The sequence below is a fragment of the Lepidochelys kempii genome, chromosome 3, assembly GCF_965140285.1.
Source record: "Lepidochelys kempii isolate rLepKem1 chromosome 3, rLepKem1.hap1, whole genome shotgun sequence".
In the NCBI taxonomy this organism is placed as follows: domain Eukaryota; kingdom Metazoa; phylum Chordata; order Testudines; family Cheloniidae; genus Lepidochelys; species Lepidochelys kempii.
Genome location: NC_136382.1, coordinates 164,391,071 through 165,431,088, shown reverse-complemented (window position 1 = coordinate 165,431,088; position 1,040,018 = coordinate 164,391,071). Strand labels below are relative to the sequence as shown.

General features: G+C 40.4%; 2 protein-coding genes and 1 long non-coding RNA gene across 17 annotated transcripts in view; 1 reads left to right on the top strand and 2 right to left on the bottom strand.

Moving 5' to 3' along the window:
• Nucleotides 1-386,662, bottom strand: part of USH2A (usherin) — a 572,584-nt gene extending 185,922 nt beyond the window's left edge. Inside the window, exons 1-39 of the mRNA XM_073338913.2 lie at nucleotides 386,178-386,662; nucleotides 378,722-378,887; nucleotides 344,484-344,619; nucleotides 343,139-343,202; nucleotides 339,652-339,946; nucleotides 337,943-338,127; nucleotides 325,705-325,926; nucleotides 324,266-324,359; nucleotides 307,987-308,182; nucleotides 307,079-307,209; nucleotides 289,264-289,459; nucleotides 284,979-285,620; nucleotides 276,302-276,485; nucleotides 269,998-270,161; nucleotides 266,220-266,378; nucleotides 264,090-264,584; nucleotides 261,502-261,774; nucleotides 258,102-258,259; nucleotides 255,358-255,502; nucleotides 245,131-245,361; nucleotides 185,852-185,982; nucleotides 180,397-180,523; nucleotides 179,853-179,954; nucleotides 174,755-174,943; nucleotides 174,082-174,212; nucleotides 159,543-159,816; nucleotides 152,639-152,842; nucleotides 152,384-152,464; nucleotides 148,363-148,548; nucleotides 124,863-124,976; nucleotides 112,281-112,442; nucleotides 73,583-73,742; nucleotides 72,864-73,035; nucleotides 67,942-68,089; nucleotides 58,186-58,337; nucleotides 53,627-53,789; nucleotides 30,497-30,676; nucleotides 8,499-8,649; nucleotides 8,198-8,340 (exon numbers count right to left, since the gene is read on the bottom strand). Of these exons, the coding sequence (XP_073195014.2) occupies nucleotides 8,198-8,340; nucleotides 8,499-8,649; nucleotides 30,497-30,676; nucleotides 53,627-53,789; nucleotides 58,186-58,337; nucleotides 67,942-68,089; nucleotides 72,864-73,035; nucleotides 73,583-73,742; nucleotides 112,281-112,442; nucleotides 124,863-124,976; nucleotides 148,363-148,548; nucleotides 152,384-152,464; nucleotides 152,639-152,842; nucleotides 159,543-159,816; nucleotides 174,082-174,212; nucleotides 174,755-174,943; nucleotides 179,853-179,954; nucleotides 180,397-180,523; nucleotides 185,852-185,982; nucleotides 245,131-245,361; nucleotides 255,358-255,502; nucleotides 258,102-258,259; nucleotides 261,502-261,774; nucleotides 264,090-264,584; nucleotides 266,220-266,378; nucleotides 269,998-270,161; nucleotides 276,302-276,485; nucleotides 284,979-285,620; nucleotides 289,264-289,459; nucleotides 307,079-307,209; nucleotides 307,987-308,182; nucleotides 324,266-324,359; nucleotides 325,705-325,926; nucleotides 337,943-338,127; nucleotides 339,652-339,946; nucleotides 343,139-343,202; nucleotides 344,484-344,619; nucleotides 378,722-378,887; nucleotides 386,178-386,662 (7,591 nt within the window). The remainder of the gene's footprint in view (nucleotides 1-8,197; nucleotides 8,341-8,498; nucleotides 8,650-30,496; nucleotides 30,677-53,626; nucleotides 53,790-58,185; nucleotides 58,338-67,941; nucleotides 68,090-72,863; nucleotides 73,036-73,582; nucleotides 73,743-112,280; nucleotides 112,443-124,862; nucleotides 124,977-148,362; nucleotides 148,549-152,383; nucleotides 152,465-152,638; nucleotides 152,843-159,542; nucleotides 159,817-174,081; nucleotides 174,213-174,754; nucleotides 174,944-179,852; nucleotides 179,955-180,396; nucleotides 180,524-185,851; nucleotides 185,983-245,130; nucleotides 245,362-255,357; nucleotides 255,503-258,101; nucleotides 258,260-261,501; nucleotides 261,775-264,089; nucleotides 264,585-266,219; nucleotides 266,379-269,997; nucleotides 270,162-276,301; nucleotides 276,486-284,978; nucleotides 285,621-289,263; nucleotides 289,460-307,078; nucleotides 307,210-307,986; nucleotides 308,183-324,265; nucleotides 324,360-325,704; nucleotides 325,927-337,942; nucleotides 338,128-339,651; nucleotides 339,947-343,138; nucleotides 343,203-344,483; nucleotides 344,620-378,721; nucleotides 378,888-386,177) is intronic.
• Nucleotides 386,663-428,418: 41,756 nt separating this feature from the next.
• Nucleotides 428,419-914,640, bottom strand: ESRRG (estrogen related receptor gamma). 14 transcript variants are annotated; one of them, XM_073338899.2, is made up of 9 exons: nucleotides 914,535-914,640; nucleotides 909,044-909,204; nucleotides 908,486-908,654; nucleotides 593,379-593,794; nucleotides 577,897-578,013; nucleotides 499,485-499,595; nucleotides 494,789-494,950; nucleotides 445,778-446,047; nucleotides 428,419-432,071 (listed from the first exon to the last, which is right to left on the bottom strand). In XM_073338899.2, the coding sequence occupies exons 4-9, from the start codon at nucleotides 593,779-593,781 to the stop codon at nucleotides 431,827-431,829; spliced, it is 1,308 nt and encodes a 435-aa protein (XP_073195000.1). In that variant the 5' UTR covers nucleotides 593,782-593,794; nucleotides 908,486-908,654; nucleotides 909,044-909,204; nucleotides 914,535-914,640; the 3' UTR covers nucleotides 428,419-431,826. The 14 variants fall into 14 exon arrangements, with proteins under 14 accessions (XP_073195000.1, XP_078708393.1, XP_078708394.1 ...); XM_078852267.1 differs by having other exon boundaries at nucleotides 908,486-908,649; XM_078852268.1 differs by lacking the exon at nucleotides 908,486-908,654 and adding an exon at nucleotides 740,269-740,399.
• On the top strand, nucleotides 885,957-929,736 carry LOC140909492 (uncharacterized). Of its 2 annotated transcripts, XR_012158238.2 has the most exons (4): nucleotides 885,957-886,372; nucleotides 898,488-898,658; nucleotides 921,241-921,432; nucleotides 929,449-929,736. It is a non-coding gene; the product is annotated as an uncharacterized LOC140909492 (long non-coding RNA). The 2 variants fall into 2 exon arrangements; XR_012158239.2 differs by lacking the exon at nucleotides 929,449-929,736 and having other exon boundaries at nucleotides 921,241-922,300.
• Nucleotides 929,737-1,040,018: the final 110,282 nt, after the last annotated feature.

The following is a 1,040,018-nucleotide window of genomic DNA, read 5'->3' as shown; positions in this document are numbered from 1 at the left end:
ACTGAAAATGGGAACAGGGAGCATCTTTTTCCTTAAGATCTCTGATTCATATTTCAAGCCATTTCATTACAACATTAAAATTGGATGGTAGTTTCATTTTGGCAAATGAAATTATCTTTTATGGAAGGCTTTTTTGCTCATCTACTTCAAAAGTTCAGTCTCTACTTAAAATGAAGGCACAGAATTGTCATTAATCTTTTTTAATCACCAGCCTAGAAACACATGTGTTTATATACTTACCTGTACAGATTTTAGGGGGCCTATTCGCCCCACCCATGTGTGTATATGGGTCGATACATTCATTAATGTTCCGGGAGATGTACCTAGGGTACTGCTCATTAAAGCTAATGAGAGTTTCATCCTTTGACTGGAAGCTCTCTACCTAAGCAGAATAGACCCTCGTTCATCGTAAGCCATCTATTTTTTTCCCCCAAGACCTCTTGGTGGTGAAATTATAAACATCAACAAAATGTGGTGTCAATTATAAACTGCAGAAACTATTGGCTCCATCCAGTGGCAATCCAAGTTCTACCCACAAGGGGAGCATGATTCTGTTATCACTTAGCCTCAGCCTTCCTCACTCATGACATTACCTCACCCCTTAGCTATAATATAATATGAAGTTGCATGCTCCTTTATGCGGAGGAAGAGCCACAGTTATGGAATGGTAATACTTTTGCCTGTGGTGATAGAAGAGAGATATCTTTACATTAGGACTTTTTCCACAACAACACCATAGCAGATTACTCAAAGGAAAACAAACAGGTTTTTTTGTTAATCTTAACCAAGGGTCATGTGAGCACAGACATTTCAAATAATTGTATGAGATAATAGCACTATATTGATAGGCACTATATAAAATACATTGAAATAAAATGATTTTTCCTATTAAGGACAAACTGTCTATTGGTAAGATCTATCATCCATACTTAGCCCCATAAAGTCATGGCACAAGCAAAGGCACTGTAGTGGTCTCATGCTGAACAACTATTGTATAACATGTATGTTTTGCCTTTACCTCTTGTGAATGAGCATAGGACTTAGTTATGAAATCGGGGATGGCCTCTGAATCATTTGATCTGGAAAAAAAAAGGAAGGTTAGGTTGCCTGACAGAAACATTTTTGCTTAAGTGATGCCCAAAAGAAAGGTGTACTTTAAAGACAGTATAAAGAACTGTCCCATGGACTCAAAGAGCGCATGAATGTCAACTCGACACTAGATTGTTCCACTGTGTATGGGATCAAAGAACTCTGAAGAGATACAGCCTTCAGAAAGAGGGAGAGGTGTGCATGAAGCAGCACAGTGCTACTGTGAGAAAACTAGATCTTGGATCTTTATGAAAAGCTGAGTAGATGAAATGTTAAAATATCTTTTGTTACCAGTTGAGGAGGGCTGTATTTTTCAATATGGCCATGAACATCAGGTCATTAAACTGCTATGGTAAATCCAGTTGGAAGTGTTTCCTGTATTTGAAGAGGAAATTGATCAAATCCTGTGAGAAACCATCAAGATATGGCCACTTAGGGTTCTATGCAGAGAGTTTCAGATGTGGACAGCCTTTGGGAGACTCTTCAGTGAATGAGGTTCTGAGATAATGGTAAAATCCACAACTAACATATGCCTTGGGAGCTATGGTCACCTGTCCAAAATGGAACTTAGAAGTGTTCCTGAAGCTTGGTTGTCAATCTTTCTAGTCATCTGGGATGTTTGAGGGAAGGGAGGAAAGACATAACCATAGGCATCTGACCAGAGGAACAGCAAGGCATCCACTCACCAGGCATGGATGCCAACTTGAAGAACAGATTTTGTTCGCTTTGTGTTGGACAGATCTACCCATGGAAGGAACCACCTCCAAGCAATCTGAAACACTTGTGGGCTAGATGCCAAGAAATGGAACCTAACCAGCAACAGCTGAGCTTGTCATTGTGACTGCTGGTCTCAAGGTAGATGTACATGGTTTGGGGGGACAGATCCAGATGTTCCAAGTGTAACAGGATCTTGCTGTTTAGGTTTTTTGCTTTTCATTTCACCTTGATAGTTAAGATAAGTCCTCATGGTTCTGGAGTCACTCTCCATGTGGATGGTTATAAACTGTGGAAGAATACATGGAAAGAGGCTGATTTCTTCACTTGCCACTGCTCACAGCTTCAAGCAGTTGATGCTCAGCTGCAACTCCTGGGGAGACCATTTGTCCTGAACCATATTTAGACCTATCTGCGTTCCCCACCCTGACAGGTTGGCATTTGTGGTCACTTGGGTTCCTGGCAAATCTGCCAGTAATTTGTCCTTGAATAGTTGATGAGTTAGAGGCGCTCCACCAACACAGGTATTGCAGCAATTCTGGGAATAGGTGCAATAGGTGGTCCATTTTCTGAGTTTATCTAGTGACCAATAAAAAAATTGTGAAAGGGCCAGAGGTAGAGCTTTGGGATCATTTCCATCTGATCCCAATAGGCCTACAAGCCAGAGGCACTACTGTGCAGAAATCTGTTGAGTGCAGGAAAAATGATTGATGAGAACATGAATTTTGTTTGTGTTTTTCTCAGAAAATATCACTAAGGCCCAAGATGGTTTTGAAGAATTCTCCCTGATGTGACAGCACTGAGGGAGTTAGGGAGAAATCCTGCAGATAAACTACTGTAAGAACATAGGACATTCCAGTCTGGCAAATGTGAAGTGATGAGCTGTCCTTATAACTGCTGTGACAAAGTTCCTCCTCTGCCTTGGTGGGTCCTGCACTTATTGGTGGATTTGCTCGCCTCAGAGGTTCATGGCAGCCCTCAGCTTGGCCACTTTCATGGCTCAAATCTGCCGTTCACTCAGTTAGCCTCATCACTGGCCAGCATGGGGAAAAGGAAGAACAACAATCCCCGCAGTCTCTGCTGATCCACCTAGTGGATTGGGGAACAGGCCAGAGACCTTCCCCTCTGGTGGAACCCACAGTCCAGGTCAACTCCTCCGGTATCAAGTAGGGAGTTGGGGGAATGGAGGGATGGGGGGAACCCAGGCCTACCCTCTGCTCTGGGTTCCAGTCCAGGGCCCTGTGGATTGCAGCTGTCTACAGTGGCTCCTGTAACAGCTGCGTGACAGCTACAACTCCCTGGGCTACTTCCCCATGGCCTCCTCCCAACACCTTCTTTGTTCTCACCACAGGACCTTCCTCCTGATGTCTGATAATGCTTGTACTTCTCAGTCTTCAAGTAGTACGCCTTCTCACTCTCAGCTTCTTGCACCTCTTGCTCCCAGCTCCTCGCATGCACACCACAAACTGACAGGTTTCAGAGTAACAGCCGTGTTAGTCTGTATTCGCAAAAAGAAAAGGAGTACTTGTGGCACCTTAGAGACTAACCAATTTATTTGAGCATGAGCTTTCGTGAGCTACAGCTCACTTCATCGGATGCATACCGTGGAAACTGCAGCAGACTTTATATACACACAGAGAATATGAAACAATACCTCCTCCCACCCCACTGTCCTGCTGGTAATAGCTTGTCTAAAGTGATCATCAGGTTGGGCCATTTCCAGCACAAATCCAGGTTTTCTCACCCTCCACCCCCCCACACAAATTCACTCTCCTGCTGGTGATAGCCCATCCAAAGTGACAACTCTTTACACAATGTGCATGATAATCAAGTTGGGCCATTTCCTGCACAAATCCAGGTTCTCTCACCCCCTCACCCCCCTCCCAAAAACCACACACACAAACTCACTATCCAGCATAGTGAGTTTGTGTGTGTGGTTTTTGGGAGGGGGGTGAGGGGGTGAGAGAACCTGGATTTGTGCAGGAAATGGCCCAACTTGATTATCATGCACATTGTGTAAAGAGTTGTCACTTTGGATGGGCTATCACCAGCAGGAGAGTGAATTTGTGTGGGGGGGTGGAGGGTGAGAAAACCTGGATTTGTGCTGGAAATGGCCCAACCTGATGATCACTTTAGACAAGCTATTACCAGCAGAACAGTGGGGTGGGAGGAGGTATTGTTTCATATTCTCTGTGTGTATATAAAGTCTGCTGCAGTTTCCACGGTATGCATCCGATGAAGTGAGCTGTAGCTCACGAAAGCTCATGCTCAAATAAATTGGTTAGTCTCTAAGGTGCCACAAGTACTCCTTTTCTTACCACAAACTGAAGTGAGCTCCTTTTTAAACCCAGGTGCCCTGATTAGCCTACCTGTCTTAATTGATTCTGGCAGCTTCTTGATTGGCTGCAGGTGTTCTAATCAGCCTGTCTGCCCTAATTGTTTCCATAAAGTTCCTGATTGTTCTGGAACCTTCCCTGTTACCTTACCCAGGGAAAAGGGACCTACTTAACCTGGCGCTAATATATCTGCCTTCTATCACTCTCCTGTAGCCATCTGGCCTGACCCTGTCACACTGCTTCTTTGCCAACAGGTATTGGATGGCCCTTTTCCTCAACATGGTTACAAAAATGGCTGTTACAATGGTAAACACCCATGGAGAGAATGAAAGGCTGAAGGACATTGCCTGGAGTTGATATTGTTTGTTTCTGACTGCAAAGTGTTGAAATTTGTGATGACAGAGGTGTATTGGCACATGCAGACCATGGGAGCACATACAATTTTCTGCATGTTCCAGATGCACTAAGATCAAGAAGTTTTTCCTAAAGCACATGTGGAAATAGCAATTTCCCATTGTTTATAACTGGGTCAAATCTGGCTGAACATTTCTTAGAGCCAGCAAAAAGCATCTCTCTGACCTCAGGACTATCCCTCTGTTAAATTTCAACCCTTTGGTGTATTTTAGAGCAGCGTTAAAGCTACACAAAATATATGATGGGGTTGGGGATGGCATAAAACTGGCTTCAAGAGCTGTAACTAACTCCTTGGCAGCTCCCCCTCTCAGCCCATCCAGAATGTTCACTATGAAAGAAAAGCATTAAGTAAGATGAATATCTTAATTCCATAACCTCGAGGAGGAGAGATTCCATTTTATTCTTAAATGCAGTGCATGAAATTCTGATCTCAGTTACTCAGCATAAATCCAGAGTAATTCTATTGTTTTCAATAGAGTTAATCCAGATTTATACCCAAATAACTGAAAGCAGAATTTAGCCAAGAAACTTCCTGAACTGTTTGTATTTGTCTGGCAGCAAATGGTCTGACATTATGCTCACGAAGATCACTGGAACAAACATCTTTTATTAACACATGTTTAACAGGTTTTAAAATATTCATAGGAAATGTACATTATTGTTATTTGGCACTGGTAGGTTAGACTTTTAAAAATGCATGGAATCAGTTACTGGTGTCAAACTAATGTAAATGAAAAAAATATTTAAAATATCTATTAACATTCTCTTCAGCATCTACCTTTATATTATAATATTTTTTCCCAGACAACAGATTTTTTATGGTGATGTTTACTGAATTTCCTCTCATCTTTTCTGGTTTCTTGCTAGTCATGTGAAAACAGCTATTATAAGTAAAATAAATATGGTCAAACCCTCAGCTGGTGTGAATTAGTGTAACTGTATTGACAGAGTTACAACTATTTACACTAGTTGATCAGGCCCATATACCTATATATGTGATCTTTCTATGGATATCTTTGTGCTACAGAGGCATATATTTGTGGGGAAAAACTCAAATATGGACATGGGAACATTTCTGTATTCTACCAGGTTAAGAGATTCAGGAAATTTCAACTGTCAAAATTGCACTTTAAAAAGTCAGAGGATATTGGTTAGAAAGACCAGGTATTAAGTGTAGCTCTGGCAATAAGCTGTCAGTATAGGTGGCTTTACAAGCAACACGTTAAAGCCTTGACAGAAATACTACTTATGCCCATTGCCAATCATTCAATCTTTGTCAACTGAATTGAACATCCTTTCAGAGATGGCAGCCCTCCACAATGATACCAAAAATATACAATCCTCTGTCAACATTATAGAGGTGTAAGCTGTGTTGGTAAATTACAAACACAGAAATTGTTGGATACTGGAGATACATCAGCATGTATTCTTTATTAATGCAAATGGAGCAGGGCAGGGCAATGAATGCACAGTCACGGAGGGGATAGATTTTATAACTGCGTTACAAAAATCGTGTTTTTCAAGATGAAAAACCAGATGTGGCAGCAACAGTTTAAGAAGCAAATGAATAGCAATTCTCAAAACATTAGAGCTGGGCAAATATTAATGGAAAGCTTTCCATTAATTTTTCCTCAAATGTTTACATGAATTCACCTCAGCCACATCATGCCCCTTTTGTGTCTACTACCTACGGACATTAATGCAATCAAATTTTTCATTAAAATGTTCGTAGAAGGTAAAATTCACTCCTGTACAGAAGGCACAAGTCCTATGCACCAGTAAAATCCCATTTATGGTCTTAAGTGGGAATAAAGTGGAGCATAGGTCTTGAGAAAGGTCTCTGAACAAGAGTGAATTTCACCCAAAAAGCATATTTAGAAGTTGCACAACACATATTTGCAGAAACCCTATTCTAAACTTATACATCAATGACTGAGCTCAATGTGTACTCATCCCACACAGGAAAAAAACAATATTGTGTGATTTACCTGACCATTCTCAGAGAACTATTATAGTCTGAACAACAAATACACACAGATAACTGTTCAGTCAATCCACAGTTTTAAAAAAAAACATAAAATGTATGAAGTAATTTTACACAACAAGTACATTAAAGGAAATTATGATCTGATCAAAAATCTTCACAGGTAGAAAAGAGGCTAAGTCTCTGGTTCTGCAAAGATTGACTCATATACTGAACTTTTTTCATTCATGTGAGTAGTCCCATTTAAATCAATGGGGCGACTCAAGTGCTTACATTTAAGCACTTGTGTGTTTCCAAGATTGGGGCCTACATTTGTCTGAAAAGTTACCTCTTGTGAATGATTTGCCCAGCTGTAAAAAACATGTCTTCAACTGATGCTCTATTAAGATATATTTCTGTTTGAGACATTTTCTGAATACAGTCTGCTTTGATCTTAGAGAAAGGGGTGGGGACAATGAGGAGCCACAAATGGTGGCTAGTTTATACCTCAATTAATTCTGATACTTTAGGTCCAAGGTGCCTGATTTTGTTTTTCACACCAGTGTAAATCTGGAGTAAAAGGAAAAGCAGGACCAATTAGTTGGGATTTTATTTTTTCAATTAGAGAAAAATATTTTTCTCTCAGAATTGATCTTGCTTATTAAATGAGTTATATGACAGGAGGCATCTCTTAGGCAATGATTTTGATTGTTCTGATATCTGGTATACTGGGGTCATTAGCTAATGATTTGAAAAATGCAAGAAAACATTTTTCAAAAGCAACAGCACCTTCAAGAAGTGTGGTTATGGCTATACTAGAAACATTCATTACACAGCCATTGGACTCCAACTATGTTGTATCTGAGGTGTATGTGCATTTGTGTGTTTGGTAACTGCACACCTTCTCATGTGTTGTTTTCATATTGTACCTAGTACCTGTGCAACATATGTCAGTTAAAATGGCTACATTCACCCCCCTAGCTTTAATGTATCAAAGCAAGGGATTGTCAAACAAATGCAAGTAGAGTGAGTTTGCAAAATATGGACCAATTAATGCCAGATACGGTGGATGGGTCAAGGGGTTGGCAATAATAAAATGTGCCTTCTTCTTACTGATCACTTGTTTGAATCAGTATCCAAAAGTCCTACAGAAAGCTGTCACACTACTTAGATGGCATCAGCCCAATGACCATAAAATAAATGACATCCTTCTTTATATCCTGAACAAGACGACAAGGCTATATCTTCATTTACTACTGACTTCAATACATTTACTGATGTAAATGAAATCAGAATCTAGCTCACAGAATGCAAAAAAACCCCTCACTCTAACAAATTATACACATTAACAAATATTTTTCTCTATCTACATATGGCCATATGTGACTAGAGAGAGATATTATATAATGAAATGAGGTATTTCTCTGAAAAATATTCCTTTACATTCCTTTAATAAACAGTTCACACAACTCATACAAGATTTTTTAGGTATTTTTATTACTGTAGCTTAGCTCTCAGGGAGAAAATATGCTATTACTATTAAGCTAATAAAATGAGATAAAAGAAAGAGAAATCATATGCGATGCTAGGCTAGCCAGCAGAAGGATATGTATTTGTATTATCTGCTAACAGATGTTTAAAATAAGTGGGAATGCACTGTGTATTTTTGCAAGCTACTTACTGTCCTCTGCTGTAATCATTTGAGTCCAGTCACTATATGTATTACCATAACCATTGGAGACTATCATTCTCATCTCGTACATTGTATATGGCTGAAGATCTTTGACTATGTAGCTTAAGGAAGCAGAGGGACTGGAAAATAACCTGGAAAGAAATGAAGAATGAGTTATAAAGCTCCAAAATACAAGGGGGGAGGGGGAGGTAGAAAAGAAGACCACAGCCACCCTAGGGGTGAGCCACATCTAAAATAATTTTACTTCTCTTCACTGACAATTTACAGTAGCATTTTATTGTTTGCATACTCTAGAATATCATCAGTGGAATGCCTAGGCCTCATCTGGAGTCGGTAACTGGGTAAGCCTGGAGCGTTATTGCGAACTGGTGTAGACCAGACAACCTGAAGACTGGTTGGTGTGGCAGATGAAAGCCTTGGAGGCAGCATGCCATCTGGAGCTGTCAAAAAACATGGATGAATTAGAGCAGAGAAAACCGTGGAGAACATATGCTGGATGGAATCAAAATGCTCCATATACTGGAAAAACTGTTCCTCAGGATCAACAGCGATGTTAACATGGTCCATTTAATTTAACATTTTTGTTACCGAAGTATTGTACTTCTTTATGTTCTTCTTTCCAATACGCTTACACTAATATCACTGGGTTGAGAGAAACGCCCAAAACGCAAAAGGAATTCAGATGTAACATTCTCTCCCACCTGTTAGTATATCAGTCCCCACCCTGAGCCTGATTCTGCCAACTTTACTCACATTGAAATCAAAGGAACATCTCACTGAGGAAGTATTATTCAATGTGAGTAGCAGGGCAGCAAAGTCAGGAACTTTATTCAAATACCCCTCCCCTTCTCTCATTAAAAACTTGACACACATTTTGGTAAATCAGATACTCAGCTGGTATAAATGAATGTAGATCCACTGAAGTCTGAGGATTTGGAACAGTACTACTTCCATTTGATTAATTCTAACTTTTATTGAGTGGGCCCAGGAATCATCGATCCAGCCCTATTCCAGGTTCCGAGGCAGCTCTTCAACTGGTATCAATCAGTGTAATCCCACTGAAGTGATTTACATCAGCTGAGATTGTGACATTATGTTTTTCTCACCATGAAGGACTAACCTGCTTGATAAACCTTTCATGTATAACACATATGACATTTGTGTATTGGATGCCAAAACAGCATATTTTCAGAACGTTAAATAGAAAGGTTGGATTATTTGATTTTTTTTTTCATTTAAACTTTTGTAAAATGCTGGTGTCTTTGATGGTTCAGTAGTTATCATCTGCATCTTTCTGTGGTCATCCAAATAGAAATTTTTCATCGCTGTTCTCTTTTTCTGGTACCAGGCTGACTGGAAGATTACTGTAAACCAATCTATGGTTCAGCATGTTCAACTGGCACCTACATTAAGGAACTGCAAATGATTGGCAGAACTACTAAACTGGGCACTTGGGTAAGCAGCACGTTGTAATTTAGCTTTATGATCTTCATGTACCATGTGAAGAATAGCTGTCTCCCAAGTGGCAAAAAACAGACATTGTGACCACATGGTGCCTGAATCCTTTCTGCTAGAGTTTAAAGATTAAGTTCTTCTCTCAGTTACCATACATTCGTGTAAATCGAGAGACTCCACTTATGTCAATGAAATTGTTCTAGATTAACACTGATAAACTAAAATCAGAATTTGGCATGCAATATGTTCTAAAATCTGTGTGTGCAAAATACAGTACACATACATAATCATTCATTATTTTAGCATCCATTTGTAAAGTGCCTTGTATGGTCAATTGTAAGTAAGCTCTGCCAGTACAAAATGAGAATAAAAATAAATAGCAATTAAAATAAAAATACTTTGCATTACTGTAGTGCCTTTCATCAAAGGACCTCAAAATGCTTTTACAAACATTCACTAATTAAGCCACACAATCTCTCTATGAGGTAGGGCACCATCTCATTCAAAATTAAATTGCATCTGAAGTTTAAATGTACCAACTGTTTAAGTACACACACAAACTCTACATAGATCAAGACCAGAAGTATACCACCACTAGCTGAAAATGCCGGGGGAATTCAGGTAAGGGAATCTAATTAACTCACTGGTAATTTGGCCAACAAGCTGGGGTTCACACCACTATATTTGAGAAAAGTATTATGAAAATATAACATATTGCCTGCTAAGGGTGTGGTCCGCTGGCTGGGTCACTGAACTGTGCTTATTCCCAGCTCTGCCGGTAGCCTGCTGTGTGTGACTTTAGGCAAGTCCTTCGAAGCCCTCTATATGCCTTAGATATCTCATCTGTAAAATGGAGAAAATGACTTACCTCTTTTGTAAAGCCCTTTGAGATTCACAAATGAAAAGGATCAAATAAACTCTATGTATTTTTATTAATTATTATGGTGGTACAGGAATGTTCAAGTGACAAATATGTAGCTGTTTGATAGTCAGCTATTTACAATACAGATATGAATTTAGTTGCCTAGATAATCAAAAATTAGAGGTCCAAATATATGTCATTGTACTGGTACAATGAAAAGAACAATAGAAAATGTGGGCCAAACTCATCCCCTGTATAGGTCCATTGACTTAATTTGGTCCTTTGAGGTTTTCAAATCTTAGAATGTACAAAATATATACCTTTTGTATAAAGGATTTCCTGGATCTTGCAGAGAATGTCATTAATATGCATTGTGAAAAAGAAGACTACAGGAAGACTACTCACTTTTGAGTCTCTGTCGAGTAATAACTAGAAAGGTGCTCTAGAAAACTAGTCACATTTTGATCATTAAAACTTCGAAGTGTTTCACAAACAACCTGATCATTCTAAATTAAATATAGAACATATTCTGGTTATTTCAGCTACTTCCCATAACTGAGATGTTAATGTAATATTTCCCTCAGTTTAACCCCTTTTATCCTACTCTTATTCCCCAAAGTACCCAAGCAATAACTAGTAACCAGAAATAATTTAGCTGCAGGTTTCTCAACGGAAGAGCCATGTATCTATCAGCTTGATATATTGTCTTTAAGATGCAATGTTGCTCAAAAAGCTCCCCTCAAGCTTTAATATCACCCTCAGGGGGCAACCACTCCATTTGCAACCTACTGAATCAACATCTTGTCCAGTAAATCCTAACTAGACCTGGTAAAAAAAAAATCATGCTTCATCTACAAAAAGAGAGTATAAAGGATGGGGAAAAGTCTTTAATTACCTGTCTACCTTAACTATTGTATTGTGAGAGCAAATGGAGAAAGAATTATGCATAATAAATGGTTTAAACTGGCAATACCACCAGTTTTGAGAGAAAATGTAATCTAGGCAATAAGATACAGGAAGATGAGCCAAGAGATGCATTCTACTCACTGATCTGTCACGGACTTGCTGAGTGGCTTTTGAAAAGTCACTGAACATCTGTGCCTCAGTTTCCTCAACAAAAAAGGAGCTAATGATAGATCTCTAAGATTTTCAAAGATGACTGAGGATGAAAAGCCTTTATACAGTGGCTGCACTGTACGTGTTTCCTCTATTCTGAAAGACTCTACTGCTTTGAGAGAGATTTACCAATCACAAGTGTTTTCCAAAGTCCATAGGGCAATCTCTCTCAAAAACACAAGAAACTTTTAAACTGCAATCACCAAAAGTAATCATTATTATTTGAATGATTAAGTGGTATATCCATTAAATGGATCTGCATTATTCTACACTTCAGTACAATGCCACGTAAGTTAATGAGAGCAAGAACATGCTGAAGGGCTACATTCTAATATCTATTAAATGGGTGTAAATTCAGAGTAATTCCAGTGAAGTCATTCTAGATTTACAGTGGTTGTAACTGAGATCAGAACTGGTCCTCACGCTGGTATATCCATAGTATCTGCAGAAGGCAAACACAAGAGTTTATAACTATGCAAATGTAATTCTAATAGTATGCCACATCTGCACATGCAAAATATTTTAAAATAGCACAGGTGCTGCATTTGCTTCTTATCTAAATGTTTTCCTTACACATGTGCGCATGCAAACTATGACAGCAGACATTTAACTACTGGGGAAGGAACTGGCTCTTCACAGTTTGTTGCCATAAGATTGAGGCGCTATTGCAATGATAACATAGTTCTGTCACTCTGTCTTTGGATGAATGTCTCCTTAAGTCATGTTCACTCTTGCCCTTTTCCAGGTCTAATTCACACACTTCGTTTCTTTATTTCACTGCATTGTTGTTTAGCCACCTCTGATTCATTTTCTCATACGTGTCCATTCTAAGACCATATTATTCTAGTCACTTTTTCTGGCAATATGTTCTGCACCTTGACATTTGTTTCTCTTGGTTTTCCTCAAGCATGCCTGTTACCTTGGTGTTTGTTCTGTCCGCATAATTCCTATCATTGCTTTCTCCATAATTCTCGGTATAGGCACATGTTTTTGTCTCATTTACTCAGTGAGAGACCATGTTGCTGGGCCATATGTCATCACTAGAAGGGCATGGTAGTTATAAACCTTTATCTATTGCCAAAACAGAAGATTGCTTTTTCTGTGTCTCATTTTCACAGGTGCACTAGAGTCATTCTGGTTTCTCTTTTAACTCCTTCAGTCAGAACATCTCACTTATTCAATGTGTAATATACACATCCAATATTCTTGGGTTTTTCTTTTCAGTTATGTACCCAAGCATCTTATCCTATCTGCAATGTCACTATTGCACATGATCCATCCTACACTTTGTAGATCTCAGAGCTGATCTCTGCTATCCCGAAATATTGTTTGAAAAAGGATGGGTTTGCTGGCCCACTCACAGCAGATAATACTTCCTCTTTTCTTGCTCGGGTTTGGAAGTCTTCACTGAGGTGTACCTTTCCTTCTGACTTAATCATCTGCCTGTTCTTTTGTTGGCATTTTGTGGAGGTCTTTAGTAGCAGTTCTGCCACTGGGACACTGACCTACTCAGAAAAATTTGATTTTTGAAATTTTATTTGAATCCTTAAATCTGTTTTTATCTCAATTTTGTGCGTAATTCGTAGCTGTTAATTTAAGATCAAACTGCATTCATCTGCATGCAACAATAGCTATTCCAGTAACCCAAGTTGTATAGTACAACTTTATTAGGCAATGGCAAAACAGCAGCAGCAATGGGACTTCAACAAAGCTTTGTTCAATGGCCTGGCGGCCACAGTGAAAAACTGAAGGACAGTTTTAAGACAGCACTCTTATGGAGCCTGACTTCAATGGAGTTACTCCTGGTTTACATCAGTTTAAGAAAGAACAAAATTAGAGCTGATTTTTTCATACAATCTTAACTGTATTCAAGGCATCAGCTTCTGAAGTGAACAGAAGTGTAACAGATTTCCCCTTTCCAAAAGCATTAATTACCCCATCCTGAAGTCAAGGCTATAGGAGCAGCATTTAAGATGTGTGTCCTGTGCCTTATGTTGTTTTAAGACGAGAGCACAGGCACACTACTTCAGTCAAGTTATATAGAAGTTTATCCGCACTACCCAACTTGAACTTCTGCTAAACTACAGAAGATACAAAAGAATGCCAACAGACAATTAGTTGACTGATTATTGATTATAAATACCTGTCAGAGACACAATTTATAACTGCTCAGTAAAACCAATTATTTGTCATGATGTTTAAAAGGGTACCCAGGCAATACTATTACATAGTAAAGCGACTTTAAAAACTTCCCCCATGTACAATATTCATATGGGTGTCACAAAGTCCTTCTAAAACCACAGGTGAATAGAAGTGACTGAATCCTTTCCACTCCCCACACAAAGGCTATGTCTACACTACTGCCAGATCAACGCTATGGCGATCGAAGCACGGGGCGGTCGATTTAGCGGGTATAGTGAAGACCCACTAAATCGACGGCAGAGCATTCTCCGGTCGACCCCGGTACTCCACCAGTAACAAGAAGAGTAAGGCAAGTCGACGGGAGAGTGTCTCCCGTCGACCCAGCACAGCGTAGACACCACTTAGAGTAAGTTGATCTAAGCTACATCGACTCCAGCTATGTTATTCACATAACAGAGCTGTGTAACTTAAGTTGACTTACTGTGGTAGTGTAGACATAGCCAAGCTCTTGCAAACAACATGACCACACCTTTTTACTACCTCGGAGAGTGCATGTAGCAGAGGGAGGGACAGGATTCTGCCCATCTACTCTGTGTGTGTTATCTGCAGGTGTTTTATGAACGGTCTTAAGAAGGGAACCTCAGAGCTGAAATTCTCATTTGTTATACCTTTTTGGGGTACAATATCTTATTTGGATTTATTTGGAGTCCTTTGAAGATCAAGAGTCTGAACAGCCTGAACATTTTCTGTTGGAGCAGTGGATATATCAGGGAATTGAAAGCAGCCTACAGAGCCTTTAACTCTAGGTTGTTGGTTCAAATCTAGCCTATGGTAGTAACAAACAAATCATTACCACTTGATGGTTTTAATGGGAACATTAGCTTCAGTGGGCCGTCCTTCGTATGTGTCTTAAGAGGTACGATAAAGTAGGACATTAGATTGGCACTGTGATTAGTTCAGTACTAATTTTTTTATATGAACCTTTTTAAAGCAATGTATTTGAGGCATCTGTAAAAACTTTACAGTAATATTGCACCTAACAGCTGGAGTAAAATACTACTCTTCTGTGTAGGATCCATGCTTGAAGTTGTGGCCAAGAAGAACAGTTTTGAGAAGAGCACAGGTCAGGCGGGCCTGGGATGGGCAGCCACACCACACAGCATGTTGCACACTTACTGCTTCTTTGAAAAGCTACGGTATACTGAAGGTGACTGCAGGACTCATGGTCACTAGATCACACTCCATCCAGCCATGATGTGCCTGACATCATGACATGCAATTTACTCCTTTATCATTCTTTTCCCACCTGCTGAGTGGGAAAGAAAGATTTCCTTCATCTTCTACTCCCAGTAGGGATGGTGTCCCTACCCTCTGTTTGCCAAAAGCTGGGAATGGGCAACAGGGGATGGCTCACTTGATGCTTACCTGTTCTGTTCATTCCCTCTAAAGCACCCTGAATTGGCCACTGTTGGAAGACAGGATACTGACCTAGACGGACCTTTGGTCTGACCCAGTACGGCTGTTATGTTCTTAGTAATTTATCCATGCAACACAGTAGGATTTGGTCCTTACTGAATTCTTTTATATATAATACAAATATAGATTTATGAAAGGAAAATATGTAAAGCTCAGTGTGTCCTACTTATCATATTTACACCTGAATTCCTGTATTAGCGATAGTTTTTTCTGGTTAATTGCTGTGCATAGATTACTAAGGTCATAACATGGCTCAGGCAAAGTCAATTTCACAACGATGGTCATCTATGTCATTGCTGTCCTTTTAGATTGTTTGAAAATAGAGTTATGGTAGCTTCGTGAAGTGCATAAAACAAGCACTTACTGTAACTCAACTGAAAACTGCACCTCAGAATTCTTCTTCCCCATAACGGTTGAATTTCTCTTTGCAAAGGTGCTCCCTTTGGACATTCATAAACACACTAATAATTTACAAGAGCAAGAAGTTCTCTCTCTTCTCCTTTCCTATTCACTTGTGTGGGCATGTACTCTACAACTTCACCTGAAAGCAAACTGTTTACTGTTTTCATTTATTTGACTGCTGCAATGTGCTGTGGTTTATAAATGAAAAGGATAAGGAAAACAAATATTTTACATTTTGACTAAAAAGGAACGATATGGTCCATTGTTTGTATTAATAACCAAAACATGCCACAAAGCAGACATGTTGCTAAAGATCAGATTCTACCACCCTTAACAACACTGAGTAATAATTTCCAATGAGGCTACTTGCAGAACAAGGTACTACTCAACATGGTGGGGTAGCAGAATCTGGCCCTTAAAAACCAGTCACAGTTTTGGACTGGATTCTGATATTGTTACTCATATCAACTAGCATCCTACTCCATTAATAGTCCCATATAGATGATTTCCCTACTACTCACGGGAGTGAAGTGCTACTTTGTGTGAATAAGTATAGCAGAATCAGTCCCACTGTTACTAAACAAAAAGAGAGATGTTTGTCAATTAATCTCACTTGTTTATCATCTACAGAATAAGAGGCCAGTTACCTAAAGGTTAGCTGGCTATTGTTCATGAAGGATCCAATAACTAATGTGAGAAGTGACTGCTAAGTATGCATTGTGCAACTAGAGAAAGATCTGGACTACAAGTTCAAACTAGTCTAACTTCTTTAGATTCTTTTAGCTTCAGCACAGCTAGTAAAACTTATCTGTAACAAAAAAACATTTCCACTGACTTTGACCCCTTTTTCTGTTTGCAAACTTTCTGCAAACAGATCATTCTTTTTAAAAATATATTATTTGGGATGTTGAATCTCTCAAGGAGAAGACTGAGAGCCCTGTAAGGAGAAAGATATAGTGGGAGATAAGCAGGCTAGGAAATCATAGGACACTTCAAACATTTTCTGGTCCTCTTTTTCCACATTTAATATATTTGGCTAGGCATTTGGATGGCAAATTTTACAGTAGCTGAGTACTTCCTTATGTGCTGGAGACACAAATATATAAACCAATTTTATTAGCTGTCTAGTACATTTTACAATCAATTCTGTCTTGTCACATTCACATCAAGTAACTGTGTGTACACAGGGTGGCCAGATGAGCACTTCATGCACAAATATAATTGTTCACATGTGAACATGCTCATTTGCACACAAATGCCCTCCTCAAACATTCAGGGGGAAAAAAACAAACAACCCCCCCCCCAAAAAAACAAAAAGTTTGCTTGAATATTCACGGGGGGGGGAGAAGGGAGGTTGAAGATGGTGACATAGAAAGACATTCTTGTGTCTAAGGGGATATGGGTTCAGTCCCTGCCTCTGCTACAGACTGCCTGTATCAACCCTGGGCAAGTCACAAAGTCTCCAATCCAGCAAACCTTTAGTCATGTGCTTAAACATAACCATGTGGATACTGTCCATAGAACTACTCAGGTGCTGAAAGTTAAGTACATGTGTGTAAGGGTTTTCAGGACCAAGGTTTTAGTCTCTCTATACTTTAGATCCTCATTTGTTAAATACGGTTAACCATACTACTTATTTTCTCCCAATCATTGTTTGTCTTGTCCCGTTTATATTGTGAGCTTTTCAGGGGAGGGACTATCTTTCAATATGTGTAACGTGCATCATACACATCACATTAGGGCTTTGGCTCTTGAGCCTCAAGGTGCTACTGTAATAAAATAAATAAAGGTGGTTTGGCTTCACTGTAATTCAGATTCTGTGAATATGTTAATGAATAAGCTTCTCCACTGCTTACTCTGTAGTACTCTGTGAGAAGTACAGAGAGTTAGACCATGAGATTACATACATACCAATTTCCTTAATCTTCTGGAATTTATCTGGGTAAAGTAAATTTTTGCTGTATAAGAATAATAACCTGTTCTTGGGTTTGGTGCATAAGAAAATGTATACTGAAAAGCACCATGAAGACAAAGGGATACATTCCCAGAGAATACATGGGGTTTTAGCCATTCCCTTCCTGTCTACCTTATGGTTTAAGGGCCCAGTACCACAGCATCTAAACATCTTCCATGGTCATAAATTGGTATAACTTGGTTCCCACTGGACTTCATGGGGTCTTTACCTCCTTTCCTTTCCCCGGTTATAGGAAGCTTTGTCCATTTAATGGAAATGTGAGTCATGCACCTAAAAACTGCATGTGTAATCCTTCAAAAATTTACTCCTAAATGGTTTAGTAGTGTCTTCTAAATCTTAGCTTTCTGTAAATTTCCTTTTAGTTACAACTGTATTTTAGCAAATGGAAGCTAAGAAATTATCTTACTACTTTCTTCAGTTAAACTGTATTTTCTAGTATGAAGAAGAATATCATTTCCTGCTTACCAGAGGTGAATGGGAATGAAAACAAACCCATCAAAGCAACAATATTAAGTGGAAATACTAGTTTGTGCATTATCTTAACCTACTGCCTTCAATTCTCTATAAAGCATATACCCTTTGAAGTAGCCTGTATGCTCTAGTTTACAAAAAAAAAAACTACAGCGTATGGCAGGCTCAGACAAAATACCAAAACTGATTGTATATTTTATTAAAAGCCTATTTTTTTTTTCTCTCTCTCTCTTTTTTTTTTTTTTTTTTAAAGAAAAGTCTAATTTCGTTGTTGTTCCCTTAGGTACACAGTACACAGTTCATAATTCATTTGATATAAAATGTCAGTTTAGATTCTTGCACTTCTTTGATAAATGAGAAAAAACATGTACACTTCAATTTCCGTCTACACAGTTCTACCAACAAACCAGGCCCCCCACTCCCATTGTGCTGCTCAAAGACCTTTGTGTTCAATTAAACATCAAGATTCAGAAACTTTAGGGAATGATATTTCCAAGACATACAGTACAAATATGAGACTGGAAAAAAAGGTAATCATTTTCCTACCAGGTAAAATGATCTCTCCCAAAGAGCACCTTTGATCTCTGAATTAGTTCTCAGTTATAATTTAATATATCACAATTGTTAGCAGCTTTCCTTACATTCATGTATAAAGTGATATAGTCAGCTCCACAAAGCAAACCACCACATTCTGCGGCTTTTTCTCTTCTCAACATTTGCTTGTGCCTCTATACCCGTGAGTGCTAATGGGGAAAATGTGTGCATATCACAGGAAGTGGGGGGGGGAACTCATTTAATGGAATCAGTGATCATTCATACTGTAGAGCAGTTTTGCCTACATCACCCAAGCCTGTCATTGACTGGCACGCTGTACTAACAACAGAAGATCTACATGCAAAACAGTAGGATCAGGCCTTTAGTTGTAGGAGGAAATTATTACTATTAGAAAAATAGCAAAACACAATGTCTATGTAACTATTAGTTATTTTCTCATGTAACAAGTGAGATCCAGCCTGATAAACCCAAACAGTAAAATTTACAGAGTAAACAAAAATTCTTATCACTTCTCAAAACTGCCAGCTACTATGCTAGGGCTGTCACGTTACATTACAAGCTGGTATCATAGTGGCAATATCCATAAATTAATACATATTAGAAAATAGCCAATTTAGGACCAGATTCTGAAACTTACTCACCCTGACAAATAAGTCATTTGATTGGCAGTATGAGTAAGATGTTACTTGTTCTGAGCAAAGGTATCAGAATCTGGTCCATAAGTAAAGAAGTTGCAAGTTAGCTTTGCAGCATTGAGGTGTAATCAGGGTTGCGTCAATATCTAATAACAATAATGCTGACTAAGGAAAAATAGTCCTTTTTAGCCAGGACCCCAAGGGAAATAATCTCTGCCAAATTCAGGGCTAAAAGAGAAAAGGGGAACCAGGAAGCAGACTGTGACACAGTCATAATCCAGTTCCTAGTCTTCTCCTGGGGCAGAAGAACTAAGCTTGCTCAGTACAATTGAGCCTACAATGCTTTCTATTCATTGATCTCAATACAATTATTAAATATGATATTCACTTTTGGATATTCACTCTGTTGTTAAAGACATTACAAATACACCGTATATTCATTAATGCACCGTTGGCACCAGATCCTCAGCAGGTGCTAACTGCCATAGCTCCATTTGTACACCATTGAGGATCTGCCCCTCAGCATCTTGACTACAAAGGACTTGAACACTGTTTTCTTGTTCAACAATTGGCTGGCCTAGCCTAATTGTTTGTAATCACTTTAGTTTCACTGTAGCACGTATCCAAGTCCAAGCTAAGTTGGCTGTGTTTTGCCCCGCATCCCAAAACATAAGCAGAGGCACTACTGCCAACTCTGCATATATAAATGACAGCACATGAAGGGATGGAAAGGAAGACTCATGAAAACACTACTCCAGTTTTCTTCTATTGTTTTTCAAGAAATGTAAAAGGCAATTAATACTTCCTTTTTTTTAAACCAAGAGACCATGCCACTGATTTTATGGAGTAAGCTTTCAAAACCATTGTGGAGGTTTTTTAGCTGCCTGACTCCCACTAAAATCAACAGGAGTCTCCAATACTCCAATTTCACACAATACTCTGAAAATGGTAATTTTCCTAAGAGTGATGGTCTGAGCTATAGTTCAACAGAGTCCTCAAAACTTCTGAGAAGAACAAAACAAAAAAGAGAAGAAAAGTAACTGCATGTTTTCTTGCAATGGGACGCACCAAAGAGCTGTGAGTGTGTCGTTTGGTCTGTGAAGCTGTGACACAGTAATAACAGCATTTTGCATTTTCAGATGATAGTGAAAACATTCACCTTCCAAGAGAACAGTGTAGAGATCTACCATCAGGCAATGATCCGAGTTCTCTGCTCAGACATTGACTCCCTTTGTGGCCAAATTCAGCGTTGGTGATGTGTGTGAAACCCCAGTGCCTGCATGTCTGTGACCAGACCAGAATGTAAGCCTCTGTTTCTGTAGCTCACGAATGCTTATGCTCAGATAAATTGGTTAGTCTCTAAGGTGCCACAAGTACGCCTTTTCTTTTTGTTTCTGTAAAGTGAGAACAGCTGCTTCACAAGAGTGTTGAGGGCTAATTAGTGAATGTTTACAGGGAGCTTTAAAAACAGTAAATCACTATATAAATATTAAGACGATGCTGAATAGTGCCATTGTGACATGAGTCACTTCTCTCTCCCATCATGAGTGATTAGGATAGTAACTTCAGTAGGAAGCCATCCCTTGACCAGATCCTTTTTAAGTGAGAGGGTTTTTTTTGTTTTTGTCAGAGGGAGAGGTAAGGGGCTGCACACGGACACAAAGCTACAAACAGAAGTGTAACACACATGTATGTGTGTACAATCACGCAGACACAGAAAAAAAGTCATGATGAGAAGAAAAAAAACTGCATGGAGGTCAGCATCCAATGCTATTGGCAGGATTCACAAAGAACTTGATCGCAACCTTAACCTCCACAATAAGGGCCAGTGTATAACTGTGCTTTGTCATGAGCAGACCAGAGAATGCACTGTGGCACAGACAGTCTGAGGTTCTCCACTGATTTCCCCTTGCTTTGAGAAAGGAGCAAGTTATTTCACCTCTTGTCATGGAACAGCTTATTCTCTCCTGCAGGCCAGCCAGTTAACCCTAAGGATTGCACCAACGAGGCTCCTTCACGATAAGAGAGAGAATGATAAATTATGATAAGTAGGGGGAGGTCAATATCCAGTGATAGACGTGACTCCAAAATAAATAGATCTCTTTTTAAAAATAGCATGAATTCTGAAGAGACTTAAGAACCAAATGGAAGTTAAAGATAGGATCAGATTTATTTTCAAACTAAACAAAATGCGAGCCATATAGGGGCTATTTTAATCAGAAAGGAAAGATACAAAGGCAAGAGCACTTTTATGGCAATGATTCTTAAGGAACAATGTCTCTCTTTTTATCCCCTGGTGAAGATGAGAAAAACAGTGGTTTTGATTTCTCTCCACCCTTCTATTCTTGCCCTCAGGAAGCTCTTAAGAGAGTCCCTTAATTTCTTTCTCCCCCTATGTAAACCACATGAGAATATGTAAACGCGTTAGGCTGGCAGAACTTTGCTGGAGGCTTGTAGAGTCCATTGTAAGCAGAGGAACTTCAAAGCTTCCTCTGCTGTGCTCACTAACACAAAGTTGGTGCTTTAGTCATATGTTTTATAAGTAGAATAACCTCTACAATCATGATGCCTTAATGCAGGAAGTACAAAAAGTAAATGACAAAAACCTGAAATTGGCCTCGACTCCCAGTTTATGAAAATGCCATCTTGTTGTAGAAACTGCAGCAGTGTTGTCCAAAATAAAATAAAAGGAGTGTAGAAAAGGGCTCAAATCATGCGACTGCAGCAGCATAAAAAATAGGTTCCCAACTCCCCCACAACTTGTATATATGTAAAAACAGGTGACAGGACAAATTCATGATGTGATTTCTCACACATCTTCGGTATATTTTCACTAGGAACATAAATATTTTATTGTAGGATGTATCACAAAGCATGACGACTTTATTAGCAGTTCTTAACAGTCTTGGAAAGATTTACACTGAATGAAAAACAGTGCACAAATAGGCTTAAGATTTTATTTAAATTGCATACATCGTCTAAATTGTGCACTTGTTTTATACACAGTTGAATAGGACGGACAAGAAGTTTATATGGTGAGAGACTGCCATTTTAAAATACCATCCACTGCTAAATCCCACAACAGCCTGGTTTCCATATTTTTTATATATTTTTCTGTGTTCATATATCAGTTTCTAGTTCTCTAGCATAAAATATATTCTGGTACAGTTTGTCTGCAAATGACTATGCATCACTTAAGACTCATGCTAATGACTAAAGTTCTGCAGAGATCTAGAGTAAGCCCCCTGCACCTAGCTACAGCTAAGCCACCCAATTCACCATGCGCTAGGGCAATCACTTTGTAACTGGCCACATCAGCTTTTGGGTTAATTGCACCTTTATAAATGTACTATCTTGAGCTGTTTGATGTGTTGTCTCATCTGCATTCCCAAATCCAGTACGAATATCCAGAACCTCCCAGATCATACAAAGCTGCAGATACTGGGTCAGGTCTTTGATAACCTCCTCACTCTAGCTGCTTTACACTGCTTCTGGACGAAGTAGCCTCAAAACTCATGTAACATCTAAGCAGTGATTGCCCAAGTGTATGGAGAATCCTTGGGTGGTTTAGCTACAGCTATGCCACGCCTTCACAGCTCCCAAAGGAGGGGACAGGAGACAGGGCTCTTGCAGGCTAGGTTAGAGGAAAGAGGCGTGGCAAGAATGCCACTGAACTGATGATAACCAGAGAGGGGAGGTTTGTTGAAACTAGGTGCAATTTAGAACAGCTGCCTCAAATTGGTTCCTGGGTGGCTCAAATTCAGTGAGGCAGGTGTACCACTGTGCCCCACCCCCATTTGAATTTGAAAATGTGGTCTTTCACCTGTGCTCCCCTTGCCCCCCATTTGCACTTTGTCTTAGGCCAGCTAGAAAATATAATACTGCCTTTCCCCAACCCTTCCCCCACCGGCCAGCCCACACACACACACTCACTCACTCACTATCAGTTCCCTGAAAATGATTTGCTGCACAGATTAGGAAAGGGAGGATAAAAGCGGGAAGGAGAACTAATGAAAGTGACAATCAGATAAATATAGCTGAGGCTAGAGGGGGATTTTTGTTTCATTTGAGACATGAGAACAACTCCCACTTTACTACATAAACACATTTACAACCCTACCCTCATATCCCATGCCACCATCCTTATGGCCAAAAGCTGGATGTCCACACAGTTTATCATTGTTACTCCTTAATTAAGCAGGACATTGCTGAATGACATAGCGCTAGCATATCCTCTTCTCAGACACTGCCTGCTTATTGAATGGTGATCAAAATTTTCATTCAAAACCTTTTAACACCCTCTCCCCCAAACACACACAAATGGTCTTTTGGGGTAAGTGAAAACTTTTCTGAGAACCTTCTGTTTCTTAAAAAGATTCCAGTTTTTCATCCAAACTGGAACTGCTGCTATTTTGAAATATCAGAGGTTTCAAAATTAAGTATTTTAAAATGTTGATATTTCAAAATACCAAAACCTTGAGCTTTTCCTTTTTGTCACTGAATGCAACAGAATGAGATCAAAACATCTTTTTTTCATTCTTATTTTTTTCTGATTTCATATTTTCCCTGTTGCCACTCTCACTTTTTAAACTAAGAAGTTTGGAAAAGGCTACAAAAAGGACAATGGCTCCCCCCATCCCAAACATTATTCCATTCCATTTAGAGGCAAAACGGGGCATGTGGGGAGGATAAGGACTGAGGATGGAGATGAAATATCACCATCAACATCAGAAATTTGAAATATTTGCTTTTTTAATTAAAAAATTCAAGAAACATGATTTTTTTAAAATTTTGTTTTGGAATGAAATTACTCAAAATTTCAAAAATTTTGATGAAACTTTTTCCTTTTTTTTATTGGACCAGATTTAACATGGACTCTCATGGCATGGCAATTCATACCCACTGGGTCACAGGAATAACCCCAATATTGTGGCCTTTAGCCCCATCCTTAAATACTTTGGACCTGACCATCCCATCCTTACATCACTAAATATTCATTCATTCAAGTAGTCCCAATGTCTTCAAGGAGACTACTTTTATGAGTAAATGCTCACCAGTATAAAAGATAGCACAATCTGGCTCTTATTTATTTATAAAATTAGGTCAATGATCTCTGCCATGTGGTCTAATATCCAGTCTCATAGCTTGCTCCCTAAGGTAAAAGTGTCAGGGGGCCCTCTGGCTGCAATATTTGTGGTCATGTAAGTAGTTGGTGATCAAACACCAAGGGCTGTACACAAGGAGGCTCACTTTTCAATCTTGTGAATAAAGAAAGGAATAGCCTGAGCATGGAGGAAGCTGAGTGCCATGAGAAAAAGACCCAATGGAGGATGAGTCCAGTAAAGAAACTGAAAGCTCCCTCACTTGTGCATCTCTGTATCTGAGTTAATCATAAATACAAATATGTTCCATAAATTATGCTAAAAATTAAAGAGATCCCTTTCACTGTTTATGCAGCCATTTTCTTAATTAGAGAGTGGCTTCTAGAGGTGGGAAGGGAATTGGTTTTCCCAGCCCACAAAGGTTTTTGAGATTTTGAAAGTTTCCCCATTCCTCATCAGGCTAGAATCAAGAGATTTGTGAAGCTTGTCAAAAGACACCCCTTCTGGGATTGCTAATAGCCTGGTGGTTGGGCACTCACCTGGGCTGTGGGAAACCCTAGCTCAAGTGTCTGCTCTGCATGATTCAGACCAGTGTCATGAACCTGAGTCCCCTAATTCCAGATGAGTGCCCCTACCACCAGACTACTGGCTATTCTAGAGTGGGTCTCTCTCAATCTTTTCTGCTGAAGCTGTTCCAACTTGTACAAATAACTAAATATTTATTGGAGTAGGAACTTGAACCTGAGTCTACACATCCCAGGAAAGTGCCTTAACCATGAGCTATAGAGTCAGTTTCTTTCTCTCTCTCTAGTTTGGGCCAGAAATCCCATCCGGGACCTGAGAAACTGGGACATTCCCACAAAGAGTTTCCGTTGCAATTAACTGGCATTTCCTCATTGTACAGGGGATTCATTCACCGCAGGAGCACCTTCTCATGGCCAGGTATGGTGCAGCTGCTGTCTGTAGGCAGGGGGTGGGAAGAGGCGGGGCATGGGTGGGGGATTGGGAGAAGGGATGAAGTGGGGGTGGGGCCTCGGGCAGAGCGGGGGTCAAGCACCCCCGGGGAATGTGGGAAGTCGGCGCCTCTGCAACCAGCCCCTCTTTAGCTGGTCTTCATTGTCAGTTAGGTTGGCTTTCTCTATCTGCCAGGTATGTTAATTGCCCTCTCAGGTCCATATTAACCCTGTCAGGGCCTGTGTGGGGTACACACTCCATCACACTGATGAACATCTGTTTCACTGAAAACCTTCCATGCAGCTCTAGTGGCTTCCCTTCCCTCTTTCACATGGGAACAGAGCAACAGCCAGAAGGAGCCCAGAAGCCTAGGGGGCTCCTTCCTCAAAGCAGCTGGCCTCCCCTCCTCCGTCCACATGGAATACAGCACAAGCAGCCAGGAAGAGCCTTCACAGACTCCTGAATATTCACTCCACTCTGCCTCTCAACTGTGCTCACCTTCCTTCCTTTCCCCCTTCCCCTTCTACCTCCTTCCCCCTCAGTTTCCCTGTCTCACTCCAACAATCCTGTTCTCACTCACACTTCAACCCTAAGTATCATGAAAAAAACAAAGAACACAACATCTAATCTAAGTGTTTGTAATATAAATAAAACAAACATACAAAAAGAGGACACAAATCTGGCACAATGAGAATATCTGCCATCATCCTGATCATTTTGCTCAGATGTTATTTATTTATTATAATTATTTGTTATTTTTATTATAGTTGCACCTAGAGACGCCAACTGGGCATTGTACAATTGTATATTAGGAGAGAATCTTTGCTTACAATCCAAATAGACAAGGCAACTGAAAAATGAGAGCATGGAAGTATTATTGTCTCCATTTTAAAAGTACAGCATATTGTAATCCCTTCCACAACACTTCAACTGTTTCTTGTCTAACTGGAATGGAAGCTCTTTGCACCAGTGATTGTATGCATCTTCCTCTCTGTTTGTACACCAACTAGTGTAATGTCACCCTGATACAGAGAGAGGTCTTTGGGTGCTACCATATCACAAATAAATAATACTTATTAATATATGCATACTATGTAAAGGGGATTTTGTTTGCAGTTTACATTTTGTATTTTTTATATCATTTTCAAACCTTAAATGCATTTAGCTAATTCAATTAATTTTAAAACAATTTTATTTCCAGCATTTTTTATTAGCTTAAAACCTCAAAATGGTGCAGAGGCTTGTTAACAAGTACCTTTTACAACTTCTACCAAAGCAGTTTAGGATAAGATAAATAGAATGAATTTATTCTTTTTGGGAAAATAGAAAACTCAGAAGAAATCTGTTTCTACCTCTGCGGTATGAAATTTGTCACTAATCATTTTAAACTATGCCCTTTTATGCTTCTTCTGTCTCTTTTTGCTTTCTGTGCAGTTCTTTGATGTAACAAAGACAGTTTCAGACAAGATTTCAGTTCTTCTGGAAAAAAATAAGCTTTAAGTCTTGAGGCAAAATGCAGTGTATTTAAAATTTATACACTCCATAATGCCTTTGTTCTGAACTTGAACATCCTGCAAAACTTCTCTGCTTTCTTTGCCTTCCAACTCTAAGATAATTTGTTCTCCTGGTTTCAGCTTATTATTATGCAAAAGTGACTTTAACTCGTGGTTCCATCATTTAACTACATGCACAGTCATGGCTGACCCTTTCTGATCAATTGCCAATCCATACAGGTTTGACTGATAAAAGAGCCAATTAGATTTAAGCAAATTAAGGGACATCACCAATGTCAACCACTTATTAAACTGAATGCTGAATTCCATGCATACAAAACACTAATGCACCAAGTCCCATTAAGAGTTGAAATCCTAACCCCATTAGTAACTCTGGACCGCTACAGGGTAAGGGGTCAAAAGAAAGTTTCATATTTATGGATTAACATTTGGATTCAATTTTTATTTTATTTTTTAATTCTTTTCCAAGAACTCTTGAACCTGAATTGCAATTCTAGTCAAGCACTTATATAAAATATATTCTTTATTTCTGAGATGGGTTTTTTTGGTTTTTTTTTAAAGTATTGAATTTAAGCATTGCAACTCGGTTTGGTATTTTAAGTAAACTCAAAGAACTGCATTCCCAGTAATTAAGATGATAGATTTTCTTAAGTAACTGATAAGACCAATATGCATAATAATACATGGCTTAATAAAGTATAATATATTTCAAACAAAAATCAAAGAAAACAAAGACACCTTGTCTGAAAATTAGTGAATCAACTGAAAAAATACCCACTATTTAATAGTATTGATTTGTTGTGACTATTAAGATAGAATTCTCATTTGTTCTCTACCTTTCCACCTGATTTATGGCCTTTTATCATACTCTATAATGTATTCTCCATAGTGCATATTTTTGAACAGTAGAGTTTTTTGTGCTCCTTGAAAAGTTATTGCTACAGTTTTGCACCCACTAAAAGATTATAATTAATCTTTATGTATTTAGGTCTCAACCCCCATACATTACTAAATACTATAAACCTTGTAGTGTTCCAGAGACCACCCTCCCTTTTTAGGCAATCTTCTGTCCAAAGAAACCCTTTCCCTGTCCAAGTATCTCCAAATGTATTAAGTAAAACTCTTCACCATCTTTGCTACACACCACTTAATCAAGCAATTTTTGTCACTCCCTTGTGTGATGAGTTACTACAGGTGGCTCTATATTCCTGATCACACTTTTTAAACACTTCTGTATGAAACAATGCTTCTGTCACTATTTCCCACGGATGTAGTCTTAAATTTCAAGAACCATGGAGGTTAAAAGATGGAGTCTAAGATAGGGTCAAATCCTGCCATCATGTGCACAGTTCAAGGACATGCATGGGTATAAATCATCAGAATTTGACCCACAGTTTTTATCTATAACTGTGCAGAATCAAATCCTGCAGCCTTGTTTCATTCCTTGGGGTCAAACAAAACTCCCACTGATATCAATGAGTGAAATCCCAGCCCCTGTGAAGTCAGTGGCAAAATTTCCATTTACTTCAATGGGGCCAGTATTCCACCCAATAACTTCAATGTACAGGATTTGTCCCACTGATAAATAACTATTACACTTAGAATATAGCGTTATGAATTAGAATGTTATTGCATTCAAATTAAACAGTGATTATAATAAAACATAATGGAAAGGTAAATATGGATTATAGAATGTCATATATATCAGTACTTCTTTCATATGCACTGATTCATTTATTATTCATTTCAGTATGGCTCACAATCCAGTGGAAAATGGTATGGAAGATTTCTTTAATAACTCTCAGTGCTAATTTAATTCTACTTAAACACACATATTCTAGTGAATGCCACATGCTTTCAGCATGATTTTATGTGTAAATCAGGATAATATGTTTTCAGATCATTAAGTAAAAGGAAGCATGAACTAAAACCTATTTAATCAATGAGGTATTGCTTTTAAACTACCACAAGGTCATAAAAAAGATAATTTCAAAGCTATAAGTTTCCTAATTGTAATCAACAACAATCTAATGATGAAAGAAAGTATATCCTAATGGCTATCATAAACTTGTGCACATCCTTGCCTATCTTCAGAGATCCTGTATCTTTTCATTTTTTAAAACTGTCAGCACCAAATTTCTGATTTCTTCCTTCAAATCGAACAATCACATACAGATTAAATGCGATGTTAATGGATAGCTTCAATAAACAATTTATCTCCAATTTAGTTTATTATAATAAAACCATATTTTTGTTTCTTAGCATTGGATAGAGGTTAGTCCACTATTAGAAGTGTATAGTATATTATGTGAATTGATCCTCTTTTCCTGTTGAAGAATTGTCCATACACAGTTTACAATTTTTCCTTAGTCAAAGTTATTTGCAACACATTTGTTTACAAATAATTTTTGGTCAGTACATTATTTGCAAACATATCGTTGTGAGTATTATTTGATATTTGTGTTATGTTGGCTAGTTTTTACTGTATATGTAGGTTCCCTGGCATTGTTCCTGGTCCTTTGCTCCATAAATATACTACTAAGGATCAGCCTGTTGTTTAGCTCTCATTTATAGATTCAAAATTCACTTTTAGGAATATTCACTTACATTTCACTGTTTCTGCAAACATTCCTGCTAGAAAATTCATTCATTAGAATATTAATATAAAGACAATACAAAAGGGACACAAACCCATCTGATGTGAATTCAGGCTTTCATTTCAGTGAGTATTCAGATAAAATGTTTGCAGGTATTTGTTCTGCTGTGGTATGAAGCATATTTCAAACCTTTCTTGATCAATAACTTACCAAAAGTGCACTGGATCCTCACCTGGTGTAAATCAGCATAGTTCCATTGATTTCAGTAGATCTACACCAATTTGTGATTCCAGCCAGTATGCTGCTGAAACTGAACTTTACCATTAACAAACCAACCACTTCAAAATATATCCAACCTATACTGTTCTTGTGCATAGCTTACACTTTCTATACAAAATCTGATTACCCTCTGCAGCCTGCGCACTTATCTAGGTTCTTGTATCAGACTAGCCTATCACTATACTAGCTGAGTGCCTCTTGCAAATTAACAAAAAATGCAGGACATTTCACATTCACACACACAAACTTATGGCTATCTACCTCTGCCCAGATATTTTACAGTTTTTAAGATGTGCAATAGGCAGTATTAGAAGCTGAACCCAACGTTTTGCGAGTAACAGTTGCTAACGCAAACGTTCCTCTGAACTTCAAATACTACGGGCTTGGCTACACTTACATTTTATAGCGCTCTAACTTGCTGGCTCAGGGGTGTGAAAAATCACCCCCCTGAGCGCAGCAAGTCAGAGCGCTTTAAAGCACTAGTGTAAACAGGCTCCCAGCACTCGGAGCTTATGCCCTCGTGGAGGTGGATTACCAGGAGTGCTGGGAGAGCTCTCTTCCAGCGCTCGCACGCGACCACACTCACACCTCAAAGTACTGACGCGGGAGCGCTCTCACGACAGCACTTTGAAGTTTCCAGTGTAGCCAGGCCCTCAGTTGCAATAATAAACAATGTGTTCAACAGAACAACACAGCACAACATAACGGTATATTTGTAACATGCAGAGTAACAGAACTTTTTTTCTACTTACCCCCTGGAGGCATGGCTATTGTTATGGGATCACTTATCACGCAGCCTTGGCTATTGGAAGCATTTACTTGTATAGTGTAGTTAGCAAATGGAATCAGTCCTCTAATGGGCACCCATATGTTGGATTCTTTGCTGCTGTGTAAGATCTTTGTGCCATTTACAATAGTGTAATTAGCACTAGCTGTTCAAAACAAAAAGGTGGGGAGAACAATAGTTAGGTTTTATACCTACTGCAATTCCTATTCTTTATGGACCAAGGTCTGACGCTACTGGTGCCAATGCGGATTTTGCCATTGACTTCAATGGGAGGAAGTGATGACCCCATTTGAACATTTAATATTTTGTGCCCAATTTTCTCCTTTCTTCATGAATAGCTTGTGGTATTTGTAAGGTACCATAAGAACTAACCATACAGTACAGAAAGAGATTGCTATAGGCTGAAAACATGGGCCAACATTTGAGAGTCATTAGTGTTCTGACTGTTGCTTCAGAGCTGTTCAAATGAGCAGGATCATTCAAAAAGTTTAGGGATGAAATCCTGGACCCATAGAAGTCAACAGCAAAATTCTCATTGACTTAATGGGGCCAGGATTTCTGCCTAGAAATTTGTACTTCCATCAAAGCGGTAGATCACTCCCATTTGCATATGTGAAAACTACAAACGTTGGTTGAAAAGTACATGGACTCAAATGTGATCTTGGATCTAGTGCCTAGTGAAGGAGGAAGAAAGATTGACAGTATTCTATTTTATGAAGTGTCCAAAGGAACCTACAGGCTTTCAGTTGAACTGGGAGATTTGCATGACTAAGTCCCTTAGGCCTCTTGGAAAATCCAACCCTTTCATACATCCCAAAACCCAAAAGCCCTGAGATGAGAGAGAGGAGAATAGGGAATTTGCACTTAGGTATATGAGAGCAAAACTGGGCTCATTTACTGTCCAATGTTTTGAACGTGTAAAATGCTATACAGGTGATAATATGATCATCACCATCTCCCATTAAAGTCAATGTGAATTTTGCATAAAAATCAGTGGTAGGGTCACAGAAGTGTTCAAATATCGCAGTGACAAGTATCTGATTAGACAGAATATCTAATAGCTGAACGGAAAGATGTAGGATTTTAAAATATCTGGAATAAAGGCAATATGAGTTGTAATTCTCAAAAGAAGTGGATCTAGTTCTCCAGTCTGAGTCCACTGCAAAACCAAAATACAACAGATATACATATTTCAAAATATTAATAATAATACAAACAAATTCTGTTCTAGTTACACCTTTGTGAACACTCACTGGGCTCCATTCTTCTCTGTGCATGTTTAATATGCACTGTTAAAACTGAGCACATTGTTATGCTTGAAGCAGTTCTTCAAACACCACTTTCAATAGCACTTCCAACACATTCAGTTACATCCTCACACACAGTAGTAAACTCAGGCCAGCGCACACTCTGAGTGTTCTCTCTATGCAACTATCATATGTTGATTTGGTGATTCTTACAAACATTTTGTAATTCACTTAAAGGTATTGGCCCCAAATTGCAGCCATGCCACTTTCTTGATGTCAACAGAATTGCTTGGGTGGAATTTAGGGCACAGTTTTGATTATTCCATAGCTAAAGTTTTGTAAATTTACTTCCTCTTGTGTTTTTAACTTTTAGTCTTGCATTCCTTTTTTCAGGCTCCACTGAAGTCCAATTTATCTGTTGGCCAAATTCTGCCTCCATTACAATACCACTAAGCAACACAATGTACCTCAGGGACAGATGCTGATCTCATTTGCACTAGCGTAAATTCAAGTAACTTCACTGAAGTTAATAAATTTAATCTGGATTACACCAGTGGAACTGAGAACAGAACTATGCCAAAAGACCCTATTTTACATGCTGTAATGAGGAACGCATTTTGTCTCATGCAAGAAATCTGGCCTAACAACTCTTCACATTCCACAAAAGGTACAGATAAACTTCGGCAAAAGTAGCATTATTCACCTGAGACCATCCTTATGCAACCTCACACATTCTACTCCTGCTAGAAGGGAATTGTGAATGGGGCCACTGCTTGATCTGGGTGTCTGTATATGCATCTCAAACCCTTATATGCCTCTCAATGAAGCAGTCTCTCTTTGTATTTGTGCTTTCACTACTGTGTTATGAAGAACAGTGAAAGAACAGAAAACACAGTAAAGTGCAAACTCCAACTCCATATACACATACAAGCCCTAATTTCTGTCGTCTACCTAAGGGCTTATCTGGGCTATGATAAAAGGTATATATTTAAAACCTGCTAGTGAAGATGTTCTCATGAATAAGTTTTAAATACCTAGTGTAGACAAAGCAAGATGTATTTTAACACATTAGACCTTCGTATTGTAACACAGGCTCCCCAAGGTTCACCTCACTCAACTAATGTGTTAAAATGTATCTTGCCCAGTCTACACTAGGGTTTTTAAATGTGTTAACACCTTTCATGCTAGACCATACAAGCCCTAGATGAGCACACATAATTTCCCTGCTCACTTGTTTGTGTTCCTTATTTTTTAAATCTCTTTCCAGATAGGTAACAAGCAACAGTATCTTATTTTTAAAAATGCAGTTTAGGGGGAACAAATCGACAAGGCAACACTTTGTTCTAAGTTGTCAGGATAACAGCATTAATACACAGTAATTATACAATTAGTTGTAACATTAAGTTCTAGTTATAGCAGAATGATTACTCGGCAATTATAAGAAGTATATAATTACTCAATAATTATGAGAAGTATGTAATTATATAACCATTCTATTCAGCTCAAAAATGAACTTGCACATTTACAATGAGTTAGACAACACGGCAATTCAGATTCTTCACTGCTTTATATATTTATAAACTGAAGAGCACCAACCATTTTCCTAACACAGACCAAGAGTTTCTTATTGCCATTCCCAGCCAAACTACTTACAGCTACTAGCAAAAATAAAATATTAGAAAAATATTTTTAAAATGCAGGTCCTCAAATTGCTCCTGCTGGGAGTGACATACAATGTGCAGCTTTACCACTTTTCACTGCATAAACTTTGCTTTCAGTGGGCTGGAAAATGCAGCCGCATTGGTTCAGCCTGACAGAAAGTGCTATGATGATAAGCATTTCATATCACCCTATGTCATTCCTGCCTAGTCTGCCTCAGCTTGGTCCTTATTTGGGAGTATAAGTAGATTGTGCATCTCTCTTTCCAGTTTTCATGTGTGTCCACCCCTCCACCCCTCTCTTAGTTCCAATCTCAGCTTCCTACAAAGGGTGCCATATTCCACTGTGAACAATAGTTTGAGACACTGTTAAATCCTTAAGGAGAGTGGTTTCACTTTGGTCAAACAGTCAACCTCACAGTACCTGGCATGCCTCACAGTACCTGGCATGACCAATCGCTGATGCTTCATTAGAAAAGTTCCCATCACCACCTTGCTGACATGCCCATTCTGGAGGAGCATTCCCAAGTAGGAAGAAAATAGCTTCCCCCCGAGCCTGCCAATCTTCCCCCTGAATGGCCTGCACTGCTCTCAGAGATATGAACCCCTCCACACATACATGCACAGCTCTTCTTCACCATCCCAGGTTTCCTCAGGTTCCTTGATCTTACTCATTCCCAGAAGGACTTTCTTCCAGTCAGGCTCTCTCCTTTTCTCCCCAACTCTGCCTGATTCTGATCTCATTTACAGTTTTTTGCACCAACGTAACTTCACTAACTCCAATGGAGTCACTCCTCATTTACACCAGGACCAGTCCTCATGATTCTTTCCCCTCCCAGCCACCTGGATGAAGCCTGGATTTTTTCTCTCTTGACTTACTGCTGCTACCTAAATTGTTACACGCGGATCATAAGGATCCTGCCTTAATATAGCTCTTCCCCCATCTCTGTGTTTTATCATGTCATTATGATGATACTCAAAGACCCTCCAACTAAAGGCTACCAAAAATAAGTTTACTTTCTCACTTTCTGTTAAAAACGAACAATATCTATCTACAAACACAGAAAAGAATGCAGAACAAGAAAAAAGTAAGGTAGTAAAAACATCCTTTTATAACTTATAGACATTCCACCTGTACATCACTGTAAAAAAAGTGTAAAGCTTTACACAGCATTCTAGTTGGGGGTGTTTCTAGTTGAAGGGTCTCTGTATCATCAGAAGTACAGTTCAAAAGGGGTTCCAAAGCAGCTGCACATCCTTTCTATTGAATACCAGTGTAAATAGGTGCATAAAATTCATGCAGCTTGGTGGTGCGTAAATTAATGCTGTCCTGGGTACATCATCCTATGGGGTTCACTAGATTGAAATAACATAAATGGGTATCCTTTTCCATTCTTGTTATAATCATTGTCACAAGAATTTTAATGCCTCATATATTCCGTAATTTTTTTCTGTGTGCTGTACTGCTCTGACCTTTTCAATATTCTGTAATTTGACTGGCTGGCCATTTCAAGTTCTCTCCTTTTTACGGCCTTATTAACTTGTGGGGAAGAGGTGAAATGGACAGCCAATCAGAATACATAATATTGCAAAGGTTACAGTAGTACAGTATTGTACCAGCAGACACAGAATACTGTATATTAGGTATTAGCATTCTGATATCTTATTCATGTGACAAAGGTTGTAACGAGAACAGAAATGGCATAACATGAAACCATTCTCACGACTAAGACTATAATGAGAAAGGAAGTAAAATAACCCAAATACATTCTTCTAACATTCAAAAACTGTATATTTGTAGGAATGTTTCTCTTTTAAGGTAGCCTTCCCCATCTGGATAAAAATTTATACTTTGAGGTATAAAAGATGTTAAATTGAAAAACTGCATCCTGTACACAAAATGACAAAAGTACATTCTGTATCAAGTGAGCACACCTTCCTCAAGGAGCATTGGGTATATTTATTACTATTATTATTCAGGTCCTTGATTACTAAGGCAATAAATTTTCAATGCCAAGCAGTTTACTGAGAGTGTGGAAATTTGGGGTAGGAATTTTTGAACTAAGTTCGTTTCCACTCTGGACATTAAAGAACCCATGATGCTTTTTCATAAGAGCACTGTTTTTTTCCCTGGCTTGGCGTTCCTGGATTAAAAAAAATTCTCTCCCCACCCCTGCGGGCAGCGTGTTGTATGCTGGTTGACTACTGTTCTCTACCCTAGAAGGGGCTACATTTTACATGTATGATATGTGAAAAGTGCTGTGAAATCATTCAAGATGAAAGGCACTCTATAAAAATAAAGTACTTATGCTCACATACATATTTAATACTAGATTGTTTCCTTTTAACATTATGTTAGCGTCCCAGAAAATATGGTGTTTTTGTCACATTCTAGTCACAAAGACAAGATAACAAATATTTTCTACCACTGTACTTCAGACGGCACCTTATTTGGTGAGACTGAGTTTAAGGCTGTTTCATGTTCTGAAACATGATTTCTGACTTCTACTGTTCTTATATAGGACCAGATTCTGATATGCTTACTTACATTGAGTAGAATCTTGCTCCACAAATACTCACATTGACTTCAGTGGGACTGCTCATGCTGTAAGGTGCTACTGAATGAGTTATAGTATCATAGAACTTTCACTGAGGATCTCAAAGCACTACACAAACATTATCTAATGAACCTGCAGAACACCCTATGCTTATTTTTATACCTATTTTACATGTGGGCAAACAGGGATACAGAGGTTAAGTGTCTTATCTCAAGTCACAAAAACAGTAAGTGGCAGAACTGGGAACTGACTCCAGCTGTTCTCATGACCAGACTACCGGTTTAACTACTAGATAACATTGCCTCCTTATGTACCTACAGCAAAAAATATATATATATATTTCCCCCTGAAATTTTGGATCGATGAATACTGGACCCAAATTGTATTTAGACTTCAATATAAATTATTTGTGAATAGAAAGAATATGAAGAGCCAAATAACCATACAAGGTTCAAGCCCTCCACCCTTCCTATGAAGGAAAATCTAAAACTCCACAAAACCTCCTTCTCTTCTCACAATCCCACACCTTCAACCTCAACAACTTAATCTTCCAGAACGATGTCCTACCTTACCAGTTAGCCACCCGCCTCCTTACCCTCACGTCTTCATTTGATTACAAACCCTGTATCAACTCCCTCCCTTCACAGAAATAATCACTCAATTCACCTTGCCCTCACTCAACACTTCTCTCTCTCTCTCTCTGATCATTTAATGTCCATGTTACCATTTTCTAACCTCCTTCAACATGGCTTACCAACACTTATCAACTTTCTCCCCACTTGGCCCTTCCACAACCTCCAATCCATTGAAGTCCATGGCTTCTCAACTGCTCTCAGACCCCTTTGACCTGTTTTCTCTCCTCTGCTGTTCCAGTTGTTGATTCCCCTCCCGCTGCTCTCTTTTTGTCCCTCTCCATGATCAAAAAGTCCATCCCTCCAACCCCAGGTGTGCCCAGACTTGTATTTCTTTCTATTTCTGGTTCTGTGCCACTGAACACCTGTGGACAAAGTCCTGTGACCATAGAGACTCCCTCCACTACAAGTTTGTTCTATCTTCCATTGATTCCGCCATATTGTCCAGCACTCATGAATTCCATTCCCAAAGCCCCAGCTGCATATTTACTGCCACCTAAAATCCTCCCTCCACCACTCTCTCCTCCCCTTATGTTTCTAGTATAGTATTTAGAATTAAAAACAAAAGACATTACAGATTGATTTTATGCCATTAAGAAAGCATATTATATTTCCCCCCATTTTTATTTGGGTGGATATCACATACTATTAACTGTTTTTTCAGTGTCTTCCCAATTACCATAACTATTTTTAAAGCGTGAGTTTTCTGTTTTTCAGTTTGAGTTATTGTTCCTCTTTTCAACAAATTGTTATTTTTCCAGATGAGTGCACTGCCACCTTTGTCTCAATCAACTGAGCAGCTATTTGTTCCTCTGCTCTTGGAGTTGGCAGATGTGTTGTTCTTACACATAGATCATGGTCTCAAGCCTTGAAACTGTGCTCTGTAATTGAGAGTCTCTCTTATCATAGGCTACCCTTATTCCCATTTTGAGGGCTTGGAGACGGTTGCTGGATGTTATGAGAGCTCCTTATAAAAGATGGGTAGCTCAACGTTAACTGTGATAAAATGGCAAATCCAACCACCGCTATCAATCCTAAATGAGCATCTACTCTTATTAATAATGAATAGCTCCCAACTTTTGTATGATCCTTGAACTGAAAGAACTTTTCCTTTTTTTTACACTTTTCCATGATAATTAAAACATGTTATAGTTTTAAAAATGAAAGGTACAGAATATTTAAAGAATAAAGAGAAAGGGCATATGGCCCCTCACAGCAGAGGACTTAGAGTCTAAACTCTTGAGTTCCATTCCTGAGCACAGCATTCAGTCTCTCTCTGATTTAGTTTCCCCCTCTGTCAATTGAGGCTAATACTACCTACCTATCTGACAGGGCTGTGGTGATCAATAAGGTTTGTGAAGTACTTTCAGAGCCCCAAACAAAGAGCCCTTGTAAAGGGAAAGTATTATTATCAATGCATGAAAATTCCTGCTTATTCTTATCAGTGCAAACAAGTCTAAATCTTAACATGGCAAATGGGAAGGGGCATGTCTTTATTTGCTCACTCCTTTTTATGGACTAGACCGGGGCGGGCAAACTTTTTGGCCTGAGGGCCAAATCGGGTTTCCACAATTGTATGGAGGGCGGTTGGGGGGGCTGTGTCTCCCCAAACAGCCAGGCGTGGCCCAGCCCCCGCCTCCTATCCAATCTCTCCCCCCGCCCCACTTCTCACCCCAATGGCTCCCCCGGGACTCCTGCTCCATCCAACCTTCCCTGTCCCCTGACAGCCCCTCTGGGACTCCTACCCCATCCATCACTTCCTGCTCCCTGTCCCCTGACCACCCCAGGACCCGCAACCCTGACTGTCCCCTGCCGCCCCATCCAACCCCACCTTTCATTCCTGACTTGCCCCCCGGGACCTCTGCCCCATCTAACCACCCCTTCTCTCTGTCCTGACCGCCCCTGGAACCCCTGCCCCTGACTGCCTCCTGCCGCCCCATCCAACCCCCGCTCCTTCCTGACTGCCCCCCCGGGACCCCTGCCCCATCCAACCCCCCTGTGCCCTGCCCTCTGACCGCCCCAACCCTTATCCACACCCCCACTCCCTGACCACCACCCCCAACTTCCCAGCCCTCTATCCACCGCACCCCCCACCCCCAGCTCCCTGCCCCCTAACCATGCTGCCTGGAGCACCGGTGGCTGGCGGCAGGTCTGCAACTGTGCTGTCTGGCTGCCAGAGCGTTGCACTGGCGGTGCGGCATGCTGAGGCTGCGGGGGAGAGGGAACAGAAGGGCTGGAGACTAGCCTCCCGGGCCAGGAGCTCAGGGGTCGGGCAGGAGGGTCCCGTGGGCTGGATGTGGCCCACAGGCCGTAGTTTGCCCACCTCTGGACTAGACTGTGGGCAGAATTCACAGGCTAGTCTAAGGATGAAGTGCCAAAGCAGGAGCTCCTGCAGGAAACATGCCTCAGGCCGGCACATGGGTTTCAGGGGAGAACCAACTGCTTAGAATGAAACATGTATCTGTTCCTTCATCAGCCTGCTTTGCTAGCTGATGCAGGGAAGTAAGGGTCATGGCTAGCGGAGGTGAGCGAAGTCCTTACACTCAATGGATGACTACCATTTGGGCCTATCCCCAGTTCAAGGTGGGAGAAAGTTCCTTGGACACTCTCACCTACTTCTTGCTCATCCAACTGAGTCACAAGAGTCTTGCCAGTGAAAAACCTGTGTGTTCACACCCTAACTTTCCTTGGCTGTTTGTAAGTGGAAATATCTGTCAGGGAAGAGAAAGTTCTCCTCTTTGAATGAACTATTTACTACTTTCTTACTGTCATTTAAATCATCTACACCCCTTGCACCTGAGCCTCTCACATTACTAAGAGCTTCTATTTCTTACAGTACAGCAAGAAGAGTGCTGAAGCTACTGCATAAGGACATCCATTATTGTTATTTAGTATTTCTACTGCAGTGGGGCACCAATCAAGAAAGAGGGCCTCATTGTGCTAGGCACTGTACATACACACCATGAAAACACAGACCTGACCTAAAGAGCTCATGATCCAGCTTTTTGTTTCCAACATGCAGAGTTTAGCTAATAGTGGGGTGCACGATAACCAGGAACAAAAATTTCTGCAGTGCCTACATTAGCATTTAGAATGGTGTTAGTTAACTGAGAATCAGTGAATTCAATTTAAAACGCGAGTAAAAAACCTCCAGTCTTGACAGACCCCTAGAGTGGGATGAGTATAAAATTGCAGAACTACTAACTGGTATGTAACCTATTGCATAAATCCACCCCTGTACCAGATGGCCAGAGGATAGCTAATGTAATGCCAATTTTTAAAAAGGTTCCAGAGGTGATCCTGGCAATTACTGGCCAGTGAGCTAACATCAGTACCATGCATATTGGTTGAAAGAATAGAATTATCATAAATGAACATGATATGTTGGGAAAGTCAACAGGGCTTTTGTTAAGTGAAATCATGCCTTGTGAAACTATTAGAATTCTTTGAGGGTGTCAACAAGCATGTGGGAAAGGGTGATCCAGTTGATCCACTGTACTTGGACTCTCAGACAGGTTTTGTCAAGGTCTGTAGCAGGGTTGCTGGATCAGTCAGCAGGCCTTTAGACTCCAACCTCAGTATCTCTTTTCTCCCAGTGTGTCCAAGACCCTGGATGGGGTTCAACTGAGTCAATTTCCTTGGCAGTAAACCCCTGGCCTTTCCTGTCACAGTGCTAGGCGTAGGGAATCTGAGGTGAGAAGGGGGACTCCTGTCCTCCTGCACCTCTGGGTCCCAGCCCTTTGCCCTAAAAATGTGACAGCATGGGCTGGCCTATGTATGGCCCACCTCCTGTTCTCCTTCCCCTGGGCTACTTCCTACCCCATCCGATGTCTCAGCTCGGGGCATGGCTGGTGTCTGAGTATAGTGCTTTGCTCTAAATCCTCAGAGTCTCAGAGCTGATGCTGGCAACCTCTACCTCTGGCATGTTGTCTCAAAGAAATATGGGAAAGACTCACATCCAGACCTCCTGAGTAAGAGCTCTTTCTCCTCCAGTTTCAGGGCAGTGCTCATCCTGGAAATGTCTTCTCTAGTCCTCCTGTCTGGGCTTCTGGAGCTCTTTTTTATACTGCTCTTTTCCCCAGGAGCATGCTTGCCAGTATCTGAGGGGCAGAGCTTTCCAGGCCCAGTACTGCTCCAGTTTTTCCCCTGCCACAGCCAGAGAGAGGAGTCTGTAAACCCCATAATATGGTCCCACAGCAAAGGCTCTTAGGCAAAGTAAGAAGTCATGGGATTAGAGGGAAGATCCTCTCATGGATCAGTAACTGATTAAAAAATAGGAAAGAAAGGGTAGGCATAAATGGTCAGTTTTCACAGTGAAGAGAGGTAAACAGCAGGGACCCCAAGGATCAGTTTTGGAAACAGTGCTGTTCAACATATTCATAAATGATCTGGAAAAGAGGGTAAGAACAGTGAGGTGAAAACATCTGCAGATGATGCAAAATTATTCAAGATAGTTAAGTCCAAATCTGACTGCAAAGAGTTACTGAGGGATCCCACAAAACTGGGTGACTGGGAAACAAAATGGCAGATGAAATTCAATATTGATAAGTGCAAAGAAATTCACATTGGAAAACCTAATCCCATCTATACGTGCAAAATGATGGGGTCTATATTAGCTGTTACTACTCAAGAAAGAGCTCTTGGAGTCCTCATGGATAGTTCTCTGAAAATATCTGCTTAATGTGCAGCATCAGTCAAAAAAGCAAACAAAATGTTAGAAACTATTGGGAAAGAGATAGATAATAAGACAGAAAATATCATGATGCCCCTATATAAATTCATGGTACACCCATGCCTTGAATACTGCATGCAGTTCTGGTTGCTCCATCTCAAAAAAAGATCTATTTGAACCAGAAGTAGTATGAAGAAGGGCAACAAAATGATTAGGGGCATGGAACAACTTCTGTCCAAGAAGAGATTTAAAAAACCAGACTCTTCAGCTTAGAAAAGACATCACTAAGGGATGATAAGATAGCAGTCTATAAAATAATGAATGGTGTAGAGAAAGTAAATAAGGAAGTGTTATTTACCCCTTAAGAACTCAGGGTCACCCAATGAAGAAGTAGTATTTCCTTATGTTTGTTTTTAATCTGCTGCCTATTAAGTAGATTAAAAACAAACATAAGGAAATACTACTTCCCACAATGCACAGTCAACCTGTGGAATTGCCAAGGGATATTGTGAGGCCAAAAGTATAACTGGGTTAAAAAAAGAATTAGAGAAGCTCATGGAGGATAGGTCCATCAATGGCTATTAGCCGAGATGGTCAGAGATTCAACCCAATGCTCTGGGTATCCTAAACCTCTGATTTCCAGAAGCTGGGGTTGGATGACAGGGGATGGATCACTGGAAAACTGCCCTGTTCTGTTCACTCCCTCTGAAGCATCTGGCACTGGCCACTGTCAGAAGACAGGAAACTGGGCTAGATGGACCAATGGTCCGACCCTGCATGGCTGTTCTTTGGGAGGTTGCAGGTCTCCCAGAAACCTGTGCAGGGGAGAGGAAAATCTGTTTGCCCGTTGGTGGGTACAACCAGCACCATGATGCTCACTGGGCTGTGATGTTAGCAGGATACCTGCATGGAATACAGTCTCTCTCAGGAGAACCCAAAATGTATATAAATGACTCTAAAGAAGCAAATAATAAAAATGTTTACATCATCTGTGATGTTGTACTGACAATATAGCTTATAACCATAGATTTCATCTATTTTGTTTGGGGTTTTATAGATGAGCCATGAGGTCTTGTAAATTTCCTCTCTATTTCAGGAGAAAGCTTATAGAATAAAAATATTTATAAGCAGTTAGGTTTACAAACATCAAGTCTTTATCTTTTAATGTCTCTGTCATCCTTCCTATAAGAAGCATCAGTACATAAATGGAGATTATTATCTGGTTTCTAAATCTGCGTTCATAATTCATGGCTGCCAATATGAATTTTCAGTTCTCGAGGGACGCTATCAGAAAGAGACTAGCTAAAGAGCACTGAGCAGGACTGGGGGTCTCAAATCCATAATCAAATATCTAGATTGATTGTGTCACTTGCACTTGTATTGATTTCAATTGGAAGAGCTGACCCAAGGGAATAATAACAATGGGGAATAAAACTGATTTAGGAGAACAAAATAAATCCTTCTGTGAGTGGTAATGAATTGGTACTACTTAACCCTTTCAATCACAGAGTGAAAACACTATTATTTTTTCAGAATGCTGAGCTAGCCAAAAGAAGTCGTATCAAAAATGCCAATACTGTCAAATGCCATTACACTAAGTTGTAATGCTCTAGAAGGAATGAAGTTCTAAGCTTGATCTAGGATTTTTATTTGACATAAAACATATTTATGGCTTTTCCAGTCAACCTTACATGTGACATCATAAATGATGCAGCTGTAGATCCAAAGTACCACAAAATCACTCAAGAGGACAATTTATTGTACTTATTCAAGTGATTTGGAAGATATGTGAGAATCAGAAACAGAACTAAATAATGTATCTTTTTAGCTTATTTAATTATTGTGACAAAACCTAGGTAAAAATCATATGAATAGCATTATTTAGTTTGTTGTACACCATATCTACCAAAGAACACCAATCCTGAACTCTAGGTACTTTTGACATAATATAAAAAGCTACATATTCAATCAAAGTCCAATTTGATCCCCATCATATAACCCAGATAAAAACTAATAATAAAAATAAAAGAAGTATCCCACCAAGTTTTGCCCCCGCCCCCTCCAAAGCCAATCCTCATCTTACTTCCCCCTTCCCAGAGAAAATAGATGGCCTTTGCTACATTCTCTGGAGGTCAGAAGACTTGTTCTGGACAAACACATAAGATCATCCAAACTCTTTTACCACATCTGTTAGGGCTCTGATCTGTTATATATTGTTGCCGGAGTGGACTGGGTTGCATACACAATAGTCACTCATTGGAAATATGTGCTGGTTGCCTTTCATTTCATAACTGGGCACAGGAACTAGTTGGCTTTCAGCAACAACTTAGAAGCATGTAAGAAATAAGATAAAGCAGAGGAAGTCTGCTTCATTTTGCATTCTTCCTTTAGTTGCTTTTTCTGCTACATGATTAATGATATTTCTCAAAATTCTCTTCATTTTGAGAGTCATAACTCATGTTAGACTTTAAGGTACCAATTTGATGTGTCCTCAATTATTTCTGAAAATTATTTACCTCAGGAAAAAAAGAATAATGAAACTGAATTTATGGGAAGTGTTATTAATATTTAAGGAATGAATACTTTTGTAGGAAGAGCACTGAGAACATTTTCAGTCTTGTGCATGAATACTTTATTGTGACCGCCATTTTCAGTTATTGTCTACATTGCTTCCTGCATTTGGGCTTTGACAGGTTGAAAGGCACCTACACCACGAATTTGGTCCTGAGAGTCTTGCTGAGAATTGAAGACTGTAAATAATATAAAGCAACCAAAAGCCAGCCTTCCTCAGTGCACAGTTCACCAAATCTATCTAGAGCAATAACACAGGTTGGGAGTACTGTTTACTATTGAAACATCTGAAGCATCTAGTCTGCTCTGCCATCCAATTACTGATCAGGCCTGTGTCTTCTTAGCTTGCAAGAGTGGATGAAGACATACTTAAAAGTGGTAGGGCATATCATTGTGTACCTGCACTACAATATGGTAGCAGTGAAGCTGCACATGGCACACTAAGCAGAAGCAGACTGGTTAACTATGGAAAAAAAGAACTATGCAAAATGAAGGAGAAAAAGATCTTGAAAACAATATTAGTTGTAGTATGACACTGGGGTCTTCTACAGAACTATGAAACACAAAACCATGGTCCACTGTAGAAGGGATATAAGAGAAGTTAAAGAAAGGACGTTTTCCTTGTATTGTCTGCAATAAAGCCATACACTGCATGAAACAGGAAAGAAAAGAATATCTGATGTTGAAGGAAAACCTGTTTGTACTTAGCTTATTGTGAAACTGTTCAAGGACTATTCAGCCATGAATAAACATTGTCCAGTAATTCTGCAAATGAGTGTGTAAAACCTGGAGTTTTCTGTGGTGTAAATTCTGGTCACATAAATCAGAGTTTAAATAGTGCATTCCTCTGCGTTGAACTTGCCTTCAAGTCCTGTACACATATACTGATATAACATGCATATTCGGATCATTCACCACCCCCCATCTTTAGGACTTGTATATAATTTCAATTTCATTTAATAATAATATTTAACAGTTACACAGTACTTTACATTTTCAAGTGCTGTACAAACATTAACCAATTAATCCTCACAACACTCCTGGGAGGTAGATAAGTATTATTTTCCTACCTTTACAGACAGGGAGACAGTTACAGAGAGGTTAAATGACTTATCCCAGGTCAGAAAGTAAATCAGTAGCATGACTGAGACTGAACTTAATCCACTAGAGCTCACTGCATTTTTCACGAGCATTTGGAGACACCAAAAGTATACCATACATGCAATTTGCTAGACTATTTTAAAAAATAAATAACTTGGAGCTGCAGAACCTCTACCACTCAATACAATAGTGTATCAAAATACAATGGGCTAGGGCCTCAGATGGTGTAAATGTATATCTACTGACTTAAATGGAAGTGCCTCAATTTATACTAGCAGAGAATCTGACTAATGTGAATTCATTTCTGAGTTGTCTCATTATCCTAAGGTGTTATGACAACACAATAATGCCTCTGATTGAAACAGGGTTAAAATGTATTTAGTGATACATCACACAAGTAACAGAGAAGTTAAGTCACGCTGCGATCACCCTAATTTCATTTACTCATATTGGACTCTCTTTCTTTCTTTGAAGTTCAAGGCTTCTCTCTACCCTTCCCCAAGCTGTCATCTCAAGGTGGGTAATATTATTCTCAGTGGTGCAGAATTTAATGTGCATACCAAAGAAATCAAGAAGCCTTACTACAGAATTTAGGTCCAATGTGTTGTAGAATATATGGAGCCCTGACTACCAGACAGGGATAAATTACTGAAGGAACGTTGTGGTGGCTTTCTTTATACTTAATATGCTATTGCGAGCACAGGAGTATGTGAAGTAATAAACTTCTTTTGTGAGTAACTAAACACTGGAATCAAGCTGAGGCACTTGATTCAAGAAACCACAGAAAGATAAATGGAACACTGATATTTATTTTTTTGGAGAAGATTTCAAATTTCTGTGATGCGGTCTTCTTGAATCTTTTATTTACATCATAAGTGCAGTTTCTGTAGGTGAATAACTGTTTCAAGAGTGGCCTAAAAAGTGAATAATTATTAGTGGGCCAGTTAAAAAAGGAATAATTGTTTGAGCGAATGGGATGTTTTGAAAATGAGTGATGTGATTTGATTATATATATCGGGAAAATTTACAATGTATGATGGCCTGAAATTAAAGAGAGTAGAGGTCTTTGTGGCAAAACGAACAAACCAATCAATCCTCAAAGTAATGCAAGCTAATACACTGTGCACTTGAGCTTACAATTAAAAATTATACATTCAGTTGCAGCAGTTATGAATTCAAATGGACATTCAGACATCTAAATATGCATTTGAATGCACAGTCACAGTAACCGTGTAAACAATTTAGATTATTGTATACACAAGTGGGTCTCCATCCACAGTAAATGTGACCCATTGTGTGTAAATTAGACCCTTTTTTTGTCATTTCTGAGAGGATAAATATTTGATTTTTCTAGGAGTTGATTGACTGAAATCCTTTTCTTGTCATATCTAAGGGGAAAGTACTCACCCTTGTAATTCTGCTTTTTTGAAGACGTCATCTCACAGGAGTCTCACTCTTGGGCCTCAAACCTTCAATAGGTTGGGAACTCCCATAATTTAAGAGATGAGTGTTGTTACTACATGTCAGCAGGTGGCACATTCCATTCTATGTGAATGGAAAAACACGCTTTTGCCACCACCATCTGTCCCTCTTTCTGCGCAGGAGGTTCAAGTTTTAACCTGTCCATATCTACATTCACCATCTATGGCCTGTTTCAAAAGTGTGCCTAAGCACTGAATCAGGAACCGAGTGGGAAAGGGGAAGCTTCTCCTAGAAGCTGCGTTAATAGAGAACCAATTTACTCAACCAGATTTTTTAAAATTTCTTCAACAAATGCCAAAGTTAAAACAAAAATTGAAACTTGACAATACCCCAGTGGATAAAGGGAAACATGAAACATAGTACTTACATTATATGTAACCCTATGGATACAGAAAAACACATCTTGGTTGCAAGATCTGCAGGCTTGAAGGGGAGGTTAGTATGCGGGTGAGAATCCTATGGGAGATTGCCAAACAAACAGAGTTACAAGGTTCGTAATTACCTCTCTTTAAGGATACCAGAAGAATATCAGAGCTTAAAAGTAGCGTGAGGGATGTCTAACAAAAAACACTACAAAAAGCAGTGGAAAATAATATAGCAAGGACTATATCTCCACTTTGACTTAAGTGATGTAACAAACATGGAGGTTAGGACCATGCTGAAGCCACCCACAAAAGGGCCACTGTGGGTCAGAGCTCTGGCTAAGTCCAACTTGTTGCCAAATGAATCCAAATACACATGGGGCTAGAGCTCTGGCCCACCTCTGGACCCTTGCACCACTGTGGTGGTGCAAAAGGGTCATAAATCCAGTTTAATCAGCCAGATGATGATTTCCTGTTGCAGCTCCTGCCTTAGGGCCATTGCTAGGAGAAGAGGGTCATGGCTGACATGTCAATTGCCCTGGCTTTTCCCAGCTGCCAGGTGGTTCAATGAGGGTGCCAGCAGCCAGGTGTGATTTGCCCTAAGTTGCACTGGGTCAACTCAGCTTTGCTCCCCAGCCCTCTTGAGTCCTATGCAAAGTGGATCTGGGCTGGACCCAAAGCCTTAATCTTTCATCAAGACAGACAAACAGGTAATCAAGCAGCCCTTGTGGGGCACTTAAAGAGATCAACATAGAACTGAATATCTCCTGCCTTAGATATTGCATTTGCAATACAAAGTCCTATTACAGATTTCTCCAAAGGAGGCAGCAGATCTTGAACAACTTTTTCCAAGACACCTCTAGTTTGCTTCAAGATATGTCTCTGTAATTCTATGCTCTCATGAAACAGGTTGTCAGGAAGATGGCTTTAGAGTTGCGACAGAACCCAGGATCTGTATAATCACTTGTAGTCAGATTTGCAGTTTAATAGGAACAAGTATTTGTTTGGAAACCATACCCATGTAGATCAGAATGGTGTAACACAGGCTCATCAAAACTTCCTTCTCAGTTTGTTCAGGCCCTCGCAACTAGAGGTATAGTCAGAAAGACACATAAAAGCCTCCGTGCTGTTTGCTAGAGAAGGCTACTATGGTTGCAGAAAAGTCTCTCTTAGCCCTGATCTACACTACAAACTTATGTTGGTATAACAACATTGCTCAATGGATTTTAGCGAAACCAGCCTAATCCCTGATGTTGACAGCACTATGTCGATGGGAGGGCTTCTCCCCTCAACATATCTACCGCCTCTCAGGGAGGTGTTCTACCGATGCCAACGGGAGAACCTCTCCCATCAGCATAGATAGTGTCTTCCCCAAGTGCTACAGCTGCAGCGCCGTAAGTGTAGACAAGCCCTTAGATGCGATGGAACAGCTTAGTCAAACTGTGAAAAGATCCAACCTTAGCATTTTCTTTTGCCAGAAAATCCAAGGCAGCACCTCCGGATCTGTGATCTACATCTGTAGTTCCACAATGACCATTTTAGTCTGTTTATGATAGAATTTTCCCCTCCTTACCAACTTGGCTATTAGTGGATGGTGACGAGGGTCTTAACTGCTTCCTAAGACCCATACCCTACTGATATGTAAACAACAAAAAATAGGAGGCCAGCTTCCTGACACCATTGGAGCCCTTTGGTACTGACAAACCAGGAAATTCCATACAAATTTATATTAAGTGAATTTCTTGGTTGTATGATTAAGCACTCAAAAGTCAGGAAATGCCAAAGTTAAGACTGCCGATGCAACCTTAACTCACTCTTTTGTGCTTTTGCATTACCATGCAGTCCTTAATTACAAAATCACATACTATTTCCTAAATAATATTACAATTTCTTTACAACTTCTGTGGGTAATTTTAAAGGGGATCATTTGTCCCCATACCAAGAACACTGAATATGATTAAATACAGTTTATTATAGCAAGGAAATAACCAATAAGCCATTAGGCAGTTTAATATCCTTTAAACTCGAGAGTGGCAAAGTTATTAGAAATATATCACTGGATGGAAAATTAGCAAGATGGTATCTTAACTAATGATGTATGATAGTCACTTTTTTGTGGAGAATCAGGTGTATATCAAGCAGACAGATACAGACGTGTGTATGAAATTCAAAAGGTTTTGGATGGAATAAAACAGCAGCTGAGCCTAGGGACAACTACAAAATATTCAGCATGAAGATTGGCGTCTTCAAAAATGTTGGGATAACAGGTTCATGACACGGAAAGTGTTAAGATTACATGTTATTTAAACACTTTCTATGTCACGAACCTGCTATCTCAACATACCATATGCTATAGTAGGTCACTGATAAGATAACAGCATATCAAATGCAGTCTGCGGGATATACATTGGGGATGGGTTGGTAAAAAACTATATAAATTCAATGGGATATGTCTGAAAGGATCACTGCTTCATCGATACCCCTTGCAATACTTTGAAGCTATTTTTCATGAAGAAAGACTCCATAACTTAATGAAGCATATATACCATGGGCCCAACCCTTTGAGGTGCTGAACTGCTCTTGTAAAAATGCCATGAAAATGCTACATACTTGGAGGTTGACCCTGTGAGAGGCTGCACTGTTATTTACGATGAAAGACGATGGTGCTCTGCACTTCAGAAGATCAGTCCGTTGATCAAAACACATCGTGACTCATCTATAGCTACTTTTTTCGGATGCCTTTGCATGCTTAAGTATTTGTTTGCTTTTCTTTAGCTTCAAATTTTTCTTCCCAAATTTAAGACATTCTTTAAATAAGGAGTGTTGTTTCTTAATGTCTAAATAAACGTAAGTAAAACCACATAGGTAATTTATATTTCATTACTGTGTTGCCAACACAGTTCTTATGATATTTGGTGTTTTTCTTAAGGCCCCAGGTCTGTATTAACGGGATTATGTGAGAATCTCAACTTTCCTTTTACAAAAAAGTAAGTTTCTAGCCCTCATGGTTGCAAAGAAAAATTTGAAAACATGAGTAGAATGTATCCCAAGGACACCAAAACTAGGAGAATACCTTTCCCCTGGGGAAAAAAATACAACTTTTTAAGCTAATCTCATGATTTTTGAGGTCCTAACTCATTATTTTTTAATGTGGTGGGGTAGGCATTACTGTAGTTGCATTCCATCTGTTTATAATCTTGTCTATCTGGCCTGAGATGACCGTTTCAAGTCTGTAGAATTGGTTGGGGTTTCGTGGTATAGGACCACCAATTGCTATTAGCCAAGATGATCAGGCACGCAACCTCAAGGTCTGGGTGTCCCTAACCCTCAGACTGCCAGATGCTGGGATTGGATGACAGGGGATGGACCACTCGATAATTGCCCTGTTTTGTTCATTCCCTCTGTGCATCTGGCACTGGCCACTGTCAAAGGACTGGGCTAGATGGACCATTGGTCTGGCCCAGTATGGCCATTCTTATGATCCCACAACTAAACACTATGATGAAATGGCTTCAAGGAGTAATTGGTAATCGCCAAAATGACTTTACTGTTCTGGGGCCACACAGCAATGTCCTGTTTCTCCCCATAATGACCATTCTTTTGGCACCTAGTAATCATACAAGCGCCCTGGAGCAGAATATATCAATGTTTCTGCTGAGTAAGAAAGGGACAAGCCTGCCCATACATGGGATCAGATACGAGACTGTAAGAGATTCAAATTTTCAGCAGAAGCTATGGTGTGTATAATCTCTTTGAGACTATACACATTATAAGGCATTTACATAGTGTATATCCACTTATAGCAGATAAACATATATAGACACATAAATTACAACACTCTAGCATCAATGTGATTGCTACCTCCCACTTTTTGCAAGGAAGCTGAGTGCTTCATCTCTAAAACATGTTCAGTCTGCTTGGTTTGGGATCCAAGATCTAAAGTCTGTTTCCTAATTTAGTCTCCCAAACTGAAGGTTAACACACTGACAAACAGGCCACTGACCCAAGCTTAGGATGCAATTATTTTGATGCTAACATATCTTTATACGAGCCAAATTCCACCCCCAATGTATACATTATAATTGCTGCCTCTTTAACAGACATCACTGCAAAGGCTGAAATATAGTTGTTCATTACGTCAAAGAAATAGCAATTAACCATCAGGTAATTCAATAAGCTTTGTGTAAATCTAGTGAACAGATGATGTCTTAAATAAGTTTGATGAATTAATGTGCAATTTCTTTACTGCAGAGGAACATATACTCCCAAACAGTGAGCATAAATGTCAACTGCTAGAGCTGCTGACTTCTGAGGTGGAGGTGGGGAGGAATAATATTTAAACACTATTTATTTATTTAACGTTGCAAACCAAAGTTTCAGCAACAGTGAACAAATGTAATGAAATGTTGTGTGTTCCATTCCCCAGACAATTCTTCCAACCCCCCAGTACCTCCTCCTGAGTTGAACTAACACAGCAACCTCTTTAAGTCAAATCTTGTAATTGCTTCCAATTTGCCTGTTTTGCTTTTGGCAATTAGCAAACTGAAATGTTATCATGAAAGAGTCCATCTCATTTATAAGGCCAGGTTTTCCCCTCCACTAAAATATGCAGCCACTCTGTTCTTTATTACCAGCAGGAGATAAATGGCTGGTTTTCGTTGCTGAAGAATATATAATGGTTAAAAAGTCACTTTTTTCCTCCAGCTCTACATAAATCACAGAACTAGTCAATATTTAATAATGCTTGCCTTGGTCTGGAGTCCCTTGATCACCCCTGTCATGTGTAATAGCTCCCTCTCCGATATCTTTGACATAAAAGCCCAGCTTTACTGCAATACTAACATGTAGAGGGTCATTACGGATCGACATTTACCTTAATCTGTGACTGCCAACCATGAACCGATAAATTCCAGCAGATTCCACTGGGAGAAATCAGTAAACTTCTCAGTGGAAAGAACTGAAGGAAAATTCTGCCGAGAACAGAATATATTTTCTACAAGGGCTGCTCTGCAAATGGGTTCTGACTTTTGAAAGTTCTCTTGCTGCGCAGCTTTGCAACATTTAATACCGTTTTGATGGTTTGAGAGACGGGATGACAACCGAGGATGACATGACTTAGAAGGCAAGCAGAAATTTTCTCTGCAAAAACAATGCAAGATTAAACACAAGGGGAATATGGCTTTTGCATTATTCACCCTGCTGCTTTGGCGGAAATGGCTGTGCTGTCATGGGTCCAGCCAAAATGTTGCTCCTTTTTTTCAAATCGATCATCACTCCTTCACCTCATAATCTTACAAGTGGTTTACAGCAGAATACATCAAAGCCTTCATTGCATAAAAAAGGGCTTTTGTGAGGGGTCAGCTGAGACTGCCTACCACACATTAAATTCTTCAGCACATATGTTCTCAAACATCTACACAAACAAGTGCATTTATATACTTCCTCTCAGAGGACAGAAATTGCAGTTCGTATTTTTCTTTATTGGCAATACTGGAAGAATCAAACTGTTTTTACTTTGATTATTTAAAAAAAGACAACTTAAAAAGCCATCAGTGATTCACCATCACACGTATTACTGCGCTTAGGATACTGATTACATTTTATTTGCCTACAGTACATAAAGGATTAACACAGAGTAAATAACTATCACCTGAACATTGTTTTTCAGCAGAGTTTTTTCATAATTATCAATATCACCAGAAATACTTTTATAGATACCTTACAACAATCATGATTTAAAAGACAATAAAAATGAATGACAATATTTGCTATTAAGATAGAATTTATAAATGTTATTTGTGTATGATATTTTATTATACCTTAAAAGAGACTTGATAGCTTGATGCACATACATTTTTGTCAATGTTTATTCTTATTCATTACTTGGGTATTTTATAATAAGTTGTTACAGAATTGTACCTAAGTTGCTGCACTGCGCAATTGCTTGAAAAACATGCATTCAATGTAGAGCATTCAAAAATTGCCGTGGTTACAGTTAGTTGTGTCTTGTATATTCCTTTACAAATATGCAAAGTGGTTATAAAACACCATTCTGATCTGGTAGAACTTTACACCCACACTGCATAACTTTGCACTGGTATAAATGACCACAGAAGGTGCAAATGCAGTAGAGACACAAAATAATTGTCCTTAATGTACATTAGAAGAGATAATATCACCTGTCACCTATTTTTTATTTCATGGGTTGAAACTGTTTTGTTAAACAAAATAAAGTTACAATTTTTATTCAAATATTTTTGAAAAGAATAAGTGGTTGATGTCAGTAGGTACTACTCTTAAAAAATGATCTCCTTAAAAACAGAAAGTTGTCTTGCTAATCTAAGCAATACTTCTTTATCATTGCTTGTATAAATTGTACTGTACACAAACCCAAACCTGCAAACCTTATTCCTGTGAGTCACTCTTACTCACAAAAGCAAACATACTCATACTGTGTGAATAGGGACTACTTGTCTGAGTAAGGGTTGCAAGATCAGAGCCTTTGTTTGTATCTTTAGATTGAAAGATTTTTGGGCAAGGATCTTGTCTTTTGTTGCCCATATATGTGTTGGCGCTGGAAAGTACCATATGCAATTGCAGTAATATATCATTATATTACTAAAACGATCAACCACTTACTTGTGTGTCTGTGCCTCTCTTACTCTCTCTCTGAAATCAACAACTTAAAGATAGTGGCAGAAAATTAAAATTCACTACTAAAGAAATACTTGAAAAAACCCCCAACAGAATTCTAGTGTTTTAAGTTTATTATTATTATAATGGTAAGATTAGATGTACTGTAAAGAAAATACCTTGATTGGCATAGAAGAGACCAGTGATGAGGACTGCATAGGTTAACTGTCCATTAGGTTTATTCGGAGCTAGCCATTTTACTTGTATTCCTCTGGATCCATCAATGGTGGCAAATACTTCAAGTGTACCTTCAGGTGAAGCTTCAGTTGTACGAGCTTCGACCTGCAAATTTAACAGTCATGTAGAGTTTGTTGCTGTAGTTTGTAAATAACTGAATAAATCAATTATACATTTTAATGCAAGGTTTCCCTGATTAAAAAATTCAACAGTAACAAACACTTTAGGTTGGCATACTACTGTTTTTTAAAAATAATGTCTTTTTCTTTCCCATCCCCAAATTTGCCTCCCATTTGAAATATTTTATAAAAGAAAGAAAGAAAGAAAGAAAGAAAGAAAGAAAGAAAGAAAGAAAGAAAGAAAGAAAGAAAGAAAGAAAGAAAGAAAGAAAGAAAGAAAGAAAGAAAGAAAGAAATGCAGTTGTGTCTGATAGCCTGAAAATGCAGAGGCACCTGATTCTAATGCATGAATCTTGCTCTGTGACCATTAAAAAGATGGAGAGGGGAACAAGCTTCCTTAAATTTGCTGATGGTAAAAGACAAGTTTAATACAATAATGTGCTTATGTCTGTTTAGTATATTACTAAAGATATTTGACAGAGAAAGAGTATCCTTAGATGAGTTTGGTTCAGAAACAGAATTACATTACTAACTTTCCAGCTCCAGAACCTGGAAGATTTAAGTTGAAATGATAAGTAGCTTTGAGAGAAAATACAAGCTGACAAGAGAGCTTGCATTTATTTATATAATGAAGCCCTAAAACTAAGATTCTTGTATCTTAAACAAAAATCTTAGTCGTAGGGTTTCATTATATATATATATATAAATGAAAAATTTGTAATTACAGTGGAATTCAGTTTTATTAATTGTGGCTCGTAGCCATTATTCACAGTGGCATGGATCAAACTTTACAGTCCCAAAGTCATTTCTCATTTATGATGACGTTTGTTTCTCACCTGTAATTTATTTGACGTTTTCTAAGGTTGGAAAGGTTTTTTATACCCTTTCTGAGTGGCACTCAGCTTCAGATAAAGAATGTTACAGTTTGTGGGTGTGCTGTTTAGTGCCAATTTTAACCTGTCAGACCTGCTTTGGCATTAAGACATCTAAAGGAACTTTCTCTGTCCTTGTAAAATGGTGATTTTACTTCTTAGCACATCTGGTTTGGGAAGTTCATTGGTTTATTGGCTTCTATATATTCTCTGATCCAATAAATCACTCAAGCACAAGCTTAACTTTAAACAGGTGAATAGTCCCACTGAATTCAATATGATTACTCACAGACTTAAAGATAAGCAAATGCGTCAGTGCTTTGCTGGATCAGGACCAGAGTGTGCATTTGGATATTGCAGTCAAAATGGGGATTGCCCAAAATCAATCCTTATGACAGGATTCCACTATACTATGCTTTCTAATCGAAGTCAGATCCTGTGATGTACTGAGTGCTTAATGCAAGTTGCTGTGCAGCCCCAGCACCTCAGAGAATTGGAGGCCAGCTGACTGCCTTGGTTCTCAGACTTATGAGTGAGGGGCTGATGCCCCCAATGACACACAGAATGTACACCTAACTGTTTAATTTATTGCATTGGTTCTGTCTTATAAAGTGTGGCCATGACTGTGAGAGGCGAGTGATTGGTGGGGTTCATTTTCAGTCCTGCACTATAATTATCTTCTTCTATCAAAAAGCTTAAGCAGTTCCTAAAAGTCGGTGTATATGAAGTAATCTGCACCAAATCCCAAAGCTTTTGAATCTTGCACTTACCTTACTGTATTTATATCTTGTTATTTTAAAGCATGTTGCAATATTATGCAGTCTTTTTTCATCTCCTATTTTCCTCACATATTGTAAAAAATACAATATGTATAAAATGCTACTACTACAAAAATACTAGCTATGATCAGCATAAATGTCTGTAGCATATACTCTGGCTATACTGGAAATGCACATTAAATGGGACACTGTGTAAACAATAGACACTCTATGTAAATACTTCTGTATAATATAAGCACTGTTTCTTTTTCTACACATTATCTTATATTCAGAGTCTTTTGATATTTCCAGGTGTATTTTAATAATAATTTTCAACATCACAAAAATACTCTTCAATCATACAAAGAAAAATTCTAAAATAGGGGTAAAAAGAAACAATAATGTTTATATTGTACTAAATATTTTTGGCAAAGCAGATTAGGAGAATATGCTAAAAATATATTTAGCCTAAAAAGGTGAAATTAGTATGTTTTAAATAGTGAGATGAGAATAGAAATATTCACTGATCATTAATCATATTTATCTTTCATTATATTATGAAATTAATGTCAAGACATCCCCCTACTGTCTTCATTTCTCTCATTTTTCTAAATCACGTGCTGATTGTTTTTGCAGTGGTTTGTACATTTCAAAAACAGCAGAGTTTTACATGTCAGGATATATCTGAATTCTCCTACTGAATCAAATAGAAAATCTAACTTTATTTTCTCAAGAACAGACTTCTTGCTTAAAAAAAGCAGCAAGATAAAATTAGTACAGATTCTAAAATGAGACACCATTATCTTTGCTAGCAAGAAATTAAAATTAAACATTTTGGAATACATATTTTCTAGGTTTATATTTCACTTGAAATAAATTTTAATCACTATGAAAAGCAGTTAAAACAAAACAAATCCTTATTGATAAATGCAACTGGCAACTCTCAAGTACCTGATTAAAATCTTCACAGCTACCTTCAGAAAATGTAAGCTTGCGGAATCCGGTGCTTAATGTAGTCACATAGCATCTCTTGAATCGATTAGGGCACATTAAATAAAAGATCAGCAACAAAAATAGCTGGAAGGATAATATCAGTTTACTACTGGGAGATGTCCCCTGTAGTATTTAGAGTACTCAAAGAGCCAAAGTATTTTTAAAGTGTTGCATTTATACTGTAATTGATATAAAAATCTTTCAGACAAATCAAATGAAGATGTAGTGCTCGAACTTCCTGGCTGCATTTAGGTGAGTTGCTCTAAATAAAGACATTGTACTTCAATTCCTGTGATTAGAGATGGATCACTGCCCTGGGAAAATAGTTTGTGTACTGAGCATGGGACGCAGTAAATATCAGCTAGAGCAATCCCTACTTTGAATTGTATTGAAAGTCAAGACTGTGTTTGGAGTTTAGTGAAGAAGTGGAAAAAATTTTTTTTTAAATGATTGTTTTGCCTCCCCCTTATTTTAGTGCATATTTGATGGCACTGATATGCTGAATTAGCATGACTTTTTTTTATATATATGATGCCACTTGTTTAATGGTGCTATTTGCACATTGGAACAGGTATGAATTATGTAATATCTAGATATTCATTCTGGAGTTTGAATTCCTAAAAGAAGTTTAAATTTCTAGTATATGTGAAGTTTTAAAAAACGGATAAGAAAAACTGGCAAAAAGCCACTCATGCTTTTAAGAGTAAATATCCATCAAAGCAGTCTTAGCTATAACATGTTTAATGGTTATAAAGTCTGCAGCCCTATTCTATGGATAGATGATGTTACCAGCATTTGAAAGCAACTAATCTTTGGAAGAAAATGAGAAATGTGACCAAAAATAAGAATGCAAAAATTAAAACCTGAAGTTTTACTTTGAGGTAATATTTATATAGCACAGCCCACTGCCATTAGAAAGTCTGATGTTAATATAAATGCAGAATGATAGGTAGAACTTTGTTTTAACAATTTTTAAAAATATAATTGTCTAGTTATTTTGACAAAGTATACGGGGGGCTAAGTTTTACTGAAAAATTAAATCTTGGAAAAATATAAAGGGACATTTTAGCAATATTTAAAACAAAATCAGGCAGAGCAATTATTATGAAAGTCATTAATCAGCCACAGCATTACAAAAACATACTGATTTATCAGTCTAGTAGCTTCTCTAAAGTTCTAGAATAACATAAATGTTTTAAGTCTCAGAAGACTTGTGTTTAGATGTCAACGCTGATATTATGTAATCTTAAATTGCAAATACAGTGATTTTTTTGGTACCAGATTAATATAATATTTTCCTTTTAAACACAGAAAATATTTGTCAATTACCATATCTTTTTTGTAGTATTTTCATGTTTTGTCTTCTATAATCCTCAAATTATATTCAACCCCTTCAGTCAGGCAGCTAGAATTTTGCTCATTACTGGAATAGTAATTCTTTCTTTATGTGTGTCCTTATAAATCAGGTTAAACCACATCTGCACCTTTTAAACATATTAACTCTACTTAATTTCAATATGTGTTTCAGCCTCACATTTAACTCCCTGTCACTTCTTTTACTGTACCTATGTGCTATTTTGGAACAGTGCCTAGTGATGACCTATCAAATCCTTAGCAGTTCTTAAATGGCATTTTTTATAAAATGTCACATTTTGCCAGATGGGTTAGTACTGACCAGAGTGAATCATCACCATTTACTCTGATATTCACTGCCATCTGACATTTATTACATTCCCAGAATGCAAATTGAGGTACTCACCAATGGACCCAAAGCACAACCTTTTGCAGTACATGCCTGGACTCTGAAGGAATGTAGACTCCAAGGAGCAAGTCCATAAGCATAATAACTTAGCTGTGATGAGTTCTGCATCAGAATGCCATTCATATACAATCCGTAACTAGTAATAATACCTACAAAAACAATGTTAAATTTAACAGGGTCGACTTAATGCCTGTGTGACTACAGAAGAGCGTGGTGAAAAAACCTTGAAAGCGACAAAATACCAAGATGGTGTTAACTAATATTTTAAGTGACTGAAAGGATTTCAAGAACTGTAGCAGCAATACATGTAGGTCAGTGAAACAAAATGTACTCTCCATTTTTAAATGTTGAAAATCTGGCCAGTGGTCCGCATTCATTTTGTACAAAATTTACACTGCTCCAAAGAGCATGGTATAACAGACATGTTTCTGAACTAAAACAGTCAAGGCAATCTTAGAACTGAGAAAGTTGAGGCAATTCTCTTTCACAGCCTACTCTGCATGCAAATGCACATGTAGATTAAAACAAAGACATGAAAGATATATAGCAACCATTTTTAAAATCCTAACACCTTCAGACTTAGAAAAAATTGTGATCGACATTGTAAATGTAATGCTGAAGGAGAACTCAGACCAAGGCCAAAAGAACAATCCCTTCAACTATCACACTGACCTTAGCCTTCATTCCAATGGAACATTTTCACAAGAATTCCTTAATTTTTTTTAAAAAAAATCTATTTTTAATGCTAAAATATTTCAAATAGTCAGCACTTGTAGTCTATATTTATGTAAAGCTCTATTACCTTTAGGATGCATGATAAGCAGACTGAAAATATATTCTGTCACACTAAATACCTTAGGGAAATTCCCTTTTTGTTGGCAAATGGCATGTAGACTTTCTGTTCACTATTCTCAAATGAACTAGATCCACTATTAATCTGTCCTTTTCTAAATCACAGTTTTTACCTGCTTGATTAAATAGAACCTACCTTGTACCTATTTTGGTCAATTTATTTTTTAGAATATGAAATAATATTGTTTCAGAGTATATTAGAGAAAAGATCTTGTAGTAAAATAGCTGCACTCCTCTTAAAAATCAAAGGAATAAAGTCTCCAGCCACTTAGATTTAGCATTATCAATATTTTGTGGGGAGGGTGTTGGTTGTTGATGTTAACTCTAAATTGCAGGGATTTGCTAGCCTCATGTCTACGGGAACCCAAAGTGTTCACTTGTCCAATAGGGACACTAATAGGACTGTGTTAACCCTGTAGAATTCAGTTTATGAATGGGTGAAAGAACTGTACACAGCAGTTTGGTTTTCATTAACTGAAGAAAATTGCTCCTTACAGGTTTGTTTCAATCTAGAGTTCAACCAATTGGAACCTCCAAAAGGCACCCCATCCCCACCCCCAACTACTCTTTTCCTCCTCACACCTGGATACCTTCCTCCCCCCCGCCCTCTTAGCTGTTTTAATGCAGAATCCAAAGGCCAATTGAGCAGCTGGGGAAGGGGTTGTAGGAGAAACCAAGGCCAGTTCAGAGGAAGTTTTCTAGCTTGCCCGCTATGCAGACAACCCATGCTCATCTCACAGGACTATAGCAATAGGCTGAGGTTTGCAAACACAGTGAACCTCAAATTCAAAGCTAATATTAAAGTAGGTTTGGGTATTTCGCAGAGCTACAGTACGGACTCTTTGTTCAACAGGGGCACTGATCCTCCAAAACTGGGATCCTTCCCCGTAGGAAAACAGTGAATTTCAGCAGGCAGAGTGGGGAGAGGGTGGAAAATTCTTACTCCATCCAATCTTGGCGCCTTAAACATCACGCAACATGCTGGTTTGTTTCATATGGACATTTTGTATTTCCATATGATCACAGTTGAGTTCTAAATACATCTGAGTGAATAACTGATTTTTCAGTTTAGGGTCTCCGCAAACCAGGAAAAAAAACGTCAAATGTGATTTTTTTCTCAACAAAAAACAAACAAAAAATTTGCTCATATTAAATGGCAATGGCATGTTGAAATGAAGCGTCAAATTGAAACAACATTTCAAAATGAAACATGAACTGTAACGACATTTTCAAACTGGTTCATTTTGGCATTTCTGAATTTTTTATTTTCAGTTTGTTTTTTGGTTTTGGCTGAAACAATTTGCTGAATTCAACCCAAATTCGCAAATAGTCTTTTTGCCCAACTGTAGTTCTAAATCTGTAATATGCATCATCTTCCTAGGAAAAAGAAGAAGCAGGTCTTGTTCTACGCACACATTAAGTATTAAAAAGTCCTCAACAGTGTTCCAGCACTCAACTTTGGCATGCCTATTCTTGCACCTTTTTAAAGAATTTCCACAGGTTTAACTGGGAAGTCGTGTGGCCGGATACTACCATCCCCTAAACTGTACGTGTGCCACTTCAGCAGATAACCTCACACCTAGAACTACGTAAAACTCAATGGCTGCGGTATGCAGGGCCCTGTGTGAAGCTTTTCTTATGTCAGATTGCATAGGTTTAAACTACAAATTTTGGTTTCAGTGCTGGATTCAAAGGAAAACTTAGCTGACACCACTTAGGTTTGCCTGATTTCCACTTCACTCAGGCTCATTCAAACATCAGAGAGCCACTCTGTGACCCTCAGAAGAATTTGAGGCTGGTCACACCACATTTCCGAAGATATTTAATGGGCTTACAAACATAAATGAGGACTCTAACATGAACAAATTTAATTCAATAGGCACCATTAAAAACAAGTCATTTACCGCCCAGTATAGCAAAATTTACCAAAGTGTTGGCAGTAATTTCCGTTCAAAGCATACAATAAGGAAGAGTAAAGGGTAAACGTAAATACATTTTAGGTCCATTTTTCTAAAGTAGCACTCACTTAACTTAGCTTATTGTTAATTCTGTTTTGCATAAGAATGAAGCCTTTTGTGATTACTGAGGAATTGTTAATTATTTCACAATTATTGAGCAATTTTAGCATATGAATCAAACTGAGGGTGGTGGGGTAAGGAGCACGAAATGACTATGGTCCAATGCTCCAAGGTATTCAGCATCTGCAGCTCCCGCTGATTTGAACTGGATTTGTGGGGGCTCGGCATCTTTGAAAATCAGGCCCACAGTGACTACAAATGATTTTTGCAATGCGGTAGTCAAAATATTTCAGAGGGTTATCCCCTCTCCCTATATTGCAACCATTTCTGCGTATGCTGAATGTGGCTGATCTGAACCCATGTGCAGGATATGCCTGAGGCTTCAATTAAAAAGGGAAAACAGCCTTCATATTGTTGAATAATCTCAGCATATTTATGCTTCCCTCAAAACTGAATTGTTTGAACTTACACTGAAGACTGTTTGAAACTGAGAAGAGATTGTGTCTCTCAGTTGATTGAGGAAATAAATAAAAGTGAATAAAAACTGGCGTGTTTCTGTGAAACACTGAAGTGTTGTACTTCATAGATATGTACTCTAAACTGAGTCAGAGATGTGTATGCTAAACTGATCTTCTTGGTTCCTTTCTCCCCTAGAAAAGTAAGAACTTGAACACAGGACAGAGAGAGGGGTCATGTGAACAAAGCTTGGGAACTTTACTCGAACTAATCACACCACATTTACACCTCCTGCTTGAGGCAAAACTCCTCTGGGATTCTATGGGAGGTTTCACGGTGTAAAGAAAACTAAAGCATGCCTGTGTTTGGCCTACAATAAATAAATAAGTTAACATAAATACAAAATATCTTGAATTTAATTCAGAAGAAGGGCATTTAAATTAAGATTGCCCAGGACAGTCTTAAATGTAAATCTTGGCATTTATGGTGTATTATACAGGAAAAGAAATAGAAGAACTTTAAGTACTTATAGGAATAACACTAACACTTAAAATAATGGCATAAGCATTATTAATTCCTTTGGTATTTATTGTAATAGCATTAATCACAAACTCATTTGGTATTATCGTAGGTGTCAGAAGTACATCTATAGGATCTCCACTATAACCCAGCATTCATTAACTGGACCAATATTTTAAATTATTCCTGAAATAACAACATTGTGCAGCGCACACACTATGAAAAGCAACTTTCCAAAATATAATATGAACTTCTGGTATTTCTCTGAGTACAGTCAGAAAACAATTGTCTTTTTAATAAAGCTGATGCATTACCTCCTGATTTGAATGTTCACATTCAAATAAATGTTTCTGTTTTACAGAAGCCTTTTTAAACTCTGTAATTTTCTATGCAAAGAAGAAAAAGCGAGTTTGAGAATGGACAGAGATTAGGTGTACCAGTGGTCTGGATTTTAGATGTTAAGTCAGAAACTCAAGTTCTCATTCTAAATCAGACAATAATTCCCTTTGTGGCCTGGGGTAAGTAACTTAACCTATCTTTCCTCCGTTTCCACTTTTTTCCTTGTGAAATTGCAATAATATAATTCCCTACCTATCTCACAGGGCTGTTTTGAAGATTAGTTAGTGACTGTCTATGAAGCACACTGAATACAGGTTCAAAGCCTGTCTGCAAGTTTGCCTATTAACCCAGATTTGCAAAATATTTCTGCTAAGCTGCTAAAATGATCAGCAAACAGTTAATGTTAATATGTTCATTGTCATCGTTGGGCTTCACTTAACACATAGTGGCCATGAAAAGGGGCAGTTTTATTCTCTGTCATAAATCTAGCCAGAATAGGTTAAAATCCTGACTCCACTGAAGTCAACTGGAGTTTCTGCATTGACTTCAGTGGGCCAGGATTTCACCCTTTTTTTATTTTATTTTATTTTATTTTATTATTAAACTAAACCTTAAATTATGGAGAAGATGATGGGGCATCAGAGAAGTGCTTATATATCAGAGTGCCATGACTCATTCTGACCTTTGAGTTTGAAGATGAAAAGAATTACTATATGTAAGTGCTAAGAACTGTTCTGACTAGAATATAAACTAGGGGTTAAATCCTGCAAAAATGTACCTTTATTCACATGAATAGTTCAATTAATTTCAAAATGAGTAAACTTTCTCCCTTGCTTAATGTTTTCAGGTTCAGGCGCGAGATTAGTCAAATGTAATGGGGTCCACTGAGTAATTTCATATTTTACAATAGGGCCTAGCGCAGAGGTGGGCAAACTATAGCCCACGGGCCACATCCGGCCTGCGGAACCGTCCTGCCCGGTGCCTGAGCTCCCGGCCGGGGAGGCTAGACCTCGGCCCCTCCCCTGCAGTCATGCCGCCACACAGGCAGCGCTCCGGACACCAGGGCTGCGTGCTCCTGCAGGGCAGTGCGTCTGGCTCTGGCCAGGCAGCACAGCTGCCAGACATGCTGCTCTGAGTGGCATGGTAAGGAGGCCGGGGATTGGATAAGGGGCAGGGGGTTCTGGGGAGCAGTCAGGGGATGGGGAAAGTTGGGGTTGGATAAGCGTGGGAGTTCCGGGGGGGCCTGTCAGGGGGCAGGGCAGTCAGGGAGCGGGGGGGCTGGATGGGGTGGGAGTCCTGGGGGGGCTGTCAGCGGGCGGAGGGGTCCCAGGAGGAAGCGGTCAGGAGACAAGGAGCAGGGGTTGGGTAGGTCGGGGGTTCTGAGGAGGGCAGTCAGGTGGCAGGAAGTGGGAGAGGGCAGATAGGGTGTGGGGACCAGACTGTTTGGGGAGGCACAGCATTCCCTACCCAGCCCTCCACACAGTTTTGCAACCCCGATGTGGCCCTCAGTCCAAAAAGTTTGTCCAACCCTGGCCTAGAGGCTGCAATCTGGATCAGGACCCCACTCTTTGTATGCCGTGTATACATACATAGGCACCACCCTGAGGGGCTTACAATTTAAAGATAATTATCAGCCAAAAGGGAATTAAAAAAAAAATAAAAAAGAAGATGTGACTATCTTCGATAAAAGGAAATTAAATAACTGATCTAGTAGAGGCAAGACAAGACTTGGTGCTAATGAATATAGAGTGGATTCTTTGTTGAGGCCACCAGCACAAGCAGCATGCTAGCTCCCAGATTAACTAAACAGAGCCTCATATGCCTAATGTCACCAAATATGCCTCCGTACATCCTGCCCTGAACAAGTCAGTCACGCTGACTACACTACACGTATACGAAAAGAGTAGCAGAAAGGGCCAGCTGTAGTGCAATGTATCTCAGTTCACCTATTTTGTTTTGACTTGGAAGTTTGAATAATAGAATAATTAATTGTGTGTTTGGTTCTAAAAATGTCATACTCAGCGGTATCATTTCCCCAACTTGTCACCTACTGTAACAATTCATTATATACTTGAAATTCAGACCCTGTGCCAGAAAGCCTTTTATTGAAACTGGGTCCAATTTTGATGACACTGTGCCCAAATACACCAGAATCTGAGTCTAAATTTGACTGAAATCAAGACTCAGTTTCCAGGCTGTGATAAGAGACTCGTTCATCACTGGATCCTCACTCATCAAACACAGTTCAAAGCCCCTGCTTCTTCTCATTTTACCCAGGGTTATGTTCTGTGGTCAAGCCTGACAGACTACAATTCTGCTCACCACCAGTGCTTCAAATGTTGCATTATCAGCCCCTCTTTCCTTCTCCATGGAAACTCAGAGGCAGAGTCAGTCTTTTCACCGTGTATCATCTTACAAGGGAATAGCAAAGTCCCCTCCATCTAATTCCCAGGATATCATAAAGACAGAAGCCTGCCCAACTCCATTCAATGGAACCTAATAGATTTCCTGGGTCCTCATGATGTAATGACTCCTTACCCCATATAGGGTAGAAGCCAGTGGGAAGATAAAAGGAGACTCCTGAGATCTACTTGGGAGATCCCAATTTATAGTGTAGGATGGACATATACAAACCTTGGCAGTTTCTCGTGGTTTTAATCTGAAACCAAGCCAAACTCAGTGGTTTGAACTGAGTTTTGCTACTTTAAATATAGTAGCTCAAAACGCAGGGGATCTGAATCAATGAATCAAAGGAAAACGGGATGCATGCCCCTGCAAACAAAAAACTACTGAGCCCAACCTACAACCCCTTCAACCTATAACCAGGAGCGGAGGCCAGAGCAAACACTAATACTGGGAAGCAGGAATGGCAAAAGTAAAGTGCCTCCGTGCTGTTTATTTCACTTATTTGAATTGAGCTAAGATCCCTTTCACCTGAGATCTTTTTTAACCTACGACACAATTTGAAAATGCTGGCACAACTATTGTTAATGAATGAAGTGCTCACTAACCAGCCCAAAAGATTTGTTGAAAATGAATAACACAGAGCTCCTAGGTGACTCAAATTTTCCTGAGATAACAGTTACTCAATAATGCATTTTAGAGTTGTTTTGTTTTCAATTAGCCTTCCAAAAATAAGACAAAGATAGAAAAGAAGGAATAGTAGAACAACAAAATTCACATCAGGATTCAGGCCCAAACTAGTTAGTCCCTCAATGGATGGACAAAGGAGGTGACCCCTTCACCCCAGTGCGAATGACAACTACAGTGTGGCAAAGCAGCATAGGCCCTGCTCCCTGCTAACACCCCTGTGGGCGCCAGCTGCCTGAAAAGGGGTAGCACCTCTTTCTTCTTCTAGCCAGCCAATGAAAAGAAAAGAGAAAGCACACCAGTTCACACTGAGGCAGAGCTATCAGTCTAGTATTCTCTCCCCAGGAGGGATTCTGGCTAAGTCTGGCTGCTAACTTTGACCATAGAGCAGCACTTCTCTACACCCTCCACCCCCACCCCAGCATTCCTCTGCCAGCAACATCTGCAGCATCTACACCTCTACACAGAGCCTTTCCCCTCCAAGGGTAAAAACCACCCATGCTGACTCCTTAGCCATAGAAGGCTCTGAAAACAGTGGAAATTATAGAGTTCTATTGTGCAGGGGTCAGAAAAGAGGGAGAAGCACACATGGTAGGACCCTTGTGTGCTGTGGAGCACAGCTCCAAGAGGTTGAGGTGCAACAGCAGGGAAGGATTTTTGGGGTGCAACTGCATATATGCACCGGCCAAAGCTCCTCTGCATAGGAAGACACTGTCGTTACAAAGGCTACTGAAGCCTTCAGCCTCCAAGGGTTGATTGGGACTGGGGGTAGAAGATTTCTTTCCTCCAATCACTGTGGAACTCCCCAAAGCATTTACTAGGTTTGTGTTTGGTTCCATAGCTTTAGTACCCACCCATTTATTGGGCTCTTAGGGTAAAAACTGAGCCATATCACAAACAATAATTGCTGTACTGGAAATTACCTAATGTCTGTGTATATTGTAGCCATCTCCTCCCACCCATCCAATCATTTTGCACACAATTTAAATAAAATGTGATGAAGACTGATTAATTAAAAACATACAGCCTGATCCTGCCTTCCAAATGAATTGAACTCCCATTGACTTCAGTCAAAGTTTTAACAGAGCAAGGATAGCAGGACTGTACCTTTGACTGCAAGCACTATATGACAGGCACTGTAGGTAGAATGATCAAAAAATCATTCCATCAAAAAATCAGTGGGACTGAGGCCCAAAGTCACATAAGTGGTTTACATTTTTCCTCCTACTACTTCCTCTAAGTTTTGTACCAAATACATTGATGGCATTCAATACGGGTTCGATGCCTTATTGGGCCACAAAGAATGTTGCAGGATCAGGCCCACAAGATCATAAATAATAAAAAAATTAACAACATAAAAGGAATGGTAACCTAAACCATACTAATGGCCTATGAACATTTTCTTCCACATCTAAAGCAAATCTGACAATACAAAATTTTAAAAAATAAATCTTAAAAATTCCTAATTACTTATATTTTGCTCAAAGTGCTTTGGCCCAGATTAATAAAGGTAAGGAGGTGTTGTGGTTCTCAGCACTGCAATGCCTAACTGATTTAAGGAACATCGATCTCATTTTCAAAAAGGATTTAGGCATGTAGGAGCATCTCTGAGTACTGCAACACCTAAATACCTTTAAAAATCTGAACCTTTGAAACCAAACTATATGGGTATTGGTATGTTGTTCTAAAACAGGAATCAGAGGCAAACTGGCAGGAGGAAAAATGAAATGCACATTATTTTACAATTCATAATATTGATATGTATCAGTGTTATATTTTGATTATGAAAGGCATAATATCATCAATTCTTTTAAAAGTTTTGCACTCAGTTTCAGTGATTTCTGGGTATCTTTCTGTGTTGCTGTTTGAATGGGATAGGCATAAAGCTATGAAATCAGGGAAATAAAAGTCCCATTTGCACATCTTTAAAAATATCCAATTGCCCTAATAGTTAAGACATGTATACAACACACAGAGAAAATGTTCCAAATTATAATAATTGTATTATCAAACTTCCACACCAGTGCAGGTGTATTCTCTCTCTCTCTCAAGGTGAGTACATAGAATGAAATGATTTTTAAGAATACAGGAAGAGAAGAACAAGTATATTAAGGAATTAATCTGACAATTAAAAATATTAATTGTATCAAAAATGAATGCTTTATCAGAAGGTACAATGCAGACCCTATACGATCATGCTCAAAGAATACACATTTCGTCAGCTCAGTTGTTCGAGAAAACATTAAGCAATAAGATGCAATACACAAGAACTATCAAAAGGGAGCACTTTTGAGCTACTGAAATTGTGTGCTAGGTTGAAAGCCACAATCTCCTAGTTACAGACAATGATACTATCTCAGGTATTTTATGTGCTAAAATGATCATTAAAAATTAAGCACCACATATAAGCTGCCATTTAGAATATTAATTTACCTTTACTAATCATCTTTTTAACTTGAGGCTAAAAGAGTTCACTTACCATTCGGATACTCAGGCTTAGTCCATGAGATGTTAAAGGACTCAGATGAATATGACCGGGCTTTTGGAGCAGGAACACCTTCTGGTGTACTCTCATCTGTTATAGCTACGCTTGCTTCACTTATTGTACATCCACCTCCAGTGCAAGCCTTAAAATATCAAACACAGCAAATAAACATTCTCCAAAGTGATGCAAAAATAAAAAGGCAAGAAATCAATTTTTGTAAAGATTTGTAATTTTACTCCTCAAAAATTAATAAAGCTTGTACATTTCACAGGAAGACATGCACTTTTCACAATCGTATAGGGCTTTTCCCCTCTCTCCCCCCCACTGGAATAAAGTGATTCCCTCATATAAAATATATCCTACTTGATTATATTTATCTTTTAGATAGTCTTTAGGTACCGTAAGGATGAAACCTAACACAAATGCTGAACTTATAGTATTTTAAATTTGAATGTAAGTCATGATGATGATTAAAATTCCATTGCTCTCACTGCAATAGTTAAAGAAAATTACAGTATATATGTACAGTATATATCATTTACAGTTGCACAACTCTTCTTGTAATTGAATAATGTGCACTCAGAACCTTCAGACAGGGAAAATACTGACTGGCTAGTGCTGCACTTTGAAAGAAAAAAAATGTATCTTTCAATGAATAGCCACAGGAAAAAGAAATTACCATCAGGATAGTCTTGTACTTCATGGGAGCGCACTGACTAGTAGTTTTCAAATGCAATTAAAAAGTGAAAAAATTAATTTATAATAAATCAATACGTAACAGTTGCTGAGTGCATCTTAATGGATAAGGAGGTCGAATCGTTTGTATTTTAGTTGCCAGCGGAGATCAGCTCATTACATGATTTTCACATTTTGCTTGATCGTGAGACAACACTCTTGACATACAAGCAACTGTGTATATTAACTTATATAATAGACTTTTTTATGTTCTCTCCCTATATATTTATACAATAAACTAGTGGGCCTGATTCTGCAATCCTTACTCATGGTAGCCCCATTACTGGCACTGGGACTACTAGCAGGAGTCAGAGATTCTCATAGGAGTAAAAGCCACAGGATCTGACAGACTCTGTAATAGATTAGGTAAATTAGAGGGGGTTTTGCTTGGTTTTTAGAAATTCAGTTAGGTATTTACCTAATAAACCACAATGAAAGCATTTTGAAATGTTAGTAAATAAGCAAGCCTATAAGGAAGTCATTTTAAAGTCTGTTGTGTTAACATACAAGCATTTCAACAGAAGATGTTTTTAATTTGAAAAATTAAAAGCAATAAAACAACAAATCAAGGCCTCAATCCTGCAACGATTTCCCCATGTTCTTAAGTTTATGTGAGTAGCCCCATTGGAAATGGGAATAGACAAAGTGTCTAAGAATGAGTAGTCCTGCTTGCAGGATCAGTCCCCAAATAAAAACAAAAGGCCTGATCTTGCTCCCAGTGAGCACTCACAGCAGTCAGATTTCCTTTCAATCTGGAGTAATTCCATTTGAATCCACTGTGCACAGATTTCCTCACTTCCCTCTGTGTTTTAAAATGGGAAGGAATTAATCTGCTTTCATAGTCACTTCCTGCTCTGTGCACTCACAACATCAGCAATTCCAACAGGAGCGTAAACAATTAATCAGAGAGTTGCCCATTCAGGCTGTGTCGTACGCACACAGGATGTATTCATTTCACTGGGAATTTTGCAATCCAGAGAAACTGCAGAACTTGCCTTCCAAAGGGAACACAAAAGAACAAACCATGGTTTTCAGAAAAGTCCAAAATTAGTGTTTACTCCAATGTGATGGTGTAAAATACAAATATTTAATTGATTTTTAGAGGACTTTCTTCAACAGATTATATCAATTTTCAGCTAGGTCAGTTTTGAGTTTAAATTGTTTTATCCTTTTCCTTTACCGTTCAGATTTGTGGGCTCAATCTGGCAGAAATTAGTCTCTAGTACTCCTCTCTGACAGAAGCTCCATGGCCTTCTTGCACTCCACAGCTATATCTGATACTCACAATTCATGTATGAAATATCCCAGTTTTGGTGACCATGATACACCTCTTTAGGCAATCTGTGCAGATCCTTTCCTATGCACTGGGTCTTAGAAATTCTGGATCTGTACTAACGCCCACTGTCGTCAATGGAACGATCCCCAGTAACTCCAGTGGGCTTTGGATCAAGCCCTGTATCAGCTGGAATCCACTGATCATGTGACACATCAGGTTCTTAGTCAGCTGATTAACATTCAATCTGTTGAGGAAGAAGCTCAAAGGGATAACAGCCCAGGTGCATTGTATTCCTCAATTGCTGCCTGCTTTGTTTTGCCAGTCAGCCAGGAAAACCATGAAATGGGACTATGTGACTCACCTTCAAATGTTTTTTAAAGAGAGAGAAAATGAAAGAGAGAAGGGAAGAGGTCCCTGAACTTCTCACTGCCAGAAGGTTTCCCCACTAGCACAATCCAAAACCTAGCTTAAATACCCAGGAAAATTTTGGTGGTGTTGATTAGACAAAAAGTTCAGGGATTGAACTACTGTGTGTCAGTCTCCCACCCACAGCCACACACTATCCATGAGATGGATTAACACCTCCTAGCTTCATGAAGAACTTAAGAAGCAAGGATACCACAAGTATGAGGTGTCAGAGAGCTCATCTTCCCGAGTTCTTCACTCCCTCGCTGGTTCCATTATTCTCAGTTGTGACACAGGGCCATTTTTGTTTTGTGGTCTTCCACACCAGGCCTGCCTTTCCTGTGACTATACGTGCATTTTGGACGACATGGATCCATGACTTTTGCAGCTCAGGCAGCTATGAATATGATCCATGACAGAAATACATAAAAGCAAGGCCACATTTAAAATGTGGTGTGTTCCACATTAGTTCATTCTAAGGCGCTGAGGTATTCCTAAAACCTTTGATCAGTGTGTTAGATGGTGTAAAGTACCATGCTATTAGGCAATAACATTCAGACACATTTTTGCACTCAAAAGTTCTGTCAAAAATTGATTTGGGGTAAAATTTTCAAAAGTGCCTGAGTGACCTGCGAGCCTAAGTCTTATTTTCAAAAGTGACTTAGAAATCTAAATCTTACTGGCTTTCAATGGGATTTAGGTCCTAAATTCTTAAATCACCTTTGAAAATGTTGCTCTTGTTTTGCAGATGAAATCACTACATAAGATGAATTTGTTCCCTTAAGTGTGCTAAAAAGTAGGGTCATTCCTTTTTGAAAATCAGTGACTGAACACAACTAATAACTTTTCCATTACTTGTTTTAATATATGCATGTTAACACTGTGATAGCTTATTCTAAACACACATTATATTTGGACTGGAAGTACAGTGGCTCTGAAACACATGTAGTGTTCTAAAGCCAGGTGCTGAACATTCTTCTGAGGTGCCAAGTACCATCAACTCCCACAGAATCACTTGGAGATGAGAGTGCTAAGCACCTCACAAGAACAGACAGCACTATGTAGGTCTGAGCCTTAAGTGTGGATTCCAAACCAGTTCTGTGTTTCCAGATACAAAGGGATCAAGTCCATTAGGGAGGCAGCATACTCCATCAGTTGAACAGAATAAAGCTTCTGACTTCATTCACAGATTCATTAAGGCCATCTAGTGTGATTGCCTGCATATCACATGCCATTACATTTCACCCAGTTATGTTGTTGTCAGACATGTTGGCTCAGTACGTCTCTCTCACATACATACACACAACACCCTGGCTAGCACAGGAATGGAACTGATGAGCTTCAAAGTCAGCCATATTTCTTGGCCAGAAAGACAACTTGGCCGTACAAGAGACCTTCATGGGGAGTACTTAAAGAGAGAACATAAAAATGATAATTGGGCTTCTATAAAACGTGTGTCATGTATGTAAATTAACTCTAAACGAACCATTAATGTTAATCAGGTAAAAAAAAAAACTGCATGACACGCTAATTTTGTTTAGATTTTGGATGGTATGTTTCTACATGCCAAAAAATTTACTGGGCTAGAATGCCTAGTCACAAAACAGTTCAATCCAAAATGGTTTCTAAGCCTTAATTAAATTGAATGTCCTTGGTTTTTCAGGTTTGAGTCAATTCCTTGTTTCTTGAAGGTAGTTTATTTTCTTTGTGGTATACTATTTAGAACATTCAAAGCATGTTAAGTAAAATGAATGCATACACAGAGTCTACATAAATGTAAATTTATTCATAATCAAGAGCAGAATATTTTTCTATGGCATTTATCAAAGCAAATATCCTTATATAGTATTGCTATAAAATGAAGAATGTGTTTAAAACAAATAGGGACAATCTCATGTTTATATTCAGATGTTTTCAGTTGTGCTATTGAACCTAAAGTGTTCTATTTCATCAAAAAACAGAAGAAACTACTGAACAAAAACGACAATGAAAATATCAAGGTCTTTTAAAAGACTTAAAAATCAAACAAAAAAAAGCTTCTATTTTTTTCTGCACAAACTATTTATGTGTCACCTGAACACACTCCTTTGTTTATGAGGCTTTATGGTGAAAGGTAAGACTCTCCTGGAGCAAGATCTGAACAGATGCGAAGCTTTAGGTGGCCAATTTCAAATATTCTGCTCTTGAAAGTCAATGGGACTTGTGCTCCTAAATCTCTTAGTTGCTTTTGATCTTCCCTTTAATAATTATCTACAATATTTTAGACAAAACCTGTTCATTAAACAAATGAAACAAATTCCTTATAGCCCTGTATTCGATGCAAGATCATTGCTGATGTTGAGCATTTGTTATTTTTCCTCTTTCTGACTGACTTTAGATTAAAACAAATAAAGAGGTTAAATAACATAGCCAAGTGAGATATTCATGCATATGAGATGTTAACAATAAACAGAGTGAATTTCACCATTTTTCTCTCCCATTGAAGGTCTTTAAAACTTACAGCTAGCTTTATGAGGTATTCACTACCCGGGAAAAGCTGCCGGATAGTGTAATCCAAAAAAATATCTGTGTTGTTATAGATTATGTTCCAATTTGTAAAATTCTGCTCATTGCTGGCCATATACAATATATAGCAGTTCAGAATTCCATTTACTTCTACTGGTTCTTTCCATCTGGAAATAAAAGCAACACACCATTAAATTCAATCATGCTTCACATTATAATTGAAATGTGGAGTTTTTTTAAATGAGTTTGAACATATATTTGTACAACTGTAAAACGAAATCAATTTAAAAGTACTGAAAATGATCAAGCCACACATTAAAGCTGTCTTCTATGTATCTGTCTGAGAGAGCAAGTACTTTTTTTAAAGACTTCTTTAATGCAGTATTTGTACTCAATAGATAAATGATTACAACAACACATGTAATGTAAGAGCTACAAAACTGTCATATCACCAGCACATTTTTCCTGCACTGAAGTTTGCACTGAGGCTATGCCCATATGTAGGTTATCCTGATTGCGTAAAGACAAAATGGAAATTAAGTTGGCAAGTGATAATCAAAGGTTCACAGAACCACTAAACTAATCACTTCTGTGCATTTAATCATAATAAATTTAATTTTATGTCACAAACCCTTTCCCTGATTGAACTCACTGGGCTTCTTGCATAAACGGATACACCATTGTGCTGTCAGGAAAGAGAAAATCTGTACTTACTGTACATATATCGTTCTGGAATCCAAAGCAGTCAGGACTGGGGCATCTACGTGAGCTGGTGGCAGCTGTGCTGTACACAAGGTGACCTGGGAACTGTTTGTACAGCCAACAAGCGTACATGCAGTGAGCAAGAACTGGTGTGGCGTAAAAACTGCTAAATCTATGAAAAAGGGAAATAGGAATTTACTTTAGACTGTACTTTTTAAAATCTTGTTTCTATTTAGCTTAATAATGTATTGAATGCAAAAAAGATGGGCATGGGGGAAATCTTCCATTCCTAAATGTCTCAGATTTGGTATTTGTTTGTTCTGAATGGCAGGCCATTGCAAATCCTGACTAATAACATGACTGTAGAACTCAGTTTGCCTTTGATGGCCCCATTGCACAATATAGCCACTAACTACACTGGAATATTCAGCACCAATACAAAGCAAAGCAAACTGATATTTCTGAGATGATTAAATCACATCAAATTCATTATATATATTTCAGACACATACAGACATGGGTTGCTTGATACAGCAGGATTATTCCAAGAAACTGTTATCCATCACATCAATGTTAAGTATCAATAAATATGATGATTCATCCTACACAACATTTCACAGTATGTGAAATGAACTCAAGAAAAGCATTGTTGTGGCCATCATTAATTTACAAACTGGCATAGGCTCTACACATTGCATATTTCCCCTCAGCTTCATGAACAATGCATATCTATAACATGTACTTTTTCCAACTAAAACCATTCTGATTAGTATAACACCAAAACAGTTGCTAAAGTTAGCTCTAAGGTAGATTTTAACTGCTTCAGAAACTCTCCTGGAGAAAACTTAGCTTCCTTGCTAATTAAATGTTATAAAGGTATTTCAGTTTTACACATCTGGCTATTGTAAGACAACTGGCTTTACTGACAATTCACTGTTTGACCAGGAAAGCTCTGTTAAAAGAACATTCAACAATTCTAAAAAGATAATTTGCTGAAATTGTATTTATATTTTTTACATTAATAATTGTTTGTTTTAGTCAGAAAATCCTTCAATGAAGGGTGCAAAATTGAGACTTTGGGAATAGCATAAACCATATAAAAATCATTTCTAGTGTTAATGCATATTTTTTAACATACCTGAATATTTCTGAATTTTCTGCATGCAAGACGTAACAAATACAAGTATTCTTGGACTGAATTAAACGTGTAACATAGAATAAACATTAAACTATTATTATTTTGTATATATTTGCACACGCAAGCTAAGTAAAAAAACAATAAAAAATACTTCAGAAACAGAATGCTGTGGACCTCTCTTTCCTCTAACTCCAGTTTTATACTAATGTAATTTCACTGGCTGCACTGGAATTGTTCCTGACTTACATCAATGTAAATGAGAGGAGAATGAAATCCTGTGTTTTTATTGCAAACTGAAACCCATCAGTTAAGTAGATATGATTCCCACTAAGCACAGGGCAAAGCGTGAGTTAAAAAAAAAAATTCACAACTGAAGGAAAAAATCATCAAACAATGTGTGTAACTTTGTAACATGTTTAATCAAAATAATGGGGCTGATTCTTCCGGGGTTAAGCAGTGTTTAACTGAGTGAGAGAGAATTGCCAGAGCAGGCTCTCAGACTGGCTCAGTAAGCAGAGAAAGTAAACTTCACATACTATACTAGCTGGATCACCATCATGAGCCCATGCTTCCCTTATTTCCATATTTCCTGCTGCTATCATTACAGAAGCAACACAAATAAGGGTCGGGGCTGCAGGGAAATGCCTGGGGTATGTCTCAGCCCTGGTCTACACTTCGAGTTTAGGTCGGATTTAGCAGCGTTAGATCGGTTTAGCCCTGCACCCGTCCACACTATGAAGCCATTTTTTCCGACTTTAAGGGCTCTTAAAACCGGTTTCTGTACTCCTCCCCGACAAGTGCATTAGCGCTGAAATCGACCCTGATGGGTCCAATTTGGGGTAGTGTGGACGCAATTCGACAGTATTGGCCTCCGGGAGCTATCCCAGAGTGCTCCATTGTGACCGCACTGGACTGCACGCTCAACTCAGATGCACTGGCCAGGTAGACAAGAAAAGGCCCGCAAACTTTTGAATTTAATTTCCTGTTTGGCTAGCATGGCGAGCTGATCAGCAGAGGTGACCATGCAGTCCCAGAATCGCAAAAAAGCTCCAGCATGGACCGAACGGGAGGTACTGGATCTGATCGCTGTACGGGGAGACGAATCCGTGCTATCAGAACTCTGTTCAAAAAGACGAAATGCCAAAATATTCAAAAAAAATCTCCAAGGGCATGAAGGACAAGGACCTATAACAGGGAACCGCAGCAGTGCCATGTGAAACTTAAGGAGCTCAGGCAAGCCTACCAAAGAACCAGAGAGGCACACAGCCGCTCCAGGTCAGAGCCCCAGACATGCCGCTTCTATGATGAGCTGCATGCCATTCTAGGGGTGCCCCTACAATTACCCCAGCCCTGTGCGTGGACTCCGTCAATTGACTCTCACGCAACAGGGATGTGGATTTTGGGGACAAGGAAAATGAGGCGGAGGAGGAGGTTGAAGCACAGCTAGCAAGCAAGCGGAGAAACCGTTTTCCCCAACAGCCAGGAACTGTTGTTCACCCCGGATCTAGTACCCTCCCAGCCCACCGAAGGCAGGCTCCCAGACCTAGAAGGCCGAGAAGGGACCTCTGGTGAGTGTACGTTTGTAAATATAATACACATTTTAAAAGCAAGCGTGTTTAATGATTAATTTGCTCTGAAGACTTGGGATGCATTTGTGGCCAGTACACCTACTGGAAAAGCCTGTTAATGTGTCTGGGGATGGAGCGGAAATCCTCCAGGGACATCTCAATGAAGCTCTCCTGGAGGTACTCCCAAAGCCTTTGCAAAAGGTTTCTGGAGAGGGCAGCCTTATTCTGTCCTCCATGGTAGGACTCTTTACCATGGAATGCACTCTTTACATGCAGGCTAGCAGCATGTAGTCTGGAATCATTGCATAACAAAGCATGGCAGCATATGATCCCGGTGTTTGCTGGCATTCAAGCAACAAGTTCTTTATCTCTCTGTGTTATCCTCAGAAGAGTGATATCATTCATGGTCACCTGGTTGAAATAGGGGAATTTTATTAAGGGGACATTCAGAGGTGGCCGTTCCTGCTGGGCTGTTTGCCTGTGGCTGAACAGAAATCATCCCCGCTGTTAGCCATGCAGTGGGGGGAGGGGTGAAGCAATCATCCCAGAGAATTGGGGGGGGTGGAGGCTTAGTTGGTTTTGTGCTGCATGTTAACCCGAAAACAGCAGCCCCTCCATTTAAATGACGAACCTATTTTAAGGCCAACCCAATGGGTGCTTTGTATGTGAAATGAGAGTGCTGCTGTTTGAAACCATTCCCACATGTTAGGAAGGTTAAAGAAGCCAAAAGACTGTGGCTTTCCACATCTGCCTGCAAGCCGAATTCTGTTGCCTGCCGGCCCTGCATGTGTGATCTCTCACACCATACCAGTAGGCCCTCGATATAAGAGGCAAAATGCGACCTTATAAAGACAGCACACGTGCTTTGTCATGTTCACAGCTTGGTTCAGCGTGAAAGAGTCTACCCATTGTTCTCTAAAATGTCTCTTTTTAAAGACTAATCTCCCTTTTTTCCCTCCCGCAGCTGCAAATGTTTCATCGCTCCACATATCATCTCCATCCCAGAGGCTATCAAAGATTAGAAACTGAAAAAAACGCACTTGCGATGAAATGTTCTCTGAGCTCATGCAGACCTCCCACGCTGAAAGAGCCCGGCACAATGCGTGGAGGGAGACAATGTCAGAGTCCAGGAAAGCCCAAAATGAACCTGAGGAGAGGAGGGACGAGCGAGAGGAGAGGAGGGAGGATGCAATGCTGAGGCTACTCGAGGATCAAACTCATATGCTCTGGCGTATGGTTGAGGTGCAGGAAAGGCAGCAGGAGCACAGACTGCTGCTGCAGCCCCTGTGTAACCAACTGCCCTCCTCCCCAAATTCCATAGCCTCCTCACCCAGACACCCAAAAAGGTGGTGCGGGGGTCTCCAGGCACCCAACCACTCCACCCCAGAGGACTGCCCAAGCAACAGAAAGCTGGCATTCAATAAGTTTTGAAGTGCAGTGTGGCCTTGTCCTTCCATCCTCCCAGCCTCCACCACCCCACCCGGTGCTTCCCTCCTCCTCAACCCCTCCCGGGCTACCCCATTTGTGTGACGAATTAATAAAGAATGCATGAATTTGAAACAACAATGACCTTATTGCCTCTGCAAGCGGTGATCGAAGAGGGGAGGAGAGGGCGGGGCGGTTGGCTTACAGGGAAGTGGAGTGAACCAAGGGGTGGGTTTTCATCAAGGAGAAATAAACAGAACTGTCACACCATAGCCTGGTCAGCCATGAAACTGGTTTTTAAAGCTTCTCTGATGCACAGTGCGCCCTGCTGTGCTCTTCTAACCACCCTGGTGTCTGGCTGTGCGTAATCAGTTGCCAGGCGATTTGCCTCAGCCTCCCACCCCACCATAAACGTCTCCCCCTTATTCTCACAGATACTGTGAAGCACACAGCCAGCAGTAATAACAATGGGAATATTGGTTTCGCTGAGGTCTAACCGAGTCAGTAAACTGGGCCAGTGTGCTTTTAAATGTCCAAATGCACATTCTACCACCATCCTGCAACATACATGCATTTACCTTCTTGCTTATGCTTTCTGTTGAAGTAGTCCTGTAACCTTTACTCATGCAAATAGTCCATTCATACTAATTAATGTTCATGAGACAAATTGTATGAGTAAGGGTTGCAGAATGGAAGAAGCATCTAAAATACAAAAGGGAAGTTTGATCATTAAAAATAAACACTTGTACAGAAATGTTCTACTGCATGAATACATCTGGTCATCTCTTCTTCCTAAGTTAAATAGACACTCCTTGGATATGAGGTTCCCAAAAGTGCCCATTCAGGTTTGAAGAAGGAGGTACTTGTGAAAGAATTAAGAGATTGGGAGAAGAAAGGCGCATCTGTCTACCTACCTAAGGCCTTGTCCACACTGCCACTTTACAGCACTGCAACTTTCTTGCTCAGGGGTGTGAAAAAACACCCCTCTGAGCGCTGCAAGTTTCAGCGCTGTAAAGTGGCAGTGTAGACAATGCACCAGTGCTGGGAGCTACTCCCCTCGTGGAGGCAGTTTTTTTTAGAGCGCTGGGAGAGCTCTCTCCCAGGACTGCTGCTGCGACTACACAGCCACGTTAAAGCTGCCGCAGCAGCACTTTAATGTTGCTAGGGAAGACATGCCCTTAGAAACCTATATGGGCCCTCTATCACCATAAGTATCAGAGTGCCTGAAATGGATGTAGTAAAAAAAGAGAAGCAGAAAGAGAAGAGGTGAGGAAAGGGTGAAATAGCAGGAAAGGAAAGAAACAGTGTGGTGGGGGATGGAAAAGGAGCTAAGAGGGGAAAGATTCAATAAGAAGCGAGGTAGATGAATATAGAGAAAGACACATGCAACTACAGCCCAGCTGTGAGGTCCCCACTAGATTTTCACTCATTCTTTCTCACTGGCTCACTGATTAATTAAGGAACTCAGGATTTTGCCCATAGAGACGGCAAAGGAAAAAAACATCAAAAAGGAAGAGAACGGTAAAAAATATGGAAAGAAAGCAGAAGAAGAAGAAAATTAAGGGCCTGACACAAAGCCTATTGAAGTCAATGGAAAGTTTTTCACTGACTTCACCAGGCTCTGGATCAGCCCAAAATGAAAAAGCATGGAATGGATAGGAACCAGGAGAAAAGTCTGGGCTGAATTCGTAGTAGTTCGGACTTGGAAAGCAACAAACTTAAAATTAAACTCAAACCTGGCAAAATTACTTGCACCATCTTATTTGGCAATACTATAATCAACCAATTCAAGTGTTTGATAATGGATCAGTGGATTCAAACAACTGAAGGTACAAACATAAATGTAAATGGTGGGGCCTCTAAAACTATAAGGCCACTGTTTGTCAAGGCCCTCTAGTACAACATCTTGTTTTCCATTTGCTTGATTGCATTATTTGCATAAGATCAAATGTAGGCAGCTGTGGACATGAAAAACAGATCACTCTGAGATGCATTAGAAATGGATCCACAAGCATTATCTGAAGATGTGTTACAAGGAAATGCATCCCAGTGCATGGAAACCTCACCAATTAATCTCAAACAAACTATAATTTACAATACAGGTCATAAATTATATGCTATTTTATGATTGATTTCAAGCTGTTGGAAGAATTTCATTGATCTCAATTTACAAAACGAACCCAGTAAGGAGGGCATGATTTTCTTTTAACTCACAGCAGAAACTGAAGAATTTTTATGATGTTAGTCACTCCCACATTAGGAAATTAAAGCTATTGCCTCTTCTGCTTTGGAGTTTGTTATGTTCTTCACCTACGCTACAGTGTAATAACCTACTGGTGATGTTTCACTCCATATTCTTTATGAAAATATGCTTATGATATGAATATGACATAACTGAGATATACTTTATGCAGTATGGCTCATGTGAGATATCACTGGAAAGGTTATGATTTACTGAATGTGATTATCCAATTTGTATGCCTGTATCATTTCTGTATCTGAAGTTAGGAGTATTAACTCTGTATCAGTATTTCAAAAGTGTTACTTTGGGTGTCACCCCCAACCAGCCCTTCAGGTACAACAATGGAAAAGCCGGACAGGGCTAATGGGCCATTAGCAGAGACAATGGACTGCGAAAGAGCTTAGTCTTCCTGTGGATGCTGGAGACAGCTTAAGAGCAATGGCTGCCACAGCCCTGCAGAGACATGGTTCTGAGTCACCTGGTACTGGATACCTCTCATCCCCTTTTGGAATGCCGGGGTTTTCCACTGGAAGACAAAGGGTTCCCACCTTACACAAGAGCTATAAAAGGCAGTGGAATGACATCATCAGGGTTCTCCTCTGCCTCCCCACCCAAAGAGACACTGAAATATACCATGGAAGGAATAAGTGAACTAAGGAGAAAAGGGCTGAATGCAAGCTGAAAGGATATCTAGCTTGTGAGTAATAATATCTGAGGTCTCAAGAGGAAGATCAGTACAGCTGCCTTTCAAGACTTTCTGTAATCTGCCTGCAACAATATCTTGGGTGAGAAATACTATTTGTAACCAATTTCTTTAGTGAAACTAGCTTAGTTTGGGCGTTTGGTTTCATTTGCTTTGCAATCTGCTTTGTTCTGTCTGTTATCTCTTACATTCACTTAAAATCCACCTTTGGTAATTAATAAACTTATTTCTTGTTTATAATAAAACCCAGTTTATGCAATTTCTAAACGGGGAGGCAAGAAGTGTGCGCATCTCTTTTCACATTGAGGAAGAGGGCAGATTTTTATGAGCTTGCGCTGTGCAGATTTTCCTATACAGCACAAGACAGTATTATTTTGGGTTTATCTCCCAAAAAGGGGTGTGCACGCGAGTGCTGGGAGAGTCCTCTCACACAGAGTTGACTTCAGTCTGTGTCTGTAGCAGGTTGTGGCCCTACCTATGTGTGTGTGTGCTGCAAGAGGCCGGAGAGCCTAATTCAGCAAAGCAGGGAGCGGGAACCCAGGCTGATTGAGCAGGGGAGGCTCAGTGAAATCCCAGTATACCAGGTGGCACCCAGAAGGGGAGTCCAACCCATCACACTTGTATTATTTTAAAATAATGATAAATACTCATTGTGATGGAAAGCATCACTGTATTCACACCCTACACACTATAGTAATACTTTTTGTACAAAATATGCCTTTTGAGGTATCACTGAAAACTAATAACTTGCTGGTCAATATCGTGGTGAAATGGATGTAGCAACATTATATGTAAAGTTATGAAATCCCCCTGTATCATGTTCTTAGCACATGTTCCAAACCACACAGCCCTGCCAAGGCAGAAGCATCTTGCAGAAGAAATATGGGTTTAACTCAATTCACTTATAAATAGTAAACAGGGTCCTTGACATGGCAGGGAGAAGAGATGGCAGGAGATAAAGCAAATTTGTGTTTCAGCAAACACAGGTGAGAAGAAAGAATACTACCACCACCAGACTCCATGTTGCTTTCTTTACTGTTTGCATAAACTTTCCTTTCAGGGGTAACCCTCAGAAGAACGCACTTCAAAGGTTAACTAGACTATAAAAGAAAGGGGCAGAAGCCCCCAGCACTCACTCTCTCTCTCGTACCTAAGACAACAAAGGAACCAGCCCTTTGACTTTGGGGGGACATTCTGACCTGAGAATTCTGTCAGACATGTTGCTGGAAACGTGGTAAGGATTTTACCTTGAACCAAGTCTAGCTTGTTAAGTTTTAAGATACTAGAAAGTGTTATATCTTTATTTCTCTTGTAATCATTTCTGACTAATACCTTGACACTGGAATTCACTTAAAATCTTATTTTCTTTTGTTAATAAACTTGCTCTATTTTTTAATCTATACCAATGCAGTGCTGTGATTAAGCTGAATTGTTTGGTAACTCCAGATAAAGAAGCAAACCATTGAATATTGACCCTTTACAGAGGCAAAGGATCTTTAATATCTGAATTGTCCATGAGAGGACTGGCTAGTGCAAAACACACGCTTTTGGGAAAATTCGGGACCGAGAGCGTGTTGGGGTCACGCTGCAAATTTTAAGGAAGGCTGGTAGAAGCCAGAGTGTGACTGGTGTGTTGCTGGCAGGCTGCTGGGATTGGAACTGCTGGACCAGGGCTGCAGCTACACACAGACACTCAGGATGTCACCTTCATGCTGGTAGGCTGTTTGTGAGTGACCCAAGTTGGGAGCTACATCAGCAAAAAATTGTGAGGCACTCAAAGTTGCAGGACAGGCATTGACACTACCCCTCACGGGTCTGGACTGCAGCCCGGAATGTAACACTCATTATTATGCTTTCCCAATGATAACTCTCCTATCTCATGTACTAATTGTCAAAACAAAATAAACTAAAAGGTTCTAATGACAACAGGAAATCCAAGTTTGGGACCAGAACTCAGTACCAGATTCCTGTACTGCCAGAGACGAGTGTTGTATAGGGAGCACACACTCTTCCAAGTGGAGGGATTATCTCATATCACTTTCTAGTGTTTCTCCTCCCTTTGCTGGCAAATAAGTAACTTTGGTAAGCCCAGATTGTCAGAAAAATGACTATGGAGGAACACCTCTTACATAACAGACTGACCCATGTGCGTATTCTAAGTCAATTATTTACTTTTATGACAAAATTGTTATTTTAACTCTCTTTTACCTCTGTATGACTGCAGAGCCAATACAGTGAGCTGGATTCTTTACTGGCTCACATAGCCTCAGAATTGTTATCTACAGTGGATAGCATTAAAATTGACATTTAGCACACCACTGTACTATTACACCGTGGTATTTATGGTACTCCTAATACTTACTTAATACCTTAAATATCATAGTAATCTAACTACAGTGATTGCTAAATGTCTTATTTTTATTAACCTCCAATGTAAATTCTGATAGCAGAATCAGTGCATTATGCTGAAAGTATACAGAATGACCCTCGGTTTGCAGGGCCAATAAAAAGTCTATCACTTTACTTTTAAACTAATCCAATTTAATGTGTAGTAACTGAAAGATAATATGCAACACAACAATGCCACTACACACAGTCACTTTTCAGAATATTTAGAAATAATGCAATGGCAACTGTTGCAATATTAGTTGTTACCTAGTATTGAAGAATGAATGTTGTGGTTGGCAATTCACTTTGCTATCAACTCTGAAGGCCACATTACCTCCTTCCCCCAACCCCCGTTTGCCAGCAGTTCTGAAAATCAGAATTTGCATGGATGAGATGCAGGAGAGGTTTGGTTGGAAAGTAACCTTGTATAAAGGAACCCCAGAGTTATTCTCAGAAAAATCATTGAGACAAAAGTCATCCCATTACCACTTTCAGAAATAAATAAAACGTAGACAATAAGATTTTGTTAGCAGCACAACAAAGTTAACCATGCTAAGAGAGTACAAAGTGGAAAAACTTTCAAATAATTACAAATCAAGTTGTATGTGTAACTACTTCATCTTATTACGGTTACCCTCATCCTTGCTCCTCCTTTTTTTTCCCTTCTGTTTCTTACCTTTACTTGTTTCATCTTTTATCAAAGTAGATTGTAAACTCATCAGGACCAGGAACCACATCACCTACCATACTGGGGCCCCTATCTGACTGGGCATTTATGCCCTACCACGATACAAAAATAAAAAATAAGGGAATGCTTAAAAAGAGATGTATGTAGTGTTGTAGCCATGTTTGTCCCAGGCTTTGAGAGAGACAAGGTCGACCTGAAGAAGAGGTCTTTGTAAGTTCAAAAACTTGTCTCTCTCACCAACAGAAGTTGGCCCAATAAAAGATGTTACCTCATCCACCATGTCCCCCTAAAAAGAGATGTATCACGATGGCATTATCTGTCTCTGCCCGTTGGATATCAATGACAGCTCTTCCCCTTCCCGCATATTCCTAAAAATGCAACAAAGCTCATTAATTACCTGCAAAAGTCATAGTATGTTATCTGTTTTCAGTATTTATACAGCACCAATCACCGTATTATTTACACACTGAGGCCCAGTTATTGGGCCTAGATGAGCGGTGACTGGTACACAACCTGACTGCAAATTTTGGTCCCTACCACAATTAAGAGCAGCATCCTGGCTGCCAACGAACACAAGGAGCCATTACAGTAACAAGCGATCACCAAACTATAAGGGCACTCTGGCCACACCCACTTTTCCTCAGCTATGTCCGTTATGAAGTGGGACAGGGTTGTGCCATAGAAATCTTCAGAGGCTGGTGCTGGTTAAGCTGGTTTAATGGCCACTTTGCCAGAAAGGTACAAGTGGCCAGAGCAAGGCTGAGATCTGTATCTCGGTGCTAGGATAGCAACCCTTCCTCCCCAAAAGCTCTCACTGAAATGAAATAAATTAACCTTAAATAAGGGGTCCTCTTAACATGTTTTGATCTGTAGTGACTTCAAAGCATTCATTTAGTACTCTCATGTGGGTAGTAACTAGACTGCATTCACCTAGTTTGCTCTAGATTAAATTACTATAAGGTACATGTACAATGGATTGAAAAACCATACTCAAAGAGTAGTTATCACTGGTTCATTGACAGGCTAGGTGGACATATTTAGTGAGGTCCTTGGTCCAAGTACGATTGAATATTTTCATATAAGTTGCTATGCTTTCATAGCAAAGCCGTAGTGCTTCTTTCCTCCTTAACCTGCTCAAATAAAAAGATTATTTTTCTCTTCTAGTAGGATAATCATTCTTTTTGAAATATGCAGGTGTACTATTCTTTTTTTGAGGTGTTAACAGTGCAGAGGGACCATGGGGATTAAAAAATGTTTTTTAAAATCACTCCCCTGAGATAGTTATGTGGTACATTTCCCAAATCTTTGTTTCTGTCATCTCATCCTCCACTTTCTCTTTTAAACTAGATGTTTGTTTCAACTGTATCGGAACAAGCTAAGTGAAAGTTTGCAAAAAAAAAAAAAAGAAAATATGAGTTTAAAAAACAATGCAGAAAATCAAAGCATGAAAAGTCATGATGTCAAAGCAACATCAAAGGTCTATCTTAAAAGTGGAAAGGGGAAATTCAAAATTGTGTGAAGTGCTGAATGCCCCATACCAAGCAGGCTGCACAGGGCTTAAGTCACAGAAATACATTTTAATACCTTTTTTTATACTCTGTGTAAAATCACCTGATTCCCTCTGAGATTGCAAGAGGCACCCCAGCATGTGTTACTTTGAGATGTCATTGACACCAAAAGATACTGGAATCTACTGCACCCTAAAATGATTTTTTCCAGGGATTCTCTAGCAAAGACGGAGCAGCTGAGGATTTTCACAGAGAATTTAAAGGATTAGAAGTATATTAAAGCTTCTCTTTTTGCTGAATGCCCCGCACCGCCCAGTTAGTGGAGGCATGCAGCACAGAAATCCAGGTTTAATTTAATTTAATTTAGAGTTTCCCTTTGTAGCTCACCTAAAAGTTTATTTTAAAAAATTTGGAGATTTGGACTTGGTGTTAAATTCCGAGGCTACTAGTTCCTTATGACAGGTTTCAGAGTAGCAGCCGTGTTAGTCTGTATTTGCAAAAAGAAAAGGAGTACTTGTATTATACTAAATTGGTTAGTCTCTAAGGTGCCACAAGTACTCCTTTTCTAGTTCCTTATGTAACTCCCCTTTTTCCCTGGGTTACTCGGGAGCAGGCAACACTCACCTGTGTGCTGGGTGCCTGATGTTGTTGACATTAAAGGAGATCCTAAGTATCCCAGTGGTGATGTTGGACAAGTGGGAATCCTCTATCCACCCCTCTGCTGCAGTCCCTTTACTCCTAAAGGAAGCTAAATTGGTGGTGCCTCCATCTGGCTGGCTCCTGTACACACTGAATGGCATGCCCTGGGAACCTCCAGGAATAAACCCCTTCAAACAGTAATAATAATAATAATAATAACCTGTGACATGGGTCTAACTCACCAGTTATAAATAATATACATCCAATATACTTAAATTAGAGCTAACACTCCTTTATTTAACAATTTAAGAAACAGGGTATAACTGACTAAGATTATATGTCACCACTAATTTAAATCTACTGGGTCAGTTGAATAAAATCAATTAACAAATATAATATACAGTAATAAATGAAACTCATGTAATTGGCATTTATACTGCCACCATTCACTCCACCCCACAGTGGACACTCCTCTGGATTTCAGAGTCCTGGACACTTCCTTGCATGAGCGCGCTTGGAGATCTGGAGCTGGAGAGAGCACTCTGTGGGTTCTGTGTATCAGTCCAGCCAAAGCAAAAAGCTGCACAACCCCCCTGACAATTGGAGCAGCTCTGGGTGCTGGGTCAATCACTCTGCCTCTCCTCAGACTCAGTCTCACTGCTGTGCCCCTTCCCTCGCAAATACTTTCCCAAACAAGAATGGGGGTTACTCACAGCTCCTTCACTGCAGGCCCATCTCAGTCAGCTCTAGGCACAGCACAGTCTCTGCTCTGACTCCAGCAAAGCCACCAACAAGCCTCTGAGGCTTCCTGCTCGATCAGAGCCCCTGCAGGCTCTCAGCTTCCTGGCAGAAGCTCCTGCTATGGACAGAGCTCCCCAGCAGCAAACTCACTCCTTTTCCCAAAATGGAGTCCACCGCCTGCTCTCCCTGCACGAGGAAGTCTCCCCTCCTTTTCCCAAGGCATCATGGGACTTGTAGTCTCTAAGGCAAGAGTGCGGCACACAGGCTTTTCCCTTGGAACACTCCCAAAAAAAGTTCAGAGGCCCCTCTAGTAAAAGGTTTATGCTGTTGTGATTTTTAAAAGGAAGATGAAAAAAGGAGGTTACTTACCTTATAGTAACTGGAGGGTCTTCCAGATGTGAGGTCCCTATCTGTATTCCACTGTGGGTTATACACACGCTCTATGCATCTGAGTTGGAGAATTTTGAAAGCCATGTCCGTTGGCCCGTGCATGAGTCCTTGCTCTCCTCATGCTTCCAGCAGAGGAGCTAAAGGACTGGATGGGCCAACCACCACTCCAGTTCCTTCTCTACTGCAAATCCAAGTGTGGTCCCAAAGCAATGGGGAAGGAGGCTAGGTAGTGGAATACAGATAAGGAGCACACATCTTGAAGAATCACCAGTTACTACAAGGTACGTAACCTCCTCTTCTTCTTCAAGTACTGGTCCCTATGTGTATTCTACTGACAGGCAGTGCTCAAGAAGGAGGAGGGTGCAAGGATACAGGTAGCAGAGCTGTTTGAAGAACCGCTGTCCCAAAAGATGCCGCAGCAGCAAAATCCTGTACTAGAGCATATCTCACAAACATATTAATGGAAGTCCACATTGCTGCTTTACAAATGTCAACCAGAGGCACTTATTGAAGTGCCATAGATATCACTTGGGCTCTTGTAGAATGAGCCCTCACCACCTGTGGGGGAGGAAGGGAAGCATAACCAGAGATCAACTTACAGATCCTCTGAGAGGAGACCGCTTGACTTCGGACTCTTCCTGCTATAGTGATAAACCATAAACTGGGAGATTTTTCTAATCTATTTTGTCCTTTGTAGGTAAAAGGCAAAAACATGTTGTACATTGAGGGAATGAAGCTTCCTCTCCTCCACAGATGCATATGGTTTCAGAGAGAACATAGGTAAGTGGATTGTCTGGTTGATGTGAAATTCCGAACCCACATTCTGAATGAATTTCAGATGTAGCCATAAAGAGAGTTTGGCCTTATGGAATACAGGATCTGCCATTAGGACTCCCAACTCATGTACCCCTCTGGCTGAAGGGATAGCCACAAGGAATTCAACTTTCATCAATTGGTGAGACATGGAACATGTAGGTATTGGCTCTAAGGGAGGCTTAATGAGAGCTGACAGCACCCAAGACTCCAGTCCCAAAGTGGGGTAGGCTTCCTTACTGGTGGAAAGGTTCTGATTAGGCCCTTTAAGAATCTGAGAATCAACAGGTGAGTGAAAATTGAATACCCATCTGCTGGTGGATGACAGGCACTGATTGCTGCCAGACAGACATGTACAGAGCTGAGGGAAAAGCCAGCCACTATGAGAGAAACAAGATAGCCCAAAATGAAGGAAATATCTGTTTACTTGGGAAACAGGCACTTCTGATGTGCCCAAAGAAAGAAACACTTCCACTTAGCTGAACAGGATTTCCCAGGGGAGCTCTTTCTACTGTTATTAAGGATGGTTTGTACAACTTCTAAGAGGGAAAGTTCCAGTGCTGATGCCCATCTAAAAACCAAGCCGTGAGATGAAATGTCTTGGGATTGGGATCCTGCCCCTCTCCTAGTCAAGAGATCAGGAAAAGATTGGATGTGATCGGAGGGCAGAATGACGGATATAGGAGGTTCAGGACCAAACCTGTCTGGGCCAATAGGGAGCAATGAAGATCATGAACTGTCTTGATGAATTGTCCCAAGACCTGAGATAAGGCATGGTAAAGGAGGAAGGCATAGCTCAGATGACCCAACTAGGGAACGAGAACATTTCCCTGGGAGTATAGGCCTAGAGCACCTCTGGAGCAATGCGTGTTGCATTTCTTGTTCATTTGGGAGGTGAACAGATCCCAGTTGAGAGTCCCCCACTGAGTGAAAATGTTGTTTACTATTGAATCATGCAATTTCCATGCATGATTGACAGCAAAATGTCTGCTGAGGGCATCTGCTAGCACATTTTGTGTCCCTGGAAGGTAAGCTGCCAGCAAAGTGATTTGATTCTTGTAGGGCTGGCTTAACATGAGTTATTAGGCACGGGTGAGGCCTCATTTCTTGGAAGTCAGGATTAAGGAGGTAAATGGAGCAGCAGTCTGGAAACAGAATGTCTGTACTAACCAAAATAGGAAAATGGATCAGTAAGCTAAGAAGCAAAATGTCTGTACTAGCTAAACTAAGGGGGAATACTCAGGGACCCTATATCGGGGGCTTGGACATCCAGGCTGCCTCGTGGTTGGAGTATTTGAATTCTGGCTCCCTTCTTCTGTGGTCAAGGTGCCTCAGTCTTTAAGGCAAGGGGATAGGGAGATCTGGGGCCACCCAGTCCACTGGGTCCCAGCCCAGAGTAGGGGACCTCTCAGGAGGGAGTCTACATCCACTGCCCTGGGCCACTTCCTACTGCTGTTTCTACAGTTTGGGGCCTGGCCCCTATAGTCAAATTTCCTCTGGTAGCTTATCTCTAGTAGCACCCCGTGGTCAACCTGTTGCGGTCCTCCAGGTGGGGCAACCATAAGTCTGGTGGGGTCGGCCCCACAATGCTTCTGAGCTTCAGTCACTCGGGTTCCTCTTAGGCTGGGTGCTCCTAGGCCTCTTTCTCAGTCTCCTTTGGCCAGGAAGACAGTGTTTGGTTCCTGGTGACTTCCTTGGCTGGCAGGCTAGTGATCCTTCCCCTTGGTAGGGAGGCAGCTAGCTCCTGCCTCTTCACCAATGAGCCCTGAACTGAGCCAGGCTCCCTCCTTTTCTCTCCCCTTCAGGTCAGGCATTGGCTGCAGGTATAACAGGGCAGGGCTAGCTGGGCCCACAGGCTCTCTTTAACCCCTTCTGTGCTGGTGGGTGGTTTCTCTTCTTCACCACAGATCCATTTACAATGGACAAAACAACAATGAACAAGATAAGCCTGGAACATAAAATAAGGTAAAAAGTAAGATGTACATGGACAATGTGTGGATAAAGCATGTTGTACAGGGATTGGTTTCTGCAAAGTAACCAAGTCAATCCCCAAACTTATGATGAAATGTATCGTAAATGCAGTGTAATGTGTAAATGTATATAGAGGAAGAGATTTTCTGTATAACTTTGGATCTGTGGTACGCCCTATACCCATCCCCTATGCTTGAGCCTGATCAACTCAGCATAGCTTTGCTGTATGCCAAATAAAGGAACCCGAGGAATGAGACTGAAGTCAAACTGAGTTTTTGGGGAACCAAGTAGAAGAGGTCTCAGGGGAACCCCAACTCTTCTCCTCACTGTTTGTTGATGTAAAAGATGGATGTCATATTGTCTGACTCTATGAGGACATGGAGGGACTCTATGAATTGCAGAAAGACTTTACAAGCTTTCCGAACTATCCAGAGTTACCGAATGTTGATGTGCATCCTTGCCTCTTGAGATGTTCAAGTGCCCTGGGCCATACAGCTCTCTATATATGTGCTTTCCAGCCCAAGAAAGAGTGTCTGTAACAATCATCTTGTCTGGTGAGGATAGCAGGAAGGGGAAGCCCTCACACACCCAATGAGGATCTTGCCATGCCATTAGAGAAGCTGTTACACTGCAATAAATGGTATTCATGTTGTGTTTCGTTGGTGAATACACGAGGAGCCACATCTGAAGGCACCATAGGCAAAGTCTGGTGAATGCAGTAACATAAGTGCATGAAGCTATGTGCTCCAGAAGGGGGAAAAAAATCTGATTGAAGCTAAAGGGTTGTGGACAACCTGGCCTATCAGGTCACTCAAAACCTATCCTCTGGCACATAATCTCTCACCATGACTGAATCTAGAGTGGTCCCTATTAAGTCTATAGTCTGTGTCGGAGTGAGTACAGACTTTTCCAAGTTGACTGACTCCTAGGGAAGAAAGTAGTTGAAGCACTGTTACTGAGTGTCCAGGGAGATTTATAGATTTATAAAAACTGGCTAACTGTTAGGTCTCAAAATGTAACTGGAAACTGGAAACAGAGAATTGTCATTGAGTGAGTCTGCTTCCATTTTTGTCCCACAGGGATAGGTTCTTCATCTTATACTATTTAACATTTTTATCAATGACCCCGAAGAAAGCATAAAATCATCATTAATAAAATCAGTGGATGACAGAAATTGGGGAAATGGTAAATAATGAAGAGGACAACTCACTGATTCAGAGTGATCTGGATCACTTGGTAAACTGGGCACAATCAAACAATGTGTGTTTTGATATGGCTAAATATAAATGTACGCTTCTAGGAACAAAGAATGTAGACCATACTTACAGGATGGGGGAATCTATTCTGGGACACAGTGATTCTGAAAAAGACTTGTGGGTTGTGGTGGATAATCATGACCATACATTTTTAACAGTGAGAGTAATTAATCATTGAAACAATTTACTAAGGGTCGTGATGGATTCCTCATCACTGACAATTCGTAAATCTATATTGGATGTTTTTCAAAAAAATATGCTCTAGAAATGATTTGGGGGAAGTTCTGTGGCCTGTGTTATACAGGAGGTCAGAATAGATTATCACAATGGTACCTTCTGTCCTTAGAATCCATGAATCTATGAACTAAAGAAAATATTTTTCCACATAAAATAAACTGTGGAAATCATTGCTCCAGGAAGCTGTTCAGGCAAAGAATTTAATAAGATTCAAAATGGGATTAGACATTTACATGGATGACAAGATTATCCATTGTTATCTTAATTAATGATATCAAAAATTTTAAAAGGAATATTAAACCTCATGTTTCAGGACTTACACCAATATCTAGCTAGTAGATCTCAAGATGAGACTAACTTGGGGGACAGATTGCCCCACTGCCTATTGCAGGGTTCTTACACCTCCCTCTAAAGCATCTGGTGATGGCCATTGTCAGAGACTGGATACTGAATTAGGTGGCTCTTGGGTCTGATGAAGTATGGAAATTCCTGCGTTAGTAAGTTTATAACTCGTGTAAAACAGAGGAGAAATGGGCATAGAAGTCTTAAAGCAGTAGCAAGCTATATATTTCTAAAGCTAGGTAAGGTTGCCTCAGTCCATATGATTTCCAATGTTTCAGCAGTGAAAGGCAGATGGAAAACAAGTTTTACCATGCACTTAGGGATTCCCCTGATGTAAGAGATTCCATAGGTGGCATACAACCCTCTTCCCAAATCCAGAGAAAAGTGAATCTGGGGTGTTGCCAGGAAGAAAGAGACATAGCCAAAGAACCACTGCACTCCGGCAATCACACTCGTGAGCTGAGCCCTGACATTAGCCAGACCAATTTAGAGCAGCACTGAGGATGTTCTAAATTGTACAAGAGCTGAGCCAGCCTCCAGCTGGTCCTAGGATTGGGAGGGAAGTAAAAGTGGTGTAAAGCCACCTTTTCCCTCTCTCCTTAGCAGTGCTGAGCAGAATTCAGCTACAGCTCAGGATTCATTCCTAATACATAGTTGGAAAAAGGGTTCTTTTCAATTTCTCTTAATCTTTAATATAGGGGGGGGAAAGACCCTGCAAAGGTTTAAATTTTTGTAGCTGACATGTTGCACTACCTAGCCATGTCATATAGTGTCAATAATGTCATCAAATAACATAACTGCCACAATCTGATGTGATGCATTAAACTAGGATTACCAGAATAAATCATATTTGTGGGTACACAGATTACAGATGGTGCAGTCAGATGCTTTGTATTATTGTGTATCCACTGGATGCCCAGATTAGGGTATAAAGTTTACAGGTTCCTTCTCGTATGTGGAGTGTGTTGCAACCATAACTCAATAGTAAAGGGCCACCAAACAGTTATTATGGCAAAAACTATCATCAGGGAAAAATACAAATTGATCAATGTTAGCTAAATGAAAAGAAAGAACAATCACCTGTCCCCGATCTCATAAATTTAGTATTTGTTGCAGGCTTTTCCCCAACCATATACCGTTTATTAATAACAGTAACTATAATAAATAACAATGATAATAATGCAGAGTAGGTTATTTCAAGCTGAATTCTTATTTTCTATTAATTCTCTCCCTTTTCTCTTACACACACCCCTCCATGATCCAACTGTGAATTGGGGAAAAGTAAGTTTTATTTATCATTAGAAGTTTAGGCCTTTTAATTGGGAATGATGTGCTACGCCAGGAAAGTTGTCTGAGTAGGCTCCTGGAAATAGCTGCATACCTTAAGTGGCATGTGTAGCTTGTACAAAGGAGGCACAGAATTTACATTCTACTGGTGTGTTATAAATAAGTAATAAGAACAGATTAGAATTATGCATTTACGCCTACTAGTGAGAGTGAGATGCATAATTCACAAGTGGTGAACCCTTAAGAGACTTCTGAAGTCCCCACTCTCATGCGTACAGAACAAGGTATATTATTCACTTCCCACAGTCCTATACTTTTCCTTTTCCCCCCTCTAGCCTAGATCCTCAGTTCAGATTTTCCATGTCCTACTTTCTATAGTACAGAAAGACTACAGACTATTAACCATTAAGTATTATTCGTGAGAATTTATTTCCTTTCTGTTAGCTTGTTAAGGAAAGCTTTCTGGATTTGCTTGTGTCAGAGTGACAACTCTAACACACATACAGACAAACACTGTAATACTGCAGTAACAACAACAAAAGGTGGGTGGTGAGGGTTGGAGAGAAGACTGGCCAATCCTATGAAATGTATTAAAATATATTAAAACACATACTGCCAATTTTGATGGGGGGGCTTATCTGATGGGAAAGGAAGGCCATGTCATCAACGGCGTGCCCTGCAGCTTCAGCCACAGTGAATCTGCCTCCACAAAACAGTGTCACCTAACTGTAAGGTAGGGTAAGGAGGAGTGGTTCTATGGCTGAATAATGTAGCACTGATTAATGTGCTTCCCAAAGAGGAATCACTTGGGGCAGACTGTTTGGTGAAAGTAGTTTTCTTGTAATTTCTCTGAACTGCCTCAAACCAAATCAGTCCATTTAGTCCCCTGGAATTTTCCTTTGACCTATATGCAAATATTGTCAATCGCGTTCTAGTTCTAGCTACCATCTGTTTTTGCTGCTCTCTCTCGACTCTGCCAGAGACTTATCTAGTTAAGCTAAGATACAAGCATTTCTTTTTCAGGGAACTCCATACGTTATCTTATGTAGTGTTGTTGTAGCCACGTTGGTCCCAGGAAATTAGAGAGACGTACATTATCTTACTCTAATATGTTTTTTCAATGTATTTTGAGTATTGTTCTGCCAGTATTGAGTACATTATTTTGAGTATTGTTTGGCCAGTGTGTTTTATATTTGCATATACATTTAACAGAAGAGCTTCAATTATGCATATATTCACATTCCCAATACAACTTAAGAGTTTGGAAAAAATGAGTTTGTGCCATTAAAAGAATGATATTAAATCCTGCCAGCCTCACAACAGGAGCACAAAACATTTCATCTGACAAAATGGAAACTCCCCCTTTTAACCTATTTTTTAAAGAGATTAGCATGTGTCTCAATTATCCCAAATAATCTAACTATCTGACAAATGTACACAATGCTCCTATTAAAACTTGTTTCTATGGGAAAGCCCTTCCAGGGCATGGAATACAGGGGTGTAAGAAGAATGTCCAGACACATAGGTCAAGCAGATTAATTGGTCTTCTCAACAGGCCCATATAGGGCTGGTCTCCAGGATCAGCAGAGCAGAAAGGTGGTGTAAAATCACCTGTCCCTCCCACAATGTATATAAGAGACATGCCTGGGTATTTGGCCTCATAATTCAAGCATTAAGCAGCTTTAAATAAGAGAAGGAACAAATTCAAGTTTCAAGTTTCTGTTCTCCCCAAAAAAGATTGCAGGAGGCTCCAGTCTACATAATGGACCTTCTCAGCCACTAGTCATCATCTCATCTGCCTCCTCCTCTTCATCTGTAAACCAAACACGATGTCTACACACGATACACTGATTTAATCTCCTGTAACTCCATCTTGGATCCTTTCCAGTCTGGCCTCCACCCTCTCCACTACCCTGAAAAAGCTCACACTTAGGTTTCTTATACTGGCTACATATTAGGACTTCTACTCCATCTTCATTCTCCTTGTCCTGTCCGTGGTTGTTGACACTGTATGTTATCCTCTCCTTCTTGACCTCCTACCTTTATTGCAAGTGTGTATGTTCTTGATGTGTAATACAACCCCTCCTTCCTTTTCCCCTCTATACCAATATTCCAGTGATGAGATTTAACCCACCAATTCTCAGTGATGCCAATTAAGTCATAATTTAGCTTATATATTAAGACTTTCAGTTCTTCTTGTTTATTCCCCATATTCGTTGCTTTTCTGAATAGACATCAAAGATACTAAGCAGATTCCCCCATGGTCTTCCCACCTGTAGCTCCCTATAACTCTACTATAATATTCCATCCTCCCCCAAATGTCCAGCCTTCTGTTAATTCACCTTTATTTATATCGACATGTAGGCTTTTGTCACCTGTCCTCTTTGAACCTTGTTTATACATTCCACTCATTCTAGCCTTCTTTGTCACCATGGGCTCAAAACCAATGAAGAGGGAGAGGAGGAGCAGCCCTCTTAAAAGGGCAGTCCAACTGTTTTATTGTGGTCATGAAATAGCTCTACTCATCTGATGTCATGTAGGGACAAGTTGGTAACACATATTCAAACAATAATTATTTCCTTTCAATCAACAGAAATACGTATTCTTAACACAAAGGTAATATGTTTGTACCAAGATATTTCACATTCCTTACAGCTCTGTTCAACATCTATTTATATGAATTCTCATTAAAATATTTTTTGACTTGAAACACAGTGTGGCCAAGTAGATTAAGCATGGACGGGGGAGCCGAAACCGTTGTGCTTTTATGCAGGCTCTGTTCAGGTGTGTGATCTTGGGTAAGTTGTATTTTCAGTGGTGCCATAGGAGCTGCGGGATGTACAGCATCTCTGGAAATCTGGCCATCAGACTCTCTGTGCTGTGCTTCAGTTTCCCTATCTGAAAAATGGGGCCAACACTAGTTGCCTACTTTCCTCCCCAGGTAAATTGTAAGAATTAATATCTTTAAAATGCTTTGAATACATAGAATGTTAAGTATCGCTAATATTCCGAGGCCTGAATCAGATGGAGCCTCAAAAGAGAGAGAAAGCTGGCTTCAGTTATTTTAGAGGGATGCTGGAGAGAGATCTTAAGTATCTCTGGGTCTAGAATATTATGTGTTTTATATATTATCTGTATTCCCTCACTTGTATGTCCAGAGTAGCCTGGTAATGCAACTTCTGCAGCCTCTGGATCAGTTAGAAAAGACACAAAAAAGAAATATTCCAGTGCACCACTCCCAGTGCAATGTGCAAAAGATAATACAAATAATAGTTTTGTGAGCACACTTTAAATGTACAACATTGTAATGCACAGTGTAAACAGAGCATTCATATTCAATTATACATTTACCTCTCAAGAAAAATGAGTTTTATCCCTCACTAGAAGTGGTATATTTATTTGCCTAGTAAATTCCATCATATATTCTATTTATATATCAATTCAAAATAAATCTTTTTAATGTAAAAGCCAATTCAAAGAATTTCATTGCAAGATCAAATATTTCTATTCTGAATGTAACATAGATCCACTCTGATACCATCCTAAGTTCAAACAAGAAGTATTTTATCTTCTACTGCTCTTTATCAAGTACTTATTCCAAACCACTCTAATTTATATTGCCCCAATAAATCTCAAAGGATATTTGTACAAAATTACATATTTTGATGTACCTACACTGATAGAACCTTCAGGCACTCACAATAAGGATTATTATGGAAAGATCTCAAGTTTCACTGATTAATAGCAAACTAGAATAAAAAATGAGTGGAGATATACTCCTTGATACAGGACACAAGGCAGAAGATTATCACCAGAATGAAAATTCACTTTTCCTTAGATGACGCTTTTTCCCCTTAAGTCTGCTGACCTTGTGCTGTGCAGTACTTTACTGAAATGCTTAAACAACAGCAGCATTGTTAAATTATGAATCCAGATGTTGATTTACATGCCATCATATACATTGCCAGCAATGGCAGAAAAAAGAAATCAATATATGAACATTTAAGTTGCATCTACAATAACAGAGTACAGTATTTGCAATGCTGCCATCACTGAAATAGTAATGAACTCCGTTTCTCATCTGCCTCATGATAGTCATCTTAAAAGATTTTGAGTTTTTGCATTACTTAAAGAACACTAATCTGATATTTTCCTTACATGCTTCCATTTATGTTCACTTAATTTTAGTGCTTATGCATTATTTATTTTCTTTGTAATACATCATCTTAAATTGTTACTATATTTATATGGTATGAATCTGTATGATTGGTATGAATATATCTATCGTATAAAAAAAACTTTTGAGGCCAAACTGCAATTTAGATCAGAAGTGGATTATCATAAAAATATCATATTTTAAAGAAATAGTGAAAAGTCTGATGAAGTTCAGTACCAACTAAATGGCTATAAAGTTTTATGTAAACAATTTGGGTGGTAGGTGTAAAAACGTAGGTTAAATTCTTGCAATGATTCAACAGGAAAAGAAATCTGCCAGAATTCCTTTCATGATTTTTGAGACACATCAAGCTGCAATCTGACTTGATTTATGCCCTGCAAACGTTTTTTATTGCATAATTTAGGAAAGGGGGCAACAGATTTGGAAAATACAAAAATCCTCTTCCAACAGTCCAAACTGTCACGTATTTTTAGAACTAAAATCACATCTAACTTTAAGATTCTGTAATGTTCAGATATGTATTGTTCACCATGAACAGATGAGAACCAAAAGTGCTGAGAACAATGAAGGAAAGGCTGCTCCTGTATTATTTCTAAATCTAAATAGAAATAGTTTAGTGATATTAACTGGTAAAATAATCTGGAACTATTTTTAAAAGTCATTCTCAGATTTTTCACCACAAATTTACAGAAACAAGAGGCCTGAACAAGCATCCATATATCTGGATGCTCATGCAAAGTTTACCAAATGTCCAAACCTCTGAGGTTCACTCGCTGCTAAAATTGACAGAATGCAGATTTCCAGTCTCTCAAACAATTAAATTAGTTTTCAAACAAATTAATTTATTAACTATCCAGTATGTGCTGGGAACAGTACTGGATGTGCAACTCCAAAGAGGGATGGAGATTATGAGTGAGGATCCAGTGCCAATAAAAAATTTTTAAAAAAGACCTAAACCTTCTCCTGTGAGGGTCACTAGTAAACATCCATTCACCTATTGGGAGCAAGAACTGTCTCAAATTCACCCTCATGTAAGCAGATGCAACTCCATTGACTTCATGGACTGATTTTGATCCTTTAGAGCAAGCAGCCCTGTAATATTCTCCATGTGCCTTCCTGGAGAAGAGCATTACATGCAGAAGTGTTATACTATCACTGTTGGGCGTCCAGTGCACTTGCCTGTTGTGTTGCTACCATCCATGAACATTTCACTGGTGTCACTGGAATGTTAGGACACACACAGAACACATTCAGTTGTGCAGGTGGTGCAATACATGTGGATGCACCTGTAATATTCAACACCCAAAGGGTTAACAGCCAGCAACAATTGTCAGTATGTAGCATAGCTGCTTGTGACATCTAGTAACTTACTCCAATTGTAGTTTCTTTTACTTACACACCGATTTGTCATAAATGTTTCTAGTACTCGTTCCCATTCCAGTGATGTAAATTAAGTGCTATATATTCACTGACAAAAATATTTGTCGTTTTATCCTGGATCATTTCATAGTCCCAAAAGTTCATTTATAAATTATTTTTCATGAAATTGAAATTCTCTCACTGATTCACGTGAAATTTTAAATTTTAATGAGTTTCAATACAAAATTAATCTTTGCAGAAAGAAAACGTCCAATTTAAGAAGTTTAAAAAATGTGGAGATCTTTGCGGTTCCCCAACTTTTTGAGTGAACATGGACTGATTTTCATTGAAAAATGGGCATTATTGTGAGTGAAAGCAACAAAATTCCAACAGTTTTTCATTATACTAGATTCTTTTCCAAAAACACCCCACCCCTGCAAAAATATGCAAAATCCTCATATTCACCAATGTGAGTAAGGTGTTCACAATCTGTTCTTTTGTGAATATTTTGCGGAGCCCCACATCCACCAATCTCTTATTTTTGTTCTTTGGGGGTTGTCAATTATTTTTAAATGTTCAATAAAGCCCAAATTTTAAAAAAAGTTTACTCTCTCTAAAAGAGTTAATGGGAACACACACATATTAACTGAGGAAAGCAAAACCAGAGTTTAGTCTTAAGTCTTGATGTCAAATATAACTGTCCAGTTTCTATCACTGTGAAGATAAGTGCAAATTTTCAAATTTGGTTACCACATGTAGGCATCTGAATCCGTATCTAGGCACCTAAATAAGTGGCCCAGTTGATTTCAGACTGAGGGAGGATACTCAACACATCAGAAATTCTAAGACTATAAGAACATAAGAGTTAGAATCATAGAATCATAGAATATCAGGGTTGGAAGGGACCCCAGAAGGTCATCTAGTCCAACCCCCTGCTCGAAGCAGGACCAATTCCCAGTTAAATCATCCCAGCCAGGGCTTTGTCAAGCCTGACCTTAAAAACCTCTAAGGAAGGAGATTCTACCACCTCCCTAGGTAACGCATTCCAGTGTTTCACCACCCTCTTAGTGAAAAAGTTTTTCCTAATATCCAATCTAAACCTCCCCCACTGCAACTTGAGACCATTACTCCTCGTTCTGTCATCTGCTACCATTGAGAACAGTCTAGAGCCATCCTCTTTGGAACCCCCTTTCAGGTAGTTGAAAGCAGCTATCAAATCCCCCCTCATTCTTCTCTTCTGCAGGCTAAACAATCCCAGCTCCCTCAGCCTCTCCTCATAACTCATGTGTTCCAGTCCCCTAATCATTTTTGTTGCCCTTCGCTGGACTCTCTCCAATTTATCCACATCCTTCTTGAAGTGTGGGGCCCAAAACTGGACACAGTACTCCAGATGAGGCCTCACCAATGTCGAATAGAGGGGAACGATCACGTCCCTCGATCTGCTCGCTATGCCCCTACTTATACATCCCAAAATGCCATTGGCCTTCTTGGCAACAAGGGCACACTGCTGACTCATATCCAGCTTCTCGTCCACTGTCACCCCTAGGTCCTTTTCCGCAGAACTGCTGCCTAGCCATTCGGTCCCTAGTCTGTAGCTGTGCATTGGGTTCTTCCGTCCTAAGTGCAGGACCCTGCACTTATCCTTATTGAACCTCATCAGATTTCTTTTGGCCCAATCCTCCAATTTGTCTAGGTCCTTCTGTATCCTATCCCTCCCCTCCAGCATATCTACCACTCCTCCCAGTTTAGTATCATCTGCAAATTTGCTGAGAGTGCAATCCACACCATCCTCCAGATCATTTATGAAGATATTGAACAAAACCGGCCCCAGGACCGACCCCTGGGGCACTCCACTTGACACCGGCTGCCAACTAGACATGGAGCCATTGATCACTACCCGTTGAGCCCGACAATCTAGCCAGCTTTCTACCCACCTTATAGTGCATTCATCCAGCCCATACTTCCTTAACTTGCTGACAAGAATACTGTGGGAGACCGTGTCAAAAGCTTTGCTAAAGTCTAGAAACAATACATCCACTGCTTTCCCTTCATCCACAGAACCAGTAATCTCATCATAAAAGGCGATTAGATTAGTCAGGCATGACCTTCCCTTGGTGAATCCATGCTGGCTGTTCCTGATCACTTTCCTCTCATGCAAGTGCTTCACGATTGATTCTTTGAGGACCTGCTCCATGAACTGGTTAGGTTAATGGAGGATAGGTCCATTAATGGCTATTAGTAAAGATACGATTTGGTCACAGATTCCGTAACTTTAAAGAACCTCCATGACTTCTTTGGCTTCATCCCCCTGCTGCAGAGTTGCCATACTAGGTCAGACCATGGTCCATCTTGCCCAGTATCCTGTCTCCAACAGCTACCCATACTAGAGCTTCAAAGGGAGTATACACAGAACAGAGCAATAATGGAGTGATCCACCCTATCTTCCACTCCAAGCTTCTCGTAGTCCGAGGTTTATGGTCACCCCGAGCAGAAGGCTGCATCCCTAATCACTTTGGCTAACAGCTAAGGTTAAGATTTTGTCACAGTTAATTTTAATACAGGCATGGACAGGTCGCGGGCAATAAACAAAAATCTACAGAAGCCCACAACCTGCCTGTGACTTTTACTAAAACTAACCAGAGTCCTGGGGTAGGGTTGACCACCGGGGGGATTGAAGCCCAAGCCACATAAGGAGGGGAGACTGACAGCTCCAGCCCCTGTCCTGGTCACAGTGGCTGCAGCAGGGGGATGAAGCCAAAGAAGTCATGGAGGTTCTTTAAAGTTAGGGAATCTGTGACCAAATCGTATCTTTACTAATAGCCATTAATGGACCTATCCTCCATTAACCTAACCAGTTCTTTTTTGAACACAGTTATACTTTTGCCCATCACAACATCCCATGGCAATGAGTTCCACAGATTATTGTGCGTTGAGTTAAAAAGTACTTCCTCTTGTTTGTATTAAGCTTGCTGCCTATTATTTTCATTGGGTGAGCCCTGGTTTTCGTATTTTGTGAAAAAGGTAAATAACATTTCTCTATTTACTTTTTCCACACCATTCATTATTTTATAGACCTCTATCATCTCTCCCCTTAGTTGTCTCTTTTCTAAAATAAATAGCCCTAAACTTTTTAGTCTCTCCTAATATGGAAGCAATTCCATACCCTTGATCTTCTTTGTTACCCTTCTCTGAATGTTTTCCAGTTCTACTAGATCCTATTTCAGTCAGGGTGACCAGAATTGGGCACAGTATTCAAGGTAAGAGCACACCATGGATTTATGTAGTGGTATTATGATATTTTCTCTCATTTTTTTTAATCCCTCTCTGAACAGTTTCTAACATACTGTGAGCATTTTTGACCACTGCTGAGCCGTGAATGGAAGTTTTCAGAGAACTATCCATGGTGACTCAAAGATTTTTTTTAATGGGAACAGCTATTTTATAACCCAACATTGTATCTGTATAGTTGGGATTATTTTTTCCAATGTGCATTATTTTGCACTTAACATTTAATTTCATCTGTCATTTTGTTTCCCAGTTTTGTGAGATTCCTTTGTAACTCCACATGGTCTGCTTTGGACTTAACTATCTTGAATAATTTTGTATCATTGGCAAACTTTGTCACTTCTCTATTCACCCCCTTTTCCAGATAATTAATAAATATGTTGAACAGCACAGGACCCAGTGTAGATCCTTGGGGGACCCCAATGTTCACCTTTCTCCATGGTGAAAACAAACTATTTATTTCTACATTTTGTTTCCTGTCTTTCAACCCATTACTGACCTATGAAAGGACCATCCCTCTTATCCCATGACTACTTAGTTTCCTTAAGAATTTTTCAAAGGCTTTCTGGAAATACAAGTACACTATATCAACTAGGTTTCAGAGGAACAGCCGTGTTAGTCTGTATTCGCAAAAAGAAAAGGAGTACTTGTGGCACCTTAGAGACTAACCAATTTATTTGAGCATGAGCTTTCGTGAGCTACAGCTCACTTCATCAGATGTTTTAAGCTTTATCCACAACCCCAATCACTTATTTAGGTGCCTAGCTTTAGGCACTCAAACTACAAGAGCCCAAAAAAATCCCCCATAAAACTACTTTAATCTCAGTGGCTGATGTCAAAAGAATCAGTAGTTTCAGTCCAGTTATTAGGGGACAAGCACCTACAAGAACCACCATCACAACTTGCACCATTGTTAGCAGAGAGACTGTCACCTGAATGAACATGAACTATCTTCTCACCCTTGGTTAACATCATCTAAAGTAATTTAAATGTAAAATGCATGGGGCATAATTTGCCTCTCACACCATATTTGACTTGCTGTAACTCCACTGACTTCTTTGGAGCTACTCTTAATTTACAAAGGTGTAAGTGAGAGGGGAATCAGCCCCATGATTTGCAAGGAGACCACTGTATTTAATTTTACAAATACAAACACACTGCAGGTAGATGAATATTTGGCTTACAACCTCTTTTTCAGTATGCAATATCACTCAAACAGCATTTGATATTTTAAACTCTCCTATCCAATCTACATATTTGTGAAGGGAAAATTAAATGACGAGTGTCTTACACATTTCTTACTATGACAAACTCTTGGTGTAAGATCACAGGAAAGAAAGAATCTACACAAGGTCTTTGAGCGCATAAGGGAGATAGGACTAACTGTTAAGGATAAGAAGTGTCAAATAGGCCTAAACAGAGTGACTTTCCTTGGACACCAGGTGGGTCAAGGAACTATCAACCCCCTACAGGCCAAAGTGGATGCTATCCAAAAGTGGCCTGTCCCAAAGTCAAAGAAACAGGTCCAATCCTTCTTAGGCTTGGCTGGATATTACAGGCGATTTGTACCACAATAAGCCAAATCGCCGCCCCACTGACAGATCCAACCAAAAAAAAAAACAGCCAAATGCCGTTCAGTGGACCGAAGAGTGTCAGAAGGCCTTTAACCAGCTTAAAGTGACATTCATGTCTGACCCTGTGCTAAGGGCCCCAGACTTTGACAAACCGTTCCTAGTAACCACAGATGCATCCAAGCATGGTGTGGGAGCAGTTTTAATGCAGTAAGGACCGGATCAAGAATTCCATCCTGTGGTGTTTCTCAGCAAGAAGCTGTCTACGAGGGAAAGCAACTGGTCAGTCAGTGAAAAAGAATGTTACGCCATTGTCTATGCTCTGGAAAAGCTACACCCATACGTTTGGGGATAGCGTTTCCACCTGCAAACCGACCATGCTGCGCTACAGTGGCTTCATACCGCCACAGGAAATAAGAAAAAACTTATTCGGTGGCGTTTAGCTCTCCAAGATTTTGATTTCGACATCCAACACATCTCAGGAGCTTCTAACAAAGTGGCTGATGCACTCTTCCATGAAAGTTTCCCAGAATCAACTGGTTAAAATCGTCCTTGAGATGTGGAAAATAATGTTAGTCTTTATACACTTGGTAATATATCTAGAGGTGCATGTGTCTTATTAAGTCTGTTTTTTCCTAGAGTTCCAGGAAGAAATCACAACCAGTGTTTCACCCTATATGTGATTTGGGGGGCATGTCATAAATATAAAGCGAAGGGTAACCACCTTTTTGTATACAGAACTATAAAATCCCTCCTGGCCAGAGGCAAAACCCTTTCACCTGTAAGGGCTAAGATAACCTCGCTGGCACCTGACCAAAATGACCAATGAAGAGACAAGATACTTCCAAAGCTGGGGGGAGGGGGCAACAAAGGGTCTGTCTGTATGATGCTTTTGCTGGGAACAGATCAGGAATGCTCTTCAGAACTCCTGTAAAAAGTTAGTAAGCAATCCAGCTAGAAATGCGTTAGATTTCCTTTTGTTTAAATAAGCTGTGCTGAATGGAATGTATATTCCTGTTTTTGTGTCTTTTTGTAACTTAAGGTTTTGCCTAGAGGGATTCTCTGTGTTTTGAATCTGATTACCCTGTAAGGTATTTCCCATCCTGATTTTACAGAGGTGATTCTTTTACCTTTTCTTTAATTAAAATTTCTTCTTTTAAGATCCCGATTGCTTTTTCATTGTTCTTAAGATCCAAGGTTTTGGGTCTGTGTTCACCTATGCAAATTGGTGAGGACTTCTATCAAGCTTTCCCCAGAAAGGGGGTGTAGGGCTTGGGAGGATATTTTGCGGGGAAGACGTCTCCAAGTGGTCTCTTTCCCTGTTCTTTGTTTAACATGCTTGGTGGTGGCAGCATAGGGTTCAAGGACAAGGCAAAATTTGTACCTTGAGGAAGTTTTTAACCTAAGCTGGTAATAATAAGCTTAGGGGGTGTTTCATGCAGGTCCCCACATCTGTACCCTAGAGTTCAGAGTGGGGAAGGAACCCTGACATTAATTTGTTAGTCTCTAAGGTGCCACAAGTACTCCTTTTCTTTTTGCGGATACAGACTAACACAGTTGCTAAACTGAAACCTCACATTTTTGAGTGACTTTAAGTCTTGTCAAGGCTTGAGATTGATAGACCTGGAAGCTTAATGCCTCCCTTTTCTCTGTTCACTGAACAGATCCAGAATGGGTAGCAGCAATGCACTTTCCCTGCATCGCCATATAAATGTGCCTTTTTTCTATTCTTTTGGCTAATCCATTGCTATTAGCTTTGGAGAAAGCTATTTGTTAAAAACAGTTTGTGTTTGGCTATGTGGCAGATTTGGAGGTGCCAATCCCTTTTGTTTTATAATTTGAGTTTTATTTTATTATTTTAATTTCTAGAAACTGGTGCCCAAATAACCTGAGAGCTCAGCAATTCAGGCAGGGTTAACATGAGTTCTCTCCTGGCTTGCTGTGTTACCCAAATCTGATTGAAGGACAAGGATTCCAAAAGCTTGTCCAGCTGTGGTTTTATAATGACACCATTAGGTTTTGCTCCATAATCAAGGCCCCTAAAAGTCTGTGTAGCTCCAGGCTTAGTATCTGCAACAAGGTTAACTGAAATCTGCAGCAAGGATAACTACTTTAGCAGATTGTATCAGCAGGAAATATTTAAACACTATTTAAAAGGATTTTAAATAAGCAGATTTTATTTAACACTACACTAAATGCACTGCAACAGAAAATGATACAAGAGAGCTGCTACAAATAAACATAAATGCTTTCCTCCCCGGCCTCCGGATCTGTACAGTTAAGTCCAATGAATGGACTAGAGTCTTCCATTTGAAGTTGAAACACAGAAATGACAAAAAGAAAAGGAGTACTTGTGGCACCTTAGAGACTAACCAATTTATGCCACAAGTACTCCTTTTCTTTTTGCGAATACAGACTAACACGGCTGTTACTCTGAAACAGAAATGACAGACTCAGACAGTCCCAATTGCTCTTTGGTTTTGTGCCTGCTGAATCTGCATTCTGGGTCTGAAGAATTAATTACACTAGTACAGGTCATTGGCAATGTCAGTTCAGGTGTATCAAATGTGCTTTCTTATATATATATATATATATAGAGAGAGAGAGAGCGTTTAAGGGAAGCCTACTCTCCTTCCATAAACCTGGCGTAATCTGCCCTCTAGTGCTGGGTGCAGCAATAAAACTATTTTGGGTTTTTTTATAGTGCTCACCATAATGTTTAAGTATTTTGGCCCATATGAAACCTGCAGCAGGGATGATGCTCTTTTTGTACTGCTTTGGGAAGTATGTTGCTTGCTGTACTGCCTTATGATCTGGATGTGTCATTCAGTCATATGGGAATGGTGACTGTCAAACTGTGGTCCATTAGAGCAAGACCCTGAAAATGACAACGGGACTTCAGTTCCTATCTCTTGTGTGTAACATGGGTAGTAGTATTTCAGGTGAAGATAAATATTTTATTGCTCATGTTACTACAGCAGGTGCCAATACTTCCAGAACAAACTAGAGTCTTAAATTCACTAACTGGATGCCAATGTTATATTGATGTTGAATCACTCTTTGGAGTAGGTGAAACAGAAGACTTGGCTCCTTCGGATATTTATGTATATTATACTACATCTTTGAAGATAGGAAACAGTCCCACACTGGCTCCCACAGAAATACTACAGTATCTATCAATTGTAAGCTGTCAGGGCAAAGATTGTCTCTTCTATATTTCTACAGCACCCAGCGCAATGGGGCTCCAATCTTGACTGCAGTCTTTGGGTGATACCATGCTATTAAATATTTAATTAGAATAACCACCACAACAACAATCATATGATCTAACAGGCCTTTTCCTCTTTGTGATACCCTGCCTGGCAATCAAACTCTGCAGTTCAAATGTTTTCTGGATTTCCCTTCATTTAAGTCATGTTTAATTGTGCAGTAAATAAAGTGTTGACACAATTGTGACGGAGTCCTAATAATAAACGCAAAATCAGTCATTTTAGAATTATCTGTAGAATTATATAAGTGTGGAAAGGACAAAGAAAAGTTCAAAAGTGTTTCCTGAAGAAGTATGGCATTTGTGCCATCGCATATATTAAAGATACTGTTAATCATTGATTTCAAGAAAAGAATTCATATCAGTGTTGACTAATTTTGGGTGCTTCAGTTTCTGAACATCAGACATAGTGGGCCTGATTTTTAGAGATGTTAAACTCACCCCCCCATCCCTATTATTAATTATAGAATTTAACAAGTCTCCTCATTCTCTTCTCCAACTCTGATCCGTCTGGTCTTAAAATCTGCCTTTCAGCATTCAAGTTCAAGAACAACTTGAGCCTAGGGTTGCCTATTTTCTACTCACACAAAACTGAACACCCTCGTCCCACCCCTGCCCCACCCCCTCCATCCCCCACCCACACCCCCGGCGCTCGCTCTCCCCACCTTCACTCACTCACTCATTTTCACTGGGCTGGCTCAGGGGGGTGGGGTGCGGGAGGGGGTGAGGACGCTGCCTGGGGATGCGGGCTCTGGGGTGGGGCCAGGAGTAAGGGGTTTGGGGTTCAGAAGGGGGTTCCGGGCTGGAGTTGAGGGGTTCAGAGTATGGCAGGGGGCTGCAGGCTGAGGCGGGGGGGTTGGGATGCAGGGGGGTGTGAGGGCTCTGGTGGTGGGGCTGGGGATGAGGGGTTTGGGGTGTAGGAGGGTGCTCTGGGCTGGGATCGAGGGGTTCGGAGGGCGGGGGGGGAATCAGAGCTAGGGTGGGGGTTGGGGTGTGTGGGAGGGAAGGGGAAGGCCCCAGCTGGGGAAGTTGGGTTTGGGGTGCAGGAGGGTGCTCTGGGCTGGGACTGAGTGGGGAGGAGGAGGGGAGAGGTGGATCAGGGCTGGGGTACCTTGGGGCTCAGGACGGGGGCAGGTGTGCCAGCTCTGGGTGACACTTGGGGTAGGGGCAGCGCGCAGAGCCCCCTGGCTGCCCCTATGCATTGGAGCCTGAGGGGGACACGCTGCTGCTTCTGGGAGACGTGCTGCGCAGAGGCTAGCAGGAAGGCTGCCAGCCCCTCTGTGTGGTGCTGCCAACTGGACAGTCAATGGCCTGGTCAGTGGTGCTGACCAGGATCTCTTTTCAACTGGGTATTCCGGTCCAAAACCGGACATCTGGTCACCCTACTTGAGCCAGCCAAACTGTTACTTATTCCTACAGGCTAACTTCTTCTCTCTCTTTCTAAGGATTACCCTTGGTTTTATACTCCAGAGACTCTAAATGATCAAAATTGACATATCACAGACACCAGAAAAGATTATTAGTTATTATTATTTGAAATTTAGCTGTAGAAAGCTAGCGAATGTGAGCCAGATCTGCAGCTATTGTAAACTGGCACAGCTCTATTGAGCTAGCTGAAGATCTGGCCCTGTGATTTGTTTGGTGAAGTATACCTTTCCTGAAATACTGCAAACACTATTCTTTCTTACTGTGTGGCAGAGAAAATAACAGTTTCAATCAGATGAGTATTAATAGGAATATTTTTCTTTTAAGGATTTATAGAGTCATTACTATATGCAAGAGAAATTAAATGAACCAAATTTGTTAGCAGTGTCAAGTATGCCTTACTGGAGAAAATGCAGACTTTTACATCCTCAGTGTGCTCAGTGCCAAAGTTGGAGATTACACTCTACATAGGGATGGAAATATAAACATTTTGTGTGTCATATATATCTACAAGTAATGTCTTTCTTGGCTTCACCAGGTTAGAAGATCAAATGTGTTTCGCTATAGAAAAGACGACTATTTTCACTTCAGGCTTTTACCAGAAACTTTTCTCACAAAGGTAGCCAACTGAGATGACACGGGAGGGAGAAATTTTGCTCATATTTTGACAATAAACCACCACTAGCAATCTCCTCGGAAAAGTTTGTGCTACATTATTATTTCTTTGCACATTATAAGCTCTGCTGGCAGCCATGCCTAGAGTTAAGGTTGTTTGACACTTTTCGTCATAAGACATAGTTTTCAGTTGTTTATAGTTTTGCCAAATTTAACCACTTGGGCTGAAACTTTCCATGCTGAGTGTCTGCCTTGAGTGGATTTAAAAAAAATGTTTTGGCTAAAATAGGTCAGCCATTCATGAGAATGATGTTAGAGAAAACCACATTGTTTTGCTAATTTGAAAAAAAATCTTACAAATGTTTCATTAAGAAGCTCTAGAGACTCCATGCTCTGGTGAGGGGTGTTTCCTGGGGGCCAAAGAGGTGCTTTTTGATGTCCGTAGGAAAATCCATCCAATTTGGGCAAATTATAGACCTCTGAAAAACCAGTATGCACATACTCAGTGGAAGCCAACAGCACTAACCTTCACACCCAAAGCAAAAAAAAAAACACAACCCCAAATAAAACAGGCAGGAGAGACAGACAGATACAACACTGGAGAGTTTCAGAATCGGGCTTTGAATCCTTTGATTTTATCACTGTACAGATATAGCCTTTGGAGAAGAAAGATTACTTTGTGGCACTTTGTAATGACCCCTCCAGCTACAAAGGAGCAGATTGCGGGCTCTGTAAGGAAACAAAGGCCCTTTTGCTTTAGCAACAAAAATGACATTTCTTTGATTAAAATTAGAGCCAAGCATAAATCTGGACTAGAAATCTGAATAGTCCTGAGCCAGAATGGCTTGGATTTCTGGTGACCCAAATCCCAACCTTCTGCCTGAGATCAGATTTCTTCCCCTGGGCTCCTTCCACATTTCCAGCACCTCAAGCAAAGTGAGAAATCAGCTGCATGATAAAGGTGGCACAGAAGCAAACAGTGATACATGTCATGTCCCATATGGTAAGAGAGAATAAGAAAGTGACTCATGTTCCACCAGTTCAGATGAGGAGACTATCAATCTCCTTCATTTCCATTTAATATCAATTAAAAAGCAAGAGATTTACAAGTATGGCGCACTCTTGGTGAGAAGCAGGGACCCCACTGGAAGAATCTTTATTGACCACTTATTGGGTCTTACTGAATGGGGCAATGGTAGGGGCTTCTGCATGGAAGAGGAGACCTATTTAGCCTACAGGCAGTGAACTGAGCTGGTCTGCCCTCTGAAAATTGTCTTTGACTCTATCAGAGTTGCAGTCAGCTAGGCCCATTTTGGTGAAACTGGGTCCTGCTGTCTCTGGGGAGATGTGGAGTTTCTCAGTAGACCTATCATTATATTTTCTACAGTAATCAAATTCAGGGACTGAAACTGTAAACCGTTGCCCATTTCAAAAAACAAATGGAAACCAAACTTACCTTAAGGTATTGAAATGTTCATATAAATGTTTGTGCCAGGAGCAGAAACAGAAATGCTATATTACCATGAGAAAGGTGGTTCTTGCGTTATTTCCAGATATGACCACAAAAACAAAGTATTAAAAATGTCATTAAAAGTCTGTTCTTTAGGCCAGTTTTACAGAACCGGGTCTGGCTGGAAAAGCCTCAGATAAGCATCCAACATTTTTGATGAGCCAAATATTGAGCCTTTTTAGAGTAGCCTACCCTTAATTGCTGGTAGGAAAATTATAAAAATTATCTTGACTGCAGTTTCAATAGATAACCCTTCATTAATCTTAGCTAGTAGTTATCAGTCACGATGTAATCTGATGTGTGCTTTTCAAAAAACCACCAGAATGGTGAACATATTCCAAAAGTGTTTTTCACACTTTTCAATTTATGACCATTTTGCAACTACATGCTACGGGGCAGAGCACGACCCTAGTAAAATCATCAGCACAAATCTTTCAATAATATTTAAGCACATGTATTTCTGCTTCCAAATTTTTAAAAATAATGTTATGGGACAGTAATAAGAGATTAATGGAGATCTTGAAAAAAAGATAAATGGTACTACAAGAATACCGGGAAAATGGGCGAAGGGAGGGGGGTGAAACTAATTGAACCTATATTTTTGATAAATATTTATTTTTTGCAGCAGAAAAATGCATACTAGTTTAAGCTGTCATTATGCTAACCTATATCCTATTTTTCATATTATTAGTAATATATAATGTGGTAGTTTATATTCAAAAATAAAACCAGAATGTATGTACCTCATGTATTTATCCAGAAATACAACAAGGTTACTATGGTTACAAAAAATCCATTACCTTTGAATACAGAATGAAAAAGTTTGACTTAAAGTGTGTGCTATTTATTATAGCAAACATCAACAGCCTTCAGGAGGTTTTCTAACTAGATTCATTTTTCAGTGTCAGAACTGACCCACCGCACTAGCAGCTTATGGCCTGTGCAAATAAAAAAAAATTGAACTATGCATTTTTAAAAATGTTTTGTACTAACTCAAAATGCAGGCCTTTGAGGTCTTATAGTATGCTAAGGTGTTATAGTAAAAAGAAAGTAAGACCCTGACCCTCCTCTATCCTGGGTAGATTCCAATTTTAAAATTTTTCTTGGTTTTACACCTATCTACAAACATGTACAAAACTGTGACTGGCCTAGACTATTCCTTTTGCTGCACAAGGCTACACATAGTTCATTATTTTTATTGTATGATAATCCTGAATGAATGATTTGTGATACCTTGATAAAACATAAGGTTAAAGTGAAAATAAGATGTCACATGACTGTACATCAATACAAACAGCCAATGAGGGTCATGGAGCTGCTATGTAATAATCTAAGAATGCAGATATGTAACATAGATATTGAGATAGACCTTACAAATTATATTGGAGGAAGTGAAATGTTTATTATATGCTCAAATTCAATGGGGACTGTGCAGGAAAGCAACACAGATAAGGCCATCCAGGCACACCTTTGAAAGACAGTGGGGAAAACTAGTAGCTTGGGGGATCTCACCTCCTATCTCCAAAAAGTTTCAAGCCTCGTTTTGCCAAAGCTGAAAGTTACCGGATCAAAGGACTATAAAAAGTTAAAAGGTGACGTGATTTCTGTAAAGGGGGGGTGACAAAAGGACTGAGCAAGATTTAAAGACTCCCCGAGGCAGGGAGGGAGTATACTCGTTTGTGAATTAAATGAAGAGATGATCACCCAGACAGAGAGAGGCTCTGTGGAGGAGTCTATAAGGAAGCTAGATCTACCAGGATCACCATGTGGAAAATGGCTAGATATCCTGTAAGCTTGATATGTATTTGGTCTGTTTTATTATTACAAGATCTGTTTCTCTCTTAAATTCTTTTGTTCTAATAAATACTTTGCTATAAGAAGGGTGTCTGGTCACTGCTGTCATTGCTCCTGAAGGGAAGAGAACTGCAGGCTCCAAAGATACATCAGGCCTGCTGAGGCAATCACAGTTAGGACTTCGGGATGGCAGTTCACAATGCATACCTAGAGCAGAAGAACCACGTGCTTTCACCCCAACACAGGTGACAGCTACAGGCCTGAGAACTGAAAGGAGGGTGCATTTGACGAGAAAAAGGAAGGGTTAGCTGTGCAGGTAGCCCAATGACTGTGACATACCCATCTTAGGAGTCACAACTATATAACTCACCTTTGACAATGTATTTAGTTCCATTTCCAGTGTAGATTGATACAGCATCCATGTATAAAGCATACTGTGTTATAATACCATTTGGTCTCTTTGGAGGACTCCAACTCAATAGTAAAGAAGTTGGAAAGGATACAGCTGCAGGTGGTTGTACGTCTTCAGGGGCTGGAAAATATTATAAATAAATAAATAAATACACGTTGTGTATACATAACTATATATTGTAATGTTTTGGGCCAGCCACACAGACCCCTGCAGAAGTCACAGAGGTCAACAAATCCCGTAACTTCTGTGATAACCAGGGAGCCTTAATTATTATATTATTATGCACATGTAACTTTAATTCTGGTGTTTCCTAACTTCTGAGAGCTTGACTTTGCAACAGTAATAGCGCTCTTTTAATGTAGTTTGTGTGTATATAGTAAACTAGAGGTTGGCAATGGCTAATAGTTATGGGTATGCCTACACAGCTCATGGCAGCAAGTCTCCTCACCCAGGCTGACAGATTTGGGTTTCCAGGGCTTGTGCTAGCACTCTAAAAATAGCTGTGTAGAACAGCTCTTTCAAGTTGTGGCTTGTGTTGGAGCTCGGGCTTTGAAGTCCACCTCCCTCCCTAGGCTTCAGAGTCTGAGTGCTGGTCTACACTATGGGGGGGAGGGGAAGGTTTGAGCTAAGTTATGCAACTTCAGCTACATGAATAATGTAGCTGATCTCGACGTACTTACATCTACTTACCATGGTGTCTTCACTGCGGTGTGTCAATGGGAGACACTCTCCCGTTGATTCCCCTTGCACTTTTAGTTGAGGTGGAGTACCGGAGTTGATGCTAGAGTGATCAGCGGTCGATTTATCGTGTCTATACTAGAAACGATAAATCGACCCCCCCCGCTGGATCGATCGCTGCCCATTGATCCGGCCGGTAGTGTAGACAAGCCCGGAGTTCCAGCCCAAGCTACAACTTCCAAGAGCTATCCACACAGCTATTTGTGGAATGCTAGCCCAAGTCTCTCAACCTGGGCTGGGAGGCTCACTGCCATAGCATGAATAGACATACTCTCAAAGGACCAGTTCTGCCTCTCCTACAGTGAGTTAAACCTTAACTCCACAGCAATACCTTTGAATATCATAAGGGTGGCAGAACTGGGGCCTTACTCACTCTGGCAGGAATATCTGGTAATTTACAAGCTCTATTTTGGCAATTTAAAACAATAACCAGCAGTGGCTGGCAATATGCAAACAATATAAAGTAATGAATGTTTCAATTGGGAAAAAGGGATAGCTGGAAAATATGATTGATGCCTGTCTTCTGTATCATCAAATTATTATTATGAGAATGCACCAAAATACCCAAAAATAGAAACTCTACACATTGACTGTGTGTTCAGTCCTTCAAAGAGATAAAACACATGTTCCTCATGGCCTTATTGAATTTCTCTGTGGAGAAAAAAGAATCTATTCTTATGTAAACCTTCCCCATGTGAAAGTATATCCTCAGAAATGAGCATTTTTTTCTGAATCACATAGAATTCCTGTATTAGCTAGTACGTTTACTAAGATGAGCAAATAAGAAAAATAATTGTAAGGAAACTTGTAATATACAATAAAGCAAAGATATGATAATATTGGATTTCCTTACATATGGCATTGTCTCCATTAACAGTTTTTTTTCCAGAGGAAGCCCACAAGTAATGTAATTGTCATTGACAATGAAATGTGTAATAAGTTATGAATTCACTAAAATATCAGTTTGTGTATTTAACAATATCCTACAAAACTATAATTGGACTTAAGGATTTAGAACTGGATTGATACTCTTAGTAGATATCAAACGATTGACATAAAAACAATGCTCAAATAATTACAGGTGGCAAAACCCCTCAGGATAAGCCTAGCAAACCTGCTTATTTTGGTAAAATTTTCTTTCATTGTAAACATTTAGCCTACAGGCTATTTGAAGTTCCATCATACGTTTCAAATTTGATGAATCTTCATGGGACATCACTAGCTGATTCATGTGTCCTATGACTCAGAGCAATGGAAGAGAAAGAGAATATTTTTTCTCATGGTGAAGCCATCTCACTCTCCCACCATTTGTAGTCTAGCTGACCATGACACAGTAATGGGGAAATAGTAAAAAGTTTAGGGTGAGATTTTCAAAAGCTCTCAGCATTTGCCGTAGCTCACGAAAGCTCATGCTCAAATAAATTGGTTAGTCTCTAAGGTGCCACAAGTACTCCTTTTCTTTTTGCGAATACAGACTAACACGGCTGTTACTCTGAAATCTGATCCCCCTGAAGTTCACAGTAAAACCCACAGAGACCTCTGTGGGAGCAGAGTTGCAACAGCACTAAGAGCCTTTAAAAATACCACCAGCCTAATTTAGGTTTGGTTCAGTTTAATGCTTACCCAAAGCTTTGACTAACTTTTTGATTCTGCAAAATTAGGCTAGAAATCTCAGAAGGATGACCTTTCTCAGGATAGTCCTGGACTGACTGAAAATCAGAATGGGTATTTGAAAATCTCAGAAACAAAATTAAAGGAAAATTATATCCTTACACAGAACAACTCCACTGAAGTCAATGGGAGTTCTTGTCAAGCACCTGATGACAAATTTATGCCTTTAGAACATAAGAATGGCCATACTGGGCCAGACTAACGGTGCATATAGCCCAGTATCCTGTCTTCTGATAGTGGCCAATGCCAGGTGCTTCAGAGGGAATGAACAGAACAGGGCAATTATTGAGTGATCCATCCCCTGTTGTTCCCTCCCAGCTTCTGGCAGTTAGAGGCTTAGGACACTCAGAGCATGGGGTTTCATCCCTGACCATCTTAGCTTATAGGCATTGATGAACCTATTCTCCATGGACTTATCTAATTCTTTTTGAACCTTCACAATATCCCATGGCAATGAGTTCCAAAAGTTGACTGTTTATTATGTGAAGAAGAGGAAGTTACTCACCTTGTGCAGTAACAATGGTTCTTCAAGATGTGTGTCGCTATGGGTGCTCCATTGTAGGTTTGCTTGCGTCCCTGCACTGCTGATCAGAGAACTTCGGTAGCAGTGTCCGTTAGGCCCTCACATGCATGGTCTCTCCTCATGCCCCGGCACATGGCTAACCACTGCACACAGGCTCATCCTCCTCAGTTCCTTCTCTACCACAGAGTCATTGACAAGAACTGAAGTAGAGGGGAGGAAGGTGGCTTGTGGAGCACCCATAGGAACACACATCTCAAAGAACCATTGTTACTACACAAGTTGAGTAACTTCCTCTTCTTCTTCAAGTAGTATCCCTACGGGGTGCTCCACTGTAGGCAACTCCTGAGCAGTATCCCTGCTGGAGACTGGGGCTTCGGAGTCGAGTCAGTTACAGATGACAGTACTGTGGAGCCAAAGATGGCATCAGAGGTGGAGTCCCCAGAAATCGCATAATGTTCTGCGAAGGTATGGACAGATTTCTGTTGTGGGGACATTATTGAGGAAGGCGACAGATGAGATCAACCTTGTGGAGTGTGCGAGAATATCATCTGGAGGTGTCATGTTGTGAACCTGATAACATTGTCTAATGCAGTTTGAGACCCACGTGGAAAGTCTCTGGGCTGATATTGCCGAGCCCTTGGATCTTTCTGCAGTAGAAAGGAAAAGCCTAGGAGACTTCCTAAAAGTCTTCACCCTATCCAGGTAAAAGGCCCGGGAGCTCCTAACATCTTGCGTGTGCAGTATAGCCTCCCTGTTATCATGGTGCGGCTCAGGGTAAAAAGTTGGAAGGTGGATCATTTGGTTAATGTGAAAAGGGGTGGTCACCTTAGGAGTGAATTTCAGGTGTGGCCTGAGCGTGACCTTGTCCCGAAAGAATACCATGTAGGGAAGATGTGCCATCAGAGCTGCTATTTCCCCTATTCTCCTAGCCACGGTGATTGCCACCAGGAAGACTGTTTTCACTGACAGGTGTGTAAGTGAACAGTCGTGGGTTTCAAGGGAGGTCTAGTCAGGCTTTTCAACACTAGATTTAGATCCCATGTAGGGGTGGGATGTCAGGGTTGTGTAAAAAGGTTTACTATACCCCTGAGGAATCATTTTGTGGTTGGGTGTGATAGCTTTGAGTAGCCCTCTGCTTGTTGGTGGAAGGCTGTTATAGCCACTAAGAGAACTTTGATTGAACTGAGAGATAGTCCCCATTTTTTTAAGAGTCAGTGCACAGTCTAGGATCTTTAGAAGAGTAGTGGATGTTGGAGAAATTTGTTGAGAATTACACCAAGCCTGAAATCTGGATAATTTTTGGGGGGCAAATACAGTATGTTGTGGATTTTCTACTATGTAATAATACCTCTTGTACCTCCTCCGAGCAGGAACTCTCTGTGCATTTGAAACATGAAGGAGCCAAGCCTTGATGCAGAGAATCCCAAGGTTGGGATGTAGAGTACATCCTTCATTCTATGAGGGGAGGTATGGAGTGGACTGGAGAGAGATCGGTGGGCATGTCGTGAGCTGTGACAGGTAAGGGTGACAATTCTGTCTCAGCCGGTGGGAAAGCAATCAGTATGACATGTGCACCTTCTCATTTTATTTTTAATAGGACTTTTGATAGTATGGGAAATGGAGGAAAGGCATAGAGAAGGTCCCTGTCCCAGGGAAGAAGGAGATCATTGCCCAGGGAATGATGCCCCATCCCTGCTCTGAAGCAGTTACATGGACATTTCTTTTTCAATAAAGTGGTGAACAGGTCTGTGATCAGTGTCCACCACCATCTGAATAGGCTGTGAAGCACTGCTGGGTGCATCGCCCCTTCATGGTCATGTGGGAACCTGTGACCGAGACTGTCCGCTATTGAGTTTTGTGTGGCCGGAAGGTGGGCTGCTGATAGTGTAATGTGAGAGATGCACCAGTTCCATAACGTTAGTGCTTCTGCACAGACGGAGGGTGATCTGGCTCCTACCTGTCGATTTATGCATGCTATGCTATGCAACATGCATGCTATGTTGTCTATTAGGACTCTCGTGTGTGTTCCCTTGATCAGCAGGAGGAAGTGGGTGCAGGCATTGCTGACCGCCCTGAGCTCGAGGAGGTTGGTGTGGAGGCATATCTCCATGGACAACCATTTGCCTTGTGTTGTAAGGTTGTTTAGATGAGTGCCCCATCCTATGAGGGATGCGTCAGTGGTGAGAAGTACCAACAGGGAAGTTTACAAAAAGGGGATCCCTTTGCAAATATTTCCTATTTTTTTCCACCAGGGAGTTTTTTACCTTGGTGGACAGTGACAGAGGTTTATCTAGTCCGTTTCTGTTTAGTCTGTAGACTGAGCTGAATCACATCTGGAAACACTGCATGTGAAGCCTGGAATGAGGTATTACCACTGTGTCAGCTGCCATATCCCCCAAAAGTTGGAGGCAGTGTCTGAGTGATATTTGGGGGCTGTTTTGTATTGTCTCAATGAGCATAGCTCAGTAGAGGAACCTGTGCTGAGGTAGGAGAGCTTTGGCCTGTAATAAGATGAGATCAGCCATTATGAATTCCAGGCGTTGTTCCGGGATGAAGGTTGATTTCTGGGTGTTGATCTGTAGGCCGAGTTCTGTGAATAAGTCTACAGCAGTTTTGGTAGATTATAGATTTCTAATGAGTGGAGAATGGCCCTGAAATCTTTAAGGGTATAGAGAGATGCCTCAGTATTCTCCACAAACAGCTCAGTGCCTTCAAAGCGAAGGTCTTCAAGAGTTGTCTGCACCCCTTTAGGGAAAGTTGTAACCATGACACACATTGCATGACCACTGTCGCTGTATTGGCCACATCGAGGACTGATTGGAGAGTTGTTTTGGCTACTAGCTGCCCTTCCTGGATGATAGCATAGAATTGGTCGCACAGTGACTCTGGGAGCTGATCAATAAAGCTGTGAGTTCTGAATAGTTGACAGTCATACTTCGCTGTTAAGGCTTGATAGTTTGTGATTCAAAATTGCAATGTGGCTGAAGAGCAGGGCCGGCCCACAACATTTTGGCACCTGAGGTGGGGAGCTCAAACACCACACCCCCTCACTTGGGCCAAAACTTTGAAAGGTTTCAGTTCTGCCTTCTTCCTGTTCTACTACCTGTTCAACTACCTGCCCCAAAAAAGGAGAACTAACAACTTAAAATGCCTTGTTCAAAAATTTTAAGTAACACTTAACTTTCAAATGCCTGAACAGCAAATGTAACTTTTCTTGTCTGCTTAGTAAACACTGGCATTTTTATCTGTTTGAATAATCAAAGTGGTGCTTTCCATGCCTTCTTGGTTGCAAAGATTTGAACTGCTTCCTGCTGAAGGTCCACAACAGTCTGGGCCAGCTCATGCTCTACTGAGATGGTTGCAAGGCCAACCAGCCTCTCCTGTGTCATTGTGGAGCATAGATGTGTTTTTATTAACTTCAGTTTGGAGAAGCTGCGTTCTCCACTGGCAACTGTTACAGGAAGTGTTAGAAGTATGCGCAGAGCAACAAAAGCATTTGGAAAGAGGGTGGTCATCTTCTTTGTGCACATATATTCCAGAAGAGCCTCCAGCAGGAGTTGATCTTGCTGAAATGTATCTTGAAAGGGCTTTCAGTTCATCACCTAAATCACTCGCATCAATATCGCGCATGTCATCATGTGTCAACACTGTCTCTAGTGCCCTGCGTTGCTGGTGTAGGTCTTCTTCAGGTATAGTGAGGAGTTTTGGAATATCATACAACATCCCAAATATATTGCTGTGTTCCTTGAGCTGCATGAAACGTTCTTCAGCTGACTGTATTGCACAATCTAGCACATGGTTAAAGAATTCAACTTTGAATTATTGTTTGGGGTCTCTTATGGGATTATCCTGTGCCTCGTAATCAAAATGTCTTCTTCTTCAGGGACTCTTGTATTCTTGAATGGGTGGGAAAATAGCTTCAGTGTGAAGTTCCTCTGCCAACTTCTCTGCACTCTTCAGAACGTTTTGAAATCCCTCATCTGATCAGTAAGACTGCAGGTATGACTTTGCTTTGTCCAGTTGTTCCATTGCTCCAGATATATCAAGGTCAACACCTAGGAGTCTCTTGCTTACAACATTTATTTCAAACACTATGTCATGCCACAACACTAAGCCACACAGAAATTTGAAGTTATGTATGTTTCTGGTGATTCCATTTCCCCATGCCACTGTTCTTCCACGAACAGTTCCTGTCATAGCATTATCCTCCCTAATGGCATTATCTATCTTCCCAATTTGGTGTTTGATAGGCTTTATTGCCTCCACTCGACTTTCTCATCGTGTGGCACTCAGTGGTTTCAGTGTCAGAGAGGATGTTCCCAGATGTTCCTTCAAAATTTGCGATTGATGAGTTGATGCAGAGAAAAATACATAGATGCTTTGAATTACATTAAAAAATTCAGCAGCCTCGCTAGAAGCTGATGTTGCATCACTGACCACCAAGTTCAATGAATGAGAACTGCATGGGACAAAAAAAGCTCAAGGGTTTAACTCTCAGATCCGTGTCTGCACTCCTCTGTTCTTTCCTCTCATGTTGGCACCATTATTGTAGCCCTGACCTCTCATGTCAGCTATCGCAATTCCCATATCTTCCAGCTTTTTAAGAAGCACATTTGTCAGACCAGCTCCTGTAGTATCATCAATGTCAATAAATTCTAGAAGATGCTCTCTGACAGTCACCATTGCAGGGACATTTTCACTCAGTTCTGCTGTTGTTACAAAATGCACCATTAAAGTCATTTGTTCCATATGGCTGATGTCAGGTGTGCAGTCCAGAATAACAGAGTAATATCTTGCTGACTTCAGATCTGCCACAATCTTCTGTTTGACTTTTGTTGCCATGAACTGTTTGATCTCATTTTGAATTGTTTTTCCAAGGTAGTGGTGTGTGTACATCTGATGAAGTGAGCTGTAGCTCACGAAAGCTCATGCTCAAATAAATTGGTTAGTCTCTAAGGTGCCACAAGTACTCCATTTCTTGGGTGGTGACTCTTCTTAGATGCTCCTGGAGTACAGCATCAAACTCAGCCATCAGCTCCACAATTTTAAGGACGTTTCCATTGTTTGGCACATACAGCTGATCTGAAGTGTCACACAGTGCTGGGTTTTGGGTAGCAAGCATTCTCACAATGGCAATGAGCCTTTTCAGAACATTTTGCCAGTAAAGAGACTCTGATGCAATCTTCTCTTGATGCTGATCATCTATGGTGGACTTTAACGTTAATCTCATCTCAAGCTCTTTCCACCTATGGAATGCTCTCTGGTGATTTGCTGCCTTCTCATGGCATGCCAGATTTCTAGCCAGATTTTTCCAGTCCTTTGTTCCTGTAGAATCCAATGTGGCTGGAACATTATACTGGAAAACTTTGCAACAAAACCAGTATGCAGCATTCTGGGTTTCTGAGTACATAAGCTGTGGCCTCTCCACTTTGTCACCATTGGGTATTTCACACCAGTAATGTGTTAGATGGAAACTTCTATTTTCATTGTCTTTGGGGAACATGAAGTTTTTCACTTGCTGTGGCCCATGCAGTACTAGGAAGTCCCTCAGGCTGCTGCTCAAGTAGGTCCACAGTCCTGGATCATCTAGACTTAAGGAACTAAACTCAGCAGCAGCTGTTTCTTGCACCTCCACCACACTCTTCTCTGAGCTACAATTTTCCTCAGGAAAGTGCATGGTTACATCCATTTGAAATGGAGATATGGATGCTGCAGTACCTGCCATGTCACCTGCACTCTGCCTAACTGGAAGATCAGTCATCTCCTCACCACTCACATCCTCACTTGGGCCAGAAGGCTCACCGTGAACATTTGTGTCTATGTATCTTAGGAGAGCTCCTTCCTGCTTAGATAGAAAAGCTTCCTTTGCTTTCTTTCTTTTTCTGAATGCTGCCCCAGAGGGGTGTTTTCTTCTTTCACTCATGACTGCTGTTCTGTGCCAGCTATAGTGGCTCTCAACACTCAATTGAAGGCCTAACTGGCTCCTACTACTTCAGTTGACTGCCTGTTCTCCTCAAGTGGGTTCAGGGAAGCAGCAGGAAACAGGAAGCTCCCTGAGAAGCCATTGTTAATCAGTCCAGGCTGCTGGGGGTGCTAGAGAGATACATAAGAGGCTCCTCCTCCGCTCTCTCCCTGCAGCTCCTGCTGCTTTTTGTTATTGCCTCTCCCCTTTTCTCCTGCCTGTCTGTTATGTCTCTTGTGCCCTCCTTCCTCCAGCACAGCACTCCATCATCTCTGTGCATCTAGAGCAGAGAGAATACATATGCATCAGCAGCAGACACAATTCTCTACACTCTGGGTCCTATGGCACCCCCCCCACCACAGTCTGGCACCTGAGGCGGCCGCCTCAGTTGCCTCATGGTAAGGCCAGCCCTGCTGAAAAGTAGGCTTTCTGCCTGAAGGGGTCCAAGCATTTCCAGTCCCTATCAAGCGGGATGGAACTCATTTGGTTTTGATGGACCTGGAAGTTTGCCATGTCCATAACAATGGAGTTGGGGGAAGGGTGGGAGAAAAGAAATTCCATCTCCCCAGCCAGGATGTAAATGGACCAATAAAAAAATATTACAAGTAGGCCTCACTGATGCTGGGGTTTGTCATATAGTTTTGCAGGTCCACAAGAGTCTCACTGATGGGAAAAACTATTCTGGAGGTCAAGGAAGAGTGTGGGATATCAAGGAGTTTGTAATGAATGTCCTTGACTTCCTCCAAGGGTATCTGCAGTGTGTCTGCAATCCTTTTGGCCAAGTCCTGGAAGAGCCGGAAATCATTGGCTAAGGATGGTGGCAGGGCATGAATGCCTCATCTGGAGAGGAGGAAGAGATGTTGGTCCTCAGAGTAACTTCTTCCTCAGCTCCACCCTCCTCTTCTTCCATGATCTCTTCTGAAGGTTTCGAGGTTCTGGATGTCATAGCCAAGGGGGCATGTCTCAGGGGCCCACGAGTGAGACTGGAAGCCTGAGACGTGTGGGGGTGATATGCACCCAGGGATCCCAGTATGGCCACTGGGGCAATGGAATAGAGCCCAGTGGTGGCACCAATGGTTGGTCATACGGCAGATTGAGAGTATACCCAAGGAGTCTCTTGATAGCAGATAATGTAGTAAGGGGGTGTGGCCTCCCTCCAAAATTGATGGTGCGGGGGGGAGAGAGAAACTACTCTCCACTCCCTGGTGGACAGAGCTGGGCAGAGCAGGCACTTCTTGAAGCCTGGTGAGTCGCGAATACCCTGTTTGGGGAAGGGGTCCCCAACCCCAAAAAAGGGGGAAAGAAGGTTTTGCTTGTTTGTTTTTTGTTTTGGAAGAGAGATACAGAGGAAAAGGCTCCAACTAAGACTGAGGATACTAAGTAATAAAAATGCTAAAGAAGCTATCGCAAACAGACAGCTAATGGCTCCGTCTGTAGCCAGGGGCAGTTGAGAAGGAACTGTGGGGGATTAGCCTGTGTGTGCTGGTTAGCCTTGTGGCAGAGCACGAGGAGAGACAGCGCATGTGTGGGCCTAACCAACACTGCTACCAAAGTTCTCCTATCAGCAGCACAGGGACACAAGCACACCCACAGGGACACTACTCAAAGAAGTAGTACTTCCTTATGTTTGTTTTAAACCTGCTGCCTATTAATTTCATTGTGTGAACCCCGGTTCTTGTGTTATGAGAAGAGGTAAATAACACTTCCTTATTCACTTTTTCCACACCACTCATGATTTTATAGATATCCACCATATCCCCTCTTACTAGTCTTTTTTCCAAGATGAAAATTGCCAGTCTTTGTAATCTCTCTTCAGATGGAAGCTGTTCTATCCTCCTAATCATTTTTGTTGCCCTTCTCTGTACCTTTTCCAATTCTAATCTATCTTTTTTTAGATAGGGCAAACAGAACTGCACACAGTATTCAAGGTGAGGGAGTACCATGGATTTATATAGGGGCATTATGATATTTTCTGGTTTATTATCCCTTTCGTAATGGGTCCTAGCATTCTGTTAGCTTTTTTGACTGCCACTGCACATTGAGTGGATGTTTTCAGAGAACTATCCACAATGACTCCAAGATCTCTTTCTTGAATGGTAACAGTTAATTTACACCCCATCATTTTGTATGTATAGTTGGGATTATAATTTTCCAATGTGCATTACTCTGCATTTATCAGCATTGAATTTCATCTGCCATTTTGCTTGCCCAGTCACCCAGTTTTGTGAGATCCCTTAGTAACTCCTCATAGTCTGCTTTGGACCTAATTATCTTCAATAATTTTGTATAGTCGGAAAATTTTGCCAAATCACTGTTTACCCCTTTTCCCACATAATTTATGAATATGCTGAACCGCACTGGTCCCAGTACAGATCTCTGGGGAACACTACAATTTACCTCTCTCCATTCAGAAAATTGACCTTTTAGCTAAAACCTGGTTCTAGAAAAGCATGCAATTCCAGAGGGGTAAAGGGTTTTTTTTCCCCCCACACTAATTCACCCATCCCTACAAACAGCTGATCCAAACTTTGTGGCTGAGAACCATGTCTATTTTTAATTCATTAGAAGTGGTGCAGTTTTGATTTTTCTGGTTTGCCTCTAATTTACACCAATTTATGCTGAAGTCTTAGTTCCATGTTAGCACTGTATCACTATTTCTTTATCTAACTTATTAAAAAAAAATGATAAAAACAAAGAGAAGCCTATACTTCCTTCTTAAAAAACACACCACACATCTGATGGGAATATTTTTTTTTTAAGATGAGTTTTCACTCATGGAAGACGAAATACTGTTTTACACATAAGGGTCAAATTATACTGGCATAAATCTGGAGGAACTGCTGATTTCAAGTGGATTACTCCAGCTTTAGACTGATGCAACCGAGAGATTAATTTGACCTGGATCTTATGTTTAAGTGAGATAGGAGTTACATATGCTTCAGATCTTTTGGGAACAGTTCCTCTAGTAATTGATGCACAATAGTTATTGAGCTGGTCTCTAAAGCCAGAACTGTAATATATTTTCTTTCTTGCTGCTCTAGATCTTAATGCAAGCTTAAAAAAACCTTAATTTATGCTTGCAACTTTTAAGTTCCAAGTACAACAAAAAATGCTTAAGAGTTAAGAAAAACAGCAGAAAATTGAGCAGTGATTAATAAATGGCTAAATTGGCGTTTGGAGGTTCCATCATACTAAAATAATTGTTGCCTATGCTAGTGTTTAGCAGTTAAAAGAGACCATGGAATCAACCGTTTGATTCTCAATTTCATACTGTGCCATACAATCAATTCTTTTTAGTCAGACTGTCTCTAGATTTACTTCTGAGCCATAGTAAAATGAGGAAGCTTTCATTAATCTTTCAGATGCTTCATATTAATGACAAGGCTCTTGCATGAACAATGTAACAGCAATTAAAAAGCCCATTAATCTGCATTACAGCTATTAAAGATGCATGTCATTAAAGGGTATGGAGTTTGATTCATTTTCGCACCCCCCCCAAAAATGGAGCAATTATGCTCTGGCAATGCACTTTGTCATCAAATTAGGTTGGGGTTTTCCAGCAAATGGCTTTGCAGCATTTAGCTCTTCTCCTATTTTATTATTCATGACTGAAATGTGGAAGTCAAGACCTTTGAAATTACTTTACCTTCTTGTGGAGTGGAGATGTTCAATGCATGTGAGCTCTCAGTACAGCCAGCCAAAGTGCAAGCAGTTAGGGTTACACCATAGTTTGTGAAGGGTTGCAAGCCTGTCAACATGCCTACAACAGAAGAAATTAATGTTGCATATGTACACTATGCGGTCCCACGTATGTACGTATACAGTCACAATGCTATAATTACATTGTCCAGCAATATATATTTACATAAAATAATATATTTACAATAGTACAGGAGGAAAGGACAAAGCATTAAACCTTGCATTTCTCATGGTTTGAAATAGTTTCTGCTTTTAAAAAATAAATTGTGTTTTGTTCAAAACATTATGCTAATATTGTGCAGCTGGAATCTTCCAGTTATTCTTTTTAAACTAGAAGTTACTTCAAGATTTCAGCAGCTTAAATATACATAACTATTAATTCATCTTTTCTTTATCCCTTCCCCACCATATTATTTTACTTATAAGTTTGTTTTTCCCAAAGAATTTCTAACCTCTTAGATAAAACTGAAGAGATCTTTCTCTTAGGCATGAACGCTGTTCTACAAAGCTTCCCATTTTAATCAAAGACATCAAGCTCCTGGTACCATATGAAACATACCATCTGGGTTCCATTACTTCAGTGGTATCGTATAATCCCCGTGTTAATACACCACCACAGTAACGGAACTCAGCTGACACAGTACCCAAGGATTCAACAAGGAAAGATTTGTATACTTGTGCTTTTTCAGGACTTATTGGTGTCAGTGAAGAGAGGTGGATAGAATTCCGCTGTAGATCAGCTGTGAGTGATACCAATTTGATTTCACTCCTGGATGCACTCCTGAAAAAAATGATCATCCTAGTACTCAAAAAATGTAGGGATAGGTGTAACGATTCAGTGAGGAGTATTGGTGTAGGAAATCTCACAATTATATTAAATTGGAAAATATAGAAGTACCACAGTGAAAGTATACAAATGTTCAAGAAATCTGTCAAAGCATTAGCAGTTCCCATGTCAAAGCAGGTGAAATAATAAAATAATGTGAAGTGAAACTTCAGAAAAAATTAAAAATTAATAAAAAAGGAGATCAGACTCTTGCTGACTTTCAATGTTCACCATATTCTGATGTCCACTATGTATACACTGACTTCCCAGTGTAGAATTTCACCTTAGGTGCCAAATTGTGCTATTTAGGCACTGTCCTGCACTGGGGTGATAAAAAGCTGTACTTTTTCATGAGAAGCTTGGGAAAGAACTTGCAATTGGAAGCTACAAAATTATATTTAGCTGGAAAATGCAGAGGTAAAGAGCTTGCCCTAAGATCCCTTCAGTGCAGTGTGTCATGATGCTGCCTCCTTCCCCTCCTGCCCCCTTTGGGGTGATGTGCGCACTTGGAGATGGAATTAAGTAGTAGTCCCTATCATTAACAATTAACGCAGAAAATTTCCCTTCCTCTTATACAGGACAACAAAGTAAATGTCAAAGTTTGTGCAGTTTTTCTTTGATGTGCACAGGTGACAATCCAAAGAGAGGTGATGTATTCTCCTAGTATTTGCTAAGAAGCTTGTAGACGCTACAATTTTCCAGACCAATCTTTCACTGAAATGGAGATGCTTGGTTTATTCTTGTACTTGACTGAAAAATCCTGAAAGTTTGGCATCTACAAGATCTTTCAATTTATCTCTTTTAGGGCCTGATTCTACTCTCCCTTACAACAGTATAAATCAGGAGTAACTCCAGTCAATGTAGTTCCATTTAAGAGTAAAAATGGTGAAAGATCAATACCATCCCTCTATGATCATAGTTCTTGATTCTGCTAATCATCAGTTGATAATGGAAAGCTGCACTGACACCTCTGAATCTAATGTAAATGCTACAGCAGATACACTGAAGGCAAAGCAGGGTCAGCAGCAGTACCGACAAACTTTGCTTGTAATCTTTCGATGATGGAAGACAGCAATTTGAAAGCACATTGAATAAGCATAAAGTAGGCATTATTGATGTTTTTAAAGTTTTAGCATCCCGTGTAATGCAGAAATGCAGGCATCTGTATTAAACTATTTGGCACCAGCATCTCCAGGGAATCTCTCTGCTAAGCACTAATGCATTTTGCATTAATACTTAACATTGACACATACCTAGTGGGGGGGGAAGGAGGAAGAGGAAAGTAAAACCACACAGTTTGAATTACCTTGAGCCAATAAATAGGTGCATGAATCAATGCATCTAAATCTGACATTTGCATGTTCTCTGCTGTGAGAAGTGTGGAAGGGGATATTTTGTTATACATCAAGTGCCTTTTCACATTGTATTCTGCTGTGCTTTTGAATGCAATTTAGTTGTATTTTACATTTAGCAGCCATAGCCTATTCTCCTTATGAGATAGAGAGTTAATACTCCTTGAATTTCTTCTTGGGGAAGACATTCTGGGGGGTCCCCAATGGCTTCAGGCACCACCAGCAGCAATAGTACATCCAGAAAGATGCCCCAAGCACTGGAGGAATTTTTATTTATTTTAAAAAATGGAAAGATCTTACATGCTGTATCTGCACTGCATTAGATTTTACATATGGAATCATTTGACAGGGATATGAAGGACAGTGGGCATCTAAAAAAGCTTTCTTTTTGTAAATCTTGTTCATTGTTTTTAGTAAAGGCTTATCCAGAGAAATTCTATTTTGACATTTTATAATTCACCCCTTTCCTTTACACGTCACACCCACTATTTTGCTGGCAACGAGGAAGTAGATGAACTGAATAGGTAGGCAATGGAAAGTGCAGTTTTTATTTACATACTTCAACAAACTACTTTTTTTCTCAGCTGCCAACCTAGCTATTTGGCCAGCATCCGCTGTAATCTGTTCTCCTTCATTATGTTAATCTGTGGGCGGAAAGATTGCTGTCATCTTCAAATCGCTTGTACAGCAATGGTAAACACCTTAGCCTGTCTGTAATTGGACAGGTGTCTGCTTTGGTGTCACTTGGCTTTTAATTCAATTAAAGAACTGGCTGCTCTTCTCTCATTACCTGCTCATTTCCCCTGCACTTTTAGTCAGCTATTGAAATTTACACCCGGGGCCTGCCTATCCCAGAGTGCAAAGTCAGCAATCCCATAACAAAGATAATCTTTGATATACGTGCTTTAATTTATAGCAGAGCAAAGAAAAGTATGTAATCTTGTTATAAAACTGCCCTGAGACCCATTTGAAAATGGTAGAGGGTCTTTTAAATAGTTTCTTAATCCTTAATTTGTACACTGTCATGTCAGCATCTCTTAAAGGCAACACTTGACATCCAGGTAGATAGTTCATTTGGCTGCATCACGAAGTGAAACTAACCACACAAAATTCTGCCCTCATATATGCATACATAGCTACCACTGAAGTAAACAGGAGCTGTGTGGATAAACCAGTGGGTGGAATGGAATGCTGAGTAAATGGTACAGTCAAAGCTGCTTGAAATTAGAGAACATTACCTCTGCAATAGAATCATCCTCCCAACATTTGAGTTACGAGATCCCCAGTCTTTTTCAGCCTGCTACTGAAGTACAGTTGAATTCTTCTAGGTTTTAAATTTACATCACAGAATAAGTTCCAAGCCTTAAAATCCACATGGTGGATTAGAGACAGTAAATCAATCCAATGCACCACTCTTTCTGCCCACTAAAAGGAACCTCAGGAAATAAATTAAAGTCCTAACACAGACATTTTGACGCAGTGACCCCATGAAACTGAATAATGTCATTTGTTAAATATGGATGTAAAGTTAACAGTGTAACAGATCCGTAAACCCACACCTAGAACATTAAGCCCACTTGGTATGCAAAACTAGTATTTAATTTTCTATACTTTTATTAAAATGTTTTTTAAATTATTTGTAATATTTAAAGCTGGGATTTAGTAACAGTTTAGGAAAAAAAACACGAGGTTTATTCTCACATTATATGAAATGGGGGAAACATGCATGGAAATGAACAGCAGAAAAGGGTCCACAATAAATTTATGGTAAAATGGAGGTCTGGTAAGATGAACAGTTAGGCGACACTGCAGTAGAATGACTGTACCCAATCGGGCGAGGAATGTGGGACGAACCCCAGCAGCAACAGTTGAGATGTTTGTACACCAATACAAGGAGCCTGGGTAACAAACCGGAGGAACTAGAACTACTGGTGCAGGAAGTGAAACCAGATATTACAGGGACAACAGAGACATGGTGGACTAGTCGTCACGACTGGAGTACGGGTATTGAAAGGTATGGGCTGTTCAAGAAAGAAAGAAAGAAAGAAAGAAAGATAAAGGTGGTTGAGTAGACTTGTATATTAATGCCAAGATAGACTGTAAAGAAATTAGAAGTGATAGAATGGATAAGATAAAGTCTGTGTGGGCCAAAATCACTTTGGGGAAGAAAGCTACTAGAGAATCCCTGATATAGTGCTTGAGGTGTGTTACAGACCACCAGGATCCAATTTGGCTATGGATAGAGACCTCTTTAATGTTTTTAATTAACTAAATACTACTGGAAATTGTGTGATTATGGGAACCTTTAATTTCCCAAATATAGATTGGAGGACAAGTGTTACTAAGTACAGTAGGGCCCAGATTTTCCTGGATGTGATAGCTGACAGATTTCTTCACCAGATAGTTGTTGAACCAAGAAGAGGTGATGTCATTTTAGATTTGTATTGGTGAGTAGTGAGGCCCTCATAGACGAACTGGTTGTAGAGGACAGCCTTGGTTCAAGTGATCCTGAGTTAATTCAGTTTAAAATGAGATCTGCAACAAGAGTTCTTGATTTCAAAAGAGCTAACTTTAATAAATTAAGGGGATTAATTAGGGAAGTGGGCTGGACCAAAGAACTCAAGGACTTGAATGTGGAGGAGGCCTGGAATTACTTTAAGTCATAGTTGCAGAAGCTATCTGAAGCCTGCATCCCAAATAAAGGGAAAAAATCGTAAGGAAGGGTTGCAGACTAAGCTGGATGAGTAAGCATCTCAAACAGGTGATTAAGAAAAAGCAGAAAGCCTACAAGGAATGGAAGACGGGGGATCAGCAAGGAAAGCTACCTCTTGGAGGTCAGAAAGTGTAGGAAAAAAATGTGAACTGCCAAAAGCCAAGCAGAGTGGGACATTGAAAAGGGAATTAAAACCACAAATAAGAGGTTCTATAGCTACATAAATAATAATAAAAAAAAAAAAACAAGAAAAGAAGAAGTGGGACTGCTAACCACTGAGGGTGGGGTGGAGATTAAAGATAATTTAGGCATGACCCTACACCTAAACATATACTTTGCCTCAGTTTTTAATGAGGCTAATGAATAGCTTAGAGGTAGAGGCAGGGTGGCTAATGGGAACGAGTATATGCAGGTAGAAATTACCACGTCCGAGTTGTAAGTCAAACTCAAACACCTTAATGGGACTTAATCAAATCAGATAATCTCCATCCAAGAATATTAAAGGAACTGGCACATGAAATCACAAGCCCAATAGAAAAGACTTTAATGACTCTGTAAACTCAGGGGTTATGCCCTGACTGGAGAATTGCTAACATAGTCCCCACAGGTGTCGACTTTGTGGGGGTGGGAGAGGCTTGACCCCCGGCCTGCCCCAGGCCCTGCCCCCACTCCACCCCTTTCCCAAAGGCCACCCCCCGACCTGCCTTGCCCCGCCTCCTCCCCCCCAGTGCCTCCTGCCCACCACTGAACAGCTGATCACAGCGTGTGGGGGGCACTGGGAGGGAGGAGGAGGAGGAACTTATTGGCAGGGCCCACTTGTGGGTGAAAGGTGCTGATTGTTGGGGCAGCTGGTGGGTGCTGAGCACCCATTATTTTTTTCCCATGGGTACTCCAGCCCCAGAGCACCCATGGAGTTGGTGCCTACAATAGTTCTTATTTTTAAGAAAGGGAAAAAAAGTGATCCAGGAAACTACAGACCTGTTAGTTTGACCTTAATTGTATGCAAGGTCAAACAAATTTTAAAAGAGAAAGTAGTTAAGGACAGAGGCGAATTGTAATTGGGATAAAACTGTAATTGGTTTTACAAAATGTAGATTATGCCAGACCAACCTGATCTCCTTCTTTGAGAAGATAACTGATTTTTTAGACAAAGGAAATGCAGTAGATCTAATCTACCTGGATTTCAATAAGGCATTTGATACAGTTCCACATGGGAAATTATTAGTTAAATTGGAGAAGATGGGGATATATGAGAATTGAAAGGTGGATAAGGAACTGGTTAAAGGGATGACTACAAGAGGTCATACTGAAAGGCAAACTGCCAGCCTGGACAGAGTTTACTAGTTGAGTTCCTCAAGGATCAGTTTTGGGACCAAACTTATTTAACGTTTTTATTACTGACCTTGGCACAAAAAAGTGAGAGTGCGCTAATAAAATTTGCAAAGACATGAAGTTGGGAGGCATAGCCACTGCAAAGGAGGACCGGAATATCATACAAGAAGATGTGGATGACCTTGTAAACTGGAGTAGTAGAAATGAAATGAAATTTAATAGTGCAAAGTCATGCATTTAGGGATTAACAAGAATTTTTGTGATAAACTGGGGACTTTATCAGTTGGAAGCAACATAAGAGGAGAAAGACCTGGGTATATTGGTTGATCATAGGATGACTATAAGCCGTCAATGCAATGCGGCCATGAAAAAGGCTAATGCAGTACAAGGATGCATCAGGCGAGGTATTTGCAAAAGAGACAGGGAAGTGTTAGTACCATTATAAAAGGCATTGGTGAGACCTCATCTGGAATACTGTATGCAATTCCAGTCTCCCATATTTAAGAAGGATGAATTCAAACTGGAACAGGTGCAGAGAAGGGCAACTAGGATGATCCGAGGAATGGAAAACCTATCTTATTAGAGGAGACTCAAAGAACTTGGCTTGTTTAGCCTAACCAAAAGAAGGCGGGGGGGGGGGGGATGGGAGGCGGAGATATGATTGCTCTGTATAAATACATCAAAGGGAAAATACCAGAGAGAGAGTGGAGTTTTTTTAAGTTAAGAGCCAAAGTAGAAACAAGAACAAATGGCTATAAACTAGCCATCAACAAGTTTAGGCTCAAAATTAGATGAAGGTTTTTAACCATCAGAGGACTCAAAGTTCTGGAATAGCCTTCCAAGGGGAGCAGCAGGGTCAAAAAACATAACCAGCTTCAAGACTGAGCTTGATAATTTTATGGAGGGGGTGGTATGATGGGACTTTCTACAATGGCGTGTGGCCCAGCAGTGATTGCCAGTAGCAAAAATCCCCAACTGCTGGAGACAGGACCCGAGAAGGGGAGGGTCTAAGTTACTACAGAGAATTCTTTCCCAGGTATCTGCCTGGTAGTATTGCCCACATGTTTAGGGTCTAACTAATCGCCATATTTGGGGTTGGGAAGGAATTTTCCCCCAGGTCAGATTGGCTGAGACCTTGGGGGCTTTTTCACCTTCCTCTGCAACATGAGGCATGGGGCACTTGCAGGTTTAAACTAGTATAAATTGTGGATTCTCTGTAACTTGAAGTCTTTAAACCAAGATTTGAGGACTTCAGTAACCCAGCCAGAGGTTAGGGGTCTATTAAAAGAGTGGGTGGGTGAACTTCTGTGGCCTGTTGCTAGAAGTGAAGAGCAGTATGCAAATTGGCTATGTCTAAAAGGGGAATTCCCATCACTTCATGCCTCCCAGCAGGATTCTGTTCTCTTTACTTTGGCAGATGCTGTGAAATGGGTACATAATTCCAAATGGAGGATGGAGCTACGTTGCCACTGAGGCATATGGGCCAGTGCTCCATTCAGCAAAATTAGAAAATAAATTCAATGGAATTACCGCACCTTAGTGCAGCCACCTTTTAAATGAAGAGTCTTTGTCAAAGCAGCTGCTCCAGACCATTGCCGTGCATTCCACAAAGGTGTTTCTCTAAGCAGGCATAGGTCTTCAGAGATGGGAATCCAGGCTTTTATGAATACTTATGTGTATATATTATTCACAATAATGGACTGGTTAAATGACCTGATGAAGGCCTGAGTTTTAAATCTAAATTCAGTAAAGGAGCTTTACAAAACAGTCAGAAAATAATCACCAACCCAGGCGCAATATCTATTTGCCCTTTCTGTTCTGATAATGTAAATAATAATGATACTTTCCCTACCTGCCAAAAATGTTCTCATCCCAGGCTAGAGTGCGAGTACAATTTTGTAAGGTTGCATTAGCACAATTTTGTCAGACATATTTAGAATTTTATATTTATGTCATACTCATTTGATGGATTTTACCTTTATTTTTTGTGTTGCAAGAGGTTTTCAAAGCTGACTGAAGTATTTAGCCATACAGTGAATGGGAGTTGAATGGACAATTTCTGTGACAATTTTCTATTTTTTTCTGTGACAATTTTACATTGTTTTCCCCTTGCAGTACTAATTTATGGTGACCCATTTTAAAGCATTTAAATCACATATAAAAGACTAAAACAACACTGTTCATCTTCCTCTCTCCCCTCCAGTGGTTGCGAAACATTTATAAAAGAAAAAAAGTTATAAAACAAGCCATACAAAAAAATTTTTTTTTTAAGATTGTATTTAGTCAATGCTCTAATGACTAACTATTGATACAAAGGAGAATGGCTTCAAGGAAAAGACTTGCACCAAAATTCCTCAAAGCCCAGTTGATAAGGCACTTTCCTCCAACACGGGAGACCCAAGTTCAAATCCCTTCTCCACATCAGGCAGAGAGGGAGTTGAACACAGGGCTCAGACGAGTGCCATAACCGCTGGGCTACAGGTTAAAAGAAACCACCACTGACAAGTTCCCGTTCAGTCATTTTGTGAATGGCACTTAAATCCCAAAATAAATTGAGCCAAAAGTATTCAGTGAATTAATGTAAAATTCATGAATAATTAGGGGTAGATGAAAACTACATTTGTTTGTGAATAAACTATTTATTAAAAAAAATTTCCACCACCACCACCTCCTCCACCCACCCTGCTGTTCTGCAAATAATTTCCTTTGCTTTTGATTTCAGAAAATGCCTGGAAGAAAAACGAAACATTTTGTTCAAAATGAATTTTTTGTCAATTTTTTTTATTTTGAAAAAAAAATATTTTTTATTTTTTATTTTTTGGCAGTTTTTAGTTTGGGTTCAATCTGAGCTCAATTTTTTTTAGATTTTTTCAAAACTACCAGCAAACTGAAAAATCAAATATTCATTTGCTCTAATTGTGAGGACCATACACATATCCATAATCAAGGTTTATCATGATAATGATAGAAGGAAATCACACAGCTTACACCTTATTTCAAGTCAGATGCAGTACATAGCACCATTCATATTTTTATTCTTTCGGCTATGGGCACTGTTTATATAATTTATGCCGGGGCAAATGGTTCAGACCAAAGATTTCCAAATAGCAAGGATAAAGAAAGAGTTGATTTCAGAATCTGTGTATATATGTATTTGTGCGTGTGTGTGTGTGTGTATATATATACATACACACACAGATACACTCATATTTAAATATGATCAGTCAACTGATAGAGTAACAACTTCCAAAAAAAAAATCTGCTCTGGAAAGTACTAATTTAAAACTAAGTTCTATGGTTAATTATTTGCATAACTTAGAATCTGAAAATACATTTTTATAATTATTAAAGAAATAGGTTAAACATGCTGGATTGCATTTTGCATTTTGTGTAGTTATTTACACCTGTGTAAAATGCATTGAAAATGCTAGCATTCTAATACCTAACAGGTAGCTGAGGCAAACTTGTCTACTGTTTAGAGCAGGGAGTCAGAACATCTAAATTCTATTTTTAATCTATGCCATTGACTCACTGTGTGACCATAAGCAAATCAATTCATTAATCTGGGCCTCAAATTCACCCACCTACAAAGTGGGGACAATATTGTATTTAACTACTGTGAGGAGGTATTTTGAAGCTAATGTCTTTAATGTCTTTAAACATGTCTTTGAGACACATGTAAAATAGTATCTGTAAAACTAACTTGTGGTATTATGAGACAATACTGATGGTCAGAAATTGGCCTAACATTTATGTGATTGTTTTAGAGTTGTAACAGACTTGGGTACCTGAGAATATGATGACATACTAACAACAATGAAGTAGGAAAGCACTTTTTCCGCTTGTCTGACTACATTTCTGATTTACTGATGCTTGAAACATCATTTGCAGAAGTAGCAAAATTCAAATGAACAAAAGACCTGGAACCTGTTCTATGGGAAACCAAGTTCCCTGTGGTGTATTGAAGAGTAATCTACATGGTGCAGAACTCTCAAAGATTTACAGGTTCCCTCTCTCTTTTAAATATACTGCATTAGACAGAGAAGTGTCTTACCTGATGGTTCTTATCCAAATACCCAGGCTTGCCATTCCAACTATGGGTTTTGCTTTGCTCTGAAGCTCCAGGAGTCAGATTAGACCTACTGGTCACAGCAAGGAGGCTTAATGTCTCCTTCTGGGAACAACCCACATTAGATTACTTCCAAAGCTGAAATGCATTCTAAGGACTTTGATTAACTATATTGAACCATTAGTATATCTTTTTCTGAGATATCCATGTACAGAGCACAAAAGGCATAAAGGTCTAAAGTAATTACAAATGCATGTCAAGGGAGGGATGGAATGGTGATCATGGATAGTTGGAAAAGAAAAATCCATTAGACAACAAATTTCTCTTTTTCCGTCATATTCCGGGTCACAATTCCAACATTAGGGTTTCTGCAGCACTTGGATTTTTGCAGCAGTGAAACCTCAGGTTGAGCAACCATAACCACAGCTATGTTACAAAAAAAAAAAAAAGCCTAATTGCATTAAGCTTATTTGATATAGTATTTTTGCCATTTAGTAATTAAAGCTTCTGTTTTTCTTGACAGCCAGGAACAGTAACAAATAAAACTAATAAGTGTGCTGTAGATCTCCTGAATGGATTTATTCTGATGAGACTAGTTCCAAAATAGGACATTGCTTTTCTCTCTGGTGCACTGACTTAGGGCAGAATATTGGAAGGACAAGATGTGCCTAGTGAAAAGGAGAGATCATTTCCTGTCCACTTTGTCAAAATGGAAGGTACAGCCCTGCATAGCACAAACGAGGATTTCAGTTTAAACACTAAGGGGTCAACAGGAGCTCAAAGAGATGCTTGGTAAAGACATTTAGCACCAAGCTGAGTTTCTCCAATGCTACCCTAAAGTGTTTGGTTTCTTCATTTGGGAGGTTAGTTGTTTTGTTGGGTTTTTTTGAGCATCAATTAATTAATAAAGGTGAGATGTGAAGAAGCCTTACTGGAATCATCCTATAGTGTATGGAATTGTGGAGGCACATTTGAGAAGTGTTTGCCTCAAGGCTGAGTGATAACTCACCCTGTGAATAATCAAGGATCTGTGAGATGTGGCTGAACTGAATCTATTCCAAACCATAGTATACTCTAACTTAGTGAGCTGTCTTAGAGAAGGGAGTGTCTCACTCAATTTCTGAAAATAGCCTTTCCTGCTGGGGCACAGGAATGGAAACTTTTTTACCTGATCATTTCCTTTCTGCTAGAAGCATCTCCCACAATTCTGCTATGCATGGGCTGCTGTCCTTTCTCTGCAGCTTCCAGAGGCATTTGAAAGCTCCAGCATGGCTCACATTGGTCACACTCCCTTCTCCCGCTTGCCACCAGATGAGTCATTCCATAGCTGTGTGAAAAACTCATAAAGGAAATTATTTATTACAGTAACATCAATGTCCAACTTGTTGATTATGTACACCAAGCCAATTATCTGAATGGCAGATAGGCCAAGTAAAATGCTGACCCCCTTGGCAGAAAGCCATCCAGGGTGGGTAGAATAGTGGGAGACAGTGCTAACTGAAAGGAAATTATTGGGTAAGAAATTTTCCATCCTTTAGGCCAGTGCCTCTTACAATTCTGCTATGCACAGGAAGTAGCGAGCAGTGAACAGGAGTAGGGAGGAACATCAAAAGGTAAACAGAAAGAGATTGAGAGACCTTTCCTTGAAAACTGTCCAAAAGGCACGGCCACTACTGGACCACTGCCTGGAGCATCTTCCTACCTTAGGAGACTTCTGTGGAGGGCAGAAAGTCCACTTTGTAATGTTTGATAAAGTTGTTAACCAATGACTATGTGGCGACTCTGCACATCTCTGCAGTGGAGGCGCATGCTTGTTTGCTCCATGAGGTACCCATGGATGTCGTGGAGGATGCCCTGATCCCTTTTGGAACAGGAGTGCCTGACACATTGTGAGCCTCAATATGGCACAGTCTGACCAATCTAGCAAGAGATAGCCTGAGACTCTGAGCCCTTGACATTTCAGAGGAAAGGAGAAAAACAGGGTGCCTGTCTTCCTTGTGGACTGTGTGCATTTGAGGTAGATTTTTGGTGCTCTTCTGACATCTCAAGTGTGCCACAGCTTCTCAGACAGGTGCTGTGGCTTTGGGCAGAAGGACAGAAAGATAATCTCCTGTGAGGTACAGAAAGGAGAGTTCACCTTGGGGAGAAACAACTCCAGAGTTCTTAGTACCACCTTGTCATCACGGAACATGCAGAACCTCCAGCTCTGAACCGTGCCTAGTATATGTGATGGTGACCAGAAAACTAGCTTTGATGGAAGGATAAAAGGATGATATAGAAATCAGAATCTCTTAAGGGTGAGTGGTTAGGGCCTTCAACTCCAGTGATAGGTCTCATTTAGGGAAGATTGGGCTGGGCTGAAGACCTTTATCCACACCTTTTTGGAGAAAGTCCAAGATAGCTGGAATTCCAATTAGCATTGTGCTCCTGGCACCAAAGGCTGAACTTGGTCCAATTGAAGAAATAGGCTTTTATTGTGGAGATTCACCTGGATGTGAGCAAAGTCCTGATCACTTTGGAAGATACGTCTAGTACTGCTAACACTTGCCTTGAAGAGAGCCTTGGAGAGGAATGTCTGGTCTGGTTTGGGTAGCAGCTGTAATGGTAATTCCAGTTTCAGTTTTATCAGATCAGAGAGTGGAGTTATCACAATCTCCTTTGCTTGTTCCTGCTTAATTTTTTGATTACTTGCCCTATGAGAGGGAAGGGTGGGACTGCATGCAGAGCTATACTAATTTTTCCTTCTTGGATGTTTATCACAGAATCATAGTGTTACAAGGGATCACAAGGGTCATCTAGTCTAACCCCCTGCCAGGATGCAGGATTTGTTGTGTCTAAACCATACAAGACAGATGGCTGTCCAGCCTCCTTTTGAAAGCCTCCAGTGAAGTTGTTTCCACAACCTCCCGAGGCAGTCTGTTCTATTGTCCTACTGTTCTTACAGTTAGGAAGTTTTTCCTGACATGTAATCTAAATCTGCTATGCTGTACTTTGAAACCATTCCTTCTTCTCTCTTGCCACAGAGGGAAGGACAACAACTTTTTTCCATCTTTTTTATGGCAGCCTTTCAAGTATCTGAAGACTGCTATCCTGTCCCCTTCTTAATCTCCTCTTTTCCAAACTAAACATACTTAGTTCCTTCAGCTTTTGCTCAGATGGCTTGCGTTCCATCCCTTTGGTCATCTTTGTCACTCACCTTTGGATCCTTTCCAGTTTCTCTATGTCCTTTCTGTACACTGGTGACCAAAATTGGACACAGTACTCCAGCTGAGGCCTAACCAGTACCAAATGGAGTGGTATTTTCACCTTCCATGACTTGCATACAGTGCTTCTGTTAATGCAACCTAAAATTTGTTTTTTTTTGCAACAATACTGAATTGCTGACTCATATTGAGATTGTGATCCACCACAACTCCCAGATCTTTCTCAGCAGTGCTGCTGCCAAGCCAGTTATCCCCCATTCTGTATTTGTGCACTTGGTTATGTATGCAACCCTGGTTGTATTTTCTGACTGGATCAGGATTTGATTGCACTGAAATGTCCTGAGAGCCAACTTGACGACTCTGAGCTCTAGGAGATTGACGGTGTGTTTCCTCTACTTGACACTTCAGGTACCCTGCAGCATTCTGGGTCCTAAGTGTGTTTCGCAACCTAGCAAGCTGGCATTGGTTGTGAGAATCAGAAGCTCTGGAAGACATATGGGAAGTCCCTTCCCAAGGATTGTCCACCATTCTAGAGAGCCAAGAGAGCCTGGTTCAAGATCACTACCTGATCGTTCATGCATTCTTGGGAGTAGTCCCATACTTTAAGAAGGAAGGCTTGAAGATGCCTGATGTAGGAACCTGCCTATTGGGTGACACTTATGCATAACACCAGGAGACCCATTAGCTGAAGGCACTGAGCTGTGATTGGTTTGGCGCACTTGTGCGGGATGGGGATAACATCCTGAACCTTTTGGAAACTGTTGTGTGATGGGTAGATCTTTGCCACCAAGGTGTCTATGTCCACTCTCAGATGGGTCATCAGTGGGATCAAGGAACTTTTCTTGAGGTTTATCGTAAACCTGTGGGTTTGCAGGAGGTCCACAGTTTACATTGTGATGGTGTGCACCACAGGCGGGGTCAGAGATCTGATTAGAATGTCAACCAGAAAAGGGTATAAGTGAGTCCCCTGTCACAAGAGTCTGCCTATGACCACTGCCAGCATCTTCATAAAGACCCTCGGGGCCAAAACGATACCAAATGGGAGGGTTCAGTCCAGGTAGTGCTTTGTGTCACAAGCAAATTTCAGAAGGCTGGAGTGGCACAAATGGATGTGGAGATACGCATCCACCAGCTCCACTGAGATTAGGAGACCCCCACACAGGAACGACACCGTAGAAACTAGGGTCTCCATCCAGAAGTTTGTTTTCTTCATTCACTTGTTGAGCCTTTTGAGATCTAGAATAACTCTGACTCTCTCTGTGCCCATCCAAATGATGAAAACGACAGAATAGAACCCTGAGAACCTTTTGTCTGAGGGAATTCCTTCTATCACTCCTCTGTACAGGGCATTGGAGATTTTTTTTCCTGATCAATTTGCGCTTGGTGAGATCAGTGGAGATGGGGGACTGGATGAAGAAAGGATGTGGTGGAGCCCATAGCTCATGGGAGTATTCCTGATATACTATTTTTCTCACCTATTTGTCTGTGGTCAATATAAACCATTCTTCCAAGAAGTGGGAAATTCTGTGTCTGAGATTCAGTTCTGGGTGAAGGCATATCTCCTCGTTTTCAGGATGGGCTCTTGAGGGTTGCAGGACCACCTCTGGGCTTTATCCTTGAGCTCTGTCTCCAGGTGCTTTACCTTGGAATATCTGCTATTCTTCCTCTGGTACTTCTGTGAGGAAGAGGGACAAAGGGAGTGCCTGAAGGCATGTTTGTACTCCTTCCTGAAAGCCCTTGTTGGAGAAGGGAGGGACTGCTTAGATTTAGCAGCATTTTCTGCTACACTCTTATTTATTATTTCTCCAAAGAGGAGAAACCCTGTGTACCTGAAGGCCACAGGACTTGCCATGCCTGAATGTCTACCTTCCAGGGACAGAGCTATATTTGACTCCTGCCCACTGAGCTGGATGCCATGGCCCTGGCCAAAAACCTCATTGCATCCCTTGAGGTGTCAGCCATAAATGCTATTGTCTGGGAAATTTTCCTGAGAATGGCGCTTAAGTCAATGTGATCCCTGTGCTTCAAGGCCCTGAGGTCTTCCGACCAAGACAGGGAAGTTTTCGCAAAGCATGTAGGTGTGAGAGAGTCTCTGAGGAAGCCTCCAAAGCCCTTCTAAGAGCGATCTTCACTTTCCTATCTGTGGGGTTCTTGGGAAAGAACTTCCTTTCAACTGGAATAACCATATCTCTTGCTAAGGATGCTATTGAGGCATCCCTCTTTGGGATCTCAGTACAGTAATAAAATATTTTGGCCCTGGTAGCTTTTAAAGTCCAAGTCATGGCTATTAATGTGCTTACTCTTGTCTGATTTCCCCCACTCCTCTCTAATCACATCCTCAAAGGAAGAGTGCAGGGGAATTGCATTCTGAGGGGAGATATTTACTTTGACACTTGTCCCTCAGGAGCTTGCTCAGTTTGGATCTGAATCATAGACACAACCTTTTTGCACCAAGCTTCAAACTTTGTGTGGGGAAAACATTTGTGCTGAATTTTCCCAGAATTCTTTTCATAGTCAGAACCCAACAGCTCTCCTTCCCTGTTAGAGATGGAGGAGTTGGAGTCAGAGGACAAAAAGTCTTTCTGGATTTTTTTTGTGTGGTGCTTTTTCTTTTCTTACTTCCTCTTTCTGGATTTTTGATTGTTTTGTGCTCTTCACAGGAGTGGCTTCCCAGGCCTGGCTAGAATGGGATTTCTTGCAGCTTGCTTCACACAGAGCATAAAGACCTCTATAGAATTCTCTCTCCAAGTGTTCACTATCCTAGGGGGACCCAACATGCCTGTCCAAATCAGAACCCTGTACCCAAGCAGAGTTAGGGTTGGCTGGCTGGGAGCAGACAAAGCATGATTTGCCTTCTGCTGAGCATGAGAAAACTGCTTCACATATAGAGCTCTTTTTTGATTTTGCCCAGTGCTTGTGTGACCGCTCAGCCATGTCTGAGAAGGGGCAGGGAAGGCCAATGGGGAGGTGCTGCAGTGGAGGCTCCAGGTGACTATGACAGTTGTCCTGCTCAGACCCTGGACCAGGAGGAGAAGAGGAGGCTTGAAGCAAAACAAAATGCTGAAACAACCTGAAAAACTGCCAGAACAATGAAGTTGAAAGAAAAGGGATGGGACCTGTGTGAACTACCACTGTTTGCTGCCACAGAGGCAGAAGATCTGGTGGCAAGCAGGAGAAGGGGGCATGGCCAGTACAAGCTGCTCTGCAGCTTTGAACCTCTTCTGGTAGCTGCAGAGAGGGGAGAGGAGCAATGTGTAGCAGAATTGTGGGAGATGCTGGGCTGCAGAACCATCTTGTAGCTGGATATAGCAGGAACCATTGAGATAACAGATTAATCCACATGGGGATGCGAAGAAGCAATGAGATCATTCCAGATGGTCCAAAGCCAAAAGAAAGTCATTAGAATTAGTTTTTCTTTCTCTTACTTGCCTCAGTGTTCTGGTTACCAGGGGAGAAAAGGGAGATAAATCCAGCAGACCAGGATTTCAACTGTGTCTCCTTTGAGAAAGGTCCTATATTCATATTCTGAATTTCTGTGGAAGGTTGTGGAATGCAGACTGGAGGAGACTCCATTCTGCAGGTCCAGTGATTGCCTGCTGGGTGCCAACCAATCTGCCTCTATAAAGAGTTTACAGCCTGAACTGATGCCAGATTTTATTCTGCCCCTCTTACTAGCAACATCATGCCATTTTGTGCTGTTGTAAACACCTTGTTTGTTCTCACTGGCCATAGCAGTAATGTAACTGTCTATCACCAAAATGTGTTGATGTATCATATATTATTTCAGCTAGGGTAAGGAGAGCTAGCCAAGTATCCCAGGGCTCCAACAAATGTATATTTTGATTTGTCTCATCCTGGTGCTATTGACCCTGAACAACATAAAGTGATAGGTAAGTTACCAAGCCAAATAAGATGGCATCCTTGGTGACCATCTCTTGGTTCAGTTGTCTTATTGTGTGTCCTTATTTCAAATGGTTTATGGCTCTGACTTCTCCTTTCTGAGATGAAAGAAAAACTGTTTGCGGTTTGGATGATAGTAGATTAGAGTTCAAGGGCTTTTTGTTTCTAAAGAGTGGGAATTTGGGATTGTATTGTGAAGAATTTGAATCTGTAGGATTATGCTCATTTTGAGACATGGTTTACATTTGAGTTTAGCTTGACATTTTCTTTTGTTGGAGAAGAGATGCACCAGACTCCTTAGGGGCGCAGACACCTGGACCAGGCTTTAGGGAAAGTACGTTGAAGGTTGATAATGCCAAAGGCTAGTCCAGATCCCGGGAAGATAAGAGTGGGGTCTACCTTTAAAAAGCTTATGGAGATGCAGCAATCTGTGCTGAAGACAGGATCCCTACATGCACAAAGAAGGGAGATGGAGGGAATGAGGACAAGGTAGGAAGGCAGATCCAAGAAAGAGTCATCCAAAGGTCCAGCACTACTACTACAAAGGCTTCAGAAGTAGGGTCTACCCTGTGTTAGAGTTATAAAAGCATAACAAAATTATCTTTACTAACAAAGTATTGTTCACCATGTGGAGTATCCTGTAGCCATTGGTTGAGGCAGACACGTCAAGGGGCTATGCCAAGCCTGCATCAGTGCTAGAAAGGAAAAAGGCTGCATCAGTGAAGGTTCTGTATGCAGATTCTGAGGCTGAGAAACTGCAGGTGTACTCGATTTGGCTGACTGAAGAGACAGGGCTGGACCAGAGCTAAAGCTGGAGAGATTGCTGGAAATGGCTGAAAAAACCTGTCAGAAAGAGGCAAGATTAGAACATGCAACTGGGCCTTCCTGGAGCCTCCCACTGGAACTGCACTGTCACTGCTCCCCTCTCGAGCTGCTGTATCTTCCTCTGTGTTGTTGGTGCAGGGAAAATCCTCCCAGCTGGAAGCTGAAAGAGATGCAATCATGGACAGAGATGAGGGAGCTGCTGTACCATCTCTGTAGCAGGAACCAGTGAAGGAGGTATTAATGGGACTGTTTGCAGAAAAGAAATCACCCTTGGAGCAGGAGCAATGTTTCTCCTGTAAGCAAGACTGAAAACTGAGAAAAGGTGACATCTTCTGGATTTCCTTTTCACTTTGGAGGGATCCCCTGCCATCTTGGGGCCCGGGCCAGAAGGACAGCTGCTGCATGCTGTGGAGCCAGACACACATGAAAGGCCTGAAAATTTCCAATAAAAAAAATGCCTTAAAAGGAAAGTCTTGAGATAAACAAATTTTGAGTCCTGCCTGAAAATGTAAAGGGTCTTCTCTGCTCTGTGACTCAGAGGCCCACTTGCTGAAGCTGCCAGGAGGCAGAACAAACTGGGCACTTTCACAGAAGAAGATCCAGACAGGACTGACAAGTCTGATCCTACCTTCTGAAGCTGTTGAGCAGAGGAACATGCATTATTGTAATGATAAGCTTGTATACAATGGAAGAATGCTATTTCACCACATTTATTTAAATGCATTTTATGTGTATGATTAACCAAACTACTCAGTTAGTTACATTATTAAGAAAATTAACACTCTGGGGGGCAGTAGAGTGAGTGGGTAGAGTGTGGTTCACCACCTCAAAACAGAGATGGGTTCCTGAGTTGCAAAACTGAGAACTGGATTTCCTCAAAATTCAAGCATGTTCATATCTTGGGCTTTGATTCAGTTCCGCAGAGCCAACCACAGAGTTACAATCTGGGTTCAATTCCCCCCATCCCCGCACAATATTAGGGGTTATGTGGATCTAGCATTTTGGTATGGGCCCTCCTCTACCTATTGGTGGTGCTCCACACTTCCCTGGGGTAGCCTGTGGTTAAACTCATACTCAGGTACTCCCCTTTTCCAGCCCAAAGAGCTAGTAGCAGCATGATGGCTCACCTTTACATTCAGTTTTAATAGGGGTCAAATCAATAGGATTTGAAGGCAGATGTGTCCAGCATGCATCATCATGAATAACTGTGGTGATGCCATGGCCCTCACATGCTGCAGTGATGAGTACGGTTTGAGAACATGAATAAAACGATAGGGAAACTGACGTGTGCAACTCTTGACAGGATCCCAGGTTGGCTTTCTGAATATTACGATGGTCCCCAAGCCACGAAATGGCAGGAGGTAGGAAGACTGCATATTGAGCAGCCATTTTATTTGACTGAGTTCCACAGAGAGGCTCTCTGAGGGTGTGTGTGTTTGGCGGGGGGTGGGAATTCCTGTTAAGCTGAGAAGTAAGGGGTTCAAGAGCTTTGAACCCAAGTAGTTTAATAAAATAGCTTGTTTCTGGTATTATGTTTTGCTTAAGCTAGTCAGTTAAGCATAAGTCCACACACCGGGCCTCCATTCAAAGTCCCTTGTTCTGGGGGCTGTCATGGAGGTGATGCAAGGCTGGCTAACGCAACCCTGAGTCCATCAGGGCTCCTGCTGTATCCAGAGTATTCCTGTTGGGTTCCCCTTATGTGTTCTATAGCCACCTTGCCTCTATCAAGGTAACAAAAAGATGGCCACAGGACAATGCTGAATTGGGCCTTAACCGTTAGTCACTTTTTTCTTATCTTCTTATATTGCAGCATTATAATATCTCTTCAAACAGAGATTCCAAACTCCAGATAAACAACTCATCCTGTAAAAAGGCTTATCCTGATCAGTCTCCAGTCATTGTTTTTCAGTAAACAAGAATGTGATTGTAAGTCCTGCAATTTTTCTGACAGACCAGTTTTCTAGCAGACTGCAGCATAACTGCAATTATAACCACCTTCTGTTGTGAGGTAATGAACCACTCTCTATCTCCTGTCTATTGATATCCTAATAAAGCACGAATACATTTAAATCAACAAAAAGTTAGCTATAGGGAAACGGTAAACTATTTGTAGACCCCAAATTTGGATTTTGTTGAAAAAAACCCACCACTTTTTACAAAACTAGTTACATAGAAGCATTTTAATTAAACTGCAAGTTCCTATAAGTACAGAGCTTGTTTTATTTCTGTGTCTTTGAAGTATCATGTCTGTAATCTGGTGCTGTACTACTGATAAAATAATAAATATTTTCAATATCGTTTCAATAAAAACAGGATTTTTAAAAAATATAAAAACGTCCCTAGTGTTATGAATATCAAAGAAGACTCTACGCCCAGCCCGCAGAACCAAAAAGCAACACTGATCTGAAACAAAAGTGAAATTGGTAACGTCTAGTTTCAGTGTCCATGATGAGTGAAGTGCAAAAAGTAAACCGAGAACATAAATGGTGAAAAATATGAGATTTGAAAAATTGTGTGTTTTTACCATCCAGCCATCATAACATTTATTTTAATTCAGAAGTTTTATTTTGATAGTGCCCCTTTACATTAATTTCCCTGAGTCATTTAAAACAATACAAATATTTGCAAATAAAATGAATCTACTATGGAAGAAGCATGTACGTTCATGATATAGTGGAACCTGCTTTTATGGCTTGCTGCTATCTGAGGTCATTTGTGTTAACAGCCAGCAAAATCTCAGTCCCTGTGAGACTTCCTATCTTCTCCATATTAACTCACACATTAGTAGGTGGCCACCTGCCTAACACATTTTCAGCCACCTGCAGATATGCCCAGCTGTGTAAACTGCATTGCAATCAAGCTGGTGAGGCAGCCAGAAAGAGAAAACTTTGAGATTATGTATTTTAAAAAAAGAGATGTAAAGAATGTTACTTGGCTCAGTTGTGATCTATGCATACTGCCCTATATCCGTGGGAGCTCAGAGAAGCACTGTGCTTCATTAAAGCACAATACTTCCTGGAGCTCATGGGTGTGCAGGAGAAGCACAATCACTTCACCACCTGTTAGGACCCATCTCTCCTGAGTTGTCTAGTACCTCTCTGCGGTACTTACATAGTCCCTATTATTGATATCTGAACACCTCAATCTTTAATGTATTGATCCACACAACACCCCTCTGAGGAAGGAAAGTACTGTTTTTCCGTTTTACAGGTGAGAAACTGTGGCAGAGAGAGTCTAGCCTAGCACCATAACCACTGGACTAATCTTGCTTGCACAGTCGTTGCTCAGGTGAATGCAAAGTTTCTATGAACTGAGACCCTTTACGGGAGTATCCTTGCACTTTTCCCCTTCTGAACCTGCACAGATGCCAGGCATAATCTTGAGAGTAATGTTTTATATTCATATTCTAAGGCTTGCAAAAGTGAAAGTGTATTTGCAGTGCATGGGTGAAAGTTGTCTGAATGGTCTTTTTCTTTATGTCTTACTGTATTCAATAGCTACCTATTATAATGCACAAAAGACCTGAACCCTAAAGTGGCAACCTGTTAATAGCTTTCAGTGTATGTATTTATTTCATATATTTTTATAATAAAATAGTTGCAGTTCCTATACTGTCCCTCTGCAACATAAAACCATGCCTTCTCACTTCTGCTTCACACAAGTAATATGTCAATAGTTCTTATCCATTCAGCATGATGTTAACCCTTTCATATCTGACACAAAATTAAAATAGCATTAAGACAACAAATCAACTGAGTCATTTTTAATGTTGGTCAAAATTATTCATTGTGAATAAATTATCTGATTAGTTTAGCCCTTTTTAGATTTTTCAGTCATTTGTGAGTGGACCTTGATTTCTGCTAATATATTTGGTACTACCTTACATCTTGGATAATTTTCAGCCATTAGGATAATTAATTAAACAAATAAATAAAACACAATAACTATTATAGTCACCACACCACCCACAAGTAATCAAGAAACTTCAACTCAAAGAAAGTAAAATATGTGCACATTGTCTTTTAAATATACACACACACACACACTATATGGTACGTATGCAGTACACAAAACGTATATATTTAGGCAGAAACGTGAAGCACATATTAACTGGGTTTGAGGGAAGCAGCAGTAGTATATTGCCGGAGGAGAAGACGCTTCCTGAGATTGCGCTATAACATCCAAAGCTGAGCCAACCCAAGTCTTCAGCTTTGGGCAACATGCTACTGGCATTTTTTTTAAAACTGTGATCAATTATATCATTAATTTTAGGGAATTTTTAAACAAATCCCATTCATTACACTCTGGAAAATACGATTTTTACTACTGCCCTCCTAAGTCTTCACAGACCACATAGTACAGAGGGTCATCTGTTGCGTACTCTCTTCCCTGCCAACTGAGGAGTTTGGCTCAAACAAGGGACCAAGTCTTCAACATATAACACCAGGGAGAGAGCGGACTATGCAGTGGAAAGGCATCCACTTAGAGAGGGGATTCTACTGGCAAAGGGAAAAACAGGTAGCCAGCTCCAACATAGACTGCCAAGGAGAGAGGGTCCCCAAGTCTCCAGTGATCATTTTGTAGTAGAAAAGATTCCAAAGTTTTTCCCCACACCCAAACCAGCCCTCCTCTTAGAGCCCCAGTCTGTAAAAAAAAAAAAACACTCCCATCCAATAAAGCTGCTTCTGCCCCACTCCCAATCCTGAAGAATATTCCTGCCACTGGCAATCAATCAATCAATCCTTCATTCAGTAATGGCTCGCCCTGCGAAGTGCAGATGCTCCAGCCCAGTCTACCAAAGCACTTAAATACATGCTTAACTTTAAGCATGCGAGTACTCTCACTGAAGTCATCAGGGTTACTCAGATGCTTAAAGTGTTTGCAGGATTGCAGTACCATGCAGGATCAACCCCTAAGGGACTAAGAATGGCAAGAAACGGGAGAGAGAAAAACTACTAAAGACAGTCAAACAAACACAGAATGACTCAATGGCAATAGAATGACAAAAATGGATTTGGGTAAAAATACCTTCCAGCTTTCGAGCTACATTTTATTTCTGTTGCTCTTGAAGTAAATCAAAATTTGTACACACACTATTTAGGCCATTTACACACAAAGATGGATATACTACACAGTATCCAATTAATATTTTTCAGCTTGTCAAAATAAGATATATACATCTTGTTTTATTACATCTCCCTTCAAACTAGTAGTTAGCAACATTTACCTGTGAGCATAGTAGTGTCAGCAAACTCAGCACTGATGATGGGTACACTGGGACCATCCTCATTGTATGCTTTCAAAATGTACTTCTCAATTACACCTATGACCCCAGCAGGTTTGTCCCAAGTCACCTCAATGCTGTAACCATTTATGCTGTGAATTCTTGAGGGAGTTGGCACATTTTCTGGGACTGTAGAAGGATAAAATAGAAAATAGAGAAAATGGCAGTTCTGAGAAGACTATTGCCCCTATTCTTCACTTTTAATGGCTGCAGTAAATCAGACTGAACCATTAGCATAAATACAATTTATTAGAGTTGTAACTTTTCAGCATTGATTTAATATGACTGCACATCTTGAGCCATTCAGTTTAAGCTATATTTCAAAACCATCAAAACTCCATCTACATAACATTCTTTCTTGTCTAGTTCAGGTTTTCCAAAAACATTCAATGTATCAAATGTGTTTAAACATCACTTATAAGAAGGAGGTGGATTGTAGGCAGCTAACAAGTTCAAGCAATATAATGATGTAACAGAATGAAGCAAGAGGATTAGACTGTTATTATACATAGGGGTTTGGCACTTATCTCCCGGGTACATCAGCCACTAAACATCACAAATTTCAGAGTAGCAGCCGTGTTAGTCTGTATTCGCAAAAACAAAAGGAGTACTTGTGGCACCTTAGAGACTAACAAATTTATTTGAGCATAAGCTTTCGTGAGCTACAGCTCAATTCATTGGATGCATTCAGTGGAAAATACAGTGGGGAGATTTATATACATAGAGAACATGAAACAATGGGTGTTACCATACACACTGTAACCAGAGTGATCACTTAAGATGAGCTATTACCAGCAGGAGAGCGGGGGTGGAGGGAACCTTTTGGAGTGATAATCAAGGTGGGCCATTTCCAGCAGTTGACAAGAACGTCTGAGGAACAGTGGGAGTGTGTGGGGGGAAAATAAACATGGGGAAATAGTTTTACTTTGTGTAATGACCCATCCACTCCCAGTCTTTATTCAAGCCTAAGTTAATTGTATCCAGTTTGCAAATTAATTCCAATTCAGCAGCCTCTCGTTGGAGTCTGTTTTTGAAGTTTTTTGTTGAAGAATTGCCACTTTTAGGTCTGTAATCGAGTGACTAGAGAGATTGAAGTGTTCTCCGACTGGTTTTTGAATGTTATAATTCTTGATGTCTGATTTGTGTCCATTTATTCTTTTACGTAGAGACTGTCCAGTTTGACCAATGTACATGGCAGAGGGGCATTACTGGCACATGATGGCATATATCACATTGGTAGATGTGCAGGTGAACGAGCCTCTGATAGAGTGGCTGATGTGATTAGGCCCTATGATGGTGTCCCCCAAATAGATATGTGGACACAGTTGGCGATGGGCTTTGTTGCAAGGATAGGTTCCTACGTTAGTGGTTCTGTTGGGTAGTGTGTGGTTGCTGGTGAGTATTTGCTTCAGGTTGGGGGGCTGTCTGTAAGCAAGGACTGGCCTGTCTCCCAAGATCTGTGAGAGTGATGGGTCGTCCTTCAGGATAGGTTGTAGATCCTTGATGATGCGTTGGAGAGGTTTTAGTTGGGAGCTGAAGGTGATGGCTAGTGGCATTCTGTTATTTTCTTTGTTGGGCCTGTCCTGTAGTAGGTGACTTCTGGGTACCCTTCTGGCTCTGTCAATCTGTTTCTTCACTTCAGCAGGTGGGTATTGTAGTTGTAAGAGCGCTTGATAGAGATCTTGAAGGTGTTTGTCTCTGTCTGAGGGGTTGGAGCAAATTCGGTTGTATCGTAGAGCTTGGCTGCAGACAATGGGTTACTCTTTTTCAGTCCTTCCTTAAGCAGGAGTACCCAACTCTCCTCTTTCAAACTGGGCTGTATTAGTTATTCCCTCACTTTTTCCTTAACCAGGAGCCTCCCCAGCTCTCCTCTCTGGAGCTGAGTTGTGGGCTAGCCAGCTGCAGGGCTTTTGCCAGCTTCTCCCTCAGCTGATCCCTCTTCCTTAAGGGTGCTGAGCAGGCCAGTCTTTCCCTGCCAGTGTCTCCTGGTGTCTGCCCTGCTATAAGGGACCAGGCAGCATTTATGCTGGTCCCCTTCTTGCAGCTCCCTGGCCCCAGGTCTTTAAAGAAACAGTAATGGGATTTCCTCTCATACACTTCTTACTTTTAGGATTGCTTCCTCTCTCCCAATATCTCCCAGTAACTTGTATCTATAATTGGACCTTTCAAACTCTTAAAGGTCCATGCCACATGACAGGGCAGGCTGAGCATTAGGCCCCACAACCATTAAGGTGCAGACCACCCCATCACATACGAAAATAAATTAATAATTGCATATGACTGTCAGAAGTAAAAACTGAGCTTGTGCGAGGCCTTTTGCATTAGCCTTGCTTTTAATCACTTCAGATGATTTTTAAAAAAAGAGAATAAAGATGTTTAAAAGAAGCTGAAAGGCAACCTCATGTACACATACAATCCCTAATAAAAATTCATCCCATTTTCCATAACCTTTAAGTATTTATTAGATATTGTTATACCAAATAACAGGCTGGCCAGTAACGACTTCATCACAGGTGACCACGCAAGGGATGTAGAGGAAATGCCCAAGGAACACTACGGCAGGATGGTGGATGGCGAGTTTGCTGTAAATGCATGTAGACTCCTAAGGCCTGTCAGTGAAGATCACTCTGCTTTCCCTACATCAAATATCCTCTTTGTAGTGACCTTATTGTTTAGACTCATTAAATAAATGCAACCTTTGTTCGCGGCAGGAAGGACCCTCGAATGCTAAGTGTAAAAATGTTTGAATGTTTGTGGTTCCTATGGAAAGTAACAATGTGATATTCTAGGATAGCTTTAGGTTACTGAGAATACTACAGCAATATATTGATTTTATTAGTTCTGAAATATAGCACAGGGCAAAGTAAGGTACAAGATAGCAGATGGTCTTTTCATAAGGGACACAACAAACCTGACTCAAAAATAATTAAATAGTGCAATTATTCTCCAGCCCTTGGGAAGATGTAGCTGCTCAGTGTTGTGGTCAGATTGTAAATATAAATTTATGGTAAAACTTACTGTGGCCAGATAATTCATATAAAAATGGCTGTATATGCTGTCTTCTGGGTGGAAGACAAAATGGTGACATTAAGCTGCATAAGCAATGTATTTGAAAGTCAAATATTTACTCTGGGGAACATGTTTAAAGCATCTTTTGCAATGCAATTATAATATAAGTATTTTTTTTAAAGAAGAGTTTGGTATAATTGGGGAGATCATACAGAAATGCTGTCTGACCATCTTCTATCAATAGAACTCTCTGAATTGTTGGAGTTCAATTTGGATCTAATTCATAGTGCTAGCAGTCTATGGGCACATATTTCACAGTGTGAGGAACCTTCAGAAAATTACTAGCTCAACAGGGTATAAAAAAGCCTCTGTACAAAAAGGGAAGCGCCTCTAAATTTCCTCCATGAAATTTAAGGAGAGGTTAATCTTTTTGCGTGAAAACACACATCTGTGCGACCCATCATGAACAGTAATGCCAACCTGGCACTATATTTTTGCTTTGCAATGCTTTTCATGAGTCCTGGGTGGCCTTGCACTTTAACAATCGTCATCAGATGCCTTTTTTCTAGCAGACATGTGTAATTTGACTAGAGGTTTAGATTTACATATATCAGCATAAACTGGTTGTGTAGCTTATATTCATATATGTTCATGCTCAGATAAAGCAAGTCAAACTTTTAAATCTCTTTGATTTTACACAATAAATATGGTGTATTATAATTAGAAAACACCTTGAAATATATGGTGAAAAATGCCTACTTGTGCATTTTATAGCTACAATAACATATTGGTACGTTATTAACCCAAAATGTCAAGAAATTTTGGTTCCCCTTAAAATATTCTGCAATTTTTACTATTTAATTAAAATTCTCATTGTGGGATTTTTTTCAACAAACAGCCGAACATTAGGTAACTCGTAAAACATAAAATAGATACATTTAGAAACTATGCTTACCTGATTCTCTTGTCCGACTACGACTCCAGACGCTAGACACTGATCCTCCTTCATTTGAGGCAACCACTCTATACAGGTATTCTTTAAAAAAGAAAGAAAGAAAGAAAGAAAGAAAGAAAGAAAGAAAGAAAGAAAGAAAGAAAGAAAGAAAGAAAGAAAGAAAGAAAGAAAGAAAGAAAGAGAGTGAACCCAAGAACACATTAATGCAGAATGAAATAAAAGTGTAGCATTTCATTTAAGGGCCCAATGTGTTACCTGTAAATGGCTGTAGACCACTCTCATAAACACTCTGCTCTTTGCCTCGGTAGACTAGGATGGAGTCATTTCCCCTGCAGTTAACAACACTGTCAGTTGATAGGCATCCATCCAGATTGACTCTGACAGCACTGCTGGACACAGATGCCAAGTTAACGACAGCACCTCGTGTAAATTCAACATCCTTCATGCAACCACCGAAACCTAGCAAATAGTAAGGGATCTGTATCACATATAGAGCTTCAGTCTTTAATTAAGAATCATTTTTTGTTCCTTGCGATGCTACATTTTCTGTGATAAGAGGAGTTAGGTGTAAATGTTAACTTTCAATTTATGTTTGAGAAATGATTATTTCCCCCACACACACACCTTTTACATATTAAGCTGGTAAGGACTCCTAATGTTCCAGTGTTGAATTCCTGCCACACTGAAGTATATACTTATTATTAAACATTCCACTCTCTGTGGAAAAAAAAACACCCAAACTTTATTTTGCCTCTTCAGTCCATATGTTCAAAAGTATTAACATAAAATCAGTACCTAATACTGATTTTAAGTTTGGGGTCAGCCTTTGCATTTCATATTTAATAAATTTGCATTATATTCTCAGTCACTTGAGCTAAGAAAAGCCTATGGACAGCAAATATACTTGAGTATAGAGGAAACATCAGCATAACAGAGATTATCATAACTGGAGCATACTTGGTACCTCATTCACAAACATAGCATAAAACATAACCCAAGACCTCCCAATCATAAGCAAAATCGTAAGTGGCTTGAACACTAGAAATGTGGCTTATTACATACATTACAAATGCATTAAATATAGTTATTCACAATAGGGACATTTTAAAATAGTGTAGTTGTACAATTTTCTAGTAAATTTGATGATTTAATTTACAAAGGAAATGCACCTCTTCATAAAGTGATGCAAAAATAGTACTATGATTAGGGCCCTACCAAGTTCATGGCCATGAAAAACGTGTCATGGACTGTGAAATTTGGTGTCCCCCCATAAAATTTGGTCTTTTGTGTGATTTTACTCTATATAGTACAGATTTCATGGGGGGGAGACCAGTGTTTCTCAAATTAGGGGTCCTGTCTCAAAAGGGAGTTGCAGGGGGGGTCACAAGGTTATTTTAGGGGGGTTATGGTATTTCCACCCTTACTTCTGCACTGCCTTCAGAGCTGGGTGGCTGGAGAGCAGCAGCTGTTGGCTAGGCACCCAGCTCTGCAGTCAGCAGTGCACAAGTAAGGGTAGCAATAACATACCATGCCTTTACTTCTGCACTGCTTCCTCAGAACTGGGCAGCTGGAGAGTGGTGGCTGCTGACTGAGGGCCCACTCTGAAGTCAGCAGCTCAGAAATAAGGGTGGCAATATCATGCCATCCTTACTTCTGCACTGTTGCTGGCTCTGCCTTGAGAGCTGAGCTCCTGGCCAGCAGCTGCCACTCTCCAACTGCCTAGCTCTGAAGGCAGCACCGCGGCCAGCAGCAGTGCAGAAGTAAGGATAGCAGTACCGCAACCCCCCCTACAATAACCTTGCAACACCCCTCCCACAATTCCTTTTTGTGTCAGGACCCCTACAATTACAACACCATGAAATTTCAGATTTAAATAGCTGAAATCATGAAATTTATGTTTTTTTAAATCATATGGCTGTGAAATTGACCAAAATGGATCAAGAATCTGGTAGGGCCCTAACTATGAGCTGAATATGGTACAATAGCCAGTAGTTGGAATAATATAAAATAATATAAATAACTGGAACTGAGACCTTGATTACTTTGAAAATTAACTCTGGAAATTAAAAAATAGATTGTTCATTCTTCTCATACAACAATAACTATAATATAGCTCTTGGGGAGAGCCCATATTTCTATTTAAGGTACTTTTATGGCTTCCATTACCATAGGATCTGAATGCCTCACAATCTAGAATTTGTTTTCTCCACTTTAACCCCCGGTAAGGTTAATCTGAAGCACAGAGAAACTAAGGGCTTGTATACAGAAATATTTAGCTCACAGCAAGCTGGGTTCTGACTCTATCCCTCACATGCCTGCTGCACTCCAACTTTCCACTGTGGACCCTACTTTGATCTAGTCCTCTTCAAAACAGGATTAGATCAAAGCGCATTAACAAACTGTTAATGTGTGTCAGCAGCAACAGTTAGAGCATGGCAAACTAGTGAAGGGTAGATTCACATCCCAGATTACCGGCAGCTAAATGTTCATGCAGACAAGCCCAAAGTGACTTGCTCAGAGTAACAAAGGAAGTCTTTGGTGAAACAGGGAATTGAATCCAGGTCTCCCAAGTACCAGGCTAGCACCCTAACTACTGGACCACTCTTCCTCTCTATTTGTCATTGAGATAGTATTCCTTATAGCTCATTTTTAATCCAGTTATTACATTAGTTATTTTGATTAATTTAGTGCTGTTGAAAGGTGCAAAATCAACAGCCCTGGAAACTGATTTCCTTTTGTTTATCCTAAGACAGTTGCAGCTCAGAAAATGATAGGGTAAGCTGCCATAAACATCCCCATATTGATCTATCCATACTGCCTCCAAAGGTGAGATAATCATTCATGGATTCTAACTGAACTTCCCAACAAGGCTTGTAATAAATGACAATTGTCATAAAGTTTTGTGAGGTGGATACCTTATTTGTGATGGGGAACTGAACAATGCTCAGAAACTTATGTAAAACAGACCATTGAGAAATCATCAGTTGGTAATAACATTTGATCAGTATCAACCTGGGACAGTCTCCATACCCCATTGCCATTCTCTGAAGCCATCTAGGCTCCCATGTATATCACAACAATGAAAATTGGAATTGAATGCAAAGTTGTACTTTACAGTAGATGGTATAAAGTACAAAACATGAAATCAACACATCAGGATCTACTATTGACAATGTATCATTCTGCTGATTATAAACATAAGTCTTCAGCTTCTTTCAAATATGAATTACATTAAGAGAAACAAACAGTAACACACATTACAATACTTTCTAGATTATGCGTCCTAAAGTATTACCTAGAAACATGCCATTTTAGTCACATTTTCTCTTTCTGACAAATGCTTCTGTGACAATCAGTGTCCAGACACCCCAAGGGGAGAACAGGCAGGTTGAAACCCAAAGAATAAGCAGCTGAACCAACTTATTTTATAAAATGTTATTGTGCTATAAAAATGTGTTGAGTAAAATCTTTTATGAAAGCTTGTAACTTTCTAAGCTTAAGAATCATTATGAGCTATGTATACAGGTTAGAACTGGGCTCCTAAACTTTGGCTCCACTTCACAACAGGACAGTGAGAGGCACTTCCCAGCCAGGTGTTTCCACATAATCAGCTCCAAGTAACTACCTCCTGTTTAGTCCAGGAAATAACAAGGATGAGCCATTAGAGTTAATGGAAAAATGTTGACACATCCCAGCTCTCAAGTCAAGTAGGGGTTTCCACATGCTGAATAAACATGAGTCACCATGGACTGAGGCCTGGTCCACACTAGGAAATTAGGTCAGTATAACGACATCACTCAGGGGTGTGAAAAATCCACACCCCTAAGTGACACAGTTAAACTGATTTAACCCCCAGTGTAGACAGTTCTATGTCAAGAGAATTCCCCCCTTGACCTAGATACTGCCTCTCAGGGAGGTAGATTACCTGTGCTGATGGGAGAACCTTACAGCTGCAGTCTCTACAGTGTAGATAAGCCCTGAGAGAAAGGGGTTGGGAAGCCTTTTAAAAGCAGGCTTGTGTCTAAGGTTTTGCATCCAGAAACTGAGGAACAGCCTCTAGGCATGAAGCTGTCTGTGAAACACTGGATGCCCGCTATAGTTAGGGTATGCTGGGAAACTGTTCAAAGTCAGCCAGTAACTTGTATTAGAAAAGAGATTTTATCCAATATGGAAGTGAAAAGCTTGAGGTTATGTCTTTATGTCTGTTTGCTGTATAACTTGTATACATTTGCTCACCCTCACCACTTCATCTTTGAATCTGTGGTTTTTCTACTAAATAAACCTTTTGTTTATTTTTACCCCAAGCAGATCTGTGTTGTACATACTGAGTGGAATGTGGAGGCCAAAGTAAGCTGATATCTGGGTGGCTGGTTTCACATCTTCAGGGGTGACAAATCAGAGGAGAAAAGTCCGAATGCCTGGTAGTTAAGAACTCAGGAAGGTTGAATCTGGGGAGACTTGAGACTAGATGGGCTATTGGTGTCATCCTGCAAGATGAGACTTTGTGCTTGTGGGCAGGCTACTGGTGTCAAGGATCTGAACCAAAGCAGTACAGCATTAACACACCCCGAGGTTACATGGCAGGCAATAACAAAGCCTTTTACTGTTCCTTGTGATTCCCAAAACATCACATATTCTCATTCCTATTGGTCACACTGATAGGCTACATTTGGGAACATGATAAAGTCAAACAAGTTAAAAAAATATGAATATGGCCAAAATTTTCCAAACATGGGTGCCGAAAGAGGCTAATTTCAATCCACATTTGGGCACCTAAATAGGTGGCTTGTTTTTCAGAAGTACTGAGCACCTGTAATTCCCATCTCAAGTCAGTGAGGATTCAGCACTTTTGAAAATCAGACCAAATTTATTGAGGTGCCTAAATGTATACTTTAATAATGTTTAGCCCTAGATGAATTGTTGATAGATCCCTTGGCTACAGGAATTGGGAGTGCATCAACTCAGAAGTGATACCATCTGGTAAGATATAGCATTAATGGGACATGAATAATGGCTAATCCTTTTGGGCCAGAAAAATGATGTGTATAGGGTCTGGGGTACGTTATAATGTATTATGATGCCTACAGCTACTGAATACTAGAAAGAACATGTATTCATTACTTGTGAATCCTAGTGCTTTGGATTGATTTGAACCTTTCTATATCTGTGAATTCATAAAGCTTGAAAAACTGTCTGCCTAATTTACCTGAATACAGATATTCAACATCAACACATGTATTTACCCCACTTGAAATGTTCAACACTGAATACTAACATTAGACAATTCACATATTATCTACTGACTACCATTTTATTGTTTATAATAGATGAAAATAAATTATGAATAACTTTATAAATAATGGTTTATTTACAAAGACCTTGTTAAACAAAACAAAAAGAAAGGAAAAAGAAAAAGAAAAAAAAAAGAAGAGGCCAAAATTCACGGAGACAGGTTGGTTTATGGCCATGTTCCAGGCATTTTGCATCCAGATGGTCCCTGACCAAGGGGCACATACAACTGAGTGTTGAACAGAGCAAAGAAAGGCTACTCAGTTTTGCACCAGAGATTAAGCCTGTCACAGAACTGGGGCTGGGGGGGATGCACAAAGGTGAGTTGAAGTACCTTTGTCTCCCCCTCCTCCTTGTTCTGTACCAGGTACAACTGGCTGATCCAGAAAATCTCACTTACAGAATTTTGTATGCAATGAATACTTTAACTACCTCTAGCAATGCCAGTGAAATGATTAATGAGCTCCCAGTAGCTGCTACATATAGCAGTGTCCTACTCAGTGGAGAGCATTCCAGTGATCTAATGTGCCTATCTCATATTTCACGGGCTGAGTATGTTATCATTCCAGATTATGGAGGGGACTTGTGTGGATGGAGTGCTGTGAAAATTTCTCTCTTGAAGATTTTAGCTTTTCTGCCTGTGCAGCTGAAGTTAGCACATCTCATTTTTCTGATGCAGCTGATCTGAATGATGCTTAAGACACCACAAGGGTGGGAGGATTTTGATACTGTACAAAAATAGGAATGATCTTTTAGGGTTCATATAACATTTAATTGATATATTATATATACTCTACTGTAAAACTGTAAGATTTATTTTTATACTATGTCTGTTGCCTAGAAGACAGCAAGATAAAGCACCCTCACCTGGATTCTACATGGGTGGTACTTCTTTTACCCAAAGGCTTATGATCTGGTGTCTGCCTACAAGTCGTATGTCATACAGAATTGGGTACTGCTAAGGGGAATTATAACATTTGCCTCTTGAAGAGGTCAATATACCAAAAGAGTACAGACAGCCCAAGCTTAATTTAGGTCTAGTGAAAAACCCACCTAAACTGACCTAACCCTCAGCATAGCAAGCATTAAGTCGATGGGAGAATTAAGTACCGCCTCTCGGAGAGCTGGATTACCTACTTCAATGAGAGAACCACTCCCGTCAGTATAGGGAGTGTCTTCACTGAATTGCAGCTGCTCTTCTGCAGGATTTTATGTGTAGACAAGCCCTTATTCTATCTAAGGCCACATCTGCACTAGAGGCCTTACAGCGAAACAGCTGTACCAATGCAGCTGCACCGCCGTAAGATCTCTCATGTAGCCACTTTATGCCCCCAATGACAGGTGGCAGCTACGTTGGCAGGAGAGCATCTCCCGCTGACGTAGTGCTGTCCACACCAGCGCTTCTGTCAGTGTAATTTATGTCGCTCGGGGGGAGGGGTGTGTGTGTGTTTTTTCACACTCCTACGCAATGTAAGTTATACCAACAAAAGTGCTAGTGCAGACATCGCCTAAGCTAACAGCTCCGATCAGGAACAACTGATATGTAAATTAGGATGCAATCATCTTGACTTTGCAGGCAAGCTAAGGGGCGGGTGAGATTTAAGTGACCTTTGAAACGTTAGGCTTGGAGCAAGAAGTTTAGCTAGATGTGGTGGACAGACGGAAATGTTAGCAGAAACATGGGACAATAATAACAATAGGGAGAACATCTGTATTTCCCCTTTAGATTTGAACAAATACTACATTGTTTAAATGCCCCCTAACACTGTACTGGTGCATATATTTAGTACCATCTCAGAGCAAAGACAGCTGTCTACAGAATTACTAACATCTGTTCCTGCAATGATGGATTTCCCTTGGTTTTCCTTACCTTGTTCTAATCCTAGTTCTTTATAGAAGTTCTGTAGCTCAGAGGGGATTCCTCCTACATAGACTGGAGAGTTTACTTTCAGTTGCTGAGCACTGGGTTCCAAAACATGCTCTCTCAATTTATTCATACTTGCAGAAACTCTTGAGCCTTCCTTCTGCACAGTTACTTTCTTCCAGTTTCCATCACAATAGGACAGTCCCACCCAGAGATCCACTTGTGTAAAAACAGTGCCAGTTTTTAACAGGAAGCTCAGAATTCCACTCTTCAGCTCAGCCTGTATTTTAAAATAAAAGAAAGGTTTCAAAAATGACAGTGTCAGAGGAGGAAAAGGTCAACGTGTTATAGACATTTAAGACATTCAACTGAAGGAAAGGTACAAAAACATTTTTCCTTCAAGCAATTGTAATGACAGTACAATTGTTAACATAGGATATAACAACTGTAGCAAGTACATATGTATCAATTAGTGACACAATTTGACATGTAACAAAAAAATTCTATTTTTTTTGCAACCTATTTAGGACTTCAGTATCAACAGCCATATAATTGACTGAAAAGAAAAGAACAGCTTAAAGTATGACTGTTTATATCTGACTTTTTTGAAAATGACAAAACACCATTTTCTTCTGTCAATTTAATTTTTGGAAAAATGTGACATGACAATAAGGAAATTAAATGTCAGACCTGATTAAGCTCCTTTTAATTATCTAGTGAAAGCAATTTCAAATTTGTACAATAACATATTGATTCCATATTTCATCCTTATTGTTTTACATCTCTAAAATAATTGTTTCTATATGTATTTTCTAGATTAATGTATAAATTTTGAAATATGAAATACATTTTACCTAAATTTTCATTGTGGAAATAAAGTTTCCATATGCTTTACTGCCAAATTGTTTAATCCTGATTGTCTGAGATTCATCAGCACGTATGTTTTGAGATTCCAAATTGGCTAGCACAGAACACTGATAATTTAAAATATGGTAGTTGTGAACAACAACAAAAATAAAAATAAAAAAATGAATCCCCTCCAAAAAAACAAAAAAACAAAAAAAGGATAAGCCCATAGAAAATACATTTCATTCCCCAAGCCAAAATCTTAAGTGAAATAAGATCTGTGACAGGGTCAGGCCAGATGGCTATAGGAGAGTAATAGAAGGCAGATATGTTAGCCCCAGACTAAATAGGTCCCTTTTCCCTGGGTAAGGTAACAGGGATGTTTTTTTTTTTGAAACAGAAAAGAAGTTTATTTGTAACACTTACAAAAATTACCAAAGGAAACAAAACAAACTATGCAACAAAACAACGCAAACAGAAGGTATAACACAGAAGCTTTCAGGAGGGAGAAGTGTTCAGGCTAGCCTGGGCCCAGAGCGGGGGGGCTTCCTCGACACTCGTGGTCTTCCACCCCCTTGAGTTACCTAGTGCCGCGCCCAGTGTCACCGATTATCCCTCTCCTGAGAGTGCCCGGCAAGATGGGCACAGCTGCGGGGTGGGCGGTTTAGGGATGGGGGGGTAGACACCCATGTATTATAGGACCCCTCCTAGATGACAGTAATGATGGTATCCACAGCGGCAACGGCTGGGGCTGGCATCTCTCGCTCTTCCCCTCAATTAAAGGGTCAGACGGAGGGAACCGGACGGGGTCACCGAGCAGAGAACCCCGGACAGCGCCCACCGCTCCTCGAAGGCGTCAAGGGAGTCGGTGGACGCTGCCCAGAGGAACTCCGCCCGGATACGTGAATGTACTGAGGATCGGAAAAAGGCCCTACAATCGCAGGACGCTTCATGGGCCAACCTCCCCTCTCTGGTTTTATAAATGGCTGTTTTAGCCAAGGCTAGGAGGAGGTTAACAGGAGGTCTCGCGATTTTGTGGGGCCACGGATGGGGAGTGTATAGATAAAAAGGTGAGGGGAGAAATGAAGCCAAAAGCGCAATAGAATATTTGTGAGGAGCCGGAAAAGGGGCTGCAATCTGGCACACTCTAAATATACGTGCGCCAGGGTTTCCCTCACATTACAGAAAGGGCAAGTATGCGGGATGGGGGTATACCGTGTCAGAAACATGCCCGTGCTCACAGCTCCGTGAAGGAGCCGCCAACTGATGTCCCCGACGGGCCTCGGGACCAAGGTGGAATACAGGCTGGCCCACCGAGGTTGCTCACCCTCCAAGGGTGGCAGGAGGTCCCGCCACTTTGTATCGGGGTGGGACACCGGGGTGTGGGCGTGAAGGGTGTGAAGCGTGAGTGTGTATAAATAATTCTGTGGTGCGATTTGAAAACTGACCAGCAGCAGTTCATGCAGCCGGCTTGCAGTGAAAGGGTGAGGGGTTTGTTGGGATCGGCACGGTAGGGGCCCAATGGAAAGGTCCGGCGGGCCTGGGGTAGAGGATGGGCGGGGTGCGCCCTCGCGCAAGGCTCGGTTGACATAAGCCCAAGCAGCGGGGGTCAAGGCAGCTTTCACCTCCTGAAGTACGCGCCGGGGGGGTACGAGGGCTGGAGAGCCCCATGCGCCGAGCAAGCGTCAGAGGATCCAGCCAGTCTCTCCGGTCATAGTCCAGGAGGTCTCCGACCCTCGTGACTTCCGCCAAGACCAACCTCTGGCACACCGAACGGGACTCCGCCACCTGCACACGGAGTTGGGGATTGCTCTGTGAGGAGATCTGCTCCCACGGTGGCCGCCACGGACCTGGTCGTTAGAAACAGTTTCCAGGTCCGGAGGAGGTCCTGGTAGAAGACCAGCAGCCCGGAGAGGTCTCGCGGAAAACCTCTCGGACAAAGATAAAAGAGCTGCTAGTCGTATCGGAGCCCTTGGAAGCGGCACAGGAAGGCGTGTGCCAGTATGCTCCACGCCGAACTACTTGCACTATAAAAGAGCCTCTGCACGGCCTGGAGGCGGAAAACGCGGACCTGAGTGTACAGACACTTCAGGCCCTGCCCTCCTTCCTTCAGGGGTAAATGAAGAACTCCAACAGGGGCCCAGTGCATTCCTGACCAAAAGAACTCTAGAATCAATCTCCGGAGGTGGGTCAGGAAACCCGGGGCCGGGGCCAGGGTGTTGAGCCGGTACCAGAGCATGGACAGGACTAGTTGGTTAAGCACCAGTGCTCTCCCTCAGAGGGAGAGACATCAGAGTAGCCTCGTCCATTTCCGGATCCGCTGTATCACCCCGCCCTCTAAATTTTGCCAGTTCTCCGGCGGGGAAGGGTGCATGGTGGAAAGGTAAACGCCGAGATAGAGCAGTGGACCCGCACTCCACCGGATGGTCTGAAGCGCGGGTGAGAGGGAGCTTACCTGCCACCAGTCCCCCACCACCAAGCCAGAGCTCTTGACCCAGTTGACTTGGGTGGAGGAGGCTGCCGAGTAGGTGGCCTGGCAAGCCTCCACTCGCACCAAGTCGCCCGGGTCCTGGACCACGAGGAGTACGTCATCGGCGTATGCCGACAGGACCAGCTGCAGCTCCGGCTCCCGCAGCACCAACCCTGTCATCCTCCTGCGGAGGAGACAGAGGAAAGGCTCAATCGCCAGAGCATACAACTGGCCCGAGAGGGGCACCCCTGCCACACTCCTCGCCCGAAGCTGACTGGTTCAGTCAGGGTCCAGTTGAGCCTAACCAAACACTCTGCGGAGGCATACAGCACCCGGAGAAAACTCACAAACTGAGGTCTGAATCCAAACGCCTGCAGAGTGCTCAGGAGGTACCCATGGTCTACTCTATCGAACGCCTTCTCCTGATCAACAGACAGGAGGGCGAACGACAGACCATCTCGCCGCCCGAGTTCCAAAAGGTCTCGGACTAGAAAGAGGTTGTCAAAAATGCTGCGACCCGGGACAGTATAGGTCTGGTCTGGGTGGATCACGTCCGCCATCACGGACCCTAGCCGCAGCGAGATTGCTTTCACTACGATTTTGTAATCCGTGCTAAGGAGTGAGACGGGACGCCAGTTTCGTAAATCGCGGAGGTCCCCCTTCTTCGGCAGCAAGGTGAGCACCACTCGCCTGCACGACAGAGGGAGGACCCCGCTCTGCAAGGACTCAGCCCAGACAGTGACTAGGTCTGGGCCGAGATTGTCCCAGAATGCGCGGTAAAACTCCACGGTCAGCCCGTCCATGCCCGGAGATTTATTGGTGGGCATGCGACGGAGGGCTTCCGAGAACTCGGCCAGGGTGAGAGGCAGCTAGAGTCGGTCTCGGTCGCCCACGCTGACCGTGGGGAGTTCCTCCCAGAGCACCCCGCAAGCGCCAGGATCGGTCGGATCCGGGGAGAAAAGGCTTGTGTAGAAGTCACGGGCCCTCCCACACATCTCCTCCGGATCCGTGAGGGGGGTGCCGTCTTCCGCGAGAAGGCAGGTGATGTGTTTCTTGGCCCCCCTCGTTTTCTCCAGGGCATAGAAGAAGCGGGAGCCGCGGTCCATCTCCCGAAGGAGGCGGATGCAAGACCGAACAAAGGCACCTCGGGCCCGGTGGTCCTCGAGGGCCCGGAGCTCCTCCCGCTTCTGCCGGCACGCTCCGCAGAGGGACGGGTCCTCGGGGTTGGCGGCCAGGCACCTCTCCATCTCTAAGACCTCCCGTTCCAACTGCTCTATCGCCGCATTTCGCCGTCGGCTGGTGCCCCAAGTCTAATCACAGCAGAAGAGCTTGGCGCGCACCTTCCCGAGATACCACCATCGCCGCACTGAGGGAAAGGCACGCCACTGCTCTCGCCAGGCCAGCCAAAACTCCCGGAAGGACATCACAAAGCTCTCGTCCTCCAACAGGCTGTTATTAAAGTGCCAATAGGCCGGCCTCGGACTCTCTGCACGGAGGGAGGCCGTTATGGTGACTAAATGATGGTCGGAAAACTGGGCCGGCCGAATGGCGGAGGAGTGGGCTGTGAAAGATGGAAACGGGATAAGTAAATACGGTCCAACCGAGAGTGGTGTGACCGATGGGCCTCCACCCGGACAAAAGTGAACGTGGAAGTGTCATCTGGGTGATGGTCACGCCAGACGTCCACTAGGGAGTGATGTTCGACTATTCCTCAGAGAATGTTCGCGGCGGCCGGGCTCGGCTCAGCCCCTGAGCGGTCCTGTTCCTCGAGGGTGGTGTTAAAGTCCCCTCCCAGGACCAGGCACTCATGCGAATCTAGGATGCCGAGAAAGTCGGACACCCGCTGATAGAATTGTGACCGCTTTGGGCTCGTTTGCGGGGCATAAATGTTAACAAGGTTGACCACGAGCCCCTCCATACGGACTCGAAGGTGCAGCAGGTGGCCTGGCACGGCCTCAGTGACCCCTAGCACCTCAGGCCGTAGGTTGGGGGAGAACAGGGATGCCACTCCAGCTTGCCAAGTCATGAAGTGGCTAAAGTATACCCCGTCCCCCCACTCCAGCCGCCACCTGTCCTCGGCGGTCGGGTCCGTATGGGTCTCCTGCAGGAAAACTACAGACTACCCCCTTCCCGAAGGTAAGAGAGAACCTGGGACCTGCGGAGAGCCATCCTACAGCCCCTGCTATTCAGGGTTGCAATAATAAGAGGCGTCATGCGGAGGGCTGGGGGTATGGGGGTTTCTTGTTGGTGGGGGTGTTCGTGGCCCCCGGCGGGTTGTGCAGCAACCCGTGACCCATCCCGTGGATGAGTAGATCATTTCGGAAGCCACAGGCCAGCTTGTAGGCCGCAGCACCACGCTTTCCTTGCCCCCTGCCCTCCTGTATAGGGGCCCTTGTGGCCTGGAGGATTTGGTCAAAGTCCCCCCATAGCTGAAAAGCCAGCTGTACCCTACTGCGGGTGCCACGGGTGTGTTCTAGGAACTTCCGTAGTGCATGCTGCAGCTCATGGGGGGGTGGGGATACAATTTCCGGGGTATTCGCTGGTGGGGCTCTTAATGCAGCCTCGTGGTCCGCTAAGGCGGGTAGACAGGGTGCGGACCACCGACGGGGCGTCTGACAGGCTGGGGTTATTAAATCCATTTCACGCCTTGGGGTGGAAGGGTATGGCAGGGAAAAAATTGCAACTCCTAATGGGTCGCGACTAGAAAGTGCAAAGATTGCTCCCTGGGGGGAATCTGCAAAAGGCGGGAAAGAAATAACCCCAGGGGCGGCATTAGCATTGCAGGAGGAGGGGAATTGGGCAGGGACAGGGGTGGAGGCGGGGGCAGAGGTAAGGCTCTGGACTTCATGAGGTGAGCAGCTAAAAGAAGGTGCCTCCTGAGCAGAGTCGAGGGTTAAGGGGTAAGGGAGGGGGCTCCCAGTGACGCTAGGCGCTGGCTCCGTGGTGGTCTTGGCGGCCATGGCATCAGGTGGTGGACCACCTTCTGCGGTGCGCTCACCCGGGAAGGCAATTAGCGGGAGGGAGCATGGGGAAAGGGGGGCTGGGGTGAGGCTACCCAGATCAAGGCCAGCCAGCAGTAGATCATCTTCTCCCTGGGTGACCGGGGTCAAATCTAGGGCCTCAATCTCCGCATACACGGAGGAGAGGCCAACTCCTGCTACCCTGGGGGCCTCTCCTCTAGGGCCCGCCTCAACGGTCACCTCGGGGTTCGCGGGGGGTTCGGGTAGTATCCGGGCAAAAGGAGCTTCCTCAGGGGTCTCGGAGGGGAGGGTCTCTCGTGGAGGGGGGATTCTGCCCTCCAATGCCAGTCTGTCTTCCCCTCCCGACACCAGCGGATGGATCTCACTCGTGGCCGTGGCGGGAGGCTCGATAGCAGTGCCTCCCTTCCTGGTCTTCTGGGGGGCTTCCGCATCGGATGGGTGCAGCGGAACTCGAGCCTTCCGCTTGCCTCGCTTCCCCTGGACTAGGGTCCAGCCCTCCATAGCGTCATCTGGGGGTTGGTTAGCAGGGGTCGTGTCGGCGGGCAGAGGCGATGGTTCAGGGGTTCAGGGGGGTAACGGTAAGGCAGCATGAGGGGCGGGGGGTTCTCCTTGGGGCGGGCCCTCTCCTATACCTGGTAATATCTTTGCCACACCCTCCTCCATAGGCTCTACCAGATTGGTAATAGCAAGGGTGGGACTCCCTTGCTCGCCTGGGCGTTATAAGGAAGGTGTTTCTTGGCCCGGACGGGAGCAGCGGTGGATTGAGTAGGAGGAGGGTTGGTTTCAGGTGCCGGGCGGCCAGGGGCGTCGGCAATGACGAGGCCGATGTCCTGCCGGGTCTCGGGTGCCCTTCCCCCCTGGGCCAAAGGGCAGTCTCTGCGGACATGCCCCACTGAGCGGCAGAGGTAGCACCGGGCCTCTCCGGTGGAGTAAAAGACCAGATAGCGGGCTCCTTGGTAGGGGACTAGGAAGGACACCTCGAGTGCCTCTCCATCACGCACCGCCGCCGGCGGTAGAAGCTGCTCTTGCCGGCGGAACGAAAGGATGTGACGGAGGGTGGGGTCCTTGCAGCCCAACGGGAGAGGGCTGATGACAGAGACAAGTTTTCCCAGGGTGGAGAGAGCGGGTAACAGGGCAGCACTGGGTAAAAAGGGAGGAACGGAGGTGAGGACGAGGCAAACGCCCAGGTCTTCTAGCAGCTCTAGGGGGACAAACACCCCCCCCACCGCCAGGCCCTTCTCCACCGCCTCCTGGGTGGCAGCCTCTGAAGCTAAGAAAAAAACGACCTTCCGATACATTTTGGAGGCCACCACAATAGCCATGGGTCCTACCACCTTCGCCAACGCCTGCACGTATGTCTCCACGTGGGGCGAGGCGGGCACTAGGAGGCAACGGACACCATGCCTCCTGGTCAAGGTGGGGAAGGGGCCCCGGCCTCTGGTGATGGTAGCGGAGGCAGTGGGTGGGCGAGATGATGAGGCAGCAGGCAGGGGGGAGCCTGCCACCGCCTGGGCATACGTCCTGGGGGCCGGGGGAGGGACGTTCACAGAGCTGGGGGAGGGAACAGCAGCGGGGGGTGCCACGGTCGATGACAAGGCCACAGCGGTGGGGGCAGCCCCTGCCATGGAGGGCCTAGTCGTTTTAGCGGGGCCCCTTCCTTTCTTCCCGCCCTGGCCTTTTCGGCCAGCTGGGGGGGGTTTCCTAGAATCTGGGGGGGCGGTGGACATAGCAGTGGCAGTAATCGCCCCGGTGCCTCCTGCTGCTGGTGCCCCAGAGGGGGCGGCGGCAGGTATTTTGACTGTGGTGGGGGGGGAGGGGGGATTGGGTAGGGGGGGAGGTGAGGGAGGAACAACTGATATTGGTAAAGGGGCCTTGCCCCTCTCATTCCCCGCCATTGTGAGCTGGGAGAGACGGGGAGACACCGGAAGGAGGAGGGGGAAGCAGATTAACCGCTCCTCCCTGCTGGGCTGCAGGCGGAGGAGTGGTACCAAATGGGTTGGACAGGAAGGGGGGAAAAACAGGAATCGGGGTCCGGTGATAGGGGCAAGCTGTGGGATAAACAGTCCCGGGGGGGTGGGGGGGGGTGGACCCACGCACGTTTGTCCAAAGAGTCTCATTTGGTTGGCTGTTATGTCCGGTCCGAAAGGCAAAGTTCAAAGCAAACAGCTGGATCTGAGGCAGATGGCAGGTTGCCAGCAGGGACGGACGGCGGGGGGGCCGTGACAGTTGTAATAATGTTGGGGTGAGGGACCGATGGATTGGGGGCAGCTCTGTGCCACACCCCCTGTGCCACCACAAACGCAATTAAGCCACAGTCAAACTCCCCCCCACGAGAGTATAATTCAAAAAATTACTAAGTCTTACGGCCCCCTCCACGATGATTTGTAGCTTCCCTGGGTGATTTCTTCTGTCTGCTATCTTCTTCTTCTCCAGCTGTGTTGGCTGTGTTCCAAGGCTTTCGGCAGGCCGAGAAAAATTGCAGAAATAAGCTGACAGCAAAATGGCTGGGTCTGGGGACTTCCACTCCCCGCTCCGGATAGCGGGTCGGCAATCTTCCCCCCCTCCTGCGGGGGTTTCAGCTGAGGCAAATAGCTGCGCCCGGGAGCAGGCGTGGGGGAGGGGGATGTGCTGGCGGCAAGTTGGCAGCTGACCAGCACTCAACGGCAGCAGAAAACGGCAGAAAGACAAAACAAAACGAAAAAGCGTCTGGCCCGGTCGGGGGGGAGAACTAAGGCAGGCTCAAAAAGTAATAAAAATCCAGGCCAGGGGGCTTTAGGAAAGAATAGAAAGCAGATAGCTGAGGAGCAAACAAAGGACGTTCCGTTTCCCAACAGGGAAGGTTCCAGAACAATCAGGAACCTTCTGGAGACAATTAAGACAGAAAGGCTGATTAGAACACCTGCAGCCAATCAAGGAGCTGCTAGAATCAATTAAGGCAGGCTAATCAGGGCACCTGGGTATTAAAAAGGAGCTCACTTCAGTTTGTGGTGTGCGTGTAAGGAGCAGGGAGCAAGAGGCACTAGGAGCTGAGAGTAAGAACGCGGACTGTTGGAGGACTGAGGTGTACAAGCATTATCAGACACTAGGAGAAAGGTCCTATGGTGAGGATAAAGAAGGTGTTGGGAGGAGGCCATGGGGAAGTAGCCCAGGGAGTTGTGGCTGTCGCACAGCTGTTCCAGGAGGCACTCTAGACAGCTGCATTCCACAGGGCCCTGGGCTGGAACCCTGAGTAGAGGGCGGGCCTGGGTTCCCCCCAAATCCTCCCAGCTCCTGGTCAGACACAGGAGGAGTCGACCTGGACTGTGAATTCAGAAAAAACGGCCAAGCTGAGGGCTGCCGTGAAGCTCCAAGGCAAGCAAATCTGCCAATAAGCGCAAGACCCACCAAGGTAGAGCAGGAACTTTGTCACAGATCTTAAAATATAAAATAGGAAGATCTATAAAAATATACATCTTTAACATTCTTCTGGAAAAAGATGCACATTTTTGAGAAACAGAATACCAACAATCTCTCACATTAAAGTATTTATATTTTGATTGCACTTTAGTAACAATTACTCCAAGTGTCCAAAAAATGCTAACCTACCCCACAATAAATGTGGTTCTTGAAGATGCTGTAGTCAGTGTGGATCACATGCATCTCATTTGTGTAAAATCTGGGGTCTTTTGAACAGCTATGTCAATTGAGGCTGCAAATGCACCCTGTGCCTCCTTGTGTTCCTATGCAAGGGCATAAAGGGTAGAGCAGCTATGATACTCCCTCAATGATATCATAATTTGAAGCTCTCGGTAAATGAAAAATCCACAAAGAAGGTACACTGGGCAGGTCATGGGATTGACACTGACTACAGAATAGAACCACAGTTACTGTAAGTGACTGTTCTTTTGTCTTTGAGTATGAGTCAGTGTGAAAGCTACTGCAGCTGACTGGCAAGCAGTAAACCCTCAGAAGGGTGGGAATGAAGAGTTCAGCTGCATCAATCAAACAGTGATTGAAGTACTCCTCTCCTGAACTTGGCATATGACCTAGCAGCTAAGGTGCAGGTATAGTGCTTGACAAAGGTCAGTGGGCTCCACATTGCCGTCTTACAGACTTCTGATGTTAGCACATTCCTGAAGCAGGTGGAGGATGTTTGTTCTGTGGTGGGGGGAGCCTTGATGTTCCGTGGGAGAAGTACAGCAGCTAGTTGGTAACACAGTGAGCTACACTGTGTAATCCATTTCTATATTCTTGTTGATGAAGTGGCCTGACCTTTAGAATGCCCAGCTGTGGCTAGAAATAGCTAGGGTGACAGTCTGAACAGTTTGGTCCTGGCAGTGTAATAAAGCAAAGCTCTAGATACATCTAGTGTATGCAGTTTCTTTTCTCCCAGTGCAGAGTATGGCTTCAAGAAGAAGACAGGTAGGTTGACTGACTGGTTTAGATGAAATTCTGAGACCACATTAGGAATGAAAGGAGTGGGGGCTGAGTATCACCCTGTTCTGTGCAATGGCATATAATATGGTTCAGCCAGAAATGCTTGAAGCTCAGTCACTTTCCTGGCTGACACAACATCAACTAGAATATGGCATACACCATTCTGAAATGAGGCTTCAAGACTACCTCTTATTCAGACTGCATTATTCCATCTGTTACAGTTTGTTTAGGAAAAGAACTGACTGCATATAATAAACATAATATAATAAATATTAATCCATGGTGAACAGGAAGAGACCCCATGTAAAAGAAAAGGAGATTTGTGTTATCATGCCATGTACCTGCCCAGCTACAGACATGTCCATCTCCAATACAGAATCCATAATGCAGGTAAGGGTGATGTGTGATTGTAATGAGGCGCACGCCGTGCCCCCTCTGGTTCGGCCCCTCTTCTCGGAGACTCAGTGACACTTCAGGCGGGTAGAACACCCGTGCTCTTTATTTGTGATCAAGTCCCCACCACCGGTTTCCAACTATATACAGGCTTTTTATAACAGCTTGGCCTACCACAGGCCTGGCCAGCAACAAACTAGGAGGTTCCCACCTCCATTTGAGACTGACCTTCCCCTCCTGGTCTCTGCCCCCACATCCCTCCACTTCCTCCCAGCCTGATAGCTCCTGCTAACGAGGCTGGCAGGTGTGGTCAGTTACGGGGCAGGCATCAGGCTATCTTCCCAGCCCCAATCCAATCCCCCTGATTGGGACTGGAGTGGCAGGAGCTGATTAAGGCCTCTCCAGCAGCACCCTGCGACAGTGATCCATGTAAAGGAACAAGTCAGGAATACCATCATACCCAAAATGGTACCCTGGCAAAGTGCTGGGACTTCTAACCTATTTTCCAGCGCAAGTTTGTTCTGATAAAGGATCCCAATGACAGCACCATCATTTACGAGCAGCGTGCTATAAACCTCACTTCTACTCAGTGTTAACTTTTTTTGTGAGCTTAAATACACAGAGAACACTTCTGACATCCTTATGTATGTTTGTAACATCAGACTGCAAGAGACTAGAAAATGTACTCTGTACATAGCACTCCTTGAGGTGAGGGGATGAGGTGAGATGAAAATTGCTAATGGAGGCAGGGAAACATATTCAACCACACATTTCAGTGCAGTAATAACCAACTGAGTTGTAACACCTAAATTGACTAAAACGGAAAGTGACTTTAGAGGGGAAATTATTTTTCTCTTTGCTTACTTTGTGTATTTGACAGCGCTTTTTGTACAGTTGTTTCCTCTTTATAGTCAGATAATAATATTTATCTATTTCTGTGGGACTTCCACACAAAAGGGGAAAGAAAAACACTTAAAAATAAGAAAATGTGGCTGTAAAGGCACAAAAATGGTCAGGGGCAAGCATAATACCCAAAATTAAATTTAAAATTGGGAATAAGTCCCTTTAGTTGCTGTTTTCCTTTGTAAATTAGAAATATCCTAAAAATCAACACAACAAGGTGCTTTTTGTTGCTGTTTTCTAATTTATGACAGAAGTTTAAAGGGGAAAGTTTTAAATACATATTGGTAAGTGAAATGACAACTGACAGAAAATATGATGTATACAGTGTTGTTGTAGCTATGTTGGTCCCAGGATATTAGAGAGACAATATTAGAGAGATATTACTGGACCAAATTCTGGTGGTGAGAGAGACAAGCTTTTGAGTCTTCTTCAGATCTGGAAAACCAACTCAGAGCCTGTCTTCATTACCACACTAAATCAGTGCCGCTGCGATTGACGGAGTGGCGTCAATTCAGCGCATCTGGTAAAGATGCGCTATGTTGACAGGAGTACGCTCTCCCATTGACGTAAGTAATTCACCTCAATGAGAGGCAGAAGCGTCTCCCGTCAACATAGCATGGTGCAGACACTGTGTTAAGTCAATGTAAGTTACTTCACTCCGGGGTGTTTTTTTCACAGCCTGTGCGACGTAACTTACATTGACTTAAGCAGCAGTGTAGACAAGGCCTTAGAGTGTCACAGCTAGACACAAGGTGGAACAAATGGTGGTGGAGACATAATAGGCATTAATGAAATGATGGAATAACAAAAATTAATAAGATACTGTAATGTCTGGATATAAAACTAGGTAGGGTAAAACAAGGAGGGTAGAATGGATCATAGAGATGTGAGGACTAGCACAACACCCCAAAAAGAATTCCTAGAATCTAGTGAGATAATTCTGAGTGGAAAGAGCCACATAGTTGAATCTGTATGGCTACAAATTCCAAGTCATGAAAATACAAACATACTAGTACGATTATACTACCAGCCTCCAGATCAGGAAAAGGATACTGAATTAACCCTGTTGAGACAGATCAAGGGGGCAACAAAAGCTAAAAAAATAATCATAATGGGTGATGCAAACTTCCTACATATAAATTGATTAAATATAACAATGGGACAAAGTATAGTGAAGCAATTTATTCTCACCCTAAATGACCACTTCTTGGAACCGTTAAGAGAAGAGATCATTCTCAACCTAATCCCATATAACAAACAGGAGTTGATTCAAGAAGTAACTGTAGTTGAGCGGCCAAGTAACAGTGACCACAATGAAACTAAGTTCAACATCCTTGGAGCAGTAAAGGTACCAAAACCCACGACTGTGACATTAACATTTAAAAACAAAGATACAAAATATAAATAATAAATAAATAAGGAAGCATGGCAAAAAGGCATCTTTGTTCAGTTCTCGTCACTCTATGTGAAAAAGGATATAGCAGAGATAAAGGAAGTTCATAGATGGCCAATGTAAATGACTAGAGACATAAAAAACTTCTCTGTGAAGAGAACTGAAGAGACTGGGGAGGTTTTACTGTACAGAGGAAACAAATAAGGGACATGTTATAGGTATAAAATTAATGATGGTGTGCAGGAATTGGATTGGGCTCTTCTGTTCACTTTCGTTCATAATACAAGAACAAGGAGAAATTTCATAAAATTGAAAGGCAGTAAATTTAAAACTAATAAAAGGAAATAGTGTTTCTCACAATACACAATTTACCTGTAGAACTGAAGAGTTTAACAAGACTAAAGGACTGGACTAAAAAAATCCCAAACAGAGTTTTGAAAAAGAAGTAATGCTTCACAGCATAAACCAGCTTCTACCTAATGGAGGTTAGGAAGAAAACTTCGCTATAGGCAGATAATTCCATAGCTGCCCGCTGCAGGTTTTCTCCCCGTACCTTCCTCTGAAGGCCACTGTTGGAGACAGGATAATGGACTAAAATGGTCCATTAGTCTGATCCAGTGTGGCAATTCTTATATTCCTATTAAAAATGGATAATTATTGCTAGTAAGAAAAAAAATTCCTGATTATGATGATCTATTAGGGCGTGGAACAGTTTCCTTAGGGAAGTGATGGAACTCTTGTAACTTGGGATAGTTAAACTGAGCTGGATAAAGTCCTTGTAATGTAAATATACAAAAGAGAATAATCCCACACTGTCAAGGGAATGGACTTAATATAGGTCTTTTCCATTTCTAACTGATTCTAATTGCTTACAATCCAGTAGAAAATGTTGCAGTGTATGTGACATACTGATTTTTTCCCTTATTTAAAATATATACATGTATTATATTTTTTTCTTTTCAACCCTTTTACTATACATTTTAAAATGTTGTACAGATTGGTATTTGGTGAACATATATAAGATTACATGGTTTGAAAAAATAAAGAACTACAAATGATAGTGTTTTTAGGGAGAGACAGTAACAAGAAAATCTCATAAAAGGTATCTGAAAAAGAATTGTAATAATTCATTTCTGAACCTACTGCAAGGTAATCTGGCCCTTCTTTGTTGTAAACAAACAGAAGTAATCCATTCAGCTGGTCTGTTCTAAACTTAAAGGAGATCTCAAAGTCGAGTCCACCATGAAAAATATCTGAACGGAGTTCCAGGAACCCTTGAAAGACAAAACAACACACGTTTTTAAAATAAATAAATCAAAGCAGAAATCAAAAGTAAGGAAAGATGCTGCATTGCAGAGTCATTTATAGAATTCTAACAGAGGATGCTATGTTGATGTTCATTCAGCCTTGTAAAGCCACTTCATCATCAAATGGAGCAAAAACTCAGAAAGGAGAAACAGTGCAACAACCTAATACTTCACTGTGATGTTGGCATCATGGTGTTCCATTGATGCATCACGGTATTTTGTGTTAATATTCAGTAGGTGTGCCCTCTCCTTTTGTAGGCACAATCAGCACCTGCAAAATTTCATTGTAGTAAATGTCTGTGCATCTCAAGCAGCTGCACCTCTTGCTGACTGTAATTCATTCTGTGAGCATGAATTGCTCTTGTAAACACAGAAGCTAAGCCTTAGCCCAGCTGAAAATAACCCTGTACAAGTAAGAGTGTGTTTAAAAAGAGGACAATTGAAAAACAGGTGCGATAATTTATTCAATTTGAGAATTGATTGGTCCACTATATAATACACTATTTTACCTTTGCCAAGAAAATGTGCTCCTTCCGTAAGGACAGTGGGACACCCTTCCCAACTCTGATAGACGTTGTTTTGCTCTTCAGCATCCTGCCATTCTAAAGGTTCCCAATTTTCATAGGGATTGTGTTTTCTTTTCAAAAACACATCACTGAGACACCCCACAAAACCTTTCTGGATTATTGTCTTAGTCCCTGCAAAAGTGAAAATATCATTTAGGAAATGAACCGCCTGATATTAAAATAAAGACAAATATGCATACATATCATACTTCACACACAGATGGAGAGATATATATGTATATAAATATCAATCTCTTTATGGATCATCTCCCTGGGTCAAATCCAGACTTTAGTGCCTGGCCAGCCATTAGGGGGAGCAGCCACCACTCTTTGGCCTGGGAGGATTCTGAACTTGCTGAACTGCTTCATGGAGGCTCCTTTACATCAACAGCGAAAGTAGCCCATATGGATGTAACAGTGCGTACATGCCCCATGAGGATTCTAAGGGAATCCTTCTAGATTAGCACTCCTCCAATTCAGGTTTTACTTCTTAAAAATACCATGAGGAAGGGGATGCAATCAGTGAAGGGAAAGATGTGGTCTCATAGAAGCAGCTGTTTCTGAACCTGGCTTTGGACCCCAAAATCAGAGTTTCCTGAGCAGTATGGGCTCAAACTCCCCTCTCTACTCAATACAAGGAACAGGGGAGGGGTCTGGGTAGTTCCTATCCAATATCTCTACGAAATACAGGTGAACAGGGTTTCTTGGCCCTGGCTGGGGAAAGACATGTTAGGAGATAAGAGATTGCATACATCCATTTTTCCTAACTGGAGAGGAATCTGTAATAAGGCAGGTTTTGCTGATGGCCCTCTTCTGAAAAATATATATAAGTAAACCCACTCTGATTAGTTTGTTTGCATAGTCCTTTTGAGTTACAGGGGGTTCTGAGGCAGACACCTGGGATGATGGTCTGAACCAATTTCTTAAAAGACTATGGACACGTTTTTCTGTTTTTGGTGAACTGAAATAAAGACACAGAAAGTGGAAGCTTCTTGGTTTACTAATCCCATGGACTTGCTGAGTTTTTTGTTGGTTTCGTTGTTTTGTTTTTTACCTAACCTACCAGATCAGGGCACTTTATGTAATACCTACATGCACTCATGGATTCCCCACCCCCATTCCCTGTGTGCTGCATTGCTGGGAAACACGTATGGAACAAGACTCCACAATGTGGAGGGGTGCCACCCTCCTGTGTGCTCCCTGATATCCAGCCTCATATTAAGTAGCATAGCTACATTGGCTGCACTGCCAAAGAGCCCTCTGCAGCTACTCAGGAAGGGACAGAATTTGCCCCTCTGTGTTATAACTGGATGTTTAATGACAAAAGTAAGTTTGTGCTACTTTTGATTCCTGTAAACCCTGCAGAGTTAACACAATGACAAGAGAGTGAGCTGGAGTCTACTCCAGGCAGCAAATCATGAAAGCAAGTTGTCAACTAAGTTCTAAGTCTTTATTACTGATGGTGCTATAAACTCAAAAACACTGTTTGACTTTCAGATCCCAGTGCTGTCAGTCAGGAAAAACATCTTTTTACTTGTAAACTGAGCAAACATGATACGGAGTCACTGAGACACAACAAATATGTCCCAGAATACCATTTTTACATAAAGAAAAGGAGTACTTGTGGCACCTTAGAGACTAACCAATTTATTTGAGCATGAGCTTTCGTGAGCTACAGTATGCTCAGATAAATTGATTAGTCTCTAAGGTGCCACAAGTACTCCTTTTCTTTTCGCAAAGACAGACTAACACGGCTGTTACTCTGAAACCTGTCATTTTTACATAGTCACTTCTTAGACTCTAAGAATATGGAGGGTTTTAAACAGTGGTAAAATTGCAGTGTGTGTAATCTGCATTCTCCTTGCATGTGGACACAGCCATGTGAGGAAAGTGCAAAATATTACAATAGAGGTCCAAACTGCGGTCTGCATGGGTGAAATATACCCAGATCCTTATCTAAACAGATCATAAGTAACCCATTTACCCACTTCATTGTGTTCCACTGCTCATAGTATAATGCGCATTGTATGCAGGTGTATGAAGTAGGCAATAAAAATTCAAGTACATAAGCAATTAAGAGAAACAGTATGGTCCAGTGGCACCAGACTGGGACCCGGGATATCTGGCTTCAGTACCCTGAAGTCTTTTAGTTTCTCAGTTCTCCACCTGTAAAATGCGCATGACAGTACTTCCCAACTCCCTACACAGCGGTGTTTTAAGGATAAATACAGCAAAATTGTGAGGAACTCAGATACTACAATAATGGGAGCCATACAAGTACCTAAATTATCTAGATAGATAGATAGCAACTAAAGCTGGTGAAAACACTGTAGTGTAGCATTGTTTCCTACGCTCCAGTACTGGACTAATTACTGAGCATTGTGTTAGGAGTCACCCTACTGCTAGAGTTACTTTGTTTTGGATGAGATGTGAAAAAGTCTCACTTACTTGTAGACATTCAAGAAGCCATGGCAATTTTGCACAAGTAGGGTGTTATGTCCAGTGTCCTGGTTAAATATAACTATCCATTACATTTGAGTTTGGGTAGCAGTCTACATTCCTCTACTGTTTCAACTGGACAAAGCACCTTTCTGTCCTATACAGGCATGCAGTGCTGCTAAGCTAAATTGTTGTTGCATTTCACCCTTGATGTTTTGTAGTTAAGTTCTTGGGTGAGTCAATTTGTGGGAATGAAAGGTGTAGTTTTAAATTGTTGGACGCCAAGTAATTTTGAATGAAAAATTACTAAAAATATTTAGTTTAGAGAACCAAGACATGATAGGCCAGCTCTTACCAAATGTTTCTCTTACTGCCAATACAGAAGCTTGGCTCACACAGAAGCTAAAGACCAACCAAAATAATCATAGTTATTAACCACAGCTCTTTTATTGTTAAAGAAAGGTAAAGAAAACATCAAACACCACCAACGACCTAACACAAATGTTAAACTGGTTACTTCTGCTACAGTCTATTCTGTATGTCTCTCTATGGAGAGTTTTAACAGAGATTACATCCCTAAGAACACACACCTGAGGTGTGCTTTCCTCTTTGTTAGTTAATACCAAAGTATATTGTTTTCCCAAATTATTGTGAATCCATTCTTTATTCTGTCTTTAAGATAACGAAGAATGTTTATATATGGGCAAAATAATTTTGTATCAGAGCAGGTGGACCTGTTGGTTATTAATAAATAACCAGTCAGTATATAGCTGGCCAAGTAAGCAATCTTAACTACATCCTATGAAACCAAAGAAATATTTATATCAGTTACTTATAGGAAGCCATTTAAGGAGCTGTCTTGAGACAGGCCAATTAACCAATACTAAGAATTTTAAATCCAATTAAATACCACTATTTTCTGTTTACCAATGTTTAGCCTGTCTCCTCATGGACTAACCATTTGGTGATTAACAGGAGAAACTGTTAGTCTTTTAAGTTACAACAGCATTTCAATATTCCAACAAAATCATTCCAAAAGTTTTAAACCTAGTCCCTTGGCAATGTTTTAGCTAACTTTCTCTCATCAATCCATGTTGAAGTCTTGGAGAGGTTTCCTTTGGTTGGTTTCTTCTTGAGTCTTCTCTGTTTTTCTTTTCTGTCTTTGGCAGCTTGCTTGTAGAGATGGACAGAATGAGTTACATAGTGCTTGCTGCCTAAGCAGAGTAGCAGGGGGTGAGAGTGGGGAGCTCACTTCTGTCTTATAGACATCCTTCTCCTTTTCATTAAATTGTGAGAAAACATACCTCTTCCATGCTTCTTTAGATTCAAGTTGGTTGCTGTCCCTCTTTCATTAGCTCCATGCCCTGGGCCATGGCTTAGGTGACACTTTCAGCTCCTGAATATGCACTTTGTTTAATGAATATACAACACTTCTTTAATTGTCTTTGTTCTTGTGGCCAGAAAGATCAAGACAGAGTTAAAACTAACTTTAAAAATTTTTTTTCTTCAGTTCATTTTCTGAGATATTTTCAGTTTAATAGAGTTTGATGGAAAAGAAAATTCTGTTTTCCAAAAGTCCAAACATGCCTGTTTTTTAGGAGTTCTTAGAAAGAGCTTTTCAATTATACCCAACTTGACCCTTTTCTGAAGGACCTGGAGCTGGGAACCAGAGACAGCAAGGCCCCTCTTGCCATACCACAGAGGGCAACACCACTGAAATTATGATTCTGTAGATTTTTCTGAATCAAATGACACTTCTCTTACCTTTCTGTCACTAACTTGCCCACGGAATGAGATTTTACTACTTTATGCTCCCAGACAATGTTTGTGTGGCTTTAAACTCAGGTTTTCCTTTGAAAAGAAATGGGGAAGGGAGATGGTATAGCCCCACTTTACCTCTAGATTTATTGCTCTGATAACACAAACCTGCATTCCTGTCACAGTCAGGTTTCTTCCTAAAAATGTTTATGTGGTAAGTCTGCTTGATGTTTGCTTGTGCTTGGGACACAGAAGTAGAAAACATCTGGAATTTCTTCTATTAGCTTTAACAGTTTTTAACATAATTAGCTAAACATGTGTATTGTCCAATTTCTAAGCATCCTTGCTATAGCATGCTATTAATATTCAGTAAAGGCACAAAGAATTTTGTAATGACAAAATTATTATAATTAAATTTTTATTAATATTGTTTTTGCATCAACACTGAGGTCTCTCCCACACAATATATATTTATAGTTATGAAAAGTACTTTGGAATCCTTATGCTACATAAATTATGAAATGTGCTCACATGCTTTATGTATATGTTACTAACTTAAATGTATGTATCCTATATAAGTCAACATATGCGTGAAGTAATGTTGCTTATATTGCTAGTGAACTCAGCCAAAAAGCAATTTCTATAATTGAAGATGAAAATACAAGAAAATTTGTGAGAATGTATTTTTGATTAAACAATTATCTAAATAATTATGGAAATTAAGTGCTGCCCTCGGGTTCCTGGCAAATTATCAATGCAGCCCTCAGTGTTGCAAAGGTAGGTAAGTCAACCCCACTGTAGTGGATTTCAGATACATCACATGAATAAACACAACTATACTCACTCATGTCCTTTCTTAGGATAGTATAATCCTGTGGAAGTCCTCCAACAAAAACACCTGTGTTTTCCCCAATAATGGTACTACCGCTTGTAGCTGAGGAAAAACCTAAAAAAAGAAAGGGTGTTATTTTTCTATGCAAAGTTTTCAATAAATCTGTAATTTAATAGTGATGCTGTATCACATATTAGATCCAGGATTCAAATATAGTACTATGCATGCTTATATTATGCCCTTTTACCCAAGCCTGAGGATGCTTTACAAAGGCATTTTACAATAGAATAACGTAATAGCAGCATATCATCAAGAAGTATAAAAAGAGGCAAAAATCCTCAAGTCTAGTATTAAAATTGCCAATGATTTACAGACTATAGCTATTGCAGAAAGACTTTATTTTGGATGGCAAGAACTGTACAATGTACTGTGACCAATTTTGTCATGAAAATTTGTGCAAATATTTTCGACACACAAAAGAGGGTAAATAGTGAAAGTGAGCAAGTGAGTAATATCCTGATGATAATGATATAAAGTGAAGGAATGGGTTAATTACCTGTGTACTGACTATCCACAGTGATTTTTCCCAAAGCCTGATTTCTTGTAGCAATTATATGGTGCCAAACATTATCATTGTATTGTCTTCCACCATCATTTGTTGGAGTAACTGCCACTGCAGATCCCTTTCAAGAAATATTTAAAATATTAATAGAAGGTACCTGTGATGTTCCCCTCTCTATTTAAATTTATGCTAAAATAGTGAATAATGGTTTACACTGAGCAAGCTTTACTTATCTCTTTGTAATCCCAATCCTTGGTAAAGTAGCCTACTCAAAAGTTTGCGTAGGACTAGGGATCCAGTTTAATTGCTACTATGAGTTAGAGCCTAAATTCTTTTCTGACTTACACCCTCTGCAGCTCCACTGATTTCAGTGAGGGGGTAGGGGATAAAGTGAAATTCTGTAATATTTCAACAGACAGTTATTGGATGACTGTTACTCAGCCTGCAGTGTGTGAAATGAGTCTCTAGTGTACAGGAGCCACCATCACATTTAACACTAATTGGGATTGTTGTTTGGCAGTTTCTGTCTCTAGGTAGTCTCTCTAAGTGAAGGTCAGGAATACTTATAGGGCAGTATTGGGACTCTTGCCCTGCCATTGTTCACCCCATTCTGTGGATAAGGAGAATACTTCAATCTTAAGGACAGTCAGTCCAGTTTTTTTGGAGAAGAGAAAAGTCATATAAAAAATTCAGCAGAAAAAAATCAGAGGGGGATGGTTTTAAGATGCCATTCATACGTAAGAGATGAATGCAAAACAAATGCTAATCTAATCATGACTCTTTCCCAGTTATATTAAAATTATTTTAGACATACAAAATTGTAAATGATAAGATAAGTGAGACACACTCGGAGACCTCAATGGCTAACGTCTAGTAAAAAACTTTTCTAAATACACCAGGTAAAAGGAAAATAACTGATGCAGACAGCACGTCAAAATGAATTATTCATTTTTTTAAACAGATGTTTCTCTCATAATACTGTAGGAAAAGTGATGGTGTCATAGGGCAATTCCTAGAGATTGATGTCTGATTGGTGTTTAAATCTCCCAGTAATCCTTAATAAATACAATCCCAGAGCATTAAATTACACCTGACTTGCAGGGATAAAGTGCCTTTTTCCAAGGAATTCAATATTATTCAATAGAATTCACCCTTCAGGGCAGGATATCCCTGCAGAACAGACAGAATTTTAAGGCTACAGAACTATATACTGAACCTTCGTTGTTACTGTTTCAGTAAAACTTTAAAATACTTTGAGTGGAATCACATCAATGAAGTCAGTGGGAGCTTTGCCAGCGACTTCATTGGGACCACGATTTCACCTTTTGTTCTTAAAAGCAAAACGCTGTACTTGGGCAATGCACTGCCTATAACACTAAAAGAAGCCAGCTTAATGTATCACTCTTGGAGAATGGAACATTTGAACAAATCATTAGCTTTTATTTTTAAAATCAAGAAGTCACATTCTAATTAGCAAGTGAAGTAGCTCTCACTGGTGATTCCAATTTACATTAGAGAGATGCTGGCCTTAATGGCAAAGAGTAGACTCTTGTTTTAATGCTAGTTTCCACCTCAAATCTCAAACACAGGACATAAGCTTCTTGTTAATAGATCTCAGGTGATTAGGGGGAAGAGCAAAAAATAAATGTTTGCTATGAGGCAAGCTTGACAATGAAATACCATGAATGCTTGACAATGAATTACTGTGCTCTCTAATTATTATCACAATTCTTATGCACCCCTTATGCTAAAGAAAGAGAAGTGTTTTGCTAATGTATTATCTTTCGTACAAACACCTGAAGCAACGATTAATTATATTCTCTCTCTATGGCACTTTTTGTCTAGAGATCTCAAAGTGCCATAACTATTTAATTAAAGATTCACAACCCCACTGTGAGCTAAAAATAATTACCCCCATTTTAAAAATGGGAAAAAGTGAGGCTAAGAAATAAGAAGTAAGCCAATTAATAATGGATAGGATGAGGATAGTTGGTCATAGTTGATTTTTTTAAATCACACTTTTATTTGTTGAGATTTTAACCACCAAAACGTACTTAGCCATACATTTTCCACTTTAATTAATGCAGATATAAAAACTGTGTACATTTTGATTGTATCTATTTCCTCCACTCTTCATATATTGCTTGTCTTATTAGGTTGTAAGCTCTTTGGGCAAGATTGTATCTTATTGTATGTGTGGTCAATGTCTACTACATTTTGGGTGCTATCAGAATACAAATAATAATAGTAATAATATAACTTGCCCAAAGGCACAGAAAGATGGAGAGGCAAATGCAAGATAGTGGCAAATCCAAGAACAGAATCCAGGAGTCCTGACTCCCAATCCCCCTGTTCTAACAACTAGACCACAATGTGTGTTCAACCTTTCCAAAAAGGACATTTCCATGCTCCTAAGAAATAAATAAAATGCCATCACTAATCAAGATAAAAATGAGGAAAGAAGATCTCTGAATATGTATTTGACGCATTGCCACTGTTGGCAGCAAGATACCAGGATAGATAGAGCAATGGTCTAATCTAGTATGCATTATCTATCTGCCTACAAAATGCTAATATGCCAACTACAGAAAAACTTTATTAAAGAAGAGCTTTCTTGTATTTTTTTCTTTCCCCCCCCCATACTTGTTAATATTGGAGCAACCCTATTCAATTGGATAAACTAAATGATAGGTAGAGATGTGAAAGATTATTATAAACTGTATATCTCTTCTACAGATGGAGCTGAAAGCACGTTAAATTCATATTCTAATTTAGCCTAAGATTGCAAATATAAGTGTACAGTGGTTTCTATAATTTGGTTTAAAACTGGCTACAATTAGGCCAAATCCTGCAAAATCCTATGCTGTACCAGAAATAGGGACCATTCACAGTCGTAAAGTTAAGCGTAAGTGTTTGAAGGTTGTCGCCCTGTATTGCAATTTCCTAACAACTAGGTGAAATCAGTCCCTCTGAACAAGAAGCAGCTGAGACTTATGGATACTCATCTGTACAGTAAGTAAAACTTCCCAGGCAATTATTTAACTGCAAAAATGCTACTTTGCTTAGATAGTAGATATTAATAAAGTAAAATTACCTTTACAAATTGTTACTCTGAGGACAGATTTCATAAAACTATTTTCCAAACTTGCAAATAAACTCTTGTTTTGTTTTAGCAATAGTTACTGGCATCTCTGAAAGTAGTAGCTCATTTGCCACTGTCCGGCAGTAAATGAAAAAGATAGATCTGTAATTTTTGTTGACACCTTTGTTCTCAACTTCTCTCCCTTTCAGTGATCTTAATATTATACTGATGGAAAAAAGGTAGTGTACTAATGTGAAAAATACTAATGTGATTCTGTTGAACACTACTATCACAACCTTTAAAGCTGCATTAGCCTAAAGGAATAAAGCTCCATTCCTTTCAAACTTTATCTGAGTGTTGCTGGCCAGCATACAGATACTTAATGTAAAACGTTTCTTCAGTATGTTTTTAATTGGATGCTGTCACTGAGCATACCATGCATGAGAATATGTATGATGTATTTAAGATTATAAAAAGGGAGTAATTTCCCATGAGCATGTGTAGTATGTTTTCCACATAGATGCATGTGCCTTTCTTAAAGGTACCTGCATCCTAGGTATGCAGGCTTGGTTTGTGTATCAGTTCACTGTCCCACAATGATAACACAAACCCACATGCACTTACATGCACCCAGGCATTTTTTCATATACTATTTTTATTGTCTTCTACCTTATTTCAACATTTTAATATTTTACAAACACACATTTCATTATCATAGTTTAATAATTAAAACCAGAACTGGTGTCATGCCCAATTAATGTGCCCTGGTAGCATGCCCATTAGTTTTTCCATTAGTGAATTCAACAATACTAATGGGATTACTAGCATGGGATGCTAATTGGGCGTGACATAAGAAACTGGCTTACTTCTTAGCATACCCTTGCTAATGATGAAATTAATGAGCATTTTATTAAATGCTGTCTCATCAAAGTGTACTTAGTTAGCGTTAAAATTGTTACAAACGATGCTGCATTCTAAAGATCAGGTGTCTGAATAAGTGGTTCTTCATATTATGTTTGGCAACAATCGAAACATTAATAGTTTTATACATCAGAAACCACATTTTATTTGTAACTAGTTCAAGCTGGGACCACACAACCTCATGTGCCAACCTGTGCTTAATTTTGGAGGAAACTATTCTCTGGATTCAAAATACATTCCACAAAACGCTTCTGTAACACATTTTTACCAGAGTCGCAGAATGATACTGTGACCATATTTAAATATTCTTATGTAAAACAAGGCATTTCACATTTGTAAAATCAAACGCTTTGTAGGGATCATATCTGAATTAATTTCTTGAACCATTTGCCAGGCCTGAATTGTTAACAGCTCCCGGTTGCCAAAAAATGTGTGTGGTTTCTCTGTTGAAGTATTTTAGGCTAAATCCCTAGAGTAGGGGCTCTCCATTTATCTATATCACCCATACCATCCATCAGAAAGAGTACTGTACCCATCACAAAGAGTCCCCAATTCTGATTAAGACCTTGGCCACTATTATAATCAAAATATATAAGAAAGTCACAGCACTATGAGCCTCATTCAAAGCCTAATGAAGGTAATGGGAGGCTTTCCACTGACTTCAATGGGCTTTGGATCAGACCTCAGAGCGCAATCCTGGCCCCACTGAAGCCACTGAAAAAATTCCCATTTACGTCAAAGGGACAGGATTTCATTCTAAGTTCTTTTAAAAGTAGTGAACTAACGCAGTCACCTAATGCACACATTGCATAACTTAAATCAATCAGAGTGGATTTGTCTGTATGATGCTATGGCCACAGAGTTGTATTTTTAAATTATACCTATTTTACAAAATAAAAGTGTTAATAACAGTATTTAAAAGGATATATTACATATTCTCGGCACCAATTTAAAGTTAGGGCTCAACTGTGTTTCCACTGAAGTTAATGGGAAAACTCTCATGACTTCAATGGGTGTCCAATCAAATGGGATGCTGAAAAATATTTACTAGAAAAGTATGCTATCTTCATTTAATAATCAAAAAGAGACATATCCATAACTGTTGTCTTAGTATTTAAAATGAATTTTAAGATGGTACTAACGATTGTTAACTCAGTGGTAATGGTAAGAACAATAGTTTTTAAAAAATTGTAATGCAACTCTAATTTAAAAATGTTAACACTTGCAAACATAACTAAATGTTACAAAAGCCTGGGGGGGGGGAATCAATGCTTCTTTTCTAAGGATCACCAATTATCTAGGGTATTGAAGAACCCATTAACCAGGATCAATATGAAAAAAATGGAAAAAGCAAGCACCCCCATCATCTTATACCATTAAGCGTACAATATGCCTTGGGGATCTGTAATAAAGCTATATTTCATTTGATCTTTCTCTTTACCGTACCTGTGGATCAAAAAGAAAGTAAGGACGTCCACTCTGTAACTGAAGAGCAATGTATTCCTCTTGATTCCCAGGTGACACAGAGAAAAGAATCAGACCATCAGGTTCCCTGGTTCTAAAGCTCACTTTAATACCTGGTTAGAAAAAGCGGTTGGATAGTTAATGCTAATGATAGCTATGATGAATTCTAGCAGATAAAGACAACTACTTAGAAATGAAAAGCTACTCCCCTCAACAACAACAAAATGGAATATCAAAATGTCACTATGGAAATTTGATAATTAAACCCCGTTTAATTATTACACTACATTCTGCTAGAGTCACTCAAGCTCAGCAGCACCTTATTCCACGAGCAGCCACACTGAAATCAAAGCTACTATTTGTGCAATAGGACATTATTCATGCAGAGTAAAGGGGCAGAATCTGGCCCTATGTAGTTAAAGAACCTCTTTCTAAAGGAAACATAATTGAAAATAGTTGCAGCCTGTGCCAGTGGCTGAAGACAGGACTGAGAACCTGGAATAATTCAGCTCTAATTCCAGTATTCTCTGTTTTGAATCCTTATTCAACCGAGTGGCATATCACCTATACTAATATCCTAATTTAGTTACATTTATATTTTTCTCTGACTTGCAAAATTGTTACTTCTGCTTGCTCTTTTTGCTCTGCTGTGTCATGCTACCTGAATTGAATCAGCACAGCGGAAACTAACGCCCGTGGATTTGCCAGCTAGAATTCTCCTGGAGAGCATATGCTTGCCCTTTTGATTTTGTTTTCAGAAAAAAGAAACCCAACAAATTTAGCATGAGAAACTCCTTTCAAAACTCATTTATCCAATAAGTATCAGTACTCAAACTGGACAATTGCATGTGGTTATGTCACAGCCATGCTTATAATTGCTGGATGAAAAAGTTTGAGGGGAGAAGCTGGAAGAAATTGGTGAAAGGGTAGGTTATACAATCCCTCTATTGCATGCTATCATTATTTTCCAGATCTAGAACTGATTTGCAGTAGCATTTTCATGATTTTCCACTACTGCTTAGTTCAAATACATCAATACTCATGTCCTTGTGATCCCCATAAAGTACTTAATACAGAACAGGGTAATTTATTGGGTTCTACCCAGCTGTATCAAACAATTCAACCTCTTCACATTCATTTTCCCCTTCTTATGCCAGGCAGAAAATAATAAGTAATGGAAGCTTTTCTTGTAGACAGAATCTATTACAAAAAAATTAAGGAATCATGAATCCAATGCATATTCATATCATATTCATAATGCCAGTTAATTACCTCTACCCATAAGTAGTATCCTTTGACTCACATATTTTAATCACAGTACAAATTCTCATGAAATATAACACAATGCACTCAGATACGAAGACATTTACTCTAGATCATGAAAATCAATCACGCTATGAAAATACCTACTAAAATCAACCATACATAACTAACATAACTAACTGTATACAACTAACATCAGACAAATATGAAGTACTTCCCAATCAAGTGCTATTTTACCTGAATTAAGTTATAAAGGTATTTCAGCTAGAAATATTTCAGCCTTTCCACTGTTCTGGAGGATGCTTCTGACTTTGTCCCCCCTTTCTCCTCTAAAATGGGATTTGTTTTTATATATATATAAACCTTTAAAGTAATATAACTTCTTCCCTCGAGGAGAAGGACTAAAGAAAGTACAAAATTAACCAAGTTTAACAGAATCACCACTGATCAGTAAATCCCTTAGATCAAGAGACGTAAGATGCTATTGGATGGCATCAGGATGGTCCACAAAAGACTCTAGCTAATAGATATGGCTTGATGTAATTACACCCTGTTGCATGTTCTAAGAACTAAATAAACAGACACACATTTCAAGAGACCATTCCTCTTCCTGGGAAGGGTTCTGCTTTCTGGGTTTATAAATAACCTGCTGCCAGAAATGATACACTGAAAGGGTGCCTACAAATACAAAAGGTGGAAAAAATTGCAATCGGAAGTGCAGAAAGAGGTCCTGCAGGAGATGGGAAAGCTCAGCTTCATACTTAGGTTACCAGAATCACCAAGAATTGTCACAAGTCTATTTCTGGGAAAGAGAGAAGAAAAAAGTAAGACAGAATAAAGGAAACATGTAGTGGAGAGGGGGCACTCTATTAGCTTGTGAATTCCAAGGTTACCAACTAGTGTGTGAGAATATATGTGTATTATTTGTGACAATCTGGGGAATATGTTTGTGTCCATTTATGAAATCCCTTTTTTGTTCTGTGAAGTATCATTTGAGTGCAAATGTGTGGATTAGACTCTCCACTTTGTAATGGAAACAGACGATGTCTGGGAAACCGAAACACAGCCACGAAGGGGACATCAAGCTTGAACAGTCAGTCCTACCCAGATGGAGCAATGTGGTTGCTAAGGGCAGAGCCATTGACTTTAATAACTCTTAGACCAGCAACCAACCGGGAGGGTTGGAGCACGGAAATTATCCAGCATAAGAGCAAAGGTGTCACAGACCGATATTTTTTTAAATGTTACAGTCTCTCTAAGCAAGGGAGCCAGTCCATTGTGAGACATAAAAGACACAGCTGGAGGAGTGGAGGCAGGAGGGACTTCACCTTCTGCTAAGAACATGGACCAGCCCTCAAAATGCTCAGGTGAGGTGAGGACTCTGAGGCTCTGGAGGGAGGACTTCGTTCAGGTGTTTATTGTTCGCATAGATCTGTAACTCTCCTGTGCTTTCTAAGTGTAAAGAGTATGTATTTAATATGTTCCTATGTAAAGCCTGTGTTCTTTACCTTACCTGCTACATGTCTCCAAAGAATTAAACTATAAACCAGAGTGACCACAAACAGGGGAACTCTGGAAGAGTATGCATAACCAAAAGCAAATGAATTCCAATTCAGCAGTCTCTCGCTGGAGACTGTAATCTGTAATCGCGTGACCAGAGAGATCTCTATCAAGCATTCTTACAACTACAATACCCACCTGTGGCAGTGAAGAAACAGATTGATAGAGCCAGAAGAGTTCCCAGAAGTCACCTACTACAGGACAGGCCTAACAAAGAAATAACAGAACGCCACTAGCCGTCACCTTCAGCCCCCAACTAAAACCCCTCCAACGCATTATCAAGGATCTACAACCTATCCTGAAGGATGACCCAACACTCTCACAAATCCTGGGAGACAGGCCAGTCCTTGCCTACAGACAGCCCCCCAACCTGAAGCAAATACTCACCAGCAACCACATACCACACAACAGAACCACTAACCCAGGAACCTATCCTTGCAACAAAGCCCGTTGCCAACTGTTCCCACATATCTATTCAGGGGACACCATCATAGGGCCTAATCACATCAGCCACATTATCAGAGGCTCGTTCACCTGCACATCTACCAATGTGATATATGCCATCTTGTGCCAGCAATGCCCCTCTGCCATTTACATTGGTCAAACTGGAAAGTCTCTACGTAAAAGAATAAATGGACACAAATCAGATGTCAAGAATTATAACATTCATAAACCAGTCGGAGAACACTTCAATCTCTCTGGTCACGCGATTACAGACATGAAAGTTGCGATATTACAACAGAAAAATTTCAAATCCAGACTCCAGTGAGAAACTGCTGAATTGGAATTCATTTGCAACTTGGATACAATTAATTTAGGCTTGAATAGAGACTGGCAGCGGCTAAGTCATTATGCAAGGTTGAATAGAGACTGGCAGCGGCTAAGTCATTATCATTTCCCCTTGTTTTCCTACCCCAACCCACCCCCCTCAGATGTTCTTGTCTAAACCCTGGATTTGTGCTGGAAATGGCCCAACTTGATTATCATACACATTGTAAGGAGAGTGATCACTTTAGATAAGCTATTACCAACAGGAGAGTGGGTTTGTTTGGGGGGGGGAGTGGGAGGGGAGAAAACCTGGATTTGTGCTGGAAATGGCCCACCTTGATTATCATACACATTGTAAGGAGAGTGATCACTCTACATAAGCTATTACCAGCAGGAGAGTGGGGTGGGGCGAGAGAAAACCTTTTGTAGTGATAAACACCCATTTTTTCATGATTTGTGTGTATAAAAGCAAACATCTTCTGTATTTTCCACAGTATGCATCCGATGAAGTGAGCTGTAGCTCACGAAAGCTTATGGTCAAATAAATTGGTTAGTCTCTAAGGTGCCACAAGTACTCCTTTTCTTTTTGCGAATACAGACTAACACGGCTGTTACTCTGAAGAAATTCAAACAACGTTATTTTAGATTACAAAGTCAAGCCCTAGAAGGTTAGAAATGCCAAATTCACCGTTACCCATGTAATCTTAATTCTGGTCCCTTGTGAAATCATCCTGTGCACTGCATAAGGAATGGCTCTTGTGGGAAAAAATCATGGGTGATCATGTAATTAAAGACTATCAAAATGCACATGCAGAAAGCGTGTCTCTTTCACCAGCAGAAGCCGGTTCACTACAAAACATTACCTCACGCACCTTGTCTTTCAAAGCAGAAAGGGGTGGAATTAAGGTTGCACAGGCAACTAAATCTGGCATTCCTAACTTTCGAGAGCTTGACTTTGCAATCTACATATATATCTTTTACCAGTTTTTTAAATGTAATTTCCTAGAGTTTTTTTTTTTCTAAGGAAAAGAGGTAAAATAAATTATATTATGTACAAATGGAACAAATCCCTATCTTACATCAGTAGCAGCATCCTTCAGCACTGCAACACAGACTTCTTCGTCTACAAGATTAACTATATTAGCTGGCAGCAAGAGAAGGCTGTTAATCCCAGTGTGGTGAATTGGCCACTGATGCCAGGTGCTGGAAGATCACCTAGAATCAGTGGCCAATCCACTACACTGGGATTAACAGCCTTCTCTTGCTGCCAGCTAATATAGTTAATCCTGTAGGTAAAGAGATCATCAGGGGAAAACCCATCCTGGTCCAATCTCTCTCTTTCTCTATGCCTCCCCAATAGTTGGGGGAGCTCCTGCCCCACATGGTATCCCCAGAGGGGGGAATAGGCCACTGGGGCCATGTCTTGGATCTGGAGCATGGCTGGGGGGAGACTGGCCTTGCTGTCTTTCTCCCTCTCCCAAGACCCCCAAATACAATGGCTCAAGCAGTTCCGACATGTTCCTAGTGCGGCGTGTGCTGCTGCTACTTCTACAGCAGTTGTATGGACTTGGCCTTAACGTTCGTGTTCAGTTATTGTGGCAGGATGCCAAATTTTCAAGAGCAATATAACTGAGAAAAGGTGTGCCACAAAACTCACAGTCCCAGAGCACCCCCTAGCCGGAAAACCTGGTGTTGTAGCACTCCTGCCGCAATTTCCCCACCATGATCTTCAGCCTACTCCAGTTGCAAAGGTGACTTTTGACCCTTTGGCCAAGCCACTTTAAAGTGTTCAACCCTTTTCATGGTAACAAAGAATCCCTTAGTCCAAGTCAAAAAAATGTGATATCAAGTCCCCTTCCCTTACAGCACACTCCCAGCAGCAATGGCGTTTCTCATAATATAACTGCCAGCTCCTAATCTCCAACCAACCCCACTGTTTGGGTCAGGTTTACCCTCCTACCAAGGGCCTCTGGCTGGCTGTAGCCTTCACCCAGTTCCTAGCTCAAGGTCAGCTTCTTGCCTCACATTGGAACAGCGTGTCTGGGCTCCTAATTAAACAGGACTGACTGGCCTCAGGCCTCATGCTCTTAAAGGGGCAGGCTGCCCTCGTATAATGAGAATGGCATTTTTTTTTAAGTTCTACTGAGTTATAAACCATTGAAAACTTTCAAAGGACAAAGAACAGGCACTTCTCCAGTCCAAAGGCTTTCTCCCTACCTAATTTCAAAGGTCAGTTGCAAACAATGATAGTGTTGGAGTTTCTCCAAAAAGGTTGAAAGAGATTTTGTTTTTTTGGTTTCCTATCATTATAATGGAAAGTGTTAGATAACCTACATAAAGGGGTCACAGCCAGCTCCTAATATTACAAATACACTCTTATTAAAGCAGAAGAACTGTAAAAATCACCAAATGCCAGACAGGAGCACCCCTTCTTTTTTTTTTCCCTCATGTCCCAAATAGAGGCCAGTTAGAATCTCAATTCCTGCACTCAAGGGTACACATCTCCCCATGAAAGACAGAGAAAAGACAGGGACAATAGCTCACTTCCCTATGAAGAAACTCACAGAGTGCATGGCCATGCCTGCACATTTCCCCTGCCCACTGGAGAGTTCAGAGAAGGATTTTGCCTCCTGAGCTACAGTCTCTTGTAAATTCTGCCTGGGGTGGTACAGTTTTCTCTGAAGAAGTGTCTGTATGTATATAACCTCAGAATTTGCAGCATTGGAAACGTTTCCTAAGTACACAGAAATACTACAGATACGGAGGTAACCTTATCTATTTAAGTTTAACAGAAACACACAAGTTTTAAGGGTTAGCACTGTGAAACTGACCCCTGTGCAGAGGGCCAGCACAGGGACTAGGCACCCATTTACATCTCACTTACACCCTATTTTAAGGTGTAATTGTGATTAAAGTGGTGACAAGTTCTCATGCTAGCCCTCTCTAAAGGGATGGAGTTCACCCTTTATTATTTTTGCTGGAACGAAATATTAGAAAAAGTAAAGTGACTTTCTGGAACAGTCTTCCAAGGGGAGCAGTGGGGGCAAAAAACCTAACAGGCTTCAAGACTGAGCTTGATAAGTTTATGGAGGGGATGGTATGATGGGCTTGCCTACAATGCCATGTGGCCCATCAGCTACTGCCAATACCTACTAAAATCAACCATACATAACTAACATAACTAACTGTATACAACTAACATCAGACAAATATGAAGTACTTCCCAATCAAGTGCTATTTTACCTGAATTAAGTTATAAAGGTATTTCAGCTAGAAATATTTCAGCCTTTCCACTGTTCTGGAGGATGCTTCTGACTTTGTCCCCCCTTTCTCCTCTAAAATGGGATTTGTTTTTATATATATATAAACCTTTAAAGTAATATAACTTCTTCCCTCGAGGAGAAGGACTAAAGAAAGTACAAAATTAACCAAGTTTAACAGAATCACCACTGATCAGTAAATCCCTTAGATCAAGAGACGTAAGATGCTATTGGATGGCATCAGGATGGTCCACAAAAGACTCTAGCTAATAGATATGGCTTGATGTAATTACACCCTGTTGCATGTTCTAAGAACTAAATAAACAGACACACATTTCAAGAGACCATTCCTCTTCCTGGGAAGGGTTCTGCTTTCTGGGTTTATAAATAACCTGCTGCCAGAAATGATACACTGAAAGGGTGCCTACAAATACAAAAGGTGGAAAAAATTGCAATCGGAAGTGCAGAAAGAGGTCCTGCAGGAGATGGGAAAGCTCAGCTTCATACTTAGGTTACCAGAATCACCAAGAATTGTCACAAGTCTATTTCTGGGAAAGAGAGAAGAAAAAAGTAAGACAGAATAAAGGAAACATGTAGTGGAGAGGGGGCACTCTATTAGCTTGTGAATTCCAAGGTTACCAACTAGTGTGTGAGAATATATGTGTATTATTTGTGACAATCTGGGGAATATGTTTGTGTCCATTTATGAAATCCCTTTTTTGTTCTGTGAAGTATCATTTGAGTGCAAATGTGTGGATTAGACTCTCCACTTTGTAATGGAAACAGACGATGTCTGGGAAACCGAAACACAGCCACGAAGGGGACATCAAGCTTGAACAGTCAGTCCTACCCAGATGGAGCAATGTGGTTGCTAAGGGCAGTGCCATTCCCTTTGCCATCTTCTCCGCATCGGGCTGTGCCAGGGCAGATCAGGGTGAGAGGAGGGTGATAACTAGGGTTGCCAACTGTCTAATCGCATAAACCCAAACACGATTGCCCTGCCCCTTCCCCGAGGCCAGGCCCCTGCCCTTCCTCTCCCCCACTCACTCCAGCCCCCTTCCCTCTGTCGCTCGCTCTCCTCCATGCTCTTTCAGGCGGGTGGTTGGGGTGGGGGTGCGGGTTCTGGGCTGGGACCGAGGGGTTTTGAGTGCGCAATGGGGCTCCGGGCTGATCTTGGATCGGGGTTTAGGGTGCGCAAGGGGGTGATGGCTCCGGGAGGGAGTCTGGGTGCAGGAAGGGGCACAGGGCTGGGGTGCCGGAGGGGATGCAGGGTGCCGGCTCTAGGAGGGAGTTTGGTTGCGGGCTGGGGCTTAGGGCTGGGGCAGGTGGTTGGGGTGCAGACTTTGGGAGGGAGTTTGGGTGCAGAAGGGGGCTACGGGCTGGGGAAGGGGGTTGAGGTGTGGGAAAGGGTTCAGAGTGCAGGCTCCGTCTGGGCAGTGCTTACCTCAGGTGGTAATGACTGGCACTGGCTCCTAGGCTCAGGGGTGGCCATGCGGCTCTGTGCGCTGCCCCTGCCTGCAGACACCGCCCCCCACAGTTCCCACTGGCTGTGGTTCCTTGTTCCCAGCCAATGGGAGCTGCAGAGTCAGAGCTTGGGGGCAGCACGCAAAGATCCCCTGGCTGCGCCTCCGCCTAGGACCCACTGCTGGACATGCTGGCCATTTCAGGGAGTGGCACAGAGCCAGGGCAGGTAAGGAGCCTGCCTTAGCCCCACTGTGCTGCTGGACTTTTAGCGGCCTAAAATCTCCCAGATTGGCTTCAGTAGCTTCCGGGAGATAGAGCCCGATTCCGGCAGACTCCTGGCCAAACTGTGAGGGTTTGGCAACCCTAGACTCAGATGCCAACACACTATAAACTTGTGGGAGTTGTAGAATTCTGTGCTAGTTCATGAAAACACATACTGCTATATCAAAAGACATTTCCAAAGGCGCCAAGAAATGTAGTATATCTGTATTGCTAACATTTATGCAGTCAGCAAAAGCACTGTCAACCGAATTTGCATTTCATAGATGGCACCAATCCCATCCCACACTGGTAAGATTAAAATATAAAAATAATAGCCCCGGCACATGTACACAATTTCTGGCACTTAATGAAAAGTGGATTTCAGGGACGCACAACTCACAGAAAAAGTGGACCCTAATTTTTTATTTATTTGAAATTTACAAGCCATTGTAAACACTGCAAAGTATGTTTAACAAATTGCGAACAATCTCAATTTTCAGCTTAATTCTCTGAGAATTTATCCAACACAACTCGCATTTCCTAGCTGCCCGTTGCTGCTGTATGGTATTGCTGTGAGCAGTTACAGAGTTGCACCCGAGTTACACCCCAGTTCACTGCATCCCACTAATGAGCAAAGAGATTCTTGGATGTATACTATAGCCTTTATGTACATGTAACAACTATTGAAATTAATGAAAGCTGTGGGTCTGCAAGGACTGCAAAATGAAGCCCATCATAAATAAAGCACTTTGCAATCTAAGTTAAGAACGTGCATAAGTGCGTTGCTGAATCTGGGTCATATTCTGTAAACTTCATCTAAACACACTTTTACACAGAAGTTACAAATCTAATTAAACAAACATTTTTAGTTTGTAAAATAAACCCTGAGAAAAAACATTCCCAGTTAATCAAAAATAATTAGTCAACCTGCTTTCAGTTATGATGTATCTGTGCACACCCACTGATTTCAAGGATATTACACTTTTTCAAAGAGTGACCATTTATTTATTCTCTTTATTTGTGGGGTAACGATGTTTCTGGATTTGCTACCAGCTAATCATGCTGGTGTTAAAAGACAGCCCAGACCTGAAGAAGAGACGTGTAAGCTTGTCTCTCTGACCAACAGATGTTGGACCTGTAAAATAAATTACCTCACCCAACTTGCCTCACATTTCTAAAGTTATTTATGATTTTTAAAAAACATGCCTTTAAAAAACGGAGAGAACTTTTTTCAGAAATGGGCCAGGTTTTACAGCAGTTTCACACACAAACTCCAGCCCTATGTTTATTTCCCACTAGGCAAACCTGATTGTCAGGTATATTACATTTCTATCTGACTACATGTATATATTTGTGGCAAGCTGTATTGTCTTTCCATCTACACAGTGAAAAGCATTGGTTTTCCCCTTAAATCTTCATTCATTTAAAGAATATTTATAGAGTAACAAAGATAAGAGGGGTTTCAGAGTAACAGCCGTGTTAGTCTGTATTTGCAAAAAGAAAAGGAGTACTTGTGGCACCTTAAAGACTAACCAATTTATTTGAGCATAAGCTTTCGTGAGCTACAGCATCCAATGAAGTGAGCTGTAGCTCACGAAAGCTTATGCTCAAATAAATTGGTTAGTCTCTAAGGTGCCACAAGTACTCCTTTTCTTTTTGAAAGATAAGAGGGGAGTATAAACTAGTCAGAGAGAAAATCAAATTAAAATAAAAAATTACTGAAATGTCTCTTTATTGTATCAATGAAGATGGACAGAAAGAGAAAGGTCTAGAAGAGAGTACATGGGAAAGGAGAGAAATTGTCTGGAGAAAAATCATCATGATACAAAAATGACCCAATAGGTGTATCACTTAATTGTCATTGCTCATATGCAAAACACAAATTTTCATTAACAAAAAAAGGTAATGATTATTCTGTAACTAAGACAAATAAGACCATAGCTCAGATCCTCAATTGCTGCAAAATCATTAATGTAGCTATGCTGATTTACCCCAGCTGAGATCTGGCCCCATACGTCTGGAAACTTTTCAGTTTCTTACCATGGTTCATATATGAGCCTTTTAAGAGCTATCATTTCTGACAAGTTATAAGAGTCTTTGAAGATTAACAGGATTTCCTTCTTTCCAAGACAAGTCATCCAATTATGAGGACAGGCTGAAGAATTAATGTTTCTGAGGATTTCAAAGGTCTAACTGTATTTGTATCAGTCCAAATATGTAAGTTTTGTGTGTTAAAGAAATATTTACATTTAAAATAAAATTTGTCCTGTTTCACCTATCACTGGATGGATCCTCCATTTGGTGTTGTTTTTTTTTAAGGGAAAATTTGTGATAGTCTTCCTGCTCTTGCTTTCTGTCTCTGAAGGGAAAGGGAGCTAGAAGCTCTGCTTCTCAACTCTCTGCCCACTGCTGCATCCTGTCCCTCAGGAAGGGGGAAGAAGACGTATTTCTGCAATTATTTTAATGACTTCCAAAATATTTTTTAAATGTCCATAATAATTTTGTATATGTAAGTGTACAAATATCTATCACACACACAAAAGACAGGGATGGAATGTTTTATTGTTGCAATTTGTAAATGAAACGCACAGTTCCAAATCTTTCTATTTATATTTTTATTTGCCTTTTTAATACCTCTAATGAGAAGACAGTTTTGCTTTGCTTTTTATATTTTCCTCTGCACAGAGTTCTATGTTGTAATGTTGGCTGAAGTTGAAGAATGGCATAATTTGAAGAGGTTTTTGATATAATCTTAATAATATCTAAAGCTGCCAAAAAGCTAAATAGGTCAAACTTAAAGGTTGAACAAGGCTGAATACAGGTACAATGAATGAATGAATGAATGAATAAACGAAAGGAGAGACTCCAGTAGATTCTACAAATCCCAAGTTTCAGAGCTAGAAAAAATCACCTTGATTTAGATTTCAGTACTTTCTTTCTGTTAAAGTGACTAATTTGATACCTATTTTATTTTATTTTTTTGCCACCCCATTATGCCCACTACTGGTAAAACAAACAGGACATTTTAGCTTTAATCTTCTTACTACATAACCCAAATAACTTCAGTCATGTTTGCATTAATGCTGCATTAATCATGTTGTTGCGTATTAATGAGTTTTCAGGCTATGCTAATTACTGTCATAGATTCTGCAGCAGCCCATTAAATATACAAATTACAGAATTAAAGAGCCAGAGCTCTTCATGATTAATCTTTAAATGGAGAAAAACTAATGATGTCTGTACAAAGTTTCTCTCTACTTTTGGCTGACTGAGCCCAATGAACAATCAATTAGAATATTTGAAGAATACGAAAATTGTACATAATAAAGATTGCACGCAGTTATTCCATACAGCTTTGAATAATTTTCTAAGTTTGCTGTCATATGGACTTTTATAATATTTTCCAGTCTTGAAAGCCTTCTTAAGTGTAACACAGGAGTAAAAGCTACAGGCTTTGAATTCATTATTACATATCCATAGGAAGCAGCTGGTTCAGTATGAATATAGTAAATCAATGTTCTCTTTTTAGCAAGGACAACAGTCCTGTTACTCTCTAGTTAGTAAGATTTACAACAAACCTTGGTGAAAAGAAAGCCAAGATAAGTTTAGAGTCATTTGATAAGATTTGATGGATTAGTAGCACTTTCTCCTCACAGCAATCAAGTGATGTTTTGCTCAGGAAAGAAGCAATGCCTAGTGGTTAAATCAAGGTATGGCGATTAGGAGATCTGGATTCTATACCCAGCTACTGTCTCAGAAGGTCACCTCTGTTTAGTTATTTAATTTCTCTGTGCCTCAGTTTTTTCTGTCTGTAAACAGGGTCTAATAGTGCCTGCATAACCTGGTAGGATTATTTTGAGATTTGATTAAATGTTTATAAATCAACCACATTAGGAGAAATAGTGGAGGGATTGTAAAGATCAACTGAAAAATACCAAAGCTGCCAAACTCAGACAAATATATTTGGAAAAATTACATGAATGTCAGCTCTATTCTTCCACTTGAGGAATAGGATTTATCCAGGAAAACTGTTCTCATAGAACCCTATGTAAATGCAATGCATTATATAGCAAATCACAAAAGTTTCCCCTGAAAATAATGGCATTTCATTCCACGTTAATATTACTTTGCAGTTCAGTAGTTACTTTTCAATCTAGAGTTAACAAGGGCTTTATAAACACTAATTAATTGAAATCTCACAACATCCTGGAGAAGTAGGTATACCTGTAACATAAAAAAAAAAAGAAAAAGAAAAATCCTGTCTCATGACTGGCTGAAAACAGTCATGTGATGAGTCAATATATTTCTATTATTTACTTCCACCGAGGCAGCTAATACTGAGGTCCTGTAGGAATTTTGACCTTTCAGCACATATGTCATAAATATAAAGGGAAGGGTAAACCCCTTTGAAATCCCTCCTGGCCAGGGGAAAGCTCCTCTCACCTGTAAAGGGTTAAGAAGCTAAAGGTAACCTCGCTGGCACCTGACCAAAATGACCAATGAGGAGACAAGATACTTTCAAAAGCTGGGAGGAGGGAGAGAAACAAAGGGTCTGTGTGTCTGTCTATATGCTGTTTCTGCCAGGGATAGACCAGGAATGGAGTCTTAGAACTTTTAGTAAGTAATCTAGCTAGGTGTGTGTTAGATTATGATTTCTTTAAATGTCTGAGAAAAGAATTGTGCTGAATAGAATAACTATTTCTGTCTGTGTATCTTTTTTGTAACTTAAGGTTTTGCCTAGAGGGGTTCTCTAGGTATCTACCATCCTGATTTTACAGAGGTGATTTCTATTTACTTCTATTTCTATTAAAAGTCTTCTTGTATGAAAACTGAATGCTTTTTCATTGTTCTCAGATCCAAGGGTTTGGGTCTGTAGTCACCTAGGCAAATTGGTGAGGCTTTTTACCAAACCTTGCCCAGAAAGTGGGGTGCAAGGTTTTGGGAAGTATTTTGGGGGGAAAGACGTGTCCAAACTGCTCTTCCCCAGTAACCAGTATTTGTTTGGTGGTGGTAGCGGCCAATCCAAGGACAAAGGGTGGAATATTTTGTACCTTGGGGAAGTTTTGACCTACGCTGGTAAAAATAAGCTTAGGAGGTTTTTCATGCAGGTCCCCACATCTGTACCCTAGAGTTGAGAGTGGGGAAGGAATCTTGACAACATATATCTAAATAAGCGCGCACTGTGAGTTCTATTTCCCTCCCAGAATGATCAAGGGCATGGAAAAACTCTCATGAGGGAGAAGGGATTGAGAAGACTGTCATTGCTAGAGATGAGAGAAATAAGAAGGGAGCATGATAAATGTATATAAAATAATGAATGGTATCGAGAAATTAGATGATGAGCTTTTGTTCTCTATGTCTGATAATACAAAAACAAGGGGACATTCAATTAAATTAAAAGTTGAAAAGTTCTAACCAAATAAAAGGAAACACATTTTCACACAATATATAATTAAAGTGTGGAGATCATTACCGCAGGAAGTCATCGAGACCAAGAACTTAATAAGAAATCAAAAAGGGAGTGGACATTCATATGGATATAAAAATATCCAATCATCTTAATTAATAACAAACCTTTCAGAAGGGATATTTAACCCATGCTTCAGCATTTAAACCAATCTCTGACTTGTAGAGGTCAGGATGAGACCTATGGTGGAGGCCAGATTATCTCACATTTGTCTGTTGGGGTATTCTTACATGATCCTAAGAAGCATCTGGTGCTGGCCACTGTAAAGATACGATACTGGATTAGATGGACCTCAGGTACAGCAATTCCTATGTTCTAGAAGGTAAGAAAGTTTTTCTGAAGCTCTAACTCAATAATCCTTTTTGAACATTATTCATTTTAAGGAATGGAAAAGCTGCAGGGGATTTATGTAATTAACTGAAATTCTAGCCTCACTACTTGTGAATATTTTTAGTACATATGCTGGATTCATATTTCAATGAAAAGCCAGGTTTGTTGTCCCTGAAGGCAAATATTTGCCTCTTGGGTTAATAAATGTTGGTTTTCTCCTCAACTAAAGTCAATATCTGCTTACTATATCTGTTCATTTACACAGATGCATAAAAGGATACACATTAAAGAAACTAAGTGTCTTGTCCAAGTTCAATAAACAAGTCTAGGAACATCTCAGGAGTTCTGACTCTCAGTCATCTGGTTGTGGATACAGCACACAGCCAGGATTATACCTTTAGAATGGGATTTCAATGAAAGGGAATACGAGTTCTCATCCTAGATCTATTTGCAAGGCCAAGCCTTGCACCAGGTAGAAGCTAGTGGTAATTTAGTTGTTTTATACTGCAAAAACAGGGCAGTGGTAATCTGCACGAACAGGTGACCAATTATTCATAGAAGAGCTTCTATATGTTATTCTCTGACTTGAGCAGAAATCAGGAAGCTTCTCAAATATGTCGTGTTTTTCTCAGGTAACATCTGATTTTTTTTTAATTTATCTATCTAATTAATTATGCACCTATCATAGCAACTCCGCTCACAGCATAACAATATGCAATGCATATAAAAACCCACCCTAATTCATATTAACAATGCTTTAAAAGTATGTACATTAAAAAGTGAAAAAGACAGCCAAATCTTTGCACACAACAAATTTTCTCTGAGGAAGCCTGATTAAGTAGGTAGGACCTGTAATGCACCCATAAGATCAACAAACTGAGGCTCTGTTCGAAGAAAAGGAAAGTAATTTCTGGAGTAAAGGGCCCTTTACTGGAAATGTCCTGACCCCAACCAGTGATGTTGAAATATAGGGGCTGTCACATAAAGCATTCTTTGTAATATCCAGCTAAGTTCGTTGTTACAGGGACTGTATTTTTGTTACCTGTGTATACAGTAGCTAGCAAAATGGGGCCCTACTCCCTGACTGGGGCCTCTAGGTACAGCTGCCTGGGAACTACATGGAGAGAGAAGAGGTCTCTCAGATATGCAAGAACCAAACCATCAAAATACAACACCATGAAGTGAACCCACAAGTAAACTGGAGGTCAGTGATTAAAGATATAAGATCAAATATAACCCTTTATTTAGTATTTGCAACAGTAGTACAAACATAATGTTGCACAGGCAGAGAGTAATTAAACTGATCGAGGGAAAAGAGCATGACTAGAACTGGGTAAAGCACAAATACATCAAAATTAAAGTCAGTGTAATGATTTGAAACACAGCAAATTTAGATAACAGCACTCTAGCCAAGCCAGAATCCCATCACACAGCATCAGAGAAGTCAGAAGTACAATAAGATGGAAATCCTACAGCAACTGAGGATGCTTATTGATTAGACAATGTACATACTGAATAAGAGGATAACTAAAAGAAGCCCAGTGAATGGTTTGAGATATACAATAGGCCAAAGTGGAAATGGAACAAGATGAAAAAAAAAAACTTTAGATAGCAATATAAGACAAAGCAAAAACTCAGCAAAAATATAGCAATTCAAGTTAGAACCTCAGCAAGAAACGCAAGTGATGGCAGAACTGCAAGATCGAGTTAACAATGTATCCAGGCTAACACAAAGTTTCAAAGCAGAACAACAAACTCAGCAACTGACAAATGTTAATGATTCAAAGAAGGAGGTAATAACTGAAAGTAAGAAATGTGCACTCTTTCATCCGGTAGCAGTTGCAATAACCTTGTCCTAATTATTTTTGACATAGTGACCTTCTTCAGAAGAAACCAAAAAAAGCTGGGTTCACTTAGAGGAAATAAACTCACAGAAGGGTTTTTCCATGTCTTATCTGTAGACAACGAACTATTGCATTTATGTTTGAGGGAGAGTTTGCTAGGTAAATATTTAACAAAGCTACATTTACTGGACATATGCTGCAAGCACCACACTAAAGGCTCGCTGAGGAAAAATGCTGAGAGACCCCCACTTTTATTAATTTCAATGGGAGATAGGACATTCATCAACTCATAAGAGATACTCAGAACCTTGTAGGACTGCACTTTCAAAATGCAGTTGGTCCTTTGTCACAGCAGCTGAGAACAACATTCCATGAGATTGTTGTTGTTTTCTCTCTGGACCTGAGTCTTTAAACCTAGAAAGTTCAGGCCTCGCTACCTTTTTTTTTTAATGGGGCTGACACTAGTAATTGTAAAAAGAAGCACTTGCTGTCAGAAATTGTCTTTCACCATTGCAAAACAAGGAAGAAGAAGAAGAAGAAGAGGAGAAATGGAAAATTAAAATCTTCCCCCAAAGTACTGATTAATGGTATCTCCAAGGGGAATCACTGCTCCTTTTTGATGTTTGTATACTGTAGTTAAGTATCACTATTTCTTAAATAAAATCCCATGAGAAGCAACCTGTATCACTTGCAATAGAGTTTTAATATACTAGATGCATTCAGGATACCTGTTGATGCTGTACATATGATGAGATAAAAAGAGGTTCGAAACATACATTAGTAGCAAGAAAAGGATGAAGGAAAGTGTAGGTCAGACAACATCAAGAAGGCTGAAGTGTTTAATGACTATTTTACTTCAGTCCTCACTAAAAAGGTAAATTATGACCAGATACTTAACCAAATTTGTATTAATAACAAGAGGGAAGGAATGCAAGCCAAAAGGGAAAAAGAACAGGCTAAAGAATATTTAGATAACTTAGATGTTTTTGTGTCGGCAGGACCTAATGAAATTCATACTAGGGTACTAAGGAACTAGCTGAAACAATGTTGGAACAGTTAGCAATTATCTTTGAGAGTAAATGGAGGGTGGGTAACATCCCAGGGAACTGGAGAAAGGCAAAAATATTACCTATCTTTAAAAAGGGGGAAATAGAAGACCTGAGAAATTATATGCCAGTCAGCCCAACTTCAACACCTGGAAAGATACTGGAACAAATTATGGAACTATAAACTATAGAGGACAATCAGATTACATCAAATAGCCAGTATGGATTTCTCAAAAACAAATCGTCCCAAACCAACCTAACTTCCTTCTTTGACAATGTTATTGGCCCAGCGTATGGGGGTAAGGTGAAGTTATAGACATGATGCGATACATCTTGATTTTAGTAAGGCTTGACACAGTCCCACATGACCGTCTCATAAGCAAATTAGAGACATGTGGCCTGGATTAAATTATTATATGGTGGGTGCAAAATTAGCCAAAGACTGTATTCAAAGTGTAATTATCAATGGTTCTCCATGAAACTGGGAGGAAATGTCTAGTGGGGTCTGTGCTGGGTCGGGTACTAGTCAATATTTTCATTAAATGACCTGGATAATGGAGTGGAGAGTATGCTTATAAAATCTGCAGATGACACCAAGCTGAGAGGGTTTGGTAGCACTTTGGAGGACAAGATTTGAATGCAAAATGATCTTGACAAATTGGAGAACTGGTCTGAAATCAACAAGATGAAATTCAATAAAGACAAGTACAAAGGACTATAACTTAGGAAAAATCAAATGCACAGTTACAAAATGGAGACTAACTGGGTAGGCAGTAGTTCTGCGAAAAAAGGCGTTATAGTGGATCACAAATTGCATATGAGCCAACAATGTGATGCGGATGAGAAAAAGGCTAATATCATTCTGGGGTATATTAACAGGAGTTTCTTATGGAAGACACAGAAGATGATTGTCCCACTCTACTCATCACTGGTGAGGCATCAGCTGGAGTACTGTATCCAGGTTTAAGCACCACACTTTAAGACAAATGTAGACAAAGCAGAGAGAGTCCAGGGAAGAGCAACAAAAATGATCCAAGTTTTAGAAAAGCTGACCTATGAGGAAAGGTATATAAAAAACTGGGCATGTTTAGTCTTGAGAAAAGAACAATGAGGGGGACCCTGACAGTCTTCAAATATGTCAAAGGCTGTTCTAGAGAGGATTGTGGTCAATTGTTCTCCATGTCCACTGAAGGTAGAACAAGAACTAACGGCTTAATTTGAAGCAAAGGCCATTTAGACTTAGATATTAGGAAAAACTTTCTAACTGTAAGAATTTTAAGCACTGGAATAGGCTTCCAAGGGAGGTTGTAGAATCCCACCCATTGGACGTTTTTAAGTACAGGTTAGACAAACACCAGGGAGGGCTGATCTAGGTATACTTGGCCTTGCCTCACCACAGGAGGCTTGACTAGATGACCTCTCAAGGTTCCTTCTAGCCTTACATCTCTGTGATTGAATGGCTATTTACAGCCACTGTAGACTGCTGTTCAAAGTTATAAATAAAAGTTAAGAAAAGCAAGAATCTATTGTCAGCAGTATAACAATTTTCAATTTCAAAACAAGACATTTGCTATTGTACAGAATATTCTATTTTGAATGTGACAAAACGACTATGTAGTAGAATAATTTAGTGCCTAATTCTGTCTTTAACACAAGTGACACTCCTCCAAAGATAGTTATATCCATGTAAGAAATGGATGAGTGTGGCCCTAAATAGAGCATACACCAGCCAACCTCTGTACAAGCATGTGCAAGGGGGAGGAGAGAAGAAGCTCCCTCCATTCCAGCTAGCATCTCTGTGCAGGGACTGGCCAGCATAGTGACCCCATATGTAGGGGTCTGAAAGGCAGTAGGAAGAAGTTATGGCTCCAGTGCTGGTTTAGAGGGAGATGGCTAGGCACTATGGGTGATGCATCCTTGTCATGGATGGCATATATGACACTGGTTTGCACTGCATGGGAACCACTACGAGAAGAGCTCCAGATCTCTTCTGATTTCAGAGTAGCAGCCATGTTAGTCTGTATCTGCAAAAAGAAAAGGAGTACTTGTGGCACCTTAGAGACTAACAAATTTATTTGAGCATAAGCTTTCGTGAGCTACATAAATTTGTTACTCTCTAAGGTGCCCAAGTACTCCTTTTCTTTTTGCAGATCTCTTCTGGTTGATTCCGGCTTCTGTATGGCTCACTCTCTCCAACACTTCTAAGTGTGCAAAGGTAGAATCTATTCTATAATTTGAAGCAGGCACAGCACTTGAATTGCTCTTTAAAAGGTCATTTAACATTATTTTCAGCTGTTCATCATTAATAAATACTATCTGTTTATTTTATGTTCATGATCATGTCACCACAATATATGGACCAATGATCAGACAGTGGATTTTATGTTAGTCACAGTACATTAGGCAACATTCACCCTACCATCTCTGTTCTGCCTGGCTTCTACAAAATGTGTCACGAACAACATGACCACAGTGCGTTGAGCCAGCTGTGGAATGTTTAGCACCAATTTGGAGTCTGGCTTATTCCCAAGACTCAAACCTCTGGACTCACTGTACAAGTCAGGCGTGCATGGAAGAAAAGAATGTGGGGAAAACTATAGTGGCTATATTCTGATATCATGTGCTGTACACCATTTACATTTTGTTAATCAGATATTTAATAACTGCACTCCAGGAAATATTCTAAGAGTAACAAGTAAAACACTAGGACATTTTTTTTCCAGGCCATGAAAGCCAGAAAAGTCCTGGTTGCAACTGCTGAATCAAGGACTTGGGCAGGCAAACTTGCTGGAACTCCTTGGAGCTTGAAACCTTAAAAAATACTGGCAAACACTAGAATGGAAAAAGTGACATGACACCCTTTGGAACTTCTTTGCAAGATCAGGTAACTTTAGACTGCTTATATTGGCCACTTGGGCCAAAAAAAAAAAAAAAAAGAAGAAGATCTATAAAGCTACCATTTATTGAATTGTATTGGAGGAAAGGGTGACCAGACAGCAAGTGTGAAAAATCGGGACAGCAGGTGGGGAGTAATAGGAGCCTATATAAGAAACAGCCCCATATATCGGGACTGTCCCTATAAAATCGCAAAAAGAAAAGGAGTGCTTGTGGCACCTTAGAGATTAACAAATTTATTTGAGCATGAGCTTTCGTGAGCTGCAGCTCACGTCATCGGATGCATTCAGTCGAAAATACAGTGGGGAGATTTATATACATAGAGAACATGAAACAATGGGTGTTACCATACATACTGTAAGGAGAGTGATCACTTAAGATGAGCCATTACCAGCAGGAGAGTGGGGGGGGGGGGGACTTTTGTAGTGATAATCAAGGAGGGCCATTTCCAGCAGTTGACAAGAACGTCTGAGGAACAGTGTTTTCTTTTTGCGAATACAGACTAACACGGCTGCTACTCTGAAACCTATAAAATCAGGACATCTGGTCACCCTAATTGGAGGTTTGTGCTGGAAAAATGCAAAATGAAAATGAAACCAAAAGGTTTCAGTAGGAGTCTGTTGAAGTCATAGTGACTTCAGAATCACAGAAGAAATTGAAAGGAAAGAGAATACACAGACATCATTTGATCCAAGCCTGAATGGAAGATACTTCCAATCCATGCAGACACATACTTGTTTCTTACCTCACACCTCTTTTATGCTGCTGAAACTCCACTGACTTCAGTGGAGTGGCTTGTGATTTACACTAGTCTAAGACACTAGTCAACAGAACTATGGCAAACTGAACTGGCTGAAGATCTGGCCATATATTTTTAATATGCTTTCCATTTTAATGATCTAAACAACAAAGATAAGGGCAATATTAGAAATAGTTTTTCTTTTTTCTCAATGGCATTTCTTCAATATATAGTGATATAATTTGGCCTCAATGCATTGTGAGATTTGAGAAGAGCAATTAAATTATCTTATGTTGCCTCTGCATATTTTTAATTCCTTATGGCAAACCTGAATTAAAGGCAATGTCTTTGCTTCCTGCCTTTCTGTTGATTTTTATATTATTGCTTAAAACATGAATGATTGCCAAATATATGACTGACTAATCCTGAATGATGATAATAAGGAAATCTCTTTTACTCTGGTAGTAAACTCACTAATAATTTAATTCCTTTTTCCTCTCTCCTCTCATAGATATGGGGCTTTATAGGACATGGAAGATCATGATTGATTGCAATATTGTAATATAATGAATCAGAAGCTGGATGACTGGCCATACAATACTGGTTAACAGCATCGTACTCTGTTCTATATTCTTCTGTCTTTCCAACAAGAAAAGGAGTACTTGTGGCACCTTAGAGACTAACCAATTTATTTGAGCATAAGCTTTCGTGAGCTACAGCTCACTTCATCGGATGCATTCAGTGGATGCTTACTGCTCAGGCCGAGGGAGGCGGAGGTGAGCTCGGGGGGTGGGGGTGGTGGTGCGCGCCGCAGCAGGTAACCTGGGGTGGGGGGCGAGCAGGGGAACCGCTCCCAGCCCCAGCTCACCTCCCCCACCCTTGGCCTGAGTGTGAAGCCGCTGCCTGCTTCTCAGCCCTCCCAGGCTTCCTGCTGAACAGCTGATTCGTGGCAAGCTGGGGGGGGGACAGGGGGGGAGGCGTGGAGAAGCAAAGCGGGACGGTGCATTCAGGGGAGGAGGTGGAGCAGAGGTGAGCTGGGGCCGGGCGCGGGGTGGGGAGCTGCCGGTGGGTGCTCTGCACCCACCAATTTTCCCCGTGGGTGCTCCAGCCCCAGAGCACCCAGGGAGTCGGCGCCTAAGGCGCCACTTTTGATGTGATCAGTGGGGGAGCGCCCACTCTCCCGCCCCAGGAGCCAGAGGGACCTGCCGGATGCTTCCTGGGAGCTGCCCCAGGTAAGCACCGCTGGGACTCCCCACCTCACCCCCTGGCAGGTGCCTCTGGCTCTTAGGGGTGGGGTGGGCACCCACTACGGTGGCCCATGAGACCCTCCTGCCCGGTTCTGGGGGCAGACAGGGGAGGGGGGGGGCAGGGGTCCTGGGGCGGGGCGTCAAGGAACACAGGGGGTTGGACCCCCTCATGGGGTGAGGAGGGAACCCGTTGTTAAGATTTTGGCAACTCATCACTGAACATATCTGAAAATAAACAAAATTAAAATAGTGGACAGGAACTGCTTTTGGGGGGACAACTAGGTTAGCGAACCAGCTTGCACCTACAATGGGAAACACATTTCTGGAATCTGATTTTTTAGAAGTGCTGAGCCCCCCAATACATCCAATTGAAATCAATGGGCGCTTCAGGCACACAGCATTTCAGAATATCTAGCCCTGATGGGTGTATGTCTATTAAATGTAAACACTCTTAATATTAATGAAAAACATCAAATCTGAGTAATTAAGCACACAGTCAAAAATGTAAGGGCTCAATCCTCAGCGCAGCTGAAAAGAGTGAGGTGAAAAGGCTGGAAGCCACCTTTGTGCTTCCCAGTCCTGGGCTCCTTGTGAAAACAAAATAGCCCCCAGTGTAATTAAGGCCTGGTCTACATTTAAAAGTTTTCTGTCATAGGTATGTCAATTAGGACTCTGACAAAGATCACACCCCTAACCAACAACTATGCCATCTCACAACATGTTATTGATAGCACTTTGGCTGTTGATGTTTTATTTTCCAGTGCCACTGATGTCATCTGAAATTGCCCAGAACTGTGGCTTTTATAATAAACCAATATAACCCAGCACCAGTTAAATGCCAAAGGTTAGAAAGGAAATGGCTCATGTTCAATGGCTCATGTGATTTTAAAATATCCACCCTCTATCCCCTTACTTGTTTTTTGTGCAAAATATTTGTACAGTTTTGAAGTTAGAGCTGAGAAAAGGCAAAAGGAACAGAACAAAACTTAACAGCACAATACAAAAGTTCTAGAGTTACAACATAGTATTGGGGAATATTCTTGCTTCAGAATTGAAATCTTAATAAAGACCACAGGGAGCAAATATTCATTTCCTAACAAAATGAAGGTAGGACTTGATATTGCAGTGTAGGTAAAAAAAAAAAGTGATCAAATAAATAAGATAGTACAGAACCAGAGTGTGCTTTATAAGTTAACAGTCAGTTTTTAAAATGAATAGTCTTGCAAACTGGAGCCAATGCAGGGTAAGATGATCTGGTTGATATGTTTTGGTTCTGCTGAAATAAACCCATTTATAGGAGCATTTCCTTGATAACTAAGTTAAAAGAGCATTGTAATAGTCAAGCCTGGCTAAGGGAACGCCTCTTCTTACTGTCAATATTTCAAGCTGATAAAGAGCTGACCAAGTGCTATCAGTATTGTGGTGAATAAAAGAAAGCCTAGGACCATCAACATTAATGGAACTTGTGTGGTTAAATGCCATATATTGTCCTGAAAATTTACCTTAAGGACTAAATTTAATTTTTGTGTTTTGTTTTTGGGGTTTTTTTTTGCTTATGCTTCCCTTTTTCTCTACACATGGTATGTGCAATGTAAACTTCTAAAATCACTTGATATGACTGGTATCCCAGGGTTCTTTTAAAAAGGCAGATAAATTACAAAGCTGATTTGGGGTGCCTGAAATACTTGGGAAAACTGAAATGCCAGTTTTATAAACACAGATAAAACTGGCTGATCTAATATCTTCAGGCAGAGAGCACCTTAGCCCTGGGGAACAACTGACAAAGGCTCTAGCACCCACCATCTACAATCTGTATTTGGGAATGGTTAATAAACCAGACACCTAAGGAGAGGGGGACCAATGGCTGGGCTCTGGAAGTGAGGGAGGGGAGCGTGCATGTGCTTGGGGGGGCACCCCACAGCTGGGCTCTGGGAGATGGGGGAGCCAATGCATGGGCTGGGAGGGCCCCATGGCTGACCTCTCGGGAAAGCAGATGTGCGTATCTTGGGTCGGGGGTGCCACACAGCTGGGCTCTGGGGGTGTGTAGGTGCCTGGGCCGGTGGAGCTCTGTGAGGAGGGTGGGAAGAAGTCTAGGTTGGGGGGGTGCCCCACAGCTGTGCTCCGGGGGGAGGGGGTGTGGGTATCTGGGTTGGGGGGATGCCCCATAGTTAAGCTCTGGGGGGAAGAGGTGTGGGTGTATGGGCTGGGGGGTGCCCCACAGCTAAAGTCTGGGGGGAGGACGTGTGAGTGTCTGGGCTGGGGAGCACTCCCAGAAGCTGGGCTCTGGGGGGAGGGGATGTAGGTGTCTGGGTTGGGGGTGCCCCACAGCTAAGCTCTGGGGGGAAGGGGTGTGGGTGTCTGGGCTGGGCGGGGGTCTGCAGATGGGCTTTGTGAGGAAGAGGGGTGGGTATCTGGCCTCCTGGCTGGGCTCAGGGGGAAGAGAAACAGGAACTGGGTTGTCATAAGGGTTTTTCTTAACTCCCTGTTCCTGGGGGAATCATTTTATTGTTGTTACAAACATATTGCTGACAGGTATTTTTAAATAAATTACCAAACTAACTGAAAATGGCATGAGTATATAGTGTTATTGTGACTAATAAAATATGCAGAATTTTGCAGAATTATAAAATATTGTGCGCAGAATTTTTAATCTTTGGGCAAAGAATTCCCACAGGAGCATGCTACTCCAGACACTGAATAAGACATTGCCTTGACCTGAAACAGCCTTCAATCTAATAACTGGGGGACTCCAATGATTCCATAATCATTCTGTCTTAGAACATCTTTTTTTAATGTAGCTATGGAAAGGAGTGACGAACAGTTAACATTTGTAGGGTTAACAGAAGCAATGACTTTTAAGGAGGGATTATAAACAGAAGACGGGATGATTACCTGGAGCACCCTACTGTGCAGGTAAGTATCTGAGTGGCCTCCGATGTGCAGGAGGTCAAACTAGATGATCATGATGGTCCCGTGGGATCTTAAAGTCTATGAGTCTATGAGGGAACAGTTCAGAAGAATTTATTTTGTTAACGTCAGCAGAATGTCCTGAATAAAGGAACATTACTTATTTAATTGTATCTGGAGTTCTTTAAGATAAATGGCCCCTATCTGTATTTCACTGTGCGGCACATATGCACTCCACACTCCTGAAAATGGAGGACTATTGCAAGCAGTATTCCCATTAGTCTGCCCCCATGCCCTATTCTCCTTGTGCTCCGTACTGAGTGTTTAAGGAGTGGGACAAACAGACTACTGCTCGAGTTCCTTTTCTATCGCAAAATCCAGTCATGATCCGAAGCAGAGGGGAAGAAGGGCAGATAGTAGAATACAGATAGGAACCACACATCTTGAAGAACTTCAGTTACAGTAAAGTAAGTAACTTTCCTTTCTTATTCGAGTGCTTGTCCCCATACGTATTCCACTGTGGGTGACTGACAAGCAGTACTGAGAGGAGAGTATGAGAATGCAGGCAGTATTAGGTGCTTGTAGAAATGTAGCCCCAAAGGATGCATCAGTGGATCAAGGCGGAATGAGTAGTGAATGGAACTCCACGTAGCTGACCTGCAAATGTCAAGCAGAGGTAACTCCTTCAAGTGATGCTACAGAAGCCCCTTGTGGAGTGAGCTCTTACCCTGTGTGGGGAAGGAAGCTGTGCCAAGTTATAGAAGAGTAGGATATAGCCAGATTTCCACTTAGAGATTCTGTGAGAGCATACAGCTTGACCTCTGACTTGCTCTGCTATGACAACAGTCTAAATCAGTTGTTTTCAAGCTTTTTTCATTTGTGGACCCCTAAAAAATTTCAGATGGAGTTGTGGACCCCTTTGGAAATCTTAGACATAGTCTGCGAACACTCAAGGGTCTGAGAACCCCAGGTTGAAAATCACTGTTCTATAGCAATGACAACCTTTTACAGATCCAGAGATATAGTCTGTGGACCCACAGGAGTCAATGGATCACAAGTTGAAAACCACTGGTCTAAGTGACTTTCTGATCAGTTTCATTCTCTGGAGATAAAATGCCAATGCTCATCGCAAACCGAGGAAATGAAGTTTCTTCTCCTCACCAAAGAATTTGGGGTAAAAAACCACAGGTAAGTGAACTGACTGGTCTGAAATTCACTCCTACGATAATTTCAGGTGTGGTTGTAGCGAGACTTTCTCCTTATGGAATATTGTGCATGGTAGATCAGTTATTAGAGCCCAGAGTTCACCTACCCTTCTGGTTGAAGGGATGGCAATGAGGATGGCAAGCTTCATCAACAGGTGAGACACAGAACACGTAGCTAGCAGTTCAAAGAGAGATTTAATGAGTACCGAAAGCACTACGTTAAGGTCCCAGTGAGGGGTTGTTTTCTTTACTGGTGGAAAGCCTCTGATCAGACCTTTCAAAAATCTGGCTATTACTGGGTGAGTAAAGATGAAATAACTGTCTGAGGGCGGGTGAGACACACTGATTGCCAACAGGTGCACCTGCAGCAAATGAAAGGAAAGACCTGTCATCTTGAGACTAAGAAGGTAGTTCTACAATAATGAGAATATTAGCTGTTTCTGCAAATATCATTTTCCTGGACTCAGACTGTCAAGGTTCCTCCCCCACTCTGAACTCTAGGGTACAGATGTGGGGACCTGCATGAAAACCTCCTAAGCTTACTTTTACCAGCTTAGGTTAAAACTTCCCCAAGGTTCAAATTAATTTTACCCTTTGCCCTTGGAATTTCCACTGCCATCACCAAACTTTAACTGGGTTTACTGGGAAACGTAGTTTGGACACGTCTTTCCCCCCAAAATCCTCCCAACCCTTGCACCCCACTTCCTGGGGAAGGTTTGGTAAAAATCCTCACCAATTTGCATAGATGACCACAGACCCAAACCCTTGGATCTTAGAACAATGAAAAAGCATTCAGTTTTCTTACCAGAAGACTTTTAATAGAAGTAAAGGAATCACCTCTGTAAAATCAGGATGGTAGATACCTTACAGGGTAATTAGATTCAAAACATAGAGAACCCCTCTAGGCAAAACCTTAAGTTAGAAAAAAGACACACAGACAGGGATAGTCATTCTATTCAGCACAGTTCTTTTCTCAGCCATTTAAAGAAATCATAATCTAACGCATACCTAGCCAGATTACTTACTAAAAGTTCTAAGACTTCATTCCTGTTCTGTCCCTGGCAAAAGGAGCATATAGACAGACCCAGACCCTTTGTTTTTCTCCCTCCTCCCAGCTTTTGAAAGTATCTTGTCTCCTCATTGGTCATTTTGGTCAGGTGCCAGCGAGTGCTTTAGCTTCTTAACCCTTTACAGGTGAGAGGATTTTTCCTCTGGCCAGGAGGGATTTTAAAGGGGTTTACCCTTCCCTTTATATTTATGACACAGACAGAGAAACATTTCCACTTGGCCAGGTAACATTTTCTGGTCGAATCCTTTTTTCTGTTACTAAGAACGGTTTTGCATGGCTTCAGAGCAGCAATGTTCTAGGCTTGAGGCCCATCCAAATATCAAGCTGTGAGATGAAGAGTCACAGGGCTAAGATGATTGACCCTACCATTGTCCTGGGTCAGGAGATTTGGAAAGGACCAAATGCTGATCTGTGAACAAGATGACATTCATAGGAGGCATGAGAACAAGAATTGTCTGGGACATTGTGGGAGATGAGAATGACTCACTCCCTGTCCTGTTGAATATTCCATAGAACCAGAGGTAGTAGTGGGATGGGAGAGAAAGCATAGCTCAAGGGATCCAATCAAGACAACAGGAGAGCATCGCTTCTAAAGTGAAGCAGTGTATGTTGCATTTCCTGTTCCATGTGGGGGTTTCATTCAGAGTGAAAACTCTGTTCACTATTGAATAGTGTAACTCCCACTTGTGATTGATGGGGAAATACCCACTGAGGGATCTGCCAATTAATTCTGGATTCCTGGAAGACACACTGCCAATATGTGATACACCAGTTCCATAAGGCAACCATTTCTATACCTAGGGGGATGGATCTTATTTCTCCATGCTGATTTATGTAGAATATGGTTGTTATGCTGTCTGACATTACAAGTAGATGGTGAGACTGGATGAATGGTGGAAAGCCTTTGTAAGCTTCTCGGATTGCCAGGAGCTCCAAAATAATGATGTGTATTCTGGTGTCTTGGAGGCACCCGAGTGCTCTGCGCAGTCTGACTGTCCATATGAGCTCTCCAGCCTATCAGGGAGGAATCCATAATTATCATTTTATTGGATAAGGAGGATAGGAAGGGATCATCCAAGGTACATCTACATTTATGGCAGCATGTAGAGTATAGACACTGTACACTCATGCTGGCATGGATATAAATAGCAGTGTTGAAGGTTAAGCATGGCTTTGGTGAGTAGAATGCCCTACACACTTGAACCCTTGCTTACATGGCTCTCTACACATTCAAGTAGTGCCTCGCACATCTACACCAATTGACTCCAGCAGCGAGGCCTAGCTGCCCTGCGAAGCAGGGTAAACCCCTAGCCCCCCTGCTGTCCTGAAAACCAGGGTAACTGTATTTACTCCGGCCACTATGCCTCACTACCTTGTGAAGCAGGGTAGCCATACTGACTCCGGCCACTAGGCCTTATTGCCCTGCAAATCAGGGTAACTCTATTTACTTTAGTCCTTAGGCTTCCACTACCGCAAGGTAAAGGACAGCTCGAGGGACTGGGTGAACTCACCCTGCACTGGATGGGGACCCCCACTCCGTCACAGTGTGAAATCTATTAATCAGGAGATAAGTCTTCAGCTTGACTGAGTCTAAGGTTGCTCCTATACATTCTATTGTCTGCATCAGAGTCACAGCAGACTTTTCCAAATTCACACAGACTCCAAGGGATGACAGTAGCTGAAGCAGTGACAGGGTGATGCAAGAGCTTCTTCACATGACCTGCCAACGAAAAGCCAATCATCTAAATACAGGAAGACCGTGAAACCACATCATCTGAACTGCACTGCTAATACTAGAAACATTCTGGTAAAAACTCAGAGTGTGGTTGCTAAGCCCAATGGAATCCACCTTCATTGACAGTGGTCAGGACCACTGTTCCCTCTAAGCTGTGCGCATATGCACCCACAGATCTACAGATCTTAAACCCCGTGCACACGGCGAAACACTGTACGCACTCCAGCTTGCTTTTTTTTTTTTGCTTTGGCGGCTGCACAGAAGAAATTTTTTGCACACACAAACAAAATTTGCACACAGCCTGTTAAACATTAGAGGGAACATTGGTCAGGACCCACCATAAACGTGAGGAATCTTCTGGGGGAGGGAAGAACATCCATATGAAACTACACATCTGTTGTAATGAGAACTGTGAACTCCGAGTTCCCTTCTAGAGATGGTATTATTGATGCTAGTGTAGCCATACAGAATTTTATTTTACAGATAAAAACATTGAGAGAGTGCAGATTGAGAATGAGTGTCCACCCTCCCTTTTTTGGAAAGTAGGTAATGTTTCAAATATAACCTTTTCCTTGATGCTGAAGAGAGATCCGCTCTGATCACTCCACATTGGAGAAGAGAATCTACCTCCTGGTGGAGGATAGCATTGTGAGAATGGTCCCTGAAGGAGGATGGAGAAGGGGGTTTTGGAGAAGGTAGAGAGAGAAACTTTATGGCATAGCCAGAATGGATGATGTCCAGCACCCATTTGTCTGTTATTGCACTCCAGTTTTCGGGGAAAAGTGCTAGAGAGACAAAGGATACATGAAGATTGGATGGAGATGGCATCAACAGCAATTTGCCACTCTCGAGCATTCTATCAAAAGTACCTTTTGGCTGAGGGTTAAGGTTGGGTTGATAAGGTAAACATGGAGGCTGCACCTTATGCCTTTTATGATGCGGTTCATAGGATCACTGAGGATAAAATGATTGAGATATAGAACCTAGTTTGTAAGGATGTTTGTGGTATTTCCTCTTCAGGGCTGGTGTACATATGCCCAGGGAGTGATAGGTATTGCATCAACCCCAGATTGCAATGCAGTTCTGGCCAACAGTTTGCTTATATCACTAAGGACCTGCAATTAAGCCCTATCTTTCTTAGGTAATTTGTCCTTAAAGTTCAAGAACTTTGAATAATTCAGAAAATTATACTTAGCCTACAGCACTTGATAGTTCATTATTCTGAACCGGAGAAGAGTAGATGTAAAAACCTTCTTCCCCAGAACGTCCAGACTCTTGGCCTTTTAACTGGAGAAAGTGGCTCTTGGATATTGCTACTTAGATCTTTTAGTGGCAGTCTGAATAACTAGGGAGTTTGGGGTGGGGGTCGTAAGTAGAAACTGCTGCCTGAGCCAGGACAAAGTAGTGCTTCTCAGCCCTCTTGGGGGTAGAAGTGCATGATGTTGGTGAACACCGTATGGCTCTTACTTGTTTCACTATGGCTTCATTCACCAGGAGTGCTAACTAGCTGGACCCTGTGGGCTGCAGGATGTCCAGGAGCTTGCGTTGTGTATCCTGGACCTCATCCAGGGAGATTTCGAGCTCTTCCACCACCTGCATAGTAGCTCTTGAAACTATTTGTGGTCATCCAGAGAGGGCGGTGAAGGGAGGGTGACTACCTCATCAGGAAATGAGGAGGATAACCTTTCCACTACAGGTGGAACTGGCTCACAGTCTTCCTTTTCTATGGGGTTAGGAGGAATCTCTGGCTGCTCTTTTTGAAGAGAGGAGAGAGTCCCTGTTAGACCACACCAACCGCAAGTATTGTGCATATGGGACCTGTGGTCCCCAACAGGGCCAGTAAGAGGGATCAAAGGTGCATTGTGGGGATTCTGAGAAAGATGTTGGGGTAGAAGTTAGTTCCAGGAAGCTCTTGACCTTCTGTCTGTACTGATCTGCCTTGGACGAGGCGATAACGGTTTCTCCAGTGGCTCTGATTCCCCTAATGATGAAAAGGCCTGATCTGGTTCAATTGGCAGTGCTGATGACTCCATCTAAGAAAAGTCATGGCTAACAGACAGGAGTTCTCCATAACCTGTGTCCCCTGGTGGGGTCAAAATCTCCCTAGTGAGGGACAATATTGATAGCCGAGAAGATAGTGGGTCTGGGAGAACAAAGATGCCTTCAAGGGTGATATAACTCTCTGCTCTCCCTGGACAGCATGGGCTTCTGTCTGGCTGTACTGACAAAGCCATAGTAGGTGGTTCTTTACTGGCGGATCCATATGGAGTTGGGGTAGTACCACGGGTGGCTGAGGTTCCTGATGGGTACTCTTCACCAGTACCAGCAGTTCTCAATCTTTCAACCTGGATGGTGTCACTGGTATCAGTGCTGACAGTGTGGAATCTGGTAATGACAGAAACCTACTCTCATGAGTCTTTTTATCATGGCTCTGGAACTTAGCATGTTCTTGTGGACTGTGGGTAAAGACTTGCCCAACTTGGAAAGGCTTGGATCTGCCCTCTTCTGCTCTTGTGTATATGAGACCATTCCCCGATTTGCTGATGAGACCCTGATGGAGCTTCTGTGGGTGTGAATTCCCATCACTCTTAAGTCAGACCTCATGGTAGGAGACACACTTCTCGCTGGCTCTGACTAGCGTATGGGAGGTTCTGACTGGAGTCTCATAGCCTTTTCAATTAGATGTTTTTAAGCCAGTGTACCTGCACCTGCCAGGTATGGCTAGGGAAAGAACAACAAATACTGCATCTGGTGAAGATATGCATTTCCACAAGGCAGTAAAGGCAGTGCTGGTGATTGTTGCTGACCAAGAAGGAGCTGGGAGAAGAGAGACTGTTTTTAAAGCCAGGTGTTCTGGGCATAGTCCGATTCCCATATCAGGATACAGAGGAGGGTTTCTCAGGGTGAGGAATCTAACTAAACACTAACTACGCTGTGACGGGTTGGATCACAGAAACCCCTTTGGGACTGCCACCTGATGTGCCAAGACTATTTCTGAGCCTGTTTTCCCTGCCAGCTTGGGACTTCAGAGCCCTGTCTGGTTGTGCCAGACCCACTAGGCTGCTACAAACACAGACCCAGGTCTGAACCATGTCCCCCAAAAGCTACAGGCTTAACTTAAAACAGCTTAAGAAGTGCTCCTATCGCCAGCACTCAGGTACCCAACTCCCAACGGGGTCAAAACCCCAAATAAATCCGTTTTACCCTGTATAAAGCTTATACAGGATAAACTCAAACTGTTTGCCCTCTATAACACTGATAGAGAGATATGCACAGCTGTTTGCCCCCACCCCAGGCATTAATACATACTCTGGGTTAATTAATCAGTAAAAGGTGATTTTATTAAATACAGAAAGTAGGATTTAAGTGGTTCCAAGTAATAACAGACAGAACAAAGTGAATTACCAAGCAAAATAAAACAAAACATGCACGTCTAAGCCTAATACAGTAAGAACACTGAATACATATAAAATTTCACCCTGAGAGATCTTTCAATAAGCTTCTATCACAGACTGGATGCCTTCCTAGTCTGGGCCTAATCCTTTCCCCGGTACAGTCTTTGTTCCAGCTCAGGTGGTAGCTAGGGGATTTCTGATGACTGCAGCCCCCTTTGTTCTGTTCCACCCCCTTATATATTTTTTCCATAAGGCTGGAATCCTTTGTCCCTCTCTGGATTCCCACCCCTCCTTCTAAATGGAAAAGCACCAGGTTAAATATGGATTCCAGTTCAGGTGACATGACCACATGTCACTGTAAGACTTCATTACTCACTTGCCCACACATGGGTATACAGGAAGACTTACAAGTGAAACAGAGCCATCTACAGTCAATTGTCCTGGTTAATGGGAGCCATCAAGATTCCAAACCACCATTAATGGCCCACACTTTGCATAATTACAATAGGCCCTCAGAGTTATATTTCATATTTCTAGTTTCAGATATAAGAATGATACATACTGAAGGGCCATAATCCATTTAATGTGGATGTAAAATCTTAACCACAGTTTCTGCTAAGAACTTTTCATATAGGCCAGGAGTCCACAGTTTGATCTGGGGCATGAGGGCTAGCTAACAAAGAACAATATATGGCCAAGAGAAAGCTGGGGTAGACAGACAACCTTGTGTGTGTCACAGTCGATGAGCGGAGTCAGCATAACTCCAGATGGTGAGCCGTAACAGGGTGCCCTTATCACGAATTACAGACACACGAAGCACTGAGAAGGGCCTCAAAGTTAACCCACTGGTGCAGGAAGAAGATTATGACATCCTCCCCTCACAGATGTATGCCAATCCTAGTTCACAGAAATGCAAGGGTAAAACTATAAACAATTGTTATTGTTAAATACTTATTACTGCTTCTTTTCTTTAAATCTCCAGGAACGTACCTGTTGGTCAACCAGGAGAGCTGCTACCTCATTCCTCTCGACCCCAAAAATTAGGATTTAACCTATATATTTTAATAGGAATAGTTTGAGGGTAATTACCTATGTATTAGCAATATGTTAACCTGAGCCATGGGCCGAGCCATTATATAATCTTTCAGACTATTGGCTTATTGTGCTTATCTTGTCTTGCTGCTAGAACCTATCCAGTAGCTCGGGACCTCCCACTCCGTCGCTTCTCTCTGCCCAATGAGCACCCTATATAATCTATTGTAATCAATTGTTTTGCAGTGTCTCTGAGCCTGATAAGCAAAATGACATTCCACCAGCACTGTGTGTAATAAACCTTTGTGCTTGACTTTACACGGTGTCCATTCCTGTTCCCTCGCATACACACAAATAGGATGACCACACTCAGTAGATTATAAGCTTTGTAATGATACCTTACAAGAGACCTTTCGCATGAAGCATATTCCAGTTACATTATATTCACACTCATCAAGTTGCAGTGGGGGAGGTTTAGGTTGGATATTAGGAAAAAAAATTTCACTAGGAGGGTGGTGAAACACTGGAATGAGTTACCTAGGGAGCTGGTGGAATCTCCTTCCTTAGATATTTTTAAGGTCAGGCTTGACAAAGTCCTGGCTGGGATGATTTAGTTGGGGATTGGTCCTGCTTTGAGAAGGGGGTTGGACTAGATGACCTCTTGAAGTCCCTTCCAACCCTGATATTCTATGATTAGTATATTTTCATAAAATCATATAGAGTGCAACATCACATACACTATTACAACTATTTACACTTGCTACATTAAAGATAAAATTTTGAAATATTTACAGGTTGAAAACAAGGCTGAAAAGAAAGGAGAAGCTCCAGACACTGGAAGTGCTGACTCAGGCTATGTGACAGTAAGAAGGAATAGGAGAGGTGGTCAGTTCACCATGCCACTTATAACCGCAGTATGGAGCACAAAGAGGACAGGGTTGCAGGCACAAACCAACAGACACTGCTTGTAAGAATCCTCCAGTCTCAGGTGCATGGAGCGCAAGCATACACACAGTGGAATACAAAGAGGGACCAACACTTGAAAAAGAAGATTAAGATTTCTATAGACAACACGCTGTGAAAGAACAGCCAGGAAAAAAAACTGCAATGGTCAATCCAATCTGTGATATAATTAGAGAATGGATGGACATAGGATGCTTAGTAGGAAAGAAAGAAGATTGCTTCTGGAAACATTTCTGAAATAGTAGAGGGGACAAGTCTTGTAGCTGGGACTCAAAAGACAGGTGTGGATAGTTTATGACGTCAACATTTCTCATAGCCATAAAAAAGTGTACAGAATGAACTGTTACAAAATATTGAATTGGGTCAATTTATGCCACTTGCAACAATTCCAAGAAAACAGAGCTTTATTTTGAATATGGGAGTTTTAGCCTCTGGTATAACTGCATCAATGCACAACTCTAGCACAGACATGCTACAACCATGAACATCAGGAGTTGCACAGATGCACTTACCCAATTTGAAACCCTGCTATAGACAAGGCCCAAGACTGGATTTATAATGCTGATTCTCCAAGCATGTTGATCAATCTCAGCCCTGGTTCCCCACCTGCAATGCTCTAGCCTATGACCAACACACTGAAGATTATCAGTTTGTCATTATTTTCTCCCATGATAAACATATAAGGCCATGAAGTTCAAAATTAATTCAGTAATTCATACAGGGTCCTTTGTAAGGTCTTGTTTCAGGGTGTCCAATCCAAAAAGCTTCACTTTCCTTACAGTATTAGATTTGAAAGTGTGGGCAGGTCTTAAAGCTTGCTTCTGACACATCTTGCGGAGTGGCTATAGCCTGACCTCATCTCTACTGATTTTCATTCCTGCAGCATGCCCCACTGCAATTCATGATAGTGGATGTTATTTTCTGAAATGTTTTGAGCAGGGGGTTGGACCTCCTGAGGTCTCTTCCAACCCTAATTTTCTATGATTCTATGATATCAGAGGATCTTATCTTTTGAAGATTTATTTTTGCTAACATTTTTCTTGATAGGGCATCAACATTTTCAACTATTGTCCTTCCAACCTGAGTTTCTGATCTTTCAATTTTGGCTAGGTAACCTTACTTCCGTATACACCATGTGATGGAATCCATTGAAAAGTCAATTTATTGCCTCACTTTCCAATCCTCTGAGCCTTCTTATGAATCGCATTGTTTTTAGTGTTCTGGTTTCTTCTACAGGAACTGAGGATCCCTGCCTGCAAGTCAACAAACATCACAACTTCCACCTCTTCTTCTGTTTATTTCTTGCAGTGGAATAAGAATAGCTTTCAGTTTCATCCTATCATTTGAGCTGATAGAACACTAGTTCAGATTATTTCTTTTTCTTTCTCCATTAGGCACCTGGATGAAGACACCACAATCATTCTTGGAGGATTTGTGTGATGAACCATCCATGTACATATGCATCTGTTTGCCTTGTGACTGATATTGCTGAATGGTCTTTTCTACAGTTTTCCTTAGTGTGGCCAGGTGCACGTGTTCCTTTAACCAACATTTCAAAAGGCAGAGACATTTACTAAAGCAACTAGGTTCATGTGGAGAAATTACTGAGCATTCACAGTTCTTCACACACTCTTATCATCAAATGCTTCCATTTCTTTAGTAGCCTTTACACATTTTTGCAACAAGATGATTGTTTCAACCTTGATTTGATTATCCAATTTCTGATCAGACCTAAACAGTGATGACATTGAGATAGGGAACGAAGATGATTTCCATACTGAATTAGCTATTTTTTTCTATGATTCCTGAGAGGTGGACTATAAGACTTTTGTTCACAACTTGCTGTTGGAGTAGATATTATAACTCCAATTATCATGTGGGCTGCAAAAGACTCACAACATCAATCTTAGAAAGATTACTGGGAGCAGTATATGACTAGACAGGTTAGGCATATTCAAGTATTGGACAAACTATGCAATATGTTGTTTTTGGTGTTCTAACAAATGAATTCCAATTGGTACCAGCAATACATCGTAGAAGATTCAAACTCTTTTTTGTTTTGGCTCCAGTCTTTCTGACTTGTGGTCCAAACCTTTGTTCTAAGTCCAAGGTCACTCCAAGATATATCAGGTTCCTCGCTACGGCAATACGTTCACCATCCAATGTCAATTCTGAAGTGTAGCTGAACCTTCTATAATTTGTCCTAAAGTAGAGGGACTTTGTTTTTGCTGGATTCAGGTGGAATTTATGCTCTTTTGCTCACCTAGTTACAATTTCCAAGTCCTCATTCAATTCATTCTCCAATACATCCATTTCATGACCTGTGATGTGAAGTGCAATATCATCTGCATTGTGTATACAGATGACTTCAAGACGCCTGAGCGTTCAGAGGAATACAGCAGAAAATGAAGAGGACTTAAAAATGAACCTTGGGAAACTCCCATTTTCTGTGGCTTTGTCTTTGAAATAGTATCATTCAGGCTTACTGCTTTTTTCTGATACTATAGGACAGCGGTTCTCAAACTATGGGTCGGGAACCCAAAGTGGGTCGTGACCCCATTTTAATGGGGTCATCAGGCTGGGTTAGACTTGCTGGGGCTCAGAGCTGAAGCCCAAGCCCCACTACCCAGGGCCAAAACCAAAGCCCGAAGGCTTCAGCCCCGGGTGGCAAGGCTCAGGTTACAGCCCCCCTACTTCAGGCTGAAGCCCTTGGGCTTCAGTTTTGGCCCTCCCACCCAGAGCAGAGGGGTTTGGGCTTTGATCCCCACCCTCACAGGGCAGCAGGGCTTGGGCCGGCTCAGGCTTCTGTTCCCTCTCCTGGGGTCATGTAGTAATTTTTGTTGTCAGAAAGGGGTCACAGTGCAATGAAGTTTGAGAGCCCCTGCTATAGGAAATCTCTTATTGAGAGGTACATTTTACCACAGATTTCTGTTTCATTGAGTTTCACTAGGAGCTTATCATGCCTAAGTCTGTCATATGCTATACTGGGATCCCAAAAGACTCCTCTTTGTGACTGTAGTAGCTTTTATTTATTTTTTGGAAATCATCACTAATAGGCTGATGGCAGGCCACCAATATGTCCACAAATGAATGCAAGGGTCTATACGCCATTTGGGTAGGTTCTAAAGTCCCTTCCTTTAAAATCCACCATAAAAGCTTTGATTGTACCACTCTTTTCATTATTATGAAAAGTTGATTTGTTAAAGATACAGGCCAATAGCTGCCTGGAGAAGTGGGATCCTTGCCAGTCTTAAAAGACAATCAGGTTCTTGATTGAATAACAAAGACTGAGATTAAGTGATTTGCAGTACTGAGTGCATGCACAATTAAAGCTATTAACAATATTGGGTATTACAAAGAGACAGTGCTTCTAGACAGATGACTTAATAGAAGAGTCATTCAAGTAAATAATGGAAGCAACACCTCAGACGGGTACAAACGTGGACTGAAAAAACAAGATGCCTTTTAAACAAGCAATCACACTATGGTCATCAAGAACAAGATATTGGGGAATACTAGGATTCATATCTAAAACAAATCTGTGATCTAGTGTATGAGTCTTATTGAAAATAAAAGCAGAACTATAGACCACAAAATTTAGAAACTAAGAAGGAGCAATGATATCCTTAATTGCTAGTTTCACTGTATGATCACATTTAGTGATTGACCATCAGCAAGTTCATAGGTTTCATTAATTTCACTTCTGCTGGACACCTAGTTGGCAATGGTCACAAAACTGCTTTCTACCATCTACGACTAGTCAGAAGACTATGCCCTTTCTTATCAAACATGCACTGGTCATAGTGATCCACACCTTGATGACCTCCAAGCTAAACTATTGCAACTCACCACTTACAAGATAAATTCTTTAAAAAAGGTCAGCTAGTCCAGAATGCAGCAGCCCATTCTCCTCACTAACACTAACTGCCAAGAACACATCACTCCAGTGCTCTGCTCAATATACTGATTCTCCATAGAATACAGAGTCAAATTTAAGGTCTCGGTAGTAACCTGAAAGACTATCCATGAAACTTACTCAGGATCTCTCAGAGAGCGCCCTTCTCATTATGTTGATGACCTCTCCCAGCAGCTGCTGTCAACCTCCAGGGTGAGGCTCATCAGAATAGGAGACTCAGCTTTCTTGGCAAACAGAATGTAGAATATGGAACTCATTAGAAGAGGAGATCATAATGACCACAAACCTCACAGCTTTCTAAGCAAAGTGAAAAAATCACTCACCCTCAGCCCTCCGAGAGACACAAAACAAAGGAGGAGGAGGAACAGAAACAAGATGAAAAAGAGGCAAAGGCAAGGAGGAAGAGAGAAAGAGAAAAGGTACAGGAGGGGAGAACAAGAGAAGGAGAAAATTAAAATTATTGGACTGTTATGAGTTTATTGAGAGGTGCTCTGAGACCCCAAAAATGGGCACCACTTGAGCATGATAGATGCCAAACACTTCTTAAGATCACTTGGACTTTGATGGGCTGCAGAATTGGTGTGAGAACCTTAAGAAATCATGTTTCCTTGGGAGTTTTCATTTAGGGATGGAAATACCATAAAAACTGTTTCCTTATAAGTTCGCACTTCTGCCTACATTCCAAGACAGAATCCAGGAGCACAGAGCCATGTAAATATGGAGTACAAAATAATAAACAGGGTTTCTTAAACCCTAATACCACACAAAAGTATTATGGTGTGCTTGTTTGTGTGAGAGTGTGAATATTTAAAGCAATGGATTCTTATTCTTTTTTGCTTATAAATCTGGCATGTGTGACATGTGCTCGAATGCCAGCTATACACACCAAAGCCACCTGTTTATCCACTGAATGACATGCTTAGGGAGGATGGGTAAAAAATTCAACCCAGTCTCGCACTAGGTGAAAAAGTAGTTCACTTTCCAGACCCCAAAAATATTACTGTAAGACTGTAATGTTTGTGTCTACTGCATAAAATAACTATTTAGAATTATTGATGAGGACTTCAAAATTTCTTGTAAGGGCTTCCACAAATCTTTAACTTTAGTTAACACTGTTAAATACAATTTCTTGATTTTGTTCATTTTAACTATCAGAGAACTGTGGATGTACCTAATATAGTTGAGGCCAATCTAGATAGCAATAGTTGGTGATTACCAGATCAAAGGCCTTAGTTAAATCAATAAAGATAGTCCCTGTACATTGATTACCATGCTATAAAATATAATTGCTTACCTTGAGAAGAGCAGTGCAAGTGAAATGAACAGGTCAAAACGGGTCAATAATTATTTAAATTAAACTTACATCTTCCTTTATCCAATGGACTACCTCCAGGACAACCCCAAATGGTGGTAATTTACAAGTTTAAAGAGACATATTAACATGTCAGCAAAGGGTTTAGCAGTAATTGGGTCAGCAATTTTAAGAAGTCAAGGTTCCAGGTTGTCAGCTTCTCCATTTATGTTCTCAATTAATCTTAAGGTAATATGGATCTTAGGTCAGTAAGCACAGTTCTAACAAACTTCAAACAAACATCATTGCGGGTGCAGATAGATGGTATAAAACTAATTTTACAGTACTTCAGAAAAAACTATCCTAACTTTCGGGGCGGGGTTGTGATAAAAAGATTATTTATGTCATGATCAAAATAAAATTGCAGAGATCAATAAATCCTCAAATAATTTGGGATATGAGATTTCTGCCATCCAACTTAAATTGCTATTATATGAACAACATTGCTTGGCAGAGCTTATGTTTTCATTCTAATAGTTATGATAATAGTAGCACTCTGAATTCACAGTTATTACTCTGCATTGTTATCTACGGGAACAATAATTTTGTCAGTGTACATTTAGACTCAGAGATGGTGTATCAATTCCAATGCATTTCACAGAAAGCATGAGTAACTTGAAAGGAGATGGGAATTCAGAAACAAAAATATATGTGAAGTTATTTCATTTTTAAAATGTCTATATACTTGAATGGCAATTATTTGTGGAGGCTTGTATTTATTTTCATTGCTTGAAAACACAGCCTGGTATGGTACGATAACTGAAGTAATCAGGTAACACTTCAAAAGCTGAGATCCTAAAACCCTAATCATGAGTATCTATTAAAATAAATGTTCTATTTTTACTTTCAGTTCAGCCTAGCAAAAACACTGCACTTACCCAGAAAAAAAATATTAACAGGCTATTTGTTGAGATAGCGTGTCATTCTTATTGTCAAAAACATTATTTTGTTCTTGTTTTCTGAGGTACCTATCAAGAGGTATAGCTTTATTATAATCTTTGAATAATTTGTGTTCACATAATAGCTAATAGGGATTTAGCTTTCACTTTGGATGAGCTATTACCAGCAGGAGAGTGAGTTTGTGTGTGTATGGGGGTGGGGGGGCGAGAAAACCTGGATTTGTGCTGGAAATGGCCCACCTTGATTATCATGCACATTGTAGGGAGAGTGGTCACTTTGGATGAGCTATTACCAGCAGGAGAGTGAGTTTGTGTGTGTGGTTTTTGGAGGGGGGTGAGAAAACCTGGATTTGTGCTGGAAATGGACCACCTTGATTATCATGCACATTGTAGGGAGAGTGGTCACTTTGGATGAGCTATTACCAGCAGGAGAGTGAGTTTGTGTGTGTATGGGGGTGGGGGGGCGAGAAAACCTGGATTTGTGCTGGAAATGGCCCACCTTGATTATCATGCACATTGTAGGGAGAGTGGTCACTTTGGATGAGCTATTACCAGCAGGAGAGTGAGTTTGTGTGTGTATGGGGGTGGGGGGGCGAGAAAACCTGGATTTGTGCTGGAAATGGCCCACCTTGATTATCATGCACATTGTAGGGAGAGTGGTCACTTTGGATGAGCTATTACCAGCAGGAGAGTGAGTTTGTGTGTGTGGTTTTTGGAGGGGGGTGAGAGAACCTGGATTTGTGCAGGAAATGGCCCACCTTGATTATCATGCACATTGTGAAGAGAGTTGTCACTTTGGATGGGCTATTACCAGCAGGAGAGTGGGTTTGTGTGTGGGGTGGGGTGGAGGGTGAGAAAACCTGGATTTGTGCTGGAAATGGCCCAACTTGATGATCACTTTAGATAAGCTATTACCAGCAGGACAGTGGGGTGGGAGGAGGTATTGTTTCATGATCTCTGTGTGTATATAATGTCTGCTGCAGTTTCCACGGTATGCATCCGTTGAAGTGAGCTGTAGCTCACGAAAGCTCATGCTCAAATAAATTGGTTAGTCTCTAAGGTGCCACAAGTACTCCTTTTCTTTTTGCGAATACAGACTAACACGGCTGTTACTCTGAAACCAGTCAAATTAAAATGTAGCAATTTATGCTGAGTTCGAGGGAATGTTCATTTATTAAAAAGCTTGCTGATACTCAGAGACATAGAAGGAACTTCCCCACTGTGGATTATTATATGACAAGGAGAGGTTATTTATTTTGTACAGAACTGGAGGGTGAGATATTTGTCCCTGTGGGTGTTCCATTTCAGGTGAACATGTGCCCTATGCACCTTTGATTGGAGAGTCTTGGTAGCAGTTTGGTCTATACATGCACTCTAGACCACCTCATGTCCCGTACCAAAGATATATTTAGCCACACAAGTAAATTGCCATCAGTTCTTTCTCTACTGCAAAGTCTTCTGAGACAAGCGTTTGAAGCAGGGAGGAAGACGAGTGGGTAGTGGAGCTCTGAGAGGGACAAACGTCTTGAAGAACTTCAGTTACTGTACAAAGTAAGAAACTGCTCCTCCTTCTTAAAGTAATATCCCTATGGGTGCTCCACTTGAGGTGACAACCAAGCAGTTTCCCTTCACGGAGGTAAAAGCTTCAGAGAGGGGTATAAGACTAATGACAGAACTGCAGTCCCAAGAGCCATGCCTGCCTTGGAGGCACGTACTAGAGTGTAATGTTTGGAAAAGGTATGAATGGAAGTTCAAACAACAGCTCTGCAAATTTCTGCAATTTGTAATTTTTTTAATATTATGTATTGCACTTTCTATTGATGGTGGCAGCAAAAAGGTCCACTTCATGAAAGTAGACAGATCCTGTAGACTGGGCTATTATTTTAGGAGGTGGTTGAATATTAACAGCCTCATACTAAGAGATGAAACACCTGGAAACTCACTTGAAAGTATTCGGGTCGGAACAGTGGAACCTTCAAACCTGTCCACAAAAGAAAGTCTGGGAGACCTTCTGAACAGGACTACAAGTGGAAACTAGACAATCAGCAGACTTTTTTTTAACATGGGATTTCTCAGAAGTGGACCTTTTTGCTGCCTCCATAAACAGAAAGTGCAAAAAAAAAATTTATTTGACTAAATCCCTACTGGCTATTATGTATACACAAATTACCTGATGTTTTAATGTCCAATATCCATTGGTTGAACACAGTCTGTTGTCATGAAGGTTGAAAGCAGGAGAGATGGTCTCCAAAAGGTAGGAGGAAGCGGATAGAGTAACACAACAGCAGATTCTGATGATGGGACTATTCTGAACCATCAATCAAAACATCAAATGATGTTTTAGTAATGAGGAAATCTGGGTGGCAGTAGTGGATGTGGTAGACTGCTCCCTCTTTGAAGCCTCGGTCTCTTCTTGGCTGGTTCAGCAGACCTATGGGAGTTAGAGAATTGGCCTGTTCTGGATCTCTGAGCCATCTGAAATCTACATTTTTTTTGTTTGAACGTGTATAAATCCCAAGAGACCAGAGTGTGCACTCGAGTCCTAATGGTGTGCAAGGACCCACCAGTTCACTTGATGAAGAGCTTAAGACCATCAAAAGGAAGGTCTTCTACTATGCCTTGGACCTCACTGGGGAATCCTGAGGATTGCAGCCAAGATGCTTGACATATGACAACAGCTGTAAAAACAGTCTAGGCTGTCATCTAGGGAGGCTTGTAACTAAGTCATTGTTAGGAGCTGTCCCTCCCCAATGAAATTGTTCTGAATGTTCAAACAAATAAATTAAATTTGCTGCAGTACATGTGATTATATTTTGCAATCTGTGTCTGGTAATTTGCAATGCTAAGCTGCAGCATTGCAGAGGAATAACCCTTGTGACCATAGAACTATAAACATTTTTGGTCTTTCTGGGAAAATGTTGTTTTTGAATGATGTTGCCTGCCATTCTTGTTGATGGCATCAACAAGCAAAGAACCAGGAGAAGGATGAGTAAACAAAAATTCAGAGTTTTTTGTTGGAACGTAATACCTTTTGTCTAATCGTTCACATGCAGGCAGTATGGTGACTTAGGGCTGGCAGATGGTCTTAACAGGTTCAAGTAGAACCTCATTCACCTGCAAGGCCAGTTGACCAGAAGCTGTCATAGGAAGAATGTCTAAAAGCTTTTGCTGACATTCCTAAATCTCCTCTAAGGGGATCTTTTTCATAAGGTCCTAAAATAGTTTGAAATTATCAGAAGGTGGGGGAGGCATTACAGTCCTCATATGGTGACAATAAGGAGATATTAATTTTTGGTTTCACTTCTTCATCAGCTCTAGCCTCTTGTTTCTTGAAAGACTCTCTGATGGTCTGTACCCCTGTTCATCCCTTTCATGGGATGATAAATTTTGTACAAAGAATGCCTTGTGAAGTGTCATTTCAAAACTCAATTTGCTGATCATTATTGTTCTGGTAAAATGCATGGCAATATTGTATATAAAGTTATAAGATTCCTCTGTGTGGTATTACTAAGACATGTTCAAAGTCTAGGGAACAGCCACAAACCAGATCCTGAGACAAAAGGCCAGCTGACACGTCAGCCAGGTGTCAACTAAATCAAATAGACCATCACCTGGTTAAATGCCACTCTTTGGCAGGAAGGAGTGTGTGGGTGAAAAATCTACATCTTGACAAAGAAACAGCTTGGGGTTCCTGTCCACACAGACCTTCTGTCTCCTGAACCCCAGGTGAAGATGCTTCTCAAAGAAAGAGCTATCAGAAGGGAGAGCACATGCCCTAAATTATTCCTCCCTTTCTCTCTACCCATGGCATCCACAACACCTGAAAAACAAAGGAAACAGCTTTGGACTGGGGAGGGATCCTGACTGAAATACTGAGCTAGCGAACAGGGGAATGCAAACAGGGGAGTTTGAGAAGGAAAGAAGGCTATCTTCCTGTTGAATGCACAAGATGCAAATGAGCTTGTTTGGCTGTTTGGTTTTTGGCTGTTTGAATTTTTCTCTCTCTCTTTCAGGTTACTTAAAGTTACAGGCTCAGCCGGGATTGTGGGTTTGGCCACTGTTTGCACCTTGGTTCCCTGGATCATCCCTGATAATCTTTGATCAGCCTCAATCAGCCTTGTGATCACCCTCCCCTGTGTGATTAACGAGGGGGAAGGATTGATCTAGGAGAAAAGGCCTTAAAAGCCAGAGGTTAAACGACCAAGGGGAGCTAGCGAACAGGGGAGTTCGTAAGAGGGAGTCGTAATATAATTGCTGTGGTTGGGAAAGGGCTGCATCACCAGTGCCAACACTGCTCCTGTCTCCTCCAGCTGCACTTGTATCCAGATAAAGAACCTGACCATGGATGCCTCTACTCAAAAGCTGGTGTGGATTTGCAGAGACTGTGGCCTGCATTTCCCACTCTCAGAAAGCCAGACTTGGGGGGGGGGGGGCATTCAGTGTGAAAGGTGTCTGCTGGTGGAATCTCTCAGGCAGCAGGTGGAAGAGTTACAGGAGGAGGTGGCTTGAGGAATGCCCACGAGGATATTCATATGCCCATTGAGCATATTCATATGGAGACGTCCAAGGCTAAGGAAGCTACCCAGCTAGAGAGGACTTCTTTCATGCCACATAGGTAGGAGGAGATGACTATGTCACAGAAAGGACACTGGCTACTATTTACTTCAGGCAGCAGACAGTGCTCCATCCTTATTCCCAACCCACCCACGATAGTGATGAAGAATTGCTACTTTGCCCTGGCAATGAGGAATCAGCCCCAAAAGGTGGACGAGAAGCCACGTACCCACCAATGCTTGGAGGATCGCAGCCACCACTCCCAGGAGGAAATGTAGGGGAGTGGTGGTTGGTGACTCTCTGAGGGGGATAGAGGCACCCATCTTTTGTCCTGATGGGAGGTATGCTTCCTGCCAGACGCCCATATCAGAGATGTTACAGAGGAATTGTCGAGGATCATCCAGCCCTCTGACTACTACCCCAGGCTATTCATCCATGTGGGCACTAATGATTCCGTGAGGTATGACCCTGAGCAGATCAGAAGTGACTAGAGGGCTTTGGGAATAAGGGTCCAGGAGTTGGGCTTGCAGGTGGTGTTCTCTTTGATCCTTCCAGTCAGGTAGGGGTCCAGGCACAAACAGATGCACCCTGGAGGTGAATACTTAGCTGTGAAGATGGTGTCAACAGAAAGGCTTTGGCTTCCTTGACCATGGGATGCTGTTCTGGGAAGGACTAATAAGCAGAGCTGGAGTCCACTTACTGAGGAAAGCGAAGAGCATACGTGGATACAGACTGGCTAACCTAGTGAGGAGGGCTTAACACTAGGTTCGATGGGTTGAGGTGACAAAAGCCCACAGGTAAGTCCAAAATATGGAGACATGGGAGAAGGGTTAGAATCTGGGTGGAGCATGGGCTATTATAGCAGGGATAAGGGAGAGAAAAAAAGAGAGAACGTAGGAAGGAAATCAAATCAGTATCTTAGATATCTGTTTACTAATGTGAGAAGCATGGGGAATAAGCACGAAGAATTTGAAATGCTAGTTAATAAACACAATTATGACACAGTTGGCATCACAAGTTGGTGAGATAATATGCATGACTGGAAGGGCACAGCTTGCTCAGGAAGGACAGGTAGGTGAAAAGGGAGAAGGTATTGCCTTACATATTAAAAATGTATACACTTGAACTGAGATTGAGATGGAAATAGGAGAGACAAACTTGTTGAAAGTCTCTGGGTAAGCATAAAAGGGGTAAAAAACAAAGGTGATGTCATGGTAGGGATCTACTACAGACCACCTAGCCAGGAAGAAGAGGTGGATGAGATTTTTTTTAAACAACTAACAAAATCATCAAAAGCACAGGACTTGGTGGTGATGGGGTACTTCAACTACCCAGACATATGTTGGGAAAATAATACAGCAGGGCACAGATTATCCAACACTTATTGGAATGTATTGGAGAGAATTTTGTATTTCAAAAGGTGGAAAAAGTTACCAAGGAGAGGATGTTCTAGATTTGATTTTGACAAATAGGGAAGAATTGGTTGAGAATTTGAAAGTGGAAGGCAGCTTACGTGAAAGTGATCATGAAATGATAGAGTTCATGGTTCTAAGAAACAGTAGGAGGAAAAGAGCACAATATAGATAATGGATATCAAAAACAAACTTTAGCAAACTCAGGGAGTTGACAGGTAAGATCCCTTGAAAAGCAAGTCTGAGAGGAAAAACAATACGAGAGAGTTGGCAGGTTTTCAAAGAGACATTATTAAGGGCACAGGAGCAAACTATCCTACTGCGTAGGAAAGATAGAAAGTATGTCAAGAGACCATCCTGACTTAACCAGGAGATCTTCAATTATCTGAAACTCAAAAAAGAGAGTCCTACACAAAGTGAAAACTAGGTCAAATTACAAAGGATGAATATGAACAAATAACACAAGTACATAGCGACAAAATTAGAAAAGTCAAGGCACAAAACAAGATTAAATTAGCTAGAGACATAAAGGATAACAAGAACACATTCTACAAATACATTAGAAGCAAGAGGAAGACTAAGAACAGGGTAGTCCTGTTACTCAATGGGGGGGGAACAATAACAGAAAATATGGAAATGGCAGAAGTGCTAATGACTTTTCTGTTTCAGTTTTTACCAAAAAGGTTAGTAGCAATTGCATATCTAGCACAGTGAATGACAGTAATAATGCGGTAGGATCGGAGGCTAAAATAGGGAAAGAACAAGTTAAAAATTACTTAGACAAGTTAGATGTCTTCAAGTCACCAGGGCCTGATGAAATACATCCTAGAATACTCAAGGAGCTGCCTGAGGAAGTATCTGGGCCATTAGCAATTATCTTTGAAAAAAGTCATGGAAGACAGGAGAGATCTAATAAAAGGAAAATAAGGACAACCCAGGGAATTACAGATCAGTCAGCTTAACTTCAGTACCCAGAAAGATAAAGGAGCAAATAATTAAGCAATCAATTTGCAAACACCTAGAAGATAATAAGATGATAAGTAACAGCATGGATTTGTTAAGAACAAATCAAGTCAAACGAACCAACAGCTTTCTTTGACAGGGTAACAAGCCTTGTGGATAGGGGGGAAGCAGTAGATGTGGTACAATTGACTTTAGTAAGGCTTTTGATACTGTCTTGCGTTGATGAAATTCAAAAAGGACAAATGCAAAGTACTCTACTTAGGAAGGAACAATCAGTTGTACAAATACAAAATGGGAAATGACTGGCTAGGAAGGAGTACTGCAAAAAGGGATCTGGGGGTCACAGTGGATCACAATCTAAATACGAGTCAACACTGTAACACTGTTTCAAAAAAGCAAACATCATTCTGGGATGTATTAGCAGGAGTTTTGTAACCATGACATGAGAAGTAATTCTTCCGCTCTACTCTGTGCTGATTAGGCCTGAACTGAAATATGGTGTCCAGTTCTGGGTGCCACATTTCAGGAAAGATGGACAAATTGGAGAAGCTCCAGAGAAGAGCACCAAAAGTGATTAAAGATCTAGAAAACATGACCTATGAGGGAAGATTGTCCAAGACTAAGCAAACCCATTTTTTTCAATCTACTGCTGCTATCAGTTATTCTGTTAGGTTAGATGGCAGAGGTGGTATGCAGTAAATAAAACATAGGGCCATACACTGAATAAGGACAATAAAAATAACTAGCTACCCACTCAGTGAGCATGGTCCTTCCTCTGCACTGAATGAGGCGCAGGTCAGGTAGAAAAAATAGCATGTCATATCATTAAAAATTATGATATAGGATATGCAAAATGTGTCTGAATTAAGGTTGCATGGGCAACATTATTCCGGCATTTCATAATTTAAGTATTTTATTTTGCAGTCTTAATTTTTTTTTCACATAGGTGGTAGGTTTTGGTTTTTTAATTTGTGTATGTAATATATACAGCAATTTTCCCTACCAAATTATCAGTCTAATCCTGAATGATCACTTTGTCACAATGGCATTGTTCAGGCTGATTGATTTTAGACCTTAGATACTGATTCCTAACAAGCACACAATTTTAATCCTTTAATTTCTTTACGCTGTTAGCAGACACTCAATTGATAAAGCCCATCAAACTTAGACATGGTATTAATTTGATCTCTCTAGAGGATCAATTAGAAGCTGAAATACATACTGATAATATTCATATGAACATTTCCTGGTGATATTCACAACACAATTATAATCAATGCATGTTTTTCCATACATGTCTATTCAACACTTTGTTCAGTAGTTCCATCTGGACCTGTTCTATTCAGAAGTCAAAATCTGGGAATGAGGAAACCGCATCTTAAAAGCAGCTCAAAAGCAGACAGCATTTAAAAGGATCAGAGTCAGCAAAATGAAATGTTTTAGCCTTTCAGAACTATAATTACTACATTTCACCCTACTGGATAACAATGTAGTGGAACAATGTGCTAAATATAGTATGGGACCAAACATGGTCCAGAGATCCATGTGAGAACCTCCATGTATGGATCTCCCATTCCATATGGAAAGAATCTCACATGCCTCCAGAGCATCATTCTTCCCTGACCCTTGACCTTGTTGAGAGCTCTCCATAGAGCCCATGGTTTACTGTGGGTAGGAGGAAGGAATCACCCTCAGCCAGTCCCTCATAACTCCCCACAGAAAGATAATACAGCTCCTAGTTGCATACCTTTCCATGTCCTTTCACGCTGTGCTGGGTACCTTCCTGTAAGCTACAGGAGCCCTGTCAGCATGGCTCCAGCTGAATGACTGAACAGTTCTGATTAGCACACATTGTGATAGTTAAATGACTGTTTGTTTTATATCTTTTTGATTGACACTTTGAAGGGGAGGGAGAGGCTGGTGTTTATAAGCCTCCTAGAATTAAGGAAGGTCTTGGAGGATGCAGCAAATAGCACAACTATACCAGAAACACAAGATAAAAAGGACTGAAGCCAAGACTATTAAAATGTCCTAGTTGTTGCTTTCTGATCTCGCTGAAAACGTAAAAGCTCAGCTATCTCAGACAAGACAGCAGGAAGTTAGTGTCTAGTAAGGCCTAAACTTAGACGTACCATATTACCTTAGTATATGTCTGAGGTCATGCTCTGCCAGTCTACTCCATTCTTACTTTGAAATGTACAAGAGTCATTTACATGTGTCCATAATTACAAAAATATTCAGCATCCTGGATTCTTTGCTAGAAAGCCACGAAATAGAGTTGACTTCAGTTATATTCAATCTTGCAGCATTCGTTTTGAAGTTTAGAAAAATCTCTTAGGGCCAGAACAAAAGTTAAAGTGGTAACGTAGAAAACTTTGAAAAATGTATCTGTTCTACATATTGGTTTTGTCACTGCCTCAACATGGCACTAGTGGAATACAGCAAGCAGCAAGGAGAAATAGTAGACAGGGTGAGATAAGCAGTTATAGGTTTTCCCAGTCTCACAGAAAGTGATGAAGTCAGTAACTTAGGCACTGCCATATGGAACACTTGCTGCCAAAGTCTGCTTCTGCACATCAAAATATACCATCCCTGTATCACTTAATGAAGATGTTGACAGAGGACCAGGTAACATCCTTGCAGATTTATTCTGTGGTGCCCTGTGTCCTACCAAGCTTGTCATGAAGCATCTTGAATGCATTTTGAACCCCTCTGGAAAACAGATTTTTCTGCTGTTGCATATGTTTCAGTAATTCAGCATTTTATCCATCATGTTATAGAAGACTCATATCTTCATGCACAGGCATTTCAAATGAAAATATATTATGATTAAGAAAGATTTCTTGAACTGATCAGTTCTGTTCAGGTATATCTTTGATGGTTTTTCTACCATGTATTTTATGCCACAATTTGTCCTGCTGTTATTGAAGACTGGGACAAATAAAAGGTAAAACTATTTCTTGGGCAGCGTGAATAGCGGTATTCTGCTTTTCTGAGGAAAGATTCAAGAGGGTGGAGGACATGCAACAATTGGGCCTGAAAATTTATCCAAATTGTGAACTCAATTGTAAAAAAAAAAGTATGTAAACGTTCACAAGATGTTACAATAATCTGTAACAACAAATGTTGATGGGAAAAGGTACAAAAGGCAGACAGAATAACTGAATTAGTCTTAACAAAATGGCCAAGTTGATATGATTCAAAGAGTGGGTTGAAATTATTATGGTTAAAAACAGGAGATGTAGAGCTGGAAGTTCATGAACCAAAATTGGTATGTTGGCTATTAGCACAAATTAGCAGAGAAAATGAGTTCCTGATCCTGCAACTGGCTCCATACAGGCAGATACCAAAGATCCACATGGGAACAGCGTTCTTTCTGCACAGAGTCAGTTAAAGGATCAGGACCAAAATATACTGCTTTCCGAACTTGTGCTCTTGGAGTTACTACCCACTCTAAAACTTTTCATGCAAAGACAGGAAAATAAATTTTAAACCTTCCAGTGCAGAATGTCATTGAACACTAGCAATAATGTATTTTGGCTCTGGAGTCTTTGAAAGGATAAAAAAAAGCAACTGGGTGCCAGAGCCTGAGCCGCATAGCTGACCTATTATGCTACAAGAGGTAAATATGAGAATTCATACACAAGTGGAGAATTGGGGTTTTTCTGTACCAGCTACAATAAATCTTTTTACAATATAGAAGAGAGAGAAAAAGCAGATGCTTGATGCTGATAGAAAGTATGTCTATGCTTAACAAAAACAGTTCATCTTAGTGAAAATATTACCCCTGTAACGCTGACGAGGTCACTGTCAGCTTGGAATATTTGCTGCATAAGTCCCTGTTGTGCATGTTAGAAAATGTTTTAAGATGTTTTGTTCATAAAGCAGCACAGTTCCCTTTGTTGTGCTGGATCACTCCTTTTTCTTTATATCCATCTCCCCCATCTCCTGATCTTTAGGCTTCTTGGGATTACTAAGGAAGGAAGGAATGTCTTTTTCCAGATGAAACTCTGAATTCATTTTAAGTGCAAGGACTAAATTCTCGCTAAAATGTACCGACTGCAACCTTCACGCAAGGGGATCTTTGTCTGACTAGTTAGAAGAAAAGTGGCATTGCCACTTTAAAAAGATTCTTACAAGAGGTGGGGACAGGAGGAAAGTTTCTGGGGATGTACAGGAAGGGCAGGAAGCAGTTGGGGCCAGGTCAGGAGAAAGTCACTGCATCGTCCTTCCTGCTAACTGGAAGAGTAGGAGGCCCTCTTGTACCAGGATCAGGTTAGCACGGGTAGTTGGTATGGAAGGAATACAGTTAATAAAATGAATTGGAAAAGGATTTGAAGGAAAGCATCCCTAAGAGAGCTGAGTAAGGGGGGTTGGAGCTCCTGCATTTCATACCATGGGGAGATAGAGCCTCCTCTTCATAACCCCCATTAAAGGAGGTGAGGAAAAGAGCTTGAAACTCATACCTCTGGAACAGTGCGGAACCGATCCCCCTTCTTCCTGCACCATGCTATTTGTTGCCCAATACTCCCACATATTTTATGTGAATAAAACTGTGGCCTAATTTACATCACATCCATTGCCTCCTGTCTTTCTTCTGGAGTGGCCAGGCAATGGTTGTGAGAGTGGCTATCTGGCAGAAAAGTGAAAGAATGGCTCTTCACTGAGACCACCAACTTCACAGGGAGGCACAAGACCTTCAGTGGAAGGAAGTAAAATGAAGAGGAAAACATGGGTTAAAATGATTCTTTTGTGAAGACAAGACTGAGTCTGAAGAGAAAATTCAAGGGGCTTGGCATAAGAATCAAACAAGGTCTGAAAACACATAGCACCTCTTGACAGAAATCCCAAACATACTTTTAATGCCATCTTTGTAAAGTGACCATCTGTCCTAGTTTATCATAATATATTCTAGAATTTTCTTCTGGGATGCCTGAAATAGTTTTTTCTTTTTTGGGGGGGGGGGGTTGTGTTTTGTTTTCCATTTATCAATGAAAATATTTGTTTCTTGTAATAACTACAAAATGTTTGTTCAAGATTTATTGCTGTGCAGAATGGAATTTGCTCTATTGCTTCAATCTCATTTCAGATCACACATAAAATGTGTTTACTGTTTTTTTCACTGGTTCTAAAAGAATATTTGTCTGCATCACAAAAAACACAACACAGTTTGACGTAATTAGATCATAGATCATAGATACTAAGGTCAGAAGGGACTATTATGATCATCTAGTCTGACCTCCTGCACAATGCAGGCCACAGAATTTCACCCACCCACTCCTGCAAAAAACCTCTCACCTATGTCTGAGCTATTGAAGTCCTCAAATCGTGGTTTAAAGACTTCAAGGAGCAGAGAATCCTCCAGCAAGTGACCCATGCCCCATGCTACAGAGGAAGGGGAAAAACCTCCAGGGCCTCTTCCAATCTAACATCCCATCACAGGCCATTAGGCCTATTTACTATGAATATTTAATTACCAAAATCATGTTATCCCATCACAGCATCTCTTCCATAAACTTATCGAGTTTAATCTTAAAGCCAGATAGATCTTTTGCCCCCACTGCTTCCCTTGGAAGGCTATTCCAAAACTTCACTCCTCTGATGGTTAGAAACCTTCATCTAATTTCAAGTCTAAACTTCCTGGTGGCCAGTTTATATCCATTTGTTCTTGTGTCCACATTGGTACTGAGCTTAAATAATTCCTCTCCCTCTCCGGTATATATCCCTCTGATATATTTATAGAGAGCAATTATATCTCCCCTCAACCTTCTTTTAGTTAGGCTAAACAAGCCAAGCTCCTTGAGTCTCCTTTCATAAGACAAGTTTTCCATTCCTCGGATCATCCTAGTAGCCCTTTGACAGTTTCTGCTCAAAGTTCCAGTTCCAACGTAAAACATATTCTCATTCGACATGTGGGTGATTATATAGGTAACTCCCCATACCCCACTTAAGATACTAAATAGAAGAATAGCAAAAGTTTTAAAAATTTTCCATAGGATCATAGTCTGACAGATGGTGACCATTTTTCTCAGTCATGTTTTACATCACAGCCTAAGTACAGTACACATTCATTTCCAGTTCTCATCTACTTCTGAACTGGAATTTTGTAACGGTGTTTTCCTATGGATCCACATCCAGTAGAGAGTAGAAATGAAATCAACCAGTTTCACTGTCCAACATGTCTCCAGAGGTGGAATAAAGTATCATTAACATATTGCTGAGTATGTGTTTCCCCACCACCACCATATATATATTTTATGTGTGAGCATTCTAATATGATATTGTGGTTAAGGCACTCAGGATATCTGGGCGCAAATGCTACCTATTGTCTCCCAGTGTAAGAAAGAAGGGAACTACAAACTGCCCTACACTGTGGAGTTCCAACCTCAGGTCCAGGGCTCTGGCTTGGCTTGCTAAACTCTCCTGCCCCACCAAGGTTACTTTCTCATCAATTCACAGACTAAGACTCATAGACTTTCTTTTATCTGTTCCCTAGAAATGACCTTACAGCACAGTAATATCTTCAACAGTTTACCCAACTGCAGGTTTTGAATCTTCTCCATTTGAATCATGTCCTCACATGATTGAAAATAGACACAGTCCCTAAGCCCCTTCCTGGTCCAAAATGAAAAACCGAAAAAGGTCTTCTGAACATGACAAAATCAAAATACTGGAGAGGAAACTTCCATCTTGTGTGGCAGGTGAGCCACTCTTAGCAGCCTAACCACTTTTTATATTCCCTAAATGCTCCAGGTTGGGCTTCATAGAGCCCAGTGAGCCACAGCTGCCCTTGAACTCAATCCATCAATCCCAACTCCACTGACAAGACCCTAAAGGATTTCCAGCTCAGCAATGCTCCCAAACATCCAGGACTCCTGACAGATGCAAACTCTGCCACAGATGTCCTGTCTGATCACAGGCATGTCATTTAGGCTGCAATTTTCAAAGGAGTGCAACAGAGTCAGACACCCAGCTCCTGTTGAACCTAACTCCCTCAGGCACCTTTGAAAATCCCAGCCTTAATCTCACTGTGCCTCAGTTCTCCCATCTACAAAACAGGGACAGTACCTTCCCTACTTCACAGGAACATTGTGAAGATACATTTTTAATGCTTCTGAGGTATTCAGACACTAGAATGATGAGGGCTATGGCAGGATGCCATCTTCAGAGAGCACCCTCTCATAGAATGAGGTGTCCCATAAGCACTTCACCATCACTTGCCTCCTGGGTCTCCCAATAACTTTTTTGCAGTCCAAAGTACTTAAAACAATACTCCCCTTCTTGGGAGTCTAATTTATTAAAGTCTAAAAAATAGTCTCCAATAGCCCTTCAAGCTGAAAGCCTTTCCCCTGGTCAGAGATCCCCCTCATTCATGGGGCTGTGTCCTGCTTCAAGATGGCTTCTCCCAGATGATCTTTTTAAATTAGCCCCATCCAGTTTTACGTGGACTGGCAGCGAAGTCTTTCAAACAAACAGAACTCCACACCTTCATAACAAAGCCCTTTCTGCATAGGTGTGTCTGCTGGAGTACAGTCTTCCCACCATCTTCACCTCTGGAAGACACCTCAAACCAGCTCAGTCTTTTTTCCTCTGCGAGAGGTCAGCAGGTGAGCAGTACTTCTCCTGATAGTATCTTTTCCATTATGAGGGAAGAGGCAGATTATATATGCTGCCCTCTTTTCCAAAACTTGGCTTGGTTAACAGAGAGAGCGAGGGGAGCCTTAACCCACCCTACAGTACCAGGCTCCTGGGAACCAATTGCTTAAATAAGCAGTAACCTGTTTGGGTTCCCCCACCCCCACCCCAGACACTATCACCCAAGGACCACTTCTTTTCTCCCAGCAACGGCCCGTGCCAGTCCCTAGACCTTTATGTGTGCCAGAACTGCAACTGGGGATAGCTCGCTCCAGTCCCCCTACCATTTAACGGGGACAGAGCACCCTGTTCCACAAGGCTTACAAGTATCTCTCAGTGAATAAAATCTCAGTGTAATCTCTTCTTCTCAGTCTGCGCTAAGGATACTAATCACTAGGCAAGTTCAGACTCCGTATTAAACATACTGTATATAGCAATGAAAAAAATGCAAAATCTAAATAAAGCAACTAGCCACTGTAAACACTCCCACTATCAAAGATTTGGAGGCTCCTCTCAAGCAGCAAACACATCAGCATCAACAATAACATTCTTGCTGCTGTTATGACCGCTCTTAATTACTCACAGGTATGTTGAGGTGGAAGAAGAAAATATTAAATCTGATTCTTCAATAACTTTCGATGATTAAGGACTTTAAATTAGAGAGACATGAGCAATACTCATTGTAAATATGCCAGACAAAACAACTAATTGGTAAACTACATTCTACAGGACAAATTTTTGATGACTGAAAATGCCCTCTCTGTACTCTACAGTCACCTTCTTTGCAATCACAAATTCCCAGCACAAGTAACTCTCTTAGACTTGTAAGTAAGTTTTAATGCAAACAAACAGGTATTTTGGAAGGCCATTTGAAAAAACTATCCCTAAAGAGTACTTTCTCCAAACAAGACATTTTAAACTGTAATCGATTCCCTCTTCCTAACAGCCACTAAATCCACAGAAAATTAACAGAGATATCAGTAGTTTTTTCCCCCATTTTCTTTATTACCAAAGAGAATTTTAAACATAAGGACACACTGGTAAAAACACATTAACAAAAATAGTAGCTTCTAAGCAAGTCTCAGAACCCAGAGTCAAGGGAATGTTTTAAAGGGAACATATACTTTGACCACCTGGCTTCATCAACAAATCTAGGGCAGAAAGGAGTTCCCATCCTTCTATCTTCTGCACACGGAGATTGCTGGATGTTCTCATAACCGTAGTCATGGAAGTCGCCTCACTGACCTCCTCCCCAGTTAAGTACGTCTCATGGAACAAAGTGTATTTTGAGCACTTCAGAGACTGCAAAAGCGTCTCGTGAAACAGTACCAGCAACGCTGATATGACATGACCTGAAACAGCATCACCTAAAGCAAAATTACTAACAATTAGTGCACCCAGTAACATTTTGAAGAATATGGAGAATGCAGATAAATTAGGACATGTTTTGTTACCTCCAGAGTAGGGCAGGAGTGTCCAAAATAATTCAATCTGCCTCTTCCGTAAAAGTCTATTTCCAGGTGCCTTAAGCATGCAGCTGTATAGAGGAAAATTCTTCACAGTTTTGGGAACTGACAAGTTGCTTGTGGACAGCTGTGGCAGAAGTGATTTTCATCTATACCGGACTTCCTCTCTACCTAACGTATACTCAGAGCACATTTTACTGTGGAGCTGGAGACTTTGTTACAGACAGAAGGATGCTTCTTAGTACAGCCAATGTTTATTGCCTTACTTCTTTTTATAAGATGAATTTGGAAAACTTCCCAGATAATACATCTGCCCCTATTACTTGCCCCTCAGAGTATAAGAATGGTCAGGGAAGGAAGTGAGGACAACTACATTTATTATCAATGAATAAACTGATCTGTCTTTTCTGGAAACAGTGAGTATTCACACACACAATATGTCTGCTGGCTGGCATGTACAAGTTGGCACACTTTTGTGTCAAAAATGCACACAGCTGTATGTATAGTGAAACCATTCCATCTAAAGAATACACTGTATGCCAAATGCCTGACTTCAGCAGTGCATTGTAAGGGAAAGATTTAGGGAAGGAATATGTGGAGAAAACAATTTAAAAGGATTTTTTACCTTCCATACACTTCTTTCTTTTTATGATCTCGTTCTTCAAGTTCTCTGTCCCTCCCCTCCCCCTGCCCCCGTAATATTTTGGAAGGGGTGCTGAATCCAGATGACTGAATATACAGCTACCCACATTTTTATTTTTGGATAATTTATTGAGTTGTCAAGATACATGACTTCTACCTTTCTGGGTATCATACTGGCTGATTTAATCCGGTCGCCCGGTGTTATCTGTAGATGTCTGGACAAATTGCTTACCATATTTCAGTCCCAGCCCATCTGCAGATACTATGACTAATAGCTGATCTCCATAGAAAGATTATAATCCCAAGTGATGATAAATGACATTTATCTGTATCATAAGCAGCCACAAAATTGCAAATTAAAGGGGATTCTATTTTAACATCTTCTCCCATCCTTTCTGTCTATACCTTCCAGAGTCCGCTTCAACCATCTCCAGAGAGACCTTCTCCTTCCTCCTAGCCCTCAGTTTCAAGAGTACAAACAACCTCACTGGCTAAACTGCCCCATGGTCAAACAACACTTTGCTTGTAGCACCGAAGTCACGACAACAGAACAGATTACGTTAATGAGCCCAGCTAGCTGTCCCACCCATGGAAGGGAAATGGAACATTCCGGGGCTTCTGAGCACGAGTAGAGGGAGATTCAGTGATATCCATCACTCTTTGCCTCTCCTCAGACTAATAGTGGAGAATATCCCCTTCCACTGGAGCAATAGAGCTGATAGCAATAGCCCAATCAGAAAAACTGCACCCTTGATCCCTATGCAATTTAGGCCACCACAGTACAGAGAGACAATGGGATTAGCAAATAAAAGATTTTTCACTAAACATGCAGGGGAGGTTACAGGCTTTTATTAACAGGGGAATGAACATCAGGCACTTTAGTTGTTGAAGAGAGTCCACTGGCTGTTGCTATGGGCTTGGCTATGCGCAGTCAGAGACAACTCCCGTGAATCACCACTGTGCTTAAAGCATCTTAAGACAAAGTCAGCAAAATGAGTGAATACAAGACTTTTAATTGACACACTAGCATTGAGCAAAGTGATATGATTCAGCCTGTCAACAGGAAATCAGAGAAAAGTGATCACTTTGAATCTGGTGAAAACGATGAAGGCCAATTGGTACCATGAGCTGGCATCCCAGAAAACATCATCAGCTTGGCCTAGACATTTCCCAAGCAGCTCAAGTTTTCACTGATGCCCTGGAAACACACTTGTCTGGTCCACAGAATGAAGGGCAACAGCAGAAGCAGATTATTTCAATAGAGCACTGCATCTTTCACAGGCTTTCCACCTGAAAAGTTCACTCGCCCAAGCCAGAAGCAAGGATAGAAAGAGTGCTGATGGTAAGCACCAGCCATCCAGGAACAGCAGAACTACAAGTCAATTTGTCAGATTGGTGCAACGCCCCCTCACCCAGCCCCTACCCCCACCACACACCCAAAACACTGATGTTCATAGTCACAGGTACATTTTGTCCCATCACTCTGAGAATACTAGAGAAATCCAAAACAGGAGCAAGGGAAAGAGAGTTTTTCTACCAGGTCTCACGCCTCCCCCCCCGGGGCAGTAAATGGTAGCAGAAGAAGAAACACGCTTTAGAATCAATAGTGAATACACTGCAGAGATCTCACCCCAGAAAAATAAATAAAAATCCAGTTTATACTTCCCACTAAGAAATGTATCATGTCTGCAGCAGTGCTCACCATAGATCAGTGTCTGAGTCCAAAGGAATCAAAATCCCATGTCTGATAAAGGTTTCTACAGGTTCTTTGTGAGAATTTGTAACTCTCAAGTGAATGCATTCAGTTATAGACTTAGCACAACTGAAGTAGTCTTTACATAGCTAACAATTACACAATACTCAAAGTAAAAGCTACAGATCTAGCAATAAAAAAATGATATAGAAGATAATAAATGGTAAAACAAATGCAGAGTACAATTTAAACATTCTGTAAGTAATTTAAATTCATTTACCTGTAAAGTACGTATTGGCAGGGAGAGCAGAACTGGGGAATTTGTAATAACCATTTCCTGGGAAACGGATTCCTTTCATTACTTCTACCCTCGATATAGCTAAAGATGAATCCATCCTTTCCAGCTGGTAGATGGGAGAAGGCCCATTAAGTTCTTCAGGTTCATTCCAATTTATCTTTAACACTGTGCTGTTTACTCCTTCAAGAAGAGGGGCAGCAAGTTTTCTTGGTGCTATGTGTAGGGGAAAAAATTGTTACCCATGCATAACCGTCCAGACTTCTTGAGACTTAATTTCATACACGTAATATATTGTTTATGAGGGACCCAGTTTCTGGTCAATAAATGCAAATCTCCATGGAGCCCCTATACTGTGCTACTATACTAATGGAAGGATTCTTGATGGTTAAAAAAAAACCTAGTCTCAACCCTGTAGTAATGCCTCATTTGATCTTCAAACTTCTGATACAATTATCTACTATTCCATCCCACGCAGACCATGAGACATAACTCTTATGGACCCTTAATAATCTGAATCACTTCCTACATAATAGAATTAATGTTCTCTCCTATATTAGACTCTTAGCCCCCAATCCTGCATTGCTCTCAAGGGGCTCCATGTAGGCACACTGCCACAGGGTTCTCAATGCAGGGTCGGGGCCTAAGCTCAGAGGAAAATCAAACTTTAGTAGCTTCTTCCTAACTGCATTTTAGCACTCTGGAACATGATAAAACACGATTTTGCCACAAAGTGAACTACTTCTGGACAACAAAAGCACAACCATTATCCCAGTACTTGTATTGAGGACCTACAACACCGTGATTGCACTCTAGCAAATAACCAGTTTGGCACATCCTCACTGTTTCCATGAAAGATTCTTCCTCAAAGCAGGTATATAATTTTATGAGCCATTGTCATGTATACAGATAATTCTCCAACTTGAGTAAATGTTACTCTCCATCTTTTCTTGCCTAAAAACTGGTGCTCTGCAGGACACTATGAAGCTGATACAAGAGTGACTCTTTGCAGGTCTGAGCATGTCACAGAGTTTGATACTATTACTTTATTTTCCCAATACTGGAACATTCAGTGTGACACCTGTTTAATCAAGCCAACTGAGATGATGACTCTACAGTTGAATTATGAAATAAAACTATTGAAGTTTTTAAAAAACACTGTACAGTAAGCCACTGGAGGGCAGCATGACCTGTCTGGATAATGAAATGATGGTCCTACAGGTGTGAGTGGATTGATTCAGCAAAGCAGTGTAACAAGCTAAGGTCTACAGCAGATGTGCAGTAGTTCTTTATTAATGGAATCCATATCCATTTTATATTGTTAGTAACCCCTCTGTCTGATAAATAAGGATTTAATAAATGAATCTTCATTGTGTGCGACTGGAAGGGAGATATGATGGAAACACGTTCAAGGAAACCGTTCCCATGATGATTATAGGGCACCAAACTCACTTCAGGAATAACATGATCTGGACTAAAATACAGATCTTCAAAATCTAACAAATTACATCACAACACACCCTTGTATATACTATGAATTCATTGTATAGACCTTCATTTGGATTGAATTAATGACTCCTTTTAAAGATCGTTGTATTTACAGGACTATTAACATACTTTTCTTTTCTCCCATTAACCTGTAGCATGTTGCTATTTCTTTTCCTCCAACTTGATAAATAATCTTCTTGAAGGGATGAAAAAAACCCACCAACCATACTGTGTGTGTTGTAAATTCCTACTTAGACATCATTTATGACTTCACACTCTAATTAGCATCACATCGCTATGTTAGAAATTTACAATGTCAAAATTAAAGTAGTGTGGTGTGAGGTCATAAGCTTTCCCTGCATAAGTAGGGCAGAACACTAATGAATTTCAATATAAATGCAGAGGTTTAAACAAAAAACATGGCTTAACAATCAAAACTTCATTGTTGGAGAGAATAGGTGTACGTCAGCATTTCAAAGGTGAGTACTGAGGTTGAGCCCTCCGGTTCAACTTCCTGATGCTAAAATTCATTATTTCTAAAATGTAAACAGATAGCCAACACTTATGACAACAAGCATATCTCCCTTAGAAGTCCACCATTAATAAATGGTAGCTGCTTGGACTGTAATTATGGCATCCCTGCTACCCAAACTTGAAGCTTTTATGAGGCTTATGCAATTAACTACTTAAATGCATCGTAACACTTGCTTCTGTGACAGGGAAGTATTGATCTTTTAATCATTTTCAAGTCTCCTCTAGCACAAATAAATGTACTACAGTTACAGTTAATGCACTGTGTACATGCATTAAACACTGGCATGACACAATTTATTATTTGGTGATATATGGAATAGAAGCCTAGCCTTTCAGAAAGTCTTTGCTATAACATCCGTATTTAAACTACAATGTCCTTGGTACTTGAGAATTCACCTCCTTGCACACGGTGAGAGCCTATTCTTAAGTCCAGACCCCCCAAAAAGCTGAAAATAAATCTGTAACATTGGCCTTCATGGTACTGTATGCTGAAATTGAAAATATTCAGGACTAAAAGATACAGTATATATTTTCCTAAAGGTGTCACTGTGGTACCTGTAGCTATTAAGTTAAGATGAATTGACTATAATTTTACCTATTTAATTTTTTTTCAGTCACATTCTGTTAAGACATATCTGTCAAAATAATGAGCATACTGTATTTTAGTGGATTCAAAGTCACATTTTGGGTATTTTAATTATGTAGTTTTAATGTCTTGCACTATAATATATATTTAATATATTGTAAAGCTAAAACAGTATTTAAAAGCCTATGATTGCTGCATGCCATTGTGTAACAGAGGGCACCAAAAGACCAGTAAAGACAGATGGTCCATACAGCTTATTTTAAAGTCATATATCCAAATATAGACATTGTTACATAGGTCATTACAAATAAGCCTTTCTTATGTATGTGAGCGCACATGCAAAAACGAGTTGCTAAGTAAAGAGCAGTTAATTTTGTTTTTGTTTGAAATAATATCATTTTAGTTTTAGAATCTAAGACAGATGCCAGCATTTCACTCTGAACAGATGGTAATTCCATCTAATAGTGCATCTCTGTATTAGTAAGGTCTGTTGTGTATACAAACAGTAATAAACACTAGGTAAGGATCAAAATAAATTTTAATTGTTGACATTAAATTCTGGCAGCCACAGTTCTAAAGATGCAATATTCCTTTCTCAAGTCTGTCAGGTTTATTAATACAACTGCTAAAGCTTTTCCACAGACTGCCAGATTCCTGTCCCAATAAAAATGTGTTTACACTCTGGCTACAAAACCTTTACCAGTCTACATACTTGTATATGTTTGTATAAATAATTTTCAGTGTATTACAGGTGGATGTTTCTGTACCCATCAGTATTAGTCTGCAATTAGCTATTTAAGGTTTTCAAGATGATTACAGGAGCAAGGTGTTACTCTTGTTTGTACTATTTTAAAAGGTAATATTGACAATGGAGATATATAAATACTTACATTTTTGACGGCTGTCCATTAGAGTTCATACTGTAGCACATACAAATCAGAGCAGTTGTGAACTTCACAACCATTTTGGAGGTGCAATTTTTTTTGGCAGGGTGGGATGTCTCCTATTTGTCTCCTATGAGTAAAACTATATGCAAAGCCAGACAGCTATCAGTTTCATTATTGCAGTGTGTTATTTGGTTCACAGGACCCTGCAATTGCTGTAGCATTCCTGGTACAAGCTCTGCTTCCATATGCACTTCAAGCAGTATCAAATGTGTCAATAGTATTTGAGTGAAGCAACAGTACTTATGGCTTCTGACAATTACTTTAGACTTTTTCAGAAGACTCTTTTTAGGGTTTTTTTGGGGTTTTAAAAGAAATTTTAATGAAAAAACAAATAAGAAAACATCTATAATGGGTATCAGGAGACAATTTAATAACATGTATTATAACCATATCTTAAAAATAGATGTAAAATACAGTATTTTTAAAAAAATCATGAAAAATATATTGCTTCCACCATATGGGACAACCAATGACTTACCAACCGATTTAAGATGCAGCATATTGAGCTGACCATATGTTACAGTGCTGTTGAATGGCTGAGTGATTCATGCCCGTCACATTCTAGTATATCAATTAAAGCTCCTTGAAGTCTGCATGATTTGTGTCTCTGTTATTAAACCCTGCTAATTCATCCCACTTACACATCTGTTATAAATCTCTAGGAGTGCTGCATGATTCATGGCAATCTGTGAGCATGGTACAGCAAATTCTTCTCCTTGTAATTAACAGTAAATTGTTTTACTGCCATGCAATGAATTTTTCAGTTATATTGCAAATGAACTCCTAAATGCATGGTTCTTTCCTAAGAACTGACTTATATCATTAGGCAATTAAAAAGTATTGCTTTGAACCAAAAGCTTTTAATCAAGAGAAATACAGCTTACACATACCTTAAAAACCATGCAAATTTGACACACTGGCAAAAGAATAATTTGAGCTACTTTCTGAAGTGTAATGTTGGGAGAACAAACAAACAACTTTTGGCTTCCTACTATTTTACCAAGACTCAAAGAGCAGTTTAACTACAGCTTGAGAACACTCAGCGAGACAAGTTTGAGCAGATACTGTTTATCTCAGAAGTTACTTAAGTCATCTGTCATTACCAAATTTCTTAGATTACTTTACAGTTCTCTAATTGTAAACCAGTGCCTTTATTCTTGAAATAAATAATCAGATAATTAGCCAAGCTGAATCATCAGACGACTCCAATGCTGTTCAAGTGTTCTTGTCAAAGGTGAAGCAAATTCATTTCAGTTTTGCCTCTGCAGCCTGCTGAAGAGGCTTTGATTTTTTTTTCCTTCTACATTCTTGGCAGCAGCCTCAAATTCATGAGTCCATACATCAAGTCAGTAGTTTAACAACAAATGAAATTAAATTCAAAGAAGGGAAACTAATTGAAGGACAGCAACAAAAGTGTTTGGTAATGTGCTTTTTAATATGGCATGCCACATTTGCATGATAATTTTTCCTTTTTAGCATGGAGCAGAAAGTGACTAGCTTAATGAGGGATTATTCAAGACAGGAATGAACAAAATGCATTCATAACTGAGAACAAAGATTGTATTATGAAACAAAAACAGGCAACTGCCGAGAAGTAACTGGATGATTGGTTTATGCATTATGAATAAAAAGGTCGAAAAATATTTATATTAGTATTCACTAATGACTATATATACAAGATTGTTGTAATTAAAATTATAAATTAACATATTAAGAGAGCTTGTTTAATCACTTTGGGTCCTATTCGCAATGAAAAGACTTATGTACATGCATGCAAAACAATGTGTGTTTTCAGACCAGCAGCAAACAGCCTTCATATTTTACTTTTAATAGAGAGAGAGAAGTTAATGCACGATTAATTACCAGCATAATGGGATATGGGTTGTTTTAAGACTGTTGCTTAGAATTGTGCAGAAAACCATTTTATGACAGGCATAAGCAAGTGATGCATTGCTAGTGCAAATGGAATGTAGCTCTCCAAAAGAGTTTGCACTGGACTTTCTTCATAAATGGATAAAAATGGACAAAATTACTTAGATTAAAAGGGTAATCAAAAAATAAAATGACATCTAGGAGCGTAAGACAGCCCAGACTGCACATCAGCATCATTACCCCAGTAAACCCAGAGGCAACTCCAAAGCCACCAATACAACTGCTTGAGGAGTCTGCCAAGAAGCCAGATGCAGCTGCTGCTGGAAGAATATCTTCTACAAATTAGCTTCTGAACCCTCTAATTGCCATCAAAAGCAAAGGAGCAGTAATACAATGTGCTGGGGTGAATGGCAGCAATCACAAGGGTGTGTTTTGGTGTCTCTCTTAAAAACAAATGTTGTTAAATTTAAGTTTGAAAAGAATCTTACCAGAGAACAAATGAAAGACAAACTTAATTACAAAAAGTGAGTTCAGTCACACAGTAGTTAATGAAACACAGCTGTATAGATTGTTTAAGGCACACTGACTATTTGATATTGAGATCTGTAGGATAAGCAATTACCGTTCTGTTATAGTCCTCACACAGCTAATTCTATTCTGCTGAAATGTCACAAACCAGGAATGGAAGCGTGGGGGGAGAAAGAGACACAACTAAATGTCTCTGTGCCTTACAGAAAACTTTTGAGCACCTGAATGTTTTGCCTTTGAGAAAACTGCATTAAGTATACGACACTGATTTGCCCATAAACTGCTTTCAAAAATGAATCATAGGTGCTGGAACTAGCGGTTCTAGGGGTGCGGCAACACCCACTGGCTTGAAGTGGTTTCCATTATATACAGAGTTTACAGTTTGATTCAATGGCTCTCAGCAACCCCACTGTACAAATTGTTCTAGCACCCCTGAAATGAAGTAGAGATCCTTAATGACAAACATCTCTGAACTCATTTTAATATTCAGGGAGTGATGCAAATATTCCTAGTATTCTATGCAACTACATTTTTTGAACCTCTTTCCTATGACCAGATCCTCCGCTGGTGTAATTTGTATACCTCCAGTCTATGAAGCTATGCCAATTACATCTGCTGGGAATGTGATCCATAATGTAATGGTCTGAATTAAACACAAAACAGAAAAAACCTTTGAAAATAAAAAAAATAGTTTAAGATCCGTGTCAAAGGGTAACTCAGGGGAGGGAGAGCTCAGTGGCTTGAGCATTGGCCTGCTAAACCCAGGGTTGTGAGTTCAATCCTTGAGGGGGCCATTTAGGGATCTGGGGCAAAAATTGGGGATTGGTCCTGCTTCAAGAAGGGGGTTGGACTCGATGACCTCCTGAGGTCCCTTCTAACCCTAACATTCTATGATTCTCCTGGGTGCCCCCTCAATGGCTACAGAGTGGCCATGCAAGCAGCCCTCTGCCTTGAGTGCCCTCTTCAGGCATTCACAGTTCCTTTTTCCTATGGGCTGATCACCTGCTTGCATTCTTCACCATATGTGAGAAGGCATCTCCTTCCTAGTGCTGCAGCAGGGCACAACAGGACCAGTACTTTTGCCTCATTTTCCCTTTTCTTCCATCGCCTCCAGTAACTCCACACAAGCTTTCCACATATAAATAGCCTTTTGTATGTTTAACTAGCATAAAAGACTCTCAACCGCAATCCAGATTTGTCCAGCACAGACCAAACAGTACATTCACTCTTTCAAGTCCCAATAATACATCAACACACCAAGTACAGCTCCAGCACCTCTCACCCTCACCCCCACACCCCACCTCAGAACCTAGAGCTGAGGAGCAGCTCTACCCTGTTTGCTTACCAGGTGTGGTTCTAGCCCTTACCCAGAGATTTCAGCAAGCTCATCCCCCCCATCATTTCCCAATCTTCAGCTCTCTCCAGCTTTCCAGCTTAGAGAGCCAGAAGGTATCTCCCTCAGCCCTCTCTGGCCATGGCTCTCTGTCCTGGAGAAGTTCACAGGTAACTCAACTGCCTTCTGCTTTCACCAACCTGATCTGACTCCACTGCTCCCCGCTTCAGGAGCATCCCCTCCCTGAAGCTTTCAGCCCAGCTCTATCCCTTCTTCTGAGCTCTTGCTACTCTCATTACTCTTTGTTCTGAGCGCTCTCTCTCTCTCTCTCTCTGAAATTCCCTGAGCAAGATAGCCAAAGTCCCACTGCCTCCAGTCCCTTGGGAGCCTACAGGGGAAAGAGGGCCTCCAAGGAGAAAGCCCTGAGAGGTCGTGCTCAATTAAAATAGCACAGAACAATCTTGTTGTGGGTCCTGAAAAAGGAGGGATAACAAGGCAAAAGGGAAAATTCCCTGAGAGCTGTAGCCCAGGGTGGGCTGAGGAACTCTTTTTGTGTTTTGCCTACGTTTGGAAAACAAAACTGTGCTTAGAAAGAGACTGTGTGTCAGGGTCCTTCCACTCTGGTATCAATAAGAGATAATGGGCCAAATTCTGTTCTCAAAAGTCAATGGGAGCTGTAGCTGTAAAGCTGGAAGCAGCATTTGGCTCTACCACAAGCTGAAACAAAACTCAAGACTACTCTAAATTGCACTAGATTGTAACAGCCGTAAGGGACCATTACACTGAAGCACACTTCAGCCACACCTCCTCCAGCAAGCTCCTTCTGCCAAGGGGCCAACAGGGAGTGGCACAGAGCCAGTGTTGCTGATTCTTTGCCAAATGGAGATTTCTTCACACCCAGAGAATTTTCACCTCCCCTTTCAAGGCCATTTTAATTCCCCTTTGAACCACTCAGTGGTGCAACAAGGACTTTGCATTGAGCAGGATCTGATCCACTATCCCTGCTATTGATGGGAATGGCATCTCCAAGTCTGTCTAGTATTATTCTACCTCTTATATTACTTGAAGATTACAAAACTAGGAGGTTTTATTTTAAAAAATAAATATATTTTAAATACTTTTTTTCAGCAAGATTTTCTCCCAGGATGGAACTGTTGAAAATATAAAACTGTTATGGAAATAGCATTAGACTCTTAACTGTAGGATTGCAAACAATTTGCTACAGTTACAAAAAAACTGAATGGTGAAAGATGAAATGGCATGCAAAATCCAAGCGTTTTGTCCTTTATATTTTAAAATTTATGAGCATAAAATCTGGGAAAATCAACATCAGTGGTACTGTTTCAACTGAGCAAATGCAATACAAGACTGAACCCTCCAATTCTCAAGGTGGTCACTTTCAAGATCTGGAAACGGTGAACAGAAAAATGTTATAATGTGGAACGTCTAATAAATCCAGACCTGTCTGTTACTCTGTTTTGTATTCTCCTGTCTTCTTTAATGTGATAGGTCTCTAAGCATTAACACAACTGAGGAGGAGACAGTCATAAACAAGCTGTCAAGCGTAACTGAGCTATTCATTCTCAATCTTTGAATAAATATATACACGCAAGATTGGATAATTTGTAATAACAACAAAAGGTCCTATGTAGGTCATATTGGTTTCTGGGGCTATTAGCCTTTGGAATCCCTTGGAACAGTAAGGTTCCTATGGTGAAGAGCTGTCCAGGCTGGCACTAATTTGATACTCCATTCCAGAGATGACAATTGGATGGTTGGGAATGATGGTGGAGAAGTAAAGTCATGCTTATATGGAATGGGTTCTTAAGACAGCCAAGTTAAAATTTTAAAGGGGCTGCAGCATGAAGAGATCAAATAAATCTCAGTGGAGTCCAGAAACAGAGACTAGACACCATCTCAGAGCCATCTCTGTTCATTCAAACAGAAGGCCTGAACAGTGAGGGAGTGGTATCCATTGTGAGAGAACAAATCACTTTCCCCATAACTGAAAACAGCTAGAAAGGAAGCCATGGAAGGGAAGAAGGGCACATTAAAATGTCTTAAATAATATTCTATATAGCAGGGGTTCTCAATTTTTTTTTCATATTTTGGACCACATCACAATAGATAGCTCATTTCATGGATCACCTCTCCTACTGTTCATGATTGCAAGGACCACCACCTTCCTATTCATGATCCCATACAGCAGCTGCATAACTGGAAATGGTAATATTCCATTTGTGGAGCACTTGCTGGTGGTGTGCAGAGAGTTGGCTGGTCACATTGCTCTCTCCACACCACCAGCAAGTGCTCCACAGATTTGGAACTGATGTTCACAGTACTGCAGCTCTGTAACAGAGAACATTCATAACCTGAATATTTTCAAATGGGCACACCCAAAATATGCATGTACATCAGTGTGTCCCTGGCATAGATACACAAATACTCACCACACACAAGCTAGTCAAAGTTTGCAAGTCCGCTTCATAAGAAAAGAATGCAACCCTCACTTGCATATAAAGCCAAGCATTTGCAAAAGTGCATATACACTTCTGCATGTTTTCATTTGAAAATCTGGCACATGAAGACTTATAAGAAACAACTGATTTATTATCAGCTCTAATCAGCGTAAGAGCTATGGATGGGCATGATATAAACAAACAGGAATAGGATAACTAAATAACTGACTTGTAATTGAGAGAGAAGCACATAAATCCTATCACATTAGAGTGTACTATAAACCTGCCTGGGAAACATTTTGTTTTGTTTTTAAACTGTCAAGGTAAACAAATTATAATTAAGCAAGTCACTTTGAATTAAAACAACACCGATCCCCGTCACTGTGCATCAAACTATGATCATCTGTACTGGTACTCATTAGAAAGCTACGTCAGCTTTGTACACGGATCAGATTATTTCCTTACCGGCTGCTAAGGTTTGTCCCATGCTTGGCTCACTGGTTACACATTCAATTCGATTGCAGAGAGTAATAGTGAAGTTGTACATTGTGTACGGTTTTAATCCTGTCACTATATAGGACAGCTCATGAGCTTCAGCTATATACACAACCTGCAAGGCAAACAAATTGGAAGATGGTACTTAGTTAAATAACAATAATAATGTTAATAGAGGATACGATCGCTAATAAGAAATTAGCCTCTGAATTTGTAGACTCATGCATTTAGACATGGAAAGGTTTGCCAAGACCCATGAGTAGAAAAGGATTATTCTGGTGAATATCAACAAGCTAGGATTTCAATAATACTTCCATCACACTGTTTTATGAGGTAATAATCAAGTTCCTGGGTGGATAAATGAGGAGACATAGTTATTGCCTCATAAAGCTGCGTAGTGGTGCTGGTATCGCTACAAACACTGTAGAATATGGATGACAAATATGTCACCATTCAGTGGTGAAATCTGAGCCTATCCATCCATCTGATCATTGCGGAATAAGTGTCCTGAGTGACACACATTCTGATGGGAACAGTCAATATTTATACAGGCAAAGAATTAGTAAGAAAAGACTTAAACTACTTTAATTTTGAGGGAAAATATCAGAGTTAGAGATAGGTGAACCTGAATAAGATTGTGTTATTCAGTTAAACTGTTTCAGATACTTGTTTCTCTAGAAATCTAAAATCTCACAAAATTGGAACCCAGGAGGTCTGAAGCACCTTACAAATAACTAAATGACACTTTCAACAACCCCATGAGGGAGGTAAGTATTACTGACAGGTTTCAGAGTAACCGCCGTGTTAGTCTGTATTCGCAAAAAGAAAAGGAGTACTTGTGGCACCTTAGAGACTAACCAATTTATTTGAGCATAAGCTTTCGTGAGCTACAGCTTATGCTCAAATAAACTGGTTAGTCTCTAAGGTGCCACAAGTACTCCTTTTCTTTTTGTAAGTATTACTGTCTCCATTTTACAGATAAGCAAATGGAGGCATAGAGACAGTACCATAAATTATATACTTACATCAGTGTCAGAAATAGAATGCTGCCATTCCCTTGCTCCCTAGCTAAAGACAACACTTCTTCACTCACTCTTTAGATTCAATATTATTGCCAAAATAATTAAAATTAAAAATCCAGTATTCTCAACCCCAAACATTTAAAAATGAGTAAGGCCTCAAAAAACTTGTGATTTTAAGATCTGGGGTTCTTTTTACTTGCCTTCTATTTTTTAGGGTTCACATTTTCAACCAGAAGACTAGAAAGACACTATTTTAAAAACAACAGCTGAGATTCTCGCACAGTAAAATGACTCCAGGAACTGGGACTTCATGAAAGAATATTGGGACAGCTGTGATAAAATTTCAAAAGTTGCAACATTGGAAATCATACATTTATATAGCACTTTTCATCCTGAAGGGTACCCAAAGTGCTCCATAAACTATGGACTGAATTCTAACCTACACTTACGCACACACTAGAAAAGCCATAGGACAAGGCAAAGTACATTACAACTATTTTTCATTCCCATTTATGGCTCCACGCAAAAAGTTTCCATGCACTGTCAGGTTCTGGGATGGGGCCTAGAAGTCATCAGGAATATTCCATAGGCGCCGACACTGTGGGTGTTCCAGGGCTGGCTCAGCACTCACCAGCCACCCTCCAATCAGCTCTTTCCACCCCAGCGCCTCTCGCCTGCTGCCAATCAGCTGTTCAGCAGCAGGCAGGAGGTGCTGGGGTTGGCGGGGGAGAGGGAGCAGTGGGGGCGGAAAGAGGCAGAGCGAGGGTGGGGCACGTTCAGGGAGGGGGCAGAGTGGAATTGGAAAGAGGCAGGGCAGGGTGAGGGTGGGGCTTTGGGGAAAGGAGCAGAGTTGTGGTGGGACCTCAGGGCAGAGCACCCCTGGAAAAAGAAGAAAGTAAGTGCCTGTAGCATATTCCAACAATGGCCAATTTACATACTCCTCCCACACAGATTATTCTTGCTTTTAGCACAGTTCAGGAGAAGGAGTAATTGAAGTTATAGTAGTCATCTGTGTAAGGCAGGATTGCCAGCCGCAATAATTCAAAAATCACCAGTCAGCACCCCAAAATCATGAGATTTATTTTTTTTTAAATGTCATGATTTTTCGCCACTACTCTTGCATTCTTTTTATTGGCCTTTTGAACCTTTGGGGATCATATTTTCAAACTTTTTCTAGAAACTACAAGGGTCACCAAAAAAATAGGCTGAAATTCTTGCATAATCACCTGACTCCAAAAGGAAAGGCTTTAAAAAACAACAAGATTACAATAAAACAGAGAGATGTCCACACTGGCAAAGGGATAGAGGGACTGCGCATGGATTGCACATATTGCTGGGTGCCCTCAGGGCACATATATATGCCGCTTTTACAGAATCAACATATGCACCGCTTGAGGGTATTTACACAATTCACCTTAATTGGCTTCTCATATCTAGGCATCTCTTTACCAACCACTGAAATACAACTCTCTTCAGGGGTACAATTCAACACCTACTTAAGCAATGCACACAACATTGCAGAAAATGGAAAGCATGCCATAAACTGCTGGGGAAAGAAATTAGGTAAGCAGAATGTACAGTAAATAGGCAAATAAAAATTTTGCCAAGACACCAAGGCTGATACTATTTTTTTTCTTCTGCATAACATCTATATAGTGGCAAACAATGAAAACAGATCGATGATAACAATACCTGGGAAAATACTGGCAACATGTTTTGTGTGGTAATTATGTTGATGCTGTATCCCATCACTTCTCCTCTTGCTACATTATCTTGTGGCTTTTCCCAAGATACATTGAGAGAATACGGTGAAAGAGGGAATACTGATGGAGATGGCATGAATACAGGAGCTAAAAACAAATGTGCTAATTTACCATAAAATAAATGAACATGTGTCATGCAAGTTTTCTTACTGCATTTGTAAAATGCCATCTGTTATAGACGATAAAATGTCTTTTCACATCCAATTCCTTAATAAGCACCTTGTAAAAAATTAATTTTCAGGTCCAAATGGAATTTTATATTGTTTTATATATTATAGAAAAAGGCAAAACAAATCACCTATGCAGAACAACAGGTTTCAGAGTAACAGCCGTGTTAGTCTGTATTCGCAAAAAGAAAAGGAGTACTTGTGGCACCTTAGAGACTAACCAATTTATTTGAGCATAAGCTTTCGTGAGCCTGTATGCATCCGATGAAGTGAGCTGTAGCTCATGAAAGCTTATGCTCAAATAAATTGGTTAGTCTCTAAGGTGCCACAAGTCCTCCTTTTCTCTATGCAGAATAAAACCTCAATTTTATAATGCACATGTTTTTAAAGAAGTACTAACCATCACTTAGCTACTAAACACCTTTTTTGGCAGATATAGGTAGGAAGTAGGTAGATGAAAAGCTCTAAGATGCTAAATCTTCATGTGATCTGAAAAAAACCTGATAAAAGCAATGATTGGTCAATGCTTAAAGCAATTTTGTTTGCTGGGCAGGTCTGAAATTAACACATCTCTCACTTCTTATAGAAGAATGCTCCTGTCTTGGATAACAAAACCTGTAAAAGCACAGTCTGCACTGCAGTCAAAGCCCTACCTTCTTACTTTGTAATGACAGAATCCCAACTCAGAGTGCCTCTTATGTACAAACACCGTACTAATGGACCTCTTCCCAAGAGAAAATTTGACACTTTTGTCACATATGCTATTTAAAAACTGACAAGCAGAAAGACAAATTCCAAAAGGGGTTTTAGCCTAGCCTCCCATTTTGTGGAAGCAAATAACTGAGGACATAATTTTGGAGGCACCAACAAATGCGGACATCACTAATGAGTAGAGCTCCATGTCTGTCATGGAGGTCACAGAAGTCACAGATTCCGTGACTTTCTGCAACCTCCGTGACTTCTGCAGGGACCAGTGTGGCTGATTCCAGGGCCTCCCAAGCAGCTGGCTCCGGGGGCAACTGCTCAGATAGCCCCTAGGGACAGCCACACCAGCCGCTGCTCCGGCGGCCCTAGGCAGCAGTCCCCAGCTGGCCAGAGCAGCCGTGGTCCCCGGCAGCTGGCGCCATTGGTCCGGGGAGCACCCCCTCCCCTCCACCAGCAGCGGCCCCATTCTGCTCCCCCAGTGCCCCAGCCCCAAGATATAATGACAGGTATAAGTCATGGACAGGTCACGGGCTGTGAATTTTCGCGTTTATTGCCCATGATCTGTCTATGACTTTTACTAAAAGTACCCGTGACTAAATTGTAGCCTTACTGATACTGATGAGACATTTAACTGCTGAAATCTGAGCTCTATCAGGTAGGAAAAGCCAGAATTGTCAGGAGAGCTCAGCTCCAATTTAGGCAAGAAAATAAGTGGCCTGATTATCAGAAGAGCTCAATATGTTGAGTGCTGAACTCTTTTGAAAATTTGGCCCCACAGGTGTTACGACGCCAGCTGTTGTGTGCAGAGTACTTTTGAAAATCTGGTCCCTATTTAGGAGCCTGGCCCTTATTTAGTGCATGAGAGCTGAGCACTTTTAAAAATCTAGCCCCACTTGTGAGTGTTGAGTTCTTGAAAATGTGGACCTGAGCTTTTTTTAAAAAACTAGGTGTAAATGCAAGCTAAGGCCCTGATTCAGGATATAATTTAAGCATGTATTTAAAGTTAGGCTCATGCTTAAGCATCTTTCCTGAATAAGGACTTAAATGATATTCATTGCATCCACATTTATTTCTTCCCCCAAAATTGCAAGTGCTACAGAGTCTGAGTTTGTTGACCTTTGTCAAGGTTCCTTCCCCACTCTGAACGCTACGGTACAGATGTGGGGACCTGCATGAAAAACCTCCTAAGCTTATCTTTACCAGCTTATAGACAGACAGAGACCCTTTGTTTCTCTCCCTCCTCCCAGCTTTTGAAAGTATCTTGTCTCCTCATTGGTCATTTTGGTCAGGTGCCAGCGAGGTTACCTTTAGCTTCTTAACCCTTTACAGGTGAGAGGAGCTTTCCCCTGGCCAGGAGGGATTTCAAAAGGGTTTACCCTTTCTGTCTATCTATATGCTTTTTCTGCCAGGGATAGACAAGGAATGGAGTCTTAGAACTTTTAGTAAGTAATCTATCTAGGTATGTGTTAGATTATGATTTCTTTAAATGGCTGAGAAAAGAATTGTGCTGACTAGAATAACTATTTCTGTCTGTGTATCTTTTTTGTAACTTAAGGTTTTGCCTAGAGGGGTTCTCTATGTTTTGAATCTAATTACCCTGTAAGATATCTACCATCCTGATTTTACAGAGGTGATTTTTTTACTTCTATTTACTTCTATTTCTATTAAAAGTCTTCTTGTAAGAAAACTGAATGCTTTTTCATTGTTCTCAGATCCAAGGGTTTGGGTCTGTGGTCACCTATGCAAATTGGTGAGGCTTTTTATCCAACATTTCCCAGGAAAGGGGGGGTGCAAGTGTTGGGAGGATTGTTCATTGTTCTTAAGATCCAAGGGTCTGGGTCTGTAGTCACCTAGGCAAATTGGTGAGGCTTTTTACCAAACCTTGTCCAGGAAGTGGGGTGCAAAGTTTTGGGAAGTATTTTTGGGGGGGAAAGACGTTTCCAAACAGCTCTTCCCCAGTAACCAGTATTTGTTTGGTGGTGGTAGCGGCCAATCCAAGGACAAAGGGTGGAATATTTTGTACCTTGGGGAAGTTTTGACCTAAGCTGGTAAAGATAAGCTTAGGAGGTTTTTCATGCAGGTCCCCACATCTGTACCCTAGCGTTCAGAGTGGGGAAGAAACCTTGACAACCTTCAAGGCTCACCTCAAGCCCTACCTATTCTCCCAGGTTTTCAGAAAAAAAGGGGGTTAATGAGGGTTTGCTTGAAGAAGGTACACACATTGATGGGGAAAACTAGGTAAAATTCAGAAAACCAAACTTAAGAGTAATAAGATTTTGTTATCATATGACCTTAGAAGTTTGTTGCAGTGTAATTGTGATTTTTTTCTTCCACAGTCATTTTACTCATGTTAAATTCCTAGAATTTAGCCCTATATGGTTATTTACTTAACATAAAAGCTCTTTTTTAAATACATTCTAGGTTTTAAAAAATAAGTTAATATGAACTAATACTTACCTCCTTCTCCAGTTCTTCCTGATATCCAGTCTGAAAATATACTACCAGCCATGTTTACGGCTAAAACACAAAACTCATACTCTGTGAATGGCTCAAGAGCAGTAATTGTGGTGCTGGTCTGAGGTGGCATTAATGCGTTTTCATTAGCAGACTCCATAATTGGCTGAGGACTGAGCCATCCACTGCTTTGGAAGATGCGACTTTCAGGAGGAATACGAGTTCCATCTGATCGTAATGCTCCTCTCATATAGATTTCATACCTTATGATTATACCTAGAAATAACAGTGAGTAAACAATAGTAATGTATTGCAAATTGTTATTCAGCATACAATTAAAATATCAACACAAAATATTTAAAAAACTAATAATCTAGCAACCGAGCCCATAGAAAATATAATGCACGCAAAGGTGTAATTTTAATTGCTATAGAAGTTCACTTAGCTAGGGATATTTTCCCCCCTAATTTGTTGTTATTCTTTGTTGTGGTTGTTATTTGATTAAACATTTGGTCTTACAACCCACATAATTTTTGCACTTGAAAAAAATCTTAGGTTGAACTGTTATAATTTGATTGGTTATGCTTTTTCTCTGAGGACAGATAAAAGGTTGTTCTAGAGAGTTCCTACACGGATACCATAGTACTATAGCATATTATTATTTTCAAAGGAACAAGTGTTTGTGCAATGGACAGATCATTATTTAAGTGGCAGCAATGGTCAGTGCCTTTAAAATAAGCTGATGTGATGGGAGACTGTTTTTTGTCAATTTTCCATCAAAGGGAATCTATAACTAAGTGGCAAGATCTCAATGGTCAAGAAACAGCAGCTGGACTTAGGTACAGCATATTAGTTAAGTGCATGCCTAATTTTGAGCGCACAAGTAAGCCCATTAACCTCACATGCTTCAAGCACCTTGCTGAACTGAGGCCTGAGAGAGCAGAAAAAATTAAATATTTAATGGGAGACATCTGAGAGACCAGGAACATCAGCACAGCCAGAACTTAATAAGCATCAGAGTGGATAATATCTGGAGCCAAATTTATGGACTTAAAGGAACTGAATAACCGTAACTGGCGGTTTGTGCATGAGGGAGGGTGGGGAGAAGAGACGGGACGACAACTTGTCCCTTCGTTTTTTTGGCAGACAGAAAGATCTGAACAGGCACCAAAGGAAATAAAATAGCATTCTTCACAGCTGCCTAGTCTTGCAAGTACATGTAAATTATGGTAATTTTAAGCTACAGACAATTAAATTACATTGGGACCTTCTTATTTTCTGTTTCATTCTTAGAGAAGAGTCACACTATCTAGTATTAAGTTAAATTAAAAAATGCATACATAGCAATTGTTACCTTCCCCAATATAAAATATCTTTGAATTTTAAAAAATACTAAGCATATGATATTAGCATTGAAAAATTGTTCCTGCTATGCATATCCCTAACACGGCTGTGCTCTACCAGAGGCACAGTTACCAGCAGCCTCTGTGGGCCAAAAAATAGTGTGGACCAAAAAATAGTGAGCTATCTATACTATACCAGACTGGGGGTCTTACCACTCATTTGCTCGAACACTGAGTTTTCTGACAAACAAAATGAAGTGCTTCTTCCATCAGCAGTTGTTGGGAGAAGTGAGAATGGAATCCAGGAGCTGACATTGATTGCATCAACTACCATAGGCTTACAGATCAGGGAGTGACAACCACCAGATATAACTACGAGGCACATACAGTAAGGATCAAGAGGCTAGTATTGACATGAGCTAACACTGCAGTGCCTATAGTCGTAATAATTACAGCCCTAAGCATACAGAAACATTCTGGTGTAGGCTAATTTCCTGACTCTAGCTAAATTAGAAAGAAAAGGTTTTCACAGAAAGTGGGAACTGAGACCTGTGTACCACTTTTGTGTACACAAATGCTCTTTCCTGAAGTATCTGTGAGGTTTGCCATGCAAACATTACCAGTGTGATTTATAAGAGTCCCACAAAAATTTGGCCCATGGACTGCAAGATAAAATGGTAAACAGCAGAATGGAGTGCATCACAGTGTCTTCCTTACAAAAGCTGGTGCTTCCACATACACAAACTAAAACCAAGTCAGGCTCATAACATTTGAACATTATCAAATCTGTAACAAAGTTAGCTTAATAACAGAATGAGCTGCCATATATGCCTCATGGTTTAAAAAACAGATTCTCTCCATTCTCTTAGTTTGTTAATCTTTTTACTTACTGATCTAGTAGACACAGCAACGGTCACTGCATCTGTGTGAACTAATTGATGAGAAAAATGGATTTTACAGTAAACCTTTAATTGTAAACATTGTTCTTGTTGAGGCAGATGTCACTAAGTGGTAAATCCTGGTCCCATTGCAGTCACTTAGAATTTTGCACTCCAATGGAATCAAGACTTGACCCTAAGAGACCACACAATAGTATCAGACAACAGATAATATTAAGGGATAGTTTAACTGATTTTTTTGTTCAATGTTTATGTCCCACTGACCTGGAAAACATGAACAGATTTAGATAAAATACTGCTTTTCAATGGCTGAGTCTCAGTTTAAGAGATTAAACGTATTAAGACTTACCATTTGGTTTTGTAGGTGGAGACCATTTTAGGGTGAGCTCTGTAGCACTGATGTTTTGTATCACAGGAGAGCATTGCCCTTCCGGAGGGGCCTGTGCAGTAATTATTGTCACTGGCAGGCTCTGCAAACAGCCTCCACTGGTACATGCTTCAACACCAAAAATGTACTTTGTAAACGGAACCAGATTCTGAATAGTTGTAAAGGTTTCTAAACCTTCATACTGGCCACAAGGCTGAAGATCAACTGAATAAGCACACGTCAAAACATATTTTTCTATAGGCCCAGAGTCATTTGATGGGGTTGTCCAGTTAAAGGAAATGGTGTGTGGGCCAACAGGAGAAATTATATTTAAATGTAGGTTTCCTCTAGGTGTCCCTGATTTTGTTCTGTACATCACTGTTGCACTCCTTGTAGAACCATGAACATTGCTGACCTTGAGGTAATAGGAATAGAATGTATAAGGGAACAAAGTGGTGTCACTGAAGTTCTGAGTTCCTAAAACAAACATAAGAAGAAAATTATGTTCCACATGTCAAACATCTAGAAACCAGTCTTGAATTTGTTGCTTTTTATGAAAGTTTTGAAAGGCCACAGTATCCACATCGGAAAAGATTAAGTATTAAATGCAGTATAAATTAAAATCCGATACTTGGCTAATTGTAGGTATAAATCAAAGTTTCTATTCCAAAAATTTAAAATATTTTGTCATCAAGAAGTCTTCTCAACCCCAGGGTATCAGAGGAGTGGGAGAAAGGGGAAAGAGAAAAGTCGAGGTCAAAGAATAGGATTTTTATTCATGTATGTTTCATCTGCATTCTGATGATGCTAGTTTCCTGTTTTCATTTTGTCTGGAAGAAAAAACAAAACAAGAAAGAGTCTTTCCCTTCCCCTTTATATTTCTACATGGTTAAGTCCAATGAACTATGATTTAGAATCTTAAATAGATTTTGGTATTATTCCATATTTTATGGCAAGCATTCTGTTTTATCTTTAAGATGGAGAGTGTTCCCAGCTTCCAACAGCAAAGCTAGTAGAGAGCTTAAAAAAAATCATCACTCTAATGAGGTACTCTGCAATCCTACCAGCCAAATCATCAGGCCAAGTAAGGAGACTATTGTTAATTTTCCTTGAAAAGTTCAATGCTTCCACAACTGTAATTTCAAACTCTCATTTAGTAATAAGATCTGTATTCACTCAGTTGCACTTAAGTGGCATTTCCTGTGTGTACTATAGATGCCCCTCCGACACACAGACACACACACACTAAGAATAAAGTAATAAACATCAGAATATTATTAGAATACAAATTTCTGACAGCATTAAGAAATTGTTCGTACTGCTGAAATGCCATGCAGATGATTTTCACATCATTAATTAGAGTGAGTGCCAGGAAATGTCAGAAATGTAATTTTTTTAACCAAATAGAAAATAATGGTTTTGTTAAATAGGAGTATATCAATGTCTGATTATCCAAGTAGTGAATATTTAGGGTTTTTAAAGCAGCTCCTTAAATATATCAGTGTAATCATGAAATAGTGTCTTCATCTTGCACTCTGTTCTTAAACAGATTATATGGTATGATATTATGAACCTGAACAAAATATATTGACTTTACTTGTGAAAGGATTCAACTTAATTTCTAAGTTTTCGCTTTTTGCTAGGAAATGAAGCAAATGAAAATCTATCATATGATTCCTCACCTTTGTGGTCATTTCTATTTCTCTCACCACATTCATCGAGTCCCGTAACATACTTTCACCTTTGATTCACTGTGTTCAGCTGTATTACATAGTGTCTACATGTAAGGTACACAATGTAACCAAGTATGATAAGTACTTAAACATAATATATCAGAATTAAAAATAATGAGGGACTATACATGGCTCAAGCATTTTTAACAGGCCTCAGATTAGGCACTGAACAACTGAGGCACTCAAATTCAATAACCATTTTTGAAAATTTAAACAGATGTTTCTTTCCAAAGAAATCTAGGAATGTGGAACCTTAGCCAACTAGTAGGAAAAACTGAATACTGAAAAACCTTATAGAACTAATGACAGGAACCTGAGATAACAACTGGAAAAAAGATAATATATTATGTCAAACACTGTTGTCTTCATTAATACTCACTATAAGGATAGTGGTCTTCTGTTGTATAAATTTCAGTCTCATCTCTATACAGTCCGTAAGTAAGCCAGTTGGAATTTGGAGAATCAGGGGGGTTCCATGAAAGATAGATAACAGAAGAATTTAGAATTTCTCCTCTGGGTGGAGGTTGCTGGGACGGAGCTAAGGATAATTTTTAAAAAAGAACATTTTTAAAACAGAGCTCATCAATAAACATACAAATAAACAGAAGTGAAATCTTTAGGATAAAGGTTATTCTGACACAAAAAACAATGTCATGTGGACATATGGTCAATAGAAAATTAATAAACAAAGTTAATGCATCAGAACTACTCTGCAACAAAACTTTTTATATAACTACATAACACAAAATTTTGTACATCAAAGCAGCAGCCTAAATACATTTAGAAAAACCACAAAAGTTAAACAACAGTGTTACCATAGTTTTTTAAAAGCTCCTTTTTCTTTGTTTCTTTTGTTTTTAGGAAATTATCAAGAGATGGATTGTATTTCTCTGTGCACATTATTAATTTAAAGTTTGCAATCTAATCATCTGTTGCATTTTCAGAAGGTTCGTTTCCATTCAGTTTAATTCAATGGCCACATAACTTCATCTAACGAAGCAGAAGAGAAAAATATTACCTCTGTCTATCATAAGGTTGCAAGAGACCAATCCTGAGGCCATTGGGCTTGATTCTGATCTCCCTTAAACAAGTTTTACACCAATATTAACTACATAAACTTAAACAGATTTACTCCTGAATTACACCAGTATCAACAAACAGAGGCCTGAGGGGTGCAAGACAAGGCCCAGTATGTTCTAGTTACCATCCTCTTTACAGCACAAGTAAATTATCAGATTACAGTTTATTAGAGGATAGCCCATTATCTCAGTGCAAGGCATATTTAGGTCTTGGTCTATTATCAAAGAGCAAAATTCCCTCTGTTTTCTTTCTGTGATCCAAATGAATGACCACGGTTCTTTCTGAGTGATGGTGGTGGTGGGGTTGCTCAGTAAAATATACTTAAATATTCTTAAATGAATTTTTAACATTTTTTATAAAATAGATATAATATATAAGCCAGAACACATAAGGCCAATCTCCTAAGTAGGCACTACCCTCCCCCTGCTTTCCAGTACAAGGGGGGAGTGTGTTTGCTGCTTTTCTGCACCTAGCCAACTTTGGGGACTAATATCTATAAGGAAAGCTCCATGAATCTAGGACCATTCTGGGTGTGGCGGTTAAACATCTTCCCTATTCTATGGGCCAAAGAGCACGCTGTGGGAACCACATCACAATTCAAAACCTGTGGCGTTTCATGGACGTTTGTTCTCTAGTTGTGTCATCATCATATATAGAAGTTTGCTGAATATGTCTAATTCTCTCTCTCTCTCCAAAATATATATATCTGCTTCGCCAAACCAGTTTGTGTTTTTATATGAGGACTTGGCTTCCACAAATAAGACTTGTGAAGAATGATGGCACCATGAATAGCACAAGAGTCCTCAACACACAACTAAAACATGAGCTAACTGCAGAAATATCATAGAACATATTGTTAGTGTTCCTCGGGTAGGTGGAAATTGTAAAAATCCGCATCTTTTTCTTAGAAGGGGTATCCTGCTTTGGCACTATTCTAGCTTTTAGATCCAACAAGGATTAGAGGGAGAGATTGTCAAGAGCACCTAAAGAGTTTAGGGGCAGGAGTCCAATTGAAAGTCAGAAGGACTTGCACTCCCAAATCGTTGAAAGTTTCCCCCACAATGTAGCTATATTGTTAACTTATCAAGACATGCACCATCCAACTGAGTAATCACATGAATTTATTAGGTTAATCTGGATTCTCTCTTGTTCTGGTTTGTTACTCTTATTTGTTGTAGCCTGTGTTATAGTTAGACTATAAGCTCTTTGTGGGAGGAACATGCCTTTCTGTTGTTGTTCATTGGTTGGTTTCATTTGACTTGGGGCGGAGGGACAGAATGAAGCAGCTGGCATACTTTAGGCCCAAAAATATAAAATAAGTCTCCCTCCAGTAGAATGTTATTTGGATACTGGCAGTGCCTTACGTTTGTTTCTGCTAACGCAGATTTATGTGGGTGGTGCACTTACTAATATGATAGCTCTCAGTAAAATGCTAAATTACAATGAGGCATAATCACAAATGATGTACCACTTAAAATACAGAATTTCCGTTTTGGTACATTCATCGCACTGGAAGTACTGAACATCTGGACACATCATTTTTATATGGTTCTGATTGATGAGTGTGAATTCATTGTCTTGCCACAGATCCCTAGATTTGCACAAGACTGAGCAGATATAGAGTAGCATTTACAAAGCTAGGCATTAATCTAGAGGGGCAAAGCCGCAAAACTGGTGACAACAATTAGAAACTACTGGCAAGAATACCTGAAAGGAGAAGATTACAACTCCTACATAATTTATGTCCAGAAAAAGACTCCAGTTACTATTCAGAATGCTGTACAAGTTTTCCCATGTTTTCTAATTGAAATCTATATTAATCTATGTCATTTAAAATTTTATAGCAGAATTGCCATTGACCTTTATAAAATGTATACAGTGATATAAATTAGCTGATCAGTTAAAGATGAAAAGCACCATAAAAATGCTAAGTATTATTATAAATTCAAATGAAGCACTATACACCTAAAAGTGAAATTCCAAAACCAAATCAAACTATCAGGACAATGGAGAAGAACTATGTGTTCTAGAGATGGGTCTAAACCAAAACCCTGAATCTGAATACTTTCAAATTTGAGAAATTCGTGTCTGGAAATAAATACATCTTTCCGGTTCAGACCTATTTATAGTACTGTATATGTTCTTCAATGATATACTGTTTAAACTTAACTTGATATAGGACCCAAACACAAACTGCAAACAAAGTGAAAGTTTTTTGTGTTTGTGAGTGCCCTTTGCATGTGTGCATACACACACAAAATCTACCACACAGATACAATGGTGTTGAACATGATGTAAATGCCTAGACAAACTAGATAAACAGATATGTTGCAGAAGCAATGTGCCAAAACACATAGCCATGTGAGGCGTCTAAGTCCCCATTTTCAAAAGTGTTTTAAGAGCCTAAATCACTTAAAAGTTTTTGAAAATTTTAATCCTTTTCTACACTAGACCTTTTTCTTAAAATTTCCCAGTAGTGCAGCTTGACCATTGGTATCAATAATACAATTGTTACTATAGCCAAGCACCCAATGTATGCCAGCATAGAGATAAGCCATAGAAAAACAAAATTTTAAAGTATCATTTTGACTAATTAGGAATCATATAAAGGCTGATGCCTTGCCATCCCTGTACTTCAGACTCATTGCAGTTGCCGCAGCGCAGGTGCTCAGTAGCAATGTGTTTCTTTTCAATGTCTCACTCAGTTGACAGCATAGCTTTAGCCGTCTACACAAATCAGTTTGATGACCTTTCATGATGTTTTACATTGTCTCCCACAGCGATGGATGAAGGCCCCATGAGGTGGCAAGCTAAGTTTCACTATGAGCCTGATCCTGAAGCCAATGGGGGCTGTGGGTGCTCAGCCACTTGAGTTCAAGCTCTGTGTATGGTACAAAGCTCTATGAAGTACTCTAACTAAATCTTTCCAGAAGGATATCCTAAGATAGCTATAAAGAAGAAGAAAAATAGGATCTTGAAATATGGGGGAAAAAACCCACTTTTAGTATTACAGAACTAATTTAACACTAAAAACCATTAATTTGAAAGACATGCTTTTAAGACCAACATCCACTTACTTTTACTGCAGCCAAATAGGTTGTGGACGTCCAAATTACTAGCATTGGGAACACAGTTGTCACATTTCAAGCCAGTTACAAATTGTTTACAAACACATTGTCCAGTAACAGGATGACAAGTCCCATTAATGACTCCTGAAGGATGACAATTACAAAGCTGACATCTATAAACAAAAACAAACCGAGAAAGTAATCAAAGCACATTAACACTTCAGTTAGACGCAGGAGGGTTTTATTTAGTGGCTTCTTTTGTCTTACATAATTCAGAATTATAATTAAACAGCTTAGTGGACAAAGGTGCAGTAAAAAAAGGTTAATACTTGAATTTATTTAAAAAAATAAAATGCAGCTTAAAAATTTGCAAGTAATCTATTTCATACAGTTTTAATAAATACTCAAAATAAGCATTTGAAATCTGAGCACTAGATGAAATTTATTCTAAGTAGGATAAAGAAAATGGTTTAGATTTAAAAACGTTAATATAGAATTGATCCGTACACAGAGTGCATAACAGTATTGATTAATAAACCTATTATTGGTCCAATCATATAACCCTTATTCACAGAAAATATTCCTTACTCACAAAAATAGTGCAACGGAAGTCAATATATTTTTTTGGCCTGCTTTATGTATGAGAGAGATCTTCAGGATATATTCAAATCCTGAACAATCTAAGCTTTCATCAAAGAAAAAAGTTTCTTGCCCACAGAGGCAATAGATAGGGATGCAAATGCAGAATAAATAAAAGAGGAAAGATCCAAAGACTGGGAAGAAGGAGAAAAACAGAAAGGAGGATAGAGTAAGAAGAGAAAGGTGAGAAATGCCACTGGTCATAATGGGGAGCACATTTTCCCCACTATGTGATACTGAAAATAACAATAAGGTACTTAAATAAATGATAATAATTAAAAGTTTAACTACTACACAAAGGTCCACATACTAACCTTCATCCTTTGTGCAAACCTCTCATTGGCATCAGTGAAATATTCTCAGTGGATTGAGATATTTGATCTTAAATCTATATGCTGGCTCATGGACCACAGTTAAAAATGGAATTTGTTCCTCTCCACAGTATATGTTTGAAAACCCCACCAAACAAGGGTTTTTGTAATTGATATATATTTTTCCCCAGTGCTACTGAATTATATCATCGCTACAAATTCAGCTAAAAATATAAGGTGTGTGATTCACAATAATGGACTTATCCACATAACAGACAATGGTTTGTCTTTGAGTGAACAACCTACATCCCATTGCCAATTCTCTGAGTCATGCCACCCACCTCAGCACAGAGTTTAATAGCAGCAAATAAACCACAATTAACTTTTCTGCTCTAATTTTCGAATCTCACATTTGTACCTCAATGGACGGAACAAATATTTAAAAAACCATGGCCAAATCCCTGGCTGTAATTCATTACCATACAGTACAAATCAGGAAGGGGAGCCACAAAAGTATTGTAAACTTAGTTTGCACTCACCTAAACCTGAGCTGGCTGTGCAATGGTCCTGTCCTCTGGCATAAATGAGAGCAGCCTGAAGGCAGCTCTAAATTACACCAGGTGCCAACAGTCACAAGAGGACAATTAAATAACAGTCAGGGACTTGAAGGATATATGGAAGATTCAGTTATGTTTCCTTTGTTCTGGTAGGACACCTATGCTAGCCTGGGAAGGTTTCCTACACTTAGGCTGATCCTCCTGTGACTGGTTACACTTGCTCTGTGGCCAGATCTCACTGGTGGTGCAAGATAAATTGAATGCATCATATTCAAGATTCTGCCCCGTATTTCCACTTCACTTTTCTTTATTCCCTCTCTCAGACACACCTGTACGTCAAATAACGCTGAGTTCATCTACGCTTTAGGATGATAAAAGCAAAGGGAAACAAACCAACTTTTTTCACATTGGAGTACTAAGATCCAGGTCAATAATCAGTGAAATAGACATTAAATGTGACAGATTTTTAAACAACTTTAAGAGAACTATTCACATACATTTTTTGCCCATCACAGAGCTCTGTTTATTAGAGTTCTTTTACTCCACTGCAACTCTTGCTGTGTGATCTCCTGAGTAATCATTCAACACCCTTAAAAAGGCTGATAAAAGCTAAAGCTGCAAAATAAGCTGCAAATTTGTTTTATGGACTAATATCCCTTTGGGAATAAATAAAATACATTCTCTCCTGGAAGCCACTATACTATAGTTTGCTCTCTTTTATAGTCAGGAGAAAAGGGCAATTTTTTCAACAACTGTATTAAGTCCTTTCATCTGTAGACAGTGTAACCAAAATCCCCCTTCAAATAGAGGTTTTGTTTAGACTATTTAAATGTCATGACTGAAGAAAATGGTTTAGTTAGAGATAAAAAAGAAGATAGTGTATTGATAGGCAAATAATTCTATTTTATTATTTCATAATTTCATTACATACTGCTATTTAGTGTGTATAGTTTCTGGGGAGTTTTAATGCAAGTGTCTCAGTACATAAATAATGAGAGACTTCTCTCAGTACTACTGTATATTACTGGACCTCTCATGAATAAGGGTCCCCTGAGTATTTCAGTTTTCATTATCATTCACTCATGAAACAATCAAATTAGTTTTAGATACACTATATTTACAGTGCCTTACAGTTGTCTCGGGGGGAGGAGGGTGTTTTTTGAGTTAAGTACTTATTTTGTCTTCTAGCCAACATATAGAAATATCTGTCTCCATCTTTATTAACATAAGTCCCAATCCTGCAAACACTAATGTATGAGTTGTCCTGTTGACTTCAGTGGGACTACTCACATGTGTTTCCAGGATCACAGTCTTCATTAGTATCCTAAATAGCGAAATCAATACATTTTATTATTTTAAAAGTTTACCGTACATTTGTGAAGTCAATATTTTTATGCCACTAAGGACTTTTATGGTAAATAAACAAACATTCCTTGAAACTTTCTAGCCATACAAGCAATATTTTCAACATTCTTGAGGACTGTTAATAAAATAAATTAGAAGCTTATTTTATTTTTTTAAACGCTACCTTCCCAAGACATTTTAAATCAAACATATTTCACATTTATTAAAACAGAATTACACATAATCAAAGAAAAAAGACTTAAAACATGGAAAGAGAAATACCAAGCCAAGATGAATTGCAATATTGATTTTGCAAAGATAAATGGTTTTTGTAATATTAATATAGAGAAACCTTTATTACATTGACTCTCTAGGTGCAGTTAGAGCCTCTACAGCAATCTGTTTAAAATCTTAATTTTTCATCCTTATGGGAAAACCTCACTTGCTAAGTGGATTTCATAAACAGTAATCTGTCAAGAGATATATATAGATAAACAATTTGTAATGTTCATTGACCAGTTCATTATAGTAAACAATACAGAAGTAAGGCTTATCTAATCTCTACCAATGTTCATGACCATTAGAGTGTTCTGTTTGATCACTGTAAAATCCTGGAGCCTAAAATTCCTCCCATCCTGCAGGGAATTTTTGACTTGGCAAGCTGAATTCCACTGAATAATACTCCATGTTCCTGCAAGGTTGGTGGAATTTTAAGGCCTCATGACTCTGCCTCTGAATATCACAGAATAGCAACAGAAATCAACACAGCTCTGACGTTTAGATTATGGGCAGCTAGTATTCTTTGCTTGATTGGTTTTGTAATCCCAAAATTGCTAGAAAGGGACAGATAATGCTTAAATCAGTGTGGAATTTGCAAAAAATGGTAAATCTCTCCTTTTTACCAGAAGTCTTAAAATTTGCAAAAACTGAATGAAAACAGATAGGCAAATACGGCTACAGATGATCACTTTTAATAGAGAAATCCTTCTGAAGAGGAGGAGGAACATTTTCGAACATACAGTGGAACCATCATGGAACTACTACACAGGAGGATCCAGATCTCCCAGGCAGTACAAAGCCAAGCACTATGCCAGCTCTCTCCATAGGCCTATTCAGGGATTATGGGAGTCCCGGGGAGTATACTGACGCATAGCTGATAGGTCCACAAACTCTTTTGGTCTACTGGCCTCAAGTATAGCTGGGTGCACAGCAGCAGCCACAGACTTTCTGTAGCTGTTCTGTTGCCTGGATCTAAGCTTGGTATGGGAGAATTCTGTACTTCCTTTCTCTGCGTTCCCCATATAAAACCTGGTTACTTTGGCTCTACACATGGGGGACAGGGAGATGCTCCCTGTGAAGACGTGTGTGTGAAGTAATAGGAGGGGAAGTGAAGGGAAGTACTGAGACTTGGGGTTAGGGGGAACCAACCAGCTCCAGGTTTGGAAAGAGGGTCCCTGAGTTTCCAACCTGCTCCCAGTCCATTCCAGCTCCACTAGGTCCCACTCTTTGCCCCACCCATCCCCCCTGGGGCATGCAGGAGTTTAAACAGAGGTGGAGCCCCCACAATATTTCCATTACAAGGGTGCTAGCCCCCCAGTCCTCCTGGTTCCACTACCCAAGCACAAAGGACAAGGGTTCCACGATAAATTACTAAAAAGTCCAATGCTGGAATTCTTTGTTGTGAGGTTAAATGGAGGCCTTGTGGGCACAAGAGTAAGAAAAATCTTAAATGGATTTCTAATAAAGTCAGATAACAAATGCTTGCATCAATGGGAGATTAAATCCATATTCCTGACCATGAGGAATTGTCTAACCCTGTCACTGTTACCAACAGAACTGTATAATTATAAATAGCCAAGAGGATATTACCAAACATGATCAAGGCACACAAATATTACCATGAGGAGTGTGGTATCAGAACCTGAGGAGAACAGAACAGAAGCCTATCCATTGATGGCGCAAGTCAACAGCGTACATTGTCTTTTGCCTAACATTAATGATTGACAATTTATGGAAGCAAAAAAAGAGAGGTGCAATGTTAAAGCTCAGTCTGGATTCATATCCCACTGTTATAAGAAAGCACCTATCTTTAGGATAGCAGTAACCAAAACTCTGGGATCCAGACATTCTCAAACTAAGTTCTTTTGGATATGGATTCAGACATTAATTCGGTGGTTTGAGCCCATCTCTAGTGTACGGAAGGCATTGCTTACCAGACAGAAATTGTGAACCTTTTCACATCCTGTTTGGAACTCAAAGTCAAATCCTATTTCAAACTAAAGAACAAAGAAGATGAATTTAGAAGGAAACTTAATATTACACTATTTTTATCCCTTACCATCCAGAGTGACAGGAAGTGAAACAGAAAATCCCCCTTCTTACAGATTCCAAGACGGCCATTAACAGATGACCCACAACACTAAAAAAATCCCCTGCCTAATGATGACAATAATATAAAAGTTAAAGTCAAAAAATCTACAATGTCAAGTACACTCAGGAAGACACACGTCACATTCTAGGGTCAGCATATATTTATTCCCTTTTTACTCAAGGCTAGTATGGGGGTGCCATATCACTTTCATTTAAGTCTATTTTTAAAAAATTATAAATATTAAATGTAGCAAAATACTTTACAAGCATATGGTCTGCAAGAAAATGTGATAATATGAGTGCCTGTGAAATCTTATTGGACAACATGTAAAAAGGAAATTGAGATTGTGGGGATTAGACAAGCAAGAGAAGAAGCTGCAAGAGAAAGAGAGAGCAATAGACAGAATAACAATACATCACCTACTGATGTATCTCAGACATTCAAGGAAGTATATTCACACTATTTTAGTGTACATAAAGGCTCTAGGATACTTTAGATACAAAATTTTCCCTGTACTACAAAATTAGGGTGCTGACAGAGAGAATTCACTCCTCTAGGACTACAGATTTTGGAAATGGAAAAGTCTGACATTAGATGAATCCATTCTCTGCAAATTTTACATTTTCTGTTATTGTTAATAGAAAATATGGGGGCATCAAATTTTTCCTACCATTCTCAGGTGAAATTTCATTTTCACAGAAATTTTCCCACCAGTGTTAATTATTGATAAGAACAGCGTGTAATTTTTCCCAAATACCACCAAAAATACCTTAATAATTGATTATTTCAGATATAGAATAACGGTAATAAGACAATCCTCAAACCATTATAAACACGAGACATAGCATATAAGGTTTTAATTATGCTTCCACTGAAGTCAATGGCAAAACTTCCATTGTCTTCAGTGGGTGTAGGAATGGGTCCTATGCAAATCTGGACATGTGTATAAATTTCAGTGGAAGACTGTTTTGAATAGACAGCCTTTTTTATTGTTACAAAAAATTTTAAAGTTAGTTGGTGTGAGGAAATATAAAGAAGAAATTTGAAATGAACTGTATTTATAAAAACAGGCAAACAAAACAAATACTTACCTCCCTGAATCAGAGTCAAATCCAAAATAAAGTTCTCTGCAGCGGTCACATCTCTGTCCAGTTACGGAAGCATCTTGGCAAACACATTGGCCAGTTAGACTATTACAGACCTGATTCACTGAACCAGTTATGTGGCATAAACAAGGCAAGCAGCCAGAAGCACGATATGGAGATATGTAAAAACCTAGCAAAGACAAATTGGTGAACAAATACACATTTTAACAAACGTGCAGAAAAAGCAATGCAAACAGAAGAATATCATCTTGTGCAGTCATATTTAGCAATTGAATAAGATACCCATCATCACGTAACAAACTTAGTACATATACATACCCCAACACCTACAAATCTATGCAGTCATTTTGTGAAGCAGGGTGTCTAAGCCCATTCAATGGCATTTTCTGAAGCTGTTATCTATTCTCTGCTTGCCAATTCTGATTTTCTACTCTGAACCCCGCAAATCTTCTTAGGCAGAGCAGGAGAAAAAACAGGACAACAATGCCACAGGTATCAGGCAGTGGGGGAAGCAAAGATCTCACTGCAGGGGAGGCACTAATGAATGCAACACAGGCTGCAGGAACATGCACATAATGGCATGCAAGATCCTCTAGAGCTGCGGTTCTAGTCCAGGATCCTGTCTCTGATAATACCAGTACCAGTCACTTCCAAAGGAAATGCAAGAAACTGATATGTCCTCATTGGAGAAATTTTTTTCTAAAATCTTCTAGGTAAGTGGTTGGTTTATGCCCCAAAACATGCCTCAAAACCATCCTGTCTAACATTGTGTGGTCAATGTTCCTATTATCCATATAAATATCGAAATCCTTTTTTTTTTTAACCTCTACTAACCTCTGCCCTTTGTGGCAATGACTGCACCTTTAAGCAGGGGGTATTTGGCTGGCTGGCTGAATGAAGGGAAAAGTGCTTTTTGGCTGGGGGGAGTGGAAGAGGAAAACTGCTGCAAAAAAGGCCTGGGTGCAGTTGGGATTTTTTTGCCTTCCCTACAGCGAGTTCAGGAAGGGATTTGTTCATGCATGACATGAAGGGCGACAGGCTATGTCGCAGGGTCGATGTCCATAGGAAAGTTATACCGTGACCAGATAAATGGCTTGGAAAAGGAGTTAAAAAGGTGTTTGTTAAAGGAACGAACAGGGTGGGCGGTGGGCGGTTGGGGACTCCTATGATTGGTACAGCAGGGAGCCAACCCCTCCATTCTTAACCCTTCTACAAGGGGGGGGGGGTGGATGGCAAGGTCCCGGCAATGGATTTGCTGGAGGGACCTGGATGGAAAAAGACAGGGAGATGGTGGAAATCCCCCGGGGTAATTACGGAATAAACAGGGGGTTACCTGCACTGTTCACTTTTATCTTCCAGGTAGTCCCAGACATCGAATAATAAAGTTGTGGCCTGATTAAACGCATATTAAATGTCTCCTGTCCTTCTTTCGGTATAGTCAGACAATGAGTTCAACAGGTTGATTAGTTTTTGTGTAAAATGTTTTCTTTTCTCTATTTTAAAATGGTTGCTTTCAGTTTTGTCCTCCATCCCCTTGTTCTTATATTATGGAAAAGGATATACAGAAGCATCCGGTTGACCCTCACTTCCTCACTCATTCTGTGGTATACCTCTACCATGTCCTCTTATCAATATCTCCTTATATGAAAGTCTATCCAGATCTTAATCATTTTCGTCACCCACCTCTGAATCTCTTATTCCTACTAAATCTTTTTGACATGGACCAGAGTTGAATACTGAACTCAAGTAAAGTAGTACCACATATGTAGTAGTAGGATTTTATGTTTGTATTTTATATAAATTAGAATAAAAAATAAAGAATAATGTAGCATGTATTAAATGTATTGGTGTACAACTTAAACATATCCTGCCAACCACCCTTTTTGAATAGCAGAAAGGAATGGCCTAATGGGCCATTGGTAGAGATGCATCAGCCAGAATCTGTGTCTGAGCTGATTTCAAGGCAGTGACAGACCTTTTGGGGTCACCACTTTGTTGTAGGTTTAGCATTTTAAAATAAGTAAAAGAAAGCAATGATTGTTTTTCTCTTGCATTGCAATTTGATGTTCCTGTTCAAATGTTCTGTGTAAATCAGTTCTGTTTTGTGTGTGAATGAGGAAAGTGTGTGTTAGAAAACAAGTGTAAAGGCCATTACCGGACCAAATGTTCTAGGGAGGAACCGAGGACGGACGCAAGAGTGCCAGAAGATTACAACATGCCCCCTGTTAAAATGTCAAAAAAGGGCAAATTAACAACTCTAAAAATAAGACAGGCACCTATCAACAGGGACAAGATAGCTGTGATCGAAATCAGCACGGGGTAACTCCCTAAAAAAATTAAGAAAAAAAAAATTAAAAAATTAAAAAAATTAAAATTAAAAAAAACAAGCACTCATCAAACAACAATTAATTACAGCATGACGGTGCAAAACTCATTGGTCCCAATAAAAAAAAATCACTATATAAAGAGGGTGCCTTGCCATGAAACTTTGGGTTCATCCTGCCAAGACTTCCCCAGAGCATCGTGTCGCAACCGACAGAACCCTGCTCCTACCTACCCATGATCAACCTAGCTGGCCACTAGATTGATCCGGACTGGTAACTATAACATCGACTGGCAGGACTCTCTCTCTCTCTCTCTCTCTCTCTCTCTGTATCTTCAATAAACGTGGCGAATTGCCTTTTCCCCAAAAAACATCCTGTGTGCTTCTTATAAGCATAACATTTATTTCTTCTCTCATTACTTATACATGCTAACATTATTTTAGCAGGGGGTGAGTTGCCTCACTGTGCATTTAGCAGAGGTTCACTTTTAAGTTTCCCTGGCCTTTTTCCCAGAGTGACAATAGTTAATTTAGAATCTAGTAGTGTGTATGAGTAGTTCGAATTATTTCTTCCAGTATGCATTACCTGGCACTTGTCAACAATGAATTTCATTTATTGTGCTGCCCATTCTCCTTCCTGGAGTTCTTGTCTAGTCCTGACATATCTACGTTAATTGTATGTCACCGCACTGTTTACCCCTCGCCCCAAACATTAATAAATATATTAAATAAAGCCAGTTCTAATATAATGATGCCACCTAACCCTTATATAACACTTTTCATCCATACATCTCAAAGTGCTTTACAAAAATAGAATATTTGGGTGGGAGGGGGCATCCCTCTGTCAACATTTTTCTATTATTCCTTATGGTATGACTCACAATGACTGAGAAGAATTTTCCCCTCTCTCATACACTCTTGCAGCATTCTCATAGGCCTCTTAGTCACTTTTCCTCCCTGATTATATAAAGTTCAGTAAGCTTCTCTTTTTAAGTCATGTTCTTCAGTTGCTGAATCTTTTTTAGTTGTCCATGAACTCTCCATCTAACTTTCTGATGTCCTGTTCTATAATGAAGGGCCCAAAATTGCATTGTAATGTGCTATCTAACCAAGGCATTATTTCCTTTGTCTTACAAGCGATACCTTTATATATACACCCCCAGGGTGGAATTGTCTTTCTTTGCAGCAGTGTTGTGTTGTAAGCTCATATCCAAATAGCAAAAGAACTAAACAAATTGAAAACATTAGAATTTTACTGCTCAAGTCTTTGTTCAAGTTTAGCTTCTGGTCCTCAGTGACATAAATCTCAAATGGACAGTCAAGTGATATCAGTCTCCAGTTAACACACATTCGCATCATAAAACAACCATACTGTTGGCACTTTATTCCAGAGAGGCCCAGAACTGAGCCATCACAGAGACTGAATATCTTGAAATTATTAGTGAGGCAGCATGTATTATCTCATCTGCAGTTGCATGTACAATATAGTATCTGTCCTGTACATAAATAGAGGAGGCCATTTCCCAGCAATGTCACTCTTGAGCACAATGAACAACTCAACTGCAAGAGTATACCTGGAAGATAGGAAACAAGTTTAACCCTAGACCTCATGCAAAAGGTCAGAGCATCTCGGTAGGTATCTAATTTATAATTTGCTGAGAGAGTCCTAAACATTAATATTAGGCAGACCTTAGTGCAATCTAGAAAAAGACAGACCCTTATCCACTAGTGAATTAGCATAATATTTACAAGTAACAAAGGACAGCAACAGATACACGGGTAAGTCTAAAGTATTATAATGAATCTCAACTGAGCTGACTTGCTCATTGGAAGCATTTGCTCATCTTTTATTATAACTGTTACAGCAACAAACTCTATAGTTAAGGTTACCAGTTTAGGGCCAGATCCTAAATCCTGAAGTCAATAAAGCTATGCCAATTTAGAGCAGGTAAGAATCTGGCACTATATCTCTGTTAGTAATCATTTATAAACTTTTTATCATGGTGATACTACAAAGTTCCTCAAAAGCATCAGATTTTTTAAAAAAGTATTTTAGAAACAAGAATATAAATATAGGAGGTGGGGGAATGGAAGAAAAAACCTGATTCATAAACAGGACTATTTGAAAAAGGTTTTTTTTTCTTCTGAATATACACAGTAAGGTCTAAATCTTCATAAATGACTTTCAGTTTTGGGTGCCTCTGTTTCTGAATACCCAATTAGAGACAGGTTGGGGATGCTGATTTTAAGAAAGTGGTCAGTGCCTGCTCTCTGAAAATTAGGACCATTTGACGTGCTTCAGTATAGGCACCCAGAAGTCACTTTTGAAAAATTTAGTCCTAGATCACCAAAAAACAAGATAGAAGAGGCATCAGATTGCAAACTGATGTTGCACATGTTGGGCTAAGCACTGTCCTGGCCAGCATGGCAAGAGAATAGAAATGCAACTGAAATCCTGACAGTCAGACCAGAATTCCTTGCCGGTGACAGAGGCAGCATATTGTCTATTTTGCTTCACCACACAGTGGGAGCAAAACAGATCCCTGTCTATGCTACTAGTTGTAGCACCTGACCATGGCACACTGTATATGATCATCAGTTGCAATGGCGAGGTAGGAAGGGATCTGATTGAGAAGCCCTATGCTCTCCCCTTCCACTAATGAAATGACTATTTATTGTGGGATGGGGAGGGGCAGAAAATGAGGAAAAAATACAATAATGAAGAATTTTTTTTTTAAATCCCTCAACATTTCAACAGCTGGCAGACCTCTAGCCCCGGTGAATTGCATCATCCCCTTTCATCAGGAGGTTCTCTCTATACAATGTTCCCTGATATCTAATCTTTAGAGACTAACAGCCCAGTAATTGCGCAAAACATTTGTAACATGCAGAACCCATTAGTTTCCTAGTAGTCCTGTGTAGCATCTCATGGCATTCATCCATCTGTTGCTAACCAGAAACAGTAGTTTTGGGGAGAGGCTTTAAGAAATGGCTGCTTGAGATTTATAGTCAGTTTCCTCCAAACTAGCTGAAGCGTCTAGTTCCAATGACTTAGGACTGGAGTCCGATTTCAAACGTGAGAGAGGCTCCTAAAATCACTTAGGCACTTTTGAAAATGTGTCATTGGCACTTCTGAAAATTCTCTCTCAAGTCAAAGTCTGACGACTAGTCTACACTAGAAGTGCAACATTGGTGCAGCTGCTCTGATGCAGCTGTGCCACATCTGGTAAAGATGTTCTATGTCGACGGGAGAGAGCTCTCCCGTTGGCATAATTACTCCACCTCCACGAGAGGTAGAAGCTATGTCGGCAGGAGAGTGTCTTCCGCTGACATAATGTTGGTGAGGACAGCGCTTGCATCACCCAGGGGGGTGGCTTTTTCACACACCCCGAGTGACATAAATTATATCAACATAAGTGGTGGTGTAGGCCTGCCCTGAGCGGCTGCATGGAAAGTTGTGGTCTCTGGTCAGCGAGAGACTCCTAAATGCCTTCCTGTTGCAAGGCCTCTGCTCAGCACAGGTTCTAAGGCCTGAATGGTTGTGGAGAGTTTGCCCATCCAGGTCAGGGTGGCAGGGAAGTTTGCTGACAGGGCATGTACATGGTGGATGAAGACAGGTCCAGGACATATACTACTGTACCTGTTTTGTGGCTAGAAGAGGCTTTAATTCTTCAGGGCTGTAAATCCACTGCCTCTCATAGGCATTAAATTCACGTGAGAAGTAAAAAGGGGTTCTCTTCTTTTAAAAAGGGTTGTTCCTGCTTTCTGTACACCACTAATTAAAATAACTGAGCAAACAGTGCCTCCCTCAAGTTTCAATATTTAAATTTTAATATTTTTTCATTCAAAAATAAAAATCTATGCAAGAAAACGATTCTTTATAAATCAACAACAAACCAGGAGACCTGAGGTTCCCCCAGTTCTCCCCTTCTTCCATGAAGCATAGGTAATTGATCTCCTTTCTCCAAGGGGTGAGAAAACAGGGTGAGAAGGCATGAGGATGTGTTGACATTTTGAATCACATCGAAGTGAGAGATTTTTTGAAAGTTGGAGTGCAAATATCTATCTTTTTGAGGCTAATTTTAGGTCTCTTACTTGAATTTATTTTAAGTAAATACACTGGGAAATGAGAACACTGAAACAATTTGACTTTATGCTATAAATCATAGAGTAAATTTATTCAGGAAACGGAGTTAAAATAGGTGCATTGTCCCATCAATCTAACCTACCCTTAATATATTTTTATGGTTGCCATTTTTACCTAATTAATTACATGCTTTTAATTAGTCTGTGATGGCTACGGATATGCTTGCAGTACATTTTGTTGTCTTTGGCCTAAGGCAAAGCCAACAGACATGGTTAGATTATTTGAAACCGATTAAATTGCTCCATAGTTCCATAATTTAAGACCACTATTATCATCAGATCAGTTTGTAAACAAATAATATTTTAAAGAATGCATAATCTTTAGAGCTGGGTATTCTTATTATGTTATCATAACTCATTGTGTTATAATTATTAAATACAGGGCTAGTATGTTGTATTAGCAGATTTGGGATTCTCTGGGTCTTTTTTAAATAGCCGATCTAGAAACTGCAAGATTAAGTTCAGTCATCCAAAGTGATTCATCCACTGGTATGTATTCCTTTCTGCCTTCTTACCGTCCTCTTCCTCCACATTACTCCCCACCTTAAAAATCCCCTCATTTTTACAAGAGTGATAATCTAGTACTGACACCTCAAAAGATCTTTTTCAGATTACTACTGTATATCATCATAATTTCTCCTCCCTCCTTTGAATGTACCCTAATATCAGCATCTATCATGTGGTCCAGCAAACAGTGCACTGGTCTGGGACTCTGGTTCAGCTGGGTTCTATTCCCAAGTCTACCACTGGCTTGCTGGGTGACCTGGGGTAAGTTACTTCACTGCTCTGTGACTCAGTTTCCCCATCCATAAAATGGGGATATGATATTGGCTCAATTTATAAAGTGTTTTGAGATCTACTGATGAAAAGAGCTATATAAGACCTAGGCTAGGTGATATTATTAGGGTCCAAACCAGTTCTCACTGAAGTCAACACAAAACTCCTATTTAATACGAGTATAAGACGTGGCCCTTCCAATGTTAAGGAATCAAACTCATCTATAAAGCAGTAAACTCAATGCTAATCACTTACACATTTGTATACATTTCTTAGTAAAACAAGACAAATTACTTTCTCATAACAAGATTTTTTTAAAAACAAACAAGTATGTGAAAATATTTCCTCGTGTGCCATGTAGGTTATTCCACATGCTATTCTGTTCATACTATCCATTAGACATTTTTAAACCATTATAGATCTACATAAACCCTTGCCTTCACTTTTCAAGGACAAGGGTGGGTCACTGGCTCAGGAAGCCTTGACATCACTCCTTCACCTAGCCCCAGCCTGCTCTCTGATTAAGTGCCTGCTATAGAGTGTCAGCAGGTCAGATAGAACTGGGGAAGGAATGGAAAAAAACACAATAGTGCTATATTTATTAGTATACGTACCTAAAATAATTTAAATTAATGTAAAAAAATACTAATGGAGGGTAAGCTGCATTTTTAACCTATGTTCAAGTTATTGAATGGCATATTAAAACAATTGGAGCTCCAATGTACCTTCTAATGTGCACTGCTACTTTAACAAACTGCATATAAATATAACTTGAACTAAATCTCTCTCTTTAACAGATTAGGTTAATAATACATGGGGTTTCATTATATTCACCTGTTTTCTAAAAATTAATAAAAAGATAATTATAATGCTACCCACTATCATGAACTCAGATATAAACTCCATTTACAGTAATGCAGAATGAAATTCTTTAATTGTTTCAATGCACTGTGATGTACCAATTGCATTTTCAGCTGCTTATAAGGCCAATCCTTGCTTAGCCCTTGTGAGAACCTGCATATCCCCAACATGATGGTGCAACCAGATGCACTTATAGGACAATTTGTTTTTGCCAGCCCTCTAAGCTGTTCCTACAAATCTCTCCACAACTTCCTCCATACTAACCGCTCATGCATGGAAGACCCTTCCTGAATTGATCTTTGAGGAAACTATCTTTCAATTCCCTTCTCAAGACCCCCAATTACTGCAATTCCTATAAGAAATCACCAGTCAAATCAGAAGTAACTTCATTTATGTCTATGGAGATATACAAGTATGGAAAACAAGTCTGTATAAATTAGAGGTGAATCAGGGCTAAAGCCCTATCAAAAAAGGATCAGTGTAATAAAGGAAAAGACAGTTCTGATTTTGGAATACTGCAGAATGTAACAAGAAATTTTCTTCCAATTTCCTTACCTGATTCACACTGATTACACCTTCTTCCTTGACGATTAGGCAGGCATACACATTGTCCACTAATCTGGTCACAAACTGTTCCTGCTAATGTCCCCAGTGAGTCACAGTCACAAATCTGGCAGCCGAGAAGGTTGCTAATGGTAAGATTGTACATATGAGGCACACACTGATTGCATTGAAGCCCAGTTACACCAGCTTTGCAAGGACACTGTCCTGTTGATTTGTCACACAAAAGAGAGCCATTTACTGTACCTGCATTATCACAATTACATGGCAGACAGGCTAAGGAATTATTTTGTTGTACTTTGTAATACCCATCTAAGCATTCACTGCACTGTCTTCCTCCAGTATTAGGTTTACATACACATTGCCCTGTCGTAGCATTACAAACCATTCCAGAAAGTGATCCTGCGATATTACAGTCACAAGTCTTACAGCCAGTAGCATCCAGCCCAAAGAAGTTGTCCATGCAGGTGTCACACTGAAGCCCTTTGGTTTCGTCTTTACAATTGCACTGCCCAGTAAGAGGATTGCAGAACTGGTTCAGTGAGCCATAGATATTGCACAGACAAGGCCCACATCCATGTTCATTAAAATTTCTGCTGACTTTAAATCCAAAATTACAACGATCACACTTGAGGCCTGAAGAGAGAAAAAGTTATTAATAAAAGGAGAAAGTCAACAGAAATTCAATACAAACTATATATTTTAGGGTTTTTTTTTCAAGTTCTTTCCCACCACAATTTTTAATAGCAGCAGCATTGAGGTGGCTGCACAAAACTACAGAAACATTAACAGCTATTTTTTGTATGTTTATATTTCAGAAATAACATGGTTTTTGTTGGTTTTCATATACAGTTTTTTAGATAGATTTATTTTCATCTCAAGCACATTTTAAAATCTCTGGCAAAAACTAAATGTGATGTAGGTGATGACTTGTTACAAGGCCTATCTTCTTAACTACAAGAGATGATACAAAACGGATGGGCAGAACATGTGCTGAGGGCTGTCGACTCATTTTGATGACATATACATAAACACTGCAAATTAGACTAATTTCTATGAGTTTTACTCATCATAATTCAATTTTAATATTGATTACACGTATTTACCAGAGTTTATTGGGAGTCTTTATGGGATACAAAAATGTTTTCCATAATTCAAGATGAAATAATGCTTTTGTCTAAATATATGATTCAGTTAACATTTACAATACATTAGAAATTAAATTGTTTTTTTCATACTTCATCCTGTAGTTCTGTTAGTTTTGTTTTCAAATTCATTGCTTTATCCCTGCCTTGGGGGTTGCAGCTGAATTTTAGTTTATAACATTTACCTCACAAGAAAACAAAGTAAATTATTATTTGAGAAATGCTATCTCACATGTGTATGTGTACAAACAACTAGGAGTCCTTGTGGCACCTTAGAGACTAACAAATTAATTTGGGCATAAGCTTTCGTAGGCTAAAACCCACTTCATCAGATGCATGGTTTTAACCCACAAAAGCTTATGCCCAAATAAATGTGTTAGTCCCTAAGGTACCACAAGGACTCCTCGTTGTTTTTGCTGATACAGGCTTACGCGGCTACCACTCTGAAGTGTGTATGTGTGTTACTTTTCAGTGGGAAAATCTTTTAATATGATACCATGGTTTAATTGTGGCATCCAGTAAAAGAAAAAACAACTTAGGTCCTAACAAAATATTTCCATCCCTTTAAAAAATGCATAAATATAATACATTTAGAAACTCATATGTAGAAAAGCATCTCTTGAAATGGTAGAAAATGCATTATATAGATGAATAAAAACTCAAGAACTCCAACAGAAGGCAAGTTCCTTTAACAGTGATGAATGGCTCACCTAAGGCATATCATTTAATTTCAATAAGGAAAATAAAAAAGGCCCACTATTGCTGCAAATTTTAAAAATAACTGTATTGTTAACAAGAATTATGACTCATTTTGAACTATTAAAATTGGTCTACACGGATTCATATCATATCAGTTTTAAAAATATGCGCAGTGCTTATTTGAATATGCCATACATATTCCTGACAGGTAATCTATTCCTAACGATACTGAGGAAGGCCTACAGGGCATCACATTCAATGTTAACAAGTACAGGGGAGTTAGCACGCTTGGCATTTAATTCACATTCTTCTACCTTTTTATTCTAGATGAATGACCTACTTTAATAAAATTATTGGTGCTAATGTATTTTACTGGTGATAGAATCATTAGTAAGATTTAGCAGTTGTGTTAACTCTAACAGTTCACATTCCATAACATTGCAGTACACAGTTACATTTTCTGTTATCACATTTCTTCAGACAAAATGACAACAGACTGAGGTTACTTGTAAACCCAGTTTAAAAAAATAATTCAAACATATATTTTAAATAGGTAGCTTTTCTTTGTAAAAGTTCACTGCACAGGACTGGTAAATAAGACTTATTTACACATGGTAACAAGGGAAATCAGAATATTTACAGTTAGTTGTGTAAACAATCCTATTGATGTGCTTAACTTTAAGCACAAATAATCTCACTGAAGTCAACGAGACAAATGTACTTAAAGATAAGCATGTACATTCATGTTTACAGGATTGGGCTTTATGTATCTTCCTCTCCTCCACCCCCCATAGATTCTTTTTTGAGTGAAGAGAAAAATCATCCAAGTTACTTTCATAGATAGTGTAAAAGGTTTGAAACAATTTAAGTAAGCAAGGGTCTGATCCTGCAATCCTTGCACACCCAATTTCTCACTGACATCAAAGCAATTTTGGGAATATCCAAAGAATCCAAAATCAGGTCCCAAATGCATATGAAAAAAATATAATATAGAATTGTTAGAAAACTCCTATTTTATTTAATGTAGGAAATTCAATGTAAGATGCATTAACTGTTTGCACTGAAAAAATCAGGTTGTGTTTGATCCTGCAAGGGGCTGAGCACCTCCTGAGAGATGTTGCCCACACTTTAATTCCTATGGTCTACAGTGATGATTAAAGGTACTCAGCGCTCCACAGACAGGAAGCTCAGAATTACCCAGGATGAGATCCTTTTAGGAGGAGCACGTTCATGTATTTATTTATTGGCTTATTTTGGAAATTCCAGCCACAAGAACAAAGAATAATAGCTTGTAAAAAATCACAACAATTCAACCTTTTTGGGCATTCACTTTAACCACACAGCTATCATATTTCTCTCTTACAAAGATATGAGTGGACACTAACAGAGATTTAGAAGTCTGGAAGAAGCAGTTGTTCACAATTTAGTGAATATGAATTACCCAAGATCTGAACACTGAAAGGTATTTTTAGTATCAACATATGATCACGGTTAGTTCAGAAAATAGAGATTACCAATAGTTTGAATGATAAATTGGGATAGGGTTTTTTTGAGCCGTATGTATGGCCTGAAACACGTACAGTTACCATGCAGGGCTCACTTTATCAGGAAATTCTCCTTGCATAATATTCCCATACATCAATATTTCAAAGTGTATTATGTACACTGTGTATTTTGGGCACTTGATAAATTTTGTCCTTATGTGGCTGTGGCTCCCCTCAAATATGATGGAAGTAATAAATTGCTATAATCAAATCTAATTTCTGAAAAATACCTGTGGGAGTAACAAACAAAAAAGCACGTCTTGTAAAAAAAATGATAAATAACACAGAAGGTAGCAGTTTATTATAATCAGCTTGGCACTGAATTACAAAATTAAAATTATGTGGCCCTTGATAACTAAACCTAGCAATGTTCATGATCTGTGGAATAATGTTGACTTATTTTGCATTTCATAGGAACAGTTCAAAGAAATACAATGGAAAAAAATGGAAAGATTTATCACAAAGGACCCTGTAGCACAGAATATTTTGAGGGGGGAAAATCCATTTATTTTGGTCTATTAAGAAAGCTAGCATGGAAACGATTTGCTTAGAACTCATTAAGTATAAAACATTTTGAAAAAGTGCTAATTTCCTAAAAGAAACATTCATGCGGTAAGCAAATTAATATTATTTCTGTGAGTTATTAGTATGGAGCTATGTGAGCCAATGCAGCTATGGAATAAAGAGACTTCTAAAGGGTTGATTAAACTAAGCTTCAAACTGTAGTTTGATAGAATTATTAAATTAATAATTTTTAGGCAGTTAATTTCATTCAGTTTTTTTTAACCTGCCTTCAGCAAAAGAAATTTACTGTATTTTTCAGCTTAGAAATCAAATGTTTTATTTCTAGCAGATAAGAAATGTGGCTGAAAACTCTTACATTACACATACCAATAACATTTGCTTTGCAGTGGCACTGGCCTGAATTTTGGTGACAGGTAATATCTCCATTGACTGTCCCAGAGGTATTACAGTTACAGGGACTGCAGCCATCAGGGTCTGACTGTTGTAGATTGTAGAATCCTTCCTGGCACTGATTGCACTGTCTGCCAGACACATGTCTCTTACAATTACATTGGCCTCCAATCTGGAAAGATACAAAATATTATTGAATGATAAACGTATCTATTTTTAGATGATACACTCATTAGCAACAACGGCAGAGGGTATGGGAGAAGAGAGAGAAAACTTTAAATGGAAAAGGAAAAAATAGATCTGTGAAATACATGTATTATTTTACTTGCTGAGAAGAAAAAATAAGAAATATTAAACAAGCATAAATATAAGAATTAAATTAAATTAAATCAAAGAACTTCTTGTAGGGTGCAAAAATTAAGAGTTAAACACAGATGTAGTCATAATCTAAGTCTTGAAAACCATAAAAGAGAACTGTCACCAGGCCACGCTTTTCCTCAGCTCCAAAGCATCCTCTGCCATGCCTACTCTTTGCAAGGAGGTTAGCAAACAAACACAGTCTTAACTCATTCCTTAGCCTCAGGCTTCAGGGACACTCCTCCCAGGGGTCTCTGGCACTCCTGCCCCTGGCAACTTTCCAATTTCTGTCAGCTCTGCTCCCTTCGTGGCGCACCAGCCCATGGCTACTTCCCTGAGCCCCTGCCCCTTCCTCCGTGGACCTACCATAGCAGCCAGCTTCACTCTGTTCATAGAATCATAGAAGATTAGGGTTGGAAAAGACCACAGGAGGTCATCTAGCCAGCCCATCCCCTGCTCAAAGCAGGACTAACCCCAACTAAATCATCCCAGCCAGGCCTTTGTCAAGCTGGGCCTTAAAAACTTCTAAGGATGGAGATTCCACCACCTCCCTAGGTAACCCATTCCAGTGCTTCACCACCTTCCTAGTGAAATAGTTTTTCCTAATATCCAACCTAGACCTCCCACACTGTAACTTGAGACCATTACTCCTTGTTCTGTCATCTGCCACCACTGAGAACAGCCTAGCTCCATCCTCTTTGGAACCCCACTTCAACTAGTTGAAGGCTGCTATCAAATCCCCCCTCACTCTTCTCTTCTGAGGACTAAATAAGCCCAATTCCCTCAGTGTCTACTCATAATTCCTGTGCCCTAGCCCCCTAATAATTTTTGTTGCCCTCCACTGGACTCTCTCCAATTTATCCACATCCTTTCTGTAGTGGGGGACCCAAAAGTGGACACAATACTCCAGATGTGGCCTTACTGGTGCCGAATAGAGGGGAATAATCGCTTCCCTCGATCTGCTGGCAATGTTCCTACTAATGCAGCCCAATATGCTGTTAGCCTTCTTGGCAACAAGGGCACACTGTTGACTCCTATCCAGCTTCTCGTCCACTGTAATCCCCAGGTTCTTTTCTGTAGAACGGCAGCTTAGCCAGCCGGTCCCCAGCCTGTAGCAGTGCATGGGATTCTTCTGTCCTAAGTGCAGAACTCTGCATTTGTCCTTGTTGAACATCATGAGATTTCTTTTGGCCCAATCCTCCAATTTGTCTAGGTAACTCTGGACCCTATCCCTACCCTCCAGCATATCTACCTCTCCCCACAGTTTAGTGTCATCCACGAACTTGCTGAGGGTACAATCACATCATCTAGAACATTAATGAAGATGTTGAACAAAACTGGCTCCAAGAAAGACCCCTAGGGCACTTTGCTTGATACCAGCTGCCAACTAGACACTGAGCCGTGGATCACTACCCATTGAGCCCAACTATCTAGCCAGCTTTCTATCCACCTTATAGTCCACTCATCCAATTCATACTTTTTTAACTTCCTGGCAAGAATACTGTGGGAGACGGTATCAAAAGCTTTGCTAAAGTCCAGATACATCACGTCCACCGCTTTCCCCATATCCACAGAGAAAGTTATCTCATCATAGAAGGCAATCAGGTTGGTCAGACATGACTAGCCCTTGGTGAATCTATGTTGACTATTCCTGATCACCGTTTTTCCACATCCTCTGTCACTAGGTTGCCTCCCCCATTCAGTAAGGGTCCCACACTTTCCCTGACCACCTTCTTGTTGCTAACATACCTGTAGAAACCCTTCTTGTTACTCTTCACATCCCTTGCTAGCTGCAACTCGAATTGTGTTTTGGCCTTCCTGATTACACCCCTGCGTGCTCGAACAATATTTTTATACTCTTCCCTAGTCATCTGTCCAAGTTTCCACTTCTTGTAAGCTTCCTTTTTGTGTTTAAGCTCACAGAAGATTTCTCTGTTAAGCCATGTGGTCACCTGCCATATCTGCTATTCTTTCTGCACACTGGGATGATTTGTTCCTGCGCCCTCAATACAGCCAGCAGCCAAAATACAGCCAGCTCTCATGGACTCCTTTTCCCCTCATATTAGCCACCTTGAGTGATCCTGCCCATCAGTTCCCTGAGGGAGTCAAAGTCTGCTTTTCTGAAGTCCAGGGCCCATATTCCGCCGCTCTCCTTTCTTCCTCTGTCAGGATCCTGAACTCAACCATCTCATGGTCACTGCTGCCCAGGCTGTCACCCACTTCTACTTCCCCTACCACTTCTCCCCTGTTTGTGAGCAGCAGGTCAAGAGGAGCATGGCCCCTAGTTGGCTTCTCCAGCACTTACACCAGGAAGTTGTCCCCAACACTCTCCAAAAATTTCCTGGATTGTTTGTGCACTGCTGTATTGCTCTCCCAGCAGGTGTCAGGGTGATTGAAGTCCCCCATAAGAACGAGGGCCTGTGATCTGGAAACTTCTGTTAGTTGTCCGAAGAAAGCCTCATCTACCTCCTCCTCCTGGTCTGGTGATCTATAGCAGACGCCCACCGTGACATCACCTTGTTGCTCTCACCTCTAAACTTAACCCAAAGACTCACAAACAGGCCTTTCTCCAGTTTCATACTGGAGCTCTGAGCAATCATACTGCTCTCTTACATACAGTGCAACTCCTCCATCTTTTCTTCCCCGTCTGTCCCTCCTGAACAGTTTATACCCATCCATGTCAGTGCTCCAGACACATGAGTTACCCCACCAAGTCTCTGTTATTCCAATCACACCATAGTTCCTTGACTGTGCCAGAACTCCGTTGTGGCTTTCCCTCCCCATGGCACCACCTGTGGCAGTCCATCCCCAAACTGCCCACTAACAGGTCTTTGTAGGCCCAGGTGTAGCCCAGCCCTCTTTAATTGGCTGGATTGGACTTGTCTGCTCCAGTCCAGGGGAGACAGGCTTAGTCTGTGCACAGGGACCAGCTACAAATACAAGACCCTATTCCACAAATGGAAATTTCTGCTTAAAAACAGATAGTACTATCTGATCCGCAGCTATTACAAAATAGTGTATAATTTCTAAAGGTGAAACCCTGTTTTTGTTCAGACAGCATTTCTATTTACTACAATAGGAGTACTGGCTAAATGGGAATGGAATAAAGATTACAGGACTTGACCCAAAATAAAGCTAAATACCCCATGTGAGCAGGATGGGACAGTTTCTGGATACTATGGAACTAACTGCCCCCTTGTTAACAGTTGGTTACAATAGAGTTACTCCAGATTTACAAGATAAGAGAAGAATCAGACTGTTTCCATAATTTGCCAGCATTGTAGAATTGATACACCATTGCCTGGTCATTTAAGAAGGATTAATTAACTGCATAGGGCCAAAGCTATTTGCTTCACCCACACATGTAGTTGTATTTACTTCTATGTGAACACTCATGTGAGTGAAGAAAGCAGGATTTGGCTCAAACTGGAGAAACAAAATATTCTAAGACATTAACATTCCTTTTGTAATGCTCTATACTGAAATTATCTCCCATGGAATTCAAAACTTCTTTGACCAAGGTCTTTCTGTTTTTTCACCCCAAATCCAACGCCAAACTAGAACAAAGGATGAGGATTGAGGTGGCTGGGTCAAAGCTACAAAAATATTCCATATAAAGTATACTTTCTATTTATTTAGATCCTCCAATCTGTACAGTGTAGATCTAAGGATCATTAACCTGAGTGAGAGAAAATACAGCATCTCTAGGCCTGATAGTAAATATTGGATGCAAAAACTGTGCCTGAAGGTTATATCCAAGCACATTCCAAAAGAAAATCGTATGTTATACTATACAGTAGAACCTCTTTGTATTGATGACAGAGACACCTATTGTGGCTTACCAAATTTTACAGGGGAAAAAAAGCAACAACATGATTAGAAACCAAGGATACTGCATGAAATAAATGTACAGCAAAACCTCATCAGGCTGTATCAATTACAGAGGAGTCCCATGCAGACTAGTGAAATGTACACGGTAGTGAGTGCCAGGAATGGGAAGGAGCACCAGTACCACAGACACGATTTAAGTTTAATTGACGTGCCAGGTAGTACTGAGTGCCAAGTGGTGATGCAGTACTCTCAACATTCAATGCCAGAAAATGTACACTCAAAAACTCACTTTTAGCAAGGAGAGAGAGAGCCCAAAACAGTAAACACAGGCTCTCCAAGAAAGAGAATATTGGTTGAACATTAGGTGTAATTTAAGTTCTCTCTAGACCAGTCAATACAATCCACTAGAGCCCAGATTATAAAGATCTCTTCCTCCTACTGTAGCACTCACTACCTTTCAAAGTTATCCAACACCTTGTAATCAATACAGGAGATTAAAGCCAGGAAACCAGTTAAAACGGTAATCATCGCTCTCAGTAGCTAAACAAGAGGTAATGGAAACTGGGATTTTGAATGAACATATTTAACAGTAGAGGAAGCTTCATCAGGTTTGGTATTATGGGGTCAGAAGTATGGGTATGTGCCTCCAGAAGGTTTCTATAGTCACCCACTGACGTACTTTCTCCCACCCTGATTTTCAAGGTTTTGAAATAGGTGAAGAGGGAAGACGTGTTTGTAGATGAGACAAGCCTCCAGTTTGATTGAGAAGGCACTATTGCAAATTTTCATATATTTCTAAAACATCTTTAAGTGTTCTGATGGAGTCTTACCAAGAAAAGGTCAGATGACAATATACTTTTCTGCTCCCCACTACCTCAAAAAGCAATTGGAAGATCTGTTTTAGCCCCTATTTGTCTTGAATGTATAATTTGTTACCCAAAAATTGTGTTAACACAGAGTTAAGATTGACCAGCAGTGTCAGGAGTCAGCTTCAGCAGTGTCAGTCTCCTAGCAACACATCGAGCACAGCTGACCCCGACAGGGGCTGCTGGATGGACTGCACTTCCTGACTGGTGGAACTAAACTACTGCTTGATCCAGCGGTACCCAGAGCTCACTGGCTGCTCAACCTGTTCCATGTCACAGCTGTGCTTAATCCTGTTTCCTGCACCTGCTCTTACTTCCATCCAGCCTGTGCCTACCTGCCCACCCTGCTCCTGCCCTCACCCATCCATGATACCCCTGGCTCCACTTCCTGACCACATCTCTTGCTAGCCCGTTGCCTCTGGCATTCAGTTTCTGATCCCTGGCTCTGCCTTTGGCTCTAATCTCAGTTACAATCCCAAGTGTCCTGTGGCCCTGATTCTTGACTCTAGCTCAATACTCTGCTTTAAACCCCAAGCCTGACCACCCCCATGGCTCTAACCATTATGCCTGAACACCCACGTCCTGGTCATGATCCTGACAAGCAGTGCCTCTTATCCTTCCAGAACATCAAATGCATCTATACTTAAGCCTCTGAAAACCAGTAACTACAGAGTTAAGGTACATACCAGCCCTGCAAAACAACCTTAACTCAGCCCCCCTGGAGCTGGGAAGAGCCTCTGGAAACAGTTCAGTAAGGGTAAGCATGAGAAAAAACTAAGAATGTGAGCACCAGGTTTCTTTTTGCCATTGGGGATGGTCAGCAGTCTAATGGTATGTATGACTCTGGTCTCCTTGACTAAGTGAGTAGTAAGTGAAGGCAATATCTCAGAAGGAATCCACAGAACAACAGTGAATGGATGATAATATTTTGGAAGCCTAGGGTGGTTTGTGTGGAGCATGCTTGGTGTTTGAATGTAAGCCAGATGTAGGTAGTTCCTATTCACTATTCCTGATCTAAACTCAAATTTTGTCAGCAAAACGGTGTTGGATTTTGTTGTACCGTGTTTAATGTGCTCTGCTACCTGAGTGTTCTGTAGCATCTGCATGGGTAATGTGTTACTCGTATATTGGGGCTCTGCTAAAAGAAAGTAGAGTTAACAATGCATTACAGGGCTGGTGTGTACCCAAAATTTCCTGGCTTTCAGAGATTCAAGTTTGTTTTCCCTTAACTCTATTCCCTGGTTTTCAGAGGTTTAAGTATAGGTCTGTTTGATGACCAGCAGAAGCACTACTGGGCAACTTTAACTCAGAGTTAAAATTTCTCAGAAGTGAATTTCCTTTATTTTTGAGGAATGTTAGTAGTGAGGGGGTGTGATTAGGGGGCACAAAAGGTTCCTTGGAACCTAACTGACACTCAGTTAGGAGCTCTAACTGACACTCAGTTAGGAGCTCTGCCCTTCTTCTGGCCTCTCCATGCCTCCAGTAGGACTACAGGGAGGAAGGCAAGTGGTAACTGATAGGCTGTGAGGTGTATATCTACCAGCTGAAGGCAGCAAGGGGGAATTAAGGGAGGACGTGTTCCAGACTGCACTTCAGGAGTTAGTGTAGGGGGAAGGGTCTCTGCACAACCTTCTCCAGCAAAGGAGGATTGCAGAGGTGTGAAATGGCTCATTCTTTCAATAAGAATGGGGGGAGCGATAGCTCAGTGGTTTGAGCATTGGCCTGCTAAACCCAGGGTTGCAAGTTCAATCCCTGAGGGGGCCATTTAGGGATCTGGGGCAAAAATTGGGCACTGGTCCTGCTTTAAGCAGGGAGGTTGGACTAGATGACCTCCTGAGGTCCCTTCCAACCCTAATATTCTATGATTCCATGAAGATCTTCTCAGATGAATCAGGAACATGCCAGGGAAATGAATATAGCCTGACACAATAGCTCAGAGGTGTGAACTGACCCATTCATCTCAATGGATGTTCTTGTCCCTCTCCCTAAGTATACCCCGCCCACTGGAGAATACCAGTTTTCAAAATAATCTTGTTATGTACATGCATTTTAGACCAGAATTCATATTAGAGCTATCCAGTAATTTCTGTTATCACCTCGGCTTCTAACATCTTTTGGCAGAGATCAACCTCCCATCATATATCGTCTACTCCCTCAACAGCTGATTCGTCAGATCAAAATGCTTGATCCTTGTGTAATTAAAAACCCACAATGTTCAATAATGCTTCAAATATTATGCAATATAAATGGTTTTGATACATGTTCTCCCTTAGTTGGTCTTGGTTGTGCATCGGTTAATTTCTGCATCATTTCTTTTTCCTCTTTATTCCATCCTGTACATCACTCCTTCACAAGTTCTCTTCGGTCACCTAGGACCTGATACAACTAAACAGTGAGGATACATAAATAAGCTGCCTTTGTAAGATGGTTTTTCCATGACATCACAGAATTTTGGGGGATTCTGCCATTCATGAATGTCATGGATGGAAATATGAGGTGAATAATATGAGGTGAATAATGTACATCATAATGCATCTTTTAGTTCCAATGTGTTCAATTGGTGCTATTTATCAAACTACTCAGATATCCTGAATATGTCTGAGAAAGAAAGAAAAGTCACAGTGGTTTATGACAAAAAAATTATATTTATATACATATATATTTTGAAATAATTCCTGTGTCTTATCCATTAGCTAGATTTTCATGGTGCTTTTAAATAATGTATGTAGTTCAGAAGAAGTGCTCCAAAATGTATCCTGAACAATCTCTAAGGAACATACAGCAAGGTAAAGTTCTAAAGTCTGCTATACAACAGAACTGAAATACATTTACCCTTGATCCTTTTAATGCTCAAGACAGCAATACAGTAAAGAAATCCCCCATATACTGTTCTTAGCATTGTATACTTAACTGTCTTTTAAAGGGAATTAATAGCCATCAAGAGTTCTCAAAGAAGTAAATTTCTGAAATATTTTTCTTGCTGCTTGGATATATTTCACCCTGAAATTATGAGCCGCAATTTGTGAAAGGTGCGTGTGGAATCTTTCAATATATTATATTAGAACATTTTACAAATGCTTACTGAATGGCAAAACTATACATGGTGCTATTCTTCTGTTTATTCTTTTTAGCTCCGTTAATAAAAATATACAAGCATTAATTGTTTTAAACTATGACAAAACAGTCATTGGAATCATAAAAATTAAAGACGGAAAAGATCTTTTATATCATTTACGATAAAATTGTCCAAAGTGCCTGGGACAGTTCTTGGGGCACCCAGGACTGTGAGTCACTTTGTTATCCCCTGCCTCCAGTGTGAGGGGGTCTTGCCTGCGCCTAGCTGGCTATTAGTTCCCTAACACCTCCAGCATTTCAGTCACTCAAGCACTCTTCTCCGGGCCATGCCAGCCCTGTCTTTGCCTTGCAAAGGTTAACAATAGGTGCACCACAGTCCCCACATCCCTTTGAAGCATTCCCCTGTGATATCTAGCCCCTGACACTGGTTACTCAGAGAAATCCCAAATCCCCTGCCCTCAAGGGTGCAGTGTACCTCTAATTTACCAGTTTCACCTTAAATTACTGCTCCTGTAAACCACACAGCACTTGTGGACACTTACAAGAAATAAAAAGCAAGTTTACTTAACAAAGGAAAGTTAACTAAAAACAAGAGAGAGTAGTGGAAACAAACGATTAGAATACCAAAAAAAAAATCATAAACCCACAAAAGTTGGCTCTACACATTAATAGTTACCTTTCCTATCTATTAAAGTAGGTTTTCCGCCCAGCATTCAGTCTGTTGCAGAGCTGGCAGGCTTCATGGGAACCAGAAGCCCAGTTTTTCATAACATCCCCACTCCCCAAGAAGTCTCCTCAGTGAAAGGATCCAAAGGGTCTTCCTTCCACCCTCCCAAATACTGAATCAGTCTTTTGTCTTTATTCACAGACAGGGTGATCTCCTGTCTGTTGTAATGTTCCCTTTTCCCTCCAAAGGGTTTTCAACTGTTTGCAGGTCCCTCGGATGGTTTTCCCTTTAAAGTCCTGGGATGGAGCAACACTAGATAATCGAGCTTTGCATTCCACCACTGGCTAACCAGGCTGGGGTGACAACTCACTCCTGCTTGAATGGGCCATCCCCGAAATATATTATCCCCTGGTGACCAACTTTTACTCAAAGTCCATAAAGCATACTTTCAGTATAGTTACATTGGTCCTTAAATATTACCTGTACATACATCTCACAATGATTATATACCTTGTTATGAGCTTTCTATAGATATCTTACATGATCCTCCTTATGGATACAGACCCAGAAAGATGTTTGGCCTAATGAGTTTGCCAAAGGGTCTCTGTCATGGCACCTAATTTTCAAAAGTGATTTAAGCACTTAGGAGCCTACATACATTTTATTTCAATGAGATTAAATTTAAACTAAAGAGGTCATTAAATACATATAAACAAGGTTTCCAAAAATGGGTGCCTAAAGTTAGGCTTTTAAGTCTATCATTAGGCACTTAAATAAGTGGCCTTAATCTCAAATGCCCTGAGCACTAGCAACTCTCAAAGTTATTGTGGCATGTGACAGAATAATGGGGTACGTGGCTCCATATCATGCAAGTGCATTTAGTGACATGTTGATGGGGCAGAGACAAAATGGAGATGGTGGCCTGAAGCCTTAGTAACAGTAATGCCCCTTAACGCTTCACTGGCTGTAAAAATAAGCCCAAGTGTAACTGAGAATTGAGGCCTGTGCCTGGGGGGCAATGATAATAGAAGATAAGGGATACAGGGATAGGGAGGGGGGATAAGAAGTATGATGGTGGAAAGGAGACCATACTTCAAATTTTTGCTTGAGGGGCCCATCCAAAAGTTGTTCTGATCTGAATTTAATGCTCATGAAAGAACCTGGATTAACATGACGGGGCAAACACCCCACCCCACCCCAGCCCACCCCACCCCCGTTGACTTAGTGATGCAGGATCAGGCCTCCAGGTACAGCTTTGCAAAAGGAGTGAAATTTTCCCACATCATCCTGCCAACGTTACTTTGTAATATAAGGCACTGGACTGGATACTGACCCCCTACAATGTGACAGGAGTATAAGCTTTTGTAACCCTGCCCCCGAATGTGTAATAAAGAGCAATCTCTTACCACAGCTACTGCATATGACACACTTATTACATGGTGTCACAAATAAGCAAAAGTGCAGAAAATAAAGCCACCTGACACCCTTAGTTGAGAAGGGAAATTAAAAGAGAATGGGACGAGGTTGTTGCAGCACTTCCAAATTTTCCTGAAAGGAAGTATAATTGAAGATAAATGAGAGAGGGAAAGTTCTTCCATTCCATTCCATATAGCAGGCTAGAAGAGATTACAATGCATTCCAATGGGAACAGGAAAAGGATTGCAAAGGAAAATTGGACAAATGACCAGGGATGAGTATAAAAATATTGCTCAGGCTTGCAGGAGTGAAATCAGGAAGGCCAAATCACACCCGGAGTTGCAGCTAGCAAGAGATGTTAAGAGTAACAAGAAGGGTTTCTTCAGGTATGTTAGCAAAAAGAAGAAAGTCAAGAGAAGTGTGGACCCCTTACTGAATGAGGGAGGCAACCTAGTGACAGAGGATGTGGAAAAAGCTAATGTATTCAATGCTTTTTTTGCCTCTGTCTTCACGAATAAGGTCAGCTCCCAGACTACTGCACTGGGCAGCACAGCATGGGGAGAAGGTGACCAGCCCTCTGTGGAGAAAGAAGTGGTTTGGGACTATTTAGAAAAGCTGGACGAGCACAAGTCCATGGGGCCGGATGTGTTGCATCCGAGAGTGCTAAAGGAGTTGGCGGATGTGATTGCAGAGCCATTGGCCATTATCTCTGAAAACTCATGGCGATCGGGGGAGGTCCCAGATGACTGGAAAAAGGCTAATGTAGTGCCCATCTTTAAAAAAGGGAAGAAGGAGGATCCTGGGAACTACAGGCCAGTCAGCCTCACCTCAGTCCCTGGAAAAATCATGGAGCAGGTCCTCAAAAAATCAATTCTGAAGCACTTAAAGGAGAGGAAAGTGATCAGGAACAGTCAGCATGGATTCACCAAGGGCAAGTCATGCCTGACTAATCTAATTGCCTTCTATGATGAGATAACTGGCTCTGTGGATGAGGGGAAAGCAGTGGACGTGTTGTTCCTTGACTTTAGCAAAGCTTTTGACACAGTCTCCCACAGTATTCTTGTCAGCAAGTTAAAGAAGTATGGGCTGGATGAATGGACTATAAGGTGGATAGAAAGCTGGCTAAATTGTCAGGCTCAACGGGTAGTGATCAATGGCTCCATGTCTAGTTGGCAGCTGGTATCAAGTGGAGTGCCCCAGGGGTCGGTCCTGGGGCCGGTTTTGTTCAATATCTTCATAAATGATCTGGAGGATGGTGTGGATTGCACTCTCAGCAAGTTTGCAGATGACACTAAACTGGGAGGAGTGGTAGATACGCTGGAGGGTAGGGATAGGATACAGAGGGACCTAGACAAATTGGAGGACTGGGCCAAAAGAAATCTGATGAGGTTCAACAAGGACAAGTGCAGAGTCCTGCACTTAGGACGGAAGAATCCAATGCACCGCTACAGACTAGGGACCGAATGGCTAGGCAGCAGTTCTCCAGAAAAGGACCTAGGGGTTACAGTAGACGAGAAGTTGGATATGAGTCAACAGTGTGCCTTTGTTGCCAAGAAGGCCAATGGCATTTTGGGATGTATAAGTAGGGGCATTGCCAGCAGATCGAGGGACGTGATCGTTCCCCTCTATTTGACATTGGTGAGGCCTCATCTGGAGTACTGTGTACAGTTTTGGGCCCCACACTACAAGAAGGATGTGGAAAAATTGGAAAGAGTCCAGCGGAGGGCAACAAAAATGATTAGGGGACTGGAACACATGACTTATGAGGAGAGGCTGAGGGAACTGGGGATGTTTAGTCTTCAGAAGAGAAGAATGAGGGGGGATTTGATAGCTGCTTTCAACTACCTGAAAGGGGGTTCCAAAGAGGATGGCTCTAGACTGTTCTCAGTGGTAGCAGATGACAGAACAAGGAGTAATGGTCTCAAGTTGCAGTGGGAGAGATTTAGGTTGGATATTAGGAAAAACTTTTTCACTACGAGGGTGGTGAAACACTGGAATGCATTACCTAGGGAGGTGGTGGAATGTCCTTCCTTTGAGGTTTTTAAGGTCAGGCTTGACAAAGCTCTGGCTGGGATGATTTAGTCGGGGATCGGTCCTGCTTTGAGCAGGGGGTTGGACTAGATGACCTTCTGAGGTCCCTTCCAACCCTGATATTCTATGATTCTATGAAACTGCTGCGTGTGCTGGAACAAGTAAGTAGATTGTAAAGTGGGTTAGGTGAAACACAAGCAAGGGAAATGGCTATGCAGTAAGGGAGGGAGAGAGAGAGGGCCAGAAGAGATGAATTTCCAATTCCAGACGTTATAGGAAATACCATAGTAGGGACTACTCTGGAAGCTCTCCCATGTGTGTGCAGGCTGGGAGAGTGAAGATGGAATCCATTTCTTCCTTCATTCTCCCTCTTCACAGGACATCTAAAAGGCTTTCTGAGTGCAAGGGAAAAGTTATAGCATTACCTGTGGCACCAGACACTCTAAACAGGTTGTGGACTTCTCCACGTCTCTTCTAGACTGACTGCTGGTCAAGAGTGGGCACATGTAGATGCCTTAAAAGGGTGTAGCTGCTGTCTCTTGTATGCGCCTGTCTCCCTTGAAACTTTCTCTCCACAGCAAAATGTCTCAGCCACTGCCATTGGGTATGGTGCTCCTCCAAATTTCCACTAGCACAGCTGTGGTTTGCAAGGCCAAAATACAGCTTTTATGTTTAATCTGTTCCTTAAAATGTAAATAAAAGTACTGTGACAGGGTGTTCCACTCACCGCTAGGGTGGCACCTCCCTCTTGGTCGTTCTGGGGAATAGCTTACCAGGTTGACCACCCTTCCTGCAGTTGTACGCCATCTCTTCACCTCTCTCTCTGGGTCTGCAGCACCTCTCTCACTCCACAAGCTGCTGCTGCCTCTTCGTGACAGCCTCCCAGCCAGGTCACTCCACACATTTTCCCCTTCCAGGGTAACAAAGTCTTCCTTCAGCAGTCCTAGGCAGTCTTCCCATTCACTGCAATAGGTGCCACTCCTTCAGTGGCTGGCAGGGGAACCTGGGCGCACTCTCTGCTCCGGGTTCCAGCTCAGAGATCCTCTAGCCAGCAGCCAAGGTCTGTTGTCTTCTAGACCTTACTGCCTTTCCCTGAGCCCTTTCCTACCATCCTTGCTTCCCCACTCTCTGGGTTTGTCAGCCCAAACACACCTCCATTCTCCCAGGGAGTGACTGCAGACTTTCCCAGCAGCTCCCTTCTGCTGCCAATTTCCTGCCTTTGTAAGTCCAGCACAGCTGTTCCCCCTCAGTTGGGCTACCTCAGTCAGGGAATTGCTTAGTCACCTGATTCCTCTCTGCTGTGTCCTATTGGGTTAATTAGCCTCCCTTTGTCTTCATTAACCCTTTCAGGACAAGTGTGGGGTGAACACCTCATCACAGTTACTAGAACATAGCAGTCTGTGAGTGTACACTACCTACTGCCCTCTAAGCATTCAGAATCCATTCAAATAAAAATACAACATATATAAATTCACATTTCCCATCAAGAGCAGAGTGAAAGGGTTAATGAAGGTAAGGTAATTTTATCTATGCATATTTTTGTACACGATCAGTAAATATGCTTTGGGGTAATTCAAATGTTCCCTTTTGGAATTCCGCAGCTCTTTAGAGCTTGATGACAGATAACTAGTTCTGTGCAGAAGAAAAAACCATTGATGAATTGCAGGAAATGGTAAATTATGCAGTGAAACTGTATTCTATATCGTTTTTAGCGTATTTCCTTGAAAATTATCATTGTGATGTGACAATTAATTTTCATGAGTAGGGTCCTTATTCCTTATGATTCCATCTTCCATGGGTCAGACCTGGAAACACTTCCTTCAATGATGCCTTTCTATTTCATGTAATTCATTTAAGCCCTTAGTCTACAGCCTTATTAATCTATTTTTAATGCCTCTTAATCATTTCTCTCTGCCCTGCTTCTATTGCAGCAGTCTACTGATGCCTTTTTGAGCAGCTCAGTCTCCCCCATTTTCCCCTTTTTTTCTTGTTTTTTTTTTATAATCACAGCTTCAAGCTCATGCCTCAGCCCCTTTCATTATTGTATTGTATTTTCAAAAAGGGAGAGAGGGCCTACTGTGGCAACTATCAAGGCATTGTCCTCCTCTCCATTGCTGGGAAGATTCTTGCTAGAATCTTACTGAATCGCCTGCTCCCCCTTGCAGAAGAAGTATTTCCAGAGTCCAGTGTGGTTTCAGATCATCACGAGGCACCTCAGACATGATTTTCACAGCCAGGCAGATTTAGGAAAAATGTCAAGAACAACACCAGGAGCTGTATATGGCCTTTATCAATCTGACCATAGCTTTTGACTCTGTCAATCATGAGGATCTGTGGAAAATCATGTCAAAGTTTGGCTGCCCAAGCCAATTTATCACCATTGTAAGACTCCTCCATGACCAGATGACTGTCTCCATCCTGTGCAGTGGCTCTACCTCTGAGCCCTTTGTCATCCAAACTGGCATAAAATAAGGTTGTGTAGTAGCACCCACCCTTTTTTTCAGCTATGAAAACATTAACCCAAGACCGTCTACCGCAGGGCATTTGCATCCAATATTGGACAGAAGGCAACCTCAACCTTTCTCGTCTCCATGCCAGAACTAAAGTAATATCGGCAACAATAACTGAACTCCAGTACCCAGATGATTGTGCCATAGTTGCACACTCAAAGGAGGATCTTCAAACAGCTCTTAATTGCTTTCTGATGCTTTCAAAAGCCTAAGGCCAACTCTGAACATTGGCAAAACAAAAGTTCTCCACCAGCCAATCCCCGGTCAATCATCAGACCCAGCAAGGAAGATCTACATTGACAAAGAAGAACTGGAAAATGTAGAATTCTTTGCCTATCTTGGCAGCCATCTCTCACAGAGGGCAGACATAAATGTCGAGATTCAACATAGAATCCACTATACCAGCCTTGCCTTTGGCAGCCTATCTCACCAGGTATTCAACAATCACAACATCAGAACACATACTGGACTTTTAGTTTATAAAGAAGTTATAATCCCAACTCTCCTCTATGGCTGTGAGACGTGGGTGACCTACAGAAAACACCTGAAAAACCTGGAACACCAGCACCCAGCACTTTCTTGGGAAGATCCTCAGCATAAAGTGGGAGGATCGCCGCACTAATGTCAGTGTCCTCACAGAGGCCAACATCTTCAGTGTTGAGGCCCTGATTATCCAGCACCAGCTGAGGTGGAGCAGGCACTGTGTGCGCATGCCTGATATACGCTTACCAAAACAACTGCTGTCCGCCCAACTCACCAAAGGAGAAAGGAATTGGGGAGGCCGAAAGACAAACTATAAAGACACCCTCAAGATAAACATCAAGAGATGTGGCATTGACACCACACACTGGGAGACAGCAGCCCAGGATAGAGATAACTGGCAAAGACTTGTCAGAGAGGGAGCAGCCACTTTTGAGGAAAATCGCCTTGCCCTAGTTAGAGAAAAACACCAGAAAAAAAAAAGGAAGACAACTGCTACGCAGCAATCGTGGCCCAAACCTGTCTTCCAACACCGCATATAATGTCTGCCAATGAGCCTGTGGCTCAACGATTGAACTCCTCAGTCACCAAAGGACCCTTGAAAAATAAAACCTGTGAAAAAGATCATCCTCGATCTTGAAGGATCGCCAGTGATGATGATGATGATGATGATGTTGCATCAGTTAATAATTTTTGAATTTATTTTACCACCTTTAATTATTACCCCAAGTTACTGTTAGACTAGAGTAACAAATCATCAGCAATAGCGAATGTTAAAACTAGTCTCTAATTTCTCATTTATTTCCTCCTTGCTTTAGTGCCTTACAACAGTGTGAGGTCCTAATATTGTTTCTGGAGTTTTAAAGGATTTTCATTTCTGCACTGTAGTTAAGAAGCATCATCCTCAGAAGATGGAGATCAGAGAGTCTGTTTCTGCTTGTAGCTATTGGGTATTACCATTATTAAAATATAGGGCTCTAAATATACTCCTCAGTCACCAAAGGACCCTTGAAAAATAAAACCTGTGAAAAAGATCATCGTCGATCTTGAAGGATCGCCAGTGATGATGATGATGTTGCATCAGTTAATAATTTTTGAATTTATTTTACCACCTTTTATTATTACCCCAAGTTACTGTTAGACTAGAGTAACAAATCATCAGCAACAGCGAATGTTAAAACTAGTCTCTAATTTCTCATTTATTTCCTCCTTGCTTTAGTGCCTTACAACAGTGTGAGGTCCTAATATTGTTTCTGGAGTTTTAAAGGATTTTCATTTCTGCATTGTAGTTAAGAAGCATCATCCTCAGAAGATGGAGATCAGAGAGTCTGTTTCTGCTTGTAGCTATTGGGTATTACCATTATTAAAATATAGGGCTCTAACTTTACACGTGGCTTTACAAACATAGACAGCAGCCCTGCAATGAGCTCTGCACAGGCAGATGAAGTCACATAGTTTTCCATACCATTTGTAGGAGTCATTTGTAGGATCAAGACTACAAAGAAAACACTACCACAAAGATCTTACAATCTAAGTAAAATAAACAAAAGTAAAACAAATTATAGGACAAATGTTACAATGGATTATTTTATGAAGAAGTTGTTAACCGTTGATGGAAAAGAAATAACAACATATGTTGAAATATACCGAGGAAATGGTTCCAGATTTTAAAATTACATTTGGGGAGACAAAAAAGCTGCTGCAAAACTGCCTATCAGAGCCAGTTCAGGGTCAGAATTCTGGTACAATGTGATAAAAAAAACTGCGTCAACGCATTTTTCAACGCAACGCATATGCAAGACTTGAATGTCACTTGTGTTTTCTTGCTCACTTTATTTTCCATATGCAGGTATGAGGAAAAAACACCACCAACCCAGCATTTTATAACATTTTGCTGGATTCAATCCCGTGATTTATCATTCTTACACTGTGACTGAGCACCATTTTAACAGGCACTCAGTAGGCACTTTGAAAGACACAGTAAGATTTATTAGCAGACTATATGCCTTTCTTGTAAATGAGATCCAAAGACTCAAGAAGCATAGCTGATGCCTTTTTTTCCTTTTTATTTTTCAAAACAAGAGGAACATGGTGACTTATATGGAGATCAATCCTTGTCTACATCTCAGGAGGAAAGTTAATTAAATTTTAGTGTAATTTGGACTCTGTCTACGTTTTCAAAATTGACCAGTAATTTTTGGTGCATCAATTTTTTGAGCGCACCACCTGAGACACTCTAAAGAGCCCAGATTTTAAGAGGGATTGTGCTCAAGTTGGGCACTCAAAACCATATTTATTTCTGAAAATTTGTACGTGTATATTTTACATTCACTCCTGATTGCAGGACAAAGCTCTGCACCTAACGCCATTCTCAGATTGCTTACAAAGTCTTGTTAGCCTTCCAGTCTTCAGTATGAATCAGCCACCATTTTGTAAAGGAGGAACTACAGCAACTTATATAAAGCAGTATCCATTTAAGCACATCTTGTAATTAATGTTACTGATACGCCAACCAGCGGATAGAACATTTGTTGATATTTTGTGTTGAGATCACTTACCTTATCACACAGGAGGCTATTATTTTTGGTGCCTGCTGTGTAGCAGTCACAGGTTTTACAAACATCGACAGCGGAAAGATCTGCACCTGCTTGCCGGTAATGGAAATCCTTACACATCTCACAGTTTCTTCCTGCATGAGGGAAAGGTTATGCATTATGGCTTCCAATTCATTAAAATTAGCTGTATAATTCAAAATTAAAGACTCTATTCCTTTGAGAGAATTCTATAATTTTCAGGATGTCCATTTTAATGCACCTTTCATCTCTACCTGCCAATTTAGTGATCCAGAGCATATGAAACAATGAACCTGTTACAAACTGTGTTTTACTCCATTAAACTTCCATCTGTTATATAATACCACACTTCTATAGAGCTATGCTACGTGAATGTCTATACATTTTTTTGGACAACTTACTGTTGAACCTCAAATTTTCCCCTTTCATAGAGAAAGCCAAGAACACTGAAATAAGTATGCAAACCCTCTACATATGGAGTGAGCAAATTTTTACTCATTAAAGAGGAATCTGATATTTTACCAAGAATCTTGTTTGCTATATGTTACCTGGTTAGACCAATGCGATGGTCCTGATATAAACACTGTACATCACGTATAATGGAAACCACTTTGCAAGCTTAACTGCAGCAGATGTTGATGTTCATGCTATAATAAAGTATGCTGGGATATAATTTACAGGGAAGATTCTATACAAAATTATATTGCATTATAGTAATGGCATTTCTCTATCTTAGCTGTTTACATAATTCTAGCTACTGAAGTACACAGGGGCTATACTTAAAAAAATTTAATTTTCTCTTCATCATTGTTGAACCTCAGAACCATTTGGGTTTTTATGACTGACTCTCTCCAAAATGTCCCTACATATTTTGATGTTGCTTGTTAAATTACCTGTGGTGTTATGTTGACAGTTATCACATACTCCGCCACCTCCTCTATTGTGTTCATTAGGAAAAGAATCCATTGCCATGTCATAGTGGCAGCTTACTGCATGGCCATAGCACTGACAAGGTTTACAATTATAAGCTTGAACTTGGTCACCTGGATGAAAAGGCTTGTCATGATATAATGGCAAACAGCGCTCACACTAAAATTTAAAAAAAAAGAAAGTTTATCGCTTTATATCTCTGCAAGGTACATATTCATATTGCATTTTATGCTTTTCCTTTTTTCACTGTTGAACACGTTGGCATATAGACTTTTAAAAAACGTTTGGCAAGCAAAAAACATTCAAAACTCTTCCACAAGAATTAAGTTCAAGGGGGATATAAAATATAATACAATAAAAACTGCTAGAAAACTTAGTTCAGACTTAGGGTGAGATTTACAAAGGCATGTAGGGACTTAAAGATACAGATAGGTCGCTGGTGGGATTTGCAAAAATGCCCAAGTACTTCAATGGGAATTGGACATCTAACCTGCTTAGGCATTTTGGGGCTTTAAGATATAATAAATAGGTATAACGCCTCTCTCCATGGTTTTCGGGGTCCCCAGATCTTCAAAGCTATATTTTAGCCTGTAAAATTAAAATCTTGTAAAATTACAATGGCATTTAGGCACCTAAAGATGGTCCCCTTGTACCCTCCCACCCCCGCCATAATGCACCTACACAAGGCTCGCTATAATCTGGCCCTACACACGTTTTATACAAATATTTCCAAGCCCAATAATATAAATATTAGTCATCATTCCAAACTACTTAAAAGCACTCTGTACATGTTCAGAAAAAAAATGGTAAAATATCATTACTGATACACAATGTTATTAATTTAAAAACCCTAAAAATGTTTGTAGGCATCCATCAACTGGAACTATTGCTTTAAGTTATACATTTGTCTGAATTGTTTGTCCTTATTTCACCAGTGATTTCTAATGTCCACTTAAGTTAAGAAAGTTTGGTGTGATTTAAAAGCTGATTAAACCAAAATCTCTCCAGTTCTATAGATAATTTATTTACCAAATTAAGTGTGAAATATGATACTGATGCAATATTAGTGAACCAGTTGCAGTTGTTTATGTAAGTGTCCTGTGGCAAAATGTTTTCTTATCAAAAAGGTTTTTATTTCTTCAAATTTATTTAGTATTTACAAAAGCAAATGATTTTAAATTTATTCCTTCATGTGAAATTAAACAGAACAAAATAGCCTAGACTCCGAAAGAACCCAAAATTTCTGTTCAAGTTCTGTTGAAACCAGGCTATTGCACTATCTGTAATGCTTTGTAAAAAGTATGAAATGAGAATAATCTCAAATTTATAATAGACTCTGCAAAACTTCAAGGAGAAGGTTTATTGTGGCTATTGGTTCATCAAAAAAAAAAATGAATTTCTTACAGATAACTAATGGATGGTATTTTGGACAATGACATTCTAATTATTCAGAAATGATCCAATTAATGTGCGACAGGGGATGGATCACTTGATGACTACCTGTTCTGTTCATTCCCTCTGGGGAACCTGGCATTGGCCACTGTCAGAAGACAGGATACTGGGCTAGATGGACCTTTGGTCTGACCCAGTATGACCATTCTTACGTTTCTTAGTTACAGCACCACAATGAGAACAAGCACAGAAAGTAAAAGGAGCTTATGTATTGAGACATACATAAGCTAAGAAACACACCACCAACACGAAGAGCAAGAGAATGGGAAAAAGTTGAATGGTATGAGAAAGCCAAAGCAAAATGGACAAAATTCAAACTTCATTTGAGGAAGTGCAGTTTCATTTATTTCAATGAAGCAATTGTATGCATAAAAAAAGTCTGAATTTGGCCCAGTAAACAAACATTTTTCTCTCTCTGTTGGTAGAAACAAACAAATATATTAAGAGAGGGGGGTGGTTGAGTTTGAGAAGGTTATTGCAGGAAAGTTAAGATACATTTAGTTCTGAATACGGTGAAGGTGGTTATCGTTCTCATTCCGTCTGACTGAGTTCTGTTGTCTTTGTCCAAAACTTCTCTGGTTCTCTCTTCTGTGAGTATGAGTCTTCCCATTTGTCAACAGATTCTTTTTTCCTGTGGAGTGAAGCTGTCACGTGAAGTCATCATTGCAGTAGGAAAGGTAATCTCTCACATAGACAGAGACAATACCACGCAGGGATTTTAAAATCAGTCTGACGACCTTGAACTAGACTCTGCATTCAATGGGAAGCCAGCACAGGAAGCAGCGAATTTGGAGGACGTGTTCCTAAAAACCAGTGTTAGTGAGCAGATGAATTGCTGTTGTATGAAGCAGCTGTAGCTTCCTCAGGCCATTGAGCTCCACTCCTAGATACTGAAATTTTCAGTAGGCCACTCTGAGGTTATGAATATGTAGGTCACTGTGGCCTGATCAATAACAAACAGAATCCAGCACATTCCTCTGGCTAGTCACGGATGAAGTGGGTGTTCTTTGCACCATGGCTATTTGGGTACCTTAGCGCAGTGCAGCCTAAGACAGCTCCCAAGGCAGCAGTTCAATCTAACAATATGAGTATAGATTACTTCAATAGTGAGGGCTGAAATAGAGGTGAATTCTTCAAAGCACTTCCTTCTTCCTACCAGCATGCTCTCAGTCTTGTCAAGGTTCAACTTCAGTCATCTGCTCTTCAGCTAGGCACTTTTGGAAAGCTTGGAGAGAGAGCCCTTAATGTTTGCAATGAGAGAAATGTAGAGCTGGGTGTTGTCCACACACTGCTGGCACTGCAGCCTGTTTTGTCTTACTAACTTTCTAGACACGTTTATATAGGTATTGAACAGGATGGGGACTCAACCTTGCAAAACCTCATAAGTGAGAGCTTTTGACCATAACAGTTCTGGGTTTGCTTAACAAGGAAAAACTCTGCCATTTCAGGGTATTTCCATCACTCCTGCAGTTTCTTGAGGACAGGACAAGAGTGTTTGGTTATCAATGGTATTAAATGCTTGAAAGGTCCAGTAGAATGAGAATGGATGTATTTTTATTGTCAACAAGCAGGAGGAAGTAATGCACCAAAGCAAGAAGTGCTGTTTGTCCCATGCTCCCAACTGAAGCCTTAATGGGAGGGGTCCAGGATGTTGGCATTTGGCACTGGAGATAATTTTTGGTCAACAGTGATTTAGTTATTTAAGTCTTGGACTTCACTTAAACTCTAGTGTAGACAGCATCTTTTAGAGACAACTATATCACAAATCATCTGTGCCATAGGACATACTGTGTGTCTGCCGTGTATAGGAATGGTGTAGTATTCCTTTCAATAGTTGTAAGACCTCTGTGTATTCTGTTCTAGACGCTGCCAGAAATATGTCAGAACAGCTGTATGTATACAGCTAGGCCTTGCAAACTTACATATAGCTAGTAAACCATTATCTGGGATCTAGCTGCACAAGTATGGAATAGGAGCTCTAATTTCATATGTAATGGGAGATCATACTGAAAGGCCTTTGCTTCTAGCTTTTTTACATCTGCAAAATGTAACTATGCCAATAACAAAAGCCACGGTACAACACAAAACTAAATTTGATCCAGTGCTGGCTGAAATGTATGACATTATGATGACTGGAAGATTTAGGCACACAAACATCTGTTTAAAGGACTATTACCCTATTCCTAAACACTGCAGTGTCCACTTTTGGAAAAATGACTCAGGATATTTTCTAAACATTTGTGCCAGGTTACAAATATTTGTGGTTCTAAGGGAGAGGCTTAGAGAGAATGGGGGTACCAATGGCAAGACACTGGAATAGAACGTAAAATATTTTAAAATATGTTCTTGATACATTTTGGCCAAATCAGATTCTGGAAGTTTCCGTTACTGTATATTTTACCATGAGTTGCTTTTCTGCAAGATTATTTATAGAATGAGTTTTCAAAATCAAGAATTACCTAGGGACAGTTACAAAGGAGTTATAAAAAATAGGGAATTAAAATGGGTTGAATCTTTCAATCGCTTTGTGGTACTTAGGCTGCCACTCATTTTTATTTGTCACAGCTAGCACACCTCTCACAAGTCCCTCTTTCCAAAGGATGGTCCTTATCATAGACCCACTTCTAGCCCTGAACCACACACAGATCTGGAACAACCTGGGATTACACCCTATTGATAGCAGATATACTAGAATCAAGAAATTGAAATGATGAGGAGGATGTTCTTTATAGGCATGAATCCATATTGCATCAGGCTCCCTCAGCTACTATTTTTCCTCGCATACTGAATCTTGGGTGTTTGTCCCACATCTAGGATTTCTCAGATCAAGTGGTCTTGTCAGTCTAATCTTTCCTTAGAAAGCGCCAATGACAGGTATTTTACAACCTTCTTAGGATAACCTGTTCTAGTGCTAAACTATTCTTATAGTTACAAAGTTTTCCCCAATATCTAACCTAAATCTCCCACACTGCAAACTAAGCTGATTACTTCTTGTTCTATACTTGGTGGACATGGAGAACAATTTATCACTGTCCTCTTTATAACTGCCCTTAACAAGTTTGACAACTCTTCTCAGCTTCTCTTCTCTAGAGTAAACATGCACAAATCTTTCACCCTTTCCTCAAAAGGCATGTTTTCTAAACCTCTTATTTTTACTCCTCTCCTCTGGAGTGTCTCCAATTTGTTCTCATCCTTCTTAAAGTGCGTGCCCTGAACTGGACACAGCTTAGTGACGACGACTGCTAATTATAGACAGAACGTCCTTTCTCCAGTATAGTACTGATGTCAGTAAATCATGTTGGGTGTCATTTCTCTCTGACAGGACTAGGTGCAGACAAGTACCTTTCAGAGTTTGGCTCAGTCTATGCACACGAATGGAAAAAGATGTCCAAGCTGACATACATCTGATCCTCTTACTTTCTCTGGGGATAGTTTTCTGGGAAAATGCATTACATGAAGTCAGCTGGCTCAAAATATCTAGCTTATCTTGACCCAATTCATTAGTCAAAACAAGTCTTTGCTCTAATTTGTCATCATTTTATCACAATTCCTGGATCCAGCAAATTGGTGAATAGACCTAATGACATCAACTTGAATGCAGATGTGCAGAGTTCCCTATTAATCATTTGGAATGCTGGAGGAAAATCACAGTGAAGCAATCTTCAACATATCAAGAATGCAGAGTGGTGCTTGAAAAGGTACAAGCATTTTAAGCCTTACAATAAGTTATACTTAATTAAGCCCGTCTTCCCTAATTCTGTTAAAATGTTCCATCCTGTTGCTTATACCTCACCTCCCACCTCAACAATTCTCAGTCCCAATCTCCCTTGACTGTTCATCCAATCTCAGTCTCTACCCACATACTGACTCCCAGTATCACTCCATCATCTCTTCCAGTCCTAGTTTCCTTGCCCAGCCAGTCATAGTCTCCTCACACCCAACTCCCAGTTCCAATGTCCCTCTTTTCCTCTGCCAGCCTCCAGTCAAGACTTCTCTACCCCTGCCACTCCCCAGGCTTCTTCTCCCAATCTACTCCCACCAAGGGTCTGGCTCTTGTCCCCTCTGCATTCAGATCAGGCACCTTCCTCTTTTGTGGCATGGACCCAGGAAGAGAGTCACTGATAGCACAGGAAACAGTCTCCTGCTCTCAGTTCAGTTATCCCGTCCCAGGATGGCCTGCAGCAGTCCAAAACTGAAATTTCAGGCAAAGTCCTGCTTAGCCCTAGGCTGGAGTCTGCACATTGTGGACAGAATCTTTGAGGGATTTAGCGGATATAAAATATTAGTCTCTACTGAGCATTTGCAAACTGCAATTTTTCAAAGTCTGATAAGTTGGTCAGACAACAGCTAAAATTCAGGTCCCTGCTCCAAAGCTTGGGCCGCTCTAGCTTTCCAAATAAAAGGTCACCAGAATTTTTTTAACATGGGCAAAACAGTCTATTTGTCATTAGCCTTGTTCTCAAAAAACAGCTGAATCATTCTGGCTGAAATTGAAAAAAATAATAAAATAAAATAAATAATAAATAATAATAATAATTCAGCCTAATGCAGACACCCAGCATGGAAAATTTCAGCCCTCTCTCAGTGAAGACATGACTCCTTATTGCTCCAGTCAGATGCCATAATCCAGTAAAGCAGACCTCCATAGCAATGGAATAATACCTGCAAGTAGAAAGGCCTGTATTTCTTGATTCTGATAAGGTTATAATACTACTGCAAAGAAGGCATATGTAGGAATTCAGAAAATAAAGTAAAAGAGACTAAAATGTGGTCTAGTGGCTAGGACATGTGAAAAAGGTAGTTAGGTATTCTGTGTCCTATAGTGAAGAGTCCATTCCAGACTGAGTTAGCCACACATCAGTTTATACCTTGACCAGACCACATCATAGGATCATCTGTATCTTCCCTTTGTGTGCAGTCAGTGATTAACAAATAAATAGTAACTTAACTTCATGGTGAGTGTAGGGCAATTGGAACACACACACCCCCGCCCCCCGTGATCAGGCCCTAAATTTGCTTATCTTCAAAGTCAGCATGGCAGCCTGTCTAGTATAACAGAGTATACAACTTTTTTTCACTCAAGCTCTTCTAATGTATCATAATTCCTCCAAAACATGCAGATTATTGTGGACACCTCCAAAGAATCAATGCTACCACTTCAATATGGAATGCTATGCTACAAAAACTATAGTCTTCCAACTATTTGGAAATTTAGGTTTACAACTCTCATCATTGTTCACAGGAGTTACATTTTCAGCTACTTACACACAATGTTAGGAATACAACAGCACTATGAACAGTAACAGGAGTGGGAGCCTAGTTTTCTATAAATTCCATTGGAAATTTATTCCTAAAATCCCATCTAAACTGGCTTTTCAGCCATAATTAAAAAAATAAAAGTACAATTTAAATATAGCTGTAGCCAAACATGGTTCAACCAACCAAACAGTGTGGAAAGGACCAACCCACGTACTAACATGGATAGGAGCCCCTGAAATTTACTGTCCAGTCAGCCCCGCTTTTTTGACTTCTGCAAAAGATAACTCTGACAAGTGCAACTTTAATTGCCATTTGACTTAGATCTCATATGGATTTTCATCATCCTTGCAAAGTGAAGTGTATTACTGTTGGATGAGCCTTTTAGACAGAACAGTAACCCTTCCACAACGCCCCTAGTGAATGATCATCTGGGCAACATGTCTTCAGGTACTAGAGACAGCAACAAGCTCTTTCAATATTTCAATGAATTCTTGTACAACAAAATATTTTAGAAGTCTATGATCTTTCATTTGAGAAATGACAGTAGTTTTCCAAGGATAAATTCATGGACTAACCCATAACTTCCAGAGACATGTCAAAAGATACTCGAAATTTTCAAGCTTGTAAGGCTCCTGACCAGATGGCTTTCTACTTGCTGTTTTCCCAAACGCTAGTCAATCATTTGCCAGCTATGTTTCATTTCAGTTAATTCTGAAATTACTGGCTTCCTCCCAGATTTATCCCTGATGCCCCAACTACAGTACACTATTTATTGGACAGCCTGAGATAGCAAGGCACTTATTAATTTAATTAACTAGTACATACTATACTAAAAGCTGTAACAGTTCAGACACAAATAATTTATTAGGTATCTAAAAATATACTGATCCAAACTGGCTTTATTAATAGTCAATTCTCCTGTAATAGTATAAAATGGCTTACTGATCTGATTCATGGGGATCAACAGTGTAGCACCCTCTTTTAATTTAATGGGCACTGAAAACAGAAGAGGTATTTGATTGCATTGATTGTTTAAGTTGAAAACTTTGAAGGCCTCGGTCCTCTATGTTGTAACAATAACTGAGTCTCAACTTGCACCCAAACACCTCCAGGGCATGCATAGCATCTCAGAATCCAGGGCATGCACATTTCTCAGAAACAGAAGGGAGAACATTGTGACCAATTCAAGGGAGTCTCTGTGCATGGCAAGGTAAAGCTACAGTGATCAAGGGCCACATTTTTTCATGGACAGTTCCAGTTTTTCATATGATGTTCCACTGGCCCAAAAACTTCTTTGGACACAAGATTACTCATGTTTGTGAAACTACCCACTTGTGTAAATGTTTGAAAGATCAGGACCTCATTCTCTGCACCTCAGTTTCTACTTTAAATTGAGGGTACTTCCTGACCTACATCATAGAGGTGCTGTAAAGATTAGTTAACTCCATTTCATACAGCAATTTGAAAATGGGTGTTCTATGAAGTAAGTTATTACTTTTCATATGGTAATGGACGATCTTTCCAGTGGTTCAGAAGAATTTTAAAATTCTTCCAGGAAAGTTTTTTTGTTTTTCTTTCTCAGATGTAGATATTTGTTTCCTATACAGAATCTGCTGGGTCTAATATGCAAATCACTCATAAGGAAGGATTCCCTGCTCCAAATTTCACATCAAAATGTGTCTTCAACCCAAACAAAACTCTCTAAAAAGGAAAAAAATAGTTGTGTCTGGAAACTCAACTTAGACCGATCCATTTCAGATAAGGACTAAAAGCAAGTGATTTACTTAATGACAATTTCCATCTGTAGTAAGTTATTTGATTTTTAATTCCTTTTGTTGTTTTAGAGTGCAACATCCATCCAGATGTATATGCCAGATATGCTCAAGATGGTAACTTTAGCTGCACCAAGTGGAAATGTGACAAGGGCACACTATGCCATATGTTAGGAGTTTGTGAAAGGATCTCAGATTTCTGTTCCAAGGTACTCAACAAAAATAATTCAATTTTCATATATTCCCTTACTTGCAGAACCTGAGTTACTACTACTATTTTGTGTTGCAAGTTCAAACCTCAGTCACCTTGTTTGCAGTGTTATCTGTTCTCATAAAACTTATGCCTGCAAAACAAATTATGGGTACATATGAATAGTTCATCCAACAGCTACTTGATTTATATCCAAAGCACAATAATTAAATAGAGGTGTAACAAGATTTGAACACCTCTTTTTGTGGGTTCAAAAATCCAGATGTAACTTGTGCCTGCAAAAGAGTGAAAATTTACCCAAAAATACAGTAAAAGCTTTGTTATCTGGCATGTTGGGGGAATGGGGGTTGCCGGGTAGTCAAAAATTCCAGTTAACTAAGACTTATACTTACCAACGGAATACCAATTTGCAAAGAATTAGAATACAATTAAATGAATAAAAGGTACTCACCAATCCGGTAGTAGTACTGTACTGCAGAGTGGTTGGTTTCTTGAAGCACTTAGGTGTATACAGGTAAAGGTTTCTAAACAGTAGGTTATCTTATGACACTACGTATCACTATGGGCAGCGCATGGCATATACCCAGATCACTAAAAATACACTTAACACTAAAACTGTACCGAACATAATTTAATCTTTCTTTGATGATTCAGAAGGCACGTCAGAATCTTGCAGTGCCTCAGGGTCATCATTATCAACATCAATTATCATTGTAGATGTAGAAGGTGTAGCAGATTGGGCTGAATCTGTAATAACCCTATGACTTACCCTGGAAGCTGCTTTTTAAATAAATTCCCGACATTAGCTTGCTTGCTTGTCTTCTGCCTCTTTTGCATAAAAGTGGAATGCAGAATGTGCAATTGCATAACCTCCTGGGCAGTATAACATGGCTGCCTTTCTGCAAATTTAACTATCGAATCAAAAGCTGAAGCAACCTTTCCCCAAGTTATTTTGGCCTCTTCACTAAAATCTTCTTCTTCACTGTCTTTATCAGTGTCTTTTGACTTTTCAGGATTCAAAACATTCTCTATTATTTCTGTATCAGTAACAGTATGTGTCACTTCAACCTCCTTGTCCGCTTCAACACAATTTTCTATCTCACTTTCATGAAATTTGTTGACTGGGTGTGAAGGAGTATCCACCATTTCAAGAATTTATGCTAATGTATTTTTTCTAACTCTTACTTTAAAGACTTCAAATTCATCCTCATCAGAAGACATTTCTGCAAACATAACACTAGACCACAATTTTATCCAAGCTCTCCTTAATGTGTCACCTTTTAACAGAATTCCAGGCACAAGCAACATTAAAAATTGCATCTTTTACATTATAACGATATTGAAAGTCCTGTGTAGTGCCTTCATGATTGATCAACTTTCTCAGGAAATCTCTTCTGTAATAACCTTTTGTTCTGGATGATGTCCTGGTCCATAGGTTGAATCAATGAAGTAACATTGGCAGGCAGAAAGATGATAAAAATATTACCAGACACTAACTCTGTTTCATGAGGGGAGCTCTACGATTGTCTAGCAATAGAATAGCTTTGCTATCTTCAAGTAAGCCTATTTTTCTAAAATGTTCTTTCACTCGAGGTATAAAAACATGATGAAACCAATCATAAAAAATTTGTCCGTCCATGAATTACTTTGCTCTTTGTGCAACACCTGTGAAAATGTGCAACACCTTTGAAAGCTCTAGGATGATTATATTTTCCAATCACTAAAAGTTTTACTTTATGCGAGCCTGCAGCATTAGCATACGAGAACAGTTAGTCTGTCTTTATTCTGCTTAAAACCAGCAGCATTAGATTCACTTGCACCTACTAGGGCAGAATTTGGCCAGCATCGCCAAAACAGGCCCGTTTCATCAGCATTATAAATTTGTTCAGGGGACAGATCGTGTTCAGCAATTAAATTTTTTAAAAATTCACAATATTTTTCTGCAGCTTCATGGTCAGCCAATTTTTGTTCACCAGACACATCTAGCTTTCTAATGCTATGACAAAGTTTAAAACACGAAAGCCACCCAGCAGAAAATGCACATGGATCAGTCAATTGCATTTGGTTATAAAAATCTTTTGCCTTTTCAATGAGCCAGAGATAGGGGCACCCTCCAATCGTTTCAGTGAAAATCATTCATATAAAACACTATCTAGATACTCTAATAGGCTGTTGCTCAACAGCTTTATTTGACTCACAACTAGCAAAAAAATTGAACAATTGTCCTTTTCGATCCTTGAGGTCATATATCGTGGATGAGCCAACACTGTACTCTTGCATCAAAACATTCCTATTCTTGTCCTTTTCAAGACATGTACAAATATCTATTTTCTGTTTTAATGTTAACACAACTCTCTCATGTGTCTCTTCTTTGCTTTTTGCTGGTATTTTGGATACCATAATGGTAGGGTGGTGTTGATATTTTACAATAAACACAGGACAATACACCGAGTAATAAACTGACCGATCACAATGGCAGATACAAACAGAAAGAACAGTATTTGACTCTTCTCGGCTAAATCAAGCGGAGTCCGACTGCTCTCGGAAATTCTCAGGTCCCAAATAGCTTCAGCATCGGTCCTGGTTATTAGATTGAAGATTTGTATTGAGATATCAGAAATGCCGGTTTCTAGAGCTTTCCAGTTGATAAAGTGCAGGATAACACAGCTTTTACTGCATTACATTAAGTCTGCATGGAGGGATTTAATACAAAGAGAAGACATCTACCTGTGGAATTAATCCTGACACCCGTATAAAGAGTACATGAGTTTTGTGCAGGAATTAGCTGCAAAGCCCAGGGGGATCCAAATCCTCCTCCACAAGCCAGAGAGCTTTCTGCAACCACTTCCTGCAGTCTCAGGGTTATAGCAGCATCTGCAGCCCCTCTGCTGAAGTCAACAGAGTTATGATGGGGTAAAACCTGAATGAAATGAGTATCATATCTACCGTCTTAACACTAACTCTACAGCTATGACCTGGTTTTTATTTTGAAACAATGGTAGTATGAAATACAGGACTACTAAAGTCTTCATACTCAGGTACTATATCCACCATTATGTTCCAAGTAAACCACACAGAGGAAAAACACCCTCTTGGTTCCAGCCACGAGTGTATGGCTACTCAAGATGGTCAAAAACAGAGGTGCATTACATTGTTTTACATTACATCAGTTGTGTGTTTTGCCTTACAAACTCAAAATCTTGAGCCATTTGGATCTCATTAATGTAAATTCCCCATGAAAATCAGGGAAGGGAATAATGAGTTGCAAATAACCAATTCTATTTTGGTTCATCTTTAGTAGATATTGATATTGCTGTTAAAGAATGAAAAAATATAATTAAACAACCCGCTTATTTTTCTCTGAATGAATTTGGTTAATTTAAACCACAATGCACTCAAGCCAATTCAAAAAATGTGACACCCACTGAAACAGTCCTTTAACAATGACAAAAGTTATCTGATAAGGCAGTTATACCATTAATATGTATTTGGTTTGTTTTCACAAGGTATCGCAGGTCTTGCTAGAGTGCTTGGTGAACTTCCAGATCTTATTAAATATTTATCATTAATACTTACAAAGTCACATTTCACAATGCTTGTTCTAATTAAAGGGACACTGTCAACTTGAATTTTTTTTAAAATGACTACTTTAAAAACTTCAGTTTTCTGGTATTCTACTATTTAAATATTAGAGTTTAATATTTTTTAATTACTTTAAAAAAATTGTTACAAGACTCTCTGTTCCTCTGTTTATATTTAGAAGGATCTGTGATGTGATCCTGAGAGCAAAACAACAAATGTAATTCAGGCTAACCCTCTCACCCCACATCAACCTTTTCTCTCTCTGCTTCTTGCTGCCCGTTCAGTTTCATCTTTGCTTGTTGCTGTTACTGTCAAACTTTCCAGGCCCCAGGAAAGCTTGTCCACCATTGGACACAAGATGTGACAAAGACAAAAAATTATTCATGCAAGAAACTTAAAATGCAGTGGGACTTTTCCTTTAGAATAAATAGCTCTTTCTATAAGATCAGTTTCTTAATTCTTTATTTTTGAGGTTAATTTTCAACAATAGAACTGAAGGGAACACCAAATTTGTGTAGAAATGAGGTAACTTTGGGACTGAAATGAGTAACATCCATCAAATTTTGGAAGTATGTGTACAAGCAACAAAAACAGTGCAACTGATTATGCAGAGTGCTGTTAAATGCACAGCATAAATGAAATGAAAAAAGATTATTTTTTAGAATTTAATACCTTCCAGTTAAAGTTATTTTAGGGGCTACTTACTACTACAGTAGTTTGGGATTTTTGGAAAGAAATGTGATTTCCAAGCTGACAATGTCCCTGTAATACTATATGTACGGCAATGTACCTGTTTCTGTATTCATCTGGAAAAAAAAATAGGCACGCCCACACACACCCAGCTCACTAATTTTTCAGAGTTTACAACATCACTATATTAGAATTTAGATGATTTTGATAGCCTACAGCCCTATCTCAAAGAAAGGGCTAATGCAAGTGTTTATCATAGATGAGTGATTTCATCATGTGGCAGAGAGAGGATAAAGTTCTTACCCCTGATGCACAAAGTATGCTGGCAATGTGCTTATGATGATATGAGCTACCCTAAGGCTAGCTTTACGGAAACACAGTGATAAAAAAGGATATAGTGGGTTTCAATTAACACCACTTTAAGTTATTAAAGAAGTTTACAGATATGATATAACTCAAAAGAAGAAACATTAAGCACAGACAGCTATGAGGGGGAAATAACATTTAAATTTTTTTGGTGAAGGAAAGAGTTTGGCAGGGTACTCTAGTCAGCTTTCTAATTTTGCTTGAGCAATTGCTGTTATTTAGACATCCAACTTTGACTGAGCCAGCCACAAATCTGTTCACATAATTATTTGTATATATCAATGTTGAGCACAAAATGATAAGGGATATATTCCTCATGGTGCTAAAGATGAGACTGTTCATCCATAAAGCTCCTCACTAAGGAACGGGAGCTGAGAAAACTCTCCCACTTCTTCAACCAAACAGGACCTTTTTCTTACTTAGCCCTCTCCCTCTACAAGGCCTGTAAGACATCCCACACTGAGCAGCCCAAGAGCCTCACATTATCTGCCTACTCCCCACAGCCAGCAGCCCTCTCTCCCCACACGGAACTACTGTCAATTCTCTACTGGTTTCTCCCTGCACCCAGTTCCCAGAGCAGCCCACCTCTCCTGCACATTCCAGGCTTGAGGGAAAGCTCAGGAACAGATTCCTGCAATCCAACCCAAATCCACACAGAACACGACTACAGGTGTTGGAATTGGGTCGAATCAAGTATGAAAACAACCTGACACTCTCGGGCTTGGGTCAGGTAGTCTCTAATCAACTTCTTCTGCCCGTAGGGTTGGCGTGGCAGTGACTGCTTTTCCTGCTCCTACCAGCCACCACCACCTCACTAAGCATGGTGTGCTGCAGGGTAAGCTTGCCAACAAGATGCAGCGCCTCTCATTCTGCAGCACACACAGCACAGTGAGGCAGCCAGCAGCAGGAGTGAGGCACGTGGCTGCCACGTCACCAACCCTACATAGAGGAGACATCCAGAGATGGATTTTGGCTATGGGGAGCCAGAAGCCCCCACCAGGCCAAGACCTAAAGACAAGGCTATGGCTGCAGTGCAGACACAGGTTCATGGGAAACAGGTCGCTCTACAGTGAGGAATGCTGGGCCAGGAGAACAGGGGAGCAGCTGGTGGGCCAGGGAGTAATTAGCCCCCAGGAACTCTGTGGAGAAAACAAAATAAAGTCTGAGCCAGCAGCTAGACCCTCGCAACCCAACTCAATTCCAACAGGACCCCACCACAGGTGCTGGGATTGGGTTGGGTTGAGTCTAGTCTGAAAACAAACCAACACGCTTGGGTCTGGTTCAGATTGGCTGTAATCTAGGTAGGTTTGGGCCGGTCTTTAAAATTAGGCCCAAGCAGACTTTTAGTCAGGAACAGAGAGAGCCAGAAACTCACAATGGAGAAGGTGAAGACTTGCAAAGGAGGGGTTTCTAGAGAAAGGGAAATCACTGGCTCCCCCTCAAGAGTCTTGAGCTGCTACATTCTCAACTCCTGGACCAGGCAGGCCTGCCAACAGTCCCGGAGTCCAGAAGGCACAAGGTGACAAACTAATCTTCACTTCTCTTTCCTCCACCCTATTCCTGCATCCAGCACGGGAACGGGGGAGCTTAGAATTGAGGCCTTTTTTCAAGCTAGTTTACTTAATTTACACATCTGGTTCAGCCAAAGCAGAACTGTATATTGAATATTCAATAAAGTATTTATTATAGTTTATATATAACAGATGGCTCGGCTTTTGCTGAGTCACAGATGAAAAAATCCTGTAAGAATGCCAAATGATACACCTTTTTCTTATTCCATCTGCCCAGGCTCCCCCTGGGAAGTCAACTTTACAGTTTCATATAGCTTACACATGGCTGGACAAGAAAAACAGAAAATATACCGAAAGGGGCATTAGTCTGTACCCTCCTCCCCAATTTCCCCTAGCACTCTCTTATTTTCAGTAAAGGTATTCTTTCTGGGTATTCTGATGCCAAGAACACTGGGAAACTATCAGGGCTTAAGTTTGCCAAATGGCTGCAGTGCGATTCACAGAAGCCCTGTTTATTGAGCATTATTATTAATGGTGAGAAGAACACAGTAGAACTGAGGACTTTCTTTCTGGAATATATCCAGATCTTTAAAAATAATAATAATAATATAGTGCTTTAATTCTGGTTCCAATAGAAAAATAACAGATTTATCCTAAATTCCAATTTTTTAAAAAAAATGTGGAAAATATTCAAAAGTGTCAATATTAACCCTGATCTCTTACTAAAACAATAGTCCATTGCAGTTAGAGAGAAAGAGATGCATCAAAAATATCTAAATGTCATATGTGACGGTAAAAATATGAGCAGATTAACATTTTCAACTAGCCTCTAAAAACGCGAATGCTTAGATTTCATTTTTTTTAAATGTTAGTATCAGAGCCATTGGGGCAGATTCTGTTCTTCTATTCATTTCAATTATAGTCCTGAGAGCATATCTAAGCAGTAAGCCTACACGGCCAAGTATAGTCTCAGCTTTCTGTTAACCTTACACATGCTTTCTGAGTATAAATTAACACATGTTCAAAATGTTTCCATTTTAGACTCCACATAGAATCTTCCAGCAATTAACTACAGTAAAGTATTTCATTGTAAGATAAAAATCAGAAATTGGCCTCAGAGGAATCCCAAGTATCCAAAAATCTTTCATAGATGTTCAAAATCTAAATTTATATCTGGATACAAATTTTGCAGCTCACAATATTCTTGCAACAGGCCAAACCAAACCTTTGAACCCAAACACCCCTGAACTTTGAGGATGGAATTTTTTATAATCCATACCTGGATCTAAAGCCAAATTTTGCAACTTTTCCCTTTCAAAACATGGGATCCAAAAAAGCTCCAAATTTTGTGCTTAAAGCCCACGCCTAGATATAATACCTGAAGGATGGTAGGACTTACATTATCTCCTTGTGTGTAGCTGTCCTTGGAGCAGAGGCATCTATATGGTGTATTACTTGTATCACAATGATCAGCATGACCATGACAATTACACCTGCAAACAAAAACAGCTATTAAAGAAAATACACAACATGCATTATTTGAGAGACATCTCTCCACTATTTTTACACTGTCATGAAGGTAATTTTCTGCTTTGTTAAGAATAAACCAAGTCCCAGAAAATACTGTTCTTAAGTGTAGTAACTATTAGATGTCTTCTCCATTCAACATTTAAAAATGTCAAGTAAATGCAGCTTTCCAGGGGAGTAAATTGACAGGACTGTTTCTAGACCAACTATTAAGTTATCAAGTGTGCATTACGTGCTTTCATTATATACTATGCAGATACAAGGCCTTAATTATTTACTACAGCTAGCACCTATCTTGTCAATATTAACCCTTTGATCTTATAACTTGGTCATAATATCTTAAAGATCTTACATATATTGAACTTAAACATACAGGGCCCAATTTTGCCCTCAATTACACAAAAATTACTCCCACTGAAGTCAAGTCCTTCTATGAAAGTCAATAGGTAATACACCCAAGTAACTGACTGCAGAATTGAGCCTGCAGTCTTTTCTTTTTGGAGGTATGAAATAGCCTCGTAGCTCTGCAGTAGAAAGGACTGTGCATGTAAAAAGTCACTGACACAGCTGTTTAAGTGAAAGAGAAATCACAATACATCTAAATAAATAGCGAACATTTTACAAATTAAGGAAATTAATTTAATATAAAAGTGAATGTGATCCCTGATAGGTTGTTATCCAAAATGAGATCACATCTCTCAAAATATAGATTCAGATATAATACTTGTTCACAAAAATCAGCACCATATGCTCCTTTGGAGACTATTTCACTGTTAAATTTGCATATTATTTACAGGGCATAATTAGTCCTATGACAAGATTGCATACTTAACATACAAATTAAAGTTGTCAGTCACAGATAATACAACACTTTCAGAACAGCTTCCTTTTTAAAGGAAAAACTGTGGCAAAAACAAAGAATGTAGATCGCTATTAAGACCATTAAATTTGTCTGGAAATCTGTAATGAAACTTAGACGACCTACTAAAGCAAAGCAAAAGCAAGGATTTCAGTTATAAGTTCCTATTTAGAAGAGTTTGTAACTCCAAGAAAAAACCTCTTTTGACATATTTGTGTAATAAAAGTCATTAATTATTTTAAATATGCATTTGGATAAACGTTCAGAAAATAGGTTCAATGGTATGTGGGACCTGATCCAATACTATCAGTCAGATATTTTGCACAATCAAAGTAAAACCAGAGTACAGCCATTAACTTCAAGGTGGCTAATGATATATCACACATCTTGCTCAAATTTTCAATTGTTCAGAAGTTTCTTTAACCAAAAAAAGACATTCAGATAACTCCTACCTTCCACTGATTGTAATTTCATCAACTCCATAGTATCTGTGCCTGAAGTTGACCCAAGGCTCAGTTGTATGATACTGGCCAAGAAGATGAATCCTCACTTGCGTGGCTTTTACAAAATCTTGGAGAGATGGAGTATTGTAGAAGTCATTGTAACCAGGCCGACGATTTGGTTCAGGTGTAAGAATGCTGAAAGTAATGTTTCCACGGGAGTATGGAGTAAATCTGTGTTTAAAAAGATGATAAAATGAAAAACATATTTTACAGGTTACCTGTTCTTCATGTTTTCACAGAGGACATTAATTAAGAGAGCACAACTTTATTTATAAATAGAAAAGGAGTACTTGTGGCACCTTAGAGACTAACAAATTTATTTGAGCATAAGCTTTCCTGAGCTACAGCTCTGATGAAGTGAGCTGTAGCTCATGAAAGCTTATGCTCAAATAAATTTGTTAGTCTCTAAGGTGCCACAAGTACTCCTTTTCTTTTTGCGGATACAGACTAACATGGCTGCTACTCTGAAACCAACTATATTTATGGCTTCTAATGGACAAATTTTGATGCAAATGAAAACCACAAACACAGATCAAATAAAAGATATATTTTTATCTTATGGCATATGCCGTATGTCTGTTTTCCCCAAACTGCCACTTTGTGGTTCAGAATATAAATGTTCATTTTAAATATAGAGCCTCTAGCCCTTAAAGAAAACCTTGAAAATGAATACAGCAATGTTTTCCCCAGTTTGCAGAGGGCCTGAAACAATGACTCAGAGGTATAAACTGGCCTTGTTGATATAAGGTGTTAAATTATCACCACTGAGCATTTGAGTTAAGTGCCCACATTATTAACTGTTTCCCAGCTGATCAAGGTATGTAAAAAACAGAGGCACAAATCAATTATGAAGACCTATACAAACTACTGTGACATCTCATTTTGGTTGCACTTGGTAGAGTACTACACAACTTCCTTCCCTCTCCCCAAATCAAGAAAAATGCAAGTGCATGGAGGTTAGTGAAATCCAGCAGAGCCCAATGAGAGCCAAGGCCAATGAGCCCAGCTGAATATTTGAGCTTCAACAATGGAGGACATAGCCAAGCAAAGCCCAACACAGCATGCCTAATCAGAGGGTCTTCACAACCTATGATGATTAGCATCTCATTTTGGCTTATTTAATGGGCAGAGTTTGGCAAGTAGACAGAGCCTATGTAGAAGAACCACTGCTTTTTCCCCTACCCAAATTTGGACTCTCTAAAACCTATGAACCCAAAAGCAGAACTTGACACTTGATAAATGAAATTCCCATGTATTGTTTTTCCCTCCAGAAAACTGCTGGGCTATTTGAAACTTAGAAGCTCTTGCTAGGAATTTTTGTAAACAGTTCCCAGTTTAAACACCTACCCTGCAATGAAATCCTCTGCTAGTGCAGACCCTTGAGTCTCAGGAGGGGTCCCACTGACTTCGCTGAACCCCTACACGAATCAGAGGCCCATGCTACAGCATCAGATCCTCAGTTTTTCAACAGAAAATGGCTGGAGGGTCACAAACTGATCTCCAAGCAACCCATTATTACCCATTTCTTGTAACTGTCTCTATGATTCTCTATGATTTTCTGACTTTAAGGGCTCTTAAAACCAGTTTCTGTACTCCTCCCTGACAAGTCCTGCTTTGAGCAGGGGGTTGGACTAGATGACCTCCCAAGGTCCCTTCCAACCCTGATATTCTAAGTGGATTAGTGCTGAAATCAACCTTGCTGGGTCCAATTTGGGGTAGTGTGGATGCAATTCGACAGTATTGGCCTCCGGGAGCTATCCCAGAGTGCTCCATTGTGACTGCTCTGGACTGCACTCTCAACTCAGATGCACTGGCCAGGTCGACAGGAAAAGCCCCCCAAACTTTTGAATTTCATTTCCTGTTTGGCCAGTGTGGCGAGCTGATCAGCACAGGTGACCATGCAGAGCTCTTCAGCACAGGTGACCATGCAGTCCCAGAATCGCAAAAGAGCTCCAGCATGGACTGAACGGAAGGTACTGGATCTGATCACTGTATGGAGAGATGAATCCGTGATATCAGAACTCCGTTCGAAAAGATGAAATGCAAAAATATTTGAAAAAATCTCCAAGGGCATGAAGGACAGAGGCTATAACAGGGACACACAGCAGTGCCACGTGAAACTTAAGGAGTTCAGGCAAGCCTACCAAAGAACCAGAGAGGCACACGGTCGCTCTGGGTCAGAGCCCCAGACATGCCGCTTCTATGATGAGCTGCATGCCATTCTACGGGGTGCCCCTCCAACTACCCCAGCCCTGTGCATGGACTCTGTCAATGGACTCTCACACAACAGGGATGCAGATTTTGGGGACAAGGAAGATGAGGAGGAGGAGGAGGAGGCTGAAGCACAGCAAACCAGCAGTGAAACCGTTTTCTCCGACAGCCAGGAACTGTTGCTCACGCTGGATCTAGTACCCTCCCAACCCACTGAAGGCGGGCTCCCGGACCTAGAAGGCTGAGAAGAGACCTCTGGTGAGTGTACCTTTGTACATATAATACACGGTTTAAAAGCAAGCGCGTTTAATGATTAATTTGCCCTGAAGACTTGGGATGCATTCGCGGCCAGTACAGCTACTGGAAAAGTCTATTAACGTGTCTGGGGATGGAGCGGAAATCCTCCAGGGACATCTCAATGAAGCTCTCCTGGATGTACTCCCAAAGCCTTTGCAAAAGGTTTCTGGGGAGGGCAGCCTTATTCTGTCCTCCATGGTAGGACACTTTACCATGGCAAGCCAGCAGCACGTAGTCTGGAATCATTGCATAACAAAGCATGGCAGCATATGGTCCCGGTGTTTGCTGGCATTCAAGCAACAAGTTCTTTATCTCTCTGTGATATCCTCAGGAGAGTGATATCATTCATGGTCACCTGGTTGAAATAGGGGAATTTTATTAAGGGGACATTCAGAGGTGGCCGTTCCTGCTGGACTGTTTGCCTGTGGCTGAACAGAAATCATCCCCGCTGTTAAGCCATGTGGTGGGGGGAGGGGTGAAACAATCATCCCAGAGAACTGTGCGGGTGGGGACTTAGTTGGGTTTGTGCTGCACGCTAATCCGAAAACTGCAGCCCCTCCTTTTAAATGGCCAACCCATTTTAAAGGGCCAACCCAGTGGGTGCTTTGTATATGAAATGAGAGTGCTGCTGTTTGAAACCATTCCCACATGTTAGGAAGGTTAAAGAAGCCAAAAGACTGTGGCTTACCACATCTGCCTGCAAGCCGAATTCTGTTGCCTGCCGGCCCTGCATGTGTGATCTCTCACACCATACCAGTAGGCCCTCGATATAAGAGGCAAAATGCAACCTTGTAAAGAAAGCACACGTGCTATGTAATGTTAACAGCTTGGTTCACCGTGAAAGAGTCTACCCATTGTTCTCTAAAATGTCTCTTTTTAAAGACTAATCTCCCTTTTTTCCCTCCCGCAGCTGCAAATGTTTCATCGCTCCACGTATCATCTCCATCCCAGAGGCTATCAAAGACTAGAAGCCAAAAAAAAAAACGCACTCGCAATGAAATGTTCTCTGAACTCATGCAGACCTCCCACGCTGAAAGAGCCCAGCACAATGCATGGAGGGAGACAATGTCAGAGTCCAGGAAAGCCCAAAATGAACGCGAGGACAGGAGGGACGAGCGAGAGGACAGGAGGGACGAGCGAGAGGACAGGAGGGACAAGCGAGAGGACAGGAGGGACGAGCGAGAGGAGCGGTGGCATCAGCGTGATAAGAGGCCGGCAGGATGGCAGGATGCAATGCCGAGGCTACTCGAGGATCAAACTGATATGCTCCGGCGTATGGTTGAGGTGCAGGAAAGGCAGCAGGAGCACAGACACCCAAGAACACAGCGTGGGGGGCCTCCGGGCATCCAGTTACTCCACCACAGAGGACTGCCCAAGCAACAGAAACCTGGCATTCAATAAGTTTTGAAGTGCAGTGTGGCCTTGTCCTTCCATCCTCCCCTCCTCCAGCACCCCATCCGGGGCTTCCCTCCTCCTCAACCCCTCCTGGGCTACCTTAGCAGTTATCCCCCCATTTGTGTTATGAATTAATAAAGAATGCATAAATTTGAAAAAAACAATGACTTTATTGCCTCTGCAAGCGGTGATCGAAGGGGGGAGGGCAGTTGGCTTACAGGAAAGTAGAGTGAACCAAGGGGGCAGGTTTTCATCAAGGAGAAATAAACAGAACTTTCACACCATAGCCTGGCCAGTCATGAAACGGGTTTTCAAAGCTTCTCTGATGCACAGCGTGCCCTGCTGTGCTCTTCTAACCACCCTGGTGTCTGGCTGCGCGTAATCAGCGGCCAGGCGATTTGCCTCAACCTCCCACCCCACCATAAACATCTCCCCGTTACTCTCACAGATGTTGTGAAGCACACAGCAAGCAGTAATAACAATGGGAATACTGGTTTTGCTGAGGTCAAACTGAGGAGGTAAACTGGGCCAGTGCACTTTTAAAGTCCAAATGCACATTCTACCACCATTCTGCACTTGCTCAGCCTATAGCTGAACAGCTCCTGACTACTGTCCAGGTTGTCTGTGTATGGTTTCATGAGCCATGGCATTAAGGGGCAGACTCGGTCCCCAAGGATAACTATAGGCATTTCAACATCCCCAACGGTTATTTTCTGGTCAGGAAAGTAAGTCCCTTGCTGCAGCCGTTCCCACAGACCAGAGTTCCTAAAGATGTGAGCATCATGTACCTTTCCCGGTCATCCCATGTTGGTGAAATGTTCCTTGTGATCCATCAGTGCTTGCAGCACCATTGAAAAGTACCCCTTGCGGTTTATGTACTCGCTGGCTTGGTGCTCCGGTGCCAAGATAGGGATATGGGTTCCGTCTATGGCCCCACCACAGTTAGGGAATCCCATTGCAGCAAAGCCATCCACTATGACCTGCACATTTCCCAGAGTTATTGCCCTTGATAGCAGCAGGTCAGTGATCACGTTGGCTACTTGGATCACAGCAGCCTCCACAGTAGATTTGCCCACACCAAATTGATTCCCGACTGACCGGTAGCTGTCTGGCGTTGCAAGCTTCCACAGGGCTATCACCACTCGCTTGTGAACTGTGAGGCCTGCTCTCATCTGGGTATTCTTGTGCTTCAGGGCAGGGGGAAGCAAGTCACAAAGTTCCATGGAAGTGCCCTTACGCATGCGAAAGTTTCACAGCCATTGGGAATCGTCCCAGACCTGCAACACTATGCAGTTCCACCAGTCTGTGCTTGTTTCCTTGGCCCAGAATCGGCGTTCCACAGCATGATCCTGCCCCACTGCCACCAGGATGGCCAAATTGCTGGGGTCCGTACTTTGAGAGAAGTCTGTGTCCATGTCCTCATCACTCTCCTCACTGCGCTGCCGTCGCCTACTCGCCTGCTTTTGCAGGTTCCAGTTCTGGTTCTGCATATACTGCTGGATAATACACATGGTGTTTAGAACGGTCACAACTGCCACGGTGATCTGAGCAGGCTCCATGCTTGCCGTGGTATGGCATGAGCAGGAGAGCAAAGTGGCAGCGGAAGCAGCGGGTGGATGACGACGCTGACAGCAATATGGCGCCCACACATAAAAAAGCGCAAAACGATTGTCAGCCGTTGCTTTCACGGAGGGAGGAGCAAGGGGTAGACTGGCAGCAGACGGTGCAGTATGACTGCTAGCCATCGTTGTCATCTCCTGGGCGCTTGCCAGCAGACAGTGCAGTAAGACTGCTAGCTGTCATCGTCTCCTGAGTGCTTGCAGTGCTGCTGGCTGGGAGAGCAGCCTGAGGCAGAATGGCCCCCTCAAGGGCTGAACTCACAATCCTGAGTTTAGCAGACCAATGCTCAAACCACTGAGCTATTCCTCTGCCCATATTCCAGGCAGGACTGAAACTCCACTAGAAAAAACTTAAAGAAGAGAATGACCTGAGTCACTCCTATTTATGTCCAGGTGTCCCTGACAGAAGCAGCCATGTCTGCCCAGGCGCCTCAACCAACCTCACTGAGGCCAGCCAAGAGTACCCAGGAGAAGATGAAGATGGTTACCAGTCATAACGCACCATCTGCTGCTGTGTAGCAATGCAGTCCCGCGTCTGCCAGCACCCAGTAGATGTACAGTGACGGTGAGCTGAGCGGGCTCCATGCTTGCCATGGTATGGTGTCTGCATGGGTAACCTGGGGAAAAAGGTGCAAAATGATTGTCTGCCATTGCTTTCATGGAGGGAGGGAGGGCCTGATGACGTGTACCCAGAACCACCCACAATATTTTTTGCCCCATCAGGCATTGGGATCTCAACCCAGAATTCCAATGGGCGGCGCAGACTGTGGGAACTGTGGGATAGCTACCCACAGTGCAATGCTCGGGAAGTCGACGCTAGCCTCGGTACTGTGGACACACTCCACCGACTTAATGGTCTTAAGTGGGGACACACAGAATAGACTGTATAAAATCACTTTCTAAAAAATCGACTTCTATACATTCAACCTAATTTCATAGTGTAGACATACCCTGAGAGCCCAGAGAAAGATGATCACACTTTAAAAGCCTCGGCAAGATGGCAAATGTGAAACAGCAAAAGCCTACAGCACCTGGTACTGTATTCCCAGATTATTTTCCAGCCAAGTACTAAACAGGCCTAACACTGACTCGCCTCTGAAATCAGGCAAGAGCTTGTGCATTATGACAGATATGGCTATAAGCAGAATTGGTTTACTTTTTAATTTGCACAAGGCAGTCAGTGAAACAGGGGACTGGCAATACGTTTCTGAGATGGCATTTGTGTTCTTGCATTTAAAGGCTAAAAGCATTAGAAAATGAATTTGTACCCTATTTCTTGAATGGTTTCTCACATCCACTATAATTCTAAAGAGATGACTTTGGGTATGTCCACACTATGAAATTAGGTCGAATTTATAGAAGTCGTTTTTTTAGAAATCTGTTTTATATATTCGAGTGTGTGTCCCCCCACAGAAAATGCTCTAAGTGCATTAAGTGCATTAACTCAGCAGGGTGCTTCCACAGTACCGAGGCTAGAGTCAACTTCCAGGGCGTTGCACTGTGGGTAGCTATCCCACAGTTCCCGCAGTCTCTGCTGCCCATTGGAATTCTGGGTTGAGATCCCAATGCCTGATGGGGCTAAAACATTGTCACGGGTGGTTCTGGGTACATATCGTCAGGCCCCCGTTCCCTCCCTCCCTCCGTGAAAGCAAGGGCAGACAATCATTTCGCGTCTTTTTTCCTGAGTTACCATACCACAGCAAGCATGGAGCCCGCTCAGCTCACTGTCACCGTATGTCTCCTGGGTGCTGGCAGATGTGGTACTGCATTGCTACACAGTAGCAGCAACCCATTGCCTTGTGGCAGCAGACGATACAATACGACTGGTTGCCGTCCTCGTCATGTCTGAGGTGCTCCTGGCCACGTCGGCTGGGAGCGCCTGGGCAGACATGGGCGCAGGGACTAAATCTGGAGTGACTCGACCAGGTCATTCTCTTTAGTCCTGCAGTCAGTCCTATTGAACCATCTTATGGTGAGCAGGCAGGTGATAGGGATTGCTAGCAGTCGTACTGTACCATCTTCTGCCAGGCAGGCAAGAGATGAGGATGGCTAGCAGTCCTACTGCACCGTCTTCTGCCAAGCAGCCATGAGATGTGGATGGCTTGCAGTCCTTCTGCACTGTCTGCTGCCAGCCAAAGATGTAAAAGATAGATGGAGTGGATCAAAACAAGAAATAGACCAGATTTGTTTTGTACTCATTTGCTTCCCCCCTCCCCCATCTAGGGGACTCATTCCTCTAGGTCATACTGCCATCACTCACAGAGAAGGTACAGCGAGGTAAATCTAGCCATGTATCAATCAGAGACCAGACTAACCTCCTTGTTCCAATAAGAACAATAACTTAGGTGCACCATTTCTTATTGGAACCCTCCGTGAAGTCCTGCCTGAAATACTTCTTGATGTAAAGCCACCCCCTTTGTTGATTTTAGCTCCCTGAAGCCAACCCTGTAAGCCATGTCGTCAGTCGCCCCTCCCTCCATCAGAGCAACGGCAGACAATCGTTCCGCGCCTTTTTTCTGTGCGGACGCCATACCAAGGCAAGCATGGAGGCCGCTCAGCTCACTTTGGCAATTAGGAGCACATTAAACACCACACACATTATCTAGCAGTATATGCAGCACCAGAACCTGGCAGAGCGATACCGGCTGAGGGGAGGCGACGTCAGCGCGGTCACGTGAGTGATCAGGACATGGACACAGATTTCTCTGAAAGCATGGGCCCTGCCAATGCATGCATCACGGTGCTAATGGGGCAGGTTCATGCTGTGGAACGCCGATTCTGGGCTCGGGAAACAAGCACAGACTGGTGGGACCACATAGTGTTGCAGGTCTGGGACAATTCCCAGTGGCTGCAAAACTTTCGCATGTGTAAGGGCACTTTCATGGAACTTTGTGACTTGCTTTCCCCTGCCCTGAAGCGCCTGAATACCAAGATGAGAGCAGCCCTCACAGTTGAGAAGCGAGTGGCGATAGCCCTGTGGAAGCTTGCAACGCCAGACAGCTACCGGTCAGTTGGGAATCAATTTGGAGTGGATACTTTTTGCGAATACAGACTAACACGGCTGTTACTCTGAAATTTGGAGTGGGCAAATCTACTGGGGGGGCTGCTGTGATCCAAGTAGCCCACGCAATCAAAGATCTGCTGATATCAAGGGTAGTGACCCTGGGAAGTGTGCAGGTCATAGTGGATGGCTTTGCTGCAATGGGATTCCCTAACTGTGGTGGGGCCATAGACGGAACCCATATCCCTATCTTGGCACCGGAGCACCAAGCCGGCGAGTACATAAATCGCAAGGGGTACTTTTCAATAGTGCTGCAAGCTCTGGTGGATCACAAGGGACGTTTCACCAACATCAACGTGGGATGGCCGGGAAAGGTACATGACGCTCGCATCTTCAGGAACTCTGGTCTGTTTCAAAAGCTGCAGGAAGGGACTTTATTCCCAGACCAGAAAATAACCACTGGGGATGTTGAAATGCCAATATGTATCCTTGGGGACCCAGCCTACCCCTTAATGCCATGGCTCATGAAGCCGTACACAGGCAGCCTGGACAGTAGTCAGGAGCTGTTCAACTGCAGGCTGAGCAAGTGCAGAATGGTGGTAGAATGTGCATTTGGACATTTAAAGGCACGCTGGCGCAGTTAACTGACTTGCTTAGACCTCAACGAAACCAATATTCCCACTGTTATTACTGCTTGCTGTGTGCTCCACAATATCTGTGAGAGTAAGGGGGAGATGTTTATGGCAGGATGGGAGGTTAAGGCAAATCGCCTGGCTGCTGGTTACGCGCAGCCAGACACCAGGGCGGTTAGAAGAGCACAGGAGGGTGCGGTACGCATCAGAGAAGCTTTGAAAACCAGTTTCATGACTGGCCAGGCTACGGTGTGAAAGTTCTGTTTGTTTCTTCTTGATGAAACCCCCCGCCCCTTGGTTCACTCTACTTCCCTGTAAGCTAACCACTCTCCCCTCCTCCCTTTGATCACTGCTTGCAGAGGCAATAAAGTCATTGTTGCTTCATATTCATGCATTCTTTATTCATTCATCACACAAATAGGGGGATGACTACCAAGGTAGCCCAGGAGGGGTGGTGGAGGAGGGAAGGAAAATGCCACACAGCACTTTAAAAGTTTACAACTTTAAAATTTATTGAATGCCAGCCTTCTTTTTTTTTGGGCAATCCTCTGTGGCGGAGTGGCCGGTTGGCCAGAGGCCCCCCCACCGCGTTCTTGGGTGTCTGGGTGTGGAGGCTATGGAACTTGGGGAGGAGGGCGGTTGGTTACACAGGGGCTGTAGGGGCAGTCTGTGCTCCAGCTGCCTTTGCTGCAGCTCAACCATACACTGGAGCATACTGGTTTGATCCTCCAGCAGCCTCAGCATTGAATCCTGCCTCCTCTCATCATGCTGCCGCCACATTTGAGCTTCAGCCCTGTCTTCAGCCCGCCACTTACTCTCTTCAGCCTGCCACTTACTCCTCCCGGTCATTCTGTGCTTTCCTGCACTCTGACATTATTTGCCTCCACACATTCATCTGTGCTCTGTCAGTGTGGGAGGACAGCATGAGCTCAGAGAACATTTCATCACGAGTGCGTTTTTTTTCTTTCTAATCATCTTAGCCTCTGGGAAGGAGAAGATCCTGTGATCATTGAAACACATGCAGCTGGTAGAGAAAAAAAAAGGGACGGGTATTTAAAAAGACACATTTTATAAAACAGTGGCTACACTCTTTCAGGGTAAAGCTTGCTGTTAACATTACATACATAGCACATGTGCTTTCGTTACAAGGTCGCATTTTGCCTCCCCCCACCGCGTGGCTACCCCCTCAACCCTCCACCCTACCCGTAGCTAACAGCGGGGAACATTTCTGTTCATCCATAGGCAAACAGCCCAGCAGGAACGGGCTCCTCTGAGAGTCCCCTGAAGAAAAGCACCCTATTTCAACCAGGTGACCATGAATGATATCTCACTCTCCTGAGGATAACACAGAGAGATAAAGAACGGATGTTGTTTGAATGCCAGCAAACATACACTGCAATGCTTTGTTGTACAATGATTCCCGAGTACGTGTTACTGGCCTGAAGTGGTAAAGTGTCCTACCATGAAGGACGCAATAAGGCTGCCCTCCCCAGGAACCTTTTGCAAAGGCTTTGGGAGTACATCCAGGAGAGCCGCGAATGCCAGGGCAAATTAATCCGTTCACATGCTTGCTTTTAAACCATGTATAGTATTTTAAAAGGTACACTCACCGGAGGTCTCTCCTCCGCCTGCCGGGTCCAGGAGGCAGTCTTGGGTGGGTTTGGGGGGTACTGGCTCCAGGTCCAGGGTGAGAAACAGTTCCTGGCTGTTGGGAAAACTGTTTCTCCGCTTGCTTGCTGTGAGCTATCTACAACCTCATCATCATCATCATCATTTCTTCATCCCCAAAACCTGCTTCCATGTTGCCTCCATCTCCATTGAAGGAGTCAAACAACACGGCTGGGGTAGTGGTGGCTGAACCCCCTAAAATGGCATGCAGCTCATCATAGTAGCGGCATGTTTGGGGCTCTGACCCGGAGCGGCCGTTCGCCTCTCTGGTTTTCTGGTAGGCTTGCCTCAGCTCCTTAAGTTTCACATGACACTGCTTCAGGTCCCTGTTATGGCCTCTGTTCTTCATGCCCTGGGAGATTTTGACAAAGGTTTTGGCATTTCGAAAACTTGAACGGACTTCTGATAGCATGGATTCCTCTCCCCATACAGCGATCAGATCCCGTACCTCCCGTTCAGTCCATGCTGGAGCTCTTTTGCGATTCTGGGACTCCATCATGGTCACCTCTGCTGATGAGCTCTGCATGGTCACCTGAAGCTTGCCATGCTGGCCAAACAGGAAATGAGATTCAAAAGTTCGCCGTTCTTTTCCTGTCTACCTGGCCAGTGCATCTGAGTTGAGAGTGCTGTCTAGAGCGGTCACAATGGAGCACTCTGGGATAGCTCCCGGAGGCCAATACCGTCGAATTGTGTCCACAGTACCCCAAATTCGACCCGGTAAGGCCGATTTAAGCGCTAATCCACTTGTCAGGGGTGGAGTAAGGAAATCGATTTTAAGAGCCCTTTAAGTCAAAATAAAGTGCTTCATCGTGTGGACGGGTGCAGGTTTACATCGATTTAATGTTGCTAAATTTGACCTAAAGTCCTAGTGTAGACCAGGGCTTTGTCTCATCACTTTTGCCCTCGCTGATTTTTGTCCATCACTACAAAAGCATCTAATTTCCAACACAAGATCTGACACTCAGATGTCATCTGTGATATTTTTTAGATTAACTGCTCAAAATGCTCAAAATGCTCAAAATCAGTTAAACTAGCACCCTTCTCTATCCCTCTTATCAGTGCGTCTCAATTTCTTACTAAGTCCCATAAAATATGAATTACCAAATTTCAATATTCTAACTCATTTAGAACATGGTAATCAATTGTGTCAGCTGCTTGACTGTTTGAAATCTGATAAAAATGACAGGTGACCTTTTGGTGATCTCCAATGGAAAGGTTAAATTTGGGATCTTTTATGTACTCGGCAGCCCATAATAAACGAGCATATCAAATTTCAAGATTCTATCTCAATGGGAACATGGAAATGAACTGCGTCAGACACCAGTTAAAAGTATCTGTATGGTATAGATAATATCTATTCATACCTAGGAAGCTGGAGACAGTTGACAGAGTCTGGATTTTCTAGAGAGCCATTGTTATCCATTCCAAAAATACTGCAATATCTAGCAAAATACTGCCAATCTTCCCAGTTTAAATCATTTTTCTTTTTCCTTTGAATTCTCATTGCTTCCGGCTGTGGACTATAGAACTGAAGGATAATATAGAACACCTACAAATGAACAACAAAATACAGAACAGAAATTAGAATAGCTTGAGCTACATGCCAACATGAATACAAATATTAAATAAATTTCTGTATCCACATGTAGTAATATAAAAAACATATTTCACAGCATTCACCGTATTAGTGCATTTTGAATAAACAACAAATAGATGTCACACATGAGAAATATCTAAGATATTTCTCCCCTTCTCCCAGACAGGTTTAAGAGTTAAAGTAAACTTCCTTGTTAAACCTGCTCTTTATACTGCTCCTTGGTAAGCGGTGGAATCATTCCATGACAATTGTTCTTCATTACTTTTTGAGATCTATTTGAAATTACTACCTCATTGTATGGCAAGTCTGTGCTCTGTGATATTACCAACATTTTGGCCACAAGAAAAAGGGATACTTATGTATTGCCAAACAGGTGGTGGATAGTTTTCTGGTTTTAAGACCACCCAATTTACCATTTCTCTCTGCCTTTGGCCTGGAACTACTTCAAATATCTGTGACATAGAAGGGATTTTCCTCCACCACACTGTTGTATGGGCATTTGTGATAAGCACTCCCACATGTATACTCCGAATCAATTGAGTCTTAATATTTCACAGATATTTAAATTGGCTTTTAAATAGAGAACAAGTTCTTACAAACTATGCCAAAATCTATCCTCATATTCTTCTCTTCTCCTACCCCAAACATGCATACTCAATTGACAATAAACAAAAAAGCTAATGAGAATAAGTTTTATAAACATTAGACCTTGGGCTTGATTCACCTCTGTACATACAAGGGGCACAAACTGATGTGCTTGCTCTCGTGGAGGCAGTTTCAGCAGGGAGTCTATTCATCTCTAGGGCAGGCCACAGTAGGCTATTGCCCTTCAGCACTGGAGGGAAGCACCAAACTCCATGCAAGACTCCACGGAACCCAGGCTGGTGGAAATGCTAGCTGGCCTGTTTTTGTCCCCTCCAACAGCAGTCCATCCCCTTTGTGGGCTTCACTAGCCAACTTCAAGTCCCTGATGAAGCAGAGATTTCACATGGTTTTGTACTGTTGCAAACCTTTGTGCAGACTATTTTACTGCACCTGTCGTCCAGTGCCTGAAGGCATGAAATGAGTCTCTTGCGTTTTAATAGAAATTACGGTTAAAAATTACAGCAGTGAAGCAACTTAAAAATGCATGTTTTGTTTATGAACGCAGGAGTTGTCATGCTGGAGCTGAACATTAGTTCATCTACTCCATTACGCTGTCTCTGACACTAGCCAAGATCTGATGCATCAGAGAAAAGCCAGAAACCAGAAACATAATGCACCTGCTCACTTTTTGCAACATTATGGGGAAGAGGAAATTTCTTCCAGGCCACCAAAGTGATAGCTCAAAGTAAGAGGTTTGAACTTGCTTAAAATTGAAATCTGGTATACTTTAAGCCTCCTCCTAGCTTTCATTTAATAAACATCAGGGAGCATCAACTACATTCCATTCTCATGCCCCAATGACAGAAAAGAAAAAAATAGCCTTCTCATTACCTGATACTGTCCATTCTGTAAATCTATTGTGATAGTAACTCCATGGTCCAGATGCGCAGTGTTAATGAACAGAGATGAAATCCAGGAGGTCCCAATATCATTATCGTTGATATAGCACAGGGAATGGGCTTCTGGGTTCAGCCTCAGCACTCTGTCATTAGTTGTGTCATCTGCACCATTAGGGATGCAATACCTCTGCACCAAAGGGTGTACCCGGGGGTGACTGCCTGGGCAGCGGCATTCTGACTGGGTGTGCAGGTGAGGAAATTCCCCAGAGAATACCTCCGAAATGTCTCTGTCACAGCATAAAAACGTAAATAGGTACGTGGGTAAAGGAAAAGATGAGTGAAATTATGTGCATCTATGATTATAGATTAAATTTCAGCCCCAGCCTTAACCACCACCACCATACACAGCCACACTAAATGTGATTAGAACACCACCATTAATAGTTCTCTTTTATTATATCATGCCTGACTCTGATCACTAACCTGAATACTTTCCTGAAAACACATTATAGCATTGATATTGTGTCTGTAGTAGCTGTATCAATAAATCCACTTGAGTGTTAGTACCTGAATTTTCTGAAAAACATCCAATTATGCAGAAAAATCTGCACCCTCAAATAACTGAGTGCAGAAAAAAGTGCTGATTGAGAATTTTGGCCTTGATATCTGAAGTGTCCACTAACTATGTATACCTCTCTTTGTGGTTACCCAACTAGACACTGATTTCAAAGGATACTGACCACATACAGTTCCCATTGACTTCTTTGGCAGATGAAATAAGGCCCTAACTCTCAGGTAGGTTACCCAAAAGTTGAGGCACCCAAAATTAGTGGATAATTTTGAATATCTGAGTATTTAATCACCTGATATGTCAGCTATCATAGAATCAAAGAAGATTAGGGTTGGAAGAGACCACAGGAGGTCATCTAGTCCAACCCCCTGCTCAAAGCAGGACCAACCCCAACTAAATCATCCCAGCCAGGCCTTTGTTAAGCTGGGCTTTAAAAACCTCTAAGGATGGAGATTCCACCACCTCCCTAGGTAACCCATTCCAGTGCTTCACCACCTTCCTAGTGAAATAGTTTTTCCTAATATTCAACCTAGACCTCCCTGTAACTTGAGACCATTACTCCTTGTTCTGTCATCTGCCACCACTGAGAACAGCCTATCTCCATTCTCTTTGGAACCCCACTTCAACTAGTTGAAGGCTGCTATCAAATCCCCCCTCACCCTTCTCTTCTGAGGTCTAAATAAGCCCAGTTCCCTCAGCGTCTACTCATAAGTCATGTGCCCCAGCCCCCTAATAATTTTCGTTGCCTTCCACTGGACCTTCTCCAATTTGTCCACATCCTTTCTGTAGTGAGGGGCCCCAAACTGGATGCAATACTCCAGATGCGGCCTCACCAGTGCCAAACAGAGGGGAATAATCACTTCCCTCAATCTGCTGGCAATACTCCTATTAATGCAGCCCAATATGCCGTTAGCCTTCTTGGCAACAAGGGCACACTGTTGACTCATATCCAGCTTCTCTTCCACAGGACTCCCAGGTCCTTTTCTGCAGGACTGCCACTTAGCCAGTTGGTCCTCAGCCTGTAGCAGTGCATGGGATTCTTCCATCCTAAGTGCAGGACTTTGCACTTGTCCTTGTTGAACCTCATGAGATTTCTTTTGGCCCAATCCTCCAATTTGTCTAGGTAACTCTGGACCCTATCCCTACCCTCCTGTGTATCTACCCTCTCCCCAGCTTAGTGCCATCCGTGAACTTGCTAAGGGTGCAATACATCCCATCATCCAGATCATTAATGAAGATGTTGAACAAAACCAGCCCGAGGACTGATCCCTGGGGCACTCTGCTTGATATCAGCTGCCAGCTAGACATTGAGCCGTTGATCACTATTCCTTGAGCCCGAAGATCTAGCAAGCTTTCTAACCACCTTATAGTCCATTCATCCAATCCATACTACTTTAACTTGCTGGCAAGAGTACTGTGGGAGACCGTATCAAAAGCTTTGCTAAAGTCAAGGTATATCATGTCCACCACAATCTATCATCTGCACCTGCAGTTAATTCCGGGCATGGTATTTTGGGCTCATTTGTTTGTGGCCACTATACCCACAAAATTGAATGATGGTTTAAGGATCTTTTAAAATCAGATAAACAGTTTAGAATATGATGTATTTGGCTGAATTACTCTAATTTTTATTTCATGGGAAACAGCAAGGATTTCCTTGAGAGAATATATAGCCAATGTGATTGTGACTGTGTAGGAATATGTCTGTATTGAATTATGAACTCATTTTCTATTATGCCTTGCACCCATGTCTATACTTGCCTAAGGGCAGCATATTGTAATGTATTTCCAGCTGGCTGACCTTCCAAATAAGATGACTGATACCTCATTGCAGGATAATCACTGAAAAATCATCCAGATTGCAATCTGGGGCCATCGACTTTGACTGTGCCCCAACTGTTGGCTCACTCGCATGGAGTAATGGACTTTCTACTGAGCGGCCTGCATGGAGGTGGAGCATACAAGATTGGAGGGTGGTTGAGAATTTCCCAGTGAAACACGTGACAGAGACAGAGGTCTCCTTCAGAGCTGAGTACTTCTCTGGACAAGGAGACAGACCATCCCCACATGCAAGGAGGACTTTCAGGAGAGTAAGAGCAGAAGGGTCTCTATCTAGCCTGGAATACTAACAAGCCTCAGACTCACAGAAGGGGCGAGATCAGACCAGGGGATTGTGCTCTAAGGATTTTGGTTTTCAAAGATCTGTAACACTTGAGGGCTTCAACAGCAAAATTTATGTAGTTAAGAAATTTTTTTGCTAAACCTGCATTCCTTATTACCTGCCACATTGTCCCCAAAGGAGTTCAATTAGAAGCCTGGAGTACCCACTGCCCCAGGTGGAGCTCTGGGGAGGGCATATCTGTCAGTGCTTAGAAAGTCTCAGACACTGAGTTCAGGGTCTAGAATGGTTGAGTGGTGTCCCATATCCCAGCAAAGCATCTCAGACCAGCTGTCTGAGCCTGGGAGTGTACAGTCCCAGAGACGAAAAAGGGATTAAACTCTACCCTGACCCTGTTGGCTTGGGAGCACGTGAGACACAGCAATGGGGTCCACTCACCACAGACTGGGTACAGTGGGGTACTGGGCCAGGTTGCAACAATGACAACATATAAACAGGAAGAATATCACAGTATGACTATCTAGTATTAGAAGTCACTGTATATATTTTAAAAACATCTGAAAAGCACAAGTGATATCCAACATTGCACCCATGACTGATCTCGCCTCAAAGCCTGTTTGATACGAACAGACCTGTTGAATCCATGCCCAGTAAACTATGACCACAAAAGGAACCATCTTTTAAGGAGAATATAAAAAAAAGTATTTTTGGGAACAAATTTACCATTAGGTATTCTTCCTCTCTCTCATCATACGCCTAGGTTTTATCAAGAACAAGTTTTAATTTTACCTGTTTGTAAGTGCCACTTGGTACAATCGAAAATCTTGCATTCTTCCAACAAATTGCTCTAAACCTATGAAAATATATTATAAATAAATAATCTAATTCCATCAACCAGAAGGCAACTCTGCACTGCATGAGAGCACCTTTATTCAGCACACAGTGATCTCTCTTGCACAATTACCTTCCCTGAATGAAACCATCTTGGATGTGGACAAACTATAGAGGGCAGTGACTTAATTTTTTGATAAAAAGAATGATTTATAACAACTTTATAGGAACATTTTGTACCTCTCTCTTTTCTGATTAGAGAGGTGGCACAGGGACCGGCTCATTAGACAGAAGTAATGAGCCAGACTATGTGCCACCTCTAATTAGAGAAGAGATACAGTAGGTACAACTGTAACTATCAATTTATAAAATAAAGATAAAAGGTATTTAAGATATTCCTTTCCTTTATACAGTCATTAGGTTGATAGTATTCAAAAGTTAGAATGACAACAGAAGACATTTCCAGACATTTAAGAGTTTTAAAAAGTAGGATGGAAAATTACTTTTTTTGTTTGCCCAATAACAAAATAACTCTGTTTGAGACAGACACAGATATATTTAGGAGTTAGTTCCAAATTACAATATGTTCTGGATCAGTGGTACGTTTTTTGTCCACAGAGCCAATTCATCATCATACAGAATTGAAGAGAGCCACAAACTAACAGTACCCAGATTTTGCACTGTTCATACAACGATGTAGAATTTGTCTAATTCTGAATGTAGACTGATGTAGAGCTCTATAAATCATGATGTAGTCTGAAAGGAGGAACTGGTAGCAGTAGTAAGTTGTTATCTATGTGAACCAGCCATTAGTGAAGCCTGAGGAACCCCACATTTTGCAAGTGGCTTTCATGAATATTTGATATAAAGCAGAGGAATATTAGTTATCAGGAAACTTGAGTTCTCTTCCTAGCTCAGGAAATTTGTCTAGTTGCTACAAACAGTCCAAATAAGTACACAGATTTGGCATATTTATTCTGAAATGCAGTGGGATATACTTGCCATGTTAGATACCTGGTTTCTGGAACATGCTGAAAAATCTACCTGGCTGTGATAATCTCCATGGCTTGTTATGCCATCATCCAGGCACCTCTGTCTGGGCGCCAAGTTTCTGAGGAACGCCATTTACTAATGGGCATTTTTTGTTGCATGGAGCCATGTGCCTAGCTTTATGTACCCTTTCAATATGCATTACATCACTGAATATTAGCTTGCAGAGCTACTTACCATGGTTTTAGACACACATCAAGCATATATTACTTTGAATGCTCAGCATACAGTGCTAAAATACTGCAGAACTTACCACTGAAACTTTGCCCAATTTGCAGTGCACCATCAGCAGCAGGGTCTGCAATTCGTCCACCAAGTATTCTTGAATCAAAAGCAGTGTTGTCATCCTCCAAACCATCTACAAAGAAACTGATTTTGGTGTGGTGAACCTACACAGATACATATAAAAAGGCAAATAAAGATTCATTACAAATAATCACTTTGAATTTTGTACTAATTGCATCTATTATTGATTAACCATTTTGAACTAAGTAAGGGAGTTTTTTTTACTTTCTTTATATCTTTTAAATCCCCTGGTCCATTTCCCATATTCACTAACTAATCTTCCCACTAGTAATCTAGGTAACAAAAATGTCAGATACATAGACTAGAAAAGTATCATAATGGTCAAACCAAACAAAAAGCTACAACGAATTAATATTAAGGGGTCTGTCTGGCTTGAACCAACACACAACCAAGCAAATGCAGAGTCAAGGTTATCACGCCATTCCCAATTTTACTTTAATGCCTAGGTATTTCTTCATTTTAAGATCAGGGCTTCACACACCATAATCCTATCAGTATTTTTCCTTGATGGGGAGGACATTTCAACACATCTTTCTCAGAGTACTGAGGATATCCTTCCTTCACTGCACAGAACAGTAATTAAAATAATAATTACTACTTCTCACATTACATCCAAGGATCTTAAAGCACTTTATAAACATTAACTAATTATGTGACACGCTTGTGATATAGGTAGCATCCTCCTTTTAAAGATGCGTAAAGAGAGGCCCAGTGAATGTAAATGACTAGCCAATGGTCAAAACACAAAGTGGTATAGGTAGTACGTAGATTTCAAGAGTCCTCTGTGCTAACCATGAGAAAACCCTGAATTTAAAACTATGATTTTTTTTTTTTACCATCTACAATTTAAAGTGATCAGAAGTTGTGTTAGGGTTGTATGGAAAAAATAGGTCTGACAAGAATACAAGAGCACAGAGATGCCTAACTGGGAGACCCGAGCCAGAATCTGGTACACAGTTTAAAAAGTTTACTTTATTGTAGGGCTGTCAATTAATTGCAGTTAACTCACGCAATTAACTCAAAAAATTAATCACGATTAAAAAATTTAACCGTGATTAATCACAGTTTTAATTGTACTGTTAAACAAGAGAATACCAATTGAAATTTATTAAATATTTTGGATGTTTTTCTACATTTTCATATATATCTTGTATTCTGTGTTGTAACTGAAATCAAAGTGTTTATTTTGGTTACAAATATTTGCACTGTAAAAATGATAAACCGAAGAAATACTGTTTTTCAATTCACCTCATAGAAGTACTGTAGTGTAATCTCTTTGTCTTGAAAGTGCAACTTACAAATGTAGATTTTTGTTATATAACTGCACTCAAAAACAAAACAATGTCAAACTTCAGAGTCTACAAGTCCACTCAGACCTACTTCTTGTTCAGCCAATCACTAAGACAAATAAGTTTGTTTACATTTACAGGAGATAATGCTGTCCTCTTCTTATTTACAATGTCACCAGAAAGTGAGAACAGGCATTTGCATGGCACTTTTGTAGCCAGCACTGCAAGGTATTTACATGCTAGATATGCTAAATATTCATATGTCCCTTCATGCTTCAGCCACCATTCCAGAGGACATGCTTCCATATTGATGATGCTCATTAAAAAAATAATGCATTAATTAAATTTGTGACTCAACTCCCTGGGGGAGAATTGTACGTCCCCTGCTCTGTTTTGCCCACATTCTGCCATATAGTTCGTGTTATGGCAGTCTTGGATGATGACCCAGCACATGCTGTTGGTTTTAAGAACACTTTCACTGCAAAATTGATGAAATGCAAAGAAGGTACCAATGTGAGATTTGTAAAGATAGGTACAGCACTGGACCCAAGATTTAAGACTCTGAAGTGCCTTCCAAAATCTGAGAGGGAGGAGGTGGGGAGAATGCTTTTAGAAGTCTTAAAAGAGCAATACTCCAATGTGGAAACTACAGAACCCAAACCACCAAAAAAGGCAAAATTTGTGTGGCATCTGACTCAGATGATGAAAATGAACATGCATCGGTCCACACTGCTTTGGATGGTTTTTGAGCAGAACCCATCATCAGAATGGATGTATGTCCCCTGGAATGGTGGTTGAAGCATAAAGGGACACGAGAATCTTTAGCGCATCTGGCACGTGAATATCTTGCAACGCCGGCTCCAACAGTGCCATAAGAATGCCTGTTCTCACTTTCAGGTGACATTGTAAACAAGAAGTGGGCAGTATTATCTCCTGCAAATGTAAACAAACTTGTTGGTCTGAGAGACTGGCTGAACAAGAAGTAGGACTGAGTGGACTTGCAAGCTCTAAAATTTTACATTGTTCTATTTTTGAATGCAGTTATTTTGTACATGAAAGTTCAACTTTCACAATAAGGAGATTGTACTACAGTACTTGTATTAGGTGAATTGAAAAACACTATTTCTTTTGTCTTTTTACAGTGCAAACACTTGTAATAAAAAATAAATATAAAGTGAGCACTGTACACTGTGTATTCTGGGTTGTAACTGAAATTAATGTATTTGAAAAAGTGGAAAACATCCAAAAATATTTAAATAAATGGTATTCTATTATTGTTTAACAGTGCGATTAATCGCACGATTAATTGCTGTCAATTTTTTTTAATTGCACGATTAATCACGATTAATTTTTTAATCGCTTGACAGCTCTACTTTATTAATAAATGAAGCATTGCAAACAGTTCCCTTTAATTTATAGAGCTGAGTGAATAATTTGGAACAAATACTTTACTAGATTAATTTAGCCTTCTTTTTCTGTTCACGGAATATCTATGAGCAGATCACAATTTCCTCAATTAACTAACTTTTTGCCTTTTACTCCAAAGACTAATCAAAAACAGTTTGCTGATAGTATACAATACTCAACATTCAGAACTCAAGCTGTGTTGCTTAATTGCAACTGGTTGTGTGTCATAGAGGCTTGCAACCTTTTCTTTTCTGAGCCACACAAAATTTTGCCAAGTTTTCAGTCCTAGAAAATTGAGATTTCTGTCAGATTTAGAGGCTGAGTGCAGAGTTTAAATTTAAAGTCTCTCTTACCACTTTCATACAAAGTAATTGTGTGTGCATGAATAAAGTTACATGTAGGAATAAATGTTTGCATGACTGGAGCCCAATCCTTGTTGTAAAGTATATGGTTAGACACTGGTCTCCCTTGCTAGAGTGTCTCTGTGCCTGGGATATAGCAAAGTGTTTGGGGAAAGTTAGCCCTCTTGATGTGTCAAATAGTATCCCATAAAATATATGATAACATAAAATATACCAAATGCACTGATTTACTGTCATTCTTCTGTCATCACCATAGTGATTTTACATTAAGTGTATGCATGTGACTGTGGGGATTCACCGAGCATATGGTCAGTCCATTGTTTGGATCACTTCCTGGGCTATTTAAAAGTTGCTTACCACAAATAATCATGCATACAGGTTTGAAATGTGGGGCCAAATTTGGAGATGAGGTGGTGGCATCAGGCAGTCTGTTATGACTCCTTGATTCTCTGCCAGGCTGTGAGCACAAGTTAGGGCAGTCTGGGGGCTTCTCTAATTTGCACCATCTAATATGGACCACAAAGGACCATCCACCAGCTTAGTATGGCAAAGCAAGCACAATACATTCAAACAGGCCTTTGACATTCTTCCAACCCCGATATGCCCCTTTCATCAGTGGCTGCAAGGAGCACTGGCTACACCTGCTCTGTACCCACTGGAGATTCCCCTACAATAGGGGATGTCCATGGAGACAGTCTTCACTCCAGGTAGTGATTTCTGCAAGCATTCTTTTTCTTGCCAATTCATGTTAAATTTGAGTTAATATTCACAGAAATATTTAGTGGCTGTCTCCCAGTCCTAGTAATTCTGAGGACACTGAGCTTTTTTCTGTTAGGACCGTTCTGAATTAGAGTATAAGTTACATGAAATTAGAAAGAACTTATAATACACAGCTGGCTTCTAGGTGTTGATTTTATGGAATTCAAAAATTTCATGTGAAAAATAAGGACAGACAGACACGCGGGAAAGGAAACCAAATACCAGTTTCATTGTCTTATAGCCATATTTCCCTAACTTAAATAAATATATTAAATGCAACTCATTCAAAATGTTCAAACTCACCCTGATAGCTCACTGCATTAATAAATACAATGAATAAACTTTATTGAAAAACCTTCTTGTTTACTTATGTGAGTGATTTATTCACAAGAACATTCAAAGCAGGAATTATCAGATTTTAACTGTATTTAGTTTGTGTGAGGTTTATTTCAAATGACGGTTTGGAGAGGGTCAGATTTCAAAACATTATTTTGTTGTTGCCATATTATGGAATGTTATTTCCATTTTGAAGAAACAGGTAATCATGAACTTAAATGGATGCCTGGTGAATCATCTCTACTGATAGAGGCTAAGAGAAGCTAGAGTGCTCTAGTCTGCCTTGATATCCACTCTAATCAAATCAAATAGGGCTGGAATAATTGCATCCTTAAGAACAAGGAGTGTGTGAGGACAAACAAAAGGCTTATGAGCCAACGTAATTTGGTGCAAAAGGAAGGCGAGACCCTGAAAAATTCATTTTGAAAATCAGAGAATGAGCATTCAGAATGCTATTCCACCAACAAAAGATTTCAAATTCTGACCAAGATAAACAGCCACAGTTATCTATAGATCTGAGCTTGAGCGATTATCATCGGTGCTTCAGGCACTATGATTCTATTAGTATTTTAAGAAAGAAAATGTGAAATTAATAGAAAATTGATTTTATGGAGAAAATTTATTTCCCTTAAATTATACTTTAAAATAAATATATGTGCTGAATTTTATTATTGTTATTTCCAGATGCAGTCAATATTTCCCAAATTTAGACAAGATTTATTGCCCTTCCACTGAAAAAAAATCGGAAGGTTATCATCATAATTACTAGGCATCGAGATTTGTTCAAAAAGTTCTCGCGTATGGGTTTCCCCACTCTAACCACACCACTTTCATTTTAAGTTAGCTTTCTGTGTGGACACATCCATGACCCAAATGCAGGAAGATCTTATTTAATACAAAGCCTTTAAACAGCCAATGCCCTGTATGTGAGAGAGTGTGTGTGCGCGCACGCCTGTGAGGTGGTTGAATTGCGGGGGGGGGGGAGGAGGTTGCATCACATTTTTTTACAGCCTTTTACTGTCATTTGGTGTTTGACTGTTATCATTATAAAAGATACAGGCTTTTCTGCTTTGTTATTTGTAGCATTATCTCATGTTTTACAACATCTTTGCACAACATGCAGGCGCATGAAATATAACTAGTGAAAAGTTCTCAGTGGTATTAATGCATAAAAAAGAATGTGGTTCCATCTCTACTGTCTTTACCCAGCCAAAAGCTGATGAACAGCCAATTTTCCTTTATCACATTAGCACAGCCATGAGGGAAACACATTTGTTCTAGTCAGCTACACTAAAGATACTATTACCAATCTAACATATACATGTTTTATATCAGCAGTATTCTCAGAGTATGAGGGAGCCAACAATATATTAACACGAGCATGACAGTTTATTTAAGAAAAGAAAATTGTCTCTGTAGAGGGACAGAACTTAGAAATGTATGGCTAAAGCTCAGTGTCACTGGTCTAATAAAGGTAATAATTCTTAAGCTTTCTTTATAGCAGGTAACACTCCTGTGACAGCTCTGTCATATCATTCAAATAAAAATGTTGTCTTTTTACAAGTTTAAGTGCACCTTTATTTTGAGGCAGATATGAAGCATGTTTTTGATTTTCTGTTTTCATGGTAATAACATCTGTACTTGGGGGTGAATAGGCCAGTTCTCAGCTCCATCAGCTCATTACAAATTTACTATCTCAATTCTTATAGGACCCAATTCTGCCACATTTATTCTGTCCTGAGTAGTACCTTATTCTACAAGTATTGCTATAGGAAATCAGTGGGACTATTGGCAGAAGTAGACCTTAAATGACTAAATATTTTATATAGTAAAAATAGATTAATGCAATCTCAAATCTCTCTCCAGCTTTCCCACTCCCCCTGCTGCAACCTCTTTATATTAAATAGGATTTAGAATAGTTGGGTTTAATATAGCACATTCCCAAAGTAGCCCTAAGCACTTTACAGTGCTGAACTGGATATCAGTAGTGCAGTGACTGTGTACAGCTAAGGCAGCAGTCATTATGCATTTGGCAGTAGCTCAATGTGATGATCCCCCTGCTGGTTATTAAAGGGGGTATGAATACTTGACAGAAGAAGAAATTGTAGGAGGGGAACCATGGGTGGTATAAAAATATCCCAGTGGCTCGCCAGTGTAGGAGGAAGGGAATGTCTCCAAGTTTGGTGTCAATGTAAACTAAGCTGAAGAAGAAGAAAGGTTGGCACTGAACTGACTGTTTGATGTGATTATTTAAAGTGTTCTCCCCAGGAGCATTAAATCACATACAAAACCCTGAAAATAAACTATCTATTTTTACTGTCAGATGCCCAGGAAAACAGGATTATCCCCCTATTCGCCTATCAATAAAGTCCTATGCAATCTTTAATTTCCCCCAAGAGAGAGCAAGAGATGGAGTGATGAGTCACAGTGTGACCTCATGGTTTTACAGAGCATAGGACCAGAGACCTGTACTGCGAGAGTTCTAAACCCAGCTCTGACAACTGTCCCAATCTGTCAAATAGTCACTAAAGCAGTTTACAGGTAGGTTGTGAGGAATAGTTAGTTACTGAGCTAGATTCACCTTGAAACTGTGCTGGCTTCTGCTAATGCAGAGCTTGATACAAAGACCAAAAAAAAAGGGGCAGTGGAAAATCCACTTAGCGGGAAGCTGTGGTGGTGCAAGGTGCCCAAAACCTCTCCTTTAGTGGAGGGCTTGTAATCAAACTGCACAGCCTCAGCAATGGGCTGAGAAGAGGGAAGGAGGAGGATCCTGGGAACTACAGGCCAGTCAGCCTCACTTCAGTCCCCGGAAAAATCATGGAGCAGGTCCTCAAAGAATCAATCCTGAAGCACTTACACGAGAGGAAAGTGATCAGGAACAGTCAGCATGGATTCACCAAGGGAAGGCCATGCCTGACTAATTTAATCGCCTTCTATGATGAGATTACTGGTTCTGTGGATGAAGGGAAAGCAGTGGATGCATTGTATCTTGACTTTAGCAAAGCTTTTGACACGGTCTCCCACAGTATTCTTGTCAGCAAGTTAAAGAAGTATGGGCTGGATGAATGCACTATAAGGTGGGTAGAAAGTTGGCTAGATTGTCGGGCTCAACGGGTAGTGATCAATGGCTCCATGTCTAGTTGGCAGCCGGTGTCAAGTGGAGTGCCCCAGGGGTCGGTCCTGGGGCCGGTTTTGTTCAATATCTTCATAAATGATCTGGAGGATGGTGTGGATTGCACTCTCAGCAAATTTGCGGATGATACTAAACAGGGAGGAGTGGTAGATACGCTGGAGGGCAGGGATAGGATACAGAGGGACCTAGACAAATTGGAGGATTGGGCCAAAAGAAATCTGATGAGATTCAATAAGGATAAGTGCAGGGTCCTGCACTTAGGACGGAAGAACCCAATGCACAGCTACAGACTAGGGACCGAATGGCTAGGCAGCAGTTCTGCGGAAAAGGACCTAGGGGTGACAGTGGACGAGAAGCTGGATATGAGTCAGCAGTGTGCCCTTGTTGCCAAGAAGGCCAATGACATTTTGGGATGTATAAGTAGGGGCATAGCGAGCAGATCGAGGGACGTGATCGTCCCCCTCTATTCAACATTGGTGAGGCCTCATCTGGAGTACTGTATCCAGTTTTGGGCCCCACACAACAAGAAGGATGTGGATAAATTGGAAAGAGTCCAGCGGAGGGCAACAAAAATGATTAGGAGTCTGGAACACATGACTTATGAGGAGAGTCTGAGGGAACTGGGATTGTTTAGTCTGCAGAAGAGAAGAATGAGGGGGGATTTGATAGCTGCTTTCAACTACCTGAGAGGTGGATCCAGAGAGGATGGTTCTAGACTATTCTCAGTGGTGGAAGAGGACAGGACAAGGAGTAATGGTCTCAAGTTGCAGTGGGGGAGGTTTAGGTTGGATATTAGGAAAAACTTTTTCACTAGGAGGGTGTTGAAACACTGGAATGCGTTGCCTAGGGAGGTGGTGGAATCTCCTTCCTTAGAAGTTTTTAAGGTCAGGCTTGACAAAGCCCTGGCTGGGATGATTTGATTGGGGATTGGTCCTGCTTTTGAGCAGGGGGTTGGACTAGATGACCTCCTGAGGTCCCTTCCAACCCTGATATTCTATGATTCTATGATTCTATGAGAAAATGAAGTGGTAGAAAATTTAAGTAGTGCAGCCATGTTCACACAGTGAGCCCGTCAGAACCCATAAGACAACCCAGATATCTTGACTCCAACCTAGACCATGCTGCTGGCCTTCCATGCATAAACCCAAGTCCTTATGTACCGGGAATTGAATCCACAAACTGTTGTCCCAGAGGTAACAATGCTGACTGAACTTCAAAGATATTAGAGTACTATATACATACAATAAGTGGCATATAATATTTTTATGTATGCATGCAAAGCTTTCAGTCACTCAAACTGAACTACTTTTACAAGAGGCAGGGAACTGTATTTTTGGCCTCCTCTACACAAGAAAATTGTATCCCTTTAACTAAATCTGTTTAGAAACTGGTTCAGTTAAATTAGCGTGTGTGTCTTGCGTGGCCACTTTTATTTTGGTTTAGTTAAATCAGTACAATTTTCGTGTGTCGACAAGGCAGTATAGTAGAAATAAATCTCTGCCTTAGCACTCCCCACAGACAAACCCAACCATGAAATACCCTGATAAAATCTGAATGGGGGGGGAGGGGGAAGAGTCGAGAAGACAGGAAGAGGAAAGAAATCTGTAGGTTCCATTAAATAAAAAATTCCTTATATTATTTGTATTGCAGTAGAGCACAGACACTCCAGTCATAGACCAGGGCTCCATTCTGCAAGCAACTGTACAAACACAGATGGTTTCTGCCCCAAACAACTTATAGTCTATGTTTTATATGCTTTAAATAAGTACCTTCTTTACCATAAATACAATCAAAAAGCTACTATGTGTCCTATTAGAATTTTTGTCAGCTTCCTGCCCACTGCCAGAAGAAAAACTTACACAAAGACCTGAAGAAGAGCTCTACAGAGCTTGAATGTTGGTGAAAGAGACAAACAGAAGTTGGTCCAACAAAAGACACCATCTCACCCACCTTGTCTCTAAATTAGGCTGTCGTGGGATAAGATGGAAGGTCATCTCATGGATCAGTAAGTGGTTAAAAGATAGGAAACAAAGGGTAGAAATAAATGGTCAGTTTTCGGAATGGAGAGAGGTAAATATTGGTGTCCCCCAAGGGGTCTATATTGGGACCAGTACTATTCAACATATTCACAAATGATCTGGAAAAGGGGTAAACAGCAAGGTGGCAAAATTTGCAGAAGATACAAAACTACTCAAGATAGTTAAGTCCAAAGCAGACTCAAAGAGTAACAAAGGGATCTCACAAAACTGGGAGAATGGGCAACAAAATGGCAAATGAAAGTCAATGTTGATAAATGCAAAGTAATGCACACTGGAAAACATAATCCCAGCTATTCACACAAAATTATGGGGTCTAAATTAACTGTTACCACTCAAGAAAGAGATCTTGGAGTCACTGTGGATAGTTCTCTGAAAACATCCACTCAATGAGCAGAGACAGTCAAAAAAGCAAACAAAATGTTGGGAATCATTAAGAAAGGAATAGATAAGATGACAGAAAATATATAGCCTCTATATAAATCCATGGTTCACCCACATCTTCAATACTGCATGCAGATGTGTTGCCCCATCTCAAAAAAGATATAGTGGAATTGGAAAAGACCCACAAAAGGGCAACAAAGATGATTACGGGTATGGAACAGCTTCCTTATGAAGAGAGATTCATAATATTGGGATTTTTCAGCTTGGAAAAGAGATGACTAAATGGGGATATGATAGAGGTCTATAAAATCATGAGTGGTACAGAGAAAGTAAATAAGGAAGTGTTATTTACTCCTCCTCATAATACAAAAACAAGGGGCAACCAAATGAAATTAATAGGCAGCAGGTTTAAAACAAACAAAAGGAAGTATTTCTTCACAAAATGCACAGTCAACCTGTTGAACTCTTTGCCTGAGGATGTTGTGAAGGCCAAGTGTATAATAGCTTTCAAAAAAGAACTAGATAAATTCATGGAGGATAGGTCCATCAATGGCTATTAGCCAGGATGGGCAGGGATAGTGTCCCTAGCCTCTGTTTGTCAGAAACTGGAATGGGTGACAGGAGATGGATCACTTAATAACCTGTTCTGTTCATTCCCTCAGGGGAACCTGGCATTGGCCACTGTCAGAATACAGGGTACTGGGCTAGATGGACCTTTGGTCTGACCCAGTATGGTCATTCTTATGTTCTTATTTCTGATATTCTAAAAGGAAACATTCCTTTTACTTGTTAAAAATACATTCTTTTTAATGTCTCACCACAGTTCCTAATTTCCATAGGACAGAATGTTAATTCTAATGTTTTACCTCATAGTCTATTGCTCTAACAACTATACCATGTTGTCTGGTAAGATACAGGGGGAAACTAGAAGAAGGGCCTCTTCCCTGGCATATAGATCAGGAAAGAGGGCTTTTGCAATAGGTAGAACCTCTTACAAACAGAGGAAAAAAATAAACCTTCCACTAGCCAGTCAGGCTAAATGACACTAAGCCTAATCAGTCAATTTACTGATGACTGCAGGTTCAACTTCAGTCTCCAACCCAGGATCAGCTACGTCCACCCAAGAAAATCTCAGGTGACAGGGACAACATGACATTTGTAGAACCCAGTGAGGACTACTGGGAGGGGACACACCCATGTGCTATGGACAGCCACTGTCTCCAATCAGTAAGCACACCAGTAAACCGTGATATATGCGCAGGACCCTGGGGGTACTGCAACTGGCTTACTGCTATAGGGAAAAACAATTTGCAAGCGCACCTGCTACCTTACTGTAAAGCAGTGAATGGAGCCATTATGAACATTAGATGTTTGCAAGGTGTAAAAATGAAAAATCTGTTTGTGTGTCAGATAAGAAAAGGAATCTAACACTTTCTCCTAATTTCAGACAAATTGGGAGCTGGGAGCATGTTGAGACACTCTCCAAATTAATTTAGTTCATCCATTAAATAGCTCCCAATTACGTAGTAGAAATTCCTCAGGACTAGCAATACTGTTAATAAGAAAATTGTGCACTCATATAAATTCCAAGGATTTCAAAGCAGATTACAAACAGTAATTAACTGAGCCATACAACACACCTGTGAGGTAAAAAATACGATTATACTCATGTTTCAGATGGGCAAACTGAGGCACATGATGGTTTAGGGCCAAATTCTCATCTCAGTTATGCTGCTAAAAATCTTCAAATCTATTGAAGTCAATCAAATTACTCTGGATTTACACTGGTGTTAGTGAAAGCAGAATTTGTCTCAGTGATTTGCTCAAGGTCATGCAGTTAATTGGTGGTAGTCACGTCTCCCAAACTACCAACTTTAAATCAGTAGACCATATTCCCTTACAATTGTTCCACATCATGTAATTTTGTATGTTTCTTCTAGTGGATATTTCCAATATATGGCCTTTTCCTGAACTTATATTCTTTGACTACGTAGTAAGCTTCCCCAACCCTCTTAGATGCATTGTGAACAATGTACACATCAGGAGCTCTCTCAATAAGCTCACTATACAGAAATGGACAGTGTATCAAGATATTTTTTCCAAGGTGATAAAACAGATTAAGGATATGACAAAAATGACAGACCTATGGCTTCCTTGAATACTTTAATAGAGACAACCAATCAGCAGCGGTCACTGATGACAACAGATAAAGAAGATATAATAGATGGAGGAGCAAATTAGTGATGGTGCTACAATAGTCTAAACTCGAGTGTAAATTTTTTTCATCTTCAGCAGGTCTAAATATGTTACTTTTGCCTACATGTAGGAAGATATACAGCATATTTTATCATTAGGGGTTGATTCTGTCCTCTGATACACAGGTTCACATCACCCCGCCTTCTGGAAAAACAGCTACTGAGCACAGGCATAATAGTTAACAATAAAAGACACAGTAATGGACATTTACACATCAAAAAATGAGAGAGATGTAGGTTATGTACTTAGATGTTTTCTTGCACAACTGCAATGGTTACAGATGGGGCATTTATTTACATTTTTTTTAGTATTTTGATCTTTCTAAAGCTGTGGGTGAATTCTGTACTCCTGAAAGCGAGAGGCCAAACGTCATTGGCATGAATAGGCAAACAGAGATCTGTCAATACATTCAATCCTAGTCTTCAAATCTCATGCTATTTTCCCTCTCATGAGTAGAGGCTACTGGTTGCATTGAATTGTGTCAGGCTACCAGTTTTATGATATTAGAGAGTAGAATGAGACCAGCAAACTCATTTTTACCTGTGACCAGGGCAATATTAGCCCAAGTACAGCCCACTGACCCTAAAATTTTGTGTTCCTCTTTGCATATTGACAACCCTTGGGTCCCAATGTGCCACTAAAGTGATGCATCTGGAGCAGCTGAGATAATTTTGTCACATGTCAACTCTTTCTTTTCACTGAGTTAGTCTCCTTCATTTACATATTTTCTGTAAAAAATATTCTTCCCTCTGTCCAAGGCTTTTTTCCCCCTCAATCTGCCTCCTTCTCATGCTTCTTATTTTTCCTTTCAGTATCAGTCACACACTCTTATTTTGTATTACTCATTTTTATTTCTTCTCTTAAGGTGCCCTTTTCCTTATAAGCAGGCTGCTTCTTCCTTCTCTACAGAAACACAGTGTGATAAGTTTGGCACTCAGTCCAGGGCCCACCAGGACTAATATCCCTTCTCCCAAACCTAAGCAGTCAGAAAGGGAAGCAAGAATATATCCTAATACTCTCTCAGCAAAGTAAACAGAATATAAACATCCAGCCTGGTTCCTTTCTTCTAGCTCCTTCAGCAGCTACAAAATGGTTACTCTAGACGTTCCAGAGTTGCAATAACCTCCACAGCCTCAACGCTGGGGTCCCAGACCTCTGGAACTCATTTGGATAGGATACCCACCCCTGAACAGCTCCATACCACCTCATCCATCACACACCATCTTCCTTACCTGATCAAATCACGCCCAGAACTGACTGGCCCTATGCACAGTCTGCTTATACAGCCTCATGAGGTCTATTCACTCCTCACAACTGCATAATAATGGATTATATACTTAATGAGTTACAAACTCTAGTAAAGTGAAATGGTCAGGAACAAGTACAATATACCAGGGATGACGTTACAGCAGGATTTTTACGTACACCAAAATCTCTCAGTGCTCTCTTTCTGAAGCAAAGCATACAGCCCCATAGATGAAAGAGTATAGTTGTTAATCTTTTGCTCTTTGCATTTTAATTTTTGAGTTGGAATGAAAATTGAGACAACACAGAGGGAACTTGGCAGATCTAACGCTTGGCAAGAGATAATTAATTTATGTAGCAAACATATGAGAACAAGACACACGTCACTTTTAACATAAAAGAGCCTCTCTGCATATGTCATGAGGAATTTGTCTGGGGCCTTGTTCTCAAACAGACAAAAAAGATGCAAATGCCATATTAACAGAGGGGAAAATCAAAGAATGACATCCAGGAAGACAAGCCAGCTCAGATAATTTATCTGCATAATATTTGACAGACCAATGACAACTTCTAAGCTAGTAACACAACTTGCTGGTGTGTCTGCTAAGGAGCCTGGTGCTGTTTCAGCTGGAAATCCTGTGTATCATAGCTTCAAATGCGTTTGTCTTTATAGACATCCAGTGAGAAAAGAGAACGAAAAATGCCACCTCATGAGGCTATTATAGGTTCTTTGAACATTTCACATTGTTCCCAGATTGTCTGAACATTATATTTTAAATATTAAAAATGCAAGAAATGTACATACATTAATGGTAGCCAAACTGAACACAAAGGTAGGAAAAGGATTTTGGCTCTTCAAAAAAGATTTCTGCAGTCCCGTATTTCCATATTGTAACCTTACAGTGTATCATTCACATTGCAAAAAGTAAAATGTACTCAATCTAAGCAGTCACAACACTTGATATATATAACAGGGCCCCCAAAACCTGGTACAAACTATGGTACGAACCTGAAACACAAAAGAGCAGCCAAAACAAAAGAGAAAAATGAAAAAAAAAAAAAAGAAAAAAGAAAATGAAGCCCAAAGGCCCATACAGTGTCTGTTAGATGGTGCCCTTTAATTCCTCTGGGCTCTCAGACTAAATGGAACAAAACTGGGGCCGAGTTCAGTTTCCATTGAAGCCAATGAGAGTTTTGCTACTGACTTCAAGAAGAACAAGGTCAGGATCCTTTGCTTTGTATTCCTTAATTTTCAGCTATTCACTAATTCTAGATATTTAAGTGAAATCAAGCCATGTTTGTACCAAATTGTCATCCATTTCCTGAGTCTAGTCCAAAATACAACGCAGATCTGTGTTCTCATTACTGCTTCCTGCCACTCTAAACTTAAGAAGAAAAAAGAAATCTTAAAGGAGGAAAGTCTGTATCCCTATTCTTTGCAGAGAAAGAGAAGTGGCACCTTTGAATGTCTATTCAATATGTTAAACAAATTATACTCAAACATAAAAAAAAATCCACCCTCCCATACGTGTAACGTGCGTGTGTATACACCAGGCGTGGCCAAACTGTTGCTTGTGAGCCGCATGCAGCTCTTTTACAGTTTGTGTGGTTCCCAGAACCCTCCATGCTCTCCCCCACAATTCTCCACTTACAAGGCTGGCCAGTGAGGAAACTCAGGGCTTCTGCCCTGCAGCGGGGGGGACGACGACTAGGGGCTTTTGCCCTGGAGTGGGATGGTGGAACTAGGGGCTTCTGCACTGCAGGGAGGGGACTCTAAGGGCTTTAGCCCAGAGGGGAGGTGGGGGGGAGAGATGGAGGTATTGGGGCAGAAGCCCTGCACTCCAGCAGGCGCCGCCCCACAGGGCCAGTTGTGCATGTCTTGCAGTTCTTGAACATCTGAAGATTATTGTATGCGGCTCAGAGGATCAGTAAGTTTGGCCACTCCTGGTATATACCAGCCATATGTGTACATGTGTATATATAATCCCTTAATATTTTTATATATATGGTCCAATATCCAATCTTGCTGCAACATGCCAAGCACCCTCAACTCTTAATGAATTTGGAAGATTTCAGAACATCAGCATAGAATGCGTTTGTCTGCAGAACAGCTGTGCACTGAGGAAGTAAGTCCAAAAACCCTCACCTTTTACTTTAAACTTCTCTTTGTTTTCATTTTTATACTCCTTTCTTGCTTCTACTCTCCTTGTTACGCTTTGGGTATATTTACACCTGGAGCTGGGAGTGTGACTCCCACCTCATACAGATATACTGGAGCAAGCTCTCCTTAAGCTAGCACACTAAATATAGTAGGGTAGCCGGGGTAGCATGGGCAGCAGAAAGCAGTACCATGGGCTAGCCATGCCGAGTACAAACCCACCTGATCCCCATAAGTCTATCCTTGGCACAGTTAGCCTGTGCCACTGCTCGCTGTGGCCTGTGCTACCCCAGCTACAGTTACTATTTTTAGCATGCTAGCTCAGTGAGAGCACGCGCAAGTACGTCTACAAGGGTTGGGAATCGCACCCATAACTCCAAGGAGAGATGTAGCCTCGGACAATTGCTTTTCAAGGAGCACCTAACAAAAATATCTTGATCAGATGGCTTCTGAAATTAAAATCCTTTAACTGGGAAAACGCACCTTTTAAAGATATTGAAATTAAATCATTACAACATTTGGTCCAGAGATAACAAGTGGACTGGCTAGAACTTAGCTGTGAATATATTTAAATGTGGACATACACAGGCAGTAGTAGGTAGGTAAAAATAGAATATGAAATAAACATTAGCCATCAACTATAAGCTCACTGTCAAGAGTACACCAAGGTTTCTAACCACAGAGTTCAGCTGAAGGTAACTATCTGTCAAATGTAATCTTTACAAGTGAATATGCTTAAGCTGGTGCTATGAATCAACCAAAATTGCTTTGGTCTTATTGACATTCAATTGCAAGAAGTTGCAGCTCATCCAGTCCAACAGACAGTCTGACAACACTAAGAGTGCTTCAGTGACAGAAAGCTTTAAATATAGATGCAACTATCATCACAATACACATGGAACTGTATGATCCTTCATACCATCTTCAGAAATTGGTCAGTCAGTCATCAACTGGCCATAGATGCCATATGACTGCATCATCATGTTCTGCCTTTGGCCAATTCCTGCATTTAACAAATCATTACAACTTCATAAAGGGATACAGATTTGACTGACAGCAAAAGACACTTGATCCCTCATCATTCTCCCCTTTACATTCTTCTCTCAATTCACCTCTCTTCTTTCTCACTAGAGACTTCATTTTCCATTCCTATAAAACAAATGCCACCTTCCAACTCATTTACACTACATGCTTTGACTTGGATGAGCAGTTCAGAGACAGATCCTCAGCTGGTGCAAATAGGAATAGCCTCATTGACCTCAGGTTGGAGCTTTACTGATTTATAGCTGCTGTGGCTCTGGCCTTCAATATGTTAAATGCACTCTCTTCCTGACAGCTGTCATTTACATCTCAAAACAAAATGCCCAATAAGGTGTGTATGGGAGGGCAATATTGGAGGGGAGAGAGTCTTTCAAATCAGGTCCTATGTGGTGACCTGATCCATGTCCTTACTTTCCACAAAAGAAAGGCACACCAACTGCTATTCTCTAGATGTCCACAGGATCCTCTGCACTGAAACGACGGTTACCAACTATATATTCACACAAAACTGAACACCCTTGCCCCGCCCCCTACCCTGCCCCAGACCTCCTCCAAGGTCCCGCCCCTCACTCACTCCATTTGCCCTCCCTCTGTCACTCACTCTCCCCACCCTCACTCACTCACTCATTTTCACGGGGCTGGCTCAGTGGGTTGAGGGCTCCGGCTGGGGGTACGGGCTCTGGGGTGGGGCCAAGGATGAGTGGTTTGGAGTGTAAGAGGGGGCTCTGGACTGGAGATTAGGGATTCAGAGTGCAGGGGTGAGGGCTCCGGCTGGCAGTGCTCCAGGCTGGGGCAGGGGGTTGGGGTGCGGGGGTGAGGGCTCCGGCTGGCAGTGCAGGCTCTGGAGCTAGGGATGAGGGGTTTGGGGTGTAAGAGAGTGCTCTGGGCTGGGACTGAGGGGTTTGGAGGGCAGGAAATGGATCAGGGCTGGGACACGGGGTTGGGGCACCAGGATGGGGGTGGTGAGAGCTCTGGCTGGGGGTGCAGGCTCTGAGGTGGGGCCGGGGATGAGGGGTTTGGGGTGCAGGAGGAGGCTGGGACTGAGAGATCAAGGGCAGGAGAGGGATCTGGGCTGGGGCAGAGGGTTGGGGTGCAAGAGGGGATGCAGACTCCAGGCAATGCTTACCTCAAGCAGCTCCCAGAAACAGCAGCATGTCCCCCCTCTGGCTCCTATGCAGAGCCGTGGCCAGGTGGCTCTGTGCACTGCCCAGTCCACAGGCACAGCTCCCATTGGCCGCCATTCCTGGCCAATGGGAGCTGCGGAGCTGGCATTTGGAGTGGAGGCAGTGCATGGAGCTTCTTGGCTGCCCCTACACCTAGGAGCCGGAGAGGGGACATGCTTCTGCTTCCGGGAGCCATGCAGAGCCAAGGCAGACAAGGAGCCCTACTGCGCCGCCAACCAGACTTTTAACAGCCCATTCAGCAGGGCTGACCCAAACCGCCAGGGTCCCTTTTCGACCCTTCCCTTCCCTTTCTAGTAGAAAACCGGACTGGGAACCCTAACTGAAACAAATCCTTTGACAACAGTGCCAGCTGTTCCAATCCATGACAGCCATATTTTTTCAAAAAATTGCATATAGCCACACAAACGACAGGAAGTGTTAGATCAATCTATCTGCCTTGAGCTGCTCCTACATCTACATTCTTCCCCTCAGCATTCAGTGGAATGGGCCTATTCCTCTAAGATGCAACCATGTTAAAAGGCTTCAGGGGTACCACAAACACATGAGACCCGCAGCCATGTTGAGGAGGACACTAAAATGTTTTGGAGGAAGCAGAGACATGCCCTCATTCTCACTTCCCTCAATGATAGTGCCTACATTCCGAGTAACTGCAGGACTAAAAAAAAGTACTGGAAAATAGTCAGGGGCTTGAGGAACAAACCTCATTGGGGACCAGAATGACAGAACTGTCATAAAACAAAAGGGCTGGGAAAGATAAAGGGAAAAGAGGAGGACTGATAAAGAACAGTGAAGGAAGGGAGAAGCACAGGGTCAGGAGGGGCAAGTTGTCTCTTTGCCTTTCCTTCTTTTGCCTCAGGCCCATATCAGCCTTTCGCTTTTTTGACTTAACTGGGATGAATTTTAATTTCAGCCTCTCTACGTGTTTTGTACAATGTATACTTTCCTTTCCTGTGGAGTAGATTTCCCATTCATCACAAGATTTCAGGCAAAAATCCCAGGAGCATTTTGCTTTCCTTCAAAGTTAGCTTTGCTAAAATCAATGACTTTGGGGCTGCTTCCTTTATCTAGTATATACCCTCAAGAGCATTTCAAATCTAGTGATTTTTGTGATCAGTTGATCCTGCCTGTTCTTCATCTCCATTTGTACATTCATATTTATATTCTCTCCCAGAATAATATTCAGAATACTCTGGCTGTATAGTCTGTCTAAGAAACTGCATAAAGGCAGCAATCTTGTATTTGCACTGGAACCATGCTATCCTTTGTAGTTTTAACATAGAGATCAGTTGGGATACTTCCTAACAACTTCACCCCAGATTCCCCCTTTTCCCAAATGATCAAAAGCTCACTCTTTTTAGGGGCCTATTATATGCTGGAAATAAACATTTCCTGATTTATTTTTTCTGGCTACTTGGAGGTCTATTACAACTACCTTGTATTGTCCTTAACTTCTATACAAACCATCTCTGTTGAGTCAGTCAAAATATTTATGATTTTTTTCCTCTGAAGACTCAGTGTCATCCCTCACCAATATTACTACCTCTTTTCCAGATTCATATTAGCTCTTCCCTCACTAAAACTCTGTATCTTGGTATTTTAAATCCCCCTTCATTTTCCTGGTTGTCTCTCTTCTTCCAGTAATATCTTTCTTATCCTTGAAAACATGTCACTCCAATTCAGCAGTCTTATTACATATGCTCCTAGCGTTTGTATAAAAGATATTTAGCTTTTCTCTTTTCCCTCCTTTACTTTTCTTTCTCACTATCTCCTACAATGTTAATCCCTTCTCAACGGGAAATGGTTTTCCTTCAATCCAAGTCTTCTTTTTGTGCATAGTGCCACTAGTTCAGCTTGAATCCCCCAAAGAACCATGTAAATTAAAAGAAAAGAAGGGGCCAACAATGGAACCCTGGTGTGCTCCTGAAGCAATTAACTTGGTGTGCAAGAACAAGCCATGTATTAATACATATTTAACCTCAGACTGTGAGATGAGAAGGGAACCAGAACATGGTGTTGCCCTGAAGGTATTTCAGGGACTACAGACAACCTAATAGTGACCTTCTGAATAACTCTCTCAAAATGCTTTAATGTCAAGTAGCACTTAGCAGAAGAATGATCCAAAATAACAATCAAGTGTACCATTATTTACTTGGACAACGGTAATCTTATTGTTGTGAGAAGGTCTAAAATCTGACTGAAATCACATATCTGATTACCTGACCAACTAGCCAGGGGATGACAGATTAGGAAGAGAGGAAACTTATGAAACAGGTCTGTATTTTGATAAAGAATTAGTATTTTATCAGCAAAGATTGACTATTGTTTTAAAATTTGTAAAAGAGCATCTGTCAAATCAGAGCTGAATTGACCCCTATGCTCTATAGGCAAGAATTGCAAGTAAGAGTCTGAAAATGTCACTTAATCCTTTACTGGTGTGTAGATAAGCCTATTAGTATGAAACAAGATTAAAATTGTTAATTGTAGTTCAGTTGCATTCCACCCCAAAACAGCATTGTGGCAATAAAAATATTCTTTATTACCTCGGTTAGTAGTGCTCTGTTATGCTATTAAGATGCCTCAGGAGAGAACAAACCATAAACTTTGCGCGGGGGGGGGAGAGGGATGTAAGCTCAAATTGTAAACAAACATTCTGAAAAACTTTAAATAATTAACGAATAAGCTTTTCTCGAACTACTATTTTAGCAGCCTTTGCTCTTTCCATATGCAACTGTAGAAAAGCAAGTAACTTGTGCTGCTAATGAGTTCCAAACAATGAAACATAAGAGGATCCTAGTAATCAGATCTGAAAATAGATGGAGAACCATTGCTTTCTTGCCGCATAATAACTCTATTTTTCCCAAGTCACAGAACAAATCAGATCCAAGCACCAATGATCACTATAGTAACATGAAAAGAGACAAGTATTAAGGATTCAACAAGCTGCCTTTTAGAAGCTAAAACAGCTACATAAAATAGACTTGCCAAAATTAATTGAAACAAAAAGCTCTGGAAGTACATTTGAGATAATCTCATAAGATTGCATTTTTTCTTTTTTTTTAAATCTGTTTAAAATACAGTGCTATCACTGATTCTGATTTTTGTCCCTGAACTATCTGTAATCATGTAAATGAGTAATAAGGTGTAGATGTCAAATGTAATGTTGGTTTTAAATAAAGTCTCTGTATTTTACCAGTCAAAGAATAAGTAACAACTTGCATAGATGAAGGAAGTGAACAGCTATCAGTAGGCAATGATTAATACATATGACATTAACGACTATAGACCTATTTCTAGTCATCTGATCAGGACGTAGTCAATATGTGAGCAATTTTGTGCTATTTAGGCACTGTCCAGTGCTGAACACGGTGCAGCACTACATTGACTAGGGGGAATCCTGAGCAGAATTCTGGGTCAGAAGACATCGTCTCCCTCAGCTCCCCAGTATGAAGGGGGAATATGCAGACAGCTATCTGGTGCTTCTGGCCAGCTCAATGGATGCAGGAAGATGGAGAAGAGACGAGGGACCTGCCCTTGAGTGCCCCTCTACCCACACTGAACATCCAGGCAATGGCCAGGCACTATCTAGCAGCATAACCAGAAAATCATCTTCTCCTACTGCTTGAACTACACCACTCCTCTATTTACAGCTTTCCATTGTATTCTGCAACAAGATCAAGTCTTTCCTCATTCTAAAAGCGATAAACAATTCTGCTTTCAATTCATGTTTCTCCCCCTCTTATTTTGTCCTCTGCACCAGTGCCTAACTGTTCCCATCTTGCCTTCTCTCAGACTCAGCTTCCTCCACAGAGTTTCCCAGCTTCAAACTGAATTATTCACGCTGGGCACAGAAGAGAAGATTTTTGCCTGGGCGAGAGAATTACACACCCTTTTTTGAATACTACCACCTGAACATACACATTTTGCATTTTATATGCACAAAACCTATTTAGACAATGGATGGGATCTGCATATGTACTTTCTATTGCTCTACAAATGCTGTATGCAGAGGTGATAGCACTCAAAACATGAATGCAGAAGTATTTGCAGACAGAAAATTGCACATGTAGAAATGGAGGCTGGATTAAGGACAATTGGAAAATCTGGTCTTTAATTTCTTGATTTGATTTTTGGCTTTTCTTTCACAAAAAAACCTGAAATTATTCAATAATTCATTAAAAAAAAGGAAATCAAAGCCTGCTCTAAACATTTCACTACATTTCTGAAGCTTCCAGTTAAATTTCAACACAAGGTTTCAGGTACTAACTCAGGACAATTTTGATGTTTTGTTACTAATACTGACATCAGATATACTCAGATATTTTGTAACTCTCACAGTTTGCTCCCTAGAGAGCCTCAGGGAATACAGCATGTCTACCAATTGGAAAAGCACTCATATAGCTGTATAAACATATTTTATGTCACTGCAATCAATAGATAACTGGGAAGAGGTTTATCAAGGTACGTACATGGACATGCACTCAACAGACTAATTCAGAGTCAAGGTGTCTCTAGTCTAATGAAAGCCTTGCTTACATTTTCTTTTGCATTAGGACTCCAGATTTCTGACCATCTCAAATTAGATATATGCATCGAAAGATTCTAATTTAGGTACAGGGTGACTGTGAAAACCACACACCAGTTCTTCATCTCTTAATTCTTTTAATTAAAGTTACACAATCCTTTATGATTATTAATTTTAACACCTATTTTGGGAACTCAGAACACTTTTCCCACCCCCTACCTTCATCTTCCCACTCATACTCCTATGAGGAGTGGGTAGACTGCTTAACATTAGCACACACTGTAACTTTATTACACGCCAGGTTATGTAGCACTCTCAGAATCTTGGAAGAAATGTTAAATATTCTTTTGTTAATTCATTGGTTGGCTCCATATTTGCTGTATCCCATCAGCTGTAAATTGCAGTAATGGTTTTATTGCATATTACAAATGGTCACTAGATTAAGGCTCACTGGGCTGATTATTTTTAATGCTGTTTATTCTATAAAATGTGTAAAATTATTCAGGAGGATGTGCAAAAGGGTTTGGCTTTTCTTTTTAAATGAAAAAATCCTGGGTTCCAGGCCAACACTGAGCATACTCAATACAATTTACTTGGCTTTATTATATATATTTATTAAGCGCAAGGTCATGCATTTAGGGATTAATAACAAGAATTTTAGTTATAAGCTGGGGACGCATCAATTAGAAGGAACGGAGGAGGAGAAGGACCTCAGAGTATTGGTTGATCATAGAATGACTATGAGCCGCCAATGTGATATGTCTGTGAAAAAAGCTAATGCGGTCTTGGGATGCAACAGGCCAGGTATTTCCAATAGAGATAAGGAGGTGTTAGTACTGTTATACAAGGCACTGGTGAGACCTCACCTGGAATACTGTGTGCAGTTCTGGTCTCCCATATTTAAGAAGGATGAATTCAAACTGGAACACGTACAGAGAAGGGCTACGAGGATGATCCGAGGAATGGAAAACCTGTCATATGAAAGTAGACTCAAGGAGCTTGGCTTGTTTAGCCTAACTAAAAGAAGGTTGAGGGGAGATATGATTGCTCTCTATAAATATATCAGAGGGATAAATACCATGTAGGGAGAGGAATTATTTAAGCTCAGTACCAATGTGGACACAAGAACAAATGGATATAAACTGGTCATTGGGAAGTTTAGACTTGAAATTAGACGAAGGTTTCTAACCATCAGAGGAGTGAAGTTTTGGCATAGCCTTTCAAGGGAAGCAGTGGGGGCAAAAGACCTATCTGCTTTAAGCTTAGACTCGATAAGTTTATGGAGGAGATGGTATGATGGGATAACATGATTTTGGCAATTAATTGATCTTTAAATATTCATGGTAAATAGGCCCAATGGACTGTCATGGGATGTTAGATGGGGTGGGATCTGAGTTACTACAGAAAATTTTTTCCTGGGTATCTGGCTGGTGAATCTTGCCCATATGCTCAGGGTTTAGCTGATTGCCATATTTGGGGTCAGGAAGGAATTTTCCTCCAGGGCAGATTGGAAGAGGCCCTGGAGGTTTTTCACCTTCCTCTATAGCATGGGGCACGGGTCACTTGCTGGAGGATTCTCTCCTCCTTGAAGTCTTTAAACCATGATTTGAGGACTTTAATAGTTTAGACATAGGTGAGAGGTTTTTCGCAGGAGTGGGTGGGTGAGATTCTGTGGCCTGCATTGTGCAGGAGGTCAGACTAGATGATCATAATGGTCCCTTCTGACCTTAGTATCTATGAATCTATATTTTTTCCCAAACCGCCCAAAACTACACCAAACACTACTATATCTGCTGAATTTTATTTTTAGAGATAAAGATTTAGAAAAAGGCATCTAAATCATTTTTCTTAATCTGATTTTTCTAATGTGGATACTAAAATAAGACAATTGGTTGCCACCAAGTTTTGTACAGAGAAATAATCATTTGTATAACAAATTTAAGCCTGATGCAGTTTCACATAACCAATATAATCAAATCCCTACTAGTGTTCCAATGGAAACTGTTACAGCCATCACTAGAAAGACAAGCAAGGCATTTCTTTGACAAGCCTTGCTCTAATTCCTAGTCTAAGCACTGGTCACTCAAGCGATTGATCTCGTGAGTACCCACTGCAGTTAATGGAAAGTCTCCATTGACTTCATTTGTCTTTTGACCAAGTTCTGTAGCTGACAATTGACACTGCAAAGAGGATATTGGTAACACTACTCTTTCAACACCCTGTAACAGCATTAAATTCCTGCTTTGGGAGGAAGTGATATGTGTTATCCTCCCAGTCACAGCTTAAAAAACAATAGGTCCAATCTTGCAAATCATGCAAGCTAATCATGATTATATTATTCTGGATTTATTAAAGCATGAAGCTTTAATATAAGAGATAATAGGAGGCTGAGGGGAATAGCCAGGTTTCCAAGGACCTCAAATCATTATAACCAGAGAGCTTTCAATCAGCATAAAGCAGTCCATACTCCACACGTCGTGGCCCAAGAGAATAAGTAGCGAACACCACTGGCATTTCTGACTCTGGTGGCATGAGTATAAATGAAGACCCCCGAAGTTGCAAAGTCAAAAGCAATGTCTGAGTGGGCTGTAATCATAACAGTTTCTAAATGATGAATCAGTTATTGAGAGAGCCAAGCTTATTTCCTCACACACAGGTCTGTTAGCATACATACAAAACACATTAGCAGTCTGTAATGCAGTACATGTATTTCTATGTTGTATGCTGGGGCTGCATGTGAGAAAATAAGCATGGCTCGCTCAATAAATGTTAGACATGTTTGGGGCGTGTAATAAATATAAAGGGAAGGGTAACCACCTTTCTGTATACAGTGCTATAAAATCCCTCCTGGCCAGAGGCAAAACCCTTTCATCTGTAAAGGGTTAAGAAGCTAAGATAACCTCGCTGGTACCTGACCAATATGACCAATGAGGGGACAAGATACTTTCAAAGCTGGAGGGGGGTAACAAAGGGTCTGTCTGTCTGTGTGATGCTTTTGCCAGGAACAGATCAGAATGCAGCTCAGAACTCCTGTAAGAAGTAATCTAGCTAGAAATGCGTTAGATTTCCTTTTGTTTAATGGCTGGTAAAATAGGCTGTGCTGAATGGAATGTATATTCCTGTTTTTGTGTCTTTTTGTAACTTAAGGTTTTGCCTAGAGGGATTCTCTATGTTTTGAATCTGATTATCCTGTAAGGTATTTACCATCCTGATTTTACAGAGGTGATTCTTTTACCTTTTCTTTAATTAAAATTCTTCTTTTAAGAACCTGATTGTTTTTTCATTGTTCTTAAGATCCAACGGTTTGTGTCTGTGTTCACCTGTACAAATCGGTGAGGATTTTTATCAGGCCTTCCCCAGGAAAGGGGGTGTAGGGCTTGGGAGGATATTTTGGTGGAAGACGTCTCCAAGTGGGCTCTTTCCCTGTTCTTTGTTTAACACGCTTGGTGGTGGCAGCATAGGGTTCAAGAACAAGGCAAAGTTTGTACCTTGAGGAAGTTTTTAACCTAAGCTGGTAAAAATAAGTTTAGGGGGTCTTTCATGCAGGTCCCCACATCTGTACCCTAGAGTTCAGAGTGGGGAAGGAACCTTGACAGAGCAAAAAAGGTAAATACATTTACTAGAGCTTTTTGTATTGCCGATTTCATCCTTTTCTGAAGACACACACTGCTGTGGATTGTAAATGAAAGAGGACAACATGCAGGAGACTAAAGTGATTTAATTAATTAAGTGGCTTCCTTTCTTTTTAGCCTATGCTCCCATTAAATTGGGGTGCATGTCAGGCATTGGCCTATACAAAAGAAATCATATTCTGTATGTACATAGAGAAAAGGTAACTGTTTTCAATTCTTTCAAGACACAGTTGGGTTCTTGGCTTTTAATATAAAATGTAAAGTAGTCAAAAACTTGTACAGAAAATAAAAGGATTTCACAAATTGGAAAGGACAAGTTTTCTCTTGATAGTCAAACAGTTATGATGTAAAGCGGTCTCATTAAATCATAAGTACTTTAACCTTTTCTTGAAAGAACTGGAAGATTTAAAGATTTATAAAGAAATTTTGCCTAAACTAGGAAATGACTCATATTTGACATGTATTGAAATGATAATGCTGATTTCAATAGGCACTCTAAGAGCATTTTGCTCCCAGGAGAGTAATTCAGTCATGGTTACCTCTTTGCATTTAGATTTTAAACTTTCTTTCTAAAGCTTTTAATGTGCTACTGTCTGCCAAAACATGGCAGAGTTACGCAGATATGAGCAGGCAAAATAAAGGTTAGTAAAAAAATTATTTTTATAATTGCAGACACTAAATATGCAACAAACACATCAATCTGACATGTTCTCCAGAACCTCTTGTTTCAGCAGACTAGGATGCATCTATGGAATCCTTATTTAAATTCCATCTTTAATTTGTTAAATAAATCTTGAACTATCAAAGGGAAAATGTGGGACTCTGAACAGTGACTATGATAAGAAAAATAGAGAGAGCTGTTGATACAAAGATCTGTAGATCTGAGGTTAGCATCACTATGAGGCAAAATTAAAGCAGTTTGGGTGCATGTGTTTTCCATTGTTATACTTTCAAATGTATTAGTTTCTTTTAAGTTCATTTTTAACTATGAATTTTCTGGGTTTTCATTGCTACTTTTGAAATCTTATGTTTTTGTAACTTTCTTTTATACTCCACCTTAATTCTATTATACACCTTAACAGAGTTTTGTGTCTGGGAATATATACCTAAATGAGAGAGGCAATAAATCTTAGTAAATCAACACAAAACATGTAGAATTAACTCATATGGGTTTCCCAGACCTTAAAGACTTGATCTTGCATCTGCTGAAATCAATGAGAGTATTCCCATTGACTTCAAAGGGAATGGGATATAGCTCTTTCTTTTTTTAGTATACATTAGTTACAAAACAAAAAATCACAACTGTATACCTGTTCTATGTATACAGTTTTTTTTAATGTAAAGTAAGCATGGCACATCTTGGTTAGAGAAACATTAGTTACACTAACATATATTTTTTTAAAGTAACAGTCCACATTCATTTCTAGTGTAACTCAATCGTTCAATTGACTTCAATGGAATTATACCAGGGATGAGTTTTCCCCAAACACTTGTTCTTTATACTCAGTAGAGGAATAGCTAGCCAAAGGAGTTGATATATCTTGATTTTAGTAAGGTTTTTGACACAGTCCCACATGACATTCTCATGAGCAAAACAGGGAAATGTTGTCTTGAGGAAATTACTATAAGGTAGGTGCACAGTTGGTTGAAAGACCGTACTCAAAGAGTATTTATCTACGGTTCACCGTCAGACTGAGAAGGCGTATCTAGTGGAGTCCCATAGTGATAAGTCTTGGGTCCAGTACTATTCCATATTTTCATATATGACTTGGATAATGGAGTGGACAGTATGCTTGTAACATTTGTGGATGGTACCAAGGTGGGAGGGATGACTTTGGATGACAGGATTAGAATTCAAGATGACTTGATAAATTGGACAATTGGTCTGAAATCAACAAAATGAATTTCAATAAAGACAAGCATTACGCCTACGTAAAAAAATCAAATGCATAACTATAATATGCGGAATAACTGGCTATATGGTAGTACTGCTGAAAGAGATCCGGGGATTATAGTGGATCACAAACTGAATATAAGCCAATGTGATACAGCTGCAAAAAGGTTAATATTCTGGGTGTGTTAACAGCAGTGTTGTATGTAAGACACAGCAGGTAATTGTCCTGTTCTACTCGGCACTGGTGAGGCTGCATCTGGAGTACTGTGTCCAATTCTGGGTGCCACATTTTAGGAAAGAAATGGAGAAACTGGAGAGAAAGAAAAGGACAGAACAAAAATCTTAAAAGGTTTAGGAAACTTATGAGGAAAGGCTAAAAACACTGCACACACAGTCTTGAGAAAAGAAGACTAAAAGGAGACCTGAGAACAATCATCAAATATGTTAAAGGCTGTTATAAAGAGGACTGCGATCAATTGTTCTCCATGTCCATTGAAGGTAGGACAAAAAGTAAAGGGATTTAATCTGCAGTAAGTGAGATTTAGGTTAGATATTAGGAAAATCTCTAACTCTAAGGGTAGTTAAGTTATCTAATAGGCTTCCAAGGAAGGCTGTGGAATCCCGGATATTTGAGAATTTTAAGAACAAGTTGGATAACACCTCTTAGAAATGGTCTAGGACAGTTTACTTGGTCCTGCCTCAGCGCAGCGGGTTGGATATGATGACCTCTTGAAGTCCCTTCCAGCCCTACGTTTTAATGAATCTAAGGCACCATTACAGCACATATTAAATAGGGCTGTATAAAATACTAGTAACTATTGTAAGCAGTAGACCACAAATGCTCTGAACCACATTTTTATGATTCACATTTTTCCTGAGAAAAAAAGGAGCAAAGCAATGGATTTTGTGTTCACAGGTACACAGGGTGTAGCAAGGAGGTACACCCAAGGAGGAGAATAGGAAGCAGCCCAGGGAAACCAGGCAACAGTCTGGTTGAGAGTGGGCCTGAAACAAGGTTAGCGTGTTGTGGGCGGATCCCCGCTGACCCAGTGGTGAACCACTTTGCCATTGTTAGGGCCCTGGGCTGGGATGCGGATCATTAGGGAGGGTTGCTCAAAGCATAGTAAGGAAGTCCAAAGATACAGACCCACAAATGAAATGGCATGGTTTTAATATTTTAAAGGGTGGTTCTTCAGGGTTAGCTGCTTCTGTATAATATTTCCTTTTTTGTGAGAGGGCACCAGCCTTGCCATTCTTGTTGCCTGGATGATATGTGATTGTGAAATCAAATCTTGAGATGAACAGGGCCCAACCCAACTGCCACTGATTCGGTACCTTGATAGATCATAGATATTCTAGATTCTTATGGTTGGTTAAGACTATGATGGGGTGTTTGGCCCCTTCAAGGCAGTGTCACCAAGTCTCAAAATCAAGCCTTGATGGCGAGTAACTCCTTGTCTGCTCTTTCATAATTGCATTTGGGTGGGGTGAGTTTTTGTGGTAAATACACACAGGGATGAATCTTGCACTGGGCACCGCTCCTTGGGATAGTACAGCCCCGATGGCTACATCAGAGGCATCAGTCTCAAGGACAATGGGTTGGTCAGGGTGGACCAGCCCCAGGGGAGATGGGAAATCTATCTTCAGGCATTCAAAGGCCTGGTGAGCCTCCTGGGGCCAAAGAAACCTTCCATGTTTATAAAGGATGGCAGCTAAGGCCTGTGAACAAACCTATAAAACATGGCAAACCCCCACAGACCTTTGGACGTTTCAAATTGTCTGGAGTTCAGCCTAAAATCAAATTGCAGATACCTTCCAAGGGTCCATCTGTAGTCTATGTACTGAGAGGATGAACCCCAGAAATGTGATGATGGATGATTGGTCAAATATTCACTTTTCCAGTTTTGTAATAACCCATGCTGGCACAGCTGTGTGAGAACTTCATGGATATAGTGGTCATGGATAACTTGACTTTGAGAACAGATTAAGTTATTGTTTAGATATGCCACTACAAACCAGCCTTGGATATCTTGATATATGTTGTTGATCGGGTGCTGGATGGCAGCAGGAGAACTAGTGAGCCCAAAGGGTATTACCAAATATTCTAAGTGTCCATGCCTCATTCTAGAAGCTGTCTTCCACTCATACCCCATCCTGATTCAAATTAGATGCTCCTCTAATGTCCAGTTCGGGGAACACTCAAGATGCCCATACTAAGTTCAGGAGCCTTGGGATTAATGGTAAAATGTATTGATTGCATATAGTTATTTAGTTCAGTGCCCTGTAGTCTACACAAAGTCTCAAAGAGCCATCAGTTTTTTTCACAAAAAATACAGGAGCACCTGCAGTTTTACCTAGGTTTTACTGGAGGTGCTCCCTTCATGCTGCTAGCTCTGGTTTGGACATAGAATTTATATGCCTGAATTGAACTGTGGGTCTGGGCTGAAGGTCAATGGGGCAATCATAAACATGATGAGGGGGTAGCAAGTGTGCATTCCATTTTTTGAAAACATCCTGGTAGTCCTTTGTACTTCACAGAAAGACGTGATCCATCATGCAGGATTTATGTTTCTCGGTCCAACAGGGTTGCCACCACGTGGGAGAACATCTGGTTTGCCGAAGGGGAACCCCTTGGCTTGGTTTCAAGGGTTTTGAGTTCTTGACTGAGAAGGCAATTCTCCCTAAAAAAGCTTGTCAGGAAGGTAATGATGTGTTGGGATCACGGAATATGGGGATCATGACGGATGAGCCAAGGTGCCCCTAAAAATCAGGCTAAATGCAAGCAGAAAGTAGGGGTAAACCATAGGACTTCCCCATGCTCCCCAGTCACCACCTGCAGGATCCTCAATTGCAGAGGAATCTGCAGTAGTGTAGATGGATAAGGAACACCTGGGTTAGCATAATCTTGGGGTTTCTTCTTGGTGGTACTCAGGCCTGAGTCCCCGACTGGGTGTGGGGTTAATCTCTTCCCTGTCATTGTCTTAACAGTGCGTTTGACAGGACATGTTACCACATTCTCTGCTCCTCCATAACAGAAGCAGAGTTCTCCTGTCTTCTGTGCTCTCGTTCGCCCAGTGATAGGCAGGTACGGCTTGGTATGGCTTGACCAAAACTGAGCTCATTTGGGTCCTGAGGGCTGAGCTTTGGGTAACGGTGAGAGGTAGGTGAGGTCCTCCTACGTTCCAGTTTCCATTCATGCAGTCTGGTGTCTATTTGGATGCCCAGGTCCATGAAGGCCTCTAAACTTGTGGGGAAGAGTCCACCTGTGCCTGCTCATATTTTAGTTCTTTGCAAAGGCCAAGCCAAATCTGATGGAGGAATGCAGCATTATTCAAGGCAGTATCTATGGCCAAGCATCTAACCTAACCAACATAAGAAGGGGCTAACCCCTGCGTTTGCCTAAGCTTTGGTAAGGCAGTCTCTGCCATGCAGACTTTGTGAGGGTCATCAAAAATAATGGCAAAGGCTTATATGAATCCCAGTTGGTCAGTACTGGGTGATTCTGTTCTGTAGGCAAGCTCAGTACTAGCCCCATCTTAACTTGATCTGTGATGTACTCCTGGGGCTGAAACATAAACAGAAGTCTGCAATAGGTAATGAACCTGCAAACCTATTGCAGATACCACCATCTCTCTCTCGCAAAGGAACTCTGGGGCTGGTCACCCAAGTTGGTGTTATACGAGAAGCCGAGTGGTTACCCACAGTCATGCTGAGCGCTGTAGCTTGCTCCTGCAAGGAACGATTTCCTGTCTGCAGCTACCATGCTTGGTCCCTCAGTTTCTGGCTGGAGGGTAGCCATCTGTTCCTGTGGACTCAGAGGCCCCTGGGGTGACAGCAGGGTTAAAGCCCCAGCAGTGTCCATACTCAGTCAAGGAGTTCCACAATAATGTCCCAGGGGAGACAAGGTTGGTCTGAGCAAGCTATGAGGGCCCATAACATGGGCTGTTTGACCTAGTGGTCTCAGCCAGGAGTAGCGCTGGGGTCATGGTCACGCCAAGGGGGCAAAGCCGGAATCAGCAACAAGAGTCAGGACGAGGAAACAGGAACAGGCAGGAGATGTGGTAGCAAGAACCAAGTCAGATAGGAGGAACAGGAGCAGGAGCCAGGCAAGGAGTCAGGGATTTGGTCTCAGAGCTCTGAGCAGCAACAGGCCTAGCAATTAGTTGCCCAGACAAGGGATGGGACAGAAACAGGAGATTTTATACCAGTGGTGTTTAAGCAGCGGTCTGTTGTTAGTCATCTGACCCCACTGAACCATTGGGTGTAGCTTCTAGTGGTGGGGTACTAGCAACAGTTCCCTTATCAGCCCTCACAGCTCAGTGGTGCAGAGGGTAAGCCTCCCATCAGCCCCACAAGCCTGGGTTCAAAACTCATGGTACCTAACAAATATACACTTTAAAATCAAGTTGGTCAGAGAATGGCACTAAACTTTTTCCATAATGTTCAATTAATCAGATCAATCTTGAGCCTTGTCTTCACTACAAAATAAAAGGTGTGTATTTAAGTTAGCTAACTCCAGTTAATATCCTAGTGAAGACAAGGCTGTAGTTTTCACATGAGTTAACAGATTGAGTTAGCGTATTGAGGAACCTGGGGTTTAACTCGATGCTCTAACTCATGTGAAAACAGACAGACTGCCTTGTCTCCACTAGGATTTTAACTTGAGTTAGCTAAATTTGATTTAAGAACACTCCCTCCCCTCCCCACTGCTGTGAAGACAAAGCTTGAGTCTGCTGAGGTTTCTGGAAACATCCAGTCCGCTACTGGACATTAAGCATTGGTTTAACAAGTATTAGCAGAGTCTCGCCCACACTAACATTACTGCCTCTCTTTTCTGCAGTCATTCTCCCCCCCGCCCAAAAAAATTGGTAACTTGCCACCTTCCCAGCCTTACAAAATGGTAAAACTAGTTCCTTTTATCATTTGCTGAGAGTTACATAAATGTAGGGACTACAAAAACATTACAAAACTAAAGGCCTCAATGCACACTGCCTGGAGATCAAAAGCCACATCTACTCTACAATATATCAGACAGGCTGCTGACATTATCACCCTTCATAAGAAGTTGTGGCCTACAGGTCGCAGTATGCAAGGCTGTATGCTAATCTGAGCAGCGCAGCAAAGGATTCAGTCAATAGTCTCCCCACGTCTCAATAGGCTGTACTTCCTTATCAGAGAGGAGGGAGGCCACAAGCTGCATTACTAGAACTCCACTGTGGAGAGCGCCGCCTCAGACAAATGAAGGACTAAATGGTGAGGAGCTTTTTTTTTTTTAATGCAATTTAAAACTTCTTTTTTTTTAAGAAATCTGGTCCATTTGCTCTTCACTTGGCTATCCCAGCCTTTAGCAGCTTCTGAAGCTAGTACAAAACGTGGCTGACAGCCATAGCAGTAATATAGCACCCTTTGAGTGTCTGAAGTGTAAAGTTCATTAGTTCTACCTTAAGGTCACTCTTTTAATCCAACAGACAAAATTTTATTCACACTACTATGCTGTTATCTCAGAAGAATGAAAACTGAAAAAAAAAAAAACCACACCACAAACCAAGGATGGCTTGGATGCTTTTATGAGTGAGGAGGATCAGCACTACAAATGTAAATCACAGTCAATACTATTTAACAAGTTGCGAGAATGCACTGAAGCCATTTCTTGATTGTATCATTAACCAAGTAAACTTAAATAGTACAGGTAAAATAAACTAACTGAAGAAAAACATTTCAATACAGGATAGTTAACGTTGATTAAATTATTAATTGAAGTTGGTTTACAAACAGAATTTAGTATGGTCTGTTGGGAATTCAAAGATATACAAATAATTTAAAGTATTTTAGTTTCTGCTGTATTTGTTGACTGATTTTTGTAAATACATTTAACAAAAAACGTTGCTTGAACCTCACAATCTCTTTTAAATCATTAAAAAATTGATATGCCATGAGAAAATTAATTTTTAAGTTGCAGGGGCTTTGTCTTTATAATTGTGTATGACACTTAATACAAATAAAAGTTCAGTGTTGTAAATGTACTTGCTCTGACCCTGATCCTGCAGAGAGTTCAGCACATGCTTAACTTTGCACATTATAAGTAGTCTGTCTTAAGCAACAGAACTATCCACAGTGTATAAACTTAAGCACATGCATAACTCTTTGCAGGATCGTGGCCTTTGTATCTATATTTGAGTGAGACATTGCCCTCTAGAGCCTATGATACTTACTACTAGTAGGAGTTCTCCTTTACCTCCAGTGCTAGAGCTTTGAGTTTGTGGGGCTGAAAGAAGAGGCTTTTAGTCCTGCTTTACCAGGTTGAGTGTGTGCAGTTGTAACAATGCTAAATTAGTATTTATTTCAAAATCTGTGCCCAAATGTATTCAAATTACTTAAATTTACTTGAAGGGCCTGATCCTACAATATTCCAAGAACTACCATCTCCTGCAGGATCCCCCAATTTACCATTAATTAATATTTTCCTTATAGTTTGGGTGCTTGTGCAGATATACCACTCTCACATTTCCTGCATTTACCCAAATGTGCTTTTTTTTATTTTACTCACCTGCACGCTAAGATGAATCCATTTCCTCACAAGAATTCTCCCCAGTGTCATTACTTTTATTGGCGGCTGCAAACCATTTACTGTGCGATAATAAAACATGGTCTCTTTTTCAGAGACTGTGAGTTTGAACACAGTCTGCCCATCAACAGCCTTTTCCATCACACACCTTTGGAAATAACCAAGAAAAACAACTTAAGGTCAGAGGCACACAGATAGACACACTCAAGCCAAGGTGCTATGCAGTAAAGTCATGCTAATCAGAATGTATTAAAATAAAATGTTAAAAATACAACCTGAGCGGATGCTCAGTGACCGAGGTGTCACAGAATGTACTACACACAAGGAAAAATATTTCTGCTAAAACCCCCTATAACTTGAAAGGAGAATCTTTATTTGCAATTTATTCCCCACAGTCTCGCTTCCTTTATTCATGGATCTCTGACAGAAAACATGGTGGCTGGCTATAGTCTGTAAAACTAATATTGAAACTTCTGGCTCATTAGTTTCTTTGCTGTACTTTTCCTACAAAGCTGCACAATACTGCATCCTGATAAGGCACTAAGCCACTAGCATACTTTCTTTTAATTTTAATAAAGTGAATATATGCGCCAGAAGGCCAATATTTTCCCACAGAACAGCTGCAGCACAGTCACAAGCAGTGCAAGATTCCCCCACATTGATCTGTAGATATGCCTCAACCCTCTCTAGAGAGCCCCCAAGTTGTAAGAAGGTTGTTCAGTCAATCCTTAGCTTTTCTGCTGAGATTTCAGGTTAGCACCAAATGCAATGTGGACACTGACGGACAAGGGACTGGACTGAGGCCACACAAATTCATATCACATATCTAGCTGAAAGTAGTTTTACCACATACCACCATGTTGTCGGAAGCTACGCAGCAGACAATAGGCTACGTAAGAGGCTTCAGACAGTAGGTATTTTAAGCACTACTGAGTGAGCAATCCAAAGCTGAAAAGCTTTACATTCCATTGTCAAGCCATCAAGCCATTCTGGCAGAATTCAACTCACCCATCCATGAACATGTTCATGAAGAGCCAGATTCTGATCTCAACTACACCGCAGTAAATCAGGAGTTAAACCAGTTTTACACTCATATCTCCATAGACCTCACTGAAGCAAGCGAAATAAGAATTTGTTCCAATATACTTTATTAGCTATTAAATCTCATTCCTTTATGTTGTCCACTCTGCCCCCTACACACAAAAGTATCACACCAGCTGGCTTATTGGTAAAGGTACCTTTGTCATTAACTGACTCACATTTAAAACCACTAAGAGAAAAATAAATGGATGTTGGCTGTTACTCTTTTTAGCCCCCAGGGATGTTGTCAATAAAATTTACTTGCCAAACACAAACTCCTATTTTCCAAACTTACTAAAAACACATTTCTTAATATATTGTTGATTGGTCTTCTCATTGTTTTGTTTGCCTATAAACATGCTAGTTCTGGTAGATAATACATGTGAGGGAAAGACACAGCTAAGTAGCAAAATATTTAGGAACTGGATTTACCCAGTTTCTAGATAAACAATAGTTAGATAATCCAAGATTTATTTATTTTACTTATCTAAAACAAACACCCCCCACATTTTTTATACCCACAGGTGTCATGACTTTAAGAAGGGAAGTGACCTTGATGTACTGAATTTTGAAAACTGGAAATTACAGATATGAATTGTGACCCACCCCTGAAAAGAAGAGGACGAAAGTGAGATGTGTGTGTGTGTAAGGGAGAAATGATGTCAATAAAGGTGAAATAGGTGAATAGGCATAACGGTATCAGTTCTGATTAGGAATGGTACTTTGCATTCCAACCAGACCTATAAAAAGGAACAGCCATTCTCTGTAACTGTTCCAACTTTCTGGTAAAACACAGAGACCTACTTCCTGGCTGTGAAATTCTTAGAACACACACATCTCCGATACTCAAAAAGAAAATGAGGGTGACCTATAGCATCCAGAAGGGGGAGGTGGAAGGGAAGAGAGGACAAACCAGGAAAGGGTGAGTGGGTCACCCCTTTATTGTCCAAAAGCAGAGAAATGCAAAGCTTTTTAAATTCCAGATGTAATGGTTACACAAAGACAACTTTCTATATTACATGAAATCTTAGTGTTTATCTTTTTTCTTGCTATTCTTTCCTCAGTTTCTCAAAATGCTAACTTAAAAGGGAGGGCCTATAAATATAAATACAAAACATGTATGTTAAAAGAACATGAAACTTGTAAACTTAGTAAATACCCATTCAATCTTAATTCTGCATCTTTGGGTGCATATTTGTCTTTCTATTATGGAGTCTTTCAGTCTCTCAACATTACATTCCTGGGTTCTATTCCTAGCTCTGGGAGCAAAGTGGGATCAAATGGTTAGAACACATTTCAAACAGCACAGGGAAGCACAAAGATTTGGCGGATTCATTCTGAAAGACAGTGAGAAAAAATGGACGCGACTTGGTCTGTTATATTTGAGATCAGAGTTCTATTCCAACACTGCCTGAAGTACTTGGGTAAATTTTCAGTTAAGCTAGTTGTAAAATGGGTGACTAATACTTTCCTAAAAAGAAAAGGAGTACTTGTGGCACCTTAGAGACTAACCAATTTATTTGAGCATAAGCTTTTGTGAGCTACAGCTCACTTCATCGGATGCATTTCCTGTCTCCTTAAGTGTTGCAAGGCAGTTGTGTGACGCCTTGGTCAGTTTGGCTCCCACTTCAGTGCCCCTCCTGTTATGTCAAATGGGATTTGGAGTGTGTCTCTGTCCTATAAAGACAGGTTTCAGAGTAACAGCCGTGTTAGTCTGTATTCGCAAAAAGAAAAGGAGTACCACATATCTATTCAGGGGACACCATCACAGGGCCTAATAACATCAGCCACACTATCAGAGGCTCGTTCACCTGCACATCCACCAATGTGATATATGCCATCATGTGCCAGCAATGCCCCTCTGCCATTTACATTGGTCAAACTGGACAGTCTCTACGTAAAAGAATAAATGGACACAAATCAGATGTCAAGAATTATAACATTCATAAACCAGTCGGAGAACACTTCAATCTCTCTGGTCACGCAATCACAGACATGAAGGTCGCTATCTTAAAACAAAAAAACTTCAAATCCAGACTCCAGAGAGAAACTGCTGAATTGGAATTCATTTGCAAATTGGATACTATTAATTTAGGCTTAAACAGAGACTGGGAGTGGCTAAGTCATTATGCAAGGTAGCCTATTTCCCCTTGTTTTTTCCATCCCCCTCCCCCCCCCCCAGATGTTCTGGTTTAACCTGGATTTAAACTTTGAGAGTGATCAGTTTGAATGAGCTATTGCGAGCAGGAAAGTGAGTTTGTGTGTGTATGGAGGTGGGGGGGGGGGTGAGAAGGCCTGGATTTGTGCTGGGGGTGGCCCACCTTGATTATCATGCGCATTGTAGGGAGAGTGGTCACTTTGGATGAGCTATTGCCAGTGGGATAGTGAGTTTGTGTGTGTGGTTTTTGGGAGGGGGTGAGGGGGTGAGAGAACCTGGATTTGTGCAGGAAATGGCCCAACTTGATTGTCATGCACATTGTGTGGAGAGTTGTCACTTTGGATGGGCTATCACCAGCAGGAGAGTGAATTTGTGTGTGTGGGTGGAGGGCGAGAAAACCTGGATTTGTGCTGGAAATGGCCCAACTTGATGATCACTTTAGATAAGCTATTACCAGCAGGACAGTGGGGTGGGAGGAGGTATTGTTTCATATTCTCTGTGTGTATATAAAGTCTGCTGCAGTTTCCACGGTATGCATCCGATGAAGTGAGCTGTAGCTCACGAAAGCTCATGCTCAAATAAATTGGTTAGTCTCTAAGGTGCCACAAGTACTCCTTTTCTTTCTGTCCTATAAAGATTTTTTCTGAGATACAGGGCCTACTACTGCTATGAGCATGTAAGGAAAGGTTCACCACACACCCAGTACAACAAAAGGAAAAAATGCAGCTCTATCAGCTCTGGTGATGTTGCCTTTTGTGTTGTGGACTACATGCCTGCTGAGTCAGACTTCAAAGCCTGTTTGTGTGGCACTAAGTGGTTGACTGGCTTTCTATGTGACCAGGCTGGTCCAATGTGTCTATCTACACAATACTCCAAGCACTCCCTCTGTCTGATGACGTGCTGAGCTTTTGTTCCAAGTTCACTCTACTATACCACCAGTTTGTAATCAACTACGGTCTATCAGCATAACATGCATGTATATGTACTGAACATCTATGGCCAAAGTCACAGAAACTCCCGGTATCCAATACAGACATTGAACAGAAACATTAAAATTAGGATTTTAAATTGTAAATCTCCATGATATTCCACATCTGAAAGCACTAGATATTCCCCTTGTGTAGTCATTTATGCTTCTGCAAAATGAGTGCAACATAAGGAGGAAGCCAATGAAGAACCAGGCATAAGACCTTGCCTATGACTGCTACTATCTAACAGAGGTCCTGATTCGGCAAAGCACTTAAATACATGCTTAACTTTAAGAAGATGATTAATCACATGAATTTCTATGCAAGTAGTCTCAGTACCACACTGAGTTACTTCAATGGGATTACTAATCTGTTTAAAATTAACCAAACGCTTTAATCCTGAGGGCATTCTGCACCAAAAAATTAAAAATTCTGCACACATTTTAAAATTCTGCAAAATTCTGCAAATCTTATTGTCAAATAAATGTGGAGGCTCCAGCATGGCACTGGAGTGGAGGGATACCTCAGTGGTTTGAGCACTGGCCTGCTAAACCCAGGGTTGTGAGTTCAATCCTTGAGGGGGCCATTTAGGGATTTGGGGCAAAAATTGGGGATCGGTCCTGCTTTGAGCAGGGGGTTGGACTAGATGACCTCCTGAGGTCCCTTCCAATCCTGATATTCTATGATTCTATGGAGAGCACAAGCCACTGACTGCACAGAGGTGGGAGATCACTGTGCAGCTCTCCTTGGGACACCATCTCAGCAGTGAGGCTGCACCCAACCGTGACATGGCGCAAGGACTGGGCCTGCCCCAGAAACACACCAGGACCCTGCCCCTCTGTGCCAGGTACACCAGGTGTAGGCAGGCAGGCTCAGCAAGGCAGGATCCAAATGTGAAGGGGCTTAGTGTGGGGGGTGTAGGTTCAGAGTGTTCTGTATGGTGCAATCTGGGTGTGGGTCACTCAGTGGGGGATCCAGGTGCAGGGGGATCTGGATGCACATGGGGGGGTTCTGGGTGCAATGATAATGGAATTCTGCAGTGGGGTCCAGGTGAAGGTGGTTGGGGCTCAGCAGGAGGGTGTGGGGGGATAGAGCTTGGCAGGGGGCTCAGGAGGTGGGGAGCTCAGTGGAGGGTCCAGATGCTGGGGGAGTGGGGCTCAGGTGCAGCTGGTTGGGGCTCAGCAGGGTGGGGATCTGGGTGCATGTGGCTCATTGGGGTGGTCCAGGTGCAGGAGGAGTGAGGCTTGTCAGGAAGGGTTCTAGGTGTATAGGGGTCAGGCTTGGCAGGAAGGTCTGGGTATGAGGGGGTCTCCCCCTGAGGAGTGATGGGTACAGGAAGCATGGGGGGCAGTTTGCAGAGCTTCCTCTAGCAGGGAGAGAAATCAGGGGATGGGTTTGACACAGCCCCGGATGCCGTGCAGGGGAAGAGGAAGTCCCGTCCTCCCCAGCCCAGGCAGGACTAGCATCTGAGCTTAGGCACAGGGTAGGAGCCACCAGCCGGGTCTTCCCCAGTCTTGCCCCCTGCCCCACAGTGATTTACCTGGGCACCCGAAACATACTGCTGGGGAGGATCGGATGACTGCTCTTGTGGCTTCCCTTTGCTACCCCATCAGAAAGTCATTTTTCTGTGGGGAAGCGAAGAAATCCATGGGGGACATAAATTCTGCACATGCACAGTGGTGCAGAATTCCCCCCGGAGTAAATCTTGAGCACTTTGCTGCATCAGGGCTACAATTATTCCTTGAGATCAAGTTGAAGGGGCTTTACATTTGGTTCTGTCTGAAGGTTCTATACTTATAACCCTATCGTCTGTATGTATGTAGACATCGGTTTGTTACAGATTAGCACCCCAGGTTGGATTTTAACTTCTGTGGATTTCAGATGCTCAGGAGGCACTGGTCTTTACAGGTACTGTATGTAATATGCTGTCACAGCAGTTATAACCTATAACCCCCTTCAACTGTATCACAGCTGACTTTCTCCTTTAGCACAAGTGATAAGGACCTGCACTTTTGTTGCTGTAGGTCTCAGGTTCAACCACTAATTTTGACCACAATATCAATACATATATGTGGTCCACGGCTTAAGGCAAGGGAATTACGCACTGCATCTCAACATGTTGTGAGCTTAAAACACCATAGCTCTGCCATGCTGTATGAAAACCAAGAAGTGAAAATGACTAGAAACAAAAGAAAAAAATGTATTCTAGTTTTTGTCTAAGCTGAGTAAAGTACAAAAATATAAACAATCACTATCGAAAATGGTACAGAGGAGCATATTAGATTTTAAGATTCCACAGATATGGAAACATTTTATTTTTAATATATGTCCACAATGAACATATTACGCTTTTTGCATACTATACTTTAAAGGTCATCTGCAAAGAGGAAAACTTTGGGGATTGGGCTTTTCTTTATGAAGTATAAAGGCAGCCTCACAAGTTGTTTTTTTAAACAACCTGCTTGTGTTTTACATTAGATTCAGGTCCTCTCCAGGCTGAAAGACTGATGGGAGACCTGATATAATGATATCATGTTTGCTAGGAGAGTGAAATTTAAGCAATTGAAACAAGACGGAATTTTTAGTCAGTTTTTAAAACTTCATTTTTTAACACTTATTCAAACTTCAATGACTAACATTTTGAATAAAATAAGCCTTTGTTAAAAGGTTTAGCACCCTTTCAAATTCAATAAACATCCCTTAACCTTTCACCAACAGAATATTGTCCAATAAGAGATATCACCTTGTCTATCCCTAAACCTGGCAGAAATCCTCCAACAAAACTGTGACAACCAGACTTTATACTCCTGATATTTCAACTTTTTTTAAAGCAGATCGGGGGCTAGGGGGTTAATGTTAGGTCATCTTCATCCATCTTAAAAACAAAGCAAAAAAAGGGCACAAACCTTTTTTTTAAAAAAAAAAAATTTACAAATCTTTAAAAAAATTAATTATAAATTAGGTTCAAATACATTTAACTGAAAAAATTAATATGGGTTTGTATATGAATATCTCCATTGAAATTAATGGTGCTACTCATGAGTAAACACCGCAGGAACAGTCTTCATATGCCTTAATATTTGCAGAGAATGAAGCCCTTGATCTGAAATATAATTTTTTAAATGTCTCATAGTTTCCTACAATGCATCTTTGTTAAATTTTAAAAAGCACAGTAATAGCAGCTTCGACTACCATGATTTTTCAGAGCACCATGAAAGTAAACACTACTTACATTACACCTTCTTGCTCAGGTTTCAGCCAAACAGTTAATGTAAATGATGCTGTGAGCCTCTGAGAGCGGGGAGTAGAAAAACAATCCTTGTGATTACGAAAAATAAAACTTAGAGAGTTGATGGAGGAGCCTGGATGCAAATCATTCTTGTCTTCTGTGATACAAGTGCCAAGGCCTGTTGAGAAAAGTGCAGTGTAGGAGGCAGGTGAAGATCTATATGGACACTCCTGAATACAAAACCGCTGGGTACAGGACTGAATACTTTCAATAGCAATAGAACTGTGACAAAAAGTACTTTGGTCTGGCAATCCACACGTTGCTTGAGTTGGCACAATAGACACATTCTTGAAAGCTCCCACGTTTTCTAGTTTGGGGAAATGTCCCTGTGAGCTAACCAATGATAAGAAGGCGTAATAAGCTAAGAGTAATGTTTCAATGGCATGAAATAGGAAGCCACCGCCCAAGGAAAGAACCAGGCAATTCATGTTTACAAAAAAGTCTCCTGCGGATAAAGCATCCCTAAATAAATAATATCACCTATCTCGGCAACAATGCTTTCAAGAGCGTGGTTCTCAAATGATGCAGAGTTTCATCTTTGGGAAACCAAGGCAGGTTTGCATTCTCAGAGGACACGGATGTTCTTCTGGCCAACTGCACAGACGTGGGTGACCGCCAGCATCTGTAAACCAATACAAACAAACAGTGCCCATGTGATGAATGTTACTTTCTTTTTTTTAATTGAAAATATCCTGTTGGAAATATTAGGGGCCATATTCTTCCTTCAACTTCAGGTCAGTGTGTCAAACCAGCAGTCTTTGCTCAAACAAAATTCGCTTTAACTTCAGTCTTATTTAACTTGTGGGGGTTTTGTTTGAGTAAAGAATGTAAGATTTTGCCTAATGGAAGTTGCATACATATATCTGATTGCAGAGTTTGGCCCAGTTCTATTATGGTAAAACACACAATTACTTCAAAAGTAATGAAAAAAAGAGCTATATTCTATAAAAGCACAGTTTAGTTCCCAGATATATGTATTTAAAATTTTTCTTTAATAAAACCTAGAACCTCAAACTTTACAACATAATTATTTTTAAAAAATTCATGTGCATGTCAGCTCTACAGTTCCGTATTTAAGCCATACAGACTATCAACTATACAGTTCTATATTTAAAGTTCACAGAATGTTCAGCCATACTATACCAAAAACTGTTCACCTGCACTTATGACACAAAATGCAACACACAAAAGGTGCATCCAAAGTTTGAATGAAAAATGATAGAGTTTAAATTTGCAAAGCTCTTTGTGTCTTACCCCATTGTCCATTTGACGCAGCTCCTTTTAGCTCTCAGTAAAGCTGATTAAAAACATATCGCCATCTGTCCTGTGTGAACCTTTTAATAGAAAAGGTCTGCGCTGTTTACCGACACTATAGATATATAATTTGGGTTATCTATGGACAGCTCGCGCTATTTAATTACAATTGATAAATAAGTTGAGTTACCGTTATTTATTGCATTTCAAAGAAGAGGATATTGCTCCCTCGGTTTGACAATTGACTCATTGGTAGGAACACTGGCTGCCGTTGCCTGGCAACACCATGCTAACCCCACTTACTCTTTGTAAACAGGCCTTGGCAGCAGGAACACTCAGACTCACAGGTAAGCACTTTATTAACTGGAGCTGGAGAGCAGTCAGCTATTTAGCCTAGTTACAACAGCCTAACTCCTCAAGCCTTCATCTTGTACTCCTGACAGTGGCTAGGATCTGGGTGCCTCCCACACATACATAATTTTAAAGTAACAGTACACAACACACACACCTCTTTCCACACACACACCCCTTCTCCCTCCTGATTTTGAAAAAAAGGAGCAGATTGTCAAGCAATTTTCCTGTCACTCAAGTTTAAGGTATAAAATGTTTAATACAGCAAGTGATGACAATTCATTCCTCTTTGTGGGTTACAGAGGTTACAAGCATTTAAACTGCTGGAAAACTGACTTTACCATTGGTTTAGTATGGACTCTTTATACTTGGACAGCATGTATCTGAACTTCCTGTAGGTTGTGCCACATCTGGCACGTTCTCTGCCGTTTGGGTTTGGAGAGTCAGAGGTTCTGTGTGCCTGCAATGGTATTGCCGTCTGGTCAAAAATAGGTGTTTGTCATGCATCCCATACTTGTTTTATGAGCTAAGATGTTAAGTGAATTCCACAGATGAGAACAGAGGAATAGTTTCTCTTTTGGACCAACTTAAAATATAGGCAGTTGTGTGAAAGCAGTTAGATTTGTGGGCAGAAGACAGAAGTAGAACATGCTGTGACAGACTGTACCCCCGTGTCCACACCCTACACACTATCGTAACAACCTTTGTATAGTATCATTTGAAAACTCAATTTGCTGGTCAATATTGTCCTGATAAAACAGGTGTGGCAACATTGTAATGTGAAGTTATAAGATTCCACTGTATAGTGTTAACACGTGTTCCAAACCAAGTTTGGGAAACAGGTTTGTCTCCAACAAAGGAATGTGTGCTCTGCTTAATTTGCATTTAAGTAGTAAACAAAGTCATCATGATTTAGTTGGTGTTGGTCCTGCTTTGAGCAGGGGGTTGGACTAGATGCCCTCCTGAGGTCTCTTCCAACCCTGATATTCTATGATCAGCCAGGAAGGGACAACAGAGGAGAAAAAGCAGAGAACATCCTTCTATCTCCCAGTACCCATCTGGAAGTGTTTTTGACAAGAGGGACAAACTATAAAAAGGAGAGGCAAACACCTCAAGACACCCCATCTCTCTCTCTCGCTCTGCCCAATCACATTCACAGCACCAGAAGTGACACAGAAAGCATTTATTGAACTCTGAGCGAAGGGGTTCTCACCTAAGAAATTTGGTCAGTAAGACTGATAAAAGCACATGGTGAGACACTTTATTTGACTCTGAACAAGTTTAAGTTAAGCACCAGTAGCATTTTAACTTTATTTTCTTGTAACCATCTCTGACTTTTATGCCTCATTACTTGTACTCATTTCAAATCTCCCAGCGTAGTAAATAAACTTGTTTTATCGACTCCAGTGTGTTTAAATTGAAGTGTTTGGGAAACAATTTGAGGTAGCAAGTTGTGAAGATATTATTTCTATTAAAGAAATAACAGACTTCATATAAATTTGCATGGTGCAGGAGAGGGCCGGGCAGTACAGGATATACATTTCTGGGGGGAAATCTAAGACCGGTTGGGGTCAACTTGCAGTAAAACCAAAACTAGTAAGAGCCAAGTTGTGGCTGGCTGGCTGCAGCATACTCTCAGCTATGTTTGGGTGACTTGCATGCTAGAGGCTGTTCGTGAGGAGTCCAGGCAGAGGCTATAGAAACAAAGCATTGTAAAAGGCACCCCAGGTTAGAGAGCAAGGGTGACACAGCTACTGATTAGTCTGCGTTGTATCCTCGTGTGTCACCTGTGCTAAGTGTATTTATAACATGATTCCACAATCATGACATCACCTCCATATATATATGGTTTTACACACACAATAATGATTACCGTGATTTACAAATTTTATTGGCAATTATAGAATTATTGTTTCTTTTTCTGCTGTAGGTGATAAATTGCAAATGTTGACAATTTAACTTGTGTCTTTTATATGACTGCAATATCTTGACTTAAATTTACACAGGAGACAGCTGAGATGAGACTGCCCAATCATTTATCTAGCTCAGTCTTCTGAATAAATTAAATTGACTACTCATGCTTATGACATGGACAGACATGCTTCGTTCTCCTAAGACAAACACATGTTGTTATGCCAGTTTTGTAGTGCATGTTTCTCTCCTTGGTATATTTCCCCCTCTGCATAGAAACTCTAGATACCAGTGTTGACAGGGCACACAAGTTTATCTTGATTATCATACACATTGTAAGGAGAGTGATCACTTTAGATAAGCTATTACCAGCAGGAGAGTGGGGTGGGGGGAGAGAGAACCTTTTGTAGTGATAATCACCTATTTTTTCATGGTTTGTGTGTATAAAAAGTCTTCTGTACTTTCCACAGTAAGCATCTGATGAAGTGAGCTGTAGCTCACGAAAACTTATGCTCAAATAAATTGGTTAGTCTCTAAGGTGCCACAAGTACTCCTTTTCTTAGGGCACACAAGTGTGTCAGTTTTGGTATGAATCATCTGTCCGTGTAGCATGGCAGCGTTAAAACAGCATCCCAGTCTATGAATGTTGTTGCGATTCAAATACAAGACAGAACAAAGCTTTAAGCAAGCAAGCAGGCTGGTCTGCCAACGGGCTGGTCCTGTCAGCTTTCCACCCTCTCCTTTATTCTCTCTCTCCCCCCGCGCATTACATTCTCCAACAGATAAAAGGAATACACTGGCTTTGTTTAACATTCTTATTTACCAATTTCTATCTACCGCATTCCTTGCTCTCGGGCCTTGAGCCCAGTCCTGGGAGGCTTCCCACGGTTCATGTCATCTGGGCGAGATTCCAAGGTTCATGCCCTTGAGAGGAGCCATGTGTGCACTGCTCCTACACAACACTCCGGGTGTGCCCTGAATGTTGCCAAGTGCACGAACCTTGTATGAATGCTACAGAATACCATTCTCACGTTCTCATCAATGAACCTTCATGAGAGGGTTGATCAGACATACCTCAGGACAGAGCAACTCCAATTAATCTCTCTCCACCCAATATTTAAGTAACTGCAAGGTTATATCTTTGCAGTTGAAGTAACATGGGTTGCAACCTGATTGATATTTTCCCTAACAATTTAGTCAAAATAGTCTCAAGTGACTTGTGATCTGGCTTCACTTGGACCTCACTCTGTCTCTGTACTGATGGAATTAGTTTTGTAGCAAACAAATGCCAAAGATTCTCTCTGTCAAAACTCTTAATGCATATTTATCAGGTCCTTCATCCTATATTAAATGAGCTCCTAGACCACCACGCTTGGATTATATCCACCTAAACAGTGACCTTTTTGCTAGGGTCATAAAATCCAAGTAGTGATACCTGCCGAAGTGTTGTTTTCAATGACTGTAGCGTGTGTGTTTCTGGTGATAGCACCAAGATTGCCAGGCTCCAGTGAGTTACTTTGTCCAGAATATTCAGGAATAGGTATTGTACCCTCTCAAGGTATTGTAACATCCCATACTGTGACACTTCCTAGGGTACAATCTGGACTGTTGGATAGCTGTGTCTCCTCAGTTCTCTAACCTGAGGTGCCTTTTACAGTGTTTCACTCTGATAGCAGCCACTCCTGACCAGCTCTCTCAGCCTTCAGCATGTAAATTACCCCTAGCTTTATTGCAAGAGTGCTTCAGCCAGCCTGCCACCCTTGAATTATACTGCAGAGCGACACCAGCACATGCCCAGTCCCAGATGACTTGTGCCCAGAAATGCACATCTTGTACTGCCCAGCTCTTTCCTTCTAGATACAAAAAGTTTGTCATTTCATGAATAGAAAAGGATATGCACAAACCCCGTTATCTCCAATGCAGGCTCCCAAACATTTCAAACAACAAAACAAGTTTATTAACTACAGAAAGTGATTACAAGTCATAGGCATAAAAGCCAGAATTGATTACAAAGAGATAAAATGCAAACTAATACCCAACTTAACAAGCTAAGTCAACTTAGAGCAAAAACAGTTTCTCACACCACATGCTTACAGCAGTATGGCTGGATCTGTCAGCCATGACCCCTCCCCCAGGTCAATGATGCTTCTTTTGTCTTTCAAACATTGTTGATGCTATAAGTAGAGGTGATGGGAGAGAGGTGACTTTGGGCCCCTGTTCCTCATTTTTATATCTCCAGCTGGGGTTCAGGTTACAGCAAGTCTGTTCCTTCGCCAAGATATAACCTTTTCACCCATACCCTTCTTAAAAAGACAAAAACCTCTTAAGCACATGATGGCTCATTTGATTATGTTGACATCTGGCTGAAGTGTTGACTAGCCTTTTGTTTCTAGGGAACTGGTCTGAAGTTGTTTCCCCAGACTTGGAACATGCCTTAGTAAAGTCATAGAGTAGAATCTTATAACTTTACATAGAATGTTGCCACATACATTTTACCAGGACAATAATGCTCAGCAGATTATGAGTTTTCAAATGATACCTCACAATTTATCATAGTCTTGTAAAAAGGATGAACTATCACATATACATATCAGCAAGTAGAGCCTTGTAATCTGACCCAAACCCACCACTTGTAGTCAGGTTCCACAGTTTGCAGTCAGGTATGCAAGTGATTTGACATGTTTGTGTTGGGTTGGGCTTTAAAATTTGGCGGAAGCAGATTGGTGACAGGCATGGCATCGCAGCTACAGGAAGTAGTCATTTGTTTACATTGGCCAGTAGTGAGCAGAGGTAGCACCACCAAGGGTGGGAGGGCAGTGCTTGCACTAGCTGTTTCTTACCTTGACATAGCCCAGCTCAACTGCCAGGACTCTACACCAGGCACCCTTTGCCCCATGTCCTCCCCACCCACCCCCTGTGGAGTACTTCATGGTGCCCACACAGAAGGTGGTTGCCCTTACTGCAACACTTCAGGAAATCCAAGGTGGTGGTGATTGGGGAGCTTTTCAGTTGGATACCTGACCCACCACCTCTCACATCTGCATCCCCACCAGCCTTGTCGCCATGGCCGGGAATCAAAACTTGCAAAGGTCTCCTCATTGGCCAGCATTGCAGACTCCTCAGAGAGTCAGCACTGACCATATGAATACTTTGATATGAGATGCATAACAGATCAGCCACCTGAACGAGGGGAAGAAGATGAGAAGATTAAGACTGAAAAGGGAAGACTACCAAGAAACCCAACAATGTTCTGATTTTTAAAAAAGCCTCCTTGCCAGACAGGGACCAATTTACAGCCAGGGACAAGGATCTGTGATACAAAGAAAAGCATGGATGAAAGGGTTGTGAAGAGCTTTTCTTTTTTTTCGGAGGGGGAGGGCCTGGGGGGTTGGTTTCTAATGAGCACCAAAATTAAGCCCAGCAGAGAGGAACATTCTGTAGAGATTCAAAAACCAAGACATTAATTTATGTTTTCAAGATTTGATTAAGAAAAGTTCAAAGCCTTCAAAATGTGGGGGGAGGGAACCCTGATATTGCAGTGAACAACATGAGCTCCAAGGTCCCATATTCTCTTACCTTCTATGGCAGTGTTTCCCAAACTGTGTTCCGCAGAACACTGGTGTTCCACACAATGTGAATAGGTGAAAGAATCTAGAATATAATTTTGACTCTTGCACTTGATTTTTGTACTACTTTATACACGCTTTCCAGTTAGAAATTGTTAGTTCAAGTTATTTTAAATTTGTATTTTTGCTTTGTTTTATAAAATAAAATATATTTGAGCATAAATAATGCAATTTTTATTTGAAAACCAAATAACTACAAAATATTATAAGTGTGCCATAATACGCTAAAAAGTGTTCCGTGGCCAAAAAAGTTTGGGAAACGCTGTTCTATGGGTTTCTCACACAACCAATTACAACTTAAAAAAAAAAAAGTGTGGAAAGATGCCCTTGCAGCTAAAGCATGGGACTAAAGAGTCCGGATATCAGACTTGGATTCCTAACTCTACCACAGCATTGAGCAAGTCATTGAAGGGCAGATTTTCAAAAGTGACCTCTAATGATAGGTATCTCAATTTTTGGGGAGCACAACCTCAGATGTCTAGGGCCTCATTTTCAGAGGTGCTGAACACTCTAGGTGAACTCAGTTACACTGGGCCTAAAAGTGCTCAAGATGGGCATCCAAAAGTTTAAAAGCCAATACACATTAAAGATAAGATTTGTTATCTCACTTACAAGGAGATAATATTTACTCACTTCACTGATGTGTTGTGAGGCTTATTTAATAAATATACAAACATGTTTTCAGATCCTGGCTACAGTCTCCTGTAGAAGGGCATACATATTTTCAAATACATTTCTGTGAGAAGGGGAAACTGAGGTACAGACACAGGAAGACAGTTTTTCAAGTGACCAGTTTTGAATGCTTCAGCTTGTTTAATTACACTTGTGCTCAGCACCCCTGAAGATGAAGCCTTCGCTATTTACAGTTGTGGTCTCAAAAACTGATATCACTTTTGAAAACCGGGCCCTGAGTGGTTTGCCCAAAGTCTCAAAGGAAATCTGTGGCACGCTCCAGAATCCAACTCTAACAGTTTAACTTCTTTTTTTTTAAGTGGTGTGATTAGATATGCTTAGAGTTGTCTGCCTGATGATACTTCTCATTATTAAAGCAACTGGAAATGGTCTATAACTTTGCCAAATGTTAACCATGTGGGTTGAAGGTTGTCCATGTCAGGTATCTGCCTCAGGCAAAAGCTTTTGGAACAGTTTCAGCTACAAAAGGTTCAGTCATTTCAAAAGGATATGCAAAACAATTCTATTTTCCCCTATTCAAAAAATTCTCAAAAAATGTCTCATTGGAAAGCTATAGCACATCCATGCTTTGGAGCACACACATGAAATTTGGCAGAATGCAGGGGGAGAGTCAATCTTAAGTCCAAAGCAGTCTGTGAAGAGTTACAAAGGGATCTCACAGAACTGGGTGACTGGGCAACAAAATGGCAGATGAAATTCAATGTTGATAAACACAAAGTAATGCACATTGGAAAACATAATCCCAACTCTACATCTAAAATGATGAGTTCTAAATAAGTTGTTACCACTCAAGAAAGAGATCTTGAAGTCACTGTGGATAGTTCTCCGGAAACATCCGCTCAATGTGAAGCAGCACGCAAAAAAGCTAACAATGCTGGGAATCATTAAGAAAGGAATAGATAAGACAGAAATATCATATTGCTTCTATATAAATCAAAAATGTGGGCATACCATGAATATTGCATGCAGATGTGGTTGCCCCATCTCAAAAATAGATATACTGGAATTGGAAAAGGTACACAAAAGGGCAACAAAAATTATTCGGTGTATGGAACAGCTTCCATGTGAGGAGAGATTAATAAAACTGGGACTTTTCAGCTTGGAAAAGAGATGACTGAGGATATGACTGTGGTCCATAAAATCATGACTGGTGTGGAGAAAGTAAATAAGGAAGTGCTATGTACCATACTATAACACAAGAACTAAGGGTCACCAAATGAAATGAATAGGAAGCAGGTTTAAAACAAACAAAAGGAAGTATTTCTTCACACAACACACAATCAACCTATGGATCTCTGCCAGAGGATGTTGTGAAGGCCAAGACTATAACAGTGTGCAAAAAAAACCCCACCAAACAAACTAGATAAGTTCATGGTGGATAGGTCCATCAACGGCTATTAGCTGAGATGAGCAGGGATGGTGTCCCTAGCCTCTGTTTGCCCAAGGCTGGGAGTGGGCAGCATGGGATGGACTGCCTGTTCTGGGGCACCTGGCATTGGCCACTGTCGGAAGACAGGATACTAAGCTAGATGGACCTTTGGTCTGACCCAGGATGGTCGTTCTTATGTTGGGTCAGAGAGGTTCTTTTTGCCATCACTGTGAACATCTGCCCAAATTATGAGCCTCTGAAAAAAAATCTTAATTTGCACATGCTCAGGCTTAATTAAGGTTTTTATGCAGGACAACCTTCACATTTCCTAATTTTTGAATGTTTAACTTTGCAACCTTAATGTTCTTTTAATGTAGTTTGTGTGTGTGTGTACACATGAAAACTAGAATCACACACAAATGATTATACCAAAGTTTATGGTATATGTGGATATTATATACATACACCCCCGTATATCTGTGTGCAGTTCCTATTTTGAAGAATGTAATACAGTTTTGCAGAATTCCTTCTCATTCAGAGAGCAACATAAAATTTTCTGTAATCAATTTCCCCGCAGAACTGGCACATTCATTTACATCTGGCATCAATCCCTTTTAAGCATTACAATAATTAATGCTGAGCAAATAATTCATAACAATTGATTAATCAATTTTGCCTTGTTTTCTGTTTACTCAGACTGCAAAATTCTCAGCGCATTATTCAGAATATTTTGTAACATTTTTATTTACTTACACAACTTGTATTCAATACCAAACTTTCTTTGTGCAGCGTTTGCTAAGTTTCTGCTTCTTTATAGCAGGGACCTATGTAAACTAGCCAATATATCATGAATTTCAAAGACTAAGCTCAACTGTACGATTCAAGATTCACTTACAGCAAATATTCCAGTTTAAGATAGTTTCTTTATGAGTATTGATTCTATAAAAGTTCCACCACTCAAATATTTTCAGAAAGTGAAGAATGGTCCATTTACATCAAGTTGATATTTTGAATTCAACTGACTTGCAGATATTTTTTTTTAATATTCTCTCAACCCTAATAAAAAACTACAATGCAAGTACATTTTAATAGCTAGAGGGGAGTTAGATCCTGACATCTCAGAAATAATTAACAACTTATCTTTTAGGGGAGGAAATTCTGAGTAAGCCAGGGGAGATAAATACTACAGTAAAAATTTCTGAAAGAGCAGGAGGAGGCAGCAAGTATTTTATAGAGCTGTTAAGAGCCTTTTAACAGCTTTAGAAGTACTTTACATCACATAGCCGCTTTTAGCGCCAAAAACTTCCTTTGCTACTGGACGGGCAGGACTGAAATGGTCTTTCAGGCAAGGAGCGATAACAGAAATTTCTTTCACTTGAAATAGTACTGTGCCAGTCTGTCCACTCCCATATGAAAAAAGCCAGTGGAAAGGACTTGAGAGGACTTCCTTGCTAAGATTTCCCTTCATATTTCCTTCGGGGAATGAGTTTGGTGTTGTCTTTTTGCAAGGGGCAAAGTTAATCAATTACCTGAAAGGCCAAGGCCATTTGTATAGAAATCTCGTATGGCTGAAACAACCCTGGCCACAGTGACCTCTTCCCTCCCCAGCTACTCTCCGGTAGCATAGCCCCTGCGATTCCCTCCCCCGTTTTCTTTATATTTATCTCCTGTCAGCAGTTCTGGTTACAGCTCCCACCCTCACTCTCGTTCCCCCCTTCTCCCCCGACCCATTGCTCCATCTTTTGTCCCCACCATCTATATTGTCCTTATAGCTCCATCAATCCTCCACCTGCACCATCCACTCATCTCTTTCCCCAGGCCCATATGCCTTTCCAAGCACTTCTCTTCCCTACTCTAACCTTTGCCCCTTCTCCTAACTACATTTTCTGCCCTGTCAGACCAGCCAATTATCTTTCCTCCAATCCATTTTATTCCTTCCCACTCAGCTCCCCACATATCTCATGTCCCCCTTACACCCTCATTTCCTCCATCAATCCATCCTCTGGCAGCCAGAATTCCATAATGTATCTCCTGGTCCCCAACCCTATAAATCAACTCTCTAGTCCCCAATCAACCGATTATCTACCCACTCCCCAGGCTCTCAATCTTCTTCTCAGTTAATTCTCTCTCTCAAATCCATATCTGCCCCACACCACAGCTCAGTACCTCCTGTGTAACCACTCCCAGCAGACGTTTCCCTGGCTTTGCCTGGGCCTGACCCACCCTCTTCCCAGCAAAATTGATCCTGTGTCCCCCTCCAATTTACCAACAAGCTTCTTTTCACTCTGCTTCACAGAAGGGTCTCAGCAGCTAAGTCCCTGCTCCCCATGGCTGGGCTCTGTGATTATGGTGGCAGACATGGGGGGAGAACAGGCCTGTGTGATAGGTATTCCCAGGCTGGGCCCATCTGCAGCTAATGGAGCACTAATTCTGCTCCTTCCAAACATTTTCTGTTCAGCAGCAGAGTAGCCAGAGCAGTACCCTCTCCCCCAACGAGTGAGGCAACAGCCAGCCACCAGAAATGTCACTGAGGCAGCCGCAGCTCAGCACACTCGCTCACTGCTCCCACACAGGAGCAGTTGCTGAGCACTCAGAGCTGCAGGGGAGGAGGCCCTTCACAGAGCAAGAGGCCTGGGCTCACCAAGTCATTATGATGTTTAAGACACATGCACTTCTGCATGTAACAGTTGCTTTATTTTCAGATGGCCAAATGATAGAATCCTTATTCAATCCTTTGACAGTGTAACCAACTATCCAGGAGTACACTCACCACTAGGGCACTTCCTTGTGGCCACATCCAGGGATTAGCTCCACTCTGCTCCAACACCACTTTTCTTGCCCCATGATCTCTGTCTCTGGGTCTCAGCCCTCCAGCCAGGCCACTGTACAGGTCTTCGCCTTCCAGCGTATGACAGTCCCAGTGGATCAGCAGCCTTCTAGTCTGAGGCTAGGTCCAGTGCCACTTTCCCAGCAGCTGGTAGGGGACCCCAGACCTGCCCACTACTCCAGGTTCCAGTCCAAGGGCCCTATATTTGGCAACTGTGCCGGCCACTTTCTCTCAGACCCTGTTACTCTCTCCCTAGACTCCTTCCTATAGCTTCTGCCCCACTCCCCAACCTGTTCCAATTTAACTCCTTCCTCTCAGCTGCAGACTACTGACCTCCATGGCCTCAACCACACTTCCCAACTCCACAGGAGAGACTACAACCCATTTCCCTATGGTGCTTTTTATTGCCAACTTGCTGGCTTTGAACCTACCCCTCCTGCTCCTCCACAGCTGGGGCTCCATTTTCAATCAGCCCTTCAATCCCTGGCTCTTTTCTAGATGCAGCCTATCAGGTTAATTATCCTAATTTAACCTGTTCTGCCTTGGTTGGGGTAGACACCCCCATCACACCAGCTTTCCATGAAGTCAGTGAAAGGTTTGAATAAAGTGTATTAATTTGGAAAACAGAACATGACTTCAGGATTTTACAATAAATTACTAAGTAGATATAATCATCAGGTAAATTTTCAAGAGGGCTGAGGCCTGGGTTTCTCAGTGCAGTCAGCTAGTTAGCCTGCACTCAAAGTACTCAATTTTAGTTCACAAACCCAGCTGCAGATGCAAACCTGGAGGCTGCTCTTCTGAAAGTGTACCTCTATGTGCAGATTGCATTCTTAGCAAAAGCCAGCCTTGACAGCAGTAGGTTAAGTTTGCCCAAAAACGGTGGCAGTGGGAAAGGTATAACACTTTGTCAAAGTAACACAAGCTCACCTGAAGAGCCCAACACCTCCCACCCTCATAGTGCTCCAAAGCCATCCCACTGTCCTCTCCTCCCAAGTGTCCAGTTTTTCAACCCTCTTCCTGCAAATCCCTCCCTCTACACCCCCCCACATTAGTCCTCACTCCCCAAGCACCCCTTCAGCCCCAAACCCATTCTTTGGTACTCCCTCCTGTGAAACACTGCACTTCACCTACCCTCAATCATCCTACCCTGCCCTGAGTTTAAGTCTTCGCCAAACACCCCCCTTCCATTTGTTCCTGGTCACTCCCCACTTCATCCAATGCTGCTTTGCATCCAGCCTCTCACTGAAACTTATTCTGTGCCCCCAAAACCCAACTTCTGACTTTCCCTGTTCTGCCCCTCGGCAGACCCTGCCCCTCCAACCTCCCCCACTCAGCCCTCCTTCCCCTCCACGTACCAACCTGGGGCCTCTCCTAGTCACAACTTCCCTTTCCAAGAGTACCCCCCATTAGCCCTTCCCCCAGTGCCCTCCTGCCCTCTCCCATGGGGCCTCACGCCCAGTCCTGCCTCCTCTTTGTACCTGTTCCAAAAGGGGGGATGCTGCAGAGCTTGAAGGTGCAGCACCCAAGGCCAGCTGAGGAAGCAAACCTCTAGGCAGGACCTGAGCTTGCTGCAGAGGAGTGAGAGTCTCTCATTGCACTGTCCTGCCTGCCCAGCAGAGACTCAGAGCATCTCCTACTGGCAGGAGGCTACAATGCAGTTGTTTGCCAGAAGTAGGGGCTGAGCACTGCTACCCTTTGCTCCCACTATTTTCCCTCTTCAGACAGAATCTGCGTGGGGAAGGTTCTCCCTTTACAGTTGCACCCAGGCCTAGCACAGTGTTTAACTGTATTACCTTTTCCTCATTCAAAAGTTAGCTCTTTGAATCATCCCAAATGAACTGGGCTTTGCCATGTCCTAGGCTTTGACAGAGCAGGCTGGGTTAGTTGACTCAAGTTCTCTCTTCTTTCTGTTAGGTGTTGAATAAGGGACTTCCTAACTACAACACATTTTTCTCTCCTGAATTCCCCAGTTCCACTGTGTGCCATTTTTAACAAAGCAAAACAGATGCCAGCAGAGTGCCTTTGGGATCCACTTTGGCTTTCTTCAAACTGGTGTTTATTCTGTGCTCTTACTACTACCTTTCTCCCATGGCCCTTTACAAAGTGCATTCTACTAAAAGAGACAGTAATCTCCCTGGAGCGATGGCGTTAACCAGGTTATGCTTCCACCTGTAAATGAAACATTAACATAATTCATCTTTTTACCTTTGAGCAGTTTATTATTCCCAGTTATCTTCCGGGGTATTACATCTGCCATAACTACATGCACATTTCTGCATGGTCATCTTGTGCACTACTTTTATACTTCAAGTTTCAAGGAATGTTAGAGTCCCTTTCAGGAAGACATTTTTCAGTAGAATTTTCTTGAAATGGAAGACAGGAAGTCTGGACCAGTCTGGATAAGATAAATCAACAACCTTCCTACTGGGAAACTTTGGTGTTAGATTAAGGGAAGTAGCATGATAAGCGAAGGGAGCATAAAACATTGTCAAGAGACCAAAATTCTAATCACAGCTCTGACAATAGTTGTTTTTTTAGCCTTGTGCACGTCACTCGATGTTTACTAATCTGCAAATTGAGAACAATGATACCCACTTTGAAAAGTACAAGCAAAAAGCAAAATATAGAAGGGCCCTAATTCTGCAAGCTATTTTCATACAGGTGCCCTGCATTTCCATTGAGTCCCATTGACTTTCCTGGAGCTTCATGATGGCACAGGTGTTCACACACAGATACTGCAAGAATGGGCCCATGTCTTTGATTATTCACTCTTCATTATTTGTAAGTGTGCAACTGGTCACCTAAGTTATGTGGCATTTTCGTTTTTCTGCTTGAATGACCTAATTTAAAAAAAAAAAAAAGATAGCCATACAAACATTTCCACTGGGAACTTTCACACAAACATATCTGCATGGGTGTTCTTGAGACTTTCAACTTTTTCCTGAAGATTAATAATAATGAAGCACAGTGCTGGGAGATATGAAACCCTGCAATTCTCCTGAGAAGAATGTAACAATTGTGCTAAATTGTAGCAAGTTTTTTTTGCTGTGGTCACATGCTCACAGACGATTATGCTAAGACCACCTAGCTTTTAGTTACTAAATTCTAGGTGTGAAATCCAGGTTTCTGGAAATAGAAGGTCACATTCACCTACTGTAGCCTCCACCTCATTCATGTTAAGATATATATGTCAATAAGTTACGGCTAAGTGTAACAGATGGAAATTATTTAAATTAAAATTTTTATATATATATATATATATATATATATATTGCTTTTTGTTCACTAAAGGGTCAGACTGTCTACTAGATCAAACATTTTTAGAGGGAAAAAGTTGATTTCTAACAAACACTGGTTTGTTGTGAAGATACAGTACAATATAGTTTACCACTTTGGTAACCTAAATTTGATTCTTTTTTCTTCATAACTCAATATGAGCAACATGTTTAGTCCTGCAGTTCTTGCATTATCAGTCCCATTGAAATCACTTTTATAAGGGCTGAAGGCACAAGGCCTTACATTATGAAATATTGTCAAGATTGCTATTGTAGTATCTATAGAAGTGCCTGCTGAGATTTCATGATTCAAAAAGGTATGGCTGGGCTTAGAACAGCAGCAAAACAATGGCAGTTGGGGACACCTAAAGGTGACCTGTTCTTTTCAGGTGTGCTTAGAGCCAGTTCACACGAGTAGGGAAAGATCATTCCTGGTGTGACCCAAACCAAGATAGGTTAAAATACCCACACAAGCCTCTAGCTCTAATTGTTAGACTGACACAGTGTTTGGAGTCACAAAGGAATATTATATGTACAGTCAGGGTAACTGTTACACTGTCCAGAATGGTTCAAGACTGAGAGACAACCTCAGGGCAGACTATTAAATATTTTTTTTTAAAAAAGCAGGGCAGACTCCCCAAACTAGTGGTATGTTCTATAATTTGATTTCACCAATCCAGTACCAATCGTGAACTTCTGAAGCACTGTATCAAGTCTTACCATAGAGTCATAGGTAGTCCCCTTGGGCACTCCAGTCTATCTTGCTACCCAGGACTTAGGGATAAATAGTCACTTACACCAAAGATCACAAAATATTTAGGTTCCTCCCAGTCTCGAGACACTACTCACTCACCCCACATCAATATGTACCTTAGATCTCAGAGCAAAAACAGTGATTGTAGCCAATCCTATAGTAAACTAACTAAGGATTTATTAACTAGGAAAAAAAATCGTATAATCATAGGACTGGAAAGGACCTCAAGAGGTCTTTAGTCCAGTCCCCTGCACTCAAGACAGGACAAAGTATGATCTAGACCAGTGGTTCCCAAACTTGTTCTGCCGCTTGTGCAGGGAAAGCCCCTGGCAGGCCGGGCCGGTTAGTTTACCTGCTGCGTCCGCAGGTTTGGCTGATCGCGGCTTCCAGTAGCTGCGGTTCGCTGCTCCAGGCCAATGGGAGCTGCTGGAAGCGGCGCGGGCCGAGGGACATACTGGCCGCTGCTTCCAGCAGCTCCCATGGGCCTGGAGCAGTGAACTGCACCCACTGGGAGCCACGATCAGCCGAACCTGCGGACGCGGCAGGTAAACAAACCGTCCTGTCCCGCTAGGGGCTTTCCCTGCACAAGCAACGGAACAAGTTTGGGAACCACTGATCTAGATCATCCCCGATAGGTGTCTAACCTGCTCTTAAAAATCTCCAATGATGGAGATTCCACAACCTCCCTAAGCAATTTATTCCAGTGTGTAACCATCCTGACAGTTCAGAAAAGTTTTTCCTAATGTCTAACCTAAACCTAGCTGCAATTTAAGCACATTGCTTCTTCCATATCCTCAGAGGTTAAGCACAAAAATGTTTCTCCCTCCTCCTCACAGCCTTTTATGTATTTGAAAACTGTTATGTCCCCCTCCCCAGTCTTCTCTTTTCCAGACTAAACAAACCCCCCTTTTTTTAAAAAAAAGCTTCCCGCATAGGTCATGTTTTCTAGACTTTTAATCATTTTTGTTGCTCTTCTCTGGACTTTCTCCAAATCTTTCTGAAATGTGGTGCCCAGAGCTGGATACCATACTTCAGTTGAGGCCTAACCAATGTTGAGTGGAGCAGAAAAATTACTTTGGGTCTTGCTTACAAGACTGCTGCTCATACATCCCAGAATGATGTTTGCTTTTTTTGCAACAGTATTACACTGTTGACTCATATTTATCTTGTGATCCACTATGACGCCTGGTCCCTTTCTGCAGTACTCCTCCCTAGTCAGTCATTTCCCATTTTGTATGTTTGCAGCTCATTGTTCCTTCCTAAGTGCAGTACTTTGAATTGGTCCTTAGTGAATTTAATCCTATTTACTTAAGACCATTTCTCCAGATCATTTTGAATTTTAATCCTATCCTTCAAAGCACTTGTAATCCCTCCCATCTTGGTATCATCCACAAACTTTATAAGTGTACTCTCTGCGCCATTACCTAAATCATTGATGAAGATATCAAACAGACCCGGACCCAGAACTGATCCCTGAGGGAACCCAATCTATATGCCCTTCCAGCTTGACTGTGAACCACTGGTAACTACTCTCTGGGAATGGTTTTCTAGCTAGTTATGCACCCACCTTAAAGTTCAACCTAGATGGAGCTATTTCCCTAGTTTGTTTATAAGAAGGTCATGCAAGACAGTATCAAAAGCCTTAATACCGTGAAGATATAACATCTATCCCTTCCCCCTTATCCACAAGGCTCGTTATCCTGTCAAAGAAAGCTATTAGGCTGGTTTGATACTATTTGTTCTTGACAAATCCATGGTAACTGTTACTTACCACCTTATCATCTTCTAGGCATTTTCAAATTAATTGCTTAAGTATTTTCTTCATTATCTTTCCAGGTACTGAAGTCAAGATGACTGGTCTGTAATTCCCCAGCTTGTCCTTATACCCATTTTTATAGCTGGGCATTATATTTGCCTTTTTCCAGTCTTCTGGAATCTCTCCGGTCTTCCATGGCTTTTTGAAGACAATTGCTAATGGCTCAGATACCTCATCAGTCAGCTCCTTGAGTATTCTAGGATGTATTTCATCATCTAACTTGTCTAAGCAATTTTTAAATTTGTTCTTTACCTATTTTCATTCCTGATCCCACCTCATTTTCATTGGTGTTCATTAAGTTAGACGTCCAATTGCTACTAAACTTTTTGATGAAAAACAAAGTAATTTTGTATTTCTGCCATTTTCACATTTTCTGTTATTGTTCTCTCGCCCCCTCCCCTGCACATTGAGTAATGGGCCTTCCCTGTCCTTGGTCTTCCTTGTGCTTCTAATGTATTTGTAAAACATTTTCTTGTTACCCTTTATGTCTCTAGCTAGTTTAATCTCATTTTATCCCTACATACTTGTGTAATTTGTTTATATTCATCCTTTGTAATTTGAGCTAGTTTTCACTTTTTGTAGGATTCTTTCTGGAGTTTCAGATCATTGAAGATTTCCTGGTAAAGGCAGGGTGATCTCTTGCCATACTTCCTATCTTTCCTATGCAGGGGAATGTTTGCTCTTCTGCCCTTAATAATGTCTCTGAAAATTGCCAACACTCCTGAACTTCCCCCACTTAGACTTGCTTCCCGAGGGATCTTACCTACCAAGTCCCTGCATTTGCTGAAGTCTGACTTCTTGAAATCTATTCACTCTATTTTACTGTTTTCCCTCCTACCATTCCTTAGAATCATGAACTCCATAGGTGCCGACTTTTCCTCTGCCCCATGGGTGCTCAACCCCTGCCCCTGTACCACCTTTACCCCACCCCAATTCCACCAAGTCCCCGCCCCTCCTCCTCCCCTGAGCACGCCACACACCTCCTCCTCCCGGAAAGTCCTAAGCACCACCAAACAGCTGTTAGGCAGTGGGCGGGAACCGCTAGGAGGGGTAGAAGCGGGGATGCGGTGCACTCAGGGGAGGAGGGAGTGGCGAGGAGGTGGTGGGGGAGCTTGGCTGCTGGTGGGAGCGGAGGACCCACTAATTTTTTCCCCATGGGTGCTCCAGTCCCGCAGCAGCCACAGAGTCAGTGCCTATGATGAACTATCATTTCATGATCACTTTCAGGCAACCTGCCTTCTACTTTCAAATTCTCAACCAGTTCCTCTCTATTTCTCAAAAATGAAATCTAGTACAGCCTCCCCCCTAGTGGATTTCTCCACCATCTGAGAGAGTTATTTACAGGTTAAAGCAGGCAACATTTATACACAAAGGAATTACAAACTATGGTTCCAAAAGATGACAGATGTATCATTCTGTCAGCACTGAATGTCTTTTAAGGCTAACCCAAGGTCACCTGAGGATCTCTGCTTTTGTTTCTTCGCTCCAGCCCTGTGACAGTCCAAACAAAAATGAAAATGCCTTTTTTTTAAATTAAATCAGCTCTCTATTTCCCTCTTCCAGAATTCAAACTAATGAGCTGAACACTTCTGCACGTAACCTGTGTAGGGGAAATTAGCAATTAGTCTTTATATTGTGATGTTTCAGAATGGCCAACTTAGTTTTGATAGTCCTCCTTGATGGTCGAGGGAACCACTCCTGCTGTCTGAGTTGACAACAGCAGGGTTTTTTTGTAGTTATAAAGCAAAACTTACAAATTTCCTTATAACACGGGATACAGACATAAGTAAGATTAGTGCATGCAGCAATTTACAAGTATTTTTATAGAGTTTAAACACATCCTGACAAGTCTAATGTTGGAGTTAAGTGATAATTAATACATTTCTGTTACGGGAAAATGTAAAAAAGAATGATTTCAGAACAGACCCCAGTATCACTTTAATCCAACACTAACACCCATCTTGAATACTAACATACAGGTGAGCTGAGCTGATTTAATAGAATCATAGAATATCAGGGTTGGAAGGGACCTCAGGAGGTCATCTAGTCCAACCCGCTGCTCAAAGCAGGACCAATCCCCAACTAAATCATCTCAGCCAGGGCTTTGTCAAGCCTGACCTTAAAATGAAGGAGATTCCACCACCTCCCCAGGTAATGCATTCCAGTGCTTCACCGCCCTCCTAGTGAAATTTTTTTTCCTAATATCCAACCTAAACCTCCCCCACTGCAACTTGAGACCATTATTCCTTGTTCTGTCATTTGCTACCACTGAGAACAGTCTAGAGCCATCCTCTTTGGAACCCCCTTTCAGGTAGTTGAAAGCAGCTATCAAATCCCCCCTCATTCTTCTTTTCTGCAGACTAAACAATCCCAGTTCCCTCAGCTATGAGTTTGTCAGTGCTCAGCTGATGCAAGTGCTGGCACCTGGTCTATCAGCATCCGTGACATTTTCTCTTAAGGTATTCACAGATTACTGTGATTCAGTTACTGACAACAAAGCTGGACAGATAAGTAGGGCAGCAATCTGCTGCTGATTGAATTCCCAATTTCCTAATTGCAATCCATGATTCTTCCAGTTGCCCTTATTCTGACACATTGGAAAGGTTACTCACCCTAGCTTATTCCAGAAGGGTTTGTATAAATTGTTCTCTTTTTCCCCCTCTAGTTTTAGATAGAGTATGATTTTATACAGAGTAGAGTAAGGTGGTGGGATAACTAAACAGAAAAAAATACAAAGACAGTCTACAAGTTCCCTCCCCCAACCACCAAGAAATAGATTACAAGAAAGCAAATAAGGTAATAAAAGGAAGCAAAAGATTCTGCAGCTTGAGATTTATCCCAGTCCCTGACTATGGGTGTGGAGCTTGTCTTCCAAGCAGCCAATTCATAATCTGTCCATCTGTGCAAGGGTGGAGAAGGAACTGAACTGAGGTGAACCCTCAATACTGGTCATGGCTGCTCTTTTTTCTTCCTGTGAAGTGGCCAGTGCTGCTTTTCCACATTGGTGAGATGAAATCTCTTCACGACTACATACAATATCCTGGAGAAACTGACAGGATATAGCATCTTGTATCTCCCTTAGGTCTTTTTATTTTCATGAGCTTCTGTAAAGATTCAAGTATAGAAAGTGCCTCCTAGTGCTCAGTGTTCCTCACCAATGTGTCACTCTTATAATCAGAAAATGGGATTCTTCTTTCTGCTATAGTAAAGGTCCTGAGGGGGCCCACTGATACATCATTCAAGCCTGAGTTAAGGCACCAGCAGCAACTCATAATGAGACAGCACAAACCGCACAAGAAGCAGACTCTTGAGGGCATTTGTTTCATATGATGCCATGAAGTCAAGCTATTTCTGGATACAAAATGCTCATGCAGGATATTGCTTCTCTGATAAATAAAGCTTTGTGTCCTACTTATGTGGAACAAATACCTACTCCATTTTATTGAAAATCAGAATGCTTGAGTGAGGATTAATGATTTGGCTCAGGATGAGGCCTACTTCCTGAACAAACTGCAAATAATTGGACAGTAGAATTGCCCTATGCAAGTGCTTTCCTTTTGAAGCTGCCTAGATGACCATTTAGTTTATTATGAAAAATATCATGCTCATATAACTAGGTAGAGCATTTACATGATAATAAAGATATTCCCTTGGAAGTAGTCAATGTGCTTCAGTCCTGACCTGGAGGGATAACTTCTAGGTGGGGGAAAGTAATTCACTCCCACTGCCTAGTCAGTGCTTGACCTCTCCTCTCAGATTAGTAACAAGGGAACAATTAATTGTCCTTTTAAAATTTGTATCTATGCAATGAGAACAATTTGTTTGTGTGGATTGTTATACTGCCCCTAAGGTGTGGTACCTGGATTGAAATCATCAAACTCCTTTTCCACAAGTCACCAAGCCATGAGAGGATACCTTTCAAACACTACCAACCAAGTTGGATTTAAATCAGCAGTCTAGTAATCCAGTTCCCTCCAGTGTATAAGGAGAGGACAGAAGGAAGGAGCATTCCCCTTGTAAAAATTTTTCCTACTTGAGTCTTGGTTTAAAGCTCTTAATTATATAAATTAAGACATTCATCAGAACAACAATTTCAATGAAAGGAGCATTGAACGAACTGCAGTATCAGATAATAGAATGGATTCAGTTGCTGGTCTTTACTCTGATTCCCTCTGTGGCTATTAACTTGACAATTGTATAGTCATTCCCCCATATGGATAATACTGACCTACTCTACAGGTATATTTGACTAGAGCTGGGTGAATAATATGTACCAAATAATTCATGAAGAGGACATTAATCATAGTCTACAAACAAGTTGCAAAATTATTCAGTATTTGATATTTTAAAGTCATCTATGAGTTTCTTCACATAATTCCAGATCTTTAGGTTGTTTACAACTAGTTTGCTATTTTTGCAAAGTTTGGGCTGCATTTGTAAGTGACATAGCAAACCATAAGATATTCTCTTTGTTCCCTGACCAGATGATTTATGTCCAAACAACAACAGTGTGAATTTCAAAGTCACATACTAATGTAAAATTCACAAATTGAAATTTGCACTATAGTTGATTAGTTAAGGGCCAGATCCTCAACTGGTGTAAATTATTTCAGTGGAGCTATGCTGGGGTTTGATCCTGTTCCCATTGAAGTTCATGGCAAAGGCCCAGATCCACATAGGTATTTAGACACCTGACTGCCATTGGATTTCAGTACTTTTGTGGATCTGAGCTATACTCCTAGTAGGGTTGCCAACTTTCTACTCGCACAAAACTGAACACCCTTGCTTCAACCCTCTTCCCAGGCCCTGGCCCCACACACTCCATCTCCCCTCCCTCTGTCACTTGCTCTCCCTACCCTCCCGCACTCATTTTCACAGGGCTGGGGCAGGGGAGTGGGAGGGGATGAGGGCTCCAGCTGGGGGTGCGGGCTCTGGGGTGGGACCAGGGATAAGGGGTTTGGAGTATGAGGGGGGGCTCTGGGCTGAGACAGGAGGTTGGGGTGTAGGAGGGGGTATAGACTCTGTGCTGGGGGGTGCAGGTTCTGAGGTGGGGCCACAAATGAGGGATTTGAGGTGCAGAGGGGTGCTCTGGGCTGGGACCAGGGGGTGTGGAGGGCAGGAGGGGGATCAGGGCAGGGGTGCAGGCTCCAGGCAGCACTTACCTTAAGCAGCTCCTGGAAGTTTACCTTAAGCATGTCTCCCCTCCTCCGTCTCCTATGCAGAGGTGCAGCCAGGTGACTCTGCGCACCACCCCCAAAGTTCCCATTGGCCAGGAACCATGGCCAATGGCAGCTGCAGAGCTGGCACTTGGGGCAGGGGCAGTGTGAAGAGCACCCTGGGCGCCCCTATGCATAGGACCCAGAGGAAGGACATGCCGCTGATTCCAGGAGCCGCAGGGAGCCTGCCTCAGCCTCGCTGACCGGATTTTTAACTGCCTGGTCAGCAGTGCTGACCAGAGCCACCAGGGTCCCTTTTCAACCAGGCCTTCCAGTTGAAAACTGGACACCTGGCAACCCTAACTCCTAGTGACTCCTAGTTCAGTGGGAAAAGATCAAGACTCGGGGAGGATCTGGCCCACTCTTTGAAATGTATTGATGGTGAATATTGAAACATTCAAGCTTAACATTTGCTTTCATTCATGATAGTAAAGCTCATTGACTAAAATAGTAACAGGAAATCAACACAGAAGCAGCACAAACTCATTCAGCATCCATTTGTTTAAACATGTGAATAAGGAGGCCTTGCTGTGCAGGAGTGAGAATTCACATGCTTGCACAGAGGGAGAGAGTTTTAAACTGGCAAGTTGGTAATAGACTATTGACAAAGCAGGGGAGAAGCAGACCAGGGAGGAGCTACGGACAGGAGCCAGTGAAGAGCAGCAGCAGGAGAGGAGAGCTGCCAAGTTGTTGTTTTTGCAGGAGAGGAATAGGGAGCACAAAACATGGAGCAAGCCTGAATGGCCAGTTTACATATTGGAGGGAAGTGGTAAGGAAGGAGTCTGCCTGTGTGTGTACGTGTAGAGGTTTACAACTCATCAGAACATTTCAAAATTTCAGCAAACAAACACAAAATTGAAAAAATTTCTCCAGAAAATAGTTCCAGGTTTCTGCCCAGCTCTATAACCGTTTATCTGGAAGTTTTCAGAAGTCTCAAAATTTCATAAGTAGTGAAAACTTTTGCAATCCCCTTGTTACAACCTGACCTAGTGCCTTTCTGTATGGTCACCTGTCTGTCACAATCCCACATGCTTCCAATGCAATTCGGTTTGGCTAGCGTATAGTCACTATTTCTAGCTATGGGTGTCTAGGGCCCATTCCCAGGTTTCAACCTCATCTGACACTCTTCTTTGGGAATTGGAACCCCCCTGTCCAGACACACACTATCCCCAAAAATCACAACCTCAGTCTGAGCCTCCCCAGTTATTCTCTCATACACACCCACACACACACAAAGTTCCACCTAAACTGTGGGCATTCTGGGTTTCTAATTTAACCCGTTTGGAGACAACATGGCAGGAAAGCAAGGAACACAGGCTTAGCAAAGGTATTTAACAGACACTATTATTCAAAGCACTAAAAAGAGTTAGAGTTCATTGACAACAACAAAAGTCCCGAGCTGCACCCTCCCCAGTCTGATTTCACCCCATGAAGTTCTGATAGGGTTTCAGGCAAGCAAAAGCCCCTCCTGCCTACGTGTGATGATTGTCAGCTCCAACCCCCCTCAGGCTTGCCACACCAGTGTAGAAGATCCATTGTTCCAGGCAGGTAAGCCAGTAGTGGATAGGTTTCAGAGTGGTAGCCGTGCTAGTCTGTATCCGCAAAAACAATGAGGAGTCCTTGTGGCACCTTAGAGACTAACAAATTTATTTGAGCATAAGCTTTCACGGGCTAAGGTGCCAAAAGGACTCCTCATTGTTTTTTCAGTAGTTGATAGTCTTTCAAAGTTAATAGCCCTGGAAAGCAGTTTTTATGGCTTCTCCATGGTAGTCCTTCAGCAAGATATCATGCCCATCTCCTGACAGAATTTGGTTGCAGTTGGAGAAAGGAACAGGTGAAAAGTTGGTTTGCAGGCCCCCTGGAAAATGCAAACTGTCTTTTGAATGAAGCAGATATCATTGGGCGCATGAATAGTTAAGAGTGACTACTCAGCAAATCTTAAGGAATCGTGGGGGAGGACATGTTTTAGAACTATGTGGAGGATAAATAACAGATGCCAGATGGGAGACCAGAGAAATGCCTGAGGTCAGCAGCTAACATGAGGAAATCTGAAGGCCAATATGTGCAGACATTATGGTGGATAAGGTACAGGAAGGTAATCCTCACAATGAGATAATATAGCCTTTTCATATAATTATGATATTTGAAAAAATATAACTTCATTTTAAATATCAAAATATAGTCAGCATAAGCTCTAATATTAATAGGGTGAGTAAAGCGAATAAATAGTATTATCCTATTTAATCACAAAAGTGATTTAATGACCCTTATCTGATTATATGGGCATCCCAAGCAACAGTATTAAATAAATAGAATATTAAAAGATTGTTAGCTGGTAAGCTGCTTGAAAATATCTAAATTAAATGTAGTGGGAGGAAACCTAACAGTATGCACATATTTAAAATGAAGATGTTATGCATGTGCTATGGCACCATCAAGCATTAATAACTAGGCCCCAAGCCTGTTCCCAATAAAGTCAATGCAAAACTCCCCTTGGCTTCACAGTGGGAGCAGGAGCAGGGTCCTTGAGAATTTTTGTACCATTAGTCATACTGAATAATCCCTTTCTCCAAAGGTAGTCCCATGCATCATTCAGGATGGCACACTCAAGCCCTTTTATGAATTTGCCCTCCTTTTGGAGGGGGAGCTTGTTTTGTTTCAGCATGGATTGCCTATGAACAGCTTGCAATTTCCTTGTTGTTTATTGACTGACATTTTTACTCAAATATATTTTACCCATATGTAATTTGATATGTTTCTCTTCCTGGATGGATTATGAATTGCATGTATTATGCAGCTGAATGTATTATTTATGCAGCTTTGTTCCACCTTGCCTGCACTCTGCCCGTCCCTGTCAACTCCAAACCCCTAAACAGCTGCCATTAAGACAAGAAAAGAAAAAGCCTCTATAGAAACATTTCCTCTTTTCCCCACAAATGTGGACTATCCCTCTCCCCCTAAGAGTCCCAAACGACCCCGACCTGACATCCAAAAATGGGGAATGCGCAGTCCTCGACCAAGGATATGTTTAAGAGGTGATATCCTGTCACCTTTCAGAGCTCAAAAGAGGTGCTTTCTTCCATCAGGTGAACAATCCTATTTGCCACTAGAAAAAGGAATAAATAACTGTATCTGCACAAAGGAAAAAGTTTTAAGATTTGGTTAAAAATGAAAGTGGGGGTTGTGGGAAAAGAGAGACCTAAAATATTTGCCACAATATTTTTTTATACCTGAGATTTTTCTCATTGCAGGCTTTTAACATTGCAGGCTTTTATTTTGTAGGGTGTGTTTCAGTCTCACAAAAATCATCCCAGTAGCAACCTGAGAAACTAAACCCCTCTCTTTAACAGGCACTAATTAGATCAAGCAAGGAGAATCCACAGATTTTAGTGATTTCAAAAGGGTCACAGCTTCATTAGGGACTGCTGAAATTTGTTAGGAAAACTCAGCTGAGCACATTCAGAAATGATTTTTCAAATGCTCATAACGTGTTTCTCCCCAAACTTTCTCCCTCAAAAAAATAAAATAAAAGACTGAACAGATTTCTCTAAAACTTTCCAGAAATATTCTCCTCTGGCCTGAGATTATGAAAAATTTGCAAAACCCAGTATCTGAGAAAGTAATTTCAGTGGGGATTTAAGATTATATGCAAATTTGAATATAATGATAGATTTCTAATATCTAACCTACATCAATATCCAGATATTGGCATGTATAAAAGAAATAGAAAATGGTGCCTACTTATACCCTTCACCTTAAGATAAAATGTACAACTAAAGTAAAACAAATGCATTCACATTTATGTGCGTTAAGAAAAAAAAAATCTTCCTGACCGTTGCTTTTCACATATATTGTAACAAGTACATGTCTGATGCTTTTTTGCACTCATTTGACCTACCAAATGTATTTGTTTTGGAAAATATAAATGACAAATTGACCATTAGAGTAATAGCCACCATACTGGTAATGTGCAAATCACTTTTAACAGCCACTATTACTTTGGTAAAGAGAAGCTTGCTAACTGCTCTTTAATTAAGTACACTTAATGACCTTAAGGGGATTAGAAATCCTGCCTGATAATCAATAATCATTGCAAGATTGCTGCCCCATAAAATGGGGCTAGAGAACAAAATTAATCTGTGAAGATTAGTTCTTCCTACTTTGGTTTGTTTGCTGAAGACTTTCAGAATTACTCAGAACATATGAGAATTGCTTTGAAAGATTTTTTACAAATGTGATTTCTTATTTGTCCTGTAGTAAAGGGGTATGCTTACTGGCAATAGCATATGCAGAGGGAGACCTAGATTCTGAGCTGCAGTCAGTGCAGCTCAGTGGATGGGACAAAAGAGAAAGTGTACCAATTTTGCAGGCTCCAGGAAAAGCAGCATGCTCTAAAAAGGAGACTGAACTGGAAATCAGGAGGCGTACTGTGAAATGTTGGCCCCATTTAAATCAATGAAGTCAGGATTTCACTCCTAAATTCTAATCCCAGCTCTGCTATTGACCTTCTTTGTGAACTCCAGCAAATCACTTCACCTCTGTATACCTTTATACCTCTCCCACCCTTTGCCTGAATCAGGGCCATTCCAGCTGCCAGAAATAACTGCAGGGGTATCGTGGCCCCACCCCATTTATCTTGGCCATGACTCCTGTGCCAGAAGACCAACAGGAAAGGTAGTCACTATACTGACTATACCCCATCCAGATATTCCTCTTACATAAAAGCAACAGCTTAAAGCTGCTAGAACTAGGATTTTGGTTCAAAGAGGCCAAAGAATTCTTTCTCCCATATAAAAACTGATCCAACTTCTAATGAGACTCTCCCAGGCATGATTTTTATTGCTATAGTTCAGTTGAGAAGATACATATTATTATAAAATGGTGTAAATAGTTGCTTTAAGAGAAGTGCTGTAATCAGTTTTTCAGCTGTCTCAAAATAAAAAAATCTCTTAATTCTCCAGTGCCATGTGTGCAATAAATCAAGGGTTTCCATTTTAAAATTGTAATCAACAAAATAGTTCATGATCCATTATACAAAGATCTAGGATTAAAAACTACTGTCTGAGGGATTGGATGGATCATGGGCTTGGTAATGTGATATAGAGCCTTTCACCTCTAGGTTACTGATTCAAAGACAGTCTAAACTGGTACAGCCCAAAATTGTGCATAGGCTATCAGATGGGAACAAGCAGCACATTTCCTAGTGGACAAATATACACATCTCATCTTGTCCTAAATTAGACTGTGCAAGCTCTCAGTAGGGTGACCAGACAGCAAGTGTGAAAAATTGGGACAGGGAGCGGAGGTAATAGGTGCCTATATAAGAAAAAGACCCAAAAATCAGGACTGTCCTTATAAAATTGAGACATCTGGTCACCCTAGCTCTCAGGACAGATGGTCCCTGTCCCTAAAGTATGACAATCTGTGTTGTATGTTTGTACAGTGCCTAGAACAATGGGGTTGAGCCCCCTAGGCACTACATCTAGGGTTTCAGTTTGCACAGGTTCATACCTGTAGATTTTTTAGTTAGAACAAACCTAAACGTTCAAGGTGAATCTCAGCCCACCTGCCAAGTTTGGTATGATTTCCATCTAATGCAGTAATACCTCCATTGATTGACTTTCCCTGACCTCAGCAGAGTGAAAGGTGTGATATTCCCTTCTGGTGTGATCTGGACTGGTGATCTGCTAGGTCACTCCAATCCTTGACTCTGGGAGCCAGACTTACCCTGCTCTGTTGTGAGAACCCCCACTCCTGGCTGTTCATGCATAGTCTCTGGCATGTAAGCTACTCCTAGCTACTTGCAACCAAATGATGCTAGCCAATATCTCCAGTTCCAGATACAACCCAAGGAACCTCCATCTTGCAAAGTCCAGTTATGCCCGCTGGACACTGCAAGCTTATATGAGTTTATCAATTTCTTTGTTAAATTGACATGTACCAGGCTGTTATCCCAAGGGGAGTCTCTGACATGCTTCAAACCAAACGCACTGCTTCAGATAGAACAAAAACAGATGTATTAACTATTAAAATAGATTTTAAGCGATTATAAGTCAAAGCATAACAAGTCAGATTTGGTCAAATTAAATAAAAGCAAAAGGCATTCAAAGCTGATCTTAATACTTTCAATGCCCTTACAAACTTAGATGCTTCTCACCACAGGCTTGCTGGTTACTTTTCAGCCAGGCTCTCCCCTTTGATCAGCGCTTCCGTCTCTTGGTTTGGTGTCTATATATGTAGGTGGAAGAGAGAGGAAGCATGGCAAATGTCTATCCCTTTTATCATGTCCTTTCTTCCCTCTTGGCTTTGCTCCCCCTCCCCTTCAGAGTCAGGTGAGCATTACCTCTTCGCAGTTCTAAACTGACCAAAGGAAGGTGGGGGGTGACTCACTCCAGGGTCTAACAGATCCTTTTGTTGCTGCCTAGGCCAGCATCCTTTGTTCCTGTGAGGCTGGGCTGCATTTGTCCCATACATGCCCTGATGAGGTGTGAACTGCCTCTCTGTTCTTGGAGAGTTTTTGTCTGGGCTTGCTTTAAGCCACAAGGACACATTTTCAGCCTCATAACTATATACATGAAATTATAACCTGTAACATTACTATAACAACCATGCTCAGTGCATCATGGGCCTTCCGAAGACACCCGACATGATAAACTTTGCATTGTCTACCACACAATCATTTTACAAGGATGACACTGGGGGTGCGGGTTGTTCCCCTAAGGTACAGAGCGTGACAAAGGAAAGGCTCCTCAGACCACAGAAGGAATCTTGGGAAGAAGATCCAGGCTAGCACTTTTTCTTCAAGACTCTCTCCCTGAATAGGAGCTTGTCTCCTCTATTTTCTACCTCAAGAGTGTGCATGAGACACAGTGGCTTTACATCCCATAGACCAGATTTGCACCTTGTGCAGTCATTTATTAATAGTGTTATTGTAGTGTGTAACTATACCCTGTGAGTGCAAAGTAGGTGTAAACTGCTACCAAATCAGAATGTTAGCAGTTCCCACTCAGCTTACACAGGTGTAAATGACTACACAAGCTGCCAAGCTGTGAAGAATTGGGCTCTGAGTCTTCTGAGAGACCTCAGCTGACATTGCACTCTGAAGAGAAGGGAGGTTTCTGAGTAAGAAGCCGGCCTTGAAACACTTGATAAAATTCTTTTCATTGCAGTAAGACTGAAGCAGTCACAGTGGGCTTGTCTACACCACACAGCTTTTAGCGACAAGGCTTTGTAGACACAGCCTTGTCACTAAAAGTCAGCCTGTGTAAACGCTCTTTTTCAGCACTTTTGCTGACAAAATACTTCCAGCCCTGCGAGCCACGTTTTAGCTTTGTCGGCAGGATTGCGTTGGAAAAACTTGTCTTTCGTGGGCTGGGGGGGCGGGGATTTTTTAAGTATCAGTGAAAGATAAAAGTTTTGTTGACAACTTTGCAGTGTAGACAAGCCTCTTGAGCTTCCCTGACCCATGCTACTCTTTCTGCACAGAGATCTTCTGAGCCTTGATTTGCTCTGAATGCCCTTGCAGTTGACTTCTCTAATAGTTTACCAATACAGGCAAAAAGTGTCCAAGCAACACTGAAGGGTGCAGTTGTCTCCTCACTAGTTTGTCCCACTTTCTCTTCTCTGTCACCCCCCATTGATTAGTGTTTTCTGTCCCCTCGATCTCATGCATCTCAGAGTGGCAGACAGGAGTCAGAATGAACAGCTCCTTCCAGTGGAGCAGTTTGGAACAATGCCTTCCATTTTAACTTGAAGAAAAGATGCCATTTAACCTTGTTCTAAACCTGCTTTTAGGGTAAAAGTATCACTCCGGTGTACAGTTAAAAACAAAACAAGAAAACAAAACCCCATAGTAAGACTATGTCCTTATTATTCTACATTGATCCCTCTTCCTCCTACTCTCTGGCATCCAGCCTCATATTCCGCCCTATGGACCCAGTTTCCACTCCAGTACACCATTTTTTGTTCATCACAAACTCCTCTTTCTTGCTTGGGTTTCCATTGCCACATTCCTTTAGTCTTTCCTCCCAACTCTCAAAAGCTTTACTTTCCCCACAGTCGAATTTGCCTGCATGCCCAGCTCCCTTCCTTTCCTTTCTCCAGCTCACTACCTTGTCATCTTTAGAATCTCCCAGAACCATGGATATGTTTGACTATTTTACTGCATTACTTGCTACCCCTTTTGGCTCACAGTAAATCCACTTATATCAGCCTCTCTACACCAAACCATCTTCCACTTGGCATGTTCACCTCTTTAAATATCTCAGAGAGGGCTCTTTCATTACCTTAAACATTGTATAGGGTTGCAAGTTGGCACGCAAAGTCAACAATATTATGCCAAACGCACTCATTGCTCAGATGCCTGATGGGAAGACCATAAAAAAAGCATCTGGGGAAACGTATGAAATATAGGAACACCTGTAAACAGGTTTTGTTTTATAGGTTACTGCGTTGCTCTGAATAGAGAAGGCAACAAGGAATTTCCCTCTCTACCTCTCCCACCATTTCAAAAATTGTTGCTGAAAGCACTAAACAGAAAAGTAGCAGTGTCTTTTTCCAGCTTTTGAATGCATTTGGCCTTTTGGCTAAGATCCCAAGTAGCATTATCAGTTTAATGGGTCTTATCTTGCTCCCACTGAAGAGTTTAATGGCAGCAGGGTCTGACTCAGCCTTTCTTGTGTGGCAGTTTCCTACACTTGAAAGGGGATGGATTTGGTGAGCTAGCAAATCTTTTCTGTGTCATGTTTTGCCAGGATTGGGTCCACTAAATTAAGGGGGGGGGGGGCAAAGGGAGACGGTAACAAGGAATTTCTCCTTCAAGTGGAACAGCTGGTGAGTTCATTTGAATTTAATTAATATTGACTTCTAAAGCAGCTACTAGCTGAGGATCTACTTGAAAGTTTTAATCCATTGCAAAGTTGGTTTTTAAATAGAGAGTAGGAGTAGAATAAAGCATCAGCAATATACATATTGTAATGAAGTGGTTAGTGTGCATGTGTACCACTGAACACTACAGAATAGAATCTGGTCTGCTCAGCTACGTGCCATAGGCTCTGTACAGCTAATAGCTACTGAAGGTTCTCCATTAGACTCAGGTAATAAGGGGGCTATGCATAAATATATGTAATCTCTCACTCACCTGGAAAGGCATTTTAATCCAAGCTGGCAAGAGTAGTGCTGAGTTCTAGTTATTAATAAAGTAATATTCAAACAAACAGACTTTAGGCCTATACTCATTTCTTGAGATATTTACAAAATAAACCATAAAGGTATTTTCTCTGCTTCCATTACAGGACTATAACAGGGTGCACTCACCTCTCACATGCACCCACTGGCCAAGTGGGTATACCTGCACACTCTCTCTCTACTTGTTTGTGGTGGGTCTTTGGCAACTCAGCCTTCTGACCAAGTCACATGCAGTCTATGTGAAAAAAGCAAAGGCCTTTTGGGATATAAGTACAAGGAAGTGGGAGGGGGGGTGTCTATTTCAGCACCCTCTGTAAAGTCCTTCAATCTGCAGCCCTATCCTGGGGCTCACTCATCAATCAGTCCAACAGGGCCTATCACACTAACCTGGTCGAAACTGCCTCTCAGCCCCTTCTGGGCTACCTTGAATTATCTCTGCTCTTTAAGCAATCCCAGCCCTGGTGTGGGGTCATATCCCCCAGGGCTCCTTCCCTGGGGACTCTTCACCTCTCTGGCCCCAGCTCTTCAGCCAGGCCACTAAAAGAGTTCAGTTCCCCTTCTATAGTGCATCAAAGTCCAGGCCAGTATCCCAGTGGCTGGTGTGGGGGACCCAGATCCACCCTCTACTCCAGGTCCCAGCCCATGGACCCAACAGATAGCAGCCACCATCACGTCCCTTTAAATAAACTGTGTTGGTGCTACAATTCCCTGTGCCACTCCCACATGGATCCAGCACATCCTTTACCCTTATCTCAGGGCCTTATCCTTGGTGGTAACCAACCCAAAGCACCATCCACTGCCCTCCAACTCTAACAAGGAATTGAACTCATGTTAGCTTGCAGCTCTTCTTATGCTAGCTTGGTGGGCCCTGATAGGCTGCTTCCCACACAACCACTCTAGGCAGCTTGGAGGACCTCTCTACTGTCTTTTCTGGGGCCGGGTGTGGCAGGGCCACAAGATCTCCAGCAGGGGGCCTCAGGGCCTAGTCCACCCTGTCACAAGAACTCAAATTCCAGGTCATTAATGCCACTCTAGGCGATATATTTTATACTGGGGGCTATTTGTATGTTAGTGAGCTTGGTCCCAAACCTGCAACTGAATTCACACGGGCAGCAGAGGAGCCCCACCTATACCAGTGAGCTGAAACATGTTTAAGCTCCTGAAGGTCATTAGTCTTTTCAGGAAAAACAGAAATGTACATTGCTATGTGTGTGTATAACTATAACAATCTGCAGACCAATGGGATAAGGCATATGCGTTTTATGCATCAAAAACGCATAGTACCTTGCAAAGACTCTCCCAGTAACTAATAGGTAAACGGAGGCAGGGAAAGAAGTTAGTTTCAGTCCTTCATAAATAATCAATATCACCCTCCTTCCCCCAACCTTTTCCAAAGCAGGCTGTAAAGGACCTAGTACAGCCCTGAAAAAAAAAAAAACCTGGATGTCATGGAAATCTCCTGGTTTTCTTCATGTTATAAAACATGTGACAGTTAGATTTGCAGGTCCCTTTGTCCGTGTGAAAAGGTTTTGTAGTGTGAAGTACAGAAGCTGACCTTAAATCTTTTCTCACTAGAAGTTGGAATTTTTTCCTGAATCATCTGGTTAAAAGATGTATCCCATTTATATGTAAGATCTAAGAATAGCCTGGCTCAGCAAGTCATTTAGTGAGACATTTGGTTCCTGTAGAGAAGCAGGGTGTCGTCCCCTCCCCCCAACCGTCCGCACTTCATTGTACACTTTTTTCCCTGGTCACCTTGTGAGAGGATTTCTGAGTCTAGGTTTCCATGTGGGAAAGGGTTCAGTGTAGTAACTATATAAAATCCTCTTGTTGCAGGCACATTTACCTTCCACAGCATTATCAAAACTATTCTTACAATGACCTTGCAAGACGTCTCACTACCCCAGACATACCAAAGGATTCTTTGCTGCCATACTCTGAGGATATGATATAAATGTAGGGCCCTACCAAATTCATGGCCATGAAAAACGTGTCACAGGCTGTGAACTCTGGTCTCCGCTGTGAAATCTGGTCTTTTGTGTGCTTTTAGCCTATACTATACGGATTTCATGGGGGAGGCCAGCGGTTCTCAAACTGGGGGACCTAACTCAAAAAGAAGTTGCAGGGGGGGTCACAAGGTTATTTTAGGGGAGTTGCAGTATTGCCACCCTTACTTCTATGTTGCCCTCAGAACGGGGTGGCCGGAGAGCGGCAGCAGTGCAGAAGGAAGGGTGGCAATACCAAACCAGGCCACCCTTACTTCTGAGCTGCTGCTGCTGCTGCTGCTGCTGGTGGCGGCTCTGCCTTTGTAGCTGGGCTCCCGGCCAGCAGCTGCCGCTCTCCAGCTGCCCAGCTCTGAAGGCAGCGCCGCCGCCAGCAGCAATGCAGAGCAAAGGGTAGCCGTACCGCAAACCCTCTCTACAACAGCCTTGCGAGCCCGCCCCACACAGCTCCTTTTTGGGTCAGGACCCCCTACAGTTACACCACCATGCAATTTCAGATTTAAATAGCTGAAATAATGAAATTTATGATTTTTAAAAGCCTATGGCCGTGAAATTGACCAAAATGGACTGTGAATTTGGTAGGGCCCTACATATAACACAGAAAGTTGCTACGATGGTTTTTGAATATTCTGTGACTCTATTGCTCATTCACAGTCCTTGATAGTTGCTTCATGCTTCTATGGCTATGCCGCCCCCCAGGCATAGCATTGCTTTGCCTGTTTCCAGAAGGAAATAACCCAGTGGGTATCAATACACAGGGAGAAGGGAAACAGAGACACATTTTTTCCCCGTTTATCTCCAGTTTATAGACGGGCAAGCTAGAATAAAGAGACATTAAGTGATAACACAGCTAGGCAAGGGCAAAGGAGAGAATACATATCAGTAATCTTGGCTCCCTAGCTCCTTCTTTAATCATGAGAAAACTCTCTGGGCTTAATCACTGGCCTCGCTAGGGTTGCTTTGGGCTGGTCCTGTGGCACAATGTAGATGTAAACTCATCGGAAAGCGCTCCTTGAGGAAACCTCCCAAGCGCACAGGGCTAGTGCAGCAAGCTGCTCCTGTGCTCCCCATGTGGAGGGCAAAGTGGCTCAGCCAAACTGCTGTTGCATGTGGCTGATCCCCATCTGCTGGCATGACAGCTAAGTGCCACAGGTAGTCAGATGCTGAGGACTGGGCCAACTCAATGTCCTTGGGATTAAGGAAAAGCAAAGGTGCCTTAAAACTACAAGAGCACAACTCAGCCATACCAGAGACTCTGGTCCTCCTGCTTCAGAAACCATTGACAAGCAATACTGTCTCAGAGGGCTTGCAGTGAAGGGGTTAAACCAGTCTCAAAGGAAAACACACCCTGTAGGTTTGCACTAATCCCCTCCCTAAAGTTGTACTTTCGCCATGAAACAAGACTTGTGTCAGATTTTTATGAGATGCCTGTCCCTGTACTGCCTTTGTTAACAAGGGCTGGTTTTAGAGCATCACGTGAGACTGATGGGGGCAGTGCCCCATGCAGAGATTACAGCATTTGTATCAGCCTTTCCCTGCTACTTGCATTTTAGTGACACACATAACCTCTCGTCCAGCACGTTGCTAGTGCCAGTTCTGATTACACACTTATGCCTCTGCTCTGGTCATTTTTTCTAAAGAAACAGAGAGGTGTGGTCTGGTAGCCTGAGCACAGATATAAGCAGCAGGAACGCTTAAATTACTCCCATCCCTAATGTGTTCTGGCACTTTGGTAAGGTTGGCATGGGCCCCCTACCCTTAGGTGCTGCATGGTGAGCAGCAGCTGCAGCTCCCGTTAAGGTCAGTGGGAGCTGCGGGTATTCAGTGCCTCATGGGAAGCACTCAGCACAGGCCAGGGTTGGGTCCCTAACCTGTCTAGGGAATCCCATAATAAAAGCCTTCCATAGGACGTCGCTACACACGTTTGTGTTTTTGTTTTTTGATAAGTGTAGGTTCTTAATGGCAACAGACAGCAAATCCCTATTGGGAAACAAAAAAACCATTTGTGCTTAGAGCAGCTTTTATAAGTTGGTCAAAACACAGTAGCCACAACATAATTACATGAGGGTGTTTAATGGCTAATCATTAGCATGCCATGCAAACTGGTTCAGTATTTGATTGAGGGTGGGGAATGAAGCAGGGAGGAACATACTGGCACTTATAGGCTACAACCCAACTTCTCGGAGGCCGCGCCATATGTATTCCTAAGTAGTAACTCAAGCTCAGATGTGTCCAATACAATTTATTAATAGAGAGGTTTTAAATAACGGAACTCTAAGGGACAAATTATGCAAAGCATGGTCAGATGGGGGTGAGGTGGGGAGGGGAACATGGAGTGAACCTACCTGTTCTCTTCCCAGTGCAGTGAGGCTCTGAAGAACATGGAAGCAAGGGTGGTGGGAAATAATGTGTCTGGGTGGCAGGAGGGTGGGCTCAGTGGATGATTGTCACTAAAAAGCTCATCAGTCTGTTACACAGAGTCTTCCCTGGAAGTAGCATGGGCTGTGGGGATGGGATGGGGAGAAACTAGGAATCCTAAAGGCTCAGAGTTAAACTCTGGCAAGTAAAACTGGCACTTTTGCAAGACCTTGGAGACCGCAAACCAGAAGTGTGTCCTCCTTATTGACTTCCTTTTACTGACAGTCCCTCACCTTGTGGACATTCCCAGTGAAGCTGTGAAATTAGCTAGAGCATGGTAGATTGAACTGGAGAGTGTTAAGAGTGTGATTTTAATTCTCTTGCCCTATAAAAATATTTTCCTTTTAACCCCTTTCAATCACCATTGTATACTTTCTCTGAAAAGTCAACCTGAACAATGATAGCTGTTCCATCCTTTCCAGACCTGAACAACTAAACGGTGTGGGGTGACTTTTTCAGAGATGTGCTGTACCTGTACCAGAGGTTCAGCATTTTTAAATGCTTAGATTGCACAGCTGGATGTCAGATAGCTGGATTCTGGCCTGACTCAGCCATTGACTTGTGGTATGATTATGAGCAAGGCACTTAACTTTCCAATGCCTCTCTTTACCCACCTAGCAAGTAAAAATAACAACACGCCCCCCCATTGACTTTTTTGGACAAAAGGTGCTCAGTAAATGCAAACAGTCATTATTAGGACACCTTATTTATACAGACTACTCCATGACTGCATTTAGCTCCCTGCTTACACTGTGCAGAGGCTGAGAGTTGTAATTTTACAGGTCTCTAATCAGAGTTTACTAGGAAAATTATTTAGAAAAGAACAATAAATCTCATGCTATTGGGTCCCTGTTCAGAGCAGAGGGAAGCAAAACGGAGCAGAAAATCCCCCCAGTTATGGAAGGGAGAGCAGTGTGTGTGTGTGTGGGTGGGTGGGTGGTATAGTCACTCACTATGAGCCAGGGGGATTCCCTCTGCAAGAGAGATGTGCTGTTGGGACTTCAGCAGGGCAGTGCTAGGGAAAGACTGGCTCACTGTGGCACTATTACTCCTGCCTCTCCAAACACTCCAGAATTACACAACCTGAATACAACAGCCCTGACTCAGTATAGGGCTACACTGCCCAGAAAAAAAAAAAAGTGTGTTCTTAACTCAGGCTAGCTATTGCAGATAAGATCGCAGGGAAGAGCCATCAACCTGGCTTTTAACGGATTTAGCAGCAAACGTTAAACCGTATAGAGGAGCCTGGGGTTGACCATGAGCTGCTAACCAAAGTTACCATGTCTCCCCTTCTACTTTAACCCAAGTTAGCTGACGCAAGTTAGCTCACCTAAGTTAAGAACACATGTTTTTCAATGTAGACACTCCCCTGGCAGAAGAATTGCTGGCAGCTACCACACTGTGGTGCCATGGAGTCAGGATGTGGTATGGAGCCCCGTGTTACTGACTGATGTCCTAAATTCTCAGCTATTTGCACATTTTAGTTCCATCAATCTCTTGAGCAGTTCCATAGGTGTGCATGGGAACTCCACTCCCCAACAGAAGAATATTGAATGAAATTCCAAGAGTGGGAACTCGGAGTTTCCTGTATGTGAGTTTAGTTGATGGAGTGGGCAACTTGGCCCGTGTAATCTGTAGCAAAACTCGCAGTGAGTCAGGGCTGGCAGAATGATGCAGTTATGCCTCAGGCAACCAGCAATAAACGACTCAGAAGTCATGCTATTTGCAGTGTTGTAGCCATGATGGTCTCAGGCGATTAGAGACACAGGGTGGATGAGGTAATATCTTTTTTGGACCAACTTCTACTGGTGAAAGAGACAATCTTTTGGGCCACACTGAGCTCTTCTTCAGGTCTCAGAAGTCATGCTGTCACTCACTGAGCTGCTATGGTAGGGAGTGGCAGGTACTGGTTTCTTAGTCTGATTTTTACATTTGAGTAACACGCCTCCGTGAAGAGCCTCCATGTTGTCTTGTGACAAAATTCCTACAGTAAGACACAGAAAAGCATTGTTCCTATTGGACATCATTCTTTGAGACTGCAGAATTTATGGCACAGTTAATTATTAATTTGGCTGGCATCTGTAAAGTAGAAGGGAGTTCTTGTGCTTTTAGGCCATGTGCTCAGTGTGTAAATCTCTTGTACAGCTGCCATACTCATATTCCTGCAGCTATGTTGTCACCTCTTGTAATTTTTCTGCTAATAAGAAAATTTAAACTAGCCAGGAATCCTAAATTTGAAGACTAGTTGTTTATTTCAAATATACTCCAGAGAAATAATAATGCAGTTCGGCTCTGAATTTAATTTAAACAGGAACAGGCAAAACGAATCTCTGTGGAGGGCATTTGACAATAATAAAATATTTCTCCCAGCGGGTGAGCTGGTAGCAATTGTATTGTTGCCATCAAAGCTCACGTTTCAGCAGGTCATTACCATCATAACAAGCCCTTGGACCAACTGGCATGGACATGCAACATTGAGCTCCTGATGGGCACATTATTTCAGACCTTTAACTTCATGGAGAACAAGACAAATACTCCTGGGAAAGGAGGATTATATTTTGAAATGCCCTTCTTTTCTGTTCTGCTTAATAATACGATGCTGTGTGTAATCAATCTACCGTTACTTGCTTTTTTATATTAACATTGTAAGAAACTAGGCTTCAGAATTTGAATGCTAGGAAAGAATGGGCAGAAACCTTAACAAAGACAACTATTAGCATGACCAAGATATATCAATCCACCTATAAATACTTTCAATGCTTGTGAATAAAATTTTTAAAAAGGCAAACAAATCTACCAATGTCATTTTCTACATTTACATTTCTGTAGCAAATGAGAGGAGAAAGTTTGTAGACTATGTTAGAAGAGAGGTATTCTGGACACATAAAATCAACATTGTATCAGACAGTAAAAAACACACACTATGTGATGTAGCTACTGCAGCCAGACTATATAATAATGATATAGTAATTAACAAAGAGCCATGTGAAATCAAAGAGAACTACAATCCACTAGAGAGACCTAATGCAAAGTAAAGGAAAGGTGCAAGTGAAAATGCCTATAAGGAAAATAAACAGGGGTAATCAAAAATTGATTTAGAATTCAGAGAGCAGATTAAAATTGTGCCATTCTTGAGTTTAGTTTGAAGAGCCAACACAGGTTAAGTAAAAAAATTAAGGACTGGTTTGATATTTTGCAGCAAAAGCCTGTAAAAAAATATCTTATATGGGGCATTACCAGAAGAGACAGCTGGGTAGCACCTAAAAAGAAGATTGATGCATCATGTATTTTTGTCCCTATCTAGACAATATTTCCTTATGTTTGTTATCTTTAGGAATCCATTGTTTTCCTACATCTAGCTAATCTGGACGAGTATTTCCTTAACAATAGCACCACATACTAAGCAAGCATATACACAAATGCATGTATAATGTAACTATTGATGGATACATGATTTCCACAGCATTTCTTTTTCTACAAAAGGATCATCTAGAGAGAATATAGGCTACTTATTTGGTGGTGTTCCGTATCACCTTTACTGTGAGTCTATGAGATCATAAAAAGTTAAGTAGAAGCAGGCTAGTACTTGGAAGGGAATCTCCCAAGGGAATCCAAGATGCTGCGAGAAATAGAGTGTCGTTCAGTCGTGTACTCAATTAGTGGCATTTTTTTCTCCAGAATCAGCACTGAACCCTTTGCATTTTAGCAGTGGAGACTGTGCTGGTGGAGATAACACCTGTTGGATGAGATTTAAAAAATCAAGATCCTGATCACTTTTCCTCTGAAAAGTTCCAGGGGCTATTTTCACAGCTGAGTTGTTAATATGGCTTGGCCAATTTCCCCATGGGTACTTACAAAAATATTTCTGCCTACTTACATATTTCAATTGGATAGCTGTCCACTTCCTCAACTAAACTGCTGTGTAATGTTGTTGTTTGCTGTTAATGTTTGCCATGGTGCACCCCAGAAGTGGCTGCATTTCAGTTGTGTGAAATGGTCTCTGCAAGGTACAGTCCCCATTTCTCCCTTTCCCGGGAAAGTGTGAGGCTTGATCAATGCTTGTGAAGTGTTCTGAGATCCTTAGCTGAAAGATGGTATAGAAGTGCTAATTATGATTATAATTATATGTGGAAATGTTCACAGTCAAACATTTCAAGCCAATGACTAGATACAATTACATTTTGTTCAAATCTGGAGCATCTGCAAGTCTGAGAGTGGCATGTTGTTTACATATGGCAAATTACAGTTCACTTTGATTTTTTTAGCATGATATTTTATAAACAATGCTGCTCTCCATTTTAGGCTGTGATGATGCATTATACTCCTGAAGTGTGCAATAACTCAAAAATCAAATAATAAAAGCCAAGCCAGGACAAGTTTTATATACTGTCACCCTTAAAAATATTTTGATTTCTTTCTGTCATTCCTTTATTCAAGGAGAAATTTCCTAGAATTGTTAAAATGTAGAAGGTACCATTTCCCCCTTCCCATGTCTTTCAATGGCACATTACTTCTTAAAAGATTGCACAATACAAAAATACCAAGAGCTATCCTGATAGCTTGTCTTAATGGCTAAAACAATTCTTGTCCCTGAATACCATTCAGTTTAGTAGCCTTTTTGTCATCAGCCAAAGTCTCCAGAGAATGGCCAGCACTGAAGGTGAGAAATATGTTGGGCACATACAATGACAAAATGCTATCAAGAATATAGGCTAAAAAGCAAGAAAAGCACACATTAGCACTTCTGAGATGGCTCCAGAAGGGTCCACAGGAAACACAGGTTGACCCTGTGCAATAAGGGCTATAACCTTTCAGACTGTGAGAGGCTGAGAGGCTGTTTACCGTCAGTTTTAAACCAAGCCGTTTAACCCCTTTGGATCTTGAAGACTTATCAGAGCTCTTCATTAACACCAATCTATATTATTGCTCCCATGACTATTTACTTCCATTCATAAAAGCTGGTTCAAATAATATATTTTTTAAACAAACAAACAAACAAACCAACCAACCCAGAACATGTAAAAGGAGTCCCCTCCATAGGAAATGAATGATGGATTTAGTTGTTGATGGAGAAATCAAATAATTACTTCTAGATGGTATTAATATGATCTTAAAATAGTGGGAAAGTTTTCTTTTATGACATTGACAGAGAGGCAATGATTTTGAGTAATGCAGGTTGATGGGGAGATGCTTTAAGATTAAATAAGTGCTATATAAAGGCTTGTCAGAATGAATTCTAATGTGCTATGAGACATTTTGCATATTTAAGAGTATGCAAAATGTCTTGTACCACACTGGAATTCATTTTGACAAGGCTTTATATAGCATTTATTTATGCTTGTACTCTACTTTAAGGGAAAAGGGATAATGCTTGCTACTCTTTGAATGGAAGTAACAAAAGGTAATGCTTATTGATTTGTTTCACTCTTATAACAAAAACGAAAAACAAAAAAACAACACAAAAAATAAAATAAAAGCAATCAAAAGTGGAAGCTTGTTTAATATTGCTCTACCATCATCCTGAAAGGCATAATAATTTGAGTTACACATCTGAACTGATTGGAGTTACAGAATCATATCTCCTTTTTGCATTTAACAATATATACAATATAAAATAAATACATTTACACAAATGGACATTGGTTGGAGCACACGGTATGATACACATCACAAAAATATACAGTTGATTGCTTTACAGATGTGAAGCCCATCTACAGCTATAGACATGGTTATTTTACTACTGGCTATTATGCAACTCCTGGATTATTATAAGCAGTTTATTTTTTTTTCTCCTTTTGCGATCTTTGCACGAAAAGATTGCCATAAAATGTTTTCCTAGGCAGGTAAACAGAGACGCTTAAATAATTAAAATACAATCACCAACACCCATTTTCTCTTCTATAAGAAAAATAGCAGTTTTAATTTTTTATATCTTTTTTGTGTTATCATTTAAATGCAAAATAGTGGAATAAATACAACAATCTGATCTGATTGAAACAAATGTGTAACTTCTGGGAGTCACACAATCATATTGCTTTAAATAAGAAAAAATTAAAAAAAAAATGAAGCAAAAACATAGAAATTAAATCATTATGGCTAAAACAGACACCTTTTGAAATTTTCCCAACACTTCACATTAAGTAAGTGGTCTTGAAAGAACTCTCCTCCAGCTAGGTTTAGGATGAACATTATTATAAAGCCTGTGCAGTTCTTTTAGCCATATTTCAGTTAAAGTTTTTACAGTCTTGAGATACTTGTTCTTTTGCAGCTCTAAAAAAATGACTAAAAATGAAAACTCATGTTTGCACCGTGTGCCTTTAACACATCTCCATTTTTTGTGTGTTTTGTATTTTTAGTTGATTGGCTTTTGACCCTGAAGCCCAAGTTCTTTAATGTGATACAGCAAAAACAACATTTATATTATATATTTATATATATATATACTGTAATTGAACAGTAGTAACTTAAACCCTGCACAAACTATCTGGAAAATAAACTTTTTTATTTTTGCACTCTTACATATATAAATAATCTTATAGAATCAGCACCTTTTTTCCCAGGAGTTGTGGGTTTTTTTGTTTTGTTTTTTTTTTGTCATTTTTAAAAGGGATGTGCCAATTTCTGAACTCCTATCACAGCTATAAATTTCAAGTTATTGACCATCTGAATGAATTGCTAATGATGATTTATCTAGAATCACACTACAGTCACTTCTCTACTGAGAAAACACAATCTACAATATAGTCCCATATAGCTAATGATAGATACACAGTATTTTCTAGCACAAGGCTGATGCACCGTCAGCCTACTGTATTCGTTTAAAGCACACAAAGTAGCAATAGTTTTGGAAACTTGTCCGCACCAAAAAAGTTTTGCAACAACACAGAGAGAGTTAATACAACATCTGAGAGATGATTGAATAAAAGCTATATTTACAGCATTTAAAAATTAGACTTATCTATAATCTTGAAATATTCAAAGTTTTATTTCTAAGCTATACATTGGTATTCTATAATAAACTATTACAGAAATTATCCCTTGCTTTGAAAATATTATGATTTCAATGTGTATCTGTTCATAATGAGTACTTGTTTGGAGTTTCGATCTCTTAATTATTACTAGGAAGAACCTTATTACCAGTAAGGAATAGAATATAGTACTGTAATCTCCTGAGGAATTGTACATCCAATATTGTCTCTAATTCTACCCTGTGTCTATAAGCACACACCACAAGAATCCAAACACCACAAGAAGAACAAGACAACAGTCTTTGAATGCAACATAAAAATTCAGAAAAGCACAGCAAACATGAAACACTGAAAAGCTGAACTACATTTCTTTTGTTTGTTAGGATTACAATTTTAATTACATCTGTGTACATAGAATAAGGATGTTCACATAGTACAGGGAGCAGCTACTAACACTGGTACATTGGTATAGCATTGGATGGAGGTTATTGTTTATTGGTTATTTAGCGACTGTAGTTTTCTGGGGGCATCTAATTGGCTTATACATTAGATTACACCTCTTAACAGTCTTGGAACTGACTGACTTTCATGCTGTGACAATACTGGTTGAAAAGCACATATATTGATTTAGCTACTTGTTAAAAATTGCAATTTACAAAATAAAGTCTAAATTAATAAAGTGTAGAAGTGTTAAATTCTTGAATTTGGTCAGAAGTCTACTACTCTGATTTCTTAATTTTGCAAACATTGGCATTTGCCTTATTGCCTCTAAGCTAGTATTGGTTCACAGGTCTTTGTGTGAGAACTTTATAATTTTGCAAGTAACAGGCAGTATCTCATTCATTTACAACTGAATCAGTTAGAAATCACATAGCAACTGTACACTTGTACAGTCACACTCTCCTACCATCTTTATAGATTTGTACTTGACATTAGACTACTCAGATATACTGTAGGTGTAATCTAATCCTTTGTGTCAGTGAACATTTAGTTAGAAACTGGAGCTCATGTTAAGAAACTGGATGTTTTGGACCAGACTGGCACACAACATAAATTGCATCCGTGATAATATGCACCTTCCCTTCAACTATTGCTTTAGTAAGATAAATTCCCACATTAATAAATGGCTGAAAAGTGGTAAAGCTGGTACAAAAAAATCTCCATTAGTAAGAAGAAACAAAACATTTAAAAAAATCTTCCTTCAGGATTCATTTGTCCTTCATTATTGTTCATCATTGTTCAAGCCAGCACAAAAATGCAGTATTTTTCTCTCTCTCTCTTTAGTATTGCATGAATGAATAAAGCTTAAACTATTCCCTGAAAAAGTTACATTGTAGCTAACCTAAGAAATATCTGGAAGACTTGAAAAAACAATTAAGGAATCAAATGGCTGTAACTGATCTAGATGGAAAATGCAATGATAAGAAGCAGCCGATGCATCGTTGCTTAGTTGTCTAATTAGAGACTGCTCCTATGAAATCTAATACTGCATTCAGTCAGTTCATCATGTTGTACTGTACTGCAAGGTATGATGGTTCTTTCTTTGATTCCTTTGTCACTGGGGACATTATAGTTCATAATAAGTTCACTGGCATCCATATTATGGATTTCCATCCTTTGGCAGGCCTGGCTTCCATCTCTCTTCAATTAGAGACCTCTTTTAAAAAGTTCAGCAGCAAAGGGGGAAAAAAAGGAAAAGGAAGAAATAAAAGAACAGAAAAGGAACACAGAGAAAAGGGAAAAGGAAAACTGCATCAGATAGACACAGAAGAAAGAGTTGAAAGCTGCTTCACAGTCTTGCTGCTAAATATCAGTGCAGTCATTTTTTTCCTTAATCAAACACTAAGTTTCTTTGCCATTAGTATCCTGTTTATTTTCCCTTTTTTTCAATGAGCATGATGGGAAGGCCCATGATGCTTTAGTCAGACCTTGGCCTCCAGCATTTCCAAAAAAAGTTTGTGCATGGGGACTTTGCCTTCCAGTTTGATGTTGTAGAAATGCTGCACGGCCTTCGTGGAGGTTTGCCTCAGAAGTGGAAGAGTCATCAGCATCTTGCCAGCTCGGCGTGGGTCTTCCATATGCTGCCCAGCCTCATAATCCTGCAGAGCCTCATGTAAGACATCTTGAAGTTTCTGAACTGCTTCAACATCTTCTATGTGCATTGAGTCTGCAAAACAAAGGAGCAACATCAGTTTTCAGTTCAGGGTGCCAGACTGTTGAATTACAGTGTAACTCCTCTAGACTGTAACTTGCACTGGAATAAGTAACGGTACCATAATTATTGATGGATTTGCATGGATTTACATAGTATTTTCCATATTGTTTTAGGGATAAGCTAGATAATTACCCACTTATTTCTATGTTGACCTTCAGGGGAATATTTGGGTCTCCTTGTGTAATTATACACATGTAATTGCTATCTGTAAAAGTGCTAAGTTTATGTTAACTAAGTTAACTAAAAAAAGTTAAAAACTATCTATGCAACTATATAAATAATTTCATATAGTCATTTTTCTAGCTACACAGACATAATAGTAATGAAAGGGCAGAGCCCCTCTCAGTCACAGCCCGTATTGCTAGGTCTGCAAGAATGGTTCCCTTCAAAAAGCGTGGCACCAATCCATGGCAATCTCCATGGTTACAGACTGAGATGCCATTGATCAGAAAAACAGAGCCATTGGGCTTTCACGCTGGCTGACACAAGGAAGATGTGTGTGTGCATGTGACTTCTTTCTTTCCTCCCTCATGGGCTAGCAAGGAAATTTCCCTCCCAGCCAGTCATCCTTACATAGATTCTAATGAAGTGGTTCTCAAACTGTGGTCTGCACAGCACATATGAGTGGCGTTTGGAGTTGTCCCTGCCTCCTAACACTTACATATCCTGCTAGATGTAGCCTGCCCAGAAAGTTTGGATCCTATAAAGTTACTTCTGCCAATTAATCTTTTAAAAAAATCAACAAAAAAACCAAATGCCTCTCTGCATCTTGCCTGGTTACTCTATATCTGTCTTTGCCAGCTGTTATCAGATTTGAATAGGAGACCTAACCATAACACACAGGAAGAACCAAACTGAACTGCCAAGTGACCTGGAAAGATTTGAGCAGTGGAAGCTGCAGGCAACAAAGGGAGATTCAGTCCAAACAAATGTAAAGCCCCAAACAGCACAGATACAAAACAAGGAGATATAATCAAGAAGCCAAAGCATTGCAACAAAATGGGTGTCTTTTAAATTTATAGTCCTAATCCTATGCCTATTTCCTTTAACTATAAATACCGCAGGAAATGTCAGAGATAAATAATGGGAGCTCTGGGGGGGGAAGGTGGTCCATGAAAGAAGTGGTTCAGAGTGGGTAAAGGTGAGAGAACCTGATATGTTATCCTGAGGGCAATGATGGGGATTGGGTACAACATTTGCAATTGATTATCCTTCCCTAGCTCCTAAATTGCCTGGATATTGTTTCTGAGATGAAATTTGTTACATAATAATAATAAAACAATAATTTCCTGTTCTTTTTGTCTATGTTAGCTCTTAGTTGCTTTCTTATATCTTCTAATAGGATTGAAACTTAAGGCAACTCAATACTTAGCACAGGGACCTAATAGCCACTTGTTCTCAGCAGCTGGGAGATGAAGGGGGGAAGAAATATTTTTTCTTCTGTAACATGTATCAACATACCATCACCAGTGGACTGATAGGGGGTATCCCAGATCAATCTCCCAACTCTCTGAGGTAGAATGAGTGGCGTTGCCAGGGCTTCTAACCAGAAGTACGGTAGGCACTTGTGTGCAAGCATTCTTAGATTTTGTGGGGAGACCAGCTGGATCTCCAGGACAGTTGTCAAAGGAAGTGTGGTGAAAGGAAGAGTAGCCATCGGCACTCCCCTCCAGTTACCAACACAAAGATGGGCACACCATCTTAAAAGAGCCTGATAAAATACCACAGCCTTATATAGTATTTATCATGGGGGTTAACTCAATCAAATTGTGGCCTTGCTGCTTATTCAGTTAGCGAATGAACCACATGTAACATTACTGCAGATGGGTGCACACTCAAGGAGATCAGTGATGTTGTGCAAGCTTATAGTAGGGTTGATTGTGGGGTAGTGATTCCATGGCATTATAAGAGCATTTCCTCAAGAGGGAAGGGGGGGACGGATAGCTCAGTGGTTTGAGCATTGGCCTGCTAAACTCAGGGTTGTCAGCTCAATCCTTGAGGGGGCCGTTTGGGAGGATCTGGGGCATAAATTGGGGATCGGTCCTGCTTTGAGCAGGGGGTTGGACTGGATGACCTCCTGAGGTCCCTTCCAACCCTGATATTCTAGGATTAAATCTAAAACCCACTTTCATATCATTGTAGCTCTGATTTTAATTTTTGACTATTTAGCGAAACTCTTTTTTCAGATGGAATGATGACTAAGTGAAACGTCTTCCAGTAGCCAAAATACACTTATATCATTATTTCTTCTGTTATATTAAGCAGTATCACATACCTGATGGCTGACACAGAACCTGATTTGTCAGTTTTATCCGACAGAAGATAACAGTCTATCAGGCTGTGTGCCATGAGTTTAATTTTTGCAACTCTTACCTATCAAAGTAATTTTTGTTGAAGCATGTGGCTCTATTAACTTTAATTGGATTATCTGTTTGAGTAAAGGTTACTCAAGTGAGTAACAATTACAGGATTAGGCCTAGGAACCTGAACTACCATCCTAGAGATAAAATACATATTTCCGACTAATTCATGTTTTCTCAGATAATTTCAGCATGTGGGAAATACACCTCTTACTAAAAAAGACAATGTGAAAAAACCACTACGCACACAGGTATATAAGAGGTTGTCATAAATATAAAGGGAAGGGTAAACCCCTTTGAAATCCCTCCTGGCCAGGGGAAAGCTCCTCTCACCTGTAAAGGGTTAAGAAGCTAAAGGTAACCTCGCTGGCACCTGACCAAAATGACCAATGAGGAGACAAGATACTTTCAAAAGCTGGGAGGAGGGAGAGAAACAAAGGGTCTGGGTCTGTCTGTAGTCGTCTTGGCCAGGGACAGAACAGGAATGGAGTCTTAGAACTTTTAGTAAGTAATCTAGCTAGGTATGTGTTAGATTATGATTTCTTTAAATGGCTGAGAAAAGAATTGTGCTGAATAGAATAACTATTTCTGTCTGTGTATCTTTTTTGTAACTTAAGGTTTTGCCTAGAGGGGTTCTCTATGTTTTTGAATCTAATTACCCTGTAAGATATCTACCATCCTGATTTTACAGGGGGGATTTCTTTATTTCTATTTACTTCTATTTTTTATTAAAAGTCTTCTTGTAAAACACTGAATGCTTTTTCATTGTTCTCAGATCCAAGGGTTTGGGTCTGTGGTCACCTATGCAAATTGGTGAGGCTTTTTATCCAACATTTCCCAGGAAAGGGGGGGTGCAAGTGTTGGGAGGATTGTTCATTGTTCTTAAGATCCAAGGGTCTGGGTCTGTAGTCACCTAGGCAAATTGGTGAGGCTTTTTACCAAACCTTGTCCAGGAAGTGGGGTGCAAGGTTTTGGGAAGTATTTTGGGGGGAAGGACGCGTCCAAACAGCTCTTCCCCAGTAACCAGTATTAGTTTGGTGGTGGTAGCGGCCAGTCCAAGGATAATGGGTGTAATATTTTGTACCTTGGGGAAGTTTTGACCTAAGCTGGTAAAGATAAGCTTAGGAGGTTTTTCATGCAGGTCCCCACATCTGTACCCTAGAGTTCAGAGTGGGGGAGGAACCTTGACAGAGGTTAACAAAGAAAGGTTCATGTTCCATCTTGAAAGAAAGCTGCAAACTGAAAAAAAAAAGTTATAGCTCTTGCTCTGAAACAGACAATTATAGACAAGTTTGGATCATTTAGCACATTTTACTGATTCTGATGACAGTTTACGTGTTAGTGACATATAATGGAATCCTATGGGGGTTTTACATGTTTAATAATTCTAGGTCTCAGAGAATACATGCCCTAAGAAGCATGCAGTTAGATATGCTACGCACACACCGCTGAGATACGATACCGTGCACCAAGGTGGTCAGGTCTAAAAAAATAAAAAGGGAAAAACAAAAACAAAGTATATAAAGAAGGGGGTAAGGATTAAAACACTTAAAAAGGAAAATCAGTAAAATTTCAGCACTGTTCCCATCATCCAAATCTGCCCTTTTTGCTACTTTTGTAACAACAACTTCAACTTTCACCTCTTTAGTATTAGTATAGAACTAATTAGTTAATTCTATTTACCTGTGACAATGAAAGGTAAATCACGGAGTATAGAATATAACACAAACACACACACAGGTTCTGATCTTAACTATACCGGTGTAAACACGGAGTACTCTACTGACACGGAGTACTCTACTGAATTCAACATTCATAAACAAACACTTCTTGACCATCCACTGGACTCTATTTAAAGTGATTTCTTTGCAAACATTTACACTGCATTTCAACAGCCAGATTCTCTGCTGTTCCAAGTTTCTAATTACAGATCCCTGATTCTCTGGCTGGGCTTAGGCTATTCCTAATGGAATTTTAGAGCAATGTGGGGGCTGCTCTAAATTCTGCTGGCTAATAACAGTCCCCAAGGAACTGTCCATCAACCATGGATTGCTAAATCACAGTGTGTGCAGACTATGCCCCACCATGCCCTCACTAGGGCTATGCTTAGAAGCTGGTGTAGGAGCTGGGTATTCTGGCTGTGTGCCAGCTGAGAGCTCTTCCATGTCAGAGAAATTCAGCTTGCCAAATCTATCTGTTCTCCAGCCTCTCTGTGCCATTAGAGGAGCAAAAGGAGGCCATAACATTCTAGAAATTGGCACTAAATGTTTGCCAATTTCTACCCTCTGCAAAATTGTCCAGATTATTCATAACTGGGTAGATTTTTGTTTTATGCAGCAGATGTGAAGTTTGAATTTTCAAAGGGATGTGTGGCAGTCTGCATAGATATATGGATTTGGAATATTTTCCTCAGAAGAGTGGAAGACTTTCATTGAAATCAGTGGTGATCCTGCAGATCTGTAACAGTGTAGCTCAGATTAAATTCTGGCCATATGACTTTATGAATGCTTGCTGCCTGTACATTTTTTCCCTCACACTGAATTTGATTATGAGAAGGAAAAAAAAAAAACACAGACAGAAAAAATGAAGGTGGAAAGCGAATCAGAATCTGTGACATGACATAGCTGTTACACCCCAGGTTCTCAAACTTCTTCACAGTGCAGACTACAATGTAAGAGAGGGATTGTCTTGTGGCTCCCCTCCTTTCCCATCGATGATCATACAGCATCCCTGGGGTATACAGAGCAATTGCTTACATGGAAAAGTAATAGTAGCAATGTATTTTTTGCTGTCTTTTAAATCAATTTGGCAGTGGGAAACAAAGTGACCAGCCAACTCTCCAAAGGGCCACCTGCGTGTACTCTGTAGGCAGCCAGTGGTTCATGGGCCAGAGTTTGGGCAGCTGCACCTTGGGAGACATATAAGTATGTCACAGGAAATGAGGTGAGAACAAATAGCAGAGATATTTTCACAAACAGCTATTAAGATTTCTATAAAGGCTTTGATTTAGCTTGAAAGATTTTAAAATGATTTAATTGAATTACTATAATTTAACTTCCCATTTAGAGAAAAGATTCAAAATGATTTCAGTTTTACTCATCCGAGAGTCTGCTAACACTTAAATGCAAATTCACTAAATCTGTGCTTTTTAATTAGACCATGATTCAGCTGGCAGACTGCTCAGGAAAGTATTAATCTCGACTAAGATCCTTCTTCATGTTCCAGCCTTGCAGTTTGGTTCTATGTCTCATTCCGGGTATTAAATGAATGTAGATCTTAATCAGGCTGGCATTTGTTTCTGGAAATAAGGAAAATGGTCTGGAATGTTGCACTGGCCCCCCAAAAGTAAAAAGAAATAGCTTCACTAAATATAAAGTGGCAGATACAGAAACTACAACTGAATCCAGAAAAGATTAATGTATCGTTGACAAATCCTGTCTATGTGAGTGTGATGATGAGGTCAATAAGAATTATTATAATTTAAGGGAACACAGAGGCTATGTAGACACCCAGAAAGGCTTAATATATCAGATAACATAATAAATAGTTCGATGTTAAATATAAACATTTTAAATGCTCTACCTGTGCCAGGAAAGTGAACCTGTGAAAATAAGATTAGAAAAATCATTTTCCTAGTAGACCCCCCTTGGACATATTACAATTGCCATTCCAAAGGGAAATGGTAAAAATCAACACCCAGGTGTGAAATCCTTTCAAACCAGTGCCTAGATTTAACAATTAAATTAAACAGGGACATGAGGATGTGCTGTCATTCAGAAGTATGCAGATTTTGATATTAAATGACCTGCAAAAAAGCAGCACAGATTGGTGAGGTTGAAGATTTCTACAGCCAGGCACGGGAACTCATTGTCAAACTATGTCAAACACTATGTTCTGCTCAGAGCAAGGGATTTCAGCACTGAAGTGGTGAAAGTGGTTGTTGATCAGAGTGTTGCAATGAAATAAGGTAAAATCAACAAATTAGGACATCGACTCATTGAGCTCTGCTTTGAGAATCATCTTATCCTTGCAAATGCTTTGTTTCCCCGTCACAGCAAGGGAAAATACAATTGGACCTCTTTTGATCAGCTCCACAGAAACCTGATTGATTAGATCATTGTGCAGAAAAGAGAGAAAACTAGATCTCTCATCTGAGAAAAACACTACAAAGTCCAGATACCAACTCAGATTACCATCTACCTTGTTTAAAATTCAGAGTTCATCTCAAATGCAGAAAACAAACATCTGGCCACCCAGGAATAATCCGGGACACACCACAGAGCATGGAAACTAGCAAATGTTTGGCATGAACCTAAAATGACGGGAAAGAGACCACTCTAAAATGGTACTTTGTACTGTTTATGTATTTAATATCACTAGGAAGAAAACATGGAAGAGATGAAACACATGGACCTCAAATGAAGCATTTCTGCATTTAAAAAAAACAGAGTCAATCTAAAGCAAGAAAACAGTAGCATGAATAAAGCAACATTAAAGGGATTATGCAGCAGTGATCAGAAACATTCAGATGCTCACAAGATATGATACAGAAGAAAACATCAACAACTACGGGGAGAAACTTGACTGAAAGCAACCACCGGGCTATCCTGATGGTTCTGTATAACTAAGTAATTCACAAGTCAAAAATGGATACAATCAAGTTCAGCAGTTGTAAGATCCTGACAGAATTTGATGAGATCAAGAACAAGTAGAACAGTAATTATAGTGCTTTTAATGCAACTCTAGACAGCATAATCTAAATTTGGATTATGTCTCAAATAAAATGAATTTGGTGGCCTGATTCTCTTCTCTAACTGAAATTAATGAACCAAAACAATATTGCACAGATCTCCACCATTTGCAGTATCTACCGAGGGGTGCGCTGTTCTGAAACGGAAAAATTACTGCATGTTGGGATTGAGATGCATGACAGAGTTGCACAGGGAAACTTGCAAACTTTGCAAAGTGTTTGCGCGCTGCATTATCTATATTTCATTTAATGAGTACTGCAACTCAGAAAAAGGCAATATAGCCCCCAAAATGTAAAAAAATAAAGATTTTTTAGAAGTTGAAAGAGATTCTTTATAACCATGAAACAAACTGTATTCCTGGTTTATCTGGTGTCTGCTGATAAAAATCTTCATCATTAAGACTTCTGGAAAGCACTTGAACACGTGCTTCAGCCCATCCTTATTAGGACTTAAACCTGTGCTTAATTTTGAGTATGTGATAAAGCATCCTTCCTGAATAAAGATGATTTCCTGAGTCTCAGGCCTGAGGCTGGATATGGGAATGTAGACAAGCAGAATACTTGGTTTGAAGATAGGATTGTATCTGATAATAACATTGGGAAGCAGAACTTCTCAGCCAGAATATACAAGGGAAATTAAAGAGAAACAAATAAAGAAGTTCTGGTACCCCAAGAAGGACAGCTAGGGCAAGTATAACAAACGGAGAGAAAACAGAATTTCAATCAACACAGAGGGAATGCACTGATCTGGTCTACTTTCAAGTAGAGACATGAAAGCTGAATCCTTAAAACGGTTTACATGCGGCCCAGATAGAGCTGACTCAGGCTTGTGGGCTTCAGGCTCCATGGCTGAATAATTGCTGTGTAGACTTCTAGGCTTGGGCTGGAGCCCAGGTTCTGGGATCTGGAACTTCTACACAGCAAAGTTTAACCCCACAGCCCACATCCCATGAGCCCAAGTCAGTTGACCTGGGCCAGCCGCAGCAGGGTTTTTATCCCCATATAGATGTACCCTTGATGTACGGTAGAGAGAATATTTTAAAGGTGGTGACAGTGTAACACACAGACTGTAAAAATGAATTCAAGAAATACTTTAATTCATGGTAATTAAGGTGGGGGGTGGATTTATGGTGTCATGAAAAAACAGTAAGTTTGGGATTAAAATAAATTTTAAAAAGGAGGTAAATTGTCTTTTCTTTTACCTACATTCTAAAAGGAAGCACAGGGTCAGGACAATGAATAAGCAGACGGGACATCTACCAAGGAGAGGTACAAAGTGTCTGGAGAAGGGGAGATTGCAAGACTGAGTAATAGGACAAGATATCAAAAAAAGACAAATTTGCATGAATGACATCAAGGGTCCTGTTCTTCCGCTGCAGGATACAGGTAATGGCTGTAATAACCAATGAGAGTTCTTGTGCTCTGCAGTAGAAAAATCGGGTGAACATAAGCATTTCTATTTCTGCTACTGTGGTTAATATAGCTTGGCAGAGGAATCATAGTCTCTTTCAGTGAAGGCACTGGACTGGGAGTAAGGAACTTGGGGTTCCATTCCCAGTGCTGCCACAGGATTGGGCAAGCCACTTCACCTCTTTGTACCTCAGTTTCCTAATCTGTAAAATGGGGATAATGCCTGCCTACTTCATAATGATATGAGGAAAAACTCATTAACACACGAGAGGTGCTCGGACACTAGACTGAAGTGCCAGAGAAAAGTCTATTAAATAATAAAATTCTAACAAATGGTGGCAAACATACACATCTCTACAAATTGTGAATGACACCTAGATGACAACATGGAAAATGAACTGGAGGCAGAAAAGGCATTCATGTATCAGGAAACGCTTACAATACTAGCAATTTCCAATATGTTTTTTAAAGTGGTGTCCCACATATTTTGCTATTTATATAAGCAAAAGAAATACTAGTATAGTAACAATGACATCAATACAGATTTTATATGTAATCTACAAACTAATTTCAATGCTAATGGAAATAATAATACAATGGACAAAATACAACTATAAAAGATGGCTTCACTAGAAATTAGATATAGTCTGCTTCAGTATACCATATAGCTACAGTCAAAATTGGGCCTAAAATAAGATATAGATTCCATGGAATAGGAAATTTATATTGTTCTTCCAATTAACATTTACATAGGAACACTATTTAACACTAACAAGCCTCTGGTCAGAGTATGTAATTTAGGTGAAGGTAAAGTTTGACAAATTAAATCCTAGATATGAGCCAAATTTGCCACTGGCATAAGTGGGTGTGTAACTTCATTCATATCAATATTTGTCTGTCTTATGATGTATAACAGACTCCTTGATTCTCTCTCTCTCTCTCTCTTTTGGGATGGGGGGTATTAAAAGAGCTCTTCTTTAGGGCTAGATCAAGTAGGAGAACACTGGTCATAATGGGGAGCAGGAAAGGTCCCTCAGCTGCCTCTGAAATGGAGCAACTATGCACCCAGTGCTGAGATGTACGGGCAAATTTTCAATAGTGCTCAGATTTTTCAGGGCTCAACTCCCATTTAGGCACCTAAATAAGGGCCAGCTTTTCAATCCCGCTGAACTCTTGAAAAGCTGGTCACTTCCTTTGGTGCTTAAATGGGAGCTGAGCTATTCTGGAAAAGTCTGACCCCACTGTGGATGCTGAGCTTTTCTGAAAATTCTGGCCTGAAGGTACAGTCTAGTTGAGGTTGTTACTGATTAAGCAATTCCAAAAAACTGCTCTCCTGGATCTCTCTATTTGGTATTAATCAATACACAAAAGCACATCATGCTACCATAAAGCATGTGTGTGTGTGTGTGTGTGCACAAGTAAATCTGTGTATATGCACTCACACACACACTGTGCAAACATTTCACCTCTCCTAACATCTGAGAAACTAATTGGAACATGAATATTTTGGAAAATGTTCACAGTAGTTTTTCTGTGTGAGTAAACAAAGTGCTCACTGGTGCCAGATTGATTCCACTGAGCAGTGTACAGTTGAACACATGGAATTTTCTTGCAGTCATTTTGAGGTACCTGTCTGTCTTTATGTGTGCTTGTAAGGAAGGAAGGGAACAGTGATATTGATAGGACAACCATTAATAGTAAGTCTCTTCTCTGGTATTAAAGCATAAAGAGTGCATTAATTATTATTGAATCAAGCCAGATGTTTAAAACTAAGCTGTTAATTTAGATGAATGTCATATCAAGCACTGCAGGTCAAAAAAGAATTACTGAAATCATGACTGTACACAGGGCTGAACTGTGTGTACAAAATGTGAAAACATTTATGCTGTTATGTAGATAAACTATAGACTCTTCCCAGACTTTAAATGCATTCTGTTTTTACCAATACCTATAAAAGATTGTTCTTTAAATGAGAATTACAGACTTAGTATGATGTCTAGAAAATTATAGAAGCAGAACTACAATGGTCATCATTCCAAAGTGAAAACTTGCTAATAGTTACCACACAGTGCTACCTGAAATACAAAATTTCCCCTCTGTTCTTAGTATAGGAAATAATGGTGGTATCTTAGATACCATTCTACAGAAACTGATGGAAAATGGTGAAATTTTAATGGTATCAATGGCATACACTGTAGGAGAACTTAATATTGAAAGATTTGGTATTTTATGACACTTAGATTTGTCAGTCCACAGAAAGAGCTTGTGGTATTTATTAAAAACAGAGTCCAATCAAGGTTAAGAAAATCCACAATTTCTTTTTTCTGCCTCTGAATACCAGCAATGAAAATGGTATGACATTGACTCATAAATCACTAAATACAGATACTATGTCAGAAACCCCTTATTGTCTATTATTTACATTAGAGTTAACATGGGATTCTTTTTAGACAAGATAGATCAGCCAGAAACATATGAAATCTGTAAGATTCCTTGTGGTACTTCATCTTTTTTCCCTACAGATATATAATATGAGTCCATTAATGTTAAGTTGGGAGAACAAATATCTGAATAACACTAGAATTGCTTGAAGAAAGAAGATGTGACAACAACAAAATGTATTTAAAACCAAATTACTACATGATTATTCTTATAATTGCATTTCACTCTAGGATATCTACTATAGTTGCATTTACATTAATCAAGGTCATGGTTACATAAAACTGAACTACTCTGTTTTGTCTAGGAAAAAGCTTATACTGTACTTTTAGTAGAATTTGCAATCGAAACACTAAGGGTTTGATTTTCTGTAATGACTTGTAATTTTGTAAGTATAATTCACACCTACAAATTAGTGAGATAGTAATTGGTAGAAGTTTGACATCTAACTACCTGAGTTGCATGTGCAACCTACTAAAACTTAGAGGTTGGTCTGACCTTTTCCAGAAAATTATACTCGAAGAATCCAATCCTGAATTCCTGCTCAGATAAAACTCCTGCTTACGTCAATGTGGGTTTTGCTTAAGTAAAAACTTCAGTGGGACTACTCATGTGCTAAAGAGCGTGTAGGATCAACAGTTTGGTCCTTAGTAACTAAAATGTCTAGTGCTAACAATATAAATACCCTGTTTACACAAAGCCAAGTTGGTGTTAGGTGGCTGATATGCATTTTAAATCCTTTTCACAATAGTTTAGTTTCAAGTCACCATATAATTTTATTAAAATATGGGGAGGAAATGATTTAATTTAAACTTGCCTTGAATTTTAATACACTGCACTATATTTATTCACATTATCCTGGATGTAATTCCCATTGAAGTTGATGGGAATTGCAGTAACATAAGCTACAGATGAATTTGGTCCACTATATGTAGCATGTATAACTACACGTTTTTGATGCTATCTTACGCAGCTATCCATCATGCCTTTTTTATTGAATAACCTATAGAATTGTTTCTTAATCAAACAGGCTTAGAATTATAAAATAGCAAAAATAAATAAAATAATAAAACTTCTCAATTTAGACCCCTACATGAGCATAACTTTGGTGTTCTGCACCTGGAATAAAATCTTGGGGGATACCTTTCCTATAGCTGTGAAGTGTTTTGACCTCTATCTTCAGCTTGCTCTAAAATAAATCATCTTCCAAACAAAAAGAGACTTTGATCATTGAATGGCACACCAGAACCATTCTGTGTAGGTTAAATAAAAAGGACACATACAAATGATGAAGATTCAATAAGGGGATGGAGGATATTTTACAAAGAAACAAATGGTGTTTTGGTTTTGCATTTTTTGAATTATATTTCCGATTAAAAATGGAAAATGCTAAATACCATTACAAAGACAAATAGGAAAGTACAACTTCATTGTTGAAAACAATTTCCCTCCTATCAATCTGAGGATTCATGCATCAATATAGTAGATGAACTGTTAATTACAAAATCAATTAAAAAATTATTTCTAAAAACAGTCACGCGTCCTGACTCTCAGGGGGGCAATTTGGGCAGAAGGTCTCATCTCACTAGGACCGCGCCAAATCACAAGGCGTCATCCACAAGTAAGCAAAAGCAATCTGGTTTTTCATTTTTCAGCGCGGCTGAGCCCAGCCTGAGATTGATCGTCACATATGGCCCCAGAAAACAAACTGTCAATACCTTGAATGCTGCAGAATTTGAACAAATAGCCGTCCGCCCATTCAAGCCACTCATTGCATCCCATTTAACAGATTTTATTGACAGTTTCCTTCTTGTAATTAAAGGGAAAACTACTGGCCAGCAACCAAGATAAAGTTCAAAGATAGGGTCAAAACAAAAGCAGATGGAGGGGCACGGTGTGACTGTCAATGGTACATAGCATCAGAGCACGTTATTGACACACAGGTATCTAATGATCGGCACGTCATTAAAGAGGGATCTATCCTGAACTTTATGCAAATGATAAAAGGGACTTAAGACCATAATAAAGCATTAGGGAGAGACAAAAGGAAAAACAACAAAGCACAAACGATTTTTACTTATCAGACACTGTTCACTGCTTCAGCACTTTTACATTCAAATTTAGAGAAAAAAATACTTTCTGCAATTCTTAACCCCTTCTGCACAGGTAATATCTTTTAGTGAAACTTTACCATAATAATAGAGGATTCATATGGTAAAGTGTAGCCCTAAGATGAAACAGAGATTTCCCCCCCTGCAACCAACTCTGGGTTCACCATACCAATACATTTAATAGCTGTATTCAAGGAAATCATATAATGCATATAGTCATGCATCCATCCATTCTATTCAGTTTAAGTGAAATGATTAGTCTTATCTGGATTATGAAATGGATTTAGTAGAATAACGTCTATATTCATTTGAAAGGATCTCTGCTTGTGTAATACCTTCCAAATTATCCAGTGTATTATTCTTTACTGCATTAGGAATATGTTCCACAATGACTTAAAACTATAAAGAACTTCCTTAATTTGAACTACCTTGTTTATAGCCTTTCCATATAATAGCCACAAAAACTGAAGGTCCGATTAAGAATTACTTATTCCTAAACATTCTTTAGAACAACCATGCAGAAGACATATGGGAAGGAAAAAAGTGACATGAAAAAAAATGTAGCAACCATCATGACAAACTGCCAACCTGAATTAGCAAGCGCTATAGCTTTGAGGGTGACAAACTCTTCTTTCTCCAACTTCATGCTCTTGTATTTCTTTACCAGCTGCAGGATGGCATTGTTGAGGTCAAGAAGGCCTGCTAATTTGGACTGGTCTTCATCCATAATATAATCTTCAGCATAGACAAGCTCATCCTCAAAAGAAAGTGATCGGTACACTACGCCCAGGATCAAAATCTCCATCCAAGCACTCTGCAGAAGGCTCATCTGGTCAGCCAGAGACAAAGTGGAGAATCCTAAACAGCAAAAAAGGGGCAGGGGAAAAATATTAACTAGGTTCAAATGCACCATAACTCTGCATTCCAACTTTCCCTTTTTGTTTTGTTTTTATGTAAGTTATGAATCGATATATATGGATTCCACTCTCCCCCTCTGCAAGATCAATCAGCATAAAATTAAAGGGTTTCTAATCAAGGTAAAAGTTAGAAGCAAGCCTGAATTTGTATGCATTTTCTGTAGATGTATTAATTCTGAGGAGGTATAACGACAACATAAAATGGCTTGCACTTTTTCTTCTCAGTAGAAACATTCTAAAATCTAATGCTATGAGGCTCTGATCTGATGGCATCTAACAAGTTAGAGAATAAAAAACTTAGGTTCAAAGCGCTTTTATTAGCAGAAGCTTAGTTCTGTTCATCACCGCTGTAAGGAGAATGAACTAATGTCTTCAGAGGCCCCCTTTAAACCAAGGAGCATGTTTTCAAAAAAAACTTTTTTAAGAGGAAAGATTTTATGCCTTAATAGAATTAAGGTGATTATCACAATGAGCAAAGAGCGCTTTGAACTTCAACCTCAGCAGAAAGAGAAGTAAGGCCTATCCTCTTCAGAAAAGACGCTAATTACTTCTGTAATGGCTTCTGCCTCTACTACGGTTGCTGAAATAACAGGATGGCACATTAAAGTGCCAAGTGAATAGCAATCACACCATCATTTCTGAGAGGGAGAGAGAAAATTTAATAATGTCTCTTAATGAATTTAAGTTTTGCCTTCTTTTTTTGTCCTGCTCTCTTTCCTAATAGGATCACTAAGGGCAAAAATCTTTACTGCCTTACCTTTTCAACTTCTTGTTTACGGTAGCTGTTCATTTATTATATCAAACTGCTAATATCCCCAATCACATTAGGAGCTACAGAACAATATGGGAGAGGAAATGATTTCCTGGCCTGTTGGTGAAATGTACTAGTTTGCCAGTTGGCACCATCAACCACAAGTACTTAATAAAATCATCAAAGGGGATTAGTCAAGCTTTTCTTAAGGGGGTCTTAGGACATGTCTGAAGCTTCCATGTACTTGTTTATGGAACTGCTTACATGTTCTTTGACAGGGTTCCTGCTGCAAGAACAGTCTTTTTGTCATTTGACTCTACTTAAATACATTTCCCTCCTGTTTTGAAAGTCGGATTTACATTCCAGTAAGAATATAGCATAAACCGGCGAATTTACACAGGCGTCCGCTACATATTAGCAACAAACCTACTATGTTTTTTTATTAATCCATCTAAAGCAGCAAGAATCCATAAAAACGGAAACACAAAACTGGCTGCTCTCGCTCTCTCTCTCTGGTTTTCATTTTCTCATACAGTCTTTTGTGCCCCGTGATAGAACTGTAGTTCCCTGCCTTCAAAACAAATCCAACAAAAAGTAAGCAAACAAGAAGAACCTTGAAGAGGTAAAAAAGGAGAATAACGTATCTGTGATTAAAATAAATAAGATGGAAAGGGAAAGGAAATAATCATCTGAAAAGTCATAAGGAGGAATGTATGCTTTCAATTAGCTTTCATGTTTCTGTTCCTTTCCCTCCTCTCAAGAACCAGTTTTTCTGCAGTAGCAGATGGACAGAGAATGTAGCCTGCAGCACCGTCCTGTGACAGCCCTATTCTCCCTTCCAGACACTGCTGTTAGTAAATAGATTTACACATTCTCCAATCTCCACACATCTTTCTGCCGAATAATTAAAAGCAGGATGATTAGTTTATTGAGTGGAAGGAGGAACTTTTTTATTGAGGTCCATCCACGATTTTATCAGGGCCAGCACTTTTACGGTTGTCATGAGGGTGCAGGCATCCAATTTTTCTTATCTGCCTGATTAATACAAACGCTGTTTCAGGACGCATTAATTAACAGATACAAATCTACGTTCTCATGGAAGGATCAATACGGAGAAGAAAAGAGGCATCAATGTGAATTTAGTGCTGATGATGGAGAAGGCACTCTATTGACATTTACGTGCATGGAAACTTTAAAGTTGCAGTAGAGCCCCTTTGTCCCTGTGATTTACAAATTAACAATTTTTCAGCCATAACAATGTTTCACACACTTCTGAGGGGTTTAATTAAGCAAAAAGCAATACAATCAGTTTTGATTTAAAAAAGTTTAACTTGCAATTCACCTCCTTTCTATTTTTCTCAAAGCTCTCAACTTCCTTCTTTTATTTACTTATCTACTTTTGTACAAGAGTTTTCACAAATTACAGCACGTTTCGATACCACATTTATCGTGTGCCATAATCAAAGGGAACCACATACAACCTCTATGAAAAAAATGAGGATACTGCCTGTGATGTACTGTGCAGTACTTATGAAGAATGCATCTTCTGCAGATGTATTACAGATGCTAAGATTTTTCACATGAAATGTTTAAAAATCAACACAAATTATTATGTCATAAAGAAACTGACAAATATAAATCACAAAATTCTACTCTTTACTAATAAAACAAATATGCACGGTCATTTCCTTCTCTGTTAAAAGCAACTTTTACTTGAAAGTCTGCTCAGTGAAAACCTATTTTAACTCTTAGGTACAACCCTTCACAGGAATGTAAAGTTGAATCTTGTAGTACCTAGCCTACAGAGTGGTTTTTTGTTTTTGTTTTTTTGCCAGAATATTTGGAAGGCATAAGGCATGCCTATAGTACAATACAATTTTCCTGTCACTGGACATTCAGCATATCACAGTAAATGAAGGGATTAAGAAGGGATACGTGTTTACATAATGAGATCTTTTTAAAATTGTTGAGACCCCTATTCCTTTATCTCATTGAACTCTGGTCCTGACCCTACAAACCTTACCCACATGAACACTCTATTTATGTTCCAACTCCTACTTCAATGAGTCAATCAGGACCAAAATTTGTTCTAACTTTTGAGCAGAAGTTCCAAAATTTGGCCTTCTATTTGCAAATATAGGCACATTTTTGATGAAAAATATATTTTAATTATACCTAATATCCAGATGTAGTAACAGAACCAGTGTTACTAACTAAAGTCACAATAAATAGATATATGAAGTGTTAGCAATACTAAGCTAAACTCATAATCCAAATAATAATTTGTCCTATCTTGAAAAAATATTTACCCTGTTTTCTGACAAGTGACTATTTTCTATTTAAAATGTAATTATTTAAAAAGAAATCCCCAAACTATGTATAAACACATGTCAAGCTATCTGGACTAGGTACAGGTTTCTAGCTCACAATAGTGAATTCTTTTCAAATAGATATAAGAGGTTGCATTATGGTTGTGTTGCTGAACTTTATGTAGTGCGTTGCATGGATCTTTAATCCCTGGTGTTTGACAGGTCATAGTTTAAAATGTTCAGCTGTATTATGGCTTTTTAAAATGCACTTATATTGTGGTACTTTCCCTCCCTCCTTCCCAGCTTGGATCATTCCGTGCATACTCGTGACAACTTTGATCTCTCTTCATCTCCTTCCCCGAGTTAGTGCCATTTAATGTATCTCAGACATTTGCTAGCAGAATGACTCTGTACCTTGACCTGCAGTTAAATAGCATGTTTATCTTCAATACAGTGTGCTCCAAATAAACCAGATGACAGTTTGGAATAACATAATTTGGAAGGATTGAAAAGCTTCTCAAGAGTCAGGTACCCCTGAGGTAATAAGCCTGAAGGAAGCATGTTTTGTGCCAACCCTCCTGCCATCTTCTACTAGACGTTCATGTGCTTGACAATGATGCCATGGGCACTTGTCAAGATTTTTTTTATTTTGCCTGGCAAACTGATGCACTTTGCAGTCAACTTACAAAAAAGGCTAAACATTTGAAAGTGTGAAGGGCAAAAAATATCTGACGGCTAGTCTTCAAAAATACACTTTCAGTTCAGAAAGTATAAATGTTTATTTCCTGAGCTGAATGTTGACAGAAATAGGCTGCAGTGCAGGCATATGAATTTAACCCCTGCTCGGCATTGTTTTCAGTGCCATTTTTATATAGCTGAGTGCAAGCATTGTAAATCTACAGGGTGTCTCATAATATCAGTTAGCAATGGCATTGATTTGCTGGTTACAATTTTGTTTTGGGAGGGGGAATTGTAATGTTTCTCCTCTAAAAATAGCAACTTTTCAACACACAGTATATCACACTCAAACTGTAATTATGCCATAATGATTCACTGCGATCACTAAGTGTGCATTGAGAGAAGGTTGATTGAGCAACTTAGCATATGCTTGATTTTTCCTTTCACATACCAATAAACCCAGTGCTTAGAGGAAGCGAGGAATAAATAGGTAACAAAGGCCTTGGCGTTTTTCTTATGTGTCCTTCCACTAACAAGAAGCTGAACTATACTATCCACAGTATTAGGAGTTCTAAGCCATGGTTACATACAGATTTAGCAGTCTTTTAAATGGGGCTATTTAATCCATTGCTCTCTTCAAATATCGGCACATGTACCACTTGTTTTCTATTTCACATCACACACAGCACCATGCTAAGCAGGGTAAATCTTTTATATTCCTGAAGACCCTTTCCTCTGCTTCATTAAGATGGACTTTGTGGACACTAACTCACTAGAGGCTAGAGTGAAGCAGCTGCAGATGGTCAAGTGCCAAAGCAAGATCTGTAGCACTCTGAGAACTATTTTACAAAAAGAGTGTCTACAGTTATCCCTGCTATTATTTTCAGCATTAAGCATTTGATGCCTAACCCAGGCTACTCCTTCTTGAACACTTGCTTCTTTTCCTTCATATTAAACTAGATTTATTACATCAATAGTATTTGTTTATAAACCAGGAATTTTTTTTTATTGGATATCAAAAGAATTGACAAATCTGGAAGTTACTGATGTTTATTGATAATCTGGCCCCATTTACTTCATCATTTTTTCCCATGTTTGTTGAGTCTATGAGCAAAATATTCCTCTAGTTTCCAATGGTATTATACTTCAAATATCTTCATTTACATTTTTTATAATCAAAGCTGTGCTTTACAATGACTAATATGTTGCAAATTCAATATATTTCCACAGTTGAAATATCAGAGTTTGGATTTTTAAATTATTTATACTTAATTTTGATAGATTAACTTCCTTCTAAATGTTTTGTGTGTACTGGCGCTTCCCCTGCAATTCCTCATTTCAAAAATGATGCATATTCACCATGGGCTGAAAGAACAAAACCAAAGTTTTAAATGCTATGGCTTATTTCTCTCTCTCTCTTTTCCTGCAAAGCAGAGTACTTTATCTAGTGTGCTTGGCATGGGATTCAAATAATCAACAGTGGGCCAATTTTTTTATGTCTGTTGCACCAGTGTAAATCTGCAGTAGCTCCACTTCATTTTGAAATCAGAATCTGGCCTTACAGGTTTCCAGATTTGTTACTGTAGGACTATTGTCCTCTCTCCTTTTCATATACGTTCAATACTTGCCTAGATTCACCCTGGGACTCCCAGGGATGTAAACCTTGGCAGAGGACTCTAGCAGCAAAATTTCTGCTATAGGCACATGAGGTTGTTTAGACATGACTAGGGCAGCTGGGGAAAGGCGCCTAGGTAGCACTGACTCCAATTTAAAGCTCTTCTCTTCCCATTGTGGAAATCCCAGGGAGAGCAGGAAGCATTAATAGTATTCTCCTTTAGAGTAAATACTCCCTTGACTTCCAGGCTCCTGAATCGCATAATCCCAGCCCAATTCATGTAATCCCATTTTTAAAAGCACAAATTTACCTCATTATAGTCAGAGGAATACCAAACCCTATAAACATTTTGGCCATTAAGCAGATCACCAAATGCAGCTGCAGTACTTTCACTCTGATACCATGTAGTCACCACCTATATTTTATAGATTGTGGCCCCAGTTTGTCTCCTGGCAGGTTAGTACAACTCCACTGACTTCCAAAGATTTAAATCTCATCACACCAGCATTGAATTTGGGTCCCAACAGTACATGGTGGCTCCTCAACTTGAAAATATCTGTCGCAGCCGTTTGCTTCATGGCAGTCTCCAAGACAAACCCTTGGACAAACACATGGTGCCACAGCAAGATGGAGTCTGACAACTGAATATTTTCATGTGGTAAATATCAGATAAAGCTAAGAGCACAAACATGTCAAAACTGTAAGTCAAGACCAAATACACATGCATAAAGACAGACCTTATCCTGCCTTTCTGGACAAATTTGAAATGTCATAGTAACATTGTATATTTAGGGATTAGTTTGTAGCATTATGGACCAGTTTTCTCTCACTTGCGTTTGGCCCCATGACTTTTGCACAAAACTAAGAAAAGATGGTCAGTTTGTCCAATTGATGCTTTGCTACAGAGGATAAATTGAGCCTCTTCCTCATGAATATAATGGGGAAAATATGTGTGCTAAGGTAAGAACTGGTTTTGGCCTCTGTAAACTCAGATCCTTGTCTGACAACACCTTCCACCTCATCACACAGTTTGGAAGTTATACTGTCTGCACTAAGAGTTCTGATTGCCATTTGCTAGTTTTGCCATAGTGGCAAGGACACCAGATAGATAGATTTTTACAACCAGGGTATCTGGGGGCCAATTTGAGTCCCCTAAGAAGGGTTCCCATGTATCTTCAGAGTCTAATGTTGTCTTGAGCCAGCCCTGTTCATTTTTCCATTTCTTATTTGAATATACATCTATATTTTATCTGTTTATGTAAGTTCTTATAAAATATTAATTTATTTTATTTTATAACACAGAAAAATGCTGACCATGAGCACTGTTGAGTAAACCCTACTGATAGGATGGCAAGTGCCAAACAGCAGATTGAGAAACCTTGGGCTTTTATCACAACACTTTCATCTCACTGAAACAACAGCAGATAGATGGATTGGCAATAAAAATGCATTCACACTGCGTGTCCATCTCAATCCATTAAGAACAATGGATTCTCACTAAGCAAATATTCACTTGTCAGAAGTATTTGCAACACTGGATTCATTCAGCAGGACTAAGTAAGTGAGGTTCACAGCAATTTAAAAGCAGCAAATTAGACATTTACAAACAGTGAAGATGCTTCTTGTCTAGCGTGACCTTTCACTCATACTGTACAAGAAGGTGTTAATGTAATTTAAATGCCAGTTAGAAATATTTCAGTTTTGTCTTCTACTCTCTATCAAACATTACATAATAATTCTAAAGAGGAACAATTTCAGTTTGTAATTTTTTTCCACACAGAAGGCTGCAATCCTCATGTAACTTATTGTAGTTCACAAGCATGTAGTTATTTAAATCAGATGTATGTCCCAGAAAGAAAAGAAAGGTGTCCATGTCTATATATCTTTTAGTTTTTTGCTATTTCCAGTTACAGTACTAATTCTTGCAAGTTTTTCTTTAAGACAAACAGCATAATAGCAACTTGAAGGTGTCACAGAAAGGAACCTTTTATCAGATTCCATATTAGCCTTTTCTGTTGCTAACATTCAGCAATGTGACAAGTCAGATGTAACAAGTTAGCCAGAGTTGCCTGGGGACAGATTTGGTAAGCCCTCTATGTGTGGCACTCCCTTTAGTGGGGGTTCCACAGACAGAAAGCTTGCAGAGTTGGACTCTTTATTTTCCTCCCCTGTAATTTCACACCATGCTGTCCTAGTATTCTGATCTCAAAAAATTAAGAAAAAAGCAGGTTTAAACAATTAAAGAGCCTGACTCTCCTCTCACACTGATTTCACCACTGGCACACTACAGCTTCCAAATAGGGTTATCCCCGATTTATACTAGCATAAAGTGAAACAAGAATCGGGTCCAAGACATACATTTTGATTCATCACTGGGTGCTATGAGAACAAGGGAAAAAATAACTGTAAAGAAGAAAGGGATTATTTTTCCTTCTTACTTGCAGGATGGTATATGAAAACACTTTTGTGCTACCTTTCTACGCTGTTGATTTTAACTTTGAGATATTGCCAATGGAAGGGCTCTAACATTCAGGTGAGTAGTACAATGTGGCCCACTATAGTTATAGGTAACCTGAAGGGAGAGCAATCCTAACGTAAAGAGTCCTGGGTATAGTTGTTTTGTTTTTAAGTACACCAGTATGTACAATCTGATTTGTTTGTTTAAAGCTAAAATTTGCAGGTTTTCAACTCATGATCTTTAAACATGGTTGGCTCCCAGCTACCTGAAAGAGTGTCTCTTCATCTGTGTAAAGCTGCTCCAGCTGAGATCAGTTTATGTGCTCCTACTAGCATATCAGTTTCTAGATATGAACAGGTGTGAACCAGGGACAGAACATTTTCAGTGGAATTTGCTTCTCTAAATAGTCCAAGACAGCCTGAACTTGTTAACCTTCAGGCTGAGGCATTTGCACGAAAGAGGGAAAGGATTAGGTCTAGATTTATGATGCTGATAGTTTGGTTTGGGTGAGTCTACTACATAAAAAGGCCCAAAATTTCAAACACAGACTCTAATTTTGCACTCATTTTCCCTCAGTGAGTTGTGGATGCAAGTAGTAGAATTCAGGCATGTTACTAAGAGATTTGCAGGTGCAAATGTCATTTGTGTCTGCAAATCATGTAGATATTAACGTTGCATCATTTGTGCCTACACATGATTGTAGACGCAAAAATGCAGGTGCAAAATTAGAAGCTAGGTTGAAACCTCTTTGAAAATTTAGCCCATAAAATGGGCAATTTGTTTAACATGGAAAAGCCATTACTGTGTATGCACTTCCCACCACGATTTAACGAAACATTTTATATGGTTTTCAACTAGCCCGAATTAAACTGCACACCCACACAGGTCCCACTGATTCAGGACTATCTAAGTACACATTGGTGTGACAATGGGCAAGGGATCATATCATATATCCTCAGATAATGGGAGTAACTCACACACTTCCATTAAGATTGCAGAAGTTCTGATGTTGCCATTCTGATATAATGAAAAAACAGATACACACAAACCAGCACCAGAGCTGCCTCCCTTGCTCACAGTCTCAGCATGTGTTGAATGAGCATGGAGACTGAGTAATTCTGGCTCCCTACAAATAGGCCTTCCTAAATTTTTTGGGGGGAGGGAGGAGGTAACCAAGATAATTGCTGGCACCTCCTTGTGGTGGATGTTCAGTGCAGGTACTCCATAGGAAAGGTATACAGTGACCAGATAAATGGCTTAGAAGAGGACTTAAAAAGGTGTTCATTAAAGGAACGAATGGGGGGCGGTTCGGGACTCGTATGATTGGTACGCCTATGAGGGAGCCAACCCCCATTCTTATAGCTCACCTTAACCCTCCTATGAGGGGGGGTAGATGGTAAGGTCCCAGCAATGGATTTGCTGGAGAGACCTGAAGGGAAAAGAGGGGGAGCTGGTGGAAGCCCCCCAGGTATGGCACGGTCCTGGCAATAAATTTGCTGGAGGGACCTGGATGGAAAAAGAGGGGGAGCTGTTAAAAGCCCCCCCCACCCGGTAATTACGGAATAAACAAGGGGTTACCTGCACTGTACAGTTTTATCTGTCGGGTAGTCCCAGACATCTAATAATAAAGTTGTGGCCTAATTAAACCCATGTCACATGTCTCCTGTCCTTCTTTCGGGTTAGCCAGACAACTGGGCTCCCTTGCTCCTAGTCTCAGCATGTGTTGAACGAGCACGGAGACTGAGTAATGCTGACTCCCAACAAACAGACCTTCCTAAATTTTCCTAAAAAGAATGTGAAGAGAAAAAAAATTGAAGAAAGTGACAAAACAAGAACAACAAAAGTCATCTCCTGGAGACATTTGTATTGCCTCAGTTAGCATCACAATGGTTCCAAACTCAACAGACAGCCAACAAAACTAGAATATTCAGAATTAAAGCTTCTTAAGCCTTCCTAGATTTACACAGACTTGCAGATATTTCAGGGTCTGAAAATAATTAGGGGTCACGGGACTTCATATGTGCTGCAAAGACTGGGCAAAACAGACTGAATTGAAGATGGCATGAAAAGCCTTTGCTCTGAATTTCGTAGTGGTTTTTTGTTTGTTTGCTTTTTCATTCACTTTCAAAATTGGATTATAAATGTTAGAAGGGGAGGGGGCTTTGTATATGCATAATATGAGCCACGGTTTATCGATAAACTCTACTGGGTCTACTTTGAGTGCTCTTTGGCTCAAGTAGTGTTAGGTCATTACCGTCTGGCTTTCACTTCTCCAGGGAAGCAACCAGTCATTTCCTCATTGAGAACAGTGGCAATCCCTGGTCCCTCCATCTTTCCATCTGGCAAAGTCAAATTTCCAGGAATCGCCCAATCTGGTTAATATGAAGCCAGTGTTGGAATGTATTAGCATACAGCAATGGCTATGCTTACAATGCAATCAATGTACATAAATTAAGCCTGCCTGTGCTGTGACAGCTATGTGTGAAAAGCTTTCCATTCAGTTTACAGAAATAAAAACTTATCAGGGCTGTAAAAATCTCTGATGAATGTACCCCTCGCTCCCCCTTACAAAAAAAGTCACATCAGAGCATTGTGTTATACGCTTTCTGCCTCATATCTTTTCCTGAGCGGGTTTTTACTTCCTTCTACTGGTTAGTTTCTTTCCTTAATGTCATGGTGACACTGAATGTTTCAGATAATATTTGCATTTGCCCTGCTCTCAGGGGATTCAGGAGGGAAGGAGAGAAAGAGGAAGATTGGTACCTTTCCTGTATGAATGTAGAGGGTTCACTTGCCCTAGCTGAGTGTATATGTACCCTTAAGACAACTTCTGGAGGCAGAGTGTCTTAAGCCTGAAACAGTCCAAATAGTAAAGAAAGAAAAAAGCTGTCTGATTCTAATACACCTAATTAGCCATCAGCAGATTCTTAATTGCATACATTAGGATGATTCCATAGTGGAGATTAATTCTAAATATACCCAAGCAGCTGGTTAAGATGCCATGGATTACAGTGTGGACTGTACTTTTCCACTTAATTAGATATCAAAATTAAGCAGCAACAAGCATTTTGACATAACGGGGATCAAGCCGCTGCTTGGCATCCCAGAGCTACACTAAAGTGACCGCTAAACAGAGCCGCACAGATGGAGAGATATTAAATGCCGCACTGGAAAGTAATTTCAAATAATAAAATATCAATATTTACATTTTAATTACCCCTACTGAGAGCTGCTCTGTCATTTTCACTATTGCCGACGCAGCAAGGGGTAGTGGAATGACATTGCGGCTCTGACTGCAATGACTATTTTGTTTCCATTAAAGAATGACAAGTGTTTTAGAGGCAGTGACACCCAGTGTGTGAACAAGAATGACAGCAGATCAGAAAATTCCTATTAAGGGAATAAATGACTCAACAAGAGAATTTATTCCAAGCAGCCAGCTCCTTTTTGAAACACGTACTCCTTCCAAATTTTCTGGGGAAAGTTTATTATTAGAGATGCCCAACGGAAACCTTAGCCTCACCTGAAATATTCAGAAAGGTAAGACATTACATGATGACTGGTTAGTTTAAAACAACGATACCCAAAGTGGGCAAATATCTGACAGTTTTGTATAAATCAACATAGTTTGAGGGGGAAAAAAGGGAAACTACTGGCACTTCTTAAAAAAGGAGTTTCCTTCCTATCAAATGAGCTCACAAAAGTTTTGACTGGCCACAAAGAATGCTGGGTTTATTTTTGCTATCTTTTCATTAACTTTATTACAATTAGCCCAATGAACGCTGCCTCATCTGGACTGCAATATGCTGGTCTTTGGAATTGTTGCCAGAAACTGATCACAACAGGTTGCGTGCATGTCTCTCTCTCTCTCCCTCTTTTTAAGATAGATATTTTTTTTTTCTTTCCTTCTGTCCTTCAGTATTTACATCAGAGGCTATTGAGTTACTCTTGAAGCACCTTACCAAATCTAATTACTCCTTAGCAGGTCTGAGGTCAAGATTATGAAAAAATATACATATATTAAATCTGACTTGCTGCATGCACAAAGAAGAACAGAAAGGAAACAAATATGAAAAGAGTTTTTAAAAGAAAAGACTTCCTCGGGGATGTCTGTCAAATTGTAAAGATCTTGAAAGAATTTCAATGCACCCAGATATGGGAAAGTACATAAAAGAAAATACTTGGTCAATACACGATAGTATGCAGCTAACTAGCCCTCATGTGTCATGGAATCTATTTATTTAAAGGCATGGAGAGCTGAACATCTATGAATGTGACAAATGGTTAAAAAAGAAAAACAGAATTTTTATAAAAAGGAAAAAGAAAATCTTGGTGATGGTGTCTATTTTTAAGAGTTTTAGAGATAGGTTTGACATTAAAATGTAACAGTGAAATACAGAAACGTGACCCTGATATTAGTTGCCTAACTAGTTGATCTTCCTTTTCTTCTTCTTCTTTCTTTCTTTTTCTTTAAGTACCCAGGAAGTACTTCTTAAGCATCCCTAATGCTTTTAGGACAAGACACTTCCCCATTTCTCAGCCACTAGCACCTTTTAATTTCTGAAAGAGCCACGGTTGAAAATCTTAATTAATTGTTCCATACTGCTTCAGGATCATTATGCAATGTAATAAAGGCCGTGTAATTATGAAATTTTACAGCCATTACCAAGGCTGATGGCTCGTATTTCATCCTCAGCTGGACCCAATGGCTTTTAGCCACTCAGCTCCCCTTTGATGAACTACAGACAGATCTATCAGGCCCAAACAATATCCAGGCAAGGCGGCTATAATAGCTACCTACAGATGAAGCCATAGATAAAGATAAACTATAAATCTACACACAAATGCAGGCACATTGCCTCAGGATGACAGAGGGGAGAGGATGAGACACTTGGGAAAGCTGGCTGCTTGCATGAAGGCAACCTTCTGTGGCTCTCTCTCTCTTATTCAATTTGGAGTTCGTTTGATTTCTTAAAGATGTAAAACCTTTGTTGAAAGCCTCACTGTTTTAGAAAATAATCAAATAATAGTAGATAGGTTACGGGGGGGCTGCGGGCATTTTTCTGAGGAAAGGAAGATGCTGCATTAATCTTCTGTAGAGTTTGAAGAAAGGAATTTAAATGGGCAAATTAACACACCCCAGATGAGAGAATTTCAAGTCAACAAGTTCGTAAATTATAGCCTTCTGTTCTCCTTCTCTTCATCTTATATATTTCAAAATGTATTCAGTTCAATTCTTCTATCAAGAAAAGCAAATATAAATTAATTTTTACCTGCATAAAAGTGACATTCTGAATATATGTTATGAGATTTAGTTAGATATTAGCCTTTCACTGTAGGCAGTAATGAAGATGAGGTGAGGAAACTTAACCTCATGCAACATCCTCCTGGATCAGTGTTTCTCAATGACTGGTCCATGGACCGGTGCCGGTCCCTGAGATCTCCCTGGCACAATTTAGGAAGGAAGCAAGCTGGTCCCTGGTATCAATGACTTTGTTCCTCAATTTGAGAGTAAAAACTAAAGTGAAAGTTGAAGGAACAGGTAACAGGCTTAGTTATCAGCATTACCTGCTTTTGTAAAAAGGACCCTGGTTGACTTTGGTCCTTGGGTCACTATAATCTAGGCATTTTATGGAGGTGATGGGAATGGAATTATTTTATGGCTGGCATAGGATGACCAGACAGCAAGTGTGAAAAATTGGGACGGGGATGGAGTGGGGGGTAATAGGAGCCTATATAAGAAAAAGACCCCAAAATCGGGACTGTCCCTGTAAAATCGGGACATCTGGTCACTCTAGGCTGGCAGGATGGTAAGTGCTGTCTGTTTGGCTACTCTCTAGGGAGAAAAAAAGCTAGGCTGCAGTGTTTCTGCCCGACCATGATGGAGTCTATGCACAAGTTTGGAAACATCACCATGACCAATTACATTCCTTCTATAGTACCCGCTACCATTCAACGAGTAGTCCTGGAGCTTGGGCCATATTCATGGTTAAAAGGAAAGAACGTGCCAGAACAAAGGCAGGCAGGCAGGATGTCCTTGAAAGCAGACACACCTATCTCACTGATATCTGTAAGTACTCTTCTACTCTTTTTCTTAAAAATATTACTAACAGTACGTGTTTATGTGATGTACGCATATACTTTGGTCAATCATTTTCTCAATTGGGAGTCTATGGTTAATGCTGAATTTGAAAAGGGGTCTGCCAACAAGTGTGAGAACCTCTGCTCTAAAAACATCAACGGTATTCCCTCATTTGGAATATTGTAGGCAAAATACTGGTCACTCTAAAGCTGCAATAGCTTTTTAAGAGAAAGGCGACAAGAATGATTAGATACATGGAAAAACTCTCCTACAAAGACAGATGGAAAAAATGGGATTTTTACTTTAGAAAGGAGATTAAAAAGAGGAAGCATGGATAAAAGGATAAAAAAGAGATGATACAGAGAAGGCAGATCAGGAGTTTCTGTTCTCCCTGCCTCACAGCATCAGAAGTAGGTGACATTCAATAAAAATGGAAGGTACCAAATTCAAAATTGAAAAGAAGAACAACTTCTTCATTCAATGCATAATGAGGCTGAGGAACTCCGTGCCACAGGATGTCACAGAGACCAAGAATTTAACAAGATTTAAAGGGAGATTGGACTCTGATATAGAGAACAATAATGTTCAGAGTTGTAACAGTTAAAGCTCTCTCTCTCCATATATATATAGATATATGTACACACACACTTGTCTATTTCTAAGCAATAAAGACCTTGTGCTTCAGAGTTTAAACTAATCTCTAAGATTAGGATGAGATCTTCATGGAGATAGATTATCACACATCTGCCTACTGTGGGGATCTTGCACCTCACTCTGGAGCATTGGGTATTGACACTGTTGGAGACAGGATACTGGACTACAAAAACTGTCTGATCCAGTCTGGCAATTCCCATGTTCCTAAAAATGGAAGAAATGATGGCCCCAGAAATTAGACTGAGTTTAAAAAAAATAGGTGTTGGGGAGATGGACATCAGCTAGAGAGTTTCAATATCACAGCATCTGGACTTTCACTGTCTGTATAGGTCCCTAAAATCATGGATTATGTTGACTGTCAGGGATGGATAAACCACACTTTGAGGCTTGAGGCTACTTCCGTAGAAAGAAAATGGGGTGAGAAATCTGTATTACTCACACATAAAAGTGCACACACACACACACACGTGTGTGTGTGTGTGTGTACTTTGCTTTATTAAGCAAACTCATGGCACTCTGAAAGCTACTGAGATTAGCAGGGATCTTCTCGGTAATTTTGCCTTCTTGGCCTGTTTCATTACAAAGTGGTTTTTTGAAAGATAATCGGTCTGAATTATAAGGACAACAGAATAGTATAATCAAACATCTTAAGTCTGAGAGATATCTCCATAGTCACAGAGGGTCACTAGTCAGCAGGTCTGCAAGTTCAGGGAAGGGATGAGATGTGTGATTCTGGTTCCTTCCAGCATAAATGTTGGCAATCCTTGATATATGGTCTATTAAGGACCGGGGTGTGCTGTTAACATGCTTTATTGAAAGTGTATGTGTGGACAGTATTCACTGTACATGGTGTGAATTGATCTATTCCTGTACTGTATTAGGAAGCATTGTAAACATTCTCAATGGACAAAAAGAAAGGGAAAAACCCAGCATAAACGTTAAACATATACAGCATACTAGAACATCTAAAACACTAGACTATAGAGACACTTACAGACTCTGATCCCTGTATAGGATTTAAATCGCTGCCTTAAACTGTTAAAAGGTACCAAAATTCAGCTGACTGCTTTAGCTGAAACATAGGGCTATATAGGATTGGGAAGGTTTGATGTAGACTGATAAAAACTATCAAAACTCCACTCACCATTTCCCAGCCAGTTGACTTGTACTTAGCCAAATTAGCATCAGCCTCATGCAAGAGCCCCTTAGCTTTGTTTCTTTTCATCTTCCCACCCAATCACTCACACCACTAGGATGAAAAGCAAATACAAATATGCTCAGCAGGAGCATTTTTCAGGGGAGAAACTTCAAGAAGGATGTAGCCCCAAAGAGGCTGGGATTCTCAGTTCTATCAGGAAAGGTAATACCAATGAACATGCAATAACAGCCTAATAAAATATAAAAAAACTAAATGACATTAAAAATTGGATAAAACCTGTATATCTTATCCAGTGCTTCTTGTTTTACAAAAGAATTGCTTGAATTTTTATGTACTTTGGTAACTGTCCAATTAGTAATTGTACGTACATGTGTATTCCATAATGTGAGAATTCAACTACAGTTTTTAAATGAGGACAAGAAATTTCTGCATGACACATATTCAGGCAATTAATTCATGGCTTACTGTATATTGGTTGAGGTACAACTTCCTCCAGCACATTGAAACAATGAGAAGTTTATCATTCCCATATATGGATTAAAGCAAACAAAATGGAACCAATAGCATATATTTTGATCAGATTTTCAATATTGCTTTTGTATCTTTTTCCTTTTTCATGTGAGCCATTCAGTTTTCAAATTTAGAACATTCTCATGCAGATGGTACGCTAGCATAAGATGTTTCTAAGAAATCTGTTTTAGATTACATGAACAGGAAAGCTTCTGTTAAGTATTTTAAAGACAACCTGTTATAAGAATATACATTGGTTTAGGGAAAAACATTACTGTACATCCAGTCAAAAAACCAGAAAGGAAATGGTGCATAATTGTATGTCTTCTCTGTTAAGATTCATTTAATGCTGCAAAAATCTGTAGCTGCTGTTATGCATGCCATGTTTTACTCTGCGTTTGTGCACTTGGTATTCCCCAACTGAACTGTTTCTTACGGTGATTCTTTCTTTCCTACAGCAAATCAACAGTTTTTCAAGAGGTCTCCATGCAACCAAGGAGTATGACATTTACTAATGTGTTGAGAGTCAGGGATTCTCTTTTGTAGGAGCCAATACTAATAAGAAAGATATGGTTCAGTGTCCTGGGTATTCTTCCAAGTTTTATTAATTAGATGGAAAGCTTTTCCCTCTGGAATATTGTAAGGTATTTATTAACACTTCAGTCCACGAACTAGAACAAATTTACAGTAGCGGAGGTAATTGTTACATAAACCAGCCCTGGTGATCAACTAGGCAGGGAAAAGCAGAAAAAGGTTAAGATTAGAATCTTTTTCATGATATTTTAATTGTACTTCTTAATCTGCTAAATTAAAAACTACAGAGCAATCTTATTCAGATCACAGATGAAAAAGATCATATCAATTTGTGACAAAATGTATGAATCCTCTTATCTGCTTTAATTATACAGAGAATTTAACAGCCAAATTCACTATGATCACAGAGCGGGTAAGATACAAATGTTATCTCTTCTCCAGTTGTGTTATCTTCTTCCGAAGCATTTTTGTGTTTTCTTCCAAGCCTCCCTCCCTTAATGCCTGGACACCCTGCCCCAGCTAATTTGTAATGTCACCACCTTCTCCTTCTTCAAATTAAACATCAAGATCCATCCCTGCCACTACGTTTTCAGTAAATTTGCAACTGATAATGTCAATGCAGGTGGTCATAACTATCTCACTTATTTATATGCTTCAAAAAGAATCATAACTGTGCTCATAGCTAGTCTGTGTAACCACATGTTCCTTTAACTATTGCCCTTGGCCTTCCCATTCCCACTCCATTAGTTCTTTATATCTACTTAATTCAGACTGTCACCTCTTAGGGATACATGGGTGTTTGCTCAGTGCCTAACACAGCGGGACCCTGATCTGAGTGGATGCTATTGTAACACACAATTAACGAATGATAATGTTTTGTTATGCATTTCTCAGTGCACTGTAAAACTGCTTTGATGATGAAAGTATATTTGGGCCTTATCTTGCACTCCTGAATCCATGCCCTTGAAGTCAATGGGAGCTTTACCTGAGGAAGGCCCACAAAGAGTTCGACCCAGGCTTCCAATATTGAAGCACATATTGCTGTGAATCCTCTAAAACAATACTTGTGCAGGTGTGTGCACAGGCAGAACTTGGTTGTGCAAGGTTTGCTAAGGATGTGCAACCTGGAGTAAGACCTGAAACTGTTAGCCACTTAAATGCGGTTATTTTGGGAAATCTGCCCCTCCATCTCCTCAGCCCGTTACTTTTCCATGATCTACCTTGAATATGCTGTGTCATGGCAACTCTCCTTCTCGTTGACCAGTACTTGATGTGGCTATCTTTCTGAAGGTTATCGATACCAACCAGTGTGTGACACAGAAGCGTTCATTTCTTCCCACCCCTACACTCTCAGAATATTATTTTAGCAGTGATCTCAAGCAGCAGACCAGCCAAGGCCTAGAATCTGGGTCAACTGCATGGCAACAGGTTTGGTCACCTCTGGATTTAAGAGCTGGCCCCAAATACTGCTCCTTTTTTAATTCAATATTGCTTCTTTTTGTCTTAATAATAAACCTCTAGGTGGAACACATTACTATTATGGATTTCTATGTTTCATTCCTTCACTATCAAAGTCATGACTGCATTTACAGTGGATTCCATTTGGACATACTGACCATCACAGGGCCTGCATATTATACAGTACTTGGCACCTGCCAAATCCACTTTTGCTGAAGCATTGAGTTCTAGCTTAATGAAACGTGTGGGATTTTAAGAGTTTGATATAGTCACACACACAAACGAATAGGGGAAGGTTGGCTGAAGGACGAGCTAGTGGTTAAAGCACAGGACTGTGAATCAGACAATCTGGGCTCAGCTCCCAGCTCCACCACAGACTTCCTGTATAACTCTAGTGGAGTCTCATAACCTTTCTTTGCCTCAGTTTCCTGTAAACTAGACATAAGGAAACTACTTCAGAAAGCTGTTGTGAGACTTTATTCATTTGTGCTTGAAACCCATTTACATCTTGAAATAGAACGCTCTACAATGTAGTATTACAGAAGAGGGACAGCTCACCTACAGTTAAGGTTAAGACCAGCTTTCTCTTGAAAGCTTGACTGAGTGCTCTACAATTTACATGGTTACTTTCCTTGAAATTTAGATTGCCTTGAAATTTGGTGTGTCTCATGGGGGCATAGACTTTTTTGTTAGTGGTATGAATTTGGGGCCACTTGACCAAGAGGTTCCTGAGATACATCCTCCAAAATAAAAACAGCTTTTCTTAAAGTTGAGAGATTCTGGCAACTTTTTTTCCTCACAGAGATCAAATCAGGGCTCAGATCATTGCTCCAGGGTCTCCAATGTTCAAGGGTTTGGGAAAAATTGGCCCCTGAGAAGGATGTTCTTATTATTCTTATTCGGAGAAATGCAACCTGAGTACAGCAGCGTATTCAGAAAGTGCCAAAACTATTTTTGAGTAAAAAAGGAATCACACATGAGAATGCTCACTGGGAGGAGAGGGATGATAGGGGAGCATGAGAAGGTGGTAATGGGGATGAGGGGTTTGGGTCTGCATCGAGGGAGGAGGGTATCATGGGGACGAAGACAAATGGGAATTGGTGGTAGGGCAGGTGAAAGGGGTTGTGAGGCTCAGGTAAGGGGGGTGGGTAGGGATCTGGCAAGTGTGAGAAGAGAAGATGAAGAAGGGTGGAGAATATATGGGGTAGCGGAGGAAATCGCAGGTTTACAAATGGTGGGAGGCATGCAAGACCTGATTTGTCTCCTTCTCTGTGTGTGCTGGGATCTGAGGAGCTCTCTCTGGCCGCAGTACTTTCTGGGATTTGGGGGACCTTTTGGGGTGTCTGAGTCCCTCTCCCTGTACCTCCACATGAGCTGAAATTTGGGGTGGAGGACTGAAAGTAACAAAAATGTAAAAATCTGAAATCTAGACAATGAATACCTAAGATGCACATCACCCCTGTGGGGCGGAAAGGGACCCCATTTGCAGAAGGGGTGGCCTGGGGCATGGCTGAAGCAAGGGCGGGAGTCCCAGCTGGAGGCGGGTAGTGGGACTGAGGGGCCCAGTTCAGTGTGCAGCTTGGTTCACATAATTGAGGTACTGTGCAGCCCTCTAGCAAGCTGCTACCTGTGATTCGTGTATGCAGCAGCATAGGGCAGGAGACAGCATGTTACATGTTAATGGCTTCTACAGTACCAACTAATGGCTTAATGAGATGGCTAGGGAGTTGGAAATGTTGGTAGGGGGAGTGGTGGGGCAGAGGAGACAGACACACCAGTCTTATCTCACATGCTTAAAGTCACCATAACAATCATGTAGTAAAAACAGTCAAGGCTCTGGGACACAGACTTCAGATGAGATTTTTCTCACTGGCCGTGTTAGCAACTGCACACTGATAACATTTCAGTGTACGGCCATTATCCCCATTCCACTATAACAAAATGTACAGGAGAGGGAGGATCACTGAGGAATCACATAGCAACTGTGTAGTCTAATAGAAAGACCACAGGACTGGGGCTATTCCCAGCTCTGCCACCAACCTGCTATGTGACCTTGGGCAAGTCACTTCACCCCTCTGTGCCTCAGTTTCCCACCTGTAACAGGGGATAATGATGTCAGGTTCCTTGAGATCTACATAAAAGCTAGATCTTTTGATTATTATCTAGCCACAGTAGCCTATCAACTGCAAACCTAGGTGAGAAATACAACTGTCGAAAGGACCACTAACTCATACCAACAAACATTTCTCTCTCTCTCTCTCTGTGTTTAAAAAAGTAGGATATTTAAGTGATCAAAACTTAGTTAATGCAGAGTTATGTGATACCTCGCACCCTTCCAGAAAATGGACTTCAGCAAAACTAAAACTTCTGAAAACCAGAAAATATAGAATTATGGTCAACACCCAGAAATTCTGGCCTCATTGAGTGATGCCCCAATAAATCAATAACAAACATCTTCACACTGTGCCTTTTCACTGTAATGGGCAGGCATTACATGAACTTGCCCTAAGCTCAAACACTGAGCTTACTCCCATAACAGAATAACACAAATGTAACATTTAGCAACCACTTTGTACCCTTTTACAAACCTTTGTACTTGCACACAAGTTGCCACCTAAAGCTGTACTTTCCCCTACCTGTCATGAAATTCACAGATTGCTCTCATATCCTGCCTCACTACTGACAATACCACTGGCAAGAAGATTCCAGGCCCCTGCTGCTGACACAGCCTACTCAAGTCTGTATTGAAATGATGCAGACTGGCACCTCAAGGTACACATGTACCTCTTTCCTTTGATAGCACACATGGAGGGACTCAGACCCAGATCTCCCCGTATGACAATCACAGCTCTTCTAAGCTGCTCCAACTTAGCCAAAATACACTTATATCATTATTTCTTCTGTTATATTAAGCAGTATCACATACCTGATGGCTGACACAGAACCTGATTTGTCAGTTTTATCCGACAGAAGATAACAGTCTATCAGGCTGTGTGCCATGAGTTTAATTTTTGCAACTCTTACCTATCAAAGTAATTTTTGTTGAAGCATGTGGCTCTATTAACTTTAATTGGATTATCTGTTTGAGTAAAGGTTACTCAAGTGAGTAACAATTACAGGATTAGGCCTAGGAACCTAAACTACCATCCTAGAGATAAAATACATATTTCCGACTAATTCATGTTTTCTCAGATAATTTCAGCATGTGGGAAATACACCTCTTACTAAAAAAGACAATGTGAAAAAACCACTACGCACACAGGTATATAAGAGGTTGTCATAAATATAAAGGGAAGGGTAAACCCCTTTGAAATCCCTCCTGGCCAGGGGAAAGCTCCTCTCACCTGTAAAGGGTTAAGAAGCTAAAGGTAACCTCGCTGGCACCTGACCAAAATGACCAATGAGGAGACAAGATACTTTCAAAAGCTGGGAGGAGGGAGAGAAACAAAGGGTCTGGGTCTGTCTGTAGTCGTCTTGGCCAGGGACAGAACAGGAATGGAGTCTTAGAACTTTTAGTAAGTAATCTAGCTAGGTATGTGTTAGATTATGATTTCTTTAAATGGCTGAGAAAAGAATTGTGCTGAATAGAATAACTATTTCTGTCTGTGTATCTTTTTTGTAACTTAAGGTTTTGCCTAGAGGGGTTCTCTATGTTTTTGAATCTAATTACCCTGTAAGATATCTACCATCCTGATTTTACAGGGGGGATTTCTTTATTTCTATTTACTTCTATTTTTTATTAAAAGTCTTCTTGTAAAACACTGAATGCTTTTTCATTGTTCTCAGATCCAAGGGTTTGGGTCTGTGGTCACCTATGCAAATTGGTGAGGCTTTTTATCCAACATTTCCCAGGAAAGGGGGGGTGCAAGTGTTGGGAGGATTGTTCATTGTTCTTAAGATCCAAGGGTCTGGGTCTGTAGTCACCTAGGCAAATTGGTGAGGTTTTTTACCAAACCTTGTCCAGGAAGTGGGGTGCAAGGTTTTGGGAAGTATTTTGGGGGGAAGGACGCGTCCAAACAGCTCTTCCCCAGTAACCAGTATTAGTTTGGTGGTGGTAGCGGCCAGTCCAAGGATAACGGGTGTAATATTTTGTACCTTGGGGAAGTTTTGACCTAAGCTGGTAAAGATAAGCTTAGGAGGTTTTTCATGCAGGTCCCCACATCTGTACCCTAGAGTTCAGAGTGGGGGAGGAACCGTGACATGGTGGCACAGTGGTGGGATTAACCTGAAATCATTTTGAGATCCAGTTGAGATTTTTTGAACTAGAAATACAGATTTTAAAAAGGAATTTTTAGGAAGTACAGAAAGCAGCTTTGAAACTGAAAGCAGCTTGGTTTCTCTCTGCTTTGTGGCCAAGCAGAGACAAAAGGGGATTATCTTGTGAATTGCAGGTTTTCTTTGCCTGGAGGCAGGGTACTTAACTCCTGCAGGGAAATTCACAGTCTTCCAACCCAGAGGTTTTTTTTTTCTTTTCTTCCTAAAAGTAAATAGGGGGTGTGTGCTCTACCCATTTGCCTGGAGACAAAAGTGGCAGGGGTTTTTTTTAGGATTTTGATTTTTTTTTGTTTTACAAGGAGCACAGGTTTGAAAAGAATTTTTTTTTTCTCTTTGGGCTGGGTAAGCAGGTTTCCAAGTAGTTGGAGGTTTTTTGCTTTAATTTGGGCCCAGAGCAGAGACAAGGGAATTGTCTTTTTCTGTAGGCTGACAATCACTATCAGAGAATAGGTATTCTATTCCAGCACAGCAAAATCTTACAGCCAAGTTTTGTTTGTTTATTTCTAAACCTCGGGTGTAAAGTTAGTTAAAAACAGAGAGGTTAGAATGGCCAAATCCTCGGCTCGACTACAGCTGGAATTAGCCAAATTTCAGGCTGAGGAAAAACAAAGGGAACATGAAAGACAGATAGAACTCATGCGGCTGGAGAAGGAGGTACAGGAGGCTGCCCACAAGAGGGAAATGGAGGCAAGGAAGCATGTGGAGGAGATGGAGAGGATAAAGGCCCAGCAGAATATACCAACAAACCCTAGCAATCCTTCTCCAGGTACCACTTCCCATCCCAGAAAGTTCCCCACCTACAAGGCAGGTGATGATACTGAGGCCTTCTTAGAAAACTTCGAAAGGGCCTGCCTTGGGTACAACATCTCTACTGACCAATACATGGTAGAGCTGAGGCCGCAGCTCAGTGGACCCTTAGCTGAGGTGGCAGCTGAAATGCCTAAAGAACATATGAACAAGTATGAACTGTTTAAATCCAAGGCGAGAGTCAGAATGGGGATAACACCCGAGCAGTCTCGTCGGAGGTTCCGAGCCCTAAGGTGGAAACCAGACATGCCATTTACCCGACATGCCTACCACATTGTGAAACATTGGGATGCCTGGATATCAGGAGCAAGTGTTGAATCTCCAGTAAATTTGCCCTTCCTAATGCAAATGGAACAATTCTTAGAGGGTGTTCCTGAGGAAATAGAAAGATACATCCTAGATGGGAAACCCAAAACTGTAATCGAGGCAGGAGAGATTGGAGCCAGATGGGTGGAGGTGGCAGAGAAGAAGAAAACTGGTCGCAGTTGGAGCGGAGACCAGAAGGGACCACCCCAGACCACACCCTATTACCGGGGGCTGCCCAAAGCCCCACCTACCTCCCAAAGAACCCTCCAGACCCCTTATCGTCCCACCACCCCGTTCTCCAGCAACCCACCTCGCCCCGGTGACCCGTCAGCTGGACGATGTTTTAAATGTAACGAGCTGGGGCATGTAAAGGCCAACTGCCCCAAGAACCCCAACAGATTACAGTTCATTGCACCGGAATCACACCAGAGGTCCACAGGCCCAGATACCTCCCAGATACCCTTGGAGCGGAGGGAAACTGTGAGTGTGGGCGGGAAGAAGGTCACCGCGTGGAGGGACACCGGAGCACAAGTGTCAGCTATCCATGCTTCCTTAGTGGACCCCAATTTAATCAACCCAGAGATCCAAGTGACGATTCAACCCTTCAAGTCCAACTCTTTCAATTTGCCTACAGCCAAGTTGCCTGTCCAGTACAAGGGCTGGTCAGGAATGTGGACTTTTGCAGTCTATGATGATTATCCCATCCCCATGCTGTTGGGGGAAGACTTAGCCAATCACGTGAAGCAGGCCAAGAGGGTGGGAACGGTCACCCGCAGCCAGGCTAAACAAGCCGTGGGGCCTAGCTCTGTTCTGGAAACTTCTATCAGGGCCCGGTCAGAGGTGATGGACCCGGACCCCAGGCCAATGTCTGCAACAGCAGTAGTGGATCCAGTCCCAGAGACCCAGACGGAACCAGTCCCAGAACCGGAACCAGCCAAACAACCAACACCAGACCCCGTGCCAGCACTGAATCCAGTACTTGCAACCTCAACACCAGAGGGCCCCACCGAACCTGAACTGGCAGCAGCCGATAACCCTACACAAGAGGCTCAGCCGGAGCCTGAATCCCAACATAGTGCACCAGCGGAGAGCGGTTCACAGTCAACAGAAACAGCTCCATCCCCTATATCGCTTCCAGAGGGACCAAGCCTATGTCCCCAATCCAATGAGGAACTGATGTCTCCAGCATCAAGGGAACAGTTCCAGACCGAACAGGAAGCAGATGAAAGCCTCCAGAGAGCGTGGATGGCGGCACGGAGCAACCCACCGCCTCTCAGCTCTTCTAATTGATCCAGGTTTGTTGTAGAAAGAGGACTTTTATACAAGGAAACTCTTTCTGGGGGACACCAGGAAGACTGGCATCCTCAGAGACAGTTGGTAGTTCCAATTAAATACCGGGCCAAGCTCTTGAGCTTAGCCCATGATCACCCTAGTGGCCATGCTGGGGTGAACAGGACCAAAGACCGTTTGGGGGGGTCATTCCACTGGGAGGGAATGGGCAAGGATGTTTCTACCTATGTCCAGTCTTGTGAGGTGTGCCAAAGAGTGGGAAAACCCCAAGACCAGGTCAAAGCCCCTCTCCAGCCACTCCCCATCATTGAAGTTCCATTTCAGCGAGTAGCTGTGGATATTCTGGGTCCTTTTCCGAAAGAGACACCCAGAGGAAAGCAGTACATACTGACTTTCATGGATTTTGCCACCCGATGGCCGGAAGCAGTAGCTCTAAGCAACACCAGGGCTAAAAGTGTGTGTCAGGCACTAGCAGACATTTTTGCCAGGGTAGGTTGGCCCTCCGACATCCTCACAGATGCAGGGACTAATTTCCTGGCAGGAACTATGAAAAACCTTTGGGAAGCTCATGGGGTAAATCACTTGGTTGCCACTCCTTACCACCATCAAACAAATGGCATGGTGGAGAAGTTTAATGGAACTTTGGGGGCCATGATACATAAATTCGTAAATGAGCACTCCAATGAGTGGGACCTAGTATTGCAGCAGTTGCTCTTTGCCTACAGAGCTGTACCACATCCCAGTTTAGGGTTTTCCCCATTTGAACTTGTATATGGCCGTGAGGTTAAGGGGCCATTGCAGTTGGTGAAGCAGCAATGGGAGGGATTTACACCTTCTCCAGGAACTAACATTCTGGACTTTGTAACCAACCTACAAAACACCCTCCGAACCTCTTTAGCCCTTGCTAGAGAAAACTTACAGGATGCTCAAAAAGAGCAAAAAGCCTGGTATGATAAACATGCCAGAGAGCGTTCCTTCAAAGTAGGAGACCAGGTCATGGTCTTAAAGGCGCTCCAGGCCCATAAAATGGAAGCATCGTGGGAAGGGCCATTCACGGTCCAGGAGCGCCTGGGAGCTGTTAATTATCTCATAGCATTCCCCACCTCCAACCGAAAGCCTAAGGTGTACCATATTAATTCTCTAAAGCCCTTTTATTCCAGAGAATTAAAGGTTTGTCAGTTTACAGCCCAGGGAGGAGATGACGCTGAGTGGCCTGAAGGTGTCTATTACGAAGGGAAATGTGGTGGTGGTGTGGAAGAGGTGAACCTCTCCATGACCCTTGGGCGTATGCAGCGACAGCAGATCCAAGAGCTGTGCACTAGCTACGCGCCAACGTTCTCAGCCACCCCAGGACTGACTGAACGGGCATACCACTCCATTGACACAGGTAATGCTCACCCAATTAGGGTCCACCCTTACCGGGTGTCTCCTCAAGCTAAAACTGCTATAGAACGGGAGATCCAGGATATGTTACAGATGGGTGTAATCCGCCCCTCTGAAAGTGCATGGGCATCTCCAGTGGTTCTAGTTCCCAAACCAGATGGGGAAATACGTTTTTGCGTGGACTACCGTAAGCTAAATGCTGTAACTCGCCCAGACAACTATCCAATGCCACGCACTGATGAACTATTAGAGAAACTGGGACGGGCCCAGTTCATCTCTACCTTGGACTTAACCAAGGGGTACTGGCAGGTACCGCTAGATGAATCTGCCAAGGAAAGGTCAGCCTTCATCACACATCTCGGGCTGTATGAATTTAATGTACTCCCTTTCGGGCTGCGAAATGCACCCGCCACTTTCCAAAGACTTGTAGATGGTCTCCTAGCGGGATTAGGAGAATATGCAGTCGCCTACCTTGACGATGTGGCCATATTTTCGGATTCCTGGGCAGACCACCTGGAACATCTACAAAAAGTCCTTGAGCGCATAAGGGAGGCAGGACTAACTGTTAAGGCTAAGAAGTGTCAAATAGGCCTAAACAGAGTGACTTACCTTGGACACCAGGTGGGCCAAGGAACTATCAGCCCCCTACAGGCCAAAGTGGATGCTATCCAAAAGTGGCCTGTCCCAAAGTCAAAGAAACAGGTTCAATCCTTCTTAGGCTTGGCCGGTTATTACAGACGATTTGTACCGCACTACAGCCAAATCGCTGCCCCACTGACAGACCTAACCAAAAAGAAACAGCCAAATGCTGTTCAGTGGACCGGAAAGTGTCAGAAGGCCTTTAACAAGCTTAAAGCGACACTCATGTCTGACCCTGTACTAAGGGCCCCAGACTTTGACAAACCGTTCCTAGTAACCACAGATGCATCCGAGTGTGGTGTGGGAGCAGTTTTAATGCAGAAAGGACCTGATCAAGAATTCCACCCTGTAGTGTTTCTCAGCAAAAAACTGTCTGAGAGGGAAAGCAACTGGTCAGTCACTGAAAAAGAATGTTATGCCATTGTCTACGCTCTGGAAAAGCTACGCCCATATGTTTGGGGACGGCGTTTCCACCTGCAAACCGACCATGCTGCACTAAAGTGGCTTCACACCGTCAAAGAAACTAACAAAAAACTTCTTCGGTGGAGTTTAGCTCTGCAAGATTTTGATTTCGACATCCAACACATCTCAGGAGCTTCTAACAAAGTGGCTGATGCACTCTCCCGTGAAAGTTTCCCAGAATCAACTGGTTAAAATCATCCTTGAGATGTGGAAAATATTGTTAGTCTTTATGTACTTGGTAGTATATTTAGAGATGCATGTGTCTTATTAACTCTGTTTTCCTAGAGCTCCAGGAAGAAATCCCAGCCAGTGTTTCACCCTAGCTGAGATTTGGGGGGCGTGTCATAAATATAAAGGGAAGGGTAAACCCCTTTGAAATCCCTCCTGGCCAGGGGAAAGCTCCTCTCACCTGTAAAGGGTTAAGAAGCTAAAGGTAACCTCGCTGGCACCTGACCAAAATGACCAATGAGGAGACAAGATACTTTCAAAAGCTGGGAGGAGGGAGAGAAACAAAGGGTCTGGGTCTGTCTGTAGTCGTCTTGGCCAGGGACAGAACAGGAATGGAGTCTTAGAACTTTTAGTAAGTAATCTAGCTAGGTATGTGTTAGATTATGATTTCTTTAAATGGCTGAGAAAAGAATTGTGTTGAATAGAATAACTATTTCTGTCTGTGTATCTTTTTTGTAACTTAAGGTTTTGCCTAGAGGGGTTCTCTATGTTTTTGAATCTAATTACCCTGTAAGATATCTACCATCCTGATTTTACAGGGGGGATTTCTTTATTTCTATTTACTTCTATTTTTTATTAAAAGTCTTCTTGTAAAACACTGAATGCTTTTTCATTGTTCTCAGATCCAAGGGTTTGGGTCTGTGGTCACCTATGCAAATTGGTGAGGCTTTTTATCCAACATTTCCCAGGAAAGGGGGGGTGCAAGTGTTGGGAGGATTGTTCATTGTTCTTAAGATCCAAGGGTCTGGGTCTGTAGTCACCTAGGCAAACTGGTGAGGCTTTTTACCAAACCTTGTCCAGGAAGTGGGGTGCAAGGTTTTGGGAAGTATTTTGGGGGGAAGGACGCGTCCAAACAGCTCTTCCCCAGTAACCAGTATTAGTTTGGTGGTGGTAGCGGCCAGTCCAAGGATAACGGGTGTAATATTTTGTACCTTGGGGAAGTTTTGACCTAAGCTGGTAAAGATAAGCTTAGGAGGTTTTTCATGCAGGTCCCCACATCTGTACCCTAGAGTTCAGAGTGGGGGAGGAACCGTGACAGTACCCCATCTCAAAAAAGATATATTGAACTTGGAAAAGGTACAGAAAAGGGCAACAAACATGATTACGGGTATAGAACACCTTCTGTATGAGGAGAGATTGAAAAAGACGGGGACTTTTCAGCTTGGAAAAGAGATGACTAAGGGCGGATATGATAGAGGTCTATAAAGTCATGAATGGTGTGGAAAAACTGAATAAGGAAATGTTATTTACTCCTTCACATAACACAAGAAGTAGGGGTCATCAAATGAAATAAATAGGCAGCAGATTTAAAAACAAACAAACAAAAAAGTATTTCTTCACAGTCAACCTGTGGAACTCTTTGCCAGAGGATGTTGTGAAGGCCAAAACTATAACAGGAATATAATAAGAACTAGATACATTCATGGAAGGTAGGTCCAGCAATGGCTATTAGACAGGGTGGGCAGGGATCCAAGAAAATGTTCTGCATGTCCCTCACCTCTGTTTGCCAGAAGCTGGGAGTGGGCAACAGGGCAACTTGATGATTGCCTGTTCTGTTCATTCCCTCTGAAGTACCTGGCATTGGCCACTGTTGGAAGATAAGATACTGAGCTAGATGGTCCATTGGTCTTACCCAGTATGGCCGTTCTGATGTTCTTATATAGAACCCAGATGTATCTGCTCCCTGCTGTAACCCACTAGACCCCACTCTCCTCCCAGAGCTGGAATAGAACCCAGGAGTCCTGATGGGGTCTGTCTCTCCACAGAGTTAGTAATAAAGTAAGAATATACATTAAAATTTTAAACCTAACCAGTGTCCCTTAAGTGACTTGCCACAAGATGTCAGAACATGTTGTTATTAGAGCTGAGTGGTTCTAATATTTATTTAATTTTCTTTCTTTTATAAAGGAATTAGATACAGGGCTCCTGTCAGCTATGTTGCTGAGTTATCTGCCAAAAAAACCTAGTATTTTCAAGTGCCTAAGTAGCCCCAGGAATCACGGTTAAAGTTCCCTGACCCCCGCCTACCAAATCTGAAATGGTGCCCTGCACTTCTGTATTTCCTGTTTTTTAGATGTTTGAGTTTTGCTGCACTTGACATTCTGGAACTGCACGAGTTATCACTAGGCAACTGAAACGCTGCATTAAGTGGCAAAAAACTTTAGTAGTAGTAATAGAACCCAGTTTATTCAAAAGTCTTGGAAGATACCTGAAAAGGATAATGGAAGAAAATGACCCAAGTACTATGAAAAGGATCGACAGGCGCTACTCATGTAGTGCGTAGGATACGTTTGCATTGCAGCTGAGAGCTGGCTTCCAGGTGTGAGTAGACAGATGTGTCTTAACTTTGCTCAAGCTCGCACACTAAAAATAGCAGTGTTGCCGAGGGCAGCAACTCAAGGTGGCTGCCTGAGTACAAACTCACCTGAACACCACAGGAACATGGTCAGGTGGCTAACCCAAGCTGCTGCTCATGCTATCCCTGGCTACGCTGCTAAAAATCTCTTCTCATGCTGGGAGGCACACTCTCACCTGCAGTGTAGAGGTACCCACAGAAGAAACAACTGGATGACACATTGTGCCAAGTCACTGAGCCCCAGAGTGCCATGAATAATATCTAGTAATTTAAACCTATAGGCCTCAAAACACTCAAAAATTGGGGGTATAATTCAAATTTTTCAGAGGGGGAAATAAAACTCAGAGATTAAGTGACTTGCCTGAAGTCACACAGCAAAGAGACAGTGGCAGAGGTCTTCTGACTTCCATTCTGGTGCCCTGTCCACTGAAGCATAACACAGATCTAATATAGGGCCTGATCCAAAACCTATCCAAAGAGTCCCAATGACATCATAGCTATGCATACCATCCAACCAGTTTAAAATAAGACTCAGGGGACATAAACAGACTTCAGTTAACAGGAAATTTCAGCTGATTGGTACAACTGGGACTGATACTGCTTCTAGTAAGGTCACAGGAGTTTTTTCCACTGACTTCACTGGGAGCAGGATTGGACCAGTGTATGAGTCTTTTCACTTTCGGATGGTGAAAAATTAAAACTAGGATCTTAAATAACTATACAGTGCTGACTTTATAGTTTATACTACTGAGTAAGAGGGTCAAGTGTGTTAGTGTTATAAAACTCTAAATCAACATTGATATTATACTGTCTGTATGAAAATACATAAAAATACATTTAATTAACTGGAAGGTTGTGACACAAACTGACAAAAGCAATTTAAAACAGAAATTTCAAAGCTAAGTCTGACACCTTTAGAGTCATTCTGATCTCCACAGAAGATACATATTTAGGCCAGAATTTTTATATATCCCCATGTATTTTTAAATGTTTGAAAAATATGCATATTATTTACCAAAATAATTGCCTGGAATGTCTGTCGGAGAAATACATATTTATTTTTAAAAGCAATCCATATATTATTTACTCAGTGACTGAGAACGACTGAGAAAAAGCCGTTCTGGTCTGTCAAGTAAATACATATTTATAAATGGTTTTTAAAACATATTATTTACCCAATGGACTGTAATGGCTCTGCCAGGGCCATTACATGTAAATATGTAATTAGCCACATAATAAAACATCCCCATAAAATTTCCCTGAAAAAGATTAACTTTCTATGTGTCAATACACAATTGGTTTAATTTTGTTTTTCAAAATACCAAAAGCTATGTTAATGAGTAAGACATGTTTTTCCATTATATATGGGGGGGGAGGGGGAAATATCTCAATTGCTGAAGTCTAATTTTCTTTATTTAATATTTTACTGTTTATGGCTCCAATGCTGCCTGCCATCGGCTCCACCTGTGCAGACCCTCGCACCCAGCCGGACCGACTTCAACATGGCTCTGCACAGAGGAAGATTCTACTGGCAGCATGACAGGCTAATTTAGCACTTGCAAAGGTATGGAAGTGATACAACTTGCTAGAGTTACGTGTAGTGTGGACAGTTGTTGTATTAGGTTCTCCACGCAGCTTGCCAATGCACCTGCAACACTGCCGGGCCCTCTTGCATAAGGTCTGCCAAGCATGAAATATGCCAAATTGGATGATGTTTTTTCACACGGAGCATTGTCCACAATGAACTAGACGAGACCATCAAATCCTTTTCAGTTGTGAAAGTAAGAACAGGATTTGAAACTAGGGCTCCAAAGATTAAACCCACTTCATCACCTAGCCCAATGAGCGTTGGCATTTGGAAGGATGGAACTTAAAAAAAAAAATCCCAGCCATATAACTGTTGTGAAGTTTGTTCATTAAGAATGTTAACTTGCGAACTTTGACTGAGACCGTACACATAAAATTTCAAACTGGAGCGAACTATAGTGTTTCTAGTAGTGCAAATGGGTGTTGTAATAAAAGTCATACATTAAGATGTAAATTTTATTCTCTGAGCTGAATACTAGGTGATTAATTCTCACAGCGCAGTGATCAATTGGTGCAGATGCTGCACCTGTGGCAATGTTTGTTTTTGTACGTATTAGTCACCGAAGTGCACCACTGACACAGGTGTCACTTGCGAAGCTGTGCAACATTTCTGATGTTTTGGAAACACTGAGACTGGTAGTTAGGTTGTATGTAGTTCTGCCAATTTTTTCAATTAGATTCATTATTGATTTGATGGAAAAGCAAATAAAGATACCATGGTGGTATGTAAATAGCTTAGACAGAGCATAAGGTTCTGGTACTGAGCTTATAAGTCACATGGCTACTGAAAACGGCTTTATCAAATGTACCTCAATGAGATTTCTGGAGACTGCCTACAATCATGGGGGACATTTTGCAAAAGACAAATACAGGGTTACAGGACAAATACAGGATTAGTCCAGCAGATGAGGTTTAAAACATGTAAAGGAATATGCTAAAGTGGCATATAGGCATCTTTTAGAAAAAGAGGAGGGCTAGGAGTGTATTATGGCAGACTCTTGCTTAGAACCTGTTGGGGTTACAGGGCCAGAATCTACCTCAGTTACACCAGCTTAAATCTGGAGTAATTCCTTCATATCAATGGAATTATTCCAGGTTTACACTACTGTAAGTGAGACTAAAAACTGGCCCATGCATATTAACATTTTATATTGTTCAAAGCAGCAATAACTGTTTATAAATTGATGCTGTATTTCAAGCTGTCTAAATGCTTGGCATGTAGACACCGCTAACTAACATTACTTTGTAATATTCTATCATCTATCTCATGCAGATACTTCTTTTGCCAGAAAAAAGAACAAGACTTTTTCATGCCAAGAATGAATTCTATGTGGTGATCATGCAGCAATTCAAATTTTCATGATTGCAAACCCCCCACCCTTTCACCTCTCTTTCACCAGACAACTGTCAGCAAAGAGATTCAAAGTGATGCAGACCCAAAAGCAAGTAGAGCCTTCCCACAAAGAAGCCTTTTACCTAATTTACACTTAATTTATTTATAAAATCAAATCAAAATGCTGCCAGGAAAAAAATATTCTTTCTTAGGCTGCTGAAGAATCTTTCCAACTAGTGCTCGCCTCAGTTACTCCATAGTGTATGAGGTTCCCCTTCTCAATTGGGGGGAGGAGGGAAGGAAGAGGAGAAGGAGAGCTGAAATAGACATAATGGCAAAGGAGCCCTGACACTAGCTTGACAGATTTCAGCAACAGAAGACCCAAATATGGCATACATTTCTCTATATAGGTACCATAGTGAAGTCTCTTAAGGTCAGATACAAGTAAGTCCTGGGTCCGGCTTTGGTGCAGTGGAAACCTACATAAGATGACACAAGCCTCCAAAATCCACTTTTCTGATTTCTGCACAGACACTTATGGCTTAGTAGAAAGCCAGCCTTTTGTAGAATCTGGCCCTTCCATCGTATCACAATAATAGAAGCAGCCATAGGGTCTAATACTGCAGTCCTTACTCAGGCAAAACGCCTACTGGCGTCACTGGAAGTTTTGCCTAAGTAAAAGATTGCAATTTTAGGTTTTTCATTCTACAAACTCATAACATAATGTCTGTGAATGTAAAGTAGTGGTCTATATTGTTTAGCTCAGAATACAGTAAGCACACAGTCTACAACAGAGCACCTTTGCGTGTAAAGATCTATCCTGAATATATTGAATTACGGAGCATATCTTCATAATTAAAATTAATTTTACATCACTGATCCAATATATTTTCAGCACCTGTATATACATTTAATGAAACATACGATGCATATATAGACACTATGGATGAAATTGCTTTCTCCTGGAAGTCAATGGGAGTTTTGCTATTGATTCCAATGAGGTCAGGATAGCAGCCTATTTCTTTTTCCCTCTTTGAAAACTATGCAAACCTTTGGTACAAATAGAGCCATTAATGGAAAGCAACACTCTACAAGTAAGACAATACACATATCAATTAATCCACAGGATGTACATGCGGCAATCAATTTTCCCAAATCAATTAAAAAAAGAAGAAAAAAAGAATTAGAATTTCCACTCATTTAAATGGGGGAAAAATCAGATTAGTCAGGGATTGAAAACTTTCACATTTGCATTGTGTCTTCATTATATTCAGCCAGATATTGGATAACTTGTGCAGAAGAGTTATATGCAGGAAATCTGAAAGTTATTATTTTTAATTGGGATAAGATTTTTTTTTAAAACAGCTTATTTCAGTCATCCAAAAAAAGGCAGGAGAGGAGGTAGAGGGGGCATGTGATAAATATTAGAAAACTTTTTAGATTGCAGTTTTAGTTATGCCTGATGGGCCAGTACTGGAAAAACTGTCCTGTTCTTTTTTCCATGTCTCTTTGTGCACCCATGGAAGACATGTCCTACAATGTTTCAGTCATTTGCTGAAGTTTGGTCATGGTGATGGGGATGTTGTTAGGGAAGTAAAAAGAGCAACGTCCATTTGAAGCTTGTCTGTGAACTTTGCATGAACCGCCAGGAATAATGTAGTGTGATGACAAGCCAGTTATACCTTCCACTAAATTTGCTGTCTGGAATGAACTGAAATAGTGTTTGGTTTGTGTAATTACGTCCATCTATCTTTATATTCCAGCGGCATATCGCAAATTGAAAATACTAAAAATTGACTGTTGGTTCTGATATTTAATGATTGCCAAAGACAAGACGATGATTTATTGGTTACTTACCGATGTGACACATTTGCATCTTATTAGACGGAGATTACTATTCCTTAAAATGCGGACGAGGCCTGATCATGTCTGATGGATTGATTTGATTTGCAAATGTAATCAAACTAATAAGAGGGAAAAAATGAGCAATAATGCCTTGTTTTTCAACTGGCAATCACTCCCCTGCCAACAACGCTGATATCCCTGACTAAGCAGCCTTCACACAGTCTTCCTGTCTCCTCAAATAAACAAAGGGATGCAGAGAGCTTGATAAGAGGATAACAAGCCAAGTATGGATGTAGCAAGGAGCCTATACGTCAGAACAGTATAGCTGCATTAATGGGCTAGTAGGCATACTAGCCTAAGACTTGCTGTGACTTCTATCATCTTAAAAAACCTCAACAATATCCATCCAGCTAGAACAAGAAAACCCAGAAGAACGTAGCAGTTTTAATTAAGGGAATCCCAGAGGGATATCCATCACCAGTGCAAAAGCAATAAGTTGCAGGTGAAATTATTAGAATACAAATGTAATGGGAAGCTAGTTTGGGAAAGTAGTTTGACCAGCTGAAATCACAATCTGTGGGCAGAAGACAAGAGAACAGTTTCAAAGGACTATCACATGGTGTTTTCAAAACCTCCCAAATCATAAATACAGACTCTCTATAGATTTTTCCCTGAACTGAATTGATAACATAATCAGCTAAGGAGTAAGTTCCACTACAGACACACTAGCTAGCATGCAGGCCACGTGCTGGTATTTCTGTACCTGCTGAAATATGGTTCTAGCTCAGAACAGCTTCTTATGCTGCTTTACAGTAAGTGACCCTAATTCCCCACAGCAGGGCTCTTTTCCTTGTTAATGACCTCATCGCACAATAACTGGCGGGCCCTCTCTCTGGCTTGTTGGAGAAGGTGTGTTGCCCCTTTAAGGGCTAGAGAGCCAGAGAGTTACCTGTTACAGAGGCAGGCAGCTCCATACCAGGTCAGCCCTGAGAGGCTGATCCATCCCTCAAGTCACAGGAAGAGACTGTGCAGTAAAAGCCCCCTTTTTTACCTGTACCAGGCAGAGCAACATCCACCCTTTCACCCATGAAAATACCATGTTTCACCCTGATCTGCTTTGGGCATTAGCGAGTTGCTCCTTTCTTAGGGGGCTGGGAAGGAATTTTTCACTTACCGCTAGGGCAAGATGGGTTTTTCACCTTCCCCACAGCAGGTTGGGAGGGAACAAAACGGGGAGTTAGGTTATGATGTTGCAATTCATTATGTAACTGTGGGGTGGATGTCCAGTGCAGGTACTCCATAGACAATGCATATGGTGATCAGAAAAAATGGACTGGGAAATGATTTAAAGGAGGTATTCTTAAAGGGGTAGAAACAGGGTGGTCAGAGCTCCTATGACTGGTATCAGAGGGAGTCAAACCCCACTCTTTTATAGCCCCCATTAACCCTTATTAAAGGGTTGGGTTGGCCAGGGACCCAGGATGGGTCCGGGGGAGGGGTAAGCAGCCCCTCCCAATATATGTAAATGATTACGGAATTATCTGCACTGTGCAATTTTATCTGCTGGTTGCTCCCAGACATTTAGGAATGAAGTTGTGGCCTAATTAAACCACATCCAGTGTCTCCTGTCCTTCTTCCAGCATAGCTGGAAGGAACTGCGATAAGTCTCCCATCCCATCCCTTTCCCACTCCTCACTCCACCTAAAGTAGAAGGCAAATAATAAACTTCGGGGCCCGCAAAACTGATCATGACAATACATCTTTAGGGTCTGATTCAAAACACGCTGACATCAATGAAAGGATCAGAACCTTACAAAGAGCAGATTGGAGTGTGAACCTTGATAGTTATGGGTCTGATCCTGCACACATTGAAGAAAATGGATAACTTTGCTCAATGGAGCTGTTCATGTGAGGAAATTTATTCATGTACTTAAGTGTCTGCAGGATTGGTTACTAAGTTGCTGCAGTAAAAAGTATCAAATGACATCATACACTTTGTTAAGGAAACAGACATCACAAGGTGTTAGGTAAAAACTAAGTTGAATTTATGAAATTAATTACCATGCTCGAAGGACTCAAAATATTTCCATAACTTAAAACTGCACAGCCAATGCAATTTGAATGTATATAAAGATATCCTAACAATGCAAAAGCATCCTGGTCAAATTCCAATTAAATAATTATATTCTGCCTGCCTAAAATTCCCCCTCTACTTTAACTGGATTAGGTGTACTTCACTGCTTGTCCTAAACTATTGTTTACTGTTGCTGTAAAAAGTCATCACCTTCTACTGCAGAGATAGTTTTATTCAATTGTTAGTGAAGGTCTCTAAGGCAAATTCTAGCCCACCATGTAAAAAGCTCCAGGAACATATGCCACCATAGCTATACACATATATATATACACACATATATATACACACACACACACACACACACACACACATATTTTCACCCATAGCAAGCCCTTTCACAGTCCCTGTCTCTCTCAAAGATTATTCTCTCTCATTGCAGACATGATCGCCATAGGTTATGTGATTGTAGATGGCATTACTCAGTTAGTAGGCATATTAACACTGTCATTATCAACACCCTCTACTCTAGTGGTTCTTAACCAGCGGTACATGTACCCCTGCAGGTACTCAGAGGTCTTCCATGGGTACATCAACTCATCAAGATATTTGCCTATTTTACAACAAGCTACATAAAAAGCACTAGCAAAGTCAGTACAAACTAAAATTTCATACAGACGATGACTTGTTTATACTGCTCTATATTCTATATGCTGAAATATAAGCACAATATTTATATTCCATTTGATTTATTTTATAATTAAATGGTAAAAAGTAAGCAATTTGTCAGTAACAGCGTGCTGTGACACTTTTGTATTGTAATGTCGGATTTTGTAAGCAAGTAGTTTTTAAGTGAGCTGAACCTTGGGCGTACGCAAGACAAATCAGACTCCTGAAAGGGATACAGTCGTCTGGAAAGGTGGAGAGCCACGTCTCTACTCTGTATGTCGTCCCCTGGAATGCTATGCTGCTCTATCTGTTGTTGTTTTTTCCAGCAAGTAGATGCATGAGAGTTGTGAACCAACTGGATTTGCCCTGCCATTCCCCCCAAACTGCTCATAACTCTTTCCCAGGATGCTCATGCATAGAGAGCAAATGCAGAGCTTTGCGGGCTCTTCCCTTCAAGTGTTATTCATTGAATTTGGAGGCCTTCTTACACCTGACACTGCTGAGCAATCTCAACTCTCAGTACTTACAATTGGAATTAAAGGAACTCAACACCTCACGTAAGGAGGGATCAATTCTACAAGGTGCTGAACACTGCAGCAAGCTGCGGAGTGCCCTACACACCCACTTACGTCAGTGAGAGTTGAGGCCTGTCAACTGCTTTCAGGATGAAGCCTTTAATGAGTAGCACAGCTTGATTACTAAATTAAGAATTTCTCTTGTGTCTGGCTACAATAAAGTGTCTCATAAGTTCAGGGAGAAAAAGCTCTTGGGAATGTTATTCAATGTTACAGAACATGTTGTGCAGTCTGCACATTTTCAAATAAAAAGGAAAGTTCTCCAGGGTTTGTTTGTTTTAAGTAAAAAAAAACAACAACAAAAACAACCTTCTCTAAATACTACTGTGTGCAATTCACTCCGGAGGGTTTGAAACCTGGAGAGAGTGAATTAAAAATATCAAGGGAAACAAGCTTAATAGTTATTGCCCAGTAAGTATTCATTTTAGCTAATTAAATAAACGAGTATTTAGGACCCAACATGTAAGGCTAATTCTCTTTTTTATATACATATATCAAGCACTGCTCAAAAAGAAGCTTACTGTTAGGACTGGAAACATAAGTTCACAAAGCTCTTGTATGATCCAGCTGATGCAGAAGGAGATTACAGACGACTGATTTTTAAAAACTGCTGACTCTGTTGATCAGATTGGTCCAAGTCTTGCCATTAGCACCCATATGCTCTTTTTTCCTCCCCCCTCCTTATGTCCATGCCCAGGTCAGCATGTGCCCTGCCAGAAACGTGCTGACGGGCTAAGGGGGCCTTGCAATTCAGGTAATTAATCCTATTCTAATGTAGGTTAAGCAGGTGTGAAGCCTACCTCATCCAAAGAGAAAGTAGATGCTGTTTAGAGGCACCCTTGGAATTACAGTATTTAGTTGGGCTCAGATGACTTCAGGAAACTAGACCAGTCTGTGCTGCTGACCTAGTCATACAGGTGTAAACCTGTCTGCTCTAAATCCAGTCTGAGCAACTCTCTCTCCCCCCCCCCCCCCCCACTTACAGTGTCAACAACACATGGCTGTAAAGCTAGCCTCCTCTTCCCCACCCATATCAAAGTAAATGCACTTTTGTTGGAGGCAAAGCTAGATGATTAACTGTAACCTGTTGGGTTTTAGAATTAACTAGACTAAGAGGTTGCAATATGTTGAGGGATGTTGATTTAATTTTACTACTTCAAATCCAGTATGTGAATTGATCAGTTTCAACATACAGCACTTGTGATCTTATGGAAAAAATGATCAGCGATTGCATTAGGCTTTTAAAGTCATCTAAAAATCTTTCTGTGTTTGGAAGCCTTTATATTCTTTCTGATTCTGGTTGAAATAGCTCTATAAGCAGGGAGGGGAAGCCAGCAACAAAAGTGTTATTTATTATCCACAAATAAAAAGTCCAATAGTGCAACCCTCCTGACTCGTGTAAATAATATTCACTCATCCAAGGTAGGATTGTGGGATTGGGCCCACGTGTCTTAGCCTGTTTTAGAGCAAGTAAACCTCCTGCCTTGAGCTGAGCATTTCTCATTTGCTCATCTTAGAAAGAATTGGCCTTCCTTGTCTATTGACTGTATGGTGTAAGTTGTTTGGGAAATGAAGCACCCTAAAAGATTATTTCAGCAATTTAAATTGGTATTTTATAGCACTCTCCTAATTAGCAGTCATTTAAAATGGTTGGAAATTGCACTAAATTATGGGGGAAACAGCATAATTTTAAGGAAATAATATGCCGGTAAATGCCTAGCATGCCCTGGCATCTCATGTGTGGCACTCCAGATGCTCTCCCATTTGTAAATTCCACTGCTGCTTGAATCTCAGGTCAATTCTGAGGTCAGTTAGTGCTGCAGATATCAGATTAATTTTCTTACAGGGAAGAAAAAATGAAGAGTGTAGTAAAATAAGAAAGGAAATAGGATACAATGATACATTTAGACTCTCTTCTGGTAATAAGGTTAATTCTGTATTGGCTAGGAAAAATGAAAAGACAGGCACCTGCAGTGAGCGTGGAGCTAATCTACTGAACCTGTAGTCACACAAATAATCAGTACTAATGTGAATATTATGGTCCCATAAGTTGGACTACCTGCTTAAAGCTCAACTCTGCAAGGTGCTGCACTTCTCAGCTCTCATTGGCATACGGACTACTGATGTGAGTCGATCCCTAGATGAAGTATATGGCACAGCTCAACTGACTTCAATTAAGCTACATCAAATTACACCATCTGGGTCATAGAATTGTGTGTGCGCATATATATTTTCCTCTAGAATTTCTCATTTTAATTATTCCATTTTTTAACAGGTATAAACGATTCCTGTGTTCTTCTTTTCAATTTAAAATCTATTCCAGGGGTGGCCAAACTTGCTGATCCTCCGAGCTGCACATGACAATCTTCAGAAGTTCGAGAGCCGGGGCATGCCTGCTGGGGGTTGGCGCTTTAGCCCTACAGGAGGCGCCTGCTGGGGCTCAGGGCTTCAGCCCTGTTCCTGCTGAAACTCCAAGCCCCGGCAGGCACACCCTATGAGGCTGAAACCCCTACACCACCACCCCTCTGCAAGGCAGAGGTCCTGCGCTCCCCCCAGTCTGGTAGGTGGAGCGTGGGGGGCATAGAGGAATCCGCAAACCGCACTTTAACTGTAAAAGAGCCACATGTAGCTCGCGAGCCACAGTTTGGCCACCCCATATCTATTCTTTTGCTGATCTTAAAGCCCTAAAATGCTCAGTAGAAATCCAAAACCTAATGTGTTAATGTAGTGGGATTAAGGTTTGATCAATTTCCCCTCTCATCTCTACCCCATGACTTCGAACCCTTTTAAATATGAAAAATGCAATTGTGTATTCTCAATCCAATGGGCAACTCAGTAATTCACCTCTTTTGTCTAATAAGGACGCAGACTGTGTAAGTCAGTCCATATGTCACCTACGGTAACATACTTGTCCAGATTTTCTTATGCGAATTATGAACAGAAAAATATTGCTAATTTTTTTTTACTCTGGCATTTAAGATCCAAATAATGTCTGTTTCTATTTAAAGAAATACAGTTGGGCACTGCCATTATTTGGTGTTCATTTGTTATCATTTCGTTAACCATTTATTATTTTTTAAAGTGCCACAGAAGTGAACAACATTATTTAGGCAGTGATAGAGGTAGCAAAATATTTTGCAAAAATTTACTAATTTCACACTTCATTATAAAATTATTTGGAAACCTTTACATCTTTTGTTTAATACAATTATTATCAATAGGTATAAAACAGGATTCCATATATGTAGCATGAAGAAAATATGATGAATACTGGATGGAAATCTTTCATTTTGCTAAGTAAAACTTGTTCTCCAAGTCCGTAATATAAGAAAATAATTTTCCACTTCATTTTTAAATACATATGTTTTCAGATTAGCCTGTGATATGCTATAGAAACCCTCTCTTTTATGCTTCAGGTATCCAGCTGCCACACAATTTATATCTCTTTCCTCTCCTCTTTGTTTTTCAGCCATTTTCCCTGAATGTCAAAGCCAATTTAGTGCATTTCACTTTGCTGAATAAATCAGAGGCGAAATCCTTGCTAAAAGTGAAAATTTGATTTGCTAAAAGGAGCTTAGGGCAACTATTAATCAATATATCCAGAGTGTCAAAGCTAAGGCCATGATAGACATACATTCATTTGGAGATTGGTTGAGGCAGATAAAGGGGGACACTGGGGGAAAAAAAGTGCAACAACCAGACTGTGCATGTGTTGTTGGGGGGGAGGGTTGCTTTAAAAAGGGGGAAAGGATTCTGATTCTGAGAGAAACTGATTTTACTGAAGGATTTAAGCATTTTTAAAGGCTTTGTTTTAATGAAGACTAAATAAATAAGTGGTGAGCTGAAAGTTCTTTTGTGATCTGATCAACAGAACTATGTTTTTTACAACGTTCTTTCAGTTGACAGAGAACGGATGTTAAAACCGAAAGCAGCAGGAGTTACTTGTATAAGTTTCACTGGATGTCTTCATATCAAGCTCTTTCGTGTCATAAAGAATATTTATTTTATATTCAACCATAAGACTTGGAATGGATAGATGACTGGGCATGCAAGATTTTCTTTTCCTTTATTTAATGTTAGTCATAGATGTCAGAAGTGATAATATCAGAAATTGAAGTCTAGTGTTTATGCACAGGACAGGCACAAAACACCAGTAGGACAAACTTCCTCACATCCCCCATCCCAGTGTGCCTCATCCTTAACTGGAACCAATCTTCCCTGAACAGCAGACCTGCTAATATTGTGCGTATCTATTATTACACTTGGGCCTGCTCCTGTTCCCGTCAAAGTCAATGGAGGTTTTGTGGTTGATTTCAGGAGTGGGAGCAGGTCCCTAGAGTTTTTTGTGCCAGATCCACAGATCTCAGATGAATGTTCCAAATACTTTTAAAATAAACATCTCGTACAAGAGAGAAAAAAGACCTTTCCATGGCTGTCATTTCTACCCCTACCACTTCCCCATTTTTAGTTGAAAACACTGGGTACTTTTGTTAGCATGCGTGCCCTTATAATACATCTTCTCATACAGAACCACTGGCAGTGGTATAGGCTACCTTAGCAGCACTTCTAAAAATTTCCCCCCAATTTGCTAACACTAGTTCAGGTCCACCAGTGTTAGCAATGTTGATGTACCAAAGCAGTGTAGATGAGCTGCTGGCATTGTAAGCACAGTGTTGGAGCAGGGTTACTCAGTATGGTGCTTAAAACACGGGCAGTGGCTGGCAGCCCATCCACACTAAGGCTCCAAGATTCCAATCTGCCATTTAGAGTCCTCCAAGGTGCTAAAAGAAACACTGTGGAGTGCACATATGAATGCATAATATACGCACATATTCATATAAATGTATCTCCACAGTTATCTATAATAGTCACAGTGGAACCCTCTGATATAGTGAAATTCAGGGAGAGACAGTTCAAGGAAATCTGGGGCTCATGAGAAGCTGCTTGACTTGGATTCCCGACTGTAAGGCCCAGTCAGTGACCTTCTCCCATGACTCGAATGCCATTTAAACTGTGGGTTGGGGGAGCAGGTAAAATACCATAGTGAAATAGTTCTTATGTCCAGATCCCGTGTGCATGCTTGTGGAAGGGGGTTAAAGGAAGAGTGGATACTGTTTTTCTGATGAACAGGAGACAAGGGGAACTTGCAAAGGGTCCAAGACAGTGCAGGGATAAAAAAAAAAAGATGTCCTGATTTCCCAAGAGGCTCAAGTTATTATCACTACAGAGCTGTCAGGCTGCATGAAGCAGCTCATACTCCATACCATGTAGCAGCTCATACTCCATCCCATGTAGAATGAGCAGTAAACACCACATTAGCATTTCCACCTGCTTCTGAAGGGACAGGGACTCTAGAACCTGGGGATTGCTGTGCAGCTGCAAAACTGGAAGTATTGCCTAAAATGGCCCTGAATTCAGCTAGTAGCACAATAGACAGTGAAAGGCCATAAACTCGACAAAACCACATGATTACATTGTGTGGGAATGGGTATGGAGTGGGTGCACAGTGGGGCTCTGTCTCCACTCCACAAAGGCCTGCAGAAAGAGGACTATGGAGTCAGACTGGGAGGCTGGCCATGGTCAAAGTGCTGCAGAGAGGCTGAAGTAAAGGCAATGGAGAGGCTGTAAGGATATGCTGCCTGGAAAGTGGGAGGTGAAGTGCATACATGCAGCCCCATGTAATTTTCCCACAAAAAATCCCAGTCTGTCTCCAAAGTCCTTTGGGTCTATATGGAGTTAGTTCTGCATGTGCACTGGACCCTGGCTACTGTAAAACTCCATCTATTGTGAAGTAGCATGGAAGTTCAACTTTTTTCATTTACACTTTCTATGACACAATGATTGATATATAATAAACACACACACTTTAGGGTACACACAGTATATGTGAGAGTATGTGCATAAACACATATATACACACACCTTCCACCTACATATACACATAGGATACATTGCTGGAACACTTTAAAGTGATTATTTCCAGCTTCTTCTTTATGTCTTTACCCACATTTTTATCACACAGAGTGGCATTTCTGGAGCAGATGATGAGTAAAGGGCAGTTTAAAAATGACAACTCTACAGCGAATCATATTCTTGTTCAGTTTTAGAATGTTAAACTACACCCCTGAGAGCTGCTTTGGAAAGGAAAGCTTAAATATTGTCCTCTACACAGAGTGTATTGGAACAATAATGTTTCATAAAACATTAACATTAGCACTAAGATATTCAAAACATTCTTGGATCTGCTCCAGCCAAAATCATACCCTCATGTAGTACCCCTTTTAAATACCAGGACAGTGACTATTTTTACCTATACCTATAATGGAATATTGTTAATTCCTGGCAAAATAGGAACACATTTGAAAGCAAGCAAGTTTAATTTATGAAATTGCATAACTAGTTAATTTTTGATAGATTAGCCCAGTGTAGTCATTTCAACCAAATTTTTCATTTTAAGTGCGAAAACTTGATTTCTATGGTCTGGTTGGTGTTTTTTCATGCATGCAAATTTTTTTTAGAGAACATTTTGTCCCTTTAGCTTCCTGTTATGCACAGTTTTAAGAGCTTAATGTTTCCTGCCTCCACTTAGAATAAGAGAACATTGCACATTTTTGCTGAATGTCAATGAGACAGTTACATTACAGAAATGGTGCCCGAGTGACTCTGAAATTGTGACTAGACATCAGCAGAATCCCATCCTACACTGGAGAATAGCTTAATTAATTCAATATGCCCAAAATAAAACGGCCCCCCCAACCCAAAGCAAAGGGGAGGGCCCCAACCACAAGTAACCCATGGCGTGAAACAGCTGTCTGTTATGTAAAAAAAAATGTCTAGCACAGCTCCATAAATATATTTAGGCCGTTTATATAGGTCAACTAATGTGGGTTTTGTCTCATCAGGCAGGAGATGAAGCAGCCTCAGTGTCTCCCTAAGCACCTTCAGCATTTTGCTAACGAAGTTACAGTACATAGGAATATTTTAATCTGACAGAAAGAACAACAATAGATCTGACTGCTGGGCTGATAATCTTCTTATCACACCCTGTGAAACCTAGCTCTAATATTTGACTGAGCCTCCATTACTTGGCAACCCATTCTAAAAAGGCCAACAATAGAGAGAGAGAGAATGAAGTGGACTGTGCAAGTACCTCCATATCTACATAAAAGAGATTAGAGGCGACAGCATTCCATTTTACAGCTCAATCATATTGTGTTAGCACGCGCTTATCCGAGCGCGGATGAAATTGAAAGAGAAATAAAGAAGAGTCAGGCAGATAGGAACCAGAAAAGCGAGGCATGAGCAATTTCAAGGATATAAAAGGATGCTAATGGTGGGGCCCTGTCATTCTTAAAAAGGGCTATTAGGGCACCATCATCTGTTCTTGTGCCCTTACACTCCTCTAACTAAAGTCAAGCATTTCTTAATACCATTGTGCTCTTTTTCTTCTTCAGATAAGACATGGTCATGTTTCATAACAACACACTTCCCATTTATTTGATTTATTAAGGTGAGTAGACTAATTCTATTTGCTGTTAGAGCTTTTCCATACATATTTTTCTTTCAATATTTCTTTCTGTAGAACCGTACAGTTTTTGTTCAGAAAAAGCGGCTGTAGAGAATATTCCCAATAATTCAGAAGTTCTAATGATCTGATGATAGCATAGTAATTTAATAACATTTTAAAGCAAATTTTAGGAGATGACCTCCACAGAGAATGGTGTGGGTGGAGGGATCAAACGTGTACAGCACTTTACTTTCTGTAGATAACTTCAAGAAATAACCCTTCTTTATAATGGCTGAAAAATGTTATTTTTTTCCACAATGAAGCTGTCTTTCAAAATATAAAGATTTCCATTGAATTACAATGCATTATAGCTAAGTCTTTTATTGGTTCTAATACAACTCAAATGAAAGGGCCTTTAATCATGTTACACCTGAAGAAATACTGCAATAAAGCAAGATCTGGTGTAGCCCACATAATGGGCCAAATTCACGCCCATATATTGTCATTGCGTTCAATGGATAGCCACCGAAGGTTTATTTGGCTGACTATGACTATATCACAATTCATCCCTTTGTTGCTCTTTGTTCCTTTTATGACTTGCCCCTTTTCCCAGTTCCACTGTATCACTGCCTAGACTAACATGTGCTGGCACAGGCAACAGCAGGGTTGCACCACCGCAGGCTTCCCTACGGTTGTTCTGTGCCAATGCCAGTCATTAGTTAAGCTCTGGCAGCCCAAGTTAAGCAGCACTCCGTGACTCAAAACCAAACGAAAAACCTTCTGATCATGCTCATAACATTTGCCCTTTAGCATGTCAAGCCCTTCCTCATTTTGATTTTTGTGCTCTAAAGCAGCAAGCACAGATTTTATCACTGACTTCAGCTTATCAGAAGGCTTAGGAAAGGATTGCCTTTGTTTACTATTTAGGTTATATTTTTTTTACCCAAATGGGGTCAAGCAAGTAACCGTAGATAGTGCAGCTTTACCATGGCAGGTGTGGTTTTGACTTTGTCTCACAAGACAGGGCTGGCCTACTATAGCAGTTTTCCTCAGCTAGTTCAGATTGCGGGTCTTAAATTTATAATGCCAGCTTACAGTGTCCAATAGCTTTTCATGCTAACTACAGGCACTGAATTGTTTTTAAAAGATTGCTCAGTTCCTCAACTCCCCCCATACTCCAAAAGAAAGCTATGCAACATATTCACAAATCAAACTGATAAAAGATCCTGGGGCAATCATTGTGGTGTGTGACTGACTTCTAGCTCCAGCTCTTATTTCAGTTAGACTAATGTAGGTATCTTCTGAAGATGAAGCTCAAACTCACCTATTTAACTAGTTTTGACTTAATTTGGGGTGCTTTATTAGCAACCAGTGTAAGACAAAGTAGCTAGTATAATACAGAGTGATGTTTAAATTAGTTTACAATTTGCTTGGGCTCATCTAGACCTGCTCTGAACAAAGCCATTCAGAAATGTCAGCTGTGTTTCTAACCACTGTAACAAATTGTTGCCTGAACGCTGCACACCTAATGACTTCAAATTAGCTTCACTGCGATATTGCCTGACAGTTCGTTACGACTGTTAGCAACATAGCTGGCGTATCATGACCAATAAATTGGTTTCAGTGTGGGCTGGGAAAGGGACTTCCATCAATTTGATTAAAGAAATTACTGTAGCATTCAAAGCATAAAGACAAACTAGTTTAAGGAGACAGAAATAAGTTAACTGTACCAGAAAAACATTGCTCATGATCCTAAAGCTTGTTTATAAACCATTTGTGGTACAAACTTTGAACAAATAAATTTCATCTGGGCAGAATATGAAATATTTCAACATGTGTAGGATACCGTCTCCCTACGAAGTAAAATTATGCTTTAGAAGCATATTGATTATTAATTATTATTTATTATCTGTACTGTGGTAGGACCAGAAGCCCAAGCAGAATTGGGGCCCCACTGTTCTTGACATATATAAAGACGAAAACCCAACACTTAAGTGTTGAGTCACTACCACAAGAAATGCTTAAAACAAAAGAATCTTAGGAACAAAGTAACATACTGAAATGTAGATGTTTACTATCTGCTATTCCATCTATAAATAAGATCCAGTATTCTGGCTTGCTGAATGTATATATGTAATCTATACAGTCTATTAATATTACAATACGGGTGCCATTTCTGATGGTATTAGAAATATACATTATTTATTTAACTTTGATAAACAGAAAGTTGCCTGGATTACGCATTCACATTAAGGCGAATCAGAGAATTCCATGGGGTAAAATGAAATCTAAAAGGACATTGCTACATTGGCTATAGCAATTAAAGTACATCCGTCCTCGTTGTGAATGGTTGGTATTCTGAGGCTCCAATATGGCAATTAGCTGACTGAAATGCACAAATATCTCCAGTTATCCTGCTAGAATACTAATATGATTATAATAAAATAAATCACATAAATAAAAAGCTAACACTTTTTTCATATGTTTCTGAAAGGTGAGAGACTGACAGCCCTGGAAAGTGTATTTGTTTTTAACCCATAGTATGACTTCATTGCACATTAAGCAGGGGTGGAGGAGAGGGCGTTGTCCGGTTGCTAGAGGAAAGTGCGTACCTCTTTAAGGAATAGAGAGGCCCAGGGTGAGTTTGCAGCAGCCTCAGAGCAGGTCAGCATGGGGATACTGACACATTGCCCCAGGTGACTGGAAGAAAGGGGAGGTTACATAGGCACATGCCGGACTAGAGAAACCCACTTTTACCTGGACCTGGCACAGCCAAACAACAGGTACAAGTGTCTCAAACACGGCATTGAAAACATGCTTCAGACCTGACCTGGAAGATCCACAAATCTTTGATCTAAGAGATTATTTCGTCTACCCACTGTCTCTGCTGAGATTGCTAATTAGCTTTAATAATAGTATGTTATTGTGTGATGTGGACACTGGTCCATCTTGCACAGACCAAGGAAATATTGAGATATAGTGTGGTTACCTGGTGCTGTACTGCTGGCATAATCTAGTCCTAAAACCAGTTTAACTCTCCCAAGGACTTTAACCCCAGATTAAGGTGATCTACCTGCTAATGTAGGTGTTCTTATGCCACTTCCCCAACTCCTGCTGGGGAATAATATATATATTATGTACCTGGAATATGTTTAGCCCATCCAATGATGACCACCAATTCTCTGTCTGCCAGGTCACAAAGTGTGGTGAGCGCTTTGATGTCACTATCTGGAACAGTGGGGTCAGGCATGGCATAGATCTTCTCTGGTTCCGCAACCAGCAAATGGGAGACAATCTTGTTATCTGTAAAAATGGACCAGAATGCTACAAGATCACCAACAGTGTTACCCTATTTTTCTGACAGGTGAATTAAGTTTCACATTAGCTTAAAAACAGTGACCACCTTTAACCCGTGCGGCTCTATTAACTCCACCAAGGAGTTACAGCAGAGATTGACTGGGGCCCATATAAACATTTTCAGCAAGCATGACTCATTTATTGTACGTAAATTACAAATAAAATAATATGCATGGGATGCACAAATACAATTATTACATCATAACATTTGGAATAAAATTGTCACCGACTAAACTTTTAGGTATTGAAATAAGTTTTAGGTTTTGCAAATTGAGACTTTTTCTGTTATTTATATTTTTGGATATGGTGTTTTTAAGAAGAGCTGCACATTGCCTGAATAAAAATAACACAGACTTAACAAATAGTTAAGTCCTTAAAATCTGAAACTTCTGTTTCTGTTAAAATCTGTTGCCATTCTTTATCTCAGAAGTCAGAGTCAAACTGTCCTAATACATGTAATCGCAAGAGTTTCTGAGCAACTATCACCCTATATATCTTATAGTATCTATAGCCTGCTCTTTTAAAATGATAATACTAAGATTTGTGGTCCAAGGGGCTTGTATTCTAGGAACGAAATGCAACTGCCTGTATTTGTGCTACTCTGTAATGCAGAACCTCAGAATCTCACCCAAAACTAGCTTCTTTTAATTTAAACAGGAGTGAGCTGATACTCCTTTCATTTACAGATAAAATCAGGAGTAACTCCATTAAAATCAATGGAAATATACCAACGTAAAACTGGTGTAAGTGACGTCAGAATTAGGCCCTATTTGAGAAAACTCTTTTGTACACAAAAATGTTGTATTATTTTGGAATACTTTTTAATATCTGTAACATTTTCATTTATTTTATATTTATTTTGCATACAGTTGAATCCTGTGATTTATATGGAGCAATCAGTTATGTTAGAATGAACAGTCAAAAAAGAAACAGCAAGAAAAACTGCATGGGCTTATTATAAGACACCCACAACTCTACAGTATACAGGTATCAAACACATAAAATCTGTCAGTATTACACCGTATATTGAGGCTTTAATTTGAGATGCAAAAAGAAGCCTTTTTATTAATTCTTTAGAAGCCTGATCCACCTCCCAGAGAACTCAGTAGAAAGACATCAGTGGGAGACGGATTGGGCCCTTAAGTCTTCTATACATTTCCCAATATATGCAGCCAGGTGTCCTACCTTTTAATGATAGGTACATCTTGTAGCATACCTGAAATGTATCAGCCAGACATAAAGCATATGTTCTTAGAGCCCAAACAGTAGCCCTTTAGAGGACTTAGACTAATCCTTTCAGTCCTTTGGGATAAACAGTCATGTGGCTTGACATATATAGGGTTAGATCCCGAGAAGATTGTCTAGCACCCTCATCTCCCTCTAACTGCCAAGAAAGCTGATGGAGTTGATATTTTTTCCTGCTTCAAAATGTCAGCTATAGACCCTACTGTCCTCATAGGAAAAACTACAACTGAAATAAACAGGAGTTTGACTTGCATAGCGACTGCAGGACAGGTTCCAAGATATCTGCTACTGTCAGATTTCCCTAAATACCCTTCCTTGATTCTGATTTCTGATACTTTACCACTCTTTTGTGACACTGACTCCTTGATTCTGATCCATTTTCAGCAGTATGTTAGCCTTATTATAAATTCGTGATACATGTAAGTCCTTCATAAAATAAGTGCAAGACCCAGCTGGAAAGCATTCCATCAAGTATGTTTTATTCCAAGGGGATGGATTCATGTTTATAAGACCTATAGGAGCTAGGCCATCTAAATAATTATTTATTTCAATATTCTATTTATTATCAAACTGATTAACAGGGAATTTTAATATTATTTTAAAATGTCAGTTGATAATTTTAATGGAGAGTGGCAAATAGTTTTTCAACATAATATTCTTTATTTTTTTAATGAACAGATGCTTTATTTGTTTTTTTGATTGTTTAACTTATTAGAAAACATCATTCTTTCCAAAAGTTAAAGATCACAGCATATTTTCTCAAGAATTTAACAAAAAACCCATATGCAGTGAAAAGCAAAGTAACTAAATTCTATTTTTCTTACTACTTATTCGCAAAAAATATATAAATGGACCCAGTATTCATATTGTAATGCATGAAGATGGGGACATAAACCATATATTTAAAATTATAGTATATTAGTGAACAAGAGCTCCAGATTGCTAAGGTAAATGTCCACAAATTCAGTTTTTCTCAGTTCAGACTCACACAAGGAACAGACTGGAAATCTCCTTTTTTAAAATAATAGCATCTTCATCAAATGTTTGCTTCTTGCAGATGATTCAAGAATAGTGTACATTTTCATTTCTGCTTCACAAAATCTCCACTTTCATTATTCTGACAACACAACAAGACCTGAAGGCAGGCCACTAGATTCTGTAGATAAGAAAAGAAATGCAAAAAAGAATAGAAAGAGGTCTGTTTAAAAGAGACCTCCTAATCCCTGTTATTTCACTACAGAGAAAAAGGCTGTATGTACTGAAGCATGGTTTAGTACAAGGCATAGGGAAATTCTGAATGTTCTCAGAAATCCCCATCACGCAGGAAATTGAATAGCCATGAGCACTGTTTCTAGGTAAATCTTATTTAATGTTTCCCTAATTAGAATCAATAGAACCCAATTTTCATTCCTGTGCCTTTGTTATGCACAAACTATCAGCCAGGGTCCAGAAAATCTCCCAGGCTACTTCCTTAATAAAACCGATTCAACTGTTCCCTGACACTTATCTGACAGGATCCAAAAATTAAGTTTTGTAAGTGTTTGTTACAAAAATGTTTGTAATTGGGTGAACTAAGGAAAATTAACAGAAGCCTTTAGATAATAATGATTAATAAGGAGATTAGTTTATCTCAGACAAATGGAGTTTACTAAAATTGGTGGTTATCTTCTTGAAGGTGTTGTAACACACTACTTCCCTATAATCTCAGGTTTACACACAGTTTCTTGGATGCTTCAGCACAATAGTGTTAACCTATGCCTATATTAAAGGACTGGAATATTTTTTCTATGTTAGGAGGCTATCAACATTTCAACTCAATGACAACGTAAAATAAATGAAAAAACTGGCAATCTGTGCATCCAGCAAAACTAAACCTCTAATGAAATTAAGCCTTAGAGTTTATTAAATTTTATTGTATTATCAGAAAGTTTTTATTATAATGTGAAAAATCTGCTTAATGCAGCCCTAGATTGTATTTACAGAATGGTGGAACAGCTTATGCAGGCTGAGAAGAAGATGCCAGATTGGACAATTGAAGGTATAATCAGCATAATGTTTTTTTGGAAAGGCAAAAGGAAACTATGCCATATGTTCACTTAAGCCTTAATTTTATGTAAAACTGGTCGTTTTTCCTTTGACATAGCTAAAATGCCCTTTCGCTTACAGTTCAAAGCCTGTTTATTTGCACTACAGATCCCCATATGCTCATGTGTATTGTACGCAGCAGTGTCCCCTACTGGGGAACACGAGATGAAATCAACACTGTTTTCTACACAGCTAGGTCGTGTCACGGGCACAAAACCTCCATGCTTCGTTTATTTTTCCCTAAATGTGGGGGGGTGGGGTGGGAAGGTTTGTCCCGCTTTGATAGCAAAATAGCCTTCTTGACAGTGACAACTGTGTATGGGAATTCTGTGTATGGAAGAGTTCACAAGCACTTGGTAGGAAATTCATACCTTTGTAGGCTAAGTCTGTAGTCTCTTACACTAGAGATATAATGCACTTAAATTTACTTCATGGAATTAGTACAGTTGCTACTTGAGTTTGTACACGCTGCAGAGCAAAACCTACAACTATGTTTTGTTAATCGCAAAGAGCACGGAACTTGTATTTAGCAAAGGGATGATCAGCTCTCTCTCTCTCTTTTTTTAATTTTTTTTCCCCCAAGGACATTTTTTTAAAAAAGACATAATGCCCATAACGGCATCAGAGACAGAACTACCAGCCTATGCTTGTTATTAGTGTAGCACATTCCTCTTTTCATCTAATGTTAGCTAGTGTGTTAACCTTCTATAGCTATAAATTAATGAGGCTCCTAATGTATTTTCATTGGGAGGTTGAGCAGTCAAACTCATTTAGTTAGTGAAAACTACAAAAATCACTTTCTTGTGAAATCTGAAACTAGAAGCTCCAATGAACTAATGATCACAGTATGAACCGTTTTATGTACCAATGAAAATAAATATAACCTGTAAATGAAAAATGTGCACTGCATAAACCATGCATTAATATGCTTCCACCTGTAAAAAGCTTCATCTGACAGTCTGAGAAAAGATGAAAATAACTAATAAGATTTTTTTTAAATGCTCATGTTAACTGCATAACATATAGCGCTTACTGTAGCTTTTTAGGGACAAATTCTTGTCCTACAGAAGTCCATGGAAGCTTTAAATGGGTCCATGAGTTATTGATGTTTTGGAGGCAGAGAAAAAGCTGATACATCTGATGTACTTACATGGCTTTTTGGCTGGCTGAACTAGCTGAGGGTTCAGGTATGGGCTATTCTCGGCATCTATTCTGCGCTTGTACTTCTGGCGACCTCCACGTACTCTGTCTAGGCGGACCCCTAAAATGGGAAAAATAAACACACACTTATTTAATGCTTTCCATGTGATGCATTTCACATGACAATCTTCTACCTAGCGCTTTGACAGATTTCTGTAGCATAGTCAATGCAAATTTCTTTTCTCACAACCATAATTACTAAAAGCAACAGAAAAAGATATAAATACTCATAAGTACTTGCAACCTATTTATATTTTCATACAAACAAGATAAAAGTTTAGACTATAATTTCTTGTTGAGAAGACCATTTTAAAATATTTCAATTATTTTCATAACATCTTGCTACTAACATGCTAAAAGCTCCTGAGACTGGGGTTTGGCCTAGAGCTCTTTCAACTGGGGAGATTCTGAGCTGAACAGTCCTCTTTAGTAGAAGCTTTGTCAACCTCTATTTGTGGTTATAAGCGTAAATAGATTTACTAGGCTACTGTTATGAAGCAAAGGACCATGAAGAATGAGAACTTCAGAAACAATTAACACTGAATCCTGTTGTGATAGTAGAGCTGTATTTAATTAAGATAGTCTAGAGAATTGACTGCAGTAACTGTAGAGTAACCTCTCGAAGTATTATAGGGAAACAAACATGGTTTAAAATCCTTCTGAAATGGAGGGGTTACGTTGGGGTTGCAAAGGACGGAGAGCTGCATTCATCTGGATAGCAGTAAAGCCAAATCAGCATTTGCATTCTGCTGTCACATTATATATGGCTTAAGTAGTACATTTGTGTTACCTGAGATGTCTAGGCATGGGATTTATATGAACTGAACTTCCTGAAACAAGCTGGAGCTGCTCTAGCAAAAAAAAAAAAAAAAAAGAGGCGGCATTCATAAAGCAACACATTATTTTTATTTCATTCTGAATCATCCAGACAGATTCCAGGCAGCCAGAAAAAGTGCCAGTATAACCCTTTAAGGAGGGAACCTCAGCCAGTAAGTAAGGCAACAAGAAAACCAGCGCCAAGCACAAAATTTGTGCCTGCCCTGATGACACGGATTTAACTACTGAAGAACTCAACATGTGACAATGTCCTCACTGCACACTTCTCTTTTCATTATCTGATTCATTATTCCTCTCTCTTCCCTGTGTTTTCACTCCCATGATCATCATATATGCTGCTTCTCCGCATCCTTCCTTCTTCATCTTTCCTTCTTTTCAGAGCTGGCTTGAACTCAGAAAAATCTACAAATGATGGGAGCTCCAGTTTGTGAAAGCCCCTTCTGTAGGGCCAGTCCTCTACTTAACATGGGATGTTGGGATCTGCTGCTGTCTGGAGCCACTTTTGGCAGGGCTAGAAGAGCAAGGATCAGTGTGCTGTCTATGGACATGATTTGGTGAAAAAAAAAAAAAGCTAACTGCAAGGGACGATCTATCACTCCTTTTCCCAACCAAAACAGGAGAGAGACTAAATGGATTTTGGTGGGAGAAGGATATTTTGATGCGGGGTCAAAAATCCCACAACCAGCTCTTCTCTCTTTTACATTTCTTCTGGCCATTTGTCCCTCTCTTTCCTTTCTGTTATTCACACACTTAGGTGCTCGACACACTAGTTGCTGAGGATCAGAAGAAGTTAAGTGAAGGGTCCAATCCTGCAAACTTTTACTCACACAAGTAGACTCCTTACTTGATGCTCCCATTGACTTCAATACTATTGTGAGTAAAGGTTACGAGCATGAGAAAAGATTTGTATTAAAATCAGGCCCTAAGTCAGTAACTACAATACACAACCTACAATTCTATGCAAGAGTTCTCCATGCTCTTTGCTAATCATGAGACTGTGTAGTGATCTCCAAGCCTGGACGGTGTTGCATGAGATCATATGATTTTAACTGAAACTGTACATTCGTTTACTTAAACACAGGGAGCACATTTTTGATTAATTACAGATCTAATCTATATACATTTATAAATTACACTATATAAATCATAAAATAAAGCAATCATGTACCCACAGAGGTCAAAGCATGATTATGAATGAAATCTCTATGTATTTATGTATCTATGTATTTACAGTGTGTTCATATATCCTTATCATAAACATATTTGTGTGTATGTGTGTATATATATTACACACAAGACCAAATTCTGATCGCAGTTATATGGTATAAATCCAGAGTAATTTCACCAGGAACAGAATTAGATTAACACAACATGTGTATGCTTATCTGTAAATTCAAGTTAAGCATATACATTCATTAGCACAAGTTATTACAGTTTATTAGACAGAGAATTTTAAATTAATGGTTAATAAATGTTCATAAGCACCCCAATGAGCTTGATCTCCACCTAGGAAAACTGACATTCAAGAAACTATACTGCCAGAAAATACATTAAAAAGTCCATGGCTTGTTGGTTGAACATTCAGAAAAAGGCAGAGGATTAAAGCAAGCCACATATGAGATTGGTGGAATTATAAAAAGACTGCCCAGCATGTTAAGAAAAATAGATAGAAAATGAATTCTGCATAATTCAGGTGTCATCCTTCTTTCTGCTTGGGAGGAGATTTCATAGAGATAAAAGACGGATTGCATCGGACAGAAGTATGTTTAATCAAAAAGTAATGGAACTGAAGATTAAATTAAAATAATAGAAATCTACCAAGAAGAACAATTTTTCCTCCCTTGCATTTGCACAGATACACATTGTCTGGCTATATCGAAAGAAGGAGACATTTGACATGGGTTTAATTAGGCTGCAACTTTATTATTAGATGTCTGGGACTACACGACAGATAAAAGTGTATAGTGCAGGTAACCCCCCGTTTATTCCGTAATTACCCGGGTGGCTTTTACCAGTTCACTCTCTTTTTCCATCCAGGTGCCTCCAGCAAATCCATTGCCGGGACCTTACCATCCACCCTTCTTGTAGGAGGGTTAAGGTGGGCTATAATAATGGGGGATTGGCTCCCTGCCGTACCAATCACAGGAGTCCCCAACCACCCCCTGTTTGTTCCTTTAACGAACACCGCCTTTTAAGTCCTTTTCCAAGCCATTTATCCAGTCACTGTATACCTTTCCTATGAGGTACCTGCACTGGACATCCACACACTGAAATAATGAGTTATGACATATGGCCTACTGCCCTTCATGCCGTGCATGAACAGAGCCCTTCCTGAACCCGCTGTGGGGAAGGTGAACCCCCCGCACTGCGCCCAAGTCAATATGGTGGCAAGGGAAAAATTCCTTCCCAGCCCTCCTAACAAAAAAGGGGCGGCTAGCATAATGCCCACAGCAGGTCTTGACCAAACCTGGTATTTTCCTGCATAAAGAGGAGGGAGAGTGGGTCCTGCTTCAGATGTTTTTGGGTAAAAGGGACGCTTCAGCCCAGAGCTGCCCCTTTTAAACCCTGCATTCCTAGGGGATGGGTCAGTGACCATGTTGTCCCCTTTTGCAACAGTTTTTCATCTCCTCCCGGCCATAAAGCGTTGTTCCCATTCGGCCGGCCAGCCAGCCAGGCCCCCCTCCGCTTAAAGGGGCAGGGCGGTCATTGAAACTGCTCACATGTTCAATGGGAAGGAAATACAGACAAGTATCAATGTGGCAAAATCATACATAGATATATATATTCACTCACACATGCATTTAGACATCCGTATATACACAACTTTTACAAACAACAACATACATGTGAGCATTATAATTCTTAATGTCTTAGGGAAATGTATTGCTGAACAACAACAATTTAAAATGACATACTTTTGTAACATAACTATTTCTAACTTTAGTGTAAAAATACTTTTTAATTCCCCCCCCACCCCCGATGTTAGATTTTAACATACCATTATATCAATGGAAAAGCAAATTGGGGTTCTATGGACCTTTTACTAGTATAGACATAGAATTTACCATTATGCTTCCTTAATTTTTTGCTTAATCCTAACAGCAAATAACTATATTAGAACCACATTTTGATACTCTTACTCACATTGGGGATCTTACTAAGCAATAGGAATCTTATAAGGACTACTTGCAAAGTAATTTGTTACTCAAAGGTGAGAAAGCATATCAGAGTCTGACCCTTTGTGAAAAGTGGTTTGTTTGGGTTTTTTTGTGGTGAATGGGAATCCACTAGTTGGAGAGGTTTATTTTGTGTATATATATTCTCCCCCAATTCCCGACCTGTAAACCATGGCAATTGTGAGAGTTGTCACAACAGAAAAAGTGTATTTGCCAGTTTGGGACATTATAACTAACTATACACTCCTCTATGTGTTCGCCTGCTCTACTTTGCCTATCCAAAACAAACGAACAAACAATTACAATGCATGAAGTTGCTTTTAAAAGGCTCAGTTTCGGGGAATAATATTAACACCCGATATCCTGGTCATAAAGTTAATTAGTGCAAGCAAACCCAGTATGTTTATAATATTAACAGAGACCCTGCGGCACACATTTAGAGTACAGAGGGAGTAAGTAGACCTTTGTTCTAACCCTAACTGTGCAAGTGTGTCTTTGGCAACTCCATCTGTCATTGCATCAGTTTCCCTATCCATAAAATGAAAATAATGGTACTTAGCCCACCTCATTAAAGTGATCTGCGATTTTCAATGAAAAGCCTTCTATTATTACAGTACTCTGAGGCCACTGGTATAAATGGGTATAGCTTCACCTAAACCAAGTGAACTCACATCAGCAAAGGATCTGGCCCCTAATGTACCCTAATGTCAGCTTTCGTCTTGAAATCCGTAAACAGGAAATATCCCAGTGATGTCAATGAGAATTTTATCTCAGTATGGACTAAAGGAATGGGCCAATTACCAATTAAAACATGATTTCAGCAGTCAACACTAAAGCAACTAAAACAGAACACTCCACTTTGCCTCTAATTACAAACACTAAATCACCTGTTAGAGCAGGAAGGGAAATCACACACACAGACATGATTTACAAAACTCAGATGGTAAGGATTAGTCACAGGCTAGAATATATGGAGAGACAGAAAAATGCATGCAGTAACTAAACTTTTTTTAAGAGGTAGCTGTACAATCCAACATGGCATAAGGGTTTCTTCAGCTGATCTTACAGAAAGAATAGTCTGGTGCCTAAGGCACTGGACTAGGACTCTCTGGAACTGGGTTCAGTTCCTGATCCTATCATAAACTTCCTGTGTGATTTTAAACCACTTCTTTACCAACTCAAGTAATAATGAAACAGGGCACTATTATTCTGAAATAAAGAATGTCCACACATAGAGGTGCTTTGAGTTACAACCAATTTAGTTATTTCAGTTCCAGTTTCTGTGCAGACAAAGCATACTCTATTTTTGCATTCCTGCTTTGTCTCCATCAATCCAATCCCGTATTTATACGTACCACCAGGTATTGTTATTTATTATTTGTATTACCATAGCACCTAGGAGCCCTCGTTATGGACCAGGATGCTATTGTGCCAGGTGCTGTACAAACACAGAACAAAAAGACAATCCCTGCCCAAAACTTCCCTTTATTCAAACCCTAATGTGGGGGTCATCCTTGACTACTCCCTCTCTCTTGCCCACATGTCCAGGCCATGTCCAAAGTACACCATTTATCCTGCTAACATTTCTAAAACCTAACCTTTGCTTTCTTTGCACATCGTTAAACCCTTGCCCAGGCTCTCATCTAAACTTCATCCTCTCTGGTTTCCCCAGCACTCATATACCCCCTTCCAGTCCATGTGAGATACAGCTCTCAAGGTCTTCTTCCTCATCCATCCATGTGACTATATCATGCAATTCTTTAAACCCCTCCACTGGCTCAAGTTTAAGCAGTGCTTAATTCATAATGAAAGAGGTGCTGGGGCTCAAGCAATTTTTGTACTTTCATAACTGACATGACAAGCCCAGAAATGCTGGGGCTCAGGCCTGGAAAGCCTGGGCACACATTAAGAACCGAGTTTAAGCTATTTGTGACCTTATTCCTCCTACCCTCCTTAACACTTTTGTGTCTTTATCATGTTGCCCGCCACCATCCCCTCCATTCTACTAATGATATCAGCCTTGAATGCCCCCTTGTTCACTTCTCCCACAAACATCTTTGTGCTTCTTTGCATGGTGCCCTTTCTGCCCAGAACACAGTTCCTGAACTGATCTGCAATGCCCCTATCCTCTACTTCAAACCCTCCTCAAGTATCCTGATTGCCTACAAGAAAATTGCCAACTAACAATAGTTGAGATACAGACTTTTATTTTGTTTAAAGTAGATTTTATCCCTCTCCCACACTCCTTTAAGTTGAATGTCTTCAACTTTGAATGCTTTGGGGTCAGGTCTGCTTCTGATCTGAAAAACTCCTAGCATACAGTGGGTGCTACTGGAATTAATTTAAATAATGACTTACACTAGAGTAAATAAAAATTAACTTCCCTGATGTCAATGGAGTTACTGCAGTGAAGAATAGGTGGGAGATCAGAATCAAACCCTTCATTTTAACTTCCTTAGGGATGTTTTGGATTTCATTTGTGCTTCCTCTATAACTTCCCTACAGTAGCCGTGAGAATTGTGGCCATCAGGATTCTGTTCCACACCAATGTCTTCTTGGCAGGCTCTCCCTCCAATGATGTGCTCAAGATGTGCAACAGAAGTTGCTGTATTCTGTGGCCTCTTCCACCACAGTGTGGATAAGAAATTGGATTAGTTCCACTTATACAAGTGATGCTTGTAAGACTCGCAAAATTGTTTTAGATTGTGCAGTGAGACTAACAAGAGAGGAAACTGAAGGAACAACACCTCACTCAGCATCAGAAAGAGCACCAGCACCAGCATTAGAGGCAAAAGCCAGATTAGTAGTATCAAAAACTGCAGAAGGAATTTTAGTGGCAGACTCTGATGCAGTTCTCCTTCGGGACAACATTCTGATAGGGTGTTCCAATTCAACCTGGACGTGCGGGGCTTATTTACAAGGTTCCTGAACAAAGTTGAGTGAATATTATGTACATTGAGTTGTGCACTTATTTGCCAAAATGAGTAGAAATTTATTTTTTCCTCCATAACTATAGACAGAAAGGTGACAAGGTGTGCAACAACACTTAGATTAAGACAGGTCAGTAATTTCTATATTTTAGAATTAGAATAGCATGAGGCCCGTTAATCCTGAAATCAAAACGATTTGCAGTGGAAAAACATGCACAATATACTAGAAATGTGCAGTAAATAACACAGCATGAAGAAAAAGGATAACACGGGCTATCTTTATGTGCTAGTGCTGTACATTTGGGGTATGTGCTGCATTCCACGGACGCCAATCTGTGAGTGTCTGAAATCATTTGGCATCATATCTGGAAGCATGTGAGGTAAAACTAAAAACACACCCAGAGATGCAAAGTGCATGGCCATTAGGCGTTGATTTTTATTTTTATTTTTTGAAAACTGAGTCCTAAGTCATCAAAGAAATAGAAAAGGAGGACTTGTGGCACCTTAGAGACTAACCAATTTATTTGAGCATAAGCTTTCGTGAGCGACAGCTCACTTCATCTGTAGCTCACGAAAGCTTATGCTCAAATAAATTGGTTAGTCTCTAAGGTGCCACAAGTCCTCCTTTTCTTTTTGCGAAACACAGCTGTTACTCTGAAACCTGTCAAAGAAATAGATTTTGCCTGGGATCTGTCTGAGAGGAGCTACGCTAAGGGCTGCATTGGTGAGGCTGTGTTGGTGAGTATCTGAGTGTCTGTTGTGGGGACAGTTTGACCGTGTGCTTGATTGGTTGTTTGAAAAGTGTGAATTGGGAGTGCTTTGCTCCAGGTGAGCCTTGAGTGGGCCTGATTGTTATAAAAAGCCAGTCAGCTCCGAACCAGCTGAGCAGCGAACAGCAGAGAGGCTAGCAGAGGGAGTTTGCCTGGAGAGAGCCCACTGAGGCTTACAACTTGCTGGCTTCTCTGAGTAGTCACTACAACTCCTGAGGAAGCTCGTAGAAGGAAGGTAATATGGATGGGGAATGTTCAGCTGTTGTGACCTGCACTGGAAGTGCCATGTTTGTCTTTCTTCCACAGGACAGAAGCGACTCTGTCTGTACAAAGTGCAAGCTGGTCTCCATATTGGAAGAGAAGGTTCAAGGTCTGAAGAAACAAGCATCAACCCTGTGTTGCATAAGAGAAACTGAAGACTTCCTGGACAGACGTCAGGATATACTTCTACGGATACAATGTTCTGAAAATTCAGAGCAGGCTGCACAGTGGGGACAGGAGGACGGTGAAGAAATTTGGTAGCATGTGACCTCCAGAAGAAGGAAGGGGAGCGTCCATGTACCAGCAATGCAGATACTGGTAAGCAACCGTTTTCATGTTCTCTCCACAGGTACTAATGTGGAGAGTGGACTAGATGATACATCTGAGGGAAGGGAACAGAAGGAGACTCCGCCGATTGGAAGGCATGAGATGCACTGTCTTAGGGATGGGGGTTCCACGACCACCGCTCCCAAGAGAAGGAGGCGGGTGGTGGTGTTTGGGGGCTCTCTCCTCAGGGGGACCGAGTCATCTATCTGCTGCCCCGACCGGGAAAACCGAGAAGTCTGCTGCTTTCCAGGAGCTAGGATTCACAATGTGACAGAGAGACTGCCAAGACTCATCAAGCCCTCGGATCGCTACCCCTTCCTGCTTCTCCACGTGGGCACCAATGATACTGCCAAGAATGACCTTGAGCGGATCACTGCGGACTACGTGGCTCTGGGAAGAAGGATAAAGGAGTTTGAGGCACAAGTGGTGTTCTCGTCCATTCTCCCCGTGGAAGGAAAAGGCCTGGGTAGAGACCGTCGAATTGTGGAAGTCAACAAATGGCTACGCAAGTGATGTCGGAGAGAAGGCTTTGGATTGTTTGACCATGGGATGGTGTTCCAAGAAGGAGGAGTGCTAGGCAGAGACGGGCTCCACCTAACGAAGAGAGGGAAGAGCATCTTCACAAGCAGGCTGGCTAACCTAGTGAGGAGGGCTTTAAACTAGGTTCACCGGGGAAGGAGACCAAAGCCCTAAGGTAAGTGGGGAAGTGGGATACCGGGAGGAAGCACGAGCAGGAGAGCATGAGAGGGGAGGGCTCCTGCCTCATACTAAGAAAGCAGGACAAACAGCAAGTTATCTCAAGTGCCTATACACAAATGCAAGAAGCCTGGGAAACAAGCAGGGAGAACTGGAAGTCCTGGCACAGTCAAGGAATTATGATGTGATTGGAATAACAGAGACTTGGTGAGATAACTCACATGACTGGAGTGCTGTCATGGATGGATATAAACTGTTCAGGAAGGACAGGCAGGGCAGAAAAGCTGGGGGAGTTGCATTGTATGTAAGGGAGCAGTATGACTGCTCAGAGCTTTGGTATGAAACTGCAGAAAAACCTGAGAGTCTCTGAATTAAGTTTAGAAGTGTGAGCAACAAGGGTGATGTCGTGGTGGGAGTCTGCTATAGACCACCGGACCAGGGGGATGAGGTGGACGAGGCTTTCTTCCAGCAACTCACGGAAGTTACTAGATCGCAGGCCCTGGTTCTCATGGGAAACTTCAATCACTCTGATATCTGCTGGGAGAGCAATACAACAGTGCACAGACAATCCAGGAAGTTTTTGGAAAGTGTAGGGGACAATTTCCTGGTGCAAGTGCTGGAGAAACCAACTAGGGGCGGAGCTCTTCTTGACCTGCTGCTCACAAACTGGGAAGAATTAGTAGGGGAAGCAAAAGTGGATGGGAACCTGGAAGGCAGTGACCATGCGATGGTCGAGTTCAGGATCCTGACACAAGGAAGAAAGGAGAGCAGCAGAATACGGACCCTGAAATTCAGAAAAGCAGACCTGGACAACCTCAGGGAACTGAAGCCTTGTGCCACCCCTTATATTGGGGCTTCTCTGCGCGGCTGGGCAGGGAAGGGAGTAAATCCCCTGCAGGCGCTGGGAGAAGGTGACATCACTCCCTCTGCTTCCAGCGCCACCTCCGAGCCCCAGCCCCACCTGAGCTTGGGGCAGCAAATGTTTTGCTTGGGGCGGCCAAAAACCTAGAGCTGGCCCAGCTGGGGGAGGCTGACCCTCAAACCCGCCCTTCCGCCCGAGGCCCACCGCTTCGCCCGAGGCCCGGCCCCCGAACTGGTCAGACTTTTAAGTTACATTCACCCCTGGTCAGGACCCAAAAGATATTTGCTAATTTGTCTAGGGGATGGAATTTACAAGAGACATCCTTGTAACATTCTAGTTTGGGAATATAGCATATCTAATGATTAGAGTAGCTGGCTCAGAGTCAGTAGTCTTATGTTCTCTATTTTACAATGCAACAAACTTACTTGATAATTGTGGGTATGTCACTTAATTTATCTACGCCTTGTTTTCCCTGCCTTAAAATGAGGATACTAATCCTTTCTCCTTCTTTGTAAGAAGTTTTAACTTTACATGCAGCAATCGTCATGTGGAATTTGTGTACACTAGTCTTTGTGCATAAAACAAAACAATGTTTATGCATAAAACCCACTTAAATTCAATCTTCCCATGTAAATGAGGTTTTGTGCAAATATTTTCCATTATTTCTGCACAAGTGATTGCCAGTGACTAGTAGCCTCTACAGAAATGGTGCCACATTTTATAACATGGCCCAGAATGTCTCCAAAGTGAATTGCTGTTTTACATTTAAAAAAAATAAATAAATGGCTTCATATGAAACACAGTACCCTAATCTGTGACACCTCCAAGTACAAATTAGGTCATATGCAACAGGTGACAACTTTTAATTGAATGTCTTCTGTCTGCAATTCTGACAAAAGGTGAATGGAAATAAATGAGTCTGGCAAGACAGCCCTGAGCCTTACAATACCCAATATCTCATTATTTTTAAACAGCTATCTATAAACTGATGGTGACAAGCCTTGAACCTTTTATTTCTGCTCAAGATGAGGTGAATGTGCAAAGAAAAAAAACAGAAAAAAAAAAAAACAACCCAGGGCATCTAAAATGTTGCATTAAACATTCAATACTCATCATTTTCACCTCCCCAGCTTAATTAAAGGAAACCTTCTTTTCAAACAGGCACTTTTTCTAAATGTATTTCTTATCCAGAGATTCAAACTGCATGTACCAAACACTGAGTACCTTACTTCGATCTTTCACCAATTTGACACCAGTAGAAATTCCCTAGAATTATGCCAAATTTATTCTGAGATTAGGGAGATCAGAAATAAGCTATTAAGGAAGGGCCAAACAATGTTTATACCTTTTATTACGCTTGTTAAAAACAATGAAAGGGGTTGTGTTTCAGCAAAGATGGAACTTTTGCAATTTGTGCAAAAAAGGAAGCTAAAAGCAAAAGCACATAAACTGCAAAACTGTTATGTGATTGGTTATGAAGTAATAATCACCAGCACCAAATATGCCCTCTTTTAAATTAGCATATTGAGTACATTTATGGATAACATGAAAAGTGTTAATTTCACAGTTAAATGCCATGTGTGCGTGCATATATATCTTTACCATATTATATATACACATTATGTTTTTATTATACATATGACCTCAAGGGACAATACTGAGTAAAATAAAACACAAGGGCAATTTATCCCAAAATACTAACAATTCTTCATTAAAACTATTTAAATATGAAATCAAACATGCAGGCTTTCAAGTTCCTGAGTTCAAAATTAAGACCATTTTAATGAGAGAGAACTTTCTAGAGTGTTGTGGCACCAATGGATAAAAACACTTGCAACCACTATTTTAAGGTGATAAGCACGGGGAGAGAACCAGCTACCTTGCGATCCAAGCAATGGACATGGAATACAAGGAGACAAGAAGGTCAAAAAAGGAAACTGGAGCAAAGCCAAATCAATGCTTGAAAGTCACAAGCAAGCTTTTATTCTAGATCACACCAGCACAGCTTATAAAGAATTCAAGAAAGATGCTAGTGACAACTCTAATAGGAAAGAAGTCTAACTGTTAAGTTCTGGACCATTTGCTGGCAACTCTCAAGAGATACAGGAAGATCGAAATGAAATGCATTAGAGTAATCCGACTGTGAAGTATTGATACCATGAATCAGGATCTCAATATCCCTTTCAGAAATAATAATATGCAATTTAGCAATATTTCAATTGGTGACTTGGGAGCGGTTGGTTTCAAAAATTAATTCAGGATCCAGAAGTCGCAGCAAAGTCCCAAATATTATAAACTGAAAGAGCTATGTAAAGTGATAATCTCAGTAGTGCTGAGACTGAGAAGAACCTTGCTTAGAATTACGACTTGTACCCAGAAGAAGTTATTTCTTTTTCCTGGAACAGAGCTGGAGTAAATTAAAGGAACACCATAAAAAATTTAGGCCCCTAAATAGATGCATTATTCAATATACCCCATAGGGTTAAAAACATGAGCTGTTTACACCAACAACCCCAGACAAAATGATCCTTCCGTATTTTTTTAAATCTTCTTTTATGTTTATGTAAATGCCTTTTCTTTTTAGGTTTTTAGGACCAAATTCTATTTGGACAGTTCATCAAGGACAGTTCAATGGGACTACTTGGAAAAATAAAGTGAGCAGAATATGATTCTAAAGATTTAGGGCTTAATTCTCAATTTACACTCATCTGGCACTGTAAAAGGGAACACTACATTTATGCCCGATTAAAGGCTCCTTTACCCTGCCAGATAAGTTTAAATTGGCCTTCATTGAAATACTACGGGCTTGATTCTCACTTATAACTGTTTTAAGTCTCTTAATTGAAAATTTAGTTTTCATCTGTTTTTCATTTTAAGATCACTCTTAATAGTGCAGACTAACTCTTACTTCTTTCATTCCTTGAGCTTCCCTGGATTGCAAAGAGGTTTCTAAGCTTCTTGTTGACACAAAATGAGATACTAATTTTGGAACAAGTCAACAAATTATAGTTTTAATTATAGTTTTCAATGAAGTGTATGATGGGATAGATTTTTAATTACCAAGCCATATTGCTATTAAACAATTATTTCCCATATACTCAATACATTTACAAACCATACTTCTGTTGCTGCAGCACTATATAATTATTCCCTCATTCTGTCACTGTTCATGAACCAGGCCATACATTGTGGAACCTCCCCAACTTTGCACTTCAGTCCTCAAGGATACACCAACTTCTTGTCACAGTCCTGAAATCCACTTCCCACTCCCCGTTTTTAGGGCCCTACAAAGTCCAGCTCCTGCTGCCCCGAGAAATAATAAACCAGGAAGCTTAAACCACCTCTTCCCACTAATGCATTTTCTAATGTCAGAGCTGTGTTTAATCACAGTCTATGTTCTGACTAGATAAAATCTTACCCCTTGTTAGAATGTACTGGCATAATTCAGGAGACTACACAGAGTGCCACATTCTGAAATGAGAGTACTCCCAATAAACTGGCCCACAAAAATGTGTGTACGCGAGCTGCACACAAAAATGGACTGACATAAACACCTCTTACAGATGCAGATGTGGGTTTTGGACACAGGACAGATGAGGTTGGATTTTATGCAGGCACTCCTTTAAGTGCCCTGGTTTGAAAATGGGATCTATAATGTATATAAATTGAGGCATGTTTTTGATTGTATTCCTCTCCTCCTCCCTTTAGTGTGTTTCTTGTTGTCTTGGATTGCAAGCTCTTTGGGATAAAGACCATTGCTTTCTAAGTGCTCATACATGCCTATAAAAATGGGGCCACAATTGGAGCCTCTATACCCTACTGAAATAGAAATAATAATTATAATATCCACCAAGATAATATTCGCGCACTCTACTAGTTACTTGTACCTGCAGCAAATGCCCTCACTTCTCTGTACAATCTTCTTCCTGTCCATATACCATTTCCCATTATATCTTAAAATGCTTCCTCTTACAAAAGAAAAGGCCAGTGGTGGCTTATACCAGTTCGTGATAAAAATAGCCACACGTTGTGACAGCAAGGACTTTGTGATCCCAGGTTGCTACCCCCTCCTTCTTACTTCTCTCTGGGGCAGTTGTTTACTTTATAATGGGAATCTTTACCTGGCATTTAGAAGGAAAAATATCTGTCTAATTTACGGTGATAAGCTCACACTGGAGGGTACTGCCATGCCATATCACAGCATCCTCCTTTGCAGTGTTGCTCGTGGCATGAAAGAAAAAGCTCAGAGTAAAGGCAGAAGAATGAACCATAGCAACATATCTTATATTTCAAGACACAGGTTGCACTGAATTAAAGAAACCCCCATTCAACACAAAGGCAAATCTCTTTTAGATTTTCTGTTCAGATGGACATTAAATGAAAATATACCACTATAAAATAAATGACCTCTTGTGAAATGACAACTTGCTGCTATTGCCTACTAATACTGGCTATTTTGTGGCTTGAAATATTCTGTTGCTGACCGGTCAGAAGGAAGAAGAAAGGTATGTCTTTCCAGGAAGGAGGATCGGTTTTATTTGCAGAGGTGTCAGGAAAAAAGACCCAATGTCTACAGCTTATTGAATAGTAGGAAAAATTATCTGCAAATAAATTATTCTTCTTTTGCTGAAAAACAAGTTGGTGAATAATGTGTCTGATGAATAGCATATGAAAGTCTATATAGCTGGTAGAAGAGTAGATAAATAATGTATTCAACAAATAATTAATTGGATAAACTACTTGGGAATAATATTCTACCACATCTTCTCACATGAGTCGGGCTGCAGGATCAGACCCAGAATTGAATTTAGACAGGAAATATTTTTCTGGAATATGCTGCAGCACACTCTCTCTTTCTTCTTCTCCATGTAGTAACATAAAAAATGGATCCCTCCCCCATGTCAATTTCAAGCCTTTACTCAGGGATTATATAAACCAAGATCATTTTGGGGGTTCCGTTTTAAACTTAGATATGTAGCCTTCAAGGATCAGCACATCTCCTGAAGTTGGGGTATATCAGCAGTGGTTTTTCCAAGATAAGAGTGCTTTAACTCAGGCCCTAATTCTGCAAATGCTTGTGAAACTGCTTGTTTTTACACTTATGAAGAGTTCAATTGAATGCTAGGCACTACTCGTGCATAAAATTCAGCAAATGCCCTCGTTTTTGCAGGATTGAGGCCTTCATAACTGTTCTGTATGTTACAGAGTGCCTGGTTTGCAGCTCCTGTGGGGAAATCCATACTCAAAAAGAGTGTGCCTGTAAGAGGTTTTTAAAATGCTTATATCATGACCTGATACCATGTCATAAGAACCAGAAAGTGAAACTGAAACAAAAGTGACATTGACTAGTCTAGTTCTGTCATACAAGTTGAGTGAGAAATATACCATAGAAATAATGAAAAGTAGATTAGATTTTAAAATTATATCAGTTTATGGTAGAAGGTTCCAGTCCTACACACGGTCATTACACTTGGATTCACATGGACAGACCCTCATATCTATGCAGAACCCACTGACTTCAGTGGTGCTATGTGCAGGTGGAAGCATGGAAGCAGATACATGGAACTACTTGCAAGGCCAGGGCCTACGGTACTAAGGCACTAAGAGTAGTTTAGGGAAGGAGGTTTTAAAAATAAAAAAAGTGTTCATTTTTTTCTGGTAATGGTATTTCTTTAATTAGTTTAAAGGTCAGGTCCCCGAGCAATCATGAGATTTAAAAAATTATAAATGTTGTGTTCTTTTTGTTTACCTTCTGGTTTTTGAGCCTGTGGAGTTCACCTCTTCAATCTTTTCTCTACAACCATGAAAGCTAGAAAGTTACTTTTTTAAAAATGCAAGCTGAGATTCTCATGTAATCACCTGACTCCAGGAGCTAGGGCTTTAATAAAACATTCAGTTTCACCAGGCTTATGATAAAACCACAGAAGCTGGCAACACTGAGTTTAAACATTTTACCTATGCAAAACAGCAAATAAGAAAATAAAAAAGACAAAGAGTTAACCTTTCAATGTACTTAATAAAACCTGTGCTAAATGATACAGATAAAAGTCCTGAGAATGGAAACAAAAATGTAGTCTACTGTTCATCTTGAGCTTTATTTGTAAGTGAATATATTTAACAATGTATTTTTGACCACAGGGTAGCAGATTTACCAGTCAACTTGTATGGTGCCCCCCTCATCCCTCTGTGACACTGTCTGTCACAGTACTCTGGGGTGACATTTATCCTACTTGCAGCATCTGCATCTGTTCTCAGACTAATACTTCAATGATTAACGGGAAGTTAATTAGTGATATCAAATTACCAATACTACAGCTTGAATTATGTTATCTAAGCTTTGTGTACACCACTACAATGGTTAACCCACATAGCCAGTATGGCAATTGTACATCAGTGTCAGAGCTAAATGTTGATCAGACTTACTATAGAAAACCTTAGCTGAAAAACATAGTTATAATAATGGGCTCATGTTTTGAAGCCCTTTTTGGCCATCCATAATCTTGCGCTCAATTAATATCATGAGCTAAATTGATTTTACATTAGTAAAACATAATAAATTTTGTAACAATTAGACAATATACTCCGATTATAAAATGCTCCCTGCTCTAAAATAAAAAATAGTGACAAGATTTTCTTGTAATCTTATATGAAGTGTTGGACCTTTGAGGAATGGGTTAATAAATTATAGATTTTTTAAACCAGGGAGACTGATTTACTGTAAACTTCAACCATTACAGTTATAGTAGACGTCTATCAAATTGCTTATGAGGACAAATTTATGGAAAATATCCAAGAGTAAAGCTTTGTTCTTATTAAGATGCATGAATATGTATGTAATTTTAGCCAGACTAAATTAACAAAAAAAATGTTGTCATAAGAAATATTCTTTTTCACCAAAGAGGCTCCACTTCACTATTCAAGATGCTCTGTATACAAAGATGTTCATGGAAGGAAAACATTTTAGATTAAACAGTAAGGGTAACTGTTAGAATGAAAAAGAATACAATGAGATTTCAGTGTAATTTCATAGGTAACATATAAAAACTTTTAGGTAAGAAGGCAAAAAATGATTAAAAAATAAAGATACCAAAATGACTACGTTCTGTATCCTGAATGAATTCTATGCACATTTGCTGAACCATAGGCATCTCTGTTTTTGATTAAATCAACATATTTCTTGAAAGGCACAGTCTATCATAGGCCCTACCCCGCAAAGGTTTATGCACGTGCTTAACTTTATGCCCAATGTAACTGCAATGGAACTATTCACTGTGTGTAAGGTTAAGCATACACACAAGTCTTTGCAGGACTGGGGCCACAAACATAGCACTGTAAAATCAAGAGGCCAAAAATCTGTTCTCTCACTCCAGTTCAAATCTGGAATAACGCTACTGAAGCCAGAGGAGTTACCCAGATTTATACCAGGGTAAGAGCAGATGACACAAGTATAATAGATTCATGCCTTGCCTTTTTTTTTTTTTTTACCCTGGTCACAGTTGTAGTGACCGAAATAAGGTTTCAGAGTTGTAATAGCTCATCTGCTATATCATATGCTATAATAATAAAGTGTTGTACTTATTTAACCTTTTCAGAATTCTGTTATTTGATTGGCTGACAGCTTTCAGGTCACGCCTGTTTACAATCTCATTAAGCTGTGGGGAAGAAGTTACTGCTTTGCTGGTTACAGATCACACCATCACAAAAGTCAGCAACAGTTGATTTTTAATTCAATGTTCAAAATGCATCTGAAGTTTCAAGTAAAAAGAACTACAAACAAATCATTACATGTACTTTCTCAATGCCTGTTACATGAAACAAGCAGTGTCTGTTTCTCAGCCTCTCATCTCACATGCCTCCCCCTTCTTCTCTTGCACGTCTACACAGGGGATACTTTAGGCAGAGTTTCTCCTTCTTTGTCTAATTTTACCACTGATGATTTTGAGGCAATCTGAATACTGTTACCTTTCCCTTCGAAAGGAATCATCCATCTCAGTGCTAGTTTTGCTAATGTCTTTATGCAATATATAGATTCCCCAGAGCATAGTTTTTAATTATTTGTGTATTCCATGTATTATTTTCTACTTTTTGCATCATCCCAGTCAGAATCCTAAAATTATCTGACCTCCATAAACATGAGGATAGTTCTACATTTTTGCCATCAATATTAAAGATGTAAAATTAATTAGGTCAGGAGGTGACAATTACCAGTTAGAAGATGCACAAAAAGGGTAAATAAAACACATGGAAAATATGTAACTGAATGGTTCTATTGCCAACAATGCCAGAAATGCTCTTAGCATAATCATCATTTAGCTTTAAGACTTCTTTACTTCCATTCAAAGCCAGATTAAAAGAACATAATCTATATTTAGGGGGAAAGATACATGGGAATTTATCTTTTATTACTAATCCTTTCTCCTTCCTGGGGCAAAAACCCCAAACAAAGGAAGAAAATAGCATAGATGCAAGAGTAAACACAAATACTTTTCATTCTGCAATGTATATTTTAACCTTAAAAATACTGACCATAAATACTCTTTGACCTTTCAAATCACCTGTTAGAAGAGCAGAGTTGTGGTGGTGTTGCTCCTGTAGGACTCGACTAGATTTGTTCCATTGCAAAAATGGGAAGTTAGTTATATGCACCACTAGACAAACTATAAACTATGGACCATTTAACCTATCTGATCATGAAGGTAAAGAGAGCTGTGGAAAAACACTAGGAATGGCTTGAAGCTAAAACACCCCAACCAAAAATTAACACTCAAATGTATATTAAGAACTGTGAGATAATGACTAAAGACTGTAAAGGCCAGATGGTTCCTGATCTTGGCATGGAGCTCAATGCAAGAAGTCTTTTGAACCCTATTTAGTCCCCATGCAAGCACTGGGAACAGTTGCAGTCCCTAGTGCTGAAGGGAGGTGGCCATGGTTACAGAGGGAAGCAATGATGTTGCAGTGTATTCCCTTCCCTCTGCATTTAGAAAAGGATTTTGATTCTAGATGCTGCCCAATGCCTAAATGTCACAATCAAGCGCTAATCAGTTATAAAGCTCTGTTTAATGCTTACTGAAAGCCAAGAGCCAAATGTTAAAGTCCTTACTCAGTTTTTTCTCACTCCTTACTCAGGCAAACTCTTACTGAACTCCGTCTCTGACACACAGTGGAAGTTTGCCAGAGTAGAAACACTAAGAAAAGCCTGCAGGGATCGGCCCCAGGGGAGATCACTGAGTGATGGGATCCTTAGATCACAGCTGGCTTCAGTATTATAGCCCTCCCACTCCTCCCCAGTAAGGTTATTCTGGGGAATCTCGTCCCCTGACACTGTCCTTCCCCTCCCTCTTTGATCAATGCTCTGGAATAGCAGCAAACCCCACAGTGTTACATTAAATTTGGGTACTGTCCTTTAAACTGCCCCATCCCCCATCCAATGGATCAGGCCCCCCTCTCTCCCTCCCTCAGCCATAAGCTGTGCTCATGCCAGAAAACAGCTCTGATCCCAGTGGGAAGATTTGGATCCATTTACCTTCATTAGAATGCTCATTACACTACTTAGTATGAATTTAAAGGAGGATCAGAAGGATGCTCTATAACACTGAACTTCTTCTTAAATGTGCACAGAGGTCTGGAGAAGGCAGCAGACTGCTTATCATTACATTACGACAGCCACATGACAGGGGTAGGATCTTGACTATGTCATGAAGGGGATCATAGGGATACAAACTGATTTTGCTCCCTCTGGGCCTTAGCCTGATCATCCTGGAGAAAAGGAAGGAATTGGCAGTTGCAGAACAAGCCTGCAACTATCTTATATCCAGCAAAATTATGTGTCACTTATAAGGAGCATCAATATGTTTTCTGGGAATAAAGAGTCAGCCACATGTTTATTGGAGAAAATCAAAGCAGACGGCAGTGAGGATGGATCCGATGAGGAAGACCCTGGAGACTGAATGTTGGATCTTTATTAATCTATGATCTCAGCCGTCTTAACATTTATAGTATTTTCTGATACTGTTTCCTAAGGTTTTACATGTTTCCCATCTGCTGAAGTGGGAGATTTATGTGAGCATCACACACCTTGCCATTGTTTAGGCACATTTGTTTTTTTAATGGAGGCAGGTTTTAGAAACTATAACACAATTCATTTTTTACTGCCTTTCCCCTACCTCTCAGAGTTAAGTTATTTTCTATTGCTTATGCCACTGTGTCAGAGATGGTGTGGTACTGTGGATTAATGTCCCTTTATTATTCTCCTCAATTCATGTGCTTGATTTCCATCTGCTCAGGCCCTTCTTCTCTCCCCTCCCCACAAAAGTGTGGCCATACAACAAACTTCCCTATATTGTGTCATACTCTTGTGCAGTCTATTACTCTCAGAACTGTAGAAAATATTTTGAGAATAGGTATTTACTGAAGCTGGTTTGGCGAGTAATTAAAGATTGGACACAAATGGGTATGTCTACATTGCAGCTGGATGGACAGACTTGTGCTAGCAGGGCTCAAACAAGTGCTTGTGGTGTTCCAGCTAGCATGCTAAAAAGAGCCGTGTGGACATTTTGGCTCAGGCTGGAGCTTGGGGCTTTGAAACCTACAGGGTTGGGTGGGCTTCAGAGTCCGAGTTCCTGCTCAAGCCAGAACATCCACATTGCTGTTTTTAGCATGCAAGCTCAGGACCCGCTAGTGTGAGTTTGTCTACTGGGGCTGCGAGACTCATTCCCATCTGCAGTGTAGATGTACTCATTAGGACCTGGCCATACAAGCTATGTACTCCACAGTACTTTTGTGTTTTAATGATTTCTGTGTTTTTAAATATAAAAAAAATGAACAAAGAAAACAAGCTCCAAAGTTTGGACCCAGATTAGTATCTTGTTTCAATTCTTACCAGCGTAAGTTCAGGGGGGTTCAGATTTCAGCAGGATTCAGGCTGGGGGTTTGGTTCAACCCACTACAGAACATGGGACCAGCTGTGAAGTTCCAGATCAGAACTTCCGTAGAATTCAGGGGGTATTCAGAGTCAGGACTTTGGTTTTCTCATTAGAGAGAAAACTGTAATTTGGATATAAATCTTCCCAAATTCAGAGGCGTTTGGGTCCCAACCTATCTCTATAAAAGATGATAAAAACCCCTGATTATATATTAAACAGCAAACTGAAAAAAATGCTCTGCTTTTTAATTTATTTATTTTCTTAAATTGGAGGATAATATTTCCTTACTCAGGGTTCTTATTTTTTCTAGTGACATCAAAATTTAAGATGTTATAAAAGATGCTCATTGTACACCCTTGTTAAAATGTTCACTTTTCATTCACTTGCTACTACTCTGGATCATCTACTACACTCTCGTAATGAAATCCACATCCACTTTATACGCTAAACTTCATGTGCCACAAGGAAAACATTACCGTGAAGGTACACAACCCTTGTCAGAACTCAAATGTAGCAATGAACTTAACTGGTTTGGATTCCAAATGCTGAATGCTACACTTAATTGCAAGTGAAGGTCTTTAATCCTGCTTAAGGAAGGCAAGCCATAATGTACCTAGGGAAAATCCTAGTGTGGCATCATATGGTCAGAAGGGAAGGCTTGATGTGCTGAGCTTTATGGGGAAATGGAACAAAGTCTCTGTCATAAGCATACTTTGCAGCAGCTACCAAGCAAGTGAAGGTGTTAACTACTCCAGACAGGACCTTAAATAGCAATCCAAAGAGTTTTGCCTTTGTTGGCAGAGAAAAAAAATTATGGTTTGTTTTGAGTTCCGTGGGCCCAATCCAACTCGCAGTGAAATGAATGGAAGTCTTTCAATTTACTTCAAATGGGTACTGGACTGGGCCCTGTCATTTGTATTATGCCTATAGGGCTCACATATCACAATGTGATCTGAGATTCCAAAAGAACAATGTTCACACTGATTAGTTAATGTTGTTTAGACTTTTGAAAGTATAAAAACAAAATCAAATCAGAAATGTACATAGGATTATAGGAACAGAAAATGTGCCTTACTGCATTAGATTGCAACACAGGTCCATTAGTACCCTGCCTGTGGGAAAGTGCTTCTAGCGCTTCTGGGTAAAGCTGGTCCTTCCTATAATGCATTTAATCAATTGTGCAATACTGTACATAGGTGGGGTGGGAGGAAGAAATTCCTGAATGACTCCTCCAGTGATCAACACATGTCCCAAAAGAATGAAATTTAAGTTCAAATTTACAATATATAAGTTTACCATCCATTGCACAGCATCCAGGTCCTCATGGCACATTGGTTTTTCTCCCTCTCATCTCTAGAAGGGACAGAAACTTCAAAATGTCTTTTTCTATTCTTTTAAATTCCATAAAATTCAAGAGTTTTATCAGGCCAGCCCAATTCTCAAATGGGGGTGCTTTAATGTTTTTATCATCTGTATTACATCAAAATCCCATTTTGCATGTTCATCAGCGGAAATCTGCCTTTCCCCTGTGGTCTTAACCAAGGGAACTGAACCAAGCCCCATGATGTGTGAATAATCAGGCATGTAGGGTTTAGGTAAGTCTATCTCACTGGTGGCAGATGACAGAATAAGAAGAAATGGTCTCAAGATGCAGTGGGGGAGGTCTAGGTTGGATATTAGGAAAAACTATTTCACTAGGAGGGTGGTGAAGCACTGGAATCGGTTACCTAGGGAGGCAGTGGAATCTCCATCCTTAGAGATTTTTAAGGCTCAGCTTGACAAAGCCCTGGCTGGGATGATTTAGTTGGGGTGGGTCCTGCTTTGAGCAGGGGGTTGGACTAGATGACCTCCTGAGGTCTCTTCCAACCCTGATATTCTATGATTCTGTGATCTCTGAGTAAATTCCTTCCATCATAATCTTTCTTTACTGAGAGGTAGGCTACATGTGGGTATACAAAAGGATCAGCCGCCTGTTGCAAAATACAAACAAAAGGTCTGTTATTGAAATTAACTCATTTTGTACAATTTGGTTGATGGGCTAATGCCTGCGGTCCTTTCTCAGACAAAACTTCCACTGAACTCATGCCACTGAAGTCCTGACTGCAGAATTTTTCCAGCATGAATAATATTCAAAGTACCCACCACATCAAGGTAAGCAGCATTACAGCCATTTATCTTTCTTTTTCATTGTTATTTCTCAGCTCTTTAACCAAAATGTGCAGTGTTTTATTGTTAATTGTGATTAAAAAAAAAGAGAAATGAGCCAAATCAATTACCATTCTCACTGGATCTGTATGGTTCAGGCACAACTTCTACCGTTTTAATTAAATTGAGAGAGAGATCTATGGTTTAAAGGCATTTTTAAAAAAGGCAATTCAACATTTGAAGTGAAGCCTTTTTGTTTTTATTGGCGGGCCAGAGATGACTCTAAAAGCACTGCAGGTCTTTATTTTAATTTCATAGGACTATGAAATGTATAAGTACCAGAATAACAATTAGCTATCCATTTATCCCACTTAGTTAAAGTACCACTAATTCTAAAGGGATTTTTGTGAGTATACTATTTCCTAAACAAAACTGCCATGGCTTTAATCCAGGACTGGTAAGAGGAAGAAACCTTAATGAAGATGGAAAAGCAGCAGAATGAACGAAAACCCAAACAAACCTCCCACCTTAAATGAAAATAAAAACCATAAAGGCCCCTCAATGATAGGGAGCAGTTCTATAGAAATGTATTATTTGCTTATTATCAATACAAAGTTGATTCATTATGCAAAAAGGCCTAACAGTGTTCCTATTAAAGACAATGGGATTTGGTCAATGGGTTTTAGCGCATTCCCTTCCTATCCATGGCAGGAATGATCTGTTCAAGACGCAGAGCAGCCAGACCAGGGAGTGCACAGGCTAAAATGTGGTGACGCTCTGATTCCAGGGCCCACCTGGAAAATTTCCTTGTTGAGGACCTATAAACTGTGAACTCAGTTGCTGAATCTGTCCCACACTTACTTGAATTGATTAGTATGTACTCACACAAGCACTCCTGCAAAGGTACAGCATACATGAAAAATTCTGAAGGGTCTGCCCGAATTTAATCCATAATGGATTTAATATTTAAGAGACGCTTAAATTATTGTTCCAAAATATGTGCACAGACGTGCAAAGCAGGCTGTTGCCCACACAAGCACACGTTCATGTGAACAATAGTTGCTGCTCCAAAAAACAGATGTTTGCATGGACAACAGATGTGCATTTGTGTGCTAAGTGGATTAAGGCAATGGGAATTTTGCTGACTACCGACTGCACAATGGGGTCCCATGTAAGGTTATTGTGCAATTACATTATATGGGGAATTCCACATACACACAGAGCACAGTTGAAATCTGCTGTGTGAAACTGACAACTTGGCTCAGTATAGTTATATGGAAGGTCTATATTCTGGTGACATATTTTGTAGCTTTTGTTACTTTTAAGACTTCCATTAACTTCAATGGGCTTTGGATTGGGGGCCATAAATGATCAATTATTTGCCCTGCATATCTCCCTTGCATACTCGATATACAAAACTTTCACTGATACAATAGAGATCTGCAGTGCAGATCACAGAGGTGATTTTTGCCCCTTGGTTTGAATGCAAAGTTAAAATGTTATTAGGGCTGTTGATTAATTGCAGTTAACTCACACAATTAACTCTAAAAAATTAATCACGATTAAAAAAATTAATCGTGAATCTTACATATTTTTACTGTCTCTATTTCAATGGTTTTGGTGACCATTGTGTCTCAAGGAGCAAGCACGGGTGGGTTATTTAAAATTAACTGTAGTTTCTTCCCTGGTATAACATGCTATTTACAAGAAGTCCACCCTTTTACTCCAAACATCCCAACGGTCAACAGGATCACCAAGGACACCAGACTTGGAACAACATAAAACATGATTACTGTTCTAGTTTTCCCTAAATGCTCTAGATAGCCGTCACTTTATCCTGTGTACACCACATTCCATTACTGCCCAACCTAATAAAGACTTCTGTCACTGTGATAGCTTTTCATCTTCACAGCTCCTTTCTCTTCTCCTGATAAGGTTGCCAACTCCACTCTCTGTAAATGAGCTCATGCGAACACTTTATTTTCAGCTTGTGAAAACAAAAAGGGGTGCTCCGCAGCTTCAGAGCTGTGAGGGGGCGGTGTTCCATCTTTAAAGAAGGAGCAATGCCTTTCAAAAGGATTAAAATTAAACTGAGAAGTTTAGCTTGAAACAAGGAACCTAAAGCAGGGCTATCACACTTACTAGCCCTGTTTTCCCTTTAAAAGCTTTAGAAGTTTTTTTTTCCTAATAGTAATTTAAGATCAATTATTATTTGAATACTTTCAAATCTTCCTACACTGCTTAGCCAACACTGCTAGCCATTATTACCATCAGTATCTAGACACAAGCTGAACCTCTCACATACAGGACAGATGGCTGGTCCATCACACCACAGTCAATTCAAAAATACATGAACCACAGATTTAGCTTCCTCATCCAAATAGTAACTAAATTTAATTTTTTTTTTAATCAGTGGCAATATGTTTGCATCTGTCTACAGTATGATTTGGGCCAAATCTAAACTGGTAGGTTCTAGCCAGTGGCATCCTAAGTACTATATGACCACATAGTTCATAGTATCAAGTTTGCTGCAAAGTGTGAAGATAGGAAGATGAACCATTTTAAAGAGTTTTTGTACCTGTATCCAGTGGAATCTGCTTTATCTTGTTTCTGTAGTTAGCTGCTAAGCTATCCTTCAGAAAGTCTGCAGGATTTTTTAAGAACCACACTAAATGTCCCTTCAGCAACAAAAAATAAATGTAACTTGTCATAGTTTTTCCTCCCCTTTCCACTTAACTGTTAAAATATTGCTGTTTCCTCTTCCATTATAGTCAGACTAGATGACCTGGTGGTCTATGAAAGGAGTTGGCTAGAAGGAGGACAGATTACACAGTGGCTCAGGGCACCTGTATTCCAACATTGGAAGCTTTTGGTTCAAATACCTCAAGTAGCCGTGATTTGCTAGTCTTCTCCTTGTACCTATTTGTTCACATCAGAAAAGCATCACGCAGTTGGCACTTCTTGTTCAGTGGAAGCCCAGGTCTAGACGGCATAGATGTTTGGAGGTCAAGCTTGAGATACACTGTGGCAGAACCGTGGATGAGAAGGACACACACAATGCAAAACAGACTAGTTGGAATCAGTGGGGGATGAGTTCCACAGTTCCAGGTGGAACTTTAGATGCTAAGATCCCTTTCCCAAGGATTCTACCTTACAGACCCATTCTCCAAGACTCTAGAAACTTCCCAGCCATATCACCGTTGTTTTCAAGGGGCTGGTACCTTGAACCAGTTCTGTACTTCAAAGTTTTTGGGAAGTGCTGGGTGGCCACTTCCCCAAATACTAAAATGTCTTCCTGGGGCAGGATATGACCTGAAACCCCACTTCACAGCACAGCTGGAGCAGGGAAACATTTCTGCTCCTGATGCCAATTATGGGCAATGAATGCTGTAGTAAAGTAATCTCTAGGTGTTACCTAGCAACTGCACACTAGCTGAGAGGGGCATAAGCCCCACTACATTATTGTGTTAAGATTATAGCTCATTCATGACCCTAAATTTACTATGACTACCACTTCCTGCTCCTGCTGCCCTGTGGGTGAGGAGAGTGCTGGAGAGGGGGAAGAGCGAGGCAGAATCTTGCTCTAGAAAGTCCATTTCCTTTTGAAGACCCTGTCCTGATGGGCAAATAGGAGAAAAACCTGGCACCCTCTGAAGACACCATAGCGCAGAAGGGGTCATCTGGCTTCAGGGGGGAACAGGGAAGCAGTTGAGCACTGTGGAAGACAACAAAAGCAGAGCAGGAAGAGGATGGTGACCTGCACTCTGGGGAATGGGCTGGCTAAGGGCAGAAGATGTCTTTATGAACAGCATCACCTCAGTGCTGAGACATGTTAAAGAATCTTGCCAATATGTAAGATTGTCAAAGAGCCCTGAAATTAACCTGACCTCAGATGAGATTAAGATTTTATGACAACATTTAACTCAGTTCTAGAAAATGGTCATTTTTATAAACAGTGCTAAAGAGAAAAATTAACACTATCACACTGTAATAATAATTGACACATTTTCTCAATGGAGAAGTTTTAAAATGTGGTTTTATTTTATTTTTTAAGATTATTTAGAATGGAGATTAAATTCTTTTAACAAAGCCCCAAAATATATCCTAATAGAAACAATAGCTGCATAGCCAGAAAGCATGAAGTAACTGTTATGTATGTGTGTGCATCCCTTCATTCTGATGTTGGCAATTACAATGCTCATAATCATTGAAATGGCTTGCTCATTGTACCGCATGTTGTTTTCTTTGCTTGGTTTTATGTATTTTTCTTGCAAAAAATTATAAAGAAAGAATGCTAAAACAGACCAAAAAAACCACATACAAAGAACTGTATGCTAGGTTAGATTCAAGATTAATGTCATGCCTCCAGAGGGCCTAAACTTGCTTCTACCAAAGTCAATTGCTTAAAGCCCATCAACTTCAATGGTGCAGGATAGGGACAATAGAGATTTAGTAGCCTCAAATGTCATTTCATTATCTACGTAACATAATACTATTATAATCAATTGTATTAGGAGAGATTGAAGCCTCCAGCCTCACTGGCCCTTCCATTAATCTATCCTTATTAGCATGTAGCACCTATAATGCAGCTTGGATACAAAAAATATTAGTACTAACTAATTGCAATTGACTAATTCACTACAAGTTGCTGATCGTAATCATGTGGAGAGATTTTGCGGGTTTCTGGTATTCCATGAAACAGGTACCCTTGCATTTCTTAAAAGAGGTGCTTCTTTTGTGAAACAAAACAAGAAGTATGCTATTGTTCAAGAACATTTTTACCACACAGCTTCCACTTTGGGCTAACATGTTGCTCATTGAGAATTCTGAATTCAGGAGGCTCTCTTTCATTATGCCTCACATATGTGATGTCACAGTGATCACTAACGTAATAACAGTGAAATAATGTAAAACAAATAAATGAACATTTTTTACTTTCCCTCGAAATAACTCTTTCTGTAATGACTCTTTAAAATTCGATGTTAGAGCTAGAAAAAAACCCCAGAACTAAACAAAAAAAGTCCCCGGTAACTATATGCCAAATATTGTCGGACATGAGAGTATATGAACTCTAGCTATGTTTTTTTTTAAAAAAATATTTTGGCAAGACAAAAAAGGGGAAATTGACCTGGTAAACACCTCAAGTTTGAAACTGGAAAAATTAATGAAAAAGAATGATTCACTCAATTCAAGTTATTAATTCCTTTCTTTCTAAACATAAAAATTCACACCAAGAAAGGAAAGAAAAAATAGTAGATCAAATTTATATTTCCATTTAAGTTTAACCTTTCATTCTATTCCAACAATTTTTTCTTAATTCACCCACCAAAGGACCCTGTCCTCTAAGGAGCTGTGTACCCCCAACTCCCATTGTCAAAGAGAGTTCAGAATACTCAGCATTTTCCTGGATCAGAAACCAAAAAGCTTTACTGTTCAGTCACAGTAGAGGTCTAAGGGACACGTTCAAAAGTGCCCTTAATTAATGAGCGCATGTGCAGTGAAGAAGCAGCTAAAGAGGATTATAGTGCCTCACCTAAAACTTTGACCTATAGCTGCTTCTAAGTGCTTAGTGCTACAATAACTCTTGAGCAAAGACTGGAACACTTGCGGGGGAAAAAAATCCCTACCTATCTAAACAGAGCAGACAGCTATAGCTATTAAAAGAAAATTACACTGCTTTTAATGAAAGATTGGGGGGGACACTTTAGCAGAAAGCGGGCTGCATTAAGAAACAACTGCAAACAAAAATTTCTGTAGTGAACTGAATCATACTTGAATGGTAAATCTAGCATGCTGCATGTCTAGCCCAATCCTCCCTTATTTCGTTTCTACTTGTAAGATATTTTGCTGGCTATCCTAATCACTTTGTGTCATGCTGTGCACTGCAGAGAGTGAACAAGACGGACGCTCTTCTCTAAAGGCCAGAATTTGAATCTGGGTCAGATTGTGAAATGGGTTTAGTGGGTCCTGCTCAGTGCCTAGTGAACCTTTGTAGCTTGATGGCTATTTATCTACTGTATTACTATTGATACAGTTTCTCAGGCTCTAAACCAAGAATGCCACTGATTAGAATAATGAGTATTGAGGTTTAGCAGAGATGTCCTAAATTTGTTTGTCAAAAGTGTTAAAGAGTATCCAAGGTCCTAAAACATTCACTATCTAGACTTGGATTTTAGAGATCTGTGTATTTTAAATCTGCTGTAAATTTAGGATATTTGCTCTGCCGTGCTTCTCTAATGTTACTTTTAAAACACTCCTCCATGCCTAACGTATTTTAAAAATAAATTACTGCACTTAGCAAGGGGGAAAACACTTCTCTTTTTATCCCTCAACTGCTATAGTTCTCAAAGTCTTCCATATTTTCAGCTATTATCCCTTTCTTGCAAAGAGCCCACTTAATAACATTCACTCTAACAACCTCATTTATTTTCCAGAAAATTAACTCAGTTTCAACCCTGATTAATGATTTCATCTAAATGAATCAAATTAAAAATTGAAAATTATATTTCAAAAGCCAAAGGAGAAAAAAATTGACCATTTCCAGTTAACAAATGATCCTTTCAAATATTAAAAGATGACCATGAAGAGTGCGTGATAGTAATGAAATCTAGCTGGGGACTGCTGCTTATCTGGAGTTCATGAAGGAGGAGAAAAGGTGGGGGGAGAAACCCTATGCATTGTTAACTCTGAAGTCTCTTGGGATCCAAACTGACTTCCACTTAGTCTTTGCCTGTAATCAGGGCACCAAAATAACATGAGAATTTCAATGTTAATTAAACTGGTAAGGTTGGAGGTGCACCACTACTAAAGAGGGATTAGGAAAGCATATAGTACCAATAATTGTGTCTGTTAACAAAACCTAAACCGTGAAAGAACAATTTAACCAGCCAAAAACTACCACCAGTTAGTTGAAGGGCTTCTACTCGGAAAAGCAACTTCTTGATTATTTGATATTTTAAAAAGCAATAATGTCTGCTATGGTAATCTGAGAAGGTTAGACATTATAAGCAATGTTTTATATTAACTTGTATAAGGTGACCAAATTTGCTCTGTTGGCCCTGATGTATTTCAAAATTTTATGAATTTCTCCTTATTTTTTTCCTCCTCTCCTACAGTATACAAGCTGTCAATTTTATTTTCACACACCTATCCTTTCAGAATGGCTACTTAGCACAGGAAGATTGATTATGGCACTAACCTACCAATGGGAAGTTATTGCCATGTCTTAGGCTGAGAAAGGGACAGAAGTACATTTGACTTCTAGCATTGACTGGATTTGTTGGACTCATTTGGCACCATAGCTAGACTACTCTTTCTAATTCAAGGATTTTCAGGTTTTTGTTTTGGCATTATAAGTTATTCCATGTTTAGCTGATGTTAAGGGGACAATCCTAGCACTCATCAGTCTCTGTGGTGTTGCAACACAAGGCCCAAAGAGTGGACTGGTACCATTAGATTGAACAATGGTACAGAAGACCACAGAAAGGCTGCACAAGGGGATTCTACTGAATATCCTCCGTTTGCAGCAAGGCATTGCTTCATGGTGGATTTCTCTAGAGCAGCATGGATGAGAGAAGGGTGAAGCTAGATGGTCTGCTTCTATGTAGACCTCCATGTGTGGGTGGGAGGGCGCATGGGGGAGTAGTTCTGGGACAGAAGCCACGTGCTCTCCATATCATCAGAAAGGGGATTTCTCTATCCCATGTTCCTGCCCCTTGGATAATTAGAATAATAGAATATCAGGATTGGAAGGGACCTCAGGAGGTCATCTAGTCCAACCCCCTGCTCAAAGCAGGACCGACCCCCAATTAAATCATCCCAGCTAGGGCTTTGTCAAGCCTGACCTTAAAAACTTCTAAGGAAGGAGATTCCACCACCTCCCTAGGTAACGCATTCCAGTGTTTCACCACCCTCCTAGTGAAAAAGTTTTTCCTAATATCCAACCTAAATCTCCCCCACTGCAACTTGAGACCATTACTCCTTGTTCTGTCATATGCTAGTACTGAGAACGGTCTAGAGCCATCCTCTTTGGAACCCCCTTTCAGGTAGTTGAAAGCAGCTATCAAATCTCCCCTCATTCTTCTTTTCCGTAGACTAAACATCCCCAGTTCCCTCAGCCTCTTCTCATAAGTCATGTGTTCCAGTCCCCTAATCATTTTTGTTGTCCTCCGCTGGATGCTTTCCAATTTTTCCACATCCTTCTTGTAGTGTGGGGCCCCAAACTGGACACAGTACTCCAGATGAGGCCTCACCAGTGTCGAATAGAGGGGAACGATCACGTCCCTCGATCTGCTGGCAATGCCCCTACTTATACAGCCCAAAATGCCATTGGCCTTCTTGGCAACAAGGGCACACTGTTGACTCATATCCAGCTTCTCGTCCACTGTAACCCCTAGGTCCTTTTCTGCAGAACTGCTGCCGAGCCATTCGGTCCCTAGTCTGTAGCAGTGCATTGGATTCTTCCGTCCTAAGTGCAGGACTCTGCACTTGTCCTTGTTGAACCTCACCAGATTTCTTTTGGTCCAATCCTCAAATTTGTCTAGGTACCTCTGTATCCTATCCCTACCCTCCAGCGTATCTACCTCTCCTCCCAGTTTAGTGTCATCTGCAAACTTGCTGAGGGTGCAATCCACACCATCCTCCAGATCATTTATGAAGATATTGAACAAAAATTCCAGTGCAATGCCCTCTTACTCAGGCTTGGCCAGAGAGTAGGAATTGGGTTTTGGCGAATTTAAGAACTGGCTGATGAAAGAACTATGGGCCAATTCAGACAGATGCTATGCAAGCTTCACAAACAGTTCTGCCAGTAAACCTCTACCCTGACCTGCAACATGCTGGTTAATTTAGTCCTGGGTCTCTCTGGAGCAGAGAATGCCAATGGTATTGGAATGTGCCACTCTGGATGCTGGTTTGTGATATGGACAGATTTACAAGAGGGGCTAGGTTAGAACCACCAAATTAATTTTACTTCTCATAACCACATCTGGATCCAGGTGTTACCGCTTGCAAAAGACCCTAAATTAATTCACAGTACAGCTAGCCTCTCCAACTTAAAGAGCGGACTTAAAGGACTAATACTAATTATGCTGACCATGCAGTCAAACAAGGACAGTAACTTCAAAGCTAATATATAGATATACTGAAGAATCTTCACTGCAGTTTCCCCTGATCTGGTCTGAATTAACCTGGCAGCTCCCTTTTGTATAACTAAGAGAATTGTGATGGGCAATATATTTTAGCACCTCTTATCCTCATCAAGAAGTTGGAGATTAAGGTGTTCCTTTTCTATAAAGATGTTGGAATCAACTTTGATTTACAGATGGTAGGTGGGGACTCTGGGTTGATTCCTCAGTTCACTGATGTGCAATTCTCTCCAGATTTTAACAATGCTGGTTTCATTAACTTTTAGGCAACCCCCACTCCTCGAAGAACATCATCTCTTCTTCCCATAGTGCTTCTCTGCCTGTCATTTGAATTTGCATTTTGTGGACAAATTCCTTTGTGTAACTTTCAAATTAAAGGCCATATACTGCCTTTGACATATGGTAGAACTCCCATTGACATCAGTGGGAACTGAGCATGAAGATTAAGGGCAATATAAAAATATATATAGTAACATAGGATTTTTCCTACTGGATCAGCCTACTGATCTACCCTGATCCCAGCAAAACGCCTGAGCACACAGTCCAGTAAGTTACTTGAGTTGTGTGCTGGAAACAAATTTTATCTGTGTGTATACAGGTGAATTGATCTTTTGTCCTCTCAAATGAATGGGCTTATTAACTGGACTAGCAGTGGTCTCAAAGGTGGGAAAAGTCAGTCTCTGAATTCTGCCATATTTTGAACCCTTTCCCAGCCTCTGGCTACTTCTGTATTGTTTCTGTAGTAGCCTATCTTCTGCTTTTTCCTCCCATTCAGTCTTAGGCCTTGTTTTTCTCATTTATAACCAGCATCCCCATCCCTCACAATCTTCTGAACTGAAATCCCCTTTAGCTTTCTTCTGACTATCTCTATCTTTGGAACTTGGAGCCTCACTCTTTTATTAAGTGCACCTTTAACACCATGAACAGATGCACTAGCCTGCCATGTTAGTCATATCTTTGATGTCCACTGCTTCAGAAACAGTCAGCTTCAGTACAGTGATCCTGCAAACTAAAATGAACACTAGCATTCCGAAGCCTCAATGGTACAGACCAAAACTATGTGAAAACAACAAACCGCCTCATTTCAAAATGAGAAGAAAAAACCTATTATGGTGATGCGTAGTTTATCATCCATGCCCATTCTAGGTACTGTACTATAAAGGGCCTAGAAATAGATTTCTTCCCCTCTATATTGGTCCTTTCTGATCCAGCTTTCCTCATGTTTCTACATTACAGCCATCCTCCACTTACTATGGACAACTGGACACAGTTCCCAGAGAAGCCAGTCTGTGTCATTCCAAAACCATACAGGCCCCAACTAAGTAACACATTTAAGAGCATGCTTAAATGCTTTTTCGAATAGGGGTGGGCTTAAGCATGTACTTAAAGTTGAATGCTTATGTACTTTGCTGAATCAGGGGACACAGCTGGAAAGTAACTCACAGCTGTCTTTCACATAATATATCAAGCTGTGTAAGCTAGGCTTACACCTAAAAAGACTCTAGAGATTAATTAATTTATGTCCTGTCAATGATCTATCAAACAAATAAATAAAATAACGCAAAAAAGCCATAAAGTAATGAAAATAATGATCAAATATATTTTTAAAACTTGATCAATAAATATGTGCAATAATGACAATTAATTAATTATTAATTATTATGTCCTGTTGCATGGAGAAGTTTATGTGTCACTATTTATAGATATTTTTGCTGGGGGAAATAAAAGTGTATATATCATATTAGACAGAGAAAGACAGAGAGATATTACACACAACATTTATGTTGAAAGAATATCATTATTAAGGCTGCAAAGTTAAGCACTCAAAAGTTAGGAAATGTTAGAATTAAGGTTGCCTGTGCATCCTTAATTTGGCCCCCTTACAGGACCATGAGGGTTTTTCTCAATAGGATCCCTGCCTCATTCAGTGCACAGGATGGACAGTGCTTACTTAATAAATAATCATTCAATCTCTTGTTTTCTCCTGACTGCTTATTCAAACCCTGCTCTGAAGACAGAATTATTAATTTCCAGGTAGGGTTTCTACATTGCTTATCACTAGACCTCAAACACAGTCCCTCTACCCACCATCCTCTAGTCCTAGTCTCCTTCTCTAGCTTCTTGCTTCAATCCACTCTGCTGATCAGACCTCCACCGGTCCAGCTCTTTTTTCCTTTGTATTTGAATCAGGAAGCTTTGTCCTCCACATTGCCTAGACTTAGCAGGATGGTCACTGAGAGTACAGGAGAGACAGGCTCCCTGCTTTCAATCAGGTGCCTGAACCTGGAGCTGGACCTGGCATGCAGCAGCCTGGAGCTGCAATTGCAGGGAAAGTCCTGCTTAGACCCAGGGTGGAGCATGTCCAATGTGGTCAGAATCTTTGGGGAATTTAACTTTTGAAATCTAAGAAGTCTCTACTGAGCATGAGCAAATTGTGATTTTTCAAAGGCTTATAACTTGGGCCTGACAGAAGCCCCACCCCTGCCAAAATTCAAGTCCCTGCTCCAAAGCCCAGAGATGATAGAGTTTTTCAAAGAAGAGGTCACCAGAATTTTTTAACATGAACAAAACATTGTATTTTTCTTTGGCCTCATTCTCAGAAATAGCTGAAACATTTTGGCTGACACTTTCCAAAAAAACCTGGCCTGAGACAGACACCCAGCATAGAAAATTTGTGCCCAAACAGTTAACGTTTCACAAAGTTATAAGCAACAGAAACAGGGTCTTATAATGGGAAGTTTTGGGCAATCTTAATAATAGTCAGTACTAGCAGCTCGGCCTATAATACACAGCATTTATATGTATACTTGCATATCATGTACTGTATATTTAGGCAAAATACCATTTTCCTGGTCTACGTAGGTATCTATAGATAACAGTATATAAACGTGTCTTTAATGTACTTGTTTTTTCCATGCCATTGGTCTAGTGAAAAGATGACACCCTGATTATTTTACCTATTAAAAATATTGGAAAACCCAGGCTTACATTTCAGCTATGGATTGTGAGTTCAAAGGCTCTGATGAAGGGATTTTATCAGAACAACATTAACGTAGAAGAAACAAAACAATAAAACACAAGCCTATGGATCATACTTATGAAGGGAAATCAGTAATGTATTCTTAAAATGGTAAAAAAAAAAAAAAAAAGGGCCCGAGTTGTTATCTATGTAATAGCATGAAAGTTGATTTCAGTTTATTTGTTTTCCTTACTGTTTCCAGACAGAGGTCTTACATTAGAAATAAGAAGAGATATAAAGCACCTGGAAGCAAATTCACATCAATAGTATAAAGCAAATCAGAAGGCAATAATAAATGTCAGAGCTGTAGCTGCGAAGGCGGGTCACTGTTTTTTCTCATACTTAAAGTGAAATACCTAGCTGTTATCTTTGTGCCTGCAGAGCCTCCCTATTGTAGATTCAATAATACAAGAGGCTTCTTATCACCAGCCTGGGTGACTGATTGGAGCTGTGATATGTTTAGACAATGCACTGTATTTAACTGAATTTACAGATGCCCCAACTCAGACCGTAGTAGTAAACGCCAGAGACTAATAGGAAATTAAACATGTACAATGGACTAACTCCATTTGCTCTCACACACTGTAATGTGTTTAGTTAACTTACTCATAGTCACACTTTATCTTTTTCTCCATGGATTCTCTGGGATATGTTTCAAATTGGTCAAAGATTAAATCTCCCTTTCAATTTTTTTTCGCTATTTTATTGCTGCTTTCCCTTATTATTGGCCGTTCTCTCTCTTGCGCAGATAAGCTAAACAAGATGACCCAGGGTATGCTCTCCCAACCCAATTATCAGACAGTCAGAAAGTAAAGCAAGGGTGCAGAAGACTCCATAATATTAATATAACATGAGAGGAACAAAATCAGTGACTTATTTGAAAGCAATGGTATATTTAGCTCATTTGAAATTTAAATGTGAATGTTAATGTACCTGGGTAAGTAACAAAAAATGAGAGACAGCGACAGTGTAACTACAGGAATTCACTAAAGGAATTATTTTTACTGTTACTTGTTTAATATTTGTGCTAATGGAAAGAGGTTCAAGTAAGTGTGCGCTGAATAAAGAGTCCCAGTGTTCAGAGGAGTGCAGGTATTACACAGTTTCAAAATCTTCATCTCAGTTACAGAGAGGAGTAATTAGATACATTGAATGATTGATTTAAACATCTATTGGGGATTGTTGGACAGATATTTTTCAAGCAGAAATCCCTCGCTAATATAATAGCAAGAGTAAAATAGAGTAAAATATAAAAAGAGTTCCTCTTGCCAGTAATACAGATAAAGTAGAAAATATCAAAGATAACATTCTTCTCTATCTCCCAGCTACAAACACACACAATTTCCCTGTCTTCAACTATTCACCTAAGATTCTTGTTCTAAAAACAAAAAAGTTCAATTAAAATGGTAAAGAAGTAATGCAGATCCAAGAGAAGGAACATAAATGGCTTTCAAGCACTGGAGAATATTGGAAGATACAGCAGTAGCATTTGCAGTATCCGCTTAGCCACTACTTTGCCTTAGTACATTTTGAGCCACAACCTGCAGTCCTTATTCTGGCAAAATCCCCACAGACTACGATGAGATTGTGACTGAGTAAAGACTGTCAGATATGGCCCTGTATGTGCATTATCTAATAATAATAATTTCCCATTGTGACAGGTTCGGGCCAGATGGCTATAGGAGAGTAATAGAAGGCAGATATATTAGCCCCAGGCTAAGTAGGTCCCTTTTCCCTGGGTAAGGTAACAGGGAAGATTCCAGAACAATCAGGAACCTTCTGGAGACAATTAAGACAGAAATGCTGATTAGAATACCTGCAGCCAATCAAGAAGCTGCTAGAATCAATTAAGGCAGGCTAATCAGGGCACCTGGGTTTAAAAAGGTGGTCACTCCAGTTTATAGTGCACATATGAGGAGCTGGGAGCAAGAGGATCTAGGAGCTGAGAGTGAGAATGTGTACTGTTGGAGGAATGAGGAGTACAAGCATTATCAGACACCAGGAGGAAGGTTCTATGGTGAGGATAAAGAAGGTGTTGGGAGGAGGCCATGGGGAAGTAGCCCAGGGAGTTGTAGCTGTCGCACAGCTGTTCCAGGAGGCACTCTAGACAGCTGCATTCCACAGGGCCCTGGGCTGGAACCCGGAGTAGAGGGTGGGCCCAGGTTCCCCCCAAATCCTCCCAACTCCTGGTCAAACACAGGAGGAGTCGACCTGGACTGTGGGTTCAGAAAAATGGCCAAGCTGAGGGCTGCCGTGAAGCTCCAAGGTGAGCAAATCCGCCAATAAGCGCAAGACCCACCAAGGTAGACCAGGAACTTTGTCACACCATCTGAAATGGAATTGCCCCATTCTGTGCAAAAATCTACAGGAGAGGCTCCAAAAGGCTCTGCTAAGGGCTAAATTGCTCCATTGGGAACAAGGAAGGATTCCCCTTTGCTGTGCAGGACAGGTTTGATCTCCAAATCCTGCAGATCCCCATACCCTGGACTCAGGCAAATGTTAATGCAGATTTAGGCTTTTTTTTTTTTGTTAAAGATAGTGTCTAATAGGTAGAGTGATGATTTATATTCCTCTGGTCTGCCCCTCTGTATGGATACCCAGATCTGTAGATAGTCCTTTTACACAATGAAGATAGGGGAAATGTCTGACACCTCCCCCTTATGCTACATAGAAAATGGTAGGTGATGCTACTGAGCTGGGAAGGGGCACCGATTTCCCCTCCCAAAGTAATAGAATCAATGCTAATAGCCAGACTAGAAGCCTAGCACCATTAGACCAAAAGAGATTAGGATGGAATTAAGATTCAGTAGGTGAAATCTTGTAGTATTATAAAAGGGGAAATAATTATAAGTAGGGCCCTACCAAATTCAAGGTCCATTTTGGTCAATTTCACAGTCATACGATTTAAAAAATTGTAAATTTCATGATGTCAGATATTTAAATCTGAAATTTCACAGTGCTGTAATTGTAGGGGTCCTGACCCAAAAAGGAGGTGTTTTTCTGGGGGGGGGAGGTCGCAAGGTTATTGTAAGGGGGGTTGTGGTACTGCTACCCTTACTTCTACACTGCTGCTGATGGCGGCGCTGCCTTCAGAGCTGGATAGTCCAGAGAGCGGCGGCTGCTGGCCGGGAGCCCAGCTCTGAAGGCAGCGCCGCCACCAGCAGCAGCACAGAAGTAAGGGTGGCCTGGTGTGGTACTGCCATCTTTACTTCTGCGCTGCTGCTGGCGGGGCACAGCCTTCAGAGCTGGGTGCCCGGCCAACAGCCACCGTTCTCCAGCTGCCCAGCTTTGAAGGCAGTGTAGAAGTAAGCATGGCAATACTATGACCCCCCTAAAATAACCTTGCGACCCCTCTGCAACTCCCTTTCAGGTCAGGACCCCGAGTTTGAGAAATGCAGGTATCCCCTGTGAAATTTGTATAGCATAGGGTAAAAGCATACAAAAGACCAGATTTTACAGGGGGAAACCAGATTTCATGGTTAGTGACATGTTTTTCAAGGCCATGAATTTGGTAGGGCCCTAATTATAAGCTCAGGCCTTATTATTTTAACATTGTACTGAATTAAAGAACATAATGGGAGAGAATTTTCACCACCTCCCCAATTATAGTCATATTTCCACAACTGATTAAGTTCCTTATACGTGGTTTTTCCCCTCAAAAGAATCGGGTGTTGGTCTCTGATGGAAACAAGATATAGACTGATAGATTAATGATCTGATCCAATAAGGCACATTCCATGTTTCTATTATATTGTAGCATGTTCCCATAAAAATATATTTCTAGGCCCTATTTTTATCAGGTGTAGTTGTAAACCGATACACCCAGATGAGATACCATATTAGCATTAGGGTTCATTCATTGTTTGCCTGTCTTATTATCCCCACTCCCACATATTTCCATGCTTCAATATATGCTTGCCTTTTGCATGGATGTTAATTAGAAAATTAGTATTAAAAGTTGTCCTGTGCTAAAGTTTCCTTTTGTAGAGACCTGGGTTTTTAAAATTGAGTTTCCATTGACTTTTTCAATGAAACCAGCAGCTCAAATTCTTGGATAACATTGTACAAAAATTAGGACACAATAAAATAGCCATTGCCGAGTGAAGTGGGCTTCGTATTAATCTTTATTTCAACCAGTGGACAGTACTATAAATGTTACATCTCCTAATCAGGTCTGATTGGTATTTGCAGTATGAGACACAGACAAATCTTTGACCAATCTTTAATTAGTATCACTGATGAAATATTTATTCTTTTAATTTGAATCTGGAAACCCAATGAAGCTGTGTTGCATCTTTTATCAACTTAAATAATATCCTTGCTTTATTGCTTTTGTCTTCACTGCAGACATTCTGAAAATATTTCTTGTGAAGAATTATTTGCACATTTCTAGGTACTATGATCTATATATTTCTGATAAATATATAATATTGCCAGTCATGTCATGGAGACCTTCTTTCTGAAGAAGTAACATACTGTGTTCTATGACTGGCAAAATAAAAAAGAGAATTGTACAAATAATTCAAAATGGTATTAGTGAGTTTGGCATAATATACCAGAGGGCATGGTGTACTTTTACAGAAATAACAACATAGCTCTCCATGAAAGCTGGCCACTTGATGCTACAACTGTGCCCATGTACTGTGCAGTACATAGCTACAACAATCTCTTCTCCATGTAAATGTACAGCAAACTATATAACACTGGGAAAGAATGTATAAACCAAGCTATACTATGTATAAACAAAGACACCCAAAGAACACAAAATACATGCAGAGGTACCACATGTTAAATCTTCATTATTACAAGGTAATATAGACATATTCTCAAATAATTGGTTACTGTTGTTTGCAATGGGAACAATAATTTCTGGTGACTGCAGTCCAAAGTAACCTTGACATATGAGAATGGATAGCACCAATGAAAGCAAGGTAATGCACTCTGGCAAAAATAAACTAAATGCCACAAATACAGTGCATACCAATGGGCTTTTGACTCATGGGATCCTTTATGGATGCTTTGGAATGGTTTCCTCCCTTGCCAGGAGCTTGGTCAGCCCTGTTACTGCAGTTTACACAAATGCATCATTGTTGTACATACTATTTGTACCTTCCCCCTCACTCTCATTATGCTATTTAAGGTGAAAGTAGTTAAGCATGTGAGTTATCTACACTAGTTTATGATCTGTACAACAACTCTTCTTCTGTAAAAAGAAAAGGAGTACTTGTGGCACCTTAGAGACTAACAAATGTATTAGAGCATAAGCTTTTGTGAGCTACAGCTTACTTCATCGGATGTGTACGCTCAGAAGCTTGTCTCTCTCACCAACAGAAGTTGGTCCAATAAAAGATATTACCTCACCCACCCTGTCTCTCTCGTACACCAGTTTGTAGCAGAAGAAGTCTGTTATCCTGAAGTGAAGATGGATTACTGCATCCAGGGGGTTGTTGGGGTGGGGTTGGAGAGCCCAATCTGGCCCATCTCTGTCCCCCACCCCTTCCCAGGAGTTGGGGGACATCATACCTTAAAACAATATAGGCACAGACAACATAGGAGAAAGTTAAGGTACTGAAGCCAATGTGACCACTCATTGGGTAAAGTGCTATTCAGCACGAGTAAAGAGATCAGAATTGCCTCATATATAGGACATTAATGAGGTGCTGAAGAAACTAGTTCTGGAAAATGCAATGGGGTAGATCAGATGGGTCAGGTGGTCTTTTCTGGCCCTTCTGTCCACGATAGTAATTACAGACAGGTAAAACTTTAGCAGTTAGGGTGCAAAATAGTTCATCTTTCAAGCACAATAGGATCCAAAAACATTGGAAGGTCTGAACTGTGCATTCTGTAGGGCTTTTTGTGTGCACTGCAAAGAATCTTAGTAGTTTTCAATTTTCTTTAATAATTTGTATGATCCTGTGAGTTTTCATTACATTTTGGGAAAGTTAGTGAGTTCTGGTGAGATTCTGAAATCCCAGATGAGACAGTATAATATTGGAAAAGGCAATGCCCAACCTCAGCTACAAATACAATGCCTGTATTTTGGAAACTATTCTTAAAGCTGTCATGAGAAATGGAGGGATAAGTGGTAGACAAATGGGTTTTGGCCCATGAGTCCTCTCACTGGAGGTGTGAGATTTGGAGGGGTTTGTCATTGGAAGACCAAGAGGGAGTTGATAGGGGTGAGGGAGCAATGTGGGTATTGGGACATGTCACTTCAGGAGGAAGTCTGAGGGGCTTAGCTTGAAAAGTGCATGTCATGAGGAGATAGTAGAACATGTCATGCGATGAAGGTTGTACTTATTCCTTCTACATCCAGCCCTTCTAGATTCTCCTTCTTTACCACACTTCCTTGCTCAAGGACAACTGAACCCTGTGGGGCCTAACCCAGCATATGATTCAGATAGGTAGCTAAGAAGGGAACTAAAGAAGAAAGGTTAGAGATGAGCACGTGGGAGCTGGAGGGGGAAGAGCAGTCAGCAGTACAAACAGAACTGGAGAAGGCACAGGGAATGCCATCTTGACCAACTATATTTGAATCCAAGACACAAACCCTATTTCCATACAACTGGCTAGGATGTTGTCCTGGACAATCTCAGTAAATTGTAATGTCTACTCATTCTAATTACGAAGTTTTCTTTCAGACCTGAGCAAATAACTCTCTCTTTGTAACCTATTCTGATTCAGTATGAGTTCTGCATTTGTGCTTTATCCTGTTCATTCATTTACTAACACATAACTTTCAATAACAAAAATTATAATTTTTAAAAATCAGTTCTACATGGCTAGTCATGAAGATAAAGTTGCATAAATAAAATAAATTCACAAAAAGATTCATTAACTATTATTATTGCTGTTGTTGCTCACTAACTACTTCTGTGTAAAAATAAGGCGATAGGAAGAATTTGATATAAATTTGTCAGTTAGGCTAAATTTTGCCTCACAAGTGCACCTGGAGTCATTCTATTGACTTCTGAGAAGGAACTCTGGATTTCTGCTGAGAGCATAATTTGGCTTGCCAGCCATATTTAATATACAAATAATATTCTACACTTTATGGCCTTGCATGAAACTCCCAATAACATCAGTGAGGGTTACCATATCCACAGTGGATGAAGAGCTCTTTAGAATAATCTTAGAAAAAGAATTCTGCTTCCCCAGCCACTGAGATGTCAGACAGTGCAACTAAATATGGTGCCAGATATGTGCCTATGAACAAATTTATCCAGTCTTACAGCAAAGCTCTATTGTATTCCCATTGTGTTAACATGAAGCTAAGGGCTACAAGGTGTAGTTATTCAGATTTAGGTTTGTTTTTACAACTTGAATAATTAATAAGTTATTAGTCAATATCTTTCTTTACTTATGGACAGTTTTTTTTCTAACCTACACTGTTTCACATCAATTTACAGAAAAAGCAACTACTAGATTTACTACTACAATAAAATATCACTTACAAGGCTTTTCAAGCCCATGTTGTCTCTGCTGTACTAAATGTGAAAACTGTCTCCCTGATTCTGTACCCTGCTTTACAAAAACACACCGTTTGCAGATCAAAGGGAGACGATTTATGCTTTCATCCCAGCTGACGGATGATTAAATTAAAACAGATCAGCAGTACGGTGCCTGGGCAGGTGGCTTTAGCCACCACTGTTGGCCTCAGAGCGATTAAATTGCGGTGGAGATGGAGGGCCTTCCGCTCTCATTCCCGCACTTACAGCTCAAACGGTGACAAATGAGATGTTACTGCTCTTGTAAAGCAAGGCTACAATCTGTCAAAATCCAACATAATTTGTGACCCTACGTGACATCTTCTTTCTCTTTTTTTTTTGACATTTGAATACAGTGATTGTACCAGAGTCAAGTCCATTTAAGTGAATATAGTCAATTCTATCTAAAGGAATACAGCCTGTTAGCTCCAGCATGGTAGCTGAATATACATCTGGTTAGTACTCCAGAGACCCTTTGTGTTAAGTGCATACCATTAACAATGAATTCTGATTTTTTCCAAGTTATATAATTTGGTATCTTGACAGCTCAGACACTTAAAGCACCACTATTTGTTTTAAATGGCTTTATTTTATTGTTTAAATGTCAGTATCAAAATAAAGTAATGCATACAGTCTTGTCAGTTCCAGTGCAGTGGGAAGTGGTCTTGTTGAGAAAAAGAGCATTGAAAGAGTTTGTTCTAAAAATGGACTAAAAAGTCAATTATGTCTCTTAACTGAACCCTTAAATGACTCACAAAAAGTTATTAATAATGTCATTTTTGTTTAATGGGTGAGCTTACTTAGGTACTGAAGCAGAAACAATGAAAGGAATGAAGTATCTTAGTTTAAAGAAATTATCACACTAAGAAACAAAATCCTCACAACAAACAAAAGGGAAAACATGGTATTATTTTTAAACATTTGTATGCAGTGCCGTAAATGGGCATGATACTGCTCAGAGAAGATTGAAGATGTGAACTCTGTCCCAAATTGCTTAAAAAGTAAATTAACACCGTATTCCTGTTCTTCAATGAATATTTGGTTTGGAGAATATTTACAAGAATTAAATAGAAACCCAAAAATATTTATTGGTTTTGAAAAAAAGTGTGTGTGGGGGGAATAACATCCGGAACAATGTGATATTAATAGGTTTCAGAGCATATCTAACTCCAGTAACTCTGGGGTTAACAAGTTCTCCACTACTACAGCCAAGAATGTATAGCATCTATCATTCTCCTAACCTTTTAGGGTGGGCAGTTTAGCTATCTACCTCAAAGCAGTCAAAGATCTCATCCAGAAGGCTCTTTAGGCTTTCTGTTGACCACTGATCTTCAGACTGGAGAACTATAGTAGCTAGGGAATTAAATTAAAAACAGATTTACTTACAAATGACAAAGAGGTGTATAAAATCTCTCAAGCGAGAATCTTGGTGGTGGTGGTGGGGACAGATATGAAACACTGAAAATATATATACGCAGTTTAGAATTCTTGGATTTAAAATGCAGGACATTCAACCTTTACTCTAGAAGTCTTTAGACAACTTGAAAAAGTTCTCTCTGCTTATTCTTTGCTGTCTATGTTTAGTCTATAGTCAGCTGTTACAGGTTTGGCATAATGTACACTGCAAACTTGATTTTCCTGCAGTTATCGAGTTTACTCAATAAGTATGCCAAGCGGCAATGCATTTTACCAGTGCAGCAAATGCAGCTTCTTGATAGATAATCCACCACGTGCAGAAAAACCCAGCTAGAGGCTGCCCCCATATTTGGCAAATTATATACACTAATCCATCCTTATCATGATGACCCTTATAGCCTGTCCAGGCTTCAAGGCCTGTCAGCACCCTATTGTTACCCATTTATAAAAAGGAAAACTCAGCCCATAAGCCACACACTGCCCTTCTAACCTTGCCTATTAAAGGCAGGGTCTCTCCAGCTGTCTGACATGTCAGAAGGGGTCATGTACACAGTTTATGTAGCCAGCAAAATGGCACTTCACCCTAACAGAAGTGCTGCAAGGCCCTAGGGTCATCAGGCTTATTATGTCAGGAGTGCATCAGAGGTGTCCGCAGTTGCTGATGGCTGCAGCTGAGCTTTGCTATAGTAGAAACCCATTTTATGTCTCTATACAGTGTATCGTGCCAAAAGATATAGACACCTATACAATATACTTGACATTTGTAACTCTAACACCATAACAGAACAATGCAATAGCAGCTTTGTTGCCTACTACATTGTCTTTCTTGCTGTTAACTGATTAATGATAGGAAAATATCACCAGTGTTGATGTGGTGTTATAGTTTATACTGGGCTACACAGATGAATGAGTTAAATGTTAATGTATGTAAATATTAAGGCATTTTTGCTATCATAAAGCCTCCTGAGCACAACTTAAAGGGTGTCAGTGATACCAGTTCATTCTCCTGTTCCTTTGGATTATCATCATCTTTTTCTTTTACATTGCAAGATCACTGGGGCAGGGACTGCTGTTATTCTGTCTTGCACAGCACTAGGTACTGTCAGCACTATGTGAATACATCATAAATAATAATAATAATAATGAGTACTTTGCTTCTGTGTGCACATAAAAATGTATTAGAAATCATTTGCTAATTTGCAGCAAGACATCCTATTGTGATGACAAACAACCATCGCTTGGGATTGCCAACTGGCCCATGTTTGGAACAGATTACTAGCTTTTTATGAGTGCTGTCTGGCTCCTGTTTTTGTAACACCTCTTCTGGTTTTATAGGCTGCCACAAAGCACAGAGCTGATCTCACTCCCTTTTCTTACTCCCTACTGCCCCCCTCCCCGGCCTCCTTGTTTCTGATGTAGATTCTATGCTAGTCACAAGGGATGTAGGGTAGGCTTTCACCTTTGGCTGAAAGCATGATTGGAGGGGAGAGTAAGGTGTCAGAAACATTATTAACTTAAAAATCTTTCCTCTTCTTTCAAGATGAGAATAAATTGCCCCTTTAAGATTCTCCTGGATAGAGACCAGCTGCTCTCTACCCTTCAGAAACCTTCTGCCACCCCTGGGTTTGCTTCTCCCCACCCAAATAAAACTGTTGTTTTGCTCCTAATGAATAACGTTTTTTTCATAACATAAAATGTGCCCAGTCTGTTTCTTCTCCCTGTTTGTTATGTCATTTCAATGACTCCTTCAGATTCTGCACCCTAACAGTGTCCCACTGTCTCATTAATGAGGCCAGTTAAAACTCATATATTTCCATTTAGCTTCCCAGGCAACAAAATGGAAGTAACATGTGTGTGGGTAATGTTAACACAACTTAAGGCCTCCTAGGAATACAGTGAGAACATAGTGGCTTTGATTTATAAATAGCTATCACTATTTATAATGCATAAACAAAATGTTTCATGATTTATAACACAAAGCCCAGGCAGTTATAACATTAAAAAAAATCCCTATCTGAATGCCTAATGTCCACAGAAATAGAAACACTTGCTCACGCAAGCTTCATGAAGGCACTCGCTGGCATCATAGAAGCCCAGTCAATTAAATGAGGCACTCACTAATTGCTGTTCCATATCTTTAGGAACCAAAGGGGAAAAACAGTACCCTGTGAGGCAACATGGTATCAAGTAGCAGAGCTGAACAAAATCCAGGTTAGATTTAATGTTCAGAGATGATCGCATACTGTATTACTCATGTCCAGCAACAACATTTTGATTACAGGAATGCTAAGCTCCTGGTCTTAACCGCAGCCAGCACTTGTTGCTACTGAAAGATTAATGTTATCTCTGTATTTAAGTAGCCCTTATAATATGGCCAAAATTAGACTGTAAAGAGCCCAATGGTCTTGGAGTTAAATTGTTTTTAGCAACAGTTTATAAGTGCTTTGCTTGTGCAAGCCATTTGGGTCTCAATTGAATGGTTAACATACAGCAAAGTGTTTGTGCTATGAAAAATATGTCTTGTAAGAATGCCGATTCATATACAGTAGCATACCCAGTCTCTCACATAACACAGGGGAAATATTTCAGAAGAGGAATCAACACCAGTTTCTTAACTTCTTCTGGGAAAGATGATGCTCTAACATTAAAAGGGAGGAAGAAAAGGACAAGGAGGTACCCTTTCATTTAAAGAGACAATGTCTGGGTTAAAAACCCGGGGTGAAGTTTTGCCGTTGACTTCAATGGGGCCAGGATTTCACCCCATATAACTTAAAAAATAAGTATATAAATCTCCTTAGCTGAGTAACTAGCATCTTACACTTATTTATCCTGAAAAAATATTACAAATCCAATTTATTTTTTGGCAATCATTCTGTTTATTCACTCTTTGCATTTCATTCTAGTTGCATGATGAAAATACACATGCTGATTTCACTTTCTGGTTCTCTTACAGTTGCACAAGAACTAACACTTTCTCCACTGAGGTCAAAAGGAAAACACCCATTAACTTCAACAGTTTATGATCAAACCAACAACTATGTCGGTGTTTGGGACGAAAATGTTACAATGTAACATTTAAACAAAAAAGTACCATTAAAATGTATTTTGGTTCATTAAAATAAATTAAAAAGAAACCATAAATACACGTCTGCTCTTATTGGGCCTGATCCAATGCCCACTGAAGACCAGGGGAGTCTTCCCATCAGCTTCAGTGAGTTTTGGATCAGATCTATTGTGCTTTTTAAGTTTATTTCATTTGAACAATAACCAAGACTTTAAACCTCCTAGAAGTTCAAACTTGTGGTTGAATTTCCAGGGAATATCAAGACTGATGGTTAATGGCATGAATATTTTACTTTAGTGATTTTAATACTAAAATCAACAGTTAGAAAGAGGATACCAAAATTAATGCACAAATTGTACTGTACCACAAAATAATTCATGCATATGGTTATTATTGTACAAGAGACAATAGGCATTAAAGTTTGATGGCCAAGTCAGAGTATAATAATAAATAATAATAATAATAATAATTAATAATAAGAAAAAGATGACACATTGTAGTGCTCTTGGTATTAAGCCATCGTATAATAAGGGCTGTATGGTAAAACTGATCTTGCATTTAATGTGGGACTAAAATTAGGCATAGTCTGAAATGAACCCTTGCTATTGTTTTATTAATATACGTTGAACAATAGTACAGATGCAATTGCCAGACTTGTGAACAATGAAACATAGGATCTTATTTTTTTAAACCTTCAACTTTCTTTCCTGTCAGGGAGGGAAGATCCTTTAAAAAACTTTTGTGGCTTTCTTAATCTTACAAAACAGCTTTCTAAACTGAAGCCCCTCAATATTGTACAACTGGTTACTTGATGATACATGATGGCCAAAGTCAAGTACATTTGGCTTTTCTTCACCAAATCTTTTATTATTTATAAATAACTGCAAATCTGAAATGTAAGTATGACGTTTACTTGCTTCATTGATGTGTGCTTTTTAACACCTCTCTTTCCATGGAATGCCCTCCCTAAAACAGTTTGTTAAGCCACCTCTTCTCATTCATGATCCACTTCTCCCATAAGGCCTACAACGTTAGTTTTGTGATTTATAACTAGATTCTGTTCCTCCATCCCACCTTTTCTGGATTTCCCAGTTCACCCTGTCTTTTGTACAGGAGCGGCAGAAGTCCCTAAAAGTTTGTGTGAGGGGCCACTGGAGCCTGAACCGTGGCCCTGGTTCCCACCCTGCCTCTTCCCTGAGGCCCCGTCCCCGCACCGCCCCATCTCCCTGAGCCCCCGCCCTCATGCTGCACATTCCCCCAAGTCCCTGCCCTTGCACTGCCCCTTCCCCCAGGCCTAGGTGACCAGACAGCAACTGTGAAAAATTGGGTCAGAGGGTAGGGTGTAATAGACGCCTATATAAGACAAAGCCCCAAATATTGGGACTGTCCCTATAAAATCAGAACATCTGGTCACCTTACCCAGGCCTTGCTCCTGTACAGCCTCTTCCCGCAAAGACATCACCCCCCGCTCGCTCCTCTCAGCCCCCTCCTCCCATTGCTCACCCTTACGGCTGGTAAAAAGTGGGGGGGCATGGCCCCCCGGAGGGCATTGCCCCCCAGCCCACCCTGTTCCAATGCCCCTGCTTCTATGTCTCTACCTTTTTGACAGCAACCAATCCAGGGAAGGGAAAGACTTTAATACTGTGCATTCTACATCACCAAACTCATTATAAGCACGAAATAACTAATACACACATCAATACAGGATTGGGTACATGATGACACTCTTTTACAAAAGGCCCTCAGAGACTATACTTTGTGACGTTTGCACTGGTGAAACAATCCTATCCCCAATTCCTCTAAGTGCATTTCCCAAGTTTCTAATCGCTCTGTCTTTCTCACAGGTTGTGGTTTCAGGTACTTTATAATAGAAGCATTCCTGAGAATTCAATAGCAAATCTCATGAAATATAATCCTAACTCTTCAAGAGAGGTCCTGAACAAGGCAGCACATATCTTTAGGGCCCCCATCATGCTACTATCAGTTGTGTCTGCACAAGACAGTAGATTTTTGTCACTGTAGCCATTCCTTCCACCCTGTGCAGAAATTGAAATGAGTCCCCCTCACCTTCACCTCTTGGCAAAAAAAAAAAAAAAAAAGAAGAGAAGATATTTTTGTGCACAAGTAAATATATGAAAGACGTCAGACTAAAACAGCCTTTCCTGTATATCCAGTGCAGCCCCTAACAAACATATTGTCCACGCTCATAAGTATTGTGTGGCTAATTCCCATTCACCCCCCTTTACATACAGGAGCAATTTTGTGCACTTGTGATGCAGTTGTACCTACTGTATTTAATCAGTTATAACCAAATCCTCAACTTTGTTCTACAAAATGAGGACAAGACAAATTTATTTAACTGAAATTGTTTGGCTCTTAACAAAGACTAGGGGTGACACTACCATCTACAGTCCACTTGATCATACTTGGAGAAATGGGTAAAATTCCAACTTCAGTAACAAACACATTCAAACTAATAACATATAACTAACTAACTGGTTATTCTTCAGACAAAGAATTCTCTGGTTCTCTTTATTCTTCTCTCAGTACAGACAAAAACCTTTGCCTCCCGGCCAAACACTGAAAGGTGAATGCACTTTACTCAGAACCCAAACTTGCTTCAGTCCATGACCTTGATAATAAGCTTCAGTTGAGACTCATCACCAGCCAGGTAGGAGTTCTTTCCTTGAATCTTTAACTCTTTGTGTGCCCTAAAACTGTGAAAGGTGGACGGCAGGGGGAAAGGAGAGAGGAATTGAAGGGGCTTACCTCAGACCACCCTGAGGTATACACACCCATAGCATTTCAGTAAAATGATAAACCCAATTCCGCCACAGCGGTCGTTTGTGGGACCTGACTGAAGAGGGCATGACCACATTAATGGGGGGAGGGGCAGGAAGGAGAACTTGGCAGGCTCACAGGTTGTTGTTTTTTAAACCCATGAATGATAAGGGACAGTTTTAGCTGGTATGAGATATTTTAATTCTAGAGCATATGACTCCCAGTTTCCTGCAAAAAGATGGCTAATTTCAAAAATAACAGGAGCCCCCTTTCTGAACAGCTTCAGGACCCTCTGAGATTCTATCCTAATACAACCTTTTGGAAGGATAATCAAGAAGAGGAAAAAAGAAAGTGGGGAGCACTGATCTGAGTCTAAAGATAGAGAAAATCACCACGTCTTTTTGGACTGCAGATTAGGCTTCATAGTAGCGCCTCAGTTCACACAAGCTGATCAGAAGAACTTTTCAATGACGAAAAATGTTTATGCTTATCAATCATTTTGACTGTAACTGATTTTTCAGTGAAACTGGATAGTCATTCTATGTGTAATGTGCCGCCTTTTACTGAAATATGCACCTGAACTCTCATAGGAAATTAAAAATAAAAGTGTTCTGTTGATGGACAAGACTAATATGGGTGTTGTGAAGTATAACAAAAAGCAAGGGGGATATATAGTAATGCAATAAAATTCAGGTTTCTGACAGAAGATGAGACCATGCCTATTAGTGGTTATGCCTCGCATTCACATAGCACCTTTCCTCCAGAAAGGTCCCAAAGTACTTTACAGACTAACCTAGATATGGATCACCCATCACTGAAATATCTTCACTTCAGGGAGAAATGCAGCAGTTCTTTAACCATGCAGAGCAGTGTTGCCCTGGAGGTTAGGACAGGGAATAAACAAGGATACAACTAAAGCTAGAATGTGAATGGAAAATCTCCCCAAGAAAAAGTGGAAATTTTAGATATTTGCTCATAGTGGAATGTGGCCAGGACAACAGGGAAGTTGACCATGGGATTATTAATCAGTAAAAATTTTTACTGTCTTGGTTTTATGTTTCAACTGAAAAAAGATGAAAAGCTCTGGAAATTATTAAGCAAACTTTCATCTATATAATATTTTAATTATTCTTAAGATTAAATTTACAGTCAAGGGTTTTGCTTTTAGAGCTGCCTTTTGAGGGCAGAAACTGGTGTACATTGATATAGGATACGCTACTTGCACAATACTGAACAGCATTTGTGACAGTCGTGAACTTCCACCCTACTCTTCTGAGGGAGGCATAAGGACATTTGCTATGATTTGAGGCTATTGCTATAAGAAACTCCAAAACAGCATTTCAGCAATGGTTACACAGATATCCTTAGAAGCTACAGTGAACCTAGACAATTTTTCAATTCATTTATCAAAGTTCTTACAATTCCTATTTCAAAGGAGGAAAACAATCAATATTAACCAAATAATGTTCACCTGCATCTATCTAAAGCTTTTTATTAAACACATACTTTTTATTAAATAGGTACTGCAGTAGGATAGTGCCTTAGGCTTTCATCTCTGGAGACTTGAGTTCAAAGCATTCCTTGGGTAACAGGCAGAGATATATTTACTGGTCTCAGCAGTCCAAATTTGATAGCACTTTCCTTGAAGGATTGACTACATTTTACTTTGTGTTCATAAAGTGCCATGCGTCCCCCTGGCAATAAGCAATATAAAAACACCCCCTCTTTTGTTTGTCTTCATCAAACACAACCACCACACATTGGCATAATTGGCAGCCCCTGTTCATAAGAGACCCGGGAATGAATAAGAGAGGACTGTAGGTCAGGCCTGAGGTGCACTGGCAGGGCTGTTTTAGAAATTGGTTCAACTATGCTGTTAGAACCTCTGCTGCAGCCTCTATTAATCTGTGTGCTTACAGGACTTCCAACATCATAGCCTCTGAGCACCTCTGAAGGGAATACTCATGTGAAAAAGGTTGCAGTTTTACAGCCAGTGTCTCCATATTCGTAAGCATTCCATTTACCCATAATAATAATAATTAAATGTACACCTTTTGGAAAATAATAGAGGAGAGCTGTGGGCTCCTGATAATACCAGTTTTAAATCTCATATTACTCCTAATTTCTTGACTGGCCAATCCCCCGAAGGAAGGAAAGGCTTTAATATACCGTAATGCCTACATAAAGCTTGAGTTCTTAATACACTACACAGACATTAAAAAAATGCTAGCTGACTGAGAAACCAGGCAGTTAGACCCACCACCTCCATTTTCACTTCAATTCTTCTTCCCTCCTCTCCACAAAAACTCAAAGGTGCAGGAAAGCCCAAAGGCTGGAGAAGGCAAATAGAGGCAATCCATTCAGCCTTTAACCAGAATGCTTCAGTACAGTAGTTCTCAAACTTTTTTTTTTCACGGACCACTTGAAAATTGCTGAAGGTCTCGGCAGACCACTTAACGATCTTTCCAAATGTTTCTACCATTAGCTAATTATTGTAAAGTATTTTGGATAAATGTGCTTTACAATTTTTTTGGTAATAATTAACATTTTTTGTTCTATAAATAAAAGCACACAATTCACATTTTTATATCAGTAGTCTTACTGATATAATGTGATGGATGTGCCCTCTCTTCCCTGCCATGGCAGCCCCCGAGCTGGGGCTGGGAAGGAGGGGGGCTCTCCCCTGCTGCAGAAGCCCCCAAGCTGGGGCTGGGAAGGAGGGCCATCTCTCCCCGGCAGCCGCAACCCTGGAGCTGGGGAAAGTCGCCTCTTTCTCTGGCCACCGCAGGCCTGCACAAATTCCCAAATTGCCCCTCTTCTCCACTAATTAGGTGGGTGGCCCTTCATTCTCTCATGTCCGACTGCCCAGGCATGCAGCTTAGAGGGAACTATCCATGGACCACCTGAATGGAGCTCGTGGACAGCCAGTGGTCCATGGACCACAGTTTGAGAATCACTGCTTTAGTAAAATTTGTAATCTGATCTGCTGTCGGAAAACATGTTACTACAATGGAAAGAAAAGAAGTGTTGCAAACCAGAAAACGTAGCCAATCATGCTGGCACCGATACTTTGTTATCGTTAGAGATGGGCAACATGGAGAACGAAATGATGCAAAAGCTCCAGATTTGCTTAGTGAACCAGTCCTACCCATCCATCTCACATGCCTCTTCATGCTATCTAAAATACACTGCACTTAAATCACGTGGAACACTTTTTTTAACAGAATTGGACTTATATAGAACTTTGAGTTTCTGAAATATTTGGCTAACATTTTCTAGTAATGTTTGATCACCTTTGCATCCAGATTGTAACAGGGATCAGGACTGGAAGTGATGAGTATACTGAGAAAAGTTGTTCTTGGTATTTTCCAGCCCCAAGAGAGGTTTTTGTGTCCTATTTGAAGACTCAAGCGGTTCAGATACATAAGTTTTGGATGTTCTTCTGAACTTCCCATTGTCCTTCTTTCATTCGCCTGCTCCCCAAGCTTATCCTTTCTCTCTCTAGTTCTCGTTCATATTTCTTCTTTCCCCATTATAAAGCTTTTTAAAAAACAAAACAAAAACAAACAAAAAAACCCCACCCCTCCTTTTTTCTCTTTTCCCAAAACCTGTTTGTTGTCATCTTCTGCTCTCCTGTAGTAGAGAACAGGGGCACAAGAGATCTAGGTATTATTCTCAGCTCTCGCAAAGACTTTCTGTGACACATTTGGTCAATGAACCTCTTTATATCTCAGTTTCCCCACCTATAAAATGGCATAACACCACTCAAGGAATATTGTGACTTTAATCCACTGATGTTTGCAAAGCTTGTTGAGATCCTTGGCTCGAGGAACTATGGAAGTATTAGTATTTTGTTTTGTCCCTACACTTTCAGATTCAGACTTCAGGGGCTATGTTCCACTTTGCTTTTCCACTTTCACTCTGCTCCATCTTGTGAATTATTGAGTTTTACAATGTGTGCCATAAAAAAATTTACATTCTACAACACCATGCAGGGTTAGAGATTAGGATGAGAGACCAGATTCATATTATTATTTTTTGGCTGTAGATGGAACAAATTAAGTCACTTTCCTGAGTACCTCGATAAGACTATAGGATTCTGGCAGCATATTTGTTCAACATAAATGGGATAATGGTTTAATTTAATTATAACACTATTATAAGACTAAGTAAGGGACAGTCCTTTATAATAAAGGACAGGTGGCAACTTTTATCCTGGTGGTAGCATACTTTACTAGGTCATCCCTGCAAAAAAATAATACCATGCTGGCACTGCATTTTGATAATAGTGTGATATCCTCCAGGCTTTATAACCTAGTTATCAGAAAGTTTACTTCTTGTACTTGGTAAAATATAAAATTAAATTGTATTTTTGCTATCCTGCTGTGCTTAAATGGAGCAAATTTCTTGATTTAACCAGTGTCTCTGCTTTACATATACACGCCTTCTCTGTGCAGCATTATTTTTAATCCTTTCTTGACTGAATGATCCTCTTACCATCTCCAACTCTTCACAGAGCTGTTTAACTGTAGTGACTTCAACTGCTGAGAGTAAAAATTAGATAACTACTCATGAGTAGTTTATTCCCACCAAGGTTGCTTTCATTTCCCACCAAGGTTGGCAAAATGATTATTTTGTTTTCTTTTCAAAAGTAAACACTTGTATCAATGGATCAATGAAAGCAGTTCATACAATTACAATGACAAGGATCAATGGTTCAAAAACAATGGTATTTACTCCTCTGTTAGACTAGATATGGACTGTTTGCTATGAAGTAACTTGTGGTTCAATAGGAAAATATTAATTATTTACTCTTCAAAATAATATTCAATGATGATATTTTGCTTTTATCCAATAATGAATCTGAATTGGTATGGAGACATGCCCCCTCACCATACAATATAAAAGGAGATTTAAATATTAAAACAGAACGTATGTTATAATATCTGAGTGCTTTTCAGGGAGTGTAAAGCTTTGTGGGTCTTTTCTTTTTTAACATGCTAAGTGGTATAATCAGTGATGAGCTGCCAAAATCTTAACAACTGGTTCCCTCCTCACCCCACAAGATTGTCGTTGCCCACCCCTGCCTCCCGGGACTCCTGCCCCATCCAACCCCCTGCGTTCCTTGATGCGCTCCCCACAGGACCGCTGCCCCATCCACCCCCTCCCCTGTCCTCTGCCTGCCCCCAGAACCGGGCAGGAGGGTCTTGTGGGCCACAGTAGTAGGTGCCCACCCCACCCCTAAGAGCCAGAGGGATCTGCCCGGGGTGAGGTGGGGAGTCCCGGCGGTGCTTACCTGGGGAACATCTGGCTCCTAGGGGCAGGAGAGTGTAGCTGGGGGGGCAGGGGAGCGGCCGCTCCCCCCACTGATCACATCAAAAGTGGCGCCTTAGGCTGGGCAGAGCACCCACCGGCAGCTCCCCACCCTGCGCACAGCCCCAGCTCAGCTCACCTCCGCTCCGCCTCCTCCCCTGAACGCACCGCCCCGCTCTGCTTTTCTGTGCCCCCCCACAGCTTCCCACGAATCAACTGTTCGGCGGGAAGCCCGGGAGGGCTGAGAAGCAGGCGGCGGCTTCCCACTCAGGCCCAGGGAGGCGGAGGTGAGCTGGGGCGGGGAGCGGTTCCTCTGCGAGCCTCCCCCCCCCCCGCGTTACCTGCTGTGGCGTGGGCAGCCCTCCTCGCACCCCCCTGCCCGCCCCAGCTCACCTCCGCCTCCCAGGGCCTGAGTGGGAAGCCGCCGCTTGCTTCTCAGCCCGCCCCAGCTTCCCGTGCAAACAGCTGATTTGCGGGAAGCCGGGGGTGGGGGGGGGCAGAGAAGCAGAGCTGGGCGACACGTTCAGGGGAGGAGGCGGAAGGGAGGTGAGCTGGGGCCAGGGGTGGGGTGGGGTGGGGAGCTTCCGATGGGTGCTCTGCACCCACCAAATTTTCCCCTTGGGTGCTCCATAGCTGGAGCACCCATGGAGTTGGCGCCTAAGGCGCCACTTTTGGCTGGTTAAATTTAGAAGCCCTTTTAGAACCAGTTGTCCCTCGTGGAAAAAATGGTTCTAAAAGGGCTTCTAAATTTAACAACCGGTTCTAGCGAACCGGTGCGAACTGGCTCCAGCTCACTGCTGGGTATAATAGGATGAAATAGGCTAACTCCAGATTAACTTGTTTTTGTGTGTTTTATAATAATGGCATACACCCTTATAGCTAGAGGGGTATTAGTTTACCCATTCTATTGCAGCACACAAAGGTGAAGTGACTTACCCCAGTCAGTGGCTGGGAATAGAAATCAGTCTTGACTTCCAGTCCCCATGCTCTAAGCATTAGACTTACACTCTCCTTTAGAGGGGTGAAATCCTGGCTTCACTGAAGTCAATGGCAAAAACTCCCACAGACTTCACCTGTAGCTTTTGTGGTTCCATTTCCTTTCTATCCAAAGGGAGAAAAAGGTAAGACAATCCTTCTTAATAATTCCAACTTGAACAGCACTTTTTAAATCTTAAATGTGCTAAATAGTCAATAATATTAACTAATGAATCCATATAAATCCCCTCTTGGAACACAGACGACTGACCTGATCAGGGAACTACTATAAATTTTTAAGGAGTTTGAAAATGCGCATTGACCTGATAGATTGTAATGGCTCTGAAAGACACCGTTACCTTTTACTGTGAACTGGCATTCTTCATATGAAGTATGACTCTGACTTTGCAAATGGGATTGGGCGCCTGATTTTCAAAAGTGTCTTTCACTTTTGCATCCACAGTCATATGTATGTGTGTGCGCAACTGACAGTCATCTAACTACCAAACCTTGGAAACCAGGTTGTCATCAACTGTGCCTGAAAATAATTGTACCTACCAAGTTACAACCAAAATTATTTTAACCTGCAAAGTTCTGTGCATAAAATGGGAAGCCAGACTGAGTGTAATTTTAAAATCAAGACCCCCGCTGAATATCATGGAACTACATTCAGGACCTGAAGTGTCTGCAATAAAGAAAAATACATAACATACATAAGACATATATTCATGGTAACCTCTTTTTTCAGTATCTCACTTTAAATATGCATCCACATTAGATTGTTGATCCATATACGAAACTCAGAACTATCTATCAAATACCCTAAGGTAAATCTAAGGCCCTCAGTTACCATTCTGAATTAATAACTTCAAAATATAGGAAATTTTGAGTTATAAAAAAAGAAAAGAATGTCCAAAAATATTAAACTTTAAATATTAAACTTTAAATATTAAAATATTAAAGGCCTGAACCTAATAACACTTATTACTGGGCATGGTGCTTGCTAATGTACTAATCCCATTGAAACCAGGGCAACCAATGGAACTACTCATAGTAGCAAGCATCGTGTCTTGAAAAAAGTGTTTGCAGGACTGGGTCCTTAAAGGACAAGCTCTCCAGGCAGGAACCTATCTATAAAACTATTTGGACATGTATGGTTCTGTAAAAATAATAATACATTTTGCTTTATATAATTTTCAATTAAAAATCAGGCCATTTCTCCCCCCACAAAAGTTATGAAAATGTACCCTCCTCCACTACACGCAAATTTTGTTCTCCCAGTGCAAGGTTGGTTTTTTTTTTAGTGCCAAATGTCAGCAGGAGCAATTTTTTTTTAATTCTTTTTATGGCCAACTAATAAACCCTTGAAAACAGGGATTTATAATGGAAACAGTGACGGACCCTTAACTACAGCGTACTCGACTATAATAAAAAGAATTAATGTAGTCAATTTGTACTACTGTTCTTGGAACAAAAACACCCTATTTCAACTGCAATCCTTTCAACAGCTGATTGGCAAGCCTGTCCATTTCTAGTCTGCAGTGTTGTCAGTTGTCTTCAACATGATAATGAGCCTGTCACCATATTCAAATAGCCCTGTGACAGCATGTTTTGTGAGCATGACGTCCACTGCAAAGGGTCTGTCAAAAACCACCTTTCAGAAAATGAAAAGAGAATGCTTTTCTGATGATAAATCTAATTTGTTCATAGATAAAAGAGTGAGATTTCTCATCTGATTTTGTCAGTGTTGTGTTGCATTTTCATCTTCAAATATTCCCATTTCCTTCATATGTAAGAATTTAAACTTATCTGTAAAGTCAAAGCAAAAAAAACCCAAATCTTTTATTTGGTATTGAGTCCACTGGAGACTTTACATAAACCTGTGGTGTTGCAGGCTTTCCGTCAAATTAAAACTGAGAGAGGGAGGGAATGGCATGGGAGGTTAGCCTGTTAACCAGAAGCAAATAAGGCTCAAAATAAGGATCTCAAAGTCTACACATTTCACGAGTTAGGGTCTTCACGCTTTTCCAAATAGCCTATTAAAAATATCCTTTTCTCTGTGTGGTCTAGTTAAGCTTGACCGGGTTGTATAAAATTCTGTCCCTTTGAAAATGAGGGAGGAAGCACATGTATGCATGCAGTGCTTTCAAGTGAGAAGCACAGTAATTATTTGTGACCGGTGGACAGGCTGCAGAGCAATATGTCCACAGTCAGGCTGCCACCAATGTCACTGATCCTCTGTGAAAGCTTTTCCTGAATTTTCTGGGACTCTCTTGCATTGGGGAGATGTCCAGAATGGGGTACTTTCTGCATGAAAGGGAAAAACAAGAGTGGGCAAGATTTAAAGGGATATTGCAGATCATTTTCCTATTGGATCTGTGCAGGTAACCCACATTAAAATCAACAGGAGTTGTGCATGTACACTGAAATAAACTACTTTGTCTTTCCTGTGGCAAATGACATTAATTTGACTTCCTCTTTAGGAATCCTCTCATCATTATATGTTTCTGAATACCAGAGCTAGGGATACATGTAGACAGGAAGGACTATTATGGAGAGGCAAATGTAAAAAACTGTAAGTAACAAAAGACTTTAAACACATTATCTCTTGGGGACTCCTGGTTAGAGCAGGGTGGCAGTGGCTGGAATTTAGAACTCCCATGTTGAGTGACACACTGGCTTTTAAGCGGGATGGGCTAAGCACTGGGACAGTGGGTAAACAAAAGGTAACATCTAGCTGTCAAAAGACAGAAAGAGTAAAAAGATGTACATAATTTTTATAAACAATGTCTGTTGCTTAGTTTTTGCTTTAAATTTGCTAGATTGCTGCACCCCCTGGTTTGAAGTGGTTTCCATAATATACAGAAAAAAGAAAAGGAGGACTTGTGGCACCTTAGAGACTAACCAATTTATTTGAGCATAAGCTTTCATGAGCTACAGCTCACTTCATCAGATGAATCTGTTAGTCTCTAAGGTGCCACAAGTACTCCTTTTCTTTTTGCGGATACAGACTAACATGGCTGCTACTCTGAAACCTGTTATTATATACAGGTTTACAGTTTGGTTCAATGGCTTTCAGCACCCCCATACAAATTGTTCCAGCACCCCTGTCTCTGATCATTTGGATACCAAGCCAAGTGAATCCCTGCATACTTCTTGTATTTTTGCATCCAGTGCCACAACCAAGGAGCTTAAAGGGCTGGCAGTGGATGGTGAGGGAACATTCTTTTTTACCTCTTGCCCTTATGTGGAATAGACTAGGTGGGAAAGGGTTTTTGAATCATATACCAGCACAACAGAAGGGGTTAAATCAATCATTGCCTGAGTTCTGTTTCCAGCTCTGCCACGACCTCCACATGTGATTTTTGGTAAGTCCCTTAGGGCAGGGCTACGCTAGAAGTGTGGTGCAGCTGTATATCTACAGCTGTGCCACTGTAGTGCATCTGGTGAAAATGCTCCACGCCGACGGGAAAGCACTCGCCCATCGGCATGATTACTCCACCTCCGCAAGAGGCGGAAGCTATGTTGGCGGGAGAGCGTCTCCCGCTGACCTAGAGCTGGTGTTAACAGCGCTTAGGTCACATTGCTCAGGGCACCCTTTTCATACCCCTCAATAACATAAATTAGATCAACTTAAGTGGTGGTGCAGACCTGCCCCCAGTTGTTCTTTGTCTCCAGTTACCCAGCTGTAAAATGGGAATGCTACTCCTACTTCACAGGAGGGCTCTCAGACTTACATAAATCAATCATTATAGTTTATAAAGCACTTTGAGAAACTCATTTAAGGTGCTTTATTCAGCAAGTGAAAAAGTATTATCAATCCATATTGTATTTAATATACCTCATTCAATTGCCAGTTCTAGCGTTAATGCCCTGCCATGTTCATAAAAACTCGGGATGCTCAGTATACAGCAGAAAGTAAACACTGGGATTTCCTCTGGAGTCTACTAATCATTTGTAATTATGATTTAATATAATGTCTATGTATTGCTATTATTTATTTATATAACGTCTGTTGCTTTGCAGACTAATAAGAAGACAAGGTCAATGCCCCCAAGAAGCCTATAAACTAAAGGGCATTCCTGCAAGGTGTTGGGTGCCTCTAGTGGGTGCTGGCCTGGGTTAGATGCAGACAGACAATGTAGATGGGATTGATAAAAGGAAAACCAAAGGGCAAAGAAAAACCACTCTTGGGGGAGCTTTCATTACAAGGTAAAGTGTTGTGGTTCTCAGTTTTTTTTATACACACACAAACACACACTTTAACTTAGGAAGGTACAGCATGTTATTCTATGCTTGTCAGCAGTATAGCAGTAACCAAATATATCTGTGACTAAGCAAATTGCAAAGGTTGTGATTTTAAACTAAACATAAGTGAAGACAAAAAGCTTGATATTACACAGCGTTAGACACAGCATAAATGGACAATCAACATTAAACATGACTGATTTTTAAATTCTTCATTGCTCAGCTGGGGGGAAGTAGTATAAGGCCAATAAACAGCACTGTGGACAGCTGGCATTGTGCACCACCAGTTCTTTGCCTGAATTTTCAAGCTATTCATTTCTTTGCAAAGAAGGGGGGAAAAAAGAAATCTAAACTAGGCCATACAATATACAAAGCAAGCCTGGGATCTCTAGGACTTCCATTGTCTCAGAGAGTCGTCACCACCCCGATCCCTCATTAAAGCTAAGGAAATGCTGGAGTGGCATTAAAATGAATGCAAACCATTTGCAGCAATCTTTTGCTCACACCATCTTCAAATGAAAGCTACATTGCATAATCCAGGCAGCAAGAGCTCCTGACAGGTGGATGATTTATGCTCATAGTCAGAAGAATGAGAGAGCCTGCGGAGGACACAGCATGAGAAAGGTGGTGGCGAGACAGATGCTCTCAGTGGGCTTGCAGAGACTGGCAGGCTCCGGCTAACTCAGGTGCAACCTGAACACTTTAGTATTGAACTCATATTGCCTAGATTCCAGCACAGCCAGATCCTATTTACAATATTACTTACAACAGATATACCAACAGTCTATCCATGTGCTATTTATCTATATGTATTTTTTCTAGTTACAGTTCAATGTTGCATGTATCTCTTTGCATATGCATACACTAGTTTTAAAAATAAAAGCGAAATTAGGGGACAAATTCTGCACTCGTGAGTGGCAATGGAGTTGAACGGATGTAAGGGGGGGTACAATTTGGCTCTCGTCATTTGAAAAATGGTAACTGGTATGGGATAGTGACAGTACTTCCAATGATTTGCTAAATGTTAAAAAAGTGAAAGTTAAATGATTGGATGAGATCTAAAAATGCCCCAAAGTGCCAAACACAAAGGGGTATTCTAGTCAGTTATGTTAAGCATTTTCCAGAAACATTAAGTGCTTCAACAACATCTTCCTATTGTAAATACATACTATTAGCAAAAAAAGCTACAGTCATATTCCTTTCTGCAATATTCACTAGCATAACAACACCACTTTAATAATACTTTGCACTTCTATGGCACCATCTGGGCAATGTTCTTAAATTGCTTCACAAATAATAAATTAGGCCTCAGACCTGTGTTCCTACACCATATCCATATACATTAGCATACAAATGTTCATCTAATTTGTGCAAATTTTTACTGCAGTTTAATGTGCACATAGGGCAGTTTGTGCTCACAAGTGATCAGCTATATAAATGCAATAGTGGTAACTACATGCACAAATTAGACTTGGAAGACAGGATTTTCTAAACCTAAATGACATAAGAGCACAAGACTCACTGAAAGTCAGTGGCTTTTGAAAAGCCAAGCCAGAATTACACAAGGATTTATAAACACACAATTTAGTTTATCATGCTCCAGAAGCCTGTGAAATAGAACCCAGGGTTCTGGACTCCCACTCCCGTTCTTTAAGCTATCCTTTAAGAAATAATTACAACCATTTATAGCTATTGATGCTAAATACTCCTTGCTGCTTTGATTTCCTAATATAAAGATGAAATCAGGATTAGACTGGTTCATGCTAATCATTTCAAAAGAACCAAACAATTCTTTTGTTTCAGAGACTAGGCTTGCCACATTTTGCTATCGAACCTCTGATTTAATTAGGCATGTAGGTTTTGGAGCCACCAAAAGGGTTAAAGCATCTGAATCTACACACTTCAGTTTATCTAGGTTGAATATGGGACTTTGCTGACTCTCAACTCCTCTCCACTTTAACAGATGGGGTCAAAGGTGGAACTGCAGATGAGAATTAAAGACACACGCATCCCTTTAATCAGATAATGCATTCAAAGACTTGCAAATTCCCAAGAAGCCACTTTGCAGGCACGTGTCACAGTCCATTCCGTGAAGGAAAGGGGGAGGGAGAGGAAGAGGGAAAGAGGGCTTATTTCAGCTGACCAGCATTAAAAAGGCAGGAAATTAAAGGAAACAAATGGGACCAAAATGGAATGGATTGCTAGCAATTCAAAATGCCTTCTGACTGAACAATTCTCCCTAGAGAGAAACGCCAACATTTGAAGCCTTCACACTCTGCATCCAAATGCTTTTTCTAACTTCATTAAGCAGCTGTGTTTAAGAACCCTTCATAACAAGTATTTTAATTAGAGACGAGCTGTTACTGAACTATCTCAACTACCTGGGTATCCTCAGCAAAAACCAGGATGCCCAGGAGGAAATAGAGTCATCCAGCCTGAATAGTGCAGTACTGCTCACATAGAGTGCATGTCAGGTGCCTAAGAAATTAATGCCTCTTTCTCCCACTGTGCCAAGAAAAAGAAAGACTGCCTACAGGACTGGTGTTTGCACTAAGTATTTTCTCATCAGTGTTCAATGCCACAGCTATAGCATGAAGGGGGGAAAGAACAAAACAAAAAGCATAAAAGGGAGAGAAGATAAAGGAAGAAGTGAAAAGAAACTCAAGTCATTTTAAATGTGCTGCGGATTTGCATTCTGTCCTATGGATCCCATGCATCCCACCTGAGATCAAATAATTGACATGAGGTACACTTTGCAGAGGGAGCGGCATCAGCAATGCCTACAGCTGTGTATATCAGGCTTACAGGTGCTTGTATTTGTTTCTTACACAGCCAGGTGTTTGTTTTTAGTGGGGATGCTTCTGGGTGCAATTCAGGAGAAAGGGAGTATGGTCCCTCCTGTGAATAAATGTAGTCATAGTCACATCTTCCCTAGCCTACCTTATCCTCCATCTGAGTTGTAAATTAGAGGGTTGGTGTATAATCTGGGAAACTTTCCAGATACATCTTTCAATAAGAGTTGGCAAAGGCCAATGCATCTACACTGATTTTTTTAAAAACACATTTGTATTTATATGTTCTAGAAACACATTCACTTTCTTTGTTCAATATTTAGTCTTGTTTAACATTTCTTGCAGTTAAAAGTGTGAGTGCTTCAATAAAGGGAGGGACAGAGATGGATCAGAATAATAAATAAGAATCGGCTGAAATCCGGAACCAAGAGTAACATTTTAAAATGTTTTGGATAAGTATTTCCACACTGTAGCGAAGCTATGTTTTGGTTGTTGGTTTTTTTTGCCTCCTAGTACTGCTTCCTACCACTGCTAATATTCCATCTTCATCCAGCAGGTCAACAATTCTGGTAGCGTATGATAAACATGCTCCCATCTTCAGACTTCATGCACTCTGGTACTTTGTTGGGGTCAGAGTCACACTATGACCTCTTTGGTGCCTGTGACCCAGGCATGACACAGAGTTTATGACATATGCAAATGAGATTTACCAGACCCAGTGGTAATCCCTATATGGATTTTGTAGAATACCAGGAAAGGCGGGGCTCTGGCAGCAGAGCTCCCTGCCAGAGGAGGTCAGATTGATCTCTTGCCTGATCAAAATGCAAAGACCCACCCTTTTGCTAAAGCCTTCTTTGGATAACAGCCCCATGGTCAGCCATCCATACAGATGACAAGGAATAAGAGAATAAGAGGAGAAAGGGGAGTGCGGATGTGCTAAAGAACTACAGTAGAGTTTCCTATTAATTATTAGTATCGCAAGTCCCCGTGTGAACCTATGGGGAAGTTCTGGAAGAATTCTCAAGAATTATAGTTTTTACTCAAACTAAACTTTATAGAGATGTTTGCTGGAGCACCGCCCTTTTACAGAATTATAGACTGGCTCTTGCCTAGGTCTGGAGAGGAGGAAAAAGAGTAGAACAGGAGTGGCCAACCTGAGCCTGAGAAGGAGTCAGAATTTATCAATGTACATTGCCAAAGAGCCACAGTAATATGTCAGCAGCCCCACATCTGCTCCCTCTCCCCCGGCACCTCCCGCTCACCCGAACAGCCCTCCATCTCCCTCCCCACACCTCCAGATCAGCTGTTTTGTGGCGTGCAGAAGGCTCTGGGGGGGAAGGGGAGGACCGAGGGCACGGCTCAGGGGAGAGGACGGGAAGGGGTGGAGTGGGGACACGGCCTGTAGCAGAGCCAGGGGTTGAGCAGTGAGCACCCCCTCCCAGCACTTTGGAAAGTTGGCGCCTTTAGCTCCAGCCCCAGAGTCGGTGCCAATACAAGGAGCCGCATATTAACTTCTGAAGAGCCGCATGTCGCTCCGGAGCCACAGGCTGGCCACCCAGGAGTAGAAGACAGACAGGAGCCACCACTAACACTTTACTCTCTGTTTGTATGTTTTTAGTGGGGTGGAAGTGCACCAAGAATTTTAGCATGTAGGTTTCTTTTAAATAAATGTATTAACTCTGTGGATTGTGGTGGCATTCTCCAACTCTAACTTCGGGTGCAAAGAGCAGAACTACTGACCTTAGACCTGTTGCATTAAAGTATGCCAGGGTGTATTAAAATGAGAGTTGGCATATATCTGGCAACATCTGAGAACTATAAATAGAGACTTCAAAGGACTAAAAATAGAGTCTAGCCGTTTAACTCCATTACAGCACGTTGGAGCAGGAAAGATTTTTGGAAGAACAAAGTGGGAACATGCTAAATATTATGCTAAGAATAAGAACCATCATGCCCTCAATGGTCAGTTTGCATGTGAATATAGGTTAAAGCATCAGTAATTTTAGCTTTTTTTAGGATTAAAAGCTTGGTGGACCTTGTGATAGATTTTCTGGACTCAAAAATATAACCAAGCCCTTCCATTTGTAGTGATTAAAAGACATATTCTGCATTAGCAAAGCAACAGATTTCAAATTGCATTACCACAGCTTTTACTTTGCCATCATTTATTAGCTGTGCTCTGTTTTTGTATACCTGGCACATAAACATTCTTTCTGGTACTAATTAGTCACCACTGTGAAAACTAACAAACTAAAAGTGCACGGGCATAGAATACATTTTGTGAATGTAGCTCAGACTTAAGTCTGTTGACTCTCAACCATGAAAGTCATGATACAAACTGCAAATGAAATTATTATCTGGCCTGAGACAGTGACCCAGAGAGTGGGACTGACAGATGCTTCACCCTGGCAGAAACCCTCGCAGCTAAACAAAGGTCAATTGGCTAGATAGGAGGGGGTGCGGCTTAGTTATATCAATAGCTCAGTGAAACGTTTTTTGGAACTCTTTCTGAAGAAAGGCAGAGATTTATAACCATGGAATACTTGAGGGATAGCACCATATGAGATCACATGTGATATTTACAGCTTGTAATTTTAGTGTTTCTTGATACCCTGGCTGCTTTGATAGACTGAAGAGGTCAGGCGGAGTTCCTGAAATTCCAACAAAACTGGTGCCAATCCCACTCCAAACAACAAAGTTTTGCCTGTACATGTACCATGCGGGAAGTACTCATTGGCACTTATTTCATTTCCTATAGCAGCGCTTCACCCCTTATAATTCTGGGCCAAATTCTGTAGTCCTTATTCAGCTTTTATCCGGGCAAAACTCTTATTGAGTTGATGAGAGTCTTTCCAGAGTAAGGGTTGGGTAAAATCTGAGAAACGATGTGGCTCAAGAGTAGCATTTTATGCTTAGGGGCTGCATATGCTTCAGTGCCAAAACTATTCAGTATACTATACACAGGATGCTAATCCTACTCCCCTTGAGCAGGAATTGTACAGATATCTGCATAACATAAATGGAAAAGAATAAGGAATAAAAATAAAACTGGTGAAACATTTTACAAAATGACTCTTATTCAAATGTAGAGCAGGACCCTTTTATGTAAAATTCAAACATTTTGCAACAAATGGTAGTGCCATATTGATATATGTGTGATGGGTGGAAGGGAGCAAAAACAAAGGGCAGCCATTTGTCTGAGGGCTCATGGGAAAAGATGCCATAACAAACACAGTCCTACATCCTTCAGGCTTGTCTCAACCTCCCCATATCACTCACACTGCTGTCTCAGTATTTCCAGTGCATAAGCAAATGTTCTCAGTTTTTTCTCCTTAGGCTAAATCCATTGAATATTTAAAAAAAGAGAATAATAATTTTCAGTAAATTAGACAAATGCTGGTTTCTCATTTAAGGTTCAGAAGGAAAAAAATGACAAATGGGACTGTTCAGGTAAAAGCCTGTGATTGGGCTAAATTTTTTTCATTCTAAAAAAAGTGATTAACTTTTAATGGTATTCCAATTTGAGCAGGCCTGTGAATCTACAGCTATTTTTCCTTCTAATTCCAGGGAAGTAGTGGGACTGCAGTGTAAGCAGTTACCACAAGGAGAACTACAGTGTGTGGGAGCGTTAATTATGATTTGTGTTTGCCTTCACTGGAAGTTATTAATTCCATACAAAATTTCTCACATTTTATCTTATTAAGAAGAAAACAACACACGGAATCAATTATGTGCCACCTTCACTGCTGGTGACAGTGGGCCCGAATCTGCAACCATTAGCTTCATTGGGAATTCTGCCATTGATTCCAGTGGCTCGGACCCATTGTATATAATTCCAGTGGAGCTGTGCCTGCTTGTGCCAGCAGTAGCTCTGGCCCCAAAACTCTAGAAGCTAACACTTAAAAACACATAATCAACAAACTCTGAAACTTAAATAACTCCAGTAAATGCAACTGATTTCCAAACTCAGGGCCATAAACAGCATTGCTCTCCATATGCATATTGAATTCTCCCTCACATTGATGGGAAAGCAATATGCACATGAAATGTCATATGGTCATTTAAAACTTCTGGCCCACTCAATGAATGTCAATGGAAAAACTGACACTGAGTTCAATAGGAGTCAAATTGGGTTCTAAGGAATCAACCCTGTGATGTGCTAAGCCACCTCAGTTCCACTCCCACTGAAGCTAATAGGACTGAGAAACTCCTCATGGAAGATGCACAGCACTTTGAAGAATTGGGATCTAAATCAGGGCTGCCCAAACTCTGCAACTCCAAGGACAACAATAACAACTTTGCGGAAGCCTGAGCACTGGACCTAATTTGCATGTAAATTTACATCATTTCAAAACCCGAAAGGAATGTCCTCGGTTATAATATTTGCAAGGACTTGTCTCTTCTTTCATGGATGAATAGCATCTGCTTGCTGTGTGAGTTGAACAGCAATACAAACCTGCAATAGAACAGTTTGTCCTTACCCATCACTTACAGGTAGGGCGATGGTCATGGGACACATTTTAGGACAGACAAATTAGCTTCTCAGTTTGAGTGTCTTTATTTGGACATCACATTTTGGCTAGAAAGCAAGAGGTCTGCTTAAAATTCCAACAATATTTAGCACTTGGTTTCCATTTTTTCCAATGAGATTGAACAGATCCTGGTATATACATGAAACCATTGATAGATCTCAAAAAAAGGAGTGGCACCTTAGAGACTAACATTTTTATTTGAGCATAAGCTTTCATGGGCTACAGCCCACTTCATCGAATGCATAGAATGGAACATATTGTAAGAAGATGTATATATACATACATACAGAGAACATGAAAAGGTGGAGTAAGAGGCTAATTAATTAAGATGAGTTATTATCAGCAGGAGAAAAAAACTTTTGTAGTGATAATCAAGATGGCCCATTTAGATAGTTGACAAGAAGGTGTGAGGATACTTAAGATGGGGAAATGGATTCAATATGTGTAATGACCCAGCCACTCCCAGTCTCTATTCAAACCCAAGTTAATGGTATCTAGTTTGCATATTAATTCAAGCTCAGCAGTTTCTCGTTGGAGTCTGTTTTTGAAGCTTTTCTGTTACAAAATAGTCGCCTTTAAATCTGTTACTGAGTGGCCAGAGAGGGTTCAGGAGCCAAATTAGCAACCAACATTACCTAAAAGAATCACAGGAGTGTGAATTCATTGTTTCATTTACTATATTATATATAATTCTCACAGCAAAACGACTTACCAAGTATTATTATTTTATCAACTACAATTGGTTAATAACATAGTAAAAACATCCTGATTGGTTAACAACTTAGATTGATTTAATTATTAACCACACAATGTTTTAATATCATGTGCTGCAAAGAGCTGCAGGAGACACTTGCCGCTTGTGAGTCTCAGTCTGAGTATCACTGCATTAAAACCGAAGCCCAGGTAAACAAGCAGTCTCCAATGCAATATCTGCACTAGACATCAAACCCTTTACAACACATTAAAAACATGGAAAAGTTTTAATATCAAGAAGAGACTCAAACAGAAGATGCACAGTGTCATATCTTGATATTACAACACAGGAGCTTCATTTAATACCCTGCATTAAAGAAGAAACTCCTTAAGTATAATATTGCAAGAGAGAGCACAAGAAATATCTCTGAGGTCAATGCAGTTTTATTAACTGTCATCCAGTACAGACGTATTTCCTTGAATATCATTAAAGCTTTCCTCTTCCCTTTGTTCTAATTTTTGAAGGCAGTAGAAACTAAAACTTCCCTCACAATAATATCTATTTTCTACTTGGCAGACTAATGGTATTAGACTTGTGAAAGAAATTTAGCTTGGCAATATCTTATGCACAGGTCTGTTCAAAGGAAATGTTGTGAGGAAGAATTTTAGTAAGCAGGCTTTTTCTGGTGATAACACATTTTTAGTTATAAAGGTGGTTACTTAGTTTTATTTATTAGCTATTGAGGGCATGCCTTAATCTATTTCTAGCTGATGCTATGCACCTATTTGCATGAGCCTAAATACATACTGTCTAGTCTCATTTTCAAATATTTTTAAGGCCAGAAGGGACTATTGTGATCATCTAATCTGACCTCCTGCATAACACAAGCCAGAAAAATTCACCCAGTAATACCTGTATTGAGTTCAACAATTTATGGTCAGAATGTTAGATCTTTCCCTAAAAAGCTTGGTTTTTGTTTTCTTGTTTTGTGCTTTTTGAAAGAATGAAATTCCCGAAGGCTCGTGACCCAAAAATATTTATGGCCTCATACTTTAGCAGCTGTGAATGCTAACATATGCTAGAAAAGAGTTTACATAACAACTACAATTTTCTAGCTTGCTACAACTCTGTGATCTCAACTGGACATCTGAGGGAAATGCACAAACTTCCAAGAATATATCTAAGCCAGGAGCAAAGGAAGCAACCCTATACAAATAATTTCTGAAGTCCTTGATCCATGCAGCAGATGGATTCCTGGCTGCTACCATGACACTGCCTACAGACAGGGTAATGTAAATTTTTAAGGGAGTACTCACTTTTGGATAGGCTACTACAAACTAATAAGTGAGAAACTGTAAGTGACACTGTATCTTAGAGCCACTCTGGGAAATGTGTGAGCACAGCAGTCTAACACTATCTTGGAGAGAGATTTTTTTTCTGAGTATGGTTTCTGCATTGCCAGTCCACAACTGGGAGAAAGAGTTACTATTTATTTTTGTTTCAGAGTAACAGCCGTGTTAGTCTGTATTCGCAAAAAGAAAAGGAGTACTTGTGGCACCTTAGAGACTAACCAATTTATTAGAGCATAAGCTTTCGTGAGCTACAGCTCACTTCATCAGATGCATATCGTGGAAACTGCAGCAGACTTTATATATACACAGAGAATATGAAACAATACCTCCTCCCACCCCACTGTTATATAAGCTATTACCAGCAGGACAGTGGGGTGGGAGGAGGTATTGTTTCATATTCTCTGTGTATATATAAAGTCTGCTGCAGTTTCCACGATATGCATCTGATGAAGTGAGCTGTAGCTCACAAAAGCTTATGCTCTAATAAATTGGTTAGTCTCTAAGGTGCCACAAGTACTCCTTTTCTATTTATTTTTGAAGGTTGGCTGGCTGATGACCATGCTAGTACCTGCACACTCAGAAACAGGAGACTAGGACTGCACAGTGGCGGTTCCTGAACTGTAGGTTGCTCATGTCACCAGGTGGATAATGGGCTGTTTACACATAGATTGAGGACCCACAAATCCTTCATGATAAACATCTCAAATTACTATAGCACTGGTTGCAAATGAGTTCCTAAAGGCTTTAGCTCTCTAGCATTTAAATAGTCCTCTCGATTCTTCAGGGAGAAGTGCGGAAGAAATAGATTTTAACAATAACCCTTCACTTGGTAAACAGACTTTATTATTAGGCTAAAAATAATGGATCAGATCTTCAAGTGGTGTAAATTGATTGTGGGTCTACTGACTTTCATTTACACCAGGTGAGGATCTGTCCCTCCATGTTTTAATAGAGTGAAAAACTAAAATGCTGCCATCTTCTCCATTCTAACTGGTCACAGAGCGGTTGATACTGACTAGCAGCGACCAGCCATTCACAAGGAAAACTCGAAAACAATTTTGCATCAAACCTACTTCTTCTGTGTCCCTACATGGTAAAAAAATAAAATGATAAATCAACGGTCTGTCAGCCAATTAGGGAATATACATCAGAGTCCCAGGTAACAAATGACACTGACCAGCCACTAAAAACAGACATAAAAAAACTCAGAAAGAATTAAACAAAACATTACCGCTCCAAAGATCACGAACATATAGGAAGTGTTTTGGTCTTTACCTGTCATGTGCTGAGTTTGTACAAGTACTGCAGAGCATAACACTAACAAGAGAAGGCTTTACTATTGTTCACATACTCAACAACTACATAAGGCTCTACTTTATCCATCCACCTGACTCCTTAATGAGAGTTTTAAACCTTGTTCCTATGCAGGTAGAGCCATAACTGAGACTGAGGCCTTGTCTACATGGAAAAAACTGATTAGCATAGCTATTCTGGAATAGCTATTCCAGTATAATTTAGCTATTTCAGAATAACTCCCTTATGTGGACCCTATATTTCAGAATACTCCAGCCTGTGAGTACTATTGTCACTATTATTCCAGAATACGGTTTCCACATGGGGAGCTATTAGGAATAGTTATTGCAGAATTATGCCAGAATAGCTATGCAGTAATTTCCCCATGTTGACAAGCCCTATGGAAGGTTCCTTTTTGCGGAGCTGTATAGAGTTACATTGCAAACCAGAGCATGGCCTGTAAGCAGAGGGCAGCATAGCTTTACAGTTAGCCAACTTCATACAAGGGCTACAAGAGAGACTTCTAGCCATTTGTGGCAACTTGTATACATAGAGTTATAAAGCCCCACTCTCTTGGATGAAGTTCAAAGGAATGTATACTGTAAAGCTAGTACAGGTCTGAAAGAGATCATTCCAAACCTGGCAGTCATTTTCAAAAAATGAGTTAAAAGCTGTTTCAGGTCTGACACCTGCCCATGAATACCCCTATCAATTCATGTGGTTTTACAATCACACATTTCTATTTTTTAAATAATTCTCTCCCTACCTATTGCTGTGTGAAAGATGCACCACAAACAACAACAAAAACTGACTAAGGACCAGATCTTGCAAACGAGCAGATGCTTAACTTTATTTATGTGAATAGTCCCATTGCATCAACAGGACTACTCACCTGCTTATAGTTAAGCACATGTGGAAGTGTTCGCAATATTGGGCCTAACTGACTGACTATAAAACAGGCTAAACACAAAGTGCTGTAAAATGTATACAATAACAAAATTTCTAAAAAGATTGACAAAATAATTTTTATTTTTCTGTTCTAGTAATCTTAGGTATTGCTTACAATGATGGGCAATAAATTTTAAACAGGACTATGATTTTTAAGTTATGGTGTCCTCTTAAATATTCCCAGGTTATTTGAGAGTCATTATGCCTTTTCATCTGTTATGAATCTGACCAATCTAACCACCACTGCAACACACACTCACTTCAACAAAATTTTTCATTTACATCATTTACTTTTTCATTTACAACATTTACAAAAAAAACTGTATTTCACAGTGGTCTTTGAATAATTAACTTTTCAAGACCCAGAAATTCAAAATTAAAACACTATATGGACCGCAGTTACTGGCCCTCTGTGTAAAGTTAGTTTCTTTTGTGCTATTAAAAACCATTACCTGGAAAGGTAAAGGTAAATACTAAAACCAGATATCTGTCATGTAGATTAAAGTTCCTTATCATTTAGTTAACCCTTCAATGGGATAATTGGGATAAAACACAATGTGGTTTTACAAAAGGTAGATCATGCCTGATCTTCTCTTTCATTGAGAAGATAACTGTTTTTTTTTAGACAAAGCAAATGCAGGAGATCTAATGTACCTGGATTTCAGCAAGGTATTTTGATACAGTTCCACAGAAGAAATGATTAGTTAAATTGGAGAAGATGGGGATTAATATGTGACTTGAAAGATGGATAAAGAACTGGTTAAAGGGGAGACTACAACACGTCATACTGAAAGGTGAACTGTCAGGCTGGAGGGAGGTTACTAGTGGAATTCCTCAGGGATCAGTATTCAGACCAATCTTTTTTAACATTTTTATTAATGACCTTGGCACAAAAAGTGAGTCTGCACAAATAAAGTTGGGAGACATTGCCAATACAGAGGAGGACCTGAATATCATACAAGAAGACCTGGACAACCTTGAAAACTTGAGTAATGAGAAACTGGATGAAATTTAATAGTGCAAAGTCACGCACTTAGGGACTAACAACAAGAATTTTTGCTATAAGCTGCGGACATATCAGTTGGAAGAGACATAGGAGGAGAAAGACTTGGGTGTATTGGTTGATCACATGATGACTATGAGCTGTTAATGTGGTGAGGTGATGAAAAAGGCTAATGCAATCCTAGGATGCATCAGGCGAGGTATTTCCAGTCGAGACAGGGAAGTGTTAGTACCATCCTATAAGGCACTGGTGACATCTCTTTTGGAATATTGTGTGCAGTTCTGGTCTCCCATGTTTAAGAAAGATGAATTCAAACTGGAACAGGTACAGAGAAGGGCTACTAGGATGATGTGAAGAATGGAAAACCTACCTTCTGAAAGGAGACTCAAAGAGCTTGTCTCATTTAGCCTAACCAAAAAAAGGCTGAGGGGAGATATTATTGCTCACTATAAATAAATTAGAGGGATAAATACCAGGGAGGGAGAGAAGTTAAGCGCCAATGTTGACACAAGAACAAATGGATATAAACTGGCCATCAACAAGTTTAGGTTTGAAATTAGACAAAGATTTCTAGCCATCAGAAGAGAGAAGTTCTGGAACAGCCTTCCAAGAGGAGCAGTGGGGGCAAAAAAATAACTGGCTTCAAGACTGAGCTTGATAAGTTTATGGAGGGGATGGTATGATAAGACTGCCTAGAATGGCATGTAGCTGATCTGCGATTGCTAGTAGCAAACATCCTCAACGAATGGGGCTGGAACACTAGATGTGGAGGGCTCTGAGTTACTGTAAAGAATACCTTCCCAGGTGTCTAGCTGTTGGCTCTTGCTGAAATGTTCAGGGTCCAACTGACCATCATATTTGCAGTCAAGAAGGAATTTTCCCCTAGGTCATATTGGCAGAAACCCTGGGGAGTATTCCTCTTCCTCTGCAGCATGGAGCAGGGGTCACTTGCAGGTTTAAACTAGAGTAAATAGTGGATTCTCTGTAACTTGAAGTATTTAAATCAAGATTTGAGGACTTCAGTAACTCAGCTAGAGGTTATAGGTCTATTACAGGATTGGGTGGACAAGGTTCTGTAGCCAGCAATGTGCAGGAGGTAGGGTTGCCAATTTTGGTTGGATGTATTCCTGGAGATTTAATCACATGACATAATCTGGAGGGTTGGCAACCCTAGTAGGAGGTCAGAGGAGATTATCATGATGGTCCCTAAAGTCTATAAATCTAGGACTCTAATGTTAGTGGAACATATATGGAAAAAAATTAAGCTCCCAAGAGGGACTGCGATCTTGATTATATGCTGTTCACACTGAGGAGAAATTTCTCAACTAAACCACGTGGCCCCTTGAATCTGGGTAGATAAATGTTGGGCCTAAATTTTTAGGTTCAGATTATGGCTACTTATGCACAGGTACATGTAGTGGATGAAGAGTATATAGACCCTCTGCTTCCTTACCCTCCTGTTCAAAGAGCATTGCCCATCTGCAACGGAATGTGCTCCTGTATTCATACCCTATGCACTATTGTAATAATCTTTGTACAAAATATGCCTTGAAAGGTATCATTTGAAAACTAATAACTTGCTGGTCAATAATATCATGGTGAAATGCACGTAGCAACATTATATGTAAAAGTTATGAACATAAGCTGAAATCACGACTGAAGTGTGTTTACCAGACAAGTCTGGGGAGTGGGTAAACCTGCTTCTCAAAGACAAAGGACAAGTTGACGCCTCTAGCCAGCTGTCATCAAAGCTGATGACACAAAGTGACAACATCATAAAATTAAATAAGCTTCCCAAGCTGTGAAAAGAAATGAAGGGACTGATATATATGTAATTTCTGATTATGTACAGGGAGAGTTATTTCAAGAAAAGTTCTAGAAAGAAAAGCTTGCCAACACTCTGGTGCAGATTTCTATCACACACATTGGCAGTTGTGCAGAAGTTCCTGTAAAGAATATGATGTTCCTATCAAAGCTGTTGAAACTTGATTTTATTTCAGGGTCTGCAACTAAATTTTTTAGTAAATAGATTTAGGCTGTCAATTTCCAGGCATGCTGTGCCATCAGCAGGTAGAGACTGCTGTGACCAACGTGGAGGCTGTAGCAGAAAATTTTATTATAGACTGGTAATTGAATTGAACAGGTTTACATTTGAATAGATTTACTGCAGCATGATCTCTGACATGCTGCATGGGACTGAAATTCTTGTCTATACATAAAGACATGTTTAAGACATAGGGGGCCAAATTCATTCCTGCTGTAACTCCATTCTAACCAATGGAGTTATACCAAGGATACATTTGTCCCTGTATCTAATTTTCTCTGGGTGCTGGGAAGATAGTAGGAATCAGCTGCATACATCTAACCTAAAGGAAACAAAACATTATTATCTATCTTTAAAATTTTTACATAAAGGACGCTGTCCAGACTAACAAATCCACAATTTAATCCATACGAAGCAAAAGCTCATCCCCAAATGTTTTCTAAGTAGTTAAAAACAATCTCTCTCTTAAAAACAAAGCTCCAACAGCATGCTACGTATCAGTCTGGTTCCAAATGCCGAAGACGGCCACCAAGTGGGGCAAAGAAACTGAACTTTCCTTCTGCTCCCTAGAAGTCATCCCTCTCGGTCATGGCTGAGCCACAAGTGCAGGGACCGGACGGTGCAACCACACTGCCGGTGCTTTATACCTATTTTGTGGAAAGAAGATTTCAGTCTCTTATACTGTCAATCTAGCTCTTCTCAGGAGCATTACATTCAATAATTAAAAACAAACAAAATTCCCTGTGTGTCTGCTGACCAACCCTTCCACAAGAAAGAACTGCGTGCTCATAGGCAGGCAGCAAAAGGGAATGGAAGGACACTGGGCTTCTCATCAGTGGGTGGTCCAGCAAAGGAGCTTGGAAATTTGACAGTGTAGTAGACTTCACTTGGGAGGATTTATAAAATCCCCATATAAATTGTTGCTTTATAATCAGGGGAATACTTTAAAAAATGCACTTTGGGAGGTAAGTCAAATTTTGGCCGGTCGACAGTAATATTTCTCTTGATTCTCTACTGCCCTGTCTGTACCTGCATAGTAACTTACACCAAATTGGAATAGTAAACTTTACACCTATTTTGAATAAATATAGTTGACCACAAGGCGGGAAAAGGCAGTGGAGATTCAGGTAGCGTTTCTATGAAACAGAGGATTTAAAAAAAACAACACTCTTTTACTAAAAAATTAGGCACAATAAAGTGTTGACAAACTGAGCTGCAGTTTGGTAAAAACAAATGAGCCTGATTCTGTTCCCATGATACTGGTATTGGTTACACTTACTGCTAATACAAGTGAACAGAACTGAAAGCAGAAACTGGCCAATAATATCCCTTTGACATCATCACATGGCATTCATTACTCTGATCAAGGCAATTTTTATTTTGAAATATTGGTAGTGTAATTTAAGGGACTGATTTTTAAGCATGGTAGAAACACAACTACTGTGCAAGAAAAACAGGTGAACAAATCTGTACTTCAACTGTGTGCACGCTTACTGTGATTGCACATGCAGACTGGGAAACTGAACGTAATTAGCCATTTTCAGAAGCAATTTCCTGATTTGCACATGCAGGCACAATAGTTGCACACACAAACTATGAATGCAATTACAAATATTTATGCATATGTAATTGTGCACCTCACATTTAAAAATCAAATCATAAATCAGTTCACCCATCTGAATACTTAGTAGTGTCTTTCCATGCCCTCCTATTAAGAACAAGTTCCTCAATATGCCTGTATTTTAAATTATTAGTAATACAAGGCCTTTTTTCCCTATTGACAAAGGTGTTAAGCAGCACAGTCTATTTCAAAAGCTGTCATTACCAGGTGTTCCTTTCATTGTCCAGATTGTCTAAAGTTTCCATTTTGGCCTTTGCGCAATGGCTATTAGTGGCTGAAACAAATCAGGTTTTCTACACACAAGGAAACCCTAGCCGCACCAGAATGGAGGGCCAAATCCTGCAGTCTTTACTGAGGCAAAATCCCCATTGAATTTGACAGGAGTTTTGCTTGAGTGAAGCTAAGGACAGCAGGATTTGGCTCACAGGATCATAGCGTCTGCCAAAGCAGTTGCACAGAACAAGGTTTATTCTTAGTAAGTATAATCCAATAAGAATATGTCTGGAGGTGTGTGGGAGGCCAATTTTTCCATCATCTCTCTATTGCTCTATATTCTTCTTAGACATTACCAGAATGACTATACACTGAATCCTGTTTTAAAAGACTATCTACGGAATTTGTAAAAATCGGTCACCAATTAAAGCTGACTATTTTAAAGTTATGTTCAAACAAAATTGCATTGGAAATTGTATGGAGATATTTTAAAGTGGCTGCTTAATGCTGGGGATTACCCATTGAATGCAACTGTTAGAACAGATTTCACTGTATTTATTTTAAATTGTTATTTAGCGCAGAAGTCAATGAAATTGTTTTACTTTCTGTTACTCTCTCGATGGCTATAATGCAATCAAAATTCAGTGAATAAAATCTATGCATAAAAAATGACATCCTCAAACATCGACAATAGATAGGATGGTAGGATTTCTGGCATGTAAAGAATGTATTTTTTCTGTTGCTTAGGGCCCAAGTCTCCCTGGGCTATGTTAGTTTTATATTGATGTTACTGGGGTATATTAAGCCCTGGGCCTGTCAGGATGGTTTCTTGGAGATGTTTTCCTACATTTACCAGTGATTCAGTGCCTTGATTTGGAAAAAGAGATGTAGCTAATGCATCCAAAAAAAAAAAAAAAAAAAGACAAGGGGTGAGAGCTTGTGTGTGCGTTTAACATTCAGGGTCTGACTCTAGTCTCCTTTACCCCAAATTTTGCACCAGTGTAGCTTCAGTGGAGTTACTCTGGGTTTACACCAGCATACCGTGAGAGGAGAAGCAATCCCTTCACTTTTCCTAGTGATATCAATAATCATTACAATGTGGAAACAGAAAATAATAGAATGTAGTTGTACCAGTAACAGTGTAGAGTAAGAGGGAACACAGGCTTGAAACTTCACAAGGTAACAATCTTATGGAAACAGATAGGGTTTTTTGTGATGATTATGCTACTAGCAGCCCATTGAAACAGATGGAATGTTAGGGTGTACCTGATATATTCCACACCAGAGAAGATGTGTTTTACCTGGATATACCTGGAATCTTCAGCAAGCAGTCAAGCAGTTAAAAACAGACTGTCAGGAAGGGCATGTATATATTGAGGTTTCTTTCTGCAATAGGGGGTCAAAACACTTACCATCTCTCGTCTTTCCTGATTGACCTGCAATTGTTACATGTATTTGGCGACAAGGTACCTACTGACTAGATCAACCTTACCTTCTTTCAGCATGCCAACTTTTAGACACTTCATGAAGCGGCAGGCTTGGCAGGACTTGCGTCTGCGCTTTGTGATTTCACATTCATTTGTTGCTGGGCAGCTGTATTCTATGTTACCTGTGGTACAGATTTCAGAAAAAAGAAGCCACTGAGAAATGTTAACTGACAAATACCATCACTATATGAACAGAAATCATAACATTCTTAGTGTATTTCATTTAGGAGAATACAAGCATGCAATTAAAAGCAATTGTTACTGGCTGGCCAGAGGAAATGGCTTTGAGATTAAATTATATATATTTAAAAAAAAAAAGCCAAATTCAGGCCCTATTTGACTTTTTTTACTCAGATGGCTGTACATAAAAATGGCAAAAGCTTCATTAATATAGACCTGTATCCTGATACAACCATAGGCCCAATCAGATTCCTTCATGTAGATTATTCCTGCCAGGGGCAACAGTAATCTGTGGAAGCTGGGTCAGGAAGCATCCGCACTAAATCACATGGACCATGTCCCTGATCCAAGAACCCCCATCCCGAATGCCTTCTCCATGTCTGGGCCATAGGTGATCTTCAGAATGTGAACTGTGTTGGGTTTGGAGAAGTTCAGAATGAGACATAACAGCTGTAGCTTTCTTATCTGCCTCTCTTCTGTAGACATATGAGGAAGAGGTGGCCTCTAGTGCTTTATTTTGGCTGTTAGGAGGTGACTGTTGGAATTAAAAGCATTCACTGTGACTTTAGGGCAAAGCCTGCAGTAGACAGCAGTTTGGCAGCTCAGAACTGGGGGCATAATGTCCCTAAAAGGGCACAATCACACCTTTTGAAGGCCACAGCATACACTTCCTGTTATTCTAGGCCAGTTCTGCTATCCATGTCACCGCCTCCTCCCTCCCCCACCCCCTTTTGGGGTTTCTAGCTCTTTGGGGGAAGGGTAGTGTTTCATCTTTGATCTATACAACACTGAGCATATTGTTTGTGCTCAACAAATAAATAAAAACAAACAGATACACACGAAATAAATACTGTTAAAAATTACACCAAAATTTCCCCATCTTTCTAAGTATCCGAGTCCAAATGAGGGAAAGTTTTGTCTTATTTTATCCCAATGCTGTTTTTCTTTTCATAAAAGGCTTCTGCTGTATGTCTCTCTAACCATGCATCCTATTGTTCACAACCCAATTCAATAGGACAGAGTCTGTGGTAGTCGGTAGTTTTGCAAAGAAACTGACTTTTAAATAAAGCATCTTCCCCCATCAGCCCTGTCACATCTTGCTTTAAAGGTATTTCGTTACTTTCTAACCCTTTCCCCTGTGATTAAGTGCATTAGTATCTTAATGAAAATGCATTCTGTTTATTGCCCTCTTGGGAAGCGAGGGGTCATCACACCACATGAATAAATTGTCATCAGAGACAGTCCGAGCATAATTGCAATTTTGCTGCTCCATGTTTGTTGCACTCAGGGTCCGTCAAAATCCCCTGAAACATGCGCAGATTCTAGTAATTAGCATAGAGTCTGCCTGGGACCACAGCATTGATGAAATATTTCAGAGTTAATCACACTTTGTAAACACTGATTTATATTGACTACCTTTCTCCAGACTGATGTCTCCTCATTAAATATCACATTAGTGGATTGCAGGATAGCACAAAGACTCAAATGCTCAGCAACTGCTAATTCAACAGGAAGTATTACTTAAACCACTTATATCTATTGAAAATTGGTTAAGTATTTATGATAGAGAGGTCTGCACAGTGCAACATATGCAAGATAAACCCATCAGAAATCTCTCACTAAATTAGCATTGTAACTTAATGCATTTATGCCAATAAAACTGACATACTTTGCACAACCTTTTCAGGGCTGTGCAGGCTTCGGTCATTTAGAACATTATTGCATAGTTGAATTAGCAATGCTTGCAAAAAGGCAGGGAATCAGGACATGTCTGACCACTACAGGATCTATTGGCACAGCTTACAACTTGAATATACCCTCTGGTCCCTTCCACAGCTTCTAAGCAGAAAGCTCCCTAATAAATGCGGTTAGAGAGTCTGCCTGTACAGTAAATTAGGAAAGAGATGCTCTCCAGATGACCTTTCTTGATATTATATAATGGAGGTGGCAAAGAATATTTTTGAGATATGTGGGGGGAGGTGAGGAAAGGGTGACAGCAAGACTATCCCAAAATCCACACCTTCCTTTCTCATGCTGCATTATACTCCCTCAGTGAGATAACATGCCCACCTACCAATATATGCATTCAAAGGACTTTATAAACTTTGATTAAATTCACCACACCCCAGTAAAGGGAAACAGGGGCTGAGAGGCGAGATGATTTACCCAAGTCACAGAAGAAGCTAGGAACAGATGCAGGATAAGGATTCAGAAATTCTGGATCAGGGTTCTGTGTTCACACCACTAAACCAGGCCTCTCTTTGTCAGGCACCTAATTTTCCAGATTCACCCCTTGCTGGCTCCTTGCATGAAGGTGTAGACGTAGATGCGGACACAAAAAGGTTGGGTTCAAAACTAGGACATGGTAAAAAATGGAGTAGTTTTCCGCAGCATGAAGTTCAAACCTATTACCCTGAAGGTTTCAGACATATCCAAAACCGTTGGAGACAAGACTGGGTGGAAGAGGAGAGGTAACACTCAGTGCAAATGGCTGTCAGGTAACAAGATAGGCAACTGATTGTCTAGAAATTTTGGTTTTCTAGATGGTGGTTAAATAGGGTTATATTTTGCCATTATTTCAATCATTAGATCCCAGTAATTTGGTTTCCATATCCATTTAGGCCATTTTGCTTTAATAACTCATTTTCTAGATCAGTGGTTCCCAAACTTGTTCCACCGCTTGTGCAGGGAAAGCCCCTGGCGGGCCGGGCCGGGCTGTTTACCTGCCGCATCTGTAGGTTTGGCTGATTGCGGCTCCCAGTGGGCGCGGTTTGCTGCTTCAGGCCAGTGGGAGCTGCTGGAAGCGGCGGCCAGTACGTCCCTCGGCCTGTGCCGCTTCCAGCAGCTCCCATTGGCCTGGAGCAGCGAACCGCGCCCACTGGGAGCCGCGATCGGCCGAACCTGCAGCCACGGCAGGTAAACAGACTGGCCCTGCCCGCCAGGGACTTTCCCTGCACAAGCGGCGGAACAAGTTTGGGAAACACTGTTCTAGATCATAGGACTGTTTTTGATCTTAATTTCACTGTTGCAAATCTGGAGTACCTCCAATGAAGTCAACGGAGAAACACTACTCTGGATTTATTTTGGTGTAACTAAGATCAGAACCTCGCATGGCTCCACAAGAATTGTGTGGCCCACAATTTTAGCAACAGTAAGCAATATTTTAAAGTGTGGCCAGTGTGTGAAATCTATTCACTGGAATCAAAAAGTCTCTGTTCAACTGTTCAAAAAGTCTGTTCAAAAAGTCATCTGTTCAACAGATGGCTGCAGTAGTCTACTGAATGCCTACATACATAGATCTACACCTATTTCTACTAGCGAACTGCCCTTGAAAATCCTCCTTGAATTTTGTTGTTGTTCTATAAGTGAAAGTATATTATTGCTAAAAATGTGCTATCCTAAGCACTCACTAATGTTATTACATCTATTTTGGTACCAGTTCAAATTTATGGCACCCTGTAGGTCATGAGGTCTCTTGTATTCACTTGTTTTTCCTCAATGTTGTAAAAACTGCAAAAGAGTCAAAAATGTATTCAGCAAGCACTCAGGCATCTACCAGTAGATGGTTAAGCTATACACTTATTGAGCAGGTTGCATACATATGTTAAGGGTTTCCAGATCTGCCTTGAAATTTCAGTGAGAAGATGATGTTAGAAAGATACTTTACCATTTTCTTATCTAGAGTTGCTAAACAATGCTAGAGGGTGAATTGGGCAGCTACTAATGGCATAACTTGAGTTTGCCCAGTTCTGTCAATAGTTGGAGAGGTAGCTGTTTTATACAAGGAACAAAATCAACATGGCAGCTCAGGGTTTTTACACTGGGCTGACAAGAATGATAGAGCAATTTATAATATCTCCTGGCTGGTTTTCAGAAAGGACTGGGCTCTGATTACTTATTTTAAAGTCTTTTGTACAATTAGTTTGCAGGCAATATAATTTTCTCACTTACTCCTTAATAGAATCTTGCAGCTAGCTGGCTGATAGAATAACAGGGTATATGTAAAACTCCTGCCTGAAGTGCCAGTGGATAATTTGTATATTCCTTTCAGTAGCTTAATGGACTTTCACAGTTTGGCAGTTAAAGGGCTGAATAATGTAAATTAGTATGACGTTTCAAAATAAAAATATATGTCAAATTCTCACTCCCCACACACGTTGCCCCGCATTGTTATAATGCATTGGGATTTATGTCAGTGCTGAGTTCCTTTTCTTTCCATATCGACACAGAATATTTTATTTTAAAGCATCTGCTTATTTTGCTAATGATTTTAATTTTATTAGCTGGGCCAAAAGGCATGAAAATATAAATGACACAAAGGGCATTAAAAATGAGATTTACCCTTTAAAAAAAAAAAGAGAGAGAGAGAGAGAGAACTACTTTGAAATAATAGCATCTGTGCTTGAGTTAGCAATTAGAGTGTTAAAACATACAATACATAATCTGCAGTCTGTCTGCTTTTAAATGCCCCAAATCATAAAATCTCTTCATGTGGCTCAAATTATACATGGATAAGGGCATCACATTTTCATGTTACGAAGATAAAAATGGCCCGAAATAACCTAAGATTTTTAAGGTCTCCTGTGTGATGTATGGGGCTCCAAGATGAGTTTGATAATTACTAAAACACATTTTGTGGGATGGAAAGGGTGGTTTCTCAGTCACTGGGAGTGTTTGGGCACTGCTGAGGCCCTGGGGACCATTTTGGCAACTGGTTGGTGGGTGGGGGAGACATGGATTAACATGTTTGGACCTTTATCAAAGTTCAGGGCATAGAGGGCCACAGCAGAAAAGAAGGTAGAGTGCTGACAAAGACAGGTCCGTTAAAAATGCAGGGTCATATGCAATGGCCCCCTAGCACATGTGATCCTCAAAGATGAAAAGTAACCTCATGAATATCAGTAGTGGGAAAATGGCTTTGGAAACAGACCCAAAACTGTGGGATGGGGCAAAGGAGGAGGTTTATGAAACAGGCGCTTTTCTGGAAATACAGGAGATCATTACTAGAATACTTGATAGAAAGATAATACTTAACCTTTACATAGCACTCTTCATCAGTATATCTCAAAGTGCATTAATCCCCATTTTACAGATGCCAGAACTGAGGGACAGAGAAGTGAGGTGGCTGGTCCAAAGGCAGACAGTCAGTCAGTGGCAGAGGGGGACTTAAACCCAGGTCCTTCTGGCTCCCACTTTAGTGCTGTAACCACTGGACCACCCTAGCTCTCGAAGAAAAAAGGATGAAAGAATGGAGATGAGCACTAAGAAAGATATGCAAAGCATATTTCAGACTGGTGGGCAAGGAGGCAGGGAAGATATATATAAAGACAAAAATTAATCCAAAGCATAGGCAAACCCCACTGGTTTATTCATGGAAAGACAGATCACTCAGCCAGAGATGTAGTGTACATATGTCTTCTTCGATACGTAGTAACAGTTGGCCACCATTTTGCTGTATTGCTTCAACAGCCACAAAATGGTGGGACAAAGGAACTGAACTAGTAGCCATATTCCATGTCATTCTTTACACCTGAGATTAGGTACATCCTTCCCAAATATCACTGTATCCAGCTGATCACTTATTTTTTTCCTTTTTTCTGAAAATGTATTTTTCAAAGTAATAAAAGTATGTTCAAACAAACAGAGAAAAATATGATGTGCTTTTTGGCAAAATAATATTAATTGGTTAAAATTTAAAGGTCACAAAACTTGTCAGGTGTTGGGGAAAACATTTGTATAACCAAAAGTACTTTCCCCTTTAAACTCACAACTGCACAAATTCTGTTGTTTCATTTCTACAGGTGCCATGGTTCATAAATCTCAGAGGCAGCAAACAGTGCAGTACATACAGCCTGAAGACAATTGCTCCAATAAATGCTTTGAGGCCTGCTCAGATCTCCATGCATTTGGAATTATGTATATAAGCGCCAGTTGAGGAAAGCACTTACCCACATGTTTAATTTTAAGCATACCATTGTGCCATTGACCATTAATTAAAGTTAGGTATGTGCTTAAGTCCTTCACAGAATCGAACCCATAATTCCCTATGCAACAAGATGAAAAAAAAAATCATTCACAGAGCTTTATTCCCCTCAGTCACACCTGAAGCAATACTCAAGGCATTTGAAGGTGTAATACTCAAGGCATTAGAGTACTGCTGCAGACTGGAAAGGAAAGAATAAATGGGTTCAGGAAATCTAATGACAGATATAAAAGAAGATCCAGGTTGAGAGAGAAGAAGAAAATCTGTTTGGAAGGAAGAATAGTCCACCTACAGGCAAGAAAGCAGAGGCAATTCTAAAGGCATATGAGGTTACAGTTCTGTTGGGTGGGAAAGTAGAGTCAATAATGAGGAGTGAAAACTGAACAGAATAAAATGAGGGGATCTAATCCACGGAATGGCTCGGTCTCAAACTGATTACAACCATCTAATGTACCCTTCTGACATGTCCTTTCTACTTATATTCAAAAAGCATTCCTACTGTATGCACTATTTGTTCCTGGAGAATTCTGCAACATAAACTCTTTTTAAAGATTTGGGTGCTTTCTTCATCCTTAATAGGACCCCCTACATTGGCTGATACCCAATAAAAAATATAATTGGATTCCTTCTTCAAGACAGTCTCTCCTAGGCTGGCTGCCATCTTCAAAACTTGCCCACGCTTTTCTGTGGACTCTGTGATCCAGGAAAGCCCCTGAAGAGAGAAGCTAGCCATGATCACAACAAAGATAGGGGAGCTGCCTGGGAATCAATGACCCAAAAGAAGCACAGAAAGGCGGTGAGGGGAATGCATGTCACAGGATCCCGACTATGAGAGAGAGTGGATTAGACTATGGTGCTCAGACACCATGGTGATGAGCATGGTATAAGGATCTTAACAGAAAACAGAATACTTTCAGAGAATCTGAGGGAAGGAGGGCACTGTAAAAGTACTAGGTTGACTTAGGAACAGGGCAGGGGAAGAAGGCCTCAACTGGGTTAGAAAATACATCAGAATTTTTGACACCTTAACAAAACTGAACCAAGGAACCAAATAACATTTGTACAGAGGTTAAGGTCTGAATTCTTCAAAACTTGGTCCTTGCTCATGCACATAGAGCTGGAAGTGAAAGGGACTACTTGCATGAATAAAAAAATACTCACAGGAGTACGGTTTTGAAAGATTGAACCTAAGTATGAATTTTAAGTTTAACTCCAATTGACAAATTCTTAAGGGGCCTCAACCAGGCCTCTAATTGTGCACTTCTAATTAGAGGTCTAAATTCTGTCATGTCTCATCTGTAGCTGCTTAAGCCAACAAATGATGTGTCCACATTTTTGCACCCAGTTGACCACAATAACAAAATTGCGTATACACAATTAGATATTGTTTTCTAATTTTGGCTCTAAAGGTCTTCAGTTTTAAAGTCTCTAAAACCAGTTAAACATAATAGTAGAGTTTCCTTGCCTGTTAAAAAGGAAAAAGAAAAAAAGTGTCTGATTCTGAAACATCTATACTCAACCTCAAAACATTTAGCCAAGGGATCCAGCCCACAATATGTGACCCTCACTAAATTTCCATTTAAAAAGGAGTCAGTATTGTGTTGTAGAAGAACTAACAAAATGTTCAAAACTTGAAAAATATTCTTTTCAAACTTTTTGTAGCACCAGTAGTAAACAACATACATGCAGATTTGAGAAGAAAATGTAAAGATATTGTTCAGTGTCGTATTACATTAAATGATGGGTTCAGCTGCCTAATTTTACAGTAAACAAGTATCCAACATCACAAAGACCACCACAACTGGCAATATGGGACTGATACCTCCTAGATGTACCAAGTGTCGTTGACTCCCACTGGAGTCAACTTACCTGTCTTCCGTGGGAAATGAGTGCACTCAGGCCATCTCAAGATGTGTTCTGAATCTTACTGAATCATGACCTCCTTGGCAGTCATAGCATAGATGTCTAAGGAGCATGGAGGCTGAAAACTTGAAGTTTTCATTAAACTAAATAAATGAAGAGCCTGATTTTCAGCCTTCAGGTAGGTGCATAGGTCTAGGGCTGGGCCTCTGCGTATGACAGTTTTCTCTCAAAGCTAGTGATGTTCCATCCAGATCAGTGTTAAAATTCATTGATAGGGTAGTGTGGAGAAGCTTGCACTTCTCCTGCCTTGTTGCTGTTTCATGGATACACAGAGAACTTCAGTCTCCGGGGCTGCCAATCTGGCAACTTTCACCAGCAATAAAAATTAACTTTAGAAAATGTATAGACAGATATTTTAAAAAAAATAAATCATGTGTGGCTAAGACCTTGTGTGCCTAGTTTCAATCTGTACTGGATTTTACAGGTGAGTCAAACACTTTCAGAAATTCAAGTTCATAACACAAATGGAGAACTAGCCCTAATTATAATGGCATTAATCTGTCTCTTCCTTCTTCAGTTTTTCGGATGGGTTTTAAACAGCAGGCAGAAACAGTCCTCGTTCCCATTTTCAGCTAAGCTAAATGCAGCATATAATTTACAATACTGTAAAGAAAGCAGGGATAGTAAAAATGATAGAACCAGCACTACATTTTTAAATTTCTCTCTGGTTCCCAGATTTTAGCATGTTTATATTTTACTGTCTCATCTTGTTTTGCTGCCACAGTTGTGCAGTTACATGATGAAGGGATGTATAGGAAGAGAATTAAAAATACTTTCTCAATAATTTCACTGCTTGCTTAAATATTCTTTGAAAGAAATGCTGATGCAAAGACTTTTACTTATATAAGGAAGGTGAATGAATTAATCAGGTAATGCTGGATTCAGGTAACAGTGTAAGGTTCACTGGCAGGCTGCCATTTTTGCACTAAAGCCAAGATCCATGGCTCAGTGATTCCTAGCTCTCACCAAAATTCCTAGCTCTCACCTCTACCATTTTATAAAAATCATAATCCTGATTAAGATACTGGAAAACAATGAAGTCTTATTTAATTTGTTTTCATTTCCTCAAGAAAACGTTATGTGGACATTACAGATGGAGTCAGCTGAGCAGTGTGTAAATTAACCTTTGGAAGCCACTTTGGTCACGTGCAACCCAGAACCGAACTTTATGTCGCCCATTTTAAATGTCACCATATCTGAATTTACATAAGTAGCTGTATCTTTCCTGATTACCTTGCTGATTAAAAAAAAGAGTTTACTATAAAGCGTTCATAGATTTGCAGGTCAAATTGGCTCAGCAATGTGTAAACATGGCACTCAAAAGAGGTTTGAAAAACCTGATTGTTAACCAAGTAAAAAACTTTGAATAACGAAAGAGGTCAACCCAAGGTGTCTGTATTATAGTTTGAACAAGGTTTGACATGTACTTTAGGAACTATGCTACTGCAGAATTGTGGAGCTGCAAGTTTTTTGATAGCGTGAAATGAGACAGCGGTCTCAGTACAGTTCCTAATGAAAAGGTGTCCACAAGGCAATGATGATGACCAGGTTGGAATGCTTCTTAGCTGCCTTAGATGGACAAGGATTGAACAGGGATGAGGCTCATAAATGAGACAGTGAGTAAAAGACAGTAGGGACTCAATAGCTATGTTTTAACTATCTATGCATTAATAGAAGACTGCAGTCTCCAGTGCTGTCCATCCAACACCTTTAATGAAAAATAAATTTAAAAACTACCCTAGAATCTGGAAACATGACAATTGTGACTCCAAAATATTTATACTTTTGTAGCATTTTTCCTTTGGTCAATGATTAATTTTACACCACAAATCTTCCCACCAGGCTGCTGCCTCAGCAGGTTTGTTTTTTCTTGTTGTATTTTCATGCTAGGTTGAAGATGACAATCACCTGAGAGATGGGGGTGGGGGGGTAATCAATTTAGGGAAAAAAAGAAAATATTTGAACCTTTCAAAGCTCATGGACCCCATCCGGTTCCCATGTAAACCAACAAGACCTTTGTGCCTGTAACTTAATAAAAGTTTCACCCAAAGAGATGGCAGAGCAACTATATATTATTAAATGCAACAATGTGTAATCTGAAGTAGTACAACAAAATATGAGTCAGGAAATTTAAATTTAATGTTCCTACACCAAGAATAATTTGGCAACATTGGCATATGTAATAACTTCTATTTAAATTTTTGTCTTGTTAAATGGGTTTTTGATATCTTTGGTGCTAAATGTTCATTACAAAATATACAGGACGTGCAACACTGTCAGAGGCCCAGCACGAGGCCTGTGCACCTACCTGAAGGCTGAAAATGTTCCCCTTTATTTATTTTAATGAAAGGTGTGTTTTCAAGATACCACAGAATGCATCAAAAACTGCAGAGAGACTGCAGAAATCAATGGACCTGTGACTAGTCTAGCACTTGCTATTTTCTAGTGTTCCTGATATTAAGCCAATTTGGCAGTGGATTTGGCTGCTTGTATGTATTTCTGAGACATTTGCAGTCACCCCTCGTGTAAGTTATCCAAGAAGCAACCTAAGAGCAGCAACCCTGTAAGTGCTCGGCTGAGCAGAGAGAACATCCAGTTCTCCCTTCCTCTATGTGATGTCAGATGTGGGGTGTATGTGTGTGCAGAACTTCATTTAATTCTACTCAGGCTATAAGCAGATGGCCATTGTGTACATTCAACTGTGGTTTTTCAATCAATCACATAATTATTTAGTTTAAAATATTTTCCAGAAACAGTTGCTACCTCTCATCAAGAATTATTTCCATGCATTTTTTCAAAATTCAGCTGGTTTTGGATTATCTGCCTGAAAAACTCAAAAAGGGACTTAGGATAGATTTTTTCCCCCACCATCCCCACCAAAAAAAAAAAAAAAAGAAGGACTAATTGCAGTTTCCTCACATTTAAGAACAAAATTACCTCAGACTGAGAACAAGTATGGAATGTTTCAAACTGAAAAATAAAAATTTGAGCAAACCGTTATTTTCTGAAAGCAAGGAGCTGTCACTTTTGTTACTAGTGAAACTGTCCTTTAACAAGTCATATTAAAGTGAAATTCACCTACTCGGGGATGGTGCAGCTCCACTGAAGGCAATGGAAAGTGGGAAGTGGATCAGGCTATAAGTGAGCATAATACTCACCTTCTTCAACCTAATTTTATCAAGTTCAGCCTTGCTTCCATTATAGTCAATGGGAGTGTTGTCAGTGATGTCAGTGGGGAGTGGCATTGTGCTTTGCAGCCTGAGCTAATTTAATAGTTTATGAATGATAACTTGGAAAGGTTTTATAAGTGAAACATGGTCTTTTTTCCCTGAAATCTAGATTAATTTCCCAACAGAATTGAAATATTAACGTTTGAAAGGAGCAATTCTTTTATTTGAGATAAGCAATTTTTATATACTCAGTCCTCATAGTTGGTTCTTCAAGCACGCCTGTTTTCTATTCTATATTTATGTTCCTCTTTGTGCATGTCTATTTTCTTATTTATGCTTATTCAATTATCAACTAATTTTTTTAAACAGATGGAGAAGGAGGCGAAGTGTGATATGAACCACAAAGTGAAATTATATAGTGAGAAATTGCCTTTAGGAATATTAGGGACAAATTCTGCCCTTTCTATCGAACGACTGCCAAAGAAATCAAGGGAGGCATTCATGCACGTTCAAAGGTAGAATTTGCCCCTAGAATTATAAAGAGTACCTTTGCCTTAGTTACTTTAGTTCACCTATAGTGTCCTAGGGGGTTGACCCACTGAAGTGCTCAACTTCCATTATCTTGAACGGGATTTGGAAGCACTCATCACTTTGTTGGCTTGGACCTTGAGTCAATAACTTAAATGAAGGCGCCGCCTTGTCATATGAAGGTGGCACCTTTCTAGCCCTACTTTGAATTCCTTTATTACTCTGCCATTCAATGCCGTTATTTACAACATTGCATTTTTTGTCTTTATATTACTGTGCAGTGATACATGCTGATGCAGCTAGTGCTGTATCCCTACTGAAAGCTTTTGCACAGCTGCCAGTTATAACTCGAGCTAGGTGGACAAGACCAGAGAGCTAATTTGGAGAATAACATCTGACTTAGGCTTCAGGACCCAGAAACTTGCTGTCTATGGTGTGGTGTAAAACTGAAGCAAAGACTTTACTGAGTTAAAGATTTTAGTGGCATTTTTTATTAATGAAGGTAAATCTAAAATAATTGTATATCTGTTTTGTAGGATAGTTATTGCATGGTAATGGAATAACAGTTCATTATTAAAGCCATGTTCATTGAAGTTTAACAGCTACATAATATCTACTCCTCCATTGTATAAACTGTTGAGCTTTGCTGATAACGTTCTTGAAGGGCAAAGGAAATTATTTAACTCAAAAGGTTTGATAATTACGAAGCCGAGGCCTGAGGTCAGCATGCACTTTCTACATGTGCAATTGCCGTACCTGTGCACTCAAGCTGGTTATTTAATGAACAAATGGATCTAACCACATGTATGATAACTGCCCAAAGTGTCTGCAAAGTTTTGGGAACCTGGGCCCAGGGCTGGCTCCAGCTTTTTTGCCACCCCAAGTGGCAAAGAAAAAGATAAGAAGCAGGACCCGCCGCCGAATTGCCACCGAAGAGGGAAAGAGGGAGTGAAGGGCCTGCAGCCGAATTGCCGCGGAAGATGCGGACGTGCCGCCCCAATCACGGACACAGTGCCACCCCTTTCTATTGGCCGCCCCAGGCACCTGCTTCCTTCGCTGGTGCCTGGAGCCTGCCTGGGCCTCAACTTTCTGAAAATCAGACCCATAACAACTGCAATACAGTGTTTCTCTTTGGAATTTGGACCGAACAGTGACTATTTCATTAACATCCAATGACTGTCTTATCATAGAATCATAGAATATCCAGGTTGGAAGGGACCTCAGGAGGTCATCTAGTCCAACCTCCTGCTCAAAGCAGGACCAATCCCCAATTAAATCATCCCAGCTAGGGCTTTGTCAAGCCTGACCTTAAAAACTTCTAAGGAAGGAGATTCTACCACCTCCCTAGGTAACGTATTCCAGCGTTTCACCACCCTCCTAGTGAAAAAGTTTTTCCTAATATCCAACCTAAACCTCCCCCACTGCAACTTGAGACCATTACTCCTTGTCCTGTCCTCTTCTACCACTGAGAATAGTCTAGAACCATCCTCTTTGGAACCACCTCTCACGTAGTTGAAAGCAGCTATCAAATCCCCCCTCATTCTTCTCTTCTGCAGACTAAACAATCCCAGTTCCCTCAGCCTCTCCTCATAAGTCATGTGTTCCAGACCCGTAATCATTTTTGTTGCCCTTCACTGGACTCTCTCCAATTTATCCACATCCTTCTTGTAGTGCGGGGCCCAAAACTGTACAAAGGAGGCCTCACCAATGTCGAATAGAGGGGAACGATCACGTCCCTCGATCTGCTGGCTATGCCCCTACTTATACATCCCAAAATGTCATTGGCCTTCTTGGCAATAAGGGCACACTGTGCCCTTATACTTATACTAACACACTTATACTAACATAGGCCCCAATGCAGTAAAGCACTTAAGCACTATGATTACCACTGATAATGATTACGTGTTAACTTTAAGCATATGCTTAAGTTCCATTGACTTTCATTGAACTTTAATCACATGCTTAAGGGATATATTTACTGAAGGTTGAACAAGTATGCAATAATGTAGGTATTTACTCTAGGGATGTTAAACTTCCAGTAACATACTCTTAATCATTGTCTGGTATCTAGCTAGGTAACAGGAATACAATGTCCTGTTATGGGTCCAATCCACTACTCCTCATCCAAGAAAAACTTCCAGTTGATTCTAGTGTGAAAATGTCTCATTGATTTCAACAGGAGTTTTGCCTGAGAGCCCAGTATTGCTGATCCACATCAGGGTTCTTTGCTCACAAGCAGGCACTTGAGAGGTAAGTGGAAGCCACCTCTCAGCCTCATTGGGGAATGCAGTGTCTTGCATTGCTCCGCAAAAGACACCTGACCTCCAGAAGGCTTCAAAAGCAGCAGCATCTGGCACTCCTCAGTGTGAGGGATTGTATGTTTGCAACAATGCAAAGTCTTGCCCGGGGGGTGGGGGGGAAGGGGGGGCAAGACGGGAATTAAACAGAAACAAAAGGGGGATTCTCAAGGCTCCTAGAGGGTGCAAGAATCACCCTCTGGGAATGGTTAAATCAAAACAACATCCATTATCTGTCCCTCAATTTTACATTAAATAATTAATTAGTTACATATTTGAGACACTTCAGTGAAAATTTTCAAATGTAGGTGCCCGGAGTTGGGTAACTAAATCCAAATTTAAGCTCTTCAGTAAAAGTGGCCTTATTTTCAAAGGTACTGAGCCTCTGCCTCCCACCACCAACTCCTATTGCCTTCACAGAGCGTTCCAGGTATTCAGCACATCTGACAATCAAGCACCTTTTATTTAGGTGTCTAAATATGGGATTTAGGTGCCTAATTTTAGGCACCCAAGCCTGACCTTAATTCAATGTGACACTAAGTTCCTGTATAATAACTACAGTCCAGGCATGGCTTTCCATTCTTGCTGGCAATTCTGCTTGAGACAATGCTATCTAAAGGAGGACAGAAGGTTATTTGGACTCCATTGGTTCCACAGTTAGAACAATGAACATGCAAATTGTCCCATTCATACTTACTTATGCCAAAATATGTAGAGGCTTTGTAATGAGTATCAGGAGCAGGTTTGTTATGTGGGCTATTAGGCAGAGACCAAAGCCTGCTAACTTACTTCACTTAGGATGTAATCTGACAGATATTTGGTGAATCTGGTTAAGGCTGGAGTAGTATCTTAGAGGTGAAAGGCCAGTAACTAATCCACTGAAGCACACAATACACTATAGCATTACATTTGGTTTTGTCTTTAAACGGATTAGAGTTTAAAAAAAATAAACTGGATTTTTCTAACAATTTAAGTGCCTCAGTGCTACAGCTCAGAGCAAGATGTACCACACGGTGCTTATGCACAACAAGGGTATGTTGAAGGAGGCCCACTCAAGAGGTAGCCATAGCAACCTTCAGAAAACAACCAGTTTTCTTAACAGCAATTATTTATCAGTGTCCATGGGGATCTCTTATGGAAAAAAAAAAAATCTGAAGATGCCTAGGGTGCCAGATAGCTTTGCCTACCTTTGACAGTAAAAAGAGAAATGATTGTAGGCCCAGAATTACAGTCCTTACTAAGACAAAACTCCCACTAAAGAATGAAGGAGTTTTGCCTGAGTAAAATCTGTTGGACCAGATACTGTAAATATAAAGAAACAATTTACGGGAGGGAGAAGGAACAGGAGTTACACAGGGCTGTAAAGTTTTACTTTGGACAAGAGAGAAGTGGTGATCAGCACTCACCTTGAATTGTCCTCTTGAAGAAAGCTTTGCAGGCCTCACATGAAGCCACCCCATAGTGGTATCCTGACGCAATGTCACCACACACCAAACACAGTCTTTTGGGCATCGAGTTCAGCATATATTCACACTTGGTCTGTGAATCTTCAGCAATGGTGCTAGAGCAGTCATCATATCGTTTCCTGACAGGCCCATTGCCCCCAAGGCCTGCAGCGGAAGGGTAGAGGGGTGGTGAGTCCAGCCCATTCTGATGTCCATTCATGGTTGAACTGTAGCTCCCACTGGCGTCTGAAGAGCCACCAGGGCTATGGTGGTTGATGCTGTCCGTCAAAGAGGCGGGGCTTGATGGTTCCGTCTTGATATATGACGAACAGCTGGAATCAATGTGTCGATCTTTGCTTGACATTCTGCAGAGAAGCCTGCATTGTGGGAGAGGGAGGGAGGGAGAGAGGGAGAGAGAAGAATCTGTGTATTAAAGACAGCGCTCTTTAAGATTGCTCTGCAAGGGCTAGGGACCGCACATCATTCATTCATTAGTCAATACCTCTTGTTCTACATGAAGGTAATCAGCATAAGGGCATGACAGAGCTTTATCAAAGCTTCAGACAGGCAGTAAACAAAAACTTTAAAGAGACCAAATCCTTTTTTCTCCCCCTTCTTTCTGCTAGACTATGTGTCAATTTCAAACCAACTCTCTAAATTTTGAACTTGTCATCCAGTGAGTCAGGAATTCACAAACCCATTTGATTACTAGAGTTTATTTCATTTGCCCCTCCCTCACTGCATTTTTCCTTGCATAAATTCCACTATCGACAGAATCAAACATTTCTGAGTTTGAAGTGATAAATGTTGTGCTCAGTAATTACTGTTTGTCAGCACGTTTCAATAAAGCATAACTACATCATCTATTGATCTGACCATGGAATTGAAGAATAAGTCTCCCAATTACTTTTATTATTAACATTTCTTTATTAGGTATAGCTATTTAGTAATGAAGTAACATCATCTCAGGATTCTAACAATAATTAAGGTTGGACACTAGTTTCACAAAATCTAAGTGGAATGATTCATCATCTCTGGCTGCAATTACTTTTTAGCCATTATCCTCAGACTAACCAGTAATAACTATGCCAGCACCCCATATATCTACAGTTCTAGAGGAGCTGACATTTTACGTTTTACTTTCTGGGTTAAAAAAAAAGGAGGAAATGGATAAAAGTTTTATCTTTCAAAGGGTGAGATCCTTGATTGCCCTATTTCTTAATTCTTGCCTTCAGAGTTGAGCATGTGAAGCAGAGCAACAAGACATTTGATCTGACAAATTAGCTCTCTGTCAAGAAAAAAAACACACCCTCTTTCCTTTTCTTTCCCGTATGTAAAGCTAACTGTCCTTTTTTTGGCAGGACGCAGGGAGTTGGAGGGTAGAATAATATTTAGAAAGGTTATGATCAGATTTACCTTCCCTGTCTGTTATTGTGATTACTAAGCCACAGTGGCAAATGGCATGCTGGGCAAAGACTTTGTCACTCCCAATTCACAGACGAGCAGTCTCAGATGACTTTTCTCAGATGAATGCAACCACTATATAAGCCCACCCACATGTGGTTATACTATTGTTTTGGAAACAACTACATTAAAATCAAGTGTAGTTACGTTTGCAGCAGGTAATTTGGCAGACTTAAAATAATTTCACATCAGTTTTGAGATGTTATATCTCTTCTCTTGCTCATATTTATGTGCCATAATAAAATTCAGATGCAGCTTTAAGCTCTGGTGCCAAATTCACCAATGTAAATCAGAAAGAAATCCAGCAACTAGATTTCAGTTTATTCTTACACCACAGATATCAAGATCAGAATTTGGCCCCTCACTAGAAACGTCCACTTAGAGTAAGATTTACCCTATATTTAAAGTGGGATTTAGGTGGTCATAGGGCCTTCATCATTGAGGTGAATTTTACCAAAAAGAATATAAAAAACAAATTGCATGTGAATATGAAACCAAACAACAGACTGATGAGTGGACACTTCATTCACTACACCTAAGCACTATATTTATTTGGGATGGGGAGGGAGAAAAACCATTCGGTGTCAGCACATACACCAAGGAAATGGGAAGGTTAAATCCTTGAAAATACCTTATTGCTTTGGACCACCTGCTTGTGTTGTCCTTTTCTCAAGAACTAGTGGGGGGGAGTGGGGGGGGCGGGGACCGGGGGAAATCCCCTTGCCAGCCTGCACTAGTGCGTGCCGTTCCTTCTGCATCTGCTGCCTTGTACCCATCACTGTTAATGAGTGTTGTAATTAATAGATAGCTCTCTCGTCTCTCTACTTGCACTCTGGGCTAAGCACTTTTCTCAAGTCAACGTTTGAAAGAAAGCGGGTCGGCACTGACTTACAGCAGCTCTGCAGATTCCTTTTAATTTAGAGCACTTACACCACCACTCCACTTATTACCTTATAATTACTGGACCGCTCTCCCATACATTATGATCTTAGACTAGAGTTAGAAGTTATTAGGGTACTAAAACATGGTCTCTCTCTCTTGCTCACTCTTTCGTTCTGTGACACTGCATTTTATACAGCTATGATAAAAAATATCAATTAACTCTTTCACAATCTACCAGCTAGAGGGCTTTTTATTTCTGCATGCTGAGGTCCTTTTCTTGAATACAAGCACCTGGCCTTTCTTTAGCCTTCTTTTTGTTGTGATTCCGTGCATAAAATCATTACTGTTACAACCATAGGAGCACAACTATATATCCTCTAGTCTCCGCTCGTGGCACATTCTCCTCTCTGCAAGATTCCTACTGGTGAATTTGCTCTAGTTTAGGGAATAATTTATAAGAGCACAAACTCTGTGTCACCTTCCCATTCCCAGAATCGTTATTTGATTACTTAATATTAAGTCAACAATTAATTAGTTGTCCAAACGCATGTTGTCTTATCTGGTGCAAAAATGGGTTTCTCCTACTATCCTGTACTATACTGTCAGAACCAAAATATTCTCTCTCCTCTTTACAAGCTCAAGATCAGATCTCCAATGCTGTACAGGCTAACAGCTAGTCTGCTGATGTTTTTGAACTGGCAGTTTCTAGTACTAATCAAGGTTTATCTGCTCTTGGCTGCAGATTCAATAGTGCAAACTGGATTGGTGCACAGGAGTACAGAAGTACAGTTCAAACTAACCACTGCAAGGAGATGGGAAAATAGTAGCTTTCAGTGGATGAAAAGTTGCTCAACTCCCTGAAGAAGCAAACCAAACAAAGGATATATGTATATTGGTGACATTGGCAGTGAGTGACAATAGGCACGTGTTTCATGCTGATTTAATTTATCTGTTACTGCACCCCTTTCAAATGGAAGAGGTTCAAGAGTCATCTATACCAGTGGTTTTCAAACTGCGGGTTGTGACCCAGTACTGAGTCGCGGAACGTAAAGCACTGGGTCGCGGTGGCTCTGGTCAGCACTTCCAACTGAGCTGTTAAAAGTCCCATTGTTGGTGCTGCCCAGCTAAGGCAGGCTAGTCCCTACCTGTTCTGACACCACGCTGCGCCCCAGAAGTGGCCAGCAGCAGGTCCAGCTCCTAGGCGGGGGGGCCACGGTGCTCTGCATGCTGCCGCTGCCCAGAGCACTAGCTCCCGGCCAATGGGAGCTGGAGGGGGTGGTCCCTGCAGGTGAGAGCCGTGCAGAGCCGCTTGCATGCCTCTACCTAGGAGCCAGACTTGCTGCTCGCCGCTTCCTGGGCACAGCACAGTCTGGTGTGCCAGGACAGGCAGGAAGCCTGCCTTAGCACCCCCTCTGCGCCGCTGACTGGGAGCTGCCTGAGGTAAGCCTGTGCCCCAACCCCGCACCCCACTCTCCTGCCCCAGTCCTGAGCCCCCCCCAACCCCAGAATCCCTTCCTGTACTCCAAACCCCTCATCCCCAGCCCCACACTGCAGCCCTCACCCCAACCCTCTGCCCCAGCCCTGAGCCCCTCCCACACTCCAAACCCTTCATCCCCAGCTCTGTTGGGTCGCGGGTGTCAACAATTTTCTTCAACTGGGTCGCCAGAAAAAAAGTTTGAAAACCGCTGATCTACACCTTTGACAGGTTGGGCCATCATCAAGTCATCTCATTAAACATTTGGAATAATGCCTGAACCAGATCTCAGTAAGAGCGTTGCCTCCTAATTACTACTTAGCTCATTACACTGAAGACTTCCTAGACACCATTGCATTTTATTCTAAAACTACAGTTGGAGCTTAATTCTCTCTTCCTCTCTGTCTCTGAAAGTCTACAGCTCTATTATTCAAGCCTGAAATATTCACAACTATCTATAAATTCAATTGTCAGCTCGTGGGTTTTATTCTAGACTTCACTTCAATCTAAAATTAGAGGCACTAAAATTCACATTAACTCTAAGAGGAATGTAGTGAATAAGACTTTATTTCAAAAGAACACCTTTTTGTCAGAAAGAGCTATTTTCAAGATGATGGCTTTATCTGCATTCAAAGAGAATAAGCCCAATTCCACATTGTGCTGTTAATGCAGAATTTTTTTAGGTCACATTGGATTAATAAAAAACTAAATTTAGTTAAGGTGTATGAATAGAAATAACATGTTTCATCTGAAAGTGTACAATATTTAGTTTAAAGTCTTGGTGGGGTTGTTTTTTCTTTATTATTATTTTAAGTCAAATGAATGATAGCTGCACTGGAGGTGGAGTATACCCACATGTGCTTTCTAAAACCTCTCTCAGCTACTCATGAACAAAACTGGAGACATTGCTGACTTTGGATTCACAGTCCATTCAGTGCCCACAAAGACAGCAACTCCAGTTTGCTCTAACAATAGTCCCATGCCTGCATCCAAGGGAGAACAGATTCTTAGGAAAACAGGCCACTTCAAACCTTTCATAATATATCTTAAGTTACATCCCTTCATGTTTGCTATAATGCCAAGATGCAAAAATCTTTCATCTGAGCAAAGTTTAGCTATTTGGCCCAGTGCTTTTGGCAGAAGGTTATAGAGAAGAATGTTAGCAAATGCACTCAAAACCACTTAAAATAGCTTTTTAAATAAAACAGTGGTAGATATTTTCCATGCCACATTTTTCAACAAGGCCAAGAATTTTTTAAATATCATTAATGAAGATGTTAGTGGCATTACATTTATATTGCTTCTATCTGCTACACTACTAATGATACTGACAATGCTGACGCTGGTTAAATCAGTATCAATGTCCTAGTAGGATGTATAAAATAATTTGGGCCCAATTAGTCTTAGCAGAGGAAACTCTCCCACCATTCAAGTCAATGGGACCTTTTCCACAACCAAGACGGCAGGATTAGGCTATTTGGTTAGAATATTGTTTTCTCCTTTCTTCCCTTATTTGACATATTTAAGAAGAATAAAAACAAAACAAACAAACAAACAATGGCATCCTGGGATTGGAAAACAGGCCAAATTTTGTTCCATGTTACACCAGCACAGCCCCACTGACTTCTACAGTGCTGCAGTGATGCTGTAACTTAGAGCAGAGCGACCCTTTGTCCCAGTAATTACACTGGTCACCAATAAATAAACAGACATTTACCAAGCTGCCACATAATGGTATGAGATGTCACAGTTATTTTCCATTGTAAAGGAGAATTTCTTTGATGCTGCAGATACTACAGTGTGTTAATGGTAACTTCTTTAAATGAGCCAGTGAGATAGGAATTATTATACACTGGCACTTTAAGAACGCCACCCATCCACTATCTTCCAACATGCTTCACAAACATCAACTGTGGTCGACTCACAAAACCTCTGTGAGGCCGGGGTATCCCCACTGTGTAGTAGGCAAGAAAGCCTTGCCCAAGATCACACATGAAGTCTTTGTCAGAGCCAGGAATAGAACCCAGCTTGCCATTCTTCCAGGGCCACACTTTAACCACAAAGAAGTGTGATATTTCACTTTTAGTAACGTTTCACTTTCTGTACCAAAATCAATAGACAGAGAATGGTGATGCGTGCACCTGTGATTTCCTATATTTTGTTCCTTTGAATGGAGGAGAAAAAGTATTTGTGTGGAAGGAAACCAAAATGTTGCCTCTTGCAGTGACACTCAGGTCACCTCGAGACTCTCTCCCAAGCTCTTGTTACAGAGCTGAGTTACAATTTCAGCTGAAATACTTTACAATGAGCATTTTTTTTCTGCTTCAGCTAATTGCACTCTAGTAAAGTGGCAAAATGTGAATCACTTAGTAGGAAAATGGGCACCAGCTGCTATTGTCAGAGAATGGTGATGCCGAAGAAAGGGAAAGCGACTGAATGAAGTGTCATGTCAGAAATCAACGGTGCAACGTGTGATTTTAGAAAACATGACTACTTTACAGAGACAGGGTGTCATTATGGCATCACAGTAATACGATGCTTTGACAACTGCTGGGTCTAACATATCATCATTGCATTAAGGAGCACTGGTTTAGTTGGAGGAAGGAACAGAAAGGATTCCTTCTTTTAATAAGAAATATCTTAAGGTCTGCCTGGTTAACCTAATGGATGAGATCATTCATTGCAAAGTAAGCATTGCTAATCCTGACCCCTCCACCACCACACAGACCCATGTTATGCATTAGGCCTTTATTAACAAACATCCACGCATGGCCTACTGAGGAGTACTTAGGGCCAAAAAGATGGACATGACTGTCTCCATTGTTTTACAAATGTTGAGCAACTTCTCTAAAATTTATGTTTCTTCTGCCTCTTAAATTTTTCTAGCAGTCTCCATCATTCCATCACTATCAAATGTGCTGAAGCAAGCAAACAGCTCTCTCCAGGGCTGATGTCAGCACTGCTGACAGTTGGAGCTGTGGAAGCAGTGTACGTAGACATCAAGGTGCTGCAAGCAGCAGCCCACGTTACCTGGAGATCAAGAATCTGCAGCCAAGTTCCAGCTTCCCAACTGGTATCATCAATCTGCATGTGACCTACTAAGGCACACCACAGCGCTCAATGACACCAAAGTGGAAGAATGCACAATCATTCATTTTTAGTTCCAAGGCAAATATCCCAGGACTCTCAACTTCACCATAACTGCATTATTTTTAAAAACTGCAATTTTTTCCAACTATTGACTCAAATGTAATAATTCTATGCCCTGTAAAGTTAGGGAGAATATTTTAACCTTTTTTCCCGACATTTTTTATTTATGTAAAGTCATCACAATTGCTCCTCACTCTTGCAAGGTGATTCCCTGCACTTGCTGGTTGATAAACTTTATTAATGGGAAGGAAGCGGTCCTGTGATATCACAATGTGTTGCAAATGATCATTGTTGACAGTTTCTGCGCTTAAGGATTAGATTTGATGCAGCAATGCATACTAGTGTAATTTATCCTTAGCTCATTTCCTTGGATCTAGTTCAATTTAGGGTGAGCATTTCTTGTTTATAGCTCTAAATACTGTAAGCGAGCAACTAGCAAATCAATAAAAGTTCTAAATGCATAATAATACTGTGTAATTACATACAGGCTGTTTTGCATAATTAACTGCCTGAGGTGTTTCTTGATAAAATGGATACTGATCTAGTATAGAGCAACCTATAAGCCTATAAAGTACATACTGTCTATACAAACTGAGATTATGCTTAAAACTCTCATTCTAATAATCTAAACCGGGCTTTGGCACTACGTGCACAAGAGCTTTCTCTTCCTGCCAAGTTCAAATCAATTCTTATGGCATTACTTTATAACCAACGTGATATCTCACTGATGATTACTATTACCCTGATTACTTTGAAGTAATGTAATAATAGCAAAAATACACTTAGATTAAACAAACTACTGCTATTAATCAATATTATTGAGATAAACCAAGTGTTTTAACAAGTCTGTATATATGCGCTAATGCAGCTTTAATTAAATGTATCCTTAGACATGCACAGTCTCTCTAGCATACTGAGCTCACAGAGCGTAAAGACCATGACGTGAATCCTAAAATTACTTGTAAGGTTTAAATGTGCAGCAATTGTAGGCAGCAAAATTTAAATTTTATCACACCACACAAGCCCTGTTCTGTGCATCAGGCACTCTCTTGGGAACAAAAAGTTCAGAGGGAAGAAAAATAAATGACCTTGCACCTTTGAGCCAACACACCAGGTGTCTGAATAAGAACCAGGTCAAGTTACACTGGAGATACTGGGTAACAGTGTATGTCACTATGACGCACAGGAAGCCTCTAACATGTAAGCAAAAAACTGCAGCAAGATGTCACAAACTGAAGTCTAATATTGTATATGCGCCTGTAATATTTATTCATCTGTTGAGATTTACTATGCTACTAACAGACCTCCTCTGCAGTAAGCTTTCTGCAGAAAAGAAAGTCACCCACTTCTACAAATCTTAAGTCTTTCAAATAGAAATATGGATCAATAAAGTTTTCTCGTGTTCAGACAATTCAGTTTTCAAGCACTCAAAGGAAGGAACACACTGAAGAGAAACCAACACAAGAAGCAGATGACAGCTAAATGAAAATCCTTCCAGGGTGTCTGAAACTCACATCAAAAAAGGAACGTGCGCGTGTATACTGATGTATACAATGTATGAAGGTTCCAACACAGATCAACAATACTGAACAAGCAAAAAGTTAAGGCCGATTCTCAGTTCTTAATTTTCTTCTTCCTCCTTTGTTCTCACAGGCCTATAAAGTAGGAATATGGTTGTTATTTGGAGCCACGTGCTGGTTTTTATATTTAACTTTCCTGTTTGTTTGCTGGTTTTAAATCCCATATCTTGTTATTTATAATTATATTACAGTAGTGCCTACAGGCCTCAACTAAACTGGGGCCCTGTTGTGCCAGCAGTTGTACAAATTTATATTAAGAGATTGTCTGTGCTACAAAGATATATAGCGGGAAGGCTGGAATATGACTACTAGAATGGTAGCCAAGAATCATTCTGTGAGAATAAGTATCAAGACTGGGAACAACAACATGTTTATTAAATTTTATTGTCAAATTATGAGCAAACTATTTTATTTAATGTCACACATTAGGACAGAGTGAAACACCAGCTGGTTAAAAATCCAGCTGGTTTTCTGTGATCTAAAATTATATTATCTGAGATTATTCTCTATTCATATCAGGTGGAGTTCACCTGATGTTTCCAGCCTCAGGAGAAGTTAAAGTGACAAGGCATCTCCTAACTATTAATTCTGGGAATTATTTTCAATTAAAAGAAATCAATTGAAACAGTAAAAGAAAAATCAACACTGCATTCATCTCATTCAAGAAAAGAACCTCCACAAACTACAAAAATAACCAAAGATTTATTCCAGAATGTAACAGGCTTTCCAAAGAGGGATTATTTTGAAATGATTATAGCATCAAAAGCAGTTACTTGTACCAGTCAGAAAGCCAGTACTGCAGATCACAGGGACCTAGTTGTTATTTGTCACTTGGGGGGGAGGGGGGTGTTAAGAAGAAAACGTCCATAAGTCTCAAGACAGACAAAGTTGTGTCATCCTAGCTTCCACAATTTGTCTCAATGATTTTCTGCTGACTATCTGAGAGGGAGTGTGTGTGTGTGTGTGTGCGCATGCAAATGTACATACGGGCCTATTACCCAATTCCCTCAGTGATTTTCTATAGATTAGGCAATAGATTAATTATAATTCATTTGCCAAAATCAGTGTGATATTGAAGAACAATTAGAAAGAGCATGATAGGAATGACATCAGATCCTGAGTTTCTTAAAGAGTTAGGATTAAAAATTGTGAAATAAATGACCCAGTTGATTCCAGTTCCTGCCCACCTCCTCTCTCTACATGGACACACACCACCGTGTGTATGTGTGTAAAATACTTGGTGAGTTGGAAAATGACGTTTTCCTGCAATCAGTGTTTAAGTGAATGTTTGTCCCTGTGTGTTACACCATGCTGGCAGCTAGCAGCAGGGAGTCGCTGAGTTGTTACTACATTTGATTTGACTGCCAGTAGGAAGCTTTATTTCTACCAACTGTTAGTTGCCAGCTCTAAGAATCTTCTCTTCAATTCCTGACAGAAATTGCCCCTCTCCCCCATTTTCTTTTCTTGTCCCCTTTTTTACTTTGGAGACCTTTGGCATATGGTGAGGAATCTCCAAGTCACGAAGCATAGTGTCTGTTTGTTCATTTTCAAATTTGCCACCCTAACTGCAAAAAGTGAATTATATTCAGCACCCAGAGGCCTGAATTTAAAATCTGGACCCTAGAACGAGGACAAGTTTACATAAACAAACTGCGGCTCTGGAATTTTATCCTGATTTTTTCTGAAAAATGTGCTATCAGAGGCTGCAAAAAAAGCTATAGGCAGACAAAAGCCTCCCAGCCACATCAACGGGTGGGGGAACTTGATGGGGCCAGCAGTGAAAGGGGAACAGTCCCAGTAGCAAGGGAGGGAAACACTACCCAAGGGATAATAGGCAGCTCCTCCCTTGGGAGTCTCTGGTACCCATTGGCCAGCTGTTGGAGAGGGGTGCTGATTGGCCAGAATTCCCCAGCTCCCAGGATTTAGCCCAGCACAGCAGCCACATGGATCCTCTTTTGGCTCCATTCCACCAGCACCATCCTACCCAATCAAACTAGCAATGCGAACCCAGACTCGCAGATGCTGCAGGTCTTGCCGATCGCCTGTTCGGGTGGTCAGGAAGGATTTTTTTCTCCCATGGGCCCACGGGCAGAGGACAGGGCATTTTTTGCCTGCCTTGCACCACCTTCAAGTAAGTAGGAATGCACTTAGTACCTAACTGAGCTATTGGGGTGTGCTGTTGTTTATTCATTGCTGCTTGCAGCCAGATCCCAGCATGGTTAAGAGAATAAAATGAACTGTTCCCAGAAGTACAAGACCTGGGATTTTAGTGATGGGCCATCGGCTTGTGTGATAGGGTGAGACCTTGTGGCCTGAACAGGTTGAGATCCCCACCCTGCTATATCCTCTGTCCACCTCATGGTGGGGAGGGTGCTAGGACTCAGAGAAAGAGGAGTCCTGGGTGTAGGCTGAGGGGAGCTGACCCTGTGTTACGGGTTATATAGTAAGGAGCCCTGTCACCCCTGCACTGGAAAGTATGGGTGGGTCATGCCCATCCACTAGTTTAATAAAAGTTGCAACCTGAGCTTAATTCCATGCATGTGTCTGTCCTCATTTTGCCACTGTGTCCACATCAATTTGAGCGGCTTTCACTTACAAGAAAAGCATTTTTTATCTAGCTCTCCATGTGCTTCTTGGATCTAGTTTAGTAAACAAACCAAAAAAAAAAAAAACCCCTGAACATCAGAGTGTTTCCTGAAAGGCTTCTCCCCACTGTCAAAAAAGATGCAGTGACTTCAACAATTGTTTGCATTGCTTTCTCCCTCAACAATAATGATTTTGATAATTATGATTAAATTATCATGGATCTGACAACAATTTCTAACAATGAACAGCATCTTTACAAAAATTAAAGCAATATGAATGAGTGTGGGGTGGGCGGGGGAGGGAAAAAAACCCCAGTGAGACAGTCTGAGAACTCAGGCTGAATGGAAAAGTAATTAACTCGAAAGAGCTAAAACTGTAATTACAGAAAATTTCATTAAAGGGAGGCAGGTGATTCTATTTCCCTAAATATGACAAGGTGCTGTATAAAAATAAAATAGAAGCTGGTTTCGGTGAGTGGAGCAGGAAAGCCATGTCTTTAACCAGATCAAATTCTCGAAATTGGCTGTCAAAACGGGATTGTTGTGATTTATACCCGTCTATCAAGTGCATGAAAGAGAGAGACAGAGAGAAAAAGAGGCAAGCTGCTGTCGCTTCCATTCGCAAAGTACCTTTAATTTCCTCAGCACCATCTGTTACCAAATCTAATTCACATTCCCCCCTAATCTGGTTTAGTTCTGTAATAGTAATTCTTCCACTACCCTTATGAACATGGCTCTCAATGAAAAGCTTTGGTTCTGGGTTGGTAAGAAATTGAATATTATACAGTTAAGGTTCTGGTGACTTAACTGAAGCATGCTCTCCATTAAAATGCACTTCTGGTAAAGGGATTTGTTTCCAGCCAATGCAGAGATATGGAATAGTTCAAATTTGAGGGTTGGGGGGGGGGGGAGCGAGGCAGGGAGAAAGAAAAAAAAAACCACCCTGATAGGAAAGCAGGCTGGGGACATGAAAGCAAAGGTTGTCATGAAATACAATTGTTGTCAAGTTTAGTCCCTTTCAGTACTGGCTATAAAATTCACTTTGTCATGATCTCATACAGAAAGCCTGAAATTGTTTTTGTTTTTTTGTTGTTGTTTGTTTGTTTTTAAGGAAACTGAGCTGAGTGAGGTATAATATTTTAGAAGGGGAAAACCTCTTTCAAATTATAAGATGCAAATACACCCAAGATACCAAACAAAAGTTGAAAGGTGTTTACAACTGTTACTGGGGCAAATTCTCCCAAATGCATACATTTCTGATACTCTCTAATTGTGCCATGTCATATTATGGAAGCATAAATCCAACTCTTTTATTGGAATTTTGCCTCCATAAAAACTGCAGAAGTGGGCCTTTACTGCAGTTATGAAGGTTCAGAAATTGAGTCACCTCTAGCCCTCATAGCTCACAGACAGTCTTATATGAATTAATGGCTTACGGGGCTTGGATCTCCCCCTGCGCTCCTATGGATATCAATGGGGATAAAATCCTTGTCCTGTTGAGATCAATGGGAATTTCCCCATTGACTTCAATAGGGCCCGGATTCCACCCAGGGATTTTCCTCATTTATTTCCACGGGAGCAGAATCAGGCTCTGTGTCTTGAACTCATAGGAATAGAGCACTTGTCACTTTTGAACATAGGGTTTCAAAAGGGGGAGCTTATTTTCATGCCACTCATAGTAATGAGTTAAAGAATAAATAAAATATCTTTCCCCTCAATGTTGAAACGTATATATTTCAGTTGACGAAAAGCAATCTTATTTCTTTGTCTGCAGATTTCCCCAAAATAAAGCCTCTGGCACAAACAGCTTTAGCCAACACAGAGTAATGTGTGAGCAATGTGTAGCTGTGAATAGCCCAAGGTTTTTTTGTATTTTTTAAAAAGGATTTGCAATAAAAAGAGAAGAGGGAGACAATACAAAAAATACATATAAATAGAATGGGAACATGCTGCAACATGTAGATTGAAGATGAATTATGCACTATATGAAACCAGAATGTACAAAAGAATTCCTAACAGAAGGAAAGATCACAAATGTACAGCCACACTGGAACATCTGTGAAAGGAGATGCACATTATAAAACAAGTAAATGAAATCTGAAGAGGTCTCCTCCGATTTTACTGCTTGACTCTTAAGTGATTAAAAGTAAAATACATGGAACATTAAAATAAAAGGTTTTTTTCCTTCATAGAAAAAGTGAGCAAAATCAGCATGGAGTTTGTTCCAAGCAGGGCAAAACTTTTGCCACCAGTCATGGACCAAAACCTCGGATGTACCAGGGTTGATTCCTAACTGTTGTAAATTGTCTTAGCTCTGTTGACTTAAATGGAGCTAGGACATGTTACACCTGCTGAGGAACTACCCAACCCAGCAAGTTGGACTAAGGCCTCGATATTGCAAGGCTCAGTGTGCTGGCAGACCACTGCAACTGTGCCAGGCCCCCCACTCAATTCAAAGGGACTCAGTGTGGGTGCAATAGTCCACCCGCATCTGGTGTGCATAAATGGTTGCAGAATCAGAGCCTTAGTTGTTAACGTATAACAAATGGCTGTAAGGTCCTAACATTTGCAAATCACTAATGAAACCTGTAAGAAAAGTGGATGTCTTTCTTTAGTCTCACTGCTTGTTTCCCTATTTTGATCCCTGTACATTCTGAAAATTAAGTGGGCAAAAAAAAAATACTTGAATATGATCTTGAGGACTATATCATCACACATTAAGATACATTGTATAATGTATATCAGAAATCATGGAAGAAAAATCTATCTATCCTAGCTTTGATTTTAATAAGCGTGATTATAGATCCTAAAAATAATACCCCCCCACCTTTGGCTTTTCACAGTTACACATTGTTCACATACGACTATGTGTAATTCAAAGCTATTTATGCCATTGGGCTTATATGCTGGAGTTTTGCCTCTGGATATTAGCAGCAAAGGTCAGGAAGAAACTGGCATAAATGGATTTCACTTCTACACAGTCTGCATAAATATAGCAAGCGAGTTTACAGGATAAGCTTCTTTATGAATTCCTGATGTGGCTTTTACTGTTTTTAAAAAAGGAAGGAAATTTGGTACCTTTAGAAAATATTTATCCAAGGAAGTGAACAAAAGCACCTTGCCATTCTATTTATTGCCTTCAGGACAGGATTACTGTTGAAGACAAACGCTTGCAATTTTAACATGACCATGTAGGTATGTTGTTAATTAATATGCGCCTGAATCTGCTTAATTATCACTCAGGCAAGATCTTGACTGAGTTTAGCTGGAGAACAACCTGAGAAAAGGCTGCAAGATTTGGCCGGCAACATTTATCTTATACTGTAAACCATATATTTCAGTTGTATTTTTGTAACATACTTGCCTTAATTATTTCAATCGTATAAGATCTAGATCACAAGTGCATGTCTTTTATACCCAAAACTTCCGCTGAAGCCAACTGGGAATCAATTGGAGTTTTGATATGTTAGACATTCACAATCGTTATCTTCAAGGAAAAAAAAGTGCATCCACGATTAAACCAGGTTCAAGTGCACCTCCCTGATCCTACAATGTGCTGAGCCTCACTGACTTCAGCACAAGTTAAGGATGTGCAGCACCTTTCAGGAAATATTCAGCACTGAAAAAGAACATCCCCTGAAGTCAATGAGAGAGCATCATGGAGCAGGCTTGCAGGATCAGGCCTTATGTTTTGGATCATGGTACATCTGGCGACCACCAATCCACATTTCACTCAGTGTTGGGATAGAATAGATATCATTAAGTCAAATATGCCCCATCTAAGGTTGCCATCCCTACAGGATAGTCCTGGAGTCTCTAGGAATTAATCTTTAATTAAAGATTATGTCATGTGATGAAATCTCCAGGAACCAAAGTTGGCAACCCTACCCATTCCTGAACTGGTCTCTTGTAAAGCAGGGGTTTGACAGCAACTGTCAAGTAAAACAGACTGGGTTCTAGACTATTGCTTCTTTACAGGATGGTATCCCTGGCATTCCAGGAAAAGATTAGGAAGCTGAGATAATAAAACCAGTTAACTCAGAACATTGCCTGTCCATGAATGGACCCTCGCTTACCTGGGGGTGGTACGTTGAGGTCAGTGTGAGCACATAAATAAGGTCACCCTCTTATTTCCCTGTATCAAACATGCTGTCAAATTTACACTGGGATATCTACTGAAATATCTGTCATAGGAAAACAAATAGTGACAGTCAAATGGTGATGTGTGATTGGCTGACTGCACATTATACAGGGATTGTTATCCTACAGGTTTTATTTAATATGAGAGCACACAATTTATGTTATGGGTGATAAGGCCAAGAATGCTGTAAAAGTGAAAAAAATATGGCAACAGTATGCAGTACATCACCAGTGGGATAATTATTTTATATAAAAAGTTGGCATTCTTAGACTTCCAACACATAGTGGATGAAATTCATATATTCAAAGGAGACATAATAATAACCTGTCTTCTGGTGGTGATGGATATGTTTTTAATCCAAATGACCACAATCTTCAGTCTACCTGTCATAAAGGGACAGGAAAAATTGGAATTTTGCTTTCATAATTCTTTAAGTTGAAAGAGAAAAACCCGGAAGCATGATAAGTGGCTCATTCCAGTGGACAGATGGACAGGCGGTAGTAAAAGAAGTATGAATAAAAGGCATTGTTCCTTCACTAATGCTATTTTCACTAGTTACACTCTGAAACTCAGTGACAGGTATTGTATTCTTTGCCTTTCACTTTTTACTGAGCACCTCTACATGATCAAACTTCCCCACTCCCTGACAGTAAGCAATTGCTGTAAAAGAATAATAAGATCGTAATACTATTTGGATGTCGACTGAAAGTGATCCTGCAGAAACAGGCAGGGAAGAACTGTTTCAAGTGCCTCTTACTGACTAGAAGCACATGCCTGCTATGGTCTCCTTTGAGGTTCCTATTTCTAACTTCCATGTTACTAGAAAGGGGAGTATGACCTGTATAATTTATATACATCAACTGAATCAATCAGCCCAGGCAGAAATTTGATAAATTTATCAGTTACCTCTGATCCAGGGAGAAAGTAAGGGCATCTATACAGCTATCAGAGCCTCTACCCCCACTCTCTCTTCCCCCCCTCAGCGCAGACCCTCCCCAGCTTGCTTTCTTCAGGAAAAAAAAATGGTGAAGAAATTTAACAAAGTTAAAATTAACTGGTAAAAATGCAGGCAGACTGCTCAGTTATTTCATTTTAAAAGATCTTCATTTTCCCATCTGTGTTATGGCAATTTTATTACACATTCGGCAAATTTACAGTAACAAGATGTTCCCCTGACAAATTAATCACTTTCCAAGCATTTTAGCATATAAATAAAATATCACCTCAAGAGGGAAAATCAGCTCAATCAGTTGACTTAACCTATCTTTCAGGGAACTCGCCTGAAACAGATTGAGCACATTTTTTCTGAACAGGGATCGCGCTCACATCCTCCTGGAATCCAAGCTCATACGGTGAGGTTTTTCAGAAGAAAATCTTTAAGGCTTGCTGAAAGCAGGATTCTCAGTGCATTGCAAGAGCTGTGCTCCTGCTGGTGACAAGCTACTCCACTGGCAGGAAAAGACAGGGGAAGAGTGCTTCATTTAGAGCCTGATATCTCACTATACCCATGTTTCCCCTTGGTACACTGTGATCTCTTCATTTCTGCAACATTTCTCTGGTGGCTTGCAACAGTAATAATACAATAATCAAATAATACATTTTATTTTTATGATGTATCTGCTGTAGTGTTCTAGGCACCTCACAATAAAACGACACAGCTAAATCTCCAGTGGCACTCAGAGCTAGTCAAAACTACTTCATTTCCTTAACTTTTCCCCATACTCTTCGCTAATTTTGGAAAACGAATTCAGCAATTATGAAAAGTAAGAGATTGGCAGCATTAGAGATGCAATATGTGGATGGCAGAGAAGTGGGTTCGACTTTAGCCTTCCCAAACTAATTCTTAAAATGATTCATTTCTGCTGTGGAAAGAATTTGTAATTTGAGGCAATATGATAATTTAGCCTCTCTGAGAAATGAACTTCAGCTTCTCTTGCTCTCCCCCCGCACCCTGCTTCAAACAAATGCTGCTTCTTCCCCCGTCCCCCTTCATACAAATGCTGCTAAAAACTAAGAACAAAGCTAGAAGGCCACAATTTACATCCCAGGTGAACCTATCCTTACTTTTGCCAAAAGGAGTTGGTGTGTGCACGATTTCTAATAATATAACAATTGCTACTATCAGAATCCTTGTAATCTTATCTTAATATATGCATGATGACACAGTGCTGCATTGTAGCCCGCACACTTTAAAGAAATATGAAAGTAGAGCAGACTTTTGCCAGAAGTGGTGTCTGACAACAAAGAAATACATAAGTCTTGTGCTACGATGAAGCTGTCCTGCAAAACAATCATAATCTTCTTCTCAACAGAAGGCGTCAAGCAAAAGAGAATCCAACCCAGAATTCTGGACTACCTCCTTCCCCTCACTTCCCTCCCCGAAGAAATGCTAACCTTACCCTCCCCAAATATTAATAAATGAAAAACTCATGCAGTTTACACCACCACCATTCCCCCATGCTACAGATGGGATAATGGAGTATTTTATGTGATGCTATTAAGTAGCAACATGGATGCTCTATTTTCTACTTAGCTGATATAATTAATAATGGCATAAATAGTCATATTAATGCTATCAGGCATCAGTATTAAAAGCTGCAAGCACTATATAAATCTAACTAGCTAGAATGGACTGTCAGCTATAAATTGTGGCTAGATGAATCACTAAATATAAATTTACATTGTAACTAAAATGTTTCATAGGTTGTAAATAGCCCTTACCTGCTAAAACTTTCTTTTATTTTTTATTTTGTTTTACAGAGGCAAGGATTTTTAGGCCATAAAGAACAAAGAATTGCAAGCAGTTTCTGAATTCAGTTACACCGCCACAGAGTTACTCTGGTCTTAGGCCAGTGTAACTTAGCTCAGAATTCAAAATAAGTTTAAAAGCCTCCATTTGAAAGCAAAAACAAAAAAGTGAGCTGACTATTAGCAAATGAATCTGATCCTTCACTTCCTATTCAGGCAAAACCCCTGAATAATGGGTGCTGGTTCATGGTGTTAGGTTGTCTGCAGGGTTTTTTCACATTGCCGAATGATGCTTTCATCCAAATACCAAAAAAATATTTTCCCACTAAGACAATAAAGCTTCAAACACTGACATTTTAAGAACTAAGTCCCGGATCCTGCAAAAACATACTCAAGAAGTAATTATGGGGCTACTCACACAAAGTTACTCATATATCCAGGTGTTTGCAATGTTTTACGTAAGGAGAACCCTATACCTTCAAATATCGCATACAAGAAAGCAGCAGCCTAAATAAATATCAAGCACCATTTCCATCTACCCTTGTTATGTGATAAAAAACAAAACAAACAATAAACTAAGGAGGAAAAAAGAAAAATGCAAAGATAGTCCCACAGCATTTCACATTTCCTATCATGTGCCAAGCACATTTAACTCCCAATGAAATAAGTGGAAAAATGGGAAGTGTGCAATTTTATGCAGAAAGCCCTACATAACTTTCCGGATCTGGCTCTCTGAATAAAGGCTTGTAGGCTCAGCCAATCAATATTTTATAAAGAGTTAAGTCACTATGAGTTGAAGCTGAAATGAAAAACATGCATGCAAAGGCATTCACAGTATCTGGGGCCCAATCCTGCAGGATTTACTGGCTGCCCAACCCTGCAGGATGAAAACCAACTCCTGGGAATGGCTGAGCACCAGGAGGACTTTATGTGCACCTAATGGGATTGGGGCTCCTAGTCCTTAATCCAAACTCTTAGTAACACCAAAGGAGAAATTCGGATTGGTTCAGGATTTGGGCCTGTGTAAAAGAGGCATGATGTCTTAGCGATTCGCCCCTTGTACAGTCTGCTGGTAAACTTCTAGAATCATCAGAATATTGCACAGACAGATGTCGTCCTCTGGGTTTTTGAGACCGGTGGAAACCCTCAAAATTATCCAGGTCAGTCTCTAAATTGAAAATGAAGCACCTCTTTTGAAAATACGTCCATGCGGTAGCCACTGCTCACTACATATATACTGCTCAGTACATTCACTAACCCAATGATTTCTTCTGCTTACTGTCAAACACATATTGTACATCTATTCAGCATTAAGCAATAGAGCCAATTTACAGGGACCACAACCTTTCAAAAGCAAGAGAAACACTATATGGAAAGTTAACTAAATCACTGTCTAACCTGCACCCACAGGCTATACAAATCTTCATTTAGCAACAATTATGTTGATCGTGTTGTAAACAGAAGATATATATTCAGAATGTCCAACTTAGGTTCTTTAACGTGCTCTCAAGGATCTCAACTTCTGCATGTTCAAACTATTTTTCATGTGCCTACGGTGGAAGATGCAGCCCCTTTTAATTTGAAAGAAGACAAAGTGGATTATTGGTTAGCTCCACGTGCCAGTAGGGTGATCCATTACCATGGATATTCTACTGCAAGTACATGATGTTGCCTTAATAGTAGCTGGAGCCTTATTGGCTTAAAAAAACGTAAAAAGGGGTTTGCATGTGAATTGAACTTAATAGGTTTGACATGGACTAACCTTAAAAAAATCCAATCCACTCAAATCCCTTTGGTGGCTGCAGTTGAATGTTGTGCAAATCTTACAGAAGCAGTCAGGCTGCTGGGATTTCAAGGTGCTGTGTCGCTTTTTTGCACAGCTCTAAAACCAGGCAAAACAATGACACTGAACCCTGCCCCTGTTTCCAGGATTCATCTTATTAGGTTCCTGCCTTTATTGCCTGGCTCAGGAAAAGCTCACATATTTAAAAATAGAATGGAAGAGAGACTTGTGAAACTGAAAAATACTTCCCTCTCAGCCAAATATGAACCCTGTAAAAATATCATTTTCTATTTTATAAAATGTAGTATTGAAATAAACTAAAGAGTTTCATATATCAAAGAAATAACACAGAAGCACAATTTTTAAAAAGCTTCAGAAATATAGCTAATGTGCTAGGTATTCAGATTGCATTCTTCCATTTAAATTTAAACCTGATTGCTATTTATCTTTTCTAGAAATAATTTATTTTTAGACGCGAATAATAATGATGACCTTATCTACTGCAATTCAACCCTTCTGTTGCTTGATTTTTAAAATTAACCTCAGCAGGCCTTAAATCCGCCTGTTTGTTTTGGAAAGCTACTGTATTAATGCATGACTATTTGCTCATCGCCATTTTAAATCCCGATGAGATCCAGGTGTTTTGTATGCATGTGTACATACACGTGTGTGTATATACATACGCACATACATATATACATATTTTGTGTTTGTGTTTGCATGTGTGTGTACAACACATTTCTGGTTTTAAAAGTATTCAATTGCTGATGTGTTTTATTCAATAACAATTAAATTGAAATAGGAAAAAGGAAAAAAAAAACTTTTCTAACTGCATTTCTTCTGAGACTAAAATGTAGATGACTATAAATGTAACTAACTACAACCAAATCAAAACCACACACAGTGTATAACACATCAAATATGTAAAGCAGTTATAAAATCTTGGTTAACAAAGGGCACAAAAAGCTCTTAAAAGGAAATATTTTATTTCTGCTAAATTAATACCTAAAAGCATTACATTTCATCAGTTTCACTTAGGTTAAAAGTCCCAAAAGAGTCTCCTCCTGAAACTGGCTATATTTTATGTGCAAACCAGGCTGAGAGCTATCTAAATCTAGAGAAAATTCATTGGCTTGTAATCTTCACAATGATCTATACATCTAAATCTATATGCAAATCAAATGCTCTCAAGCATTAACACATTCCAAAGCATCTAGGAGTAAGAGAGCGCTCTCTCGCTCTTTTCCATTCCTCCCTTTTCTCTCCTCCCCTCCCCCTCTCTTTATTTACACTAGCTACCTAAATAATTCACACTGCCTTCTTTTCAGTCTAAATGTTCTTCTGTTGAAGCCTGCAATGAGCTATTGCAGTAACCAGATGGACACATGAATGCAGCAGGTGGGACAGATGGCAGACTGCCCTGTCTGACGCTGGCTGTCTCAGCTTGGAATGCTTTTTCCTTCCAGGTACATTACCATCAGTGTAGCAGAAAGCAGTAGGTATAGGGGGAAAAAACCTTTATATACACGACTATACATGAGTTAGTTAAATAAAGATTTACTCCAGTCTCCTACAGGAGAAAAGTTTCACTGTTTCTGGTTTTCCAGGAAATCACTGAGAAGTAAATGTAAAATGAAAGGAATACCTGAAGTCTTATAAACAACTCGGAAAAGCAAAAGTGTATTCATTAAAACAGCTGGTGCTTTTGAAGTTAAAGTATTCAACCAAACAACCTATTGCATAACTTTCCACTTTTAAATACCCTTTGCCTTTTGCACCCAAGTGTTTTTTATTCTTTGGTTTAGAACAAAGATCTTCAGAGTAAACAGTCATGGTTTCCACAGAAAACCTTATCATTCATTACATGTGCACCCAAAACTCCCACTCTACCTTCAGTGTATATGCAGGATCAGACCCTAACTCTTTGAACTTCTTTTGCTTCCAGTTTCAAGAGATGCACAAAGGTAGTAATTTATTAGTGAAAACAGTATGGCCTATGAAAAAAGTGTAATCAATAGATGAAGCAGTAAACTCAAATTCTCTGTTCATCTGGAAATGAACATTTTAATATGCTTTTTCCACTGTGGAACTTCATTGCACAGTGCACTGGGAAGAAAGCAGCTAGGAAAAAACAGCAGTATGCATTTTAATTTGGAATAAACAGTTTTTAAAAATCTCTGGAAATATTTCTGGCAGATTCTGATTGGCACTAATACAGGCATATCACAACATTAATCTCTCTATAAACTTCACTGGTGCCCCAAAATTTTTGACCAGTTAACAAATATTTATCTGACTATAAACTTTTCAAACGTGTAGATAACTGATTTAGTATGTTAAGCAAAAATTCAAGTTTTCAGGATTTTTTTTTTTTTGCCAGTTATATCAAAACCGTGTAAGTTGTTACATGGCTGGGACCCTTGATGCAACCGTTTTTGTTTTGTTTTCGTTATCCACACCTGCCCCTTAATGCATCCTTCCCCAGGCCTTCCACTCTGCCCATGATAACAGCCTTGACCACTTGCCTGTTCCTCCCACAGACCTTTGCATACTTTCTCACACTACACTCCCTGTGCATCAAATGCCCTTCCTTGAACTGATCTGAGGAATCCACCCTGTCCTCCTTCAAATCCCTACTCATGGTGCACTTCTGCTGAACCACCTACAAGAAATTATCCCACATTTCATAGTTAGGCTGAGGGGCAACTGAAGTCAATATTTACCTACACAATGAAAAAGCGTACCTACACACAGATGCATACACACACTCGCAGAAACATATATAAAATTCTTATATAGGTATATATATTTCCCTTTGCTCCAGCTTTTGTATATTATTCATCTTTTTAGACAGTAAAGCTCTCTGAGTAGGAAAAGTGTACTACCTCTATATTCATGGAGCAATTAGAATCATAAGTGCTATTCCTGACTGGGGCCTCTGGGCACCACCACAATAGAAATATTAAACAATAACGATGTGGAAAATCTCTTATGTGGTTGAATTGCAATTGGGTTTAGCTATTGTTTAAAAATATCAAAATAGTGTTTATGAGAAGATGGATACACATGATGTGAAATCTAATGTAATATTGTTATCACAAAAGCTGGTAGTGGTATCATTCCAAGTGTCCAATTCTGTTCTAACTGAAAAAGGTGGCATAACTCACTATAGACTTCAGTGGAAACAGCTTCTGACCCTAAATTAAACTTATTTAGATAAGTTAGGAACTGGCCCAAAACCAAAACATGAACCAAACCTAAACCTCAATCTATTTTGAGTTTTGAAAATTTTTTTTCAAAGAAACATTTAATATAAGTTCTAGCATCAGCTGGCACAGGAAGAAAATATTGAAATACCATCAAAAAGGCTATTCTTGGTATATTTCTAACCTGGCAGAAACCAGGAATTACTGAAAATCTCACAAGACAGCCTGTTGCCATGGGATTTCCTGACTGATTTTGAGGCCAGAGAGGTTAAGCACTTTGGATAAGCTTCAGATAAGTATCCAAACTTTTATACGCTTATGTGTACAGATTCAAGCCTCTGAACTTTTTAAGGTTTGGCCACCATTACGCTAAGAAAAAAAGGTGGAAGAACTCAGGGATCATATGAGCATGCTGCCAGAGTTATCAAACAGAGTTGGGTGCCAGTGACTTTTAGAAATGGTAAAAATGATGAACTGAGGACTATACTCTTCAGAAAAGCATTTGAAGTTATAGCTCCGAATCTGCAACATAACAGAAAGATGGTAAAAGTAGTGCACTTCAGAATCAATTTAAAAGTGGTATCACACAGGCCCTGACTTCATTAACTATTATTATGTAACCAACTTTCAATAACATTTAAATACACTACTTTGAACACTCAGGAACATCCTGTTTAGAGACAATCAAACTGTGCTATTGCCAGCTGATGTCAAGGGAATTGAACATTTTTTAATACCATAATTCTGGAACTAACCTGTAGGGGTTTTGTTTTTGTTTTTTTTAACCTGTATTATAGTGGTTTGTTTGCCTGGCTAGAGATTGTTAGATCTGCTAGAAGTTGTGCTAGCCCACCGTTGAAGAAAAAACAAACAAACAAACAAAAACCTTCCTATTTTCATGAAGTCATAACTGGGCTAGCAATGTTCCCTCTGGGATGAAAACTGTCATACAAGGTCGGCGCCAAAAGCTAATTTTTTCATCTCAGTGCAGAAAAAAAGGAAGAGTGAAAACAATAGTTCAGGATTGCAGGACTGCAAGAACATCTAGACCTTTTCTGGTTATGGACACTGCTGATGCATGTATTATTCAAAAATAATTAATTCTTAAAAGATGGAGTTAAGAAACCTGTTGGTACATAATCTAATTTCGTTGTTTTAGGCCCTTTAAGCGAAGAGCTTTTAAACTGACAAGGCTGTAAACTCTTGGCCCTCTTCTGCTCTCACATATACCTGTGCAGTTCCCATTGACACCAAAATTAATCTCAGTGAATGAGAGCCCAATTTTGAACCACTACTTATGGCTGGGCATATTGCTTACTGTCCTGAGGAGTCACACTGACTTCAGAATAGTAAGCATTATGCCCTAGTAGTGTTTGCTGGACTGGGCCCGCAGCAGTATCTTCTTCTTCAATGAAGCATATGTGTATTAGGAACTTGCCTTCAATAGGAGCTCTGCATGTGCCTCTGAGGGGAGAATTTGACTCTTTGAAAAGCAGCTACTGTGTGTGCAAATTATAGTGAAAATTATTACATATCTAAATACACATATACCCAGTAAAATACAGCATCTTAAAGAACTGATTATGGGAGACAAGATTTTTTTTTAAAAAAAAAAGTATAAATACATATTTAATTCTGTCCCATCAAGAAAATAACTCATATTTTTTAAGACTTCTCAATCCTATTCCCATGAAAGTGGTGTAGGAAAGAAGGCCTAAACTTCTAAATATATTGTACTCAACCTAGAGACTATGGGCCAAGTTGTCAAAAGTGCTGAGGGTCAGATTTTTATAATACCTCCGCAGCAAGCAGTCTGTATTGTTTCTCCAAGGAGGGGTGAGTTGTTGGGAGCTGAATGCTTTTGAAAAATCCAGCCACTTCATTCAAGTGTCTAAGTGAGAAGGGAGGATTTTTTTAAAATCTAGCTACATGTTCTGGTGTCTAAATGGGAGCTGTTAGGTGCTGAGCTATAGCCCTAGGGTGATGAACACATAAGAAACTCAGAGAAAGAGTGAAAAAATATACACAATATTTATAAAAGCACAACTTCAACTTAAATATGGGTTTGCCTAAAAGACCAAAATTGCTCAGGTCAGATAAAATACTAATTAACAGAGAGATGAGAAACAATCATAAATAATAAGGGACAAATTCTCCCCTGCTTCCCCGCCTCCCTGAGATGCAACCCCTTTCTCTTTAATGGAGCTGCATGGGTATAAGTGAGGGAAGAATTTGGTGCTGCATATAGTGAATATAATCAATATATTTTGCAGTAGATATGTGCTGGTGTCTCAACAATTTTTAAAACAATATATTGTATGCAACAAATGAACACATAGAAATTAAGCCTCAAATTACACATATATACTCTTAAAATTATGGCACAGACTGCCTTCCCCTGCATCAATAGCCAGAACTAAAGAGGACATTCTCATCCTTAACATCAAGTATTTCTTATTTCCCCATTCCCCACCAACAGAAATTAAAGCCATAACTTTGAATTCCAACACAGGACTTAACCCGTTTATGCAATTCAAAAAAAGAAAGGAAAAATAAAAGTTTCTTTAAATAAAATCAGAATTACACAATAATTCTTGTACTTACTTCTCTGCAGCTTAGCCAGAGCCATTTACATAGCCTTTGGAACACTGTTTAGTAAACAGGGCGTGTATGGTGCTAGAGTGCTTCTATCTTGCTTTCCTTGTAAAAGCAAGGCAGGGGTTCTGTTTTTAGTGCACACTTTGGTTCAACGTTAATCCTGTTTTATGTTGTTCACACCTGCTGCTGACTAGCAGCCTGCTGATGGATTGTGGTTTGTGCTGCTCTCAGTGAATCCTCGCTAACCCAGCTCTACAACAAAAAGCTGCTCTGCTAAACTGGAAACAAAGACGTGATTGCTCCTGAACACTTGAAAAAGGAAGAGCTGTAAAATATGCCTCATCTTCAATTACTTTTCCACTGTCAACTGTTTAGAAATAAACATGGGGTTTTAAGTGTACATGTTTATCTTTAGTCCTACAACAAAAAGCTAAAACATATCCGCATGCCTAGCCTCTCTAGAAGTTATTCTGCTAATAAAAATATTAGTTGTAAATGCCGAGAACATAAAATTTTAAACATTCTCAGTGCAACTCACCTATTCCTTTCTGTACAAAAATAAATAGATCGGTCTGAGCAGAAATGTCTACTATTATTAATTAGCCTCTTACAGTTGGTATGGCTACTTCCACCTTTTCATGTGCTCTGTATGTGTATATCTATATCTATATCTCCTTACTATATGTTCCACTCTGTGCATCCGATGAAGTGGGCTGTAGCTCACGAAAGCTTATGCTCAAATAAATTTGTTAGTCTCTAAGGTGCCACAAGTCCTCCTTTTCTTTTTACTATTATTAAAACATTCTCCATAAACCTTTATATAAATGGAATTTTGCTGCTTCTGAGGAACTTTCTTCAGTGCGTTTACAGAAAATACAAAGGGCCTGATTCTGAGCTCAATTATACTGGTGTAAATAAAGAACAACTCAATTCAAATCAAATATTTTATCACAGTGTAAAACCATCTTAAGTAAGATCAGAATCAGGCTAAAAGTGTCTATAATGCAAGTGGCCAGTGCACTTAGTTTTACACTGAGAAATTCGACAGGATTCTCTCTCTCTCTTCTGAATCCTGGAAGTTTCTGAGCACCTCCAGTGATGTACCAAAGGCGCTCAACTTCCATGCAGAGGGCACTCAGCATGCCTACTTGGAAATAAAGACATAAGACCAACATCTTCATAATTAGATGTGTAAAATTGGGCACATAAATCCATGGTCAGGTATCTATTAAAATTGGCCTGATTTTCAGAGATGCTGAGACACCCTGGATTTCAACAAAATCCATGGCAGTTGCAAGTATTCAGCATCTTTCAAAATCGGCCAGTTTTATTGTGGTACCAGCATGTGTATTTAAGTGCCCAACTTTAGGCACTCTTATTTTAAAAAGTTTGCCATAACACCCAATCCCCTCTCACTTGAATTAATGGCAAAAATGCCTATGACTTTAACGGTGCAGAACTGGACCAATACCTTCCTCTTTAATTTTATTATTACAGATAGATCATATTCTGGAGACAACAGAAGGATTCACCGTTAATGAAAGGGGCTGAAACTACGTTGTGCTACTACTAGTGAGAGGGGTCAAGCTTCAGCCCCCCTCCTCCCGCTATAATAGATATCCAGTGCTTCTTAGCTACTTATTCTCCCAACTAGTCCTTCTCAAGTTTATTGCACTTAGCATCACTGGGAACCAGGCCTTGGATGTTTGCTTTTTCCTGTTGTGCCACCTTGTGTGTAACCTTTCTTCTATGGAGGAGAGAAGGCCAAGCTGCTTCTTGTCTAAGAGCCATGTTCCTACATCTCCTAAAACACCCATATAAATCTCTTTCATAAAGAAAGGAATGTAGGTTTTACCCCAATCCAGGCAGTTCTCTAGCTACTAAAATGTATTTTACATCTCATGAAGGAAAATTCACTTGAAGATTATGACATTCTTTAGCAGCTTTTACATGGTATAAGGAGTCTTCACGATATTCTAGCTATATTATACGTCAGGATAATGTACATTAAACAGTTGTGTATTATATTCTGTAACTTGTTTCTCTGGTTTATAATGGAAGGTTAGGAATTCATTAGCAAAAAATCAAAACAAAACAAAAAAGCGCTAAACAAGCTTAATTCTTTAACTGCTCTTGTAATTCGGATGCCAAAACTAAGGACGGGGGATCATTCTTACTTAGCCTTGACATTTCAGAGTCAGAGTTGTTCTGCCTCCTTTTTAGACTATCGAGGGCTGAGGAGCCTGGCATAATGCCACCACTGCTTTTAAGAAGATACAGAAAATGTGGTAGTGATCTTAGTATTTCCTGGCCACACTCACTTGCCTCCCTTCGGCAACTCTTTACTGGCACAAATGTCACATACTGGAGACGAATTCTTGAGCTTCGACTTGGCTCCTCCACAGATTTCATTTCTCTACAATGCCACCAAGTCATTAGTTTTTTGAGGTTCTCCCTCCCAGTAATAGGGCCTGATCAAGCCCATTAAAGACAATGGGAATCTTTCCAATGACTTCATTTAACATTTGATCAGTCCCAAACTGCTGAAAAATAAAGGGGAAGATTTTTAAACTGACAAATGGGAGGTTAGAACGTAGCTTCCCTTTTGTGCCTTTGAAGATCACTCTCAAAATATCAAACATGATCCAAAGCCCTAGTTATTTTGGTCAAATATTTGTATCTGCATTCTGCAATATTCTTGCTTAGCAATAACCCAGGGCTGCAATTACAGTGCACTTAAAATCCCCGTCATCTGTAAATTTGGGCCCTTAACTCCGAAGAAATTTAATATCTACTAAAAAGATATAAAAAAGGCCTCCAATAATACAGTACTTCAGAACCTGGCTTTTAATATGGCAAGATGCTTTTCGCAAGAGTGTAAAGTTGCTTTGAATGATAGAATATTCCACTTCAACAGCAGCAGCAGCAATTTACCGATTGTATGGTATTAGCGGTTAACCCTGTGTATTTTTGATTCAAAGCTACGCTACGAGTGTATGCGGGTGGGGGCGGAGGGAGAGTAACCCTGCCAACCCACTACCTGCTGCCTTCAAGCATTGCTTCCAAGTATGCCCTCTTCAGGAAAAAGTTAAGACTACTTTATTTTGATTATAGTGCTTTCCCCAGGCAGGATTTTTTATTTCCGTTCGAATCTTTAAACCCATTACATTTTCAGTGATGCATTTTTATATTTACAGTTGACATCTTCATAGAAGAATGAAACCTTTGAGCTACAGCTCTAAAGCATGAAGGTTGCCTGCAGTAAGTACTTAAATTATTTTACACCCAAATGGAGCCAGTTGTTTTTAGCTAAAATTTAATAAACCTTAAACCAATGACCTTTCTTTTACTGATAGCTTAGACTTGTGAAAACGGACTTTCCAAAGAAACACACTTTGGCAAGCTAATACCAAACAAAGGGCTATTTAAAGCTGAATGCTTTGTCAATTTATCAGCTTGTGAACATTCCGTTCCTAAATTCCCCACTGCTGCTAAATGTATAGAACAGTGGTGCTTTGGTTAATCGAATACTATTGATTTGAGTGTGTCACAGTGATCTCATTGAGAGTAATCAATAATCATCCCAAATCAATCAATCTGCTCGTGAACTATCATTTATCAAATCTGAATACACCAAAATTATTTGCAGGCATGAAAAAGAGAAAGGAAGCTAGAAATAACAGTAATAGAACTAAAACAAAAATAGAAAACCCAGTGAGGATAATAAGGTAAGATAAACTACCTGTTTGATCTTGTATTTAGCTGTGACACTGTAAGTACTTTTCCCAGGCTGAGGAAGAGCTCTGTGTAGCTTGAAACTTGTCTCTCTTACCAACAGAAGTTTGTCCAATAAAAGATGTTAGTCTGCCTGTCTTGTCTCTCTAATAATGTAAGCAACCATGTTCCCTCCATGCAGTGTCTGTAAGTTGACGATGACTCACATTTTTCCTTGCAAATATGCCAGATTTACCCAGAGTAAATTTTCAGATACATTTTCTCTCTCGGATGTGAAAATACACACCAAGGCAGAGCATCAGTCGGTCACAGTAGTAAATGCTCAGGCATCATTTTATAAAAATAGTATTATGAACTGAATTTCAAATGTGTCTCACTGGTAGCTTCAAAAAGAACAAGACGTATATGTTGGAATACAAAGCAACTTCACCTTTAAGTTTAGCAATGGCATCTAAAAGGACGGGAAAGGATAAAAATACCGAATTTCTCTACAGAATGCATGAAATAGCTGTACCCACTTATCAAAAGAGCTGTTATTGTTGCTGAAGGCTCCTTTCTCAACATATTCACCTGTAATTTAGTCAAGGTAATAAATCCTTCCATTCATTATAGCCCCTCAGACGGACCCTCCTATTTAATTCAAATGGAAAAAGGCACAAAGTGTCTAAAACATTTACTTTTGCTAATGTAGAAGTGTTGGCATTTTACTTCATTCCCGATAAGCCGGTGCCAGTGGAAGTGATTATTCTTTTCTTATTCAAAGCATATCAGCAGTTTGAAAGCACTCTCAATCTTATCAGGAGTATGAACAGCACAGTTACTGAAAACAGTTTGTACTGCTCCTCTCTCTTTCTGCCAGGCTATCAGATAAACCCAGCTAACTAACTGTATTTACACACAATCAAACATAAGCTGTGTCTTCGATGCACTGTAGCCTCCTGATTCTAGCATGCCATAGGTTTTCTGCTTGACATTAGTGTAACAAAAATACCAGCAGTGAGTCTTCCTGACTGACAACAATTTTAAAGAAAAGTATAAAAGCATACAGCTAAAATACAACATAAAAAGGATTGAGGGGAAATAGGAGAAGTTGAAAATGAACGTTTTTGAAGTAATAAACCAGTACAGAGCACCTCCTGCTAAACACCACACGGACATTTAAGTCCAGCAGCTATTTGGGAAACAGCATACAAGTGCTGAGACAAAAATCTATTTGAAAATTTTTTTGGCTTACTAATTATTTACTTGCATTTTATCCTTTTATTTATTTATTCTCTTTCTTTCTTTCTAGTAGCTACCTATAATTGTAGAAAAAACTGCAATGATTTGTGAAGAGGCACTTAAGCACCTTTACCATCTCAGGCTGCAGATGGAAGATTGAAACCAAGACTGACACTCGTGATGATCCAACCTTAGTTTTCCTGTTGAATTTGTTAAAATACTCATAAAATGCAAACTGAAGATTTTTTAAAAAGTATCTCACAGAATATTGATATTTTTACTGGTAAATACACAGTAGATCTTTTATTATAATTTCTGTTTCAGAAAGGGAAATCCTGGTAAGATTTTGTTTGATTGTAAGGCATAGGACCCACATTTTTACAGGGCAAAATTCTCCTCTCACGTACAGTACATCAGTGTAAACTAGAGTATGTCCACTGAGTTCAATGGAGAATTTGGCCCAAGTTACTTTTAAAATGATAGGTACCATGTAGCAATTTAAAAATGAAATGTAAAGGTGGATTTATGTAAGGCATATAAGTATATAGACAGAGAGTTCGTGGAATTTTAGAAGACATTCTAAGTTTGTTTGAACAGTTGATTAATTACAAAATCCTCCCCTATGAAAGAATCTGCTGCTTAAGCTTTTGTCTATGAATGCATCCTCTTCCCACAGCCACCCACTGACTTTTGCTGAATACCTCTGATAAATCAGAAACGGGCAGGCCCATACCACCACCTGAGCCCATCTCGTGCTTCTGTCTGGACTCCTGGAACTGAATGAGCCATCCCCTAGATTTGTAGGAGAACAATGAGATGAATTAAGCCAAGTGTGCAATGCTGTGTAATTCAACCAATTGTTGCTTCTCCATCTGTGACACCACGGCCCCATGATTGATGGGACAGGTGTCATTCATACTAATGTAAACCACTGACAGTGGCAGCTCAGCTCTTAATATGACCCAGCACCAACTGTACACAATCAACTCCTGATAGAAGAATGATGTGGTGCCCATAAGCCTTTATTCAGTTATCAGGAATTCTGGGTTTACCCCTTTATTGCTCATGGGAACAGTTGGTTAAAGACATGGCATTTCATGCCACTTCAAAACATCTGATCTGTCCCAATAAGTTAACGGCTGCTATGAGAACATTGCCAGCAAATTCTTTCACTGCTGCAAAAATGAATATAATTTAGTAGTGGAAATCTTAGATTCATGGCCCATTAAACAACTATAGTTAAAAAATCTTTTGCTATATAATTTTTTTTGAGAATTTCACTAAAAATTGTTTTGACGGCGATTCCCATTTGCTTGCTTTCAGAATTGTAACGAAAATGCCTTGTTTTTAAAATGGCATTTACTTTTTACTTAGCATGTACTTTTACTGGCCACACTTTATTGCAGTAAAGTGATCGAATTGTTTCACTAATCAACGACCACCAGCTTTCCAAAATTAATTCCTCTGACAATTATTTTAGCCATGACACTTGTCAGCCAACTGTACCAGGAACTATTTAAGGAAGAAAACAGCAGCTTTAACATAAAGGACAAGAACACTTATCCTCTCCAAAAAGACTGAACCCTACAGCCAAGTTGAGGAAGATATTACAAAACAGTGAACTGGGGGGAGAGGAAGGAGGGGATTAAATGAAAGCAAATAACTATAAAATATAATGGTTCAGTCCTTTCTGTTGCATTTTCAATATGTGGAGAATTATGACCAAAAAACCTCAGCTGACTAAACTGGGTGGCTCTGCTAGGTTAAGAAGTGTATGATTTCACTATTACTTTAGCTATTGTTTTTCATTTGGTTTTCCAGTTTTACATCTGCTTAAAAAGTTTCAGATGTGAGATATAAAAGTAGTTGTTTTCTCCATTTCTCCAAGAACATTTATGTAAACAAAACCAAAAAATGGGGGGAGGGGGAGAATCTGATGGATAAGGATGGATTTAATAAAACAAGCCACCTCCTCTGCCCCTCCCCACCCAACCCTTCATTGGGAAAGAATGTAACTAGTGCTCAGGGGCAAGTCAGCAGCTTCATTTCATATGGACTTTTTCATTACATTTGTCAGTATGGGTACATCTGCAAGATTTTAATGGGATGAAGTATGATTTTAGGTTGTCCAATTTCTGGCTGTTTTTGGGGGGGGGGGTTTGGACTATGTTCGAAATAAGCATCAGCAAATCATCAACATCTTCTCATTCTAACTAGCTACATCCATCAATCTCTGATCACACCTATTAGAATCTCTTTGTAGCCCACAGTACATCTTGCGACAGCTTGACCAGTTGTTTAAGGAAAGGGTGTGTGATGGAGCAAAGCTAAATCGACACATCTGTGATACTTCTGACACCCCCCAGCATGGCTAATATTAATTTGTTTTCTTTGGCTAGGTAAGTGCTGCCAAAACACATTATATATGGTATGCAGTTCCAATCAAAATGATGAAAAGGAGATGTGCAATTTTGTTTCACTCAAAGCAACATGAAAAGACAGAGGAATAAGAGATGCAAGGGATTATTACAAAGCATAGTCTAGAGACTAAAAGTATTCTGTTTTAAAGTTTGGCTTCAGAATACAACCCTTTATCCAACTACGTCTATCCCACCTATAAAAAAACCTCTGCTGAGATTTTTTTTTTTTTTAAGATTTTTACTTGAAAAAATGAATAGTTTCAGTAAAATACATGACCACATGCCTAAGTAAATGTGCACAGTTCTACGCAAAGATATTATAAGCTGATTCATTAGATTGGGGGAAAGTAATCTCTGTTTAATAATCCCGGGCCATACTAAATTACTGCAGTATATTGATGAACCACTCCACAATTACATGTAGAATGTCCTGTGTTACAGGGTGTGTCATGGAGAAGATACGACGTACATTTTTAATAGTTAAATTTTTTTGTTTTCATATTTGTTTGATACAAATCAGATAGGGTGCATACAAATTACTTTTCAAGGAAATTCTACATAAATGTTGCCCAAATCTAAAATCCTATCTGTCTCAAGATCAGAAATCAAGCAGAAAAATTGTACATTTGTCACATACTGAGTAAAACAGCACCCACCCCCACCTAATTCTAAAAGTTTCATTAGTAAATGATCTGTACAGGACACCAGCAGCAGAGATTTACATACCAAAGATGTAGGAAAAAATTGAAACAAAAAGTTCAATTGTACTTCCATCTGAAAGGAAATGCTCAAAAAATGCTGCACCAGATGAAATAAAGTTCAGCTTCATAATACAGAAAGATAATTAAAAGAACTTATTGGGAAAGGTAAGACTCCCAGTAACACTAACCTACTCAATAGAGCAATGGGGAGGAAAGATACACTTGGTTGTTACAAAGGAAGCAAAAACAGAATAATGTAATGATATTCCATGATTACATAAACAAATAAGGCTAAGAGGTTTAAATCTTTCAGAATGCGACAAAAATATGAGTCGTTTTAAGGAGCACACATCATCAAAAGGCAGTGGTTTATATCTATTGCATCTGAATTATTCTGCAGAGTACTACAGAAATGGAAAAATACTATCCCTGTAAGAAATAAAGGGAGAGCACACATGATCCCGCAAAAGCACAATTCAGTTTGAAAACAATGTTTTGCATTAATGTATCATTATACTTTTACCTTTTGCCAAGAGCAATTTAAAACATTTACCAAAGGATGATTTTTTTTATATTTTTTATTACTTTTTGGGGGGTGAGGTGGAGTTGAAGGAAATTAAAATTGAATCTATATTTTATATAGGTTTCTAAAGGCATCAGGCTTTACATTAAAAAGGATATGTACTTTTTTCTATAAAAAGAATTATATTTTAATAAAAACAATACCACGTCAGAGGAAGTGTGCTTTTACAGTGATTTTTTTGATAAAAATTACAGGAATGCCCCTAAATATTATTACTTATGTAAATTATTAGGAAGTTCAAATTATTTATATAAAAGGGTGGCATATTCAATAGAAACAATATTAATGCAAAAATTAGAATTGTTGGAATCTACGAAGAATCTGACAAATAAAATCGGAAGCAAGAACTTCAATATTTACATTGTTATATATTCAGCTAACTCCCTCTTCTAGGATAAGCAAAACCAATAGATCAGGCAAAAAATTCTTGGAAAGGTAACTGAATGCAGAAAAGTTGAGAGTGATCTTTGTGTGTGTACTATATATACACATACTACATACAATGTATGACTGTAGCATGCACACATATGTGACACAATCTGTTGTATGTAGACTGATAATTGATTTATACATATAAATAAATGTATATCTGCGTGTGATTACATCAGTCATGTCTAAAAGTAAAAGAAGATGTACGAAATGTAAAAGAACATGTAATAAGTGGAATGTCAAGCTGCAGAGACTGTTGGTGTCATCCCTGCATTATCAAACATACACATGAGTATGACTGGAGACAGAGAGGCTAAATATTTCACTGTCAGAGCATGTCGAGAAGTGCAATTCATTTTTCTCTCATGTGCTTTAGGACAATGACAATTTAATACAAGACTAGTGGATGTAAAAGAGATAAAAACTGAACAAACTGGCCCAGCATAATCACAGATTTCCTCTAGAGAGCTTGCTAGCATGAGGCTCATATGCACTTGTAACATATCAACGTTTTATTGTTTCTTTCCTCCATGAATCTGCTATGAAGCAAGAATTCATAGCAATGCTTATCTCATGACAGAGATTACTTTCAACTTCAGTAGGGACATTGACCAAGAGCTCTGTCCAAATGTATTATCTCTATCCTAAGCATTATAATGACTGATATAATATTAGCAAAACTTACTAATAATTGGGGCCATTTGTTTGAAGGGTCTATCAGATGTGTTAATAAGTTCATTCTTACTTATACTTGCAATGTGGTGAAAACAGCACTCCAGATGTCAAGGGTCACTGTCCTTTAGAAATATTCACTAAAATAACTTTATCATATTTAATCACACTGTTGAAAAATATTAGGATTTAATATCATATTTTCACTGTATAATCTGTGATATGTGCTGTACAATATTAGCTTATATAGCTTTAAGAAATGTGGGCATACTATAGCTGCTATATACTCTCCACAAAGTATGCTTTGAGTATTGTTAAATATAATCATAGACAAGTTACCTTCTGTATTTGATGAATAGCACCATGTATTTGAAATTAATTGCAAAAGTAGGGCTTGGCTAATGAGGCAGTCCTTATCTTTTCTCAGCAGTGCAAGCACAAGTATTTTTCTGCTGGCTCAATATTTTCTTTTAAATGCCCAAAGTGCTATTAGCTAAGTTGAAATCTGATTAAAACAACAAAACCAACACCCGAACTGTCACAACGGTCCAGCGCGGCTCCAGGAAGTGAAGGCTAAGACTAGTCCTATTCCATGTATTTTGCATGTGTTTTTGAAAATAATAATTAAATAAATAATTCCTATCGCTTCTCTCTATTGCTTCCATTCCCATTAGCATCTCTGAAAACACTTTTCCAAGAGTGGAAGTATTCCTTAGTGTAGAATTATAGGTACAGTGCTTTCTATACATCTAGGCTTTAGTGAACTAAATCTATAAAAGGTCTTAAAACATAGGGCTCTTCAAAAAAAGGACAGCATGCCATGAAAAAGAAAAAAAACAGTGGAGAAAATTATCAGCCATTCAAGAGAATTAATGGATATCCACAAGGGCTTTGCTAATAACATGGGTTAATTACCACTGCAACGCACCAGGATCAGTAAATAAAAGAGCACAACCATAAACACATTAAAATGAGCAACCATCACTAAAAGAGGGGCCAGCCCCAGTAAATGGAAAGCTGTCAAAGAGCCATTTCAGAACAAGCCCTCTACACTTTCCGCAGGATTTGAAAACTTGCCAAAGAAGTCTATGAAACACAAAAAACAAAACTTAAAAGCAAAAACAAAAAAGGAAACATGGAAGAAGGCCCATTTGCTGTCCAAGGAGAGAACACAAAAGGAATCTATTCATTCAGACACACTTTTGGGCTTACTTCATACCAGAAAGCTTGGTTCTACATTGTGTACTTGGTATGGCAGCTGAAACCCTATAGTTTTTGGAGTTGAACGCTGTTTGCTTTATTTTTTAAAAAGGTTAAGATAACTAAGGCCTTTAATATGTGAGGTTAAAAACCTCCACCTGGAAGAAAGTAACTATAGAGTGAAGTCGGTTGTTATTTCCCACCAATTGATGAAGAAATGTTCTATAGTCCACCCTTCCCCCACCTTCACAAATCGCAGGTATTTCCAGATCAAATTCTTTGGAAATAAGAGCTATTTCAAAATATTTTGATGGGGGAAGAATGAAACTAAGACAAACTCTCTCTCAGATATAGATATAGATACACACACACACACACACACACACATGTATTATATAAGTAAACACACAAACCATTCCCAGATTGAAACATGATACTTTTTATTAAAATAATATGAAATATATACACTGGCTATTATCGTATTAAAGTTTTTTTTTTTACACTGTATGTGACTCCAGACTAGATCCACTTTCATTATCTAAATTACACCTCTCTTACTGCTCATAAGTGTGCATTTTATTTCTCAGACTGTAGAATCAAATAAAAATCCATGCAACATTGTAACAGCCACATTTCTTTCTTTTTAATTAAATTATTTTGCATATTTTTGAATGGGGGAAGTAGGGAAGGGGTCGAGGGGTTCAAATTCATGACAGATAGAGTGAACCACAAAGGGCAAATGTACACAGTGCCCAGAAGCTATCTGGAGTCACAAATCTATTCAGTTTTCTATGTTTGGCACTCAGAGATCATGTTTAAATTTACTAAACTAGTTCCTCCCCCTCCTCCCCTTCTTTGCAGTGTTTCAATTGCCTTTCCTTCTTCCAACAGCTGTGACAACTGTTAAAACAGTCAGTAAAATTAAGTCCGCTCTATAATCCTGTAGTCAATGTTACATTTTAATCAGAGGTTGTAGGACATTTCATGTTATGAGCACAATGATTCATTTAGAATGATTAAACTGACACATATGTCAAAATGAGCAGATATATTTATTGCCTCTGTTAGGTTATTAACTATTATTATTAATTATTAGTATTATTATTACTGCTGAAAAGCAAAATCCAAGGTTGCAGATGGCTTTAAGTTATTGCATTCTTTAACATGCTCTGCCTTAAAATCAAAGCATACCTAGTGATGGTCAGACAGATGTCTGTGCACTCCCAAAATGTTTTGTCAATTTTTAGCATGGATCCTCCGCTACACAATAATTACTGTAGAAATTGTCCACTTGTAGAAATGTTTATTTCATCTGTATAGCTCTCTCTCTGGTTTCCTGTGCATGTGCATATGACAGCATACAGTCAAAATATAACTACTATGAATATTGATAGTTCTGGGGTTTATTAATTGAGACAGAGACAGATGTGTTTCTGAGCATTAGATATTTCTGTCTGTCCATTCAACCACACACCCATCATACCCTACATCCGGAAAGTAAATTGGATTGTTTTAAGAAGACTTTTAGTTGAGCCAAAGGGGAGTGGGGGGGGGGGGGAAGAATTAGTTTAAATCTTGCAGCAGAGCCAAAAAGACATGTGCCCTGATTTCATTTAAATGCATCTACTTTAAGAAGCTTATCTAAACTAATCATTCAAATTAGCTGTAAGAAGGTAAATTCAGGAAAGCTCCTTTAAAAAAGAACTTCTTCCTATCTTTAATTTTTTTTAAATTATTTTCTACAGAAAATTTAAAACATTAAGTGAAAGCTATGGCCATTGCATTCTTACACTATACAGCAGCTCACTGAGCACTGACCTATAAATCATATCTTAGTGGGCATCCTACCTTTATTTATTCTCATTTATTTACCTCTGCAGTTTTATAGGGGGTTCTTCCCTCTCTCACCTCGAACTGTTTTCCCATTGGCAAGTCTATTTACTGCTGTACTCTTTAGTTCCTATGTTATATCACCAACATACAGCCACTGTAAGTCACTTGCCATCTCTGGCTTAATTACAAATAGCAATGCAATATGCAGACACTAAGGACAGCTAGTGGGCATCTACCTATAATACATTGTCACCTCTCTATACAGCCTTGCTACACAGTATATCTAGGGCTATATTTACTATTAGCATTTTTTCTTCAGTATTACAACACTCATTGCTAGCATAATATGAAGGCACAGCAAAATAACTAGCTCGACATAAAGAAAAATGAATCAACGACAGGTCCCATGATATACTAATATTTAATCCTCAGTATACATTGCAATCAAGTTTATAAGCTACTCATCAGCAATAGAATGCCAGATTTTGTTTGGGTTTTCTGCTTTTTATCTCAGAGAGTCCAAGTATGTATACCTGCATGTATACAAAACTAGGTAGTTAATAGGTACAGATGAAACAACTATATATTATATATAAAATACATTAAAAAGTAATTTATTGTCTTTTGGAGGAAAAAAACCAACAAAATAAAACAAAACAGACTAGCTGGAACAAATGTACTTCATTCCACCAGTTCTCTATTAAAGTACAAAACATTAAAAACCAGTTTGGTTCTTTTCTTCCCCAGTATTTTCTTCTCCTTTATTAAAAGGCACATAATTCCCTTGTTACTAAATACACTGATTTGTCAGTGAAGTGCTGGTTGAACAGTATTTTAGACCTGAACTGCGGAAGGCTAGTTGTGAATATTCATCCTTAAAGAGGTATTAGCAGTTCTGTTATTTTCCCTCTAACTCTGCATAGACAGAAATGACAGGGAGACCAAAATATCTGTCTTACTGAAAATACATGAGAGGCACTAATACAAATCATTTTTCGTAATATATTATTTTTAAACCTTTTTTCTCTGGGAAAAATGTGTCCTATTCCAAGACATATTTTAACAATTCACTAAGCATTTGTGCCAAGTGCCTATTATTAGTACCTGAATAAGAAGTGACTGTCACACAGCTGTTTTACTGACAGTCACAGGGCTTTGACTCAAAGGTAACATTGTAGTCGGAGAACAATTCTCCACTTACTGAATTAGCAGATCACCCTCAGCACAAAAAAGACAAGACAGACACAAACGACCATTCATGCACACAGAAGCCACAGAGCACTACCTGAATCAATGTTTACATTTTTTCATTTAAAAAAAAGAACAAAAAAAGAAAGGAAGAAAGGTACCTACTCTTCTTCGTAGTGAAGGGAAAAAGATTCAGGAAGGCAAAGTTCTACCGAATCCATGTGCGCTCGGCAACCATTATTTGTGCACCCCAGCAATAAATCAAAGTTTCCTTGACAGAGCACAGTGCAATTAACACAAATGTTCTCCTGGTGACAAGCCTATAGGCACAGCCAGTTGGGACCAAAAGCTCTCACACTCTCCTAATCAAGGACTTAAAGCCCCGATTGGAGCTTATTAATATGAAGTAGGGCTTTACATATGCAGTCCCACTGGCCCAGACAGATACTGGATTGGTAGCACATTAGCCAATCAGACGTGAGGAGAACAGAGGCTGCACAGATTGAGAAGAGCCAGGCAGGTAGACAGGGGTGGAGAAACTGAAAGAGACTGAAAACTGAGAGTAGGGAGTTAATAAAAAGAAATTTAAATGCTACCAATATTTTCTAAGGGGCTACAAAGAAAAACTAATTAGCATAACTCTCTAGGCACTAGATGTTTTCTGTAACTTAAAACACTGTTAACCAGGTACCTTGAATGGAAGAAATACATGCAGATTCTCAGTTAATGTTGTGAAGAATTCATCATAAGGTAGAGAACTAAGTTTGTGCTGCCATTGTCTGTTTATTCCACTGTTGTTGTTGGGGGAGGAGGGGATTGCTGGGGTGGGGGGAGAGGGTTTAAGTGCTTTTGCTTTTTTTTCCATGCATAAATGATTTTTTTATCTTCTAATTTTTCTGGTACATACTGAACACCTAACCTCAAAATTAATTGTTCTAAAGATTCTGGGTACTTGAACTTTTAACTGTAAGTTTGCATTGTCAATTTTTTAAATATATATTTAGAACTGAAAATCTCATTCAGTACAGACTTGACAGAAAAACTACACTTTAAAAATGAATCTGTTTTAACAGCACAGGTGCACACATTGAGAGCACACACGTGTACATATACCTATAGTATAAGTATATTAATATGGGCATATTTAACACAGCTACAAATGCAAAACATTTAGATGTTGTTCATAAACAGAAGGAAAAGCTCCTGCACTGATCAATTTCTTCTGTAACTGTGCAGGGATTATAATGGACTAAACTCAGCCTGTTTCATTTTACTAAGATCAGATCAGACTGCATTCTGGTGGGTCTGCATACCCCTGCAGGTTTTTTTTAAATTTATTTTTAAAGCAAATTTTACCAAACTGGAAGGAAAGTAAATATGTCAAACTCATTACTTGTATATATGCCATTGCCTACATAATCATCTTTGAACCCAGTTGCTCCAAACTATTTGCTTTTATAAGTCATAGTCATCCACCTCATAAAGAAAACTCATTGAATAAACCAACGTTAAGCAAGTGATCATACACAAAATCAGACACCGTTTACACTGAAAATACAATTTTTAAAAGGAGCAGCTGAAAAATGGGGGTATGATAAATTTTCCTCAAAAGCTACTGTTTATTATTAACATTACAGCTAAAATATACGTAGTTTTTGGTTTCAGAGAAAGGGTTTTTTTCTACCAACCTGCAGTGGAAATAAATACCAGCTATTTATGACAAGGAGATAACTGCTACCTTCTTAAGAGTGGAGGACCCCCAATTTTTTATAATTCAGCTCTAGTGTGCACAAATCTTTTGTGACTGGAGTCCTACATGATGCAAATGACATAATCTTTAAGATCAAAACAAACCAATGCACACCCTCAGAATGCATTCACAAATGGGAACACAAATGTCCTCTTCAAATCTATTACACAGGTTTCGGGGGAAATAAACCCCAGAAATGAAGTCCAAAAAATATAAATGCAATAGACATGTTTGAAGCTCTTTGTGACAGAGAGTGATTTCCAGTGTAATGTATTTAACCAGATGTAAAGGATGGACCTGCTCCTTACATATGCGGCATAAAACACATGCAAGTTTAAGGATCAGACTTCACACAGCAAAACTATGGCTCTCACTACTGTATAAAAGCAGTAGTAAAAGCTTAATTACCAGTAGCATTATGCTGTCTATATTGTTAAATGTGAACTCTGTAATTAAGATGTAAATTTGGTTGTGAGCAGTGAATTAAAAGAGGTCTGAAACATAGAGTAAAGCCCAAGCATTCTGCAGACACACCATACAGACAAAAAAAAATTAGTTTTTAATCAAATGTTGAAACAAGGAATTTCATCATTTTACAGCATTAAAACTCCTTATTAAAAAAGCACTTTGATAAAAGAAATGCTGTGGATGTGGGAACCAAATCAGCACTTGAAAATTAAATATTTATTCTATGCTATAGGAATCTTGATTTCCATATAAATCCAAAGTCCAAATCCCACTAACTGGTTTATTCATGCACATCAACAACAACAGATAAACCAATAAATGTCTTTAGTTTAAATGTATAACTTTAAATATACATATACACTCACTATAAAGAAGCTATTTTCTAACTATACCGGCATTTGGGTTTGAAATTCCTTCAGACCCTGTACCTGTGTGTGTTTTATTATTAAAAAATAATCCATGAAGGATCTATATATATGAGTAATTTGATACAAGTCATTTTTAAAGTATCATCATTTTTCCAGGAACATATATCATTTGAAATATGATCATTAAGCCATCTTAAACCTTATCAGACCAAAATTTACCTCATGTTTACTTTTGTTCATTATCTTTTAGACTGTATATTTATACTCAGCAGCTGAAAATCTGACAGTCTATTGCCTTCTCTTGTGGTCTGTCTTCCATCCTTTTCATGTCCATATAGTTTCCACTACCCCTTTGCTTTCCCTCCCTATCCAATCTTTCTCTCCCCCTATTAACCATCACTACCTTTCCACCAACCATCTTTCATCCAGGCAAGCAGCTGCCTTCACTGCCGTGCTGCTCCTTAGATGACCAGAAACACAGTGCTGTACTTTACGTGTTGATAAACAAAGCAGTTGGCTTCCTCCCCTGGGACTGAAAATGCCACCTCCACCAGGCCAGGGTCTGGAATTCCAACTACATTCTTGAACTTCGGTTTTCCCAGTTACCGTTCAGCTAAAAAAAAAAAAAAATGGATACTACAGCAGATAACTGGGGCAAGTGTGTAGTTAAGTTTTCTCAGTAAACTTTCTTGCACCACATTTGAAATAAATAAAAAGCACTGGGGGGGGGGGGAGAAATACAATCAAGGCAGACACTGGTTTACAGAATTTCAGCAGAGGATATGGATTAAGAACACAGACGCATATACACACACGCGCGTCTGAACTAATTTATCAAAATCTACAGTGCAAAATCTTACCACAAGGAGTATACAAAACACAGCAGAAATGGAATCAAAGAGAAAGAAGGGGGAGGGGGAGAAACTGTCATGAGTGCCTGCACCAGTCAATGAGAATTACTGTGCAGTGTCTGCATCTCCACATCTCTCTGCGCGTATAATTATCCCTATGTACAGAACAGTACATCTTTAAGCATCTTCACACTTAAATGCAATCGACATTTCAAGGCATCCAAGCAGCCAGATTCCTTAACCACAGCTACCTTGAGGCAACCCGAAGAAGTAAAGATTCAGTGGCACTTTACAGAACCAGCACAGCACGTCGTGCCAAGTGCATTATATGTACTTAAAAGGGCATTGAGGAAAAGACAGTTGGGAAGGGACAAAAACCATCAAAAACTCAAGCACCTGCTCTGAGATTATTTATTTTAAAACAAATACTCTTTCTGAACCTATGACAGTGAAGAAGGATGTTCCCCACCTCAGCAGGATCTAGATATGGGCTATCATATTTTCAATAAAGTTTGAATTAAATGTTGAAATATCACCGGTTGTTTGAAATAACCTATGAGAGGACCAAATTAGTGTTTATTTACGATTCCCTCTTTGCCACTCTGCAAAGTAACTGGGCGAGCTAGTGTTAAATAAAAACAAATTTGTGTTATGCTACTGAATGCTCAGCATTAAAACCGCTCTGCTGCTGTCTTATTGCTCCTTAGACACATAATTGGTTTGGACACACGGATTTGATTTTGGAGTTTTGCCTTTTGTGCTCTTTATTAGAAGGTACGCACTGCATCTCTGGACACACTGTTAATGTTGAAAAAAATCCTTTGAGCTAAAAAAAGTTGCTAACTTTGTTCACGTTTGTATATAGTTGGGCAAAGGGTAGCAGGTAATTACTTAGAACCATCTGCTACTTCAATCTGTATTTAGCATTAATCACTCCTTGCTTTGATCTTAGACAAAAAAAACCCAACACTATCTCAAAATGTGCTTTAGAACTTCACCATAGACCAGGAATTGTTCTCCTACACATAAAGCTGAGGGTTGGTTGGTTATTTTTTAAACTTTAGCAGATTAAATTTCTTCTCTAAGAAATCACAGCAATCACTTTGCCATATTACCAAAGTACATTCAAGTCACCTGATCTTAATAAAACACTCCATATTTTCTATTTCCTTTATTTTCAAGGAAATGGGCATTGATATTTAAATGACTGCCTTCACAGATATGGAATAGAACCCTTTCATACTGCTGTACGTAAAAGTGCCCACCCATTGCCTGACATCCAAAAAAAGTCTATTCTCATTAGAGACAAATGGAGAATCTGCTCCAATATTGATATTTTTCGATTACACCAAGCTCTTATCCTAGTGTAAGTTTCTTCAGAGAAGAAGTAGTGCGTTATTGTCTCAGGCAGCCAAGGATAAGACGACTGAGGGAATTCAGTTGCTCTGTTTAATTAATACAGGATTATTTCACTTTCATTTTGTGAAGCTAATAATATGACTGGTGGAATGTCAGTAAAAATTAAATCACAAACTAGTGCAGTACCAAAGGGAAAACTTACTTTAGTTATTGAGTATTCCCAGCAGAAATCTTGAAAATCTTATACATATTTACCCTGATAAAATACCACATGTACTTCATGGGATACCGCAAGCTTTCAACAATCCTTATGGCATGTATTTACAGAGCAAGAGTTAACATTTTGAGATTACACGTTAATAAATGAGTTGCAGTTATATTGTTTCCTGAATGTTAAGCACCAAATGCTAAATGCAGAAACACATTCAAGGTCAATGTCCTATTTCAGACCTTTTCAGCAGCTGTGGTATTATGATAATCACACTTAAAATATTCCTATAGAAAAAGTAAATTAGCCCTTTTCACTAGAAAGATGATTATGATAAACAATAAATCTGAAAGAAGACAAATTCATATTTCTTTTTTCCAAAGCAATGAATTGCTGTTCTTTATTGTGATAGTGACATTTCCATGCAGGAATAAAAAAGAAGGGTCCACATTATTCTGCTTTTGAATGACCTTTTATTTTTCAAAGATCTTTTATTTGAGAAAACATTTTTCCACAAAAAATGTTTGTTTGCCATCAGAACAAAAAAACCCATTTAATTCTTAGTCTTTCTTTCCCCTCCACAACGTGCATGAGGTATAGTGTACCACAAAACAAGACGGCAGAGAAGAAAAACTTAACATCAACAGCCATTCCTAAGTGAGATTAGGATTTTAGTTCTGACTAATTGAGGTACAAGATCAGATGGGTCGGCAGCATCTTTTGGTTTTTTTTTTTGTTTGTTTTTGGTTTTTTTGCTGGTCTTCCTACCTGACTGGAAGCTCAAGGAGCTAAAAATAGAAAAGAAGAAGATGGAGTGCAAATATTTCCCCAGTGAAAACACCAATAATCTTTACCGTGAGCTGACATGAATTGCTTGTTACACTGCCCTAGGATATCATGGCTTGAAGCGACAGCACAGACATACACACACAAAAGCCACTAACCATCCTCAAAGCTATTGTAATGTGTGTTTGTGCATGTTGCAGGCGCCCCTATGAAATCTGACTACTAGCCGATACACCTGCCATACAAAACACATTATCTGCAGTTTGGTTTTTTTCCTGACTATCCCAGCCCGTCTTCCATCACTCTTCTGTCTCTTTCTCCCCCTACTCCCCCTCCACTCCCTTTGCTGTGGCATTTTTATTATTAATGTTATTGCTGTTATTACTGTCCAAGCATAAGCTGATCCACAGGGGAGCCTGTGTGATTTAACCCCTCAAGCTCTAAATTCCTTCACATGTGCCAAAGACACAGGTTTGTTGTTGCCTCCAGCAATATCCCAGGAAGACGAGTGATGGCGGTGTCATATCATCACACAGCGACTTAATCTATTGCGACACCCAGGGAACGGGCAACTGAAGAGATGTACAGAACATGCTCTCTGACTGCATACAAAAATGTTATCCCCCTTCCCAATAAACCCAAGTCACATGGAACAAAGTGAAACAAATTTCACCGTCCTACCACTCTCAGTTTCTATCACTCACTGTATATTATCCAGTCCTCCCACAACGGTAGTGGTCCTACTGTACATCTTATATCTATGCAGCACTTTTACTACATTCATGTTCTCTCTCCTTTGTTCTTCCCATGTTCCCTGATTAACAAACAGCCAGATCATGTTGAACTGCCAAGTAACATAGCCTCAGAAATCTTATGTCCGTACACTAGATGACTGAACCATCACTTACACCAAGGTTATCTCTGCGTGCTCTCTCCTGACATCAAATGCACGTTTCTAAAACATTAGTTTAAATAGCTTGCACTTTTTAAGGGTGCACAGAACACTATACTAAACTTTCAACCTTCAGCCACAGTAAATATTGACAAGAACCTACCATGAATACTGAAAAATGGGAGACTGCCCTCCCACCCCAGGGACTGTCCACATCGGCATTGTGCTTTTGTTATCAGTTACTATTATTAAGAAAGAATGCAAATTTCACATGGAAGTATGTCACTAATTTGGAAGTTAGGCGATATTCTCCATCTTAACTCTGATGTTCAGTTGGGATGGAAGAATTTGGGGTGAGTTTAACCAGTTTTGGAATACTTCTTGAGTTAGAAAGCTAAACAAATCAAAGAGAATTTTCACTGGTATTGGGGGTGGGGTGGGGAAATATTAGATTATTTTTCCCTTCTCTAAATTGGAATCCTAAATATTAAAATGACAAGATTTAATAAAGCATGAAGTTCCCTTATTAATGCCTGACCCAGCAAAGCTTTAAGTTATGCGCCTAGTTCTTATTTACTTGAACCCTCGTATTGATTTTAGTGGGACTACTTGACCGTGAAATGCTTTGCAGCACCGACTGGGCCCTTAACATCTGAAATGTAAAACACTGACATTTTCCAGACTGCCAGCCAAATGAATTCTGAGAATACACAGGTACATATATACACAAAGTCTCTATAGGGTTAAACAACATCTTGTGCCTTTCCCCATGAATGTAATACAAAGAAACTTTTTTTTTTAAGTGAGTTACGAACATGGAAGTTCCAGATGGGGAATTGGTTTGAGTAGTTCTAAAGAAAATCGTGTTTCACCACTGATTACACTTACACCAAGTCTTGAAGCCCAGCCCACCTGAACATTGGAACTCGGATGAGGTTAAAGAAAGTCCTGAGAGAATACATTTGAGCTCAGGTGAGATGCCATTCTCCACACCCAAAAGAATTTGCCACATACTCGTGGCTGAAAAGTGCACGATAACTCATTCAAAAATGTTCCAGGTAGCACTATGCACTAATGCAGTGCAACATTTCTGCAGTCACTAATGTGCTTATACAATATCATTTCATTTGACCACTTTAACACTTTTTGACTACAATGTATTAGAATCATTTGTTAAATACAGTGGGTCTTGCCTTTATTTGTTGCGGCTAATGCAATGAAAACATTCACATTTTTTGTACCCGTATTAGCAAAGAAGATTCAGTGAGACAATATAGTCCTAATGTGATATTTTTATGGCTGGAGCTTTCCATTATTGCCTGCATTCCTGTCCCACTATCAGCCTCATTTCTATTGATCAGCAGTTAGTCCTATTCAATTATTCAATCTCAATCAATAAATTTAAGTTCTATGAGATGTAAACATTATGCTTACCATCATCCAACTTAATTCATGTGCCTGCAAATTTGGACAGATTTCCAGGTTTCCTTCTTTATAAATAAGCAAAACTAGGTTTCCGAAGCTAGCCTTTACTTCTCACTAGTTCTATCACCTTTTTTAGCCTTTGCATTTCCCAGGGATTTGGTTGAACTCTGCTACATTGACAGAATTGATATTTCGTGCCTGAACAGAAAAAACAATGAATTATTTTTAGTAAATACTAGAATAGTAAATAAGCAATTAAAGTGATAGTGCCACATTTTTAATGGAGGCCCAATGAGTGCCCACCTGCAAAATGAATGTATATATGTTGCTACTGGAAAATGCCATATATGCACTTACAAATCAGTGCCCATCTATTGCGCTTAACATTGAAAATTGGGTCCTATCAATTATATTGCATGCATGGGTATATACACATTATATACTCAAACCTACCATCTCCAAATGGTCATCCAAGTTTTGTGTGCACAAAAAGGTAAACGTGAACAAATGTGGAAGCAAGACATGGGACACAGAAAATTAAAGGTTCAACTTCTGATGCTAGCTTGGGGCCACTTTATTAACTTTGCCACAAAGTCCAGCTTTCTCCACCTAGAACATCCAAGCCAACTGACCTCAAAATCATGTCAACATACATGTGTTCAATATACAATACATCTTTTCCTCTTAGAACCTGAGCTTTTAGGCCTTTCTCAGCCAAAACTCACATTGGCTTCCCTGGTATTTTTGCCTGAGTAAAGCCTTCAGGAACAAACCTCTAAGTTACAGTTTTGAGGTTACAGACCTCTACTGTTTTGCAGGATATAGTCCCTAGATAGAGAATGTATCGGATATTACACTGGTAACAAATAAATTTCATCACAATCTTCAATTATACAGACAACCCAGTCAAAGACAGAAGTAATGACTCTTCCCTGAGTTCAAATAATGCTGTCCTGTGAAATACTGAGTTTCTTCTAACGTGCTGGGCTCCTTAACTCCCATTGCTGTCAATGGCTCAAAAAGATGGCTCAGCACCTCATATATGTAGTCCCATCTTGGGTGACCAGATGTCCTGATTTTATAGTCAGAGTCCCGATATTAAGCACTTTGTCTTATATAGGTGCCTAATACCCCTCCACCCCCATCCCGATTTTTCACACTTGCTATCTGGTCACCCTAGCCACAACTATCTTTGGTTCATTAGCATGGGAATGATGGTAAGGAGGTGCTATTGTAGGAAAATCTGAAGCAGCTGGCATGTGAAGCTATTAGGACACCATTGTTTACAGGTATGCAAGCATCTCTTCAGTACTGTCGCAGGTAAGAGTGAAATGCATAAACATCTTTTAGAAACAAAACATAATTAGAATTAAATCACAACTTTTCTCATATTGAACTCCTTGCTCTCACATCAGATTATCAAGCCTTTGAGGCATAAACAAACTCTTTTCGCATCGTTACGAGCAATATTTATATGCTTTTGTACCGTTTGTACTTGATACATGTATGTTCAAAATGCTATCAGTTTGTATTCAATATTACAAAGCAGCAAAATGAGAATCATTTCTCTTTCAATATATTTTCTAAATAAATCCTCTAAAACCTGATTTAGATCCTTGGATCATGCTTTGGAACAAGGAACTGTGTTAAGAGTGTCTGAATAAAGTAAAGCATATAAGCAAGTCAGAGTTTTATTCTTCACTCATTGAGAAAGCTGAGATTTAAGATGAGGGGGCTCGGCTGCCTTTCTCTTCATATACACTAGAAAGTTCCTTCACTTTTCCTGTTTTCCTTGTAGATTTACTTGTAAATCTGGCTACAGCCACATCTGAAGTCCCGAGGTCTGACTCCTGACCTCAGTTATGTTAGCCCTTCTCTGCTGAAGAACTACCCCTTGGATCACTGACTTGCTATTCTATGGTTAATAGACCTGACCTGTGCAATATTTTTTAATTTGGCTACAGTCCGATCTCTAAATTCTCTATTTTGAATGAATACCGATTTTGTGACATGAAGTCTGCAATATAATGAAATGCAAACAATGAAAAGGCTAAATCAGTTTACAAAAAAATCTATTTGTCAAACAGTGTGGAGATGCTCCCATTTTAGTCTGGGCAGTTCATGCAGCTCTTGATAAGGGAGTTAAAACTGAGCCGTTCCACTGCATAAAAATAAAGGCATCTGCAAAAGAGATACATTTTCTTTCAGAGAGTCTTTTCTGTAACCTGTAGCTAATAAAAATGAAAAACAAAATCCTGGATTCTGTGGGAATTTTCTTACAACCAGGAGCACTGTTACAGACCACAGCAGCAAAGCCTCCCCAGCACAGTCCCCTTATGTCACATTTGCATTTCTATTCAGCTACATTGCCTGACAATGAAGCAAATGGGTCTGCCTTATCTGTACAATTCTGGACAACAGAGATTTCTAAGCCATACAAAGGAACAAGCTTAACATTCAACACTCAACACTTCCCAGTGCAGCACCCCCAAGATCCTGCGGGGAATGCAGTCACATAACACCTGTCCACACCAAAAACTTGAACTGTCACAAGTTATCAGAAAATGAATTGGTTAAAAAAAAAAATGCCCCAGCAAGACTTTCAAAAGATATGCTAGCCTCAAAGAAAAATATTCCCAAATCTGAAGATTTTAAAGCATTATTTCCATCATAATTGAAAACTGAGGAGTTGCCCAAGAATGTAAAGGGGAGATTCAATACCTAGCAAACGGCTCGCTACTTTCCCTGCCCCATTTTGACTGTTTGTAATACACCAAATTCAATAGAAATGTTAAACCTCCCACATTGCACTAGTTTTCATTAAGGCACCTTTAGCAACTAGTCTCGCTAACTTGTGCGACACTCGTTTCAGTCTGAGAAAATTTCAACCTAATTCCTTCAAAATTAATATCTGCTCATTTAAAAGTTAAAAATGACTCAAAAACTGGACATGCTGAAATCTCCAGATCAAACGTGTTATGACAGGAATTAAGCCTGTTATAATACAGGTTAGGGCTTTAAACGACAAGAAAAAATTATAATCACACAGCTCTACAGACATTTGGACATTATTCTGGCATTTTGGGACACATATATACCTGCTGTATCTGTCTCCTTGGTCCACTCCCTTTCCCGATCCTCAGATCTTCTGTGCAACAGAACAGGCATTTTGTCTACACAGTCTGGAGTTCGAAGAACCCGCTCTGGGAGAGGTTTAGCCAGTGGTGTACTTGAATATACAGATTTCTAACATGGGTGAGGGGTGGGGGTAGAGAGGAAGGGTGTCCACATTTGACAAGGGTAGATGTCTTAAAGCACACTACACATTTTACACAGTATAATGCAGTTTCAAGCTGATAGGTTAAACATTTCAATTCTTGACCTAAACGACTAGGTCATGGTACTGTGCACTAACAGTTGCGCGCTCTCTCTCTCTCATATGCACGTGCACACACATGCACCCACCCACCCAAAATATTATTACTGCCAAAATGAGGCAGTCACCACTAGTGAGCAATGCAGAAGGGCTGTTTGAAGTCTTAGAGTGTACAAAGCTCTTTGAGGCAGCCTGCTGCTATCCCTAATTTTGCTTACTTGGATGCCTGATAAACTGCTGCCTTCTCTCTATCATGGAGCAGGTCCTCAAAGAATCAATCCTGAAGCACTTACATGAGAGGAAAGTGATCAGGAACAGCCAGCATGGATTCACCAAGAGAAGGTCATGCCTGACTAATCTAATTGCCTTTTATGATGAGATTACTGGTTCTGTGGATGAAGGGAAAGCAGTGGATGTATTGTTTCTTGACTTTAGCAAAGCTTTTGACACGGTCTCCCACAGTATTCTTGTCAGCAAGTTAAAGAAGTATGGGCTGGATGAATGCACTATAAGGTGGGTAGAAAGCTGGCTAGATTGTTGGGCTCAACGGGTAGTGATCAATGGCTCCATGTCTAGTTGGCAGCCGGTGTCAAGTGGAGTGCCCCAGGGGTCGGTCCTGGGGCCAGTTTTGTTCAATATCTTCATAAATGATCTGGAGGATGGTGTAGATTGCACTCTCAGCAAATTTGCAGATGATACTAAACTGGGAGGAGTGGTAGATACGCTGGAGGGGAGGGATAGGATACAGAAGGACCTAGACAAATTGGAGGATTGGGCCAAAAGAAATCTGATGAGGTTCAATAAGGATAAGTGCAGGGTCCTGCACTTAGGACGGAAGAATCCAATGCACCTCTACAGACTAGGGGCCGAATGGCTAGGCAGCAGTTCTGCGGAAAAGGACCTAGGGGTGACAGTGGACGAGAAGCTGGATATGAGTCAGCAGTGTGCCCTTGTTGCCAAGAAGGCCAATGGCATTTTGGGATGTATAAGTAGGGGCATATCGAGCAGATCGAGGGACGTGATCGTTCCCCTCTATTCGACATTGGTGAGGCCTCATCTGGAGTACTGTGTCCAGTTTTGGGCCCCACACTACAAGAAGGATGTGGATAAATTGGAGAGAGTCCAGCGAAGGGCAACAAAAATGATTAGGGGTCTAGAACACATGACTTATGAGGAGAGGCTGAGGGAGCTGGGATTGTTTAGTCTGCAGAAGAGAAGAATGAGGGGGGATTTGATAGCTGCTTTCAACTACCTGAAAGGGGGTTCCAAAGAGGATGGCTCTAGACTGTTCTCAATGGTAGCAGATGACAGAACGAGGAGTAATGGTCTCAAGTTGCAGTGGGGGAGGTTTAGGTTGGATATTAGGAAAAACTTTTTCACTATGAGGGTGGTGAAACACTGGAATGCGTTACCTAGGGAGGTGGTAGAATCTCCTTCCTTAGAGGTTTTTAAGGTCAGGCTTGACAAAGCCCTGGCTGGGATGATTTAACTGGGAATTGGTCCTGCTTCGAGCAGGGGGTTGGACTAGATGACCTTCTGGGGTCCCTTCCAACCCTGATATTCTATGATTCTTCTTCTCTTGTGATGCTGTCGCCCTTTCACACTCTTGAGCAAGGGAACAAAGGTGTATTCTGGCTCTCCATGTGCTAGTGAGAGGTCAGACACTCTTTATTACCCCTGCCACTGAAAATGGCATTATTGCTGTAGATTAACTAAACTACCAGTTGGTCTGTGATACCGGACACAACATTGCATCGCCTTGATGTGCTGCAAGGGTGACAATAAGCAAAAGTGAGGATTAATTTTGCCTTCAAATGTGCACTCGCATGGCTCTGGCTTACTTAACGGGGGCCATGTGCATGTAGTGTAGGCAGGGCCGTCCTTAGGCATACGCAGCATACACGGCTGTGTAAGGCACCTGAAAATTTGGGGCACCACCGGGAGCCATAGGTGCCAAGTTCTCATCTTTCTGGGGAGTGCTCGCCCCCCTCCCACTCCAGTCCAGACCCTGCCCCCACTCCACTTCTTCCCCCTAGCGCCCACTCTGCCTCTTCCCGCCCTTGCTCCACTCCCGCCCCCTCCACTGAGCACACCCGTCCCCACTCCTCCGCCTCCCTCCCGGAGCTTGAATGCCATGAATCAGCTGTTCGCAGCGCTCCAGAAGTGCTGGGAGAGAGGGGTAGGAGTTGGTAAGTGCGGGGCCACCAGCACACGAGAGGCGCAAGCCTGGGCTGCCTCAGAGTCTGCTGCGTACGAAGCTCGGTGTGTGTCAGCAATGGGGAAGGGGTTCTTCTGGGGGTCCACGGGTGTGGGTGGTGGCCATGAGCAAGTCGGGCATAGGGGCACCAGTTTAATAATACTGCATAGAGCCCCATAAATCCTAAGAATTTAGTCCTTAAACATTACCACTGGAGACTTTCCTTGCATTATACAAAATAAAAGACATTTGTTGAAAAATAAAATGCAGAAGTTGCCAACATAAAGTGAACATTTCCCAGCCGTTCCCAGATTGTAGTGTTTGAAATATTATGGTATCTCATATGCCACATAGGGTAACTGTTGGAATACACGGATTTATTCTAATAGAAAGTACTGTAGATGAAACGAGACAATACGAAGGCTTGACAGTTAAGGAAAGATATGGTAGGTCAAACGTTTTAATGTCGATTTGTCCAAGGACAAGGTGGATCTCAAGTTGGTTTACGCAATAAGCTTAAGTGGTCACCACTCAAAATCAGTCTCCAGCCTCAGCTCCCCTGTAAATGCCACTGATCAGAATTTGCACCTTAAACTATGCATTGCTTGGTGCATACATAATTTCTCTCTCCATGGTATTTCTAATGTACCTATTGCTGTGGTTTCTAGTTGGTCATCACACACATTATTTGTGAAGTACTGTACTCAGCATGACCAGAGGAAGAATTCAACTAATTAATAAGCCCTGCAGGCAAAACATCATTTCTTGTGTTCTTTGGACCATTTACAGGTTAAGTTTTTATTTTCAGCATCAGGTCAGTATCAGATGTGTTGGTCTGTCAATGGATCCAGGATTTTTAGGAGCAGGTCAAAAGCCTACTGAACAAGCAATAAGTTAAAATTCAGTTGTCTACGCCACCATGCCAAACAACATATTATTCCTTTGTCTGCTGCCTGAGAAAAAGGGAGAATTGTTCAAGACAATCTGACTTTCTGAAAATATGTCCATTGTAAGGCCACTTAGGTCAGTGAAATTTGTGCTGACTGACTGGCTACCATAAGCATAACTTAAAGGCACAGCTTTCAATTGTGTATCCAATCTTTCCAATACAGAAAACTATTCTGAAAGATAAAATAGATGTGGCTGGTTTGATTAGCTCAATTCCTTTCCTTTTGTTACCTTCTTCCTTCCCTTTTCTAGACATTGCCTGGCACATTTTTCCTTTGAATCTACGAAGTTTTTCAACAAGTGTCCCAAACCAAAGGAGGAGTACTCTGGCTTTTATGTAATCTGAATGGGAGCCACATATAGATAATATCTGTGAAGATTACCAGATCACCTCATCATCTATGTTTCTAGCAACATGTGCTGTGTTACCATCCAATGGCCCGTCTGGTTATAAGTTTGTGCCACCTTCCATCTGTTCTTCTTGCTGGCCCACTGCCACATCAACCTCAGTACTTCATAGTCTTTCTTCAAGATGTCATTCAACTTGGTTTGCTACCATACCCATTTGTTTCTCTCTCCATGTGAGATCAAGCATACATCTTTGTATCTTTCTCTCTCCAGCCTTTAACTTCTGCTCCATCTTCTTACTAAGTGTCTATGTTTCTGCTCCATTTATCATAGCTGGCAGTATACACTACGCAGGTGTCAAGAAAAGCAAGAGAGTTCACTCTTCATGATATTGCCTTTCCAGCCTCCTTATGGCTCACCATCCAGTCTCAGCTCTTAACTTTACACTACATGGTTAGAATAGTGTGAATCAGTTCCAAATAAGTCACTTTAAGGTGAATTAAGGTACATAATGATAACAATGCTGCTTTAAAGTCAATAGACACTTCTTCAACCTTACTCTGATCTTTTTCTGTATTAATTTTTCTTCCCTTTTGTTTACTTCCTGAGTTTTGTTGCTGTTAACATTATAGCATTCTATACTTGCTGCCAAAAAGTGCATTCAATCCATAACAATGCTAGAAGTAATGCATACTTACATACCTTTGTACTTTTGCCCAAAACTTGGTTTACACAACTGTTTCCCATTTGCGTATTATTATAGACACAAGCTTACCAACTAATTCCATTTGGAAAAGATGGGTCTTGGATCCACAATGCTGATCATTCAGAACCAAGGCTGACAAACTGGCCCAAATTCTGCCCTCAGTTACATTGACTTCCTCCGGATTGCTGCCGGGTGGTTGAGGGAAGACCTTGATCCACTGCGTCTAAATAACTTAACGTATCTAAGGAGTTCGCCTCAGATGGGACCCAATCACAAGAAAACCAGATGCTCACCACCACTCAGAATCAGGCCTACCATGTTGAAGATCACACTGACTGTCATAATTCAGCTCCACAAATAGAAGATTCTGGGCCACATTATGATGCTGGAGAAGCAGGTTCAACTCAACAATTACACCACAGCAAAATTCAAGCTTACATCATCTGTTATAACTATGCACTACTGGGGTAATTAAATAGTGAGATTCAGCATTTAAATGCTTAATTCCCTTGCAGCTCCCAATTACTCTGGACAGTAATCAGAGGTTTTTTAAAAAGCTTTGAAAATCCTTTTTGACCTGACAGATCTCATCTCAGTTGAAAACTTCAAATCCCTGAGAATTGTTACCATATGCCACCACAGTGAAAACTATAGGACTCTGAAATCAACATACTAATTGACTGTATACATGTGCATCAAACAAACATGCCAAAAATCCTTGTAAAATGTAAACTGAAAACACAATGAGAACGCATGTGCTCTGAATAGCCTGCCTGAACAAAATGCTGCAGTTGAGTGGACTGGCTGGCTCAGAGTGCTGGTAATAGGCATGTTGCTTTTCAGTTCTAGGACTTCCACTCAACTTCTGATCTCTACTGACTTGGTCAGAAGTCCCTGTCATTTGATAGTGCTTTGGTGGTTGAATAAAATGAATTGTAAATCTCAGATGAGTTCCTATCAGACAGATGTTTTCACATCACAAAAAACTCTTGACAGTGTCCACAGTAAGGCTGAAGAATGAATAGGCATGGAGTCTGAACTATCATCTCTTCCCTACAAGTGGGACTTAAACTGGAAAATAAAAGTTACAGCATATCCTCAAAATTGTGGTATGTTCCATTATCAAATCCACTGCTGCCCCTACCCCACACTCACACACCCACTTTTAAAAAAACTGAAAAAATGTGGGGTTTTTTTTTGCCTTACTACAGTTTTAAACTTGTAGTGTACACATGACTTTGTTGTGGATGAACTACTGAGTGTGAATGTATTGTTTTTTCATTTGGGTGGGAAGGAGTGGCAAACGCCCTTCATTTCTCAAGCTTTTCTTTGTATTGAACTAGAAATTTATAGTCCTACAAAAGAGGCTGTTGGAAAAACTGGCCTGCCAAACTCTTATGGAATATTATATCCTGTTCTGGTGTCCACACTTCAAAAGGATTTTGGCAAATTGAACTGTTCAGAAAAGAGCTACAAGAATGATTTGGGGTCTGAAAAACATGCCTAACGGTGAGAGACTAAAATAGCTCAATCTATTTTGTTAACCCAAGAGAAAATTAAGAGGCGACTTGATCACAGTCTACATGATCCCCTGTAGAGGGAAGAGAGTTCAGCTAGTCAATGGCTCTTTAATCTAGCAGAAAAGGGTATAACAAGATCTGATGGTTGGAAGCTGATGCTAGACAAATTTAGAGTAGAAATAAAGTGAATTTTTTTTAACAGTGAGGGTAATTAACCATTGGGACAACTTACTGAGGGATGTGGTAGATTCTCCATCACTTGAAATCAAGATTAGGTATCTATCTTAAAGATATGCTATAACTCAAACAGGAGTTATGGGTTTGATACAGAAATAACTGGCTAAAATTCTATGGCCTGTGTTATGCAGGTCAGATTAGAGGAGTATAATGGTCCCTTCTGGCCTTATACTTAATGCACCTATACTGTACTGAATTACACATACCCAGCTTCAAAATTAGTCATTTTGACTATTCCATATTAAAAAGGATTGAACCTATGCATACCATGTACCATTGTATCGCTGAAGCCCTCTGCCTTAGCCTCCTCCAAGTTCCTATCTAGCATTAGCATGACAAAAATATTTAACATAATAATTGCAAAATAGACCATATGGACAAAATGTCTCCCACTTGCTGTACGAGGCAACTATTGCTATCAATTCTATTCTATAGACATTGTTTAAATTGATTTCTTAACCAAGACTATAAATTCTACAAAGCAAGCCTGTAAACTGCACACCGACTGACATTCCAAGGCCCTATCCTGAAACCATCCACCGCTGAGTGGTCTTTACCTGTACAAATAGTTCCATGGAAGCCAACAGATCTACTCATGCGAAGCAGGACATAAGAATCAGGCCCCAAATAATGAAGTTCAGTTTTTCTCCTTGCAAAATGTCTTATATTAGCAAATTCTTATATTCTTCCAACACTGTAAATATCATGCAAGTACAATCTGAGGTTCTAATTCAAACTTTCAGACAGTGCTTTCCTTAGAATTCCCCTCCTTTGCCAAAAGGAACTAAAAGTATGTTGCCTTCCTCTAAAATCAACAATATCCTTACTGCTTAATTTGAGGCAGCTACACAATATCCTGCATTTACTCAGAGAAAATAGTAAAACATAAAATTGCTTAAAATAATATTGAAGCCATTTTAGCCAAATTTCTAGCAATGTCTCTTCCACCCAGTAAAAATTCATGAAAGGAAAGGATGTTGTCAGCAGGGAGTGGGTCAAGGTTACGGCTATAAAGAAGTCAAAAGCGGCAGGGTAACAATATACAAGGAATGGGTAACACAGCATAGTGGCCAACATGGAAAATCATGAACAATGGCAGATTAGCGTGATATAATGAAGGAATGCATCTCACACCCTGGCAGACAAGGACAGCACAAGACAATGACCCATCCAATTATCTCTATTCTTATTTTATTCTTCATCCTTCAGTCAACTATTTCAAGCACGGAAAGCGCCCTCTTAAATCAATCTTACGTTCATTCCGTATATGCCTTTATAGGTATGCTCATTTTATTCTAGTCCACTCTGTGTCTGGCACTATAGAGAAGAACAAATTAATGTGAGTATAAAAGTCTAGCAGACTCTGTCTGCAAGGTGCTAACACTTATTTTCCATTTTCTCCCCTTTACAGAAGTTCCATTAACTATCCTCGGTCGCAAACTGCTATTTAGTAACCAGTGCCATCATGTGCAGTGGGGCAAATCATACCCTATTGACCAATGCTACACATTTGTTTGTGTTGCCTCTCTGGTTCGACAAGTCTGTACCAATGGCACCTGTTAAAGCTGCTTCAACTAAGCTGTTCTGCATTTGTCTGGCTGGATTTGGACTTCCTGGATCCCTGACTGAATACAAAATGATTAGAAAGACCAGTGTTTGGCAACAAGCACAGTGGGGAGTACACTGTGTATTGGTATACAAGAGCACAATGTGTTCTTCATAACATCACTAAGGAAGCATGCTGCTAGAATCTCGGTGCTGTTGAGATCAAAATGGTCTCCTTTGTTGTCAGCTGTTTAATAGCAGCTGTTTAATGTAATTCCAAATGATCTGCTTGAATGAAGTTGTCATTCTTACAGTTCACTTTAATATAGTAAAAAAACCCCAGTTTGGCCACATTATTTTTCTATTGTTCTTTTGAAAAGTTACACTGAGCTTGCCAAAGTAATAAAATCTTCTGTTATTCTTTAAAACAAAGACAAACAAAGATTGCTATATAATAAATAAATAAAAAGAAGGATAGGCTCAAATATGAATTTCAAAATATTTTCTTTACAGGTACTTTAAATATAAAACTTTGGCTACAAATACCATCCTTGCCTCATAAAATATAGAAAGCACCAAAAAGTGAACTTGCCCAGAAGTGTCTCTCTCTCTCTCTCTCTATATATATATAGCCATTTTCCTAAAATTATTGTTTGTATTATTATATTTCATAAAACAAAAAAGTTGACAAAAATATTGATACGGTACATAAACATTTAAATTCTTGTTTATTAAACATTGTAAATTACATAGATATTCTGTGATAGCATGATTTTTGTCAAAATCTATTTGATACTACGACAGATAACACAGGACCTAATCTTTAAAAATATTTGCAATTCTCTGATGAACAATAGAGGGCACTAATGTTTCTAATCTGGCAAAGCAACACATATCAGACAGAACAAAATAGCAATACTACCTGTAGTATACAAACACCATCATCTATGGTAAATATATATAGTAGAGAGGATTTCTGTCTGTCTCTAGAAAAAAAAAAAAGCTCTCTTTCTCCTTTAAATTTCCTTATTTGGCCATAGAAAGTAGGGATGTGATAACAACGTACGAATACTTGCCGCTTTTCAAAGTGGCATTTTCTTTTATTCATTGCATAAAGCAGAAGCGACTTTTCCTCATATGGAGATTTTTTCTGAGCATTTTCTCACCCCATTCTTGCCTATTTATCCATTGCTCTGTACACCCATTTAAAGATAAACCAATTCTACTGAATATTGCTGATAAGTGCAGTAGGCAAGGGCCCCTTAACATGTGTGGCACGTGTTCCAAGCAAACTGGTATAGAAATAATGGCTAACAAATGTTGGAAATTGAAAGGCATCTGGATGCCACTTGAAAGCAAAGGTTTGAATACTGCTCTTCATTAAAAAGACTTATTTTAGCTTTTTACACAGCTCTAATATTTTAAATAGTTTCACCTGTCTCAAAGGTGATGTAGCATTCCTTTATCTGATGTGCTTTCAATAAGAGATGCATGCATATCAAATGTCTTGGAAAAGTTCTACACCTTTAACTGTTTTCTCTCCATAAAAGTTAAAATCACCCAGTCAGAAAACACTTCATCATTTTGCACAGAATAGTTCCCAAGAACATAAAACGTCATTAGCACTGCTAGTAGCTGAGCATCATCTACCCTTTTAAAATGCTTACCCGTCTTTCTCATTGCTATTCAAAGAAGCAGATTTATTTCTCAGCTCCGGAGATTGAAATTTTGGCAAGACAGATTTAAAATGTACCGAACACCAACTAATGGATTGTTTTTTCTTAGGCTTTGTACATGTTTAAAAGAAAAAAAGGGCAACGTATCTCTCTAAAACCAGTAAAGCTCTTCTATTTAGAAACCAGGAATTCAGGATGACCATTACCTAAACGTAACAAATACTAATATGGTTTGATGCTCCAGACCTAGCATATACTGTGAGTGAAAAGCCAAGCACAAATCCATGCTGGTTCTACACATGCAGCAAAATCTGCAAAGTTTTCATTAATTTTTGCACCTCAATTTTTGACTTCCCAACTTCAGAACCCTTGTGCCTGGTTTTCAGAGGTACAAAGCACACACAGCTCCCAATGATATTAGATAAAACCATTCTGCATCTTATTTGAGGCAAATGAAAGAGTTGAAAATTGATGTAAATGTTTGCTGTGGAACTCTGAAAGTCACACACAACTCAACACCCCAATATTAAGATACACAAAACTAATAAAAACATCTGAAAATGCTGGCCTTAACCAGCATGAAATCATTCAACAGCTTGATATATTTTGTTCCAGTAGTTTCATTCACTCCCATACCATGGTCTGGAAAAGACCATACCAACACTGGACAACCATTTTTAATATTGAATGCGTTGAATCAATGGCAGTCCCTGCATATAACCCTCTCTATGGCCTGATCCGAAGTTCTCTGAAGTGAGGAGGGAGTTCCTTCATGGAATTCAGTGGGCTTTGGATCAGGCCTTATGTGTTTTTTAATTTGATTTTGGGGCATGCAGGAGGTTGGCTTTGATGTGGTTCTCTTAAGCAGTAGTAAGAGACCATTAGAAGCTACTTTGTAAAACACAAGTCACCAGAAGGAGGGATCATCCTGCTGAGACAGGAACAGTCATTTTTCCAGTTACTCTCAATAGTATTATTACACTGAAATAGAGCCACCTCTGGTGGAAGGCATATCGGATAACCAGTACATGAAAAGAATTCTGGCTAGGGAGACAAAGACAAATTCCTACTCTTATGAAAAGTGAGTGGAGTAGAGAGAGCCTCTGTTTTTAAGGTCTCATCTGTCAGGCCAACACACAGAAAAACTGAAAAATACTCAGTGCAGGCCAACAAGTGTAAAGAAAAGCTTTCTTTCGAAGGAAATATGTTGGATAATTAGCAACACGGAAAAATAGGAAAATTAAAAAAAAGAGATTAAAGGTGAACAGCTAGCCTATGGAAGGCTGTATTTTAAAGAGATATGTTGGGCAATTCAAACTCACTGCTCCTTTATTACAGGGTTAGCAGCTCTATATTGGTGTTAAACCCATGGATAAAACAAAAAGAAAAAAATACCACATAAAAAGTGAAGTTTCTACCACTTGTCCATGCGTCATAAATTTCCCCTGCCTGGCCTTCAGCAGCTCTGTGATGACGGCTATCGCTATTATTATACTGTATGTCATTTGGCTGTCTTGCAGTTGTTGCTTGGAGCCTTACACAGGTCAGAAACTATGCTGGTTTTAGTATTACTCTTTCCCCTTAAGTCATAAGTACGCTAAGAAAGTAATTTTATCAAAAAACTGCTGGATACATAAAAATGTAGATTCAAAATATTTTTGAAGGACACATGAGATGACTCATCTCTGCCACTTGACCCCTATCCCTGCATTTCCCCCAAGGTGTTGTCCACCACTTCGACATACAGACTGACTGTCTTCTTCCATCTCAATCACTGTCTGCTTCAACATTATTTTCCTTTCACTCACTCAGGTTAGAGAGTACTGGATGCAAAGCGATCCAGAGGCCACATTGATGCAGGTATTAGAATTCTCTAGTTCCTGTTATTTGACTCTACAAATATTTTGTAAATATTGGTCAATTCTGTTCCCCGTCACACCAGTGTAAATTTGGACTTCGAAAGAGTTGACTTCAATAGAGTCATACCAGCGTAAGGGCCTGATCCAAAAACTAACGAAGTCAAAGGGAGCCTTTCCCAAGCAACAATCCCAGCAAGGTCATTTTTATTCCTTTGGGCCTGCCAGTAGCAGTCACCAAAATACCTAGGAAATGTGTAAAACCCATCTCAACTATAGCTACTCACAACAGCTTAAAATACAATCACACATTAGCAACTTTAAAAAGCCACCCAAAAGTCATGGGAAATTCTCTAAATGGTAATTTTTAGTCCTTTGCATTAGAAGGATGTGGTATGGAAGGGATTTCAGTTCTTAAAAACAAACTGATATTGCCAAATACAAAGGCATTACTCATTGATTATATTTCAGGAAATATATTAGTCTCTAATTTTATTGTCTTCATGGGACTTACCCTTCAACATTTTCTGCTACCAACTTTTCTCTTCTTTTTTGAGGTGCTTTAATTAAAGGAGCAATAACATAACTAGTCTTGAACATATGGATAAATGATGGAAGCAAAGGTAAACTCGGCAAAGTGTCTCTGAGTCCTGAGCTGGGTGGACATCAGATCTATGAGTACTTATGCAGCCTGCAGTTGGGGTGATCATAATATTTTCTGCTTTTAAGTTCTCAGATTGATTACGCTACGGCTACACTACGGAACTTACAGCAATTAGTGCAGGTGGTCTAAGCCAATGGGAGAGAGCTCTCCTGTTGACTTAATGACTCCAGCCCACTCGAGCAGTGGTAGCTATGTCAGCAGGAGGATGGCTTATTCACACCCATGAGTGACATAAGGTATACCAACTGAAAACGTAGTGTAGACATAGCCTCAATAAGGATGCCTCCGTCAGAAGGGAAAAGACAGAGTGAAAGAGGATAGACCTTTGCAACGCAAAGATACAGTATTACTTAAGTCAGGTGGTCAGTACTAGCTGAGCTCTGTAGCAATAAGACTTGCAGCACTGTACTTGTAAGTGTAGTTCAGACTTCATGAATCCTAAAAGCAACTGTAAGTTTTCAAAGGCAGAAGCAAGACATCCTTAGAGTCAAAAGTATTCTCCTACCACTTTTCTAGTTATACATGTCAAAGATGTATAATGATAATTCTAATAGATATTATGAGCTCCTGGTGCCTGAGCCTTCTGTAGTCTGGTACAATCTACAACAAACACAAAAATATGCTGTAACCTGGAACGTTATAAATATTCCTGCCTTTGAAACCACATGCCTATACCCAAAAATGTTTTTTTACAGGAACATTAGAATACTAAGGTCTTATGTATCCATAAACGGAATCCATGGGATCAATCTGAAAACCCTTACTCATCTGAGTTGTCCCACCAGTGTCCCGAGCTGGACAACTCACATAAATGATAGTGAAAGATCAGGTCCCATATTAGCCAAAACCGTATCTGAAAGTTAAAAAGTGCAAGTTAAACTTAGTCTATGCTAGCAGGGTGCTAACTCAGTAACCCTTCCCAGAATAGGCAGGGATGGACCATGTTGTAAACTGTTTGACAAAACTGTGCAATGTACTGGGTGCAGAGGCTGATTATAGCACGTTTAAACATGGTGTTGCTTAAGACAAGACCTTATGACAGAAGATTTACAACGGAGTAAAACATACCATGCAAAAACCAAAACAAACAAAACCCAACAAAATCTCCACCATCTCAAATGAGAGCCGAAAGGACCACACAAAACCTTAGTGTGCATGAAACAGCTTCTTTGATACTTACAGAAAGGTTGTCTTTTTCACTTTTAAAAACACATTATTCCAACTTATTTATTAATTCAGATTGTAAGTCTTTATTATAAAGATTTCCCCTTCTTCTAAACACCAATTTTGTCTGCTTTGGCAGAAAACGGAATGATTTAGTATTTTTGTTGCTGGTTACTTATAAGATATCTAGTCTAGATTAGTCCTGCTTGAATGGCATCATAAATGGCTCCATTCCACAGCAGTAGTCTACTTCAGATGGGATCCTGACAACCTCTACTTAGTATGTCTTTCATAGTACACAATGAAGTGTAAAACTGCTGTGAAAAAGCCTGTGTTTCAAAACAAACCATCTTAAGCTTAATGCTAAAACCAGGCCTTCAACAGTTTTTGATTTAAAAAACAACAACACATTGCCTTAGCTTTCAGAAGGTCCGTATTAAATTATTTGAAATAAAATGTGAAAATGAGGCTCACACAAGATTTTATTTTTCCCCATCACTGCTTAATAATGTGGGGGTTTCAACCAAAAAAGACTAAAGCGCAATCAAAATCCAAAGTGGAAATCCTAAATTAGTAAATATTGAATTTAACTACTTTTATATCTCAGGTATTAGCAAATACCTTTGGTCTACAGAGATACAGCCCCTTCTAATCCTTATCTGAATTTGCAATTAAGACTTCAGAGCTACAGATATCTGTACACAGCTCTGTACACAGCTCTGCTCTCTTATTTTTAAATGATTGGACCCAAATCAAGTCAGTCTTCAAATACATTGAAAAGTAAATGTCTGATGTCTAACTGAACTAATAGATAACACTTTTTAATACTATTAATGCTTAGTGTGCACTGCAGACAGACAGGAGCGGGGGGGAAGGGGCTCAGAATAAAAATGGCACAGAAAACCTAGTCATTATATTATTACTCCACAGTTCCTTGGTGTAACGATAGAACCGTGCAAATATTTACAAATTATTTGCCAAATAAAAAAATCTAAATGTGTTTGGAGTTAGCTTCCTATTCTCGTCCACTAATTGTCACTTCCAATAGGACATGCTAAGAGCCTCAAAATGAAGCACTTATGAGTTTTCTTTTCCAATCTCTTGTGGGCTTCTCTCAGTTTATCGCAAATGAACAATCATGTTGGAAGGGGCTCGGTCTGTTTAATGTCATTAGTGATTGTTTCATAAAACAAACAGCCGCTCCACCATTCTGCCGCAGTTAATCTTAAATCTAAACGTGGCGGCACTCCGGGAGAGTCTCAAACATGGTTTGTTCTAACCAAGGCAGGTCTCTTAATCTATTGCAAGTCAAGGCGCTTATCTCTGTGCTCAGCTCAGAGCAATGATTTCTTTGTCCAAATACTAAACCAAACCCAGTTAATATTGTGCTTCTGGCCTTTTCCTGAAGATTTTTTTTTTCAAATCATGGCCCAAAGCCTAAGGCATATTTATTTATTGCTGGTGCTATTTTATGAATATTTTTCAATGCTATCGAAGTCATACTTTTACAGGTTAGTGCACAAGGGTGTTTCAATGGACTTGTTCAGGCAGGTGAACTACACTAAAGTAACTTCCAAGCCTCAAAGACTTACCAGCTTATTATGCTGGAAAATCATTCACTCTAGAATGAGCCCACATAAGGGGAACCTCTATAATAATTCAACCCGTGTTAGCCAAGGACCTGATTCATCTAGGGATGAAAGCCCTCAACTTCTAGCAGTTTCACTGGAAGCAGTGGGTGCTCTGCACCTCTTAGGAGCAAACCCTAAGGCAGCAGTTATTGAAGAAAATTGTAGGGTACATGTACACAGCAGCTGGGAAGTATAATTCCCAGCTCTGGTGGACATACACATGCTAGCTCTTCTCAAGGTCATGCCTAAAAATAGCAGTGTGGCAGCTCAGGCTAACCAAGCAAGGAGGGTTGCCCATATCACCGTGGCCACACTGCTGTTTTTAGCACACTAGCTCAAACAGAGTGAACTTTAGATCTATGTGACTTGAGAATTACACTTCCCAGCTGCTGTGGAGACATACCCTATAAATGAATTCACAGCAATTTCCCAAGCCTCCTCATCAAATTTTCCTTCTTTACAAAAATATGAACAAAGATACACGACATATCGCGTTCAACACACCCTTAGATGGGGCACACTGTAGGTTGCCAGCATGCACAAAACATCTTGAGCAGAACAACTACCTGTATTGCGCTTTAGAAATATATCTGTGAATATAAACAGAATTATATAGAACATCAGTTTTAGCTCTGTTCTGACTTTTGATACATCTGCCTGAGTTGATACATCTTGATGAAGTCTAGAACAGATGACCAATTCCTAAAAATTGGAACCAATGCACAGCTGTAGTCTTGCAATTGCAAAAGGGAAAAAAAACATTTTCTTTTGAAGCAAGTGTAATCCAGACATGTGGGTCTGCGAGATGGATACCTGTGCTAATGGAACAATGGTTTCCTGGGGAAGGGAAGCCTGAAGCAGTTTTATGGCCTTGATGCTACCAATGCATTGTCCTCTTGGCCCTGAGAAGGAAAACCCTTGAAGATGGAGGAACACTGACCTTTCACTTGCTGAGGGGAAAAAAAAAAGTCAAGTAGGATTAGCCTTTACCTCTTCGAAAATTCTTAGAGGCAAATAAAAACAGCAGCAAACTGGGAATGGTGGGCTGTATATACCGGGAGCACTTTGTAATATTCTTATATAGTTTATGTATAAACCCCCCAGTGAAACTGAACAAGCAGGGCTATAGACATATGTCAATGTGTAGAACGGATGCAGCAATTTTTTTCTGGTAGCAATAAAAAACAAAAGAAAAAAAGTTCTATACCTGAGCACTAGCTCCTTTGCAGTTTATCCCTGAGCTCTTGTATCAAAGTCCCTCGATAAACAAAAGAACAATTGTCTTTTCTTCTCTTTCTTTTTTGGTACAGAAAAAGAGGAGGGGGGAAATCAATTCAACTCAGGTTTTTCCACATCTTCATATCACTTCCCATCTCAACTGGATGGAGTTGAATTTCAATTAACTGGTAGGAATCCAAGTGAAGACCGGCTGCTGTGTGCTCCTCCTGGTCATGCCCCATAATTGTAGAGGGGCCTGCATTTTTCAGCCAATGACACGGCTTACAAAAATAGATACACTGAGTTATTTGATAAAGGAACCAAAGCGTGTCACTCCTGTTCGAGTGCCAAACAACATGAGAGCGAGTGAGATTGTGTTCAGATCCAAAACCTGCCAGGCTGATTTCACATATACTGTTCTTGTACGTGGAGGTTGCTTTTTTCCCCCCACAAGCCAGCCAACATGGTTTAGAATAGCTCATCTTAAAAGGGAGGTATCTGCCATATTTGCAATCGCCTCCTATCCCCCAAGAAATCTCTACTAATCCAATGGACCGCAGAAGTTGCTTCCTTGGCTATATAACTTCCAAACACCCTTTTTTATAGATTTTAAATACTGGCAGGTATTCCTCTTACTCTATTTAGATGCCATCCTGAGCTCCGTCTTCATGTGCTCCTCTGAGGATCAATTATCAAAGTATCGGTAAATGGGAAACACTGTTAAATACAGGCTCCATGCACCAGAATTTTATGTGGCAAAGATGTTCCTAACCTGGTTAAATTAAAGTTTTTCTCTAGATTTCTCTAGCTCACAGCTCCCCGCCACTCCCACCCCATACACACACACACTTTACTTAAAGGACAACAATTAATTTAAGAAAGAGCATTTTTATCAAGGGGGTGATTCTTTGAATGGACTTTCAGAGCTACTACTTGAATATCTATTGAACTATGGCTTAAACTATACAGAGTATAGTTATAGTATGGCTTAAACTATACAGAGTAAACTGAATGTTTGTACTTTTGGGTGGCACTATTTATTGTCAGTATCAGCTATCAATATTGATTCTTGTCGCGTTTTAAAAAAAATATTTTCTTTCCCTAGATTTATTTTCTGAAGTGCTTATCAAAGATACTCAAATCTGTAGTCATACAAACACAAATATTAGATGCTCTACAACATTTAATATTTCCTGATAATGAGGGATATAATATTAATATTACAAGCCATATTTTTACAGCTTGATATGAGACTGCATACATGGGCATATGGATACTCCTATAAATGTGTGTGTATACTAGTAGCAGTATTGTATATTTATACTGCTACAGGTATGCACAGTACTTTTGCAGATAACTAAAAATACAGGCCACTGTTCTGAGGAAATTCTTCTAATACACAGCTATGGTTATTTAATCTTGTATACACTATAAGAGAGAGATTATTTCCATGTTTATACCTCAATTTTGAAAGGGCCCTAGATTAGATAAAAATATGTGGAAAGACACATTAACAATAAAGTGCCATTTTTCCACTAGGGATGGATCATCCAGTTTTAACAACATACATCTGGCAAGAAGAGATATGACCTTCATCTCCATCCCCAACTCAGACCTTGCTTAGGCTCAAATTGTGGAAGTGGACCCTTCCCCTTCAACATGCTAACTGGACAGATTGCCCTTCCCAGGCCAGCCCCTTCTGGTGGTTCACCTTCTCCAACTGCCTAAAAGACCAGGGGCTTCAGTTTTACTTTTACTTTTGTAACGAACCAAACTTGTTTAGAAGATGCTGAAAACACAAAGCAATAATTTATGCCATGCTTTTTTCTTAGTCTTCACAGAGGCCACTGTGCCTTCAAACAACTGTAGGAATTGGCAGTTGTACAAAAAAGGCCCACCTTTCCATTTTCTTTTGATGGTTCCTTTCTCTTTGCTCCTCCTCCTCTCTTTCCTATATGACTGCATAACCGTGTGCCTTCCATCTCCTTTCTTGATGAGTCTCTCTCTCTCTTTCTCTGTTTACCCCCCCCTTCCCATCCCACCCCCTTTTCCTTCCTAATGGCTCCCATTCTTCCTGTGTGGCCTTCCCTTTCACTCACAACTCCCTATCTCCTCACCCTTTCCCTCCTTCGTAGCTCCCCCCTTTCTCCCTGTTCTTATGTGGCTTCCCCTCTTGTCCTCCTCTTCTCATGTGGTTGGCTCCCTTTTGCTCACTAATGCTTCCTTGCACCCCTCTTTTTTCTATCTAGTTCCTCCTTTCATTATCCTTCTCCCTTCCAGTAAACCCCTTCTCTCTTGCTTCATATCTATGTTGTTCCACCTCTGCCTACCTGGTAGCTTTCATTAACTCTAAACCAGGGAGAGCCTAATTAACAACCTGCACTGACTCAACCCACTAGTCTGAACCTCAGCATATATACAATTTAAAAACAACAACAACAAAGGCACAGGAGCTGGCTATAATTTCAAAGACATCAGTGATTTGTTTATTAAAGTAAGGGTATCAAGCAGGCAAAGAAAGACCTGAGACCGCTGCCTAAAATGCCACCCTGATATGCTAATCTTAATGTAATCACCAATGGTGTTCTATCTACTCTTATGAAAAGGCCTGTTTAAACAACGAGATACAAGTCGTTTAAATAACGTAGATGCTGGGACTATGTAACAAAGGTGGCCATACTGATCAGCCACTGGCTTTGATTTCTGAAATACTGTAAACATGGAAAATAGAAGTAAATTCTACCCTTCTGATTAACACCAGGTCAGTTTACTTAATCAGATACGTAATTTACAGAGGAATGGAATACCCAAGCCCAAGCCCTGCAAGGCAGAGTCAACTGGCACAGGCCAGCTACAGGTGTTTTACTGCAGTATAGACATACCCTCAGACTTTTGAGATTGGGAGGGGGCAGAAATTGGAAGGGGAAGGGTGTAGCATTTGTGAATCCTGATTCTCGAAAGGGGCAAGGAGAGCTTATAATTTGTTTATTTATAAAAGTTATTGATATGTTAGAGTGCAAATACCTAGAGCACAAAGGAAAGGGTCAGTTTTTTATTTTAGAAATCTAAATAAATAAATTAGTACAGCCTTAACAGCACCGGTATAATAAACTTCAGAAAAACATATTTAATCATGTAGAATTTCCAGCAGCTCAGAACACAAAAATCCAGGAGGATTAAGTGTCTTCTCCTGGTCACTATGGGCACAATGGTGGACCCATTGCACAGTAGCTGCTACAAAGCCAGAGTTCCAGGTCAGCAGAAATCTACTGTGGCATCCAAGTTAATAGTAATAACTAAAACAAAACAAGAGGGTGGAAGTAAGAGGGGATTTTTCATGATTCTATTCTGTTGCAGTAAGGCAGCATTCTCAAGGGCACATTTGTTGTCAACTGTTACCACAGCTCCAGATAAGATCATGGTGGAGGTTTTTCAAATTCATAAATATGAATTAAAATAGTCCAAACTTGTCTTTTATGTTGATTTTACTTTCATGAGATTTTACTTTCAAACTACACAGCTGTACAACAGTTTCCCAGAAAGCATGCAGGCGGTGACAGTACAGTATTTGGCTCTATGCAATAGTTCCATCTCCTACTTTACACTTCAATCCAGTGGCATGGTATTTTATATCAGGAATAAATATCTGTCAGCATTTGGAAATTGGAGTGTTCTGTTTTTTAAAATAGGTGCCTTCCAGAAAGTTCAGATCCACAACACCAAAGTTCCAATTAGGGAATGAAAAAATGCTCAGAAAATGTAAAAAGATGTCTGTTAGTATTGTTATCATACTTCCTTTATACTTTTAAATTCTAAATCTGAACAAGAGATGCACAGTAGTTACATAATTTCCCCCTGTACCTTATTTCAGATCCGCACATAGATTTTCTAACCACGTTAAAATATTTAACTGCACACAATTGCCTACTGCAATACAGCCAGCCTTTCAGAGTTCCAAAACTAAACCCTCATGCCATAAAAAGGGACTGCTGTATGAAAACATGGGGCTAAATTCTGCAGTGTTTAATCAAGCAAAACTCTCACAGGTGCTAAGATACTACAATGATAAGGACCTAAGATTGATGTTAATAAGTTTTGACTGATGGAGGAGTACAGAATCAGTCCCATTGTTAATATTTGAGGCAAGCTTTCATTATATACATTAAGGAGGAACAGGCCTTTAGTCACGTTGTGCATCCATTTCCAGAACGCAAATCACCAACTTGACACAGTATCCTATAAAAATAAGAAAAGTCCATATTTACTTTAGATGCGTTCGTCCCAGTGACCTATAGAAGAACATTGTATTTCCCCCCATATTTTAAGTCTAGGAAACACTGCAAACTTGCCATCATCAGGGGGAACTTGGGAGATACTGGGTGGGGCTTGCTGGTTAAAGTCTGGAGGTACTCCAAGGAAATATAATTAATTTGCTGTAGCAATAATAATGGAAAATAAAGAAACTAAGACATTATCCCTGATCTCTCTTTTTTTTTCTTTTTCTGAGAAGCCATAAAGGACAGGATGAGTAAGTGGGAATAGGAAATAAATCATAGCAACATACGTAACAATAAATAGAAATAGTAATTCCTTGCATTTATAAAGCACTTTTCATCTGAGGAGCTCAAGGCACCAAAGCAATAGAAAAGTCAGCAATAGACCTAATGCCTTTTGCATCCCAAATGTGCTCCTGAACCTGGCTAGCCTGCTCTTTAGTTTTAAACGCTAATTTAATTTCCACTAGAGATGCAGTGAATTACACTGATCTAATTTAAGCATCAGTGAACTTTATTAACCTCCTAGGATTGCCTAGATTTACAGCGCCTTATTTTGGGACTGTTCGTTGGCACTCTGAGTCCCCTTGAAGAATTTTCAACAGCAGGGGGTGGTCACCTCCTTTAGAGAATTTTCAGATCTGATATATATAGATAGCAAGAGAGAGGGAAAAATGATAATTATTTATAGCTCTGTAGTGCTGCTGCAGAGGCTAAAGGAAGCAGTAAGTGGGAGAAACAACACAGGGACAAATACTGTGTGGAGTATATTCTCCCCTCTATGATGCACGCTCACATTAGTGTTATTAAGAGTTACACATGCATCAATGGGTGAGTATAACACTGACAGTCTCAAGAGGCAGTTCAGTTTCCAGACCTAGATCTCTCCTGAGCAGAAACGGTAAATTAGGCCACATGATGCATGTGATGGGGGGTCCCATCCATTGGGAATTAGGCTAAAATGACAAATATCATTTTATTTAGGCCCTCAAGGTGGACTTGAACTCTGGATCCCAGAGGTGAAATGTTTTATTCAGTATTCTTTTCTCTCCTTTCACAAACTGTTTCCAGTATAGAGAGAGGGAGAAGCGTGACAACTGTGGGAAATAGAAAATTCACACTTAACTCAACCTAGTATTGACATTTCACTTTGCTGGTTTCATAATTTTCCAAGGTTGTATGTTTACATTACTATTATTTATTATTTGTATTGTAGTAGCATGTAGGAGTCCTAGTCATGGATCAGGAGGACCCCACTGTGCTAGGCACTGTACAAACACACAACAAAGAGAAGGACCCTGCCCCAAAGACCTTATACAATGTAACATCCATGTGAGCCCATGCTGGACAACAATAGCAACTGAATATTAGCCAACTAGCAGGCACATAGGAATGGCCATACTGAATCAGACCCTTGATCTGATTGTTCGTTGTTCAGTATCCCATCTTTGAGTGTGACCTGAATCAGTTTTCACAGGAAGGTGCAAGAAACCTTGCAGTGTGCAGCAAGGATTATCTACCCCCGAGGAAAGTATCCTCCTAATAATTAGCATGAAGTTTGTATCCCTTTAACTACTCTGGATATTCTCATCCATATAGCTTCCCTGTCCCTCTTTTGAATCTTGCTAAGTTCTTGGGCTCAACAAGATTCTGTGACAATGCGTTCCACTGCCTAATTATGCATCATGTAAAAAAGCATTTCTGCCACTTTTACATTTGCCATGTTTCACTAAATTTCCCTGTGTTCTTGTATCATGATACAGAGAGCAAAGAAATTCCCAAACTACTTTCTAACATTCATTATTTAGTATATTCTTATTATGTTCCCTTTTAGTCATCTCCTTGCTAAAGTAAGCAATCCTTTTCTTTTCGGTTTCTCTGTATATGCAAGCTTTTCCATACCCCTCGTCATACTTCTGCCCATCTCTGAACCTTTTGTAAACCTGTAATATCTTTCTTGAGATGGTGTGGCCAGTACTGATGAGGCTATTGCACTGATTTACATAATAGCATTATAATATTTTCCATATTATTCTTCATCCCGTTCCTTATGTATTCTTAAATTTCAGTTGCTTTTCTAACTGCAGCTCTACACTGAATGGAGGTCTTCATTGAGCTGTCAATAGTGATGGCTGGTCCCTTTCCTGAGTTGATGCAGTTAATTTAGAGTCCAATCAGGCAGATGAACTGTGCGATTTTTTCCTTCCAATGTGCATTACTTTGCATTTATCAACAATGAATTTCATCTGTCATAGTGTTGCCATTTACCTAGCTTGGATACATCTCTCTAAAACTCCTCACAGTCTTCTGGAGACACAACTAACCTAATAGTGTGGGTCATCTGCTAATTTTCTCATCTCACTTCTCACCCCCTTTTACAGATATGTTAAAAACAATATACAGGTAGCAGCTTCCTTCCACTGCCAACATGCCCCAATCCTAGCCTGTAGGTCTCATCTTCTGGGGTGAGAAGGCAGTCTAATGTTCATGACCTTGTAGTCCTTGGCCTCTCTTCTGAGGCTGCCACAAACTGGACCACTTCACACAATCATCCATCTAGACAGCCCTCAGTTGGCAATGATTTTCCCTCATTACCAACCTGTGCTGAATTTCAAAGGAAGAGGTGAATGGCTCCGTGGGCCACACTGTCTGCTGGAGTAAGAGCGTACACCCACTGAATCAACATGCCAGATTTTGATCTCAATTACATGTGTGTAAGTCCAGTAGAGTAAATTCAGGACAATGGACTTACAGCAAGATTTACACCACTGTAAGAGAGATCAAAATCTGTCCCAATGGAGTTCAACCTGCTTTTACTATTGACGAATTCGATCCCATATCTCACTGCCAAAACCCTGCACTCTCAACTCCCCTGCTGTTTTCATTTTAAGTCAAAAAGCTGCTCCCTGGACTGATACCCCATAGAACTAAAGTAAGCTGTGGGCGGTGGTGTAGGGATCAGGTGGATGTAACAGTTTAATCTTAGTTGCACCATCACTTTCTGTCACTTACAATTCATCACACTGTGTTACATAACTAAGAGTATGAATTACAAAGCAGTCATCAAATGCTAATAGTAGCCTGCGCTGAATATCAGTTACCTTGTATTCCTATTCCACTGGTTTCCGAAGTTTGGGGGAAATGATTTGATTTGAAGATTTCATTTATTTTGAAATTTTAAAAATGTTTCTTTTTTCAACTAGCTTTGCTGCTTTGCATAAATGACTCCCACAAATTATCTTTTTGAAATAGTTTCACTTAATTTAGTAGCATCATCAAAGGCTCTGATGGAAAACAGAACTTAACCTTCCCTAGGACAACCGGTTTCCCTGCACCACTTGGTCATTCTCTTCGCAGCTTGGCCTTTGCACGAAGGAGCAGCTAACTAGTTACACCAAAATAAAAGCCAGCCCAGAATTCAGGCAAATCCCTAATGTACTCCCTGACAAGACCCCTGCAATCTTCATTTTTAAAGTTGCAGGAGCCCAACAGCCTCTCTGTGATTTCTGGGAAAGGTCCATGGGGGCCACATGGACTTAAAAGCACAAAATACCCTAGTGCCTTTCAGGAAAGAATATGCACATACTCCAGAGCACATGACATTTTGAATATAGAGGTGCTGAGAGAAGCTGCCAAATCTGGTGAGACTTATAACGTTACAAACACAGACCGAGTGGCCAGGTGTTTGGGAGCTCTAATGAGACAGGGAATTTGAATGGCCCTGTTGGGAAAGTGGGTGGTTTTCAGTAAAGTGTCTATTGCAGATATGGTGGTGGGAGGGTTGTTGAATAACAAGAGCCTGAGAAGAGTTGCAGAGAGGGATGAAGAAAAGGAGGACTTGTAGCACCTTAGAGACTAACAAATTTATTTGAGCATAAGCTTTCGTGCACGACAGCTCACTTCATCGGATGCATTCAGTGGAAAATACAGTGGGGAGATTTATATACACAGAGAACATGAAACAATGGGTGTTACCATACACACTGCAATGAGAGTGATCAGGTAAGGTGAGCTATTACCAGCAGGAGAGCTGGGGAGGGGGGGGAATTGTTGAAATCATGGTGGAATTCCTCAAGGGCTTCTTTTCCATGGGTGCAGATGATGAAGATGTCATCAATGTAGCGCAAATAGAGTAGGGGCATTAGGGGATGAGAGCTGAAGAAGCGTTGTTCAAAAGTCAGCCATAACAATGTTGGCATACCGTGGGGCCATGCAGGTACATGCGGGGCATACCGTGGGGCCATGCAGGTACCCGTAGCAATGCCGCTGATTTGAAGGGACATTGTCCCCAAATATGAAATAGTTATGGGTGAGGACAAAGTCACAAAGTTCAGCCACCAGGTTTGCCGTGACATTATCGGGGATACTGTTCCTGACGGCTTGTAGTCCATCTTTGTGTGGAACGTTGGTGTAGAGGGCTTCTACATCCATAGTGGCTAGGATGATTTTCAGGAAGATCACCGATGGATTGTAGTTTCCTCAGGAAGTTAGTGGTGTCTCGAAGATAGCTGGGAGTGCTGGTAGCGTAGGGCCTGAGGAGGGAGTCTACATAGCCAGACAATCCTGCTGTCAGGGTGCCAATGCCTGAGATGAGGGGGCGTCCAGGATTTCCAAGTTTATATGGATCTTGGGTAGCAGATAGAATACCCCTGGTCGAGGTTCCAGGGGCGTGTCTGTGCGGATTTGTTCTTGTGATTTTTCAGGGAGTTTCTTGAGCAAATGCTGTAGTTTCTTTTGGTAACCCTCAGTGGGATCAGAGGATAATGGCTTGTAGAAAGTGGTGTTGGAGAGCTGCCTACCAGCCTCTTGTTCATATTCAAACCTATTCAATGCTGGAACCTGGTTAGAGTTTGGTGGGAGGAAGACATTGAAGGGAAGGCTGCCTTCTGCTGAAGTTAAGACAAGAGACTGCAGCGAAGCAGGGAGTGTAGGAATACTGGGGATATAGCTATTCTCTGGGAGGAAGTGGGAAGCCAGCAGACTATTAAAGAAACTGCAGAGAAAGAGGGATAAGGAACCTCAAAAGGTTCAGATTAGCATCTGAACTCTTTGGTACCCCTATTTAAAAAACAAACCTCCAAATCTTTTGAAGAAGTTCATCCAACAACACTTTGCAGACTTATTTATCCTTGCCCTTCCATATCAAAATATTTCACCACTATGACTCATTGTAGCCTTTACACTTCACCTATAGGGCCAAGGCCTGCACTCCTTACTCAAGCAAACTCCCACGGGAGTTTTGTCTGAGTAAGGACTTCAGGACTGGACCCCCAGATTATAACCAGTGTTGTGGCATTTTGTAATATATTTGCAAGAAAGATGTTTTAGGATGACCAAAAAATAAAAATATGAAAAGGAAAGAAACAAGCTGCAGACATATTACAGAATTTGAAAGTTCTTCAGGCCCAGTATTATGTCAAGGGAGCTCTTACAAGTTAGCAGTGTTTTATGTATTAATCTAACATGCTTTTTTCACAGCATCAATTGTTATACTGTGGATATGAACATTAAGTGCTAATTAAGGTCTGCACTGAGGGGTATGTGGAGGGAGACACATTGCAGAGGGAACCCCAGGAGCAGTTCTGACTGACTCAGCCCCGCCATTCCTTGCTCCCTTTGGGAAGGCTAGATCCACTAGCCATATAGTCCTAGCGCAGTGCTGGTGCTCTCTAGTAAAGTGCACAGGGAACAGTACAGGGGTAGTAGGATCTCAATCCTCCTCCCGCTTTGTGCGGCAATGTAGGGCTATTCATAGATTCATAGAAATTTAGGTCAGAAGGGACCATTATGATCATCTAGTCTGACCTCCTGCACAACGCAGGCCACAGAATTTCACTCACCACTCCTGCAAAAAACCTCACACCTATATCTGTGCTATTGAAGTCCTCAAATCGTAGGCTAAAGACTTCAAGGAGCAGAGAATCCTCCAGCAAGTGATAGACAGACAGGACATGCTATAGAGGAAGGTGAAAAACCTCCAGGGCCTCTTCCAATCTGCTCTGGAGGAATATTCCTTCCCGACCCCAAATATGGCCATCAGCTAAACCCTGAGCATATGGGCAAGATTCATCAGCCAGATACTACAGAAAATTCTTTCCTGGGTAACTCGGATCCCACCCCATCTAATATCCCATCACAGACCATTGGGCCTATTTACCATGAATATTTAATTACCAAAACCATGTTATCCCATCATACCTGTTCAGAATCTGTCCCTAACACAATAACATGTACATGAATAGCAAAGATCTAAAAAACTCCAATTCACAGTAAAATTCCTCATTGCTCGTATTCCAGCCCGGGATGCAACTAGGCAGTTTTACTTTTCGTATAAATACCGCAGAGGACTATGGCCCATATAAGGAATTCTGAGCTTAAGATATGTTATTTGAAAAAAACAAAGCTGTTTTTAAGGATCTCTGTGTCAAGGTGTTGACAGGCTCAAAACAGAATCAAATCTAAAAATAGTATTAAAAAATAAAAAAACAAAACAAAACAAAACAAAAGCCAATAGTATGGTCCTGATCCTAGAAATGCCATCAGTCATTCTGAAACAAGGGCAATGACATGGTCCAAATCCCACTTAGTCTGTTTCACAGTTTCCGTTCCACATCTTGCAAGTTGACCATACAGGAAAATTTATTCTGAGCATTGCAATGCCATGACGTTGCCTTGCTACACAGCTTTGCAACACAACAGTATTGCATCATGACCTCATCACATCACGTCAATGCGCCATAACCAACTGACACTATGTCCTCATGTACTTACAAATCTCATTTCATGAAAGGGCATATTCACAACAGTTTAATGAGGCACCATCGCAAAGTGTTGTAATTATGTCCTTATGACAAGGAAAAAAATAAATAGATGGAAGCCTGTCTACTGAACCACCCACGATAAACCCAGGGTGCTCATTTTGATAATGACTGCAGGGTGTTGCATGCACCTGATTTGGACACAAGTATCCACATTACCCTGTCTGTTCAATTTGCTTCCTCAGCTCAGCTCTTATACACAAGCCAGAAAGCAAAATTTACCAAAATCCCATTCACAGGAAGAGTGAACCAAAACAAATCTGACAAGTCAATTTTGAACACTGCTAGTCTTGGCTCTGAGCCTGTAAGCCTTGGAGGGCCCAAAATACTCTGTCTACATCAAGTAAACCTTTCTTTAATACGGCCTTGAAACTTAAAGCCAGTTGTTTCAAGTATTTTTTTGAAAAGGTGTTCTTCGCCTAGACCTCTGACATTAAGATTCATAGTTAAGATTTTAAACTGCTTGATTTATGATGGAAACACTTACAGATCCTTAGCAGTAGTGCCAGATCCTTAATTCTAGTGGTGCTAATAAGTGCAGCTAAATTCCTTAAAAAAAATAGCAAAGGACATTGCACTTGCTAGAAGATGACTGAGTAACTCATTCACGGCTGTGCCACTTATGAGTAATGGCATGATTCCCTCATTCTTTGACTGTTAAGTATTTTCTCTCTGTCTCTGTCTTCGCCTGTATATATTAATATATAATCTCCATGTTGGTTATCAAGATGCATGCAAACAATATCTGGTGTTCTTCAGCAAAGAAAAAGAACATTTTAGGCAGCTACTGAGAAATTAACTTTGCAGTCAAGGTTCTAACCTGTTCATTTACTGGAATCAATATGCATCATTTCCAAACTATCTTTATTTTACTGTTTGTTTAAAAAATGTTAGTGTATAACTGAAGAATTAGGTCAGTTTCATTAGAACTTCTAAGTAAGTAGTTCTCTCTTTAAAAGAACACTGGCTCTGCTTTTAAGAATATTCCAAGATTGATTTTGTCAATAGAGTTCAGAACAGGGCTAATGATTATCATTAAAGAAAGCCCAGAGTGATTTTAAGAACTTATCTTTCTGTATTTTATTCCTTTTATCAAATGGTGGGATCTTGGAAGGAAGTCACTTCAGACAACAATTCAGGTTGAGAGAGACAGAGACAGAGAAAATTTTCCATAAGAGGAAAAAAATACTTCAGATTTTTTTTTTAAAGCAGAGAGTGGGGAGAGAGGAGGTGGTTCACTTTGGAAGATGATAAAACAAACTCTGAAGATAGTAGTAATGTGCTGTTCCCTAAGGTGAACTAATATGAAATGTTAAGAGAGAAGGAGGCAATGAAGAACATTAGCACATATACCCTAAAATATTTTCCTTCATAATTCTATTGCTCCAATTACTGCCCTTAGTAGTTCAATCCACATACATTATTAACTGTTCTCTCTAAAGAAATGCTGCCTAAATTCCTAGAGCGCCTGGCCCTTTCCTTAGCTACAGCTCGTGTCCCCTTGGTTTTGTGTTTGACACTAGCTCAAATTACCTTGTAGAGTCTATCCACTTTATTCCTTGGAAAAGTTTCTCTTACAGACCAAATGTCTCCTTTGCTGACCTTTCTTATTACATCTTAGTATTTATCATAACCTCTTTATTTACTGTTTCTCTCAGTTTTACCTTTGCTTTTCTGACAATTTCTTAAACTCTTCATTTTAGCTTTACAATCCTCTTTACCCAATGCATTAGGACCCAGTCTTGCAAGAGACTGAGCACCCTAAATTCCCTCTGATTTCAAAGGGAGTTGAAGACACTCAGCTCCTCACTGGATTAGGCTCTTATATTCTGTACACATTGTTACCTGTTCTTATATTCTGGATGACAAATTTGCACTTTTCATCTGCTTTATCTATTTTATTTTTTGCTGAACTTATTACCAGCTGCTACTCACACAGTCCTTGGATGCATATTTTCTTTGAACACTTGCCATTTCTTCTCTGAGGCTTTTCTTTGGATTTCTTTCCATTTAATCAGATACTTCCTGCCTTCCTTCAAAATTCACAAGGACCATTTTCCCTGAATCACTCCAGGCCACATTGTCAGTAGTATCTTGTAAGTCTTGTGAGTGGAAATTAAAAAAAAAAAAAAAAAAAAAAAAAGAGTAGCTAGATGTGGAAATACACAACGGGGCATAGAAACACAGAAGCGTTGAGCGCACCAAATGGACGGAATGCAGTGACTGTGCAAAGGAGAAAAGCAACTGCTCATTATGGTCCCCCTCAATTGCATAGCAACTTCTTTGCATAGCGACTCTGCATCTACAGCAATGGAGGCCTGCTTTGCAAGGCCATAGGGAAAGATGAAGACACTGTTACAGTCGCATTATGGGACATGTTCCCCATTAAGTTCATGAGGACCCTGGTACTCTAGCAGTCTCAATCAGTTTCCATATGTTGCTTTTTACTCCGTTGATAATGTCCACACAAAGGAGTAAGCGCCAGTCAATGCCTTGGGTGTGTCAAGACCCAGAAAATGTGTGGAGACAGGGTCTGGACATGAGGAAACCCAAAAATCCATGCAGTTTCCCCTTGTGGGTTCCAGGTTCTGCAATTATTGCAGGCAAATCCCCCTCTTAAGTCTACAACGTCAGAGTCCTCCCATCTAGAAGGGACATTGGCCAAAAAATGGTAAAAAGCCAGAGGCTACAAATCTGTCTATACTTCCCACTCCTTTTAATGCTGAAAAGTAGCATGAGGGCCCAGATTCAGGTCACCATGTCCACAAATGTATTGCTCAGTTTATTGCTCCACTTAGTGTGTCCCAGTTCAGATCCCAGCAGTTGAAATCTCCCATAATTACTCAGTTTGTTCTTTTAATAAATCTTTTTTATTCCTATTATTTCCTCACCACACTATCTCAGTTACTTAGGTATTTTCCTTTTCATATAAGGATACGCCTCCTCACTATTGCCTTCTTCTTTGATCTCCTCTAAAGAGTCTGAAATTACTGACTAGCCACCTCTGTGCTGATTTTCCTGCTTGCAAAACAAATGAACTATGCATTTCTGAATTCAGGAAGAAGGTAAACTCCATGAAGCCTCAAGGACTTGCCCCATTTTCTAAAAGCAGATAGGTCATAGGGTGAGATCCTGGCCCCACTGATATCAATGGCAAAACTCTCATTTATTTCAATGGGGTTAGGATTCCACCCAGAGCAACGGTTTCCTTACAAAATCCCTGCTTTTCCTATATCTAAGGTAATCATATATAAAGGAGATTATTTTATCAATGTTTTACTCCTTTTTAATGAGATTTATAAGATAGTTTTATTACTTTTGGCCCCAGATTAAAAATAAAGCACTCCAGTTTGTTATTCCCTATGTTATTAGTTTGGGGGAAAGCTTTTTTGGCCAGTATCTTTTAACAATAAAAATAAAAATCTCACTCAAATGAACATTGAATAATTCATGAGCTCTGATTTTACATTATTTTGGCACCTTTCTCTTTTTTTAAATGGCCATCACTGTGTCTGTCACTAAACAACAGTTCTTAGGTGTTTTCACTGTGGATTGCCGTTTTTGAGCTGATTTTATTTTCAAAATGTGCCTTCTGAGAAGATGCTCTGAGCAGATTGTACAAACATTCATGCCCAAAGCTTGGAAAAGAAGTGCTGAGGAAACCTTCTGCCAGAATTGGGAAGTACTACGTAGTAGAATTATGAAGTTTCCTTACACTTTTAAATCTAGCTTTAAACCAACGATTTAACACTGTAAGTAACACTGGAGTAGTAGGACTTCTAAGGTACATGTTGTCACACCGTATTTTTAATTTAAAAGCACAGCCCATATTACCCTTTAAGATACAATTAAAACAGCAAATATGATTTGATTTATTAAAAGTCACTAATGGGCAATGCTAACCAGCTGGGTTCAATCTACAAGAGAAAGAATGATGGATGAATTGATGGATTCATAGTTCACTCAGCAACCAATCCATACAACCGCTTTAGTGGCAGGTTTGTGGGAAGTAGTGCAGTCAGACACAATAAATAAAATAAATAAATAAATACTTTGTACTTCTACAGTATTTTTCACCTCAGTATTTCAAAGAACTTTACAGACACTTAATGAAGCCTCACAACATCTGCTTGAGGTAGGTCAATGTTGTTCTACATATGGGTAAACTGACGTACAAAAAGGTTGTGCGACTCGTTCAAGGTCACACAATGAGTCAGTGGCAGAGCCAGGTACAACTCCCAGTAAACTTGACTCCCAGTAGTCTGATTTAACCACTAGATAATGAATGTTCCCTTCCTGTCAGTGACACTACACTAGGAACAGTGATTGCAGCCATTTTGGAAAGAAGCAGGTAAAATGCTACCAAAATAGATGAAAATGGAAACTAGAGAAAATATATAAAGAGATAAAAATACATACTCCCTCCCCTCCAAAAATGATTGGGAAAATCACTGACTATACACAAGTAAGCAGATCCATTAGATTTTTTTTAGTTAATTAAGAGAGTTTCCTTTTTTTACACTGAAGACTATCATTATTTAACTGGAGTCCTAAAATACAGTCTTTAGCAAATTTTTTATGTTAGTGTCTGGATGTGTAAACCAAACCATTGTGGTAACATTTTTCAAATGTTTTGCTTGTGTGTGGAGTGGGGGGGAACAGATGGAGAATACTATAATGAATTGAAATGTTCTATTTAAAAACTGTTTGTCAGCTGTAGTTAAGTTGACACTGTCAGCATGGCAACAAATCACAACACTTTGTGTGTTATGCTGCATGCTCAGGTTTGCTACAAAGAGTTGAGTTGTTGGAAATTTGAGGTTTTTGAGCAGCTTAGCAAGTAGGACCACACAACAGGCAGTGCCTAAAACTCAGCTTTCTAAAGCAAACAGAATGGTACAGGAAAACGTCATGGGCTTATCTGTTCTTATAATATACGGATTGTCACCTCTATTATGCTGTACCCAGATTAAAAAACAAATAAAACTAAACCAATCTACATAAACAAAATCATTTAAAACTACAAAAAGGGGCTCAGGTCTTTGATAATGGCCTACGGACTCTTTCAGCTCAAGGTCACTGGCTCAAATCAAGTTCATTCTAGATGTAATTCAAAGTCATTACCATCAGATTGCTGTTCAAATTGCAGCAGCCTATGTAAAATGCACTTTTGGTCTCTCTGCAGCCCCTAGTGGACTGGAGCTCACACACACACACTTAAAAAAAAAAAAAAAACCACACCATTCCAACTGGTGCCTTTGTTGACATGCTCAGCCAAGGATTGTGTGGGCACAGAGACGGAACTCTCTGAACACCTTTGGAGTTGTATCTCCAATTCAGGGTGGAGGCACCACGGCAGGTGGGGTCAGAAAGCTTGCACTGATTCTACATGCAGCATATCTGTTCCATATGGGACTTCAACTCCCAAGATTATCAGTTTGGGATCTTTCGTCACCACTAAAGGAATCTTTTAAAATGAGAAAAAGGACAGTTTACCTACTTTTAATGTAATGTCCTAATAAGAGGCATGTGAATCTTTGTAGTGGAGGAAAGAGTAAGAGCATAGTTCAAAGCAATGGAGAATCAGGTCCATGAACGCTGGCCCCAAATCTAACCCAAACCTGGATCCAAATACCGACGTTTGGCACACCAGTAGTTACAATGATTAAAGATTATGGACTATATTGCAGAATTTACCAAAATTTTCCCAAATTCAGACGTATGCTGTCTTCTTACAAGAGACTTTTGTAACTTCAGAGGCATACTACTTTGATATACTCCGCAATCCCAAACAACTCTGGATTAATTCAAATGTGGGGGTTTTTTTCAGTTTACATTTTTTTTGCATTCGTTTTAGGCAAGCAAGGTCAAAAATGAGGCATGAAGCCCAAGAAACACAAAAGACTGATGTTTTCTGATATCACAAGTAACTCCACTGAAACCAATGGAGCAATGTTTGAATAAAAATAGTGTAAATGAGAGGAGAATAAGGCCCAAATACTCTTTATTTGGTCCTAATTATGCCCCTTTTTGGGGGAGTGGGGGAGAAATGTGTGAAAAACAGCCTATTCAATAGACCATAAATAATGAAAATAGCCCTATGCAGCTCACAACCTCCTATGGCAATAGCTGTTCAAAAATAGCACCATTATTAAACATCCTAGCAGATACAGAACATTATTTCCTATGCTTTTTATTTTATTATATTTCATTTTTTAAATCTTCCCAATAGTTTTGGGGCTTGACATATATTTTTTTCCAGTTCTCATGCACAAAGAAACAGAATGTCATGAATGAAAATCAGATATAGGTTGTAACAGCAAGGACTTGATTTATTAATGCTTTAAACAAGTTTCATGCATTAAAGATCCCTGTTCAGAACATGACATGTTCTTTCTTTAAAAACAGCTATACACTTTAAGACGAGTGACATGATCCAAATGGTCTAGGCTGACTTTGATGGCTATTCTAATGCAGAACAGGAATGTCTGAGTATTCGTGTATATCTTTGCTTTAAAACAAAGGGGGAAAAGGGGAGCAAAAACAAAGTTTAGTTAAAATAAAGTATCCTTCCCACAAAACTTCAACTTTCATCTCACCTTCTGTACTGGCTGCCATCTCTCAAGACGATGAGAGCATTCATTAAACATCTATCCCATTCAGAGCTGAAATTCAGCCTTTGTTAAGTATCTATTCTGTTAAGGGTCTTGTCACAAATATAAAGGGAAGGGTAACCACCTTTCTGTATACAGAACTATAAAATCCCTCCTGGCCAGAGGCAAAACCCTTTCACTCTAAAGGGTTAAGAAGCTAAGATAACCTCACTGGCACCTGACCAAAATGACCAATGAGGAGACAAGTTACTTTCAAAGCTGGAGGGGCGGGGGGAACAAAGGGTCCTGTCTGTCTGTCTGTCTGTGATGCTTTTGCCGGGACCAGAGCAGGAATGCAGGTCAGAACTCCTGTAAAGAGTTAGTAAGCAATCTAGTTAGATATGTGTTAGATTCTCTTTTGTTTAAATGGCTGATAAAATAAGTTGTGCTGAATGGGATGTATATTCCTGTTTTTGTGTCTTTTTGTAACTTAAGGTTTTGCCTAGAGGGAATCTCTGTGTTTTGAATCTGATTACCCTGTAAGGTATTTACCATCCTGATTACAGAGGTGATTCTTTTACTTTTTCTTTAATTAAAATCCTTCTTTTAAGAACCTGCTTGCTTTTTCATTGTTCTTAAGATCCAAGGGTTTGGGTCTGTGTTCACCTATGCAAATTGGTGAGGATTTTTACCAAGCCTCCCCTAGGAAAGGGGGTGTAGGGCTTGGGGGGATATTTTTGGGGGGAAGACGTCTCAAAGTGGGCTCTTTCCCTGTTCTTTGTTTAACACGCTTCGTGGTGGCAGCATAAGGTACAAGGACAAAAGGTAAAAGTTTGTACCTTGGGGAAGTTTTAACCTAAGCTGGTAAGAATAAGCTTATGGGGTCTTTCATTTAGGTCCCAACATCTGTACCCTAGAGTTCAGAGTGGGGAAGGAACCTTGACAGGTCTGATGTAAGTCCAATGAATTCAATGGAAAGACCCCCCCTCCCCCATTGACTTCCCGTGCCTTTGGAACTGTGGTAATTATATGGAATAAATCACAAAGTAACAGCACAAAATAATACTACTAGACATTTTTATGGAGAGAAAGAGTAAAGAATAGAGAGAAAATCACAGAGACAGAGGGATACAATGGTATGGTACAGGGTGCAGATGAAACAATATTTTTAATTGGTATAACACCTTTCTTGAGAAAAATCTTGAAGGACTTCACATAAAAACATATCAATCACATATTTTATATGTTAGTGTTAATATAGTATAAACACACAAAAATGGGAAACTCAGAATTTAATGTAACGATGAAAACATGCTATCATCTTAACTCTGTTCCTTTGCATATGGATTATGATAGTCTTATAATTATATGATCATGTTAAGATACAGACCATCCAAAGAGAACATTCAAAGTTATAGAAAAAAATAAAATAGAATATAAAGTTTCATTATCAGCGCATATCAAGACTGTCATAGATCACATGTATAAGTGGTAGAATTAGGTAGTGCATTCATTCTGAACTTGCACATTGACGGACCTCAATCTTACTATTGTACTCATGTTTTGTTTTTTGCATATAGCTTCAATCAGTCTTAAAAAGAAGGAAAAATCTCCCACTTGCTGAATATAAACAATCAGACCTTTAAAAGTGTGAGATTGATGTTCTTCAAACTAGGTTTGTTTCTTAAATCTCAGTCCAATATAGACAACAAACCAAGTCTGAAGAACATCAGTTCAATACTTTTAAAATAACGAATGTTTGAAGGCTGAACCAGTTTTGAAAAGTCCACATTTCACTAGCTGCACTTATTTCCAAATTTAGGGCCAGATTCTGTGCAGTTGAGCACTACCTTACTCCACATGCCGTCACACTGAAATAAAACAGAATGGGTCACAGCGTGGCCTAGCTTGCATGACCACACAAAGGAGTAATGTGGCCATAATAAGCTCTCTTGCACTAGTTACCCAGATAGCAGGCAGCAGCACAAAGAGAGAAGCTTCTGTGGGACTGCTACTTCCCATCCCTGTGCAATTGGGCAGGAGTAAACCAGGCAAGGGCTGGGCAAGAAGCTTGGTTCACTCCACCAACACATCAGCTAGTGCAGCTATCCCAATTTGGGGAAGGAAGTTCTCTGCAGCAGGTACAGAACACATAGGAGAATCTAGCTTTTAGCAACCAGGGCACAAAACCGTTTGCTCATTTTTTGATGCAGCCAAAGATCCATTAAGGAGTGACGGTAAGTAAATTTTTTGTTCTTGAGAGCCAGCGTGGTTCAGTGGATAGGCTACAGAAGACCCGGGTTCTAGTCCCTGCTCTGACTCTGACCTGCTGTGTGAGTTGTGGCAAACCATTTCACTCCCTTTGATAAAGCTCTTTGAGATCTCCATATGTAAAGTGCTTTAAGAGCTAAGTATTATTCCAAAGGAAAAGAAAATTTCTGACTGGTCATTCCTCCAATGCAAGCCTTTTTTTTTTCCTCCCCACACGAGGGCTTCTCCCTTCCTTAGGGCATGCATTACATGGTCCTTTCTCACTTGGAGAACACTCAAGTAAGATTCCCTTGGGAGCCTGTCAATTCAGTTCTTAGTTTGGTTACAGGAATTGCTGCATAGCAACCTGAATATTCCTTTTCCCAGGAGCACAGCAAACTGATCTCAGCTACAACTTGATCAACTCAATCATGATCTCAGCTACCTCAGTGTAAATATGAAGTAGCTCCAATGAAATTGACGGAGTTACTCTGGACTCACGCCTATGTAAATGAGACCAGAAAGTGGCCCTATGGAAGTCAGAGACTAGGCCCCTTAAGTGCTTAACTTAAAGACTATCTTTCTTGCTGTGTCCTTCTCTTCCCCCTTCTGTTTCCTCCCTGTCCCTCTGTGCTCATCACTTCCCCTCTGTCCTCTTTCCTCACTATGTCCCCTTTCAGGTTCAACTTGTCTGCTCCCTTCTCCTGACATCTCTCCCACATCAAACTCCTCCACAAATGCAGACTTGCATGATCTCATTCCTGTCCTCTGCGTCTACTCCTCCCCACACACACCGACAATGAAGACAAGAACATAAGAATGGCCATAATGGATCAGACCAAAGGTCCATCTAGCTCAGTTTCCTGTCTTCCAAAGCAGGCCAATGCCAGGTGCCCCAGTGGGAATGAACAGAACACGTATTCATCAAGTGATCCATCCCCTGTCACTCATTCCCAGCTTTTGGCAAACAGAGGCTAGGGACACCATCCCTGCCCATCCTGCCTAATAGCCATTGATGGACTCATCCTCCATTAATTTATCTAGTTCTTTTTTGAACCCTGTTATAGTTTTGGCCTTCACAACATCCTCTGGCAAAAAGTCCCACCGGTTGACTGTGCGTTATGTGAAGAAATACTTCCTTTTGTTTGTTTTAAACCTGCTGCCTATTAATTTCATTGGCTGGCCCCTAGTTCTTGTGTTATGAGAAGGATTAAATAACGCTTCCTTATTTACTTTCTCCACACCAGTCATGATTTTATAGACCTCGATCATATCCCCCCCCTTAGTCATCTCTTTTTCAAGGTGAAAAGTCCCAGTCTTATTAATCTCTCCTCATATGGAAGCCGTTCCATACCCCTAATCATTTTGTTGCCCTTTTCTGAACCTTTTTCAATTCCAACATATCTTTTTTGAGATGGGGCGACCACATCTGCATGCAGTATTCAAGATATGGACGTACCGTGGGCTTATATAGAGGCAGTATGATATTTTCTGTCTTATTATCTATCCCTTTCTTAATGATTCCCAACATTCTGTTAGCTTTTTTGACCGCCACTGCACATTGAGTGGATGTTTCCAGAGAACTATCCACAATGACTCCAAGATCTCTTTCTTGAGTGGTAACAGCTAATTTAGACCCCATCATTTTATATGTAGAGTTGGGATTAAGACAGCTGCTTCAAGCAAAGGTCAGCTGGCTCCACTTCTCTGAATCCAATGGAGTTGAGGAAAATATTCCTTGTCAACACCCTGGGCCAGATCCTCAGTTGGTGTCAATCAGCATAGTTCCGCTGAAGTCAATGGAGCTACACCAATTTAGACCAGCGGAGGAACTGGTCCATTGGCTAGAACAGTCATTTTCGCCACTGTCCTCATGACAAGCAGAATCCAGGTCTTCAGCATGGCAATGAAAGAGACTTCATATGCCAATGATTCACGCAGTTCATCAGAGAATTGGCTGGGAGAAAACAACGAGCATTGTGAAATAAACACACTCACCAGTGAAGAAAGGCCAATGTACGATCCTGAGTTTGTGTGCGAACAAAACTCGTGGTAAATTCAGAAATCTGAGGCAATCTTAATCACAGGTCAAATTGTGAGCTATTGAGCCCAGTTTTTACTCAATCCTTTCTTAGGCAAACTTCTACTGAAGGACTTGGCCTACAGGAAGGAAAAGTGGCTTTTTCACCACTGTGTCAACAGAGGCTTTATCGCTACTCTAAATATATGTCCTTAATCCAATAGTGAACATATGTGACCACACTTTTAGAGTGAAGGACAATGTTAGAACGCAATATCATTCTATTTTTTATGTTTAAAGCCAAACTCTTGTCTCCCCCATTCAGAAGATCTGCCATAAATCTCAGCAGAGGAAGAACTGTTTTGGGTGGACTGACAATTAGCATGTTGTCGCTATTATTCCTGGTCTCCACAGAGCTATCACACATGATTTGCTAAATCTCTAATTTCACATCATATCCCATAACTATTCCCCACTGGTCCGCCCCAACCTAAGCAAGGACTGAGGTAAGTCTTAATAGTAGTGCAGAAAAAGTAAGTGATACCAGAGTAATTTATTGTCTTTCCTCCTCTCTTACTATTTCTCTAAATGTGGTCCCAAGGTTGCTGCCAGGATGTTTTGGTAGAGTGAATGGGGGAGAGGAGATAAGAATAGATACTGTTGCTGGCTATTTATAGCCTTTACCCAGAGTTTCAGAAACAAATATGCAGAGGATGAGGGCAAGGGTACTATCTGTAAATTTGAAAGTAAGCTAAAAAAAACCCCTTGTATACAGCTCTCTGGTGGATTTTCGAAGGTTAAATAAATGATATTTAACAGTCTTCTGCTGTAAAATCTCTCCCTGAGACCAAAGCTACAGGCAATAATGTGAAAAGCAACCCAAAGCAGCCTCACAATTAGTAAATCAACCTGCAAGAATCTTAGAATTTCCCACACAAAGCCTGTGACATGTTCACACATACACATGCTTAAAAAGGATGTAATCCTGGTCTCATTATAGTCAATAGGAATTTTGCCAGTGATTTGAATGGAGCCAGGATTTCACCCAATGCTTGTTTCAACATAACTGTCATAATCTGGGAAATCGAGAGAGAGAGAAATGTACTCAGCTCTATTTGATTCTGAACTCACTCTACAGCAATATTGGTGTGAATGCCACACTCAGAATCACCCTTCTCTCACCATCTCCTGGACTTGTTCTTTTTGCAGCCATGAGGCAATATCATCAATAGGTCAGTGCAGGGTCTGGAAATCAGAACTCCTTGGTTCCTTCCTGACTCTGCAAGTGACTGATTTTGTGACCTTGGGCAAATCACTTAACTTCTCTGTCTTTCAAGTTTTCGATTTGTAAAAGGAGAGAGAAAAATATTTATATGCTTCACAGAGGTGTTGCAAGACTGCATCAAATAAGATTTGTAAAATGTTTCCAGATCCTTGGATGAAAGGACTGCATACACTGCAAATACCAAATATTAATATATATTTTTAGCAGGCTACACACTTGCAACTCTGACTGAATACTAGCCAAACTGTGATTGTAAAAGTAGAATTTGACCACTTTTCTCAACATGTTTAAGAAAGTTCAATGAACGGAGGTGAATGCATACTGTAATGGGATTACTCATTGGTATCACACTGAATTCAATTTAAAATGCCCTATTTTTGGTGAAATATTTAACTCCCACTGCATAGTTGAATATAAATTTACAATGAGGTTCACTGAGTTATTTAAGAGGCCTTGTATGCATTCATAGTTGTGCACTTGACTTTCTAGGCATAAATGGTAATGACATGACAACAAGATAACAAAAGACTCAGAGTTTCTGACAATGATAAAAGACAATTGGGGAGTAAGGGAGAGGGAGACAGTCCATGGGGCGATCTTAAGATTTTTCTGTGGGAAATGGGACAGTGTAAAATGCACCATGCCCATATGACCCATTGCTTATAAGAATTTAGGTACATTAGATAAATTACACTGACATATTACAATACAATTAAAAATCCCTAACTCACACACATGAACTCCCTCAGCTGCATAAGGAGTCAAGAGACTGACATAGAGATACAAAATTACATCTTGCTATCCCACTTTCTTCTTCTGATATTTCAGCTCAACTGTTGTTTGGGTAGTATCTGCACCTTGAAACAGATGAGTAAAAAAAACAATCCCCGTAAGTTAAACGATCCTTCTCTCGGTTCTTTTTTGTTATTCTACTATGGTGGTTGTTGGAATGCAGTGATAGGCTTGCTTACACTATGTGCCCCAGGCAGGTTATGATCAAAATTACAGTCCATATAGTTTCAAGTGGAAGATGAAGATTTATTTCAGAGCAGTGCAAACTTACTGTCTCCCCCTCACTCTCCGCTCTTTTCATTTCTTTGGTGGGTAGTTATTAACAGGTCTTATGCAAGGAGTATTTTTAAAGAGGGGATTTAAATGAATGGAAGTTGGCTGTTTGGCACACAAAATAAAAGAGACATTGTTCCAAGTGTAAGAGAGGCATGGTAGAAGAGTTTGGTAGGAGAACAAGATGAGAAACAGGAAACATTACATCAGGAGAGTAGGAAGAAATCAGAGAAGTGAAGGCAGGGAAAAGACCTAAAAAATGAGGATAAAAGTAGGGACCAGATTTACTGGTGTGCTCCAGCTGTTTTGCTCTGCTCTGGTTACACAAGATAGCCGTAAACTCAATGTAACTGGCAAAAATGGGTTCATGACTATTCTGTGTCTCCAGTCAGCTAGAAAGTACCAGTGAGACCATTCCTAACTCTTGATGTAGAAGAAAAGGGTAAACAAGAGTGATATTATCTAAGAGAGAGGAACATTTCAAAGATTTCTCAAGCATAGCAGGGCAAGCAACTTTTGAATAAGATTATAAATAAATCCTCTGTGTTTGGAGTATCAACAGAATTTTTACAATAGGCCAGATTCTGCTTGCATCAGCATAAATCTGGAATACCTCACTGATGACAGTCCAGTTGGTCTGGATTTAACTGAGAGCAGGTTCTGGTCCTTCATGGGATAATGATCAGAGTGAACAGATCTTGCCCAGAGCTTATGGCAACCTCTACTAACGCTGTACGTTTTCCGTTAAGAGGACATTCTGCAGCAGCGGAAACCCTTACCGGGTGCATCACTGACTTGGGATATTTTACCTAATATCCAATATTGTATGGGTGAATACTCATGAAAGTGAACCCCTGTTTATTCACACCCCAGGGATAATATAATCATACCACTGGCCAGTGGCTCTACCTTCCTTCATGTATACAGTTAATGTAGTAAAATTATTCTGTGGCTGACTCTGAAACATCAGCCTCACCGATATAATTTTTATTTTAAGAATGCTGAAGTCGCTGCAGAACTTAACAGAATCAGACTTATAGGGCCCCCAGGTGCAGTTTGGCTCCACTTAAGAAATGCATCCTTGATTCTCTGCCTCACTTGAGCAAAGATTGCTTACTTGTCGAAACTGTAAGCACTGACCCAGAGGCATAAACTAATATATCCTGTAAGGTCTGAGTCTTAAGGCAGCCAAACTCATTTGGGAACAACAGTTGGAGGTATCCCAGATCTTTAGGAGTGAAACTGCTACTTTTTGCCTGTATGGAATCTTTTGATGTATTGCACGCTTAAAAAAAAAAATACAGATTAGAATTGTACATCAGATTACAGATTAGAATTGTACATCAATTTCTGCAATATTCTGTGCAGAAATTAGCCTTTTCGTTTCCTCTTTAGACCAGCTACCTATTGTCTGATTGTTCAAGTCCCAGACACAAAACCCAGACCAAGTGCATATACATTCACCTAATATTTCCAAACGAAATGTATTAGAAAGCACTTTTAAAAAAACATATCTGTCTCATTCTCCAGAACACACTGAAGGCTAAATTCTGCTATGAGCTACACCGGTGTAAACCTGGAGTAATTTAACTGATGATGACGGAATTACTCAAATTCTCACAGCAATTTATCTGAAAGGTGAATTTGGTTGTGTAAAGACTGTGGGCCAGATGTCCCAAAATCTTCAGCTGACATACAGCCAGCATCCTGCCCCCATTGCTAGGAAGTGGTCAGAATGCTCTGTACTCCAGCAGTCCCTGGGGCAGCATAATGACCCATTACTGGCTGCGACAAGTCAGCATGAATTAGAATAGCCCTGAAGTTACTCCGAAGTACATCAGCGCTGGGACCCATGAAGAGCCAGTCCTAGCATTGAGGAGTTTCAAATGGCTCCTTTGTGGCTTCCCCCTCAACTACACCCAGTGGGGCACAGCTGAGGATGCAGTCCTGTCTATGTAAAGCAATTACTGATACTTTGGATACTCACTATGCAGGGCTAGACAGGAGACTTACAAGTGAGCAAGTGCTTTATATTACATTTCAGACTGCCGAGTCAAAAGATACTAACTCCAATGAAACAGAAGAGATAAAAAAAAAATATATAAAATTTCAATAAAAATCCTGTTTTTCCTGCTTGCACATAGAGTGTGAAACTAAAAGCATCCATATATCACAGCTGGAATCCCAGATCATTCTTTCCAAAGCACTAGTCATAGACAGATTTGGGGTTTTTTAAGATATCAGACATTCTTTAATATCAGACATTAAGATTAAGACCTTCTCCTTTTAGGGAAAATGATTATAGAACAGTTGAAACAAAATCATGAATCATGCCTATCAATGGGGAAGGATAAACATGTACGGTATGGTTTCAGCTGATCTGTCTGGATAAGGGATTGAAAAAAATGTATAGACTTAGATATCATCACTTTTCGTAGCCTGATATATAGTCTTTATCTCTGGAGCACTATGAAAAATACTGCAAGTGCTCTGGTAAAGGCAGTTTCTGTGATAGAGAAAACTGACTTTGAATCTAGTCTGTTCTACATTTCAAACACACTTTTGTGCTATGAAAAAATTCTCATTCATATACTTTATTGTGTTTTGCTTGTCCTTCTCCTTTTCACAACTCTCTAGGTGGACAGACAAAAATTGTGTTTAAAAGGCCTGTGTAAGGCTTACCTGGGGTGCAGGAAGAGTATTCGAATGGTGACAAGGAGCCCTTCACTTCTTATATCCTTTTAGGCATGTGCGGGGCTTAGACCATTTGCATCAGCACATCTATATTTTCCGTTTCAGCAGACCTGTTAAACCCAGACCTATACACAGGAATTGCATAGGTTTAACTAAATACATTTCAAAATCAGTTCAACTTGTGCACATAGCCAATCCCCAAGTCTCCCAAATCTAGTGGTTCTCTCCTACCATTGGGAATTGTCTCTCGCCCACTTCTTCAAATATGGAGAAATGCAAAGGACAGTCCAATTTGCAAAACTATATGCGGGAGTGACACATTATTGACCCTCACTAAAGTTCAACCACTCCCCCATTAAAAAAAGTAGTGATGAATATGGTATTGCTATACAGCAGAAAGAACTACATATAATAAACACAACACATGCTGGCATCAGCCAAGAACCAGCCAACTCAACTACATACACAAGATTTAGCTAGCCAGACCATACGGCCAGGAACTGTATCACATTTCTTCAGATCACAAAACTGGACTAGAATAAGCCAAAGCAGCATTAAATGTGTGCGAGACAAGGAACACAGTAACCAAAACTATCTCCCCAGAATGTATCACTTCTTTAAGACATAATTTATACTAAAAGAAAAATTAATGCAAGAAAAAAAAAACTATTCTCCTTTCCCCTGCCCAGGAACACAGTGATTCTCAGTTGCAACCATAAGTAGTAACCATACCCTAGAAAGAATATTGTGAAGGAATTCTCAATCTTTTTTATAATGTGGACTGCATCATGACAGAGGGATTGTCTCACGAACGCTTTACCACTCTTTCAAGGCTTCAATTCTCCTCCCATTCATAATCATAAAGCTACAGCAGCTACAGCAATTGCTTACTTGGAAAAGTTGTATTAAGAAAGGACTTAATGTACTTTTATCTGTCTTTTCATGCAGTTTAACAGCTGGAAACAAGAAGGATCACCAGCACCACATGACCTGCCAGCTCCCCACAGACTACCTGCAAGAACTGCTCAGATCCTGTTTTGAGAATCCCTGGTATTCTGTGTGTTAAATCCTCCAATTTTCTTGTTCATCTGTGTTATACCCTACACTCCACTTCCATTGAAAATGTTAGATCTTACGTCCCTGTATCTTTGAACATATGTATGCATTGTACAACATTTTCAAACTGGGCTATCCAAAAGTTTAAACATTTTGTTAATTATTCATATGCTCCCTTGTTCCTGTATGATTAAAGAATACCAGAGACTAATTCTTTAAAATAGATTGAAGTACAATACTTTTTGGCAGAGGAATTCCTCATATTCCCTAATCAAACCCTCATTAGTAAGGAAGGAAATGAAATGGATTCCAGATATAGACAAGCCAACACAAGCAATTGGTGCTAGAAAGACAAGGCACATTATGAAAATTTAACACCTCTTGACACAGGTGTTTGCTCGGCCAGAAATCCATTATCACTTTGTCACAAAAGCTCTTAACATGCAAAAATATGAAATCTGAAGATGCAAAAAACAACATGCACAACTAAGTGGCCAACTGAAAACACGTCTCCATATCTTTCCACTTGTGTTCTACAAGAACTAGCAGGGATTTTAGAAACAGAAGCCCCTGTAGAACAATTGGAACACTGATAGAGAAGACTGGAAGAGGAGGGGAAACTCCTCAGTGCATTTCACTGAAGTTTGGAAATATTTGGTGTCCTTACATTTAACCCTGACTGAACCAAAAATCCCTTTCTCTAAAGCGAGGGAGGAAGTGTGAATAATTCAATTCATTTTACTCTACGATTGTGAAATCTGAGCTCCATCCATAACCACTGACTCAGGGGTAGTCCAGTCGGGAAATGAACCGAGAGGCCCGCAGTGTTTGGGCACCCCTTCAGTTATAAAATATCTGCCAAGAAAATAACACCTCAATTCCTTGGACTCCACATCTGTTGTTCCTACCCTCTCTCTTCCATTCACCAGACTGAGGCTAAAGTTCTCTTCCTCTAAGCATGACACCACCACTCCACTTCTCATGTCTCTCCATTCTTGATTCTTCCTGCCTCCTTCTTCAGCAAATTCAAACTCCTTAACCTCACTGCCCCAGGCTCTACATAGTGATAACTCCTGTGCACATCTTGGCTCTCATTCCAGACCCTTGGTGAATTTGTTTGATTGGTTTTAATTAAAATAAGCCCAACAATACCTCTGGGCACATCATTCTTTGTTCATCTCTCACAGACTTTAATTGTCCCTTACTTTTTTCATTCTTCTCCCTATGCCTAGAACACCCAACTCCCATCCTTTCTACATATGAGCTTTTCTTTGGTTATGATTTGACCAGAAACCCACCCAGCTATGACTTCATGACATAATCCTTCAATTTAGGAGATATGTAAACAAAAACAAACAAAAAAAGCTTAATTAACAAATCATTTGCCCAATTTAAACTATGCATTCTGCTTTTACATTGCATACTTCTCTCCACCCTGTTTTTGCTGATTTAGACTGGAAACTATTATTAATTATTATTAGCTGTACTGTGATAATGCCCAGGAGAGCTAGTCATGGACCAGGCCCCACTGTGCCAGACATTGTACAAACACAAGACTTAAAAACAGTCCTTACCCCCAAAGAACTTTCAGGATTGACCCAGAGATAGGGCTAGGTGATACAAATGCATTTGGAGAGACAACCTGCCACTAACATGTGACATTAACCCCTCGGCCCCGAAACCATTTCATATGTCAAGATATGCTCCTCTCCCAGTTGTCTCTAGGCTCCCAGCCACACATACACATCTCCCAGGCTCAGGACCTGTGCCCTCCACCAAACTCCTTTGGCCTCACTCTGTCTATCCTCCCTCTACACATTACATCCTCATCCTCTGTCTCTATCTCCCTTCTATCCCATTCCTTAACTCCTGCCTCCTTTACCCCACCACATTCCTTACATTCCCTCAGACCTCCCCTGCTCTCCCCATCCAGTTCTCTCTCTCCTATCTCCAGGGCCTCCATTTCTCTGACCCCAGTTCTCACCCTCCTTTCTCTGGATTCCTTAATTCTCTGCTGCACCCCCTAGTCCTCCCCCCAAAAAAAATTTCTGCCACCATCCTTTCTGCTCTTCTTTTGCCTCCTCCAGTTCTCTCTGTCCTTCTGTTACCCCAATTTCTACCTACACCCAGTTCTTTCTCCCTTTGGGGCTCCCAGATCTTTGCAACACATTAATTCTTTAGCCCCATATTGTCTTTGCTCCCTTGCTCTCTGTTCCCTGCAGCTGTAGCCCATGCTGTCTGCTCCCCCCAAGTTCTCCCTCTCACTTCCCTCTGCTTCCCCAGTTCTTTGCCCCTCCCTATGGGGCACCAGCAAGCTCCCCAGATGCTTTGCTTTGAACTCACAGTACCGTGAGGTGCTACTCTGCTGCAAGTGGCTTGTGAGAGCATCCCATGTGGTAGGCATGGTCAGGCCCCTTGTAACTTCCAGTTGCTGAGGGCAGAAGAAGGGCAACTAAGGGCAGCATTTCAAAGCACTCAGTTCCTACACTGGGGATTGCACAAATTACTCCGTTTAGGGAGAGGCCAAAGCAGGAGCTAAGAAGGAAGCCAGCCAGCAGTACAAAAAAATCAGACTGCTCCACGGGTGAGCACTGCAGCAGAGCTGTTTCTACAACGAGTTGGAGGGGACCCAATTAGCATTTGCTAGCCATGCCACCCCTGAGATCCACCCCCATACAACTCCAATGAACAGGGCAAAAGTCCCACAGAAATCCTGCACCTACAGTTCTGCGAACAACTAACAAACATCCTTCAAAACTTTTTCCAACAATGGTTGCAGGGCAGATGTTTGACAATTTCCTTTGCATATGATCACTGCAGTAAAAAGAACAGTCAGTTTCTGGTGCCACCTCACTCAGTGCGACATACATTTCCTCCATCACAAAGCCCTAAAAGATCTGAAAAAGAAACCAGATAGATATTTGTAAATAGCAACGCTCAGTAGAATTAAAGGCCTAATTTTACGCTCTCAGTGTAAATCAGAAGTAACTGCCCAGGAGTCAATGTGATTACACTGGGGTGTAAAACAGGTATGAGACCAGAATCAGGCTAAGTGCTTGTTTCACTGTATTCCCTTTAGCAACACTGCATGCCTTGTCATGCAAATGAACCGACTAAAATCGCACTGCAAGAGGAGAAGCAAGATAATCATGATTTTAAAAAATGTTTGGAAGCACACTACTATGTGGTGTTTGATTATGATCATCTGAAACATTATAAATTATCATATATCCCATTTCCAATGAGAAAGTAATATTGAGCCAAATTCCACACTGACTTATACAGCTCATGCAGTCTGCACTGAAGTCAGCGCTATTTTTTCAGGTTTCAAGTCGGAATTTGGACTATTTTTTTTAAATTACAAGTGTACGACTGCGTGTTAGGAATTGGAAGTCATAGAACATCATAATTAAAGATAAAAAAGACCTACTATGTAATCTAGTACAATCCCATGCCAGGACAGGATTGTTCCCTATAGAACATTCTTAAATTGTGCATCCAGTCTGCTTTGAAGAGACTAATGTGATGGGATCATTTGAAAGGGAATGAGGTAATCCAGGCAGCTAACTGAAAAATTAAAGCACCAGTACTGAAAGCCACTACCGAAGCTTTTACCTTGTAGTTTCAGATATTTGGGTTCTTCAAAAAAAAATGTTGTTACCCGTACCACATCCCTAAAGCTGATCTGCCACTTTGTGAAGGAACAGGCTCGGAACCATAGCTGGCCTGTCCACATAGGAAGACACTGATCGACCTCAGCAACTGAAGTGAAAAAATCTCTCCCTTCCCATATCCCAACCCACTTCAAAGGCACTGTGTAACTTCCCACTAAAACTGCAGCATCTAACAAAAACTAGCGGCCAGGTCTGGTCACATTTACAGCAAAAAACCAGAGCAACAGCATTGACTTCTGTGGAGTTCCCAAAGATTGGCAATGGTGTAAGTGGGATCAGAATCAAATCCTAGAAGTCGGTATGTATGACAAGACCTGCAATTTGCACAATCAATTATTAAAATCCTGTTTTCTCTTTGAAAACAACCACACAACAAAGGAGCTAAGTATTTATTTAAGATACTTGAGTTGGGTTTTTTATTATTACTTTTCATTAATCTATTCGGACATTGTTATCTGTTTTTAATTTAGCTTGTGACTTTTAATGGTGTATTTCAAGATATCTGCAAAGTATCTCTTTTCTTTAGTATTAGCTCCACTTATGCAACCCTTAGAGCTCAGAGACTTGTGTGATTAATAGCACTGCCAGCCATCCCTATTTAAAAACTATTCTATTTTATCTCCTTTTTTCTCTGTCCCTGATTTTCTTATAATGTTCCTTTATTCTCTGCTCTGTGCAAAACACCCACTGTCAAAGTCTTTACACAATTCAAAACCTTGTAACTTTATTTCTCAGAGTTGTGTTCTCGTTAGGTCACCATAAAATACTTTTTTTAAAAAACCTATGGATTTTTGGTTTATGGATAATAACTATACAAGGTAAGAGCAAAATGCTACAAGGGGGCTATCCTCTATTAACATAAATTGAAACTAGTAGGTGTTGTGGGAGCTTAACTACCTTGCAAGAGCACCTTGCAGTATCAGTTCCTTAAGAGTGTCCCAGTGTGATCTGCCCGTGCCTCTATTTTCCGCGCAGAATTCAAATCCACAGCTAAAGATTAATGCTGAAGAAAAGAGAGAAAAGTATTTAAACAACAAGATTGTACATGATCTATCACCAAGCCAGCAATATGGGTTCCCTACTGTAAGCATTCCGACTATGCATTGGAAATGTAAGTTATATTCTTAAAATTATTCTGTCAGCCCCATGACAATTTAATTATATTTTTTTTATCTAGTGTTTCTTGACTCTGTTTAGGTAGCAATGTCTCATCAATATCTCATTCAGGTGTAGCATGGAAAAGTCTAACCACCCTGGGCTGGCAGCCAAGCTTGCCTGTGACTGACGCTCGCTTAACTGAGCAAAGATTTGCTCTGCTCCAAGCAGGAACTTGACTACACAAGAACCAATAGTGACAGCAAGTGTATAGACTTGAATTCTAACAACGCTGTTTCCAGTTTGTGTTCAGGCAAGTTGAACCAGCACTTAAACTGAATGCTAAACGGCTTCAATCTTTGTGCTTTTTTGCTAATTTACCTCCTGTATAAACCCCATACATTTTAGTAAAACCAGCACATTAGTTACATCACTAATCCTCATATAATTTTTTAAACTTAAAGAAAGGCTATTAGAAATGGATTATTGGGGGGGGGCGAGGTGAGGGAATTGAGTTGCTTGGAATATAATTTTTAAAATTTATTCTTGCCATTAAATTGATGGAAATGAGTCTGAAGTATGAAGTCACTGGTAGCAGGACTTAAAACAGTGTTTATGATCATTTGCTAAGGGGGTGACATAAAACATATGCAAAACTAATAAAAATAAAAAGCTTCAACTAGCAATGATAATTTTAAAGCTATTAAAACCAATCCACTGATTTCACTGAAACTACCATACTCCAGATTTACAGTGGTGTATCTGCAAGGAGAATTTAACTAAAGGTCTCCGCACCCCAAAAGTTTAGAATCTAAACAGCCAGTATACACACTGTGGGCATAGGGAACGATCTAGACTGGGATATTTCAAAGGAGCTCAGGGGAAGTAGGTGCCCAACATCCATTGAATTTCAAACAGATTTGGGTGCCTAACCTCCTTACGCTCATTTAAAAATCCTATTAATCAACGAAAATGACTGGCAGGTAACACTATTAGTATTATCAATTCCATGATTTTTTAATGGAGTTTTTGTTTTGTTTTGTTTTCTTTTTTTTTATTATTATTATTTAGTGTGCATCTTGTTGGGAGGAGAGCATCAGCAGAATTGGAATGCTTGGGCTCTGTTGGCTATGGGCTAAATCCTGCTTGGTGAACTCAACAGGACCACCCATGTGGAAGGGAATCAGGATTTCACCTTGTGCATACGCATCCGTTACTCCTACAGAGTAAGTTTGGAATCTTGCCTCTCACTCATTCCATCTCAAGTTTACAGATGTCACATATCACTTACTGAATTCTGAGTTCCATTTAATCAGACATCCTTTAAGAATGTGTAATAAATGTATGGGTCCAATCCTGCATTCCTTATTCACCCAAAGCATCTAGTGGTGTGTATCAGACTCTAAATAACAATAAAGGGAACCTACTCTGTGTACTGAGATAACACCCTCAGTTTTCATCTCTTCAAACTTCAGTTCATATTTCAGTTAGGTCACAAATGAAATCCACTTGGTCACGTCTATCTACAGATGACATACATCTTCATCATAAAAATCGCCACACAGCAAGGTACAATTGGCACTTTCAATAACAGGAGACTATGTCTGTACTATCTGTCCTCAGTAATCCAGCCTCTGAGCGGTTATTATGTTGTGTTTACAGGAGTATAAAAGTTAAAAGAAAAATGTTCAAACTAATAGATATACAGAGAAACCAGTATTAATAGAAAATGAGCAGGAACAGCAGAGGTAGAAGCAAAACCTTTTCAAACTGAGGCCTGACATCTTGTAAACACCTAAGAGATCCTGCTGCCAGTTCTATGTTATGTGTTTTAGGAGACAGAAAGCTTAAGAGCACTGAGAACTTTGGCACCATTAATATCAAAATGTCTTTTTTTTTTTTTCTTTTCTCTCTCTCTCTCTCTCTCTCTCTGGATTTTTTGAACCTAGATCTTATAATTGAAAGCCAGTGGATTAAGCATAACACATCAAACCACTGTTAACACCCAGCCTCCCGCAAGGCTGAATTCTAACAACTCTGTTTTCTGCCTACAGTATGTGCAAGCAAGTGGAACCATCACATGCACTGCATGCTAAAGGCCGCAGCCTTTGTCTTCTCCAAGTTCTGTCTATTTCAGAGGCTAACATGCTGCAATTAGTCTAATTAATGTGAAACAATGAGCTGTGTTACCACTTATCAAATTGATTGTTCCCCTATCAAAACAAAACAGGCTGGCTTTTTGATGTAATTTCAAGAGATGATTTGAAATGTCATGTTGCTGCAAGCCAATTACCTTATGACTGGAGTCACGGTCAACAGAATACATAATTAGCACGAGTTTGGGAAGGCTGCTTACTGCTAGTATGCTAATTAACTGTCTTTTGTCATAAAACAAAAAGGTGGTAGCTAGGTTGTGAAATAGGTCTTTTTTATTTACATTTCTTTGTGCTTATCAATGTGAGGCATGACAATGCAAAAGAATGGAAAATTTTAATTCCACTACTTCAAATTAATACTGAGCTGCAAGGTCAGGCATAGTGTTGGACTACAATAATGTTCGACTCTCTTCCAGGCAATGCTCAGACTGCATATTATACCAGGCACAGGGTAAAATTAAGTACCGAGTGAATATCATACCCAAGAGCCATTGAATCGCACCTAATGAATCACTAACGGCACTCAACCAATATTATAGCCTTTCTTTCTCAAAAGAGAAAGTCCCCGCAATTCCCAAAAATTGCAAGGGGCTGCCGGGCTAACCACAAGCTGCTCATCTGCACTCTTCCAGCTCCACTCTTGAAAGCTGAAAATACTAAATCCATAAACAAATCATATTGTTACTTTTACTTCATTGTGGTGTACAGAGAGAGAATGCTTAATGAGGGTGTGTGGGAATAGTAATGAAGTAAAAAGCTTCATAACTCAGCCGCTGCCAAGTCCCTTGCTTGGGCTCATTTGTGTTATAAATTCTATATTCCACAGGCATTCGTTAAAGGCCCAATCCTGCAAGATGTTTGGTGCCCTCTGCTCTTATAGATTTCAGTGGAAGGACTCAGATTCATAGGCTTTAAGGCCAGAAAGGACCATTGTGAACATCTAGTTTGACCTCCTGCACATTGCAGGCCACAGAACCCCACTCACCCACTCCTGTAATTGGCCCATAACCTCTGGCTGAGTTACTGAAGTCCTCAAATCATGATTTAAAGACTTCAAATTACAGAAAATCCACCGTTTAATTTAAACCTGCAAGTGACCTGGGCCCCAGACTGCAGAGGGGGATAAAACCCCTACAGGGTTTCTACCAATCTGATCCAGGGGGAAACATGGCAATCACTTGGACCTTGAGCATGTGGTCACAACCCACCACTCAGACACCTGGGAAAGAATTCTCTGTAGTAACTCAGAGCCCTCCCCATCTCTAACCGTTGGGGATATTTGCTACTAGCAGTCTCTGATGGGCCACATGCCATTGTAGGCAGTCTCATCATACCATCCCCTCTATAAACTTATCAAGCTCACTCTTGAAGCCTGTTAAGTTTTTTGCCCCTACTGCTCCCTTTGGCTGGAGCTCAGTACTTCATGGGATTAAGATGGGGATTATGCATTTTAATTTAAAAACTAGGATTAGTTGCTCAAATTTATGCCCTCTATTACACCTGTGCAATTCCACTGACTTCAAAATGGTTACACGAGAATAGTCTTGTGATTCCTGTTGTTGTAAAAATTCTCCTGTTCTGGGTACACTTGACAGCTTTTTTTTTTTTTTTTAAAAGGTTTTTTAAACCTCTACTGGGATATTCTTCATGCTTCTTTAGATGATCTTTACAAGTAATAGAAAAAATATAGCTCATTCTTTTCACAAGGACAAATAAAGAGCCCAACTTCCAATGTTGTCAAATTTCCTCAGGTTGTCCCTTTAACCGGCCTTCTCTTCAACTCTGTGTCTTGAAGATCCCCATTAATGTATAGAATCCAGTACTGATGTAAAATACAGTAGATCACTTTTAAAGTTACCACCACTAGGCATTCCTAAAATGCTTTCCTGATGACTCTCTTCCAGCCTGAGCCTAACTCAAAGTGTAATATATTAGGTATGTGTGTATGAAAGCAAAATTTTTGTCTTAAACAATGAAACCCATGACTAACAGGAAAACACTCATTTCTTCTGGTGCTGTCATTTACTAGAATCAACATTATCCTTCCTGTCTTTATTCAGCAGAGAAAACAAAGCTAATCCCAATTTCTAAAAAACTGGCTAATAAAGGAGTCAAGGGATCATTAGTCTAATTAACTCATTCCTGTTTTCAGTTTACATTTCATTATGCCATTACACTCTTTGAAATGTCAATTTTTAAATACCATGGAAAACTGTTTAACATATAGCCATTATGCTCAACAAATCTGGGCACATATAGAACAGTTACTCAATATTAGGAAGTTGATGTTACCTCGGAGTACCCTACAGTTAAAGCATTAACTTAAATCTATTTTAAATATTAAAAAACTATTTATCTCATACTTGTTCACTTGTGTGATGATGGATTTGTGTGATATATATAGCTCATAGAAAGGTTGCTCGGACAGAGATTCTTGTGTTCACCTCTGCTGATCATGCCATTTTATTTCAAAGTTTTGGGTTAACAGTCAAAAGAGAATTCTTCACATCATGGATCTGGAATTTCCCTTCAGACCGTCTGTCTTTTTAGCAGGTATGTTACCATGGATTAATTTGATGAGTCATTACAATTGTATTTTAAACTGACGTTTAAATTAATATAAAATTGGTGGCTTTCTTGTCTGTTAATGTTCATAACTATGCAAATGCTTGGATCAACTTGTGTTGTCTGTAGAGCTATTTTGGGTTTGTGCCAATGTATTTTTGAATAAAACGCTTACTAAATGTATATATATGAAATATATTTCATGCTAAACTCATAAAATACAGTCTGGTTTAGCTATTCAGTGAACCTCATGGTTTTAAATTTAGCTTTAAAACCTCAATGCAACAAAGCACTGAACATGTGCTTAACTTTAAGCATAAGTAGTCCCATTGAAAGTTCAAGGAGTATATTTCTAACTGACGAACTGTGTGTGGCCCTATGGCCCATCAGAACAATCAAGATAGGTGAGATTAGAAATATTGCGTTGGTGCCATCTTCTTCACAGAGAAATCCAGATTATGGAATTCACTCACAGTCCTGTGAGATGCTCAGCACCCTCCTCAGCCATTGACTTCTAGGATGCACTTAGCAATTTACAAGATCAGTCTTTATATGCCAGAGTACATTTGTGGCATTTTTCCAATCAAGACTCAAGTCAAGACATACTGGTTTCTTTTTATATATTTTAAAGGATGCATTATTGATTCCATGTTTAAGAGCTGAGTCATGGAGAGCTTTTGTTTTTCATTTCAGCACTAGCTTTGATTTTTATGTAGCTTTAGGTGCCCAACTTTGAAATTTTTGCTCTTAGAATGCAGTCTGCATTAGGAATCACTTTTACGGGGTGAGCCACAAATTGCTCAGTCTCAAGGGAGACACAGAAAGTATGTTAGGATGTTGAAGGGGTGGATTCAAAATTTGAAGCTGAAGGGGAATGTAAATAGTCCAAGGAAAGATACAAGAGCAGCCATGTGTCAGAGAATTGGTGCAGCATGTTTCTGGGTTAATGGTAGTGGGACACCAACTATGCAGGAAGCAGTGAGGGTGACGCTATTCTGCTCTTTGTCACAGGCAATTGTTTTAGGGATGTAGGAATATGGGAGGCATTTAAAAATGTAAAAGCAAGGCATAGGAAAATGTTTTTTAAAAGATTTAACAAGGACTAAACCCATCAATTAATATGTTTGGAGAAGGCTAATACGCACAACAGCATTCATCTGTTTAAAAAAAGAAGTCTGGTTTGTGTCTGATTTGCAGTAGAGGATGAATTTGGGTAGTAACTGTAGCTAAAAGGGTACCCACTAATGCTCCAGTAATAAGAGCTGAGCATTACATCTCATTAACTCATGCTCTTAGTGCTATTCAGTATCGCAAACTAATGTGATGTCCTGTAACAGGATGTGGCATGCTAGAATGTACCACAACGTGTCCAGAATCTTAAAAAATAGAAGCACAACAACTAAATTAAACTTCTTTTGCAACCAGTAGCACAGAGTTAGGTGCTACTGATTAGATGTGGCCTTGACTTTCTTATCAATTTGCCACAACAGCTGTCAGTTCTTCAATGCATATTTTACGAGTGTATTTTCTAAACTTACCAAAGCAGTCAACACATTTTCATTTAAAAACAAAGCATGCCATTGCTTGAAGCAGTATATTTTTTACTTAGCAAGCTCCTGTTATATTTTCTTTTATGATTTTTCTCCTTTTTTTCCCCTCACCCATGGTTTTACTGGATACTATCCAAATACAGCAATTGTTAAAAGCAGACCAAAGCGATTAGGAGATACACAGCATTTTTGTAGAAAACTACTTGAAAAATCTTTTATTTGGACTTTAAACAAACTTGCAATGTTAGAGCAAAAACAAATGCTAAACCAAGAGCTATGGCACCATAAGCCCTGTCTAACAAGGTGTTGAGCACCAAAGCCCAAGGGACTGTTGGTGTTCTCACTGTGAAGATTAGACAAGAGCACTCATGCAGGACACAGCGGGAATATGAAGGGACATGAAGTGAGCAATCCCAGCAGACACACTGTTGAAGTGTCAGTCAGGCACTCTGCCTCCACCACCTTTCACAGAGCTAAACATCTCTTTATGTCAGAACAAATTGGGCGATCCTCAAATCTTTTTTCTTTCCCCTGACTTCAATGCGATGAGTGCAGGGAATGAGAGCGAGAGAAAGAGAGGGAGGGAGTGTGAAGAGACAGTTCAGTTCAGTTCACATGAAAGCACTGTGACACACTACAAGACTGAATACTGATATTGGCAACTCTTACAATCTTATCAGAGAGGCAGTAGCAGCAGCAACCAGCATACCAGACCTTCCCACTTCCTAATTGCATCAGACTATTTCCCCCTTTTCAAATGTTCCACAACATTCTTCAAAAATAAACTCTGATTCCTGATCAAACTCTTAGTCCTGCTCACGGCACTTAATTATTGATGAGCATATTACATTTTGTCATCTCTTCTAGTACCTTCCTATGACTTCTCTACTTGTCACATCAAGGGTTTTTAATTTTAAGCAGTGCCTTCCACACAGCTAAACTGGAGATTGTAGTGGCTGCATTTCTATTGTAACCTCCCCTTTTTTTTTTCAGTTGAAAAAAAGATACTTATTGAATTTTTTTAAATAAAGATGCATATACAGACTTTGCTGCCTAACATATTATTGCACAGCAGCCTGATCCAATGCTCCCTGAATTCACTGGAACTATCCCCATTGATTTTAGCGGGTATTGCGTCAGGCCTAATCCAATGAACACGGGGACATAAAAATAGAAATAAACTCTAGTTCTTTAAGTCTATGAAATTTGGTTCTTGGACAAACAATGTCTCACTCCATAAGCATAATTTGGTTTCAACATATTTTACCAAAACATCACTGAAGGCATCACCGCACCAATGTAAGATGATAGGTAGACGTAGATACCTAGATGACAGATAGACGTCAACGGAACTTTTGCTACTGACTTCCCTGAAAGCAAATCCTGGTGTTCCACTCTTAAGATATAAAAGTGCAATTAAACTTGTGTTTATCTAAATAAACTGTAATTTAAGAAATACAAAATGAACATTTGATTTTATTTGAAGAAAAGGGAAAAACTGGTAAGGAAATATAATTCGTCAGACCCTACCTCACACTCTTTGGATTGGCAAACATTAGCATTTGTGAAGAATGATCCATTCCTACAGCTTCATTATGGATAGAATTTCTTTCAACTGTCTGACACTCAATAAAACAATCATTTCTAATTGATTATGGTTAATGATCAGATTAGTTATATTTTAACATCAAACTCCTATCTATAACATAACAAGTATCTGTATAGTACAGACATTATTGGACCATTTACTGCCCATTAACGCCAGGCAAACAAATCCACACTAGAAAAAACCATGCATTGTGTCTGGAATTTGTTAAAGGAAGAGAGCTTTCGAAGAAAAAGAAATACCATTGATTTTTACAGGTGTTTAACAAAGATAAGCTGAAAAAAAGGCTCCTATTTTAAGCTTGGTGATGGCTAAAAATGCATTCAAATATGTTCAAAAGCAATCTGAAGTCTCCAAAAAATGGTTATTTAAACTATTGAATGAAAACAGTGAAAATGTAAATAATATTTGATATATTATTATTATTGTGCGATATGGAACAAAAATGCTCACAAATTCAAAGAAACCTGCTGAGACAAACTGCATTTCATTTAACTATGACATTATTTGGAGATCATTAAAACAGAAAACAATACTGTTTATTAGTTGCATAGTAAAGGTTACTATGAAAAGACAGCAAATTTTGCTCTTAGAGGGATAAGGAATGAGAGGAACTGTGAGAGCAACTCCCCTAATTTTGGTTGTGATGCCTGCATAATGGAGGAAAGGGACAAATGGGTGTTAATGCATCTGAAAATCCACTCATTCAGAAATGTTCCTGTTAAAACAATGAGCAAGCACGAACACTTTTGAGAATTGATAATCCGGTTGAATACTGCAATGGGATTGCGAATGAAATGTGACTTTTTATTAATTTATTTTTAGGGGGAAAACAGATACTGGTGATGACTGATGACAGGCCAGCACAGAAATGGGTTAGATCCTTTCGAAGAATACAGTATATACTGCATTCCAACACTGATAAAAGCATATGAGACCATTGACCTTCCAGCAACTTAGTTTTGAGCTTTTCTGTGGCATTATTTATAAAAGTCCATACTCTCAAAAAAAAAAAGTGTGTGGAAGTTTAAACTCACCTGCCGGCACTCTTAAAAACCAACTGCACTGTTATGGAGGCATGGACTAATCCACTGATTTTAACATAAACAGTCTGAACCTTACAATTTCAAAAATGTCTAAACTTGACAACAAAAATCATTCTAAAAGTCCAAAACAGAAACTCACCACATTTTACAAAACATCCCACAAACACCTGTTTGAGGGATCCTCTTTATTAGCCATAGGCATGGGGAACTTGGACTCAGAATGTTTCATCCAGACCACCACGATATGGCTATAAGAGTACCATATATTTCCAATAATCTTGATTGTAATAATTATCCTTACTGTAACCACAAGTTGATGGGGTAAAAGGTTTATGACAATAGCACTAAGGGCCTGATGCAAAAGCCCATTGACATCATTGGAAAGACTGCTATTGACTTCAATGAGTGTTGGCTCAAACCCTAAAACACAGGGACCCAAATGTTTAAAAACTAGAAGTTGGTTTACACTTGCATTTTGCGTATCTAAGACTGTGATAATCAGCTAATGACAATCGCAAGCGGTTATTTGTATGAGCAAATTAAGATGTTAAGCATGCTAGTGCAGATGCACATATAGGCCCTGAACTTGTATACATTTACTCATGTGCTTAATTCTACTACCATGAGTAGTCTCCAGTTTTTAAAATTATGGTTTATCATGATTTCCTCCATAAAACAGGTTTGACACTGCAAGTAAAACCGATTATATCACTTGGTAGAAGTCTTGTTTTTATTCTCTGGTACAACTTATTCCACTTTACATAAAAAGCTCTGATATTGGTTAAATGAAGCCCCAAAACACCATTATGTCCTGATATAAATCTATTTCAAAACAAGCTACTTGTCAGCTAAGTCTCCCATTGCTTCCTACTGAGTCCTGCTGATTCTACTTGCAGGCACTACAGTACATCTGGGTCTTCTATGAGCATGAATGATTCTACACATCCCAATAAGTCCTTAGAAATTGAGTTGTGATGCTAATGATAAGCCAGAGAAAGATCAGTAAACCCATGTTGTGGTAATACACACTTCCTCAATAGTCCAGTATATAGCACTGCAGAATGTAGTGGAGCCCTCTAAAAGTGCACTTGGACCAAATCCTGCAGTTCTTACTCTATTATTAATCAGGTAAAATTCCCCTTAAAATCAAAGGTTATGTTGCCTAAGTAGAGACTCCTTGATCTAGCCCTCTGTATGCAGCAATACCTAGGTACAATTTTACAGGTGATATCACAATTTTATAGGTGATATGCTAGTTGTTATGCAGACTTTTCAATTCACAGCTCTGTCTTGAGCTCAACGTTAGTATTATTTTAAGTATCAGAGGGGTAACCGTGTTAGTCTGGATCTGTAAAAGCAGCAAAGAGTCCTGTGGCACCTTATAGACTAACAGATGTATTGGAGCATAAGCTTTCATGGGTGAATACCCACTTCGTTGCTATTCACTCACGAAAGCTTATGCTCCAATACGTCTGTTAGTCTATAAGGTGCCACAGGACTCTTTGCCAGTATTATTTTAAACACTCACCAAATTCTTCTTCTTCTTTTTTGGTGGTAGTGTAGTTTGCACTGATGTTTTACCCTTTCTTCTTGACATAATGTATAGCCTTCATTGGAATTATTCTGGACTGAAACTGGAGTAATGTGAGCAGAATTTGGCTCAAGGCCTTCACTGCAGACACAAAATTGTATTGTATCCTATGCTAGTTTGTCATCTAAATAACTTGACATGGTCTACAAGGATCTGTACTCACATTATTTCCTTTGAGTTTGACACTGATCTCCAAAGACTTCCAATTTACATCATTCACCACTATTCATACATCACATAGCACTCTATATACTAAGCCTAGTTCCTCTCAGCCCAGTGAGCACGCAAGTGCATGCTTAACTTTAAGCACAAGTTGCCCTATTAAAGTTCTCTGATGCTACTCATGCTTAAAATTAAGTTCATGCTTATGTGTCTTGCTGAATCAGAACCTGATGCAAAGTTTCAACTGAGTTCAATTTCAATTTAGTTACTCCATATTTACAGTGGTGTATTTGAAAGCAGAATTTGGCTTGTTGTCTCCATAGATCTGTGCTAATAAAGTAGTGTCTCAAGACATCACTTCATATTTATAATAAGGAGGAGATTTAATTTCTGTGGATTTGTGTAAAAAGCAATTTGGAAATGTTGCAATAATGATATTACTTCCCGCAAAGTAAAAGCAGTGAAAATACCATGAGAGGCAGCCATGGCATAGTCTCAGTATCTAATTTTTCTATCATAAATACCTATGTTATTTAAATATGTTATCGTCCTAAGTACTCTAAAGAATTAGTTCATTTTAAGGATTGAGAGTACAATATTATTTCGTTAAAGTAAGCTTTTGCCTTTGCAATCCCCATCTTCCACTGCAGCAATAAAGGCACCTGAACCTGATTTGGAATATATGGCTACATCTCATGGACAGACCAGGAGCACCCAGTGCAAGCTGGGGTGTATGCACATTTCAATTTGAATGACTAAGCCCACCGTTGTACTTCTCTGACCTTGGGTCCCCTGGATGCAAGGCAAGTCCTCAAACACAAAGTATTGAAACTAAAGGGCAGCTACTAATGGCACCAAGGAGACAAAACAACGGCTGAGGATCCACATGACACAATGGTATCTCAGCTCTACTCCCTATGCTGGCAGGAGGAAGAGGGTTTGTGTGGGAAAAGCTCAATTCTCCTTCACTTATTTACTCTAAAATAATTAAATGTCTCAAGCTAACAAAACAACCCTGATCACCTAAACTGACTACTTGAAATGAGAGTAAGGATTGAAGGTTCTGACTGCATTAGATTTTTCTGGGCAATATAGAGTGCAGTTTTAAACATGCCATATTCATGGTGAACATCAGGAATTGTGGTCATTTAACACACCCCATAAATGCAGACCAAATATCAGCTATTGATCTTAGTGTTCCTGAAAGAGTGGCTCAGCAGTGAGCATTTATGTTTCTTCCTGATCATAAGTACAAGCACCGAGCCACTGCTCAGGAAATCTACCTTAATTGCTGAAAACAGACTAAAAGTACAATTTCAGTGGGATATGGTTGAAAATAGTACTAACTCTTCTTCAATTAGTATTTATTTTAAAGAAACAATTATGTAACACTAAATTCATATAATCTCAAATCAAAGTATGTGAAACACAGAATTATCATGGGTGATCGTCAAATATGAACTGAAAATACTCTTATTGTGAAAGGCCAGTTAAACTACACACAAAGTACTATTCTTATTTTATTTATGAACAGGTTTTTCTAAGATTCCCTCTCATCATGGAATCTGAGAGCCTCACAACATTAATGAATTGAGCCTGACAACAATCCTGTCCTGTTATCCCCATTTTAGAGACAGAAAACTAACGCACAGAGACATTAAGAGACTGGCCCAAATCACAGGAGGAAATCTGTGGCAGAGCCAGGATTATGGACCAGATTGACTCAGTACACATCCAAAAGAATTGTTAATAAAGTTTTATATTCAGCACTCTTTACTCAGAGAAATACCTACTGCAACCAATGGGCACAATTATGTCCTTGCAATGGAAATGGCAGATATTTAACAATAAGACTCAATTCCCAAGAAGGGAATATTGTGTTATTGCTTCCCAAATCAGCGTTATAGGAAGAAATAACAAAGTCGACCCAGAACTAGCTATCACATCTTCCTTCTTCTATCTATTAGTATTTCAATTAAAACTTTTTCTGTGCGCAGCTTTTCCTCTAAAACCATTCAATTACCTGGCCAAATCAAAAGCTGATTTCAAATGTGATGCTGTCAGAAGCATCAACATCATCAACATAACTTATGTGATTCAAATAAAGAAAATTAATCCTCCCTCCCCCCCCCCCCCAAAAAAAAAACCACACACACCCCCCACAACAGGAAAGATTCCTGTGTCTTCCTGACCCATAGTTCAGATTAAATCTGGACGTCGCAGAAAAGACCCAGGAAAGAGTCACACATCCCTCCTAGCTCAGATTTAAGGAGAAGCTACAGGAGTAGATGAACTCAATCCTGTGTCTTAAAAATACATTTCAATGGGCTAGCTAATGCATGATATAAGTACCCAAAGATGTAACAGCATTCTGAAAAATGAATTAAGGACACACTGCCATCAACTCCAGCAAAATAATAAAAATAGAGAGATTAAGAGGCAAGCATATCTTTCTGAATTGTAAAATAGGTTTATAGGTCTTCTAATAACAACTTTTACTCAAACCTTACATAAATAGGCTTATATGATACAAATATTATGTGGGCTATGTGGAAAGTACAAGGTCCCTAATCATGTTTAGGGATTACTTGACAGAACAGAGACATTTCATTCCTATTGGACCTAGGGATTACAGGAAAGAAACATCTAATATTCCATTTTTTAATTTCATGCATTTTTTATTTACCTTTAATGATGCTGTATATATTCATCATCCTGAAATATTAAAACAGTATGAAAAAAGTAATAAATTGGTGGAAAATTTAGGGAATGGGAATGCAACAGCACGCAAATCATACACTATCAAGTGCTTGATACACATTTAAAATTACTGCCTAGTACGGCAAAGCCAAATTCCTGGCAGATTTCTGAAGCGCAAAGTCACAATAAGAAGATCAGCAGAACAGACTGAAATAATAGAATATTCATCCCCCTAATCCATATGCAATTCTTTAGGGCTTTTTTTTAACAATGCATATGAGGTCTGACTGTATTCAGGATTTAAATAAGTTGTCTCTCTCTCTCTGTGTCTCTCAGTCAGTCACACACACACACACACACACACACAGTAATTTTGTGTAAAAAAAAAAGTATATACAGTTATCATTTCTGCTCTGCTGCATCCACGTTGACAAGGTTAGCACATCTCCTCACACCTCAAATGAAACAATAGCATTTTTACACCATAAAAGTGTTAAAAAGAAATATATTTATTCATACCACAGAAACCTCCTGCAACAGTTTTGTTGGAGTGGGGATAAAAAGTCTGGTTTGGACAGAGAGAGGATTTTTTTTTTAACTCTTTCTAGTTTCATGACAAATAATTAGTGGTTAATTTAATGTAACTTCACATTTGATTTCATGTTGGCAATAAAAATCTGAAAGCCAGTATTCTTTGAAATTATGCATTTTCCTCTCCACATACATGATTTTTGATCTCGTATTGTATAAAAGGGCAGACGCCTAGAAAGGAATAAATCAACAGTGGAAAGACAGATGCTGATGAAAATAAATGATACATATGTAAAATGTCTGAGAGGATGAGTGACAGTGTGTGGTGGAATAAAACTTCTGTTGCCATGGGTTTGAGATGACTGCATTTCCTGCAAGTAGCAAAGGCATAAATGAGTTATGGTCTTCCTAAACAAGTGACAAGACAAACTTCATACCACACCAAACTGACATATCAGGCCTGATTTTGAGATCACACTGCTTTTACACAAGAGGAGGTACCTTTGATTTTCATCCGTGTGATTGACAGCAGAATCAAGCCCATATTGTTATGTCACATGTTGGTCTTTGTTAGTTTTATTGGGGAAGACATAAAATTTCTCTCTCTATCTCATGGCTTTAATCCATTTGACGTACATATGCTGCTAGACAAACAATGGACCACTCACATTGACTTCAACAGGTGTTGAGGGTGCTCAGCATCTTGCAAGAAGCACTGGCCTTGCAAGACTGGCCCCAAAATCATCACTACTGTGAATGGAGCCTAGATACACAAGTGAATATATGTAATCTTTTGCAGTTTATACCATGGATCATGAAATGCACACCTTGGATTGTAAAATAAAAGGAGTCTAGGTGACATTTATCATGGCCACATACAGAATAGATGTGATTGGCTGTATGGGTCCATCAGAACCCCAGAAGGGGATCCTCCAGGATCATGACATTCCTTGCCACAATGTAATTAATAAAGGGAAGCAGATGGGGCATAAGAGGCACTCTGCTGCCTACCTGACTCCCTTCCTCAGCTCAGGAAAGTTGGGAGAGGCCCGTGGGGTCCTGCAGAAGCCTGAGTCACTAAAGATTACTGCACCTGATTGTACCAGTCTTGTAAAGAAAGGGGGGAGAGGACAGGAGAGACAAGAAAGCCCATTGGGAAGGACCACTACCAAGGGAACTGCTTGTATGTTCACTGGAACTTGGGGTGTGTGCCTGGGTGAGGCACCTGGAAAGTCAAGCCTCTACAAACTATGTTCATGGAGTTGTTTAGCCAATCCACAAGCTCAAAGTGGCATCAGGGTTCAGAACAACTTGGCCCTTTTATATATTTTAAATGATAAACTCTAGACAACAAATGTGAAAGCGTCTCAAAGGAGGAGTGATTTTTATATGGGCAGGGAGGAACTGGTGCCTGGCTATAAGGGAGTATCTACACACACTATGCATCTGTATGTGAACATTACACACACAGCCATATATCAATGATACAATTTGAATGAAGCCTGGCCCTACTGGAATCAATGGGAACACTCCCATTTACTTCAATAGGGCCAAAATTTCACTTCATGACTTCATATACTGTATTTGAAGCGTATATAAAAAGAATAGGTGAGAATTCTAAGGAAGAAATGCAACTATGCATAGATTCCAAGGCCAGAATGGACCATTGTGATCATCTAGTCTGACCTCCTCTATAACATAGACCATAGAACTCCCCAAAATAATTCCTAGAGCATATCCTTTAGAAAAACATCCACTCTTGATTTAAAAGTTGTCAGTGATGGAGAATCCACCACAACACTTAGTAAATTGTTCCAATGGTAATTACTCTCACCATTAAAAATGTATGGCTTATTTCCCATCTGAATTTGTCTAGCTTTAATTCCCAGCCTTAGAACTGTGTTATATCTTCCTTTGATACACTGAAGAGCCCATTATTAAATATTTGTACCCCATGTAAAAAGGTATAGACTATAATCAAGTCACCCCTTAACCTTCTCTTTGTTCAGTTAAATAGATTGAGCTCATTGAGTCTATCACTATAAGGCATGTTTCCTAATCCTTTAATCATTCTCATGGCTCTTCTCGGAACCCTCTCCAGTTTATCAACAATAACAAAGGTATAGTGAATTGTCTACGGAAATAAATGGCAAAGGGGCATCAGACTTTAGCTAGAACATAAGATGGACAAATACAATCTATTAAAGGGAACTAAACCTTGGAAAGGACTGATAGATATGCTTCAAACTTTATGGGCAGCCTAGAAGTTGGATTCTGGAGCAAATCCGAGCTCCAAACCTACTACATCTTAAATACTTGGCAAACGGTGAAATATGTTCTTGGAAATGGCTGAAATATTTTCGCTGAATTAAAAAAAAAAATCAACCTGAGCTGCTAGGCACCTGGCATGGGAAATTTTAATCGGTTAAAGTTTGGCAAAGTTATAAGCAGCTGAACACACGGTCTTATAATGGAAAGCTTTGAGCAACTTAGCTATAGGTAGCACTATAAGCACTACAATACAGTAAACTTAAGAAAGGGACTCTGACTCTGTTTCAATGCCAGTTTCTTTTGTTCTGACCCTTAAAAACAAATAAATCCTGAAAAAATATATTTTCCTTACGACTGAAACAAAGAGATAACACACTGTGTTTGCCTGTGATGAGGAATGACTTGAGTTCTTACCTCCCCTGATTCATCTCACAACTAATATTTTGAAACGATTTCCTTTGGAGTTGATCAAACTTGAGCAAAAAAAAAAAAAAATCTTCAAACTACGCCATGGTTCACTATTTGTAAGATTAATCAAACTTCTGTTTTTTAAAATGAACTTTAAATTACCAGTAGCACTGCCCCTGAGGCTCACAGACACCACCTGGATCACACAGAAGAAAAAACGTGCAAATCAAGATTACTATAACATACTGATTTCATCCAGGTTGCCAAATCAGCTCATTTCAGCCTAATGGTGTGGTTCAGGTAATTTCCTCTGTTCACAGTACTTTGCATTCTGGAGGGCGGTTGGTAGAGGTTTGGTGTTGTTTAAGGCAGCTCTCTGGTTTGCATTTCAGTCCACATCTAACAAATACGCCCTGCACAGTTTGGTCAGAAGAGCTGGACTCTGATGAACAGTTCATGGAGCTCTTCACTAATATCCTGCATGGGAAAAATAAGTCCCAATTGGGACATCTTTGATTTTGCAAGCTGCTCTGTCTCTCTAAAGGACAACAGCAAAAAACAAAGAGTCCATGTACTGCTGTTCATCAGAGACTCCAGTTCTGCCAACAAAACCTTGCACAGAGTTCAACTCACCTTCACTTCAGGGTTTAACTGCCTTGACTTTAATAGGTAACTACTTATAATTTGTATCCACCTATTTGTATGCATGAGCCTGTGCAAACGAGAGAGTTACTTAATAAACTTCCCTACCCTTCAATAAATAACTTAATGAAGTGTCTGGGCTTCAAGGCCTTGAATGAAAAATGGTACTGTGGGGTTAAGGGGTTTGTAATGTACAGTAGCAATGGTGGGGTAGCTTAGTTGTCATCATGAAGACAGGTGGTAGGCATTGTGGAAAGCATGTAAATAGCTTAAAAGCCTCTAAGTATCAGCAAGTTTCTTTCCTTCTCCCTTTCTCTATTAATGGACATGAAAAATTCCCACTGAAATGGGAGTATTAGGTTTGAAAAATATGTCTGAGCAATGGGTACATGACCTCTTAGAACTGAGTCCATGTAACAGGAAACAAAATACCACTACCTTCAATGGTTTCTGAAGTCCTGCTTCCTAGACCCACCCCACCCTTATTTTCCTTTGATTTTCTGAGGCAAGAAAGGATACTAAAAATTAAACATGTTACTGAATTAGCACATTCCAGCAAAAAAAGAAAAATATTGAGGCACAAATAAATACTAAGTCTAGCAATAATCTGAACAAAAACCAGTCTTCCACGGTACTCTTGATAACTAGTCACTTTTGTCCCCTGGATAAATAAGCACCTGGGCTACTAACCTGACTCCCTCTCTTCATGTTATTTGCAACATGAAAATTGTGTTTGAATGTAAGCAATGACAAGAAAGTCCTGACCAAAGAATATAAAATGAAGGCTCAAGTATGTTGGAGGCTGCTAGGATAGATTCTTTTCAGACACCAGTAAGGGATTTCTTAGTGTAGGGTAAGACACTCTGTCTGGGTAGAGTAGACTATCAGTGAGTTTCTCTATTTGTTTATATAAATGGGCCAATGCCTTTTGAAGCACTTCAGAGCACTTAACTAAAGCAAACAAGCACTTGAACTTTAAATATCTAACAAGAGGAGCTATTGACAAGTATAACTTTACTTAGTTAATCTTAATATCATTGGGAACTTTAATTCATACAGTTTTACAGTGCTACACGAAGGGACATACCAGACTCTTATCTCAGCTTAGGCTCCACATACAAGACTCACAATCGATGAAAACAGAACTGCAGCTGCTTGTGCCCTTTTAATTTCTTCTTTTTTTTTTTTTAAGCACAACCCCCATCACTTTTTCATGCATGACATCCCTGAACCCACAATAATGTGAACAGAGCTACTCCTTGTTTTGAAATCGGATTCTTTGGCTGTAAAATTGCTTTTTCCCTTTTCCTCTAAATCAGGGGTGGCCAACCTGTGGCTCCGTAGCCACATGTGGGTCTCCAGAAGTTAATATGCGGCTCCTTGTATAGGCACCAACGCCAGGGCTGGAGCTACAAGCTCACACTTTCCAATGTGCCAGGGGATGCTCACTGCTCAAGCCCTGGCTCTGCCACAGGCCCTGCCCCCACTACACCCCTTCGTGCCCTCTCCCCTGAGCCTGCCATGCCCTCGCTCCTCCCCCCCCCCCAGAGCCTCCTGCACGCCACAAACAGCTGATTGGGAGGTGCGGGGAGAGAGGGGGAGGTGCTGATCGGCAGGGCTGCTGGTCGGTGGGATCTAATGAGGGCTGCTGACATATTACTGTGGCTCTTTGGCAATGTACATTGGTAAATTCTGGCTCCTTCTCAGGCTCAGGTTGGCCACCACTGCTCTAAACGATACAGAATGTGTATGTTCCTAGATGGCAATCCTAGATACAACTGAACAGATTTTTGGTAAGTGCAAGCATCTCTAAAATGAATTTTGAAGGCATTATGCTATTGTAAGTCAGTACTTTTATTTCTGGAAATATTACAGTGTAATTTGTTTTTGGCCCAAGTTATGCTGTTCATATCTAATGTTAAAATTTGGCCCAAGGTTTCTCTTCTCTCTTATCCCAGAGTAGCTCAGAGGTAACTCAGTCGAGTTATCCCTGAACTATACAGCCATAAATGAAAAGAGAACTTGGCCCTATAGGTGAAATTTTTCAATTGTTGAATTCCTGGTTACCTGTGGATTTTTAACCATGATCTAGATAGGAAAAAGTTTGGTAAAAATTATGCTATCAATTCCCAATGGGAGGATAAGGCTGTGAGAGTGAGCTACATTACAAAAATATATGGTCAATGTTAAACAAATAGATAGTCACGTTTCTAAGGCTGCACTTGAGAGTGTTTTATTAGTTTCTAAGTGCCTCCCTTTGGGCTTACAAACACATAAGAAACTCCCAAGTTATTGCCTTATCTACAATTACAATGATCACCTTCCTGCCCCAGACTAATACAATCTGAGACACATATACATTTCTGCTGAGAAATCAGCCTCCCAATGGATAATCCGAAAGATTATTCTATTGTCTTGGACAATATTTTCAAAAAATTGCACATACTCCAAATAGGTCATATATCATGCATCCTCTCAGCTGGACACCGTCAAATCAGGTTTACTATCACAAAGGATTGTATTAAAGAATGAAACACTAGGGATTTCTGCATTTTGTGGCATGGCCATTGTTCATTTTTAGCCATAGAATACTGCCATGACAGACCACGTCAATGCAAGTAGGTGACAGCCAAAACCTGGTGCGTGAGACACATCTTTCAGTTCCAAAACAAGTATACCTCATTCCTCATAATCCTGCAAATCCCTTCTCAAATTGTGGATAAGGCTGTGGGAGTGGGAAATTTCCTTCTGGCTTTGTTCTTTCATGTGCAGTGTTCATAAAATACTTAAAGCAACCCAAACGAAGCAGCCTTTGCTTGTCTCTAAATATTGCCGTTTCAAAGGAAGCTGGTAAATTATTATTCAGCTACATTTTGGAGTTCATTTAGGTGCACTGAAATTTCATAGTGGTAGTCTGAGTGATAGGGCTGTCATTAATGTATATTTATTTGGTTCTTCAGACTTCAATTAGTTGAGTGCTTACAAAATAGTAGACAAACAGGAGTAGTTCATTATGGTATTCATGCCCCTCATGAGCCAAATGCTTCTGCCATCTGAAATGAAGAAGACATGGATGTCTGGAATAGAGATGGATCCAAACCATGAAGTCTGGATATAAATCACAACTTTCCAGAGTTCAAGGGTTTTCAGATCTGACCATATACATCTTAAAAGAAGAGAAGGGGTAGGAGGGTCAGGAAAGAGGAAGGGTTAGCTGCAAAGAGTTTGGATCTAGTATTCTGGTACTGGCCTATCTCTAACCTGAGGTAAAAGCACAACTGGAGAATATAAGCTTCAGTGTTCAGCCTACAAAAACCTTATGTTCTTTTTTAAAGCCAAGGACATGTTGATCCAAGAGTAGAATTTCAACCTTTGAACAGACAAAATATGGCTTTTCTGTTAGATAAATAATTTTTTTTAGTATTTTAGGGCAACACCTGATATCTGCTCAAGCATCTTGCTAGTACTGTTAAAAAAATATGCATTTGAGAGTGTGAACTATGAGTGATAAAATATAGGTCTAGGCACAATTGCTGAAGAAAATAGCTTTTGAAATTCTCTGATACTCTAAGTTATAATTGGGTTTTAATGCATAAAACGGCTGAGTAATTTAAATGTTTGGAAAAGAAAACAGTCCTTCCCAGAGTTTATGAAGTGGTAAGCCTATTTCTTATAACGATTAACTGTGAATCATCATTCCAAACATGAGCATCTACTAACATATGCTCCATACAACTGATGCTGTACAGTGACAGTTTTACCAAATTAACATGTAAGGGCCCAATTCTGATCTAAATTTGTTTTTTTACACTGGTGCAACGCCACTGATTTTTGTGGAATTACTCACAACTCACACTGGTAAATAGCAAATGATATCAGAACTAGGCCCTTGTTCCCGTCAGCCCTTAATGCATCTGGGGAATGAAAATAGAAATGTATATATAGATGGAGTGAGCAAGTATATATCACAACATTCCCACTGGAGATTGAAAGCAAAAAGAAAATTGATAGTATCAGAAAAATAATATAATAGTCATTAATAAAAATGTTGTAAGTAGCAAATACATATTAAAAGGAGAGTGAGATGAAGTAGGTACATGACATAAAGTGTGCCTTTGGGTAATAGTAACATCCCAAATGACACAGAATTCTAAAGCACACATATAACATGAGGGTAACAAAAGATACTATAATAGACTTTAGAATACACTTCAAGCAAGCAACAAAATCCAATTATTTGGAAAGCTCTCCAAGATCCTGTGACTTTGCGTGCACTTACGGAAAGAGAATTGAGAAATTAAAAAGGAGAAGAAAAGTTCAGAATAGATGGGTTGAGAGAGAAAAAGAAGGGCAAAGATAAAGAGAGAGTGGGACAAAAAAAAAAAGAGGTCTTAATTTGTATGTATTTATACTGCAGCCATCAACCAAGTATTGGAGCACCTTACAAAATTGCAAAGATGCACATGCAGTTTTAACATCCTGCATTTCTGGGTCTCTCCTTCTTTTAAAAAAAATAAATGGCAATTTTTGTTTTTTAAACTTTAAATGGCTTATTATTTATGATTGTATTCATTATTGTGAGAGGTTAAGAGATGAGACTTGCATTTTATGGGGAAGATGTTTGAGATCTGAGGAAGGGAATTCCACAAACATGGGTCAGCGTCTGAAAAATCTCTATCTCCCGCACTAATGTGTCTCAGCTTTGTAGGCAACAGTCCCATTGTGCCTGCAAACAGACCTATTGTGGTATATGATGGTCACAGAGAGGAAGAGATAGTAAACCGGCACCCATGGATTCCCGGGTTAAAAGACTAGGATCAGAACCTTCTCTTCTATCCAGTATTCAATGACAAACTGACAGAGAAGCTAAGAAAAAAAAGATTTCATAAATCATGACAAGGGCCCCAAAATTTATGTTTACACAGCACCTTGCTATCATAGGTCCCAATCTTGCGACTGGAGTTACACAGATAGACACCCCTCACTGATGCCCACCCAGGACCCCAATTAACAGTTCTATGCAACTGCAGGGGTCAGCTCATGCAGAGCAGCTTCCAAAACAGGGATCACAGCCAACTTAATTCACAGCCTCTTGTTAGGTTCTTCCCTGCTACATAATCTCCTTCAGTGCAGGTATATACCCTCTTCAGACATTCTTAAGCATGTGAATTAAGTCCACATGAGCAAGAAAATATAGTTTAGTAGGATGGAAACTCTCTCCTTAGCTTATGTTGGTATGGAAGGTAACCTCTGAATAGGAGGTGGTCTTATGTGATATGTGATGGACTTTACAAGTGGGATAAACACAGAATTTCAGCTGTGCTCTGAATTTCTCTATATTTGTGGGTTTAAAATCAGACACTAAGCATTAGCTTAATGCAGGCTGGATAGTTCAAGGTTTTTCCCCACCATTTGTTTGTTTGAGAATTAATAAAAACAGATCACCAAAAGTACTGCAGAAATGGAGGCCAATTTACCTGATTCTTTGTAGAGTAGCTAAAGGACATAAAATTATTGGTTTTTTTTACTGCCAGCTCTGTTCTAAACATTATGTTGTCAGAACTGTCTTCATTCCCATAAAACCCTACATGTGAACATCCCTATTGTAGCATTTTCGTATTCTAACTACTTGTCTAAGCACAATTACTTATCCAGTTAAAAAGAACCTCAATGTTCTTCAAAGTGACATTAAAGTATGAGATCTTTTTTTGTTTTGAAGACATTTCCTTTTACAAAAGCCAACTTATTGGGCAACCAAATATTTTAGCTTTTAGGGCCTGATCCAAAACACATCAACTCTAATGAATCAGGACCATAACAGATAACTCCCCTTACAATGCATTGTGATACCTCCTTGGTAACTTCTAGGACTTCAGTCAATAACCGCGGTTGGTAGGCTCAGGGTTTACAACAGTAATTTCAGGTCTTAATGTTTCTTCTATATAACTTACTGCAAGATTAAAACATCTACAAATGTGTGATTAGTGACTACATTTTTTTGACCAGAGCTGATAACCAAAACACATGATCTGAACACCCCAAACTCTTAGGAAGTTCATGATCTGAATCCAGATGTAAACACATTAATATTTGTATGTTTCTATGAAGCAATATATTTGAGAGAAGGAGGCAAAGTAAATGTTCCTGGTTCTAATCATCGCACCCCCACCACCCCCCAGTTGCTCATTTGTGCATGTTTCACCAGACACTTGCAGGCCAGAGGGAAATGACTCCCCTTCATGAACTCACCATCCTTTTCTAGTCACATTCACTATGCATTGCATTAGAAAAGATCGGAACGGTGTTTAAATATTTTGGCGGGTTTTGTTATGGCCAGATCGCTCACTTCCTCTGGGACACACAAAGCCTCCTCTGGCAATGAAACAGCCAAAATGTCAGCAAATCCTATAGAACAGAAAACGGTCTGTCAATGTAAGGCCTACATGAATCTCCATTAAAAAAAAAAAAAGCAACATCCACTTTTTATTAACATTTTTTTCACTCTCTAGAAACTTTTTAACAGCATTACAATGTATTCATCACAAGGTGCTATTAGAGCTCAGCTCACTTAAAGTGTTACCAATTCATGGACAGATTAGAGGGCACATTAATAACATAGTTAATATGAAGTGTTTAGAGCCTTTACATCGGTGACAAATACGACTCAACCAAATTTCCTGACCATTGAGGCCACGAAGGAACAATTTGGTAGATTTCATCAACAGTTCTAATTATGTTCCTGTCAAGTCGAGAACAAAGTAATCCATAACTGGGGGGCTGCTCAGAGACAGTGGCACACAAGAGTAATTTATGCCCAAGACACAGGGCCCTTTCTGTAGTTAGTGTGCACAACGCTTGACTAGCAAGTGGGTTCAAAAAGGAATTTATTAGGGAAAACACAACCCTCTAGCTCTGAGTGGCTTGTCAGGTGTAAGCTTATGAGGAGTTATGAGGTAAAGACTTCTAGTAAGTCTTGTTTATACAAGCATCTGGAGTTCATGCTCTCCACAGCCTCTGTAACTGCATGTTGTAAGTTGTAGGATTTCAGCCCCAGACTTTTCCTTGACTGCTCATATAGTTAAAGCCACCTCTCTGTAGAGGGATTGTGAGAGAGTTTAAATATGACAAAAGAATCGATAAATATGATGGTGAAGTGAAGATTCCACCTACATGTTATTTTCCTTTAAAAGAACATTTCAATCTTCAGGATGTCGTCAACAACATCACAGAGGCTAAATATTGTAGAGACCCTTTTATGATTCTGTAATTAATAGACTAATGAAACATGCAAAGGAATTATTAGTAACAGTAAACTAAAATGTCACAATACACTGTGCATGTTTCATGCTGCTGAACTAGAGACAGACTGAGGAAAAGAAGGAGGAGAAGCTGTCATGAAATTTTGAGTCATTTTCCACTGTGATCTATATTGGGATGCAGCTTCCATTCTTTCAAACAGGGTAATTTTGACATTCTTGTTACTTTCAGCAAAAAGGCAAAAATGCCTCCCTAGCGCTAGAAAACGGATTAAGGCTAGAAACACACAATCAGAGTTGGCGATCTTTATTTTTACTAACAACTTATTGCTAACAAAGCAATATTTTTTAAAATTAAAATTAAGAGCAATACTTGAAAGTTTGGGGAAAACCAAAACTAAGAGCATTTGCAAAAAAAACACATTAAAAAAAATCCTTGCATAACTATCTAATTCACAATGATTTCTGCTTAGTGAATCTTAAAACAGAGCTCTCTATAGGCCGCTATGAGTGTGCTTTGTGGCCACCAGTTTTATGTCTTTATTTAAAAAGAGAGGAAAACATTCAAAGCTTCAAAAACTTTGACATATTATAGCCTCCTCTTTGACAGTGGAATAAATAGACAGCTGCCAATCTGATCAGAGAAACAATGCCGTTTAATGGCCTGAACACAGGCCTAGGAACTGCACAGTTCTAATCCTACTCCAGACACTGACTCAGTATGTGGCCTTGGGAAAGTCACTTGCTGTCTCAATTTCTCCATCTGTAAAATGGGGATAACAATACTTTCCCTGCCTGCCAGGGGTGCTGCAAATATTCAAGCTTTGGTCCAATTGTGTTAATATGCAGAAATGTGAATTGATACAAGGTCTTTGGCTTGGCAGACATGTTGTCCACCCTGTCTACTGAATTTTCTGTGCTACTTCAATACTATCTCCTCAATACTAGTAAAATTTTGGCACAAGATAAGAACAGTGATATCTGTGAAACATTAAAAAGAAAAAAAAAGCACTCTATTATCTAGTCTCGACCCATACTTTCTTCCACTGTTAGTTTTGGGCAATTTCCCAGCAGCTGCTAAATATAACACTACTGGTCTCTTAAACCAGAAAAGGGGGTTGAATTATTATTTTCACTTATTCAGCACTTTCCATTAGAGAATGGAAAAGTGCTTTACAAACATTAGGGCCTTAAGCCTCACAATAAAAACTCATGAGGCGGGGAGAAGTTTAACTACATTGGACTGAAGGATGACCACTCTGTTCCACAGGAACATTTGAGGTTCTGGGATTTGTTTTCGCTCCACATGGAAACAAAAATGAAGCCTTTCAAATGTTTTCATGAAAAAAAGATGAGTGTCAAAATGCCCGCTTTCAAACTGAAAAGCTAATGTTTTCTATTTGGGAAGATGCATCCAAATGTCCCAGTGTGAGACAGAGGATGTGGGAAGTCTGGTGTTAGGGCATTGGTCTCTGTTGTGGGAGGACCCAAATTCAAGGTCCTGCTGTAACACAGAGATTTTAATCCCAGCTCACTCTGATTCAGGCAGAGCAGGAATATGAACCTCTCTCGCCCTAACCACCAGGCTATAGAGTGTGAATGTTAGGGCTTGTCTACATTCCCCGCTGGATCGACAGGCAGCGATCAATCCAGTGGGGGTAGATTTAACGTGTCTAGTCTAGACATGATAAATTGACCGCCGAGCGCTCTCCCGTTGACCCCAGAACTCCACCAGACCGAGAGGCGCAGGCGGAGTCAACGGAAGAGCCTCAGCTCCCTAGTGTAGACCAGGCCTGAGTCACTTGGTCTCACATCCCACTCTCTCATCTCCCCCTGACCCCTCAACACACACAAACACACACACTCTCTCTCTCTCCCCCCCCCCTCCAGCCCCGTTTCGAAAATGTCTTAGTTGAAACTGAAACATCTCAGCTAAACATTTTGCCTTTGTTAAAATTTCATTTCAACTGAAAATGTTCCAACGGGCTCCAACTTTAACCAGATCGGGAAACAGAGGAAAAGTGATGTTAAATCACACAGGATTCTGAAGCACAGCCATGAGCCACACTCAGATTTTAGAGGTCCCCAGCCTTGTGCTTTAGTGACAAGACCTCCCCCCCCCTCCACCTTCCTCTCCCAGGGAACTTTCATGCTGCCTCGTGCTTACATTATAAAACACATTTTAACGAATGTGTGGCAGAAGCATGATGATCCCATGAAGTTTCAAACATCTAATACCTTGTGAATGAGAGCCAGAAAACTCATTTAGTGCTTTATCAAATCTCTAGTTCGTACATAGAGCATAAACTGGCTACATTTGCTAATAGGGCAGACTGAGCCATCCCATATATTATGAAAACTCATCAAAGTCTGCTGGAGGACATAGCTACAGCCTCTCATTATCCTTTTCATTAGCTCCCTCACTAGTACCTCTCCCGATATATTTTCCTGTAATACAACTGTCTTGATTTAGCAGAGAAATCAGCAATTTGGAACATTACAGCAGTTAGAGAGAGATAACAGGACTAGACCCATAATGGTATCCTGCCTCCCCATTCAATCTACTGTTATTGGGTGCAAACTGAAGCCTGCAGTGATCCATTGCTGGGCCTCAGAGATTCATACCATTAATTAGATCCATATTTTTGGAGCTTTATTCATTCATATTATTTCCCCAAAATGTATTAAATACATGATGGGGGCAAGGAGAAAACAAAGACTTATAGGAACTCCTTCAAATTTACACCATGGTGTGTTTTTCAGACAAATGATAGCTTATAAAATGACAACATATAATTTAGTAACCAGAAAAACTGGATGATGGAATTAGCTTAGTTGTAACAATACAAGTGCAAACATCATTATAAGTTTAGATGCTGTACAGTCCTATTACTGAATATGTGGTATTTATTGTCCTATCTGGGACACTGTACAATTTTTGGTTATAATCTTGAGGAATAGTGTTCTGTGTGTCTGGAATCACACATCCTATATGCCTGGCTCCTCCATAGGTGCTGACTCCGTGGGTGCTCTGGGGCTGCAGCACCCACGGAAAAAAAACAGCGGGTGCTCAGCACCCACCAGCAGCCCCAAGGATCAGTGCCTCCCCCCAGAGCCTCCTGCCCGCTGGCAGCCATGCTGATCAGCTCCTCCCCATTCATCTCCTTGCCTCCTGCCTGCCATGGATCAGCTGTTCGGCGGCGTGTGGGAGGCACCAGGGGGAAGGAGCCAGGGCAGGAAGAGGTGGGGAGTGGTCAGGAAGAGGCAGGGTGGGGGTGGGGCTGGGGCGGAACAGGGATGGGAAGAGGCAGGGCGTGGGTGGGGGTTGGAAGAAGTGATGGAGTGGGGGCAGGGCCTGGGGTGGAGCGGGGGTCAAGCACCCCCCGGGATCTGAGTAAATCAGTGCCTATGTGTGTGTCTGATATCACATGACATAATTCTGTCACATTTTTACTATTCTTTGCACTTTTCCCTGCCCCCCACAGTTCCACGTACAATATTCCTTGTGGAATCCACTGCATAACTGGCTAGGGACGTGACCAGGTTTATTCATCTTCCTCCAAAGCACCAGGTACTAGCCATTACCAAAATGGAGGATGCCAGAACTGATCCACTGCAGCAAATCCTATGTTCCTATTACCAAATTTCCCTCAGTAAGGTTTGATACAGACATGGGTCACATAACAGAGCCTCCTATGCCTCATACAGATTTGTATACCATGAAGAGATATTGTACACAGGACACTTGCTGATCTATTATCCTCATTTTGTGACCTGTAGTACCAGTTACCAATAGGGGCAATTCCAGGTCCAGATAGATAGGGCTATAAAACTCCAAAATAATGCCAAGATGTATCATCTTTCAAAGAAGATGTACATCAAACCACAGCCATTCAATGGACTTGTGCAGGGGGAGGCTTATCTACCTTTGTAGATGTAAATGTACTAGATTATATAATACAATTGCATCACTAGTGATATTCCAGGCACTTCTCATTTAATGCTGTGGCCTCACTGATTATAGTATAATCTGTTTTTTAGCACTATCTGTCAAAATTTTTCTGATTACTTTGAAGTTATGCATGAGACAGCCATACCTACTTTCTCAGGTAGGATGGTCACCTGTTAATTCTGATCACAAATCTCTTTCAATACCGACACCAATAATAATAAACGTTGGGGATCACTGGTAGGTTTTGCATGGGGATTCCAGAGCTCACTAAATCACATTAATGACCAATTCCTTTTGATTGGAAAAATATTCAAAAAACTGCTCAATTCCCATTTGGTGGTTTAGCACCACAAATTCCAGCAGCCAAGGAAGGTAGCTTTCTGTTGGTTAAAACTTCCGACAAGTAAAATTCAATATGGAGGGAATAAAATAATAAAGAAATTAAAGTGTTTTCTCACCAGTGAGTTAATATCCAGCAGCTGTAAGTCATTGAATTTAACTACACATCTTTTGAGGGGGGGTTTCTGTTTTTATTTCTGAAATCACAGGAACTACCTAGCCTAGCAAGACTGTAATCACTCAGCAGGAACCTGGCACAAGCACAATACAACCACCAGCCAGGTGGCAGGAAAATGAAGGAAATCTCTCTCTCCCTCCCTCTATGTTGTTTAAAAGGGGCTCGGCGTGAATGAATCTTCCCGGTAGTCACCAACAATTTCTTATTCTTTCCGAGCAACCATCAATTTCAGCATCAAGTGGTTCAGTAGATCTACAACTGGTAGTGGCAGCAGAGTAAGCCCAGCATGCAAACATTTTGGCTAATTTAAAACCCTTGTGCTGCCGAATCAAACATGACAAGACAACAGTAAAAAGAGAGGCTATTATCCCAAATGAAAGCTGGCGGATAGCTGAAATTGGTTTGAGTGGCAGAGACAAAAGATGCGGAAGGAGCAGGGACAACCGAGAATGATAATCCCAGATAACACACACACACACACACGCACGAATCATCACAAGGAGGGAAAAGGTAACATTTCCAAGTTCTACAGCCAGGCAGACAAAATGCACTTAAAAGGGATACAAAATAAATTGATACATGATAAAACATTTGCCCCATGGGTAAAGAGATACTTAACTTACAAGAGATGTAACCCTTTCGATAGAAAACCGAACACTCAGAATACTAAAGCTGTCATTTCCTACCTGAATTAATGTCCTGCTGCCCAACGTTCATTACCATAAGGTGAGGAGTCAGAAGCACTGATTTAGGATACAGTAGCCTTAAATTGAAAATAAGATGTTGTGGGCTATTTTTGAATGCCCACTAAATCCACATAGCTCACCAAGTTCCCAGATCTCAAAGAGCTGGGTGGGAGGGAAAGTGGAGAGCAAGGGAATTAATTTGGAAAGGCATTTGGAAAACCACAAGCAGACTGATGATGTTCAGAGCCACAAACCCCGGTGATGGTTTACAGCACACAGAATGATGACCTATGGGATCACTGGAGAGCAAGCGAGTTGTCTTTTGCAAGATTAACAATTTAAAAGTGCTGAAATTAATTTTGTTTAATAGCTGTGGGTGCAGACTCCTTACAAAGTAGGTTGCAAGGTCAGCAAGCCTCCTAAAGCCTTTTAAAATGCAGCCTTTTATAGGAACAGTAGATTTAGGGTGGCTCAGGGCTTAATGACCTGAAAAGCAGAAAAAGTGTAAAAGGTCAGCTCCTACCACTTCCCAGATCTTGGGTGAACATATTTGTTTGGTCCCATTCTATGACACACATTTACTGATCCATTCAAGACTATTTTAACATATATGGGTTTCAAATGGTAAGGGAGGTGACAAGGAGACAGTGTGAGAGATGACACATAAAAGAAGTAATAAAACCAGACACAAGAAGCAGATTAACCAGTATCTAGCTGGTTCCTCTGCATCAAACAGGAATGTGCTTACTTGCACTGGATGGGAGGGGAGCAAAGGGTAGGATGAGGGAAGACAAGGGAGGGAGAAAGGGAATACTCACCTCCTTTTCATCTTTCAAAAGTAGTTCATTCATGATTCACATCAGCCTGCTTCTATGAGACTGGTACGGCATAAATCACTGCACAGTACAAAGTGTTTAAAGCAACAGCTGGACTTAACACTGAAGCCAAACTCAGCCATTTCAAACATACTTGCTCAGCTTCACACACATCTGACCCCACATATGTATGTGCCACCACTCAGAGAAAGAACGAAAACATACAATATTAACTCTAATATATAAACATTATAGGCCTACGTTTTTGAGCACAGCATCCAGCAAACCACAGAAGGAGAGCTCAAACTGGGTGCAACTGCAGGCACTAATAATTGTGCCTGTGATTTTGCACCCATTGGAGGCCAGGCGTTTGGGATGGCTGCATTCCTCATTCAGCATTGTCTTGCAAATTATTCCGCAGAGAGCCAAGTTATGTAAAAACATGGGCATAAGAATTCGAGCAAGATTCCTACTGCACAAAACTGTGTGTCCTCAGTGTAAAAACTGCCACTAAATCCATCTGAAAAGGGATCTAACAGGATGGAAGCACTCAGCTGTCTGCACTGGACAGCCACAAACATGTCTCCTCTACACAGTATGGCAAGCCAGGTGAGAATCTGATCTAACAAGATGGACACAGCGTGGCAGGCCTGGCTTCATCATGCAATCATGTCTTAACCTTTCCTCCAACATGAAGGGGAAGGCAGAGCTTGCTCTTCGGAAGAAAAGAAAAAGATATGAAATGTTGGGCCTCTAATCTGAAAGCTTTTTGATACACATAGTATGTCCTGGAACACCCAGGCTTATAGAGTAAAGAAACCACTCTGACCTTAAACTTAAAAGGTAAGTGGGAATGTTTTTGGTGTAAGAGAGATGCATGCATTAGAAAAAGGTGTTGTAGCATACAATGAGAATGAGTTGTGATGGTTTCTTTAGACTGAAGAGGCCATTTCCTGACAATGAGGTAACTTGCTGATCTTTAGAGAGGACGGAATTAATTCTGCTGCAAGCTTCTGTCTGACAGTGGCCGGAGCAGATGCACCATCCATTTTTCTCTACCTGTCCCAGGGGGAGTTAGAACAAAGGAAAACAAGATTCAAAGAGATACTGAAGACTCCACAAGGAAATCATTTTCGATACATATTCAGACTGCCACAGAACACCATGTGCCATTAATGGACATATGCTTCTGTATACAATATTTTTGCTCTCTTTTTGTCTCAAAGTTGAATTCATATCCTCACACAGCAGTTCAAGGAAACCCCAGTTCACAGTTCAGCAAGGCACTGCTTAAAAGGCAAGCCTGATTCAGGTCCTTAGGGCATTTCATCCATCCTGTGTGTGGATGGCATTCACCACCAAGGGACCCCATTAGGAAGGAAGGGCAAACTGAAATCCTAACCCAAAGCAGTCTGAAATGGAGTACCAGCATACTGGTATAGCAGCGATGGATGAGATTCCATTTGTCTTCAAAAGCATGGGAAGCCAATATATCTACTTCATCACAAACTCAACTTTACTTTCCAACCTTGTAGTGTACTTAAAGCAAAAAACGTAAATCAGCTTTCTATCTGGAGATGCAGCAGAAGGGAAATGTCACCCAAGACTCCAATTAAACAGATTGTAAGTGACACACTTACAGTGCAACCCCATGCCACAGACCACCCTGAGGTACACTGGCTGTGTGTAAAATCAGTTGTCCAGGAAGGCATTGCCACAAGCTACAAAACGTTTCCTTTCACCTCCATACAGTGGAATAATACTCAAAAGCTTCTTATTCTAGTGCAAAACCTGCTGGTAAATGCTGCTTCTATACAAGTGTTACAAATATTAAAGGTTTAGCTTCTCCTTTATTGTCATACCACAGATATATTAGCTATTTAACTGGCCCGATCACTGCACTGCTATAAGGGCAATGTTTTGTTTCTTGCTCTTGAGCTGGTTTTGAGAGAGATGTTCTAGATCTGGAGGAACTGGGCCGAATTCAGTCCTGGTGTAAAGTTGAAGCCACAGCTTTATTGGCTTCAAAGCAAACAGGAGGACCTCAGCCTCATGTTGACCAGAGCAAGATGTATGATAAATAAATCCTTAAAGATCTATGATCTTATTATCAAGAAGTCACCTGGTCTGGATCCCAGAAACCTGGCTGGCTGATGAAGCAGGCCTGGGGTTGGCTTATCTCATTCCCTGTTTCCCCTGCTCCCCACCACTTACCACAAACCAGAAGTACATATCTGATGTAACACAGGCATTCTATTTCTTTCTGGGGTTAAATGCAGAAAACACACACTCAGATCAAAATTCTTTGATTGCATTCACCAAATCTGCATGTCCAGAGAGCTGACTAACCTGGGCATTAACACTATCAAACCTCAGACACTAAGGTTTCCCAGCTCACAGTAACACTGTCTAACATACGATAAACCCACACAAAACTCTTGTAGATAGCCCCAAGCCTCCTATCTTATCAGAGGCATCATCTGAATGATTGTTGAAGCTATCTAAACTCTCCATCTTAGATTTCTCACAGGTAATCTCTGTACCACCTACCTTATTCATTGGACTGAACGTAAACTTAAGAAATGCAAGAACCATTCTCCTCAGCTGGCCAACCCACTTCCTCCACCAGGTGGAAATCTCTCTACTGCAAGAGAGGAAAAAGCCACCTCCATAGTCTGGCCAGAAAACTCTTGGACCTTGCCAAATTCCAAAAAAATTTACTTACAGAAGACTCTGCCCAACCTAGAGGCCAAAAAGCAGACAGAAAAAAAGCAGGAAGGAATGAAATTCAAACCTCAGTGGCAGAAAAGGAGGTCTGATACTGACAGACTCAGACACAGATAATGCTGCCATAATGGAGGTAAAAAGAACCTACTTCTCCTCTGCCATGGAAACAGCAAAAATGCACCCTATAGAACTCTTCTGGACCACTCTTCTGGAGAGAGTTCCTCAGAACATCTGTCTACCTCACCGAAATTACCACCACAACTGGGACTAGTGAGCAACCTTGCTGGCAGCCCCAGGAAAGATGCCAAGGACTGATAAGGCATGGATACTGAATGAACCCCTTACCCTTAATCTCTGTCTACTTTTGAAAAAAACAGTCACCATTAAGTGTCAAACATGGCAGCACCCCACAAACTTGTTTTAAAAATGGTTGTCCCAATGGTGTTATCAGGGTCAAATGTACTCAGTGTTCATTGTGGCAAAGCACTCAGGGCACCCTGCTACTTCTACTGGGTATCTAACAACCTTTGCTGCAATGGACTTTGGACTCAGTTGACTACGTCCACGCAAGTGGGAAAAATGCTTTCAACCTCTGGCGGGGGGGAGGACTGGGAAGAGGACTGGTGGTCTTGACATCCAAGATTGAACCCAGCAGAATATTCAGAGAAATCACATATTTACAAATGATCCCTCCAGGTCAGAGTGGAGGCATATTGGTGAGGCAGTACAGGAAAGGATACACTGCCACTGCCTGTCTTGTACCAACTCTCAGGATAAAAGGCCTGATCCAAAGTGCACTGAAAATCAGTGTAAGTCTTTTCATTAGCTTCAATGGGCTTTGGATCTGGTCCAAATAGAGGATGTCCAAATCCACTGTTGTTACTTGGGCACCAACATTTACTAAATATATTCAGTAAATTAATCAAAGTGAGGAGTTTTATTAAAACTGCATTCATCAAAGAGGTGTGAGAAGAGGAAGCAGCACCCCGACACACACAATCCTGAAGGAAATATACAGTCCAAGATGGAAACAGCAGAGTGAAGACTGGAAAAAAAAATGTAGATTTTCTTTTCTCTCAGGCAAAGACAGGAGCTAAAGGGGTTACTGTCTGCAGGGACTGAAGGAACTCCATTACAACTGCAGGCAGTAAAACAAGTTGTCCCCCTTTACCCCTTTTTCATAAAGAGACAAAGAGTGAAGACTTTGGGAACTTGATTTTATTTGAGGAGTGAGACAATGTATCTCCAATAGCGTCTTACAAAATATTCCATCAGCCGAAGTATGAGGTAGGTCGGAGACAGACTAACTTTTCCAAGGTATTAAATTAAAAGATGTTGAATTAAGTTAAACGCCCCACATTGAATTGACATTTCCCTTTTTTAATGCAAGCTAAGATTGATGAAAAATACCACTTATCTACATTAAGGGTCAAAATATCCAGCAAAAGAAGCCTCTGGTTCAACGCGTCAGAGCAAAGTCAGTCTTACATAATCCGAGGACCAGGACGCGGATCACATTCTGATGATCCAATTAATGGTGGGATACTTTGCAATCAGCCAGGAAGCAAGGCCCCTAACAGATTGTGGGGCTGTAACATCAATTTCTTAAGTGCATTTAAAGGATTACAAATGTTAGTCCTGGCTTGAGATTGAAACACCTATTGAGGTGCTCTGAACCACATTACAGTAATTGGGTACCTGAATTAATGCCATTTCTTCTGATGGGTGAGTTGAAATACACTGGAATTAAGAGTTTCTTTTGCTGTATTTCACTTTCCGCTTTTTTCCCCCTCCTCAGAACATAAATCTGAGGCACAATATCTCCTTTTATCCAGAGTGCTTTAATTACAGCCCTGAGGCACCTGAGTACTGTCCTAATTTTACCTTCCCCATTGTTTGGGTGCATTTTACTTTTGTGCTTATTATCTTACTATGCAGAGATATTAAGATGAAACTGAAATTATTTTTCCTGAAAGAAAAAAAAAATAGTACTGAGGGAAAAAGAGAGGGGGGGAAAAAACCCTCTTCCCTCTCCGGTTCCCCCCTCCACTATGTAAACCTCTTTATGCATGCACCAGATACCATGTGCTGTGTTTTACACCTCTAGAGAGCTAGAACTAGGGCTGCCTCAATTAGTCTGCTATTCCTTCTGAGGTCAGTTCAAGTAAAGGTCTCAATCATATCAAACTGGAAAGAACGCTAACTATCTGGATATTTCAGACCATAAGGAGTTTGAGGTAAGGAGCTTTTTAAAACAAGCAGCTGGTTCCAGTGCATTCACCGAATATACAGCACAGAGCTGTCTGCACAGAGGCTGAACTCACACACACACCTGCTTCCATCCCCCTCCCCATTTGGAACAATTAAAATCTAACTATTTTAGGATATTGTTCCCAAGGTTTATGTTTGGACTTTTAAACGTGCGTCTGACTATGTTAAGTTACAATGTGTAGGGTACAACAGATGCATGTTCCCATCTTCTAGAATATGAGTTTTATAATAAGTGCTAATCATTAGGAATCTGGACCATTTCTTTGCCCGCTTATACGGCATATATCAACATCAATAACCAAGTAGAGCTTTCCCTCTAGTAGGTAACTGTGAGGTATGTAATCATGTTATAAAGACCCCATGTTAAAAAAAAAGAGATGGGAGGAGAAGCAGTGTGGTATTATAAGCACTCCAAAGGCCACTGTTTATAATTAGAATGTCCAGATACAGCACATAAATACAAAGTCTGATGGTATCAAAGGCCATCAGATACTGTATTGTATTAAGAAAAGGAGTACTTGTGGCACCTTAGAGACTAACCAATTTATTTGAGCATGAGCTTTCGTGAGCTACAGCTCATGAAAGCTCATGCTTTTCTTTTTGCGAACACAGACTAACACAGCTGTTACTCTGAAACCTGTATTGTATTAGTGATCAATTATAAATTGTGATTCCATCATAACTTCTGGTTTAATTTAATTTTGCTTAAGATAACTGTAAACAGAAACATATATACACAATAGCTTTTTATCTTTATTCCCAGTTAAGAGGAAATCTTAGTCCATGCGTAAGGGAGTTCAGGAAGCCCAATGATTTTAACTGCAATATGAATGAGACACATTCAGATTCTAAGAGACACATTCAGACTTGCAAGAAAAAGAAGTTTGCATAGTTGTCTCATTCCTTTTCTAAAGGATGAAAATAAATGTTTTCTCTCCCATCAAATTAGAAATACTAGGGTTGGGAGAGACCTTTATGAGTCATCTAAGTATAACCTCTGTAGCAGCTGGATAGTTTTCAATATTCCTTAGCATACATTTCCTACAGTGGGCATCCTTAGAATTTAGTGATACTACTTTAGAAAGCATTACTAAATCCTATTTTCTCTTCATAAACTATCCTTTTCATAGGAGATGTTTAATTAAAGGTTAGTAACTGCTTATCTGTAAAGGCTTTTTAGTGAAGTAGGGCATCAGGATGGGGAGGAGGCGGGGGGGGGGGGGGGAAGTGTCTTATAGACCTTACAAATCCAGATCCAAATTTCCTAGCAGTTTTTGACTCATTAGATTGCTCTGGTTGAAATGATTTACATACAGATAATTAAAGCGCCAACCCCAAGGACTAGTTAGCTGTTTAGCAGTGTATACATTTTATATAACCATTTCCATACATCTAGTTTTAAATTCATTAACAAAAATTAATTGCTACCCAGTGCTCTACATCGCACAGCATGCTGCTGCGATAGGCTTGCTAAATTACCCCTTTCTATCACTCCTCCAGTGATCTTATAGACAGTTAAACTTTGCAGTCCTGAAAATGTTGCCTACCAATTTGTGACAATGCTCATATTTACTATATTTACTATGAATCACTGCTTGCACTTCAGAAAATATTTGCCTCTGTTTTGTGTACTTTGGTAACGTTTCATTAGCAAGGAATAATAAAAGGCATGGGATTCCCCCGCCCCCACTCTTCCTTTAGAAAAGACAGTGTGATGCCCTAAAGACTCTACTTTTGAAGGTATTAACAATAAGAGCTTCAAAATGCCAGAAACAGTATATTTTACAAAACTCTCATTTAGGAACTGATCCAAAGCCCGTTAAAGACACTGGGAGACTTCCTGCAGTCTTCAGTGGGCTTTGGATCAGACCCTTAGGTTTTTAAAGTGTTCACTGCACTTCATTGTACTGAATGCAAATATGTTGCTATTTTATTCAGCATGAAGTTTCTAATGGTGATGCACTCCCAAGTGTTGGTGTTTTTCTTACAGCTTATTGCATGAAAAATAATGACCTTTCCTATAAACAAGTCCCAGAATTAGGTTAGTATTTTATAGGCACATTTAAATGAGTTCAGAATCTAGGGAGCGGGGGCGGGGGAGGGGGAAGAGTTAAGTTGTCTCTTATTTTTAGTAGGTAAAACAACAATAATCTCTGCTCACTCTTTCCATCAGATTTCACCAATATTTACAGTGTACACCTCAGGTTTGAAAAGAGCCAGGGAGAACTAATTCATTGTTTACACTTGGAATCCTAGGTGGCCCAGTCCCATAAGGGTAGTACAATGCACTGTATCTTTCTGTTCTTAGTACTTATCTTAATCTTAATAACTAGCCAGACAACTGACTCCAGAGTCCTGGGCTTATCGACTGGAATTCGTCACATGCACACAAGAGAAGACAAGAAATGCATTATATAACAATGCCATACAAATCATTATCTTTTAATATTTAAAAGTATGTATTCAAAGACTGATATGAAACCATTTTTGTTGAACTCAATTCCACTGGTTATTATTAAATTTGATAGCAATGAACAAAAATACACTTGTTACATATTTATCTGCAAAAGAGTTTATTTGCAACAGATCAAAAGGCTTCTTCTTACTGCATTTTAGTTACTGCTATCAAAAACAATCTGTTTTTAAACATGCTTTGATATGGGAAGATTATTTTGAAAACAGGTTAATAAGAGAAAAAAAAACCCATGTCTCTGAAGTACCGAGAAATACCCACAGCATGAATAAAAAGTCTATTGTATCCCCGTCAGAAGGCTACAACATGATTTCTTAAAGTTAAAGTTGATAGATATAAGCCGGAAAGCTATCGCGACTGTACCTACCGTAATCTCAGATCATGACAAGGGTTAAAAATAGGATGTGGAACTTCGTTGCAGCTGCACAAAATGGCATCTTGTACAGCACTAAGTTCACGACATTTCTTAACGGGGAGCAAGGACTCCTCATTAACATGTCTAAAAACATTTCAGTTTGATGTCCTGGGTAAATAAAAATGTTGTGGGGTGCATTTAGCTTTACCTTCTAACCTTTCTGAGCATATAAATGTAACTGTGACATTTCACCGCTACATACAAAGGCAGTATTACATCCATGAATTCAGGTATTTTAATGTTCAGTTCCAAGACATAAGCAGGGATTTTTGCCTGCGTGTGCCAGGTAATACACACATTTTCCAGCGCTGGTGCTGAGCCACAAATGGTAGAATCAGAGATTTGGTACAGGCCCATTCTAAAATACGCAAATGCATGTGCTAAACCAGAAATGTGCAAAACGTGTGTCTCTAATTATAAAAGAAACAGAAGTCATCCTCAATTCCTATTCAAAATGCAGCCTCGTACCTGCAGCGGTTCACTCAGACAGTGTCCATGTTCACAGTTGTCCAAAGGAATATTTTGAAAGATTTTCTTCTTCAAATAGATATCTATAACCTGGCAGTAGTTTGGGTTATACTTTGACATATCAGGGGTACAAGCAAAATTTTCCTAGGGGATTCAAAGCTTTCCCGCCCCTCCCCTCCTGCACCCAGCCCCACATTCCCCCTATACTCAGCCCCACGCTACCCCCACTGCCTCTGCATCCAGATCCGCACTCTCCTCCCTGCACCAAGCACCACTCACACACTCCTTCTGATGCCCCACATTCAGCCCCATGCTCTTTTTCTCACACTGCCCTGCACCCAGCTCCAAGCTCTTCCCCTTCACCCAACCCCCATGGTCTCCCTCCCTCACACCCAGACCTAAGCTCTTACCTGGAGAAGTGGTCAGGCTGAAGAGTACTATGCCCACCAGGGGACAGGCAGTTCTGGGAATCCCAACCTCTGCCTCCTTTTGCATCCCGGCTTCCCCAAGAAGCACCAAAAACCCAGATCCAATCCTTCCACCCTCCTGGGCACTGGGAATTTCTTGTGCCCCCTGCTCTGCTTCTCTCTGGGGGGCTGGAGGTGCCCAGTCCCCATGGGCACCAGGACTGCAAAGGTTGGGAGTCCAAGCAGGTGCACAGGGTTGCAGCGCCACTCAAATTTGGCCCAGCTGCCCCTCTGACCTAAGGTAGGGCGGCCAAGCCAAATTTGAGTTAGTGGTTTTGCGATCTGGAGCATGGGATCACAACACCATTCAATTTTGGCCCAGCTAGGCCACCTAGCCTCCCCACACCATTGTGCCCTGAGCCACAAGGAGTCACATGATATATTTCTTGTGTCCAGGACTGGCTGAGTCTATCCCATACGATCAGCCGGGTCACAAACCCTACTCAGCAGAAGCATTCTCACTTGGTTTCTCAGGCAATATGGATATGATTTAGAGCTGACAAAGTCAGGAAGAAATACATTCTTCAAGCACCTGTGTTTGATTGCATCCTGTAAATAGTGGCTTAGTGTGTTATTACCAGAACTGCACAAAAATAGGTGTTGATTTAAGACAACAATATTATGAGACATTTAAGTTGTTTCCATTTGATACATTTTTAAATAGGCCCATTTTTCAAGTTGTGTGAGGTCATTTTTACTAAAATTTTAATCAAACATTTTAACATGATTTTCTTTACCAAAAAACTTAGATTTTGTATGATGACGCAGTTTTCAATTAATGAAAAATTTCAATAATTTTTATAATTTTGGCAACTTTTTGGTAAAAAAACAGCATGGAAGATTTCACCCCAAAATAGAAAACTTCAATAATGTTGAAATTTTTTTTTTTTTTTTACAAAGTTTCATTTTTGGAAACATTTCTCAATTAAAAATCTTTTTGGGTAAAAATGCTTGACATGCCTTTTTAATCCCTCCATTTATCAGAAACTGCCTAAATGTGGGTCACCGGGACTCATGCTAACTAGTACTAATAGCCCAATCATGGGACACCTTGAGTAGTAAGATATTACTCAACACCTTTTTTCAAAGACCAGTCTGGACACTCCTCAGATGGTTGTAGTTTAGCCTGGACTGATTCGTAGGGTAAACCCCAAACCTTTGTAGTCAATCAATCAAATGAGACGGAAAAAAAACCTGGGTAGACATATCCAATGTGAGCCAAGGTCACACAGCTAGCTGTATGTTCTGGCTCACATTAGTTTAGTCCACTTTCGGAAAGGTAAATTTCCCTCTGATCAGAATTATTTGTACTGATGCATCAGCGGAGATGCCGAGTCTGTGTATTTCTGGCGGAGTCTTCTGTAATTTCACTTTTGTAGTAACTATAGTCTGGCTTTAGAAGGCGGGATTTGAGATCAGAATTCTGCTCTGGCACCACAGTTCGGCCTAGCTCCTCTTCCAGTTTCAGTGAGAGGACCTTGCTAAAGGGTTGGTAATGAGATCTGACCACAAAAAAACTGGGCTTATTCACATGCATACCTTTTGATAACCCCCCCACCCCATGTCTGTGAGCTCATACAAACCAGTTCTCCCACAAAAACATATGAAACCACTTTGCCAGCATCACACTTGTGAATTCAGCCTGTTTCACACCCAACGCCGAAGGAGCCGCAGTATTAGCTATAAAAACTCGTTGCTGCAGATTCAGGCTTGCTAAAAGCGAGTAACAATGCCTTTCACTTTGTAAGAAACATGGTACTGTAAGACTCCAGTTCTGTTTCACTTCTGATCAAAACTACTGAACAGTTCTATTAATTAGTAAGTGCAAAATATTATGTGGCTGTTTCCTTCCAGCAATATCCATGTTATTTACTTACATTAATTCATTTAGTTAGCGTCACAACAGCCCTGTTAATACCTAGATAAATATTATTAGCCCCAAATACAAATGGGGAAACTGAGTCTTGGAGAGAGTAAGATCACTTATGCACCTTGTTTGCAGAAAGTCCCAGACAAAGTCTATGGCAATGCCAGGAACAGAATGGAGATCTTCAGAACCCCAAGTGAGGGAGTGACTAGAATTTTGACAGGAAGCTTAATCCAGTTAATACAGGCCTTGAGAATTCTGAGAATTTCTGGTTGCATAAGAACTGAATATTCTACGCACATGGCAAACCTCAAACTAATGGTCACAGTCACCAATCTCCCTCCCATTCTTGCATGCTGTGCAGTTTACTGTGTATAGAAAAGAATGTGCAGGTGCTACCACTTGCAGATGTGGGCTGGCTCCCTCTAATTCCAACCAGACCCACTTATAGGTGAAAGTATTGAGTACCTGGTAATAGATCAGACTGAGGAAGGGAAAGAGAAAGCAAAGGCTTACAAATCCAGTGAAAAAGAATATACAGATAAGTTGGATAATATACAGAGATGGGATCAAGCCACAATATTCAAACCTGGGTTGTGAATACCTAACATTTTAGGGTTGCTCAAATCCAGGGTTTCAGTTACATTCATTATAAAGATGGGGCCATTTTCAAAATTTGGACCTGAATCTATGTCTGGATTTCAAACACCCCTAATCTTTATGAGTGTTCAGACCCAGAGCTTTTAATTCGAGTCTGTATCTAGAAATTAAGAAGATACATGAAGAAGAAGGAAATAATATTGGTGAAATTGGATTTTGAAAAGAATTCTGAGAAATATGAGTTAGGGAAAAGGAAGTAGCCTTTGGTATAGCATCTTTTTATGCACAGGATCACACAGATGTATGCTGGGCCATTTGCACCACCTGCCACACAGATGTAATTAGAGGAAGGAAGAGTAAAAACTTCAGAGACACCTATGTTTAAATGCTAGTCACAAGGGAATACTGGATCCACTGGGAAAATACCTTGGAAACAGAGTCTGGGTTCTAAGAGACTGCGCAAGACTAGCAGTGATGAAAAGCAGCAGATGCAACTAACACAATTTCATAGGCCTGCAGACTAATTCAGGTTTCTTTTCTGTGATTGAGGAAGAAAAGGCTATTATGAAATGAACTGCTGGGAAAAGACAAATGGTATTAGATGAAATGATGACAAACTCAAAAAGAAAGTTCACAGCAAATCACGCCCCTACTAAAAACTTTACCAATATGATACCTTATGTAAACAAAGGTTACAAATCACACTCCTTGGAACTAGGTGACCAGTTCAGTTAATAGTACAATGACTATCTAGGGAAGCAGCTAAAATAATGTGAGTCTAAACCTTCTGCTACTGAGTATTTGGTAACTGAAACCCTACGAAGAAACTAGGAAAACTATTTGATATTATTGGGAGATATCAATTTAAGCCAATTTGGTGCAACAGTTAACTTTTAGGCTGCCCACAGACTCCAGAAGTAGCTCTGATTGGCCTGTCTGGCACATACTTCCATCCCAAACAAAAAAAAACAAAAAACAAAAACAAACCCTTATTAAAAACAAAGTACTCCAGGATGTGATGCTATGAGGCTCCATTTCTTAGTCCTTATCCTTAAGGGCAGATGCAGGGGGGCATGGATCAGCGTTCACGTCATGCTCACCATCAGTACCTGGCCCCTGCTGGGGAAGCTAATAATCCAACCAGTGGACCAAATTTGGTGATGAATCCTGGTCATGTGCCACTTGAGGTATGTTGCACATAGGCTAAGAAGATGGGTAGGTGCATCTCAGGACACAGAACGTCTGCAGGTGACACCAGGAAGTTCAAAAGATACTGGGAACAGAGAACAGCCACACTGGCACACAACCTGAAACAGCAACTGCAGCTGCATTTCCAAATTCTGCAGAGTGTATAAATAGATGGTGGCTTTTCCCAAGACCTGAGACTGATGAAGCCTATACAGGCAAATTAAGTTTGCATCTATAGCGGTGGAAGAATACTTCCCTTGGGCAAGATCTAAAGATACCAGGAAGGACCACATGCTATTGTGGGAAATTAGAAGCCTGCATTTCTGTACTTGACTTTGGTATACACTCAGATGACATTTTCAGCACTGCTGATGGTATTGTTACAGAGCAGACAGGAACTTGATTAGTCCAGTCGGTACAGAGATGTTCTTTATTTTAGATGACAAATATGGAAATTTTTAAATAAAATTAAACGCCTGCCCCTTTAACTTACACCTCAAGATCATGGTGACCCCGGGAGACCATAAGGTGGTGGACACATTTATTCAAAGTAATTGAACTATTATTCTGTATGATTCCTCTCAACATATTTCTCTGCTTGTCCACTGGCTAGCTGCAGTTACAAGCAGAAACACCAGTGTACAAGATATACATAGACATACATATGTTGCTGCCGATCCCATCAGCACAGCATACCACATATCAGTTGTTTGACTTAGGGCACAATAGGTGAGGAATTCAGGTGAGGAAAACAGGAAGTCCACAGCATACTTAAAGAAACATTTTTACTCGTACCACTCTTATTTCCTGGTAGCTTGTTCATGTAACAGAATGCCTAGTTCACACATACTAGGAATCAGAAGAGTCTTATTAGATTGTCCTTCAGTATTTCAGTGGCACCCATGGATATCCAGTCAGGTAGGATATTTTAGACTGTGATTTTCTAAAGAGACTAAAGAAGTTAGGCACTCTATTCACACTGAAATTGAATGTGAGTTGGGTACCTAACTCGCATAGGCCCCTATGAAAATCCCAGCTTTTGTCTTTCTAGATTATTTTGAGCTCTAAATGCTGAGACTCTCTCAGTAGCTAAGGTCTCAAAACAGGAGTTGACAAATTCAAGAGAGAAAAAAATGAATGCCCTTCTGTGAAACAAACTGGCAACATGAATGTAACAATGATCAATGTGCAGTAGATTGTTTTGGGGAATACAGTGAGACAAACTTGGATGTGATGTAATGTCCAACTCATATTAGAAACGGTAGATATTCAGCAAGGTGTTAATCTCATGCACCTCACAAACTAGCATTTTATTTAAAACAAAACGTGATCCTTATTGGGACCTGAAATATTTGAAGCACACACGAGTAAAACTAATTTAACCTTTGAAAAGTTATCTCCGGAGGGAAGAATAGAAATCCCTTTATAAGATTTTTAAGCACTGCAATTATTGACGAGGACTATATTACTTTCTCTGTTTTCTCTGATCAGAAAAAAAAAAAAAAAAAGCAAAGCCCAGGAGACATCAGCAGCTGTCAGGCTGTTTTCCAACTGCAATGAGGTAGTTTACACTGGGCTTGTGCCAGTCTCTTAAGACCCAGTTAAGAAGCCTTTTTAAAATGCCTTAAAAAGCCAACTCATACATTAATCAAGTTGAGCCCACATCCATACTTACTGCAATACATCAATTACCATGTCTTTTTTTTTTAATAAATTCCAGTTGACAGCAGACACCTTATTAAGGCTCGCTAAAATGATACAATAAGTAAAAGGCTATTAATATGGCTTTTTCCCCCTGCTGCTATTGTCTTGCCGCACTGGTCTGCAAACAAATTCAGGCTGCATTACAATTAATGCCAGTGGAACTCCTTCTAACGACTTCCAGCTTGCTAATTTTTTACGCTAATAATAAAAAAAAGGCATTGCTATGCAAGAACGGCCCCCTTTTATCATGCTCGCATGGCACACTAGAGAGCTCCTGCCATTGTTCACATGAAAGACAATTAAACCCAGGAACATCAAACCCAAAAATGACAATCTGCTAACCAGCACTGGGTATTGCTGGATTCTTTTCTCTATTTTCTGAACTGATAGAAAACAATTCTCCGAAGACATTTCCCTCCCCCATGCCCACCCTTTGGAAAAAAAAAAAGTTTGAAAGATACCCTTTGCTGATTTATGCATCTCTGCTCAGAATTTATTAACTGTCTAGGGCCAATTTCACTCCAGCACTTCTATAGCCTCCAGGTTTGAATTCTGGACACATTTCAAGAAATGCACCAATAATATTGTCCATATAGTTTCATATTTAAAAATAAACATTAAAAAATCCCAGTTCATGTTTTTCTGAAACAATATAAAATGCCTGAGGGAGAAAGAGAAAAATAGTGCTGTAACAAGTTTATTTCTCACAATCCTCCAGAGACAATGGGACGTATTGAGGGGGTCACAGGGTTTGCTGAAAATTAAGTACACCTGAGTTGTGACTTTAGAGTAAAACTCTCTTGTTTTAAGAGCTCTTTTCCCCTCCCTATGTCCTGTAGCTTTGGATTCAGTTTGACAGGCATATGCCCAGGTTTGCACCATGAAACCCATTATATTGTTTTTGATTAACTGTGCTCATATTATACTTGGATTTATAGGTTTGTATTATTATTACAGATACACATAATTATAATACCTTACATTTTAAGTGCCTTTCATCCAAGGGTCTCAAAGTACTTCAACATTAATAAATTCTCAGAAGAGCTCTAAGAGGTAGGTGTTTTTACATCCATTTTACAGATGTGTAAACTGGGTCAGAGAAAGGTTAAGTGACTTGTCCAAGGCCACAATAAGTTAGTGGCAGAGCTAGCAGTAGGCTCCTGAAACCCAACTATCACTCTGCAGACTCTGAATACTTTCCATTTACTTCAACAGGGCCCCAGCTGAAAAAAGCACTTATGCATATACTTACATTTATGCTTAACTTTAAGCACATGCTTAAGTCACGTTGATTTCAAAGGGACCTAAGTGCTATCTTGGTTAGCGGTACTTTTTTAGGGCCCCAAATATCCTGACTGTTTGTCTCCTGGTTTAACCTGTACAACCCACTGCCACGTGCTCCATGAGAATACATATAAGAAAAATATTTATTTTGGGAGTTTATGAAATCATACACACAGTATGATATATACATATTTTATATAGTGATATAGGGATATGATATTATAGACACAGACACGATTGTGTGGTGGAGGATATAGGTTTAGTGGCATGAATTTGGATAGAGGCATCATACATAAGTGGTGAAGTCATGAGTGAATTATGCAGTACTCAGTGAGTTATACAGAACTTACCAAAAAAGTCAAAATAAAACCTTTCTACCACATCACACCCATAGGTGCTGGAACTATGGATGCTGGAGGTGCTGCTGCACCCCCCAGGTTTGAAGTGGGTTCCATCATATACAGGGTTTACAGTTTGGTTCAATGGCTCTCAGCACTCCCGCTACAGAAATTGTTCCAGAACCAGCGATCACACCATTGTATAAACATGTGACATCTTTAAAGTCCAATATCTTGTAATCTTCTAAGGTTAGAAGCAAACAAATCATGGGAAACCTTCCCATTTGTTGGTATAAGTCTCCAATTTCTTGCCTTCATGTGTTGAGAGATATTCGGCCTTAAACCTGTCACTTATGCAGAACTGAATATTATCAGTCTGCACCTCAGACCTGTGTAATTTTGTGGGCATTTGGAAGAAAAGAAGGAATTTTTAATGACTATTCAGAGCTGTGGAATGTTAGAATGCACCCCAGGGCAGATGGATTAGTAACAAGAGGTCATAAAAGGTACATGAGTAATGCAATTAATCACATGACTATGCAATTTGTCACATGGATATCACGCATCATATACTGTTTTCTGGTTAAGGAAGAGGGCTGGGAGCCACAGCTTCTATTCCTGGCTTTGCTACTGCTTTCCTGTCTGACCTTGGAGAAGTAATTTTGGCCAAAATTTGAAGACAGTCCATTTTCGCTGCTTCTGCTGTTTCATGCACATGTCCATTTCAATCAGAGTTGGGGAGGGTGCATCCAAAATTGCAGCACTCCAACATGGAGACAACCAAATTAGTGGACTCTGGAAAAAATGTGTTTTCATCTGTAAAACAAGGATAATAATCCTAACTACTGTGAAAGACGTATTGTGACAATATATTTGAGATTCATATGGAGGGGGCTACATAGGTACAAAGTATGTATTTAATTATTAGAGTAAAATAAACCAATCCTAAAATATAGAATACAGAAAGTAAAATCAGAGTACAAACCTCAGGCTCCATCTTAAACACTGAGCTGAGACTCATATTACTGCTGTTGGATGCTCAGAACTATATATGGTAAAACACCATGTAGCCATATATGTTGTGTCCTCAATAATTGCCAGACAAAATCCAACCTGCTGAAACACAGAGATGAAACCTAAATCAGCTCTCCAGAATTGCTCTCTTAACTAATCAGTAGTTCTTGGCGTCAAATATCTCCTTAGACATTGGTTGAGCTATGGTCATCTGACCCCTACCTATAAAAGAAAAACCTCGGCACAGGAGAACACTAATGCTGCTGCACAGCAGCTGAAGAGTTTGTTTTTAAACTACCCTTCCCAAGCTGCAGTTAGCATGCTCTTCCACAGCCTTTAATGAAGGCAAGCATGTCTATTCCCTGCTTACATTCTGCCCCTTCTGTGGCCTACGCAGGTAATGGTTCTCCCTTCTGCACAGGGGTTGAGTAAATGGTTCCACAGTAGGGTACAGGATATTACTCTATGAGATCGAGCTGGATCGGGGTGGAAGTGATATTTCTCAATTTTGACAATTCTAATGAAAAGAGACACAGATTTTCACCAATAAATAAATCCTGAGTAATCCCCTTTTTTTGAGTAATGGCAATGAATCAGGCACTGGCTTTGGCCTACTAAAATACAGCTTCTGAGCCACTACAATGTCAATGTAATTGTACAAAAAGAGACTAAAACCCCATCTATCCACAATATACCAGGTTCATGGCTCATCTGCTCTGTGGGCAATGGTTAAGAAGACATTTCTATTCACATTGTATTGAGGCTGCAGATGTTAAAAGCCCAATACACAGCCAATAAACATCTTTCAATTATCATTATTGAAAAAGAGTCAGAATTAGCACAGACTCCATCCTACTTGCAATAAAAGTACTAGAACATATAGGGATAGATTCTGATGTCAGTTAAACTGGTATAAAGCAGAAATAACTATTGGTTTCAGTAGAGTTACTCCAGATCTACACAGGCAGAAATGGAAAGCAGAACCTGGCTCATACTGACTTGTATTAAATTGTGCATTAATCGTGCTTCCCATACCAGAAGATCTTTGGAATAAAAAGGTTGTGCATGGTGTAACTGTTGTATAGACTTCCCACCCTCCCTTTTAATTAGTATATGATAAAAGCAGCAATCATTATCTCTTGTCTTAACTTACTTAGATTTATAATATGGCCTGCTACTCACACTTAGGCAATATAACCTTGCAAGGAGGCAATATTATAGTCCCACATTCTGTATCCTAGCAACAGAATAGGGCTTGCATTTGATGTCAAAATAATGGGGCCCGCTTAATCTCTCGCTTTTGAAGTAGGGGGGTCAAACGCTGAAATCTAGGAGTTAAAAGGAATGATTTAAAAACAACATTCGACAGGCACACGTACATATCCAGATACATATGCACACACACAGATATGTGTGGATACGTAATCACATGTGCATACAAAGTCTATTAATCTTTGTCGCTGAATTGTTTAGAACTGAAGGCAGAGAAATGGAGGGATGTGTATCACTTTCAGGCTCTCAGAGGCTTTTAACAAACAATCTGCTTCCTGCTTTTATCAACCTACCTTTTCTCTAGAAATTAAAGGAGGGGGGAAATTAGGTCTGCTAAATGTATGCTCCTAATTTTAAAAGGTTATAAATATCCTTTGATTCCTTTAAACTTCTTTTGCTCCAGCTCAAACAAACAAAAAGTAAATCTGTTTCCATCTTTCTCATTTCTTGTCCTTTTCAGAGTTTAAGGATTAAAAAATTGTTAATTAAATGTGCCTGCTTGCTCATGTCATTTGCCAAGTTCTTAAACAGCTGAACAAATCTTTTACCAGCATCTGGGTATTTAAATAGTTAAACAAGATTGACAGACCCAATGATCTCAGAAGAGACCTATGGACTTCCAGCAAGCACTGTAGAAAGAGGAGACATTTTCAGAAGGTTTTGTTTCAGGGAGGGTGGAGGAGGGGTTTCTGCCAGAGCAGGTTTCAACCTTTGGGTGGCTACAGGAGGATACTGTATATATCCAAAATATGAGGAAGAAGCATAATTGCGTCTACAATAGGGAAAATTGGACCCAGGCTTAAGGAGGGCATGAGAACTTGAGACATATATCCTGACCAGCTTTCACAGAAACTTCTTTCTATATATGGCCGGTGACGGGAATATATTTATGTATTTATTTATTTTTAAAGAGCCCTCCTTGGAATGATGTCAACCATATGGAACAAATGAGCATCAGTGGACTAGAAAGCAGATCTCTGTACTTGTGGGTATGTTGCTGTATGAGCAGCAAGCAAATATTACTTCATTGACTTAACAGATTCCTAAATACAGCCATTGTTCAAACGCATGTCTATTTGATTCTCGGGTATTTACTGTTCTTTGTCCTTAACACTCCAACATAACAGAAACAGATAGTTTCGTGTTACGTTTTTATTTATTATAAGTTAGTTTAAAATGTGTATAAAATTATTCCACGTTAAAGTGTAGGTGCCTGTATAAATTGATGTAAAACTTAAAAACCACCACCATTCACCAGTGGCTGCATTGACCCCAATTCCACTGTTTTCCCTCAACGCACCGCACCCCCACTAATCCACTGCTTCAGGACAAGCCTGAGAAAATAGAGAGGCCTTACAGCATGCCTTCAAAGTCAACAAACTGGAGTTCTGTTGGACCAGAAGACACAGAACAAAATCAGAGGATCCACACTTGGATGCCTGGGATGTTTAGTGCATACAGAAACACGCTGCTCATAATATTGTGATTTATTTTTTGTTATTAATACTATTTTACTTCTAACTGAAAATCAGAGCCAGGAGAGCTTGGAAGATTCCTTGATACCTCTATTTATTTATTTAAGCCAAATCTCTTAGCCCTTTCTCTCTCTAAATAACATCGAGGTCAAGAGTTTACAAGAGCAGAGTTGACCAGAGTTCAACTTTTTAGCAAGTGGGTTGCCCTGGTTCTAATGAAAACCTGCACTGAACTCAGAAGTTCACTTGTTTTCTCTCTCTCTCAAAAGAAAAAAAATGTTTACTGCACATACACTGCAATTCACCTTTCCAGGCAATTGTCATGGCAGTCATTCTATTACTGATATTATTATCCCCTGAAGATGGTTCATGGACAGCCCTGTCCCCTGCTAGGCTGTCCCAGTTTTATAAACTGCAAATCTGGTCAGCTTACTCTACAGGAGGGGGAAATAAAGCTGTTTAAAAAAAAAAAAAAAAGACAGCTGCTGCTAGAATGCTGTATTAATGCAGACACCATGGAGTGAAAGCACCGTCCCTGTTTTACTGTGGGCTGTTTCTTTCCCCCTTTAGTGAATTAAAGGACACCCTGCTATGGACTTTACTGAGTAACAATATAGGGCCCAGCAGCAATTATTCCACAGCTCCCTCAACATATATAAGATAGGCTGGGCAGTACAGTCAAATCCCTCATGTCCCAATCCCTCTCCCAACCAAGACCTTGATTCACAAAAGCATCTCTGTCTGGGACTACATGTAAGCATATGATTAACATTAAATCAATGGTCTTAAAGCTCAGCACATGCATAAGTACTGTCCTGAATAGGGATGGATTTAGCATGTGCTTAAATGCTCTCCAGAACTGGGGCCCAAAATAACAGAATAGGAATAAATGGAAAGCAAAATTTCAAAGTCCTTTTTTCCCTGTCAGGAGCTACATGATTCAACACAAGGCATGATGGCAAAAAGAAAACACTAGCTCATAATGAATTTTCCAAGGGTGGACACTGTAAGATTCCAGATTCCACATTTGAACTTTGAAACCACCCCTGAATCACAAATGTGGACATTTATATACCCAAGTGCGTATCTGAGAATCCAAAAGGCAAGCTATGCTACCCTCCTTAGGTACCCATGTATGATACTGGGCTCCTCCCTTCACATTTCTGAAGACATATGAGGCTAAATACCACTCTCATTGCACCATGTCCAAGGACAGAGTTTAGACCTTGGGACCGACATAGCCTCACCATGACAAAATAGAAGGTGGCACGTAAGGAGAAATCATAAACACCTGAAACCACTCTAAGGCACAGGTGCAGTGCTTGCTAACAATCACACAAATAAATACTGTATAGAAATGAAAAAGACAAATGAGTGATTTTCTTGAGAAATGTAGCCCCCCCTCCTTTTTTTGCACTTTCAGAATGGAGACTTTCTTATATTTTTTAGACAATTTTTTGAGGAGTTGCTGGTTTTATTCTTTTAATGTAATTGAACCTGAAACCAGGCCATTCAGGCTGTGTTGATTTGTTGTGCTTGGTCACATAAGTCACATGGAATTGTTTCTGTTCCCTGATTGAGCATAACTTTATAATCAGGAGGAGGCCATGAAAATTCATATATTCCAAGGCTAGTAGGGACCATTGTGATCATCTAGTCTGACCTCCTAAATAGAGCTTCCCCAAAATAATTCCTCAAGCACATCTTTTAATAAAATATCCAATCTTGATTTTAAAATCGTCAGTGATGGAGAATCCACCATGACCTTTGGTAAGTTGTTCCAATGGTTAATGACTTTCACTTTTTATGTCTCATTTCCAGTCTGAATTTGTCTATCTTCAACTTCCAGCCATTGGATTGTGTTATGCCTTTCCCTGCTAGATTGAAGACCCCATTATAAAATATTTGCTCCCCATTTAGATACTTACAGACTGTAATCAAGTCACCCCTTAACCTTCTCTTTGCTTAGCTAAAGAGATGGAGCTCCTTGTTTATCTAGAGAGATGGAGCTCCTTGAGTCTATCACTATAAGGCAGGTTTTCTAATCCTTTAATCATTCTCATGGCTCTTCTCCGACTCCTCTCCTTGCCTCTTCTATCAGGATTCTCTCAGGAAGTTTAGGGAACTTTGTCTGCCTTACATGCCAAAGCAGTGTCCCATCCCACTATATTGGATGCATACACCAGCATAGAATTCATTTTCTGCTCGTTGTTGACCAAATAAAGCTCCAACTGCTCATGTCTGTGGAAAGTGATTACAAAAGGGAAGCAGGTATGGACAAAGCAAATTTACTTTTAAATTTTAATGGAATTTCTTTGCATTAGTCTCCCAAGTCTTTGGTTGCAGCTCCTACCAGGTTAAACTAGACCAGCAGAAGCCTTTCCTCCCCCAGAGGTTGCCAGTTGTCATTTTAGGGAGGCAGGGCACAAGTCCATTTCCATTTTTTATCTCCCAGCTTCCATTGAAGTGGGTTGACAAACTCACTTGTAAAATGGGGGATAAAATAAGCATCTACCTCACAGGGATGTTGTGAAGATTAATTCATTCATGTTTTTAAAGAGCTTGAAGGTCTTTGGAAGGAAAACACAACATGTGCAAAGCTTTAATTATTATTACTAGAATTGACATTTCAAAACATCCATAGCATTGGCACAAAATACTCCTCCATTGTAATCCCCACAATAGTTAAACCACAGTTAAAACCAGCAGTGACAGAGAAATACACTTCATCAGAAATAATTCTTCTAGGTCAATACTGTTGACAAGCAAAAATGAAAGGTTTGGAATTCAGGTTTGATTCAGATAAGCACCCAAAAGACCAGCTGCTTTTCCAAAGTTTATCAGACCCTCTTGGGTACGAAAATGTGATCTGGAAAGCTTATCAAGCCAGTTCTGTCCAGAACCTCACAATGAGAAAATATGTAATGGCACCTCACAGTTTATGGAAAACAATGTTTGGCTTGAGTTCCAGTGGGAGGTTTAACTCAATCTTCACAATGCAGCAATTTCTACTGTTGTGAGAGAGTATTTAAAATGACTGTTGAAACTGATCTTTGTGCCTCATTTCTCTGAGACATGTAGTTACTAAAATATTCTCAGCAGGTACCGGATATAAAGTAGCGAATGAGAACACTTGACCATGGTTGTGATCTGTGTCCTTAAGGGAGCCCCGATGTGGAAAAGATATTATCAGAGAAAAAAAATGTTAATAATTTCTAGACACTCTTCCAAGGGAAAATGCATCAGTCTAATCAGAGATACATGCTGCTGTTTGACACATCTGGTGAATAAGAGATATAGCAATATATATTACCATCTGGTGTACTATTTTCAGTCTATTGCAAATTCCGGAGTGATCATTTTAGTGGCTGTCCAGAGCTGGTTATCTGCTGGTTTTTAAAAAAAAATCTTAGGGTTGACATATAACTACCTTACATTCTGTAGAGAGAACTGTATGCCAATGCTCAGCACCTGCCTTCCCTCGTGTGCCCTGTTGGTAGTAAGCTTTTGACCCTGACATACTGCAACACTCTCAGTCCAATTCTCCTCTCATAGAAGTAATTCCATAAAAAGTCACTGGAGTTATAGAAGTATAACACTAGTGCAAGAGGAGAATCAGGCCCTCTCATTCACTCTGTAGTGTTCAATAAAAAGAGACTCCAAATGCATATGGATTTAGACATAACGATACAATTTAGCACTGAACTGAGAAGAAAGTATTTATCAGGTGGTTTTGAACTGGCTTCCAAAACAATGATGTTTCTTTAAAAAAAATACATGTACAGAAAGAGGAACCTTGGTTTATTTAGCTCAACATAAAGGCTGGCATATATTCAGTTTTACCAAGCATAGTTTAGTCCTCGCAGCTTCATTACCCTGGACACATATGCTAAAATAAAAATCTTTGATTTGACAGGTTACACTATGAGGAGCCAGCACTGAAAAGTGAAAGACATGCTGCTGGTGGGACACCGCACATATGAACCATCATCCAGAGTCATGGGCGCCAAAGAAGAGAAGTGCATTGTCTGTCAGATCTGGGTTACCTTTCATTAGACATGTCTTGTTGGTGTTTACAAGTGAACTCTCTGCAAGACAAGACTTCTCTGAACATGTAAGTAGAACAACTGATTAGAAGCTTTTCCTCCTACTAATATACTTCACTAATAGTTGAACCATGAAGACGATTCAGTGGAATGCTTCTGTCAAAATGGTAGAATTCCAGGTAGTTATGGTGACGAATTTCATTGTAAATGAGGATCAATGCCCAAGACTACTTTGGAATAGTAATTTCTTAATTCTTATTCAAATCCGGCAGGCAAGATAATATAACTTGATCTGAACTGGCCACGTGATCCTGATGGCATCCTGTTAATGGGCTGTTCATTTAATTTATGTAATTTTTAAAAATTAAATAGTAATATTTTAAATCCCCACTGCAGTCCTTCAGATTGAAAGTACATGTTTAAAACTTGCAGTATCTTTATAAATCAGTATGACTGTACTTCTTATCTTGTTGACTGAACTTTCCCAAAGTTTTACTTCATCTCATCTCTCTCCCTGCCTTTCGGGAACACTACAGATCCCACCATAGAGTCTTTTTATGCACATTAGTTGCCATATTCTGTGCTATGGAGAGTAGCTGGATTTGTAAACTCTTGTTTGAGCTTGCAAATAAACCAAGGTTTTATATTTGTACAGGGAGAGCATCAAAACCGAGTTGTAGAGGCACTTACAAAACCAAATAAATTCTGTGTCTGTAAGCAAAAAGAACAACATACCAGCAAGAAGAAGAGCTCTGTGTAAGCTCGAAAGCTAGTCTCTCATACCAATAGAAATTGTTCCAATAAAAGATATTACCTCAGCCACCTTGTCTCTCTAATACACGAGGAAGACAGTTATTATGGCTGATTCTGCAAGCTGCTGAGCATTCCTGAATTCTCATTCAAGCCAATGGGAATTCAAGGTGCTCAGGATCTCACAGGAGGAGTTCAGCACCTTGTGGGATGCACTATCATATGCCAAAGGAAAGAGAGGAATGTTACATTGGTGCACCCATGGCTTAGCTATTACCACTCAAGAAAGAGATCTTGTCATTGTGGATAGTTCTCTGAAGACATCTGCTCAAACGTGCCGCAGCAGTCAAAAAGCTAACAGAATATTAGGAACCATTAGGAAAGGGATAGATAACAAGACAGAAAATATCAAAATGCCACTATATAAATCCATGGTACGCCCACACCTTGAATACTGTGTGCAGTTCTGGTCGTCCCATCTCAAGAAAATATATATTAGAATTGGAAAAAGTACGGCAAAGGGCAACAAAAATTATTAGGGGTATGAAACAGCTTCCACCTGAGGAGAGATTAAAAAGACTGTGATTGTTCATTTTAGAAAAGAAATGACTAAGGAGGGATATGACAGAAATCTATAAAATCATGACTGGTGGTAAGAAAGTGAATAAGGAAGTGTTATTTACCCCTTCACATAACACAAGATCCAGGGGCCACCCAATGAAATTCATAGGCGAACAAAAGGAAGTACTTCCTCATACAACATGAGGAACTCATTGTCAGAGGATGTTGCGAAGGCCAAAAGTATAACTGGTTTAAAAAAAGAATTAGATAAATTCATGGAGGTTAGGTCCATCAATGGCTATTAGCCATGATAGAGGCATAACCTCCGACTGCCAGAAGCTGGAACTGGCAGTCAGGGGATGGATTACTCAATAAATTGCCCTGTTCTGTTCATTCTCTCTGAAGCATCTGACCACTGTTGGAAGACAGTATCATTGGTCTGACCCAGTATGGCCATTCTTATGTTCTTACGATTGGTCCCTAAAAAGGCCTGTTAAGAATATTCTATTGTGGATCGGGTATGTACAGTCCACCTAGGTAATTAAGTGAACTACTTTGTGGGAGACCTAGCCAGCAGAGGGTGCTCTTTCTAGAAAAAAACTGTTCTGTCATCAAGAACTTCATACACCAATGGCTATTTATGAAGTTTGTGCTAAACGTTTACAGCCAAGCCCTAACATGGCTGAGTGTCAAGGACCGCACCCCCTACATTAAGAAAATGTATGAAGTACTGCTTTTTATTTTTGGCTATAATTATAAGCACTGCCAGGGTTACAGTGGCTTTACTGTGGTTTCTCAAAAATTTCCTTGATAAAAGAGGACAACAGTATTAGCTGAGTCTTTTGGTGATAGTCACACAGTCCATCCATAAAACAATGTGAAGTAAATGGCAAAAATAATAATAAAAGTAGCTGCATTTCTACAGATGTTAACTCATTCACCCTCCAAAAGATCTCTATTTGGAATTGGGGTGTATGGAAGAGAGAGTGTTTGGGAAAATGAATTTATGCCAAGTAGTTCCTCAAAACGACATAGGAACATTTCAATGGAGGCTATATTAAAATAACCTGCTCTAGAAAGACCCTCTCTGTCTGAGGGCTTGTCTCCACTTACCAGGGGGTCAAGACGCGGTGATTGATCCACCAGGAAGAGCTGCTAAATTGACCACTGATTGCTGTCCCATCAACTCTAGTACTCCACTGGAATGAGAAGCATACCTGTTGACCCACAGTGGTGCAGACACCGCAGTAAGTTGACCTCAAGTATGTCGATTCCAGCTACGTTATTCACGTAGCTGGAGTTGCATAACTTAGGTTGACTTAGCCCCTTAGTGTAGACCTGCCCTGAGCAAGAATTGTCAGTTCTCTGGGAAGTGTGGGGGTTTGGGAGTGTGGAAAGAGTTCAATACAAGTCTCAGTCAGCGTGAAAAGCATCTAGGTGTGAGGTAAAGCAGGAGCAAGGACTGAAAACAGATCCAATTAAACCCTCAAATGAATTGCTTGTTCCTGTTCTCAACTACTGTATTTTTTCCATAATGTTCTATGCCCTGCTGACAAAATCTGTGTCATTTGCAGAGGGAAGAAGGATGGCCCTGTGGTTAAGGCACAGGGATTGGAGTCAGGGGAACTAGCTCTGTCACAGACTTCCTATGTCACCTTGGACAAGTCATTTAGGTCTGTCCCTAAACGATTCTAAGCATCTGCAACTCCCCTTGACTTCAGTAGGAACTGAAGTTCCTCAACATCTCTTAGAATCTCTCTGTCTGTGCTTCAAATTTCTCATCTGTAAAATGGGGAGAATGATTCTTACACTATGACACTTCAGGGGTGCTATGAAGCTAAATGAACTGGTTATTGTAAAGAGCACTAAGATCTTCAAATTAAAGGTATTGTATTATATTATATTACTTATACATGCATAGTATTGATATGTTACATAGTCTCTTTCTTGGTCAAATGATGCAGTAAGTAACCTTCTCCTCCCACCCTCTTTAAATTCAGAAATGCTGGTAGTCTGCACTTCTGGAAAATAATGTGTGCCGTAACTCAGCTCCTGGTCCTTCTGAGCATCTATTATTATGGTGGTTACACCTAGTACCTGACTGGTTAAAGAAAACCACACCATTTATCTTTTAATTATTCTTTAAGCTACTAATCAACTAATTTTAAAAACTTCTAAACAAGCAAGATATCTAGGGTTTATTAACTATGCAATCACAGTTTCCAAAGAACCTTTCATCAAATTAAGCCAGAAAAAATGTGATTTTCCCCCCCTTATTTTACTTCTATTTCAAGATAGACTTTTCACCCTGCTCATTGACTAAACAGAAAATGGAATTACAGCAGAATCAACACCTTTCTCAACCCTGGCTGTTATTAAGACAAACAGTTGCTTTGCCTCTAATGGAGGAGCCTTTTTCATAGCATCTATTCGTTATTATGACTGCAGAATTTTTTTTTAAAATTCTTTCCCTTTTTAAAAAAATGGTTATCCAATAGCTACAATAGAGGTCTAGCTCAAGGAATTGGTTCTGCTGTAATTTCAGTTATTGATTAATGAAACTGTGATAAAACACTCTATATTCCTCCCAAAGTCAACTTTCATCCTTACCCCAGAGTACTCTTCACAGATATCCTGAGATGTGTTACCACTGTGTGTAATCACGACAGCTGAACGACCCCAATGAGAGTTCATCTTCCACCTTCCCATCCTGGCCCAAATGGTTGTCTCATCTACTTGTTCTTTCTTGGCTTTTAGATTGTAAATTTTGGGGGGCAGGGATTGCGTTACTATACGTTTGTTCAACACCTAGCATAATGGGGCCCTAGCTTGGTTGTCCTCTAAACACTACTACAATATGTTATTTAATAATAATAGTCCTTCTGTTTGTTCATGCTATCAAGACAGCTGTAAAAAAATGCCTAATGCTTACGCAGTAATTTAATTAGTCATCAATGAGTCTAACATGAGGTAGCAGGATACAGTGGATAGGGCACTGGTCTGAGACTCATGGATTATGGAAAACATTTCAAAAGTGAAAGTGACTTAGAAGCCTACATCCCATTTTCAAAGGCGATTTAGGCACTCAGGGCCCGGTTCTGTGACACTGAAGTCAATGGGACCTTTGCCATTAACTTCAAAGGACACAGGATCAAGTCCTTAAGAGCCAAAGTACCATGATTTTCAATGGGACTTAAGCCCCTATACACACCTGAGGAGCCTATGAAAATTGTACTCTATATTTCCAGCACTTCCACTGACTTGCTGTGTCCCTTTGGTAAGTCACTTCACCTCTCTGTGCTCCCGTTTTCTCTGCTATTCTTTGCCTTCTTTATTTAGATTATAAAGCTTCTTAGGGTAGAGTCTGTTTCTTTTAAACTATGTGCTTCTACAGCACCTAGCACAGTGGGGCCCTGATGTGGCAGAGATGGCAAAAAATGCCATCTATAGGGCTACTGTGATTTACAAAGAGTGGTATGGAAGTACCAGGGCTCAGCACTGCAGAAAGCCCTCTGACACCGGATTTGCATTTTATTAGCCCAAACATTTGCACGCCACTAAAAGAGTGCTGAAAGAAGTCATATTTTTCCTCCCTGGGCACTAATAAGTCTCCTTGTATTACCCCTGAATATTCACTTCTTGTCTTTCCAGCAGCCAACTTATGCTTGTATATGTCACCTTAACATTGCCACTCTTGATTAAATGACTGCAACATAAGAATGCAAATGCAGTTTACCTTGGCTGTCCCCTCTTGGCTCCATACAGAGTTCAACTATTGTCACCAAGCTTAGTGCATTACTGGCTGCAGTTTTAATTTTGTTCAGTGAAGAAACGTACCATGTGTGCATACACGCACATGAATGTATATAAAAGATCACTTCTATCTTTGGATTCTACAGAAATGTTCTTCTTCTAGTTCCTAGTAACAAAGTTAACTCTTCCCCCAGAAAGAATATCCAGTATCCCAAACAGCAAGTGAGTGAATGGAAAGCCAGAAATAGAGTCCTGTAGATCAATAGATTTGACTGAGAAAGCGTTTGCATTCTCAGGGGTAAAGATCATTGTGTTTCTAAGTGGATCAGAGATATGATCCCTGGCCACTGTGAATGGAATGGAAACTGGATGCCATCAGAGGGAGATACAAGTGCTAATGTGGTGAGGTAATGTGGTAAGGAATAGAACAGTGGAAGGAATGTAATGCTGCCCTAAAGAATCTTAAAATAAATTCAATCTTACATTCTAATACCAAAAAAGAAAAACCAGCATTTCCACATGAAAATCAAAGGTGTTTAGCACTTGCAATTTCCTTGTCCACTAAGTTACATTTAGTATTTATAGCATATTCTCAGCATATTTCCCCATGACTATAAAAGACAAGAGGCTGTCAACCCTTTGCCAACTTGAGGGTCAAAATGCTGACTGTTCATACTGAGAAATCTCCAGCAGAGATGGCTCAGATGCATGCACTGACCAGACAGCCAGAGAAGGTTGCCCAGGAACGTCTGACCATCGTGCCCAGGAACTGCCACATGCAGACAGTGTGCACATGTCAGGCACACTGTATGAGCCATCGCTTTTGAAAAGTGACTCGGTATCCAATCAATCAAGGCCCATGAGGTAGCAACCCACTAGCACCTACCACTGACCTTCCAGAGCTGCAACCCTGTCGAGGAAAAGCAGTGCTGAAAATGATTGATTGCTTCCACCAAAAGGCAACACAAAATGCCTGCATCCAATGATACTTCTACAAGGCTAAGATTGTCTATCACTCCTGTGCCGCAGGTAATATAAAGAGCCTGAACTTGCTCCAATCGAAGTCAGTGGCAAAATTCTCTATGACTCCAATGGGAGCAGGGTCAAAATGTATACAATGAGTCTATTTGAAATGTAATTATTTACAAGAAGCTGGCATGGTAGCTATTACCTCCACCCCAAGATTCTGCTGCTAAATTTATTTAAGGAAGGTAGTTGCCTTTTCTTTGTGAGATTTAGAAGATAATACAGTATTGACGCACAATGGTTATTAACCTCCCACAATAATTTCCATTATTGTTACGGAGGTAGAGGATAAAGCACGAATCCATGCCCACCTGAAATTTACATTACATAAACTGGAGAAGAGAAATTTGAATAAGACATTCACATTGCTGCCTTTTTTAATGTGGCACATCCAGTCGTTTGGGAAAGTATAAATCCAGTGGCATGGGTAACTGAATTTTCTTCCCTGGATGGGATAATAGGGTATTCCCTGCCCATTGTGTAAGTTAACAAATACTATAGACATAGCAACATCAGAGCATTCCTATTTACTGCAGTCAATTTCATTATATACTACCTATAGTAAGGACACGCCACTGCTGCTTTCCTGCTTCATACGATATACAATAACACAGCATACTTACATTTGGCTAAAATACTCTTTCATCTGGGGGCTGTGTGAAATAAGTCAATATTCCAAGTCCAATTCTTTTTGCTGTAACTGAATCTCTCATTGGAAATCTCAGCAAAAAGGTCAAGGACTGAATGTCCAGGTCAGGGAGGAGGCTCACTGGATAGTGTGCAGAAGCTTTCATTGTCACTACCTATTCTCTACTGGTTCTGTGGATTAACTGAGAAACAGGGTTATCAATCTGGCACCTTTCACCAGCATTACATTCACTTACTCCCTTCTCCCCCTTCCCCCAAATATATTGGGTATGGTTCTTTAGGACAAGAAGCAATGGCTTAATTTGCAGCAAGGGCAGTTTAGGTTGGACATTAGGAAAAACTTCCTAACTGTCAGAAGAAAAGGGTACTTGTGGCACCTTAGAGACTAACCAATTTATTTGAGCATTGGTTAGTCTCTAAGGTGCCACAAGTACTCCTTTTCTTTTTGCGAATACAGACTAACACGGCTGTTACTCTGAAACCTGTCAGAGTGGTTAAGCACTGGAATAAATTGCCTAGGGAAGTTGTGGAATCTCCATCACTGGAAATTTTAAGAGCAGGTTGGACAAACACCTGTCAGGAATGGTCTAGATAATACTTAGTCCTGCCATGAGTGCAAGGAGCTGGACTACATGACCTCTTGAGGTCCCTGCCAGTCCTAGTATTCTACTATTCTGATCAAGAACTCTGTTCGGTGCAAGAGAAACCAGGGCATGTCAATAAGTTGGTTATAACTCCCTGATTCTCAGGGTTGGCCCCAATCCCTATGTCAGCGGATCACATAGCATTATTAATGAATCCTATGCCAGTAGAGGGTGGCCACTTTACTCCAATGGCATTGATTTAAAAAAATCTCTGTTGAGAACCAGGTGAACCACATCTGGTTATGCCTCCAACATCTGAGGCCTACAGAACAAAGTGTGCTCCACATTTGGTTACGCCTACAAAACACTTTCTAGTAAATGAGATAATGGAGAGTGATTTCACTTTTATATAAGCAAAAACTAAACATATGGGCACTGGTGACAAAAATATGGATTCTGTGATAAACCATATGGATGTCCATATGGAAAAAAAATTTCTTGGCCAGAAATTCTACTGTTGAATTTTTTATCCCTACATGTTCAATACATACTCCTCCCCCTTCCACAGTACAATGCAGTCTGCTAGTGGATTAGGATGTTATACATTCACATGCAAATTTCACAAAATGCACTACTGTTATCACCTTTATTAGATTTACGAATACAGTCCCGCTTATATATATATATATATTTTTTATTCTCTTAATCCCTTTCATCACTTAATAGCTCAGAAAGTAATGGATTTTCGGTAAAAAGGAGAGGCTTATTACAGTCAATCCTGTTGCCCTCTCTCTTTTCCATGCTCAACTAATTAAACTTATTTTTCTCCAGGACCTCAACAGGAAATCCTTTCCTATGAACAAAAAACAAACAAAAAATGTCTAATACGCTGCTGACTTGTAATGCCACAACTGTATTATTCCTCTCCTTTTGGTGTCCATCCACTTTTTGTAAAAGCCATTAATCAGACTTTCCTCACCAAATTCTAGCCTGTAGAGAAACAAGAAGCCACTGGAGCTTGCTTAACAAGATATGCCAACTTATAGTTCAAATCACAGAGACACCCTCATACTTGCTCTCAACTCTGAACTGTTGCTGTCCTTTTCCTTTTGAAGAGTGGGGATGAAGGAGGTAGCATCTTTCATAAGGTTTTCATTTAAAATTGCATATCACAGGACTTGATATTGTCTATTTTATTTAACCATGCTTTATTATTTCCTGTAATGCCCATTGTGGATAAGTTACCGGGAGAGGGAATTACAGTAGAGGGTGCATGGTGAGCTTCATGCTCTGCAGAGAAAATGAAAATAATTATCTTGTCTCAGACCCCACTCAACATCAACCTGGGTTTGATTTACTGCGGAGCCTTCTGAACGGACTTCGTACTGGACGTGGAGTTTGTGCTGCAGCAGAATTTCAGTGGTGTTTGAGAGATAGTCCACTATGTCAGTGTGGACAGCCACAAACCATGACAGATATTGTTAAGGACTGCAAAATGACTCCTGGAGGTCTTCGTGCCTTGAGCATCATTGATAAGAACACTGTGGCTTGGCTTGACTGGATTGCAAATGCCAAATAAATAAATAAATCACAGAGACCCTAGAACAGAGAAAAGCAGCTAAAGCAGAGAGGAGGGAGTCTGCCTTAAATCTGCTGCTCTCTCTGTACTGACAGAAGGCCACAAATTTTTCTTCTTTCTTTCCTCTAGGCCAGCTGCTTGGGGCTGTGAACACAAGACTATGTTCCAAACGTCAGGGCAGTGCAGCCTAACACAGGACTGCTGGCAAGTACGGAGGATACCCTTTTGCAAAAAGAATCATGGGATCTTCTAATGACTGTGAGCAGTTAGGATCCTTATTAATTTATTTTGTGTTTACATTTCACCAATTATTCTGTTTGGAGAACCTCCGGACCCCAGCGTACAAGCCAAATAACCAGTGTCTTCTTCCTAGGCTGTGCTCCACAGCCATTACTGCAGCCCCAGAATGGTGGTAGCACCCGCCGCTGTTGTCTCCCCACGGCCCTGCAAAGGGGGATTGCCGGTATGGCCATATACTCACATTGGCCCCAGCCCTGGACCTTCCCCAGCCCACCCCACTCTCAGCACTCCCCCACACACCGGAGTAGAAGGACCACAGCAGTGCTTAGAAGGTACGTTCCCTACAGGACACTTCTGCACCTAAATGTACCTTGTTCCATGGCACTCAGGGCCCTTTACTATGATAGAAGGTCGTGGGGGCAAGATTTACTCCTATGTACATATAAAAATCAACATGTTCAGTTTACTATGGTAACTAGAGAGTGAAACAACATTGGGATTATTTTTATATCTAGCATTAATCCACATTTTACCATCTCTTTTGATGCCCTCCCCCAGCACAAACAAAATATGAAGATGATGGGTACAAACAGAAGATGATAACTGTGGATTTGGAAAAAGGAAGAACCAACCTGAATCTCTGCCCCAGGAGAAACACTTTGTAGACAAAACACACTCAGGGAACTATTTCTTTTTCCTAGTATTTTTCATTTTCACTGGCCTCTACACTTCTGACCAGGACCGGAAATGCAAATACCATGAGAAGAGCTAAAAATATCACCAGAGCAGCTGTTTTTGAAGCAGGAGGTACTAGAAATGTCATGGGAACACACAGAGCCTGTCCTCAGAAAATGCCAGCTTAGCTTTGCAGACACTAGAAATTTGGGATGTGGTGTGGGTTTAGCCATTTCAACAATCTGGATGACATAAGAGCAGAGGAACTGCCATATCTGAACAGGCTAATGGCCCAAAGCATTTGGTATCCTATCTCTGTCAGTTGCCAATGCCAGAGGCTTCCGAGAATGCCCCATAAAGCAACTTATTGTGCAATACTTTATCTGGATCATCATTTCATCCTGATCCTATCTGATGATTAGTTTATGTCCTGAAGCAGAATGCCCCCTATCATAGTTAACCTTGTGCAGGTGCTGCCAAAACATAGATTTTACTCATCTGAGTAAAAGACCATGAAAAGAGAGTGTAAATAATAAAAATGAAGCAATTACTAGTTATTATAGGGCCTGATCCTGTAAGAATTTACACATGATTAACTTTACTCACACAAGCAGTTCTATTGATTTCAATGGGATTACTTGCATGAGTAAATTTACTCACATACCTATGTATTTGCAGACTCGAGCCCTGAATCCATAGAATTAATGGTGGAAATATATAAAATATGTCCTTTATGAACAAGTGAATTAGATTTCCGCTCCAAAGGTAAGAAAGGATCATCACTCAGGCAAGGTCTCTCTCCAGTGGCTGTTCCTAACTGATAGATTTGTATAAGGCTGACTTTGTGATTAGTCCTGAGATATGAATGCTTCAAAATGAAAGAATAAAAAAAAAAACGAGAAAAAACTTTCTGAAAATGAAATGCAATACTCCATTAAATTAAAAGAAAATGCTATGATCTGGACTCGAACCAAGACTTTGGGATAATGTTATTTATTCCATGCCAAGTTTAGTAGATATTTTCCAAAATGCCCGTTTACTTGAGGTTTATGGAAAAATTGACCTTTTCACCGAGAACAGAAGCAGCTAATTTCATTAAAGTTGTTAGAGATTTTCTCAGAATGCCTCCATGCCAATTCTAGTATTTCATTCCTCTATTTTCATCTATATTCCGCTTGCATGGGAGCTGCCTAACAAAGCTATAACTAGGGTGCGATGTTTCCCATTCTTACTCTACCTATCACCAATGAATTTCATTATTCAGACCAAGAGAACATTGTGGAGACTTGAGAAAGTAACTGCCTTCCATTCGATGTACTCTGTTCCCTAAAGGCCTGCTGGTGTAAGCCCTTAGGGTCAGGTAATTTGCACTGTTAACATCCAGGAAGAGCCTGAATCAACTAGACTGACAGAAGATGAGCCAAGCCTGTCAATTCATATGGCAGCTTGAGCTCATCATCTGTATTTACATAGTCCCTCAATCAAACTCCTCTGTACAGTAAAGGATGTTTATCACCCCTAAGTTTGGGTCTAATGTGGCTTTAGTTTTCTCTGTTTACAGTAGAAGAAGCCGAAGATCCCTGCTTGATAGCTATTTCCCCCCCTTAATTCTGTCTTTTAAGAAGGAGGGAGTAGTTATTACTTGCCAGACTAGCACATGTTCACAGAGAGAGTGCGGTCAAGTGGTCAGGAGCAGAGCTGATGTTAATTAGCACTGAAATGAGGAATGAACCAGCATTAGCCCTGAGACTAATCAATGGGAAAATCACTCCAAGCAGGCAGTTTAATGAAGTACTATACAGTTGTTTATTTTTAGTCTGTTTTAGCCTGACAACAAAATCCCTATTAATTAAAGAAAAAAAAACCTTCTAAAATGTATTTCCTTTTAAAGCCTTGATATAGCTCTGATTTGTTTGGCTTTTTAAATTGCCTTTATCTATACCTTTTTCTGGCAATTAAAGGCTTGACTAGGAAAATTAAGACAAGTCAAAGAAGCTTGTACCTATTACTGGCACATGCTTATCATTAGTCATAATCCACCACCTTGTGGAGGGCCCACTCAAGTCCCTCCTCACGGCTTGACCAGTGTGGTGGTTTCTCATCATGATCCAATCTGGCTAGGTTTACATCAGGGGTGGAGGGCTAGGGAAGGGGCTAGAGAGGAAAAATGATTATGGCATTAGCATAGGACTTGGGTGACCTGGGAACAGTTCCTGCCACTAGCATCCTGGGCAAGTCACTTAGGCCTAGATTCTCAAAAGGTATTGTAGGTGCCTACGTCCCGTTTATTTCAGTTTGAGGATTTAGGTTTTGGCCTCTCTGTGCCTCAGTTCCCAGTCTGGAAAATGGAAATAACAGTACTTCCTACTCACAGGGTGTTGTGAGGATAAATATATTAAAGATGATGAGTTTGCAGATACTGTGGTGATGGAGGCCATATAAAAGTGCTTTAAAATAGATAAGACAGTGGATGCACATATGCCCAGAGACAATGACCCCACACACGTGACTAAGGGAAACTGTGACACATACATACTTAACTTTAGGCACTTGAGTGCTCTCACTGAAGTTAAGAGCGTATATGTATGCACTAGCAGGATCGTGGCCACAGATTGCAACGGTGGCAGTATAACCAACCTCAAGCATTCAAAAATCATGACATTGTAAAAGCACTTCATTATGGGTTCTTTTTCTTTGCTTTCTGATTTTTAAACCTTTAAGCAGGAGTGGATTTACCATGAAACAAACTGTGCGGTGGCACGGGGCCCCCAATGTCAGGGGCCCCCCCAAAATGCAGGACAAATCTCATTTGACAACCTGCCCCCGACTCCCAACCCCCTGCCTCAGCCCAGAGCCCACACCCAGCACGCAAACTCCCTCCCAGAGCCTGACCCCGCACCTCCTCCTGCAACCCTAACCCCCTGCCCCAATCAAGGTACCTCACTTTAGTTTCATTTACTTCCCATTACTTAAAATATTGGAGGAGGATGAAGAAAAAAGAATGAAAAACAGAGGGAGATAAGAGAATGTTCTTTTTCTTGGTTGGGTCGGGGGGGGGGGGCAAAAATGAAGCTACGCACAGGGCCCCACTAACTCTAAATCTGCCACTGCCTTTAAGGCCCACATTTTAAATCTTCTCTCTGTAACCATGAGGGCTAGAAACTTACTTTATCTTCTTAAATTAAAGCTGAGATTCTCACCTATCAGCCAGAGCTGGGGCTTTAAGAAAAACGCCAACTATCACAAGATTTCTGATAAAATCCTGAGAGTTGGCAACACTGCTCCTGTTGCCTGTCCACGGATTGCTTGAGGGTAGTCTGTCCCAGTCTGCCCTGGTGGAGATGGGCATGAGCAAAAGACTGATTTAATTAAGGTTTGTTGAGATTGAGTTTTACCCAACATGTTTCTCAGTTAGTTGTTTGGTTTGGCAAAGTGGGTTTGTTTGTTTTAAAATATTGGAAGGGGTGAGGGGGATGGGGATTTCTTGATTTGATATAAACTAATTGACAGGCCATCTCTGAAACTGTTTCACAGTAAAGACTGTCATATACCAGTACAGTGGATTATATATTCAGGAAGAAACCCAGTCTCTTTTTAGAAATGTTCTTATCTGTTGCCTATACATACATTTTAATAGCATTGTACAGTGATCCTTTAGGATAATATTGACTCCAGTAAGAGCAGAACAAACTACAACAAACTTTCTTAAACCAACAAAATAAGAAGCCCTTACATCGATATCATAAGCCTCACCATGACAGGGACAATTTCTAAGTCAAGTTCACCTCATGAATATGTAAATGTATTCATTAAATCTGGACTGACAAGCCTTAATTAAATATACTGTGTTTGCAAAATAGGAACCAAAAAAATGAAGAAACCCAAGTACAGTTAATACCTTTTGTACTGAAAAGAACTAAATAGCAAACCGTCATTTACATACAACACTTTCATGCCCCGAAATTACTTTCAATAAAGGGGAGCATATACAATATAAAAATGTGTATACTGTAAGATATTTACAGGGATATGTATTGTCATGAGATGTAACATAGATAAACTTAACATTGTGACTTATATATACAGTCATATAAGCCGAGATTTTCAAACCCAAGTACACATCTACATGTCTAAATAATAATGCTACTTTTGTGGCTTCTTAAAGACTGTACTTTATGTCTATAAAAAAAGGAAGTTTTGCCAATTTTCCTCCACTTACAAATTCATAATGCATTGAAATAAATACTAATAAGTCTTTGAACTCCAGTAGCTCCTTTCATGCAAAGATCACAAAACTCTTTACAAACTTCAATTAAGCAAATCTCCCAGCCTCCCTATGAAGTAAGTAAGGGATACAAACAAATCATTTCATTCACCACTGAAATGCAGCCACCTCTGGGATAGAAGATGGCAGCTGTTTAACAGTACACCAGAAGTTTTTCAGGCTTATCATACACCAATGAAATAGACTAAAGACCTTTTTTGAAAGCAACTGTATATTAAACTTTACTTCTCCCAGAAAAGCACAGACTGTTTAAATGGAACCTCAGTTTTCACAGTTTATTACAGTTTATTTACGAAAAAAGAAAAGGAGTACTTGTGGCACCTTAGAGACTAACCAATTTATTTGAGCATGAGCTTTCTTGAGCTACAGCTCACTTCATCGGATGCATACCGTGGAAACTGCAGCAGACTTTATATACACACAGAGATCATGAAACAATACCTCCTCCCACCCCACTGTCCTGCTGGTAATAGCTTATCTAAAGTGATCATCAAGTTGGGCCATTTCCAGCACAAATCCAGGTTTTCTCACCCTCCACCCCCCCACACACAAACTCTCTCTCCTGCTGGTAATAGCCCATCCAAAGTGACAACTCTCTACACAATGTGCATGATAATCAAGGTGGGCCATTTCCTGCACAAATCCAGGTTCTCTCACCCCCTCACCCCCCTCCAAAAAACACACACACAAACTCACTATCCTGCTGGTAATAGCTCATCCAAAGTGACTACTCTCCCTACAATGTGCATGGTAATCAAGGTGGGCCATGTCCAGCACAAATCCAGGCTCCCCCCCCCCCTTTTCCCGGGGACACACACACACACAAACTCACTCTCCTGCTGGCAATAGCTCATCCAAACTGACCACTCTCCAAGTTTAAATCCAAGTTTAACCAGAACGTCTGGGTGGGGGGGCAGTAGGAAAAAACAAGGGGAAATAGGCTACCTTGCATAATGACTTAGCCACTCCCAGTCTCTATTTATTTATTCTATATAGAGTAAAAAAAAAAAGGTTCCTTTTTTGCAGGGTTGAACTTTGTGTAGCCTGATTATTTTTAGAATATTTTTATTTAATTAAATGAAGCCACACACAGGAAACCTCTTTTTTTAAAGATGCAGACCTGAAAAACAAGACTGTCCAGGTAATCCCCTTTAGAGGCTGATTTGATGGCTCATGGAAATCTAAACAAAGGCACAGTGCTATGCAACTCCAACAGCTGGTTTGGAAATTGCTGCAGATTGTTAGGAGGAGCTGCAAACTAGAGATAGGCAATGAAAAGGTTAGAAATGATAGTTAAAAAAAAAAAAAAGAGGCAAATTACTCCAAAGACCATATTCTTTAAATCATTGAAGCAAAACATGTTTATTTGATTTGTTTGTATGCCTATTACAAAAATGCTACTTTGGGATTCTAGGAACCCAGTCTGTCAATTTTTCAGCTTCTGCACTTTCATGGTTGCTTAGAGCTGTTTAATGCAAATACACTTCCAATAAGAAATTTCATGCCCCTAAATTACACCCAGTTAAGGGCGAATGAAAATGTAAGGTAAATAACTATAATCAGCCATATTATCTTTCTCTTGGCACCTCTCACTTTACAGGCATATTTAAAGGCATCTCTGGGGTCCTATCCTTTTTAACAAGCAGCAGCGTATTTCCTGGAATATTACTTACAATGCTGTGCTGTGAACATTACACAGGTTAAAATGTTACCTAGAGACCTAGAAAGAATTGCATCTGTTGCAGAGCCATGCTTGTTGCCATGTTTAGGAACATCTAAAAGATTAAAAGACATTTCCAACTATAGGATGAAAAAGAGACTAAGAGTTTAAATCAGGCTTTCATGTTTGATTCCGTGGATCAACATTGGTAGAGAGTACTCAGCTAAAGCAGCAATTCCAGGAAGGAAAAATGAAACCATGCAACCTCTGATACTCACTAAGGATGTCCTGTCACTAACTAATAGTAAAAAGTATAGGTGCTTAACAAGATTTTCTTTTTCTTCAACAGTTACCCTTATTCTTATTTTAAGGTGGTGAAAGCATGTTCAAGAAAAGAAAGGGCATGGTTCATAACACCCTTATAGTCACATCCAAGTACTCAACCAGGAAGAAAAATAAAGAGGAAACAAACAAAGTCAATACAAGAAAAGGTGATCATGACTCAAATATACAGGGAGGGGGGGACAACCCTTATTTATTCTAAATAAATGTTTTAGGATAGGCTGACAATGGTTCGTCAATAAAGGTATAATATTGTACTGATTTAATTAAACTGGTGAAACTTTGTGTGTACACACTCTACATTGCTTTAAACCTGGCTTACATCAGTTTATCATGATACACACAAAGAAGCACCAGGCCCCTATTTTCCAATTTTTATGTTGACACATAGTTAATTTGCAAAATCTTTTTATATTGAAGTCCTATTTTCCTCACAGGGCAACTTCACTTATGCTGTCCTTTGTCTTTCTTAACTCAAAATATCCAATGACGTATGGACTGTGAATGAAATTGACCAGTGTGCAGAGGGTTTCCACGGCGCCTATTTTGAGAACTTACGTTTATTTAAGAGGTATATAGGCTTTGTGCTGGACCATGCATGGGGATGAATTTCACCCAACATGATTAGAGAAAGCATGAGTAAAAGCAGCAGCCAAGAAGCTCAGTTTCTTAGTTTCTAGTGCTGTCTCTGCAGTGCCAATGACCCATTGGATGACCTTTGGAAGGTCACTTAATTTGCCCATGCTTCAGTTTCCCCATCTATAAAATAAATATAGCAACACATACTGAAAGGGGTGTAGTGAAGCCTACTGGGTGTCAAGTGCTTTGAGACCTTCAGGTGAACAGGTGCTATAGAAGGGAAAGCTGTTATAATAAGGAAGAATCAAGGTTTCAATGCTCTGAAGAACTAGAATATATCTGTTCATGGGCCAGTTCTCTTCAGTGTTACTGTCTGGTTTCTGCTAATTGACTGAAGCAATGCAATAGCCTCCCTGCCACTCCATCAACTGAGGAATGCCATAAATATCCGCTGGGCTTACATGGTCTGTCTCTCTGATGAGCCAGAAGAACACGTGGTTGAGTTCTACACTCGGTTAAAGGGTCAACTGACTAACTGACTAGGTTAAACTGACTAATTTAAAAAACTAAAATCAAGTTTCAAATGGATCACTCTTCAAATAATGCACCCTAACTTTAAAATTAATTAATTAATGCTACAACGATTATAAGGGTTTTGCTGAAGTTCAGAAAGGTCTTCCAGGAGAGCCTCACAGAACCACCAAACATGCTCAGGGCCACCAGCACATACTTGCCTACTTCTACTTTATTTTCCTGTTTCAGTTTTACTGCTGCTGGTGCTACTACTCTCTTGCAGGGGCTGGGCAGGAACCTGCAACGAGCTCCCAGTAGAGCAGTACATCAGAGTGATGTCATCATGTGAGTGCATGACACAGGAAGTGCAAGTGACCCTCAGCCTAAGAGTGAAACTGACTACAGTACACATAAAACTCCATCAAATCCACTAAGAAAACTGAAAAAAATTCTTCTCCAATCTCTTTCATTTAAAGTCCTGCTGGGTGTTACTCTTCTTACAAACAGGTACAAAATTTTCAGTTGGAAATGTGACTTTCAAATTGACATGTTCCCTTTAAGTGCTAACCTAAACCTTGTCTCATCACCTGACAGGATGAAGCCGCACACAAGACTTTGATTTTCCTTTTTGAATTGGAAGACATTAAGCACCCAAACTCTCTCATAAAAGATCTGAGGCATAAGCTACATAACATCCATGTAAGTAATGTTTTTTCCCACTTAATCCAGCCCTTAATGATCAAGAGATATCAGAAAAGTGTCAAAGGAGATAAACCAACTTATCCCTAATAATGCATCTGTGTCTCTTAGCCAGGAGCAGCAAATCTAGAAGCTTCAACTCCTGCACCGGGAATATACAAAGATCTCAAAACTTAAATGTCAATACAGCATACTTGTTGATTTACTGGGAAAAAAAATAAATCTTTGTGTAGTAAGTTCAGTGTTAAGACTGGTAACATTTTGAAACTCCCAGTCTAAACTTTGTAAATAAAGTTATGGGACAAAATAATTACTCTTCTACTACTAGTCCCAGGTACTTTTGCTTTGCTTTCTGAAGAGTGTCAAGGAAACAGAGGACAAGGATATGAAAAAATAGAGGACAAAGCTCAGTTTAAGGGACACCTCTCCACAACATTTTAGCCATAGTATAAAACCATCTCTCTCTATCCCAATGTATGATCGTTGGCATGGCTATTGCTAAAACATAGTACCCTGAACTGACAGGGTGTTGTTAGTCAGTGTGCAGACTCACCAGTCAGGGAAGCAAAAATGTAAATCCCAACTACAGATCACTATCCTCAGGACTTGCTTATTTACAAAAACAAAACTCAATCCCCACAACAAAATCAACTAATACTACTAAATAACAAACACCCAAGGCCTTGCCAGCTTCAGCCAGGAAAGAGGACACACACACTTCCCCTATGGTAACCTCCTCTTCATTAGCTTCTCCTTTCCTTTTATAATCCTGCGCAGGTCACCCATGAAGTAGGCAGGAACCCAGGAACCCTTTACATGCCAAAGTGACTATATCTTGTCACAGGTGTATAGTCCATTCAATCTAACTCCAACTGAGCTTAATGGGATCCTTTCCACTGACTTAGGTGGAAGTTGGATCACTTCCACAAACAAAAAAGGGGGGAGGAGAGGGGGCTGTCCTTTAAAATAAGGAACAGATGATTCCTCTACTTCAGAGAAGATTTTTGAGCAGGCCTTCAGGTGTGTGAAATAGGATTTTAACTAAATTTATCAAAGTAATTTTAATTCCCACAGCCAAATTCATCAGTCTCTTCCATCCCTACCCCCATTTCCTAGTCCACTTCTAAACTGTAATGGATCCATTAGTTAGTCCATTCTTTTTCAGGATGACATCAGACATTATAGGGACAGTGTCAGATTAGAAGAACATATAAAGAAATGTGTTCACTTGTGGCACTCCCTTAGGTCTTGTTCCTCAAGCAACTACATGCAGCCCAATACCTATGTCCCCACAGAGACCAGCTGAGGTAAATAAGCCTCTGCAAGGGAATAGTGGTCCAACCGTTTGAAGGTACTTGCAGGAGCTGGGGCCTACGTTGCTCAGAGTGAAAGCATTTTAAAGTCTATTTTGCTGTTTGCTATTATTTATAATTGCCCTTCAAACAATAAAAGCAGACTAAACAAATTCATTTCTGTTTTCAGTCAGTTTCTAATTTCTTCCCCTTTCAGTTTCTCATACACCTGCAGACTCAATGCAGCAATGTTTGGTTTGACAAAGATGCAAGAGGTATACTTATACCTGTCATAAAAATAAAGGGAAGGCTAACCATCTTTCTGTATACAGTGCTATAAAATCCCTCCTAGCCAGAGGCAACATCCTGTTACCTGTAAAGGGTTAAGAAGCTCAGCTAACCTGGCTGGCACCTGACCCAAAGGACGAATAAGGGGACAAGATACTTTCAAATATTGGGCGGGGGAAAGGCTTTTGTTTGTGCTCTTCGTTTATGTGGTTGTTCTCTCTTGGGACTGAGAGAGGCCAGACAGAAATCCATCTTCTCCAACCCATCCTAATCCAAGTTTCTAATATTGCAACCAGTATAGGTAAGCCAGACAAGGCGGATTAGTTTATTTTTTGTTTTATGTGAATTTTCCCTGTGTTAAGAGGGAAGTTTATTCCTGTTTTCTGTAACTCTAAGGTTTTGCCCAGAGGAGAATCCTCTGTGTTTTGAATCTGAAAACCCTGTAAAGTATTTTCCATCCTGATTTTACAGAGATGATTTTTACCTTTTTTTTTTTTTAATAAAATCCTTTTTAAGAACCTGACTGATTTTTCCATTGTTCCAAGATCCAGGGGTTTGGGTCTTTGATGATTTTGTAACCAATTGGTTAGGATATTATTCTCAAGTCTCCTCAGGAAAGGGGGTGTGTAGGGCTTGGGCAGATATTTTCGGGGAAGACATCTCCGAGTGGTCTCTTTCACTGTTCTTTGTTTAAAACACTTGGTGGTGGCAGCATACTGTTCAAGGACAAGGCAAAGTTTGTACCTTGGGGAAGTTTTTAACATAAGCTGGTAAGAATAAGCTTAGGGGGTCTTTCATGCGAGTCCCCACATCTGTACCCTAGAGTTCAGAGTGGGGAAGGAACCGTGACAATACCACTGAAAAAAAAAGGTATGCATAAAAATCTAAAATATTTGGTCATGCAAAACAATTTTTAGCAAAACCAATAGCTGCGTCCTTAGCCTCTCACTGTCTCTTTAAAGAATGACAGGGAAGGAGAGGCGAAAATTTGGCAGTCCCAGCCCCAGTCTCAGCTCCCTGCTAATCATAATTTGTCATTCAATTAATTCTGTATCTTTAAATTGCAAAGCACACACTGGAGGGGAAGGGGGAAAAAACTGCACACCGTTGCAGTACCCAAGCTTTTCAGTTTTGTTCCCAGAGCTCGGACACTAGCGCTGATAAGAGTCGGCTGTGATTTTGAAAAGCATTCTGGGTATAGACATGCAAGCAGCACAGCAAGCATCCTACTTTGCTTCTTGAATTCCCACATCCAACATAGCCACCACACAGATTTTTAAACAGAACAGGAGATCTGCACACTGAATGCTTTTCTACAAGGTTCTTTTCAGGCATGAAGTGTGGGAGCCTTCCCCACTCTTGGCCTTCATACCCTTTTTGAAAAAAATGCATCTTTAAATACATTTTCTTCTCATGTTTGTGAGGCCTCCTGTGTATCTCAGGACAGCTCATTTAGTAGCATTCTGACCTCCAGGTCAGAAGGTTCCATTATTACACCAGGACTGATACACTCTCTGATACTACACTGAAGTACTACTAGGTGGGTAGTGCGCTGTTAGAAGTGCTGTCCTTCGCATGAGATGTTAAACTGAGGTCCCTTCTGTCTCTGTCTAATGGCTACCCAGGTGAAAAAGAGACCATGGCACTTTCTGAAGATAGATCCATAGTGCCCTGGCCAAGTTTTCCTTTCTTCATAATACAGCTTTTAATATCCAAAGGCTGCTTCAGAGCTACTGCTGAGCGCATAACAGCTGTTCCTTTTGCCAACACAAGTCACTACACTATCAGGATCTAACTCATTACTTTCTAGAGTGCTTTGGGTTCTCTGAATAAGAGAGATGCTACATGTAATCAAAGTCTATACAAGGAATGTAAATGTTTGAGGATGGGCAAGAACAGAGCAGGGCTTTGGGAGAGTATCCCAACTCTAACTAGCGGAGCATAAGCACCGCCCTGGTATCAGAGTGAACTCCAGGACTAAGTGTGTGTCCTTTTTTCAATTTTTTTCTTTTACAAAACAAAAACAAAAAAACCCCGCCTTATTTGATTAGAATTCCAGAGGAGAAATTAAAAGTATACAGTTTAAAATTAGTCAAGGACCCAAAACATAGTTTCAAAGTTTCTGGTATTTTTTAGGGGAAGAAAAACAACCAAGGTAAGGAGAAATGTTTTCAAAATGGAATTCAAGAGGTCTGTGCCTTTAGAGCCTGTAGCTTAACCCAGTGGTGTGTCACTTACTCAAACTGCACCCACAAAAGCTGGTGTTAAAGCAGAATGTAAAGTTTTGTGTGTGCCGGGAACGAATGTGCATTCTTACACCAGTTGCTTATGCTTTGAAAACGTAAGCCATAAGTTTTCAATAAAGAATTTCCTTGGTTATTATACTTATAAAAAATAAACACATGCATGTACGTACAAACAAATACAGTCTGGAATGCGGAGGAAAACATCTTTTTTGGGAATTTCTGTGGGGCAGATCCACAGCTGCTGCAAATTGTCACAGTTCTGTGGAGCATTCTTCATTGTGACAGACAGATAAATAAACTTGGCCCTTAATTCCTTCTCCTTTGATTTCTTTTCTACCCTGTGGTTACTGGAGATGAAGGGGTTTAAATGCTGTTCTTTCACTTCTTTAAAAACTTGCTCCACCACAAATATTGTCCATAGAAAGTTTTACAAAGCAATAAGGATAAAATTGTGCTTAGCCCTGCACAGGGCAGAGGGCACGAAGAGCAACATACATGGGACTGGTTAAAACTCTTATCTTTGTGCTCCCTGAAGAGGCACCCAACATGTTACTAGCCTAACTGGCCTGCCTGAAGTACAACACTGCCCAGAGCTCCCACTGGGGAAGTGCATCTCCTTATCACACCGAATGCCAGGATGGGTGAAGCTTAAAGGTGAGATTTTCAAATGTGCCTATGTGATTTAGGAACACCAGCTCCATTGCCCTGTAATGAGATTTTTGCTCCTAAATCACTCAGATGCATTCGAAAATCCCACCCTTAAACCACAATAAACCTACATTTTAAAAAAATCTGATAGCAAATACAATGGGTCATTTTCCACATAAAATAAGTTTGCAAATACACCCATAACTACATGCCTAATATACGCTAACGGTTACTGAGATTGCATCAGATCAGCTAATTTTTTGTTAATTAGTTATTTGCATGCTCAATTACTTGATTTGTGCAAACAGTCAAGGTAACTGTGCGTGAAAATCTGCCTCATCTTACTTTTATCTATCAAACAGCAATGGCTCCAGAAGAGTCTAGGGGGTTAATGTTTGCCTTTATGGTTTAGGCTGTCAAATTTAACATTCCTTAAAAGTACTTTCTGGGCATGTGTGTGCATGCGCATATCTGCAAATGCACATGTCAATATCAAATAATGTCATTCAAAAGACTACTTGCCTCCCGGTACAGACAGAAAACTGTTTCTTGTCTCCTAAAGATCCTATTTTTCCCCCTGTTATCTCTCAGCTGCTGGGAACTGCTGAGCTTAACAAAGTAAACTTGGCTTTACTTATCAGAATGAGCTCAGGAAGCTCTATGAAGCGCAGGAACCCAAACAACTGGGATGCAAAGACTGAACATGAAGCCCTGAGGACTGCTTAATGCTTACAATGCCCCTGCTGCCATGCTGACTGGCTGGTTAGGATTTTTTAAACACAAATGGGTCATCTACATTTTATGTTATGTTATACCTTAGCCTACCAAACAAATGGATGTTTATGTCATTATGAACATTATGGGGCTCTAAAAGGTTTCCAAACTAGAGCACAGAACTGATATAAAGAACACTCGGTACAGAATACTGTTCACCTTCTCTCTCGCCTCCCGGGGTAACACCTTTAGCTGCAGAGAGATTAAGGACAGCACAATACCAACAGTAAATGCTGTACAATGGCATAATGTAATGCTACCTCAAACACATACTCGTCTCTACCCACTTATGATGGCAAGGTCATCCAAAGGCTTCAGTTCACCTGGGAGAAAGCCACTAGTTCAGCCCAAGAAAAACAAACATCTGTGCTGATGAAAGGCAATACACAGGATATATAGCTATCAAAATGAAAAGTCAACAGGGGAATACATACCCATCCCAAAAGGGTGTTCTGCAGCATCGTCAAGGGGACAGTAAAAAATGGGGCTTGATTCTCAGCTCTACTGATGTCAATAGAGCTAGATCAATTTAAGCCATTACCTGAGGTTTGGGAAGGGGGGGAAGGCTGGGAACCTTTACATTAAATGTTTACAGTATTATGCAGGAATAGCTCCAAATTACTAGAATTTAAAATTGTTTTAGTGCTGCATTTTGGGGGCTATTTTAATCATGATTAATTATACAATTTATAACTTGTTATTTAATTAGGGGTAGAGGGCCATGAAAGAGATTCAGTCTTCGCTTTTATCCATCAGGCACCTGCTGTTTGAATGGGTGCTGTGCTATTGTCCCCAACCTCCCTTTCTTCCTAAGTAGGAGACCATCCCTTCTTGCATTCCTAATGCAAGTAGTTCCAGTTTCAGGACCTTTCTTCTAAGGTAAGCAGGCTTTTTCTCTAACCATCTTTTTTTCTTCCTTCATCAATTATTACTAAAAAAGGATTTCCCCCTTGGTGGGTCTTCCATGGAGGCACCTGGATCACTGTTCCACTAAAAAAGAAGGGGGGGGGGGAATATCAACCCAATCTTTATACCATTCACAACTGTAAATTTTAAAGAGCAGCTATTCCAGCTGAAAGATTCAGGTCACCGCGAGGTGTGGGACAAATCTGTGCTATCCAGCAGGGGGCTCCAAAGTAACTGTAGGACTTCCTTATTTAGCCTGGCCACCGCTCTTGATTAATGAGCATAAATGCAGCTGAAGTGCCTTAATCCCTAATCTAACATTCTGATGAGGACCCCCACTGACTCTCCCACCATGGGAAGAGAAGTCTGATTCATTCACTCATAGGTTAATATTTATTAAACATATTTTCTTTAATGCTGATTATGTTGTCCACGAGACACACACATAAGGTTTATCAAGGAACCTCCTTCAGTCTGTGATTTGGGGGAAAAGGTTCCTCATAATCCCATTGTCTCTTCGGGTCTTTCAAGTACAGAGGTATAATAGCTATCTTTGGAGGAGCAGAGTTTTGTTTTATTTCATTAAACATAAGGAGGTGCTGGTGAACTTCCTTTTGAAGTACAGTACATCCATATAAGATTTGAATACAGACATGATCCAGCACCCACATATGTTTCAGGTGCCTGATTGTGCTCCGAGGTACCCCTCAGTGTAATTTACAACTCATAGTAACTCCTTTCAAGCCAGTGGAGTTACACCAGCATAGAAGTGGTATAAGTGAGATCAGAATCAGACCCTGGTTCTGTGCTGATTTCTGGTGCCTCTCCCTATGTGTGTGTATGCATGTGTGTATTTGAGAAGACTGGGACCATTGCTGCCGCTATAGGAGAATCTCCTGCAGCTGGAACATTCTGAGCAGCTAGCACTCCATGTTGTAAACTGCTCATGCAGCAGGACTGAAAAAGGCATCTCCTGGCCACCGGCTGTTACTGACTACAGGAAAATGAAAATACAGCATCTCCGCACCTGTTCACCTGATGGTGAAGGAAGGAAAAGCCATTACCGAGTGACAGGAGACGAAAAACCAAAATCCACTTCAGCAACACATCCCAGCACTGGTGATTAATCTCACACTCCCACAGCCTGATGCACATTAACCAGATAATTAATAATTTCTTTAGGGACTCCAGCTCGGCAACTGTTTTATCAACCTGCACAGCATTAGGAGGGAGATGCTGCATTTGTGATGAAACTGCTGGAACGAGGAAACTGTAACAGAAGAACAGAAAAGCTTCTAAGCAATTTGTGAGCCCAGTATTACTAGTAACCATAAGGTATGAACAGAAGTCAAGGCTCATCCTTTATCAGTACAGTCACTTGATTCAAAATATGAGTGAGACCGGCATTAAAATAATAATTAATACTAATATCCAGTGAAGATCCCCTCATCTCCACCTTAGTCTTTCTGCATTGAAGAACAAGTTCCTTTATTTTTTTTTTAAAGCAGATTGTGCCTGACACTTGAATTTTATATCAGAGTCTTGAACCATGTACTTCACCATCCTTGGTATGGATAATAAATCAGATATACATACATTAACTTCAAAAAGGTTAAATATTTAAAAAAATAAATAAACTTTGCATGATGTCAGAGCTCTGTAACCCAAAGGCTTTCAAGTAATTGGGTGAGGAGGGCAATGTCACTTAGCATATTACTTGCTATCAACTTTTTGCTGTCTTCTGCGCACTCACATTCTGGTCTCAAGGACAGAAGTCACAATGAATCAGAAAAAAAATACCCTAGTACGGGCGCTGTAGCCCACTACCTTACCACGCACTTAAAAACAGGTTGCTAGGAAAAGCCAGGACAAGTATATATGTTCTGTTGGATAGTAAGCTCCAAAAGGTGACCAGTTTCTCTCTGCACCTAGACACTAGCGTGGTATGTTCCTTAGATGTATTAGGCTGATTGAGAAGTAATAAATTATGGCCACGGAGAGATCTATTTCTGCTTCTTTCATCATTTGAAATACTAAATACTAGATTCACATTTGTATTAAAGTTTTTTTTTAAAATCTTAATTTTATGTTCACTCTTTTTCATAAAAAATCTAATGCAATTTCAGCTGTTGTACATTGCTTTTTGTCAACATGCTTTATGAGCATAAATTAGCCTAGCTTTAAAGCTTTCCTGAGAAGGAGGTATCATTAGCCTCCTTTTATAGGTAAGGAAACTGAGGCACACAGTGCACATGACTCCTCCAAAGTTCCAGGAGACATGCGCGGTGGAGCTCTGAATAAGACTTCAGTTCCTGGTTTTATGCCTTCACAGAAGAATATTCTTCCACATGCGAAGGATGTAGTATACCTTGCACTGAGTGTAAAGCTCAGCATACTAGCTGGCCTTCAAGAGATTGTTTGTATGGTCACTGACTAAATTAGGCTCTAGTCTCACAAGTACAGCCATGCAGAGCCCCACTGATGTTAATGGGTGTCTGCCCACAAAGAGGCAGTTTCAAGATGGGGGCCTCAGTTCTGTGAAGACTTATGCATGTGCTTAGTTCTAAGCACTACGCTGTCTCCAAAGCCAACTGGCCGACACTAGTTTGGTAATAACCAGAAGACTTTCTTTAAATACAAATTGAGTGGTGCTGTGAATTTATTTTTATAGTTCACTTATATACTGTTAATTGAAACGTAGTAGCTCATATTTTTATCATCCATCCAGGTATTTATAAGACTCTCATCACTGTATTATCTGAGTACCTTCATATTGTGTCAGTTACCATTATTCTATTAAATTAAATCCCTTTACGAACATCTTTATATAAACATGCACTGCAGATAACAACCACATGGTGAGGATTCACAGACTACAGTAAGCAGATTACACTTGTCTTGACTTTCAGCGTTACTGTTTGTAACATATATTCTCCCATCAAAGAGCACACCGATCTCCTCATTAAAGCTAAAGGGGAGAATAATTATAGCCCAGTACATTTCAGTTTATCAATTGGACTTGCATATATAATGGCACAGGAAAGAAAAATTGTACCCTTTGGCTAACAGCTTGAAAATATTTAAATTATTATTATTATAATAAAATAGCCAAAGTTTTCAAAATATCCACATCTTGCCTGCTCCATGCAAAGCAGCTAGATTTAGATAATCAAATTCAAGAGGTAGTCTTTGACTGTCAAATCCTTAATATAATTATTTTCCCCATCCAACTCCCACCCCATCTTCTCTTATTTCTCTCTGTCCAAAAAATAAAATCCTACCCATATGATTGGGAATCATGTGCTATAGGGGAGGAGTGAAATGATGCTCATCATACAGTGGATCTGAAAAGGAAAGGAAGGGATTCGGGATCCAGTAACAATGGGGAAGAAAGATGTGCATTCAGGAAGTGGAGAAGACTCATGTTATTCCATTTGTCCTTCCCCCAGCAGGTCTAGGTTCTTTACACACAGATTTACCTTGAGTAGTGTTCAGCGGTGACTGTGGAAGGGGCATCACAATGATCTTCTACCATGTCCCACATGCCCGATTCCTCCCCCATTTGGCTCCTCTCTCCCTCCCAGATCTTTTCAGGCCAGTCAGCGGGCCAGCTTCTTACTCCTGCTTTGTTTCGAGGCTGACTGGTAGGCCTGCTCCCTACTAAATCCAAGTAAGGAATGCTGGAGAGATCCGAGGCAGTACCCATTCTCCAAATTTTGCAGATGGACAGGAACCTTCTGGTCCTGCTGTTACTGGCCTTTTAATGCCCCAGGGCTGAAACAGCACAGGCAATGCTGAACTAATGGATCTGTTAGAAAGGAGTCAATGTGCCCAACTTTTCGTCTCCTCCCATGCGATCGCCAGCTGAGGACACTGCCCTCTGTATGTGCACACTGGAGGGTTCTCTTTGGAGAAATCATAAATGATACTCTGATTTGGATGATTTTCATATTAAAAAAGATCCACATAGTTGGATGGCTCCTCAGGCACAATCACTATTCAAATCTAAGGCTTTTCAGCCATCATTACTTATTACTAACTGCTGTGTCTTTTGCTCTTTATGAAGAATCACAAGGGCACAGTGGGGTCCAAACGGCTCTAGTTACAAACTATATTCAATAAGCAAGGCCTATCTTGTGCACACTGCTGCTCCGGCAGAGTTCTGGGGGCATTTGGAATTCAGAAGACAGTGAGGGCCACTAGGGGGCTCACAAATTATTTAAAGGGATTCTACCCAATTCCTCAAAAAGAACAGGAGTACTTGTGGCACCTCAGAGACCAACACATTTATTAGAGCATAAGCTTCCGTGGGTCACAGCCCACTTCATTGGATGCATAAAATAGAATATATCGTAAGAAGATTATATATATCACATACAGAGAAGGTGGAAGTTGCCATACAAACTGTAAGAGGCTAATTAATTAAGATGAGCTATCAGCAGGAGAAAAAAACTTTTGTAGTGATAATCAAGATGGCCCATTTAGACAGTTGACAAGAAGGTGTGAGGATACTTAAGATGGGGAAATGGATTCAATATGTGTAATGACCCAGCTACTCCCAGTCTCTATTCAAACCCAAGTTAATGGTATCTAGTTTGCATATTAATTCAAACTCAGCAGTTTCTCGTTGGAGTCTGTTTTTGAAGCTTTTCTGTTGCAAAATTGCCACCCTTAAGTCTTTTACTGAGTGGCCAGAGAGGTTGAAGTGTTCTCCTACAGGTTTTTGAATGTTATGATTCCTGATGTCAGATTTTTGTTCATTTATTCTTTTGCGTAGAGACTGTCCAGTTTGGCCAATGTACATGGCAGAGGGGCACTGGGGGCACATGATGGCATATATCACATTGGTAGATGTACACTGCACTGACATTCAATGAAACCTTACTCATTAGGGCCCACAAATCAGCAAAGCACTTAAGCATGTGCTTAAGTACTTTGCTAAACCAGGACCCATGGGCCTAATGGAAACATTTCCAATTAGTTCCGTGGCAGTTGGATAGGGCCCCGAAGCCACTTTCATACAAACAGTTACATAATTTTCTGTCAGGATGAACTCACATAAGCTGCCTTAGCATGTAAAGGGATTTTTACCATGTAAACAGGTCTAATTGCTAGCAGTGTTAAAAATCACTGAAGAACAAAATTGCTCTGTCTATGAAATGGCTCTCACTACAATCACTGCAAATGACTTGCTGTTTCACTTAACCCAGCTGTACTTCCCAGCCATGTCGGCATGCTCCAGGCTTTCTTTCAGTCTCTCTCAGTTTGTTACTCATGTTCAGCGTAACGGGTATGCACCGGTGACAGAAGCACAGCCAACAAGCTGTCCATAAATGCGTAAATGCAACTTGTCAGTCCTCTAGTAGTAACAACAGTGAGCAGCTTGCATTGATGGGACTCTGGTAAGTGGGCAGCTGATAGGGTTTGTTTTTTATTTGTTGCGGGGGGTGGTTTATTTCTGGTTCTCTATTGTACAGCTCATTGTTTGAAAGGCTGTGGGGAAAGCAGGCCTCACTTTTTTACATAGACTCAAAGATTCAGAGCGTTTACAGCCTCAAGGGGCCATTAGATCATCTAATCTGATATCCTGTATTTCACGGGCCAGTACATTTTGCCCAGTTACTCCTGTATTTAGCACGTAACTTATGTACTTGCACAGAAAGGCGGTGATGCTTCAGCCATTAGGACCCCACATACTCAGAAAAACAGACAAATAAAATCAGTGCAAAATCTCTTTCCCTCCATCCCAAGCATGACCACCAGTTTCACAGGGACATCTGTTGCCTCAAACAATTTGCCAGTGGGGGCTCCATGGCTTTAGTAGGAATTCATCGAACAGCCCAGCAATGACAATGCAGGACTGAGGGACTTTTTTGGGGGGCCTGATCTCATGAGGTGCTGTATAGCCAGAATTCCCATTGAAGAGGTTCTAGATGCTTAGCACCCCTCATAGCCAACCACTTAGGGCCCAATCCTACACCAGTGACGTCAGTGGAAGTTTGCTATTGACTGCAACAGGAGCAGGGTTAGGCCTTTATTGATCCTACACGACTGAAGTCAGTGGCAAGGTTTCTATTGCTTTCAATAGTGGGGGATCAGGCGAATTATTTAGTTAATCCCGCACTTGAATTTCTGACCTAGGGACAATATAGGGGTTCGGAGTGTCGGGTGGGGGAAATATTTTCCCATTCTCTACTGTCCCTTATCAATGCTGGCCCTGCACCTCTGACTCTCCTGTTTAAAGTTGACCAGGAAAGAAATGAAGCTGAAACTAATTGCCAGAATGCACCAAGTAACTTGTCATGGGTATTTCATGTTCAGTGAAAACTTCCTTCCTTAAATATTTCAATTTTACTCACATATTTTTACTAGAACAAAGTCAAGTGGGGCAGAGAGGAGGAAATACGCACACAAGTATTACTGATTGAGAAACAGTAATGTACAGCATTAGCTAGATACTCCCAAGTAAGGAATCTAACTTTCCCTTCCTTATTAGAAAAGAAATCTATCAGTTTGGAGAAATAAACCCATAGTGGAGAAAACTGTTGAAGGGGAGTGAAAAAAAATAGTAGCAAGGTAATATTAAGAGAAGAAATCAGTCACAACTATTTTAATAGATCGGGACTCTGACTACATTCAGTAGAATAGGAGCCCTGATTCTGTCACATGCCCTTTACCACAGAAGATAAGATCACAAACTTTCAAAGGAAACTGATAGTGACAGTATATTCATTTGTATGCAATGTGACAGACCAGATTCAAACTGCTGGCTACTTTTTGAACTATTTGTCAGGGGAGGAAGACAGTTATTTTCTTTTATACCTTACTTTTAAGAACTTTTAGTCATTTGAGGGTTCTCCCTTCTCCCCATGCCCTATCTCCCTCTTTTTTTTAATAGCCTGGATTCAAACATTAACCTTTGATGTAACATTTTTGCTGCACATGAGAATACATATATCGAGCTTCAGAAAGGCAATTGAATTCAAAGAATAAAAAAGGTGACATCACTTCAAACATGGCCTTATCATAAAATATCCTTTACAAAAAAAAAATCTTCCCTTGTGCTTTTTGCCCTGCATCTCTCGCTCTCTCTTTTTGTTTGCATGCTTCAGAATATTGCTAGTGTACCATTTGCAGCTCTCCAGCGAAGGGTTTGAATAAGTATATGTGCATTATTATCATTTGTTTAATCTGAATGATCAACAAAATATCAGCACAAACATTACCTGGATTTCCCATGACCTTCATTAAGAAAAAAGTGTTAAGAATGATAGTTTGAGACTACGTAGCTCAGAATCAATCATCTGGCACTCAGTCGATCAGGAGACTACATATATAACGGTGATATTCATGTGATCTATAAAACATATGAGGCACTTTTGACAGTCTTAGTTGCTGTGTCACTAATCCATCTCCTACCAGGATTGTGTCTAACATTCCAAGACACTGCATTGCTCACCAGCCACCATTATTATAATAATTATTTTACGTAAACCTTCTCTGAAAATGTTCCCTTCTTTCAGCTGCATATTGAATTTCCCTCCAAAATTACACTGGTCTGAAGCTGAAACAGACAATATTCAGTCCTGGACTAGTGACAATTTAAGCTAACAGTAACTGTACTTTCCTACCTCAAAGGGGTCTTGTGAGGTGCTCAGATACTACTATAATGTGGGACATACAAGTAAAATAAATCAATAGATAACTGTATCTCACAGCTACGCAGGCTAGAAATGAAAGGCTTAAAAAGAGATACTCAGCTTTCCAGTGAGGTCCCCAGCATTCATTTCTCGCTCTATAAGGTCCCAAGATATCCTACCTTAAAATAATGTCATTTTTAGCTATAAACAAGTGGTTTTGATTATTTTAAAAGTTTATATGGGTCCCTCTGCACCCGGTACAGCTAGATTCATGGTAACAAAGGGAGCCTGGATTTCAAAGGTGAAGGATACAAAAAAATTGTCCCAATAATTCCCTTACAAGCTATCCAAAACATTCCTGAAATCATTTTTTCTGGTGATGTGTGGCTTGTGTGGAATGCAATATGGTTTGGTGCAGTATGAAGGTTTTATCAGCACTTGCTTGGGATGGCCTTCCTAACTCACTCATGGCTTCACCACTGGTAACAAGTGTAGCTGTTGGAAACTCATTCCAGTAAAACCTTTATCCATACTACCCCATCATACATTCTCTCTATAAATGGTCCAGCCCCTCTTTCCTCCGACAGCAGCCAGTGGAGCTAGCTGGGCAAAGAGGTACTAATCTCCCCAGAAGAAATTCTACCTAAGTCAGTCACAATTTCTGTTGGGGGCTCCAACTTCCCTACAGTCCCCCCTTTTTTTTTAATGCAGACTGTGGCTCAAAAGGCAAAAACAAGCCAAAAGTTGGTTTTCTTGTCCATTTAATAAACTGTCATTTTATTTTCTGTTCTTTAAACTTTCAAACAAAAAAAATAAAATCAATCAGTCTGGAGCTCTGGAAAACTGGCATGATTGTGATGCAGGCTTGCAGCAGTTCTCTACCATGAAGTTTTTGCTTTAGCACTACAGTGCACTTTGGGAAATGAGTTTCTTCATAAATTCCACCTATGAATACAGGATCAGCCACTAGCAGAGGAAAACGGGGATGCTTCCCTCTCCCACCACACACACTCATGGTTTCACTTGAATCGGAAGAAGCTTGAAGTGTTTGCCCAGACAGACCCTGCCCACCTGTCAGTAGCTGGTAGGATAATGAGACTCCAATTTGATGTACGCATCTCCCACATAAAACTTCCATGGGAATCTCACAGAGCACCTGTATAATTTTTATTTTAATGAGCGCTGTTGTATGTGTCACTGCCAGCATGTCAAGTTGCGGTGGGTAATGCCGGCATGTCCCAAATAAATACTATGTAAGGGTAAAATTGTTTGTAAACTAAAAATCAAACAAAAACCAAACCAAACCCAGAGACTGAGAACTCTATTATGGTTTATAAGCCGCAACCCATAGAAAGGGATGCTTTGGTGGCCAATCCTGCAGACATTGTGCCACTATGCCTCCAGGAATACACACACCAGCAGCAAACAATGCTTTCCCCCCTTTCCCAGGGGGCACCGTGTATTCCACCAGGTGCTAGCTCAGCTCAGATAACTGACACAGAAAAAGCCTTTCAGATTCCCAGCATCAGGAGGGTCACGGCCCCTGAAACTGAGAAGCACGAGGACTAAGAATACGGTTGAGCAAAGGAATCTGAGAAAGCCCTTGTGCCCTCCCTGCACTAATATTCCATTGCACAGGACTGGGAACAATCTAGCCCAATGATTTTGCCCAAAGCAATGTCTGTCTATTTATCTAAAGCTCTTCTACCACTGTGCTATTCAACAATTAAAGGGCCGGATTCTGATACTCTTAGTCATGCCGAGTAGCATTTTATACCAAAGATGGACTCAACGGTAGAATAAGATGGTATCCAAAATGAGTAGGAGCATTAGAATCTGGCCCAAAGATAGCAATGAACACCAAAGTTAATTATTTTTTTAAACTCACTAATTACAATTAATAGATTCTTCAGCTGTGAGCAAAACTGATGAGCTGGAGTTAGTCCTAATTTTTAACAAAGAAGATGTGCAGTCAAGACTTGAATTCTGCCATCAGGGAACTTTCCAAACTTCCATTGACTTCAGACCAACTGAAGGATCAGGCCTTTGGTGAGTGTCACTACAAGTCTAAATCATGAGATAATTTTTTCCATAGATTTTAAAGGCCAGAAGGAACCATTGTAACCATTTCATCTGATCTCCTGCAATGACACAGGCCAAAAGATTTCACTGAATTAATTCCTGTTTGAACTAAAACAGTTTTTTTAATTATCTCATCAAGAAAATAAAGCAATAATATGTGTTTCTAATGCACTTTTTAAGGCACTGAGCAAGGAAGAAGTCTCAAAACATTTCAAGCTCATGTAGAGTATATGGGCCAGATCCCAGGCTGGAGTAAATCAGCTGAAGTCACCAGCTGAGGATCTGGCTCTATGCATCAAAAAACTATAGCCACAAACTAAATCAAATAAACAACAGCTATGAAAAACTAAAGTGAAGATGAGTATCCAGCCCTTAGGGTGTTTTAATCCCTTAAGAGTTATGGGTTCCTTGCCTGTCATATACAAAGGTATCTTTAGCAGCATTCTTTCCATTCATCAGAATAGTATGCGCTGGTGCTGTGGACAGCAACAGAATCTACACAGATTCATAAAAGTTTAAAATGGAAAGACCCATTAGATAATCCAGGCCATCTCCCTGCTGTAGTAGGATTGTTCCCAACAGGACATATTCTTCTGTTTTTTGCTGTCTAATTGTAAAACTCCCAAGAGACTGGGCTTCCAACACTTCCCTTGGGAGACTAGTCCACTGACTGCTTTGACTCACTTTTCTTCCTAGTATTCAGCCTAAACATTTCCCTGCACAATTTCATTCCATTAGTCCTAGTTACACACCCAACACTCAGTGTTATTAAAACTTTCATCGTAAGAAGAGAGGACAGGAGAATGATGGCTACACCAGTTTGGTTACATCTGTACTTTGAGGAAGAGCCGCTGCTAACATGAAGTGGTTTTGGAAGACCCTCAGCTAGAACCCCTGCTTCTCCCAGCAAATGTTAATGGAATCAAAGAACTCACCCACTTACTATTTCTGGGGAAATACAGGGGATAAAAGGTGTTGGCAAAGGCAAGTAATTCTTTTCATCAGCTTATAAACGCTAAGGTGAAAGGCAACAGTATTGGTCTTGTTCATTAACTGGATGGAATTACAGTGGTTCGAAGGTTACGTAATTACATAAGTACTTAACACTTCCTTCATTTTCCTGCTGTAATCCCTCTAGTTGCAGGAATTTTTAAGTTTATTCCTACAGTCCATTGCAGGTTGAGAGTGGATCAGTGGCAAATGTTTCCACAAGGTGTTCAGTTTGTTTGGCAGTTCTAGATGGGTGACTCTCAGTCTTCATAATTTAACAAAAGAAGCATGGGAACATTGTCTTATTTGTGCCAGATAGTCTTTTCAGTCATCTAATGTGACCAGTGCTCTATGCGCTAGAAAGGTTGACACTCCTGTACACGATGCAGGTCTTTGAAGTACCTCCAAACATCATATGCAGTGTCACTGTTTATTAAAGATAACTAATGCCCAAAGTCTTTATTTACTCTGTTTATTGCTATTTTACCAAGAGTCACCAGAGAACGGCTATGCTTCTGGTCCACCAGGGTCCTTTAATCACTGTTAGTAGGTAAAATCATCTGTGACAACTAATCCAAAAAGCAGATTATATTTATTTTGGCTACAGTGGCTTGCAATTCGCTAAAATCAACAAAGCCTTTTCATTAGCCCCCTGCTGATGTCCTAAAAACAGACATTTCAAGGGTCTCAAAGCACAGAGCTACACATATGCGGCAAAGCTGAGACTGACAGACTTGCAATGCCACTCTTATAGTGAAATCTTATTAAACCAAACAGTAACCCTCCCCCACAAAAAACCCTCTTTCCTTTCACACAAATGCTTAATTAATTATCTGAAATTCCAAGATCTTACAGGCAAGTCTTCTTAAATTTAGCAAAGTACAAATGAAACGAACAGTTCAGCTACTAGTGAAATACTTGTACGGAATTTTACGTTTTAATATCTGTTTCAACAGAGTAAAAGAGAAGATCAGAGACTCACTGAGTCCAAATATCAGCCTACTTGTTTGTTGATGCTCTTGCATTCAGAAACTAGAATTTGAATAACTGTATGGCTAGTTAACGGTGTGATCTGGCAAGGTGCTGAATACTCCATTTCTCAACTACTAGGAGGAGAGCTGGGGACACTCAGCACCATACTGGATCAGGCCGTCACTCAGTAAATTTACAAGAAAATATCAGTCTGTCAAACCATTTGTAGATGAGGTTAAAGGGTGCTTGGGATTCTCTTCTATTGATTTATTGACTTCTCTGTTCCTTACCACTGTGAGGAAGTTCACAACGAAAAGTCAATCCCACTATAACACCAAGTGTCACTGTCTACCAGTAATAATTCATGAATACGTCAAAGATCTACTCAAGTGGTTAAAAAAAAAATGAAGGTAGTGATTAGCATTAACCTACCTGGCAATTTAATTATCTTTTCTGCCTATCTTAAAAATGAAGAAACCAGCAAGATTCTCTTCAGGGCATTACTCTATTGGGGTCAATGTGAGATCTCTGGATTATGTACATGTTAGCTATCATCTCTGGTATAGGGCATGGCTCAAAAACTGAGTAAGCTAAGAACTGCATCAGTGAAGGAAACCATTCATGACCCCCCATGCCATCACCCAGACACACATACTATACACTTAATTTATTTCCACTTTATAGCCCTGATTTGAATGTGACTCTGATTTGTGAATTTCCATGTCTAGTGCAGTAACGGAACTACTTGTTTGTCCCCACAGCAGAATCTTGACTGTTGCCAAGGATGATTATTAGACATCACTTCATACAGGGCTTTTCCCAAATATCTAGATCCCCAGTGGTTGAAAGGGAAGCCAAAAGCAACCCTTTAGTGAGATGACTCTTCTTAAATGCACCAGCTACTGCTATACCAAACTGCCTTTGAGCCAAAAGGGTCAGTTTGTCTTCTAAAGGGCCACTGTCCAGCAGCTCTTCAGCTTGCTACAGCTTCACTAAGTTCATACCATGAGCAAAACAGCTGTCTGTTAAAGCAGATAATAAAATCCAGCCTGGGAGGAAAACCAAGATACAAAGCTTTTCTCAAATGTCTAATCAGAGTTTTGTCCACAGGGAAAACTGAGCCACATCTGATATACAAGTTATCATTTTGGCTCTCCATAATTAAAACTATTGTTGCCATGGTAATACGAAGGCTGTTGAAAATATACGCAAGGCTAATGTCATGCCTCTTTGTTGATACAATTTGTCGTCCCAGTCTGGATTGTGGAAGGATGGAACAAAACGTGACTCTGGCAAACAGTTGGCTTATGAGGGCTGTTATCTGAGAATCAGATGGTGCTTTTGCTAAAGGGGCATTTTCTGGGGTTTTTCCTCCTTCACCACTAATCCTTTCTATTAAAATCAGTGGCAGTTTTGTCGTCATTAACGTCATTGAGAACACTATTAACTTTCTCAGTGGACTATATAACAGCAAATTATGATAATTTAGTTTTGGAAGGTAGCAAACAATGGCAAATGTTAAAATACATAATGATAACCCAGTAAATGTGAAATTAAAATACAAGAAAACAGTTAGTGTTGAATATATAATATATATTTAAAACAATCAATCCTCCCCATTTATCTTCTTTTTCATCTGAATCTCCCACATCTAACTAGAAGATTATAACCAAGCAAGATATCCAGGTCACCATGTACCATCCCCATAACTCACCCAAAACATCAATGATTTTTTGACTTCACTCCATTTGGGCAAGTTGTTCTACACATGCGAAACTCAGACTGTAATGGGGCATTGCTGGGCACAAAGATCTGCTCACAGGGAACAGGCTGCAGAATCAGGGCTAGAAGCAGGACTGCTAACTTAGTTTCTGGTGTGATGTTCTTATGTAAACACTTAAAATAAGGAAGAACCAAGTTGAGCAACCCTCCATCAAGGAAAAACACCCACTGATGTCCATGTTCATGAAAATTAACTGGAATTTTGCTTGACTGAGATCATAAAATTAGGCCCTAAGTAATAGACGCTTCTATGGAAGTGGACGACCAAGAGAAAGGTAAGGAGGGCATGAACCACTATCAATAATCACCTCAGTTATGGATTATACAAAATGGGCAAGTTTACCATGGCATAAATGGATGTAACGCTAACTGAAGCAACGGAGATCTGTACTAGAGGGTTAGGATTCAGTGACAAATTTTGGTGAAATATCTTTGATAGGATAGTAATATTTACTAATTTCATATTAATATACTAGCATTTTGCAGACACATACATATACACAGAGTCTTTTTCTCTGTCTGGAGATAAGCTTTTATTTATTTATTTATTGCTTTTATCTGGTTCTTAAAATCTTAGCTAAAAGGAACTGGTTTTTTCTCCAATGTGTGAGAAAGACTTTGCACAAATCAGCAAGAGTGAAAAGATCAGGAAAGAGGCAAACAACCACCTGGCCTCAGTTATTCACGCCTTCATCACCCTTAAACTGGACTACAGCAATGCACATGAAACCTTCAATGTTTAGGAAAGTCCATCTAGTATAGAATGCTACAGCCCATCTCCTCAGCCACACTGGCTAACACGGACACTTCCAAATTGTCCTCTCCTCCCTTCACTGGCTTCTCATAGAATACCAAATCAAGTTCAAGGTCTCGGTCCTTATCTTCAAGGCGTTTGAAAGCCCAGGCCCAGGATATCTAGAAAAATCGACTAAAGCTCTGTGATGAAGACCATGGTCAACAACTACACTCCTCTGGCACTGTGGAACTTCCTGCAATAAGGGCAAATCTTGTCGGTGCAGGAGACAGGGCTGTCTCAAGAGGCCAGTCCAAGACTTCTGGAATGAACTCTTACAAGAACTAAGCCCCATCACAAACCTCACCATCTTCTGCTTTAAGTGCAAGGTGCATTGATTTGATTTTGCCTTCTTTAACAAACACATACTTTATATATCCAGAACAAAACAGTCCACCGTACACACTTCTCCCCCTGGGGAGAAGATGAGAGAAAAAGCATGTGATGAATGTTAGTCATGTTACTTAATAATCTGCTGGATGGCGCTGAGATACTATGGCGATGATCACAGTATAAAACCTATATAGAATAGAACAGAATCTGAATAAAGTTTGTGAGGGAGACTAATGGGCCTGAAGGAGAAAAAAAATGAACTGACAGATGGGAGGGCCCAGCTCCAGATTAATTTGAAGGAATGGGAAGATACATTCTTGGAAGAGAAAGGGTACATGAAAGAGCTGACACGCTGAGTTTCCAGGGAAAAAAGAGGGTAGGGTATCAATCACAGCATAGCTGACTGTTCCAGCAGCTACTGAGGAAGCTATTTGCCCTTCTTTTCAGCTGAAGTGGTGACAGTGTGGATGTGGCAGCTGATTTACATACATCATTAGAACCTCATTGGAAGTGTCGAGTTCCTTTTTAAGGATTTTTAGTACCAGTATTGCAGCTCAGTGTCTACGGATGACAAGAGCCACCAGTGGGCAAAGTGACTGGCTGGTATCGGAACAAATCATTTTGCAATTACCACCTCGTTCATATTTTGTTTGTTTGTACCACATAAAATGTTATTGTGCATCTTTATTTTGTTGTGTTTTATTCAGTCAGGTTACATCATCTTAGTGCATGGAAAAGAATACCTCACCCAAAAATAGCTTAAGGGTGATAAGATGTAACAGTGATGGAACAGGTTGACGACATATGTGGCATAAACTTGTGATGAATATATCACATGCATAAGTGTTTGCAGGATTGGCCCCTAAACGAATACATATCATGCCATCCAGTCAGGAGAAAAAAAAAGAAGTTGTTTTTAGTAATCTGGAGTGGGGAAGATGGAAAGCACCGTGCTGCCACAGAGATGCCAGATTCAGTACCGTACCAAGGGCCATAGCATATACAACAGTAGATGTGCCACAATCTTGTGTCCCTCCTTTGCAGTCTGACCTGAAGACCACACAATTCTCCACCGTTTCCTATATATCCCTTGTAATGTACATTTTGTTAAGCCATGGTGTGGATTGTTGACAATAGCAAGTTGCTATCGCTCAAAACAGCATTAACTTGCTATCACGCAGCTGTATTAGCTTAATTCCCTCCACTTTCCCCTCCAGGTAGCACGGACTGTAGTTTAGCTTTGCCCCTTATGCCTACCAAATTCCCTTTGCTTGTAATTTTTTCTTTTTAAAAATAAATTTCCTAATCTTGGGTCCAATCCTGCTCACACTAAAATTAAAGAGAGTTTTGTCATTGACTTTCAATGGAACCAGTATCTGATCCCATCTGTGGGATGATCTTTGTGTTTCAATAGGTATAGCAGCAAGGCTAAATAGGGGGCATCCGATGAAGTGAGCTGTAGCTCACGAAAGCTCATGCTCAAATAAATTGGTTAGTCTCTAAGGTGCCACAAGTACTCCTTTTCTTTTTGCGAATACAGACTAACACGGCTGTTACTCTGAAACCTGTCAATATTTCACCATGGCTTTTTAAGCAGAATTTCCCCCTGATTTCAAGTAGCTGATGCCAGTTTATAAGTGGATGGGATGATATGACTCAAAAGATATTTGGCTTGTGAGTTAAAATATGAGGCAGATTTTGTATAGTAAGCTGCTCTGATGTGCAAGCCACACGTGTGCATGGTTTATAAATAAATAAATATAAAACCCATTTTCTTCTTTTTTAATATTGATTTTTTACTAGCACCAGTTCTGAAACATGTTTTTTAATTAACCCAAATCCTTTAACCTCATTTGGAGACCTCGTCATCCCTTCTCTGTCAAACTTTCTTTTAGTTCTTTGAAGAGAATAAGGAAAGGAATAAGCAAAGGCAGTCAGAGGCAAACACATTTGCACATTCTGGCTAGAACTGCACTGGGACATTTAATATAAATACTAAACAGGTGGAAGCAACAAAAAAAAATGATCAGAAGAGACCAAACTGCAGAAAACCAGCCTTATTGATTAGCTGATTAGTTTGCCAGTGCCTGCCACTTAGTCAGGGGTGCTTGAATTAGTCAGTTCAGCCCTGGTTCCCATGAATAAAATGTGGGCAGGACTCTCTTTCCTACCCTTAGTGACAGATGATATCTGTTTTCTCCTTCAAGTTTGAATTTAAGAGCCACTGAAGCTCTGCAACAGAATATTCTGGCTCAAATGAGCTGAAAATTGCATTCAATTTGAATTTCAAAACTATTGGGGAGGGGACAGGGGGGTGAAAACCAGCAGCACCCATCAAGGCAGTTCACTCTGAACTACTTCCTGCTGCACTGAGGCTGACTGGGTACTTTAGATCCAATGCATGATCCAAAGAAAAGAGCATTGCTGGATAGCAGCCCAGTCTGAGTTTAAAAATAAATGTTTAATTGTCAGGATCAAAGCAAACTGCTTTTATGTATATTAGGAGCTATATGTTCTGAAAAAGGAATCTTCTGGAAACTCAAGAAGACCTTTCTTTATGCATTTTGAAGTGGGGAGGGGGAATAAAAAGATTTTCTACTGGGAACCTTCAATAATAAATTCCAATCCTAAATTACTCATCAGTCCATCAAATCTGAACACTCAACTCATGTAAACTACCTTCTGAGTTCCAATTTGTATCTAGGGAAACTTTTGTGTGTGTTGGTTTTGTTGTTGCTGTTGCCCCTTCCCTCCATGTGTTACATTTGGACTTAGATCAGATAGTACAGGAAGAATTTGTGTTATACCTGCAACCCAAATACATGCCATAATTTGACAGCATGTTACCAGATGGTATACTTAACACATATGATAATGTCCAGTAATCAATAGATGGTACATAACGAGAATGCATCAAATCAAGAGGTTCTTAGCTGAATTTCTTATTCACTTCAACGTGAGAGTTGACTAAGGATTTGGTATAGTAATAAAATAAAAATAATTAATCATGAGTAATAATTAATAACGCAAGGATTAAAATGTGCCCATTTTTACATTCAGTATCAGCATTTTCTGTGAACCCTCGAGAGGCTTTTAACTTCCTTTCCTAAACAGAATGCTTACAGTAGCACTTTATAACCTTAGTAGACTACCCATCAAAGAAACCGGTGATCAATTCATGGTGTGATATTTATTATATGGCATGATATTACATGATGTTATGGGGGTTCTTTAGTCCATTAATCTCTCCTGATCTTGTGGGGAGCATCTTACCATATCAAGTGCAACAATGTCTTACAGGATTACACCCCCCCACCCCCCCACCCCTTCATTTGTTTCATCAATAAATCAGTAAATTGCCAGCTCTGTTCATTTATATGACATGAGCACGGAGCCAACTACCCCCGCCCCCGAGCCCTAAAAAGTGAGGTCAGTTTTCCTGGCCGTTGCATTTAATAAAATCTCCCAGGCAATAGAGTTAAGCACACACTAATAGATATAACTTAGTATGCTGTGCCTTCAGCATTTCTTTGATTTCCCTCTATGGAGGACTGTATTAATATACAAAGTAAGCTACCATCTCCTTCTCTTTTTAAAAAAACTTTTCTTCTTATTGGATTTATATTTCACCTGCTCTTTTTACAGATAGAAACAATTTGGAGAATTTCTAAATTGCGTCTGTGGAATTTGCATGCATGGGAGCAAATATGTAACTGGGTTTCTAAATAATGCAATCACATGCACAAAACTGCATGTGCAGTCATCTATACACGTGTGCAGGTTCATACAGTGCATTTCTTTCATGCACAATCACCTGAATGCACCCCATATTATGTGGGCAAAACACAGTCAAAGGGAACTACTGGATGCTCAGGACACTTTTTAGGTATCTTAACATAGATTTAGATGTCCTGCTTTAAACTGTTGTTGTTTTTTAAAATCTTGATCTCAAGTTTTATTCTCAGGCCCATTCTCTTGCTCTCTGGTTTGGCAGGTGATGGGAGTGCTGAAGAGATGGTGAACTGAGCTCTTGGGGATTGGGGATTCTTCATGTTACTCTGCCCTATCTGTCCACGTGTCAGGGATGATGGTGTAACACAGGGCAGGGGGTGGACTAGATGACCTCTTGTGGTCCCTTCCAGACCTACATTTCTATGATTCTCCGTTTGGCTAACACAGCAACATCGGACATTTATGGGGCATAAATTGAAACAGCTTAAAAATCAGAGTTCAAATATAAACTTTTCTAGATCTTGGATCGCCAATAAAGCAGGAAGTTCAGGTGACTGACTTTTTCCCATACACTAATTATTATTTATTTTATATAGCGATATATATGTGCAGTATAAACAGAAGAAACAGTCATACGGAAACTGGGGATCCTGGGTGTCAGCAGGTATCCTACAAAAAAAATGAACCCCCTCTTGCCATTCAGTAATGTTCTGTGGAGACCATAATGTTTTTGCGACATTCACAGAGGCAGAAGGCAATACTTTAAAAATGAAAGCACAGAGCCTCAAGAAAGTCCATGTTGGCCACTAAAATGACATAATTCCTGCAAATAATGCTGCTACCAGGTGACAGCACTTCCAGGAATGTAAATAACCAAGATGGTGGAACCCACTGTTTCATCTGAAAAGGCCACATAACTCGCTTCCCTGCCAGAATAGGGACTGAGTGCCTTCAACTCACCCCTCCTCCCCTTGTGTTTTTATGGACGCCAGCTCCAAGCCCAAGCTTAAAGTCCAGCTCTAGTTGTTATTATGGCGTAACGTTGCTGATGATTTATTAAGAGCTCTTAGCTGCCTCAGACAGTTTATAATTAACAGCTTCCCCTTTTCTTAAATACAAATAAATACATAAATGAAATCAGAGTTGCTAAGTGCTGGGCATCTCCAAAGCTTCAATGACATCATCGGCTATTGCCAGTCACCCAGAGTACAAAAATAAATAAAAGGGAGGGAGGCTGGGGGGAAGGCAGGGTATTTACTCAATAAGTACCTATTTTCAGAATTTCCTTCGAGCTGGCTTGGACTGAGAGCCATCAATTATTTAAAAGAAGTAACATGATGCTTCCTTTGTTGAGGCAAATCTCCAAGCAGACCCCAAGAGAGAATAAAAAATGAATTAGGCAGAATTTATTAGTGCGCTTGAAGAAAACAGATTCAGCCATCAGGGCTGATGACGGTTTTTAAAATAGTGTATTTCTACCCATGAAAGATAGTTTCTTTCTTGTTTCCTACCGCTAGATCCCCAACACGCACACCACCCCTTTTCTTCTTTCTTTCGCTCTTTCTTTCTTTCAAAAACAGGGCATAACACTGAAAGAGGCATCAATCATTCCTTCTTCTTTGACTTGACTTGATGTATTGTCTTCATTTAAATTACAAATATACTAATCTAAAACACTGTTTACCAAGCAGCATATTAAATGAAAGATGCAAGAAATTGCATCACTCACATTTTAAAAATGACTCTAGACTCAGGGACACATAAAAACAGCAAGAGAGGGAACTCTGCTTCGGCGGCTATATTTCAATCCTAGCAAATGAGATTCAATTACTGTGGCTTAGGATATTACTATTCTGGTCGTTGGTCTAGTCAAACCATTGGTGCCAAAACCAGTACAATTCCTCTTTTTTGGCACACACCCCCCCATTTGAGTTTCTACAATGTAGTGGGACTGGCACTCAAAGCCCATCAAAACCAATGTCTCAGTTCCTCGATCTGCATCACACCTAGGGAAAGAAGAAAGTTCCTCCCTGGGGCAGTAACTTTTGGGGCTTGAGTAAGGAGATTGAACATGTGAGCAGTTACTGCAAAGGAAGCAGTTTGAGGCTGCACAGCCTGCTGCTTTCAACTGCTATTTTAAGGAGACTAGCAGGAAAGGAAAAATAACCCCCACCCCACACACAGAGTAAGACTGCAATGAATTCATTCAAAAGGTCTGCTAAAACACCTTTCACTCCAGGAAAATGATGAATTTAGATAATTTTCAATGCCCTTTTGGGGTGCCCAGCAGCAGCAGAGGCAAACTTCCTTTTTTAAAAAAATGTTTGGCTAGTTAGTGCCTTCGGTCGCTGCTTTGAGCAAGGGATGGTGTGTAAGCTGCATCGCCTCAGGGAGCGCTGTGACTCAGACACACCCCTCTGAGTACAAATTCCCTCCCCGCTGCCATCTTGCTCCAGGAGGTAGTGAATTACTGCTGCTCTGTGCCAAGGCTCCTTCTACTCCCTGACCACTTGTTCTCAAGGGGAGGGACCAAAGGTCCAGTAGTCAGTACACAGGTATAAAGAGAGCAGGGGTACCTCCCCGTGGGCACAAGTAGCCCAGGTCAAATTATTGAGCATCAGATCCTTTCTTTCCTCTGACCCCCAAACAAAACCCATAACAAAATAATGGTTGGGGCCACGAGTTGATTAATGCTCTGGACTTTTTTCTTCCCTGTCCCCTCCTGCCCCCTGGCTGGCCTTGATTAAAATGTATTTCGTTCACAAGTGAAATGAGTTTGGTGGGTCTCAGAGCTTAGTCCCAATGGATATTTTTCCATACTGAAAAAAACAACATTATTTCTCAGTCTAAGTCTGGTGGGGAAAATAAGCCCTTCGAAATGGAGAACTGTTGCTGACCCTGCAAGTCTCACCTACACTGAAAAAACTTGGGGGAGTAGAAGTTTGCACAGATTCTACCCCACTTTGAACCTGACCCTGTACATGTTGAATGCCCCTGGAAAGACTCTTTTTGAGCCTGACCCTTTATGCCTTATTTACCCCCATCTACAATCTTAACCAAAATTAACTTATGAAAAAATTATTGTATGCTCTAGGTACACTCCTTTTTGCAAGAAGAGATTTAGGCTCAATCCTGTGAGGTGCTGAGCACTTCTTGAGGGATGCGGTTACAAGATCTAGCACTGGAAATTTAATCACTATAGCCAACCAGACCCAGTTCTTCACACTAAATTACATATAAACTTTTGCACATGCCTGAATTGCTTGTGTGCAATTGCCGTATCTGTACATGTAAGTCAGGCTTTGTATGCACAAGTGTGTGCTCGCTTTCAAATCCTCAACTTGTACACATACATTTGGACTTATCTTACTAATATTCATTACATTTCAACATGTAAATATTATCCTAAGTGGAGATATCTACATGCCAATTAATCAGAGTTCACAAAAATATTATAGCACTAAAATGCATCTATCCATCACATCTCAGAAAATTAACTTTCTATTTCATACACCTTCAGTTCAAAGTAAGCCACTGGCTTCTTATCACAGGGACTCACCCAATGCCTCTGTGGACTTTTTTCTGAATAGAGAAATGGTCATGTACCCTACAGTTAAACAAACTAAGATTTTGTATTTGATTCAGGTTTTTAAAAAAAAATTTTTTTTTTACTTCCACCCAAGAACTATAGAAATATATAGCTCAAAATGAACGTTAAAAGCTGATGCTGTGAGGTGACAAGTTTATATGGTTCCACTTCCCTTCCTCACCTCCTTGGATGGTAGTCATAAGACCCACAATGCCAAACTCTGGAAAATATCCTTGCAGAGTTAGCATCTGGCTCCTTGGCAGACTCTGTGGGCAGTTGTGCTGGCAGCTTTAGATTTGTCCAAGTCTATCATATGGTCAGACTACAGATGGGCTGCCTTGGATGCTTTTGTCTTTCTGGATGCCATCTTCCTCAGATTCACCTTTTATTCTGAACAAAACAGGTCTCCAGATCCATGCATAGGGGCCTCATGATTTCATATTTTATGCATATATATATATATATAGGATTTCATGTTAAAAGGGGGGTTTCTTTCTAGCTCTCTCTCTCTCTATTTTTCCAGCAGAAATTAGGACCCGGTTCTGCAAGGCCTCAATTCCCACTGAAGTCAACATATGGCACCCAGAAGATTAGGCCCTTACTGCATTTCAGCCAGCTATTCTTTCACATGCCATCCCGTTCTCCATCTGTGATGATCTTTTTTGTGAATTAACACCTGAGTCCTCACTCTTTCAGCCATGTAAGAAAGCTGTTCATTTGGGGCTTAATCTACTCCCACTAAAGTCAATGCGAGTTTTGCCAGTCATCTATTACTTGAAGGAATGAATAGCTGAGATGTGACATAATAATAGTGAAAAAGGTCTTTACCTCTGGCCTTTCCTGGCTTCACTTTCTCTCCTTATCACCTGGATATTAATCACCCAGTCACAAGTCTGGCTGCTAGGTTATCCAGCTGAACTATGTGCTTTTTAATATTCCTAAATTATGAGAGTTCAAATTAGACACTGGACCACAAACTTCTGCTGAAAGGCTCTTAGGAGAAAGAGGAGGGGGAAGGTGTGTTATTAGCCCAGGCAATTAAAAAAAAAGTACGAAATAAAAGTCTAATAAATATTGTCAAAAGAATAAAGAAAGGGCGTTCCTAGCCTTTCCCATGCCTTTTTCTTGTCATCTGATTATGAACTGTTTTGTCAACATGTTTCATAAAGGCCCTAAAATAGTTTTAAAAGATATATGAAATGAAATCTAAAATGAAGATGCAATACTCCAACAACAATGAGCCATACCACGGTGTGCATTACTAAGCATTGGGTCCCTTTGTGAGTAGGAAAAGGCACAAAGCTAAGACACCAACTACTAACTTCAACCTTGTTGTTCCAACAACATATAGATTATACTGATCAGTGTAAAAAACAACAAAGAAAATATACCATCCTACAATCACTGCTTCAGGGAAAAGCCTGAGAGATGGGATAGAACTTATACCAGGCCCTGAAGGTCAGCAAACTCAGGCTCTGGTTGACCAAAGTGGGAAGCACATTTCAGAATAGAAAGCATTACACTAAAAATGACCTCTTCAGGGCCCCAGTCAGTCAAATCTAGAGACAGTGGAAAAAACAAAAGCATCTATGTCAGCCCAAACTGTGGAGAGAGGGGAAGCCTCTCAGAATGAAAACCATTCTACATAACTCTTTCTCCATTTCAGCTGATACTTGAAACACCTTTCCCCGCCATAAAAGAACCACTGTTTATCACTTTTCATAAAGTTGAACCCATCTCTTTAAAACTCCTCAAAAGGCATCTCGTGGGAAAGGAAAAGATAATTTGACTGTAAACTCTTCAGGGCAGGCACTACACAATGAGGACTTACCATAATGGGGAACAACCACTGCCATCCCACCCCCAATCTCATTTATAAATCTTGGGCCTGGGCTGCTCAGACCCACCTTCATTATCTGTCTCACACAGAGTGGCCTACCTGAGCCACATCCTGTCTCTCTCAGCCAAACTGTGTTCCAGTCCAGACAGCAGCTTGACAGATTAAAAGATGAGAAAGAGCAGGAAAAGGAGGCAACACAGTAATGGGCTTCTCACCTTCATTCCTCTGGAAACAACTGACATCTTAATTTCACTGCATGATATAAAGATTCTTTAATATTATGCAATTAAAGAACTCTCTCAAACAAATACATGCTGGACCAAATCTTGCTCAATTAACTCACACAAACAGTCCCATCATGGGGCTACAAACATGGACAGGGTGGGCGGGGTTTAGGGCACAGAAAATTAAAGTTCTTGCTTGAAAATAAAGACAAGGAGTTAAAAAGGAGTGTAACGGTGCTGCATTAAGATATCTTTGGGCTTGTCTACTTGGCCCCATATTGTGGGCTACAGGGGGGTGAGGTACACTAAAATGCTGCGCTACAGCTGCTCCATGCTAGACCTTGCTAGCATGAACTAAAAAGTATTTAGTCTGCATTAACGTAGTCCTGTTAACTACCATTGTTCTACATTTGTGGAGGTCACTAATATCCACCCATAATCAAGAATATCATTTTTTCTCTCATACTTCGTATTCCTAATACAAAAAGGAAGAGAGAGACTAACATATCAAACTATGTAGCAATGACAAAATTGCAGTGCTGTTTTTATCATAGTGACAATATTGGAATGACCATATTAGCTATAAATGATGGGGCCATAAGTGAATAATGCAGGTGACACGACGCTCACTGGGATTTAAAATAGAGTATCCGAAGGCAGAATTTGGCTCAATGTCATCCCTAGTTAGAGCAAAGGTTGGACAATCCTGGGTTCTAATCCCCAATCTGTCACTGACTTGATGGGGTGATTTTGGAAAAGTCATGTAACATCTCTGAGCCTCAGTTTATATATAAATAATATTTACGTAATTCACGAGTGTTGGAGAAAATGGTGATGATGTAAGATGCTATGAAATTTCCATTTGCTTGTGTTTGTGGTGACTACATTAATCACAAGAGAAGGAAACATGAATGAGTTATGCGGGTCATCTCAAACAAGAGCCAATATAAATTTTTATAGCACCATCATATTGTGCATGTTTGTTTGTGTAAGAGAGAGAATGAGAATATACATTGGTAGGCAAAGAATACATTTGAGTTAGGGATAACCAGATAACTCACTAGTAAATTAAGGGCTCAGTTCCTCACTTCTTATATCCTGAAATGTATTGAGTGTCCTACACTCCCACTGAAATCAATGGGAGTTGAGAGAGCTTAGGAGCACCACGCAAGGGACTCTTATACACCTTGCAGTACATCATCAAGTGAGTAGTAAAGTCACAAGTGTGTCATTCATGAACAATCCCTAACAAATAGCAAACAATGTGCATTATACTGTGTAATGTCATGTACTATACTTATACACAAAGTTAACATGAAATTACAGGCCAGTAACACTATACCATCTAATAATCCAAACCATTTTTGTAAATAGGAATATTTGGAAGTGTCACCCTTAATTTAAATCTTCTTCAGCACGGAACACAAGAGAGCCTCAACAGTGAGAGCCATGAAATATTGTTGGTATTCACTGTTATGCTTTATGTACTGTCAGCTGCCTGAATTTTCATTTAGTATCAGTCACAGTTTTCCAGGGACATAGATGATGCAGCAAGTGTCAATACTGATGCTACTATTTATAGCACTATAAACTACATTTTGAGTTATATTCGTAAAGTGAAGCTTAGGTAGCACTTCTAGCATTAATATCTTAATACAGATATATTGCTATAAATGTAGTTTACAATCTGGAACATAAACACAAATTCAGTGTTATTAATAAATCATCTTCTGGACTGCGTAAAAACATACAGCCATTGCATTTTATGCAATACACAATGGAACTGAATGTGGTGATATATATTTAAATTTCCCAATTTTAAACTGTCACTTAAAAACTTTTCTTTTTTTAAGATTATTGATCTCACTGGCTTGTGATAACATTTCAGTGGCTTGGCTGAGCCATTTTGAGCTTTTGGGTTTTTTTTAAAAGCTCAATCGGGTCTCATATTATGCAGTCAATTTAGTTTTCTCAATTAGAAATGAAAGTTAAAAGGAGATGAACATCATAAAGTACTCAAGTTTCATGTCATGGTTTTTGATATCAATAGGATCCTGAAATATACTAATATCCTTGTTATATTGGGTGTATATCTACAGTATTGTTCTGGCTGACTCTGCAAAGGCCAAATTCTTCTCTGATGGAGTGCCACTGGTAAATGGTTTTACATCAAGGACGAATTTGGTACTACATGTTTAATCTGTATAGGCAGTGTTTAGTGTTTAGGGGGGTGAGAATCAGGACTCCTGCATTCTGTTCTGTCACTGACAGCTTCTCTTATGTAAAATGGGTATAACTTCCAGGGTAAATGTACAGCAAGGATTAATTTATTCATGAGTATAATGTATTTAGAGAAATTTTTATAAACTGTGCTAAAATTGTGACTGGAGAGACAGATAAAGCATTTTCGTAATATATTTTTCCAACCTTTAGTTCTTTCCTTTACATTTAGAACTATACAATGCATGTTTTTACATTTATTTATATTTTCTTCAGTTCCAGTATGGGTACCCACAGTTAAAACAGCTGGTTAAAAATAATCAGTAGACCTGAATAGTTGGGGTGATTGGGTGATTATTTAATCAAAACTGTTTTTTAGGCACCTCATTAGGGTTTAATGGCAAGTGACATCAAGCAATTAATCAGGACATCTTCAGACACTGAAAATCTTGCTCCAAGAAGCTTGTGCCCTCTCTCTCTCTCCACACATAATTGTTCTGATCAGATACTCAGAATGCTCCAAGAGGAAGTGCAATTTGTTGTGTTTATTTGTGTTTGCAACGAAGTTCAAAGTACCCTGTTTAGGAGCTAGTGGCCCTCATCATTAATTGCTAGGATTGCATAGAGGGTAAGCAGCAGTCACGCAAGGCCATGATTTACAATAAATATGCCAGTGATGAATGAGCAGTGTGGTCATGGTCATGGATCTTAGAGTGGTTCTGAACCTTATCATTTCTGATCCTGCAAGCACATTTTCCTTCTGGGGGGGATGGGATGAACTCTTGAATACCAGTGAGAATTATTCTTAGTGCTAGCAAGAAGATTTTTGTTAACCTCATTACTGGAACCTTCAGTTATTATATTGGTTAATGCATAACGGAGCAAAATGAATGCAGAGGGAAGTGAGATGGGGCATGGTACCCCTTTTAAAAGGCATAAGGAGAGTAATTCATAGCTGAAAGGTATCCTACTAGTCAGTATACACACTTCTTTTTGCTATCCTGTGTGTGCCTCCTTTAATGCTAGAAATTCTTTAACTCCTATAACATTCACAGGGGATTATAAGCATAAGACGACAAGGTAAAGCCGTCAGAAACAGGATAAGGCACCATGGGTGCGTCTCCCCTTAATTTGTAATCTCAGAGACAATTGTGTCTTGCAGTTATTCCTCATAATTTTGAATTTTACATTGACCATTCTTTGCACTGTTATGTGTGTATGTTACATATTTAAAAAAAAAGAAAAAGAAAGAAGTGATGAATTGGCCGCTTATAGTTGTCCTGACAGCAGGATGAAATGGTAGCTACGGTGACCAAGCGACGTCCTGGTTCCTCCTTGCGGAAAGGTATTCAATGCACGTAATAATTATTCATCCATCTCATTCACACTAAAGGCATTGGCAATGCAATTTTAGCTGATAATCAAGACCATATGACAAAAACCAAGGCCATTAGGGACCAATTTCGAGTATTCTCTGCAAGACAATGATTTTCCAACTGCACTTACATATGCTGAATAGTTACCTCTGCACGACCGCACCTGCTCTCATTTATATAACCCCACCACCAACAACCATTCCCCACTCCTTTTTTTCTTGTAAGACAAAAAAGAAAAAAGTTTCAAAGGTTGGCTGGATTTTTCATGGAAACAGATTTTTTTTGTCTGCCACATGCTACTATTTCATTGTTTCAAATGTAACAAATTTTAAATGTGGCAAATACAGACATTAATCTGTGCCAACCTTCAGTCAAATTCTGCTCTTAGTTGATTTCAATAGGGCTACATCAATATAAATTGACAGCAGAATTCGGCCTAATGTTTTCATTTTCCTCCTCCATGCATTCACATTTAATGTATCTTTAGGGCAAAATCCTGCTTGCTTTATTTACATGTAATTCTGTCTCAACTACATTCTAATCTCAGTTAAACTGGTGATTTCTTTGGGATTTTTCTGGATTTTCACTTGTGTAAATGAGATCTGAATAGGCTACAGTGGGACAATTTGTTTGGGCAAGGCAAGCAGGATATGGCTCTTAGAAAAATAAATGCCCCAAATACTATTTGCTCTACTATAATCATTTGATCCCTTAACTACTTTTTGTGTGTTTTTGACCTTACCATTTCAGGATCACTGATGTAATACTATTGCCTTTGAAAGTCACTGCAAATCGAAGTTCCATAAGGTTAAAGACTTCGCTTGCCAGGAGGGAAAACATGCCAAAATTATTTTAAAATTATATAAAGTATAACTCAAAGGTTCTTTTATGTCTTACTTTAAATGCTCCTAGGAAAATGGATAAATCTTCATGCTTTTTCAGATATAATTCAAATATTAAAAGCAATAATAATCTCCATCATTAATGATGCAACAACCATTTTTTGGCAGAAAAAAAGAACCCATAAAATTAGTGAGCAAAGAGAAATAGTAAAAAAAAACACTGGTCTGTCAGGAAATGATTCCACATTAAATTATAGATCCTAGTCTTGAAAACCTTTACTGGCATGAGTAGTCCTTACTCACACAAGAAGTGCCAAGGACTTCATGGGGGCCATTTTTGTGGATAAAGATTATTCATGGATTTAAGGAGTGAGGGGGGAGGGGAAAAGGGAGTGTTATACGACTGGGCTATTAATCCTTTCTTCTAGTTCTGTGACCTAATTTCTTTATCAAGTGTCCCTTTCAAACATTAAAGATCTTTTACAACCCAAATGTCAATAAATTGGTATTTTGTCAAAAGCATAAATTTAGTCTACTGTCTCATGACTGGAATGGGAAAGAAATAGTCATGGATCATGCTCTTGTCCATAAGAATTCTAGAATTGTATTTTTAAATTGTCGCCTATACTAATTTAGGGTAATGAAATGAGAAAGATCAATGCAGTGTCACTCTAATATGGACTTAATCTTACAGTGTTTTTGGTCTGGTGTGGAAATCACATTGGAGGGTCCCAATAAGAAGAAACTTGACTTGCTAGGAAATAGAAATCAATCAAAAACTGGGACTATCAAAATGTCCACTAAAAACTGCTATTTTACTTCTGCAAATTATTAAGAACATAAGAATGGCCATACTGGGTCAGACCAAAGGTCCATCCAGCCCAGTATCCTGTCTGCCAACAGTGACCAATGCCAGGTGCCCCAGAGGGAGTGAACCTAACAGGTAATGATCAAATGTTCTCTCTCCTGCCATCCATCTCCACCCTCTGACAACAGAGGCTAGGGACACCATTCCTTACCCATCCTGGCTAATAGCCATTAATGGACTTAACTGGATAAATTCATGGAGGTTCTCTTTTAAACCCAGTTATAGTCCTAGCCTTCACAACCTCCTCAGGCAAGGAGTTCCACAGGTTGACTGTGCGCTGAGTGAAGAAGAACTTCCTTTTATTTGTTTTAAACCTGCTACCCATTAATTTCATTTGGTGGCCCCTAGTTCTTATATTATGGGAACAAGTAAATAACTTTTCCTTATTCACTTTCTCCACACCACTCATGATTTTATATACTTCTATCATATCCCCGCTTAGTCTCCTCTTTTCCAAGCTGAAAAGTCCTAGCCTCTTTAATCTCTCCTCATATGGGACCCATTCCAAACCCCTTGTCATTTTAGTTGCCCTTTTCTGAACCTTTTCTAATGCTAGTATAATCTTTTTTGAGATGAGGGACCACATCTGTATGCAGTATTCAATATGTGGGCGTACCATAGATTTATATAAGGGCAATAAGATATTCTCTGTCTTATTCTCTATCCCTTTTTTAATGATTCCTAACATCCTGTTTGCTTTTTTGACTACCGCTGAACACTGCGTGGATGTCTTCAGAGACCTATCCACAATGACTCCAAGATCTTTCTCCTGATTAGTTGTAGCTAAATTAGCCTCCATCATATGGTATGTATAGTTGGGGCTATTTTCTCCAATGTGCATTACTTTACATTTAACCTCATTAAATTTCATTTGCCATTTTGTTGCCCAATCACTTAGTTTTGTGAGATCTTTTTGAAGTTCTTCACAGTCAGCTTTGGTCTTACCTATCTTGAGCAGTTTAGTATCATCTGCAAACTTTACCACCTGTTTACCCCTTTCTCCAGATCATTTATGAATAAGTTGAACAGGACTGGTCCTAGGACTGACCCTTGGGGAACAACACTAGTTACCCCTCTCCATTCTGAAAATTTACCATTTATTCCTATCCTTTGTTCCCTGTCTTTTAACCAGTTCTCAATCCATGAAAGGATCTTCCCTCTCATCCCATGACAACTTAATTTACTTAAGAGCCTTTGGTGAGGGACCTTGTCAAAGGCTTTCTGGAAATCTAAGTACACTATGTCCACTGGATTCCCCTTGTCCACATGTTTGTTGACCCCCCTCAAAGAACTCTAATAGAATAGTAAGACATGATCTCCCTTTACAGAAACCACATTGACTTTTGCCCAACAATTTATGTTCTTCTATGTGTCTGACAATTTTATTCTTTACTATTGTTTCAACTAATTTGCCCGGTACTGACATTAGACTTACTGGTCTGTAATTGCCAGGATCACCTCTAGAGCCCTTTTTAAATATTGGCGTTACATTTGCTATCTTCCAGTCATTGGGTACAGAAGCGGATTTAAAGGACAGGTTACAAACCATAGTTAATAGTTCTGCAATTTCACATTTGAGTTCTTTCAAAACTCTTGGGTGAATGCCATCTGGTCCTGGTGACTTGTTACTGTTAAGTTTCTCAATTAATTCCAAAACCTCCTCTATTAACACTTCAATCTGTGACAATTCCTCAGATTTGTCACCTACAAAAGACAGCTCAGGTTTGGGAGTCTCCCTAACATCCTCAGCCATGAAGACTGAAGCAAAGAATTCATTTAGTTTCTCTGCAATGACTTTATCATCTTTAAGTGCTCCTTTTGTATCTCGATCATCCAGGGGCCCCACTGGTTATTAAGCAGGCTTCCTGCTTCTGATATACTTAAAAAACATTTTGTTATTACGTTTGGAGTTTTTGGCTAGCTGTTCTTCAAACTCATTTTTGGTTTTTCATATTACATTTTTACATTTAATTTGGCAGTATTTATGCTCCTTTCTATTTACCTCACTAGGATTTGACTTCCACTTTTTAAAAGACGCCTTTTTATCTCTCACTGCTTCTTTTACATGGTTGTTAAGCCACGGTGGCTCTTTTTTAGTTCTTTTACTGTGTTTTTTAATTTGGGATATACATTTAATTTGAGCCTCTATTATAATGTCTTTGAAAAGTGTCCATGCAGCTTGCAGGGATTTCAGTCTAGTCACTGTACCTTTTAATTTCTGTTTAACTAACCTCCTCATTTTTGCATAGTTTCACTTTCTGAAATTAAATGCCACAGTACTGGGCTGTTGAGGTGTTCTTCCCACCACAGGAATATTAAATGTTATTATATTATGGTCACTATTTCCAAGCGGACCCTCTTGGACCAGATCTTGCACTACACTCACGACTAGATCGAGAGTTGCCTCTCCACTTGTGGGTTCCTGAACCAGCTGCTCCAAGAAGCAGTCATTTAAAGTATTGAGAAATTTTGTCTCTGCATTTTGTCCTGAAGTGACATGTACCCAGTCAATATGGGGATAATTGAAATCCCCCACTATTATTGAATTCTTTATTTTGATAGCCTCTCTAATCTCCCTTAGCATTTCATCGTCACTATCACTGTCCTGGTCAGGTAGTCGATAAATAGATCACTACTGTTATATTCTTATTAGAGTACGGAATTACTATCCATAGAGATTCTATGGAACATGTGGATTCATTTAAGATTTTTATTTCATTTGATTCTACATGTTCTTTCACATATAGTGCCACTATCCCCTCACCCCCCACGACTTGCTCTGTCCTTCCAATATATTTTGTACCCAGGAATGATTGTGTCCCATTGATTGTCCTCACTCCACCAGGTTTCTATGATGCCTATTATATCAATATCCTCCTTTAACATTAGTTCACCCATCTTATTATTTAGACTTTTAGCATTTGCGTACAAGCACTTTAAAAACTTGGCACTGTTTATTCATCTGCCCTTTTCTGATGTGTCAGATTCTTTATGTGAATGTTTCTCGTCTGATCTGGCCCATACTTTATCCTCTTCCATCCTCTCCTCCTGACTAAAACCTAAAGAATCTCTATCAATAGACTCTCCTCTAAGAGAAGTCTCTGTCCGATCCACATATGCCTTTGCAACAATCGGCTTTCCCCATCTCTTAGTTTAAAAACTGCTCTGCAACCTTTTTAACATTAAGTGCCAGCAGTCTGGATCCACTTTGGTTTAGGTGGAGCCCATCCTTCCTGTATAGGCTCCCCCTATCCCAAAAGTTTCCCCCAGTTCCTAATAAATCTAAACCCCTCCTCTCTACACCATCGTCTCATCCACGCATTGAGACTCTGAAGCTCTGCCTGCCTACCTGGCCCTGCGAGTTTGAACTGAAAGCATTTCTGAGAATGCCACCATAGAGGTCCTGGATTTCAGTCTCTTTCCTAGCAGCGTAAATTTGGCTTACAAGACGTCTCTCCTACCCTTCCCTATGTCACTGGTACCTACATGTACCACAATCATGGGCTCCTCCCCAGCACTACACATAAGTCTATCTAGATGCCTCAAGAGATCCGCAACCTTCGCACTAGGCAGGCAAGTCACCATATGGTTCTCTTGGTCATCACAAACCCAGCTATCTATGTTTCTAATGACTGAATCTGCCATTACTAACACCTGCCTTTTCCTAATGACTAGAGTTCCCTCCCCAGGAGAAGTAACCTCAGTGCGAGAGGATACCCCAACATCTGGGAGGAGCGTCCCAACTATGGGAAGATTTCCCTCTGCTCCCGTTGACTGCTCTCCTTCTCTGGGCCTTTCCAGCTATTCCAACTACTGTGCATATCCTTCATCTGTGCCTGCAAGAAAGAACATGCCACACAGACACAGGATCCTGGATTCAGCCTGGTAGTAGCATACAGGTAGTGTAGCAGCAGAAGAATTAAAAGGTATTGAGGTTGCTGGCTGGACTTTCTCTACATCAGCAAACCACCTTTATTATATCAATCTGAAAGATACATGCAGAAACCAACCATATATATAGGAAACAAAAACATCCAGCATACAATGAGAACATTTCTTAAGGACGTCCAAGGACAAAATGTCCCTGCAAATTTAAGGTGACTGTGTGAAGGACTCGGCACCACCCTGATTTACACACAGCTTCAAAGCGATGCTACTATTGGTGATTTTTTTATAGTATCTTTTCAGCCTCCAATTTCCTCAATCTTAAAGATAGCAAAGACCAATATTGGTTAAACTTCATTTAAGTTTTCTAATTCAGTTGAACCAAGAGGTCACTGACACTTCAGTAATTGCGATCTAAAACCATTTGGCCAAAAATAAACAAAAATAAAACTGGAGCAGAACCTTCTCTGGAGAGTTTCCTCATTTTAAAAGAAATTACCCTATCGGACTTTGTATAAGATAATTATTGCAATTGTTTTGCCTAACGAATATTGTTTGAGTATTATAACATTAGGCTATGCACCTTGAATAAAGAACAATTAACAGGGCTTTGTTCTCTAGACTTCCCAGGACACTTCTGAAAAAGAAAGCCAACCCCCAGAGATTTATTTTCTTAACTATACTGAATGTAGACGCAAAGGGGGATTGGAAGACACCAAATGGAACATACACTGTTGTGTAGCAGTTCTATATTGATGTTTAATTTTTAGAGAAGTTTTTATTGGAGACATCAGAGATTGATAATGCCATAGGTCACATCTTAACCAGCACTATGTAACCAAAATGTCTGAGAATGACAGTTTCTACTTCCAAAGAACTTGGACTTGATTAGAAAACCAGAATTAGACTGGTTTTATCCAGGTAATTCCACAGACTTCAACAGGATTACTCTTGGTTTATACCAGTGTCAGCAACAGGCGAATCAGGCCTTTGATTTTTCAATTCTCATTTGGGCAATGATTGATTTATCAGATTTCACGTAGACCATGGGGCAGGATTCTGATTTCAGTTACACCAGTGTAAATCTAGGCTAATGCCATTGTCTTAGAGCTTTAAAAAATGTTCTACAATAAAGGTGAATATTTTCCCCTTCATTCTCTCTCCTCTTCCACATTCCAGAAAACTATCTTCCACCCTGTTTTCAGGAGATGGTCATTTTTCTGAGTCAATATCAAAAGATATTTCCAGACTAAAGGCCCAACTCTGCCCTCAGATACCTGTGTGACGCTCCCACTGACTAGGGTATCTGAGGGCAGAATTAGGCATTAAGAAAATACTGCATTGTATTCAGATGAGACAGGAATAAAAGGTTCTAGTTAAATCATGGAAATGAGCAATATTAGGTGTTACCATAAATCACACACCTTGAAGAGACGCACAACGTCATTGCAAAAGATTGAAATCATTAGGAGTCTGATCCTTCACTAAGAGTTGAGGGAGCTCAGCACCTCCCAGGATGTGCTCAGTGACTTGCTGGATCAAGCCCTTGTCTGAGGTTCGATCAACTCTGTAAAGCTCAAGGTAACTCATCATGATCTTCATAACCATTACCACAAATTGACCACAGCAAGCAGCCCTTTCACAAATAAATACTAGAGTATTCTTCACTAATGCTTCCAGTACTACAGTTGTGTCACTACTACTTTTTGGAACTTTGTGGTGAAACACCCATACTGTTTTCATAAGGGAGAATTTATTTTAAAGTGTTCTAACATGAAGGGTGGAGATTTTTCAAAGGCACAAATGATCTGGAAAAACAGTGAGGTGGCAAAGTTTGCAGATGATACAAAATTACTCAAGATAAGGAATTTCAAAGCAGACTGCAAAGAGTTACAAAGGGATCTCACAAAACTGGGCAACAAAAATGACAGATAAAATTCAAGGTAGATAAATGGAAGTAATGCACATTGGAAAACATAATCCCAACTACACATATAAAAATGATGAGGTCTAAATTAGCTGTTACCACTCAAGAAAGATCTTGGAGTCACTGTGGATTGTTCTCTGAAAAAACATCCGCTCAATGTGCAGTCGCAGTCAAATAAGCTAACAATATTAGGAACAATCAGGAAAGGGAGAGATAATAAAACAGAAAATGTCACAATGCCACTATATAAATCCATGGTACGCTCACACCTTGAATACTGAGTGCAGTTGTGGTTGCCCCATCTCAAAAAAGGGTGTATTAGAAATGGAAAAGGTCCAGATTACAGGGACGGAACGGCTGCCATATGAGGAGAGGTTAAAAAGGCTGGGACTGTTCATCTTAGAAAAGAGACGACTAAGGGGGGGGTGGGGTGTGATAGGACAGAAGTCTATAACATCATGAACGGTGTGGAGAAATAAGGAATAAGTTATTTAGCCCTTCCCAAAACACAAATGCAGGGGTCACCCAATGCAATTAATAGGAGCATGTTTAAAACAAACAAAAGGAAATATTTCTTCACACAATACGTGGTCAACCAATGGAACTCGCTGCCAGGGATTGTAGTGAAGATCAAAAGTATAACTTGATTCTAAAAAGAACAAGATAAACCCATGGACGATAGGTCCCTCAGTGGCTATTAGCCAAGCTGGTCAGGTATTCAACCCCATGCTCTGGGTGTCCTTAACCCTCAGACTACCAGATGCTGGGACTGGACAACAGGGGATGGACCGCTTGATGATTGCCCTGTTCTGTTCATTCCCTTGGAAGTATCTGGCAGAAGACAGGCCAGTGGGATAGATGGACCATTGCTCTGTCCCAGTATGCCCGTTCTTGTGTGTGTCTGTGAGCATGTATGAGTGTGTGCATGGGCGTATGAACCCCCCTAACCAAAAGTGACAGGAATACCTTCCATATTTACTCCTTCTGGCCTAGAAAATAACAAAAATCTAAGCTCTTGTCAGTTTGTCACTATTTACCAGCTCTGCATTTATAAAAGAAATAACATTGGCAAGGAAATAATACAAAAATGTATCACACACACTGAGGCTGCAGGAAGATATAATATTATTTTACATATTTGATATAGAGCCTAAATTAAGCTGCAGAAAAGGGGCCATGAATCTTCAGAGCCTCATTATCAAGCCTTCCTAAACCTCAAATACAGGAAAATACATTTCATAAACAAAGACCCAATAGGATTTTAATAGTACAATAAATTTCACAGACATTTGGCACTAATCACATTTCACAATATATTTTTTAAAAGAAAGTTCATTCAACCCAGACCCAGATTTAGAAAAGCAGTGTGTGTGTTACTCTTACTTTAACCAATTTTGACTGAATTCTACAACTTATCATATTAAATAAGGCTGGCTATTGTTCTGTTTCAGCATAATGCAAATATTTCCCCCTCCCTTTCTTTTTTTTTGGGGGGGGGGGCGGGGGACACAAGGGTCCTAAGCACAAGAATAACTTCCCACTTGTCCAAATTCGTCTGAGAGAAGGGTATCAGTCGCCCTCGCTGTCATAATGGAGCAAATGAATCACTAGTTTACCCCTTAATATTATACTTCTTCTCAATAATGTGCCACATTTCACTTCTGGCCACAATGCAACCACTATCCACTGCCATGAAAATTAGAATTCCATTACCTCTATTATAACTCTTAGGAAAAGTCTTATACAATTTGATTGAGATGAAAACAACAGTAACTTGATTTTTTTCCCCCATTTTAATCAAGTAATCGATTTTAATAGAGAATGTATGATACAATTTCTTCAGGTGTTTTGACTCATCCTATAAAAAAGTGGTCCTCAAACTTTAAAGACTACAGTACCCCTTCCATGTGAGGCTGAGGATATGTCTTGTGTACCCCAAGTTTCACTTCACTTAAAAACTACTTGCTTACGAATCAGACATAAAATACAAAAGTGTCACAGCATACTAGTACTGAAAAATGGTTTACTTTCTCATTTTTACCATGTAATTATAAAATAAGTCAATTGGAATATAGATAGTTACATTTCAGCGTCTCGTATATAGAGCACTATAAACAAGCCATTGTCCGAATGAAATTTTAGTTTGCACTGATGTTGCTAGTGCTTTTTATGTAGCCTGTTGTAAAGCTAGGCAAAGAGCTAAATGAGTTAATGTACCCCCTGGAAGACTTCTGCATACCCACAAGGGTACACATGCCCCTGGTTGAGAACCACTGCTATAGAATTCCATAGGAGGGAATTAATTCTGTATTACATTTGATAGAATGGTTCTGTTAAATTCCTCAGAACTTTTCTCATAAGGGGAAGACATCTTAGGCCAATACCTAATGTTACTCCATGGACTGAACAGCCCCCTTCCCTTTAATTTAAAAAAAAAAAAAAAAAGTAACATTATTTCACCGTTGGGGAAGTTTATTGCAGGTGAAAGGTGCCAAACTGAGATCCCTGAGAATGAGACCCTACGCAGAACTACAGCCTAGGTAACACCACACAATATCCCACACACAAAAGTGTCTTAACTTGGATCTAAAGGGACCACTTCTAGGGGTCAGAAGGTAGTTAGGTCTATAGAGAAGGCCAATAAGTGCCAGTTGTGTGTTTTACATGGACGCCTTTTCACTTAGAATCTATTTATTCAAGTCCTTATACATCCATCAGTGGAGTGTGTGAGTGCCTTTAGAAATGGAATGAGATCACCAGCTCATTTAACTAAGCCACTGGAGGAAGGCCTTCCAACAGTAATGTCTTTTGGTCATTACTGACCTGGGCTGAGTTCAAATGCATTTGGAATGTTTGATATTTATCCAGATCATGTCCATTGAAAAGTCCCTGGGAGAATACAGATAACAGCAGATTAAAATGTATCATTATAATTACTTCTAAGTGATGTCTAGTACAGAATTAAGTTAGTAAATAAATTTGCATTACATCATGACTTTAAAATGTTGCTAAAGCTACAGTTTGCATCCATGGATATAAACTAAGCCAGACATGCCAAACCCACAAAAAACAAAACAAAACAAACAAACAAAAACGCAGAAATGGGGCTTGTTTTTGGCTTAAATTGGTTTGTGAGTTGCTTTTTGGCTAGTTTTTGGCTTGTTGCTTGCTGTAGCTTGTTACTACTTTTTTTTTTTTTTTTTTGGATCGGCTCCCAGCAAGTAGGGGCAAGCGGCGGGGGGGGCGCAGGGGCAAGGTGGGCAGAAAGTCAGGAGTGCACAGTGGGACAACCACAGTCCCAGACTGCATGCCGGGGGGATCTAGTCACATAGAGCACTGGGGTTCTTAGAGATTGACTTGTTTTGGCCTTGTTTAGAAATGGGATTAGCTTGATTTTTGGCTTATTGTGAAAGTTGGGGTGCTTATTTACCATGTGAAAGTTGGCAATTGTGAACTAAACCACAAATTCTGGGGATTCAGAGGCTGAATTTGAATGGTCTATACCAGTTTAACAACATTGACTTTAGTGGAGTTATTCTGAATTTACACAGATGTAACTAGGGCCTGATCCAAGACCCATTAAATCCAGAGGTCCCCAATCTGTGGGCACACCCCTTTAGCGGGGTGCTAAGGAATGTTCAGGGGGTGTGTGGCTGGGGCTTGGGCCAGCCCCCGAGGGGAGCGGGGAGAAGGGTGTGGCTAGGGGTAAGCGGGGGCACAAGGTAAAAAGTTTGGGGACCACTGCATTAAGTCAATGGGAATCTTACCACTGATTTGCAGTAGGTATTGAATCAGGACTTCAGAAAAGATCAGGCCCCTTATACTACCCTCAGGAAGAATTTTCCCCCATTCTTGCTTTCTATAGCCATCCACAGTACAACTATTTTATGGGTATCACATAGCCAAGCTAGCATGTCTTATGACAATACCTAGCATGAAAATATACAAATAGGGCCAAGCAAATGACAGAACAAACATGAAAATCCAAGTATAAATTCTGTATCATTTGGTTAAAAATAAATACTCATAGAATTTGATAAAATCCCCTAAAGTTGTCTACTGCCTTTGTCTTTAAATGGTACATCATAATTAACTAATTGTGTAACTGAAGACCAGTTGATAGATTTTATTTTATTTTAGGTTTACTTTTGCTAAGTAAAGACGCAACCATTACTGGATGAGTGTTTTAAATGAAATATTCTTTGCTGATAAAAGTAATAGCATCTTTTCTGTTAATGTGTAAAAAAGTGAGAGTTTTTAAATATCACACTGCAAAGGGATATCATGCACATTTATAACCTTTCTTTTTTCTCCTTTTAAACAACGGATTGACACCTTGAACATAAAAACTATATTTTACTGATGCTCTCCTCTTTTAATTGAAATTGCATCTGAGGTCGAGATCACCATTTTCCTTCTGCTTCTCTAACCTCTTCCTGCCCGAAGGCCTGTAACTTGTGAATTATTTAACAATCATATTTGCGGGTGAAAATTGATTTCTGAGAGAATCCATATTGATTGAGATATGTGAGACTAATGAGTTTGAGGTGAAGGTGTTTAGATATTATTACCTCTGATAGTCCCAAATTAGTAGCTTCTTATTTTTGTGTCTTCCATCAATGCTCAGTTTTCCTCCGCATTTCTGCTCAGAGTTGTGTTTGTCCATCAAGTAAGGAGCCACGAATAAATGTTCTACACAATGTCTGGTGCATCAATGGAAGTCTTCCAAATACTTCTGTGTGCGCCATGCTACAGTGCCATAAGGCACAACCAAAACTCAGCTATATCACCAGTTAATTTCCAAATTGCCATATCTTCATCCCTGCTCACAGCTAGTATAAATACGCCAGATCCTCAGCTGGTGCACATTGTTGAAGCTCCATTTACTTCAACAAAGCTATGAGGATTTACAGTAGTTGAAAATCTGGCCCAATGGGTCACTTGAGACTTCTATGGAGTAAGGAATCCTCTCCTATGAGTTGCAGAACAGCAATTAAGCCCCTTCTGCAACTACAGCTTCAGGGATGTAAGCATTGGCCAGCAGATCCTTGTAGTCATGGGTCCACCATTGCACAAGTTGGGCTCCCCACCTAATCCTCAAATTTCTCTGTATGGTGAGCTACAAGGAGTTCATATAGAATACGCCTGAACAGTACACAGGAAAGAGTTGATCCCTACTACTGGTGTCTACTACATCTTGTCAGCTGTGTACAGTGAAGCCACCCCACTTCCACTGTACTGAGAGCACTCTGCACCTATGTGAACAGTGAGAAAGGCAGCACTTTAATGGTCCATTTCCTGGAGCTAAATAAAGAAACTGAAAAGAAATGTAAGATGAAGAAACTGGACAGTGTTGTTTGGAGCATCTCTACAATGTTCAACTGTGTTACAGAATTATGCAATAATTCCCTACAATATTCAACAGTATTACAAAATATTGATACATGCGAATCTGACTTCATCCCCATGTTCCCCCCAAGAAAAAACAAATCTCAAACAGCATGGAAGCCTCTGAGCCAAATTCTGAGTCTTTTCACGGTTTCCTTCAAAATGAAATTTAAACTGTTACAGCATTAATTTGTGCCTTTATGCTGACTGGCAATGGAGCACTCATGCAGTCCCCACATATCCCCACGTTGCCTTCATATTACTTATGCTAGGAACAAAAATAATCAAAAGCAGGGAGGATTAAGAGAGGGCCACAAGGCAACGTGGTTCATGCCCCTGATTTCTAGGCTCAGCCTCCAAATGTCCCCACCAAGGATCAATGTACTAAAGACCTCAGTATGCCTACATAGTATTTTGGAAGGGACAGGATGATCAGGCCCAACTTTCCAATTCCTTGTCACTGTTTTATGAGCTCAAAGAAAGAATCTCGTTTTCCATATTTTTGCAAATTACGTTTCAACTAAAAAAAAAATCTTGTGTGCTTGACCTTGGTCATTTAGTCTCCTTTTGGGGGTAGTTTTGAAATAGCTGTTTTATATAGGACTAAAAACGAACAAATACTGCGGTGCTTTAAACGTCCCAACTGGAAAGGAATATTTTCTGGTCAATGATCTATTTTTATTTCTGCTCTGCTGTTTCTCAAGAAGCCAAATGACAAAGTCCTGTCCTTCAAAGTTAAGTCTATGGACGCTAAATTAGCATTTTCAATTACTTTCTCTGGGTGAAGTCTACCACTGGTTTTTTTACCCTCCCCTTTGGGAGGGAGAAAAGCACTGTCTGAGTTGCCTTTCCTTTCCTCTTCACAATTTTTCATATGCACTTTTTTTTGTAAATGATTTATTAAAAGTTAAAACAAACAAGAAATCTGAATGGAGTTTAAAACCTTTATGGTGTATGTTTAAACTGTTGACTCCATCTGTTTTAGTTAACAAATTTGTTTTATGTCACTCTTAATCAGTAGATGTATATTTCTGATACTATTATTGATTTTGCAGCCATGCCAGTTAATGCTATTATCTTGGATGGTACATTCAGAACAGTTACCCTCACAGACATTTTAAATAAAAACAAACATCAATTGGGGACTCAAATGAAATCAGATTGCTATATGAACCTGAAAGAACAACCATCTTACTATATTATGTATTCTTTGAATGACCTGCCCTTTACCTATCTTTTATGTTATCACAGTAGTCTGGACAAACCAAGGACAGGGAAGGAGGGTGTCAATTCTGTTTTTTCAAACAAATTAGACTAGATACTTTAAAAAAAAAAGTGATGGCTGAAACCACTGGTAGGAGATAGGCACAGACCCCAAGATACCACGATGAACATGGTCTAAATACTAAGATGGATACATACACAGACAGGTTTTGTCTGTGTTAACTAAGCGCAGCGAAAACTTGATCACTTTCCTAATCAAGCCAATTCCACATGTAGGTAGATAAATAGACAGATTGCACTCTGTACTCAGCCCAATGGGACGGCTTGATCCTCAGAGGTGTTGCGCACCTGATACTGAAGTCAATAGGACTTGAGGACACTCGGAACCAAGCAGGATCAAGTTTTTCTGGAGGCCAGGTGTTATACAAGTTATTTCACAAATTTCTTCCTATGTTCACTTTGATGTTGCCCCACAAAACCCTTGCTGTCTCAGTCCTGGCACTTCTGAACAAACCGCCAATCTTGCCAAAGTGTGCTGTGGCTTTTTGATGGTATAAAATAGTTGGCACTAGAACAAGACCACCAAATTAATTCCATTTCCCACAACTTGAACCCTGGTCTCCAGAGGATAAAGCTATCAGCATTAATAATGAAAAGGTTTGATACCTTGTTGGTCAGCTTTTCACTTGACTGGCAACCACCCAAATCACCCTAGCCATTTTGTAAAGTTTACCCTCAGCAACTGTAACTTTAATAACTCTGTCTCCACAGGTCTGACATTCTCATGGAAACATCGTTTTAAGACACTGTCGCTCTAGATGTTAAAAGTCTGTTAATTATGGGCTCGTTTAACAAAGCCAGTATTCATCTCCTATCAGAAAAAGATTTCATCTAATCTGAATAAGGACTGCTGGAGCTGTGGTAAATTTTATGTGCATGAGCCTAACTGCTATTCAGACTCATTTTTAACTCAATAAGGAGGCTTGTGTTTTGTCCTTAAGCAATAGATTGAGCTCAAATCAGTGTTCCTTTCCTCATTATCCTTATGGTTTTTTGAAGGAAAGGGAGAAAGAGAAAAAGAAAATTTTCAGTTCCTTATTCTGCCTAATTCAAGTGCACTGGAGGGAAAAAAATGTAGCCTCTGGGTCCCCCACCTCTTCCCTCCTAATTTAGTTTAATCATAGTGGAACACCCCAGAGCAAATCAAGATTCTATATCTTAGATTTAAGTTTTTTTAGAATGATCATAGGCCTCTGAACTTTAAAAGTTCTTTCTTAAAGGAATAAGAAAATCATAACTGACCTCAGCAACATTACAAAATAGCCAAGATGAGTAAAACATACGATGTCGTATTTTCTCATGGTGAATTGTGGGGTCAGAATTAAAGGTTGGTCTTACACTACACTCATGAGGAATGTGGTGTGGATACTGTTTTTCTGTACATGCTGGAACTGGATGATGCTAATTTATAGAGGGGTGGAGTCTACCAGCAAAAGTGAATAATGTTATTTGTGGGGGCTAATGTATGTTGAGAAAGGCAATATTAACTGTACATTTCTTGGTTTTAAGGGTTTGTGTGGCTGGGTCTTTCCATTTGTGTGGCTAGGTCCATTCCATTCCTATTTTTCAAGAAGCTTTTTCCTTTTGGGAATTTCCTTGTGTTTTAAAGCTGCATGCAGGGGCTAAGTGGCCACTTAGATCCCTTCCCCTTCAATAATAGTTATGTGCACTTCCATATAGCATAGTAATTTCAAAGATGATATGGAGACATATATCAAAGAGCATATCAATGTACTTATTTTGTAACCATGGACTAAAGAGAACAAACTTTGTATTATTATTTCCCAGGGCAGGGGGTTATGGGGATGGGGACAGATGTAATAGAAAAGATCAACCTTTGAAAGATTAACTGTGGAGCACAGACCTAAAAATTATGTAGCAAAAGACTAAAAAAGTGTAGCAGTTTTATCATGCAGTATTATGATATAACCATCAAAATGCTAATTACTGTATATATTGTGATCTATTTACTTTTTTCTATTAATTAGAGGATTGCTTTTAAAAAAGAAATGCAACACAATCATTTAAAACAAAAACAAAAAACTTACATGGAAAAAACAACCGAAGGCTTAGGAGATTTTGGGAAAAGGGACTTTCTACTTCAAAAGGAGGAGGATGTTGACATATATATGAATTTTGAAGTTGGAGGGTGCTGTAGCTTTTCAGCAAAAGGGATACAAAATTTGGTGAGAGATGGTGCAAAATCTGAAAAGTGTGATTTTTGGTCATTTATTTCTTTTTACAGGAAAAATTACCAATGACTCAAATACCTTCAAAAATTCACAGATCCTTCAAAGAACCTACTTTTCATTTTTTAAACAATCCACTGTTTCCACCTCAGGGAGGTTTTAAGATCCTGTCCCATGCAAAAAGCCTGATGAAGCCTTAACTATGGAACCTTTATGAGTTTCTTGATAATCTAACTAGGTTCTCATGTGGTAGTACCTGAGTGACTAATTTAGTTCTGTGAAAGGTACCGGACTGGCAGCCCAAGGAACTGACGCTGTGACACAGAATATATTGTACAGCACAGGGAAAAAGCAGGGGAAAACATCACCACATTGACCAGCCCTGACCTTTGACCTTATACTGTCCTACAATTTTCATGCCCATTCAGTTCTCAACCTTCTCAGTTTCAATGCTGACACTAACAACCAGTACCACTTGTGGTGGTGGACTAAGCTGATACCACCAGCTCATTTTAGAAAAAAAGTCACAAAATAGCTGCCGGATAGTAACAACCTTTAGTCACTACCAGCATGGGCTCAATTTAAACTAGTGGCCAGTTCCACATCTCATGACAAAATTTTTGAGCTTCTACAACCCAGGGGGAAAATGGTCCACTGCTTTTAATAGCTACCAAATTCTTTTCTACCAAAGGAACCTGAAAGCATTTTCTGACTCACTATTTCCCAGCAGAGACATGTGGAGTGGGAGTCAAGGAAAGGAGGTAGCAGAGGGGGATGATCTTGGTTATGGATGTTAAATAAACAATTTTTTCTGACAACAAACCCAGAACCCCTTTCTCACCATGTCATGGCCTGTGATGACTTACTGTCTCCAAAGCATGACCAAGCGATTAGTGGAGCAGTGTCTGTGTATCTCAACAGTAACAGGGGCTCTCTTTCCATTTGCCTTGTATTGAAACTTGAGTGCTCTGTTGGCTTGTGCATTTTCAGCTTGATGAATTCATTATTCACCATCTTTCCCCCTAGCCCTCCTCCTTTGGAGCAGAACTTTCCCAAAATGCCTGGTGACCTGTTTTTGTTTTTTCCCCATTAGGAGTTTCTAGAGTTCTGCCACAAAGTCTAGGGCTGACTCACCTATTTCAAATAGCACTTGAACGTGCATTGGGATATGTGGATGCCAGACTGCAAACAATCATACTATTTGATTTATTTATTTATTTATTTACTTGGAAAAGAAAAACATGAAGGTTTCTAACATCCTTCACCTACTGATATAGGGAAAAAACACATTTCTGAGTTTGATAAGCAAAAGAAAGCATGTAATCCATACTCCAACAGGCAAATGAAAGCATATAAATAAAATACAAAACCATTTAACTACCACCCAAGCCAGCACTGAGGCTGCTGCATGCCAGGCTTGAATTTGCCTTTGGGTATTTTTGGGGGTGGGGGTGTCTGACGGAAAGCATAGCCACTTTTTACAAGGTACCGTCTGAGATGTGCCTGCATATTGTGGTCTTTTTGGTTAAAGCACCAAAGTGAAAATCAGGAGACCTAAATTCTAGTCCAAATTCTGCCACAGATTTATCCTGTGGCTTGTACAATCACTTTACCTCTGTGTGTCTTGGTTTCCCTACCTATAAAATGGTGATAATATTTCCCCACCTTTATAAAGTACTCTGAGAACTTTAAGTAATTATTATTACTAATTAATAATAACTCTCTATTTGTATTACTTTAGCATCTAGGAGCCTCAGTCATGGACCAGGATCCTATTGTGCTAGGAGCTGTACAAACATAAAACAATTATTATAATATAAGAGTAGAGCAGAGAGGGAAGACTTGAGCCCTGTGACCTTAATTCATGGCATCATGGACGGTGGGGGGGAAATAACATGATGGAATATCAATCTTAACTTTGAATTTCACAACTAGCCAGCATAGGGATGTTAGCTTCAGTGCCTTGGCAAATTGCATTTTCGTGTCTTCATTCTCCCTCCAAAACTTTGTGTAGTGCCGCTTGGCACTGCTGAACATCTGCTGCGTTCTGTGCCATAGGTGGCCGCATTTCAATGGCAGGTGAAGTGGTTTCTATCGAGTTTGTAAAATGTTTTGAGATCCTTTGAAATGAGAGGTGCTTTGTTATTGTTGTGTCATAAATCGAAGGTTATTTAGCTGATGTCTCCAACACAGTGATGTTATACAAAGTACTTATGTTCCACTGGAATGTCAGCACTTAAATGTAGCTCCCTCTGGTGCATGAGCTGCACTGCAGGTATGTCTGGCTTTGGATTAACAATCCATTAGGCAGCTCTGAAACTGTTAAATAGAGGGGTTATTTAGAAATATTATAATTTCCTCTTAATAAAACAGAGGCGTTTGGAGAGGAGGTTGTTTGTTGTTAAAGCATCTTTCAGCCTTGTGTGTGTACTAGGATGATACATTATCTAGTGGTCAGAATGCAGGACTAGTCATCAGGATTCCAGTGCTCTGATTCTGATTCTCATTTTACCTACACCATTATAAATAAAAAGTAACTCCACTGAAGTCAATGGAATTACACCAAGGTAAACAAAACCAGGACCTACCCTTCTAAATCTACTCTGTGATGTGAATGGGTTAATTGGCAAAAGGAAGCAATTTTCAGAAGCTGCTAGAAAAGTATCTTGCCTTGAGGCTATGTTCAGGCAACAGGAGTGTTCTGATAATGGAATGCTTCCATGTTGTGTTTCATTGGTTGAATTCCTTGTCACTCCGCAGTCTAAAAGTTGTGTGGCTAGGATTCAAGAATGAGCCAGAACTTCACTTCTCCATCATTAAGTAGTTTTAATTTGTCTAACTTGCTACTTGTCTCTTAAGCATTACTCCAAATACAGCACACAGGCTAAAAACTCCTATTCAGTCATCAAATTCATACTATGGATTTGTGATATGAGTTTTGTTTTTCGTTCCAAAAGCACAGAGACCCTGAAGCCACAGGGTGGAAAATAAATAGCCAGATGGCCTGGAAAAAGTAGTAACTAGGAAGCTGATTCTGGAGTGGATAGACCAGATGGTAGATAAAGAAACTCTTAAGTAGCAATCGGTACATCATGGCCATAGGCACAGGTTTAATACTAACCATGTTCGTCAGAAGCATAAATACAGAAATACCTGTCCTCTGTCATACTGACAAATAACTGTGAGAATCAAAAAGGCAGGCTATGGTAAATGTTTTGTTGTCCTGGTGCTATGCAGAGATCTAACAAAATTTCCAACATCTGCAGTTTTACCTTCAAACAGATCTCTCAAGAATCTATTCTCTCCTGAACATAGGAAAAAACAGTATCATTAGCATCAGAAAGAAGAATGGACCCCATTGGCCTACTTAAGTATAGAGCCTCACTCAAACCAGAAGTATCTAAAAAACAACAACACTTTTTCTATGTTAATAAAAATGAAAGAATTATACAACTCTAACGTGCCTTTCATCAATTAAGTTGCTTGTTGACTTTTTGCACTTCAATAAGTCTGAAATAGGCCTGTTTCTAGTTAGTTTCACTTTCTGGCTGTCATGCACATAGCTGTAGGGTTTGGGTTGCAAACACTACAGTGGAATTTTCTTGATTTGTTATTTATATCATGAAAATATATCTGTTCATATTTGGTTTTCTGTAAAAGGTAGTAATATTTTTAAATCATAAACTTTGGGTCTAAACTGTCTTATAGTTTTTGTTTCATAAAGCATGATCATGATGCTTAAGAAAATAAAATCTCAATTTTCTGTGTGTGATTTCACTGTACTGCCAGCACTCATTCTCCTGTGCAATGTGCCTCACTGATGTCTCATTCTGCATAGCTTTCATTGTTCTCTGAAAGACTGTATTTAGCTGTTCATGCCGCTGTCTGTTTTCTAGGGTTGCTACTTTTTCATGGGGTTCCTCTCTTCCACTTGAATTAGATGTTGGCAAGTCTTCCATCATGAACATATCTTGATGTCAGTTGGGGTGGAAATGCTTAATGCTAAGATCACTGTTCCTGTGTCAGTTTGCTCTAGAATTTGCTTGAACAGCTTCTAGAGCTCAATTTGTATTGTGCCCTGAAAGAGGAATATCCACATATGGATTGCTCAGTGCACACACACACAAGCAATTTTTTAAAAACACAAATTGCCAATATGGATGATTTGGAATGTGTGTTTTTTTAATTCTTCATCCTACAGGATTCCTTGAGGATTATCATTTAAACAAGTAAACTCCCTGTCTGAAAGTCAATGGGCCTGATCCTGCAAAAATGCTTTTGAAAAAAAATGGTGACTTTGACCTGGACAGGGACTGTAGGGTTGAACCTTTATCCAAATCCTATTTCCAGTGGTAAAACTCCATTGACTTCAATGGAAACAGGACTGATCAAGGGCCCGAGATCAATACCTTTAGGATCAGGACCTCAGTGAGCACTATAAAAATTATGTGCTATTATAATATTAGGATTAATTTTTTTCTCATAACAGATGTATTGAGCACAGAAGTCATCATAACAACTAACCTGCATGAGGTTACCAGCTAACATTTGTTGTTGTAAGACTAAGATGAAGGTAGTTATTCTTCTGTTTTAGTCTAGCCTATTTACATTTAACAGCGCCAGCCTCTGTGCAGTACCTTAGTGAGCAACTCAATCCCTGCTGGATTTTGTACCACAAGAAGATACTGCAGGTGTTGAGAACTCCCTCTAGCTCTTCCTCCAGAAAAGTAACAATCATGTTTTTCAGTCATGGCCTTTAACAAAATTCTGCTTCAATACATTTCAGGAAGCTGAGTTGCTTGGTTAAAGTTTTGGATGGTGGTATATGACTCTTCTTTTACTACACTTTGGTTATCTGGGGAAAACAACTGATGATCTACATTTTTCATTACACATAGGAACATTCAACTGTGCCAACATTAACAATGTGTGTGCTTCTTTTAGATACTTATTTGCATACACTAAAATTTGCACCTGTAATTTTGCACCCACAAGGTGGTTCCAGAGCAGAGTACTTGTGCCTCTAATTTCCTATTCTGTCTGAGCATCTGTGCAGCGCCAGGGACAAGTACTGAGACATGTGCTTGCAACTCAAACATAGGTGCCAAACTGCAGTGCATAAGTTGCCCCACAAAAAAGAAGTCATCTTTGGCCCACTGCACATACCATACAATTGTATGTGCATCTCTGACAGTATTTGAGCTCTTTCACACATTGATAACAGCGGGAGCAATTTAAAATGGCTCAGATAGCTCGTATGGGACACACAGTTGCTCACTTTTATGTCAACAGTTTGAACTTAGCCCAGAAGATAATAATTAAAACTCACTGCCTCCTAACAGTTGCTTGAAGCCTTATGTGAACTGAAGTTGGTGTCTTTGTCCAGTTCCCAATAGACAGGTCTAAATCAGTTAAAAAGCACCATGATCATTGGCAATTTGGCTGAGTAAACACTTCAGGATTTCACCCCCACAGAATCAGTCTCCCAGGTGGACACCAGAGCCCTAAAAAACAAGTCATATGTGATTACAGTGGAAGGCAAGAACTTCTATTCAAAAATAAGATTTTTTATAGGAAGAATTCAGAAATGGAAATATAATTCCCACAGAAGGGAACAGTGTGGTTTTTCCAATGATTTCTGCTGCAAACTACATTTCTAAAATTTCTTTTCCAACCCTTTTGGGAAATCCTCTGGATTTCTTATTTAAACACCCCACAAACCATCAGGGAAAATTTGAGGATACAAAAGCAGTAGTTATCATAGCTTCACCTAAAGAGGAGATGGGAACAGGTTTTTTTCTCACTAGACTTGAATGACATAATGACACACACATTTAAAAGACAATTGCAAATCACACTGCCAAATCCATGAACAAGTAAAACATTATATATGTTAACAGCAGCATATCAAAAGACAGATGTAATTAAAGAACTACACTGTTCTTCCCTGCTCTTTGTCAAGGCCTGTACTGTACTTTGCTTACCAGCCGTCTTAAATTCATTCTAAACTGACTCTTAGCAGGGGCTGAATTAGATAAAAGAGGTGGTGGTACTCTTCTGACTCCAGCCACAAAATAAGCTCCATGCACATGAGAGGCTGCTCACAGACGATATTTTGAACATCCACACAATGGTCACACTCCTTCTGGGTTCCTTGCACTCAGTACTTCCTCAGTGGGGACAGAATACCCCCATGGTCTCTGCTGGGCTCCCTGGCTTGGTTTGCCCTTGAGAGGCTCAGATGCCCCACTAGGTTTATTGAGCCTGTCTCCTGTTGTGTGTGTAAGCAGTGTCAGGATGAGCTCCACCCTGACATCTGGTGGTGAGGTGTGGCAAGTTGTGGAAAAGAACTTCAGGGGCCAATCTCATTTGCATAGGCACACCCACCACGCCTAGAATGAGACCATAGCTGCCCAAATGGTCACTTTGGCTGCTGTGGGATCCCCAGTGTCTCTGTTATTGGGGCAGGAAGAATAAATTGTTATTACCCTGATTATGGGAACTGTGCTTGGAACTGTACGTGGCCTTTTGTTATGATGGAGGGATTCACCATCAACTAAGTAGCACTCGCTAGGCAAGGGTCATGGGTTCCAAAACTGTGTGAATGGAGAGAGGCTGGGGACAAGTATTAATACTTGGTGACATGGGCCCCTTGGTGAGGGCCTTACATGCTAATTGCACTTCCTCCTCTCTCCACTGTGGAATATCAGAGCTAATTTTGATTTCATTAGAAGTCTAGTTATAGGCTGCTGAGCTCACTTTGGGCTGACAGTGCACCAGCACTGGGGCTCCCCTATTATAAGCTGAATTCACCTAAGAGCTGAAATCACTGAGTGTTGTGTTAAGTAGTGGGGGAGCCTGAAGATATATTGTGGAGCAGTTTGCAGGACGGCTGGTGAAGCAGTTCGACACAGCGCAGTGTGTGGATGGCAGGAGCTGCTTGTGGGCCGTGGAGCTGAGCGAAGGAGTTTGTGGGGCGGCTGGCGGAGCGGAGCGCAGCTGAGCGAAGGAGTTTGTGGGGCGGCTGGCGGAGCGGAGTGCCGCTATGGAGCGGTCAGCTTCAGATCACGTAAGGTGCCTCTTACCCCTGTCCCATTTCCACCCAGGTCAGGAGGTAAAGCTCCACAGACAAACTTTCGAACTCTGGGGCTGCCCTGACAGAGACTTTTGGGGCATTGGACTTTTGGGACTTCGGGTGATTTGGGGTTGCTAGACTCAAGAACCAAAGGGAAAAGGGCGTGCCCCAATTTGCCTGGGGTGGGTTTTTTTTGCTCATGGGTTGTGTTATGAATCCTGTTGGTGGTGTTTCCCTAACATAATGCCACATTGTTTCTCTCTGTTATTAAAAGACTTTTGCTACACTCAGACTATGTGCTTGCGAGAGCGGAAGTATTGCCTCTTGGAGGCGCCCAGCGGGGGTGGTATATATTGGTCCCAGGTCACTGGGTGGGGGCTCGAGCCGGTTTGCATTGTGTTATTGGAATGGAACCTCTAGATATTGAACCCGGCCCTTGTTGCTGCCAACTCTGACGGGCAGAAGGGTTACATGTGGTTGAGATGCCCTACTTGGTTCTGCTAGGCTCCTTCTTCATTTGGTGTGTGGGTACTTTGCCATACCTCACAGTTGATTGTGCAGCTCTTCATAATATGACCCTCCCTCACCTTTCTTACATACTGTGATGAATGAGGAAACAGTTAACAATGTTGCTTGCAGTGCTGTTGTAACCATATTGGTCCCAGGATATTATAGACACGTTGGGTGAGGTAGTATCTTTTACTGGACCAACTTACGTTGGTGAGACACACGTGCTCTCAAGCTTACACAGAGCTCTTCTTCAGGTCTGGGAAATGTACTCAGAGCATCACAGCTAAATACGAGGTGGAACAGATTGTTTAGCGTAAGTAGTTAACATATATTTCAAGGGACCATTCAAGGTAAAATGGCCAATTAACACTTCTACAATGATGCGGGGGTAGGGAAGGGCAGGGGGTTAGTGGGTTGAAGGTTGTTGTAATAAGCTATAAATCCAGTAACTTCATTAAGTCCATGATTTTTAGTGTCTAGCAAAGTTATGAATTTAAGCTCCCAGGCTTGGTTTTTTAAGGTGTTGTGCAGGTTTCCTTTGAGGATGAGGATAGAGAGGTCAGATATACAGTGATACAGGTGATAGAGTGTTTTTATATCTTTAGTAATTTTTCTGTGTGAGTTCATTTGAGAATATAGTGATGGTCTCATTTCACCCACATAGTTGTTACTGGTGCATTTAATGGACTGGATGAGGTAACACCACATGTTGTGATTTGCACATGTAAGATCCATGGGATCTTGAAAGGTATATTGGGAGCACGGGTGGTATTGATCTTGAGAAATACAGGTTTTTCAGATATGTCTACAGGTTTTCTATTTGATGTTATGGCAGAGAGTCTGGTGCAGCTTTGAGTTGATGGGTCCTAGTCTGTGGGGAGCTTTTTATTTCATCATTAGAGATTTTTAAGAGCAGGTTAGACAAATACCTGTCAAGGATGATCTAGATCAGTGGTTCTCAACCAGGAATATGTGTACCCCCGGCAGTATGCAGGGGGTACATCAGCTCATTTAGCTATTTCCCTAGTTTTACAACAGGTTACATAAAAACCACTAGCAAAGTCAGCACAAACTATAATTTCATACGACTTGTTTATACTGCTCTATATACTATACACTGAAATGTAAGTACAGTGTTTATATTCCAATTGATTTATTTTATAATTATATGGTAAAAATGAGAAAGTAAGCAATATTTCAGTAATAGTGTGCTGTGACACTTTTGTATTTTTATGTCTGATTTTGCAAGCAAGTAGTTTTTACGTGAGGTGAAACTTGGAGGTATGCAAGACAAATCAGACTCCTGAAAGAGGTACAGTCGGCTGGAAAGGTTGAGAGCCACTTGTCTAGATAATACTTAGCCCTGCCATGAGTGCAGGGGACTGGACTAGATGACCTCTCAAGGTCCCTTCCAGTCCTACAATTCTATGATTCTATGATGAGCTTGGAGAGGCTGGAGGCTCTGAAGGCCAGAAGAAGGGATTCAGGAAAGATTTCTTTCAGGATGTCATCCCAATTGTAATTGTTGAATGACACCCTGTGTGTGTTCCAGTGTGGGCAGAAGGTGACAACTAGGGTTGTGCAGTTGGAGGGGATTTTATTTCTTATTAAAGCAGGTTCTCTCAGAGTATTTAGGTGGACCACTCCATGACACAACCCACTTCTCTGTTCGAGTTAACAAATGTTGTCATTTAAAGGATCATCTCTAGGAATCTGAGGTGGCACCCACTAAAATGAAAGGGGCAGTTGCACCTCTCAGAGCTACATGTTGTGCAAATATAGGCAAGTGTCACTGCATCATTTATATTCAGTTCACATTTGGGGGCTATTTCAGCACCTCCTAGGACCATGCTGTAACACAACCCAAAAAGCCACTCATGGAGATAGTCATAAGTGTTCTGCATTGAGCAGGTGTTCAGTTAGCGTGACATTTTTACTGAATTAATCCGAGTGCAAATGTAAGTGGAAAAAAGTACAGAAATTTTTGAGTCATGGAGCTTTCAAAGGGTGGAGAAGGAATGGAAAAGAGGGCTGGGGTTTAAAGACGATCGAATACTTTACTTATATCTTATATACTCAGTTCACCTTCTCCTTGCACTGGAGGGGTGCCCTTTTCAGTAGCCCCACCATCCTCCCCTCTGGTACTCTAAGAGCCTCTCCTGCAGAGGCTGCTTGGTGAATAGTCCAAGTCAGAAAACTCGTCCCATGTGGGCCCAGCACAGAATCAAGCTCTACTTGCTTAAATATTACTTGGCTAACATTTGTACAACCCAGTGAAAAAGTAAAGGATGAGAGAAGTGCTAAGTATTTTTATTGGACTGAATCCTTACTACCACTGAAGACAAGGACTTGGCCCAGTAAAGATTTCTAGATGTGACTAATTATTTTTAAGTCATAAGGATTAATACATTTACAATGGTCTAAGCCCTACAACATACAGACGGCACTACACACTACCCATATATGACAATATTCTGTGGTGTGAATATGTCTATATTCCAACCTAAGACAGACACATGCATCAGATTTTCTTTTTTGGGCTCCTGTACAAACTCCATGTACACTATATAACTATTATTTCATCACAGTATGCTGCACAATCCTCTGAACATGAGCAGCTAACCACTGCACCATGCACCATTCTAGTCTCAGTGTGGAATGTCTTGATTTAACAGAGAAATAAAATGATATAAGGTCGTAAGCTAAGACTATCATAAAGTGAGTCGCAGGCACCCTACACTTAAACACTCCCAGGTTGCCGCTTAACTCCAAGTGAGACAATTTGCCTAATGCCTATAGAAGTGACTCAATTAATTCCCCTCCCTTAAATAATCCTAACCTTTCCTCTACGATGTGCCTCCATAAAAGTATGTTTCCTAAAATAAAAACCTTTTTTGTGAAAATCGTACCACAAAAGATACTAACTCTGAAAATGCAGAGATTAAAAAGAAATGTAAAGGGCTCCCCCCGACACTGTGTTCAGGTAGTCATTAGAGACACTTTCCCTCCAAACCAGAGACCAGGTCCCACAACAGTATAATGAGCACTACAAAGAACACTCAGTGGACTGCGCTAAAGTAGCCTCAGCTATAAACAGCAATCTCAGCACCTTCCTGCTCATGTTGCCTGATAAAATACTTACAAATGAACCCAATAACCTCCACATTAATCCTCAGGATTTGAACTTTTCTGTCCTGGAGGCACAGTGCTTCCGCCATGTTACTTATCACTCTGGCATTTTGCACACCATTTAACAACAGCCTAGGTGGATCAGAGACTGTGAGCTTCACCTGTATATAAAAGGGAGTTTCTGAGATCCAAGTTGTAAGCTTTTCTCAGGGCAATGGGATATAGAATTTTAGGACCACTGTTTAATGCACATTTTCTATGTGCCTGAGAATGTGTGAAATCATTTCAGTGCACAATTGCATGCTTAGAAATACAGTAACCATTAGCAATATGTTGATGGAGATGAAAAATCTCACTCTACAGCAGTGTGTCCCAAACTTGGGCCGCCGGTTGTGCAGGGAAAGCCCCTGGCAGGCCAGGCCAGTTTGTTTACCTGCCACGTCCACAGGTTTGGCCGATCACGGCTCCCACTGGCCACGGTTTGCTGTGCCCAGCCAATGGGGGCTGCGGGAAGCAGCACGGGCCGAGGGATATACTGGTAAACAAACCGGCCCAGCCTGCCAGGGACTTTTCCTGAACAAGGGGCGTCCCAAATTTGGGAAACACTGCTCCACAAAAACCTGTGCAAACCAGCCTAATTCATTGCTGCAGAGCTGAAAACCAGTTTTTGGAGGAAGAAATTCTGGTGAATAAGACAGAAGTGATCTCTAGGTGTCAACATTTACCAGAAATTAAACAAGACCCTCTGCTAGGCAAATTAGGAAGGCATTATAGAAGTTAAACTGAAACTCATTTAGGTCATGGTATCACAGAAGATATAGATGGAAAAGCCCTACAAGCTTACTGAGTCTTTTCACCTGAAAATACGGGATACAGTCCCATAATCAGGATATATCTAATATTAAATTTATATTACACTTGATCTTAGTCAAAAGGCCACACAAAAAAGCAATTAGGACAGGTAGTGAAGAATTTTTCTATCTGTATTAGGAAATATGCAGTTAGTTACTCTGTAATTAGACTCTAGACACTGCAGCTACATTGTAGTTACAAAAGTTAAAACAAAATGACAGGGTCACTACATTTGGAGTTACTACTAGCCAAATCTAGAATTACTTATTAAACTGTGTACTTAATTATTAAACTTATTAAAGGTGCCACAAGTACTCCTTTTCTTATTAAACTGTGTAATCCATACCTCAAAAGTGTGGTTTGGTTATTCACAATTAATATATTGGCATGATCATAGGGATTATACTAGTATAAAATCAAGGAGTCATTCCCACTAAAGCCAGTGGGAGTTTTGCCATGGACTTCAACTGAGACAAGACTGGGCCCCATATAAAGGGCCTAATCCTGAGAGATGTTGACCACCTAAAACTTTCATTGGTTTCAACAGTTTACTACACCTACGTGGTTTCTGGTTATTTATGACCCACTTTAGTGTTTACAATTTTTATTTCAGATACTAAAGCATCAACATTTTTTTCCTCCTGCTCCACTTCTGATCAAACAGAGGGCATATCACCTTCCCCCAATAAAGCCTCCTAGATGTTACTGATAATTTAAGCATATTATGTACTCATCACATACTATCAAGAAAACCTGATGAGCTCAAGTTGATCAACCTGATGAGTTCAAGTTGAGCAAGGGGTTGGACTAGATGACCTCCTTCCAACCCTGGTATTCTATGATTCTATGATCAACATTGCTCTTGCCAACATCACAGCCAATCTTAATTAGCTGGAACCTTCAACACTGTAAATGGCATGAAAACGTACCTACCTTGGTATCATGATTCACACTGAACTCCAAAAAGCCAAAAACATTTAATGTTACTGCAGGTAATATGTAAACAAACATGCATACACACAGCCCAAATGAAATGATCAGAGCTTTACTCTGATCTATATACAGAGGCAGATATATAGAGATAAATAATCGCACGGAATGGTCATGCTTCTCTTCTCATTTTCACTGGTGTAAATCAGGAGCAACTCCACTGTCATCAATCAGAATATAGATGCAAAGCCAATGTAAGTGAGAGGGGAATCAAGCCCTATGTTAGCTTACATATGCCCTGAAGGTTTGTAACTTACCATGGAAAAACAAGGAAACTCTGATACTTTAATTACAGTATAATTACATGATGATTATTGCGTAACTACAAAGTATCTGATTATTGGTGTACTGTAAACTAAAGTGTTATCAAGTTTTTTACTGTTCAGTTCTATTTACAGTCATTTGTGATCAAGAATAAACCTCCCCCAAAATGCATGATAAAGCTTATCACAGGTTTTAATGCTTCTAATAACTACTGTAATTCTATATGATTTACTGCTTTCAATAATCCACTAGGATTTTTCTCTAGATCTTTAAAAGGATTGCAAATGTGTACAGAGGTGTCGCAGTGATTAAATTTACAGGACACTTACCAAAGTAGTGATAAGAAGGGATGTTTAATTAACACATGTACACGTTGTTCAACTGTACTATCATGCAAAAATGGAAAGACCTGAACGGACCCCTACTTTCCTTTGGAAATGTTAAAAAAATATATTAAAACAAAGGATTAGCTTCACTATACACTATACAAGCAGACTTTCTGAGGACAACAGTGAATCCAGGCAGCACCTGACAATGGTACCAGGTAAGCCTATGAGCACTGTGCGATAAGACAGGGTTCTGGTACCAGTCTAACATGAGAGAGAGAGAGAGGTGTCACATATGACAGCAAGAGGCAGTTTACCAGCTGAATTTGGGAATATCATTCCCTTAGCTACTGGATAGTTCAAGGGCACCGCAGTTATAAAGCCTGAAAATATCAGTGCTTTTAAGGCTCATTGATAAAAACAGTTACAGAAAAACAACTGAATCTTAGTTTAAGTATCAGGTATTTCACAGCTCTAAGTCTTGAACACAAACAGAACCACTGTAGAAATACCCCCTCTCTCTCCCTCCAGTTTTATATTTACTGGGTAGCTAAAATTCTTATCAATTTATAGAACAGAAATGTAAATTTTAGATTAAGCAATGAAGTGCCCTAGCCGGCCAAACCATGGCTGAATATAGGCAGATTCAACAATGCAACAATAAGAGTCTTTATTTCTCTAGGGAAATGTTCTACTTTAACTTTACCTGACATTTTGTCCACTGTGATGTTGACAAAAAAAATTGATGGAGAGATCTAAAGATATTACATATGATAAAAAGATGAAAAGGAAAGTCAAGAAGCTCCTGCAACCCATATTCCCACTGGAGATATAGGCTTTTTAATATTAGAATTGTTTGTGCTTTGAAATGGAAATCCCAATATCTGTAAGTGTGTGCAGCTAAAAGTACACTTCACTCCAGAATGGCCAAGAGCAAGGCAGTCATGGGCTTGGGGAACAGACATCTACACCATCCATTTAAACTTAGGTTCTCCTTTGAAGAAAATGACCATTAACATTCTTAAAGAGCAGCTGACATAACATGGAAAACTTTCAACACTTATTCTCTTTAGAGTGAATTCCAGACATTTTAGCCTAATGATCCAAGTACAGAACTAGGAGTCAGGATCGCCTAAATTCTAATCCATGCTCTGACAATGCATGGCTTTGGAAAAGTCTTTTTTTTTTTGGCATTAAAATTTTACTGGGAAATGTTTAACAACAATAATACAAGGCAAAACACTTACAAATATGGTAGGAACAGAGGGTAGGTAATACAGATGGCATCAAGCTACAGTAAGACTAAGTGCCCTTGAGCTGGATTTACATACTTACCTTGGATCCAGGTGAGTAGGAACAAACAGGGCTATGCATCCCTTACTTCTTTGCAGCAGGTGGGTAGGGAATTGCTGTTCCCCCCTCACTTACTGGCAGGATTATTTGAGCAGGTGGAGAAGAGAGACAAGGCAGCAATTACAATTGGTATCAGCCACTAGTAAATTACTACCCCTCAGGATCCTGTCTTAGAATCACAAAGCCTCCTATGGCTACTCCTGGGATGGTGCAGTTTAGACTGTGACTTTAGGCAGAGAGTGGTGTGTAGTCTTTAGAGTAGAAATTAGATCTCTTAAAACATCACAAGTTTGTTTTCCAAAAGTGGTCTCTTATTTTGAGCTCATAAGAAATGGCAGGTGCCATTTTAATGGTCCATCCTGTTGCACTTACACAGCTATCTTTCTGATTGCAATCACATACCAAGAAGTCAGATGTCTAATGCTATAAAATGCATCCCCACCCATGTGCATGTGCCTGCAATTAATCCTAGAAACAAAACTGTGGGTGTAAAAACCAAAGGCTACTTTTCAAGCTTATATTCTAGCAATATTTTTATTAATAGCTGTTACAGGTATTAACCCACTAGAGAGAGAATAGATAGTACAATCTCTCAAAGAATGCTCAGCACTCCCTATGAATGGGAGTAACATGTGCACATTACAGTTTGTGCTAAATGCTTATAGGAAATAACAAAAGCAGGTGAAACTTACCTATCTATCACAATTGGTCACAAACCTGGAAATCTGCCCAGGTTCATCAACTTTTGATACAGCCAGACTGATTTTCAAGAGAAGCTGCGCTGAATTTAAGTGAAATTACCTCCTTCCCCACAAACCTATGGAGGGCTTGGGTAGTTTGATTTTTTAGAAAATACTAATGTCACCATGTGGAGACACTGACCAAAAAAAAAAAAAAGGATCTATCCAACAACTCAGAAATTAGAGAGAGGCAGATGCAGTCACTAACTCTGTCTCCGATGAGTTTATCGGACTCTTTTTCAACATTTTCATGTATGGCTGCTCTTGCCTGCTGGTCCTCCTGGGCTCAGGAAAGCCACTAGCGGCTTCTGAATATGAGGGATCATCATATTTTTTTATATTTTAGCAATAGTGGAAACAATCATCATTGCAGCGGAGAAAAGGGGAAGGGGAGGGGAGGGGACACCTACCACTTCTTCAGCCAAAATGACTCACTGTGAATATACACTGTCAACAGAACTCGGAAACTGACGGATTTGTAAAATGAATCTGATATATCTGGCTACCAATGCGGTTTTGGGTGGTCTTAGCCTCAGATGAAACAATCTGATCTCATTAACCCAAAATTTCTAATACAATCCATGCACCATCTTGGAGATTAGCACTTTCAAAACCTGTAACTATGCATTTTTAACTACATGGCACCTGTAATTTGCTTCTTTTTAAAAAAATTATCTTACCTTTTTACCTTGTCTCTGCTCTCCAATCATCTAATCTGTCTGCAGAATGAGATGGACATGGCTATAAAGGTTAACTGAATGTATTTCATTGAAAAACATGGAGTCACGTCCTTCTTTAGCACAGGACCAAAAATGTTTGTTTTGATGTAGCTGCATGTATTTAAAGACTCATTCCCACTACACACAATGAAACAATGAAGTCTAATTCGGGTTACAGTGTCCTAGCTATTTTTACACCAAGCTACCACTAATCTCAATGGGAATTTTGCATGCAGAATGATGACAGGAAATGGCCGTTAGGCTGCAGTTAATCCAGGCTGCAGTTAATTGGAAGATATGTCCAAAATGGAAGGGTGCTTACTGTTTGGTAGGCATGCGTAAACTGAGTTGCATATGTTAAAGAAATCTGCATTGGAGCAGAATTTCGATGAAGACACATTTATGTTCAATTACAATAAAATTTCCAAAATAGGGGGCAAAACTCCACTGGAAGCAATGGTAACTCTGTGGTGATTTGCATTAGTACTACCACATGATCTTCTGATAACTATGTAAATAAATAACTCATGTCCCTGCTGCATAGAGTTTCTACAGAGAAAATGACATATTACCTGACTAGCACTGAAAAGAACTCCATGTCCCCAGCAATGATTGGCATGGAATATTAAGTACCTCTCCAGAAAGGAGCAGGCAGTACACAGGTTTGTTTTTTTCCCCCTTCACACAAAACTACATCGTGTCTAATGACAATAATTCACTCCCATCCAGAAATAAATATCCTGTGTTATTTTTGCAATGAATATAGTGCTCAGGAAAGATTCTAGAACTGGAAACTTAATTCAGTTCTTATCCATGGAACAGCTACAGTATAGGCACCAGAATGCAAACCTCTCCCATGTTTCCTATCCAAAAAGTGCTCAGGTAATGCTTCTGAAGAGGTGAGCATCTTTAGGTGAGAGGGAAATATGCTTTCCATAGCCAATCAAACACTGGGTTTTCTGTTGAGACTGGCAATAAGGCTACCAAGGCGGTTTGAAAGCTTCACTTTGCAATCTTAATAGCAATCTTTTCACATAGATTTTTATATGAAGTTTATATTTACACTGACTAGACGTCACACAATAGGTGGAGAACACTGGAAGAAGAAACAGCAGTACTGATGGGCTGAGAGCATCAGCAACCAAGAAAAACTGTCCTGAATTACTCAAGTTAGGTGATAAAGAGGAGCAAAAACACATGATTTCTCATCTCATCATCCCCAAGAAAAGCACAGGATTTTTCCAGATTATTCTAGCCCCTTCTCTCTCCCTTGAACATTGCTGCATTTATATCTTTGTGTGACACTGTATTACATCTTCATTAGGCATTTGAGATAAGGATGACCCAGTAAAGGAGCTTGTAGAGGCCATCACCAAGTTTACCGAACATGCTGATGTGACCTTTGAATAGCAAAGGGATGTTTGAAAGTTGTTTTTCATTAATAGAAACATATAATATGCCATAACTTAGGGCCAAACATAACATACACTTTGGGCAAAGAATATAATGAGCAGTGAGGGGAAAAAAGCCCTAAATTAATATAATTAATCATAAAAAGGACAGGTCCTTGAAGAACTAACAAGTAAGTCAGAACCCATCCATGAGCTCAAACGAACAGTTAGAATGGCTATTGTACCCTTTTGCCAACTACTTCAGGAGCATAATGAAAAATGTAAGCGATCTCAAATGGCCTTTGACTTAGGTGTGTGAGTAGAATGTGCTTTTTTGTGTGTTGAGAGAGGTAAGAAATAATAACTGTAGAGAATACCAAAGGGAATGCAGGGAGTGAGTGCAGTGCTAAAAGGCATGAGAGTGAAGTCTGGCTTCAGAAGTGTCAGAGTTGATATGAAATGATTGAAGGTGTTGGGTCCTCATGAGTGTAATGGTCTGGAACAGAAAACAATAGAGAAGGGGAGAAGATCCATAATACTTTCTTCTTTTTTATCTTCTAAGATCTATGTAAAGAAAAGAGCTGCCCTGACTCCCCCACCCCTTTCAGTTCCACCTTTCCCCTATTCTAGCTGATTCTCTTTTCAAAACACCATTTTACTTTTACTTTCTAAGAGTTCATATCAAAGTTAGTTTCAAATTTGGAAACAATATGAAAGACCATTGTAAAATTTGCTTTTTTGAAGAAGGAGTGTATTTCATGAAGTGGGAGGATGATACAGGCGCTGAGTAATATTCTAGTTGCAATGGATACTAGGGAGAGACAAGGTGGGTGAGGTAATATCTTTTAGTGGGCCAACTTCTGTTGGTGAGAGAGACACGCTTTCAAGCTTATAAAGGTCTGGGAAATATACTCAAAGGGTCAGAGCTAAATACAAGGTGGAACAGATTGTTTAGCATAAGTAGCTAACATATATGTCAAGGGACCATTCATGGTGAAGTGGTCAGTTACTACTTCTCCAGTCATAGGGAGGAAAAAGAAGGCCAGGGGGCAACGGGGGTTGGTTTGTGGGTTACAGATTGTTGTAATAAACCATCAATCCAGCATCTCTACTCAGTACTATGTGATGATTTTTTTGTCTGAGGCAATGGGTGTGTGTAGTGCAAGAGCCAGTCTAATCTCTGGTGTAGCTCCAAGGACTTCAGTGTAGTTACACCAGGAGTGAATTTAGAGCAACAGATTCATGAAAGCTAGCACAAAGAAGGATAAATTACATTTTTCTGAGGCAGTGGTGCCCCTTGGGCCCTAGGTGCTATTCAACCTATGGGAGGGCACTATTCATACACAGAAGAATGGGGAGAGATTTTACTTCCCAGCAGTGTCTCTCCGAAAGGGATTCACACTCTTTGGTCTGTGTTATCCCCCTAGAGCCCCTTGATACAGAAATGATTAGGGTTATTTTCCACCACGTGAGGCCATCATCAAGACAGACATTCAGATACTATGGCAGTGAGCATGTGTAAACACTTGGACAGGACAGAGTGCCTTCATGGCAGATTCTCTATTGTATTTTAAAACAGAAACATGTACCCTATAATGCTCTGAAGTTTAAAAAAAAATATTCCCATTGTGATTCTTTTTTTATAATAATTGCATCTTAAATGTAAGCAGTGTTGTCCATCCCAAATGAAATTATACAGAAAAAGGAATCACTTTGGCACAGAAATTCAGCGCCCTCTGGAACGGAGCACAACTGGCTCACAACAATGTGAGGAGAAGAAAACTGAAATACAGGCACCAGGGAAGACCACTTATCCTTACAAAAATTGCTATAGGATCTCTAATGTCCCTCTCAGCTTTTGAGGATTTATGAAGCCTTAACCCTCCCATACTGACTCTTGCTGAAGGAAGATGACTTGCAATGGACCATTCAAGATGCAAGTCCATTCTGTCTGCCATCATGGCTACATCATCGCCATGTGAATATGTGGCTGCTCGTGAGCATTTGAGGTGTTGAGTGGATAGTGAGAGAATTCTCCAGATAATTTCTCTTCCATTACATTTTGCAAACATTCAAGAGATTTTGTTCATACACATATTCCTGGAAAGCAAATTTTAAACCTGCAAATTAGATTTATTTAATCACAAAATAAAGCTTTATTCATGATTAAAGGAAATTTAGCTTGGGTAGAAGGGGAGGTAGCTTATAAAACTTATCCAGTCAGGGGAAAGAAACAATACGATGTGACATGTTGCCCTGAATGGTCTTTGTTGGGGAGGTGAATCTGACCCTTAGGAGTTCAATTAGCTTCAAAATTAATTATTATTACTGGAACATAGCACTTCAGGAAGCCTCACTGAGAGCAATACTGCATAGAACAGAACTAAACTTCATATTCACCCACACAACTACTAATCAGCCACAAGCATCTCCACAATATACATTCAGGCCCACACTCTTCAGAAATTCATTACCAGGCACAGCAAACAGCTGTCCTGAAAACAGAACCTTTCCAAACAGCACAGTGAAATAAACCCTACTGTATAATATGCTCAAATAATGAAGGGCAACCCCCTTCTAAACCTAGTTTGCAACAAGCCTTCATCCAATCATATGTTCCTTTATATTAGCCATCTCTCTCTGTGCTACTCTGCATAACCCTATATTGCTGCCACCTTAAAGTTCAGCTATGGTATTTCAATAAATAGTGCAGCTGTTGATTCCTTATAGCACTTTTCATTCTTCTTGCTGCAGTCAATCCTTGGCTCCCTTCTATTGGTCTTGCTCAGCTCACTTTTATATGAATGTCAAATTTTGCATTTGCTGGGTGCTGTCATCTAGACTCCTGCTGTAAAAGAATGCTGTTGTTGTCTGGCATTGCATCAGCTTTAAAACAACTGGGGACGAATTAAATTAAGGCTCCTGGAAAAGTTAAATGAAAAACTAAAAAAAAATAAAAATCCACAAACTTCGAGAACTTCAGTCTTGGCTCTGTCTTTCAGGTTTGTATGTTCCACTTTATCTTTGTGCCCAAAGAGTGATGAGCAAAGCTGTTTATAAACATCTATTTACTCTTTATGGGCCTGATCCTATGAAGTGCTGAGCTCCCAATGAGGTCAGTGCTTTTAAGGGTCCTCAGCAACTTGTAGGAGGGAATTTCCCAGAATCCAGCCCTATACCCAGAAAATGCTGCTTTATGCACAAAATTATTCATTCTCCCCATCCTTCAATATATGCTCCATGAAACCCACTCAGACCAGAGCTAATCCTGTACCCATACAGTACAAGGGACAGCACCTGGTCCTAAGCTTTTCAGGGCCCAGGGAAGACTTCCAGTTCAGGGGTTTTCCAGAATGGTTCTTGCTGGTGAGAAGCAAAAGGAGAGAGAGTTCTGCCTACCTTTGCAGCAGGATGGTAGCGGGAGGTAACCCTCTCCCAGATCTCAGAGTAGCAGCCGGGTTAGTCTGTATCCGCAAAAAGAAAAGGAGTACTTGTGGCACCTTAGAGACTAACAAATTTATTTGAGCATAAGCTTTTGTGAGCTACAGCTCACTTCATCGGATGCATTCAGTGGAAAATACAGTGGGGAGATTTATATACACAGAGAACATGAAACAATGGGTGTTACCATACACACTGTAACCAGAGTGATCAAGTAAGTGAGCTATTACCAGCAGGAGCACGGGGGGGGGGGGGGGGAGAGATTTTGTAGTGATAATCAAGGTGGGCCATTTCCAGCAGTTGACAAGAATGTCTGAGGAACAGTTGGGGGGGGGGCAATAAACATGGGGAAATAGTTTTACTTTGTGTAATGACCCATCCACTCCCAGTCTTTATTCAAGCCTAAGTTAATTGTATCCAGTTTGCAAATTAATTCCAATTCAGCAGTCTCTCGTTGGAGTCTGTTTTTGAAATTTTTTTTGTTGAAGAATTGCCACTTTTAGGTCTGTAATTGAGTGACCAGAGAGACTGAAGTGTTCTCCGACTGGTTTTTGAATGTTATAATTCTTGATGTCTGATTTGTGTCCATTTATTCTTTTACTTAGAGACTGCCCAGTTTGACCAATGTACATGGCAGAGGGGCATTGCTGGCACATGATTGCATATATCACATTGGTAGATGTGCAGGTGAACAAGACTCTGATAGTGTGGCTGATGTGATTAGGCCCTATGATGGTGTCCTGAATAGATATGTGGGCACAGTTGGCAAAGGGCTTTGTTGCAAGGATAGGTTCCTGGGTTAGTGGTTCTGTTGGGTGGTGTGTGGTTGCTGGTGAGTATTTGCTTCAGGTTAGGGGGCTGTCTGTAAACAACGACTGGCCTGTCTCCCAAGATCTGGGACAGTGATGGGTCATCCTTCAGGATAGGTTGTAGACCCTTGATGATGTGTTGGAGAGGTTTTAGTTGGGGGCTGAAGGTGATGGTTAGTGGTGTTCCGTTATTTTCTTTGTTGGGCCTCTCCTGTAGTAGGTGACTTCTGGGTACTCTTCTGGCTCTGTCAATCTGTTTCTTCACTTCCACAGGTGGGTATTGTAGTTGTAAGAATGCTTGATAGAGATCTTGTAGGTGTTTGTCTCTGTCTGAGGGGTTGGAGCAAATGCGGTTGTATCACAGAGCTTGGCTGTAGACGATGGATCGTATGGTGTGGTCTGGATGAAAGCGGGAGGCATGCAGGTAGGCATAGCGGTCAGTAGGTTTCCAGTATAGGGTGGTGTTTATGTGACCATCACTTATTAGCACCATAGTGTCCAGGAAGTGGATCTCTTGTGTGAACTGGTCCAGGCTGAGGTTGATGGTGGGATGGAAATTGTTGAAACCATGGTGGAATTCCTCCAGGGCTTCTTTTCCATGGGTCCAGATGATGAAGATGTCATCAATGTAGCGCAAGTAGAGTAGGGGCATTAGGGGACGAGAGCTGAGGAAGCGTTGTTCTAAGTCAGCCATAACAATGTTGGCATACTGTGGGGCCATGCGGGTACCCATAGCAGTGCTGCTGATTTGAAGGTATACATTATCCCAAATGTGAAACAGCTATGGGTAAGGACAAGGTCACAAAGTTCAGCCACCAGGTTTGCCGTGACATTATCGGGGATACTGTTCCTGATGGCTTGTAGTCCATCTTTGTGTGGAATGTTGGTGTAGAGGGCTTCTACATCCATAGTGGCTAGGATGGTGTTTTCAGGAAGATCACCACTGGATTGTAGTTTCCTCAGGAAGTCAGTGGTGTCTCGAAGATAGCTGGGAGTGCTGGTAGCATAGGGCCTGAGGAGGGAGTCTACATAGCCAGACAATCCTGCTGTCAGGGTGCCAATGCCTGAGATGAGGGGGGGTCCAGGATTTCCAGGGTTAACGATCTTCGGTAGCAGATAAAATACCCCTGGTCAGGGTTCCAGGGGTGTGTCTGTGCGGATTTGTTCTTGTGCTTTTTCAGGGAGTTTCTTGAGCAAATGCTGTAGTTTCTTTTGGTAATTCTCAGTGGGATCAGAGGGTAATGGCTTGTAGAAAGTGGTGTTGGAGAGCTGCCTAGCAGCCTCTTGTTCATATTCAGACCTATTCATGATGACGACAGCACCTCCTTTATCAGCCTTTTTGATTATGATGTCAGAGTTGTTTCTGAGGCTGTGGATGGCATTGTGTTCTGCACGGCTGAGGTTATGGGGCAAGTGATGCTGCTTTTCCACAATTTCAGCCCGTGCACATTGGCGGAAGCACTCTATGTAGAAGTCTAGTCTCTTGTTTCGACCTTCAGGAGGAGTCCACTCAGAATCCTTCTTTTTGTAGTCTTGGTAGGAAGGTCTCTGTGGGTTAGATTGTTGTTCAGAGGAAATATTCCTTGAGTCTGAGACGTCGAAAATAGGATTCTAGGTCACCACAGAACTGTATCATGTTCGAAGATCGCCACTTCCAGCAGTGGTAATGGAAGAATAAGAATTCTATTCCTGACATCCCATCTCAGCAGTGAGATTTTCACCTCATCTTCTCTGACAACAGGATAGAAGGAGTGGGGCTGAACTGCCTTTGGCAGTAGGGCTGAATTTCATGAGATGGTAACTCTGTGCCTGCATTTCATTTCCAGCAGTGGAACCACCAGGGGAGAAAAATCTCACCAGATTCCCACTTCTGGTAGTCAGACTGGAGTGAGAGGCAACTGTTCATCTTGGTATCTCCTCCAGTAGTGAGTGTGGGGGAGGAGAAAATCCTTCATGTGATTCTCCCCTTTTGCAGCAGAACTGGAGATGCAGGCAACTCAGGGCTTCGGATCCTAAGATCTGCCATAGCTCAAACTCACTATGATTTGTTTACCCATGCTCAAAAGAGAGAGCTAAAGATGGACAGCTGAGAAAGAACATGTGTTACTTCAAGTAAAAAATTACTCCATCTAGGTTGAAGCACAGTATGTCACAGAGAGGCTACAAACTTGCCCAAGGCCACACAAAAAGTTTGTGACGGAGCCATCACCAGAAGTCAGATCTCCTAACCATCAGTTAGCCACAAGAAAATCCTTTTTCTCTCCTATATGGGGATCAAAGTAGATGTTCCCCTTTAGTAAAGTTTTACTGTAATTCCTTCCAAATGGTAATTCTCATTCATTTGACTATAGTCAGAATATCAGAACAGAACAAACAGAAGAGTTAACTCAAGCCTGATTATTGGTTGGATTTTAATCTGAACTGCGCTATGATGACAAATATATTTACACCTCTCAATTGAGCTATGCAGTTTCAGAATTTGCTAGCAGAATGAAAAAATGTATCCTGATGCTGCATTACCCATAATACACAGTAAAATATATTCTCATGCAATACAGTAAAACTGAAAAACCAATAAATATTCCTATTTATTGAGAAATTGGACAAAAAATAGCCTATTGGCATTTTCTAAAGACTGCAAATCGATAGATGATGAAAGGTTTTGTTCTTTGTTACTAATAGACTGTTGACTCTAGCAATAAGTGAGATATAGATTAGAAGTTGGGGGATGAAGCACTTGCATGATATACAATTTGGAACTTGTTGTTGTTTTAGAAACTTAAGTCACAGTGTTTGTGTGATGGCAACCATCTTGGCATAATGAGTATTGGAACCCGGGGTCTTCAGAGCTAAAATCACGTGTCTCTTCAGTTTGACCTAAAGAGCTAGTCTTTGTAGAAAGGGGATGTAATACTCTATTATTATTTATTTACTATTTGACAACACACAATCCCTAGAAGTCTAGTCACAAACCTCAGCAATTTCAACACGTCTGTTTCTTTTTGTTTCAGGTAGAAAGCCTGACACTTATAAATAGTGGGCTGTTTCCCCCACTTTCCCCCCCACCATTCCCTTCCAGAATAAGATTCATGTAGCCCCTTTAAGCTCTTGCTCAAATATATACGGTAAAGGAACCCTGAAGAAATCACAGATTTGCTCACAGCATTGTCCATCTTGAAGGTTTTTGTAATTTAAAGGCAGTTCTGTAAATAATTTGGTCAGAAACTGGCCCTCAGCATAATTTAGTGGTAAGTAATACTAATGAACTGCCTAGACAACCAGAGTGGATCACTCAGAATTTGAGCCAGACCATATTATCTGTAGTGCACATTTACAAACTAACCAAAAATATTTATTCTTTTTAGACCTTGCTTACACAATTCTGATGTTATGAATGAACTAGAAGAAATTCCATACTGCCTCTCAAAGAGAGAATTGTTACTCAGATTCGGTTTACACTGCCGATCTCCATATAAACATATACATCTGGACGTGCTGTATAAAATTATAATTTTTTTTAATACAGTGATGACCCAGAACACTGTAAGACGACAATTGTATGAAGTGGGGTTTTGGATGAATACTTTACTTTTATAGTAAGGGTCATCTAAGCCGCACAGTTCTCCTGTATTAATTTGTAAGCACAATATCAAAAATAAATACTATATCCCTGATCTTTTTAACCATGCCTTAATGTAGCCTCCAAAATTAATGGCACAAAACTGCATGCACACTTTTGTGCTAACATCTAACTGCCTCATATGGCCAAGTGGGGAATTAGACATAGAAGTGGATTCAATTGCGGACACAAATTAAATGAGTTTTGAGGTATGAGATTGTGCCCACAATACCTGAAATTGTAGACTTCTATCCATTCTCTACCCGAGTATCAAGTAAGTCATAAACAGGTCAAAAGACACACAGAAAGTCAATATAGAGCTGAGAACAGGCCTAAGAATCCTGGTATTTTTATTAATAAGGGAAGTACCACAAACAGCAGGACCCTTCCACTCATACCACATGACTGGGCAGTCATTTGTCAGTCAAGACATGTTGATGATCATGGCATATCCCTCTTTTATAATGGGTCTCTAATCCATTGCAGTGTCCACTATGGCTACTAAAGATTTTATTATTAATTTTTACCAGTTCCAGAGAGAAGGAGGGTGGGGAAATACATGAACCAAAAAAAAATTGCTCCCTCAGCTCTATTTTCCAAAAGATTTGATAGCAAGAAGAAAAAACAGATTTATATTTTTTGTTTCAGCTGAAAACAACAGAAGGGGGCACAGAGGTGGTTACAAGGCTGGAGAAAGTATTATTAAAAAAAAAACAAAAAAAAAACAAAAAAGCCCACCAGGTACTGTTTCAAGAACCTACAGATAAGCATCTTAAATCATGGTAAATTACACACCGCATGCTGGTGACTCGGTCATGGGAAATTATGAAGCTACGTGATGTCTCATTTGTTGTGCTGAAAACAAATGTAAATAAATTACTGAGAGAATCTCATTTACATTTAGAAATTCATCCCGATGCATGACATGACTGCTGATTTTTGTTAAATGACACTTTGAGAAGAAGTGCCACTCATTAAAAACAGATCATGACGATCATAAGGAGAGTTTGATTTTTGTTTGTGCGTGTGAGTGCGCGCAGCAGACATTCTAGACAGATCTTTTGGATCAGTAGGGGAAAAAAGGCTTCCTTTCACTATTACAGAAACAAATGACGGGGTAGAGGAAACCACATCACTCTGAATGCTTCTGTGTATGTGTTTTGGGGGGTTTTTTTCCCTGCAGAGTGGGAAATAGAAATACAGTTCCATGGATTGGCTGCATTTCAGTTCAAAGAAAACTGCAAATACAGAAATCCAGGGAAGGGGGGAAATGGGTTGTAGGATTCTAGAGACTGTAGGATATATATATCTCCTCCCTTACAAAGCACTTTGCTCAGCTTTTATTCTTCCTCTGTCACACATTTTAAGATGTCATTTAAACTGAAGAGGAGAACAAGGAAGTCATAAGATAGAGACAAAACAGAAAGTTTAAACATGGTTAGTTAAGCAGCATACATTTAGGCCAAAATCCAAATGCTTTTAAGAACGGCACTTCCCCATCCTGAGAGGTAAGGCTGTAAAGGGATGGACTTGTTTATATCATTATTGTTCTTATGATTACAGGAGTGACAATGCTGCATACTAATGTACATGTTTTCAGAAGGAAGACACTGGTTGATGGCCTTTTAGATTCCGTGCTTGGCTGGCTGGAGTTCAACTTCCGACACCATCAGCCCCTTTTATTTGGTTCCCAAACAGACTTCTAAAAAATATTGTGACATGAGGGTGAAATAAAACAGTTTTCTAATGGGGATATTACAGTGTTCTACAGCCCTACATACAGCAACATCTTTACATAAGACTGCATAGGTCAGAGAGTTTATTTGTTAAGGGACAAATAAGCAGGCCATGAAATAATTATTTTTCATTGTGCCCTGCCAAACCTATCCAGCCAAAGGCTAAATTGAGCTGCTATTGTGATTATTTGAACTGTGGAGCCAAAAGTCTTCAAAGCAAAGCATCCCAGCTGTCCTAAATTTTATTCTGATGGCTAGTTTTCATGCAGGCTTGAAATTTGCCAAAAACGCTCCACAAAATAGGCAGGCGGACAGTTTGCTTTATCCAGACCTGCATCAATTACTGATTTAGAGCTGCTCTGAGAACTTGATTATTAACAAATCACTTCCTGAAATGGTTATGACAAGATTCACATATGCAAATGGCAAGCTGCTCATATGAACACAGCTAACAAAGAAAATTAATACCAAGTTTCGCAGCTTTATTGATGGTTATTTCTTATTGTGTTTTACTGCAAATTGGGCAGTAAAAATACTGGAGTGGTCCACCAGTGCCAACACAGACCTGGTGCACAGTGACATCAGCGTACACAGGCCATAATTAATGGATTCCTGCCTTTTGCTCCTCACGCATGTAGGGAGCTATCCCTGTTTCCTGGTCAGTAAGAGAGAGAAAGTGAAAGAATCTCAATAGCCTTTCAACTCCCTGCAAAGGAGGCACTCCAAAGAGGGGCCACAGGGCTTAGTCAGGGAAAGCAGTCCCATCATCTGAGGGAGTTGTAGGGATACTATATATTTTAAACAAGGAATGATAAGTAGAGGAGTAGTTGTGGGACAATCTATATCAGGGATGAGCAAACTTTTTGGCCTGAGGGCCAAATTCGGGTTCCGAAACTGTATGGAGGGCCGGTGTGGTGTATTAAATTGCTTCCTGTAGGAATGTGTTACTTATGGTGTACTACTTATGGCTCCCAGTCCTGGTGCTCTGAGCATCATGGTAAGGGGGCGGGGAGCAGGGGGGTTGGATAAGCGGCAGGAGTCCTTGGGAGCAGTTAGGGGACAGTTGGATAGGCATGGGAGTCTGGGCAGGGGGCCTGTCAGGGGGCTGGGTCGGGGCAGTCAGGGGCGGGAAGTGGGAGAGGGTGGATAGGGGGCGGGGCCAGGCTGCTTGGGGAGGCACAACCTTCCCTACATAGGTGTAGTGTATTAAATTGCTCCCCATAAGGAATATGCTACTTACAGTGCTCCGTGGGTAGCACATTCCTATGGGGGAGCAATTTAATACACTACATCTGCCAGCTCTGGCAGCCACGCTGCCTGGCAGGAGCTTGCAGCCCAGCCGCTCAGAGCGCTGGCGGCATGGCAAGCTGAGGCTGCGGGGGAGGGGCCAGATGTGGCCCGCGGGCCATAGTTTGCCCACCTCTGGTCTATATGAAGAGGTTGGGGGAACAAACACAAAAGTTTAAACCTCATGCTTCAGGGTTTACACCAATAATGAAAAATTAGGATGCAACCTAAGGTAGGGAGCAGATTACCCCACATCTGATTATTGTGGGGTTCTTACTGCTTCCTCTGAAGCATCATGTGCAGACCACTGTTGTAGGGAGCATACTGGACTAGATGGACTTTAGATTTGATCCAGTCTGGCAATTCCTATGTTCCTATTTACATAATAATATAAAAACAACAGTCAATCAACCTAAGGTCCTCTTTTTGTGGAGGATGCAAAATGAATGGAGCCAATAAAAGACGGCAACACCATTAGAAACCACCAGATAATACATATAACTACCCTGTCCAGCTATGTGATCTCTTACCCTTGTCCTCAACACCTCCCCTGCAATTGTTTTTTAAACACAAGATGGACTAAGTGAGTGTAATTAAATTATAACCACTTCAAGGTAAGAACCAGACCATGTCTATACAGGTGTTTGTACAGCATCTAGCAAAATGGTGCACCAGTACGGACTGGGGCCTGAGAGTGCCACTGTAACAATTAATAAACTTACATTAGCCTTATATGTAGCACCACAGCAGAGTCTGTGAAGTAAAACAAAATAATAACCTTTACGTCAAACAAATGTAATTGGTGCGTAAACTCCCCATTTGCCTGACACAGCTGCAGGTGGCCCTGTTTCTTTTTAAGCTTCAAGGTAGCTGCAGGATGTTCAGCAAAGATCTAGTGGATCACAAATACACTTTCATAGGATATCCTGGATAATTTAAGGTATAAGGATAAGTAGCAATAAAACTTAAGTTTAAAGTCATGTTTTGACAACAACTGGTTAAGAAATTGCTTTTTAAAAATGTATATTAAAACAATATAATCCGTAAAAGAGACATTAGAATAATTGTATTAATATTTTTAAAATACGTAATGTACCTTTGAAAATCTAGTATAATTGTTTTGTTTATATTTCACACACAAAAAATTAACATATCTGCATGTGAGCTGAGTCAATAATAATTTTTTAGATTATTGAAATTTCAACACACAAAAAGTCCATCTCCATTTTCCCAGAACAGTTCTAAAATGTATGTCTTCTTGAAGCAACTTGTTTTCTGATAGCCTCTGCATGAGCAGTCCTATTTAGTGCCCTTGTAACTCTGCAAGGCACTGAAGCAGATTCCTATATTCAACTCTATGAGCGGTCCCATTGACTTTAAGTACCTTGTTGAATCAGGGTGTAGGTGTCTAATTTTATTCTGATAAATAATGTCCACAGTAAATGGAAGGTATAGGCACACGGTAAAATATTTGTAAAGCATAATCAACAGAACAGAGTACTGGGGTAGCCACTTTGTTTAAAATTGGTATTCTGCATAGCTGAAAAGTCCACCTTAAAAATCAAGGATGTGTCAGCAGCAGCCATCTTAAGTCTGTCTGTCTGTAGCAACATAAATACAGCAGGAATTTGTTGCTGACTTGTAGGTCGCGTGTCTCTTATTTAGCAGAGCCTATTTGAGTTCCAAATGTAAAATGCCGGAGCAGGACCCTTGTTGCTGGGACTCCCACTGGGTCAGCAATGCTTAGGGATTTAGGCCTTGACTCTACATCACTGAAGTCAAGGAGAGTTTTGCCACGGATGTAAATGTGAATAGACATGGCCCATCAGAAGTGTCCTTCTTTTTGTCCCTTCCATGTCTGACCTCCTTCAACTGCTCTACTGAGAGAGAGAACTTCCTGCCACTCACAATTTAACTCTTACCTCATTTGGCCCAGGGTACAGAGCACTGACCTCCAGCAAACTCTACACACTACTAACCTCCCACCCAGGCGCCTGTACTATAGTTGGAGGATGGCCCTCCTACTCCCACATAGCCAATAAGACACAGCAGAGACAATATAAAATAGAACATTTACATCTTTGCATGCACTAAGTCATACTCAGATATTTGACAAAGTCCAATGAAATCCTATTAGGGAACAATATAAATGACAGAATTTTAAGATACAGTTATGGGCTGTTCAATTAGGAGCTAAAATCTGCAAGTTCCAAACAGATTTATTGCCATACGAAGAAAGTCAATACCTTTTCGATAGACAAAGTTTGGTTAAAATGGGGCTGTTAGGGAAGGGATACCTCAGCAGTTTAAGTATGGTCAACAGCTTACTTTGCATTGAGCTTTGCTGAAATTGTATAACATTTGCATGGTATAACACATACTGTTGTTCACTCACTGCAGTCTGATTCAAAGTGCTATAAATATGTTTGCCCTTTCTGCTAAGCCCGCCTAAGGGATTAGCAACCCCCCAAAAGTTCAGTTGAATATTAACTGCATTAACTTTGCAGTCTGTAACATACGGTTATTCTCAAACAGCCTACAGTGCAGTATGGATGACTTGCTTAATAAAAAATGTTTTCATGCAAAGTCCTATTGCTGGAAAAAATTTACTCTGTCAAAGGGGATGCCCTCCCACATTTACCTTTGTGAGGCAAACAAATAAAAGGAGGAGTCTTTAAGGAGATGTCTAGATAAACACTTTATCGCTCACTCTGCCAAACAGACAGACTTCCCCTTATAGTGCAGCCCCTCATCCACTCTTCCTTACAAACATACCCCAGTTCTCCAGGAAAACTGCATGAGGTACAGTACAATGTGACATTTAGGATATGGAAAGCATGTGGGTTTTTTATTACCTTTTATTTTGTGCAACATCTTCCATACACACTCTACTCCCCTCCCCACCACACGCACACACACCACTTTACAAAATGATAATTATACAGCGGCAAAGACAAACAGAAAAATTAAAGTGGAAATCTTTTTAAAAGAGATGGAATCACTGAAATCACTGGAATCACACAGGAAAGTTGTTCCCCCCCAGTGCTAGAAGTTGTGGAGGAAGTTCTTAAACTTCCTAAACATACAGATTATAGGAAGAAGCAGACAGGAAGAAGCAGACTAGGAGGCTAGTGTAATTTGAGCAGATGGAGGAGAAAAAGAAAGGAAAAAAAAAGAAAAAAAGTAAAAGGGTCCATATTGATGGCTAGGACAAATTTATGAAGGTTATACTAAATACAAGAAATGAACAGGGAGCTGATGGGTTAATGTGGCCATGCTTCTTGCTGTGTTTATTAGATTTACTTACCATACTTTTCTAAGGTGCTGTTTAAAATGACAAAGAATTCCTTCCTTGTACGAAATCAGAATGATAAAAAAAAAAAAAAATAGTAGTGACTATTCTTTTACCACCTGCTGACAATGGAGATGAAGTTACAAATCTTCTGCCCATAGTATAAAAATAAATAGAAGAAATTCTCACTGCTGTGCAATAACACAATAGGTATTACAATAGATCTGCACACCAAAGTCCACATGAAACATCTTCCTGTCTTTTTTTATATCCCTGATCTCTGTAACATACACATTCTTCAAGTCTCAGAATCATATACCCATATAGAGAGAGGACTGGGTATAATTAGAAATCAAGTCAAATCTTATGGCCTAGAACCTTTATTTCTTCATAATGGTGTACACTTAATGGCACCTGCCATTTGCCAACACAACTATTTTGTCTAGATATGGAGACAAACCATAGATTTTGGCCCTTAAAGAGGAACTTAAACTGCAACCAGAGAGCCTGAAACCACAGCATTAAACCAGAATTAAAGCTTTACATGTAAAGAAAAACAAAAGTCAACCCACCACACGTGTACACACTCACACACACCTGCTACCCACGAACCAGATGGGACTGAATTCTCCTGAATCAGACCCTGGATTTTTAAGCTTATCTTGAGTTCAAGTGGATTTGAGGACATCAAGATATATTATTTTTATTTAATATAAATAATACAGCAGTGTCCAGAATCCCCAAATCAAGACCCGGGCCCACTGTGCAAGGCACTGCGAAGACACATACAGAAGACATAGTTCTTGCCCCAAAGATATAAACATGCATAAAAAGGAAAATAAGATGCAGCATTGTATAACCAAATAAATATAACGTTTAAAAATTGGAAAAATTCCAATCTCGTAACACCCAAAATGTTGTGCAATATTAAGAGGGAGGTGAAGTAAGTGATTTCACTTCTTGGTGGTAGCCAATATCCATCTTTAAAAACTCCTTGAGAACAAATCCTGCAGTTCTTACTCATAGGCTGCAGGATTAATGCATAGGAACCACTGAAATTAGCACAAACACACACACACACACAAAATATCTTATTGAGAGCAGGTTTATAGCTAGAGGATTCACCAGGCTGCCCAAATTGAGATTAACAAATCAATAAAATTTCTTGGAGAAAGACACCTTTTTCACCCTTTTCAGTATAAGGGCCTTTACAGCTACACTGCAAAATTCAAACTCTGGCAGCGCATTTGATACTGCCTGCCTGCGTGACATCAGAAGCAGCTCAGTGGGTTGGTTACAACTGGTTAAGCCCCTTATTAACCGGGACCAGTCATCTGAGCGAATTTCTCTCAGCCAAGGTCCAGCAGTCCACTGGGTCACACTCAAGGAGTTAATCTCTCCATGGGCAGTGGCAAGGTGTTCTTAGTGGAGGACACAGCTGTCTGGAACCTGCTCCCTGTGATGTTCCGCCACAGACCAAGTCTGCCAAGCTTCCAGGCACAATGTAAGACCTGTTTGTTTGGCCAGCCATTGGACTGACCATTAGTCACAACAGGGAATGGGGTTTTTCTTAGTAAGCAGGGAGTTCCGCTATACAGTTTTTAAAAAGATTTCTTTATTGATGTAAAGCATTGGTTCTCAACTGGGGGTACACAGAGATCTTCAAGGAGGTACTCAACTCATCTAGAAATTTGCCTAGTTTTACAACAGGCTACCTAAGAAGCATTAGTGAAGTCAGTACAAACTAAAATTTCATACAGACAATGACTTGTTTATACTGCTCTATATACTAAACACTTAAAATGTAAGTACAATATTTATATTCCAATTGATTTATTGTATAATTATATGTTAAAATGAGAAAGTAAGCAACGTTTCACTAATAGCGGGCTGTGACACTTTTGTATTTTTAGATCTGATTTTGGAAGCAAGTATTTTTAAGTGTGGTAAAACTTGCGGGTACGCAAGACAAATGAGACTCTTGAAAGGGGTACAGTAGTATGGAAAGGTTGAGAGCTACTGATGTAAAGTGCCCAGGTACTTTTGTGGCAGTCACTGATACTTAAATTCTATTTTAGAAATCTGTAAAGCCAAGATTGTGCTGTTGTTACTGATATTGAGAGGTACCTTATTCCTCAAGTAATAACGCTGCCGCCACCACCTAGTTCTTATATAACACTTTTCATCAGCAGATCTCAAAGCACTTTACGGAGGAGGTCAGTATTACTACCCCCATTTTACAGAAAGGGAAACTGAAAACACAAAGAAGGGAAGTAACATGCCCAAACTCAAACAGCAGGCCAGGGGCAGAGCTGGGAATAAAAGCCAGGTCCTCCTAAGTCCCAGTCAGGCACTCTACCCATGAGGCCACACTATTTGCATGATAAAGCACTACTCAGTGTGAGTAAGAGTAGCACAGTCTGATCTTTAATTAGTAAATATGCAGTAAAACAAACTTGACTGAAACGTCACCCAACCCCAGAATTTTTACAAATGGCTCCCCATCAGCTAGGAGTTAATGGCGTCCCCATAACAATGTAATTTTCACCTTCTGCGTACCAAGCACCATATTCATTTGCAAAAATTTAGTAAAATACCGCAAAGCAAGCCAAAGAGATATGGCAACAAAATTTAATTTATTTATTTACTTATTTATATTTCTGGGATGCTCTTATAGTCATTTAGGAAAGGAAGCCGATATGAGCCACAGCCTAAACTTAGCAGGAATTTTAGTGTTTATTCACAAGTCACAAAAATGGCAACTTTTTAGAGGCTTTGGGCTAGATCCTGCACACCTTATCCATCCAAAGGAGCTACTGAAATCAATGGGAGCTGTGGTAATGTCAGGAATTCATGACTGGCTCCTTAATGAATGTGATCAGTTAAATTAAGGCAACTACCATCTTGACTTTCTATTCTAGGTGGACATAAAATGACATTGATTCCAGGAAATGGTGATATACAGACAAGACTGTATCAGCCTTTGACTGAAAGCTAAATTCATTGTTGGGCTATTGTATGCTTTCAGACGGTATCACTTGATTCGAGAGAACAAAGCATCTATAAACCACATCTTTTCAATTAATGGTTTAAAAGGCACCTAGTATGGGAGAGCGGGGGGGAAGTGCTCTAACAGTGGTCAATATGCCCCCTGCCTCACACACACACACACACACACACACACACACACACACACACACACACACACACACACACACACACACACTCTTTTTAAAAAGGAGAATATGCAGCAGAGGCCACATTAGACATCCAGAAAGACACAATATATTTTGGACCAGCCTGAGAATGATCTTTTCTCCATATCATCTTTAATTCAAAAGTAATTTCAAACCACTGGTGCTCAGAGTTAAAAACGAGTTCTCTTGAAGACTCAGAAAAGGAATTAATTCCAACCTTTACCTTTGGCACCTTAAAGTCTTTTGGCCATGACTTACCTGTATAAATAGAAAGAACTAATTTACTACAGAAATGCCCATGGGCAAACATGTTCTGGCTAATGAAGTGTTCAGCTTTTGCATGATTAACCAGCTGGTGGGGGTGGTGTAAAAATCACAGGGCATAAAATAATAAGAAAAATTGATTAACAGCTCTCTTTTAAAGTACTCCATGAAAAAATTCCTTATTTTTATTCAGTAGCTTGGAAAGTGACTATATGGAAAGACAGATTCAAATGACTTACCAGAGAGCCAAGCAGGGTCTGAGTCAGGCATTCATTCCTTCAAGACTCACATTGCAGGGAAGCTCAAATGAAAGTAAGAACACCAACCAGCTCTATAGCTGAATTACTTACATAACAGGTCTTGCCACTTGTCACAAAGTTAATTTTCTAATATATTGCGAAATACGTTACATAAAGTTAAAAACTATGACTGTGCGTTGTGTCAATTCAATTTCCTCCCCAGTGTTCTAGGCTTGAGCACCTTATTTGGCTTCAGCTACCATTGCAAGGCCAATTCATTAAAAAGTACATATGCTTGAGCCAAAGTACTCCCACACTTTACTCAGACATAAGCCGCTCTAGCCACACATTTATGCCAAGCTAAGTACAGAAGTGGTTTTGGAGTCACTAAGGGTGAAATTCATGCCCTGTACAAAGGGTCCCCCTCCACGCCCACATCTGATGTACCACTTAAGCCCTCCAAATAGGACTTGAGTTGGATTTAAATGGCACATGGGTCTTGTCCTGGCTTTTTGCACAGCGAGGGAAGTTCAACCTTACATTTCTGGTGAACCAGAGGCATATGAGCTGATGTGGCTTGAGAACAACCCAACCTTGTGCACTATCCCTTCAGCTTGGTTGCACAACCAGTATCTAACATGCAATTAAACAGAGAAAATGAGTATTTACCATAGCATGGAGCTATTTCAGAGATGCACATACTTTCTTAAATGACTGCATTTACCAATATACAATGTGAAGGTGTCAAGCATTAAAGGTGAACAATTATGATCATTTCCAGTAGTCAATGTCACTCTCATAGTTAATAGGTTGTCATAGTCCTTTTCATCTTTGCTTCTTTACAGTAAATAAAACTGGTTATCTTTCTTCTTTACTTCCCTTTAAAAAGAATAGAGTCAGTTTTAGTATTGAAAAAAAGGCTGAACTGGTTAGTGGGTATGGAAAATGGGAGAGGTTAGTGGAGGAACTGCATCAGGTAGGCCAGTTTTTTACCATGTTGATATTTTGTTCTTGCACTGAGAATGCAGCTCTAGTTTAGATACTGGTACTTTACAGACTGGGAATCTGTGTGAATTCCCCTTGGCAACAATCATATTTGATATTAAAACACAACCACAGATTGCCTCCCCCAAGCTCCCTATGTGTAGCTGCATATGAATGCAAGTGTCCAACATGCATCAAGCTTATGCACTCAGTTACACATAATTCTAAGGCAAAGCAATCCTTCCCTTATTAAGCATAGAAAGGGAACCCATCTACCAAAGGCACTAAAAGGTATTCTGAGCACAGAACCAAAACAGAACACTGAAGCGCTTATTCTTTCTTTTAGAGACTACTCTGTTCATTTCAATGAATAGTTTCCTAGATTCACACTCTCTGTCTCGGAAAACATAAGAAAGGTTGCTCATCTTGCAGAATGTGAGTCCCCGGAAAAGTTACCGCTTAAACGCACACAGTCCATTCATCCAAAAATGAGGAGCCTTCATATGAGAGTCTAGGTCAGATTGAAGGGGAAGTTGATGGGATGGCGTTGCAACTCTTGCCTCTCAGTCACCTATTTTCCTCTTTATCTTGCAAATCTAAGAGATCTTGCCAGTCATTTTAATTGTAATCATTCTAGGTTCGTAATCTGAAAAAACTCCTACAGTTTTCATGTTTGGGTTTGTTTCAAAAAAAAAAAAAAAAAAAAAAAAAGAGACCATACTGGCTAGGTGGATTTTTCCATACTTGCATAGTTCTTGCTTTCTGAGCCTCCCTTAACCTTTTGGGAACATTTCTACATATTAACACTTAGTAAAGTGGGCATAGAGCTGACACAAGCAAACAAAAATAGAGGGAAACTGATAACACTGGCATGAAGCAAGATTTCTGTTCATCATCCATTCGGAAGGTGGTTTCTTTTCTCCCATTGAACGGAGGAACCCTCAATAATGTCTACAGTCAACAATGAATCATAAGCAGTGATTTCTAGAATGTCAGTTATTTCTAATTCTTATCAGCTCAGACCGTGACCACATTAAGGGTTGCAATCATGTTTGAAGCTATTTTCAAACACGTTCACAGCCTAATATGGTTGTAACATGATTTGCATCTTCACTTGTTAAGAAACTATTCTGTATGCTTCCTAAGGGTCATCTCTGTAGCACAGTTTTGACTAGTATGATTTAAAAAAACAAAATCCTGTCTAACGCTGACAGGGAAGCCTAATTAAAACTATGTCATCTAAAAGCATGTTGGAAAACAGTTGTCAAGCACATTATGTCGTAAGAGTGCAAGAATAAACAAAAATAATACTTTAGGCTTCTACAGTGTCCTCTAGGCCAGGATCTCAAAGTGCTTTAGAAACACTAAGTAATTAAGCCTCACAGCACCACTGGGAGGTGAGAATTATCACCCCCATTTTACATATATGGATCTAGAGATACAGAAAGGCGAAGTAACTTCTTTGACCACATTCACCTCGCTTTTGCGGTGCTAAACATAAACACATAAGCTCAGCACAGGATCTGGGCCACTCATACGGCACAGCACAGGAGGTGGGAGGAAAGGAAAGTTGCTTTATGGCACCTTTGCCCCTTCCAGATTCAATGCTCCTTCAAGGGCTAATGTGGCTCCCAGGATAGGTGCTTCCCCAGAGCTAATAATGGGTTGCACAGCAGCTAGGAATAACTACTGCGGAAAGCAGCCAATAGGGCTATTTATGCTGCCACTGCCCCACCCCATATTAGGGGTATTTTCTGAGAGTTCCTTCTGCCCCCTTTCGCAGCATAAAAGGCCCTTGGGGAGACATAACCTGCCCCATTTTTTTTTTTTGAAAATTCACCAGCAACATTATTAAATCTAAATACAGTAGCTAGCATCCAGGTGTAATGGGTATAAGGACAAGAATGAAGAGTCAAAGGATTATTGTCACACTATGCCATGCTACGCTCATAGTTCTAATGCCAATGTAAGTGATTCAATAAACATTAAAGTGTTGTGTTCTTGATTATTTTATACCGCCCTCAGTATGCAAAATACCATTTTTGTTCTTTAGAAAGACAAAATGGTTGTCAATGAGCCCAGTGTGAAATTCACCCGAGTGCAGAAATGCCTCATAAGGAGATACATGCCACTGAAGCCCCACTCAAGATCTTAGGGTATCATTGCTTTGCATGCTCAACTACAGCTATTCATTTCTAATGTTCAGCTTCTTGTAGTAGGGTCTCTTACAACTGTTTCCGAATCCATTACTGAAATACTGTATCCAAGGAAGTAATATGTTTACATTATGGATAAATAGAGAAAAACATAAAAATCCTCCTCTCCAGTGCAGAATAGAGCTGCTAAAATTAGTCATTGGACTTTGTCCTTTAAATCTAGCCACTGACCAACCATCCTTTTGAGCTCAAAGCAGTAAAAAGCTCCTTTAAAAAATATTTGATGTCAGTTCAGCGTGTAGAATCCCACTCAAAACATCAGTGTGTGTGTTTTTCTTAAAGCAGCAACTTTTGCTCTAGTGTCAAGCAACTGTACAAGCACAGAGAACTGAAATGCTCTTTCACCCCCTGCTAGAGGTGACAAGTGAGTCCTTCTAAAATTGCAGGCACAAGCTCCCAGTGCAGGTGTTTGTAAACAAGTTTGGAAATATTTCTAATTATAAGCCATCAGAACTAAAATTAGAAGTCCAATCTGTTAGCTTTAAAAAAAGAACTTCCAAAAGGGTTCATCAAGTGAGAGCAGTCAGTGGGGTTTAATTTAGTGGTAAGAGTAGAACTCCTGTGACACAGAGTGATGTGCTGCTCTCCCTCAGACTTTCCACTCTAGAATGACTTCTCTTTTTATTTGCTCGTGAAGAAAGTCACTCTCATGTTATGATGCTGTACACTTTGACATGGGATATTAATAATACATCCATTATTCATGGCCTCATTTCTCCCATATATTCTGTTAAAAATGTTAAAAATATACGCTCGTAAGTTCTGAATTTCTCTTTGGCCTGTTCAGAATCAAAACTCAACTTGATGCTGAAGGCAATGTTTCTTGGCACCCCTAAAAAACAAACAGAACTATTTATGAAGCATTCACTACTGAATCTGACCACCCATTGGGAGACACAGATGACTTGAGGGATCCTCATATTTGTGGATATGGAGCTCTCAGTTAATCCCACAAGACAGATTCGCGGTAAAATTTTTGGTAAATTGTGAAGAGAGGTATTCTGTCTGAGTGGTACAATTAATCTATGGCGTGGAAGGCTCACAAAAGGCCTTCCAAGCCACTGTATCGTACCTTGGGGCTGGCCCTTGCATAACTCACACGGGCATGGAACCAGGGAGGGGTCATGCAATTCGAAATTCATGTGGGCTTGGTGGCCCCAACACACTGAGTAAGTAGCATAGAGGGCCTGTGACCACCACTCCAGCCCATTGTCTGGAAATGCAGCTGCAAGAGGCTTTGCATCTTAGGGTATGTCTACATGGGGATAAAAGACCTGTGGGGCTACAAATTTCTGTGTAGCCATTCAGGCTCAGGCTAGAGACCAAGCTCTGGGTCCCTGAATGTCTACACAGCAATATTTCAGCCAGGTACCCAAGCCACACGAGCCCAAGTCAGGTGAGCAGGGCCTGCTGTGAGTTTTTCATCCCCGTGGAGCCATACCCAAAGATGCATATCAGATGGAGGCTGATCCTGTAGTCCTTGTGTAACCCACACACCTCCTGAATGGGACAGAACACCACACCTAATGGTACCAAGACCACTTAAAGAGAGAGAGATTAATGAGTTTGCTCTTCAGCCTTAGCTACCAGTCAATTGGCTTTTAGCTCAAGCTGCAGAGGCTCATGCACTAAGCTCCAGACGTCCCCGGTTTGATCCTGCCCGCTGATGACTGGGGTCTGTCAGTGTTACACTTGCACAGCTGTGACTGAGCCCAGCGTGTGTCATGAGAGAGCTGGCCAGGTGAAAAACTGGATTTTATCTCTGAGCTTTCTCATCCAAATCAGGGGGATAATTATTTTTAGTAAAAAGATACATGTTGGTCCTTTCCATTTTCACATGGTTTCTTTAAATAAGTTAAATGTCAATAACTTTTAAAGCATTATAATCACTTCCTCCAAATGAGTCTATGCTGGTAATTCCTTAGTAACATGAGTAGACCCTAAGAGATTACCTGTATGAGTAAGAGATGGAGGATTGGGCCCTATGACTTCAATGCAGGGGTTACAGTAACAGGGAGCGGGGTGAGGACAGCTCACCCACCTCTGATCAAAGCAGAGGGAAGCTGCCTCTCCTCCCCCTGGCTTGGAGAAGCAGTGCTTCCCCACAGCTCCCCCTCCTTGGCTGGTGCATTGAGAGCTCCCCCTCCCCTTTCAGTATAGTCTGTGTTAAAGACCACTTCATTGGAAGTGAGTAAAGACAGCAGGTTTGAGCCCTAGGTCAGTGGGACAGGCTTGCTGCTGGAAAGGAACAGCAAAATGGCACCTCTAAAGAATCACTCAGAGTTATGAAGTTATTATGCCATTAAGCGATATTTCTAAAAAGAGGTTTTTAAATTCAGCTATAGATACAGTGTCTGAGCGTGTGTATATCATGTATGATAATGTAATATATATTCTTGGTTAGTAATCCCATTGTCATTTAATTCAAAATCAGTATGAAAACTGCTAATCTCTACAAGCACACCTGCTTTCTGAAATAGCAGTGGAGTTTCAGCATGTTCCCTTACTGTGTTCAGCTGGAAAAATATTATTTTAAACGAGCATGTGTTGGAGCTATGTTTGCAAATGTAAAAAAGGCCAAGGTTTTCTTTGTGTATATAAATATTTTAATTAAAAATATATGTATGTATTTAGGAGATTTGGCATCAAAGACTAGATCAGCAAGGGCAATTAACCCATTAGAGTTTTTTTTTTTAAATATCTTAGATAAAAGAAAAATAGTCACATAGGAAAGGCTGACATTTAAATTAAATATCTGAGTACTAAAGAAATCTTGGCTTGAGACTTATTTCAAATGTACTCTGTATGTTCAAAACGAGAGCATGAAAGCAGCACAAAATGCATATATCTGACTGCTACAAATAGCTGAAAGAGACCACAGAAGAAAGCCTACTGGGTTACAAAGGTAAAGTATAAGCCATTAACTGCTAATTAGAAGCATCAGAAGCAAACTTTGCTGCAATAAGAGCTGTCCCTTAAGTAGATGTTTCTGTAACCATTTAAAGGCACAGGGTTTCTCCAGTTGCTGAGAATGGAGCTTGGATGGTTTCATCATAAAGGCCATGTGAAAAGAGACTGTGGCACTTGGCCATGTTACCCAGCTGTTTTCTAAATATGATGACAGGTGCCATTTTTTCCATTTGATCGTGGAACGTAATACGTCTTCAAACAAATTTTCCCCAAGTAGACTGGTGCAGTTACATTTCAGAGATTCAACTACAAGAATGTTCCCCTACCCTCCAGAAAAATATTACACAGTGTTTCTTTTGACAAATACTTATCTTAATTTTTAAGAGTCAGATTTTGGGGGTAGGGGGTGGGCCAAGTATTTAAACTGTTACAAGGGGGAAAATTAGAATTTGGAGATAGGATTTTAAAAAAATGATCTAAGGTAAAAGGTGAATGGATTTCAGCATTCACAAATAGGATAGGTTTCAGAGTAACAGCCGTGTTAGTCTGTATTCGCAAAAAGAAAAGGAGTACTTGTGGCACCTTAGAGACTAACAAATTTATTTGAGCATGAGCTTTCGTGAGCTACGAAAGCTTATGCTCAAATAAATTGGTTAATCTCTAAGGTGCCACAAGTACTCCTTTTCTTTTTGCGAATAGGATAGATCACAGACTTGTAATATCTAAAAAAAAAAAAAAAAAAAAAGGGTCCTCTTCCTCTCAGCCCCATACCTCTTGAGGGATTGAAAGCAGAATGTTTTAACCTGGGGCCTTCCCCTTTTCTTTATTTGATTAAATGGCCAGAGTAGACTTATGTCATGACTTAAGGAGGCCCTGCCTGCCAAAAGGCCTGTGGGCTTGGTCAGGAAAAGTGACTCTGAAAGAGTTGGGGTGGCTTTGCCACAATGCATAGCACTAAGAAGCCAAAAAACAGAAGGTCTCAGCTAAGGACACAAGAGAGACAAAAGAGAAAATGCCTGTGGTAGAAGGATGGCAAACTCAGAAAGATTCAAGTCGAGCCCAGAACAATGCAATCCCCTAGCAGCAGCAAGCACTGGAGGATGGGAGGTTAAGAGCCTACAAACTTAATTTGAAGATGCAGAAAAATAGCAGGTGAAGGATTAAGGAGCAGTCCTCTGCCCTCCTCCAGCAAAGGAATGATACAACTAGCTTTAGATGAGGTATGGTAAGTCCAAGCTTCAGGCTGCTCCTCAATAGCAGGGACAGCAGTATGGCTAATACAGGATCAATGAAATTCAGAGTAAGATTTGGGGAAGACTAGACCAGCTGACCTGATACTTCGGAAAGATGAGGAGGGACCAGTCAGCAAATGATGGAAGGGAGCTACAGTGGGACAGGAAGTAATGAGTTTATGCTCTTCCTCAGACCTATACGCATGAGAAGTAATAACAAATGAGGATAAGGAACTGGCTAAAGAGATTAAGGGTGGTAAAACAGAGTAATTTTCTGAAACTATACCACCAGAAACATATACGACAGATATGGGGAAATTATATTTAAGATTTAAACACCTTAAATGTTAATTAATTCTCACAATGTCCTTGTGAGATAGGTAGATAAATATTATTATCCCCATTCTACAAATACAGAAACAAACCCCCAAAGACCCAAAGCCACAGCAGGAATCAGTGTCAAAGACAGGATGAGAAACTCAGTAGTCATCAAGCTCAGGCCACAAAGTGTTCCAAAGACATGTATATGTACCATGCAAGAGATCAACATCGAGGGCAATCCCACCAGGGGAGTAGACTACATGTTCCTTTTCAACAATATGACATAGGTAACCTATTCTCAAAATAACCCTAACTCCCTAAGAATTCCTCCCCACCTCCTAAAAAAGCCCTGCTCCATACTTCGCCCACCCACACCCAACAATCCTCCAGGTTCACTCCCAGACTCTTTCCAAGCAATTACTTCCCTCTCCCTCAGCCACTGTTACCCCTGACTCCCGCAAGCCTTTGCACTGTTTCTGAGGGGTGTGGGAAATACATTTCTGTATTGTAGTTTAAATAATTATTACTCAAAGTTCTGTATTAATATGCCTAGTAAGGAATCCATTTGTCAAAAAAAACATTTCCTGAATCTTTTTTGTTGTTTATTATTACAGACATACTTGCAGTCAAATATTTTGAAATAAATTTCCAAAATAATTGAAACCAGTGTGATTATGTTCTGTTATTTTGACAAAAAAATATGCAGAATTTTGCAGAACTTTAAAATATTGTGCACAGAATTTTTAAATTTTTGGTGCAGAATTCCCCCAAGAGTAACAAGAAGGTGGGAAGATATTATGTAGCTGCTGAGGGGAATCCTACATTGCACTAATGGCACTTCCATCAACATAGAAGGTAGGAGGCAGGCATGGTATGACTGAATTAAGGAATAAAACTTGATAGGGAAAAAAACCATGATCTTTCTGATAATGAGACTGGCAGATAATGTAGGTGTAAACAGACAAACCCAATGCTTATGCTTCTTCAGTAACTGCTAACAGCAGTTATTCCAACAGAGAAAATAAAGGATTATTTTAGAGGGAGCAATCCCATGTCATTAATGTTGTAGGCATAGAACAGGGTTCTGGGAAACCCGATACACCAGAGACAGAGAACGAGGAGCACAGTTTCAGTTGCCCTGTTGGATCAGGATACCTGTGAAGTCTTGTGCATAGTTAGTCCAACTTAGGGTTTCCAGGTGATGAATGAGAAAATACAGTATATGCAGCTCAACCATATATTCTTACTTATGCATGATACAGAGGAGGTAAAAGATCTAGGAGATACATGTAGGAGACTGGCACAAAAGATTCCCAAAAGCAGTGAACATAATCACCAATAGACAGCAGCTTTGATGTGAGCTGTCATTACCTGGGGAAGAGAGACCAGGGATAGTCTAGAGGCTTCTAGGATTTTTTTTTTCTTTCCTTCACTGTATATCTATCTAGAGGCAGTATTCCCTAGTGAATAGAGCAGTGAACTGCGAATCAGGAGATCTAGGTTCTGTTCCTGGATCTGCCACTGGCCTAGAGGGTCACCTTGGGAAAGTTATTCCCTGCTCTGTGCCTCAGTTTTGCTATATGTAAAATGGGAATAAAGATACTGACCTCCTTTGTAAAGTGCTTAGCAATCTACTGATGTCAAGTATAAGAGCTATATTGTTATTATATAGGTTGTACCACTCCATTACCCTAGTTTCCTGGAAAAATCCTGCACATTATTCAAGTATCTGGAGAAGATCAAGAATTCTGATGTTACTTTTAAGGCCAACGTGTGGCTGAGGTACAGTGTGCAATTTAGGTGGAGGATGGGACAGACTGGGATGGAATAGAGAAAGACAGCATTGTACAAAATGCTTTCATCAGCAAACAGAGAACAGATTCCTTGCCCCAAATAATGCAGCAGGTGCTCCAGAAGGCTGTTTACTAACAGTTTGATTGTGAGTGGTACAGAAACTGCAAATTTAGGCATGAATGCTCCAGGCCATTAGCAGGTGCTTCAAGCAGTCATCCAAATCAAAGCAAGACAGTGGAAAAAGCCAAGGGTTGAAATTCCAGTGAGGGCAGATAAAATGTTTTCCTGGTTGTTGAAATAGGCTGACAAGTTTAAAAAAAAAAGAAAAAACAACACACCACACACACACACAAATTGCTGTGTAAAGGTTTTGTGGAAGGTTTAACCCATCCTACTCAGGTCCCAAGATGAAATGTTGGCAAGGAAGCTGAGATCAGCAGTTATATGTCCTCAGGTGGCTAGAGGCAAGATAGAAAAGAACTGGCATGTGGGGAGAATAGTGGGTCTGTTTGATAACGCTCCACTTGAGCGTATGAGGGTTTCCCCTGTGGGTACTGTCCCGAAGAAAGCTTCAGGCAAGTTTACGCTGATTCATCACTTGTCACATCCAGAAGGTGAGTCAGTTAATGATTACATCAACTCTCTTTTGAATTCAGTTTCATTTGCATCTTTCCAATCAAGGAACTGCATGCTTTTGCAGTCAAACACCCCCATCAAGACAAGGGCCCATATGGAATCTGCTTTTCAAATTGTTGCTGGAATACTTGTATGGTTTTAGTTGTCAGGATTGCACTGACGATCTAAGTTTACAAAACTACATTTTTTGGATAAAAACAGACTCCTGGACTGTAATATTTTGAAGCACCTTCAATAGCCACGTCTTTTATCAGAGTACTGTATACAACTCTGGATCTTGAATTTGGATTAGTTTCTGGAGGGCCCAGTAGACACCATCACATCAGAAAGTGAAGTAGAAGACACTGGTGAAGAAGCTAATGAATTTGGAGTAAAAGAATAAAAACAGATGGTCCAGGGCCAGCACAGACACTAGGGTCTTGAGTTCTTTCTTGGAAAATGAATTCTCACCTCCCCATGGGTAAATTCAGCGGACTGACTTCAACCTGCCAGAACACCATTGACTTCAGTTGTGTTACACTAGGGATGAGCTTGGACCAGTGAGTTCAAGCAGTTGCTGGTGCAGGTTATAACAGCCAATACATTTTACTTTAAAGCATGTGGTCATTTGAACTTCATTGGTAACGTCCTGCAGATTGAGATTTTTGTCAGCTGCTGGGGGCTAGCTGGCTCGACAGCAGGAGGGAAACAATGCCTTTCATCAGAGTAACACAAGTCAATATACAGGAAGATATTTCCATCTGCTCTGTGCTTCTGGAGATGTGATACCATGCTACATTTTCAAAAAGAAAAGGAGTACTTGTGGCACCTTAGAGACTAACCAATCTGACAAAATGTGCCTGAATTCTGCTGCTTCTGCAAGTATCCCTTCATATCCCATATGTAAGGGAGATCCTCGTGGAAGTCACAGAAGCCCCAACCATATGTTTCACAAGCTACTGTTACTTTCCAACACAGGGCATTGTAGAAGCTAATAAAAATCTACCAGTGAACTTCTGTGAGGATACTTCAGGAGGAAGAAACGTTGCTGTTTATTTCAGGCATCCATAGTGTGCGGAGGCCTGGCTACTGTTTTCAGAAGAGCATATCTGAAGCACGTTATGTTCCTTATTGTTTAGAGGGGCAAATTTGGCCACCCACTGTAATCACCTGAGGAATCTGTTGTACCTGATAACTTGTGGCCACACACTAGACTAGGACTTAACCAATTAGCAGGGTGTCCCATCCTGTTTCTGTATTAGCCACGTGTCCCCACACATTGCCGCAGCCTACTCCCAGGGCCTTTCATGGTCTGCAGGCAGCAAATCGGGTGAGCCAAAAGGAAAGGTTCCACCTGGCTGAGCCAGCAGGAGCTATATTAAGCTTGTCTCAGCTGGAGGTCATTCTGCATATTTTGAAGGGTGCTCTTTCAGTAGCTGTTCAAGCAATCCACAGTCAGAAACTAAGGACGTGATTTTCAGAAGTACAGAACACCCAGAACACTGACCACCTTTGAAACCTGTCCCTAAGTATCGAAGGTTTTATATTCTGAAGTGTTTATGCCTGCATATTTCTTTCAGGGCCAAACAGGTTCTTAGTGTTGCTAAGCCAATTGCTTAGTCTCTCATTTCCACTGCTCTTGATTGAGATGGTCTGCTGCTGAGCTCGCAGCAAAGATGAACTTGTCTAATTCCAGATTTCTTTTAGATGCTTTGTGGCCAAGGGGCTTTGCTATGGAAATTGGTGGCTGCCAGCATCTGTTAGGCATGTAGTTAGGAGGCGTTAACATATTTCCTTCAAGAAAGAAAAAAGGTGAGGGAAAATACATGGTCAATCCCAATGGAATACTCTTGTGCTTAGTGTCACTTTATGAGCAAGGCCTGGACTATTCCTCAGCAGCTGTGAGACTGCCAGCAGTAAAATTCTTTACAAAGCTTGGCGGCATATGGAATATATTGCTTGCCTCTTACTACAGAAGAAAAAAAAAATCACTGGAGAATTGAGATAGGAAAAGGAAGCAGATGCCTGATAAAGAAAGAATCCATCATGCATCAAGTGCTTATGGACTTTCTGGAAACTCTGGACAAGGGTATTTTCAAGACTGATTTCTTGTCAAATAGCATTTTGGAGGAGCTACTTGTCCACTGATATGGACTGCCTCCTTCAAAAATGAGTAGCTGAAATCATGCAATTGTAGGATAATATAACATTCAATGACTCGGTAGCCTACACATTCACTATTCCTAAGCAATTCTAAAAAAGAGAATGGTCCTTGTCTGCAAGTCAGAACTAGAACAATATCCAGTCCTTATATTTAATGTTATAGGAGAGGATCTTTTTTCCATACATGTTCTGACCCAGCAGATTTTGGCACAATACTGGTTCCTCAAGTGCACAGCTGGACTTGCCAAAGAGAGGATTAAGCAAAAACAGGTGGCATTCTGGTGAATTTATACAGTGTTAAACCACAAATGGAGGCGCAGAATAGGAACAAGGTCAGGCAGTTATTTCTGTGTTTAGGTTCTCTCTGCAGCAGATACCCAACAGGCAAGGAAGCAGAAATAGTTTTGTGGGCATCTGTTTGAGTCCTGGGTGCAACAGAAAAGTAGTTTTCAAAATTATGGTGCACAGCTAGAGAAAACCAAGCTATAGGAAAAGGGGGAATGATGGGGAAGCAATTATTACACACACTGCTTTCTAACTCTATCTTCTGACATGATGGCTGACATTTAAGGAAGGAATGAGAAGAAAAATATGACTACTAGGAAGGTGTTTGAAAAAACTGCATTGACCAACAACGACATATTGTGGGAAACAAGGAGATAGGTGAGGTGCATAAGGTTCACACAGAAGAGAAATCTATGCAGAAAGATTGTGTTGTGAGCTTTCCAGGGAGCCGGTAATTTCTTACAATACACTGCACATATTATTCCTTCCAGATCGTGATCAGCTCTCAGGGATCTTAGCTTGTATTTATAGAACTCCTTGGAGATTATGCTTTCCAATGCCATGTGGGGTGACACAGTAAGGAATTGCTGGTCAGATCTGTGGTAGATGGAATTTAGGTGCTATCCATTGGTTTTCTGACACCTCCATGAAGTTCTGTCTGTTTGCCACTGAAGTAGCCTTGATCTGGAAAAGGGACTGGGATGGATCTTTTCAAGTACACAGGAGTAGTCCCAGGCAAATGAATACTAAGGGGGAAGAGTGTTTGTTCCTGTCACATCTGCATAGTGATATTGGAAGGGACTGGAGTTATTTCAGAGGTATTTGAAATAAATACTATTTGTTCATGTTAATGATGATCTATTACAATATGCTTGTTATTTATGTAACTTCACTCTATGTAAATAAATGCCATGTCCCTTAACTTTCAGTAGCACTGGCATGAGCAAGAAAAAGGAGGCCAAAGGAAAATGCCAGTGCTAAAGCACAAAGGGCTTTCTTAGTAGTCTCTTCTCAGACAAAGCACAAACCAGAAAATAAATAAATAAAACCAATAAAGCCAACTGTCTAACGGAGCAGGCTTAACCATACTTAACTGTTTTATAACACTTTTCATCCAGAGATCTCAAAGCGCTTTACAAAAGATAGAGCCAGGAATGGAGCCACAACTCTCAGTCTTTTGTCCCATCCACTGGACCACACTACTTCCTTTAGGTGTATGCACATCTTAACTGGCAAGGGGAGATGCACATGTGCACCAAAGGGCAATATTTTGCCTCATAAATTTACAATTGATTGCTTGCTTTTATTAACTTGTTGTTCCAAATATCTTGTGCTTAAATTAATAGATCACAATGCACTTATTTTATTCCATGTAACATTGCATATATAGGCAATATAGCACATAGGACATGATCTTCCTTTCAGTTACACAAGAGTGAGAGGATAATCAGGCCTATAAATTTGATTTACTTTCATCATCCCAAAGACTTTTCAAATCTCTTATATACAGAAGAAAATAGAATTTCCCTGACCATCAACACAAAATAAAAATTCCTGCAATATCATAGAGGTTTTATTAAAAATAGGGAAAGGTCAGTACTTCCCCCCTCCCAAAGAAATAGCCAAAGCTTGTAGGAATTATTACAATACAATAGTTTCTTTATGAAATTCAATCCGACAAAAAAAACAAACAAACCCACAACAAATAAAAACCTGGATAAACTGAAAGTTTCACTTTCAGTTTAGCTGAGGCTTTTCTTAAGAACTGTCAGGCACTAGATTTAGTACAGAACATATAAGTAAAACATGCCTTATCAACTGCATCTTCAGATCAGAAAATTACTGACTTGATCATTGGACAAGTTCTGGTCTCAGATACACCTGCGGAAATCTGGAGTAGGTCCACTAACGGCAATGGATTTACTCCAGATTTACACCACTGTAACTGAGATCAGAATTTGTCCTGTGTCTCTGGATTTTGAGTCTTTGTTGAATAACAAAATTCAGTATTAAGTATACATGGGCAACTGACACAATAGAGATAACCAAAATATAATCTTTTTGTACATACAAAAAAAAATACATATCCAGCCTCTGTGTCTGTGTTTGTAACCAAGGCATAGTTGTACTGAGGGGGGGGGGGGGAATCTAGATTTTACCGGTGGCTCTCTCTGGTTAGAAGTATTGGCAACTGAATTCACTGAATTAAAGGGAAACTTGTAGCGCCTCTTTTAGTTAATGCTTTTCACTTTTCCACAATGGGTAATCTAGCACTGGAATTAAGAGCCTTCCTAAAATGGATTCCCCTTGTGTATGAATTCATTTCATTTGCTTTATTCTTATATTACTCCATTTTTATTTACACAGAACATTTTGGCTTTTTTTAGCATGTTGTCATGATCTTCTCTCTTTCCTCATCTACCTGCCAACCTCAGAGGATCAGTATTAAAATAACCATATTTAAAAAAACAGTACCTTCCTATGTAACAGACCTTACAGACGGGGAAAGGATATAAAGCGGAGAGGTTCCCCACAGTCTCTACCTATTAAAGCCCACAGCTTACCAACAGCCTTACAGCAGGCCACATTTCAGTGACAGAGAACAGGGCACTTCATTCAATTTTGCTGGGATGAGTGGTGTTGGTAATGCTCCCTCTTTACATTTCAGATCTCACCATTTGCAGAAAAGTCCACAACATTCAGTTGCTCAAAAGCATACTACAGCATTATATAATGATCAGAGGCATTCTTTCATGGAGAAACAAAACTGGCTCCAAAACACAATTCAGTGAAGAAATGAAGGATGGTGGGGGTGGGAAAGACAGCTTTTACTTAGGTGCTCAGTTAACAATGGATTAAAAAGAAAATGAATTCTTATCAGTCTCAGTTAAGAATCATTTAAATCCATCCTATCCGGCTGCATGCTACCTTCCTTAAAATATTTTCTGCCATTACCAAAAAAGGAATAAGTTTCCTTTCATCAAATGGATTAAGGGGAGGGGGGAAAGTCCTTGAAAAAAGTAATGGAGGTAAGCAGAAGGAAGGATTCAGTAAACTGCCAACCAAACAGAAGCACTCTGCTATCTCCCACTGTGAAGTAATAGTATCTGGGCTATAGATATGTTTGTCAAACATATCTATAGCCCAGATAATTACGTTAGTGCAGCAAACTATCTCCACACTTTGAAGTGTTCATGCAGTTGGTATACTAACCTTTCCTTCACCTAGTAAGTTAAGCTCACCATCTCCTCACACATATTTGCAGGCTTCTGACCTATACTCCATCCTCATTAGCACATCATTTATGGTAGCTAACCATGCTGGAACTGATATTCAAGGTTTTGTTATAAATAAAAGTGATTAAAAAGGGAGCCTAAATACAGCCTTATATCAGTGAGAAATACTTTGTATGTCTATAACACCTTTCGCCCAAGACGCCCAAAGCACTTTACAAACACTAATTAAACTGCACAATACTCCTACAAGGTAGATATTTATTATTATTATCATCATCATCCCTACTTATAGATCTATTTTATTATTAGTGTCCAAAAGTCTTAACTCCCTGTCTGCTGATCGTTAGAACTAAAACACATTCTCTCCTTGTTAGTCAAAGCAAATACTTTTAATAGTTAATAAAATCGCTGCAGATATCTCAATTGCTATGCAGAAATCACATAATGTGATGGGCAAGATTATAAAATAGAAGGATCTAAAGACCGTCTATGACATGGGTAAAGCATGCAGCTCTTCCCAAGTGAATTCTTTTCAGCTGTCTGAAGCAGAATTGCATCTGCTATTGTGAGAAAGACTATCCCACCCCTTGGTAAGTCTGGAGTACCCCTTACTGCTAATATATGCTTTCTTTTGCTGCTAAGAACATTTATTTCTAGTGAGATTTTTAAACGCCTTGATATCTTCCATTTCAGTTTTGGTAACGACCTAAGTATCTGATGCTAGACCAGCTTGGAATAGTCAAATCTAAGACCTGCTAAATTTATAGTATACCTCTCCCACAATGGGGCTGCACCTTTTGGGATTAATGGGGCTGAAAAATCCTAATGTAGACAAGGCCATAAAGGACAATGTGAGAAAGTCTGCACTGCAAATCTCCTTGTAATACCTGTCCTGTGGGAAACAGAGGCTTTTATTCTCCAGGGACACCAGACAGACATCTTTCGTGAGCACTTTAAAACATTCCCTTGATAAAATTAACAGAAAAACCTCTTGCTGCTTTTTGTTTGTTGCCATACTGTGCCTTTGTCTTTTTTTTTAAAACCAGTTCTTAATTATATTTATAGTCCCCAGTGTTTCAATCTATCGGGTAATAACTGGCCCTCTGCAGTTAAATTAGACCTTATTTAAGTAGGACAAAATGTCTTGCCTGTGGTTTGTATTTGTATTCCACCAGGAGTCTGAAACCATGAAACAACCAATAAAAAAATATATCTGAAAAGAGTCAAACAACAGACTTTCCCTCTTACCTTGTAAACTTCAGCAGGTTCTAAAGCCACTTTCAAAGAGAGAAAGTAAGAACTACAGGTCTCAGAAACATGCCTTGACAATAAGACCTCTTGCTTTTGCCAGGGATTTAGCCAGCCTTAGAAACAGCATTTTACCTGCAGTGAAGTGAAACACCAATCCTGACAGGTAACCAAGGAGCCCACACTACAGAGAGCTGCTTTTAAACACAGCTATGGTGAGCAAAGGAGACCAAACTTCCTCACACATGCAAACTCAAGATTTAATTTTCTGCAAGATTACCCACAATAATTACAAGTTTCTGTAATTTATCCTTAAAAGCTTGTGACTATAGGATCCATAGGAATTGATCTTTTATCTTTTACCTCTATGCATATCATGTTTAATACAGTTTACCAGTTTAACACGGAGAATATTTTCCATTAATTTCTAGAGTTACTAAACTGAACCTTAACTAAAATTAAGTTGACTATTAAAAGCTCAATGAGTAACCCAATGAACAGAGGTGCTGTCTATAGGGTTTAGCAAACATGCCGCACTAAGTGTTCTGGCAGTTACCAAGACAGAGCATCTGCTGACCAGCATGCGTTTTCTGTTGGCTACATACATTAACCATACATACGTTAACCATTAGTTTGACATTCTAAAAGCAGTGACCAGATTTCTGCTGCTCTTGGCCTGCAATTGTTTTTTTTAATGCAACCTATATCACTCCATCTAATTTGTGCCACTGAATGTAGAATTTTAACATCTTCAGGGAAAACCAGAAATAGACTTTCTGCAGCAAAAGTCTAAACATATTTGGCTGATTACAGCCTGTATTTCACAAACAAAAGGGGTGATCTGGAAAATCCATTCTGAAAATGAGCATCACATACAACACACCACCACTGACGGACTTTACAAGATAGTGTGTCCTTGAAATGCTGTAGTTAGTTCCATTCAAATAACCAAACTGAAATATTTCTTTTGACTCGTGTATCAGTTTGCATAGTCTTACAATACCAAAATTAACTCACTAGAGTTCATATATGCTCTTTTGTAAAGAGGAGTTTATTGAATTGAAATCTACAGGCCAGTTTACGTTACATATGCTACCACTTAAACTTACCTGATCTACGTATAACACAGTTGTTCTAGAAATACGTGTGTAACACAACCAGAAGTCACCAGCTATTAGAGACCATCTTACAAATTTTGTTTAACTAAATGTATAGGCAGTTAAATTTTGGTAGAAACGGCGTTTTACTTGTGATGCAATTCTTTTTAGGAGCTGCTATTACAGGTAAAGTTTGTTCACTACCTGAGAATCTCTCTAGCAAGAATTTTGTAAAATTGCAAGCTCTTAGGTGCAAAGACTATCTGTTTGCAGTGGTGCTAGGACTAGGGATGCTGAGGCTGCTGCCACACTCCCTGACTTAAAGTAGTAATAACCAACACATGGTTTCCATCAGCAGCATCCCACTATACAAATTGTTCCAGCACCCCTGTCTGTTTGCATAACTTCTAGGCCAGCGGGCACTACCCTAGTACAAATAATAAATAATAATAGAATAATTTCTTAGGTTCAGAGTTCTCGCTCACAGGATTATACCCATGGAAGTAAACAATAACACTGTATGGCCATGTCTACACTACTGGTAGATCAGCACTGCTGCAATCAATGCAGCGGAGGTCAATTTAGTGGGTCTAATGAAGACCCACTAAATCAATGGCAGAGCACTCTCCAGAACAAGAAGAATAAGGTACGTCAATGGGAGAGCATCTCCCATCGATGCAGCGCAGTGTAGACACCGCAGTAAGTCGACCTAAGCTACATCGACTCCAGATACGTTATTCACGTAACTGGAGTCGCATAACTTAGGTCGACTTACTGCACTAGTGTAGACAAGGCCACAGCTATAAGAAGTTCTGGAAGTGTAGATGCAACCTAAGGAAAAAAAATATCTACTCAGTTCAGCTACTTAAGATGAACTAGAAAAGCAGGAGCCTTCATGAGGAGAGGGAAAAGTTCATTTCTCAGGGTCGCCTGAAATCCAGAGATGAGGAGGGAAAAGGCTGTTACCTGTTAATCTGGACTGGAGAGAAAAGTAAAAGACATTTATAAAAATGTGGATAAAAAATGTCAGTTGAAAGAAAGAACTGAAGCCATATTACAATAGGTTCGATAAATATGACCCCACAAAAGCTATAACATGTATAATAATATAGAAGGTCCAAATGAACTCATAGAGCAGTATGTGACAGAGGTAAAGCTATTGGCTAAAGACAGTTTAAGGAGACACCAGTTTGGGACAGGACAGTGTCTGGGCCTATTTGAACAAAAATACATGAAAGTCTGATGATAACTCAAGACACTGAGCTGGATTTAAATAAAATAGTAGATATTGCTAGAACACATGAAATAGCACAAGTAGAGCTAAAAATCAGTGCTGGCATAGGATCACCCTCTCAGCTACTTCTGAGCCATTGTTTCATTTTGCCTTCACAAAACACCACTCCAAGCCAAGTCATCATCCAGCTACGGCTCTGAAAAAGCTTAAGGCCAAGATCTTCAAAGGCGACTAGCGATTTGGGTCCCCAACTTGAGACCCCTTAAAGGGGACTGATTCTCAGAAAGCGCTAAGCACCACCCATCCTCAGAAAAATCAGGCCCCTTTAAAGGGGTCTCAAGTTCAGCCCCTGATAAGAGAGGTGCCCAAAAATCACTAGTCACTTTTGAAATTCTTAGCATAAGACTAAACAGGTCCAACAGCCCAGTTTTAACTACAAAACACTAAATCCTTATCAGGAAAGAGAAAGCGTGTGCATGCAGAATCCTGATGACCAGTCTAGCACTGTTTGTCTATGCCAGTTTATCATCTGGTACAGACAAACAATGGAAGAATATTTCAGCATAATCAAACACGTGCTCAAGTCAGAAGAAGTTAATTTTAATCCAGCTGGTTCTGATTATTACTCTGTTTCTAGACCACAAGACAATTTTATTGTCCTGCAGAACATAACACCTTTGATGACCCCAGAAAAGAAGTAAATTTGAAAAGCAAAAAGAAATTAAAAAAAAAAGACAACTGAAATCATTATGGGCCCAATTCATTGCCCACTGAAGTCAACAGGAGCCTTCCACTGACTTCAGTTGGATAAGGCCTGTGTTATCCATACAAGTTGTGCTGTAAAACCACATTAGAAATTGAATCTACAAATACTGTATTGTTATAAATACTGTTAATATTTGAAACATGTAGGAATTTAAATAGCAATGTTCTGAAATATTTGATGACTAGATATTTGGTGATGGCTGCTTAGTGGTCCATATGAAATGAATTTGTGGCTTCAGGCCAGTCCCTGGTAGTCAGGCGCCCACTTAAAAGTCACCAACACATTTTTTACCCTTTTTGGCAGCCTCCACAGAACAAGCCAAGTACTGAGTGAGCTTGGATATTGAATCACTCTCTCATCCCTCCAGGTGGTACTTCCAAATCTATCTTGACTCAGTTTGCGGAAGCTTACACTAACATGACCAGGAACGTATAGTTATCAGGACTGTCCATCTGGTATTTTCACAAGCAAAAAAATCAAAAACAAACATTCCTCAAGTGCTAACATGTTGGTACCCTAGACACTGAAAAGTAGCAAAAGTTCAGTTAAAATAAAAAACCAGCTGGACTACCCATCCCAACAGATTTGTTTCTTTTTTTTAATTGCAGATCAGCTGTAGGGATGGTTACAAGATGCAAGGCTGCCATCAACTATGTTATTAATACTTAATGGTAATCATTGATTACTTTCAGTGTGTACTAAAATGTGCTCTATCTTGTGTTCTACGATTAAAAAAAAAGAAAAGAAAAGAAAAAACTTGTGTGCCCTGAATCTTCACTAAGTGTTATGTGTCTGCGTCTCAGTTTCAAGTATGCAAAGAGGTTTTCTGGTAACTTCGGCTCAAAATAGACTTCTCTTTCTGTGTAGGTTCTTTTTGGTGCCCATCACTATAGTCTATGAATCCTGGACCAGTGACAGGAAAACTTTCCAATTCTGCCTGTTGGAAAAAGTGCTTTGTCATCCCATTCTCTAACTTCTCAAAATTTTAGGTCATAAATCTAATATCTTCTTCAAAGTACATCAGATAGAGAAAAACTGATGTCACCGTCAGTAAAGATACCCACTTGAAACAAAGGAAGGAGGTCACTTGCCCCATGTTTACAGGGTCCCTGAAGCCATACTGCACATGTTTGATCCTGAATTCTTTGTTATCTTCTAGGCGGAGACCTCTTTGATACATTCAAAAGATCACTGTTTCTGCCAGGCCCAATAATATGAATGTATTTCCTGTTTTTTTGTTCAATAATTAACACGCGTTAGGGGGGAGGCAGTACTGTTTTATAATTTATTTGGATAATAGTCTTGATTCTTCTCTGAACATTTTAATTTAATTCTAGATCTCTGTCAGTCTGTGCATGAAAAGTTGTATTGTATCTTCACTCTTAAATCACCCCTTTTTTGGGGGGGGGGAGTTATGTTAGGGCCTGATTTGCACATTTTTAAAATACTATTTTGTCTCAAAAATCATATTTTCCCCCCTCTTTTCTGTGCGCTACTGAAATCTTAACACTTACACAATTCAAACAATGACAAAGGTCTTTGTTGTATTTGACAGATTTTTCTGACATACCTATCTAATCAGAGAGCTCTCCTTTTACTTGCCTTTCAAATGCACTTCTTTTCAATAGAAGTCGGACTAACAGGGCCTATATGTAGTGAAAAGAAAAGGAGTACTTGTGGCACCTTAGAGACTAACCAATTTATTTGAGCATGAGCTTTCGTGAGCTACAGCTCACTTCATCGGATGCATACCGTGGAAACTGCAGCATATGTAGTGAGTGGCCTGTTATTGTTACATGTGGGCTAAATCCTACTCTCCTTACGCACACAAGGAGTCCCACTGATGTCAGTGGGACTACTCAAAAGAGTAAAGCAAACAGGATTTGTCCCTTTATCTAGCTATATACTTTTTAATTGTAACCCTGTGCGCCTGACATATGCTGGTCAATTCTAACAGGGTGATGATAAATAATACAAAACACTTCCTGGCTGAAATCTCCATATATTGTCATTACTGATATGACACAGCTGTGTGTGACACTTTACAGTCATAGAAATAAGTCAAGTTCCCTGCTTAAGGAGCTTACAGTTGCATTCATCCAGATAACATTATGACATAAGTACAAGAAACCACAGAGAGTTGATAGAGGGGTGACAAAAACAATAGAAGAGGGTTAAAGTTCTTACGGAAGGGTTTTTTGGGATGTGAGAATTGTGGACTTAGTTTTACAATCATTGGAGTTGTTATCTGACAAAGTTCTTGGGTATTTTTGTTTGGTTTTATTATTATGTTCTGTTTTACAAACTCTACATGGTTAGCACAGGCGTGGCAAAGGGAAGCACCCTAGATTAATGGAGGATAATAGTTGAATGTTGTAGGCTTTGAGGAAGGGGGAAATGATCATACAGACACACATATGTCTACATATACACACATGGAAAGGGATTTGGTTATGGTTAGAATTTGTGAGTGATGAGGCACATGACAGTCAGGAGTCAGGAAAGGTTTGGTGGGATGGAAAATCTTGAGATAAGACACACACTGCTCACACGATCTGCATGTGCCTATCATCATGCAGTATTATACTAGCTGACACCATTGGTTTAATCAATTCTCCAAAAGACAGAGGCTATAAATTAAGATTAGGGATTGGGAAATGGTGAATGAGAAATGAAAGTCATAACACTTAAAACCTCCACGATAGATATAACCTATTATCCTTCTTGTCAAAATACCAAAACTTCTATTTTGCAATTTAATTTAAGCATTAATTGACTGTTTCTTTAAATTACAAAGATCTTTTGTATAGTAACTTACCCACTAAGGGCCTGATCCTACAAATACTTATGCATACCCTTAATTGTAAGCATGAGTAGTCACACTGATTTTTAGTTTAATGGGACTACTCACAGGAGTTAACCATGTGCATAGGTGTTTTCAGGATCATGGCCTAAGTCATAATATGAAATTAAACAGAAACATTTCCTGAGAGTGTTTTTTCCCCTTCAGTGGATCTAGTGCAACAGTGGGGCTGGTGGAGATATACAGTTTAAATTGAACCTGAAAAATTGAAATACTTTCCCTTTAATACTGAATACAAGCTGATACGGTGTCACATGACCTTTACCGTAATTTCTATTAAAATCATTTCATGTCTGGTTGATTCTGCTATCCTGGCTCATTTGTATTGTTTACAACAAGTCATTGCACCCGGCAGTTAGTGGTGGCTGAATCCATGGTTACCAGTTTTTACATTCACTAGTTAAATGGAATGCAGCTCTTCTGTGAGTTTCATGGAGAAAGCTCTTAAGAAACCACAATCCAGCTATCAATCAGGCTAACCTGGGAGAAATTAATCTTATAAACATAAGTATTGTTGCATATTAAAAATTTATAGAAAGGGAGTTCAAGGCTTTTATTAGTTGTAGTTGCAAGAGTGAAGGTGTTGAGATCTGACTTAGTGCATGGGAGACTTAGGTTCTGTGGTCTACATCTGACATTCATCCATGTTGTGCCTTCTCTAGCTTTCAAGGCTAATAAAACTATCCTTTTTTAAGCTTTTAAATCTTGAGCACTTATTTTACCAGGCATGTGCCTGGAATATAAATAATGCTTAAACACAGGTCTAACCACACTGCAGTCCCAGCAAAGTAACTTGAACAGACACAGACAAGATAGCAAAAAACAGAATAGACAGCACTGAGTAGAATTCAATTAAGACAAAACAACAGTGGAATGTTCTTTACTAGTAAATTAAGCCAGCAAACTAATATGTTTTATTGCTCTTAAGGACTACGTGAACTAATTCTACTTGTCCTGTTATTTACTGTTCCTTGTGGGGTGCGGTTGAAAAAACAAACAAACAAAAACTTATTTACAAGATGGAGACGACACACATTTATAATGCCTAATACTATAAGAAAAGTTCTCTACTGTTTGCTGGCTACAATAATTGTCCCACAAGATACAGGAGAGCAACAAACAGTTAAATCAAACATATTACTAGCTCATCTACTGCAAAGTCACTGTATCAGAAGCCCGAATTGATTTGTTTCCTCAGAACGAATTGAAAAAGAATGTAACATAACGTCTGGAAAAAAAATCCCTACTGCACTGCTAATCGGATATTGTATAATGGTTGATTGCAGCTTTGCACTGTGCTATTGTTGCCTAAATCATACATACTTACAGGTTCTGGGTTCTTCCAAGAGTTTGGTGCAGTTTCAAGGACAAATGTCTTAAGGAAGTCTTTCTACTGTGCAGCAATGATCCTAGCTCTGATCTGATTACATGAGCAAAATGCTAAATCGGACAATAGAAAGGAAACTTCCTGTGTAAAGAAGAAATCTTGGAAAGTCTCAGGGTTAAAAAGGCTGCTTAAATGTGCTGGTTGATTTGCTCCCTAGTTGTGTATACACAGTAGCAGCTGATCTCTGTTTGCAGCCCTGCAGAAAGAACCCTTTACTGAAAACCAATGGCATCACATTTCACTGGAGCTAGTGCCAAGCTCTGGGGAGCAAAGCAACCCTGGACAACTTCACACAATTAAAATAAGTGGGTTTGCTGCATGTCCAGGAGGACTTTTAAAATTGTGTATTTACTGTGTCACTTTTGCTAACAATGAGCTGAAATCCTGCAGTCCTTAATCATTCCTGATACAAGCAAAACTCCCATTCATTTCAATGGGGTTTTGTCAAGACTGAGTAAGGAGTGTAGTATTTGTCCAAGTATGTTTTGCTTTGTCTGGATTGTGGTCTTTGCAGGTGATAAGGTGTTAGTTGTGCCCTAAGGCACTTTATGTGTTGGAACTGTTATAGCAGGGCTGTACATAACCTGTGTTTGTCCTAAATTCATTCTGACCCTGTCTTACATCAGTCACACTCTTTTCTTAGCTTTCTTTCAGATATAGAGCAAATGATTTGTTTTTTCTTCTTTCCCCACCAGTGTCCTATGTCAAACTTTCTGGGACAGTCTTACTAGAATAAAATCCTCCGATTCCAAAAACCGAAAACTTTGCAAGGATTCAGGAGCCTGTTTCAGAGCCAAACTGCAGAGCTGGTTACTATTTTTATAGCAGGCTTAACCAAAACTTCAGATCCAAACGCTCCATAACTTGGGGAAGGAGAAAGTTCAGAATCGTGATGTGGTGGGTCTCAATTTCTTAGTGATGTCCAAGTAAGCAAACAAACCCAGAAAAACAACATTTTGAAACAGTCCGCAGGAGCTATATGGACTTCTGTGGTAAGGAGCTGCAACTCAAACTGAGCAACACACTTTCTGGGTAATTATTTTTGTTATTATTAATCATGACTTTTTTACTGTAACATTTAGCCCTGGATAATGTTCCAAATAGTAACTGGAACATGCATACATTGTAGTTAGAACATGACCGAACAGCATGTCAGGTGCTTTTTTTAAAAAGGGGTCAGTTTTCTCTTTTCTGGGCCACAAACATGAAAATCAAAGTGAAATGTAATACGGTTCAATTTTTAAACATAATCATAGAGTCCAGTTAAGAAGAGTTATTGTGTATTTTATTCTGGACATTTGCAAGATAGTTTATGATCACTTAGATCAGCGGTTCTCAAACTGTGGGTCAGGACCCAGGGTGGGTCACGACCCCATTTTAATGGGGTCGCCAGAACTAGCATTAGACTTGCTGGGACTCAGCGCTGAAGCCTGAGCTGCACCCCCACCTGGGGCAATAGGGCTCTGCCTGCAGCCCACTCTCCCCTCACCTGGGCGGCAGGGCTTGACCTGCAGCTCCCTTCCCCCACCCAAGGCGGCAGGGCTCCGACCCTCCCCCTAGCGCAGGGTCATATAGTAACTTTATTGTCAGAAGGGGGATCACGGTGCAATGAAGTTTGAGAACCCATGACTCAGATTATTCAACACCCCTTCCCCTGTTAGGCACTATGACTGTAGTAGTTAGTAGTATATTGTGTTATTTCTCTAATATTCTGAACTTTGTTCCAAAGGGCAGAAACCAAGCCATGTTCAAGAACTCAAACAGCACAATAATTGAGATTCTATGTAGATCTGATATACCTACATGAGTGTGCACATTGTACATACCTGCATGTAAAATTGGGGTTCACGGTTATGTGGGTGTTAGGGTGACCAGGTGTCTAGTTTTTGACCGGTCAAAAAGGGACCCTGGCGGTTCCAGTCAGCACTGCCAACTGGGCCATTAACGTTCCATTCAGGGGTGCTGCCCAGCTAAGGCAGGCTAGTCCCTACCTGTTCTGACACCGCGTTGTGCCCCGGAAGCAGCCAGCAGGTCTGGCTCCGAGGCTGGGGGGAAAACGGGGCTCCATGCGCTGCCCCCACCCCAAGTGCCAGCTCCGCACTCCCATTGGCTGGGAATTGGCCAATGGGAGCTGGAGAGGCGGTGCCTGAGGGCAAGAGCAGCATGCAGAGCCACTTGTGTACCTCCACCTAGAAGCCCAACCTGCTGCTGGCTGCTTCTGGGGTGCAGCACGGTCCGCAGTGCCAGGACAGGCAGGAAGCCTGCCTTAGCCTCCCCCCGCCTGCTGCGCCGCTGACTGGGAGCCGCCAGAGGTAAGCCCACACCCCAACCCCACGTTCCAATCCCCTGCCCCAGCCCTGCCCCCCAACCCAGAGCCCTCTCCTGCACTCCAAACCCCTCATCCTTGGCCCCATCTGAGAGCCTGCAACCCCACCCCAGAGCCCTCACCCCCCCGCCCCAGCCCAGAACCCCCTCCCACACCCTCAACCTCTCAACCCTGGCCCCATCCCAGAACCAGAACACCCAGCCAAGAGCCCTCACCCCCTCCCATACCCCCTGCCTCAACCCGCAGCACTCTTCTGCACTCCGAATCCCCCGGCCCCACCCCCCAGCCTGGAGAACCTTTGTGCACCCCAAACCCATCAACCCTGGCCCCAGGACAGAGCTCACACCCCCAGCTGGAACCCTCACCCTCTCCCCCACACCAACTCCCTGCCCCAGCCCCCTCCTGCACCCTGAATCCCTCATTTCTGGCCCTACACCAAAGCCCGCACCCCCAGTTAGAGCCCTCACCCCCTCCCGCACTCCAACTCCCTGCCCCAGCCCAGTGAAAGTGACTAAGGGTGTGGGAGAGCAAGCCACCAAGGGAGAGGGAATGTAGGGAGCATGGGACGGGGCCTTGGGGAACGGATGAGAAAGGGGGCGGGGCCTTGGGGAAGGGGTGGGGCTAGGATGTTTGTGAGATTAGAAAGTTAGCAGCCCTAGTGGGTGTATTACTGGCCTGATTTTCAAAGGTTCTCAGCACCTTTGAAAAATCAGACTGCTTGTTCCTTGAATTTTTTTAATCAATCTGATCGGTTAAGAAAGTTGTCACCTGTCCCAAATTACAATGGTAACAGACAGTCTGTATCAAGACCATCATTAACATCCAATATATATATATCCTCCTCCACATTCAAATAATTGCTGCGTTCCCAGAATTTTCTGCAGGAGGAGAGGAGCTTGTCAGCTCCCGGAGTGTCTCCACTGGGAAAATGAGTTAACATCTCCTGTTGGGGAGAGAAATCTCTTTGGCACTGAAGAGAAAGAGTCAGTGTGGTGCTACTAACTGAGAACTCAGGAGACCTGGTTCTGCTGTGTGACCTTGAACAAAGCACTTTACTTCTCTGATCCTGCATCATTAAAGTCAAAAGGAGCTTTGCCATTGACTTCAGTGGGAGCAGAGTCTCTGTGCCTCAGTTTCTCCATCTGTGAAATGGAGATGCTTGGGAGGAAGACAATGGACTGCAACTCAGAGTTCAACTCCTGGTTCTGCCACAGTCTTCCCCTGTGACTTGGGCAAATCACTATTGCTTCAGTACCCAATATTCTTCTTATGTTATATCCTCTTCTCCCACCCTTTCTCTATCCTATCTATTTTGATTGATCTTTTCAGGGCAGGATTTGTCTCTAATTTATGCATATGTACAGTGCCCCGTGCAATGGGACCCTCTTGTCAGTTGGGATCCACAGGCACTAATTCATTCAATCAATGAATCAATAATAAAGTCTTTATGACGATAAGGATTTCAGTGAGTCAAGATTACTGCCCAAAAGCCTTTATGTGCAGAAGTCCTTATCCACAAAGACTGACCTTCCTGAGTCCTGCATAAAGCCCAGTGCTCTGGATTTATGCAGTTGTCCTGTTCTAAAATTAGTGGGCATGACAAAATCCACCCCACAAACCTGGGGAATGTCACAGAGTTGCAGGACATCCAGCCAGGATTAGCATCCACTCTTTATGTCTGCCATATGGGGTTTCCCAGCCACTGCATCTGTGTAAATGCAGATCCAGAGACTCCCCTTCCCTCAACTTTCCCCCCTCTGACAGCACATACTGAGCCCACATGGAACCCAACAACCCAGCACACAGGAATTTCAAAAGCCCGTCTTCCCCCCGACCTCTCAAATGTACCCCATTGGTAGTACAGTCTGCATCACAGCTGTGTCTCCCTCCCTGTCCCTGCACTTCATTTTCAAGAAGTGCCCCCTGTGAGTCAGGCTGGTGGGGTGGGATAGAGGAAGGAGGAGACCCTTTCTCCAGCAGCTCTGGGATCTCCTCCCCTCTCATCCCTCCTCCCCTCCTGCAAGGAGCAGAGAGAGATGAGAAGCTTTCAGGGAAGGACAGTAAGAGCCAACATATATGTGGAGGGTAAGACCTGGGTAAGGAGCAAACAGACTGGCTCCCTACATTATTAATAGAAATGGAGGGGGGCTGGGAATGGAGCAGGCCCTGAGCGGCTGAATTCTTCACAGGCTGGGAGGTTCAACTCCCTCCAGTGAAGAGCGTACAGGCCCAGCTGCTCCTTGCAACTTCTCCTCTCCCCACATGGAAACCAATACCTGCTCCTGGGCCGCAGGGTCCCTCTGTCTACCCTTTAGTGGGAAGGGGGAGAGAGTGGCACGTGGCAGGGGCCTTCTTGGGGGAAGCAGTAACGGAGTACTGCAGTGAAGGAGGGCTATACACCTTAATAGTATATAGAAGTGGAGTATGAGGAGAAGGGGATGGGAATGGGGACAAGTTAATTAGATTAGTACAGGATGGGACTGGTCTGACTTAACTGCACAGAACTGGGGGTTATGCACGGGGACACCAGTCTATATTGAGGCCAACACAGGGACCAGCCCCCCAAATCCCTGATCTGTAACAGCTTAAAAAACTTATTAATTTCATTCACACGGTGTGAAGGCATCCTTAAAAACAGGTCTTTATAATCAAAAAAATCACATAGGGCCCCAGTGCTGCCAACACTTAAGCAGTGGTACTGATTCTCACGATTCCATGATTGGTCTTGCGATATCTGTTGATTTTCTTAAAGCTCCAGTGCCTGGAGTGAAGTGATAATGTGAGAGTCTCACTTTCGTTTAAAAAAAAGAAGTTTCTAGCCCTTGCAGTTACAGGAAAAAGGTTGAAAATGGAATTCAGATGCACCCTGAAGGCTCAGAAATGAGAAAGCCAATAAACCACCCCACCAAGATTTATGATTTTTTTTCAAAAAAAAAAAAAATCACGTGATTTTTTTAAGCTAATCTCATGATTTCAGGAGCCATACTTGTGATTTTTGAATTGCTGGAGTGGGTAATAGTGCTTAACCACACAACTTTATCCACAAGAGCCATAATCCCTTTGGATTCAATGGGAGTACTCAAAGTAGTAAGAACTACACTCAATAGTAAGTGTTTGCATGACCAGGCCCCAAGAAATCAATCATACAGTTTTTACTCAGGCAATATGTATTTTGCCCAAAAAGAACTGCAGAATCAGCTTCATATAGGTCTTTCTGTCTCCAGTCTAGGTATTTATTTTGTCCCATCACCATGCAATCAGAGCACCATGCAATCTTTGCCTTCCTCTTCTTCCTTCTGCTCCACCTTCTCTATATTCTTCCATGCATGAAATACCTTCGTAATTCCTGTTCAAACAAGTCACCACGTTCTGCTCATTCAAATTCCTCCTAAAAACTCACTTCTGCTTTTGTCAGCTACAAACATTTAAGCAAAATTAACAGAGCCATCAAGATATGCACATGCCTAAACTGAGTAAACAAGTCAGCTATAACGTTGTCATAATCCTTGCCCACATCACCTTCCATTGCCCCATCATCCCCATTTTGTTTATTACCGTCATTTTTTGTGTCTTACATAAAATTTAGATTGTACGATTTTTCATTCAGGGCCTTTTTTTTGTTCTGTAACATGCCCAACACACTTCTGAGCCATGTATAAATAATAAAATAATAGCACTAATAACAATATAGATATAAATACTACTTATAACATAGCTATAACTATCACCACAGAGGCATTACTGTAACTGTGACACTTGGGATAAATAATTCTAGGCATCTAAATCTAATTTAAATTCTTTCCCGGCTTTAACCATGGCTTCAAAACCAGATGAACTCAAGCCAAGGTGTATGACCTTATGCTACACTGGTAATCCACACTAACTAGGAAATAAATTTTCAGCGATTAAGTTGAATTGTTCATACAAAATGTCAGCTTCAGCTTTTCACCCATACAAAACAGCTTGGAAAATATATACTGCATGTGTTTATTATAGCTACAGTCACTATGAACATCTATAATTCTCCAACAATTTCTTTGATTTATGTTCAAAAACATACAGGGCATGAAATGATGCCTGCAACCTTACATTTTTCTCATTGTGAACATTGGGAACATTGTGGGGAGCAGATATATTCCAAAACATCATGTTAGATTCCCTGTTATGTCTGCTTTTTAAAATAAATGTATGATAATCAATTACTCATGCTTCAAAGCAACTGCCACTAGATTCCCCATCAGAAAAGCTGTTTGGAAAAAGTTCCATTTTCTTTTCCCTTACTATCTGGGTTTTAATAAGGGACTGTGCCCACATATTAAAAAAGGAAAAATGCTTTTGTAAAATAAGTGCCAATCTTAACTCACATCAACAAGCTAGTCTTACCACAAGTTTACAGAAAAGGGCCATCTTCGTTGATTGACACACTAATAAAAGTGTACATGCTATGAAACTCTTGGGCCTGATTCTCCTCTCACTCATACCTTTGCCAACCAGAAGTAACTCTCCACTGATGTCCAAGGAGTGACACTGGCATTAAGTGAGAAGAGAGTTAGGCCTCACATATTTAACTAAGACATCTAAAATGTTTGCGTTCGAAACTTGCCTAGTTTTGGTTTCCATTAGAAACTCTAAACTCTGAGCATTTTTGTGGAAACATTTGTTAAGGGGCTGATCTTTTTTCCCATTGAAATCAAGGAGAGTAGTCACCATTAACTTCAGTGGGAGTAGGACTAATTCCTAATGACCATGAACGACCATTAAGTTTTAGGTGAATATGGGCCTAGATGGGAGTGAATCTGGACCTGGGTTCTAGTAATGCTGGTTTCTGCTTCAAGCAAACATGGCCCAATTTATCATAGCGACCAGCCAACTTTCCTGTTTTCAGCATGCCAGCTGGAATAAACTCAGCAGCTGTAATAGGGTTTGGCTGTGAGATGTTGGATTTGTTTGAACCCCACACCCAAAGGATGCAAACCCACATGGATCGCAACCAAGGAAAATATTTGCATGATCTGCTGGTTGGTGGAGCACCATTTTTCACACAGTTCTAGTCACAAAGTCTTTGAGGAGGGACGGAGTTAACTGCATATGTGTGCCCATTACCCATGCAGCCGCATCTAGAGAGCATCAACAGTTGCTCACCTATTTTCACAGTGGGAAATAATCAGGTATTAGTTGTCAAGGAATAATCAAGAGGAATCTAGGTCAAAATCAGAGGAAGAATGCCCTGTCCATTTGATGAAATTTGCAAACACGATGCCAGTGTAAAAACAAAGAACTTATTTTAATGGTTATAATATCTCCTCAGACTCCCACATAAGAGTGGAAACATGAAACTGCTTTGTTAGAGTAAAATGCACTATTCCCTTAGTTTGATTTTGAAAGGTATTTAAAATCAATATAAAACTGCAATATCCGAAAAATTTATAATCATTATTTCAAACAGGCAGACTTGAAAGAGTCTCTTGTTCGTGGGGAAATCTTCAGTTAGTTTTTCTAGTACCAGTGGTTCAATCGAAAGATTCACCAACTGCCCCCTGGAGAAAACTGAAGATCTGCATTTAAATGGAGATATAGTATTTCCAAATGCGCAGTACCTGGAAGGCAGATACTGTCAAGGTTTCTTAGTGAGTGGATCTCAAATTGTATTAGGTACATTTCAGCACAGTAACTATCCCCATTTCATAGGAGTAGGCCTATTTCCATATCATTTTTTCTATGTGCATACTTTGTAATATTTGTCCTAAGTTAAAATTCAACCCTGATCCAAAACGAAGCCCTCACTTACTAACAACAAGCAATTACTACCTTATATATAATTTTCTGATATGCACAATGAAGACCATACTAGATTGCCTGTCTAGAAATGTTAAATAATTGAAAAGTATGATGACTTAATAGAATAGTAAGCTTGGTTTACAATGCAGTCAATTTAGAGCCATAAAAACACTGTAAAAATTTTATCTTGCGGTTGACCATTACATATCCTATTTATTATTCAAAAGTATTTCAACAGCATTTTTCTTCATTAATGTGGCTGCTGGCATTTAACACCAAGTCTCTACATTTGGATAATTTTCCAAATATAATTTTAAAACAAACTATCTAAACTTCAGTAAATCACAGCATAAATGCTGTATTTTCATATTTTACCTTAAACTTACTTGGTGGGCTGTAAAATACATTCAAAACCCAGGAGACTTTGTAATCTAATAAATCAAAGTGTGTGTGTGTGTGTGTGTGTGTGTGTGTGTGTGTGTGTGTGTGTGTGTGTGTGTGTGTGTGTGTGTGTGTGTGTGTGTGTGTGTGTGTGTGTGTGTGTGTGTGTGTGTGTCCCCTATATATAACATTTAAAAAGCCAGTATATCTACCTCCGGATGACACATCAGAAAACCAAAATCAAATCTTATAAATACTTTTTTTCCCCTATCCTATACAATTGCAAAGTTTTGCATGAGTATGCTGTTAAGGCATATATAATGTCTATAGTGAAAAAGACACTCACGATCAATTTCAAACACACAGACATTAGTCTAGGCAGCCTCTTGCTGAAATTCTGGTTGCAACTGAAATGTCCCTGTAAACAAGGTTACTGAGAACAGACCAAGATATCCTTCTCAGCAACACCTTCACCAGGAGCCCTTCAGCTGTCTGCTTAGTTTGTTATACCTTATCTTGCAGCACTGACATTCTAATGCTGATTCAAATTCAGGATTCAAAATGAAAGATGAACTATCTTTAAGATCACTTAATATTGAAATACTGTTGCAGTAATAAGTGGTGGTAGGTTTGAGATATGGCTATAGTACTCTAATAGTCACCTTTTAATTTCTGAAAAATAGTGCAGAATAAATGAGGTATTGCACACAGTTACTGTCATTGATTTAGTTGTATTTTGATACTGAACACATCAAATGCCATGTTTACCTCCTGCTGCATCTTGAACATTTTAAACTGTAAAGTCCCCCTAGGGGAGACCTGTCAGATTCCAGTTTATGCATTTAAAAATTCACTTGTTACACTGGTACTTTAAAATACAGGGAACAAGAATGTAACCATACAAATCATTTCTTGGTCCCAAGCCCTTGGATGTTTTCAGTGGAAATGCAATAAGGGGTTGACTGTCCATGCATACAATTTAACTTGGGTTATCTTGCAAGTACTCACATTTTAGCTTGACATTTGAGATGCAGTGTATCAAAGCTTTACACTTCTTCACCTTTAAAATGGGATGGGGGTGGCAAGGAAAACAGAAGATTCCAAAATCTTGGTTTCCCCACTAACTGCCTTCTACAGCTCACGTACTTCCCTTATACAACCAAGGAGCTATGTTCATAGTTCTTCACTGTCTTTTATTTGAAGGGCATTCAAATTTCCCTCCCTCGTACAGACTGTGGTACTGTCTCAATTTGTATGTTTTGTTAAAGTCCTCTTAACTACATCAAAATGACACAGTTGGGGTTAAAAACAACAATAAAAGGGATCAAGGCCCCCCATTCCATCCTCTCTACCCCCACCCTCCACCTTTACTTTACTTTCTTTTTAAATTCTACTCATTTTTATTTGCTGCTTTCATTATTCTGCTCATTTCTGAAATGCATTTCTCTTATGTGATGTTTGGTACCCTGCAAAATCTTTTAACAACAGCACACCAAGCAGTCAGAGAACTGCCCCTGCAGCACTTCACAACATATCCTCAGACCACTTTATCTTTTATAGCATTACTGTTACATTAAAAAAAAAAAAAAAACCCTGTCAGGCAGATCACATTTAGACAGCAACATGAGATCACTTCTCTAAAACCCCTCCAGACTGGAGCTGGGGTACCGCCAAGATGAAAACTACATCCTACGTTCCACACTTCCCTTTTGTCCGCCCGGATTCTGTTTGCAAATGACTTGCTTTCTTTATGTGTATAGACGTGTCAGGTTGTATGTCCACTGATTCTGGTACATACTACAACACAAACAGAGCAAAGGTGCTTTCCTAGCCAAGCAGCCCCATGTGGCAAATTCACAACATCACTGAAGCAACCAGGCTACAGACAGAAATAAATGAATACATAATAAATAATAACAACAATAATCCCCTCCACCACAGTGACAAACAGAGTTTCCACCAGGCCTGTTTGGCTCTTGTGAATCACTCATGGAAATGTTTAAGGAAGAAGAAGGGGAGGGGGGAGGAAAGGGAAGCGTCTCTCCGTCTCTGGGTCCGTCGCTTTCTCCTTAGAGCCTAACGGAGCTTAATCTAGGGGGAACCACTGCATCGTGTTGGCCGATGGGGGCTGCTCTCGGCAACCCGGGGGCCGAGATAGCAAAGCAGTAGCAGCAGCGAGCTGGGGATCGCGGAACTTCTGAGCTCCCTGCGAGGGGAGCTAAGGGAGGCTGCGAGACACACTCGGAGCAGGAGCAGCCGCGGCCACCACACACACAGTGACAACAGCTGTAAAGTCAAGTCCCCTTACCCCTTTTGCAAAAGCAAAAGCCACCCCAGGACCCTGTCCCCTAACTCCGGCTCGGTAAAACCTTGTCACTTTCACAGCACTCTTGATCCTTTGGAAAGAAGGGGGGAAAGGAGGTGGGGGGGGGGCCCGCAGGACAAACCCTGCTGCCTTTGGATCTGTCAGCAGAAAAAATGCCAATCTCTCTCTATAATATATTCTTTAAAAAACGCCAAAGAGCTGAAAATCGATCATCCCTGGGGCCTGGGTTTTGTTGTGTGGTTTTTATTTTTTTTTTTTTTAAGGGACTGACTCTAAGCAAGTGAAATTGACAAGGTCTGAAGGTGGGAGGGGGGGTAATAGAGCTTCTATCAGCTGCTAGTCTCAAATCAAAAACATGCCCCAGATGCAGTGTCAGTCTGCAGGCGTGCATGATGGTAAGGTTGGGACTCGGTTTACCTGGTCAGGTCAGAACCGCAGGCAGGTTAATCAGGTGAGTCGTCGGGAATTTTAAAGAAGCCGAAGCCGGTTTCTTTGCTAGGAAAGTCTACAACACCATGCAGGGACATTGCAAAATCTTTACACACGCCTCCTTTAACTGGGCTCCCGCGACCTCAGCCGGCGAAGGGGGGAGGCTTAGCCGAGGCAGGCCCAGGCCACCTCCCCATGCCCTGGCCAGGGGATCAGCGGGCTGCCCCGCGGCACCGGGGCCACCTAAGCGGCTGCTCTGCGCCGGGCGAGGCGGGTTCCCAGGGGATCAAGGGAGCGGCGGGTGCTCGGAGGATGCGGAGGCCTCCCTGTTTCCTTGGTAGAGTCGATCCGCACTCAGTCTGACCCAGGACGTCACTCTGCCTGTCTGTTTTCTCAATGATAACTTGGCAGGAGAAGGGGGAAGCTGCCAGGTTTTCCCTGGGCTCATAACCTGGTATGTGCACGTTTCTTTGCATGCATTTTTTTTGTGGGGGGGGGAATTGACACTTTCTAAATAAATACATAATCTGGTGGTGTCGTTAGCGGACGGCTCTGCTGTATTTGCATTGATGGAGTCGCTGTGTGTGTTTTTCGCCGCTGCTGAAGGAATCAAGCATGCGTTCGTCTTTTTGTCTTTCATTTTACCTTCAGGGTGACATTCAGTGCCAAGTGCTCTTTTCTGGTCATCGCCAAGTCCCACCTGGAAAAAAAAAGGGTGGTGGGGAAGGGGGTGCCAACCCTCAGGCAGCCCGGATGCTGGGTAGTAAATCCCTCCTGCAACAAACGGGACACTTCTCCCACTCACACATAGGAAAACAAGCCATTTTCTAAGCCATCGGGGGCCAAAGAGAAAGAGCAACAGAAAAGCTAGATGGATCTAGAGAGTCCAATAATGTTCTTGCTTTGCACTGGCAGAATTGCGTTTACCAGGCACACGTGTATAGGCCTTGCACAAGGGTTATTTCTGTATCTCAGAAATTTGCTTTAGAGCTCCTTGGGAGGAAGGGGAGGGAGAAGCCCCCAGCTGAGTGTATCCATATGGTACAGTATTAAATGTAGGGATTGCCTAGTGTTAGTGAACACAGCAGGGCAGACAGAAAGACATTTTAAAATTCACCAGCATAATGGTGTCTCTTTTTTTAAAAAAAAGCCTTGAACACCATTTTCCTCAAATATTATTATTTAAGATTATCTTTCACTACATCAGCTGCAAAGCTTCCAAAGTATTTATTTCTGAAAATGTAATAAAATGTTTTATATAGAGAGAGAGGCTTAATCCTGCAACTACCATTAAAGTCAATTTGCTCGCACTGCACATAGGTACTTTTTAAAAAAAATCTACTTAGTCAGTTTAGTGTTTGCCTTAATGCACATATGTGCAGTCTGACTGGATTAAAGTTGCAACAAGAAGCTTAGCTTTTCATTCTCTGACTTTTGTAAGTCTTAGGGCTTGTTTACATTACCCGCTGGATTGACAGGCAGCGAGCGATCCAACAGGGGTCGATTTATTGCGTCGACCGCCGAGCGCTCTCTTGTCGACTCCGGTACTTCACCAGGGTGAGAGGCACAGGCGGAGTCGATGGGAGAGTGTCAGCCATCGACTTACTGCAGTGGGGACACCACGGTAAGTAGATCTAAGTACGTTGACTTCAGCTACGTTATTAACATAGCTGAAGTTGCGTAACTTAGACTGATCTGCCCCAGTGTAGACCAGGCCTTAGGCCGCATCCGGCTGTGTCTATACTACAGTGATTATATCAGCATAGCTATGTCAGCGTAGCTATGCCGGCATGACCCTGTAATGTAGATGCAGCCGAAGGGGGTTTTCCATCGGTGTAGGAACACCGCCCCTCAAATGAAGTTAGCTATATCAGCAGAAGCATTCTTCTGTTGAGATAACTGTGTCCACACTGGGGCTAGGTGGGCATAGTTATGTCAGGGTTTTTGACACCCTTGACCAATGAAGGCCAAAATTGTGTGAACCTAACTTATGTCAGCATCTAGCCACTGCAGTTATTAAATCAGTCATGTGTGTGCACACTTGGCTTCTTGTGTCAGCGCTGTGCATCCTCATCTGGAGTGCTTGCATCGATTGTATTGTTAGTGTTGGACATTGTGGGACGGCTTCTGGTGGCCAGTAACAGTTGACATAAGCAACGCAGTGTCTACATTGACACTGAGTTGACCTAATTACCTCGACCATGACTCTGTGCTGATCAGGGAGATTATATTACTAAATTGACGTAAAGAGGCACTTATGTCAGCTGGAGCCAAATTTTAGTGATGACACTTCTGCAGCTAGGTTGATGCAAGGCAGCTTTCATTGACCTAACTCTGTAGTGCAGACCAGGCCCTAGTTATGTCAACCTAACTTTTAAGGGTAGACCAACTTGACACATGAGTAGTTACACTAAACTCAAGCAACTTCTCACATCTGTGAAGTTACTCACATGCTTAAGTGTTTGCAGAAGTGGCACTAACTTTGCAACCTCAGCAGTACCTTAGGTTTTTGCACTATAGAACTAAAGACTAATTATTTTGCACACACATACACCTTAAATACCCAAAACTGTGTTAATGCATATTAAATCTGCACACTTAAATCGCAGAATTCAGAGAATGCAAAAATTAAGGATCCTATGGCAGAGCTAATTCTGCTCATTTGCACCTTCTTGTGTGCTTTATTACCTATTTTTAATAGCAAATTATAATATGCTACGCTACACATTTAACCAGAAAAACAGGAATCGCAAATACTGCATGTGTGCAATGTGGATGATGTAAAGTTATTGCTGGAACTTTACATTTTGCATTCCTGTGATTTCAGCTATGCAACCTTAATATTAGATTAACGAACTTTTTTTTCCATTTAATTTCCCAGGTTTTTTACATGTAAAGAAAAAAGGAAAAATTGTCTGTGCTTAATGTTATTAGCACGTAAATGGTCCTAATTAGGTGTTGGCATTCACACTTTATTGAGAAGATGGGGTCAAACAGAGGTAAATTCCCACTTTTCCTGCTGCTGTTGTTTGACTGGACAATTTTCTGCAAGGCTGGGTTAATAGGGCAACACCACATTGATTTACATTGTGATGTCTGTATCTTTCAATTTGAAAGAAAGAGAGCTGGTTTTTTTAAATGAAAACCTAGAACTTTCAGAATATGGTAGGATACAGCCAGACTCTAAAATTGCAGGATCTGTTGTTGTTTTTTGTTTGGTGGTTTGTTATTTTTTAAAAACGTTTTGTTGCTGTATTGAAATAAGACTTCTACACTCTCCTGCATGTAATATTTCTTGGAGCAACAGAATGCATTGCTTAAAGGATTTGAATATATTGTTTTCTTGGCTATAGTGTGCCATCAGTTTTTAAGCAGGACTGCCTGTTGATTGCAGTGGAGAGTTCTCCTTAACAATTAAGGGCATGATATGGCTGCCTGAGAGGTAAATTGCAGTTGCTCAACACTTCTCACTGTCTGGCCCTGTGAGATCAAAGGACCGATTGTGATTGTGAGAGTGATTATTTACAAACTAATTTTTAAAGTAAGTATCTTTAAAGAAGTCTATGTATTTAAAATATATTAAATTTCCAAAAAATAAATGAGTATCAGGCCTTTCCTAAACCAACAACAGAGAAATCAGTCTAACTCTGTAAGTAAGAACTTAGCTGTAGGCCCAAACTCAGCCTTGGTGAAATCAGCTAAGTTGTGCCCCTTTGCAGCATAGTTAACTTTAGCCTATCGAGTCATACAGCAGACAGTTTATTCAGTTGTCAAAGGAGCATAGCTTAAAAATGTATGCACAATGTAGGCCTACTACGTCTTCTCCAGTGTGATTAGAATATGAAGTTACAGTCAACCCTTTTCCACTTAGCCCAGTCTTGCAGACTGTTCACATGTAAAAATTAGTCTGCCTTCAGTGGCAGACAGTCCTGCACAGGGAAACAATTCAGGACTGGGTCTCAAGGGACGCCGGAGTCCTGAGCAGGGGCGTGGCCTCAACCGGAAGAGGCAGAGCCTTAAATCCGGAGACCCTTTAATCTTGATTTAAAGGGCCCAGGGCTCCAGCTGCGGTAGTGGCAGCTGGGAGCCCCGGGCCCTTTAAATCACCCCCGAGCTACCAGCTGCAGAGGCGGCTGGGAGCCCCGGGACTCGGGGGTGATTTAAAGGGCCCAGGGCTCCAGCTGCTGCTACCGCAGCGGCACACCAGGCCCTTTAAATCACTGAGGAGCCCTGGGGGCTCCCAGCTGCCACCGCTACCCCGGGGCTCTGGGCTCTGGCAGAGCTTTTAAGGGCCTGGGGCTCCATTGTGGTAGCGGCTGCTGGAGCCCCGAGCCCTTTAAATCCCCGCCTGAGCCCTGCTGCCCGAGCCCTGGGGTAGCGGCGGTGGGGCTCCGGTGGACATTTAAAGGGCCCTGGGGCTCCAGCCGTTGCTACCACCCGGCCCTTTAAATTGCCGCCAGAGCCCCGCCACCACTACCCCAGGGTTCCGGCAGCAGGACTCTGGCGGGGATTTAAAGAGCCGGGGCTGTAGCAGCAGCTGGAGCTCCAGAGCCCCGCCGCCGCCACCCCAAGGCTTGGGCAGCAGGGTTCAGGTGGGGATTTAAAGGGCCGGGGCAGTAGCGGTGGCTGGAGCTCCAGGGCCCTCTAAATCCCCACTGGAGCCCTGCCGCTGCTACCCCAGGGCTTTAGATTGATGTCTGGGAAAGCCGGTCCCAGTACGGCACACCGGCTCTTGCCGGTACGCCATACTGGGGCGTACTGGCTTACTTTCACCTCTGGGTATACTCCACAAAGGGAAACAATTAGATTTTATAGAACCCACTCTTACTCCTGTTTGAATTCCAGTAGAAGTTTTGCCCTTGGGTTTCATTGGAGGCAGTGTTAGGCCCTTAACTGCAAGAATGTCCAATGGGTTATGAGAAACAAAAGCAAAACAACATTTTAAAACTATGAAAAATAGATTGGCCATATCCTTTTAAATACTCAGGGTCCATTTTTACTTTATACACTGCTCCATTTAAAGCAGTAGGTCTAACTGAAGCACCATTAAAAGTGAATCATTACCTTAAAGAGGAATTTCTAATAAACTTCCACAGAATGGGTTGCAGAATTAATATGGCATTTAGAAGACACTTTAAGAATAAGGTTCTGATTTGGAACTCATACAGTTTAAGTCAGGAGGAACTCCACTGAAGTCAGTACAGTAATGCCAGTATAAAATCAGCGGGAATGAGATCAGAATCAGGTACCTGTAGCATAACTGGTTTATAGGAACATTATGAAAATGAGAGTCTAACAAAAATATCCTATAGTTTAATGCTAAGCAGAAAACTGTTCAAAAGTCATTCTGACTAGAGGTGGTAGGGACTCTTTTTGACAAAACATTTTTTCACGCGGGAGAGGGGAGGAGAAAAACCCACCCCAGAACAGTCTCTAGCCCAGTGGTTAAGGCATTAATCTGGGAGATGCAGGTTCAAGTCCCAATTCCAAATCAGGCAGAGCAGGGACCTGAACTGGACTAATCATTCTGGGATGGTTAGCTAACTTGAGTTACAAAAGCATGTTTTTTCCTAATGAAGACACAGCCTGCATGGAGGAGCTGAGCCCCTACTGTATGCTGTGAAAAGGGTCTCTGCTCTGCTTTCATGCTACAGTGGGAGCAGACTGAAGCATGGGCAGAGATCCACATTTAAGCAGATTGAATGGCCCCACGTCCCATGCAAAAGGCAATGAGGGTCTTCAGATGGTACCCTAAACCATAAGCTTGACTGATGGTCATGGCAGGGCTCTGCACTGCAGCCCTAGACCTAGACAGGGCGGGGAAGGGATTTTCACCTATCTATACGTCTCCCACATACAGCCTTACTTTCTGGAAGAAAATGAGCTTTCCTCCACACTGAGTAATGAAGGAGCGGTAAAACAGAGAGATCTGAAAAAGAATCAAAATATTGCTGTTGGGCAGTTTAGGTATCAGCTATGCTCTCTGGCCTGACTCAAGCAAGAGTAACATTGAAGACAATGGGAGTTTGGGGCCTATATGAGTGGGCCTGGTCTGAGACCACATGAGCTTTCCTGCAAACAACTGAATAGATCCTTGCATGTTTCATGAGGTCACAAAAACTAGATTTATGTTAAGCTGTGTTCCCAGTGAGGAACCCCCAAGAAGTGGAGCCACCTGCAGTTGCAAGGTGTCCATGTGTTTAGGGCCAGTCCTGTATGTGAGAGGGAAAGGATAGAAGAACAAATTGGGAAAACATGGCTGGAATGGACGTCAATAACACCAGAAGACCACTGAAGACAATGAAATGATGGCACAACATATACAAACAAACAAACGTAACCAACCACAGCACCCAGTCAATGCAATAAAGTGAGTGAAGGATTTTTTGGAGGAGTATGCTGGTAATGCCAATGCCTAACACTTGTCATAACAAACCACTGACTGCTTTTCTTTTTGTACCGGTAGTGTGAATTACCCATTAAATGAGAACAATAGTATTAATATTAAAGAGTATAGTCTTATTTTACTCTTTGGCCATAACCATCTCTAACCGGAGTTTACACATGGGCATTGAAGAAATCCCTGAGTCATGCAAATTTACTTTGGTTTATAACTGTAGGGGATGAGATGCATGTATTTTTAATGCATATGCAGAATAAGCATACCTGTAAATCAGAGACAGTGGGATCGCATTTGATCTTACCTACATAAGCATGTTTCTTAGCTATTCGACTTCTACGCTTGCTGTAAGACTATGTGAAAAAATATGGTACAGATGCTGTAGCCACTATTTGTCATAGTACAGAATCAGAGTTGGGGCCCTCACCAAAATACTGGATCCAAGCCTCCTCAAACTGAAAAAGTTCCGAATCAGATCTAAACTTCACAGTTTGGGCCCATCTCTGATAAGAACAGAGTCTGTTGTTAGGAGAACTGGGTAGCTCAGTGAATTTGTAAGGAGATTAGAAGCTGCTCAGTTTGATAATGATGCAAGTTGCCAAGCTGCCATCAGGAAGTAGTAATACAACATAAAGGTAATGGTAGTGGCCTCATTCATAGTAGACAAAGTCTACTATCCCAGTTGGCACTAACTGGCACTCTTTCTGATATTCTTGGCAGGTAGGCTGAGGACCAAACTGGTACTGAGACTGATCCTTTCCACTTCTAGAGATGGTTCCTCTAATTCCAGTTTCTAGTAGTCAATCTGGCATCATTCCTGAACACTAAAATTCACTTAAATAGAAAAACAAGCTGTTAAGCTGGATGTTGGTTACAGAGGGCCAGATTGCGGCATCTAGCCATTAGCCCAAGAATGCAATGTTATGCCACCTCATTGGGAGCTCAGTGAGTGATTCCCTCCCTGAACTGCTTGGTGTGCAGCAGGACTGCTCAGGGTATACCCCCTAATATGGCCAGCTCATTCCACATGCAAGTGGAGTGACCATCTCCCCACCTCCTCTTGCTCTCTTTGGGACACACTGATGGAGTCGTCTTTGCACTTCCCTTGGAGCAGGAGGGATTGCAATTGTGACTGGGCCTTGTGGGGGTTACCAAGAGGGACTTTGCACATAGGGTCGGCGTAAGCATCTGTCACATAGGCTTGATAGCAGCCTGTGGCTCTGTCACAATCTGGCCCCAGCTGTTCTGAATTATGAAACTACTAGCACATAGCCTCTAAAACACAAATACAGAATAGGACCTGATATCTATCATACTGTGAAGGATATATACATCAGACTAGACAATGATTTGTAGTTAGTGTTGTATGTGCAAAGGTATATTGTTCTTGCATGTACAGATATAGCACTCCATGAGCATGACTCATTCCCAGTTTAAAGCACAGGCCCCTGCAAGCTTCCCAAAACTGCCACTCCACCAGGGAGTATCAGACCCAGCTGGTACAGCAAATGGGTATGACCACTTAGAGAGGTCGTGTGGCCAGGGCATCCACTAGACAGCTCCCAAGAATTTCCACTGGTGGGACTTCTGTGGATGCCCATGATGCAAAATAAGATGTCCTCCTATCCCACAAAAGGTTAATGTGCAGATAATAAAGAGATTCTGTGTCAAAGTCAGAAGTGGCAAGCTGACCTAACAAGTCGAACAAAAGGCATATCCTGCTCAGGCATGCTGTTCGCAAGGCAGTACAATATTTTCTATCTTCAGCAATTGTAAAATTCCATTGTAAAGAGATAATTTTCATCCAGTCTTCCTAATCCACAAAATTTGCAAGCTCGTCCACTGACATGCCCAAAAACCTGTGTTTTCGAGGATGAGCCTAGATATGGGTGGCAAATGCTGTATGTACATTACTGAAAATTTGACTCTATGTTTCAGGCTTCCTAACAATAGTGATTGTTACAAGAGATGTTTGACTGAGAATCCATAGCTGCGTGACAAAATGGGTGAGGTAATATCTTTTACTGGACCAACTTCTGTTGGTGAAAGAGACAAGCTTTCCACAGAACTCTTCTTCAGGTCAGACCCATCTCTTTCACCAACAGTAGTTGGTCCAGTAAAAGATGTTATCTCACCCACCTTGTCTCTCATATTTGGGGACCAACATGGCTACAACAACACTGCCAACAAACCATAGCTCTATTCATCAGTTTGGAACGTTGGCAAGAAACTTCCCATTATAAATTTGCCTTTGGTGCCGATGTGAAATGGCCCATCTCAGGGTGTTAAAAAAATGGGCCAGATTTTTACATCACTAGGACTCTAAGGGAATTAATCCTAGTCGTTTAAAGAAAAAAGGAAAATAGCAAAATATTTTAATTAAGTTGTTTATCTTGGGAAATTGTGAGAAAAGTAAAAAATGCCTTATTATAAAATAGATGTTAAATATATTTAATTATATTTAACTAATTAAACCCATTCAAAATCCCATATTCTGTTATACTAGCCACAAACAGACAAAGTTGCAAGGCTGCATGCATTCATGGAGGAGGCTTGTTCAGTGGCTGGCTGGTCAGGGTGACAGCCTGGGAACCAGATCTGCAGCTGGTGAAAGTTGGCGTAGCTCTCGTGAAGTCATTGGAGCCGTGCCAATTTATATCAGCTGAGGATCTGGCCTTCTGACCGTTCGTGGGTTGAGAATTGAGAAGTTGCTGTTTCTGTCATGGAACCAGGGCAGTGACAATCATAGAGCACTACCAGTGCTAAAAAACGATTGGTAATAAACACTTATGCAGCAGCGAAGGAAGAAGTGAGCACCAATGCAGAATCTTTGGCAGATTCTACAATCACATATTTCAGCACTGCACCCATGTGGAATACTGTTCAACTTGCAGAGAGAAAAGCGTGCTCATTTTAGCTGTCCCTACTGTTTCAGTGGTTGATACATCATCATTAGGGCTGCAGCTGTGTCATCCCCGTCATGAGTGATACGGATTCCTTGATTTTCAGGTTTTAAGAAACCAATAATCCTGATTTTTAACATTTTGAGGGGGTTTTGCAAGGGGTGGGGGGGGTTCCATGTGAGTGTATGGATGTGAAAGTAAACAATGGGATTTTAATGAGAATTTTGAGAGCTTCCAAGGTAATTTCTGGGTGGCGCAAAAGACTTGCGGAGCTCAGTGCTCTGAGGTGCTGAGTGCCCTCAATTCCAACACTTACGTGGAAACAGATGGTGCTCAGTATCTCGCAGAAATGGACAGGTAAAGACAGCAGGACCGGACAAGTGAACTTTCCAGGCCAGATTCTGATCTCAGGTGTACCAGTGTCAATCCAAAGCCACTCCACTGAAATGAGTGCAACTGCTTCAGATTTACAGCGACATAGCTGAGAACAGACTTTTGCCCTCTTTGCAAGATTATTATTGATTTGTATTAGGGTAGCACCTTGTGGCCTCATTCACGATCAGAGCCTCACAGAGGTCTCTGCACCAACCTACAAGCTAAAAAAAGATGCCACAACTGAGTGTAACAAACAATAGGAAGTAAGGGGGCGGGGGAAATAACTGCAATAGAAATGCTTGGTTACATAGGCTACCTATGCATACTACTTGATGTTAATTCTTGGGGTGACAAATTGTTTATCCTGTCAAGCTGTATCCACTGCATCCATCATCATAGTATCCAAGGCCTTGTTTATATTAGAATTTTTGTGCTGGTTTAATTACATTGATTTAAAATTTATCTAGATTAGGGATTTGCACCCATTTCATTAGATTGATCAGGAATCGGTTTAATTAAACAGATGCAACTTCTCTAGTACAGGTCAGATCTGGGAGTTTCTCCTTCGTACAAGATTAGGAAAAAACCACCCCCAAAACCACACAAGTATAGTTCTGATTAATTTCACTAACACTGGAAAAATAAAGGTTGTTTGGTGTTCAACACAATGCCCATGACTTTTTACCCTTTTTGTAATTATATGGTAGAAACTCACTAATCCACTTTAATACCAGGGAGACCCATTATGAATTTGGGGCTAGATTGGCACAGCCCTTGTTGACCACAAAGTGGAATAGAGCCCCCCACTCCCTCTACCCCTCAGTTCAGCTCTCCTCACTCAACTCAGCTCAACTCCAGCCACAGGGGGCAAGGAGGAAGAATGGGGGCTAGTCACCCAGTATTCCCCTGCTGCAACCAAGTGGGCAGGAAGGGGTTGGGAAAGTATGGGAAGTAGAAGGAGCTCCAGAGTGGCTGGACACATCTAGAGGAGTAAGCTGTTCCAAGGAAAGGGATGAAGTAACTTACTTTGCCCGACCCTCCAGAGCAAAGCAGGAGTGGAACTGTAACACTGTTATTCCTTCTCTGGTCTGCCCTGGTGGCAAGTGCAGCTACTTGCTGCCTCTTACTCAGGGTGTAAAGTTACAATCTAGCCTTTAATGAATTAGTGGCTATGTTCACAAGCACAGTAAAAGGAATCAATGGATAATTCATCACAAAAGGGACCAGTCCTGCATTCCCTCACACACAAAACTCTTACTGAAGTCAATTACTGTTTGGGATGTGAGAGGAATGCAGAAGTGAGCTTAGTAAGCCTGATTCTGATCTCACCCCAATTTTCACACTTAGCTAATTCCACTGTCTTCATTGGAGTTACACTTTTTATGAGCCAGTCAGATCACAATCATGCCCAATTTGCGATGTTCATTTATTTTGACATGTATAACTTTAATTACTTAAGGTAATACTCTGTAGCATCACTACTGTATATTGTGTAAAATCAAAGCAATCTACCTAGTAGGAGACTTCAATGGGCATTTTGCCGCTAAATCATTGCCAAGAAGTGGGATCACTGGGTTATTGGAGCCTGCTTCAAGCTCCCAGATGAAGTCAGTCAGAGCCTTTCTATTGGCTTCAGCAAGAGTCATACCAGGCATGTTGGGAAACATCAGGTTTGCACATCAGTTAAGTGAGATTTAGCTGGGTGCCTCTGTATTTCCATAACCTTTATCTTTTACACAACAAATATCCAATGATTTTTTTCACAAAAATTGCCATTTTAAAACCACATCCCTAATCACCAACCATATGTACATAGGCCACCATTTTGACTGACGCTTTTGAGTTTTTACATCTTTCCTATATGAATCATACCGCATTTAAGAGTTTACTATTTTATGGAGCAGTAATATCTAGTTGCTAGAAAACTGTCCCCATATATTAATGCCTGTACTGGTGGGATATTATATCATTCTCTAATTGAGTGCACTATTGAAAGCTGAAATATTATAGGACAGATTCTGTCCTGTTCTCCAGCCCTATACATTGCTTCCATGGAGAATTCTCCTAGTGCTGGCACAGCATACGTGTCTGTTTGCTATTTCCCCAGAGCCATACCTTTGCCCCTTCCCCCTGGGCTGCCCTGGAGGTGCAACATATAATCAGATGCTAGGTATCCTCTCTACACCTCAGTCCAACAAGCCATCCATGTGAGCAACTCCCATTGACTTCAAAAGGTACTTCCACCCATGAAGGGCTTGCAGAATCAAAAACATGGAAATATAGAGTTTAACATTAGAGATGGTTGAAATTTTCTAAATTTTAATTTCAGTCAAAAATATTTGGTGGAGTTTATCAACCATCTCTAGTTAACACGCAGGTGACTGTGAGCTATAAGCTGTACAGGCACATACCTATACTATACAGATATATACTTCAAATATGTTAAGGGCTGTTATAAAGAGGATGGTGATCAATTGTTCTCCAGGGCCACTGAATGTCGGACAAGAAGTAATGGGTTTGATCTGCAGGAAGGGAGATTTAGGTTAAATATTAGGAAAAGCTTTCTACCTGTAAGGGTAGTTAAGTTCTGGAATATGCTTCCAAGGGAGATTGTAGAGTCTCCATCATTGGAGGATCTTTAAGCACAGGTTGGACAAACAACTGTCAGGGATGGTCTAGGTTTACTTGTTCCTGCCACAGCATTGGGGGCTGGACTTGATGACCTCATTTCTATGATTCTATGATACTGAATGAAATGCTGTCATTGGATGTAAGTGCAAAGCTCCCATTGAAGAAAACTGGAGCAATGTGAGTGAGTAGTTTATGATGTCACCAGAAAATTCTTGTGCTTTGTGATGCAATCAGAATCCTAACAGATAATGTGTTTGTAGGGGAGACAAGCAACCTGGGGTTCTGCTGCCAGCTCTGTCACTGACTTACCATATGACCCTGGACAAATCACTTCACCACTCTGTGACTCAGCATCTTTGTATGGACAGGGTGATAGTGATACTTACCGTCCTCTGTCAAGCCCTTTGAAATCAACAAATGAAGTCCCCTATGTAAGTGTTTTAGTATTATTACCAGTCTCAAGTTTGCTGTGTCTGTTTTCTATAAAGCATCTAAGGCTAGCTTAATAGATACTGTAATAAAAAAACAAGTTTGACTTAAAGTTGTACACTCTAGAGGATGTTCCTGTTTGAAGAACATGTATGTTAAAAATCCACATTATCATGACATCAGGGTTATAGGTCAAATGACATCTCACGGCAAAGCTAAGGACTTTCCTTCACCTTTCTAATGGCAATTGGTGTGTCTTTTTGCAGTTAATTAGGAAAGATCTGTGTTGGTCCAATCATAATCCCCAACGTATATAAATGAGTCCCCTCTTCCATCCGGCATATTTATGGGTTTTGTTTGTTAGAGAAAACAGAAGATTTCATTTAAGTATTTAAAAAACTAGAGTTTGATTTCAACACTTATGAAGATCTCTTTGCTGGATAATAGGAGTGTGACCTCAGTGATCAGCTGCATACTACAATCTCTTTCATCTACATAGGCATACTGCCTGTCATCTTCACTGACATCAGTGTTAGTTATGAACACACGAGGGGGGAAGGATCCTGCAGGTTTACACATTTCTTCATTCTACCAACATAGACAAATTGAGTTCCATGCAGTTTACTATGCATGAGTCTTTTTCCATGACACTTCCCTTAAAAAGAGTTTTTCCTGCTATCCTTGGCTAAAATTTTCCCTCTCTACACTACTGTATGCCAGTTGGTTGTCATCCACCCCAGAGGTGGCTGCATTTCAACAGTACTGTATGTATAGAGCTGTAAATTGCTTTGGCTCCTTTATATCAATGTAAGCTATTATGGGGTTACACTGCAGTACATTCCCATGGAGTCTGTACTAGAGTGGCTAACCTGAGCTGCCCTGCATGTTGCTGTGGCCACATGTCTATTTTTAGCATGCTAGCTCAAGCAGAGCTAGCACATGTCTGTGTACCCACACTGCAAGCACTTTCCCAGCTGCTGAATAGACATAACCTAAAGAAAGAAACTATTATTCTACCCATTTTACAGATGGAGAAAATGAGGCATAGAGAGAGATAAGGGAAAGTACACATGGTGACTTAGGAACTCACTGATCCTGGTAAAAATAGAAATCCCAGCCTGTGCTTTCAGAATACTACTATCCCAGCCTGTGCTTTCAGAATACTACTTTCTGTGCTTTCAGAATACTACTATCATTCCCCATCTAAATTTTAGAATGTACATTTTTTTCTTTTATATTGTAACCACTTTTTAAAAGTCTTGTTCTTTTCTCATGAATATTAAAATATTTATAATGAGGGGATATAAAATAAAAAGGAGTATGATTGAATCGACTGAAAATGTTTTGACTCATAGGTATATACACGTACACAGACTGACTTCATTTAGGCATCAGTTTCCATGTTAGTGAGAGTTTTTCTTGTTTATGGGCTTGGGTTTTTCATAGGTTTAACAATATACATAACTTTTACTTACACTGAGAACAATATATAAAGACACCATGCTATGTAAAAGTCGTTGCTGACAGATGTTAAGCTTAGTGACGTGTCATTGGCAGCTTCTCAGATATGGTACCAATCTAACAATTTGTATTCAATGGAAGAAATATCATCATTATCCAGCATGTGTGTGAAGTCATGACATATCCAAACACTAATGCCAGCTATACTACTCCAGCTCTTGGGCATGTTAACAATTTCCTGGCAAGAAAATTAAGATATTTAAAAACGAGCGTTAGATAACCTGACGAGAGCACCACAATACTAAATACAAGTGTATGAGAAATCGAGACCTGACTCCATAAGCTCTTCCAGGCAAAGAAAGTCTTATTTATGTGTTTGTATGAATTTTCACACAATGGAGCCACAATGCTCTGATACCACAATACAACCAACAACGAGAGCAGGCTCTTTTAAAGTCCATGGGAGTTCTGGCATTGGAAGCAGGACTGAGCCCTTAGCTCAATTAGTGAAGTTATTTAGGGTGCTTATACTAATTTGTCATCTTGTGTTACTCAGCTTTCATTAACTGCATGACTGTAGCAGCCACTTTTACATTACTGGTTTAAATATGCAAAAGGTCACCTAGACTATAGTTTACCGCTATTGCAAGCTCTTTAGGGGAGGAACTATCCTTTTCTTTTGCGTGTGAATTAGGGCCTCGAGGCACAAACAAAATAGAAATAAATTATAATAATAATGTGGCCCAAAATATATTTTATTTCAAAATGTAACATTTAGGAAGTCATCAATTCTTAGTCTGATTTCACTGCTCTGTCCATTTTGAACAAAAGAGGACAACAAATTTCAAAACAGATTAGATATTTGCCATTATTGAAAATCATTTTTCTGAATGTGGTTACTATGCACAAGCTACATCCGAAGTACATTTTAAAACAGTACACCGTGAAACCTGTCCCAGACCACCTGGTACATGACATATCATTTTTTAAAAATTATCTAGCTCTGTATTTATTCAGGAGATCAGTTTAGCTGTTGCTGTCTATTGAATGTAGCATCATTTTTTAAAAAATTGCCTAAATAAGTAGACACAGAACAGTTTTGAAGAAAAGTGTGTATAATCCCTCAGGTAAAAGTGCACATAGGAGAGCCGATAAATTATATAACAGACTGTATGTATTTGCAGAAATAATCTAGGGACTATCATACTCTTGAGTCATGGCCAACATACACCACTAGCTATTGACATTAGTGGGAAATCTACACATGTGGTGATGACATGATATGGCCCTTGTAATGCTTGTATGTCTGAGAGAGATTTATATTATTTTGAAGAAGCCCTCTTTGTTTTTTGAGTAAATTCCAATACAATAAAACAAGGAAATTCAATAGAAAAATGTTTTAATAATGTTAAGAATCCAAAATAAAGTGATGAAAGAAAAGAAATACCATATGTAAGCTGTTAACCCTACATCCTCAAAATAGCTCACATTGTTATATGTTCTCTTTTCCTTCTGTGGCTAAGGTCTGATTTCTCTATAGGGAAGGTGGGGAAAGGCCCTTTACCTTCCCCTATACACTTTTCTGAAGTTAGCACATTTGCTAATTATATTATGACTCACAGTTTACCTTTATCATTAACTTTGTGTTCCCCCAATTAGGAATTGTATAAATGTTTGGATCAGGGTGCTTATTTGTGTCTGTGTTTCTGTTGGCACATTACAAAACAAAGTTACAGTGTCAGCCTCAATTTTTAAATTTCCTCATTGTTACTGGTTTATGTGGTCTTCTTATGGCCTAATATTACTTTCAGTTGCACGTATGTAAATCAGGAGTAAATCAGTTGAACTCAGTGGTGTTACACAGATAAGAAACCACTGCAAATGAAATCAGACTTAATCCCAGGTGTGGGGAGGTTCTTGGTTTTGTTTTGAGTATCTATTGGTAGATGAAAGTAATAACTGTGGAGATAAAAGGTTTCACTCAAGGGATCAATTGGCCATGAACATCTGACTTTCTTTAAAAAAAAAAAGAGAAAAATCAATGGTAGATTTAGGCATTGCCTGATGCAATCCATTGTTATGTCTGTATTTGAGAATGTCAAAGGTTCCAAGAGGCAGAGCAGAGTTTTTACGACTTTCTCAGCCATCGGGAAGTAATATGTATGATTCATGAAAAGGTATTAGACAAAAAGAGCCAAATTAACCAACGTGTAAATAGGTGCAACTCCATTGTCTTCAGTGGAGTTGAATCTATTTGCATCAGAAATTTGTCCCAAGCTGTGGAAACACTCTGTTGGGCCAACATCACAATAATACTGGTCTCCCAACCATCTTCACTTCTGAAACACAGAAGCAGCTTTCATTAATTAAATACAGCATCTTGTGAGATCAGCAAGGTACTGGTTTGTTTTGATTAATCCCTTTGTTTCAACTAGCTGTATACTGTTTTCCTTGGAAGTCTGGTTCTATTTCAGACAGTTTTCAGCAGAATGAGAGAGGTACCTTCAGTAACTTCTGTGATGATATTTCATCTTTCAAAACTTATATTTTCAGCTTTTCAGTTGTGTTAGCCATTATTGATTACTGTATTTGTATAACGGAGACTTCCCATTATAAATTGTATTGAATGTATTTTACCCAGATATCATGGCACATTAATATCTTTGAAATACTAATACTAATATCATACTGATTATTTGATCCTTGGTTGGATTTAAACAAGAAGCTAATAAAAATGACAAATGCAGAGAGATACGGAGCTAGAAGCAGTAAAGCATAATCAAGTTACCTAATCGGATACCTGCATCTTTTTCTGCACCTCTTCTAGGACCTGATCTTGTAACTTCAGAGTAAATTCGGAGTCAAGGCTCCTAAATAACACAGGCCAACATTTTCAAGTACAATCTCAGATTTTGAGTTTCCAGTCTGAGACATTTTGAGGCTGATTTTCAGAGGTGCTGAGCATTACTGCTTCCATTGACTACATTTGGAGTTGAGTGCTCAACACTGAAAAAAAAGCCCAAGGGATTTTAAATTGGGCACCCATAACTAAAGGCCACTGTGAAAATGTTGGCCACAAAGTTTATCATATGCAGTAGACATTAGTGTAACTTGTATTAACACATGTATATAAAAAAAGGAGAGCCTACTGTAAAACAGGTGAATGTCACATACTGTGTATTTCAATCTTTCCTCGTCTTGGGAAGATTAGTGCAATTAAATTCCATGCAGGCTTTATGGAATTTGGCTCATTGTGATAAAGTTACTTTTGCATTATTTGTATAATATGTCAATATTGTGAAAATACTATATTGCAATATTTATGTGTTTGTGCATGTCTTAGAGATACACACACAAAATAAGTAACTGTAATACATTTATATAAATCCATTTAGGGGTTCTGGTAATATAAAAAATGAGAATTAAACTAGTGTTTCAACAGAATCTCAAAATACAATGCCCTTGTCTTTTATTATTGGTTACAAGGAAGGAAGGATAATCTATTAGAGCACTGAACTGGGGTTCAGGACTCAGAAGTTTTGTGCTCACATCTGCCAATGACTCATTGTACCCTGCCCAATGTCCCACATAATCATTCTGTGCCTCAGTTTTCACAACACTCAAATAAATGTAGTAGTACTTACCTATTTCACATAGGTATTGTGATGGCTGATTAATTAATGCTTGCAAAGTGCTTTGAGAGCCATGGATACAGTTGCAAAGTATTGTTACAATGAGTTAGGATTTTTTAAGATAAAGTATGGCTATAGTATTGCTGTTTGAGAAGGTTTCCATATGCCAAAGAAGTCACATTAATATTGTCAGTGTTATTTAGGACTACATCATCCCTCATTAACAATGCCATGGCTTCCTTTGTAGCTGCTCTGTTTCTCAAGGAGAATTTTCAGTATCTCCTAAAAGTGTTTAAACTACAGGGCCATTTAATATAGGGCTGGTTTCAGAGTAACAGCCCTGTTAGTCTGTATTCGCAAAAAGAAAAGGAGTACTTGTGGCACCTTAGAGACTAACCAATTTATTTGAGCATGAGCTTTCCTGAGCTACAGCTCACTTCATCGGATGCATAATAATAAGGGCTGTGCGTCACAACCAAGAGGACGCCCAGAAGAAAGGGATTAGGCCAAACAGATTCTGACTCTGAGCAGCTCAAACAGCCGAAGTCTGAAAACGCAAATGCTGTTCAAAAAGTTCTGCAACTGTGTAACTTGCCTTCCCTGCTCATTATTGAAATACACACTCTGTCTGTTGCAGATAGTATTGTGGGTTGCGCTCTCTCTCTCTCTCTGTAGCAGCAATAATAACTGATTTCAAGGAGAGAGGAAAATGCATAAAATATATCATGGGGGCTCCTGGGGCCAAGAGGATCTCTAAGGTCTCTCTCAAACTGAGCCTCAGTTTCCCTTTCTGGATTAGTATTCACCGCAGTTGTAGCCCAGTTCCCAGTGCGGCGCACCGGTTCCTTGGCGAGAGTGACACAGCTTTTAATAGCCGGGATAGACTTTTGGAAGAAGTTTCAGCGAGTCAGGCAAGGGGACTCTGCTCGCTTAGCTCCATTCCCCAGCGCCCCCCAAAAGTGTGTGAACCCGTAAACCCAGCCCGGGGTGGCGAGGGAGGACCTGTGGGAACATCGCCGGCCCTTTCCTAGCAGCCAGAGCTCACAAGCTTTACTCCGGCAAACCTCCCCTTGACTTCAGCGAGGGTTTTGCCTGGGTAAGGACTGGAGACGCAGGTGCAGTGACCCAACACTCCCCCTGGGTAGTTATGTCCCGGCGCGGCTGTGCTTGGACTTGGTAGCAAGGAGCTGTCCCTGCAGCGGGCGGCTCTCGGGAAGTTCTCGCGGCTGAGCCAGGAGCGTGGCCGATCTTTCTCACCTCTGCACGCCCCGCACCCGAAGCCGGGGCGTCTGTTTTCACGGTGATGGAGACCCGCTACTTTTGTCAGGGGCACTGGGCGCCCGCCCCACCCCTATCTGTTCCCAGCGTTTAAGTAACCAGCTACCGACACCCGCGCCCGCTGAAGTGCCCCTTTGCCGTGTGACTGCCCCGTGGAAAGCACGGCCGAGCCAGGCTCTGGAGCTGGGATTGTACCGGACACGCCAGGGCTTCGCTCCAGGCGCTTTAATAAGATACCAGATGCGGACAGGATGAACACAGCGGGGCTCAGTCCTGACGGGTCCTTAGCCTGGTGGGGAATCAGGAAGGCGGTGTTGTTCTTTGACTGCTCGCTATCAACACGTGTCTGGGCTTAAAATCTACCCCTCTGCCGACTGACAAGCTAGCGGTGCGGTGTGAGTTGCAAACAAGACTGTGTAGCTATTCGCCGATCTTTTTGGTTTCCTGGCAGATTTCCTATTCATCTCACTGGTAGCTTAACCCTGCTTGAATTTCGCTGGGCATTAGCTATATTTTTCTGTTGCTATCCGATGGTGTTGTTTGTTTTAAACATACCAGCGGTTTTTAGCCAGCTAAAGACCTGTATTTAGCCCTTTAATTCTGCAGGTTTGTTACCTGTTGCTATGCAAAAGATGTTGGGGTTTTCCTGCCTGTTTGTTATGCATTTGTTGCGGGGGGTGGGTTTTATTTGCTTGCTACGCATTTGTGCCAGCAAAGGTTAGACTGTAAATTATGCTCAGATGATTCGGATCATGTTAGGACAGAACAGTAATTGCGATCACACGCTAATTCTAAAGCTACATTCTAAACTATTTTCCGCAGTAATTTCACAACTTCAAACACGTTTTAATTTATTTAAAGAAAAGGTAGGGGAAAGAGTAAACCGTTTTGAACAGACTGAATGTGGGCGATAATAGTTCAGCTAAATTACTGATGAACTGTATACAATAAATGCCTCCCTGTAATTATCTTTGGAAGAAGGAAAGGGAATTATAATTCTTTGCGGACAGGCGTTTTCATATGAAAGGGTTAATTTAGACTCATCTGCACACAGATAATAATTAAAGGGGGATCCAGGTTTTTAAAAAATGCTTTTAGCGCTCTAAGAAGGACACCTTTCCTTGAAGGCGAATATAATCTAATACTTCTTTAGCATAGGAAATAAATAGTGATCTTGGTATAGAAAATGTAAACTGCATGTTAGCCTGTAATGGGCCAGCCGTGGTTCTAAGCTTAACACGTTCAAGGTGTTTCATTATCAAAAGGAATTTCAGTTTTTCTCTGAAGCCATTTATAACATTGAAGCAAAAAGAATTGTTTCGCCAGACACTTTCATCAGCAGAAATGTGATCAGCCTTCGCCATCATCAGAAACATCTGAGCGGGGCGGGGTGGGGGGGGAGGTAGAGAGAAACTAAGCTGCGCGAACTAGGAGAAGTGTATGAGGTTCCGTTGTAAACCCGCTTTGGGAGTGTACTGGTCCTTTGGAAAGCAAGGGCTAAAACTTCATTTCAGTCATGGCCCTTAGTTAACTAGTGCCGACTCCACAGCTCAGCACAGCTCCAGGTGTTAGTTCTGTGTAGGCACATAAACAGAAGCAGACGGTATGATCTAATCAAATAAATTAAAGTAGACGTGGGGAGGGGCACACCTACGTTTGGATTTCTTAAAAAAAATTAAATGAGTTCTAAGGGATACTCCCAACCTCAGCCTCTCTCATGTGTGTGCAACAAGCCCCGGCTTTTTGAATCCACCCTCCTCATTGTTGCTTGGGGGTTGTTTTAAATAGAGTAACCTTTCCCTAAATACCCTGCAATTTGTGCGGATGAGAAAGGGGCACAATAGGACGTGGGGCGGGGAAAAGTTTTGCAGGAGGGCTGCGTTTCAAACAGTTTGTTTAACAGGCACTAATTCTGCTTGTAGCAGCGATGTAGGTGGATACTGAAAACATCTTCCACCGGGGTGTCCTACTTTAGCAATTCTAATTAAAAGGGAGTTTAAAAGACGCAAAGAAAGAGCAGGCTGTGCGTTATTTCCAGTGGGCGTGGGAGACAGTACCAGACACAAAACGCTTCGAGCTTGTTCTAATGTGCACCTTTGTTTAAAAAAAAAAAAATCACGCTCGCCCTTTGATATGAACTAATGTATTTTTAGCTGAATTTCTTTCTTCTGCTGTGTGTGATCTGATACCTACCGTGTGGCCCTGGCCCACTTTCAGCCCTGCAGGTGCCCTGTATTGTGTGTATTCCTGAAAGGCAAGGGAAAAGCCTTGCATCTAGCACTCTTGTGCCCTATGCCTGTGATTGTCAATTCAACGTGTCCGAACGAGGGGTCAGTAAACCACGATCCCCTCCCGCTGTTGACACCTGCCCCAGCCAAGAAGAGCTGTGGCTTTGTAGGTGCAGTGTGGGGAGTGGGGATCTGACGGTCCACCACCTTGAAGCAATAAGGCAGCCGGCTTGCCGATGCCGCTTCTCCACGGCGGCGTATGGAAAAGGAGACTTCACGGCCACCTATAAATGGCATTGGATCCAAGTCACTTTTTCCACATGATGCAGCAAAGTTACAGCCAAGGCACTGCACGTTCTCCTTGCTATTGTGCGCGCGCTGGAGTCTGAAGCAGCTGCGTTTAAAGGCCAGGCATGACCACTAGTGCGCTGGAACCCGCAAGTGATCGGGGGATTCCGAAGGGCGCCAACACAAACACACGCTGGTTTTCACTGAACTTGGATCATGGGGCCGGGGGGAGGCGGGGGAACAAATACAGACACTCACCGTGCTCTTTTGGCTTTCCAGGGTAACTCCTTCTCGCTCTCTTCTTTGTGGCTAAACGAAGAGAGAGGTTCCAGCCCGGGCACACAGTCTAACGCCCTGGATCACCCTGACTGTTAATTTAATGCTGCACTAAGCCGGGAGTGTATGATTGGAGCTCAAGCATTGGTTTAGAAAAGCTGGAAGCGAATTCACTCTCCCACGCTCCGCATTCCCCAGCTGAGGGTCTCCCAGCCTTAGGGTCTCCCAGCGTTGCATAAAGCAACATACCAACCTTTCCAAGAGTCACATTCCTATTACAGGTTGCATTTTGCTCCAAAGAGTCATCCGTGCGCTATCTGAAACGCACGTGGCGTGCCCTGCATGCGGTGTGTGGCTTGATTTCACTTGACTTATTGTGTCACCCTGAGCTTTGTGACTGCCTGAAAAGCCTCACCTATCGGAAGAGGGGAGGCAAGACACCGGATAGATCGGGGAACAAACTCTAAACCACCGTATGGCCACCCCACTAAAATCCCGTTTCCCTCCACGTGAAATTTGATTTCTAAGGCGGGCACCTACTGCGGGAGAATAATGGAGACCAGGATAGCAGAGCACACTGTGTGATCTGTGTCCGCCCTCTCCCCTTCAAACTGTATTCACAGCCAGCCAGAGAGAGCATTGACTGCTGTTTGCAGCATTTCCTACCTGTCTGGGCATCACGTTTGGAGCTGGCCGCTAGTCGCTTCTATATGCGGAATCGCCAAGCCCCCTTCTCTGTCTTCTTTATATTCCTTCCACCCACCGATCCCTGGGTTTGGATGAATACAGATGGATACCCCGTATCGCTACCCGGGTGATTGTCTCGGGGTCTAAACTAGACAGGAAAAGAAAGCGGGGGGCGCGGGGGGGGCGATAACCCATGTTATTTTTCTGTTACTAATTCCCAGTCGGATCGGACTCAAGGGACAAGGCGATCGCTTAATAAACCCTCCTTCTCTCTCCACCACTGCTTCCTTCCTTCCTTTTCTCCAGCACATTTCGCCCCCCACCTCCCACGTTTACTTCTTCCTCTTCGTGAGGCATAAACCAGGCAAACTAAAACTTTATCAAAAATAGGGAGAAAGGGAAAGGACAGGCGAAAATAATAATAATAATAAATAATAATAATAATAACATATAGAAAGGGAGGGGAGGAGGGGAAGACAGTGCCTGCGTCTGATCACTGACCATCTGTGCAAAAGGTGATCATTGTTAGGTACTCACATGGCTGGATGGCAGAGCTGCTCTTAGCAATTAATAAATCTCTCAGCTTGAGATCTTCTTCCCCGGTTTTGCTTGTAGCTCTCTCTGTGTGTGTGTCTCTCTCTCTCGCTCTCGCGCTCTCTTCCACACACAGAACCGGTCAGATGCTTCAGGACCGGTCACTTTGCAAGGGGAACAACACGGGAGGGTTTGTATTACTCCAGGTTCGTGTGTGTAGCCTATAAATACCGAACTTTTTGATGGAATCAGCTAACAAATGAGAGGAGAAGGCGTAATTTTGCGCATGGAGCCCCCCTTTCTCTTTGTGAGATTAAAAACCCCCCAGGCAGCAGCCAGGGCTAAAGTTGTGGGTGTGTGGGAAGGAATTTGACTTTATTGGGATTGTGTGTGAGGGATTTTGTTTGTTTGTTTGCTTTTATTTTTTTCCCTAGGACATTTATATTAGCCCCCCCACCCCAACCAAGGGGAGAAACTGACCTGGATTAGCACGGACTTTCACTCCCAGTGGGTTCTGTGGTGCGTTTGATGGGTGTTTAGGAGGGAGGGGTCAAGAAAGCACACACCTGTCCGTGTGGAAGTGAAGGAGATGGTGATGGATCAGGCTGCGGGGGGGGGGGGGGAGGATTAGTGAGTTTACCCTCACTTACCTGAAAAATAAAAAGGGGAACACTGGAGAATTCAGCCTGAAATTATTAGTGGGGGGATTTTATTTGGGAGAGAATGGACGGAAGGGAGGGGGGTGTTTGGCTGGGGCTTTTAACCAGCCACCCATACATATATCCCCCCACAAAACAAAACACTGAGAAACACCTCGCTTTGGAGCTTTAATGCGCCCAGGAATCCTAGAATGCGGGACCCTATTAAATTATTGGCACCAGCTTTGAGCCCGACGGGCAGGGGGCTGGGACACCCCCCCCCCCCCGCAAAGAGGGCATCTTGGAGGGTTGTTCTGAAAATTGCTGCTTACTTGGTTTGCCTGCATCATTCCAGAGCCACTCTGTATTTCTCCCCCCCAGCTGGGATCAATTCCTCAGTTTGACTCCTCCTGCCTGAGCTAGGGGGGTGATGTGAGGTCCAGGGACGGGTTTCCTTGCAAAGACAACCTCCTTGTTGTTTAAGCTTTGTGGCTGCACAGGGGTATGCGGCTCATTGGCGTTGCTTGTCTCTTCCGCTTTGGTGCCAAGATTTTTGCTTTTTTGGTGGTGGTGGGGGGGAGGGGGATCCCTACCACCCTGAAAGCGCTAGAGGATACTACAATCAACCAAAGCCCAACACATACTGGTCAAGCCCTCTGCAAAATTCTCAGGTTGCAAACCTGAGAGGGGACAGTGCCCCTCAATCCAATGCCCTTTTCCCCAGACCCGGGGAAACAGTTTGTGGTGTAGCTAGTACAAATTTTTCACTTAAATGCGCCCCATTCCCACACACCGCCAGTGTGTAACTGGGGCTGGAACCCAGAGGGGATTATCCCCAGGACACACGCGCAGCCCTTGCTCTCTTTCCCGGGAGAGGATCTGGCCTTAGGGGGGTTTGTTCCCCTTTCTTTGGGGATCAGACAGGTATTAATTTAGGCAAACTTTCCCCACCACCTTTCTCTGAGCTTGGGCTCTGTCTACAGGACCGTGGACTGAGCCTGGGCTGTGTCAGGCGATCGCCATCTCTCCTGCGGCCGGCCAGCTGGGTACTCCATTGGCCGGGCACTGTCCGAGGGACGTTCGCAGCCCCCGGCGGGAGTGAGCGGGGATTACTACTCTTCACCCAGCCGTGAGCTCTGCGATATATTTAGTCTTTTAAAAAATCTCCTGCATAAACCCAAACCCCTAATTTAAAAAGACTCAAGAAGAAACAAACTCGGGAGCAGAGGGGTCAGGTCACCCAGCAAACAGCAGCAACGTTAGGGGCCCATTCTACCCCCCGCCGCCCAGTCCGGCGGGGAGGTCTCTGCCTCGTCCGGTCTCCTTTCATCCCTCTGCCCAGCTTTGTGAAGGTCCGGGGCGGGGAAGGGGGGAGCGATTATGGGGCGGTTGTGCGAGGTTGACCCCCGGCTTGCAACACGGGGTTCCGCAGAGTCGGCCAGAAGCCCGGGGGCAGAGCCGCTCTTCTCCAGCTCCATCCTCTACTTCAGAGCAACTCCCGCTGCGGGGCTGTGCCCCTACAAGCAAGTCGGGCGGGGCTCCATCCCCCCTCCCTCAACTATTTTGGTGACTATACTTAGCAACGTTGGCACTTTTGGGTCTCCCCCGCTGAGGACAGCTCCCTGCCTGCGGGGACGCTGAATTGCAGGCGGGGTCACCCGTGGAGATGCTGCTCAGGAGCCTACCCCTGGGCGCTATGCAGAGGTTTGCTCCTCTACCAGGCAGGGGTGCTGGGGCTCTGGGAATCTCAGGCCACAGGGGGCCAGTTCGCGCAGCGGCGACTTTCCTCCCTGGCATACACCGAGCGGAGTTTGTTGTTGCAGCGGGGCTGCATGTGATGCCCCCAGACGTCGTGCGGCGCAGACTTTGTGTGTTCCTAGGAAGGTGCGAGCTGGTGTGGCAAGCGGGGCTGGCAGCCTGTCCCCCATTGAGCTGGCCTGTTCATAAGTGATGTGCTGCAAAACACGAGGAAAAAGTGGCTTGGGTGGGGAGGGCTGGAGGGGGGTAAAGCATATTGCACTCTGTGTTTCCTGCAGCCTCTACCCTGGTGCCGCTGGGCTCCGCACAAGCCCTCAAATTCCACCACGGGGAGAGGGGGGGACACCAAAGAAAGATCACTTTGGAACAACAAATTGTCCAACACGCACTAGACTACACTGTATATGCCACTAAAAAGTGCGTGTATACACACAAACTATGACTACGCACTACCTGGAATATAGACTCTACACACTCCTACGTACACACTCGCACATAGAAAATACAGCGTGACTGCACATATATAATATATATATAATGCGCGCACCATGTACATACAAGCTATAAAGAACGCGTATGTATAAACATTCTTCACAGCTTGTGTATATATAATCAGCGGTCTTATTCAGGGAATAGCAATGCCCATACACCAACCAGGCCATGTATATGTCTACACACACACACACTATGTGTATGTATATATACACACACTCTATAAAGAAAGCCATATACACATATGACTTTACAGAGTCTTTCTTTAGTCATATATGTAGAAAGTCATATATATGACTTTCTTTATAGAGTGTGTATATATATATATATACATACACATTGTGTGTATGTGTGTAGACATATACATGGCATTATATATATATATATATATATGACTTTCTTTATAGAGTATTATATATATTGTGTAGACATATACATGGCATGAGTGGTGTATGGACATTGCTATTCCCTGAATAAGACGGCTGTAATCCGCTAGTAGGGATATAGGAAGAGAGAGACATACAACCCCCGGCATTAGCAACCCCCTGTTTCCCTTTGCTCTGTGCTGGGGATATTAAAGGGTTTCTTCTACCAGGCTCTCTCAAGTGATTTTTAGTCTGGCGCTCTGGTCTATCCATATACATTTCCAATCTCATGGCTCATAAACTATTAGCAAAAGGATTTCATTCACCTTCTGTATCCTACAAAAGAGAAAAAAAATATATACTCTTGGTAACAGCGAGGACGGGTCTGGGTTTAAATCATAGCCCCCTTCTGCGGCTTCAGTCTGATAGCTACAATTCTAGTCAGCTTGCAAGGACCGGCAGTCTCCCTCCGGGCGTCTGTCTGGAGCTGGGGCCGGGGCAAAGTATTTTTGCCATGGTGTGTGCCTACCCGCGCCCACCACCGTGTCCTCGGGGCACGGGTTGCGTGGGGATTATTGTTCAGAGGTCGCGACTGCCGCAACAGTTTCATGAAACAGAAGCAAACGAGGAGGCGGTTGGACTGCGCCGGGGAGAAATATTCCGGGGGGGAAGGAATAGGTTGAAAAAGGTCTCCGTCGACTTGAATAAATGAAGAGTTTTAAGAAGTGGTTTTGTTGGCCACGCCAATCCGATCCAGCATTTCCCAGGGTGTGAAATGCCAGCTCCCTGGTGCATACGTGGGGAATACACCCTCGCGAAGCGAGGGTCCGAGACTACGGGAGACAAGGCATCATACCGGGGGGACGTGGGCGGGGGGATGTCAGGGGAGGCTGCACTGAGGCCTGTAAATTGATACCGTTAGGCGAAGCTGAATGCGAGAACAGGCAGGCAGTCGAGGTGCTGTGAATGGACTGGTAGACCAGGGTGAGTATAGAAATATAGGGCCCGATCCTGCAGTCTTTACTTAGGCTAGTTTGCCCGTGCAGTTACTGGGAGCCTGGCTTGAACACACCTGAACACAGAAATGTTAATACCCGGGACAAACTCTTCTTTTTCTCTTCTTTGAAAAAAAAAAAAAAGGATCGCAGAGAAGTTTGGACCACGAGGTAATTATAAAAGCCAAACTAGCCACTTTAGAGAGAGACCCACTTTGCAATCTTACACCGTGGAGCAAAATATTTCAGCCAAGTCTCAGGTCATCATCAACAATAGAGCAATGTTCTCTCTCTGTTTAATATACATGGTGTGGGAAATGAAGGGAAAACAGAGCTAGCACCTGTAGTGATAGAGGGGAAAAAATCAAATTACTATTTAATATTTTTGGATGATTGTGCAGGGCGCGCTTCAAAAATACTCCATATTTAATTATATCTCTAATGACTTTTGGGGGGGCTGCCATTGCTATTTCATGTTAAGAAGCGAAAGGCTTTCTACTCAGTTTTTACATTCCGGTATCTTCAAAAAGATTTTCCTTGTGTGTTAATTGCATGCTGTTAAGCACATCTGGGACTGCAAAGTGACCAATCTGGACCAACTTTTAATTAACACATTGACCTGATGAAGAAGCAGACTCCTTCAAAAATGTGCATGTTATATAAATATAAACATCCTGCATAAATTACCAGATTGGTGAGGATAATTACCAAAATGGGGGAGTCTTTGTCTGTGCACATGGTGGAAATATACAGTTATTTCACACACACTGGCCATGTTAATGAAGCAGAGTTTTGCAGTCGTGCTTTTGTACAGCCATTTAGACGAGAAATCAGAGAGATCCTTAACCTGAAGAGGGATTTTAAAAATTACAGCCAAATCATGAAAGATTTTTACTTTAAGGACTCCGAGAACCTGGAAAGGGTCCCTGTGGCTGCCGGACACCTTGGAGGAGCCATCGCTACCTCCAGGCGATTGTATCCAGGGGGCTGGAGGAACTGGAGACATTCAGCGATGTGCAATAGGTAGAAGCAGCATCAGGAAGGAAAGAAGGGTGGATGGACGGATCGGGCTACAGCTGAGAAATACTCGTGTAGTAATTGAGCCACCAGCGTTTTAGAAAGGTTCAAGACAGATAAAACCTTGTGTGTGTGTGTGTGTGTGTGTGAGAGAGAGAGAGAGAGTTATCTATGCAAGGCAAAAATAGGGCCAGTGGTCTGAAATCTTAACCCCGTTTCGCTTACTTACTTTTATCTCGCTAATGGTTTTTGTTGGTTGTTCATTCCAGCCCTCATTTGAAGTAGCTACATGCAGCCAGAGACACAGGAGTGTATAACTCTGGAGTTAAATAGTAACTTCCCCTGAAGGCAATAATTAAAGTTCTTAGTTAAAAAAAAACCCCAACATTTCCCCCTCATAGCAACACAAGTTTCTATTTAATAGAATAGACTGATCCTACAGAAACACTCATCAGAATCACCTCTGAACAGATACGACCTGGGACGAAAGCTGCTTTAAATTCACTGCGATCACGAACATTGGCTGGATTTCCGTCCCCGCGTTTATTTTTATTTAAAAGGGAGCTTTTAAAAATGTGTTTTGCAGCAGAGCTTGCCGGACCCAAATAAATCCAAAGGCAAGAGGAGAGAGAGATGCACACAGGCAAATTCCAAGTGCTTCTTACATCTGTGGATTTAAGTCTTTACATGATGGAAGAAGAGGTTTGATTCAACAAAGGACTACAGGAGACCCACCTCGGAGCCGGGTTTGAGGCAATCCGGAAGAGCTCTGTCTTTTGGGTCGGAAATCTCTGGCACCGCTCTAATAGTGCTTTTGAAAGTTTTAGGGGAGCACCCTACTTTCAGAGCATAGGTTCATCTGCCACAGAAGTGCACCACACACCTGATACCAAGGGAGAGACAAGAGCTGGCTAGCTCCAGCTGGTCCTGCATTTGATTGTCTCCGGGTTGTTAACATGGGTGCTGTGGTGTTTTGATAAGAAAAAAGGAGTCAGCAGTTTGGTTGGGAAAACTCTGGGTTGTTGAAGATGGTTGCAATTTTAAGCTAAGGAATTTGTTGTTGCTGGGACTATTTTTACAATGCATTCCCAGCTGGTCCCCGCTATCTCATCAGTTACTGTTAGCTCTTAACTATTCTTCTCACTTTTCTAAGGAAGTCAGACAATGGCATGAACTTTTATGCAGCTTCAGGGCCTGGCCCCTGCAATGTATGCGTTCACATGAAGTGCACCAAGCAAGGGGTTTTGAAACAAGGATGAAGTCCTTGCTAGACACACAGGCAACACATTCTGTCTCCACAGGATCCCAGAGTTGTTCATCTCAGGCCTCTCCTTAATGGCTGTGTATTAGGCCACTTCAGGTCAGGCTGCAAATTCTTTTTTCCATACTGTACAGACATACCCATAGAAGCCACAACACTGAACTGCAGGCAGCTGTCCTGAATGAGTTTATTATTCAGACTCCCCCTTCCCCCCCCCAGCAATAGTTTAAATCACAACATTCTAAAGAGCAGAGTGAGGAAATAAAAAAAGGGACATTCTGTCTAATATATATGCCCTTGTGGGGCAGAGCAGCACAATAAATTGGCAGGCCAGAGGGAGCCAGGTATCCAGGAGTAAAGACGTAGATTACAGTCTACCGGGAGAAAACCTGCTCCAGGAGGTACACCACGGGGGATTTAGAATTAGGCGTAGTGGGTTCTGTCCCCAGTTCTCACATTAACTCCCTTTCTGTTTGTATCCCTGTTTGTAAAAGGGACTAATAACACCTTCCCACCATGGCGCTTCTGTGTGTGGCTTTACTAACCAGTGCTTGAAAAAACTATCTGAGACCCTCAGAAGAGAGGTTCTATATGGGCAGGAGAGGCAGAGATGATAACATCACTTATTATTAAGATTCCCTGACACTTCCATGCCCAAGTCAGACCCTGACTTCAGTGACTTATAACTTTTGCCAGAAGTTAACTGTTTAGGCTGAATTTTTCCATGCTGGCTGTCTGCCTCAGGCTGAATATGTTGCAAAATTTCAGCCAAAATGGTCCAACCATTTCTGAGAATGAGGCACTGTTTTGCCCCCATTAAAAAGTGAGCATTTTTCTTTAAAATGCATTGGAAAAGAGACTTGAAATTTGGTAGAATTTGTGCCAGGCATGAGCCTTTTGCTAGCTGCATGAAAATTCACTCAAATTTGGCCTTTAGTTTAGTGCTTATGAAAGGTGCTAGACTGGAAGCAGTATTTCTCTGTTTGTCTCCTGATCAGGTACACCATAGACAGCAGAGCGCTTCCCTGTCTTAGGGTATGCCTACACTAGAAATGCTACAGATGCACTGTAGCGTAGACACTAAAGGGATGGCCGGGGGTCTGCCATTGCTGTACTAAAACCTCTCTGAAGGCTTGTCTACACTTGAAACGCTGTGGCAGCACTTCGGAGTAGGCATTACCTACTCCAGTGGGAGGTATTCTCCTCGCAGTTTAGGTAATTCACCTCCACGAGAGGGGGTAGCTAGGCCTACTCTGGGGCTTCGGTCGGCTTAACTACATCTCTCAGGGGCATGAGATGGGCTTCTCATGTCTTACAGGCCCTATTATGAACGTGATCCATTATTCCAAGAACTGTCTAAAAGAAGAAATTGTGGAAAACAAAAAACAGTTCACTGACTTTATGAGAATTTGACTGAAGGCCTGATTCTAATCTCATGTAGATGAGTTTAGATTTTAGAACTTCTGATTTCACTGATGTTATAGCTTTCACCACTGGGAGATCATAATGCACCACTACACTTCTATGAATATGAATACTGTTATGAGCCATGGGTCTGATGTTGCACCCACTGAAGTCAACAGAAGTTTTGCCATTGGCTTCAGTTAGAGCAAGATCGGGTCCCATAAATATGAATCATTATGTTGAATAGCAATGGGCCTATAGCCTTAGTTGTCATTCTTATATTTGGTTCCCAGCCAGTAAAAGAAAATTCATTCATTACAAACAATAGAAAAGATACACCTAAGCCATTCCAGTCTCTGTTAAATAATTATTTAGAATTAGCAAAATACACCAGTCTGGATTTTAAAATCATTCACTTTAAGGTATAGTACAAAAGTCCAAATGACAAAAAACACTTACAACAGAAATCCTGTATTTGTATTCCCTGCATTCCTCTAACCACAACCATTTGTAAAAGGAACAAAATGCTGATTTCTAGGTGTGCCTGACCAAGTCAAGGTCTTATATTCATGTAAACAAAGTATTAGTTTTGCTTGTGATGATCAGCCCATCTTATCCCACAACAGAGGTGGCTGTATTTCAAAGACTGGTAAGTGTCCCTACATAATGGATATACATGTCATACATACATATTGTTGACACAGGAGAATTTTGACACAGGACAACTGTTTTGGGGGAAAGGTGTTGGATCAGGAGTGTGCAAAGTACAGCCCAGGGGCCACATCTGGCCCTTCAGATGTTTTAATCTGTCCCTTGAGCTCTCGCCGAGAAGCAGGGTCGGGGGCTTGCCCTGCTCCGCAAATGTTGTGGCTCCCGGAAGCAGCGGCATGTCCCCACTCCGGCTCCTATGCGTAAGGGCAGCCAGGGGGCTCTGCACACTGCCCCCACCGCAAGCGCCACCCCTGCAGCTCCCATCAGCCAGGAACCGTGGCCAATGGGAGCTGCGGGGCAGTGCCTGCGGACAGCGCAGTCCGCAGAGCCACCTGGCCACGCCTGCGCGTAGAAGCCGGACGGGGGGGACATGCTGCTGCTTCTGGGAACTGCTTGAGGTGAGAGCCGTCCGGAGCCTGCACCTCTGACCCTAGTGTGACCAGATGTCCCGATTTTATAGGGACAGTCCTGATTTTTGGGTCTTTTTCTTATATAGACTCCTATTACCCGCAACCCCCTGTCCTGATTTTTCACACTTGCTATCTGGTCACCCTACCTGATCCCCTCCAGAGTCCCAACCCCCTGCCCCAGCCCTGATCCCCCTCCTGTCCTCCAACCCCCTTGGTCCCAGTCCGGAGCCCCTCCCACACCCTGAACTCCTTATTTCTGGCCCACACCCCCAGCTGGAGCCCTCACCCCCTCCCGCACCCCAACATCCAATTTTGTGAGCCATACAATTTCCATACCCAGATGTGGCCCCCCGGGCCAAAAAGTTTGCCCACCCCCGTGCTAGATGATATACAAACTACAGAAATAATCTGTACTTTAGCTAGGTGTACCTGGGAGGGATCCAGAGCAATAGCAGGGCCTACAGTGAATCACTTGAGTGCAGGGTTTATAGCTGTTACAGTGGGATCATTAATGACCACATGTGTGAAGGCCCTTGGCTTTATTGCTGCATGAATTAAACCTGCTCTTGCTTTGGACCCTTCCAACGCACACCCGGGGAAGAGAGAAAATAGAAGAATATAAGAAATAAGATTATTATCAGAGCTTTCTTGAACATGAGGAGCTCACTCTTTACTAGCAATTATTAATTCATCTCTGTCACATTCACCTTTCTGGAATTATTTCCCTGCTGGATACCATCTTTGATTCAAACAGCGTCTTTTTGTAGAAATTGAAAGGCAAAGTTAGATTAAGGATGATTAGACAATTCCAAATTCTACCAATCGCTAGCTCTGTGGCCTTGGCCAGTTCATTTAGGGAATATTTTCAATGGCAGTTAGAAACCTAACCTGACCGTCAGTGGGCGCTAGGTGCTTAACTGCCGTTTGTGCCTTTGAAAATCTGCCTTTTACTGAATCTGCATCTCAGTTCACACATTTTCAAAGTAATGGGAACAACCAAACATATCTGCTTCACAGCTGTAATTATTAGTGGTATAGTTCTCTGAGACCTTCCAAGGAAATATACCAGATAAACACAACTGTTATTGAAAGTTCTGTGTGATATAAACTGTAGAACTGAGACCAACACAACAGCAGACAGCACACACATTGAAGAAGACACACAAATTGGTACCCTAGAATATATAGGACGGATGGGCCAGGACAGAGATGTTCAGCGTGGTCTTTCTTCTGTTTGGATGGAATGAGACTGTGATGATGAAGATAAAGGATCAGTAGGAATGTATGTAGAACCTGATGATGAAGTAGTTTGACAATTGATGAGGCTAAGATTAATTAAAATATATATTACCTTCCAAAATCACCATAAAAATTCCCAGACTGTCTTATTTCAATGGGTTTAATCACTATTATCTGTGCCTGAAGGGTAATTTTTTAGAACTGTTCCATATTTTCTTCAATATCAATACTTCTGGGATGTCAGTTTTTCAGAATTTCTCTGAGCTTTACATTTGGAGTTCCTGAATATCATGAGTTGTAAAGTAACCCGATCAAATGCTAGAGGCTAGATTTAAAGCAGAGGCAGAGAGTCCCAACAAAACATTGAAACCTAAAATGAATTTAAACTCTGGTTCATTGAGTGGAAAGACTATAGATCTACAATGTACATAATTAATTAGACTCAAATGTACCGACTTCCTTAAATGTACTAATATTTTTAAACATGTGAGTGAATCAGGTCACAGACTGGAACAAAGTGTCTTGTGAGTAATGTCCTCATCAAAGTGAGTTTGAAGATAAGCACACAAGTGCAAGGTCTCAACTCAAACAATAATATTTTTAAATAAGTGATCACTGTCCAATGATTTCAATTTCTTTATGCTTTGAACACATTTTATTCCATGTAACTTCTGATAAATATATATAGTTTGAACTTCTGTTTGGTAATGTTCCTTTGTGGTAATAGAATACTGTTAGTGTTAAGGTGCACTGAATTTTTTTTCCTTTTATTTCAGGGAATTATTTTTCTTTCAGTGTTTTTGGTTGCATATTTTGTTTCTTCCATTTTTGCTGGTTTGGAATCCATTCTCATACTGGTATCAAATCAGAGCTGCAATGGTTTTATACTGGTATAAGTGGGAGGAAAAATTAGTCTCTTCATACTATTTCTACTTTTCCGTGTTGAGATTTTCAGACTCCTTTGATCTAATATGGACTGTTCCTTCCCAAATGTGTGTTTCCGAGCCAATGATGTATTCTTACTGTATCACACAGTCAAAGAGGGATGATCCTTAATGGGAGCAATTCAATGTTTGTACAGAAAATAGGTTGGATAAATACTCTCTGAGCTCCAAACAGAAGCATGGACATCCAAACAGTGACTACAGCAAAGACTGGTGTGCAGTTTCCTTTCTGTCAGGTCATCCTATTTGTTTCCCTGCCTTCCTCCTGGCTGACAGAGTCAATTCTTATATCTTTGATTAGGAACATAGGAATTGCGATACTGGATCAGGCCAATGGCCATGTAGTCCAGTATCCTGTCTCTGACAGGAGCCAGAATCAGATGCTTCAATGGATGGTGTAAGGACTCTGCAGTAGGAAGATGTGTAATAATTCCCTTCTCCCCGCCCCCCCCACCCCCAAACTCATTGACTTAAGACCTGAATTCTAATTTAAGTCAATGGAAAGGCTGATTGATTTCAGTTTTGTTGGATCAGCTCTCAGATGATACCAGAGTGTGTAGCAAAATAGTGCTTATAATGTCAATAACAATTTCAGAATAAAATTTAGGAACACGTGAGTACCTTGATTGCTTTCCTCTTTCAGTTCATTCATAATTTCATTCTTCCTCATTAAATGGCAACTATCGCCAGTGATCAAATTAGCCCATTGCCTAAAATAAACAAATTTGAGCACAGTAAAGGATGAGAGTTTTTTAAACAAATGGTTTTGATACTGAGGTGTTTACCAAATTACCCGACAAGTGAATTAAGAAGATGCCATAAATAGGTGGAAGGTGTATCTATGTAAGTGCTAGTCATTATTATTGCTTGATGTTCATGGCATTTTAGAGTAGTGATAAAAAAAGATTTTTGCCAGGAAGATCTTACAGTTTAAAAGCCTGATTCTGCAAATATTTACTTCCACAGGACTACTAATGGTAGTAAGCACCATGCCTGATACGTGTTTTCAGAATCCAAGCCCCTAAATTAAGACAGAAGTGGAGATGACAACATGATTATGCATTCACTGGAGAAGCTATTCCATGTGGCTTGGATCCAATCCAATCCCTGTGGAAGTCAACGGAAAGACTCCTATTGATGTTATTCTTAGCTATCCAGGTATTTCTATGTTTTTATATGCTTCCTAAAGGCCTCACAATCCTAACACCACCTCTGTGAGGAAAAGAAGCACTATCCCTACTTTACATATGGTGAATTAAGGCACAGAGTAGATTAAGTGACTCGCTCATGGTTACACAATACACCTGTGGGTAAGCCAAGAACTGATCTCAAGTCTCCTCAGTCCAAGTACAGTGCCTTATCTAGTGGACCATCCTTCCAATCTCTAGTGGGAGTTGAATCAAGCCTCTAGAAAGTAGCAAATACTTTTTTAAAAAAGTTTGTATATATTTTATTTTGTAATGTAGTGTAAAATAAAATGTAGCCACTTCAGGGATGAGGACAGGATTCTTTTTTTTGGATCTGGTTATACATCCCCCCATGCACACATCCCCGTTTTGCCCTGTCAAACAAGTTAGTAGTTTGTGGTGATGTTTTTTTAAAAAACGAATTTAATTCTACATCTTTCTTGAGCAGTCTGGAAGTCTTGTTTCTAGCTACAGAACAGGAACCAACCAGGCAGCAGAAGTGCAAGTCTCCCACACAACCCTACAACTGAACCTTCAACCTTGCAAGTTTAAAGGGATAGTTCAGGTTCCTTACCTAATCCCTTGCTTGGTCCCTCTGCCACAAAGCATGATGGGATCCTTTGTGATATGGGCACCTGGCCACAAGGAAGTAGATGGATCTAATTTCTCTGAAGCCCATCACCATGGTCTCTTAGAGTTTCCTTGTTTCACAAAGGCTAAAGAACACACTTCAGATTTTTACTACTTTTGGCCACTACTGACGTGGGTCAGATTTAAAGAAACAAGCTATATTTTGACTCAGTTTTGTTTGTAAATGCGGAATAAAATGTAGAGATTTGCTTCTTTGAGTTGTGTTTAAAAATCCCTCCTCTAGCCGCCTTTTCATTTCAGATTTTCAAATTATTACAGAATGGTTTGGTTTCTATGGAATATTACTGGAAGAGAAAGTACAATGAGACTATGTGGTAAAGAGTAAAAAAGCTGAAATTCACTTGATCAGAAAAAAAACAGGGTCTGATTTTAATCTCACATTAGTTTTACACTGGTGTAACTCCACTGATTTACACAGTTTTAAATAAGATAAAAATTAAGCCCTACACCTGAGTGCTGTAAAATTAAGCCTAAAATAATATTATTAAAATGGATTATAAGTAAATTAGGAGGATCTGAAAACCTGCTTATCAACTGTGTAACTAATAATATACTGAAAAATGGAAAATACTGAATTATCACCTTCGTTTAATTGCAGATAGAGATCTATAATGAAAGCAAATACAGTTTGCACATATATACAGCTTTGTCATACAATAAGCATAAAACTTTTGTTACATTTCTGCTTTATCAGTTGACTGTTTCATTCTGGAGATTTGTACAAGTTACAATAGTAAATGAAGAAAGAATGAGAATCCTAATAAAATTCAAATACTGTACTTAAAATAAAAAACATGGTTGTTCATAAACAGACTATTGACTTTCATTGGGTTAAACAGCTCATGTAGTGATTAGGCTTGGAAACCATAATTGTTCTTGTCACCCAAACTCTGCTGCAGTCAATATCTTTTTATCATATACATTTTTAATCATGTATTAATAAACAAGAAGGTGTGTTTTATTGATGGCTGGATTAGTTTATTGACCAACTCGACAACTCTATATCCAGTTTCTGAAAACATAAACAAGGTCAACATGTAAAGATAGGGTAAAGTATATCAAGGATAGAGAATGTGCTTTTCCCCCAGGTCTTGGTAGGATTTTCCTTTTGTTTAGGAATTCTAGACAGGGAACAGTTTCGAAACTTTGGTTGGAAATTGCATAAAGAGGTTTTCTTTCTATTATGATAGCATTGGAGCCTATAAAAGGGGTACATCTGTACAGTATACCTTCATTAAGGACCATCTCTAGTAAGCAATTCCCCAGCTCGACTTTTCCCCTTTTATTATTCTTCCAAGTTTACAATGCAGTTTATTCAGCGTGCAATTAAAGGCCAACTCTACTAAGCAATTGTTTTCCTGGTCTCCCCGGTGTTCTGTCTCTCATTCACACAAACACAAAATTCACAAGCATATACCACACTGTCAGCTCAACTATCAGCTCCTACGAGGCTGGACTGTGTAAAGGGAAAAGGAAAGGTGGGATTGCCCCGGCAGCAATACTGGGAGATTGTGTGCCTTTGGAAGGCTGGGGCCAAACTTTCAAAAACTGGTTCCTAAACTGCACCTATACTATGTAAACACGGAAAACTTTTTCTTGTCCTTAACTCTGCTGGCCATAGATTTCTCCTTGTGTCTCTTTGCTGCTCTGATCCATTTTCTACAGTTCTTAGCTTCTGATTTACATTCATTACTATCCACTTCCCCTTTCTTATATGTGTATGTGTGTATTTATTTTAATTTGTTATAGCGGTCTTCACTTCCCCGCTAAACCAGATTAGTTCTTTTAACCAGTACGGCCTTCTTCCTTGATTTTGAGATTGTGACTTTTTGGGCATCTATTAATGTATTCTTAAACAATTCCCAATTATCATTCACATTTTTCTGATTAAATTCTTCCTTACAGATGATTTGGCTCATAATTATTTTCAGCTTTCTGAAATTGGCGCTTTTATAGCTCCAAGTATATCTAGTACTGTTTTGGACTTTATTCTGTTTGCATATTATAAATGTGATCATTACTTTTTAGTTCTGCAATCAATTCTTCTTTAACTGTCACAATGAGATCGAATATAGAATTTCCCTGGGTTGAGGGAATGATAGCATGAGACCTCAAGCATATGTTACTCAAATTGAAGTTCCCCCAGGATCACACAGCTTCTCCCTGCCCCAACATTATAGATAGGTGCTTAAGGAGCCAGTCTTCCTGTTCCCTAGTATGATTTGGTAGTCTGTGGCAGTCACCAACTAATACCCCATCTTGTGCTTTATCTCAGAGAAGACCAGGCAGTTGTGGAGAAGCTAAATTAATTCTTTGCATCAGTCTTCATTGCAGAGGATGTGAGAGAGATTCCCTCATCTGAGCCATTATTTTTAGGTAACATATCTGAGGAACTGTCCCAGACTGAGATGTCAATAGAGGTGGTTTTGGAACAAACTGATGAATTAAACAGCAATAAGTCACTGGTACCAGATGGTATTCACTCAAAAGTTCCAAAAGAACTCAGATACGAAATTGAAGAACTACTAACTGTGATATGTATCCTATCACTTAAATCAGCCTCTGATATCTATTTCTCCAAGATGAATCTCATTTATTTATATTCTATGTTTCTAACCTTTGTAGGTTCCTTTGTATAGCTAATTGGTTCATATTATATTGATGCGGGAGAGAAGAAGTGCCTTTTAGTACAATTTACTCATGTGGCTGTTTCTGGTGCTTCCACTCTAATAGTTTAAAAGGTGTAGCTTTTATATTTTCTCTTGCTTGTGCCACTGCATAATCCTTGGGCCACTGGTCAAGGGAAACACTTAAGATCTTTATATACCAAGGTAAAAAAGAGCTAGTGTAATGATGAAGACAGAACTACGAGTGTAGAAAGTTATTAAACACCACCAGTAGCCCAAGGGCACTGCAGTCTTAAATGGGGATCTTTAAGAAGGCACATGTGTAACACAGAATCCTGTACTCCATTAATACCCTGAAGTACTGTGAGAAGGGAGCTCAGACAGAAGCAAAGAAGCAGATTATATTGTACATTGCCACAATAAATATACTTTTGACAGAAAATAAAAGGTGAAACAGAAAGACATCCATGCTGAATGATGAAGAGGAGCCTGCAGATGACTAGTACACTGGAGAAACTGTTCATCCTTATATGACTATTACCCTGGTAATGCTGCCAAGTGCACTAAGATCTTGTGTTAGAAGTGCCCGTCATGTAAGCTAAAGCTGCCCAGAGGCACCCCATTAATTGGACTATTCCTCCTTGCCAATTGTTGTCAAAGTTTTAGCGGATCAGGCCAGGTCTTGTCAGCTTACTATTACTTCATCACTTTTTTGATTTACATATTTTCTGTAGGGCTGTCAATTAAGTGCAGTTAACTCATGTGATTAACTCAAAAAATTAATTGCGATTAATCACAGTTTTAATCACACTGTTAAAAAACAGAATACCAATTGAAATGTATTAAATATTTTGGATTTTTTCTACATTTTCATATATATTGTATTCTGTGTTGTAATTGAAATCAAAAATCAAAATTGAAATCAAACAAAACAATGTAAAACATTAGAGCCTACTAGTCCACTCAGTCCTCCTTCTTGTTCAGCCAATCACCAAGACAAACAAGTTTATTTACATTTACAGGAGATAATGCTGCCCTCTTCTTAGAATCATAAAAGACTAGGGTTGAAGGAGACCTCAGGAGGTCATCTAGTCCTGCAGTTTTTCCATTGGAACAGGAGAATCCCCTTGGATTCTATCCTAATGGTACTATTGGTATTATAAATATCCCCTCTGAATTCCTATCACACATTTTTTAATTGAAACTGCAGATTCCATATGCAACTTATGAAGAATTTCATGTTTTCTAGGCAGGTGTATCGGATATATGGAGGTGGGGAAACAACCCAAAAATAGTTAATATTGAAAGGAAGGCAACTGCTAAGGCAGACTTATGGAATTATTGAAATGAGTATTACAAACCACCCATCAGTGGAGAAAGAAAATGGTGACATAGGCAGACATCTGAGCCTGGAATGAAAAGCCAGGAACACGTCAGTTTGAATCATGGATCTGACACAGACTTATTTTGTGGATTTAGGCAAATCCCTTAACATCTCTCAGTTTTCCCATTTGTAAGATTTGGATAATAACTACCTATGTCAAAGAGGTGTTGTTCAGATTAATTAGTTAATATATGTAAGATGCTTTGAGGATTTAAAAGGCTGTAAAAGTGCAAATATAAATATATATATAAATATATGTCAGGCCTATCTAAAATTAACAGGAGGATGCTCTAGATAGCAACATAAGTGTATGAGGAACTGTATAAATGGTCAACTCTGCTGAACAAACAACAGGTCCCTTCCTTGAAGAGCTTAGGCTCTTAGGATTCTATTAGGAGAGAGAATACAATGGAACGTGTACAATACAGGGTGCTACCTGGTCACTGTAATTGGAATACTTCCCAGGATAGGAGGATTTACAGGAGGAGAGGAAGGGGGTTTATACAACAGATGTGGGCTCATTGTACCTTAATTACCTTAGTATATGGACAGAGGTGAAATGTGGCACAAAGTCAGGAGTTAGTAAAGGAAACAAAGAGCCCAGTCCTTAGATATCTAAGCACAGTTCCTATTAAAGCCAATGGGAGCTTTGCCAAAGTGAGGACTGAGGGTGTGATTGTATCACAAAGTTCCACATTCAGATCTCCCCCTTTCGTGGTAAGGAGAGGGTAGCCTTCTCTGCAGCAGCCAAAGATGCTCTGAGGCTCAGCACACAAGGAGGAGGCAGGGTGTGGGAGGGGACATGGGTCCTGCTGAATTTTGCCTAGAAAGATAAAACAGCCACAGGATGAATTATCTTCCCATATCCCCCACTCCTGAGGCTGGGAACCCCTCTAAAAAGCCACTAGCTGCAGACACCATGTCAGCATAGCTACGTTGAACTCATACCATCAGGGAACAGAAACAGGACCTACAGGGGACAAAGAGACTGTGAGAAGCCCTGTGCCTCTGTGTAGCTAGTCTAGGTCTCCCACTAATGGCCCAGGATCTGTGAATCTGGGTTTCTGGGCTGACCCTATTATCTGTTCCAAGATAAGCAAACCTCACCCACCCATGAAACATCTCATAAGAAAACTCAGCAAGGTTTTCGTCACTGAGTTCCCTTCTCCCTTAACTCCCTCCTCTGAGTTTTTCCACCTAAGGAGGCAAGGGGCCCCACGTAAGGACAAAAGTATTTTCCCTCAAGGAAACTGTCAGGAGAGGAGTGTGGAAACACAGGGAGTGTGAAGTGGTATAGGACAATCTGAGAGCAGGGCCAGAGTGCTTTAAATATGGAAAGGAGAAGCCTGAACTTAATGGAGAAGAAGAGGGGGGAGCTATTGTAGCAATTCAAGCAGGCAGGGAGTGTGGGAGAGATGGTCAGGGTGGTGGGAAAGGAAGATGTTCTTGGCACCAGCATTTTGGATTGATTGGTGGGAGTAGAAAGTGGTGTAAAGAACAATACTACAAATAACATGTATAAAGAGTATGGAAAAAGTGAGTAAACAACATGTGACTTTTAGTGCCAAGACCCATTTTTTCCTTGGATATTAATTTTAGCAAGCACAAAAATACACTTCCAGTGTCCTAACAGTCATGAGTGTATGCAGTGTAGTTGTATCCATGCCGGTCCAAGGATACTAGAGAGACAAGGTGGGTGAGATAATATTGGAAGTGGGTCCAAAAAAAGATATTACCTCACCCACCTTATCTTTCTCAAAAGATCATGGGGTCTGTTCCAGAAGGTGCCTCTGTATTTTGGAGATAAACTTAAATCCCTTTCAAAGAAGCGATGTAAAAAAAACACAAACAAACCATACACCCCCTTTCTGGCCAGCACTGCACCAGGTGTAGGCACACAGAGAGGTTATATTTGCTTGGTGCTGTCACAAGGCCCTTCTGCACAGATTTTATGCCAACAGGTGTCCTGCTCCCTGGGTTGGGCTTCAGGACTCCTCATAACCCAGGGTTAAATCTAGTCCTGTAAATTTAATTAGTTTCATACATATGGATAATTTAGTATAATATATTTGGAGGATGTAACTTTCCTGAAGTCAAAGTGCTTGACTTTGTGTTGATAAAATAGAACATAATAAGCCTTCCTAAATTATGTAAACTGAAATGACACATAGGGTCTGACCTTGGTCAGCCAATGGGGAAGCAAGGCCAAATTTTCAGAAAAGTTACTACCTATTTTGGGTGCCAATCTTGAGATACCCAAAAACCGAGGCACTTAAAATCAGCGACCATTTTTAAAAATGTAGACCTTTGTCATTGACTTCAGTTGCAGAAGGATCAGGCACATTATAGCACCGCACCATGTGTGAAGGGCCTGACCCTGCATTCCTTGCATGTCAAAACTCACATCAAAACTCAATGGCCCTGTTGACTTGAACGAGAGTTATAGATGAACAGGGTATGCAAGGATTGGCCACTCAGCATTCAGTGCCATTTGGATATTTGTAAATGACTTGTACAGTACAGGAGACAAGGTGCCCACTACAAGGTAGTAAAGAGTGCAATTTCATGCACTTCACACAGTCCTTCTATACACACATTCTGTTTACTACCTTTACCAACACTCAAGGAGGACCCTGAATTTAGTGACTAGTTATAGTATATAAGTTTCTCACACACCAAAAAGATCAGTTTATGAACTGAAAATGATTACTTTTTAAAAAATACTTCATTGATGCACATCATTTGAGAGCCACACATTCAAATTCACATTAAAATAACAAAGCTGATACATTTTTACTACATCTGCAGACCAGAGATCGCACTTTGCTTTAAAAAGCACCACTTTATTAAACTTTTCTTGAAAGCAGACTTCTCTCCTCATCTCCAGAAAGTCCTTAGTGTGACATCTGTCCCCGCACTGTCACCTGTTTTAAAACTAACAAATGCATGACACATAATACAAGATTTATAAATTAAAGAAACCCACCCCTTTTAAGTAATATTCTTTAAATCTCAGTTTTTGACAGTCCTCCTATTTGCTCAGTAACTGTAATAGGCGTATTTTTCAGAAAATAGTGAATAAAAACTGACAAGCTATCGGGGGAATCTGAATGCATAATTGATAGGGGCATAAATTAATATGATTAGGCCTTTATTGGGTGCCACTGCTGCCAAACCTACAAAAGGGGCATGGAATAAAACATGGCTGTGTTCTCAGTGCTGATAGGCATCAATATGTAATGCATATTATCTCAAGCCTTCTCATGTAGTCTGCTTATGACAGCACTCAACCTAATTGAAATTTTTATCTTTCTGTTGCATACAGACAGTTTTGACTAGCTGCTTCCAGGGAAGAGAGAGAAATCCAAATGACCCAAGTGAAGGTTTCTCTGTGGAGGTACACATCCTTCTCGCAAATCACTTTAAAATGGCTTTCTACTTTCTGGCTTTATAAAGTCATCTTCAGCAAGCTGCATCAAAGAAGACCTCAAGACCTGGTTTGCTTGTCCCCTTTTTAAAGGAGCCTAACAATGCATTCCTCCAAAAGGCAAAAGAGACAGTCAAAAGATTTCTGCATAAAAATCAATATATTATCTGTTCACTTCCATTTGGGCTTCATTCTGCCACATTTATTCATGCTGAGTATGTATTGCTGGGTTGGAAATGTTTTTCCCATCCTGCAAATAGTTTTGAGATTCAAAACATTTTCTCAGTCCAAATTGAGATGAAAAGTTGATATCTCAAAATTTTCTGTGAACTGAACCCCTCAAAAAAGTTTGGTTCAGGTCAATCAAAAGTTTTTGTTATGACTCTTTTTTCCTATAAATTAACTTAAATTTTGAAATGTAAAGACACTTCAGACCTCTAAAAAGGATGTTTTGACAATTTCAAAATGTTTTTCTAACTTTTTTAAAAGGAGATATTAGTTAAAATCAACCTTTACCCACAAAATATTTTGGATTCAATGAATCAGCATTTTCCAACAAAAAAAGTTTAATCAAAAAATTCTTGACCAGCACTACTGAGTAGTACTTTATTCCATGAGTATTCCTGCAAATAATTATTAATGAACATTTTTATTTCAATAAATATTGAAATAAAAATACGGCTAGGTGCTGTACAAATACAGATAAAGTGGCAGTCTCTGATTCAAAGAGTTTACAGTCTAGAATGGGATTATTCCTGGAGTAAGATACTACTTAATGTGAAGGGCAGGAACAGGCTCTGAAACTCACTCTAAGTTTTAACCTCCTTTGGCATAAGAGATTCATAGATTCCAAGGCCAGAAGGGACCACTATAGTCATCGAGTCTGACCTCCTGTAACACAGACCATAGAACTTCCCTGAAAAAATTCCTAGAGCATGTATCTTTCAGAAAAGCATCCAATCTTGATTTAAAAAACTGTCAGTGATGGAGTATTCACCATGACGCTTGGTAAACTGCTGCAATGGATAACTTAAGAATATAAGAACAGCCATACTGGGTCAGACCAATGGTCCATCTATCCCAGTATCCTGTCTTCTGACAGTGGTCAATGCCAGGTGTTTCACAGGGAATGAACAGAACAGGTAATCATCGAGTGACCCATCCCATTGCCCATTCCCAGCTTCCGGCAAACAGGAACACCATCCCGGCACATCCTGGTAATAGCCATTGATGGACCTTTCCTCCATGAATTTATCTAGTTATTTTTTGAACCCTGTTACTGTCTTGGCCTTCACAACATCGTCTGGCAAGGAGTTCCACAGATTGACTGTGCATTGTGTGAAGAAATACTTCCTTTTGTTTGTTTTAAACCTGCTGCCTATTAATTTTATTTGGTGACCCCTAGTTCTTGTGTTCTGAGAAGGAGTATATTACACTTCCTTTTTTACTTTCTCCACTCCAGTCATGATTTTATAGACCTCTATCATATCCCCCCTTAGTCATCTCTTTTCCAAGCTGAAAAGCTCCACTCTGATTAATCTCTCCTTATGTGGAAGCTATTCCATACCCCTAATAATTTTTGTTGCCCTTTTCTGAACCTTTTCCTATTCCAATATATCCTTTTTTGAGATGGGATGACCAAACCTGCATGCAGTATTCAAGATTTGGGCATAGCAGGGATTTATATAGAGGCACTATGATATTTTCCATCTTACTTTCACTATTAAAAATGTACACCTTGTTTCCACTCTGAATTTGTCTCATTACTTCATGTGCTGTTTCTAAATGCTAGAATTTATTCTAGAAGTCCACACATCTATTTTCATAAATAAATAATAAAAAATAGTCACTTCCCCCCATGAAATAAGATACATTTATACTTGTGGTTAAAAAGACAAAAACACTATTGCTCACAAATGATTTTCTTCTGCTAATTTACAATTTTTCATTATTCTAAGCTGAATTCCATTGTCATATAATCATAAACTGTAGGTCATCCATAAATATAAAAAGGCCACCTGTGTTGTGAAATTTGCAGAATGACATGTCGAGAGTCCTAGAGAGTCTAAGTATCTGCACCTGTAATTTTCCAGCAATTTGTATATTCCACAGCGTATAAAATACTCTGAGTTGCATTTTATATCTGCCCTTGGCAGTTATAGGTTTAAGATGTGAAATAAACTCAACATGATTTCCTTAACATTTGTGTATTGCAAACAGAAAAGTCAGGTCATTTTATGGGGTTTGTGGGAAAATGAGTTGCTAACTGGAGACTGGACAATCAAAACTAATGGACCATTAGAACGTTTTCTGTACTCCCGTGAAGAAAGTCACAGCCCTTTTTCAGCTCTAACATTAGCCTATCATCAAAATGATGTTTTAATTGAGTCTGAATCATAGTTTTTCAGATCTTTCCATTCCATGAAAAAAAATTGTATTTTACGTTTTCATTCCAATTTGGAATGAAAGCAAATTTTGAAATATTGCAGTTTCTAGTGGGATGGAAACTCCCATTTTCAACCAGCTCTACCATTAGTTGCTATCTTATTTCTCTATTGAAATGTCATACTGTTCTCTAGACAACAAATAAAATACAACAATAAGAATATCAAGAATAATAAATACCTAAAAACAACAAGAGTGTGTCAGTGTGGGACTGTGAATTAAAATTCTGTTGATCACGTAAACATTTTGGTGTGACGGTAACTGATGGGTTGCCTATTGTTACAGTGCAGCTGGAGCATTACCTATGCCTGGGAGAGAGCTTCTCCCATCAGCATAGATCCGTCACTTCCCCCACCTCGCACTGTCTACACTGGGAATTAGGTTGGTATAACTACGTCACTCAGGAGTGTGGATTTTCCACACTCCTGAGCGACGCAATTATACGGACATAAGTTTGTAGTGTAGACCGTGGCTAAGGGTCAGATTCTCCTCTCAGATCTGCATATAAGAACGTAGGATATGGCATAATAATTTGGACATAGAGCTTGCTAAATAGAGTGAAAATGTATTCCCAAATACTGTATTTCAGTTTGATTGAACGGCTGATATAGTCCGGTGTACTTCTAACAAGGGCCCCATATGGGGGTGGAGGTGGGAGGAAGAACAAGACGATGCATGAAGTAGCCCTTTGGGCCTTCTCCTCTCATCATACCTGCCCATCACTCACTCTACCATGACGAACTCTCTCTAGGAGAGGGCTTTGCATTTCTGAAGGGATATGTGCCTCTGCCACTCACCCACACACCAAGCCACACCTTGCACTGCACAACCACATCAATTAAGCTGTGCAAAGGGGGCCTCCACACCTACAGATTATGCATTTGCCTTGTAATGCACATCACATTTATTACAATGGTTGGGGTTCTAGCCAATGAAAGGATGACTCTGAAACATTCTAGACGGGGCAGCCAGAACAAGGTACTGGATAAACACAAAAGTGCATATGTCTCCATTGATCTCTCTTTTGGGGAAACACTAAGGACCAGATCATGGCTGCCCCTGTGAGCAAATGGGCAGGGATGGGATGGTGCCCAGTCAGTAGAGCCGAGACTGCATAAGTGTGGGGAGCAGTATACTACACCTGGGTGAGGGGGTGGAGCAAATTACTACTCCCTTGGAGCAAGGGAGACACCGTGACTCTGAGTCAGGCTTCCTCCCCAGGGCTCCTGCTCGGCTGGTGCAGCTACTCATCACCCCTTACACAAGGCAATGCTTAATAGGCACAATCTACCCTTGACTGTGTTTGGTAAAAATGTGGGTCAGGAGCCTGTCCACAGTGCATTGTATACACATCAACCCAAAAGCTCAAAGCAAGAGCTATCTAGGTACTTATATGGCTCCCACCACTGTAATATCTCACAAACATTAATGCATTTATCCTCACTACACCTCTGTGAGGCAGAGAAGTACTATTATCCCCATCTTACAGATAGGAAAATTAAAGCACAGAGAGATAAAGGGAGTGATTTCCAAAAAGATGTGATTGGGAGCTAGGCACCTAACTGCTCTTTGTGTTTTTGAAATCTCCCCCTAAGTGACTGCTGAAGGTCACACAGGCAGAGACCAGAAAAGAACACATCACCTGAGTCCCAGCCCTGTACCTCTGCAGGACCATCGCTAGAGTCTGACAGAAATTCTATTGTTCTGGTTATCCATCAAGATCACCCAAAATCTGCAAGGTTTTGCAAAGGACTCTTCAAAAGACTAAAATTTGACCTGAAGTTTGCTGATGTGAAAGCATTCTCATATCAGGTATTAATATTCCCCCTCCATAGAGCCAGTCAGGTTAGTCCAACATTGCGACACTTTCATAATATCCAATTGAAAGAAGTTACATGTTAGTAAAACACACTGCACAAGCCATATTTTAGCAAATATCATTTATCACAGATGGAAAGTTGCTGAGTAAATCCTTTTGACTTTGCACCATCACATTCATCCTTGTTCCAAATAATGTAATTCTAACATGGTATTGATATTTTTTTCCACTCACCTCCGCTCCCCCCCCCCGCCCCCTTTAAAGCTGATATCTAAAATTCACTTGATGAAAGTAAGTTTTATATTTGTCTCCTTATGGAAGCATGCGGAAGATGTGCTTAGCTGTATTGATCCTGGAGGAAATGTGGACAAGGTAGATAATGTGAAACCTTTATTGCCATTACTGGCTGTTATACAGGATCTGGAGATTTTTTACATTTTATTTACTAGATTTGTTCAGACACTTGCACTTGCAGTGACCCCAGTCTGTGTATGGAGCAGACCCTCCATGCACAGATCACACTCCCCCCGCACAGAAGGAAAGAGTCAGCTGTTGTGGCAGAACTCTGTGTCCAGACTCTATGGAGAGTGCTCTCCAGATCTACAAGGGAAAGGGAGTTGGCAGAATGTGTAGGCAAGTTGGGGGTTGTTGGGCACACATAATCTGCACCCAACAGGAAAAAAGGCCTTAGGTTGTTAGTTTTTCGTACTGCTCACAATGCTATGGTGGAGAGATACCCCTTAAATTATGTTCCATGGGGCAGCTGCTAATTAAAGATACCCCCATCAACTTGGCTCACTTGGAGTTGCACAGCCAGAAAGCAGAGAAGGGGCATTACAGATACTCAGGATTCCCAGGTGCCTGGCAGTAGAGATGGGAAGAAATTGAGGTGTAGTGTTTGTACGTAAATCCCAATGCCTGTTCAGGGGGGAGGAGGACTCTGCTATCTTAATGAAATGATCGGTGACAAATCTCTGGAATCCAGTTAGCACCCCCTTTTTCCTCTGAGATATTACTGCACAGATGGGAAGTTGTGGGGGGGTCTATGCTTTAAGGACTTTTTTCCTTTTCTGATAAACAGTGTATATTCTTTCAAGCCTAACAATGGGCCAAATCCTAAAGTTCTTTCTCAAGCGAACTCCCATTGAACTCAATAGGGGTTTGCCAAAGTAAAAATTGAATAAGAACCTCAGAATACAGCCCATTCCATTTGATAACTATCATCTCATTGAGTTTGTTTTTCATTTCACAAGAATTGTGCAATATGCTGCAATAAAAACTAGTCAGGTTTTTAAATTTTATTCTTTCTAGACTATGTGTACTTTGTGACCGTTTTCATCGCAAACAGGCTAAGACCTGGAGTATGCAAGATGTGAGATACATGTACACACTGAAATCTAAGGGACACCTCTCATCTGCAATCTATTTAAAATGACCACTTGAATGCACTCCCAAGATTTCCACTGCAATTTGTTTTAATGTAAGGACTCATTTGTATTAGGCCACTGATTTTTGCTGGTCCCTTGGTTGATCACTAACATAAAAAAAAGTTTCAGTGCACGTGTGCACACACAGACAAGGTATATGAGGGTAGACAGCAAATATATAGATACATCTACAGACTAATATTAGAAAGAGAGATCAAGATCAAAATCCTGGAAATTTCCCTTATCTTCGATGGCATTCAGAGTCATAAAGCCAGATCAGGGCCCAGCTTTAACAACTGGCCTCCCTCCCCATAATAGGTGAAAGCAAATATCAGATCTCAACAACCCCAACAGCTGAGGTTTTCAAAAGACAAGTTTTGAAGCTCAGGTCCATCTCTATTATACACAGTTATGTTTTTTGATCATGCAGGTCTGGGAAGTCTTGATCAATGACTTCCTAGAAAGGATTATGCAGGAAAGGATCTGGGGATTACAGTGGATCACCAATTAAATATGAGTCATCCATGTAATATTGTAGCAAAAAAAGGTGAACATCTGTGATGTATTAGAAGGAGTGTTGAAAGCAAGATGTGAGAAGTAGTTCTTCTTAACTGAAGCATTATGTCCATTGTGGGCACCACACTTAGGAAAAAGATGGAGAAATTGGATAAAGTCCAGAGGAGAGCAACAAAAATGATTAAGGGTCTAGAAAATATGACCTACAAGGAAATACTGAAAAAAAATTAGGTTTGTTTAGTCTGGAGAAGAGAAGGTTGGGGATGGGGAGATAAAATAGTCTTCAATTATGTAAAAGGTTGTTACAAAGAGGAGGGTGATAAATTGGCCTCGGTGTCCACTGAGATTAGAAAAAGAAGTAATGGACTTAATTTGTAGCAAAAGAGATTTAGTTTGGACATTAGGAAAAACTTCCTAACTGTCAGGGTAGTTAAGCACTGAAACAAATTACCTACGAAGTTTATGGAATCTCCATCACTGGAGGTTAAGAACAAACTTAGCCCTGCCTCAGAACTAAGTTTACCATTTCAGAGTCTGGACTCTGCCATTTCAGCCAACATCTCCCTGTTTCTCCCCATACCATATATTTACTGGAACTCCTGTTTCTTTTGCTGGGCCCTGTAAATTACATAGCCTGCACGTGGTGTTTTATCATGAAATCAATCTTCACTTAAAAAAAAAGAAACCTTGTCATTAGGTCAGTGTGGCCTTTTTTATAAAAATACAGATCTATTACGTTCACATCCATCTGGTCAAATCTCCTTTCTAAATTGGCTCCCTGATCTGAAATACCAGTCCACTTCCATGATAATAATTGTGATTGGCATAAAGCTTGCCTAATCACAATAAATCCTGCTGTAGACTAAGGGATCTGTTCTGCCCTTGCTGACCCTCCTGTGTATTTCAGATTTTCACACAGTTTGAATAAAATAAGTGCCAGTACACTCTTATTCAAATTAAGCTAACTCTGCATCCTGATTGTTAAAATTTGCATATTAAAAATACTGGGGTATGTAAATCCACAAGTTAGAAGATAAAGTTAAAGGTGTGAAAGTGGCCCAAATGTCCAAAGATATGCACTTTGGGCCAGATCCTCAGCTGGTGCCAACTGGTATAGCTCCATTGACTTTAATGTACCCAGGCCAATTTACCTCAGCTGAGGATCTGGCCTGTTTCTTTAAAAAAAATGTTGTTGATGTGTTGGCAAAATTGGGTCTGTAAATTATAGCTGCCCTTGAGGCACTTAAACACGAGTGACCAGTGCTTATTTAGTTGACCCCCATAGTTCTTGCTAACCTTGGTAGTATTACAGGGGTAATATCTTTTAACATGGATGAACAGCTCTTGAACAATTTTTCCAAAGAATTAAACATGAACAGGCTTTCTTTAACATCAAGTGTGTATGTCTCCTCCTCACATTTATTTCTCTTCAACAAACATATTTATTGTGGCCTTTACGGCAGGGGGAAAACCTTTCCTCCCTGAAATGTTTGTCTTCTCCTCTGTGCCTTTAATGGGATCACAGAGAAGTTATTTTGTTTCATACTCCTGTCTCATTTTATTTATTCATTTAATAGAGGAGGACATTGTTATTGTTAGAGTATATTGTTTGGCTCCCTCCATAGTTCCTTTTTTGAGCTGGTGGACTGGAGTAGAGATGAAGAGGATTGGGACAGATTGTCTATTTAAGGCTTAACCCTTGCTCACAAGAGCGGACCCATTTATTTCAACAGGAATTGAGGGCAATCAGCAATTCACAAGATCAAGTTTGGAGTTGCCTTTGATACTATCTAGGACTCAGAAAGTAAACTATCAACTTGCTCTGATGTTGGGAAAAGGTTTTGCAGGATTTGAAAAACTCTCCTGATAGCTAGGTGCAAAGAAAGAGGGTCAAATTAATGAAATTATAAAGCACAAATGTCTCTAACTCCCTAGGCACAAACAACATGACTTCCAGACAAGTTGCATACATGCAGCATTAATCAATAGAACCTAGGACCTTCGTTTTCAAAAATTCAGGCCTCTACCAGTTCGAGCTAAGGGACTTAGCCTCCGGGAGTTGTAAGGGCTTTGGTAACCACAGCAGCATGGGCAATGGAATGAGCTAGCCACCCTGAGGACGTACCCCCAGGGTCCCAGTGGGTTTCTATTTGGGGCAGCTAGCTTGGGCTGCCACGCGACACAGCCTGTGCTACCATGGCTACACTATTATTTGTAGTGTGCTAACTCGGTGAGAGCTAGCACAAGTATGTCTACGTGAGCTGGGCGTCACGCCCCTAGCTCCAAGCGTAAGCATAGTCTCACTCTCTCTTACACACCCAGATTCCCCATCTCATTCAGTATAAAGCTACAGGTTTTCAACTGTGTCTTCATATCCCACTAGTGAAAACAGGAAGTTTGAGATTAATCCTGCTGTTCTTCCAAATTCTGAAATTAAATCCTTGTAGCGCCATACACGTTGAAAAACATTTAACATTTACAAGTCTGCATAAAGCAGGACAGGGAGGGATATGGCTGCATTTGCTTGGTTAAATACCCATTTTAATTATTTGGCGCACCCAAATTCCTTTAATTTGTATTGTTTTTAAACAGGATTCCTTAAAGTCCATCTTCATAGCGCCAGTGTCAGATCAATTAATTTTTTTTCTCTGTTTGCTCTGGAGGAAACTTCTTTTATTACAACTAAAGAAAAAAATGCATATATGTGATAGTAATGTTAATTATTGAAGGCTTTTGATACCACCAGTGAAAATGCTCCCCACAAAGTCAGCTTTGCGCATAACCAGTGACAGTACTGTGAAGGTCAGCTTTCAGATTAGTATGCTCACTATAAAAAGCATATGGCAGGTTTTCACACTAATAAAAATAGTAGTTTGTGAACTAATTGAATGAGAAGAAGTTTTATATCCACAATATTCACAAGTCTCAGATGTTAAGTACAGAAATATGCTTGCTTGGGAACCAGGAGCATATACTGAAGTCATTGCCCATTTTATCTAGTCGAAAGTGAATTTGATGCTGAGACAAACATCCTTGTAATCATCTTTAAAAGAGATTCAAGATAGGGGGAAATCCTTGTCACGTTTGAATCAACAGAAAAGCTCCCATTGACTACAAGATTTCCTTAAGCACATCACACAAGGAGCCTGATTCTGCTCTGATTTACACTGATGTGAATCAGGAGTAACTCCACTGAAAAAGCTGTCGTGTGTATCAGGCCCAATAACACTACTTCTGTTAGTGCAGGATGGACATAATTTATGACTGATAAGTTTGTAAACAAAGCGGCTCTTTTGAATGATCAGTAAGCCCTTGAGTAATGGTGCTTGTATGGTGATAAACCTTAACGTGTGAATTTGCTGCAGGGACAGCTATTCATGATGCATGATATACATCACAATTTCCATGTTGGTAAAACGTTGTTGATAAAAAGCGATCACAGGAAACTTCTATGTTGCAGCTTATGTTATACAAAGTAAAAGACATAGGCTGGGATTTTCAAAGCAGTCTAGAGGATTAAAATGAATGGAAGGGTATGTGTCTACATTGCCTAGACAGCTGTAAAAATCTCGTTCATGTGTGTGAGCTACCTGTATCAACCTGTACACATATAGTAAGGTATGGTAAAGAAGAATACAGCTTGGAGGAAAACATGGGAAGTTAGAAAGATCTAAGGGCACAAGTTTGATTCTTTTATTAGACAGGATGAGTTAGGAATTGGAAGACCAATCTATACTTTATGATCTGAGATAAGGCCTGGAATTCAGTCAGGCACAAAGGAGGAGGAAGCCTCTTCCCTGAGGGTGGTGGAAGAGTACTGTGGAGAGACACAAATAAAGATAAGTCACATTTGAATAAGGGAATGAATTGAATCATTGGTACAGACAGGGTTGGAGTAAAAGTGTGCGCGTAGGTGGGAAATTCTATAACGCACTAGGGAACTGTGCAATGGTGCACAGGGAGAAACTTATGTCTTGATATTAACAAATGCAGTACTGAGTTCAATGAGGAGTGTGAAGATGAGTCAAGAGAATGGACCAGAGTTACTTGAGAAGGAGACAGGTGATCACACATAGAAGTAATTTCTGTGGAACAGAAAGAAAAACAGACCAGAAACAATCAAGCTGATTCATTTTGGGAGAGGAGGTTAAATATGCTAAACATCCCCCCCCCTCACACCCAAACCAGAACTTTTCCTAATGAAGGGCAGCCAAAGATGATATGTTAGCTGATGAGGGACAGAAAGGTTAAGATGTTTTTTTTTAAAAGGAGATGTAGGATGTTGTTTATTAAAAGGCAGAGACTAGAGGGCAGTTGCTAAAAGAACCTTCCCATTGCCCACCTTCGTTCTCTGCATTTTAATTAAGCACTGATATTATAGGATTGTCTTTTTTCTTTAAAATATTCACTCAAACGTCTCCCATCAAGGAGATGAAAACTCAACCTGTTAATTAAAATAAATAAATAAACAGATTCTAATGGGTTACATTAACAATAAAAAAGTTAAAAACAGAAACCATTAGAATCCGTCAATTATTAAAAACATTATAATCTGTCAATTGTAGCAAAAAAATTGTAGCAAAACCCAGGTGTTCCAGATCATCGTCATTTGTCACAAACATACGGGATGGTTTATGTCACACATTGGCATGTTTGAAGGTTGAGAGGTATGGGACAAAGAATGATATAATATCAAGGTTATTAGTGAAATTTTTCCCCGATGAATCCAAAATGCACCAGGACTTAGTAACAATGGAGGGGAAAAAAATCTGTCCTTAAGCAGCAATAATTGGATTTGGGGCTCTCTCCAGCACAAATTAGCATCCATGGCAGCTGGCCCATGGACCAGATGCTCTAGGACTTTCTGGGATTTTGGAAGCAGCCAAACAATGGTAACACATGAATGCTAAGGCCAGAAATTGACAGAGAGATCATGAGAAAGCCGTCCACTTTCACTGAGGGGGTATCCCACAACAATAATGAATGGTGAGGCCAACAACATCCCCAGCAACTGGGGGATATTCCCCTCCCTTCTCTCAGCAATCTGGAATGGAAGAGCCCTCATCCTCCCAAATCTTTATAATTGCTAAACAGAACAGAACTAGCCAGGCCAGGTCCCTCTCCATCCATAGACCTGCAAGGGGTGAGTTATTCCAGGGAGTGGGATGAGTTAATGCCTATGTCAGTGACCTCATTTAAATGAGCTGTCTACTTCCCAAACAGCTGTGCAACGCCAAGGAATTTTCTTTCTGCAGTAGGCCAGCTTGCCTCCAGAACTGCGCTCAGCAGCAAGCAGGCAAAGCCCAGGATGCCATGAAAAACTGTGGCTGGAGAAAGCCTCGAGTGTATTAATCAGAGTAAAGAGAAAAGCCATTTTTAAATCTGGAGGGACCTTTTCAATTATTCATACATTTTCCGTTCTCTTTGGGGACATGTTCAGGAGATTGCAAACTCTGTGCACAATCTGTTCAAAATGCCGTTGATATGTGCACATAAAACAAGAATGCAAAGTTTCAAAAACAAATTGAAAACTGTGCGCCAGTTGCACTCATACTGGGGACTCTAACCTGATCATATAACATTTGTAAACCTTAGACTTTAGTGCTTCTAACAAATCAGCAAAGAGATCTAATGCCAAAAACAAAACTAAACAAGCCATAACAAAGTTATTAATACAATAATACAAATAAATAATAATGGTATCACCGAGGAGCCTAATTATGGACCAGGACCCCAATTGTGCTAGGTGCTGTCCAAACACAAAACACAAAGACAATTCCTGCCCCAAAGAGCTTACAACCTAATACAAGAGATAACAGATGGATACAGACAGACCAAGAGGGGAGTAACAAGGAAACAATGAGGCAATATGATCAGTGTAGTGTGCTGTGGTCTCTGCACACTAATAGCTTAGCTGTTGTCAGTGTTTAAGCAGGCCTCATGACAAAGGAGTTTAAGGAGGGTTTTAAAGGAGGATAATGAGTTAGTTTTGCAGACAGTTTCAGGGAGCTTGCTCCAGATGTACGAAAGCATGATGGCGTTGTGGGCCAGATCCTGAGTTGGTGTAAATCCACATAGTACCATTGACTTCACTGGAGCCACAAGAATTTACACTGGCTGAAGTTTTGGTGCAAGATATCCTAACAGACCCTCAGTACCATGCTTGATTTTGTCTGCTAAAGAAAGTAGTAATCTTTCATATCTTTCATATCTTTTCATAGCGCTGCTCTACCATTACTATTCCTCTTCATCTTTTGCTTTGCCCATTTGCCTATCAGTCTCTGATGTGCCCCCGCCTCCAAAAAAGTGAAGAATATTATTCAGTATGAGTTGGTCTGTTACAAATTAGCTCCTTGAAAAGCTCCCTCTCCGATCCATACTCTTCCTCCTGATCCATGTTGTTATTTATACTGAACACCTCAGTATGCCCTGCTACATCCTTGCGTCCCATTAGAAAGGAAGAGTACTGTGTGTATGTAATCATATGTAAATTTGATTAGGCCATAAAATATATGGTGTTTGTTTTTTAAAATGTATAAGGTACAATATGTGAAATAATGTGGGGGAACGTTCTCTGTGAGTTATTTTCTATGAAACCATTTATATTTTTGACAAGAACAAATGAAAAATCAAATCGAGGCCCCGCCCTGATCCTGCAACTCTCCACAAGCTGGGCGATCCATCTGCATGTAGGGAGCCCCATCCATATGGATCCAATTGCAGGTTTGTCAAATTAAAATGTAACAAACATTTAAATCAAAGGGATGTGCATATATGGCAATCTGTTTTAACAAATACAGCAGGCACATGATATTGAACTGAACCTGCAAACACACACATGAATAAAGTTACTAAGACACGTTAAACATTTGCAGAATCAGAGCCGAACACAATTGGTTCTTTCCAGTAACACAAAAATAACCCTGTGCATTATACATTAAGGGAGAGGGTTTTAAGATGCTTAAAGGAATCAGGAACACAAATCCCACTGAATTCAAAGTCATAACTGTTAATAGTCAGTGGGGCTTGTGCTCCTACATCCCTTTGGCCTTTTCAAAAATAGTGTTTGGGTTTTTTTTTAATACCATTCAGAGGAAATTTTTAAAACCCTACTTTATTTTTCATTCCTAAATCTATTATTATTAAGTAGGACTTTCAGAAAGATCCTGATTTGTAATGATAATAGTTATGGACATCCATATAAATGAGCATTTCAAAAATCTGAAATGTTTGCACAGAAGCTGAATGCCTCCCTTAAAAGAAAAAAGCATGGAATAACCATATGTACCACTTATAAAAATCTGAGCATACAATCCATACTTTGAAACCTATTATCATATTTGCACTCTGTGTATTGCTTTTTGTACCACTACAACCAACCAAGAGTCTCAAAAATTGCATAAATGGGTCCTAGAGAAAATTGACACTGGTGAAAAAAAATATGTTTAACATCAAGCATTTCAGCTCCAATTGGAGCATACAGAGCTCAAAGGTACAAAACTTGCAAACATATAAAACAAGTGGAGGACAAACCAGATGAAAGGGAAGTCAGAACACCAGAAAACAGACAGCTGCAGGAACAGTTAAATACATTCTGTTCAATGAGCATTAAAACATATACAGAAAGAGACATCAGTGGGACACATTGCACAGAACAACAACAAAGACAGTGATATACTGTAGCCTGTGGAATCACATGCAAAATATTTTAAAAATATTTTTGTTTAAAAAGATAAACTTAATATGAACATTTTTTAGAACAGAGGTTATGATTCTTCTATTACTATTTCTCCTGTTCCCTTCATAGAGAAGTTTTTGATTAAGTAACTGCCTGTAGGACTGATACACACCAAAACCAATTCACCTTAGTACACAGAGCCCCCAGGTCATTCCTAATTCACTGTTGTTGCTCATGTAACTACCTGCAGCTAGCTGAGATTGCAGTGCATTTGCAAGCAATTTGATACATCAAAGCAGAAGCACAACTTATGCTGGTCTTTTTTCTATAAAAGGTTTTTTTCTATCAGGGTTAATTAATTTAAAAACATATATGTTCATTTCTCAGGTACATTTTTATATATTTGTCCCTCCCACCGATCCCTTTTTTTCCCTATACATGTTTAAATAAAGTATGCTGAGCCTGTGTGTGCCTTAGTTTATTTGATTTCTCTTTGTTCAGTGTAACACACTATTTGCTATCTTATCTTTCTAAGAAAAAGCTGGAATTATCTTTCATTCCTGACACAAACAGTTTCTGGCCATTGACAATTCTAAAACATACAAATGTGGTTTATTTTTTTAAAGAGTTCTTCCAATGCATATGGAAACTTGGACTCAGAAGAGGTAGAAAATTCCATCCCTGCCTAAGTCTGACTATGTACTTAATAAATTAAAGTTCATTTAATTAGACTTCTAAGTAGAAATTGAGAGATTTTATTAAATTGAGAAACAAAAGACTAACACCTCAACACACTTTCTAATAAGGAGAGTAATACTGAAATTGCTAGTAAAAGGCACTGAAAGTTAAGCTAAGCTTCAGTCCACTTTCAAGGCTGACATTAGGCTTCATGTTAAGGCACAGAAATTGTTTATTTTCATAATCTTATGACTGTTTGTTGCAACACATTCTTAAAAAGAAACCAAATAGAAAGATGTCACTGTCAGCAGCTCCCACTGTGTGTATTTTCCCCTGTTGACAAACCTATGCAATGACAACAGAAGAGCCCTGAAACATCTGATCATTTTTATGACATTACAACATTTTTTAAAAGCGTACCAGTTTCCCCACAAGTCCATGCCACTAACTGCCCTTTCCACTCACCCTATTTCAGTTTTAGGCTTTTCACAAATATTGTCCTTGCAATTCAAGATTTGTTATTCCCCTTGCAAAAGAATCAATTTTACCGAACTGGAATTCTCACCTTCTAACTGTTTATTAATACGGTTTTAAAGGAATTCTCAGATTTTTGCTGGTAACTGCTCACTTGATTTGAAATGTGATGCACTTGTTGGTGGTGCTGCCCCAGAGGAACTGCAGTGAGACAGACTTACTCAAGCTTCACTTGAACACAGAAATGAAAATCAATAAACAATTTGAACTTCTCAGAAGAGAATTTTTCTCCTCTAATGAATATACAAGCTTGGTTACAGCTTAATTTAAAGACTGAATTTAGTGTGTGTTTTTCCCCTGCACCATAAGCATGACAAACATAAGCTTCAAGTGACATGTCCCAGAGGGAGACACTGTTGGGAAAAAAATAGCAGAACAAACAAAAAACAACTCCTCCACAATAGCGAGCTAACTTAAAAAAATAACAGCTGTAGTGGCAAAACAGGTCTGCTTTCTGTGTGACTCTGCACAAACCCAAACTTTTCAATTCTAGAGGGCCAGCATCCTTATTGTATAAGGGGTCCAAGCTGCATACTGACAAGTTTCAGAGTAACAGTCGTGTTAGTCTGTATTCGCAAAAAGAAAAGGAGGACTTGTGGCACCTTAGAGACTAACCAATTTATTTGAGCATAAGCTTTCGTGAGCTACAGCTCACTTCATCGGATGCATACTGTGGAAAGTGTAGAAGATCTTTTTATACACACAAAGCATGAAAAAATACCTCCCCCTACCTCCCCCTACCCCACTCTCCTGTTGGTAATAGCTTATCTAAAGTGATCACTCTCCTTACAATGTGTATGATAATCAAGCTGGGCCATTTCCAGCACAAATCCAGGTTTTCTCTCCACCCCCCCCCGCCCCCTCCCCACACAAACCCACTCTCCTGTTGGTAATAGCTTATCTAAAGTGAGGTATTTTTTCATGCTTTGTGTGTATAAAAAGATCTTCTACACTTTCCACAGTATGCATCCGATGAAGTGAGCTGTAGCTCACGAAAGCTTTTGCTCAAATAAATTGGTTAGTCTCTAAGGTGCCACAAGTACTCCTTTTCTTCAAGCTGCATACTGTGGATCTGGATTCAAATTCCCCAAAAGTTGGAGCATATTTGGATCTGGGGATTTGTTTATTTGTTTATTTTTGTGGACTCATCTTTGATATGTCCTATCTGTATCATTTACTTTCAACAGAACAATTTTAATAATGCAACTTCAGAAGGACTATCCATGTACGTAAAGTTATGGATGTGCAGCAAAATCTAGGCTTTTTGCCTAGTACATGAAAATGACTTAATGGACATTACATGGATCTCATCATCAGAGTAGTATCTATTTTCAACTTCTCAGGAATTATTAGAATTAAATAACCAGTGGGTATCACCGGAATGCTCTTCTTACCAAAGCAAATATTTGAAAATTGCAAATGTGTGTAGAGCATTTTATTCTTTGCCTCTTCAAGAAATAGTTTAAGCCCCAATTCAGCAAAGCACTTAGCACACATTTAATATTAAGATCATGTTTAAGTCCCACTGAAATCAACTGGACTTAAGCACAAACTTAAGTGCTTTGCTGAACTGGGTATTTAGAGCTCGTCTACACATAAACTGGATTTGAGATAACTAAATTGGTTGTAATACACACCTTTAGTTATGGCAGTGCAACTGTGTGTGAGGACACACTGATTTGAGATTAAGAGTGCCCTATTTCAACATAAATTTATTTAAATAAAATTGTATTAAAATAGGATACTCAGTCTGAAATCAGAGTGGACACATACTGAAATATCTGTAGGTGTGAATTACAACCAATTTAGGTATTTCTCTTCCAGGCACCAGGTAGACAAGCCCCTAGAGAGCAAATGGAAGACACATCCACAGGAATAATAAACCTTTGGGATACAAAGTGGGATGATATTTCAAACCAACCCAAACCATGTAGAAGCACATTTTTATTGTCTTACTCCCCCCCCCTACAATTCTGTAGCCTGTGCACACTTTTTCATGTTTGTTATTTTACCACTCCACTCCAAGGCTTTTCAATTCAACTACAATTATTCTTTTGTCTATTGGGAACCCAGTGAAAAGATGATGTCCTGTGTGCAAGAGGCAAGCTAGCTGAATATTAATTAATGAACGCTACTTAATATGCAGAAGAAGAGGAGCAACAATCAGTCGTGAGCCCTTACATATTAACAGGCAGATCATTGTTATTCCAGGAGGTATCATAAGGCCAAATGCAGGTTACAACTAGTTTAGAAAATCTCTTTAATTAAGAAACATGAAAGTTTAAGTCTCTTATTATAAATATCTTATTGTGAATATAAAAGACACCATTAAACTATGTAATGGTATAGAGCACTTTAATGCACTCAGAGGTGATGAATTGGACTTAAGGCTATTCATCTCTTCACAGGCAGGAAGCAACAAACAATGGAAAGACCAAATTTTCAGCACGTACTCCTAAAAAATAAGTGTAATTGTTTACAGGGGGGAAGCAAAAAACAAAACAAAAGCCAAATAAAAAGGGCTAGTGGGTTGTACATAGTAGCCGTGGAATTACTCCTTCTGCATTGTTATTCCCTTGTAGAGCCTTTACTTTGGCCATCAATCTATTTCTCCAATGTGCTAGTACTTTTGCTTTGCTAAATTAGCAGATCCACCACTCCTTACGTATGCAGCACCAAGTAGGCATTTTACCATCAGGTATAAAGACAAGGGGCAAGATTTTTAAAGATAGTTAGGCACTTAAAGATGCAGATAGGCACCTAATGGGATTTTCAAAACAGATTAGGCGCCTAACTCCTATTGATTTTGATGGGGGTTCGTTGCCCAAACTGCTTAAGGCATTTATGAAACTCTCACTAGGTACCTGTCAGTGAGGCAACATTTATGTCATGGAGGTCATGGAAGTCACAGAATCTGTGGCTTCTGGAGACCTCCCCGACATTCTCTGCTTCAGTCCCAGGGGCTGCGGGACTCCGGAACTGGCAGCCTGCGGGGCCCGGCAGGGTTCCAGCAACAGGTGATGGACTCCTGAGAGGGCTCTCCTTGGCGACAGCCTCGAGCAGGGGGTAGGGAGACACCTCAGATGAGCAGCTGGGAGCGTCCCATTTTCTCTTTGGGAAATATGGTCACCCTGCAGCTCCCAGCCATTATGGGTGGAGGGGGAACCCCACAGCTCCCAGCCACCACGGTAGCAGGGAAAACCATGGAGCCACAGCAGCAAAAGTCAGAGACAGGTCACAGCTTCTGTGAATTTTTGTTTATTGCCCGTGACTTTTACTAAAAATAATCATGACAAAATCTTAGCCTTACCTATCAGTAATGTTAGGTGCCTAAATACCTTTGAAAATATGGCCCAAGATTCTTGCCCCAGGAGTTTTAAGTTTTATGAGACTCATGATCCATAAGAATGGAACTTTCTCCATATGGAGGGGTGGGGTGGGGTGTGTATATGTGTGTGTGAGAGAGAGAGAGAGAGAGAGAGAGTGAGAGAGAAACTGTTATTTTATATATAGTACATCTAGTTCTGAGTCTCCTAATAGGACCCATGTTAATTGGTAGTTAAGTGCCTTTTTGTTTATGTGAAGAGGAACATAACATGGGCCGATTTTACTTTTAATTCTAACACGCTATCAGGAACTTTATCCAATTTCATATCTGCTTCTGTCTGGTATGGCTGATTGGGAGTGGGAGAGGGGCCTCGGGCAAGAATACACCTTCCAATTGTCCCACTGTATATAAGGTTAATGATTGAAGATACCAGTTTTGTTAGTGATATACCTGGTAAAGGACATTACTTGAGTTGGTATTTCAACCCACACCCTGTTTCAGGAAAGCCCATCACACAATGAACTGTTTTAGATACCCCTGCTGCTATTACTGTTTCACATCAAAAATATAGCATTCGAGATATTTACATGTAGAAATTTCTCAATTTTGCTTGCATGAGAAATCAGGTAAAAACATTTCCACCATATTTACCATTCCCATATGAAATATTATTTAAATAGCTAATACAGGTACAATTTGGACAAGAAGATACGATGTGGCAAAATCTTATCGGGATATAGTGAGAAGTTTCTTATTTCACAATAAACTAGTGCATAAAAACATGTGCACATATTTTATATATGACAAACCCCAAGCCCCTCCTATTTTATAGAGCTATGGGCAGGTCCTGATATTTGGGTTAAAGAATCTGAAAGCTGATTTTTGGAGTTAAATGTTTAAGCGGTAGAATCTTGGTCATTCTCAGTTCACCCAGTCTGGGAACCCAGGAATCCACAGCAGGGTGACACACTCGGGTCTCATGTTACCCAGAGCATGTCTCCACTACAAGCCGTACAGAGGCACAGCCGCAGCTATGCCACTGCAGAGTAGACATTACTACAGTGACGGAAGGGGCATGTCCAGGACTGTACTAAAATTTCTCTTCAAGAGGGTTGACTAAAGAATTCTTCCATTGATCTAGCAGCGTCTACTCCGGGGCTTAGGTTGGCTTAACTATCTTTCTCTGTGAATTTTTCACACCCCTGAGCAATGTACCTAGGTTGACCTAAATTTTAGATAAAAGAAAAGGAGGACTTGTGGCACCTTAGAGACTAACCAACTTATTTGAGCATAAGCTTTCATGAGCTACAGCTCACTTCACGAAAGCTCATGCTCAAATAACTTGGTTAGTCTCTAAGATGCCACAAGTCCTTCTTTTCTTTTTGCGAATACAGACTAACACGGCTGCTACTCTGAAACCTAAATTTTAGATGTAGACCGGGCCTTAAGCTTATTGCTTCTATATAACTCTCTTTCTTTGGCCTAGTGATTATTCACTGTCATTATGAATGACAATTGATAGTCATTGGGCCAGGGAAAGAAAGTGAGAATGATTATACAGCCTGGGAGTCAGGGCACTCACACAGGATCTGGGCGACTCACATTCAAGTCCCCTGCTCCAAAGTCGAGCAGTTTCTAAAGGAGAGATTGAGAAAGCCCCCAAACTCAAATATCCTTGGGATGTGCAAGACCTGGGTTCAAATCCCTTTTCTGCCTAATATGGAGATGGGATTTGAAATTGAGTCTCCCCCATTTCAGGATAGTGCCCTAATCCCAGCGTTAAAGTTTAGAAGGGATGCAGCATTTCCTCCTCCTCTTCCTTTCCCTTCTATTTTGTGACTCCTTTGCCAGCGGTGCTGAAGCACTTTTAATAGTAGGGGTGTTAAAAGCCAGCCCCCTTACCTCTGTCTACACCTCCCCCTCAGAGCTGGGACAGGGGAAGGGCCATGTCTCCGGGAGTGGGGGACCAGACAGAGGTAAGGAGGCCGAGGCTGGGGCCACAGCTGGAGGAGGGCATGGGGCCGACTGCCGGGATGCTGGTCACGGGGCCAGAAGCCTGTGTCTGGGACCAGGAGCAAAGCCTCTGGAGTCGGGTTGGCAGCCAGGACCCCACATGGGGGGCCAGAAGCATTGCCCAGGCGTGGGGCTGGGAGCCCGCGTGCACAACTAGGAGCGAAGTCCCAGGAGTGGGCCAGCAGCTGGGACCACATGTGCGGGGTCTGGAGAAGAGCCCCGCATAAAATCTGGGGGTGCTGCAGCACCCCTGCACTCCTAGTTCCGGCACCTACGTCCTTTGCTTGCTTTTGTCAAAATGCCTGAATATGTAAATGAAATTTTTCAGGTCAAAGTGAAACATTTCAACATTACTAAAACATTTGGATTTCTTTGGTTCAGTCGAAACTCTTTGAACTTAACACCAATTCATGAATAGTTTTGTTCAACGCAAAGCTGTATTATTAGTGAATAAACTGTTAGTCTGTAAAATTTTGCCCAGCTATAGTATTGAATACATCTAATCACGTGGTTAAGTAGTTGTAAGATTGGGCACTAACTCAGACAAAATACAGGAAGTGAGTACAACAGACAAAGAAAGAGAAAAGGTGATCACAAATTAACACACACCCACACCGTGGGATTTGCAAAAAGTGCTCATCATTGGCCTAACTCTGGCTCCCACTGAAATCAAACTCTCATTGACTTCAGTGGGAGCAGAATTAGGCCAACATGGAGCACTTTTTAAATTCTCACCCAATGCCAGGAGTCACCAGATGGCGCCATCACACATAGTCTTACAAGTTCTTTTTTTTAGCATGCCAGCAAAGTGCAGTCTTTGAAAAATTATGTATTATTATTTGTTTTTTGACACAGGATCTTTGGGGGAACCTGTTGCAAACACGAGAGTTCAGTTTGTTCTGTCTTGTGCTTTCTAGAATCAATTCTTGAGGCAGAGTTGCTCACTGGGAACAGGTATTTTGGCTGAGATTCCTGAGAGAGGGGATTGCCTGAATGTTGTTTGTGACCACCTCTGCTCCAGGGCAAGTTTTGCAAAGAAAATACGCTGATTCTATGTCATTGACAAGAGAAGGAGAAGGATAAAAAAGGACTGTAAAGGTGAGGTGAATGGGTCGAGCACAGTATTATCATGATGTATTAAATGTACACCTGTGTTGCTTACTAATTAGGAAAAGTCACAAAATTCTCAATGGATCTCTCAGTTATTTGTGCCACTTACTGAGTTCTACTGAACTTATTGTTTACTCATAAAAAAAAAAAACAATTGAGATGCCGAGAAAAACCTTTGTAATGTGTTAGATGATAGCTGGGATGAGAATGTGTGTCCTTGCTGCATTCCTCTCATGGTGCACTGGTGTCACATATGTAGAAAAAGGTAGCTTTATAATTATTTAAGCATTCCACTACCTTCACGTAAAGTAATCCTGTAAAGGAAAAAGTCAAGGAGCTAAAGTTATAGATAGTTGATGTGAGGATTCATGAAACTTGGATCTGGGTTTGTGGGGTCTCAGGCAGGCAGCACTTCCACTTCACCACCAGGCAGCCTTGGCAGAGTGAGGGTCAATACACCACACTCCCTGGGAGACCAGTCATTTCAGGAAGTGCCGTCCATGTTAGAAATGACTGGCAGCTCCTCCCATGACCTCTGATTAGCCCAGACTCACTATTTAAGCCTGGAGGGAGTACCAGGAAGTTGTCTGTGCAACTAGACAGATCCCTGACCTGCTGTGGAGACAGACTCCTTGCTTCCTTGCCCTGTCCAATGGTTCCTGGCTATTGTCTCTATCTTGACTCTTGGCTATGCTTCCTGGCTATTGGGTCCAGTTTGACCCTGTGCTCTGGACCCTGGCTCCTGGCTCTGGCTCAACTCCCTTAGACCGAACTGCCTATGGCTCTGACCTCTGGAACTGATCACCCAAACCCTGGTTCTGGACAAATAAGGGCAATGAGTTGTGTGCTAACCACAAGTATTAGTGTTGAAACTTTGAACAGAGACAGTATCTAAGTAATAGGTAATGCATTTTAAAGTCCTCCTTGCTTTCAAAGTGAATTTCATATAACTTACGTCTGAATATTACCGTATCTATCTATCTATCTATATATATAGGGCTACTCCAGGGCTAGGACGAATTCCACAGTCCCACTGGAGATTTCCCATTTATAATGCTTCTTTTTCTAGCCTGAAGGATGCTGGATATTGGACCTTAAACCTATCACTAGCCCATGAGCAATTAGTAATTGTCAGTTCTATGGCACCAGTTCATATCCAGCCTGAAGTTGTTATCCAATGGCTGTTCAATTATGCAAATCTGGTTGCCTCACTCCAGTTCTTAGTGGACAATTCAAATCACAAAGAGCATCACCTCATTTCCAGTCTCATCAGAGAGACCAATGACTAAATGGGCATTCTGATTATCTTCTTACCCACAGAAGTAAAGTCAGAGAGGAGGCACACTGATGAATCAATTTGCATTACCAGCAACCATATTGGATGAAATATTAGTGTGTATTGCAAATACAGATTGCCTGTAAAATAACTATGATATATATATAGAGAGAGAGAAGTAGAGACTTTGGTCTCCAGGGCTGTCAAATACATCTTTCACAAACACTACATTCATATACCTTTTAAAGATATTTGAAAAAGCAAGAAATCTTACCCTATATTTTTGAATACACTATTTCCAGCAATAGTCAAGCATTGCCTACTTTTTCTAAGCCTTATCTTTTCCACTGCATCATGTCCATCTTTAGGTTTATGGTGGGCACCAGCACTTGATCAAAAGGGCATCACTATGGATCACAACATAGTCATCTGCTAAAGAAACCTTACATCACCAGTAATAAAAGTATTGATGGTAGTATAATAGCCTCGGGTTCAGTCTTTTAATGGAAAGAGTTATATTCTATTTACTAGACAACCTTAATTTGCTGTCTGAATTGAAGTATGGTAATTGATTAGTTAATTCAATGCTTAGCACCATTTGTTGCTGAAATATCACTGAAATTTAAATTAGATAAATTTGTAAACAGTCAGTAAAAGAGGAGAAAATAGAGTCTGTGAAAGTAAGGCCATAGGCATTAGTATCTGTTATAGAAAAAAACAACACCTCCCTCCCCCCAAAAAAAAACCTTATTAAGGAAGCCAGAAAGATCCAGACTGTAAGAAAGCATCTCCCTTTATATTAATTTTTCAGTTTTACATGTAAATTCTTCCTTTATCTTACTCTTTGATATCCCAGGTCCTAACCCTTTTGAAAAGCTCTTCAGGATCAGAATCTCAGCCACCCTTAGAAAAGGAATGAAGTTATAAGAGAGTAGTAAGTACAGAAAAGGAGCAGATGGGAGATTTTTTTTTAAATGAGTAAGAGGATTAAATAAACCAACAAGCCAAATCACCATCCTAACATCCACGGGGAATCCTGTATTTTTTATTACTACTTTCCAAATTAATTTTAAGCAAAATGTCTTATGTGCACAAACATAATATACATGCCTCAAATAATCACAGGAATCACTATTTATTCACATTATGTGTCGTGAAATTAGACACAATGCCTGAAAAAAAATTCAAGATATATTTAGAGTTTTCTTTTTTTTAAAAAATAGACCACAAAGGGAATAAAGAAAATCTTTACCCAAATTAATGGTGAATTATTTTGTCATGAGAATAAGGAGTTTATATTCATTTCAATGAAAGCACATAAATTGTTCTTGACAAGAAAAACAAAGCTAGCCCAAGGCAGTATTTTCATTATAGAAAAAGGCACATGCCCATGAATATCTAGTATAATATTAACAAAAACTATTCAATTAGCTATGCATGTGCCATTGTTATGAATATTTATTTGCATCGCAGCTAAGTAACACTGATACCTTTTATTCAGAGGGGTTAGAAACTCAAAATGAAGTGAACATTACCCCGCTGTGCTGCAGAGAGCTCTTGGCACAGAAAACTGGAAATGAGGTGCCTGATGCTTTGATCTAAAACTTCTCCAAAGGATTGGTCAGTCCCTGTGCTTCTAAAGAGATCCCCTTCACTGTGACTTTCCCCCCATCTCCTTTTGAAAGCTACTTGAGCAAGATAAAATATATATGTAATGTATATTTGGTATCCCATTTTAAGGCAGTTCTGATCCAATTTAGAGTAGTAACTGATCCAATTTTCTCTTGAAATAAAATAAGTTATGTATAGAGAAAGGGTAATACTGCAACATTTTTTCCATGACTATTTGGATTTTTAAAATTTTCTTCAGCTATATTCAGATCCCTGTTGTGTTTGTTTTCCATAAATATTCTAGCAAACAAATTTACTGGCTGGAAAGTTTGACAAAATAGTGAATTTTAAGAAGATAGCATAGATTATCCATGGATAGTTAATTTTGAATTAGTGGTCAAGTGTTTACATAATAAACCTGATTCTAAATGATGCTCATCCAGTCAGAGAAAAGTAAATGATCATGTGACCTATGTGTCCAGTCAAAACAGCTTGAATTCTGAATATTAATATTTAAAATGAACTGCTTGAGAAAGAATTACAGACTATGACTTACTCCTGCAAAGACTTGTGTGTGTGCTTAACTATATTCACTGAGAGTAGACCCATAATGGTTAAGTGTATGTGTAAGTCTTTGCAGGATCAGGGCCCAAGAATTATTTGCAAGAATTATTCTGTGAACAATTTCAAACAACAAATAAATATTAGACTATTTCAGTCTGCCCATAGACAATTCAAGAACAGAAAAAGGCAAAATTAACTGAATGAAGTACTTGTTATTAATCATTCACCAGCTACATTTATGAGTTGCTAGGGAGGAAAAAGAAGGCTTTTAATAATTATTGATAATAATAATAATAATTATTATTATTATTATAATTCTGCCCTCACTCATATCTCTGTTAGGGTCTGATCCAAAGTCCACTGAAGTCAGCAGGGATCTTCCCGCTGACTTCAGTGGGCTTTGGATCAGGCAACTGAATCAGGAGTAACTCAAACAATGCCCTAAGAGCTACACTACCCCGCATCAGGATGATTGGGATCAGAATCAGCCCCTATGTTACTTTTTTTCTCTTCGCCTCAAGTGTGAAAACCCTTATCAAATACATTTTAGAACTTGACACTCTTATTCTTTGCTCGGTTCAATAATACAGATCTAGAACATAACTAGGCTCAGCAGCAAGATCCAATGGGATATATCTTGATCCATCTATGTATAGAGAGAGCAAATCAAGATTTCATTCAGCGTCAAACTTTATATTGAGAAATAAGCCAAATTCAGAGCGGGCATAAATAGTGAATCATGTTACACAAAAGTAAGCAGTCTTAGGTTTGCGTGTGGGTGTAAATTACACATCAGAGGGGCAAGGGAGTACACTATCAGGAAAACCAAACAGGAAGGTTTAAATAAAGACATCCGTCTCCCAGGGATGTATGCAGGCAGGTGTCTGTACTGACACGGATCTCCATCGGCTTCTAGTACGGGTTCTGCAGAGGTGCAGGATGCGTCTCTCGTGGATTTCATTGCAGGATCAGGGCTTAAAGTAGGAGGGACATATTTTGTCTATTCTCTCTAGGCCTTTATACTGCCCTTGTAACTAGCGTGCTGTCGTGCTAGTATCTGGTGTGTTAGGCAGCAGGAAAGTGAGAAACAAAGGGGAAAATTGCAATGAGAGGGATTAAAAAAAGATTGTTAGGTTTTAAGATGCATAATCAAGGACATTCTAAAAATACGTTACATCTGATCATTTGGAAAATTGCAACCAAAAGTTGAATTTAAGGTACAAGGGCCAAGCACCTGTCAGATTAAAATTCCAGCAATGCCAAATTGTGAAGAACACTGTCACGTTCAAACGTCAGGCTAATTATTTTAACTATTATACCTTGTGTTACTTCCAAACTTATCTATGTCTCTCTCTCAGTGTCTCATACCAAATGGGTAGCACTGCCTGTCACACAAAAAATGATAGGAGTTGTTGTAAGTAGTATGTGTTATGTTCTGGTAGCAGGATAAGAACAGAGAGAGAGAATGAGTTATTTTGCCATTGATTTCTTTTATTGAGGCACCCACAATTTATGAAACAAACAAAAGAAAGCCAAGACAAAAACTGATAGGATTCTATGAACATTAAAAGAAAGATCTATAGTCAAACTAACCGTCTCCCAGCCAAACACTGAATTGAAGTTCAGATGGAGATGCTGAATAGTAACCTCAAAAAGTTCACATACATTGCACCATAGCATAAGACCTAGAGATAAGTTCAAGGGACCAAGTCTGGTTCTAGATTTGAACTTTGGGAAATTTCAAGGGAGTATGGATCTGACGTTCCGATGCAGGGATGGCATAGAGATGGGGCACTGCAATGAGGCCTGTGGCTGTGAAAGCCCCAGGATACACATTAGTCTTCTCTTGAGACCAGCAGCCATTTGCAAAAGGGGTAGAGACTCTTTTGGCTCAGTCGATGTTTGTTAGCAATGATGCAGCACTTAGGCTGTATCAGCAGCATGAGGTCACAAAACTTGCCATTTGTGAGGGAAAACAGCCTGTAAGAGGGTATATGTTTATTGGGGGAAAGGTTTAAGACCTCATTAAAAAAGAGCTGAGCTGGTAAATCTTAGGTTTAACCTAGGCCCTGTGCAACGAGGAACTCAGAAAAGACCCAAAGTCACTATTTCTTGTCTTTGTATAACAGAAGTAGTGTTGTTCTAGTACTTTGGTTTTGTTTTTTCCTTAGATTACCAATAAATCCTCATATCTATATTTTTATAAACAATGGGTGGAGAGATCAGTAATTCCCATTTTGTCTGCAGCCTGCCACATGGACTCACTCACCAAGGCACAGCCACCTGTGACATCCGAATCCAGATCCCGATTTTGCCAAAATTCCTACCAAAACTCTAAGGTGTTAGAATCTAGCATTACATCCAATAAAAACAACACTGTTTAAAAATATGCAAAATTTTTGCTCTTATCATATAATGCACAAAGGGCATAGAAAATGGGACAAACAGACACACTGACAGAATTCAGTGGCAAAGAAAATTTCCATAGTCCAAAACTCTGACAGCTGAAACTCCAACCTTATTTTAATGTTTGCAGCCTGCAGACTAAAAAAGCACCAGTGTGGGTTTTGTTTGTTTTCAGGCTGACAAAGGGCTTTTTTTTTGGCCTCTCTATTACAGCGTGTTATAGGACCCCCATGAGTCAGCTTGGAAGTTTTTCTTACTTCTTCCCAATACCGTTGCAAGACAAATACTCACTAGATAACACACAGCTTCAAAAGCAGCTCATAAAATCCCAGAGCCTGGTGTGGGCACAGTGTAGCAGCACCCAGTTCCAAAGGCTGCTGGAAAACTGCATCCAGTAATTCAGCATCTTCAAAGGCAGTGAACAGCTGAGAGAAAATATTAATTCTAATGCTTTTAATAGTCGGAGAAAAAATATTTGTATAAAGAAAGCAAAGTCTGGAAAGAAAAATTAGGTTTGGTTATATTACGTGTTAGAATCAAACATGGCACAACAGAAATTTGGATTTTTAAAACAGCAATCTGATTGTTTTTTTTAAATTCTGCTTTCATGTAGGAAACCTCTAATCTGATCGCAACTGAATGGTAACTATCATCTTTTCTTGACCAGATATATGCAGGTAGATGTGGTAACATAATGGCAGCAAGCCAGGCTGTCTAATGGAGCAACTGTGGTCACTAAAATTCAGACTATGGTACTAAGGCTTCTTTCATTTTCATTAGATGAGGGGAAACATTTTCAGAAGTGCTTAAGTGATTTAGGAGCTTGTGTCCCATTTTCAAAAGCGACTTAGGCATGTAGGACCCTAAAACTCATTGAATAAAAATCAGTAGGATTTACACTTGTAAATGTCTAAGCCACATTTTAAAATAGGACATAGGAGCCTAAATCACTTAGGCACTTTTGAAAAAGTTACCGGTGCCCTGTTGAGTTGCTGGGTTGTTCCGCCCCCTTTCAGAATTTAATATTAAAAACACCTGCCAGTGTGTTTAGTTACAGTTTAACGTCACGTTGAGAGGCAATGCTTTTTGACTGGATTCGGTTTCCCTAATAACCTGAACTTTCAAATACTAATAGCCTAATAACCCTAATAGCCAGAACAGTCACATTCTTAGTTGATGCGGGGGGCGGGGGGGGAGGGAATTGTGGTGGTAAAATCTCTAAGATGATAAGCCCATTTAACGAAGTCCATCTAAATCTATTTTAGCCCACTAGAGCTTTTTTCTTTTAAAGCTTTTTCTGATATGCCTCAAGTCCTATCATTCCAATTTGAAAAACAAAAAGCTTTCCAATCTCTCAGCAGTACAGAGATGATGGACTATATTTACATCCTATTCAAATACAGAGAATGGTAGCTTATAGAAATATATAGCTCCCATCAATCCTGTACAACCTTCACCTCAGACTTAAACTGGAGGTAATCAGTTCCATACTGCCATGAGTCCCACCTTATTTTTTTCAAAGGGAGACGAGAACAAACAAATGTTTGGACTACCACAATAGTATTAATAAACATGAGAATGCAACAGCTAGTGTTATTCTGCAGAAATGAATGAATAAATAAATAGACTATAAGCACTTTATTCTTCTCACATAATTTCTTCTCAGTGACATTATTGAACAGGCTGTTGAAAACAAACATCGTTAAATGAGAAAAGAAGAGTAGGAGCCTGCCTAATTCCCCACTGCAACATTTTCCAATGACGAATGCTCCCTAAATGGATTTAGCTTTTTGAAAAGAAGTCGGAGAGAAATTTGATGTGGCCCCCTGACCCCTGGTAAGCACATGTATCTTCACCTGTCACATAACACACTGGCACTTGCTTACTTTTCAGCAAAGACTATTGATTTTGCTTATTGGCTGCAGGCTAGTCCATAAAGAACAAATTACAAAGTCAGAGGTCTACAGTTAGCAATTGCTTGCATGATAACAGGGAGCGCAGCACTATTCCCACAACACAGTATTAACATTCTCACAAATGTGGACAAACCCAAGACATACACTTCTGAGGTAAAGTCCTCTGTATTTTCAAAGATATACAATAAATGCAGCATAGAGTACATCTCATAGTCTCACCAATGATCTAAAATTGCAGGGATTGTCCCTTGTGCTTAATCTACACCCCGGTGTTCAAACCAGTTGTTTAAAAAGAACAAAGTGATAGGATATTAAAGGGACAGAGTTAGGTCGTTTAGTTATATTCTGTTGTTTTTTTAAAAGATTTTTAGAAAACTGAATGTTAGTAGAAATGATTTTACAATTAAAGTCACTATAAACCATTTTTTAAAATTTAAACATAGAAGCTCTGTGCTAGTTCATGGGAACCACAGAGAGACTAGTGAAAAATCAAAATAGGTTGATGGGCCATATTTTTAAAACCTAGCTTCATTTTTGGCATCTTCAGTGTGCAGGTATAAATAACTGCAAGCACAGTTGATGTCAAGTAGATGTTTCGGAACTTCGACGTCCCATTGAGATACATCTCTCTTTACCAAGATTGTGAGCACTGAAAAAGAGAGGCTGAGTGGAAGCTCCCTTCAAATTCTGACTCTTAACATTCTCTCAGTTGTAATATTCTCTCTCTATAGTTTTAACCTGAGAATGTCCCTTTAAAAACAGTACCAAACAGCTAGCGCAGGTAAAAGTTAGGCTGAACGTTTTCATTGTTTGATGTACTTAACGCCTGTCAGAATTATAACTAGGCATTTTCCATAAAACATTCAAAAATATTGTCTAGGGTCAAAAAATGGTTGACTTCACAGGATCAGCATCCCATTTACCTCTCTAAAACAGTCAGCTACAGGAGGAAAGTTCAAGGGTAGGGTTTACAAAAGCATTCAAGTTTGGCCTACTGAGTAGAGCACTGGACTGGGCCTCAGGAGACTCCAGTGCTATTACTGGCTCTGCGACTGACCTGCTCAGTGACCTGGGGCAAGTCATTTCACCTCTCTCTGCCTCAATTTCCCATCTGTAAAACAGGGATAATGATACTCTTTTGTAAAAGCGAATTCAGTAGAAGCAGAGTTGGGCAAGCCCTAAGCACCTTTGCAAATCCCATGCTCCGTGTCCACTCAGTGTATGTCTACACTGGACATTTTTACCTGATTGCCAATTAACTCGAGGCAGTTCACACATTTGTAAAGGCTAGTGTGAACAATTCTCAAATATTTATTCCACTCTACAAATGTTTACCTTTTACCTTAGGGCTCAGTCCAAATACAGAAGTCTAGTGTAGACAAAACCCTAAAAAGTCTAACTGAGCAAAAAAGTGGAATGCTCTGTTGCTCAGACTCTGGCAAAGAATTCTGGGAAATGAGTTCCTAAGACGCGGCTCCTTCAATAAGGATGGTCTGCCAGAGATAAATGAAATTCAGAAACTCACAGCAATAATGCCTCAGCTTTCCTCAGTTGTCATGATGTAGCGTAAGACTAGGAGTTGGTTCTCTAAATAACTTGGTCCCAGGCCAAAGGCTTTAGAGATGATCACAAGCAGCTTAAATTACACCCAGTCTAATAGATAGCTAGTGCGGCATGTGGAACACAGGTGTTCAGTGCCCGTGATGACCTAACCTCTTCAGAAGATGAACAGACAAGTCCTGTATCAGCCACACTTCCAGATGCTCATCAATCACAGGGCCAATTAGAGTTAACTACATTAATCCCACCTAGAGATGTCAAAGTCTTGGATGACTCTGGCAAAGGCTACATTCAGAAGGAAAAAAGTCAATCTCCTAGTCATCCACAAATGGGAAAAAAGCACTAAGGGCCAGAGCTGTGATCTGCACAGCCAGAAGTAGAGAAGGATTCAATAGGACCTTAAGGTTGTACATCATGTTGGCAAAGGGTAGCATGACCCTTCCAATAGAAAATACAAGCAGAATCCCCCTCCAGTCTCCTGTGAACCCCCTAGCCCATCAATGTCATTTTGGCTGGTTCAGTTTTCAGGTAGGTTGCTCCCGCCCAGGTTCATCCTCAGGCTGACACAGAGAAAACAAATTGGGACAGCGGAGTTACACCTCCATCCCTCATTTATAGTTCATGACAATGGAAAATGGGGCAAGGGCAGGACTGAGGAAAATGTCCATCTGCCTATTTGAAAGCAGAATTCAGAAACTGGCTGGGATAGAGACATGCATACGGATCTGTGAAATATGGTTCTCAGACAGGTCGCAAAACCTTTAATCATCATTAAGGGTTTTGTAACCTCAGTGACTCATCTCAGAGAAAGGAGCTAGACCCAAACTCTTTTGCCATTTTACCAAACTCAAATATTCAAAAATCATAAGACTGGATTAAAAGTCATGCAATTTTAAAAATAATACAATTTGGGGTTTGTTTGTTTGTTTGTGTCATAAATATAAAGGGAAGGGTAAACCCCTTTGAAATCCCTCCTGGCCAGGGGAAAGCTCCTCTCACCTGTAAAGGGTTAAGAAGCTAAAGGTAACCTCGCTGGCACCTGACCAAAATGACCAATGAGGAGACAAGATACTTTCAAAAGCTGGGAGGAGGGAGAGAAACAAAGGGTTTGTGTGTCTGTCTGTAGTCGTCTTGGCCAGGGACAGAACAGGAATGGAGCCTTAGAACTTTTAGTAAGTAATCTAGCTAGGTATGTGTTAGATTATGATTTCTTTAAATGGCTGAGAAAAGAATTGTGCTGAATAGAATAACTATTTCTGTCTGTGTATCTTTTTTGTAACTTAAGGTTTTGCCTAGAGGGGTTCTCTATGTTTTTTTAATCTAATTACCCTGTAAGATATATACCATCCTGATTTTACAGGGGGGATTTCTTTATTTCTATTTACTTCTATTTTTTATTAAAAGTCTTCTTGTAAAACACTGAATGCTTTTTCATTGTTCTCAGATCCAAGGGTTTGGGTTTGTGGTCACCTATGCAAATTGGTGAGGCTTGTTATCCAACATTTCCCAGGAAAGGGGGGGTGCAAGTGTTGGGAGGATTGTTCATTGTTCTTAAGATCCAAGGGTCTGGGTCTGTGGTCACCTATGCAAATTGGTGAGGCTTTTTACCAAACCTTGTCCAGGAAGTGGGGTGCAAGGTTTTGTGAAGTATTTTGGGGGGAAGGACGCGTCCAAACAGCTCTTCCCCAGTAACCAGTATTAGTTTGGTGGTGGTAGCGGCCATTCCAAGGATAACGGGGGTAATATTTGTTACCTTGGGGAAGTTTTGACCTAAGCTGGTAAAGATAAGCTTAGGAGGTTTTTCATGCAGGTCCCCACATCTGTACCCTAGAGTTCAGAGTGGGGGAGGAACCTTGACATGGTGGCAGCGGTGGGATTAACCTGAAATCATTTTGAGATCCAGTTGAGATTTTTTGAACTAGAAATACAGATTTTAAAAAGGAATTTTTAGGAAGTCCAGAAGGCAGCTTTGAAACTGAAAGCAGCTTGGTTTCTCTCTGCTTTGTGGCCAAGCAGAGACAAAAGGGGATTATCTTGTGAATTGCAGGTTTCATTTGCCTGGAGGCAGGGTACTTAACTCCTGCAGGGAAATTCACAGTCTTCCAACCCAGAGGTTTGTTTTTTTTTTCTTTTCTTCCTAAAAGTAAATAGGGGGTGTGTGCTCTACCCATTTGCCTGGAGACAAAAGTGGCAGGGTTTTTTTTAGGATTTTGATTTTTTTTTTTGTTTTACAAGGAGCACAGGTTTGAAAAGAAATTTTTTTTTTTCTTCGTTGGGCTGGGTAAGCAGGTTTCCAAGTAGTTGGAGGTTTTTTGCTTTAATTTGGGCCCAGAGCAGAGACAAGGGAATTGTCTTTTTCTGTAGGCTGACAATCACTATCAGAGAATAGGTATTCTATTCCAGCACAGCAAAATTTTACAGCCAAGTTTTGTTTGTTTATTTCTAAACCTCAGGTGTAAAGTTAGTTAAAAACAGAGAGGTTAGAATGACCAAATCCTCAGCTCGACTACAGCTGGAATTAGCCAAATTTCAGGCTGAGGAAAAACAAAGGGAACATGAAAGACAGATAGAACTCATGCGGCTGAAGGAGGAGGTACAGGAGGCTGCCCACAAGAGGGAAATGGAGGCAAGGAAGCATGTGGAGGAGGTGGAGAGGATAAAGGCCCAGCAGAATATACCAACAAACCCTAGCAATCCTTCTCCAGGTACCACTTCCCATCCCAGAAAGTTCCCCACCTACAAGGCAGGTGATGATACTGAGGCCTTCTTAGAAAACTTCGAAAGGGCCTGCCTTGGGTACAGCATCTCTACTGACCAATACATGGTAGAGCTGAGGCCGCAGCTCAGTGGACCCTTAGCTGAGGTGGCAGCTGAAATGCCTAAAGAACATATGAACAAGTATGAACTGTTTAAATCCAAGGCGAGAGTCAGAATGGGGATAACACCCGAGCAGTCTCGTCGGAGGTTCCGAGCCCTAAGGTGGAAACCAGACATGTCATTTACCCGACATGCCTACCACATTGTGAAACATTGGGATGCCTGGATATCAGGAGCAAGTGTTGAATCTCCAGTAAATTTGCCCTTCCTAATGCAAATGGAACAATTCTTAGAGGGTGTTCCTGAGGAAATAGAAAGATACATCCTAGATGGGAAACCCAAAACTGTAATCGAGGCAGGAGAGATTGGAGCCAGATGGGTGGAGGTGGCAGAGAAGAAGAAAACTGGTCGCAGTTGGAGCGGAGACCAGAAGGGACCACCCCAGACCACACCCTATTACCGGGGGCCGCCCAAAGCCCCACCTACCTCCCAAAGAACCCTCCAGACCCCTTATCGTCCCACCACCCCGTTCTCCAGCAACCCTCCTCGTCCCAGTGACCCGTCAGCTGGACGATGTTTTAAGTGTAACGAGCTGGGGCATGTAAAGGCCAACTGCCCCAAGAACCCCAACAGATTACAGTTCATTGCACCGGAATCACACCAGAGGTCCACAGGCCCAGATACCTCCCAGATACCCTTGGAGCGGAGGGAAACTGTGAGTGTGGGCGGGAAGAAGGTCACCGCGTGGAGGGACACCGGAGCACAAGTGTCAGCTATCCATGCTTCCTTAGTGGACCCCAATTTAATCAACCCAGAGATCCAAGTGACGATTCAACCCTTCAAGTCCAACTCTTTCAATTTGCCTACAGCCAAGTTGCCTGTCCAGTACAAGGGCTGGTCAGGAATGTGGACTTTTGCAGTCTATGATGATTATCCCATCCCCATGCTGTTGGGGGAAGACTTGGCCAATCATGTGAAGCAGGCCAAGAGGGTGGGAATGGTCACCCGCAACCAGGCTAAACAAGCCGTGAGGCCTAGCTCTGTTCCGGAAACTTCTATCAGGACCCAGTCAGAGGTGATGGACCTGGACCCCAGGCCAATGTCTGCAACAGCAGTAGTGGATCCAGTCCCAGAGACCCAGACGGAACCAGTCCCAGAACCGGAACCAGCCGAACAACCAACACCAGACCCCGTGTCAGCACTGAATCCAGTACTTGCAACCTCAACACCAGAGGGCCCCACCGAACCTGAACTGGCAGCAGCCGATAACCCTACACAAGAGGCTCAGCCGGAGCCTGAATCCCAACATAGTGCACCAGCGGAGAGCGGTTCACAGTCAACAGAAACAGCTCCATCCCCTATATCGCTTCCAGAGGGACCAAGCCTAGGTCCACAATCCCATGAGGAACTGATGTCTCCAGCATCAAGGGAACAGTTCCAGACCGAACAGGAAGCAGATGAAAGCCTCCAGAGAGCTTGGACGGCGGCACGGAGCAACCCACCGCCTCTCAGCTCTTCTAATCGATCCAGGTTTGTTGTAGAAAGAGGACTTTTATACAAGGAAACTCTTTCTGGGGGACACCAGGAAGACTGGCATCCTCAGAGACAGTTGGTAGTTCCAACTAAATACCGGGCCAAGCTCTTGAGCTTAGCCCATGATCACCCTAGTGGCCATGCTGGGGTGAACAGGACCAAAGACCGTTTGGGGGGGTCATTCCACTGGGAGGGAATGGGCAAGGATGTTTCTACCTATGTCCAGTCTTGTGAGGTGTGCCAAAGAGTGGGAAAACCCCAAGACCAGGTCAAAGCTCCTCTCCAGCCACTCCCCATCATTGAAGTTCCATTTCAGCGAGTAGCTGTGGATATTCTGGGTCCTTTTCCGAAAAAGACACCCAGAGGAAAGCAGTACATACTGACTTTCATGGATTTTGCCACCCGATGGCCGGAAGCAGTAGCTCTAAGCAACACCAGGGCTAAAAGTGTGTGCCAGGCACTAGCAGACATTTTTGCCAGGGTAGGTTGGCCCTCCGACATCCTCACAGATGCAGGGACTAATTTCCTGGCAGGAACTATGAAAAACCTTTGGGAAGCTCATGGGGTAAATCACTTGGTTGCCACTCCTTACCATCATCAAACAAATGGCATGGTGGAGAAGTTTAATGGAACTTTGGGGGCCATGATACGTAAATTCGTAAATGAGCACTCCAATGATTGGGACCTAGTATTGCAGCAGTTGCTCTTTGCCTACAGAGCTGTACCACATCCCAGTTTAGGGTTTTCCCCATTTGAACTTGTATATGGCCGTGAGGTTAAGGGGCCATTGCAGTTGGTGAAGCAGCAATGGGAGGGATTTACACCTTCTCCAGGAACTAACATTCTGGACTTTGTAACCAACCTACAAAACACCCTCCGAACCTCTTTAGCCCTTGCTAGAGAAAACTTACAGGATGCTCAAAAAGAGCAAAAAGCCTGGTATGATAAACATGCCAGAGAGCGTTCCTTCAAAGTAGGAGACCAGGTCATGGTCTTAAAGGCGCTCCAGGCCCATAAAATGGAAGCATCGTGGGAAGGGCCATTCGTGGTCCAGGAGCGCCTGGGAGCTGTTAATTATCTCATAGCATTCCCCACCTCCAACCGAAAGCCTAAGGTGTACCATATTAATTCTCTAAAGCCCTTTTATTCCAGAGAATTAAAGGTTTGTCAGTTTACAGCCCAGGGAGGAGACGACGCTGAGTGGCCTGAAGGTGTTTACTACGAAGGGAAATGTGCTGGTGGTGTGGAAGAGGTGAACCTCTCCATGACCCTTGGGCGTATGCAGCGACAGCAGATCCAGGAGCTGTGCACTAGCTACGCGCCAACGTTCTCAGCCACCCCAGGACTGACTGAACGGGCATACCACTCCATTGACACAGGTAATGCTCACCCAATTAGGGTCCACCCTTACCGGGTGTCTCCTCAAGCTAAAACTGCTATAGAACGGGAGATCCAGGATATGTTACATATGGGTGTAATCCGCCCCTCTGAAAGTGCATGGGCATCTCCAGTGGTTCTAGTTCCCAAACCAGATGGGGAAATACGTTTTTGCGTGGACTACCGTAAGCTAAATGCTGTAACTCGCCCAGACAACTATCCCATGCCACGCACAGATGAACTATTAGAGAAACTGGGACGGGCCCAGTTCATCTCTACCTTGGACTTAACCAAGGGGTACTGGCAGGTACCGCTAGATGAATCTGCCAAGGAAAGGTCAGCCTTCATCACCCATCTCGGGCTGTATGAATTTAATGTACTCCCTTTCGGGCTGCGAAATGCACCCGCCACTTTCCAAAGACTTGTAGATGGTCTCCTAGCGGGATTAGGAGAATATGCAGTCACCTACCTTGACGATGTGGCCATATTTTCGGATTCCTGGGCAGACCACCTGGAACATCTACAAAAAGTCCTTGAGCGCATAAGGGAGGCAGGACTAACTGTTAAGGCTAAGAAGTGTCAAATAGGCCTAAACAGAGTGACTTACCTTGGACACCAGGTGGGTCAAGGAACTATCAGCCCCCTACAGGCCAAAGTGGATGCTATCCAAAAGTGGCCTGTCCCAAAGTCAAAGAAACAGGTTCAATCCTTCTTAGGCTTGGCCGGTTATTACAGACGATTTGTACCGCACTACAGCCAAATCGCTGCCCCACTGACAGACCTAACCAAAAAGAAACAGCCAAATGCTGTTCAGTGGACCGGAAAGTGTCAGAAGGCCTTTAACAAGCTTAAAGCGACACTCATGTCTGACCCTGTACTAAGGGCCCCAGACTTTGACAAACCGTTCCTAGTAACCACAGATGCATCCGAGCGTGGTGTGGGAGCAGTTTTAATGCAGAAAGGACCTGATCAAGAATTCCACCCTGTAGTGTTTCTCAGCAAAAAACTGTCTGAGAGGGAAAGCAACTGGTCAGTCACTGAAAAAGAATGTTATGCCATTGTCTACGCTCTGGAAAAGCTACGCCCATATGTTTGGGGACGGCGTTTCCACCTGCAAACCGACCATGCTGCACTAAAGTGGCTTCACACCGTCAAAGAAACTAACAGAAAACTTCTTCGGTGGAGTTTAGCTCTCCAAGATTTTGATTTCGACATCCAACACATCTCAGGAGCTTCTAACAAAGTGGCTGATGCACTCTCCCGTGAAAGTTTCCCAGAATCAACTGGTTAAAATCGTCCTTGAGATGTGGAAAATATTGTTAGTCTTTATGTACTTGGTAGTATATTTAGAGATGCATGTGTCTTATTAACTCTGTTTTCCTAGAGCTCCAGGAAGAAATCCCAGCCAGTGTTTCACCCTAGCTGAGATTTGGGGGGCGTGTCATAAATATAAAGGGAAGGGTAAACCCCTTTGAAATCCCTCCTGGCCAGGGGAAAGCTCCTCTCACCTGTAAAGGGTTAAGAAGCTAAAGGTAACCTCGCTGGCACCTGACCAAAATGACCAATGAGGAGACAAGATACTTTCAAAAGCTGGGAGGAGGGAGAGAAACAAAGGGTTTGTGTGTCTGTCTGTAGTCGTCTTGGCCAGGGACAGAACAGGAATGGAGCCTTAGAACTTTTAGTAAGTAATCTAGCTAGGTATGTGTTAGATTATGATTTCTTTAAATGGCTGAGAAAAGAATTGTGCTGAATAGAATAACTATTTCTGTCTGTGTATCTTTTTTGTAACTTAAGGTTTTGCCTAGAGGGGTTCTCTATGTTTTTTTAATCTAATTACCCTGTAAGATATATACCATCCTGATTTTACAGGGGGGATTTCTTTATTTCTATTTACTTCTATTTTTTATTAAAAGTCTTCTTGTAAAACACTGAATGCTTTTTCATTGTTCTCAGATCCAAGGGTTTGGGTTTGTGGTCACCTATGCAAATTGGTGAGGCTTGTTATCCAACATTTCCCAGGAAAGGGGGGGTGCAAGTGTTGGGAGGATTGTTCATTGTTCTTAAGATCCAAGGGTCTGGGTCTGTGGTCACCTATGCAAATTGGTGAGGCTTTTTACCAAACCTTGTCCAGGAAGTGGGGTGCAAGGTTTTGTGAAGTATTTTGGGGGGAAGGACGCGTCCAAACAGCTCTTCCCCAGTAACCAGTATTAGTTTGGTGGTGGTAGCGGCCATTCCAAGGATAACGGGGGTAATATTTGTTACCTTGGGGAAGTTTTGACCTAAGCTGGTAAAGATAAGCTTAGGAGGTTTTTCATGCAGGTCCCCACATCTGTACCCTAGAGTTCAGAGTGGGGGAGGAACCTTGACAGTTTGGTTTTATTTTTTTACTTCTGGAACGTTGAGGGTTCATGTCTTCAGGCTTTTGTCCATAACCAAGAGGGCTAGAAACTTGTTTTTTTTAAAACAACAATGTGAAAGCTGAGATTCTTATGCCAGCAAATGAATCCAGGATCTGGGGCTTTAAGAAAAATACCATGGACCAAGAAACTTGCAATAAAATTGCAAGAGCTTGCAACACTGCTGTTGTATGTGTAGGTAACTGGTTTGGAGAATAGGGATGGCTGCCATACGTCTGGACAAGTGGGCTTGATACAAGAGATCCCTGAATGAAGTAAAGAGCTGCTATCAGACAGCAAGCAATGGTGACAGTTTGACCAAAGGAAGAGAGAACTGCTTTCATGAAAACTATGTTATTCACTTTTCCTTTTTCTCTGTAACCAGGCTAAGGATTTTTATCTAGCTTAGCTTATGAAAAGTGCAGATCTAGAGATGTTAAGCAAATGTCTGTTCTTTTCTTTCCATTCTCTCTGTGTGATAATAAATCTTGGTTTTTGGTTAATGTTACTGTTGTCTGGATATTTTCATGCAAATGTTCCTGAAGGAAAGAGCCCTATAACTTCTCAGGAGCAGTGCTGAAGGGTAAAGTGTTTCTGGAACCTATAACTCCCTCTCAGTCTTGGCCAGGGGGCCTAGACAAAGGTGTCCTAACCCAGTGAGTTGTGCTGCCATCAGGCTGTAGTGGATGAATACACAGAGAGGCTGAAGGACCAAGGATGAGACAAGAGTTGCTGTAGGTGCTGGTCAGATATGGTGACAGCAGAATTTGGGCTAGATGAAAAGGAGATGAACTGTTGCCATCTGCAGAGCTGACTCACTGGAGGTGGGCCACAGGACCTCTTCTCCCTCATGGAGCTCCTCCAAAGAAAGGTGAGTGTTTGTTAGTGCCTGACCCTACACTGCATCCAGACAGATCACTGCAGATATTACCAATTTCCCCCCCCAAATTAAACATTCTTCACAGTTGTGGAAAATGATACTCTTGCAGAGCTGAGGAGTTTGTGATTCATTAGTGTATCTGTAACTCTGAACAGTTTTGCCGGTATAAGGCCAAATCTTCAGATGCTTATTCAGTTTCTACTCAGTCTTTATTTGGGGCCAAAAACTCCAGCTAGCATCACACTGAGTAAGAACCTGAGGATTTGGCTTTTAGAGAGGGAAAGGACACCTGTTTGGTTCCAGCATGGCAACAGCCTTGAGTGTTAAAGCTCTCTGGACCAAATCCTATTTAACATCACCCATTCAACTCATTTGGCCTCACTGGAATTGCACAGGTGATAAATCATACCCCCATGCTGGAACTGATCAGATTCACATAGCAACTTCTAATAGCATTCTAGCCTCCTCTGCTGCTTCATTAGTTGCAGGTCACATATAAACCACGATTTACTCAATAAAAGATTGAAATTTTAAAAATACTGAACATTTTCAATACTGTGGTGTGGAGTTCACATTCCAATTCCACATTAAATTCTATAAACCAAAGTAGTGAAACTGAGATTTGCAACAGAAAGACATGTGATACCTTTAAAAAGACATGTAATGAAACTAATCAATCATCCCCATAGCATTTATAATTATCTAGAGTACAGATGTTAAAGCCATCATTCATGCTCTGGAAAATCCTGCTCTTTATCTCCTGGACATTGTGTGCTTTTGATCATTCCCACCTTTCTGACAGTTTAATCAGGAAAACAAATATTTGAAAGCTACTTTTTTAAGGTAGCACTATTTTAGGTCAGTTGCATGGAAAACAAATATAACCAAGAGTTAAATAATATGGTAGTCACAGCTAAGGCCTACACAACATCTCTGTATGCAAAACTGTTTTGTTTCCATATATCTTAGTCATTCTACAGATACTAAAAAAAACCCAAAACAATTGCACTAACAAGTCTTTCACTGTTGCTCTGTAAGCAAGTCTAATTATTCCCTAAACACAGGTTTTCATGAGTATTACTGAGTTACCACCAGTTTTCCTGAGCTACTGACGCAAACGTCTGTTTCAAGTGAAAGAAAAGCTTGCAATTTTTTTCAGAGTATGAGTCAATGTTACTGTTTAGGATTCATCAAATGATACTTTAGAAAGACTGCTTAGATATGCAGACCACATATTTAAAATGGACTGTTGCTAAACTGGGTATGTAAAGATCAGGAATACATGTAGTTGGTATAAAAAGGAATGTATTTGACAAGTTCTCCTCAGAGTACAAGGTGTAAAACAGTGCTGTGGTTTAGGGATCTACTGTACCTTATACAGCCTGCTAACAGTATTGCATGTCAGACTGAGAAAGTCTCAGGTACTGAAGCCAAGTTTTGCTCATTCCCATGATGTTAATCACTTCAGAACCACACAGCTCTGCAACACGTGGACTTTTTGTGGTGTCAAATGGATGGAACAAGTTTGTCATCATCAAGTGCTAATAGCAGCCACACGCAGGGACATTTTCAATATTCCACAATGATTACTGTTACTAATTCTGCTGTGAAATATGCAAAGCATCTGCACAGGGAATTCAAAAAAGTGTGGCCAAAATAGCACTCACTTTCTCTCCCCGCTTCTGGTGTCTGCATAAGACAGCACTGAGACAGATCATATGACCTAAGCCACTGCAAGTCCTCATCACTTTTCATGGGAGAACAGAAAAGTGCTGATCCTGAAGCATTTATGCTGATGGAACACAGATAATAATCTGCAGGTGTAACTTCAAAAAATATAGTATGTGAAGCATAAAATAACGTAAATAGGGCTGAAATTTTACAGACAAAAGAAGAAAGATTAAGAACTCGATACCATGCACACAAAACATGTATATAGTTATGTAAATGTAAAACTATGTCAAAATGGATACAAACATTGTGATCTCCAGAATACATATAATTGTTATTATAGCTAAATGTAGTATTAATACAAATACCCCAGAAGAGAGATGGAATAAACCATTTTTTCCCTCTCATGAAAAATTACCAGTGATAATTGACTATAACTCTGCTGGGCTCCACCTCTTGAGAGATATGACCATTCCTAAGCCATGAACACAGGTAGCTCACTGCAGCCATGGTTTTTAGATACCCTTTGGGCCTGAATCTCAGCTGGTGTAAATCAGTGTCACTCCACTGATTGCAGTGGTTGATTTACACCAGCCGAGGAGCTGGCCTTCTGTATGTGCAGTACACCTTCATGAGACACTTCATTCTATGTTACAAGCAGAAGCAAGTTGTCTCGTTTGAATGGGAAGTTCTGTGTTGACATACATGGTGCTTCTCTGAAAGCTCATGAGCTACACCCTTCCCCTGCAAGCCCCAGTCAGAAGAGAAATATTGGGGCACACAGCTCTGGCGTCCTGATCCTAGATCTCAAAAAACGCACACCTGAACACTTTGCAGAACAGCTGCAAGTCCTGCAAAGGTTGAGCAGCAGGGAGGCATTCTACTGTGAGGCTTAGAAGCCAGAGACAAGGTCAATTTGTTTTAGTGCATAACCTTGACCCTTCCATGACCCCTATCTCCATGCCTCCCTCTTCTTGGCTTGGATTACTATGTGCCTGGCATTAGGAAACTGCCTAAATAGCTGTGCAAAGGTTGGCCTGGGCACGTCCGGGCTGGCTAGAATAAACACAGACTAGTACAACTTTTGCAGCATTCATCAGCACTTGGTTTTTTGCTTAAGCCTAAAGATCCAGGATTTGGCAGCATTTAAAACGAATAGTGTTTTCAGTCCAATTTCGTACCTCTAAAGGGAGTGATAATTTGGCATGAGTTTCATTATGCAGGTACATCATTGGGGAGAGGGGATGTCTTATTAAAATTATGAGCATAATAATACACCTCTCTCATTGCGTACCTCTGAGAGCAGTATGCCTTGGGCAGGTTGTCGTTTCCTCACAGTCTCTACATGGTGACAATCAAAACTGAAGAACAGGTTGATACTCAGATGCTTATTAATAGCTTTAGATTAGACATTTCCTGTGTGCAGCTGAGCCACTTCCACATAGGATGGGAAAGGGCAGTGCAAGCTGCTCTGCCAGTCTGCCTCATCCTTACTTGGAGAGGCCATTTTTTGGCCTAAGGGTATTCTCAATGTCTATTCAGTCCATGGCCTGTCTGCTGGTACTAATTAGTGACAGGACTTTTGGTAATGTGAAATGCATGTGCTAGAAAGTGGACCGAGATGAGCAACTTGTCTAAGACACCGACCTGCTCTTCGTAGGGCTGATTGGGAATTTCTGACTAAATGTTTTTTGTTGGAAAATGCCCAGTTTGTCAAAACTGAAGCTTTTCATGCAATGTACCAGTTTGGACAAAAGAGTTTCTCAGGCCCAGGATGGGATTTCTGGTCAAAATCAGAGAGCGAGGCAGAGATAGAGACTCCATAATACCCCATAGCTCAGTGGCTGGGCACTTACTTGGGAAGTGAGAGACCCAGGGTCAAGTCCCATCTCACTTCCCAGGTAAGTGCCCTTACTAGCAGCCTATGGGTCTCTCTGCCTCTTATTTGTTATTTGTCAAAATTTGTCAAAAATTTTCATTGGGGGGAAAACCATTTCTTGCCCAGCTCTAGCTGTGAAATGGTAACAACTTTAGCTGGGCTGAATCCGAACAAGGGATGAACAGGAGAAAGACCCCCATCCTATTATCCCTCCCTTACTTCAGTTATGCATAATACAGAGAAGACAGAAGGAAAGTGCATTGTATTGTACTGTACTTCATATTCTCTAAAGAAGAAATGCCACTACAGGGACTGGATCACAAAGCAGGGACATATCTGGACAATGTAACATTTCTCTTCATTCTAAAGGTCAAACTGTGGTGGGTCCATGCACATTGGTACATACACAAAAGATTCCAAGAGGATCCTTTTTGTGCCTTCTCCAGAGGGGCCTAGCACAACTAGTCCTAGAGTTCAGGGAGGGAAAACATTCCACATGGCTAGCTATGGTGGGTGTTAGCTTTTACAGAAGTGGTGAGGAATGGCCAGGACTCCTACCAGGCAGTGCAGTCTTCAATTTACCTGACTCGTCTCTTGAGTATCTCCCAGGTAAGGCTGAATCTCTAAGGCACAAGGAATGCAAGCAACTGAACAGACAAGCTGGACATATGTTATATGCAGTGTTGTTGTACCTGTGTTGGTCCCAGGATATGAGAGAGACAAGGTGGGTGAGGTAATACCTTTTATTGGACCAACTCCTTGTGGTGGGAGAGATGAGGTTTCAAGCTACACAGAGCTCTTCTTCAGACCTGGGAAACATACTCAAGAGACTACAAGGTGGAACAGATTGTTTAGGGAGAACTCCTCTGCCTGTGCTTGGAATCCCAGCAGATTTGTGTGGGGAAATTCCTGTCTTTTGAGGCCACAGAGTGGCAGCAGACATGGTCCATGAACAAGGTGTTGGCTCCCCAGCTTCTTATGTCCCCCACCCAGAATTCTGCCTTGACCTTGCCAGGAAAAGCTTAAATTAAAATGAAAGTGGTTTTGGTTTTATCAAAAACAAAAAAAAACAAAAAAAAAAAACCAACTGTTTTTTGCAGAAAACCAAAACATGTTCTGATTTTTGAATGAAAACCCAAAATATTTCAATGAAAATGGACATTTTCCACAAAGACTTTCCCATTTTCTTTCAAAAAGAATATTTTAATGAAAATTTTTCAAGCAGCAATAAACCTACCCCACTTGTGAAGCAGAATTGCATGGGTCCCCCTGCCACGGGAGCCTCCATAATTAGAAGTCAGTGGGAAATTGCCTGGGTAAGAACCTGAGGATTTGGTCCTAAAGCTGTCTAAAAGAACAGAATAAAACTCAAACAACAGAATGTATATTTCTGCTTCAGTCTTTCCACATTTTCCTACAGAAATGAGACAGATACATTTTCTTCACTACTTAAGTTTGACAATTATACTTTAATCTTTACCTGAATATTTAATTTATGTTTACCTTTTTTTCCCTTAATCAAAGACTCTGCCAATCAATAAATACAAATATTTTAAACTATTGATAAAGGCTATGGTAAATATGCCTCAGAACACGTCCCAGGAATCAATATGGATGTAGATATAACAAGAAGTCTCTTGCTGCAAAGTGAAGTTGAAAGATGATATGCCCTAAAGAAATGTGATACATAAAAAAAGTATTGCCCCATAAAAGAATGCTGCAAATTAGCAGAATATTTGTACAATTACACTAATGAAAACCCAGGCAGTAATGGCAATATCCATGAGACTTTGGGAGAGCTACTTCCTGCCAAGTCAAATGACTGCAACACTAGACAAACTGTACACTTAATTTTTCTACTACCTGCAAAGGTGTCTGTTGTTTCCACTATCAGCACTTTACAGAACCTTGAAGTCATCATGCTGAGGTCCAGTTCCTTTCTGGAATGTGAACACTCAGTTCACTCTAACCTACAGTTCAGCCAGGGCAACCAACAGCCATTACATAGAAACAACTTTGGGATTCTCAGCGCTACATAGCACTTAGCTCTGCTGAGGTTATTATTCAACTCTGCTGATAAGTAAAAGGATTTTAAGAGTTATAGAAGTTTTTAAATATAAATTAAACAAATTAAAATGATGTAGGATGGAAATGGGAGAGACATTATCCAACTGTGACAGACACCAAGTGCCCAAGGTCAGCTTCATAGCCCACGTGAATACAGTGAGCCTTTCCCTGGCTTTATAGATGCACATACAATAGAATTAAAACACCTAACAAAAATAATAGTCCAGATTAAACCAATGAGAAAATACTCCCCTGCCCACAAGAAAAGAAAATTGAACCCTTCCTGTGTAACACACCCGATTACAGGAAAACCCTAACAGTATGTCCAGCATCCCAGAAGAGCAACAGATACTGGCTCTGATGAACTATGGGAAATGTATAATACAACTGAAGGTCCTCTGCTAAGATCAGTGGTTTTCAACCTGTAATCTGTGGACCCCTAGGGACCACAGACTACATCTAAGGGGTCTGTGAAAGGTTGTTACCACAAAACAGTGGTTTTCAACCTGTGATCCACGGACCCCTGGGGGTCTGCAGACTATGCCTAAGACTTCCAAAGGGGTTCACACCTCCATTAGAAATCTTTTAGGGGTCCTCAAATGAAAAAAAGGTTGAAAACCGCTGACTAAGAAAATACAAATGTACAAATTTTGAGACTGTTAGCGCAGACAGTCACAGGTGGTCTGAACTCTTGGGACAAAGCACACGAGACACATGATTTCTAAAATATCCAGGATCCTATCCATAAAGAGCTTTATAGATCAAACCAACACCTTGAAATAGACCTGGAAATTAACTGGAAGCTACTGCAGTCTTTGGAGTACAAGCACAATGTGTCCAGTAAGTAAGACACTGCTATGGAAGCAGGAAGCCACCTCCTGAAGCTTCCAGGTGGTCAGCCACAGCCCCACGTACACAGCAGTATTCCCGTCTTGATATGACAAAGCCATGGATCACTGTGGCCAATTCCGCATCCAATAGCCAGGTTACAATGGGCTACCATTGTCACAGCCCTTACTCAGCTGCACCGGGGAGCAAGAAAAAGTAAGTCCCCATCACCCCCATTATTCCTCTGTTCGGCTCTGCTCTGACGCTTACCTGAGACTTCCCACAGGTGGGTGGATAGGAGCAGGAAGGGTAAGGAGTGGGATTAGTCCTGGCTCTGCCTCCCCTGCTTGCTGACCAGAGGAACTGACTGGGCACACACAGTGGGAACAAAGCGCTCCACAAGAGGGGGTGAAGTTATCTACCCTGTCCCCAGGAAAAAAGAGGGAGCAAGGGAGGAAATGAGAGTCTGAGACTCAGTTTTGTTTTCAGGTCTGTTCCCGTGGTTGCAGGATTACCCACCACCCCTTAGACACAGCACTTTTTAAAGTTACACTCTAGCACAGAGGTGGCCAACCTGAGCCTGAGAAGGAGCCAGAATTTACCAATGTGCCTTGCCAAAGAGACACAGTAATATGTCAGCAGCCTCCCATCAGCTCCCCACCCCACTCCCAGCATCTCCCTCTCCCTCCCCACACCTTCCAATCAGCTGTTTCGTGGCATGCAGGAGGCTCGGAGAGGGAGTGGGAGGAGGGAGGGCACGGCAGGCTCAGGGGAGGGGGCGGGAAGGGGTAGAGCGGGGGCAGGACCTGTGGCAGAGACGGGCTGAGCAGTGAGCAACCCCACAGCACATTGGAAAGTTGGCACCTGTAGCTCCAGCCCCGGAGTCGGTGCCTATACAAGGCGCCGCATATTATCTTCTGAAGAGCCGCACGTGGCTCCGGAGCCACAGGTTGGCCACCCCTGGACTAGCACCTATGTAACCAAGTTTTAGAAAAGTAGCATCTTATATAGCTGCATAAAGAGGGACTCAAATTAGTAACTATTTATTGTGACAGTGAAATTTGGTTTTGTTGATCACCACTATAATGATAAAAAATTACTTACAGGTGCTGTTTCCCTTGTTTGTAGCGATGGCGAATGGCTAGCTGCTGCAGCGTGATTGCTTTTTCTTAGGTAGGAAAGAATTTCAGGCTTTGTTTATTGCCATTCGGCAGCAGGTAAAGAATGTTACATCTTTTGGGAGAGCTACTTATTACCTGATTGACCTGCTTTGGCATTCCTTTTGCACACCTTGCAAAGTGAACCTTTTGTTTCTTTGTATATATTTGACTAGGGAAGTGCGCTTGTTTGTATGTAGTGATCACTTTGAGAAAACATATCAGTGCAGAGAATGCTCAAGTTGATCCTTATAAAAACTACTTTGCCTCTTTAAAAATATGAGACTGTAAATGGGTTATAAACCTGAATCCAAAAGTGTCTGCTGCATACCCATATAGGAGGTTTTTTGGATTTTAAAAATTGAATCTCAGATTTTGACACAGTAATTTTAGTCTCAAGAGACTGTTATTGTTAATGTAAAATTCCAAAAAGATTGTGATTGTTCATATAAAGTAAGGATTAGGAGAAATGACAAACGTGTAAAAGTATTAGTATGCAAGTGTCTTATATTACAAAGTTCAACTAATTTTAGTGTTTGAGAAATTGGATAAAACAATTTTAGTAGACTCACGTCAAATAAAATACCTTTTAACCATTATAACATTATTCTAAATATAGAATGTACGAATAAAGCAATCCTCGCTAGCACAGTAGAGCACCTGGTGTATTTTATACCTGACGTAAGTATAATCATTTTCTTCTTGTCAGAAGAACAAAGTTTACTCCATCAGACACGCCAAATCAAGGTGTGCAACGTGCAGGTCCGCTGTACTGCAGGGTCTGCTGAACAGGTCATTTTTAGCAATTACATTTCTCATTTTGCATTTGTGAAGACTGTTTTAAAAGCTTGTTTTGAGAATTATATTCTCCATGCTGCAGGCTCTTGCCCCCATACAACCATTAAGGACACATCACCAAACCACTTGAAGCAGACCCTGACCTGGAAAAATCTGTTGGTTTGGAGATAAGGGGGAAAGTCTTCATTTCTTTTCTACAGCTTTGGAAGATAAAATTCAGAATCTTAGATAAAAGCTCATATTAATCTTTTACTCACATGCTTGTCAAAAAGGCTGTACAAACATGTTTTCTTATTCAGCACCAACAAAGTCTGATTCAACTTTTCTATGAAGCCTTATTGCACATGTGAAGAATAGATTTTCAACATACACATGTATAATAAATAGCTACTAATACAGGCCTGATTCTGATCTCCCACTGATGTAAATCATGATTTATTCCACTTAACTAAATTAAATTACACTGGTGTACATCTGGCTAACCAGAACCAGGCCCCATAACCATCGTATATAACACACATATTCAGACCTATGAGTTCTACTGTGTTACTTAATCATTCATTTTTATTTCCTCTAAGAAAATTTAAAAATATTATGGCTGAATTTGAGTGTCTCTCTCTTTTAAAAGGGGAGCAAAATCAATGCCATCTACATGACAGCAAATTACATTTTTCTTTTGTATTACAGTACTTTTCCAGGAGTTGATATTTAAAGAAAAAATACTGATGATCATTTAACATAGTAAGAATTCACTTAAATGAACTGCCAGAAGAATAGAACTCTTAAAATAATTGATTTTTCTCCACATCAAATGAAAAATGTATCATATCGTACAATGAAGTCCTTTTGAACAAAAGTCATTTTCTGTCCATTAAAGGAAACGTAAAATACATTGCAGTATTTAATTAACAAAAGTCTTGACAGAACTGATTTCCAGAACATAAATTTACAAACTATACAAAAGATAGCAAAATGCCATAAACAAAAAGGCTTGTCGTCTAAACATAAACTGAGTCCTAAACAATTTATAAATGTAGAAAATTCAGAACCAGCACAATTAAAATAAAAAAGCCAGTCCTTTTTTAAAATAAACTTGTAACTCCTCAGTGTTTTTGCTAGCATGCTGATGCATTACATTTGTTGAATGTATAGAATGATTTGACAATGACAGCTATCTCATGACAGGCAATAGCAGCAGACAGCCTTTGAAAAAATCCATACTGACCTCACCTCCATCCAACTCCTATTGACAGTTGTCACTCAAATTGTGATATCACATAAACACTTTCCGATCTGCGGCTTAAGTTTCCATAGTAGGGCAAAATCCTGTTAACTTCTGACCCACCTCTCAGACACCCATTCTGTTGTATTCATGTTTGCAAACCACTGACAGATTTTCCAGGCAGAATATCTATGGCTTGCGAGATACCCACACTCGACCTCATACTTTCCCCCCCTAAACTCTAGTCAAGTACTTTAAGGTCACTCACTGTTAGTGAAATTAAAGTAGAACAGTTTTACATCTAGTTTAGGTACTACAGAAAAATTTCATGTACATGTTCTCCATGTAACCAGAACTCCACCCTCCCCATACTGCTCGTGTCCCCTGATATGTGGGGATTAGTTTTCCTCCCATCATCTGGACCCTTTTAGTCAAATATTTGCAGTGTCTCCAAAATGTTTTGATTAAACAGGGATGTACTGTAATTCCAGATAGTGAAGTTTCACCCACATTAAAAAGGGGAGGATGGGAGAGTATAAAACATACCAAAGATTATAATACTTAACACTTTTATAAAGGGATAGTAGGGCAGCCAGCATTTTGACGATAAAACAAGGGTGGTTTATACAGACAGCAAAGGAAAGGATGGTCTCTGATAATGGGTCTAGAGATGATGAGGTACTATGCCATTATATCTGAAAGAGTTTCATAACTGAAGTAATTGAGAATATGGAGTATTTGAGTATATTAGTCCTATCTAATTGGACTTCTGCAAAACTTTCATGCATTTGCATGAAACTACAGAAAAAGGCCAATTTCAAATTATTTCAAAGATTTAAAGGAAGAGGAATCATAATCACTGTGACAGGGTTAATTTTAAAGGAGGGAGCCCTTACCCTGGCCCTCCTTATTTAGCTCTTCATCCTAAAATGTCATTCTTGTGCTACCACCCAAGTAATTAAAATTGGGTACCTTACTTTAAGCCAAGAATATGGATCATCATAGGACATACATTGTGTGTGGTCTAAGAGCCTCATTATTTATGCCATGCCCCAAATTTCCTTCCCCACCCAAAATCAGGGTGTGATCACATTTTATGATCAGACCCCAAATACAGAATCAAAAAAAGAGGAAACTCCAGCCAGATAAGAAAAGTAAATATAAACTTAGTTTCACAACTGAACTTTTCTAATGCTTATAATTCACAGGAACTGAAAAATAAGATCTGGTCTTTGTGGAACTGTGATAGATACGGATCTAGAATGAAAGGCTGTCCTATAAAATTAGAGATAGTTTGGAGATACAGATTTATTCTTAAGGATATATTCCTTCCTGGATGTCAGGTGCCATTTGTCACACCCTGGATTTTGCTGTCCATCAGGATATAGGTTTTAAAAAAAAAGCGTTTCATAGCTCAAGGAGTTTATTCAACAGAAATTTTATACAGTAGAGGGAGCAGTCTCCAACCCTTTTGTAAAAGATAAAACAGGGGAAGTCTACATTAGTGTGTATGCACAATACCAGGATGCAAAGCATCAAAATAATTTATTGAACAATCATGCTGAAGGTGTTTTTTGGTTGCTCCATTTTACAGTTCAAATTATTAGCTAGATTTGGCCTGGCCAGTTTAATTGGAGGGTACAGAACAGTTCAATTTCACCTGTCAACCTTCTTGCTATGATCACAATTGGGGGTGGGGGCAAGACAAAGTAGCAACAAGTTTGTTTTGTTTGCTAACAGCAACCAAGATTTGAAATTGCATCGGAGTTATAGAACAATATAATCTAAGGCTCTGATCCTGGAATTGACTGCACGTGGGCCAACAGCTGTGTCCACGCAGAGCCCCATTGACTTCAGCGAGGCTCTGTGCAGGCGCATCAGTTTGCTCACACACTGTCACGTTAGTTGAAGTTATGGAGAGGAGCCATTAAGTATTGCAGATATAAAAAGGGAAATGTTTTGTTCCCTTTGTACCATTTGCAATAAGAGAGAACTGTTGCACCAGGAGGCTGTAATAATATTTTCTCCTCCCATTGACCTATCACTGCTCATCAAACCTGACCTGGTGCCACCAGCTGCTGCTGGCCCCATAGACATTCATTTCTTTATTCTGCTTTCGCTTCTTGGGCCCTGTGGAGCTAAGAGTGAGAAATCTGTGTCAGTGCACTGCTGTTTTATTATGTGTACTCATGTGCACTGGGGGACTGAGTCAAGATCATCTCTGAACCCATTTCCTTTGTGAACTTTCCCATCCAACAGATTTAAAGACTGGTCTGTATGCTACTAAACCTAGCTGGCTCAGATGCAAGTACTTATGTGATAGGAAACACTAACCCACTGAAGTGCAGTGAGGCCCTTAGCAAAGAAAACAAATGTGGTGTTTACCTACCAGCAGGAGTCTCTAGAATTCTGTGATGTTTCATTAGTACAGCCCCCTTAATGAAATGTTATTAAGTCTGAAGCATTTTAAAGAAATACATTATGTATCGAATCACACACTTCAAGGAAGTTTATCTTTCCTGCCTTCCCTTGGCATGGCTGTAATGAGTCATCTGTGGGTTCTTGGGATGATTGGGTTGCCGCTATACTGTACAATGTGATCTCTTGGAAGTTTACAGAAAGAGCAGGTATAAAACTCAGATCCTCCTTTGCTATGTAATATAAAGAAGGGTCTTTGCTAGCCATTACTAGTATGGGGCTTATGACACACAGCTCTGCTTTTCAGATTCTATCCAGTAGAGGGCATAAACACTAGCCAGTACATTAGCACAAAAGCACATCTCTCTCTCTCTCTCACTCTTACTATAGTGTGAGGGCAACTACAGTATTATGTGTCCTTAACCACAGGAAAACAGAAGCTAACCAAGGAGGGACATTGAATCTAATCCTTTTCCTCTTCCCATCTAATTAGAATTTGTTTTAGTGAATTTAGTGATAGTAAGAAGTGACAATCTGATCATTTTAAAGATTAAGATTGTATATTTATCCACAGAGTAGAAGATAGTACCAGTGCAAGCGTTCCTAACACTACACAGCAGCCCCCACCCCCATGCCTTTATCTTGGTCTGGACGATTACTTCTAAAGGCGAGTGAGTAGTTCAGTCTCTGTATATTCAGTCCTTGACCTCCCTGGTGAGGCTAGAAATGGCTTCAGTTAATTCCAGATTTTGTGATGTAGACACTCAGCCAGTAGAAAGTGGACCGAGATTTGACATCTCTGCGGCTGGAGGTAAGGTTAGAATTAGCCCACTATTATCACATTCCACATATAAAGGAAAAAGGAGAAGAACGCAGAATGTGGATAGGACCTAACAATAGTGCACAGCACTTCCCACAAGAAAACATGATCCTTGTCAATGCTGCTGTGGTTTGGGGGTCACATTGCTTGGCTGTTCAGGGCATGTGGTGGGAGCCCTCGGGCTCTGTGAACACCTGCTACTGCAGGACCTCTTAGCAGCCAGGTACCACTGATGCCTAAGTAATTGTATATCAATACCACTTGCACCTTGGTCGTTAACTCATTTGACAATTGTGTTGCATTTCCTTCCCATGTCAGAGTGGTATCAGCAACAAAATACAGAGCAAAACAACTAAAATAATCCAGATGTCTGAGTCATATATGATATCCCAGAGCTGGGCAACCACTAGGCTTAGATGGGCCCCAAGAGGCTAAATTCCAATGGCTGTGAACTTCCCCTCAGAAGCCAGAGAGAGCTCTTGCTAGAAACCAACAGCACGAGCAGCCCAGCCATTCTTAATTGATGTGACATAATATGAGTAGAGGGGGGATTAACCAGATCCCAGAGATTTGGGAATCAACGTTTCTTTTAAACTTTTAACAACATGGCAGGTGTTAAATTAGGGGGGACCCCCCCACCACCACTTGGAAATGCCTCTCTGAATGTATATTCATTATTCATTTATATGTGAAGTGAGGGATATTAAGATAAATGATACTATTTACTGGCACGATACACCCTACATCAAAACAGACGTGTGTTTTTAATGTTGGGTGCATCAAACACATTATCTAACTTTCAAAGTACAGTAAATGATTTATCTTAGAGGTTGAACATGCCACAGCAGCAGCTAAAAAATGTATAAGAAATCAGAGCAGAGCAGCGGGGCTAAGACACAGAGATGGGCAGACAGCTCAGTGCTAACTGGCAAAGGGAGTACAGGCACAAGTTAAAAACTAAATTAAACCTTGATGTCAAAAGAAGACTTTACATGATGTAATTGAAATGTTGCTTTTTGTTTTTAAATCATCAGTGGTGACTTCTCATTTGTGGTTCCGCCACTCATAGTAGCACAAAAGTCCTGGCCATGTAATAAAGATACTTGTATTTTGTTTGTCAGAGGTGCCCAGCCAAATGCTGCCTTTCCAAAAGGACACATTGGACAAGCGTTTCGGAAGTGACCAGAGCTGATGTGTGCCTCAGTTTTTGTGTGTTCAACCTGAGACATCTTGAAGGAGCCTCATTTTCAGAAATTACTGAAGCACCCATCCTGTGCTCATCAAGCCCCCTTCAGGTGTTTCAAGTTGGGCACCCAAAACTCTAGCATAACTGGAATTATTGCTTTTAAGTACCTTGCCAGAAATGGGGGTCCACCTCTGAGTCAAGAGAAGTTGTGTATGAGTAGGGCAATCTTTCATACCTCAGTTCAACTTACAGAGACTATGGACCTGCTCCTGCTGCAGATTTACAGCGCTTGCAGTGGGAGCAGGATTGGGTCCTGTGTGTCTTAGCTTGATCAGAGAGGCCTTCCTTATATACTGGCACAAACTCACAGTACATGGTCAGCAGCTGTTAACCTCTGAGCAAGATGAAGAAATGAGTGTTGGGAATATAGGGCCAGATCCGCAGATGGTGTAAACCAGCATAGTTCCTTTGACGACATTGATGCAATGCTAATTTACACCAGCTGATGATCAGGCCTGTAGTTGATACACTGCCCTTCTGTATTGAAAATGTAGACAACCCTATATGGGGAAAAAATAATCTTGACTAAATTTCACTCTCGTGGTGAGGGGCAACTTACAGACCTCTGCACCTCCTAAGCTCTGCTGTGGAGCTCTGCAAGGTGTTGTGAGCTAAGTGACTGTGTGAGGGGAACTCATTGCATTCATTTCATGCTACTGGCGGGGTCTCTCCACCTATTCTGAAGCGGCTGGTGTGCAGTTTTAGGGGATTGGAAGCAGCCTGGTTAGGAGCTAACCCACATCAGTGTGGATTGGCAAGGGCCGTAAGGAAAAGGAGAGAAGGGGGTCTCTGACAGGCTGTGGTCTGGGGCAGAGCTAAAATAATCATTTCTAATCATAACAATTTTGTCATTGCAGTGGCTAAGGCTCGCCCTGAATTTATACACTCTCCATGCAGGAATGTTAAGAATTGTTGTTTGTTTGAAAATATGTAGTAGGAAAACTGCCAACACTTAGGAAATGTTTCCCTCATTAGCCACGGGCCTGGGGCCCTCTGTGAGAATGTATCACCACCTCCAGAATGTGAAAAGAAAAACTGGGTGAAAACCCACCAGGAGTTATGAACACTTACCAGCTGGATCTGAGAGAAGTGCAGCAAACAGCAGGCAGATGGAAAATGGCTTTGCTAAGGGTACAGCTGCTCCGTTCTGCCAAATTTAAAGGGCAAGCACCAGCAAGGCACACTGCAAATTGGTTCCTGTAAGAGGGTAATACTGCATTAGGGAGAACTAGTAAATATTAAGCAGTCACTTATGGCTGACTTGAGTTATTAGGTTCTGCCCAGAGTAAGGGGACAATAAGGAGGCTGTACTTTGTAAGTGTAGCCCACGGAGGACATATACGGCAGAGGTATTGGCTTTCTGAGGCACAGTGCTACTTTTCTTCACCCTTGCCTGGTGTTGGTGGGTCAGTAAGTTGCTTCATCCCTTTTCTAGGGGTACCATGTTCCTCAGGGTGCAACAGACCAGCTACTTTGTCTCGTGAGTAGAGCCAGAGCTCCTCAATTCCCCCTCCCCAGCCCAACCCCACTTACTTGGAAGGGGAAGTGTCAGAAAGCAGACCCTGTGGATGGAGCCACAATCTGAACAATCCCTGGCTGCATAGCCAAACACTAGGGTGTTTTCTCTCTTTTTTTCCAGCTGTGGCTGAGCAAAAACTAAGAACAATCCAGTCCATAGGAAGGTGCTCTTTCTCTGTGTGTATACTACTACTATGCTCTATAGCCCCCGGTAGCCATGGAGTTGTGCATGACATCTCCTCATGTCCCACTCAACTTGTGCATGCCACCATAAACTCACAGACAACCAGCCGTTACCCATTAATCCTCACCGGGGGAGTCCCCTATTCCCTCCATGCTGTGTCTGACACTGAAGTGAATATTCACGGTCACTAGAGAGGGAGGGAAAACAGCAGCAAGGGGGATTTTTACTTCCCTGGGAGGAGAAACCACAGGAAAAGCAGCCATGAATCACCAGAGTCTTGCTTCTTCTGCCCCATCTGCTTACCAGGACACTCATACCAGAGAGGGAGAATCAGCTCTATAGCTATGTCCCAGTGGAAGCACGGAACTGTTGACTCAGAGAAGGATGCTCATGAGTGTGATGGGTAGAATTCCTTCTTGAAAATGATGAGTGAGCCCAGATTTCACAGCATTCAGAACTGAATGAAACCCATCTCTTTGACTTGGTTTTCCCTCAGTAAGGTCTAAACATGCTTATAATTCCCCACTTCCCCTCAACTTACACACACAAAAGAAGTAAACTCATCAAGCCAATTGTCCTACAGTCTGGACAGGCTAGAAGAATGATATTGTTGTTGTCCTTTCGAATTCTAAGTATCGGATGGAGCTCCGATACTTCAGTTGTGAATAGACAGGCAGGATCCATTTTCTGTTAACTATAAGATAGCTCTATCTGGAGCAAACCACAAAGGACAGCTGAAGTATCGCTGCTAGGCGGACTCAGGAGAATACATTGTATTTACGCTTTGGGTTTCTACCTGGCTGCCCGTCACTTGCCAGAGTGACTTGGGGAAAAGTAAAAAGAAAAGGAGGACTTGTGGCACCTTAGAGACTAACCAATTTATTAGAGCATAAGCTTTCGTGAGCTACAGCTCACTTCCTCAGATGCATATCGTGGAAACTGCAGCAGGCTTTATATATACACAGAGAATATGAAACAATACCTATTCCCACCCCACTGTCCTGCTGGTAATAGCTTATCTAAAGTGATTTCCAGCACAAATCCAGGTTTTCTCACCCTCCACCCCCCCACACAAATTCACTCTCCTGCTGGTGAATTTTTGCGAATACAGACTAACACGGCTGTTACTCTGAAACCTGTCATTGGGGAAAAGTGTGTTTTTAAAGTGTGCCAGAGCCAAACGTAGACAGTGCAATGTGTATTTGAACAAAAACAGGCTCGTTAACGTGTTTTAAAAACATGTCTTTTCCCACTGAAAACACGGCCATAAGCTCACTGCCCCATGGGCAGGACTGGAAGCAAGCAGAGGCATTCTCGGGGGAGACACTTCTAGAATTCTCTCCAGACAGGAATATTTCTACAGCTGAGGATGGCTACTAACAGAGTGCTGTTAGATACACCTCTTTGCCCAGACCTTTTAAAACGACCCATTATTCCTTTCAGAGGAGCAGCCGGGTTAGTCTGTATCCACAAAAAGAAAAGGAGGACTTGTGGCACCTTAGAGACTAACCAATTTATTTGAGCATGAGCTTTCGTGAGCTACAGCTCACTTCATCGGATGCATTCAGTAGAAAATGCAGTGGGGAGATTTATATACATAGAGAACATGAAACAATGGGTGTTACCATACACACTGTAATGAGAGTGATCAGGTAAGGTGAGCTATTACCAGCAGGAGAGCGGGGGTAATAGCTCACCTTACCTGATCACTCTCGTTACAGTGTGTATGGTAACACCCATGGTTTCATGTTCTCTATGTATATAAATCTCCCCACTGTATTTTCCACTGAATGCATCCGATGAAGTGAGCTGTCGCTCACGAAAGCTTATGCTCAAATAACTTTGTTAGTCTCTAAGGTGCCACAAGCCCTCCTTTTCTTTTTCCATTATTCCTTAGTATTCAGGTGAGGTCTCGTTGATTTGCACAGTTACAGGTGGTAATGGAGATTTCACTTCCTGTGCATGGCAAAAGTTGATTTACTTTTAAGCTGACCTATGTGAGCTGCCATGTGTGGTGAGCTGTGCCATATAAGTGTCTATTACAAATCAGTATGATATGTTTTGTAGGGGAACCCACAGTATCAATGATCAAAAGTTTATTCAGCTGCAACATTTTGAGTAAAATTGGCTTTTTAAAGTTTTTGCATGAGACATTTCAACCTTCTGAAATTTGTGTGTGGTGGGGGAGGTTATGATCTATGCAAGTATACCAGCAAAAAAATTCCAGGGTCTTGAAAGAAGTGGCCCCAGTTTTACACAGCCTCATATTTCTGCCCTAATCCTGCAAACATTTATACACATGCTTAACTTTAAGCATGCAAGTAGTGTGCCAATGGGACCACTCATGTGCAGCTGCAAAAGTGTTTGCAGGATTGGGGAATTAACTGGAAAACTGAAAAAGAATATGCTATATAAATGCAACTAGCTAGCACAGGTAAATCTGGCCAGTGCGGATGACAGTAGGAGCGAAAACATGGTGGCACAGGCTTGGTATTTGGGCTAGCCATCTGAGGACAAGCATTCCGGGGAGCCTGGGTATATATTCAATTTGCTGCCCTGTGCTAAAGCCAGCTCCACTATGCCTACACTGCTATGGCTACCCATACTACAATCACACCTTTGCTTGTAGTGTAGGTATACCTTTAGAATTAGGGAGCCAGAACCAGCACCTGGACACCCCTTACTCCCATCCCCACGCTGAGAAGGGCTCTAGTGCAGGAGAGAATGTAGCCCTGTAACTTTGCAATGGACAAAGCGAGAAACTTAGAACCAGATTCCTGGTTCTGACCTAGAAATACAGTGCAGCATAGTTCAGGAGCAGCGTGCAAGAGTGGCCTTTGTACTCCCCCAATCCTGGGCCAGCTGCATGCCATGCCAGCCCCTTGGTGTCTGAGTCGAAGGCAGAGGTGGGCAAACAACGGACCGCAGGCCACATCCGGCCCCCGGGACCATTCTGCCCTGCCCTTGAGCTCCCAGACAGGGAGGCTAGTTCCCGGCCCCTCCTCTGCTGTCCCCCCTCCCCTGCAGCCTCAGCTTGCCATGCCACCAGCGCTCTGGGTGGCGGGGCAGCAAGCTCCTGCCTGGCAGCGCAGCTGAGAGAGCCACCAGCCTGCCTTGGTGTTCTGGACTGCGTGGCGGTGTGGCTGGCTCTGGCTGGGCAGCACAGCTGCCAGTCCTGGTGCTCTGAGTGGCATGGTAAGGGGGCAGGGAGTGAGGCGGGGGGAGGTTGTATAAGGGGCAGGGGGTTCCAGGTGCAGTCAGGGGACAGGGAGCAGGGGGCGGTTGGATGGGGAGGAGGTTCTCAGGTGGGTGGTCAGAGGACGGGGAATGGGGGCGGGGGGTTGGATAGGTGTGGGAGTCCCAGGTGGCCTGACAGGGGTTGGAGGTGTGGATAGGGCTCCTGGCAGTCAGGGGACAGGGAGCAGGGGGGGTTGGATGGGGGTGGGTCCCGGTGGGGCTGTTAGTGTGGGGGGTTCCAGGAGGGGGAGGTCAGGGCACAAGGAGCAGGGGGAGTTGGACGGGTCAGGAGTTCTGAGGGGGGAAGTCAGGGGGCGGGAAGTGGGAGGGGGCAGATTGGGCACCAGGCTATTTGGGGAGGCACAGCCTTCCCTACCCGGCCCTCCATACAGTTTCAGAACCCCGATGTGGCCCTCAGGCCAAAAAGTTTGCCCACCCCTGGTCTAAGGGCTACTCTGAATTATTCTGACTGCTACTCATACAAGAGGCAGAAATCAAGTGGGGCGTGCGGATGGCCCACAACGCCCCATGCATCGGCAACAGGAAGTGGTGATGGAATAGGAGATGCTATGCTAGCTCTAAGTCATTGAAACTTTAAGGCTGCTTTGCACTGTTGGCACAGCTTAAAGCAGTCAGGCCTCCACAGAGGAGAACCTGGACAATTCCTTTTTAGAGGGAAGCTTAAAACTTGTGGACTACTGTAGAATGCAAGACAAACTGCAGAGACCTTCTAAAACTGCAGGACACGCAGATCTTCTTTGAGCTTGCAGTTCTCTCTTGGCCCAGACATTAAGACAACTTTTAATGAGGATTTGGCTCTGAGCGTGTGTTTCCATGAGACTCTTGTGTTTTCTCTTTCCAGCACCTGCAATTACACCTAGGCACACTCAAATAATAGGGTACAATTTATTAATATGCAGTTACACATGCCAATTGTGGAATTATTTGAGGGACTGGAAGGCTAAAGAAGACTGATATTAGAAAGGAAGTGAGAGAGAGAACTAAGTAGCTGCTGTCTGGACCAAGGAATAGAAAATAGCATATTCCAGTGTTTTGTCAGATCTGATCTTTGCTGTGGCACTGAAGAGATAACTCTGAACTGACAGAAAGTGTTTATTACCCACGCAGCAAGAAGGCAACAGTGAAAGGATCAAGGCCCCTTAAAGCAGGATACAGCTATCCCCAAAGCACTTAATCCTACCAATGGGCTTTGGCAAGGAACAGTTCACATGGAATAGCTGTGTTTCACTGTGGACAATTGTTTAAATCCAGGCTTAAAGAAGTTAAGTGCTCCATTCTCTGTCACATGACACCTCTGTCTGAGGAGTCTGTGGCAGGACAAACAAACAAAAAATGGGCTGGAAATCAGTTTTTTTAACCATTTTCTGCAATCCTTTCTTCATATGCTTTCCAAAGCATTAAATACTCTAGCTTCATGCCATTGAATGAGGGATGAATAAACATTACTTCTTGCTTTGTTATGATTTGATTAAGATCTAGGTAAAGAAGAGAAGGAAGTTGCAAAATATAGCAAACTTATATAGCAAATATAGCCTATAATAAAGTTAATATTCCCTATGCAAAGGCAAAGGAGTTTCAATGGGGTTACAATTAGTCAGAGTTCAACACTCTGTTTTACTAAATAATACAGAGAATTTGCTGACACATCAAGAATAATCATATCTTGCTGTACGTTATTTGTAAAAAAAATAGAAAAAATAACTACCCTCAGATGTAATAGTAAAAGAGCATACTACAGTACTAATTGTTAGAGAGGACAAGCTGCAGAAAGTTTTCATTTCTGTTTTTCCGGGGTTCAACATCTGAATGTAGACTGCTGGTACAGGAGTGTGCCCAAGTGAAACGAATGGTTTATCATACAGTAGAGTTGTTTTGAACATTACCAAAATCAGTCTGGCTGTAGACTGTGTGCTGCTCAGCAATTTACGGGTGCAAAAGTTGTTATGACCAGAGCCCTTTGACATACCATTGTACTGGGCAGTGATAGTGACATCAAGTGGATATATTAGTGAATTAAACAACTGAGTTACTGTGACACAGGAGATATTCTATGTTAATAATGATGCATACTGAAAAGTGTTTATGAACAGCGCTGCACACAGGTAGGCTTACACTATTGTGGTCATATGGATGGCTTTCCCTACTCCACTCCATACAGTCTTTTTTTTTTTTTTAAATTCAAACAGGGAAATGGGAGCAAGGAGTTTCCTCAAAAAGGCGGGGAAGGAATGTAAAGCATGAGAGGGTTCAGCCTCTCCACAAACAAACTGCAACAATTAATGAATACAAAATTAGTTTGGGAAAGCTCAGATGCATAAAGTAAGGTTGCCCCAGGCAGCTTTAACTTCTTCATAGCAATGCTGTAAGAGCTATTTGGTTATCCAGTAATGTGAAGCAACTCCTGATTACTTTATTATCCACCAGGTATGCATGCATTCATGTTAACTGAGCCAGCTGCATGTATACTCACATCTTACATTCCAAGTGCGAGACCAACAAATTCTGTAAAATACACTGGAACTTTTAGAGTGAAGTGAGGTTTTTTTCCTGTCACAAAAAATGCTCCCTGCAATCTTGGCACAGCTTCACTCTAACGTGAAAGAGACTCTCTGGCAAAAGATCCCCCACTTTCACCCTGAAAATGGTGGCAGGTCCTCTTTTACCCTCAGCTACTCCTATCCTTGCTGCTGCAGGAGGTGGTATGTAAATTAGAATCTGTGGCCTGGATCTGTGAAGGGACTTAGGCATTGGAACATCTAACTTTTGAGTATCTCGAAAATCACAGTGAGCTGTAGCTCATGAAAGCTTATGCTCAAGTAAATTGGTTAGTCTCTAAGGTGCCACAAGTCCTCCTGTTCTTTTTGCGGACACAGACTAAGACAGCTGCTACTCTGAAAAAAGGAACAACACTGCAATCCACAAAACCTGAGTTAGGTGCCTAGGCTTCTGTCATAAATATAAAGGGAAGGGTAAACCCCTTTGAAATCCCTCCTGGCCAGGGGAAAGCTCCTCTCACCTGTAAAGGGTTAAGAAGCTAAAGGTAACCTCGCTGGCACCTGACCAAAATGACCAACGAGGAGACAAGATACTTTCAAAAGCTGGGAGGAGGGAGAGAAACAAAGGGTCTGTGTGTCTGTCTATATGCTGGTTTCTGCCGGGGATAGACCAGGAATGGAGTCTTAGAACTTTTAGTAAGTAATCTAGCTAGGTATGTGTTAGATTATGATTTCTTTAAATGGCTGAGAAAAGAATTGTGCTGAATAGAATAACTATTTCTGTCTATCTTTTTTGTAACTTAAGGTTTTGCCTAGAGGGGTCCTCTATGTTTTTGAATCTAATTACCCTGTAAGATATCTACCATCCTGATTTTACAGGGGGGATTTCTTTATTTCTATTTACTTCTATTTTTATTAAAAGTCTTCTTGTAAGAAAACTGAATGCTTTTTCATTGTTCTCAGATCCAAGGGTTTGGGTCTGTGGTCACCTATGCAAATTGGTGAGGCTTTTTATCCAACATTTCCCAGGAAAGGGGGGGTGCAAGTGTTGGGAGGATTGTTCATTGTTCTTAAGATCCAAGGGTCTGGGTCTGTAGTCACCTAGGCAAATTGGTGAGGCTTTTTACCAAACCTTGTCCAGGAAGTGGGGTGCAAGGTTTTGGGAAGTATTTTGGGGGGAAAGACACGTCCAAACAGCTCTTCCCCAGTAACCAGTATTAGTTTGGTGGTGGTAGCGGCCAATCCAAGGACAACGGGTGGAATATTTTGTACCTTGGGGAAGTTTTGACCTAAGCTGGTAAAGATAAGCTTAGGAGATTTTTCATGCAGGTCCCCACATCTGTACCCTAGAGTTCAGAGTGGGGGAGGAACCTTGACAGCTTCTATACAATGGATGGGGAGAGGTAGGTACCTTAGAACGTTCACGGATTGATCTGGGGCTTGGGCTGGAGACAGACATCCAGGGGCCAAGAGTGAGGCAGCAGTGTACATGCCCAGAGACAGAAACTTAGGTGCTAGGGAACTTTATAGCAAAAATATAGGTGCCGAGTGAGAGTAGGTGCCTACAGGGTTAGGCAGCAGCTGAACAGGACTTTTATGGATCACAGTGGATCCTAAAACTGGGAATTAGGCACCTAATTACCTTTATGGATCTGGGTCTACACTCCTGAATGAACTTCAGTTAAGTGGCTATCGGTTGGCTTGTCTTCAGTGGATTTATGCTGCCTTCACCTAAGGTTTTTATACTGCTGCCCATCACTGTAGTGTCTGCACCTTCCAGGTAATAGCAACAGCAAAGTCCCTAGTGGACTTCATGGAGTATCTGGTTCTTCTCTCTTTTTTGGGATCAAATCTCTGCCTGGGGTAGGGTATTTGTTTTTGATGTGAGTTTTTGGGGTTTGGGGGATTTTTTTTACTAGATTGCCAAATAAGTCCTTGTGCGGAGTTCTGTTGGTTGTACAGGCAAAAGAGCACAATAGTTTATTCTTGGTGTGGAGATTTGTAGCAATCTGGTAGCCTACATGATAGTGCAATACAGGGCAGAGGACAAGAGTCAAGGGGAGTAACCTCTGGCAACATACTGTAGATGAAATGGCTGAGTAGAAACCAAGTGTAGCCTGCTGGCATTCACTAATCCTGGCCTAAATGCAACTTCTGCCTTAGTGAGGACATGATCTTTAAGGTTCTCCTCCTGTATTTGTATCCCCAGAGTGCTCTCTATCATCTGGAAAGATAGAGTGGTTGGGGTATTGCTCAAAGAAGGTAGGGCTGATCTGTCCCATAACTCTGTATTTCCTGGTTTTCAGAGATTCAAGTATAGGTGCTCTTGACATTCTGGAAAGATATGAGGGACTTGCCAGTCAACCTTAATTCTGGGCTAATGAAGCTTTTGTACAGCAATTTCCCCTTGTTTTTTGAGGAAGTGGTGGTAGGGGGATATGATTGAGAGTCACCTGGGCAGGAACACAGGGAGTCTTGCTGGGAACACCTCCCTGCCAATCAGCTACCAGTTCTGCCCTCCTCCTGGCCCTTTCATGCCCCCAGTAGGACTGGAGGGTCTTGGGAAGGAGGAAAGGTGGTAACTAATGGGCTGCGAAGAGCATATCTACCAGCTGGAGGTAGCAAAGGAGAGTGAAAGGGAGACCCAGGCCAGGTCTAAACTTAAAAGTTAGGTCAACCCAACTACATCGCTCAGGGGTGTGAAAAATCCACATCCCTGAGTGACGTAGTTAAGCCGATCTAACCCCCAATGTAGACAGCGCTAGGTTGATGGCAGCATTCATCTGCTGACCTAGCTATCGCCTCTCACGGAGTAGTGAGTGTCTATTCTGAAGCTCTACAACAGCGCAAGTGCAGCGGATTCAGTGTAGACATAGCCCCAGACTCCACTTCGCATGTTAACAGTGGGGGAAGGGGTTCTTCTCTGTCACAGGAGGATTGCAGAAATGTGAAGTGGCTCATTCATCTCACTAGGAGGTTCTCAGGTAATCAGAACATGCCATGGAGATTAATACCTCCTGGCAACAGTCCTGAGAGGTGTGAACTGACCCATTCATCTCCATAGGTGTTCTCCTCCTCCCTCTCCCAAAGTTTACCCCAGTCTCTGATGTGGACTTCCAGTTTTTACTTACTATGCGCATGGGTTTTAGATCAGTTTGAATATTAAAATCAGCTTCTTATTGGTATACGGTGGTTGTAATTGAGGAATCTAGTGACTCCAAATTTTGACAGCAAAGTACCCCAGTCCCTTTTATGGCATACCAGTTTTCAAAGAAATCTCCCCCTGCATCTGGATGTTAGAGGACTTTGATTATTCAAACCAGCTTCTTATGGGAGTGGGAGGAGGCTGTATCTGTGGAACCCCCTTTTTAAAAAAACTCTCTCTCTCAGTGAGGCACCTGAGTCGTCTTATGCCCCCTACAGCAACCTCACATGAACCATACAGCAATGCAACAACAACACAACCATCACAAAAGGTTGCTAAATAAGGCACGTAGTCCTTTCTGCTTTTGTCAATCCTGCCGCTAAAGTGCAAATTTAACAAAGGTAAACCAGACTCCCAGATTCTTGTATTATTCTCTATCAGAATAAATTCCTGCTGTGCCACTGAAACTCTTATTTTGCCAAGACAGTCCTGATCACTGACTATGCTTCCATGCCATTTCTCAGTTCGGAGGCGTCCCCTTATGCCCTCTGAAGGTGGTAGAGCTGCTCAGTTTAACTTCATGGCCCTCACACCTTAGGAATGCTTGAAGTGACCTCCTGAACACTGAGCCAACATCAAAGCTTGGCCATTGATAGGTATCAGAACTCTATAGGTGATAAGGTTGCGGTCTCCAAGGATAACAGACTTAAGCTGTTCATCAGTGTCTACATCCAGAAAATCCAAATGCTCTTGTACAGTAACTTTTTCTGGGTGCTCTCTAAAAACACAATATCTGTCAACTTTGACTAACAAGTGCTTGTTAATCCCCCTGTCATGCTGGCATTTGGTTGAAATATTCCACCATCATATGCTTCAGAATATCTTCCTTTTTTCCAGGCAACAGCTAAAATTTTTACTACAGTATTAAGAAATTTTAATCACTGTTAAAAGGTTCCCTAATGACTATAATAAAGGACAATATTTTATTGATGTCAGCAACTATCAACTGACGTACATACGGCAGCACTTTTTAATCTGCTGGTGTGCTGTAGGCTTCCATAGCTTTGCTGCAGTGCCTAGAGCAACATCTGCTGGTGTAGCTCAGCTGTGACATAACCGCTTTACAAGCAGTGCTGATGAAGTTATCATTGTGGTTGTGTCTCATCACTGCAGGGGCAATTTTTCATTTTCTTAGAAAACCACCCTAGGTCAAATGAAGCTGAGAAAGGAAGAGTCCCTCAGGTCCACCCCATCTGGAAGTCCAAAACCTCACTGTTCGTGGTATAGTTGAATTGCCATACCATCAGCATCAAGGTCCAAGAACTGACTTTCAGGCTGTTCAGTAAAGTATGTTTCACAAGGTTAGATTCCCGAGCATGTTTAATTGTGTCAACTGTTGGGGTAACAATTTCAAGAAATGTATAACCCTCTGCTGTTCCTCTTTCCTTAAGATTGTAGATGTGCTTCTAAAAAATTGATATGAGGATAGACTGTGAGGAGAAAGATGAAACATCTCAGAATCTTAAACAGATGCAAAATGATGTAATCATACGAAAGATAAAAAATAGCACGCACAAAAATCAGTGGGATCGTAATCTAGTGGTTGTAGCACAGGACCAGGAGTATGAAGTACTGGTATCAAGCCCCAGGTCTGCCATTGATTCCCTGTGTGACCTTGGAAAAGTTACTTGGGCCCATATCTACAAAGGGACTTAGATGTTGCAATGCCTACATTTTAGGCACCTAGGGAAAAAAAAATCACTGGAACAGGAATGGGAATCCATGAGCCTGAACTATGTACCCAGCCTCCGTGTACAATGAATGGGGAAAGACAGGTGCCTTCGAATGGGATCTACAAAAGCCAGCACAATAGATGAGGAGCCACATGCACTAGCTGGTGGGTGATGCTGACAAATGGCAGAGCTTAACACACACCCTTCGCTTGGAATTCAGTGCGTAAGACAGGGCTGGAAGGAGGCGCTGATCTCTCCTAGCCATCTACAAATTGGAACCGCTCTCTGCGGCATCAGGGTGTCTAGGTACCTAAATAGTTTCTGGCAGGAATGAGTTAGGCGTCTGCCTAGCTCCCCCTAGTATGGTGAGAAGGAGGAGCCTCTTTCATAACCTTTAGCCCAGAGGTTAGGGTACTCACTCAGGAAATGGGAGACCCTGGTTTAAAATGCCCCCTCTACTGATGAGAAGTCATTTGAACAGGGGTCTCCCCCTCTCAGTTGAGTACCCTAACCACTGGGCTATAGAGTGATTCTCACTCTTTCCTGGTTAATTATTAGTCAGTTATGATGGGACAACTTCAGTAGGAGACATGGAGGGAGACCCATATCAGACTATCCCATAGGCTTGTGGTTAGAGCACTTACTAGAGGGGTGGGAGACCCCTTTTCAAACCCCTTCTTCTCATCAGGCAGAGGGAGACTTGAACTTGAACTAGGGTCTTCCACATCCGAGACAAGTTCCCTAATCACTGGGCTCAAGGTTATGTGGAAGGCTGCCACTGCCTTTCCCTGCTATCCTGGGAGCTCGATGGCCTTGGAGCACACCTATCAGATTGGGCCCAGAATGCAATGGGCACTCCTCCCTCTAGTTAGTGGCTGAGGTGGAGCTAGGAATCCAGACACCTAGAGCGAGGCTGCAGTGCAGATGCCCAAAGTCAGCAACGTAGCCACCTAGGAAATTTGTACCTTGTACCCTGAAAATGTAGGTGCCTACAGGGTTAGGCAACAGCGGAAGGCTGGGAGAAGGGGTTTGTGGCTCATAGTAATGCCTAAAATTGAGAGTTAGGCACCTAAATGTCTTTGAGGATCTGGGCCCTAGCCTCTCTGTGCTTCAGTTTCCCATCTGTATTATCAGAATACTACATCTCTCCCACACAGGCTTGCTTCGTATTTGTGAGGAACACTGTAATTCCCAGATGAATGACAATATAGAAGCATTGTTATAATAAACAACAAACAAAAGAGCACCAGCCATGGATTGCAGAGCCTGGCCAAGAGAGCAGTTCACACTCTGAGACAGTACTAAGCTGCCAGCCAGCCATTGCCTTTCAGCGATGCCTTGACTAGATGGTGGTATGCTGTCCACACTAGATAGCATCGGGGGAAGGAGGTTAATCCCTGATTCACCCTTAGCACAACTGAACACATGCTGCATGACTTACAGGGTCATATTACTGCCAAGCAATCTCTTGCAACTATTACTCCCCTCCTTCACCCGCTGTCTTAAACAGAGTATCTTCTTAATCCCCCCTCCTCACCTGCCAGTCATTCTGTAGCTGAGTGGGTAGGCTAGAACTCTCTTGGTGATCTTCTGGGAGACAGCCACCCTCAGATGTACTGTGGAAGTAAGATTTTACAAGTTTTACCGTCCCCCAACTGGTTCCTGCTCCTTCACCCCTAACAACAACAAGCACCTCCCCACCCCCCCAAAACAAAGAGACTTATTTGTCATTTGGGGTGGTTACACTGTCACCTTCTTCCCCCACCTTCATGTCCAGGAAGGTTCCTGCTCACTATAGCCCCCAAGACAGAGATGCTGGAACTAAGGATGCTGGAGGTGCAGCAACATCCCTGGTTTGAAGTGGTTTCCATCATCTGCAGGGTTTACAGTTTGGTTCAATGGCTTTCAGCACCCCCCCGGCATAAAAATTGTTCCAACAACCCAGCCTCCAGGTGGTCACACTACCTCTTCTTCAGACACTGCGCTGTTTCAGCAAGCATTGTGGGTAGGTTCCAAGCCTCACACCAGCAGGTTGCTTACCTCAACCTGCCTAGAGTGGCTCATAAAAGTGAGTACCAATCTCAGGGCAGACTGTTACAAATCAGGGCACAACCTCAAACTGGTTGTGTCTCCTATATTTAGACTTCACCAACCAAGTATCAAGCATACACTCCTCGTGCACTATAACCACCTTAACATGGAGTACTCTGGTCTACCTTGCCACCTAGGTAAGTTTGCCTTTGTGATCGATGGTCCCCTACACCAAAAAAATCACAATGATATTCAGGTTACTCCTAGTCCCAAAGAACTAGTGACTTACTCCAGATCAACTGTATTTTAGATCTCACACCAAAGACAATGCTTGCAGCCAGTCCTATAATAAACTAAATATTTATTAACAAAGAAACAAGAGTTATTTACAAGGTTAAAGCAGGTAAACATATACACACAAATGAGTTACAGACTTAGGTTCCAAAAAGTAATGGAAGATGCTGTAATGTGCAAGCTCTATGTCCTTTAGGGCTAATCCAGGCCAGGCACTGGAGAACTCTTGCTTATGCTTACTAATCTACGCCCCTCAGAGTTCAAGCCGCATAGAGATACAGTCCCTTCTTGTCAGGGTTGTTTAATTCCTGTCCCCCAGTGTTCAAGCTGATGCAATGAATGCACCTCCATGTCTCCTCTTGGTGTGGGGGGGTGGAAGCAATCAACAAAGTCTTTTTTCTTTGATGTTTCACAATGGCTCATTTGATTTCAATGAGCCTTGGTGGGCAGGACCTAACACCTTCTGTAGGCCGCCAGCATTTCCACATTAATTAACACTGCTTTCCTGTTTGATGACTTACATAATTATAGAGGCTTACAGTGCAAAAACTTAATATAATATCTGTACCCCAGATTATAAATAAGATTAATACATGCAGCATCCTACAAGCATTTCATAAAGTCTAACCACTAAACACATTCTTATAAACTTAACACACAGGTGAGCCTAACTGGTTTCCAGCCATGCATTTGTCAGTGTTCGGTGAGGCCAATGCATGAGCTGGCACCTGGTCTGTCAGCATCACACCCCACTCCTGAGCATGCACTGAAATAGCAACAAAAATTATTAGGGGTATGAAACAGCTTCCATATGAGGAGAGATTAAAAAGACTGGGACTTTTCAGCTTTGAAAAGAGCCAACTAAGGGGGATATGACGGAGGTCTATAAAACCATGACTGGTGTGGAGAAAGTGAATAAGGAAGTGTTATTTACTCCTTCACATAACACAAGAATTAGGGGGTCACCCAAGTAAATTAATAGGCAGCAGGCTTTAAACAAACAAAAAAGTACTTCTTTACACAATGCACAGAAACTTGTTGCCACTAGATGTTGTGAAGGCCAAAACTATAACAAGGTTCAAAAAAGAACTAGAGGATAGGAGGATAGGTCGATCAATGGCTATTAGCCAAGATGGTCAGGGATGCAACCCCATGCTCTGACTGTCCCTAGCCTTTATCTGCCAGAAGCTGGGAATGGGCGACAATTGATGATTGCCTGTTCTGTTCATTCCCTCTGGATAATACAAAAATTAAGCATTTAACAGCTGGCATTGGCCACTGTCAGAAGACAGGATACTGAGCTAGATGGAAAATTGGTCTGACCCAGTATAGCCATTCTTACCCAGCAGATTCAGCTTCTGCCATTCCTACATCTTCCCTAGAAATCCCAGCCACTGACCTGATCCCAGGGTCCACACAAGCTAGTTTAGTGCACAACCTGCTAGTGCAGACTAAGCCTCTGCGTTTTTTGTTGTTGTTGCCTTAAATTATAATAAAATTACAGTCACTTGGTTAAATCCAATAATCCTGTCCATCTTCACTGGCCCTTGCCATTCAAAATAAAACTGATTTTTCTCTTGGGAGCCCCTGTATATAACTAAGATTTATCAAAGAATTTTAACACAGTACAGTGCAGTGTTGTTGTTTTTAAATGCTTAACTTTTGTATTATCTGTTTGTCCTTTAATCTGCCTCATAAATCTCATTCAAAATGGACCCATTTTACGTGACGTGATTTGCTTTGAAAATATGTTAACAGTACTACTGTGCAAAAATAAATAACTGAAAAGAGCAAGCAAAAGGGAATGTGTCATATACTTACTACAGGGAAACAGTGCAAAACATCTAATCACAGCAGTGCCAGGAAACTTGAACCTGTCCAAAAAGATCCAGAGCTCTCAATGTTTAATTGCTGTTGATGGCTGCTGGTCAGTCATGCATGACAATGTGTGTGTCACGCTGCTTCCTGCCTGTGTTCATTCCTGTCAGCCTTCACTCCAGGTGATGAACACTGCTTCTCTGACCATACTGAAAAAAGAAAGGGGGGGAAAAAAAGCCCTCACAGACACAAAGAGACATGAACCCAAATAATCCAAACCACAGAAACAGAACACCAGAAATGGACAGCAAAGGCCAGCTTTTATCAATCATCTTCCTATCTCCATTTATGCTTTGAAAAAAAAAATATGTGTGGCATCTGTGACCTACAGTATTCCAATTGGCAAGATTCAAGTCTCCTGTTTCGTTGATTATATGTTTGAACACATGCTTGGGGCTGCATGGAGCAATTTGAATTACAATTGAGGAGCAATGAACATTATCATTTTTGGTGAACTGGAGCTTTAAAAACATCTTCCGCCAGCTAGCAAGAAAGAAAGATAGGGAGAGAGGCACAGGAGATAGGAGATTTGACTTAGAAGGTCTGGCAATTGTGTAACAGCTTTCCACCTTTTTCTGAATGTGATTGTTTAATGGTGTATGCATCTGGGCCTAGATTCAGCAGAGCACTTAAGCATGCATTAACCTTAAGCATGTGAGTTATCTCATCCCTATTCAGTAAAGCACTTAAGCTTAATTTTAATCATATGCTTAAGTGAAGAGGCGTGGGATCACTCACATGCTTAAAATTAAGGATTTGCTTAAATGCTTTGCTGAGCTGGGGCCCTAATCACTCAGTCCTATGTCCTTGTTATGTGGTAATATAATGCTCCTCTGAAACCTCCTCTTATACCTCCTCTCTTCTCAGATTGTTACTTTATGCTTGCTTATCCTCACTCTGCATTGGGCACAATTTGTTTCTGAGAGTTGATATGTTTATTAAACATCCAGAATGTAACTCCTGGCTCTCAATCAGGGCGTGATTCAGCTGCCATGGACGTCAATGGGAGTCCTGCCACTGACTTCAGTAGCAGCTGGATCAGGTCCTCTATTGGCATCCTGTATGAATCTGCAGAAATCATGTAGACGCTAAGGCTGGGAAAACCAGCACGGTGAGGGGATTTTCTTTAACAAAAACAGACAAAAAAATTCTTGGGATTTCTTGCTCCATAAACATTGGGTGGTTTTAATTACAGTCAAGAGATTTAGATTAAAGAGTTAAAGTATAATTTTCAGCTCATCACATTTTAATAAATTAGAATATGGAATATGTCATTATTTTTGGTGATCTAATGGTTTGACATTTTATTACTCTGTCCATGTAGCACCTTCATTCATCTTTCTGATAAATTGGGGGTGAGTGTGGAATACGAAACAGATCAAGTCATTGTTTTTTCAGTGTATTTCAGGCTCAGTTGATGAGTATGTTGTATCCTTTTACGTAATATTTTAAAATAAAAAGAACACATATATGCACGCACCCACCCACACACACACACAAATAAACGAGTAGACACAGTGGGCATGATGCTGATCTCACCCCAGTGGACTTCATGAATACCTCCATTGAAGTCAAAGGAATTACAGCAATGTAAAACTGGTGAGAGATCAGAATCAGGCTCAATAGCAATGACACACAACAAGCATACAAAAGTATTAAAAGTGCTCTTTGGGGGGGGTTTGGTCTACATCAGGGGTAGGCAAACTTTTTGGCCCTAGGAACACATTGGGGTGCAAAACTGTATGGAGGGCTGGGTAGGGAAGGCCGCGCCCCCCCCCCCAACAAGCTGGCCCCCGCCCCCTATCTGCCCCCTCCCACTTTCCGCCCCCTGACTGCTCCCCTCAGAACCTCTGACTCATCCACTGCCCCCGCCCCGCCCCCCCGCTCCTTGTGCCCTGACCATCCCCTCCCGGGACCCCCTGCCCCTAACTGCCCTCCCGGGACCCCACCCCCATCTAACCCCCCTGTCCCCTGACTGCCCTGACCTCTATCCACATCCTCACCCCCTGACAGGTCCCCCAGGTCTCCCACACCTATCCAACCCCCCTACTCCCTGTCCCCCCCAATCCCTATCCACACCTCCGCCTCCTGACAGGCCCCCCTGGGACCCCACCCCCTATCCAACCTCCCCTGCTCCCTGTCCCCTGACTGCCCCCCGACCGCTATCCACACCCCAGCTCCCTGAGAGGCACCCCGGGACCTCGCCCCCTACTGAACCCCCCCCGGCTCCCTGTCCCCTGACTGCCCCAACCCCTATCCACACCCTGGCCCCTGACAGGCCCCCCGGGACTCCCATGCCCTATCCAATCCCCCCATTCCCCATCCCAACCACCCCACCCCAAACCTCCACCCCATCCAACCGCCCCCTGCTCCCTGTCCCCCGACTGCCCCCCGGGACCTCTTACCCAACCTCCCCCTGCTGCCGTCTCCTTACCATGCCGCTCAGAGCGACAGGACCTCACAGCCCCGCTACCCAGACAGAGCAAGCCCCGCTACCCGCACGGCGGCGTAACTACAGGGGTGGGGGGGAAAGTGGGGGAAGGGGCCGGGGGCTAGCCTCCCCGGTCCGGAGCTCAAGGGCCAGGCAGGATGGTCCTGTGGACCGGATGTGGCCCATGGGCTGTGGTTTGCCCACCTCTGGTCTACGTTATTGTTTCATGTAGCAGCTTTTCCAGCTTCTACATTCAGAGCTGAGTTGATTTCCTTCTATGTCACTGAACAGAGACCATAAAGGGATTTTTTATTTACTATTATTAAAGATGAGCTATTAACAAAGATGAATAAGCGTAAAAGGAAGAGCAGTTTTACTAGGTCTATGTTAGTTAACATGTGTGTTCACCACAAATTAAAAACTATAGCAGAAATAACACTATAGGAAAGAGCTAGGATATATTCAACTATCCCATTATTCATATTATGAACTGCTCTGCAAGGAAATAATAGAACATTAAAAACACCACAACAAAAATTTGCAGGCATTTTTGAAAGGGTTTAAACATGAGGGGAAAATATCATTTAAAACTTGACTCTCTCTTTAGACCTCTACTGTCAATGAAAAAACCACACATATTGTAACATGGAAAAGCCAAGTGTGTTCAGGAAGGCTTGGCAAACTAATAGTAAATATGGAAAAAGTCCCTGGTTGCCTAGCCTATTAAAATCAGGGTTTGGATGCATTAGCAGAGTTCTGAAGTAAAGCTCAGACCCCAGTTCTGCACACAACATGACTGAAGAGCTTTCTTTTACACAAGTTCTTTTGTTGCTCATCTTATATTCCATTCCAATGCTACATTGCAGTGTTCCTATTTATTGTGACCACTAGTTTAGCTTGGCACAGGAACTGAAAAAATGAAAGTGTGTGTTTCTTCCTTACTTTATTCCTTTGATGTGTTTAGTGTATATTATTACAACAAGAAAATTTAAAGTTGAAATAATTTACATAAAAATTGCTGTTTGTTGTACCGAGAAGGCAAGATGACAGTGAAAACAGGATTATCTAGGAGTTGAAAACTTGGAGCCAAATCCTCAACTTCAGTGGAAATGTGTATGAATAAGTATTCAGTAAATTGCTCAGGATCTGGCCAGAGGTGGCTAATAAAGCTCACATAAAATGAAACAGCACATTTAATTTAATTTTAAATGCCACCTAAAACCAATTGTTGGAATACATAAATTCTGTAACATTTAGAATTTTCATAAATCACCCATGTTTATCCATCTCTCTTTTATTCCATAAACATTAGTCATGTACACCATACCATATAACGCTTCCTGCAGTCCCTGGTGACTTTCACATTAATCTAGTATTTTTTAATAACAACACTGTTACATTTAAAATTACAGATTTGACCATAAACTCATTAGAAACAAACTGTGCTAGTCTGTGCTCCTGCCTCTTTGGCTTTCTTAGTTTTTCATTTTTTTTATTTTACATTACTGGTGCAGGTATTTTGCTGCTTGTTCTTCCAAAACAGGGATCTCTGGAGGGTAGCAACATAGAGTTTTTATTTTTCATGATAAGAAATAAATAAATAAAAGCAACTGCTTTGCCTAAGCCACACCTCTAACATAAAACGGGATGTCCGATATCTTTTACATTCTGTAATAATTGTTTTTAAAAACTAGAGACAAAAGTTGAATTCTCTTGAAATACAAGGAGCCCCATATACTCTGTCCAGAAGCTAAGTACAGTACAGACAGGCAAAATGATAGCTCCCTCACATGGCTCTGTCATTGTAACTAAGCCCTGACATGAAAGCCTTGAGGGTGTGGTTAAAAAGGACTGACTGCCTTCCAGTGTGCTGAAAGGAAACTTCAGCATCCTTGCTCATTCGGTTTTTGTATAAAAACTGACAGATGTGTCAAAGGTGTGATGGTTTTGTGAATAAGTAATAAGTCCTGACAAGTTGGACCTTATCATTCCATTCAGCCTAAGGTGAGGAAGGGGCCTGAGGTAATAACAGAGGCAACTTAAAATCTCTAGATGGGACTTATGCGATGACTAGTGTCGTTCATCTATGCTACTGCTGGTATAAAATATTTTTGATGACAAATATATCTGGCCAAATTCATCCCTGGTGTAATTCCATAGAGGCCAATGGAGTTACACCAGGGATAGATTTGGTCTCTCAGATTTATTTTAAATGAAGGCTACAGGAGCTTTGCCATAAAGGCAGTTGCCTGAATCAAAAACCTTCTTATCCAATCTCAGTACAGATTCAAGTGGTACACATTTTATAATAAGGACAATGATTACCAGATTGATTTATAGGCACTTTAGTCAAAGGCTATGTTAGAGCATAGATCCCAGAGGTGAAAAAGCAATTATTAGTCTGAACCAGCCTGATCCCTAGGTATCCATAGCTCATCTAATGCTGAAGGATCCATTTCAAATGCCTTTACAAACAAAACAACCCCCCCTCTAAAATTCTTCTCTTAGCAAAAGGAGGAAAGAGGGACGATGTAAGGAGAACAATTAAAGAGAGTGATGTTCAAGTAGAACCAGTGCTACCAAAAATTAGAGGGAAAGAATTGTTGTAATCTGTAAAAGGGAGATATAAAATGTTTGCATACCAGACTTCTGCTGTTACTAGCAAATCTTAAACTTACATCCTGTAGTCAAAGGTTGGGATAGCGAGGTGAGCAGTACAGTTGGAATATTCTGTAAAGCTGGACTTTTATGCAGGAAGCATATCTCCATGGGAACACATGAATGTCAGTATATTTTTCCCAGTAAAAGCTGAGGCCCTTGCTACTTGATTTTCATTAAAAGCTTTCTTATGAGAGAATTTAAAAGGACATACAACAATATGGAAACAACCACTACAGCTGGATGGATTAAGTGCAAGGCAGAAGCAACGTTACTCCAGATGACTGACTAGCTCTTAAGTTTTCAGAAGGAATTCAGAGTTAGGGCAATGAGGAAGCCAATATGTATCTTCATACTTAACTCAATCCACACCACTGGCAGCTAACAGAATCTGATGTAATGTTTCCAGTCCACAGGGCGAAGAAAGGAGATCTGAAGACATCACTATTCTTGATTCTTTCAATCTAAATAGACAAGACAGACAAAGGGTGAGGGAAACGCATGCAACATGTGTGTACAATGATCTGTATGGTGGTTGGCAAATGGTATGGTAGCCACACAATTTTCTGGGGAGGGAGTGTTTTGTTTTATATGTATGTGCGTGCGAGTGGGCAAGTCTACACTGCAGAGCTACATCGGCGCGGCAGCACTGATGCAGCCGTGCTGCCGTAGCGCATCTGGTGAAGACGCACTATGCTGACGGCAGAGCGCTCTTCCGTCGGCATAATTGCTCCACCTCTGCAAGAAGCAGAAGCTGTGCTGGTGGGAGAACATCTCCTGCTGACATAGTGCCGGCGTGGACAATGCAAAACTTGTGTCACTAGGGGCCAGGGCGGGAGGGGGGTGTCTTTTTCACAGCCCCTGAGCAAAGTAAGTTAGATCGACTTAAGCGGTAGTATAGACTTGCCCTGAGTGTCTGGGTGCGTGTGCGGGGAAACGGAGAGAAAGACATGCAGGTAACTTGAAAGACAAAGGAAAGAGAACACTGATGGGGATAAGCAAATGGGTGGGGAGAAGAAAGGCGCAGGAGAGTGAGCGGGAAAATTGGAGAGGAGCATGGAGAGCAGAGTGGTGAGGCTGGCAGCAAACGGCCTGTGCAGGAGAAGACAGGAGAAGGATTTACATGGATTAAGAGCTGACTAACGGATAAGTCTCAAAATGTACTGGTAAACAGGGAATTGTCATTGAGTGGGTGTGTTTCTAGTGGGTCTGACTGGGGCTGGTTCTTGGCCTTACACTATTTTACATTTTTATCAATGACCTGGAAGACAACAAAGTAATCACTGATAAAGAGTGCAGGTGACACAAAAAAATGGGGAAGTAGTAAATAATGAAGAGGACAGGTCACTGACAGAGCAATCTGGATCGTTTGGTCAATTGGGTGCAAGCAAACAATATATGTTTTAATACAGCTGAATGTAAATGTATTCATCTAGGAACAAAGGATGTAGGGCATACGTCAATGATGGGAAGCAGTGATTCTGCAAAAGATTTGGGGGTGAGGGTAGGTCCTCAACTGACAATGAGCTCCCAATGTAATTCTGTGGCTGAAAGAGCTAATGGTAATCCTGGGATAGACAAATAAGAAAATCTTGAATAGGTGCAGAGAGGTTATTTTACCTTTGTGTTTGGCACTGGTGCAACTGCTGCTGGAGTACTGTGTCCCGTTCTGATGTTCACAGTTCAAGGAAGATGTTGATACATTGTAGACGGTTCAGAGAAGAGCCACGAGAAGGGATCTGAAAACACGCTTTATAGTTATAGACTCAAAGAGCTCAAATCTATTTTTTTTTTTAAAAAAAGAGAAGGCTCAAGGGTGATTTGGTCACGCTGTAGAAGTACACCCCCCTGGGGTATTTAATAGGGTCGAGCAGGAAAATGGGTGATCCAAAAGGGGTGGAAGTTGAAATGGAACAAATTCAGACTGGAAATAAGGGGGGAAATTTTTAGCAATAAGCAGTTGGAACAATTTATTAAGGGAAGTGGTAGATCCACCGTCACCGGCAATTTTTCAGTCACGATTGGATGTTTAAGTAAAACATATGCTCTAGGAATTATTTTGGGGAATTTGTACGGCCTGTGTCATACAGGAGGTCAGACTAGATGATCACAATGGTCCCTTCTGGCCACGGAATCTATGATTCTAAGGTCACAGAAAAGAGCCAATCAACAGAGGGGAAAAACCTGAGGCCTGTTTTCCTGAATGCAGGGAAACCGTAAGCAGAGGCTGCATAGTGAACACAAGTGGTAGTAGCGATGGCTGAAATGCACCTCAGCTGGGCTGATCCAGTCTGCCACCAGTGACTGGTAAATGAAACAAAGTTAGATCTATGTTTCCCAGCTTTGTTCCATTTACTGCCACCCCGCCCCCACCCCATTTCTTTGTTTTAAATATTCCCTCACTCTTCTGGTCCTCAGGCTGAAATGAGATGCCTGCAATGAACACTGTCTTCTTTCGACATTTTCACTCCCTGATTCTGTTGCTAGCTAGCTTAGAATTGTAAAGAGTAGCACGCACGCACATACTCAAGCCCTTCTACTCCGAGGCCATCATACTCATCAAACATCCAGAAGTCTGTTTGCCAGAGTGCCACCGACACACACTGATGCATCATTCAGGCAGAATTTTGCTTCCCCCAGAGGTTAATGGAAAGTTGCCTTCCTGCTGTTAATGTGGCAGCACAAAAGCCTCATACTGTAACACCAGTGTTTCTTATTTACAGTTTTATGTGACCCAGAGGCTCAGTTAGAGGATGGGGTGGGCGTGTACATCTAAACCCTTCTTGCAGCCCCAAGAATCTGTCCCATTTTTATTTTATTTCCCACTTCCTCATCATCAAGCCCCATCACACCAATTATCCCATCCCTCTGGCCAAACACAGATGGATACAATTCCCTCTGACTTTGAAGCCAGTCAACTTCAGTCTTGAAATGGAGAGGTAGCTACATAAAGTGACATAAAGCACTCTTTCCAACCCAGGGGAAAAGCAGACACTCTCTGTAGAGTTCACAGCCCAAAGCAAAAGCCCTGCTCATTGCACTACAGCAAGAATACACATAAGGCTGGCCCTAGCTTTTCTTGCTTTTCCGTAACCCAGGTCATAACCATGTGTGAGTCAGCTGCCTGAAAAACACCAAGTGAACCCTATTTCTGGTTAAGGCCTCAGACTGGAAGAACAAGGAAAGAGCTGTAAAAAGAAGAGAGGCTTTCATTCACTCTAAGAAGATACTCCCTCCAGTTCTAACTAGATATTGGATGAGAAAGAGAGGGAAGAGCAGCAAGAGGCTAGAGACTTAAACAGAAACGGGAAGAGAATGATTGGTCACCTAAAGGGCCAGAGAAGAAACAGCAAGAGAAGAATATAGGGGATAAGATACTTAACCTGCTTGGACACTGCAAGGATACAGGGATCCACACTAGCATATCCCTATGCAGAATCAAGGCCTAAATTTGACTCTAAAAACCAACAGAATTAAACAGTGAGTTATAGATTTTCTATAGGATTTTAAAAACCAACTTAAAGAATTTAATAAAAACGTAACATCCCTGCTCTAGCATTCTCTCGGTTGGTCTAAAAATCGACACAAGTGTTATTCTCTATTACATTCTACACAATTTTCTAACAAGGCACCAATGCTTTCATATTGGGCCACAGGGAGGAATTTGATATCACAGCAGAAAGCAGGGAACTGACTATTCTGTCTCTATTAGGACAGCTGGAAATTAAAGTAAGTGGGCTACTGAGAACAATGGGGTCAGAGCCAATGGAAAAGCAACTTCCAAACATTTCAATTTTAGGGGCTTCCAACTATGGAAAATTGGTGCCATGTGGCTTTGGCTCAGGTCAAGACACTAAGGAAAGAACATTTAAAAAGCATGACAGTCCATTTAACAAGCTTCTCTCTGCCACAGACACTCCAGTCCCTTCAGCAAAGGTACGCTTGTCTGTGCATACATTCGTAATCCATTTTGTAGGGAAAATATAACCAGAAAGGATAAGCGCTTTTTGGGGGGAATGCTGTGAGTGGAAAAGCTCCACACTAGATTCTTCTGATAGGAGTAAGGGTTATATGAATAAGAAGGGGCCATTGTGACCATAGTATTAGTTTTGTAACCAGTATTTCAACCCAGCTGAACACAGTGCTGAAAGCTGCAGTACTTTTGACCATTAACAGAAAAATAAATATTTTATTTTGAAAGGGATAATGTTGACAGCAGAAGAGCTAAAAATATAAACATGAACAAAGTGAAGCAGTTCACACATTTCTGTCAAACCTTTAAAGAACCAGTTTGGTAATAATAAGAATGGCCATAGGAACCAGAGTCCGTCTGAAGGGAGTCCTAAGCTCTCCGACAATGGTGAGGGCCAGGGGAAAATGTTGCTATAACTACATATTTAGTCAGATGAAAGCATAATTTTGAGGATGGTTACACATCTGATCGCAGACACCGAACAGACGTCTGTAGGCAAAGCTACTGCCTGGGCTACTTGCAACATTCTTGCTGTTTTGAAAAGTTGGTAGACTTGGGGAGAAAAGGAGGTGGATAATAATGGGACAGTCTGGAGTTGCTTCTCTTCAATTTTGCTGCTTATTCATGCCATTAATATTTTAGGATGACAGAAAGAGAAGCAAGTTGGGGTTTGAGTCAGAAAATAGGGTGCTAATTAATAGTTAATTGGTGGATTTAGAGTTTGTCGTCAACTCACAGAGTCATCATTACCAAATATTTTATATCTAACATATCCTGTAATGGCCAGATGTGAGCCAGGCACCCATCTCTCATTTTGTGTGTGTACGTGTGTCTGAAAATTCTGGTTACTTGTCCCAGGTGCCAAAAAGCTATAGCCTTTTAAGCTCTATAATAAATCGCTTTGGATGCTTAGCTACCCAAGAGCAGAGAGAGACTTATATGGGAATTAGTTGCCCCAGCAGATGATCGGCTTATTCTACTAGCCTTTATAATTTTATCTTGTTCAGGAAGAATAGGATTTAGGAGAAGTCTGAGTCATTCTAATAAAACATATAATTGTGTCTGTGTTATAATTGTAAGTGTGGGATTATGCCTATTTATTAGCTGTCTCAGTTGACAGGAGCAGTGTTCTTAACCATGACTGAAGACTACCTGAACCCAGCTTTGGGTTTTGAGTTCAAAAGCGTAGTAGAGTTTTGGGAGACAGAAGAAAACATGGTTTCTTACTGAATCTTCTCCCAGGCAATCAAACAATATTGTGATACCTTACATTTATACAGCATCCCAACATATTCCAAAGTAAATATATAAATACAGCACCTATGAAGTGCATCCCCCTAGAAAGAAGAACCTGAGCACAAGCAATTGCACGGGGACGGGGAGGAGGCACATGGAGGGATGGAGTCCATGCAGAGTACGTAGGGTGTGGGGTTTTCTGGCCTCTTCTGAAAGACCCATACACAGTAAATTGTATGGAAATCAATGTATCATTGTTAGAAAGTTAAAGGGCTTGGTAGATTCTGTTTATACCCAAAAATCAATTAGTAGGAAACTTATGTTTTCTGGAAATCCTTATTAATGGTAGCTGGGGGATTCCCGTGCATGCTGATAGACACTAGAATTGTGCAAACAACAGATTTTGTCAGTTCACTGGCAATTAAAAAAGAATAATTTCAAGTCAAACAAAATGTTTCATTTAGGAATTGAGCACTTAACATTTTTAATTTAATTTTTAAAGGAAGCTTCAAAACAAAAAAGCCATTTCCAATCAAAATGTTTTTTTTAGAAAATGGTAAAATAAAACTGTTGGTTTTTTTCCAAAAAAAATTAAGGTTTTTTTCCAGCTGAAACAATTCCATAAAATTGCTACCAATTCACAAAATGTTTCAATGCCACCGAATCTGCATTTTTTTGCTGCAGAAAAAATGTTGGTTGAAAAATTGCACCTAGCTCCAATTGAGACAGTTTGCACATGCTGGGGGCTCTTTTATTTGATCTAAGTTTTAGTTATTGCTATTAAAATGTAACTCTGTCCTTTCTGCCATACTTGATGAAGGTGAGAGTCTCATGCATTTCACATATTGTGTCAGTAACAACAAAAGGGACAGGGCAATGGTGAATCAGGCCCCCTTGAACTTTGTACTGATAAGTATCTGTACTTATGAGCCGCCTGTGATTTTAGAATCCCCCCTCCCAACACCCGCCACCATGAAGTCACAGGGGCTACTCATGTGATCAAAGTTAAATATTTGCTTAGCTGGTTTCCAGGATTACAGCCAGAATGCTGCACACCTTGAAGGTTCAAGGCCGTTGTCCCTTCCCATTTTTTAAAAAGCACCTTAAAGATTTTCGCTAGATATTTTTAGAGCGATCCTCGAATTTGGTATCTTTAGATTTTTTTAAAACCTGGTCAGCTTCATTTGGTTTTATGTACATGTATTTTAAGCGGGTGGAATTTGATTATGTTTTTATTATATTTGCTTTTATTCTGTTATACAGCTCCCCTGGTGCTTTGGCAGGGGAACCGCATTAAAAAGAGACGAATTAATAAATAATAAGTAGAATTTAAGAAAGACAAACACTGGGGGGTTTTTTTTGCACTTTTGGCCAATCTATCATGTTTTTTTCTTAAGCAGACATGTTCTAATTTGAGATAACCATGCAACCTGCTGAAAGATTTTTGACATGCAGAAGATGTGTCCTTCATCTTGATTTAATGAAAATGGTCATTTTGCTGTGGGTCTGTGTGTGGTACATTCAGGAGCTGAGTATGCCCATTTGAGTTTTTGTAAGTATATGATGCCCTGCAGATTGTTTCTATTGTTTTAAAATCCCAATTAACACTAGGTTGGTACTTTTGCCAAATGAAAATACTACCCATTTTTCAGATCATGATTGCTTTGTTTCAACTTTTAGTTGTTTCTCTTACCTTTATAAGTTATTCCTTTGTATCTCCTTTTTCCCTTGTACCTATGCCTGTTTGTCCAATATATTGCACAAACTGATTCTTCTTGAACCTCTCATTTTATCAGGCACAATACCATGAAAGGCAGTGATTTGTGGGCTTGGGCTAGCAGAGACAATGCATGCCTGGGTCACTAGTAATTAAGGAATGTCAGTGGTCAGGAAGGAAAAAATCAGTTCAAGCCAAACCGAAGCATTTAGATATTTGACGGCTGCATCATTTTAGGCCTCTCTCAGCTTATAAATATTAATTTAAAGACTACCAACAAGGACAGTAAACGGATTTAGGCATAAAACTTCCTGTCAGCAGTGATTTATGCCCAATAAAAGGAGAGCTGGATAGAGAAAGCCTGCTCTGCTAAGTTTATGATAGACAGTGAAATAGTGCCATCAAAATAAAAAGGGCTTTCACTATGTCATCTGCTGTATGGGGGTCTCCATTCTTAATTAGCATCATGGTGGTACTGTATTGTTTTCTTTTATAAAGACATTTGACTTAGTGAAGGAAAGATCTATGACAGTACCTACAGTGGCAATGAACTTGTGTGGTTTTGCATGGTCAGCACCACATACAAGCAAAATGATAATACATTATCCTGTTTTATATTAGTAGTAAAATCATATTGAACTGGGGTACGCCAGCGTAAGGTGTCAAAGCTACATTTCTTTCATACAAATGCCAGCATGGCAAATACAAGGGGAAAAGTCAGAAGACCCTAGATAGTGCATTGAAATGGGCTTTGAAAATGCAAAGACCAAAAGATACACTGATTTATTAGTTAAAAAAACCACAACTCTTACAGGACCAGAAAGAAGAAAGCAGATATTCTCTGTAAATTATAATATATGGTCTGAGTAAAAAAGCAGGAGTTTTTAAATTTCCCCCCGTTCTTCTGAAAAAATCCAATTAACTCATTATATTATTCTTGCTCACAAACGTGATCACAAAACACTTAACTACTTGCTGAGTGTGAGCTAAATATAAAACTTTGGTCATGACAAAGTATTAAACTGAATTAAAAAATGAATGTCATATTTCTAAGTCCTCTCTGTTCCATCCAGAGAGAATGTGTGTGACCTCAACATGCTAAACTTAGCCTCTGTTGTATTGTTTAGCTTTATTCTGTCTCTGAAGCTAGATCTACAAATAGACACGCAAAGCACATACTAGACTATCGAACAACTTCACTTGTTCCCACATTCACTTTAGTAACAGAACAGCAGTTAAAACAGTTAAACACAATAGATACCCCAAAATAGCTAGGTTTCTTCTTTTATTTGAAGTTTGCTAGTTTAATGCTTTGGACATGAGACCTAGTAAAAGGCATTTCATCGTGACGCTGGTTCAGTTTCCTGTGGGTTCACTCAGTTATAAAAGAGTTATTTCTTTGTGCTGACACACTGGGCAAAAGCAGCACACCCTGCAAACAGCTGCCACCTTTGGAAAAGAGGAATTTATAGGGGGACTTCCTCCCAAATGAATGGGCATACATTGCTGTACATGGTCACTATGACTTGATTCTATCATGGGAAACACTGCAGTGAGGCGGTCTTCATGGAAACTATGAATGGGTGACAGGTGGAAAGGATAATGGAGATGCAGAGAGAATGGAGACACCTATTTGGGAAAATACCCTTTTGAAAAAATGCTGTACATTACAGCGATGCTTTGTCAATGGAATTAACATGAAACAAAGGTCCTTAGAGAGGCTCATTCTGGAGAGAAATGAAAAATACATAAAACTTTGTTTAATTTATGGCATTTATATGCTGCTGACCAGTAAGTATAAAGTTCTGTTCCCTTGGTCCTCACTATCACTCTTGTATTACTTGTCAGTAAATGTGGTGCACTCAGAACATAACAGCTACGGTAATATTTCTGTTCCCACTGCAGCTTTACTACACCCATGAAACTCTGTAATCTTTAAATTCCCTCACTGTTAACATCTGCTGAAACATTATTGGTCCCAGCATAGCCAAGCTGCTCTGAAATTACATTTAGCAGAGTAGTTAATGCTAACAGTATAATTCTAGAAGCAACCATGTTTTTAAAAGGCTTTATAACTGGCACAGGGACTGTGCTTCCTTTTGATTTTGTTCTTTCCCCACTTTTCTGGTTTCTATCATTATCTCATTTGTATGCTAAGAACCATGTTTAAATAGCATTTTCTTGCATTTTTAGATCAATGTATTATAATTCTATTTCTATTTCTTGGCCTAAATCTCCAAAACTAACTTCTGAAAACACCCTTTTAGTGTGCTAAAAAGATTCAGCTGCAGGATCGGATTATAAGTGTTTAGGGGGTTGAGGTTGGAAATTAATCAGGTTTTAATAAAATGAATATATTTTATCACCCAGCTAGGATGCGCTGCATGTTTTAAATTCAAATGGTCTTACACATAAGCAAAATAAACAGGTTGCATATAGCCTTTGCTAATGAGGATCCCGCAGTATATTCATTTTCTGCTCATAAAGAGTTCACATATTCAGGGGTTTGCTTTTATAAGGGAATAGCTGCACAGAGGATATTTAAACTTAAACAGCATAACTACTGACTGTTATAAACATAACAATGTAAACATTCTACGGAGATGTTACTCAAAAAATTACAATACTGGTGCAGTATGCAGAACTGTATGCTAAATATTCCATGAATGTAATTGTTACACTCAAAGATAATTTAGTAACACGTTAGCAGACCAAATAAACTTCAGAAAAATGAGCACTTCTCGAGTGATTTTCCCTCCAAAAAAAAAGTTAAACTTAAAATTTGTACTTGCATGTCAATGGCTAGAGAATATATTTTATCCATTCAAACATTTAGCAGTTTCAAAACAATCAGGTGTGTGCACAACAATTCTGCCATCTTTGATTTACAAACATCAACACTTCCCTTCTGTAAATGAAGAATTATTTTATGTTAACTGTATAAAACACAGCATGTAAAATATTATGATGTTCATATATTTAGGATACTTACTTAACCAATTTAACTGTATTTTTTCATTTATTAATAAAATGAAGCTACTAATACCTGTATTAATTTTAATTTTTAAAAAATTATTTTGGTCGTTATTGAGGTCCAGTTTAAAGGTTAAAAGCAAAACAAACACAGAGGAGTCCACAAGCCATAAAGAAATAAAAGGGATAAACCTAATCGCCTCTTCCTAGACATTTCCTGATCTACTTACATATCTGGGGTTTTAAATGAGTAGTTTCTCGGTATAATCCTGATGGGTTTTCATACCTGGCCCATGCTTCTCAGCGCATAACTCTGCCCTGTCTGCCTCTTCCCTGGGAGAACAACAACAGACAGACAAAAGGGGAGTCTTGTTTCAATTTTAAAAAGCTCTAGCCTTCCCATTGGCTCTTTTGGCCAGGTGCCCACTCACTTCCTTTTACCCAGGCGTAGCAGTGAGACTTTTTAACACTTTACAGGTGAAGCAATTAAAGAACAGCAACTAAGAGGGATTTTATAGTACTGGCTGGCTGGGTGTCCATATAAGGGAGTTCTCCCCTCCCCCCCGCCATTTATCACAGTATCAGTGTTCATAGTGACATCATCTAATGTTAGTTAGAGCCACTCTGTTGAAGGGGTTTCACAGGAGTGTCTTGCTGGCAATTACTGGGGCTCCAGTAACTACAGTACTCGGTCAATTCAAAGGCCTTTATTAAAAATTATCCAATCTGTCTTTATACATCCTCCTGTGCAGTAATCCTAGCAAGACATTTTTAATAGGGTTGTCTTTTGTTATTGTTTTCTTATGGTTTATAATCCTATATTATGGCCTTGCTCAAACTAGTAAAATAAAATGTTATAAAGGGGGGTTACTAAGGCTGAAGCATTACAGCATATAAATTATTTCAAGTAATCCAAAGCCGCCTTCTTGTTGGATGTTAGAGTGAAATAATGTGCAATATAATATGGTTTTGGAATCCGATTGTCTCTGTGTGGTGCTGTCATCCCCATATCTAAATTCCCAAAATAAAATAAAATAATTAAGTATAGCACCCGTCTAATCATGGACTAGTTTACATATTAGGTATACGCACAAAGAAAAGGAGGACTTGTGGCACCTTAGAGACTAACCAATGTTAGTCTGGTTAGTCTCTAAGGTGCCACAAGTACTCCTTTTCTTTTTGCGAATACAGACTAACATGGCTGCCACTCTGAAACATATTAGGTAGAGTATGTGCCAAATTGTTCACTTGGTAAGTAACCGGTCAGTAATACTGGAAGGAAAAATCGTAAATCAGAAGCACCTGAGGGGTTCATTGAGTGTGCCAGCAGCACCAGTGGCTGCTGAGAGCTTTAAATGCAGCTGGCCACAGCTCTTTGCCAGATCAGACCACAAACCATGTGAATGGCATGGGTCTTCCCAGTCATCATGAAGTTGGAAGGCCTCTGAAAAGACAAGCTGAAACCCATTTTGTGGATCACTGTCACCAGTACCTCGAGATGGAGGACTCAATTACAAGCTCTTTACTGTGACTTATGAGACTCAGGACTTGCATCGTTTTTCCATTAGGTGAGGAGCTCAAGCAAAACTGCTAAAGGTGTTTTCAGTGCAAAGACCATGAAATTCATACATCTTTGGTCTAGAAATGGGTACAAAACTGGAGAAGATTTTGCAAAAGCACTCTTGTTCGCCTGTCAGTCTCTGGACATTGTTAGATAAAGTGGAACTGGGAACCAAATCAACTTCGACGAAAATTTGGTTTTTGAAAACCTAAATCCAACTAACAATTTTTTGCAAAACCAAAACCTAGCCTTCTTGGTCCATGTCAACTCTGCTCAGAAGGGAAAGACTTCCAAGTGATGCAACTTCTAACTTGCAGCTTCACACACAGCATGGCTTTGAACAACACCATATTCTAAATGTTAATTTATTATGTTAAAGTTAGAAGTAAGGCAAGTGTAATATTGTAATCTTCACTTAATTCACAACAATGGTGCCTGAATTAGATGGTGGTCTCCTTAAAGCAGGATCCACATTTTATTGGTCTGTACAGCACCAAACACATTGTCAGCACTGTACAAATACTATGATTTCCTCTGTACTATATAGTATGCCTCTGTTTTCTGAAGTGCTTGATAAAAGCTACAAAAAATGTATTCTGAAACAGCTCTAGAGATAATTTGTACCTGTTGAGTGATGCTACACCCATGTCATTTATCATAATATTAAAATAATACACCTCTACCCTGATATAACTCTGTCCTCGGGAGCCAAGAAATCTTACCGCGTTATAGGTGAAACCGCATTATATCAAACTTGCTTTGATCCACCGAAGCATGCAGCCCCGCCCCCCCAGAGCGCTGCTTTACCGCGTTATATCCAAATTCGTGTTATATCGGGTGGCATTATATCAGGGTAGAGGTGTACTTAGTGCTCTAGAGCACGTTAGCACCTCATTTTTTTCCAAAGTGTTGTACAAACATTTAGTAATTATTTCATTTGTTTATTGGTTATAATTATGATGGTCTGACTTGAATGACCAATATATGCACAACACTTTCCCCTCTTTTTATGGATACTACTAATTTCTGAAGAGCAAATACTCCCAGAAATTGCCTTTCAGGAAGATAACAGAACTCCTTCGGTTTTAAGAGGCAGTTGGCCTTTGGCCGTCTGCCTTATCACATCATTTAAGATGCACTGCCTTTCCTTAATTATAACATGGCTTTAGATGCCAAGGGACAGTTCCACTGCTCTCACTAAGGGTATGTCTATGCAATAATCAGGACTCACAAATACTGCACATGTAAGCACACCCAAGCTAACTTCGATTGAGCTAGGTATGTAAAAATAGCAGTGTAGCTATGGTAATGTGCAGCAGTCTGGGTAGCCACCTGAGTATAGTCCTGCCTAGGACCCTAAGTATGTACTCAGTCAGCTAGTCCATGCTGCCATGCTTATCCTGCTATTTTTAGGGAGCTAGCTGAATCAAAGCTAGCTTGGGTATGCCTACAGGTACTGTCCCAATTGCAGTGTAGACATACCCTCAGTCACAATAGGGCCAATCTAGCAGGGAGGAGGTCTGACTGAATAGCTCATTAAGTGCGCACTGTCCAGTCTGTGCACTGAATCAGGCAGGGGTCCTGTACAAAAATAATATATGATTGTGTAATTAAAAACTGTATCATACTGCATACATTCAGGGGGCTGAATTAAGGTCGTATAGGCAAACTTGATTCTGGTATCTCCTAGCTTTTAAGTACTTGACTTTGCCACCTTGATAATCTTTTTTTTTTTTTAATTTTATGTGCATAAGTTCCTAGGCTTTTTAAAAATACATATTGGAAAAACTGAAGTTTCATCACATGGCATTATATTAATATCCACTTGGGTCATCAGCAAGACTGGAACTTTTAGGAGCCCCTTGTAGACCTCTACTACCTGAGCTCATGGAGTCCTGGGTTATCTTCTCTATTTAGACCACCTCTAGAGGAGGGTGAGAGAAACACTTTGTCAATGGGTTTCAGAAATATCTGTGGACATCAGAAGAATGAGACTCAAAAAATCTTAGATTTCATTCCAGATTGTGGAGAGGAGCATGCTCTAGTGGGCACAAACTCTTCTGCCCATTCCCACAAGCTTGACTCCTTCTGCTCATCCCCTCCAACCTTTGCTTGTCCTAGTCCTGTCTCTTCCTCACTCTAGGCTCCTCATCCTAATTCCATGCTCCTCAACTAGCCTGTCAAGTCTCTACTCTTTAGGTGTCCCACCCCAGTCTCAATTTCCTTGCCCAGCAAGTCCTAATTTCACCCTTCTGAACTTCCAGTTTCAGCCTTCTTTCACCCCACACTCAGTCCTAGTCCCCTTGCCCAGCCAGTCCAATCTCTCCCCCTGTATTTGTAAAGCATTTACTATGAGACCCTGATCCTGAGTGAGAGGGTGCTACTGTAATACAAATAATAATACAATAATAACAACAGTTTATATGTGCTTTACACAGTTGTTTAACAGTTACTTTAATCTTGCAAGTGACATGTCATGGGCTGCATTCTACTGAGTGCTGAAGTGGACCAGTCACTCATGGTGGGCAAAGGTGACTGCTTGAAACTGTTCTCACTCCTTGTGCACCTAGTTTCCATCTCTAGCTTTAATTTTCTATCACAAAACTTACTTTGTGAGTTTGCTTGGATTTTGTACATTAGTTTTTTCCAACAGAAAGCAAAAGCAGCTTAAAAGGCTCACTCATTTAGAAACGTCTGTTTAAAATAGCAATTAACAATTTCAAAAGTATGCAGATGTAATTTACATTTATACCCACTTTAAGACACCTATACTCTGCCTGGGCAGTTTAAAGGTACCTTAGTATAAATGATAATCAAGTTTTAGGACTTTGACGTACAATAGGCTAAAGCCAGAAAGAAAGGTATTAAAAAATGGCAGCAAAAATGGTGTCCTACTGCTTTCTTATTTTTATGCCAGAAGCTCTTTTTTTCCCCTAGTGGAAAAGATGTTTCATAAAATAGCAAGAAAAAATGTTTTTGAAAAGATTTTTTTTTAACAAAAATTGAATTTAAAATTGAAGAGCTATATAGTAACGGTATTAAGACACTCTTGGGCATGTTTTAATGGTCCATTAATACACGCCTTGGGTAGCTGAATGCATGAAGCTGCACATCCACGACATGGATTAATGAACCACTAAAACATGCCCTGTCGTGTGTTAATGCTATATTACAAAGCCTGTAAAGACTCAGAAGTAAGTTTAAAAAACCTGCAGAATGTCATTGATCTTTGGAAAAAATGTTATGAGAATTGCCTATGTGCATGTGGCAATTGGATTGTTCACGTATTCAATGGATTACTCCACAATATTCAAGCAATAAGCTCTGTGACATCAATGGAAGGAGAACTATTATTGAATTGCACCCCAAAGTGTAGTAGGCCTTTTATAGACATGCAAGATGACAAGTCTCTGCCCTAAAGGACTTATTATGTAAGCAAACACGATAGAGATGTTGAAATGGTTTATATGAAGGAATACACTACTTTTGCCTACTTTTACTTCTTTATAGCCCTGGCCTATTTTCTCTCTCTCTCTCTCTCTCTCTCTCTCTCTCTCTCTCCTGTGTCTATTTTCTCTCATTTAACCCTTTTATAAAACACGCTTTAATTTCTGATTTCATGGTCCTTGATTATCTCAGACAGGACACTGGGCGTCCTAATGAAAAAAAGCTTTAGATATTTTTAACGCCAAAAGATGTTTCATGAAGTCCATTAATAGACATAGGGTATGTCTACACTGCAATAAAAGACTCACGGCACGTCCGCAGCTGGACCAGGTCAGCTGACTTGGTCTTGTGGGGTTTGGGCAGCCGGGTTATAAAATTGCAGTAGACATTTGGGCTTGGACTGGAGCCTGGGCTCTGAGACCCCATGAGCGGGGAGGACTCTGAGACTTGATGTTGCAGGTTTTTTATCACAGTGTAGACATATCAATAGAGAGCACAATTCAGCAAAGCATTTACATATGTGGTTAAATCTATTCCTGTTCAACAAAGTCCTTTACTTTAAATGTGCCTAAGACCCATTGAAATCAATTGGAACTTAAATACATAAGCACATGCTGAATAGGAATGTACTGCTGAATCAAGATGATGAAACTGCCTTTATAGATGGCACTGCATCATGCTACCCTTAAAATGTAAGGGGGAATTTTAAAAGAAAAGGACGGTGAATGTTGTTATAATGTTAAAGGATGTAAATAGATCGTGCTAAGGTTCTTCACAATGTTTATATTGAAATTCTGAATAAAATCCCTAAAGATTTTGGAACAAAAAGTTTAACTATTTGAAAGGGACTAATTAATAGTCAAGATTTCTGAACCAATAAGAAAGCTGCTAGTACACTTTTTTTTTTGCTTATTTGCTCTGCATTATGCTAATTAGGATCACACATTTCAGAATAATCATTAGTTGTAACTTTGTTCATAAGATTGTGAAACATAAACACATCCTGTAAGTGAAAATAAAAACCAGACATAAATTCAGCTAATACATAAAAAGGTACACCTACCCCACATAATATAAGAGCGTGAAGATAGCCTAACACTTGTACTATGTAATCTGAGTCTGATTCTATGAAGTAAGTAATTAACAGCAGAGTATACCACCTCATATTCCGTAACGATAAAAAGTTTTACAACTACTATATGGCAACCAATTGTTTCAACACAAGTTGTGACATTATAAAATGAATTAGGCAAACCTTATCTTATAATTATTATATTCCTGAAAATAATAATCCAGGGGCTCTGGCCCCTCTCCAAGATTATGCAAACTACATTCACTTAAGTATTTTGTTTCCATCGAGAGATTCCTGAGAGTACCAGTATCCACTGGACTGGAGGATACTGTCCCCTGGACTGTGACGGGGTACTAGTACCTGTGACTCTGACCTAGGTCAGGTGAATGGAGTCAGGAAATAAAGCTGAATCTCTTCTCAGCATGTGTCACCCTTGCCATGCTCAATATATGGATCCCCTGCTTGTAGGATCTGGATTAGCCTAGGGCCAGCCCTAACATACAATTCATCATAGTGGTTTTTCTCAGGTTCATATCAATAGTACTTGACAGAGCACTTGAGGACAAGAGTACTTGAATACAAGAGGATGAAGTCTATAGTAGGACTTGGAATACAAAGCTATATAAGCAGTCAATATACAGGAAAGCAACAAGGAATACACTTTCTTCTCTCTCAGAATGACTCGTAACACTTAACCAAAGTGTAGCAACCGCAGCTAACAAGCCAACTATTGAGAGAGGAGAATAAAGAATGGGGGAATAAAATAGGGTCTTTCTTAGAACAAGAAACAAAGTGTTCTCCTCAAATATGTGTGAGAATGAACAAGATTGTCACCTTCTGGTAAGAGAACCTCCACAGAGGAACTAGTCCTTCATTTTAGGATGGATGCTCCTGCGATGCACAGCAACAAAGAAGGGTGGCTGGAAGAGGCCAGAGCTTGCTGCAGTAGATTATATATTTATTATTAAAAATAGTCAAAATTAAAATAAAATAAAGGGGAGGGGCCCCACAGGGGCAAAACAAGTGAATCTACTAAATGCTGGCATAGAGGGAAATTTTAAGGAAGAAAAGTGTGGAGGTAAACTCCCAGAGTTTCTTCTGGAGTTATTCCAGTGCCACGCTGTACATTTAACTAAGGAGTAGCAGAAAGGGGTAAGATATTTTCTGATTAGTAATCAGGAGCTGTTCTTCTGATCCATCAAAGACATAAGTTATACTGCACTGGCACAGACAAGAATGACATGTTTTGCCACTTGTTCTTTTGCTTTTGTTTTTCTACTTCTTGTTTGTCTAAAACAGTCAGCAAGTGAACAGGCATCCATTCTGACTTCAGATCTATAAGAATTTTAGCAGCTAAAATTCCCTGAAACACTGGGTCTCAAAGCAGGTCCCAACCATTCCCCATTTGCCCTTCAATAAAGTTACCAAAATATGTGATTGCTATTGAAGTTTTAGCTGCTAGGGGTAGACAACTTGCTCATTGCAGTCACCTACAAAACATTTGTTTCCACCTTCTTTAAAGGGAATTTCCACAGACTGAATTTGCAGGACTCCAGACTTGGTGTTAATCACACAGTTATTAGCCATAATGAAATCCAGGCCACCTGTAAGATCATCCACTCTCTGCTATCCAGATCTCTTGCTCCAGTTTGAGAGGTCCAGTTTCTCTACCCAGTTTTCTTCATTTTGGATGGATGCCCATTCCTCAGTCACTGTCTTCACTTCAGACCAATTAGGCTGTTCAAGTCTGGATGTTTTTAATCCTCTAGCATTTTTAGTGTCCACAATTTCTATGCATTTCCACAGTCCATATTACGCATTCAATGCCTATGCTCCCATTATTGCTGTTCAGCTGCCCAGACCTAAACAAAAAACGTGGGATTACTCTCTGAATCACCAAACTTTGCCTTTTCAGTTTGATGACAGCCTGTTTCCCAAACTCAGATGTTCTGTCCTGTCTTCCCTTGGCTTTATGACACATTCTTTTTTGATGGCCAATCTTTTCGCAGTGCTAGCATTTAACAGACATGGTTCCTTTACTTTTATTTATTTATTTTTACATTCTTGCTGTGCTAACTGAATTTAACATTTTTTCTAAACATTCAAAGTGTCATGGATCAGATTAGAATCCCCTTTTCCATTATGCATATTAGACACAGATCTATGCTTATCAGGTTTACTACAGTTTCCACCTTCCTCATTAGAAGCTTCATGGAAGCACTCCAATTTTTTAGCAAATTCCTTAACCTCATGAAGTGTCTTCAGTTTCCTTTTAGTGATCCTAATTTGCAGTTCCATGTCCAGTTGAGCATCCATAAACTGGCCCATGCTTGTGAAGTTGCTGGTCACCTCTCTTATCTCATTTGCCATCCTGGACTGGGCATGTTGTTACTCTTTCAAAATATACCATCTACTTGGCAGCTACTGATCTGCACATTTTTTATTTCCAGCTGACTGGATTTGATCTTTGTATCCAGATCAGCTCTCATTCCTTCTTGAGAGGCTTCCAGATCCCATTTTAGTTCTTTCTAAGGAGCTCCTAGGCCCTGTTTTAGGTCCTTCCTTAGATCTTGTAATTCCTTCTGGCCACCTTTTATTACCTCTTGGGGCAGCTTTGATTTCTGTGAGTATCTCCATTATTTGTTCCATCTCAGTCCAACAGGAATACCAGCTCACAATGCCTTTCCCTGGAAGTTCTATCTTGCTTCTGACACCAGTGTCAACCCCCTGCTAAGACATAGCACATGTTGGAATCTTGCAATTTAGTTTTCCATTGAAGGAGAGTCTGGTGTCTTCTGGTGGAAACATACAATAATCCCCATGTAAGTATATAGGATACAAATGCTAAGGAAATGTTACCTATAAATGAAACCAGAAACCAAGAATGACAAAGAAATTTGAAGTGGGTATTTTTGTTGCTTCGCTTATGAAATGGTATCAACCCACATACATCTTGTGAACACGAGTAAGAAAGCCTCCAGGCAGGAAAGGACTTAGAGCGGTCTATGGGTTTATTATTAAGAATTGGGTGGCTGGGAGGCTCACTCCAAAATGTTGTATAGACCTGCCCTAAGATGACTAGAGAACGAAAGCTGAGATTCTCATCTAATCACATGCCTCCAAGATCTGGGGCTTTAAGAAACACACCAAATGACTGCGATAAAATCATGACAGCTTACAACACTGCATCCAAATTTTTTATTCCCAAAATTTGAGGTCCTAACCATACATCAGCTCAAGATTGCTCTCTTCTTGAACATGCCATGTTTTAGACTTCTAGCTACACACCCGATTCAACGTTACTCAGGGTTTTGAAGTCACATGAGAGGAATGTGCAAATGCCCTAACTTCAACCTCAGGAAAGATGGCAAGATTTTGAGAGAAGATGGGTGATGAACCTTGATATTTGAGCTCATTCTATTATAATCACATGATTATATAATCATGTCTACATGTTGGAACAGGCAGTTCAATTAGTAAAAAGTTAATATGTCCATAACTTAATTTTTTAAAATAATGAATACTTTTCTGTGTACAACGTCTAAGAGAAGCCTCCAATCTGTGGTCTTCTGACCTCTTAATTGTGATTCTGAAGGGTGTCTGTATTAAGAAGAAAATTTGTATTTGATCACAAATACCTTTTATTTTTCAGGAGGGGAGGCATAGTGGAGAGAGACGCAATCTCTGAGCTGCTGCACCTTTAAGAGGAGGGGGAGCAGGCACTGACAGAGAAGAGGGGCATGAGTCATGTAGTTTTCCCAAGATGGGGAAGGGAAAGGGAAAAGGCAAGCAGCACATCAGAGGACCCACAAAAAGTGGTAGGGGGTGACAGCAATTGATTTTTTGTGGGAAAGGATGCCCTACTGCAATCAATTTTAGGGGGGACTCAGTAATTGACTTTAATTGATTTGGGGGAGAAGAATTGGCCTGGGAGAGTGGTTGAGGGAATAGAGGCAGAAGGGAAGGATTTTGTGGAGTGAGGGGTATTGCTGAGGAGCAAGTATCAATAGTAATGCAGAAAAGGCAGAAGTGTTCAATAAAAATTTCTGTTCTGTATTTGGGTGGGGGAAGATGATGTAGTATTATCATATGATAGCACTTTTTCCATTACACTATGTCATAAATATAAAGGGAAGGGTAAACCCCTTTAAAATCCCTCCTGGCCAGAGGAAAAATCCTCTTACCTGTAAAGGGTTAAGAAGCTAAAGGTAACCTCGCTGGCACCTGACCAAAATGACCAATGAGGAGACAAGATACTTTCAAAAGCTGGGAGGAGGGAGAAAAAACAAAGGGTCTGTGTCTGTCTGTTTGCTGCTTTTGCCGTGGACAGAACAGGAATGGAGTCTTAGAACTTTTAGTAAGTAATCTAGCTAGGTATGTGTTAGATTATGATTTCTTTAAATGGCTGAGAAAAGAGCTGTGCTGAACAGAATGACTATTCCTGTCTGTGTGTCTTTTTTGTAACTTAAGGTTTTGCCTAGAGGGATTCTCTATGTTTTGAATCTAATTACCCTGTAAGGTATCTTCCACCCTGATTTTACAGAGGTGATTCCTTTACTTCTATTAAAAGTGTTCTTGTAAGAAAACTGAATGCTTTTTCATTGTTCTAAGATCCAAGGGTTTGGGTCTGTGGTCACCTATGCAAATTGGTGAGGATTTTTACCAAACCTTCCCCAGGAAGTGGGGTGCAAGGGTTGGGAGGATTTTGGGGGGAAAGATGAGTCCAAACTACATTTTCCCAGTAAACTCAGATAAAGTTTGGTGGTGGCAGTGGAAATCCAAGGGTAAAATAATTTTGTACCTTGGGGAAGTTTTAACCTAAGCTGGTAAAAGTAAGCTTAGGTGGTTTTCATGCAGGTCCCCACATCTGTACCCTAGAGTTCAGAGTGGGGAAGGAACCTTGACACACTAGTATCTCAGGAGGATGTTAAACAGCAGCTACTAAAGTTAGACATTTTTAAACCAGAAGGTCCAGATAACTTACATCCAAGAGCTTTAAGAGAGCTGGCTGAGGATAGATTGTTAATGTTGATATTTAATACGTCTTGGAACCCTGGGGAAGTTTCAGAATACAAGAAGAATGCTAATGTTGTGCCAATATTTAAAAAGGGTAAACAGGTAATTATAGGCCTGTCAGTCTCATATTGATCCCAGGCAAGATAATGGAGCAGCTGATATGGGACTCTAATAAAGAATTAAAAGAGGGTAATATAATTAATACCAACCAACCTGTCAAACTAACTTGATCTCTTGACATGATTACAAGTTTGGTTGATAAAGGCACTAGGATTGATGTAATACATTTAGACTTCTGTAAGGCACTTGATTTAGACATTATGAAGAAAAAATTAGAAAGATGTAAAATTAACATGGCACACATTACATGGATGAAAAGTTGGCTAACTGATAGGTGAGAACATGTTATTGTAAACAGGAAATCATCACTGAATGGACTTGTTTCTAGTGGGAATACACAGGGATTGGTTCTTAATCCTATGCTGTTTGACATTTTTATTAATGACCTGGAAGAAAACAAAATCATCACTGATAAAGTTTGCAGCTGACACAGAAATTGGGGGAAGGGTTAAATAATGATGAGGACAGGTCACTGACGCAGAGTGATCTGGATCGCTTGATAAACTGGGCACAAGCAAACAATACGCTTTTTAATATGGCTAAATGTAAACATCTAGTAACAAAGAATATAGGCCATACTTACAGGTTAGGGGAACCTCTCCTAGGAAGCAGTGGTTCTGAAAAAGATGTGGGGGTGCAGGTGGATAATCAACTGAACATAAGTGCCAAGTGAAACACTGTGGCCAAAAGAGCTATCTCGAGCAGGAGTAGGGGTAGACGCTATTTTATCTCTGTATTCAGCACTGCTACAACCCCTGCAAAATACTGTGTTCAGTTCTAGTGTCACAATTCAAGAAGGATGTTGTTAAATTGGAGAGGGTTTAGAGAAGAGCCACAGGAAAGAAGAAAGGATTAGGAAACATGCCTTATAGTGACAGACTCAAGGAGCTCAATCTATTTAGCTTAACAAAGAGGTTAAGGTTCCGACCTGAAGTTTGGCATTAGGAATCTGAGTGGGGATCTGCTATCAGGCTCCCAGGTCAGATTTTTAAGAACTTAGGAGAGAGCAAGGAGGCAACTGAATGAAGAAAAAGTGGCACCTCTAAACCATACCTCCTCTTTTGATTGTGGTTCCATAACATAATGTTTTTGGCCCTTGAACCGAAAAGCCTGGATACCACAGCTCTAGGGTTTAAAGACTGGAGTGATTAAATACAAACAAATACATAAAATCATTCTTCATTTTTGCCAGATAAATCTCTTCTTTTCACTACACACGGAGTCTTTTCCCCAGGAGTGAGGATGCAGTCGAATAGTAGAATTAAGACAGCAACTCAAAATTCCAGTAAAATCTCAAACAGAACTACACAGGCTCAAAGGTTGTGTATTGTTATTGCCCTCTGCTTGCAGCGCACCATGTCTTTGATTGTCTTTGGCTGGGTTTCCCATTATTTTGCACCCGGCTTAGCGCACTCAGTGCCATGATGCTGGTAGGATGCAGACAGGATTGAGGTGGCTTCCCTGGGTCTCTCCAGAGACAACAGCGACAATTAAGTCAAAATGCATGTATGTTAGCAGGAAGAGCAACGGGATGGGGAATGGCTGCCAGAGACACAGGTCTCTCTCATTTTTGCCAAGCAGCTTGAGTCTCCCTGCCTGGCTGCCGAGCAAGGATATGATTAATGAAAAGATGTCACAGTGATAATTCTTCCTATCAGAAAATAGTGGACAGGAGCTTTTCTTCTTCTTCTTCCTCTTCTTCTTGGGGAATTAGAAGAGAAAAGTCAGGGAAGAAGGCAAAGAAAAGAGAGGAGTGGTGAAGATTGAAAACAGTAATACATATAAAAAAATATACTGCCTCCCTTCTGCCCACCCCTTTAATGTTTCTCTGGTGGAGTAATAAGATACCTTCAGTGTTATAAATAGCAGCACAGATGTTGACAGAAAAATGCTCCCTTAATTACCATACAAACTGCTTTACTTGAGTGAACCGTTTAAAGCGGCCTCCAAAGGAAGTTCACTCAAGCAATTCCGCAGATTACAGCTAATGAACAATATTTCCTCACTCCTATTTAGTGCTCATTAAAATGTAAAAGCCTTTCATTTTCAACAGGCACGCAATAAATAATTCCTCTCTCTCTCTCTCCCCGCCCCACCCTCTGCCTACTCTGAGCAGCTAGGATAAAAGTGGGGAGGGGAAGAGATTGAGAGGAGAGAGCGGGAGGGAGCAAATAAGTGGTTTGGAGAGCAGCGGCCAATTCATTAAAATCCCTGGAAGTGGCTGCTGCTGCTGCTGCTTGTCGTGAAATGCGATGTCTGTGTTTGGAGCTCAGCAGACAGTTCTCGGTAGACCAGACAGCTCACACCCATCCAAGCCCAACCTATGTTGCAGCAAGCAGCCACGCTAGGGGACAGACAGACAGACCAGACCCACCACAGCAACGAGGAAGACACAAAGTATATGTGGGTGGAGACTAAAACAAAACAAATAACTGAAGGAAAAGAAAATGCAGTGATAAAAATTAATACAACTTGGGTTTGGGTTTGTTTTGTCTCTTTTCAAAAACAAACTCCAGCTACTTTAGGCCCCTAAAAACTCTCATGCACAAGTAACATTACATTCATGAGTCGTCCCACTGAGCTCAGAAGGGCTACCCACATGTGTAAAAAGAAAAGGAGTACTTGCAGCACCTTAGAGACTAACACATTTATTTGAGCATAAGCTCTGGTGAGCCACAGCTCACTTCATCAGATGCATTAGCTTATGCTCAAATAAATTGGTTAGTCTCTAAGGTGCCACAAGTCCTCCTTTTCTTTTTGCGAATACAGACTAACACGGCTGTTACTCTGCCACATGTGTAAATATTTGCAGAATCAGAGCCTTCCTTTCTTCCTTAGACGTTGGAAACAGGGTCTGTTCAAAGCCCTCCGTTCTCCTCCCCACCCTTACACAGTCTGCACCTGCTAAATAAAAAAGATGTTGGAAATAGGAGACTAAAAATGTCAATGTATGTTTGTATGTATGTATTGAAAGGGGAATGTATGTATTGAAAAGGGAAAATAAGGATTAAATATCCCCGTAGATGATGGATTTTTAAAGGAATAAAAACAATCATTACACAGAATAACAGAACCATGAACAATAGGCATCAGAGATTTAGAAAGAATAAATCATGCCAGATAAATGGGATTGCTTATTTTTAACTCTTATTTTAAAACAGAATTAGAGTATTTGTGGATGAAGGAATCATATCTAAGGGAACAGCTGCATTTTAATAAATCATTTCATATAGTCTTTCACAAAAACCTTACATGCAAAATCAAGCCCATTGGTTTGGTTTGGACAGGGACAGTCCTGTGGAGGGAAAAGTAGCTAAATGACCATAAGCAACCTCTCACCCCCCCCCCCCCGGTAAACAGCAATAGACAGAATCAGTGCAGAGGTGTCTATTTGGCCACTTGAAGGACCTATCTTATTTAACATGTGTGAGAATTATCTCGAAGATGGGGTTAAACACCATGTTAATGAAATTCATTAAGGATGCTAAATCTGGATAAGTTGCAAACAAAAGAGAAGACAAACTGAAAATAGAAAGAAACCTAGGGACACTACAAATATCAGCAGAAACATGGTCCCTTTGCTCTCCATCTCTGCCATAAATTCTATCATCCTTTGTGTTGCCCAGGCTCACAACTTGGTATCGTTTTGGACTCCTCTCTCTCTCCCCACACCCAGATTGTCGTCATCATCTGTCAGTGCTTCCTCTTAATTATCTCTAATTATCTATCTCCACCACCAAAATTGTGGTTCTCTTTCACTTTCCCCATCAGAACCTTCTTGTCTCTGACTCCCCAAACAAATGCGTGGTAGTGGTTGCACATTGTTGTATTAAAGGCCTCTAGGGTGTAAGAGGGCATCTTACAGTCCTTCAGTATCTCGGGACCTTGGCCAGAGATTGTCCCAAACCAAATCCCTGATCCTAGTACTCCTCAATAGAGGGAGCCTTCACATCAGGATGAGAACTTTACTACTTGGGTCTGTCTCTGATTTTAAACCTTAAAAAAACGCAAAAACAACCACTATCTTCCAACTCTGTCTTTGAACTTGAGGCAATCATGGTGAACCCTGCACCTTTACTTTAAATAAGGTTGTACGTGGTGTTAAATTGTCAGGGGATGTGGGGGAAGCAGAGGACTAAGATCCTATACTGACCTAATTTTCAGACTTAGATAAACTTGACAGGAATATCACTTTGCTGTGACTTTATCTTTGTTAAATTTGTGCATCCGATGAAGTGAGCTGTAGCTCACGAAAGCTCATGCTCAAATAAATTGGTTAGTCTCTAAGGTGCCACAAGTACTCCTTTTCTTTTTGTGTGGAAAAAGGCATTCTCGGGGCTTATGGAGGGCCTTGTGTGACTATAGCTAGAGGAAACCTATTTGTTACAATGCTGTGGTACAGCACTGTCATTGTGTGATACAATCTAGGTTCACAATTAAAATGATGTTTCTCTATCAGGGTAAAAAGCAGCAGTTTAGTAAATTATTTTAAAAAATTGAAATTACCTTTTTACAAAAATAATGCAGAAGCAGCATAGCAAGCTGACTGCCTGTGTCAGAGGCTATTTCTGAGGGAGGTAACTTTCTGTGCATTCATGTTCTTACTATTCTCTCCTTCATTAAAGTCAGCTGGTGTTTGTGGAGTGGAGGAATAATGTGAGGTTTTAGTCCCTCTCCCTCACTAGTTTGCTAGGAGCTGTGGTATAGAAGGAAGTTTACTAGCAATGCAATATTATTGATGCTTTCAACACTATGTACTTGGCTTTTAACTAAGGTCATTTGAAAATGGTCTTCAACACCCATCTCATTTGCTTTTTTATGCTTGCCAATTTACTGTTGTATTCAAAGTGATTAATTAGTTTGTGGTGAAGGTTTATTAGGTAATCTTTCTGTCAATCAAAAATCACTGAGTTTTCAGTGCAGAATAAAGAACATGCAGCGATTTTTATAAAGATGGGGAATTGATGTTGCTATCATTGTGTACAAAAAATAGGAACGTAGTTTAAACACGCTAGAGTATGTAAAAGGCTCAAAAATATTTTTATTTTTGTTTGTGCTCGAGCAGGACAAAAGAAGTTTGATTCCCCTCTGAATTTTGAATCATATTTTTTAATAAGAATTTATAAATCTGAATTAATCCTTTACCTCCACATTTGTTGGTTCAGCTGCAGAATTTGATGGACTTTTTGAGTATTTTAAAAAATCAAATAATGAAGTCCGGTTACGGACACCAGCACAGAAAAATACTATAGCTATCAACTTGGGGGGAGGGGTGGTTTTTGAATATTTAGTTTACTAATCCTGATATGAGCCAAAGACACCATAATAGCATTTCATGGGCTTGACAGATGTTTCTTCATTGGAGACTATTCCAAATTTTGACAAATTGGGAACACAATGAAAAGAATTATAAAGTAGATTTAGGTTTCTCCACTTTCTAAATATGTGCATTATAGTACTTATTTCACTAAGATGCTTGTTAAATAAGGGATTTAAGAGACTGTGTTGAACTCCCTATTGATAAAAAATTAAAAACACAAAGATGTATTTTGTAAGAGATACGGGCAGCTAATTATTAGGTAACATTTTTCAGTATACCCATAGTCACAGTTGATTTATTCCCAACATTGTATGGAATTTTACAGTGGTCCCATACTACACTGACACCTACTTCTATTCCATTGCAATCATTCTTCCCTGTTAGACTCAAATCAGAAAAACGGCAGCATATTTTCTGATTTTTTTCCCTTCCAGGTTAGTAAAGTTTACCAGGAACTGAATGTTTTCCTCAGGATCTTAAACTTTATTGTAAGAAATGCAGTCAAGTAAGGTGCTTTCTTGATCAGAAAAGGATTTATAATGAAGAAGCAAGGAAGAGCATCTGCTAGACTTAGAGGCGTTATTAGCTGATTAAATTACACACTACATAAATGTATGTCACTGATAACATTATGATTTTTACATCATTAAGGTAACATGTAAAAAGATACAGATTTAATACCAAGAATTTGACTAGCTTACCACTTTTCAGGGTCATCACAGCTTTAAATTACACTAATTCTGTCTGAACATTTAAAATGGTATATACCTCTATGAGCATAAAGCAAGAAGTTAAATGGAACGCTTCCTCTATCACTGCCTTGATAAAGCTGTGCATTATTTTTATCACTCTATTGTACAATACAGGTGATGAACAAGCAGCATCAAATTCAGATGACAGCCATATGAAATTGTACCGATGAACTAATTCTTCCCCCTCCCAGCTAAGTTCAAGAGTTCTTTCCGTGGGCTTTGGGATTATGGATCTGTAGCTAGAACAGGAAAAGATGAAGGGCACATAGGGCCACAAATTGGATAACTTTGACATAAGGGCAGATAATATAAAACCATAATCTGGCGTATATGAAATCAGAGTACAAAAAAGCAGCTTTTCCAAATTAAAAAAAATCTGGAGGTATATGTCTGTGATTAAAATAATTATATCACATATTCTAAAGCTTGGATATACACCCAGATATATGCAGCATAGATTGATTCCAACAAGTTAAGATGAATACAGATGGACTTATTTTAGCTGTGAATTCACTCTCGGGCTGAAGAGTTACTTTCAGAAATTGAATGAATCTAAAGAGTATTTTTGGTGCTCAAATCCAGTGGCTATAGGGAAATGTGATAGAAATGGCTCTGGAAGCCAAAGCAATGTTATTGCAGTGCACATTTATCAATCACCATTTTGGGGTTTTGATTCATTTCATTTCTGTTTCACTGAATTTGATTTTTTAGACAGTTGCCTTTTACAATTTTAGAAACAGTCGAGAGGCTCCATTCAGACGTACACTTTCCTGCACATGACATGAAATTGGAATAACTATCAATTTACACACATTATTCTGGCATATTGAATGAAGAGACAAATTGAGAGAAAAGACAAAAATTGAACCAGCTAGCTTACAGATCTTATTGCAGAAGACCATCACAAAAAGCAAATTAGCTGGTTTTGTTGAGATTCCCTCAGAAAGATGTATCAACAGCATTTTGTCTATGGGTATGTGGTAGATGCCGGTACTCCTTGCATGCCTGTAGTAGATGGATGATACTGATGGCAATCTAACTGGAACATCCTGCCTGAATATGAACAACAGATTTGTCAGTGTGTGACAGGCTGACAGCCCAGCTCCCAGCTGCTTGTCCACTGTTGTTAAATCAGTACCTTGTCTAAGTGTTCAGCAAAGAGGCAATCTGCTTCCTCCATTCGTACAGGCAGGTTGCCAGTTAAAAAACAAGTATTGGCTTTAGGCTGCAGTGCCATAATGCATTGAAAAGATGCAATCTAAACCTCTGTGTGCTCCTTAGGCAACAAATAGCAGGACTTGGAAGTTCAGGGTCCAGACTATCTTTTTCAAACAACAAAAAGATAACTCTAAATGGGATCAATGAAAGAAAACCACAAGAATTTAGAATCAGTGGATGACTTAATAGAACCCATTTAAGAAAGAAAATAATGGTTCTTTCTGGTATCAGGGAAGCAAGTTTTTGTGACTGGCATTAAGGTTGTGTCAGCATTTCCATTATAAACCCCTATTTTCAGGGGGGTTTACAATTCATCTGTAAAAATTTACTCTAGGCTGAAATTTAGCATGTGAAGTCCCACCCTAGGAACACTGTAGAAAAAAAATATTTTTTTAAATAGAAAGTAAACTATGCAGCTACTTTAATTTACAGAACACAAAAGAAACAACTCATTGGTCTCACATGCTTTTTGTGCCTACATAATGCCAAAAAAAAAGTTTTGATTTCTGAAATTCTGCAAGTTATTATTCAGCCAGATGCATTAAAAATTGGGGTCAATAATAAAAATGGCAGGTTATCAATAAAACTGGCTAAGCAAGCCCAAAAGTATAGAGAATTTTAAGTATCTTTACCACACGGGTAGAGTGCATGTGAGGCAGCCTTTGACACAATGGTCAATTATCTGAGAAGTAAGAAGGATTTACACCATAGATTGTAACATCTCTTTTGGAACAGTTATGCTCTGTCAAGTCATTAATAAGATATATTTAAAAGTCCCTAAGTACACATTTATACAATGGATCCCTAAGGGCTCAGGAGTAGCCATTATAGTCTATTGGATCAATAATCATCATAGGCTCATTTGAGTTCCCTGAAGAACTAAGGCTTCACTATGGTGTCACCAAGCATCTTTGTCCTAAGTCAACATGCGGTCAAGTAGGTCTTGCAATGCTTCTTATTTTGCCTCCCCCTCTTGGTTGGCAGCAGGAGCTGATTATGTCATCTATTGGTCCCCAGTAAGATGGGGTAAATGTAATCCATGCTCACTCTCCTGCAACACAGCCAGCTCATTTCGCGTTACCTGTTTCTCTGTTCAGATGCCCTTCACCATGGTTCAGTCAATAATATTCAAAGGCCAGAAATCAAAAACATCCTAAGTATGCGTTTGCATATGCTAAGCAAAACAGAGTTCATTCCGTTTGAAGATTTTCTTAACTACCTCTTCTATTAGGTCCCAAGTCAGGAAAGCATTCCTATTCAGGTTAGCATTTATACACATATTGAAATTGAAATCAGTGGGACTTAACCATGTACTCAAGTGTTTTCCGGAATCGGAATCTCTTTCTATTTTTAAAATCTACATGAAATGAAATATATGCAACACACACATGCATTTAAATACATGGATGCAAACTAGCTATTCAAAATAATTGTATAGGTTTCTAAATTGTATTAGTTATTTTCCTCTCCCTCTAGAGCCAAAATAGTTGACCCAGTGGAAATTAAGGGAGGAAGCTATAAAGTAGTAGCAATAAAACTCTTTAAAATATTTGTGAAATAGCTTTTCTATAAAATACATGGTATATACAGAACACACAAGGGTACAGAATAAGAGATGTAAAAGGCTCTGTTGGCACTTTTTAGTTTGACCTTTCCACTCCTGAGTAATGTCCTCACTGCAACTGCATGTGGTGGATTCTTTCCAGAGAACAAAGGGGACTTCCCCTTCCAGTGTAGCCATCTCAAATCCATGCTGCAAAAACCTTTATGCCAAATTACTCCATCATGTATGCTGATGGCTAGGAAGGCGGGTAAAATTTACTAATAAAAGGAAAGAAATATAAACCCAAAGCTAATTGTAATTCGGTATTACGCAAGTCTCCAACCACTTCATGTGATCATGTTTGCCCTTCTCCAATGTATGTGTAAACTGTGCTTGTACTTGTATAGAAAATCATACTGAATTACAGTTTTTGATAGAAAGGTGCTAAAAACCAAGGGCCAGCTCCTTCTCTGATTGCTTTCAATGTGAGCAGGAGCAGGCCCATGGATTTCAAAATTCACTGCAGCTAGGGCCATTGCATACTACAAGGCCTAGATGTAATAGGACAATTTATGAATCGGAGGAATGCCAGTCATCCCTGTTAATTTCCTGTTTTTTGTTAGAGTGTGCCATGGGCCTAATGCTATTTAAACAAAGTTGATTTGGGTTTGGAAGTGTACTTATTTATGACAAGAAAAATATTTTCTGCTTAACTATTTAACTTTGGACGAGCTTTTAAAAAAGTCGTGTTAATTAAATCCCAAAATGCATTTTACAAAGAAGTAAGGAATTAAAATAGCTATTTACTTGATAGTCCCTAATATCGCCTCTTTATGCCATACTTGTTTGTGGAAAATAATACTATAAAGTACTACCTTGGAAAATAAAATAAATGTATATTTGTGAAATTTAGACTATTTAGACACTTCCCAGATAAAATTCGTACAACAGATTATTTTTTTTCCTTTTTTTTACTAGCATTATTATGGATTATGAAAATATAAATTTAAATATTGAATTTACTTCTACTGTTTATCCTGTTTGTTTCATCTTAATAACTTATTAAGGAAAAAGACTTGCCAGTTTCACTTTTGTTTCTAGCTGGTTTTACTTCTGATTCCCATGAATCAGAAGGATGATGCAACATTTGAATTGCAGAGGCTGCATGGGACTGTTTAAAGCAGCCATGCAAAATGGTTACTAACATTTACCAGCATGTGCGCAACATGTACCCTTTACCATAAGGCTAATGATAACAAAAACAGTTATTAATATTTTACTTGCCTGTCAAAAAATAAAAATAGAAATATTTTGGCTGAGTGAAGGCCTCATCCAAAGCCTGGTGGTGTCAATGGAAAAAAAGTCCCACTTAATATTCAGCTTTGGATCAAGCAGTTGAATAAACAGAATTTTGCAAGGCAAGTTTAAAGTTTAAGCTTAAATCAAAATCTGCATTTTTACTCAGTATAATTTTTAAAAACTAATCCAAACATTTCTCTTAATATTTGTTTAAACATGTTTGTTGTCGTCTTCTTTTTTTATTCATTAAGCACACACAAAATCGTCATTTTTAGACCAAACTACTTGTATGTCTCTCTAAACATTAGGGAGAAAAAGCTCCATTGAAGTGGAGGATCAGGCCCTATATCTCAGTCTCTCTTCACAGATTATATCATAACGTACACAAATGTACATACGCAGGTAATTTTCTTCTGTTTTTTTATTCGTGGAGATTTTGTACCCAATAACCTTACTATTTTTATTTTAATATTCTAAATTTTAAGATGATTTTCTGTGAGCATGATATTATGAATCCTATTTAAGTATGCTTAAGATCTCTCATTTAGAGTTAAGTGGAAGAAGAAAAGGCAAAATTGTCTTTGCAGATGTTGAGAAGAAATTCATTGCAAGCAATCATCATTTAATATCCAGTGCTGACTTTTTGAACAAGTGCTTTCTCTAAATAATAAATCAAATGAGTTGGCACTAACAATAATCTCTCAGAATATGAATGAGAAAAGCAAGAATATTAAAACAATAGAAACATTAACATACAGAAATATGCTATTTCAGAAGGGAATGCAAAGGACATTGGGAAAATTAGCTGTTTTTTATTGAGTTTTGTTGTGAATACTGCCTAGACTGATGACTCTTGTCTTATAAGGACTGGGCCAGATCCTTCAATACCTTATTCAGGTGACCAGTCCCATTAACCACTCACCTAAATTTGAAGAGTTGGCCCTTTAAGCACTAAATTATTCTATCAATATATTAGGTAGATTATGTAACCCTTCTTCCCATTGGTGAGCTCTTATTCTCATGACTTTAAATGTGTTCAGGAAGATCCTGCAAAAACACCTTGCTTCAAGAGTTAAACCCTGGGTTCTCCTTGTAAACAGAAGTGTTCTTTGGAGCAATGGGGATGGTTTTGAAGAGGAAGATTCAGGATTGAATGGGGAGCCAGTTCAGATCAAAAGGCACAGCTATGTTATTCAGTCACTGTACTGCCCTGAGCAGGAGGTGAGTTGTGGAATCCTGGAACCACTCAAGCTTTTTATCAGCCTTAAAATAAGTCCCGGGGAGATGGCATTTCAGCAGCCCAGCCTAGGGAGGTTCTTAGATTTCACAAAGTCTAATGGCTGCCATATAAGAACTGAGAAAGAGAGTTAAGATTTGGCTGAGTTAAGATCTGGCAACTATATACCACTTTAATCCATGTACATATTTAAAGCCCCATTATTTCTTTGATATTACATGGACTGGGTCAGAAGGGTAAATAATTCTACTCAGGCATTACTAAAAGACTACTGTCAATTTCTTCTCATTTTGTTTTTCACTAATTGTATGGCCCTGTAAGGGAAGCACACAATTAATTGCTTGGTTTCAGAGTAGCAGCCGTGTTAGTCTGTATTCACAAAAAGAAAAGGAGTACTTGTAGCACCTTAGAGACTAACCAATTTATTTGAGCATAAGCTTTCATGAGCTACAGCTCACTTCATTGCCTGTGGTCTTACTATGATACCCCATAGTCCAGATGTTGCACCTGATAGAACTTAAGCTTAATCTAAATCTTCTGGTGTTTGGTTGACTTTTGACTAATTCACTGGAGCCAAGAGTCTTCACTGTGAGTCCAGAGCTCCTTCCTGCTCTGACTGCCCTCTAAATTTAGACTATCTAAAAAAATACCTACTGCCCAGTAACCCATCTGCACCTCTCAGATGATCAACATTCCTTTGGCACTGCTTAACATAGCAAAGTTTTATCAGATGTATCCAGGTCTCCCTCTTTTACTTGGCATGGTTGCAAAGATATGTAGTGAGAAATACCAGCTCTCAGCCTATGAAGACCTTGGATTATAGGGTTCCATATTGCAAGGAATTTCTCAGTAAAATGCCAGCAAATATTGCAGGGCAATCTCGCAAGTGATCTGTGCCTGCTTTGCTTCATTGATAAAGTCGCATGAATAACAAGTTTTTTGGTTCATTGGCAGTTAAAAAAAAGAAAATTTGTTCATATTGAACTCAATTTTTCAGAATTTTTGGCAAATCGAAAAATGAAGAAAAGTTTTGTTTCAAGTCAAACGAAATATTTTGCTTTGGGGTTTTCTAAACCTTTTTTCATGAAAGCAAAGGAAATGAAAGGCTAGATTCACAAAACCAAGGAGGTGGTGTTGGTGCCACCTCTTTCCCCTTATATCCAATAACCCAGTGGCTGTGGCACTCAGCAAGACTCGAAGCCAGGTCTCCCTCGCCCTGGGTGAATGCCCTAACCCTGGGACCGAAGGATATTTTGGAGTGGGTTTCTCAGTCTCTTCTATTGAAGCTGTTTCACTTGGTATAAGATACTTGAAGAGCCATTGGACCAGAGAGCGAGAGAGAATATGACAACATAGCCTGGTGGTGAGGACACCCATCTGGAGTGGGGACACTCAGGTTCCATTTCCTGCTCCACAGCACAAATTCAAACCTGGGTACCCCACATCCAAGCTGAGTGCCCTCACCCCCAGGTTATTGGGTATAAGCGTGGCAGAGGCAGCACCACTTCCAACTCTTCGGCACCTAAATCCCCTTTTGAATCTGGCCTGAAAAATTGAAACATTTCGTTTGGATAATGTCCATTCATTTTGACATTTCTGAATTCTTTTTTCATTTTGGCTAAAACAATTCACCGAAACTGGCACAAATCCATGAAATGTTTCAGTCTACCTGCGTCTGCATTTTGCAGCAAAAAAGAAGTTTCAGCCAAAACATTTTGCTCAGGTCTATTCGAAGCTACCAAACACAAACGGTCATCGCAAGTACTGAGAATGTTGGCCATGATTTCAAAGCTGTGGCTCTTTTTTAAAGCTAGCCAACCTACCAAAGCGACTCTGCAATCTTTCAAACCACTTTGAGCGATTTTTAGGCAGCCCTCATCTTCCTCAAGAGCTGTGTGGTCCAGAGTCCAGTATGTAAATTTTATTTATGTACCTATGGGTACACTCCAAAGCCAGTGAGAAACGAAAGGAATTAAATCTAATTTTCCCTAAAATTATATGAGTAATATAAGCAACCCGGGATATGTATGGTTTGTAATGGCTACACTTGTTCTACAGACACCTTCTGGCTTAGCATAACTATAATCTGTGCCAATGGGCAGACTCTGGTTTTCCTTCATTAACATAGATAAGCCACATGGGGTTTCATGGTACTGAATTAACTTGCTGTTACTATCTCATTAAAATTGTCTTGCCTTATTCAGTCTTACATATTCTCTACCCACATAAATGACTTGACAGAGGGAATGTGCTATCACAGACTTTCTTTCTACATGAACATTTCACATGCCCTCTTTCTTCAGTAAGAAGCTGCCCTTGTTAGTGCCCATACTCATTTAATCACTGCAAGCCAGAGCGGGAAGATATAG

Excerpts from the sequence above, each read along its gene's own strand:
- ESRRG (XM_073338895.2), bottom strand. The coding sequence starts at position 633,231 with ATGGATTCGGTAGAACTTTGCCTTCCTGAATCTTTTTCCCTTCACTAC. Across the intron at positions 494,951-499,484 it reads TCAGCCAGCCAAAAAGCCAT|ATAACAAGATTGTCTCCCAT; the intron begins GTAAGTACATCA and ends CCATTTTTACAG. Across the intron at positions 432,072-445,777 it reads TATAGCGCTTGCTAATTCAG|ACTCAATGCACATAGAAGAT; the intron begins GTTGGCAGTTTG and ends TTTGTTTTGCAG.